At 38.5% G+C, this 1,153,433-nt stretch overlaps 3 protein-coding genes, 1 non-coding gene and 3 pseudogenes across 9 annotated transcripts; 2 read left to right on the top strand and 5 right to left on the bottom strand.

Annotated features, from left to right (window-relative positions):
• Positions 1-274,139: 274,139 nt before the first annotated feature.
• GRM8 (glutamate metabotropic receptor 8) lies at positions 274,140-1,023,679 on the bottom strand. The gene is made up of 10 exons (XM_060155979.1): positions 1,023,170-1,023,679; positions 894,742-894,958; positions 702,991-703,126; positions 702,368-702,522; positions 701,156-701,293; positions 566,785-566,985; positions 431,551-431,687; positions 376,159-377,094; positions 280,568-280,814; positions 274,140-274,272 (listed from the first exon to the last, which is right to left on the bottom strand). Exons 1-10 carry the CDS (start codon positions 1,023,677-1,023,679, stop codon positions 274,223-274,225), a joined length of 2,727 nt encoding a protein of 908 aa, XP_060011962.1. The 3' UTR covers positions 274,140-274,222.
• On the bottom strand, positions 492,624-492,759 carry LOC132525037 (small nucleolar RNA SNORA43). The gene has a single exon (XR_009542166.1). It is a non-coding gene; the product is annotated as a small nucleolar RNA SNORA43 (small nucleolar RNA).
• Positions 775,365-775,873, top strand: LOC132524923 (ATP synthase F(0) complex subunit C2, mitochondrial-like; annotated as a pseudogene).
• On the bottom strand, positions 814,964-815,308 carry LOC132524143 (translation machinery-associated protein 7-like). The gene has a single exon (XM_060155978.1). The coding sequence runs from the start codon at positions 815,284-815,286 to the stop codon at positions 815,092-815,094; it is 195 nt and encodes a 64-aa protein (XP_060011961.1). The 5' UTR covers positions 815,287-815,308; the 3' UTR covers positions 814,964-815,091.
• Positions 934,127-934,694, top strand: LOC132524142 (chromobox protein homolog 3-like; annotated as a pseudogene).
• Positions 1,023,680-1,101,361: 77,682 nt separating the features above from the next.
• Positions 1,101,362-1,150,690, bottom strand: ZNF800 (zinc finger protein 800). Of its 6 annotated transcripts, none has more exons than XR_009541936.1 (8): positions 1,150,019-1,150,690; positions 1,149,422-1,149,540; positions 1,144,200-1,144,295; positions 1,130,798-1,130,941; positions 1,126,916-1,128,608; positions 1,125,598-1,125,687; positions 1,118,458-1,118,535; positions 1,101,433-1,101,548 (listed from the first exon to the last, which is right to left on the bottom strand). XR_009541936.1 is itself a non-coding variant. In XM_060156767.1 (6 exons), the coding sequence occupies exons 2-6, from the start codon at positions 1,149,480-1,149,482 to the stop codon at positions 1,101,362-1,101,364; spliced, it is 2,181 nt and encodes a 726-aa protein (XP_060012750.1). In that variant the 5' UTR covers positions 1,149,483-1,149,540; positions 1,150,019-1,150,690. The 6 variants fall into 6 exon arrangements, 1 of the variants encoding a protein (XP_060012750.1); XR_009541937.1 differs by having other exon boundaries at positions 1,118,458-1,118,574; positions 1,125,663-1,125,687; XR_009541935.1 differs by having other exon boundaries at positions 1,101,439-1,103,188; positions 1,118,458-1,118,574.
• Positions 1,136,325-1,141,172, bottom strand: LOC132524922 (tubulin alpha-1 chain-like; annotated as a pseudogene).
• Positions 1,150,691-1,153,433: the final 2,743 nt, after the last annotated feature.

Here is a 1,153,433-nt window from a genome sequence, read left to right as displayed (position 1 = left end):
TCTTCACCACGTTTTGTGTTTTTGATGTCATCTGTTACATCTTCATATTTATTCCTTCACTGCTTATTGTAGTTATAGTTGATTTTACAATTTTTGTCCTTTAATCCTTGTGCTAGCTTATTTAAGTGGTTGATCCGTGGCCTTTACTATATAGTTGTCTTTACGAGTGAGATTTTTCCCGTCCTATAAATTCTTCTTATAGTAGCCTTTTCTTTTCCACTTAAAGAAGGCCCTTTAACACTTCTTTTTAGGATCAGTTTAGTATGGATGAACTCTTATAGGTTCTGCTTGTCTGTGAAGTTATCTCTACTTCAATTCTGAATGATAATCTTGCAGGACACAGGTTGTACGTTTTTCACTTTCAGCACTTTCAATATATCATGCAACTATCTTCTGGACTGCAAGTTTTCTTCAGAAAAATCAGCTGATAGTCTTATGGGGGTTCCCTTGTATGTAACTCTTTGCTTTTCTCTTGCTGCCATTAGAATTCTCTCTTTAACTTTTGCCATTTTAATTGTGATAGGTCTTGGTTTGGATCTCTTTGGGTTCATCTTGTTTGGGACTCTCTGTGATTCCTGTACCTGGATATCTGTTTCCTGCTTCAGGTTTGGGAAGTTTTCAGCCATAATCTCATCAAATATAGTTTTGACCCTGTCTCTTCTTCTGGGACTCCTATAATGCAAATGTTAGTGTGCTTGATGTTGTCCCAGAGGTGCCTTAAAATGTTCTCAATTTTTAAGTTGTTTTTCTTTTTTTTTTTCTGTTTGGGCAGTTTGTATTGTTCTGTCTCCAGTTCTCTTATATGTTCTTCTGTATCACCTAGTCTGCTATTAATTTGTTCTAGTGTGTTTTTCATTTCAGTTATTATATTTTTCAGCACTGACTGGTTATTTTTAATATTTTCTAGTTTCTTGTTATAATTCTCACTATGTTCATCTATTTTTCCCTAGTTCCACTAGCATTCTTATTACTAATACTTTGAACTCTTTATCTGGTAAATTATTTATCCCTGTTTCATTAGTTGTTTTTTTCAGGATATTTTTGTTGTTGGTCTTTCATTGAAACAAATTCCTCTGTGTTCTCTTTTTGCTTAACTTTCTCTGTCTCCATGAAATTAGGAGAAACAGTTACCTATCTTGGTCTTGAAGGAGTGTCCTTTTGTGGAAGCATCGCTATGCAGCCTACATGTGCCCAGTGGCTTTGGTAAGAGAGCTGGATCTGAAGTGAGCACAGGATATGTCTTCCCCTGGGGTGTGTTGGCAGCTACCACCTTGGTGAGAGGTGGGGCCCAAAATGGGCGGCTAGGTCCAAAGCCAGGTGTGAGCTGGAGCTTCTCTGCTCCGTGGCCAACACTGCCCTATCAGAGATGCAGTCAGTCCCAAGGTGCTGGAGCCAAAGCCCTGAGAGTCAGGTCTGAGCTGGTTCTAATTCCTCTATGTGTGCATTCTCCCCCACTGCCAACATCAGTACCTTCACTCATGAGGGCAGCAGTGCTGGAGCAAGAGGGGCCAGAGTGGGTGCCCAGTGCAGGCCAAGGCACACACTGGTGCAGTCCCAGCTCACCAGTCACAGCTCCAGACCACTCCCAGTTTGCTGACTATGTGAATGCCAGTAATGGCTGTCCTCACCGGTTCAGATGCAATGCTGGGTCTCTATTGTCTCCTACCTCGTTCCTGGTTGTAAGCAAGCATGTGTGTGCTCTTCACAAGTGGAGTCTAGGTTTCTTACAGGCCTCCTGTTAGTCCCACTAGTTTTCAAACAAGCTAAGGGGAGTCATCTTCCTGGTTTTGGACACCAGGGCTAGATTGCCCAGTTTGTGATTCAGACCACTCACTAGCCAGGGAGAATCTCTGAGCCCATGTAATTCCCCTCCTAGGAGCACAAGTCCCAACATAATTGCTCCTCCTCCCTTCCCACCTGACTCCACGTGGATCTTTCTTTATTGTCTTGGTTGTATAAGAGTCTTTCTGCCAGTCTCCGGTTTGTTTCCCTTGAGAATTGCTCCTCAGGTAGATTTTTTTTTTTTATGTATTCGTGGAGGGAGGTGAGCTCAGTGTCCTCCTACTCTGCAGTCTTGATCTCCTTCACTCTCTTTTCATGGTTTCTGATGAGAAATCAGTAAGGAGTGGAATTTTGGGTACCTGAGATGCAATGCGTCCTATTTCTCCGGCTGCTTTCAAATTTTTGTTTCTTTAATTTTGGTTTAATAGTTGATCATATGCTTCTAATTATGACTTTCTTCATATTTATCCTGCTTAGGTTCCCTGAAGTTCTTGAATTTGTAAGTTTCCATTTTTCATCAAATTTGGGAAATTTCTGCACATTCTGTTTTCAAACACTATCTTCCCTACTCTCTTTGTCCCCATTTTATTTGACTCCAGTCATACAAATGTTAAGATAGTTTCACGTTGCTCCACAAGAGCTCTGTTGCTCCAGAAGCTCTGTTCATATTTCTTCTAGTATTTTCCTCTCTATTCTTCAGATACAATATATTCTGTCGATCTAATTTCACATTTACTGACTTTCTGTCATCTACTTTTTCTAGTTAATCTCTTGAAGATACTTTTATTTAAGATATTCAGTTCTAGATTTTATATTTGATTATTTTAAACTTCTATTTTCTGCTAATTTCCAACTTTTTCATTCATTGATAGCCTATTTTAATTCATTTTATTGACCATAGCTTTAATAGCTGCTCTAAATTCTTGCCTATTAATTCCAACATCTGGTAACCTTGGAGATAATCTTGACTTGACTGTCTTTTCTAAGTGTGTCATATTTGCCTGGATTTTCATGTGGATTGTATCCTGGACATTGTGGGTGATATTTTTGGAAATTTTGTGTCTGTTATGCTCCCCTGAGGAGTTTTGATATTTTTTGATGTAGCAGGCAATTAATTAGGTTAGACTCAAATGCCAACCTCTATCTCTAACTTCATAATCCAAATCACATTACCCTTACACAAACACAAATTACACAAATTGAATTTAACTGTGCTTCTTTGAGTCTCCCTATGCATGCATGAGTCATGGCTCAGCCAGTGACTAGGGCAAATTCACTGACAGCATATGAGTGAAAGGCTAACTGTGAGAACCAAAGGCTCTCTTTGGGAGCTTAAATAGAGTGGAAGAACAGATACAGCTGACCATCAGACAATATTTGATAGAGTCAAAAAGCTACAGAGATGCCGAAATGTGTCATCCAAGGATGATGTGCTCATCTAAGGTAATAGTGTTGTGGTAAGATCAGAACCCTGATTGAGAAAACCTCGAACCCTCAGACATGACTTGGGGACATCTAAGTGGATGCCGCTGATTATGTGACTCCTCTTAACTAACGGTTTTCAGAAGTAGCCCAGTCTTCCCTAGTAAGAGGTAATGCTTTCACCGTGTTAGGAAATGCTACAAAGCCCTCTCCTGAGCAATGCAACAGATGCCCTTCCAAAGTTCCTCCTGTTTCCTCTTTTGGGTGCTACAGTGATAATTAGGGTTAAATCCAAGCATATACTGGGTCTGGTAAAGGAAGAAAAGATATACACCAGAAGAGCCACAAGAATTAGCTACCAGATACTGTCAGGAACAAGGACATTATCCTTGGAGTTGGAATTGAGGACACTTGATCAAGGAGGTTGAACTATAATACTGAATAAGCAAGGATTCACTGTCTCTGGGCATTCTTTCAGGACACAGGGTGTAATAGCCTGGAAAGGACTGGAAAATGGAGTGGATTTGCTGGGTAGGGTGACTCTTAGAAGCCTGTAAACATGGTGGCCCTGCTGAGGGAAGTGTAAATGCCTGAGCTTCCTGGAATATAGTAATGGGAAGAATAAAGTGGCTGTGAGCAGTATTCATACTTAAATAGGGTGAAACCAGAAAAACCAGTAGAGGATTGTTTTTTACAGGAGGGTACAGAAAATATAATTCACCAAGGCCATCTGGGATTTTCTGGTCAAAGGGGAACCAGCATCATTAAGAACTTCAGTGGTAACTCCCCTCTGTAGTCTAAGGTAGGTAGTAGGAGAAATTGTAACAGAGCAGGGCTGGTTAAAGACCAGTTAACACTTACAGAAGCAAAATAGTTGGGCAGGCAGCAAAAAAGGACCTACTTAACATACAAAACTAGAAAACTACTTAATATCCAAAACCAGAATAAAAGCAAGAATGGATAATAGGATGATGAAATGGTCACCTGAGGAAAAGGTCACAATCCTTTGCTCAGTTTACAGAGAGGAGCCACTTTTAAAATCACCAAAGAGGTGGCTGGATCATAGGAAAAAGGATGCTGCAACGTCACATCAAGTATATACTGTAGTGAACAAAATTTTATAAGCATAGATGCAGGACAAGACTAATTACTTTCAGAAGAAAAAATCTGTCTCAACTTGGGCTCTTTCTATGCAAATAAGTGGTAGGTTATAAAAGTGGGTAAAATGCTTCCTTTCAAAACTTTTCTTCTGTGGCAAGATGTCTTTCATATGTGAATATGATGGGAAAATATCAGATAAGCAACGGCTCAGAATATATAGAACTGAGTTGTATTTCCTTATAAAATGAAGTGGATACAATATTAATGAGTAATGTCTCCAGCTGAAATCCTTTTTTACTGAAAGATTTTTTATAAGAAATCTGGAGGTTTAAAATTAAGGAAAACATTTCATTTGTGTAAATCAATCAAGAATACATTATTAAGGAAGTTAGACCAGAATAGTTATACTTAAAGGAATACATGATTTCTGAATTTAAAACCAAGATGAACGCAATAAACATGATGGATAGCTCAGAAAATCAAATTAACAAGTTAAATGGCTAATATGAGAAATTTATTCTAGAGCCCAAAGAAACGTTTGATACAATACAATGAACAGGGAAGTGAGATGAAGGAGAGATTGAGATGATTCACTTTATGCTTAATAGAATATTCATTAATTGTACAGAAACAGATTAGACAGGAAGAGGATTTACCCTGTACTAAGCAAAATTAATAAGTTTTTAAAATGCAGATACTCAGACCTAATCTAGAGTATATAAAAATGTCACATATAATCAAATCATTTTAGGATATTCCAATTGGGAACAATAAGTTGTTACTAATAAATGAACAAAATGCATCCTAGCTTGAGGCCCTCCTCACATTAGTAAATGTATGATGGTAGAATTGTATTTACAAGGTCTTAATGAGAAAAAAAGATGATAACCCCAAATTTCTGTAAACAGTCACATAGCCATCACTCCTGAGGGCACCTCAACGATATCCCCATATATTTGAGACTTCAGAAATTGGAATAATACTTTATATGTTCCCCAAAACGTATTTTTTTCAAATATTTGTTCTAGAACACTGAAGATAAACCAAAATGAGGAACTAAAATTATAAATTAATAAAGAAAAAGGGTTGGCAGCAGAGAAAGTAGCTAAATTTAGTGCTAATCCTGAATGAATCTAATATTGTAGATTTTATTGGCAAGACTTGTGAATATGTGAGAAAGGTAAGAGGGGCGACAAGTAATAATATGTGAATTTTCTTATCAGATCCATGTTATACAGAAAGATTACCAAAATACACCATTTTCACTTAATATCAATAAAACACTAGAGAAAGATAAATATCAAAATATGTTTAAAATTAAAATTACTTGCACAAAATATAATATTTGAACATCCAAATAACTGTAGAAAAGAAAACAGCAAGTAAACAAAAAAACTATTAAAATACACACATAAGGTTGCCTGTATATGTATATACATACACACACACATTCACATATGGAAGGAAATAAACAAAATTTTCAGATGTCATCTCTTTGAATGGATTGGAAGTGAGAAGTGATTGAAATGTTTTCATTATAATTTTTATATATGTACAGTATATTTTATCTTTTGCAGAAAGATTATTTATTGCTTCTATATTTTATAAAGAAAATAAGTATGATGAAAGAAAATATTTTTACATGAACTGAGGTCTGAAATAAGGCCTCGTAGATGGATGTAATCCTATTACTCTTTCCTTGATACACCCATGTTAACAGTTGGATGCTGAGCAGTCATGGGCAGAGCCCCCCGCCGCCCCCCCCCCCCCGCCTAAATCTCAATCTATAACCATGAATTTATATAGGCCTCCAGGTTAAAGGAGCCGAGACTCTCAACTCCTTTGCTTTGAATTTCAAAGTTATTAAAGTAACTTGGTTATTGGTCTAACCCAAGCCTAACAGATAATGCTGTAGGTAATAGTCAGCAAGCTCCCTATGGCAAAATTCACCAGGAAGTTAGAAGAACTGATCTGAAAGTGTGTCCTCCACACCGAGAACCAAGGCTTTAGGGGGAATAATGTGGTTTCTAGTTTGCGGGGCAGCTCGTAGAGAACCTGCTATCATGGTGGAAGCTTTATGTTATAAAGGCGATGACTATATGACTTAATCTAGAGCTGTAAGTGTAGGGACCTAAACAAATTTGAGCTATGGCTACACTTGGACGATTGTAAAGAGAGAAAATATATGTCCCCCCTCACAACTCGACCAATCACCGTGGCTGAAGTGAGCTCTGCATTGTAAATAGTGGCAGAGCCTGAATCAGGTGGCTCAGCTGGAATCACATGTCTGCTGTAACTCGGGTGTTATACATAATAGCAATAACCAAAACACATATAAAATATCATGTGTCCGGTCCACTTCTGAGTTCTTTAAATGCAAAGTTCATTTAATTCTCTAAACAACCCTTTAAGACAGTACTATTATCTCAATTTGATAACAGAGAAAACTGAGACACAAAATGATTACAGACTTTGATCAAGTGGTGGAGCAAAGCTCTGTATTAAAGCAGCATCATTCAAGAGTCTGTGGGTTCCGTCACTACACTATGTCGATGGCAACAAAGGTTATAGATAAGCCTCTGGGGATTGCATTACCCATGTGTAAATGATAACATCTAAACTATCCTTAATCTCTAGTGTGTTGAAATTAAATTCATACTAAGATGGCAAGGTGTCCTATCAATAGACACGTACAGATCCATGGATTATAATGATGATACACACATTCCCTTTAAAAAGAAGTGCCCAAATCTGTCCCTGCCACGGGGCCCTTATTTTTCTTTCATTTTAGTGAGATGTCGTACCAATATAAGCCTCTGTGAAGACCCACAAGAAAGGACCCTCCAGTCTAGAAAGTGACTGTCAAGAGAAGCTGATATTTTGTGCTTCAAGTAATAGCTATTTATATTAGCCTTTATTATTTTCTGCTGCCTTACCGGAAGCATTTCTGACCAATCAGACAAATTTGTATTTGACTTGATTACCCAATCTATGCATTAACCTATGAAAGCAGAGATCATCCAGCAGATCCTCAGCAGTAAAATAGTGGTTTTAAAATATTCAGAAGGAGGGCTTCCCTGGTGGTGCACTGGTTGAGAGTCCGCCTGCCGATGCAGAGGACATGGGTTCGTGCCCCGGTCCGGGAAGATCCCACATGCCGCAGAGCGGCTGGGCCCGTGAGCCATGGCCGCTGAGCCTGCGCGTCCCGAGCCTGTGCTCCGCAACGGGAGAGGCCACAGCAGTGAGAGGCCCGCGTACCGCGAAAAAAAAAAAAAAAATTCAGAAGGAATGGAGACATTTCATCCTGAGCATGTATACTCATATATTCATACTGCATCCAGAGCTATATTCAAATTCTGATATCTAATTTTGTTAGGTATAATTATTTTATAACAATCAACAACAGTTACACCTTTTCTTCTGGGAAAAGTAAGATTCAAGATTCAATTAGTGATATAGTTCTGAAATACTAATTAGACTCATATGTTTCAAATAAACTGATCAAACATTTCAAAAAGTGAAAAGAGCTATTTCAATCCATAAGTTTTCAGGCACAGGGTAATTGATTAATGCAGATATTTACAGAAGCTACCAGTTACTGCACATTCCAGTTCCTCAGTGAAATGTATGAAGCCTGGAAGACTTTTCAAGAAGGTGTGCTTTTCTTTTATTATTTTTTTCTCCCATGTTTTCAGATAAAAATGTGTGATAGAGGGATAATAAATAAAAATTAATACAGAAATACCCTGGAAAGTAAGTCATGGGAGAGATCTCACAGGGTATATTCAAATATAATTAGGCTTCTAGCTTTAGTTTTAGTGGTGGAATTTTATGCATTATCTGAAATCCTGTTCTTGAGGAGATTGATAAAGGTTTAGATTGGAATAAGTAGGTGAATTCCATTAATAATGTATTTTTCCTCCAGTTGTTTCTCTTACTTTTTGTCTGTCATGATAATGATGCATTTGTTCCTCATTTTAGGGAGGAACAAATATAAATAAAAGTTTATAAAACTTTTATAAATAAAAGTTAAACAAAAACATTTCTGAACCTGAGGAGAATTTCCCAGTGGAATGTTTCATTGAGGAAAAGGATAATTTAATTATACAAATATTAATTGTATTCTATGTTTTACTACTTTTAGGTGTTACAAGAAAAGGTTGTCTTGATACAAAAGAAAATGGTTAAGAAAACAAACAAATACACAAAAAACTCCAAATGACAACAAAAATATCAATGTTACCCAGTGTTGATTTCACACACACAAAATCTAATCAATGATTTGTTTTACTCTCAGCAAAGAACTCTTCTTACATAGCATGTGTCTAATGATTTTAGGCTCATCTCTTGTTTAGTTTCGCTGCATAATTATGTAGCAGAGTCAGAAGTGCTGTGAGGAATTGAACTCTGCTTCCCTGGTCTGCAATACATTTTCTGTGCACTTACCCTGCTGTTTCTTGCTCTGTCACATACGGTGGAAAATCATATCTGTTTAGAACTCCTAGGATAAAAGGTCTTCTGCAATAACCCAACAATAGTAATAAGACAGAAACACCAACATGAAATGGGTAAACATTTTACTGATGAATCGTTGTGCATTGAAAGAGGGAGTGAATTAACACTCAACCTGTTCCATTGCTAGACATTCAAGATGAGAATTCAACATCTGGACTACAGAGACCAGATGGTTACAGTGTGAAAATTTGGCAACTTAAAGCCTTCAGAAGACTAAGAGCTCCCCAGCAGAGGGAAAATGATAAAGATTGCTAGAGCTGAAATTCATCTAAAACTATAAAGTCACAATTTTCTTTTATGGGCACAAGTAGAATTATGGGTAACATCAAGAGGCGCATGAAGCACATTATATGGAGACAGTTGGGCCATTTTAATTCCTCTTTTAATAGTTTCAATATTGATAATAGATTACTAACCTGTAAACTCCATGAGGTTTGCAACCTTCTAAACGTAGTTTCCAGCAGAGTGTTTAGCATAAAGCAGCTTTTCAGTACATATTTGATGAACGTAAGAATGAATGAATGCATTGATGGAAATACAGATTGTTACAGATTGTTAAGAGTACATATTGTTCACACAATTACTAAGTTCATGTTACAAGAGAAGCAAACTATTAAATATTCCCTTTGCTAGATTTAGAGAAAATTTTGCTCACTCCATATTTCAGTAGAAACTTTAGATTATTTCTTCAGTTCTTCTGTATATTTATCTTCTTTTCAAAATCTATACATGTTCAAAAAATGTGTTGTCTACTTCTCAAGTTGTTCAAAGAATTCATTCCTCAGGTTGCCTATCTATTTTAGCCAGTCTACAAAAATAAAATGTGAGACCTGCATTAATGTCAGTGACATATTGTTCAATGTAGAGAAAAGTATAGAAGTAGTGGCATGACATTAATTATTGGACTATAACAAATGAACTTATTGACCAATAAGCATCACTTGTTTACAGACTCTGCACGCACATACACACACACCCGTCCCCTGCTGGAATCCTCAGAGCAGGAGGAGGACAGTCCCCAGGAGTTTTGCTGCATGCAGCCTCATTGCCAAATACCAGATAATCTATAAACAAAATTTTAACTTTATCACAAACTGGCTACCTAATGAGATCTTCCCAAAAAAGCAAATTATTTTTGTATGTAAAAAGCCTTTCGTCCGTAGGCTTAAATTGAGAATCCCATAATAATGGATTTACAGTAATGCTTGCACAATCTCAGGCAACATAAAGCGAACTCAATGGAAAATGTAAACTTTTTTCTCATTCAAATAATATTATTAAATTCTTTTAAAAAATAAATTTATTTATTTTTGGTTGCTTTGGGTCTTCGTTGCTGCGCACGGGCTTTCTCTAGTTGCGGTGAGCAGGGGCTACTCTTCGTTGCGGTGCGCAGGCTTCTCATGGCGGTGGCTTCTCTTATTGCAGAGCACGGTCTCTAGGCACGCGGGCTTCAGTAGTTGTGGCTTGCGGGCTCTAGAGTGCAGGCTCAGTAGTTGTGGCACACGGGCTTCGTTGCTCTGCTGCATGGGGGATCTTCCTGGACCAGGGCGCAAACCCAGGTCCCCTGGTACCACTGTGCCACCAGGGAAGTCCTAAATTCTTATTTTAAAAATACACGATTTGTCTTTTGGTGACTAACATTTCACTTAGCATAATGTCCTCAAAGTTAATCCATGTTGTAGCATGTACATTATTTCTTCTTTGTTCACTGAATAATATTCCACAGTATGTATATAACACATTTTGTTCATTCATTCATACATCAGTGGACACTTGGGCTGTTTCTATCTCTTGTCTATTGTGAATAATGCTGCTATGCCCGTAGGTATACAAATATCTCTTTGAGGTTCTGTCACACTTAAAAATGGCTAAGATGGTAAATTTTATGTTATGTCATTTTTACCACAGTTTAAAATTTAAAAAGATATGTAGTCCACATTAAAATGTATTCTCTAACTCTGTGTATGCTTTGTTCAAAGTATTCAAAAGTCTATTCATCGAAAAAGAGATTTATGACAATAAAAATTTGTAAGCATAAGAAGTCAAACTCATCAATGAATTTTTCTATGTACTTAAAAATATTTAACAATTAAAATCTCAGAAATACTATTTTATACTTGTTCTTGGTATTTAATTCCAGGAACTCAATATTCTAGGACTATTCATTATATTTAAAATACCAAAGTCTGTGCATTAAATTATAATGTGATAGTCAAACAGTGTTGTAGCTATCTCTTGATAGGTACTATGACATGTTTGAGATAAGGACTTGAGAGAAATATTACTACTTTCTTGTTTTGTTTAGATATTTATAGATGACAACTTTTGAATGATGGAAGTGTCTAAAATTAAATAAATTCAGTTATCCAAAGTGTTATTTATGAAAAGTGAAATACCTACTGGTGGATGTAAGGTTTTATTTTCTTTTTTAAAGTTCTTTATTGAAGATTTTTTTTTTTTACTTGACACCATAGTAAGATTGAACCTAGATATGAGAATAAAGTTCAATTATCAGTATATATAAAACTGCAAAACCTGTGGGACATTAAAGAAATTTTAATAAAAAGATGATCCATTTCCCTAAGAAATCATGTCTCTGTGGAATAAATGTAACAATCTCATTGGGTTAAGGCCCATGGAATCTGGGTTTTTACTTTTGTTTAGCCAACCATTAAAGTATATTGTGATGGATAGCAAGTCACATACAGCCCTGAGCTTCAGTTTCACCTTTTTTTATCTTATTTCACTGAAAGAATAGGTAATCAGAATAAGAAATCAAAAAGAATTTGAAAACTTAAAGTGTTAGAAATTATCATTAGGGAAAATGGGACATATATGATGTCTTATCTCATGATTCATTTGATCAAATTTTCCTTGCTGAGTAAGATATTCCATTAAGTAATGAGCCACTAAATTATTTAAGAGGGTTGTGAGTTAATTTTTCAAAATGTCTTATGATTCTGGTACTTCTGCAGTTAAGTTGGACATTAACAAATTCTAAATTAGTCAAAGGCATAAAGCAGAACTACTGGGATTAGCGTAATGCTTGAACATTATGGACCCTCAGTAAGTGTTTGCTGGACCAATATTAATTGGAAATATGAAGCATTTATACTTGTACAGCATGCAAGTAACTGTCTTTGTGAGAACATATTTATACAGTTGTTTTGCTTTGATAGACATAGCAGTGATGTAAAACAGTGTTCTGGAAAAAGCACAGGATTCAGTGTCATACAGACTTATTTGAATCTATTTCTTTCCCCAAACATGTGGCAGGAGCAAATGATTTACTTCTAGAATTCTCACTTACTCATCTACTAAAAGAAATAATAACAATATAGTTTTTTAAAAAAAGAGATGTAGATGTAGTGTTATCAAAACTACAAATTGAAACCAGCCATACAATTTTTACATCAATTGAAGAAACAATTTTATGAAGATAAAGAGGCAATGGATATATTAATTTGAATTATATTAGTGGACAGGATGTTCTCCAAAGGAGTTTTTTGGTAATACTAATAATCTGAGATTCTGTTATGTTAGAAATTAAATTTAATATGAATGGCAAATATGTTTCAAGTAAATTTTAGCCTACTAAAAAGTCCAAAACTAGAATAGATCTTCTTCCTATTTTAAAAATAATCTTTTTGGAACCACAAAAGACCCCCAGTAGACAAAGCAATCTTGAGAAAGAAGAACAAAGCTAGAGGCATCATGCTCTCTGATTTTAAACTATGTTACAAAGCTGTGGTAATAAAAACAGTACAATATTGGCATTAAAAACAGACACATGGAACAGAATAGCCCAGAAATACACCCACATATATATGGACAGTTAATTAATGACAAAGGAGCCAAAAATATACAATGGGGAAGGGACAGTTTCTCAAATAAATGGTGTTGGGAAAACTGAACACCCACATGCAAATGAATGAAACTGGACCACTAGCTTACATTATACCCCCCCAAATAGCTCAGAATGAATTAAAGACTTGAATGTGAGACCTGAAACCATACAACTCCTAAAAATTGTTTCTTGTTTCTTGGTCATAGCCACGTTCACTTTTTCCGCTAGCCATTTGAATATATGTAGTACGTGTATATATTGATAATAGTTCTTTTAAATGTCCTAATCTCCTAACTCCATCAAATCTGGCCTTTTTACTGTGTTTTTCCTTCTGATTATTAACCATATTTTCCTATGCATTTGCATGTGCGGTGTGATAGAGATACTCTTGAGGTAGCCCTCACAATCACCACTTTCCAGTGTTCATGCTTTTGTGTGATCTCCTCCTTGTCCGTGTGGATGAGTCCTGTGGTTTGCTTCTAACCAGTAGAATACAGCCAAGGTAACAAGATATACGTGACTATTTACATGGAATTATGTTACATAAAATAGTAGCTCTCTTGCTGAGTCCTCTCTTTTTGAGTTCTCTCTCTCTTTGAGTTGTCTCTCTCTCTCTGAGTTCTCTCTGTCTCTCTGTCTCTCTTTCTGTCTGTGAGGAAGCATGTAGCATGTTAGGAAGCCCCACGTGGTGAGAAACTATGGTCAGACTGTAGAGATTGAGCATAACCTCCCGCCAGTTGAGAAGACAGGAAAAAACCTGAAGCTATTAATATGACAACTGCAAGGAACTGAATGTTGCCAGACACCACACAAGTGGGACAGTGACTCCTTCTCCAGTAGAGCCTCTGGATGAGAAACTAGCCCTCACTGACGCCTTGACTGCATCTCTTCAGGGGATCCAGATAAGCCAAGTCTGGACTCCTGACCCAGAGAAACAGTGAGAAGACACATTTGTTGTTTTTGCCACTAAGTTCATGGTAATATTGTTATGCAACAGTAGATATTATAGATTTTGGAGTTGGGGGGCAAAATGGAGACAGCAACCATTTGGTGGCACACTCATGTTGTTAGTGATCTGCTGACTGACACTGTTGGCGTAAAGCAGCAGCTGGGTCTTCAATGACTTTCCTTTGCTCCTGGATATTCCTTCAGTTTCTCTGACTCCTGACTAATGGTGTGTAGTCAGCTCTGGGATAAATGGTCCTGGATTATACAAGATACCATTTTCCTTGTCTCTAGGGTCAGAGGCAATGAGAATGGGCATGAGTGTCATTCTGATCACATGGGACCCCAGACTGTAAGCTTCCCTTTCTGTCTGCCTGCCTGCCTATGGAATTTTGGGTTCCAGCATTATGTGTAGAGACAAATTTGAAGAAACTGCTTAGCCAGATTTCATAATTATATAATTTAATCCCTTGTGAAATATATTTATTATATATAACACTATATGTGAAGATATAAATAAATAAATTACATATATAATAGGTTGATTTCCTACTGGTTCTACTCCTTTGGTGGAACACTGACTCACTGACTGATACACCTGGTAATTGGTGATTGAGTGCTGAACATTGTGAATCTTGAATCTGAGTCATGGATTTTGTTGTATTCCTCTAAATTGTGTTGGATTTAGCTTGGGATGCAATTAAATTACTTGGATCAGTTGAATCCTTTTAAGGCTTGCTTTAAAATTTGTTAGAGTGAGTACAGATCAGCTGTTACTGTGGACATAATTAAGCCCCATTATTAATTTAATAACTCTCAAACCTTGCATGATCTATGGGTTAGGAGGTCTTTCTATTCTGGCTGATGGGAAGATAAATTCTTCCCAGCCCTGTGTGAGCTCCAGGAATTGATAATCCTACTATGTCAAGTAATTTTCTCCCTGCCCTTGTGTAATTTATTTTTATATATAGCCATATTAATACTCAACTAAAACTTGAGGAGGCCCCTTTGAATATCTATGTAACTCCTTTTTTCCCAATATTCTGCCCCCCCAGTTCTGTCTGCATTAGGCTGCCTGAATTCTGATATTGATCTCTTCAACAGAATAAGATCTCTGGATTCTGTTTGCATTTCCCCTCCCTGCACAAGGCTTACTTCCTTTGTTTCCCTTCACTCAGAGATCACAGACCTGTCTTACGTATTGTCACACGTGTGAAAATCATAATTTCATACCTACTGTTCAGTTTTCTAGTATTTTAAAGCACTTGGGACAATCCAGTCTTTGTTAGTCCATCATGGTTGGAAGCAAAAGTCCTATTGAATCTGTTATGCATTTCCTCTTCTCTTCTTTTGTACCACCGTTTATTATTGTAGGTAATTAGCTCTTTGTGATGATTACTATGCTGCCTAGCCTATTCATATTTACACCTATTCATATTTACCTGTTCATATTTACAGATAGATGTAAATAGATACAATCCTGATACTTTTTAAAAAATCTATAGTAAAATCTTGAAATAGAAAGCAGAGATATTTACTGTCAAGTGAAACACTTCTTATGACTGTCTATATATTTGTAATCGGCTTTTATAAACTGACATAAGCCAGTTGTTCATTTTGTAAATGACAGGTTCTTTTGGTAAATATCAGGAGCCTTTGATGATTGGATGCAGCTGGGATCCGAATGTATTGTACTTATCTCTGAATACTGCTATTAGGTTGTGCATCACAATGAAAGCAAGTATGTACTTTGCAATTCTGCCAAGAGAGCAGGGAAACACAGTTTTGCATATTGTCTGTAGTTCAAGGTGATCTCTCTTTCTTTGACCTCCAAATCACAGACTAACACCCTGAACAATATGATAATGTTTTTATATTAGGAATAACCCTGTAGTTGAACTAGATGACAACGTCCTTCCATGAAGTGGAGGCATTATGGACCAATGTGGTCTAGATCCCAAGTGCTGAAATAATAGAACCCTGAGATTATCCACCAAGATACTCCAGTCTGGGACCCCCTCAATCCCCACACGTGGCAGGGTCTGGAAGCTTGCAGGCCACTAGGATCTCCCATATTCTGCCGTGGGGTACATTCTGTCTGATGCTGAGAGAGTTACAGGAAGCTGAGACTTCGGTCTCCTTGACACCCAAAAGCAGTGTGGGTCTCAAGGACCATCATGGTCACTCCTGAGTGCAGAGAGGTCCCCCTGCATCCCTGGGGCAGGTAGCCAGCTCTGCTGGGCCTCCACCCTTGGAAGAACACCTAGACCCTTGTGCCAGATCCAGACCTTGTAAGGCCCTGGGGCAGTGGGAGACGGAGATGGAAGTTTGCCAAGGAATCTGTCCTTATTGAGAGCTGGGACTGTGAGAGCAGGAGCCCGGGCCATCCGAATTTAAGCCCTTGATGAGAAATGGGGTGGTTCCTTCCTTGTGCCTGGGCTGTGCCTCTGAACAGAAGCCTCTGCTCCTGGAGGGACACTGTCTGAGAGGATGAGGGGGAGCGTGATAGCCAGCTGTCCCTGTTTGCCAACTGCCTGCCTGCTGCAGGGATAGCACCAGCAATGTCCAGATTCTCTGCTGGGAAGGAGGCAGAATTCCAGGGCTAGGGCCTTAACTCCAGTCCACAGCAACTCACCATTTTGCCCCTACAACACCCACCTGCTGGGTCCTCTGGCTTCTAGGAGTTGGGGCACTACAGCAACCTCTGGAGACTCAAGTCCCAACTGCTTTCACACAGCAGTGAGGTCACTGACCCCCACCAGGCCACCTCTGCCAGCTCCTACTCTCAGAACTGCCAACTCCCCAGACACCCAGAAAGTCAAGTATTTAAATCTATAATATATCCAGTGGAGATGTAGCCTATAAAGAGAAAACAGGAGGTGAGTCATGTGTATAGCTCTGTCAATGAAATTGTGTCCCAAAACAAAGTCCCCTGTGCCCATCATCAAGGAATTGCACTGTCTTCAGCATGTGTTCGGATGCTTCAAGTCTTTCTCAATCCTTTCATGGAAGGCAACTCATACTTTAACAGTTCAGTAAGTTAAAACGATACTATTTTATCTACTTAGATAAGGATTCCAAACATGTCTCCAGACATTGCCAAATACCCGTGGAACTGGGGACAGATGACCCCTAATTGAGAGCCACTAGAACTACATATTAAAAAAAAAATTAATAAAAGAAGATAACCTAGCGTAGCCAAACCAAACTTGAAAAATAAAAACAAAATTGGAAGACTCACACTTCCTGTTCTCAAAACTGACTGCAAAGTCTCATTAATTAAAAGTGTGGTGGTGACATAAGGACACAGACAGACCAATAGACTAGATTGAGAATCCAGAAATAAACCCTCCCAGTTACAGTCAGTTGATCTTTGACTAGAGTGCCAAGATAATTCAATGGGGAAGGAATATTCTCTTCAACAAATGTTGCTGGATTAATCACATGCAAAAGAATGAAGCTGGACCCCTGCCTTACACCACATACAAAAATTAACTCAATATGGATTAAAGACCTAAATGTAATAGCAAAACCTATAAAACTGTTAGAAGAAAACATAGGGGAAAATCATCATAAGCTTGGATTAGGTTATAGTTTTTTTTTAATTTTAATTCCTCATTTTACTCAGAAAATAAAGATTCACTGGAAACAACTGCCTACCAGATTAACAGTACCTGTTTAGCCTTATGTTGTTTTGCACACCAAGATGACACAAAGCATTCCGGGTTCGTGTCCATGCTTTTGAGGCTGGAAGCCACCCGAGATGCCTACTGCTGGTTTTTCATCCTCAGAAAGGAAAGGATGTTGAGGCTGGTAGCAGCTGTCTCCCATGGTTTTGCCCTTTGATGCCAAGATGCAAGTAGCCATCCATTGGGCATCTTGATGCTCCTGCAGCAGATATCAGAGGGCTGAGAAGTAAGTTCCAGTGCAGAGCCACACGGCTGGAAATAGAGCGAGCCTTGGGCTTGTTGTCTTCATTACAATAGGAAAGCTTCACCTTCCAAGCAAAGAAAGATACGAAGTGGCACATATTCTGAGTGGCTGCTAATCACCTAATCTTACACTCAACAATAGCTTTTGAGTCCTGTGTTGCGTTTCCAGATGCTAAGGGGATAGAAGATAGGACGCATCAGCTCTTATAAATTCTACACAGGAAACTTTGTGTTTCAAGATGAATCAAAGACCCAAAAGAGCACAAACAGTGAAAACCCAGACTACCAGAGAGACTTTTTTGATACATATTTCCATGTTCAGATCACATCTGATCTCTGTGTCAAAAGAAAATGATGAAAAACTCATCAACTAATTTCCTGTTATTATTTCTATCCTGGCCTATCCTTAGCAAAGATACTAATTTTTCCCAGCTTTATTGATGTATGATTGACATATAAATGTATATATTTAAGGTGTAAAGTAATGTTGTCCTGCGTCTTTCTCTCTCTCCTCTCCTCTCCTTGGTTTCCCATTTCATGTATGTTTGTTCATGTGAAGGTGTTCCATAGGTTTAGAGTTTCTGTTCATCTTTCTTCATTCTATTCTGTCTAAATTTGGAAACTGCCTTAGGCAGTAAGCTGAGGCAAACATGAAAGTATGAGACTCACCTTTCTTGTTCCCTTGTCCTTCAGAATTCACTAGCTGTTGCCCAATGACAGAAGACTATCATTTCATCATTTCATTTATATTGTCCTATTTTCTATGTGTGGATGGTGAGAGGATAATTCTCAAAGCAGTTAGTAATACTTAGGTCCATTTTTTACTATGTGAATATTACACATTTGTATCCCTGTTTCTCTATTCTAAAACATGGTACCTATATTATTTCAGTATGAATAAAAAATTGGGTTCTGCTGTATATGGATATAAGAAAAAAAACTTCTGCATTTAAAACAAATGCATAACAATACAGTCACAGAAATAAGGATTTTCGTATGTAATTTAAGCAAATTTTTACTTTACGGAAAATTAAGGGTCTAAATATTATATAAAGACAAAATTGGCACCTGTGAAATACTGATTTAAATTTCATTTCAGTGCTTCAAGTGAAAAACATACATAAAGAATAACGGGTGCAAATGATGTGTTTTTTCCTAATGATTGTCATCCCGTGGCCTCATTGACTTTCCTACCATGTGATGTTACCACCCTCTCATATAACCTACCTACCATAATAATGTGAGTAATAATTATATCCCACTGGCTTCCCTTGCAGTGCTTTCATGTGGCTAGTCTTTTATTGTTATTTCTTGCTGAGCTTTTCTTCCAGCATTTTAAATTCCCCACTGCCTTAATTTAAAGTTACTGAAGCATATAAGCAAAAATACCACTTTCTTTGAAAATAACTTTTTGAGGCTAGTAAAAACTCCAAATCTCTTACTCATTTTTGGGGAAGAAAACCCAAACTAATTCAATATTATTAGCATAACTCTTCTAATAAAATACTTGTTCTTAAAATATATAGCAGTTTGGAGGACTACCCAGAACTTTGGAAAACTAAGCTCTGGACAGGTATTATCTTACATTGTGAATGAAATATTACTGCATAGAGCATGCTAGAATGGCTTAAAATATTTGCACAGCAAGGAGAAAAATAGTATAGGTTTTATCACCATCCAATTGAAAACCAGCTTTGGGGATTTATATACTTTTATTCTTCCTAAAAAAACAAAAATAAATATTGTCTGTAAGGGCAAATCACAAGAGGCCATAAGTCCTCTTGAAGACATTCCTTTGAAAAGGACAACTTACGAAAGAATTATATTCAAGATCCAGAGATTTTCTTTCCTAAAGAGTTATTTGGTGATAAAACTGGAAAATCAGCAGACATATGTAATAATTACACTCATTCCTAAAATGTTATATTCAAACACTAGCAATCTTAAAGCATTCTTTCTTCATAATAGCTTCATTGAGCTATAACTCACATACTATAAAGCTCACCTTTTGAATGTATAGAATTCAGTGTTTTTTTAATATAATCACAAAGTTGGGCATCATCACTGCCATCTAAATTTAGAATATTTACCCCCCCACCAAAATCCCATACCTATTAGCAGTCACACTCCACTTTCCCCTCCCCCATGGCCACTGGAAATGACTAATCTAATTTCCCTCCCTGTGGATTTTCCTATTCTGGACATTTCATATAAATGGAATCATACAGTATATGGCCTGTTGTATCTGAATTCTTCCAATCTGTCCCCATGTCACAAAACTTCAACCTCCAAAGTACTCCACCAGTATATTCTCCAATACTACTATTCTCTCCAATACTACTACTAAAGATTTATTCAAACTGTCATAATTTCTTATGTAATTTGTTGTATTCATCTACTGAATGTTTATTATCTGTCCTTGTTTACAGTCAGTCTTTGGTACTTCTCAATAAGCTCAATGAGAGAGAGGGAGGGGCAGAGAGAAAGGAGGATGAACAGAGAGAGAATGAATGCTTGTTTTGCTTTTATTGTACCTTCATCATATGTTGCATTGAGCTACGCAATGAGAGGTAATAAATAGTCACTCATGCTTTGAATACATATATGAGTGAATGAATGAACGGAAGGTTGCATGCATGACTGGAAGGCTTACACTCTGTTACCATAGTGATTTTTCTAAATGTAAATATAGCCACATCACTCTTAAGCTTAAAATCTTTCACTCCGTGACCTTAAATATGAAGCCCACGTGATGTGGAATCTAAGAATATCTGTTGCATCAGTTTTCGCCACTCTTTCACATACCAGTATTTAGCTTATATTCAACTCTTTGATTTTTTTTTGGTCCTTCTCTGAAAACACCATTTTATCGATCTCCATGTCGTTATGCATGATAAAGACATCTATAGCACTTCTTTAGACATTCACTTCCTGAAGGAAGTTGAGCACATTGCTTACCTCTATCACAGGGCTATTAAGTTCCATTACGATTTTTGGTTTAGTATTTGCCATCTCTGCTTCCCTTTAGAAGGTGAAACTTACCAGGCAAGGATGGAGTCTTTGTATGCCCAGGGGCTTGTAGACTCTGCACTCAGTAGACACACAATATATACTATTAATTTTTTTTTTTAATTAATGAGCTAAGACAAACAACACAAAAAGTGTGCTGGTGCATTCAGGTACTTGCATAAGGTTTAATTTGGGCTAGACATCATTAGATTCAAAATCTTTTTTCTTCTTCTTTTTTCATGTATCCAGAAAAATTGTAGACTTAAAGTAAGAGAGCTGATACTTTGAGACTTGAGGAAGCTGGAAATTAATATTTTTGCCTTGCTATGTATTGATAAGTAAAAATTATAGGAATTTCCACAAAGGTTGGGGAAAACATGGCCACAGAATTTTCTAAAAAATGGTACTTATCGCCTACATATTTGAATATGCATATCTTACTTTACAAGTATTAACAGTTTCAGATACATAGTCAAACATTATTATCTGTATCTTACACTCAAGGAAATTGAGGCTCTGAGATGTTAATTGACTTGTCCAATTTCATACAGAGAAAACAGCAGAGTTGCCAAATTCCTCTGTATCTTTCTAGACCCAGAATAATGGAGAACCCACTGTGTTAAACTTTGGTGGCCTCTACAGCACAAAGAAAAGTGAGATGTCTGGAGACTTACGCCAACAGTTTTATAGATGCTTTGCCTGGGAATAACTCATGTTACTTCCCCTAACAGCTTATTGACTGGAATCAACCACGTGGCCACATTTAGATGCATATTTTGTTTGTAACTGTTATGTTTTCCTAAAGACCCTTTTATCATTATAAGATCTCCTTTGTCTCTAGTAACACTTTTTGTCATAAAGACTATGATATTAGTGAAGTCTGATATTAATATAGCCATACCAACCCTCTTCTGGTTACAGATGGCATGGTATAACCTTATCCATCTTATTATACTCAATCTATATGTCTTTGAATCTAAAGTATGTCTCTGGAAGACAGTATATAGTTGTGTAATGGTTTTTAATCATTCTGCCATTCCCCAGCCTTTAATTGGAGTATTTACTCCTTTTACATTTAATTACTGAAAAGATTATATTTGTGTCATCCATTTGCTATATATTTTCTATGTGTATTATATCATTTATTTTTTTCCTCCTTTACTGCTTTCCTTTGTGTTAAATAGATGTTGTATAGTACATTGTGTGAAAAAAAATTAATTTTACCTAAAGAGAGATCTGGCCTCTGCCCTTAGTTCCTGGGATATAATATCTAAGCCCTTGGAATGTATGGCTTGATAATAGTGTATTTGTTTATGTGGGGACTTTGAGCCACAGAAGATAGTAACAATGTGATTTATTGTGAGGATTTTGGGTCATGAAGTATCAGCTTGACCTCTGAAGGGGCTGGAGGCAAGGATCAGCCACACGTAATCAGCCACATCTACGTGACAAAGCACCAATAAAAACTCAGGGCACCAAGACTCCAGTGAGCATTCCTGGTTGGCAGTGATGCATGCATGTTGTCTGCCACACATTGTTGCTAGGAGTCAATGCTCTCCATGACTCTGCTGGGAGAGGAGAACTGGAAGCTCTGTATTTGGAACTCTCCTAGACTCTTCCCCATGTGTCTCTTCCCGTAATTAATTTTGATCTATAGCCTTGTACTGTAATAAACTGTAGCAGTGAGTGTAACTGCTTTTGGTGAGTTCTGTGAGGGCTTCTAGTGAATTATCAAGCTGAGAGTAGTCTTGTGGATCCCTGAATTTGCAACTGGCGTTAGAAGTGAGGTAGTCTTATGGCTGATTTCCTAACTTTACAGTGCCATTTTAATTCCATGTTTCCTTTATTATATTTAAAGTTACCTAATTACCTAAATGTAATCCCCATGGGGATTATAATTAACATCTTAATTTAAAGCAATCTAGTTTGAATTAACATCTACTTAATTTCCATAGTACACAAAATTTTGCTCCAATATAACTCTGCTCCCCTCTTTTATAGTATTATTGCCATACAGGTTACATCTTTATACATGATAAAGCCATTAGTACAGTTTTATATGTATTGCTTTATGTAGTTGTTTTCTATATCAGAGAAGAGAATTATAATGTCTATACTCTTTTTAATAGTTAACTATGTAGTTATCTTTACCAGTGCTCTTTTGATGTAGGTTTGAATCACGGTCTAGTGTTTCTTTCTTTTTTTTTTTTTTTTTAATTCAGGCTGAAGGGCTCTCATTTTTTTTCTCTCATTATTTATTATAAAAAATGTCTGCTAGTGACAGTTTCTCTCATTTGTTGATCTGATAATAGCTTAATTTATTGTTCATATATTAGGAATAGTTTTGCTGGATATAGAATTCTTAGTTGACAGTCTTTTTTTCCTTTAGCCATTTGACCCTGCCATACTATGCCTCTGGTCTTCATGATTTCTGGAAGGAATTCAACTGTTTTTCTCATTGAAGGTCCCTCATATTTGATGAGTCACTATCTCCTGTTACTTTCAAGATTCTATTTTTAGTTTTGACAGTTCAACTGTGATGCAACAAGGTGTATAATTCTTTGAGTTTATTCCAATTGGAATTGATTAAGATTTGTAGATGGGCAGATTAATTATATTCACTAAATTTGTGACTTTATTGGCCATAACTTCTTCAAATAAACTTTCTGCCTCTTTCTCTCCACTCTTAGGAGATTCCCATTGTACATTGGTTGGCATACTTGATGGTGTCTCTCAGGTCTCTGAAACTGTGTTCGTTCATCTGTATCTTTCCTTATTTCTGTGTTCCACTAGATAACCTTAATAAATATATCTTCATGTTAGCTGATTCTTTTTTGTGTGTGTGTGGGTAGTTCAAGTGAAAGTACAGCTTTTTTATTTGTTTGTTTTTTATACTGCAGGTTCTTATTAGTCATCAATTTAATACACATCAGTGTATACATGTCAATCCCAATCCCCCAGTTCAGCACACCACCATCCCCACCCCACTGCGGTTTTCCCCCCTTGGTGTCCATACGTTTGTTCTCTACATCTGTGTCTCAACTTCTGCCATGCAAACCGGTTCATCTGTACCATTTTTCTAGGTTCCACATACATGCGTTAATATGTGATATTTGTTTTTCTCTTTCTGACTTACTTCACTCTGTATGACAGTCTCTAGGTCTATCCACATCTCTACAAATGACCCAGTTTCGTTCCTTTTTATGGCTGAGTAATATTCCATTGTATATATGTACCACATCTTCTTTATCCATTCATCTGTCCATGGGCATTTAGGTTGCTTCCATGACCTGGCTATTGTAAATAGTGCTGCAATGAACATTGGAGTGCATGTGTCTTTTTGAATTATGGTTTTCTCTGGGTATATGCCCAGTAGTGGGATTGCTGGATCATATGGTAATTCTATTTTTAGTTTTTTAAGGAACCTCCATACTGTTCTCCATAGTGGCTGTATCAATTTACATTCCCACCAGCAGTGCAAGAGGGTTCCCTTTTATCCACACCCTCTCCAGCATTTGTTGTTTTTAGATTTTCTGATGATGCCCATTCTAACTGGTGTGAGGTGATACCTGACTGTAGTTTTGATTTGCATTTCTCTAATAATTAGTGATGTTGAGCAGCTTTTCATGTGCTTCTTGGCCATCTGTATGTCTTTTTTGGAGAAATGTCTACTTAGGTCTTCTGCCCATTTTTGGATTGGGTTGTTTGTTTCTTTAATATTGAGCTGCATGAGCTGTTTATATATTTTGGAGATTAATCCTTTGTAGCTGATTCTTTCTTCTGCCAATTCAAATCTGCTGTTAAATTTCTCTAGTGATTTTTTCATTACTGTTGCACATTTAAACTCAAGAATTTCTGTATTACTCTTTTTTACATTTTTATGTATTTATCGCTATTCTCTATTTGTTGAAGCATTATTCTCATACTCCTTTAATTTTCTAGATATGCTTTCTTTAGTTATTTGAGCATATTTATAATAGTTCACTTAAACTCTTTCTGTTATAAATTCTACATCTAGGATTCCTCAGAAACAGCTTTCTTTTTTTCCTTGTATATAGGCCACACTCTTGTTTCTTTGTGCATTTCAGGTTTTTTTTTTTTGTTGAACATTGGATATTTTAAACAATAGAATGGGGCATCCATGGAAATCATATTTTACCTAATTCGTTTGGGTTTGTGATTATTATTGGCTGTTGTTGTCATTGAAGAGTTTATTGATGATAATTATTTGTTTAACACTCTTCCTGGACTAATTCTTTATAGCCTCTATTCTTTGTCAAGTGCAGTCACTGACTTACTTGATTACTTAGTGGTCAGACAGTGATTAGATAGGGATATCTTTAAATACTTTGAACCAGTAAGTCTCCCAGTCTTTGCCTGGGAGCTCTGCAGGCTGTGGGGAATGTTTTTAGTGCTCTAGTAGGAAGTGTACACCTCCAACGTAGCCTTCATCTTCTGCTTGCACAGACCCTCAAGGTCAGCCACAAGTGAAAATTTAGGCTCTTTTCAATACTTTCCTGTACGTGCACACAGCCTTGTACCTATATGTGACCGTTACAATCCCAAGACTATGTCAGAGCTTTAGCAAGCTACTTTTCAGTTAGTCCTCTTAAGACTTTTGGTCAGACTGTTGTTAGCCCCAGTAGGTAACATATCAGCTCAGAGTGATGTGAAACCACTGCTGCTGATTGCTTTCAACAAGTGTCCTAGAGAAAGGGCAGTTCAAACACAGTTCACACAAAGGTGTTTCTAAGTCGGATGAAGTAAAACAAAATTCTGATAATGGAACTTGTCAAGGAATTGCCAGCCATGTCAAATGGTGAGAGTTCTCTCCAAACCTATCTTGACATTTATGGTGACTGCTAGGTTCCTGTGTTTCATAGCTACCTTACTTACAAAACTGTTTTCAAGGCTACCACTGAGCTGAGAAGAAAAGTATGGGAATAGGATAAGTTAAAATGCCACAAAATTCTTTTCTCCTTCTTTCTTTTTTTTTTTTTACTGAGATTTAGCCATTCTCTGGATTGTTACAAGCTTTTGGTTAATTTTCATAGTTCTGAAAAGTATTGATTTTGATCGCTGTTGTCAGTGTTGTCATTGTTTTTGTGGAGAAATGGACTTTCAGAGGTCCTATCTCCGCCATTTAACTAACTTTGCATATAACATAATTTGAGCTAAATATGAAACATGAGCTTTACATCCAGCACTATGAATGGTACAGACTGGAAAAAATTAAAATAACAGGAAAAATAAGAGAAAAGTCAGATTTTGAGGGCTGATTTTTATTGCCAATTTCAGAATGAGTGAAATTTTAAAAATTAATCAGTTTTAAGTGTGGGGGGGGAGAGAGAGAAAGTGTGTGTGTGTGTGTGTGTGTGTGTGTATTTGATTCACCAGGCATTGGACTTTGTAAAACAGTTTCTGAAGAAAAATAAAATTAATATTTTTCATGATTTCATTATCCTGAACCTTTCAGAGGTTAATGGGATGTGTTTTATAAGAACCTATTTTATGTCATGTTTATATTATCTGCTAGTCTAATAGAAATACACAATGGCTAGTTCCCCTGTAGTCTCCCAACAGTCAGCAATGCAGTGGAATTTCAGTTAGTCAAGTGACAGTCAGCTGCAGCCCCAGAGGAATGAGATCAGATAATGTAAGGACAATGTCCTTATGTTGGTTGGAAAAGCTTAATTATGAACACCAGTTATTTATTTGGTCATTGTATTATTAATGTAGCTGCTGCTTTATCAGTGAATTCTGGAAATATTATTTTCACCCCTTGGATATGTCAGTGATCTTGCATCTCGGAGTGTGTTTCAAACAGCCCAGGGTTCTATTGGAAATGAGAAAGAGAGAGCAACAGGCAAACTGTTATGCCAACAGTCCTGAGACTCTTCAGGAAAAGACATCTCCTTTCATTTCCTACATAATAACTGTGACTTTCATTTTATCACACATGGTATTTAATTCATCTGGTGGTTCCTGCTCTAATCCAGTCGGTAACTAGACTATCAACTTGATAAGACAAGGTGAAAGAGGTTAGGAAAAAACCTTATATTGCTATTATTTATGAATGTTTAATCGGAGAAATCTCAAAGAGAAACTTATTTTTCTTTTTCTTTAAGGAGAGGTATAGTTTATTATGGTGACTTTGATATTTTTAAAAATAATGTGTTCTTTGCCCATGTTTGATACTAAATGAAGATAAATGTTCTATCTATGTCTAATTATATTATGTTCTCTCTACTACACCCCAAGTAATTTTGATGAATTTACATTTATCATTATATTATCTTAAGATAGAAATACATATGTGAAAATGTAACCAAGTAATTTAGATTTATAGAGATTGATTTGCAATGGCTCTGCTTCAAGAATCCTAATTTTCCTTACATGCCTAATTTAAATCAGACACATTTTTTAGATGCCATGTTTAACAGCAGTGGTGATGATAAAAATCTCAAAGTGCAAATCCAGAAATCCTTTATTTCACAATGGCTTGTTTTAGCCAGTTAAATGTAAAATGCCGTTGAAACGAGTAACACATGACATCTGCTAATAACCACGTTTGGGAGCTTTATCTCTACCACTGTTATCATTTACCAGATTCTTGCCCATGGTCTCTTCCTATTTTTTACTTGAATTCATAGTGTGGCTATAATGAACCTAAAAATATTGATCTAGCATAACAGCTTTGTAGAATAACTTTATACTTAAAATAATTTATTTCAACATAAAACCTGTAGTGGTACCTGAATTCACTGTTTTAGGATCCATTTAATGAAATGTCTTATGATTTTTTTTTCAAACACAAATCAATACGAGCCACATTCTTATACTATCAGCTAAAGAAATTTAGTTTGGAGTCAGCACAATATGTCCTTGCCTTAAGAGTACATATTACAATCCTTGAATTTGAAATCTAAACAGGACAATAATTTTGCTTTGTTCACTGCATTGCTTGTGCAGTGTATATATGTATGTTTATATTTGTGTGTGTGTATATGTATTGTTAGATTTGGTGTTAGTTAATAATTTCCCAGACATTCTGTGATGATTTTTAGAGCTATACTTTTTCTCTAGATTAATTAGTAAATAAATCAGAGAAATATTTAAGAAATTCTAAAATGGTTACTTATTCACACACACACACAAAAGAAAACAAAACAAAAACCCTAGTGAATTGGTTTGCTTGTCTCAGTGTATCTATATGAGGACTTATTTTTAATAATTATATGAAATATCTACATCATCCGTAAATGATTTATATTTATATTCATAACTGTATATAATGGTGACTTAATTTATAGAAAAATTTGAACCTTAAGATGTTTAAAAATGTGACTAATACACCACGGATAATGTGTAAGACCAAAAACAACAACTAAAAGTCCTCAGATAATATTTTATGACAGTGTTCTGTACTGGTAATGTATTTCTCTCCACCACACCAGAGCGAGAGAAATCGCTGACACATTGCACTAAATAATCGAATAATATCGTCCATGTGACTTCACCAGAAATACACATATAACTGTTTATGACTGTTTAATACACATTTAACTGTTAAATATTATAGCTAATATTTTAATATAAGTGCCATTTTAAAAATCACTTAAATGAATTATAAAATATACTGAATTTCAATTTGCATGATTTTCTACAACCAGTGGAAAGATTGTCATATATCCTTTTTAGCTTTCTCAGTTATATATACATGTTTTTTGACCAAATTTCTTTGACTACTCCTTCAAGAAGCCATAATTAATCTTTCATGTTCTCTTGGTTCAGAGGACTGTCATCCTCTATGAATTTATTTTTTTGTCTCTTAATATCAGTTGGCTTTCTCTTCTGTTGATTAAACTGAACATTTCCTCCCAGGGCAGCATGCTTATTAGTGATTTTATTTTCACATTCTCATATTAAATCCAATATTTCTAAGGAACTGAAGCAGGTTCCAAAACCAAATCAGCTTTGTCTGTGTTTGAATTTTAAATGCATGAACCCTACTGTGTTTGGGTATGAGAGTGTATTAAATTAGTGCTTATCTTGGTATTTAACAAATTTATATTTTTTATGGAAAACAACTTCTGACAACTTCAGCATTGATCTAAATTGATACCAGTGTTTGGAGAAAATATTCTCATTCATCCACACAACAATTTGCCAAAGTAGCACTTAACACTTGGTGGCACGGGACAGTTTCCCAAGTCTGTAGTGTGATGACATCTTGAGTCTTGCAGAATTAAATTCTTTGGGGTTATACTTTAAAACCATAAGAAAATAGTAAGTTAATTTAGGTGTAAATTGTGATCCACACTGAAGGCTGAGGGTAAGTAAGAGGTAGTGAGAAGTATTTGAGCCCTGTTATGAATGAATTGGATGGCGATTCTACATTTTTTGTAATATAAATGAATTCGGTAAAATGAGTTAAATTCTGTGAGAATTATCTAACCTGACCTGAAAGTTTTTATTATCATTGATTTTATTACAGCATTTAATTTAGTTTTAGTTAATTATTTATTAAATATTTTAATATTTTTGAGTGCCCGTTACCTACAAGGCCTGTGCTAGGCACTGGACATTCAAACAGGACCCTGAGCCAAAAAAAGAGAGCTCATCATAGAACTTGCAATCTAGTATCAGAGAAGGAAATTAATCACGTAAATTTGTGAATAATTGTATACATATAAACCATGATTGGTTCTGAATAAAATCTGATTTGAGATAGTGATGGAGAGGAGAAAAACCATAAATTATCTTCCTTCACTGGTAACATAAGGTATAGAAAAGTAAGGTTAGCCTCTGATTCAAAACAGCAGTTTTGTTGATCACAAAAAAAATAACAAAACCCAAAACTCAAACTATATATAGAGTCTCAGTTATTTCCTAGGCTTCAGAAGCCAAATTACAAGAACATTCAGTAACTAACTAAGTAATTCAGCGAAAGAAAGGAAGGAAGGAAGGAAGAGGGAGGGAGGGAAGAAACCTAAACTGTCCTGGTCAAACTATAAAAGGGAATTTTTAAGTAATTTTTTTTGCAGTTATTACATCACTCAAGATTATATTTGTATTCACAGACTCACTTCTAATAAACTTCCATCTAATAAATTTCTGTTTATGTCTAAGCATTATGTAGTGTGTAAAATCAAGTAGGAATCTGTAATTTGGAGATGATGATAATGAATAAATTATATTTTGTAAGACAATACTAATTGCAAACCTGCTAGATTCAGCAATTTCCTAATATCAATTAAAAACTGGACTATAATATTTACATAAACTGAAAACATAGTTTATGGACTTCTCATTCTGTGATCAGCATTCCAGGAATTATCTTTTCTATTTTCCCATTATTCTTCCCCCATTGTTCAAGAAGATCCTGTTAGAATTCAACTGTAAAGCCATCTTTTTTTTAATTACTGCAGAATGATTTATACATGTACTGTTTCCTTTTTAAATTACAATGATTATGAAATCAATACAATCAGATTGTCATCTTGCAGATTCTAATAATAACTGGTCAAATGACTTAAATATCAGAATATTACATTTCATCTACTTTCAGAAGGATAAGGCTCCATTTATTTTAGTATCCACTTGTTAGATTCATGGTCAGTTCTCAATTTTCTCTGTTCTATAGCAGCAGTAATTTTGCAAAGATAAAAATGAAGACAAGATTCTAAGGCTTTTTAAATGTATACTTCTGAATATATTAGGCATTGATAAAATGATACATTAATTCTAGGATACAAATCAACTATCTGATTACACTGATGGTAATCAGAAGAAGAAAGTCATCTATGTACTTAACCCTTGCCCTACAAATGAAAAAGAGAGTATCTTCAAAGTATATGAGTTTATAAATTCTAGATACTCCAAAATAATAGTAATAATAATGGTAACCTGGAAAGGATAAGTGCAATCAAATAGCGTTTTCTAATGCTGCTCCCAGATTGCCTACAGGATTACTCTCTGAGGGATAAAAAGGAAAGTGCAAAAAAATGGTTGGCTTCACCTGTAATAGATTGTAATAGGTAGTTTCTGTCAATAAAAATAAATGGAATGGACTGAAATTAAACATACGAAAGGCAATACAGACCTGTAATTTGAATTAACATCCTTAAGAAATACAGGAGTTACACATATCAATTCACAACACAGGCAAAAATTGTTTAGTGTAAATGAATTCAGTAACAAGGTGGTTCTGGGAATTCTGCATTTTTCAAATAAGAATTTAGTTGACAAAAATATTTATCAACTATCTGTGTGTGAAAGATACCAAGCCATGGACTGTAAAAAGAAAACCATCACATTCAAGTATTTTTTCCCCAAGTAGCCTATAACCTGATACATTATACATGAATAAATGAAATTTCAATCTTTGGGTTAAATATGGACAGAAAAATCAGAATACGTGAATAAAAATTTGTCAGTGTTCAAGATTTTATTCCATGAAGTCAGGTAAAGTTGTCATTATAATGCATTGTTTTTATTGTCTACATATTTTCTCATTTCATAAGCAGTAACTGTGTGCTATATACAAATAAAAAATAATTAGGGAAGTAAAATAAAAATGTTATAAGCATAACTGCACCATCTAACAATAAAAAAAAGCTTTGGAATAAAAATACTTATTTACTTCTATTACTCATTAATACAAATAATTCTGAGTTCTCCAACAGAAGCTATGTTTAAGAAAGAATGAGTATAAATAGTGTAATATATGTCTGATAAACCATTCTATATATAAAAGGTTGAGAACAGAATATATAGGGGTTGTAGGAAAAGATTAATATCAAGAAATGGAATTAACTTGCTCACACTGGTTGTTCTGTATTCAACAAAATTATTCCCCCAAATAAATGATGGAATGGAAAAAAATCAGAGATGAAAAGAGAATGCAGAGATGAAGGGAATAAATTTAACTAGACAAGTTTCTAAAATGTTTATTTTACATTTAGAAAATTAGTTCAAGTTTCAGCTCTAACATGTAGAGATTGGAAGTCATCAACCTCATCCTTAAAATAAAAATCTGAATGAACTGAAGATCAGTGATGTTTCTTGGATCCATCGGTGCACTGAGGTCACAAGGCAAGCTACCATGCAAAAAACTGGAGAGACAGGTGCAACTAGAGAGACACGGCGTAGACCTGTTTACATGGAGAAAACACCCCTAGAGCCACATACCAGTAGGAATGCTAGAATGGTCACTTTCACGAATCGCTGGAGATTGAGGACTACCATGAGTGAGAAACCTCCGGGGGTCTGTAGACTAAGGGGAATTCCCACATGGCATGGGTTTTTCTTCCAGGAATTCCAACAGGTTCCCACACTGAAGAACCTAGAAAAATCTCTTCAGAGTTCTGATAGGAGCAGGAAGGGAATTAAAACATTGTTAATAGGGCCCAAGGCTTCAAGGAAATTGAATGGGAATGCTGCAGCCAGGGAAGGGAGTAGGGGTGAGGGCAAAAGTATACACTAAAGGAACACTTGTGAAAGTTATACCCTTGAGACACAGGCTCACTAACCAACTGGATTTAATCATAAAATTATTGAATGTTTCTCCCCACGCCTGACTACCACATCAGCAAGAATTTAGTATAATAATAATGGATTACAGCTAAAAGAGCTTATAAGACACTGACTGTCTCTGACGAGTAGTATTTAAGGCAACAAACTCAAAAGGGGAGGCAAAAATAAGGACACTAGGCACCCATAGCTACTGAAAACATTAAGCTGAAGTCCTAGCCAGATTTAAATAAATCCTCACACCAGTGGTCTAGTTACCTTAATTACTATTGTCTAATAAAACATGTCTGGCTTTCAACAAAAAATTTACAAGGCAGGCGGAAAGAGAAGATAAAGCACAGTCTAAAGAGACAAAGCAAGCATCAGAATCAGACTCAGATACAACACAGGTGTTACAACTTACAGACAAAAAGTAAAAGCAACTATGATTAATATGTTAAGGGTTCCAATGGAAAAAAGTCCACAGCGTGCAAGAACAGATAAAATGATGTAAACAGAGAGATGGAAATTCTAAGAAAAGAAATGCTAGAAATCACACTAACAGAAAGGAAAAATGTCTTTGATGGATTCATCAACAGATTATATCCAAAGAAAGAATTGATGACCTTGATGATAGGTCAATAGAAACTTCCCAAATTGAAATGCAAAGAGAAAAAGGATGGAAAAACAAAACCCAGAAGACCAAAGAGAAAATTGTGGAAAACAGGAAAAAAAAAAAATTAGCCATGCTAATTTCATAATAAATAGAGTTCAGAGCAAGGACATTTGTAAGGAATAGAGGTCATAGAAGGATGATAAAGGAGTCAACTCTCCAAAAGACTTAACAATCTTAAATGTGTGTGTACCTAACAAAAGATTGTTAAAATATATAAGGCAAAAACTGGTAGAACAACAAGGAGAACTAGATAAATCTGCTGTTATGTTTGGAGACTTCAACACCTTTCCATAGGTAACTGATAGATTGTAAAGGCAGATGATTCATAGGGACATAGATGACTTGAACAGCAGTATCAATCAACTTAATCTATTTGACACCAAAACAACACTCCATCTAACAACAGGAGAATATCTGTTCTTCTCAATCGCACAAGAAACATTTCCTAAGATAGACCACATTCTAGGCTATAGAGTAAACCTTAACACATTTAAAATAATAGAAACTACAAAGTAGGTTCTTAGGAAATATTGGAATTAAACTAGAGATCATTAACAGAAAGATAGTTTGAAAATCCCCAAATATTTGAACATTGACATCCATCAATGCAGAAAAACATTGCACAGTACAGCACGCACTCATGGTAGAAACTCAGCAAACTAAGGATAGATAAGAACCTCCTCAGCTTGATAAAGAACATCTGCGAAAACTTTATAGCCAACATCATACTTAATGGTGAGAAACTTGATATTCTTCCTCTCAGATTTAGATTATGAGTATATTTTGAACGTAGAAATAACAAGGATATCCAGATGGACAGAGAAGCATCTTCTCAAAAAAGAAGCTTTTTTGAGAAGCATCAAAAAAGAATTCAGGATTTTTAATTTGGGCAACTAAAAACAGTGAGTTGCTCTGTATTGAGGGAACTGTCTACCACTGAACCCATCAGATGGCATAAATGGAGCCTCAATGCTTGCTTCATGTCTCAGTAGGCTCCTGTCATCTGTGTGTGGCTATGCCTTCCAATTATTCTTCCTTTTTTGATTTACCTCTTACTCTTGAGGGTTCTGAAGAGATGCCAAGTAAATATTTATGCTCACTTGCCATTTTGAACTGGAAACCTAGTTGTTTTTCTTTACAATGTAATTGATTGTGTTGGTAGATACACAAATATATAAACTTGTCCAAGCTCATAAAATTAAATACTTGAAGTATATGCAAGTATATATATAGTATGTAAGTTATGTTTCAAGAAAGTTTATTAAAATAATCAGGTAAAATAGATGACAGGCTTAGTAGGGCAATTATGATTAGGCTCTTGCAGTAATCAGTTCACCCATATGAATAAATTGGTTTGTAAATACGTTTGATTACTTTTTTCTAGCTTCTCAAAAAGACTAGAGTGATGGGTAAAACAGAGTTCTCTCCTCTCAGAATTAATAAAGAGTTTTCTCTTTGAGATCTGCCCAAGAGTGGTAACTGATAGTTTAGGTGATGAATGGTACTCATCTATCACAGTACTCAGCTTTCAAGGCTCTGCCAACGTAACTCAGTAGGGAAACAGCAAAAGAAGTAAACCAGTTTGTTTTATTAAAGAAACATAATCCAACATGCAGTGCTCCGACTTCTAATAGGTAACTCTGAATTATTTCTTAAGAAGTATACTATATTAAATTAAAATTTTGTACAACATATCATTAGAAAAAATGTTCATCCTTCAAAATGTATCATCTTCTCACAAAAATTGTAAAATCTTCTCCAAGTTTATTTTATAACAAAAACCCCTTCCTGTTTTCATCTGGTAACAGAACCCTTTTCTCTAATACATAACATGTTCAATATGCTTTGATTGGTGTTGATGCTTTTACTTACCAGGAGAGGTACATAACTCAGACCTGGCCAGAATGTTCCATGTGCACTTAAGAAGTATATGTATTCTTCTGTTGTGTGGAGGAGCTTCCTATAAATGCTAATTAGGTCATATTGAATGATAATGCTGTTTAGATCATCATACACTTACTGATTTCATAATTACTTGTTCTGCCAATTACTAGGAGATGGGTGTTGAAGTCTCCAAATATAATTGTAGATTTGTATATTTGTGCAATATGTCATGTCCCTCAATATCTCAGATAATATTCCTTGTCCTGAAGTCTGCTTTTTCTGAAAATAATGTAGCTACTACAGCTTTCTTTTGTTGCTATTTGTGTGATACATCTTTTTTGACCTCTTTACTTTTAATCTATCTAATTTAGTAAATCTAAATTTAATGTGTTTCTCGTAGGTGGCACATACTAGGGGCTTCAGTTTTTTTATGTAACCCTCCAATCTCTGCTGTTTAATTGATTTTAGAGTCTTTATATTTAAAGTTATTATTGTAGCAATTGAATTAAAAATTTAGCATTTTGCTAGCTACTTTTTGTATGTTCCATTTCTTTTTGTTTCTATTATCCTTTTTTCTATCTTCTCTCAAGTTAATTTATTATTCTATGATTACATTTTATCTTCTATTTCTTATTTTTTACTGATAACTTAAAGTTTTTTAATATATATGCTAGGATTACTGGTAGACATCTTTATTTAATCATAGTATAGCATCAAATACTATTATGTGGATTCATGTGAGTTTCTCACTACAGTATATTCTCAGTTCCTTCCTCCCGTCTTGTAGGCTATTGTTGCTGTACATTTTAATTTATCGGTGCTATGTCCTATAGCACATTGCTATTTTTGTTTCAATAGATATTTTTACATCAAATAATACCTTTTATTTTACCTTCATTTATTTAATTTTTATGGTTTTTCATCTATGTGTGTGTGTGTGTGTGTGTGTGTGTGTGTGTAGATTCTAGTTTCTGTATAGTAACATAATCTTTGGCCAAAGGGGAAAAAAACTTCTTTAAAAGTTTTATGGTGTTAAAAGTCTACTGGGAATTAGCGTGATTTTTGTTTCATTAAGAAAGTCTATCTTTCAGCTTCATTTTTGAAATCATAGTTTTACTGGGTAAAGAACTTCGTGTTGGCTGAATTTTAATTCCTCTCAGCACTTTAAAGGGTTACTCCAATGTCTTCTAGCTTGCATGGTTTCTGACCAGAAGTCAGCCCTCTCAGCACATTGGCTTTTGAGACCACTTGGTGGAGTCTGTAACAGGATAGCCTGGGAGAATGTCCAAATTCTGCTGTATCTTTGGCTTCTAGTTCTTCCTTTATTTTGTACCAGTTCACAGTTGCCTCCACTAATTTGTTAACTACTGTGGCTGAATTCTTCTCATCAGTGTGCAGCTATGGCTCCCCAGTTAAGTGGCTCCAACCTGCCTTTCCCTGTAGGTGATTGTCTCCTTATATTTTGGGACAGTAGGTTGCCCTGTATCCTTCACTCTCAGAAAATATATACAAATTTGTGTTTTACAGTATGGGAAAGTCTATATAAACATAATGTGGGTTATCAAGCCATAAAACGGATTACTAATAGAATTCACTAACCACTTGTTAGGACTGCTAAATCATTGTGATTTCTCACTTAGCAGTCAGATTTTTAGCAAACAAGTCGTTAGATTGATAGGCACTCTTGGAAAAATGGGGCAAGGAGTTCTTTGCCAGCCCAGGATAAAATTATGATTTTTATTTGTCTGGGTTTTCTGCCGCTGTTATTGTGTGAGCAAAAAAAAAAAAAAGAAAATTGGGGGGCATTATTCTACATTCTAACTGGAAGTTAAAGTCCAAATTTCTTTAAGAGGAGTACACGGAGGACTCAATAAAGTTAGATGGTTGGCAACTAAGTACTGAATTTACTTTTTCTGATTCCTTGAAAAGTGCTCTTTTTCAGTCAGTACCACTGATGAATTTAAAATAAAACAAAGCTAGACACCTTCAAGAACCCCAGCCACATTCACAAGCAAAGCGGCAATGTGATCAATTAGAGCTAAGCAAAAGTATCTGAGTGCTGTGTTTTTCAGAATTTTATATCTTACCTGTGTATAAAGAATCTAACTTATTAAGGGAGGACTCTATTATCTAAGAACTCAATTATCTAAGAACTCTTTGGCATGCTTACTGAGTTGTCACCTTAGTCTCACAATGAATAATGTCAATCAAAACAGACTGGTTTCTAAATTGTCTCTTTAGATATTGCTAATAAAAGGAGGTATTGTAGAAAAGCAAGCTCTAGATATCAGATATCTTTACTCTTTTCTGAAAGAAAGCTTTCCAAATACCTGTCAAAAAGAACATATAGGTATATCTTTGATATATAGCTCGTCATAATCTACTTGACAATTCAAGAAGGATGAACACAGAACTTGATGGAAATGAATTCTTTCAGCATTGCTCAGTTGGAAAACAATTTAGAATGTTATTACTGCTTCAATTAATTGATCTTTCACTTTAAAGGACAAAATAAATGCACAACTGATTAATAAAGCATTAGTGCTCTTAATAGTGTTTAGACAATGGCTCTCATCCACTTAGTGAATTCACTGATATAAAATGGAAACATGTTCTGTACTGAATGTACATAAAGAGAATTAGATTTGATTACAAGAGTAAAACAGAGGATGTTTTAGAAATGGATCTCTTTGTTTCTCACATTCTCAAATGAAAGAATAATTATTACTTTAAAAGCATAAATTATTCAGGTTAAATATGCTGAGGGTGGAGAATTGGAAACAGTAAACTAGGCATTATTAATTTGTGCTTATTCAAACTTTTTTAAAGAAAAAATTATTCAATCACCCTGGACACTATTCTGGAGTTTAGTGTTTTGGAAAAGAAATTAAGCAGTCAAGTTATGGGTTAGAACTCCATAATTTTTTTTATCATTTATTAGTTTTTACTTTACACTGGTCACTGTTTGTAGGGTTTTATATGCATTATCTCATTTATGTAAAAGACATGATATCAGTTAATTACTTTTGAAAGTGGATAGTGTCCTGGTAAAGGAAAAAGTTATTATGGCAATAGGGAGTTAACATAAATAATAAGTAGCTTTGAAGATAGGTTTTGAGAAGGTCAGTATTAAAATGCTTTAAAATTTTGCTTTTTTATATATAAAAATGTGGATTGTTAGAGAAAATTGTCACCATATAAAAGGAAAGATGCTTAAAAACAATTGCATAAAGGTAAAATAAATTCTCAAGCCTTTTTGAAAAAAATAAAGGCTGTATGTGGCTTTTACATAAATGGTATTTTAAACAATTAAGAACTTGATTTCAAATCCAGCATCTTCTTTTTAATGAAACAAATTAGGTGGAGAAAACATTATTTTGTGGTATGGGGAGATATTAAAGTACTCTAGCTCTTTTGAAACAAATTCATCACCTCATCACCTTTTTGAGAGGAATTTTGATGGGCTCTGAGAGATTACAAAATAGTGGTCTCAAGAAGTTTGTGTTTCAGTTGGGAGGACAGAGCTTAATATGATGAATTTATGAAACATCCTATAACTACTCAAAATATGTCACAAGTGACAATGTAAGAAACTTCTAAACGCAAATGTCTGAGCAGAGAGTGCTGTGGATTCTGGACTAGCCAGCAGGTACTTCTATATTTTACATATAGATAAGAGGAGAAAGAAAAGAGATTCTTCTGTTGCAGGTGACCTGGCAAGGATATGTAGCAATGTATTTTGTTTTTCTCAAAGTTCTTAATTGTGGTAAACATATCTGAAACTTTGTAAGCTACTAAATTTATTTGAAAGTTAAGTTGACCTTTGTAAATTTACTGTGGCTATCATTTGATTTTAAATAAAGAAAATTTGTGTATATTCTCATATCTGATGGACTGTTTTGTAAAAACTAATTAGGGGAGAGCTCAATTTAGATTATATCAGTTTTCTTGTTTTAAAAGAAGTGTGATATTTATATACAAGGTACAGAGTTTGGCAGTTACCTTCAGTCTTTAATATGTATAATAGTGCATAAACTATCATCCACTATTTTTTTCCGTGACTGAATTTGTAAGATTTTTAGCTCTTCCTTTTTTTTGCTACTAACTTTAATATTCAAGAACTGCATAAAGACCAAAGTTTGAAATAATAGCTACACTAAGATAGGAAAATTTCTTTAGCTATAACATCTACATACTGGGTAAATAGAAGAGCAAAAGAATGTATTCAGATTGATTTATGGACACAGTAGGCATGAATTGTCTAATTAGAGGAGGAATCTTGTATATTCACATTTTTTCTCTTTCACAATCCCTTGAACATTAGTACCCATCTATATAATATATAATTATTTTTCTGAGTCTTTTTCCCTTTTTTAATTGAGAATTGGTTGAGATTGAGAAAAACGCTTGTGTAGTTCATATCAGCAAGGAGAAAACAAATTTAAAAAATTGCAGTTTTCCAATAGAATCAATTAAATCATACTTGAATGCCAACCAAATTTCCATATTTGTAGATTAGCCAGTTAAATGATAAAAGTAAAAATAAAAGGTAATAATATGCATTCCAATTTTAATATCCCAGAGCTCAGAGACAATGCTATTATAATGGAAGAGTATTAGACCTGAAATCATAACACTTAAGTTTGTGGACTGGTTTTACCATTTCCTGGGTTTCCTTAGTCACTGAATGACTGTGAATTTGTTTTCTCATTTGTATAATTACACATCTCATCATTTGGTACATTCTTAATAATTTTTTGCATATATTAAATGAGGTAATAATATATGTAAAGTTAAAGATTCCTAGACAGAAGCTTCTTTAAGGCATTTGTGTAGATAAGTGAACATCATCTCTTTTGAACTTCACCTATTATTAAAATTCATTTTTGATTTCCAAAGTTGTTCTTATCTCAAGCCTTCAGCATTGGAATTATAGTATTTTGTTGTGTTTATCTTTTTCTCTTATTTTGTGTGACTTTTTTATTCATTATATTGCTTTCCTCTCAGAATATTTATAAACTCACCTAGTGTAAAGTTCAGTACATGTAATACATCTATAACAATTTATTTTTATACTGCAGTGGTAGGAAAATGTGACTTACCACCTCCTTTGTGAAAGATGATTATTTAGTGCCTCACACTTCTTCCATATTAATTATGAATGTACTCAGCAAATGAAATAAAAGTAGAAATAGTTTAATTTTTTTTTATCTGGGAATGGGCCTGAGGATGGGAAGACATGAAATGAGTGTGTCTTGCTTTAAATTATAAGTTTTGCTTTTTAAAAAAATATCTTTTCATCTGCATTTGTTACTCTGACAAAAAGAAAATTTAGAAATAATATGAAAAAGGAAAAACTCCCTTTCCTATTAGAAAACATGACACCATTGATCAAGTGGCATAGACCCAGCACTTGAATTATTATGACATGAAACAGTCAGTATTCCAGGACATTTGGTGTGTATGGGGAGCAGTGAAAGCAGTTTTGTTTAGGGCATTTATTTACACAAAGACAAAAATTGTTGTGGAGCTTCACTGATCGGTCTTATCTGTTTTTATCCTTAATCTATTCAGAAATAGATGAAAGTGGAAGGATGTATAGAAATATTTAACTCAGTTCAACAAATCATTTATTTATCACCTACTGTATGTTGTCTGTTGTATTGTCCTGAGTATTGGAGATACAGAGATGAAAAGTCATGGTCCACAGCCCCTAGGCACTTAACAGAGAAAAATACGTGGAAGTGTGCAAGCTTCCATTTTATCATCTATATTTCATGGTACCTTCAGAATCCCACAGAAAATCTGAACTGCTGTGTGATGGAAAGGGAAGGGCAGAGGGAAACTGTGATAGATGAGGTGGTCACGGAAAGGGGAGAACTGACGTTAGGGAGATGAGTAATCCCCGAAGAATGAGAAACTGACAGCCATGTGAAGAACCAAGAGAAGACTGAGAACAGGAAAGTCAGAGACCCTCATTAATTAATACCTTTAACATATCCAGGGAAATAATGAAGACAAGCATAGCACGTGAAGAATCAACCGAGAGTGGTTTGAGAACAAGTCTGAGAGGCAGGCAGGGGCCAGACTCTGCAGGACCATGGAGGCCATGACAAAGAGTTTCTATACTGCTCTAGGGGAAAAGAAAAGACAGTGGGAAAGAAAGGGTTACGGCTTAGTGTTCATTCAAAAGATGACGCTAACTGTAGTAAGGGGAATTGGTGGTGGGAGACACGTGAAAGCAGGCATATCAGCTGAAGGCATATTGCCTTTAGTCGGCTACACTGGTCAGGACAGCACAGCCGATCCTGTGATAAACACCACCACCAACGGATTGTTGCTGGGAGTATCAGTGACTCCCAGCAACAAAGGTTTATTTTTCACTCACACAGCATTTCTGTTGTGGGTTGTTGAGGTTACTGTGTACATTGACACCATCCCTGGGCTGGGATCCAGGTTGATGAAGCATGCATTCTCTGATAGATTGTCAATGACTGTTTCAAAAGGGAGAAAGACAGGGTAAAGCATAATTATCTCTTAAAACTTCTAGGGAGTGGCAAGTTTCACTTCTGCTTACATTTCATTTGCTAACGCAACCATATGATCAAACCCAACTTCAATGGAGCAGGGATGTATATTCTCCCCCAAGTTAGGGAAATTGATATTGATGAAAAGTATTATTGTCTGATGTACCAAACAGGAGATGGTGGTGGCTTTTCTCAAGGTAATGACTATGTGATAGAAATAAGTGGAAATATTCAAGATATATATTTGAGGCTTGAGCTAACAGGACCTGATGATGAATAAGAGAATGGAAGGAATGAGCTGACTCAAGAATGAATCTTTTGGCTTGAATACCTGTGAAGATAGTTATAGGTCCATTAACTGAGATGGGGAAGAGTGGGAGGCCAAGATTAGAGAATGAAGAAGATATGAGTTAGATTCCAGCATGTCTGTAACATATGTAACTGCAAAGATCATCTTATATCTATATCTATCTATCTATCTATCTATCTCTCTATCTCTTCAGTTCTGAGCTCCTCCCTGGCTCCATACTTAATATATTTCATTAGAATATCATTAGAATATGAGATTTAAGGCCATGGGACAGAATGAGATCAATGAAGAAGACAGTTCATATAGACAAGAAAAGAGGGCGCGGAAAAAATGCCTGAAGCATGCACAATTTACGGGACACAGGAAGAGCAACTAGAAAAGAAAACTAAGTTGTAGCCATCAGCTTAAAAGGCTGAAAGCCGAAAGAAAACCAGAAAAAAGTGTTTCAAAAATAACGGATAAGCCCAATGAGCGAAAATGCTACCGTGAGACCCAGAAAGATGAGAACAGAAAAGAAGTTGCTGCATTTGGCAACATAGAAGGTGTTAGCAACAGTGACAAAAGCAATTTCAGTGGTTTGAAGGGAGGGGTTTGAGCTCGATAATGTGGATACGCAAGAAGTTAGAAGACATAAACAAACCCACAGGTGATATTTGAATCCATGAGATTGGATTAACTAATTCATAAAAACTATTTAGAGAGTGAGGGCCAATGGAGCAGAGTTTAGAAAGCTAAGAGGCACTAATATTTAAGAGGAAAGAAGAGGAAGATGAGACAAACAACATGAAAATAGAAGAGAAAAATTAACAAAATTTGAATAATATACTATCAGAAACCGGAAGAGTAGAAAGTTTCAACAGAAAGAGAATAAACGAAAGTATCATAAGTGAAGCACAATCAGATAATAAAAGGAGCTGATGATCAATGGGATCTCAACTTAGAGTAGTTGCAGTTATGAGGCAGAGTTCAGCTTTGGCTGTGTCGGAGAGTAGGATTGGAGGGAGCTGTCAGCACAGATAAAAACCGGGAGGAGGAGGCCAGCAACGACTATCTTCATATTGCAGGGAGCTGGAATATAGGGGAGGGTGGAGGGTGGGACTAGCAGCAGGTGCCAACATAAGTTGTTTAAGAGAAAAAGCTATGATCTGGGTAGCAACGTTGAAGATGCCAAACCATGAATCAATTTTGAAGGGACAGATACGTTTGCACACAAAGATGCAAGGTTAGGTTAAGGTAACTGCCGATTCAGAGTAACTTCTTACGTTCTGAGTTTCTCTAGTACTTTTTGTCTTCCTACTGCTCAAAACTGATTCCTCCCACAGTACTCCGTTCCCTGCCTCCCTCTGCTCATCCTATAATGCATCTTTATCCTGCCTAAGGTGCATCTTGTACATCTGATAGTCCACTGAATTCCATCTGGACTAGAGCATAAGGTTGCAGACGATTGGATTGTAATTGCAGATAGTAAATTGAGGCCATATTGCAAAAATCATTGAAGAAATAAAAAATTATTAGTTTTAGGTATTGAGTATGTCATAGGTGGGTAGCAGGAGGATGTCTTTGGCATCTCAGAAAAGATTTAAAAGTAGAGGTAACAGAGAAGGAATTAAATACTAACTATAATGAGAGAAAGGTAAAAGGCAGGGATATAAGTTAAATATTTAAATTAAATTAAATTTTCGATCAGTTGAAATTGAGTGTAAATATTAAGGGATAGACCCTGAAACATGTATGTGTGAGATTAGATGTAGAAAATATATGAAGAAAGAATAGAACAGTATAAATACAGAAATCCAACAATTATAATGAAAAATTATTATACACTATGGTATAGTTTATAACCAATACAAAATGTTTTAGAATTTAAGTGGAAGGATGAGAAGAGTAGCAGAAAGCTTTAAGTCCCCTCCCCATGGGTTAAAACCCAGTACAATTTATTTACATTATTCAAATTCACCAAATAGTTACCTAAGGGGAAAGGATTATGTATTATATAAATGTCCATAAAATAAAATATAAATAAACTGATATTTCAAACTTGTAATCAAAATCTAATCTTAAATTTCAGAGAAAGTATACATTACTGGCAAGGGGTATTTTTCTGATCATAAAACATACTTTAAAGACTTTAAATATGACAGTGCGTTTTGTTACTTCTGTCCTCTCTGGATCCTTTCATGATGCTAAATCCCATTTGCTAAAATTCCTTGATGTCAGTGAAATTAAACTTATACCAAAACAATACTAAAGCATTCAATGAACTTCTTTTGAGTTATATGTTGCTTTTTGTTACTGAAAGTTTTGATATTGGCACCAGAGTATGTTCCAAGTTTCCTCTCTTCCTTTCCAATAGAGAGGGTAGAATTGCACCATATTACCAATTCTCTCACTTCAGCTGTTTATTATGAAAAGTAATTACTTTAAATGGTTAGTTCGTGAAAAGTCAAAGACCAGCGAATAGAACCAAACCAATTAGCTTTCATGGAGATGAAACTTGTGCTTGTTTCTCTCTTGGTATATTCTAACTAACTGAGCCACATAATGTAAGAACAGTCGTAAATTATATAATCGAGATTGGTCTAGGTTCAAAAAGATGAAGCATAACTATGGAAGAGTGATTAATTCAGAATAATTTTTGATCCATTTACATAAAATATCATAGAAATAATGACAATCTCATGAGTCATTGGGGTATACTATTTGAGCACACTAGGAAGACAGTAAATAGGATGTATTCTGAAACTTGGAGAACTAAATTCTGTTAGACCAAAGGGCCATATTATAGTTCCTCAGAATGACAAATCAAACCAACATCATTATTTAATTCCTCCAGCATTTTGCTTATATGAAAATTGAAAATTAAACCAACTGAAATTTCTTTTATTTGGTATGTATGGGAGAAAAGTAAATAGGGAAGAATAATCGTACTTGTTAAATAATAATAGAATGTAAACTTTCAATTTGAGATTTTTATTGCCGTTCAGCAGTGAGTCAATAAATATTAGTATTTTGGGTTCTGCACCCTATTCCAATGCATGGAGGGGTTTTTCCCCCAACACTATCAAGCAATGCTCAGGACACCAACTGAGTATCCTACAATTCAACTCAATTCTGACACTGTTAACCAGGAGATGGCATCAAATTCCAGAGGTAAAGGGCTCAGTCACACAAGACTGCCCTCCACTTCAGAGATCAATTGCAAGCCCAGGTTGGTAGCTGTGCTTCTAACCACCAGACTATAGATTGGAGGTTCCCATGAGTCTCTCCTTGGGTTCAATTAATTTGCTAGAGAGGCTCATAGAACTCAGGGAACCCATCTACTCACTAGATTACCAGTTTATTGCAAGGATATTAAAGGATAAAAATCAACAGCCAGATGAAGAGATACATAGAGCGAGATCTCTAACAGAAGAGCTTCTGTCCTCGTGGAGTGTGGGTCCCAGGACTGTAGTACGTGAAGGGTTCTGGTTCCCCAACGTGGAAACTCTTCGAACCCATCCTTTTGGAGTTTTATGGAGACTTCATTACATAGGCATGATTGATTAACTTATGGGTCATTGGTGATTGATTAAACCTCTAGCCTCCTGCTCCCCTCCTCAGAAATCAGGGGGTGGGACTGAAGGATTAGTTCTCTTGGCAACCGGTCTGAATCCTTAGGTGCTTTTCTCTTAGGTGCCAAGAGAACTAATCACCTTGTTAGTATAAACCCAGTTGTATGGAAGGGGGCCTATTATGAATAACAAGGAACCCATTTCACCTTCATGGGTCTGAAGCATTGTCAAGAGACCAAATATTATAACTAAAGATGCTCCCACTGCTCTTATCACTCAGGAAATTCCAAAGCTTGAGGAGCTGTGAACCAGGAACTGTGGATGAAGACCCAATATATATGAGAAATATGCATCTGAGTCATCTGAATGACCAAATATTATAGTTCATATGAATCACAATATGACAATTAGTAATTAGTTGTGTTGAATTAAGTTTTATTATAATAAATCAGATATAGATAAATATATATGATAAATATAAATACAGATAATATATATGATGTATTTATAACGCCCCCAGTTAGACTCAGAAGTTAGATGAGATTCTTGTTAAAGCTAAACTATGTACAAGCGTTAGTCAGAACCTATCAAGTGCTTGATGCGTATGACATCCATTAGACTATTTTGGTATTGCCTGAAGTCTGAGCTCATCTGATGCAACTAGGAAAAAGAAAACAGGTCAGCTGTATGGAAGGTGACTCCTGCCCATTTGTTTCAGCTCTTGTACTTTATCTAAAGTGGACCCTTAGCCTTCATTACTTTTACATACCTATAGTGCATAAATAGCCCGGAAGTATAAAACATGGCGCTAGTAATTAAGCAAAGTTTGAAATATTACTTTGATGAGACCATGGCTTGGGTGAATGGGTTCTAGTTTTTTAAATGAATTTATTTCCATATAATACAATACCTCTGTCATAGTGTCTTCCAGTATGTTGTCCAGTGTTTCAATTGCTGCTATTTCAGTGAAAAATGAGTGCATTATCTGCACAAGAATTCTCATTTTCAAAGCAAGCAAAACCTCACCTAGCTAAAACCAATCCCTTCATTTACCAGAAACTGCCAGAGAATAAAAATAAAAACGGATGGAAAGGATGATTTGATATTTTGACATCCTACTTTACTCAACATTCAAGATGGCTAAAGATCTGACAGGAAATAAAACAGTTTTGAAAAGTTGGATATGGTGACAAAATTGAATCAGATGATAACATTTATAGAAAGTAGCAACTTCTGTGAATGACCATTCATCAAAAGGGATTGACTAAGTTTAGTGAGCATGTCCAGGATATAAAACTTTGAAATAGTAGCAAATGCACAGGAAAAAAAAAATTCTCACAAAGAAAATTTGGCATAATTTTTGGAAATATTTTTAATACACTGTTTCAACATTTTGGGAAAGCAGTATTGGGAACAAACATCAACGGTTGTGACTACTTAAAAAAAAGCAATGATGTTTTTATTTACTTGCCAGAATCTTCAGATCTTAGAAAATACTTTCATTTTACACTTTATCTGCAACTGGTGAAAGTGTAGCCATCTGTTTCAAGTTTATAAAACTATGGCTTCAGTCACTAGGTTCTTGTTATATGTGTACTGTGTGCCTAACACACACACACACACAATTAAAACCTTAGTTAACTAGAATTTTTTGTATTTCTTCCTCAATAAAAATGATCCCATAAAATATTTTACATTTTCTTTAGTGAGTGAGATATATGTATTGCTAAAGGGTGACTTTTCTAAACACCAACGTTTACAATTCTCGAAATGTAAATATGTAAGTTGACTTGATTAAATGGAGCTGATAATGACTGATCACATTGTTTTACATTACTTCTTTCTTTCTTACAAGTCAGGAAAAAAAATAAAATTTGCTCTTCCCTATCCAAATCAAGTTAAGAAAATCATGGCAGTTCTTCAAGAAATTTGTAATTTGCACAGGTCAAAAATAAAACGAAACATGGACAATAGAAAAATTATATAGAAGCAGAAATGGTTTCACAGAAAAATGTGGAGTTGAAAATTATTCTTGGCTTTCCAGAACCTGCTGTGATAGCACCCATTTCCTTTTTCTTGAGATGCTTCTCCTTTTTAATCAACAGAACTTGGACTGTTCATATTTTATTCTAAAACTGATTTTAGTTGACTATGATATAATGATAAGAGAAGGTAAGACTCCTTCTGGTGTGTTTGCATTAAATAAGAATGCCTCAAAAAGATTGAAAAGCTTCTGGAATCATCACAATAAAACAACAAAATTGATGGAATGAAAAGATATGATAGAAATTCAGGTACAGGGAGTCCCACCTGTGATCTCTTCATATCACACTCAAATTACATCTGCTGTTAGGACAGATTGTATTAGGAAGGACTATTCATCAGGCTAAAAAGAATGTGAAGTAGTTGTTAAATGCAAGGAGAACTTAGAGAATAAATAAATCATATGTTTACAGTGTATAGGAAAAACTTAATAAATACTCAGAATATAAAGTATGTCAGGTGTATCTTCACCTCAACAAATCAAAATGTTGCCATCCTTGGGCATCTGAGATAGGGACGTTCTGAGCCCCTGAGAGAGAAGTAGCTCTGATCTCAATCTGCAATTCTGGAGAGTTTGACTTCAGACAAAGAGTACATGTGCTGCCTCTTGAGAGATTTTGAGAAACTGCAGGAGATCTTCTGTGGTTTTTAGAAGGATCTTGAAGAAATGTTTGAGTGGCTGTGAAAGACTGCAGAAATTGAAAAGTATCAAGGACTTTAACGAAAATCAACAGAAAGCAATTGAAATACTGACAGTGACAAAGAAGGAATCTTTTCAGTAATTCCGTGAATGACAAATTTCAAACCCATTAGAGGAATTTCAATGTGCAGACAGTCTGCACATCCTTGATATCAGTGGCAGGAGGCAGAGCCAACACAAAGTGTAGCATAAACAGAGAACAAGCATATAAATGGCCTTCAGTTCCAAAGGTTCTGTTGGCCTGAGTCTGTGCCCCAAATAATTGGTGGTCTAATCAGCAAGCCATAGAAAAAGACTTGGTTCAGAGTTCACAAAAACCATGGTAAGTAAGTTGATACCTTCCACTGTCATCTTCTGAAGCTGGTCAGCTTAGGGGCCTTATTTATTATGAATTTTTTTTAGCATTGAGCTGTATGTCTCTAGGTGAAGTCAGGTCTCCACGTGTCATCCCTGTATTGGCCAGGATGATGTTAAGGAATTAAGGTGAAAAGAATGTGACCTGGTGGCTCATTATAGAACAAGAGGCACAGGACAATGGACAAGTAGTAGAACTTCATTACATATAAGATACTGTTTACATTAAACACTTCTGCAAATCCACTTTTATCAAAAAGATTTTTCGTCTCAAATGAGAGACAGAAAGCAGGCAAATTTTCCAAAAGCAAATTTTTGTTATTTGAGGATGGAGGTTGGGACTAATAATGCAATATCCAATATATAGCAGTATCAATAGGAAAGACTTTTAAAAAGCAATGTATAAAAGTCATTATGGAAAACATATTCAATTGAGAGCTTTCCATTCTTTCATTAAAAAACTAGCTACTTAGAGAAGAACTTCAGTCAACAAAGCACTCGTGAAATCTGATTTTTACTCAGTATAATTAAATTAGAAGTACGCCTATAGACGTTCTTATGCCATACACAAAAATGAACACAAAATGGATTAAAGACTTAAATGTAAGACCTGAAACCAATAAGCTTTGAGAAGAAAACAGGTAGTATGCTCTTTGACAGTGGTCTTAGCAATAGTTTTTGGATATATCTCCTCAGGCAAGGGAAACAAAAGCAAAAATAAACAAATGAGACTACAGCAGCCTAAAAAGTTTTGCACGGCAAAAGAAACCATCAACAAAGCGAAAAGGCAACCTACTGAATGGAGAAGATATTTGCAAATGATATGTTTGATAAGGTTAATATCCAAAACATACAAAGAACTCAAACAACTCAATATCAACATCTTATCCAAGAATGTTCATAGCAGCCTTATTCATAGCCACAAACTGAAAACAACTGAATATTCATCAACAGGAGAATAATGTATCCTTGAAATGGAACACTACTCAACAATATATAAAGGAACAAACTACTAATAAGTGCAGCCACAAGGATGAATCTTACAAACTTCATGCTTAGTAAAAGGAACTACACAAAAACTGTATAATATATAATTCTATTTATATGAATTTCAATAACAAGTAAAACTAATCTATGTTGACAGAAATCAGAAAAATGGTTCCCTGAGGTAGGAGAGACTGTGGGTTTTCAAAGGAACACAGACAACCTTCTGGGGTTAAATTAATATTTTTAAATCTTAATTGGGGTGTGGTTATATGAGTGCATGTTTTTATCAAAATTCATAAAAACATTCATTTAATGTCTGTATTTCACTGTCATTTATATATATATTTTTAAAATAAGGCAACTTTTAAGATTCACTTCATTTAGTTTAGGTAACTTCTAGAAACCAACAATAGTATGGAATATATAGTATGAAATACAAGCTGTAAGGGGAGCTAGAGCAGCTGCTAGCGCAGCACCTCTGCATGTAATGATACTGTAACAAACACTGAATAATTAACTTCAAAGTTTCTGCATGGCTCAGGACAGCCGGGAAATAGCATCTCCAGGCAGGGCACACAGATGTACAGTGATCAGAGGCAGGATAGCTCATTTCAAACATAGACCCGGAAAGTAAACTTCAGTAAATTTTTTGCTCAACTGAAAAAGCTTTTTAAAGGACTATGAAGAGGAGAAGTAAAGCTATTATCAGCTATACATTAAACAAAAACTTTTTTTCAGAAGACACATAAACCTTTCGGGTTTTCAGCTAACTTACGGTTAGTAATAATCACATCCAAATATTGTTGATCTTATTACTTTAACAAATATTCATTAACTCACCCACAATAAATGTTTATCTAGTTAATATAGATGGATAAAATTCTGCACTGAATTGTGAAGAATTACACAGTTACAAGATGGCTTAATTGAGGGGAGAAATAGTACTGTATATTTTATTTTGTTTGGGACTGTTCTAATTCTATTTATCACCTTCTGAAAGTGGACAAACTTTCTAAAGTGCCCATACCTAGTTTCTTTACAGTATTATAAGGTTTAGACCCCACTTCCTTTTTGTAAATGGAATAAAAGGCATTGGAGCTTAGATTTCAAAGGGGCAAAGTCATTTCTGATACCTGAGGTCTGCTTATTATTACCTCCCTATTTAGTCTCTTATGCTTTCCTATTATTTGCTTTTCTTCTTTTACTCTTAGAAAAAACAGCTGATTTTCTGACTTCTCTTAACAATTTTCATTTCATGTGTGAAGTACTAAGGAATAAGTTCCCTAAGACACTTGCTATTCTGTCCAGCCAACACAAAGCATAATCTTTAGTACGTAGTGATAATTTTAAAAGATTATTAAAGGCATTCATATATGAATGACTTCAAATGAGCAAATTAATAAATAAATAAAAGTTTAAATTGTACACAGTCATTTCTTTTTTGTGGAATAGTTTTTATTTATCTGAGAAAATAAAAGTCTTTTATTTTTACTTGCAGTCTAAATTAACTAGTTTTTCTTATTTTTAGTAAAAGTAGGGAAAAGCCAATTAACGGCATTGAATGAAGCAAAGTCCAGAATCATTTACTTATTCATTCGGTAAATATTTATTGAGAGCTTAGTATATGTAAAGTGCCAATCTATATGCCTAGGATATATTGGAGAACAATATGGATAAATATTTCTACCATTATGGATCTCACAGATGAGGAAATCAGCAAAAAAGTAGCCCCAACTTCTGTATCTTCTGTTGCCCACATCTAAAGTAAGATACAATGAAAAGTGAAAGTGAACATGCTGAATTGATGCAAGATATTTTGTAAAATAAAATTAAATACTGCACCTACAAGATAGGGAAATAAACAGATGCTTACAGAAATTTAAACAATAAGGATTAAAACAAATAGAAGTTTAGCTTAATCAGCAATATCCTTAACAAAAAATACATTATTACACATTTTAATTCATATATATTGCAGCTTTTCTCCTCTGATGGAGTAAAGTAACCATATTAGAGCCGTTGACTAAAAGTGAGAGTGGAATAAAAGAAAAAAAACGACAGAAAGTTGTCATTCGATCTTAGATTTGACTGATACAAATCCAAGTGCTCATATTATAATCTAATTTATATTAGTCATGATCTAAAGAAAATTTTAGTATCATGCATGTTTAAAATGGTCTTATCTTTAATATATAGTAATATGTTAATTATCTTTAACTTTTGCTAAGTTAAGCTTACAGTAATCCTGTTGTATGTCCACAGTCAAAATATCTAGGAGAAAATAAAAACAATGATAGTGATATCTCTTCATGGAGAAACTGTCAACTGAACTTGACTCATTATGTAATACTTATAAATAAAAATGGTATTATGCATGTGTCAATGAAATGAGCATCTATATGTTTAACACAGATTGTCCTATATCCCCAATTTCTTATACCCCCCGAGAGTTTGACCTGATTTTTATTCCTTATGTCAGCTTGCATTACTGGTCCTTCTCATCAACTGTAATGCCTGAAAAGGAAAGTCTAGAATGTATGTTCTAGTACCTGTTATAGGAACTCTCATTCATTGCTGGTAGAAATACAAAATTGTACAGCTACTTTGGAAGATAGTTTTGCAATTTCTTATAAAGTTAAACATAGATTTACCATACAGTACAGCAATTGTATTCCAAAGAATTTACCCAGCTGATTTGAAAACCTATGTCCAAACAAAAACCTGCTCGAGAATGTTTATATCAGCTTTATTCATAATCAACAAAAAACAAAAGAAACCAAGGTATCTACGATAGGTCAATCTATAAATAGACTGTGGTATATCCACAAGATAACATACTATGAATTTATAAGGTATGAATTCAAGCAAAAATTAGGGAAGAATGTAAAATGCATTTTACTAAGTGAAAGAAACCAACCCCCCAAAGCTACATACTGTATAATTCCATTCATATCACATTTGGAAAAGGCAGAAATATAGGGATGGAAAACAGATCAGTGGTTCCTAAGTGATAGGGTAAGGGAAATTGTTTGACAAGGGGAAGCACAGGGAAATTGTTTGACAAGGGGAAGCACAGGGAAATTGTTTGACAAGGGGAAGCACAGGGAACATTTTAGGGTAAATGTGATATGAATGGACAGTATACCTAGTTCTTTAAGTCATACAGACTAGAGCTTTTCCCTCAGGTACTCTATGTACTCAGTAACTCCAGCATCCCTGACATCATTGTGTTCCTAAATGTAAAAATTATAGGTCGATTATGAAGATAATAAAAAAGCCTCAAAAAAAAAAAAAAAGCCTCAGACACAAGATGCCAGGAATCACCAAGCAGTAGTGAGGTAATAGATCTAAGTAGAAATGAAACCTTAACTCTCCAAGATAATTCACATTCAAGAAGAAAGAAAGGTGATTTATGACATTCAACTTGAAGCAGAATGAGAATTTTTAAATATTTTTAAAAACCTTTGAAAGTGTGACACCTTTGACTCTACACATTTTTTAATAGACTTTTTTAAAAAATAAATTTATTTATTTATTTTTGGCTGCATCAGGTCTTCATTGCTGTGCACTGTCTTTTCTCTAGCTGCGGTGAGCCGGGGCTACTCTTCGTTGCGGAACACAGGCTCTAGGTGCGTGGGCTTCAGTAGTTGCAGCACACAGGCTCAGTAGTTGTGGCGCACAGGCTTAGTTGCTCCGCGGCATGTGGGATCTTCCTGGACCAGGGCTTGGACCCGTGTCCCCTGCATTGGCAGGCAGATTCTTAACCACTGCACCACCTGGGAAGTCCAGCTCTACACATTCTATTTCACTGTTTTAATCCAGAGGTGACTTACTTTTGTGATCTTTTCTTAGAAAAATGATACCAGTAAATAAGTAGTGAAATGAGAAACTAAATGAACCTATATCCTTAAAAGCTTCTTCTAGGTGAGAATAGAGCTTATAAATTTGTACATCTTATTTTACCACCTGCTTTTTAAGACAAATAGAATTAGGATATCACAACTTGCATCTGAAATTTATTAGCCTAATAATTTCCAGAAATCACTAAACTGAGTATGATGTAGCAAATGGAGTATTTTATCAAACCAGTGAATCTTCCAGTACTGTGGAAGATTCACTGGGTCTTTAAATGCAGCTTAAAAGAGTGTGTTTGGCCAAGAAAAGAACCACTAATTATCTGTAAACTCACAATGATCTTTAAACTTTCAAAGTAAATGGTTCTCAGGGGGACACTTGCCCTTCCAGCTCTAGATGCTCTAAAAACTAACAAACTGCAAGTAGTCAGGTGCCTCCTGAGAAGTATGTTAAATTTGGGTTCATGTAAGTATAGGATAAATCTTGGAAGGAATATCTTCACTCCCCTCTGCTAGGTACAAATAATATTCAGTCAGTTATAAAATACTTAGAAAAATAAGACACCTTTTCTCTCTCCTTGGTACAGTAGGTTGATTTTTCTGTGATAATATACCAAACACATTGCCCACTATCCAGCCAGTATCCAGCTCTCAATAAATATTTTATGAATTAATCAAGGAATGCAAAGCTGAATATATTGCTATCCATATCTTACATAATCTAAACTCAGCAGTTGAACAATAAACAGTTATAAGGTATTTAGCACATTCCAGGCACTGTGCTAAGCTCTAAGAACATGGAATTGAATGAGAGTTTTATTAACCCATTTCAGAAAAGAAACTGCTTTTCATAAGAAATTCATAATATTTCATAATGGCTAATAGCTGATGGAAAATGAATATTTCATATGCCTGCTTTCAATAAGAGCTCAATGTATTTCTACTTACCTCAGAAAAGGACAATTGAGAAAATATTAGAAGTGCTTATGATAGATCTGTTGCCAGCGTCAGTATAATATGCTGGTTAAAAGTAAGCCTCTGGGGCTTCCCTGGTGGCACAGTGGTTGAGAGTCTGCCTGCCGATGCAGGGGACACGGGTTCGTGCCCCGGTCCGGGAAGATGCCACCTGCTGCGGAGCGGCTAGGCCCTTGAGCCATGGCCGCTGAGCCTGCACGTCCAGAGCCTGTGCTCCGCAACGGGAGAGGCCACAACAGTGAGAGGCCCGCGTACCACAAAAAAAAAAAAAAGTAAGCCTCTGAGTTCAAATTCTGACTTTGCTAGCTGTGTGGTTTAGATCAAGTGTCTTGGTATTTGTAAACTGCAACTTCCTAAGTTGTAAGGTGGGGAAATAATGATAGTGCCTGTCTCATCGAGTTGTTGTGACAATGAAATGGGATCATCTATATCTGAAACAATTAAACACTTAGTAAAAGCTACTACTATTGTATTCAGTGGTGGGGCCAGCTTTATGAAACAGGGAGACTCAAAGGTGGTGATTGCTTTGCAAGTATATAAAACCAGTTTGAGGCTGTGTTTGCAGAGCGATTTACATAAGATTGAGAAAATATCTTGGGTCTTTGTAAGTATCAAAGAATAGGAGACTTTTTATTTCCTTAAATTCCATATATATGTATTAGCATACGGTACTTGTCTTTGTCTTTCTGACTTACTTCACCCTGTATGACAGACTCTAGGTCCATCCACCGCATTACAAATAGCTCAATTTCGTTTCTTTTTATGGCTGAGTAATATTCCATTGTATATATGTGCCACATCTTCTTTATCCATTCATCCGATGATGGGCACTTAGGTTGTTTCCATCTCCTGGCTATTGTAAATAGAGCTGCAATGAACATTTTGGTACATGACTCTTTTTGAATTATGGTTTTCTCAGGGTATGACACAGACCTACTAGAGAATGGACTTGAGGATATGGGGAGGGGGAAGGGTAAGCTGGGACAACGCGAGAGAGTGGCATGAACATATATACACTACCAAACGTAAAATAGATAGCTCGTGGGAAGCAGCCGCATAGCACAGGGAGATCAGCTCGGTGCTTTGTGACCACCTAGAGGGGTGGGATAGGGAGGGTAGGAGGGAGGGAGACGCAAGAGGGAAGAGATATGGGAACATATGTATATGTATAACTGATTCACTTTGTTATAAAGCAGAAACTAACACACCATTGTAAAGCAATTATATTCCAATAAAGATGTAAAAAAAAAAAAAGAAAAAATCGATGCATCTTATGGGTATCTAAAGTGCCACCAGAATCTTGGCTGCTGTCACCATTAGTATTTATTATTTTATGTTACCACTTTATGAGGAGTAAGGAAAATATGTCACACTAAATTCTGTTGCCAAATTTTCCAATTTTTAGTATTGTGGAAAGAAAACTGATAATTGAACATAAAAATTACTCCCTTCACACAGTGGATTTAAATGAAAATTCTAAGGAATGTGAGAAGCCTCAGTAGGAAACCTCACTGCTAGCACTCATTCATTCATTCATTCACTTACCCATGTATTCATTTGCATATAAAAGAGTAGCGATGTCTATGAGGAGCATTTTTTTTTTTTTTTTTTTTTTGCGGTACGCGGGCCTCTCACTGTTGTGGCCTCTCCCATTGCGGAGCACAGGCTCCAGACGCGCAGGCTCAGCAGCCATGGTGCATGGGCCCAGCCGCTTCGCGGCATGTGGTATCTTCCCGGACCGGGACACGAACCAGTGTCCCCTGCATCGGCAGGCAGACTCTCAACCACTGCACCACCAGGGAAGCCCAGTGAGGAGCATTTTTTGAGAAGCACATATTTCTGTCTCACACCAGTGCTATTGTAATGATCAAATTAAAACTGAATTTATGAAAAACGAAGTTCTTTTTAAACCAACTGCTAGGACGGGAAAGAAAAGCAGGTTGCTGAGTAAGTTGTTTCCTGAGAAATAGAAAAAGACAATGATAAGTCTATGACAGTCAGCAGGTAATTCCGTCAATGACCTTGTGTGATTCGTGCAGTGGGGAGCAGTAACAGTGTAGAATTTTAAATTAAACATAGGTTGATTTTCTTGAATATTTTTAGAACATTCTTCGTAATTAAATATAAATGATGAGGAGGGTGGGAAGGGCAGAAATGGTTAGAAACTACAAATTGCAATTTAAAATTATTAACGACATTGCAGGCTTAAATGTGGTCCATGTAAATGCCCTGTAGTATAGGGAAGTCTCTCATGAGGTCATATCACTGCAACAGTATCCCTCTTTTTACTCTATAATTGTATCATTATCATTTTGCCAGTGTCCAAAATATATACATTGATTTAGTTTTAACCTGTCAGTGTTGCCTTGTCATTCATTTCTGAGCCCTATCACTCAGGCAGTAAATTACTAAGAATTACCAGCTTAGCCACCATCACCAACTACTAGTGTACCCTGAGCTTCCCAACCATTCTAAACTTAGTGTACTCTTCTGGGAACACATTAGCATTATGGGTCCCCACTTTGAAATGACAAAATCTGAGCACAGTCGGAGCAGCATTTGTAAACCTCTGCATTCTCCTGTGATTATTTTCCCCCGTTGTTGGTACATCTTGTTAGTGCTATGCTTGAATCCACACCATTAGAGCAGTAGCCCAGCTGCTGTCATTCTCAGTTATCTACAGCTCCTGCTAAGACAGACCAACTCTGAGAAAATGTCTCTTCCCCCTATTTTATCACCCAGAGACAAAACCTTGAAAACATACAACCAATTATTTGAAGTCTCCCCAAGGCTCATAGGATAGAGCGAACTGCCCTCCCAAACTGAGAAAAAGAGCTGAACTAAGGTGGATAGGACAGGTCAGGACTGATCAAAACTAACATTCAGACAGGAAGGACCAATTAAGACAACTGCCGGAACGGAATGCAAGATACCAAAGAAGCAAGTGTTTCATTCATTTTTTCTTTGTCATTTGACAGAATTTTAAGTAAACATTTCCATGATAATCCACAATTCAGTAAGTTTTGGTTATAATTTTAAACATATATCCCCTATATCATTTCAGGCAACAAAACAGATTACGCTCAAGATGTGTGCAGTGAATTAAAGAGTGGTAAAATTTTCTTTGAATTAGCAAATAATACACTTTTGATTATAAGAGTTTTTCGCTAATTTGGAAGGTAGTTTCTTGCATTAGATTAGTTTTGAGATTAAAGATAATTTGAATGTTCAAAATTTGGGTAGGGGAGGACTTCAGCTTTTGACTCTAAACATTAGTTCTCAAACATGGCTATACTTCAGAATCATTGGGGAGCTTTAAAAATTATTTTATGCCGGTATAAGAGTAAAACACTAACAATTAAATGATCACTCATCATAAATTGTAAGTTGCAGCCCCACGTCAGAGAGATTACATATGGAAAAAAAGGGGGGTAGAACTGATAATGACTGTAAAGTTTCCTTTAGAGGTTATCAGCCAGGGGAATGATCTAATTAAACTTTTCCTAGCGCTGGAAAATAAGCACAGGAACAGTAAACATAAAGCCAAAATAACTGTGAAGAATCTTATTTGTCTCTCAACTGTGAAGTTCTAAAGGAAAACACTGATGACTAGCTAAAGTTCAAGGGATTTTATGATACTAGTTGGAGAAATAACAATCATATAAACAATGTGATTATGATTACTTCTGTGATTTTTCTTTTGTGGGAGTCTATAAATGATAACATTTTCCTTTAAAAACTATACATAAATGATTTGAACTCTAAAGGCTAATATATTCCCACATATTGGGGGCAATTTTTACAGACACATAAAATATGTGGGACAAAAATGTCAAGGATTTACATAATGTGTTACATTATGATCCATTTCTGTTGGTATACATCTTTTTCTATCACTAATTCATCACATTTGTTGACATGGTATTTCTTCATTAAAGAAAATATTTGTACTGTGCAAAAACCTAGGAAGCTATCATTTGTAAACTTGCAAGAAAAATATTTACCTATGCACTAAGTATACACGCATATTCGATTCTTAAAGCCATTCTAAGAATTAAAATATTGAAAGAAGGAAATATAATGTTTACTTTAAATTTTCTGTGGGCTTTGCTTCAAGACTTTCATGAGTAGAGTAGGAATTTATACATTCATGCATCACGTACTTGCTACGCACCAGATAGCCTAGCCTAGTAAGTGCTAGGTATTTAGCAATGAAGAAAAACTAACTCCCTATTCTCAACTTTTCCTGATTCTACACCTCACATAGTTAATCAAAGAATATGTCTTTGTTTTTATCTGTTAATAACAGAACACCCCACTCAAGCTGGTTTAAACAGAAAGGAAATGAACTTGCTCACATGACTGGAGATTCAGAGGTAGCGCAGGTGTCCTCGTTGAGATATCCTGTGGCTCCAGCTTGCGTTGTCTCTTGTCTAAGACCCCCCCCCCCGTGAGGTTATAGCAGTCCTGAGCCTCATATCAATGATAGGAAAGCCCAAAGAGAAAGACGGACAGTGGTTTCTGGAAGTATCCCAGAGGATGTCAAAGAACTTTCTCAGGAAATTGCTCTTAGCATCTCTGCATGCCCAAATGGGTCCAGTGCTTAGCCAGTCACTACCAAAGTGATCAGGATTACTTTTAGACCAATTATATGCACTCAGGCTATGAATATAGTCGCCTTTAGCTGAGACAGAGGGTCTTAAAGGAGAGAGGTGGATTTCTGAACGTAATTATGATTCTCTTAGGAAGGCAGATGGAAGAATGGATGTTTGATGGGCAAAAAACAATGTTCACTGCAAGGAACAATCAAGGCACTGGGGTTTGCAATAGGTAAACATTGCAAACAACTTACATGTCTGTCGGAGGTTCTAAAAAGTATCTTATATCCAATACAGATAAACTCTCTGTACTCAGATGGAAGATAACTATTAGTTCCTAAATTAAAAACAACATTACTTTATGTTTTATATAAAATATGTAAATAGGATGTATATCTAAACATATCAAAATATATACGTATGATATCTACAATACATCTATACAAATAGAGATATATTGGAATTTAGGGAAGTAGCAACAAATGTTATTTTTAAAATATAAGTATTCTGGACTATCTTAGAGTAAAAAAAAAATCTAGGTAATTTATATGTTAAAATATATGAAATAATTGAGTTTAGTTGTACATTTAATATTGAAAAAGCAAAATGTTTCAATAGCTTAATAATTTTAAAAGCCATTAATTTGTATAAAATGGTTGTTAATAACTAAAATAGTTAAATAATGAAATAGATTGACTGTTAGTATGAATAATACAAAAGCACCTGTACTAGGTAATTTTAGAAAGAACACAATATCCCTGTCAAGTCAATAAATCTATTTAAATTATTTCAATAATAATGCAATCCTGAAAAACAGGTATTAAATATCATAATTCTATTTTGTTGAAATGCTAAATGTGTTTACATCAATGCTATAATATGAAATATGTTAACACTTACAAACTGCATTTAATATCTAGTTGTTGAATTCAATTTAAGGTATTAGTTATAAGGAAGAAAATCTCCAAAATCATGAATACCAACATCATAATAACAGCAGTAACAATGTGAAGAGTTTTAAGAAAAGAAAACCAGTATTAGAAAAAAATAAAATTAACCCCACTCTACTAAAATCTTTCACTTGTACTAATATCTGGTAAAACTGAGCCTCTATTTTATTTTGTAAATGTATCAATAAGATATAAGGACCACGGGGTCACTCTTGTATAAAATAGTGCTGAGAATTTATTGTTCCAGCATTATAATTTCAAACATTTAAATGTATATAACTAAAATTTTTAGTAATAAAGTTAAAATAATTATCTTAAGTAAAATTTATTCTTGTATTATAGAAGTTCACTCTACAGTGATGATATTTGGCTTTGGTCTTGGTTTTGGCTAAATACTTATGCCAATACTTGACTATCTTCCATGGGACCAAGTGGTACTTGGAGAGACGTCTGTTATGTGTGTATGCCTGTGTATGTATGCATGTACATATGTATATATATATATGTATATCTTTACATATGATGTATATTTGTGTGTGTACATATATGTGTATATATGTGTGTAAGGAGAGAGAAGAAATTCTAGAAAGCTCTGTAAACTTTTAATGGTAAATATCTCTGCAGGGTGTCATCAGTGGAGCTCTTATTTCCGGAACATATATTTCTATTTTGAGTGTTTTATTTTTAACATTGATTACATTTCTAATAAGGAAAATTAAATGTAGGGAAAGCACAGTAGACTTTGGTTTTAGGAAGTAAAGATTAAGTCCTTCTTAGGGAACTTATTATATTATATTCACACTGGAGCAATCATCCAATGAAGACCGAGAGTAAGGTTAAATCCCATTAGGACAATTACTTAGTTAATTACTCTGGTGTGAGCATAGCCTTAGTTTAAGAAACATAGAACATGAGCCTGTATCTAAGGGGGAAGGAGGTCAGGGCCGTTTCCCCAGCAAACCAATTTAGAAGATTTAAGTGAGCTGTTCTGTAAGCCAAGAAAGAATCACTTTTTGAAAAATTAGCATTTAAGAGGGGAGTACCCTTAATTAGTACTGGACACAATCCCTCAACACAGACTTATCACCAGAGAGAGATGTCAAAAGTGGAGGATTTTTACAGTCAGATGACCATTGGAACAGTTTAGCATCTTTGTCATGCCAAGCACAAATTATATGTAAAGTCATTCATTCACACTCTTTTCTTTATTCACTGTGTAAATATTTATTGGGTGTCTAATAACATAGATAAAAAGTGTCTGCAGTTTTAATGTGCTGGCCAGGCGTGAGGGAAGGGTCAGAGAAGCCAAGAGATGGAATGGGTATTTTCTGCAGCAATGTGAATTGTAAGGTTCCATAAATGCCGTTTGGAGTCGTGGATCCGCAATCAGTCTTGAGTAATGACCCGCGATTGTTTCCTTTATTCCAAGGACTTTTATTTTACTGTGTTTGTATCTTCTTAGCTATTAAATGGCATCTTTGTGATGCCCACCTCTGGTCCCTTAATATGTAAAAACCGAAGCACTACTCAGTCATGGTGCAAAAATCCATATATTAGTTCTGATATACCACATGTAGGATTATACAGTTAAGCTCCAGGAATATTTGCCTCGTCTCTGTAATGACATAAAAATCCCAAACAAACCAAAGATACTAGTGTTGCATTCTTTTCCCTCCTTCCCTTCCCCCATCCCTACCTTGTTAGTCTGGCGTTGGATTTGCAAGGATAAGCAGATGAGGTCTTTTTTTCATCTTTCTACATCACTGAAAAGTTCATGGAATGAAATGGATCTGTTTCCCAGAAGGGGAAAATCAGAACTCTTTGTTTTCTTGCACTTGCGAAGCTGCTCAAGCATGGGGCTCTTCTTATTGCATTTAAAAAGAGTCTCGGTTTATTCTGGGTTCTCGAGATACAAAACGGGGAGAAACATGCTGTCTGTTAACGAAACTATGTGGGTGATTCATTTTTAGCCACTGTAATCATGGTCCCTATAGAATGGAATTAAGTTTATTTCCAAATTTATATTATAAAATTTATAAGAATATTGGTCTGTTATAGCGTTAATTACAAATTTTAATCTCATGTTATTAGCTATTGTTATTAGCTAATAACATGTTATTATTAGCTAAGATATTGTGTTATTAGCTAACATAATCTCATGCTATTAACTTATGTTATTAGCAAAGATATTACTTTACTGAAGTTTTAGTATATTACTTACTAAAGTACTGAACGCAGTTTAAGTCCTTCCTAGGATCCTGAAATAGAAAATAGCGCCATGCCTCTAAATCCCATGGAGTATTCAATCTTTCCCAGAATTTTGGCCCTGCCCCAAATGCTGTAAGCAATCCTGTTCCCAGACAGGAAGAGTATAAGACCCTTTCATCAGTAATCCACGAGATCAGAATTAAGTCCAAATTGCTTCTCCTACTCTGATGTTTTAACTTCTTTCTAGTAAGTAATCTCTTGCCTCGTTCACCTGTATCAAAGGGAGTATTTGAACCTCACTTCCAATAATATTCTTGTGTTTCTTATCTCCTTTTATCTAAGTAGATTGGAACATCATATATGCAATTAGTTCATGTAATTATGATTATGTGTGTGATTTTAAAAAGTACCCTAACTTTTTTGCATATGTACTTTTATGTATATATTACATATAATGTTTATGCTGTACATTATTTTATATAGTATGTATTTATAGATGAAGATTAATTTATAGGATCATATAAATCAGATTATGTTTACTATACTTTATGAGCCATGTAAGATGTTGTCAAAGTCAGTGTTGACTTATTGAATTTTGCCTTGTGTGCTGAATTTAGGACCTAATTTCTAACATATATCTTCTGTATTAATTCTCTATTTTTGCTGTAATGAGTTACCACAATGTTGTTTTACCATATTTTTATAATGTTGAATTACCAACAATTGTTTTAATGGCTTAAAACAACACAAATTTTCTATCTTACAATGCTGTAGGTCAAACGTATGACAAGGGTCTCATCTGGCTAATACAAAAGTGTTGGCAAGGCTACATTCCTTTCAGTATATTCTGGGTAGGATCTGTTTCTTCACTTTTTTTGGCTTTTAGAGATCACCTGTATTCCTTGGCTAACAGCCTCCTTATATCTTCAAAGCCAGCATTGACAGTTCCAGTCTTTTTCACATTGCATCACTCTGACCTTCTCTCCTGCATTCTTCTCCCATTTTTAAGAACCCTTGTAATCACTCTGGGCTCACCCATATAATGAATGATCACCTCCCTATCTCAAGGTCTATACCTTTAGTCATATCTGCAAAGTTCCTTTTGCCATCTAAGGTAACATTCTGGAAATTAGGATATAGGTCTCTATAGGAGTCATCACTCTACCTGCTACATCCATTGTATGTTTCTAGCAATATAGTTACCATGGAAATTGAATTGTCTTGCCTTTCACAAGAACTTATAGGGGTCATTGCCCCTCAGCTAAAGACACATTTATGTCTCCTCCAATTTCTGCTGAATTTCCTTGTTCACAAACCTGCACCATTTCCCAAGGTCTGCTACTTAGAATTCCTCAGATCACTGGTGCTGTCCCAGAGGGGTGACAGGACTTGACATCTCCAACATAGTAACCAACCTCTACTGCACCCTCAATTTTCCCAGACACTTCTATAATGTGTATTTCATCCAGGTTTTCCGATTATCATCTTCCAAACCTTCTCCACCATGCTCAAGTCTCCACTCATATCACCTCTGTGATGGTCATTGTGATATGCTCCAATTCCTCTTCAACTTAGGACCAGCAACTCAACTGCTGGGAGTGTGGTTGGCAGCATCATTTAGTTGTCAGTCCCAATTCAGCTGCCTCTCCTATGGGGGGCTGCCCCCTCATGGGGTGGCACTCATGTAATGATTGATTGACACGAGGTATAAAGCCTAGCTCAGAACAACCCTGACAGTTCATTCTAGTTCCAGAGCTCCCCATGGAGTAGGCTAAGTCTATAATTGGACCTCCATCACACTTGGACTTCATCCTTTACTCTGTCCTCCTCCCTTCCTTTGCTTTCATAGGGTTTGATCCCAAAAGCACCCCATTAATAAACATTCTGCAAGCTAGTATCTGTTTTAGAGTTGGCTTTACAGAGAACGCAAATTGTAACACCCTCTCAGAAAATGAGTTGCCTTTCACACATACATATTTTTATTTTCCTCATAAGTTTCAACCCAAATATTTTTCCCTTGACATCTTTCATAACGCTTCTAGGCAAACTGAGTTATTCTTCACAAGCTCTCCCATAACCTAGAACATAAGACTTTTATCATAAGCGGTTAAATACTAAATTGGTAAATATTACTGTTCCTCTTTACCTACCACAATGTGTGTTCTCTGAGAACAGGCATTGTGTCTTTTTCTTGTTAGCTCTCTAATGTCTGACACACAGCTTGGCATTGAGATGTTTAATAGATATTTTTAATGACTGTATGAATAAGCAGTCTCTTCTGCATCCGTTGAAATCCCAGTTTAGTTAGGGTTCATCATATTACTATTCATACGAGTTGGCACAGCATATCAAATCTTCTTTGCACTAAATACATACTCCACCCTTGTTCTATCCCCACACAATCATGCTCTACTACATAATTTAGAAAAATAAAGAGTTCATAGACCGTGATAGGTCGATTAAATTTCTACCATTTAGAATGCTTTTTGCAATTCTTCTCCCCAATTGTTTTCTTACAGGTTGCTCCCTAGTTCTCAATCACATTGTCTTTCCTGCCTATCTATCTATGTAGGCTGCACCTAGCCAGGGTCCAATTATCAGGAGGTGGTCAAAATCTGTAATACAAAATCGATCATAAAAAATAAAAATCGCATGAGTATTACCTACCTATGAGTAGAACTGGAGTGCTTTATATTCTTAATGGGCCTGCTTCCTTGGAGAGGGATTTGTAGTCAATCAGAAAGAGTGGAATACCAGCGGAAGTTCATCTTGCCCACTTAAAAACGTTCTCAAGCCCCTAGTTCACTACAACTTTTCTCTTCATATCAATTGCTTAAGAATTAGGAATTACCTTCTATTTTAGGACATATATATGTCATATATAACATATATATGCCATATATAACATATATATGCCATATATATATGCCATATAACATATATATGCCATATATATGTCATATATAACATATATATGCCATATATAACATATATATAACATATATATGCCATATATATGCCATATATATATATATATATAAAACATATATATGCCATATGGGCATAAGCTCAGCAACCCTGCTGTGCCTGTGTGCACTCAACCGTGACTCCAGGGATGCTTTCCTCTGTCCACTGTCCTCTGGTGTCAGCATTTCCCTTGTGTCCACTGCCTACCCCAGCCTCCATTACCAGATACAAAAAGTTTAGAGATTATGAGACCAGGTTTTAAACCGGGCATATATGCCATATATGCCATATATATATATAACATATATATATATATATATATATATATATATAAATAAAACTTATTTCCTCTCCTTGGCATAGTTATGTTAGTCTCTGACTTTTGCAGCACTGTTGATACTTTAATGCACTTACCCATTTATTTGTGATCTTTGCCTGTTTATTTGTGAGGATGCTGGGATCAGGGAGATGCAGAAACAGCTTTAAATCCCAGTGCCTGATATTTGTAAAATTCTGATATCCAGACTGTTTTCTTCATTCATGATCCCAGGTTGTGACTTCTTCTGCTGGTTGGGCTTTGATCATGCTTCTTTCCCAGTTTTACATATTTAGTCTAGAACACCTAAAAATAAATGTCCGTACTAGACTCAGAAACAAGTCTGGGAGGTATATGGTACTTCATGGAGTCTCATGTCAGTGGTCTCATGACAGAACTACCATCGTGTTGTCAACTTGATATTTACCTAGATTGTAGTGGTTATACTGAGTCTAAACTTCAATTCCAGCAAAAGTGATAGCATTTTTCTCTTCATATTATCCCCAAAGTTTAAGAATGCTGCTTTTAAATTTATCTGTTAATGGGCACATTTTGAAGTGTAAAATGTCAAACTAAGTAAAACCATACAAAAAATATGTGTTGGGTGCTTCATATAGCATGAAAATAAGAACTATAGTCCACAAATATTATGGAACTGTCTTATTTGTATATAACTTATTTATTAAATTGAAATATTACTCTATAAATAAAGTAACACTGAAGTCAGAACTAGAGGGGGATAAACAAGTATAAAATTCGATAAACAGACTTCCTAAGAATGGAATTGATTTAGACAGAAAACACTGAATTATTAAGAGAAATGGCAATCAGAAGTAACTGACAAGACTGAGAACCCCTTCCGTTGTATGTTAAATTATTGCTGTAACATTCGCAGAGTGTTTGGACAGAGAAATAATCTGTTGTGGAATGAGCTAGAGATAATGATGAGGCTGCTGATGAATGATACGGATAAATTATATCTTTTCTATGTAAAGACGGGGCTATAGATGGTATTACTGACTTCTGGATATAATGAGAATGATGGAAAATAAGCATTGGCGACCTAAAGTTCTTTCCATGCTGAGTACAAATCTGTCTTACTGATTCAGTCTGTTCATAAAGACCTTGCTGTTGGTAGCTTTGTCTTTTGGACTCAGAAGCTGCATGACACCTCACCAAAGCAGGCTTCTTATTTATGAATTGTGCATTTCAGAGTCACCCAATCATAACTGTTCCTGAATTATTACATCAAGGACACTCAAGGATGTCCTCCTAACTATACTAAAGGAATTTTTCAAGATAAAGAAATTTAAAAAATAGAAATATAGCCTCATATTTGTTTTCAGATTCCTTATGTCATCTTCCACCTGAATTGAACACACATGCTTGGGTTTACTAGAACACTAGAAATTACTACTCATTTAAAATACATTAATTTAATATAACTAATCTTATTCGGTAAAGCTCTAATCAACTGTGTCTGTCTCAATCACTCAAGAACAACATCTTGGGGAAACAATATTCACAGTAAGTTGTCTTGGGAAATCACAGCATTTAGAGATTTAAAAAAAAAATTCAGGAATCACTTGAAAGATTTGCATCTTTTTATTATGTCATCTTATAATAATAACATAGCAGTGGAAATTTAAGGTCAACTGATATGTGAAATGTTTGGCATAGAGTAGCTGCTAAAAAAATAACAGTTTTCTTCCCTTTTAGGGTCCCAAAGCAGGTAACATTTGTAATTGAGGAGGTGCAAATTAGATCGTACTTGACAGCATCAGGGATTACTGTAGTTTAATTGGAAAGTACTGGCCAGAACTGAGACATGAAATTATCCTATTTGCTTGTGTAAGGGGATGAGGAGAAACCTCAAACCTGGTCTAGGACAGAGGCAGTGGGTAAAGAGCCAAGGATGATGGTCATTTGGATCAAGAGTGATTTCTAGATATCAGTTCTCCACACTTGTGGAGATTTTAAGAGATGTTCTCTTACAACTTCATTTTTAATATGGAAATTCGTTATGTTATTTTTTATTAATCTACTCATCAAATACTTATTGAAAATTACTAGGAAAAGGATTGGACATGATGGTATAGTTACTCTCCTGCAGAAGCTTTTAGTCTAGTAGGTGAAATGGCATGGCTACACTGATAGAGAAAGAGAAATAAAAGGACACGAGACAGGATAGAAAGGATAAGCAGAGTTAAAGAAGTACTCCTGGAAGCTTCATGGCATTTGAACATATCCTTGAACAGTATGTATTATTTTAACATACAAGGATGAAGGTCGTGTCAACCAGAGGACACAGCACAGATCAAAGCATTTAGCATGCTCAGGGAAAACCAAGTAGTATAATTTTGGTACAGGAGACTTGAAATGTAGTCTTATAAGACGGTCCATTTTAACATCAGATTTTTCAACAACTTGATGAGTCTAGATAAATATTTTTGTAAAACAAAGAATTACTGATGATTTATAAAAGAAGATTGAGTACGTAATCAGAATGGTAACTTAAGAAAGAGTATTGTGGTCATTTCCTGAAGGTTGGACTAAACAGTGAAATGGACAGAAGACAAGAGACCAGTTAACAATAATCCAGGTGTCAGGAAATGAGAGACTTAAACTAGAATGAGAACAATAGGAATCACAAAGAGATTTCTGGCATAAAGATTAAAAATGAATAAAACAAGACTTGCAACTCACTGGATTTAGGGGTTAGTGCTAAGGGTGAAGGAATAATGAATGAATAATTTGAGTTTTCAAGGTCAAGAGTAATAACAAAATGCAGAAGCCACAGGAGGAGTTACTTTACAACTGAACTCTAAGTTTGAAATGTATGGCTTGAGCTTGGGAGGGAGGTTGGGAATGAAAGTACCGATTAGGAATTTAAAGAGAGGTGGTAACTAAGCCTGTACAATTACAACATCAATAAAATGTCCACAGAGAGAAGGAAAATGACCTCAGTGGAGGTAAGAAACAGTGGCTTGGGAGGTAAAAAGGAGATGAAGAAATCAGAACAGTATAGAGAGAACCTGACTAAGCACTGCATCCAGCAAGAAGAGTGTTCTTAAGGGTGACTTGGTGAATAACAGGAAATGCTACAGAGATAAAGAAAGGTGCAGCTCCAGCAAAGGGCATAAGCTCAGCAACCCTGCTGTGCCTGTGTGCACTCAACCGTGACTCCAGGGATGCTTTCCTCTGTCCACTGTCCTCTGGTGTCAGCATTTCCCTTGTGTCCACTGCCTACCCCAGCCTCCATTACCAGATACAAAAAGTTTAGAGATTATGAGACCAGGTTTTAAACCGGGCAAAAATACACAGGTGTACATTTTTTTTTTGCTTACTATGGAAATATCATCATACTATTCCAAAAATAAAGGGAATTATTTTCGATCTCTTATGCAAATGGTCTATGCAGGCTTTCTTACCCCAGCTCTGATATTGTAAGATCGTCATAGGTTTATCTACTAAATAACAGAACACACCATGAAGGGCCACTGTGGTAATTTAAAGAGAGATTTTCAGGATAGAAAATAAAAGGTATAGATTTCTCAATAGATGATAAACAACTTAGGGTTTTGTTTTTTTTTTTTTTTTTTTGCAGGAGGCAGTCTTACAATATACTTAACTATAGTCAGAGTCGCCGTGAGCAGTACTAGACGTTATAAAGTACGCTGGCATCTTTAAGCATTTAAGTATGCTCTTTTTATTCGAAAGAGCCAGCGTCAATTTGTCAATTTCTGTTGCTATGCAGTGCTAGTTGCGTCTAGGTGCATGCTTGAGAGGTGTGTGTGTGTGTGTGTGTGTGTGTGAGAGAGAGAGAGAGAGAGAGAGAGAGCAAGAGAGAAACAGAGACAGACTAAGAAGGAGCAAGAATAGGAGGTAGAGGAAGAGAGAGCAAAAGAGAAGAAAGATTAAGGTACTCTGCTATTATCTCAATGTGCTTATTTCAAAATGGTATAATTCTAAGAATTAGGACTGTGATATCTTAAAGAATCCTTATCTTCACAAATTCTCTGTGCATGAAATGAAAAAGAAAACACACTTCTAACTGGGACTGGTTGCCGGAATACGCACAGAAGGGAGGCTATTCATTTTCAGTCATTTCTCTCCTACAACACATTTTGTAATGAAATAAGGCCAAGGAAGTGACTGGTCTCCGACACTCAATTGGCCCTCCTGGGTGCTCTTTCCTGTCTCACAATCTCACTTTTATTCCAGATCCGCTTCTCTGAGCCGCTGTTCTGCCCCCTCCCTCATTTCCTTGGCCTTCACTGAGCAGTGACCAGTGATCAGATAGTAAGCCGCATTTCTTCCGGCTTGTGAAAAGATCATTTATTCACCCATTTAAGCACCACTTTTGTAAGTCATATAGTTGGACGAAGGCAAACAAACGTGTGAATGAGCTACTTAGACTAGACCTCTGGATGTAATTATTTATGATTTCTTGATTATGACTGTTTTTTTCCTGTCTGCATCCCTTCTTTTCTCTTGGCCTGACACACACAAGAGATTAAATCACATTTCAGATAATTGATACCTCTACTTATCTTGGCAAAAGAAGGAGGACATTTTAGTTATCTCATTACAATGTGAAAAAAAAATGCGATTGAGGATGTGGAAGCTATCTCAGCTCAGCCTTCTGTAACTGTTCAGATGATCTGAAAGCCGGTTATTAAAAGCATTCACTCATTCAAAATGCACACACACATTCTTACTTTCAACAGTTTTATATCCTGTGCTATCTACCCCATCATCATAGGTACAGAAAGTTAAAGTACATTGTTATTTTTACTTATCAGAATAATTCATTTTCTAACGGAAAAACTAAGACCTCAGTGTGAAATTAAATGACGCTGTGTAATACTCAGAGGACATATTTGGGGGCCTCATGAAGTATAAATCCTGGGATAAGATATCCGTGCTACAGAGAGGAAGATAACTTCATTCCTTGTTACCATTACGTGCCTTCCCTGACCTAATAGTAATGCATTAGGGGTTTGTTTTCCAACAGTGTCAGGTGTCTTCTAGTCTTATCTGAGTTTATATGCAGGAAGCATTGGATGGTTAATATGTGCATGTTTTGAGAAATATTGGTTTTTAAATGGAGATTTTAAAAATTAAAAAGCTCCCTACAGTACCCGGAAGTTCTACCATTTCAGACTGTTCCCTTGGGATTAGAGTTTTCTGTAAATATAGACTAGAGGCATGGATAAATAGTGGATTCGGGCACAGGAGAAGTGGTTTCAAATTTCATCTTTACCAGGGCAGCTCACTATATACCTTTAGACATATACACACTTATTACAAGTCCTTAATCCTTAAATGCCAAGTATCTTTCGAAGACACTTTCAATATTTTGTTGATTTTCCGTTTTGTTCATCGTACCTCAGCAAGGTAGAAGTCTGAATTTGCCTCTCCAGCCTTGCTTAGAGATACAGTATAGGTTTGTGTGTGGCTTAGAATCCTTCAAAGCATCACTCAGAAGAACATAACAGGAGGATGGTGGCCTTGAGCAGATTCAGTATGGCTGGAGCGGGTGGTGGTGTGCTATCAAAAAATTAAAAGCTCTCTGCAGTAGTGCCAGAAGCCCAGCGACACCACTGCAGGACTCATGACACAGCGTCAGATGTGGAGCCCATGCAGAAGGAGGAGAACAGCTCCCATGATCAGCCTACAGGTATGATCTGGCTGTTGTTCTTGGTGGCATAGCTTCCAAGCCAGATTTTTGGCTTCTCCCACAGTTTATGAAAACTATCTACTCTCTGTTATCAAATCGTTTTTGCTAAATTTGTTAGACTAGGTTCTGACGTTTATAAATCAGATCCCTAACTGAACTGAGCCCTAACATACTAAGGAACTTGCAGTTTCTCAGACCTGTAGGCTAGCATTCAAATCTCAAATGACAATGAGGGACAGATCTTTTAAGCAGAGCGGACCCAGTATAATCCGTTAGTGAGTGATGGGGAACTTAATGATTGGGGCTTTGCCGTACCGCCTCTAGTGTACCCAGCTCTAGCTATTAGGTCATGCTGTTACACTGACTGAGTCTTCTAGCTTATGAAAGAAACTGGAAATATATTTTATTACTTAAAATCTTCCAACTTTATATTGTCCGTTAGTAAAAATGTTTTAAAGCATGGTGGGATCAGAGAAAACATATCTATATTCTGGATGGGGCCTGTGGGCTTCCAATTTATGAACCTAAAATGATTTTTCATGCTGCTACCTTCCTCTGGGATATTAAGCTGAAATGATTCCTTAAGAAGTAGTTCCTGACCACCACCCATGTATACATGCACACACACGTACATACATACATAACACATACATACATGCCAGGGGTAGGAAGCTGAACTTATTCTTCTAGGGTTAAAGATAGAAATTGGAGAAAAAAATAAATTTACCGCCTTCTTATACCTCAAATAGTACACTAATAAAGAAATAGAGTCCATATTTCTTGTTGACCACTGCATCCCTAGTGCCCCAGCTGACTAGAAACTCAATATTTGTTAAATCAATTATCATGTATTTATGGGTACACACTTCAGAATAAAATGTGCACGCTCTACTGGAAGAACTATGTGTTTAGTAGAATTATTGAACAATAGCCATGTAGAACCAGAGAACATTTTAGACATAATCCAGTCCAGCTGTATCAGTTTACCTATACGAAACAGAGACACAATGACATAAGTCAACTTGCCAAAATCATAAACATTCCTGGGGCAGAGCTAGGACAAAGCCCCACAGACTCTAGATCACAGACCCAACATGGCTATAGAGCTGGAGTTTGTGATATGCCCTATAAAAATTACGTTATTTTTAGACAAGTATATATTTGTATCTTGACTTTAAGGCCTTCTAATGAAGAATATACAAATCCAGACACTTTATATATGTGCAAAAATTGAAATACAGACATGTATACCTTTATGCCTTGTGTTTGGTTTAGCTCCATTTTAAAAAGCTATTTTTCTACTGTTATTCTGTATATGATGTTTAAAATATTAGAGTTCATCTACATAAAGTTTGAAAATAGTTTTAAACAGGAAATATCCTGTTTAGTAAGAATGTTTCAGAGATTTTCTGGAATGTTCTTTAATTATGCCTCTGTGTTGCCATTTTCACATACTTTTGCCATGTGCTCTCCTGATGATTGCTTCTCTTCCAGATAATGGGAAGCAGTTTCCAGCCATGCATTTGCTGCACAGTTGTATATGAGATGCCAATATACACAGCCAAGGGCTATGACTACTATGCTGGTGATTTCATTAAATGGAGTCCCCATGTTCATATTCCTCAGCCTCTCTAGGGACCATATACCACTCCCACACCCATTCTTTTCACATAAATTTTACAATTTTATTTTCAAATTATATATTTTCTATTTCTTCCCACATTGTTAAAATCTAGAAAAATACCTTAATTTCCAAATAAAACAAGATCATCTACGTGGCAGTTAGACTCCTACATAACACCAGTTCTCTTCTAAAACTATAGTTGCTCGCATCATCAGCGTTCATTATACTCTGGCTCCATTATACACCAGCCTGCAATGTGGAGGTATTGATCTTTCACAAGCTCCTGGGATTGAGACCTCACCCCTCCTTGACACGGTAGACTAGCTTAGGAAGAAACAAGTCGAGTTTTCTAGTTAAAGCCCTAGACTTTCATTTAGCAATTAGAGGAAGAGAGACTCTCTACTTCTGGATGTTTTTAATATTAGCCAAATCGAGGACAAAGCAAAAACATGGAAAAGAGCCTGTATAAGAGAAGTACAGAGAAATAATTTTAATATATTGTTGGTGAGCATTTTATATCAATGCGTAACACTGAATCAAGGCAACAGACTGCAAGTAATTTAATCATATTTATCTTATTCAGCATCTACACCATTTCCTAATTTTTATGCTTTTTTAAAAAGGTACTGAAATATATATTTTTTTGCCTGTCTTTTTCTTGTTTCCTTGAGTTTGTTTCCCGGGAGTCAAATTATTGGGCTAGATAATATGAATGTATTTACAGTCTTGTAACATATTTTCACAGTGCTTTCCCAAACTGTTGTGACCATTTATTCTCCTTCTCTTTACTGATGTGTGAGAAAGCGTGTTTCTCTGCATTTTGTCCACCGTTAGGAATTATCTTTAAAAATCGTTTTACAGAATTGACAGGCAAGAAATGTTCCAAATCATATCTTAATTTATGATTCCTTAAGAGTTGATTAGTTGAAATGTTTTCCTTAATATGCTTAATCATCATGGCATTCTTTCTTTCTTAAAAGGGTCTTTTCGAGATTTGAGAGCAGGAGTTTTAAATAATGATAAATTAAAAAGGCAACATTTTAAAAATGTGTATAACATGTAATTGCAACTAAGTAAAAATCAGCTAGTCATAGGAAAAATACTAAAAGCAAACAGAATTGGGTCCTGGTTTTTGTCCTTAAATTGCTGTACATTAAACTTCCTTAAACTGACTATGTTCCATTAATATAAGATTTTAAATTAATGAAATTACATGAAACTTTAAAAAATAAATGTTAATGAATATTGGATTTTACATTTTTCACAGGGCAATTATGAACTTCTTTGTAAACCACAAAATAACAATGCTAGTTTTTGTATCACTGTTACTACTACTACTGCTAATAATCATGTGATGACGATGATGACGCTAGACCATTTGCTAAACAATTATGACAAAAAACCTAAGATTGAAAACTTCCAGTCAAATACCTCACACAGTTTAAAGGAAAAAATTATTACTTGAAGATTGCTTGGAAACAAACTCCATAAATATATAAATAGACAAGTGAATTAAGAGATAATTATATCTGAATAATCACTTAGTCTAATACTGTATATGAAGCATGCTTTAAGATGCTTGAAAAAGTAGCCAAAGAATAAATATCAAGATATTTTAGCACATTTTAATATTGAAGAATTAAATAGTTTCTCTAAAAATGCGCATGGCAATCATAAAATCGTATTTAAACTCTACACAATCCCAGCTGTTACCGCACAATGCCCACTCCTGTCTACAACCAAAGGTAACAAAACACATTTTCTCTTCATCTTAGGAATGTCATGTGAACAAATGAGTCATTCCCTCAAAATAAATTGAATGGAATGTAGGTACAATTCTAAAATTGATATTTCTGGGGTTTTATGAGGAAACTCTCACTCGCTCGCTCTCTTTGTCTTTGGCTCTTGCACTTGTTCTTTCTTTTCTAAAAAAAGAGTTTTTAAGAGAATTTAAGTTGCATGAGTTCATATCTACCAAAATCCACACAGCTGGGAGATGGGGAGATTTCTGGAAGGACAGAGAATAGAGATTCTGAGAAGGAAGGGTAATGAAATGTATTCTTTTTAGTGTTGATGATTGTGCATGGGCGGATGATCTCAAAACTAAAGAGACAGCAGTCGTTTTGAGAAAACCTGCGTGGAACCAGTTAGGACTATAATTTGAATTTTTTTTTTATAAAGATCATGTTACTCTCTCCATGTTTTGACTGCTACCATGGCTCCCCCACTACTTCATAGATTAGCACACTGAGTGTCCTTTGTCTGTTTGAAGAGGATACAAGAGATCTAGCTGCTAGTCGAACTTGTCATATACCGTCTGGGAGACCTTAGTTTTTTAGTTTCCCATTATGCATAAGAAGCCCATATGTTCTGAACAAGAACACAATGAAAACTCAAAAAGATTAAAATATTCCACATTTTGCACCCTTGTTCTAAAGATAACATTTCCTTTGAATGAGTTGACAAATTTGAAATGATTGGGGTGGAGCTAGTCCAATTCTAATTAGCAACATAAACCTCCGGTAAGGTTTTATATAATGGATTGTTTCTGATTCTTTATATGGTGCATTTCCTAGGTAATGTTAAAGAGAAATATGTAAGTGATGCACTTTTTAAAAACTTCTGGTGAATTAAATGAACAAATAATTTACAGACATGAGTCCAAAATCATAGATATATTTTTATATAAAGATAAAAGAAATTTTGCTTCAGACCAGTTTAATCGTATCCAAATAATAAGCATAAATGACCAGAAACTATACAGATGTGCCTTTTTCCTTATATATGCAATACAGGAGTTAAGCATATGTATCATGACTCCAAAAGAGATGTGCATCATCATGTGAGGAAAAAATAAATGAGTTGGAAAGAAAAAAATAACAAGGGAGAGCAACAGGAGGAAATTAATCCAGCCCAGTTTGTCAAGTCTATAGCAAATGGCCAGAAAAACATGTAGCTATTTTTTTCTGCCCTACGAAATTTTAAAGTGACTACTTGATCCCAGTTGACATAAGTCTAGTAATTACTAGACTTACCAAGTCTAATAATTTAGTAAATATTATTGTAGTTCAGCTAGATCAGTTTTCCATTTTCAATCCATTTATTTAAAAAAAGCAAAAATCTAAGTGGCTATTTTAGTTATGTAGGAAAATTCCTGTGGCTTGTTTCCATTGAAATTAAGAGTGGGTTATTAAAACATTCTTTATATAACTCATCATGGTAAAAATTCTTCTGTAAGAGCTGAAAGGAGAGGAAACTTTCTTATTCTGTTTTATTGCAGGGTACATGTTACTTAATTCAAAATATATATCACATGAGCCATATTAAATCTGCTATATGATAAGAAATATGTTTATGTGTCTATATATAATTAATTTATGTAAATGTATATATAATTGACTTGCACAATAACTACTTATATATGTCAAAGACTTAGCTACCATCAATCTAAATTATCTTATTTATTTAGTAATGCACATACATGCAGACACACAGAGGTATGAAATTCAGACTGTCTTTCTGAATCCAGAATTTGGGAACTTCAAAAGTGAATTTACAAATGGTTGCACTTAGTGGAATACAAGAGAAAAAACTTTCCAAATTTGTGTGACATTCTAAATCTGTGATTATTAAAAACATCTCAGGGATATATTTACCATAATTAACTATAGTGCAGAACAAAAGAAATTAAAATGGATAAACTCAGACACACAAAAATAACAATGAAACACTCTCAGACATAATTAACACCAAACCCTTTGGGATTGGTAGTGTTGTTGTATCTTGGTCTATACAGTGATGAGAGAGAAAAGTAGCCTCTAACATCTGGAAGCTGTCTGGACACTCACAGACAGACTTTCATGTACTCCGAGTGAGGATAAACAACTTTATAAAACATCAACATCAGACAAGGCCACTCCGTGATCATGGAATTAGACAGAAACAAGACCCCTCAGAAATCACATCTAAACACAGAAAAAAACTTGAGCAATTTTCATACGACAGAAAACAGCGATATCCTCCTATCTTGGCAAAGATGAGTGATTGCTACTTCTTTACCAGTTACAACTTTAGTCTCACTCTGTTCTTTCCTCCCTCTAGAAAAGATTTGTTAAAGTGATCAATCGTAGAATTACCCCTGCTTCCTGACATGATCCGATTCAGAGTAAAACCCCATTTCCTTAAAGCCTTCCCCAAATCACCAACACAGGCCCAAATCCTACAATAACTCCTCTTTAACACCCTCTTAATAAGATAACCAGTGGTTCCCCAAGGAATGTGTTCTCCCTCAATGCAGTGATTAATAAGCACTACCTGTTCAACCAGTAATCGTTAGCAAGAGAGCATTGACAGAGAAAAATCATCAGATAGGCATTTATAGACATGTTATACCTGACATCAATTGTATTATTTATTAATGTTCTTGCTATTTATTTTTATAATATATTCTCAGATGCTAAGAGTATTAAAGTATCCATAATTCGGCTCACCATTTTTGGTTGAGAAGGTTTACATCGTATTTATTTAGATAGATTGTTTTGAGTTGGATGCACAACAGGTTTAGGATGTAAGTATATAAAACCACACATGATAACTAAAGTTATCTAACCATCTAAAGTTAGAAAAAATGAAATATTGTTTGTATATGACATGTCAACCTAAATACTTAGCATTATGAACAAATGTTTGGTGATATAATAGACTAACTGGAATCTATTAGAACTAATGAGATAATTCAAACATTCAAAAATCAACATTTTCTTACATATCTAGGAGACTAGAAAATAGAACGGTATCCCCATATGCAACATCAACAACAATAAATAAGTAGGAATAAGCTCAGTAAGAAATATTTGGAACATATTTGATGGAAATTGAAAATTTTTATACCCACATTTTTATAAAGATTGAATGGAGATGTGTAGGAGGGATGTTAGTTCCCCTTGTACTAATTTACAGGATCTATGCAATTCAAATTAAATATATAAAGAATGTTTCTTGAACTTAATTAGTTGTAAAACAGTTTCTAAAATAAATACATGAGAACATTTTGAAAAATAAAAGCTAAGATGATACACTAAGGCCTGCCAGATTAAAGTGTAATATAAATCATCAAAATTCAACATATTATAGCAGGAGTAGACATACCAGACCAGTAGAATAGAGTGAAAGCCTCAGCGATAGAACATGGTATGCAAAAAAAAAACTTACCAGAATGTAGTAAGCAAAATGATGCCCCCCCTCCCAAAAATGTCTGTGTACTTCTTCCTAGGATGGATGAACATGTTGCCTTATGTTGCAGAAGAGATTTAGCAAGTGTAATTAAGATTATGAACCTTGAGATGGGGAAATTATCCTGGATTATTCAGGTGGACTCAATCTAAACACAGGAGTCCTTAAAAGCACAGACGCTTTCCTGGCTCTGGAGAGAAAGAGAATCAGTGATGGAAGGGTCAGATCAATGCAACATGAGGAAGATTTGATTCAACCTTGTCTGCTTTGAAGATGGAGGAAAGGGGCCACGAATCAAGAAACGCAGGCATCCTCTAGAAACTGGAAAAGGCAAGAAAACAGACTATTCTCAGAAATGAATGCAGCCTCGCAGATACTTTAGTGTTAGCCCAATGAGACCTATATTAGACTTCTGATTCACAGAATCGTAAGATAATAAGTGTGTGTTAATTTAATGCACTAAATATGTGGTAATTTCCTATAGCAGCAAAAGAAAGCAAATGCACAAAAGATATTGTAGCTTCATAAATCCGTATGGCAAAAGTGTTACCGAATTAGTGGCACTGAGACAATAGGTTAAATTATGTTAGAAGAAGCAAAATTATAGATTTCCACCTCATACCTTACAATGACAAAATCCATATCAATTATGAAATCGAACAAAAAAGAAACCGTCCAATCAGAAGATGATGTAAGGGCCCATTTATTTACTCCTAGGATGGTTAGGATCTTTTAAAGCACAATAGCAATTGAAAAAGTGGTAAAAGAATAGAACAATAATCCATGAAAGTTATAATGGCTGGGTATCAAGAAACACTGTGAGAAAGTACTGAAAGGCAATGAAAACACTAGGGGACAATAACTTTAAAATAAATATAACAAAAGGTTAGCTTTCTTAATAGGCAAAGGGCTGATATAAATGAATGACGTCAATACAGTCTGCCCTCCACATCACCTAGATTTTGAACCTGAGGATAGGGAGGACCGACTAACTGTAAGGGGTTTGAGCGTTCAAGGATTTTGGTTTCCTTGGGGGTCCTCAAGTTATTACCCTGCAGATACAGAAGGATGACAGTATTCCCAATTTAACATGGTCAGACCCATAAATAATTTGGGAAAGAAGAAAAATATTATGAAAACTGGTTAATTATGACTTGTCAATTCCATATTTGTGAATTCACCTACTTGCTAAAATTTATTTGTAACCGTAAAGTCAATATTTATGGCACTTTTGCAGTCTTTTTTTAATAAATTTATTTATTTTATTTTTATTTATTTTGGCTGCGTTGGGTCTTCGTTGCTGTCCATGGGCTTTCTCTAGTTGCGTCGAGTGGGGGCTACTCTTCGTTGTGGTGCACGGGCTTCTCATTGCGGTGGCTTCTCTTGCTGCGGAGCACGGGCTCTAGGCACGCAAGCTTCAGTAGTTGTAGCACACGGGCTCAGTAGTTGTGGCTCGTGGGCTTAGTTGCTCCACGGCATGTGGGATCTTCCTAGACCAGGGCTTGAACCCGTGTCCCCTGCATTGGCAGGCGGATTCTTAGCCACTGTGCCACCAGGGAAGCCCACTTTTGCAGTCTTTTATGGAATATGCAGAACAGTGAAAAATTTGAGTGACCGAATGCACACATTCCTAGCTGAGGTCAAACAAGCTGACCTCTACCTTCTTGTTGCAGCTCTCATACTGTAAACAAGTATCCTTCCCGTGGTCTATTTAGTGCCACATTTTTTACATTTTTATGCTTTTTGTTGGTGATTTCACTATGTAAAATGGCTCCCAAGTGCTGAAATGCTATCTAGTGTTCCTAAGTACAGGAAGACCTTATGTGCCTTATACATAGAGAATACATGTGTTAAATAAGCTTCTTTCAGTCGTGAGTTACAGTGCTGTTGGCCATTTTGAGTACAGTGTTAACGAACCAACAATATATATTTTAAAGAGTGTCTTTAAAGAGAAGCATACATTACAAATATTGTATAATGATCAGTTGATGAAAATGTTTGGAACTCAGGCTTCCGTGAACCTAATTCTGTATTCCCGCTGGGAGCAATGGTTCAGTATTCACTATTTCAGTGTTCACAACAACTTTGTAGAATTAACTACCATGAATAATAAAAATCAATTATAATTAATACTATGAAAAATATTCATTCTCACTAGTAAAGAAAAGATGCAGTTAATAAAAGTAAAATATATTTAAAATTTCAAAGTGAATGACATTATCTCTTTTTTAAACATTGTGTTAGTGTCAGGTGTACAGCATTGTAATTTGACACCTGTACACACTACAAAGCAATCATCACCACAAGTCTAATTACCTTACAGTTGACCCCCTTCACCCATTTCGTCCACCCCAGAAATTATCTCTTCTTAAATACTTAAACTTAATGTAAAAAAACAGTAGATAAGATATGCAAACATACACTGTGTGTGACAGTGGAAATTAGTAAAGTCTTTCCATCAAAAAAAGATGCCTTTAAAATCTCTGCGTACCTTGATATACAAATCCTATTTCTAGTAATTTATTCTAAAGGTGTAATCAAAGATGCAGATTCATATAAGCGCCTCTTTATTCCAACAATATTATAAAAGTAAAAAATTACATCTTAAGTAAATGTTTCACAATAGGGTAGGTAGTATGGTACATCTATAAAATATAAAGTTTAGAGAGCAATAGAAAATGTCCAGTTTATTACCTTATTAGAAAAGTAAAATACAGAACTGTATATTCAACATTATCTAATTTTTTAAAAAAAATACATGTGATGTATGTATGTTTTGTATGTTTTCTATATATATTTTATATTTATAATAACCTAAAAATTATCACAAATAATATCTTAAGAATTAATACTACTTATTGCTAAAGTGACCATGAGTGATTTTATATTCTTCTTTTTAAATGTATTTTCTAAATTTTCTTCAATATGCGTATATTTTGGAAGACATTCCAAAAGGCCTATTCAATCTTTAATACCTGAAGAATCCGCTGTTATAACATCAATCTGAAGTTTTATTAAACTCCTGTGGCACTTCCCGAGTGAGACATCACTCTGAATCTATCACATTTTTGTCCTCTTACAAGAGCTGAAAAAGCATAAGTGATGGTATCTACACTATTTTTCCCATTTGAGTATTTTGGGTAAGATTCCATCTTTATAGATTGCCATTATTGTTGTTTCAGTTGATGCTTTTTTCTAACTTTCCATTTTCAATCTTTGGGAATCACTTTGATCTAGGTATATAAGCCACATAGAACTGGTTTGCTTTGTTATCAGCCTTGAAAATTATTTTTCTTTTAATAGGCAAGTTTAACACATACATTTATTAATATTACTGACAGTTTTCTTCTTATCACTAACATTTTTTGATGTTATGTTTTCCTTTTAAGTTTTTGTTTTGCGTAAGTCTTCATATATATAAGAAATTTCGTATTTTTTTTCTAGTGGTTGTTTTAATATAATAGTTGAGCCCTTTCCTTTTAAACAATATCTATGTCTTGTCTATTCTATAAATAATTATTGATTTTGCCTTTTTCCTCCCTTTCCCCCTTTTCACATCCAATTTAATCAATAGTATTATTTTTCTTCATCTTTACCTTTGTACTGTTAATGTGCTTATATCTCTACAATGAGATTTGTGAGTTATCACATATGAGGCAATCAGCTAGATTATTCTACTGACTACCTTATTCCCCTGACTCCATCTGCCAACTCCCATTATTATTATTTATGCTATTTCTATACTTGCTGGACATATAACATCTACATTATATTCTGTTACCATTACATGCACCTTTGTTTCAGATTTGCAGTAAAATATATCTGGATCTTTTGCTGAGACTCCCCTCAGTAACTTTTTGCTTGAAGTTTATCATCTAGTTGTTTCCTAAGAAGAACTCATGTGAACAATACCCCGTGAGTTCTTACATGTTCAAAATTCTTTGGTTGTAGCTTTCATCCGGTAAGCACTACTTGACTTGATATAAAATGTGTGGCTTACACAGTCTTTCCTTGAGTATATCATAAGTGTTCTCTTCTGTTCTGATTATTTATTCTTAAATGTAAGGGAGAGAGTCTGATCTACATTGCCTATAGTCTCAACACAAGCTCTATAGAGAAAATTTTAATTAAATACATTTCATTCTCAAAATAAGGAACTATATCTGTTAGGAGAAAAGTCACAAAGAAAAGTATGTCTCTGATAAGACAATCACCCTAAAGCCTATTCTTCTCTGAGGAATGGCTTCACACTGTGCTAATATACATACAGCAGAAGCATTCACAAGCTGTTAACTAAAATCATGTTTGATTTTCCTATATTTAGATATTTAGCATGAAAAGCATTATCAAAAGAATCTCAGTTTACCATAAAGTGAAAATTCTGGCTGTATAATCATGTGAAATGTCTTTAATTTCATTTACAATACACTGGCAACCCCTATTTCCTCTGTAGCAAGTAAACTGTTACGTTATTTCTGTGGCATCATACATTCGAATAAAAAATTAAAGGCTCCTGTTAGGAATGTCTGTTTATGTAGATAAATTGACAGGCCGATTGACATTTACCCAAGAGTTTTGAAACAACTCAAGGGTAAAATTAGGAAACCACTATCCAAGATGCACAAATTTTCATTATAAACAACTATATTATTGAGGAAAAAGATAGGTTTTTAATCAGATTTTCCATATACAGCAAAGATGTAAAAATCACCCTTATTTGCAGTGACTTTCTTACTGATCTCCCTCCTTTTAGATGATGTTCCTATAGTTCAGCCCATACACAACCCCAGGAGTTCTAATCCTCAAATACTGTTTTGTGTATCAATCCCTGGCTCAGAAACCACTTACTGTATAAAAGTCAGACTCCTCCGTATTTAACACCATACTCAGTATGATATCCATCTGTTCTTCCAATTATATCTCTCATAAATTTCTCTTAGATTAGACCTCTTTGAAAGATCTAATCGTTGCTCATGGAACATATAAAACAGAGTTCTGTCTTTGCTTACATCCTTTGCTATTTTTTATCCCTAAATTACCCTTTAGGATTTCATGCCATCTTCTCCCCCCTTCTTTCCGTGAATATCCATCATTTCATTGAACAGCCAGTACAAATCGACAACTTCTGTGAAACTTTGTCCAAACGTTGCCACTGTTCCTTGAAATTCTATAACTCCTGTTGAAAGAGACACAAATGGACACTAGATTTGGAAGAGAAATACTAAAAGGGGCTGCTTGGACTTGTATATCATGTTTTTAAATTTTAGAGGAAAATAAGCACATAATAAAGTTTCCAAGGCTGTGTACTTTTATTTAGCACCATATTCATCAGATAAGGACCAAATAGGATTTAAGAACCAAAGGAGTTTAAATTAAGAAATCCATTATTATATTTTACCACTTCAGTAGGTCAAAGGATGAATTTGTCCTATCCATAGGTACTAAAATAGTTGATAAACATATAATTTCTGATAATAGCTCTTAACAAACTAGGACTAGAAGGGTACTTTCTCAGCATGTATCTCAAAGTAACTGTAGATAAATGTCACAAAAGTCATCAGTGACTTTCTGAAGATATTTCTGTTAGGTGAGAGACAAGATAAGAATGCTGCTAGCACAACTTTTAAAACACCTTTCTGGAAGACCTAGACAATAATATAACAAGAATAAAGATAAGAAACCAGTGTATCTTAAAGGATATGATAAACACAACTATTTGCAGGTGATAGAATTTTCTGCCTAGGAATCCCAAAAATATTACTAAAAATATAATGCATATTAAAAATGAATAAGCAAAATAAAACAAGTCTCCTTTGTATTAGTGAAAAAATAGTTCCAAAATATAGGTTAAAATTATAATGTATTAATTTAATGCAGTTGAAATAAAAATTAATAAGAAAACGTTAAATCAATATAAAAGGGTATAATGGCATGAAAAATACTCATTCACTCTTAAATAAAAAATATCAGTTTAATCAAATAAATGCCATTGTTTTGTTTAGAGAGTAAAAATGAAAGTAATACACCGAGTGTGGAAATAAACAAAGATCGCACAAATTAGAACAGCAAAGTTTACTTATTCAGAGCTTTCTGTAACAAGGGAGTCAGCCACCATCACTTGATGGGTCCACATTAATGATACTGGGCCATGTCCATAAAATAGGATTCATTGGGACCATTCATGAAGATGATAGTTTTGATATAGAAAGATGATCAAGTGAAAATAGCATTATTACAGTATTATTCAATTTTTGTAATATACATATATGTATGTATGTGCATAGAAAAAGTCCGAAAGGCTATAAAACAAAGTATTACCAGTTGTTATCTCTGAATGATAGAATTACAAGTTTTTTTTAATGCCTTTTCGGTAAACTATGGGCATTTTACAGAGAAAATATATGACTTTTGTAATCACAGAAGCACAGGTGAAACTGGTTAATAAAATATTAATCCAGAGAAACCCCTAAATCTACAAAAAAAAAAAAAAACAAACATGGTGTTAAGCTATTAGGCAACAGAGAGGTATTGAGAAATATGGCTTCATATGTACTTTAGCTTTTTTATTGCCCTAGCCAAATGGTTTTCAGTATGGGCAACACAAACTGATAGAATTTCGGTTAAGGAGGCACTTTGGATCTATAACTGGAGTAGAACTGTGACTTTGTTTTGTCTCCCCTATACTACTCAAACCCGCAGGGCAGTGGTCCTTCAGTCTGGTTGGTTAGGTATACTTTGGAATTCACTGAAAAGGAAGAAGGAAGGAAAGAAGGGAGGGAGGGAGGGAAGGAGGCACAAAGAAAAGAAAAGGGGAAGGAGGGAGGGAGGAAGGAATCCAGCCACTGCCACTTTCATTTGACAGCCTCAAAGGCAGGCAGAAGAGTGGGAAAGCTTTACAGTAGACCAAAGAGAAGACTTCAGGTATGCCCTGTTGGAGGTTATTAGCATGGGGAAATTGTGGGCAGGCTAACTAGAAGTGGGTCTTCCTACGTGATAGGCTATGGGTGGATATTTGGCTTTCTCTGGTTGGTTCTAAGTTCGAAGCAGGGACAAAAGTTAGAAAAGTTGTCAGTTATTCTTCAAGTCCCAGTCATTCAGGGCCAGTTGTTACAGGGCTGTTGTTTGGCTTCCTAGACTGGCTTTCAGAGATAGAGGTCTGACTTTCTAACATGTCTGACTTACAGATAGTAGCTTGGCTTCCTAGGATGATTCCTGCAGGTTGTGGGTCAGAATTCTATTTTTATGTATGGTCTGGCCATTGTCTGATTATATATTCAGTTTCTCGCCAATGTCACAATATTCGACTAGCAGTAGGACGCACATACACTGTCAGTGGATGTACAAATCAGTAACATTCCAGGAAGACAATTTGGTATTTTACATTGAAAGCCTCAAATTTCAAACTATATTTGAAATGGTAGTTCCACATCAGAATTATGCTACAGAAGTATTGATGATTCATATACAGAGGTACTTACTGCAGCATTGTTTAAAGTAATTAAAAATTAAGAGGAAAAGCTAATGTCCAACAATGGAATGAGGAGGAGGGGAACTGAATAACTTAATTAAGTTAATAAATTAAGTTATATTTAATCTATAATTAAAATATTACTCATTTACTAAAAATTAAAATCATGTAAAATTATTTATTCGCAAGAGGATTTTTTAAAGAATGTATGTAAACTTTATATAAGCAGTCTGAAAAAAGCAAACTACAAAATATCATTATAGATAAAAGGTGAGGAGAGAGAGACCAAAAAGGAAAGAAGTTAGAGAAAAGGGAGGGAGGAAGGGCAAGAATTAAGATACATTTTAGAAGGAAAGTAATGATCTTTGGATCCTCGTAACTAAAATAGAATTTTACTGTTTACCAGGTAGTCTTCTAAGCATTTTACCTGTGTTAACTCATTTAATTTTCATCTTCGGCCCAGAAAGACCAAAAACCTTGCCAAAATTACAGAGCAAGTAAATAGTTGGCTTGGAATTTGAACTATTATTGACTGACCCTGGATCCCAGCATGTAATTTTCTCCTTTATGCTTTTTGATGTTGACCAAATGTTCCGCAGCTATTTATTAGTTCCAACCCTCTTTAGAGATTTTTTTTTTTTTTTTTTTTTTTTTACTGAATATAAAGCCTTTTCTCATTTCAAGTATATGGTGCTGTGCTCTTCTCCTATTTATTTCCAGTGAATAGGGTCTCTCTAGAAGTACATTTTTTTATATTGCTGTAGTGCCTTTAGCATAAATAATAGCAGTAGAAATTAAAGTATTTATGGAAATTACAGTTAATTATTGTACATGTGTTTAAAATTAAAGGACATTGTCCCTAGGGCACAGTAAGGACTAAGATTGTAATAAATGATAAATAATGATTAAATAATAGATGAATAACTTTACGTATCTACTAGTCAATAATAGTAACTAATAGGAAAAAGGTTTCATAGGAACTCTCTACTTTTGGATAGCTGGGGAACCTCTCTATATACGTTCCTTCTATTTATTCATATATTGAATAATGATTAAATAGCAGCTAAAAATACTCAGAAATTATAGAATCAGCCGTATTATATGTATGAAACCTTGCTACTGTCCATGTAACTTGGAGCCACTTAAGCATATTGCTGCTTGGTTTTTGTATATGTATGTTGGGAAAATATACCTATGCCAAGGGGGTAGTGATTTAGAAGATTAAATAACATTATATATGATTCCTACTGTAGTATTTGTGAATTAAATGAAGGATAACCTCCTCCTCCTACTACTTATCACCATATTATTATTATTCTCTTCATAATCATAACTATTATTATATATTTACATAATCAACATACATTTATTTTTTTTCATAATACATATCAGGAGCAATACTGGGTTAATACTAGTGGTTAAGGTGTGACTAAAATTCTGGGCTTCCCTGGTGGCACAGTGGTTGAGAGTCCGCCTGCCGATGCAGGGGACACGGGTTCGTGACCCGGTCTGGGAAGATCCCACATGCCGCGGAGCAGCTGGGCCCGTGAGCCATGGGCGCTGAGCCTGTGCGTCCGGAGACTGCGGTCCGCAACGGGAGAGGCCACAACAGTGAGAGGCCCGCATACCGCAAAAAAAAAAAAAAAAAAAGATGTGACTAAAATTAAACCAAAGCCAAATCTACAACCACAAGTCGAAATATTGGTCTATCCAGGAAAGATAAACTATATTTCAGAATGCCTGAACAACACACTAACACTTAATTGTTTAAACAATTTACTCTCAGGATCTAACCTCTCTTTGAAGAACTGGCCAGAAGCCTACATCAGATGATCCTGGAGAAAAAGAGCAGGCTTCCATGATAAAATAAGTTGGGAAACACTGCATTTTGTCTCCTTTGGAAATTCGCAACGTGTAGTGGCATATTAACACCTCTGGGAAGTTTTTCAGAGAAACACTATTTAACTGTATTTTTCCCCAGAGCATTAAAAAAAACGTTAGACTTTGGAAACCTTTTTAAGTTATGACTTTTGACATCCTTTGGAGCTACTTAATGTCAAGGTGCCTAATTGTTACTCAATAAATTATTGGTAAAATTAATTAGACATATCTAAATAATAATTATATAAACCTTCAAACGTCAAGTCCCTAAAAAAGTTTTACAATATAAATAATATCTGCGTGCATGTGTATATATGTATAAGTAAACACATATTTTAAACTTGTAAATCAGTTTTAAAGAGTGGGATTACTGGTGATTTCATTTTTTAAATACTTTTTCAGTAATCCATATTTTCTACATTGAATAAACATTTCTTAATCAGGAAAATTAACAAATAAGGTATAGACTTATTGTAATTTATCTGAATATTAAAAATTAAAATCTTAATAATTATTATACATGTCCTAGTATGAGGATTGTTAGAAGACACAAAATGAATTTTATGAATGAGCAATAATTATCTAAATATTTAGTATTTATATAATTTAAAATTTATGCCTTCCATTGTCTATTACTCATATAAAGAGATCGGTGATTCTCTAATGATCCCCACATTCTAGACGCTATGCAATTCAAAGGCAACTTAAAGTATTGATCCATGAGTCTCAGATAGTTACTTTTTAACTGTAATGCTGCCTTAATAACATAGAATAAAGTTGCCAACTTAAATATGACACAACCATGAGGTACACACATGACAATAAAACAAACATATTGATTCCATTGATTACTGAAATTGAAGCACATACAGGTTTTTCATGTGCAAAAAAATATATAAAAAAACAAACGGAATCATTCACTTTTATACTAAGTTTTAATTCATTAAAAACCTTTTTGATTCAATTTTATTTTAATTAGCTTTGTGGTATTATTTATCTCTAGTGAAAATTAAATAGAACTGGTTATTTTTCCCTGGAAAAAATTTATAGCCAAAAATTTATTTATAGCAAAACTTTGAGGTGCTTACAAAAAACAAAGCATTAAGTATAATAAAAAAGATTCAAATGTAATCTTTTTATATAGTTCAGTGAATCAAACGAGCTGGACTATGTTGCCAGGCACTGATAGAAATTCACTCTCTAGTCAGTCGACAATATTTACGGAATGCCCAAAATTTTGCAGTTCCCAGAGTATATAGGACAATAGTATTGTTTATATTTATTTTCCTGTAATTCCTTCACATCTTCATTCTTTAAGGCATGTAATCACTCTAGGAAAGATATGAGATTTTTCGCAGCTATTCAGTTCACACACACGTGATATCTAGAAGCAAAATTCATTTCTTCTACATAGGTGTAAAAGATATCTTACATATTTTAGGTCATCAAGATCTTGCACTGAAATTCTTGATCAGTGAGTACTTCTTAGCTCAGCAGTCTGTTAGCTCTTTTCATAAGTGCCTTGAAACCGAAGGAAAATCAAAGGAAACACTGGCACTCTGCTCCTTTGATAATTTGTAGAATTTGCCATCAATGAGGAAAAATATTTGAGAAGTTATCTTCCACTACTCTTCTCCAATATTAAGGTTAAATGAGTCAAGAGTGTGTGTGTGTGTGTATCACAGGCAGGGAAAGAAGTCAGGATGCATCATTTCTACAACACAAGGTTTAGAATCAGTCTTCTCTGTGAAGGACTTGAACTTTGGACTAAAGTGTAAATCAACATTGATTAAAAATAACTGAAATCCAAAAAAGCAAAGAAATTTTGCAAGACCACTTCCCTGCTATAAATGAGTTTAACTTTCACTGCCAAGGCAAATTTACTCCAAGGCATTGTGGTAAGACACAGATGAGGAGATGTCAGTTACTCTTAAGAAATGACAAACTTTCTCAAAGAAATTGAGAAAATTTAAATTACAGAAGGAATAAGAAGATGGGGTAAAAAGAAGCTAATGAAATTTGGTGCTAATTTTGTATTTTTTTAATTTTATTTTTTATTGGGGTAAAAACACTTGAGAGATCTACCCTCTTAAAAATTTTTAAGTGCACAATACAGTATTATTAACTATACACAGAGTGTTGTACAGCAGTTCCTTAAGACTTACTCATCTTGTATAATTGAAACTAAGATTTTTTTTTTTTTGAAACTAAGATTTTAAAGTGAATTAGTAAAAGGATAGTTTGTGAGCACTTTGAATGCAGTAAAATTCATGAAGACCAAAGAATGTATTCACTAGGAACAAGTAACAAGAAGAGGTTTATTACCATTTTTTGCCAGGGTTTCTAGATTAATATATCAAAGAACTGTGGTAAAAACAGTTTATCTGAATTTCAGCAAAAGATTCCATATGATTAAGTAAGGGAGAAGATTTGGTTGAATAACCCATTTCAGAGAGGTGGATTAACAGACTGATTTACTTAGAAAAGAGGCATCTTTTGGCATTATGTAAGAGCCCAGTCTCAGCCCTTTCTTGATTCCTTATTAAGCAAACATTTATCACGTGACAGCTATATGCCAGCCAATATACTAAACACCTAGATAAAAGGGGCATACCGTCAACTGGGGGAGATTTGCATGTAATCAGGAAATGACAGCATTGGGGGCACATGGAGGGGATTCAAGGAACGTCTGTAGAAAGTCATATACTGAGCTGAGTTATTGAGTAAAAGCAAAGTTAGGATTACTTGCAAACTAAGAAGAGTGTCACTGGGAGAACAATTAGCAAGTACAAATAAAATAATAGCAAAAGGATGTACAGTTCACAGGAGCAATTGCACGTAAAGCATAAAGCAAGGGAGAAGGTGGAAAAAAATGTGAGCCTAGCATTATGATAAGAATTCAGAAGAAAAAATGGACATAAGTCATGCTGAGAAGTTCACACTTCATCTTGAAGGTGCTCAGAAAATGTTTAAAATATATAGATGGTATCTGTTAACTTGAAAGATTATTCTAATTGATGGGAGGGGACTCAAAGATGGGAAGCGGGAAAAGCAGTAGAGAAGTCATTGCAGTCATTCAGGTAGGAGAACACGATGGCCTCAGACAAAGTCATTGAGGATGGAGGGACAGGGGCATCTTTTAATTATAGAGGTTGATGATTCATTGAACAAATTTATTGAGTATTTATTAGGTATATGCAGCTAGGCACTAGGACTTTAGTGCGAAATATCACTGATTCCATTTTTGCCCTCATGAACCAACAGCTGACAGGTAGTGAGTGTTTACCAGGTGCCAGGTACTGTGCTGAAAGCATATTCTCAAATTATCTAATTCTATTTTAATCCTCACACCAACCTGTGAGGCAGATATTACAATTCCCAGACACTGAGATGAGGAAAAATAGACTCCGAGAGTCTACTCTGTCCAAGATCACTAATGATTATAAAGATGAGGAACATATGGCTCTCAAGACGCCATATCCTTTTTAACCACTGAGATAAGTTTGAGAGATGCCCAAAGATTTTATCAAGCAGGGTTCAGTCCGTGAAAGGGCGTTCATTCCATTTAGTTAAATTGAGGGATAACAAATTAATTCAAAAGGTGATTGAGGAGAGGAGAGGACAGAAAACAAATGGGATGTAGTCCAGAGATTAGCCATTGAAAGAAATCATTACTATCCTAGGGCTGGAGGTCCAATAAAGAGAGGAGGAACCCCTGCCACAGCAAAGTCAGGGCTATCACATTGGCAGCTGACACCACAAAGGAGTTGCAGTCAGTTGAAAGACAAAAGAAGAGGTATTTCTCTCCTGACTTCTCCTCGTCTTCCAACGTGCCTCCAAGTCTTGCCCCTACCCCCCCCACCCCGCCCCCCAACCAGTGTCTCCCAATGACTGAGCCTAGCCAGAAGCAGAGGGAGCTGGTAAGAGAAACAGGGAAAGGGAGTGTCCAGTATTGCCCAGGTTGGACTTAATCCATAGATGTTTGAAAATGTCGTGATTTTCCTAAAGTAGTAAGCGGTAGGTGAAGATTTGTGTTTTAGATTGATTACATTCCAATTGTAGTATAGGTAAAGGAATTGAAGAATGCAAAACAAACCAGAGAAGCCAATGGAAGACTTTTGCATTAGTGCAGGAAAGAGAAAGGATTCAAGGGCAGCGGGATACCATTAATTCAGAAAGAGAACAGGGGAGCAGCAGTAGATTAGGCTGAGGAGAGAAGGTGGTGGGTTTAGAAAAATACTAAGTTTAAGTTGCTCCAAAGGAGAAGTGCAGAATAGAGAGTCTGTAGCTTAAGCAAGCACTGTCAGAAAAAAGAACATTTTATTTTTGAAAGCCCTTGGTTAATTAATATAGATAGTAGTTGAAGCCGTGGGTGTGGTGGAGACAATTTAGAGTGAAAAGACAAATAAAATGTCAGGATGTCCCCAGAATGATATCATCAATTCTAACTAGTGTAAGGAAAATCAAATAATAAACCTCTCTGTAACATTTTGTAAAAATATAACTTATATGGATCAATGGGCATAGAGCAATGGAGGTGAGCTAAGTGGTCTGTGAAGGGCACTCTTTGCCCATTTAGTGCCACTAATGTGCACTAAGTAAAGGCAGGAAGCAGAGGTGGATAAAGTCTCAGCCTTTTTAAATAGACAGAGGGTGGCTATCAAGTGTGAAGTGTGTGAAATATATATCCTAAAAAATAAATTCCCTTCTGAGATTTTAGATTTTAATATGATTCAATGGATTTGTATTTCTGTAAACTAGATAAAGCCTGTACTTTGTCCTGTGGATAATGAACATGTTCATAGATACAAAGACGTTTTAATTCACATCTTGATAGAATCAGTTAATACAAATCAAGAATTTTAGCTATCAAAGAGATTATATACATATTAACCATGTGCATCTGAATATACACCATTAAAGAAGTTTGCCTCGAACAATAAATTTCAGTGATATGAAATGCCCCACAATAACCTGAAGCAGATGCATGATATATGCCAAAAGTTATAAAGGGAACATTACTCAGTTCAAAACATTTAAAATATCTCATATAAGTAACACCTGAAAATTAGTGAAAAAAATGTAGAAGGCTATATATTTATAATCATAATAGTGAAAACCAGAAATTTATCTGATCACTTGATGAATCACAGAATATTTTTAAAATAACTGGGAAATCACCAGGTGAAGAAAACACCCTTCCCATCAGAGCAGTTTTAAAAGACACTAATATGCAAGTTATTTATACACACTCACCAGATGTATATTTTAAGAACTACTCGATATCTTAATAGCAATCACAAAATCAGCCTTTAACTTGTAACCTCATCTTCATTTTAATGATTTCAAAATATAGCCACGTTATTGGGCTTGAGGTTGCATATTGCTGCATTTCTCGTTTCATAGCATTGTGGCTTTCCATCGTGGTAGCAATAAATTCTAGTAAACAGAGCTATCGACAGCATTTTTATAGGGTCAGATGGAGCTATGGCACTAGAAGTGTGGTGCTAAGTAAAATTTGAAGGCTACTATGTTATACTCAATTATTTATTAAGGCATTAAAATCAGGTCTTCCCAGGGATGTCTGAACGTTTTTCATGATCTTTTCTCCCCTTGACAGTTCTAGCTTTTATGTGGCGATTTGGAAAAAAAATGATTACCTAAGATTTCACAGAGTTTGAAGTTCTCATTAAAATACAAGCTTTACAAAAGAATATTGCATTCTAAATAAAAGTAATTAAAACTAGGTGTTAAGTAAAAATGCTCACGATCATATTTAGAAATCTGTATGTTACATTAATAGTTTGAGTACTCATAATAATGATTTTGAATATACATAAAATATGGAGAATCTTTAATTAATATAATTCATCAAAATTGGGATTCCCTAGTTCTCCAAGAATGTGTCAAAGATAAGTTTTATCTTAATAAATTGAAATACCAATATAATGTTACCCTGTAAGACCATTCTTTATTTGGGAAAATTGTTCTTCATTCACCTAAGCATCTTTTCAGGTTGTAAAAAAACGTGTGTAATAAAAAGTTTTATTGCACACATGTAATTTCATGTGAACATAAAAAACATATACACTTTATTTTCTATTATGACTCTTATTTTGAACACATAAAAATAACTTATTCCTTGAAATAACAGACTACATAGTTAAATCTTAAATATCTTATAATATCAATTAGGTTTTAACGTAATTTGGAAAGATACTAGTGTTGAAACAAATTTCGTGCTGTATTACTAGTGATATGGGGGATTAGTTTGTTCATAGGCAAACACATTTTATATAAGCAAAATGTGTTTATTTTAATCCAAATTAGAAAAAAAATATGAGTCAAATTTCATGATTTCATAGCTACTACTATTTGGGATGAGGATAAAGTTAGAATATAAGTTTTCGAAACTGTTGACAAAATAATATTCATTAAGTAATAGCAAAAATGGCACATAGATATGACGAAAATCTTGAAGATGATATGTGAATAACTGATATCAGAGAAACACAGATGTAGTCCATTCTTAGATGATTCACACAATTTAGCAAAACTCTTAACTACAAACGCAAGTCAAATTACCTGCCTTCTAGTACAAGCCCTTCTGTTACAGGAGGATAAACCACCTCCCCTCTGCTATCCCCTTCACAATTGCACTAACTGGAATAGAACTGAGTATACAAGTTATGAGTGCACCCGTATAATAACTCTTTTAAGAAAAATTTTAAACACTGATTCAAGCAATCAACTAAAAGCAAACCTACCCATAGATACATACCCTGGCACTTTCTAGAAACAAAAGGAGTGACACATTGTCTTAAATCACCTATACAGTTTTTTGTTATGAGAGTGGGCGGTCATATTTTACTAAATTTTGGTAAAATCATTTTTGTATTAATTCTCTTACTAAATTTAAAATAAGCATTTGTTTAAAATCTGACTTTCCACCTCTTTACCTGTTTTGTTCTGGTACCTTTGTACGCCACTTCATACATAAATATTTCAAAAAATGGTCAACCCGAGTATAATTTACATACACTTATGCTTTATATGTATAAGACTTACTTTAAGCACAGTGATTTGGGTTATGCTTACATTATTGGTGTGTATTCACTACAAAACAAATGCAAGACTAAAAATTCAATAGGTGGCTAATAGCATTTGTACTGCATTTTCTATAAACTTTTCCCCATGGATCCTAAAGAAATTCTTTATAAGATAATTTTAAAAGTGTTTTTCTCTTTGTATTCTCTTCTGGGGGATTATAATGAGCTATGCTTTCATTAAGATGTCTCTCAAGATGTGCAAGCCTTTAATACAACCATAAATTTTGGTAATCCATTCCCAAAAAGTAGAACTTAGTAGATTTTAATGTAAAGAAATATCTTCTTTTTAAAGTTCATAAAAAGAGAAACTTTTAGTGGGTGTTTGTTCTTTTATGTGTCTACCTGTGAAGTCTTTTCTAAGATCTGTTCCCTAAGTATGTTCCCTCATTGTCAGGGAAAACTATTCTTATTTGAGTAAGTTATATTTATATGTGTCATGTATATAAAGAAAATCTACAGTCCCTTTGACAACTTCCCAAATATTACAAATCCAGTTATATAATTTGTTTATTATGAAAGTCCCACCCTTTTTCTCCCCTTAATAACTATGGAAAATTTTCCCTATAGAAGTGTTGGAAGTGGTGTAGTGGAATCAGAGCCATACTTGAAATAGTAAGTTCTGGCTTTGACACTGATTCAACTCTTTGATAGAAGTATGTCCTCAGGAAGTTACTTCAACTACTTGGGTCTCAGTTTTCTCATTACATGAGTATAAGTTTTAACAACTTTAATAATATTAACACAGATGTCTATTATAAGGGTGAAAATGATATCACAAATGTGAAAGTACCTAAAATGAGTTGGATTTCCTAAAATAATATTAGGGTGATGAAGCTTTACCGCTGTCCGCATCCATTAGATACTCCAGTGTTTCAACAAAAATGATGGTCTCATAATACATGACAATAAAAGTAATGTTTTGTTGGAATCATCTACATTTTATCCATCAGCACTCAACTACGTGAACTTGAAGTAGAACTAAGCAAAGGAAATGAGAATGCAGTATATTTTAGGCTTAGACTAACACTAACTTACAGGATTTGAATTTTTATTGGAGAAAATAGTCTTGCTTTGTGTTCCCACGCAATGTGGTACATAATGTTTTAGAATAATTAGCATACTGTTCAGAAAGAAATGTCTTGTATTCTTACCTGCCACATGGAAATTTGCCTAATCTACTAAGTGATTTGTCATTAAATAAGTGAGTTAGACATTAATTTAAATTTTTAACTGCGCTATGGTGGCCTTTAAATCTCCATATTTACATCAATTCCTACATTTGTGAAGCTGTTGATTCCATCCTGCCACGCTTAAAGGGGAATTTAAAGTACCCTTTGAGTTTATTTTTCTGAACTTGCTACAACAAAACATTTTGCTGCTATCCTGAAGCAGGAGAGTACATTTCACAATACCATGGGGTCTTCCCTTGAACTAAATACCATGTGATCCTTGCATTCTTGAATTTAATATTGAGCAAGTAAAACATTTTATAGCTGAAATATCAAGTGAGATAATGTAGCCAAGGCCATATCCAGATTTTTCTGGACTTTTTAAAATTAGTTTAAATCCTATCCTGAGATAGTTAATACAATTATATAGCTTTTCATTACTGTTTCAAACCAGAGCATGGCCAAAGGAAATCAAAAAATTGTTTTTATTTTAAAAACATTTCGCCAAACTCGTCACACAATGGTCATTGTAAAATTGGGGGTTGTGCATATTATTTAAATGTCACTTTTTGCATTCAGTTTTTCTGCACATTAATGTTATGAAACTAGTATTCAGTAAAATAAAGTAAGTTAAACTGGAATCCACACTTGTGAGGTGACATTTCTGTGCTTACCCTGGTCTCAGGAGGGCATAATGCTGTACATCCTCTATTATTGTTCGTTCATTTGTGACAGGCCCACGAGGCTTAGATGTGTACTCTCGCCGATGTACGCAATTGCCTTCAAATAGCCCCACTTAGATCTCTAATAAGCATTTAAAACTTACATGTACAAGGCTGAACTGTTGATTTGTTGCCCCCAAACCTACTTATCCCCCAGTGTCCTCCACCTCAAGTTAAAAAAAAAAAAAAAAAAGGGATTTAACTTTGACCTTCTACTTTCTCTGTTATCCTCCATCCAGTGCATCAGGAAATCCTTTCAGCCTTACCTTCACAATTATCCCGAATCTTACAACATCCACCATTATTATTAATTCAGATTATCACTATCTCTCACCTGCAGCAACCGAATGATGTCCTCACCTCCCAGTAGCCTTTCTATAATCTGTTCTCCACAGAGTCCTGATATTTAAATATAAATTAGATCATAGAATGCTAAGTACCTCCCCAAAATTTTCCATCTGAGGTGACGGTCAGATTGTAGCTCTCAGATCCCTGACTGCAGGGATCATGATGGACTGATGATGGCCCCAGCTTCTGCCTCTGAAATCCATCATCTCATTGAGACAGAGACTAGATTTTTCACGGTCCACTCCCAGCCAGTGACTCAGCACCACAGAGATACTAATGCAGGCTCTTTCCCAGGCATCTGCAAAAACCAACACGGAAAGAATTATCCTCAGTGGTGAAGAACTAAAGCCTTTCCCCTAAGATCAGAAAAAAGGCAAGAGTGTTTACTCTCACCACCTCTTCAACATTGTGTTGAAGGTCCTGGCACTGGAAATAATACAAGAAAAAGGAATAAGACATTTAACTGGAAAAAGATACATAAACTGTCTTTGTGTACAGATGACATGAATGTCTATATAGAAAATCCTACGTCTATGAAATGTTACAAAATCTAAAAAAACGTACTTAACAATTTTATAGGATACAAGTTCAATATATGTATAAAATCTATTGAATTCCCATATTGCAGCAACAAAAAATTATAAATTAAAACATGTTAAGTATCATTTAAATGTCGTTAAAATAGAAAAATTTTAAAGGGGTAAATTTAACAAAATATATGCCTGACTTGTTCAATAAAATATACAAAGAAATCTTAAAAACCACAAATAAACATAGCAATAATAACAAACATGGATCTAAGACTCAGTATTGTTAAAATGATAGTTGTTCCCAAAATAAATTATAGATTAAGTAAATTCCAATTAAAATAACTTTTTTGTAGGAACTCACAAACTAAGATTTTACATGTAAATGCAGTGGATCTAAAACAGACCAAGTGTGAAAAACAGCAACAAAGTTGGAAAATTTATACTCTGTGATTTTAAAGCTTATACTAAAAACTACAATAATCAAGACAATATAGTTTGATGTCAAGAAAACATGTGGATCAATGGAACCGAATAAAGAATCCATAAATAGACACACACATATATGACCGATTGATTTTCAACAAAAGGTGCTGAGGCAGTTCAATGGGGAAGAACAGTCTTTTCAAAAAGCCGTGGTGGAATAACGGAATAATGCAGAAACATAAATTCTCAGCCTTATCACACATAGTGTTTAAAAGTTAACGCTAAATGTGTCAAGGACCTAAGCGTAACAGGGAAAACAACACAACTTCTGGAAGAGAACACTGAAGAAAGTCTAAGTGGCTTTGAGTGAGCAAAGATTTCCTGAGTAGGACACAAAAAGTAACTTAGGCTTCATCAAAATTTAAAACTTGTGTCCTTCTAAAGATACTGTTAAAAAAATGGAATAGACTGGGAGAAAGTATTTACAAACCATATATCCAGTGAAGGACTTACATCCAAAATATATAAATAACCCTTAAAACTCAAGAATGTCCAATAAAAATTTTGATTTATAGCGATATTTCACCAGAGCACAAAGAGAAATGGCAAATAAACACACGAAAAGATACTCAACATAATTAGTCGTCAGGAAAATGTAAATTTGAAATTAAAAATGCTTTTAAATATACACTAGAATGACTAAAATGAAAAAGACTGACCAAACCAAGTGTTGGAGAAAGATGTTTTGAACTGAAGCTCATCCATTGCTAGTTAGAATGCAAAATGGTAAATCACTCTGGAAAACATTTGGGGAATTTCTTATAATGTTATGATTTCATTTACCATATGTCCCAGAAACTCCACTGTTAGGTTTTTTACCCAAAAGGAAAATATATATTCACACAAAGATGTGCACATGAACGCTTCTAGAAACTATAGTCTTAAGAGCCAAAAAACTAGAAAGAACTGAAATGTTCATCGTCTGATATATGTGTAATCAGGTTATGTTATAGCTAAACAATAGTACATTACTTAGCAAGAAAAAGAAACTACAAATAGATGCAACAACATGGATGAATTTCAAAAACTTTCTAAGTGAACGGAGCCAGATGCAAAGAGTGCAAGAGATATGGAATCCTAGAAAAGGCAAAACTATCTATCCTGTTACAGAGGAGATTAAGGAACTTCTGGGGGTGATGGAAATGTTCTGTGTTATGATTGTGGTGATAGTTACACAACAGTACACATTTGGCAAAATCACTGAATTATATGGCTAAAATTGATAAATTTTAGTTTTGTAAATTATATCTTAATAAAGCTGACAAAAAAAGCAAAACAAAAAATTATTGATGCAAAATAGCTTTTGTTTTCATGGGTTATATCTATTGATATTATAAATTAATACTGTAAAAAATTTAAATATATATTAATTTATTAGAAAACAGTTTTTTCTATAAACAGTGTTCTGAAATAGTTTATTAATTAAAATATACATAATGTACAGAGATTATGAACAGAAATAAAAATATATTTCACTGTCTTTCAAAAAATAAGTCTACTACCCTTTAACATAAAAAAAGATTTCATGAAAAAACTATATATTTCAAAACAAAATTCTATGAGAAGAATAGCATTATTTTACATTTTGCAAATCTTTTTAATGTCTGGCTTAATAGGTAGCTGGATTTTTATGTCTACTTCTGTATTTAATTTGTTGTTATATGCTTATGAAGAAAATCTAGTCTTACACAAGTATTTTGAATTGTGAGGAATATTTTATAGGCTTTTCAAGTGATAGTTTCTTAAATGTGAGTTACATTGTAGAATATGAAACCCTATAAATCAACTTTCTGTATTGTTGCATTGCACTTTTAATGGATCTAGTATTATTACCCATGCATGCAATACCAAACATTGGCTAAGATATAAAGCTGTAAGACCTGGTAAGCATTCCTGGTGAGGGAAAAAATGCTATGTGCACACAGTGAAAGCAATTTGACATTATCTTTTAAAATGAAACAGGTATGGACCTTAGAAAAAACTTCCACACCTGTGCCCATACAGACAGGTATGAAGATATTCACAGTGGTATTGTTTGTAATATCAAAAACCTGGAAACCTCCCGAATACCCATCATAGAATAATGTATAAAATATAACATAGCATAGTCATACAATGGAATATAATTATATAGCACTGATGAAGATTGACCAAAAGCTGTTCAACAACATATACAGATTTTACAAAAGTACTGTTGGCTGAGCAAAAATAAATTGCTTAATAACATGTATAATGCCATGTTAAAATCAGGTTTAAAAATAGGTAAAACTGCACGAAATATTGTTTAGGGATATATGTATTGTGACGACTGATAATCACAGCAGTAAATAAGGAAACAATTCAAAATCATGAGTACCTCTGAGGGGAAAGCATGAGAATGGAATTAGGGAAGAAATCAGTATCTTCACCAAAGAGTAATGTTTTATTTCTAGAGTTGATGTTTGTTTTATCATTAGTCATGATTATGATTCATAACTTACATATAACTTGCACATGTTATGCATTTTATCTATGTACATGTGATTGGATTAGCGAATCCTTTAATCTTGAGGTAGGCCTAAGATATAACAATGGCCACTTCCATGATGTTATGTTTTCTGAAGATTTTTGAGAAGAGGACTTTGCATCTTCTTTATAGTCTACAGAGATCTCATATGGTTGCACTTATTTAAAGTGGGACGTAACATAAAGTAGTATCATATATGATAAGATTTTACAAATAGTGTGATCAAAGAAAAAACATATTGGAACCATGTAGTTTTTTTTTTCAAAAATCTACGTAATATGCACACATGTAGACGTATACCACACAATTAATAATCTTATGACTCTTAACACAGTTGAGACCAAATCAGTGACCCATATTCTTTCTTTCTATTGTTCCATTAATTTCTATTCTACACAAACACAAGCAGTGCCTTGTATGAAATATGCCCAGGAATTGCCCCACAAACACCCATTCTTGTGAAAACAAATAAAAATCAGAAGCAAACCAAAGAGAATCTCTCATGCTATTCACTGCATTTCATTTTGGCTTCTGAGGGGTTCTTTTTAGACCCGTGCAAATTCATTTAAGCTCTGGTGATGCAATACAACATTTATTTTCATGACTTCCCTATCAGATTTAACAATCAGGCAGTAACAAGAGACTATATATTTTCATGGCATTCTTTCAGGATATTAAAATGTAATAACTTTGAATTCTGACCTTATTTTCAAGGTCAGATATACGGTTCATGAAAATAATATTTATGGTTCTGTAATAGAATATTTGATGTTATGCAGAAAAAATTCTCTGTAGGATTTTATAGGGAACTATCATGAACATATTTTATTTAGTAAGATCCATCGTTGAAAGTGAAGTGATATAAAGAACAGGCTCTTACTTGATACACAGCCTCAGTGGAATGCTCACAATTGCTATTTGGGCAACGTTAGTAATGCTCTTTTTTTTCTGATTATCTAGCCCTTAATTTTACTTTGTATTGGCTTTAATGTCTTTCAGGTTTAAGACAGCTTTGTAAAAGAGTTAATGCACTCTACCCTCATTACAAAGGTATCTTTAGGAGTCATATTTTGATCATAATAAGTAGGCTGTATTATGTTAAGGATAATTATCACTGATAAATTCACACATTTGGAAGCCAAAAATGAACCAGTAGTTTTATATAATTACAAATGCTCTGAAAGGAAAAGAATATGTGTTCTTTAATTGATAATACACCTTTCTTTCTTGAGTCTCAGTAATAAGAGAACACCAGAAGAATTATAATGTGTTGAACTATTTTTTCATTTTAAAAGATTTCCTTTTTATGTGCCATCAATAGAAGAAACCTATTTTGATAAATCAACTGTTATTGCTATTTATGTTTTTATAATATATAAAATATTGATTTTATTATCAAAACACTATAATCCTACATCATTAAAAAGAATACCATTCTTAATTACAGGATATCCACCTATTTTATTTTATCTTGCATAGATATAGATAGTAATAACAAATGATGTATTACCTTTATGTTCTCCATACTCAAAATTTTCATTCAAATATATAAAATGTCTCAATGCTAATTATTTAAGAGTTATTAAACTTCTGGCACCTTTGGACTTTATCCTCACAGGCCATACCCTAGGAGACTGGAGTCAGGGATGCCTGATTACCTTATATTTTCTGGTTCGAAGAGAAATGTTATAAAAAATAATTCATCCACATATATTGCAGTTACCTCCATTAGGGAAAGACAAAACACAACCACACTTAGATGCTAAAACCCCTAAAATAGTAAAGAATAATGGATCTTCTTCTTACTAGTACAACAGATACTCAGTACTTTCAAGTTAGGGATGCTTGAAATATCTTCCCCAGTTCTTCCATAATTGTCTACACTTCTTCATTTGTAATCCCTGAGCTTGTTGTAATTTAACCCAATCACTAGTGTTCACCAGTCATATAGATGGCAATTTGGAAATTAGGCTGTGGAAACTGTATCCTGAACTTGCATAAACTAAAATGAAATTGAAGAAGGCTGGAGATATGAAAGTTGAAGAAGGTAACATAGCACCAGAAGTTTCAATCTTATACCTGTTACAACTACTCTATTCTACATCTAACTGAAACAATTGACATTTTCCTCACTGGTATCTCAAAACCGCTATCTAAAACAATATAATTTCATCTCCTAACAAATATGCACATCATTAAAAATTAAAAATTGGGTTGTACATTTTTCTAACTGGTATTTCTAATTTGAAATAAATCAGAGGTTGGTGTATATAATGCCAAGTACAAAGGTTTTACCTAAGTCCATTAGAAAAATAAAAATGTTTTAGAATAAAAACACTGGCAAGACATTTTCCTGGATTTTTCAACTTCTTAATTATAACCTTTATTCCTCACCTTTCCCTGCACACCCTAACTCTTCACACTTGCCAAGTGACAGAAATAGACAACCATAAACTTTAAGATTTTCCTATGAGTATAGGGTGGGGCCCAAAAGTGACATAAGGCTGGGGAAGGTACAGTCATCTCTGACTTGAAATATTTCTTACTGGCCAGTGGAACAATCTCACATCAGGCATGCAGTCCCAATGCACACAGAAGATTATTTTCAAAGTAGCTTAGACTTCTTCCTAAATAAACGTTTGGAGGCTTGATCTCTGCAGAATTAAACTCTCTGAGAGGCACAATATGAAAGGTCCTAAATAAAAGCATGGCACAGGGAGAAAAAAAAAATGACTTATGTCCAATTTCTCTCTCATTTTTTGATTCTCCATTTTAAAAAAGTAAATACACTTCAAAAATTTTACTAAAAAATAAATGAGAATTCTAAATAATGTCAAAAGGTACTGTTTTTTTAAGTATTTCCTGAATTTGAAGACTTGTATTATGTTGTTTCAACAAATTTTTATCCTTTTGTAAGAATACAGAGTTAGAATAGTCGAGTGCATCTTGTGAAAAAGTAAATAAGGTATATTTAGATTTTATAATAAATATGTAATTGTGAATAAAAGAGTAAAAACATAGGATGAATAACCATTTACCTAAAAGTCTTATTGGAAAAGTCATAATTGGTAAAAAACAAAACAAAACCAATCTGGATCTACTTGTCTTTTGCAAATGAACTAATCAAATTTATCTGATAAGTTATACCATACCACAGTGTTTCTGGAAGAGTATATATAAAATTCGGCACAGAAAGATTTTCTTTATCTCAAGAGACATTAGAATAAAATTTAAGACATCAGTAGGACATATTTTTCATTGTACTTACTATATCTCCCTTAAGATAATGAACATTTTGGTAGCTTGAATCCAAAGGCTGGGATGAGATCCAGGGTGGGAGGCAAGATGTAGGACAAATGTCTTTGTAGGTTAACATCACGCCAAAACCCTGCAGAACTGGCTCGTGGGTTTTAGTGCATCAGAGCCAGTTCTCCTGAAGCTGACAGAAATCTCTGTATCTCCAATTGTTATATAATTGCAGAGAAATAATATCACCCTGTTTTGATTTAGCAAGTGGAATTTTTCCAGCAAACTCCATATCCAGGTTCAGTTGAAACAGCTGTGCAGCTCTTGCATGAACCAAACAAAAGCAGACCTTTAAAGCATAGACAAAATTTCACACTTTCTAAGCTCCTTTGACATGGAAAAGAAGCCTTTTCTTCCCAATATGAATAATATGATATCCTCACAAGGTCATTTTCAATAAAATGAAAAATCAAGTTACAAGGGGATTTTTCCACTTTTCTCCTATGATGATCAAAATATATGACTAAAACTGAGCTGAGGGCAGGAGTCATCTGCAGTGTTTACACCACACCCACTTTGTCACAGTGTCTCCTGCATTATCAATTTATAAAGCCCTCAGTCATGCAGTTCAGACCATGGTGAAGAGGCTCTTTGTAAATATGTGTTGAATTATTCTTGGACTTCTTTTTTGAAAATCACTTTTGCTGAACTCATTTTTAGCATAAGTAAAAATTACTTTTGACTACATTAAAAATTTTTGGACAGTGTTGAACAATTCCTGATATAAAAGATGCAAAAAATTAGCACTCGTATGCCCTACCTAACATCTCCAAGCTTCTTGATTTTTAAATTATACTTTTAATATTAAAATGTCTCAGTTAAATAAGAACTCAATTAAGCCACAAGTTATACAGTTCTCAGGGTTACAAAAATGGGTGTAATGTAGCCCTTAAGATCAAAGAGCCTCATGTGGACAAGAACAAGTAAGTCACAGCCTAAGATGAGAGAGACTAGATGAGGTAGTGCAGGGCAGAGCAGCTTGTGGAATGTGTAAGACTTTCCACCAAGATACACAGAATGTTGTGCTGCCGTGGCAAGTAGGACCTCATAACCCTAATTGTTGGGAGAAAATGAGAACATGTCAGTATTAACCTGTACTCTTTTTGTGGCTTTAACTCCCAACTTTAGCATTTCTATCCACTCTGTGAATCTTTTTGAGAAAAATTTCAAAGGACTTGGAAACTAATAGAGCAAGGTTTAACTGGAGACTAAACTTTGAATCAGTCATATCTATAGATGTGGAAAAATATTTAAACAAATGAGGTTAATACAGAATGATAAAATCTATATTACTAAATATAACATTAATTAAATATAGTTAATCTAAGCAATTGTTTATATGCAACAAGTCATAAATAATACATAGTGAGAGGCCGATATGATTTACCACATTTCCATATTTACCACGTTATAAACTAGAGAAAATCTACCAAAGTATGACTAAGGAAAATATTTCTCTTCTTGTCTAGCTTTTATTTTCTTCTCCCTTCATCACCAATAACTCCAGCTTTCTTCTGATTTCCATTTGCATGGAATATCTTTTTCCATCCCCTCACTTTCAGTCTGTATGTGTCCCTAGGTCTGAAGTGGGTCTCTTGTAGACAGCATATATACGGGTCTTGTTTTTGTATCCATTCAGCTAGTCTGTATCTTCTGGTTGGAGCATTTAATCCATTTACATTCAAGGCAGTTACCAATATGTTGTTCCTATTACCATTTTCTTCATTGTTTTGGTTTGTTTTTGTAGGTCTTTTCCTTTTTTTGTGTGTTTCCTGCCTAAAGAAGTTCCTTTAGCATTTGTTGTCAAGCTGATTTGGTGGTGCTGAATTCTCTTAGCTTTTGCTTGTCTGTAAAGGTTTTAATTTCTCTGTCGAATCTGAATGATATCCTTGCTGGGTAGAGTAATCTTGGTTGTAGGTTTTTCCCTTCCATCACTTTAAATATGTCCTGTCACTTCCTTCTAGCTTGCAGAGTTTTTGCTGAAAGATCAGCTGTTAACCGTTTTGGGGATTCGCTTGTATGTTATTTGTCACTTTTCCTTTGCTGCTTTTAATACTTTTTCTTTGTATTTAATTTTTGATAGTTTAATATGTGTCTTGGCATGTTTCTCCTTGGATTTATCCTTTATGTGACTCTCTGCACTTCCTGGACTTGACTGACTGTTTCCTTTCCCATATTAGGGAAGTGTTCAACTATAATCTCTTCAAATATTTTCTCAGTCCCTTTCTTTTTCTCTTCTTCTTTCAGACCACTATAATTGGAATGTTGGTGCATTTAATGTTGTCCCAGAGGTCTCTGAGACTGTCCTCAATTCTTTTCATTCTTTTTTCTTGATTCCTCTCTGCGGTAGTTATTTCCACTATTTATCTTCCAGGTCACTTATCTGTTCTTCTGCCTCAGTTATTCTGCTATTCATTCCTTCTAGAGAATTTTTAATTTCATTTATTGTGTTGTTCATCATTGTTTGTTTGCTCTTTAGTTCTTCCAGGTCCTTGTTAAACATTTCTTCTATTTCCTCCACTCTATTTCCAAGATTTTGGATCATCTTTACTATCATTACTCTGAATTCTTTTTCAGGTAGACTGCCTATTTCATCTTCATTTGTTTGGTCTGGTGGGTTTTCACCTTGCTCCTTCATCTGCTGTGTATTTCTCTGTCTTCTCATTTAGCTTAACCTACTGTGTTTGGGGTCTCCTTTTTGCAGGCTGCAGGTTTGTAGTTTCCATAGTTTTTGGGGTCTGCCCCCAGTGGTAAGGTTGGTTCCATGGGTTGTGTAGGCTTCCTGCTGGAGGAGACCGGTGCCTGTGTTCTGGTAGATGAAGCTGGATCTTGTCTTTTTGTTGGGCAGGACCATGTCCGGTGATGTGTTTTGGGGTGTCTGTGACCGTATTAAGATTTTAGGCAGCCTCTCTGCTAATGAGTGGGCTTGTGTTCCTGTCTTGCTAGTTGTTTGGCATGGGATGTCCAGCACTGGAGCTTGCTGGTTGTTGAGTGGCACTGGGTCTTAGCATTGAGACAGATATCTTCTGGGAGACCTCTCGCCGATTGCTATTACACGAGGCCAGGAAGTCTCTGGTGGTCCAATGTCCTGAACTTGGCTCTCCCACCTCAGAGGCTCAGGCCTGACACCCGGCCGGAGCACCAAGACCCTTTCAGCCACATGGCTTACCTGTAAATGGGTTAAATTCTCCAATCCAAAGGCACAGGGTGGCCAGCCTTCTTTGCTCCGCTCGGTCCTCCAGCCAGCTGTTGTCCTCCAGGCCTGGTTGATATGGAGAGCCTGCTTTGGATCCAGGTCCAACTTCATTCCCTAGTGTCTATAAGAAGCAGCTGAGCCCCCCATCCTTCCCTATCCCTGCTGCAACTCGTCACGATCCTGGAGTGCCCGAGGCTCCGCCCCTCGATATATCATTCTTGACCACCATCTGTCTCTTCACTTAAAATTTACAAAAAAATGGGTAGCATCAAGGTTAAGGTATTTTTCATGTTTATCCAGATTTAAGAAAAAATTGTAACCATCAAACACAGCTGTGATTTCTATCATGATCTGTCATTTTTATATGTGATTCCAGAATTTGTAGGTTTGTCTTGTTTGTAAGCTTATGAAGATTGCTTTTTGCATATTTGAGAAGTGCTTTGCAATCTATTTCTGTGTTACCATTTCTGTGAAAATGTCTACTAGGCTGCTGTCACTCTTCAATCTGTTGCCAGAAAACATGCATTGCTCTGAGACATAAGTCTCCATCTTCAGTGGTGTAATGGGTTATGGATGAGTAATCTAAATTTTTAAGCTGAGAAAGCAAGTAAATACCTGTTCCACAAAATGTCATAACATGCTGTATACCTGAGAAAGATCTCTTATGGAACCCCCTTCATCATTGTAGCAACTGTGATTGTAATCACAGTTTTAATTGATGTTTTCCACTGAAATGGATTGATCACACACTTTATGCAAAGTTAGAATACCCAAATATATCTCCTTGTTTTGTCATCAGATGAATGAAAGCTTATCTGCTGCTCTTCATGAAGTCTAAAAATATTCTATACACCTCATCAATGTAAAACAGTGTCTATCCTTGAGGCCTAGTCCTCAATTACTCAGCTGTGGTCCATATGTTTGATGCGTCCCTTAAAAGTAACAAACTATAAATACGTGTAAATGACATGTAGCTTTAAAAAAACTAATTCTAAAACTTCCTCATTAATTATGGCAATATTCCACTGTTCATAAACTTGAATCGATATGAGAAGGTAGTATTTTCTCTCTTAAAGTATTTCTAGAGAACTTCTAAATTTTCTCTATCTCTTTATCCATAAATTGGAATGCATTAAATTATTTCTCTTGGGTTGAGGATACTACTGTTTTGTCACTTTGAGAACTATAACGGGGCAATAAAGGTGATGTATCTACTACATGTCTATTCTACAGAACTGGAGTGTATAACTTCAACAGAGAAAATTCTTGCAGCATCCATAGAATCATGACTTTCTTCTGAAAGTGTTCACACATGTAACTATGAACTAGATCCACCCCTATAAGAATGGTCCACATCTTTGCCTAGAGAAAGTTAAGTGTGCCTACTTGAGATTCGGTACTTCCTGCACTCACCCTTCTTTTGACGCCAGCCACACAGGTTATAATGTGTCTATCTTTAACCACATTTCACAGGGTGTCTAATTCTCCTTGAAATTACCTTTGTCTTTACTTTTTATCATCCACCATAGCCTATTGGTTTAGAACCTGGAGTCACCACTAGCTTCTGTCATGTTCCTTCTCTGTAATTTGGATTCTGATTTAAATTTGCTTTCTATCTACTTCTGACCTTAGACTTACCATTGGCAGAGAAATCCTCATGGGAAGATTTGTGTAAGATGATTACTATCCACAAAACTGTCAAACTTTCAGCTGTCACCCAGATTGCCTACTAAACCCTTCTTACCTACTTTTCATATCACAGCTCTCTGTGTGCTGAACTGCCTGTCTCTGCTCTTTTTTGGCTGTGTTTTTGAATTTGGGTTGGTCATTCCAGATCTGTTCCTAGAGGCAGATTTCCACCCTGGTTTCTGATCATCCCTTCTCCCTGATGGAGTTGCACTGATATGAATTTCTCCATACTTCATGCTTACACCTGTCTGGTGGCATGAACCATAGGAATAACCCACTGGGACTGGACTTGAAATTAATGATCTTAACATATATTTTATGCACAGAGACTGTGGGATGTTGCTAAGCATAAATCACATGTATTTATTATATTTTATTGCATTATTAAAAAAATAATTGATGCAAAGGCATGTTAATAAAGCAATGAATAGCTAAATTCCAAACTAATAACATGGATGCTTACTGTTTTTGTTTATATAATACATAATAAAATTATTATGGCTGTTCTTACATTATCATTAATGAAATCTTTAAGTCCTTTATACACTAAGTCTGAGATTTTAGCAAGGCCTCCATCTAAGTAGCCTAATTTAGATAAATATCCCATTTTGTTCTCTTTGAAACTAACTGCTTTTTATCATCTCTAACTTCTTTTAATATATTTCATTGTTTCTTGTAATTTTATTTTGTTAATTTGTAATGTAGATTGCCTATTATTAGAGTCATAAAATAACTATCACTAATTAAATATAATTTGGTAATAATATAATCCATTTTAATTTTCATACCTTTAGGAGATAAGTATTTTAAATGCTATTATGTAACGTAAAGAAGCTGTAAGTTGGAGAGAGAAATTTCTTGTCCTAAGTTGCTAGGTCAGACTGCAAAATCCATGCTCTTTCCTCTCTTCTGTCGCCTTTTAAAACAAGCCTGGGCACCTTGTCCCTTTTTTATCCTCTTCTACACCTGTCGCATTTATTCACAGGCTGATAATTGCTTCAATTCTACTTAAGAGCTTATCTAGTTATTTATATATGAGAGAGTATGGGGATGGTATTGCCAGAGCCATACAATACAAACAGAAAGGCTTAATCTTGTGCTTTCCAAAGTATCATTCACCTTAATTGGAACCCCTTTCAAACATCAACATATTTGGGGGCCTTTACATTGTGCCAATACCTCCAATATTTACAGAATGAGGAAACATATGGCTAAAATCAAATTATGTATTCCATTACACCTTTTCATGTTTTTATTATATTAATCTACCTAGTATATACACATTCTAAAAGTTTTTATAGATTAATATTTGAATTATGTACATTATAAACACTAGTGCTATACACATGAGAAATATATAGCACAAGTACGTTATTATACACATTATACCTATGTATATATAATTTCATGTAACAAATTATATATAACTAGTAGACATAAGTATATATTAACATATGTATATATATTAAAGTGCTTTTTAAAATTCTGTTTCCAGTCTTGAATTTTCATGACACTCAGAATGATGCTGTCCTTTCCTTTCTCCCACAAACCCATTTTCTCAACACACGTACCTACAGGTACACACACATACACACACACAAAAAAAAACAAGGGTGAGCCAAAAGTATGTTTTCTCTAAGGATTAACTAACTTGGTTAAGTTATAAGTGTATGTTCTTTAGTGATTCAAACATTTTTCTCTTCTAGAATCCACATTATTTATGCCCACTTGTTTATAGTAAATGCGTAACATCAGCGAGAACCTATCACCTCTAGATAAAGAAAACTCCTATTTAAATTGGCTTAAAGAAATATTAAACTCATTGTGTCAGAAACAGTAACATACTCTTCAGAGCAAAAGAATTAAGAACCTCTACAATTTAACAGTAACAAACTAGATATAGAAGTAATCTTCCTCATCTTTATCTCTGTTAAATACTAACATCATATTCAACAATGAAAGACTAAATTCTTTCTACCTAACTTCAAGGCAACAATGTCTATTCTTATTTACTCTATTTAATATCATAGCCAGTGCAATAAGGCAAGAAAATGAAATGAAATGAAAAATGATTGGGAAGAAAGAATTTAAACAGTCATTATTTTCAGATGACATGATCACGTATAGAAAACCCAAGAGGATCTACAAAAGGCCACAAATTACTGGAACTAATAAGTGAATTTAGTAAGGATACAGGATATAAGGTCAGTATAAAAATTAATTATATTTCTATACTAGCGATGGGCAATTAGAAGATGAATTGTTAAAACATCCTCATTTATATATAATAACTTCAAAATACTTATGAATATATTTAATGATAGATGTGAATGGTCTGCTCACTACAAAAGATTGCAAAGAGAAATTAAAGAAGATCTAAATATTGGGTTGGCCATAAAGTTTGTTTGGGTTTTTCCGTAACATCTATGGAAAACCCGAATGAACTTTTTGGCCAACCCAGGAAATGGTGAGCTGTATTGTGTTTATGCATGGGAAGACTCAATATTGTTAAGATAGTGATGTTGCTAAGTCAAAGACATCACATACAAAAGAGTACATATTTCATGTGGAATTCTAGAAAAGGCAATACAATAGTGAGAGAAAAACACTAAAAATAGCATATTAGTTCTGGAGATTTGGAAGGAGCATCATGCTTGGAGAGGGAAAGGAGGCTCCCTATCCTTTCCCACATACCTTGCTTTATGCATCTCTTCCATCTGACTATTGATTCATATCCTTTCATATCCTTTGTAATAAACTGTTAATCTAGTCAGTAAACTGGTTTCCTGAGTCCTGTGAGCTGCTCTAGCAAATTAATAGAACGCAAAGAAGAGGCTGTGGGAACCTCTGATTCATAGCCAGTTGGTTAGAAGCACAGGTATCACCCTGGACTTGGAATTGATATCTGAAGTGGAGGGTAATCTTGTAGAACTGAGCCCTTAACCTGTGGGTTCTGATGCTATATCTGGGCAAATAGTATAAGAATTGTGTTGAGTTGTAGGATACAAATCTGGTACCAGAAAAACTGTTTGATGGTGTGGGGAAGAACACACCTACACACATTGGAATTGGTGTCAGAATCTTTAGAAACCACATGTGATTTTTACTTGAATCAATTGTTAATAGAGAAATTGCAAAATGGTGTTTTTCTCACTCTGTTATTCCTTCTACATTTCTTATTTTGCATTTTACTGTAAGGAAGAGCTTTTCTCCTTCCTCCACTTAAGTGTGTATATATGTGTATATGTGTACAGCATTTTTAAAGTAACACTATAGATTCCTGGATTGTATTTTAATTCAACATATTTCAATCCATTGTATTACTCATTTTGATGTTCTTCCTCTCTTTTTATGTGTATGTGCATGTGTGTATATTTTTTTTTTAATTTTGCCAGTGTGAACTCCTACAGTCTGGCTCCTGTGTACTTCTGAAATGTCCCCATCATTTTATGAGCAATATCTTACTTTCTAGAACAAAAAGATCTCCCAGACCCTTCCCCTTCCCCTTCCCCTTCCCCTTCCCCTTCCCCAACCCTAGAATCATCCTGTAAGGGAATTATGTTGATAGAAACCAAGATTTGGGAACTAGCTGTGCTCATTGGCCTAGGGGTGTCATAGATTCTAGAAAACAGAGCTAGTATATGTATATTCAAATCACTAGTTCATCCTGATACCTCAAATTTCAGTCCAGTACAACAGGGTACGTTCTTTTCTTCCCTCTTTCCTTAGTTATAGCCCCCTCCTCCCACAATGAAAACCCTGACTCTGAAGAGCAGCAATATATTTACTCATTTGCTGAATCCAGTGGTACACACACACACACACACACACACACACACACACACACACACACACACACACACACACACACACACACACACACACACATATACATACATACACACACAGCTTTAGAATGCTGGATAACAGCAAAGACATTAAGTACACTTCAAGATATTTTTCTCCTTTTTTTTGTCTTTAGACTGAGCTTATACTGCAATTACTTGGAATAGGTTATTTTGTTCTGACATGTGGTTATGTTATCAAGTGGATATACAGTTAGTTTCATGTTTTATCTGTTTGTTTTAAAGGTATATTTACCATCCCTGTTGATTATGTTTATTTCTAAACTAAGTAAAACTTTAGCAAAATGGTGGCTTGAGAAGACATAACTATTCAGAAATATACACATATATACACAGTGTATTGTCACTCCTCCCTATGTCTCTTCCACACACTTCCTGTGTTCCACTCTGTTGCCAACAAACTTTATTCGTTTATTCATCTTTTGTTTTTTCAAACACAAGCACATTTCTGCACACCTACACACTGGAAATAACATCAGTTTATTAACAGCTGTATTGTACTGTATTACATGAAAGTGAAATAGTTCAATCAGTTATTTTTATGTCTAGACATTTAGGTTATTTCCAATATTTTGCGATTATTTTAAAAATACCTCAATAAATACCATCATGTATATGTGTGGATATATTTTGTATGATTGGATGTGTCAGTTATAACAAGTTCCTAAAAGTAAGGTTGGTGGTGTCTTAGTCTGCTCAGGCTGCCATAACAAAATACCACACACTGGGAAGCTTAAACAGCAGCAATTTATTTCTTACAGTTCTGCAGTCTGGGAAGTCCAAGATCAAGGTGCTAACCAAGTAGCTGTCATTCGGAGTTCTCTCCTCTTTGCTTGCAGGCAGCCACCATGACCTTTCGTACTCAGTGACCTCTTCTTTGTGCATGTGTGATGACGGTGAGAGATGTTAGACTCCCTGGTGTCTCTTCTTATAAGGACGCTAATTGCATCAGATCAGGGGTCCACCCTTATGATCTTACTTTAGTTACTTCTTTATAGGCCTTGTCTCCAAATGCAATTTCATTGGGTGTTAGGGCTTCAACAAATGAATTTGGGGAGGACACATTTTAATACATAGCAAATGTGCCAAAGGGTATTTTTTTTCCTGCCATTGTTTAGATTTTCTATCATTTTTTTTCTTTCATCTTTTTTTTTGTAAAATGTATATATGATAAAATGTAAAAACCTTGATTATTAGTTCAATAAGTTTTAAATTATCCAATGCAGAATATAGAACATTTCCATCACTTTAGAGATTTCACTCATGCTCCTTTCTGGGACATTTACCCCCTTCCAGAGGCAACCACTTTCAGGCTTCACTTAGCACCATGTTTTTGAACTATAACTGTTAGTGTGTATATTCATATTCCACTCCTATTCATTCAAGATAGTGTTACTGAAATTCATCCATGTTGCTATGTGCATCTGTAATACATTCCTTTTCATTGCTAAGTATCATTTCATTGTATGAATATAACACAGTTTGTTGATTTAATTTCTAATTGATGGATATTTATGTTATGTCCAATTTGGGGCTACTATAAATAAGGCTAATATGACTTTTTGAGAACATATATTATCATTTCTCTTTAATAAATATATAGAAGTAGATATGTAAGCATTATATCATAGAAATGTGTTTCATTTATAAGAAATTTCCAGCTTTCCAAAATGATATATACTGTCTTATGCTCCTAGCAATGTATGGGTATTCTAGCCTTTCCAGTTTTTACCAGCATTTGTTATTGGCAGTCTTTAATTTTAGCCATACTTGTGTATTTTAATTTGCTTTCTCTAATTAATAATTAATATTTTTCACATGCTTATTGCTTTTTATTTATCTTCTTTTTTGAAACATCTGCACAAATCTTGTGCCTGTCTTTGAGGGTAGTTTTCCTTTTTAATGTTGTTCTGTAAGATTTCATTATATAGACTAAATACAAATCCTTTGTCAGATAAATGTAATGTGAATCTTTTTTCCAGTCTGTGGCTTGACTCATTTATTTTCTTTATGGTATATTTTAATTCAGTTGCTTGCTTTGTCTCTGAAAGCCTGGTTTAGATTTCTCCCATTGAGTATTACATAGTGCAAACATCTTGGCAGCTTCTCAGAACAAAGAAGGGCAGGTAAGGGCAGCCGGAGCATGGGTTCACTCCTGATAGATCCTGGAGGTGTAGAATCACTTCCATTCAAGCTGCCTTGACCTTAAAGTAAGTGCTGACCTCCTAGTATTGCCCAAGAGACCCTCATCATGACAGAGAATGTGTATACCTTTCTTCACTGTCGAATCACTAAAATAAATTTACTAGTCTTAAAGCACTGCTTATGCAGTTATAATATTTACAGTTAATTGATTGTTATAACTATACACTGTATATTATCGAAATGAATAAAATGATGTGGAGGAGGTTTGTTTTCAGTGAGCCTCTTTTGCGTAACCAAAAAGAATAAAGGAATGTGAGGTGTGTACTAGTAAATCTCTGGGTTTCTGTGGGATTAGATTTAGACATAGGTTTAGACTTTTTTTTTTAATCACTAAACTTTTTCTTGTGTATAGCCCTGGTCACAGGTGAATTTGCCGTTTGTCCTCCAAGCTGGACTATGGTGAAGAATTCTAATCAAGAGATTCTTGAAGAGCTTCTGTTAAGTTTCCCTAGCTGCAACCAGGGGAGAACACAGCATAGAGCTTGTTAACTGCCTCTGATTGCTAACAGTGTGTGCCCTGAGGGAACAGTGAGGAGCTCTGTCTCTGAATAATGCCTCCAGCTATGTAAACCTCCCAAGATGCTTCATTTGATATTAATGGCTGAATCAAAACTCTTATTTACTGTAATTCCTCTTTTAGCCACTTGAAGATGGAGAATTTAAAAACTTTTTTAAGAAGTCCCTACCATGTCTAGGGCTTTTCCATTTTCTGTCTTTATCCATTTCAATTTGAAAGTCAGGGTCAGGTCAGCCTGAAATGAAACGGTAAGCCTACATATTTCTCTCCTTCTTTCTTTTCTTTTTTTTTTTTTTTAAGCTACAGTGACTGCTAAGTATCTTTGTTACTCTTAAGACCAAAAAAAAAAAAAAAAAAAAACGAAAAAACAAAGCAAAAAAAGCACCATATACTCTTAGAACAATTAACCTTACAGCTCCATTTCTTTGAAGTATATACGTATGAAGTATACACATATTTTTGTTTATGTATAATGCATAAATATATATTATCTTATGTACACGTAAATGGCAAAGATTTAACAGTCAAAATTATAGCCCCAATGGCAGAAATTAATGATGCTAGTTATAACACATTTTGGCATAGCCATCCCTTTGAAGCCATTTGATATCGTAGTACACAGACCATAAAGTTCAGTATTTATGGCCTATGCCTTTCTGAGCCCTCTCCTGAATGAGGAGAGGATAAATGCAAAAGTAAAGCCTTTTTGCTAGCAAATATTTTACAGAGTTGCTAACAAGAAGTCACATGCAGAATGGAGTTTTATCTCAGCTCACATCCCTCCCTCTTGCTTATACTCTGATGCTAATGAGCATGGCAGTGGCCAAAAGGTCAGAAGCAAGAGCCAGGAGAATGCGGAGTAGGGTCCTAGATGAGAAGATTTGAATAGATGGTTATTGAACACTCAAGTTTTTCCTTTAGGTTATCAAGTATGAACATACCCATATTCTGTCTGCAGCGAAGAAGGTAGCTCATGTTATCTAGGTAGTTTATTAATCCAAATGCACAGGGTTATTAATTTTGTTTATCCTTTTGTAGTAAACAAAGCATTCTAGCCCACTGATAGACTCCTACCTAAACAGTACATCTTCGATACTTCATATTTGTAAAATACACTCACGTGTAGAATATCATTTAATCTGTTTTACAATATTTCTTTTCTTTCGTAACTGAGGAAACAGGCTTGGAGAAATTCTGTAGTTCTTTATTTTATAAGACTAGTAGTATCAGGTTATTGATACAAATATGCCATTTAATCCGTATTTATAATAACTCTACAATATCCATATAATAAATAATGCTGAAAATTAGATCTTCAGTAATTAAGATATAGGCAAAGGGAAAACATCTGATATCAGTGGGTTGTGGTTAAGGACACTGTCCCTACAATTGCACTGGAAAGCCATGACAAATGGGCTTAAATTATTGGATCTGGTCTGGCAGACAGAGCCCCTAACTGGAATTTCTAAGAAAGGTGCATTTTTGAGGTATAGTGGATAGCAGCATCATGGAGCAGGACTCATCAGAGGGGAGAGTGAAGGAGTGGAGAGATAGGTAGCTAGGAGTCTGGGCCTCATCAGAATGTTTTGGGTCTCAGGAGTTTTCAGTGTACATTGGTGTTAATTGAAAAAAAAAAAAAAATCAGAAGCCAATTTGAATGAAAATAGACCATGGAGAGTTAGGAGAAGGTATACCACATACTTAGGTACAAATATTTGGAAAATAAGAGAGGTTGGAATTTCAGTTATTCTAATGTGGTAGAGACACATCATGTAAACAGTTGGTTCTCAATAGTTGACTCCTCAAAAAGGCTACCAGAGACATCTGTTTGTTTGTTTTTTTGAGAAATTTATTTTTATTTTTAAATTTTTTTATAAATTTATTTATTTTTGGCTGCATTGGGTCTTCATTGCTGCGTGTGGGCTTTCTCTAGTTGTGGTGAGTGGGGGCTACTCTTCGTTGCAGTGTGCTTCTCATTGCGGTGGCTTCTCTTGTTGCAGAGCACAGGCTCTAGGCACGTGGGCTTCAGTAGTTGTGGCACGTGGGCTTCAGTAATTGTGGCACACGGGCTCAGTATTTGTGGCTCGCGGGCTCCAGAGCACAGGCTCAGTAGTTGTGGCACACAGGCTTAGTTGCTCCACAGCATGTGGGATCTTCCCGAACCAGGGATCGCACCCGTATCCCCTGCATTTACAGGCGGATTCTTAACCACTGAACCACTGCGGAAGTCCTGAGAAATTGGTTGATCAAGTTAATTTTATTAGATTTACTACAGTAAGGGAGAACACAACCTTGACAGAGTCTTAATAGTCTCAAAAGGGAAATTAAGGCAAGGGATTTATAGAGTTCTAGGGACTGAACTGGGTGATCTTAAAGGGGTCTTGCAAAACTAGAAATTAGTTAGAATTTGGTAACATTTACAACTAACCTTGGATTGCTGGGCATATAGAGGCAAGTCGTGATCAGGAAGCTATTAGACTTGGTAAGTAATCCATTCAGTTGGTTCTTACTCTTATCTTCTAGAAGCAGGTATTTCCTGGAGCAATTAGCTAAATTATTTTTGCTTGATTTCAGCATAATTTAATATAAGGAGAGGGAATTATCTTGGGTTCAATTCTCATAGCCTAGAAGAAGTGAATTCCAATGACCCTGCGTGTGTGTGTGTGTGTGTGTGTGTGTGTGTGTGTGTGTGTGTATGAGAAAGAGACAGAGGCTGAGAGAAAATTATAATTTAATTAATGTGGATAGTCATCATCTCCCAGTTATACCTGAGAGTTACTGAGATGAAGAACATAACTCTGATATTCCTTCAGTTATCTCAGTATGTTGAACATACGATTCACAAATCTAAGGTATTTTTCATAAATTAGGACTTACAAACATAAATAAGTTGATTGGCCTGGTACTCAAATGAAGAAATGGAACTATCTTTCAGTCTTTGAAGGTTTAGAGAATTTTCAAAGATCAATTTCCTATCAGTAACTTTCACCTTACCAGTTAACCATAGCATCCCATCCTGCATTACTTACCAGTTAACCATAGCATCCCATCCTGCATTACTACCAGTTAACCATAGCATCCCATCCTGCATTACTTATCATTCACTCTACCAAAGTATATGGCACTTGGTTTCAATGTGATACCTACTGTGGTAAAGGGACGCCCAGGTAGGTCAAGGGACGCCCAGGTAGGTCAAGGGAGCTTATAGCTATCTACGTAGTCTTAGGAATTCCAGCTAATTAGCGATGGAGAAGGGGGAGCTGACCTTAGTTAATATTTATAACCATTACTAAGTCTTTTCAAGGAGGCAGACAGAGGTAAGGAAAAGAATGCTTCATAGACAGGCAAATTTAACTGCATTTAAAACAGAGGTTTCAGGCACATTAAAACAGCAACATATTTTTATAGCCTGGCACATTTCTCTAGATGCCTTTGCTTTTTTGCCTAAAAATGTATGAAGGAAACTAAGGTGTAACGAACATCAGCAAGTTACTTCACTGATGACTATGATGATTCCACATTTCTATCAAATATTTTGACACTTCTGTGCTAATTGTTGGTGTTTCATATATTATCAAATATTAAAGCATTATAAAAGCTAGTGTTTATCCACAGTTGCTTCACATGCCCCTAAAATATCTATCACCAGATTATTTTTTGACAAAAATAAGCTTCACATATGCTCCCAAATTAAGAAAACTAGTATCTGGTAATATATTGATTTTATTCTGAAAATAGAAGCTCGGATTTCTTAACTACATTATTTTTGTCTAATTTCTCATGGAATAGTCAACTTCGAAGGTTCTAGTGAGAATCCTTTGTATTACAATTAGAAAGCAATACTGAAATATTTTTTTTAAAGTTAGAACCGTGCAAAGATATAATAACTGCTTTGTGAGATAATCACTTTAATTTTCAGAGCTGATAAAGAATTTTGTGAATGACTGACTCTCAGAGTCAACCAAGAAGGAGTTCCTACACTGGGAGAAAATTTGGAGTAGATGACATCTGAAATTCTTAGCCTTTCCTAAAGAGAGTTTAGTGTAAGAACCAGCTCTAAAACTTTGTTAGATAACTTGGTATGGTGTCACATTTCAAAATACTATTTTATACTGACCAAGGTAGACTTAACGTTTCCCTCAGCTTGACCAAACTTTAGACGGCTTCTTCCTACTTCCAGGTCCCTGGTCTCCCTTTCCTTAGAGCATTTACTTTGGAAAACTGTACTTGTAAATTCTGCCCCTTTGAGATATAAGCTTTTTAAAGCCTCCTGTCAGTTTTACAACCCAGGACTGCCTTTCTCAAGGACATGGGAGTGATCCCTTTGAAACCTGATCATCAAGGAAGATGGTGCTCCATCACCCTGTCTCTTTGGGAGGATAGGACGAGCCTAACTCCAATAGCAACCAACTTCAGGAGGCACCTTGGTCCAAGTGGTGCAGTGTAACTAAAACAAGGTTTCCTGAAGGCAAGTAAAACCAGAAAATTAGGTTGAGCTAAGTCTTGGAGGGTCTTGATCACCAAGCCAAGGATTTTGGATTTTATTCTATGAATAATGAGAAGCTGTTGAAGTATTTTAAACTAGAGAGAAAAGTGGTCATATTTGCATGCCAAGAAGTACAGTTGGCAGTGATGCAGTGGTTTTTTTTTTTGTTTGGTTTGGTTTTTTGTTTGTTTGTTTTTGCAGTACGCAGGCCTCTCACTGTTGTGGCCTCTACTGTTGCGGAGCACAGGCTCCGGACGCGCAGGCTCAGTGGCCATGACTCACGGGCCCAGCCGCTCTGCAGCATGTGGGATCTTCCCGGACCGGGGCACGAACCCACGTCCCCTGCCTCGGCAGGCAGACTCTCAACCACTGCACCACCAGGGAAGCCCGATGCAGTGGTTTTAAAACATTTTTGTGTAAATATTGCCTAAAAAGTATTTTGAAAAAAATATGGCAGCTCATAAAGACCTTTTCTCAAGACCAATGTTTTGAATTGGCATCTTGTGAAGAGGACATGGGAAAGAAAAACCAGCATGATGCCTTGATCACAGGAGCATTCTCAGGCAGGTCAATTTTGGGAAGAGGAACCCATGGAATTAGAGGATGTGGAAAATGATTCCCTTAAAATTATCTGGCCTTTTTCTTGGTAAATCCTTGCCATTCCCATCAATACAAATACAGCATTTTGAAGACTGCTGAGGGACAATGCAATGGAGAATATGAAGACTAGAGACAGAGCAAGAGAATATTTTTATATTAGTCCAGACAAAAGTTGTTTAGTACAGAAAATTGGGCAGTGGAAGTGGGTTTTAGCTATTGCTAAATAAAAAAATCACTCCAAACTTATTGGCATAAAATAACAACCATTTGTAGTTGCTCATGAATCAGGTAAAGTGGATGGTGTTGGCTGATCATGGCTTGACTTACTCATGCATCTGTAATGAGCTGACAGGTAGGCTGGGCTTCCCTGGTTTGAATGGCCTCATTCACAAATATTGGCTACCTGTCAGTTGGGAAGACAAGGGTAACTGGGGCATGTGTGTTTCCTTATCCATCAGGCTAGTCCAGATTTGATCACGTGGAGGTGGCAGAGTTGCAAGAGAGAGCAGAAACAAACAAGACATCTTGGAAGCCTAGGCTTGAAATTGGCACAACATCACATCCGCTACATTCTATAGACACAAATATGTTGCAAGACCAGCCCAGAATTAAGGGGTCAGGTTGTAGACACTAACCTCTTGCTGAGAATGATTACAAAGTCATATTTCAAGAAACGTGATCACAGAGAAGGGTTACTTTTGTGGTTCCTTTTGCAATCAGCTGCAATGGTAATATAGAGGGCCCTTCTGAGATTTTAGAATGGGACTACTTTAAAAAGAATATTCTTGCGAGAACAGGTAGGTTTTATCAGTGGAAAGAGTCTAGAGTATGGAGATGAATGAAACAGCTGAAGTTTGGTTGGTCTAATGTCGTAAAACAGACTTGGTAAAGAAAGAGGATTGGGCAAATTGTTGGCTATAGGAAGACTAAAGTTCTTACTAAAATTCATTGTAGTTGAATTTTATTTAAATATGGATTTAATTAAATTCACTTTAATTGAAAAATCCTTAGTCAATTAATCTGTACTTAAATTTGGCCAAATTTATCATTGATTCAGAGAAAAATTGACTACTAGTCTTTGAAAAGACCTTCGAAGACATCTAATCCACTTTTCCTCACTTAACAGATGAAAAAATAGAATATATTATTCAATAATACATAGAAATGATATTATTTTAACCCCAAAATAAAGAGCATTTGATAACACAACTGAGTCCAAAACCAGTGGTAATAGAGACCAAGTAATTTTCAATTATGTGTTCCAAGAAGTATTGTCAAGGTATAACTAAAAGAAATATACAGTGAATGTAAAATTCAGTTTTCATCATTAACTGCAACCACTTTCCTTTTCAAGTGTTTAATAACTGTTCTGCATGTTATCCTGAATCATAATATTTAAGAATGAAAAAGACCTTGGAGAAAATCTAGTCTAGTTGTTCTAAAATTATGTTTTTAGGGCTTTGCAGATGTACCTTATGTGCTGCTGAGAGGGCAGGACTCCAGACTTAGTCTAGAACCCAGAGCAGTTTTCCTGTTATCTGCCTTCCATTCAGGCATTGAGTGTAGTTTTTTCAGGTAAGGTTTTTTAAGGATACAACTGCTTTTCAAAAAGTTAAACCACACAGTGGTCTAGTCCAACACACTTTTACATGAGGATATTGAAGTGTAAGTAAAGTATAAGGTAAAGTCACTTGCTGAAGGTAATAGAGCTAGTTGTTGGCAGAGCTGGGGCAAGGACTCCTTTTCCCAGCTGCCGGCCTCCTTCCTCTACTTTGAGGCAGGCAGAGGAGCAATGGCAGTGAAAGGAGGAAAATAATAAATGGTATTCAAAGGCAGAACATGAATCCCAGCTGATTGCCTGAGGAATATAGATATGACTGCAGCTAGAACACACATTTGTTATGTAAACAGAAGGAGTGTTCTCTCTCTGTCATAAGATGCAGATCTTTGGACTCACAGGTATATGAAAAGAATCCATCTGTGAATCTTGTATCATACCCATTTTTTTCCTCATTCTCTTCATCAGATATGATCAGACGGTGGCTAATCAGTGTTCTGTTTAAGCAGGTCTCCCGATTAATAGTAACTGTACATATTATGCAGATAATTAAATTTCCAAACACTAGAATTCAAGTAAATACCTTTGACATTAACCCAGTACCAAACAAAATATAATTTTTCTTTGTTGAATCAGCAACCCTAGTAGTTCAGGGTTATTATGATGAGCTTCATCATCACCTTACTGCTTAATTGCCAAAGGGTCTATCCGCAGAGTTCCCGGAGCTCCGGAATACCACACAGTAGGCACATCGTGCGTAAAAGAAGACGAGAGCAAAAGAGACTTCCCTTTTTGCACATCCTGCATAGAGTCTCCTGTTTCTGTTTATAAATTTTACACATTTGCAAGTGTTCATTTTAGATAGTAAATAAAGACTGAGGAAGAAGCCCGTTAGCATCCTGGTAGTTACAACAGATGGCATTAACCGTGTGGAGATGCTTGAAATACAGAAAAATAAATTGTTTCATAGCGAGGGCTCAGTCTTACACAAATGCTTGGTATAATGCAAATCAATTAATTCTTATAGTATTTTAAAACAACATCTAGTGAAAAATTTAGTTAAAAATTAGGGAATAGTATTAAAATGGTAGGTATTAAGCAAGTAATTTAAATATTCATTCTGGATGCAAACAAAATAACAGAATCTGGTAATCCTCAGTCTTCAAATATTTTCTGAAGCTAAATTTGAAAAGGCAATATGATCTCTGAAGCAGACAAGTTTTATTAAAACCATTCAGAATTTTCCTGTGACTAGAGAAGAAGAAACAGAACTTTCCTGTGACTAGAGTATAAGCTATTAGGAAAACCTCAAGGCAAAAATATTTTTCAAAACCAGTTTCTCCTACAAGGTAGATACAGGAATAATAAGAAGCTTTCAAGGTTGAAGAAAGAGTCATATATATAATTATTTTCAAAAATGAAAATCAGATTTCTGATGGGGTCTTTGTAAATTGCAAAATAAGCTTATGCCCAAGATATGTGTGTTTGTGTGTGCACGTACAAGTTATTTTGTATATGTCTTATTGTGGAGGAAAAAGTTGTCGACTATCTTATCAATGTCCAGGATTACTTATTCATTCAAAAAACCTTCACTGCATGCCCGCACTGTGCCAAGCGCTGTACTAAGCGCTAGTATGTAACAGTGGTTTCCATGAATGGGTGAGTGTTGTTAATCAGATATCAGAGAGGCCTGGATTGACCTTGTCATTCTGGAGACCTTTGTGTCTCTATATGTTCTTTTTCATTCACCAATCATTGCTATAGTTAAATATCTAAAATCAGTATAAAATTTTAGTGGTTTTAGGAACAGGATACCAAGATCAGATACTTTGCCAGTCATCCTCCCAGTCAAATGCCAATAGAAATACCAAATCTTCCCTACATGTAAACTCAGCTTACAAATTCCATAAATGGAGCCTGAGATCTTGCTAGTCATTGGTCTAGACCACTGGTCTTCAAACAGTTTGCTCATATACATTGTTAAAAAGATTCTTAAACCATGTATTCCCCAATGAATTTTAATTTTGAATCTCAGATTTTTGTCACATTTATTATAGTTGAAAAAAATGTAATTTCTTTAGAATTACAAATAAATATGGCCCCATCTACTCTGCAGAGAGTCGACACCCACAATCAAACTTTTTAAAATATACATGATCAGAGTTTCTCTAAATGGTCAGAAATATCATATCCTTTCTTTATTATGGGTGTGCTGAGAATGTATTGCTATATAGGCACCACTAACCTCATCCTTTCGAATATGTGCAAAGGCAGAGAGGATATGATTATGATGAAAATTAAGAAGAGACAACAGAACATTCCATAACAATAAAACATTCCAAAATAGAACCACTCTGAAAGGCAAAGTACAAATCATTTAAGAAAATGACTGTGCCTCGTTTAAAAATATCCAGGGGCAAAATGTATAAATTCTTCTTTAGGGATTTAGAATTTATGAACAGTCTTTTGGAACCCAAACCACTATCAGGTAGAAAACCTTCTGTATTTACAAAAAGGCAATGGAAATAAGGAACGGTTCATTAATAACCAGTGCCCATTATCCCAAAGATCGGACTCTTCAGTAATCTGAACTAGAATAAATAGTTTAGACACTAGCTAATGGGCTTCTACCATTTCTCAAACTTAAAACCTTAACACTAACCGGTACCAATAACTCCAAAGCACCTAACAACTTGTGTAAGAAGAGAGAAATAAGCTGATTTGGATTCAGCTTTCTCCATCTGCCTTGTGAGTGTGGAGAAAGACTCTGAGGTCACCATACTCATGTATGACATAATTTAATGTGGAATAATCTTGCCCATGTAAAATTATTCTAACAAAAGCTCAGAATATGACTAAATCATGTGAGTATTTCATCCTATTAAGTAGGAGTGAGGAGGTGTAGAGAGAATCCGCCCATAATGTAAGACAGTAGATTGACATAAGTGCAAAGAATTACCAACTTCATCCATTCCAGGTAGTAGGTCTGGCTGTCCAATACGGTAACTAATAGCCACATGTGACTATTTAAATTTAAATTAATTAAAAGTTAAAAAAAATTAAATTTTAAGTTGTTCAATCATCCTAGCATGTCAAGTGGTTAATAGCTCCATGTGGCTAGTGGGAATCACATTACACAGGACAGATACAGAGCACGTCCATCATGGCAGGAATGTTGCATTAGGCCATCGTCAAACAGGTGGAAAACTGGTTTCGATTTTTTTTTTATAATACACACATGGGTTCTTTGTAATAAATATTAGAATATTTAAGTGTTACAACATATAAAAGATATATGAGTAAATTATATGGCTCACCCCAATAGAAAGGAATAAATGATTTATTTTAATAGACATTAGCACCTTTAAAATCACACGAATATCATTTGATGTGTGAAAAGATGAGATTTTTGTACTAGCCTGCAGTTTAATAAATTTCCAAAATTGAGCAATTTATAGGAAAAGGTCAGGTCTCTAGTGTTTAAAGCAATCTCATTATGCAAAAATAATTTGTGCCAAGTCACTCGTCTAATACTGAGAAGTAGATAATTAACACAGATAATTGAATAGTCATTTTAACTTGACTTTAAGCCTTTAAAATAGGCGTATGATTATTATATTGTGAACAGATGTAGGTGTGTGTATGCATGTATGTGCAGTCACATGTGTCTGTGTACATTAGGTTTTTTTTTTTAAATCAAACTTTATACTTTACATACTGACCCATTTATGAATTTTGAAAAATGTATGGTTGTGTAACTGTACCACAATCAGGTTATAAAACATTTCCATCATCCCCAAAGTTCCTGTGACCCGCTTTGCAACCCTTCTCTACACCAACACCAGTCCCTGGAGACCACTGATCTGCTTAATATCACTGTAAATTAAACGTACAGTATGTACGCTATCATGTCTGGCTTCTTTCATTCAGCATAATATTTTAAAGAATAATCCACTTTGTTTTGTGTATTAATAAGCAATATTTTGATACTGAGTAGTTATTACATTGTGTACTGTACTTCATGTCATCATTTTTTTAACACCTTTATTGGAGTATAATTGCTTTACAATGTTGGGTTAGTTTCTGCTGTATAACAAAGTGAATCAGCTATATGTCTACATCTCCATATCCCCTCCCTCTTGTGTCTCCCTCCCACCTTCCCTATCTCACACCTCTAGGTGGACACAAAGGCATCAAGGTGATTTCCGTGTGCCCTGCAGCTGCTACCCACTAGCTATCTATTTTACATTTGGTAGTGTATATATGTCAATGCTACTCTCTCATTTCGTCCCAGCTTACCCTTCCCCCTCCCCGTGTCCTCTTGTTCATTCTCTACATCTGCGTCTTTATTCCCATCCTGCCCCAAGGTACATGAGAACCTTTTTTTTTTTCTTTTTAGATTCCATATATATGTGTTAGCATACGATATTTGTTTTTCTCTTTCTGACTTACTTCACTCTGTATGACAGACTCCAGGTCCATCCAGCTCACAAAAAAAGTTCAGTTTCGATTCTTTTTATGGCTGAGTAATATTCCATTGCATATATGTGCCACATCTTCTTTATGCATTCATCTGTTGATGGAAACTTAGGTTGCTTCCATGTCCTGGCTATTGTAAATAGAGCTGCAGTGAACACTGTGTTACATGACTCTTTTTTGAATTATGGTTTTCTCAGGGTATATGCCCAGTAATGGGATTGCTGGGTCGTATAGTAGTTCTATTTTTAGTTTTTTAAGGAAGCTCCATACTGTTCTCCACAGTGGTAGTATAGTCATTTTCACAATGTTGATTCTTCCAATCCAAGAACATGGTATATCTCTCCATCTGTTGGTATCATCTATAATTTCTTTCACCAGTGTCATATAGTTGTCTGCATACAGGTCTACTTTTTTGTCTACTTAGGTAGGTTTATTCCTAGGTATTTTATTCTTTTTGTTGCAGTGGTAAATGGGAGTGATTCCTTAATTTCTCTTTCAGATTTTTCGTCATTAGTGTATAGGAATGCAAGAGATTTCTGTGCATTAATTTTGTATCCTGCTACTTTACCAGATTCATTGATTAGCTCTAGTAGGTTTCTTGTAGCATCTTTAGGATTCTCTATGTATAGTATCATGTCATCTGCAAACAATGACAGTTTTACTTCTTTTTTTCTAATTTGGATTCCTTTTATTTCTTTTTCGTCTCAGATTGCTGTGGCTAAAACTTCCAAAACTATGTTGAATAATAGTGGTGAGAGTGGCACCCTTGTCTTGTTCCTGATCTTAGCGGAAATGGTTTCAGTGTTTCACCATTGAGAATGATGTTGGCTGTGGGTTTGTCATATATGGCCTTTATTATGTTGAGGTAAGTTCCCTCTATGCCTACTTTCTGGAGGGTTTTTGTCATGAATGGGTGTTGGATTATGTTGAAAGCTTTTTTCTGCAACTATTGAGATGATCGTATCATTTTTATCTTTCAACTTGTTAATATGGTGGATCACTTTGATTGATTTGTGTGTACTGAAGAATCCTTGCATTCCTGGGATGAACCCCACTTGATCATGGTGTATGATCCTTCTCATGTGTTGTTAGATTCTGTTTGCTAGTATTTTGTTGAGGATTTTTGCATCTGTATTCATCAGTGATATGGGTTTGTAATTTTCTTTTTTTGCAATATCTTTCTCTGGTTTTGTATCAGGATGATGGTGGCTTAATAGAATGAGTTTGGGAGTGTTCCTTACTCTGCAATTTTTTGGAAGAGTTTGAGAAGGATGGGTGTTAGCTCTTCTCTAAATGTTTGATAGAATTCGCCCGGGAAGCCATCTGGTCCTGGGCTTTTGTTTGTTGGAAGATTTTTAATCACAGTTTCAATTTCAGTGCTTGTGATTGGTCTGTTCATATTTTCTATTTCTTCCTGGTTCAGTCTTGGAAGGTTATACTTTTCTAAGAATTTGTCCATTTCTTCCAGGTTGTCCATTTTATTGGCATATAGTTGCTTGTAGCAATCCCTCTTGATCCTTTGTATTTCTACAGTGTCTGTTGTTACTTCTCCTATTTCATTTCTAATTCTATTGATTTTGAGTCTTCTTGCTTTTTTTTCTTAATGAGTCTGGTTAATGGTTTATCAATTTTGTTTATCTTCTCAAAGAACCAGGTTTTAGTTTTATTGATCTTTGCTATCATGTCTTTCTTTTCTTTTTCATTTATTACTGATCTGATCTTTATGATTTCTTTCCTTCTTCTAACTTTGGGGTTTTTGTTGTTGTTGTTCTTCTTTCTCTAATTGCTTTAATGTAAGGTTAGGTTGTTTATTTGAGATGTTCCTTCTTTCTTGAAGTAGGATTGTATTGCTATAAACTTCCTGCTTAGAACTGCTTTTGCTGCATCCCATAGGTTTTGGGTCATCATGTTTTCACTGTCATTTGTTTCTAGGTATTTTTAAATTTTCTCTTTGATTTCTTCAGTGATCTCTTTATTACTTAGGAGTGTATTGCTTAGCCTCCCTGTGTTTGCATATTTTACAGTTTTGTGGGTTTTTTTTTTCCTGTAATTGTTATCTAGTCTCATAGCGTTGTGGTCGGAAGAGGTACTTGACACCATTTCAATTTTCTTAAATTTACCAAGGCTTGAGTTTTGACCCAAGATATGATCTTTCCTGGAGAATGTTCCATGTGCACTTGAGAAGAAAGTGTATTCTGTTGTTTTTGGATGGAATGTCCTATAAATATCAATTAAGTCCATCTTGTCTAATGTGTCATTTAAAGCTTGTGTTTGCTTATTTATTTTCATTTTGGATGATCTGTCCATTGGTGAAAGTGGGGTGTTAAATTCCCCTACTATGAATGTGTTACTGTCGATTTCCCCTTTTATGGCTGTTAGCAGTTGCCTTATGTATTGAGGTGCTCCTATGTTGGGTGCATAAATATTTACAATTGTTATATCTTCTTCTTGGACTGATCCCTTGATCATTATGTAGTGTCCTTCTTTGTCTCTTGTAATAGTTTTTATTTTAAAGTCTTTTTTGTCTGATATGATAATTGCTACTCCAGCTTTCTTCTGGTTTCCATTTGCATGCAATTTCTTTTTCCTTCCCCTCACTTTCAGTCTGTATGTGTCCCTAGGTCTGAAGGGGGTCTCTTGTAGACAGCATATATACAGGTCTTGTTTTTGCATCCTTCAGCCAGTCTATGTCTTTTGGTTGGAGCATTTTATCCATTTACATTTAAGGTAATTATCAATGTGTTCCTATTACCATTTTCCTCATTGTTTTGCATTTGTTTTTGTAGGTCTTTTCCTTCTCTTGTGTTTGCTGCCCAGAGAAGTTCCTTTAGCATTTGTTGTGAAGCTGGTTTGGTGGTGCTGAATTCTCTTAGCTTTTACTTGTCTGTAAAGGTTTTAATTTCTCCATCAAATCTGAATGAGATCCTTGCTGGGTAGAGTAATCTTGGTTGTAGCTTTTCCCCTTCCATCACTTTAAATATGTCCTGCCACTCCCTTCTGGCTTGCAGAGTTTCTGCTGAAAGATCAGCTGTTAACCTTTTGGGGATTCCCTTGTATGTTATTTGTTGCTTTTCTCTTGCTGCTTTTAACGTTTTTTTCTTTGTATTTAATTTTTGATAGTTTGATTAATATGTGTCTTGGCATGTTTCTCCTTGGATTTATCCTGTATGGGACTCTCTGTGCTTCCTGGACTTGATTGTTTTTTTCTCTTCTTCTGGGACCCCTATAATTCGAATATTGGTGTGTTTAATGTTGTCCCAGAGGTCTCTGACACTTTCCTCAATTCTTTTCATTCTTTTTTCTTTATTCTGCTCTGTGGTAGTTATTTCCACTATTTTATCTTCCAGGTCGCTTTTCTTTTCTTCTGCCTCAGTTATTCTGCTACTGATTCCTTCTAGAGAATGTTTAATTTCATTTTTTTTGTGTTATTCATCATTGTTTGTTTGCTCTTTAGTTCTTCTAGGTTCTTGTTATTTCTTGTATTTTCTCCATTCTATTTCCAAGATTTTGGGTCATCTTTACTATCATTACTCTGAATTCTTTTTCAGGTAGACTGCCTGTTTCCTCTTCATCTGTTTGGTCTGGTGGGTTTTTACCTTGCTCCTTCATCTGCTGCATATTTCTCTGTCTTCTCATTTTGTTTAACTTACTTTGTTTGCGGTCTCCTTTTCACAGACTGCAGGATTGTAGTTCCCATTGATTTTGGTGTTTGCCCCCATTGCATAAGGTTGGTTCAGTGGCTTGTGTAGGCTTCCTGGCGGAGGGGACTGGTGCCTGTGTTCTGGTGGGTGGGCCTGGATCTTATCATTCTGCTGTGCAGGGCTGCGTCCAGTGGTGTGTTTTGGGGTGTCTGTGACTGTATTATGATTTTAGGCAGCCTCTCTGCTAATGAGTGGGCTTGTGTTCCTGTCTTGCTAGTTGTTTGGCATGGCGTGTCCAGCACTGGAGCTTGCTGGTCTTTGAGTGGAGCTGGGTCTTAGCATTAAGACGGAGATTCCTGGGAGAGCTCTTGCCAATTGGTATTACATGGGGCCAGGAGTTTTCTGGTGGTACAGTGTCCTGAACTCGGCTCTCCCACCTCCGAGGCTCAGTCCTGACACCCGGCTGGAGCATGAGGACTCTGTCAGCCACATGGCTCAGAAGAAAAGGGAGGAAAAAAAGAAAGAAAGAAAATAAATAAAATAAATTTATTAAATAAAACTATTATTAAAATCAAAAAATTTTAAAAGTAATAAAAAAAAGAGAGCAACGAAACCAATAAACAAATCCACCAGTGATAAGAAGCACTAAAAACTGTACTAAGATAAACATAAAAATCAGAAACTTGTCTGTCATGTACAGCACACCCCAAGTCTACTGTTGCTCTAAGAGTCCATGGCCTCAATTTGGGATGATTCGTTGTGTATTCAGGTATTCTACAGGTGCAGGTACATCAAGTTGATTGTGGATATTTAATCCGCTGCTCCTGAGGCTGCTGGGAGAAATTTCCCTTTCTCTTCTTTGTTCGCACAGCTCCTGGGGTTCAGCTCTGGATTTGGCCCCGCCTCTGCGTGTAGGTCACTTGAGGATATCTGTTCTTCGCTCAGACAGGAGGGGGTTAAAGGATCAGTGACTGGGGCCTCTGGCTCCCTCAGGCAGTGGGAGGGACAGGACAGTAGCTACAATTGGAATGCAGGCGAGCCTGTGGTGGCAGAGGCAGGCATGACATTGCCATAGCCTGGGGTATGCCGTGTGTTCTCCTGGGGGAGTTGTCCCTGGATCACGGGACCCTGGCAGTGGTGGGCTGCACAGGCTCCTGGGAGGGGAGGTGTGGATAGTGACCTGTGCTTGCACACAGGATTCTTGGTGGCTGAAGCAGCAGTCTTAGCATTTCATGCCTATCTCTGGTGTCCGCGCTGATAGCTGCGGCTCACGCCTGTCCCTCAAGCTCATTTAGGTGGTGTTCTGAATCTCCTCTCCTCACACACCCCGAAACAATCGTCTCTTGCCTCTTATGCAGGTCCAGGCTTTTTCCTGGACTCCCTCCCGGCTAGCTGTGGCACGCTAGCCCCCTTTGTGCTGTGTTCACACAGCCAACCCCAGTCCTCTCCCTGGAATCCAACCTCTGAAGCCCGAGCCTCAGCTCCCACCCTGCACCCACCCTGATGGGTGAGCAGACAAGCTTCTCAGGCTGGTGAGTGCTGGTCGGCACCAATCCTCTGTGTGGGAATCTCTCTGCTTTGCCCTCTGCACCTGTGTTGCTGTGCTGTCCTCTGCAGCTCTGAAGCTTTCCCCCTCCGCCAACCACAGTCTCCGCCGCGAAGGGACTTCCTAGTGTGTGGAAACCTTTCCTCCTTCACAGCTCCCTCCCACTGGTGCAGGTCCCATCCCTATTCTTTTGTCTCAGTTTTTTCTTTTTTCTTTTGCCCTACCCAGGTACGTGGGCAGTTTCTTGCCTTTTGGGAAGTCTGAGGTCTTCTGCCAGCATTCATTAGGTGTTCTGTAGGAGTTGTTCCACATGAAGATGTATTTTTGATGTATTTGTGGGGAGGAAGGTGATCTCCATGTCTTATTCCCCTGCCATCTTGAAGGTTGTAATGCCTGTCTCTAGAGTTTTGCTTATTAACCATTTCACTGTGCTTGAATGAACTTAGAACTTCTTTTCCTTTAAGCTTAATATTACAAACCACAATTCTAGCATAGTGTATCATCATGCAATTACCTTTCTTCTTCACAGCCTTACACTATAAGTGAGTGATATTTCAATGCAATTATCGGGAAATGTGAGAGAAAAAGAGTACTGTCTGATTGGGTATCTGTGTGGAACGGAAGGGGTCTCTTGGGATTGTAACTGATGAACTTTCTCTGAGATGCTGCTTTGCTCACATTTTGAAGGAAGTACAACTTTCTTCAGTGTTTTTAGAGCAGAAACGTGAATAATTAGGACACCAAACTTCTGAAACAAACATTTTGACTTAAACCTCCCACTTAGGGAAAGAAATGAGTTAATTTTGCAAAGCACTGGAGTGTATTTTGGGGCATTTATTGAGATAAACACCTTTAATTAAAGCTTGAAATATAGAATACTATCTTAGTTGCCATAAATTAAAAGCAAATTGTCTGAAATTTCATTGTGATAAAATACTGAGCAAGTGCCAATCTTATGGAAGTGACCTCAGATTGTAATACAGTAAGCTTTTAATCACTATTCTAATTGTAAGAAAGAAATATAGTGTATATAGATGATGCCAAAGAATATGTATTTGTTAAAGCTTAGGTTATAGAATGAAAAGCATATATCACTAAATACTTAATCATTAAAACTAGATACAAATATATCACTATACATAATTATTTAAACTTGGTGTAAGCAAGATGCTTAATAGCAAATATTGGATTTATCAAAGTAGAGATCTTATTCCATCATGAATTCCACTTGCTTAGGTATTGGTAAGACTAACAGGCTATTTAAGCTGAGAATCCTTAAAGCTATTTTTTCTGGTTACGATAAGCAGATAAGCAAGTTTAGATGATAAAGTAGTATTAGGAGTAGCAACAGTTAATATTTATTGAGCACTTACCAGGTGCCACTTTTCTAAGAATTTTATATTTGCTAACTTATTTATTCCGTTTTGTTATTCTCATAACAACCACTTGAAGTATATATTATTATCCCTCTTCTGCAGAGAAAGAAACTGTCTTCTGATTTGCCCAAGGTCTTGTAGCAATTAGATAGCCTATTAACACAGAGTCAGATTCAAGAGCCTGGCCCTCTTAACCACTACACTGTACTTAATTATATCAGTGTATACATGTTTGAAATGGCCGTGAGAAGCTAACGTATTATAGGCAAAGCTCACAAGAGAATAATTTCCTATCCAGGTGCTAATTCATTATTTGATAACTTGCAAGCTAACTTGGATAATTCCATCCTCACACAGCTCTTTCTGATGGAGAATTTGATACAAACTCCAAATTAGGTTGGATTCTAATTGTTTTGTGAATATAGAATCAGAACAAGAGAGGCTAAATATTATTATGGGTGTTTCTGTCAAGTTTCAATAATATGAATAGGTCATTCATTTGGGGGTATTTTTAAGAGAAATAGAACTATTAATCTATGGTTATTTCTGGGTGATACTTTTTCTCTAGACATCATAATATTTTCTCCCTGACAGTGATTCATTTGTCACTTCTGACCTCTTTAAAATAAATAATTGAAGATTTTTTTTTCTTTTCTTGTTTAAAACTTTCCACTTTTGGCAACAGAATTTGAATTCATTTTTATTAACAATAGTTTTAAGTATCATTATCCTTGACTCTAATTTTTATAGCACAAAAACCTTATTATGCTCCTTCATACCTTAGAAAGTCAATATAATTCTATAGATTGTGGATGAAATTCAGAAAATATTGAATCTGAAGAATAGAATGAAAATTATGCTGAAATACCAAGCTAAACATTTATTTGTGACTCAAAGTCTTCGAACTTATCTCAGAATTAACAACTTATGGAAAATTAAGAATTACTAGGATAATGAGAAAAGTAGACAATTCTATTTAGTAGAATAAATAAAATAATGTAAAAATCTGTATTACAGTTTGAAGTCCCATGCCAGATTCTGAATTACCTGTGACAGAGGGCACATGTGATTTAGTAATAAGAATCGAAAAAACAACCAGAAAAGGGCAAAGTTAAGTAACATCAAGGAGATTACCATTAGTTTTTCTTCCTTCTAAATTTAGACACACTTTTCAGAAGCCTACGGGCTTCTAGGAATATCTATTAATAATTTTAACTATTCTCTACAACAGTCTCAACTATGGCTTTCTATTTTAACCCACATTTTTCATGTTATAAACTATATATATATATATATATATATCCATTATATAAAACTGAAAATTTTGGAAATTTTTAAAGCAGAATCTTTAAAGCACTCATATTTCTTTAATCAACATAAATTCAAAGTTTTGATGTATTTCCTCTCTTTTATATTTAAGTTAATGCTTGGTTTGTACTTCATATGTTATTTTATAGTTTGCTATTTTGTATTTTAATATTATTTTCTAAGTAACTTTCTGTGATATAGATCTTTATAAAACAACCTGCATAATGGCAGCATAAGGTTCTCATTGAATAGAAAGATTATTTTTTGAGGATTTTCTTATTATTGGATATTTTGATTTAGTAAAATTTTCATATCTATAACTAATAATACAGTGATTGGTTTTTAACATTTGTAGTGGTACACATTTCTGATTACCACTTTAGATTCTTAGAGATATAACTACTGGGATAAAGGATATGCCATTAAAAAATCATATTCTTTACTATTATATGAAAGATGTTTTATTTCACACTCCTTCCTGCAACGTATGAAAGTGCCCAATTCACTACATCTTCAGTAGTGAATAACATTGAATATTTGCATTAGTAACATTGAATATTTGCATTAGTCATGTTTGTCTAGAGAAAGAGAGAGAGATAAAGATACACGAGGAGGAGAGAGAGAGAGAGAGAGAAAGAGAGAAAGGGGGAAATTTATCAGGAACTGGCTTGTGTGATTATGGAGGCTCTTATATTCCGTGATCTGCCACTTTGCAAACTGAAGACCCAGGAAAGTCCGTGGTGTAGCTCTAGTCCAAGTCTGAAAGTATAAATCCCAATCCTAAGCTGAGGGCAAAAGAATACTGATATCCTAGCTCACACAGACAGAGAGAGAGTGAACTCTTCCTTCCTATTTTTTAATTTTGTTCAAGCCCTCAACAGATTGGATGATGCCCACCCACATTGGAGAGGACAATTTGCTTTACGCAGTCTTATCGATTAAAATGCTAAACTCATCCATCTAGGAACACTCTTACAAACACACCCGGAAATTATGTTTAGCCAAATACCCCATGATTCAGTCAAGTTGACACATAAAATTAACCATCACAGCCTTATTTTTATTTTTCTCTTTTCTGACTTCATGGATGAAAACTGGTCTTCTATTTTTTTAGTTTGTTTCATTATCATATTTTAGAACTTATTAGCAAATTGTTTCTCTTCTTATTTCAGCCTAACACTTCTTTTTTTTTTTTTTTTTTTTTTTTTTTTGCGGTACACGGGCCTCTCACTGTTGCGGCCTCTCCCGTTGCGGAGCACAGGCTCCGGACGCGCAGGCTCAGCGGCCATGGCTCACGGGCCCAGCCGCTCCGCGGCATGTGGGATCTTCCCGGACCGGGGCACGAACCCGTGACCCCTGCATTGGCAGGTGGACTCTCAACCACTGCACCAGCCACCAGGGAAGCCCAACACTTCTTTTCTATAGTGGTGTTAGTGTTCTTCTTATTTTTATTAATCCTTTACATTCTAAAGGTAACATATAGCTATGTATGTTCAAATATTACTTTCCATTTGTTTAACATTTCTAATAATTTTGTGTGTAATTTTAATTGATGATTATATTTTAAGCATGGTGCCCCCGGGGAAGAAGGCTATCTTCATTTCGTCTTGACATTGTAGAATGAGTAATGTCTGGTAACTTTTGAGAGTAGTTAACTCTATTTATAGAGTGTGGCTCTGTGTAGTTTTGGCATTATGTTGTGGCACTTTTTGAAACTGTCTCTACACTTTTTTCATTAGCCCCTTGTTTGTGTTCTATGGAATCTATGCCACACAAGCTACTTTCAGTGTGGACATAGTCAATAAAGGCAAAGAAAATATTCACAAACAAAAGTGTGTAGAGTAAAAGGGATGCTCGTGGGTGGATGTGGATTAATGAAGCTTGACAATGGACCAGCTCATCTGAGGGCAGTTCAGCTTACCTCTGAGAAACGTTTTGTGGATAAACTCAGACCTCAAACTTGCGCTATACCACCATTATCCTGCCTTCTCTTTGCCCTATTTCTTCTACTCAAGGAACAGTCAGAATTTGTCTCAAAATAACATGTGCCTTTATCTCATTGCAAATAATTTATGTAAAAGAAACCATAATAATATGTATTTTATGGAAGAAAATTTAAAGCTTGTGCCTGAGAGCACAAATGAAGTACTATAATAATACCCAAAGAAACAAAACACAGATCGGTCCTACTATTCCACCTGATTATGAGCTCTGAATTTCTCTTCGTGTAAATATGTTTGTAGCTTTCTGTTCTTCCCACTTGTGTTTGGTTCTCTGTACACATAGGTATACTTTGTTGTTATGGCAAAATTCCTGGCATGGATCAGCAAACTGTGTTTATGAAACTCAGTGTGCAGTCCATGAGACAGCACTGGAATTATTACAGAATCATCAGTGCTACTCTGTGCTTATCCTGTTCATTTTCCACAGCTTTCACTGAACTCTCTGGAGTCACTGGAAAGAAGATACTTTTCACAGCAGAGCCTTAATGAAATCCAGGAAAGGAATGGTCTCTGCTGAGGTGACTTAGGATACCTCATCTCAGGGGACCTGTAGGCTTACCTGACAGGCTACTTGCAGAATTTCACCTTAGAGGAAAGGAAGAAAATCTTGAGAATGGGTTTTAATTTTTCTCTTTATTTTAAATATTTTCATTTTCTTAAAGAAAATTGTATAACATACTCCATGGTTGTTTAAAGCCATTACTAATGCTCTTTAACAATTCACTCAGGCATAATCCTTCCCATGATATATCTGAAACACACAAGAAACCTTTTTATTTAGTAGATATTACCAAAAAACCTTGTTTACCTTGATGTTTAAAATAATAAAGCCCATAGCTAAGCTGCCAGGCTTTAATGTTTAGGTGTGGAAATAGATGAAGCTGGAGGAAAACCAGTGTTTGAAATGAGAGATAGTATATATGGCGTGGATTGATGTTATTAGGAAGTGATCTGGCCATAAAACCTCCCCCATCTTACTGATGCCTGACAGTTCACTGTTAGACCTCTGACTTTTTTTAAGTTTAGAAAAAGTAGAAGTTTCCCACTTCCTTCTGAGAAAGTTCAAATGCCTTGCTGTACCCATAATACAGTCCCTGCCTATCTCTTTAACCTCATCATCCATCTCTCTCACATCTTTTCTATGCTCAAAGTGATCATATAATGTCCAAACTGAACATCCGTGACCAAAAGCGAGTATTGTTCATTATGCCAGAACAACAAGTATGAGCTAGGAGGGCCCCAGGAAATTTGAGACATTGTTACCATGTCACTTGCTCTAGACTTCATGTCACTTATAATTTCCCAAGTGGATCACTGTGCCCACTTCCATATCACTAATCATGCTACTCCTTCTGACTAAATTGTATCCCCCCTACCCCATTTCAACATACCCACAGGGCAAATCTACCTCAAGTTCATGTGAAGCCCCTTTCATAACACTACTGTGTCCAGTACGTGACTCTCAATGCACACATGGTATAGCGAGTAGATTGTATAGCATTTGTCCCATTAGAGATGCCCACTGAATAAATAGATGGAAATACTCTGTGCATTTGTTAGAATTGTAACTCACGTATCTCAGAGTATTGGTAAATTTACCTATCTCCCTGAGAGAGTATTTCAATGAAGAGAAGAAGAAATGTGGATGTTGGTTGCTTGCAGAAAATAGGAAAAGGAGCATCATTTTTAAATGGAAAAGAGTTCAGTAAAACAACGTAATGCATAGTGAGAAGACTTTGCCTTCTTCAGTTACACAAAGGTCCAGTCCCACGTGAAGCTAATTGTTAGGTTCCAGGAGTTGGTTTATTCGTAGAATGAAGTGTTTTGTTTTAAGTGAATGAGCCTAGTACTCATTGTGCATTTAGAACTGATTTCTAAATTAATTTTTTCATTTCCTCTTGTCATCTGAAAGCATCTAAGTTAATGCAATTTCCAACAATTAAAAACAAATGGCTGCAATTCAACTGCCCTATATTTTATGCCTTTTAAAAAATTAACTGTTATCACAGCTCAATGTGCCAAATGTTGTCACCCTTATCAGTGCCCAAGAAAATGAATGTAATTGCTTCCTCTCTATGATATATTATGCATAATTGGCTACCTATCACAAAACAGCTGGAAAATATTCACAAATTCTGAAAGAAGTCTGCATTTACATTTAGATCATAGGCTCAAATGTGTATTTTCACTGGAATGTAAGTTGTGACAAAAGCAAAAATAAAGTTTTGGTTGATATAAGGAAAGTAACAAAAACAAATAGAAAAATCATCAATACTTTTGAAGAGTTTTTTTAAAAATAAAGCTACTGAGGTCAACTCTATAATGTCTCTGACATTTTATAATCCTATTAATGTAATTGCAATTGCATGTGACTTCAAATGTTCTAACATAAGTAAAAGTGTTAGTAGTGAGATTTAGATATTTTCTGTACCACTTAGAAACCCATGTGGAACATTGATTACAATAGTGATGTTTATTCAACTATCATTTATGGAGCACTTGTAGTTTGTCAGGTCTCCTGAATGAGAGCTCGTACCCCTTATTTGCTTGATTGTACCCCTATCATGTTAACTACTAGCATGCTCCAGGTACCTCAGATAGTGACACCGGGGAACCGGATGGACTCCCCTGTGTGAGATGTATTGCTTATCTGCTAAGGGAACATAGTTGGCTAATGGACCCAGCTGCTGTACTGTGGATCTATCGTATTTATTCCAAGGTCATGCTTATCACTTGCTGCTTCCGGTCAATGTAAAAACATAGCAGGGGTACCAGAGAGGTCCATTCTTGCCCAACCTGGTCTGGCTAAATTTTCTTAGAATTCTGCTGCAGTTTGACACTCTTCATACACATTCTTCTTCCATTCTTCCCCCTCTCCTTCACAGATATCAGACCTGCACAACTTCCAATAAGCTCTGTCTTTCTTCTCCTGGTCCCTCTCTTTTTCCTTTACCGGCACTTCTCCCAGTATCTTAAATGTCTAATTGCTTCTTGACATCTGTTCTCTAAAGCCCCTGAAAACACATTGTTTACCCTTGCCTTGAGGATTTATATCTCATATACTATCTGTTCTTGGGCCCTATTGAGTAGAACAGAACCAGGCACAAACCTTGGGAACCATACGAATCTGGTGGCCTAGATCCCCACCAGGTTTGAGCAAGTACAGGCCATGTACTCCTGCCTCTGGGCCCCATTCTGCCCCTCTGCCCCTACTTACTTCCCAGTGCAATGGTCTATAAAATTTTTTTGAGGTTAGTGGCCTCTTTGGAAATCTGATGAAATATATAGACCCTTTCCCAGAGAAAAGTACACATGCACACAAATACAAAATATACATTTTCAGAGCTTTTATGTATTAAGGACCCACAACTAAATGTTACTCTTCTAAAGAAAGAAAAAGCAATTGTAATTATACTTAACTATAATTATAAATTGGCAGGACATTATTGAGATAACAGGTAAACTCTGAACAAGGTATATAAATTAGATAATAGTATTATATCAGTGTTAGTTTCCTGTTTTTATAATTACACTGCAGTTATGTGAAAGAATATATTAGTTTATAGGAAGACATATTGAAGTATTTAAAGTTAGGGGGCATGATGTCTGTGACTTACTCTCAAATGGTTCAGAAAAAATTAGATTTACATAATAAACAATAATAGAGAAGGATATGGCAATTATAAAATGTTAACATTTGAGAAATCTGAGTGAAGAGAATTCTTAGTTATCTTGCACATTTCTATAAGTCTGATACCTCATAAAAAGTTTTGAAAAAATTAATCCCAAGTGATAGCCAAAAGCATATTTTTTAGTATTTTATTTGAGGCATATGGGACCAATCACCTTTATTCATTATACGAGCTAAAAATACACATTGTAACATTGTTGCTGTTGTATTCTACACCTTAATCAGTGAGTTAATAGCTAATAACTCTAGATAAATAATTATAAGCTCTAAAAAAGTATAAACTAAAAATAATAATTAAAATGTTTTAATTAAAAATAAATAAGTCCACAAGTAAACATCTGCTATTGGTAATTATGTTTAGAGAAATCAAGATTCTAACTAACAGGCTAATCTTTGATCAGTAAGCATACATGGATGAGGGTGATTGTGTGTTCCTGTGTGTTGAGTGTAATAGAGACAGACTTTCTAACAAAAGCGTAGTGTTTATCTCTGTCTTCTCTTTCTGAGCTGTTATTCTTCAAGCCTTCAACAATATCTCTTGGCACCATGGTGATATCACTGGGATCTTATCCAATATACAGCATCCACAAAATAGATGACTATCAAAATTACATAAATTAAAACCAAAATATAAAAAGAGAGAAGCCTAAACTTTGTGTAAGAAAAGGCGATCACAAATTTTGATCAGCACACTACTTGCTAAATAACAGGACCAGATGTAGAACAGCATAGAAGAAATGCACACAAAAGAAGATCTGACTCCAGATTTCTGCCTGTTAATTGGGGGGCTGGGGGGAAGGACTTCTTCAATTCTAATTGAGCCCATTCTCAAGTAGCCAGAATGTGTCTGTACTTACAATTTCCATAGAGAAAATTGTACAACTTGCATACTGCTTCATGCTCCAAATATACCATCTGTTCTCAATACATATGCTCATATAGATGTGACTCTTCTCTGAAATTATGCATAGACTTGGGATAACTAAAGCAGGGGGAAATTTTTGGTTGTCTTCAGTGTAGAGGCTATATGGCAGTACATGAAAATAATACATAGTTTGTGATATGGAGATAGAAAGAAGGGCAGTCTTTATAGAAATAATAATCCAAGTTAAATAAGTTGATTGTAGATTTTCCACAGAAGCAGTATGGATCAGGTCCTAATGGATGCTGTGCACTGCCATCCAGACCCTTCTTCAAGCCTGAAGGAATTATTCCCCAGAGGCTGGATAATAGATCTCAGATATCAGTCCTCTCAGCTAATTGCCTTCTGCTGAGGAGTTACCTTCCCCAAAGAAACGCACTCTTCCTGAAGGTGTGACTGGTTGATGTGAGAATGTAAAGGTCTAGACTTATTGCCCTATCATGGGACAACTCTAATGGGCCAATCCAGCTTTAAGGTTCCCACGGGTCAGCTGAGACCTTGTTGTGACTGCACTATGGTCCATCTTCTACTCTGTTCATTTCCACTCTCTTCCACTTCTACACAGGTATTATTTCCAAGAGCACTTATCAGTTAACTTCTTGCATGCTAATGTGTGTTTGGAATCTGTTTTCCTGGAAACCCAACCTGCTACAGTTGCTACTGAAAGTGGTTAAGGAAACAGATTCTAAGATGAAATTTTGAGTCTGGGTCACACACTGCCTGCCTAGCAATGAGGGTCCCTTCCTGGCAGCAAATGGAGTACTGACATACCATGATATACTGATATACAAGGTAGTTGTGTAGTCTTAAAATTATCATTAATGGTAAACTCAGATAGTATCCTGATGGAAGGAAATACACTGTTTTGTAAAATGTATCAAGTGGTTAAAAAATAATATAAGATGGCCAGAGATGAGCTGAATCTGCTAAAGGGGGAATGGGAGTAGATGCTGAAGGAGCTATAGGACCCAGCCAACTTGTGAGGGCAGGAATCACGAGAGTGTGTATGGGACTGGATTCTGAAAGCGCTAGAGCAAGAGGGCAGGAAGGGCTTCCCTGGTGGCGCAGTGGTTGAGAGTCCACCTGCCGATGCAGGGGACACGGGTTCGTGCCCTGGTCCGGGAAGATCCTACATGCCTTGGAGCGGCTAGGCCCGTGAGCCATGGCCGCTGGGCCTGCGCGTCCGGAGCCTGTGCTCCGCAACGGGAGAGGCCACAACAGTGAGAGGCCCGCGTACCGCAAAAAAAAAAAAAAAAAAAAAAAAAAGAGGGCAGGAAGAAGATGAAGTTAGATGAGGGAGAGTTTATTAAGATGGAAACACTCTCCTGAGATCTGAATTTAACATCCTGATGTGGACCCTAGAAGATACTGCAAACTTGCTGTGAGAATGGCTCCTAAAAGCTTGAAGAAACTGATAGCCACACCCAGTGAAGGAGAAGCGCCAGAACTGCCATGACAAGCAAGGGAAAGAACAGACCAATCTCTGACTTTTCTTCCTTCGGTTGCTAAGTACACAAAGATGTCATGAATTCTGCAAAGACAATTGGGAGATAATTCAACCTCTTCCCAAATGTAGGTACTTTATATACATCACAAACGATCATTACTGAGAATCTACTTGACACTAAAATTAGAAAGTGCTATTTATACTGAAATACGTAAGTTATAGTAAAACAGACTCCTTAAAAATAATATTTCTTTTGTACTTAGGGTATATATTAAGAATCCTTTGGTAAATCAGAAAACTAATCAACACCAGTCTTCTATTTAAATCAAGATTTACCATTAACACACACACACACACACACACACACACACACGCACGCATACGCGCAAAGAGGGTGCTTCTCAACAGGTGAAACCAATTATTTTTCTGGAAAAAATACTATAGTGTTCCTGTGGCAAACTGCCTTTTTCTTGTAGTTTGCCAGCTAGAAAGTAACATGCATCACTCTCTTCTTACTGGAAAGATTAAAGTAAATAAAAATAGAGCTGAGGAGTCTCCATTTCCTCCATACATTCATATATCTTATATCTGTGACATTTTGGAACCCTTCGGTAAGAGCGCTGAATGTGAAAGTGGAGGTGATGACTGAAGGGCCAAAGTACAATGCTAGTGCCAGACATAACGGAAAGCTAGAGTGTAAGATGATAAGGGATTCAGGGAGACTCATCTCTCACCTCTAACAGCTTACTGGACAGAAGTATAATCAATCATCAGAATCATCAGCCTTAGGTCAGAGAGAAATTTGTTCAGGCCAAAGGCTGGAGAGATCTTATGAAAGTCACCAGTTCTGACTGGGTTTAAAGACGTTCACAGCCAGCCCACTTCACCTCCAATAATCACACCCACAAACACACACATACACAGGCATGCACACACACCCATCACATCTCTCCAGCTATAGGAAGATGGATGGTTACTACTCAATAAATAATTCTCTCTCCTCTCTTGTCAAAGATCTGATAAATTAGGATCTTCATCTTCCTTTATTTTCTTCGATGTTTTAAAATTTCTTTTAAGAAGTGTGTCCTTCTACATAAAAGATGCAATTATCTTTAAGTCTTAATGAGACAGATATGTGCTTTGCATCTTTCTAAATAAAACCCCTCACTTTTTTATATAAAAATTATTTGTGAATATTGAGATTAACTTCAGTAATTAATCATGTCCAAATCCAGACGTGCAGGGAATTGGGGAGGAGCAGATCACAGTTAGAGTTCACTGATGTTTGGTAGTCTGGTGATCAGCTCTGTTTTAGTGTTGTCAGCTGAACTAGGAATTTTTCATTTATCTCTTGAATTAACCTTCTCCTGTAGCCCATCAACAATACTCCATTGAAACACTGTCCGGGATAGGAATATTTTAACTAACTGCTTCAATATTTTGATGGAACTCTTTCCCTAAGGTTTTATATAATGATGATTTGAAAGAAATGTTTAGATATGATGCTTTAGTAAAGAGATTTGTGGTCTAGTGGATAACAGCGCAGAAGAGATGGGAGAGCCAGATTCTAGCTGTCTGATTTTCAACTTCGGGCAAATTCCTGCAATTCTACATACCTCATTTTCCTTGACTATAAAAGAGAGATAATAATAGTTCCTAGTTTATAAATTTGTTACAAGAATGAAGCAGATTGTTGTATAAAAGCACTAAGACCTGTGCCTAGAACATAGTAAATTTTCAATAAACATTGTTATATTTTATTTCTCAGTTTAAATAATACGAAAACTAAAGATCATGTTCATAGCTGTTCAATGGGAAGGGCAAATAATTATTGACAACTGTTTCTGTATTTAAACTCTATCCCTCCCTCTTCTGTATTTGATATTCATTAGCTCCTTAATACATAGAAAGAAACTGTCAACTATAGAGGCTCAGGAATCTGCCAGAGCGTCACTGAGTGTAGGCAGAGCAGTGAGGATTCAAGCCCTGGTCTTCCATACTCTGCACAATCCTTACCTTATCACCATTTCACTTTGCCTTTCAAGTTATGTTTGAGATGGATATGAAAATTAACCACGGACTGAGAATATTTAAGTGCCATATTTTCATAAATATGATTCTTTACGTCCTCTCCATGGCAGACAGTTTTACCCCAAGGGTGAATTAAGAAATAACACAGACCCTAAGCAGAAGTTTTGTGGTTTCGTTAATATGTCATTATCGTGTTTTCCCCTTCTCATACTTTTTGCCCCAGAAGAAAACATTAAAAGCAGAAAAATGGAACAGGGAGGAAGTAGAAGGAAAGGTAAAGAATCTGTAGCTCATCCTCTACTGGTGCTGGAGAAGGACGGCCTTCACCGAGAGTGGCTGCACACAAGACAATAGCAGACTAGTGGACAGAGGATTTGATGCTAGAATCCTCAGGGAATTTCATGATGAAAATGGTTTATGAAACTGCTCCATGCTCTGGAGGCTGGGTAGAGCACTAGAGTCAAATGGGCGTAGTCATACTCTCCTCAGTGGAAATCGCTAGCTTGTCTAATCCTCCCTGCCCTGTGATACCCCAACCTTCTTCTCCGTAACCTGGATGTCCACATGGATAGATGGTTCTTGCTGTTCTCACATCCATCTGCCAGGAGTGAACGCTTTATACAGATTGGTTGAATAAATAAATAGTGAGTAAAATAATTGATGTATTTTTGTGAATGTACACACACACACACATGCCTGCACTGAGAGCATAAAATAAGGTATATTTGTGTGTACATTTGTAAAGATCACATCATTATGTCATTCTGAACTCTTTTTCTAAACATTACCAACTGGAATGGTATTAATACTTTGAAAAACTCTTTGTACATTGTTTGGGTTTCAGGTATAATGAAATACATCCCAAATGTAAAAACAAAATTAAAATTAGATTTCTGTCTGTCGTTTTCAGTTGTTGAATCAACTTGAAGCATTCAGATGGATAATCACCAAATTTGCATGGTGTGTTTATAGAATAGGACATGTATGAAACACATGAAACACAATTCTGTTTCAAGTTTTCTTGGTGAACACCTCAGAGAAATAAGCAGTCGTTTTTCAGAAGATGAAAAATATGCTACCAAGGTATGCCTTCTGACCCATAGTGACATCCGTATAAGTCATGACATCATGAACATGACGGTTACTGAAATGTGTGTATATTGAGAGCAAGCAAAGTGAGGACTGCCTTAGTTAAGATGTCTTTTAGATAGCCCCATGTAGATGACAAGATAAGCAATTTTGAAATTCAGGGAAGAAATCTTGCAAGTGAAGAAAATCAAATCAAAATGTGGAGTTATTGAAAGCAGGAGGCAGACAAAAGTTCTGGAGCGACTTTAAGACTTTACTGTCATGTTTATAATGTATTCCAAACACATAGATTTGACGTTTTATTCCAAACATTGTATGTCAGGGATCTTTACCTAACTTGAAAATTATGATGTCCAAGTTTATGTATTCTATAGAGCACTTAATGATTTCCAGCCACATTGTTAGTGATGAACCTCCCAGGCCTTGGATTTATACCTTCTAAATTTATACCTTCTAAATTGATTAGACCGTAGAGCACTGTATGATTGTCTAGGAGGATGCAAGTATGAATTAAGTAGTAACTTGTATTGGGTCACTTTATTCTTTGATATAATGCTTCATTTTAAGAAATTACATTGTTGGTGTAGTCAAAGAGAATTCAAGAACTTAACTAAAATGCTCCAAAAACATTTGTCCGAATGTGTCACAGAAGGGAAGAACCTTCAAATCTCCATAGCCTGTTAGTTCCGGGAAACACAAATCCAAGAATTGTGCCTGAGCTACCTCAGTGTGTGTAATAATTTTCATAGAAAGTATTTAGTGTAGCTTTAGGAAAAAGTAAAACCAGATGAAACAAACTATTTTGTCTTAATGACTACTTAAGAATGGCTACTTTTAAAACTCCCCATTTGTATTCTCATCCAAAAACTATAGATAAAACTTTCTTAGGCATGGTGATATGAATACATGTTGAAATGTAGCCTTATTCTTACACTAAGAAATCTGCTGTGTCTTGATCTCAGTAACTCAGTATCAAGGATCAGAGTATCTAGAACATGCTCTGTAACACCTTGAATGAAAGGGGAACATATTCTGGGATTTTAGGCAATGAACTTTGTTCTTCTTCCTATCTGCCCACCCCCCTTATGGGGCATGTTGATTTGGGGCACCACTGTCCGACAAGTAATCCTCAGTATTCTCCTATGTCTGATTTTATCATGTTTCTTTCCTCATCATGGTGCCTCTTTCCCTTCGATTCCCTAAGATCTTTATAAGCTACATCCTATCTGAGGTTCCTTCCTGTGAAGCTGCACCTTATCTTTCTCTACCAGGCAGACTTGCCATATTCTATATCGTCCCTCCTTCATTTGCTCCCTTCAAAATGTACTTGGCTTGTCCCAGTGCTTAAAAATTGATATAATAAATGGTTAATACCTAATAATAGATTAATACCTCTATGAAGATTTGCATTTTAATCAGAAACCACTGTATATATAGTTCAATCAAAAGGAATTTTGCTCTAATGGTGGTATTTCCACCACCATGGCTGACTACATGGGAAGATATACTGATTAATAACCTGAATCACTATGCAGCTGGTTTCCTTAGCAACCACTGCAGTAGGTTCTCCCTTTAAGTTTTTTTTATTTTGTTTTGTTTTTTTTATCCCTAGTCTAAAACTCTGAGAGAGATCTTGAAAAATTTCGCTTTTGTAAGGACATTGGTGGGACTTTCCCCTGAATTTGAAATCAGAAGTCTCAGAGCTTAAAGGCAACGTCAAGGTCATCTAGGCCCTGAGACCCAGATAGGATAGATGACTTACACAGGGCCCCCAGATTTCCTAATAGAACTATGTCTTAAACTCCTAGTCTCTCTGTCAGACCTTTCTCAAATGTAGAAAATATGTAAAGCATGGTTTAAATACAGAGCTTCACACAGTGCCCCCATAGTTGCCAATGGAGTATTGAATGCTATAAGCCCTCAATAGGTGGGGGCTGAGCTTCAGGGATGGACTGCAGCTTCAGGGGTCGCTTGGGTTGGATTGTCATTGCTGTGGGGAGCTGCCATCACTCAGCATTCCTTTATGCTACACAGCAAGGAAGAGACTTCAATCAGAGTTTGAATTTTAACAGTCAAGAGCCTGAGCTCTCTCTGTGACTAGGCAGTATAGGAGATGAGTAAACCAAGGTTAAGATCTTGAAGAGTGAGAAAGGCACCGAAGACAGGTTGATATTGGGACCAAGGGTCCAGGACTTCCCTCTACACAAAATATGCAGTGAGCACCTAGACCAGGATTCTTTATTTTTCCTGATGTGCAAAAAATACTCAGGGTATTCTAGCATGTGAATATAATTCTGAATTGTTTAGGTTACAGCTCAACTCAGAGCACACCCCACAATTAATGAGGCCAAGGTCACAAGTTTATTCCTTTGAGGACAAATTTAATTCATTCTGTTCATGCCCTTTGACTGCAAACTGCCACAGATAACCGGAGACTATGTTCCCCCATCAGAAAAAGCACGGGATCATTTATACATTGGCCTCGGGCTCATTTTTTTCCTGAATAAATCATTTAATTTACACCCAAACTCAAGTGAATAGGATGGTTTTATTGCACTTTATTTTAGACAATCAACCTAGTTGTATAAGGAGAACTATATGAAATAAGTAGAAGGAAAAATCAAATTCTAGTTTTGAAGACTAAGCATAGAAACAGGCATTTACAAATATGTTGCTTCTGACTTCTGTTGCTTCAGGATCAACTTAACACATGTATTTTGACTCATTGAAAATGCAGTGATGATCGACACTGCAACTGGATTGAGCAAGTGTTATAGTTCTCTTTGTAAGTAGCCTAAATCAATTGCCAAAGAAGGAGGAAGAGAAACACAGTGAGGAGGAGAGGGAGAAGGAGAAAGAAGAGGTGGGAGTCCCAAGGACCTTTTTTTACCATTTTCTTCTATTACCTCCGTAGTTTCACCTTAAGATCACCTGTAGTTTATCTTGAAGTGTATTCAGTCTAGTGTCTCCTTATGTCACAGTGTTAGGGAGGAAGCCAGTGATGTTTAAGGAACCAGCTCCCCATCAACATCTAGTAAACTCTTCTGCTAAATTTTTAGTTAGCCGTTCATGTGCCTTTATTCCTCCCTGGATATTTTATGATAAGTTTATCGAATTTCACAAAACAACTTCACTGAAAATTTTACAAATTAATTTTATGAAAACAGACACCGTTACAAAATCAAATTGTACCATCCAAGAGCATCATGACATATCTCTGCATTTATTCAGAGCATTTCCTACGTCCTTTACTATAATTATAAAGGTTTCCTCATTCTCTGTTAAAGTAATTCCTGTGGTTTGCTTTATACACATATTGAGGCTTTAATATTTTAATAGGAAAATACATTGTCGGTCACCCTTAAATTGCTTTCCAAACTCCTGTACACTGTCGGTATAATTATTAAGCCAAACACACTGGGAACATTCCTTGAATAATTATTTTGAGGCCTTACTACAAAGATGGAGCCCCAGAGTTGGCTGTACTCTACTTGAGTACAACGGCTGAGACATCAACCCAGTACAGAATCTTGAAGCGTTCACTGAGACTGCCAGTTTGCATTGCATTTGAGAGTTGCAACAAATCTCTGGTTTGGGTGGATGCTTTATCACCAAATGAAGAGCAAATATAGTTCCTGATAAAATTAACATAATAGAAGCCTGCACGCATCTATAGAACTGATGTGATGGTTAGTTAGCGTAGATTTGGATTGGGGAAAACATATGCATCTAAATGTATTAGAAAATATACGAATAAAGATAACCAAAGTATAAAGCCAGTCAGAAAATTAAAAGGCACATGCTTGATATAAGACCTGTGTTTCATACTTCAATATTTCAGAAAGTAAACTGACAAAAATTGCCTGTTAATTGTAATTGGGAGCAAAAAAGAAGGAAACTTTATAAAAATTAATGCTACTGAATCCCTGAGGCAGTAAGTCTCAAATGAGAGGGCCATGCATTTCAGTATTTCATAAAGTACTTGGTATTATTATAAGGTAAACAAAGTAAGTGATTACTGAATTTCTTGAAATAAAGTACAATAATAAATTAAAAATACTAAAGATATGCTATGTAAGACAAATAAAGTAATTATAGAGATGTTAGCCTCAAAATCTCCAGAATCCTAAGATGCTTTCTTTTTACCTGCAATTTTCTTTTTTTGCCCCAGTTCTCCTTCCCTTAGTTTCCTAATTAACTCTTACTCCTTTATCAGATAACAGTTTAGATTTAACTCCAACTGGGAATCCTTATTAAAAACAGTTGCTTGATAGCCAAGCTTCAATTAATATTTGTTTAATGAATGAATGAGTGAATGCCAAGAAGCGGAAAGCCCAGGAATTGACTCATACCTTCCTTTTTCTCCCCTTCCTTCTACATCTCCCTTATCAATCCTCAAATCAAATTATCTGGTACTATGATTGATCTTGTCCAGGTTATGTCAAGACTATTTTACAGAAATAACTGGCTAAACTAATATTTTAAAATCCCATTATGAAACATGGTAAAGCTATGGGTGCAATATACCCTTCACCTTTCAAAGGTATATCAGAGCTCAAAAGAAAGTGATACATATATCAAGATGAATGAAAAGTGAATAGGAAGCAGAAAGTAAGCACGGTAAACTGGGAATGATATGTCAGTTGATTACTTGCTGATCTCAGTAATAAGGAGCTTTGGTTCTAACATGAATTAAGGGACAAGAGACAAGTTTTGGGCTGATCTATGTTGGGAAGAGGGAATCACTGCTCACACAAAGCCTGGATTCTCAAATGATAACAATCTCAATAAATGGATAGACTAGAAACAGTTTAAAAATTTATTTGTGGAGCTAGGGGAAATGGAGAGATATTGGTCAAAGGGGATAAAGTTTCAGTTATACAGGATAAACAACTAATGGAGAACTAATGTACAGCATGATGACCATAGTTAATAATAACGTATCGTATACTTGAAATTTGCTAGAAGAATAGATTTTAAATGTTTTCATCACACACACAGAGAGTAACTATGTGAGATGGTGGAAGTGTTATCTCACAGTGTATATGTATATCACAACATCATGATGTACACTTTAAATATATACAATGTTTATTTGTCAATTATGCATAAATAAATCTAGGAAAAAATGAGAAACAATAAGCCTTCAAGAACAAAGAACTCCCCTTTCATCTTTAAGTTTCTAGGCTTCTGTGATTTCTTAGCAAGGTGTGAATGTACATTTTGCTACCTATGTCTTCGTTTTGTTTTTTTCTTCTTCTTTTATTTTTTTTAACATCTTTATTGGAGTATCATTGCTTTACAATGGTGTGTTAGTTTCTGCTGTATAACAAAGTGAGTCAGCTATACATATACATATATCCCCATATCTCCTCCCTCTTGCGTCTCCCTCCCACCCTCCCTATCCCACCCCTCTAGGTGGTCACAAAGAGCCAAGCTGATCTCCCTGTGCTATGCAGCTGCTTCCCACTAGCTATCTGTTTTACATTTGGTAGTGTATATATGCCCAAGCCACCCTCTCACTTCATCCCAGCTTACCCTTCCCCTACCCCGTGTCCTCAAGTCCATTCTCTACGTCTGCGTCTTTATTCCTGTCCTGCCCGTAGGTTCTTCAGAACCTTTTTTTTTTTTTTAGATTCCATATATATGTGTTAGCATACAGTATTTGTTTTCCTCTTTCTACTTACTTCACTCTATATGACAGGCTCTAGGTCCATCCACGTCACTACAAATAACTGTTTCGTTTCTTTTTATGGCTGAGTAATATTGCATTGTGTATATGTGCTACATCTTCTTTATCCATTCATCTGTCAATGGACACTTAGGTTGCTTCCGTGTCCTTGCTATTGGAAATAGTGCTGCAGTGAACATTGTGGTACATGACTCTTTTTGATTTATGGTTTTCTCAGGGTATATGCCCAGTAGTGGGATTGCTGGGTCATATGGTGGTTCTATTTTTAGTTTTTTAAGGAACCTCCAAACTGTTCTCCATAGTGGCTGTATCAATTTATTTTCCCACCAACAGTGCAAGACGGTTCCCTTTTCTCCAAACCCTCTCCAGCATTTATTGTTTGTAGATTTTTTGATGATGGCCATTCTGACCGGTGTGAGGTGATACCTCATTGTAGTTTTGATTTGCATTTCTCTATTGATTAGTGATGTTGAGCATCCTTTCATGTGTTTGTTGGCAATCTGTATATCTTCTTTGGAGAAATGTCTATTTAAGTCTTCTGCCCATTTTTCGATTGGGTTCTTTGTCTTTTTGATATTGAGTTGCATGAGCTGCTTGTATATTTTGGAGATTAATCCTTTATCAGTTTCTTCATTTGCAAATATTTTCTTCCATTCTGAGGGTTGTCTTTTCATATTCTTTATGGCTTTCTTGGCTGTGCAAAAGCTTTTATGTTTCATTAGGTCCCATTTGTTTATTTTTGTTCTTATTTCGATTTCTCCAGGAGGTGGGTCCAAAAGGATCTTACTGTGATTTATTTCATAGAGTGTTCTGCCTATGTTTTCCTCTAAGAGTTTTATAGTGTCTGGCCTTGCATTTAGGTCTTAATCCATTTTCAGTTTATTTTTGTGTATGGTGTTGGGAAGTGTTCTAATTTCATTCTTTTACATGTAGCTGTCCAGTTTTCCCAGCACCACTTATTGAAGAGGCTGTCTTTTCTCCATTGTATACTCTTGCTCCCTTTATCAAAAATAAGGTGACAGGGCGAGAGAGAGTCATGGACATATACATACTAACAAACGTAGTAAGGTAGATAGCTAGTGGGAAGCAGGCGCATGGCACAGGGATATTGACTCGGTGCTTTGTGACAGCCTGGAGGGGTGGGATAGGGAGGGTGGGAGGGAGGGAGACGCAAGAGGGAAGACATATGGGAACATATGTTTATGTATGACTGATTCACTTTGTTATAAAGCAGAAACTAATGCACCACTGTAAAGCAATTATACCCCAATAAAGATGTTAAAAAAAAAAAAAGGTAGCCATACGTGCGTGAGTTTATCTCTGGGCTTTCTATCCTGTCCCATTGATCTATCTTTCTCTTTTTGTGCCAGTACCATACTGTCTTGATTACTGTAGTTTTGTAGTATAGCCTGAAGTCAGGGAGCCTGATTCCTCCAGCTCCATTTTTCTTTCTCAAGATTGCTATCGCTATTCAGGGTCTTTTGTGTTTCCATATAAATTGTGAAATTTTTTGTTCTACTTCTGTAAAAACTGCCATTGTTAGTTTGATAGGGGTTGCATTTAATCTGTAGAGTGCTTTGGATAGTATAGTCATTTTCAAAATGTTGATTCTTCCAATGCAAGACAATGGTATATATCTCCATCTGTTTATATCATCTTTATTTTCTTTCATCGGTGTCTTATAGTTTTCTGCATACAGGTCTTTTGTCTACTTAGGTAGGTTTATTCCTAGGTATATTATTCTTTTTGTTGCAGTGGTAAATGGGAGTGATTCCTTAATTTCTCTTTCAGATGTTCACCATTAGTGTATAGGAATGCAAGAGATTTCTCTGCATTAATTTTGTATCCTGCTACTTTACCAAATTCATTGATTAGCTCTAATAGTTTTCTGGTAGCATCTTTAGGATTCTCTATGTATAGTATCATATCATCTGCAAACAGTGACAGCTTTATTTCTTCTTTTCCAATTTGGATTCCTTTTATTTCTTTTCTTCTCTGATTGCTGTGGCTAGAACTTCCAAAACTATGTTGAATAATAGTGGTGATGGTGGTCATCCTTGTCTTGTTCCTGATCTGAAAGGAAAAGGTTTCAGATTTTCACCATTGAGAACGATGTTGGCTGTGGGTTTGTCACATATGGCCTTACTATACTGAGGTAAGTTCTCTCTATGCCTACTTTCTGGAAGGTTTTTATCATAAATGGGTGTTGAATTTTGTCAAAAGCTTTTTCTGCATCTATTGAGATGATCATATGGTTTTTCTCCTTCAATTTGTTGATATGTTTTATCACTTTGATTGATTTACATATATTAAAGAATCCTTGCATTCCTGGGATAAACCCCACTTGATCATGGTGTATGACCTTTTTAACGTGCTGTTGGATTCTCTTTGCTATTATTTTGTTGAGGATTTTTGCATTTTATCCATCAGTGATATTGGCCTGTAGTTTTGTTTTTTTGTGTGTCTTGTGACATCTTTGTCTGGTTTTGGTATCAGGGTGAGAGTGGCCTCATAGTATGAGTTTGGGAGTGTTCCTCCCTCTTCTATATTTTGGAAGAATTTGAGAATCATAGGTGTTAGCTCTTCTCTAAATGTTTGATAGAATTCACTGTGAAGCCATCTGGTCCTGGGCTTTTGTTTGTTGGAAGATTTTTAATCACAGTTTGAATTTTAGTGCTTGTGATTGGTCTGTTTATATTTTCTATTTCTTCCTGGTTCAGTCTCAGAAGGTTGTGCTTTTCTAAAATTTGTCCATTTCTTCCAGGTTGTCCATTTTATTGGCATAGAGTTGCTTGTAGTAATCTCTCGTAATCCTTTTGTGTTTCTGCAGTGTCAGTTGTTACTTCTCCTTTTTCATTTCTAATTCTATTGATTTGAGTCTTCTCCCTTTTTTTCTCAATGAGTCTGGCTAATGGTTTATCAATTTTGCTTATCTTCTTAAACAACCAGCTTTTAGTTTTATTGATCTTTGCTATTGTTTTCTTCATTTGTTTTCATTTATTACTGATCTGATCTTTATGATTTCTTTCCTTCTGCTAACTTTGGGGGTTTTTTGTTCTTCTTTCTCTGATTGCTTTAGGTATAAGGTTAGGTTGTTTATTTGAGATGTTTCTTGTTTCTTAATATAGGATTGTATTGCTATAAACTTTTCTCTTAGAACTGCTTTTGCTGCATCCCATAAGTTTTGGGTCTCCATGTTTTCACTGTCATTTGTTTCTAGGTATTTTTTGATTTCCCCTTTGATTTCTTCAGTGGTGTCTTGGTTATTTAGTAGTGTATTGTTTAGCCTCCATGTGTTTGTACTTTTTTACAGATTTTTTTCTTGTCATTGATATCTAGTCTCATAGCGTTGTGGTCGGAAAAGGTACTTGGTATGATTTCAATTTTCTTAAATTTACTAAGGCTTGATTTGTGACCCAAGATATGATCTATCCTGGAGAATGTTCCATGAGCACTTGAGCAGAAAGTGTATTCTGTTGTTTTTGATGGAATATCCTGTAAATATCAATAAAGTCCATCTTGTCTAATGTGTCATTTAAAGCTTGTGTTTCCTTATTTATTTTCATTTTGGATGATCTGTCCATGGGTGAAAGTGGGGTGTTAAGGTCTCCTACAATGATTGTGTTATTGTTGATTTCCCCTTTTATGGCTGTTAGCATTTGCCTTATGTATTGAGGTGCTCCTATGTTGGGTGCATAAATATTCACAATTCTTATATCTTCTTCTTGGATTCATCCCTTGATCATTATGTGGTGTCCTTCTTTGTCTCTTATAATAGTCTTTATTTTAAAGTCTATTTTGTCTTATACGAGAATTGCTACTCCTGCTTTCTTTTGATTTCCATTTGCATGAAATATCTTTTTCCATCCCCTCACTTTCAGTCTATATGTGTCCCTAGGTCTGAAGTGTGTAGACAGCATATATACAGGTCTTGTTTTTGTATCCATTCAGCCTGTCTATGTCTTTTGGTTGGAGCATTTAATCCATTTACATTTAAGGTAGTTATTGAAATGTATGTTCCTATTACCATTTTCCTAATTGTTTTGGGTTTGTTATTGCAGATGTTTTCGTTCTCTGTGTTTCCTGCCTAGAGAACTTCCTTTAGCATTTGTTGTGAAGCTGGTTTAGTGGTGCTGAATTTTCTTGACTTTTAATGGGTGTAAAGGTTTTAATTTCTCTGTCAAATCTGAATGAGATCCTTGCTGGGTAGAGTAATCTTGGCTGTAGGTTTTTCCCTTTCATCACTTTAAATATGTCCTGACACTCCCTTCTGGCTTGCAGAGTTTCTGCTGAAAGATCAGCTCTTAACCTTATGGGGATTTCCTTGTATGTTATTTGTTGTTTTGCCCTTGCTGCTTTTAATATTTTTTCTTTGTGTTTAATTTTTGATAGTTTGATTAATATGTGTCTTGGCCTGCTTCTCCCTGGATTTATCCTGTATGGGACTCTCTGTACTTCCTGGACTTGATTGACTCTTTCCTTTCCCATAATTAGGAAGTGTTCAACTATAATCTCTTCAAGTATTTTCTCAGTTCCTTTCTTTTTCTCTTCTTCTTCTGGGACTCCTATAATTCGAATGTTTGTGAGTTTAATGTTGTCCCAGAGGACTCTGGGACTGTCCTCAATTCTTTTCATTCTTTTTTCTTTATTCTGCTCTATGGTAATTATTTCCACTATTTTATCTTCCAGGTCACTTATCCGTTCTTCTGCCTCAGTTATTCTGCTATTGTTTCCTTCTAGAGATTTTTAAGTTTCATTTATTGTGTTGTTCATCATTGTTTGTTTGCTCTTTAGTTCTTCTAGGTCCTTGTTAAATGTTTCTTGTATTGTCTCCATTCTATTTCCAAGATTTTGGATCATCTTTACTATATCATTATTCTGAATTCTTTTTCAGGTAGACTGCCTATTTCCTCTTCATTTGTTTGGTCTGGTGGGTTTTTACCTTGCTCCTTCAGCTTCTGTGTGTTTCTCTGTCTTCTCATTTAGCTTAACTTACTGTGTTTGGGGTCTCCTTTTCGCTGGCTGCAGGTTTGTAGTTCCTATTGTTTTTGGTGTCTTCCCCCAGTGGGTAAGGTTGTTTCAGTGGCTTGTGTAGGCTTCCTGGTGGAGAAGACTGGTGCCTGTGTTCTGGTGGGTGGGGCTGGATCTTGTCTTTCTGGTGGGCTGGACCATGTCCAGTGGTGTGTTTTGGGGTGTCTGTGAACTTATTATGATTTTAGGAAGCCTCTATGCTAGTGGATGGCGTTGTGTTCCTGTCTTGCCAGTTGTTTGGCATAAGATGTCCAGCACTGGACCTTGCTGGTCGTTGAGTGGAGCTGGGTCTTAGTGTTGAGATGGAGATCTCTGGGAGAGCTTTTTCCATTTGATATTGCATGGGGCTGGGAGGTCTCTGGTGGACCAGTGTCCTGAACTTGGCTCTCCCTCTCAGAGGCATAGGCCTGACACCCGGCCAGAGCGCGAAGATCCGGTGAGCCACACAGATTTTGGGAGGTCTGAGGTCTTCTGCCAGTGCTCAGTAGGTGTTCTGTAGGAGTTGTTCCACATGTAGATGTATTTCTGATGTATTTGTGGTGAGGAAGGTGACCTCCATGTGTTACCTCTCCGCCATCTTGAAGGTCTCTCCCTCACCAAGGTAATTCTGATGAAATGCAACAAAGTAGGAATGCTTGAAGAATTAGATATCAAAATTTATTATATAAGTGTTGTGAAGGCAGTGTGACGGAAACAGAGTACATCGTCCAGTGGATAAATAAAGATCTCAAGAATAGAGCCATAGGTAAACTCTATATGTGATCAAGGTGACTATATCAATACCAATAGGGAAGGAACAAATTATTAAATAATTGCTTCTAGACAATTGGATGTTTATATGTAAAGTTTTAAAATTGAATCTCTGTCTTACAAAATATGTAAAAGTCATTTCCAAATAGATTAAAGCATAATTTGGTCTTATTTAGTAATAGCAAGTAGTGAATATTAAAAGGCCCTAAAATACGACTGAAAATTATATATGGAAGGAGAAAATCTTACACATTACCGAACAGAAGTTTGTGTGCCCAGTGCACGGTGAGGCCAGATGAACTGAAATATCGGAGTTTGGGGCAGTGAACGGCTTAACACAGGGCCATACAAGGAGGCAGGTTGCTTGTGCCCCCAAAACCCCGAACTGCTTGAAGGGTTTCAACAAGGCTTTTTTAAGGCAAGGGAAGGAAGAGGCATGGTTAGTTTTTGCAAACTTCTTGGTGTAGGAATCCTTTATTCTTGCAGCTGTCCATGTAGGTCAGGTCACGATACTCCTGTAAATCTCCAGCAAGACAAATGTTATTCTCTGTTCTACAACTTTTTATCTCTGTGTTAAAGAATTCAAAGGTCAGATCCCTGAGAATAGGCTATCCTGTATATTTCAGGCTATAGGTAACATTCTTTAACAAAAGGTACAGAGCCAGCATGTAAGCACAGGCAACAAAGCACAAAGGTTTTAGGAAAAGGAATAGATCTAATATGGAATCAGATTTGTTCTTCCCTATTACACACATAGTTATGCAGCTAGTTGTGTAAGTTTGTTTATATTTATGTAATAATCAAAAACGGAAAAAAAAATCCAGCAAAAGAAAACTGGACAAATAAGATTGCAATTTATTTAGACAATGAAATAATTTGCAGCAGTGAAAATGAACAAATCGGAACTACATGTAGCATTTTGGATAATGCCAATAGATATAAATATGACCAAAAATAAAAACAAGTTTCAGGGGGCTTCCCAGGTGGCGCAGTGGTTGAGAGTCCGCCTGCCGATGCAGGGGACGCGGGTTCGTGTCCCGGTCCGGGAAGATCCCACATGCCGCGGAGCGGCTGGGCCCGTGAGCCATGGCCGCTGAGCCTGCGCGTCCGGAGCCTGTGCTCCGCAGCGAGAGAGGCCACAACAGTGAGAGGCCCGCATACTGCAAAAAAAAAAAAAAAAAAAACAAGTTTCAGGAAGAAAAATATGGTAAAACACAATTTATATAAAATATATTTGGGGCGGACATAAATGCACATGCATATATGCATGAGAAAGATAAACAGCAACATCAGGATATAAAATCATTATTTCTGTTCACCAGTATTTCTGGTTTATATGCTTTTCAAGTATTGATACATGGCAGGTCTGTACTTTCTCATGCTTTTTGAGTTAATGGGACTACATGATTTGTTCCAGCCAATGATCTGTTAGTGGAAGTAACATAATTTCTTTTCAGGTTAAGCATTTGTTGTTGGTGTGAGACTCTACAGAAATCTCAATTTTCTTACTACTATGAAGGCTATCCAGTTCAAAATAGTAGGTACTCTGTTATTCTGGGTCCCTGACTGCCTGCCCACATGAACTTTTACCATGAGTAAGATATAAATGGTTGTTTTTTTTGACATTACTGTGGTTTGGGACATAGTTTATTATCTAGTCTATCCTCACTGATGTACAGGTATAGTTAGCTCTGATGTGACTGTAGAGAGATAGTGATATTCAACTATAATTTTAATGTTTTATTCCTTAAATGGAATTATGAAAACAGTTTCCATTATTTTTTCTCAGTTATATTTGGTTTGAAACATTTTTGACAAAATGACAAAATGAAATATTTGATAGATTTAGCCTTAAAAAATGTTGATAAAAAGTAAGTTGTGTAGTGAAGTAAAGAATTCACGGAATGATTTTGGAATGAACATTTCTGATATACTTTAGAATAAAAGCATATACTTTAATTCTACTTTTCCCTTTCTTTTCATTTTCCTTTCTCTCTCCTTCAGTTTCTTCATTTTCCTCCCCACACCCTCTCCTAGACTAAAAAAATTTAGAGTAAGCATCGTTCTGCATTACAAGGCGGCACATTCTGTCCACAGCTCCTTGTACAGGAGCATGTGTGGGTAGACTACTGAAATGGAATCCATACAGTTTTCAAAAAATTTTAGATGATGCTGTTGATTCCCAAATAGTACCACACTAAAAGAAATTGCAAATGATGAAAATTTAGTGTACCTCAGAGAGACCCTGAGGAGGTATTAGTCTTTTCCTTGAATAACGTTTCATAACTCTTTCCCTCACTGTGGATAGAAAAATAACCAGTTAAAAGTGCTTCAAGAAATAACAAAAGCAAAAAAGAAAAACGTGTGTCAGTAACACAACTGCATTTCAGAAGATGAACTGATTTTAGAAACCGAGTTTTTGAGTCACAAAACACATTCCTTCACTCTGCAGAACACAGCTGAAATAATGTTAATTACTTGCCTTCTACTCAGAATATTTCAATTTATTTTTATAGTGTTATGTTATTGTGGTATATGAACTGAATAAATAATAGAATGTTAACTCCCCATGGTAAATTAAGAAAGAAATCAGTGTAATAGCCCTCTTCAAGGAGAAGTGATAGGAGCAGTTATACAATCCATTAATGAATCATATTTATTAGCTTCTCAGGAGGGACTTCTATTTAAAAATCAATACTTTCTTCCCAATATGCACAGTTACCTAGAAATTAGTTATACTACGCATGGAAGGTTTTGTCATAGGAAGTTTTGTCATAATATAGTAGTCAAGTGGATAACTTTGGAATCTGTCTAACCTGTACTCTAATCCGATCACTTACAATAAAATCTTAAGTGGTTATCTTTTTATGCCACATAAGAAGACGATTATTCATTCAGGTGTTTGGAGGGTTAAACAGGTTACACTATGTGCTTATCATAGAAGCTGGCACATAATAATTGCTAAATAAATGACATAAATATCATCATCATCACTGACTTTGTGAATTAAATGTTATTATCATTAGTTGACACTCAAAGAAGTTGAGGATCTGAGAAGTTAATTAGCTGGTCCAATTTCATATAGATGTAAGGAGAAAACACTAGTGCTGCCAAATTCTTTTACATCCTTATAGAGCCAGATTATTCATTTGTAGTTTGAATATGCACCTAAAACTGTCAATAGTACTTTTTGAGTAAGACGTGCAAATTCAAATATATGCAAGTAAGCACAGTAAATACCATTTTCTGAGAAAAATTCTGTGTCCATGTTATCCCAAACCTTGGTTAGAAATATCTCTAGTTTTTATTTATCAGTCTAAATCAAGGTTGAAATATTAAATCTCAGCTTCCTCAAATCTCAGCTGTCAGCTTCCTTACTTTCAAACTACCACTTAAATAACTGAGTAGTGGAAAAGAGAAAAAGCGAACACTTTCAGTCCAGTGATAGACGTTGACCCCAAATTAAACTTGATACAACTGCCTGAGGTCACCAGTGTACCTTTCGTGGTGGGTGTCATGGTTCATTCATTTTTTTTCATTCAGTAAGTATATATCAGATGTCTACTAAGCAGGGAAGTATATAAGACTGTGCGCACACAGAAACTCTACCCTTACCTTGGGAGGAACTCACTTTCCAAAGTGGGAGGACAATAAGGAACCAAATTCACAATAGATTCAATAGTCCTGGGGCTTCCCTGGTGGTGCAGTGGTTGAGAGTCCGCCTGCCGATGCAGGGGACACGGGTTCGTGCCCCGGTCCGGGAAGATCCCACATGCCGCGGAGTGGCTGGGCCCGTGAGCCATGGCAGCTGAGCCTGCACGTCCGGAGCCTGTGCTCTGCAACGGTAGAGGCCACAACAGTGAGAGGCCTGCGTACCGCAAAAAAAAAAATAGTCCTGTGATAGAGGTAGGTAGCATGCTCAACTTCCTTCATGAAGTCATTATCTAAAAAAATGCTGTGAATGGATTTGAAAATAATATTATGCATGTAGACATGGAGATGAGAAACAAAATACTGTTTTCAGAGAAGGGCAAAAAATCAAATGGTTGAAAGTGGGATAGACACTAGTTACAGGAAAGAATGGTGAAAACTGACTTAAAAGATGTTCTTAAATTCCACATCAGGTAGGCTTCATATTTATGGCCACAGAGTAAATCAGAGTAAATCAAGGATGAGAGTGACACGTTTAGATTTATATTTCAAAAAATCACTATAACCGCAACCTACAGGATGGTAGGCTGAATACATCTACCCAGTCATGCACACAACCCCTTATTCATTTATTCACATGCGTAGTGTTCAAGCATACGTTTTGCTCCTCTGCTACACATCAAGCGATGTTACACATGCTGGAGGTACAGTGAAGAAGAGAACAAGCTTTTATTCTCTTTTCCCCCCTCCTCCTCTTTGTCTCCTTCCATCTCACTCTCTCACAAATCCTACTGACAAGTGCTAGAAACTAATAGTAAACAAAGATGGATAATAAACAGAATAATCTAGTAGATGAATATAGTAAATCACGTAAGAAATGATGGGGGTTTGAAATAAATCTCTAGTAGTAGGATTGGAGAGGCATGAGGAGATTGGAGAAGCATTTAGGAGGTAGAATTTATGGGACACGGAGACTGATTGAAAGTAAGAGACAGAAGAGAGAAATGTTTAAAAGGACTCTAAGGTCTCAGTTCTGAAATTTTGATGAAGCCAAGCCACTGGCCTATTTTTTTCCTTTACCAAATAGGCAAAGTCAGATTGTTTGGTACAACTGAAGGCAGCCATTCCTAGTTTCAGGCATCTGTTTACAGGAAGCCTTTCACTCATTTGGCAGGATCATTAATTCACGCTTTATACCAGTGCTTACACAGATATATTTAGAGAAGAAATGGATACCTTTTTGAGTTTTCTGTACCAACTCTCTTAAGCTCACAGTCACCTACGAAACAATGGACGTGCAAGTCTGAGACCACAGCCACCCCAGCTCAAGGTGGGATAACCAGATTGTTGTGCTGGCATTAGGTCTGTTGGGGAAAGAGGAGATAGTAAGGAGAGTGGGAATTATAGAGCATTTAAAAACATCAAGTAAGTGAAGGAATCAACCTAACTGGAAGCCCAGGTCATGGTTTGTGAACACAGCCATGCGTCCAAGTGTGGGTTTACATGGGGAAGATTTCTTCTTTAATGGGCACAGCCTAGAAGCAAAGGAATCTTCAGGTCAGCCCGTGCACTCATCTATGTTAGTGAATATTTTAGTTACAAATGACACTCTTAAATGTGGTGCCTCTGTGCAGTGTACACACCCTAGAACCAGATACAGCTTGTACCTTTCTAATTTCCTTTATAACTTGGACTGCAGTTTTTTTTTTAAGAAAAAGCATTTTTACTCAGCTAAAAAAAATCTTGGACAAACTCAAATTTTGGACAAATCCTTCATCCTTAAATAACTCTGTGGCTTTCACATTGGCCACTTACTCCAGAGCCAGAGAATCAGGGATGTACTGTTTTGCGGCCTGTTCACCACTCTGTTAGGGACAGAAGAGAGAGGAGTGAAAAGGTGCTTGAGTTCCTGTTGGGGGTCATTAATTACTACTTGGAATGGTCCACGCTGCTCTATTTATCCCAGTCTTCTCCTTTTGCTTCCATCCGCCGTTCCTTCTTCAGCCACTCCAGTGGTCTTCCACAAAGCCCTGTGGAGCAGACTGCCTTAGGGAGTTAAAGGGGAGACCACACTGGTGCCCCACATATTGTGGGGTTCATTTTCTGTCCTCCTCTCTAAGGAAGATGAAATAGCCATCTGCCTCTCAGTTCTTTGCCATGTTGACGTTCAAGAGGACAAGTTACTTATAGCAGTAGCCAGAGCAGCATGTTCAGAGTTTGGCCACCATTTCTGAATTGTCAGGAAAAGTCCTTGAAAAGAATAATAATAATAAATCGTAACAGAAGTATCTAAGAATAAGATAGGACATTTCCCAGTTTTTGAACTTGAGACTTAAAGGAACATTTCTAGAGAAATGAATTGACTTTATACCTTAAATGAGGGATAGAAATACACAGCGATTATATATGCAAATATAAACATGAAACGTAACTATTATAGATGCATTCTAGCTCTGATAATTAATACCTTCAAGGTAAGTGGCAATGAATATGAGAACTGATTTCCTAAGTAGAATTTTAGAAGTAACTGACCTACACTTACCATAGAAATGCTTTATTAGTTCAGGTTCAACACATCACTTTTATATTTCTGTGCCCTGTTTAATATGTGGTGAGAGATAGCCAAACTCTATAAAGCAAGGTGCCCAGATACTACTACAATGAGCACACCACCAGACAGAGTCTACAAGAGGTATTATTTCCATAAGGCATTACCTGCTCTATTCCAGACCTGACTAACACTTCAAGCAAGCCTGGGTTGCTTTGGGTCACAGTAATTAAGCTAATTAACAAAAGCTAATGCAAATATGTTAAAAAAAAAAAAAGTATCACCTCACAGAACATTTTTATTCACCCTGGAAGCACACAGGGAGCACATAAATAAAACAATTATACTGGTGGGCAATGATTCTTCACTTATCATCTACTTAATACCATTCTTTAGAGTGAACCTATAACACTTGGGAGTTTTCTGTTTCCCTTCAAAGCAAAGCTAAGGATAGTTATCTAAAAAGATTCCTGAATCACTAATTCATAGAACTTCTATTAGGAGGTCCTATAATATCATGTGGGTATCTGTTCATTTAACACTCATATGGAGGGGGTCTACTTGGTTAAAAGCACTACGCATTATAGTTACGTAAAGGAGAACAACAGGATGCTTAAATTCATTCAGTAAGCATTTCTTTCACATATACTAATAAATGTTTTTCACCACCAGATAGTATATAAGCTAAAAGAAAGACAGTCACTTTATGAAAGTTAATAGTATAAAATAAAACTGAAAGAAATGTAATAAGGCACATGTTTAGATGGTGATACAGGAAATAAGTTCAGAGAAGGAAAGATTACAGCAGAAGGCAATCAAGAAGGCTTAAATTAACAAGTATATACTAAACTCTAACCATAGTGCATGATAGGGATTATGCCAGATAACACTGATTGCAGAAAAATATACCAGTAGTTTAATTTTGTACAGGATGTAATCAATGTCAATGAACAAAAATACAATCAATGTGTGATAAGTGCCTGAGTACAAGGGAAATAATTTCTACAAACATTTAGAAGAGGCAAGTCACCTTTTATGATGATGGAAGATTTTATGTAGGAGGTAAGGTTTGGATCAAGCCTTGTATAATAGTTATAATTTTTAGAAATGGGGTATTTTAGTTAGAAGGGCTGTTTTCAGCAAAAGTCTGTTTCACCTAAATGAAAGGTTTCTAAAGTTAGCATTTGCCTTGGCAATGACACCAGAATCTAGGTCCTAGGATCGTTTCCATATGCTCAGAAATTTGATTTTGTCAGCATTCCAAGAATGGGTCAATTGCCAAGGATGAGATTCACATTAATCAAGTTTCCAGAGCCTGAAGTATAAATGAGAATATGAATTTATTAATTTACAACACAAGCAGAAGTACTTGGGGAGCCAACTTCTAATAAAAAGTTTGCCTGGTGAGCAAGAAACCAGAGGAAGAATGTCAGAGAATTTTGCTGTAAGTATTCGACGTTGGGTTATGTTAATCACTTACTTCCATCTCCAGAATAAATAAATTCCTGACAAAATTAAGCCCTTGAGTCTGCAGGCCAGTCATATGGAGGAGTTGCTTGGGCAATCATATAGATGGGTTATTTGTCTTGCTCGGTCCCATTTATCTGTGTCTTCACAACAGGTCTGCTCAACAGCCTACTGAAACACATTCTTTGTTGAGGAGGAAATGTGTCTAATTGTTATTTTATTTTATTTTATTTTTTGCGGTACGCGGGCCTCTCACTGTTGTGGCCTCTCCCACTGTGGAGCACAGTCTCCAGACGCGCAGGCTCAGTAGCCATGGCTCACGGGCCCAGCCGCTCCGCAGCATGTGGGATCTTCCCAGACCGGGGCACAAACCCTGCATCGGCAGGCGGACTCTCAACCACTGTGCCACCAGGGAAGCCCGTGAATGTGTCTAATTTTATCCCAAATTTGTATTGCTAGGAAATCCAGTTAGAACTATAGACTATTAGAGCATTTAACTCACTACTATACAGTAAGTAGTCTTTATTAAAAAGTAATATATGGTCATTATAAAAAATTTCAGAAAATACTAAAATAATAAAAATAAAAAATGAAAGCCTCCTTCCTATACCTACTGCTGCCTTAATTCCTCTCGTCAGCTGTGGTTATTGTTAGCAGTTTGGGGTGCATTTTTCTAGCACTTCTTTGCATGCATATGCAAATAAAAAAGCATGTGCATACGCTATTTTTAATGTAATCAAACTACATATACTGATCTCCACTTGCTTCTTTCACTTAGAAATAAAATTATGCATAATCTTCCTATAGCAAAACTCATAGCTATAACTCACTCTTCATTAATGGCTCCATAGTACTGCTTCTTAACTATGTAGCCCAGTTTATGCATCCAACCCAATATCATTCCTATGCAATGAAAATCCTTGCACATTTAATGGGCACTTAGGTTTGTCACTCCCTATCAAAATGAAAATCCTTATACATTTAATGAGCACTTGTTTGAGTAAATCTTATCATAGACTACATTTCAAATGACATATATAGTTTATATTTTGAAAAATTTCGAAGTTTCCCTACAAAAATTGTATGAAGCATCTATACACTTCTGGCAAAGGGTGTACTGACTTTCCCATGCTTTAAATAACATGGAATTTTATAAATGTTTACAATATTTGCAAGTCTAGTTGGTAAAGAAGCAGCTAAATTTTGTTTTATTGGCATATTTTAATTAAGTGAGGTGAGCTTTTATGTATACTATTAGTCATTTATATGATGTACATGTGTATGTGTGTGTGTGTGTGTGAGAGAGTGAGAGAGGAGAGAAAGATTGGCATTCCAGACCCTTTGCCCATTTTATGCAGTTGTTCACTTTAAAAAAATAAATCATTAATACTTATTTATAGATTAACAAAATTATGCCATATGTATTGTAAACACTTTTTTGGTTTGTTTTTTAAATTTTGTTGAAAGTGAATCATTTGGAGTTTATTTTGTTGAGAAAGGTAAGGGTCCAGCTCTTTTTTCTCAACACATAGCTAGTTATCCTAATCCAATCTGTTGAGTAATCTGTTTCTCCATCACTGAGTTTTGAAAACCTGTATTTATCATGTACTAAATATCCCATATAAACGGTTCTATTTTTGTCCTCTATTCTGTTCCATTGATTTGTCAGCCCATAAGCCATTATTGCATGGTTTTAATTAGTACAGCTTAGTGTATACTTGACAGGAGTAGTTCTCTACCATTAAAAAACCTTTTTTGGCTTTTTTCCTCATCCTTACACATTTATTTATACACACAAATGTTAGGAAGTTTCTTTTTCTCAGATTGAAATCAAGAAGTAGAATGAGGAAGAGGAGAGAGAGGGGGATAGAGAGTTACGATGCCAATTTATTTAGATGTGTTCAATTTATATTTGTATTTACAGTGAACTGATGGGACTATTTCTATGCAAGCAGAAGGTATCACACTCTAGTTATTAAATTTTTCTTTCATGTCTCAATGAACATTTAAATTATGTGTGCATATATCCTGCAGATTTCTTTTTAGGTTTCTTCTTAGGTGTTTTGTGCTTTATTATCTTTTTAAAAGGCATCTTTTCTATATAAGAAAACTATTTTTGGGTTAATGTTTATTGTTCACATTTTTTAATTAATTAATTTTTTATAATATAGCTATTTGTTCTCTTTCTTTTTTTAACATGTTTATCGGAGTATCATTGTTTTACAATGGTGTGTTAGTTTCTGCTTTGTAACAAAGTGAAACAGGTATACATATACATATATCCCCATATCTCCTCCCTCTTGCGTCTCCCACCCACCCTCCCCGTCCCCCCCTCTAGTGGTCACAAAGCACCGAGCTGATCTCCCTGTGCTATGCGGCTGCTTCCCACTAGCTATCTATTTTACATTTGGTAGTGTATATATGTCCATGCCACTCTCTCACTTTGTCCCAGCTTACCCTTCCCCCTCCCCGTGTCCTCAAGTCCATTCTCTACATCTGAGTTTTTATTCCTGTCCTGCCCCTGGGTTCTTTGTAACCATTTTTATTTTTATTTTTTTTAGATTCCATATATATGTGTTAGCATATGGTATTTGTATTCTTCTTTCTGACTTACTTCACTCTGTATGACAGACTCTAGGTACATCCACCTCACTACAAATAACTCAATTTCATTTCTTTTTATGGCTGAGTAATATTCAATTGTATATATCTGCCACATCTTCTTTATCCATTCATCTGTTGATGGACACTTAGGTTGCTTCCATGTCCTGGCTATTGTAAATAGAGCTGCAGTGAACATTGTGGTTCATGACTCTTTTTGAATTATGGTTTTCTCAGGGGATATGCCCAGTAGTGGGATTGCTGAGTTGTATGGTAGTTCTATTTTTAGTTTCTTAAGGAACCTTCACACTGTTCTTCATAGTGGCTGTATCAATTTACATTCCCACCAACAGTGCAAGAGGGTTCCCTTTTCACCACACCCTCTCCAGCATTTATTATTTATAGATTTTTTGATGATGACCATTCTGACTGGTGTGAGGTGATACCTCATTGTAGTTTTGATTTGCGTTTCTCTAATGATTAGTGATGTTGAGCATCCTTTCATGTGTTTGTTGGCAATCTGTATATCTTCTTTGGAGAAATGTCTATTTAGGTCTTCTGCCCATTTTTGGACTGGGTTGTTTGTTTTTTTGATGTTGAGCTGCATGAGCTGCTTGTAAATTTTGGAGATTAATCCTCTGTGAGTTGCTTCGTTTGCAAATACTTTCTCCCATTCTGAGGGTTGTCTTTACATCTTCTTTATGGCTTCCCTTGCTGTGCAAAAGCTTTTAAGTTCATTAGGTCCCATTTGTTTATTTTTGTTTTTATGTTGATTTCTCTAGGAGGTGGGTCAAAAAGGATCTTGCTGTGATTTATGTCATACAGTGTTCTGCCTATGTTTTCCTCTAAGAGTTTTATAGTGTCTGACCTTACATTTAGGTCTTTAATCCATTTGGAGTTTATTTTTGTGTATGGTGTTAGGGAGTGCTCTAATTTCATTCTTTTACATGTAGCTGTCCAGTTTTCCCAGCACCACTTATTGAAGAGGCTGTCTTTTCTCCATTGTATATTCTTGCCTCCTTTATCAAAGATAAAGTGACCTTATGTGTGTGCGTTTATCTCTGGGCTTTCTATCCTGTTCTCCTGATCTATATTTCTGTTTTTGTGCCAGTACCATGCTGTCTTGATTGATAACTGTAGCTTTGTAATATCGTCTGAAGTCAGGGAGTCTGATTCCTCCAGCTCTGTTTTTTTCCCTCAAGACTGCTTTGGCTATTTGGGGTCTTTTGTGTTTCCATACAAATTGTGCAATTTTTTGTTCTACTTCTGTAAAAGAATGCCATTGGTAGTTTGATAGGGACTGCACTGAATCTGTAGATTGCTTTGGGTACTATGGTCATTTTCACAATGTTGATTCTTCCAAACCAAGAACATGGTATATCTCTCCATCTGTTTGTATCATCTTTAATTTCTTTCATCAGTGTCTTATAGTTTTCTGCATACAGGTCTTTTGTCTCCATAGGTAGGTTTATTCCTAGGTATTTATTCTTTTTGTTGCAGTAGTAAATGGGAGTGATTCCTTAATTTCTCTTTCATATTTTTCATCATTAGTGTATAGGAATGCAGGAGATTTCTGTGCGTTAATTTTGTATCCTGCTACTTTACCAAATTCATTGATTAGCTCTAATAGTTTTCTGGTAGCATCTTTAGGATTCTCTATGTATAGTATCATGTTTTCTGCAAGCAGCAGTTTTACTTCTTCTTTTCTGATTTGAATTCCTTTTATTTATTTTCCTTCTCTGATTGCTGTGACTGAAACTTAAATTTGACCTGGTCACAGTACTGATTGCTTTTAGCTAATAGTCATCATCCATTTCACTCTTTCCCCTTATCTCCCAAATCCATGCATTTGCCAGTTCTCTCATTAATGCCTCCTAAGTACAAATAATGTTGAAATCTGTTTTGTCTTCTCTATTGCTATAAACCATGCCCCAATTCAAACTTGTTCTTTCCTAGACTACGTCATGTTCAATTTCATCCTTTCCTAAAGTATGAATATATATATTTCACTTTCATACTTAAAATTCTTCAATGATTTCCATACATAAAAGGAAAAAGAAATTCTAGGTTGTTTACACTTGCAACACTGTCTCTCAGTCCCCTTCACTGCCTCTCCATAATGCTCATTTTATATCCCAGTCAGCACCTGATCAGGCTCCCTAAGGTCTGTGTCCCTGGACTTTGAACTTCCTAGAGCACACCCTCAGTTATCTCTCCTCTCACTGGAATAGCTCTGTCTACCCCTCTAGAGTAAGCATAGTATCTTCCTCAAAGTTTTTCCAGCCCCAGACAGAATTCTGCGTATTTCTTCAGTGTTCCCATAATACTCCGTGTACAAACCTATTTCATATTACACTTCATCTTATAATTATTTGTTTAAACATTTGTCAGCCAAATATATGGAATTTGTGAAAGCAGATTTTGTTTCTCATTTATCCCAGAATTCCTCCCATATGAACTTGTTTAAGTGAATGGATGAATGAAAGATCAAATATTATTGAAGGTCTCTTATGTGTCAGGCACTCAATTCTAGGTGCTGCATATACAACAGTGAACAAAACACAAAAATACCTGCCTTCATTGATGTTACATTGCAGTGGATTAAGAGTCCATCAAAAAATAATTAAGTAAATATGTATTATATTGGGGATTAGTAAAGCTTAAATGGAGAATGTAGCATGGCATGGGAAGTTTCAGTTTTGTAATGACAGAATTATCTCAAAACTGATCAAGGGATTCATTTCAATTAAAAATACAACTGTTTCATTTTCAAAATTGAGACATTGATTCTCTGTATTTCATAATAAAAATAAAAATTTAATTGAAAGTTCAGAAGATGGTAGAACTAATGAATTGTAGATACTTGTCAGGTTGAAAAATTATTTTAGTGAAGGTACTAGAGGGAATAATATGGAAAAGGGCATAAACATAAGTTCATTGTTTATTATTATTAGATTTAATGGATATTTAAAACAAACCTGTCAAATTGTTGCAAAAGTGTGTGAATGGCTACTCTCAATTTTTGCTCTAACCTCACCATGGATGAGCTACACGTGGCAGTGAGGAAGGATGATCAGCTTATCCTGGTTTGCCTGGGATTTTCCCAGTGGTCCGAGAATGAGGTAATTACAGATATTGGTAACAACAAATTTTAGAATATCTTCACAGACTTGGAAGTCTCAGGAAGAGTCAAGAACAAGATTATTATAGGTCAAATACCTAAGAGTCAAGGTTATTGGAAGAATCACCTACATGGATATTAAAATTGCCATGGCAGGAGCAATTTTGGAGAAAATAATAGAGAACCAGGAGGTAAAATCCTTAAAGGATGAGGAGGAATAATCTGGGGTTGTGTGAAAAAGTGTTCCTCAGAATGTGGTCCACAGTTTTTTGTTGCTCCTCCACAGTGAGGGTCATTAAATCTAATGATAATTTTTAAATGAACTTATGTTTTATGCCCGTTTTATTTCATTGTCTATAATTTATTTTTTATTGTATTTATTGTTCCAAAATAGAATGGAGAGAAAAAAGGCTGATCCATCCCCACAGGTAGTTTGATAAGGACTGGTATAGTTGACTGTAACAAGAAGGTTTGTGGGTAGTATCCTAGCAGTGGAGATTTGGTGAGACGTTGTCTGTTCTGAATAGACAGAGTCGTCCAATGGAGGGAATATTTCTGGTAACTGATGATGAGGCCTTCTCCTCTGGATGGTGCTGAAGAGACATTGACAGATTCTACTTTCTAGCTTTTCATTTCTCTAGACTCCATGGGGACTATCAACTTTCAGTCTGCATTAGTTATTACAAGATCATTCATTCCACATTCCATTCAGATTACCTTTTAGGATGGCTGCTCCATGATGATATATGGAGATGTACCTTAATATTAACTCTAAGTTGCCTTAAAATGGCACTGTGGTATCAACTTCCTCTGAGAAGCTTTTCAGCAGGCAGAATTGAACCTCATGGGTTGGCAGCTAAATTCCACACATGTGGTACACAAGCAGTCTTATAAACTCCTGTCATAGAGGGTAGCACCGTCTGCCTTATCCCAAAATTGAATGTCCTACCTTAATACCAGTATAATTACCTTTCTATAAATAGTAAATTCCCATATATGCAATTCCTACTCCCAGTTCATCTTGTTAAATTGAAAATAAAGCTGTAACATTCTAGCTTAGGTGATGCCCTGCAGTACTTTATGGGCGATATCGGCAGTGCTTCTCAAACTTTAATCTATATGTGAATTATCTAGAGATCTTATTCAGAGTCATAAGGTCTGTTATCATGCAGATTCAGCGGGATTGGGGTGGGCCCTGAGAGTGTACACAACAAGCGTTGGAGATGCTGTCTGAAGACCACACTTAGAGTAGCAAATGTTTAAGGGCTTTGTAACTAGCATCATCTCTAAGTAATGCTTTTTGAGGCTTCATAGTAACAATTGCTCCCACCAAAGGAATTCTACTATTGATAGTTCTCAGCAACTTAGTCTCTCTGCAGCAGACCCTGCTACAGAAATTTTCAGTCAGATTCTTGCTATCTTTTGCCCCTTAGTAAAGTTCCTTTGAGCAGATGGATAGCTCAGGGAAGCACAGTTGTTAAGAGCCTGGGCACTGCCATTTAAATGCAGAGTGACTTTAGGCAATTTTCTTAATTTGTGTAAAGTCTCAGTTTCCTCAGTAATAAAATGGATGAAATAATAATAATGATGATAATAATTAAAATATCATATAACCCCTAGGCATGTAATCAGGATCAGTGAGATGATGCATATGAAATTTCCAATATGTAGCACTCAATACATATACTTTATTATTACTATTATCTGATTTTGTGTTGTCTCATGGAATTAGTATCATATCTGCCCCTCAATACTTTTCTAAATTCTGGGTTATCTTGTCCAGTTTAGCTTAAGGTGAGGTTTCATTCCGTCCCAAGGCTATACAAGAGACTTAGACTGTAGTATCGGTCAGTACCTCTTAGCATTATCTGAATTCAGACCTCAGTGAAGCTTGGAACAAGCTCCAGAATCTTCCTGATACTCTCAGCCCACTCAAAAGCTTAGAGTACCCATAAATACAAATTTTAGAAATTCCATAATTTTCCAAGGTACAGCTAATATACTTTCAGTTACTTAGGAAAAATACAATTTTTTGCTAAGAGCAGAATCCATCATTCAAAGCACTTGTTTGACAGCTGCTAGGTGGTAGCTGGATATTAAGTGAGAGAGGTGAGTTAGCATGAGATAATTCTATTTCTTAGACTGTTTGCCTATGATTAGGTTGATCTTTTTTTCTATATTTAGCAACTAAAAAAGAACTTCAGGAATGGCTTAATTAATCCTTGAATCATGTCAGTTTTACCCTCCATTGGATAGGCACTAAGAATTTGTGTTTAATGAAATTCCTTTTCTCTTAAATCACCTACCGATTCCTGCAGAAGACCTACTTAGCCCAGTAATTTGTATTGCTATTTAAAATTATGTATAACCAACATTTAGGTGACTCCTCTTAATAGAAATCTCCAGGTGTAGGAACAGAGAGATTCTTCCCGTTTAGCTGCAATGTACACTTTTGCTCTCACTATCAGCAATTTGAAGTTCACAGATTTGCTTATCTGTACGTTTCCTGAAGAGCTTTGCCATTATCCTAGGAGAGGAATATCATCTGGGTGCCACAACGTTTTAGGTAGCATAATATTTTGTTTTTTAAAAAATCACTTCGCTTTTGGGCACAGCTGTTCCTGGTAAGTACAGTGGACATTTTCCTCAGTAAGCAATAAATTATCAGAAACTCTGAGACATCCCACACCGTTTAATGTAATTACCTACCTCAAAGTTATTTACTTTCTAAGACAAATAGAAGAAATGAATACTATGAAACAAAAGACTTTGGAATTTATGGTGGGAGAGGTAAAATTGGCTTGATTCATAGAGAAATTAGGCAGTCCTGAAGCAAGTGGTTTAACTGTCACAAGTTCCACCTCAGACTTTCTGGGCAACTGATGAAATACAAAGAGCTGTCAACTCAATCATCTTGTTAAGAAGTCCAACAAATCACTTAGGTGTCAGATTAAGTACCTTTTATTCTGTCCTCACCTCCCAGCCAGATTTATACTGAAATCAGTCCAACAAATGAACCCATGGAGAGGAATTTTACAGAGGTGAGACTGTGATCTGATATCCTAAAAGGGAGGTCTCACCCACTCTTTTTTTTTTAATAATTTCAATTTATTATTATTGTTATTATTATTAATTTTGGCTGCGCTGTGCGGCACACGGGATCTTAGTTCCCCAACCAGGGATCAAACCCGCACCCCCTGCATTGGAAGGTGAAGTCTTAAACCACTGGACCACCAAGGAGGTCCCCCTCACCCACTCTTAGTATGCAGATATATACCTCGTTTGGGGATCTTATCCCATCTTGTGTCAATGGCTGGGAAGACTAGAGGCTAATGCAGTCCAAAATTGCTGTCATTGTATTTCCTCAATTCTGTGTCCATAGGCTCTAGCCAACTGACTGCCTCAATGCTGCTTGGAACATTTCATTTACTAAGAAAATTTTGGAATCATTTTAGAACAACATACAACAGTTAGTACCACGTTTACCACGATTAGATACTCAAATATAAAAGAAAATGTTTTTAGAAACAAAATTATCTTAAATAGTCATTCATTGTAGATTTTCCATTTTCCAATAATTTAACTGACTGCATATTTTTACAGAAATTTATTATTAGGTTTTAGGATGTTTTGACCAGCATTTTTTAAGTCTACTATAAATATCGGTATTCTCTCCCAGAGAGAGACGATCCTAGCATCACTAAAAAAATGTCAGTCACGCCTGTGACTGTGTAGGTACACGCAGAGTAGTTGAGTTTTTGACAGATTTGTCTATTGTAGGGATTCAAAATGATCCAGCTGCTGCAATTTTCAACATGACCTATGTATCAAATGTTGTCAGACTCAGTTGAAAATGAGTATACTTTCGTAGCATCACTAACAGCTATATTAATAAAGCTGCCAACATGGCCAAACATAGCTTGTTGGTATCTGAGAAATTGGAGACATGGAAGGACTTAGGGTACACATCTAGAAGCAATTAGAGAAATACCACATGGTATATTAATTGGATTTGCTGTTTTCTCATTTGACACTTGATAAATGAGTTGTGTTTTCAGTGCTTGTTCTACACTCAATAAACTAAAATTATGAGAAAGAAGTTTGTGATATCCCTGTAAGGGGTGAGAGTGTGTGTGTGTGTGTGCGCACACAGCAGTTTGAATTAAAGTTACACTTTCCTGAGTTCTTCCTATGTGAGTTATATGATTCACATGTTATCTTTTCTTCACAGTACACACACACACACTCACCCCTTAGTGTACTATAATTTACTTAACCATTTTCTTCTCATTGGTCATTATTTCCAGGTATTTTTGCTATTAGAAACAAAGTTATAGTGAAGATCCTTGAACATATATCACAGCATAATTTTGCAAGTGTATCTGTAGAGATAATTCCTATCCATAAAATTGCTGGCACAAAGAGTATGACCATTTTTCAATTTGATGAATATTGACTAGTTGCCCTTCACAACATTTATACTAATTTAAGTGTCTGTGGTGCATCTACACTCATACTGTTATTAACTGTAGCCCAACTGATCAATTAGAATAGTTAGGGAATTTCTTTCAATATATTTCTGGATAGTTCAAATCAGGATTTGATAGAGAAACCCACAACATAACTCTAGGTCCAAGATTCCTGGAAATTGTGTGTTTATGTGGGCAACTTCATCTTTCCCTATGGAAAAATTCCATAGCTTTAATCCAATTTTCAAAGGAGTTTTGTGATCCACCTACATTCACAAAAGTCTACCTATTTCCAGAAAAAGTTTAAAAAATACAATCATTTGACTTATTTGTCTTTACTAATTTAATATAGTTCTGAAAGTAATTTTTATTTTTTTTAATTTTTGACTTTTTTTTTAAATTTTTGACTTTTTAATCTTGCTTATAGGGGAAAAAAACACCCCCCCAAATAAAAGAATGTGATATCACTTTGGTCATTATTTAAGGCTTTTTTAAATCTTAGAAAAGGCCTTACTGATTGCAACAATACCTGAACCAAGACTGAATCTACAGCATCCTTCCCTCTTCCCTCCTTTCCTCTATCCGTAACACAGCCCCTCTTTCCAACCACCATTTTATCCCTGCAGCCTTTGTAGATGATGCTGATTTGCTGTTTCTGCCTACTCACTTGTTTTCATCCAAGGTTATGTTAGTATATAAAGCAGTCATCTCTGTGGTATGACTTTAGGGTAATCCTGAATTCGTCAGGATGGGTGAGTTTATGTGGCAGCAACGATAACCCTGAAATCTCAAAACACAATCTTCCTTCAGGCTGCTTGAGTTCCGTGGCTCTTCCATCTTAACATAGCCTTGTGATCTCTGTGGCAGGACAACAGAGATAATGCAGAGTTGAATGATAGCTTTTTAGTTACAGCCCATAGGTTAGAACTCATCCTATGTCCCTGCCTAACCGTAAAGGTACTGGGAAATTCAAGAAACCAATGTAATATGTGAGAATAATGACTGCCTCTGCCACAAATATCCATCGAAGAATTTTTTTTTAGTTACAAATACTTAACAGTTATGATTATCATGTGTCAGATGCTGTTCTAAAAGACTTGCATGTATTATCTCATTTAATCTCATGAAAATCTTATAAATTTGAAAACTGAGTTACAGAGGGGTTATAAAACTTGCTCAATATCATCCAGAGATTAAGTGGAAGATATAGGAATCAAAACTTAGCAGGGCACCTCCGGAGCTCCTGATTTTACCCACTATGCACACTGCCTTTTTCATCTCTTCATGTATTCCATAAATTCTTACCGAGAACCTGTGGTATATATGATATGGCAGTATGTGCTGATGAAATACCAAATCCTGGTCCCAGGGAGCTTATAGCCTTATGAGGGTCATAGGTCAATGGGGAAGTTATTCAAGGTTAAGAGACTCGCATATGCAAAAGTAAAGAGATGTGAGCGTGTGTGGTGAGTTAGGAGAGACTGGAGTGTAGAACATGAGGGGAGGAGTGACAAGATATATGACTGGACAGATAGGCAGGAACCAGCACTGTAAGAGCTGCTGATGCCTGAAATTAGCTATGCAGTACCAACTGTGACATGATAAACGCTGTTCCCTTTTTGCATTGCTGTGTTAAAGAACAGGTCCTCTAAAGGAGTAACCTCCTTTAGGAAAATAATGTTGACTTCTTCCACTGTGATGGGTCCCTCCCATGTTAGTCTACAGGCACTTTCCTTGAGGGAAACCCCTTCATTGTACTTACTTCTCAAGACTCATCACTGTCTTCCACTGGACTGTAATGATTGAAGGACATGTGTGGTCATGTTCATCTTGGATCCCCAGCAGGAAGGTCAAAGTGCCATGAAAGCATTTAGCTCTTCATTTTTACTCTCTCTGTTCTGTTGAATAACAGGATATTTCCCAAAGGCTTGGTTGTCTTAGTCCAATCATAAAATACTTCTTTATTAAAAAAAAAAATCTTCTTTCTTGCTGCTAAAATTTGGTATCATAGACAATGAGTAAAAATATGCAATGTGTTAGCTATTCCCCAATCATGAAAAGAAAGACATAAGGGTAAATAGAGCCCCCCAAAATGCACACTGCCTGGAATACCTATCTCTCTGGATTTAACAATACTTTTTACTCTTTGAATATAAAGAAATATACACAGATTTATAACTTGCCAAGTTATAAATCAAATAAGTATCTTGTAACAGAACTGAGATGGTAGCTGCTTCTCTAAAAGATCATGGCCTGGTACATCATTAACCAGTTTTACTACTTACCAATTTCTGAACTGAATACCTTGCCCCAAATAATTGGTGTAAGGAGAATAAGGTTCTTTCCTGGATTATCAGCATCTGTCATGTTGGGAAATATCAGTAAGGTCTCAGATAAATTCAAAGATGCAATTTGAATTTACTTAAACTTGTCTGTAGACCAGAATGAGTGGTTACATTCTCAGGTTCTATGAACAAATGCAATTTTAACCATCTTCTTCTTTAACTTAAGGTTTAACTTAATTTTCTTCTCCAGTGTATTTATTTAAATCATCAAAGACCTAAAACTAATTCTAGTGCATTGCCTTCTTGTACTTTCCTAACGCTTATTTTTAAAAACATACTGGTTGTCTGAACTTTCAGTGTTCCTGATGCTTTTCTCAATGGGCTTTGATGATAATGTTCCAAAGATGAGTCTGCACCATTTGTAGTCTGTACCAGTCTTCCCTGAACTTCCCGGCTCTGGAGACATCTCTGTGGAATAATGGAAACCTGAATTGTATTTAGCCAGTTACCTCCAGCTGATTTTTGTGTTGACTTGACATATCCTGCCTTTTATATTGTGTTATTTTCCCTGTTTCTGTTCAACTGTTTGTTAAGAGGGAAATCTAGTTCCCCTGGCGGGTTTTTTTTTTTTTTTCCCTTCTCTTTCTCAGGAGCATAAACATAGCCACAGTGTTGGCACCTTTTCTCTCTGAGTCTCACTTCGGTTCATCTGATCAGTGTATATATGTCTGACCTTTACCATTTCTCATTGGTATTCTTCTATCTTTGTAATACCTAGTGAAGATATTCTGATTTATCTTACCCCTAAGGGATTTCTAAAAGAGTCATAAGTGATAAAATGCTACAAACAGGTGTGACTTGGTTTACTGATATATTTCTTTAGCTCTGAGATGCTGCCTGGAGAATCTTGGCACTGGAAAGGGCTAGCAAACGTGAAAACAACAGCCACATTTTCCAAATAAGTGAACGGTGGCCTGGAGAGTATAGCTGATTTATACCAATTTCAAGGCGGACGTGTGAACGAGAGCCCAGGGAGCCAGAGTCACTTCCACACCATACAGCTTCCCTCTTCTGGAATTCACTCTAGTGAATATTTGACTTTGGGGGTGACCAGAATTCATACTCAGGTGTGTGGGTATCCAGAGGAAGACAAGAAGCAGATACAGTGCCACATATGGAGGCTGAAAAGAGGGTAGATATTCCTTTCCCCTCAGCTTCTGTGTGACCTCAGCATAACCAGTTACATGACCTTGTCTTGATTCTTGAGGGAGTGAAACAAAAGGAAGGGTCAGTGAAGAACTTTTTTGTGGTCCCTACAGTGGAGTGGAGAGCCCAATGTTGTGACAAGCGTTCAGAGTGCTGGAGTCTGGTAACCAAAGGATGACTAAAGGCGATGCCAGTTGCAGAAGTGGCAACCTGTCATCGGTGATGTTGGCTCTGATGTTGTCTTGGCCTTGCCTCGCTTGGTTTATGCCATAGCCTGTATCTGGCTGTCCTGCAGGGTCTGTGAGATGTCCCCCACAATTTCAGCACACTCATTTTCTACTTAAGTCACCCAGAGTCCATTTAGTTATTTGTGAGGAATAGAGTAGCTGTAATAAACACATGAGGGATGCTGCTGCTAATTTCCTTGACACAAAGGCAATTTCTCTTTCTTCTTATCTATTATCAGATCTCGCTTTGTTTTCATTCAGATTAAGTCCCCTATCTATTTCACAGCACCTGATACTATAGATGTGCTAGAACAGCAATTGTAGAAGGAGAGATGAAAGGAATAAAAAGGGAGGAAGGAAAGAAAGGGTGGGAGAGGGAAATGGAAGGAAGGAAATGGGAAGGAAGAGAGGAAGGAGGACAGAATCTTCCACATTTTCACATTTCTGAGGCTAATCCTTCAGTAAGAATCATCAGAGGGGTGACCTTCAAGATGGCGCAGGAGTAAGATGCGGAGATCACCTTCCTCTCCACAAATACATCAAAAATACAGCTACATGTGGAACAATTCCTACAGAACACCTACTGAATGCTGGAAGAAGACCTTAGACTTCCCAAAAGGCAAGAAAATCCCCACATACCTGGGTAAGGCAAAAGAAAAATACAGAGACAAAAGATTAGGGATGAGACCTGCAACTCTGGAAAGGAGCTGTGAAGGAGGAAAAGTTTCCACACGCTAGGAAGCCCCTTCACTGGTGGAGAAGGGGCGGCGGGCGGAGGGGATACTTCAGAGCCATGGAGGAGAGCACAGCAACAGGGGTGCAGAGGGCAAAGCGGAGAGATTCCCGCACACAGGATTGGTGCCAACCAGCACTCAACAGCCTGAGAGGCTTGTCTGCTCACCTGCTGGTGGAGTGGGGGCTGGGAACTGAGGCTCAGGCTTCAGAGGTCAGATCCCAGGAAGAGGACTGGGGCTGGCTGCCTGAACACAGCCTGAAGGGGGCTAGTGTGCCCAGGCTAGCAAGGAGGGAGTCCGGGAAAAAGTCTGGACCTGCCTAAGAGGCAAGAGACCATTATTTCGGGTGCATGAGGAGAGGGCATTCCTTCCCTGTCTGCCCACAGAAGGCAGAGCACAGCCTAAACGAGCTCCAGAGGCAGGCGTGAGCCGTGGCTATCAGCTCAGACATCAGAGACGGGCATGAAACCCTAACACTGCTACTGCAGCCACCAAGAATCCTGTGTGCAAGCACAGGTCACTATCCACACTGCCCCCCTGGGAGCCTGTGCAGCCCGCCACTGCCAGGATCCCATGGTCCAGGGACAACACCACCAGGAGAACACACAGCGCACATCAGGCTGTTGCAACATCACCTCTGCCTCTGCCACCACAGGATCGCCCTGCATTCCATACCCCTCCCTCCCTCTGGCCTGAGTGAGCCATAACACCCTTATCAGCTGCTGCTTTAACCCCCTCCTGTCAGGGTGGAGAACAGGTGCCTGAGGATGACCTACACACAGAGGTAGGGCCAAAAGCAAAGCTGAACCCCAGGAGCTATGAGAACAAAGAAGAGAAAGGGAAATTTCTCTGTGCAACCTCAGGAGCAGCAGATTAAATCCCCACAATCAACTTGATGGACCCTGCATCTGTAGAATACCTGAATAGACAACAAATCATCCCAAAACTGAGGCGACGGAATATGGGAGCAAGTGTAGACTTGGGGTTTGCTGTCTGTGACTGACTTCTTTCTGATTTTTGTTTCTCTTAGTATAGATTTTAACCCTTGTTATCACTGGCGGATTTGTTTATTGGTTTAGTTGCTCTTTTTTTATTACTACTTTATTTTTTTATTTTAATCCTTTTTTAATTTTTTTATTTTAATTATTATTTTAATTATTTTATTTTTTTAATTTTCAAACTTTATTATTATTTTTTTTTCTTTTATTCTCACTTTTCCTCTGAGCCATGTGGCTGACAGGGTCTTGGTGCTCCAGCCTGGTATCAGGCCTGAGCCTCTGAGGTGGGAGAGCCGATTTCAGGACATTGGACCACCAGAGACCTCATGGCCCCACATAATATCAATTGGTGAGAGTTCTCTCAGAGACCTCCATCTCAATGCTAAGACCCAGCATCGCTCAAAGACCAGCAATCTCCAGTACTGGACACCCCATGCCAAACAACTAGCAAGACAGGAGCACAAGCCCACTCATTAGGAGAGAGGGTGCCTAAAATCATACTAAGTTCACAGACACCCTAAAACACACTGCTGACATGGCCCTGCCCACCAGAAAGACAAGATCCAGCCCCACGCACCTGAACACAGGCACCAGTCCCCTCCACCAGGAAGCCTACACAAGCCATTGAACCAAACTCACCCACTGGGGGAGACACCAAAAACAACAGGAACTGTGAACCTGCAGCCTGCAAAAAAGAGACCCCAAACAAAGTAAGTTAAACAAAATGAGAAGACAGAGAAATATGCAGCAGATGAAGGAGCAAGGTAAAAACCCACCAGACCAAACAAATGAAGAGGAAATAGGCAGTCTACCTGAAAAAGAATTCAGAGTAATGATAGTAAAAATGATCCAAAATCTTGGAAATAGAATGGAGAAAATACAAGAAATGTTTAACAAGAACCTAGAAGAACTAAAGAGGAAAAAAACAATGATGAACAGCACCATAATGAAATTAAAAATTCCCTAGAAGGAATCAATAGCAGAATAACTGAGGCAGAAGAACGGATGAGTGACCTGGAAGATAAAATAGTGGAAATAACTACTGCAGAGAGAAATCAAGAAAAAACAATGAAAAGAATTGAAGACAGTCTCAGAGACCTCTGGGACAAAATTAAAGGCACCAACATTCCGATTATAGGGGTCCCAGAAGAAGAAGAAAAAAGATAAGTCCAGGAAGTGCAGAGTGTCCCATACAGGATAAATCCAAGGAGAAACACGCCAAGACACATACAAATCAAACTATCAAAAATTAAATACAAAGAAAAAATATTAAAAGGGAAAAGCAACAATTAATTTACAAGGGAATCCCCATAAGGTTAACAGCTGATCTTTCAGCAGAAAATCTGCAAGCCAAAAGGGAGTGCCAGGACATATTTAAAGTGATGAGAGGGAAAAACCTGCAACCAAGATTACTTTGTCCAGCAAGAAACTCATTCAGATTCAACAGAGAAATTAAAACCTTTACAGACAAGCAAAAGCTAAGAGAATTCAGCACCACCAAACCAGCTTTAAACAAATGCTAAAGGAACTACTCTAGGCAGGAAACACAAGAGAAGGAAAAGACCTACAAAAACAAACCCAAAACAATTAAGAAAATGGTAGTAGGAACATACGTATCGATAATTACCTTAAATGTAAATGGATTGAATGCTCCAACCAAAAGACACAGACTGGCTGAGTGGATACAAAAACAAGAGGTGTATATATGCTGTCTACAAGAGACCCACTTCTGACCTAGGAACACATACAGACTGAAAGTGAGGGGATGGAAAAAGATAATCCATGCAAATGGAAATCAAAATTAAGCTGGAGTAGCAATTCTCATATCAGACAAAATAGACTTTAAAATAAAGACTATTACAAGAGACAAAGAAGGATACTACATAATGATGAAGGGATCAATCCAAGAAGATATAACAGTTGTAAATAATCATGCACCCAACACAGGAATACCTCAGTACATAAGCCAAATGCTAACAGCCATAAAAGGGGAAATCGACAGGAACACAATAACTGTGGGGGACTTTAACATCCTACTTTCACCAGTGGACAGATAATCCAAAATGAAACTAAGGAAACACAAGCTTTAAATGACACATTAGACAAGATGGACTTAATTGATATTTATAGAACATTCCATCAAAAAACAACAGAATACAATTTCTTCTCAAGTGCTCTTGGAACATTCTCCAGGATAGATCATCATATCTTGGGTCAAAAATCAAGCCTTTGTTAAGTTAAGAAAATTGAAATTGTATCAAGTATCTTTTTCCAACCACAATGCTCTGAGACTAGATACCAATTACAGGGAAAAAACTGTAAAAAATACAAACACATGGAGGCTAAACAATACACTACTAAATAACCAAGAGATCACTGAAGAAATCAAAGAGGAAATCAAAAAATACCTAGAAACAAATGACAATGAAATGCTGATGACCCAAAACCTATGGGATGCAGCAAAAGCAGTTCTAAGAGGGAGGTTTATAACAATACAATCCTACCTCAAGAAACAAGAAAAATCTCAAATAAACAACCTAACCTTACACCTAAAGCAATTAGAGAAAGAAGAACAAAAAAAAAAAAAACTCCTAAGTTAGCAGAAGGAAAGAAATCATAAAGATCAGATCAGAAATAAATGAAGGAAATGATAGCAAAGATCAATAAAACTAAAAGCTGGTTCTTTGAGAAGGTAAACAAAATTGATAAACCATTAGCCAGACTCATCAAGAAAAAAAGGAGGAAGATGAAATCAACAGAATTAGAAATGAAAAAGGAGAAGTAACAACTGAAACTGCAGAAATACAAGGATCATGAGAGGTTACTACAAGCAACTAGATGCCAATAAAATGGACAGCATAGAAGAAATGGACAAATTTTTAAAAAGCACAGCTGTCCGTGACTGAACCAGGAAGAAATACAATATATAAACAGACCAATAAGAAGCACTGAAATGGAAACTGTGATTAAAAATCTTCCAACAAACAAAAGCCCAGGACCAGATGGCTTCACAGGTGAACTCGATCAAACACTTAGAGAAGAGCTAACACCTAACTTTCTCAAAATCTTCCGAAATATAGCAGAGGAAGTAACACTCCCAAACTCATTCTACAAGAGCACCATCACCCTGATACCAAAACCAAAGATGTTACAAAAAAAAGAAAACTACAGGCCAATATCTCTGACGAACATAGTTGCAAAAATCCTCAACAAAATACTAGCAAACAGAATCCAACAGCACATTAAAAGGATCATACACCATGATCAAGTGGGGTTTATCCCAGGAATGCAAGGACTCTTCAATATACACAGATCAATCAATGTGATAAACCATATTAACAAATTGAAGGATAAAAACCATATGATCGTCTCAATAGATACAGAAAAAGCTTTTGACAAAATTCAACACCCATTTATGAAAAAAACTCTCCAGAAAATAGGCATAGAGGGAACTTACCTCAACATAGTAAAGGCCATATTTGATAAACACACAGCCAATATCATTCTCAATGGTGAAAAACTGAAACCATTTCCTCTAAGATCAGGAAGAAGACAAGGTTGCCCACTCTCACCACTATTATTCAACATAGTTCTGGAAGTTTTAGCCACAGCAGTCAGATAAGGAAAAGAAATAAAAGGTATCCAAATCAGTGAAGAAGAACTAAAGCTGTCACTTTTTGCATTTGACATGATGCTATATATATAGAATCCTAAAGATGCTACCAGAAAACTACTTGTGCTAATCAATAAATTTGGTAAAGTAGCAGGATACAAAATTAATGCACAGAAATCTCTTGCATTCCTATACACTAACAATGAAAAATTTGAAAGAGAAATTAAGGAAACACTCCTGTTTACCATTGCAACAAAAAAAATAAAATACCTAGGAAAAAAGCTACAAAAGGCCTATATGCAGAAAACTATAAGACATTGATGAAAGAAGTTAAAGATGATACAAAAGATGAAAGATGATACAAACAGATGGAGAGATATACCATGTTCTTGGTTTGGAAGAATCAACATTTTTAAAATATCTATACTACCCAAAGCAATCTACAGATTCAATGCAATCCCTATCAAACTACCAATGGCATTTTTTACAGAAGTAGAACAAAAAATTTCACAATTTGTATAGAAACACAAAAGACACCGAATAGCCAAAGTAATCTTGAGAATGAAAAATGGAGCTAAAGGAATCCAGCCCCCTGGCTTCAGACTATACTACAAAGCTAGAGTAATCAAAACAGTATGGTACTGGCACAAAAACAGAAATATAGATCAATGGAACAGGGTAGAAAGCCCAGAGATAAACCCACGCACATATGGCCACCTAATCTTTGATAAAGGAGGCAAGAATATACACTGGAGAAAAGACAGCCTCTTCAATAATTGGTGCTGAGAAAACTAGACAGCTACATATAAAAGTATGAAATTAGAACACTTCCTAACACCATAGAGAAAAACAAACTCCAAATGGATTAAAAACCAAAATGTTAAGCCAGACACTGTAAAACTCAGAGGGAAACTTAGGCAGAACACTCTATGACATAAATCACAGCAAGATCCTTTTGGACACACCTTCTAGCCAAATGGAAATAAAAACAAAAATAAACAACTGGGACCTAATGAAACTTAAAAGCTTTTGCACAGCAAGGGAAGCCATAAAGAAGACGAAAAGACAACCCTCAAAATGGGAGAAAATATTCGCAAACGAAGCAACTGACAAAGGATTAATCTCCAAAATCTACAAGCAGCTCATGCAACTCAATATCGAAAAGGCAAACAACCCAATCGAAAAATGGGCAGAAGACCTAAATAGACATTTCTCCAAACCAGATATACAGATTGCCAACAAACATATTAAAGGATGCTCAACATCGCTAATCATTAGAGAAATGAAAATCAAAACAACAATGAGGGGCTTCCCTGGTGGCGCAGTGGTTGAGAGTCCACCTGCCTATGCAGGGGACACAGGTTTGTGCCCCGGACCGGGAAGATCCCACATGCCGTGAATGGCTGGGCTCATGAGCCATGGCCGCTGAGCCTGCGCGTCTGGAGCCTGTGCTCCGCGACGGGAGAGGCCATAATAGTGAGAGGCCCACGTACCGCAAAAAAAAAAAAAGAGTCATGTACCACAATGTTCAATGCAGCACTATTTACAATAGCCAGGACATGGAAGCAACCTAAGTTTGCATCAACAGATGCATGGATAAAGAAGATGTGGCACATATATACAATGGAATATTACTCAGCCATAAAAAGAAACGCAATTGAGTTACTTGTAGTGAAGTGGATGGACCCAGAGTCTGTCATACAGAGTGAAGTAAGTCAGAAAGAGAAATACAAGTACCGCATGCTAACACATATATATGGAATCTACAAAAAAAAAAATGGTTTTGAAGAACCTAGGGGCAGGACTGGAATAATGACACAGATGTAGAGAATGGACTTGAGGACATGGGGAGAGGGAAGGGTAAGCTGGGACGAGGTGAGAGAGTAACATTGACATATATATGGTACCAAATATAAAATAGATAGCTAGTGGGAAGCAGCTGCGTAGCATTGGGGGATCAACTTGGTGCTTTGTGACCACCTAGAGTGGTGGGATAGGGAGGGTGGGAGGGCGACCCAGGAGGGAGGGGTTATGGGGATATATGTATATGTATAGTTGATGCACTTTGTTATAAAGCAGAAACTAACACAACATTGTAAAGCAATTATACCCAATAAAGATATTACATTAAAAAAATTAAGAAATAAAAAAAATTAAAAAATAATTCATTCAATAAATTAAAAAAATAATAAAAGAATCAGCAGCTCTGATCCAGTAGTTCCTGATTATCTTAGGATCATGTTTCATTGTTTATATTTTATTATCTTTAATCTCTTCCTTCATTGGTGCCTTCTCTATAAACTTCACACACATTTAGTTCTTTGTTAATCTTAAAAACCAACAAAGCTTTCTTTACCTTGCCTCCTTAAATTTCCACATTATTGTTTTCTTTTCTCCTTTTCAAATATGAAGTCTTGAAATATTAATATTTCTGACATAGCCATTAATCCTCTACAAACTGCCTTTTTTTCCTATTATTTATCCATCTTTCATTTATTCAACATATATTTATTGGGGATTTACTGTGCTTCACACATTGTTCTAGTCAGTGGCAACACAATATAATTGCTTTTAAAAAAATTTCTCTTGAAATATTGTTGATTTACAATGTTATGTTAGTTTCCAGTGTACAGCAAAGTGATTCAGTTTAATATATATATAAATTTATGTATATATGTGTATATATATATAAACATATATATATGTGTGTGTATATATATATATACACACACATATATTCTTTTTTTACATTCTCTTCCATTATAGGTTATTGCCATAACTGCTTTTTTATAAGTTACCCTGGGTGGAGAGAGTACATAATCAAAAGAAAAAATACTACTAATAAACAAAAAATACAGTGGGTATACAGAGTAACAAAAGTGGGTGGCCACTTCTGACAGAGTGGTCAGAAAAGATCTATGTGATGTGATGATTTATAAGCTGTGTGTATTGTACAGTGAGTGATGGGGAATTGCGTTGTGGGGAACTGCTTGTGGAAGGCGTGAAAGTATGTATAAGGTTGTTGAAGTCACCCATCGAAGATACCGTGGGGGGTTTTGGACAAGGAGGATAGTACTTGAGATGGTGAATAGTGGAGGAACTTATGATATATTTCAAATATAGAAGCCTCAGAACTTAATGTGGGATGTATTGGATGACATGGAGTGGGGAAGAATATAATCAAACTTACTTCTTGACTTTTGGCTTGAACAACTGGGTGGGTATTGGCTGGATGTTAAGCCCAGTCGGGAAGACTCTGGAGAAAAAGACTGTGTATGGCAGATGGAGCACAAACAAACCCAAACTAAGATTTGGATATGATAAGTGTGAGATGCCTGTTAGCCATCCAACTAGCTCTATCAGGTTCATAATTGGGCAACTTCTTATTATAGATACAGTTAAGAAGTCATTAGCACATAAATGACATTCTAAACCAAGGTACTAGGCAATATTATCTAAGGAGAAAGAATAAACAGAAATGGAAAAGTAGCCAAGACTGAATCCTGGATACACTCCTACGTTTATATTTCAGGTAGGGGAGGTAAGTCCCGTGAAGAAGACAGAAGGAACAGCCAGCGAGATAGGAGAAAGAAACAGAAGAGTGTGGGATCATAGACGCCAAGAGAGGAAAGGGGCAGTCAGCTGTGTTGAAGGTCAATGAGAGTTCACATAAGAGAGGGCAGAAAAGTAACCCCTGGATTTGGCAACACCCATATTATTGGTCACCTTCATCAGCACATACATTAATGGCCTTCATCAGTGCGCTTTCAGTGGAGTGGTGTAGAGGAAAGTCTGATCAGAGTGGATCAAGGAGAGATTTATAGATAAATTAATAGGAGTAGTAACTGCAGGCAGCTCTTTCAAGATATGCTTGTCTGTGAAGAGAAAAGGTAGGACAGTAAGCATAGAGAGGTGTGTTATTGTTAATGTTCCCCTTAGAGTGAGGTCTGTGTTGTCCTCCTAACCCTACCGAAGCCACCTTCTATCATCACTTTATTGTCAGTGCTCTCCAATATGTAATTTACAGGCTCTTCATGAACGATTTCATTCATTTGGATTGCTTTGACGAATTCATACACTTACTTCATACACTAAGTTCCAGCTGCCTCCTTTCTTCTAAACACAAAAGTCTTTCAAGCCTCTCAGATATAACAGCTTGTCTCAGGGCAGCCTCACGCTGGCTTTCTCTTTTGTGTGGTCCATATCCTGCCCACAGGAAACACTCACATCCTTTGTCCTGACAAATCCTACGTGTGGAATGATGACTCATTCTCAACTCAGCAATTTCTTCTTTGCTCTGCTGGTTACAGTTAACTTGCTTCTCTCTTAGCTTTTATATATATTTTATTATTTTGGTATATTTATAAACTTGTATTTATTTTATTATGTTTAACATACTGCTCTCTTTAGTGGTAGTGATGGGGGTAGGGTTAGGAATTATGACACATTTTAAAAATCATCCTCAAAAATGTTCCTTACCAACAATAGCTGAAGCTTTTATACTTAAGACATGGGGAATGTATTCAAAAGCCATGAAACCTGGTTTAGCTAAAGCCTTAGAAAATGTGTGACCTTTGCACCTTTTTTCGATGGTTCTCTTTATTATATCTTTTACCTCAACAAATACTTGCCTGTAACATCCTTCCATGTCCTATTTTGTAAAGCCAGGTTTCTCATTTCGTTGGAGTCCTGGGACTACTCTTGAGTCATTTTTGTGCTTACTGAGTGACAAGCAGCAGAAGCTAAGATAAGACTAGACAGTACCTAACCCAAGAGAGGAAGTCCAATTCAGTTAGAACTGTCCCTCCCTTTTAGACCCCATAACTGATTAGTTATGAAAGTTGATCATTTTTCCTGGAATACGTGTCTCAAATCTGCCCTCTCCTCTTTTATCCAGTCACTGTTGTCCTTCATGCAGGCCCTCAGCTGTACCACTGAGGTCCTCTTGATTACTTCCTCCAGCCTCAACCCTCCAAGCCATGGTAATTAGCTTTCAAAGTCTCGTATCTGGACTTATCCCTTCCTTGCTTAAAAATCTTTCAAAGACATCCCGTTGCCTACTGAAGAAACTCTAAACTCCGTCGCAAATTATTCTCTAATTCCTTCTCCAGAATTATGTCCTGCCAACTCTTTTTCATACATACACATCTGCAGTGATACTGAACTATAGCCTGTACATAGGGGTGACGGCAGGGCACTTTTTAAATAGTTGGAAATAAAGGAAATAAAATTATCTTCTCATAACTAAATTATAAAATCATACCACAGTAGAAAAGAGCAGAGAAATAGAAATTCACTTTAAAGAGAGAGCATGATTTCCATTACAGTGGGTTTATTAGGCCAGCAGACCAGAAGAGGAAGAACAGAATTACTGGTAGTAGTAATTGTCCCTGATTTTCACGAGGTGGCAGACTTGCTTCCTGTATGGAGTATAGAACTCAGGAATTGATTCCCTGGGGAGTTTCCTGGTGCTTTTTTAACTGGTGGTAACCATAACTGGCCAACTGCAGCAACAGATCCCCAAGGGCATGCTAATCAAGGGCTCAGACTCCTCAGGGATAAAGAGCTGAGGACTGGTGAAAAATGAGAGGAACTTACAATGACTGGCAGAGAAGGAAGATGATCAATATCAATTCCTCAGGAAAGACTGCAGCTGCAGGTATAACATCTTACCCTGCTACAGTTCCTTTTGTAAGTCTTTCTTTTCTTTTCTTTTTTTTTCTTTTATTTTCCCAGAAATTGTGAGTGACCACCAACTTTAAGTACCACTGACAGGACAGATTGAATCTAATATGGGTCGAAATTGGATCTGAAGTGGTACAAGGGGTTTATCTTCTCTGCCCTCAGTGCCTCAGCCATCACCACTATCCCAGGGCTCACAGAGTCTCTGATTAATGACATTTGATCTTACATAAGTTTGCCTTGGACCGAGGAACCCACTTTACATTCAACAATGGGCACATAACCAGAGAGAATCCACTGGTGCTACCGTACGTCCCAGAAACTTCCAGCCTAATAGAATATTGGAATGCCTTCTTAAAATACTTTGAAATGCTAGCTTGAGGATTGGATGTGATCACTCAAGGTGCAGTATATACTTTGAACCAACCAGGATTTAAGAGGCGCCGTATTCCTTATAACTAGAAGACCTGGGTTTGGAACCAAAGGTAGATGTAGGAGGAAAGCTCATTGTCCCTCCTCGTGAATCTCTTGAGGACTTTGTGCTTTCCTTTCTTACAACTTTAGTTTTTATCAGACTAGAGGTCCAGGGATGGAAACGCTTCTACCAGAGAACCTGGTAAATGTTCGTTGGCACTTAAACTTAAGACTGCAGCCTGTTCAAACCACACCCATTCAATGTTCCCATCCCCAGTCTCAGGCCCTGAGGTTAGCAAAGACTAACCAGGGCTCCAAATTCAGACCTGTCTGAAAATTCCCTAATCTCACAATTTTATCTGAAACCTAAGTTTTAGCTCATTCTGCCCTCTGGTTATAAAATAAGAATACCTCTTTTAATGGTGCCCAAAACCCTCTGGATTTCACACTGTGCCTTGAGTTGGTAGTTGAGTGACCTGAGCCTTTAATGGTGCCCAAAACCCTCTGGATTTCACACTATGCCTTGAGTTGGTAGTTGAGTCGCATGTTTTCCCTTCAATGTTTCAGTGACACTTAACAACAACCTTCTGGCTTCTCAAACCTTGAAATCGCCATTGCCCCAATATTTCACGAATACTAGAGGTATGTAAACAGTGCATCTCCTACCAATATCCCAACACAGTGCAGCATGGGTGAGCATCTTAATAATTGTACCACAGCATGCCCACTTCACATCGTCAATGCTGGCATCCCTTCCTGAGGATTTGAGGATGGGGAACTGGAGCTTAACCTAGCTGCAGGAACTCTGGGAACTAGTGTAGAACGTGCTCCTCAGGGTTGCCCCACTATACAGGCAAGGGAGCAGTACTAGTTAAATACCAACTCCTAAGAGCGTTGGTTAAGCAATAAACTCAGGAAGCAGTAATTCCCCAACCTTTTCAGCCTGCTGTACTCACTGGCAAAGCAGGCTTCAGGGACAAAAGAGCCTTCCAACAAAGAAACACAGGTGCTGGCAGCTGGCATCCTTTCGGTAGACAGGATAGAGTAGAAAGGCAGGGCAACAAAAGCATTTGTTCTTAGATCAAAGGCCTGGAAATGTTGAAGTTTTCAAGATCTTTGGTCCTTGTCAGTCATCTCTCCTCCCAACAAACTCATGGCTTTCACATACTCTTTGTTTCAAACTCCAAAAGGACTATTGGAATTTTCCTGATGCTTCCAGGAAATGAACTGCTCCACGCCTTTATAAACTATACGTGGAATGGATTAGAATGTCCTCTTCTGATTCCAGCCTAGACAACTATTCATCATTCCAGAGAGTTTAGACTTCCCCTCCTCTCAAAAATACTATGTTTCCCTGGTTATCCCTATTAATCTGCCTTTCTACTTCAGTGGAACTTCCTGCTTTTCTTCACTATGGTTCTCATCATACTGCATTGCCACTAAGTGTGTCTTGCCAGCTGTGCCAGGAGGTTTTTCGTGGCCTTACTTATCATGGCTTAGCCTAACGTCTGGTATACAACAGACAGTTAAACAGTGAATGAGGGAAATTAAAGAAATCCATTAACCTTGAGAAGTATTTTCTCCTTTGGTTTAGGAATCTCCATGAAAAGATGAGAAGATAGGGATGATCCAGAAGCAAGCAAAAGTTAATTTCATTAGAAGCCAATTACTAAGTCATCATCATATATTACAGACACATTTTTGGAAAGGGTATATGAAATCAAATTACAGCAAAATATGCAAGCAAAAAATATAATTGAGGGCTTGATCTTTTAAATAAAGACAATTAAATTACTAGATAGTAACTGCTACTATATTTCCTCCCATGCTGTACAGTCCTGTCTTCCTCTTTCATTTTATTTTTCTCTTTAGATCTTGTAACTCTAGCATCTGAGCCCCAACTAGAATATAAGCTCATTCAGGATAGGAGGTTTTTTTTTTTTCATTAGTGAATTTCTCAGTGCGTAGAAAAATCACCCAACTCACAGTAGAAGCTCAAGTACTTCTTATTAAAAAATTGAATAAATTTAACATTTTAAGCAATATCCATGTGATGTATTACTTTGATTAAAAACTTTTTAAAAAAGAAGAAACACAAAAATTAGAAGGTTTAAAAATGGTGTTGCTATAGACAACATATAATTTGTGTGTTCAAGGTAACAATTTGAGTTATTTTAAAATTAAAATGTATATCAATTCAATTTTTAAAATACAAATACTGGAGGAAGTATTTTGGGGGTGGTCTTTTTAAAGCAATAGGAAAATTTAATTGGAAATATTTGTACTATGGAATGTGATAAAGAATTACCATACACACACACGCACATAATAAAATTGAGCTATTATATAGCATCTATTTAATTCCTCATTATTACAGAATTGTTGAAATTTGTAACCAAAAGTGACTAGGGAACTGTATGTTTTTATTTGATTTCTCCTTCAGCTATGCACTGTATTGTTATTTATACCATTTAATCTATAGCGAGGTGGCTTCATTGAGTTAGAGCTTCCCATTTATTCATAGAAGTATCAGCCTTTTGTCTACCTTTGCTAAGAGTATATTTAAAGTATAATCTTGATCAGCCATATATTTGTCACTCCATCTCTGCTTGCTACTTTACTGCCGATTAATTGATACAATACTACTTAAAATATCATGACTCTTCAAAAAAGAAAAGAGAGATTTCACATAGGCACATGCTAGTAGAGGGAGAAGAATCTTTCTGGGCGGCAGCTCTTGTCTGTGCTTTGCTATCCCTGACCTGCTTGCTCCTCGTCCAAGCTGCAGCAGTGGGGTGGGGAATATAGGCTTCTCTGGCTTGTGACGCTACTAAGTGATTCCTACGTCTGAATCTCCCTGAAGTTTTTGCCCTGTAACGTTTCCTGTGTCACACCATGAAAGGCAGCCCTCTGTGTTACAACCCAAGATTTTGTGATTAATCACCAGCTCTGGATTCCATAATTGTTGCTTCATCTCTTGGTTGGAAAATAGTGAGGCAGGTTTTCCTTCCAGCCTTATATCCCTTTTATGAATGAAATGGGCTTGAGTCTACTGCTTGGTAACATCATGGATTTCGAAGTAAATTTCCCGAACTGAAGCAGGAGTAAGAAATCTGGAAGGGGCTTCTGAATTCATCTTTTAGAAGGACAGGAACTATTAAACTCTGGAGAAAACAAATACCAGCTACCAAAGGTATGGAGGACTCCAGATTGGATTAGAGATGTCAGAAATAACTAAGGTGTTCATTTAAGGGCAACTAAAGGAAAATAAAAGGATTTGGGTCGTTTGTTTTAGCTGAAAGCACTTTAAATGGAGAAAGGCAGCTTCAGCACTTATTTATGAGCTTAGGTAAACAAAACTTGAATTTCATTGGGTTCTTTGATAGTTCTTTCCATGGACTTAGCCTGTATTTTATTGGATTTCATTCTAAGACTATCTTTTGACCAAATAAGCTTTTCCAGTTAAACTATTTCAAAGTGGCATCAGCCCTGCCTTTCTCTAAAAGATGTTTCTTCCCGTTCACTACCGTAATGAATAGGTACCCTTTTCATCTGCTCCTTTGAAACAGTCACATGCTTAGTTACATAAAAATAATAATTTTATTTATTGCATGTCCTTGTGCTATGCATTATATCATTTGATCTTCACAAACATTTGGGAAAGGGTCAATATTTTCTGTAGTTTATTAATGAGGGTCAGAAACGTTAAGGGACTTGAGGATAGAAAACTCTTCGTTGATGGCAAAACTAATACTTGAAGTCAGAACTAGTTGATTAGTGGTAATTAGCACTCAGGAACCAGACTTCACCAGGCATATACATCAGAATCAAATGAGCGGCTTTCCAAACCCATAGCTCAGGCTCCATCACAGACTTAGGACCAGGACTTTGAAAAAGCTGTCTGGGTAGCTAAAATCCATGGCTCTAGAGAAGAAACCCAAGTCTCATCCCACCAATATCCCTGTTTGCAAGTAGTACCGAAGGCAGCACTCCAAGCCATGCATACTCACATAGGATAATGACAGGAACTTCTGGCCAGAGTTCTACTCGCCTTATCACCGTTCAGTGCCTAGTGAGTGTAAGCTGAGGGACTGTTTCCCTCACCACTGAGGAGTGAGCAGTGCCAAAGGGTTGGGGCCAAGTTTTATTTACTCTGTTGAGGAAGGGAAACAACAGATCCGGAAAAAGTCCCAAAAGAAGACGGAAAAATCCTTTTCTTGAATAAAGTTCTGGAAAATAAGAAAATTTTATTCTAGCCTTTCTTCCTGAAATCATGGCTCCTAATTAAAGAGATCCAGGATGGCTTGAACAACATGGCCCAGGATGGTCACTGGTACCCTAATCAGTGGAGAACAGACACAGCTAAAAGAAGGTACTGAATCATCACAGGGTAGAGCCATGTAGTGGAAATCTCCTGGGGTAGGGGGCCGGGGGGCACTGCTAGGAACAGAGAATGGTATAAAAAACTACTGAAGCAAAAGACAGTGAGTCGTCTCTGGTAGTTTCTCCCAGAGGAAATAATTCCAGCTAGGGGCTTTTTATGCATTTACTCATTTATTAAACAAACATTTACTGAGTATCTTTTCTGTACTTACGCTAAGTCCCTGGGATGCAGAGTTGATTAATCCGCCTAGATTTCAGGGAGGGAAAGAAAGCTTTCAAACCAATGGATGTGCCCAGCTTTGAATTGCTGATAATTCATCTTGTATTTTATTTTCTGTTATTTTAGAGAAGCTCTTCCGCCCATTCCTGGAAGTGGGAAATATATCAGGAAGTAAAAAAAAATAATAATAATGCCTACCACCAACCAGGATGGGAGTAAAATCTTTCTGCATCTCAAACCTGGATGACTTAAGGTTTTGCACTCTAAGAGCTGAGGTCTCTTTATGATGGTTGATCAAGCATTTTTGGATGATCATCAAGCCCAATTAAGGGAAGGGAAGTGAAGAAACAAAATTACAGAAGAAAGATGCTTTTTTTTTTTCCTCCTGTGCCCTAATAATATACTGGGAGGAAGTGACAGGGAAAAGCAATTTGGGTCCTAGAGTTTAAATCCTTGGGTTCCATTCCTGTGATAGCTCAGTCTGAGAGTGGGTCCAGGAAGAGCTTGCCAGGAGGATGAATTACTCTCAGTTACTGAGCCAAGGTAAATCATATTTTGAACTCTGTGTCTGGAGTGATAAGATACCATGATTGTTAGTACAATCAGACCATGACCAGAATGGGGGAAAAGGAATGGTTTGCCAAAGAAAAATCCGTAGGACAGATATGGGCACTGGATAAATTGATGTTAGCTGGACAGTCAACCCAATTGGGGTCTACTGCATCTCTTGCCAAGACATATTACATTATCTGTCCATTCATAAAAATACAGAAAATATATTAGTCCTTTATAAGAGCTTAATAAATAGGAATACAATTAATGTAAATTGAGGTTACAAACTTTTAGGTATATGCAATATGTCTATTCTTAAACTTGAAAACGTTGGTTTTAAAGGAAATTATTTTTAAAAAGCATGTTAAGAGCAGATGTGGAATATTCAATAAATGGTGTTAGAACAACTAGGTAACCTTCTGGAAAAAGTAAAAAAGTTCTTTCATAACTTGCAGCATAAGAAAATAGGTCAAAGATATGAATCCTGAAATCATAAAAATAGTAAATAATCCATGGAAGAGTAAAACTATATTAGTGAATATTTTCTAAATATGAAATAAAACCCTAAATTCAAAACAAAAAATTTGGTAAACTTTACATTAAAAAAAAATACATTAAAAAAAAACTTACATTGACAAAGAAAAGCCAAAAGAAAAATAATTTGTTTCTTTAGAAGATATAAAACATTGATATATCAATGAGAAATTCTTCATCAACCCAGCATGAAGAAACATGAGCAAACAGTTGGGAGGAAGAAGGAAGGAAAGACAGGGAAGAAAATTCACAGAATGAGAAATACAAATAACTTTTAAACATATGAAAAGATTCTCAATTTCACTTATCCCAAAAGATATATGAATTCAAACTAAGATTCCACTTATCTGCTATCAGGTAGATAACGTTCAGTAACATACTGTACTTACAAAGGTATGTTGAAACAGGACTTTCAGACATAGAATATAAATTGAAACAACAACTATGGAGTCTAACTTAGAAATAGCAGTCATAATGTAAAACACACATTCCCATTGAATGGTTAATGCCATTTCTTAAGATTTGCCCCATATATTAACTGACGTGTGTGAAAATTGGCACTTATTCAAGGATATTCACTGTAGTCTTATTTGAAATAGCAGAAGCCTTCAAAATGTGTGATGATGGTTTAGTGATATAATGGGATATTATGCAGCTATGAAAAAAATTTTGAAACTGAGTAAGCTCTATGTACTGATATGAAATGATTTTATTTTTTAATGAGAAAAAGTAAAAATCAAGGTACATGTATTAGGCTAGCTTTCTATAGCTGCTGTTGTGACAATTAAATGCCAATTTAGAGGCTTAAAACAACACGAATTTATTATCTTACAGTTCTTCAGGTCAGAAGATTGGCATGGGTCTCACCAGGATAACTCAAGGTGTTGTCAGGGTTACAGTCCTTTCTGGAGGCCAAAGAGAGAATCTGTTTTTTTGCCAGCTTCTTCAGGTTCCCCGCATTCCCTAGCTCATGGTTCCCTTCTTTCATCTTCAAAGCCAGCAACATCACACCACTCTGAATCCTTCTCTGTAGTCACGCCTCTCTCTGATCACAGCTGGGAAAGGTTCTCTGATTTTAAGCATTCAGGCAATCAGAGTGGGCTCATCTGAGTAATCCAAAATGATCTCCTCATCTCAAGTACATACCTTTAATCACATCTATAAAGTCCCTTTCTCTATGTAAGGTAACATAGTCACAGGTTCAGGGATTAGGGATGGACATCTTTGGGGAACATTATACTCCTTCCATTATACACATTCATGTGAATAAAATGCTAATGCTTCTTTTTAAATGATAAAAAGAAATGGTCCTAGAATTTTATGAAAGATCATTAATAATGGTTGCCTGGGAAGAAGAATGACATAGACCTGAGAGGGAGACTTCTCCTTGTATTCTCTTCTGTACTGTTTGAATTTTGAATTATGTAAATTATTATCCTACAAAGCCTACATGCTTTTTAAAGGATAAAATCAAGCCTCTTTGCAAAATATATAAAATGAAGATACATGCCGATTGATTTCACCCCAGTCTGGGACTGTGAGCCCTAGCATTTGATGAATAATAAATGTGCCTTAGAAACACCCCAGGGCACTTGTGAAGGGGAATCAGGGGTGAGGGGGTGAGGGGAAGAGCTAGAGTGTGGCCACCAAAACATGGCAGGAATAGCAGGGGCTGCTTCATTGACCTATTCCTGCTGTTAAAGTCTCCCCGTATTATATGTCAGCAATTCCACAAGAGCCTGAAGAGAAACTTGCATTACAACCAGCCATAGGGGAGAAATAAAAAAAGGGGAGGGAGATTCTGCTCCTTTTATTAGCATTATCCCTTTCAGACTCAGTGGTGGTGGATGTGCTGATTATAAAAGACAGACTACAGGGGGCAGAATGAGAAAAGTTGGCCCCTCTCTCAAGTTTTTAATACTTGAAATGGTGGCCTGGAAACAGCTTTTTATATAGGAGGTTAAATACCACTGATATAGTAGCAAAAGATCGCCTTATGGAAATGTAGTTAGTTAAAATTGACTAGAGATATTTTCTAATAAAGAATGAAGTCCCTTCCAAACAAGCATTAAGAAAGTGACAAATAATTGACTAGAAATTTAGGCAAAGATGCCAATGGGAAATTCAAACATGTGAAAACCTTTGAAGGTTAAAAAAAACACATGAAAAGTTTAGCCACAATGTTGGCGAAAATTATACGCAAATCGAAGTAAAAAGAAATTCCATTTCACACTTAATAGATTGACAGTTTTTAAAATTTGGCAATGCTAAGTGTTGACAATGATGTGGTGAATCTTTAACTTTTCAGTGCAATTTGGCAAAAACTAGTAAAGGTTAACACATGCATACACTGTAACATGGAAACTCCACCACCAGCTATGTACTGATGAAACTGGCATTTGTCAACAAAACGATGTACAAGGTTGTTCATAACAGCTTCAATTTGTATATGAAAATAATAGAAACAATGTAAATAACCAGCAAAGTGAAAATAGATAAGGGAATATAATATAGTACCTAATGGAATACTGTATCAGAGTGAAAATGAATGCACAAAAGGAAAGAATATAATCATGGATTTATCTTTCAAACAATGATAATTAGAGAAAAGCAACTTCCAGAAGACTATATACAGTGTGGGTCCTGTCTTACTCTGCCTGGGCTGTTACATCAAAACACCATAGACTGAGTGACTTAAACAGCAGACATTTATTTCTCATAGTGCTGGAGGCTGGGAAGTCCAGGATCAAGGTGCCGGCAGTTCTCACTGTATTTATATTCATGTGCTTTTTAAAATTATTATTTATTTATTTATTTTTGGCTGCGTTGGGTCTTTGTTGCTGCACGCGGGCTTTCTCTCTAGTTGCAGTGAGCAGGGGCTACTCTTCATTATGGTACATGGGTCTCTCATTGCAGTGGCCTCTCTTGTTGTGGAGCACAGCCTCTAGGCGTGCAGGCTTCAGTAGTTGTAGCACACAGGCTCAGTAGTTGTGGCTCGTGGGCTCTAGAGCACAGGCTCAGTAGTTGTGGCACATGGGCTTAGTTGCTCCGCAGCATGTGGGATCTTCCCAGACCAGGGCTTGAACACGTGTCCCCTGCATTGGCAGGCAATTCTTAACCACTGCTCCACCAGGGAAGTCCCTGTATTCTTGCGTTTTTTTTTTTTTTTTAAAGAAGATGTTGGGGGTAGGAGTTTATTAATTTTTATTTATTTATTTTTGCTGTGTTGCATCTTCGTTTCTGTGCGCGGGCTTTCTCTAGTTGTGGCAAGTGGGGGCCACTCTTCATCGCGGTGCACGGGCCTCTCACTATCGCGGCCCCTCTTGTTGCGGAGCACAGGCTCCAGACGCGCAGGCTCAGTAGTTGTGATTCACGGGCCTAGTTGCTCTGCGCCATGTTGGATCCTCCCAGACCAGGGCTCGAACCCATGTCCCCTGCATTAGCAGACAGATTCTCAACCACTGCGCCACCAGGGAAGCCCTCTTGTGCTTTTAATCTTGGTTCATATTTTGGTTGGCTGAAGTAAGTTTTTCCAAGGTCACCAAAGGCATGTATTTCTGAAATAGTTTATGTCTAGAATTGTTTTCTATTTCTATTTTACATGAAAACAGTCCTCAAGAACATAAAATTCTTTGCTGGTGATCTTTTCATCTCAAATTTGTACTGATCTGTGGTTCTGAACATTTTTTGGTTTCAAACATCTTTAAGAATTTGATGAAAGGTGCAGGCCCCTACAGAGAAAACAAGCGTTTATCTATTCAACATAGTAGCAAAATTTAACAAAGGCTTTTATAATTCAAGAGCTGCCTGAAGCGCATACCTTAATCTTCAAGTTAAGAATTTCTGAAAAGATGTTTCTACGGGACAATGAAACTAATCTTCCAGTCCTTTGTAGGCAACATGTTTTACCTACCTAAATATTTATTTGCAAGATTTTATCTTCATCATAAAAATCCATTACTTTTTCATTGTTTATGTTGGGTTAGAGTTGTCGTTTGGATTGTTTTTAATTACCCCTGCCCTGGGCCCTAGGAGTAGGACCTACTTTATAACGCTGCATCAATGGCTCTCTTGCCCTCTGGCTTTAAGCTGGATTCTACTCTACATAAGCGAGCACCGGTAGGAGGAATGTACCCCACAGGCTCACTCCCTCCAGTCTGGGTTGTTTGCTGTAGGTTGGGTGCCTCCGACCACTACAGCCCACAGCGCTGGACAGTGGCCTCTCTCCAGACAGATACTTTCTTTGGGTTCAGATAGCCACTCTCTCACTTCCTTTCAAGCCTAAGGTGACTGCACCAGTGTTACCAACCAATTCTCTATCTATCTCTCATGATTTCTGTTGCTTTACGACCTCTGTTGATGCATGCTTTCTATTTACTGCATTTTCTCTATTTGTCTTTTAGCTTCTGCCCTTTCTTCTGTCGGCTTCCTTCTCTGTGTATTTCATAAAGGAGGATAAGAACTGCCAGTCAGTATCTACCACAGAGCAACCTCCTATCCCCTACCAGCTTTCAGTGGCTGATATGGGAGACAGGCAGCAATCACTGCCCCAGTCTCCTGAGAACAGGTAGGTGGAGTCACATGATAGAGTGAAACATTTAATAAGGAACCTCTCAGAGGTAGCCTAAAAGCAAGGTAGAAACACTGTAGATGAAGAGAATAGAGCTCCTATCATACAGCGTTCTTACTTTTCTAATACATCAACTTAAGTTACTCTTTTTTTGTTCATTATTGATCTAGAAACTCCTGGATTGGAGTTCTGATGTTGCACACCAATGTAACTTTTTGCATACTTCCAAGATTCTGACTACTCCTCCAATCACATTCCCTACTGCAGATATGCACAAACACGTACACTAGAGCGCACACATTACCCCCAAACAGAAAGGCCTCCAGTCTTAATTTATTTCTGTGCCCTAAATTTAAAACTTTCTGTGCCTGTGTAAATTTACAGCTTTTCATTTAACCTGCTTTTTCCTGTGTCAGGGAACATAACGTTTGGAGCAGGGGCAGGGGAATGTTATCACTTTTTTCCATTGATTTTACATGGAAACCAGAGAGGAGTTTCTGAAGCATTTGAGTGATTTTTGTTCTTTTCCTTTTGTGATTCGCATTAGGATTTTTCCAACCATAATTTGATTATTGCTTCCATTCCAAATCTTTGGCTTGCTTTCTCCAGAAAATGGATTATTCTTGTTTTTATCCCTATTCTCTGTCTTCCAAAGTAAAAATGGTGTTTCTCATTATTTTCTTGTCTAATCCTTGACGACTTTCTTTGAGAATCAATTCTGCTGCTTACAGCTGCCAATGAAGATTTTAATTCCATCATCATGATTTCAATTCCTTTCAGACGTTCTCACTCCTTTTCTCATTTTATTCCCTTTTTATCTCAGTTTTGTTGCCCTTGCCTCTTACTTTGTGGATTTTTAAAAAGTTCCTCCCATTGTATTTTATCTCAGTAATTATTTTCCTGTGACTCTCTGCTCCAGCTTTATAGATAATTCATTTTCACTAACTTCCAGGTACCAGTTTTTGAAGTTTCTTCTACTCATCAACTTACTAATATTTTTTTAGAATTATGTTATTCCTTCTCACTGTGTAACTCTCTTCTGATACTTCACACGTTTTGTTTAGTTTTTTGTTTAGTTTTCTTCAAAAGACAAGGGCTCTGACCACGCTTGGAATCTGCCAACTGGGAGAAATTTGGATTGCCTGTGTCCCTCCTCCTTTTTCACTTGGGTGCTGTTCAAATCTTGTTCTTAGACTTACAGCTGGAGCAGTGGTATCACTTCCTTAACCAGTTCTAGTAGGCAGAACTCCTCATCTCCTCTCCTGCATATCTGCTGGCCCATAGTGGACTCTTTCTGGGAGCTTACAGTCTCTACCATGATGCAGGCAACTGGGGAAACAGGTTTGACAATCTTACAGCAGCAGAATGTTGAGAGGGAGTGACATAAAACTGGAAACAATAAAGGCAACATAGAAATATTTTCCGTGTAATAGAGGGAGGACTACCCATCTTTCTGACTGGTACAAATCGGTTCCTATGTATTAGTGGGCAGAAAGTAGGAGAAAGCTGAATTGTCTCTTCTGTATTACTTATAGATGGTGGTTTGCTCTTTTCATGGATGAAGCATAGGCAGGCCACAAATAGTTTTTCTCCAACAACTTGCATCATTTACAGTACGTGAAATTCCTCTGAGATTTGGGTATTTTGTTGGTTTTCAGAGTTAGTTGATATTTGAATTTTCTTTTACTCATCTTGAGTTTCAAATGAAAATTTGAAGGTTTTCAAATGAAAGTTGAAGTCTGCTAACTATACACAACTTTTAAAGGAATTGAGCTGATATTCTTACAAAAAACAGTGTATTTGTGCTGGACAAGTTAGATAGATAGATAGATAGATGATAGATAGATGATATAGGTATAGGTATACATATAGATACTTTTCTTGCTACCAACTACTTTTATTTAAATTGTGTTTGGCTCATAAAAAGTTCATTATTTTTATGAGTAGATTTTGAATATTTCCTATGACATGTTGTCATGCTGGAAGAGCTCGTGGTTTTTACAGTAGCATGGGGTACATCTAGACATAGCCCACTAAAGTTGCTGCAGTAGGTTTTATATGTAAAAGTAATTTAAATAAGTATTATAAAAATTGCATGAGACTTGTGAGTAATCTAAAGATATATGTTTTCACTCTGCTTTTGTTGGCAACTAACTCTGTAAGCTTGAGAAGATTGTTTAATCTACAGACTTATCAACGCCTCCCCTCTGAAAAGTAAAAATATCTCCCGAAATTATTTTCCAGAATTGCGATCACACAAAACATAGGGAAAGTAAAGCGGTTGACAACTGCAAACTACAATAATTGACTCAATCGTCATTTATTTCAGATACCTCTAAGTGACATTATGTACCCATAATTTGTTTATTTACTTGTTTAATGCTTATCGCTCCTGATTAGAATCTAAACTCTATAAAGATAGCCTTTTTACTGTCACGGTCTCTTCTGTATCTCAAGACCTGATACTACTCACTGCCCTATAATGGGTACTGAGTAATTGTTGAATAAACAAATGAAGGAGCCAGCAGGGTATTGGTGAAATAAACATAAACAGTTTACAGTCCTTGACCTGCTGAGTCTCACATTAGCCATAATTATAAATTTAGAACATTCTGCATAAATGTGTCCAAATGGAAGCTCATAAACATGAAGTAAAATGTGCTCATTAAGAACTAATTCAAATTCTGAGAAATAATAGGCCCGAGGTACTTAGGCCAACTCCTCTTTTTTTTCTTGGAATAATTTTACTTCGATTTCAGTTTCTTACTTAAATGTCCACTCAACTACTCTTTATTTAAAAGAAATACATTATCTGGTTCTTGCAAAATTTATTCACCATATATAAGCTACTGACTTCTTAATATGCATGATTCTTCTATGCTATAAACCCAAGAAAGACTTGAAGTTGAATATCAGACTTACTCATAATATCTCACTTTGAGTCCATTTTTCAGAAAATATTTTTGATCTGAATCTAACTCTCCTTAAGTGTAAACAGCTCAGAATCTTTATTATGCTGGGAAGTTAACAACTGTCCTTCCCTCTTCAAATCGTGTCAGTTGTTTAAGAGATCTGTTTGTTACATATGTAAATGTTTAGCAGTTTGATATGGAAAAGCAATCTCAAATTTTAAAAAAATTCCAAATTAATTAAATAAGAATAATATGTCATCCAAATAAGTAATGTAAACCAACATGTCCTGCAGACAGATTGCTATGTTTCCAGACCCTGACGCTTACTTCACACAGTTAATTATCCTCTCTAAGCCTCAATTTCCTTATCGGCAATTGAGAATAATGTGGATACTTACCTCCTAGTGTTTTCACAACTCAAATGAGAAAATGCAAGTAAAGAACTATAGTTCATAGTAATTGCATTTTTGAGTGCTTACTTCCTGCCAGGCACTCTTCTGTGTGTATATATATGTCATTGATTTAATCCTCAGAAAGATCATTTTAAGTAGGTGCCACTGCTATAATCCCCAGTTTACATGTGAAGAACTTGAAGTACAAAGGGTTAAAGTGTGTGTCCATAGCCAGATAGTCAGGTTAGGATGTAGGCATCTTTAGTGGAACATTATGCTGCCCACCACAGGCACTGAAGATAAAATGCAAAGTACTAGGTGACTGATTAGGTGAGAAAGGAGGAAGTAAAAGGCGTGGAGGATGATTTGTAGGTTTGTACCTGGTGGGAATAGATAAGTAGATTATTACAAGTGTCTAAAATGCTATATGTAGAGCTAGGAGCAAAGGGCTGTGTTATCTCGGAGTAAAAAACGACTCACTGCCTGTAAAAATTGGATCCATTTACCCAGAGGAAATGGAAATGTCCTGGATCTTCAAGGGTTACTGGAAGCTTACCAGGCAGAGAAGTATGGGAAGGGTGCGTTAGAAACCAACTGGGCAGTGCCAAGGAACATAATACAAGCTACCAATTCCCTGTGCAATTCTAATTTTCTGTTTAATCTAGTTATTCAAGAGCAATGTTAAAATAGAGTTTAGCTGGATCTTGAATTCAAACCCGAAGCAAATTGTGAGCTATTCCAGACCAACACCAAGACCAACATTACATATTCCATATGCTCCATTTCACTACAAATGAACAGCTTTAGACCGGACTCCCTTGAGAGTCTTCAAATAGAGATTTAATTAGAAGGCATTAGAGAAACTCATCCTGAAATAACAAAGGCAGTGGTAGCCCTAGAAAGACATGACCCTGGTGAGAACTTGGTGTACTCACTACAGATACTATTTACAAAAGAGGCAAATGAGAAGATTATCTCTGAGGACAGAATTTTGCAGTATCACAAGATGTATTGGTACATATAAATTTATTTTAGGATGATGAATGTTGCTAAATGTATTTCTTTTATTAAAACTTATTTTCTTAATGTCTGCATTATCTGTGGAAACCTATCAGAAAGACGGTTGTAGAAGATATAGCAAAACAGAAGAGAGCTCTCTGAAAATGATGATTGCTCTTTCTGTAATTATGAGTAATTTATTATAATTAAAAATCTGCATTATATTAAGTTGCCAGTGTTTGTAATAAATATTTATAAATATGTTCTAAATTTTTTATTGATAAATGACTGATACACCTATTGATGATTTGATCTTTACTTAATACTGTTGATATAATTTTCTAAGTTTATATGATCTCTTTAGAGCCAAGTATTCATTATGTAAACAGTACTAAAATGCATATATGCATGAGGTTGCAATTGCTATCTATTCCAGAATCATAGATAAGCTCTATTTTAGGAATAACTGATTTTTGTCTAACAGTAGAAATGAGGGGTACTTAAATGTCTTAAATCACTTTTCCTCATATATAAGGTGGAACTAACTGTGGGCCATTGCATTTTGTAATCTTTGGTCTAAACAGCTCTTGCCTAGAGTTTTTTTGTTTTGTTTTGTTTTTGTTTTTTGTTTTTTCTGTTTGCGGGCCTCTCACTGTTGTGGCCTCTCTGCGGAGCACAGGCTCTGGACATGCAGGCTCAGCGTCCATGGCTCACGGGCCCAGCCGCTCCGCAGCATGTGGGATCTTCCCGGACCAGGGCACGAACCCATGTCCCCTGCATTGGCAGGCGGACTGTCAACCACTGCGCCACCAGGGAAGCCCTTGCCTAGAGTTTTTAATTCCTAGGCATGTAAATGTCTGAGTCTGATGAAGCCCATATTTGAAATGAAAAAGTTTTTCATCTACTGACTCATCAATGAAAATTAGGGTTTGGTAGAAGAGCTAATAGGGTGCATGATAAGAAATAAGTTAGGGGGAAGTGGTTCTTAAGATGGATGATCATAATGAGAAATAAAGGAAAAAGAAGGAAGAGAAGGAAAAAAAAGAGTGGTAGCACACACACAGAGACGTACACACAGGACCTGTTAATAATTAGGAATTATACATGAGCTTTCATATCAAGCAAATATTTGAGCATTTACTATGTGCCAGGCACTGAGGATAGATACAACAGGGAGCATGTGTCTCTGCATTCATAGTCTTACATTCTAGAGTGGAGAGACAGACAATAACAAGAGGAAATTAGTATTAAGAGAAAAATAAAGCCAATAAAGATCATAAAGAAGTGAGAAGGGAGTAGCACTTTTGGAAACTCTCACTGATAAGGGGTCATATCAGCAAAGATGTGAAGTAGTAATTGCAACCCATAAGGGTATTTGATGACAGAAAGAATAGCTACTACAAAGGTCCTGAGATGCCTGCAGTGTTCCATAAAGAGTGGGAAAGCGAGAGGGCTAGAGTGGATGGAGTGAGGAAAAGGACTGTGAGAAATGAGGGCACAGGGTTTATAGGACGCTGGATCATGTAGGTCTTGTCGATTGTACTAAGGGCCCAGGACCTGTGCCATGCAGTACTGTTGTCACTGACCAAATGTAGCTCTTGAGCACTTGAAATCTGGCTAGTGTGACCAAATATTAATTGAAATTAATTTAAGTTAAATTAATTTAAATTAAAAAATTTTAATTGATACTTGATTCAGTTATTGGGAAGCTTTTAAATGTTTCAAACAGCTTGAATGTGTGGATATACTTTTTTAATTGTAAATTTAATCACTTCTAAACATGAATCAAGTATTTTCAATTAAAATTCAGTGTCTTACTTGAGACGTGGTAGATATATAAAATACACACTGATGCAAATATTTCATACACAAAAAAGGCTTGAAAATATCTGAATTTTGATAACCATAGTAAATAGTCATGTTGATTATAGGTTGAAATGACCATATACATAATCTGATTATAAACCATCCTAATAGGCAGAGGAGTATTATTAACTGTGTGAAAAGTTAATACTGATACATTTCTATTGGGATTATATATTAGAGCACTTTCTGGGAAATATTTTGAGAAAATACAGCAAAAACTTTATTAAGCAATTTCACATGTAGAAATATGTCATACAGGAGTAAATACCACAGAAATAAACTATAAACATGCTACTTGCAATTTATTTTGAAAGGAACCAAACTAAATAGCCTCAAATAGGGGACAAATTAAATTAATAATGATATATTCATACAGTGAAATACTAGGAAGTTGTTTAAATTATAAATGTATGTGTATCAATATGTAAGGGTGGTCATAAATTATAAAGTTGGAGAAGCTGATTACCAGTCTGTACATACACATTTTTATAACATATTATAAAATTTCATGAAATACAAATTATAAATAATTTCATATTTAGTTTATCATATTTTAATTTAACTATATATTTTAGCTGAATTTCTATCTATCTTTCTGAGGGCTACATGTGAAAATTTTAACAGTGTTTTTTTTTTGTGAATTACAATAATATAGGTAATTTTTAATTGTTTTGGTTGTGCCATGGGGCTTGTGGGACCTTAGTTCCCCAACCAGGGATCGAATCCGGGCCCACAGCAGTGAAGGCGCATAGCCCTAATCACTGGACCGCCAGGGAATTCCCTATGGGTAATTTTTATTTTCTATACTCTAAACTTGCATACATTTTTGTAACATAAAGATGTTAAAACTGCAGTGATAATCAATAATGTGAAAAACTGTTTATTCTTATTTTTTTGCTGAGAGACTTTAAAAGTACAATTTGGAAAAAATGCATATATGTTTCAAAATCACAGATCGTTGCTGAAGTTTAATGGTCTCAGTCACGGAGATGAAATTTTAATAGGTGACATCACTGGTAATGATCCCATTTTTTTATGGTTGAATGAGTTTTAAAACACATCTTGTTAAATAACTTTCGCCTATTTGTCAATGAAGTACTAAGGAAACATTTCTAACACACTACTATGTAAGCTATTATTCTATAATTAATATAGGTTATATTAAAAAAGAAATTGAAAAAAACAGGAAAAAATCCGTTTCTAGTTCAGAAGAATTCCCTGGTGCCATGAGCTCCACCTTAAGTGAATCTAAATTCTCCTAGGCTTAAATAGACTGCTTTATTTTATTTTGTTTCCTGTTGCTGGCTGTGCAAAGTCCAATTTTTAGATGAGTAAAATATCATTATGACTTTTTCAGGGGAAAAGAAAAGTTCATTCAAGGTGTGGAACATATTATTAAAGATTACAAGAGGCATAAATGAGCCTAGTACAAGGAAAGGACGTTGATGTGGCCTTGCCGACACAATTTAGAAATAAAAAGCGTGTGCAGGTAAAAAGTGGAAATGGTTGATGGAGATCCTTGAAGATCAGCACTGAGGCCTTATGAGACCTCAGTAAAAACCTGTGAAGGCTGCAGATCAGGGGAGGAGTCTTGACAGTCTCTTTGGAGATTGAAGCGATCACTACTAGAGTCATTGAAATTAGTACGACCTAAAGACCTCTTTTAGACCTTGGAGTCTGCATCTCTTTATGTGTCAACATACGTGCACGTGCTCATGCCCTGCTCAACTTCACAAGCCCAACAATTTTACAATAGGATAAGCCAGCACTTAAATAAAATGCTACTTTCTTTTTGCAGTAATGCCCTTCTAGTGTGCTGGTGATACAGGTCAGGGATCATAGTCAATCATAGGCCTCCCGTAAAAGAAATACATACTTTATATATTCAAAGCTTGTTCAATTGACCTTCAGCTTGACCCAAACAATAGGACGGTGGGATTGCTTATACTAGGACGTATCTTTCTGATTTTCTTTAGGTAAACACTAATGTTCATCTTCTAGGGAAAATCCTTTCAGATTTTGCTTAAGCCCTTTTGATCTCCTTTACCGTAATGGTCTTTTAAGAGAAATCACTCTCTTTGAACCATTCTCAGTGAGTTATATAAACCATACTTACAGTGTAGGATCAGATACAGAATGTATAAATGGCACCAAGAACACATCTTAACCTCTCAATTTACTAAATTATTTTGAAGGTTAGTAAATGTGATAGCATAGATTCCACTCAAACCAGAAGAAGTGTTTAATTAAAAAGAGCACATAGTTTAAATTTTAGTCTTATTCCATGAACTATTTTTTACCTTTTTCTGTGAGAGAGAAGAGACAAAAAGAAGAAAGAAAAAGAGGAAATGGGTCTTTCAGTTCTGAATATGTTTGTGTCGTTTGCGTGTAAAATGCAGAATAAACTTGGGGTTTAAAAAGTAAAAGAAATCATATTTGCCGTAGTTTTTGTTACGACATGAGGCATCACAATAAATGACTTTGCCTAAAGACTGAATGAGCCATAACACGATCCCCGCAAAAAAAAACCACAGTAAATTGCTTAAATAATCAAAAGACTCAAGCACTGAAGATCACTGAAAAAAGACTCAGAGTTTTCAGAAAGGCCAAGGAAACGCTTCCATTTTCAGTCTCTAATATTAAAAATGATCTCTGTCCTTGTAAGCTTCAAAAAAGCTGTGACTCCAATTCTATGGCCCAATAACCTTGTTAGCTGCCTGAGAGAGTTGGGTCAGAATTCTCACCCAATCCACCATTAATTTTTGCTATCACCATGACAACTTAGTGCTGGTTAAAAGGGCTCCGAAGGCCTGTTAGCAGAAAATTAAAGTAATGAGTTCTTCATTTTCCTTGTTGAAGTAGTTCCTAATCAGTTCTCTCAGCTATGACCACTCAATCATAATATAGTTTTAAATAGATTGGATGTCTCACTTAGGAGCAAATAGGAGTTCGAATGAACTCTATTTCTGTTTGGGCCATTAATAACAATAAATCCACTGCAATATCAGGGACTTTATACAGATCCTTCTTGTGGAGAAGCGCAATGCATTTCACATTCCTTGAAAAATATATTGGCAAAAAGTTTGCTCAGAAGTAGCTAAGAGCTAATATTGAGCATTGTGTTGTTCAATATAATTATTTCATATATACGTCCTCTCTAGCTATTACTCATCTTATTTAGTGCTTTAAGCATGTCAAATATAGTCTCAATATCAACTTTATTCAACCTTTTCACACATGAAATTTTACTGAATATTATTTATCAATACATGTAGATTATTTTATTCGTCTCTCTACCTCCCTGAGAAATAATGATACAGTCTATTAAAAGACTGTGCCTCTTATATAAGAATCAATTATATGTGGAATCTGAAAAACCTGAACTCATAGAAATAGAATAGTGGTTACTAGGGGCTGGGGGATGGAGGAATTAGGGAGATGTTGGCCAAAGGGTACAAACTTCCAGTTAGAAGATGACTAAGGTCCGGGGATCTGATGCACGACATTGTGATTATAGTTAACAGTACTGTGGTGTATACTTGAAAATTGCCAAGAGAGTAGGTTTTAACTGTTCTTGCCACAAAAAAGAAATAGTATTTATATGATGTGATGGTGATAATCATATTGCAGTGTGTCAGTGTTAGCAAATCAATAGGTTGTACATCTTACCCAATGTTATTTGTCAATTATACCTCAATAAAGCTGGAAGGGGTAAAAGAAGGAATCACTTCTGTATTGATTATCTCCATTCTTTTCCTCTAACTCAACTTTGTCTGCCGAAGGCATTATCTCTTCAAACCAAATTCTTCACTCTCATCTCTAGTCCTTTGTTAGATTTCCCTCCCACTAGATTTGGTAAAGATTTCTCATTTACTTCATAAATGTTTTAGTCCTGAACATCACTTTTATCCTGCACTCAGTTCCTCCTTGTGGGTTCTCTTCTGCACGTACTCTACACCTGCTTCCATCTCTGCTGAGAGCTGAATGTCCTCTGCAGTTCTCTTGTGGCTGGACCAGCACACAACCCCATTTAGAATATTCCATTGATTCTTGGTCATTTCAGCAGTTTCAGACTTGAAGTTTTCTGATTTTCAGTCACGCAATAGTTTCTCTGAACAAAGTTTTAGGTACAGATTTCTAAGAAATAATAATTTAAAATATCTAAACTGCTTCACTGGTTTGCAGATAATTAGAAATACAATATGATCTCTAAACTTCTGGGAAACTACTTGCTCACTTTGAAATATCAACTTCCAAGTACGTTCTTCTATCTCTATATCTAAATATTATCTTAGAAATTCATTCACAAATATAAAATCCCTTTCATAGCTATTTATTCTTTGACATAAACTGGGAGTACATAGAACTAAAAATGTCAAATATATTTAAAGGCAGGTAGTCTGATAAACCAACAATATTACATTCAAGGTGGATAATATGTTTGCTTATTTAAAAATAAATCAATACATCCATCACATATGTATGCTTGAATAAATTTGATCGACTATTCAGCCATCTTTCTGAGTATCTAAGCATTTTTTAAAAGCTTACTCTCAAGTATTCTCTAATATTCTCACTCATTTCCTAATTTCTAAGGATATGCAATTTTTTGAGTCTAAGCCTCTTACAGATGCGTGTGTTGCAAAGATATATGTCGAGGAAGCAGGGAAGACTCTCCAAAATACAGATTTCTTTCTTATGGGAAAGAATGGAATCTACAAGATTAATTTTGGGGTGTTTTTTTTTTGTTACACAGTTTTGAGAGTAGTGTTGCACAGTTTTTCTATTGAATGGACTTCAATTACAGTTGGTATCTTTTTTTTTGTGGTAGGCGGGCCTCTCACCACACTGTGGCCTCTCCCGTTGCGGAGCACAGGCTCCGGACGCGCAGGTTCAGCGGCCATGGCTCACGGGCCAGCCGTTCCGCGGCATGCGGGATGCGGGATGCGGGATCTTCCCGGACCGGGGCAGGAACCCGCGCCCCCTGCATCGGCAGGCGGACTCTCAACCACTGCGCCACCAGGGAAGCCCTACAGTTGGTATCTTTATATGACACTTAAAGATGCTTATCAACTCACTACAGAACTGGCCTTGGTTTTCAGAGTAGCCGTTAAAATTTTAGAAGAGTTGAAGCTTGTTTTTAGCATGACCATTCCTCATAGTCTGTGTTTTTCTCTCTTCATGCTGACCGACCATTCTCTATTTTTTCCCTTACTCCGTCCTTCCACAAATATTCTCAATCTATTCAGGACCCTGAGATTTACACGTATTTATTTATTCAGAAAGTATAATTTGGAAAGTTTTAAATACCCTTTGACTTACTGATAACACTCATTGTATTACCTTCTACTATAGACTATTGAATTTAACAAATGACCCAAGACTTCACCTAAAATAACGTAGCTCGAAGAGAGAAATCTCACGTTTTAGTAAAGGGATTTGAGGATAGGGTGGGAAATAAAGGAACTCTACTACATATATACATATATATGTAACTAAAGCCAATCTCAGTCCTACAGCTTGGAGCACACATGATTGCTTAAGGATAATACTTCAGGGAAAATATGTCACTCCAAGCACATTTTTCATATCTCATGAAAAGATATAGATCATTAAACCATGTGAAAGGACTTTAAATCTCTCAGTTTAATATCATAGCAGTTTTTTCATTTGTGAAATGAGGGTAAACATATAGGCTAAAGTATATATTATGGAGCTATGAACGTGTAATAAGTGACCTTAAAGTGCCATGTTGCATAAACAGTAACACGGCATTAACCTATGTTAACCAAAATATTAACCTAAAGTTTGTTTGCTTAATTAAGAGAGCATTTGTCTTTTCAAGAGTTTTCTTCCTTTTCTTCACTTCTTTTTCTTGCCATAAGCCTAATCTCATAATGTCAAAGCATGTTCTCAGTAAAATAAAAGCAAATGGCCTATGATAGAAAATGGAAAATAATGAAATGAAAAGATTAATGACTTTGCGCTTCTCTGCTGACATAGCACGTTATATTTTACATGTGTCTGGGTAAATACTGCTAGCTCATTTCAGAATGCTTTCATGAGTGTGGAGGAGAAGCCCAGCGTGCCTCTTTCCAGCTTCGGTGGCTTCCAGCAGTCCTTGCTTATGACCACATCTCTGTCTCAGTCTTCACAGTGCCTTCTCCACTTCTGTGTGTGTGTGTGTGTGCGCGCGTGTGTGTGTGTGTGTAGTCTCCATCTGCCCACATTTAGAACTTAGGGCATTTAGAGCACACCTGGATAACACAGTGTAATCTCCCTATCTCAAGATTCTTAACTTAAAATACCCTTTTCTGTTCTGAAATAGAAGGTTCCAGGGATTAGTTGTAGATATCTTTTGCCCCTGGTGTGTGGGCTTGGGTGGAGGCAGAGAGGGAGTTCATTTTAAAGCTTGCCACAGAGATATATATTGTTTAGATTATTCCTCCCAGTTCCATGTGGAACCATAAGCCCTATGTTTCTGTAATAGAATCTTAGTTGTTTTCCTCCAGTTTCTCCAGTTTTCCCCATCTCTCCTCAGCAGTCATTTATTTCCGCTAATAGGAGGAGAGAAGGGCTAAAGGTACCACCTTAGTCTTTTTCTCTAATTTAGAGAAAATAAGTGTGATAGACAGAGTTACATACCTGACATACATCCCCTCTTCTTTGTTAAAAGAATTCATTTTGATTTTAAAGATGATGCACCTGGTCCCAGACAGAGAATCATGATTTGTTGAAACCAGCCATAGGGCTGCCGTCCTCACCCTTTCCCAGACTTCATGCACCCACATTCGACCAGTGGTATAAAGGAAATCAGCAACGGTCATTCCAGGAAAGGACTGTGCTTTCCTAGTAACAACTTCAAGCTCTGAAAATATGTATCCAGGGAGACAAGAGGTAGGCAAAGGGGAAGGATCTGAAGTCAAACCATTTTGACCCAAACTGCTGCTTTTCACTGGTTAACAATTTTGAAGTGTATGGTTTAGAGGTGTTATGATCAGTTTACTGGCAATGAATTTCTTTTGCTTGTGTTTCTAATTGATATTAGTTTTATTATTTGTATTAAGAAATTTTTATGATCTTAGCTTTACTCTTCCACATTTAGTTGAGATATTCCGCTTGATTTTATTTTTATTTTTATTTATTTATTTATTTATTTTGCGGTACGCGGGCCTCTGACTGTTGTGGCCTCTCCCGTTGCGGAGCACAGGCTCTGGACGTGCAGGCTCAGTGGCCATGGCTCACGGACCCAGCCGCTCCGCGGCATGTGGGATCTTCCCAGACTGGGGCACGAACCCGTGTCCCCTGCATCGGCAGGCGGACTCTCAACCACTGCGCCACCAGGGAAGCCCTCCGCTTGATTTTAAATGGATGTATTTGTTACTGCTTGTGTTGAGGGCAAAAAACCAAAAAGTGCATCTATGTGGTTTTATGCCTCACCCAGTTTTGGAAATATGCCATTATGAACAAGTATACCTTTGAGCTGTGATAAAGGAGATAAAGCAATTTTCTTTTGATGCTCAGAGTTTTAAAATATTGAATCCTACTAAAAAATCTAGAGATGGTGCTAAAAATTGAACTACTGTCCAAGCAGAAAGCTAAATTCCTGAATAATGGTATAGTGTTTTGATATTCATCAAGAAATGCCGTCTGGGGAATTCCCTGGTGGTACAGTGGTTAGGACTCCACCCTTCCACTGCAGGGGCCACAGGTTCAATCCCTGGCGGGGGAACTAAGAACCTGCATGCTACGCAGTGCAGCCAAAAAAAAAATTGGTATAAAAAAGAAATGTGGTCTGAATTGTCATTTTCAGAAATAAAATCAAACAGTAAATAAAAGGTAAACACAACGTTAAATTCTATAATTTGGAGCAGTACGAGGACAACCTGAAGGGTGTGGTGTACATATAGTCTCTTCTCATGTTGCCCTCCCAAAACTGGATCAAAATTTGGATCAAAAAGGTTGGATCAATAATCCAATTATTTTATATTATCTGTCATGGCATAGTGAGGTCTTAGTGATCTAGATTGCTACTGTTGAAATACAAGTGCTCTAGTTTGTATAACAGTGAATAGCCAGATCTAATTGAACATGCCTATTTTATTTTCTGTTCCCTTAAAACAATAAAAATCAATGAGAACTCTCTAATGGCAAAACGTCAGATGATGCTGATAAGGCAAAACTGAAGTGACTGGGGAAGTCCAGAAACTGTAAGTTAAATTCAAAAGCCTTTATGTTTGCTGTGTAAATTGGCTGATGTGGCAAATCACGTTTAATGCTGACAACTGTTAAAAATAATGGTAGGGCTTCCCTGGTGGTGCAGTGGTTGAGAGTCCGCCTGCCGATGCAGGGGACACGGGTTTGTACCCTAGTCCGGGAAGATCTCACATGCTGCGGAGTGGCTAGGCCCGTGAGCCATGGCTGCTGAGCCTGCGCGTCCGGAGCCTGTGCTCCGCAACGGGAGAGGCTACAACAATGAGAGGCCCAGGTACCCAAAAAAATAATAATAATGATAGAGACCAAAAATAAGCAGGTAAATGAAGCAAGCAAACCAGAGTCGCTGAGCTCCTAATAGATGACAAAAAGTTCTGACATGTGTTGAAATCCTTTGAATGGTAAGAAATGTGGGAGGGACGACGGAGAAAACTGATGTACTAATAGCATGAGTTTGAATCCTGAGTGTGTAGATTGTTTCCACATTAATATTTTATCCTTCTAATCTGCCCCAAGTTGCGTATGAAGTAGTATTAAGATACAGATTATATACTTTTTTAGATAAAGAAATACTCAAATTTATAAACTCCTAGACAAAAACTGGTTTGAAACGGAAATGGTTCAGCCTTATTTTTAAAAGCAAATTTTATAGAAAACATTCCAAAATAATTGGCACACCTTAATGTTTTTCCCATTCCATCCTGAAACTGCCTAATATTTCCAAATACTGAAGTTAGAAGTCTTGTCTTATAGGTCTTGAGATTAAAAGAGCATCCCAAGCCCAATTCATACTGAGACAACTATTGTACCTGGTCCAAACACTGTCTTTCACATTCATGGCAAAAAGAAAGATATTTGTAGGAGCAAATGAATGGTTTTATGAGTCAATTCAGTATTATAATAGGAATTAATGATAAACTTTCTCAGTCAGTTCTAAGTAGGCTGTGTTGCAGGAGAGTGTGTCAGATAACAGGTATACATGTGCGTAATAACCATTTTAATCAGATCTATTAAAAATAACTTCATTGGGGTGATTGCATATTTCTACCTGCTAGATCAAATGTCTGTGAAATGTCTGTGAATGCGCTTTGTAAGCTTCAAGTTGGTTTATCAATATGAAAGAGCATGTGGCATGAAGGAGTCTGGACTGGTTTTCTCTGCCCAGAAACAGCCTTGCCCATTTGCTCTATGTTGCTACACAAATATTACTATTTTTTTATATATGTCATGACGTCAGAATTGAGGAAACAATAGAAAAGCTAACATAGGATTGCAAAATGGATTATAAACAGAATACTGAATAGCAAGTCCAGAATTTGGCTGAGAGGACAAGATTGGTCATTGCTGCTAGTAGGTAGCAATATAGTTTATTTTTGTATTTTGATCTTATATCCAACCATCTTGCCAAACGTATTAATTCTAATGTCCTGTAACTGACATCTTTTTAATGAAAAGAATTCCATCATACAAGATAACGACAGTTTGGACTTGTTTTTTCCCTTGACTAACCATGTATCTTTTTTTTTTTCTGTCTATTTAACTTATATACTATTATTTGCTGATGCCACCAGTAAAATAGGAAGTAGATATGGTGATAGTGGATATCTTTGCTTGTCACTGATTGAACGAGAAAGCTTTCAACAGTAAAGACATTTTTGCTATAGAATATTGGTAGATAATTTAACACATTTAAGAAGGTTCCTTTTCTCTCTAAATTACTAAGCATTTTAATCATGAATGCTTTTCCTATATCTTTTGAGGTAAGATTATTTTCCTTTCGTCTGTTACTATAATGAATGTCATTTATAATTTTTTTTAATAACCACTTTTGTATTGCTGTAATGATATTTAAAGTTCCTAGATTTGTTGTTTTCATATTTTGCTAAAGAGTTTACAAATAATTTGATGTATGTATTATTTACCTTTCCTATATCATCCTTCCTCGCCTGTTTTTAAGGTTCTAAGTTAAGCCAGCTCACAATTGATAAGTTAAGCCAGCTCACAGTTGAGTAATGTTTTCTTTATTGCCCATGCTCTGCAAGAGTCTTTAGGATACTCATCTCTGACATTTCTTGAGGCTTGCTTTATGACCACGTACATGCTCAGTTTTCACGTGTGTTTCTTGCGTGCTTGGGGAGAATGTGGGTTCTCTCATTGTTGCATGCAGGGCTCCATATAGGTGCATTAAATTAAACTTACTGACTTTCCTGTTCAATGTTCAATTCCGTCACTAATATATGCTGTTGTTTTTAAAGTGATTCTTGGCATGACTACGGTAGTGAATTTGGCAACTTCTCTTTATGGTTCTATCAATTTTGTCTATTTTGATTTCATTAGATGTATTCAAATTTAGAATTTTTTTTTTTTTTTTTTTCTGTACTTGGGCCTCTCACTGTTGTGGCGTCTCCCGTTGCGGAGCACAAGCTCCGGACGCGCAGGCTCAGCGGCCATGGCTCACGGGCCCAGCCGCTCCGCGGCACGTGGGATCTTCCCGGACCGGGGCACGAACCCATGTCCCCTGCATCGGCAGGCGGACGCTCAACCACTGCACCACCAGGGAAGCCCTCAAATTTAGAATTTTTATGTCACTCTGGTGAATCAAAAGTTTTATCACTATGTGGTATATCTCTTACTCATATAAAGTTCATTGTGGATTAGGCCTCATGCTTGGGTATAAGGTGTCTTGGAGATACAGATTGCTACAATATGGTGGTGACAACTCAATATACAGTTTCATTGTCATTTCTTTTTGTTTTCTTTTTCCAATATTTATTTATCTATCTATCTATCTATCTATCTATTTATTTATTTATTTATTTATTTATTGGCTGCATTGGGTCTTAGTTGAGGCACACAGGATCTTTTCGTTGAGACAGGAAGGATCTTTTGTTGCGGTGTGCCGGCTTCTCTCTAGTTGCAGTGTGCGGCTTTTTCTCTCTCTAGTTGTGGTGCACAGACTTAGTTGCCTCGCAGCATGTGGGATCTTAATTCCCCTACCAGGGATCAAACCCATGTCCCTTGCATTGAAAGGCAGATTCTTTACCACTGGACCACCAGGCAAGTCTCCATTGTCATTTCTTGAAGGAACAGTAGAGAGGGAAAGAGGAGGCTCTCTAGTTTCAGCCTGGAAGGGACTCATGCCATTTCTGCTCATGTTTCATTGGTCAGAATGAGTCACAGGGCCACTGAGGGTCAACTAGGGCTCTGCCCCATGTCATTCTCCCTGTACCTGGCAGAGGGAAGCTCCATCTCTGAGCTTTCTTATCTATGAAGGTATAAAAAGGAAAGATGGAACATTATATATTGACTTTTAAAGCTTTCACCTGGAAGTAACAGACATTATTTCCACTCACATTTTATGGGCCAAAGAAAGTCACACGGCTATGCCTGACTTCAAACGGAGTGGGCAAATACATTTTTAACAAGCCCCGGGAAGCAGACAGCTCAAAATACTTAGTGAGCATAAATATTGATTAGCATATTAGTTAAGAAATAATGATTATGTGGACTGAGAAAGTAGGAGAGATGGACATAAATGAATGAATTCCTTTTAATGTATTTGCATGTACAAGCAACTGAATTTGCTGAGTGATTAGGTAATGAAGTAAGTGACATTTTCAACATGCTGCCTGACTGGGTGGTACTGTCAATTAGAGTTATGTGGAAGAATGGGGAGAAACAGGTTGTATTCTCATTGAGGCAGCAGGGAAAATCAACTTTGTCTTTAATTATAGAAAGTAAAGCCAAAATAATGGGTTATATAAACACTATACATGTTTTTAGTTCACTGCTTCTCCTTTTCGTAGTTTGGATATGCAGAGCTCTCTAAGAAACTGTAAATAAGAGGAAAAACCCTAGTTCCTGAAATAGACATATGAGAAAGGAGCTGTTTAGAAAAGGAAAATTTCCCCCCGTTATGCCCAAAGCCAAACCAGCGTTTATCGTTTGCACTAGCAGTTCAAAGTCCACTTTTTCGGTGACTCTTCTAAGAGGTTCTTGTCAGTTTAAATTTCTTGGCTGTCAGGTACAATGGTGATGTGTTTCATCTGGCTGTGTCAAGCACATCACTTTATTCCTGTTCATGATGAAGGGAGTTCAGCTGGAAAGTCATGCTTTGGGGAAGACTTCAAACCAGCTAAAATCCAACCTTACCATTTAAAAAGATTCAAATTAAGTTTGACGAGAAGCATGGCATCCTGGACCATTCAGATTGCAATTAACTGACAATGTTCAATTGATTCCACCTTTTATTATCATTATACAGAGACTGTGTTGCATATTAAAATTTCCAGGATGTTAGCTATCCAAAATTTAGGTCTCCTTTATGTCCAGCTGCAGAGGTATATAATTTGACATTTGTCATAAAAATATTTATTCTTCACATAAAAAATCATAGATGTCTCCACAATGCTTAGAAGAAAACTTTTAGTAAATTCAAAATTATTCATTTTTTTTAGCTCAAACCTTACTTTCTAGCCTTATTTTCTCCCGCACTACTACATAAGTTGACACATGCCAATATCCACATGCTCTTAATTTCAATTTATCTAGGATTAAACAAAAAAGTAAGTTGAGAGTGTTAAGAGAGCTCCAGTTCTGTTTCTCTATCATCCTTTTGGCCACACCTTCTTCTAGGGCACTCTAACCAAGCTCCCTCGTGGTAGCTCTGCAACATTCCACCCAAACAGAAGCATCTCTTCCAGCAGCTCCTCCAGAAAAGAAATGAACCTCATAGAAGTCACATATCCAGAAAACACCTTCTGTAGTCTATTTTACCCAAACTGGGTCAAATTTTTATATGAGAACCATTCTCTGTGATTGGAATATGAGAGTTTGGCTTTATCCAGTTAATGTCACTGTCAGGAACACAGAGTGGGGGTGATTGAGGTCAGATCCAACCTAATGTCATGGCTGAGGAAGAGGAACAGGAGTTCCATCAAAGGTGATACAAGTACAGTAACTACATATTATTCATTTTTTTAATCTTGCTGTGTAGTATTCATAGATATTCAACAAAAATTTAAAGGGTGAAGGGACTATAGTCCTTTACATTTTAAACTTTTATATTACACTAAATAGTAGGTTTAAATTATGCAAAGGAAGAAAAATGGATAAAGGCCATAACCACTGAAAGTATATTGAGCAAAACTGAAAACTTGTCTTCATGATATTTTTTGCTCAGCGTACTCCTTCCCCTTTATTTTGCTGCCCATCGCTTTCTTCATAGCTTTCATAGCTATTCCCACGCAAAGCCTTCTTTCAGCTACATGTTTACTGTTGACTCATGAGGTGACTTCTGTGAATTAGGAAGTTTCCATTTTATCCAGGAGAATCCAACCCTACTCAAAAGATGCTGGGACGCATGGCTCAATAACTAGAGAACGTGCCAGGTTTCAGCCCCCACTCTCCTGCAGCTCTCTTCCATGACCCTTGTGCAATGAACATTCTATACAACCGTTACATTTAGAAAAGTAAACAACTCCCTGACTTTTTTAGAACCTTATCCCTCACATAATATTTGCATTTTAAAAGAGAAGAGGAGGTCAGATCAGTGCCCAGTGTGTGTACATATATATATATACATAGAGAGAGAGTGGGAGTCATACACATATTATATGCATTGTATATGGTATATATAATTGTATATATATACACATATGCATATGTTAGTATATACATGATATCAGTGATAGCATATACAGTATTATTTATATACATTGTATATATATATATATATATATAGTGTACTATATATTATGTACTGGTATATAAAAATTATATCCTAAATTATATATAATGTATTATATCTAATTACATATTAGATATATATTATACATTATATATTATGTGTGTTATTATATAAAATTATATACATTTTATGCTATTATTAAACATATGTACCTATGGTTGAAAAGAGAAATAAAATACCTTTATTCAGAGACAATAAGATTGTGTAGGTAGAAAAGCCTAATGATTCTACCCATAAGCTACTAGAAATTATAAGTAGTTTATGAGCACAGTAGGTAAATATAGAAAAGTCAATCGTATCTTTATAAACTAGGCAACAAATAAATTGAAAATGAAGTATAAATATATCATTTGTAATACCATTAAAAACAAAATTATTAAAAAGAATCTTAGTAGAGATATGCAAAGCCTCTACCCTAAAACCCACAAAACACTGTTGAAGGATATGTTTTATGTATGTAAATGGAGAGAGCTTACATGTGCATGGGTGAGAAGACTCAATATTATTAAAATATTTATTATTCTAAAATTGTTCTATATTTTCATTGTAATCCTAAAAGGCTATTTTTGGCAAGGGGAGAATTGGCAAGTTGATTCTAAAAAGTATATGGAAATACAAAGGATATAGAATAGCCCTATATATATATATATATATATATATATATATATATATATCTTGAAGAAGAGCAAAGTTTGGGGACTTAGGTCAGCTCAATTCAGGACTTACTCTACATCTCTGATGGTCACAATAGTGTGGTACTGGTGTGAAGATAGACAAACAGATCAATGGAACAAGACAAAGTCTAGAAATAGACCCACACATACACTATCAATTAATTTTCGTCAAAGGTGCTCAGCCAGTTAAATGGGAGAATAAAATCTTTTCAACAGAAGCTGCTATAACTAGCTAACCATATGGAAAAAAGTTACTTTTCCCTATTTCACTCCATCCAAATATCTTATTCCTATGTGAATATCAGCTCTAATCGTAGATGCCAGAGTTATAAGTTTCCAGAATGATACATTGAAGGGAATATCAGAGAACGTCTTCACAACATTGGAGTAGCACTAGATTTCTTGGAGGGTACATAGAAGCTCTAACTATAAAAGAAAAAATGAATATGTTGAAATTGACTAAAATGTAAAGTTCTGACCATCAAAAAACATGATTATCTTGCCTGTGTAAGGAGGAGGTTACAGCCTGACTGGGGCAACTCCACGCTTATATCCAGGATACCCGGAAGTCTGGTACTGACCCTTGGCCAAGATAAGGATGAGATGTGTTGATAAGTGAATTATACTGTGCTATTCAAAGTTTGAAACATCTCTGGAGACACGCAGTACTAGCGTGTCTATGTTGTATACTGAAGTATAGATTGATAGTTTTCCAATGACTTAATCAGTTATACCTTGGCTTTAGCTTCCTGATAAGATGAGTGTGAAAGACTCTGCAGCAAACTCAGATTTGGGCTCCCATGAAACTGACATGCCTCATACATATATCTTGGGTTTCATAATCCAAAGAAGAACAAGAGCTGGGGACTTCTCCTGACAGTTTTCAGGGCTCTCTGTGGTTGCCTGTGTTTTCTTTCTCCTGTTATGCTTTATTGGATGGTAGGAAATAATGCTCAAAAGTAATTTTTACCAGTTATTAACCAGCACCATAGTTAACTGAATGTTATAGCACCTTTTGTTGCAGATACATTCCTTTACCATCCTTGAGTTTTACTTAATCCTTAGATAAATACACCCTATAGAGTCTTTTGTAAAAATTTTTATTGAAATGTAGTTGATTTACAATGTTGTTAGTTTCAGGTATACAGCAAAGTGATTCAAATATATATATATATATATATATATATAATATATATTCTTTTTTAGATTATTTTCTATTGTAGGTTATTACAAGGTATTGAGTATAGTTCCCTGTGCTATACAGTAGGTCCTTGTTGGTTATCTATTTTATATACAATAGTGAGTATATTTTAATCCCAAACTCCACCCTATAGAGTCTTGTGAGTCCTCGTTTTATTGTGCTTCACAGATGCTGAGTTTTTTACAAATTGAAGGTTTTATGACAACCCTGCATTGTCAGATGATGGTTAGCATTTCTAAGCAATAAAGTATTTTTTAAGTTATGTACATTTTTTAGATGTAATGTGACTACACACTTAAAAGACTGCAGGATAGTGTAAACAAAATTGCTATATGCACTAGGAAACTGAAAAATTTGTGTGACTCACTTTATTGTGATATTTGATTTATCTAACCCACAATATCTCTGAGGTATGCCTGGATCTGACCCTGAGTAATAACTCCTCTCCCGTTGCTGCAACACTGAATATAGTACTTTGGATACGAGCATAGACTTGGCCTACAATTTCTGCTTTGAATCCTTATTATTCCAGTTACTAGATGTGAGTTTAGAGACCAGCTGTTTACATTTCTAAGCTTTGTTTCCTCATCTCTATAATGAGTGTAATTTTAGTACCAACCTTCTGGGTTTGTTGTGAGAATTAAATGAATAATTACATGTAAGGTGTTTAAAATTGTGCTCAAATAGCTATTATTTTTATTTATTGCAACCACCATCAACACTTCTGCTACTGATACAACTACAACTATTACTGTAATCATTATCTTATTATAGATTTGGGAATTGTTCACACTAGCCTTTTGTTGAATTTGATCCTCTATTGTCTATTCTAGTCTGACTCCAAATTATATTTAGAATATTTTGCCCCTGACTTTTTAAATTCAAAGTTACATGTTAAAAGAAATTACCATTCAAACTCAATTACCCTAGCAAAATATCTGTCTTGGCTTTTGTCCTCTTAACTGTGGTACATAAAATTCTCTTATCGAATATGCATGCAACTCATTCTAGGCTATCTTACCCGTATTTCCAGCATAGTTTACAACTCAACTCCATTTTCAGAGGAACAAAATAAATTCTGGATAGCTTAAAATGAAAAAGTGGGACCAGATGTGAACTAATTTTGGAGGATATGAGAAAACTTTCACTATCCTGACTCAGATAAAGGTTAGGAATGTGTCAAATGTGATCTAATTAAAAATAAAATAATATTCCAGCATTTTCCCAGAAATGGATAATTTAAAATAAAGAGAAGATAAAAATATTCCTCATAGCAGCTTTAATATAGTTTAAATTAAGAGCAGAGAACCCAGTATTTCAGTTGCTGATGTATAATATTAATACCTAAAACAAAAGTCAAATCAGTGGTTAGTACATAGATTTGCATAATTTAAAAAAATATGTCTTAGGTATTTGTTTATAAATCATATGCTATTGTATTTATGATTTAATATATTATAAAATATGTAAAAATATAAATTAAAAAAGAAAGATAAAGTCTTTCAAATTTTGTTTTATTTATTAATGATTTAAAAAACATTTCCCTCACAGATACTATGATAGAAAATGCTTTGGTAATTTTGAAAATCTAGTAAAGCTCTTTGAGTCCACAAATTCAAGGTTTGATTCTTAGTTCAGTTTATATAAATAACTGATTTTAATCACTGTTGCTGGTAAAAAAAAGATGTCATAATGAGGTTATTTTCAAACTGAAGAAGTACTGTCAACTGTGCCTACCACATCATGATATTAATATTTCAGTCACACTCACAAATTCTGTCAATGTTTTTACTGAAATTGATTTGGTAAAATTTCATTTTCCCTAATACCCAGTACTTCTTTTAAGCTGATAAGAAAATGCTGCCTTTTAATATTGTTAACAAGTAGATTGAACAACCATGGAACCATTCATTTGGAAGATTTTTAAATATGTTAGAAAATTTTATTTCTGAGTTTGAAAAATCTGAATATTTTTATAGATGACACACATTTATTTTCAGCAACAAAGTTGTGTAATGGAAATAATCACCGAGAAGCCATATCAAAAATGTTTACTCTATACCCCAAGTTTCTTTCAAAAACTCAAAAACTACCCATTCACTGTTAAAATTCTACTGTACTTTGAAGGGTCACATTTTCTCTTTAACATTTGCCTGAAACCATATGCGAAAATTTCCACGTATTTGGAAAACTTTTTTTCTCTAAAATAAAAAATGTGTAGCTCAACTCTTAAGTTTTTGTGACAAAGCAGCCAGCACATTTCTAAGTAATACATGTGATCTTCAAGGTCACATCTCTTCTCATTATGAGCTATTTTAAAGAGTTTATTATGTATTAATTTTTTAAATGAATAATACTGACATAGTAAAGCATTTTGTGCACTGCTGCCGTTATTCTCCTTGCTTTAATAGCTTGGCTATAAATAATGTAATGAATGCATTTCATGCATGATGCAGCTTCCTCAACGTTGTCTTCCACTCATTTAAAAACAACTGCAGTCAAGGTAATCAGTCTATGGTGGTTACATTTACATATTTTTTCTAATTAATTAAAAGAATTATTTACTGTTAATTAAAAGAATTATCTACTGTTGAAACATTATCCAATGCATATTCTTTTGACAGGTGCACAGACAACAATAATCTGAGTATTTTATCATCTATCAAATTTCCTAAGGTAAGACTTGTTAGAAATATGTTCTTCCATCCAACTATATAGCAAACTCCCACACTAAGTAATTTGATCTATTAGTTGCTTTTCTAAATCTTCAGCAATATTTTCTATGTATCTTTTAACAGTACTTTCTAATAAAAGAACACATTTTAGTTTAAGATCAGATTATTTTTCGTGTATTATTTACAACAAGTTTCACTTTGAAGGGAATAACAAGTGTTTCTCCAATTATATCTGATTATTCTTTTCAATACTAAGAATTCTCAAAAAAGACATCTAAATATTTACCATTATGTTGGCATTCAGTGATATTTTATAAAGTATTGTACTGAGCATTAATGTTTAAAAAACCACTGAAACTATTGTAGATGTTTTTATTCCTATTTTGTATGCTTAGTTTTAAAATGTATCTTGTTATTCATGATGAATTCATATGATAATTAATATCTAAAAGTAAAATATTTACTTAAGGTATTGCACATTTTAAGAATAATGTTATAAATCCATGTTACAAATATTATCTTTAAATGTGAATGTAGAGAAAAAAGGTCTGTTCACATCTGATTAGTTTATCATTGTTTTAATCTTGTGCTGTGACTAATGAAGTGACAGGCTAGATTCAGAAATGTCAGGTCTGTGAATTTGACATACAGACTGAGTGAGAATGCTAGTGACAATCTGTATCAAATATTAATAAAGAGAAAGGGGTAGAGTTATTTGAAAAAATTATGGTCAGAAACTTCTAAAAATTGATGAAAAACATTAATTTACACAACTTGGAAGCTCAACAAATTTTACGTAAACTCCAAGAGATCCACATGCATCATAATAAAACTGATAAAAGTCAATGACAAAGAGTCTTGAAAGAAGCAAGACTGAAGAAACTCATATACAGGGATCCTTAACAGAATTAACAGCTGGTTTCTCATTAGAAACCATGGTGGCCGGAAGGTAGTTGTCTTAGTTTGGGCTGCTATAACATAGTACCATAGCTGGGGTGGCTTACAAACAACAGAAACTTATTTCTCACAGTTCTGAAGGTTGGAAAGTCCACAATCAAGGTGCCCAAATATTCAGTGTCTGGAGAGGTTTTGCTTCCTGGATCATAGATGGCAATCTTCTCACTGTGTCTTCAAAGAGAGCTTTCTGGGGTCTCTGTTATAAGGGCCCTAATCCCAATCATGAGGACTCCATCCTTATGACCCCACAAAGACCCCACATCTTAACGCCATCATATTAGGGGTTAGGGTCTCAATATATGAATTTTGAGGGTCCATAACAGTAGTAAGATGACATATTCAAAGTTCTAAAAGAGAAAAGCTGTCAACCATGAATTCTATGTCCAGCAACTATCCTTCAAAATTAAAGGACAAAATAAGCATTGTCAGAAGAACAAAAAGGGGAAGAGATAAAAACTATAGGGCTATTAGACTTTCCCTACAAGAAATGCTAAAGGGAGTTTTCAGGCTGAAATGAAAAGATATAAGAGAATAAGTAGAACCCACAAGATATATAGGAAAAAAAGTTTTGTATACTATTAAAATTAAATCAGTATTAATTCAAACTAGAGCTGTTAATTTGTTGTTGATTAAGATTCCCAAGGCAACCACTAAGAAAATAACTCAAAAATAAATAATATAAAAACAATAAGAGAATCTGATAGATAAGAAGATATCTATTTAATACTTATAAGGGGGAATTAAGGAACAGGAAAAGATATAGCATAGAGAAAACAAACAGCAAATTGGCAGAAGGAAGTTCTTTTCAGTAATTACTTTAACTGTAAATAGATTAAACTCTCAAGTTAATAGTTAGCAATGGTCAGAATACTGTTATTCCCCCTAAGATCAGGAATAACAAGAATGTCTGCTATTACCACTCCTGTTCAACATTGACCTAAAATTCATATGGAAATACAAGGGATCCTGAATAGCTAAAATGACCTTGAAAAAGAAGCAAGTTGGAGGACTCACACATGATTTCAAAACTTACTACAAAGCTATAGAAATTAAAAGCATGTGGGGACTTCCCCGGTGGTGCAGTGGTTAAGAATCCGCCTGCCAATGCAGGGGACACTGGTTTGATCCCTGGTCCGGGAAGATCCCACATGCTGCAGAGCAGCTAAGCCCATGTTCCACAACTACTGAGCCCACGTGCCACAACTACTGAAGCCTGCACACCCTAGAGCCTGTGTTCTGCAACAAGAGAAGCCACCACAATGAGAAGCCTGTGCACCGCAGTGAAGAGTAGCCCCGCTCACCTCAGCTAGAGAAAGCCCACACAGCAACAGAGACCCAACACGGCCAAAAATAAATAAATAATAAATAATTTTTTTAAAAAAAATTAAATTCCATATTAAAAAACAAAAAAAGTGTGTGTTACTGGCATGAGCACAAATGAATAGATCAATGGAATAGAATTGAGATTACAGACATAAACCCACATATCTATGTTCAATTGATTTTAGACAAGGATGCCAAGACTATTCAATGGGGGAAAGAATAGTCTTTTCAACAAATGGCACTGGGACAATTGGATATCCACATTCAAAATAATAAATGTTATCCCCCTATCTCATGTTATATGCAAAAATTAACTCAGAATGGATCAAAGGCTAACTATAAGAACTAAAACTATAAAACAGAAAGAAAACATAGGTGTAAATCTTCATGACTTTGGATTAGGCAATACTTTCTTAAACATGATACCAAAACCACAAGAATATTAAAAGATAACTATTAGAATGGGAGAAACCATTTGCAAATCACGTATCTGAGAAGGGCCTGAATATATAGAGAATATTTAGAGTGCCACAATAAAAAGATAAATAACCCAATTTAAAAATGGAAAAAGGATTTGAATAAATGTTTCTCCAAAGAAGATATACAATGACTAATAAGCACATGAAAAGACATTATTTTTAAAAAATAAATAAAAAAATAACAAGTGTTGGTAGCGTCAGTAAGTATGTGGAAAAGTGGGACCATCATATATTGATGGGAATGTAAAATGGACAGCAACTATGGGGAAGTTTGGCAGCTTCTCAGTAAGTTAAATATAGAATTACTGTATGACCCAGTAATATCACTCCTATGTATATACCCAAGAAAATTGGAAACATATGTTCACACAAAAACTCGTACATGAGTGTTCATCACAGCATTATTCATAATAGCCAAAAAGTGAAAACAATCTAAATGTCCATCAAATGATGAATAGATTAAAAATTGTATCTGCACAATGGAATATTATTCAGCCATAAAAATGAATGAAGAAAGTGCTGATACATACTGCAGCATGGAGGAAGCTTGACGACATTCTGCTGAGTGAAAGGAGCCAGACACAAAAGGTCACCTACTGCATGATTCCATTTATATGAGATGTCCAGAATAGACAGATCCGTAGAGACGGAAGGTAGATTAGCGGTTGCCAGAGGTGAGGATGAATTGGGAGGTTTAGGGTTTCTTTTTGTGTCTAAAATTAGATAGTGGTGAGGGTTTCACAACATTGTGAATATACTAAAAATCACTGAGTTGTATACTTTAAAATGGTTTAAAAAATAAAACTATCCTCATCATTACTATCCCATATCCCCCGAAGTACATTTTCACAATCTCACCTTTGGGAGATAACCCCTGTCCAGAAGGATCCTATTGCAATGAAAGATGCTCCTATGTATGCTGGTCCATTAAAACCCACCATTGCAAATATAATTAATCATCTGCCCAGAGTAAGGCAAGTGGACAACAGCAGCTGTGAGCATAGAGAAATGATGATGTGGTCAGCTCCTAGACACATTATCAGTTAACCTCTGCACAAGGAAAACATAAAATAAATGCAGGAATAGAGGGAATGTCAAAGTGCTGCAGGAAAAAGGCTTTACCATAGAAGCAGCGTTTTATAGGAAACTTGAAATTTAAGGGGAATGTAATATGAAGTAAGGAGTGGACATCAAAAGCGGAGGCAACAGCGTGAGCAAACATGGAAGAATGGAAGAGTGACTAAGAGGTATGATACAAAGAATACAGGTTTCCCCTGGTATCTGAAAGGAGAGTGTTCCTGTGAAAACTTTTGTAAGCTGAAATGGTGTAAAGTGAAGAAACAGTTACCTTAACACACATCTTGATAACGGATGCACATAATAAACTGAGATAAAGCACAGACGGTCACAGACACAGTTCAAAGCTATGGCGGCTTGATGCTGAGATGCTGAGTGTAGTTCCCAGGGAAGGAGCTTGGCGGGGCCACTCTCACTGCTTTGGGTGTGTGGTGCCTCTAGGATGGCTGGGTGCAAAACAAACGTGTAAAAACAAAAAGCCTCTTTGGATTTCTTTCAGTTAGTGAAAACAGGTACTAACGTAGGCCTTCCGTAAAAGCAAAGTGGCATAAACAGAACTTTTGAAAAGCAGAGAATACCCGTATATACTGATGCAGGATAGGTACAACTCATCAGAATGGACTATGAACTTATGGCAGCATAACAAATTCAAACCATAAATTTAGATTGGTCCTCATTACTATTATTGTTATTGTTACTATCATTATTATTGTTTGAAGCAAAGAATACAAAATTACAATAGCCTCATTTCTTTTGTAGAATGTCACTTGTGGGGTTGATACCCTGCCATCAATGACTCTCTACCAGAAAATTAGGAATATTTTAGATCTGGAAATCTTAAATTTTTGCCCTATCCCAGTATTTTTATAATTTGGATTCTCATCAGTTTTCAGGGGGGGAAAAAAAAACATTCAATCAATTTATGCTTTCAATAGGAAAAATTACAGACATCTGGGCTTTCTTACCTTATGCTCACATTGACAAAATCATATTCTGTTTTAAGGAAAAAGCAGTTTCAGTGCCTGGCATCCCTTGTTTCCTTTCTCTACTCCCCAGCTGTCCAACCTTCCAGAAAACTATTTACTTTCAAAATCAGGATGAAACCAAATGACTGAATACCTTCAAAGTTACACTAAGAGGTTAAATTCCTTACATAATGATATTCAAGAAAATTAAAGAGGAAGGAAGTGCTATGATTATACAGGTGGATGATAAGAAAGTTTAACAGTGTGAAAGGCTAGATTGTGGGGCAATATAGGAAATGGATAGGAGGGCATTGCATGGTCAATGTGAGCATCGATGAGGGTATGAATTAAGGAACTGGCAGTACAACTGGAAAGGGGAAGTGGAAGTAGGGACCACTGCACAGGTAGTTTGGTAGATGATTGGCTGTAAGACAATGAAGACAAGGAAGTCAAGTTTATAAGCCAGGGTGTTGGGAATAATGGAGGGACTATTATACAAAGGAGCGATGAGAGGAACAAAGGCATATTTCAAGAAGATAATGATTTTGATTCTAAAGCATGCTCAGTTGAATTTTCAGTGGGAATTCCAGTGGTAGGTACCCAGCAAATAATTGTTAATTGGCATCTGTTACTCAGAAAATGAATTAGAAAGATGATTTTGGATTTGAGACATATCAGTTTAGAAGCCATATTTGTCTATTATAGTGTAATAGAATATTTAGGAAAAGAATTCAGTAAAAAAAGTGTCCTCCTATCTCTAAACCACCATAATATGCTTATGTAACATAAACCCCTATAACCATAAAAATGAATCCCCGAAGTGCCTAAACTATTCCAAGCAAAAATCATAGACTATTCTGCTTCAACTTGTCTTCCTCTCATTCCTGTTCTGTTTTCCCATGGATCTGAGTTAGTGGACCCATATGTCATTTACACAGCTTTACTTGGGGTGTGCCTTTCTAGATCTTCCGAATGGATAATACAACATGGAACTTCTCCCTGATTTCCTTCAAGAATTTAGCTCTCACTTTCCCTGATGGCAGGTCTTTCTTCAGTTTAATATTTGTTGCCACATTTCCCTCTCTCTTCTTTTTTTTTTCTTTTTTAACTGAAAATCTCCTTGAATGCTATTCATTACAACCCTGATCCTTCTCTCTTGAACCTACACCAAGCAAGCTTTTGTTTCCAACATTTGAATAAAATTTTTCTTGTTAAGGTCATGAATGACTTCACATTGCAAATCCAAGGATACTTTCTAAGTGTTCATCTTCCTTGACTTTCTCAAAGCACCTGGCACGGTTCACTCTTGTAAACCTTTCCTTACTTGGCCTCTGGGAGGGACACATCATTGTCCTCTTGCTGTCTCCCTGTCTTCACTTTTTCAGTAGGCTTCATTGGATTCTTCTCGCCAGTACTCCATTTGGGGACCTCTTCTCTCCTCTTAACTTTTCCTCTCTTCTCATCTACATTCAACCACTGGTTATTCCATTCAGACTCACACTTTTAAATACAATTTGGAAACTGGTGACTCCCATTTTTACAATTCCAGACCCAACTTCTTCCATAACTCAAGACTTTTATCCAACTTGCTATTTAATATTTCCACTTACATGTCTAATAAACTCAAATGTATCTTAAACTGAACTCAATTCTCCCCTGCTCTGTTTCTGACTCAGTTTCTCTATGTGAATAGATGTCACCAACATTTACCCAGCTGCTCGTGTCAAAAACATTGGAATTATCTCTGTTGCCTCTTTTTTTTTCCACATTCCTCATCTACTGCATTAAAATCCTTCAGTTATACATTTAAACTATTTTCTGAAGTCAGATCTTCTTACCACATTTGCTGTTCCTCTCCTAAACTAGGTCCTCTTATCTAGTCTAGGCCATCATAATAAATAACTTGGATTACTGATATCATATTCTACCTGGTCTCCCAGCTTCTACTTTTGCCATACTCATTCCACCACCCCAAACACACACACACACACACACACACACACACACACACACACACACACACACACACACACACACACACACACACACACACACACACACACACACACACACACACACACACACACACAGTTGACTCTCCATATAACAGCCAAAGCGACTGAAACGACTTCTTTTGATGATCATGCCTCTCCCTTCATGAAATCTTCCCATAGAAAATACCATAAAAGCAAAGAATCTACTGTGGCTTTGAAGTCTTGTGTAATCCAACTCCTAGCTACCTTTTTGCTCTAATTTCCAGCCACTCTCCCTCCATCCAGCTAACTTTCCAAAAATGTCAATATACATTCTTCCTTTAAGCCTCTGTTTGTCCTGCTGCCTAAAAATACCTTTCCCCAAATATTCACCCCGTTTACTCCCTCACTTAATTCAGGTCCAAGATGAGATTATAGCACTGGAAAAAACCCTCAAAGATACCGTTTAATCTTCTCCGCTTACTTTGCTTTATTTTTCCCTTTTCTTTTTTTTTCCTGCTTTCTTTTTCTATTTTTGTTTTTTCTTTTAAATTTTTTCTTTTTTTTTTTTTTTTGTCCGCTCCAAGTGGCATGCAGGATCCTAGTTCCCTGACCAGGGATCGAACCCACACCCCCTGCAGTGGAAGTTCGGAGTCTTAACCACTAGACTGCCAGGGAAGTCCCTCTGCTTACTTTTCTTTACAGTACTTTTCAATATCTGATATTTTATTATGGATTAATTTTTCCTGTCTTCCAGACTTTAGCAGCATGAGGACAGAGAATCTCTTGTTTTGATCCCTACTTTATCCCTAATACCCAAAATCTTGTCTGCTACAGAGAGGGCTCTCAACTTTTTGTTGAAAAAATGGAGGAACAAGAGGATTATCGATAGTGTGAATTAATATAAAAAGTGTAATGAAAAGAGTCCACTTCATTTGATAGACAAGAGGCCTTTTATGATTTTAGAGAGGGGAGTGGTAATAGGGGAAGAAATTAGAAGAAACTGAATGTATTTTTGTGAATGTTCCCAGAGTGCTTGGAGGAGGAGGTAATAATTTTGAGGGTGCTAAAGATGCTATTTTAGATAGAATAATAGATAATTTTAGAAAAAAATTCTTTCAGTAATTTAATTTAATTTATTTAAATTTATAATTTGTTTCTTGTCATACTCGATTATTACATCTGTAACAAAACATTAAAACTTGAGGTAAGCAAACATTCTTTTGAGTTTTTAACATCCAAGGCAATCCATGGGACAATTGTCAAAGGGATAATATCACTATAAGTCTCTCTTCAGTGTAAGTTTGGACATAATCCAAAATATAGAGCTTAAAGTATTAGGTTTTTGTCAAGTTCTTAAATAGAAATTCTTGTTCTTAGAATGTGACAGAGATGTAAATTATTGTTTTTCTTCAAAGGGAGAGAATAGTCACTGATGAGACCGAGGGACTTCATGAACATGTCTTAGCTCAGAAGAGCAAAGTAAATCATAGAATTTGGTAAATTAGTTGCACAAGAAATTTCATATACCCGGGAAGAGTACAGATTACCGGGAACATATAAACTGCCCTAATGTAAATAAATAAATGTATTAGGACTTAGTCCTAAGCCTTTTGGCACTTTTTCTGGTCAGTGCTTTTTGACATTACAATGAGTCATGAACCCTTCCTGCTGTCATTCACAATGAGCTTTTTCATAACCTGCAATTTCAGCCATTCTGGAACTTTCGCCGCTGCTACAGGGAGCGGTCATTGAGTTTATAAGTGTCTATCTTGGGAGCAAAAATGACAGCGTTATGAGTGAAAGAGCAAGTTACTTGTTATAGCAATGTTACTCCTCATCTATACATCCTCCCTCCCCCAAACACAAGCACACACATATTTGCAAGAAATATCCAAAGGACTATAATTACACCGAGGCAAACAAATATTGACTTCAAAAACAGCTTTATCAATGCATGTTTCAAACAGAGTACAAGGCCACATGATGTTTGACTTCGCCCTGGTTTTGCCCCTCAGAATAAAATCATTATGATTAGGGCCTCTTTCTTTGGGCCTTTGATTCTCACTACCATTAACTGCTTGGGTGCTGGCATGCTGGAAATATAGTTATATCTAAGGCAACTTCATCAGCTGAAAGGCATGTTAATTTTCTTTTCAAGACAGAAATATTACTGCACTATTTTTGTATCTGCTCATTAAACAAATCAAATTTTCTTTGAACAGTACTTCAGATCACATTATTAAAAGATCATGTTACAGCACAAGCTGGTCATTTGGGGACAGAGGAAGCAAATTAGATTGTAATTCAGTGCAGGCTGATAGGTTTTAGATCAAAGGCTGGTTCCTGGCAATTTTTGGAATTATGAAACTATCTATAAACATGAGGCTGGCGATACTTAATTAGAATTCAGCATGGACCACTTTCTCCTGGTGTGTATAGAAATGTGTCACTTACTTTTAAATGAATAAACATGACTTTAGTAATGAGTTCTTGCATTAAATATTATTCTGATTATTCTTTTAAAAATCACTTGTATTTCAATAAGTTCAGTTTGTTAAAGCATAGTGTTCATGGGAGTCAAGTCCCTAGTATGGACCAGTTAGTTTCCCTTTGCTCCTTGGTTTTAGATAACATGCTAAGCCTGGCTTGTTAGTACAGATTATTATGACTTGTCCTAAGGAGGATCAGGCTAAGACTTACATCTTCTAGGGTAAACTCAGCCCTTTGAAAGGGAAAGAAGAGCAAAGTTCACTATGGAAGATCAATGTGTCCCTAACCCAGATAAAGTTTTCCTGTTGTCATGCCATGCTTTACACGTTTGGTATTCACATTGTATTGGAATGGAACTGTGACTAAGAGAACATTGTGAAATGGTTCACTGGGAAAGGAGTTTTTTCTTTGTTATATGTTCTTTAATCAGAACAAATACTTCGGAGCTAAGTTAGAGAAAGCCATGTCCCAGTTCCTATTTTGTCTGGGAAATATAATATCAACACTTTCCTGAAATGCTGGTATTCAAACAAATTTTATCCTCTTTTACAACACTTCCAAATGCCAAAGTGCCATACACAGTGTCAGTAATCATCCAAAGTAATTTTTATTGGGCATCTAGTACACAGGGCTTTTGGCTCGTGGGAAGAAAGCATCTGTAATTGATCAATTTGTATTTATATTTTAAAAATCAAGATAATAGTCTATGACCTCAAGTGCCTAGTCTGTGTTGCTGGGTTGAAGAATTAACTTATGGCAGGGGGTGGGGGCGGAATAGCAGTTTTAGATGATTTGGGGTTTAGAATAGAGGAGGGAATGGAGAAGTTGGGAAAATAAAAAGATGAGAGAGGTGAGGGAATCTGGAAAGAGCATGGCAACGGCGCTGCATACTTTGTGAGTCTCCCTAAAACGCTTTGTAAAACTGGGTTACCAAATAGCAAAACCCCAAAACCAAGGTACAACATTTACAATTAACTAGGTGACATGATATATCCTCCATGAACTCCAAAATACGAGTGGGAGGGAAAACATCTCCCACGGACTCAAGATGCCCATGTGTGTTAGTATCTGTGTGGGAAGGAGCAGAAAGAGGCTGAGGTATGGGACAGATCTAAGAACAGAGTCCATAACAGCCAGCATGCCTGCACTGGAACGCATATCATGCCAAACTAAGAACAGCAGCTTCTACAAAGAGGGGTTTAGATAAACCCAGTAGCTGGTATGCCAGGGGCTTGCCGTAGAATGTGAAAGCTGGAGCAGTCTAGATCCTATGATTTCAAATCTGACCAGCCCAAACTGCCTTCCTGGACAAGGCTAGGCAATGAGAGGAAAATTCTGGAACATGATTAGAATTAAGCACAACGGGGACAACAGAAAGGAAGGAAGAGAGGACTCAGATAAAGATAGAGAAGGGAAAAATCACAGGGAGCCATGAAATCTCAGAAAGCTGTTGTGAACACCACCTCTCTCTAAAAGCTTAGGAGAACTCCTTTACAAAAATATAAGCAACAAAAAGGGTTGTAGTCAAATTCCATACAATGTTACTATAAGAAAAAAGAAAATAGAAAACACATCCATGAAATTAAAACCATCTTAATATTTTTCAAAATGAGCTAAAAATTAAAATTGATACAAAGTATAAAAGAATGACATAAATCAAAATTTTTAAACTCTTAAATAAGATAATGGAACTTAGAAAAGAATTACAAATAAAGGGAAAAAAATTCAGAAATGAGGAATAAATCAGAAAGAATGAGAGAGCAAATGAACACAAGAGATAATGACTTCAGAGAAAGAAAACTGTGAAAAGAAACAAGATATTAAAAAGTAAAATGAAATAAATAGATGAAAATGATTCAGGAGAAAAAAACGTATATTGAAAATACATGGAAAAAATTAGTATATGGATAATAGGAATATCTGAAGAAGAAAACCAAAGCAAGAGAAAACAAATACTAAAAATAATTAAACTTCCTTGAAATTAACAACAAAAAAATTGAAACTACATATTCTCTGCATACCAGAGAATATTGACTAAGAACAAGCTATAACTGGTAAAATTACTGAGTTTTATAGAAAAGGCCAAAAAAAATACTTTAGGGGTCTAGCTAAAAGAGTATGTGATGTTTAAGAGAAAGACAGTTAGATATGTGGTAGATTGTTTGCAAAAATGGACCAGTAATTCTCATCCCATTTCCCACTCTGAGGTGGTTCTCTCTCAGTGAACCTGGGTTTGCCCATGTGACTTGCTTTGGCTAATGAGACTTAAGAAACTTAATAAATACTTGCACATTGAAGTGTGCCGTCTCTTGTGGCTCTTTGGAACCCTACAGCCACTCTGATGATGTCTGGGTTAGCCTACTGGCTGAGGAGAGACACATAACCCAGTCATCCTCATCATCCCATTTGACAGCATCAAAAGCCAGACACATGAGTAAGTTTCCTGCAGGTCAAATGTAGGATGATTTGAACTCCAGTAAGGATAGCAATAGCAATGAATTGAAATCCATTGTTATGGACTGAACGTTCGTGTCCTCCCAAAATTCATATGCTGAAATCCTAACGCCCCTAATGTGATGGAGGTGGGGTCTTCGGGAGGTGATTAGGTCATGAGTATGGAGGCTCATGAATGGAATTCGTACTCTTAGAGACTCCAGAGAGCTATGTTACCCTTTCCACCATGTGAGGACACAACGAGAAGTCCTCAGTCTGTGAGCCAGAGGAGAGCTCTCACCAGAGCCTGACCATGCTGACCCCCTACTCTTGGACTTTCAGCATCCAGAATTTTAGAAGCCATTCAGTCTATGGTATTTTGTTACAGCAGCCCAGTCGGACTGACACTCATAAAATATGTTTAAATCCATGAATTGATAATGGTGCAAAAAAAGGATAAAAGAACTAATTAGTTACTTTCAGAAGGTGTTTGGGGACAAATTCATCATTGTGGGAAATGGGAAATAGAAGGAAAAAAATAAAACATTTACCTCGCCTTACCAATATGATTGGGTACCAAAATAACAGTTGAGGGAGACCCTCTACGTATAGAATTATTCCATGCAGACAATGAAAAATAAATGACAACAATGGAATATCACCCTTTTATAACTCCCATCAAATTAATGCGTCTAGTCATAGCATTCACAGCTGCTAATATCACAAAAAAGAACAACCGAATAGCATGTGCCTCCTAATGAAAGAACACAATAGAACTTGCGGTGTTGCCAAAGGGACTGAGTCTGAGTCTAATCAAACCCCTGCATCAACTGTCAAATTGTGGGAAATACAAAGGACGGGCATATTCAAAACTACAGGTCAGACGGACCTATGTTTTCAAAAAATAAATTGCAAGAAAATGTAAGGATGGAAGGAAAAAAATGTAGAATAATGGTGACTTAAGAGACATATCCCAAAATCACCCCAACCCCCCAACCCCCCCAAAAAACCCTAAAAACGGGAAAGATTAAACAGAGTTTCTAAGGATGTATACTTGAGGAATGCATCTTCAGTGACTTAACTTGTTTAGGAATTTATTGAGTACATGCAATTTGCAAAGCTCTGATCTAGTCCCTAGAATAACAAGGTGATAAGACTATAAAGAAATGCAAAGAGATGATTACTATAAAAATTTTTTAAATGGCTACTTTTGTGGGGAGGGAAGTGATTATAATGAGATGGAACACATAGAGGACCTTCTGGGGTTCTGGGCATACTTCAGTTTCTTGACATGAATAGTGTGTACTCGGGTGTTGGTCTTATGATAATTCATTAAGCTCTATGCTTGTATTGCATATTCTTCTGTATTTGTATCTTACTTACATTTTAAAAGTTAAAAAAAAATAAATTCTGTAGGTTAGTAATTCCATGGTGACACCTAGACATAAAGCATGAAATTGCCATTTTTATTTTCTTGGCCCTTTCTGTCCAGGGCGACATGGTGCCAGTGCAGGTACCCAGAGCTGAGCTCTTATTTCCAGATTGACTACCTGCTTTAGTTTTCCTTCTGTATCTCTAGGGATCAAAACAGAGACAGACTAGCCCATATTAGGTGCTCCATAAGCATTTGTTGAATGATTAATATCTAGGTTCAAAGTTTTTAACACCTCTTAAAATAGTTAAATCTCTTTTAATGTTAGCTGAGGAAAAGCTGTTCTTTGCAAGATTTAAGAGGAGCTGGCCTCTTAAAGGCGGGCCTCTTTGAACTCTTCATCATAATAAGATATCCATTAAGATGCTTACATGAATGTGCAGTTCCTATTTTCCTGGTAAGTTTCCAGATCATCTTTATTATGTTACCTTTGGCTTACATAAGTAAAAAAGACTAAATCATTGGTTTTGTAAAATTTAGGTGTGTCAAATGAATCATGGTACAAAATGTCCCTGATTCAAAGCTGAACAAATTACAGCTGAAACCTGGTGGGCATACACATCATAGGATCAGAAAACAACATTAAGCCAATGATCAATGACCTGTAATTACTTAATTTTAAAAATGTAAAGTGGCTTACTTATTTTCAATTTAATGCTGAGAAGATTCGCTATCAAATCATTATTTTTGTTATCAATTTCCAATATCATTTCATATATAAAATTTATACACAGATATGAGTTTTGTTATTCGGGTGCATTGGGATTACAGACACTATTCCCAGGCTCTTAAAAGCAGATAAAAACAAAGGGCAATATACACCGGTAAGCTTTAACTTTTTCCCTTTCTATTCCCATACTGAGGCTGATAATACCCAGAACAAAATGATAAGAGACTTCAACAGAAGTACATGCTTTTAATAGCCTTGATCATATCCAAAGTTTCAGTTTCCCACGTCCTAGAAATAATGGAGTAAGGGCATAAATGGAAATTAAGTGGGGAAAAAAATCAAAGCAAATGTCAGAGGAACTTTTCATAAAAAATTAGAAACACTTTAAAATATAGAAAAAAAAAAACAACCCTACAAGCAAGGTTGTTAAAATCCCTAGAGCTATTCAAAAAACAATTATACTAGATGGCATCCTGAGGGGACCAGAGAACCTAAACACAAAAGGATAAACCTCTACAGGTTGAGTGATCCTCACATATTAAGCCTTTCCTTGTTCTCCCAAAGATTCATTTGTATTTAGATATTGGTTACTGTGTGTCAGTCCACAGATTAGGTAAATACATCTTGCTTCTACAGTTAGAATTACACAGCATAGGAAAATAATGGAAGCATTCATAAAAGCCTTAAAATGGCTCTGATTACTTGTAGTTACTAAAAGGCCAGGAAGGGGTGAAGCCAAGACCGTAACATCTTTGAGTCATTGCCAGCCTTTGATTTTTTTCGTTCTAAGTGAACTTTCTCTTGCAATTTGTCTCTACCGTAAGTGTTGTAAAAATGAGAGGCTCACAAAATGACAGGACTGGGAAAGATCACTCAAGTCCCCTTCGGACGGCTGATCCATTTAGTAGGTTTCGGCTCCCTGTACAAGGTTATGCAATTTCTGAGGTAGAAAGACACCTCTCAGTTTCCCCAGATACTCAACCTGTGTTTCAAATTTATTAGAATCCCAATTTTTCTGATGTCTCATAGGCATGACTCCAGTACCAATGTAATCTGTGTTCACATATATCCTCCACGAGGTCGCTAACTTCTGATTGATGGCATTTAGAGATTCTACTAGGTTTTTGACACAGTTCAGTAAATACCAGCAATATTGTGTTAGGTATAGACCTCTCCCTAGTGATTTCTTCCTGGATTATTTGTTTACTTACAAAATAAATGTGATCAGAATTCTATTTTGAAAATTATGTGCTTTCTTTACTGCATTTCTTTCTCTTTGATGTTCATCTAAGGCATCCATCTTTCCAGGGTTTCATTAAGTTTCCCTAGGGATACTTAGAGTAAGAAACGAAGTAATATTTCGCTTTTGGCATTCAAGATAGGATTTTGTAGTGAAACAATGGCCCTCCTAGCAAGGGACATTTTCTTGAGAGGAGATTTTCCAGCTTCTTTGATAATATTCAGTACATTAAGGGTTAAATCTGGAGGACTCAGTTCACAGAGTTCTCCAGTAAGAATGAAGTGGTTGTCTGGGACCATGAGGTCACCAGGCTTCCTGATCAAAGGGAAAAGGAGGCTAAGATGTAGGTGAAAGGCTGAGGGAAAAAAAGAATAAAAACAGACTATATCTGGCCCTAAGGCATGGTACAGAGGGTGGTGAAGGAGGCAGATATGAGGGTCAAGGCTTATCACACACACTTGGCATTGTCTGGGGACAGGAAGAAGTAACAATTAAGTAACCAAGGGAAAAGGAGAAGTCTTGACCCCGCTCCCTGTTTGGAACCTTCAAAGGAGGCTGTCCTCATTACTAGAGGTTCAGGTTGAAGTTTAACATACAATAAGTTCTTTGTCTCTTTCTCACCCTTCTAGAGCTAAGCTTCAGGTCAGGCAGACACCTTACAGCTGATTATACTGGATCCAACAGCTTAGGGCAAGTATTTTAAGACCTCTGAGCTTCAACTTCTACATTAATTAAAAAAAAAAGATATTGGGCAAAATCCTTTCTGATCTGCAGCTTTAAAATCTGATGATGGGTTTGCTTAAAAAAAAAAAAAAAATCCGTGGTCTCAGTTTGCTATTCAAAAAGATGTTTCTGCTAAACCTGTATTATTTCTTTTCTCTTGTATCTCCCTATTACTTATACTTATCTTTTAACGAACAATGAGAGTTAGCTGGATATATTGAACGATAGTTTTATTTTGTAAGAAAGAAAAAATGCATGAAAGCTATAGAATCACAATTTATAGTAATAAAGCAAACAACATTTCTTCAAGAATCTTATAAAGTACAGAAGTAGAGATGGGTCAACAAATCACGTAGACTGCAGAGAAAATAAAATAGGATCTGAGCAAAAAATTATCTAGATTAAGAAAAGTTACAAATGCGAATGTCTAAACATATTTATGTTTTACCACCAGAAAGAGTTTGCCTCTATAGACTACGTACTCTTTCCATTTGAGGAGAAATAGTTTTCCTCTATAGATTACATACTCTTTCCATTTGGGGAGAAATTTCTCTTACAAGAGTTTTATGACCCCAGGGGGGAGGGCAGGCAGGGGGTAGCATCCCTACCTTTTCTTGCTATTACTCTCACCATTTCCATGCAAACAAGAGAAAAAGGAAAATCAAATACTATTAGTATTGGATTATTTCTGCCCCCAGGCTAAAACGTTTTCCTAACTACAGCAGTGACGCTTTTTCCTTAAATGTCTGCGTGATTGAGTTGTCATAAGCCTACCATGTAATCTACTCAAAATAAGTGATATATTTCAACAAAACCTAAGGGGTTCCTCCATAAATATCTCCTGTTCATTTAATGCTACTTAAGCGCTTGGCTTATCTTATTATCATTACAGCAACAAAAGACTTTTCCTAATGACCACATAATTGAACTTGAGGAGCATCTCTGGACCCTACCTCTGCTATGAAAGTACAACTCTCATTCTCATGACTTCATTAGTCCTTCTCTTGGTCCTTGGACTTTCAAGGAGGAGAAAAAGACATGACCTTCCTGGGGCTGCAGTTATCTGACTCATACTTACTTAAAATAGCACTTTTATCCACCACTTGTCCTGGTCACAGCAAACATTGATGGAGATATACTTAACTGAACGATCTGAAGGCTAATTAAGATAAATGTATAGGCAAAGAAAATGAAAATTTTATGGAGGAGATAAAGTGGAATTTAAGACAGGAAAATATGTAAGATTTTCATCGAAGAAGGGAAAAAACGTCGGATAACTGAAATGATACATATTTTATAGGAAAAGAACAATTTTTGGATGACCACCAGCAAAGACAGGACATATGGTAGAAAACCTTCAGAAATTAAATACCTAACCTACAGAGAAAAAAATGAACTAATTCAAGAAAAGTCATTCACACAAGCAGAGTAAGATAGCGAATGCAATTATTTGAATGATTAAGAACAATTACAGACAAAAATACTTGCTGTTGAGAAAAAGATTTTCCCCATAATATCCAGCTTGACTGGCTGCATTAATCTAATTCACAGGATTGATAAATCCCTTGGCTTTGTTTTTCTCAGCACAGCCCTGGTGTCCTAAAGCCTTAAGCTCTGTAGGGTATACTTTAGACTCATTCTCTTCAAACTGAATCTTGGAATCAGTTAATCACAGAATGCTTACTTATTCCACTCCATGCATTTGTGTTTCACAAATAATATCATTTGTGATTAAAATGTATTTTTCATATGTTGGCATACCAAAACTCAACATGATTGTTTTTTAAAAAATTTTAGCTTAATAAATAATAACATTTATTAAACATCAATTAACTATATACTAGCTCCTTTTTCACTTTAGTAATGAACTTTTTTGGGAAACAAACAGTGCAGTTCATTTTAAATAATTTATCTTTTAGCTAGGTATTCCTACATAACCCATCTTCAACTTCTCCAGTCTTAAGAGATGATCCTTTAATACCCAAATTGCCTCTATCTTGATCAGAGGAAGCCAAGTCTTTGCCCCTATTTTTGAGTGCATTTGTGTTACATGCAGCCTGATGGCCTCTTATTTCCCCTCTTCCAGTAGTCCTCTATTCTGTCAAGTTCAGATATTGTCTCTCTCCCACACTGTGTCATCCTAAAGGACATCATCAACCCTTCTCTTAGCTCTCCAAATAAACTGTCACACCTGGCTATCACTTGTAGTAAAAAATTCACCAAAATCTTGGGCATAGCAGAAAGGTAGAGCAGTGCACAGAGTAGATTAAGAATAAAGAAATGGATATTCCTAATCATGGACCTTCACAGGTTCTCTTACTGGATGGATGTGGCTCTCAGCTCAAGCCTACCATGATTTCAAGAGGCCAGTTCACCAGCCACATAGGAGGCCCCCCCCCCCAAGTCACACTGCCTGAAGATTAAACCCTTATATTTCTGAAATTCCTAGTGAGAAAACAGGCGTTCTTCTTCATGGTATTATGCTATTTCATTGTTTTTATTTGCCTGAATGTAAACCGTGCCACAGGTGCCGCTTCATCTAAAAGAAAACAAACTTTTCATTATTATGCATATATTCATCAATATTCAGCTTATCCTTACCGCTGAATGTTCCCTTCCAGACTAGGATAGTGGCCTTTACATTGGAAAATCAAAAGACCTATGAAGGCCGTTCCCTTCTTCCCCAAAGTTAAGGTAAAATCTGCTCTCAAAATTGAATTCAAAATGTCGTATTCTAGAGAACATGAAAAAAACAATTGACAACTTTAGAGCTGCTGGGTTTTTCCCCACAACTACTTAGGTTTTAGTAAAATCTTGGATCTCATCCCTGCTATGGTACTCTTACTACATTAGAAATTATTTACTAGCTAGTTAGTATCCGGTTATTCCTAAAATTAATCGTTGTACAAATGAAATCAGTAGACAATTTCCCAACCAACTTGCATGTGTAGTTCAGTAACATATCTGAGTTTATGGATGTTTTGACAGTGTCCTTCCTTAGCCCCATATGTTGGAAACTTGAAAAGCACAGGATGCATAATTGATTTTAGTTGAATATTGCTGGAATGTATGGAGCTGAGTCAGATAATTTGTTATTTAACTGAATCTCACCTTTAAACACCATGTGGGAATTGTGCAGAGCACCTTAATTATTTTAAAGCATAGAAAAAAGCCCTGTATACACCCGACATTGAATTGTTCACTTAATCTCCTTTCTTCCAAAAAAGAAAAAGAGAAACCATCCACAACTTTCACATAAGACAGTGAAGTGCAACTAATTTAAAATCTTAGATACTTTTGGAAAAGAGCCAAATATGTAGTCTTGTCATCTAGAACTAGCGCCCATCCCACATAATATTAAAATTTCCAATTTACATGAAAATGAAGTAGGGATTTACTCAGTGGCAGAATCTAATTGATTCTAATCCAAAATTTGGAAATAAATTTTGGTTGGAAATTCTTTTACAGTTAGCACAGAATGCGATGGCCAAGTCCTCAAAGGCCCTGAATGTCATATCCACGATTTGTGAGAGCCTCAAATAGATTAGGCGCAAAGATGATAGGACAGTATTTGTAGAGTATTTGCTTTCTGTGTCACGATTATTAGAAATTTCTTATAAACCAGATCAGGAAAATGAAGAAACTATGATGTTAATAACAAGAGGGGAAATTGTACAAAGAACCATTTATTTTAACAATGAGGAGTTTAAAATGTTTAATTATTTACTATATACAAATATACTTCCCAAATATCCAGTTAATTTTTTAAATTGATTTTCTCAAACTAGTTTATGCTTACACATAGCCCAATTCAGGCTTTTCTTATCCAGCAATCTGTTGTAGATTTATGATGGATTTATAATTTTTCTCTCCATGGCTAGTTCTTTCATTTCCTCATACCCAAATTTCCCTAGAAAATAATTAGCCAATCTTGCCCAAACCCTGTATCATATTTAGTAGTTTATTATTCTATATAAGACATGCTGAGATTGTAGCTAGCTTGTTGACAGGGAACAAACTCCTGCCACCACCATTTATTTTCTTCATGCATACATTTATGTATTCATTCAACAAAAGCTTAATGAATGGGAATGATGGTTCTGGTGGGTTTATTTTCTGCACTTAGAAAATAAACATGAAAAGAACAAATCGTATCTGCTTAGATGAAGCTCATCATTTACCAAGGGATTCTTACTGGTTTAAGTACTGAAATTTTAATGTATTAATTATACAGAGAATATTGACATTTTATTATTAAAGGTGCTAGTAGTGTAACTGGTTAATGGGACAAATTAAATCACTTTTCTTTGTTCTTTCTAGAAATTATGACTCATCATAACTGAAATAGGTTTGAAAAAGTAGATAGATAGACATGACTATTAGGTAGCTGTATTCTGTTAGGGTAGGTTAAGAACTCAGTACTTGATTGAGATAATCAAACTGTCCTGAGCTGTGGGGACATTTTATTAACCCATTCATTGGGATGGTTTACATCTTCTATGATCTTTAGGTCTTCTGATGAAAATTCTCTCTTGGTCAACAGAGCATCCAGAATTAAGCTGGAAATGGAGGTGATTTGTAATATCTGGTACTCTGGACTATGTGACATACACTTAAAGGGTATTTAGGATAACAATGTAAAACCCTTAATTTGGGAGTCATATCTAATTCTAATTAAAAGGATGAAAGGTGAAATAGTTACAGGGATGAAATCTGCTCAGTGAAAAATGATCAGAATCACAAACCAGGGACATTTAACATGAAGATGATGCTGAGAGTGTCAGAGAGATAAGGATACTACAGGGCAGCTTTCCAGGAACCTGCAGCCCCCATGAAATAGGCCACTTTGTATGGAAAGGTAGACACCAAGGATTCTATCTTAAATGCCACCATATTGATAGGATAGTCTTTTGAATGAGCTCAGTTTTCTAAATTACAATCTAGTAAAGAAAGAAGAGTGAGGTAACAATTACAAAGTCATAAAATATTAAAAGTATGTAGTTAAGTGTGTGAACGAGGATGCTCTGAGGTCTGGCTGCAATATGAATCTGAGTCACTTAGCTGCCAAAAACATTATCCTAATCCAGAGACAGACAGTTACTAAGCCTTGGGAGTTGAGTTTCCATGGTGTAGGTAAGAATCCATGAGCTCCTGAAATTAAATCTTCTCATCCCACATTACACTCTCAGGTTAAAGAAAGAGAGAAGAAAACATAGTATATGTACCAGTATTACAAGTATTGGTATGATAATGGAATTCATTTAATTGTGCATTTCATTTTTTCTGATTCATTTTATTAACCTCATGACCAGGAATGTTTTATTTAAGTTTTTTAAATTTTGAAATAGTTATAGACCCAGACCCACAGGAAGTTGCAAAAATAGTGCAGAGAGGTTTTGTGTACCCATCACCCAGATCCCTGCATGGTACCATCTTATATAGCTATAGAGCATTATCAAATGCAAGAAATTAACTGGAACAGTACAATAAACTGTGCTACAGACCTTACTCAGGTCTCATCATTGTTTGCATGCACTCATTTCTGTGTGTCTTTTTAACTAATTCTATGACAGTTGATCACATACATTTGCTTTGTATAACCATCATCGTAATGAAGATACAGAACTGTTCCATCACTACAAAGTGCTTCACTCGTGCTGTCCCTTTATAGTCACACCCTACCTCCTCCTGCCTATCCCCTGGCAACAGCGATGTTTATAATTTGCCATTTCAAGAAGGCTGTATAAATGGAATCATACACTATGTGTGATTTGAGACTAGCTTTTGTTCTGGCAGCAGAATACCCTTAAGAGTGAACCAATTTGTCTCACATATCAGTAGTTCATTCCTTTTTATTTCCAAATAGTATTCCATTGTCTGGATACAGCACGGTTTGTTTAACAGTTCACACTGAAGGACATTTGAGTCATTTCCAGTTTGGGGCTATTACAAATAAAGCTGTTATGAATATTCATGTACAGATTTCTATATAAACATAAGTTTTCATTTTCTAGGATAAATGCCCAGAAGTAAAAGTGCTGGGTCATATAGTAAGTATACGTTTAACTTACAAAGAAACTGCCAGACTAATTTCCTGAGTGGCTGTATCATTTACATTTCCACCAGGAATATATGAGAGATCCAGTTTCTTCACACCCTCACTGGCATTTGACATTATCAGTATATATATTTTTTAATTTTAGCCATTCTGATATATATGTAGTGGTGTCTCATGGTAGTTTTGTTGTTGTTGTTGTTGTTGTTGTTTTCGGTACGCAGGCCTCTCACTGCTGTGGCCTCTCCCGTTGCGGAGCACAGGCTCCGGACGCGCAGGCTCAGCGGCCATGACTCACAGGCCCAGCCGCTCCGCGGCATGTGGGATCTTCCCGGACCGGGGCACGAACCCGTGTCCCCTGCATAGGCAGGCGGACTCTCAACCACTGCACCACCAGGGAAGCCCTCATGGTAGTTTTAATTTGCATTTACTAATGGCTAGTGTTGTTGAACATCTTTCCCTATGTTTATTTGCCATCTGTATATATTCTTTGATGACATGTCTGTTGGAATCTTCTGCTCATTTTCTAATTGGATTATTTGGTTTCTTACTGTGGAGTTTGGAGGGTTCTTTATATATTCTGGATATGAGTCCTCTCTGATATGTGATTTGCAAACATTTTCTCTAAGTCAGTGGTTTGTCTTTTCATTTTCTTGACATACTTTTTTCACAGAGCAAAAGCATTTAATTTTAGGGAATCCAATAATTGAGGGCTTTTTTAATGGATCATGCCTTTGGTATCATATTGAAGAATTTGTTGCCTAACAGTAGGTCATGAAGATTTTCTCCTATATTCTTTTCAAAACAGTTTTACAGTTTTACACTTTACATTTATATCTGTGGTTCATTTTGAGTGAAATTTTGGGTAGAGTGTGGGCTTAAGTCAAGGTTCATTTTGGGGGGGAAATTGATGCAATTGTTCCAACACTGTTTGTTCAGAAGACTCTCTTTCATTGATTTTTTTTTCCCCTTTGTCAGAAAGTCACTTACCTCATGCTGGATCAGAGTAAATGCACTTGCGACTTTTCTTAAAGAATTTAAGAACAAAAGTTATTTAAGGGAGAATAAGATGTAAAGCCCTCAAAAGCACAACATTAACTACATAGCACCGTTTTTCTTCAAGAGACCTAGTTTTAGAGCAAACCATATGTTTTATTTTTGATAGAAATGAGTCTTTTCTAGAGCTGTTTAATTGTACTGGCAAAATTTGGCAACTCCATGGGATTTTGATTTCCATAGTAACATCTTAGTTTCCTGTTTAACATATATAAATAATCACTTTTATAAAGAATAAAAAACTCATTATATCACCATAGCTTTAATGTATTTATATAAGATTTGGCACACATTAATCATTGTTCCTTTTCATGAAAAATTTCAATGGCCCATTGAAGTGATCAAAATGATTGCCAGGAGATCCCTCTCTATCTGTTGTTCTTGAACTGTACGTGTATTTTGAAATGGGGTGAAAAATATAGAAGTTATTTCTCAGGTCTTATTATAATGTTTCAGTTTCTCCATATAGAATGAAAATTATTCAAAGACGTATCTCACTTCTGCTTGTCCTCTTGTCACATCTATTCTTCTCACTAATTTTTCCTTCTTTCTTTTTCCCTTGCCTCCCCATCGCTCACTTTCCGAATATAATAGGAAACAGAGAGCCAGGCACACCTGATTTACACAGTAATCAGAGGAGAAAACTTCATTGTCCCCTTATCTCAGGCCCCAAAAGCAGATGTATATGTGGTTGTCGATCAAGTTTCATGCTTTGGAAACTATTCAACTATTTAACTCTTTATCTTAATATGTTGCCCAATGCAAAAACTATCTCCTATAGTCATTTATTCATAATTAATTGACACAGCTATTTCTCCACTGATAGCTTCAAGAATCATACACTATTCCCAAAAGCAGTGTAACATTTTGCCTTTCACTAGCAAAGCAAAGCAGAATCTACTGAATTCACAATAATCTAATTCATAAATTCAGATACCTTTGATCCAGAGCTGTTTTCTTTTCCTTCTGCTTGAACTATCTAGATTGGCTGTATCTGTAGCACCAAGATGCTAAGAAATTGGGCAGCCCTCTGCTTTGACGAATAAATATTGACAGTGTTAACATCACTGATAGTCAAGGATGTTTTATTCTGGCAGGGGGCAGGAATATTGGGGAAATCAGCGGAGTCTGTAATCTGATGCTCATTCAGGTTGCCAAACTATTTTCACTGAAATCAGATAATTTAGTCTTAAACCAGTCACATCAATCTTCCTACGTATTCTCCTCTGCCATAGATCAACAAGGGAATAGATTTATGTGTGTAGTTGACTCCATCAGGTCAGATTTTGTAGGTTATGGAAACAGAACTGCCTTCAGCATTTTAGGTTCCTTTCTTAATCTAGAAACCTATGTAGAAAGAAAAAATGATAGGGTAACACACTGCTGTATTTTAACATTGACACGATTCTGCATAGCAATATTCACGTTTAGGTTGAAAATATTGTTATTATTCTGCTGCGATAGCCAAAGAAGAGTTTTGACCAAAATATTTGAGTGAGTACACCATCTTTGGCCAATCAGCCTCCTATTGCCCCTGCTGAGTTCAACCCAAGCCCAAGAAACAGGTGTCTTATTTGGTGGGTTCCTTGGCTGGATCTCAACTTTCTTAGCATCTGTGAACCTTCAGTTAGGAGTTGATGATACATACATTTGAGTTTATCAGACTTATGCAATTGTGTTTGAATCTATATCATTTGAAAAACTAAAGCAAAAAAAAAAGGCTTTAAAAATCTTTTTCCTTTTAGAAAACAAAGGAGCATAGCTTCAACAAGTAGTACTGGCAAGAGCTACTAATGTGAAGGGAACTATATAATCTATTTTACTTGAGTTTATTTTGACCTTGCTATTTCGTGCAGTTTTTTCTCTTTTTTTTTTTTTTTGGTCTTATGATATTTTCAAGAAACAGTTCATTTTCTTAAATGAAGAAAGAGATTGTGACAAGCAGTCATTCTAAACAGTCTTCAGAACACAATTTCAAGCTACTGGTCCAAAGTATTTGTCACGTTAGGCAGTAATTTATAATCCTTCATTAGACCCTGCCATTTGAAATCATCACAGTTTTGTTATTTTATCTTGAAAAGAAAAATGCAAATAAAACCAATCATTCTGTCATTCCCTGTTCTGCATCTTAGCGGAGATGATAGTGACAGATGAAAAATCTTTGAAAGAAGGATTGCCTGTGTGTATCAACCCAAACGTAACTTGCTTTGCATTGTCAGATAACAATGCTGACTGGAGCAATGAGAAAATAAACATGGACAGGGGCATCAGTGGAAAAGTCCATCACTCAGTTTCTACCAATAATAAATAAATGGAGAAAGAATACATATTCATTACATGGTTGAGAGACCCGAAGCCCATAACATTTAGAAATGCAATTTCCAGACGTCCTGTGAGCATTTTCAGAAGCTGTAGCTGAATATCAATAGGGTATTTGTTCATCCTCAAAGTCATGTTGTTATTATTTTTTCTTCCCCATGTTTCAGCATGTCGTACTTCCTTTGTTGATCCAGTTAAACATAAACATTGACAAGGAGTGGGTCAGAGCTACTATAAAATTGACAGGCCTGTTAGGGATGGGAGAAAGTGGTGAAAGTAGGTATCTGTCATGGAAAGACACACATACTGAGGTTAATGCATTTTTCAAATCTTCCCTATTAGAGAAGTTGTGCTGTTAATCAGCTGACATTGTTATTAAGTCAAGATTCCCAAAGTTTTGCAACCATCTTAACAAGACATGCTGAAGTGAACTGGAATGATGAATGTCCGATAAAAGGTCATAAAATTGCTGGAAACACTGTTTTACATTTTGAGGATTGTATTCTGGATCTAAATATATAAATTAACTGCATTTTTGGACTGATCTTACCAGGTTAGCCAGTCAGTAGTCAGACCAGCAATCAAAACACAGAAGTCAGGCTTCGTGATTTGTGTCCAATCTTCTCCAAAATCTCGCAATTGAGTGACACATGAAAGCAGAATACTTAATAGACAGTGGGTATACTTTCAGTTTTTACTTAAAATGAATTTATTTTCTCTACCTACTGTTTCATTTTCCTCAAAATGAAAACAGTCACCTGCCTCTCAGGATATACATTGAGTATATAACTTTTCCAATCTTAATGCTTACAGTATTATTCTCAGAATTTCTTTCTACTTCTTGCCTGTTTTATAACGTGGAGCAAAAGAAATTGTCTTAAGGTATAGAAGTTCCAGAGAAGTCAGCTGAATCTTGAAATTAATCAGGATGCTTTTTTCTCAGCTCTCCGACTTTTGTTTGTTAAGTACCCCATGATATTGGGCAATGTAAGAACTAACCTTACTTCCCACTTGGTTATCTGTCATTATGATTTTTCACAGGAAATGTATGTTTAGGAGCATTCAACCGTGCCAACATCTGGCTGAAAGGTCCTTGGCTTCTCGCCTTGCTCTTGCCACAAACCATCTCTAGGTTAACAGCAAGACAATTGGAATTGTGAATATTGCAGAACTTTTTGTGTGTTATTTTCTTGAGTTATAAAATTAAAAGACCAATATGAAGGTTTTCAGATTAGATATAAAAGGAATCATTATCAAAGAAATTTCCAGTGTCTTCCGTGATAGAAAGCAAATCACAAGAATTTTGCTGTCTTTTAGGTTTGAAGAAATAACAACTCAGTCCAATAAGAAATAGGCTCTGATCTCTTCATTCCTCTAGATTAATGTCATATGTTGCGTATAAATTGCAAGGAAACTAAAACTGTGCATATAACAGCAGAGGTTAGAGAAGGAAGGGACCCTCAGAGATGATAGGATTGAAACCCCTTACTGGAGGTCAGAGAGGTTGTAAAACAGTCAGTTGAAGCAGAGCTGGGACTCTACCACCTGTCTTCTTTCTCAAGTATGCTTACTGGAGATGTTTATCCAAGAAGAATGGTATTAATTCAGATTCCATTAACTTGAAGTATGTTATCATTTGACCTTGTCTTTATGTAGTTCCGTCTTATGCTCTCTCTTAAAAAGTGAAACATAAAGAGTATTATAGAAAATATGTTTAACCCATTTGAAAGAACTATGTTTAATGACTTTATCACATTAGTTTTGTATAACTAGATGTTGCTACTTACAGACCATAGAATCATAGGTCACGATCTGAAATGATCCTGAAAGTTCATCTGGTTTAGCCCTCTGTCTCCTAACTAATGAAATCCTCTTCTATCCTTTTTGCAGTAAAATCTGCTAATGAAAAGAGGTCAGTTGGTACTTTGTAAGCAATTAGTCTTATTGTCATGATTATTGTTGTTTCTCCGGGTATAACAAGACTGCATTCTTAAAATATTCTATAATTCAGATTTTCTCTCAGATGTGATTATCCTGTCTCCCATTTAGTGCCATTTGGAGGAGTCTTACTATGTGTGTGTCTGCTTTTTCTCAGTTTTACGTACAGAATTATGCCCTAACTTGTCTAAGTCATCGTTGCTGTATTTGTGTCTATTACATTTAAAACCTGTAGTTGGCTTTGTTTTATAAGTGATCAAGGCATTTTTCTTTTTATTTTTATCTGATAAATTCCTGGACCATGCTGTTAAAATATGTTGTACTCTATATGAATGACAAGTAGCATAAAGCCAACATGGAAAATATATATAGCTATAAGTTAATGAGATTGATGGGGTGTGTGACTTGGGAACACAGTGTTGTAATTTTTATAACCCTTATATGATTATAGATTTATTTCCCCCCAAACAGTTAATATTTACAAGAAAAACTGCCCTTCAATCTTTTTGGAAACAGAGTTGCTGATAAGTAAATTCAGAAATATAGCACTGCATAATGCTTTGCAATCATCCTATTCCAGGAGTGGATCCTGTAAATTGGACTGGACTGGTTGAGCTCATAAAAGACCTTCAAGCCAAATAGGCAAAGAAAAAAACCTGCCAAGGCAGCTACTCGTACTTGCTAAATGATTTTCGCTCACTATTCTGCATATAAAGTTAACCCCCTTCTTCAGCCACCTGTCCTTCCTCCCGTGCACATCTGAAAGAAGGGTTGGAAGGAAACTTGGAAGATAGGCTGACCTTCCATGTCTGTTAGGCAAATGAGTCCTGCTTTACAACGTGAATTGGTACAATGACCGGGAAAAGAGACAGTGGAATGAATACAATAAGCTAGAGTTAAATAGGCATTTAATACTATTTCTTAGTTATGTTTGTGTAATTGTGATTACCCATGATCAGGGTCTTGGATTACAAAGTAAAGGAAGGACCAGTGTAGAGAGTAGCATAGGGAGTAGCCTTGGTGACGAGAGAGAGTCAGTGGCTCTCTTGGGTGATGATACGGCAGAACCCTGCAGCATAGAGAAGTTGATCACGTAGGAGTCCGTGATTATAAAGCTGTGTCTCTGAAACACCTAAAGGCCTAGGGTGCAGGATGCCTTTTTCCATTGAATTGGCCTTCGACTCAGAAGCGTTTGTTCCGTATCTGAATACGCTACTTGGCATCTATATGTCACTGTGTCACTTCCCTAGGATGGGACTTATTCTCGTTAATATTAGATTATCTCCACACCCTTACCCCCTAACTGTCCCTCTAACACCTCCAGCTGTGCAATGATGTTCTGCATCTTCGCTGTTCAGTATTGCAGCCACTAGCCACTTGTGGCTGCTGAGCACATTAAATGTAACTGGTACGACTGAAGAACTGAATTTTTAATTAATTTAAAATTGAACAGCCACCTGTGGCTATGGCTTGGGAATAGCATTGTTTTGGCAATGTCACAAGCTACATTAGTTTTGACTACCTGAGAACATAAAAGGTGCCCACCTCTAGGGGGAGCTCGAGACCTTCGCTCATACATCTGACTTCTCACCAAGGATTAAAACAATTCCTAGTCAGAGCCTCCCTCCCCAATGAGATCATGTGTTACTCAGGGTTGAGAATACAGATTAGAGCACTGAGCACTGAATGTGGAGCAAAAAGATCATGGTGACAGCATATATGTGTTAATATCCACACATGGATATTAACAGCAGGCAGTCAATGCCTGAGGCCCAGAAGGGAGAAGACTTGCTGGCTATCTCCCACAAGCCCCCTGAGTGCACTCTTTCTTTTCTTTCCTCTCACCTCTATTCTAAGGCAAGAGTAAGATATTTAGAAGCCATACACACTTAGAGATTATAGTGCTTCATTCATGGACCACTGTAAAGGAAAACAACATTAGAGAATAAACTGAATGTAAAAAAAGTAACAAAGTTTTTTCAAAAATGCTGTTGCGAAGAGCTTCAAGGTGGTGGAAGAGTAAGACGTGGAGATCACCTTCCTCCCCACAAATACATCAGAAATACATTTACATGTGGAACAACTCCTACAGAACACCTACTGAATGCTGGCAGAAGACCTCAGACCTCCCAAAAGGCAAGAAAATCCCCACGTACCTGGGTAGGGCAAAAGAAAAAAGAAAAAAACACAGACAAAAGAATAGGGACGGGACCTGCACCAGTGGGAGGGAGCCATGAAGGAGGAAAGGTTTCCACACACTAGGAAGCCCCTTCGCGGGCGGAGACTGCAGGTGGCGGAGGGGGGAAGCTTCGGAGCCGCGGAGGAGAGCGCAGCCACAGGGGTGCGGAGGGCAAAGCGGAGAGATTCCCGCACAGAGTATTGGTGCCGACCAGCACTCACCAGCCCGAGAGGCTTGTCTACTCACCCGCCGGGGCGGGCGGAGCTGGGAGCTGAGGCTCAGGCTTTGGTCGGAGCGCCGGGAGAGGGCTGGGGTTGGCGGAGTGAACACAGCTTGAAGGGGGCTAGTGCGCCACAGCTAGCCGGAAGGGAATCCGGGAAAAGTCTGGAGCTGCCGAAGAAACAAGAGACTTTTTCTTGCCTCTTTGTTTCCTGGTGCTCAAGGAGAGGGCATTAAGAGCACTGATTAAAGGAGCTCCAGAGATGGGTGCGAGCCGCAGCCATCAGCGCGGACCCCAGAGACGGGCATGATATGCTAAGGCCACTGCTGCCGCCACCAAGAAGCCTGTGTGTGAGCACAGGTCACTCTCCACACCTCCCCTGCTGGGAGCCTGTGCGGCCCACCACTGCCAGGGTCCCATGATCCAGGAAAACTTCCCCTGGAGAACGCATGGCACGCCTAGGGCTGGTGCAACGTCATGCTGGCCTCTGCCGCCACAGGCTTGCCCCGCATCCGTGCCCTTCTCTCCCCCCAGCCTGAGTGAGCCAGAGCCCCCGAAGCAGCTGCTCCTTTAACCCCATCCTGTCTGAGCGAAGAACAGATGCCCTCAGGGGACCTACACGCAGAGGCAGGACCAAATCTAAAGCTGAACCCCAATAGCTGTGAGAACAAAGAAGAGAAAGGGAAATTTCTCCCAGCAGCCTCAGGAGCAGTGGAGTAAATCCCCACAATCACCTTGACGACCAAAACCTATGGGATGCAGCAAAAGCAGTTCTAATAAGGAAGTTTATAGCAATAAAATCCTACCTTAAGAAACAAGAAGCATCTCAAATAAACAACATAACCTTACACCTAAAGCAATTAGAGAAAGAAGAACAAAAAATCCAAAAGTTAGCAGAAGGAAAGAAATCATAAAGATCACATCAGAAATAAATGAAAAAAAATTAAGGAAACAATAGCAAAGATAAATAAAACTAAAGCTAGTTCTTTGAGAAGATAAACAAAATTGATAAACCATTAGCCAGACTCATCAAGAAAAAAAGGGAGAAGACTCAAATCAACAGAATTAGAAATGAAAAAGGAGAAGTAACAACTGACATTGCAGAAATACAAAGGATCATGAGAGATTACTACAAGCAACTCTATGGCAATAAATGGACAACCTGGAAGAAATGGACAAATTCTTAGAAATGCACAACCTTCTGAGACTGAACCAGGAAGAAATAGAAAATATGAACAGACCAATCACAAGCACTGAAATCGAAACTGTGATTAAAAATCTTCCAACAAACAAAAACCCAGGACCAGATGGCTTCACAGGCGAATTCTATCAAACATTTAGCGAAGAGCTGACACCTATCCTCAAACGTTTCCAAAATATAGCAGAGGGAGGAACACTCCCAAACTCATTCTACGTGGCTACCATCACCCTGATACCAAAGCCAGACAAAGATGTCACCAAGAAAGAAAACTAGAGGCCAATATCACTGATGAACATAGATGCAAAAATCCTCAACAAAATACTACCAAACAGAATCCAACAGCACATTAAAAGGATCATACACCATGATCAAATGAGGTTTATCCCAGGAATGCAAGGATTCTTCAATATATGCAAATCAATCAACGTGATACACCGTATTAACAGATGGAAGGAGAAAAGCCATATGATCATCTCAATAGATGCAGAGAAAGCTTTAGGCAAAATTCAACACCCATTTATGATAAAATCCCTCCAGAACGTAGGCATAGAGGGAACTTTCCTCAACATAATAAAGGCCATATATGACAAACCCACAGCCAACATCGTCCTCAATGGTGAAAAATTGAAACCATTTCCGCTAAGATCAGGAACAAGACAAGGTTGCCCACTCTCAGCACTCTTATTCAACATAGTTTTGGAAGTTTTAGACACAGCAATCAGAGAAGAAAAAGAAATGAAAGAAATGGAAATCCGAAAAGAAGAAGTAAAGCTGTCACTTTTTGCAGGTGACCTGATAGTATACATGGAGAATCCTAAAGATGCTAACAGAAAACTACTAGAGCTAATCAATGAATTTGGTAAAGTAACAGGATACAAAATTAATGCACAGAAATCTCTTGCATTCCTATACACTAATGACGGAAAATCTGAAAGTGAAATTAAGAAAACACTCCCTATTATCATTGCAAGAAAAGAATAAAATATCTAGGAATAAACCTGCCTAAGGAGGCAAAAGACCTGTATACAGAAAATTATAAGACACTGAAGAAAGAAATTAAAGGTGATACAAATAGATGGAGAGATATACCATGTTCTTGGATTGGAAGAATCAACATTGTGAAAATGAGTATACTACCCAAGCAATCTACAGATTCAATGCATTCCCTATCAAACTACCAATGGCATTTTTCACAGAACAAGAACAAAAAATTTCACAATGTGTATGGAAACACAAAAGACCCCGAATAGCCACAGCAATCTTGAGAACGAAAAATGGAGCTGGAGGAATCAGGCTCCTTGATTTCAGACTTTAGTACAAAGCTACAGTTATCAAGACAGTATGGGACTGGCACAGAAACAGAAAGATAGATCAATGGAACAGGATAGAAAGCCCAGAGATAAGCCCACGCACATATGGTCACCTTATCTTTGATGAAGGAGGCAAGAATATACAGTGGAGAAAAGACAGCCTCTTCAGTAAGTGGTGAAGGGAAAACTGGACAGCTACATGTAAAAGAATGAAGTTAGAACACTCCCTAACACCATACACAAAAATAAACTCTAAATGGATTAAAGACCTAAATGTAAGGCCAGACACTATCAAACTCTTAGAGGAAAACGTAGGCAGAACACTGTGTGACATAAATCACAGGAAGATCCTTTTTGACCCACCTCCTAGAGAAATGGAAATAAAAACAAAAATAAACAAATGAGACCTAATGAAACTTAAAAGCTTTTGCACAGCAAAGGAAACTATAAACAAGACCAAAAGACAACCCTCAGAATGGGAGAAAATATTTGCCAATGAAGCAACTCACTGAGGATTAATCTCCAAAATGTACAAGCAGCTCATGCAGCTCAATATCAAAAAAACAAACAACCCAATCCAAAAATGGGCAGAAGACCTAAATAGACATTTCTCCCAAGAAGATATACAGATTGCCAACAAACACAGGAAAGAATGCTCAACATCATTAATCGTTAGAGAAATGCAAATCAAAACTACAATGAGATACCATCTCACACTGGTCAGAATGGCCATCATCAAAAAAGTCTACAAACAATAAATGCTGGAGAGGGTGTGGAGAAAAGGGAACCCTCTTGCACTGTTGGTGGGAATGTAAATTGATACAGCCACTATGGAGAACAGTATGGAGGTTCCTTATAAAACTAAAAATAGAATTACCATATAACCCAGCAATCCCACTACTGGCATATCCCCTGAGAAAACCATAATTCAAAGAGTCATGTACCACAATATTCATTGCAGCTCTATTTACAATAGCCAGGAGATGGAAACAACCTAAGTGTTTATCAACAGATGAATGGATAAAGAAGATGTGGCACATATATACAATGGAATATTACTCAGCCATAAAAAGAAATGAAATTGAGTTATTTGTATTGAGGTGGATGGACTTAGAGTCTGTCATAGAAAGTGAAGTAAGTCAGGAAGAGAAAAATACCGTATGCTAACACATATGTATGGAATCTTAAAAAATAAAAAATGGTCACGAAGAACCTAGGGGCAAGACGGGAATAAAGCCATAGACCTACTAGAGATTGGAGTTGAGGTTATGGGGAGGGGAAGGGTAAGCTGGGATAAAGTGAGAGAGTGACATGGACATATATGTACTACCAAACGTAAAATAGCTAGTGGGAAGCAGCTGCATATCAGAGGGAGATCCACTGGGTGCTTTGTGACCACGTAGAGGGGTGGGATAGGGAGGGTGGGAGGGAGGGAGATGCAAGAGGGAAGAGATATGGGGTCATATGTATATGTGTAGCTGATTCACTTTGTTATAAAGCAGAAACTAACACCATTGTAAAGCAATTATACGCCAATAAAGGTGTTAAAAAAGAAAAAATGCTGTTGCACTAAGCACAATTGTGGATCTGCTTTTAGATAACCAGGGACATCCATGTCTCCATCCCAAGCACTCTTCTGTCAATCCAATAGCTATTGCCCTGTTTTGGCAAGACCTCTTGGTGTTCTGGGCAGACAGCCCAAACCAACCCTCTAGCGTCCCTGAAGTAAATACTTTCTCTTGTTCTGTCTCTCACTCCTTTTCCTCTAAGTGTGGGTCTGCCTCTTCCCCCATTCTGAATTAAAAACCAAGGACCAGGGATAGACTTTGGGGGAAAGTAGAGAAGGAAGAGCCAGTGACCGTGGTTTACGTTGTTCCTTTAAGTCTGTAGTTCTTAAACTTGAGCAGCACATCAGAATCACCTGGAGGGCTTGTTAAAATGCGGTCTGCTGGGCCCCATTCCAGAATGTCAGACTTAGTAGGTCTGGTGTGGGACCTGAGAACTTGCGTTTCTAAGAAGTTTCTGGGTGATGCTTACAATGCTGGTCCAAGGACCATACTTGGAAAACAACTGCATTAGTTCTTGCTTTAGAATTTAGGGTCCAAACTCCAGCTGGTAACAATAAGTTGTCTCAGCTTCTCCGCCGGCTCTGTCCTGTTTGTGTGTATGTGTATATGTGTGTTTATATTCTCAGGGAACTCTTAGAGGAGCAGTTGTGGTTGAGGGCAAGATCCAGCTTTTCTGAATCCCCTGACCAAATGCAGCCTTTAAGATAATCTTTTAATGGTGCCCAAGAACGGGACCCAAATACTGCTTTTATTTTCTATTCTCTGTTCTTTTTCCCATGCTGCCATCTTTCATTAATTCTACTCTACATTGGTGATCCTATGACTTTTTATTTCCTGAACTGTAGTTCAGAGTCGAGGATATTGGTTAAAACAGAAACAAGCCAACCAGCCACTCCTATAAGAGATAAGAAATCAGAACCATCCCCCATGACACGACAGTATCGTTTTTTCCCCGTGCCTATATGGGAGAGGCAGAGCCTGGGGTGGTGGTTGCAGTGTTGATGATAGGTCTGCAGGACCGAACTTTCTTCTTTGGCAGGGAGGAGTTAAGGTTGAATTGGAGGTCTTAGGAGGCAATGGAGAAAAGATATGAGGCTGCCTAAGAGCAATTCCTAAACAGAGAATTAATGCTGGGACCTTGGTCATCACGGCTCCAGTGGAACACATCTGTGAATGGGCTGCTCATTGGTGTTCCCTGTGGGGCCTCCTCAAAATACAGCAGCCCGGACCTCACTCCTAGAGGGTCTGATTCAGTGGGTCTCATTTCATAAATGAGACACCTGAGAAGATTTATTTATTATCACACCTACTGGCATAGATAGATTTGAAATTCAGTTGCCTGAAACAACAAGTGCTGCTTCCCACATCTGCTGCCTCTTTTTAAATTAGGTGACACTAATGATTCTCCCCCAGAAGAGAAAGGTCTGTCTTCATCCCCTCACTTACAAATGGCAGCGTTGCTGGTGACTGACACTGCAAGGGAAAAGGAGTTTTATCCTTCTGACCCTAGCACAACGTTAAAAAGCTGTAGAGGGCTTCCCTGGTGGTGCAGTGGTTGAGGGTCCGCCTGCCGATGCAGGGGACACAGGTTCGTGCCCGGATCCGGGCAGATCCCACGTGCCGCGGAGCGGCTGGGCCCGTGAGCCATGGCCGCTGAGCCTGCGCGTCCGGAGCCTGCGCTCCGCAACGGGAGAGGCCACAGCAGTGAGAGGCCCGCATACCACAAAAAAAAAAAAAAAAAAAAAAAAAAAAAAGCTGTAGAAACAGGAGGAGTGTATCATGCTTACCTCTTCTATGAGATTAGTCCACTTTTGTAAATAGTCCACATATCTTAGGGCTCCAAAGACACACTTTATAAAAATCCAGATGTTCACAGACACTGCAATCCATTGCAACGCTGGATAATTGCACTCTTCCTATTCAAGGGCAGTTTCAACAGGATATGATATATTTTGTTTTTAGTTGCTAAAAACTGACCTCCAGGGAGCTCAAAACATTTTGTTATTTGTTTCTTACTAGTTATCAAAATGAAGGTCTTCTGAAGGAGATAGAAAGTCTTACTGCCTCCCTTTTACAGATAAAGCAGTCAAGGCCCAAAGGCTAAATGATTGTTTTGTAGCCTCACAGAAGCTGGAGCCCTTCTGTTTCTGGGGTCAGGGGTCTAAGATCTAGAAATTAAAACAAAAACAAAGTCCTGCTGCATGAAATATTTGTCTTGTCATTTCCTAACGTAAAAGAGAGTAGAACTTTCTTCCTGGCAAACCTGTCATCATGTATACTTGACTCACGGAATAACAAAGCGTTGTTCTTTCTCCTCTCATTTTTTGCTGTTTTAAAAAGTAGATTTAGGCCTGAGATATTAAAATATCAACTTTTAAAAAGTTGAGCATGTGTTTCCTTTGTGTACAGAATCAGCTGTGTTCAGAAAAACCTCCCCGGACCTGGCGCTTTGTGGAAAGCATAGATGGGACTTAGAAACTCTGTGCTTCTCCACAGGTTTCATCTTTATTCTCTCCTGTCTTTGTGACAAGTGTGGATGTGTGGAAACACTGACAGTCCAGAGGAGGAAGAAGCGACTGTAGGTTAGGTCCTCCTGTTTATCCCCAGAGCTTCCCAGGCTTGCGTCTCACATAATACCCTCCAACCCAGCTCACCAGTTTGAAGTTACTTCTTTACTTGTCTGAGTTCCTGGCAGGCAGAAGCTGTTCCTTTATCTTTGTACCCCACGTACATAGAAGAGAGCCTTGTACATATGAGGTATGTGTGCCTGATCTATTCCATTTGCCTCGCTAGAAACCCTATCTTTAATACTCTGTCCTGTGCCTGGTAGGCTAACCCATATGGAAGCCAGCCAGGCACTGCTTTGGGTTTAGCCAGTAGGAGGCAACCATAGGAGATTTGAGGGCAGGAGTGTTAGGCCAAGGTATCTTCTTCTGTCTCCCTCTTTCCTGGGTTGCCATGGGTAGTTCTATCCGTCGTGATAAAAATAAAAGCCACGTGACAATGTCCAAAAACATTTCATGACACTTTGTGCAGAAATGACAGACTTAAGAAATGAAAAGAGAATAGAAGAAAACAAAACCAAAGAAAGGCAATCCTTTTAAATGCTGTCCTTTCCAGAAACCTGAAATTTATACTAGGCTGAGTGTCAGACAACTATTTAAGGTAGTTAATATGGTTTGCTGTTAAAATACAGATTAATGAGACTTTCAGATAAGTTCTAACATGTTGATATTTGCATTTCACAATGCTTGTTTTTATTTACCAGTGAATTATACACATGTATACCTGGAAGAGACCTGCTTCAGGCTGATACATGATTAGTCATCCTGAGCAGATAATTTTTTTATTGCTTTTTAGAAACACCTACAACCACTCATAGTTACCAGTACCAGTCTCTGTGGTCAGGGTATACTTGCTAGAGTCATAGGGGACTTCTCTGCTATCCATGATGATTTGGTTCCAGGTTACTTAGAGTTGACAAATTTTGAATCCTTGTTTTCTCTTACTCAATGCAATGTTAAAAACTGTACGATGATAAATCTCAAAAGGCACCCACAAATCAGAGATTATTAGAGATGAAATGTTTCCCAACTTTGAAACTCTGTAGGGATATTTTGCTTTTCTTCTAACATCTATCACAGTTGAGACCACAGATGGTGTCTTTATTTCTCTGTGTTCTTTGCAGCCCTTGGCCGGATGGCTGGCACATTGCAGGTACTCAGCCCATAATTGCCGGGGGGTCACCTAGTCGCACCTTATGATTTAAAGCAAGAAACTTCTGCACATCATTTCTTAGAGATGGTCATTTAACTCCCATCCGAAACCTTGTCATATTGCAAGGCAGTTTCAATCTGCCTTGATAATTTGACCAAATTCAATCCTAAGGACAGCCCATGAATCTGAAGTCAGTTATTTTGCATTTTCTCTTTACTTAAGTCTTCTCTTTTAACTTAACGTACGTAATTCGTTATTTTCTTCTCCAAAAATCCTACCGTATAATGATTTCAATTCATGTTCATTTAATTATAGTCTGATTTGTTACTATTTCTCTTCAACTATGACCCCAGATATAAACCTATAAGATTTGGTCTGATTAATATGGGATGTGACAAACTCTCCCTCTTATATTCTGAACACTATGCTTATTTTAATGCTGAATGAGATTCCGTTGCCTCCAAAAAGTGAGTTATTGCATTTTAGTCACCTAAGTGAAAAGACAACTGTTAGCATTTTTGAGAAGACAGTGGCATGCCAAACAACACACCATTATCCAATTAGTCAACTAGAAAAGAGATCCTTTTCAAGAGGGTTTTTGAGATCTGACTTCTCAACAGAGAAGTTGTTTAAACAGTTGTTTAGTCTTCATCCTGTGTCACAAAGAGGCAAGGTGCTGGAAAAAAGACATCATGAATACATAAGTTTTTTTTATTTGTGCAAAAATGCATTCCATAGACCATTAAAAACGACAATTTTGATAACACGAGGCAGTAATGTGGACTGATAAGAGATGACATTTTTAGAATTCTTAAAGAGTAATTAGTAATTTCCATAAAGTGGACTCACTGTCTATTACTGTTACAGCCAGTAGTCAAATTGAACAAATTTTGCATGCCGTATTTACTACTCCCTAGGAACCCATGGCATGATAAATTATATCTATTTAGTTTTTTACTCCTTGCTTAAGGTACAAGACCAAAACATTGGTGGGAGAATGACCCCTATTATTCATGTGCATGTTTATATTGCAATTCTACTGATTGAATCGGGAGTGGTGAGTAGAGTAAGATTAGAGTGAAGTCTTTTCTAGGTTGCCAGACTGAGAAGTACATGTTATTGGCCCTTGAATTTATTAAATAGAAAAAAAGTAAATTTATTAAAGGTGCGTTAAAGACTTTTCATTTAGATCAAAGAAAAAGCCAAGGTAGATTCTTCATATCATATAGGAACTATATATGGTCTTGGCCATTTAAAACTCTCTACTGTAATTTCATAGTCAGTTAAAGCTTTCATATACTTATAAGTAATTATATTATGGTATGAAGAACCTATAGAATTGAGACTAAATAATAGTAAAATTTGACAGGAAAAACTACCTGAAATGCACTGTGTATCATGGACCATTTATGGGAGAAAGTTTCTCCAACTCATCCCTCCAATCCAATGGTTCGCAAGCATACTGAGCACAAGTACTCATTTAAAAATGCAGATTCTCAAGACCCATACCCTGAAATTCGAATTCGATAGGCCTCTAGCAGGGCTTCATAAACTACATTTTAAACCACATCCCTATGGACCCTGATACAAGTGGTGTTCAGCCCACTCTTGGAGAAACTTTGGATTAAACCTGTCCTTAAAGAATTTTCATTTTAGTTGATTTCTGAAATAATTGTGTTCTATTGACCATCAAAGTAAATATCTAGCGTTAGTGGGTACTAATCAGAGAAGAGAGGTGAGGCAGATTTATGGATATTTAAATGACTTATTTTAAACTAATTTTAGACTTACAGATTTATAGATTGTTTTTAAAGGCCAGCTCTTAAATGGTCCTTCTGTGATGCTGAGCATGATGAAATGGTAACATAAATGTGTGGTAGAAACACAAGGACTGAGCTCCCTGTTTGCTTCTTGCTTATCTTGTAAAATGATTTGCCCATGTATATTTATATAAGCTTTACATATTTTAATTTAGAAAATTGTCACCATTTACTGATATACAGTGTACACTCTTTTTTTGTATTTTTATGCTTCAAAATATGATGCCAGTCAGCTTAGTCGGTAGAGGGACCGTACCATATTCACAGTATTTAAATTAAGCCCTAAAACTATACAATTTTAGAACATACTCTGAATATTTACTGCTAAATTTTCCATTAGAAAAACTCTCTCTAGTCTAATAAATAATACATAAATTTTATCCAGCCATTCAAAAGTTCAAGAAAAATCTTTATCAGCATGTAGCTATGTTGGTGACCTGTGCACAACCTCTCAACAAAGTACCTCCATTAAATATTTCAGTTCCATAGTATGGCTGAATTGTGTCACGCTCGAAGTGATTTTAAATATTTATTTAGCTTAATTCAGCATGAGTCATTTCATCCTGGATTCTAATGCTAACCTCAGAACATATAATGATTGAAAGAAGGAATCATTATTATGTATTAATGGTGAAAATTAAGTTAAAATGTATTTTAACACACTTGTGAATTTCTAAAGCTGACAGCAATAAGGAATATACTAAGAAGACATTTTCTCTTTATTATTCATATTAAATATGCCACTTTTATATTCTGTAGGTAGAATGAGCCCCATAAGTACGGTAATTATATTTGAATACTATGCAGTCAATACACTCAGAAATTAAATATGTTGAAGCAGCCAGATTCTTCTCTTGTTGGTTATTAGTAAAGAGATAACTCCTCTGTGGGGGACAGCTGTCACTGTTAGTTAAAAATCCCTACTGTGTAAATTGGTATAGATACTTTCTGAAAAGTGAGGGTTTTTCTACAGTAGGCTATTACAGCTTCTTCATAAGCCAATCACATCAACCATCTATGTTCTGGTTCACTGACCTATTCCATAAAGCCATTATGGATGACTGTGTCTGTCCAGCAGCCCTAGGGCCCCATTAAAGATCTATTTCAGGTCTCAGATGCCTGCCGATAGACGACATATATTCTCAAACTCCAGTTACAAGGCATGAACAGGTGTAACAGTTTTTGAATTTAAAATTTCCATTTTACATAACACAAACTTGGTCTAGTTTTTGCTTCTTAGAAATCATCATAAATGTTGCTGTGTTGGGGGGAGGCGTGGGGGAAGTAGGGGAAAACTGGATAGGACTCAGACTATTACAGCTTTAAAACACCTGAAAAACCTTTGTCTTAAATTGCACCTTGGATCCAGTATAGTGCTAATAAAAGTGCTTGTCAACTGACTATCCAAACACTTTCTCCCTCGCCTCTGACCTAGAAGATTGGACCTGCCAGTGAAAATGCAGCAAGGTCTCTGCCAATTCCGCCTTTTGCTCTGCCAAGAGTTTCCACTGTAATAGACTCCAAGACTATAGACAACTTCTGCTAATGGCAATGCTAAGGTTGTGGGCCTAGTAAATAGCCATTAGGTAATAACACTGATAAAGACAGAAAGAGGATGGCTGGGCTCAGTTTGGCCTAAGGGGTGTTACCCCAGCATTGTGGATTGTACATTTCTATTCTTGGCTCAATTAGTGATGGGTGATTTGACACTGAACTTGAATAATCTTCAGCTTTGGTCTTTCTGTCTGTAAGACATTATCATAATAATGTCTATATCTTAGGAAGGAGATCATGCACTTATTACTAAAGCAACTGCTTGTGCATGAAAGAAACAATCATGGGTTGCCAACCTAAAAATATAATAAGAACACATTTACAAATGATTTGCATGAACTTCTGAATAAAATTACCCTGTATATAACAATTATAAAACTAGGTTGATTTGTGTGAACTTACCGGTAAGTTGTAAATACACCCCTCAAGTGGTCTTTTCATTTTTTTTTTTAAATTTCTTTCATAGTATTTGAAAATTTTCAAATGAGATATAACAGATCATAAACCATGAAGAAAAAGGCCTACATTCTGTGTCTGGTCGTATGATGTACATGGATAACAGTAAAAATTGCACATTAAAGGCAACTCAGAATAAAAATTAAAACTCTAAAGCAAATTAAAAAGTTAGCACTAGCTTGAATTTATCCAATATCCCTCAACAGAAGACATTCCCCAGAGTTGGGAAGGATGGATAGCTCTCCAAGAACAGATATGACACACTAATATCAAATGCTAAATCAAAGGATTCCAGGAACAAGAATAGACTTGTGCCTAATATTCCAGCTGACCCCTGTAGTATTGTGTCCTCTCAGGTGACACATTCTCTCCAATACATAGCTCTGTACAAGCTCCACACCTAGGTGCTATATGATCTCCAGCAAGTTAGCTAATCAATCTTTGTCTGTTTCATCATCTACAAACAGGGGTAATGATAGTACCAAACCCACAAGGCTACTGCAAGATTTGTTCCACTGCAGCACTTAGAAAGCTGTCTGATATAAGGGTGTCATAATCTTAGTGATTATAATTTTTATTATAATTATTGTAGTAGCTATTATCATTAGGTGACTTATCATCTCTCCCAGATTGTAAGCTCTTTGCATCTCCACACAAGAAATAATATATGATTTTCACATTGTTCTTACTGAAAGAATAAGTGAATGATTGAATGAATTAAATAATGAATTTTTTAAAAAGCAAGCCCTTGAGAAACAGGGAGCTTGTATACTAGCAGAAAACATAACTAAAGTACTATACTCATGCAGCCCCTTAATATTGATTATGATCTCAGGCAATATTCCCTTTATTTACTTATTCTATATTTCAGGCAGATAGATATGTTTCTTAAGAAGGAAATGGACCTCGGACAAAGAGTTTTGATTGGGATAAAAGATTGGGGGTAAAAAATACTATTCCTGGGGTAGATTCTGAGGAGCACTATTCACTTTAAAATAACTCAGAAGCCAAGGAAACAGAAAGTTACAGATTAAAGTTGATCCAAAGACCCACAGGCCATTCCTGGGAAAACAACAACACAATATCAACAATGACTACAATAATCAAACAAAATTTAAAATACTGTAAAAGAACTGGGATAGACCTCAGGAGGTAGATAAATGCTATTGAGAGAAGCTGGAAAGAAAAAAAAAGTCAGCTCAGGGTTCAGCCTGGAAGAGGAAGTTTAGAGAAGAGAGAAGAATTTGGTGACATCAGGAGATGATCTGAGACCCTGCTGGAAATACTGCAGGGGGAACAAATGCTCATTTTCAAAGTATTTCCTGTCACCAAATTTATCCCAGGATTTCTAGAGTTATTCCGGTTAGTGATCCATGCATCTTTAAAAATGCAAATCAAGGAGCCTGAGAGGGAAGAAACATTGGACATTCATACTTTAGTATGAATTATATTTCCTTCAATTCATTCTTCTCACAGTCACTTCATCTCCATAAATAGCAACCATCCTTTCAGCTACTTAAGTAGAAAACCCTGGAATCACCCTTTTCTCTCAACCACATCTATGCATCAGCAAATTAGTAAAATTTTCTGTTAAAATATAGAGAGAGTTTAACCACTTTTCATCACCTCCACTGCCTTACTCAGCCCACTCCATGGTCCTGTCTACTCTGGATCATCCAAGAGTGTGTAACCAATGTCTGTATTTCTGCCATTGCCTCCTTGAGGCTAATCTCATCTCATTACAGAAGTCATAAAGATGCAGTTAAAATTAAGACCCATATGTCATTCATTTGCTCAAGACCCTGTGAGGGTCTCCCATCAGTCAGGGTAAAAGTTCCAGTTCTTTCAGTGATCTACAAGGCCCTTCAAGATCTTGTTCTCCACCCCACTCCTCCCCTTTACCTTACCCTGCTCTAGATACGCTCATGCCTCAGGATCTGTCTCCTTCCTGTTCCCTCTGCCTTAGAATTCTCTTCCCAAAGACGTTGTGTAGATCAATCCCTCCTTTTCTTCAGGCTCTTAATCAAATGTCATCTTCCCTAGTTACCCTACCTAAAATTTCAACCCCGTACTCTACAAATGTTACTTCTTAACCTATTTCCTATCCATTTTCTCTGATTTATTTATTTTTCTCATCACTATTTATCACTATCTTACATACTCTATATTTATACATTTATACATTTGTTTATTATTTATCTCTCACACAGAAATATAAATGCCTTGGGGACCAGGGTTGGTTTTTTGTTGCTGTCGTTGTTTTTGTCCACTGTTATATTCTCAGCGCCTACAACATCTGCTACATAGCTGGTCCTCAGTAAATATTCTAAATAAAGTGAATAATTAAACTATCTTAAATATATGTTTTCTTACTTAAAATCCAACTGTAGTAGCTTCCCTAGGGACCTTTGATATGCCTATTTGATATCTGTATTGGGGATGGGGACAACTTTGACATCGAAAAGTAATTTGGGATTGAGGCATTGGAGCATGGCAAAGTATTAGTGGGTCCAAAAATGGAAAATGGGAAAAGAGGACCTCTGAATACCTAGAATGTATGTAGAGGCTATCAGTCAACTGGATGACATCTTCAAGAGGTACAGAGAAGTTCAAGAACATGATGAGAAAATAAGTACAGAAACCATGTCTCCTCTATTTTATAATTTTGCTTCCTACAGGGTGCTTTTTCTTCCTTCTTCCAGATTAGTGAAGATTCTTATTGAGCTCCAATGCTACTAGTACTCCATTCAGAAAATTGAAGTGAGGGGGTACATGGGCGTTCATAAATTCTAGGATATTTGTACAAAAGCAGAGCTCTATTCATCATACCTCTCCCCTTGCCAACTGCAGCCCTTTGACAGGGAAGAACTCATTCTTGATTCTCTTGCCTGGAAGATGCCAGTGGCAGGATCTGAGAAAAGGCCTTGTTGGGGTGGGCAAGGGTTAAGAGCCAAGGACAACTAGAAGATATGCATGGATATGGGATAAATTATCCATGGTTTGTCATCTTTGGGGATGCTCTTGAAAAACTAATTTGCCCTTTTAGTGTAATATACTACAATAAAAGGGAGACGAAATACCCCCTAGAGATGACAGTACCTATGGGACAAAAGGAAGAAGTCAGGCTTTCACAGATTATTTGTGGAACTGCCAGATAAGGAACTGTTAGCAGAAGGCAGCTACACACTTATTCACATCTGTCCTCCGTATCGTCTTATTCAATCCAGCCTCTGAATTGCACACACAGTAAAGAATAAAGATAGGACAGAATAATTAAAATACAGTCCCATCCCAGAGCTCTTCCAGTACTAACTTGGATTATCTTAATATGATTTTAAGCACATTTGTGATGTTTATTATTCAGATACTGCAAATGCAGTGCTTGACATTAGGGGAAACAAAACAATAAAATATAACTTAGAAAAATTATCCAAAACATGGAAATAGGCAAAAATGGTGATTTTTTTTTTTTTCCAACACAGTGCTACATTTGAATTTCTATCAACATGGTTATTTTATAGCTCTGTGGATACAGGGGTTAATTTGTCAAACTTTATCCAGTAGTTTCAATTAATGTCTGTCCAATGGAAGAGATAACCTCTAAGTTTACTGTTTATTACACCTTAAGACACTAAACTAGTTTTATATCTAATCCTCTGATTTATCCCAATATTTATTTATATATTGAATATATTATATACATCATTATGCTAGTTTTAACATCTTACTGGTTCCCTAATTAATAAATGGATTGAATAAAATCCTTGACTTTTTCATTTTACCTCTTTATGAAAGTTGTATCAATATTTTTAACTCTTTCAGAATGGTACTTTAACATTCTGATAATTTTCATTAGCTCTCAAGATCATCCTATGTTCTAGTGAACTTACCTAATGAAACTTAGTTCATTGGTAAATAATCTTATATGCTTACTTCAAAATCTGATACATCACATGGATGATTTGCCTTTCCTGTTTTCTATAACCACATCACCCTACCTCCTATCCAAGTCATTACATGGCCGATTCTTATTTTTTTATAGGTCCCAATCCATGCTTGGCCTTCATGACTTTGTAACAAGTTATTTGTGAAAGTTAGCTTTGCTAAAACTACTTAATAAGGCATTACACAATTAGAAAAATATTTAATAGGTCAAATTTCTTTTCCTCTATCCTTATCACTCTGAAAGTAGCCAAAATATAGTACAAGGCTTTACATTTATAATACACTAAGTTCAACAGAGAGAAAAATATTCTGAATGTCCCAATGAAGGGTTAAATTAAATAAAAAATAATGGCACCCATAAGTCATAATATCATTAAGTTATGCTACAGAAAATTTTTTGTAAGAAAAAAACTGAAATAGAACATAGACAATAGGTTTTTTTTTAACAATAATTGTTCTTCTTTTTGCTACTATAATATGACACTTTCCAAGAATGACAGCAAGTTTCTGAACATTCATAGGCTTCATTTTTTCTTAAGGAAATCTTTTCTTCTAGCTAAAGCCAAGTGTTTCTTCATTATTCATATCTCCATTAAAGGAGAACCATAATAAAAGAAAAAAGCAGCATTTCTAAACATTATTTTGTATGATTAGAATGTTCTATAATTTGGTATTATTTCTTATTCATCCTTTCATGCAACCTTATTGTTATTTTTAGCAATTTTATTCTAAAAGATAGATGAAACACTGACATTAAATAAATGAAATGAGAAAAATTGGTAAGGTTGCATAATAGAGTTTAAGAATGTAATTTCATCCACTTGCTGAATAAATAAAATATCAGTACACATTGCCAACAAACACATGAAAGGATGCTCAGCATCACTAATCATTAGAGAAATGCAAATCAGAACTATGATGAGGATCACCTCACACCAGTCAGAATGGCCGTCGTCAAAAAATCTACAAACAATAAATGCTGGAGAGGGTGTGGAGAAAAGGGAACCCTCTTGCACTGTTGGTGGGAATGTAAATTGATACAGCCACTATGGAGAACAGTATGGAGGTTCCTTAAAAAACTAAAAATAGAACTACCATACAACCCAGCAATCCCACTACTGGGCATATACCCAGTAGTGGGATTTGAACCATATTATGAACCATATTATGAACCATTATGGTTCTTTTTGAACTATAATTCAAAAAGAGTCATGTACCACAATGTTCACTGCAGCCCTATTTACAATAGCCAGGACATGGAAGCAATCTAAGGGTCCGTTGACAGACAAATGGGTAAAGAAGATGTGGCACATATATACAATGAAATATTATTCAGGCATAAAGAAACGAAATTGAGTTATTTGTAGTGAGGTGGATGGACCTAGAGTCTGTCATACAAAGTGAAGTAAGTCAGAAAGAGAAAAGCAAATACCATATGGTAGCACATATATATGGAATCTAAAAAAAAAAAAAAATTGGTTCAGATGAACCTAGGGGCAGGACAGGAATAAAGACGCAGACATAGATAATGGACTTGAGGACACGGGGAGGGGGAAGGGTAAGCTGGGACAAAGTGAGAGAGTAGCATGGACATATATACACTACCAAATGTAACATAGCTAGTAGGAAGCAGCCGCATAGCACAGGGATATCAGCTTGGTGCTTTGTGACCACTTAGAGGGGTGGGATAGGGAGGGTGGGAGGGAGACGCAAGAGGGTGGGAATATGGGGATATATGTATATGTATAGCTGATTCAGTTTGTTATAAAGCAGAAAGTAACACACCATTGTAAAGCAAGTATACTCCAATAAAAATGTAAAAAAAAAAAAGACTCAAAAAAATAAAAATAAATAAATAAAATATCAGTGTTGGTAACATAATGTAGAAAATTGATGATATTCTTTCTTCACTGTCATTGGTAAATAATAGAGAATATAGAGTCAAAGGGGAAGGAAATAAGATGACACAAACTTCTGTTCTTAGTGAGATTTCCTGTAACATGGTATTTAATTTGAGTTAGAGAAGTAAAATCCTGTTCATCTGAAACGTTAAATTTTCTGTAAAAGTTTCTGATAAACACTAAAAATAAAGCTTAATCATTTAGTTCCTATTCATGTTCCAACGGTCTTCCGTCAAGCTTACATTTATGATTAGTTTTCCTTAAAAATAAAATGAGTTTGTGCCTGATCAACCATCGTGGATTTAGGTGCCTTTAGATATTAGCTAGCATAAGCTAATTTTTTTAAAAAATTGAGGTCAGATTTGGTTGGCCCAAGGTCACACTGATATATCGCTTATTGTCTACTAGTGGCATTTGCTGAACATTACCTTAGGCTACATTTTTAGTATTCCCTCTGGCATGCTGAGATTAGATGTGACATTTCTTGGCCAGAATAAAACACAAGGTCGATTCTAAAGACTACAATACTATATTTTTTCCCTGCAACTTCGCGTTTGCTTATCTACAGTACACAGCAGTTAGTTTTAAAGCGTGGGACTTATGAACCACTCCTGGCACATGCTAAATCCTTCTCCTTACAGGATGCCTCCCCACACTGTCCCAGCATGTATAACTATCTCCTGAACCCTCAGCAAAATCCCTGAGAAAATAACCACAGCGGAGGTCAGAATGCTCCAGCTCCTACTGTAAGAGGTTGAGGGAATTTATCCTCCCACTGCCTGGGGAAGGTGACAGTTTCATCAAGAAAATCTCCCACTGAGATGATGTTATAAAGGATGATTGGCATATGTAAATCTATGAGGACTATTATTCAACTCTATTATGAGTTAAAAAGATTTTGTAGAACACCAAATAATTATCAATTATTTATAAAAGTACTTAGGAAAGAAAACCCATTGGTAAGTTTGTAATAGGAAGAACAATTTTGAAACGTCATGAATTTTGCTTGATATTTTATTTTTCTTCCTAAAGCCTTAGAAGAAAAAGTAATAATAATAAAAACCCACCTTTGGCCTGAAAGCCAGCTTTGCTCGCATAATCACCCTGTTGTATCCACTTACCCTGACTAAAGTCAATTAGTAAATGAAAATATGAATATGTACTTGAATTTCTCTCTGAATGAAATGCAAGCCTTGTAAAATTCAAGCATTTTTCTCAAGCAAACATGTATATACTTACTAGTTTAAAAAAAACTTTAAAATGACTAATAATCTCCAATACAAAGAGAACTGTCAGTTTAAAATTAAAATACAATTATAGTTACTTTTCTTGGTATGGCTATTGGTACTGAGCTACATGGCACAATATAATATACTAAATGTGCAGTTATGAGTTTCCTTCACTTTAAACTAGGTCTTATCTAGAAAGGCACACCTAGAGGTGGGTTTATGATCCTGATTACAGGATTGTATTTATCAGTAATTCAGATAATCTAAAAACTTGAAAACAATACTCTCACTCTTGATTTAAATATTATCTACAAACAACAAATAACTATCAGGAGAAACTCAACAAGAGGCCAATAAGTACCTATTTCCTTCTGTATGTAGCTCTCTGTCTGGGTTGGTATCTAGGAAATGCTGCTCTATGCTGAAGGAGCCTAAGCTATGCTACTTCAACTCTGTGTTAAATAAAGTGACTGTCAATATCTGGGTTGAAGCTACAGAGCACAGGTAGCTCTTTGTATCTATAAGGGATGCAATGAGCTGTCCAAGCTAACTCAGCAGAGAGAACATTTACTAACAAAATGATTGTAGAGAACCACTGACTTGATGGATGTCTGGGACGGTGTAGAATGGAGGCGCCCAGGACGAAAATGGGAGCAGATTTGAAAGCCTTTAACAGGCTCCTCTTACCCATCCTAGTGTGGTTTATTAGCATGACACAGGCTCCCTGTTTTCTCTCTCTTTAATGATACTGTTCTATGAACCAATGAATGTTTCCATTTGGAAAATAAGAAAGCTCTGACATGTTATCTGGACTGTGGTTTCTTTAGTGATGCCAAGGGAATAAATATGCTAATTCTGCGCTTTAAGGAGTGTATTGGGTAAGGCCCGTTACTTCACTGCTTTCAGTGCATACTAGACCCAGGTGAGAAAAAGTTAGTATTACACACCTTGGAATATTTCTTTTTGCAAATGTTTAGCTTAGAAAAGGAGAATTTCAGTGACACTTGGATATACTTTTAGATGGTGATTTTCAGATTACATTCTCCCAAGTTTAACTCATCATTTGTTAATTACGATACCTCAAGCTACTGCTTGATTCTTCATAAAAGAAGCAATTACTATGAAAAGCTACCACATAAATCTTGAAATATTCACAAAAATCTTACACAAATAATATTTTCATAGAGAAATGAAAGACCGTGTTCTTCACATACACGCAAACGTACAAAAAGACATTCCTCGAGGAAATAGTAGTTTCTTGGCACACCAGGGCTTTTACAGCAGCAGTTAAATAACAGCAGCAGTGCCAACTGGAAAGAATTTTCCCTGGCTTTAAAACTGGAACGAAACAACTCTCAACATTTGCAAAACATTCCTTTATTATTAGAAATAAATTATTTGTATAAAAAATTGCATGCGTCAACCATTGCATTTATTTTTTAGCACAACCCAGGGCTTCAATCTGGTCAGCCATTACAAGAAACAGACTCATTGTCTTATACAAGTTGAACAATGTGGGACAGGAACGGGAGTTCTCACAATCACAGAAAAATACTTACAAGAATAACATCAGACATGGTTTATTTCAACAGCATTTTTTTTTTCACAAGCTAAGATTAGTTTTCCTTTTGTGATTTTTTTTTAACTGCTCATGAGTAAGCAATACTTTAGCTTGACACTCATTGGTTGTATTATATAAAATGGGTTTCTTCACTCCCTGTTATTGATACTTTTGGCTTGTGGCTACTTCTTGTTCCTTACAAGATTGACTATTGATTTGATTGTAGTCTACAGAGATCTCCAGGAGTGAGTGTTGGTGGTGTCACGTTCATTGTTTAAGATCGCATACCACATTTCTTCATATTGTATCATTTCCCTGTTTCAGATTGAATGATTGCTGTAGCTGATATATGTCGTCTTGGTAGAGGAAGCTGTTAAGACAAATTAAGACAAATTATAGTACAGAATAATAAATTAGTTTGTTAAAATGATTTTAAAATTCAAATATTGCAGTGACTTTTTATGACATGTGGTCTTTACAGCCTGTTACTTATTATTTTAAACAGTGTAGTAGGATTTCAACAATTGTAGAAATAAAAATGCAGCAGAATTTTTAATCTATAAAACCACTAGTCTCATTTATAGTGTAGACATTTGGCAGAAAACTAAAAATGTGAATGCCCTGTTCTTTAACATATTTAGGTGAAATTCAATTTAAATGTGCATTTTGACTAACAGATTTACAATATAAAAAATGAAAGAACAGATGAAATTCTCTATCCTGCAAAATGAAAAAAGAATTTTTTCTTACAACCCACGTTAAAGACCTCAATTCTTTGAGTCTGATTTGATGGCCAAGAAAGGGTTAGTCATTATAATTAGTCATGCTTTGAGAATGAATATATCTTCCATTTAAAAATAGTACTTTTAGACTCTAGAAGTGAACACAGTACAATATCAATGTGTATTGCCAACACATATTTATGGTCTGGTTTCATCCAAAGGATACAAATGGAGATGTTTAAAAAATAAATAAAGACTCAAAGAAGGAACTTATCATGAACTAAACCCATTATTGTAAGATTATTAGAAAAGTATGAACAAGAAAATATTCTAAGTCTATTCTAAGTCTAAATATTCTAATTCTAAATATTTCTATGTCTAAACTTAGAAAATATTCTAAGTTTAAGTATATTCATACTTAAATTTCCAGAAATACAAATCTAAATCCAAATAATTACTTCGCATTTTTGAAAGATGTGACGGAATAAATCTGTTTTAAAATTCAAAAGTGATATCTTATTTTTTTCAGTGGAACTCTGGAATGAAAAATCATAAGAAGAAAGAAGAAAAAGTGCAAAACGTATGTATTTCACTATATAAATCCAATTCAGGGTGAAACAGATTTTGAGAGAATAATTTACTTTTGAACATTGAATAAGGAAATTGTAAAGTTTCTTCTCCGAAATAATTGGCAGTTAGACTCATTCCATTGTAGTGTACATGAATACTGGTAATTGACCAGACAAGTTCTTACCACAGACCAGGATCAGACAAAGTCCACAGTCACTAAAATTAATACAGGGAGCCCAGGAAGTGCTAGCTGTGGAGGTTTTTGCTGTTTTTTATTTCATTGAATATTATGAGCTTCATGCCAAAAACAGGTGGGACATATCTGCTTATCTTTCTATGTTGCTCACATTAGGTTATTATTGAGGGACAGTGGAAAGGAAGTAGATCTTAGACTTTTTTTTTAATAGATCTTTATTGGAGTACAGTTGCTTCACACTACTGTGTTAGTTTCTGTTATACACCAACAGACTTGGTTTTAAATTGCATTCTCTTCTCTACAAAATGAGTGAAAAAAAGTCACTGAACCAGGTTATGGGGCCTCAGCTTCATCACTGGTCCACAATCCACAACATTGTGTTTTTGTGAGGACGGAGGCACAGTAGATTTGTGGGGAATGGCTGTTGTCTTAGAGAGTCCATATGGAATGCTACTTTTCTATTTATGCTTCTAAAAGGTAGGGTGTCTGTTACCTTTGGTTTGGTGTGAAGTGAAACACAGTGATTTTTATGGTCTTTATTTTTTAATCTTTTTATGTCTAATTTATATAATGCTCTCATATGCCTCTAAATATATTCTAAGAAAATGAAATCTGTGCTTCAACTATGCTTTTGAAAGACTTTCATATGATCTGAGTTAGAAAAACGACCCTTTAAAAGATTGCTCAACTTCCTGCCCTATTCAGTATATTTAACAGTAACTAAAAATGTGAGAAATATCTACCAAATTTGCAGATAGCTAGAAAGAAAAATTATGGTTGTAACAGAGGAACAAGAGCCTAAAGACCTTAACGAAGATGATATTCAGATGTTAATCTTCAAGGATCATTCCAACATCAAGACTCTAAAGCTCTTTAGAAATTATTTCATTGTTTGAACTCTTAGAAGTAACCTCCAGGGAAAAAGATGTAGAATTCTATTGAGAACTAAGACTATAATTTACAGAAAGAAAGTAATCGTAATTTTTCTGATTAGAAAAAGGATGTAAGGCTTTGGAAACATAATTTAGTCAACACTGAAACGATGTGAATGGCAGATATCTTGCAAGAATCTTCCCTTTTCTTTTTTTCTTCCAAGAAGAAAGAAAGATGGATGCTAAAATAATAGAATTTTTGAATTTCAAGTCTTATCTTTTCTATTAATCACAGACCAATCTAGATTTTGTGGGTTAGGTTCCAGACCATTGCAATACAGTAACTATCACAATAAAGCAAGTCACATGAAATTTTTTTGTTTCTCAGTGCATATAAAAGTTATGTCTACACTATCCAGTAGTCTAAGTGTGTGATAGCATTATGTCTAAAAACACAATGTACATACGTAAATTAGACAAAAATACTTTATTGCTAAAAACTGCTAACCATCATCTGACAATGCAGGGTTGCCAGAAATGCTCACTTTTGAAAAAAATGCAGTATCTGGGAAATGCAGTAGAGTGAAGCACAGTAGAGCGAGGTATGTCTGCATATTTTCATGGCAGCAGTGATACTTTTACCTTTATCCCAGAAGTGTTACAGAACAAAAGGGATCAGAGATGTACATATAAGCTAATGTAATACTTCTGCTGATGAATATGCTTATGTGAAAATCAGCCTTGAATACAGCAACAATGAATTTCCTGTGCACACCACACTGTGTTCATAAGCTAGAGAAAGGAGATCTACCTCCGGAAGCAGCTGTTTTCATGAATTATGCATGAATAGAGCTTAAGGAATACCGTGTTACAGCATTCATTAATTGGGTACCGTTGATAAAATTCATATATACCAACTTTGTTTCTAACTGTCTTTCCACACTTGTATGAAACAACACTTGACCTTTTTATGTGTGAAATGTAGTATTCTGCAAATTCAGTCATTAACATGGAGTCATTTGGTCTCCCTTCTAGCTTCACATTGCTTTTATTTATTCTGTGTACCATTAGAAGCTTTCCTTAAATATGTGATCAGAATTTCTGGCATTAACAAGTCATCTTTAAGATGAAATTTCTAAGAATGATGGACTTGTAGAACTCCATAGCTATGAAAGAAAAACATTGCATGCATATCATAAATACAGTTAATTGCTCAGGAAAAAAATCCTGAATGTAGCATAGTAGCCATAATTATCAAAATCCTCCACGTATTAAAAAAAGGGAGGGACTTCCCTGGCGGTCCAGTGGTTAAGACTTCGCCTTCCAATGCAGGGAGTGTGGGTTCGATCTCTGGTCGGGGAGCTAAGATCCCGCATGCCTCGGGGCCAAAAAACCAAAACATAAAACAGAAGCAATATTGTAACAAATTCGATAAAGACTTTAAAAATAATGGTCCACATCAAAAAAAAAATTTTTAAAAAGGGAATGCTAAAAAAATAGTTTTTGAATTTTGTCTTCTTTTTTGTTACTCACAAACCAATCTATATTTTCATGGGAGCAATGATACATTTACCTTTATATAGTGGTTTATAGTTTACAAAACACTGTCCTGTACGTCATTGTCAAGTCATTGTGGTAATGGTGATTTATCAAAAGTCTGGTAGCAGAAAGTATGAGGATGCAGCAACATGGACACTGTTCCAGTGGATTAACTAGTCCTGGTTTGATTGAGAATAGGCTCCACGGGTTTTGAAAGGAGGTATTTTAAATCTGAGGAGGCAAGGTACTAGTTACAGAGAGTTGAATGGCAAAAGCTTTCCAATATTCAATTATACTTCTAGAGACATAAGACACACTTTTAGAAGAAAAATATTGCATTTAAGCTCTTCAAGTTTTTGGTAGTTTTAGAGAGTTTGTGATTTTGGAAGACTTTTTACTTTTTCCATTCAAACCACTGGTGCATTTGGTAAAGGGAACAAGCACACAAGGGGTACATTGTAGCTACTCCTTAAGTGAACAAAGGTTAACAACTGTTACCAGGAGTGGGATTGCAGAAGGATGTGTGAGGATTTCCTACTCTGTCTCTCCTGAATGTGTAAACTGTAATCACTTTATCTGAGCCTAATTTATTCAACCCAAACCACTCCTGTAAAAGATGAATAGTACAGTAAAATCCCCGAAGTACAATTTAACCTTCTTTGAGGTCATAATTGACTTTATCTTGATTCACCTTCTTAACTTTCTTTTACCTTCCAAAGGTGAGCATTCAACTCCTCCAAAATATTACAGGCTTAGCCATCATACAGCCTTCACATTTGTAATCTTTCATTCTTATTTTCAGAGAAAAGAGGGAAACGTACACATGCTATGAAATTTCCATTTCAACAGCAACAGAAAATAATAAAAGGAAAACAAAATGTATGAGACTTATTTCTATAGCATGGGATTAGTCTTTGTCAATACAGCACATTTTCCCTTCAGGGAACTAACTTATTTTTTAAAGCGGTGGAAAAAGTTTATTAATTTTTTCCCTTACCACATTGCAGAGGTGAGTCCAGGATAACTGGTATTTATTTCAGTGTACATTTGGTTGTTTCCATGTGCAACCGTATTATATAAGGTTTTCTGGATTGCTGCTAAAAACCAAGTACAACTATAGACTCTGGTGAGTCATACTGAGAAGTACCAGTGTTCAAAGTGTATCACTGGCCAAAAGTAGTTTATTGGCATCCTACATTAGGTTTTAACTTCCTGCACTGATGATTTCAAGGCAGAAGAAACAAATAAAATTCTGCCCTGAAATCACAAGCATTCTACACTGATGCCTTTGAGAGTAGTTACAGCACAACCTTTGCTAGGAGCCCAGATAGCCCCACCAATTAGTCAATTGCTTATCTATAATCAGAGATGATTGTAACCATTTGATACCAAAACCCATCCTTATTGTGCCTCCTCTTGCACTTCCTCAAGATTTCATGTTTGCAGAAGAGTGAATATGTGGGGAATGTCTGTGAAATTCTTAAAAGGCTTCTTTCTCTACAAGTAACTAAATTTGATATTTACGAGCTGAAGGTCATCTTCCTAGAGGACCTGGCCAGTCATTCCAAGAAGTCTGATAGTAATTGAAGCCAATAGGTTTAATTAATCAATACTTATCTTCTAAGGATAGTTCTACATGTGGGGCATTAGAGTAGACAGTGTTCATCTGGAACTCTTGATGCAAGGGAAGGTTTGTGAATCTAGTGAAGACTATAAGTTGTTATAATAATTAAATCAGATAAAGTCATGTCAGTCTTTTCCTGTATTTCATGTCAAAAGTACAGAGAAAAGGAGATATAGCCTCCTGGCAGAATCCGAGAGGAAGAGGGCATTTTTGCGTAGGGTTTTATCCTTAATGCCTGTGTTATATTGAACCATATACAGAATCTCGTAATGTATAGGTTATGTACACACACACACACACACACACACACACACACATATATATAATTTTTTTTCACTGTATTCAGCTTTCTGGTATTTTGCAATACATAACTTCAATCTATTTGCTACTCTTCCATAGAGTCCAAGATGGACTTGAACAGCTCAGTTAAACTCTACTGGCTTAGTTTGGTACCAGTATGTTGTTATGCGCTTCTTCAGGGATGAGTATAGAGGAGATCATAGGTGAGGAAAGGAAAAGTGGAGTGGTGGCTGTAGAAGGGGTCCTGTTTTCAGGGTCATGAGGCTTTCAGAGAAGAGCTCTGATTATCTTAATATATCCAAGAAGGGAAATCAAGGGAAACCAAAGAAGGGGACCACGTTGGGGAAACAAATATAGACTATGACTTAACCTAACCTGTTAGCTAACTAGTTTTCTCATTTCCCTAAATATCTGAATAACGTATCATTTATTTGTGTAAGATCTTTGGTAGCATGCTTTATAAAGACTAGTTAACTATTAATTCTGTAAAGAGCGACCAGTATTGAACTGAAAAAGATTGCAGAGTAGTTCCTAAGAGCTAAAGGATAATTTTATAAATGGAGCACAGTTCCAAGCTTCAAGCTCTGTAATGCCTCAAAAGAGAGACTCGAGCGTCACACTTTGTAAAAGAGATTTCGTGTTTATGTTCATGCTCTGGAGGGGAGCCACTTGCCTTGAAATCGTTTGGTTCTAACCAAATGGTTCTAACTGCTGTGATGGTCTCATGGTGTGCGAGTACCACCAGGTAGCACAGTCCCCAAGACCAGTAGAAGAATGTTCAACGTACATCTATCAGGAAGTGTTCCCACTCTTGACCATCGGAAAGTCTACGGATGACTTACTGTTGGTTTCAAGACTCTCACAGAGTTCGCTTTTCACCTCGCCATTTGGTCTGTCATTTCCTTTTTGGATCAGTTTGCTTTGCATGGTGGCAGCTGTCACCACAGCTTTGAAGCTCCTCTTGCGTTTTTGAACATTCTGCTCTGGATGAAAAATTATAATATAAACCTTGGGCATGTAGAGCATGCCCAGAGACACCGAAGCACTTAAACTCATGGAGACAGTAAGTGTTGTAGTCTGGATGTACATCTGAAGAAGGAAAAAAAACATAGAATCAATGTTGGTAAGCCTGACCTAAGATAAAGCAAATAATATAACCGTTTTCTGAGATTATTCCAGCTTCTCTGCTAACAGTGCATTAGAAGGCACTTATTAAAACTGCCCTTAATTATAGTGAAACGTTCCTTTATCCCCACCTGCAAATGTGGGTAAAGTTGTATTGTTTATGAAGCCCAATTTTTTAAAACAAACAAAAACAAGTAAGCTGATGGAGCTTAGTTTCCTCTTTAGATTATAATTAAGCATATATAAGGAAGGGAGCAAAATCAATCTAGCAAAAGACTAACATTTTATGTCACACAAACCTTATTCAGGGAGGTATCACAAGGTCAAATGTTATTCTTTCAACAGTAAACCTAACCTAGAAGGTAAATTATATATAGTGGAAATAGAGTGGGAGTGAAATAGTCCAGATCATCACTATTGCACACCATTGCTTGGATAATGTGAGTGTTTGCATCTTCACATAATTACTTAATTCCAGCTTCCAAATTGGATACATCACAAGCATGCCATAAGGGCTTGATATTTTTTAATAGCCCTCCTAAAGGATAATTCCAGAGGGTTTCTAGATGATTGCATCAGATCAAAATAAATGTGGGTGCTTTTAGAAAATACATATAAGACTTCCTCCTTCCAAGACTGAAATATGCCCTTTAGGATGGGTCCTGACATCTGCATTTTGAAAAATTCTCCCCCTGTGCTCATTCCTTATCCTTATTTCACTGAAATTGACTGCTCTGGTACTTACAAAGAGAAGTCCCTCTGGAAGATTTTTCTTCCTGCAATCTAGAGGTTAATGAACTGAAAAAGTCAAACCTAAAATCACTGCTTTAGCTGTTTTCATTATGTTATGAAAACAAACGTGACAGTATTTTAATCTTTTTTCTTCCCCAATGTTATTGAGGTATAATCAAAGAATAGAAATTGTATATATTTAAAGTTTTATCAAAACTTGATGTTTTGATAAACATATATTATGAAATGATCATCTCAATCAAGTTAATTAACATATCCATCACATAGTAACCATTTTATTTCTTTCATTCTTTTATTTTATTTTATTCTTTTGTGGTGAGAATGCTTAAGATCTCTCTTCACAAATTTCAAGTAAACAATACATTATTGTTAACTGTAGTCACATATTCATCTTGCATAACTGGAAGTTTGTACCTTTTGACCAATATCTCCCCAGTTCCCCTTTCCCCTGCCCCTATTCTGCTCTCTGCTTCTATGAGTCTGACTATTTTAGATTCCACACATAAGTAAGATCATGCAGTATTTGTCTTTCTGTATCTGACTGATTTCACTTAGTATAATGTCCTCCAGGTTCATCCATGTCACAAATGGCAGGATTTCCTTCTTTCTTTTAAAGAGTCAATAATATTCCATTGTATGAATATTTCACCTCTTTAAAAATAAAACCTTTGATCTGTTTACATTTTTCATGTCCTGAGCTGAAAATATAATTTCTCCCAAATAACTTGGAATACTGAGGTTACAAGGTAGCCATGATTTAAGATGATGAAGAGATCCCTTTATCATCTCCATGTTTTTTTTTTTTTTTCAGGCTTCTTTTGCTCAGCATAGTGGGGTTTTTTTTTGTTTTTTTTAAACATCTTTATTGGAGTATAATTGCTTTACAATGGTGTGTGAGTTTCTGCTTTACAACAAAATGAATCAGTTATATATGTACATATGTTCCCATTTCTCCTCCCTCTTGTGTCTCCATCCCACCCTCCCTATCCCATCCCTCTAGGTGGTCACAAAGCACCAAGCTGATCTCCCTGTGCTATGCGGCTGCTTCCCACTAGCTATCTACCTTACGTTTGGTAGTATATGTATGTCCATGCCACTCTCTCACTTTGTCACAGCTTACCCTTCCCCCTCCCCATATCCTCAAGTCCATTCTCTAGTAGGTCTGTGTCTTTATTCCTGTCTTACCCCTAGGTTCTTCATGACTTTTTTTTTTCTTAAATTCCATATATATGTGTTGGCATACGGTATTTGTCTCTCTCTTTCTGACTTACTTCACTCTGTATGACAAACTCTAGGTCTGTCTACCTCATTACAAATAGCTCAATTTCGTTTCTTTTTATGGCTGAGTAATATTCCATTGTATATATGTGCCACATCTTCTTTATCCATTCATCCGATGATGGACACTTAGGTTGTTTCCATCTCCGGGCTATTGTAAATAGAGCTGCAATGAACATTTTGGTACATGACTCTTTTTGAATTATGGTTTTCTCAGGGTATATGCCCAGTAGTGGGATTGCTGGGTCATATGGTAGTTCTATTTGTAGTTTTTAAGGAACCTCCATACTGTTCTCCACAGTGGCTGTATCAATTTACATTCCCACCAACAGTGCAGGAGGTTTCCCTTTTCTCCACACCCTCTCCAGCATTTATTGTTTCTACATTAATGTCTGTTCATTCTAATGATACCTCTGAAAATGTAAAGTTGTCAGATTGCATCCAGCAATCCCCAAATTAATTGTGTCCTTTTAAATAAAGACTCGAAATATATTTACCTTCAAGAGTAAATATCTGAATCAGCCTTATGGCTTCCTTTTCCTAGGGGAGACTGTTTCTCTTAACAGATGACAAAGCCTTGAGGTGAGAAACTGTCTGAAACATGAAGAGAACTTCAGGCACTAGTAAAAAGACTGTCCTTGTCTGAAAAATCATATCCTGTGGATTACTGTGTTTACTGTTCAATTTATCTACCACTAAGGCTGTCCTTTGCTTAAGACCCTATCGTGAGTATGGGAACACCCTTCAACAAGGTGATATTTAGGATCGATTTGTTTCAAAGTTCACCTCCTCCAGGAAGTCCTCCATGATAAATCCTGATTATAATGTCCTTATTTTACTTTTAAGCACTAGTGCATTAAAAAATAAATACAATGGAGCACTTGCTAATGTATAACTATGTGATTATAACAATTTATATGAACTTTGTAATAATTCATAAAAAATGCACAACCAGGGTATAAACTTCCCTAGCGTCTGTAATCTACATTTCTTCTTATATACCTCTATGAAATCACACAATAATTACTCAGATACCACTCATTATTTTTAAGTATATGAAGATCTTCAAGAAACCCTTAAATTACACAAATCATACAGAATATGCTTTCCATAATTTTCCACTCTGTCAAATGGACATCAGGGTTGATGACATTTTAAGTAAGAAACACAAAGAGATGAGGTATGAATCCAGATTCTAGGTTGGGCTCATGCGTACCATCCTCAGTAGAGATGTGATTCAGATACGTCCCTCGGCAAAGTGATAAATTACTACATGCCATGACCTCTCAGGCTACCTGCCAACGAGTGACAACTCATGTTAAATTTGAGAGAACTAATCTACTGCAATTAAGAAGGTCCTGATAAAATGTGAATATGTGCCTTTAAACCACACGAACCTCCCTAAGCTTTGCCACCTAGTTTTAAGCAACTTATTATTATGAATACTCATAAGCTTCTTATACAATAGTTAATCCTCTTTGAATTCCTACTTATTCTCCAGCTAGCATTGCTGCAGAAAGGCTATGCAGAAAATGGGCTGCAGAGAAAGGATGTAATGATAAGGAAAGGATAGAGCCAAATGCAAACCACACATAAATATTCCAAAGCCACTCAAATAGGGAACCATCAGTTTTGTCCCAGTCAGACCCAGCCAAGTCACTTTAACTTAAAAAACAAACAAAAACCAAACAAGGGCTTCACTGGTGGTGCAGTGGTTGAGAGTCCGCCTGCCGATGCAGAGGACACGGGTTCATGCCCCGGTCCGGGAAGATCCCACATGCCGCGGAGCGGCTGTGCCCGTGAGCCACGGCCGCTGAGCCTGCGCGTCCGGAGCCTGTGCTCCGCAACGGGAGAGGCCACAGCAGTGAGAGGCCCGTGTACTGCAAAAAAAAAAAAAAAAAAAAAAAACCCTCCAGAGGTATAGCCATGAAATGATGGGAACATCCACATTGATTAGCTGGGTTCTTTTTATATGTCTTAACCTGTTGGTCTTGCTAAAACATATAATACTAGTCCAAATAATTCATAAATACCTTTCTAGTTTGAAAATCTTATAAATTTTATCCACTACCATAAATGTGATAATTTTCTTCCCTTATTCAGAATAATTTCTGTAATATATAGTAAACTTGATTTTGTTAAATATTAAGCATGAAGAAGATTCTGGAGTGCTAGTTTCCACGTTAAATATATTACTGTAGTCTATCCTCTTAGCAAGCCAACTCAAAAGAAGATATAATAAACATAGACATTAGGATTAAACAGTACTATGCTTAGTGTTCCAAGCCCTCCATTAGACACTGTGATTGCAAATTACAGATCTTATGTGCTCTCTTACAACAGCTTCTGAAGAATTTTAATGTGGGTTTAATATATAAAAAGCATCTATACAAAAAATCATACCCTAAAATCTAAAACCTTACAGTGGCCAAGGCTTTGTTACAGGACTTCAGACTGTGAGTAGACTGAGTTTTTGAACTTCCTCTTCGAATATTTAATGAAATAAAAATGTCGTATATATTATAACCTCAATGAAAGCAGTAAGAGCAAAATAAGCAAAGAAATGAAATGCCACCTACTGTCCTTCTAGAGAAGTTAATTTCTTAGCATCATGGATTACAGGATTTTCAGTATCTCCCATATTTAAGAAGAAATGGAAAGATTGTATTAAAAGATTGAAAATGAGCACTTGTTTCCAAAAAACTCATGGATTTTTTTATACCTGTTGAATATTCTAATTACTTGAACCACGTAAGGAAGAAACATGTTCAAGCAGACCTGAGCTTGAATTCCAGCACTGCCACTTAAAATTATTTTTAAAGATAAAGAAGTTTACAGAGAAATTCTGGAGTTGCCTTGTGGATGGTAAAAAGCCCCTAGTCGACCCACCAGGTGACAATCTGAACTCTAATAAAACTTCCCTGGCAATTGAACAGTTGTGAGATCTTATTTTCCTCTCTGACCTTTAATTTATTACCTATGAAATGGGGGAAAATAATACTTTTCTCATAGAAGGGTTATAGGTGGAATGACATAATCCTTATAAAATGTCTCAAAGGTGCAAAACAGTAGTAGCTCAACAAAGATTATTTTCCCTACAACTTTGAATCTAAAAGGCTGCCAACAAAGCATCCTTCCAGGTATATAGAATAAGAGAGGGGCCTATGAGCCAGTTATCCAAAGTTGACAGTTTAGTGAAGAGCTGACAGCCCTGCTCTCACTATATGATGTCAAGGAAAATGCTTTTGTAATCTTACTTCAAAGTAGGCAGAATAAGATTTTGCCCGAAAGTCAACTCCTATTTGCTGATAGGGAATAGAATAGTGCACTGGTTCCCTGTATCAAAGTTACAGTTCACCAGAATGCTGTAACTATATTAGGAGGAAACTATATTAACTCCCTGTAACCAACATAAATCCACTGAGAGATGCTGACAGTGGTACTGGATATATTAATGTAACCTTCTTTTTTCCATCCTTCTTTTATGCCCCACCCTCTGCCCCTTGTCACTCCAAAATATTAGTACCTAGAGGAAGAGGAGCATCTTTTCTATTATGTCCATTGATAGCCTGTCACTTCCTCTGCCTCCACAGCCGCTGGACATTTTGAGGCTGAAGCAGTCACATGCAGTGAAGCAGACGGAAATGATCTCTGGCTAAGCCAGGGAGGAGATGGCACAGTGGAGCATATTAACATGACATCTTTTCTGGGACCATTACAGCTTCCTCTTCATTCTCTGCAGGAGTCATTTGTGCACATCCAGGGTCTACTGAACGTAGGTCCTGGCCTGGAATCACTAAAGACTCTAGGAAGGGTAAGGAGGGAGGAGATTATATTACTCCAGGAGAAAGGTCAGTCTTTTACTTTCAACCAGCTGCCTGCACACAGAACTCCACAGATATCCAGGCTGGTGAGTTTTCAACCCCTATGTAACCAATGTAACCTGTTAAGAAACCTAACACCCCAGACGGATTTGTGCCATGTGATAAGAAACAGATGATTTATTCCTGTCTGCCTTGCCCTGGATGGTTTCATCTCACTTTTTGCTGCAGTCAGCCAGGTCCCGTTTGTCTGCTTCACACAGTCTGACCAGTGAGAAAGCTCCGTTTACACTTAAAGCCTGCCTTTGCCTTTCTCTACTTCTGTTATCTATCCCTTCATCTGTGTGTCCGCCAAAGTGTCACCTGCCTCCACAAATGGACCTTCTGCTTTTCAGAAGGGCTTCAGCCAATGGATTTCAAAATCTCATTAATTACTAGAAGTGATTAAAACAATTTTTTTTTTTAAGATGGAGAAGTTTACAAAGAAACTCTGGAGTTGTCCTGTGGGTAGTAAAAGCCTCAAATCAACCTATCATGAAACAATCCAAGCTAATAAAACTCCCCTTGCAATGGGACACCAGAGGCGGTAACGCACAGCACCCCCACCAGCTCTTTGGATGAGCCTGGATACTAATGAACCACCCCAAGTCCGTATCAAACATTTTATTATTGTGTCTGTTTTGTCGAGTTCAAATACCTTGCTGGCTTCTCCTTCTCAGTCACTTCTGAGGGGTCCTCCTCATTCTCTCTAACATCTTTACCTTGAAGTATCCCAGACCTCAGTCCTTGGATATCTATCTGCCTATCTATCTATCTATCTATCTGGCCACATGACTCTCTTGATGGTAACATTCAGATTTATGGCCTTAAAGCAGGACCAGCTTTCTGGGCGCACTGCCTGTACACAGGCTCCTTCACTCAGAAAGGCCTCACACTTGGTTTAAAGTTCTTCTGTCAGGGTTTTGAAATTCTCAATAATTTTTGAATAAGGAAGCCTACATTTTCATTTTTCATTGGGCCTCACAAGTTATGTAGGTAGCCCTGCCTTAAAAACTATATGCTGACTAATTCCAGGCTTCCCTCAGGAAACTCAGTTGCCTTCTGGGTAGCTCCCCTTAGATGTCTGACATATACGATCCAAAACTAACAAGCATCTGAATCCCATCTTCTTTCCTAAACTTCTTCTTCCAGTGGTCTTCCTTGTCTTTAGTCCATCTTTCCCATTGTTGGGATGAAAACAAATAGAAATTGTCCTTGACTCTTCTCTTACGCTCTATCTGTGACTGAATCCTGTTGACTCTACTTCCAAAATTTGTTCACATATGTCATTTTCCACTTCCCCCACTGGTACTGCATCAGTCCTAGCCAACATCATCTCTTATTTGGATTTTCACTATAGATGTCCCGTTGACATCTATACGTTTCTCCTCTTCTGCTCTTATTCTCTTCTATCTGATCATCTGATTGATTTTTAACACAGGTAGCTAGAATTTAATCCCATTATTCATTAATTGGGTTCAGTCACCCCTACCCTCAAAACTCTACAATGACTTCACATTGATGCTGTCCCTATAATGGCCTACAAGGTCCTCTGAACTGATCTGGCTTTACTCTTTCCCTCATTCATTCTCTTCTCATCACACTGGCCTCCTGGCTAATCTTAGAAGATACCAAGCATGCTTCTGCTTTGGGGCTTTTATATTTGATGAACTGACCCTTCACTTCGTTCAGGAAGTGTTCCTTTCTGAATGGTTCTTTCTCAATGACACCCTTTCCTAAACATGAAATTAAAAATTGCACCCCCCATCCCTCCACCTGCATTTATTTCCCCAGCTTTATTTCACTCCTCAGCATCTATTTTCTAGCATAAAAGTCTATATATATTTTACTAATTTATATATTGTCTCTTTCCCTTAACTAGAATAAAAATTCCATGAGTCCAGGGATTTTTACCTGTTTTGTTCACTGCTATAAACTCAACACCTAGAACATTGCCTGAATACGTGAATTTTCTGGTCTTTGAGGCGGTGTGGATCCTTACTCTTGAATTTGACATTTAAAGGAAATAACCCATGTAGTTTCAAGAGGAAAACAATCAATCAGATTCTAAAGCTAGACAGTCTATGAAAATTTGAGGACCCCATACCCCTTCAAATCAATACCCAGGCTGGGACAGAAACTCCTGGATAGATAAACATGATGATCATTTTCTTTGGCCTTGCCGCACGGCATGTGGGATCTTGGTTCCCGGACCAGGGATCAAACCCATGCCCCCTGCAGTGGAAGCGAGGAGTCTTAACCACTGGACCAACAGGGAATTCCCAACATGATGACCTTTTAAACTATAAATATGACAATTAAAAGTCAGTGGCCTCCACTTGGGAACATGAGAGCTCTGGGCTCTGCCCTGCATCCCTCCCCCACTTAAGAAATGTACAACTGAGGATAAGGCACTCACACTATTTATAAACGTCCATAGACTTAACTAAATGAATTTAAGGAGGCAACGTATGTAAAATATTGGCACAGCACCTGGCATACAGTAATCATCAACAGTAACTATTGCTGTTATTAATTAGCCTTGATTTTACTCTCTCTGAATCCTCCTCCATTCCTCACATGGTAAAGACATAACGGTACTGCTCTCTCAAAATCAGCCACACCTTTCTTAGCCTTTTTGATAAGGAACGTGAAGACATAGAACTATAGGCACAAAATATTTGTTCATAAGGAAATATATTTTATGCTTATAGGAAACACATTCAAAATGTCATAGTCTAGTATCATTCTGGAAAAAACTCACAATCCTGAGTGTCCCTCCTGTCAGGTAGAAATTGTAGGGTTGCTGACCCATCGGCAGGTCAGAGACATTACGTTGTGTTTTCATTAGTGGAGATGGAGACGGGCTTGCTCTGATCCATTTGCTGTCTCCCTTTTGGCCCCTTTTAGCCAGGACACATGTTAGCAAAATGAAGAGTCAAACCAAAGGGCGAAGACTATGGATGCAGAACTGGGCTGGTTCGCATGTGAGGTCTGAATCCTTAACCTTGGACTTATTGAGGATGGTGGAAACCAGCTTCAGAGAATAATAAAGCATACAGCAATAAGTGAACTATCAGTTCTGCTGAGGGTAGGAAAGGACAAGTGTAAGGAAGCTCAAGATCCTCTAAATATGGCGGGACAGATATTAGATTTATAATGAGTATTTATAATTAAATATACATGATATTTAATATTTGGACCAGTAAATAAATTTTCTATTAAAGCCCCATAGACATTTCTTAAAGTAGATGTTTCAAAGTAGAGCATTATTAAATAAAATGTAGTCTTTAGTTTTCAATTATCCTCCATAAGTATTATTTATAGAAACATAATAAAAACAGTGTCTCACACAATGGTGCCATGTTTTCGACCGTGACGTATGCAAATGAATATGAAACATCTGCTGTTGACTGCTTATCAGTTCCTCCTTTACGTGTTATTTTTCCTCCATGTTTCCCTCCATGGATTCCTGCTTCCATGCCACCTTTTAGCCCTTTATCATTTTTCAACAGTATGGTCAAAACTAAGAATAAGAATAATGGAGATACCTTTAATTATTATAATTTTCAAAGTATTTATTTGAACAGATACAAAATATAATAAAGAGAATAGTTACATGAAGAGACCAAATAAAAGTTAAAATTTTTTTAGAAATAAAAAAAGGAGAAGAAACAATTATTACAAGAACAAAATTTATCTAAGAACTGTGTAATTACACACACACACACACACACACACACACACACACACACACACACAGACGGTCCCCAACTTAGGATGGTTTGTACACACACACACACACACACACACACACACACACACACACACACACACACACACACACACACACACACAGACGGTCCCCAACTTAGGATGGTTTGATTTGGAATTTTTTGACTTCGTGATCGTGAAAAAGTGATAATAAGAATAAGTAGATACTCAATAAGTACACACACACACACACACACACACACAGACGGTCCCCAACTTAGGATGGTTTGATTTGGAATTTTTTGACTTTGTGATCGTGAAAAAATGATACTCAATAAGATACTCAATAAGAATACTTCAAATTTTGAAATTTGCTCTTGCCCAGGGCTAGTGTTATGTGGTGTGGACACTCTCTTGTGATGCTGGGCAATGACCTTGCCACAGCTCCGGGTCATCCACGCAATGAGGAAGGTAAACAGCCAGTACACTTACAGCCATTCTGTACCCACACAACCATTCTCTGTTTCACTTTCAGTACTGTATTCAATACATTACATAAGATATTTAACACTTTATTATAAAATAGGCTTTGTGTTAGAAGATTTTGCCCAACTGTGGGCTAATGTAGGTGTTATGATGTTTGGTAGGTTAGGTGTGTTAAATGCATTTTGACTTACAATATTTTCAACTTATGATGGGTTTATGGGGCCGTAACCCCATAGTTAGTTGAGGAAGATCTGTATATCTATCTATCTATCTATCTATCTATCTATCTATCTATCTATCATCTATCTATAGTTATCCTATAGTTATCACTGTCTGAAGACAGAAGGTTTGCTGGAATTTAAATTTCAGGAGACAGTTATTATGTAGGTTGTGTTATTAAAGGAAATTGGTAACATTATGGAAATAGTTTCAACCATAGTTTTCGAAAAGGTACTAAATCATTGTTCAACTGGATACTTCCTATACAACACTTTCTAAAGCCAAAAGAATTAAAGCAGTACCTCAGTGCAGGTACTTTTGTGGAGGCATAAGATGTTGTATAAATACTAATTTTTTCCTGGTGATATTACTTAATGCAGGAAGAACCAAGAGTAATGGTATTATGGGCTGAATTGTGGTCCCTCCCTCCACCCCAATTCACACGTCCAATTTCTAGCCCTTATTACCTCAGAATGTGACTGTATTTGGACATACGGTCTTTAAGTAGATAATTAAGTTGAAATGAGGTCTTTAGGGTGGGCTCTAATCCAATCTAACTGTTGTCCTTATAAGAAGAGGAGGTTAGGACACACAAAGTCACACCAGAAATGTGTGTACACAAAAAAAGACCCTGTGAGGACCACACAGAGGGAACGTGGACATCTAAAAGCCAATGACAGAGGTCTCAAAAGAAACCAACACTGTCAATACCTTGATCTCAGATTTCTAGTGTCCAGAACTATGAAAAAATAGATTTATGTTATTGAGGATCGGGTATCATCATTACTGCCAAACATTTTATGGACATTAACCCTTCACAGTAATCCTGTAAGTTAGGAATGGGTCCATTCTGGAGAATTTAAACAATATTTTCAGAGTCACACAACTCATGAGGATAAAGTGGAGGTTTAAACTGAAGTTTGTCTGACTTAAAAGCTCATATCTTTAGCACACACCATATGGCTCCCATAGATATACAGAGATGTGAAAGAGCAGGGTTAATATGACTTGAATCCTTACCAAGTCAGAAAATCATCCTTTTCTAATAGAGTTGGGCCAGATTTCTTAAAAATAACAGAGTCTCAATTAAAACACCTGAATTAATGTTTAATTGAGAACTCAGAGGATTTTTTTAGATTGCTGTTATCCATCAGCTACTTTCCTCATTAAAAAAAAAAAAAAATCCAAAAAAGAAGAAAAGAAATCTCATTGTGGATCCTGGAGAAGCTCTTTCTTAGAACTATATATTGTTGAACTTAACAGAATCATCTAGCTGGAAATACAGACTTAAAGAGATGGATAAGTTCATCTTTTTAAATGAAGATACTTAGCACCAGGTTTGCACTGGCCAGAGGAGAGGAGTACCCAACAGAACCACTGACCACCAGAAGGGACAAGGATTCCCTACATTCAGAAGACAAATTGCTGGAACATTGTTCCTGCATAGGCACTGCTCCATTTCCACAGCCATGATGCAGGCTATTGACAACACAGTAGGCAAGCAAACTGGGATTCACAAATACAGATGAAAAGACACCAAGAATTAGCAAATACTCAGAGAAAACTGACACTGTAAAAGAGAAGCATCAAAAAGAAGGATAAAAATCCAAGATAGGTCCACTAGAGTTAGTGGAAGAAGACGTTAGAGATAAAAATAATTATCTTCGCAAACTTTTTAAAGAAAAAGTATCAAATAAATACCATAGAAACAATTTTTTATCATTAAAATTAAAATCTCTATAGATGAAGGATTTCTCCTTCTGGCTATGCTGTCATCAAACCAATTCACCCACTGAGACTAGCTATAAAAGAATCATAAATTTAAAAAACGATTGCTTGGAGGCATCAGAGAAAAATCAAAGCAGTCAGGACTCAGGAGGGCCCAGATCTTAGGACACACACACACACACACACACACACACACACACACACACTCACACTCTGATGTGAGTCAGGCATTTTTCACTGCTTTTATCCATAGGGAGTGTGCTGATTCATTGCATGGGTGTTAGAGGGCAGAAATCTTTAGACATGCTTTTCAGCAGTCTCATGGGGCTGGGAAGACAAAAAATGGAATTCAGGGTTACCAGTGCAGCCAGGACTTGAGGACGCAAGATTCCAGGGTATGACAAGTGAACCTGAGATTTACACCATTTTTTTTTTTCTTTAGACTTTGGTGTACCTTAAGTGGGAGGGAGCAACAGACTAAAAAAAAATCAAACATAATCCAGATTCAGAGGCTAAAAAGTTAAGCAGTGTCATTATGCTTGGGAAACAAAATTTGGAATTTGTGTCAATTAAGGAGGATGGGTAATTATAAACACCTTGGACTTTTAGCTGATATATCTGAAGGGATATCCTCCAAGAAAAATGAAATATCAAACATAGACAAACCCACAGAAAGCCTAAACCTAGTCTCAAATTATCCCAATCCTGGATTACGTCAAGGTGAAATGCCTCTGCTTTAACTGTAGACAGGTAGAAAACTGCAGCTTCTCTGGAGGAAAATGGCAACATCTATAAATCTACATTTTTAAAATGTACAATGTCAGGTATTCAATAAAAGATTACCAGCTACCAGCAAAACATGGTCCAACATAAGAACAAATCACCAAAACCAAAGGGAAAGGGAAAAAAAAAAAAACCCAGTATATAAGATTGTGTCACAAATGATCAAGATACTGTACTTCTCAGACAGAAGTTTACAAAAGCTTGAACATAAATGTATTGAAGAAAATACATAATAAGATAATGAATTTAACTGAGGAACTGGAATATATATATATATACACACACACACACACACACACACACACACACACACATACATATATATATTTAAAAATTGAAACAAAAATTATAGGGCAGAAAAATATAATAATTGAATTCAATAGATGAGTTTAACAACAGATTAGATGATGTTCAGGACATGACTAACAAATTGAAAGATAGATCTGTAGAAAATATCCATATTGAAGCCTGGAGATAATAAAGAATTTAAAAATACAGAACAAAATTATTAGAAATATATAAAACATAATAAAAATTTTGAATATGTATGAATTTGGAGTTTCAGAAACAGAAGCAATATATAGTAGACAAAAAGAAAAAAACTTAAAGAGATACTGGCCAAGAATTTTCAAAAACTGAATGAGCATAATCTATAAAATTGCACAGAGAAAAGGTATCAGATGACCATATTCTGTGTAGTCTTAACAAATTTCAAAGGATTGAAATAACAGAGTATGTAATCTGACTAATGTGGAAGAAGGGTAGAAAGTAGAGTTAGGATAGAAATAACAAAAGTAACACGGAAAGTATCAAAGATTTGAAAATTAAACAACACAGTCCAAAATCACTTATAAGTCAAGAAGGATTGACAGTGAAAATCAGAAATTATTCTGAACTGAATAAAATGAAGTGGCAACATATTAAAAGTCATGGGGTGCAGCTAAAACAGGCTTCATCTATATTAGAAAAGAAGAAATTGTGTTATAATTATCCATCTCACAAACTAAAGAGAGAGAGGGAGATTAAACCCAAAGAATATAGAAAGAAGGAAATAATAAGGATGAAAGATAAAAGTCGATAAAATAGAAAACAAATGCAAAATAGGGAAAAATCAACAAAGCCAAAAATTCCTTGAAAAGACTGTAAAATTAACAAACTGTTCACAAGGCTGACCAAAAATAAAAGGACAAGGCATGGTATAAAGTCAACAAAATATACCAGTAAACTAGTTCTGGATGTCCTTAGCAAAAAAAAAAAAAAAAAAAATTAAAGTATGTGCTTAAAATTTAAGGGCAACCTAAAAAAATTAAAATAAGACCTAAAATTTCTGAACTATCAAAATGGAAACAAAATGAAAATTTGATCAGTTAAAAAAATGGAAAGGAAAAGAACAGAAACACAAGAGTATAGCAAATAGAAAATAAACTGCCAAATATAAAACAGTGATTTTCATGATATAAATTAAATTCCCCATTTAAAAAATACACAGGTTATCAGATTGGATTTTAAATCTGATTCTAATAAGGAGAAAGTTATATGTAAAGGCTGAAAATAAAGTAACTGGAAAAGATGTACCAGAAAAATGTAAACACAAAGAAAGATGGAATAGTAATATTATTATGGGACAAAATAGAATTTAAGATAAAATCTTAAGTTATACAAAGAACACATCTATCTATGTAGATAGATCACTAACAATACATTATCACAATGTGTGATGCAACAAATCATAAAAATACAAGAAGAAATGGACAAATTCATAATCATTATGAGGGATTTTAATTCATCTTTTCAGGTTTAAATTTAAACATACAATATAAAATAAAGGTTAAAAACAGTTTAACTCAAATAACAAAATTGCCATTTTGATTGCATTATTTTAAGACCTAATGGACTCTTCACAGAAATCGATCATGCATTAGATTACCCAAAAACAAAAATGAAAACAGGGAACTTACAGGCTACATTCTTTCCCCTCAAAAGGCAATCAAATTAGAATTAAAATTAACAAATAAATAAATATTGGTTTTTATTTGGAAACTAGATAGCACCCCTATAAGCAACTTGCATTTAAAAGGAAATGACAAACTGTTTAGAAATGAACAATCATGAGAACAATACCTGTGAAAAATGGTGGATGCAACCTAAATGCTTGAAGGAAAATTTAAATCTAAAACAGCAATGTTAGGAAACAGGTAAGTCTCAAAATTAACCATGAAACCTCTCAAAGTAAAAAAAATTAAATTCAGTAGATGTAGAAGAAAGGAAATATCTGAGATAAAAGAAGAAATGAATGAGACAGAAAGCTAAAGCCAGCAGATGTAACTAACAAAACCAAGTCACATTTGGTAATATTTGATTTAGAAAAGGAGATACAACATGACTAATTAACATAGAAAGTATAAAGAGGATATAAATATAGATACAAATTAGATTTTCAAATTATAAGAGCAAATTATGTATAACTTGATGTCACTAAATCTACACATCTAGAAAAAATGCATTATTGCCCTGTAAATAGATATAAGAGGTTAGAAAAAAAAAAAATACTGGATAGACTGAGAACCTTGGGGGAAAAAAATCAGAAAGGTAGTACGTTATTGACAGAAGGATGGTAACCCAGCACTGAGGAAAGAGCCAGTGTTGCTTGCACTATGCCCTTGGGTGAAGTGAGAATAAGGAAAGTGCCCATCCCAGTTCCCATTGTGTTCCCACCTCTCACCTAGTGACATATGTACATCTACACTTCTTTGGTGCTTTTGCTCTTGTTTTAGGTAGGGCCTAAGACCTTGGAAAGTTTACAGTCCCTTTCAAAATTAGAGATTCAAGTGCTCATGAGATATACTGGCAGAAACAAATTTTCTCAGGTTCAGTCTCCTCTAAATCTTCCGTCATGCCTCACTGCTATTTGAAAGAAAGAACATGGCCAAGAGCCTCCTTCTCCCAAGTGCTGAAAAGGATACAGTGGTGAAGCAGGATCTCCACTCACCCCCTTTATCTGTGCACTATCTCTGGGGAGCATGCATATTTATAATCAGTGACGCCTTTACTAAGATCAGCCCTAAGATAAGGTGAGTTGGGGAGGATATAAATGTAACTCTATCCGAAAGGGTGACAAATCCACATTCAACTCAGCCTCAAAGACTCATAACCCTCTCTGTGTTCCAGACCCTAATGAATAGCATCTTCTGTAACTTAGGGACCATGACTTCTCTGCCCCATCAATATTTTTACCTACTCTTGTCATGTACCTGCTTGGCAGTTCTGGACTCATCACATCACCATTTCTGAGATAATCTATTTAGGGACATCTTTGTTCCCAGGACTAGTGCTTCTAGAAAATACAGATGAAGGTCAAAGTAGCCAGGTTTCTATAGATGAAAAGCCTGAGACCTAATATCGCTTTACTTTGTGCAACTGTCCACTACCATGTCTGATATTGACACATGGGTCTTCCTGGATGCCAGCTATGTCTGAAGCTTTCAGGAGAATTAAAATTTTACCTATACGTATGTTGACTTCCCCAGGTCATCATGCCTAGCCATGGTGAAGATGCTGCCCATATCAGACCAGGGATCTGCTACAGCAGTGTACTGATCACACATATGGGCACTAGTACCCGGTTCTAGTGCCCAGTTCTGTCACATTGGAGACCCAGTTCTATGTGGTAATGAGAGCTTTCAGGAAAAGACAATTATTTCAAATAGGTTCAAGACATTGAAACACCCACCAATCACAGACTAAAGAAGTCATGGGTGTCCCAACCAGTGAAAAGCGGAACGTGCTTTCAGCAGGTCACAGCTAAGAAGTCCTTTTCTAACAGGTATAAACTCTACAAAGTGAAAGAGAGCTTGGCTGTTCTGCCATCTCACCTGAAGCTGAAAAACCTCATCCATCTTTAGCAAAGGTACATACTCTGAATGAAGCATGTAGCAGCGATTTAAGATTACCACGGCTAGGCACCTGAAGAGGCTAAATGCAGAGAGTGAAGGTGAAGAACCTCTGTACAATCCTCTATGAGAGACCAACCCAAGGTCCCTCCCACAAAGTTTGATCCGGCCCCCAGGGCCGTTTCTTGACATTCACACTATGGTCCTGGTAGTCCTGCAAATGATACAAGTTCTCAGAACAAGAGACTTATGAAGCATAGGCTAGAACCAAGAAACTTTAAAGCATATTCTAGAGCCAAGAATCAATTAGAACTCCCCAGTATCTAACTCTCCTGGGATACTGAACCCAGAGCTTATTTTAGATTTCTCTCTTTCCAAAGAGCTTAGTGCCATAATAGGCTTCAGTGATAAACTGGATGCAGATGACCCATTTTGACCTCACACAGGTCAATTGGACCACTGCGTGGGTCTTGAATGGCCCGACCTGTTGGTATGTAACTGAGTCTTCTCCTGCTGGGGCCCATGTTGTTCCGTTGAGACTACAGCCACTAGATTATTCCTGTAATTATCAGTCCGCTTCCAAAGCAATGCAGCTCTGACATTAAATATTCTTTTTTTTAATTGAAGTATAGTTGTTTTACAGTGTTGTGTTAGTTTCTGGTGTGTAGAAAAGTGATTCAGTTATATAGATAGATAGATATATTCTTTTTCATATTCTTTTCCATTATGGTTTATTACAGGATATTGAATATAGTTCCCTGTGCTATACAATAGGGCCTTGTTGTGTATCCATTCTATATATTTAGAGCAGTTGTAATTCCTATTCCACATAAACTCCCCTGTATCCCCAGTCTCTTCTCCCAGCCTCCACCCTGTGGTCTCAACTGAAACTTCTCTCTTCCTAAAAGTATTATTTTCTCTGCAGTCTCTTAAGTGATGGTTGCTTTTATTCTCTGAATCCATATTCCTCATGGATAGTAATAAAGATGGGGAATTGCTTACTCCCATTTGCTGCTTCTGGATCATTATAGACTCATCTTTTTCCTCAATGTCCTGACTTTTAAGCTATCACAGCCTTCAGCTGCACATCCTCCCATATCCTTGTCGCTTGCTCTGCCATCATTTGCCCTCATGCATTGGACGTTCTGGTCCTGGCCCACAGTCGTGCTCTCTATCCCAAGTGATGTGGGTGTTTTGGATGAATTCTACATCCGTGTACACGATTGCTCCAGTCCCCTGATCTATCATTTCCTTAACCTCCTCATTTCCAATGATGTCCTTTACTCCATCTCAGCCACTCTCTTTCATGATTGCAGTGTGGATCTTAAAATACTGTTTTCACTTCTTGTTATAAATTCTGTAAAATACTTTTGGCTTAATATGTTATTTTTTTGGTAAGAGATTATTTACAGTATCTCATATTTTCCCCTAAGCCATTCCACTTTTCACTTATAATAAATAGAGAGTTATGTTCACAGGCCTTAGTGACGTCAACATTGTTGTTGCCCATGCACTCAAAAAGCTAAAATCGAGGAGGGATGGGTGTTTCTCATTTCACATAATGCAGGTTTCCATATGGAAAGAGTTTACCAGGCAGACTATTAAGGTACCAGAATTAATGTAAATGCATACAAGCATCTTTTGAAATAAAAGTCGTTATGACTTGTGCCAAGTATTTAAAAACTGGGGTTGTTAACTTTGACCATACTTCACTGTGATAGAATGTCAACTCTTCCAAATGTGAAAATACAAGTATTAAGTAGTATAACTTGTATTTTCCTAAATAATAAAAAAATGAAGCCAGCTATTATCAAATAAAGTGCATGCAGTTATAACAATAGCTGTTTTATACATTATAGTGTCAACATTTTTAATTAAACATTTTATATTCAGAAAACAACTTTTCATTCCTAGGTTTTTATGTTAATTACCAACATCACAACAACAATATTTACTACAGTTTTTATAGCAAAGGTCCTGTATCTAAATTAGATGATAGGTTAAATAGGCTTTTAATGGATGGCATAAAGACAATCGCCATATGTAAGACTGCAAATTAATTTATAAACAGAATTTTAGAACATAAACCATTCTTAAGTTTGAGGACCATCTGGATGTTATTATTGAAACTTTTTTCCTAGGAGTAGGAGTAGAGAATTATGTGGATAAATTATTCCACTGGTAAATCTGATAGACTGAACTCCAAGTATGTTCAAACTATTGATGCTTTCAGTCTTCAGAATAATTACACCCAAGTGAAAACTTTAATTGCCATGGAGGAAATAGAATTCAGTATACTTTCTTTTTTATTTTTTTAACATCTTTATTGGAGTATAATTGCTTTACAATGATGTGTTAGTTTCTGCTTTATAACAAAGTGAGTCAGCCATACATATACATATATCCCCATATCTCCTCCCTCTTGCGTCTCCCTCCCACCCTCCCTATCCCACCCCTCTAGGTGGTTACAGAGCACCGAGCTGATCTCCCTGTGCTGTGCGGCTGCTTCCCACTAGCTATCGATTTTACATTTGGTAGTGTGTATATGTCCATGCCACTCTCTCACTTCGTCCCATCTTACCCTTCCCCCTCTGCATATCCTCAAATCCATTCTCTACACTTTCTTTTAATGTTATGGAAAAAATAGTCCTGTACTTCTTTTTCTTTTACTATTTTTACCAAGCAACTTTAGGAGCAAAGTTATAAATAAAACAGCTTTTCAAGGAGAAGATTATGGGAAAAAAACAGACATTTTTATTGGAAAAATGGGTGTGGCAGGGGTATCAAAATGGGTGCCCCTCCTTCCATTGCATGGAAGTGTTTCTGGGGAGTGCCTGACCGGCCAGTCCACTCTGACTAGAATGGGTGTGGCCATTTGGCTAGTCTTCAACCAATATCATGTGAACAAAAATGACCAATGTCAAAAAAAGTGTTTCACAAAATTTATTACAAGAAACTAAGAAATATTCCCCAATAGGTGTTGTTGACTGGGCATTTATGATAATGAGGCTGATAAAGCTATAGGATACAAGAAATAGGGGTTCCTGAGTCACTGCATGGAAGGGAGCGGCCAATCAGAAAGTCTCAGACTGTTGCTTGAGTGGGAAATAAAATTGTATACTCAGATCATATGCTTTGAATTATTTTTCTATGAATGGATTTGTATTGCACAGTACAAATGTTCCTCTGCCCCTCTGACTAATGTGTGATGGCGGAGCAGCGTGAAGGATAATGTTTACGGCTATGGCAGAAAAACGAAGTTACGATATCCTCAGATAGATTGTAACTATTGACCTGATTCGCATCACTACCATGTTCTGACAAAGTGTCTAATCTGTCAAATATAATCCCAAGCCATTAAATTTATTCCTAGGTTCAGTCACCTCGGTCTTTGGTTAGGGAAAGAATCAAGCTGGGTTTTCTATTACATTTTCAAGAAAGAATCATTTCAGGCACTTTATATAGGTTTCAGTACCTGAAGGAGTTTACAGGAAAGGAAGCCTATGTAACTCAGCACTTACAAAAGGAAGTTGGGCTGTCAGATTAATAGTCTAAAATTCCTAAGTCAGCAGTTTAGCACTTGTGCCTGATGTACAGATTTCTCTTTGGACCTCTTTCCCTCACATAGTTTATATCTGACACTGCCCCTAATCAACTTCTTTGTCACTGGAAACAACTATCTCTGAATACCTAAGAAAAAAAAAAATTAAACTACAGAATTATCCCTGAGAACTCTTCTCTCACATGGTAAACTCCTTCCAAAGTCTATTATTTTTAATTTTTTCTTTTTTTCCCCAATACTGTTATAATTTTTACATGTCACCTTTTGTTGATGAAAAATTGACATTTTTTAAACATCTTTATTGGAGTATAATTGCTTTACAATGGTGTGTTAGTTTCTGCTTTATAACAAAATGAATCAGTTATATATATATACATATGTTCCCATATCTCTTCCCTCTTGCTCTCCCTCCCTTCCACCCTCCCTATCCCACCCCTCCAGGTGATCACAAAGCACTGAGCTGATCTCCCTGTGCTATGCGGCTGCTTCCCACTAGCTATCTACCTGACGTTTGGTAGTGTATATATGTCCATGCCTCGCTCTCGCTTTGTCACAGCTCGCCCTTCCCCCTCCCCATATCCTCAAGTCCATTCTCTAGTAGATCTGTGTCTTTATTCCTGTCTTACCACTAGGTTCTTCATGACATTTTTTTTTCTTAAATTCCATATATATGTGTTAGCATACGGTATTTGTCTCTCTCTTTCTGACTTATTTCACTCTGTATGACAGACTCTAGGTCTATCCACCTCATTACAAATAGCTCAATTTCGTTGCTTTTTAAGGCTGAGTAATATTCCATTATATATATGTGCCACATTTTCTTTATCCATTCATCCGAAGATGGGCACTTAGGATGTTTCCATCTCTGGGCTATTGTAAATAGACCTGCAATGAACATTTTGGTACATGACTCTTTCTGAATTATGGTTTTCTCAGGGTATATGCCCAGTAGTGGGATTGCTGGGTCATATGGTAGTTCTATTTGTAGTTTGTTAAGGAACCGCCATACTGTTCTCCACAGTGGTTGTATCAATTTACATTCCCACCAACAGTGCAAGAGGGTTCCATTTTCTCCACACCCTCTCCAGCATTTATTGATTCTAGATTGTTTGAGGATGGCCATTCTGACTGGTGTGAGATGATATCTCATTGTAGTTTTGATTTGCATTTCTCTAATGATTAGTGATGTTGAGCATTCTTTCATGTGTTTGTTGGCAGTCTGTATATCTTCTTTGGAGAAATGTCTTTTAGGTCTTCTGCCCTGTTTTGGATTGGGTTGTTTGTTTTTTTATTAAGCTGCATGAGCTGCTTATAAATTTTGGAGATTAATCCTTTGTCAGTTGCTTCATTTGCAAATATTTTCTCCCACTCTGAGGGTTGTCTTTTGGTCTTGTTTATGGTTTCCTTTGCTGTGCAAAAGCTTTGAAGTTTCATTAGGTCCCTTTTGTTTTTATTTTGATTTCTCTAGGAGGTGGGTCAAAAAGGATCTTGCTATGATTTATGTCATAGAGTGTTCTGCCTATGTTTTCCTCTAAGAGTTCGATAGTTTCTGGCCTTACATTTAGGTCTTCAATCCATTTTAAGCTTATTTTTGTGTATGGTGTTAGGGAATGATCTAATCTCATACTTTTACATGTACCTGTCCAGTTTTCCCAGCACCACTTATTGAAGAGGCTGTCCTTTCTCCACTGTACATTCCTGCCTCCTTTATCAAAGATAAGGTGGCCATAAGTGCGTGGGTTTATCTCTGGGCTTTCTATCCTGTTCCATTGATCTATCTTTCTGTTTTTGTGCCAGTACCATACTGTCTTGATTACTGTAGCTTTGTAGTATAGTCTGAAGTCAGGGAGCCTGATTCCTCCAGCTCTGTTTTTCGTTCTCATGATTGCTTTGGCTATTCGGGGTCTTTTGTGTTTCCATACACATTGTGAAATTTTTTGTTCTAATTCTTTGAAAAATGCCAGTGCTAGTTTGATAGGGATTGCATTGAATCTGTAGATTGCTTTGGGCAGTAGAGTCATTTTCACAGTGTTGATTCTTCCAATCCAAGAACATGGTATATCTCTCCATCTATTTGTATCATATTTAATTTCTTTCATCAGTGTCTTATAATTTTCTGCATACAGGTCTTTTGTCTCCTTAGGTAGGTTTAGTCCTAGATAGTTTATTCTTTTTGCTGCAATGGTAAATGGGAGTGTTTTCTTGATTTCACTTTCAGATTTTTCATCATTAATGTATACGAATGCCAGAGATTTCTGTGCATTAATTTTGTATCCTGCAACTTTACCGAATTCATTGATTAGCTCTAGTAGTTTTCTGTTAGCATCTTTAGGGTTCTCTATGTGTAGTATCATGTCATCTGCAAACAGTGACAGCTTTCCTTCTTCTTTTCCGATTTGGATTCCTTTTATTTCCTTTTCTTCTGATTGCTGTGGCTAAAACTTCCAAAACTATGTTGAATAAGAGCAGTGAGAGTGGGCAACCTTGTTTTGTTCCTGATCTTAGTGGAAATGCTTTCAGTTTTTCACCACTGAGGATGATGTTCGCTGTGGGTTTGTCATATATGGCCTTTATTATGTTGAGGAAAGTTCCCTCTATGCCTACTTTTTGCAAGGTTTTTTTTTTTTTATCATAAGTGGGTGTTCAATTTTGTCAAAAGCTTTCTCTGCATCTATTGAGATGATGATATGTTTTTTCTCCTTCAATTTGTTAATATGGTGTATCACATTGATTGATTTGCGTATATTGAAGAATCCTTGCATTCCTGGAATAAACCCCCCTTGATCATGGTGTATGATCCTTTTAATGTGCTGTTGGATTCTGTTTGCTTGTATTTTGTGGAGGAGTTTTTCATCTATGTTTATCAGTGATATTGGCCTGTAATTTTTTTTCTTTGTGACATCCTTCTCTGGTTTTGATATCAAGGTGACAGTGGCCTCGTGGAATGAGTTTGGGAGTGTTCCTCCCTCTGCTATATTTTGGAAGAGTTTCAGAAGGATAGGTGTTAGCTCTTCTCTAAATGTTTCATAGAATTCGCCAGTGAAGCCATCTGGTCCTGGGCTTTTGTTTGTTGGAAGATTTTTAATCACAGTTTCAATTTCAGTGCTTGTGATTGGTCTGTTCATATTTTCTATTTCTTCCAGATTCAGTCTTGGCAGGTTGTGCATTTCTAAGAATTTGTGCATTTCTTCCAGGTTGTCCATTTTATTGGCATAGAGTTGCTTGTAGTAATCTCTCATGATCTTTTGTATTTCTGCAGTGTCAGTTGTTACTTCTTTTTCATTTCTACTTCTATTGATTTGAGTTTTCTCCCTTTTTATCTTGATGAGTCTGGCTAATGGTTTATCAACTTTGTTTATCTTCTCAAAGAACCAGCTTTTAGTTTTATTGATCTTTGCTGTCATTTCCTTCATTTCTTTTTCATATATTTCTGATCTGATTTTTATGATTTCTTTCCTTCTGCTAACTTTGGTTTTTTTTTGTTCTTTCTGTAATTGCTTTATGTGAAAGGTTACATTGTTTATTGGAGATGTTTCCTGTTTCTTAAGGTGGGCTTGTATTGCTATAAACTTCCCTCTTAGAACTGCTTTTGCTGCATCCCATAGGTTTTGGATCGTCGTGTCTCCATTGTCATTTGTTTCTAGGTATTTTTTTATTTCCTCTTTGATTTCTTCAGTGATCATTTCGTTATTAAGTAGTGTATTGTTTAGCCTCCATGTGTTTGTATTCTTTACAGATTTTTTCCTGTAATTGATATCTAGTCTCATAGCATTGTGGTCTGAAAAGATACTTGATACAATTTCAATTTTGTTAAATTTATCAAGGCTTGATTTGAACCCAAGATATGATCTATCTTGGAGAATGTTCCATGAGTACTAGAGAAAAATGTGTATTCTGTTGTTTTTGGATGGAATGTCCTATAAATATCAATTAAGTCCATCTTGTTTAATGTATCATTTAAAGCTTGTGTTTCCTTATTTATTTTCATTTTGGATGATCTGTCCATTGGTGAAAATGGAGTGTTAAAGTTCCCTACTATGAATGTGTTACTGTCGATTTCCCCTTTTATGGCTGTTAATATTTGCCTTATGTATTGAGGTGCTCCTATGTTGGCTGCATAAATATTTACAATTGTATATATCTTCTTCTTGGATCGATCCCTTGATCATTATGTAGTGTCCTTCTTTGTCTCTTCTAATAGTCTTTGTTTTAAAGTCTATTTTGTCTGATATGAGAATTGCTACTCCAGCTTTCTTTTGGTTTCCACTTGCATGAAATACCTTTTTCCATCCCCTTACTTTCAGTCTGTATGTGTCTCTAGGTCTGAAGTGGGTCTCTTGTAGGCAGCAAATATATGGGTCTTGTTTTTGTATCCATTCAGCCAATCTGTGTCTTTTGGTGGGAGCATTTAGTCCATTTACATTTAAGGTAATTATCGATATGTATGTTCCTATTCCCATTTTCTTAGTTGTTTTGGGTTCGTTATTGTAGTTCTTTTACTTCTCTTGTGTTTCTTGCCTAGAGAAGTTCCTTTAGCAGCTGTTGTAGAGCTGGTTTGGTGGTGCTGAACTCTCTCAGCTTTTGCTTGTCTGTAAAGGTTTTAATTTCTCCATCAAATCTGAATGAGATCCTTGCTGGGTAGAGTAATCCTGGTTGCAGGTTTTTCTCCTTCATCACTTTAAATATGTCCTGCCAGTCCCTTCTGGCTTGCAGTGTTTCTGCTGAAAGATCAGCTGTTAACCTTATAGGGATTCCCTTGTGTGTTATTTGTTGTTTTTCCCTTGCTGCTTTTAATATGCTTTCTTTGTATTTAATTTTTGACAGTTTGTTTAATATGTGTCTTGGCGTATTTCTCCTTGGATTTATCCTGTATGGGACTCTCTGTGCTTCCTGAACTTGATTAACTATTTCCTTTCCCATATTAGGGAAGTTTTCAACTATAATCTCTTCAAATATTTTCTCTGTCCCTTTCTTTTTCTCTTCTTCTGGAGCCCCTATAATTCAAACGTTGGTGCATTTAATGTTGTCCCAGAGGTCTCTGAGACTGTCCTCAGTTCTTTTCATTCTTGTTTTTATTCTGCTCTGCAGTAGTTATTTCCACTATTTTATCTTCCTGGTCACTTATCCGTTCTGCTGCCTCAGTTATTCTGCTATTGATCCCATCTAGAGTATTTTTCATTTCATTTATTGTGTTGTTCATCGTTGTTTGTTTTATCTTTAGTTCTTCTAGGTCCTTGTTAAATGTTTCTTGCATTTTGTCTATTCTATTTCCACGATTTTGGATCATCTTTACTATCATTATTCTGAATCCTTTTTCAGGTAGACTGCCTATTTCCTCTTCATTTGTTAGGTCTGGTGCGTTTTTATCTTGCTTCTTCATCTGCTGTGTGTTTTCTGTCTTCTCATTTTGCTTATCTTACTATGTTTGGGGTCTCCTTTTTGCAGGCTGCAGGTTTGTAGTTCCCATTGTTTTTGGTGTCTGTCCCCCGTGGCTAAGGTTAGTTCAGTGGGTTCTTTAGGCTTCCTGGTGGAGGGGACTAGTGGCTGTGTTCTGGTGGATGAGGCTGGATCTTGTGCTTCTGGTGGGCAGGTCCACGTCTGGTGGTGTGTTTTGGGGTGTCTGTGGACTTATTATGATTTTAGGCAGCCTCTCTGCTAATGGGTAGGGTTGTGTTCCTGTCTTGCTAGTTGTTTGGCATAGGATGTCCAGCACTGTAGCTTGCTGGTCGTTGAGTGAAGGTGGGTGCTGGTGTTGAGATGGAGATCTCTGGGAGATTTTCGCCGTTTGATATTATGTGGAGCTGGGAGGTCTCTTGTGGACCAGTGTCCTGAAGTTGGCTCTCCCACCTCAGAGGCACAGCACTGACTCCTGGCTGCAGCACAAGAGCCTTTCATCCACACAGCTCCTTAATTTGGGATGATTCTTTGTCTATTCATGTATTCCACAGATGCAGGGTACATCAAATTGATTGTGGAGCTTTAATCTGCTGCTTCTGAGGCTGCTGGGAGAGATTTCCCTTTCTCTTCTTTGTTCTCACAGCTCCCCGGGGCTCAGCTTTGGATTTGGCCCCGCCTCTGTGTGTAGGTTGCCGGAGGGCGTCTGTTCTTTGCTCAGACAGGATGGGGTTAAAGGAGCAGCTGATTTGGGGGCTCTGGCTCACTCAGGCCGGGCGGGAGGGAGGGGCACGGAGTGCAGGGTGAGCCTGCGGCAGCAGAGGCTGGCATGACGTTGTACCAGCCTGAGGCGCAGTGTGTTCTCCCGGGGTAGTTGCCCCTGGATCCCGGGACCGTGGCAGTGGCAAGCTGCACAGGTTCCCCGGAACAGGGGATGGATAGTGACCTGTGCTCGCACACAGGCTTCTTGGTGGCGGCAGCAGCAGCCTTAGCGTCTCATGCCTGTCTCTGGGGTCCGCGCTTTTAGCCACGGCTCGCGCCCATCTCTGGAGCTCCTTTAAGCAGCGCTCTTAATCCCCTCTCCTCGCGCATCAGGAAACAAAGAGGGAAGAAAAAGTCTCCTGCCTCTTCGGCAGGTCCAGACTTTTCCCCGGACTCCCTCCCAGCCAGCCGTGGTGCACTAACCCCCTGCAGGCTGTGTTCACGCCTCCAACCCCAGTCCTCTCCCTGCGCTCCGACCGAAGCCCGAGCCTCAGCTCTCATCCCCGCCTGCCCCGGCGGGGGAGCAGACAAGCCTCTTGGGCTGGTGAGTGCTGGTCGGCCCTGATCCTCTGTGCTGGAATCTCTCCGCTTTGCCCTCCACACCCGTTGCTGTGCTCTCCTCCGCGGCTCTGAAGCTTTCCCCCTCCACCACCTGCAGTCTCCGCCCACGAAGGGGCTTCCTAGTGTTTGGAAACCTTTCCTCCTTCACAGCTCCCTCCCACTGGTGCAGGTCCCATTCCTATCCTTTTGTCTCTGTTTATTCTTTTTTCTTTTGCCCTACCCAGGTACGTGGGGGTTTTCTTGCCTTTTAGGAGGTCTGATGTCTTCTGCCAGTGTTCAGTAGGTGTTCTGTAGGAGTTGTTCCACGTGTAGATGTATTTCTGGTGTATCCAATTTTTTCTTTTAATGTTTATACTTTGTTTCTACTGCAAAGACCTTCCCCTGTATCCTTTTCAATTCATGAATTTCTGTGGTATACTACATTATTGCCCTCGATTATTTACTCTGCCCTTCCTTATAATAGGATTACACATCTTTGCCCATTGTTGTATGATTTCCAGAACCACTTCTTGGGGAAGGGCTTTCTTCTCCATCCCATCCTTGCCAAGGTTCATCATGTGATATGTTTTAAACAATGAGTTGTCAACAGAAGTAATGTATACCATGCCTACGCAGAAGCATTAAGCATCATTGAGTGATTAGTCCTTGCTCTTTCTCTTGGCCAGTAGAATAGCATCTTTCGGATGGAGGCTGTCCATCAGCGATGCAACTGTAATCCCTGACATGTAATACAGGCAAGAAATAAAGCATTGTTTTGGCAAGCCACTGATTTTTATGCTGCTTATTACAGCAGCACACACTAGTAAAAGCTGACTAATATATTATGGAGACTCAATTTCATGAACTTGAAAGGCCATTCTGTTGAGAGAGTCAGAAAACCAATGCTGAATGCTTGACTTTGTCACCCCTGGATATGGTAATATATTAACTTCTATGAGTCCCTTCCTCTCATATGGAAAACAGGAAACATTTTTTCCTGACCTGATAAACTAACAGGGTTGATTGTGAATAATGTATAAAAAAGTGTTTTGAAAGTACCATTGGGTGTTAATATTATTCAGGATTGATATCTTCCCTCAAGTATTTCTGCCTCCAGCTTGTCTGTCAAATATAAGGTGTTTGGGGACATATTGCTTTCATGAAGTGTTGATAATGGGCAAGAAGAATGAAACAACACAACCAAACCAAAGAGGTAATTAAGAGAAAAAGATTTGGTCATCCAGCCGAGACTATGATCCAGCTAGGAATTCAGAAAACCCTAGACAAGGTGGGGAAAGTAAGACTTTCCTGCCATAAAGACTGGAGAAAAGAAAAAAGACTGAGTACTAGAAGGGAGGAAACTTCCAAAAAACCTGAGATAATAAATAAAGTACATTTTTACAATAGTGTTTACTATGTACCAGGATCTTTGTAAGCACTTACAGGCCTTCTCACTTTATATGAATTCACACAACTCTTTAGGGGAGTACTATGTTTATTCCCACTTTACAGTTAAAGAAATGACGCACAGAAATGTTAGGCCACTTGCCCAAGGTCAGAGGGCTAGTGAGTGGCACAGCTGGAATTCCAAACCAGGTAATCTGGCTTCGGAGTCTGTGTACTTCCCTTTAACCAGATTCGTGATTCCATGACTCTAAAAAGGAGAGGGTGCAAAGGTCCACAAATTTTGAAAACCTCATTGAACTCAAGGGAAGAATATAAAAGAAGATGGATAATTAAAGTAAATCTACCCATTCCTTGCTAAGAAAACTTATTGCCATCGATGCTTAAAATATGAAGGAAAGTAGAAAATTTTAGTGAAACTGTTTATTGTTATTCAAGCCAGAAATGTCTCATTAGCAAAAAATATTCTATTTAAAATAAATAAAAAATCAGATATTTTGGACAGATTTATTCACAAAGATGTTCATTAGGAATTACTTATTAAAAATTAAAATTTAGCATAGCCCAGGGACCAAAAATATAATGAATACAGAAATCACAGCACAGCCACGATTGATATTTATGCAGAAATTTTAATGACATTGGAAACAATATAATTTAAAGAATAATATATGTTGAGACAGAACTGTATCTATACTATGATCTCTAAGGCCAAAGTTAGAAGGAAATAAACTAAAACATTAACCCTGATTGTTCATATGAGGAGGAATCATGAGTGATGTTTATTTCTTTCAGGATTTTTGGTCTACATGTTTAAAATTTTCTAAAATATGGACAAATTACTTTTATAATATGAAAAAAATAGTGGCACTTAATCAAAGGAGACACAGTCTTCCTTTTATAGATGCGTGAATGTATATGTGTGTGTCATTAAAAACAAACCAACAACTAATGAAAGGATAGAAATGGGATCAATGAGATAGGAAGTGAGATGAAGTGAAGTGAACTAAGCAAACCATATTCACTCATTATCCCTTATTAACCAAATTCAGAGAAATATGAAGGATTTGTGTGACTCTTTGAACATGACAAAGAATGAAACAAATTGCCGTCATAGAGAATTACTCCTGTCTTTGATAGAGGAATTAATGAATTATAAAACAAATTTTTTAAATCCATAATTTTTAACTTTAAGAATATAATAATTGAATAACTCTGCAAATATATACCATAGACATATGTATTTATTTATTTACTGTTAATTTTGCAATCCATTTGAATGCTAGTTTGCATTTATCAATATATTTCTATAAGGTCAACAAAAATTTCTTTATAAAATGTATCTTACTTCAAAAGAACTATACATTATAAGCATTCAGTCCATTAATATGTATATAATCTACTTTACATGCTTATTTACATTTACTGCAAGACTAGGCAATATGAACTCAGGCGTTCAGCAATGCCCAATTGTTGATGAATTTTGCTGAGCCACAAGATATACAATTTGTTACCAAATATTTTCCTTTTATTTTAGGAAATTATAATCTTTCCATGAGACTAATTTCTATTTTGGAACATTAACTCATTTTTAGCAAGAACATTCAGTTGGTACATTTAGTATAATAAATTGTATATTATTTTAAATGAATACATGTTTTCCATAATTAGAATGGTGTGAATATTAAGTGTTTGACCATAGACAGTTGAAAGTACCTCTTAGATATTTTCCAGATTTATTAATCTAATTTTAATAGCCACCTGATTTCAATTCTGTTGACAACATACATTAAAATAATATCCTGATGTTACATATTTAGATTTTTGTTTCTAATTTGGTGACATATTATCTAAAATTAAACTGTACTCTCTATCCTTACTTCAAAGCCTGAACTTTTAGCCCCTCATAACCTCCTGCTTACTGTATACCTTACACTTCCTCCACATATTTATGGATATCTTTTCTCAGGTATGTTTACTTCAAATATAACATTTCTTTAGAATTATTCTTGGAATGGATTTATTTAGTCCAAAATATTTATGGATTTATTAGTCAGGATTCAACCAGAGAAACGGAACCAACTCCTAAGATACAGGTAAATAGATGATAGCTAGCTAGATGGATAGCCTTCAATATTCTTGGTCCTTTACAATTCCATATCAATTTCCATACAAATACACCAATACACCTACATTCATACACACACATACTCACCCCTACCAGGATTTTGATTGGGATTGCATTAATGTATAGATCAATTTGGGGATGTGATATCTTTACAAAATCAAGTCTTTCCATCCAGGAATGTTTTATATATTTCCATTTATTTAGGTCCTCTTTAATATATTTCTATATTATTTTGTAGTTTCAGTGTAGAGGTCACGTATTTATTTTGTTAGATTTATTTCTAGGTATTTAATATTTATGTTATTATAAATGGTTTATTTTTAAAATTTCATTTTATATTTATTCATTGCTTCTGTATAGAAATACAATTAATTTTATATTTTGATCTTGTATACAGTGACCTTGTTAAATTTACTTATTAATTCTAATATCACATCTGTAGTTTCTTTTGGAATACCTATGTCATCTGAAAATAATAGGTTTTTTTCCTTTCTTTCTAAACGTTATGCCTTTTATTTGTCTTTCTTCTTATCTTGCACTGGATAGGAACACCAGTACCATAGTTAATAACAGCAATAGTGGGCACTCTTGTTGTTTTCCCAAATTCAGAGAAATCATTTTCAATAATTCAATATTTATTAAGTATATATTTGCTGCCTTTTCTGAACTACTCATTATCAGATTATGGTAGTTCTTTTCTATTCTTAGTTTGATAATTAAGTTACAAATGGATATAGATTTTAATGAATTTCAGTTAATTTAAGAATTGGCATTTTTGTACTCTTTCTTCCTGTCTACACACTTCATTTATTCAACTCTTGTTTTCAATCTTTCAATGAAGTCCTGTAGTTTTCTTAAAATAGGTACTATGCTTTCTTGTTAGAATTATTTTTGGGATTTTAAGGTCCCATTATAAATAGGGTATTTTTTATTCATTACATTTTCTAATTGGTTATTGTTAGGATACAAGAAAAATTGATTTTATTTTGCTATTCATGATGTGTCTAGTCATTGTATTGTGCTCTGAAATTTCTTATTAACATAAGATGCATTTATTTGATGTCTTTTGATATTCTAGGGATATGATAGGATGGTTGGGAAAAAAGATACTTTTCCTCTTAAAAGATACTTTTCCTCTTGCTTATCAAAAACTAGAACTCTTAATCCTGTTTGATGTCTAATTGCATTACCCTAAATTTTTGGAAAACTTATAAACAAAATGGATGTGTATTCCTTATTTTGTTGCTGATATTGTAAAGAATGCGTCTAGAATCTCATCATTATGAATAATTCTAATTCTGTTTTAGATACATATGCTTCATTATAAAATGGGAGCATTTCTCTATTATCAGTTTTCTCAGACTTTTTTTTTCTTTTAAAAAAGAAAAGATATTGAAAGTTTCATGGATTTTTTTCATAATCCATTGAGAGGATCATAAGGCAGGTGTTTTAATGTTCTGTTGAATAGTTGCTCCCTGTATTTTATTTGCTCTTATATACCTATATTCATAAGAATAGTTAGTCTAGCACCTTTTAAAAAACATGTACATTCTTAATAACATATTGCGTTACAATAACTGACATCTCAGGAGTTACTAAATGTTCTTTAAAAATAAAAACACTTAGTGTTTAAGGACAGGAGAGAAACAATATGAAAGTATATTCTTTTTTTTTTTTTCATTTTAACATCTTTATTGCAGTATAATTGCTTTACAATGGTATGATAGTTTCAGCTTCACAACAAAATGAATCAGTTATATATATACATATGTTCCCATATCTCTTCCCGCCTGCGTCTCCCTCTCTCCCACCCTCCCTATCCCACCCCTCCAGGTGGTCACAAACCACCGAGCTGATCTCCCTATGCTATACGGCTGCTTCCCACTAGCTATCTACCTTATGTTTCGTAGTGTATATATGTCCATGCCTCTCTCTCGCTTTGTCACAGCTCACCCTTCCTCCTCCCCATATCCTCAAGTCCATTCTCTAGTAGGTCTGTGTCTTTATTCCTGTTTCACCCCTAGGTTCTTCATAACATTTTTTTTTCTTAAATTCCATATATATGTGTTAGCATACGGTATTTGTCTCTCTCTTTCTGACTTACTTCACTCTGTATGGCAGACTCTAGGTCTTTCCACCTCATTACAAATAGCTCAATTTCTTTTCTTTTTATGGCTGAGTAATATTCCATTGTATATATGTGCCACATCTTCTTTATCCATTCATCCGATGATGGGCACTTAGGTTGTTTCCATCTCTGGGCTATTGTAAGTAGAGCTGCAATGAACATTTTGGTACATGACTTTTTGAATTTCGGTTTTCTCAGGGTATATGCCCAGTAGTGGGATTGCTGGGTCATATGGTAGTTCTATTTGTAGTTTTTTAAGGAACCTCCATACTGTTCTTCACAGTGGCTGTATCAATTTACATTCCCACCAACAGTGCAAGAGGATTCCCTTTTCTCCACACCCTCTCCAGCATTTATTGTTTCTAGATTGTTTGTTTGAGGATGGCCATTCTGACTGGTGTGAGATGATATCTCATTGTAGTTTTGATTTGCATTTCTCTAATGATTAGTGATGTTGAGCATTCTTTCATGCGTTTGTTGGCAATCTGTATATCTTCTTTGGAGAAATGTCTATTTAGGTCTTCTGCCCATTTTTGGATTGGGTTGCTTGTTTTTTTGTTATTAAGCTGCATGAGCTGCTTATAAATTTTGGAGATTAATCCTTTGTCAGTTGCTTCATTTGCAAATATTTTCTCCCATTCTGAGGGTTGTCTTTTGGTCTTGTTTATGGTTTCCTTTGCTGCGGAAAAGATTTTAAGTTTCATTAGGTCCCATTTGTTTACTTTTGTTTTTATTTCCATTTCTCTAGGAGCTGGATCAAAAAGGATCTTGCTGTGATTTATGTCATAGAGTGTCCTGCCTATGTTTTCCTCTAAGAGTTTGATAGTTTCTGGCCTTACATTTAGGTCTTTAATCCATTTTGAGCTTATTTTTGTGTATGGTGTTAGGGAGTGATCTAATCTCATACTTTTACATGTACCTGTCCAGTTTTCCCAGCACCACTTATTGAAGAGGCTGTCCTTTCTCCACTGTACATTCCTGCCTCCTTTATCAAAGATAAGGTGGCCGTATGTGCGTGGGTTTATCTCTGGGCTTTCTATCCTGTTCCATTGATCCATATTTCTGTTTTTGTGCCAGTACCATACTGTCTTGATTACGGTAGCTTTGTAGTATAGTCTGAAGTCAGGAAGCCTGATTCCTCCAGCTCCGTTTTTCGTTCTCAAGATTGCTTTGGCTATTCGGGGTCTTTTGTGTTACCATACACATTGTGAAATTTTTTGTTCTAGTTCTGTGAAAAATGCCAGTGGTAGTTTGATAGAGATTGCATTGAATCTGTAGATTGCTTTGGGTAGTATAGTCATTTTCACAATGTTGATTCTTCCAATCCAAGAACATGGTATATCTCTCCATCTATTTGTATCATCTTTAATTTCTTTCATCAGTGTCTTATATTTTCTGCATACAGGTCTTTTGTCTCCTTAGGTAGGTTTAGTCCTAGATATTTTATTCTTTTTGTTGCAATGGTAAATGGGAGTGTTTTCTTGATTTCACTTTAAGATTTTTCATCATTAATGTATAGGAATGCCAGAAATTTCTGTGCATTAATTTTGTATCCTGCAACTTTACTGAATTCATTGATTAGCTCTAGTAGTTTTCTGGTAGCATCTTTAGGATTCTCTATGTATAGTATCATGTCATCTGCAAAGAGTGACAGCTTTACTTCTTCTATTCCGATTTGGATTCCTTTTATTTCCTTTTCTTCTCTGATTGCTGTGGCTAAAACTTGCAAAACTATGTTGAATAAGAGTGGTGAGAGTGGGCAACCTTGTCTTGTTCCTGATCTTAGTGGAAATGCTTTCAGTTGTTCACCATTGAGGATGATGTTGGCTGTGGGTTTGTCATATATGGCCTTTATTATGTTGAGGAAAGTTCCCTCTATGCCTACTTTCTGGAGGGTTTTTATCATAAATGGGTGTTGAATTTTGTCAGAAGCTTTCTCTGCATCTATTTAGATGATCATATGGTTTTTCTCCTTCAGTTTGTTAATATGGTGTATCACGTTGATTGATTTGCGTATATTGAAGAATCCTTGCATTCCTGGAATAAACTCCACTTGATCATGGTGTATGATCCGTTTAATGTGCTGTTGGATTCTGTTTGTTTGCTAGTATTTTGTTGAGGATTTTTGCATCTATGTTCATCAGTGATATTGGCCTGTAGTTTTCTTTCTTGGTGATATCCTTCTCTGGTTTTGGTATCAGGGTGATGGTGGCCTCGTAGAATGAGTTTGGGAGTGTTCCTCCCTCTGCTATATTTTGGAAGAGTTTCAGAAGGATAGGTGTTAGCTCTTCTCTAAATGTTTGATAGAATTTGCCTGTGAAGCCATCTGGGCCTGGGCTTTTGTTTGTTGGAAGATTTTTAATCACAGTTTCAATTTCAGTGCTTGTGATTGGTCTGTTCATATTTGCTATTTCTTCCTGATTCAGTCTTGGCAGATTGTACCTTTCTAAGAATTTGTCCATTTCTTCCAGGTTGTCCATTTTATTGGCATAGAGTTGCTTGTAGTAATCTCTCATGATCTTTTGTATTTCTGCAGTGTCAGTTGTTACTTCTCCTTTTTCATTTCTAATTCTATTGATTTGAGTCTTCTCCCTTTTTTTCTTGATGAGTCTGGCTAATGGTTTATCAATTTTGTTTATCCTTTCAAAGAACCAGCTTTTAGTTTTATTGATCTTTGCTATCGTTTCCTGCATTTCTTTTTCATTTATTTCTGATCTGATTTTTATGATTTCTTTCCTTCTGCTAACTTTGGTTTTTTTTTGTTCTTCTTTCTCTAATTGCTTTAGGTGCAAGGTTAGGTTGTTTATTTGAGATGTTTCCTGTTTCTTAAGGTAGGATTGTATTGCTATAAACTTCCCTCTTAGAACTGCTTTTGCTGCATCCCATAGATTTTGAGTCGTCGTGTCTCCATTGTCATTTGTTTCTAGGTATTTTTTTATTTCCTCTTTGATTTCTTCAGTGATCACTTCGTTATTAAGTAGTGTATTGTTTAGCCTCCATGTGTTTGTATTTTTTACAGATCTTTTCCTGTAATTGATATCTAGTCTCATAGCATTGTGGTCTGAAAAGATACTTGATACAATTTCAATTTTCTTAAATTTACCGAGGCTTGATTTGTGACCCAAGATATGATCTATCCTGTAGAATGTTCCATGAGCACTTGAGAAAAATGTGTATTCTGTTGTTTTTGGATGGAATGTCCTATAAATATCAATTAAGTCCATCTCGTTCAATGTATCATTTAAAGCTTGTGTTTCCTTATTTATTTTCATTTTGGATGATCTGTCCATTGGTGAAAGTGGGGTGTTAAATTCCCCTACTATGAATGTGTTACTGTCGATTTCCCCTTTTATGGCTGTCAGTATTTGCCTTATGTATTGAGGTGCTCCTATGTTGGGTGCATAAATATTTACAATTGTTATATCTTCTTCTTGGATCGATCCCTTGATCATTATGTAGTGTCCTTCTTTGTCTCTTCTAATAGACTTTGTTTTAAAGTCTATTTTGTCTGATATGAGAATTGCTACTCCAGCTTTCTTTTGGTTTCCACTTGCATGAAATACCTTTTTCCATCCCCTTACTTTCAGTCTGTATGTGTCTCTAGGTCTGAAGTGGGTCTCTTGTAGACAGCAAATATATGCGTCTTGTTTTTGTATCCATTCAGCCAATCTGTGTCTTTTGGTGGGAGCATTTAGTCCATTTACATTTAAGGTAATTATCGATATGTGTGTTCCCATTTCCATTTTCTGAATTGCTTTGGATTCGTTAATGTAGGTCTTTTCCTTCTTTTGTGTTTCTTGCCTAGAGAAGTTCCTTTAGCAGCTGTTGTAGAGCTGGTTTGGTGGTGCTGAACTCTCTCAGCTTTTGCTTGTCTGAAAGGTTTTAATTTCTCCATCAAATCTGAATGAGATCCTTGCTGGGTAGAGTAATCTTGGTTGCAGGTTTTTCTCCTTCAACACTTGCAATATGTCCTGCCACTCCCTTCTGGCTTGCAGAGTTTCTGCTGAAAGATCAGCTGTTAACCTTATGGGGATTCCCTTGTGTGTTATTTGTTGTTTTTCCCTTGCTGCTTTTAATATGCTTTCTTTGTATTTAATTTTTGACAGTTTGATTAATATATGTCTTGGCATATTTCTCCTTGGATTTATCCTGTATGGGACTCTCTGTGCTTCCTGAACTTGATTAACTATTTCCTTTCCCATATGAGGGAAGTTCTCAAGTATAATCTCTTCAAATATTTTCTCAGTCCCTTTCTTTTTCTCTTCTTCTTCTGGAGCCCCTATAATTCGAATGTTGGTGCGTTTAATGTTGTCCCAGAGGTCTCTGAGACTGTCCTCAGTTCTTTTCATTCTTTTTTCTTTATTCTGCTCTGCAGTAGTTATTTCCACTATTTTATCTTCCTGGTCACTTATCCGTTCTTCTGCCATTGATGCCATCTAGAGTATTTTTCATTTCATTTATTGTGTTGGTTTCATCTTTAGGTCCTTGTTAACTGATTCTTGCATTTTGTCTATTCTATTTCCAAGATTTTGGGTCATCTTTGCTGTCATTATTCTGAATTCTTTTTCAGGTAGACTGCCTATTTCCTCTTCATTTGTTAGGTCTGGTGCGTTTTTATCTTGCTCCTTCATCTGCTGTGTGTTTTTCTGTCTTTTCATTTTGCTTATCTTACTGTGTTTGGGGTCTCCTTTTTGTAGGCTGCAGGTTCGTAGTTCCTGTTGTTTTTGGTGTCTGTCCCCAGTGGCTGAGGTTGGTTCAGTGGCTAGTGTAGGCTTCCTGGTGGAGGGTACTAGTGCCTGTGTTCTGGTGGATGAGGCTGGATCTTGTCTTTCTGGTGGGCGGGTCCACATCTGGTGGTGTGTTTTGGGGTGACTGTAGGCTTATTATGATTTTGGGCAGCCTCTCTGCTAATGGGTGGTGTTGTGTTCCTGTCTTGCTAGTTGTTTGGCATAGGATGTCCAGCACTGTAGCTTGCTGGTCATTGAGTGAAGCTGGGTGCTGGCGTTGAGATGGAGATCTCTGGGAGATTTTCGCCGTTCGATATTATGTGCAGCTGGGAGGCCTCTTGTGGACCAGTGTCCTGAAGTTGGCTCTCCCACCTCAGAGGCAGAGCACTAACTCCTGGCTGCAGCACCAAGAGCCTTTCATCCACACCGCTCCTTAATTTGGGATGATTTGTTTTCTATTTATGTATTCCACAGATGCAGGGTACATCAAGTTGATTGTGGAGCTTTAATCCGCTGCTTCTGAGGCTGCTGGGAGAGATTTCCCTTTCTCTTCTTTGTTCTCACAGCTCCCAGGGGCTCAGCTTTGGATTTGGCCCCGCCTGTTCGTGTAGGTTGCCGGAGGGCGTCTGTTCTTTGCTCAGACAGGACGGGGTTAAAGGAGCAGCTGATTCGGAGGCTCTGGCTCACTCAGGCCGGGCGGGAGGGAGGGTCACGGAGTGCGGGGCAGGCCTGCAGCGGCAGAGGCCAGTGTGACGTTGCTAGCCAGAGGCGTGCCGTGCGTTCTCCCGGGGGAGTTGTCCCTGGATCCCGGGACCCTGTCAGTGGCGCACCGCACAGGCTCCCCGGAAGGGGGTGTGGATAGTGACCTGTGTTCGCACACAGGCTTCTTGGTGGCGGCAGCAGCGGCCTTAGTGTCTCATGTCTGTCTCTGGGCTCCGCACTTTTAGCCACGGCTCGTGCCCGTCTCTGGAGCTCTCTTAAGCAGCGTTCTTAATCCCCTCTCCTCGTGCACCAGGAAACTAAGAGGAAAGAAAAAGTCTCTTGCCTCTTCGGCAGGTCCAGACTTTTCCCCGGAGTCCCTCACGGCCAGCCGTGGTGCACTAACCTCCTGCAGGCTGTGTTCACGCCGCCAACCTCAGTCCTCTCCCGGCGCTCCGACAGAAGCCGGAGCCTCAGCTCCCAGCCCCGCCCTCCCCGTTGGGCGAGCAGACAAGCCTCTCGGCTGGTGAGTGCCGGTCGGCGCCGATCTTCTGCACTGGAATCTCTCCACTTTGCCCTCCGCACCCCTGTTGCTGTGCTCTCCTCCACGGCTCCGAAGCTCCCCCACTCCGCCACCCACAGTCTCCACCCGCGAAGGGGCTTCCTAGTGTGTGGACACTTTTCCTCCTTCACAGCTCCCTCCCGCTGGGGCAGGACCCGTCCCTATCCTTTTGTCTCTGTTTATTTTTTTCTTTTGCCCTAACCAGGTACGTGGGGGGTTCCTTGCCTTTTGGGAGGTCTGAGGTCTTCTGCCAGCGTTCAGTAGGTGCTCCGTAGGAGTTGTTCCACGCGTAGATGTATTTCTGGTGTATCTGTGGGGAGGAAGGTGATCTCCGAGTCTTACTCTTCCACCATCTTCCTGAAAGTATATTCTATAACTAAACTGTGTTACAAAATTTAAAAATAATTCATTTTTCTTATCATAAATTTCCATTGCATAAAAATGGTCACACAAAGAAAGACTTTTTTTTTTCTTTTTTCTTGCGGTACGCGGGCCTCTCACTGTTGTGGCCTCTCCCGTTGCGGAGCACAGGCTCCGGACATGGAGGCTCAGCGGCCATGGCTCACGGGACCGGCCGCTCTGCGGCATGTGGGATCCTCTCGGACCAGGGCACGAACCCGCGTCCCCCGCACCAGCAGGCGGACTCCCAACCACTGCGCCACCAGGGAAGCCTGTAAAGACTTTTATTAGAAACATCAAAGAATAGTTTTCATACTTAATAAATGTCTTCCATTTACCATTCTCAAACATATCCATGTGGAATATGTTCCCATGAAAAAACATTGTCATTTCCTAGCCATACCAACTTTGGCAAATGATTTAATAATATCAAACTTCAATTTCCACATCTATCAAACTCTTGTAACAATGCTATCTCTAATTGCCTCACTAGATAGCTATGAAAACAAAATGAGATAGTGCATGTGAAATTGCTTCAGAAACCATAAAGACTGTAAAGTGTTGTAGGACATTTCAGATATGTGGGGTTGACCATAAAATTTCAGTATCTGCCCCTGTCACTTGCCTACAATCAAAGAGAGACAACTGATGCAAACAAAATTAAAATGCCAAATAATAAGAGAAAGGACGATGTATCATTCATATAATATTGGAGACTTATCAGACTGATTATTTCTCTCTGTATTCCAGGATTCTTGCTGATATCACCATCTACATTGATGATCCATCCCATTCCATGGCCTCTCAATTTCTTGCATTCATCACTTGCAGTAATCATGCCCTGCATCTCAGTTGTTTTAACAATAACTGCACACCTGCCAAAGTCTCAACTTCAAGCATCCTAAGCTCTGTCTGATAAGCCTACTCTTTTAAGCCTATTCCTTTCAGTACCGATGTCAACAATTCTTCAACCTTACAATTTCCTCCAAAACACCAGTGCTGAAGTCCTCTCTTACTCCTCTCTTCCTTCCTTACCTGTCTTAGATATCACTATCATTAAGAGCATTGCTTTGAAAATATCCTCTACTTCCCTGTTCCTCTCTCCTGTCATTGCTTGTGTTCAGAAAATATAATTCCAACTTGGTTTAAGTATAACTCACTGCTGCTTCTGTGTCTGTACCGATTGGAAAGCTAAGAGTGAGCTTGTTGTAAATTAACCTCATTTTAAATTGTTAATAATAATACTCAACTGGGCCTCAGTTAGCCTTCAATTCTATTAGATTGTCCTCCTCAATTCACTATCCCATTTTTCAAAAACATGACTAATTCACATCTCTTTCCTCAAAACTGCAATACCCATTCTTCTCCTCACGTTCTTTTGATAACTAGCTTTTGTCTATTTTTTTTTTTTTTTTGGCCGTGTCACATGGCATGCGGGGTCTTAGTTCCCCAACCAGGGATCGATCCCGTGCCCCCTGCAGTGGAAGCATGGAGTGCAAAGCTCTGGACCGCCAGGGAATTCCCTGATAACTAGTCCTTATTTCACTGAGCAGACAGAAAAGACAATTAGAGAACTTCCACACACTTCTGTACCACTTTGAGTAACCTACTGGCTTCTATAATAATCATTTCTGTCTTTTCTCTGGTTACTAAGGCCAGCTCACCACTTGTACACAAAATTCCATCTCTTTCTCCCCTTTCAGCACTTCTGATGATTTCCCCTCTCTCGCCTACATTATCAATTTTCCCACTTCTACTAGATTATTCTTATAATAGAAACAGGCTCTCATATCCCATTTTAGACACTCCTGTAATTCCCTCATTTCCAAACATTAAAAAATACTTGCTTTCATCATTTTACAGTAAAATTCAGTGCAACTGTTGTCTCCATTTGCTGAATCCACTTGCCTTCCACTCAGTCTCTCCTGAACCCACTCCAGTCAGGTTTTATGAAAATTGTTTTTGCAAGTTTACCTCCATGTTGCCAAATCCAAATGACCGTTTCTCACTTTTATCTTGATTTATCTCTCAGCAACATTTGACGCATTTAATGAGCCCAATCAGTTTCAGCTGCTGTCCTAGGACAATTTGGAATATTCTGTTTTCCACATTCCAAAGTGAAATGTAGACCTCCAACTGAACAGAATTTGTAAAGGAGATGTTCAAAAATGGTATATATTTTTAATACTTAGCTGACCACCCATCTTCATTCTCAAAAGAAGTTTGAAAAGGTCGAGAGATGGACCAGAGGTTGGATAGACAATTTTCTTGGAGAATTGTCTTCCAGTTCTATAGCTTTGTCCCTGCTGGCCTGCTAGGGGAGAGTTCCTACACCTCCTGTAAGACTAGTGTAAGAGACGACACAGAAAAATTGTTATGTTTCCCTTGCAGTTTGAGAGACATAGAAGAGTGATGCCTGACTGGCACCCAATGGGCCTTTGACACCAGAGAAAACACTTAGAATTAAAGAAGTTATTAATTCCCACCAGAAGAAGTAAAGAATACATTTTCTTTTTCTTTTTTTTTGTAAGCCAGATGTGGGCAAAGAGAGAAAGAAGAAATAGGAGGGAGAAGGCAAGTTGCTCTGAAATCTCCTTAAAGGTATCTTATCCTAAACGGAAAAGGGAAGAAATGGGACTCCAAGAGAATGTCTCCACAGAGGACACCTGCCCACAGGTAAGCACCTACCAAGTAGTTATGGTAGTTGGCTGAAGAGGCAACTCTCATGACATAAAGTCAGGATGAGATGTTTCTAGTGAGGGGGAACTCTGAAGATCCCACATAAATGCCCGATGAGAAATGAGTCAACTCAGAGTAGGAACAGCAGCTCATAACAGTACCAGCCAGGTAAGACCTCTCCTGCCCTCTCACCTCTCCTCCCTCCCATCCAATAACTTTTGGACCTGTGACGTATCAGAAACCATGAGGCATCAAAAAACAACCTGCGAGGGTGTGGGGAAGGAACTACATTTGTTTTAAGTATTCTCAGTGATGGTATCAATCACTAAAATACCCATTGAAAATTACTGGTTTTCTCCATTATCATACTCGAGTTGCATGTAGCTGTAACAGCATGAACTCAGAGGAGACATGTAAATATCTGAATAACTAAAGAAGTGGAGGAGAAAGGACAGCTCTTCCTTAAAGAAGAATTCCAGCTAATAAATGGAGAAGGAATGAAGGAAATAGAAAATCATCTTTAGAACGTCACAGCAGTAATTGCTGCAGGCAACATTCAGTTGTGAAGGCTAAATATTTATTTGGGGGAGATACTTTGAGACTATGCAAATATGTGTTAAGAAAACTAAGAAAAGCATCTCTTCCAAATAAAGATTTATTAATTACAGTGGGAAAAAATGGGAACTTTATAGTGGGGAAACCCAGAAGAAAACTCCTTAATCAAATTATCAAGGTTATTAATTCACTAGTAATAAGACATATTACTACACATCTCTACATATTACATAAGACATCATATCCCTGATAATATCCCTGATATGATGCAATGATAAGGGCATATTACCTGTGTTAATTTCTTTCCCATGATGCATAAATTTAATATAGTCAAGAGAAAAGTAAGGGATATTTTACATAATGTCTACAAGTGCTACAAGTAACTGACAAGTACTGTTCAACATTCTCAGTGTCCTTAAAGTTGAAGGAAGCCTGAGGAAGTATCACAGATTTAAAGGGAACCCTTGTACACTGTTGGTGGGAATGTAAATTGGTGCAGCCACTGTGGAAAACAGTATGAAGGTTTCTCAAAAAACTAAAAATAGAACTATCATATGATACAGAAATTCTCCTCCTGGGTGTATATCTGAAAGAAACGAAAACAGTAATTCAGAAAGATACATGCACTGCAGTGTTCATTGAAGCATTATTTAGAACAGCCAAGATACAGAAGAAACCTGTATCCATCAATGAACAAATGGATAAAGAAGATGTGGTATGTATATACAATGGAATACTACTCAGCCGTAGAAGAGGATGAAATTGTGCCATTTGCAACAACATGGATGGACTTGGAGGGTATTATGCTTAGTGAAATAAGTCAGAGAAAAACAAATACTGTATGATATCACTTATATGTGGAATCTAAAAAATAAAACAAACTAGTGAATATAACAAAAAAGAAGCAAAGATATAGAGAACAAACTAGTGTTACCAGTGGAGAGAGGGAAGTGGGGTAGGTCAACATAGGAGTATTAGATTAAGAGGTACAAACTACTATGTATAAAATAAGCTGTAAGAATACATTATACAGCACAAGGAATATAGCTAATATTTTATAACAACTGTAAATAGAATATAACTTTTAAAATTGTGAATCACTATGTTGTACATTTGAAGCCTGTGTAACATTGTACAACTATACCTAAATACAAATTTTTAAAAAAATTTTAAAAAGAGATTAAGGAAGCATGACAGCTAAAGGCAAAGTGGGATCCTGGATTAGCTATTGGGCACAAAAATAGATATTGGTGGAAACGGTTGAGATCTGAATAAAGTTGGTAGCTTACTTAGTATGTTAATTTATCAGTTTCAGTAATTCTACCATAGTTATATAAGATGTTAACATTAGGAGAAGTTAGGGGAAGGGCATATGGGAACTCTCTGAACTAATTTTAGAACTCTTCTGTAAGTCTAAAATTATTTCAAATTAAAATATTGGGGGAAAAACAAACAAACAAAAACCAAACAACCTGATTCAAAAATGGGCAAAGGACTTGTATGAACAGTTGTCCAGACAAACATACAAATGGTCAATAAGCATGTGAAAACATGCTTACCATCACTAATCATTAGGGGAATGCAAATCAAAACCAGAATGAGATACCACCTCATACCCAGTAGAATGGCTACTATCAAGACAACAAAAAAGGGGGCAGAGGGGAAGATGGCGGAAGAGTAAGACACAGAGATCACCTTCCTACCCACAGATACACCAGAAATACATCTACAAGTGGAACAACTCCGACAGAACACCTACTGAATGCTGGCAGAAGACCTCAGACCTCCCAAAAGGCAAGAAACTCCCCATGTACCTGGGTAGGGCAAAAGTAAAAAAGAAAAAACAGAGACAAAAGGATAGGGGCGGGACCTGCACCAGTGGGAGGGAGCTGTGAAGGAGGAAAGGTTTCCACACACTAGGAAGCCCCTTCATGGGCGGAGACTGCAGGTGGCGGCGGGGGTGGGGGGTGGGAGCTTCGGAGCTGCGGAGGGCAAAGTGGGGAGATTCCCGCACAGAGGGTCAGTGCCGACCAGCACTCACCAGCCCGAGAGGCTTGTCTACTCACCCGCCGGGGCGGGCGGGGCTGCGAGCTGAGGCTCCGGCTTTAGTCGGAGCACAGGGAGAGGACTGGGGTTGGCTGCGTGAACACAACCTGAAGGGGTTAGTGCACCACGGCTAGCCGGGAGTGAGTCCGGGAAAAGGTCTGGAGCTGCCGAAGAGGCAAGAGGCTTTTTCTTCACTCTTTGTTTCCTGGTGCTTCAGGAGAGGGGACTAAGAGCACCACTTAAAGGAGCTCTAGAGACTGGCGCGAGCCGCGGCTAAAAGCGCGGACCCCAGAGACGGGCGGGAGATGCTAAGGCTGCCGCCACCAAGGGGCCTGTGTGCGAGCACAGGTCACTATCCACACCCCTCTTCCAGGGAGCCTGTGCAGCCCGCCACTGCCAGGGTCCCGGCATCCAGGGACAACTTCCCCGGGAGAACGCACGGTGGGCCTCAGGCTGGTGCAACGTCACACTGGCCTCTGCCACCGCAGGCTTGCCCCGCACTCCGTGCCCCTCGCTACCCCTGGCCTGAGTGAGGCAGAGCCCCGGAATCAGCGGCTCCTTTAACCCCGCCCTGTCTGAGCAAAAAACAGACGCCCTCCAGCGATCTACACACAGAGGCGGGGACAAATCCAAAGCTGAGCCCCTGGGAGCTGTGAGAACAAACAAGAGAAAGGGAAACACCTCCCAGCAGCCTGAGAAGCAGCGGATTAAAGCTCCACAATCAACTTGATGTACCCTACATCTGTGGAATACCTGAATAGACAACGAATCATCCCAAATTGAGGAGGTGGACTTTGAGAGCAAGATTTATGATTTTTTCCCCTTTTCCTCTTTTTGTGAGTGTGTATGTGTATGCTTCTGTGTGATATTTTGTCTGTATAACTTTGCTTCCACCATTTGTCCTAAGGTTCTATCCATCCGTTTTTTGTTTTTTTTCTTAATAAGTTTTTAATTTTAATAATTATATTTTATTTTACTTTATCTTCTTTCTTTTTTCGTTCCTTCCTTCTTTCCTACTTGTACTAATTCTTTCTCTCTACTTTTTCTCCCTTTTACTCTGAACCGTGTGGATGAAAGGCTCTTGGTGCTGCAGCCAGGAGTCAATGAGTGCCTCTGAGGTGGGAGAGCCAACTTCAGGACACTGGTCCACAAGAGACCTCCCAGCTCCACATAATATCAAATGGCGAAAATCTCCCAGAGATCTCCATCTCAACACCAGCACCCACCTTTACTCAACGACCAGCAAGCTACAGTGCTGGGCACCCTATGCCAAACAACTAGCAAAACAGGAACACAACCCCACCCATTAGCAGAGAGGCTGCCTAAAATCATAATAAGTCTACAGACACCCCAAAACACACCAACAGACGTGGACCTGCCCACCAGAGAGACAAGATCCAGCCTCATCCACCAGAACACAGGCACTAGTCCCCTCCACCAGGAAGCCTACACAACCCACTGAACCAACCTTAGCCACTGGGGACAGACATCAAAAACAACACGAACTACGAACCTGCATCTTGCAAAAAGGAGACCCCAAACACAGTAAGATAAGCAAAATGAGAAGACAGAAAAATACACAGCAGATGAAGGAGCAAGATAAAAATGCACCAGACCTAACAAATAGAGAGGAAATAAGCAGTCTACCTGAAAAAGAATTCAAAATAATGATAGTAAAGATGATACAAAATCTTGGAAATAGAATAGACAAAATGCAAGAAACATTTAACAAGGACCTAGAAGACCTAAAGATGAAACAAACAATGATGAACAAAACAACAAACGAAATGAAAAATACTCTAGATGGGATCAATAGCAGAATAACTGAGGCAGAAGAACGGATGAGTGACCTGGAAGATAAAATAGTGGAAATAATTACTGCAGAGCAGAAAAAAGAAAAAAGAATGAAAAGAACTGGCAGCAAGGGAAAAACAACAAATAACACACAAGGGAATCCCCATAAGGTTAACAGCTGATCTTTCAGCAGAAACTCTGCAAGCCAGAAGGGAGTGGCAGGACATATTGCAAGTGTTGAAGGAGAAAAACCTGCAACCAGGATTACTCTACCCAGCAAGGATCTCATTCAGATTTGATGGAGAAATTAAAACCTTTCAGACAAGCAAAAGCTGAGAGAGTTCAGCACCACCAAACCAGCTCTACAACAGCTGCTAAAGGAACTTCTCTAGGCAAGAAACACAAAAGAAGGAAAAGACCTACAATAACGAATCCAAAACAATTCAGAAAATGGAAATGGGAACACACATATCGATAATTACCTTAAATGTAAATGGACTAAATGCTCCCACCAAAAGACACAGATTGGCTGAATGGATACAAAAACAAGACGCATATATTTGCTGTCTACAAGAGACCCACTTCAGACCTAGAGACACATACAGACTGAAAGTAAGGGGATGGAAAAAGGTATTTCATGAAAGTGGAAACCAAAAGAAAGCTGCAGTAGCAATTCTCAATCAGACAAAATAGACTTTAAAACAAAGACTATTAGAAGAGACAAAGAAGGACACTACATAATGATCAAGGGATCGATCCAAGAAGAAGATATAACAATTGTAAATATTTATGCACCCAACATAGGAGCACCTCAATACATAAGGCAAATACTGACAGCCATAAAAGGGGAAATCGACAGTAACACATTCATAGTAGGGGAATTTAACACCCCACTTTCACCAATGGACAGATCATCCAAAATGAAAATAAATAAGGAAACACAAGCTTTAAATGATACATTAAACGAGATGGACTTAATTGATATTTATAGGACACTCCATCCAAAAACAACAGAATACACATTTTTCTCAAGTGCTCATGGAACATTCTACAGGATAGATCATATCTTGGGTCACAAATCAAGCCTTGATAAATTTAAGAAAATTGAAATTGTATCTAGTATCTTTTCCGACCACAACGCCATGATACTAGATATCAATTACAGGAAAAGATCTGTAAAAAATACAAACACATGGAGGCTAAACAATACACTACTTAATAACGAAGTGATCACTGAAGAAATCAAAGAGGAAATAAAAAAAAATACCTAGAAACAAATGACAGGGGAGACACGACGACCCAAACCTATGGGATGCAGCAAAAGCAGTTCTAAGAGGGAAGTTTATAGCAATCCAAGCCCACCTTAAGAAACAGGAAACATCTCAAACAAACAACCTAACTTGTACCTAAAACAATTAGAGAAAGAAGAACAAAAAAACCCCAAAGAGCAGAAGGGAAGAACATAAAATTCAGATCAGAAATAAATGAAAAAGAAATGCAGGAAACGATAGCAAAGATCAATAAAACTAAAAACTGGTTCTTTGAGACGATAAACAAAATTGATAAACCATTTGCCAGACTCATGAAGAAAAAAAGGGAGAAGACTCAAATCAATAGAATTAGAAATGAAAAAGGAGAAGTAACAACTGACACTGCAGAAATACAAAAGATCATGAGAGATTGCTACAAGCAACTCTATGCCAATAAAATGGACAACCTGGAAGAAATGGACAAATTCTTAGAAAGGTACAATCTGCCAAGACTGAATAAGGAAGAAAGAGAAAACATGAACAGATCAATCACAAGCACTGAAATTGAAACTGTGATTAAAAATCTTCCAACAAACAAAAGCTCAGGACTAGATGGCTTCACAGGCGAATTCTATCAAACATTTAGAGAAGAGCTAACACCTATCCTTCTCAAACTCTTCCAAAATGTAGCAGAGGGAGGAACACTCCCACATTCCTTCTATAAGGCTACCATCACCTTGATACCAAAGCCAGACAAGGATGTCACCAAGAAAGAAAACTACAGGCCAATATCACTGATGAACATAGATGCAAAAATCCTTAACAAAATATTAGCAAACAGAATCCAACAACTCATTAAAAGGATCATACACCATGATGAAGTGGGGTTTATTCCAGAAATGCAAGGATTCTTCACTATATGCAAATCAATCAGTGTGATAAACCAAATTAACGAATTGAAGGAGAAAAACCATATGATCATCTCAATAGATGCAGAGAAAGCTTTTGACAAAATTCAACACCCATTTATGATAAAAACCCTGCAGAAAGTGGGCACAGAGGGAACTTTCCTCAACATAATAAAGGCCATATATGACAAACCCACAGCCAACATCATCCTCAATGGTGAACAACTGAAAGCATTTCCACTGAGATCAGGAACAAGACAAGGTTGCCCACTCTCACAACTCTTATTCAACATAGTTTTAGAAGTTTTAGCCACAGCAATCAGAGAAGAAAAGGAAATAAAAGGAATCCAAATCGGAATAGAAGAAGTAAAGCTGTCACTGTTTGCAGATGACATGATACTATACATAGAGAATCCTAAAGATGCTACCAGAAAACTACTAGAGCTAATCAATGAAGTTGGTAAAGTTGCAGGATACAAAATTAATGCACAGAAATCGCTGGCATTCCTATACATTAATGATGAAAAATCTGAAAGTGAAATCAAGAAAACACTCCCATTTACCACTGCAATAAAAAGAATAAAATATCTAGAAATAAACCTACCTAAGAAGACAAAAGACCTGTATGCAGAAAATTATAAGACAGTGAAGAAAGAAATTAAAGATGATACAAATAGATGGAGAGATATACCATGTTCTTGGATTGGAAGAATCAACATTGTGAAAATGACTATACTACCCAAAGCAATCTACAGATTCAATGCAATCCCCTATCAAACTACCACTGGCATTTTTCACACAACTAGAACAAAAAATTTCACAATTTGTATGGAAACACAAAAGACCCCGAATAGCCAAAGCAAGCTTGAGAATGAAAAACGGAGCTGGAGGAATTAGGCTCCCTGACTTCAGACTATACTACAAAGCTACAGTAATCAAGACAGTATGGTACTGGCACAAAAACAGAAAGATAGATCAATCGAACAGGTTAGAAAGCCCAGAGGTAAACCCATGCACATATGGCCACCTTATCTTTGATAAAGGACGCAGGAATGTACAGTGGAGAAAGGATAGCCTCTTCAATAAGTGGTGCTGGGAAAACTGGACAGGTACATGTAAAAGTATGAGATTAGATCACTCCCTAACACCATACACAAAAGTAAGCTCAAAATGGATTAAAGACCTAAATGTAAGGCCAGAAACTATCAAACTCTTAGAGGAAAACATAGGCAGGACACGCTATGACATAAATCACAGCAAGATCCTTTTTGACCCACCTCCTAGAGAAATGGAAATAAAAACAAAAATAAACATATGGGATCTAATGAAACTTCAAAGCTTTTGCACAGCAAAGGAAACCATAAACAAGACCAAAAGACAACCCTCAGAATGGGAGAAAATATTTGCAAATGAAGCAACTGACAAAGGATTAATCTCCAAAATTTACAAGCAGCTCATGCAGCTCAATAACAAAAAAACAAACAACCTAATCCAAAAATGGGCAGAAGACCTAAATAGACATTTTTCCAAAGAAGATATACAGACTGCCAACAAACACATGAAAGAATGCTCAACATCATTAATCATTAGAGAAATGCAAATCAAAACTATAATGAGATGTCCTCTCACACCAGTCAGAATGGCCATAATCAAAAAATCTAGAAACAATAAATGCTGGAGAGGGTGTGGAGAAAAGGGAACACTCCTACACTGCTGGTGGGAATGTGAATTGGTACAGCCACTATGGAGAACTGTATGGAGGTTCCTTAAAAATCTACAAATAGAACTACCATATGACCCAGCAATCCCACTACTGGGCATATACCCTGAGAAAATCATAATTCAAAAAGAGTCATGTACCAAAATGTTCATTGCAGCTCTATTTACAATAGCCCGGAGATGGAAACAACCTAAGTGCCCATCATCGGATGAATGGATAAAGAAGATGTGGCACATATATACAATGGAATATTACTCAGCCATAAAAAGAAAAGAAATTGAGCTATTTGTAATGAGGTGGAAAGACCTAGAGTCTGCCATACAGAGTGAAGTAAGTCAGAAAGAGAAAGACAGATACCGTATGCTAACACATATATATGGAATTTAAGAAAAAAAATGTCATGAAGAACCTAGGGATAAGACAGGAATAAAGACACAGACTTACTGGAGAACGGACTTGAGGATATGGGGAGGGTGAGGGGGAAGGGTGAGCTGTGACAAAGCGCGAGAGAGGCATGGACATATATACACTACCAAACGTAAGGTAGATAGCCTAGTGGGAAGCAGCCGCATAGCACAGGGATATCAGCTCGGTGCTTTGTGACCTCCTGGAGGGGTGGGATAGGGAGGGTGGGAGGGAGAGAGAGATATGGGAACATATGTATATGTATAACTGATTCACTGTGTTATAAAGCAGAAACTAAGACAGCATTGTAAAGCAATTATACCCCAATAAAGATGTTTCCAAAAAAAAAAAGGACAACAGAAAATAACACGTGTTAGCAAGGACGTAGAAAAATTGATTGTACACTGTTGGTGGGAAATGTTAAATGGTATAGCTGATGTGGAAAACAGAATAGGAGTTCCTCTAAAAATTAAAAATAAAATTACAATATAATTGACCAATTCTACTTCTGGGTATATACCCCAAAGAATTGAAAGTAAAACTCAAAGTGACATTTGTACATCCATGTACATAGCAGCCTTATTCACATTAGCTAAAACACGGCAGCAGCCCTTGTGCCCATCAATAGATGAATGGATAAGCAAAATGTGGTATATTCATACGATGGACTATTATCCAGCATTAAAAAGGAAGGGAATTCTGATATAAGCTACAACACTGATGAAAGTTAGGACATTATGCCAAGAGAAATCAGCCAGTCACAAAAATATAAATATTATGATTCCACTTATATGAGGTACTTAGAGTAGTCAAAGTCATAGCAACAGAAAGTACAGTCATGATTGCTAGGGACTGGAGGGGAGATGGTGGAATGGAGAGTTATTGTTTAATGGGTAGAGAGTTTTGCAAGATGAAAAGAGCTCTGGAGATGATGGTGGTGATGGTTGCACAACAATACGAATATACTTAATATAACTGAACTATACTCTTAAAATGATTAAAATGATAAATTTTACATTATGTGCATTTTATCACAGTAAGAAACATTTTCAAAGTTAGGGGAGAAAAACATGACTAAAGGCAGGTATTTGTGAGATGGCAAGTGTGTTTAGGAGTTTAATCTCAGAATAGAGGACTTTGGCAACTTCTATAAAAGTTTTACGTGGCAATTTCAAGACTTTGCTTTTCAAATTTTTGAACAGGGGCTCACAGTAAGAAAAATGTTTATATTTGATCCAGGATGTATAATATATACATATAACTACAATTACAATTTCATGAAACAGAACTTACCCTTAGCACCTACTACACACTCTTTTACATTCTATTCCTGCTCTCTTTCCCCTTCCTTACTTCCTCCCTCCCTCCTCCCTCCCTTGGTTTCTCTCTCTATATCTCTCTCAGTCTCTCTGTCTCTGTCTGTCTCTCTCTGTCTCTGTTTCTCTTTCTGTCTCTGTCTCTCTTTCCTTCTTTCTTTCTCTCAATGCTGGTCATGACTCAATAAAGAGATTTTGTGATCCACTGAAAGGATTACAACAACCACTAATGTGACCCTATCCAAAAGCTGAAAAACAAAATTTGGTCCAGAGCATCGATAATGACAGTTCATTCTCTGTTTATCAAATTTTCATTTTTCCAAAACCCTTTCATCCATACTTGAGCATCAGCCACCACAATCTGTATCTCAGGTACTTTAGAGGAGTGTTCTGCCTCAACTATAATTACCCTATCAGAAGGCCTCAATTTACAAAGCATTTAATTACTTAGTGCTTATGACGTAAATGTCACTACTGTTCAAGTACTTGATGGAGAAAAATATTAAGCGAAGTGCACTTGTTTTGAAGATAATTTCATTTAACGTCTCCAAAGCAGGGCATAATTAAGTTATTCTGTCATACAAAATGATGGAGGCTTTAAATAAGTAACAGCCCGTTACCCCAATGATGGAGCAACTGCAGGGCAGCCCTTGGCAAGAAAGCTGTGCAAACTCAACAGGGGCAGTATGCTAATAGACCTACATTAGGACTAAGGAAGTAGCTGAAATGGAAGGACACCTGGAAAAGCAATCAGACAAGTCCCTGTAGCTCGGAACATGCATGTTAACAGAACTCGTGTAGAAATATTAGTAATAAGTTCTTATCTATCATTACTGTACTCAGATGGGTGTCTTATATCCAGAAACATTTAAAGTTGGTCATTGCAAGGCAATGAGCGCATTTGTTAAAAAGTGTCCTCATTTTTAAATGTAACCACTAATTAAAGACCATATTCAATCCAAACAAGAAATGAAATATAATTTATTCATTACTTTAATATTAGAATTTTTTAAATGTTATGATAACCTTATTCCAAACGAATCTGATTTTTATTTTTATTTCTTTGAAAACTCTTGCACAGATTTATATGAAACCATATTTGCAACAATGACCTTAAAAAGTTTAGAGTTGGCCTTCATAAAACAAATGTGATTAAAAATATTAAATAATCACCTCCCTTTTAGAAAAGCTGAGTAAAGCTGCAGTTGCATGGACCTACTGCTAAATTATTTTTTCAAAACTTATTACTGTCATTTGATCTGTATGTCAACAAGGAGAAAAAATGAGTTTGATTTATGTACTTGTTTGTTTGTTTATCAGAATTCTTAAGTTCTATCGTTGACCTTTTTGACTTGAAATCATTTTGAAAGCAGTTACCAGATTAACGCTCCTAATTAGTATTTTTATTATATAACTTATTAAGAATTTACAGTACTATGATTTATTAAGCAAGAATTATTAAGCAAGCAAATTTAAATAAACAAGCACTTTAAAGTGATAACCATGCATTAATTAGGTCCAAGGTCTCTATCCACAAGAAGCTAACTAGTCATGAGATAAAATAGATACAGAAACAAGAAGTATCACAATAATATGCTAAATGCTTATGTTGAGATATAGGGGCATAAAGAATCAGCGCAAGACCCAGACTGGGAGTTCAGTTTCCTGAGGGAGATGTGCCCAATCTAGGTCTTGATAGAAAAGTCAGATATAGGCAGAAAAAAAAAAATGCATGGTTTCCAGCCAAGGGAAACAGCAGGAGCAGAGGCATGAGCGTGTAACACAGCATGACAGGGTGTGTTTTATCCCCATGAGTAATGGTAATAGGTAAAATGGCGAGTGGTGTCTGGGGAAAGAAAACGAAAGAATTTTCATATAGGCCTTCATATGAAATGTTGAAGAATGTTAAAGAGCTTGGTCTTTAGGGAGATTTAAAAAGGAGTTAGAAACAGAGCTTTATATTGGAGGGTAAAGGCTGTAAGGGAGACAAAATTGAAGACTCAGAAATCTTCTGTGATTACCCTTCTGCCAGCATAGCAGATCTCACCCTTTTTGGTATTAACACCTCCTAAAAATTTTAGATTACTGAGGATACCTAAGTGCTTTTGTTTATGTGGGTTATATCTATCAATATTTATAATGTTTGAAATTAAAATAGAAATTTAAAAAATATCTATTTATGAATTCATTTTAAACAAAGATTTAACAAGATTTAGCCCAGTAGTTGTTTTAAAAGTAACACATTTAAAAAACATATTTATTCATTTTATATTTATTTAATATATAATAAATATTTATTTAAAATATTATTAAGCAGTGACAGGGTGGGTTTTTTTTGGCAAGTATTTTTAATTCTTGGTTTAATACAACTGGGTTCTTTTATTTTCTTCTGTATTCAATTTATGGTCCTATGTTGTGTTGGTTAAAATGTGTAAAGAAAACAGCCTCGTGCACTAATATAGTTGGAAAATGAGGTGTATTCTAATAACCTTTTCAGATAATTATAGATATTTTTCTTTGATACTACCCTATTACTCTACTGTAGTAGTTTCTTAAAGATTAGTGATAATGTGGAAACCAAAGAAATATCACTGAACTTCCATATGCTACTACATTAAAATCCGTTGGTATATTTTGCATTCTGAATGAATCTTTCATCCATTCATGATCTTGTAACATGATGTATTTATCATCGGGTAAATAGTGGTTCACTAAGCTATACAAGCCTTTCATGTTGACACATTTCATTATACAGTATTGAAATTTACATTTCTTAATATCACCGTTGGTCTCATCAGCTAAGTCTTTAAGAACTGAAAATCTATGAAGTTCACATTCATAGTAAAAGTGTTTTTTTGCTTGAAAGCTAAAACTTTATCATTGGCAACAAATATTGTCAGTTGTTCTCCTTGAAGTGACAAGCTCATTCCAGCCATTTCAAGGAAATATCTGCTGTATACTTAAGTTTGCATAACCATAATTTTTGTCAGTCAGCCCTTGAAGGAAAAAGGGTAATGCATAAGAAAAGCAGCTAGTTCAGATTCCTACTCAATCTCATGAGAGCTTTTCCTTGAGACAACAATCATACTTTGGTAAGTATTAGAAGTGCTCTTATTTCATCATATAGAAACCTGGTAGATTGAGATTCAATAAAATTAATAACTCTGACTGCTCCATCAATAGGTCTAACTGAAACTGTATTTTTTCTTTTTTTTTCCTAAATGTAAGTGCATAGTGGTGAAGAGTACAATGACCAATAACACAGTTTTGGTGTGGGTGTCTTGATTCATGTTAAGATGCTAGCAGTTGTAACAAGCACTTTTGTATCAACTGTACAGATATCAATCCAAACTTTTAAAACATGGTATCTTCGTATTATTATGAAAATAGTTTTTATGTCACAGACACCTAAAAAGTTTTGGGGGAATCCCCAAATGTCTTCAGGCCACATTTTGGAAAATGCACTGCTAAAGCCTCAAGTTCAAACTCCTGTGGCTAAAATCCATACATAATCTGGTTCCACTCTACTGTTGAGTTGAACCAGTTTTACCATTTTGCAAAACAACTCTTTTCCTCACCTCCTAATTTCATGTATTTTTCCAGTCTTCATCATGTATAAACCCTTTCGTCTTTCAAGATCTAGCCCAATTCATTTCTATCTCACATGTTTCTATAGTATTGGATTAGGCACACGATTATAGGCTGCGATGGATAATTTTATGTCAACTTTACTGTGCTAAAGAATGCCCAGATCACTGTTAAAACATTATTTCTGTGTATGTCTGTGAGGATATATCCAGAAGAGATTAGTATTTGAATCAATGGACCTCATGAGTAAAGAAGATCACCTTCACCAATGCTGGTTAGCATCATCCAATCTGTCAAGGGGCTGGAGAGAACAAAAAGGCAGAGGAAAGATGAATTTGTTCTTTGTGCTGGTATCTCCATCTTCTCCTGTCCTTGGACATCAGCACGCTTAGTTCCCGGGCCTTCAGATTCAGACTAGGACTTATCCGATCCAATCCCCCACCCCAACCCATTCTCAGGCCTTCAGGCTAGGACTGGGCCTTTAGACTGAATTACACCACTGGCTTTCTTGGTTCTCCAGCCTGTAGATGGCAGATCATGGGACTTCTCGGCCTCCATAATTGGGTTAGCCAATTCCTATCATAAATCCCTCCTATCTATTATCTATCTATCTATCTATCTATCTATCTATCATCTATCTCCTATTGGTTCTATTTCTCGGGATAACCCTGAATAATACATATGCTATTTTTTTTTCTTGGGGAATTAGAATTACATCTCAAAGTAGACTATAAAATCTCCAAGGTGAGTACTGTCTTATAGTTCGTCTGACTAGACTATAGTACTTTGCAGAGAGTTGATCATATAATAACAATGATATTAATAATACCTTGAATTTTATAAATCAATCTTTTTAGAGTATGTCACAAATACACATGTGCCTCTGTATATGTAAATATTTTTATATAGAAAACATTTTAAAATTATTTTTGTAATATCTTCTATTTTAGGTAATCAATAATAACAAAGATATACTTAATATGGAACATCAATTTATGAAGTAATGTAAAACTCATAGTATACAAATATTATGATAATGTAGCTATGTATAGCGGGAAAAAAGCTGGACTAGTAGAAAGAAAATCTACGTTTAAGTATCCATCTGTATGGACTTAGAAAACCATGTGGACTTAGAGTAGCCACAAACCTTGTGTCCCAGTGTCTACAACATATCTATAACAGTGAAATGCTCCCCCTTACTGTGATATTTAAATGAGAAATTTTATGAGAAGGTGTTCTTTTGGTAAACAAAGTAGTATTCAAATGCAGTCTTTTGATGTCAGTATTACCCTGAGACTTGCACATTTACTGCAAACCGGTATCAGTTATGACTAGATGCACAGCACAACAATTAGGAGGACTTAAGACCTATAACTGACACATCTTTGAGAATTAAATCCACAATACTCCACTTAGAGGATGACTTGAATATTAGTTGAGTACTAGGTGTGTACACATCTCATATGTAACCCATACAAAGCAAAGAAGCCTTATGGTCCAGTATTAACAGTTTAACTTTGAAAGCCTTGAAGCATAATAAGGCTCTGAAAAGAAGATGTAAATGTATATTTGTATCTGCATCACTACAAAGAAAGGTTTCATAAAAAACTTCAGAGAGGACGAGGGGAAGATGGCGGAAGAGTAAGAAGTGGAGATCACCTTCCTCCCCACAGATACATCAGAAATACAGCTACACGTGGAACAACTCCTACAGAGCACCTACTAAACGCTGGCAGAAGACCTCAGACCTCCCAAAAGGCAAGAAACTCCCCACATACCTGGGTAGGGCAAAAGAAAAAACAGAGACAAAAGAATAGGGACGGGACCTGCACCAGTGGAAGGGAGCTGTGAAGGAGGAAAGGTTTCCACACACTAGGAAGCACCTTAGCGGGCGGAGACTGTGGGTGGCAGAGGGGGAGAGCTTCGGTGCCCCGGAGGAGAGCGCAGCAACAGGGGTGCAGAGGGCAAAGCAGAGAGATTCCCGCACAGAGGATCGGTGCTGACCGGCACTCACCAGCCCGAGAGGCTTGTCTACTCACCCGCCGGGGCGAGCGGGGCTGCGAGCTGAGGCTTGGGCTTTGATCTGAGTGCAAGGAGAGGACTGGGGTTGGCTGCGTGCACACAGCCTGAAGGGGTTAGTGCACCACGACTAGCCGGGAGGGAGTCCGGGAAAAGGTCTGGAGCTGCCGAAGAGGCAAGAGACTTTTCTTCCCTCTCTGTTTCCTGGTGCACTAGGAGAGGGGATTAAGAGCACTGCTTAAAGGAACTCCGGAGACGGGCGCGAGTCACGGCTAAAAGCACGGACCCCAGAGACGGGCAGGAGACGCTAAGGCTACTGCTGCCGCCAATAAGAAGCCTGTGTGCGAGCACAGGTCACTATCCACACCCCTCTTCCAGGGAGCCTGTGCAGCCCGCCACTGCCAGGGTCCCGGCATCCAGGGACAACTTTCCCGGGAGAACGCACGGTGAGCCTCAGGCTGGTGCAACATCATGCCGGCCTCTGCCGCCGCAGGCTCGCCCTGCGCTCCGTGCTCCTCCCTCCCCCCACCCCCGGCCTGAGTGAGTCAGAGCTCCTGAATTAGCAGCTCCTTTAACCCCATCCTGTCTGAGCCAAGAACAGACGCCCTCAGGCGACCTACACGCAGAGGCGGGGACAAATCCAAAGCTGAGCCCCTGGGAGCTGTGAGAACAAATAAGAGAAAGGGAAACACCTCCCAGCAGCCTCAGAAGCAGCGGATTAAAGCTCCACAATCAACCTGATGTACCCTGCATCTGTGGAATACCTGAATAGACAACGAATCATCCCAAATTGAGGAGGTGGACTTTGAGAGCAAGATTTAGGATTTTTTCCCATTTTCCTCTTTTTGTGAGTGTGTATGTGTATGCTTCTGTATGAGATATTGTCTGTATAGTTTTGCTTCCACATTTGTCCTAAGGTTCTTTCCGTCCATTTTTTTAAAAATGTTTTTAATAATTTTTTTTAATTTAATAACTTTATATTTTATTTTATTTTACTTTACTTTATCTTCTTTCTTTTTTCCTTCCTTCCTTCCTCCCACCGTCCCTCCCTCCCTCCTTTCTTTCCTTCTTTCCTTCCTTCCTTTCATTCCTTCTTTCTTTCTTCCTACTTCTACTAATTCTTTCTCTCTACTTTTTCTCCCTTTTATCGTGAGCTGTGTGGATGAAAGGCTCTTGCTGCTGTACCCAGGATTCAGTGCTGTGACTCTGACATGGGAGAGTCAACTTCAGAACACTGGTCCACAAGAGACCTCCCAGCTCCACATAATATCAAACAGCGAAAGTCTCCTAGAGATCTCCATCTCAACACCAGCACCCAGTTCCACTCAACGACCAGCAAGCTACAATGCTGGACACCCTATGCGAAACACCTAGCAAGACAGGAACACAACCCCACCCATTAGCAGAGAGGCTGCCTAAAATCATAATAAGTCCACAGACACCCCAAAACACACCAACAGACGTGGAACTGCCCACCAGAAAGACGAGATCCAGCCTTATCCACCAGAACACAGGCACTAGTCCCCTCCACCAGGAAGACTACACAACCCACTGAACCAGCCTTAGCCACTGGGGACAGACACCAAAAACAACGGGAACTACAAGCCTGCAGCCTGGAAAAAGGAGACCCCAAACACAGTAAGATAGGCAAAATGAGAAGACAGAAAAACACACAGCAGATGAAGGAGCAAGATAAAAACCCACCAGACCTAACAAATGAAGAGGAAATAGGCAGTCTACCTGAAAAAGAATTCAGAATAATGATAGTAAAGACGATCCAAAATCTTGGAAATAGAATAGACAAAATGCAAGAAACATTTAACAAGGACCTAGAAGAAGTAAAGATGAAACAATGATGAACAACACAATAAATGAAATGAAAAATACTCTAGATGAGATCAATAGCAGAATAACTGAGGCAGAAGAACGGATAAGTGACCTGGAAGATAAAATAGTGGAAATAACTACTGCAGAGCAGAATAAAGAAAAAAGAATGAAAAGAACTGAGGACAGTCTCAGAGACCTCTGGGACAACATTAAACGCACCAACATTCGAATTATAGGGGCTCCAGAAGAAGAAGAGAAAAAGAAAGGGACTGAGAAAATATTTGAAGGGATTATACTTGAGAACTTCCCTCATATGGGAAAGGAAATAGTTAATCAAGTTCAGGAAGCACAGAGAGTCCCATACAGGATAAATCCAAGGAGAAATACGCCAAGACACGTATTAATCAAACTGTCAAAAATTAAATACAAAGAAAGCGTATTAAAAGCAGCAAGGGAAAAACAACAAATAACATACAAGGGAATCCCCATAAGGTTAACAGCTGATCTTTCAGCAGAAACTCTGCAAGCCAGAAGGGAGTGGCAGGACATATTTAAAGTGATGAAAGAGAAAAACCTGCAACCAGGATTACTCTACCCAGCAAGGATCTCATTCAGATTTGATGGAGAAATTAAAACCTTTACAGACAAGCAAAAGCTGAGAGAGTTCAGCACCACCAAACCAGCTCTACAACAAATGCTAAAGGAACTTCTCTACGCAAGAAACACAAGAGAAGGAAAAGACCTACAAAAACGAACCCAAAACAATTTAGAAAATGGGAATACGAACATACATATCCATAATTACCTTAAATGTAAATGGATTAAATGCTCCCACCAAAAGACACAGATTGTCTGAGTGGATACAAAAACAAGACCCATATATATGCTGTCTACAAGAGACCCACTTCAGACCTAGAGACACATACAGAGTGAAAATAAGGGGATGGAAAAAGATATTCCATGCAAATCGAAACCAAAAGAAAGCTGGAGTAGCAATTCTTATATCAGACAAAATAGACTTTAAATTAGAGACTATCAGAAGAGGGACACTACATAATGATCAAGGGATTGATCCAAGAAAAAGATATAACAATTGTAAATATTTATGCACCCAACATAGGAGCACCTCAATACATAAGGCAAATACTGACAGCCATAAATGGGGAAATCGACAGTAACACATTCATAGTAGTGGACTTTAACACCCCACTTTCACCAATGGACAGATCATCCAAAATGAAAATAAATAAGGAAACACAAGCTTTAAATGATACATTAAACGAGATGGACTTAATTGATATTTATAGGACACTCCATCGAAAAACAACAGAATACACATTTTTCTCAAGTGCTCATGGAACATTCTCCAGGATAGATCATATCTTGGGTCACAAATCAAGCCTTGGTAAATTTAAGAAAACTGAAATTGTATCAAGTATCTTTTCCAACCACAATGCTATGAGACTAGATATCAATTACAGGAAAAGATCTGTAAAAAATACAAACACATGGAGGCTAAACAATACACTACTTAATAACGAAGTGATCACTGAAGAAATCAAAGAGGAAATAAAAAAATACCTAGAAACAAATGACAGTGGAGACACGACGACCCAAAACCTATGGGATGCAGCAAAAGCAGTTCTAAGAGGGAAGTTTATAGCAATCCAAGCCCACTGTAAGAAACAGGAAACATCTCGAATAAACAACTTAACCTTGCATCTAAAGCAACTAGAGAAAGAAGAACAAAAAAAAACCCAAAGTTAGCAGAAGGAAAGAAATCATAAAAATCAGATTAGAAATAAATGAAAAAGAAATGCAGGAAACGATAGCAAAGATCAATAAAACTAAAAACTGGTTCTTTGAGACGATAAACAAAATTGATAAACCATTAACCAGACTCATCAAGAAAAAAAGGGAGAAGACTCAAATCAATAGAATTAGAAATGAAAAAGGAGAAGTAACAACTGACACTGCAGAAATACAAAAGATCATGAGAGATTACTACAAGCAACTCTATGCCAATAAAATGGACAACCTGGAAGAAATGCACAAATTCTTAGAAATGCACGACCTGCCAAGACTGAATCAGGAAGAAATAGAAAATATGAACAAACCAATCACAAGCACTGAAATTGAAACTGTGATTCAAAATCTTCCAACAAACAAAAGCCCAGGACCAGATGGCTTCACAGGCAAATTCTATCAAACATTTAGAGAAGAGCTAACACCTATCCTTCTGAAACTCTTCCAAAATATAGCAGAGGGAGGAACACTCCCAAACTCATTCTACGAGGCCACCATCACCCTGATACCAAAACCAGAGAAGGATGTCACCAAGAAAGAAAACTACAGGTCAATATCACTGATGAACATAGATGCAAAAATCCTCAACAAAATACTACCAAACAGAATCCAACAACACATTAAAAGGCTCATACACCATGATCAAGGGGGTTTTATTCCAGGAATGCAAGGATTCTTCAATATACACAAATCAATCAACGTGATAAACCATATTAACAAATTGAAGGAGAAAAACCATATCATCATCTCAATAGATGCAGAGAAAGCTTTTGACAAAATTTTGACCCATTTATGATAAAAACCCTGCAGAAAGTGGGCACAGAGGGAACTTTCCTCAACATAATAAAGGCCATATATGACAAACCCACAGCCAACATCATCCTCAATGGTGAACAACTGAAAGCATTTCCACTGAGATCAGGAACAAGACAAGGTTGCCCACTCTCACAACTCTTATTCAACATAGTTTTAGAAGTTTTAGCCACAGCAATCAGAGAAGAAAAGGAAATAAAAGGAATCCAAATCGGAATAGAAGAAGTAAAGCTGTCACTGTTTGCAGATGACATGATACTATACATAGAGAATCCTAAAGATGCTACCAGAAAACTACTAGAGCTAATCAATGAATTCAGTAAAGTTGCAGGATACAAAATTAATGCACAGGAATCTGGCATTCCTATACACTAATGATGAAAAATCTGAAAGTGAAATCAAGAGAACACTCCCATTTACCACTGCAACAAAAAGAATAAAATATCTAGGAGTAAACCTACCTAAGGAGACAAAAGACCTGTATGCAGAAAATTAAAAGACACTGATGAAAGAAATGAAAGATGATACAAATAGATGGAGAGATATACCATGTTCTTGGATTGGAAGAATCAACATTGTGAAAATGACTATACTACCCAAAGCAATCTACAGATTCAATGCAATCCCTATCAAACTACCACTGGCATTTTTCACAGAACTAGAACAAAAAATTTCACAATTTGTATGGAAACACAAAAGACCCTGAATAGCCAAAGCAATCTTGAGAAAGAAAAACGGAGCTGGAGGAATCAGGCTCCCTGACTCCCAGACTTCAGACTGTAGCTACAAAGCTACAGTAATCAAGACAGTATGGTACTGGCACAAAAACAGAAAGATAGATCAATCGAACAGGAGAGAAAGCCCAGAGATAAACCCACGCACATATGGCCACCTTATCTTTGATAAAGGAGGCAGGTATGTACAGTGGAGAAAGGATAGCCTCTTCAATAAGTGGTGCTGGGAAAACTGGACAGGTACATGTAAAAGTATGAGATTAGATCACTCCCTAACACCATACACTAAAATAAGCTGAAAATGGATTAAAGACCTAAATGTAAGGCCAGAAACTATCAAACTCTTAGAGGAAAACATAGGCAGGACACTCTATGACATAAATCACAGCAAGATCCTTTTTGACCCACCTCCTAGAGAAATGGAAATAAAAAACAAAAATAAACAAATGGGACCTAATGAAACTTCAAAACTTCTGCACCGCAAAGGAAACCATATACAAGACCAAAAAACAACCCTCAGCGTGGGAGAAAATATTTGCAAATGAAGCAACTGACAAAGGATTAATTTCCAAAATTTACAAGCAGCTCATGCAGTTCAATACCCAAAAAACAAATAACCCAATCCAAAAATGGGCAGAAGACCTAAATAGACATTTCTCCAAAGAAGATATACAGACTGCCAACAAACACATGAAAGAATGCTCAATATCATTAATCATTAGAGAAATGCAGATCAAAACTACAATGAGATGTCATCTCAACCAGTCAGAAGGCCATAATCAAAAAATCTAGAAACAATAAATGCTGGAGAGGGTGTGTAGAGAAGGGAACACTCCTGCACTGCTGGTGGGAATGTGAATTGGTACAGCCACTATGGAGAACAGTATGGAGGTTCCTTAAAAAACTACAAATAGAACTACCATATGACCCAGCAATCCCACTACTGGGCATATACCCTGAGAAAACCATAATTCAAAAAGGGTCATGTACCAAAATGTTCATTGCAGCTCTATTTACAATAGCCAGGACATGGAAGCAACCTAAGTGCCCATCATCGGATGAATGGCTAAAGAAGATGTGGCACATATATACAATGGACTACTACTCAGCCATAAAAAGAAACGAAATTGAGCTATTTGTAATGAAGTGGATAGACTTATTGTCTGTCATACAGAGTGAAGTAAGTCAGAATGAAAAAGACAAATACTGTATGCTCACACATATATATGGAATTTAAGAAAAAAATGTCATGAAGAACCTAGGGGTAAGACAGGAATAAAGACACAGACCTACTAGAGAATGGACTTGAGGATATGGGGAGGGGGAAGGGTGAGCTGTGACAAGGCAAGAGAGAGGCATGGACATATATACACTACCAAACGTACAGTAGATAGCTAGTGGGAAGCAGCCGCATAACACAGGGAGATCAGCTCAGTGCTTTGTGACCGCCTAGAGGGGTGGGATAGGGCGGGTGGGAGGGAGGGAGAAGCAAGAGGGAAGAGATATGGGAACATATGTACATGTATAACTGATTCACTTTGTTATAAAGCAGAAACTAACACACCATTGTAAAGCAATTATACCCCAATGAAGATGTTAAAAAAAAAAAAAAACTTTAGAATTCTCTTTCTCCCTTTATAGTTTTACCCTCATCTTCTGCAACCCTCGTCTCTCTGGAAGTTAGCCTTGACAGCATGCTGTGTCCTAGTCAATTACTCTTTCTTCTCCTACCCAGATTCTCTAATGTGACCACCCCCTTCACTTCAGCCAGACCCCTGATAAGAGCACTTTTCTCCCATGCTGAGTACTAGACTCTTGAAAATGGTAGCAGTGTTCTGCTGAATAGAGGCTTGCATCTTGTACATAAAATCCTGAAGCCTTAAAATGGAAACTGAAGCCTCAGAGAGCTTTTGCAGTCAGTAATCACAGCACCTTGACCAAAAAGGGTATAAGTTGTGACATTTCTTAACATGAAGTTAGAAAAGTAAATCCTTACAGAATAGGAACTATGCCAGTGGACAAACGTTCTGGTTCCTCCTCTTATGAAGGTGGATAAATAGGGAAGGTAGTTGATGTTTTCAGAGGTCCCAGTGGGAATGGGGCCCTCATGGACTCCAAACATACTCTTCGCTACCATGCTCTCTCATTCCTCCTTGCTAGTATTTCTGCTCAAATAAACTGTCTGCGTTCAAGTCTCTGTCTCAGCCTTCTGCTTTCGGAGAAATCCAAACACACAAGATCATCATCTTTTACGGAAAATGCACTACATTCTAGACTCTTCATGTAGATGATCTCTAATCCTGGAAGAAGGCTGAGAAGGCTGGGAAGTCTCCACTTTAAAGATAAGGAAATGGTAATTCAGGGAGATTAAGTAATATGCCCAAGGCTGTACAGCTAATGTATAACAGAATCAAGATGTGAGTCTATCTTTGGACCATTTAACTCTAACGTTACACTATTTTTTCTATGCTATGGCGGTTTTCTCAATAATTGCAAACATGAGTTGAATAACTCCTATATGCAGTTTGTTAAGTCCGTTATTTACCTTATCCATCGTGAAGTCTGAGGTTATACGTCTCTAACCAAATTGGCTTATTTTGACTTTTCAAAAGAAAGCATTGCTCTACAAGCACTAGTACCATCTTATGAATTTCATGAAATTATATACCATTTCACTAAATCGTCATTTCCCTCTCTGTAGACTCCATTTCTCAATGGAGCCCATCTTCTTGTTTTATTTTAATGAAACTTAATTCAGCACTATTGTAAATGTTCAAAAAGTAAGCAAGTCCTAAAATAGTGTGTTCCTATTAACTTCATTTCACAGACAAGAACAATGAAATGGATATTGTTTTTTGTCATTTAAGTTTTCATAAATACTTTATGTGCTTCTTCAAGGAGTTTCAGCTTAAAGAAAGTATTACAAATTTAGAGCACTTGCATTTTATAAGTATGTAAATATAAATGCAAGAACTTAACAACTTTCACAAAATTTCATACTGTTAGAGGTAATGAGGTGTCATACAAATGACAATGAACGAGAAATGAAAGGCATGTGGATTCTCCTCCTTATTCTTGTCCTGTAGCGTCCATGAACCTTTGGTCAATATATTTTATTTATCCTTAGCAACAGTTGCCTTATTTGTAAAATAAGGCTAACAATCAGAAGGACTATTGAAAGGATAAGATAAGATAAAGGTTGAAAATAACTTTAGAAATATAAGAAAATAATAAATCAGTGGATGTGGAAAGATTCTGTTTCCAGTCTAGCCTTCAATAAATTTCAGATTATTTGACTCATCCATACGGATTATATATGTTTCCACAAGACCTGTTTCCTTGTTTGTTTGTCTTTTTGAATTGGCTTCTAAATAGGTAAGTTGACTTTAGAGAGAAATAATAAGATAAACTATCCTTTCTTTCATTGTATAGTTTTAATTATACAATAATTACATAATTCTCTTTAATGAAGCACTCTTTATGTGCCAGGGTCTGTGGTAAGAACTGTACATTCATTCTTCTTTTAATTTAAAGTAACACAGCCAATGAGTCAGATCTTATTATTCACTTTTCAATCATGAAGAAATTTCAGCTATGCAGGGGCTAAATGACAAGAGCCACACAGAGGACCTTACAGCCAGTGCCCATCCCAGGTTTACTGCCTCCTAAAGCCTTCTCCTGCTCTTCACCCCATGCTAGTTCTTTATTAATATGGTTTGATCTTAGCAACTATATGGTAATATTTAACAAACTAGAATTATTTTCATAAAAATTAGATTTAACTCATATATCGAACTTAGGTAGTTTTATTATGTGACAATCATTGATTTTATAGGTAAAGATGTAGACAGATTTATAGATAGGTGTTCCTTATATGCAAATCTCAAAGTTGAGTAATTCTGTCAGGTGGACACCTTTTCCTTGGCAAAGCTGATATACAAGCTAGAATTCTGAATATCTGTCTGTCAGAATAGGAACACACGCAGAAATCACAAATGAATGCTTTTAGTGACCACTTGAATAGTGCCTGAGATGCTTCTCAAAGTCCATAAAAATATCTGTGCTAGAAGAAATGTGAAACATATCAGAATAGGCACCAGTATGTATGGGGAAGGGAAGAGGGCATTGGGAATGTGTGTTAGTTGGTTGATTTTGCTGGAGAAGCTTTTTGAGGGTTTTGTTGTTTATGTTTTTATTAGAATAGAGTGGATGAAATATTTTCACCTAATGAAATTGTTCTACTGTGAAATCCCCTCTGCCTTGTTAAAAAAAAGCTAATTATCTTAATATATTTAAGAAAGAAAATGGAGATGAAAAAGCATCTGACGTTAAGAAACCAGAGGCTATGTTACTAAATGCAATTGCATCTTGACTAACAGCAGGAGAGACAGGGAGCCCGTGATCAGATCCGGAGCACAGGCTATCTGCCATGTGGTGAGACGGGGCAGGAGTGGTACTGGAGGGGAGGACAGAGCAGAGAACAGTGACCATAACACTAGGGTAACCCTGGCTCAGAGACATTGACTGAAGTTTCTGCCAGACAAGGAAGAGAGCAGCGTGTACCAGAAGATTCATAAGAATATGCTAAGAGAGTAATGCTTATCTTTCCCCGAAGTACAGATTTTAGCAGAAGATGGGTTTGAGCTGTTAAAAAAAAATCCAAAACACAAAAACCCTATGGCAGCCTCCGTGTGAGAAGAAAATGAGCAGATGTTTGCATCAGCACCGTTCTATAGCTGTGCCGCTTTTGACAACGGCAGCCTCGCTGAATGGAACATCTAAAGCTTTGCTCCATCAGTTACTAGTTCCGTGACACTGACCGAGTCTCTAATCTCAGGCTGCTTTCTCGTTTTCTAAGTTGGAATAATAAAGGCCACCTTAAAGTTTTCCACCATCAACTCTATATGGAGGCCTCGCTAATCTCTCTCTAGTCCCGACACCTCCCCTATGGCTCCCTCTGGAAGAGGGAGTGATTTATCTGATGGATAAGATTAGGCAAAGGCACTAAGAACGCACAACTCAGCTACTTCCAGGCTCTCTTTTTGCAATCAGCTGGCTGTAGGAGGCACATTATTCTCTCTGCAACTGCTGTCATGAGGAACGGCTTCCCACGGCATGACTGACAGGGGAAGTCTCGGCGCTGCAGGCCCGCTTGCTCTCATAATGAGTCTCAAGGACATATATACACTACCAAATGTAAAATAGACAGCTAGTGGGAAGCAGCCGCATGGCACAGGGAGATCGGCTGGGTGCTTTGTGACCACCTGGAGGGGTGGGATAGGGAGGGTGGGAGGGAGACGCAAGAGGGAGGAGATATGGGGGTATATGTATACTTACAGCTGCTTCACTTTGTTATACAGCAGAAACTAACACACCACTGTAAAGCAATTATACTCCAATAAAGATGTTAAAAAAAAAAAAAAAGAACCAGACTTGATGGCCACTGGGGAAGGGCGGGGTGTTAGGAAGCCAGAGTTCAGCTCTCAGATCCCACCTGTATTTTCCAACCTAATTTACCAGTAAGAATACGATCATTTTCTTACTTATTTATAACTGTATTAATCTTGCAATTGGTTTAGAACCTAGAGAGAGGACGTGATTGTGATTCTCATACACTCACAAGTCTTTTGATGGAAAGTTCTGTTGTCATCACCTTTTAAAGAAGCAATCTAACCCTTAGCTCAAACAGATGGGCCTGCTGCTTAGTATTATGGAAACTGAACGTCATTTCAAACGATCTTAGAGAATATCTGCAAATCACATGCAGCTGAATTGTCAATGTCTTACACTTGATTGTAATGATTTGGGGGGGCACCTTTAATAACCCCATTAATCTACCACATTATATTATATATTTATATATTATATTTATATATTGTATATTATATATAAATAAGTAAGTTTGTTCATAATTTACACTTTTATCTCTTTAAACAAATAAATATAAACCAGTAGTACAAGGAAGTAGCACAGTAACTGTTTGCAAACCCTTAGGTAAGTCCTCTTGAAGGAAATGTCTGGGGAAGACAAGAAAACTCATACTCTACTTTGTTTTCCTTTATTTCAAAGAGCCCCTTTTTGTGTGTGCATCACACACACACACACACAAATAATGAAAGAAGGAAGGAAAAACAACTCAAGAAGTCTTCAAAAATAGAATTTGAATGCCACTGCCACTGTTTGAAAATTCAGAATTTCAAACTGCACTTTTCTTGAAAACATGTTACTCCTCTGCTGAGCTAGGTGACTAAAATCACAAAAGGTAAGGTTTAAGAATGTACAAAACACCGTCCCTTCAAAGAACGCTGAACACTGGGAAGTACTATATGCTTGATTAAAATAGATGACTGCTGATGAAAAGTGTGCTCAGTTCACAGCATAAATAATTTCCTGTGAGCATTTACTAATGGGCTTCTTAGAATAACAAAAACGTTCAATTAAAAATCAATTATAACCAACAAGGACCTGTGTGTATAGCACAGGGAACTATACTCAATATTTTGCAATAACCTATAAGGGAAAAGAATCTGAAAAAAATAGATATATATGTATGTATAACTGAATCACTTTGTTGTATGCCTGAAGCTAACACAACATTGTAAATCAGCTATACCTCAGTAAAAAATCAATTAAACAAAACAAATGTGACCTATATATATATTATATAATATATAAATTACATATATAATATATATATTATATAACTGGGAATTCTTTCAAGTGGATATAATAAAACATTTGCAAATTGCACTACAGTCCTGGGGCAGAGACTGTGGCTCTAAGCCAAAGGTCAGGAAAGAAGTGAGAATATGATAATCCCACAAGCAGGATGCAGTGAGACATCTGAAAACTTGTGGCCTCGGAAGCAGAGGTCAGTCGGTGAAGGGCTTTAGAACCAAAAGCAAGCCAGAGTTGGCTCACACCTCAATGGCAAAGTCAGAGACCAGAAATGTAAGTAGGAATGAAGAAGATCCAAAGATCTTAACACTAAGTGGGGTGAGCAGATTAAAATCCATTAATTGGGGGATGCTACTAACACTGCAGCAGTGATCGTACAGCAACCAGAAGAGATCTGACACATCCAAAGGTCTTGATAATTTTTCAGTCGAAGTTTGATAATTAACTATATGTGGAGTAGAAGCCAGCTAACCACACACTTAAAAGCAGAATAATAACTGAGGTCCCCAAGCTGGAGAAAGGAGTGTATGAACAGACAGGACCTGCAGAGTAATACAAGTTTTAAGTGATTCTGTCATCCAGTCTTCTTCGTTAGGGCTCCTTAAAATGCCAAAAGCTGTGTTCCAAAAGAAATCAACCCTCAGTTAAATCATATGGAAAACTAACGTGTGGAGATCAGCCCAGCCCTTTCACGTGACAGCAAACGTCCTCATAACTTTCTGCTTTGTAAGCCAATATTTAAATCTACATGTATGTGTTTCTATGTGTGTGTATCAATGAAAACTCACTCATGAGGTGACTAGTGGTTAAAATATCCCATTTCTGACCAGGCATATGTGCACAGTGGCAACACTGTTTGCACAATAACTTTTGGTCAACTCAGTCATCCCTTTAGAGTCCAAGTCCAAAGCCAAAGGCTACAAAATTGAAGGGACTGAATTAGGTGGTCTTCTAACTGGCTTCCACAGGGCTGAGGAGTTCTAAGTTCCTTCATGATTACTGGGGTGGGGATAGCAAGCTGGAGTGGCCCTGTGGCCAGAGCTTTGCCTCGTCATCTTCAATGGTTACCTCACAAGAGATTTCACTTGTGAAGAGGAGTTTTGGTATTAAAAAAAGAAGGAAGGGAGGGAGGGAGGGAAGGAAAGGAGGAAGGAAGGAAAGGAGGGGAGGGAGGGAGGGAGGGAAGCAAGAAAGGAAGGAAAGGAAGGGAGGGAGGGAGGGAGGGAGGGGAGGGAGGGAGGGAGGGAGGGAAGGGAGGGAGGGAGGGAGGGAGGGAGGGAAAGAGAGAGAGAAAGGGAAAATCTACAGATTTTATAGATTAGGCACTTGAGGTCTAGGAAGGATAAGCGACATTTCACACCTTCCTGGCACAGACAGGACTAAACCCAGGCCTTCTGACTCTTCCACTACAAGAAGTATTGGTGGCTGCATTTGTGCTTTTATGAGAAGAGTTCTCTGAGGTTTTGATCCAAAAGTTTCAATAGTTCCACTGTTGTGAAACCAGGGCACACCTGCTACTTCCGTTCAGGTGCTAGCAGACTTTTCTAAATTAGGAAATGTCCAGTGGGGCCAATTTTCTTGCAGTTGCTCTTTCTGTAATATCTGTAATTTGTCAGCCTCTCCCTCTGGGAAGTAAAATTGCCCAGAGATCTGTTTCACTTATATGCCTATCACTCACTCACTCTGTAGCCTTGGACAAGTCATTTCACCTCTGAGCTTTCTGTTATAGACCTAGTAGGATGGTTGCAGGAGAAATTGGGGTTCTGTAATTACACAGAGCAGTATCCTCTCACCTACTGGCCTCAAGGAGTCTTTTTAGACACTTTTTTCTAATCTTCACAATGAAATTTTAATACCCCAGATACACTGTGTATTTCTCTATGTGTTACATGCATATTAGTGCTTTATGCGTACAGAGAGTACTGCCCCCCAAACCGATTTACATACGCTTGGGACCAATATCGCCTCCATGGAGAATGCATGACGTAGGGTAATATTAAACACCAGGTACCCAGAAGGAATTTAGTAAGTAATGAGAATGGTGATTATGGCCAATTTCAGCATGAAGAAGGAATCAAAGAGCAGCACAGTGTCAACATACCCCCAGAATAAAAGAAGGAGCAGAGTATGTGGATAGAAGATGGGGGCACACGGGAAATGTTACTGTTTGTTACATATTTACCTGTGTTTGAACTTTACATTTGCTATTTCATGCATTTTCATAACAGTCTTATGAAGGTCTTTAAAGATGAGGCAACTTGGGCGCAGCTAGTATTGTGTACATGAGCTGCTTAAGGTAAAACTGTGGCTGGAGGGGCCATCCTTCAAACCTGGGTACGTCTATCTTTCAAATCCAGGCCCTTTTCATTAGCACACTGTCCCCTAACTTGGCATTTTTAAGATACATCAGCCTGAATTTACTCATCTATAAAGAGAGATTAAGCATTAGGCAGGCGCAGCTAGAATCACCCATCCTGGGCAGTCTCCATGGCCGGTTGATGTCCTTACCCCAATTCAATCCTTGCAACAACTCAGGAACTAGTTTAACATCTTAAAATTATTGTGGGTGGAATGTTTGCTCTCCCTTCTGAAGAAATCACAATATTTCTGTATGCCGATATACAATACTGGTATCTGTGAAACTTTAGAGTTCCTACCAGAATGTGGGATTAAAGCTGTAGGTTCTGAAGTAGAAAGGTGAGTCTTAAATGATAAGCGACTGTAGGGAATGATGCTGAGTGCCCTGACATAAAAGGCAGGGAGGACTGGCAGTCAGATCTGCGACCAAGGAGGAGCATCAACGGGCCATGGTCAGTAGAGTGGCGGCGTGAACTTCCTGCTTCTTGAATGGAACACAAAGTTCAAGAGAATGATAACAGTATAAAGCAAAAGATTTCTTTGAGGCTAAGACAAAGCTAAAAATTGAGGCTAAGACAAAGACTTCCCTTGATCCTGAAATGTGTCCTAGAGAAGACAGAAGACCCATTCTGGAAGTTAAAATTAGGCACAGACCCCCCCCAAGGGTTAGAAGATTTCATAATGAGAGGAGAGCCCTGAGGCCGTAAACATTCTCAGGATTTACCACAAGACACCAGAGTGCTGTGTATTGGGAGGGACGGCTTTGCATATTGAAGCTGCAACTACTCATTTGTTTTGTTTTGTTTTTTGGCCTGCTGCACGGCTTGTGGGATCTTAGTTCTTAGTTCCCCAAAGAGGGATTGAACCCGGGCCCTCGGCAGTGAGTGTGCAGAGTCCTAACCACTGGACCTCCAGGGAATTCCCAAAACTCAGCTGTTGTGATGCTATATTTTTTCCTAGAATATTTTCTCTTATATTAACAACAGCAACTGCAAAACCTTGGCTGCCCATGCATACTGAATTGTGTTGGATGAAGTAGAAGGAAGATAGTATCCAGGGCCAAAGAGAAGCCTTTCTCCTGGGCAAGCCCACAGAAGCAGAGTTATTAGCATTTTGACCTCCGAGCATTGGTAGGGCCTCAGGAGATCTGCTTCCAGCAGGAGCGCCTAGTTTCCGGGACCCCATGGTATTAGACCTCATCTTGGGAAACCCCTCCTGGCACATCCCATGGGCAACTGAAAACTCTTCTGCAGGAAACACTCATCCACACAAGAGACGCTGTGTCTCCAGACAAGTGGGGGGAAATGGCACTGCTGGCTGGCTCTAATATTTTTGTCTGATTAATGAGTTGGCAATTAATATTAAATATTTTATAGGATAATTTACTTCCTCATTTTCCACCTTACTTCTGCCCTGTTCTATACCAACGCGTACAAGCTTCAGTTTGGCAGTACATGTAAGAGATGAGCTCTGATGGCTATAACGTAGCTATGGTGTCAAATTAGGTAGTTTGGGGTCTAATACGAACACAGAGTTAGAAGAGTAGATATTCAGATTTCAGATGGAGCAGCACTGAAGTCCCCTGGCCAGAAGGAGGACACAGATAAAACACTCCCGACACAATCACAAAGCCACCACAGCAGCACATATTTGTCTATTGCTGCACGACCTGTTTGGCAGAAAGCAGAAGCCCTTCTACACTCTTTCCTAAGATATACAGAAGCACTTTAAATGCAGGAAAAGACTATGCAAATGGATCAGCAGCAATACACTTAAAAAAGACATGGGTTCTAGTAGAAAATAAGCTCAATTTGATTCAAGAGTTGATACAGTTTCCAGATGAAAGCTGAGGTGATCTGAGTATTCATTAAGAAATTCATGGAATAGAGCTCCCCGATATAAGTGACCTGTGCTATTCTGATCTCTGCTGCCATACTGTGTGTCATTCTTGTCAAAAGCTTTTCAAAAGGGACTCACTGAACATGTGAAATTGGAAAAACCAGAGTATATGTGAAGGACTTTTGAAGGAAATAAACACATTTAAAATAAAACCAAAATTCAAAATAATGGTGGTGGCTGTCCTCCGATATGTAAAGGATTAATTGATTGCCAGCTGGAAGATGGAGAATTAGTCTTGAAGTTTTATAATCCCATCAGTATAAGTTAAATAGAGATAAATTTTAACTCAACCTAAGGAAAGGATTAGAGTCATCACTGACAACTGCTATAAATTAGCTTGAAAGATAAGGAGCTTTTAGTCACCGGAGGTGTCCAGACATCAGGTGGACATACATCGGTTGGCATCAATTCTTGATAGGCAATTGAATTCAGTGAGTTTTAAGATATCTCGCAATGCTGACACTGATTTGTACATACTCCTTCACTGTCCCCTTTTTCACATTGATACATATTTACGAAATATTTTGACCAAAGTTTGCAGCCAGTCTTTAGACATGACTACCTTGAGAATCTTCATTAGAGTCTAATCTGAGATTTAGCCTGTGGCCTTGGACTCATTAGTATCATATCCTCCAAACCTGAACCTCTTACATAGCTATGGTTGAAGAGTGTTGATGAAGGAAACAGGTAAAAAGCCATATAGAGATATTCTTAAAATTCGTACATGTCAACACATTGAGAAAATTCCCCTTTTTTCCTATGGAGACACCCACAAGCAGTCCTCCTTGGTTAGGGCGTGGGGCATGGGAAGATCAACACTGCCCGTAGGAGCTGCCATGGTCTCCACGGATGTAGGGAGACTCAGGTGTCACTAAAGGCAAGCTCAGTGGAAAGCTTAGTATTTATTTCAGGGCTTTGCTGTCCATTCAAGTCTGCTACAATATGACCACCCACCACTTCCTGGTTTATCCAGTGTTAAATTCCAGTAGTCAATGATGTACACGATGAACTTTGACATGATGACGGGAAAGCGGATTTGAATTAAGTGGTCTTAGCAAGACTTCTCCTTGAGTATTTTAGAATGGACAGATCCATAGACGACCAAATATTTGTGGAATCTGTCTTTCCTCCAAGTGGATTGTGATGAGAATGGCTCTATGTGGTATGCCTTTTATCCCGTTGAGGGTAAGTTCCCATAAGGCCACCACAGGAGTATCAAGATGAACAATAAATGCCTCAGTGGACAACTGTGTTAATTGTGCGTTATAGGATCAGATTCGAGGAAGAGTGGGAAATTGAATGTGGGCAAAGGCCAAGGAACGTACAAATGTGAATTTAGAAAACATTCAAAAGAATGTGGATAATTAATAAGAGAAATAATTTTCAGTCAATGTAGTAAAACTTTAAGTGTTTATGGAATGGGATATCCCAGTGGGAAATTTCTCAGCTTTGGCTGTGAGTTAAAAAAATACATAAGAATGCCAACAAGGCCAAGGAAGAAATAAATGGGTAAGAAATTGGTGGCAAGATCACATATGGGGTTGGATCTAGAAGAAAGTTGAGCACATCGAAAAGACTGAGTTCAAACAAAAATTTGAGATCCTGAAAAGGGAAAAAAAAAAGCCAGTATAAGAAGATAAATCTCTAGATTAAGGATCTTGATAATGCCACAGAAGTGAAAAGTTAAAGAAGGACTTTTCTCCATATGGATTAATAACTAATACCGGAGGATGGGAGAAGCAAAGAATTGGGAGTCATTCATTTCTCTTCTCCAAAAGCAGAGAGGTAGAAAATGGGTCATAATGGTCTCCAAGCCACTATACCCCTTCCCAGAATAAGTGAGAGAATAAGATGGGCCTGATCAACTGTATATGCAGCTGGAATAAGATAGCTCCTGGCCAATCACATTCTCATCTGTGGCTGGTGGCTACTTTGTGCTGGTGAACCTATAGGCTCAGTACAGATCTCCTTATTATTCAGCTAACAGGTTGGGTCAAATAAAACCTAGTATTAACTGGCAGTAATGTAGGAGAACATGATTGACAGCGTGCTATCTGCCAATCTGGGCCATGCCCAATCCCTCAACACGTGGCCTCAACTCACGACACTCCAGCCTCTTGTGCCTCCCTCTTAGTGCTTGTATTCATCAGGCCCACTACCGTGCAGAACTCTACCATCCAGTATCTGCTCTGGCTTATCAGGTTATGGCTCTGCCTGATGCCCAAAGCTCGTGATACAGCGCTGCAGACACCAGAATCTATAGCTGCAGCACAGGCATAGGAAACCTTGGCCATTTCCATGCTGACTCTGCACTCTTTAGGAGCCAAATAAAAGAATGAGGAAACATTTATCCTGATCATGCAAACCACACATTCAAAGTTGATAAATGAATGTGAACTTGGGTGAAACCTGTTTCTAGGTTATGCAATAAAGATAAGTAGAAACATTGAGAAAGTGGGTAGCGAGTGGAGGGAGATTTAGAGACCTTGTTGGTCCACATTAAATCTCAATCAACCTAAATGCATTAAATACGTATGCTTGAACCCACTCGGATAATCCAGGGTAATCTACCTATTTTAAGGTCAGTTGATTAGCAACGTTAATTCCATCTGCTATCTTAACTCCCCTTTGCCATGTAATATAACATATCCACAGGTTCCCGTGATTAGAATGTTTGCATCTTTGAGAGGCCTTTATTCTGTTTACCACAATTATTAGCCATTGAACTTTTACGCCATATATCCAAGGCACATTGGCTTATTTTGATATATCTTTTCTTATCATTTAAATTTATATTTGCACTGTAAATTAAAGTTTTGTGCCTTAAATATATACGTAAAGTTGTATTAAATTCTTATAGCAAACAATTTGAAGATTTCACCCTTTTGTTTGTTATTTACATTCATCTCATAAATCTAGTCTTATCAACCTAGTATAGAGTTGCCTGACAAAATACAGGACACCTATTTTAATTTGAGATAAACAACAAGTAATATTTTAGGATGTCACAAATATTGTACAGGACATATTTATACAAAATAATTATTCACTGTTTATCTGAAATTCAAATTTAATTGAACATTTGTATTTTTATGTAATAAAGCTGGCAACCCTACCCTAATAACATTTTTTTTAAGTAACTTTGGGAAATGATGACTTATTATATACTGAGTTGAGATGTAAAATGGAATAGTTTTTGCTTATCAGCACTCCACACAGAAACAGAATATTTTAATATTATAAATATTAATAATTTTCCTTCTATACATATTAACAATTCCAAATTTGCTTTACTATTCTAGGGCACTGAGATTTCAGAATGTTATGATAAAATTATATTTTAAAATATAGAGCTCTTCTTTTGACATTATGATGCATGCGGTATTTCATTTCAATAATGGGAGAGATGACTTGAAGGGGACCAACTATTCCAGAATAAAGGCAAAATACTGGAGTTGTGGAATAAGATATGAAAAAGGGAATATAAGTTATCGAGAAAAATGAGCAATTGAGTTCATTGGTAAGTTGCGCTTCACTCAAATATACACTAATGGAGGAAACTCTGAACTAAAAGAGGAAATGGAATTATTTCTCTGGAGAACTGAAAGAGAATTTGTAGGATCATCTGGTAAGACCTCTCGCGGGAAACTAAAACCCAAATCGAATGCAATTAACAATGTCAGAATGGTTTCAAATAGAAGATGAAGTTTGTTCAGATTTTTAAATGACTGAAAATAAATATTTGGTTAACAGGATTAAGTAGGAAGCATGTTGTTATGGCACATGGGACTAAACTAAGCAAGCATCTATGTCTTCCTGATACAGAGTATGAAATCAGTAGTGGAATGATGAGAATGAGAACCCTTTGGTAAAATACCAGATCATACAGCATAGCTTTAAATTATTGTAACATTCTGAGAAAGGACATGTGAAACAATGTGAAAAAGAGGCCATGCTTTAGGAATTTATAATATAAGGAGTTCAAACTGAAAAATGTCATGACTTACATATACTTAACTTTATCTAAGATATGTTTTAGAAATGATATTAAAGTGAATTTCACTATACATTTTCCCATTGATTAACATTAAATTGAGGCTGTTTTTCTTCAGAAAATATATTGTTCATGCTTTGTAACCGTACATTACAAACATAGCAAGTTTTCAAGAATCACACAGTTTAAGAGTATTTTCTGATAGAACATATTATTAGAGTGTAGGGAATAGGAAAAAAAAAACTTATATGCAAGTGTTATAACTTCTCCTCCTCTTCTTAGAGTTGTATTACAGTCATAAAAATAGTCATAGGTCTTCCCTGGTGGCGCAGTGGTTGAGAGTCCGCCTGCCGATGCAGGGACACAGGTTCGTGCCCCTGTCCGGGAAGATCCCACATGCCGCGGAGCGGCTGGGCCCGTGAGCCATGGCCGCTGAGCCTGCGCGTCCGGAGCCTGTGCTCCACAACGGGAGAGGCCACAAGAGTGAGAGGCCCGCGTACCGCAAAAAAAAAAAGTCATAAAAATAATTTTACTTTTAATACAAAATCACATCATAATTGATATTAAATAATTAAGCTCTACTCTATTAAAGCAGATGAAACTGTGAAACATTTAGTGTCTGTTTGGGGCTAGGTCTACACTTAAAGAATAGGGTGCTATAGTTAGGGTAGATCTGTATAACAAGAATATAAATTTAAAATGTCTCAAGGACCCAAATGCATCAGCACAGAAAGTAGGGAAGCTAGAAGATGGAGAACGTCAAAGCCATTCAGGTTGGTTGGCTGTAGGAAAGGAAGGATCCCTATCTCACCATCACCACCATCACCAACACTGGAATTATAGGAAGCAGTACTCTTATGTAACAGTCTAATCTCGTCTGCTAAATACTGTCGGTATCCCCATTTTACAGATGAGAGCTGAGGCTTAGAGGATAACGTATGCTGCACATAGTACACATATGGAGCACAGAGCACTTGTCCGAACCAGTATTCGTCCACCAGATTTGTAACCACTACTCCATGCTGCCTCCATGCAATTAGACCGAACACAATTCAACTGCTCATGGTATTACTTAAAATAGTGTGCAATGTATAACTACTGCACCTCGTGGTCAGTTACAACTGATCCTAAAATGTTCTCCGTGTTAGAAATATGGCCCTTATTTTTCAAAATAAATATGTATTTCTCTTTTTGCCTTATAAGGTTCTCAATCAACAGGAAAAGAACCTACATGGTTATCATGCTTGAATTAAGTTTTAAACTAGAATTAATTTCTTTTCAAGAAAATATCTTTTGTTTCCAGTTACAAAAGGACGTTAAAGCACCAGCTTTCTCTCAGGGTCCAGGATGAAATTAGGGGGAAAAAAAATCAAATGAGAGAAAAATTCAAATGTATATAAGGGAACTTAACTGGTTCTTGCTACCAACATTCTATAATTTGTCATGAGAGGGCTGCTTAGTAGACGTAATTTCTGTCTCTCTTCATAAGGCATTGTGGCAGAGCAATTTATGATACTACACTGACTACAGGTACAAGGAAGATGTGGTAGAAGGGATAACGAACTCACTAATGTGAGGTGAAATCAAAGTCAGTCTCTAACAAGAGATTACACATTAACTACTCTGGGGTCACATTAAAGTCTTCCAGCCAGTGGTTCGTGTATTTCTAGCAAGGGAAAAATAATCTGACAGATAAACTAGGAGTAAGGACGAGTAGACTGTGCCAAAGAAAAGCTAGCTAAACTAGCAAAATCCGATGAACTAGGAAATGTCCGTGGTCAGCTATACCTTATATATAGGTATATACCTATATATACCTCTCTTTCAACCAGAGAGGAAAGAAATTTAGAAATTAATGTGGGGGATTGAGTACTGAGTGCCTTTCTCATTTTCCTGCCTAAGATATCTCAGTAAAACTGAAAGAAACATATGGTGTGAGGACACGCCCCACAGGGCTTTTTGGAAAAGTAATTTAGACTCTGGATCACACGTTTGTATCAGGCTATGTTAGCGCACTTGCTTATGGCTCATGAGACTGCTGACTGCCTCAAGCACATTTATCTTCTAAAATGCTTCCTGCATTCATTTGCATCCTTCTCTACATATGCATAATAATTTTCATGTGCATTTGCTTAAAATTAGGTCATATCTCTGAGTGGCTGACCATTTCCTATGTAGCCGGCAATTTTCTCTACAAGAGCATCTTAGAATTAGACAAGGTCTTAGAGAAACTGTGAGGAAATCAAATATCCTGGAGGAAATTACATTCCCTAGGCTCTGACATTCCAAGTGAGGCTGGAAGACAGACCACCTAGTCAAGCCCTGTTTTACAAGTGAGGAGGAGATAACTCGCTTTATCAAGGCCACAGAGACCTTAATGGGACAAGAACCATTTCATCCAAACTATTTTCCCCATTTTTGTTTAAACTCACTTTCTGGCACACATTGACTCAGAATTGCCTTGAAAATGTTTACCACTTTCCTGTTCATCTAATTTAACAAAAACCTTTTTAGCTGAGAACTATTTGCAATGTACTTTGTCAGGCATTGTGGGGCTAGCAAGCAGTAAGAGTCAGGAAGATCATAAAAGAATTATGATTATCATCTTTTCTGGATGTCCAGAGAGAGTATATATCTGTTCAGAATCTGTAATGTTTTGTAAGTTAGAGGACAATTCACAGGTTGGTTGATTTGCTAAGAAAATTGGGTTCAGTTAAGTGAAGGGCTGTGAAAGACAAAGTTTAGGTTTGAGCTAATTGTCAATAAGAGATCATTTTAGTTTAAGAAACCTTCATAGCATCTTTGATAACACCTATAAGAATATTTATTGAGCAATTATTCTATAATTATCAGTTTAAAATCTACCAGAATTCAAGCTCCATGAGGCCACACTGAGCTCAAACAATGCTGTCAGCACTGAGCAGAGTGAAGGTGCTGAATAAAAATTGGTTGATTGAGAAAATATCTAAAAAATCAACAAAGCAGAAGTGTGTGGACTAACTTTATGGCAGAAATCCAGAAGACATTCTTGAGGAGCAAAGAGCAAAGAGCATCATCACAGAAGCCCAGACTTAGACTAGGGAATAGACCTTGGAAGTGGGAAGGAAAGGATGGGTCCAAGAAAAGTTTCAAATGAATAATATAATTTGCTGACAAAGAAAAAAATAAGAGTGAAAGGGAAGAGGAAGTCTATGTTAACTTGAAAGTTTGGATCTCTAAAAAACAGAGATACTGTTCATAGAAAGGAGGAATTAAAGATTAAGCAGATTAAGCATAATGGAGAAATATAAAGTAGCTGCTAAAAGTGTGAGATCTGTAGTCAAATGGAATAGGTTCTTCCCAGGTCTACCTCATAGTAGCAGTATGAATGTAAGAATTATTGACTTAATTTCCCTGTCTCTGTAAAATTCATCTCTTAGAGATGAAAGATCGTTTATACAAAAAAAGCTTAGCCTGGTTTTTGGCACACACGAGGCATTCAATAAATAATGTCTATTTCAAATACGATAAAGTTTGGTTTCAGATATCTTAATTTCACAATTTCGGTTCTGGATTGCTTAATTTCACATCTTTGTACACGTGAAAGAGCAGGGATTAAGAAAGCAGTGTGAAAAGCATGAGTGTAGCATTTATAGCAGAAGCCACTTGAACCATGACTACTTCAAGGGAGTGGTGCCTGGGAGAAAGGCCAAACTCACAGGTGAGCTGAGGAGAAGGAAGATGAGATCAAGGAGACAAGAAACAAAAAGAGATTGAAAGCAATATGGTTTCTCAGAGTATATGGGAGGGGAAAAATAGCAGATGAGGGTGGAGGGGTGCAAAGCTACATGTATTAGCAATTACAAATGTATGCGTGTTCTGTATATAAAATACGCTGTAAAATAATAAGCAAAGTAGAAATAAGTAATTTGAGGGCCTTCTTTGGAGACATGTATTTTATAGTCCTATGGTATTTTATAATCCTACGGTGCCTCTACTCATTGCCTCTTTTCTTGCTACCTTCTACACACATTTTTCTTTTTCATTCCAAATGTAATTATTTATTCCTTGCTTGTCATTGTCAGTTCTTAACAATAAGTAGGCAATATAACCAAATGTTCAATAAATTGTGGTGTGATTGGATGTTTTAGCATGGCGAGAGTGTTTTGTTGAAGGGCGGGCAGTGCTACCGTGATAAGCTGCCTGCTGATGTAAATACTTCGTGGTTTTATGACAGGCTCACAATCTACCAACACTATTTTCAATTCAATTCAATTTGTGTGAATGAGGATTTTAGAGAAAACAGCTGGCAGGAGAAACACGTGACATTTAATCTTGCCTGAGAACATGAAATTCTTTACAAGGCTATATGTATAGGTGTGTGTGAAATGTGTATGCTTGTATATACTCACGAAGGTTATATAGGGAGCTGTATTTTACAGAATCTGGGCCAACAGACAGCAGAAAACATCACATTCCTTGGCATTTTTCTGTAGATACACTTGACTGAGCAAATAACTCGGTGAGTCTAAAATTCCGATGAAAACATTCAACTGATTGCAATTTTTGAACTAAAAAGTTTTTTTTTTCAAAATGAGAACCTGAAGTCATCCTTAAAACAAACAAACAAAAAACCCTACAATTAATATTGTAAGATTTGATGGATTCAAAACTACTACCTGTGAATAAGATTCTGAACACTGATAAAATGCAGAACTTTGCAGCTTACCTTAAGAAATCAATAGATGACTTTTTAAAAATGATTTTAAAGAGAAACAACAATATAACTGAAAATTGATTTATTCTAATTTTATATGAGAGGTGCCCAAAGTTGCACAAAACAAGATATATAACAAGGAAAAAAATATTGACTGAATTTGGTCACGACCATGACAAGCAGAGAAAATCGAGATTACCCTAAAATTTGCCCAGGATTACCAGAATATAAAATCTGTCTAATGTCCAAATGTATATAATGGCAATGGTGGTTACATATTTAAGTTGGAGTCGTAATCATTTAGAAATGATTTGCCTTTTATTAATAAAGAGCTTGCCTTTTTATTTCCACTATCAAAATTCATTTGAATATTAGTTAGCAGAGTTGCTGAAAATCATAGTCTACCAGATATTTCTTGTCCTTGTATTCTTACCTTTGCTTTTATCCACACACTGATTTTTACACAACTTTACTATTTTAGGACCCAATATCCTTCTCCATACTTGGCTACAGGCAGTCATCAGCAGTTTAAAAGAATTGCTTTCTCTGCATCAGCCCAGACCAGAGGGAAAGCTACAGGCTCTTTCTTTCTTTTTTTTTTTTTTTTTTTTTTTGCGGTACGCAGGCCTCCCACTGTTGTGGCCTCTCCCGTTGCGGAGCAACAGGCTCCGGACGCGCAGGCTCAGCGGCCATGTACGGGCTCTTTCCTATTAGATAGCGTCCTTGTGGCAGCCACAGAGAAGGTTCAAAATCACACAGAGACACAGACCACACAGTGCAAGCACCTCACCTCCCACTCTGTCTTCTGTTCCCAATTCAATTGGAAATGAGTCTCTTCTTTCCACTGCCACAAGTCAAGCCCCCAGATTTCTCACCTGTATTTCTTCAATAATCTTATCATCGTCTTTTTGCTTATCCTTGCACACGACAACTCAGCTGACTCACCACTGGCAGAGAAATCTCACAAAATGGGACTGTGTTGAGAATCCAGCCATGCTCAGAAAGATTCAAATGTACTCAAGTCCCTCACAAATGAAGTACCAACTTGGCATAAGTTCCATGGCGAATGGCTGCCAGTTATCTGATGAGCCTTATTTTGTAGATAACCATATAATTTATCGCTCTCACTGGGAAATACATTTTCAGAGTAAAAGGAGTGCTATTAACAACGGGGCAAATCGGGACATATGGTCACCCAGCTCTCCCTGAGATGTGTCAAACTCAGAACTGCTCTTCAGTCACAGATTTTACACACAATGCCCTGACCTTCCCTTTTCTGAAAGTTTAGACCCACTGCTCCTTTTGCCTGGCAGATGGCTTCCATCTGTTTCTCTCTACCCTTTGAGGTCGATTTAATCCCCACGTCCTCATGGAGACTTTCTCAATCTCTCAAGAGGACAGGCTCCCTTCCTTCTTTCGCCATCCCTGGCCCCAAGACTTCATTCTAGGCACTTCGCCTGCATTATGTTCCTCTGCTTTGTACCTGACCTCTATGTGCTTGGGTTGGCTCCGTACTTGACCCTAAACAACTTCTTACTCATCCTTGCATATTTCTAAACACCAAGCAAAAGTCCTTGTGTATAGCAAGCATTTCAAAATGCAATCGCCAGCTGATAATTAAATTGTGACCCTTAAAAATGATTTATTTAGTAATGGCATTAACCCTAAAGAGGAGGAAATTCATAAACCATTTGCGACAACCAAAGATCTTGAGTCATTTAAACAAATTCAAAATCACTCACCCATTTCTGTATCTAAAAGATTTTCTCAAAGTACATATTACACACCCAAAGTCCCTTAGAGAAGGTATATTCATGTTGTCTTAGAAAATTTTTCCTGAGACTTTCACTTAAACCATTCTATATGCAATGATTTCTATTTTTATTATAGATTAGTTTATTAAAAAAATAATATCTAAGTATTAAATAAAATTAAAACCCTGCATCGCCAGTCTCCCTATATCCTAATGCTATTCTATAGAGTTAACAAGTTTGAACAGGTTTTATTATCTATTTATCTATTTATCTATAATTTTATATATCTAGTTATTTATTTGCTACTGTTTAAATAATGCACTTATATCTCTTGAGTTACCAATTTTAGATTATATTTGTTGACTACTCACAGTAAAAGGTGAGTGATTGAGGTCCTTACACAACTCCCCTCTCTATTGCCCATCCTTAAGCACCTCTCAATTTTTTAAAAATTGTATAAATACTATTTTTAATTTATCAAGTTTATAATATTTACATTCACTTCAGTGGATAAATTAACATTTCTGTGTTTTGTTCCTAGATTCCTTCTAAGTGTAAGACCAATACAGAAAGCAATTTCAGTATTATGGCTACTAAATATTATTCCCTTCAGATTCATCCAAGTATCATGACTGGACTCACAGAGAAGGGATAAATATAATTATTAAAATCCTGCCTTTTAAAGGGTAATTAGACACTAGGGTCTAATATATCTTTTACAATTGCTTTTAAAATTTCTTCGTTTTTTTCTAGGTCATATGCGATTGCCAATGTTATCCATCTCATATCAGATATGCTTTTTTATTTTGTTGGATTATACCTAGAATAATTCATAGATAAGCTACGGAGGCACCAGGTTTTCTGAGCCACATTCATTTTTAGCCTCACGTTGATTGATAGTTTGGCTGGTTCTATAGTGTTACTTTTCCCTCAGAAAGTCTTGACTCATTGCCTTCTAGAATCCAGGGAGGCACATGAGGTCCAGTTTTCATTCCTTATAGGAGTAGTCCCACCCCAACCCCCAACCAAAAAAAAAAACTCATAGAATGTTCTCTTGGTTAGTAAAATTTTACTAAGATGTGTGCCCCTTTCAGTTTTAAGAGCTGCCTGTCTTCAGTTTGTGGTTTTTTTTTTTTTTTTAGATAATTTATTCCCCTTCTTGTTCTCTTTCTTCTTCTCAGATGTTTTTTAGATATATGTTGGGATCCTGGGTCTAGCTTAATGTGTTCTAAATGTGCCTCATATTTTCTTTTTTTCACTTTTCTCTTTGGTTTTACCTTTTATTTTATCCTGCAGATCATCACTCTGGTCTTTAGCCCTAGCCACCCCATGTTTAAGATGTTCAGCTTTTTCTTTTCACGTTCATAATTTTAATTACTAGGGTCATTTTCTTATTCTCTGATTGGCCTGTTCCATGACCACCTATATATATGAGTGTGTATGTTCAATATTCTCTTGAATTTTTTCTTGAAGAGATGCTAATTAAAATTCTATTTAAAAAATTCTCTTATATTTTCTGAATCACCTCTGGCTTTGTTTTTATTGTGTGTGTGTATGTGTGTTTGTCTTTTTAAATTATGCTATTGGGTTTCTTCAGCTCTCATGACATCTTTGGTTGATGTATAATTATGACTGAAGGGTCAGGTTGATTGATAAGGATTACTGGTGGGGTACATTTTCCTCGGATGGACCGGCAGACTATGGACCTGCGTAAATTAGTGAGTTTCATCTGACTGGCTTCTCTTAACGATGCATGGATACAGGCAAGCAAGCAGACTGGGGACCCACCCCTGGAGAAACTTATTCTAAGAGTGGAGAAATTTATTATAGTTCTATCTTGTATAGAAACTGCATTTCCTATTTCCCACCTGTCTATGGCGGTCTGAAATAAAATTACTTCAAATTCTGCTGTTTTCCTTCAAATGCCTTGTGCCCACACTAGGAGCATAAGATAATCTCACCATCAGATAAGTCCTGTTCTTTAGAGTAGAATTCTGTAATTTTAACCTAAACTCTCTCTACATGTAAGGTTAGAGCAGAAGGGACCAAGCGAGGGGACCAACTGTCCCAGCTATTTTGAAATTCAGCACTTTAAATAATTTTCCTGATGGTCACTTCAAGGCCTGCTTCAAGTCTTCATGTTGACTTTAGGTTTAGAAATTATTTGGTATTTTCATAGTAAGAATCATTTATGTCTCTTGAGCTGTTCTCTCCCTCTTTTAATTTCTCTGTAAGTCAGGCCCATTCCACCTTTATTTTTCAGGATTTTCTCAAATTGTTTTACCTACTGTTGGCTCCAAAAATATACAGGCGTAACTTGTTTACTGCACTTTATTTTGTTGCAGTTTGCAGATATTGCATTTTTTACAATTGAAGGTTTGTGGCAACCCTGCATCAAACAAGTCTGTTGGCACGGTTTTTTCAATAGTATTTGCTCACTTCATATCTCTGTGTCATATTCTGGTAATTCTTGCAATATTTCAAACCTTTTCACTATTATTTGTTATGATAATCTGTGATCAGTGATCTTTGATGTTACTATTGTAATTGTCTTGGGGCACCACGAACCACACCCATATAAGACAGAGAACTTATATCGATACATGTATGTGTTCTGACTGCTCCACCAAGCAGCCCAGCCATTCCCCTGACTCTCTCCCTCTCCTCAGGCCTCCCTATTCCCTGAGACACAACAATACTGAAATTAGGCCAGTTAATAACCCTACAATGGCCTGTAAGTGATCAAGTAAAAGGAAGAGTTGCAAGTCTCTCACTTTAAATCAAAAGCTAGAAATGATTAAGTTTAGTGAGGATGCCATGTCGAAAGCCAAGAGAGACCAAAAGCTAGATCTCTTGTGCCAAACAATTAGCCAAGTTGTGAATGCAAAAGAAAAGTTCTTGAAAGAAATTAAAAATGCTACTCTAGTGAATACACAAATGATAAGAAAGTTAAACAGCCTAACTGCTGATATGGAGAAAGTTTTAGTGGTCCCCAAAACAGATCAAACCAGCCACAACATTCTCTGAAGCCAAGGCCTAACCCAGAGCGAGACCCTAACTGTCTTATATTCTATTAATGCTGAGAGAGGTGAGGAGGCTGCAGAAGGGAAGTTTGAAGCTAGCAGAGGTTGGCTCATGAGGTTTAAGGAGAATATTGGAAGAAGATGCCATCTAGGACTTTTCATAGCTACAGAAGAGAAGTCAATGCCTGGCTTCAAAGCTTCAAAGCACAGACTGACTCTCTTGTCAGGGGCTAATGCAGCTGTTGACTTCACGTTGAAGCCAGTGCTCACTTACCATTCTAAAAACCCTAGGGCCCTTAAGAATGATGCTAAATCTACTCTGAAGCCGTGCTCTGTAAGTGGAACAACAGAGCCTGGATGACAGAAAATCTGTTTACAACTTGGTTTACTGAATATCTTAAGCTGACTGTTGACGCCTACTGCTCAGAAAAAAAAGATTCCTTTCAAAATATTACTGCTCATTGACTATAAACCTGGTCACCCAAGAGCGCTGATGGAGATGTACAGGAGATTAATGTTATTTTCTTACCTGCTAACACAACATCCATTCGCAGCCCGTGAATCAAGGAGTACCTTCGACTTTCAAGTCTTATTATTTAAGAAATACATTTCATAAGGCTATAGCTGCCATAGATAATGATTCCTCTGATGGATCTGGAAAAAGTAAATTGAAAACCTTCTGAAAAGGAGTCACCATTCTAGATGCCATTGAGAACAGTCCTGATTCATGGGAATAGGTCAAAATATCAGCATTAACAGGAATGTGGAAGAAGTGGATTCCAACTCTCATGGATGACTTGGGGTGGGAGTTCAAGACTGCAGTGGAGGAAGTAACTGAAGATGTGGTGGAAATGGCAAGAGCAGTAAAATTAGAAGTGGAGCCTGAAGAGATGAATGAATTGCTACAATCCTGTGTTCAAACTTTAATGGCCAAGGAGTTGCTTCTTATGGGTGAGCAAAGAAAGTGGTTTCTTGAGATGAAATCTATTCCTGGTGAAGATGCTATGAAGATTTTTGAAATGACAACAAAAGATTTAGAATACTGCATAAATCTAATTGATAAAGCAGTAGCAGGGTTTGAGAAGATTGACTCTGATTTTGAAATAAGTTCTACCCCGAGTTAAAAGCTATCAAACAGCATTGAAAGGAAGAGTGAATCAATGAGGCAAACCTCAGTGCTTTCTTATTTTAAGAAATTTCCACAGCTCCACCCCAACCTTCAGCAGCCGTCACCCTGCTCAGCCAGGAGCAATGAAAATCAAGGCAAGACCTTCTACCAGACAAAAGATATGATTCTCTGAAGGCTCCAGATGATAGCATTTTTTTAGCAATAAAGTACTTTAAATTAAATAATGTACATTTGTTTAGATACAATGCTATTGCACAGTTAATAGACTACAGTGTAGTATAAACATAATTTTTATTCACACTGGGAAACCAAAAAAAAGCTCTGTGACTCACGTTGTGTTATTTGCTTCACCATGGGGTTCTGGAACCAAACCCGCAATATCTCCGAGCTATGCCTATAATGACCCTCTCTCTCTGTCTCTCTCCTTCCCTCCCTCCCTTTCTCTCACTCTCCCATCCCCCTTTTCTTCCCTTATTTTCTTTTCCTTTTCTTTCCTTCTTCTTTTCGTTTCATTATCACCTTAGAGGCAATCAATATATATGTTTGTACCACCCCGTATCTTGAACCACAAGCCAGACTAAGTATTCTTTATATTTCTTTTAATGATGCAAATAAATCTGCTTTGCACTCACTTTAAATGGCCTGGAATTTAGACTAATATTTGGTTAAATATTTCTCTACACTTTGGGATGGGTGGTACTAATCCATGTGATACTGTATTTAGAGATTTAAAAAAAAATTTCCCAACCTAAAAATGTATATATGGTTACAGCCAAAAGGAACTATTTGCTTGCAATCTGCTCTTCCTGGCACCCTGTGTGCTCCAAGAGATATAAGCAGCTACTGAATCATGGAAAATGCAATTTGAAGTTACATAAGTCAATTAGTCACTGTGTTCTGTACTATGAACAGTCTGGGATGTCATTCAAGTTCTGCCTATATAGAAAAAAAATAAGTCTATTTGTATGGTATTCCTGCTAAACATTTTGAAATAAAGTCATGGTCACTATGTCTCAGAAGATATTCACATTTTGGTCTTAATCAAATCTAGTTCTACAGCATTTCAAAGATATTAAGAAGGCCAAACCATTTTAGTGAGATATGTGAACTCTAGGACTAAATTCCCAGGTTGACTATCTAAACTGTCTAACTGATTAATTTATTGTAACCTGGGTATAGAAAATTCAAATCCTTTGTAAATTCAATTTCAATTAAAGAGAGAGAGAGAAATGTGCAAATACCACAATCTCACCAAATGTTTCAATCAAGTATCCCCAGACCACACAGCTTCATCTGAGCCCCAAAAAAGTGGGATCATGGAATCTAAGCAAGGTTCATGGAGCAAACATTTCTTTGTGCTGTCCAGTTAGATAGGCATCCCCCCAAAGGGTTGCCCTAAATGTGTAAGTTGGTAATATTCTGCAGCAGTAATATGTAACACAAAGGGAAAAAAGTAATAAGCCTGGCTAAGGCAGCCTTCTCTAGAAGAGCTACTCAACAGATTTGCCTACACTGTGCCCTAGAATCTCCTTAATTTCATTTTTTTCTTCTATACCTTCACAAGCATATCATTTTTACTGAATGCATAAATTAGATCCTATAAATGCTTTCTTTTCCAGTTTTTTTTTTTTTTCTTTTTCCTTTTTTTATTTGGTTTTTCCTTCCAGAGTTGATTGTAACAGGCTGGTATGATTAATCCTGCCTGGACACAATCCACCATAATACCTGAAATAGTTCTGTAACCTGAGATTCCTTTAAAGGAATCAGCTTCAAATGACTGTAAGTGAACAAGGAAAGAAAACGCTCTGAGGTTTACAACAATTACAGACACACAAGATGGTTACTGATCATTGTTTCCATTTCCCTCCTTTCCACAGAAATGGAGAAAAGTTAGGAGACAGTTATGGGTGGTCTGATCTCTTCTGAAAATTACTTCCATTGCTATCTAGGTTATATTGACACTCTTACCACAGGTTTTCAGGCTGTTCTTTTCTCATCCGGACTATTCCTTAAAGCAGGGATTTTATTATTGTTTTCAGAACTACCTCTCACAACTCTTGTTAGAGTTATTCAACTTTTCAGTTTTAACCCAAGTATTTCAGCAACTGCTTTCTGATGACACTTTCCTCTCCTCTAGTGTTTTCTGCTAAGTATATGGAGGCTGTTACATTACTGCCTCAGGAACAACACTCTCTTCTCTTTCTACCTAGTCCTTCAGATTCTTGTCTCCATCTTTAACTTTTGTAATCTTGTGTGCTCTACCCTCAGGCAAGCCCCTGTGTTTGCGAAAACATGTCTAGTTGGGATGCTCCGCAGACAGCTGGAGAAATTGATGCAATTATCTGGATAATTTTAAATGCATTCAATCATTAAACAAATATTTTTGGAGAACCCATTCCGGGCACGGTTTTATCCTAGGTGTCAAGGAGATGATGGTGAGCGAAATAAAATAAGATCCCTGCCCGCGTGAAACACAGCCTAACTGTAATAACAGACAGTATCTATTGATTGCCTATTATGTGCTAAACATGCCTCATGACTCATAGCATATAACTCTCAGCAAAACTACCATGAGGTATCTATTAATACAAAAATACACCATAATGAGACGAGAGGATTTTTTAAGTCAATCATCTTCCTGCCCTTTCCTAAATGGTATGAACTCAAGTCTGCTTTAGTTTGTGAATAGGGCTGGGCACAGATGGCAGGCAAATGCTTTATGCTGCTTTACATCTGAGTTTGCATTCCCCAGGAAATATATTTCTATCTGCACAAATTTAGCCTCTTAACTGAATTTTCTCAGCTAGTTTAGCAGAGCTGCAGGATTTGAACCCACATCCTCCCACTCCAGAGCTTATGCTCTTCCTTACTCCACTCATTCACCTTATAATTGACAGAGTAAAAGAATAAGGGAGATACTTTTGACATGGCAAAGCACCTGGAAAACAGCATCAATTCTCCTTTGTGTTTTGTGTATTTCAGACAGAACTAAGGATAGCTATTAGAATTCCTTTTCATATTTCTCCTTAAATATTTAGCAGTCCTATATCAGAATAAGTGATACTGATAAAATTTTTAAAAAGAAATGTATTTGGCCCATCATTCAAAGGAGAAAACTTATTTTTCAGAAAAAAAAATGTTGCAATGGGGATCACAATATGATGACTATATAAGGTTACCATTATGCCATATTCTAACTTAATAATAAGCATTTTTATTATTATATTATGTCATTATTGTGCAAGGGACTCTATTTACTCATTCAATAGGTATTTATTGAGAATATATTACATGAAAGTCTCTATGTTAAGAGATGCATTCATTCAGATATATATCAGACAAACATGGCTTACCCTCCATGAACTGATAAAGGTTGACATTTGAAGGTGAGAGGAGGTGAGTGTGAGTATAGGGAGGGGTCTAAGATAACTCCAGGTTTTTTATTTAAGCTACTAAATAGAGGCTACACGACTTATCCAGAAGGTGAAAGAAGAAAGGCTGGTTTGGGACATATGGGGTGCTTGACAGTTTGGAGTTTTATTTTCTTTTCCGTTTTGAGGGTGTTTTGTTTTGTTTCCATCCTATGCTCTGGTTGAAGCACTGTGCTCCTTGGAGCTTGGCAGTGTCATAACCTTTGTCTGATTATCTAGACTTTATGAACCCAATTAGAGATGGTAAGATATGTATTTAAGAGATTTCTGCCATCCTAACAGCCCCTAACCATCCCTGAGGATTCTCTTCCTGACTATTACATTAATTATATTTTAATTTTTTGTCTTTTCAACCCAATTAGGAAAGTTTGAGTTGGTCCCTGTCTGTGCCGCAGTGTGTCTGCCCTTCCTTCACACCACCTTTTTATAGGAAAAAAAGAAAGTGCGTTTAAACTATGAGTTAGTAAAATGCCGTAGTAGATATAAAGCTAATAAATGATGTCATTAAAATCTATAGGAAAAAAACATGATTCATCTTGATTTTGAAATCTGAAAAAAAAGAATGTGGGAAAATTAAGTGGTGTTTTATCATTGGATGGAGACATACTTTGGAGAGCTGTCTGTCCTCATGAATGCTACAAATGTCCCTTTATAACTTGATTTTACTCAGAGGTTTTCTAAAACATCTGTCTAAATTATTCAACTAAGTTTACTTTTTATTCCTACTTCTCTTGTAATTTCAAAGAGACCTGTGTGGCTAGATGGATTTTTTTCCTGTAGACATGACTCCATGAAACATAATTAAATGCATACTGGAAGAAATTTTGCTCTTCCGTGTTATAAATTCTATGTCACTGATGCATAGTTACAGGATGCACAGTTCTTTTCTTCGCTTTCTCGTCTCACATCTGACTCCTCACCATCTCCCCCTGCCCTTGAGCCTGATCTTCTCCTGCCCTGGAACCTGGCACTTGCTGGTGATGACAGGCATCAGGCAGCATCAGCTGGGAGACAGGCTGCGCCTTTGTACAAGGAAGGCTCGGGGATACTGACTGACATGGTTCAGTAATTAGCACAATGCTGGACACAATGCTCAATAAGGATCTGCTGAATTAATGGCTGTGTGTGCCTCCTGACTGTTGCACACACTTCGAGCTGATAACGTGGGGTTAACTGGCTGAGCTTTATAAAGGACAATGTAGAACTGACCAGCTCTTTGGTCCTCCAAAGTCAATAAAACTTAGAGAAAGCCTGCCTTTAGAGATACAAAAGTTGTATTCACTTTTAATATCTGTGTCAATAATTTTAGCAACATGAAAAAATAAACACTCTCAAACATTCTGTGTATTGTTTTGAGTAATTAAAGATACTCTGACAGAGAATAGCAGGAAGCAAATTTTAACGTGAAGTGTTAGGATGACACATAAGTGTATTACACAAAATACTTCAGTAGCAAATCTTAGCTACTTATCAAATAATAGCTCTTGATGCAAAGCTTGTCTAAATTCAGCAACTCCAAGCCTAACTACATAATTTGAGCACTTTCCAATGCTCTGAAAATTCCTAGAATTAGTGTTCCTTCTTGATTTCTTCACTCATTTCCACATTCAATCATATCATGAATACAAATAAATTCCAATTAACATATTTTATAAATCTGTCTTACAGTGTGTTTCTCTGACTTACTTTGATTGCACAAAGCTAAAAAAGAATTCTGGCTGGCATTCAGTCATCTCTCTGGAGGCATTGATAGATCCACACCGATAAGTATGTACATACACTCCAGGTTTTCAGATGGATGTACAGCTCCTACAGGCCCAGCACTGGGCAGCCTCCAGCCCTGGCTTATTCCTGTGTCCATTTCATCCTGAAACTCCTACTGTCTCCATCACTGCTCCTCAGGGGACAGCTGCAGAGTTCTTATCTGAGAGACAATGGTCATTTGGTTTTTTTTCAGTTACCTTCAAAAAAACTTACTATGATGCATGTTTGCATTACTACGAAGGCGCCCAATAGCTTGATGTAGGACCACGATTTTATTTATTCTAAAAATTTCTTCTAAAAATTGAGTCACTGAAAGAGTTCCCTGAATAGAAATAACATCTTATTAGCATTTATATTTGCTCCCCCAGATCCTTGACGTCACAATATGAAAAGTAAGAGTAGACTGTCTTTTATAAAATGTAAAGGGAGAGAAAATAAAAGAAAAGGGAGTTAGATATCAGAACTCAGGAGATTTTGTTTGGTTAAATATTTGTTGTCCACAAGAAAACAAAATAAACTTCCTATGGCCCTCTCTAGATAAAACAATACGTTAAAAAAGACAGTTCTAGGTTCAAACACAAATACAAGTACCAGTTAGGTTGATGTTATCAATAATTCACATAATGTGGACATTTCTAGACACTGAAAAACAATATTTTTCCCTGACTAGTCCAACTAACCATGTCAAAACAGACCTAATAAACTTTGAGCGACACATCCCTTCCTATGTTAAATTTACAAATTTGATCCTAATAAATTCCCATCTGTGTATGTCAAGATATAATGTTTTCTAGTGGTTAAGTTTCGTGTCCCAAACTGTCTTACTTTATTTTCCCGCCATGAGCATGGTCCTACGTAAAATATTCGTGGACTTTCATCAGGCCATTCAAGTCAAGAAAGGTCACAGGTCTGGAACCCATGGCAAGTTTGCTCTGTTCAGCAGCAGGTTTGCTGAAGTACGTTTTTGGCTTTCAAAGTTGAAGACCACATTGATCGAGTAAGGGATGAATGCTCCTACTAATGAGCTCTCCATGCCCTTGTTGAGTATTTTTTCCTCTGAATTAGTTGGCATTTTAAGAGTCATGTGGGACCTTACTTGGAATGTTAGAACCTATGGAATATAATGCCCCCTCCCCGGATGTTTTGACTTCCTCACGACTTCTGATGATGGAGGATGGAATAATCTTTACATCCTCACTCTGAGAGAAGAACTTTCTCATATGCACATTAGGGCTGAAGAGCTATCCCTTTAGAACAGTAGCATTTGCCTTTGTTTCTCAAGCTGGTTGTCTCCATCACACCACCCAAACCTTGAAAGTCATGGTTAACGTTAGTTCTCTGCTTTTCTATACATAGAAACACATACATCCAGTTCAGCATGTATTTCCTTTCACACACAGATGTTCTTTACATGCAGTGTTTTGTGTGGTGAAGTTAATGGAAGATTAGTAACAAAAGAAAATTATTTCAGGAAATTCAATTGATCTTCAACTTCTAAAAAAATATAAACTGCATTATATAATCGCCCATTGCTTCTTCTTTCATCCCTCACCACCATCCTCCACATATGGAAAAATAATAAGAATGGGAGCTAAAGAGAAATAGTACGACGGTTCAGACTGAATTAAGCCACTTAGTTTTTGCTGTTGCAGTTTGCTTCTGTGACTAAAACCATCATAATTATTAAGGAATAGCTTTTTCTGAGAGTAACATTAGAACCGGCAAAGGAGGCATTTGTCACGCACTGAGAAACCTCTGGAATAGCTCAGCCCTGTGAATCATGTCTGCCCTTTCTCCCTTCCTCTTTTAACGTTTGGAAAACAACAGTTATGTCAGTCGATAACAGAACTGGGAAAAGGGACCCAGAAAGTGATGTGAGCTCTGTCAATCTTCCACCTTGCCAAGGAGGACACATTAAAGTGTTTTTCATGGAAAATCAGCCTTAGTCAACACATATTCAGAGCAAAGTGACCTTGAATATATATATATAAAACACTGAAGTTTCTTGAGAGAATATAAGTGAACCAAAAAGAAAGAAGGGAATGCATCCTAAAGGAAGAAGTTAAATCCAGGAAAAGGGTTGGCAATGCATTTCTTGCCACTTACCTTTTCTGCTGACTGGGCTGTACCAAAAAAGATGGGGATGAAAGCTAACCAAATGATGCAGGTGGTATACATGGTAAATCCAATAGGTTTGGCTTCATTGAAAGTCTCTGGAACTCCTCTTGTTTTAATGGCATAAACAGTACAAGTTACCATCAAGAGGATACTGTACCCTAGTGAACAAATGAGCGAGAGATCAGAGATGTCACACTTGAGCACTCCCCTGGCGTTCTCCGGGTCTAGAGTCCGCTGTTCTCCATAGTCAATGATGATGTGCGGTGGGTCCACAACAAACCAGACACACACTCCCAGGAGCTGGATGGAGATCAGGCTGAAGGTGATCACCAGCTGGGATGCTGGACTGATAAACTTGGGCGCTGTGACAGATTTCTTCCCCTGCTCAAATATTCGGTGGATTCGGTTCGTTTTGGTAAGAAGGGCTGCATAGCTGAAACACATGCCGAGTCCTAGGAAGATCCGTCGGAAGGAGCAGATGACTGTATCTGGTGCTGCAATCATTAAAAAGGTGATTGAATAACAGAGAAAAATCCCCGTTAGGAGCACGTAACTAAGTTCGCGTCCCGAAGCCCTCACAATAGGTGTGTCGTTATAGCGGACAAAGGTCACGATCACGAAGGTGGTGGCGATGATTCCCAAAATGGCAACGAACACAGGCACCACGGCCCAGGGGGAATGCCACTCCAGTTTGATGATGGGGATGAGCTGACAGCCTGTGCGGTTGATGTTTGGTCTCTGGTCCAAAGGGCAGAGTTCACAGGAGAGCTCATCCACCTGGTAGTTGTAACCTTCACAGCGCTCGCAGTGCCAGCAGCAAGGAGCTCCTTTCACTGTTTTCTTCCTCTCCCCGGGCTTACAGGGCAGGCTGCAGACAGACGCCGGGTGAGTGTGTTCTCTGTTGGCCCACTGCATGTCTTCCACCTGTGGGTATAAAATATTAATGAGCCTTCCATTTGTCCCCCATTTATAATATCCTAATCCTAGCCACAGGTTTGTAATAAGTCACTGAATGCTGACAGTACAGTTTACCATAATAAGAGCCCAGAGTTTCTTTCCCTAATATTGACTTTATGAAAGTGCTAAATGATTGGGTCCAATAAATCATTCACATCATCAACTTGATGAGTGTCATTACGTTCCATTTACCTCCTTGGTGTTGACCAATCTGACATGTGGAGAAAGATTTATTGGCCCAAACAGTTTTAAAACAGAAGAAAAAACATAAGTCCCATGGAAAAACGTGTTAGAGCTAAGCTCAGATATAAATGCCAGAGTCCCTGAAACACTGGCTAGGCTATAAACACACATAGAAATGGTGATCCACGTCTTTCCACCATATCTGGGGAAATTCAAACCTCACTGCGTCAATTTTGAAAGGAAATGGCAAAATTAGCTACTTTAATCTCTGACACTTCTCATATTAATGTTTTTGCCTGTTTAAGCTTAAAATTCACTTATTCCCCCACTCCTGCATCTTCACGTTGTGGAAAAGACCGTGCTGAGTGAGACAGCTTGATGGTTACGTCTTCCATTGAACAAAAGTAGGCTTAAAGCAGCGAAACTGGTACAGATGAGCGAGTTCCCCTGCTGAGAGCGCTCTCTGCTTCGGGCCCTTCAGGTTCCATCGTACTCTTTTGAATTAGATCACAGAATACCTCTATTAAAACAAACTTGTTATTTTAAGGGAATTTTGCCAATCATTGACCTCTTTCCTTAAATTTGTTTACTAAAGGTTCTGGACCCGATTCCAACGTGAGGGGGCAAGGGAAGTGGGGTTTCCCACACCACCAAGCAATCCTTGGACACCAGCTGGGTGTCCTACAAGTCAAATCAGTTCTGACACTATCACCTGGAAATAGCATCAGATCCCACAGAATGCTAACAGGACAAACCAGAAATTATGGATCATAGGAGACAACTCATTATGGCAAGCTACTACTATATAAAAGGTAAGCTCTACGAATGGAAGGATTTTGTTCACTGATGTGAACAAACAGTGATTGACACACAATTTGTCCTCAAATATTTATTGAATTTGTGAGCAAGGAAGGACAGGAAGGGCACCCCTGAGGAAGAAGGAGTCAACTTGGAAGTACTGGCTTCTAGAAATAAAGTACAGCTCAAAGAGGCACAGAGAGGAGAGCTAAAGAAATGTTTAAAAAAATAAAACAAAAAACTTATTTTCCCAAGACCAGCTCTATAAAAACCCCAAAGAAAAATTACCATTTGCTGTGATAGTCTGGCTCCAAGATGGCCCCCAATAACTTTACCTCCTGGAACCATGCACTCATGGAGTCCCCTCCCACTTTAAATAGGGCTGAATTATGTAAACAATAATATATTCCAGAAATGACTGCATGTGGTTTCTGAGGCTAGGTCATAAATGACACTTTAGCCTGTGCCTTGTTCTCTCTTGGACTGCTCACTCCTGGGAGAGAACTAGATTGTCATGAGAGCTCTCAAGCAGCCCTATGGAAAGGAACTGAGGCTTCTTGCCCACAGTCAGCACCCACTTGCCATGCATGTGAGGGAGCCACCTAGACAGTGAATCGTCTGGCTCCAGTCAAGCCTTTAGATGACTGCAGCCCCAGCTGACACCTTGACCGCAACCTCACGCGAGACCCTGAGCCAGAACCCAGCTGCGCTGCTTCTGAATGTCCAATCTACAGGAACTGTGTGAGATGATAAGTGTTTTATTGTCGTAAGCTGCTAAATATGGAGCTATTTGTTACACAGCAATAGGAAACTAATGCAGCTCAAATTAAGCTTACTTACCCATTCTGTGACCACCACCAGTATAGTAGTCTACTGAGAATCTACTGAGAAGGTAGTGACAACTATCTTATACCAAAAACATGCCCCAAAGTGTCTAGTGTCAGCAATATTCTATCATCACTCTTAAGGTTGCCTCCCTTTGGGGAACTATGTGACTGAGCTTGTTCTCATAAATAGATCTATTGCTAAAGGATGCTTTCCTTTCTTGAATGTGGGGTGAATAGTGGAGGGCAGAGAATTGTAGCCCCGAAGTTCAACACTTGCTGAGGGCTATCAGATCTCCCCCAGGTGGAGTAGATAATTCATGCATGTTTAATTTCAAATATCCTCCCTTGAGAAAGTAGATGGTAATTCATGTGTCCTAAGGGCACTCAAGACTATTAGCTCTACCTTGTCTCTTCACCACAAAGGAAAAGCAATCTATCATAACCCTGTTAATTTTCTATTAGGTTTTAATGATTTAGAAAAGTTATTTTATTTATGTATAAGATTCCATTAGGTAAGAAAAAAAAGTTAAATTGAAAGTGGCTTCTCTCAAAAATATTGAGAAAAATGAAATGCTCCACTTGAGTGGCTAAAATATTGATTTTATACCCTAATGGACTCTTATATAAGATAATAAAATACTTTCTGTGAAGGTTATGTTTCAAAGCTAATTATTGTAAAACCAAAATTGCATTTTGTTTGGGGCTTCTATAGATTTATAATGTTACCGTTAAAAAAAAAAAAGGCAGTAAAAACAAAAAAATCTCAGAAACATTAAACTTCAAGTTTGGTAGAGACCTTAAAGGTCAGCTTGTCTACCCACATGTCTAATTCTTTAATTCTCAATACACTTTATTTTCTATAAGGAAATAAGACTTATTAACAAAGAAATATATCCAAATCTGATAGGCCTCATTACGGAGGATAAATATTCATCATTATAAGCTAAGTACTATATTTTCTTGATCAGTTTCCTGAATACTGAACTAGTGGGAAAATGTTTTTCATAAATAAAAATTAAAGTTATAAGATAATGAAAAATACCACAAGTTTTTAACAGTTGTAAATTTTCTTTAGTAAAAACGGTATAGTCAAGCCATATGTGTTACATTTCTTAATATAATGGAGAAAATTTATGTATGTTTCAGTAAACATGTTAAACATACATGACTACATTTTCATCAAGGAATCTATTTATGTATAACTGTACTGTGTTTTGATGTCATAGTTGAAGTCTGGGAACCAACCAATATCCACCCCAAGGAAGAACAAGTAGCGAACACTTGAGTCAGGATCTTATAAATACATTAGTATCTGAGACACATAATTTATTTTGGATATGTTGCTAAATTACAAATACTACTACTCGGGCTTCCCTGGTGGCGCAGTGGTTGAGAGTCCGCCTGCCGATGCAGGGGACACGGGTTCGTGCCCCGGTCCGGGAAGATCCCACATGCCGTGGAGCGGCTGGGCCCGTGAGCCATGGCCGCTGAGCCTGCGCGTCCGGAGCCTGTGCTCCGCAACGGGAGAGGCCACAGCAGTGAGAGGCCCACGTAACGCAAAACAAAACAAAAAAAAATACTACTACTTGAGAGTACATTAAACTTCCTATTTTTCACAACTGTGCTACAAAGCATCAACAAATAGCATTCAGCTCTCTTGCTTTGCTATATTAACAAATAATACCATCTTCCATAATGCGTAAAAAGAGAAGCCATATCCGTACATTTAAAACATGTGTCTTCCTCTCCTTTGGCATTATTCTGATATTAGGATGTTTTCTGTCTAAAACATGTGTTCTAACAAATGGATGATAGTTATACAGATAGACCTTCTAGGGATAAAACCGTAGCCCATTCCTGTCTTGACAATGTTCACCAATAGTGATTCATTCTGTAGGCTCCAATCCAGTACATTTCATAGAATGTGAGCCATCAGCTGGCTTCTGCTGTCAAATTCTACTATTACTGCAGACAAATACACCAGCAACCACAAAACCAAAACTTTCTGAGTGAATGTGCTTACATTTTTTCATCTTTAATCTTCCCAGACCAATCAACCTAGAGTAATGCTTCATAAATTAAAGACATTATGTTTTATAGAATAATTTTCTTCTGTGTAGTTTTAATAACTCCTGAAAAGAAAGGACTACAAGAATATTTCCCAATTAAATGCCCCACTAAAATTAATCATTTCCAGTATTCACTACAAAATTCTCGCTCAATTTAATACCTCTATTACAGTGTTTTTCCGACATGTTAAGTGGTATGTTCAATGTTATGATTACTATACATGTGGGAAAATTTTAAATATAACATTTAAAGATAATTGATATCTAGTCATACCGTCCTTAACTAGCTCTTTTCATCTTGCTCTATAAATAAGCATAGTATTATAATCATTTTGGTGACTAGTTTGCCACTGCAGTATTCAAAAACCCAACGCTTCATCTGACTTATGTCACAGCAGATCGTACATGCAAACATTTCCAGCGAAACTGGGCATCTTTTCAAAGGTTTACGCGTTAATTTCCATATAATCAATAGTTTTAACAAGTGCACTTAATTAGCATGAGTATTTAAAATGTCAAAATTTGGTATATTTTGTGAATCATACGATTCACATATGAATGACTACACATTGCACAATTAATTTGATAATGCAACTCAAAATACAGTTTCTCAATATATTAGTATACACATTCATATACATAAATATGTTTGTATATAGATATATATTGCTTCAGTAATATTCATCCTTTCCTTTGGGTCATGCAAAGCTTTCTACTTCTGTTCAAAGTGGTAAGTAGGTTTAGTGTCCTTTGAAAAGATAGTATGTATGAGATGATTCTCAGATTGAAGTCCTAGTTTTATATGATATTACAGATCTACATAACCTTTACAAATGCAAAGACTACTCTTATTTAAAAATACAGTTTAAAATTTAATTTACAATAGCATCAAAATAAAATACTTAGGAATAAACTTAACAAGTAAAGTGCAAGAGTTTTTTTAACTAAAAACTACAAAATATCATTTCAAGAAAGTTAAAGAAATGAATAAATGAAAAGAAATCCCTAGTTCATGGATCAAAAGATTTAACATTGCCAAGATGGAAATACAAAACTGATCAACAGATTCGACATAATCCCTATTAAAATCTTATCTGGCTTCTTTGCAGAAATTGACAAGTTGATCCTAAAATTCATATGGGAGTATAAGGGACCCAGAATAGACAAAATGATCTTGAAAGTGAAGAGTGAAGTTGGAAGATTCACACTTCCTGATTTGAAAACTTACTACAAAGCTGTAGTAATCAAGCAGCATGATACTGGCATAAAGATAGACTAATTACTGAAATAAAATTGAGAGCCCAGAAATAACCTCTTATATGTATGGTCAATTGATTTTTGACAATGATGACAAGAAAATTCAATGGAGAAAAAACAGTCTTTTCAACAATGGTGCTGGGACAAGACATGACACCAAAAGAATAAGCAACAAAATAAAAATAAATAAATTAGACTTCATCAGTATTACTTTTGCGATTCAACAGATGCCATTAGGAGAGTGAAAAGACAACCCACAGAGTGGACAAAAATATTTTCATATCATATATCTGATAAGGAACTTATATCCAGATTTTATTTTTTAAAACTCTTAGAATTAAACTGTTAAAAAGGCATACAATCCAATTAAAAATAAGCAAAAGAAATGAAGAGACATTTCTCAAAACAAGACATATGAGTAGTCAGTACGCACATGAAAAGATGTCTAACATCATTAGTCGTAAGACAAATGCAAATCAAAACCATAGTACCCACTAGAATGGTCATAATAAAAAACGCAGACAGTATCAAGTGTTATTGAAGATGTGGAGAAAGTAAAACCCTTTACATTGTTGGTGGCAATGTAAAATGGTGCAGTTATTTTGGACAACACTTTGGCACTTCCTCAAAAAGTTAAGCACAGAATTGCCATATGACCTAGCAATTCCACTCCTAAGTAATTTTAACCTAAGAAAACTGGAGACATATGTTCTCACAAAAATTTGTACATGAATGTTCATAGCATCATTAGAGCAAAAAAGCAGAAACAACCCAAATGTGCATAAACAAAATGTGCTTTATCTATTCAACCAAATATTAAAAAGAAATAAAGTACTATTATATGCTATAAAATAGATGAACCTTGAAAATATGCTAAGTGAAAGAAATCGGTCACAAAGACCATATAGTGTGTGGTTTTTTTGTTCCTTTGTTTTTTTTGCGGTACGCGGGCCTCTCACTGTTGTGGCCTCTCCCGTTGCGGAGCACAGGCTCCGGACGCGCAGGCTCAGCGGCCATGGCCCACGGGCCTAGCCGCCCCGCGGCATGCAGGGTCCTCCCGGACCGGGGCGCGAACCCGTGTGCCCTGCATCGGCAGGCGGACTCTCAACCACTGCGCCACCAGGGAAGCCCAGTGTGTGATTTTAATTTAAATGAAATGTCCAGAATAGGCAAATCCATAGACAGACAGTAGATGGGTGACTGCTAGGGGTTAAGGAGGGAAGAGAATAGAGTTACTACTCAAGGGTACAGGATTTCTTGGGAGGTGATGAAAATGGTCTAAAATTAGTGGTAATGGATACACAAGTCTGTGACTATACTAAAAGCCACTGAATTATGTATTTTAAAATGGGCAAATTTTATGGCATTTGAATTATCTCAATAAAGCTGTTAGTTTTTAAATATGCAAACTATGTTGATACAGTCAGGAAGTATTTATACTCAGTCCTTCATGTGCTGTATAAAAAGCCATACTGCATGTTCTAGACAAGGTTCGATGTGGGGATTCAACAGTGACCAAGACATGGTTGCTGGCCTCCAGAGACAGTGCAAGTGGGGAAAGAGATAAGCAGAGGGCCAGTCACAGTTCAGTATGAAACTCCCCAAAAAGAAAAGGGGTGAGGAAATGGTACTGCTAAAAGAGGATCCAGCAGGGCCACCAAGCATAGGCTTCAGGGATGTGTGAACAGCAGCCTGAAGGATGTATAGGAGGTAAACCAGGGAAGGGGATCTCAAGCCAAAAAAGAAAAAAAAAAAAGACATCAAGGTTCACGGGTAAGAAGTCATAACAAACTGGAGAAACTAAAGGTATAAAGAATAGCAAAAGTATAAATAAAAGCACTGGGGGAATTGGTAAGAAGCAAGCTAGGGAACAGAGGTGATGCTAGATCGCGAAGAACCTTATAGCCACTGAGAGTAATTTGGGTATTATCTTGAAGGTGGTAGCTGGGATCTTCTGAAGGGTTATAACAAGGATAGGCATGATGAGCTTTATCGTTTAGAAGAATTGCTGCGCTGCAAGGTAGAAGACTGAAGGAACCCAAGACTAGATATGGGTCAATCACCAAACACGCTGAGGCTGTTAGAATTCCAGATGAAAGGCAACGGTGACAGGAATCCAAAGAACGGCAGTGAGCATGAAGGATGTTGTAAGCAGCACCAGGTTTTGGTTTTCAGATTTTATTCTCAAGGCCATAGACGATGTTTAAAGGATTTTAACCAAATGCGTGATCACATGTAAAATATAAATATAAAACTTTATATAGGGCTTCCCTGGTGGCGCAGTGGTTGAGAATCTGCCTGCTAATGCAGGGGACACGGGTTTGAGCCCTGGTCTGGGAGGATCCCACATGCCGCGGAGCAACTAGGCCTGTGAGCCACAACTACTGAGCCTGCGCGTCTGGAGCCTGTGCTCCGCAACCACAACAAGAGAAAGCCCTTGCACAGAAACGAAGACCCAACACAGCAAAAATACGTAAATAAAAATTAATAAACTCCTACCCCCAACATCTAAAAAAAAAAAAACTTTATATAAATATGTAAAAAAAATATTTTTTTCTTTTGGAGATCACTGTGATGAGATATCAGGGAAAAGAGTGATACAGAGGCAACAATAAGAAATAGGGGAATAATGTCATGATTCCAGGCAAAACAAGAGCCTGTGAACCGTTAGAAGAGGTGGTGATGAAGAAGATGGTCTGGATTTAAGATATAGTGAAGAAAATAGAGATAAGGGTGGCAAGAGAAAAAAGAGGAATCAAACAATGTCATCCAAGCTTGTGTTTGAGAGTCATCCTTAGCATTACACTTACTTCAACCTCATGTCTGATGAATCACATGGCCAGGCACGGTCCTCCCCATGCCTAACTCCCAGGTAATTAGGTATCAACCCTCCTTAATCCCTTATTATACAACACACGGCACCTTGTAGTCTTCTTCAATGGCAATTTTACAGTATGTAATTATGCATTTATTTGATTTTCTTTTTATTTGAATAAGAGATTTTCTGCATTTTAAATTATGTTCCTCAGAATCTCTTACAGGGTTTACACAAAATACATCTCACTGGGTCCCAGTTCTTAGATATTACAATTTAATAGGTCTGGAAAGGAACCTCAAGTTGGCACTTTTTTTAGTATCTTTATTGGAGTGTAATTGCTTTACAATTGTGTTAGTTTCTGCTGTATAACAAAGTGAATCAGCTATACATATACATATATCCCCATATCTCCTCCCACTTGCGTCTCCCACCCACCCTCCCTATCCCACCCCTCTAGGCGGACACAAAGCACCGAGCTGATCTCCCTGTGCTATGCAGCTTCTTCCCACTAGCTATCTATTTTACATTTGGTAGTGTATATATGTCCGTGCCACTCTCTCACTTTGTCCCAGCTTACCCTTCCCACTCCCCATATCCTCAAATCCATTCTCTACATCTGCGTCTTTATTCCTGTCCTGCCCCTAGGTTCTTCAGAACCTTTTTTTTTTTTTTTAGATTCCATATATATGTGTTAGCATATGGTATTTATTTTTCTCTTTCTGACTTACTTCACTCTGTATGACAGACTCTAGGTCCATCCACTACAAAACTCAATTTCCTTTCTTTCTATGGCTGAGTAATATTCCATTGTATATATGCGCCACATCTTCTTTATCCATTCATCTGTTAATGGACACTTAAGTTGCTTCCATGTCCTGGCTATTGTAAATAGAGCTGCAATGAACATTGTGGTACATGACTCTTTGAATTATGGTTTTCTCAGGGTCTATGCCCAGTAGTGGGATTTGGGGGTCGTATGGTAGTTCTATTTTCAGTTTTTAAGGAACCTCCATACTGTTGTCTATAGTGGCTGTATCAATTTACATTCCCACCAACAGTGCAAGAGGGTTCCCTTTTCTCCACACCCTCTCCAGCATTTATTGTTTGTAGATTTTTTGACGACGGCCATTCTGACTGCTGTGAGGTGATACCTCATTGTAGTTTGGATTTGCATTTCTCTAACGATTAATGATGTTGAGCATCCTTTCATGTGTTTGTTGGCAATCTGTGTATCTTATCTGGAGAAATGTCTAATTAGGTCTTCTGCCCATTTTTGGACTGGGTTCTTTGTTTTTTTGATATTGAGCTGCATGAGCTGCTCGTAAATTTTGGAGATTAATCCTTTGTCAGTTTCTTCATTTGCAAATATTTTCTCCCATTCTGAGAGTTGTCTTTTTGTCTTGTTTTCCTTTGCTGTGCAAACACTTTTAATTTTTATTAGGTCCCATTTTTTTATTTTTGTTTTTCTTTCCATTTCTCTAGGAGGTGGGTCAAAAAGGATCTTCCTGTGATTTATGTCATAGAGTGTTCTGCCTATGTTTTCCTCTAAGAGTTTGATAGTGTCTGGCCTTACATTTGGGTCTTTAAACCATTTGGAGTTTATACTTGTGTATCATGTTAGGGAGTGTTCTAATTTCATCCTTTTACATGTAGCTTTCCAGTTGTCTCAGCACCACTTATTGAAGAGGCTGTCTTTTATCCATTGTATATTCTTGCCTCCTTTATCAAAGATAAGGTGACCATATGTGCGTGGGTTTATCTCTGGGCTTTCTATCTTGTCCCATTGATCTATGTTTCTGTTTTTGTGCCAGTACCATACTGCCTTGATTACTGTAGCTTTGTAGTATAGTCTGAAGTCTGGGAACCTGATTCCTCCAGCTCCGTTTTTCTTTCTCAAGAGTGCTTTGGATATTTGGGGTCTTTTGTGTTTCCATACAAATTGTGAAATTTTTTGTTCTAGTTCTGTGAAAAATGCCATTGGTAGTTTGATAGGGATTGCATTGAATCTGTAGACTGCTTTGGGTAATATAGTAATTTTCATGATGTTGATTCTTCCCATCCAAGAACATGGTATATCTCTCCATCTATCTGTATCATTTTTAATTTCTTTCATCAGTGTCTTATAGTTTTCTGCATACAGGTCTTTTCTCTCCTTAGGTAGGTTTATTCCTCAGTATTTTATTCTTTTTTGTTGCAATGGTAAATGGGAGTGTTTCCTTAATTTCTCTTTCAGAGTTTTCATCATTAGTGTATAGGAATGCAAGAGACTTCTGTACATTAATTTTGTATCCTGCTACCTTACCAAATTCATTGATTAGCTCTAGTAGTTTTCTGGTAGCATCTTTAGGATTCTCTATGTATAATATCATGTCATCTGCAAACAGTGACAGCTTTACTTCTTCTTTTCCGATTTGGATTCTGTTTCTTTCTTTTTCTTCTCTGATTGTTATGGCTAGAACTTCCAAAACTATGTTGAATAACAGTGGTGAGAGTGGACAACTGTGTCTTTTTCCTGATCTTAGAGGAAATGGTTTCAGTTTTCCACATTGAGAATGATGTTGGCTGTGAGTTTGGCATATATGGTCATTATTATTTTGAGGTAAGTTCCCTCTATGCCTACTTTCTTGAGGGTTTTTTTCATAAATGGGTGTTGAATTTTGTCGAAAGCTTTTTCTGCATCTATTGAGATGATCATATGGTGTTTCTCCTTCAATTTGTTAATATGGTGTATCACATTGATTGATTTGCATATATTGAAGAATCCTTGCATTCAAGTGGGATAAACCCCACTTGATCATGGTGTATGATCCTTTTAATGTGTTGTTGGATCCTGTTTGCTAGTATTTTGTTGAGGATTTTTGCATCTATGTTTACCAGTGATATTGGCCTGTAGTTTCTTTCTTTGTGACATCTTTGTCTGGTTTTGGTATCAGGCTGATGGTGTCCATGTAGAATGAGTTTGGGAGTGTTCCTCCCTCTGCTATATTCTGGGAGAGTTTGAGAAGGATAGGTGTTAGCTCTTCTCTAAATGTTTGACAGATTGCTCCTGTGAAGCCATCTGGTCCTGGGCTTTTGTTTGTTGGAAGATTTTTAAGCACAGTCTCAATTTCAGTGATTGTGATTGGTCTATTTATATTTTCTATTTCTTCTTGGTTCAGTCTAATAAGGTTGTGCTTTTCTAAGAATTTGTCCACTTCTTCCAGGTTGTCCATTTTATTGGCATAGAGTTGCTTGTAGTAATCTCTCATGACCCTTTGTATTTCTGCAGTGTCATTTGTTACTTCTTTTTCATTTCTAATTCTATTGATTTGAGTCTTTTCCCTTTTTTCCTGATAAGTGTGGCTAATGGCTTATCAATTTTTTTTATCTTCTCAAAGAACCACCTTTTAGTTTTATTGATCTTTGCTATCGTTTCCTTCATTTCTTTTTCATTTATTTCTGATCTGATTTTTATGATTTCTTTCCTTCTGCTAACTTTGGGGTTTTTTTGTTCTTCTTCTCTGATTCCTTTAGGTATAAAGTTAGGTTAGTTATTTGAGATTTTTCTTCTTTCTTGAGGTAGGATTGTATTGCTAGAAACTTCCCTCTTAGAACTGCTTTTGCTGCATCCCACAGGTTTTGGGTCATTGTGTTTTCTTTGTCATTTGCTTCTAGGTATTTTTTGATTTCCTCTTTGATTTCTTCAGTGATCTCGGTTATTTAGTAGTGTATTGTTTAGCCTCCATGTGTTTGTATTTTTTACAGTTTTTTTTCCTGTAATGGATATCTAGTCATAACGTTGTGGTCAGAAGAGATACTTGATACCATTTCAATTTTCTTAAATTTATCAAGGCTTGATTTGTGACCCCAAGATATGATCTATCCTGGAGAATGTTCCATGAGCACTTGAGAAGAATGTGTATTCTGTTGTTTTTGGATGGAACGTCCTATTATTATCAATTAAGTCCATCTTGTTTAATGTATCATTCAAAGCTTGGGTTTCCTTATTTATTTTCATTTTGGGTGATCTGTCCATTGGTGAAAGTGGGGTGTTAAAGTCCCCTACTATGACTGTGTTACTGTCGATTTCCCCTTTTATGGCTGTTAGTATTAGCCTTATGTATTGAGGTGCTCCTATGTTGGATGCATAAATATTTACAATTACTATATCTTCTTCTTGGATTGATCCCTTGATCATTATGTAGTGTCCTCTTTGTCTCTTGTAATAGTCTTTATTTTAAAATCTATTTTGTCTGATATGAGAATTGCTATTCCAGCTTTCTTTCGATTTTCATTTGCATGGAATATCTTTGTCCATCCCCTCACTTTCAGTCTGTATGTGTCTCTAGGTCTGAAGCAGCTGATTAGGGGGCTCTTGCTCACTCAGGGGGAAGGGAGGGGTACAGAATGCGGGGCGAGCCTGCGGCGGCAGAGGCCAACATGACGTTGCAACAGCCTGAGGTGCGCCGCGTGTTCTTCCGGGGAAGTTGTCCCTGGATCCTGGGACCCTGGCAGTGGCAAGCTGTATGGGCTCCTGGGAGGGGCAGTGTGAATAGTGACCTGGGCTTGCACACAGGCTTCTTGGTGGCGGCAGCAGCAGCCTTAGCGTTCCATGACCGTCTCTGGGGTCCACGCTGATAGCCACGGCTCGCGCCATCTCTGGAGCTCGTTTAGGCAGTGCTCTGAATCCCCTCTCCTTGCGCACCCTGAAACAATGGTCTCTTGCCTCTTAGGCAGGTCCAGACTTTTTCCCGGACTCCCTCCCGGCTAGCTGTGGCGCACTAGCCCCCTTCAGGCTGTGTTCACGCAGCCAACGCCAGTCCTCTCCCAGTGCTCCGACCGAAGCCCGAGCCTCAGCTCCCAGCCTCGCCCGCCCTGGCGGGTGAGCAGACAAGCCTCTCGGGCTGGTGAGTGCCGGTCAGCACTGATCCTCTGTGCGGGAATCTCTCCGCTTTGTCTTCTGCACCCCTGTTGCTGTGCTCTCCTCCATGGCTCCGAAGCTTCCCCCCTCCGCCACCCGCAGTCTCCACCCCCAAAGGGGCTCATAGTGTGTGGAAACCTTTCCTCCTTCACAGCTCCCTCCCACTGGTGCAGGTCCCCTCCCTATTATTTTGTTTCTGTTTTTTCTTTTTTTTTTTTTTGGCCCTACCCAGGTATGTGGGGAGTTTCTTGCCTTCTGGGAGGTCTGAGGTCTTCTGCCAGCGTTCAGTAGGTGTTCTGTAGGAGTTGTTCCACTTGTAGATGTATTTCTGACGTATTTGTGGGGAGGATTTTGATGTGCACGTATTACTCCTCCGCTGTCTTGAAGGTCTCTCAAGTTGGCATTTTTAAAAGAAGTCTTTCTTCTTCCAGTGATTCTGTCATGTAATTAGTGAACCACACTTTGCCAAGCACCAATTTAAATTTATTTTCCTCAGGAGAGTAAGAGCCTGGTGTGTGGCATCCCAGAGCCTAATGTGATGACTACCCTGCAATGGCCATCAATAAATATTTGTTGAATGAATGAAGAAGGAATGGAAGAACAAGTGAACAGGTGATGGTGTCCTTCATTCAAAGACTCAGCAAAGCTTCCAAGCCAGGAAGCTCATGAATCAGATGAACACATGATCTGTGTTCATGAGTTAAGTTTCCCTGGGCAAAGATTTCAAAGGCACAGTCATATGCAAGGCAGTTGAGATCATGAATATGTATTAGCAAATTCTCACCCACAGAAACAATGGAAAGTGTGAAGGGAAGATGACACAATGGAGGCATGGCAAGAGCAAAATTTAAGGAGCAGACACAGGAAGATTAGTAAAGGAGGATGAAAAAATATGGTCAGATGGAAACCAGGGAAGAACCTGGTCCAAGGTCCAAGAAGCCAAACAGATAATTTCAGGAAAGAGGAAGTAATCAGTGGTGCCCAAAGACAGTCAAATTTCATGAGGATACAATTTGAAAACTGAGAGTACCTGGTTGCCTTCATGACAAAAAAATTAATTTTTCTGTGAAGTCTTCTCTGACTGACCCTACACCAGTTGGGTAGGTATGTTCCTCCCCTGGATTGCATTATGTATTTTATTATAACTCTTTGGCATTATATTGTGACTATCTGTTCACCTATCCATTTCTGCACCAGACCGAGAGCACAGTAATCTCAAGGACAGATAGTTTTACCTCCCATTACCTTTATTAAGACATAGGATTCAGTAGGAATTCAATGTTTGAAAAAAAACATAAGTTGATTAATAAGTAGAATGTGTGGTAAGCACACCTATTACTACTCCAAATATATAACTACTCTCTATTTAGGGTTTTGAGTAGGATGGTAGTAAACTTATTCTTTCCTAAATCTGTGTGGTCTCTAGATTATTTTAACCATACCTTCCAAGAAGCTAATTTTGGGGAGGCTATGTACTCTGACACACACCTTATAGGGGTGTTGGAAAGATCTAACAAGTTAACATCTGTGAAAATGTTTTGTGAATGGAAAATGTAAAAGGTGCTCAGAAACCCTGCATTTACCTTGATTTAGGACTGAGAGGCAGCACTAGAAAGAAGGTACCCACTCTCTACCTATAATAAATACAGCTGCTCTGCTAACAAAACTATGTCAGCAGCAACAAGCAAAACCACGGTCTTTGGATTTCATACAGATCTGTGGTTTCTTGCTTTAATTTTCCCACTCTCAGCTCTTAATGTCAGTTCCTGGTAATTGCCACATGAGATGTGCCTTCTCACATCACAGCTCTATGCAGAGAAATGCATCTAGGCTAGTGCCTTCTGCCCTTGACTCTAAGGTTGGAGAGGGTGGCATCTGCCAGTGTGGATGTTGGGATGTGTGTTGTGGGACACTTGGTTTTGGGGACTAGTATAGGAAGTCAGACCTACAATATTTTTGGTGAGTGGGATGCACTAACCCTATGTTAGGTTGCACCCCAATACACGGCATATGCAAATATCCAGGGAGCTCGGGGTATTTGTAGCCATAGTATTGAAACAGACTAATCTTTTTCCTTCATGTTAAATTTATCATAAAAGTTATAATTTGAATACTATAAAGAGTGGTCATTTGAACTCAAAAGGCATTGAGCTACAACTTGTGTTACTATGTTCATGATTATATTCTAAATGACCAAAATAATTTTTTTAGATAAAAGCTTTTTATTTAAGGGACTTTCCTGGTGGCGCAGTGGTTAAGAATCCGCCTGTTAATGCAAGGGACAGGGTTCGACCTCTGGTCTGGGAAGATCCCACATGCCTCGGAGCAACTAAGCCCGTGTGCCACAACTACTGAGCCTGCTCTCTAGGGCCTGTGAGCCACAACTACTGAGCCCTTGTGCCGCAACTACTGAAGCCTGCTCACTGCAACGAAGAGTAGCCCCTGCTCGCCGCAACTAAAGCCCACGCACAGCAATGAAGACCCAACACAGCCAAAAATAAATAAACTAATTAATTAATTTTTTTAAAAAAGCTTTTCATTTAAGATTAATTCATCTGAATGTTTACTATAAAAATAACTATTTTAACCTCTCAGGACGATTTGGTATGTCAGATCTTTTCTGAATATTATTTAAAGGCTTTCATATTTTAATTTTAAATCTTAAAATATGACATAAATGTCATATATGATAGCTATATTATATATATTGTGCCAGTATTTTATGATGACTAAATTCAATTAAGCAGATCCTTCATTGCTAATAAGTAGAAGTAAATAACATGAAAATCAGCTCAGGGGTAATACTCTCTACGGGCAATTTTGTTAACTCTTAGGATATCCCTTTAAATTATTCACATTTCCTATTTTTCCTACACTATGTTGATTTATAAGTGCATGCAGAAACTAAGATAATTCTTTACAAAGCATTTTGTGATATTTTGAACAATTTAATAGATGTTCAATACAAAACACTTGTCTATTTCAATCTTAGCCATATCACTCAGTGTATATTTAACTCAATCTATGGAAATTTATAGGAAGTAAATACCTTCAAAACGTGAGAAGATAGACAAAGGAGTTTGGAATGACTTATTTCCAGTGGAAAGCCACTTTATATTGCTAAGCAAACAGAACATAAAGAGTGATGATGCTGATGATAATAGCTAACATTTTATTGCCTGTACCTGCTGGTTCCCAGGGCAGTGTATGACACGATAGACGGTAGAAAAAAATTTTAAACTGACTGAAAGTCCAGAATAGGGAGCAGAGAAGATAGGAGACAGTGGAGTAGGCACAACGCATTTGAAATAATAGTCCAATGAAAGGAGTGTGGCCCCAAACAGCAGAGGCCCTAGACAAGAGCAGAAAAGCGAGTGAGACCAGGACAGTCAGTTTACTGGGAATGGAAAAGAATGGGTGAGTTTAAAACAGGTTTAGAAAGAAGAATCAAAAGAATTTGGTAATAATTTGCTTAAAGGATTTTTTCAGACCAGACCCAATGTAAAAACCTTAGGATAAGGTAAACATTTATCTCATGGTTTCAGTATGCTTCATCCTAGGGATTCCTTTCCCTTTTTAGTTATTACAGTGAAACCTTGTCTCCAGCTTAGATTCTTCTAGCTATTTCATTCCATATAAGAGCACCAAAAAGGTTATTGTATCAATTTAGCATGCTTTATTCACAGTAACCCTAAATGGCACTCTTCCTGCCTGAAAGGCATTTATAACTTAATCCTAAATGAATATACGCAAAAATAAGATACCTTATTTGAATTAAAAAAACAAGACACCCAGTAAAAAAAAAAAATCTCAATTCTGTACTGAATTCCTAGGGATTGCATGACTCTGTATTCTACCCACATAAAGATAGACGGGAAACTGCTAAACACGAACAAAAAAAGCTCCTGCAGCCAGGGAGAAATAGAGCTATCACAACTGAGACATGTCATAAAAATAAATGACCTCTGAAAGAGGGAGAGGACCTGATGTCACTTTCCAGCCCCAAACCTAGAGACTAAAGGCTCTTCCCACAGACTGTGGTACAGAATAGAAAGACTGAGAGAGATTAAGAAGTTCCCTTGGATACAGCTGGAGCAAAGTGACCAGACAGAAAAGAACAGAGATGAATGAGAAATTGAATGGTACAAGAGGAGACCACAGCCGGCATTTTGGGGGAATATGCCTCACAAAGACACACAAATAGTCACCAGAATTATTTGTTTCTATGCATTGTTTAATAGGACAAATGGTAACCAAAGCTATTGAAATACAGTGTAAAGACTGTGATTAGAATGTGGAACTTTGAACAATAGCCGACATAAAAACTGTGAACTGTCTCAAACTTGTAGGGAAAGCCTACATGATATTAACACGTTTATTCTGACACAGAAGTGACAAAAAATATATCAGAACTAAGGCAACAATATAAGAAAAGGAGCTCTATGACATCAGAAGAGAAACATTTTCAATCAGCCATATCTGGCTAAGGATTTCCTCAATTTATAAAAAACTTATTTATTCAAAAACATGAATTGCAACAACAGTATAATCAACAGGGTAGGTACTAGGAATATAAAAATGAATGAAGCAATGTTTGGGCACACTAAGAGCTTGGCAATTTAGAAGGGACTGGAATTCAAGACTAAAATTATGGGATCAAATACTTGACATTAGTGAAGTTGGGCCATTTTCTTTCCCCCAACCTGGCAGAAGACTAGAGATTTACTTTCTTGAGAAGGTAAAAACACAGAGTCTTTTGGATGCAGGACACCTGGCACATTTGGGATCAGGGTACCACATTGACATCAGTTGTGGTAAGTAAAAATACAAAAGGTGAATTGTGTTTTCCAGTCCTCTTCCCCTACCTGGCTCAAAGAGTACTACCAGCCTTGCTTACACCCTCCAAGGAGAGGATTTGAAGATTCATCTTCGGGAGACTTTTAGATACATCCGCCTAAAAGAGAAGATCTAAACATTCTGATGTGAGGTGATTTCCCAGTGACATCTACTGTCAACAAACACACACATGTACAGAGAGCTGTTGATCAGATTTTCCCTGCACTCTTAGATGTGAGTGGAATCCAAGGGTCACTGGGCATGAAGAAAATATTTACCATGAACAATAGGCATTAAATCAAACAAGTAGAGGGAACATAGCAATTTAAGTAAATAAAGGCTATGCCTGGAGAGGAAAGCATTAAAAAATAATTAATACCTTCAGAGATTTTTTAAAAATGCATTCACTAAAGAAGATTGTAAAAAAAAAAAAGGAACGTTCATAGATCATGAAATAACTCTTACAAATTAATTCTAAATCATTATAATTAATAATATACTTACATTACATTAATTATAATTCTAGATAACTGAATTATTTACAATTCTGAATTATAATTTCAGAAACAGAAATCAGTAGAAGAATTAAAAGGTAAAGTTGAAGTAATCTCCCAGAAAATAGACTAAAGAGACATAGAGAAAGAAATCAGCAAGAATTAAAGGATCAGTGCGGGATTTAAATAATAATTCCAGAAAAAGAAAATGGGGCATTTGGATTATTAAAGAAAAACAATTTCTGGAAGAAAAGGATAAGACATTCTGGAGTAAAAGGTCCTGCTGAGTGTCTAGTACAATCAATAAAAATTATACACATATTAGGGTATATCCTGCTGAGATTTCAGAATAATGAAGACAAATAGGGGATCTTAAAAGATTCTGGAGATCAAAAAAACAAAAAAAGTTACAAAGAATCAAGGATCAGAATAATCTGAGAGCCAGGGAATAATGAAATAGTGTCTTCAAATTCTAAAGTAAAATGATTTCCAACCTAGATTTTGGCAATCTTTTGTTAAAGCATAATATCAAAATGAAGACACTTTTAAATTTTTTTTAAATTTATTTTTGGCTGCATCAGGTCTTAGTTGTGGCACAAGGGATCTTCACTGAGGCATGCATGCGGGATCTTTCGTTTCGGCATGTGGGCTCTTCCTTGCAGCTCGCAGGCTCCAGGGCATGCAGGCTCTCTAATTGAGGCGTGCGAGCTCAGTAGTTATGGCATGTGGGCTTAGTTGCCCCATGGCATGTGGGATTTTGGTTCCCTGACCAGGGATCGAACCCGTGTCCTCTGCATTGTAAGGCAGATTTTTCACCACTGGACCACCAGGGAAGTCCCCCTGAAGACACTTCTATAAATGGAAGTTCTCCAAAAAAATGTATCTTCCATTTTCAGTCTAAGGAAATTTTCAGTTAATATGTTGTACCTAAATAAAAGAATAAATGAAGGAAGAGGAAACTGGATTATAGGAAACAGAAGATGCAGCACAAAAGAAATGTGAAGAAATCCTCTGAATTATGGTAATGAAAGATGCTGGGATGTGGGATGTGGGATGCAAGCTTTGCCTTTATTTAGAGACGTACCAATCTAAATTGGAGAACCTGGAGAGATATCTCTAAGAACATAAATATAGTTAAACAGATGTCTTTTTTTTTTTTTTTTTTTTTTTTTTTTTTTTTTGTGGTACACAGGCCTCTCACTCTTGTGGCCTCTCCTGTTGTGGAGCACAGGTTCCGGACGCACAGGCTCAGCGGCCATGGCTTGTGGGCCCAGCCACTCCACAGCATGTGGGATCTTCCCGGATCGGGGCACGAACCCGTGTCCCCTGCATCAGCAGGCGGACTCTCAACCACTACGCCACCAGGGAAGCCCTAAACAGATGTCTTTTGATGAAAAATTTGGAAGTGAATTGGTTTTAAGTATATAAAAAGCAAAACAAAATCAAAACAAAACACTAAGCAAGCAAATAATTTTGTAAATGATGATTATTAGCTACATGGAAATGTAAGTTATGGTTTATCTATATTGGGAGGATGATGGGACAGGAAATGTAATGGCAGAGGAGGACAGGTATAAAGGAGATAATTCCTTATATTCCATAGTGAGAAGCTAACACAAACTGACATAGCAGAAAAATAAGAAGTAGAAAGTAAGTGTAAGCAAGTTATTTAGAAATACAGAGTAAAACACATCAAGAAACAAGGAGTTGAATGTAGTCACCTTTGGTCCTCTGAAAACAAGGACAGATATATTGGGGGCTGACATTTTCAAACGAGCCTTGTGAGACCAATGTACTTCTTATAATCCTATGTACAAATAAATAAAAACAGATTGAAATGAGAAGTTAATAAGCTTGATAGTAAAGTAAGACAAATAAGAAACAGAGAAGTGCAGGAGAGCTAAAAATGAAATGCCCACTGGAAATCCACACAGGAAGCACTGAAGGGAAGGAAAGAGTTTGCAAAAATCACATTCTTGTACAGACACCAACTTGTAAAGCTTCTCAAACCACTGAGGAAAAAAAATGCAGAGATGGAAAGAGTAATAGAAAAAATGGAAGGAAACAGAAGGAGACTATGAGAATAATTATGGACAACTAACATTTCTAGAGAAATCAAAACAATTGTTATGGAAAAATATAGTAAAAAATATATGGAAAGAAAACATTTCTCTGCTGAAGAAACATCTTTGCAAATGGATTGAAGGGCAAACTTCGTGAAAGGGACTGATAAAACATAAGACTTTTGGTGGGAGGTATAAGATTAAAGAAAAGCTCAAAACAAATCAAGCAAGATAAAAAAATCTGTGTAACAAAAAGTAAAACGAAGGATAGTCTCAAACATTTCCACCACAACACAAATGCAGAATAAAAAGAAGTATAGGGCTTCCCTGGTGGCGCAGTGGTTGAGAGTCCGTCTGCCAACGCAGGGGACACGGGTTCGTGCCCCGGTCCGGGAAGATCCCACATGCCGCGGAGCGGCTGGGCCCGTGAGCCATGGCCGCTGAGCCTGCGCGTCTGGAGCCTGTGCTCCGCAACGGGAGAGGCCACAACAGTGAGAGGCCCACGTACCGCAAAAAAAAAAAAAAAAAAAAAGAAGTATAACGTTTTTAGGAGAAACTCTCATGATCACATAATTAATAAACTGACAAGTTTTCCTTCACATTTGAGGACTAGACTTTGGAATGCCTTCACTGAGAAAACATAATTTTTTTTAACATCTTTATTGGAGAGTAATTGCTTTACAATGTTGTGTTAGTTTCTGCTGTATAACAAAGTAAATCAGCTATACGTATTCAGTATTCATATATCCCCATATCCCCTCCCTCTTGCGTCTCCCTCCCACCCTCCCCATCCCACCCCTCTAGGTGGTCACAAAGCATGGAGCTGATCTCCCTGTGCTATGCGGCTGCTTCCCACTAGCTACCTATTTTACATTTGGTAGTGTATATATGTCAGTGTCACTCTCTCACTTCATCCTAGCTTACCCTTCCCCCTCCCCGTGTCCTCAAGTCCATTCTCTATGTCTGCATCTTTATTCCTGTCCTGCCCCTAGGTTCTTCAAAACCATTTTTTTTTTTTTTAGATTCCATATATATGTGTTAGCATATGGTATTTGTTTTTCTCTTTCTGACTTACTTCACTCTGTATGACAGACTCTAGGTCCATCCACCTCACTACAAATAACTCAATTTCATTTCTTATTATGGCTGAGTAACATTCCATTGTATATATGTGCCACATCTTTATCCATTCAACTGTCAGTGGACACTTAGGTTGCAAAAAAGAAAACTACAGGCCAATATCACTGATGAATATAGATGCAAAATTCCTCAACAAAATGCCAGTAAACAGAATCCAACAGCACATTAAAAGGATCGCACACCATGATCAAGTGGGGTTTATCTGAGGAATGCAAGGATTCTTCAATATATGCAAATCAATCAATGTGATACACCATATTAACAAACTGAAGAATAAAAATCATATGATCACCTGAATAGATGCAGAAAAAGCTTTCGACAAAATTCAATACCCATTGGGCTTCCCTGGTGGCACAGTGGTTGAGAATCTGCCTGCTAATGCAGGGGACACGGGTTTGAGCCCTGGTCTGGGAGGATCCCACATGCCGTGGAGCAACTGGGCCCGTGAGCCACAACTACTGAGCCTGTGCATCTGGAGCCTGTGCTCCACAACAAGAGGCCGCGATAGTGAGAGGCCTGTGTACCGCGATGAAGAGTGGCCCCCGCTTGCCACAACTAGAGAAAGCCCTCGCACAGAAACGAAGACCCAACACAGCAAAAATAAATTAATTAATTAATAAACTCCTATCCCCAACATCTTCTAAAAAAAAAAATTCAATACCCATTTATCATAAAAACCCTCCAGAAAGTAGGCATAGAGGGAACTCACCTCAACATAATAAAGGCCATATATGACAAACCCACAGCCAACATCGTTCTCAGTGGTGAAAAACTGAAACCATTTCCACTAAGATCATGAACAAGACAAGGGTGTCCACTCTCACCACTCTTATTCAACATAGTTTTGGAAGTTTTAGCCCCAGCAATCAGAGAAGAAAAAGAAATAAAAGGAATCCAAATCGGAAAAGAAGAAGTAAAACTGTCACTGTCTGCAGATGACATGATACTATATACAGAGAATCCTAAAGATGCTACCAGAAAACTACTAGAGCTAATCAATGAATTTGGTAAAGTAGCAGGAAACAAAATTAATGCACAGAAATCTCTTGCATTCCTATACACTATGATGAAAAATCTGAAAGAGGAATTAAGGAAACACTACCATTTACTATTGCAACAAAAAGAATATTTTTAAAAGACTTTATCAGAAAAAATTTGCTTGCGTATGTAATCCAGTCAGCTGAAAATTACAGCAACTTGAGAAGTCCAGAAATGGAATCATAATATAAAAGTTGGGACCATGATCATTGAAATGTGTGCGAAATCTACCAAAATGGGAGTAAATCTAGTTTTAAAGCTGGGTATAATTAAAAAATAGTTTAAAATGATGTTTAATGTAAACCAAAAAATACAGTCACAATAATCTGGATCCAAAACCCCTAGGTTTCAATGAAAATATAACTTGCATGTGCTTTTATGGGCAACAAAGCAAACAATGACAAGAAAAAAAAGAAGTTAGAGATATGATAAACTGGCAAATTCTAGAGCTCAGAGAAAATGTATTTAAAAATGGGTCATAAAGAAATTCTTAACAGATTAAAGTAAAATAAACCAACCTTGTTTAGACCACATTTTCTGATGACAGTTTCTAGTAAAACTGGAAGTAAGTTAAAGTCATAAAAATGCAACCACTTAGAAATTAAACAATAACTCTTCAAAAAGTCGAGTCAAAACCACAATTAGGGCCATTTAGAAATAAAAGATAATGAGAATGCTACATACAGCATTCTGTACTTAGAACAAAAATTTGTATTCTTCAATGCTTTTATTATAAAATAAGAAATAATAAAAATAAACAAAGTTAGTATTCAACTCTAGGAGCTAGGCAAAAATAACAACATAAAACTAAGAAAAGTAGAGGAGAAATTAATAATAATAAAAGCACACATTCATGACTTAGGAGACAGAATAATGGTTAATTAGTTTAAAATAGCATCAAAGAACAGTTTTTATGGAATAGCCAATAAAATTTACAGATAGCTGGCAAGTCTAAATTGGAAAAAAAGGGTAAAACTCAAATATACAGCCTTAATTCTGAGATTATAGATATGACTATAGATGCCAAAAAAGGGGAGAGAAATAAGAAAGTCTTATTTAGTATGTAATAATATAGCATAAAATATAATGTAATATAGTACTCTATTGCTTTATAAATATACCCTGACTCCCAGACCTTGAAAATAGTCTGTGACAGTTGTATTCTTTAGCTGGTGTATTCTTCCTCTTCTTTCTCTCTTGACCAATCCTTTAGAAACAATGCTTTATGCCCTCTGCACCACGATCCCTGTGCAAACTAGCTTTTGCAATGTACTCAACTTAAATATTATGTGAGAAAAGCATCTGCATTCAAATCCAATGACCTCTCCTCAGTCCGTCTCTTTTTTAAAACCCTCCTTTCTTGACATCTCGAACCCTATCACTATTCTTTCTCTCCTACTGTCATGAATGCTGGTTCTCTCTTCTTTGCTGGGATTAACTCTTTATCCTTAATGTTTTCTGACTTCATCAGACATCCCAACTATTCCCTGGCTTCAAACATCATTGCCCTACTTCAATCCTGATCTTATTAGCCGCCTGCTATTACAACATTTCCAATGACCTGCTGACCAAGCACCATGAGACAGAACCAAAGTATGAGAAATAAAGCTCATCATGTCTAAAAACGTATTTGTCATCTGACCTAAGGAGTTTTCTTCTTGATTTCTCTAATTTTGTTCAATCGAATTTCATAGCCAGTATCAGCCACTATATACATCTTTTTCTTTCATCCATCCAATGTTTTGTCCAGCCCTACTGCAGTCATTTATCATAATGCCATTCCTTGACCACCATAAAGGGCTTGCAACTGGCTGTTCTTTCTCTTCTAATCCATCTTTCACATACAAATCAGGGCTGGATAAAAATACTCTGAACATCCTCTTTTACTCGTTCCCTTCCCTGATAGAAAATTACAATTATCTCTCAATGATACAAAGCAAAATAAAAAAAAAAAAAAGCCAATAAAAATTGGTAACCTAACTTTAAGCCCTCAGACCCTCTGCCCCAATCTGCCTTTCAAGTGTTACATAAGATGCCCATTCAGGAATTATATGCCTTGCTCAGTTTTTGAACTCATTTTTCTGAAATATGTATTTTGGCTTTCTTTCTCTATTTACTCCTGTTTTGTCTCTGCCTAGAAAAACATGTTTTCATTTTTGGCTACCAAAATACTACTATTCAGCTTTGCATGTAAGGAGCTTGGAAGTTGCCACTCCATCCTAACAAGTAAAGAGGTGAACAGATTGAGAGATCAACAACAGTTCTAAGATCCCTAAAAGACGTGAGGACACAGGGAGTATCGCTTTGCCCAAGAACGGAGAGACAAAAAAGCGAATAGGGGGAGTCAGAGTTTGCAGGAGGAGATTCCCTAGCAGGAACCACTGTAGAAGCCAGTAGTAGGGTAGGAAAACCTGAACTGTAGTTGTTGGAGGCTCAGTGTGGACAACTCTAAGAGTTAGAACTACAGTGGAACCTAGTCACAGGGGCCCTCACAACTTGTGACATTTATTCCCAGGAGCTCAACTAGGTTCTCAAAATAAATATCAGAGAAACACTTACGAATTCACAGTGCAGAGGCATAGCCTCGTTAAAAGACCGAGATCTAATCACGGAGTTACATATACAACACTTCCCCTCTCCCCACTTTACCACCACAATAATAATGCCTTTGTAGAGCAGTTATTTTACCCAACACATGTATCCAGCTACCAAGAAAAAAATCACTAGACACAGCAAAAGGCAAAAAACACAACTCGGAGAGACAGAGCAAGTATAAGAACCAGCCGTGACAGGGATTTTGAAATTGTCAGATTCAACATTAGGTTTTGGAATCAGATCAGAGTTTAAACTCTGTTTTATAACTTACTAAAAGTATTTCTCTGAGTTTCAGTTTTCCCATCTGTGAAAATAGGTCAGTACTACCTTACTTCAAATGATTTTTTGAGGACTCAGTGGATGAGTCCATGCAAATGTCCTAGAACAGGGTAAGTCTGATAGCACAGTAAGCATCGTACTCAACAGCCACCACTGACCCCCTCCTCTTCACTTATCTACTTCCTCTACCTGTCATTGTGACTGCTGCTATTTCTCTTCCCAAAATACACCTGACATCTCCCCTACTTGCTGCTTGAATGAGATACTCTATTTTCTATTTCCTACTCTAAAATAACTATAAGAAACAACATATAAATTATTTAGGGAAAAAACCCAAATGTTCTATTCTCTGTATAAAATTTTTTTCCAGAAAAGGTATAGCTCTGGTATATCACTGCTGTAGTTTCATTACTGTGTGATTGACATATTCTATGTGCTGTTTTCTTTTTGGTGACATTAAATAAGCACAATGATATTTTTACTTAATACTGAATGGCTTCTATTATTCAGAGATCTCTGTGTACCTGTTAAGCTGGTGATGTAGCTCTAAAAAATATCCTTTTTGTCATTTCATTTGTCAAAAACGGATGTGGAATATTAAAATGTTACCTTGTACTCCCTGAAACAATATTTCATTTGACCAAAACCAATTCTGAAATAGTGAATTTATCACATGAATGAATGAATGAATCTCAATGAAGTACTTTGCTTTCCACAGATAGACTGTGTCTTTCTCCCAAAGCCCGACATGAACTCTCTAATACATCCACTCCAACCTAGTCATCCGGACTCAGACTCAAGAATACCCCAAAATTTTGAAGACAAAAATCAAAACATGTAAAGTTAAGTTTTGGAGAGACCATAAAGAATAAATCAAACAAAAGAACGGCACGGGAGAAAAGAATGAGAAAAAGACAAAGCACATTGGTATGACATAAGCTAAAAATAGTTTTCTGCTTTTAAAAGGAAATCAGAATAGAACATTTAATTAAAATTTTTTATGTGTTTCTTTTCTGATGTTTTCAGTCTTCCTCTTTATAGTCCTATATGTTATTTTCCAAGGCACTAAACTATGTAACTTTGTTTATAATAGTTTAAGAACAACACAGTTAATATTTGACATTCCTAAGCAATTCTCTATTTCTTGTTTGGAGAATAACAGAATAAATATAAGAAGAAAAGAATAAATTGAAACTTGAGATTTCAATTTGTGGACATAGATTGCTCTTATTTTCAGAAGAGCATCATGAAAATGAAGAATGTGTTGCCTACAACTCAAAATGAAGGGGTGAGAGCAGTTAGAATAAATTATGATCTCCAAACTGAAGGAAATACTTAAAAACAAAACAAAAAACATAAACAAAATTATTTAGAACAGAAACACCAATAGAACAACACAGATGCAATTTATCTTCTTGATAGATTCATGGGAAGCTTAATCTGGTCCATGTGAATAGGGCAGACTAAGCTACAATTTACAGCCTAATCCCATGACACCATGCCACATTGCACACAGGGTATCCACAACTAGATGTGAAGAAGCAAAGTAGGCAAATGACGAAAGGAGCTCCAGATGAATTGCTCAGGCAAGAGATGCTCTTCATAGCTTGGATTAAGAGCTCGGCAGAATGCAGCAGGGTCTGTCTAGATTTCCCTTACTTTACCACTACCAGTTTACAAAATGCAGGGAACAGCTCTGAACCAGAATCCCTGTCTTGTCACACATAAACTACTCTGTAGGACTATATCCATTAATTATTGGAAATAAGTTATCACAAACTTGCTCTATTCCATAATCTTGTCAGCTGTTCAAATGACTGATTCATTGTTTATATGTACCATTGTTTTTCTAAGTATTATAATTGATTATTGTACTAACTTCAAGGCAAATTATTCTGAGGGTTTCTGATATTTGATACTTCAGATTATTAAATGAAGGCTCTACTAGCATTTTGTTACTGTTGTTCAGCTTTTATAGCTTTGTTTTGTTTTTATGTTTGATGTTTGTTTATTTGTATGGCTGTAAATGCCCGGATATTTTTTTCCTCCAAGTGTAAAATAAGGATAGAATACAAATGGTCTCAGAATGAATTGCACTTTGAACATTACATCTGAATCCTCTCTGCTTAAAATTTGGTAATTCCCATGAAAAGTAATTTTATTTGCTGTAAAAGGACATGCCAAGGAAAAGTCTATCTCAGAATACTAAAATAAAGTACAATGGCTCTGTCTACAAAACACCAAACACATCTGGTTGAAAAGTGAGCATACTCTCATCTCTGAAATACCAAAAAAAAAACAGCTTGTGCTTTCTTGTCCTTACTTCCCCAAATAACAAATTATTTTGAGGTTAGATACATACAGTTGGAGAAATATTCCACTTTGTCTAAAGTTACTTGAGTGAGAGACAAAACACTTTGTATCCATGAAATAAAATTACTCAGGAAAGCAGAGACATGTTTCAATAATTTCAGTTTTCAAAGTCAGGCAAACAGTTAAAAATAAAGTTATTGTTTTGTGGTTTTCAGATTGGCACCTATATTGTAAAACTTCAAAATAGGGCTCTGGGATGACAATGCAGCTAAAGTTATAATGGAGAAGCAGTTCTCTTGAAAAACAATGGTACATGCTTTTACAAATTTTAGTTAGAAGCCTTTCCTCATTTTCAGAGGGCAACTCCAGCCTTGCAAGCATCAATCATGCTTGAGACTATTAAAAAAAAAAGATACAAAAAAAGACTATAAATGAAATGTGTTTTTTGTTCCTAAAAAATATTTTGTCTCTAAAGAGAGTGTTATTTCTGTTGCATTGTCCTTAGTTTCTTTCTTGAATCACAAATAAATGCCAAGCCTTCTTCATTGGTATCTTTGTTTATTATTCTTAAAAATTTATTTATTTTTGGCTGCATTGGGTCTTTGTTGTTGCGTGCGGGCTTTCTCTAGTTGCGGAGAGTGGGGACTACTCTTTGTTGTGGTGCGTGGGCTTCTCATTGTGGTGGCTTCTCTTGTTGCGGAGCACAGGCTCTAGAGAGCAGGCTCAGTAGTTGTGGCACATGGGCTCAGTAGTTGTGGCTCACGGGCTTAGTTGCTCCACGGCATCTGGGATTTTCCCCGACCAGGGTTCAAACCCATGCCAACCCTGCATTTGCAGGCAGATTCTTAACCACTGCATCACCAGGGAAGCCCCTTCATTGGTATCTTTAGTTTTATCTAGAAGCCGTAAAGACACATAAAAAAATACGGATATAATAATAAGTATTGGTTTGGAGAGAGGGGTTAGAGGACAGCATAAATTAGAAAGACAAAGAAAAAGGCAAAATAGAGCTCTGCTCTTGCCCTGAAAAATGAGCTGCTTGCAGGTAGGCTGCTCCCCAAAATAGGGATCAAGTATCCTTTCCTGTGACATTCACTGGTCCACTATCTCTGGACGAACTGGCAGGCACAGCAGACCTCGCCAGTGTCTTGCTGATGATTTCCTTCTCTGTAGGATTTTTTAAAATTAATTAATTAATTTAATTTATTTATTATTTTTGGCTGCATTGCATCTTCATTGCTGCCCACGGGCTTTCTCTAGTTGCAGCGAGTGGGGTCTACTCTTCGTTGCAGTGTGCGGGCTTCTCACTGCGGTGGCTTCTCTTGCTGTGGAGCACAGGCTCTAGGTGTGCGGGCTTCAGTAGTTGTGGCATGCAGGCTCAGTAGTTGTGGCTCATGGGCTCTAGAATGCAGGCTCAGTAGTTGTGGCGCATGGGCTTAATTGCTCTGCAGCATGTGGCATCTTCCTGGACCAGGGATTGAACCCGTGTCCCCTGCATCGGCAGGCAGATTCTTAACCAGTGCGCGACCAGGGAAGTCCCTGTAGGATATTTTTAAGAAGAAAACTGCAGTCTTAAGACAGGACCAAGGCAGCTGTACTAGAGTGAGACTGGGTAATATTCAGGATCCAGTGCTACAAGGACAGGAAATAAGTAGAAAAGCTAACATTTGTGACAAAGCCAGGCTCAGATGCCCTATTGCCACTTAGTGAAGAGGGCCTAGTCCTGATGCAAGGCAGCCTTCTTTGTGTTTTGCCAGAGCAAATCGTGGTGTGTACTTGCTGTGAGTAACTTGCACTGCGCACAAGGGAATGGGCCACAGATGGCTGGAAGAGCAAAATAAGTCCAGTGCTGATCTTGAAGGAAGTATCAGTTACAAGTAATTCCAACACTAATTGAAGAATTTCAACTTTAACAAGATTCAAACTCCATCTCAGTTACTGTTATGCTGGATAATTCTTGAATGGATCAAGTTGTCTTGTGACTCAGTTCCTTCTAAAATGCCATTTACATGGCCTAACAACGTATAATGAGACAAGGTGGGGTGAGGTGTGTGTGTTTAGAATCAGAACTAAAAAATGCTCAATTGATTTGGTGAATTCTCCCAACTGTACAGGATTATCTGAGGATAAATTGGGACTTGCAGGGCCCCACATGGTATGAATGTAAACCATTATTTTAAATTGGAACTGAAAATTCCAATCTTATTTTTCCCTGTTGTGTAGGCTCAGTGTAAGAGTAGTGAGTGTAATGCCTCTGGAAGTGACATGTGTGTCCATTTGCAACTGGATCTATTAGATTTTCTCTTTGAAATTCTCTTCAATCACTCTCCGATCTTGAATAGCAGCATCTGTAATTGCGTCAACAGACATGATCATTTTATGATCTGAGGAAGCTGGAGCAACAAATGCAATGCCACTTGAAATCTAACCCAAAGATAGAAAGCTGCATTGTCAGAGGAGAAGGCTAATCTCTACTTATGTATCAGCAGCAACACATATCCTACGTTGCCGTTACTTCATTTTATTTAAAGGCACCCCTGAACTTATATTTCAGATGAAAGAACATAAAAATGTGGGACAGTGAACTTTTCAAACCCATATAATTTTTAGTCTATATTAGTGATTATGTAAATCATTGATTTTTTTAAAAGATTTATTTATTATTTATTTATTTTTGGCTGCATCGGGTCTTAGTTGCTGCACGCAGGGTCTTTGTTGAGGCATGTGGGACCTTTTGTTGCAGTGTGCAGGCTTCTCTCTAGTTGCGACATGCGGGTTTTCTCTTCTCTAGTTGTGGGGCATGGGCTTCAGGGCGCGTGAGCTCTGTAGTTGTGGTGCGCAGGTTCCAGAGCACACGGGCTCCGTGGTTTGCAGCACACAGGCTCTAGTTGAGGCTCGCGAGCTCAGTAGTTGTGGCACACGGGCTTAGTTGCCCCGCAGCATGTGGGATTTTAGTTCCCTGACCAGGGATCAAACCCATGTCCCCTGCATTGTAAGGCAGATTCTTTACCACTGGACCACCAGGGAAGTCCCTAAATCATTGATTTTTAACTAGAAGTCAAGTTATTAACAAGGCTTCTAATTTAATGAATTGCTAATATTCCATCTGGTTTAAACAACCCAGAAATAACATTGACCTATTTGATGGAAAGGTAACAAGGAATAGAGAAAAATTATGTAAAAACTACTGTATTCTTGGTTCATAAATTTTAGAAAGATGTTTGTTTACATCTTGAGATTTTGAACAGCAGGAGGAAATACTTTTAGTCAGCCTTCCACCGTTACTTATAAATTAGTCAATAAATAAGTAGAAATCTCTGCATAGAAATGAAATGAACCAGCAAAATACCAAAGAGTACAATGTAAAAACAAAACAAAAACAAAAAACACCACAGATGAAATTTACCAGTCAATATATGTCCTTTTTGGATAAGAACACAGTGTGATGAGTAGTTAGATCTGATATGGTAAATAGATTACTTTCTATAACAGGCTTCTTCAAGAAGACCAAAAATACTCTAAAGAAGCAATAATTCTGCAAGTACCATTTTGAAGTATTAGCATTCCAGCTTTGGAGATAGGATTAAACAATTCTGGGATTGATGGCATTTAGGAATAGGATGAGGAAGGTACAGCTATTCAATGAAGATCAATAAAATGTGCATTTACTAAGCTGGCTGAACAGGAACATTAACAAAATACACTAATGAGTGACAATCGTGTGTTTAATTTAATTACAGTAGTAGTCTGTGAAGTTATGTGAGCTTCTCCAAGTCCTCTCCTTAATGTGAGTTGTAAGAAAATGGAGTTTCAATACTAAAACTCAACTTTATATAAAACTTTTGCTGGCTAACATTTTATATAGGAGTATTTGGGAATGAAACTTCTGATAAAGAGAAATGGGAAAAGATTACATTTATGTCAAAGGTATCACCAAGACTCAGTCATTTTCTTAAGGCAAAAGGAATGTGCTCACTTCCAATTTTTCTTGAACTGCCTACCATGGGTGACTAGTAATGACTGGTTAGCCTTCTAATCCGTTTTTTGAGTCTTAATTGACCAGGGTGTCCTGGTATGAGGGATATTTACTGTATTGAGTTAAATCCAAATAAATCTAATACCAAGTGTTTAATGTTGAAGAAATACTGTTAATGTAAACTACATACGCAGTTTCAATGTGGCACATAATTTAAGAATCTAAATTAGCAGTTGAAATTTAGGTATAACTTACCTTAAAAATAAACAAAAGCTTTAACTAAGTGAGATCTAAATGTCAAAAAGATGGCCAAAACAAAGAATTAATAAAGGAATGTATGGTTAAGTAAGTGGCTAACAATTATTACTCAAAATGTGTCAGTACAACAGACTCACAGACTTAGAGACTGAACTTAAGGTTACTGAGGGGAAGGAAGAGGGGAGGGATAGATTGGGAGTTTGGGACTGAAATGTACACACCACTGTGTAAAATAGATAACCAACAAGGATGTACTGTAAAATAAATTAATTAATTAATTTTTAAGTAAAAAAACCCCTCTGTACTTCCCATTGTACAGTATCTGGATATGATGTTTTTAAGCTTTAAAGTCCATTATAAAGAATGTGGCAATCACTTAGCCCTATTGGTACTTGTGTGTACTTCCCCTTGTTATACTGCAAGGCATTCAACCCTGAAGTATCCACAGGCATTCGAATGTGATGAACCACAGGCATTATAATCCACCCTCAGTTAATTATGACATCAATGGCCTTTTAAAATTCTTGATATTTTGAACCATTCTTAAGTCCCCTGTTGATAACATCAGACCTGCCGCTTGCCCTATGAAGCTAAGACAAGCATATTTTGCCAGCAACTCTCATTGCTTCTCATGCTGCCCCTGAAAATACTAAGAAATCATAATGTAACAGAATGTTGAGTGGGACTTTTTCCTTGACCCTGAAATCTAAGTAGAAACCCAAAGCTGAAAGGTCTAAGAAGAGCGGCCCCCAAACTGCTTGGATTTACATTCTAGCAAGGAGTCAGTGAGCTATCCTGATGGCCAAACAAGATGCATTAGAAGCTCCCCACTTCGAGGATGCATGCCCCCATCCCACCCTAACCCCCACGTCTCACCCACATATGGAGAAAATTGATGGGGAGGGCGTCCATCCAAAGGCACCCATCTGATGCTCACCAGCCTTATTAAAAGGGCAATATTCATGGTAGGCTACTGGTTTCCCTCCTCAGAATGAGGATTCTCCAACCAAACCACTAGCAGAGACCACTGATATCTGCACGAAAAGATGTTCTGGGTGGATGTTGGGGCTACCGTTAGAGAGAAGGATGGTGAGATAGTTGTTAAGAATCTTCTGATATATGTCCTCACATGTATGAGGCTGTCTGTCAACAAAGAGTGCTTATTGCTAGAGAGTTCTCAAACCTGGAGACTTGCTAGAGGAGCCTGAACCAATGGGACAAAAAATGATAACAGTGAAGTGCCTCATCCAGTCCAAAGTTAAAAGTGTGATGATTCTGGTTTTATTTAGGGATAGTGGGTGGCTTCCAGGACCATGGAGATGGGAAAGAGGATTTAGTAGTAGTTCATATGGCTCCACCTTTATGTGAAAAACACAGAAGTTAGGTAACAGGCAGGTACTGTATGTAGGCTTTTCTAGCAAGGGCCAAGGGATAGTATGGCTGCTGTTTTCTGAAGGGTTTCTCATCAAAGGAGATTGTGAGGATGAAGCTGAACTCAACTCAAAGAGATCAAACCAACTACTGATTTGGAAACCACCTGTAAGTCACGGTCACCAGCAGACGGAGCTAGACTGAACCAGAGTGAGGTCAGAGATATTTCCCCACTACTGACAAGCCTCCAGATGAACTTAGTCTCACCTATTGCTCCTCCCTGCCTGCCCCCCACCAGCTGGAGAGAGAGGGAAATAAGATGTTGAAAAAGAGAGCACCAGCCTTGGATACCTCCCCCCACCCATCCCTGCCCACAATCGCTCACTCACACCTCAGTTGGCCAAAATAACAGCTCTAGTCTACACTGGGGGTGTAAGGGGTAGAGCTTTGAATAGGATATGTGAGACTGCATCCCTAAATGATGCTGGATTCATTTCGATAGCCAAAAAATTATCAGAAAGCTATGGAATCTGCACTCAACTTTTCTAAAGCACAGGAGAAGAAGTAAGCCAGGTTTTATTTTTTATTTATCTATTTATTTACTTTAGGCAAGAAGTAGATTTATTAATATAGGACACTTGTAAGAGACGCATGTGGGCAGGCGAGGGAGCTCTGACTATACAATTTTATAGTCAAAGGAAAGGGGGAGGGGAAAAGATCGCCTTCCTCGGGTAGACATGAGGCTTACATCACTAGTTCCTCCTTCGTATCAGGCCGGAGAGTGTCTGACCCTATGAGGTCAAACTAGGATTATCAGTAGAAAGGTGGTGACATTTTTCTTCCACCTGATGGCCTTGGGCATATCTCGTGCTTTTATTTATGGCTTTATAGTTAAGCAAGGCTGCTTCCTTACACAATGTTCCAATAGCTTTCTTGAGTGATCATTAACTTACAGTGGTCTTCCAAAGTTTCCTAGGTTTCCCTCTCTATGTATAGTCCCCTATTGGGACTTCTACCTGTATAACTATCCTATTCTATCCCTATCAGGAAAGACATTATGTCTCACTAGGGAATGCTTCCCCTGTCTGGTAATATAAGACAGGGCACATAATTCTGCTGCTCAGGCAATATTAATTAAACATACTAAAGGAAACCAACAGGGTTACCTGAGCCCACACAGTATAAAATAAAAACTGGGGGCTAATATTCAGGGGCTAATAAAAGCAATAATGGAGGGTATTTTTTTTTCTTTTTTTGCCCCTAGGGTAAATTGCTAGGCCCACTCAGAAAGAGGGCCTTTGTTGTATGCCTTGTGCAAACTTTTGAAAGCATGGTAAATTGAACCCTAAAGTTCTAAAACATACAACTCTTGATATCCAGTTTAGTTGGAAATTTTCTCTCTCTCTCTCTTTTTTTCTGATATTAAAAAAAAGCAAATTAAAGAAAATGTAGTTGGGACTTCCCTGGTGGTGCAGTGGTTTAGAATCCGCCTGCTGATACAGGGGACACAGGTTCGATTCCTGGTCCAGGAAGATCCCACATGCCACAAAGCAACTAAGCCCATGCGCCACAACTACTGAGCCTGTGAGCCTAGAGTCCATGCTCCACAACAAGAGAAGCCACCGCAATGAGAAGCCCACACACCACAAGGAAGGGTAGCCCCCGCTCGCCACAACTACAGAAAGCCCACCTGCAGCAACGAAGACCCAACACAGCCAAAAAAAGAAAAAAAAAATGATACTATCCCATCTGATTCTTACTAGAAAAAGATGAGAGCTGGAATAAGAAATGTTTTCTTTAGGGAGTTCCCTGGTAGCCTAGTGGTTGGGATTTGGTGCTTTCCGTGTGGAGGCCCGGGTTCGATCCCTGATCAGGGAACCATCCTGCATGCCGCACAGGACGGCCAAAGTACAAAAACAAATTAATACAAATTAAAAGAAAACAAGAAAAAAAATAGAAATTAAGGAAAAAACCATTTAAAAAAGCTTTTTTAAAAAAAAGTTTCCTTTAGCATGGCAGGTCACCATATGCACAGTGGGGAGAAGCTCTTTTTTGCCTTTCAGCTGGGGAACAGCTCCTAGAGAATGCAAAAAGAGTTGCTCTTCCAGACCAAGAGAGTTTATTCCTATTTTTCAAAAGGTTTAACGTTAGAAAATCCTTGAGTAGTATTTAATACATTTATAGGTTAGAGGAGAAAAATATGCATCTCAAAAAAAAAAAAATAAACCCAGCGAAGACGTACATATTATCCAATATCCATTTCAAAGAGTAGATTGGAAGATAAAATACTGGACTTCTAAACTGCAATCAGTTGGACTTACTGCCTCCATTCCCTTATTTATTTATTCACGAATTTTTCTTCCAGTTTTGTTGAGATATCATTGACATACAGCACTGAAAAATTTTAAGGTGTACAGCATAATGATTTGACTTACATACATCATGAAGTGATTATCACAGTAAGTTTAGTGAAAGTCTATCATCTCATATAGATACAAAATTAAAGAGAAAAAATTTTTTTCCTGTGATGAGAACCTTTAGGATTTACTCCCTTAAAAACTAACATGTAGGGCAGAGTCAAGATGGCAGACTAGGAGGACGTGGAATTTGTGTCTCCGCACAACTAGGGCACCTACCAGGCACTGGAGGGTGACCACGGACACCTAAGGACACGGGAGGCACACCCAGCGACCGGGTAGGACGTGGGGCGTGGGGGGAGTGAAGGCGGAGGAGAAGTGGAGGCAGGACGGGACTGGCGTCCCTGAGGGGTGTCTGGGGGAGGGGAAGGGATCCCACGCGCGAAGGAGGAAATTGGGGAACCACTGGGCGGGCAGAGGATCAAAAGGGAGCGTGGCCAGGCTTCCCCTGCCCAGTTGGGCCCCCAGGAACCTGCTGAGATCCCTGGCCTGATCCTCTGCCCACCTAGGCCCCCTCCAGCCATGCAGGTCCTGAGGGAGCGGGAGGGAGAGAAGGGGCAGCAAAAATAAAGGCCGGACCTCCAGGACCGGCACCCCTGAGGGGTGGCTGGGGGAGGGGAGGTGTTCCGACACCCAGTGGGACCCACCCACGTTTAGGGGTCCAAAAGGGATGGGGGAGACCCTGGGGGAGCCCGTGGGGGGTGGCACGGAGGAATGGAAGTGAACGGCGGCCAACGCTTTCCCTGTCCACTTAGGCACCAGGGAGTCTGTTGGGCTCCCAGGCCTAATTCTCTGCCCTCGGAGCCTCCCTGCTGCCGCCCAGGGCCCGAGCCCTGCCCCTATACCCCACCCTGGGCCCTACCTCTACACTCGGAGACCTCCTCGGAGACCCCCTCCAACCACGCTGGGCCTAAACCCCACCCACACACCCTCACCCAGGGCCCTACCTCCAAACTCCAGAACTCCACACTCCAAAGGCCCTCCTTTGGACGTGCTCGCAATGTTTTATTTATTCCCCCTAAAAATTAAACATTTAATAAACCCAGTTATAATAGCAATAAAGGAAGAAATTTGGCTGTTGTTTTAGATGAGATTGAGGGTCTCAAAATTGGAACGAAGAACAGATCAGATACGAGTAGAAGGCAAAAAAGGAGGGAAGCTTCAAAACTTTGTGTCGTCTCTTGACTCAGACCTTTCCATGAATTTATTACTCTGTTTAAAGTTTTGTGAATTTCATGGTATCAAATACATTCACATTTACATTGATAGTAAAGAAAAAAGGTATATTAAAAAATAGAATATTTCTAGACGATTCATTTTTCAATTTTAAAATTCTTTTCTATTAACATAGGTGATTCAGAGCTGATGTCAATCTTAAAAAACAAACAATTTAGGGTTATCTGATTGGCCGACAAAATATATGTTTCTCTGGTTTACACTCCTCCACAAAAACTGCATGGCCTTCCCTCTCTGTCTCTTGTCTCACTGCAGACTATTATTTTAACTTCACGTAATTTCAAATTTTAGAAGACTCTAAAAACGGCAGAACTTGGGGTAAATTATTAGTCTCCTAAATTTATTTGCAGATCATCAATTTGCTGTCTGCTGTAAATTATTATAAAAATGTACAATGCTTTCCGTTATTTCAGTTAATAACGTCTACCCTAAAGTTAAAAATGTCAACCAGGTTAAAAAAAATACATGGAACTATTCTTCCATAGGATTTTTATAACATGAAAATTAAATTTTAAAAAGGGTGACACTGGAGTCTCCGGTGGCTTCAATATCAGGACAACTGTTTGTAGCTCTTTAATCAGTTGGAAATCATGACAAAAATCATGACTAGCTAGTATGAAGCAGGCTAGCTAGAATGAAACAGGCTAAGTAAATGTAAAATCACTATCAAGGCTGATAGTATTGAAAGGGAAATCAAGAAGTAAGAGCGAATCAAGGCTTGTAAGTAAGTAAGAGCGAATCAAGGCTTGTAATCTCTGAAGAGAAACCAGAGAACAATGTCTTTGCAAATTCACTGCTAAACATTAATGATCCAGCCCCATACTCATGATTCTTCAAAACTTCACACTATCATACTTCTTAAAATCATTCTTTTAAAATTCATTTCCCCAAAGTCTAGCTGCTGCAAAAGAACACAGGAAAGAGTCACAAGTATCTAATAAGGAAAATGTTATTTCTTCTCTCAAAACAGTGGGCCATCAAAGACAGAGGAGTTTCTTAATCTAGTTTTGTTTTGTGTCTCTTTTTTTTAACATCTTTATTGGAATATAATTGCTTTACAATGGTGTGTTAGTTTCTGCTTTATAACAAAGTGCTTTATAACAAAGTGAATCAGCTATACATATACATATATCCCCATATCTCCTCCCTCTTGTGTCTCCCTCCCACCCTCCCTATCCCACCCCTCTAGGTGGTCACAGAGCGCTGAGCTGATCTAGGGGTAGGACAGAAATAAAGACACAGACGTAGAGAATGGACTTGAGGACACGGGGAGGGGGAAGGGTAAGCTGGGACGAAGTGAGAGAGTGGCATGGACATGTATACACTACCAAACGTAAAATAGATAGCTAGTGGGAAGCAGCCGCATAGCACAGGGAGATCAGCTCCGTGCTTTGCCTTGTGCCTTAACATAACATAGTCAAAAGTAAATGTTTCCCTGATTTGCTCCCTACAATGAAGCTGGCAAAAGTGCCAAGTAGATATTGTTTGCAAAGAGGTACTTTCCAACTTGGATATTTACAACCATGACAGGCTCCAAGTAGAGAAATTTCTGTTCCGAGATATACTGAACTTCCTCAAAAGGAAACAAAAATGCTGAAACAATTTTATTTTAAATTTTATTCTTCTTTCAAGAAGAAAGGGACACTTTGTATTCAGATCAGAGCTACCAATCAAATCCTGACAGACCAGTACTTCTCAGGTAGTATTAACATTTGTCACCAAAATTTCAATGAAATCAGGTGGAGAACTCATAAGGAGGAAGATTTTCTTAGCTAGTGTCGGTCAGCTCTGCTGTGACCGTGAGGATGGAAGGGGCCAAGTGGTTTCTCCTGGTAATGTGTATAAAGTGTGTCTTCCACACCCCCCAACAACATAAGTTATCCCAAAATGCAGTCTCTTCCATTTAGAAAGGAAAATCTACTCTATTATTGGCTGCAAAGTGTTAGGACTCTAAGCTGAATACAGAAAGGCAAATTACAGGCACTGCCAGTTTTTCAATCTAGACAATATCAATCTTACAAGTTATCCTTTTTCAAATTCCAGTCCTTAAATATACTTAGAGTTTTCAATCAGAGCTCCAAGAACAACCTACCCCCACAGGACAAAATTTTCTCTCTCTACAGTCACCTGAAGTGTGAGTGTATTGTGTATTCACTTGGATTTCAAGAGCAGAACATTCCGATTTTCCTCTTAACCCTTCCCTGGCTCTAGACTGCATCACGTTTTCCCAATACCCTTGGTTCCTAAAGTAACTTGATATTACTTTTGGTTGCTATTGGCTTTTTCTCCCTACCTGCTTCTTTCTCATCTCATTTCTTCTCAATTAGTACTTTGCTACATGTCACTTTTTTACATCATATATTCATATTTTCTGGCCTTCAGTCATTTTATATTTGATTTCAGTTCACCTGCACTCCCTCACTGGGACACAGTATAGAATAGTGTTGGACAAAAAATCCTTGCATCAGTAAGCATGGAGTCCTAGACATCTGTCAGATAGGATATTTCTTGAATTATAACTTCAGGGCTCAAAGCATTGAGCTACTGCAGCTGTAATAGCCAACTTCATTGTATGAATATAAAATAAACTAGAAATTAGAAATTCAAAGTATCTCCTACACTCCTAGGAAGCAACCTGCCCACTGACAAGGACTAGAAATCTCTGAAGAAGTTTTTGTAAGTGGTAACAATCATTAATTTAGTAGAGCTATGCCTATTACCCATATATTGGAAGGTTGAACAGCTCGTGAAAAATACCTTTCTTTACCACTGATGTTAAATTATAAAGCTATTAAAAACTTAAGATCTTGGGAGATTGGGATTGACATATATACACTAATATGTATAAAACAGATAACTAATAAGAGCCTGCTGTATAAAAAAAATAAATAAAATTTAAGAAAAAACCCAAAATGTAAGAAGCTTTCTCTGACATTCTCCCCAACAACTCCCACCCATAAGAGTTACCATGACAACACTTCCTTTTTACCAGGATGTGAAAAAGCAAAAACACAATCCAGAACTCTTCCTGGAAAGTCAGTGTCCAGTTAATTCCTATATTCATTCATAAATACCCCAACAAAATCTTGTCTTAAGAACATATATTTGGAATGTTGGCAGCATAAGTTATGGCCAGATTCTGTCTGCCGCTTCTTTTCTAAATCTAATAATCTACACAGTTAATAGGCAATTTCCCCCTTCACAAGTGAGATAACATTTCATGAGGTTACTTTCAAAACCACATTGACACTGCTGATCTAGGTTGGGAAGTGGGCTCATGAATTTGCTGGCCATCCCTTCAGAACCCCTCTGTAGGAAAAGTCTAGATGTGTAAGAAAGAATAAAGTCATTAGAGACCATGTAATTACACAAAATGCAAAGGGAGTTGTAACCAACAGACAAGATTTTTTTTTTTTTTGCAGTACGCAGGCCTCTCACTGCTGTGGCCTCTCCCGTTGCGGAGCGCAGGCTCCGGACGCGCAGGCTCAGCGGCCATGGCTCACGGGCCCAGCCACTCCGCAGCATGTGGGATCTTCCTGGACCGGGACACGAACTCGTGTCCCCTGCATCGGCAGGCGGACTCTCAACCACTGCGCCACCAGGGAAGCCCAACAGACAAGAATTTTGATAAATGCCAGAAAAATAGAAAACGGAGGCTCATAGGTTGATAGATAAAAATAAATGGAAAATTCATAACCTAAAATATATCGCTAGGGACTTCAAAGGAAACCAGTTTGCCCAAAGCGAACCCCATGGAGATGTAACACCCAGAGACAACAAGTAATTTGAATTTTATGAGCTTTAAATGATATGAAAACATTGTGCTGAAAGAGTAGATATGCAGGATCACTGATGGATGGGACATCCATCCTGCTCAATTGTCATTTACCACCAGGCCTCCGTCCTGAATGGTCCCTCATTTCTTAAGATATTTGTTACCTTAGGAGGTAAGGTTAAAAAGCTAATTTCTAATCTGCAGTATGTAAAGGAATGTCCTACGCTGTCTCAATTTAGTGAATTCACTCAATACTAATTTTTTTTAAAAAGTAATACAAGCCAAATAGTAGATTATCCCAAACCATTATATTAATCTCAGAGTAGTAGCTAAAGTTTCCTTCCGGATCTGGTATAGTATTCCAGGGACAACCACAGAAAACATCTAGTCATCTAGAAATTTCTATAAAATTTCCACACTGTAAAACACTGAAATTTTCACTCTAACCTACATTCTAGGTGACGATGCACTCCAAAACAACACTAGGTATGACACTTTACACTGAAATACTATAACCACAGAAAACTCACTGCCTCATGACACTACAGCATAGTGGCTAAATATCCAAATAATAATTTGGAAGCAACTTAAATATTCATTGAAGTTTCTCAGTAATTCCAAAGGATGAATCTCTATGTAACTCATCTAACCAAGCACAATTCCTTAAAATCATTTGCATCCCTCCTGAGCAAGCTTTCTTCCATGGATGGTCTCTTCATCTCAAGCGTTCATTTCTCTCTCTCTTTCTCTGTAAATTTTGCAACTTGCAGCTACCTGAAAGACTCTCTCTTTCTTCTTTCTTCCCTCTCAAAATCTCCCACCAAACCAGCCCATGCTCCTTTCTCTATGCTCATTCTGACCTGCTAGATATATTCATTTCTTTCTCTGATCCTTTCAGTGTAAATCAGTCAAGCTTATTTCAATGATTCCTGATGCCCCCTTCATTCATAGACCTGATTATGGACAACAAAGATGTTTCTCTGTAAAGAGAAAACTAGACATACTGTTTCTGTTACATATAAACAGTAATATCATCATAAACGGTTGCTTTGAAGCTAAAAGAAATGATGTATTTGCATATATTCCTGACATAGGAAGAATTTTTCGGTTAAAGAAAGAAAAGTAGTGAGATGGGAAGGAGGACACAGTTCGGCCAGAATCCTGCATCCCTCTGGGTACAGCCTCTCAATCCCGCTACCACTTAGCATCCTGTAGAAAGAATGGGAATAAGAGAAAGGAGAAGGAGAAGGGATGGTAGAGAAGAGATGGGTGGTTAGTATGAGGAAGGAGCAACTGGTGTGGAGAGGAATACAGCTTGGCTTAGTGTGTCTGCTGCTCCATGGGTGAAGCTGTATGTGTGCCAGGTGGTGAGGAGGGCAGAGGAAGCCACAGAGCTCCAGAACATTGCTCATTTCTCTTCTTCAACACTTAGAGAATCCGATCAGTTTTGGGGCAGCCACTAGGGGGCAGTAGCAGATGACTGCCACGCTCTAGAGGTACACTCTTGAATGGTGAGGGCTCCAGTTATCAAAAGCAGCTATCTTTTATATGCCAATAAATATAGCCTACTAAAAGGCTGCAAAAAGACACATTCGTGGAAAGTTACCATTTTTAATTTGGAGCTTTAATTCAGTTATCTAATTTTTCTAGTATTTGATTTTATATATCAGCTGTAGGACAATTATTAAACTTAAAGAAAAAATACATATTATCCCTTCCCATCTCAAGTTACCCAGGAGACGAATGGTCAAGTGACAATTCTAGGAGAGGATTTTTCAGATTCAACCCACATTCACTGAGAACCTACTCTTTGTGCCAATTATAGTACCAGAATTTTCCATGGACATTCTTATGTGAGGTGGGTATGAAAAGTTATTTTCTGAAGGGAAGGTAAAAGATTTCACTTCACACACACACACCCACACACACCAAAAAAAAAAAAAGATGCAAAAATCAGAGGAAACTAAATACTAGAAGTTCAGTTCTGTAGTAATGTATGCAAATCCAATTCTGACTAATTTTATTCTTACCTCAATATATGTCAAAACTTCTCCCAAATGGGAAAATGACAAAGTTGAGATTTTTAAATTTTGTTCTGTGTTGTTTTTAAATGTGATTTTGTGTGGCTGTTATTCTCTATACAAAATGATTATGGCCCTCACAAATAATAGCTAGCTAACAATTCTATAGCATTTTGAAGCTTACAAAGTATTTTCACATACAAAACTCTTGATCTTTAAGAAGATTCTGTAAAACAGGAGCCAGGATATAATAGGAAGCTTCAATTCCTAGCTGAGAAAACATTTCAGACCTGTAACTGTGCTGACTGGTGTCAGCCTCTATTCTGGAGTGGTGACACTTTAATAAGCTTATGGCAGGCAGTGGACATTATAACAAGGCTTCGCTCAGATACTGATACAAAGTGTCACCACTGGCCAACTAGTTTTATAGAGTTTTTATGGGAATGGCAAAGTAGTTGGTATTCAAGGAAAAGAAATTTTTCTTGCCTGTCCTCTGGGGTACACCAAGAGTGTCTATAACTTGTCAGCTGAACTACAAGCTCAGCCCTGATAGCTTCTGAATTTGCTCACTAAATCATTCAAAGAGTCATCATGAGCTCCACCTTTCCTGGTTCCCATAACCAACCGTTCACCAACTTCTTCCTGATTCTACTTCTTTAGTATTCCTAAAAGCAGGCACACCGGAGTAGGACATATATGCCTGTGAATTCCATCTATGTTTCCACAAGCCAAGTGAACTTAAATAAGTAACTTATTGTTAACCTTAGTTTCCTCTTCTATAAAATGGCCACTCTAAGAGTATCTAACTCACAGGGATATGACAAAGATTAAATGAGTTAATAAATGTAACTGAGGTGGAAGAGTCAACTTAAGCCAACGTTTTTCACAGTAAGTTTCAAGGAATATTAGTTCCGCAAAATGTTCTTCAAATAAAAAAGGATTCATGGTTAAATCAATTTATTAAACATTACATTCAATGCCCATGTCTCAGTCAGCCATGGTGTACATTAGTATATTAAAGGGTCTCCAAATTCTTGCAGGAAAACAAAACAAAAACAGTTGTCCTAACATTCCCTAAGCTTTTTTAACCAGAGGGCCTTTGTGTGCACATGTAGCAGCTATTTAAAATTCTGCAGAACCAGTGTTCTGAGGAAGGCATTTGAAAAAATGCTGACTTGGACAAGAGCCACAGTTATCATTTTGGAAGTTATTTCAGCCTCAGGTTTCCAACAGTTTTTGATTTTTTTTTTTTTTTTTTTTTTGTAAAAGAGACTACTATCTCCTAATGTTCAGAGTCATCATAAACTCGCAGAAAAATGAACCAAATTGTCCTGTGGGAAGCTGTGTCATAAGGGTAGTAGAACGGTATGAACTTCTTCTCTCAGGAGAGAAGTTTTACGTACAAATATGTAAAAATCCGATAAAGAGTGGAAAGAACTCTGGGGAGATTCAGGAAGTGGATAAGCTCATGCCTGTGACGAAGGCGGACTTGAGATGAGATCACGGTGCCTGAGTTCCAATACCTCTACCTCTGACTATAAAACTATTGATTGTACATGAGGTAAGAGGGCAATAAATGCTGCAGCCTGATTGCCTCAATGTCACAGGCTGAATGCAACCCAGTTTTTGACGGCACAGCAGGAGTTCCGAAAGCATCTTATTTTTCTCTTTTTATAGGAGAAAAAATAAGCCGAGCTCACGTTTATTGCTCATATGCGGCCTTTTCTTCTCTACCGTGACATCCCCTAATTCTTCACAAACATAGGACTTATCCCTCCTTTTAGAGATAAACTAGCATTTCTCAAATCACATTAGTCATTTCTACTTAGCCATGTTTGGATTCAGTCTAACTAACAGAATCAACTTAGCTCCCCTATAGCAGAGTCCTATTTTTCAAAGTATATTATAAAAACATGCAGCTGGGAGAGCAAAAGAAAACTAATATCATATCTATTTTGAACAATTTTTACATTTCTATTAAAACCAAGGTAGCAAAATACCTAAGTTGTCTTTATTAACCTCTCCCATTTTGGCTTTAGTTTTCATAGGGTATGAGTAGCCATGCTTCTTTAAAATAAATATCCCAAATTGGGGAAAAAAAAAAATCACATAAGGAAGCTCTCTGTTCAGTGAGGTTTACACCGTAGGATCACTTCTGTATAGTTGAATGATGGAGGGCTTAAACTTTTAAATCTAAAAAACAAGTAAACAAAAACAGAAAAATACATCCAACATAACTCTCACTATCTGAAGTATCCAATCTGAGAATAATAGATCTGGAAGAAATTTTAGTGAATAACTACATCTACATTAAATTCCTAATTTTATAAACATGGAACTTGAGCCTCCAAATATTAAGTAATAAAGCACAAACCTATCTCAGGATGAATGAGAGGTCTGGGGAAAAACAAGTTTCCTAGTTTCCAGGGACACTTTCCACACCATGCAGAACCTCCTAGGGTCTGTCCTCCAAGTCCGTGTGTGCCCTGAACAACATGAAATCACACCCCTGTCAAATATTTTATGGAGACCATTTATAAAAATTGGCTGATTCCTTGATAAACTAGTTTAAGGATAGGATAATTAAGGGATTTAATTCACAGTTGCCAAGCTTAAAGTCGGTTCCTGCTAGGAGATTTATAGAGCATAGGCCAACTGCAGTGTCCCTGCCGGTTCCCTTTAAAAATTTTACAAATTTTAGATCAGTAGTCTCAAAGATCTTATAGCGGCTTAATCTAGAAATCATGTCTGAATTTTGGAACCTTAAAAACATGGCCTGAATGCAGAAAAATGCATGTACCAACAGATCTGACAGCTACAAAAGCAGTCAAATGAGAGCTCGATACAGCAAAGCCTAGCAGAGTGTCAGAACAACTTAAGAAATACAGGACAGGGATGACTTTGAGGAAGTCCTGGAAACTCATTGAGAGTTGGGTTTTAGTGTCATAGACAGCAACATTAGTGTGATATTGACAGAAGGGATGGAAAAGTGAAGCACGATAAGAAGGAACATAGGTGTGGTTTCACAGACTATAACCTTAAGAGGACATAGATCCAGGTGGTATTACTTTTAAATGAGAACTTTTCTCTTAGGTACGTTTGCTGCGATTATAGTAATTAAGCACACTGCAGCCAAGGTGTCACTGTGCCAGTTATGAAGGATCTGAGGTGTATGTTGCAGCAAGAAAGTTTCCTTTTCTTATTTTCTAAAAATATTCTATATTAACGGGTTAAATATAACTTCTAAAACTATCTTATAAAAATGATTTAGTTCAGTTCTGAGACGAGACATCACTCTTCCCTGCTGTTTCTCTCTACATACAATTCAACAAACACTCATAGCAGGTCGATGCATAATTATTTTTCAGGAGTCCTTCGAAGAGTGAATAACTAAACACAGTTCGGTAACATCCATGCCATGGACCTACTCAGCAACTAAAAGGAACACAACAACATGGATAAATCTGGAGGGAACCATGCTGAGTGAAAAAAGCCAAACCCAATAGGTTACGTACAATATGATTTCATCCACACAGCATTCTTGAAATGACAATTTTAGAGAAATAGAGGATATAGTAGTTATTGCCAGGCACTGAAGGGAGGCATCTGGGTAGCATGTGGGTGTGGCTATTAAATGAAAATTTGGGATCCTTGTGGTGATGGCAATGTCTTATATCTTGACTACAGTGGTAGATACATGGGCCTACAGAGGTCAAAAATGCATAGAAACACCCATACACATGTATAAGTGAAAGAGGAGATGTGAAAAAGATTGGTGGACTGTATAAATATCAAGATCCTGCTTGCGCTGTTACACCATAGTTTTTCACGATGTTATCATTGCGGGGAAAACTCAGTAAAGGAGACATGGAATCTTTATCATTTCTTACAACTACATGTGAATCTGCAATTATCTCAAAATAATGTTTTATTCCAAATGATTTTATAACTGATAAAAGCAATCAAATACTAGTCAAATTTAGTACCTTTCTGTGTCCTTGTTATATCCTTCTGTCATTTATTTATGGATTTAAGAAAGAACACCATTTTACATCTCTACCCCTGAGTTTATGCACAATTGCACATTTCTGCAACTTCACTTAGAGATAAGGATCCATGACCTCAACAAAATGGAATAGGGACTTGGGAGGATTTCAGCTTCTGGCTCTATTTTCCTTCTTTAGACAGTGAAAGCTTTGAGGAAAGATGTCTGTTAAACTTTTGATTCAGTCAACAGACATATTAACGTTTTTCTTTTTAGTTTCATGCTCTTATCAACTACTGATCTCCATCTACAGCTGGAAGCGACATATTTTATTCATATATAATACTTTTCAGTTCCTGTAATTCTCTTGTACGTTGTATATTTTACATAACACTGATGTGTCCACTGAGCCTTTCAAAAGTACCCTAGGATACAGGGTTCACATATATTTTAGTTTAGTAAATCTACCATAAGAAAATGATTTTTTCCCTGTTATTCCTCTATTCTACATTATCACTTTATGTTTGTAACCTTACTGATACTACTCATCATGTCAAAATTGCGCTTATTTTTCTCCTCCCAAGGTTAAAGTAAGGATTAAAATACCATTTATCATTTTTATTGCTTTATTATCCCCATAAACGTCTAGAGTCGCCATCCTCCTTTGCCCTTCTTTGGTGTTGGTATAAAGAGGCACTTTCCATTTTATGTTACGTCCTTCTTTAGTTGCATTGTATTTTTGATTTGCTTTTTCCAATTTGACCTCTATTATTTTTTTTAGCTTTCTTTTCCCTGTCTGTGTCACTTTCATTATTTACCAAAATAACTAAGCACTTATGATTTTTCCTATTTTTCATGAATAATAATAGCTTTATTAGTGCCCCACCTGTATTTTCCCTGATGAACTACTAGATTCCTTGGATACTATTAGATTACCCCGGGAATCTGACTCCAACTAGATCCAGATAATTGAATCCAGCTTCTGAATTCTTAATCAGATTAAATCATTTTATATGGCATACTTTTGTATCTTAGTAAGTCCTTTTAAATATTTTGTAGAACAAAACACAAACCAAGTAGATGGACAGATAGGGCGGAAAGAACCTGCCAAACAATTAGGTAAAATAAGAAAGAAATTAATTCTTAATTATGGCTTCTGATAAATAATGGAACGACCTCTTCTCCAGCCAGTCTACGCTTTGCTGCCCAAAATGTTTCCCTGAAGTGTAAAGCTGAGAATGTCTCTATCGAAAAGCTCACTGTAGCTTAAAGAATATCACCTTGTGTTCTAATAGTTTTTGAAACCCTATAAAATTTAGCTTTAAGCCATCTTCCTTCATTCTGCATGATATGCTCTGCTCAGATAGTCCTCTGTACTGGCAGCTCAGGATCACACTCAATTCCCTAAATAAACTGTGCCCCTTTCCACCTCCCTATGAAAACCTAGTCAACATTCCTCATCTCCATCAATGAACTTACAGCTTACACTCTGTAGGCGGGATATGCCTGCACATCCAATAGATGTGCACTCCCAACTCAGGGATGGGGACTGAATCTGTAACACCTCTAAATCATTCCAGCACTGTGTAGAGCAGTGGCACACTGGAGGCACCTTATTCTGGAATGAATAGATAGATAAATGGATGGAAGGATGTATGGATGGATGGATGCTTTTGCCATGGCCTACACACTCTTCCAACCATTTCTAGCCACCAAAGTAATTGAAGATCCAGTTTGAATTCAACAAACTTTATCCAGTCCCTCCAGTTGGAGGTAATCATTACATAGTTTAATTCATAGTTTGTTCTTTAATCTGTACCTTCTAAGCATGCTTTTATTATAATTATTCAAGTGTACTGTTACCTTTAATGGAGTAAATCATTTGCTATCTGGGAGTTTATTTTATTGAACCTTGTACTCCTCAACGGCTTAGCATCCTGCCTAGCAGGGAGCAGTCACTGAATAAATGATCTGTGCACAAGTCAACTTCCTCATCAATAATCTTGGATCAGTGCTCCACATGAAGTCAGTATTTGGAAAACATCAGCATATCGTTCATGACATATTCAACAAGTCCTTACGGAGCCCCTACTCTGTACTAGCAAGAACGTAGTTAAACTTTAATTACCTTGGCTTTGCTTGATGTGTCAAAAACATGAATTTACCAAATGCTTATTTTCTCATAAACACAAATTAATTACTGACCCCAAAATGACTTATTTTGAAAAGAATAAATTTGCATCTAGTGAACAAAAATATAGTTTTGACAACTAATCATCTTGTTACAAGGAAAGGAAGCCAAAAAAGACCTTGTCTGAATAGAATATAAAGGCAGGAGATAGAGTGGCATTTAAAGTCCTATTGGAATGTAGTAAAGGGTCTCGGAGACTTGACTTCACATTCATACTTTGTAGGATGGGAAAAGCTTTATATATTGCTTGTCTCATAGGGTGAATGATCTTTTTTATGCACTATCATATGAAAGAGCATTTGCAAATGCAGGCAACTTTGCAATGGGGAAACAGGCAAAGAGGAAACGCATGGCTCCTAAGAGTCAAGGCAAATAAAGGCTCAAGCGTCCCCTCGAACATTGTTTCCACTCCATTCACTCCATCCTTTACTTCAAGGCTATTTCAATACCCTTCATCATAGAAAAGCTGTTCCTGTATGACATTAGGGAATCTAGTGGTTTTGGTTAAAAACTTTTGATGTTTATCCAAAGCAATATAACCATGAGGCAAATGAGGGGACTCAGAAACTTTCTCTTTCTGTATTTCAAGCAGGTTGAGGAACCCCTGGTATCGCATGTATTTGCCTGACCATTGGCAGGCAAAGACATACATTCAATTAAAATATCATGTTATAAATACTACACTAGAGGTACATAGAAAAGACTGATTTAATGCACTAAATCAGAAAGCTTGCTTGAGTTTCTGGTTGTCCCCAAAGCACTGACTCATGAAGCCCACTTTTTTTTCATACCAAAATAAACATTTGGGGTTTATTATATAGGGCACAGACGAGTTATCGTAGTGTAACTCTTTTTACAGTTACTCCCTACTCAGAACATCAAGATAGAGGCAGAGAAGACATTTCATAGATGGAATTTCAGATTGCAATACCCATTATAGGTCCTCTGCAATAGGCTGGTTTTCCTGGCAAAACAAAACAAAATTTTTATTGCCATATTCGTTTGACACTGAATATGTAGCAGGCAGTGTTCTAGGATCTTTGATATGCAATTTCCTTTAATTATCTCAATAACTCTATGAAGTAGTTATGATTGTTTCACGCAGATGAAGAATCTGAGACTAAAAGAGGTAAAATAACGTGCCCAAGGCTCAGGAATGGAAGGTTGGAACACAAAACGCTTCTTTCTGACTTTGAGGTCTTGTTTTTGACCACTATGCACTGGAATACCAATGCATTTGATCTTCATAGTAAGCCTATTTACTATCCCACTTAACAGATGAGAAAACTGAGGGTCAGAATTCAGTACCTGGTCAAGAGTTACTTTCATCTATGGAGTGGCCCCACACAAAATTAAATGAAGCCGTTCTCCTTCAAATCACCCTTTCCAATTGACTCCATGCTGCTAACAATGAAACATTCTTATGAAGTCATTATCCTTTACTATCTTTATTTATCTTCAAATTACTTATTTGAATAAAAAAAGAATAAAACAAAACAAGCAAAAACTATGCCTCATCTTACAGTAATCTAGAAAGAGTAGCTCTGGTTGGAAGTACAGAAAAGTGAGCCCTCAGTTATTTTAGGCCCATCCGGTAGCCTCCATACACCTTCTCCCTGCGGACTCGAAGTAGCAGATGGCTGTTCTTCTTGCAGTTCAGGCTCCGCTGTTTTCTCTGAACCTCTAGGTTACAGTACGTTTTGTAATCACTAATAAGGACCACCTGCCTCTTGAGAGATTAAGCCTCACAAAACGGAGAAGCCTAATTGTTCAAATTCACTCTCAGGTAGACAATATGCCCTTCATGCGTGGACTGAGATTACTGAATAAAAAACCGAAATCAAAATAAACAGTTATACTAACTCATTGTAATTGCTAAGTTAAGAACATATGTTAGTGCCATAAAAAAGAAAAAAAATATTTAGAACAATGAAGACCATGCTTTTGAGGAAATAAAACACCTCATGATTTTCCAGGAAAAACAAGAAAAGAATAACCTACTTTTACAATTTCTTTCACTCCACTAAGATATATCCAGGGCAAATTTATTGCACTCATATATGCATAATCGTGCACCCTCTGTGCACAAACTTATCCTACAGTTGAATTCAGTCAGAAAAACTGGCTCTTTGAAAATAAGCCAAATTCAATCCAATAACTGGCTGATAAATGCTTACCATTGAGAGTGTGAAATCTATTGCAAATCTGGTTTAAGAGAATAAGAAGGGATGGAGTACATGGGGAAGAGCGCCCTCCGCTGCCATCATCACAACTCCCGTCAGCAGTCAGGCCACAGGCCAGATTCGGGGACTGTCTCTGGGCTGCAGGTGCAAAACCATGGACATAACTTCATCTGTGGCCTGCCCCACTGCACTAGAATTGTTGGTTTGAGTGTCCATCTATCCTTCCACTCTGCGAGCGCCCTGAGAGCAGAGTTCACATTTTCACTCTAATCCCAGCACTTAGCATGCAGTATGTGCACAGAATGAATTTATCTAATCCATTCAAAAATAACTACCTAGGTGACAATATCTAGCCACAGGCTACCACAGGAAAAGAAACTACATACTTATATTAAATAAAGTTTACTTTGTAAGTGCAGATAGATTTGCTAAAGTATTAAGGCCAATATTAAAGGCAGGCAATGGGCTATAGGGACAAATGGTCCCCACTTTAAGTGAACGTATTCTGAACTTGCTAAAGCAAACTCAAGTGCCTCTTCTGACAGAACCTTCACTTCTCTACTCAACACACTCATTCTCAGGTCTCCCACTGACCACACAGAATCATGAGACACTGGATTAATAATAGGTAATGTTTATGGATGTCATGTGGGCCAGGCCCTGGACTAACGGCTTTACTGTATTATTTCATTTAATTCTTATTACAACCATCTAAGGTAGGTGCTATTAATGTTTCTACTTTATAGACGACAAAATTGGGGCAAAGCATTTGTTTGGTGCCTTGCCTGAGATCTAAGCAGAACTTCAGTAAATCTGTCACTTTCCAAGGAACCCCTACTCCACCTCCAAACAGATGACTAATCCTGTTCCCAAGGAGAAACATTTTGTTTGTCCTGATAAAATTCAGAATTCAACCCTTGACGTATGACCTCTCTTCACAAACTAATTCACTCTTTTCTGAGAGTTGATTCTCTCTGTTTCAGTAAAGCTAGCATGGCTATGTAGTTATAAACGATTATAATCATGCATGAGAAATAATTCTTACAAATCGTTTTGATATATTTTATGAGCAATAACACAATAATAAACATAAAACTTTTCATGCACCGTAAATGTACATAAAAGAGCTTGAGATTCAACATAAAGTTTTATAATAAATATATATAGAGAGAGAGATGTGTGTGTGTGTACGTGTGCTTGTGTATATAATTATTTTAGGTATCTTCATATTATATATTAATGCACATATTTTTCAACCATTGAACTTTGTTATTTAAATCCTTAATCATAAGAATATAGTAAGCAGTTTGGCATTCATAAAAGTCAGATAAAAAGTAGCTTCCCTATTTTAACCCATATCAAATTTTCTTTGTTGTGTTTAATTATTTTATTTCACAGAGGTCCACTGTCAAAAGGGCTTTTGCCAAGGAGCGATTGATTTTCAGATTGGCATCAATAACCCACAGAGTTATCAAAGCTTTGTTTCCGTAAGTTTGGGTTGCAGGACAAGGGATAGGGTTTCATCAGGCTGCTACATGTAGTAAGGTGTAGATACGTGGTCTTACGAAGTACAACCATAGTTGCAAATATGAGCTGTCTTTGTGCATTACTGAAAGCGGAACTGTGACAATTATCAGGAAGTCATTACGGAGACAATAAATCATAAATATCCTAGTTTCCTTATTTCTCATTTTCTGCTTCTTTTCTGAGAACTATGGTAACTGGTGCTGCATAAACATAGCACTTCAGGGGCTATATTTGGACATACAGAGGTGAAAAATGTATTAAAAACACCAAATTGGTGTCTTTCGAATGGGTTCAAACACAAGAAAGCACATACACACGTGGAAAACACACACAGGCAAGAATAATCTCTCTCCCCACCCTCATGTATGTCTTAAGAGTTTACCTTCCAGCTAGGATAAGCTGTAGCTAGGAAATGAAAGTATTCATTTACGAAATGAACTCAGCCCTCACAGTGTTACGGTAGCTTTGAGAATCAAGAAGAGGAGGTACTTTTACTAGAGGAAAGAGTGAAATACACATTAGAACAATATAACAGTAGAAGAGTATGTTTCTGGTTTATTAGACACATTTTAAAAGCACCTCACTGCCTACAGGGGAAACACTGCTGCTGTAGAGATTCCTCGGCCACTCAGTTCCTATAAACAGTCCAATGTTACAGATGTATGAGAGAATGTATTATGAACATTAATGTTCATGTATGAAGGAACTCTGATCCTTAGCTGCGACCACAGAGCACACTCCTTGTTTGTCTAGACCAGAAGGAGCCGGCGTGCATAGATACAGCACCACAGGCTGTTAAATTTTGAAATGGTTCCTTACCCCGTGGTAGGCAGATGCTTCTCCAACCACTCCTGTGCCCTCCTCACGCAGCCACTGCCTGCCCTATGCCCTGTGACTTCCCGGGCCTCCCTATCCGTCAAGTTCAGGACGGGCTTCCTGCTCTGGAGCCCCTTAGGCTTAGTGGGTGCTGGTAACAGACAGCGCCCCCCAGTGTCCCCAAAGACCCCTTCCCTCGGATAGCCCCTCTGGAGAGCTGCCTGCCAGCTAGACTCATCTGACAGAGCTTCTCCTCCTGCTGTTATCCCACGTGCCAGCCCCACCTGGTCCCAGCAGGAGGAGACAGAGCCCCGGGTGGCGGACACAGCGTGACACTGGGCAGGCAGATGACCAACTGCCTTTGGCACCAGCCCCAGGCCCTGCGACCTCGCTGCCCTGCGACCTCGCTTCCAGTTGGGCTCTCCAAGTTCTCCTCACGTGGCCACTTGTAGGAACTGCAAAATCTGTGGGCCTTGGGCCTTCATGGCTCTCCAGGGGGACAGGGACAGCTGGCAGCCCTAAGGGCTGTTAAAAAACTGAACATCTCTTTGGGGTACATTAACTTTCTCTGATGTTGTGATTCAAAGAGGTAATGCAAGTACAGATCATGATTGACTTCCATCCAGCAGACATAGCTGCAAGATCTCAACTTATGATGGGGCAAAGGTGAAGCACACTTATTAAGCACCGACTTTGTCATTCATGGCACAGTTTGTCACCCCTCCCCCCAAAACACACACATACACACACATACACACACACTGTACAAAGGTTTGAACAACTGAGCCTTTCAGAAAAGTATAAAGTTTCCCTAAATGTATATTTAGTCACTTAAAAGAAAATGAGATCTTTCATTAAATCCCTGCAGAGAGTAAATATCTCTACAGACATTTAAGACTTCTCATAACATTTTAAAGTTGAAGAAGGATCAAATCATACATTTTCTGAAAACTTATTTACAAGAAGATCAATTCTAACAAATGTTATATTACTTAAAAGTAAAGCGTCTCTCCTTGAGAACAATATACATAAAGTATAAGTTTATATTGATACTTGCTTTTAGATGAAGCTGATTGGTCCAGTGCCCAATGATTTTGTATTCTGTACTTTTGTTGGTTATTTGATACTGGAAGATATCATAACGACCAGGAGCGTCTCCATTTTCATTAAAAGTGACCGGTGTCCCAGCACTACCTATAAATGTTTAGGAAACAATGTTAACTTTTCAGTGAGATAGACCACTGGGCTTATTTCTCTCTAAGAAAAAAATGGTAGATAAAAAATATTGTGCATAGTAAGAGATATGCAGCTAGTAATCCACACAAGGTCATTCTTGGTAGCATAATATCTCTGACACGAAAAGAAGCCCAGACATACTTTCAGGAAGAAGACGTGCTTCGTTACGCACATTAGAAAGTAAATGATGAGAATCCAAGTTAGGCGACAAACGTAACAGTTAAATAAATAGAAGTTGATAGGCTGGACAGCCAATAGTGGCTACGGAGAATGGCAGTTAATAGAGAAGAGTGTAAACGCCTTGAAGCGTAACAGCTATTGTACAATATGAACTATGAACAGCAATTCAACATGTGGCAGGAGAACGTCGCAGCCAGATTCCCTAGAGTTTTACGTTATTCTGACTTGAACTCCACTCTGAAGCAATTGCTGTATTCAATGTCTCTTCTAAGCCTCTGCTTTGGCTACCTCTGCCCAAGAGTCTATCCATGTGGGCTACGTTTAGGATCCTCTCAGTGGGTGACGCAGTGGTCGCTGGGAAGTCCCAACTCCGCTCAGATCATAAAAGTTCCCTCAATTCACTGTGATAGTGCAGTACTGGCGGGGCAGCAGGATGCAAGAAATGTCATCTTTTCTAACCTTCCATTTCTCCCAGAAGCTTTCATCTTTTTCTCTTACCAGCTTCTGCTCACTTTTACTTTCTCTCTCATTAACTTTTACATAATCACAGGTTTTAAGAGTAGAAAGGGATCACTACCCGCAATGTTTTCTTGTTCCATCTATAGCCTCACTTTCTATATAGAATTTCCTTTTCTCTACTAGCCTTTGGAGCCTGCCCACAGCCCACACCTTCATCTTCTTGCCTTACTCTTTACTGTCTCGACAAATTCGCCTAACATCAATCCCTTTTCTTTGTGCCAATCTTCTCTCTGCAGGTTCCCTTCCCTGAATTTCCTCTCACCATATACCGGATTTAATTTCTATACTATACTAGAAACTGTCCCCTTCTTGCTATCTCTTTTCTATATTTTACTCCCCCAAAATATATACTACTAATAGTTATACATGTCAGCTCTATATATTTCCATCTTATAATGAGTTCCTTATTCTACCTGCGGAGTTTTAAACTAAAACCAATAATCACAAAAGTCTAAAACATTCCTCTTTGGAATCTTCCTAAAATTTGAATGCAGTGTGAAGTCTCTGATAAGATGCCTGGTATCTGCAAACAACTGCTAAGGACATAAGAGATAGCACAGCATGGAGAAAAGAGCACTGTTTTGAGAGTCAAGAGCTGCACATTCATGCTCACTTTGCTTCTGCATTTATTTTCACAACTTATGTACTCTCTTTACTTGTCACATAGGGACTTAAAAAATAAAGATGAACATATTTTTAAGTCTCAAAAGATCTATATGCATTTAAATTATTATTATTAGTTCACATGGGAAATGACTTTATATATAAATCAAGAAAGAAATAGGGAATTAGAGAAAAAAATAGGAGCTCTCCAATCAACCACTATCTTAACTACTCCTTAGATACTCAAGTGGAAACCCACGTGCTATAACGGATCAAAACCTTTTCTAACTCCAAGTGAATGTGAGTAGGTTAACTTTTAAATCCTCAGATTCCTCATCTGTAAAATGGGAGTAATAATAACACTCATAGAGTTGCTATGAAAATTAAACAAATAGTTGCAAAGAACAATGCCGGTGGTAATTAAATATTATGATGATGATGATGATTATTCACCCCATATGTATTCTCAGTACATACCAATGTAGAGTAATAGACAGGATATTAAACATTCTTTTAAGTAATATCTAGACAAAGGATTATGGAAATTCAATGGATAAGAGATTACTGGATAGAAAAATACACATCAGTTATGAATTTCACATTAACATCATCAACAAGTCCTGACATTTACATGCCATTTCAAAATTCTGATGTCATATACTCCATGAATAAAGTATTATTTACTTTTGTCTAACTAAATTCCCCAATATTGTCATACTCCTCACTGAATGGCTCCGTATCTCCTACGACAGCATCCCGATCTTTTTTACCATAATGATACCCAGGCTAGGAGAATGTCACTTGTGTAACACATTCTCATGAATGTACTCTGAGTTATATATAATTCGTAGTGTGCTAGCTGTTTCTATCTCTCTTTTCTCCAACTCAAGAAGGTATCCTGGAAAGGAAGCTAATGAGAGCTGTATTACCACAAACATAATTGTCCAACTTGGATACTTCAATATAATTATTAATAGCAAGTTACACTAAATTTGGCATTGCACCAAGAGGCAATATACTAAAGTATACATACTATATATAAGTATAATACACTGGAAATGTGGGTTTGGGGGCCAGGTCATCGCACTTCTTAGATGATCTCAGGTGAGGTACTTGATCTGTCTGTCCCTCACTTGGCTCATTTTTAAAATGGGCTAATTGTAATTCCCATCTCAGAGGGATATGAGGATTCAGTGAATCAACATACAGAAACCTTTCAGTAAATAGTAAGCACTATATAAATATTAACTCTTATTTCCCTTATTGTTTTATGGCAGTGCTGTGTTTGAGATCCAGGGTCTATATGAGAGCATAAGGGCTTCTCAGTGAGCATGTATGGCTTTTCCGGAGTCACCCTTTCTAACCCTTGCTCTCCTCTACTAACACAAAGCCAAATATACCTAAAATCCAGTTCTTTAAATTCACCATGCACTTTCTCACGATCCTGTTTCGCATGTTATTTTCTATAAGTTCACTTCCTCCTTTATCCTAACCTTTCTTCTCTATATAGTTCCTTCAAGATGTGTCTTAAAGGCACACCTATAAGGATCCTTATCTTCTAAATCTGGAGCAGGGACCCAAGTGCCTCTTCGCGTCCTGTCCTTCTCTATCATGGCACTCACTGCTCTCTGTACACTTGTACTATCCATCCCCATTCCTGATCAAAACATTCATTCAACAGATATTTATTGAGAGCCTATTACGTGCTCAGTACTGGTTGGACCCTCTGCCTTCCTCACAAGACCGTGGTCTCCTTAATAAAGGCAGAGTGCATTTCTTATCTTTGTGGGCACGGCACCAAAGACTGCTTGACATTGAGTGTGCCATCAATAAATTACAGTAGAGCATGAAAGAGGCACCCACAAACGATTCCAAGCAAATCCACGTTCAGCTTCTTCATAGCATTATGAACTTCACTTCTATCAGCTCTCGTCTTTTATGTTCACAAATGAAGGGACCAAATCAGTCCCTTTTACACTGTTATCAGTGTGATGTTAGAAACCACTCTTGCCACTTGTTTTAGTAATCTGATTTCTGATCTTGGGCTAGGCTTGCAGTTGAATTACTTCAACCCTTTCAACAAAGAACTGATTCAATTGCATATTGGCTTATCTCAAATAATTGCCCTGGTACTGTGGTCTGTGTAACAAAGAACACCCTTGAGTAACCATGAGAGGCTATGTTGTTTATTAATTTCAACAAGTAGAAATTTGAATGATCACCCTTTGTACTGAAACTGGGCACCCTGAAAAACAGAATTAAGTGGCATTTTGTCCAGAAAAAAAATTGAAATGACAAACGTCTCGATATATCCATCAATGTACTATGGTTTACTAACAACACAAGAAATATAAATATATTTTGTTAGGCTAAATTCATATATATATATATATATATATATATATATATAGTAAATTATGCTTCAGCAAGTTTTCTTGTGCTTCTTTCCTTCCTAGACTTTAATTATTTCAGAAATTTTGAAGTGCACTAATTTTTTACATACTCTTTAATCAATGTGGGTTAGTGGAGAAATGGAAACAAACAACATGGAGGTGGAGGTAACTTTTACTAGTCAGATACTGCTCTCAGAGTCCATATATCACTTTGGATATTTTCTGTTCAATATGAAATGCATGGAAAAAACTGTATTTTCGTTACTAGGCATGTCAAGCACTCCAACGTGCTTTTGTAGTAAAAATGACCTATTCAATGAAGATTTTATTTGAAAATATTGGCTCTGTTGAATATTGTTCTGGGGAAGATTATGAGCTTGGGATTCAGGGACTGGCATTTGCTTTCTGGCTCTGCCAGTTCCCTGTGTAATCTGGGCAAGTTACTCTCCAAAAACCTGTTTTGTCAACTGTCAAGAGAACATTATAACCCCAACCTCCCTGGGCTATCACAAGGGCTGCATGAGACGATGCATGGGAAGCACTTAGTATGTGACTGGCACTCAACACGTGTGCAATATGTGAAAACTACCATCATCATTAGCCATTCTCTGCCTACACTTATGCTCCCTTGATCTACATTTTCTTGTTTCCACAATGCAAAAGGCAATGCAAGAGTAATTCATTCACCTTTATGTGCAAATATTAGATATAAATATATTTATAAGTATAAGCCACTCAGTGTATTGTCATGTTTATTACTTTCATTTCTCTTTCTTGCTACAAAACTATCCCTTTTCCTTCTCATAACCACCTGTGCTATTGGGTAAGCAGGAAAAAATAAGAAAGGTAAAAATACAATCAGTTAATTTAGTCATTTTTAGCACCCTTAAAAGAAGAATGAATATATGAGATTGAAGTCATTGACCAAATGCCATAGGAAACAGCAACTTTCATCAGAATCCACTTCCCCCACTTCTGGATGACTAACTGTTTCATGTCGCACACATCCAACATTTTCCTCCCCGTCGCTTTAGCTTGTCTCAGACTTTCTCACGGAGGAAAAGCAGCAATAGGACAAAGACCCCCTCCTCACTCCCCAACAAAACCTACAGCCTACCTTCATCTATGCTCATATGATTGCTTCCCTCCTGCTGAAACACACGTCCCTCATCCAATCAAAGGCGTATTCCTCCTCTAGTGCTAGGACCCCCCTTCACTCTCACTCTCTGTGCACTTTGTCTCACAGTTATCTTCTTTCTTTTACATCAGCAGATTTAGACTGTCTGCAGTGGTCCCTTCAGTTTACAACTGAGTTCTCATAGCTCTCATCTTAAAAAAAAAAAAAAAGCAAGCAAGCAAATCCCATTACTAACCTTACTGCCTCATTTATCTACTCTCCTTAGCAGTAAAATAAAACTTTTTGAGTGAGCTGTCCTCACTCTGTTTTCTTATTTCCCATTAACACATCAGACCATGTTAATTCGAAATGTAACTTCATACCTCCACTGATGAGTCTCAAATGTATACACCTAGCCCTGAGTGCAGACTTACCAATTAACTGTATCTCCACTTGGTTGTTTGATAACCATCTTACACTTTACATATCCAGACACAACAGTCCTCACTCAAAACACGTTCCCCACAGTCTTTTTCCTCTTAGTAAGGAGCTGAGGGCTGTCTATCCATTCAATCAATTCAAAAACCTAAGTTAAAACCCCACATATAAGTGTAAAACACAAAGAGTGAACATAAACTGTGGACTTTAGCTAATAGCAATGTATATCAATATTGGTTCATTAATTGTAACGAATGTACTACATTAATACAAAACATTGATAACTGGAGAAACTGTGTGTGTGGAAGTGTGGAACATGGGAACCTTCTGTACTATCTGCTGTAAATATATTTTCTGTAAATATAAAGTTGTTCTTCAAAGAAGTTTTAAAAAGTAAAAGAAATAAGAAAATTATTTTCATTAAAGCATTTGTGTAACCCAATATATGCAAAGCATTATGACATCAAAATATAACCAATATACAAACATTAATGAGATACTTTATACTTTTTTATATATCACATCTTCAAACTCCTGTGTATACCTTAGACTCACAGATAATTGCTATTTGGACTAGCTGTATTTCAAAGCTCAATAGCCACATCCCTATTTAATAGTGCAGGCCTAAAAGACTAATGATTTCAGCAGTTATTGCTCTAACCCTCCAGCCACTGGGGAAGAAGTCCATGGCTGAGCCTTTCTGATCTGGCCTCCACTTCAATTTCAACTGGACCGACTCCCCACCCCCGCCTTCAACAGTTTCTCCCCTAAAAAGGTGTGGATTCATCCAAGTCTGACCCATGGCTCAGTGGAGGCCAGAACTGGAGATAAGATCCTAAAATAAAATTCAAATTGCCCCAGTGGTAAAAACAAACAAACAGCCCACATCTAAGACATTAACAGGTCCTGTCGCCAAAACATATCCAGAATTTCCCCATTCTCTCCACTTCCTCTTCTCTGCACTGGTCCAAGCTACTGCGATCGCTCCCTGAACTCCTAGCCCATATCTATGTTCACAGTGGTGAACAACAACCCACTCTCCGTCCTGCGGCCAGAGTGATACTGTGAAACGCACATCAAGTCAGATGGCTCCTCTCCCTAAAATCATGCAAGGCTTCCCATTTCACTAAAATAAAACATGAAGTGTTTATCATGGCCCTTAAGGCCTTGTTAATTCTCCAGTCACTTGTTTCTATACTTCATCCACCCTGGGATCTTTCCGTTCCTCAAACACATGACGTTTGCTCTATTTCAGTATTTTGGTGTTTCTTGTTCTCTCTCTCCTTCTCACTTTCTCCAATGCTCTTCCCACCTGGATCTTTGCATGGCCGGGCTCCTTCTCATCATTTAACACACACACACTACTAAATATAAAATAGATAACGAACCTACTGCATAGAAATAGAAAGGACCTACTGCATAGCACAGGGAACTATACTCGATATTTTGTAATAACTTATAAGGGAAAAGAATCTGAAATGGTTTTCTTTATCTGATTATTTTAGTGTGTGAAACAAATAGGACAAGGAGTGCAGTTGAATGGCATTTCTAATTCTCTCAGCCAACCCTCCTTCTTGATTTTTCCATCCAGAAACTGAACTGACGGGCTTCCCTGGTGGCGCAGTGGTTGAGAGTCCGCCTGCCGATGCAGGGAACACGGGTTCGTGCCCCGGTCCGGGAAGATCCCACATGCCGCGGAGCGGCTAGGCCCTTGAGCCATGGACGCTGAGAAGAAACTGAACTGACAATTGTACTTTCTCTTCTGGAAATGTCTTTATGATCTGGCCTTAAAGGTGTTTTAAGAATGAAAAGTGTCATTATCAGGAATGAATAGCACATTTTGAGAAGTAGAAATACAACCTTTAATTGTACTGATAGTACTCAAATAAGCTAATTGAATGTTTAAAATAAGAAAAAATCCATTATTTAGTGATGCACACTTCAGGGAAGCAGATGAATTAAGAGGTTTAAATAAAATCTCTTATAAGAAAAGTGACCGAAGAGATGATAAAACTATCAAATGTTTATTTAAAGGAAAGAAATGCGAAAGAATATGTAATAATTAGGCGATATTAAGTAATACATTTTAAGAGGAATTTGGGAACAAACCGAAATGTGTTGCAATCCTCGGATCTCAGTATATTTTCATTTCCTGACAGAAAACCTCTCTTTATCTAGAGCAAGTTAAGCCTTTTATTGTTTCCTTCGTGGGGGTATTTAATACCTAATAGATCTTTATTTGTATATATAACTTCCATTATAAGTTTTAATTAATCATTGTATTTCTAACAGTGCTACATTTATGAGTACATTTATGAAAGTGTGAGAGTGTGTGTGTGTGTGTGTGTGTGTACATATATTCTTGCTTTTTCAAATCTGCTGTGTACCAGGAGGAGGTCTCTGACTATCTAGTCCAATGTGTTGCTGGAAAAGAAAAAAAGATGCTTTTACCATCTAGATTTAAAATTGTCAAATTTATTAATTTTTATAATGAATGCTTACTAAGAAGTTTAAAATTTTGCTTTCAACATTCACATTTTTAATTTACCCACAGTTGACTTATGGTGTGAGGTCGGTATACAACTTCACCTTTTTCCTATATTGATTATCATTTTATCAGGACTACTCCCCTTTTCTGAATGACTAGACAGATGCTTCTCTTTTATACCTGTTACATAGAGAATGTGTCTTTTTCTGGCCTTTCCCTCCTATTCCATTAATTCATTTGTCTCTCTTTGACCCAACATCATACTGTATAAATTACTAAAGTTCCATAATAAGACTGATAATGGTATGGCAAGTCCCCACTCCCTATTCTTCTTTCTCAGAAGTATTCTGACTTGTCTTTGCTTTAGACTCTTCTGTATACAATGCAGAACCATCTTTTTAAGTTCCCTGAACAATCCTATTTAGATTATGATTGGAAAAATATATAATATCTATAAATCAATTGGGGAAGATTTGATACCTTTATAATATCTTCCTATCCATGAGCATAAGTTGTCTCTTGGTCGTTTGGATCTTCTTCTGCAAGATCTAATGTAGCCTTATAATTTTCTTTCCACAGCACTTAACCATTTTTTTGTAGACTTACTCCTAGGTAATTAATATTCTCTGATGCCATTGTAAATGGTGGCCTAAATTATATTATCTACTACTCTGCTGCTAGTATAGAGAATTCAGCTGAAGGTTGTTTTTTTTGCTTGTTTGCTTTTGTTTTGTTTTGTTTTGTATTACTCTTTTATCCAGTCCAGAGGTGATTCTATCACCCAGGGGTATTTAGAAATGTATGGAGACATTTTTGGATTTTGCCGCTGGGGGAGTGCAACTACTGGTGACTTGTGGAAGAGGCCGGGGTGCTACTAAACATTCTACAATGCACAGGACATCCACCTCCAATAAGGAATTATCTAGTTCAAAATGTCAGTAGTTTTAAGGTTGAAAAACCCTTGTGAAACTCTTTTTATTATACTTAAGGATTTATCTCTATAAATTCTTAAAACTTCTTTAATTTTTATGTAAAGAATCATGTTAACTGCAAATAATTACAATTTCATTTTATCCTTAACAATTCTTATGCCTCCAATCTTTTTCTTTCTTCCTTTTTTACTGGAAGGTCCTATCTAGGACCTTCAATGCAATTTTGACATGAAGTGGCAATAGTGCACATTCTTATACTTCTTCTAACCTTTAAAGAATATTTCCCACATTCTTCATTTAGGATTATGTTTGATCTAGGCATTTTATAGGTGCTTCTTATCAATTTAAGAAAGTCCCTTTTATCCTACATGTACTAGATTTTTTTTATCATGAGTATATTTTTAGTGTTAGCAATGTATTTTATACATCTTTTGAGACAAAATATTTTTCTTTTAATCTGTTACTATGGTGAGTTACATTTATACATTTTTCAGTTATGTCATGGAAGCTTGGGATGGATCCAACTAGGTTTCAATATTTTTTGCACTGCTGGATTCAATCAGTTAATATTTTGTTTAGAATCTTTATATTCATACTCATAAGTGAGATGGAACTATAATTTTCTTTCTTATAATTTCCTTTTCGTTTTTGGTTCCAGGGTTATACTGGCCACATAGAATAAATTGGAAAATAATCCTTTTTTTTCTTTTCTCTGCAAGAGTTTGTATAAAATTGTAATAATATCTTCCTTGAAAGTTTTATAGAACTCACCTGGAATTACCCCAGATACCATCAAGAGAGTGAATAAATCAATTGTGGCATATGGCATATTTACACAATGGAATATTATACTGCAGTCAAAATGAATGAACTACAGAGACAGCCATAAATCTGGATGAATCTTAGGAATATAACATTAAGTGAAAAAAGAAAGTACCAAATCTACATTTTACAAAGGTATAAATGATTAAAATTTAAAAAATTTGTGTGCTTTTTTGGGAATACATATGCAAGACAAATCTATTTTAAAAGGTAGGAATGTTGACTGTTTGGGAGTAATGTGAGAATGGGTTGGTGATGGAAATACATGTTTGGATACAGCTTTTTATCACAATTCTAGTTTTGAGGGACAGGGGAGTATTTTCATAGATGCTTATTACATTCTTTGAAACAACCACATAACTAAATAACTAATTAAATAGATGAAAATGAACCTTGCATAGAACAATTATGAGTATGTGTCCCTAGCCAAGGAACCAAGAGGAGAAAAGAGAAAAAGAGAGACAGAGAGAAGGGAGAGAGGGAGGAAGAAAGGAAGTAAGGAAGCAGAATGAAGAAAAGGGAGAAAAAAATGAATAAAAAAAAGAAAAGAGAGATATATCAAAAATTATAAAATACTCTGCTATTATGCCCTTGGAGAATACAAATACTCCCTGAGGGTCTATGAACCCAAACAAAATAGGTCACAAACAGAACAAGTCAAGCTTCTGTAAGAATTCCCAGTTTATAAAATATAATGTCTGGGATTAGAATTACATTATATTTTTAAGCCAAAAAGCTTAATTCACTTTTTATTATGAAGATTTCTCTGAAGAGTAAAATAAAGCTAAAATTCACCTCTTACCAGTTGAGTTATTACTTCATTTCTTGCTCAATATCAGATTGTTCTTTTATCTTGGGTTATGCATGCCTTTGTAATAATTCATTGTTTGAAATATCATTAAACATACAGTCTTTCAATATGGTTTGGAATTAATATTTTGTTAATATTTGCAAAATTACAGTAAACCAGTCAAATACAGATAATTCTATAGGAACAAATGTCAAAGTGTCTAAAGAAATAAAATATCAAACTAGAGAGATCTACTCATTTCTGACAATAATTTATATATTGAATTAAAAAGGATACCAAATCATTTATTTATAATGGATCTGATTTTCTGTAATTACACAAACTGTCAATGTATATTATGCCACTGTGATAAATGTGACTTGTCTATGTTACCATGGTGATTTGAGGTGTTTCTATTCTACACTGCATGCATAACAATGTGGAGCATAATCAAAAGAAACACTGAAATATGTAAGTAAAAAAACCATCATAAATTTTTTTAAAAAGTGTAGTTTGACTTTCACATATCCCTTTTAGAGGCTGATCCATTAAATGGATTAAAACAATAACTACTAAATAATATATTTTATTTCAAATATATATAAAATACTTACAAAAATTATTTTCTGCCAAAAATAAAATATGAACGATTACCATAAACTAGAACCCTCAATTCATGTTCTCTGACCACTATTCAAGAATCTGAAATTTTTAACTAAAGCTTTAAAGAGAGTAAAATGTTAAAGCAAGACTAAGGAAGATAAACATCAAAAACTCCTAAAGATTTAGAAAAAACAATTAAGTACTCATGTTAATTAATCCTTGAGTCAAAGAGAAATAAAACTAAAATTATAGAGTACTATTTAACAGATACTAATATATTTCAAAACTAGAAGATATGGTCAAGCCTGTCCTCAGAGAGAAATTTAAAGGATTGAGGTTAAAAAGCACATGAAAAGATGCTCAACATCACTAATTATTAAAGAAATGCAAATCAAAACTACAAGGAGGTATCACCTCACCGGTCAGAATGGCCATCATCAAAAAATCTACAAACAACAAATGCTGGAGAGGGTGTGGAGAAAAGAGAACCCTCCTACACTGTTGGTGGGAATGCAAACTGGTACAGCCACTATGGAGAACAGTATGGAGGTTCCTTAAAAAACTGAAAATAGAGCTACCATATGATCCAGCAATCCCACTCCTGGGCATATATCTGGAGAAAACCATAATTCAAAGAGATACATGCACCCCAGTGTTCACTGCAGCACTATTTATAATAGCCAGGACATGGAAGCAACCTAATGTCCATCAACAGAGGAATGGATAAAGATGTGGTACATATAAACAATGGAATATTACTCAGCCATAAAAAGAACAAAATAACGCCATTTGCAGCAACATGGATGGACCTAGAGATTCTCATACTGAGTGAAGTCAGACAGAGAAAGACAAGTATCATATGATATCGCTTATATGTTGAATCTTAAAAAAGGCTACAAATGAACTTATCTATAAAACCAAAATAGAGTTACAGATATAGAAAATAAACTATGGTTACCGGGGGGTAAGAGGGGGAGGGAGGGATAAACTGGAAGATTAGGATTGACACATACACACTACTATATATGAAATAGATAACTAATGAGAATCTGCTGTATAGCACAGGGAACTCTACTCAATACTCTGTAATGGCTTATGTGGGAAAAGAATCTAAAAAAGAGCAGATATATGTATTTGTATAACAAATTCACTTTGCTGTACACCTGAAACTAACACAACATTGTAAATCAATTATACTCCAATGAAAATTTTTAAAAAAGAATTGAAAGTTTTTATTGTTGCACATGACCTAGATGTATTTATAGAAAAAGATCCTTATAATCGTGAAATGATAAATGGCTTTTTAATCAGGACATCAAGTAAAAACTACTAAGGAAATAATCAATAATTTTAACAACATAAAATTTAAAGTTTCTGAATACCAAAAAAATTTATTTTTTTTAAAATAAAAAATAGAAACAATGTAAACATATATCAATCAAGGCATGGATAAATAATGACACATCCATACAATGGAATATAACGATGTAGCCATTAAAATTATAATATAAATAGTTATTATTAATATGGAGAGATTCCATGGTATACTTTTACTTTAAGAAGGATTACACACACCCACTAGGATGGCTATATTTGTCAAAATGGAAATTAACAAGTGTTTTTGAGAATGTGGAGAAATTGGAACCTTCATATACTGCTGGTGGGAACGTAAAACAGTGTAGCCACTGTGGAAAAGGATTTGGTGATTCCTCAGAAAGTTTAACATAAAGTTACTGTATGATCCAGCAATTCCACTTCTTGGTATACACCCAAGAGAACTGAAAACATGTTCACATAAAAACTTGTACACACAGATTTACGGCAGCATTATTCATAATAACCAAAGAGTGCAAACAATCCTAAAGACACTAAATGATGAATGGAAAAATGCAATATATTCATACAATATTCAGCTTTAAGAAGAATCATATGTGCTACAATATGCATGAACCTTGAAATCATTATGTTAAGTAAAGATGCCAGTCACAAAAGGTCATGTATGCTTCCATTTGTATGAAATATCCACAATAGCAAATCCATAGAGTCAGAAAGTAGATTAGTGCTTGTCAGGGGCTGGATGGGGGACAAAATGGGGAGGTTCTGTTAATAGGCATGGAGTTTCTTTCTGGGGTGATGAAAACATTCTGGAATTATAGTGATGATGGTTATACAACCCTATGGACAAGCTAAAAACTTCTAAATTGTATAATTTAAAATGATGAATTTTATGGTGCGTGAATTAGGTCTCAATTTTTTTAAATTACAGGTTAACATATAACATTATCTCATTTTATACTATATATGTGTAATGTAGGTGGATGGATGAATAGATGGATGGATAATGGACATATGATAGATATAGATAGATAGATAGATAGATAGATAGATAGATAGAAAGAATAGGATGTAAGTACATATTTTGAAAGATAAGCACCTAAAAAGTTATCTTTGGTCAGTGAAATGAAAACTGACCTACATTTTCTTCTTTATTATTTTCTCTATTTCCTGAAATAAATGTCTTATTTTTATTAAAAAACAAACAAAAACCAAAACCAAAAAACTGTGTTTTCTTTAAAATATAGTAAAGACCTGGAAGAAAAAAATAAGGTGTCTTTTGGTAAAATCTACACTTCATATCAATGGCTAAAACACACAGATATTAGCAGAGAGAGAAGTAGCTCTCAGAGTCTGCTGATAGCAATGTTCTCCCCTACACAACTGAGAAGTAATATGGGAGAGTCTGGTTAAGTTACTCTGATTCTGTAAAAAAAAAAATTGCAGTTCACCAATGAGTCCAGTGCAGGTCAGTCGGGTAGCTTATCTCTGAGAAGATCCCCAATAGTATTCCTGCATTTTTGTCTAAAAAATGTTAGCACCTGAAAAAAAATGGAGGTGTATGTTGAATAATTAATGATAGCTAACACTGACGCTTCTGAAGATTTTGATATTATACACTTTGGGCCTGGGTCTGCAAATACTCGGAACTCTTGAATGACAAAATCTTTTTGGTTAAAATGAAAACAACTTTGTACTAAAACAAATGGTTGAGATAGTATTCATCACACTGATATTCTTGTATAATTTAATCTTAATTTTCAAAGACCTTTAAATAGCTAAAACCACATTTTTTTTCCTAAAAAGCATTAGGAATTCTTAAGCTCCATATCCAAAAAAATGTGTATTAAAATAATAACTTCCTTTTTAATAACTATGTGGTTCATAAGAAGTATCCATATTAACAAGGGATTTAAGTCTCCATTTTACAATTAGTTTAGTTTAGCCTTTACATCAATTACAAATGAACAATCAATTTCTCATATGTTCTAGTACATGTATCAAAAGTATAGGAAAGAATAACGCTATATGTTTTAAATCTATGTTTATAAAAATTTCCTGGTATATTTATTATAGTGTTGCAGTGGAATGCTATATAGAAATTAGTTTTAATTAGGAATAAACTTCTTGGTTCCATTTAAAAAGAGAAGTGGGTGTATTATTCATGATCATTAGAGAAACAATCTGTTGTCATTTTAAAGTTCTATTTTATGGAAACACACTGGGTTAAAAAACTAATTAAGGAATTAAGAGCAAATAGAAGTATTTTAAAGTGGTTCTAAATATGTCTGTGAACATAAAAAGTTAGTTCTCTGCCCAGGACATCAGCAGCTCTCTCTCTTTTTAACTGCTTCCCATTACCCAGGTCACAGCACCACAAAAAATATGTCCTAAGGAATATCTGACCCTACCTTGGGAATTTCTCTAGGCTTTGCCTATTTCCTCCTTTTCATTCATCAACTGAAAGGGTTTCCTAATTCCACAAGCTGTGAATGGTTTCTCATTTTCCTTGTTACCTTTGCATTTCAAAACTCAGCTCCAGACTATTTAATCTCAGTGTTGATTTAGACCCCTATAGGGATCTGCCTCTCATATTTGCTACTGACTACAAGCTCCAAATTAGTATCACAGACTGCTTTCTAACCCAACCTAGTCCTTCTAGTCACCTAGAACCTGGCCCTCGTCAACTTTCCCCCCTTGGCCTTTCTGCCCTTCCAGGGCAATTGTACCTCATCGTTGTCTCCATTGACATCATCACCAACATCATCAACCAGCTTTGAGTCCTTAGTACTTGCTGAACATTGTGGATATACACAAACATAAGGTTACCCTTTCCTTAAGTTGATCCATGAGATCTTAGTGATTTTATCTTTCTTTAAAGCAGTGTTGTTAATGTTGACTTTTAATGATGGAATGTTAAATAATGAACATGAGCGGCAGGATCAGACATCTCTCCAAAGGGAGAAGGGTCTAGTGGTTGAAAGAGCAAAGCTTTGGAATCAATCATGCCATAGCTCATGGACCACTGAGAAAGTGTCACTGCGTATGTTCCCTCTTCTGCATGAGGTGAATATCACTTACATCATAAGGTAGCCGGAGGATTAAAAGATATAACATTTAAAAAAAAAATCATATGTTAATAATTATCATAGACCCCATCCCTCAGTGCCATGTCTATAAAAAAGTAGAATAAATCAATAACTTTGTTCAACCAAAAAATTAATTAACTAAAAATCTATTTCTCCCATTGATATAATCAATTAAGGGTGTAAAAAAATTAAACAAGGTGACATTTCATTTTTGTCAACATGAATTTCCATTTGAAAGGAGTTAATGCCTTATAGCTATTTATGTTCATAGTGGTGATTAATATCAAATTTCTTCATTTCACTCTATATTTAGCTAATTGAGAATTGATCTGTTGAATACCGCCAAAATTATGAAAATGTAATAATCAAAAACATTAAACCCAACTAACCTGTTACTCTGAGCTTTGAAGACCAAGCTTCACGGAGGTTTAATGTAATTATTTGTTTCTGTGCATAAAACTAAAATTTCAGTACATTACAAAATATATTCTTTCAAAATTAAAATTTTACACCAGATAAACTCTGAGGAATATATTTTTTTATTTCCTGTTATGAATCTCACATTTAAAAAAATACCTTTACCTAAGAACTCTGGCATATCACTAGAATTAGCAGTTAGTAAAGTAGCATGTCAACATGCATAATACATGTGATGTATGTGTTCATCACATCACATACAGGGAGGAAAGTTGATCCCTTCATTGCACTGGATGACACTGGGATTACAGGGGCACCTTTCAGAGTTCTAAATTAATGTCATTCAGCTTAACCATGAGTTTACTCACTCACTGTAATAATAACATGATTAAATAATTAATTTACTCCTCTACTCAAATAATATTAGACTTCCTAAATACAGACAAGCATTTACATATCATAAAGTCATAAAATCAGAGAGTCAAATAGTGGTTATTAGGGGTTAGGGGAATGGGGGAAATGGGGAGGTGCTCTTTGGTCAAAGAGTACAAAGTTTCAGTTATGCAAGATGAATAAGTTGTAGAAATCTAATGTATAACATATGGCATTTGGTTAACAATACTGCAAGAGTTGACTCTAATGTAAACTATGGACTTTAATTAATAATAATGTATCAATAATGGTTCATTAATTATAACACATATATCACACCAATACAAAATGTTACTAATAGGCAAAACTGAGGGCCAGCAGGGAGAGGGGTAATAAATGGGGACTTCGCTTTTTGCTCAATTTTTCTGTAAACCTAAAACTGCTCCAAAAAATAAAGTCTACAAAAATAGCATATAAAAAAAAAAAAGAAGTGGAACATATATACAATGGAATATTACTCAGTCATAAAAAAGAATGAAATAATGCCATTTGCAGCAACATGGATGGACCTAGAGATTGTCATACTGAGTGAATAAGTCAGAGAAGGAGAAATATCATATGATATCACTTATATGTGGAATCTAAAAAAATCGTACATGTGAACTTATTTACAAAACAGAAATAGAGTTACAGATGTAGAAAACAATCTTACGGTTACCAGGAGGAAAGGGAGGGAGGGATAAATGGGAGATTGGAATCGACACATACACACTACTGTATATAAAATAGATAACTAATATGGACCAACTGTATAGCACAGGGAACTCTACTCAGTACTCTGTAATGACCTATATGGGAAAAGAATCTAAAAAAGAGTGGATATATGTATATGTATAACGGATTCACTTTGTTGTACAGCAGAAACTAACACAACATCGTAAATCAACTATACTTCAGCAACAATTTAAAAACAGTACTGCATTATATGCTTGAAAATCTGCTCAGAGCGTAGCTCCTATAAATCCTCTTACCACACAAACAAAATAATTTTGCAAAAAGTATAAATAAATAAAGGGGGCAAGAGGAAACTTTTGGAGGTAATGAATAAATTTATGGCCTTGACTGTGGTATGGTTTCACTAGTATATACTTATCTCTAAACTCATTAAGCGGTATACATTAAATATGTACAGCTTTTTGTTTTGTATGTCAATCACACCTCAATAAAGTGGTTTTTAAAACTTCACTACCAAAACCATAAACATTCCTCTTTTAGAAAGCTGGATATCCCAGATTAATGGTGATAGCTCTCCAAATTTTTTTTAATTCGTAAGATGAAGTTCTAAATGTTCCCAAACAAATGTCTGAAAATAGTAATAACAAAAATATTATTTGGAATTTTCATGAAGCTCTGTTTTTCTTCCTTTGAAATCGCTGAATGTTTTATGCTTTCTTATTTAAATGTCTTCAGATACTGAGCTCTCAGAAGTTTATAGCAGCACTAAACTTTATGACTAAAAAACCCTCAGAAACTCATGTAAAATATGTATTTTGTATTTTGTAGTCCTGAGAATAGCCTAGGAGAATACTGTATATAATAGATACTAGACAGCAAGACCCTTCAAGTCTCATATCTGAAGAAAAACAAAATCAGAAGCCATACTTCTGGTCTTTTTTTTCTTTTCAGTCATCTGAAAGCCTGTAGAAGTTCTATCTATATCTGTTAGCTACCCCATAATTAATTAATTTGTTCTTATGCCCTAGTTAAGTTCAAATACAAAATGGGAAGTTAGAAAAAATAACAAAAGCACAATTGTGGAAAGTAGCTTTAAAAACTTGGATGCCTTTGTAATGACACATCTTTCTATTCATTTTTCATTACATTTAACTTTTGTCACACTAGTTTCTAAAGTTCCTCAGCTTCTCAGTGAAAATGAACTTATTGCAACAGTTATACCAGATCTAAAGGATAAGTTGTAATGTTACTTGGCAACAACCAATAATCAGATTGTCTCATTGAGGAAGGGGAAAAATTAGTGTTCACATTTTCTTGGTCCATAGTCTAGTCTGCTGAGTATACAGAAGGAAACTGTATCCAAGGGCCAACACCCAATAAGATATGCTCCATCTAGTCACTGCCTTTTCAAAACCAAGCTCATGTAATTGACCACCTTTATCATCGAAAATAGGAGGAAGCAGAATATTGTCAAATATCAGATGAAATGAGCTGAATATTAGTGTTGGAGAACAATGCTGTTTCTATTTTTAACAAAATATTCATTATAGAGAGATTCATATTTATTGTAAAAAATTTGGAAGTCAAGATAAGCAAAAGAAAGAGAATAAAAAATGAATATTGGCCCATCATCCTACTATAATTTAGTGAAAATGGTTATTATTTGAACTACATTTTTTCCTATTATATCTACAGCTATCTATTAAAGAAACAATGATATAATACTATCTATGCAGTTTTAAATCCTTCCTTTTTCAATTAACAATAATTATGGAAAACTCTATATGTCAATATATAACGATCACTAATATAATTTTATTGGCTATACATTTATTCTGTTTCTATATCTACCATATTTTACTTAACCAATTTCATAGTGGTGGATACTTATATCATTGCCAATTATTTGGTCATATAACAATATTGCCAAAAAAAATCTTATGCTTATTACTTTGTCTAATAGTCTGCTTTTTAAAAACTTTCTTTATCTGGGCTTGCTGTGTCAAAGTGAACAAATATTTCAAATTCTGATGTGAGTAATTTCCTTCTAGGAATTTTACATCCAAATGGCAGTGCCTATGAATAATTGCTAATATTTATATAATATGAAAAAGCCTTAAGAATTATTCTAGGATGCAAACACACACACACACACACACACACTCACTTTTTTCTCTGGCCTATTTGTGTGCAGTGCTTAATGTTCACACAAATTACCCATGATATTTTTTCAAAAGCAGACTCTAATTTAGTGGGTCTGGGATGGAGTCAAAATGTCTCCATCTGTAACATGTCTAACAAGCTCCCAGGTGATAACAGCCTTGCTGATCTGCAGCCCATGTTTTGAGTCGCAAAAGCTTACAGATTTAACAATGTATTGTTACAAGATAATCAGGAAAGTTTTCACCTCCACGTCTGCACATTACTGATGGTTAACCTAAATTCCACCGACTTCTAAGGGCTCTATAAAAGAGCTTTATGAAATGTTTACACCACCTGCAATAGTTAGTAAACAGGGTGCATGTGAAAATGCATTATTCTGGAGAGAACAAGTACTTTAATCTAAAATTCAAAGGGGTCATGACACCAAATAGCTCGTTGATGGTTTTTTTATTCTGCTTTACGGACTGATCAAGGTGTGCTCCAAAATTCCATCTACGTGCCAGATCCCTCCTCCCAAGGTCTTTCCCAAAGAAACACCACGGCAGTTGACTAGTCCACAATCATTGCAGCCTTCTCTCTCAGTGCATTTGTGTAGCACAGCACAGATAATCTAAAAAAGGGTATTTATTGGCTTAAGGAATAAATGAATTTTCAAAACATTTGGGATAATTAAAACTGCTCTTAAAGCAGCCCCCTCTGAAGCTGCTGTGAAACATAAGGATGTCAGCTCAATACTGTTGACTCGGAATTGCCATAATTGTTAACTGGCTTCTGGTTAAAGCATTAGCAACACGGTGTTGGAGAAGCCAAGCATTCCTGTATTTTTCAAATTGAGATGTCAGTCCTTTTGAGAATAGTGGGATGTATGATTTATCTCCCTGAGAGAAACACATTGTGAATTGAAAACCTATTTTTGAAACAGTCACAAAATTTGGGGGGAAAGAGGCTGTGATAACCAAAGAAAAAGAAAAACACAGTTCTTTAAGTATACAAATCAAATAAACTAAAATCTCTATGGAACAAAAATAAATAAGGACTCTTCTGGAGATGGATGGTGGTGAGAGTTGCACAGCTCTGCCAATGCAGTTAATGCCACTGTTCACTTAAAAATGATCAAAATGATACACTTTGTTATGTATATTTCACAATTTTAAACAAACAAATAAAAGAATAAACAAATAAATAAAGACTTCAGATATTTCCAGATACCAAAAAACCAAAAAGCAAATACAATAACGGCTTAGAAACTGTTGCTTTGCTCAAAAATGCCTGTCTTTCCTTGTACAGAAAACTACAACATAGAACATTAATGTCTCTCTGAAACATGTGGCTAGAAAAGAAGCATTAGCCTGTTGTTTAAGCCAAATGTAATTTGGGTAATTGTGTTCTAGCTGTCTCAAAGTCCCCTAAAGTCTCTCATAATCTGTGTCACTTCTATGCTTAATCTGTTTACAGCAGTCCACGCTCTTTCAAGAGGTCATTACCATCTGCCCCTAAGGTGGCTGCATTTCAGCAGGAGGGGACATTATTCCGATTACAGAAGTACCCAACATGAACGATTATCCCCTGGAAGGTTGATGATGCAAATTTACCTGGAAGCACCTGGGAAAGAAATGGGAAGTCTCCATAAAGATAGGTCATTGTTAGAAGTGATCAAATTAGCCCCCTGTTCTTCCTAACTCCTGAAGTTTGGCTTAATCAATACTCTTTCAGGATGGAAGTACACTTTGTAAAAAATTTTAAAAGAGCATTTTATGTAAGACTTTTCTGTAGCATGAGTACGTTTACTATTATATTTTGAAAGAAATGATACATCTACCTTTTGAAAATAAACTTGTATTAGGTGCTAAAATATATTTTTTGTTTTGTCTTGTAATCCTGGATTCCCTAAATATCACTGTTTAATTTTAATACTTTCCTTCCCCCCGTTACAGCTCTGTATAGGGCCAACTCCATCCAGAAGCAGAAGAAATACATCTTATGTGACCCAGACACCTCCAGAAATCTTCTTACTGCTCCAGCACAAGGCAGCGAATTCCTACTATTAGCATAATTATTTAGATTAAGCAGAAGGTTATGTGTAAAATGCAACAGTATTGCTCTGGCAGGTTAACCTACTAACTTTTTTATACATCAGCACAGAAAACTGTATCTGTTAATTCGATCAGTGCAAGATTCTGATGGTTTGATGCGTATGAACAAGCAGGTTTCTTCAGAAAGGTAATTCAGAGTATTGGAAGGCAGCCTGGGTGAGCATGTATGGACAGACATACAGAAGGCACTACAGAACCAGATGGAGAGTCATAAATACTGCCAGCGGGATCGAAGAGGAATTGTCAGGTATTGATCTGACATGTGCCTAGGATGACGTTTACCTGCTTCATCACGTAGTCTGTCTTGCTTCTCTGCTATACTTCGAGGTGCTAGTCTCCTTAATAAGTCAGCAACAGCCCAGTCTAGACACTCTAGAGTTATTCTCATTCTTTCCCTGAATATTCATCTCAGTTTCTTCACAAAGTATGATCTTTGACTTCTGAAAAATTTCCCATGTATCTTTGTTTTTTTCCAGTCCCTTGAATGTACCCCCTTGAAACCTGATCTAGCCCATGAACTTTCGAAATGGTCTCTGTGGTCCTCCAACCAGCAGAGTGATGGCTCTGAAACACTAGTCAAATCATGTTACTCAAAAACCTAGGATAGGACTTCCCTGGTGGTCCAGTGATTAAGACGCCGTGCTCCCAATGCAGTAGGTCCAGGTTTGATCCCTGGTCAGGGAACTAGATCCCGCCTGCTGCAACTAAGAGCTGGCGCGGCCAAATAAATAAATAAATATTAAACAACAACAACAAACCTAGAATGCCTCCTAACTGCCAATCAGATAAAGGTCAGTTTTGTTTAGCTGGCATTGGAAGCACCCCCATGCCCACCTTTGCACACTAATCTGGTCTCACTGCCTTTTCCATCTCACTTGCCACTGAATCCCACTGCACAATCTACTCTAGCCACTCAAGATACACACTAGATACCCCTGGCGCAGCATCCACTCTCCCAAAATGGCTGAAGTTTTTTTGAACAACCCGAAATGCATGTCTGTCTTTTCTTCTGCTATCAAACTCCTAACCTTTTTCAAGTTCCTGTCCGAACGCCACCTCCTTGGTGCTTTCTTTTTTCCTGCCATTTGGAAATAACTTTAGCCCTCTGCTTGCCTCTCTCTTTATTAGATCTATTTAATTTTGCATGGAAGTGTAACTACTGACCATGTAGGACGTCTACTATCTCACATACTACGAACTGTATGAAGTAAGGATGTACCCTATCATCAGAAGCCATCGTGCCTTACACAAAGCAGATGCTTAAGAGACATTTATTGAATTTATTTCCAGCAGTGTAGGGTCCAAAGGCCAAGAGAAGAGTAATCCAAAAACAGTAGAGACAAATCGAAGGGACTTAGAGACAATGTGTCACGGGTATTCCATAGGATTATATCCAGGCTTCATTGTACCTTCCATGACAGTTTTCTGAATAGTCTCATTACATTAGTAAGGAGTCAATAAACCTTCTGGAAGTCGGTCTCCAGAAGGACTAGGTCATTCTGGAGTTATAGTCAAGCAAGAGGAGGCACTGGCAGGAGGATATTCCTTTCCCTCCAAGCCTAGGAAGAGTGGCATTCCAAAAGCAAAAGGTAACAACAGATGAATGGATAAGAAAGATGTGGTACATATATACAATGGAATATTACTCACCCATTAAAAAGAATAAAATAATGGCATTTGCAGCAACATGGATGGAACTAGAGATTATCATGCTAAGTGAAGTAAGTCAGAAAGAGAAAGACATATACCATATGATGTCACTTATATGTGGAATCTAAAATGTGACACAGATGAACTTATCTATGAAACAGACTCACAGATACAGATAACAGACTTGTGGATGCCAAGGAGGAGGGAGGGGTGAGGGAGGGATGAACTGGGAGTTTGGGATTAGCAGATGCAAACTATTATATATAGAATGGATACACAACAAGGCCCTACTACAGCACAGGGAAGTATATTCAAAATCCTGTGATAAACCATAATGGGGAAGAATATGAAAAAGAATATATATATATGTATATATTCTGAATTGCTTTGCTACACAGCAGGAATTAACACAACATTGTAAATCAACTATACTTGCATAAAATAAATTAAAAAATACAAAACAAAAGCAAAAGGTAAAACTGGGCTAAATTAAAGTAGCAAGACAATGGCACAAATAGGAGACAATATTAATACCAATCATGATAAAACAAATAATGTATAATAGCAATACCTAGATTTTCATTAGCCAGTTCCTACAGTAATAGCTTTGTGTCGAGCAGCCTCAGAAGCTATGATGTGAACACGGCCTTCCGCCAGGAACCCAGGGCGCTCTGGTTGGATGATATCAGTGAAGGATCATTAACCACGTCTTGCTGAAGAACATTATGGGTTACAAAAATGTCACCTAGACCATGCCGACAAGCCCATCTGTATTTAAGGCTGAATCCCTATGAGAGAAAAGCACTCCATGTGGCTCAATGGGGCTGTGATTTCAGATGTCAGAAAACTATTAACACATAACCAGAGCATACAAGCTGTAAGAGAGTAGTTGAAGGAATGTGGGATATGAAATCTTTCCAATTGCCTCACTCAGAGCCTAAGTACTCTTCAGAAGAGTACATCTTAGGGAAGAACAAAAAACAAACACTTTTAAAAGAATTTTGTAACCTATCAATAAAATTAATTGGAACCTAAGATAGCCTTTTCTGCAACTGATGGCTGCGATTCTATTTGACAGGATGGTGAGGATGAGAGATAAAGACACTTATGATTGGCTCAGAATTCCATCTGTCATGGGGGCAAAAGTGTTTTGTGAGAATTAACCAGGATAATTAAGAAGAAAATATTATTTCAAATTGCGATAAAACCAAGCTAGTCTGTTTTCTAGAATCACATGAATGGGATGGATTGATGTCTGAAAGGAGATGAACTCTTCTAATATCAATGCATATTTATCGATTTTTGTATAAAGTTGTGTATTTGTATTTTGGGTCTGTCTCTCTGTGTATCTCTTTCTTTGTGTGGACCGATAAGAATATGTATTAAGATGTGCACACGTATGATTTCTGTAGTTTTTTGAGTTGAGTAAACCTCTCTGATTTGACTTCTCACCAATATGTCTACTCCCTCTTTTCACTCTCCTTACCATGCCTGTCATCTTTGAAACTGGAGAACTGTTCTAGAACAACATTCCTACACACCTTTCCTCCCTCCTCTTGCCCTTCTCCCTCTCTCCTGCTCCCACCTTCCTTATCTCAGGTGTATACAGGTGAGGAAGGCTCATGAAGAAGAGAGAGGCCCTGAGTTATATTTTAGTTCTTTTCATACCCATCATCATAATAATAACTAGAAGAATATCCTGCTGGGGAATGTGTCATCACAGAGTTTAATTACTTCTAACCAAGTGGGTTTTTCATTTTCTAGTGTGGGTCAATATATCCTATTATCACTGTTAGCAATTTTTAAAGAAAACTGGTGTAAATGCACCATAAAATGCCATATCGACTGACTTATTACTCATTACTGTAAAAAAAACTGCATAGTCAACATCAATTTATAATTCATTTAGAATCATACTGTTATACTGCTCTGTTGGCAATGGAAATACATTATCAAAGTTTCTCTAGCCTAGATCTATTTACTTGATCTCTTTAAAAACTTTTAAACTGACCATCCACTATTCTGAGCCCCAAACAACAAAAAAAAACCATCTGCAAATCTATGAAATAAATTCGGGTTGGCTTAAGGTCTAAAGTCATACACACACACACACATTCATATATATATATATATACACATATATATATATACACACACACACAAGAGATACAAATGTATGTTTATATATGTACCTTCTGTGTCTATATACATATATACATATTACATATATAAGCATCCATAATTGGATACATTGTCACTATTATTATTTTGAATAAACTTTATCACTTAGATCAATTAAGCATAAGAAAAATAAAAGTTGTTATTTTACCTTCATTTATTCCTTCTTTGATGTCCTTCCTTTCTTTTTGTAGATTGTTTTTAACCTATATTATTTTTCTTCCTCTCTAACTTATTTTAACATTTCTTGCAAGGCTGGTCTACTGGCAACACATTCCCTCAATTTGAGAAATTCTTTATTTCTCCACTTTGAAAGGATAATTTCTCAGAGTACAGAATTCTAGGTTGGAGGTATTTTTTTTCCCTCTCAAAACTTTAAATATTTCATTGCCCTCCCTTCTGGCTTGCATGGTTTCTGGGGATAAGACTTTTTATTTATCTGTAATTTTCTGTAGTTTGAAAATGATATGCCTAGAAATCGATTTGGGGGGCATTTTTCTTTCTTGGCGTTCTCTGAGCTTCCTGGATCTGTGATTTGTAGTCTGACATTAATTTGGGGAAATTCTCCAGCATTATTGTCAAATATTTCCTCTGTTCCTATCCCTCTTTCTTCTCTTTCTGGTGTTCCCATTAAGCATATGTTATGCTTTTGTAGTTGTCCCACAGTCTCTGGCTATTCTGTTCTGTTTTTGTCAGTGTCTGTTCTCTTTGTGTTTCAGTTTTGCAAGTTTCTATTGATATATCCTCTATTCAAAGATTCTTTCCTCTGCCATCTCCAGTCTACTAAGGAGCCTGTCAAAGGCATTATTCATTAGTGTTTATTTTTGTTGTTATTTCTAGCATTTCCTTTTGATTATTTTTTAGGATTACCATATCTTTTATATGTTTCCCAACTGTTTTTGCACACTGTCTGCCTTATCCATTAGAGCACTAGCATATTAATCAGAGTTATTTTTAATTCCCTGCCTGGTAATTCCTATATTCATGCCATGTCTGGTCCTGATACTCTGTCTCTTCAAATTGTGTTCCTTGCCTTTTGGTATGCCTTGTGATTTTTTTTCTTGAGAGCTAGACACAATGTACTAGTTCTCATGTACATGTAAAAGGAACTATTGTAAACAGGCCTTTAGTATTGCGGTGGTGAGATGCAGGGGGAGGGGAAGCATTTTATAGTCCTGATTAGGCTTCAGTTTTTTAGTGAGCCTGTGCCTCTGGACTGTGAACTTCACAAGTGTGTTTCCATGTTTTTTCTCTTTCCTTAGGTCGAACAGGATGGCTCCAGTGGGCTGGGGTTGTGTGTTTCCTTTCCCCAGGTCAGTCAGTCTCTGACAAAACCCCAGGAGGTTAGGTTTTGGTGAAGTAGTTTCCCTTGAGGGCAAGCCTTGTTAATAACAGAGTGTTCGGGCATATTTCAGAATCGTTTCTTTTCCCCTCCCTCTGCCAGAAGCACAAAGAAAATTTTCTCTCATATTTACTATGGAGACCTGATTGAGCCCCTGGAGGTAAATCTGACAAAATTACCGGGCCTCCCCTATGTCTGGCTCCGGCAAGAATTTTTAACTCTCAAAATTCTCCACACTGCATCTCCAGCAATTTATCGATTACAGTTCAGGTTTTCCTACCCTGGCCCTGGTTCCTGCAGTGGTTTCCATTCCTAAGCCTCTGATACTATAAGTCTTGCCTGCCTGCATTCCTGTATGTACCTATTGGTGCCTCCGTTCTACCCTATAACCCCCTCTCTCTTATGGCTTGTAGAAGTAGTATTGCTTTTTCAGTCTGTTCAGCGTTTTACTTGTTCCTAGAGCAGAGTGCTGACTTCCAAGCTCCTTATATGCAGAACTGGAAACTGGAAGTCTCACAACATATATATATATATATATTTTTTAAACTTTTTATTTTATACTGGAGTAGAGTCGATTAACAATGTTGTGATAGTTTCAGGTGTACAGCAAAGTGATTCAGTTATACATATACATGTATCTGAGCTTCTTCAAATTCTTCTCCCATATAGTTTGTTACATAATATTGAGCAGAGTTCTCTGTACTATACAGTAGGTCCTTGTTGGTTATCCATTTTAAATATAGCAGTGTGTACATGTCAATCCCAAACTCCCTAACTATCCCTCCCCCCGCAACCATAAATTCATTCTCTAAGTCTGTGAGTCTGTTTCTGTTTTATAAATAAGTTCATTTGTATCATTTCTCTTCTTATGCTGCACATAAGTGATATCATATGATGTTTCTTTCTCTGTCTGACTTACTTCACTCTGTATGACAACCTCTAGGTCCATCCATGTTGCTCACAACATATATCTTTAGTTCAATAAAAACATAAATACTATAGGCAAGGGCCTGTGGCTTCAAGAAGCATCCTTTATTTGGTAATGAAGGCACAGATACTATTAATCAAAATGCATAAAAAAAATAGTAAGAGACATAGGATAAGCATGGTACAGAGTAACTCTCAGGGGAGAAACAGCAAGATCATTTCTGCTGAGTGTATACATGAGAAAGTGTCTTTAAGAAGCTGCTGTTTTGTGCCAGGTGCCATGAGAGGCGGCTTTCATACATTATTCCATTTAATCCTCACATTCCTGACAAGTAGATGGTTTTAATTACTACTTTGTTGGGGAGAAAATAAATAAATAACGTTTAGCAAGATGATTGATTTGGTAAAAAAAAAAAAAAAAGTAAAACACCCATGATCATTTGTTCACCAGGCCTCTTTCTGTAATCGGGAAGAACAAATCTGACTCCATATTGGATCTGTTTCTTTTACTTTAACCTTTGTATTCTATTGCTTTCGCTACAAGTTAAGAATGTTGCCTATAGCCTGAAATATACAGGATAGCCCATTCTCAAGGCTCTGACCTTTAAGGGTATAACACTTTTCCATTCATATAGAGATAAAAAGTTGCAGAACAGAATAACATGTGTCTTGTTGAGGTTTACCTGACCTACATGGACAGCTGCAAGAACAAAGGCTTCCAACACCAAGAAGTTTGCAACAACTAACCGCACCCTTTTATATTTCAACCGCACTTTTATATTTCAGTATAAAAGAAGCCTGAATTCTGACTTGGGTAGGATGGTTCTCTAAGATATTAGTCTGTCATCTTCTTGGACTCCTGGCTTTCCAAATAAAGTCATCATTCCTTGTCCCAACACTTGGTCTCCCAATTTACTGGTCTGTCATGCAAGAAGCAGAATGAGTTTAGATTCGGTAACATTTCCATCACAACCTGAAATTCTGCAGCTGAGGCAGAAAAGTAGGTGGGACTCGGGGAAGTGAAATGAACAGAGTTTACAACATGAGCTGAAGCACGAAGGCAAGACACGTTCAAGGAACTGGAATATATGTCTCTTGTGGTAAAAATGCTCCTTTTTATATGGAGGAAAAAAACCCCTCCCCAGACCTTAAGCTTCTGACTCCCAGCTGTACCTCCCTGGCCAGAATGGTCACAGGACCACCTCTAGTCTGAGGTTAGGTGAGCATATTGCTACCTCAAAGGCAAACTGGACTGTATTAAAATGGACGTGATGACTGGATATTGGGCAGGTACTAACATTATTGGCCACTCACAGAAAGCAATGAATGAATTGTAGCTCTTAATTATTATTACTGCATTTTTTTGAGTCTAAGGCATACATTTCCCACATATTAACATTTGTTAAATCAGTATGTGTTCTACAATTACTATTAGGAGAAACTTGCACAAATACCCTTTGTTGAAGGTATTTAATGCTCATCCATGCGTCACCACAGTGAAGGTGTTTTCACTGGCAGCACTACACGATTGAACTTTAAATTTTTTATTTCTAGTTTTGATTTAAAATGTCAACAAAAAGATGATGTCATGATATAGTAGTCAAGCAAAGGGTTGTTATACCAAACAAGACAAAAGTAGAGTTGAAGGAAGTAAATTTTCTTTTAGAGGCAGTATTGCTAATGGTCAAGAATACAGGTGCTAGAATCAGAAGCTTGTTCTGGTTCCATCACTTGGGAGCTATGTGACCTTGGAGAACTTACTTCATCCCCTGGGGCTCATCTATAAAATGGGGGTGACAAGGAGGTCAGTGTGAGGATTAAGTGAGTTAATGCTGATGAGAATGCTAGAGATTATGCCTGGCACACAAGAAGTACTCCATAAATATTAGCTGTCATTATTATTAATATCGTTTGAGGCAATGTATCACTGTAGGGGAATAAATGTCTTCTCGTATTTTCTTTCCAGTCCAAAATCAAGTGCTTTCTAGTTTCTCAGAAAGAAAGATATACACAAGCAAATAAAACTGTATGTATATGTGTATATGTATATATGTACGTATGTGTATATGTATAGTTATTCAAATTTAAAAATCACTTAAAACGTATGAAGAAGGATAACTAAAGACAATAAAAACTGTCACATATCTTCAGATGTATCATAGGATTTGAAAAACTAAGAGAAATTCCATACACCCATAGAGTTTCATTAGTGACTAAAACTCAGCAAATGTCAAAAGCTTCTGGTTGGTATTCAAAAGACACTGTTTAATATCCAGTAATACATACTTCTATTGTGGAAAAATCAAAACTGTAAATTCAACCAAATCGGAAATGCAAACAAAAACTGGTGTTTTTAGATATGCTTCAAAATTATTTTGTCAGTCCTAAGGCAGGTAAAGAGGTCATGATTATAAGCACGGGTTTTGGAGAGCAGCTAGTCACTGTGCTGCCAAAGGTCAAAGTCATGTAAAATATGTAGACCATGAATATGAGGAAGGCTTAGACCCAAATGTTGGCTGTGATACAAAAGAAATTAGTCAAATGAAATCAATTGAATGAATTTATAGAAAAGTGAGATTGGCTGAGAAACATAATGCACATTTAATGTAGTATTTCTTTTTTTCTTTTTTTCTTTTCCAGAAATACACTTATTAAGTCAGTTGTGAATCTTACATTAGGTGGTATCTTGGAACAATGTTACAATTCCAAAACTTGTCCATAAGGGCTGCTTGAGAATAAATCAGATTGAACTTTATTTTTAGAATAAATAATAATATTTTTAGAATAAAGTTCAATGATATACATTTTGTCATGAAATTTAAATTTTTAATCATAAATCATTCCAATTATATTAATAGCAGCCTATTCCTCACCCAAAAAATGTTCTTTTTTTTCATGATAATCTGGTTAAGTTTTGGAAGGAATGTGGGCAAAGTGTGAGAACTCACATCATCCCCTGGCTTTTCTAAAGATCTAATTTTTAAGAATAAAAAATGTCTGATGCCATGGCCATATGGCAGTGCTTCCCATGGACATAGATGATATATCCCTAAGCAGATAAGCCATGCCGCAAAGGAGGATAATTTTTCTCCTTCTGAAAATTAGCCTGTTCAATGAAAATCTCATGGAAATAACGACTGGTTTTCTGTGTATAGCTGGTACTTCACTTGGAGTTGTCTGTTGCCTGAATCTTCCTTATTCTGCAACACTGTATATACCATACAAGTGTGATATGTTACAGCCAATATCCAAATGCCTTCTAACTCCCACAGTGGGGAAAGAAAAATTGGTAACACAGTGAATTATTCCAGTTTAACATGCAGTTCTCAAGATAAACAGCTGGTTGTTAAAGAAAGCATTATGCCCTGATGATGATCCTTGGTAAATGAAAATGTGAACAGATTTCACAAGTATTTTCAGTTTCACAGGTATTTTATAGGGATCGTTTTCTTATGCTAAATACTTAAATCAAGGCAAAATGTTTTGTTTAATTACCCTGGGGAATGGAAAAATAACACAATGGAAACATTTACTTATTTTTCTTACTCTTCTTCCTCTATGGAGATTAGCTGGGACTATTTATTTAACCATATGTTTACATTACACTGAGTGCCAAACACTTAATGTACCTTCAAAAGATACCTCTATACATTTAAAGTAAATGAATTCCTCAAAGTGATGAGGGAACTAGCCTGGATGCTTGGCTAGTGAGTATATATGAGTATATATATGATAAAGGAATTGAGGGAAGAACTTCAGAAAGAAAGCTTACCCAGCCCTCTCTAGTGAGTCACATTTCATATATTGCACTATAATTACCTGTGTGTTTCTGTTTTTGCCTTTAACTGGGAGCATCTATTTCAGTGCGTGAACCATATGTTTTGTACAGTGATAGACACGACCAGGGTCCACAGAATCACACCCAGAAAATGGCGCAACAGATAAGCATTTTCCCAAAGGAAAGAGTTATTCTCTATGAGGATGCTGATGTCTCTCTGCCACAAGCCTTATTCAGTCCTCAATCTATTATAGTTTTAAAACATCTTTCTGGGGGTGAGAGGGATAATGCAACTTATCTCCTTAGTATCACTTTAAATTCATGATCAGTAACATTCAAAAGACTTCAGCACTGCCTGCAAATCTCTCCACATTTCTCTGTCAGCTGGCTCTCTGTTATTTGTCTTCAACAAATACTGCCTGTCTTCTCCCCTCTACTAAGTCCCGGGTTGTCCCCACCTTCCTCTTGCCTCTGCTGATGATCCTATCCTATACTTCACTAGAAAAACATAGAAGTCCTAAAGCATAGCCCCTGCTTTTAGTCCACAGCTGAATTTTCAAGGTCTCTTACCCACCCCTCCCTCTCCGTCTCTCCAGCTAAAGTAGAGAAAGTGTCTGTTCCATTAAAGGTCAACCCCACTCCACACAATCCGGTCATTGCTCAGGACCCCGCCTTCATAGTTCATCACATCTCTTACTGCTTCCTTAACCTCTTCTTTCTGACCGAGGCTTTACATGTACATTAGTTTACATTATGACCTCACTTCACCTCTTTAAAACAGAAGGGGTTTTCTGTATCAGGACCTTTACACATGCTGCTTCCTCTCTCTGCCAAGCCAGCATGACCTCATGCCAAACTTTGACAAGAAGAGATGGTGAGAGGGAGGGAAAGAAGAAGGGGAAGGAAGGAAGGATGGAAGAAGGGAAGGAAGGAGGGGAGGGAGGGGGAGGGAAGGGGAGAGAGAAGACATGGTATCTTCCTTTGATACCCTGATCTTCTTCAGCTACTACCTTCAGCTACTATCTTTCCATTTCTCTTCTCAGCCAAAGTTCTTGAAAGTAACCTAAAAAGGCTCTTTCCACTCACTACCCCATCTTCCTTTACTCTTCAGCCCTCTAGTTTTCTCTCTCCCTTCATACTGAAGCTTCCCTTTCAAAGGTCACCAATTGCATCCACGTTGTCTAACCTGGAGACACTTATCAGTTCTTACTTTCCATGGCCTCTCAGTTGTATGCTAACACCTGCCTTGCTTAAGAAAATGAGCTCTAGGATCTTATGTGAGTTGGAATCCCAGTCCCACCACATACTAGATACGAGACCCTTTTAAACTTCCTTACCTATATATGGGGATAGCAATTATTTCCCTTTCATGTTTTTTTTTGTTGTTTTTTATTTTATTTTTTGGTGATGACATGATATAATCCATGCAAAATGTTTGACTTTATACCTATCTCATAGCAAGGATTTTACAATTGTTATTTTTATAATTGGTAATATTATTAACGTTAATTCTTCGTTAATCATTCTCTAATCTTGCATTTCATGAAACAACACTCTCCAAAGGAAGAGAGCCAGTTGCTCGATCCCCTGCATGCAGTGCACAGGCTGGTGCTATCTGTACTGTTAAGCCACCATGACTTTGCCCAAGGGTAGGAGCATTGCTGTCTTTCTTAGCTGACCTCTGTGGGGTGAGTTTGCAAAGGGCCTATCCCCAATGGGTACTCCTGAAAAGTCTGCAAACTTACCTATATCCTTTAATAATTTTTTTGGGTGAATGAGTCAGATTTGGCTTTTATTGCTGAAACAAAAAATCCTGATAAAATAGTCAAATTCCTAACTTGGCTTGTTCCTGTCTTCAGATTCACATATTTGACTATGCCCTTGACATTCTCACTCAGATATTTCACAGCCATCTCAAACTTAACATGTGCAGAACTGAACTACTGATCCCCCTCTACTCTATCCCAAATGGCTTGCATCTAAGCATAAGGCAACACCATCAACTGTTGCTTACATCAAGCACCTGCAAGCTATCATTGAATATTCTCTTTGTTACCCTCCACATTTTCCAAGTGGTCAGTTTTGCCTGCAAAGAACACCTTGAATTTGTTCACTCATGTATATCTCCATCTGCTACCGTCCCAAATCAAACCACCATGATCACACAAATGAACCAGAACACCTGATTCTAAAATTCCTCACACTTTTCCTACTTCACTCTCTTCCAAGGCATTCTCCTCATTGCAAAGCAAATTCCTCAAAACCAAGATCATGTTATTCCTTTTCTGAAAATTTCTCAATACTGTCTCATTGCTTAGCCATGGAAAAAAAATTCAAGAGCCTTACTATCACTTTCAAAGCCCTGAGTAATTTGGATTCTTCAGCTACATCATTTACCCCCTTTGCCATTTATTTCACCAGGATCCTACATCTCTGACCTCACTTCACCTCTTTAAAACAGAAGGGGTTTTCTGTATCAGGACCTTTACACATGCTGCTTCCTCTCTCTGCCAAGCCAGCATGACCTCATGCCAAACTTTGAAAACACCTTCTTATCCTGCCAATGTCAGTGAAGAATTAGTTCTGACTATACTCTCTGGAGTCATGCTCGACTTTTCCTTCATATCACTTATCACACTTGGAAACTACCTATTTCTTGATGCGATTTTTAATTTTCTCTATTCCCTGTTTATCTGGTTTTCATAAGGATGATAACTAGTCTGATTTGTTTCTCTCTAATGCTTCATGCCTAGTGTAGCGCCTGACACACAGAGTCACTGTTCAAAAACATCTGTCCAATATTTGAATTAATCATTTCAAATGGTAATGCCCTCGATTGCTCTGCAGTCTGTGGGCCTTCCTTTATGTGGTTCCTGTCACAGCGTTAAATAGAAGGGCAGGAATGATGGGACTGTCAAACAGGACTAACGTGATAGCTGAAGACCCCAAACCAAAAGCCCAACCTGCCTATATTCTCAGATGACTACATGCATTTATGCTTCAGGACCAGGGATGGATTGGTAGATACTAACAAGTCAGGTATTTTGAAACTCTATTATCTCAAACATACAAATAACAAACAGAAAAAAATACTAGGATTTAAACAAACTTTTAAATGAACAAATGCTGAACAATGATTGTAATGTTCAAAGCGTGATTATTAGGGTGACGTAATCCTTAGAAGGAAAATTCAGGGAAACACTGTATTCCCACCATAGTTACTGAAGCACTTTTCGTAGGTCTATATTATTCCTGGGTTATCCCTACAGTGACAATACAATCTGAGGACTTCATTGGCAAATTACTTTCAAAATGGTTGTGCGAAGATGGCCTCAGGCTTTTAGAAGCCACGTTAGCTTGGTGCATTTCATATTAAGTAAATCGTACTAGCTTCATCTGTGTATAAAGCTGTGGATACCAAATGTGAACATCTAGATGTGATGACAGAAACAAAGGAGGAAGAACCACTTATGAGGGCTTACATTCTTTATTTTAGAGGTTTAAGAGCAATTCTATGTACCTCCCTCTTCCCAAGGTTGGGAGTCACTTTAGCTTTGACACACCTCCCTAGTGACACACGTGCCCCAGTTAGTGATTAGTCACAGCAACAGTGACCTCACCTACAATTCAGTGGGGGTCCTGAAGCATAATAAGGACTCCCTGAGGAATAGCGAGTTTTGAATTTTAAGGAGAATTCTCTAAAATACGTAAGAATCAAAAGGGTTCAAAAGTGGTCAAGAGAGACATGTGATATCAATGTGGTTTTATGACATTTGTCTCTACTGCAACCCCTTACAATCACCCCAGGAGCGGGGGTGTGTACAGGAGGTGGAGGGGTGAACTCAACCAAAACAGATAATTCAATCAGAGTGAAAGATGCAAACCACTTATCATGAAATGGCCAAATAAGTTGACTTGTTAAATAAGAAAATCAAACTCTTTTCCAATGGTATGAAATAACTAATTTCATCTCAAATTTTATTAAATAAGGAAACCCCAACAGAAATAAGGAGACAATTACATTGATTACGTAGATAAGAATTACAGTTCCTAAAAGCATAAAACCTTATCAGAGAATGTACTTACCCATATCAAAGCAGTCCACTTTTGAGCTGCCTCTATGGCTTACAATTTTAAAAAAAGAATTATGTTGGATATGAAAACCTCAATATAAACAAAACTAAGTAAAAATAATATTCTAGGGCAATCTGTAACAAGAATACCCATGAATATGCTTGGTATTTATTTTAATATAGTTCAGTTCAATAGGGTTGTTTGCTTTCTAATCAAAGAGCAATCTATATTTCCATTTATCAGAAGTAGTAACAGAGTTTATTTTGGTAATATCCATCGTGGGGAAGAAGGGGAAATAGCTGGATCCAGGACTATCTCAGATGATGCAAAACATTCCCTTTGATGATTCTCAGTAGACACTATAACACTGACTATAAACAACTGCTGGATTTAAAAGTCACAATAGCATACATAGTCTTAGAGTTCATATAGCAGGATTGTAAGAGGGTTACAACTTTCCCTAGAATCAAGAGAAAGTACCATCCATCTGAATTAAAGTGAACTCTATAATCATTTCTAATAACAACCAGAGCCCTAAGCAGGTGTATGTGTATTCCAATACTTCCTCTACATCTGGACTTGAGTTGACATTAGGTGACAAGAGTGGTTTTCAGACCAATTGATATGACAATACGGTTTATGGTTATAATGAATGTCCCTGGTAACCAGTGTATAGCCAGACTCCAAAAACAGACAAATCCCTTCGTTCTGGTCTGGCTTTGCTACTACCCATTTCTGCATATTTAACCTCTCCTGGCTTCAGGTTCTAAAAATTGGAAAAAGAAAATGGAATACTTCATCCTGAAGATCAACCTTCAGTTTTACCTTCTTCATCAGAAAAATTATGGCAGGTTTAAGAAAATCATCATCTACAGAATTAAAATCAAAGAGACTTGCTGAGGTAAGCAACGAAGTTTACAAAGGACAATGTGAGGCTAATTTTCTTCTAGACTGAGTTTGTACCCAGTATTTAGGTTGACTTGAAAACCGTGTTTTTGATAAATTAAACCTAAAATGAGGGCATTTAAAATTATTAGCCACTTATCAGCATGACACACAAAGAACACTGAAGTGTGAGATTCTTCCAGCGGAACTCATCATTAAACTTTCACTAACAATGCCATCATTTCTTTTCCCCTCTGTGATCACACCATCTCCCAGGCGCAATTTTAGATGTAATGGTCTTAAAACTAGGCAAGACTAGGAAAGCTGAGCAGGCAAATCACATGATTAAGTTTCAGAAAGTTTTACAGGTATTTATGCCTTGGGTAAACTTAATCACACTTAATGAAGAATTTAAAGCAGTAGGAAACGTTCAAGAAAAAAATGACTATTCGGTTGAAAAAAAAAATCCGGTAAGAGCCACAGGGAACTGATGCTAATTATCACTGACAGGAGGAACGGGCTCTGGCAAACACAGAAAGTGACCTGAAGAAACAGACTGACAAAATGAGGGTAGAAAAGGAAAAGTAAGGGAGATATGTAAAAGGGAGGGTGCAACATGGCTTATGTTTTTCAGACAGAATATTGATTCTGCTTAAACGTGCTTTTCCTAACTTTCATACTATCATAAAGACAATCAGAATATCCTCAGCTCTTAATATTCGTTCACTCATTCATTTAATATTATATTTGGAGCTCAGTCTATTAGAACATCTGGCTGACTTCTGTACCATGAAATTCACTAACCCCCTATCCTATGAGAAGAGATCCCAGTTGCATCCCATAATCCTATGAAATAAAATGCAAAATTTTAAACATCTCATCCTTCTTGGTCTCAGTTACTGGTTACTCATCTGGAACCAGGGTTATCCCTGACTGATATACTATCCTTCAATGACCACATAATATAACATTTTCTGGAATATCTTACTGTAAATATACATTAGGCATTTGAATCTGTGGTGGTGTTTTGACTTATCATATAATATCCAAAATGCACAGATAACAGAAACTAAATAGCTGGTCCAAACCTAAAGAAGTCACTGTCTTTTGCTCAATCACTATAGGATTTATCAATCTATCCACGTGTGATTTAGCTGAATCCCGAGATGGATATATTTCCAAAGCACGGCACCAGAGAGTAACATAGCATTAAAATCACCTTCCAGGAAAACTATGTTTACAGAAATGCACAGAAATTGGGCTAACCTTGGTACTCTCTCCTATTGCAGAAAATAAATATTGTGTTCAGCTATTTCTCCATTGTTGGCAACGTAATATAAATACTAAAATCTATCCTTAATAGTCTACCACATAGTTATCCAAGTCAAGGAACTGCCCACCGAATTTTTAGTGTTGGCTTTCCTTTTGGGAGGGAGATAGGGGTAACAAAATATAAACTAGAAATAATAACCATAAAACAATGCCAAGGGGGATTAAATGCCAAAGTTTTGGGGATTTGGAGAGTGATATAAGGGCTAATGGTGGCCATGATAATCAGAATGAGTTGTGAGGGACTATGCCTCATTCCTGGTCCCCCCTCTGGCAGTCAAAACAGTGAGGGATGTGAAGGATGGGCATAGTCAAAGACCAGCCTTGATCTCCTCAGGCATCTAATGGCATGCCAGTTGGGAAGGGAACTAATAACTGTGACCCTTCCTCATGTCACCATCTTGGAGCAGCCATGAGAAGGGGTCACAGGTAACAGCTGGGACTGATGCGGGATCCCTTTAGTTGTTAGAGACGGTTGCTTTCACAGACAAGCTGTGTTTACTATTAAAAAATTTTTTTTCTAACATCTTTATTGGAGTATAATTGCTTTACACTGGTGTGTGAGTTTCTGCTGTATAACAAAGTGAATCAGCTATACATATACATACATCCCCATATCTCCTCCCTCTTGCATCTCCCTCCCACCCTCCCTATCCCACCCCTCTAGGTGGTCACAAAGCACCGAGCTGATCTCCCTGTGCTATGCGGCTGCTTCCCACTAGCTATCTATTTTACATTTGGTAGCACTGCCTTTGAAGGCAATGTGTACTTAAAGAAACAAATTCATCCACATCTGACATTGGTGGCAGGGTCTAACCTTTGCCAACGGATTAATGCATTAGCAAGGAGCCCAAATGAAAAGTGCTTATGCACACAGTATGGCTATGCAGCATGGCTGTGATTCAGTATGTTCACACTGCAATTTATATTTACTGACTGCTACAATGATTTCCATTATTTATTCTTCAAGACAGATCCATGAGGTATTATCTCTAATTTTTTTAGATAAGGAAAATAAGACATCAAGTAGTTAATATGGAATCATGTAGACTGAGTCAGACTGTGTCTATACAAACAAAAACAACCTTTTGGGAAATAAAAATGAGCCTAAAATGTTTTCTTGACATTAAATAGACCAGTGGCATTGAGATAATTTCTAAGCAGTAAGACTACTTTTTTTTTTCAAAATAATGTTACACACAATTCCTTATAAACAAGATAACAACTGCACTGTATTAGTAGAATTTTACTAACATTTTCTAACATTTACTAATTATTAGGGCAATTAATGTTTTTATGAATATAAAAATTTGAATCAGAGAGCATGGATAATAGTTCCAGGCATCTATCACCCTCAGCATCTGTGAATTTCAGAACTCGTGAACTCCACCGACCACAGGACCACTAGCTATAGGGGGGAAATATTCGCTTAACCTAACAGTGAGGAATTATACATTCAGTAAAACTGATATGCATGTGTACACATAATGCAATAGTGTCTGAGCTGGGAATGCATCAGAACCCTTGAATGTAGTCATTTAATTAGTGAACCAACCATCCAGTCCAGAGCGGGGTGAGATGGGTAAAACCAGCAGAAGAAGCACCTACACAGGGTGACAGCAAGGGTGCTGGAAGGAAGGCCTGCAGCCAGCGGGAAAAACTTCTCCCTGATCTTTGTTATAGATCTGTCTATAGATCTTTCTCTCAGGCAGGAAACAACGACCTAAAATTAAGTCAAGAGGTGCTACTGGTTATATTAATTTTTTGAGAAGAAACAATAGCTTGATGACCTGGAGGCTAGTCTGTCTGCTGAGAAAGAATTGAAAGGAACTAGAGCTTTTAAGGGTTGCATGAACTCAAAAGGAGAAAAAAAGGCAGGAAAGTAAAGAGAAGCCGGCAGGAAGCACAGGTGAGATTCAGCTCAATGGAGGTGATGGCATAATACGGCCGAGACCACACAATGTTAGCAGGCAGTTCACAAGCCACGGGCTGAGTTAAGGCTCACTGAGCCACAGAAGGCCGTTCCCAGTGGAAGTTAAACGTGGTGAACCCAGATTCCAAAAAGGATAAGGCATGCCTTTCCAGGGACCAGAGAGAATATAAAGAGAATGGCCTGCTCTTGGACATGAGGGAGGAAGTAAAATGAATCACAAAGAAGGACAGGAACTAGCGACTGGAACCAATGATCACGACTGGATGAGCAGAGAACAGAATTGGAAACTGTCAGACCCAAGAGAGTGTCATCTAATCCCGGAAGTTTGGGGATGATACATTTGAAGCACACCTATCACCTGTTAGCTCTGCCCACATTCTATCTGATGCTTCAGACCTGGGCACTGGGTTACTAGACTGCTTTGTACAATATGAAGGCTGCCTTCTAGATCAACTGTAGTGAAATACTTTGGTTCTTTACAAAAGGGGAGCCATGGATGATGTGCTCTAAAGAACTGGAGGGGAGGAATACATTTAAGTAAAGAAGGAAGGCCAGGAATTCCAATAATGAAGTTTTTGGAAAATAATTACGGTATTCCCCAAATCTGTTGAATGGAAAATTAAGCTATTACAAGTGGTAGTGGGAACCTACCTGGGGTTGAGTTTGTTAAATCAGAAAGTGTATGTGATTGAGTTTTGTAAACTAAAGATAACTAGAAAAGGAAAATCATACTCTTGAAGTGGCCCTGGATTTCAGTCCTTAGTTCACAAAGTATGTGTGTATATATATATTTTTCCTGAATATAAATATGACAGATATACATTACAGAATATTTGGAAAATAGGGGAAACGATTAAAAAAAGAGAACTGTTCAACCTTAAACCCTCCACTTAGAGATGACCACTTTCAACAGTTTCGTTCATCACATACACGGCTTTATTCTTTTGTTACATCTGTGCCTTGTTTATGAACAAAATTGGGACCCTAAAACTTCCTTTTCACTTGTCAACACATTGTGTACTTTGCCATTTCATTATAATCTTAAAACATTATTTTAAAGGCTGCATGGAATTCTATTACTTTTAATAAATTTCCTGAAATCAAAAAGTTAGGTCTTCAAATTACCACTATTTCAAATAAAGTTATGAATTAATATCTTTGGTTTTACTTGCATTATTTGGTTACTGATGAGACTGATCATTTTTCATGTTTTGGACTATTTGCATTTTTTGTGTGTATTGCCTTCAAGTCTACGGTCCATTTTTTTCCCTGAGGTATTAAGCTTTGTAAAAGATCTCTCTATATTAAATATATTAATCCATCCTCTGGAATACATATTTAAAGTTGATTTGTCTTATTTCATTTATGGTATTTTCTTATTGATTTGTCTTATTTCATTTATGGCATTATGTCATTTATGGTATTTCTGACATATAGGAGGCTTTAAATCTGTATGTAGTTAAATGTTTTCCTTCCTGGTTTTTGTTTTTGGTGTCAAGTTCTGAAAGATCTCCTCCATGCTAAAACCATACATACATATTCACCAGTGGTGTCTTGTAGTTCTTTCAAGGTGTAATGAGCTTGGGGCTTGGAGTTGTGAAGCTATGCCTAACTCTTACCTTAACCCTGTGCTCTAATCTGCCTCCACTGATCTGAGGGGTAATCTGATCTCTGCTTTAATTTCTTCGTCATAAAATATGATTAACAGTAGCATCTACCTGGTAGGACACTTAAAAGCAATAAGTGGGATCATCCACGTAATGTACATGGTCTAGTGCCTGGAATATAATAAACACCCAATGAACTCTAGAGATTATTTAACTCCCTACTACAAATGAACATCGCTTTGCAGAATACAATAAAAACTGAACTTAAATTTAAATGTTTCCAACTTCGTCCCAACACTATATTTTGAATAATGCATGTTGTGTTCCACTAATTTGAAATGCCACCACTATTATATACTAAATGACTACAGGTGTTTGGATACGTTTCTAGACTTTTTATTGAAGTCCATTGATCTGCCTGAATAGTAAGGCAACACTGCTACAATATTAAAATCAGTATGGCTGACTAATGTTTTAATTACTTTTAGTGCAATTACCCCTCCATAATTATTCTTTTTTCAGAAAATGCCCTTGACTAACCAAGCTGCCAAAACTTCTGGTTAAGTCTCCAAGAGGAAATTAACAAAAGTATATGAAGATGCCATTCCTCTAAAGAACGCTTTTAGGGCTCCCTCTAATACTTGCAGGGAAAGTCCAAGGTGAACTTTTCTGTTTAAAATTTACCTGAACCCTCATCACCTCCTGGGTTCTGTCCAGTAGAGTATAAGTGTACAAAGGTCAGTATCAATTGTTTAAAAACAATCAGGCTTTAAAAGCATCTTTGTAAAGACCAGATTGAAGGATACATTGAGCCTTCCCAAACCTAGCCCCAGGACCCACGGAATCCTGATTCATCACAGGACTGTGGTCAGCCAACCCAAGCTGACGCTGCTCCAGCCATTACCTCAAGGAAGAAGAAATCAAACACCTGCAGAGCCTGAGAATGGGCAGTCCAAGTGCCAGCTCTTCCTGGTAATGTCTCTGCCCTGCAGTGGATGGGTTGGTGGCTGTGAGTCTGACCCGCCTCACTATCTGATCAGTCATCATTCCTGCAGAGTAGCAAGCTAATGAAGTGGGAAGACCAGTGCCAGAAGTGTTACTGTCCTACTGCTCCTTCCAAGAGAGTAAACTTAAAATCCTCCCCCCAAAGAAATATAAGAACAAAAAAGGAGCTCCCTAGCAACTTGCTTCAAATCAATATGTGCCCTTTGAATGAGAGAAAGCTCCCAGGTCACAGCAGCCTGATTTCTGCCCCATCTCCTATTTTGGGGGTTCTGCGTGCAAAGCATACGTTTTGGTAGATCACTGTTGACTGTTAAAATGTCATGCCCACATACCTACTCTACTTGGTTTTTATGTCACAATAAATGCCTTAAGGTTTTCCAAATTACTCTAAATTTACATCTCATAATAGGTTCTTTGGGTACTTTTTACCTACTCCAGGGATTGGGAAGCTGAAAGGAAAAGAAAACTGAAAAGGGATCTTTTAATAGAAATGTATAAATTATGCTAAACATAGAAGAAACGATGAGGAAAAGTGCTATTTTTTCAAATTAATTCTGGCCGTCAAGTAGATTGGGAGTGTGAAAATGACAAAAACCATAGGAAAAAGTGTCTATGACATCTTAAAGCCTCTGAGAGCTAGTGAGAGGAATGTTAAGTTTAGCCAGAGTATAAAAGTCAGGAAAGGAGCATTCCAAAGGTCCTGATAAAGGGAAGGATGAAACCATGGCTGAGATTCTGGAAGGGAAAAAAAAGCTCAGGAGGTTTATTAGGCTATACAAAAGGAAATTTCAGTTTTTCTTCTGCAAATAATTTTTAAAAAGGAAAAAGAAAAGGGCAGGAAGGCATATCTAAAAAGATCAATAGGAATCTGTGATGGCATCAAATTTCATGAGAATCTGTGCACTCGATAGAAGGGCAAAGAGTTAAGAAGAGAATATTTGTAAAATACAGAGTCGGAAATGCAGAAGCACATAATAAGCTGACTTGAAAAAATATATATATATATGGCAGAAAATATATTCTCCTTCTCATCTTCCTCCTCTTTTTTTTTTTTTTTTTACATGCCATTCAGATCCAGAAGGGCCAGAAAAAGGCAAATGTCTTTGTTCCTCCCAGAGGGAATGATTAGTGAATGTTTGGGGTAGAGAGTGGGGTGCTGCTCTACTTATTCTCTTCTGCAGTGGAAGACAAATGTTGATTAAAGATGGTTAGGGCCAATGCCGGCATGAAGCTTGCCAGGCGAGGAGACCGTAACAGGTGCTTTCTAATTCTGAACGAATCAAAGACTCTCAGCCATGTTAACTTACTGGTGAACATCCTGGTTTGCCTAAGACAGTCCCAGTTTATGCCTGCCTTTCTGCCATACTTATTAATGGACCTCCCTTCTCTTTTAAAAATAGCTTTACTTGGATGATAAATGATATGGTCATCTTTAACATATATCAGAAAGGTATTTCACATTGAATTGTTTTCAGTCATCTTTGAGAATCTATGGAGAATGGAAGTGGTACCATGAAAGTTGAGATGAGCATATGTTCTGATTTTCAAAAGTGGAAAGAAGGAATATGTTATTATATCCTGACCAAAGACTATAGACTTGATAAGCAGAGGGACAGATTACCGTACAGATTTTGTGATGACTTTGAGAGAGAACAAGCAACCACTAAGAGGGAACGTGGTTTTATAAAGACTAAACTAGGTGAGATTCACCTTCATTCCTTCTGTTTTCAGGCTACTCTAGTACTTGCCATGGGATATCTGTTGACAGATGGAATGTGGATTTTAACTAGACCTCAGAAAAGATCTTTTTGATATTCTTATAGACAAGGGTAGAAATACAAATTGTCATACAATTTGATGGATTTTAATTGGCTGAATGACTATTCCAAATAATGTTGACTAATGTTCACTAATGAGCAACATTAACTCTGCTCTTGGCACTGTCCTTTTCAATATTTTTCTCACCAAACTGGATTAAGACATGCTAATCAAAGTTACATCTGACGCATGGCAATATCAGATACTGAGATGTCAGAGTCAGGATCCAAAATTATCTCATCAGACTGAGAAAATGGGCCAAGACTTAAAAATTAAATTTCATGGGGAGAAACAATTTCACAGGGAGAAATTTATTTTCCAGAAACCAGCTGACAAAAACAACAAGAGAGGACGTGAGATTATATAGTAATACAAATGAAAAAGAAATAAAGGTTTTGTTCACTGAAAATCATAGTGTGGTGACTTGGCTACAAAAGCATTAATATCAACATCAAGAGGGTAATATATCAATTCTACTCTGAGCCCAGCATATCACACCCAAAGTAACAAGTTCTACCCAGGAATCTCAAGCTTAAGCAAGATAGTGGCAAACTGGGAGCCAGGCAGAGACTAATCAGGGTAGTAAACTGTAACAGTCATTTTCAAAAAGAATAACAAATACAATAGCGATAATAATAACACAAAATTTCAGCTCTTTGCAGTTCCAAAATCCAAAAAGGTAAAAAACCAAAATACGTTTAACTCAGTTGTTGCCAAATCCTAACCTGAAATAAGGAGAGAGAGGCTGTCTTTATCTACTCCAACTTATGTGAGTATTCACATGGTTATTTGCAAAAATATTAATGTACCTAATTATGAGATTCTGCCCTATGCCCCACTGGGGATATTACATCATATGTCCATATTGCCTTTTAAATAAAAATCCAATAAGACCTTCAAAAAACATCAGGCCTCAAGGGATTGAGGTAAAGGACTGTGAACAAATAATAATGGAAATAACAACAACAATCATAATTATTGATATAATAATTACATAAATATATTCATAATATAACAGTATTTATGATATAATATCACTAAAATAATAATGATAACAATAGTAAGAATAGGTAACAGGTAAACAGCACTATGTACCACTGGGCTGTGACAGCATCCAGACCAGCAAGGGCATCACGGTGGCAGAGGTCAGGACCCATCCAAGAGCCACATGTGGCCACAAGAAGCAACAAGGGTAGACTGTTAGACTTCTGCCTCCCTATATACATGCTGTTGGAAGCAGAGTTCATGCCCTTTGTGGACAGTTTAAGGAAAAGACCTCAAAGGGGAGATAATGAACTTGCAGGATATACAGGGCTGTCTTGCAAGGTACGTCTCTTCAAGGTAGCCATGATATGTAGCAGGACAGGGGACACATTCTACAAGGTCACACAAAGAGTTGTTATCTTGAGTGCTTTAAACCGTCCAATTTCTAACGCTCAGAAGTGTGTCTTAAACATAAAAGTTTAAAGAGACATTAGCTGGAAAAGTAGACTGCATGACCTCTAAGATACTTTGCAACTCAGAGTGTCTTTGGTTTTATGAGATGCTCTGGAGAAGTATTACATATTATTAATATTTCCCCTAATCTTAGTTGGCATTCTATTAGCTTTCTTCCCTGATACTGCACAGTGAATAAAGAACTTCAATGTATCAGTATAGACCTTTGTCCTCAAGTCTATTAACTGGTTCAGTGCATTATGAACTGCACTCCGGTTGAACATCATTTCTACCTAACTCAAACACTACAGTTCAGTCTCTTCTGATTCTTACTCCATCTTTCGACTTGCCGGCCTCTTCCCATTTACTTCCTTCTCCTACTCATGCTTCAGACTCAACAAAATCCATATTCCAGCTCTACTGTACTGCTTACCAGAGATTTGATAAACCCCAAATATCAATAGCAACGGAGGGATCTATAGTTGTCTGTGTCATAATGACTGAGGGATATAAAAGGCAGTGTGTTTTTCCGTAGTCATAATCCTCAAATGCAGGTGACAGCATTTTCTGTGATCTCTTTGGGATTCTTTCTCATTTAAATAAGGAAGTACATTGTCTTCCTGCAGTGGGTGCTTATGTCCCCAAATCTGTAACTATAAGTTTGCATCTATATTCAAAGCATCTCAGTGGTACCAGCTTCACATCAGTTATGTTCAGTCAGACTGCTGAGTGAATCAAATGTAGGTTTCTAGGAAATCTACCAGGTGCTGTGCACTTTGAGGTACTGAGGAAATAATGAGATGTAGTTGCTGGTGCCCAAGAACTCACAATATATAAAAAAAAAAATAACTAGAATTTAATATAATACCATAAAGGAAAGAGGTGCAACTGACAAGCTCAAGAGGGTCACATGACCCCCAGACAGGAGGAAACATCATTTGTTCTGAGCAAGTTACCATGGCAAAGAGAACAGTCGCTTAACATTTACCCAAATTACATAGGCGAAAGTCATCTAGCAATTGTCATTAGGTTAGTACATAACTGAGTGCAAAACCTGGGTCAGGACAAATAACCGAAAAAGAAAAAAACAAATGAATCGGAGTTCTGGTCACATGGCTAGCCAGAGATCTAAAGTCACTGATGTGCTGTAAATGCATGGATGGATGTGGGTCAAGCTTTCAGGTCCATGCCCTGGTATGAGAAGAGGAAAGGAGCTTCCAGGCCAATCCCCTCAGGCTCAAACAGCCTCTTCTTTTTGTCCCAGGGAGCCATGTAAATGTCATCACTTTCTATGGGTGTCATGACATGAATGTGGGAAGTGGGACGCCCTGGAAGGATAAGCCTTGGAAATTTAGGGATGATTAAAACCAAACCAGTTAAGTGACTTACTGATTTATTTTTTCCTTGGTAAAGGTATTAGTGGGTGTCATTGGTTTGAAGCAGCAACACTGATGAAACCAAAACATGCACAACACTAAGATTTCATATTTAACATTGTGATTTGATCACTTCTCTTTGAAAACTGCTTCTGGGCATAGGAGCTACATAGATCTAAAAAAAGATATTGACTTCTGCTCTTCCTATTTGTTTTTTATATTTAAGCAGTATCTTTTAAATGTTAACAATGATAAATAGATATAGACTGGTGTCCTGATTTCAAGGAAAATCATCAAATAATATCATGGAGGAATCTGATTTGGAAGTATCTTTGGTCCTATTAAAATTCTTGAGTAAATGCAGCTTTTCATCCCTAAAGAGCCATTGAGTGCTGCATTTGTGTGAAGTTGGGAGGAAAAATGTGTTGATTCTGAAAGATTCTCCAGGCAAAGGGAGGAAAAATAATAATATAGTGCGAAGGAAATATCTTTATTTGAGCTTCTTAAGGCACTTTTAAACCAGTGGGTCTCCTCTTTCTGATAAACCGAGAGCATTCCTTAGAAGTACACAACCCGAAAAAAGATTAAAAAAACCCGTCAACACTTATTTTGTAAGTGATCTTCCATTAAGAGGTACTCAGGCACCTGGAAAACTTTATGCCTCTTCAGTGTGCGTCTGCTGCCTTCTTTTTGACTGACACTCAGGTCCTGGCTACGGTTGTATCTAGTATCTCAATTTCAGGAATAGAAAGAGTTTTTCAAAACTGACTCACAGTGGGGTTGGAGAGGCCTCCCATCAAGCACTAGGTGTCCTCCACTGTCTTAAATGCAGGTGATAAAAAATACGATTGTAACTAACAATTTGAAAACTGATTTTAAAATCAGAAATGTCTGTGTCTGATACTCTGTAAATCATTCTCATGAATGCTTCCTACCTGACTACGTTTATCTAGTCCTGTTTTTCCTTCAAATTCCTGAGACTTCTGCTTACAAAGCTCTCCATTACTTTGGTTGTTTCTTTCAATTTTCCTACTACTTTATTCACTCAACCTCCCTTATTAATTCAATAGAGACGTGTGCCAGGGTCTATGCTAGAAACTGGAATCAAAAAGATGAGTAAAGCGTGATCCCTCCCCTCAAGGGGCTTACAATCCAATGGAGAATACTCTGCTAGTCCATTTTTAAAAATTAGTTCACTAGCTAATTTTTATACCTCTAAAATTACCATATATAATGTGCATATTAGAGGAAATCTTTCCCTACTATTATTTTTGGATGCATGAACAAACAATTTATCATTAAAACCTAGAATTTCCTCTGATATAAAATTTTAAATGAGGATACATTAAAATAAAGTTAATCAAAGGATTTTAGGGTGAAAAGGGCTCTGCCGAGATCTTTTAGTACAATGTTCTCACCTTACTAATGGAAACACTGGTGGCTAGAGAGTGAAATAATTTTCTTTGCTCAATAAATATAATGGGAGCATCAACCATATGCCAGGCACTGAGGTAGAAGCTGGAGAGAGTGATGAATGAGATCCACACTAGATTGTGTAATTAATATATAATTATACAAATAACTGAATTATAATTGTAATAATTCTATAAGCGAGAAGTAGGAGATGCTGAAAGAGTATAAAATAGGGTGATAAAACCCTGTCTATACAGCCAGGGGCTATTTTCCTCAGAGGGTCTAATTAAAGATGGGACTTACTGTATAGAAGGCTTGCCTCAGGTCACATAGCCAGTTAGAGGCACAACTGGAGCGGGAACCAAAGTTTTTTATAGCATGAGTGGCACACCCTCTACTATACACTGGCAAGTTCCCTACTGGTGGTTATTTATTGCCCACTGACAATGAGATTGTCAGTAGAAGACTGTCTACTTAGTTTATAAGCTCACCTCTAGTCTTGCCTGGCCAGTTTGCTCGTCCTTCAACAAGAGTGCCAACAATATATATATAACACACATTTCCTTGATCAAGAAACACTTATTGCCACATACTGAAGTTTCCAAATAACTGGAACTTGCTTTTTAGCTGTTATGTATCTTTAATACCTATTAGGTCCAGAAAAAAATGATTCTTAATCAAATGTATTTTGTAATAAATCATAATAGAATTGAGGAAATGCAATAAATATACATACATTAAATATCTGTGTGTATATTTTTCCAGTTATTTCTTTCTGATAGTGAGGTCTTGCTCTTCTGTGCCTTACGATACAATCTATTTAATAAGCTAATTAAGGAAGGGGTGTTTTAGATTTAGAACTCTTGTCAGTAAGCTATTTGCCCCTAATATACCCATTTTATCATTGTCTATCTGCCCTGGTGTACTGCCAACTAACATTATTAGCAGTGTGCTTTGCTTAGGAAGATGCACGGGGATAACCAATTCTGCAAATATTTGTTACTTCTAACTTTTTGTTAATATTCAGGTACCGTTCATGGTAATGAGCAACACCCTCAGTGCTTTTCAAAAGAGCACAGACATCTGACACCTGGAATGTTTGTTCCTCTTTATGTTATCAATTTACCCTTAGTAATTCCTACAAACCCTCACACAGACACACACACACACACACACACACACACACACACAAAACAAACACGCATGCGTCTGAGTTACAGTACAATATTCTGCTTCTTTCGCTTCTATGGTTGCTTTGGGACAAGAAAAAAACTCACTTATCTTTAGAATTCACTGAGAAGTGATTCTGGAACTAATACATAAGTACTTTAGAAATATTTGAAGGAGCAGTGAGCAGGTAGAGAGAAGGAAAGGTTAGGCAGCCGGTGTTTTGACTTCTTAACTCCTATGTTGATTATGCCTCATCTTCAGCACATCCTTGTGCAGAACAACCAGCCCCTGACAACATGCCCACACCATTATTTTAGGGTTCCCCATCAGATACGTCATTACTTAACCAAAGGTGATCTCTACTGCTCTGTGGCAGCAGGCTTGTCTTCTCCACCAGCTTTGCCCCCTTCAGACAGCTGTCCACCATCTATGTCCACAGCCCCTGAAAGTTGCTGCCCACTTGCAGTCATCTGCCCATCACGGGAGCTGAGTCCACCAGAGCTGCTCTCCCGATGACTGCACAGCTACAGATGCACCCCTCACAGTGACACGTTCACGTGAGATTACAAACTGGACGGAAAGTACTGTGCACGCATTTTATCTGAGCACCTATTCCTTATCAAGGAAAAGAAAAGCTTGGCTGGAATTCAAAGATTTGGAGATTTTAGGAGTTTCCTCCTGAAGCAATCACTTATGACAGAGCAGGGCCCTTGCCTCTTTCCCGGGAACACAGATTTCCAGGCATCATGCTGACTTGTGTTTTACTTTCAATTGCTAGATACATACATCTGCCTTCTTGGAGGCAGATACAGGAAGATCCCTCTCAGATGGTAAGCTCAGGGGCTCATTAGCTTGAATGATGACCCTTCCTCAAATCCATATTTCGAATCAAAAATGGTTTAGGAGCTTCCCTGGTGGCACAGTGGTTGGGAGTCCGCCTGCCGATGCAGGGGACACGGGTTCGTGCCCCGGTCCGGGAAGATCCCACATGCCGCGGAGCGGCTGGGCCCGTGAGCCATGGCTGCTGAGCCTGTGCGTCCGGAGCCTGTGCTCCGCAACGGGAGAGGCCACAACAGTGAGAGGCCCGCGTACCGCAAAAAAACAAACAAACAGAAAAAAAAATGGTTTACTATCCAGGCAGTTATTCCACAAAGACACATTTTTTTTAACCTTGGAGATTATTTTTTCCCTTTCTCCTTCATTCCCTGCATTCATTATTTTTAGTCGATTCTCATGGGTAGTCCTCCATTCTCCCCACTTCATGAATATGTTCTACTTAGATTTTATGAGCTATCCCAAACCCAATACAGAGAAATAAATTTTCAACGGCTCTAAGTGTAAAGAGCATCATTCAAAGCCAGGAAGCTTCACAGCTAAACTAGATGCACCCTTCCTAGTTTTCAAAGCATTTTTGAATTATGGTATCTTCCTTAGCACTGATCTTACACTATAAATGCTTATTCACATGTTCATTTTCCCTCCTATACTATGTGAATCTTTAGATTAGGGATAGACATTATTCTGGTATCCCAACCTTACCAAATATGTAACTCATGATAGGCACTCACTAAATGTCTGCGAACTCATGGAATGAATGAAGGGACAAATGAATTAGTGAGTGACTATTAAAGACACCTTCCCTTTACTGAAGACTTAATATGAATCAGGTACAGTGTTCGGACAGTTTTTATAAATGATTCGATTTAATTCTCTCGCTACCGTAAGGCAGGCATTACTATCCCCAATTAACAGATGAGCAAATAGCTACCAAGAGAGGTTGAGACTTGGTTAAGCTTATAAATGTCGTAAATGACAGCTTTAAGTGGGACTCAAGGCTGTCAGTCTTAGTCACTAGGACAGGGGTCAGCAAAGTATGGTCCACACTCCTCTTGCCTGCCACGGTTGGAGTAAACGACGTTTTGTTGCAACACAGCCTCACCCATTCATTTACATATTATCTCTGGCTGCTTCAGGGCTGCAAGGAAAAACCTGAGTAGTTGCAAAGAAAACTGTCTAGCCTGAAAGGCTGGGATATCTGGCCCTTTACTGAAAAAGAGTGTGATCCCTGCCCTAGGATATACTGAAGGATCAGACCACAGTGGTGAGAAGAATGGTGAAAAGAAAAGCAGGGACTCCTGCCCAGGGGAGAGATTGGATTTCCGTGTTTGCTTAATTCAGTTTTATCCGACTCTCCACTCCAACACAACTGGGTTATTGTGGGATTGAAAAACACCCAGGCAAGGTCCTAATTTAAATTCAACCAGCCTTAGGTCAACGTTGGTCTGGTCTGTGCTGCCGCCTTATCTCCTATTGGACTCTGTTTGGTGCTGTGGTTAACTCATCCCCAGTGAAGTCTCTGTTTGAGATGAGAGCAGCTGGTGAGCTGAAGCTTCTGTTAAACAATTAATTAGACTTTCAAAGGGCAGAGATAAAGTAATCACAATCTTCAGCTCTCAATATAAAGTGTGAAAATATTTCAGAATTTAGTAAGCCTTCGTCTTCTCTTCTTTAAGGTGTCATTTTCTCCCTTTTCTATTGATACTTCTCTCCCTCCACTCATATCTCTACTTAACTGTTCATCTGTAGAACTTATCAAATGTCAAGTATGTGTTGTATTTACTTTTTAAAAGTCAATGTTCCTTTCTTAATTAAGCCAAGCATTTAAATATGTTACATATGATAGATGTTACACAAACAGGGTATTTTGGCCCAGGCAAGGGCCTAGACATTAGTCACTTTTGTTGGAAAGACTTATGGTCTTTAGGTGATTGGGCGGGTCCTTCTCTTCCATTACTCTTTTTACTATGAATTATGAGTTAATAGTAGACTAAAGTCCCCCTGGAAGAAAATAATTTGGACTGCATTCCCTTTTCTGTGAGATAGTTATTCAAACATTTCTGAGGTTGTTAGATAATCCACACTAAGGCCAGGAGTCAGGAAATTGTGACCTTCATGAAAGAAGGAACGTGTTGCATTTTTTTGCTACCGTGTTCTACATTGCCTAGCACAGTGCCTGGCACGTAAGTATATGTAGATAAAGGGAAGGTGAGCAGAAGGGAAGGAAGGAGAAGGGATGGGAGTGGGGCAATGATGGAGGGAAAGGAGATAAAGAGAAGATCAGAGAGAAAAAAAAAGGGAGTCCTTTTGAGCACACCCACCATAATGGAGTGGATGATCTAGGCTGAGATTATGGACTTAGCACCTGATTCTTGAAGGGAGAGTGGAGGTAGTGTCAGCAGACAGTGACGGATGCTGGAGTCCCTCCTGGCACATGGGCTCAGCTTGGGGAAATGGCCTGTTTTGTGTACTACCACTCGGCTCCCAGTGAGTTTTGCTATGACTTGTTTCTTTCTGACATGATTCTATGGAAGAGAATATCCATATTCTCTTTGGATATCCATATCCAAAGAGTATTTCACTTTGATAGATGAGGTTTAGGGAGAGGGGCAGAGCTCTGCACCTGGGGCAGAGGCGTCCTCAAGCAACACACTGAAGTTATCAGGAGAAGGTGGCTTGGTGGTCCCCCTGTCTGTAGGCCTGTCAGACTTTAACTGCACCGCAACTCCATCCGGGGCATCAAAACCCACTAAGTAGGGGCTTCCCTGGTGGCGCAGCAGTTGAGAGTCTGCCTGCCGATGCAGGGGACATGGGTTCATGCCCCGGTCCGGGAGGATCCCACATGCCGCAGAGCGGCTGGGCGCGTGAGCCATGGCCGCTGAGCCTGCGCGTCCCGAGCCTGTGCTCCGCAACGGGAGAGGCCACAACAGTGGGAGGCCCGGGTACCGCAAAAAAAAAAAAAAAAAAAAAAACACTAAGTGCCCTGTGCAGGGGCAGCGTCCGAAGAGTCTGACCTGGAGAGGTTCTGCTGCTTTCCAGAATATGGAACCAGATCCATGACAAGAGGGATGGATTCATGGTCAAATGTGACCAATATTGCAGGTTCTCAGGATTATGTGGATAAAGAATGTCTGGGAAAGCCTGTTTGGTTTTTTCTTTTTACTCATTTGAGAACTGGGAGCCCATGCACCTTACGTTCTGTGCATTCTTGTTAGCCTGACTGTGTTAGTCCCACGTTGTTGAAGTCTAAAAGCTCAGCACTTTCCTGTCACCCTTGATTGCCTTTCTCTACTGTGAGCTCAGTGGAAAACAATACATGACATCTGGACTAATGTAGTACTAATTCCTTCAGCCCCAAAGCATGTGACAAACGAGCCAGAAATCACTGGCTTGCCTCGTCCCCGTCAGGATGCCTATCACCCTACAACCCCAGTAGCTCACTTCTACCTGTTTTCATCTTTATATATCTATAGATAGAGAGATTTTCACTATAAAATATAATACACATACAGAAAACTGAACAAAGCCTAATCATAGACTTTAATGAATTATTACTGGGTAATCACCACATGGGTCAGGAGATAGAGCACTGCTGGCAGTTTCAGACAACTGCTCTCCACCCCGCGTACCATCATTGACCCTTCTGTACCTTCTCCCAATCACGAATCTATCCTCTTGTCTAAAGGTAACCACTTTGACGATATTTTCCTCGATTTACTTCTTATCATTTCCACCTAAATGTGCGTGATGTGCACTTTTAAACCTGTTAGTTTAGTTTTGCCTGTTTTTTGGAACTTTATGTAAATAAAATCAAACATTCTTATTTCCCTATTTGAACTTTATATAATGGAATCAGTTTATCTACCTGGTTACTTTTGATTTTGCTTATGAGAATTACCTTCACTGTTATGGTTATGTGTAATTCATTTGCTTTCATTGCTGAATAGTATTTCACTATATAGAGACACTATCATTTGTGTATTTATGCCAGCATTGATGAACATTTGGGTTATTTCTGGTTTGGCTATTATGCACATTATGGTTATAAACATTCTTTTATATATGTCATGCTATAAATGGATGTGTATTTCCATTGAGTATATAACTAAGAATGGAACTGGTAGATTGGCCCGTATGAATGTCTTCAAACACAGGAGAAAATGCCTATCTGGTTTACAGAGTGGTTGAGCCAGTTATACTCCTGCCAGCAGTATATGATAATCCTTGCAGCTTTACATCCTTATCAATACTTGATAGTCTCAGTTTGTTCAAATTTAGCCATTCTCAAAAGGTAGATAAGGTAGATATCACTACCTTATTGTGGTTTTAGCTTGAATTTCCTAGATTATTAATGGAATTTAAAATCATTTTAACTTTTTTAATTTGTGAAGTATATATTCAAATTACGTGGTTGTTTTGTGGGGTTTTTTCCTATTGGGTTGTCTGCCTTTTTCTCATTGCTTTGTAGGACTTTTTTTCTTAATAGGTATTCCAGACTATATACAAGCACTTTGATTGTTATGTATATTGTAAATGTCCCGTCCCATTCTGTAGCTTGCCTTTTAACTCTCTGCACTAAATCCAATAGGAGACATATATTAAAGTCTTTGTGGCAGGTTCTCTGATAGACATATATTCAGAGTACCGTTAGAGTACAAAGGAAGAATTGCCAATTAAACCTATGAGGAGTGGGAACTCTAAAAATGTCATACGAAGGTAAATCTTGAAAATATACGTTCATATTTTCCAGAAAATTAAAGGGGCCCTCATGAGTAGAAGGAAGTGAGAACAAAGCGAAAGAGAACACAATCTAAGGGTCACAGGTGATATTGATACTTTGGGAGTATATGGGATTGTGAAGAAAGAATGAGTAATAGAAAAGCAAAGGATCAAATCTTGGTAGCCATATTTAAAGGAGCTATCCAAAAAAAAAAAAAAAAAGGAACAATGAGACAAGAGTTGAAGAGTGGCCCCTGAAGCAGGAAGAAAATCAAACCAGGAGAGTGTCATTAATAATCTCAAAGGCAGAACCATACCAAATACCAAATGGGATATTAAATTTTCAGTGTCAACTTGAATAGTCTGTGGGATGGGGTCCAGCTGTTTGATCAAACACTGGTCTAGATGTTGTTGTGAGGTAATTTTTAGTTGTGATTAATGTATAAATCAGTAGACTGAGTAAAGCAGATTATGCTTCATGATGTGAGCAGGTCTTAGCCAATCAGTAAAAAGCCTTAGGAGGAAACACTGAGATTCCCCAGAGAAGAAAGGAATTCTGTCTCCAGTCTGGCTTTGGACTCCAGACTATAACTTCAACCCTTTTCAGCCTGCCAGGTCTCTGCTCACTGGCCTGCCCTACAGATTTTGGACCTGCCGGCCCTTGAAATCATGTGAGCCAATTCCTTAAAATAAACCTCTCTCTATATATACCATTGGTACTGTTTCCCTGGAGAACCCTAAAAAACACACCAGATAATACAGAGGTCCTAAATATACCCATGCCAATGTGTAGCTGAACAGGGTTGGAAGGAAAATTTATTAGGATTAAGAAAATCGTTGCAATATGATGCTTAGATTAATTTCAAAACTAATGAGGAGCTAATGGGAGAAGTTATATGTTTAGCAATTGAAGTTATCAAGAAAAATCAATATTTTAAATGGGAATAAATGATGTCAACAAGAATTGGGGGAGAGTGGCATTAATATATAAGGACTGCATGGACTTTTAAAGAAGGGTAATTTTCTAGTGATGGTGGTAGAATGGGAGTCTCAAGGCAAACGAATACTGATTCCTCTCTTGCCCTATAATTGCAAGAGAGAGCAGTACTTTTAGATGAAGAAACTTTCCCAAGAAAGGTCTATTCATCATCTATTCAGTGATCAATAGAACCCTAGGTATCATTGAGAAAAGGTAAAAGGAGTGTCTAAGATTTAGAAGGATATTTTCACTTAAAATAAATATTCCCTGTGGTTTTAAAAAAAGATTTAAGGGCAGATGTGTGGTTGTCCTGTGGCGAAGTAGAGCTGAGCGGGATGGCAACGAAAGAGAGTTTCAGAAGCTGTGGATAAAGAAGAAGAAAATAGAAGGTTGTTAAGTATTATAGGCAATGGATAGCATATCAGCTTTGGAGTCACAGAGATCTGGGTTTAAATTCTGCATTCACCTAATACACACACACTTACAACCTGTGTGACTGGGGTATGAAGCAGAATTTTCAAAAGGTAACCCTAAATGCTCTTTCAATCACCTGAACAATAAAATAGCTAGAGTTGGAGCCCTCACTTTTCCCAAGGGTTAGGGTCACAGTGTTCTCAGAAGAGGGGCTACAACTTCGCCCTGGGTTCCAGGGTGCCCAGATGTGGAGCAGCTGGTTTTCTCACATTTCTGGCGACTAAATGCAGATTGCCTGCCATCCAAAACAATATATCTGCACTATCTTAACAAGAGGCTCATACCCTGGCCTCGTAAGAAGAGAGAGCAGTTAGGGCAATGTTCTTCCACTAGAACATAAGCCCACTCTGTATCCAGCACGGGGTTGCTCCTTACCCACTGCTCTGTGGGATGTTGAGCCTCCAGGAGCACGTTCTTCTCTTACTGACATCGGCCTGTAAGATTCTCCAATAAAGCCTATTCCTCGACCACGTGATTCTACAGAATTCTCCCTGAGCCCTGCTGCACAAGAGCAACCTGAGACAGGTAACAACCATCCTTAGTTTTGATATCCTTACCTGTAAAATAGGAACTATGCCAACTACAGTAATGAGTTATTGTGATGACAGAACAAGATAATGTGTTTAAGATACTTAGCACAGGGTCTATTTTATATGACTAATAGAAGAAAATTTACTTATGGGTAGAATGAAACTAAATAGCCTCAGTTTCCCAACTGAATGATAAGTCATGGTTCTGGCCTCAATAAAATCACTCTCAAGATAATGAAATAGAGAATGACAATAGAGTGTGTGGGGAGTGTGATTGGGGGTAGTGTGGCTGGAAAGGATATTTACAAAAAGGGAGGGACTGGCCAGAAGTAGATCTACCTCTGCAAATTTATCCCACTAACAATTGTAGATTGTATTTTCACTTGTAATAATAACTCAATACTTCTTCGTGTTTGTATATATACATACAATTTATGTATATACCAAATATATGAGAAGTCTCTGAATTATCAGGAGTAAAACTCTTGCTATATGACTGAACTCTGAGAGGATATATGTATCTATCGCCATTGTTGGACTGATTGAATGTCATTTGGGGGGGTCTGTTTTCCTCTGTTTAAGATGACAAGGACAGGGAACTGTGAGGTGGGAGGTTCTCTATAAAGTAGGTTATTATAAAGAAGCTGGCCAGAGGAAACAATAAAAGATAAGCTCTAATTGTGTAAATAAGGCAGTCAAAGCAAAGACAAATTCTTGTGTTGGAGCTGCTTCTGAATTTATTGCTACTGCTACTAGCGCTGGCCAGAAGGACCAAAACTTCAGTTATGGACAATATTGGAGAAATGAAATCCCACTTGGGCCCACTGAGATGCAGCCTGTGTACCTGTAGAGATGAGACTGGGAAGGGAGAAGGTGAGCATGGGAGCAGGAGAGTAAGAGTGGAGCTGATCAATTTCATTATGCGTCCTTGTTCAAGAAAAGAGCCAGCTGGATAGGAAGGGGCACCAATCCCCACAGGACTCTCCGGACAACTCAAGGAATTCTACTCTCTCAGAATTTAATCCTGTAGACTACTCAGACCCTTGGGGCCTTTTAAATGCAAACGGAACCAAGAATGACGGAAATCTTACTATAAATGAACTAATATTTGGATCTGAGGGTAAAGGAATGTAGGAAGCTTTTCTCCATGGCAGTTGTGGGGTAGGATGGAGAGAAGACAAGAGCCCTGGTAGTCTAAGGGAGGGAGAAACAGGCTGGGAGGAGATGGGTCCGGAAGTGAAAGGCGGGGATGGAAAAGACCATGTTGCCTAATCACAAGAGGACGTCAGGCTTTCCCTGGGAGGAGGGCCTTGACAGAGGAGTGGGAGGCCTAACCAACACTCTCTGTATCTTTAAAGTCAGAAGACACCCCTGAGAACCAGCATTTAAATTTTCACACTGCAATCTTTGAAGTTTTGCTATAATTGTATCAAACTCTGTAGTAATGACAGATACACAGACTTGCTGTAGAGTAAGAGGTAAACAGAATGGTGAGGAAATGCCTCATCGTTGAGTCCCAAAGGCCTCTAGTTGTCACCCACCAAGGATAGTGACTGCTAAGGCCACTGTCTATGTCCTTGCTGGCAACACTGGGTGACCTGTGTTAAAAAAAAAAAAAAAAGTGTTGGGAAGGGAGCTGTCTGTCTTCAGGACACAGCATAACTCTCCACTTGGAAGATGTGTTCAATATGCCATCCTGGGAAGGGTGAACTCTTCCAGCAGCACATAATGGGAAAATACTGTGGCCCTGAGCAATAAATTGAGAATATTTCAGAATCTCAAAAACTACTTCCATTGCTTCTCCTAACTGCAGAATATAGGAGTTTACACTGTCTTAACAACAACAACAACAACAGCTGCAATTTTTCTCTTCCCTACCATGGAAGAGTTCCTTACTAACTCTGAATTTAGTTAAGGTTACTTTAAATGCATTATTCTTTCAGGAGTTGATTCCTAACAAATGTCAAATCCCACAAAAGTAAAATAATCGCCTTCCAAATATCAACCTTGTAAAACAGACGCAAGATCAGAAAATTAGTAGGTCATACTTTATGGGCAAATTCTTTTTGTAGCCTAATGATTGGTTTATTTAACCACCCCTCATGAAATTATCACAAAGAATGGTGTTCCCCTCCCCTTGCTCCACTACCCAAGCCCTCAACAGGGAAGAGTTGGCTGGAGAAGTAAATAACTTAATAATTGCCTTAAACGTCACTAATGTTAATTAGATATGGCATCTCCCCTAAAGATCACAGGAGTCACTGACTGGAATAACAAGTGACAAGACAAGAAACCAAATTGTCAACATGGGTACAAAGAATCTGCTAATTTATTGAAGGTTGGTAAATAATAGGAAGTGTTATATTAACATTATTCCCTTGTGATCCATTTTCAACCGAATCCTTCTATTAGCAATATTTATTTTCCTGATTTTGAAAATAATAAATGCCCCTTTTGGAAAATCAAGGAGATAGAGAAAAATACAAGAAAACAATAGTAATTAATAATAAAGCTACCAGCCATACACACTCATTTCAACAGACCAGCATTCTTCTTTCAGTCTTTTGGTATATGTATGTCTTATCCATCAGACCATGTATAGGATTTGCATTTTATACTTAAAAGGATGTTCTCTTTTCATTAAACTACTGTAATATTAATGCCTATATTATATTCCATTTTACTGCCATTTGTGTATTTTTTCTAACAGTAAAAGCCTTAACAAAAATCTTCACGCACAGATACTTTTTACTTCAGATTGTTAGCGTAAAACTCTTGGAAGAGGTATTTCTGAACCAAAGTGTAAGAAGAGAATAACTGGCAAGTTATTTTCCAGGAAGTTTTCTTTATTTTATAACCTATTTAATTCTTTGCCAGCCATATAAAAGAGCACTCTCATCTCTCTGCCCTCTCATCAACCCAAAATATTTCTCCTGCATATATATTCTAATTCAATAGGTGAAAAATGATGCCTCAAGTTATGTTTAATCGATCACTTCTAAAGCTTAATTGTTTTCATAGTCAAGTGCAGTTTCTTGTGTGAATTGTTTGAATATGTTCTTTGTTAATTGATATTTTAGGATTTTGAGGGAGGTTGTTAGAAATTTGTACAACCATTATAAATATTCAATATATTAATGTTTTCTTTTATATTTGAAGCAAATCTTTCTCCCCACTATTTCTCCTTAACTTTGTTCATAGTGTTTAAGCTTTTTATTTAGTTAAATCTATTATTTCCCTATGTGATTTTTTCCCTCAGTTCCTTTAAGTTTAGAAAAATTCCTCCTCTTCTACAGATTAGATATGCATTATCTACATTTTTTAAATAATTGATTTATGGTTGGCTACTACACGTAAGACCCTGATCTGATCTCACTGTTGATTATATTGGTGTACGGCTTGAGGTAAAAGTTAAACTTGTCTTTTTCAAATAGGAAAACACATTATTTTTTTCCAGAAATTCAATTCTACTATATTCTAGGATCTACTTTTGCATAGGCCAGTCTAATCTTATTTTAAAGGTTGTCTACGGATTTAAAAAAAAATTGTACTTGCTTTTTGTTATTGTTAAAATTAAATGAAACTAAAACTTGTTAATAAAATTAGCTAACAAAATTTTCCACTGCTGACCAGATATTATAAAAAACATTGAACCTATCATGTTTAATGGTGCATAGATTTTCCCAAGCTGGAGAGCTGTGAAATAGAGTGTAACCAACGATCTGAGTGTAACTGTGATTAAACTTTCCAATGTTGGAAGACACTTTTAATGGAAGCTATTATCTATATTTATAGCAGTTTCATTTTTTACTTTAGCTGTTTCTTACTCATTTTTTTCTCCTTTTTCTGCAATTGATTTGCAAAGTATTCCATTAATTGCCTCGTAACTGTCATATCTATGGAAAATTCTTAGCATGCCTTAAAGTGATCAAGAAAGCTCTTGGGTGTTGAAATATACTATTTTATTTTTAGATCTTTGTGTCTCATCTGGATTCTGCTTAGGCAAACCTAGTTAGATTTAATGATGCTGTCACACATTTGCTGTTAAATTGTATTGATCTGGGTCAATCAGACCCTTGAGATATGTTTGCCCCTCTAGGATCCTTGCCCAGACTAGATGTCCATGCAATTTCTGTCCAGCTCCTAAGCCAGAGGCATTTAAGCTGGCCAACAATGGTCTCTTGCTTTGATAAAGTCTTGTATCTGGAGGTCTAAGCTTAAGAATGAGAAATAGAATTTGTATGGTCCTGTCTGATGCTGAACTCTAGCTTTTGCCTGCACCCCTGGGCTTACCTCATGGATCTCCTATGTAAAGTCATGATTTTTGTTTGTTTGTTTGCTTTGCAATGTCCGGCTACAAACCATTCTTAGTGCCCACTGTTCTGAGCACTGAGTGTAGAAATAGCCGTTCCCTCTCTGCGCCAGTGTCACAGGTGCAGCAGGGCAGCTGCACCCATGGCGCCGGCAGGTCCAGCATCTGCAGGGCAGCGTCCCCTCCCTCCCACCCAGAAAAAGTCATGATTTTTAAGGATCTCTGTTCCTACTAGGATTAGCCGGATGGGGTAACTTCTCCAGGAGCGGGTAGGGTAGGGTAGGGAGGGATTGAGGTGTCTATATTCAAGAATAACAAATTCTAGGCCAATACAACACATCATGAACTACCCCAATACAAGGTTAGTAATATATGAAAATGTTTTTAAAGGAAATGTTGTTTATGTTGTAAATAAGAAAAGAAAAATGATCGCCAGACTGATATCTTCTATAATTTGGGAAATACCCACTTTGTGCCAAGAACTGTATCATGCACTAGAGACAAAGGGTTAAAAGATATAGTCCCTGCCCCCAAGGAGCTCACGGCATAGCGAGCAGACTTACTAGTAAGTAGTATAAAAGCTATGAGAGGGAAGCACTAAATGATAGGGAGCAGACGGAATGGATGCCTAGCTCAGACTGTAAACAGCTGGAAGACTTCTTGGAGACGGTGACCTACGAACTGAATTTTAAAGGAAGAGAATTTCAGGCAGATGGAATAGCACACTAGAAGGCTCAAAGCTGTGAGGAAATAGCCCACTTACGGCCCTGCAAGTACTCCAGCAAAGGTCTTAATTGGTTAGTGGCAGAAGATGGAAATGAAGGGTTTAACAGAGCCAAATGATTAAGGTTCTTATATGTCTTGCTAAGGATTCTGGATTCTAACCTAGGCTGTGGAGAGGTACTGAAGGATAAGTAGTCAAGGGGAATGACCAGATTTGCATTTTAGAACGATTTCTCTGGCTGCAACCATATAACTGGGGAAGGATGGGGGGACATAACGATACAAAACGAATAGAGGACGATTATAGCAATTCAGGAAAGAAATTATGAGGGTCTTATCTTACTCTGAAGAAAGATATTAAAGAGCTAAGGAGGCAAAACATGATTGTTGATTACATGGTTAAGGAGATGGGGATAAGGGAAAGAGTGAAGGCAGGTCCAGGATGCCCTAGATTTCTGGCTTTGGCAACCAGGTAAAACGTGATGACATTCATAGAAACGGAGAGCAACAGTGTGAGAGGAGACTTGACTCAAGGTAGATACAACTATCCTGAGTTACCGACCAAATGTCCTGGTGGAAACACAGGGCCACGACTAGGGTGAGGTGAGTGAGGCACTCAATTGGATGCAAATATTAAGGGGCAAAAAAACTCAGTAATCAGAATAAATACTACATTAATGAAAAAAATTTAAACCAAAATTAAAGCAGAAATTCATGAACAAAATATCAAAATATTAAATAAAGGCAGCATCAGTACCAATGGCATGCCACCACATAGAGCCACCTTGGAGGAAAAGAAAAATCAGGAATACCTATCCTGGTACAGGATGCAGTGGCCAAACCCGGAAGCCCTGGCTCCTTAAAGGAAGCTGTGATTGAGAGAGATTGGATAGTCCTCAGCTGGGCAGGAGGTTTACAGAAGGTGTGTTTTGTGGGTTTCTCCCCAGCTTTATTGAGGTATAATTTAAAAATAAAATCGTAAGATATTTAAAGTGCAGACTGTAGTAATCTGACATATGTATACATTGAAAAGAGTTCCTCCCACCTAGTTGTTTAACACAAGGGAGGTGTCCTTATTTCTTTTTACTCTTCTTTTATGAGAGAAGAAACTTGAACATATCTGCTTTCTAGGTTAAAAAGGGCTGGCGATGGAAGGAGGGCTTTGGGAGCAGGAAGGCAGAGAAGCACAGGGAGAGATGGGGCTGGAGGGAAGGAGAGGAAGATGGGGACTGATGTAGGTAAGTTAGTAAAGGTCTTCAGAACTAAGGGAGTTTCTACTTAGGAACTGACAGTGAAGGAAAGAGCTTTTATTGTCTGGATAACACATCAGCATATCATCCCTCTGCAGATCACTCTTTTTATCTTTTGTAATGTTTATAACATTTCCTCACATCTTTCTGCATTTTTTCCCATCCCCAAATTTAGAGGAATTAGTATGCCATACTTATCTCCCACAATCCCCCTCTCTTCTGAGCATCAATCAGCGGTTACTAATGTGAAGCTTCAACAACGGAAGAACAAAGAAGCATTAAAAACTGTTTGATGAAAATAATAGAAGCAGTGCTTAAGTGCTGCCCACATCGTTTCAAAAACGCTCTTACCCAACCTTCAAGGTGGAAATTATACTCAAGGCTGCAATGACTGGATCCCCAAGTTCACCACAGTCTGCACCTTAGAGCAATTTTTCCATAAAACAGTTCTTTTATTTTAGTAATAGAATATCTACTAAAAGGGTGAAAAACAATGCAAGCAAATGCAGTAAATGTTTGTTATTCGGAGAAGCAAGTTATTCCTTTGTGCTCTACCGTTGTTTGAGCTAAGTTCCAGAGGTTGATACTAATGGAATGGATTGCAGAACTACTTCTCAAACATGCGAAGTATCCAGGCTGTCAAATTAAAGGAGTCTCCAAGGTTGGTGCTTCTCTGGTCATCTCTAATTAGGCAATACTCTGCTGGAACCCTCACAATTAAGAGTTGTTTTTCTCCTCCAGTGAACAGAAGGGGAATTTTTAAAGTGTATGTAGTGACTTCCTCTTTGTTGTAATTTTATTTAGAGGAGTATGTTACAAAGATTGAGATATAATAAATTGTTCTATTTTCCCCTGTTGAAGGAAAACTAAACAAATAAACATAAATTTGCAAGAAAATTAACAAAAGCGATGCTTATCTTTTATATTATTTTATCAGTATTTAACTTATATTAAGATTATTTTTCAGTTGCATCCATGTCACAAAACACTCCAGGCATACCAGGGTATGTGCTACTCACTAAACGTTAAGTATATGTTTAGTAATGCTTTTCCACCTCTGGGATCTATTTGGGAAGGAAAAGTGTCATGTTATTTTTCTATATGTGGAATGACCCAGACTTATCTGCCTGTTAATACTTTATCCATCTGATGCCTCCTACAACATCCAGCCTTACCTGATAAGCTATTTTTTCTTTATCAGTTATTGACTATCATAAATCAATGGATAAAACAATGAAGAAATGAATTAACTGATCAATGTGGTCAGATTCTATGGGCTACATATCTTTGTAACCCCAGTGGAGCCTACCACAGTGTCTGGAACATTAGCAAGTCAAATAAATATTTACCAAATTATTAATTACGTGTGTATCGCACAGATTGGAATACATTTTACTTCAAGGAATTCTCCCTAAATTATAATCATAGCTTCTGAGGAGAAAAGCATATATTTCCCATCAACCTGATCCTTAAAATCTTCAGAAGCACTTTTTCTGTAAAGGTAAATAAATTTTCTTTTAAATGCGGTGGGAGAAGCTGGTGGATGATTTCTGAATGTCTGGTTGCTGTCCTCAAGGCTTAGCAATCACCTGAACCTGAGGGACTTTTATCTAACCTTAACTCTGCACCTGACTGCCAAGCAGAGCTAATCACTTAAGTTCCAGTGAATTAATGGGTTCATCTGTAAAACACGATTGCCATCAAAGGACTTCAGAGGAAAAGACTAATGACAGAATAACCGAAATGACAGTAGATTTAAAGATTCAACAGTGCTATCAAAATTCAGGGCAAAGCCATTTTCCATACTGTCCCTCAAGTGTAACTGTGCCGCTTTTATGAGGATCGAATTCAAGAAAAATAAGCTTATAAGAGCTCTGTCGTGCTGTTTTGTATCTGCTGGATTGATGCCAGATGTCAATCCTGTTACTTTCAAAAATTTAACACGGAAAGCAATTGGAAAATTCATGATATTTTCATTAGATGCCCAAGGACTCTAGACTTCAATGCCCAAGGACACCTATGACTTTGCAAAGATGGCTAACTAGAAAAGCAATTCATACATTTCTTTTTATCACCTTTTTCCTCTTCTATTTCCTTTCATTTTTCTACTACATTTTGAATTTGACTTTTATGTTTCTGCATCTGAAGCAGTTGGAAGGTTTTTGCAGACTCCAGGGTGCCGTTTTCAGTGTCTGATGAGGTTATCCCTTCGATGTGTGTCAAAAAATCACTTCCAGGCTCCAGATAAAGAGCCAGGGTGCCCCAGAAGTGCCCTAAGCCCTCTGGGGGCTTGATTGTCTGAGCTGCTTGTATCCTTCTAGCTGTAATGCATGTTTCAGGGCAATGATAAATACTGGCTCAACGGAGAGCGATGCAAAGTATTCCTCAGAGAAATAAGATCTGCGTCTATTGGAAAACTGATTTTTTTTCCAGGCACTGTGACATCTGTTCAGGGTAACTAAGCATCGCTGCATAAGGGGATAGAGGACATTAACTGAACTGGTCCACAATGAAATAGAAGAACATCAGAACCAAAGCACACTCTGTTCAGATAGTTCATAGTGTCCTTTTAATCACCCACTTGACTTTATAAATCGATTTAATATGTGGGAGGTTGGTATAGAGCAGACAGAACAACTGTAATTGCACGATATTGGGACCACTAATGAACATAAAAAGCCATTTCATGTTCAGTGTTTGAAAGAAATCATGTTGGACTTAAAGGAAATCAGGAATCCAAGAATTCAGTTCAAAGAAAATAGAGCTGAAGACTGTATCAGAATCAAGTACCTCATACCTCTACATTCTAGCAATTAATGATTGATTTTTAAGAAAACCTATTTCTGCAAGAATGCCAAGTAATCTTTTTTAGAGCTCACTTTTAAATATTTCTTACCATGTTCTCATTCGTTAGCTCAACTGATTCTCTTAAGAATCCTATAATTTAAAAGTTATCATAATCTACATTTTAGAGTTTAAAAAGTTGAGAGAAATAAATTACATAATTTGATAAGCGTGGTAAAGGGGCCTCTAAGAACTCCAGGCTCCCTCTCTCCATCCCTTCCTCCCTCCCTCCCTTCCTTCTTTTAATAAACATGTATATATAACTAGTAATTACCAAGCACTTGCAATGCACTGGGCAGTGCGCTAGGCTCTCCAAGGCAAACATTTTAAACTACAATAAGAGAAACAGGAAGCAATGCAATGAGTCAGCTAGTATGGGAATCAGTTTAGTCACAGTTGCTCCCAGCTGCAGGCTCAGAATGTTGGGTTGGGCTGCCCTGAATTGCAACCACATGCAATGCAGAGCCGTAGGAGCACAGTGGACCTGTCAGTTCACACTGCAGGCCCATTTATAGCTCTTATCTTAGTTAATACCACTGCTTATATATGTAAAAGGTACTTATGAATTATCATACAAAATATGGAAGGGACCTCAAGATACTTCTAGTCTCCTGGTTCTCAAATCTAACCATGTACCAGAGGCACTGGTGGTTTTTATAAGGAACAGATTCTTGAGCTTCACCAAGGACTTCATTATTTCCAGGAAGGAATTAAAAAAATAAATCTGTGTTTCTAGTAAACTCTCCCAGTGACTTCTGAGTAGTCTGTTTAAAACGGTATTGGAAAACTTAGACTATAGTCTTGCTTTTGATTTTTATTATTACAAGATCTAGAATTGAGTTCAAATGGTCAGGTTTTGTGAGAAATGCTTCTGTTTAGTCTTGGAAATACCACCAGCAGTAGAAAATGGCTTATAGTCCACGTAATCCCAGCCATTGGAGATGACAGAAGCAAACAGAGTAACCAAGTAGGCTAGGGTACGGAATCTGGACCCCTCTGAGACAACCTAAGAAGTGAGTCTGCCAGAGGATAGTGATCATTATAAGTGGGCTGCCTGTATCTCCTGGTATGTTTTGGACAAGCCCATCTCCCATGCCCTGCTTGTGGCATGGTGACAGCAGTACAACCTGAAGCCAGAAGCTGGGACAGTGGTTTCCTGATTCCCCCACTTCCTGATGAGGCAGTGCTGGTGGACCAGTTCTGGGGTGGTGTTCTTGGGTTCACCCTTGAAGGTCTAATCTGGAGCTCTCCCCAAGCCTTCCCAAAAAACTGTAAGCACTAATCTATCGTGTGAGATTCCTTCCTGCTAAAAATGGAGTGGTTTCTGCTGTCTGTTGAAGAATAGCAAGTGATAAGGACATGAAGAATGAAAAGGAGGCAGGTGACAAACCAGGAAAAGAGAATTCTAGGCAGAGAGAACAGCAGGTGCAAAGGGTAGTGAGGCTGGAAAAGGGCTTGGCACGTTCAAGGAACAGAAAGGTCATTGGTGTTGGAACAAACAGGTGGGAATGGGAAGGATGAGATATAGCAGAAGGCAGATAAGGTCTATGCCAGCGAGATCAAGTTCAGATTTTTTTCCCCAAGTATATTGGAAAATCAATTAAGAGTTTCAATCAGGCATGATGTAGTTTTAAAAACTTACTCCGGATGCCTTGTAGAAAAAGAAAGCAGGAAGACTAGTTATGAGGCTGTTTCAGCAGTAGTGGTGGTGACAGTAGTAGGCGTAGTGATAGCAATGGTAGTAGTAGCAGCAGCAGAGAGGGAAAAGAGGAATTAAAGATGAGTCCTCGCGCTTCCGTGGTGGCACAGTGGTTAAGAATCCATCTGCCAATGCAGGGGACACGGGTTCGAGCCCTGCTCCGGGAAGATCCCACATGCTGCGGAGCAACTAAGCCCGTGTGCCACAACTACTGAGCCTGCACTCTAGAGCCCATGAGTCACAACTACTGAGCCCTCGTGCCACAACTACTGAAGCCCGCATGCCTAGAGCCTGTGCTCCACAACAAGAGAAGCCACAGCAACGAGAAGCCCGTTCACCACAACAAAGAGTAGCCTCCACTCACCGCAACTAGAGAAAGCCCATGCACAGCAACGAAGACCCAACACAGCCAAAAATAAATAAAATAAATAAATTTTAAAAAAAAGGTGAGTCCTCAGCTTTTAGCTGAATCAAAGGATAGATGTGGTACAATTCACTGAAATGGGAACTCTTGGGATAGAATAAGTTTGTGTTTAAGACATCAAGAATTTTTTTGCACAACTTGAATTTGAGATGCTAACTGGACATCTAAGAGCCTATGTCAAGGAGAGGTTGTAAATAAGAGTCTATAAAAGAACAGTTTTCCATCTGGAGACCCTCATCTGAACCAGGTCAAATTTTTTTTATTACAAGAGTCAGGAAAAAACCCTCTGAGCACAGCACATCCAAGCGCCCATTTCTTATGTTGGCTATTATCATAGACCGTAGGCAGTTCCACTCTATTAACCCTACTACCACCTCCCCTGTGTTTTCTCTGAAATTCATGACCACTTCGTCAGATCCAGTAAGGTCTGGACCTCTCCTGCCTAGTTACCATCAACAAAAAACTAAATCAGGCTCTCTGGTCATCTACAAGCCTCTTACTGCATGTTTGCTTCATACTTCTAACACAGACCCTGAGACAGTAACCTCCAGTCTTCTCAATTTTCTCTGATAACTACCTAGAGAAGCTGACTTGCTCTTCTTTATAAATACACTCACGACATCATTAGCTATGATGTGCCACGATGCCAATCTCCTTGTTGTTGTGTAAACTTGCCCATCCCATATGCACGTTTTATCATCACAATCATCAACGTCATTGTGGTGGTAGTTGTTTTCATAATTGCTAAATATTGAAAACTGGCTATCTCAGTCATTCTTTGAAAGTATGCTTTATTTCCACCTAAGTATATTTGCATGCATGAAGTCTTTACAGGGAGAATACATACAGATATATGTGTTGACACACCCATGTTATGTATATATACATATGTATGTATATATGAGTGTATGTGTATACGTATGTATGTATATGTACATGTATATATATGAAACCAGCATTTTATCATCAATGTTATTTTAATTCACAGCCATTGAAACATACAAAACTTTTAAGATTTCACTATCTGAAAATATGGGAGAGCTCCAAAATGTTTAAGTGTTCAACCTTTAAGATGAAAGTATTCATCATAAAAAAAAAGAAAAAAAAGATCTTGGCATATTTAGGAATGGTAGTAAGTAACCAAAGGACCGTTTCTTTTAGGAAATTTCACTACGTTAACTTCAAACTACTTATTATTTTACATGTTGTCTGGTTTGCTAAAACCTAATGCAAGTAAAGAAGATCCAAGCAATCATTAAATATATCACTAGGAAATGAATTTTAGATAAAAGTTCCATTATTTTAAGATAGGAGAGAACACAAAATTGCAAGGGTTGGTATTAATTTTAATGTCACTGACAGTATATTTAGTAGAAAGAATATGCAAGTGATATCAAGTGTTGTTTCTTTTTGTTTTAATATCCATGTGAACCTGAGAGAAATCACCTATTACACTGGGAAAATGTATAAAGAAGGTGATTAGTTAGGGCCCTCCAGAGAAACAGAACCAATAGGATGTGTGTGTGTGTGTGTGTGTGTGTGTGTGTGTGTGTGTGTATATATACATATAGATACATATATATATATGTATGTATGTATTTCAATATATATATTGAAAGAGGTTTATAAGGAATTGGCTCATGCACTTATGAGCCAACAATTATGGAGTTCAACAAGTCCCAAGTCAGCAAGCTGGAGACCCAAGACAGCCACTGGTGTAGTTCCAGTTTAAAGGCTGTCAGGCTCAAGATACAGGAAGAGTCAATATTTCAGTTCAAGTCTTAAGGCAGGTAAAAGCCAATGTCCCAGTTCAGAGGCATTCAGGCAGGAAAAATCCTCTCTTACTCATGGGAAGGTCAGACCTTCAACTGATTGGATATGGCTCATCAACATTGGGGAAGGCAATCTGCTTTACTCAGTCTACAAATTTAAGTGTAAGTCTAAAAATACCCTCATAGAAACACCAAGAATAATGTTTGACCAAATACCTTGACTCCTTGTGTGACCCAGTCAAGTTAACACATAAAACTGATCATCACAGTCGGTCAACATTCTCTCAGGATACAGGATCTTTTGTCTTTTCTAAAACTCCATACTAAAGAAAAGACTAACATGAATAGTAACTGACAGAGAGAGTACAAACCACTCTAAGTCTGGTTGTAAAAAGTATTATGTGCATTTTCCTCAGATCCTTATTTCCAAAGACTCCCATTATTCAATATGCTTCATCCATACCCAATACCTGCCGTATCAACTGCAAAAGTCAATAAAACACTAAGACCTTGGTCCTTGTTACCTCGTGCCTACCTGGCAGTCCTATCACCAGTCTTTCTTCATAACAATCCATTTCTACACAATTACTTGATAAATCTTCCTCAAACGTTACTAACGTCACAACCCTCCCATAGTCAAGAACCTACAATGTCTCAGCAGAGCAGCAAAGGCAGATTAACTTTCATCTCTACAAAGAGGCCATGGCTATTATTATGTATTAGACATTACAAAAATTAAAAGTTAAAGTTCCTATATTCACCTTTAGAATTTCAAAGATGAGTCAGAATTGTAAGCAAAGTGGAAACAAAATGAGTATTCTAATGGTACAGGGGGTGTGCATTAGAAGCAAACTGTGACTGCCATCAGCTGTGTGTATTGGGGGAAATGGAGTACCAGTAAATATGTCATCTTAGTGGTCTTTCTTTCCTTCAACAACCGTTTATTTAGTGTCTTCTACACCCTATTCTACACTAGGACTGGGGTTTCAAACCGTTAAAGGCACAGCCCCTGACCTTATGGAACTCAGAAAACTAGCAAAAGTAATTCAATAATGACAGTATCCACTTATAGAAGGCTAACTTTAAGCCAGACATTTGCATTCTCTAGCATAGCTAGACACACAGTAGGTGTTTAATAATAATCTATGTGATACAATTGAATTAGGTTAGGAAACATTTAAATTTAGGCATTTGAATTTAATAAATGTATTTATTTTTCCTTTTGAAAAGGCTAGCCTGATCTCTTTCTTAAAACAGTTTTTTTTCCTTCCTTATATATAGTCCGTCTTAGACTCCTGACTTTTCAGTCTAATTGGCCTAATTTAAAAATCATGTTGGCAAGCAGTATTTTCCATAACTATGTGGAGTTATAAAGAAGTTACCCAGAGAAGTGTATTTGACAGCTAAGTTATTTCTCTACAGAAATGCACTGAAATTTAGAAAGAGATCAGTTAGGCTTGTAATAACTACAGTTTTTCTATACTACCTTTTACTCCCCTGTGGCGTCTGCCCACGTCATTCTCTCAGAGTCCCGAAGGTGAGAGCTGCTAGAAAGTATGACTTCATGATGTGACCTACCCACTTTTGCAGTAACCCCTTCTTTTTTTTTTTTACATCTTTATTGGAGTATAATTGCTTTACAATGGTGTGTTAGTTTCTGCTTTATAACAAAGTGAATCAGTTATACATATACATATGTTCCCATATCTCTTCCCTCTTGCGTCTCCCTCCCTCCCACCCTACTCCACCCCTCTAGGTGGTCACAAAGCACGGAGCTGATCTCCCTGTGCTATGCGGCTGCTTCCCACTAGCTATCTACCTGACGTTTGGTAGTGTATATATGTCCATGCCTCTCTCTCGCTTTGTCATAGCTCACCCTTCCCCCCACCATATTCTCAAGTCCATTCTCTAGTACGTCTGTGTCTTTATTCCTGTCTTACCCCTAGGTTCTTCATGACATTTTTTTTCTTAAATTCCATATATATGTGTTAGCATACGGTATTTGTCTTTCTCTTTCTGACTTACTTCACTCCGTATGACAGACTCTAGGTCCATCCACCTCATTAGAAATAGCTCAATTTCGTTTCTTTTTATGGCTGAGTAATATTCCATTGTATATATGTGCCACATCTTCTTTATCCATTCATCCGATGATGGACACTTAGGTTGTTTCCATCTCCGGGCTATTGTAAATAGAGCTGCAATGAACATTTTGGTACATGACTCTTTTTGAATTATGGTTTTCTCAGGGTATATGCCCAGTAGTGGGATTGCTGGGTCATATGGTAGTTCTATCTATAGTTTTTTAAGGAACCTCCATACTGTTCTCTATAGTGGCTGTACCAATTCACATTCCCACCAGCAGTGCAAGAGAGTTCCCTTTTCTCCACGCCCTCTCCAGCATTTATTGTTTCTGGGACCTAATGAAACTTTAAAGCTTTTGCACAGCAAAGGAAACCATAAACAAGACCAAAAGACAACCCTCAGAATGGGAGAAAATATTTGCAAATGAAGCAACTGACAAAGGATTAATCTCCAAAATTTACAAGCAGCTCATGCAGCTCAATAACAAAAAAACAAACAACCCAATCCAGAAATGGGCAGAAGACCTAAATAGACATTTCTCCAAAAAAGATATACAGACTGCCAACAAACGCATGAAAGAATGCTCAACATCATTAATCATTAGAGAAATGCAAATCAAAACTACAATAAGATATCATCTCACACCAGTCAGAATGACCATCATCAAAAAATCTAGATGCAGTAACCCCTTCTTAAATGCCCCTATGGAACGTTGGTTCTCACCTCCTCCCTCTGGTCCAAAACTTCTAATGCATCTTCTATTCCATCTGTGCCCAGAAACTTCAAAAGCCAAGAAACTTCGTTCTCCCTGAGGGTGTTTTAAAGTATCACTCTACTCTCATGCACAGACAGAATACTTGAGAACATTTGTAGGCAGAAGACAAAGTATCAGTGAAGAGGGAGAGACTAAAGAAATGGCAGCAATTGAGAGAGGAAAGCATGAGAGAGAAGAGGAAGGATCATGAACATGAGTGCAGGGGTTATTCTCCAAACAAGGCCACTGAGCTCCTCCTCCATCAAAGAAGAGCGGCAATAAACATGTCAAGGGGAGAAAGAAAAAGACAATAGTTTCTTTAAAAATTTTGTGAGGTGGAAAAAAGTAACTACAGGAGACCCTAGAGAGTCTACACATTCTCCTTAAAGAAGTAGGGAGTGAGATCATTCGCTTGGGAAGTGCAGCTGATTACGAAAAAGACTTAAAGCCTCTTCCAAGATGTCTTTGGGCATGTATAAAATGTTAATAATTGTGGTGAGAGCCCAAAGGAAAGTGGACGGCACAAATGTCTAATGGTGTAGTCACCAGAATCCTATAGCTCTCATCCAATTCTGGACAGGGAAGAGGTCAAAAGTGTGAACAACAGACCTGATCCTGGAGACAAATAATTCTAGGGACCGGAAATGGAGAGCCTTAGCGTGACTGACAGGCCCAGGCTTAGGAAGCTGGTGGGACAAACAGGAGCCTGCATGTACCATTAGTGTGAGCCGTCCAGGGACATGAGTGGCAGCGGTAAAAGAGTCCATAGACACAGCCAACCGTTGCCCTCCTTTATGCTGGGAGAGCAGGTCAAACTTGGCTGAGATACACAGCTGTGAACAGGTTTTCTCAAAAAGAGACAATTGAGAAAAATAAAGCAGGTCAATAACCATGCTGTCTCTACCTACAATTTTCTCTACATATTTTCAATATAGCCTTTACTTCTACTTCAAAGACTGTGACATCGAATATCTGAGAATTTTACCCCATATTATTTATATATTATACCCCATAGTATATATTACCAACCTACATGTTTATAAAAATTAAAATTCACAAAGCAATTATTTAATCAAATTAATAATAGACCTTAAGTTAGCAGTTCTTTTGGTTAATATCTGAAGAATTTTATGGAAACATCTCTTTACATAGAAACCATGCTGAGAACAAAAATTTATGATTATCTAAAAACTGTTTTCTATTTCTAGAAATAACTCTTTCAAAAGAACATAGTTGAGTGGATCTCTTAATTTGAACAGTGATGTCTTTCAGAATTGCAGCGAGTTATTTCTGTTTTCTCATTTTTCCAGAGGAAAGGCTAAACTTGCTCCATATAGGGAAGTTTAAAAAAATGCATTCTTCAGGGACCAAATGTGTTCATACCTGACTATTTCAGAATCAGGTTCTGGAACAGGGGAAAAGATCTGATTCACAGAGGTTTTGGGTTTTGATTCAGAAATTCCACAACCTGCCATGAATCAGGTAAAAGAATTTGCAATGATGAGCTCTGCCTCTGCTGGTGAGTTCCTCTGCTGGTCAGAGGTGGAGGTCAGGACTTGTCAGGGTAGTCTCCATTGGCTACTTTGCAAGGGCATCATGGCCACTGAGAGTCAGATGTAGACGTAACCAGACGCTAACTTTAGATTTTCCATTTGCTTTCCATTTCCAATCTCTAGAATTGTTTGTCTCTGGAATCAGCTCTGTTGTTCATGTGTTCTACCTCTTCCCTGTCCAGACTTGACTGAGAGCTACAGGATTCTGGTGACTATACCATTATACATTTGTGCCATCTACTTTCCTTTGGGCTCTCACCACAATTATTAACTTTTTACAGATGCTCAAAGACATTTCTCACGGAGGTGGCCTTAAGTCTTTCATAATTTGCTGCACTTCCCAAGCAAAGGATCTTACTCCCTACTTCTTCAAGGAAAATGTTTAACTTTCTAGGGTCATCTTACTTTTCTCCACCTCAAAAGAAAATTAACATATAATCAATATTATATGCTGTGAGAGAATGTAAATACCTGGCTTTTGGAGTCAAAAGATGTGAGTCCAATTCCTAGACTAGTCACTTAAAAGGTAGGAGGTTTTAGGAAGTTACTTAACCTCTGTGAACCTCAGATATTTTTTTTACCCATAAAGTGGGTGACATGCACTTTACAAAGTTACGGTGAAAAATAAATCAATAAATGAGATAATATATTTGATCATTTTGCATAATTCTTGGCACATGGTCAATAAATGGTCACAGTAGGCATTACTCATTTTTAACTTATTGGTCCTTGCAACAAAGAGGCATATTTTGAAAGTAATTCTTTTAACATAAAGTAAATATAGATTTTATTTTCTAAACTTTATTAAGTGGTCAAAGTTGAAATGTTTATTCAATAAAGTATTCATCGTATGAATGGTTTTAATCCCGTAGGAATTCTGCTGCGATCAAATACCAGTAACCCGGGAGGCACAGTTCAGGTATGGGACTAAAAGGAAAAGGACGCATAAAGAAGGTTGTAAATGATTTCGTCAAGCCTTCAGTTCGTTCCCATGAAATTACACTATTACAGTCTGTGACAGTCACCATGTGTGAAAGATACAAGGGACTTGGAACCACTGAGAGAACTTACAGAGGTGTGTTATTGGGAAGGCCTTGTGATAGTTCAAGTTTACCCAGGCTGCGATCCACCATAGTACTTAGCTGGGCAATCTTCCTCTGGAAAAATGCACACAATTCACCAGCCTCCAGGGAGCTGGGAAATTACAAATAGAGACTTGAGGAGTGGGTGGATTTTTCTTTCCTTCAAAGCAGCAGCTGTTATGATAAAAGGCAATCTTGAGTCTTTAAAAAGGAAACCAAGAAATACAAGGTGTTTACCGATTTCTTTAGCAAGTTCTATTTTTTCTCTTCCTTTACTTCTCTCTAAATTCCAACGTGATTTTTTTTTTTTTTTTTTTTTTTACGGTACGTGGGCCTCTCACTGTCTTGGCCTCTCCCGTTGCGGAGCACAGGCTCCGGACGCGCAGGCTCAGCGGCCACGGCTCGCGGGCCCAGCCGCTCCGCGGCATGTGGGATCTTCCCGGACCAGGGCACGAACCCACGTCCCCTGCATCGGCAGGCGGACTCTCAACAACTGCGCCACCAGGGAAGCCCCAACGTGATATTTTTTAAAGCAACATTCATAATTTTTACTTCTTCCTAATTTATAACACCTCTAGAAAAGGAGTGGATGTATCTCTACATCATAAACATACCCTTTCTTTCCTCGTCCTCCTTCCCTCTTCCCCTCTCTCTCTTCTTTCCTTCCTTCTTTCTTTCTCTCTCTTTATGTCTTTTTAAAATTTATTATTATTTTTTATCCATCTCTCTAATATTTAATACTAACAGGCAAGGATATACAGAATGTATACAAAGAAGGCTGCATCTCACCCAAACTTGGAAGCATATGTCAAAATAAAAAAAGATATCCTCATATATACCCTTTCTGAAAAATATTATTCACAGGTCTGTGTTAATTGAAAAAGAGTACAATAAAAATTAACAATTAAAATCTTTTTCATGTAATGGGGAAAGCAGTACTGATTTTTCCCTTAACTTTGATAATTTAAAAATATCTAGATCTCCTATTTGTTCAACAGTCAAATAATTTCATACCAATAAAATTTAGTACTCAATAGGAAAATAAAATTAAATATGATTCATGGGGCTTCCCTGGTGGCACAGTGGTTAAGAATCCATCTACCAATGCAGGAGACATGGGTTCGAGCCCTGGTCTGGGAAAATCCCACATGCCGCGGAGCAACTAAGCCTGTGAGCCACACCTACTGAGCCTCCGCGCCACAACTACTGAGCCCACACGCCACAACTACTTAAGCCTGCGCGCCTAGAGCCCAGGCTCCACAACAAGAGAAGTCACAACAACGACAAGCCCACACACCGCAATGAAGAGTAGCCCCCACTCGTTACAAACAGAGAAAGCCCGTTTGCAGCAATGAAGACCCAACACAGCCAAAAATAAGAGCAAATAAATTAATTAATTTAAAAAAATATGATTCATATGATGAGAGAAATAAAGGAAATAATAAAAAAACAAAAAAAATGACAAAAATATAAAAAGATGTATAATAAACAAATAATACCAAACATATGTTAGGTCAATGAAACTATGTTTATCACTGAATTAAAAGTTAGATATTATCAGATTGAGTTAAAAGACAAAATTAAAATGCATTCTACTTGTATTAAAAGTACCTTTAAAGTAAGGATATATAGCATCATAAATAGTCATAAATCTGTATGAATTGAGAACCTATACAAGAAGCGAAAAATACAACAAAAATAAGATATATATTAATATGTATAAATAACAAAGTTGCATAAAGAAATATCACTTTACTAAGAGATTACCATTTGTCTCTGATAAGCATATCTGATGAGCATGTTTATAAATGTTCACATACAGGTAGTTTTTACCGTAGAAAGAATAATTACTTTAAATTCCCTTAGAAAAAATGCAAAGTATGATCATAAACTAGGCTGCATATAAATTTGAAAAAAAGCAGACATCACTCAGGGACGTTCTTAGATTATGATGAAACAAAAAAATAAATATATAAAAGTACTCTAACCCTTTGGAGATGAAAGAGTTAGAATGCTTAAACTACTTAAACTACCTTAAACTACTATTGTTACATAGATTAGATAAAATTATATTTACAGACAATATTTTTGAGGACAAATTACATTATATATAAAAATAAACTTGTTATAATAAAATCTATACCTGGAGATAAATACATAGCTTTAAATGTGTTATACATTAAAGGATAAAGAAAGAAAATAAATGGACCAAACATCTAACCTCAGAAATTAGGAAAGGATTCAGTGTGTGTGTGTGTGCTTGTGTGTGTGTACGCAAGTGTATGCACGCACAGAAGGAAACAACAGATATAAAACAAAAGAAGGAAAAAATATAGAGTTTATTGTTACCTAGCTAATTAACCAACCAATCAACAAATACAAAAAAAATTCAGAATTGATAATGAAATCTGAGATATTTAAGAATTATTGAGAAAATTGTTGAAAAAAATTAATCTGTCAATACAATCTTTGTTAAAATGGGAGTGGGTGGGTTTTGTTTTGAGTATTTTGAATTCAGCTGTTCACAGCATTGTTGCAGAGAGGGTTGAATATGAGACACTTTCATAGACCAGCTTCATCTTTTAAACAGGCAAATATATTAAAATCTATTTGTTACTGTATTTGCTCTAATGTTATTAATTTAAATTATAATTCTACTGCAGTCAACATTTGCCTAATGTTACCCATTAATGTTTTTACCATACCATATTACTATAGTTATAAAATGAAAATTTAGCACTTTGATATCTTTCCTCTTGTTACAGAATATGAGGTGTTTTTCTTTATAAAATGAAGCATCCATTCACCTCTGCCCTTACTAACAGTCTCTCATCTCGCCTATGTCTTTATTCTATCAACAGTAAACTTCTTTTCCTGCATCTTCAATCCTTCCCTTTCCCCTGCCTTCTCTATGGTACATCAAATATCCACTGTTCTTTAAAAACATTTTTAAAATCCTCTCACCCAGTCTCTTCTCTTTCACATTACTTATATACTCATTGCCTCCAATTTCTTATTCCCTATTACCTTTGAACTCTTTGTGATTTGAATAAGATAGATGAAAAGATGGATGGAAGATGATAGATAGATAAATAGGTAGATAGATAGATGTCAAGAGCAGCCAGGGATGTAGGAGAATATGATGTGATGAGAGTCAAGAGATAAACATGTTGATTCTCTTGAGAAAATGAGTTCCCAGTAATTTTCATAAAATTAATTTCAGTTGAAATTCTTCATTTATTTATATGACTGTTTCAATCACTAGTCTCATGTCTTTTTTGTATACCCAGTAAAACATATTAATGCAATGAATGTTACATAGTAGAAGCTCAATATGTGTTTATTGGATGAAAAATGCATTTGTTGAATAAATCATTGGTCAACTTAGTCAAATGCAGTTTAGATGTGAAATAAGATGACAAATAATTCAATGAATTTTGTAGTATGGCGGTGTCTTGTGATTATAACACGTAGTGAGTGTGAAATTATGCAGTTTCCATATTTAATAGGAGATGAGTGTGAGGATACTGCATATGTAATCAATTCATTTGAGCAGTTTGACTATGAATTTGCAGCAAATAAATGGAGGCTACAGATGGGGTCAAATTACAACAGTGTATAAACTCAGACTGATGAGATAAAGAACAAATTTCTTAATCTTTCCCCCAAACATGTATCAAACTCTAACAGTGTTTTGCCTAGAATACTGCAAAATATTGCAGTGAGTCCTCAGGAATATGGACTCACATTTCTTTTTTCTTCCCAACTAAGCATAATTTTAATTGTACTTACAGTTATAGGTTAGCACATTAATATTTCACAATCATTTTCACCCTCCAAGAAGCCATCATCACTGATTAAAATCTTTTCAAATACTATGGGATCTTTCAAATTGTCTTAGAATTATAATAACTATAAATTTGTGCTTATAATTCACCAAGCAAATTTCCCTAGAGTTCTTTCCATCATAAATTTCTGATAACGTAAAAATTATTTGCAAATTTTTACATTTCTCTTTTGTGACATCATCTTTATTGGAGTATGACTGCTTTACAATGGTGCGTTAGTTTCTGTTGTATAACAAAGTGAACCAGCTATACGCATACATATATCCCCACAACTTCTCCCTCTGGCGTCTCCCTCCCATCCTCCATATCCCACCCCTCTAGGTGGACACACAGCACCGAGCTGATCTCCCTGTGCTATGCAGCTGCTTCCCACTAGAATCTATTTTACATTTGGGAGTGTATATATGTCCGGGCCACTCTCTCACTTCGTCCCAGCTTACCCTTGCCCCTCCCCGTGTCCTCAAGTCCATTCTCTACGTCTGTGTATTTATTCCTGTCCTGCCCCAATGTTATTCAGAACCATTTGTTTTTTTTAGATTCCATATAAGTGTGCTAGCATACGGTGTTTTTCTCTTTCTGACTTACTTCACTCTGTATGACAGACTCTAGGTCCACCCACCTCACTACAAATAACGCAGTTTTGTTTCTGCGTTATGACTATGGCTGAGTAATATTCCATTGTATATACGTGCCATATCTTCTTATCCATTCATCTGTTTATGGACACTTAGGTTGTCTCCGTGTCCTGGCTATTGTAAATAGGGCTGCAATGAACACTGTGGTACATGACTCTTTTTGAATTATGGTTTTCTCAGGGTATATGCCCAGTAGTGGGATTGCTGGGTCATATGGTAATTCTATTTGTAGTTTTTTAAGGAACCTCCATGCTGTTCTCCATAGTGGCTGTATAAATTTACATTCCCACCAACAGTGCAAGAGGGTTCTGTTTTCTCCACACCCTCTCCAGGATTTAATGATTGTAGATTTTTTGATGATGGCCATTCTGACCGGTGTGAGGTGATACCTCATTGTAATTTTGATTTGCATTTCTCTAGTGATTACGGACGTTGAGCATCCTTTCATGTGTTTGTTGGCAATCTGTATATCTTCTTTGGAGAAATGTCTATTTAGGTTTCTGCCCATTTTTGGTTTGGGTTGTTTGTTTCTTTGATACTGACCTGAATGAGCTGCTTGTATATTTCGGAGACTAATCTTTTGTCAGTTGCTTCATTTGCAAATATTTTCTCCCATTCTGAAGGTTATCTTTTCATCTTGTTTATGGTTTCTTTTACTGTGCAAAAGCTTTTAAGTTTCTTTAGGTCCCATTTATTTATTTTTATTTTTATTTCCATTTTTCTAGGAGGTGGGTCAAAAAGGATCTTGCTGTGATTTATATCATAGAGTGTTCTGCCTATGTTTTCCTCTAAGAGTTTTATAGTGTCTGGCCTTAACGTTTAGGTCTTTAATCCATTTTGACTTTAATTTTGTATATGCTGTTAGGGAGTGTTCTAATTTCACTCTTTTACATGTAGCTGTCCAGTTTCCCAGCACCACTTACTGAAGAGGCTGTCTTTTCTCCATTGTATATTCTTGCCTCCTTTATCAAAGAAAAGGTGACCATACATGCATGGGTTTATTTCTGGGCTTTCTATCCTGTTGCATTGATCTATATTTCTGTTTTTGTGCCAGCACCATACTGTCTTGATTACTGTAGCTTTGTAGTATAGTCTGAAGTCAGGAAGCCTGATTCCTCCAGTTCCTTCTTTCGTTCTCAAAATTGCTTTGGCTATTCGGGATATTTTGTGTTTCCATACAAACTATGAAGTTTTTTGTTCTAGTTCTGTGAAAAATGCCATTGGTAGTTTGATAAGGATTACACTAAATCTGTAGATTGCTTTGGACAGTATAGTCATTTTCACAATGTTGCTTCTTCCATTCCAAGAACATGGTATATCTCTCCATCTGTTTGTATCATGTTTAATTTCTTTCATTAGTGTCTTATAGTTTTCTGCATACAGGTTTTTTGTCTCGTTAGGTAGGTTTATTCCTAGGTATTTTACTCTTTCTGTTGCAATGGTAAATGGGAGTGTTTTCTTAATTTCACTTTCAGATATTTCATCATTAGTGTATAGGAATGCAAGAGATTTCTGCACATTAATTTTGTATCCTGCAACTTGACCAAATTCATTGATTAGCTCTAGTAGTGTTCTGGTAGCATCTTTAGGATTCTCTATGTATAGTATCATGTCATCTGCAAACAGTGACAGTGTTACTTCTTCTTTTCCAATTTGGATTCCTTCCATTTCTTTTTCTTCTCTGATGCTGTGGCTAAAACTTCCAAAACTATGTTGAATAATAGTGGTGATAGTGGGCAACCCTGTCTTGTTTCTGTTCTTAGTGGAAACAGTTTCAGCTTTTCACCATTGAGAATGATGTTGGCTATGGGTTTGTCATATATGGCTTTTATTATGTTGAGGTAAGCTCCCTCTATGCCTACTTTCTGGAGGGTTTTTATCATAAATGGGTGTTGAATTTTGTCAAAGGCTTTTTCTGCATCTATTGAGATTATCATATAGTTCTTCTCCTTGAATTTGTTAATATGGTGTATCACATTGACTGATTTGCATATATTGAAGAATATTTGCATTTCTGAGATAAACCCCACTTGATCAGGGTGTATAATCCCTAATGTGCTGTTGGATTCTGTTTCCTAGTATTTTGTTGAGGATTGTTGCATCTATGTTCATCAGTGATATTGGCCTGTAGTTTTCTTGTGACATCTTTGTCTGGCTTTGGTATCAGGGTGATGGAGGCCTTGTACAATGAGTTTTGGAGTAGTCCTTCCTCTGCTATATTTAGGAAGAATTTGAGAAGGATAGGTGTTACTCTTCTCTAAATGTTTGATAGAATTTGCCTGTGAATACATCTTGTCCTGGGCTTTTGTTTACTGGAAGATTTTTAATCACAGTTTCAATTTCAGTGCTTGTGATTGGTCTCTTTATATTTTTATTTCTTCCTGGTTCAGTCTCAGAAAGTTGTGCTTTTCTAAGAATTTGTCCATTTCTTCCAGGTTGTCCATTTTACTGGCATATAGTTGCTTGTAGGAATCCCTCATGATCCTTTGTATTTCTTCTGTGTCAGTTTTTCCCCTTTCATTTCTAATTCTATTGATTTGAGTCTTCTCCCTTTTTTCTTGATGAGTCTGGCTAATGGGTTATCAATTTTGTTTATCTTCTCAAAGAACCAGCTTTTAGTTTTATTGATCTTTGCTATCATTTCCTGCATTTCTTTTCCATTTACTTCTGATCTGATCTTTATGATTTCTTTCCTTCTGCTAACCTTGGGTTTTTGTTGTTGTTGTTCTATCTCTAATTGCTTTAGATGTAAGGTTAGGTTGTTTATTTGAGATGTTTCTTGTTTAAGGTAGGATTGTATTGTTATAAACTTGAGGTAGGATGGTATTGCTATAAACTTCACTCTTAGAACTGCTTTTGCTGCATCCCATAGGTTTTGGGTCATTGTGTTCTCCTTGTCAATTGTTTCTAGGTATTTTTTGATTTCCTCTTTGATTTCTTCAGTGATCTCTTGGTTATTTAGTAGTAGTGTATTGTTTAGCCTCCATGTGTTTGTATTTTTTACAGATTTTTTCCTGTAATTGATATCTAGTCTCATAGCCTTGTGGTGAAAAAGATATTTGATACGATTTCAATTTTCTTAAATTTACCAATGCTTGTTTTGTGTTCCAAGATATGAGCTATCCTGGAGAATGTTCCATGAGCAATGGAGAAGAAAGTAATTCTGTTGTTTTTGGATGGAATGTCCTAGAAATATCAGTTAAGTCCATCTTGTTTAATGTATCATTTAAAGCTTGTGTTTCCTTATTTATTTTCATTTTGGATGATCTGTCCATTGGTGGATGTGGGGTATTAAGATCCCCTACTATTATTGCGTTACTGTCGATTTCCCCTTTTATGGCTGTTAGCATTTGCCTTATGTATTGAAGTGCTCCTAACTTGTGTGCATAAATATTTACATTTGTTATATCCTCTTCTTGGATTGATCCCTTGATCATTATGTAGTGTCCTTCATTGTCTCTTCTAATACTCTTTATTTTAAAGTCTATTTTGTCTGATATAAGAATTGGTACTCCAGCTTTCTTTTGATGTCCATTTCCATCAAATATCTTTTTCCATCCCCTCACTTTCAGTCTGTAGGTGTCCCTAGGTCTGATGTGGGTCTCTTCTAGACAGCATATACGGGTCTTGTTTTTGTATGCATTCAGCCAGTCTATGTCTTTTGTTTGGAGCATTTAATCCATTTACATTTAAGGTAATTATCGATATGTATATTCCTATTACCATTTTCTTAATAGTTTTGGTTTTGTTATTGTAGTTCTTTTCCTTCTTTTGTGTTTCCTGCCTAGAGAAGTTCCTTTAGCATTTGTTGTAAAGCTGCTTTGGTGGTGGTGAACTCTCTTAGCTTTCGCTTGTCTGTAAACGTTTTAATTTCTTTGTCAAATCTGAATGAAATCCTTGCTGGGTAGAGTAATCTTGGTTGTAGGTTTTTCTCCTTCATCACTTTAAATATGTCCTGCCACACCCTTCTGGCTTGCAGAGTTTCTGCTGAGAAATCAGACGTTAACCTTATGGAGACTCCCTTGTATGTTATTTGTTGCTTTTCCCTTGCTGCTTTTAATATTTTTTCTTTGTATTTAATTTTTGATAGTTTAATATGTGTCTTGGCATGTTTCTCCTTGGATTTATCCTGTATGGGACTCTCTGCACTTCCTGGATTTGATTGACTATTTCCTTTCCCATATTAGGAAAGTTTTCAACTATAATCTCTTCAAATATTTTCTCAGTTGCTTTCTTTTACTTTTCTTCTTCTGGGACCCCTGTAATTCGAATGTTGGTGTGTTTAATGTTGTCCCAGAGACCTCTGAGACTGTCCTCAATTCCTTTCATTCTTTTTTCTTTATTCTGCTCTGTGGTAGTTATTTCCACTATTTTATCTTCCAGGTCACTTATCTGTTCTTCTGCCTCAGTTATTCTGCTATTGATTCCTTCTAGACAATTTTTAATTTCATTTATTGTGTTGTTCATCATTGTTTGTTTGCTGTTTAGCTCTTCTAGGTCCCTGTTAAACTTTTCTTGTATTTTCCCCATTCTATTAGCAAGATTTTGGACCATCTTTACCATCATTCTTTTTTGAACTCTTTTTCAGGTAGACTGCCTGTTTCTTCATTTGTTTGGTCTGGTGAGTTTTTAACTTGCTGTTTCATCTGCTGCATATTTCTCTGTCTTCCCATTTTGCTTAACTTATTGCATTTGGGGTCTCCTTTTTGTAGGCTGCAGGTTCATAGTTCCTGTTGTTTTTGGTGTCTGCCCCCAGTGGGTAAGGTTGGTTCAGTGGGTTGTGTAGGCTTCCTGGTGGAGGGATCTGGTGCCTGTGTTCTGGTGGATGAGGCTGGACCTTGTCTTCCTGGTGTGCAGGACACATCCGGTGTTGTGTTTTGGGGTGTCTGTGAACTTAGTATGATTTTAGACAGCCTCCCTGCTAATGAGTGGTGTTGTGTTCCTCTCTTGCTAGTTGATTGCCATGCGGTATCCAGCACTGTAGCTTGCTGGTGGTTGAGTGGACCTGGGTCTTAGCATTGAGATGGTGATCTCTGGGAAAGCTTTCACTGTTTGATATTGCATAGAGCCGGGAGATCTCTGGTGGACCAATGTCTTGAACTCAGCTCTCCCACCTAAGAGGCTCAGGCCTGACACCCAGCTGGAGCACCAAGACCCTGTCCACCACATGCCTCAGAAGAAGAAAAGGGAGATTAAAAAATAAAATTTAAAAAATTATTAAAAATAAAAAAATTACTAATAAAAAAAATAGAAAGAAAGAAGAGAGCAACCAAACCAATAAACAAATCCACCAGTGATAGCAAGCACTATAAACTATGCAAAAAAACAACAACAAAAAAAACCAACAACATACAGAACCCTAGGATAAATGGTAAAAGAAAAGCTATAGAGACAACATCACACAAAGAAGTATAAACATACACACTCAGAAAAAGAGAAAAAGGAAAAAAATATATATATGTATAAAAAGAAGGATGAAAGCAACCAAATCAATAAACTAATCTACCAATGATAATAAGCTCTAAATACTAAAGTAAGATAAACATAAAACCAGAAAAAAATTAAATGTAGAAAGCAAACCCCAAGTCTACAGTTGCTCCCAAAGTCCACCACATCAATTTTGGGATGATTCATTGTGTATTCAGGTTGCAGAGATGCAGGTACATCAAGTTGATTGTGGAGATTTAATCTGCTGCTCCTGAGGCTGCTGGGAAAGATTTCCCTTTCTTTTTTTTGTTCACACAGCTCCCTGGGTTCAGTTTTGGATTTGGCCCCGCCTCTGTGCGTAGGTCGCCTGAGGGCATCTGTTCTTCACTCAGACAGGAGGGGTTTAAAGGAGCAGCTGATTAGGGGGCTATGGCTCACTCAGGCTGGGGGGAAGGGAGGGGTATGGAATGTGGAGCGAGCCTGTGGCGGCAGAGTCCAGCATGACGTTGCAACAGCCTGAGGCACGCCCTGTGTTCTCCTAGTGAAGTTGTCTCTGGATCACGGGACCCTGGCAGTGGCGGGCTGCACTGGCTGCCGGGAGGGGAGGTGTGGATAGTGACCTCTGCTCGCACACAGGCTTCTTGGTGGCGGCAGCAGCAGCCTTAGCATCTCATGCCCGTCTCTGGTGTCCACGCTGATAGCCACAGCTCGCGCCCATCTCTGGAGCTCTTTCAGGTGGTGCTCTGAATCCCCTCTCCTCGTGCACCCCGTAACAATGGTCTCTTGCCTCCGAAGGCTAAGCCTCAGCTCCTAGCTCCCACCTGCTCCAGTGGGTGAGCAGACAAGCCTCTCAGGCTGGTGAGTGCTGGTTGGCACCGATCCTCTGTGTGGGAATCTCTCCACTTTGTCCTCTGCAGCCCTGTTGCTGCGCTCTCCTCCATGGCTCTGAAGCTTCCTCCCCACTCAACCCTCGTCTCTGCCAGTGAAAGGGCTTTCTAGTGTATGGAAACTTTTCCTCCTTCACAGCTCCCTCCCAGAAGTTCAGTCCCATCCCTATTCTTTTGTCTCTGTTATTTCTTTTCTCTTTTGCCTTACCCAGGTACATTGGGATTTTCCTGCCTTTTGGGAATTCTGAGGTCTTTTGCCAGCACTTAGTAGGTGTTCTGTAGGAGTTGTTCCATATGTGGATGCATTTTTGATGTATTTGTGGGGAGGAAGGTGATCTCCATGTCTTACTCCTCTGCCATCTTGAAGGCCCTCCTTCTCTCTTCTTTTTCATCCTTCCTTACCTCCATTTAACTCACTTGATCCTCAAAAGTTATCTCTGAAATAAGTAGCTGGAGAGTGGAGCCATTGTCATTCTTATGACAGATTACTTCCTGACAAGGGCACTATATGTGACTATAAAGAAAGCAAAATTTGATTTTTAACCCAAACTGTCACACTGTATGATTATTTAAAAGGGATGACACAGAAAGATAACTAAATGATTTTTAAGACATCCTACCACCTTTAAAATTATAAGATTTTGTAATTTTTGATTATAAGGAATATGCTGATAAAACATAAAACTATGGATGTTACAATATAAATTAGGAAAAACATATCACTATCTTATATAAAACTGAATTTAATATATATAATATAGTAATACTGCCTTGACCAAAGGTATTTCTTTATTTTTATAAATGAAGGGAAACATTTTCACTGGATGTGGGTAGAATTTTCATCTCTAAGAAAAGTTTGAGGAGACTCCAAGCTTACAAATGGCTTTTTGGTAAACTGCTTTGTGAGTTTGTTTTGCTGCCCTCCTTCACTTTTTCCCTCTAGCAAACACAGGGATTAAAGATCAGTGTGTTGATCATTCTACTGCCATCCAAACATAAAATGTTTTCTGCTCTCTTGAGCCGCCACCTCATCAGCACTAACAGCTTCACCTTATACCCCGGTGGTATATAGGATATACCTGCCTTTAAAATGTGTGAACTGAATTTTATCTGCAGTGATTTTTCTTTTTATCCTTTGATCTGTCACTATTTCTTCACAATGTCAAAAGCCTCAGCTTGGCTTGAATGGTGATCAAACTCAAAGGCACGCAATTTTGGGTCTGATCCCAAATCTATACAATCAAAAATCTTTTCAATTCTCATTCATACCCTGCGCTTTGCCTTAGAATAGTAAAGTGCAGCCAGCAGTAAAGCACTGCTTTCTCCTTTAAGCTTTTAAAAAATGAACATATTAAGGTTATAAAGAAATGAAACAGATTTTTGTACCAATTTTACTATAATAAATGCATCTAAAGAAACATGTCCTTTTGTGACCCCTTGGAAGTTTAAACACTTCCTTGGTGCTGTGGTCATTGGAATTCCTCTTTGGAATTGACTTCAAAGATAGTTTCCTAGGTCCATCAAAATATCAACATCATCAATTCACTTTCACAATCCATTCAATTGGCCTAATATATTTTCTTCCTCTCATTCTTTTTCCATCTCTCTCTACTTGGACTTGTCCTGTCATGCACTCCCCTCTGAATGATGATTCACTTTCATTTAATGAACATTCATTTAGAGATACGCTCGTGAACAAGACTTTTCCACACATTCATTAAACTCTACTGTCAAATATTTCCTCTTTTTGCCCTCTACCCCATTCTCCAACATTTAAAGAGAAAATATCGGTAATGGAGCTTCTTTTCTTTTCCACTTCTAATCCTCACCTCATTTTGTAGAGCTTATTTTTGTTTTGATTTTTTTGTTGTTTGCTTTTCTGAGGAATGGGCTAGGCCCAAACTTAATAATCATAGATTTGAAAGGCTAAATGGTACCCAAGACCTCCTTAGGAGAAGCACCTTCGGATGGAGTGGGTAACCGATCCATGTGTATCTGACAACATTATGCCTCTGACTGGGTATCAGGAACCATCAGAAGGCACTGGACCATCACATCTGCACTGAAACTATTTCCTTAAGTTTGCTCCTGAGCACCACACTTATTTATTTTATTTGCAACTGGACCTCTACCTGAATGCCCCATGGGAAATTCAATGCAACACATCTAAAAACAGACTTTCTCTCTACAGACCTGCTCCTCCTCTTATACTTATTTTAATTATTACACTTCCGTCACCTTAAAAAATGAGCTATCCTAGATCCTATTTTCTTTCTCCTTCCTTTAGCCAAGAATTACCAAGTGCTGTAGACTCTATCCCTGTACTGTTCTCGAATATGCCCCAGGCTCCGTCTCTACTGCCACGGCTCTCATCATCACGCTTGGATGTTTGTCAGAGCACTTTAGATCTTCTTACTTCTAGGCTTATCTCTCTCCAATCAGTCCTCCATAGGGCTATGAGGATGATCTTTTTAAACTATTCCTGTCACCATACAATCCGAAAAGCCTTTGTTGATTCTTAGGGCCTTCAAGATAATTTTCAAACTCTTCGCCACTGGTTTTATTTAGTTAATGCTACCTTTTCTCACTACATCAACCAAGCTCAACTAATAATGCATCCATGACAATATCTTCTCTCTTCTTCAGTCTGTTTTGAGCAGTCTTCTAATGTATTATAATAATAATTTGTGATGTGTCTCTATCACAGCATCATTAATTCTTCTCTCAAGTGGACTTTAAAATCCTTAGGAATAGAGCTATCACCCAACTTTTGGTACAGTGCTTTTTGGTACAGTGCTTTTTGTAGGCTGAATAATGTCCCCTCCCAAAGACGTCCACATCCTAATCCCCAGAAACTGTGAATGTATTACATCACATGGCAAAGGTCAGTTCAGGCAGAAGATGGAACTCAGGGCATGGGAACATTTACATACAAGGGAAGCTGGGAAATACAGTCTAGCCTGTGCCCATGATGAAGAAAGAATAAACTGATGGACAATTAGTGGTCCCTGATACAGCCTCATAGCATGAAGGAACAGGTTAAGGGCTGGGATTGGTGGGGGAGATGAGGGTCTAAGGAAATTAGAATGAGGGAGGAATTTCTGAAATTAGTTTTAGGAAGAATGAGGTATGACCGATGATCTCTGACATCTATCTGAAGATCCCTGGAACATTTAGGACCTGAACTTCCTTCATTTTCCAGCAAAAGTCTCTAGTAGCCTAAGTGTGTGAAGAGTCAGGCTTCCTTTTCACAAGGATGTGGAGATTGAAATTGGGATGATGTATGGATGAGTAAAGTTAGGTCAGGCTGCCCATCTTGTAGGCCCTCCTTTGGGCACACTTGCCGCCTTATTAAAAGAACTGCTTCCCCGTCTCCTCAGAAAGAGATAGAAATTGAAAGCCTAGCTGTAAGAACCCTCCTTTCCCTATGCTCTTACCTAGGGCTAGGTAAGTGACAGATGAAAGCAGATCTAACACTTCTGGTGGTAGTCAAGGATACGGTGTGAAGGAGCATGGGAGAGATCGTCTTCACAATTATGCCTCCTTCATGAAACCATCTACATTTCTTCATTTAAAAAATTCTATCAGGAACTTCCCTGGTGGTCCAGTGGTAAAGAATCCACCTTCCAATGCAGGGGACACGGGTTCGATCCCTGGTCAGGGAACTGAGATCCCACATGCCATGGGGCAACTAAGCCCACATGCCACAACTACTGAGCTCGTGCGCCTCAACTAGAGAAAAGTCTGCGCATTGCAGCTAGAGGGAAGCCCACGTCCTTAACGAAGACCTGACACAGCCAAAAAATAAAGAAAATAAATCATTAATAAATATTTAAATTTCTATCAATTGATGACTCCCTTTTGTTGTTAACTACTGTCTTCAGTTGAAAAGTTACCCCAGCTCTGGGACTGGAAGCCACCAGAATAGACCAGGGGTGGGAAATGGATTTCCAAGAACCGATCTGGGTTAAAGAATAAGCCAAGCATTAAAGAGCCCCACAGATACTAGAAGTCAGAATGCCACCGAATCAGAACAATGGCCCACGAATTTGCAGTTATTAATGCTCAGAGGGAAACCAAAAGAGCCTAATTTTAACAAGAGGATAACAACAGGTCAAAGAGATGAAGGGAACCAGTGTTTGTATTAACAGCAACACTTGGGCAGCTTTGGACTCACAGGTGTGGGCCACTTCAAGTACAGTTACACTGAAAACAGTGGTCTAGGGGGCACTATAACATATCTGAATAAGGAGTAAGAATGAGAATGTCAGGTGGATTTTACATTTGGGAGTTAAAGAGAATTTTACAATTAACTATATCTCAGTGCAAATCATCTAATCAAATTGTTTTTCTCCTACCAAAGTTCTGGGCGGTGGGCGAAAAGTGAGAGCATTGAAGAAACTGGGGTCAGGGTAAAAAACACAAGTAATCAGGAATGATAACAAGAAAGAAAAATAAAAACCAAAACAGTTAATTTTACTAAAGGAAGGGCCTATAGATAAGAGACCACCTCTGGCCTCCAGGAATTCACACTTACATGGAGGGTATACAGGTTTGAACAGGTGTGTGTGGGAGGGGATTTTGTGAATGTGTTCTTATGTTTACTCTGCTAGGAGCTACCCTTCATTCACTAGACCTACTCTCAGGTTAGAGGAAGGGATCCAACTCAGCCACTAGAGTGAGTTCTCTTTAATGAGACAAATCAGACTGGCTTGTTGTTCCCCAGACAGTATCTCTTTCCTCCTGGGTGGGCAACGACATTTCCCAGCAACCCTTGCAGTGAGGTGTGGCCATGACCACAGTTCTGGTCAATGAAATTTGCACAGAAGTGTTGCATGATCCTTCCAGGCTTGCCTCTGAAAGACCTCCTGCTGGATCTGCCATGCTTTCTCTCTTCCCTTATTGATTAGACAGGTACAAAGATCCAGAAGGGAACCGTGAGGCCCTAGGGAATGGCAAAGTCAATGTGTGAAAGGAATCTGAGTCCTTAAATGAATGCATGGAGCAGAGTGCCCTCCCTCAGCCTCACTAACCTGTACTGGACCACAGCATCGATAAAGAAATCAACCTTTCATATACCCAGAGAAAACCATAATTCAAAAAGACATATGCACCCCAATGTTCATTGCAGCACTATTTACAATAGCCAGGTCATGGAAGCAACCTAAATGCCCATCAATAGACAAATGGATAAAGAACTTTTGGTACATATATACAATGGAATATTACTCAGCCATAAAAAGGAACGAAATTGGGTCATTTGCTGAGATGTGGATGGATCTAGAGACTGTCATACAGAGTGAAGTAAGTCAGAAAGAGAAAAACAAATATCGTATATTAACGCATGTATGTGGAACCTAGAAAAATGGTACAGATGAACCGGTTTGCAGGGCAGAAGTTGAGACACAGACGTAGAGAACAAACATACGGATACCAAGGGGGGAAAGCTGCGGGGGGGTGGGGATGGTGGTGTGATGAATTGGGCGATTGGGATTGACAATGTATACACTGATGTGTATAAAATTGATGACAAATAAGAAAAAGAAAAGAAATCAACCTTTATCATGTTAACCCACTGAGATTCTGGTGTTGCTTATTACAACAATTGGTTATCCTAACAAATATGTGTATCTCGGGGATGCTTCATGATGATTCATTTATTTTGCCTCCTTTTTGAATGTAAATGTGTGTAACTTAAAGACACGCTTGCTTAAAGCACATTTTAAAATATGTGCCTGAAAAGGGGAAGCTGGAAATATGCACACATGCATAATAAGCATCTGTTTTAGAAAAAAAAATGATTGGGGATTTTGGTTGTTTTCATACAAGTCTCCTGTAACCATCTTCAAAATTTTAAGCAGCACTTTAAAAAGAAGTGAAAAATCAATGTCAGCATATAATGAGGCTTGGGGAAGAAAAGGAAATGAAATAAAAAGATATCCAAAGTTACTTAAACTGATGTACATTCTTACATGTAGCTAGAAACAGTACCTCATGTCAGCCTATAGTCTGTGGGTTCTCGCAGATGAGGTACAAGCTGTGAAAAAGAATTGTAAAGGAAGTAAGAGCAGATGTTCGCTCATGACAACTGGAGATTTTCTAAAAGCATCAGAGCACAGTCTACAAGTTATCAACAGCCAGGCAGATCGAAGCGAGTCACAAACCCCCAGATTTACAACTTCAACAAAGTTGGCCTCTCTAAGAGTAATCTCATTATACTCAGTAATCAAAGACAGCGATCTGCTGTCTGTGCCACCTTCAATTTAGATTGTCAATTATCACATGCATAAATACATATGACCCATGCATATTTCAATCCAGGGCATCTCTCTTTAAAACTTGGGGTGCAAAGTACATGCATTAGGCCCCTGACGGTGATGCTCAGGTCCTCAGGAACAGCAGCAGGAGGCCCTGTCTGTCCCTTCCAAGCCTTACCCCACCCCTGTTAAAGGTCCGCAATCCCTATGTTGCTTAGTAACGTGGCTAAGAGAAGGGGGAGTACAGAAGAACTCAGTACGGCCCGCTCCTTGTTTAATGCACTGGCTGAGGCAGAAGGTTCACTGGTTTCTGAACAGAGACAGGGAACGACCTAGAAGTTCAGAATTTAAGCTGAGGAGGCAGACTCATCCAATTACCATGTTGGATATTTAAATGTACTTGTCTGTCACATCTCTGTGTCTGTGTAGATGAACAGTTCCCTGTTCTGGCCACCACCACTCTTTGAGTTGCAAGCCTTTTCGCATGAAGGGTGAACCCATTTCCCCACGGGACCAGTGTTTTCTGTCACTTATTCTCCCTCTGGCTCAAAACCAGGCGTAAAAAATACTGTCAAGCACTTAAAAAAATGCTCATTAAAAATACTGTCAAGCATTTAAAAATATAAATTTATATATTCTCCATACTTCATTTTTCTTCTTTAACAAAATAAGATTTCCCCAAAGCATTTCACAGTATTTTATTATGTTCCAATAACTGAATACTATAAAATCTATCAAATAGTATTTTAAGTACTATTTATACTATTAGTAAACATGTATATATATTTATGTTAAATATTTTATTTAATAATATAACTATAGAAATATATACATACATATATAATTATTGAATCACAAAAATCAAGTAATTTTACCTAGTACCTAAATGTATTCAAGTAAAATATTTAAATAGTTAAATACACAATGACATATATAAAATTAAATGTTAATGAGTATCAATACATGAGTTCAATAAGACAGTATTTAAAATATTCTATAAAATTCTGTGGGTTGGAGTATGAGGTATGAGGGTACATTAAGAACATACTTTTAAAAGAACTCTAACTGTTGCTATTCAGAAATTAATATATGAGAGCTATATAAATACAGAAACAATATCTGATTCAGAATTTTATTATCTCAGAATAATATAGGTGTTTAAATATAGTTTTTGAATCTAAAGCAATTTAAATGAAAAATAAAACTTTATTAAATTGGTACAAGTTAAAACTCTGAAATAAATTGTCATCTAGGTAGATGTCTCTCATATATACTTTTCTAATCTCCCACTAAAATAACTACGAACACTAAGAAAAAGTGAAAAGCAAATATATCATCTAGAGAAAGTACTAACAATAAGGCTAATTCCAGGATCTGAAGCAAATTTTTAAATGGCTTAAAGTGGATTTAAGAGTATTCCCATTCCCAGTGGGGTGCCCAGGAGAGAGACTGCCTACTCACCTGAAATTATGCCAACGGACCAAAGGTCCTCCCTCTGATGTCTGCCTTCCTAGACTCTATAACCTTTAAGACATGATAGATTCTTGACCACCTGAAACTGAGTAGCTGGGCATTGAGACCAGCTGTGAGGTGTATAGAAAGTCGTTTCTTACCAATATTATTTTATAGACATTTGAACACAATTACACCTAAATTACATTAGTGCTTGCATTCTGACACAATTCACAAATTTGGAAAGAAAGGGTGAAGTCACCTCTAGCACATTAGAAATTGCACGAACCCCTGTAGACACACAGAAAAGTGAGTTGTGCACGTGAATATCATTTTAAGAAATGCCAGAAAGACAATAATTGTTGAGAAGCTGTCTACTGCAGAGCCACTGCTTTTTGAAGCAACAGGAACAATCTAAATCTGCCACTACTGCCCTGCACCCCACCCCACCCCCGCCATCAGGGATCGTCTTCACAGATCCAAGACCCTGCCAGAGAACTCCTGTCTGTGCCCTTGCCTGCAGTACTGCTCGGGATGCTGTTTGCCACTAATTTCCCTTTACTTCTGGAAGAAACATGCACCACAACTGGCTGGCTCACAGTGGGAGTAGAAGACGAGATCCCAGTGCAGAGCAGTAACGTTACAGAAAAGTAAAGCCTCCTTGCTACTAGGACAGGGCTTGGGCTTGGAGCTTTGTGCATTCCTCCACTGTCTTTTCCGTCTGTGAAAGACCAAGCAAAGGAGTAGAGAAAAGGATCACACAGAAGCAACACACCCACGCTGGCTCTGGAGAGGTTGCCCCTGTTACACAAATGCACAAACAAGTAGATAAAAATACACGGTGCCATTGGAGAACACTCCAAATCCACAAGGATAAAGAACCTGATTCTGAAAAGTCATAGGAAAAGACCTTTGAAAACCTTTCAGTAGAGGAACTTGATGAACATCTTAGAAAACTGATAGACTCAACAGGAGACAAGAAGCAACAGCATTAATGATACAGGAGCCGAAAGCACAGGAAGTCATACGTGGGCTTCTGGGCCCTACATGATATGGCCCTTGGATGCCTGTCATTCTTCCCTGCACTCACCCTGTTCCAGCCGCCCTGGTCTCCTTGCTGTACCTTAAACACTCCAGACACTTTCCAAGCTGGAAGGTTCTTTCCTAAGCTTATCCCTATGCTCACTTCCTCCTCACCTCATTCAGGTTTCTGTTCACAGGTGCCCTCTTCATAAAGGCTTTTCCTGTGAAACGGCAACTTCCTTTACTCTTCATTACCTTACCCTGCTTTAAAGTAGGTGGTCTTTGCAGCACTTGAGCACAAGGGCACTCTATCCTAGTGATCAAGGGCCTGGGTTCAAACCCCAGAGCTACCACTTCCTGGCTGTGTGACTTACCCGCTCTTTGCTTCACCTTTGCTTCATCTTTCTCATTTGGTACTAACTGTAGCCAACGGTATTAGTGCTTCACTCCCTCAACACTTAGGATTCTTGTGCCCTCAGATGGCCTCCCATTGCAGCAACTAGTCTTCAGCCAAAAAGCATCCTCTGGCCCAGAGAGGATGCCCGGTCTACATGCGGGGCAGGCCGGAAGTGCCAAGGGGTTAAAATGGTCTCCACGCTATGATGAATCAAAGTCTGAAGATAAACATCTCAGCTTCCTCACCTGTTTGGGGGAACAACGGAAGCCAGCTCTCCACCAGAGTTCTGCAACCACAGCCCATACACCTGCTAATGACTTTCTTCTCCTCTTTTCCTTCCCTGTCTCAGTTCTCCACTCCCTTACCAGTCCTTCCCGAGATCCCTTCCCATCTAAATTAGTCCCCCTCAAATGCTAGCCTAAGGGTTTGCCTCTGAGGGAACCCAACCTATGAAACCTACATGATAGGGTAATTGGGTAGGTTAAATGAGTTGATATAAGCAAATATTTAAAACGGTACCTGGAACAGAGTAAGCATTCAGCAAGTATTAATTGTATTATTCATTGTTGTATCTTGGTATCTAGAACGATGCCTGGTAAACGATGCATGTTTAATGAATACTTTATGGAATGAATTTTTAAAGATGAATAAAAGGACAATAGTATGAGAGAAAAGGGAGATGAGATAAATAAAGAACCATAAAAATGTATATGTGGCCATTCTAATTCAAATTAGAGGATAGTAAGCGCCTGAAATGACATGAAGAAAAATCCTGTTAAGAATATCAAAGCAGACTTGAGAAGCTATTCCAGAATATAAAGAAAAGAGACAAGGAGGTGAAAGTGACCGGAATGAATATGATGAATATGGAGGACAAAGAATGAAAATCAAAGCTAAGAATTTTAGGAGTTCCTAAGGAAGAAATCCAAGGTTCTCTTTAGGAATGTAATAATGACCAATGGAAGAATAGGTTCAATATTAAATAAAAGGGGGGAGGGGACCTAAGCATGCAAAGGGTCATTTCCACTTTCTTCATCCACCTCATAGCTCTTCACAAAAAGGCAGGCACTCATCTGTTTGGAGGGAACCCAAGACATTCTTTTACTAATGGGAGAAGGGGGTTCCTGTGCCTTAAAAGTGAAGAAGCCTGCCCAAGTGCTCACTTCCCACTGCCATGTGGTAGGGGACTCCTGTAGCTTGGCGCTTTGGGGGATGCCATCATCCTTGTGGCTGGCTGGATATGTGGACTCAAGTAAGCAGATAACTTCACTAAGCCCCATCCAATAAGTTGTGCATTCTAGTTTAGAAATTCCACATTTGGGGGATACCGAGTGCTGGACTAGCCCCAAAGAAAGTGATGCATCAGTTTTCATGTGATGATCTTGTTTCTTTTGTGATTTTTCCTCATCCAAGATCTCAGAGAGAAGAATTCGGGCCCTGAAATCACACTGGACCCCTAACAACTCACACCTAAACGTGCTCTGGCCATTACTTTTGGAATTACAAGGATAAGGAAGTAAAAGTCTCTCAAGCTTTGAGGCAAAACACGAGACCTTCTAGAGAGTTAAGGTTAAGAAAATCTGATTGTTCTAAGATATTTCCACTACATTAAATGTCAGGAGACAATGTAACAAATATAAAGGTTCTGGAGTAGAAGTCCAAGACTCAAGGATTTATACCCAGCTAAGGGAAGAGAAATATAGTCTCAAATATGTAAGAGTTTAGGAAGACAATCTTTTTACTGAGAAAGTTCAGTAGGAAAAACAAAACGGAATAGCTAGACCAAATGAGAGCTGAATCAAAAGTAAAAAGACTTACGAATAAGGAAGCAATAATGTAAGAGAAATGTTTGAGTCTCTTCTATCCAGTTCAGATCATGATCTAAGGCTTATGGAACTAGTTGAGAAGATTAGAAATAGATCCACACATAAACCATATATGTGCCAAAGAAATGGTATTGGCAAGCGCTGATTTAGAAGCAGAAAATATAGTGAAGGCTATACAGCTTGAGCAGAGATTTGAAAAAAAGCTTAAGGCTTACATGGGTACAGAATACAAAATAAGAGCACTTTTGAAGTTGGAAAATGCCTAAGCCAAGGTCCGCGATATGGGAAGTTATAAGGTCAATTTGTGCAACAGTAAATATACAGTTGGATTAGAAATACAAGAGTCGCTTTAGAGTTATTGGAAAGTAAATTTGGAAGTGAATTTGGGTAGATCATGAAGGATTCTGGATGTCAGTCCAGGAAATTTATGAATCTTTTTGTAAATAATGCAGAACTGTTGAAAACTTTTTTTTTTTGGTACGCGGACCTCTCACTGTTGTGGCCTCTCCCGTTGCGGGGCACAGGCTCCGGACGCGCAGGCTCAGAGGCCATGGCTCATGGGCCCAGCCGCTCCGCGACATGTGGGATCCTCCTGGAACGGGGCACGAATCCGTGTCCTCTGCATCGGCAGGCGGACTCTCAACCACTGCGCCACCAGGGAAGCCCTGTTGAAAACTTTTGAGCATGAAAAATGGAGTAGCTAAGGGGCATTAACCTGTGTATCCATGCAAGAGGGAGACAGGATACAAAGTTACCACAAAAGTTTTAAAACAGAAGAGAAAATTGAAGAAATAGTATGATGGTTGGTTCCTGCTTAAATATGAAGCTCGATATGGAGAAAGATACTATTCTAAAGTACCAAAAGTAGTCTAATGTTCAGGTTATTAATTAAATTAGAAAATTAAGGAAACAGAGGTATTTTACGTACAGAGCACAAAAGGGATTAGGTTATCTATTAACTATGCACATTTGGGGGTAGTAGCTACATAGTTAATTTAGTTATCAAATTCACCTTTTGATAATGATGTACAATGTCTCTCCTCTTGTATATAATCATTTGTTAAACACCACAATATTTTAGTAATGAACGTGGCTAAAAGTTATAAATTTAATTAAATTATAACTATTATTTTAAGAATATGTTTTCAAATACAATTATTTGTTTAAAGGGACCTCAAATAATGGAGGTTTTAGATTAATTTTTTATATTAAACTAACTTTGTCAATTGGAAAGAAATTTGTGAGGGTAAAAACGATGTGATCATTCTTTAACCGTGTGCTCTCCTGAGGTACTGATGGTAAGGCTTAATATGGATTGATTAATTACACTGAGGTCACATTTGATTAGTCTGATACCTTGGCCATTATCAGCAAGATGTGAAAGAACCACTGGATATCCTGAGAACTTGCTGTGTAACTAGGTTAAGTATAGACCTAAACTTGACCTAAATATTTACCCTGGGGTTTGAATTATCTCAGTAGTTTGAAGAATGACTTTATGGGTTCCCCGACTTCTATTTCCACCAGCTACCTTTCCCTTTCCAATACTTCTTTAACCCTTAATGTTCTAAACTTGTTATAAGAAGAAACTGAGGGACTTTCCTGGTGGTCCAGTGGTTGAGTCTTCACCTTCCAATGCAGGGGTTGCAGGTTTGATCCCTGGTTGGGGAGCTAAGATCCCATGTGCTTCGGGGCCAAAAAACCAAAACATGAAACAGAAGCAAGATTGTAAGAAACTCAATAAAGACTTTAAAAATGGTCCACATCAAAGAATCTTAAAAAAAAAAAAAAAAAGAAATTGAAAGAACGTTGCCTGGATATTCCCAATGGCAGTAAACAGGAGAGAAACTAAATCCATTCCAGAAATTTCTCATTTGAACTTAGGCATTCTCTGACATTTTATTATCAATATGGACTATTTCTAGGCATCCCAAAACTTCTACTTAAAATTTCTTCATTTAATATACTCTCATATTCCACAATTTCATACCAGTAATAAGTCAGTAAAAACACTCAGATTTGCATATTTCACTACGATACGTACCATCGTTATGATAATCATTGCACTGTGATAAATGTATATATATTCATGTAAATTATGAATACAAATACTTTCCCAGAGACAACGAGAATATATTATTTTCTCATTTTCTCTAATAAATATCTGAAAATAGAAAATAACTCTAGGTAATCAATTAGGTACATCGTTTGTACCTCAAGAATGGAATTTTTTGGTTTTGTTGTTTTAAATGAAGTTTTTATACTGCAGCGCTGTAAAAGCTTCCTCTAAATAAGACATAATATACATTTCCTATTTGGGAACTAACTTTATTTGATATGAGAAGAATTGCCATGGGGTATAAAGTCTAGGAAGCTACCATAATGACAATCTGTCAGAATAAAAGTACTACCAAAACCCTAATTAGTTTAAAGTGTCAGCAGTTATTCCTTTTATACAGTCATTAACCAAATTTAGTGTGTAGCCAGAACAAATATCATATGTTTTTTCACCACATTAGATGTTTGATATAATTTTAAATAAACTAATTTAAAATGTAACTGAAAAACTGCAGGCAGGTTATTAAGGATGATAAAAGACCAGGTGTAAAAGAACATCTGTTGTAAAAATTAAAAGACCCATTAAGAAATCTAAGAAATTATGTAATTAAGTCTTCTGTATCTATTCAGAACAATAGCAACTATCTCTAAGTTATCTAAGAAAAATTCAAAGACTCCGGTGAACAAATTATTTTTATTCTCCTGAACTTTACATCTTGTATAAGTATCACTTTGAGTTAGTAGGAAAATCTACCCATACCCTAACTTAAAGGCAGATATATTAGTGAAGTCATTCTCTCTAGCTAGTTACAGTGACAAATCATGAAAGAAGAAAACATATTTTTCTTCTGTTTCATAAAAAGTATTAATATAGCATAAAGAGAGCTTTATAAAATATATTTCAAAAATTGACTCATCCTACTTTATGCAGTTCGTTTGAGTTAGTAATTTCTGCCTAGTTGAAAGCCTGGTCAAATATATTATAGCACACCTACACATGAAAAATAGTTGTATGAGGAAAGTACTTTCTTTTTGCTTTATCACCCTTAATTTTTTTTTAAATGAGGAATTATGCCTTTTCACATAGGAGCTTTCTAGTTTCCAATGAATCACTCTCTTCTAAACCAAAATCTCAAGAAATGGAAAATAAAATTTTTCTTAAGAATAAAGAGTGAAGAATAATCCAGTTTATTTTAAAGGCATACTACTCAGTCTAAATCAGTTATGTTTATCTTAGTGATTGTCCTTTTTTTTCTCCTTCACTAACTTATAAAGGGCAATGTCTTTGTGATGAACAAAGTAAAATAAAAACATTAGAATTATTAAAGAATATTTCTAACACTCACTGAATTGTCCTAATGGGAGAAAAGAAAAGATCAATGGAGTACAGATTTTTCTTGCTTTTACTTTGCTAAAGTATTTTCTTCACATTATTATATATAATACACATGAAATTGACATCATAATATATAATGTATTATGATGTCAGGCTATATCTTTGGCAATGAGCAGTGTTTCTTCCGATTTAAAAAAAGGACTTGCTAGGAAAAAGATTTATTTTAAAAAGTCCTACAACTATATCTCATTTATAAATATGAATGCAAAAATTCCTCAATAAAATACTAAAAATTAAATAATATTAGACCTAGTAATATATTAAAAGAATAATACATCATATATAAAGAGTATTTGATGCACAGATAAAAGCAGATTTTTATTAGATAAAAATCCTAATGTCTAATAAAGAACAAATATATATTTTCATGTCAGTGACAAAAAATGGCATCTGACAAAATACACATTGAATGAGCACCACTGAACCAGCTTTACAACAAATGTTAAAGGAACTTCTCTAGGCAGGAGACACAAGAGAAGGAAAAGACCTACAATAACAAACCCAAAACAGTTAAGAAGATGGTAGTAGGAACATACATATTGATAATTACCTTAAAGGCAAATGGATTAAATGCTCCAACCAAAAGACATAGACTGGCTGATTGGATACAAAAACAAGACCTGTATATATGTTGTCTACAACAGACCCACTTCAGACCTACGGACACATACAGACTGAAAGTGAGGGGATGGACAAAGATATTCCATGCAAATGGAAATCAAAAGAAAGCTGGAGTAGCAATTTTCATATCAGAAAAAACAGACTTTAAAATAAAGATAATTACAAGAGGCAGAGAAGGACACTACATAATGATCAAGAGATCAATCCAAGAAGAAGTTATAACAATTGTAAATATTTATGCACCCAACATGGGAGTACTTCAATACCTAAGGCAAATGCTAACAGCCATAAAAGGAGAAATCGACAGTAACACAATAAAAGTAGGGGACTTTAACACCCCACTTTTACCATTGGACAGATCATCCAAAATGAAAATAAATAAGGAAACACAAGCTTTAAATGATATACTAAACAAGATGGACTTAATTGATAGTTATAGGACATTCCATCCAAAAAACAACAGAATACACTTTCTTCTCAAGTGCTCATGGAACATTCTTAGGATAGATCATACCTTGGGTCACAAATCAAGCCTTGGTAAATTTAAGAAAATTGAAATCGTACCAAGTACGTTTTCTGACCACAATGCTATGAGACTAGATATCAATTACAGGAAAAAAAACTGTAAAAACTACAAACACATGGAGGCTAAGTAATACACTACTAAGTAACTAAGAGATCACTGAAGAAATCAAAGAGGAAATCAAAAAGTACCTAGAAGCAAATGACAATGAAAACATGACGACCCAATACCTATGGGATGAAGCAAAAGCAGTTCTAAGGGGGAAGTTTCTAGCAATATGATCCTATCTCAAGAAACAAGAAAAATCTCAAATAAGTAAACTAACCTTATACCTAAAGCAATTAGAGAAAGAAGAACAAAAAAACCCCAAAGTTAGCAGAAGGAAAGAAATCATAAAGATCAGATCAGAAATAAATGAAAAAGAAATAAATAAAACAATAGCAAAGATCAATAAAACTAAAAGCTGGTTCTTTGACATGAAAAACAAAATTGATAAACCACTAGCCAAACTCATCAAGAAAAAAAGGGAGATGACTCAAATCAACAGAATTAGATATGAAAAGGGAGAAGTAACAACTGACACTGCAGAAATACAAGGAATCATGAGGGATTACTACAAGCAACTCTATGCCAATAAAATGGACAACGTGGAGGAAATGGACAAATTCTTAGAAAAGCACAACCTTCCGAGACTGAACCAGGAAGAAATAGAAAATATAAACAGACCAATCATAAACACTGAAATTAAAACTGGATTAACAATCTTCCAACAAACCAAAGCCCAGGACAAGATGTATTCACAGGCAAATTCTATCAAACATTTACAGAAGAGTTAACACCTGTCCTTCTCAAACTCTTCCAAAATATAGCAGAGGGAGGAACACTCCCAAACTCATACTACGAGGCCACCATCACCCTGATACCAAAACCAGACAAAGCTGTCACAAAGAAAGAAAACTACAGACCAATATCACTGATGAACATAGATGCAAAAATCGTCAAGAAAATACTAGCAAACAGAATCCTATGGCACATTAAAAGGATCATACACCATGATCAAGTGGGGTTTATCAAAGGAATGCAAGGATTCTTCAATAAATGCAAATCAATCAATGTGATACACCATATTAACAAACTGAAGGATAAAAACCACATGATAATCTCAATAGATGCAGAAAAAGCTTTTGACAAAATTGAACACCCATTTATGAAAAAAGTTCTCCAGAAAGTAGGCATAGAGGGAACCTACCTCAACATAATAAAGGCCATATATGACAAACCCACACCCAACATCATTCTCAGTGGTGAAAAACTGAAACCATTTCCTCTAAAATCAGGAACAAGTCAAGGATGCCCACTCTCGCCACTATTATTCAACATAGTTTTGGAAGTTTTAACCACAGCAATCAGAGAAGAAAAAGAAATAAAAGGAATCCAAATCAGAAAAATAGAAGTAAAGCTGTCACTGTTTGCAGATGACATGATACTATACATAGAGAATCCTAACGATGCTACGAGAAACCTACTAGAGCTAATCAATGAATGTGGTAAAGTAGCAGGATACAAAATTAATGCACAGAAATCTCTTGCATTCCTATACACTAATGATGAAAAATATGAAATAGAAATTAAGGAAACACTCCCATTTACCATTGCAACAGAAAGAATAAAATACCTAGGAATAAACCTACCTAAGGAGACAACAGACCTGTATGCAGAAAACTATAAGACACTGATAAAAGAAATTAAACATGATACAGACAGATGGAGAGAGATACCATGTTCTTGGAATGGAAGAAGCAACATTGTGAAAATGACTCTACTACTCTAAGCAATCTACAGATTCAACTCAATCCCTATCAAACTACCCATGGCATTTTTCACAGAACTAGAACAAAAAATTTCACAGTTTGTATGGAAACACAGAAGACCCCAGATAGCCAAAGCAATCGTGAGAAAGAAAAACAGAGCTGGACAAATCAGGCTCCCTGACTTCAGACTATACTACAAAGCTACATTAATCAAGACAGTATGGTACTGGCACAAAAACAGAAATATAGACCAATGGAACAGGATAGGAAGACCAGAAATAAAGCCACACACATATGGTCACCTTTTCTTTGATAAAGGAGGCAAGAAAATACAATGGGGAAAAGACAGCCTCTTCAATAAGTGGTGCTGGGAAAACTGGACAGCTACATGTAAAAGAGTGAAATTAGAACATTCCCTAACACCATACACAAAACTGAACTCAAAATGTATTAAAGAACTAAACGCAAGGCCAGACACTATAAAACTCTTAGAAGAAAACACAGGCAGAACACTCTATAACATAAATCACAGCAAGATCCTTTTTGACCCACCTCCTAGAGAAATGGAAATAAAAAGAAAAATAAACAAATGGGACCTAGTAAAACAAAAGCTTTTGCATAGCAAAAAGAAACCATAAACAAGATGAAAAGACAACCCTGAGAATGGGAGAAAATTTTTGCAAACGAAGTAACTGACAAAGGATTAATTTCCAAAATATACAGGCAACTCATGCAGCTCAATATCAAAAAAAACAACCCAATCCAAAAATGGGCAGAAGATCTAAATAGACATTTCTCCAAAGAAAATATACAGATTGCCAACAAACACATGAAAGGATGCTCATCATCACTAATCATTAGAGAAATGCAAATCAAAACTACAATGAGGTATCACCTCACACCAGTCAGAATGGCCATCATCAAAAAATCTACAAAAAATAAATGCTGGAGAGGGTGTGGAGAAAAGGGAACACTCTTGCACTGCTGGTGGGAATGTAAATTGATACAGCCACTATGGAGAACAGTATGGAGGTTCCTTAAAAACTAGAAAACTAAAAATACAACTACCAAATGACCCAGCAATCCCACTACTGGGCATATACCCTGAGAAAACCATAATTCAAAAAGAGTCATGTACCACAATGTTCATTGCAGCTCTGTTTACAATAGTGAGGACATGGAAGCAACCTAAGTTCCCATCGACAGATGAATGGAGAAAGAAGTGTCACATATAAACAATGGAATATTACTCAGCCATAAAAAGAAACGAAATTGAGTTTTTTGTAGTGAGGCGGATGGGCCTAGAGTCTGTCATACAAAGTGAAGTAACTCAGAAAGAGAAAAACAAATACCGTCTGCTAACACATATATATGGAATCTAAAGTAAAGAAAAAAAAAAAGGTTCTGATGAACCTAGGGGCAGGACAGGAATAAAGACTCAGATGTAGAGAATGGACTCTTGAGGACACAGGGAGGGGGAAGTGTAAGCTGGGAGAAGTGAGAGAATAGCATTGACATATATACACTACCAAATGTAAAATAGATAGCTAATGGGAAGCAGCTGCATTGCCTGGGGAGATCAGCTTGGTGCTTTGTGACCACCCAGAGGGGTGGGAGAGGGAGGGTGGGAGAGGGAGGGTGGGAGGGAGATGCAAAAGGGAGGGGATATGAGGATATATGTGTACGTATAGCTGATTCACTTTGTTATACAGCAGAAACTAACACACCACTGTAAAGCAATTATACTCCAATAAAGATGTTAAAAAATAAAATAATAGAGTAAATTTTACCTCTGGTATTGATAAAGATGAAAAAATTAATAATACCCAATTTTGGTGAATGTATGGGAAGATAGGTAAATTTATCCACTACTACTGTCTGTATAACTATGAAGGGCAATTTGATAACATCTGTCAAGAATCTTAAGGGTAGCAATTATACATCTAAGAATTCTTCCTAAGAAAATAATTGAGCAAGTAAACAGAGTGTTGTCATCTTCCTCATCTACAAAGGACACCGTGTTATTACCAAGATTCTGATGAATTATATATTTTTCAGAATAAAAAGCTGTTTAGTATTGTAAAGATCCCATCCTCACAGTATACCCAAATCAAGAAAATGCAAAGATTCATTTTTTAGATGGTACCCATAATTCAAAAGCTCTAATCACAAGAAAAAAGAGAGACACTGAAGAAAGAGACAGATGGAGACCATGTGAATCCCATTTGTGCACCTGAAGGGAATGGGTTCTCTCTCTCACTAAAAAACTGGAGGCAGAAACAGGGACACGTGGGCACTATCCTTCCTTCTCTGCATGTGAAAGAAGCCACGCCAATGCTAAATTCAATTCAAGAACCAGAAGAGCCCAGTATCTGAATATAATACGTTAAACAGAAGTGCACAGATTGTTCATGTTAGGTTCTTCCAGCAGGCTGATGTAAGCTCTGGGTCCAAAGACTTGGGGTTCAGCACAAACTGAACATCTTCAAGTATCAAGCATTGCTCTACTCAGTATGGGTAACAGCAGCAGCAGTTCTGTGATCTATTTGGGAACCAGGGGCCAGGAAGGACTCCGCCAAAATATGCTGGGTTAGATCGGAAACTTAACCTAATTTACAATATGTGTGAATGTATGTGAACATATTATGGGCTCTTCTCACTAACTGGAAATGTGCAACATCTTTACAACTATGCACCTATTGAAATTTTCAACTGCTTAAACTGTACAAACATAACCCTCTAAAATAGGGATCAGCAACGTTCTAGACTTTGTAAACATAACCTACTGAACCAAGCAAAAGCGTTTCCATTTCCATGTTTGATATGTTCGATCCATCCTGTAATTGGACAATCTGGATGATTTTGTGCTTCTCTCATTATAATTTAGGGAATAAAGTGTCTTAAGTATTTCTAACCTTTGCTACTATTTATCCTCTGAGGCTACATGATGCCAAAATATCTTAATAGAAATGAAAAAGTGTAGTCCGTCACTATTCTAAATAGCTTTCCTGTAAGAAACCAAACATGCTCATATTTCTAAATATCCAGATTTATCTGATTGGAAAATCTTGTCATTACAGCAATGCTGTCAAGTTTCTTAAAGGTTCAGAATTATGTCCCAACTCAGTACCACTTCAGAAAAATATAGTCTTTCTCATTTTCCCTCTAATGATAACGCTCACATGCTAAATTTAACTCTAGACTAAATATTCACTGGTGTTCAATTTTTCCATTCCTTTCTTGACCAATAGCTAGACTTACAAAAGAGCCATTCCCAAGGCCCATTAATTTCTTCATTTATTCAGAAAATATTTATTAAACAGTACTTAACTTAGCACTGAACCAAGCCATGATAATATAAAGTCAAATAAGTCATGACCCCTGCCCTCAAGAAAATTATAGTCTAGGTAGAGGCAGACAAGTAAATTAGCAATTCAACCACAGTTTAGTGAGTATTACCTACTGACTAAGGGACATGGAGGAGGAGCATGGAAACCAATCTAATGCTTATGAGGATGGGCTCAAGTCAGGGAAGTCTTTCCAGAGGTGACCTTTGAACTGAGTTGGGAAATAGGATGAGGAAAAGGTGACATGTCAAAGACAGGAGGGAGAATTCTCCAGAAAATGGGAATGACATATGAGTCATCACAAAGATGTGACGTGGTATGATTCATTTACAGAATCACAAGTCCGGCATAGCCAGAGTAAAGGGCACATGTGGTAGAAAGAAAATAAAAACCTTTTCAGGAAGGATGTGATGTGCTACGCCAAGGATTTTCCCTGATGCTGAAAGCCGCAGGGAGCCACTGCATGACTCTGAGAGAAAAATATCATGCGATAAGTGCTTTGAAAACAAGCCCTCTGGCTGTTCTATGGAGGATACACTGAAAGGAGAGACAACTACAGAGAGGGGAAATGGGATGCTGTTGCAATAATCCAGGGAAGAAACCTTAACAGCTTCAATTAAGGTAGGAGAGATCTAAGGGGGAGAACAGATTTGGAATATATTTCAGTACTGGTGAAAAACTGTACATAGGGAAAGGAATCTAAACGGGCTCTGGATTTCTGATTTGGAGTACTAAGTGAATGCCATTTAACTCACTAAGATGAGAAATTCAAGTGAAGGAAGAAACTTGAAGTGAGAGATGGTAAGCTTCATTTTGAACTTAATGAGTTCAAAGTCCAAGTGGATTCATGCAGAATATAGCTGGATAAGTGAAAGGTCTTGGTCAGAGATACAGGACTTAACTGTATAAAGAGGTAGTTGAAGTCATGGGAGTGGTCAAGGTTATGGGGGGCGGGGGCAGAAGGTGGGATGTTACTCAGAAAGAAGAACAGAGGTACCAGCATAGAACCCTGGGAAACTCTAAACTGAGAGGAGAGCATTAAGCAAACTACAAATACTTAATTACTAGAGGAACAGATGAGGAGAAGAGAGCTAAACAGGTCGATGAAGAAGAACTCCAAGAAGGTCAAGTGTTTCAGATGCTTCAAAGAGGTCATTTAGTATGAACAAGACAAATGTTCAGAGCCTTTAGCAATGTGGAAATCAGAGCTGAAGGAAACAGTGGTAGGAAGAAAAAGGAAGAGAGAAGTAACCAGACTCCAGAAGGCTATGGAGGGAAATGGGCAGTGGGGACCAATTTTCCTAATACTTTATCAAAGGAAGAAAAGAACGATGCAGACATACTCCATATCAACCACTGGTTTTAAAATAAATAATCATTATCACATCTAATTATTCCACAATGCATGTTTTGACAACATCCTTTTCAAACAGAAATTAAGTCTTTTTTTTTTTTTTTTTTTTTTTTTTTTTTTGCGGTACGCGGGCCTCTTACTGCTGTGGCCTCTCCCGCTGCGGAGCACAGGCTCGGGACGCGCAGGCCCAACGGCCATGGCTCACGGGCCCAGCCGCTCCGCGGCATGTGGGATCTTCCTGGACCGGGGCACGAACCCGTGTCCCCGGCATCGGCAGGCGGACTCTCAACCACTGCGCCACCAGGGAAGCCCACAGAAAGTAAGTCTTTTGCAAACAGTTTTAATGGAATAGAAGATAAACTTTGTTTTTGTTTCTACTCTGATGTCAAATTTTAAAATAAATAGTGTCAACAGCAGGAGCAGCCGTTGGGAATTAGAGTGAATCACCTTGACGTTTCCTTCCAAAGTTATTCAAAGTCATGTTGGTACAGATACATGCCATTCACACAAAGCAAAGTTTATCCTACCAGAGTGTAAATAAATAAGTAATACTCACTTCATTGCATCTTATGTTTCCTTTAAGATCATGGTGTTCTGTTTAGTCACCTAACATTTAACACTAGTGTTTTAGATTAATTCTTCCAAAGAGCTTTACATTTTCAATTTTCCTCTCAGTTTTCCTAGTGAAAGCTCCTCTCACTATTCCCTTTTTAGACTGGTAATTCTCCCATAACCCCTTTGTATAAATATTTTCAGTTCTTACTAATGTTTGTTTCTAACTCTAATTTAATATCAGCTATAAATATTTAATAATTATGGTGACTTACATTTATATAGCATTATTCACCCTGAGAGATCCCAAAGCACCTTTCCAAACTGCTCACATAAATAAATGCTAGGCAACATTAAGGATGATGAAACAGCCAGTCACACAATTAGCATGCTGTTTACTTAGCTCCCGAACACTAAAGATGCTTCATAAGACTTGAGCTAGTATCAGTCACAGGAGATGCTCCACTGAACACCATGCCACAAGCTGATATGACCTGTGACTGTTAACATGGGCCATTTTTTATGCACTGGGATATAACTCTTATCGAGTCAAACAGAATTAGTTTTGCCAAAAAGATCAATGGCTGTTTAAAAACGCTTGAATAATAAAAATGCTTGAATAAAATGCAGGTACTTTAAGCATACTTAAAAAAACCGTTTCTTTCTTAACGTAAGCTTTTACTGCTAAACAGGGAACTTTGTGTTAATGGTTGACACGAAATGTGGCTCCCAAGTTATAAATCTCGACTCAAAGAAGCACTCCTTGCATGACCTTGAACAAATTACTTACACTACCTCTTTGTTTCATAGGCTCAGAAGGAAAACTCTATTATTCCTGACTTGAACTCAGCAATTCTTCATTTGAAAGACCATGAAAATGTGCTGAAAGATTCCTCTAGCCACAGGTGATTTTGACAGAGGAGTCCTGTCACCTCATGTTGTTTCAGGCATGCACGTCAACCAGTCGTAATAGTGGGTAATGAAAATTTTTGCGAAAATACTAAAAAAAATTGTAAGGCTAAATATTTACCACCCGATTAACATCTTCCTCCAGTAAAGCACATAAGATCTTAATAACTTTTGCCATGAAAGCGAGAAGCTGAAAGTGGGGTAAGTTAAGAGTTAGTGATAAATAATACCAATAAGGGTAATTGATTAATCCTTTATATAGAAAATGATAGCAAGTATAAAACATATTTGCCAAATGGTAAAACTTTACTTGTACAGATTAACTTGAGAAATTGTTACTATTATTAATACTGACATAGCATATACTAGACAATATGTTAAATGTATTAGATTTTTTATCTCACATGATCCTCGTAACTACTTTATTAAGTAGTTACAGTAGAGTCTTATATTTGTTAGCAAAATATTCAATACTCTTGCAAATAGCTGAATTTTCAAATATGGACCTTTTTATGCAAGCTTCTGGTCTTTAAAACCACATTCATGTTTAATTCAATTATTTCCTGTTCATCTCTTCACAGTGTAACCTACATTTCAATTTGCATTAAAGCTTTTCTTGAAGTTGTTTTGCAAAGATGACAGCATTTACTAAAACAGTTTTAGGAAGCACTTTCTCTAGTTTCTGTATGTGGACCTTAGGGCAGAACTAGTCATATCTTGGATCTGACTCAGTAGAGAATTTGACATTCTACCCTTTAGTATACCCCAACCTTCGATCTGCTAAGAAACATCGCTTTATTAGATCTCCTCTCATTTATTTTCCTTTTCAGCATGGTCACCAGCAGCTGACTTTCTTTTCAGGCTCATTTCTTTATAAAGAAATAGAGATTTGTATAGCTTCAAGAGAAAATCTGCATAGTTGATTATGCTCACTCATTAGCTAAGGAATTCACTGCTCCGAAGCACATGGTTTGCTACCCATCATGGAACTTGGAAGTTGCTCTCAAATGGAGAAACATATGAGTGCTAGACCCGTGAATGGCAAGGGTCAATTTTACTGTACTCTGAATTCACAGAAAAGAGGAAGCCGAAGCTCAGTAAAACTAAGTAATACACCCCAGCCACACATCCAGTAAATGACAGAGCCTTTCAACTAAGGTCTGGAGAACTCCACAGCCGGTTTTTCTTTTGAACAACTCCCAGTCAGTCTGGCATAGTGAATGGTGTGAATTCTTGGAACTACTTTAATGAAAACTAGTTTTACTGTAGTTTGGAATGGAACAAAAGATTTTAAAATCTGACCCCTCGCCTTGATTTGGCAACTAACCAGGTGTGAGGTTTTTAGAAAGCCATCTTAACCTTTCTGGGATTCAATGTCTTTGTCCATAAAAAGGAACAATTCATCAGGGTTTAAGGAGCTCCAAGGTCCTAATGGTCTATGAAAGTGTTGCTAAACAGAGATTCACTGCCAGGAAAAGCTGTGTATGTGACTGTGTACAAATATATGCTGCGAGGCAATTAAGATTTGTCGTGTTGTTCATTTAATCAGGTCAAACGTCCCTCATGCAATTGGATTACAATATTCATGTGCTTACTAAGCACTTGTGCTGTAAACATTTTAAGAATGAACTTCAGTGTATTCCATACATCTACATCACCCTGATTTTCATTTAATAGGTTTAAACTTATGCTGTTTCACTATAATATTTGAACAGTGCACACTGAATATAGGTGCGATCCACGATAGAACTGTCCTGGGTTTATTCAGTTATAATTATCCTGTTCTTCATAAAACTAGGGAAATAGTACGTTAGATTTACGGAATTTTCTCACCCATCTCTTGATATCTTTCTTCTAGACCAGTGTCTCTCAAACCAGATTGTACATAATAATCATAGTATATGGGGAACTCAAATAGAGATGATGAATTAAGGCACAGAAAGGCTACCTAACTTGCGAAAGCTTCATAGCTGGGAAAAAGCCAATGAGATCTGGCTCCGGAGACCCAGCCTTTTACCACTGCATTATACTGCCTTAACCAAGAAGCTTTTCGAAAACAGTTGACTGGGTACCACCTGATGCCTCATGAGTCAGAATTCCAGGAACATATTTGTTTTGTGTCTGTGTGTGTGTGTTCAGTGTTCCCAAGGTGATTCTAACGGGGCTGCTAGACTACTTTCAAAAAAGAAAAAAAAAAAACACCCTCTATCTGTAAGTGGAAGAAGTCTGCATCCAAACATTTGGTCTTCTGTTGAGAGGACTGTCATACAATAGTTTTGCTTACTTCAGAGATGCACTTAATATGCCTGCAAGGGCACACAATTTTCTAAGCATCAGTTGCTCTCTTTCCGCTTACCCTAAGAACAGGCCAGGATTTTTTTTTCTTGCAAATCTAGTCCCAAATGTGAGAGAACTGAAATGTCCTTGGGAAATCAGACCAGTCCAACACAAGCTGACAGCAGGATGTCATGAAAAGAACAAAGGCTTGGGGGGCACAGCAGATAGAAGCTAAAATCCCAGCTTGCCATTTGTGAAAGTAAATGAATACTGGCAAATTATTTAATCTCCCTGTGCTTTAGTTTCCTTATTTATAAATAAGGAATATAATAATAGGAGCCACTTCCACGAGATTGTGGGAAGCCGTACAGTTTGACAGTTAAGGGTAGATTCAAATCCCAACTCTGCCACCTTCTTCTCTTTAAGACTGAGCTCCTCATCCATAAATTGGGATTCTGAGACTCCTTAGAGAGGGGTGAGGAAGAGTAAATGAGGTAACGCATGCATTACTGCTATTCGTACTGGGACTGCTGCAAGGATTTAAGTTAAACCTCTGCAATGAAACTGGCCCAGTAAAGGATTTGTAAACGTTACTTTCTCATTTTTAAACCTCATCTGCAGGTTGAATGTCAGGAAAAACCATATACACTGAACGTGCTCAGAAACCCATACACCATCAGAAAGACTGAAAAAACAAGGAAGGAGGACAGTTTGAAGGGGGACTTTAAGAAGACCTAGGTGAAAAGTAGTACGGAGGTTCCTCAAAAAATTAAAAATAGAACTAGTAAGTGATCCAGCAATTCCATTTCTGGGTATATATCTGAAGGAAATGAAATCACTCTCTCAGAGATGTCTGCACCCTCACGTTCACTGCAGCATTATTTGCAATAGCCAAGACATAGAAACAACCTAAGTGTCTACTGATGGATGACAGGATAGAAAAAATGTGGTATATACACACAATTGAATATTATTCAGCCTTAAAAACGAGATCCTGCCATACATGACAACATGGATGAAACCTGGTGCTAAGTGGAATAAGTCAGAAAGAGAAAGGCAAATAATGTAAGATCTTACTTATATGTGGAATCTAAAACAAACAAACAAACAAACTCATGGAAACAGAAAGTAGATTGGTGGTTGCTGAGGGGAGGCGAGAAACAGGGGAAGGTGGTCAAAGGGTACAAACTTCCAGTTATAAAATGAGTAAGTTCTGGGGATGTAATGCGACTATAGTCAACAATGCTGTAGTGTATATTTGAAAGTTTTTTCTTAAAAGAGATTTTAAAGATCTCAACACATACACACAGACAAAACTATGTGAGGCAACAGATGTATTAACCTAACTGTGGTCATCATTTTGCAATATATACATATATCAAATGATCATGTTATACACCGTAAACTTATGCAATTTATCTCAATAAATCTGAGAAAAAGACCTAGGGTTAGCATTTCAAAGATGAACCTCTGCTTTTTAATCACAGCCTCCACCGAAACCACACATGCCACTACTTAAAAGACCACCCTTCCCAGCTACCTCTCCCACTGTGTCCTACTGCCAACTCGCCATTAATCAAACACGCTGAGTATCTTGTTCCTCAGTGTCTACACTCTTGCCCTTCTTTCTGCCCGGAATGTAATCTACAAACCACATCATCACCCAGCAAAATATAACTCACTCACACAAGATCTGACCAAATACTATTTCTCCTTTCCCTAAGTTTCTCAGTCAGAATGCGTCTTTTCCTGCACTCCTACAAAACAATTACCTGTGTATACGTTCATTATTAATTCTAGTTACTAATTCATTCTGATAGATCTTAATAATTTAATTTATAAAACTTGACTCTCCACTAGATTTCAAGTTTTCTGATGGGAGTTTATCTTACATATCTTTATTTTTTCCCATAGAGGCTGAACTACTGTCTTGCATATAGTAGGTATTCAACACAAATTTCCTGGAATAATATGGGGCCACTGCAGATTGCCACGGCCATGGATGGAGCCCACAGCAAAACTTGTCTCAATCACGTGGTTCCTGCCATGATGCCTTTAATTCAGTGTATGGCAAACATTAAATGAAACAGTGCCCTGAAAATTAAAGCATGAAGCCTTTAATATCTGAAAAAAATAGACTAGTGCAAAACTGAGCCTGGGACATAAGTAGTAAAATTTCCGTGAAAGGATGCAACTAACTGGCAGTTTAAAAAATCATTCTCCCGTATAGAGATATTATAGTTTAATGTACTGTAATGCAGATCCAATAAAACCTTTGCCATTTTCATTTTTAAATATTTGAATGTCAGGGTAATGTCCCAGGAACAGAAATTAATTTTCAGTGCATGTGCTATTAAAGTTATTCACTTTTCATATCAAAACCTACACTGACACTTTTGACAAGTTTTTAAAACTATACTAAATTAGATTTCAATCATAATCTTACAGAAAGTGAGAGAGGGAGAGAGAGAGAGGAAAGAAGGAAGGAAGGAAAGAAGGAAAGAAGGAAGGAAGGAAGGAAGGGAGAGAAAGAAAGAAAGAAAGTTGGAGCATGGGGAAGGAGGAAGGAAGGAAGAAAGAATATATATACCTGGAGTGAAAAGGGAGAGGAAATCCAGCCATGGCTAAACGTAACATTTTCTCTACCTTGGTATTCTTTAAAGAAATTATACCAAGTGAGGGTACTGACATTTTCAAATGAAGTATTATTTGAGCTGCTTCTGTAACAGTATAGTTTGCCTATACGTTTTTACAATAGTTTTTTCTTCCTCCTTCACACAACAGTACTTATGGAGAAATATTATTCAGAAGAGTGTCTCTCAGTGTAGCCTACGGGGCCCTGGTGTTCCCTTTCAGGTGATCCACCAGGTGAAAACTGTTTTCATAGTAATATTAAAATTGTATCTGTCTCTCCCGCCATGTTGATATTTGCCCTGATGATAACAAAAAGTGATGGTGGGTAAAACTGCTGACCTCTTACCATGAAGAAGGCACAGGAGGTAAACTATACTAGGTGTCAGTATATCTTCCACGGCTGCACACTCGCAGTTAAAGAAAAATTGCTAGTTTCACTTGAGAATAGCCTTGATGAAGCAGTAAAATCTATTGATTTTTAAAATCTTGATTGGAGTAAAGATCTTCTTAATATCCTGTATGATGAAATGTAAAGTGCACGTAAAGCACTTCTGTTACAGACTGACAGATGATGCTTGACTTGGGGAGGGGTTGGGGGTAGCATTAAACAATAATTTCAGTTGTGAGCCGAACTAGCCACCTTTTTGACGGCACATGATTTTTACTTGAAAAGTCTACTGATAGATAAACTACGTTTATTAAGACTTGTGTGTGTGGAAGATTTTTTTTCACAGAAAGGAACAAAATAAACCTGTTAACTAAAGAAAAACTTAGAAATTTTGGCCAATGATCGAACTTGAGCTTTCGAGTGAAAATTAATATTTTGGAAAATTTAAATCTTCCACAAATCTAATCAGGCTTTTCTGATCACTTTTCTGATTATACTGGTGGTGATATTAGCAAACGTTATGTTTTGCTATTATATAATAAAATGTTCCAACATTTGAAACAGATATATAAACTCAATGAACCAATATTATCCAAAAATTTCAAAATCTTCCCTAGTTAAAAGATTCAATCAAACAACCACATAGACCAACGGATTTTAAGTTTATTGCTATAGTCTCAGATTCTATATTGGAATTATCTTTTATGAAAAAATATTTGTCAAGTTTTGGTGTAGTATCAAAGATAATGTGAAAATACTATTAAAATAATCTTCCCTGCCACTATGTATCTGTGTGAAACTGAACTTTTTAATATTCTTCACCTAAAACTTCATATTGCAACAGATTTAGTGCAAAAGATATGAGACAGCAGGCTATGTGCTATTAATCCATAAAATTAAAGAGATTTGTAAACATGTAAAACAATGCTACTCTTCTCAGAAATTTTTTTCTTCTTTTATAATAGTTGTTTTCATCAAAATGTTATTTACATCAACATGTAATCGGTTTACTGTTATTTTTAAATGAATTAATAAATAAATGTTTTAAATTTTTAACTCTTTAAATTTCTAATATGGCCAATCAATAGATACAATGCATATAAACAAAAGCTTTTGGGGGTTCTTAATAATTTTAAGTGTAAAAGATGCTGGGACCAAAGTGTTTGAGAACACTGCTGATTTAGAAAATACATTAGGAATCTACATAATTTGAAAGAAAAAAATACAAATTCTCTGGCAATGTTATTTTTCACTCTGTTGAGTTTGGAATTTTTCACTATACAGATTCAATGATCTTTATGTCATTTATTCAAAAACCATTTCTCAGTCCCTGCTATAGATCAAGTGCAATGGGAAAAAACAAAAACATAAGACATGGGTCCTGTCATGAGAGCATTTACAGTTTCCATTGTTGTCCATATAGTGATATACTGATATATTTATTCCCATCTCTCTTCTGCATTGAAACTCGTGTGTATGCGTCTTTGTGTGCCTTTGTGTGGGCGTGTCCAGCTGCCTCATAAATATCTTCACTTGGATTTTCCACAAAGAGCTCTAAATGGTCCAAAACTGAAATCATTCACTAAACTGCATATACTCATTAATGGTAATTATTACCTTTGTATGCTTTGGGGTTTTTTCCCTAATATTAACACTAAGCATAAAATATGAAAAGCTACTTTTTTAACTTTTGTAATGGCAAACCATAGCTGTGAAATTTCATTCCTTTTTGATTCTATTCCATAGTACAACCTCTGCTTATAAACCTATTCTCCCTAACTCATGATTATTGAATTTCTTCCTGTAAACTGAATTTTCACAAGATTGTTCCTCTTATCCTGTGCTTTTCTCCTTCCAAAGAGTAAATTAAATGTCATCCTCAAAATAAAAAGCAATTCAGAATATATTTTATATATTCAGTATATATTCTACTTAATTCATTAGCAACTCAGAAATAGATAGTAAATTTACATCTTCTGAAAATTCTATTATTTGCACACATTCATTTCCCTAAAGAAAGCTGAGGAAGTGCTGATTCTTGAAGTGGCAAAGAGGCCCTTATCATAAAATACTATGATATGAGTTTTAATGTGATTATTTAAAATAGATGGGGTACACACACTTTTAAACTCACCATGGAAAACATCAAAAGAAAAATGTAGAAGAATTGAGTCATATTTTTCAAAATATCCCAATCCCTGTGAATTAGAAAAAAAATGATAAAAGCTAACCTTCAAAGTATGACTATACTTGATTACAAGAGGATAATCATATGTGTTGATGTTACTTTTTCAGAGACAGATTACTTGTCTATGGTCAGCTGTTGTTATTGTTTTCACTGTTTTGCTTTGATAAAGATTTTATAATCAAGACCAAATAATCTATTTGATGGTAACTTACTAGAAATAAAGGCTTAGTAACACAGCAAGAAACTACAATGTCTCCCTTTTGCCTACACGATCAAATCTAAATTATTCTATTCTATTTCACTAATATCCATATTCTGATGCCAACATATTAACCAATCGTATTTTTCATTACCCACCAACAAAAATATTTACAGTATTCTTTCCAATTTCTTTATGATTACATTTCTCATGATGCTAATTAAAGACCTACGAAGTTCTTCCTATTTCCTTCCTTTGTGTAAGTATTACCTGTTCTTTTCTCTTTCCTTCAGTTTTATTTCAACTAATAAAACCACACAAATACAACTGAAGAATTATGAACTTTTCCCAACCCCTCTTCCTCTCCTCCTTGCTTTCCAGAGATAACCACTATCCCAGGTATTTATCATTCCTATGTACGTTTTTATTCATTTTATATACATGTTTGTGCCTTTAAAAGTATATAATTTTATATAATATTATGTTTTATTGTATCATATATTATACTCTTCTGCAGCTAGTTTATATCACTCATATTTTCTTTATTTATCCAGGTTGGCACACATCTAAATGGTAAAAGATGGACTTATTTCTGACTAAGACAGAGAAAAAGAGAAGGATGCTTGCTTTTACAACTTTTATTCAACATTGTACTGAAGGTCCTAGCTAATACTACAAAGCAGGAAGAAGAATTGAACACATACATATTGGCAAGAAAGAAGTAATACTGTTTTTGCAGACAACATGATTGTTTATGTAGAAAAGCCTAAGAAAACTACAAAAAATAGCTAAAATATGAGTTAATAAAGGTTGCTTTATAGAAAGTGAACATATAAAAATCAATTTTCTACTAGCAATAATTTAGAAATGGAAATTTAAAAATAACTGCACTTACAAGACTATCTAACATATGAAATAATTAGAGGCAAATTTAACAAAATATGTGCAATACCTTTACACTGAAAACTACAAATATTGTAGAGAGAAATTTAAAAATTTCTAAATGAATGGAAAGAAAAACCATGTTCACAGATGGGAAGACAATGTAGTTAAGATGCCAGTTGTCTCCAAACTGACCTACAGATGCAATGCAATTCCAATCAAAATCAGAGCAGGAGATTTTTTTTTTTTTAGAAATTGACAAATAGATTTTAAAATTGATATGTAGATGCAAAAGGCATAGACTAGGGCTTCCCTGGTGGCGCAGTGGTTGAGAGTCCGCCTGCCAATGCAGGGGACATGGGTTCGTGCCCCGGTCTGGGAAGATCCCACATGCCGCAGAGCGGCTGGGCCCGCGAGCCATGGCCGCTGAGCCTGCGCGTCCAGAGCCTGTGCTAAACAACGGGAGAGGCCACAACAGTGAGAGGCCCGTGTACCGCAAAAAAAAAAAAAAAAAAGGCAGTGAGCTACTGATAAATACAACATCATGGGTAAATTTCAAAAACTTTATGCTAAGTGGAAAAAATAGACACAAAAATTTCAAAATATATGATCCATTCATATTAATTTTTAAGAAAGCAAAAACATACTCACAGAAAGGAGACCACTGGCTTCCAGGGAATGATACTGTGGGGAAGGAGTTGACTGAAAAGAGGCAGGAAGAAGTATTTGAGGTGATGCAAATGTTCTAGACCATGACTGTGGTGGTGGTTATACAACTGTATATATTCATAAAAAACACATCAAATTGTACACTTAAAACTAGTTGGTTTTACTGTCTGTATATTTTACCTCAATGAAGCTCACTAAGTAAAAATTACTGGGCTGGCAGGAAGCTTAATGCCCACTTCCCAGCCTCAAGAAACCCATGGGTGTTAATATACAAGACTCATATATGATTGTAATGAGCTTTCAAAAGATTTACCTTGACTTCATATTTGTTATATTCATTGTGTTCCAACTCTTGGAAACAACTTTCTTTTGGTTTTTGCTGCTCAATTGCTATTTGCACTTTGTTTCACATTATCTGTGTAGTCCCAGAGAACTAACTTGACTCTGTGAGTCCCAGTGTTCTATCAAAATTATAAAGGTTCTTTGTTTTCTCTTTTAGACACATGGTTTTTTCACTAACAAGTTTTCCCCTGCTTCTGCAATAGCACTTATCATCAGAGGTGGTATACCTTAATTAACATAGTAATTACCATAATCACAGTAATCACCATAGTAATTCGGTGTGCAACTCTGAGCTAAGGCTTCAAGGGCTCAAACCCTGGTTCCACCACTTGACTAGGTAAGTGAACTAAATATGTGTTTCAGTTTCCTCATCTGCAGGAACAGGGATAAAAACTGTTCCTACTTCTTCAGATTGTTTTGAGGATTAAACGAGACAGTACACAAACGATGCTTAGAAATACACCTGGAACATCATACAGACTCAATAAATGTTAGCATTTGTATCAGCCTCATATTTTCCATTGAAAATTCCAGAAAAAAGAAGTGAAACCAATGTGACTGAATAAAATGCCAAACTGGGATTTTAAACGCAAGAATTGCACTCAACTGTAATTTCAAAACTCAACAGAAAAGCCATCCTCTGCTTCTCAGTTTTGGGTGGCTTCTTTCTTTTTTCTTGTTATCATTGCATTCTTAATTTTCTGGTTTATATTACAATGGAGAGGGGTCAATTAAAGATTGTCCTATGATGATATTTCTTATACCTATTACAACCTTCTATATCAATGTATGTGTGTTTGCATTATAAATGTATGTATGTACTTTATTGTATCCTAAATTCAATTTGGGACTCTTTAAAGGACTTGCATTGAATATATTATTTGGATAGAAAAACTAGGTATACCCAAGTCCTGTCTTGGTTTAACCAATCCTCCTATGGAGGCCTCCAAGGAAACATATGCATAAAGAAGGCAAAAGAAAGTACTTTATGTTTTGATTTGATTTGCTTCTTAGCTGTGACTTTGGCCTCAAACTCCGTGGTGGAACTTCATAAACCAGGGGAGAAAATGGAGAGTTCCTTGTCTCTACGTTAGTTAAGAAAATGAACCAGTTACACAAGCAGGGAGCAATTTTGAGTCAAACTAAGCCAACATGCCCCAGGCCTTCTCAGACTAAAACAGTGATCTTTGGACAGTGGCCACATGTGAGAAAGCACAGCCACAGTGCCAAAGCTAGATGGCCTGGCCTGTTTAGAGAGAGCATCCCAGCTCCTGTCCATCGCTCTTCCTTCAGGGACTGCTCCAATGATAGCCCTGTCCACTCATTCTTAGCCAGAAGAGGACCCCTTCTCAGGAGCACAGCAGGCAAACTTCACATCTGACCCATCCAAATCAACCTCCTCCTCGGGGGTTGGGGAACACTCGATGATACAGAGTGGAGGGCGTCTATTTTCCCATAAGCCCACGGCAGTTGTTAAAATCTTTGAAAATTAAAACGTGACTAGTTATTATCTGATGTAGTTTGCTGTGCTATATACTTCCCTGCTGCCGCTGTTATAATCTGGGAAGTATTTGCAAGACAAAATATTTCTTCAACGTTCAGTAGCATCATGTGCACAGCGTGAACGTCAAAGAAAACATTTTTAAAAACGTTGGTACTTCCCAACTACAGTGGGGTGTGGTGCAGGCTCACATGGAGGACATACCTGGACCATAAATCCTATGAGAATAGCTGCATGGGCTTCCATGGGTCTCTACAAAGTGTTTACAAGATAATGTGCCATTTCAAGAATTTCAGGAAATAGCATACTTTTCAGTAAAAAGGTCTGTGACTCCAGAGACAGAAGGGAAGCAGTTAGCATGAAAATCTCTATTCTTTCTTGAGGCTTTTGCACCAGTTTTTTCCTAGGCTCTTATCCTTCTCATAATTCGGGTCTCATTTTAAATATCACCACCCTCGTGATGATTTCACCGTCTTCCCTACAGTCCCACTCTCCCTTTTCCACCATATTCTCTACTTTAGCATTGTAATACTTAACATTTTGTAGTTGTTTGGTACTTGACTGCTTGCCCTATTAAACTGCATCTTCCTGAGGGCAGCAACTGTCTTTTACTCACCATTGCGGGTCCAGTTCCTGATAAAGACTAGTACATGGTAGGCATGTAGTAATCTGTTGAATGAATAACTTGATGAATGTATGCAGATTTAGCAATTTTAATAGGCTACCTTCAAAGCAATATCCTATCTCAGCTCCTTTGAAACTTGGAGCACTAAACATAGAATTGAAAATTCTGGGTCTAGTCTTAATTCCTTGATTCAGTATCTCCAAGTCTTGACTATATTACTTAACTTTTATACATCTCTGTAGTCAAATGGCGTAATAACATCTACTTACTTGCCCTCCCACGTAAGACTGTTAGGGCTAATGAGAGAATATATATGAAAGTACTTTAAAGTGAAAAGCATTAAGATGCCTGGGATTGTTATTGTAATCCGGTGGAATTCAAGGTAATTAGCACTAAAAAGACTTAATATGGATAAATTTATCATCAAAAGAAATCTTTCACTGAGATACAAAATAAGAAAACCTGGGGAATGATTATTAGAGGCTTATCATCTTTACACATACACATTTGTTTGAATATAAATCCCAAATGAAAAGATTATTTTTTACCTAAAATTCTAATAGGATTTTTACAATTCAGAGTCTATGATAAGGACAGAAAACAATACACAGAAGTTTTCAGCAATTTTTTTTTTTCCTAAACAGCATAGAGCTAATTTTATTTGACCCTTCCTGCTGTACATTTTAAGTGAAGTGATCTGAACCCACCCTAGAATTATCTGTATTTGTGACATCATTGTCTTTGCCAGGAAACTATGAAGTCTTTTTAATCACAGTGATTAAGTAATCATATTCCCTTATCCACAGAGGGATGTATTTAAAACCTTAGAGAACTATCACTGAATAATGGCATTTAATATTTTATCACTAATTCAAATCAAATGATAGAGATGGATAGGCTAGTCAGGAATTATGTCAAAGAACTCTTGAAATACACAGGGTTAATTTTGTGTTAGGTTGAATCTCCTAGCACAGCCACTGGGCTATCAAACGGGACCACAGATCACCTAAACTCACAACGGGGCCTTTCCGGAGGGTCTAAAATCTGCAGTAGATCGCTAAGATTTTAAAATAGCATATTACACTAATCTGCAACCACATCATGGCGAAATTATGGTGGCCTAAGAATGTAGTAAAGAAGATATATGTTGATCACAGTACTCTGTACATTTCTGATTCTTGTTCTTATCAATTCTTAAGATTAAAAAATAATAAAATAATATAGGTAGTGAACTGACTCTGAAAACATTTTCGGTAAATGCCAGCCAAGGTCAACACAAGCTCAAATGTCATTTGGTTTATCCAAGTCCCTGTTCAGAGATATGAAGCGATTCAAAATTTCTACTCTTACTCAGTCTCCGTAAAGTTAGAAAATTTACCTAGACATTGGCAAGGAAACAAATCCTTTCTTTCCATCATATCATTTTACTATTTTTATTCACTTCCTCTATTTCTATAGAAAGAGAGGGGTGTGTGTGTGTCTGTGTGTGTGTGTGTGTGTGTGCACTCATGCACTTAAAAGCTCTTGGTATTAGAAATTCACTTTCTACTTAGATCTGTTGCAGGACTTAAAGGTGCTCAGCTGAAACCATCCTTGAGTTTGCTAAATATGTTACTTTATTTCTATAAACATTTTGTGTGTGGAGGTTGCTAGAAAATTTATGAACTGGTTATTTTCTGCTTCAATACCAGTGAAGTAGATTGCTATCATGCTCAAGAGCCAAAAGGTGACTTCAAGTAATGCTGAAAAGAAAAAAAATCCAATATGAAATCGTATTTGTTTATTCATATATTAGCATGTAATTGCCCAAAGTAGTATCATTTAAATTTTGCATTTACAGCCAACTTTAAAGGCTAAGATGGTTCAAACTGATGAAGCACACCCGTAAAGGTATAAAAAGAAAGTATTATGCAAACATTGCAATAAAAATCTCATTATTTTTTTAACAATATCTGATAGTTTGTGCCTATGTAGATAGACCGTATTTAAGAAGAAAAGAAAAACTTTCTCACCCCAAACTACTAGTTAATTACAGTGTTTAACAATGGAAAAATGACTTCCCCCTCCTTCACCACAAGCTAGTTTCTGTGTATAGAAAGTATCAGTTCTCTCTTTGGCTTGGGTTAAAGCATATATAGTAGGATCAGAAAGATACACTCAACTAATTCTTGAAATGTCAGTCTGAAGCTTTTTTCTTTTTTTTTTTTTTTTTACAGAGGGCCAATATTATTTCAAAAGATAAACATGGGGATAGAAAAATCAGATGTCACTTATTTCCAGAAATGGATGCAATGTGCAATCTAGAACACTGCAGTTTTCTCAAATGCCTCTGAGCCCTCTAGAATTTATTGACCCTAGAATGTGTGACAGCTCTGACATATTGTCATTGATAGCTAAGTAAGGAAAGCAAATGTGTTTTCTTTCCTGGTAAAAATAAAAGGATTACATGCTAAAATCCTTTTGCTAAGTTCTACACTGACGTTTTGGGTATTTGGGAATTATCCTAGAGGACTAGCTGGAAGAGCATCATTTCCTTCTCTTTAGTGCCTAGGACTGAGGCTGATGGAATTAGGAGTATTTTTTCATGATGTTGATTAAAATTGAAACAGTTATGAGAATGCTGTTTCCTGGAAGGTGAAATATATATATATAATTGTACATTTGTCAGAACCCATAGAATGCACGTCAAGAATCCTAATGTGAATTATGGACTTCGGATGACAATGTTGTTTCAATGCAGGTTAATCAACTGTAACACATGTACCACTCTGATTCAGGATGTTGATAGTGGGAGAAGCTGTGTGTATGAGGTCAGGCGGTATATGGGAACTCTCTGTACTTTCCCCTCAACTTTGCTGTGGACCTAGAATGGCTCTAAAAGATACAGTCTATTATTTTTTTTAAATGATGGGAACATGACCAAGATGAGAATATTATTAGAAGTAATACTTTTTATCACTTTCTAAGAAATTGTAGGTATTGTATTAAAATTTTTCATATATTTTAAACCTCATTAATAGATATTAAATGTTATTATTTCATAAAATAATTCATTAGGCTTTAAAAATTAAATTCTTAATATGTAATAAAGTAAATTAAATAATTGAATCTTATGGTAATAGAGAGAGATAATGGTGGGAATGTGCTTTCCTTCCTCTTTATCAAAAATTACAGCGAAATGAAGCCAGGCATAAATGAGTACAGATTATGTAATTTCATTTATATGAGCACAAAAGCTGGCAACCCTAGTCTGTGTTGTTCAGAGCTAGGACAGTGACTTCCTAGAGAGATGTATACTGACTAGAAGAGCACAGTAAGGTTTTGAGGTGCCAGTTGGGGATTTGGGGGTTTGATTGGCTGTTCTGGATACTGAGTTAGGTGTTTTCAGTTTGTAAAAATTCATGGAGCTGTAGACTTATTGCACTTTTCTATATATATGTTATACTTTTTTAAAAGTCAAAAATACGCCATAAACATGGTTCTTCATTTCATGAAGTTTTGACTGAAGCAAAGAGGGAATTGAGATGAGGGCATATACATTCTTACATAAGCCTGTGGTTTATATAAGGACAGGGAAGAATGAAAAGGAAGTTAAGAGAGCTTAAAGGAGCTGGGAGGAATGGCCTTTTGGCTGTATTGTTAAACAGGTTAGAATTTCTCAGTGAGCTAATATAAATCATAGGGACGTCTATATAACCTAGACAGCCGGCAAAGAAAAACATCAGCTCGGAGGAAAGTTAGAGCTTTCTTAAGCAGGATTAAGGATTACAAGTAAGGTAGGAATTGATAAATATCCTTCTGGGAGACTCGCACCACATCCCTTTTGCCTGCCAAAATGTGCACTGTCATTTTTATTTGAATTACTTTTTTAAATGATAGGGCTTACAGCTATTAAATAATTCTATCATGCGGAGTCCACTTTTCTCTGTTCTGTGGGCATGGACAACTCAAGTGGGCTGTGCTCTGGTATAACAGTTTCCTCTAGTTCAGCCGGTTGCAAACAATGACCTTCAGCTGAATTTTTTGCACAAGTCATAGATGTCTCTTTTATAGCCCATGTCTAAGTGAGTTTCCAACAAGTTTCTTAACACAGTAGGTGTATTATATTCCCGTACACATTCCGTGAACACTATTTCAAGCAGCAGCCTCCATCTCTTTACCTATCAGGTCATTTTACTCAAGGCAAAATGGATTAGAATGGGCTTTACGTCCTCTTATTCCTATATCTCACCCTAAAGTGCTAATAAAAAATGAAGGGCTCAGAAGGTGATTAAAAGAGAAGAGAGAAAAAGTGAAAAAAAAGCCTATTCAACCTTGAGAATAGATGAGTTAAGCCTTGAAGGAATAAGAAGTTAATTTCAGACAACACAATATTACTGATTTTAAGAAATTTATCAGATGCTTTGGAATCTAAGGTGTGTAAGGGAACGTATGTAAATGAGTGTGTATTTGGGGGGGTATTTATGTGTGTATGTTTGAAACCCAGTAAACATATGCAGAAGATTTACTCTTGTCATGGGGTAGAGGAAAAAATAATAGTTGTCGTTCATTGATTATTCACAATTGCCAGGAGTTGTGAATTATCTCATTAAATGCTCATAATAACACTACAAGGTAGGTATGATTATTACTCCCATGCAAAGGTGAGAACATAGAGGTTTATAAAATTTAAGTGGCTTATCCAAGGTCTCTTCACCTTAGTGCAAGAGTTACAATTTTAGTTCATCTCTGTTTCAACTCAAAAGCTCATACTCTTACCCACTGCTGCTATCTTGATTACTGAATGATCACAAGAGCAAGTGGAGAAACACTGGGCAAGAAAAGAGGACAAAAGAAGAGGAAAAGAAGTTTAATATCTAAAGGAATATGAAGTAAGAAAAAGGAGAAGTGAGAACTGGAAGAGGGACAAAATACAAATAGCACAGTTCAGGTACATAACAAACGTTCAATAAATGTTTGTTGAATGGATGTATATGACATATACAAATAAATGCTATAAATACACTCTGTAAGTTTTTTAAAAATTATATTTGATAATTTTCCCTTAACTTAGCTACAAAGGTGTTTATATGGTTCAGAAGAAAAGTTATTTTATAGTCATGGGTTTTTTTTAATACATTCAAAAGACCAAATTTAATACATTCAAAACCCAAATCCCCAAAGTGTAACAATTAGGCACCTGAATTAAAAATAATTTTCTCATTCATATCCTTCACTTTCAAACTAACTTCTTGATTAAACTTTAATGTAATTATAGGAGTTAATAACCTTAAAGAGAATAATAATCAAGCCTCCATTATAATTTTCGGGTAGATTCTTTCTGAAGCAAAATATCACTAGAAAATAATTACCCTTAATAACATGGGAGCTATTCTAACAAATACTTTCTTTCATTAAAAAAGTACATAATTTTGAAGGAAACAGAAGAAACAGGGAGAGAATGAGCCCCATTTGATCTACACTAGACTCATCAGATGCCAATATCAATATACTTTGCCATGTACTTTGAGAAGGTTGTAAAAATATTCACGTTTCTGTTCCTTTATCTAAGAAGCTGACACTGCTGGGGAAACCTTGTTGATTGGTGCCCTGGAAGAAGCATCTTTTCCAACTTGTGTCTTGTTTTCAAGCTCTCAGTCCCATCCCACTCATCTCGTCACCTTTATAAGGTGATCCAAGTACTAACTTCATTAATTCTCTATTGATAAAATATCCTCCACATATAATACAGTACATCACTTATTAAGTACTTTCTATATATTATCACCTTATATTTAGATTTCACAGGAACTCTAAAATGTATATACTATTAACATCCCCATTGTACAGATGAGGAAACAAAGATTTAAAGAGGTTTTGTTACCTGACCAAGATCACAAAGTAGTGAGTGCTGAAACTGGATTCAAACTCTGAGTATAAAGTCTGGGTTTCTGATCACTATGATAAATACAAAACATTAAATGTGAACTCCTGCAGAAACTCCCCACCACCTCAGATCCTCTCTGTTCCTTCATTTCTGTCCCCATCCTTCATCCAAGGCTCACTGCTGCATCCCCGGTTTGAACCCAATGCCCACACTTAACCCACAGTTAGTGAGCCTATGGCACCCCATCTGTTTCTGGGGTTTGCTTATCATTTATCCCTAATTTTTGGCACATGATGAAGTTCATGAATTACAAGAATAAAGAAGGAGTAAAAGAAACCCAGTGCAGTGGGTGAAGTTGAGTGGGATCCAAGGAAGAACTAAGGCAACTCCACTGATTTGCCTGAAGCTTCGAAGGATGCTGGCTCCATCTTGGTCCACACATAAGTCTTTATATATTAAGGGAGGAAGTGAAAGCCCTTGTTCTTCATGACTATAAAAGAAATTAAACTTAGAACAGTATGGAGGTTCCTTAAAAAACTAAAAATAGAACTACCATATGACCCAGCAATCCCACAGCTGGGCATATACCCTCAGAAAAGCATAATTCAAAAAGAGTCATGTACCACAATGTTCATTGCAGCACTATTTACAATAGCCAGGACATGGAATCAACCTAAGTGTCCATCGACAGATGAATGGATGAAGAAGATGTGGCACATATAGACAATGGAATATTACTCAGCCATAAAAAGAAAGGAAATTGAGTTATTTGTAGTGAGGTAGACTGATCTAGAGTCTGTCATACAGAGTGAAGTAAGTCAGAAAGAGAAAAACAAATACCGTATGCTAATACATACATATGGAATCGAAAAAACAAAGGTTCTAATGAACCTAGGGGCAGGACAGGAATAAAGATGCAGATGTGGAGAATGGACTTGAGGACAAGGGGAGGGGGAAGGGTAAACTGGGACGAAGTGAGAGAGTAGCATTGACATATATACACTACCAAATGTAAAATAGATAGCTAGTGGGAAGCAGCCGCATAGCACAGGGAGATCAGCTCAGTGCTTTGTGTCCACCTAGAGGGGTGGGATAGGTTGGGGGGGAGGGATATGCAAGAGGGAGGGGATATGGGGATATATGTATACATATAGCTGATTCACTTTGTTATACAGCAGAAAGTAACACAACGTTGTAAAGCAATTATACTCCAATAAAGATGAAAAAAAAAAAAAAAAACTCCCACAGTTTATCAACTTACTCAGAAAACAAGAGGCCGGTATAATTATGCTGCTAAATTTCATGATGGCTTCATTTGTAGGATTGATATTTTATAAGCAGCCTCAAGTTTCCTTAATCAGAAACTGAAATATTACCTAATTCAAATCAGTCTGTTTATTTATCTCTACAAATTCAATATCGCTACACATGCCGTTCACTTTCTTTTAAATGTAAAAATATTTCCAGGAATTACTTCATGACTTGCAAACCTCTATCATCAAGCATAAATTATATAATGTACTTCCAAATTATTAATAATGATTTTCTAAATTTTATTTCACATACGGTAATTATCAAAAAGAATATTTATCTTTAAGGTTAACATAGAACCACTTCATCACATTTGACTTTGCTTCATCTCTATTTACCAAATAAGTAATATCTAGTCACGAGGATATTACGCATCATAAATTCTACAGTTGACATTTTATGTCAGTTTTTCCATATATTGGCATTTTATGTCTCATTTTCTACTTATAAAGGTGGATAAAACAAAGTAGTGTCAAGCCAATTTCATCAATGGTATATATGCTAAAACATTCTCCTCAGGACTCTGTGGTGACCTAAGTGGGAAGGGAATCTAAAAAAGAGTAGATATGTGTATATGTATCACTGATTCACTCTGCTGTACAGCAGAAACTAATACAACACTGCAAAGCAACTATACTCCAAAAAAAAATTTAAAAAATAAAATGAAAACACTAAATAAAAATGATTTATGCACACACAAAAATAATGAATTAGCTCTAGTAATGGGATGGTCACAAACAGTTACAAAGAAAGATCATTTGGGGAAGTAAAGATATGTCTCAAAACCTTCTGGCTTCTAATCAAAGCACAGTGTCTAGAACAGAGCCAGCACTGAAATGATTCTTTGTTCCCTTCCTCCCTCTTTCACTTCTTTACATTCCATTTGTACTTTCATTTTCCCATTTCAGGCACTCTTCTCGCCTGGAGATGACTGGAACCGTCTCTTAACTTGTCATCCCTGTCTTCAATCTCTCCCTCCTGTCTGCAAATTGCTGCCATAGTTATTTTTCTAAAACACAAATCCTAGCACTTCACTGTCCTGCTCAGAAAGCTTCAGTTCCCTGTGTCACAGTCAAACATCAGAGTTTGGCAGGGATTTCTAACCAGGCCCAAGTTCACGTTGCTGGTTTCATCTCCAGGCTGCTCCCACGTCACTCCTTTGAATTCTTACACCGTGGATGCTCACTTTCTCAGAATACGTACTCTTGCCTGTCTTCCATCTACTATTAAACTGTTTTGTCTGCCATGAATAGTTTTTCCCATCTTGTCCACCTAAAGAAATGTCACTTTCTATTTGTAATTTAAATCAGATGTCACCTGTTCTCTGTGTTGTATTCTTTGAGCCTCCCTTATGCAGTTTCCTAATCTCAGCCTTATGTTGGGTTTGTACATGCCATGCCCATGCCTCTATCATATCACTTATCAAACTGAATTATTGTTGGTAACGTGTTTGTGTCTCTCCTCTGTTAAGCTATGACATTTGAAAACTCATAGAACCACATTTTATTAATCTTTGTATTTTTGATGCCTAGCAAAGAGCCCTTTTATTAGACACTTTGTAAGATTCTCAATAAAATGGATGTGGGCTAAAGGAATGATTCATAAAAAATAAAAATAAACAACTAAAAAAACAACGACAGTAAGAACACTGATAGGCATCTATGTTTTAAAAATATACCTTTATCTTTAAAATAATCTGCAGTGAATATAGAGCTGGAAGAGACCTCAGTGTTTAGAATATTTTAGTATAATCCTTCCATCTAAAAGATGAACCATCTTCTATCTTCTATATTTTCTTTTTTTTTTTTTGCTTCTCCTTTTCACCTAACTCTAAAATAAATTCCAAATGGATTATACTCTTATAGGGAGAAATCATGATCACTTGATTTTACTGTAAATTGATAATCAATGAATAAAATTCCTTTCCCACTGAGTTCTAACTCATCTTTATCACATCATAAGTTCATATGTGTGTATATACAAATACATGTACAAACTGATTTATTTATTATTATATATTGATATTTCTGGCTATTTCTATCTGGTTCTATTTACCATATGTCTGTTCTGGTAATAGTTCCATGCTGGATTGATTATTATAGATTAACGTTATGCTTAAATGTTAACTGTTTGGTAGGAATATTTTTTCTTCAAAATCATTTTAGTTATTTTTACTCATTTATTCTCACAATTAAAATTTTAAATATTATTTCAAATTCCAGAAAATACTCCTTTGTCATTTTGGTTGGAACTATACTAAGCCTGAATACAGATTAATTCAGAAAAGATTAACATGTTTCCTCTAATTAGTTTTTCTGTCTACAAACAAGGGATGTCTCTCAATAAAGTTGTCTTCATATGTCTTTAATATTTTTTGGCTCAATTTATTCAAAGATATTTTCTATATATTTTTGCAAAGAAAAGAGTCTCATTTCCCATAATTGTCAATGATTTCTAACATTGTATGTAGGTAAGTTCTTAATGTTTTAATATTAATTTTATATTTGATCATCTTAAAGTAAGTACTCCTAGTTTTCAATTTATTGTCTTGAGATCAAATCATTTGAAAATAATCATAATACTTTTTCCTTTTTAGTAGTAATCTCTTATTTTTGTTTGTTGTTTTATCACATTGGTTAAAATTTATAGAATATTAATAATAGTGCTAATAGGACTAATCCATCTCTGTAATAGGAATAACTATAAATATATAACCAGCCATAGGCTGAGAGAGATGTGCTTATCACGTTAAACATTTATTCCATTTCTAGTTTGTTTTTGTACTTGTAACAGAAATGAGGGTTATATTTTAATCAAATGCTTTTACAGAATCTTATATTTTTCATTGTCTTATTTGACTTCTTAGTGAATTTGTAATGCATTTCCTAATATTAAGCAGTATTTATTTCATTTAGATAGCTTAAAGGTACTTTACGTGAAGAAATTTGCTTTAAAACCGTCTGCAGTGTTCAGAGACTCTCAAAATTGGATATTTGGAAAATTTGCAGTAAGTCCCTAAAATCAATAAGGTTTCTAAACAAAAGGAAGTGCTGCTAAATTCCATCTCTATAGCAGTCTCTGTAATCAGGCAAGTGTTTAGGTATGTTTCTTAGAATATTGAGCATTGAAATGGTTAGACCACTACCTTGCTGTGAGTTTAGGGAAGCTGCTTCATTCAGGGAATTCAATCACAGCATGAAGGTTTGTTTGCATTAAATAATTCCAAAATTGATTCCTCTCTCAGATTCCCACAAATTCTATATGATTTTAATCGTGTCCTCTAGCCTAACAAAAATTCACCCACCGAGAGAAGCAAAGAGATTCAGAGACCACGGCATCACCCCTTTCTCAGGTTTTCACCTCTCTGCTCACTTTGTTCAAACTTTCCCCCTAAGTCAATGATAGAAGCTTCCTAAATGTCCCTTTCACCCATGTCGCTTTCACCCGCTGGGAGTGCCTCATGACAGCTAAGTTTGTACTTACTTGATCCTTGCTACTGATAATTTGGAACAGGTCTGACATCCAACCTAAGTTTAGCTAATGAGATTCAAGTTTCCAAGAAGTTAGAACTGGGACCTAAAATACATATATGTTAATCTTAGCACATGTCCTGAACAAACAGCAACTAAATTCTAGAAATGTAGATGGTCTCCTGCTACCTACCCTGTGGACCTAGACGTAGAGAAAACCAATATAAAGAGAACCAAACAAAGCAGACAGAGGGATATTTGGATTTCTGAGAGGTTTTAGTACTTATAACCACTCCTTTTCTTAGACCTTTCTATAGTCTGCCATGGGGTTTCTTGACACACCCTCATAAATCGTTCCTTTTAGCTTAAAGCAAGCTTAAGTTGGTTTCTGTGACCTACAGTCAAACAACCCTGATTAGTAATGCCGCTGTGCCTACACTGCCCTGCTCAACTATAGAGAAAGTAAGGAGACATCTCTGGAATTCTGTCCAACACTTTTTCTTTATGATGCATAAGGTTCTCACAGCAACAGAAAAATCTTTGATTCTATACAAGATGTACAGTATTAATATTTTATTGCCTATAGAACACACCAGAGTAAGGAATTGACATTGTTGCTTAAGTGCCTGAAAAATCTGAACTCTTTTTCTTTTTGTTTCTCTTTTGATAAATCTTTGCATTTAAAAAATTTATAGAAATAGCATTTTGTTCAAATGGTAGCAATAAAAGTAATCCTAGAAGGCAGGCCTTTGTTTCCCTCCAGATTCCCAAGCAAAATTTTGTTAAATAACATTGCTTATTAGGCTGTAAGAAAATTCATTCTCTCCTTAGAAATAGGTAAGTTTGCTTCTCTCATGTAATGCAACATATATTCCATTGAATGTCCCCTTATATTTTAGCGCTCAGGAAGCTCAGAACTTAACGTAGTCCTTCATTCTGGTTACCAAATTTGTTTCTTCCCCCTTCAATGGTTTTGATGGTGTACTTCTACTTGAACAGCCCTATGTGCCTTTTTTTATCAGAAGCAGGCAAGGTATTAATAATAAATGAATACTAACAGTAAGCCAATAATGAAATCAAAAAATTGATAAACATCCTGAAAATTACTGAAAAGCAAATTATATACCCCATGATAATCTGCTTATGCTCAGGTCCCCTACCCTATTATTGTAACAGTACTATTATTACCAGCTGCTGGGACACAGAAAAATTTCAAGCTATTTGCAAAATAAATCTCCAAGGAGTTCAGAGAGATTCTCTTTTAAGTTCATACACTAAAATTCATGTATTTTCCATGATCCTCATCCGGAGTACACTTACTCTTGTATCAGACACAGTTCTATTATGCTTCAGTGGGTTCCTACTGCTTTCAAGATGAAGAACAAATCTTAAGAATGACCTGTAAGACATCTCAGGATCTATCTGGTCCTGTCTAGTGCTTTACCCTTGTCTCTGACCCTCATCTCCAGATTCCAGCTGTCTCTAACTCCCTAGAATAGGGACATATTTCCCTATTATAAACTTGTAGTCCAACACACCTCTTCTTTCAATACTCATTGCGGATTATATGATTACACCTTTGTGTGCTTATTTGATTGATATCTAAGTTCCCCAAGAAACGTGTCTGTTTTGACTCTTTTTAACAGTAATATATCTTTAGTACCTATCATAATGCTTACCACATTCTATGTGCTCAATAAATATCTCTTAAGTTAATGAAATTTTATGTGTGTTTCTGTGTCCGTGGTAGATTGAAAAAAGCAAATTATGGAAGGGATCAGTCCAAAAAACAATCACAGCAACAGTAGTCTGATAATGTATTAGAAGGGGAATATAACTATAAAAAGTGGTCGGAAGAACTCAAAAATCATTGGCCTCTAGAGGCAAATTGTCTTAATAATCATGAGACATTATGACTTTTTCAGTAGTCTTTAACAGCATCATTATATTACAGTATAGTATAATAATTAAAGTCATCAAGGAAGGGTTAGGTCTATGGTTAAGAGAGAAATTGATAATTCAACTTTAGAATACTTTAATCCAGTGTTTCTTTAAAAGACTTCCCTGTCTTCTGGAGATGAGCTTCAGTTAATGAAAAAACATATTCATTTGCATTCCTCTTCCCACTTCTTAGCAATTTGGATAAATAAAGTGCTCCCCAACGTCATGTTAGGGTAAATAACGTATTGTATTGTAACACTTGTATTGTAACACTCCTCTTTCGCTCCATTTAATAACTAAGAAAATTATTTTCAAATTCCCCTTACTATTTATATTCTTAACAAAAGGAACTATGTTATGTAATGTTTCACCAAAATTCTGGTGAAATTCAAGAGGATACGAATGTAAACCAAATTGTGCCTCATGTTGCCTGAACAAAGCAAAAGAAGAAGTTTCCACTTGAATTCTAAATTGAAGATGACCTTGTGTTTTGAGAAAGGCTGGCAGCTGAGGTCACTGGAGTGTATTATGATGGACAGTGCAGCGCCATGCATCCTGCTTGGAGGCATGTCCATTGTGTGGATTACAGCCAAACAGAAAGAATTAGACAGCTCAGAGCATTCTATCATTTCATTTGAAAATAACGGTCAAAGTCATGGGCAGCAACCATTACAGCTTTCATGAAAGAACAGCAGAATTCAATAGTTCCATCGCTTGAGACAGGCAATTTGGCTATTCTCAGCCGAACACTATGAATCCAGCGTACTCTGTACCAATTTCTTGTGACGCTCACAGAAGCAGCATTTCTGCTTCTGCAGTAGGCAAATCTCATCTACACTTGATTGTATGTAGTTCTGCCTTACACGATGCAGCTCACTGCTTCAAACTGACCCAATCATTGAAAGAAATACAATGAAAAAGAAGATGCAGAAACTTAACACGGCACTCTTAGAATGTAAAAATATACAGCAACTCCAAATCATCCACTCTCCTCAAGTCATCTTACTGTTTAAAATGCTTAAAATAGGTTTCAAAACAAAATGTCTACAATTCCTTCTTTAATAACGGCATTAACAAAACATTTTCAAAGAAATCTAATCTGTTGTCAGTGGTTCCAAATGAGTCTCCTAAGTTACTTCTGAAATAGTGATATTTTGATTGATAGAGGCTTATTTTTAACTTCTGCTTCTTTCAGCAGATTAATGGTAGCACCAAAATAAATATGGTTGAGATTTAAAAGCAGGTGGAAAAACTCACACTTCTGATTAAAAGGGGAAGTGCTTCTAATCCTGTACTCTCCACTCTCCTTGAGTATACTCTATATATAGGGAGAAAAACACACCCTGTCCCTTCTAAAGTATTTAGATTAAAAAAAAAAAGTTGTGACTTACCATTAAAATTTACAGCCCGAATATAGCCGAGTAGTTCTTTCCCATCAATGGTACTCATTCGTGGGCAAAGGCCAATGTATCCAGGGCAGAGATCTTTGTGCATATTGTGCAGGGCGTAAGCCATGGAATACACAGCATCAATTACAAACTGGACCTTTCCTTCCTGTTCGTAAGATGAATCCCGAGCAATTCGCTCCAGGCCTGTGAAAGAAAAGGGAAACCATCAACTGGGGTTAGATTTCACTAAAAATTTGGCATGAGGGCTAAGATTTTCATCATTTGAGGCACACAGAAATGAGACAAAACTATTTGATTTTACTCCTGATTATTTTAGTCCTATACTTACTGAGTCAGGTTTTTAAACTGGGTATTGAATTTTTTATTGTGAAAGAACAGAAACTATTTTATTAGCAACAAAATGATATAAAGTAAATAAAAGACATATAGTTTCATTATCTTCATTTCTACCTTATGAGCTCTATTATACTGTACATGCTGGTAATTACCTAGCATTTTGGTAGTGCTTTGATCTTTTAAGTAAAATGTGTACACTGTTGTTCTCATCCACCTTAGCTCCAACGGCATCACTTAATAAGTGGCCCAAAGTAAGATCTCCCCCTCCATCCCACGTCTGTCCTTGTTTAGAATGTGCTCTGTTTGGGAGCTCTTTTTGTAAATACTAAATGACAGTATTTCCTTAAATGAACTGCTTATCTTTAGAAGAATCATTCAATTTATTTTCTTCTTGAACTCAACTTTTTATTTGTTTCTATTAATTTTTTCCAGCTTATTGATATATAATTGACATATAACACTGTGTAAGTTTAATAAATACAACACGATGATTTAATACACATACATATTGTGAAATGATTACCGCCATAAGGTTAGTTAACATATCCACCACCTCACATAGTTGCCTTTTTTATTCCTTGTGGTGAGAACTTTTAAGATCCAATCGCTTAGAAACTTTCAAGTATACAACACTGTGTTGTTACCTATAGTCATCTTGCTGTACATTAGATAAAAGATGTAGAGCTCTCAAAATGAATGTCATTCAGAATAATTGTGCCTGTTTTTAGGTATATTTAGGGCTAAGAACTGGCATTGGAGATTACCTTTAGCTTAGCCTTTATCATTTAACATGTAACAGAAACATAGAATTAAAAATGGAAGATAAAATTGATGTTAAAAGTTAGACGGTGTATAATTAGTTATAATCCAACATTCTCATTTTGAGGATGAGGAAACTCAGTTTGTGGAGGTGAAATTCACTTAGAACACACAATGCAGACACAGGAACCACTGCCAGGTCTCAAATATTGAAATCCAATATTCTCTCAATCTCCAGGAAAATGGGGTAGATGGCAAGAATGTTGGACACGCAAGGAAAAAAAACGACAGATAGGACATTGAGGACTTACTAAGGAGATCGAAAAGGATCTATCATTTCTACATTCCCACAAACCTTATACATCTGGTACCACTGGGAGAGACCAAAAGCAAGCACTTTAAATCTTCCCATAAATGTCAGTTAGTAAACTTTAATAAAAGTCTTTAAGTTCAACAAATATTTCCTTTCTTCACAAAAATGCATATTTCCTCTAAATGTAGAGATGTGAATTAAGATGGTTGTCTTATATTTGGGTTTTTACACTCTGACAAAACCAGTGACTTTCTTCTACACAAATGTAGTGGTCAATTCATTCATTTTCATTAATCAGATCATTGAACCTTTTTTCCTCTGGTCTCAATCACTTGTTCCAGTCAGACCCTTTAAATGCTGTTTGTTGGTGCTCTACTCCCTGCAGTCCTTTGTGATGCTAAATTCTGCTCCTCCCTTTTCAACACACCTTTTCAGACTTTTTTGATGACTCAACATTCCATTCCCCAAGATTGAGTCCTCTTTTATTTTTCCCAGCCTCAGAATCCATTCATTCTCAACTATTACTATTGGTAGGGTCTAGAAATAGAAACTGGAATCCAAAATTTTAATTATAGAGTCCAAAACATTAGATCAACTTATAGCATCAATTTAATTCATTGTGGAATCTAGCTTTCTGGACTTTACTGTCACCTAACTTCCAACCCACATTTCCAATTGCATGCCATATTTCTATTTAGTCTGCTTCCATATCAAACTCATAAGATCCAAAACCAGGCTATCATTGTAGGGAATTACATTATTATTTTCTTAAAACCCCCTATTGAGGATTTGGCAGGCTTAGGAACACAAAGAGAGAAGGCATTTCTAACAAAGAACCTCTCTGAGGTGCCAAAAGGTATACTGTCTCTTTCAACCTGCCTTAGTTGAGTGATCTAAGCTAAGATCCATGCGGATATGGGGATCCCAGGACAGTACTGTGTATGTGCAGAACATCACCAAGTAACCTATGGAAGCAGCACTTTCAGCTTTCCATAGTTTTAACCACAAAATAGACAATTCATAAATAAATACTGATGAATGGTCACAGAAACCAACAACATTCAGTTATATCTTTAAAGACCTTATCTGGTGACAAATGGCTCTGGTTAGTCCAGGACTGAGGAGTTTTTCAGGATGTAGGATCACAACCTGGACAGTCCTGGGCAGACCAGCATGGTTTCTTACGAACAAGGAGGCAAATGGTGAGGGAAACTTAATGATGAAAGACTGAAATAACTACACTGAGGGTAGGTCCCTAGGTCTATACTATATGGAGAGATCCTTGTGTTTCATTTATTTTGCATCACTGAACTTGATAACTGAAAAGGAAGACTAGGCATCCCAGAACAGTTGTTCCCATCTTAGTTATCTTCTTAAGTACAGATTCTGCAGTGCCATCCAGACTTAATGAATCAGAATCTCCCAACTTGAGGACATGAATACTCTGTAATTTCAAAACATAGATATCTAACTGTCTTAGATATCTAACTGTCTTAGATAGAGACTGTCTTAGATAGAACTGTCATAGATATCTAACTATCTTAGTCAGTTTGGGCCACTATAACAAAGTGCCACAGACTGGGTGGCAGGAATTTATTTCTCAGAGCTCCGAGTCTGGACTTCCAGGCTCAGGATGCCAGCATGGACAGGTTCTGGTGAAGGCTCTCTTCTGGGTTGCAGGTGGCTGTTTTCTTACATCCTCAATACGGCAGAACGCAGAGAGGAAGCAAGCTCTCTTATGACTCTTGGAAGGGCACTAATCTCATTCATGAGGGCTCTACCCTCAAGACAGTATCTGATCCTAATTACCTCCCAAAGGCCCACCTCTAATACCATCATATTAGGGAGTAGGGTTCCAACATAGGAATATGATGGGGGGGGGAACACAAGCATTCAATCTATAGCACTCATATTCCAGGTTATGTTGATTGTATTGCTGCTCTGTAAACTCTTCTGCAGCATGCTCACATGCAAACACACACGCAAACACACACACACACACACACACACACACACACACTTTAAAGAAAAAAGAGGAATTCCATGTCTCCATTACTAAAGGAGTATGGTCAGCAGGCATAGGATTGGCAGAAAATGCCAAAGCCAAATTGATTCAAAGAAAGTAATGACCATGAGAACTTAAGGCATTTGGAAATTTTCCACAATCCATGGGATATATGGACAAGCTAGATGTGTATGAATATTTTATATTTTTAAATTTACTCTATCCCCAAATGTTCTGAATATGACATACTAGGATTTTATTTTAATGCTACTGCAACCTCCTAGAAGTCTGTAAGATATTTCTGACCATTCAATAACTGAGATAAAGTTATATACAACAATTTCCTGATATACTTTTAATATAGATACCCCAACTTAATAGACATACTCTTCCTTGGATTCCTCCCCAATATTTTGCCACCTTCATGTATAATGGATTTATATTAATTCTGAAACACCACACCATCTTATTAAAGGAAAATATGTAAATTTTCACTAGTCAAACTATTTATTTCCTTGCTAGTTATAAACTACAATTAGTTTGAGTAAAGGTTAAATATATACAACTTTGTTTTCTTTTAAAGTAAAAGTTCATAAGGCTCTCTAGTAACTATTGCCACACAAGTCAATGGACACTATAAGACATTTTTCATAAGTCAATGTATGTACGTGGTAACAAACTAAAAGACTGATCACTATTACCATTTCTAAATTTAAAAGGAAATTATCTGATTTCTTTTCAGGCTGTTTAGACAAGGTATTTTTCTATTTCCTAAAACTTCAAACATAATGACACTTAAGATTTTACAGGATCTAGAGTTTGCCCCTCACTTCCTATATCTGCTTCCCTTGATCATCTAAGAGAATAATTTAGGAAGCTGACAGTGAATCATCAACTTAATTGCCTGTAAAATTTCATTATGCTATCGTTTCTAAAGTTAGCCTTACTGTATTGCTACAAAGTGCTAAACATTGTTAAAGCCTGTATGTCAGCCATCCATTTAAAACACTGATTGTAAAGTTGTGATGTGTTTTAGTGCATAGCTTAAAATTAACAACATATAGCTAAGAGTTTGTGTGGTAGGAGACGAAGTCAGCCTCATAAATCTTACAGCAAGATTGTTTTATGTTTTCATTAATGAAATCTAAAACCCTGACAGTATCTCTGTCCCTGGAACACAGAGTAAATTCTTATTGGTCCGAGCAATACCACATGGACCTCAGTTAAGGTCTTCTGCACATCAGGGTGTATCTTTTTTGGTTTTGTTCCTTCTTAGCGAAAAGCAAATCTACTCAAAGTGCTGTATATTTTATAATGTGAGTTCCTAAGATGAACCTGACATGAATTTTAAATTCTTTGACTGACACATAGTTTTTGAGCTTTGCTTTCTAAGAATTTCTCATTTCTCAGAAGATAGCTTAGTTTTGTAAACTGAGATACTAGGGGCTATTTTCCTTTTCCTGAAATTATTATAAAACTCATAATGTTACAGCAGTGATGATCTTAAAAAACAGTGGTCAATTAAGTGGGAAAAAAATATAAGTCAAATTAGTCCTTTTATTCCCAGGAAAGCAAACATCCAATTGGTTGAATTTTTTACTACAGTCTTACCAGGTAGTAGAAATAATCCCACACTCTAAATTTGTAGGTTAAAAATGACTTCTTTATTTAGCTCCTCCCTGACTTTTTCTTAAGTATGTAGCAAGTATTTTAAATAATTCAATCATTTTCTTGCAGTTGCTGTGAGGAGGATGGTAAGAGGGAAGGAGAGAATTTGTCAGTTGCTATGAATAAACACATTTACGCATACAGGACCAAATAGAAAAGTCATTCTGAATTCCACAAAAACTCCATCTGCCTTACTCCTTGATACACCAAGAGATGAGACTGTCACACTCTGCAATGAGCTTTCCCGATACCGCATGTGTATGTAGTGACGCAGAGAGGGTAAAATTCTTACACGCTTGAGAATGATGCCAAGAACTGCACTTCACACTAAAAAGTAACCGCTATCAGGTTAGCAAACGTAAGTCATCTTATACTGAATTTAAACTGGTTTGGTTTCAAGGACACAGTAGAGGGAGAATGGAAAAGAAAGATTAGCATGTTCAGTAATTCAGGAATATCTCCTAGGCACTAGGATATGCAAAGGAAATGTGTGCACCTCCCAAACCGCAGAGGGATGAAAACATGAGCCCTGTAAGGCAGAAGGACAGACTGAGTAAAGGAGGCTGCCGGCACGGGAGAAGAGGACGGGCCAGTCAGACAGACGTGCATTCAAATCCCAGTTGCACAACTCAACAGGCCCGGGACACTTTCCTGAACCTCACCAAGCCTAGTTCTTCAACTGGAAAGGTTGCCCGCAGGGACTTCCAAGACAGGGTCCCCATCTCTCCAGCCTCAACTGCTGGTAGCACCCTACCTCTCTCTTCTCCACTTTCAGGTCCTTGAATATAACCTGAGATCTTCAAACCACGGGACTTCACTTAGATGTTCACTCTGTACCTTTCTTCACTGCTTCCCAGAGGTCTCCTTCTCAACCTCCAAGCTTCAAGTAAGATGTCAACTCAAATTCGGCTGCAGTAGTGATAGTTAATCATTTTATTTTCGATTTAACAGCTCAGATCAAGTCAAAGAGCATATTAAATGCTAGGTTTAAGTACTAAATATTGTTTGGTTGGAAACAGAGAGCCAATACTGGTATTTAAAATTATTTCTGGGAATTATGGGTAAAGTAAATTGAAACAAACATAAGTTGAAGGTAGAGATACAGGTTGGGAGGCAGGGCAGCAATAGGTTGAAACAGTGGAAAAGAAAAAGAATGACAGAAAATATATTTCAGATGTCAAATTAACAGTCTTTGGATACCTAATTAAATATGAGAGTAGGAGTTGGAGGCAATCAACAACTCAGCAGTTTTGAGGATAGGTAGTAGAATATTGGCACCACTAACAGAATTTGGAAAATCAGGTGAACAGGAAGCCTCCATTTATGGCAGTTAAAAAGGCTGATTTTTAAGATTCTATAGTATTGTATCCTCTAACAAAATATAAACTTTATACAAATTTGTTGAGTTATTTAAAGAATAAAGGTCCAAATGTTTAGAGTAATCATATAACAGTGATATGGTTGATTATTTATTTATAACACTGCAATAATTTATGCCACCTTGGAGTGAAATACCTTATGCGGTACTGCCTTAAGACCAGTGGTTTGAGAATTCAAAGACCTACGTTCCAGTTCTAACACGGTGACCAACTGAATTTTGTCCTTGGTCAAGTCATGATCTCTCTGGCATTTATTTACTTCTCAGTAGAAGTTAGAGGACTGAACACGATGATCAATCAGGGTCCCTTCAGTTCTAAAATTCTAGATTCTAGGGCAGCTTCTTTTATTTCTGTTTCCTTCTTACACTAAGATCACTTGAAGATTGCATTAGGGTGTGACTGAACAAATACCACTAAACTCAATTCTCCAAAATAGCTAGGACTATCCAGTAACCAAGACCTGGAAATTCTGCACTAACAACAACAAAAAAAGAAAACAAAAACCAAATGTCAGCCTGGATTTTTCTTCTTGAATTCTCAGACTGATTAACTGCGTCACTACATTTTCATTATTCTTAGACTTGAGCTATATATCGAATCTGGTTCCTCACAAAGGAGAAATGTTTTTCATTTATCTTTTTATTTTTATCCAATGGTTAAAAGAATCATTTATGGAAAATCAATTATGAAGACATGAAAGGGAAGAGGGAGGACACAAATAATTAAAATGGGCAGGACTCTTCACAGATAGCTTCTCTTTGATCGTAAATTATTATTACTCCTTTCATCTTTTTTTTTTTTTTTAAAGATAACGGAACTAAGACTCAAAAAGTTGAATCATTTACCAAATATCACACAGTTATGGCAGAAACAGTCAAGTCAAGCCTGACCCCAAACCTCTGCCATTTACTGCTTCACTTCCTCTCCTCCTGAAGTTTTCTTTGATTCTTCCAGCTCGGGCTTAACTTTCACTTCTTCGAACTCCTGTTTAACGTTCAGTCATTGTATCCATGATTTGTTTGTCTCCTAGTTAAGTATAAAGATTGTGTGTTTGTGTGTGTGTGTGTGTGTGTGTGTGTGTGTGTGTGTGAGTGTGTGTGTGTGTGAAACTTTAAAGAGGGCAGTGGAGCAGGGATTAAAGAATATTATAAAATAATACATATTTTTACAAAAATAGTAACTAATAAATACTAACAAATATTAACAAATGACAATATCTACATTGAAATGCTAAAAGGGGGGGAATACATTTCTATAACATTTTGAGCATTTTCCTGAACTACAGAGAAAATTTTTGTTTGTGAATTTCAACCACACACCTGAGATAAAATTGGCATAAAATGGCTGAAACTCATAAGCAAGATGATTGGATATTTGTAGTGAAATCCAAGCTAATAAGGCCTATAACTTTATATTTATAAAAATTAAAAAGGGTATTTTAGCATTGGAGAGTGAGAGTGTGTGTATATTTATATGTCTAGAGGATTTCTATAGGAAAATAACGTCAAGCTCAAAAGAGAATTCGACACCTAAGGTCCTGATTCATAGATTCTATAGTAGGCTTTCTCAAGGACCTGTAAATACATGTATTAGACTAACCAACTAGCTTGAGCCTTGGTTTTACCTATTTACACAGAACAGAGAAAATGAGAAGGGTCCTCCCGCTGAAAATCACCTGCTCTCCATTCTTCTTCTGTAATTTAAATGTAGTCCCAAGAACTGAAGGCTCTTGGCTGCCTGAGGACACGTCAGGAGACACTTGTAAATCAACCAGTGAAGAGTGTTACAGTAGCCCACAATAACTTCTCTCCTTTGTGCCTGACAGGAAATGGAAAATGCTCCCGGCAGGTGCCAGGCGTCCCCTTCAGGAGTTACATTTTCCATGCAATGTCCTAGGGCTTTTAAAACACTGAAAAACCTAAGGTAAGTGGCAAATAAGATTAAGAGTGTATCTTCAGGCAAAACTACCAGTTTAAAAGAAAGATGTTCAGAAGAGAAAGTCATTTCATAGGTATATCCCTAGGTCCCCAAAGAAAACGCAGTTGATTAAATTCAAACAGTTGCATTTTTCTACATAACCATCTTAGATCATACACATTAGAGACAAATTTTGATAGAAAATAGTGTGTAAAACTCTTAATAGTAGAGTTCATAGTTAAGAGAACAGCTTTTCTCTTTAAAGCATATTAAAGTTCCTCCACTGAAGGAGGATTCAAATTTTCCCTTCATAATTCCCCCTTCAGTGGGTAGGATTTCTAATGCCCCACCTTCCATTCCAAAATATGTTATACTTGTCATTGCAGACCCTATGATACGGCTTAGGATTTGCCTTAAAAAAATGTTTTTTCCAGTTACAGAAGTAAATCACAGCCTTTGTAGACATGTGAGGGGAAAAGTATTGGGTTGGCCAACAAGTTCCTTCGTTTTTTCCCTAAGATGGCTCTCTAGTAGTGCTTAGTTGTCTTTAACTTCATTCGAAACAATTTTGTTAGATCGTATGTGACAGCTGCCATATCAGCGTGCATTTAAAAAAAAAACCTTATCAAAATTGGTGAATTTTTGTGTAGCCATTTTAATATTGAAAATGGAAGAAAAAAGAAATGTTTTCGGCATATTACGCTTTATTATTTCAAGGAAGGTAAAAATGCAACCGATCCATCCAAAAGACGTAATTTTTTTTTTAACGCCAGATACAGGCTTTTTGGTTAAAACCTTGCTTTTTACATTGCTTTAAGTATAAATAGTAATCTTGGAGTGGCTTCAGTTCATCATTTGGGCGGCTCATTCTTCCACAGAGGAAAAAGAAATTATATTGGTTTCCTCAGCCTTCCTTCATCCTGTAATATTTTCATCCCATGTTTGCCTTGTCTCACTCAAAAAAAGGTTTCTAATGTCAAAAAAAAAAAAAAAAAAAAACCACCGAAACTCAAAAAAAGATTTGTGCAGTGTACGGAGAAGGTGCTATGACTGATCGAACATGTCAAAAGTGGTTTGCAAAGTTTTGTGCTGGACATTTGTCGCTGGACGATGCTCCACAATGTCAGGTAGACCAGTTGAAGTGGAAGCGATCAAATAGAGACATTAATTGAGAACAATCAACATTATACCACGCAGGAGATAGCCGATATACTCAAAATATCCAAATCAAGCACTGAAAATCATTTGCACCAGCTTGGTTATATTCATGTCGTTGATGTTTGGGTTCAACATAAGTTAATTGAAAAAAACCTTCTTGACCGTATTTCCGCATGCGATTCTCTACTTAAACATAATGAAAACACTCCGTTTTTGAAACAGATTTTGACGGGCGATGAAAAGTGGATACTGCACAATAATGTGGAACTTAAGAGATTGTGGGGCAAGTGAAATGAACCACCACCAACCAAACCAAAGGCCGGTCTTCATCCGAAGAAGGTGATGCTGTGTATACGGTGGGATTGGAAGGGAGTCCTCTATTAGGAGCTCCTTCCGGAAAACCAAACGGTTAATTCCAAGTACCGCTCCCAATGAGACCAACTAAAAGCAGCACTGGATGAAAACTGTACAGCATTAGTCAACAGAAAACGCATAATCTTCCATCAGGATAAAGCAAGACCGCACGTTTCTTTGATGACCAGGCAAAAAACTGTTACAGCTTGGTTGGGAAGTTCTGACTCATCTGCTGTAATCACCAGACATTGCACCTTCAGATTTCCATTTATTTCAGTCTTTATAAAATTCCCTTAATGGAAAAAATTTCAATTCCCTGGAAGACTGTAAAAGGCACCTGGAACAGTTCTTTGCTCAAAAAGATAAAAAGTTTTGGGAAGATGGAATTATGAAGTTGCCTGAAAAACGGCAGAAGGTATTGGAACAAAAGAGTGAATACATTGTTCAATAAAGTTCTTGGTGAAAATGAAAAATGTGTCTTTTATTTTTACTTAAAAGCCAAAGGAACTTTTTGGCCAACCCAATATAAAGAAGAAAATAGAGAATATCTATTGGCCGACTGTGTTAACCACTACTTGCACACTGGTCTATTGCCTTACAGCATTTCTTTCCCTCTTTATTTATAAAAATTAAGATAACTGTATATACTTTTAAAATATACAATATTCACTTCACCTATAGTGAGAATTTCCCCGTATTGTAGGAAAGCATGGTTTTTATAGCACTTGTATTATATATAGCTCACTTAATGGATTCAGGATTTTGCATTTAACTCCTGATACCCAACATGATATTTGGTGCAAGGTAGGGATCTAACTTTATGCTTTCTAAATTGTGAACCTATGCTCCCAGACTACTGAATGAACGTTCTTTTCCCCATTAATTTACATAAAGTCACTTTTAACACGTATCAGACGCATACATTATTAGATATATAAATGAGAAATTTCTGCTCTAGTCTGCTTGTCTCTTAACATGTCAATACTCCCTTTCTCACAAATATTGTAATTCTATAGGTTGTACCATCTGTTCACACAAATTCTATCAGTACTCTTATTTTTTTTAATTCTTGATTATTCTCACAAATAAACTTTAGAATTATTTAAACTAGTTTCAAGAATTGAAGCTTTTATTAGAATTGCATCAATTTTTAAAGTTAGTGGCGGAAGACTTGACATAGCTGCAATATTCAGTGTTCCCATTTGGAGACATAGGACCTCCACTTATTCCAATCTTCTTTTGGAATCCTCAGAAATATGTCACTTGCTCATTTCTTTTTAAGTAATACCTCAATATTTTGTGTTTTCAAGCTTTATAAAATAGAATTTTTTCATTCAATTTTTAATTGGTTATTCATGGTATACTTCCTAAATCTCAATTCACTTTTAATGCTCAACATTTTCTTCTCCCCTTATTTAAACTCTATGCATTCAAGAAGGCCCAGATTAAGTCCTCTGTCTTCTACAAAACAAGAAAAATGCAAAAAAGCATGAGCTCTGAGATCAGACAGATGAAAATTTGAGACCCTGCCTCTGCGTCTCTTATTCTTTACTCAGAAAATGGGAATTTATACCTAAGTTGCATAGTTGTTTTGAGCATTGAGATAATGTAGAGCATCTGCGCATTACACAGTGAATAAATGGACACCATTATTTGTTATGTAGAGCTATAAAATATTTAACCTTCTATAATGTGCAACACTTTTCCAATTACACAAACAAAAGAGATCACAATATAAACCCAGGATATATGTTCACGTACTTATTCAATAAGCATGATAAAGGCAATGTACTTCAATGGTTAGGAACAACCACCCTGCAGCCAATCTGCCTGGGTTCAAATCTCAGCACCACCATTTACTATTTATGGGACTTTGATTAAGTCCCCTAATATCTCATGCCTCAGTTTCCTCATCCATAAAATGAGGATAATAATAGTATCTCACCCCACTGGGGTTGCCATAATTAAATGAGTTAATATATATAAGGCAGAAGTCTGTTGAAATAGGAATATATAAGGGGATGTTGCTGTTATCTTCTTTATTATCTATCATCATTCATCATTGTATGATATATTAAGCACTGAGCTGGATACAATGGCAACCCAAAACTCACCTAGTCCCCGATGTCATGGAATGACACTAGGACTAAGATCTAAAGGATAAACAGGAGTGAATTAGGTGAGAAAGGGAAGCAGGGGAAGCACAAAAGGCAGGGTGACAGTAATAGCGAAGGTCCAGTGACAGAAGAGACCTATAACTTGCAATTAATAAAAGAGGAATGCTCATGCTAAAGCAACCCTAAAAATCATCCTATCTGCTGTTTTTCAACTTCATGACATGACCTATTACTGGTTCTTCAAATCAATGTAGTAAGTCACAAACAGCATATCTTTAAAATAAAGAAAACAGATAGAAATCAAGTGCATCACATATAGGAACAGGATGAATTATTTCTTGAAACTTTTGTTTCACTTGCAAGGCATGTGTCTACCGGGTTGCCATATACAACAAATTATTAATCTGCAGTGAAGTCAAAAAAACCTGAAACTCACTGACCTAGTCCAATCTTCTTATTTTACAAATGGTGAAACTAGGGTAGAGGAACACTGAGTGATTTTTCCAGGTCTGACAGCTCATGAAGAGGCAGAGCCAGGGATAGAACCTTAACCATCTAATTCCATGACTCTTCCCTTTATATCATGTTTCCTCTTTTCAGCTTCATGTTCTCTCCCTTTGTAATTGAGTTCCATTGAGGATAAGTAAAACTTGAGGGAATCACTAAATGAGTTTGCCCATGAGGAACTAAAAGCCTTGAAAGAATTAGTTAAATGAATTATGGGAGGAAATGAATAACAAGAAGGTGTGAGTTATGGTAAGGTTCTCTCTCACGCCAACTTAATAGGAGTATCAGTGGAAACCAACAACATTCAGAGAACCATGTCTTTTGGTTGAAAATGCCAAAAATATAAAAGCAAAGGATTTTATAACAGAACCTTAAATTTAAATTTAAAATTAAAAAAAAAGAAAACATGAACTACTTTGAATATAATATGCATACCCTTAAAATGGAAATTTTAGGGTATCTTTCTGTGGTACTGGACCACCCAGATGCAAAAGGAAAACAATCGTTGCCTCTGTACAATGTGGTCCATCCTCTGGGTGACTGACTGGGTTTTTCACTTCTCTTCCCAGCTTTAGGGGTCAGAGCACAGGCGTAGGTATAATGCCAGGGGCTGATTAAAACAGGTCGCAATCTGTCTGGGAGAGTTTCTATGCCATCCTTCATTGGGACAGGGACCAGACAAGATGACCTCTCATGTTGCCTTCCAATTAATTCAATCAGCCTCTGCTTCCATCAGACACCTTCAGGGATGCAAACCATCCACTCATTCCAAGTCCTCACCAGGAATCAGTAAACACAGAGGCTGCAGACTGTGTTTAATGAATAACCAGGATTCATCTTTCAGTCATCATCCTTGATTTACAGCCTGCTTCTAAATATTATTTTCTCTTCCAATAATCTAAAACCTCATGAAGGACGGTGGCCGGATCTGCCTCCTCTGAACACCCACTAGGCATAGTATGGTGCCTAAATACGTCTTGGGTGAGTATCAATGTTTGTTAAAACAACTTGCATCAAGTTTCTTTTTAAAGAAGGGTTTACACCAATAACATAATCCCAATTAGCTGTGCGTAAAGCGTCCATCCCCTTTGCTTTAATATTCTATGAAGTGCCACTCTAGGAAACTATTATGGGATATAATAAAGTACAACTGGGAAGGATCTTGTCAAATAAACTAAAGTTATGCCTTTTATTTTTATGTTCAAGTAAATGCACACAAAAGATGGAATCAGTAGGGGTGTTTTGTTTCTCTCCACTCGGACTGGCAGGATAATTTCCATAATAGAGTCAACAGAATGTCTGAGACTAACTGCATTAGACAGTGTTGAAACAACAGATCCAAGATGAGGTAAGTGTTCATTTCAACCCCCTCATAATACGCCTGTGGCTGTATTTCTTCCCTTCCTAAACAATCAATAAAACATCAGTATTCATTAAGCCGAACTTATACACACAGTTGCCCAAGATCAAAAATTGTGGCTTTTGACTAGGAATTTACAACAGAAAGTAGATTTGACATCTTTAAAAAAAGAAAAATCTTACTAGTATAAACTGGGGTTTCCTCCAACATTACATATAAACTAAATTATAGTGCATGATTTAGTGTGACTCTTATATGGACCTCGTAAACTTTCCAAGACAAAGGTGGAATTCTGGCCCTATAACCACCAAGGGTCTGTTCTGGCAACCATCTCTGATTTCAACTGGAAAGATGGAGCATGACCAGTTGGAATCTCCCATTAATTACCCCTGTATGCGAATGCGAAAAAAAAAATTGAAAATATTTTCATCTTTAAAGTTTCAATGCATGCAAATGCAAAAAAGAATTGAAAATATTTTCATCTTTAAACTTTCATCATACGCTTTAAATACCAAAACACATTTTGTAAGAAAATTATAAATAGAAATTTGATATATTTAGAACCAATGTGAAAATCATAGCCTGAGATGCACTTTAAATTTATTTCTAACAAATCTGCTTTTTGGAGTCTGTTCTCAGTGGTTTATTTTTACTCCCCAAATTATGTTACTAGCATCAAGGACTTGAGTAGAAAACAGGGAGATATGATAAAAGAAACATGTAGACATAATGGCTCAAGTGTACAAATTTTCATAAACAGCCTTCTTTTTAGAAGCTAAGGGGAAGAAATAAGATTTACTGGGATCTACTGTGAGCCAACATCCATACTAGACAAGTCGGATGTGTTCTTACATAATCCCTGTAATAACTCCATGAAGCAGGTTTTATTATTCTTCCCATTTTTTTAGATGAGGATACTGAGTCTCAGACAGGTTAAAAATCTGCCTGTTATCACAGGCATAGTAAGCTGTAAAGCCAAGACTCCAAACTGTGTCTATTCAAACTGTCTTGTTTTTTCCTTATAACTCAAGTCTAAACAATAAAGAATGTGCCCAGGTACAGCAAATGGATTTAGATTAAGATATAAACCTGCTACCAGGCCCTTGAATAGACCTGTCTCACTTGCACTCTAAGTACCTGGTAAACATTTGGCCTTTGACTTCCTATGACAGTCTTGTGTGTTCAGCTTCTGTATGAGAAGCAATTTTTAATATATGAGTTTTCTTTTTTCAAAATATTTTTATTTGATTTATTTAAACTAAACAAAACACTCACCCATTTTCCCATCTCCCACCCCTTGCCTTTTGCAATCACCAATCTGTTCTCTCTATATGTGACCTTGGTTTGTTGTTGTTTTGATTCCACATTTAAGAGAGATCATAACAGTATTTGCCTTTCTCTGTCTGACTTATTTCACTTCGCACAGTGCCCTTAAGGTCCATCCATGCTGTCCCAAGCAGCGAGATGTCACCCTTTTTTATGGCTGAATAATATTCTATAATCACTTTATCCATAGATGGACACTTAGATTGTTTCCATTTCTTGGCTATTGTAAATATGCTGCAATAAACAAGGGGCTGCATATATCTTTTCAAATTACTGTTTTCGTTTCCTTTGGATAAATACCCAGGAATGGACGTGATAGATCATATGGTATTTCTGTTTTTCATTTTGAGGGGAGGCTCCATACTGTTCTCCACTGTGGTTGCACCTATATACATTCCCACCAACAGTGCACAAGGATTCCCTTTTCTCCACATCCTCACCAACACTTGTTATTGCTTGTCTTTTTGATAATACCCATTCTAACAGGTGTGAAGTATTATCTCGTTGTGTTTGATTTGCATTTCCCTGATGATTAATGATGTTAAGCATCTTTTCACACACCTGTTGGCTATCTGTATGTCTTCTTTGGAAAAATGTCTATTCATATCTGCTCATTTTTTAATCAGACTTTTTTTTTAGTATTGAGTTGTATGAGTTCTTTATATATTTTGGATATTAGCCCTTTAACAGATATATAATTTGCAATTATTTCCTCCTATTCAGTAGGTTGCCTTTTCATTTTATTGATGCTTTCCTTTGCTGTGCAGAAGGTTTTTAGTTTGATGTAGTCCCACTTATTTACTTCTGCTTTTGTTGCTTTTGCTTTTGGTGTCAGATTCAAAACACCATTGCCAAAACCTATCTCAAGGAGTTTACTGCTGATGTTTTCTTCTAGAAGTTTCATGGTTTCAGGTCTTATGTTCAAGTCTTTAATCCATTTTGAGTTAATTTTTGTTTGTGCTGTAAGATAGTGGTCCAGTTTCATTCTTTTGCATTTTGCAATTTTCCCAGCACCAAGAGACTATCCTTTCCCCATTGTATATTCTTGGCTCCTTTGTCATAAATTAATTGACCATATATGCATGGATTTATTTCTGCTCACTAATGAGGTTTCTGATAGTCTTTCAATAAATGATTTTAGGAATAAGACAGACTCGGGTACGGGAGCCATCTGGTAAACCACCCTCTTTCAAAGCCAAGGCTCTTAAAAGAGTATTTATGCTCCCACTTCCTCATTTCCATTCACATCTTGACTCCTGCAAGTTGTCTCTCAGCCCAACCACACATCAAGGCTATCTGGGCAGAGACCTTTGGTTGTATCTCAATACTAGCTCACCACTTTTTCCATAGTATTAGAACTCATGATTTTTATCAGGGCACAGAGTTGACCAGAATAAAGACATGGACATCGGTCCTTTGTCCCTATCATTTTTCAAACTTTCCTCCATCCTGACACCTAAAAGGCAAATGTTATAATGGGAACTCCACCAGCCATCTGGAACCAGGAGGAATGAGAGCCACATCCTAGAGATGGCAGAGTAGCAAACTAGAAGCATTAGGTCCTCGAGTCCCGAGTAAAGCCGAGCCATTGCACCATTCCTGCACTGCCTCCTCCAGACTTTACCAGACAGAAAAATAAAACTCTGGCCTCTTTAAACCAGTGTTATTTTCCCTGTCTGTTACTTATAGCTGGATATAATCCTAAATGATAAACACCCGTGGTCTCTTTGTGTCTAAACCCAAGGACAGTTTACCACATTGACTTTTAATTGTACCAGTCTTTTTACGAGGTAGCATGGAACAGTAGGAAAAATACAAAATTTATAATAAAAATTCCTCTACTTACTAGCTCTGTGATCTATGGCAAATGACTTAACCTCTCTTGGTCTCAGTGTCTTTATTGGTGAATGGGGGAAAATGACCACTTACCTCAAAGTGTTGTTACAAGTAGTCAATCAAATGGAAGCTACAATTTCTTGTGTCCTTTTTCACAGGGTGTAAGGACTTTAGAATTATAAATTTTATACCTTTAAGTTTAAAGTACCCTTCAACCGAAGTACCCCTTTTCTAGTTTTACATACCACTGAATTAATGGACATTCTTGTTTTCTTCAGATAAGTCAATTGTTTATAAAATAAACAAGGAAAAAGAAATCCGTTCAAGGCACTCTCCTTTTTGTTGCTTCTAAAATCATCTCTGTATCCTATCTTATTTTAAGATAGTGTCACTAATGGTCCACAAAGGCAGGGACCATGTTTATTTTCATGTCATTTTACTTCCATGCACATGGTAACATCTCAGTAAATGTACCCTATTTCCCATCCTGCCATGCTAGTAATCCCAGTATCAAAGGGTCCTTTCTTCTGCCACATAATGAAAAGTTATGAACAGATTTACGCCCTACCTCTACTGGCTACCTCTTGTGGCAACCTCTTATCCTTTACTTTCTAAGTATAATCCTATAGCCAATTATGTTCTACCCCACATTCTTATGGCTTAATAATAAATATGATAAGTAAAACAGACTCAAAAGCTCTCTAGTTATTATAATTAGCATGTATAGACTTTCTGTCAATCAACTGGATGTGCTGGTCTAATTGAGCAAAACTCAGATTAATGTGACAAAGTGTTTGTGAACTGCATGACTGTTTTTTTGTTTTGTTTTGTTTTGTTTTGTGGTACGCGGGCCTCTCACTGCTGCGGCCCCTCCCGCTGCGGAGCACAGGCTCCGGACGCGCAGGCTCAGCGGTCATGGCTTACGGGCCCAGCCGCTCCGCGGCATGTGGGATCTTCCCGGACCGGGTCACGAACCCGCGTCCCCTGCATCGGCAGGTGGACTCTCAACCACTGCGCCACCAGGGAAGCCCTGCATGACTGTTTTAAACTCTTTCTCAGTTAAGTTCACAGATGGAGTAATTGTAAATCCTTCTCAATTTGCAAATGCTGTTTTGCTCACAATATTGGCTCTCTTCTGCCCCCACAGTTAGGGGCTATGTCTAACCAAGTTATGAGGGAGACTAAGTTCATTTTCAATTCCTCTTGCTTCTGTAGTGCTTGATCATGTTTCTCCTAGCCATGCTCCTGTCCCTTCATCCCTACCACAAGTGCCTGATACCAGCAAGATAAACTGATTCACAAAGAGATATTAATGGCTGATACTGTTCAAGGTGTCACCACCCCGAGTATATTCTGTTAACATGCCTTCACTTCTGGAATGTATGTTATCAGCATGTTGTGTGTAGGAAAGAATAGCCAATTTAGATGGCCATTTATTTCAACTACTATCCCAGGGATAATCCTCCTCCCAGATTTCCAGGAGTCAACAAAAAGAGGGGAGGAAGTAATAATAACTTCAGCCAGATCCTACAGTATTCCTTTTTTATTGGATACTAGTCAACTGAAATTAAATATGTAAACACATTTAGCTTTAAGAAACATTACCTTTGCATACTTTGTTAATAAAAATTCTACCTTTCTTCAAAGGTAAAAATTCACTCTTAAAAAACACAGAAAAGGGCTTCCCTGGTGGCGCAGTGGTTGAGAGTCTGCCTGCCGATGCAGGGGACGCGGGTCCGTGACCCGGTCCGGGAGGATCCCACGTGCCGCGGAGCGGCTGGGCCCGTGAGCCATGGCCGCTGAGCCTGCGCGTCCAGAGCCTGTGCTCGGCAGCGGGAGAGGCCACAGCAGTGAGAGGCCCAACACAGAAAAAATATTATCAAATCAAGTGCTATCTTTTCCTCTCAATCTAATTAAAAAAAACAGCCTATCAAAATCTTTTATTCCTGTTATATTTACAAATTGACAAAGAGAATTTTCTATTCACTTTGATCAATTTTCCAAGTGGTAGCTCACCTTCTTTATTAAATAATTCACTATTTATTATGTTTTGCTCTTTAACTTCTTCATAATCATCCCCAGCTTTTACTGGCTGTGGCACAGACCTGTGTGCTTTAATAATTTGCTAGGCCTTTTAGTTCTGTTTTCGGGTATTCGATTTCATCTCTTGTACATATTTGTAGATCATCATACCTCAATTACGCAACTTCCTCAAATAAGGTAAATTCTACTGAAATGTAATTCTTAGTAGCGTCACTAATTTTCAAAGAAATTCCTAAAACTTTTATAATCAATTTCATTCTGTTAGCTAAAAGATCTCAGCTGAGAGTCATATACAAATGACTAAAGATGAGGGGGAAATCCCCACCTAATTCTATTTCAAAGTATCATATTAGAAAATCCACTTGCTCCATTTACTTTCTTCAGGGAATCTTTGGTCAAAACCAACAAAAACAGCAAAAGTCATCTGAAAAATGTATGGCTAATCTATCATTCAAAAGTCTCTTTCAGATATCCTTTATATTTATCTTATTCCTTGTACTCCAAATTTTACATGCTTTTCAACATTTTCCATCCTACTGATACTACAATCTTCCTGAATATTCCCATTTCCCAGAGTCGCTCAAATATCTCTTAGGCCTTAGAACGTGGGAAAATTTGGTTTCCCTATCTATTGCAATGGTAAAATAAGATACAATTACATTAAAGGACATGAAGAATGAATTCTATTTTACCCTTTAAATGGGCTTTAGCATAAGTATACAGTTAAACATGCAATTAGTAGCAAACCAAGAAAGCATTTAGACTAATCAGGCCTAGACTCTAGGAAATGAGTTCACAGATTATGCCTGTGAGACATCATTCAGGTCGATTTGGTCAATTTAAAACAAAAAGATAAATCAGCTCAGAGACAGAGGGAAAAAACTGTCCATAGCTCTGCTTTTCAGCTGATGTAAATGCAGCCTTAATGAAATATAAGCTACTCTTCACATGGAAATAGATTTCATGTTATCACGATGATATTCAAAATCTTGTAACATATGGCATTCTAACTTTGAAACAGCCTTTTCTGAACCACCTACATGACAAGGAAGAAAGAGAAGTAGAAGAGCAAAGGGGAACAGCATCAAACATGGTACAAATGAATACAGACAGAAAAATAAGATGCTCTGTTTCTAGTAAACACTTAGTTTTTCCACAGTATGATTTATAACATACAGTAAGATAATCACTATAAACATCTTACATATTTTACACTTATTTTGCATTTCCTAGTTGCCAGAAGCCATACCGAAATCTAAGATAGCCTAATCATGTTCAAAAGACTAACAAGAACAACAAAAAATGGCAATGAAACACAATCACAGAGTAATTACTATTCAGTGAGGAGAACAATGGAAGCATCTTTTCTCTGGCTGTAATCAGTTTATAATTATGGCCCTGCAAACAAGGCAACACATAAAGAAACAGCAAGAAACTCCCAGTCAGCTTCCATGTTATAAATTTATGGTGCCTTGAAGCTTTGTATCTTCATTGCCCTGACAGATGATGGGGACTCCAAAGTTCTCCCTTCATCAGCACCAGCATCCAGACCAGATGTACAAGTTAATGTTCCAAAGAAGCTAATTTTTTTTTTAATGTTAAAACCTCATAGAGCATGACAAATAACACAGGTTGAAAATATAAATAATTAAAACTAAGCATCAGCAGAAAAGTAGCTTCTTATTTGTAACAAATAACAAGCCTAAAGAAACATGAAACATGCTCTTTCTAAAATATGTTGATCTCATCTAATATTATGGCTTGCTAAAATTATTTTATCTTAGTGGAATAGAAAGTGTGAGTTGCCTTCTGCTAGTCTAACCATTTACATCTTTTATACAGTGACTTTCTAGAGAAGGTTTGCTATATAGATTATGTCATACAGACTCAGAGATCAACTTATCTGCAAAAGGAAGACCATAAACGCTCTCTTATTTAAAGATTTGAATAATCTTTTTTCTAACTGGCATTTTGGAGTATGGAATTCACTACCTGTTTAATTCTAAAATCAGTCTGTGTAAGAGCATATCCTTAAAGGCACTGTCAATGAAATTCTACCTTTTTTTAAACAACAACAAAAATGCACATCGTTAGCATAATCAAAATATGTATTGAGATTTCTTTTCATTTAATAAATATGGAGATACTGTACTTCCTAAAGAGAAATCTTTTATGTAACTTCATAAGGATGGAAGAGATAATATACCTCACACCTACATTTTAAATTAAGTGTTGGGTACTGGGATTTGCATTAGTATTTATTCACACAGTTGTATTTGTCATTGTATTAAACCATAGTATCAGCATTTTATTTAAAAGATTGTTTCTTTTCATTAAAAACTACGGTTTTAAGTCCTAGAGGTGAATTAGCTATGTGTTCAGATGCTTGTGCCAAGGCGATCAGAGCCAGGCCACCTCTGGAGCCAGGGCTGAACTAATGGAGAAAGGAACATATGGCGAGGATGGTTCAGAGTCCCAACAGGTGAAGGTGAACGGCGAAGAGCGGCAGTGAGGCCCCATAAACTGTAGATGCAGACAGGAAGACAGGAAAGAATGGAGACTCGGCGGGTGAGAACGGGGCTCTGAGTAGGAAGACTTGACCTGAATTCAGGGGGTGCCAGCTGCTTTGCTAGACTGCACAGTGTGAGTCAGACGCCTCCCCTGTGGGGGAGCAAGTAGGAAGTTTGAGGTTCTCATTAACTCTTTGAGATCACCAGGGTGCCATGTGATAAATGGCAGTGCCGGCCTTCTGGTGTTCTAAGTGGAGCCCAAGCATCTGTTGGAATAAACGTACATCCTGCAGCAGCCGGCTTATTAAGATAGAGTGTGACCCCACCCAAAGAATGCACCCGAGTGATAATGACTGGTACATGTCATACATGCAGTTACTAAAGAGAGAGAGAAGCCGAAAGAGATATTCAAGTCTAGCGCGCAGTTCTTAAACACTCCACTACTACATTCTTACTTTTTTAAAAAAGGACTTAATTTTTTTTTTTTTTTTTTTTTTTTTGGGCCTCTCAAAACATGGGCCTCTCACTGTTGTGGCCTCTCCCGTTGCGGAGCACAGGCTCCGGACACGCAGGCTCAGCGGCCATGGCTCACGGGCCCAGCCGCTCCGCGGCACGTGGGATCCTCCCGGACAGGGACACAAACCCGCGTCCCCTGCATCGGCAGGCGGACCCTCAACCACTGAGCCACCAGGGAAGCCCAAAAGGACTTAATTTGAGATGTCAGGTTTAGATAACTGAATATCTTCATTGCTACCAGCTTTGTCTACATTTACTTGGACTTGCATTTGCTATTAGTGTTATTATTTTCTACCTTCTGTACTGTATTCATATTTTTAATGTAAAGCATTGTCTGTATTGTTTCATCTGAGGCAACTTTCCCAGACCGGGTTTTTTTGTTTAAGTCCTGCTGTAACCAGGGAGGCTGCCAACTCCAGGAGGTGACTCGCACGTCGAGCTCTGCATACATTCAAGTACAGAATCAAGCAGGAGGGCATTCCCTTTTCTCCTTGTGTAGGAGCCCTGAAGGAGAAACTGACTTGTAATGTCTACTGCCCATTCACAGGATTGTGTTCAAAAGCATAGCCCTTACACAATCTTTCAAAGTATTTTGCTGATAATTAGTATTTGTTGCCATCAGGTGAAAAACAGCCTCTTGGGTGCAGCTTGTGGGTAAAAGAACCATAAGAGTGGTTAACTGAATCCCATTAAAAAAAAACAACTCTAAAACAGATAAACGTCAATTTAATCAGGCCATTAACCACTGTGCTGAAATTGAACATGTATTTGCAGGGAAACAGGTTTTTTGGAAAGATGGAGAGATGGAGACAGAGGTACTGAATAGCACACCTGAGCATTCTATGATCTTCCTCAATGCAGTGTTAAGACGATGCTGAGTTGTCTTCAGAAATTAGGAGTGCCTGGTATTTGTCAACACCCTTTCAAAGAAAGCTCACAGATTATAAATGAAATGTTTCCAGAGGAGCGACTTAAAAGACTTGTGGCACGTGCAAAATGCTGCTGTAATTTCTAGTGTCTGGCAGGATGGTAGTCTGGAGGGCCAGGTTCATGGCCACAGTGTGTCCCTTAGGAACAGAGAACTGGGGGAGGCCGGCAGGGGAATTTCAGGTTGCTCCAGACACGGTGGCCTTTCCGCATCTGAGCAGTATGTTTCCTTGATGAGAATATTTAAAAACTTCACCGTGATTGGCTGTGTTCTCCTTTTACCAATATCCATTGCTGCTGGAAGCCAAAGTAATCAAGGTGACGTCTAAACGTTGTGTGTGGACCCTGGACGGGCACCAGCAGCAGTGCCTGTCAGGGAACTTGTTAGAAAATAAGTCGTCAGGTCTCACCCCAGTTCCATGGAATCAGAAACTTGGGACTGGGGCCCAGCAACCTGTGTTTTAACAAAGGGATTCTGATTCACTGCAAAGTTTAAACTGTGAGCAACTAGGTGTAGTTATTCTACCTTACTCTCAACTCTAATCCATAATTAATCTGAACCTGCTTGTCTCCCTGACTTGACTATCACAGGCCTTACATTTCAAAGAGTTTCAACCTAAAACACATCCATCATTCTAGAAAATAAAGCTGTTTTTCTGATTTTTTGAAAAAGCCCTCCATGTAAGTTATCAGGTGAGTTTACCATTCCAGCCACGAACCGTACACTGACTCTGTCAAAGCTGTTTCGGTGACTGAGGGAAACAGAGCAGTATTTGCCAGCTGTCAACATGATGTCTGGCCACTGCCCGTGTGCCTACTTTTTCCGGGGCCCTCCTGCACTGCCTCTTGGTACAGGAGGTGCAAGTTCCTTCTTCATTCCTCACTCCCTCTCTCATCTTCCTCCTTGTTGAGGTCCACTCCATAGAATTTACAGCACATTCTTCCCTGCAATATAACTTGTACTGCAGAATACTCTTTGACTTTCATGCTAAACCCCTACACCTCCTTTCCCCTCCCGGAAGCAGAAGTTGGGAAGGGTGTATCCTACATAATCAAGCTGCTGTGTGAAGTTTTTGCATGATAGTTCTACCAGTCAGCTTTCAAATCTTCACTCGGTTGTTTTATTTCTCTACTTGTAATAAAAAGTGCCCTCTTTATCGACTTCCTTTCTGATCCATACTTTAAAATTTAAAGTAATGGTTTCCTTGGTAACAGCTACCCTCCCACTGCACTTTTATCTTCTTTTGCCTGGTTGGTCTAATAAAAGATGGTTATGGTAGAGTGGAAAGGTCACTACAGGTCAGAAGGTCTGTGTTCAAAGGACATTTCTAGCACTTACAGACTGATCAGCACATGCCACTTAAAACTCTGAGCCATGGTCTCCTGATTTGGACAATGGAATTAATAATGACCCCTGCCTTGCATGATCCATACAACTCTTAAGACCAAATTTAAAAACGTATAGGACTGGGCTTCCCTGGTGGCGCAGTGGTTGGGAGTCTGCCTGACGATGCAGGGGACGCGGGTTCGTGCCCCGGTCCGGGAAGGTCCCACATGCCGCGGAGCGGCTGGGCCCGTGAGCCATGGCCGCTGAGCCTGCACGTCCGGAGCCTGTGCTCCACAACGGGAGAGGCCACAACAGTGAGAGGCCCGTGTACCGCAAAAACAAAACAAAACAAAAAGTATAGGGTTAACAGATACTACTATATACAAAATAGGTAAACAATAAGGACCTACCAGATAGCACAGGGAACTATACTCAGTATCTTATAATAACCTATAATGGAAAAGAATCTGAAAAAGAATATATATGTGTGTGTATATATGTATAACTGAATCACTTTGCTGTACACTTGAAACTAACACATTGTAAATTAACTAGACTTCAATTTTAAAAAACATATTTAAAAAAAATGTTGAGCAACCAAATAAAACTTCCTATACATAAGGTGATTAACAACAAAATAAATGAATGTGAAGTCATTGTGGCCACAGTAAACCTGAGTTACCAGTATCAGTGACAGAGCTTACGGACGCAAAGTGAAAGCCGATAGAACTAGGACTTGAAAATCATAACATGTCTCTTCAGATTGGGTGGCCTTTTAATCTACAGAGTCAGAATACCACAAACTATTCAGACATGTTGATCCAAGTGATTAACTAGTAAATGTCTGTAATGAAAAGCAAATAGTAGTTGTTCAGTTTTGCTGAAGCAGTTGTAAGTAGAGAAAGAAAGTATTGCCTAAGATATTTCCACATTTGGAGAAAAACTGGAACAAAAGGAGTCAACCTACCAAAGACCACACAAACTAAACAACCACGGAAAGGGATTTGGGGCCAATGATCCCATACAGAAATGTTGACTAATATAAAATAGGCTTTGTGGTTAATCAGTAATGCATCAATAGCTATGGGGCAAATCACACCCATAAGAAATTACACTGGATCATTAACAGCAGTATAGATGTCCATCAATTTAAATGGATCTTGAAAATAAGGCATAATATTTATCTCCCTGTGTTTTTTTTTAAAATCTTAGGAAAAAATATCGATTTGGAACTCAGAAATCACCAAAACAAAGAGGCTAACATAAGAATGTCTTTGCTCTATTACTGAAACCACATAAGAAATGGAAAAACAAAAAACAGCCCTCAGCACTAGCAGTATTATCTACATTATTTTTCCTAGTATATAACCTTGAAAAAAATCAGCCTATTAACCTTGTAGAGTGCATTCTCATAAACATTTTGCTCAGCGTGAGCTTACAACCAATCCCAAATTGTTAGCGTCAATTCCCCAGGTTTAGTGCCTCCCTAAGGTCACTTTCTTTAGTTACCGAAGATCAGAGTCCTTTAGCAAAGCAGGGTCCTTAAAGTTAACATACAAAGTCATCGCAAAGACTTGCTTTCCAATTCAGAAGATAAATGTCTTTAACTTGTAACGTAAGAAATGATAGCAAACAACAGAACACAATTCACATTGATTTTTCTTTTTCTTCTGAAAAACATCTTCTAATCCATATCACTTATTCTAATATATGAAAATAAAGTATTCATTCTTATCCAGTGTGTTATGCTATACCCTGTGATTTTATTATTCTGAGATTTTCTTTAAATAACATAAAAGCATAGGATTCATTTTTTTTTTAAGAAACATCAGTGCTTGTTAATATGCCCTAAAACAGAGTTTTCAATGTGTGGTCCACAAATCACCTGCAACAGAATTAACTAGGACACTTGTTTGGGTTCCTCAACTCCATCCAGGTGAATTAGACTTGGGAGAGGAGGAACTGAGAAGTTTCATCTTCACAAACCCTGCTGTTGAGTTCTATGCACACTACAGTTTGTGAAACACTGTTAATCTTAGCCAATAATTCCCAAGTCACTGCACATTAATATATACCTGGGGAACTTATAAAAACACCAATGGCCAGAACTCAACCCAGACCAAAAAAAAAAAAAGCCCAATTAAAAAATTGACAGAGGACCCAAGTAGACATTTTTCCAAAGAAGAAATAGAGATGGCCAACAGGCACATGAAAGGATGCTCAAAAACACTAATCATCACGGAAACGCAAATTGAAACTACAATGGGATATCACCTCACACCTGTCAGGATGGCCATCATCAAAAAGACAAGAAATAACAAGTGTTGGTGAGGATATGTTAAAAAGGAACCCACATGCACTGTTGGTGAGAATGTAAATTGGTGCAGCCGCTATGGAAAAGTGTGAGGATTCTTCAAAAAATTAAAAATAAAACTACCACATGATCCAGCAATTCCACTCCTGGGTATTTATCCAAAGAAAATGAAAACACTAATTTGAAAAGACATATGCACCTCTTCATTCAATGCAGCATAATTTACAACAGCCAAGATATGGAAGCACCCTAACTGTCCATCAATAGATAAATGGATAAAGAAGATGTAGTATACACACACACACACATACACACACACACACACACGAATATTACTTGGCCATAAAAAAGAATGAAATATTGTCATCTGTGACAACATGAATAGACCTAGAGGGTATTACATTAAGTGAAATAAGTCAGAGAAAGACAAATACTATATGATTTCACTTATATGCGGAATCTAAAAAAAAAAAATGAACAAACATAACTAGACAGAAAGAGTCACAGATTCAGAGTACAAATAGGTGGTTGCCAGAGGGAAGGAAGGTAGGCAGAAGGGAGAAATAGGTGAGGGAGATTAAGAGGCACGGATTTTCAGTTACACAATAAATGAGTCACAAAATTACACACACACACACACACACACATACTATAAATAAGGTTGCCAGATAAAATTCAGGACATGCTTATTTAACAAACTTATACTACAGAATTACTTGTTATTTATCTGAAATTTAAATTTAACTGGGAATCCTATATTTTTGTTTAATAAATCTGGCAATCTGAGTTATGGAGCCTCAGCACAAGATTTCTTCTCTTTGAGTCAACTGGGCAGTTGAGGTTGAAAACAACTAATTCTAAACCAAGGCTTTAAAGACATTGGAATATAAACTCTACAGAAACACGCAAGCAATACGGGTAGAATTGAGATAATATAGCTCAAAAGCAGGCTAAAAAAGAGGAATATCTGTCCCATCCTTGACTACTTCATATACTCTTGTTTTCCCAAAAATTTCATAGGAGTTGACTAATTTTAAATTAGGTACATAAATATAAATAAAAGGCAAGACAGGTTTCACATGTGGAACAATCTATCTTTTTTACATTGAAATATTCTCTTAGAAGATACTACGTAAAAGGGGGGCCTCCAACAAGTTCGTTTCCATGGTTATTTAAACTCTTTCCTAATGGGTAAACTGGCTTCTACTGTCACAAACCCCTCTCTAGATCCCCAGGATTCCCAGCAAGAGAAAAGTCCTGGATAATAGCCACGTCTTTCAATGATATTCACTATCTGCTGTTTATAAAGCAGCTGAAAAGTAATGCCATTTCCCCTCAGAAAAAGGTTGGGAGCCTTTAGACATTACCCAATTGTCCAAATGGGGATCCTGATGGAATAAACACAGGTGCAAAATCATTCACAGGTTTACACAGTGAGGGAGAAGATTAAGATTATTGAACATATGTTACTGTAGCTGGTGAAGTGGAAACAATAGAGTAAGATTGATAAATAACCCTAAAATTTCTGTAGCGTTCTCTCATTACCGTCATCCCAAATTTAAAACATTAACCTAAACTATAAATACCAATACTTTAAAATAAAATGAATATATTACCATTGAACCGATAGCATTACCTTTAAAAGAATTTCAGCTTGCAAGCTTTCTCAACGTGAATGAGTTAAAATTTTAAAGATCGACATTTACATAAAGCCGAATTCTAATCAGATAAATGATTTCAGGGGCTAATAAATTTTAGTGAGAATGCACCTTTGTAAATTGAAGAAAGAGCACAGAAAAATCAATGCAGGAAAGGCACATGCCCATTTTAAGCTTTTTTCCTCAAATTTGTCTCTATAAGATTGTCCACATATCAAATTCCATGAAAATGTCCTAAGAAGGTGTATGTCCAGGAAACACCTATCAGCCAGCATCTTAAAATGGAATTTTAAAGTTATCTTGCTGTCTATGAGTATAGCTCCAGATCTGGTAATTAATAATCCACCTCTTCAAAGTGTGGTGTTTATCAAAGAAGGAAACAAAAATGACCAGCAGATGATTGAAATGACCTTCACTGATCTGGGTCTGTGACAATAATGATACACTGGGCAAGCCGGTCATCACACCAACCTACATGTCTCGAAGGATTTGGTGGTATTTACAATGGCAGTGTTTAAGATGATCATTTAACAAAGCTCCTGGTAAGTGTTTCCCATTAATAATTATAACAAACTGGAATTTGCTGACTTTGTGTTGACACACCAAATTCCTTTAAGTTAAAAATAAACTGTGTGTAAGATGCCACCTCATCTGAGGTTCACAATGTGCCCATTTTTCCATTTTGGGTCTAGGAAGGCACTAGCAGGTTGATCTTTTTGAATGCATGGCATAGAATCAGTTTACTAGGATTCTCCTTTTAAAGGAAACTTCAAAAAGAATAACTCTCTTATCATAGATATTATATTCTTTATCAGCAAATAAGTATTCATCATTCCAAGAAACATTTTTGGAGGATCAGTTAGGGTTCAGATGAATTCTAGACCCAGTCCTGCTCTAAGCTCACCGTCTTGCTTCTCTTCAAGACATGCCTTCAGGAAAGGGAGTGCTCTGTTCTTTCCCCTTGAGTGGGAGAATTAAATAGGACATTTAAAAATGCTCATTTGTTTACTGAGAAAAAAAGTTCAAACTGCATTCTAGACCATAGAAATGGTCATTAAATCTGGAGGTTTCCTAGCCCCACCCTAGGAGTTATTATCAGAATTGCACATCATTAATCCCTGAGATTTTCACAGTTTATAATTCCCCTAGCTTTTCTGTCAGTATAAAGGTTAGTTTTAATCAGTTATCACGCTAAACCTCTTAATTTTTATAAATACTTCATCTGTGTTGTGATTAGCATTAGTAAAGATGGCTTGAACTGAATGGCCTAAGAATATCATTTATGATTTGTCATTATTTACATTTTTTACACTTAACCTGGAATTAAAAGTACAGCCACACATATTCCTATTTATTCAAAATAGGAAATCATAAATAACATTCATGACTGAATTTAACTTTTTTCTTTTAATCACAATTTTATATTCCTCTAAATACCAAGCCCTGCTCTATGGTCCATGAATATATTCATTAGTCTGCAGCAAGTGGTGTGCAAGTAAGAGAGCTGAAAGGCGGCTCCAGTTTGAAGTCTACTGACAACTCTCTGAAGCTAAAACCTTTCAGTCACTCAAGCATGGATTTATTCATGATTTTTGACCTTAAGAGATTTAGGGGAAAAGTGTTGAAAAAGTGAATGTCTAATCATTGGATAAAAACTACTCCTAGAACATGAAATATTATTCCAAAATCCGTAAGTAGCACTAAGATAGTGTAAAACAACAATGGCATTCCAAATTTGCTGCCCCTCCTCTTCTACCTTAAATACCGATGTAAACTTGTGTCTGGTTTAAGCCTGATACTACCTAAAGATACATTTTTATATCCACATTAAAAGTAGGAATACGGAGATCAATACTGGGCAAGTCTAATGCATAGAAGTACAGCTAACCACCGACAGAGCCTTTGAAAGAGATTCAGGATTGTCTTCTTTGGGGATAAATTTACATCTCCAGAAAAAAAGTGCAAGAAGAAAACAGCTCTGTGGGAAGAACCAAGTGACATCACAATACTCCAAGTTCTGCATCACAGAATGTGTCAGAATTTCTTTCCAGATTTACACAGTGCCAAGTGCACTGTCTTCAACTTGCCGTGCATTATATCAGGATTAATATTTTAGAGCATTTTCTCCCACTGTGTAGCGTTCATCACCTTCACAGACTCAAGGACAGATCTGAAGTGCATAACTAAGGATTAGGGGAGAGGCTTCGGCGTTTGCATCTTACCAAGATGGAATGAAGACATCAAGGAATGTTCCGACGGGGAAAATACAGATCCACACAAGTTAGCCTGGAAGTGTAAGGCCAAGGAAAACTGAGTAAAAACATGAACATTTCCTCTCCTTTGGGGAGAGGGGCAGATGTGATTATGCCCACCTCATAGGGATGGGGTCACTTCAATGGGCTCCCCCTGCCCACTGCTAGGATTAATTTGAATGATCAGCTCAAGTCAGAGGTAACTACAGGGATGGGTATCCTTTGCATCAAGCAGGGATGGTAAAGAGAGCTTTGGCTTTGAAAAAGGGCTGTGCTGGCTCTATGACAACCTTGACTCCTGCCTGATAGCAGGAAAAATAAAGCAGCCTGGATGAACTTAACAGAGCTCCTCCTATACCCCAGAGTGAGGTCAGAGGGCTTACTGTCCCTGACACAATATCAAGGGCAGACGATTTATGTTCCCACAGAAGGTCAGGGGGCTTCGGAGGGCTGGAGCTGTTGGAAAGAGCCTTACCCGTGACCTAACCCGGAAAGGTCCTCCAAGAAAGATCTGTTTTTGCCGATGGGAATGAGAAAGAATGGCAGTGATGAAACGTTGGAGCAAAAGTTCAATCTATGTGGCTCTATTGGAGAACATTCCAGAGACTGCTTTGACTGCCTCAGAGATGCTAGAGGAGCTTTGACTGCCTCAGAGATGCTAGGTACGCGTCATCTGGAGAGCTGAAAAGACGTCCTATATATGGAAGGACTAGAATGCCAGAATAACTAGTTTAGACACTCTAGCCCTTTTCTACCCAAAGTGTGATCTGTAGACCAGCAGCACTAACACCCTGTGGAAACTCAGAGAAATGTAGTTTCAGGACCCCCTCAGATCTCTCGGGTCAGAATCTGCATTTTGACAAGATCCTCATACGATTCTTGCACACACGGATGCTAAAGAAGCACTGCTTTTGTATTTATTTGAATCACCCGGGGTACTAAAGCTAACGGTGAGCTCAGGAATCTCCAAAGTCAACAAACATCTGGGTTGAGACAAATAAGAGGATGGCAACTCCCAAGTAGTTGAGGAACATTAATCTGATACAGGTGGGCAGGATGGATATAAGGGTAAAGGGACAAGCAGCAATCATTCAAAGGATGGCAACAATAATGTATACATGATTGTGCCTATGCAGTAGGGTTAGCCAAGCCAACTTAAAACTCCCTCTTTGATTCCCAGCTTGGTACATAAGAACATAGGATGGATAAAGTATCAAGGAGCCCTCTTTGTACTTAGGAAATTCATCCAAAGGTAGCACCTCCATCCTTTTATCTTCCTTCCCTGGACTGTAGGAGGCAGATGCCCCAGCTGGACTCAGCTGCTAGTAGCTAGAACAGTGCTTCTGTAGAGTACAAGGAACATTGCCTGGCATACACTAGGTGTTCCATAAATGTGGTTACTGTTGTTGTTATAATAAGAAGAATCATTACTAGTACCTTGGTTGTACATCCTCATCTATCCAGCCTGCTCCATAAAGGTTGGGTTTACTTAGTTCCTTGATAGTTACTCAAGAAAGAACCTGAGTGAGACAGACCTGAATTTGAGGCAAACCAGCCCAAAGTTGCAGAATCGAGTCGTCTCCCCCTTCCCAACCCAAGGAAAGAGAAGCCAGGGAAAGGAAGAGATGAACCCTAATGTCTCTCCAAAAGACATGCCTGGAATTGGAAATCATCTCACATTACAAAATCAGAAAGCAGACATATTCTTTTCTCAGGTTCAATGACGTGATCATCCTCAAATATGAGCTCTAACTTTCAAACTGTTTCTGATTTTTTTTTTTTTGTAGATGATGGCCATGATGATAATTATAACTCATGCTGCTGACAAGAGTCTACCTTACCAAATTACTTTCTGGTACCTTAAAAACCATAAGCCTTACAAATCTTATCATATCCTAATGCATTGCTTTGTACAGACCCAGGAAGGAGACCAGCCTCTGTCATTCATCAAAGTGTCTTTCCTAATGCATTCTAGGTTCCCCTTAGAAATCCCTCATCTGCACACCAGGCAGCCTTCCTTCTCACTCCTCTTGCTATGAAATCACTGCCTTCAATAGATTTTTCCCCGTTGTTCTTATTTAAATATGTATAAGTGTAATGTAGCTATGCCCCAGTTCGTCAATAGTAATTCTTCTTATATTTAATGACAGAGAAATGCGGACCATTAAATACGAAGTTAATGCTTCTGTCTCTCTCACTACATGCTGATTTGTTTCTTTAACTGGCCTCTGAGCTTGCTGTTCACATCATCCCAAGTCTGCCACCAGAGGATAGTCAGTACTTGAAGAGCGTGAAGTTTGTAGACTATCCAGCTCCCTGGGATCATTTAAGTGGTGTTCCAGTCAATGATTTAGGGGGAAAAAAGTGTTAAATATTTGTCTTAAATGTACCTCAAAATAAATTCTAGATGAATTAACAAATTTAACGTAAAAATTAATAAATTGTTTAAAAGAAAACAGAGTGCAAATATGCCCTGACTTAAGGAAGAACTTTTAAAAGCATGATACCAAAGTCAGAAACCTTAAAAATATGATTAATATATTTAATGGAATAAAAATACAAAACTTGTTAAGTGCAAAAAAGCCATATTTTATCAGCAATATTAAAAGGCAAGTAAGTCTCTGGGTAAATATTTGCAACATATGATGAACAAAAGATATAACATTGTATGTATCAGGAAAAAAACTGTTTGAAATAAATCAGATAAGAAAAAAATGAGAAATGCTTGAAATAAGTAAAAAAAATTAATGGCAAAGGCTACAAAAAGGATATTTTAAAAAGCGAAATACAATCAGCCAATATGCATACAAAAATTGTTCAACCTCATTTGTGCCAAACAGATACCAATCAAAGTGACACTATAACACTATATTGTTCACCTATTAATATCCCATACACTGTTAGTGAAAGCATAAGTTGAGTCACATTTTCTAAAGACAAATGGCTAATATTTTTTTTTAAACTTTAAAAATGTGTACATGCTTCACACAGCAATGCCACTTGTAGAAATAAATCTTAATTAGATGTAAGGCTGTTGCTTATTAAAGCCAACAATAGGGGACACGTATAATGAAATACTTTGTGATCAAAAAATTTGTTACCTAAATCTATAATTATTAATTTAAATGTTGCACATGATATAGTGCTATATTAGCAAAAAAGCAGGTGACTACACGGTATTTTTTTCTTACAATTTATTTTGTGTAAAATGAAAAGAATGATATGCATGTTTATATAGGACACCAAAATATTCAGCATTAATATCTAGGTGGTATTTAATGAGTTACTAATTAAATTGTTTATCTGTATTACATAATTTTCTATAATATGCATGTGTTAGCTATTATAATACATACTGGCTAAAATTTAAAATAAATTAATATTTACAATTTTAGGATGGGGAAAGAGCAGGACCCAGCATACAAACTACTCAGAAGAGGCTCCCTCTCGTTTTGTTAAGTGGAGAGGCCCATCCTTTCAGAGTGACTATTACAGAGGGAAGACAGGCACTGGTGGTGGTGTCTCCTTTGCTCTAATTCACATTCCATAACTTGGTCCACTTTCTCAACTATTCGAGGAAATATAGAGTTAAATGTCAACATGAGTTACAATGGGATTCTAGCAAGTAAGAGTCTCCTAATGGTTTGTCTGGTTAATGTAAGCAATACGGACCAATATACTTATTTATGTGAGATTTCAAAGGACTGTGATAGCTCTGATTTTCCCGTTATGGTAGAAGAACTCTGAGTGGGCCCCCCTCCACGACTTCTCTGGCCCATCTCTGCATCTGGCCTCCCATCTCTTCAGAACTCCTCCAATGACAGCCTCTCCTAAACATGGCCCATGTTCCTCAAAATCTGGAGCAGAAATGACAATATCACTAAAAGCCATGCTGGAAACCAGGATAAAGTCATAACATTATTTTTTTTTTTACTCAAAAAGAAAAACCTTTGTCATTTGAAATCACCAAGGTCAAAATGTGCAGGGAATGGTGACTATGACTACACACGTGAAGGAAGAATGTTGCTTGCTGACATAATCAAACCATCATGTGAATTACACTTTTAGACTGGGGAACCTGAATTTAGTGTATGGGCACAAGTTTTCAGGTAGCTCTTGCTAGGATATACTAAGCTTGAAAGAGAGATCCAGGCAGGTATTAATAGAGGCAGGTCAAAGGGAAAGGTTTCCAAATGGTCAGTTCCCTACTACTAAATAAAAATCCTCTTTGAATAAGTTGGTGGTTCTCTTGGTGCTCATGAGGTCCAAAATTATTTTGACTTCTCATTGTAAATTTCTGGTGGTGTCATGATTCGTTTCCCTGTAGGACGCCAACCCTGAGGCTCCTACTAACCAGTGAGGGCCCTGGAACATTGTGCCTGCAGTTCAGAGAAGCTACCAGCAGATGGCAACATTGGTTAATTGAGCAGGTACCAGCCTCTAGGCACAAACCATTGGTAGTCCCTTAGATAGTCTCCCTAAAATGTTTAGTTTAATTCTTTCTAAATACAAAAAGTATTTGTGAAGATTCCAGCACTTAGAGGAAAGTAGGAACCTTTAGCAATCAATGTGTATAAGTACTATGGAAAGATTATAAGTGAGGTTTCATTTTCAAATTCAAAGTTGAAAAAAACAAAGAAAACTACAGGAATTTTTTAGTCTCCCAGTTATCCAATACCTTTTAATCAATTTTTTGGTAAATTCCATAACCGGAATTTATATTCTTCTACATTCTAAAACACAGCCTTAGTTGCGTTTCTTCCAGCCCTTCATATTCTAGTTCTTGAGATTTAAACATCACTCTATGACCACGGCCCCCACAACCAAGTAAACTGAGTCCTTAATTATCCCTAAGTAAGGATGCTGACCGCTATGGTCAAGAGCTATGGCCCGGGGGTCAAAAAGCCATGGGTTTAAATTGTTCACCATTAACTTGGGCAGATGATTTAATCTTATTAAACCCCAATATCCTCATCCTTAAAATGGTGTTAACAATACACCTGACTCCTAGGATTAAATGAGAGAATACGTGTTTAAACCCAATACAAAAATGGGCAGAAGACCTAAACAGACATTTCTCCAAAGAAGATATACAGATTGCCAACAGACACATGAAAGAATGCTCAACATCACTAATCATTAGAGAAACGCAAATCAAAACTACAATGAGATATCATCTCACACCAGTCAGAATGGCCATCATCAAAAAATCTACAAACAATAAATGCTGGAGAGGGTGTGGACAAAAGGGAACCCTCTTGTACTGTTGGTGGGAATGTAAATTGACACAGCCACTATGAAGAACAGTATGGAGGTTCCTTAAAAACCTAAAAACAGAACTACCATATGACCCAGCAATCCCACTACTGGGCATACACCCTGAGAAAACCATAATTCAAAAAGAGTCATGTACCAAAATGTTCATTGCAGCTCTATTTACAATAGCCAGGACATGGAAGCAACCTAAGTGTCCACTGACAAATGAATGGATAAAGAAGATGTGGCACATATATACAATGGAATATTACTCAGCCACAAAAAGAAACAAAATTGAGTTATTTGTAGTGAGGTGGATGGACCTAGAGTGTCATACTGAGCGAAGTAAGTCAGAAAGAGAGAAACAACTGCCATATTCTAACACATATATACGGAATCTAAAAAAAGAAATGGTCATGAAGAACCTAGGGGCAAGACAGGAATAAAGACACAGACCTACTAGAGAATGGACTTGAGGATACAGGGAAGGGGAAAGGTAAGCTGGGACAAAGCGAGAGAGAGGCATGGACATATATACACTACCAAACGTAAGGTAGATAGCTAGTGGGAAGCAGCCGCATGGCACAGGGAGATCGGCTCGGTGCTTTGTGACCGCCTGGAGGGGTGGGATAGGGAGGGTGGGAGGGAGACGCAAGAGGGAGCAGATATGGGAACATATGTATATGTATAACTGATTCACTTTGTTATAAAGCAGAAACTAACACACCACTGTAAAACGATTATATTCCAATAAAGATGTTAAAAAATGATAAAAAATGAAGTGCTACATTTAAAGCACCGTGCCTGAAGCATAGCGAGCCCTCACTAACGCTCTATTACTCACGATAAGTCCTTGACTGAGCACCGTTCCCTCTGTTTGAAAGTTCAGATGAAAACAGCAGTCACTGACCCACCTTGGCTTCTTCCCACCCTAATCACAAAGGACGCAGGACAAGGCTGCCACATTAGCAACGGTGTGCACGCTCCCTTTTAAAACTGATTTCAATCTCCTCTCCAACTTCCTCTCTGTCGCGTTCTGCAATTACAGCTCTTATCAATGCTTTTTTACATTGGCCTGGTTTGCCAGCTCTACGGCTTTTCCTGAAGCTGTCTGGCAGATAAGTGGGGTTATTTTCCCCCTTCCACTTCTAAACCTTTAACAAATTTCTCACTTAGCAGGGTCATTTCTTCTTTTAATCTTTCTAAACATATTCCAAACATGACCAAGACATACTGAAATGACTGTACACAAGCATTTTATTTTGTACAAATCCCCTCCAACTCTATGCCATTTCCCTATCTCTTTTCCTCAGTTTACTCTCCTGCCTTAGTCGGCCAGGTTAGTTAGCCAGTTCGAATAAATGTTATGTCATTAACCTACTGATCTCAGAACCTTCCCCTCCCCTTTTATCTACCGGTCACAGCTCAACTGTAATTCCATTTCACAATCCATTCAACAAAGACACCTGCATTTTATCCTCATTGTCAATGTACCGTTCTGTTTTACAATCCAAAAATATTGCAGCCTGAACTGGAAATAGTGACCCTCTCTTTAGGGCTGCATTATAGCAACTTGGTAGTGGTAGCTGAACTGCCTCTATGTGTTTATAACCAGGGAGAGGAGATGGAATGGACTGAATCAAGTTTCTATCAAGATCTATCCTATTATGCTAAGGCTTATTAACAGTTTGTGGGTCTTTTAGAATCTTAGCCAGCTCTGTCCTGCTCTGCTAGAAAGTATTCTACAAGGAACATTTTCCACCACCCCCCCCCCAATCAATCAGTCAATCAAAGGTAGGAGTGAATTTTTGGCCTAGACTATGGTCCTCCCACCACTTGATAATCGACAGGAACCTATGCTGATACTCTCCTTCCATCTGAGAGCCTGAGTACACAGACAATGCCCAGACCATAAATGACAACAGAACTCACACCCATAACCCCCGCAGTAATCAGCTTGGGAAGCCAGACCACAGCCGCTGCACAAATTGGCCCAGAAAGATCAGAACTTGACCAAGTCAATGACTGGCAGTTTCCTATTTTTTGTTCCTGTTCTGCTTCCAAATCAGGACAAATTAGAGAAAGCCGAATATGTCCCCCAAACCAGTCACATAAGATGCCCCACCTCTAGATAGCCTATTTGCAGCTTCTCCGTGCCAGTAATGTCCAATCAGAGCAAACCTAAAATGGTTTTGTTTTTTTTTTTTTTTAGTATAAAGCTTTCTCATCCTCCTGCCTGAGTCTCTGACAAATGCAAATGATTACGGCTGACCCCCTTGCTAGAGCAAGCTCTGAAGAACTACCTCCGTTTATTCTCATTTGGGTAGTCTTTGTCATTTCCACAGTATTCCTGAACTTTCCACTGAGGTACCGTCCACACTGCCTACTGCTGCTGATTCATCAGGGGAGGTACCCGCGGGTATCCCTCGTGTCTTGCTACCTGTGGCTTACTGAGCCCATACAGGTGCAGTAAATCAGTACCAGCTGAACTCTGTTTTTCATTGAGTTCCTCAGCTGTTTATTGTGTTTGGTACCTAAGTTTTACTATCAGCTCCCATTTGTTTGACATCCTCAGAAGGCAACTCCTTTTCATCCCTTTCTGCTTTCTTCTGTGCTTGTTTGTGCAGTGCTGTCTAAAAGTGTTGTTTATCATAACACCACTTAACAACCTAACAACACTGTGAAGGAGCATCACAGGCTAGAACACAGGCACAGACCCCAGAAGCCTGTTGTCAGAGCCAGTGTCACAGACCAGCGAGTCTGCGGGTTTTCATCAGACCAGCTTCCATTTGGACAAACTTTGCTGAAAGTCGCCGATTAAAATGAATGACGTCTTGCTTCTATTTCAATTTTCTGTCCTGAGAGCTTGGCTTTGGTCTAGAGAGAGGGTTCTCTCCACTTTTGTGCCTGCCAGGAGGCAGAGATTGTCATGTCTGTTTTTTGTTTTATAGGCAGCCAACTAGTTGGGGGTCTGATGCATGAAGTACACAAGCGTCACCTTTGGCTGACCATTGTCAGATCTCACAGGGTCACCAAGTCTAAATCTTCTCCAAGAAAAATCCCTGCTTCTTTTGTGTACTCTCAGTACACTCCTAATTCTCGGGCATCTCTCTAAATGGCATAACTTCAAAGGTTATTTGAGCCTTCAGAGGCCGCTATAGGGAAATTCTGACTTGAACAAAATTGTTCATTTCAGCAGTGACTTAGTGAAAAGGGGAACAAGATTTCTCAGGCCCAATGCGCAGCATTTCTTAATTGGTGTGCAGAGGCCTTCAAGTGAAATTCTGCTCCAAAAATTCTTTAAAAGAATCTTTGGCCGGGCTTCCCTGGTGGCGCAGTGGTTGAGAGTCCGCCTGCCGATGCAGGGAACATGGCTTCATGCCCCGGTCCGGGAAGATCCCACATGCCGCGGAGTGGCTGGGCCCATGAGTCATGGCCGCTGAGCCTGCACGTCCGGAGCCTGTGCTCCGCAAAGGGAGAGGCCACAACAGTGAGGGGCCCGCATACCGCAAAAAAGAAAAAAAAAAAAAAAAGACTCTTTGGCCAAGGCTAATGAGCAACTTGACAGACATAAGCAAAAAAAAAAAAAACAAGCTCGACTTATTTCCCTGGTAAATCCATGTCCTCCTTGTCCCCCACTGCCTCCCTGAATCCAGGGTCCCCTCTTCCCTCTCTCCAACCGCCCCTCTTCATCTCCTCCTTCCTCTTCCTCTTGTCCAGACCCCTCTGCTTTCCCAGTGCTTCTCCTAAGGTCCTAAATTGCCAGTTGCCTCCACAGATCGATCTCTTCCAAAGCCAGTTATGCAGGCAACTCTAAAATTGGTATCTCACATGTGAGCTGAATTACAAGCAATAATTAAGGATTTCCCTAAACCCAGGCAAGACTAGCAATTATTCCTAGAAGAATTTAGAATTCTTCTGAGTACATGTGAACCATGGATACCTGACTTATTTCAGCTTAAATACATGTTGGTCAGAACACCTCAGACGTTAAACCCTAAATGGCAATAGCTGATTGGACTCACCCAAAAAGGGACTGACAGGATCCCTCTTTCCACAATAAACCTGCGAGTCAAAAACGGATGAAGAAGTAGGGCAAGGTCTCATAAAAACCATAGCTGAACATTTCCAATAAAAATTGACTGGGCCATAATTCAGTCATGCAAACAGAAACGATGAAACGTTAGGACATTTTCAGAATAGACTAGAAAATATCTTCAGCAATACTGGGGAGTTAAAGGTGCTGATGTAACAGCCACCCTTCCATCTAATTTTGTCAGAATTACACCTGAAGTTGGGGAACCAATTTATAAATAGAAATTAGAAAATCCCCCTTTACCTGAATTACAACATCCTACAGAACATTTTGAAAGGGTTTGGAACAAAAATGAGACGGGATCCAAAATAAACTTATGGCCCTGCAGATCCAACAGCTAAGCAGCCCACTTTCCGACAGATCACCTACTGCTAAGGACACTTGTAGATACCGTAAACCACAAAAGAAGAAAGGACGCTGGGAAAAAGACTGTCCCATCTTACCAAAGAAACGCCAAGTTGAAGAAAAAAATTCCCTCAATTCAGGTACGTAAGGATGCTCTGAGAAAGGAAAAAGTACCCAATACCCTGCCTTACCTTTAAACACTCAAGATGAATTACTGTAAATATAGATGGTCGACCTCCTGCTGGATCCAAGAGCTACTCTTTCTTCATTAACCCGTACACTTTCGCTCAACCTCTTCCTCAGAGTAAACATACCACACAGGTGGTAGGTATTTCAAATAATGTACAGGTTTCCCCTGGCTTTCAGCCTTTAAGTGAAACCCTTGGGCCCTGGAATGAAAAACATTTCTTCCCGCTCTGTGATTCCACTACCCTCCAAATTGAATAAGGAGAGACTTACTTTGAAAACGAAATTGTATGCAAACCAGAGGGACGATTTCTTGAGGTTCCAGAGGACTCCTCTCTTCATAATCAAGTCGTAAACACTATAGACACATCTTTGTCTCCTTCATTATACTTGATAGAGGTCTTGATACACGGATTATTTCAATTTCCAACCGCTTTTGTAACATATTACCACAAACTTAGTGGCTTAAAACAGTATATGTTTATCATTTTACAGTTCTGGAGGCCATAAATCCAAAATGAGTCTTAGGAGACTAAAATCAAGGTATTTTAGAGAGGTGGAGCTGCATTTCTTCCAGAGGCTCTAGACAAGAATTCATTACCTTGCATTTCCCAGCTTTTAGAGGTCACCTAAATTCCCGGGCTCATGGCCGGCCGCTTCCTCCACCTTCAAAATGAGCAGTGTGGCGTCCTCAGATCTCTCAGGCTTTCTTCTTCTACTTATAAGGACGCTTGTGATTACATTGGGCTCACCTGGATAGTCTCGGCTAACTGCCTGTTGCTAGGCTACATGATTAGCAACCTTAATTCCACCTGCAGATTTAATTCCCCCTCATCATGCAGCCTAACATATTCACAAGTTCCAGAGATTAGGATATGGCCATCTTTGAGGGTTTATCATTCTGCCTATTACCACCTGGTACCTAATACTAACGGCTAAAATTGACATAGAAAAAAAATCACTGGAGGAGAACCTATTAAAGTTCGGATAGATCCAACCAGTTACCCAAACTTCCCCAATATCACTTGAAGCCAGAAGCAAAGGAAGGGCTTGAGTCTACAGGTAAAAGTCTTATATCCAAAGGCCTTTTCATTTCCTACACAAGCCTTCATAATACTTGTCCTGCCAGCAAAAAAAAACAAACAAGAGAAGATACTGATTTTTCAAGACCCCAGGGCCATCAACAAAATTATTATGCCTTGCTTCCCAGTAGTACCGAACCCAAACACCATCCTATCAACAATTCCAAGTGAAGCCACTTGCTGCACTGCGGTGGATCTCTGATCTACCTTTTACAGTGTGCCTCTAGACCAGTACAGTCAATACTTTTATGCCTTCACCTGGAGAGGACAAGAATACCTGGACAGTCATGCCTTAAGGGTTCACGGAAAACCTCTCTATTTTCCCTGATTCTCAAATAAGACTTAAAAGATCTAAACTCCCGTTGTGATTTAGTTATGATGCAGTATGTAGATGATCTACTTTTTCCAGAGGACAATAAAGCCTATACAAAGAATTCCTTTGACTTGCTCTAAGCCTTGGCAGAAAAGGACATAATGTATCACAAAATAAATTACTGTTTTGTCAAAACAGAGTCCATTATTTAGGATATGGGTTATCTATGAAGTGGAAAACACACTCCCCTGGTAGACTAAAGACTATCCTAACTTATCCTAGCCCCCTCACAACATGACAGTTTAGAGAGCATTTCTAGATTTAACTGACATTGCAGATAATAGGCACCAAATTTTCCTGGGATTGCAACATCTCTCCGTGAATTGGCTAAAGCCTCAGATAAAGAGATCCTCTCCTTGGAGAAGCCAAGCACAAGCCTTCTATAACCTGAAGAAGGCTCTTCAAAAGCCTCCTTTCCCTAGGCATCCTTTGCTAGAAAAAGCCCTTTTATCTATTTGTACATGAGTGATCTGGACAAGGTGAAGGGTTTTTGTTTTTTGGTTTTTTTTTTTTTTTTTTTGTGGTACGCGGGCCTCTCACTGTTGTGGCCTCTCCCGTTGCGGAGCACAGGCTCCGGACGCGCAGGCTCAGCGGCCATGGCTCACGGGCCCAGCCGCTCCGCGGCATGTGGGATCTTCCCGGACCGGGGCACGAACCCGGGTCCCCTGCATCGGCAGGCGGACTCTCAACCACTGCGCCACCAGGGAAGCCCTAAGGTGAAGTTTTTAACTCAATCTCATGAGAGCATCAAAAACCCATTCCTAGTTTGGCCTCACCCTTGACCTGGGTGCCAAGGCTCAACCTCCTTGTCTCAAGGCAATAGCTGCCCCCGCAAAACCTGTCAAGGCTTCTTCTGAATTAGTTCCAGGCTCCCTGCTTGATCTCATGGGTCCTCACACAGTACCGGAACTGCTACTGACTGAGAGCAAACGACATTCTTAGCCGGTCAATTAACTGCGCAGGAGACTCTGCTACTCCCTCTTTTCTCACGTTACTCTTCACCACTGCAGAATCCTAGTCCTGCCGCTGCCAGAAGGTGGGATTGCTTTATGATTATTTTATCTAAGTTAGGAACTTTCTGTACCTCACTCAGATTCAGTAAAGGCTCCCATTGAGAACCTTGACCTAATGTTATTTGTTGATAGATTATATCTCAAAATTAAAACTGGGGGTTATCAAGCACAATGTGTTATCACTAATTTAAGTCCTCCTTTAGCATAGAGTCCTCTGGTTGGGCTAAAATAAGCTCAGGTGGCAGAATTTATTATGCTTATTAGAGCTCGTCATCCCACCAAAGACTGGAGAAGAAACATATACAGAGAGCAGGTATGCTTTTGGAACAGTACATGACTTTTGAATGCTTTAGATCCAAAGGGATTTCTCACCTCTGCTGGAACTTCTACCAGAAATGGACAACAAGTTAAGGAACTTTTAGATGTTTCCTAGCTAGGTGGCTATTGTAAAGGTTGAGGTTGATGCAAAAAGAAATAAGGGAGATGCTAAAACAGATCATTCTACCAAACAGACAGCCCTCATCAAAGTTATGATCCTAATTAAACCATGAAAAGATAAATCCCTTAAGGGATTCAAAGAGTCCATTAGGAAATAACAACATTAAGTCCATGAAAAGGAAAAATGAAAAGAGTCTGGGTGTACCTTTTACTCAGATCATCTCTGGCACTCCCAACAAGGAGGCTTGGGGGCCACAAGATAATTTCAAGTGAATACCAGCTAAATTTCTCTATGAAGTTACTCATCATGGTACAAATTGGTTACTAGCTTACATCAACATTTTGGGGAAATTTTATAAAGACAGCTGAGGCTATTTTCAGGTTATGTGTCACTTGTTAACAACACAATCCTGGAAAAACTATAAAGGTGAATATGGCCAGGAACTAAAGCCTCAAGGACCCCTTAAATACCTTCAGCTGGTTTTAACCAACTTCCATCCTCCATCAGATTTGAATATATTTTAATGTGTGTTTATTTTTAGCATGGGTTGAAACATTTCCTTGTTGAAAAGCGACATCCTTCATAGTCACTAAAAAGCTCCTTGATTACATGTTTCTAACATGCGGCATATTAACTTTTATATCAAGTGACCAAGGCACATACTTTGTGGGGACCATTATAAAAGAAATCCGCAAGGCATTACCCCCTTACTCAAAAACGGCCACAATCTTCTAGAATGACCGAAAAAACCAATGGCATCTTTAAACTGAAATTAACAAAAATTTCAGAAACCCATAAGCCAGCCTCCTTTGGGAAGCCGAAGTTACTTTCACTACCTGTCCCTCAGGAACATAACGGTTTTCTACCTAGGAACTGGTCATTTGAAGGCCCTTTCACTCAGGTGCCTCTGATACTAGACCTGCTGCACAAAGATATGCAAAGGACTCATGTAGTTATACCCAGTCTTATCACCAACAAGTTACGGCTGCCTTCCTACAACCTCTTCGTGATCTTCAACCATGAGATTCCAACCACTGGAACAGACATCAGAAAAAACAGCTCTGAATCCTCTTTCCAAAGGACCTTATCAGATACACTTAACAAAAATACAGCAGAGGAACTCCAGGAAGCCAATCCTCGGGTCACCATTCACTCTTCCACACAATTAGGAGGCTACTTCAGTAGGAGATGTTAAACTGAAGATTCTCAGAGATCTAATAGAAGCAAATGGTCTTCAGATATACAGAGTGGACCCAAAACCTTCAGAAAAGGGATATAACCTCAGATAGTAGGCAGCTTCTGTCTAAGATATCAGATCAAGACCTCTATCTAATTCCTGTCTTGTTTTGTTTTATCTTCTTGCCTATAACCATTCTTCTCATTTTCTAAAGATCCCAGTTTGTCATCTACTCACAATGGCACTCTTCTCTGTTTTTCTCTCTCTTTATTATAATTGTTAAATCAGAACATAGTCATTCTAATATCATTATTAGATTCTCCTAAACAGTGGCCACTGCCTTCAATCTTATAGAGTACTGTATAGGCCATCCATAACCAGATCTCCTGATAAAAACCTCTGAGCAATCCTGGTCTCATCAAATAAGATGATAAGGAATTATTCCAGTGACATTTCCACTTGCACCTACATGGACAAATGACCTTAAATAAATCAACCTGTGACTTTGCTACTGTCCCTCTATCCTAGAAAAAGAACCAATGATTACCATCTACTGATCAGACCCTAAATAATTTTAAATTTGAATTTCATAATCTTCCCTGAATGATGGGCCAATTACTTGATACCTGGAAGATAGTAATTGATATTTAAATACATAATCCACCTAATGTAAGGCCTTGGTTCCAACCTCATGTCATGCATAACTCTATTTCTCATGGCTCTCCATGTGCCCCTACTGGTTATTAAATCCTGTGTGACCAGGATGCCTGGTTATGTTTGCCTCCAACTGACACCTCATATACTTTGGGAATAATATTCTGAGACTTTTCTGCACGTAGGAACCCTAACGCTATACATCATCAAGGCTTGAAATTCCAACTCAAACACAAGCTCCAAAAAAGAGGCCGCCTTTGATTATTCAGGCACTCTACCTAGGAGAATCACTGACTCATTGTTTATATGAACAATCAGAGCAGTGCTCCCAACAGAAGGAGTCATACAAATAGAAAAGACTGTTAGAAACTTAACAGTAATTCTAGGAGGAGTTATTAACAATATCATCTGTAACCTACATAAAATATACAACACTCTCAACTCATTGGAAGAATCAGTAATGGACAATCTCATTGCTCTAGATTCGTTTGCTGGTCCTGGTGGCCTCTGTGCCATTACTAATACTGCTTGCTGTACGTGGATCAATGAAGCAGACAGGGTAGGAAAGCCTAGATTTTGCCTTAAGAAAAAGCTATTTGGATCTCTAATGTGATCCTCACGCTGTACAAAAATTGTTCTCGTTACCTGATTTGGGCAACTGGGGTTCCTGGTTCCAAAGTGTCTTACAGGGACTATTAATTTTTCTTGTTGTAGTCAGAGTGATCATGATGCTGGTCTGTTGCACTTTATCTAGAGCCTTGAATACATCTGTATTTAAGCAAGTCTCTTATCAGGTGCTAGCCATAATGCTATAACAACATAAAGTTAAAGATCTTGGCCTACAGTGATTATGGAGACAACCAAACATTCCCTGTGTGGCGATGATCCGGATCTCTAGATTCCCATGAACTGGCCAACCTCTCTCGAGTGAGAGAAATACCCAGTGAGAGACAGAATATACAAATGGATAATGACCAGCCATATATGACAACGGAACTCTGACCTGCAAGCTCTGTAGTAACCAGCCCGGGAACCAAAGCATAACCTCTACAGAAAGCTTCAGCCAGTTGCCCTATTTTTGTTCTCCCTTCCAGCACAGGACCAACCCAGAAAAGCCAAATACGCTCCTGAAACCAATCATGTAAGATGCCCCACTACTAGTCCATGTCAACAATGTCCAATCAGAGATTACCTAGAGCCTTTGTTTTGTTTTGTTTTTCAGTGTAAAGTTTTCCTCCTCTCCTGCCTGTCTCTGTCTCTGACAAATACAAGTGGTGGTAGCAGGAGATATAGCAAGCGCAGTATAAATGGCTTTGTTTGTTCTCATTTGAGTTTCTTCGTTTATTTTCACCTAGTTGTACACTGTCCATAGGCAGCACAGCACACCAAACTTTAGCAGGCATACCTATAGCATAAAAAGGAAATGTAGCTTACTAATTATTAGTTCTGCCATTCAGGCTATGTATATTATCGAAAGTTACTTAATATCTCTAAGCCTCAGTTTTCTCATCTGAAAACTAAGCATCAAAGTATTACCTAAATGGATGTGGTGCGATGATTAAATCTGACAAAATATGGAACATATTTATCCTATTGTCTGGCCCATAGGTGGCCAATAAGCAGGGAGTACAGTGATAATGAAGGTGATGGTTTCCTGTACTTGCTAAGTTCTGCAGTCTGGATTGTCATCATCTCTTGCCATTTGCTACCTCACAGTGATGTTAAGGAACTGCATATACAGTGGGTTATATACATATTATATATGCAGCATATACAGAAGTACACAGAACACATGATAAACCTCCATATATTCGTCACCCAGTTTCACCTATTATCAACTCGTGGACAAGCTTTTCCATCCACAGTCCCCCAATTCTCCCTTTTATTTTATCTGAAGCAAATCCCAAACAACATATAATCTCATTCTTAATATTCCATTATGTATCTCTAAAAAATAAGGACTCACTCATAAACTATAACTGTAATACCATTATCACCCCTAAAAATTCCTTAACATTATCCCATACCAGTTGCTTGTACTTTGAATCTAATACGGTGAGAAGTTCAACATTGATTTGTACACACTTTGGTGGTTTCCACACATTTAGGGCTCCTTTTTTCATTTTCACTTTTCTTTAAATGGTGTTCATAAAAATAAACACCACTGTTATTGAATTACTCCTCTATTTTTGTCAAGATGGGAGATTTGGAATAGAACTGAATTTTGTCTCTATTAATACCTATTTTCACTACCTTAAGTGAGTTTCCTTTTCAATTTCTTGGTATTTTAACATCCAAACAACCCAAAGTAGGTTGTGTAATATTTACTATTTAGTTCATTTTAATACAGTAAGAGGAATTATAGCAAGATGATACCATGGGAAATATATATGACGATTCACTAAATCAATGCCATGAACATTCATTTAAATATTTTCAAAATATTTACCAGTTTCCTCAGAAATAATTTACCTGAGGGATGATGAGTTTTTGCTTGTCTGATTCATTTGTAAGGCTCAGTTTATTTACTGAAGATTATCGATGTACAGTTACCTATAAATTGAGAAAATATCCTGTAGGTTGCATATTTACGAAAAGTCCTTCCCGATCATTTATCATCCTCTACACACATCCTGACTACTTCTGCCATCATCAGTTTTGAGCAATTGATTTTCAGAAGTAAACATTTGAGGGGAGTGGATGAACAGGAGGTTGTTTGAGGGTTCCCATTTTTATGAGTCAATAACTCATTTTCATGAAAAAGATTTAATTTCACCAAGGTAAGTAAAGTATCCCTTTAAGAGGATAAAGAGAAAATATCTTAGATTCATTCTATATAGTATTTTATTAGATTCTTTTTATTTCCATTTCTCTTGACACACCTTTTTCCCCAAACTATAGTAAATACCACAGCATCCCAAAATTTTTACAAGCCTTATGGATAAAACACAGAATCAGAGGTAATTCAACTAGTGAATCATAGTCTTTAACTCTGTCTGGGAAATAGCAACAATGATGAAATTTTTTAAATCCTAAAGAGATTTTTTTTTCAAATTAGAAAAAAGGATGCTAAAGAAAGAAGAAACTTCTAAAAAAACTGACATTTTTAACTTAATATAAAATGTATTAGTTACTGTAATATTAACAGAAATGTCTTATTTTCAGCTGTCAAACAATAAAATTGGCTTCTAAATGAGATACCCCCCCCAAAAAATTTTAGGAGCTATAATTTGAGCTCCTTAGTGTAAGTATGTTCTAAAACCAGTTAAATCTAAACTTAATTTTCTGTGGTATTGACTTAGGGCTTGATTATCTTAAGTGAATAACGTTAACTGTTCTGTTAAATATTTTCCAGGAAGAACAACCAGAAGATATAATTGAAGGATGCAAAGATAATCTCTTCCTGCTTGTTGTCATTAAACTAACTTTTAGGCCTTTAGTGCCAACAGAAAATATCAAATGTCAAATCTTTCAGCTATAATAATTCCAGCCTTCTTGTCTTATTCAGTGTGCCTCAAATAAATTCTGTAAGAGGGAAGATGCTCTAAGCTATTCCTTTAAAATTTTTAAAGTTGTGAATTTTCACAACTCTTACCAGAATTAATCTTGGCATTATGATGAACCAAGGTAAGTAAATTTTTCTCCGGCATTAAGATATTCACTCTTGGAAGCTAAATTCCAACTATACTCAAACTGAAGGAAATCACACCAAGTTAACTGAGAACTCTGACAAGGAAACGACAGTAATAAGGTGAATGGCATATGGCCTAATATTCAGCTTCCCCATGTCAGGAAACGGATTCGTTTTTGGCAGAACTGGAGGCATGCTTTACTCTAGTCTGCAGGTAGACCTTGGAATATCACTCAGTCAGCGATTCCCTCCACAACCAATTATTACCAACTCCTGTCACTTCTATCTCCTAAAAGTCTCTCTAATTCAGCCCACCGCTAATGCCTTAGTTCTGGCCCTCCTTAGCTCTCGCCTGAATTATAACTAGACTGGTTATCTGAGGGGGCTCCCTGCTTCTGTGTCCACCCACCCAGTCATTGATGCTTGGCAGAACAACCCAGAAGATCTATCCTCTTAGGGAACAAATCTTCAGATGGCTAATAAACTAGAGTGTCACACACAAACTATTTCACAATTTAGTTTCATACACTTTATCATGTTTCCTCTCCTTACTCCTCCCTCCTTCCTCTTTCCCACTCCCCCTTCCTGTTCACACACATACATATCACATCACATTAACCCTCACCTCCTCACAACTCCTGAGACACATAGCCCACTTTAATAATCTTTGAAATAACACTGGACTTTCTCGTATTCCTATCAATAAACTCACATATATTATAAACATTTATTCTGTCTACTACCTCACTGCTAAATCATGTCTTAGTCTTTATTGTATTTATCTCCTTGATAAATATGCATTGAGGTGAAATTGATTCCAATGGACAAATCAAAGTAATATAATAGATGTTCAATAAATAAACTATGAATATTTAAGTATCCATTAAATGATTTCAGTATCCATTAAAAGATGTCATTTCAACTTCATTTAATGTTATTGGGATTGGTGGTAAACAGATTGAAGAGACTATGAGACTTTAGCTCATACAGTACAAAAGCATATATTCCAGATACATTAAACAATGTAAATAGCTTTTAAAAAAAACTATAGAAATACTAGAAAAAAACAAAACTTAACATTTATATTATGTTGAAGGATGGAAAAGGCCTTCCTAGGTATGACTCCAAAGGCAGACATCAATCAGGAAAGCAGTGACGGCTTTTCCAATTAAAAAATAATTCTCTAGCAGTGCTGCCCAATGTAATTTTCAGCATTGATGGAAATGTCCCCTGGCTACACTTTCCAATGCAGTAGCCACTAGCCACGTAGATACGGGACACTACAAATTTAACTAGGGAGACTACAAGGCTTAATTTTTAATTTTATTTCATTTTAATCAATTTAACTGCAATTCAAATTACTTTTAAATTTAATAGTCACTTATGGCTAATGGCTGCTCTTTTGCATGACATGGATCTACAGGTCCAAATAAAATCTTACAGAAAGGAAACAAAAATGCAAACCACAAAATTGAAAAAAATATGTGAAACATATCTGTTGGTTGAATAAAAATTCTCTTGTTGCTTATCTATTTTATATAGTAGTTTGTATCTGCTAATCCCAAATTCCTAATTTATCCCTCCCCCAACCCTTTTCCCCTTTGGTAACCATAAATTTGTTTTCTATGTCTGTGACTCTGTTTCTGTTTCATAAATAAGTTCTTATGGGTCATATTTTAAATTCCACATATACGTGATATAATATGGTATTTGTCTTTCTCTTTCTGACTTATACTTAGTATGATAATCTCTAGGTCCAATCATGTTGCTGTAATGGCATTATTTCATCCTTTTTTATGGCTGAGTAGTATTCCATTGTGTATATATATACCACATCTTCTTTATCCATTCATACAACTGAATCACTTTGCTGTACACCAGCAACTAACACATTGTAAATCAACTATACTTCAATTAAAATAAATAAATAGCTGGAAAGGAAAAAAATTCCCTACTGGAAAAACAAAAGACAGTTACCGACAATATACAAAAAGGAGAAACAAAAATGGCCAATAAATATATGAAAAGCATTCACCAGTCACTAGTGATCAGAGAAATATGAACTGAAAAAATGCACTGACTGCTCTAACTCCTCCCTATCAGTCCCACCCTGTCTTCACCCCATTCCCATTAGTCAGATTTGAGTCTACCCATTTTACTCTTAACATCATTCTCTTCCTTGATCAATTATTTTTGTGGCACCGACCCTGCAAAAACTCCATCTTGGATAAACTCAACAGTCTGCAGCCTACAGAACACATCGGAGAAAGCTGTCCACCGCAGAGACGATGGAACCACGGGTATGTGGTCTCACCAGCTCCTTCTCAGCACACCCTGGCTACCCTGCATATACATTACCAGCTCCCTCCCCTTTTCCCTACACTGGCTCTCCTAAAACCCTTCTACTGTTTCAAACTTCCAACCTCCCCTCCTACTTCACAAAGAAATTAAAAACCACTGAGAAGAATTTTCTCCGTCTCCGGCCAGTCATCTACACATTTCCTACCTTTTTACTTATTCTTTATCATAGTGTCCCCCCTTCGGGTCCAAGTCTATATTCCACTCATATTCAGAATTCCATCCTCTATCTTCTACTCCCTCTTTTTCTTGACTTGTCTCTGCCTCCCCATCTAACAAGCATTTAAGCACACCTAATTTCTCTCCAATTTCAAAGACAGTATTGAATGCAGTGACTTAAGAAATTAGCTTCAAATCCCAGCTCTGCCCCTTACTGCTTTGTGATCATGTTTAACCTTGTTCATGTCTCCTTTTCCTCATCTGAAAATGTGGGATCACAACAACAAAACAGCGCCGTTTCCTCCGGCGTGTAGTTATGAACACTGAGTGAAAAATTTCCACAAAGCTCTTAGAAAATACTGTCGATCATTTTCACAACTACTGCTAATTTTGAATCCTCCTCAGCCTCGTATTCTTTCCAGCCATCATTCCCCCATCCCCGTCCTTCCCTTCAGAGCAAAACTTAAAACTTTTCTTTTTCTGAACTAACTTTACACTTAGAGAAAAATTGCAAAAGTAGTACAGAAAGTTTCCACATACCCCTCACCTAGGTTCCTCTAATGTTCACTACATTGCATAACCATGGTACAGGGATCAAAACCAGGAAATTATCACTGGTGCAAGACTATTAAACTACAGACCTTATACAAGTTTTGCCAGTTTTTCCACTGACATCATTTTGCTGTTACAGGACCCAATCCGGATCCCACATTGCAACTAGTTGTTATTTCTTCTTGGTGCTCTGTAATCTTCCTTTGTCTACCCTAGTCATGACCTAACACTTCTGAAGAGAATTAATCAGTTATTTTGTAGACTGTCCATCAGTTGGGGGTTGTCTGTTATTTTCTCAGGGTTACAATTTGAAAATTTCTTGCATTTTTAGCAAGGAAACCACAGATCTCTTTATTGTGTCCTTCTCGGGACATCACATCAAGGGATTCATGATAGCAATATGTCAGAGCAAAACTTTTTGCAAGAATTAATCTCCTCTCTGTGACCTCACTTCATCTCCTTTCTCTTGCTTTGCGATCCCCTGTTCAGTGGCTTCACTGCCTGTCAGTGTAGTGAAACTGCTCTTATCAAGGACACCAAGAACTCTCTAGTTGTTTGATTTAAGAGAAACTGCTTGGACCACATGGCAGCCTCGACACTGCTGAGTACCCTCTCCTTCTCGACACGTGTGCTCAGCAGCAACGACGCCCCAGTTGCCTGATTTATTACTAACCTTTCTGGATGCTCTTCTCAGTCCCCTCCCCTGGCTCCTTTTCTGATATCCTACCTGTGCACGTCAGTGCTGATTTCTAACTATGCACTCCTCTGGCACAGCTGCGGCTCCATCTCTGGTGTTACTGGCCATCCATTTACAGACAATTCCCACATCTGCACCTTCAACACATTTCTCTCTCCTAAGTTTTATAGCCATATATACAACTGCATTCTAAACATGTCCATAAAATAGCTTATAGGAGTCGTACACTGAACATATCTTCCAAACAATCCTACCAGAGATCTAAAGTTTCGCCTTGTGAAGTAAGACTTATTTTACATTTCAGGAGGACCTCCCAAACCTACTAAGCCACTATAGCTATAAACTCAACAAAGTAAAGAGTAGGTCAAGAACGTCATCTGTTTTTTGGAAGAACAGATTTTGATTTTTATGAATGCCGTCTAAAATTGCATTCGATTTTGTGGTGGCCACATCACATAATTGACACACATTGGTCCCCAAGTTTCTACATAAATATATTGCCGTAGCTGTTCTTCCCCAGTCCCGTAGTTGTACAGATAAAACTTAAGACACGCTATGTCACTCTGTTGCATTTGGCCCATCACTCAAGACTGATATATTCTGGGATCCAAACACAGTAATTCAATTATTCGTTGAATCAACAAATACTGAGCAAGCACTAAACTTCTGTGAGACACGGAAGGTACTGTAGTGAGATAGAGGGCTAGCTGTCACCTCAATCCATTTTCTCTTCTTCTATAGTATTGCAGGTTCATCTGGGTTCCTGGCCATCAGCTAGATGCAACACTATGCAACAGAAATATTATAGGAGCCACGAACGTGCTTTTGGATTTTTTATTGGTCACATTAAATGAAATTTTTTAAAAAGAGGTGAAATTCACTTTAATAACATATCTTAATTAGCCCAACATATCCCAAATACGATCATGTCAACACGTAATTAATATAAAACATTTGAGATGGCATGCTTTCTTTTTTCACTCTAAGTTTTTGAAATCGACATGTATGTTACACTCAGAGCACATCTCAATTCAGACCAGCCACATTTCAAGGGCTCAGCGGCCTCATAGGGCCATGGCTACTGTATTTTATAGTGGAGAGGTGAAGAGACTGCATTTCCCTACAAGGTGTAGCCGTGTTCTTGCCAACGGAACGGGAATGGAAGTTACACTTGCAATTTAAGCTTCATTTGCTTAAAAGAAAACTGCTTGTGTATTGGAGGCTCTAATATAGCAGCTTAAACCTTAACCTAAAGTATACAAGAATTAAAAAGCAACCGCATTCCTGGCCCTGAGTTTGCCATCCTGCCCATCTGCAAATTTGATGAGCATATCTTGTTTATCCTCATCTTAAACATGAGATCCAAATGCAGTGAGAAAAAACAAAACAGAACAGGAAAAAGCAGAACAGAGGTCTGCCACACACAACTGGGGACTTACATACACAGGCTGTAGCAATCCATTAGTCAGCAGCCCTCTGGTACGGCCATTGGAGAACTACAGGTTAGATGCAAACTGTCCTACCATTATGGCTGAGGAATTAGGAGACTTATTTGTTTGGTCCTGCAGCCTCCCCAGTACATCTCTCGACATTTCTGAGCTTATTCTGCCATCTATCAAGGAGTCAATTCCCAGAAACTCCTCAATGGTGTTTTCTGTGTCACAATGTACCCCCATCCTCACCTAAGGAAAAGTGATAATGACTAAGGGATTGGGTCACTGCCAAAGACCACTTACAGCACGGTGGATATTAACCAAGAGTGCTAGTGGTTGGTGGGTTTCCGGGATTTCTAGACAGAATATATTTATATCTTCTGTATGTGTGTGTGTGTGTGTGTGTAGCAGGGGCTGGGGAATACAAAAGGGAACCTGTCTTAAATTTCTATTTGCATAAAAAGAACACCTTATTTGTTTAGATTGCACGTCACAAATAATCAAGCAGGATTTCGGGACTTCCCTGGTGGTGCAGTGGTTAAGAATCTGCCAGTCAATGCAGGGGACAGGGGTTCGACCCCTGGTCCGGGAAGATTCCACATGCCGTGGAACAACTAAGTTTGTGCGCCACAACTACTGAAGCCCGTGTCCCTAGAGCCCGAGCTCTGCAACAAGAGAAGCCACCGCAACGAGAAGCCCGCGCACCGCAACGAAGACCCAAGGCAACCAAAAATAAATAAATAAATAATTGTATATATTAAAAGAAGGACTTCTAAAAATACTTCTATTCATTTTTCCACAAGACTAAGGAAGGTATTTCATGTTGAAATTCTCATCATCACTGCGACTGTTATTCTTTCCCAGGTTGGGGTCACCAATGCTCATCCCTCAGTGAGTCACTGCATGTTCTCCAATGACAGACAGTCTGGGTGAATTAATAACAAGGGGATGTTGCACAGTTGGTTTCAATCATGGCATTGTGGTATGAATAAAAAATAGATTTTATGTATAAATCACAGGCACATATGAGGAAAGAAAGGGGCCAAAGAACAAGTCGATCAATAAAACACCCTTGACTCCAAAAGTTCATTGATCTACTTCCCAGGAAGTTATGACTGTCTTATGATGCCAGCTCTCCCTCTCACTTCCCCATGTGGTTGACTGGGAGAAGGGTGCCTTGCCACATAAAGGGCTGTGCTTGTTGGCAGGCCAACACATCCCATTAAAGGGCTGCATCTGGCCACAGCCTGTGGCTCAGCCTCTGACGCCCTATTTGGCGTGTCACAGTAAGCACTGCTGATGGCACCTGTCCCAAACCTACAGAATTATCTATGCAATATAGCGTGAGATACCAGTGCAAGTATCTTTTTTTTAGAAAAAAAATGGAATATAAGATTTTTATTTACCTTCTTGGTTAGAGACTAAGAAATATTTTGAAATATTTCTGATTTCATGACTTAGCAGTCCCATCATATTGTATCCTCCCTCCTTAATCCATATGTAGCGAAATTACGGAAGACAACAAAGTGAGCTGAACGAGCATTAGGAATAGAGTCATAAAAATCTCTGTACTACATAACTCTCTCCAGGAGCCCCCTCTTTCTCATGAGACTAGTTTAAAAACAGCAGAACCTGGGAAGGCCACTTGGGCAGTCCTTCATGTCTGTTGCTGCATCAGAGTTTAGAAAGCAATTACACAACATGACCTTTAAAATGTACAACAAATTAATGAGGTATTATTATTTTCTTTATTACTATTTTGTTCTTTATTACTGTTTCTTTATTACTAAATAGGAAACCTAAGGTTTAGAGACATTAAACAACTTGTCCAGAGTCACACAGCTAATAAGTGGCAGATTACCAGATTTCTCAGTTCAAGTCCAGAGGTCTCGCCACAAACGGCCTCAGAAGATGGCAAAAAGCCTATGCTTTTGGAAGTGTACTTAAATACTGTTACAAGACCTTGTAAAATGAGAGAACCAGGCCAAGAACAGACTCCGAATTTGTACCTTTAAATGACAACTTACAAAATGGAAACTTAAACATTGATTTAAAAATCAAAACTTTGAAATAGTTATACACAAATGAAATGTCCATAGATAAAATAATCCCTTGTGTGTTATACTATATTTGAACAGTTGAACTTCTTTTCTATTTCGTTTTAAGAGTTTCCATCTCTGGAAGTTTAGTAGAGTAGTTGTCTTTTTCCTTGGCAGGGGAGAAAGCCATCTCAATAAGAAGTATAGGCTTTCATAACTGTATAAATCCACGTTCAAGCATTTGTCATGTACCTACTATGTGCCAAAAGCCCAAAGAACCTCAAGATTGGGGCAGAGTCATGACTAAACCTAGATCACTGCCTCTCTTTTGTCCAGGAGCTGGTACACACACACAACATACTGTATTCCAAAATAAGGCCATAGTGAGTGGATCAGATTCCTGCGCTCTGTCATGACAATGGTTCACACTGGAAGGGATAATTGCTGTAGCATATAATCTCATAAAGCAAGGAATGGGCATCCAAACATCTTCTACCTATCATAATTTGGAATGCATCTTGCTTGAATATATTTAGACTGTTCTTAAACTTATTTATGTATTCAGTATCTAAACTCAATCGCCATTCAGTTAAAGCAAGAAGAAACTTAATACAATCAAACATGATAAAGCTGAGTTGAGATAACAACTTATTTTTTTCTTAACTTATAATTAAATAATTTGTTTACCTACACTTTTCCCTTTTTAACTTAGACTTATATGTTACACCATCAAGTATAGCCCTGATACTAACTAAGAAGCTATTGAGTATGAAACCTTTATTGTAAAAGAAGGAAGAGCAAAGTGGCGGCAGACTTTCAATTTTCCACACCATGTGACTATGATTCCCAACAAAACTTAGGAAGAAACATGTACTTTTGGTACTTCCATTTTATAGAAAATGCTCTTCTATTAGTTCGCTTTCTCAAGCATTTTGCACTGATTCCCTGGCTAATGATAATAACCAAGAATTAAAAGCTACAGCATATGTTGAATGGCCGCATCACCCCAGAAATCATATTTACTGCCATTTGTTAACATGCTGTTTTAATTTCAGAAAATTCAATGATAGTTCATGAATTTTGCAGAACCTCCAGAAAAAGGATATGATTTTGTGTTGAAGACTAAAGGGATGTTGTTAATTTTAATGCACACTGGGAGGTCACATGATAGTCTCAAATTTAATGGTAAAGCAAATTTAGTTAACTCTGCAGAAACATAAGGAGTCTTACACAATCTCTTGGCTAGCCAAGGGCAGGCTAGGAATCAGGACATTTAAGAGTTTAAATCCAACACCTGAGACATGCTTTGAAAACTTTTCTGCACTAAATGCAGCTTGTGGAAGGAGCAGTTTGAGGGGTAATAAAGGAGGGGTACAAAGACACCTGGTAACAGACAATAGTCTCTACAGTAGAAAAATTGAGACAGCAACTCTATGCAAGAACTAATCTCCAAGTAACCATTCTTTGTACCCCAGGTCTTCATTCTCATCCTAAAAGATGAAACTACCTCTTATGTCCAGATATGGGAAGTTTTCCCTAGGACCCTGGCTGTCCTAGTCTGCTTGGGCTGCTGTAACAACGTGCCATCAGCTGGGTGACTTAAACAACAGACCTTTATTTCTCACAGTTCTGGAGACTGGGACGTCTGAGATCAGGGTGCCAGCATGGGCTGAGTTCTGGTGAGGGCTTGCAGACGGCTGCCTTCTTGCTGTATCCTCACATGATGGAGACGGGAAGCTCTGGTGTCTGCCCCTCTTACCTGGGCGCCAATCCCATTATGAGGGCTCTACCCTAATAACTCATCTAAGCCTAATTACCTCCCCAATACCCCCTCTTAATACCATCACATTGCAGGCTATGGCTAGAACATGTGAAACTGAGCAGGACACAAACACTCAATCCAATACTGGTCATCGAACTATAGTGTGTCCACAAACCACTTGGAGAGATATAGGAGGAATGCAGAGCACCAGTCCTGCAACACTTGAGATTCTGATTCATTCCGTCTGGGAGGTGGCCAGGAAATACTTTCAAAAGCAAGCCAGGGAATTCTGCTGCAAAGGTCCACTGGCCACAGTGTGAGAGATCTGCCCTAGATTAGCTTTGGAAAGAAGGGATTGCTCACAGGTCCCTGTGCCATACCTGGAGGGGTGAAAGGAAGTACTCAGAGATCAGACTGTCCTATGAATGGTAAGAGCCAGAACCAGGAAGTGCCAACAGAGGCACATCTACATAAATGTCAGTAAAGTGGTGCTGAATAATGTATATCTGAGTAATGTAGACATACTCACCGCCCAATCCCCACTCACACTGCCATTTCCATGACCTTTGGAAAACTGTTTCTGAGCAAAAGAGAAATAAAAAAGGAAAAACCTGGATAGTATCCTCATATCTAACCTACAGATGAGTTTTTAAGATGGATTTTGAGAGGGGCAGTAGAAGGCAACTGACTGCCAACTGGGGGAATACATCGGTGTGTAAGCCAATGGAAACAGTCTAGCCAAAGAGAACTCACCCTGAGCAAGAAGGCGTCTCCCTGACAGTGTGACACCAAGGAAAAGACTTTGGAAAAACAAACAGTAACAACAAAAACTTTTGAGGCTATTTTTAAATACATACAATATTTTTAAATTTATTGGTTCACTTTGTCTTCTCTGCTAAACATGAAAGGAAATCTATGGTCATAAATGGTTCAAACCAACAAACAAAAAATAACGTCCAGAAAAAAGTCATAGAGAACTGATAACTCAGTTGTCCTAAAGATAATGCAGGATGGTCAGCTAAAAAATCTTAATGGACAAGGCTTTGATAGAATTAACTGCTGGGGCTTAAATTTTAAAACACTGAAATCGTAAGATTAACAGCTTCAAAGTATTTCACAACACAGATATTATGATGATTTTTAAAACTATTATTGTTCATAAGCATAAGAGGGAAGAACCAAAAGAAACAGAATTATAACGCTGACAAAATCAAAATTACTTTTAGTGTGTAGCCTATTTCCCTATAAAAGTTCACGTTGTCCTTCAAATATGAATATATGAAACTTACTGATGTTTCAAATAAAAGAAAAATGAATGCCTTCACAGTGCTGATTATTAGTAAATTATTTATATATTGGATTTACTCAAGCTATGCTTTAGTGAAAGAATAAGCCTGTAGAAAATGAAGTCTAATTCCTACAGGTCACTACTCTTTAAAAGTAAAGACCTTCTTGATACCAACTTAAATCTCCCCCATTTCACCAGGAATATTCCAGGTTAAAAGCAGGGCTCAGGAACTACAATAAAAATCTATTAGCCAAGTTCCAAATGCCTAGGAACTGTTATCACTGGTACATTGTGGAGTATTTTGATAACCATAAAAAATGTTTGTAATGATAAATTATTATTGAAATTAAATTGAATAGTTATCTTTAAAATATCTTTTTAATTTCTTTGAAAATGTGAAATTTTCCAAAGATTTAGATTTATTCTGGATTTGGTCTCAGGTGATTTGTAAGTACTGGTCTCAAAATGCCATTTGATACAGAAACAGATTCCCTCAGGAAAACAAAAAGCATGGGGAGGATTCCATCTATGTGTCCTAAATGCTTCTCTAAAATTTTAGTAAATTAATTCAAAAGACAGAAGCCTGGGTTGTTTTAAAGCAAACAACTTCAAAGTGAATACATTTCTCTGCTTTAAAACATACACACAAACTCACCTCTAAAAGGGTTAGGCCATCTTTAAAGCCAAAGACTTGTTCAACATCTAGATACAAGCTGTTAGGACTGATTAATGAGCATGGAGGCAAGAGAAAAAGATGACAGTCAAGGGCATTATCCCATGTCTTAAAAAATAATTCCCTCTTTGGTCAGCACATTCCATTTTGATCCAAAGCACTATGCAACCACTTGTTTAATACAAGGAAGAGCTTATGTCAAAATCGAAGCTGAATTCCACATGACTGAAGTTCACAGAGATTTAAACACAGCCTTCTTAGAACCTGATATTAATCTCCTGGCCTGAATTATGTCTTTGCAAAAGTTAAAAAAAAAAAAATGCAGGAGTCACAGGTTATGGCAACCGACAGATCAAACTCCCAGATACAGATGGTCTATATGGAAAATAGTATATTTAGACACTAGGCAAATAAAGACAAGAGAATAAGAATTCTATGAGGGCACAACCAAAGAATGATGGTGTATGATGGAAATGGGCACTAAACTTGGAAGCAGAATACCTGTGGTTCCCCTACTTCCCGTGTAACTTACATGAAATTAAAATTCTGTGACATGCCCAGCAATGCCCTGCACGTGCTTTCCGCTGTCTTTCTGTCCAATCTCTAATATGTGTGGCCCCTCCCAACCTTGGCAACCATTGGCTCTCCCTCAATCACGTGACCCAGACCATACACGTCACTCCTCAAACTTCGTCCTTGCCTAACCCACACTCTTAATCAGGCACCCATTCTCTTTCAGAGCACACTTTACTTTCCCTTTGAAACATTTATCAACGTGTGTGATTATAATACTTCTGTGTAATTATTTATTGAATTTCTCTCTCCCTCATTAGACCATAAGATTTCTGACCGTTTACATATGGTGACAAGCATATAGTAAATACTCAATAAATGATGTTAAATTGATAAAATCCCATTTCTGACACTTACTAATTATGTTATTTTAGACAAGTCATCTAACTCTCTGAGCTTCAGTTTTCTGATCTAAAAATATGGGCAACAACTCCATAACCTCTATATATTTTATCTGGGTTATATTTACAAAAGCATTTTGCAAATTGGAAAGTGCCATTCAAACTTTAGGTATTATGATCTTTATGACATCAAGATTATAAACCAAAGAACTGTTTAAGTGACCATTATAGTCTTCATTCAGTTGATATAACACTGTATAGATGTATCTAGAAAAGCCTCACATTTAATACTAATAAAGCTTGGTAGTTAAGGAATATTATAGACTGTGAATAACAAACAATGATGCTTTGTAATTTATAGCTAAAGCTGATGCCGCATTAGGTATATCAAAATCTCGATTAACACTATTTCCTTTAATACAGTTTATGCCAAGATGTCACATAAAAAGAAAACAATTGGTATTACTTAGTTGCTCTATTTATGTGAACCACTTCAGTGGTTTAGAAAACAATACAAGGTACATGCCACTTTATAATTCAAATATGCCTTATTTTATTTTATTTATTTATTTTTTTTTTGCGTTTCGCGGGCCTCTCACTGTTGCGGCCTCTCCCGTTGCGGAGCACAGGCTCCGGACGCGCAGGCCCAGCGGCCATGGCTCACGGGCCCAGCCGCTCCACGGCACGTGGGATCTTCCCGGACCGGGGCACGAACCCGTGTCCCCTGCATCGGCAGGTGGACTCTCAACCACTGCGCCACCAGGGAAGCCCTGCCTTATTTTTTTAATAGAGCTTTACTGGAGTATCATTGCTTCACAATACTGTGTTAGTTTCTGTTGTACTAACTAAAGTGAATCAGCCATATGCATACACATGTCCCCATATTCCCTCCCTCTTGAGCCTCCCTCCCATCCTCCCTATCCCACCCCTCTAGGTCATCACAAAGCACTGAGCTGATCTCTCTGTGCTATGCTGCTGCTTCCCACTAGCTAACTATTTTACATTCGGTAGTGTATATATGTCGATGCTACTCTCACTTCGTCCCAGCTTCCCCCTCCCACCCCGTGCCCTCAAGTCCATTCTCTACGTCTACATTTTTATTGCTGCCCTGCAACTAGGTTCATCAGTACCTTTTTTTTTTTTTTTAGATTCCATATATATGTGTTAGCATACGGTATTTGTTTTTCCCTTTCTGACATACTTCACTCTGTATGACAGACTCTAGGTCCATCCACCTCACTACAAAATATGCCTTTGAATGAACATGAAAATTGGAAACACACTTTATACACCAAAATGATATGACTTGCCAATCATGAGTGGACTTACTGTCTGAGCTATTTTTCCAAGAGTAGAGATCCATTTATGCTGATATATGCACAATTCTCACCTCGTTCCTTCTTCAAATGAGAAGGTGAGAGGATATATGGTCCTAGAGCACTTTTTATCAGAAGGGAGCCAACCAGTGCCAGATGAAACATGACCATGGTCTCCTCTTTTATATACCTTAATCCACTGGCCTAACGGTCCTGGACAACAGGTTTGTGATGCTAAAAGAATTTACTTCTGTCTGGATATTTTGGAGGATCTGACTCCTGTCAGGTACTGCAACAAAATTAAGTGATTTCAATTTACCAAGCAAGGACAAGAAATGGTTTCAGGAAAAACCAAGGTGATGAACTATTGAGCATTCAGTTCATTAGCTGTTATCCATCTTGACATCTTCATCTTTCAAGCGGTACTGCAGAAAATCAAAGACTTGTAGTGCTTCCCTTAAAAAAATCCAAGAAGGAAGCCATATCCTCTTGAAGTTAAAGGGACCATGAAGGCTATTTCAAATGGGTTATGAAAGATAACCATTGCCACAGAAATGAAAATTTTGACAGATACTCAAGTCGTCAATACTACCTGTGCCGTTAAACATATTAATCTTAAAAATAATATTAAAAATGTGTACTGAGTGAACTGCTGGAATATTTTTTAGCTTATTCTAATTTGATGAATTCTGCATTTTAATATGCAGTAGTAGTGATATGACAAATAAGTGACCTTTTAGAAATAGCATCTGAAACCGAAAAAAGACCCAAGAGAAAAAGTGTTTTCCTGAAAAATCAGCCAATAAAACATGGACAGTAAGACTCCAGTGACACAGCCAAGTATTGGTCATATCACCTTCCTTCTTTTGTTTCTCTATTCTGCTTGTTCAGCATCGAGGCAATTATATGCAGAGTTTCCTGAAATTACAGAGTAGTGTAAGCAACCAAAGACAGTAAAGAAGTGGTTCATAACCTTTCCCAGCCACTATCTCTCACCAAGGGAAGAGAAACGGTTCCATCTTAAGTTCTTGGAGACCCCTTGAGATAAAGGTGCAATGAACATCATGCCGTACTTCTATCTCCCACATAGAATTTTATTAATGCTTAGAAGCATTGTAAAGTTGCACTTGAGTCCTCCCTTTCCTGAAATACTCAAAGAGTTCTCCAGACCTGTAGATACTAACAAACAAAATAAAACAAAATCCCTCTCCCATGTCTCCCCCAACCCCTGAATTCTCCGCTTAAAACATCTAAGTCAAGCTATAAGAGAAAATGTTAATTCACAGCTAGTATCTTGTGGTGACTGGACCACAAAGCCTAGACATGATCTCTCAGAAGCCTCTGTGATCTTGAAAGTTATTGGAGGACAACTGTGGAACAATGCAGGTGCTGCTGGGTCCATCAGGGAAAGCTCTAGGTGCAGGTGGTTTGATGGGTTGCTTCTGAGGGCAGCGTTTGGTATCCAAGGAAGACTCTACACCTAAAACTTATTTCTAAAACCTTCAGCCTGAAATTCTCCAACGTATTATTAAAACTCTTATTATCATCATACTACTACCACCACTACCATAGTGCATTAGATGATTCTTGGAGGGAACTGTACCAGGCACCTTGCATAAGGCAACTCATACAACACCTGCAACAACTGTAGGAGGTTAGGCATTATTTTCAAGTAACAGGTGAGGAAACAGAGGCAGGTAACACAGTCAAGGTTTTTGCTACTTGGAGTACAGTCCACGGAATAGCAGCTACAGCGTCACCTATTAACTTGTTGGAAATGCAGACTCTCAGGCCCAACCCCAGATGACCGAATAAGAATCTACATTTTAATAAGATTTCCAGGTGATTTATATGCATATGAATATTGAGAAACACTGCTCTAAGGTAAACTGAATTACTGAGATTCAAGTTCGGGTGTATCTAACTCGAAAATCCACGTATTAAAATAGTCGGCTCTTCTTGATGATGCAATTATAGCTAAAAAATGAAAACACTGAGTATATTTACACTCAGACATGATTTTTCCATTAGCTGACAAAATCCGATACAGAGAATTATAAATTTTGGAGAAGGATAGAGTGAGCTGGGAATCAGGAAGGCAGTAGATACCCTTGACAGAGGAGTAGGCAAGAACCACTGGGAAAGCTAATAGGTCTAAAAACACACTTTATTCATGTCACAGTTTGGCTAAGGACTGAGTCAGTTGGCAACTGACTCTGTTACTAACATGGTTCCAGTTAACCTGAAATGGTGCCTGACGTCGAATAACCTCATCGAGAAGCTCAAGCAGTCCTTTATTAAATGATGCACAGGATCACTTTCTCACGAACCATGACATTCCCTATCCTATGAATAAGGTTCCAGAAACATTCCTTTGCCAAATGTACATACTTATTCTTCAGGTTCTAATATCAGACAATCAGCCCAATATCGAGCTTTCTAGAGATATCAACTACTTCACTAAGTCTGACAGATGGAAATACCTATACGAGGTATATTGCATTTTTTAAAATGCAATTTTAGTTTTTTCCACCATAGATAATAAATCAAACTATATTAACCCATCAGGCATCCATCTGGGATCTGCTCTGATGGAATTCAAACCTAAGAAGGAATCAAAATACGTCATTTTCCTGTGAATTAGCATCTGATCTTGAAAACAATTTCCCTTAACCTTAAGTTAGTTAAGCATTTCTGCTACAGTCTTATTTATACTATCAACTTTTTTAAGCAAAACTTTCTGTTCCCCAGAATAGAAAGTTAAACTGCAGGTCATCCACAATTCAAGTTATCATAATTAATTAGGTTTAGTTCTATTGCTTTTTCATTAAAAACTAACTAGATCCCATTATATTTCCTTCCTCTTGTACTAGAATCTTTTAGTAAATGTCTTCACAATATCTAATTTTTTAACACTTTAATGAGACAGTATTTTCATCTTTTCTTGGAGGAGAATTTAGTGCTATTTTTAAGAGTATTTTTTCTTGTTCATTACAGTGTGTCATTGTAACCAGGTGACTCAAGGAGACACTCATGTTGTGTCAATATCTGTGACTTTGAGCTTCTTTATTTTAAAATGAATTTTTGGCCATATGGTTTTTCATTGTGAAAACTTTTCCAAATTCCACATCATAGCATGACTTGCTAATGAATACATTTCCACAGAGGGAAAAAAATGAGCTTTGTGTGCGTTTTTAATATGAATGAAAGGGAATACAAGGGCAACTCATTTTTGAAAGGAAGATTATAATTTTTCATTAAACTTTCATTTTAATAGTGAAAAGTATACACTAATTTTATGTCACAGATGAGATTAGACCTTCTGTTTTTATAGTCAATATTTGTTAGAGAACTCTAGCTCCTATCAGAGAAAGATGTGGAAATTTAATAAAGAAGATATATTTCATTTTGTGTAAGCAGCGGTGTATGTGAAGATTAAAGGTACTGGCAGGGTCTGAAAATGCAGTCCTTTTAATAGAATGATGCATGCATCGGCTCTCTGGCTGCTGTAAATTCTCATAGGATGAGCCTTAACACATACTGTGTGGTTCACTTTCAGACCTAGAAAGCTATTGGGTACCATTCTGGTCATCTCTTAAAACAACAACTGTTTTATCACTCATTATAATTTGATGGATCAAGAATTCAAGAAGAGGCTGTCTGAGCAATTCTTCTGTGCCATAAGGCATTGACAGAAGCCACTTGATGGTATTCAGCAGGTGGCTGGGCTGCTCCGGAGAGCCCAAGCCAGCTTCACTACATTTCTGGAATCTTGGTGGGAATGGCTAGAAGCATAGGCTCAGCTGGACAGCTGACTGCAGCACCTACATGTGGTCTCTGCAATAGGATGGTCTCAGAGTAGTCAGGTATCTTACTTAGCAGTCTAGGATTCCCAGAGAAAACGTCCTAAGAGTCCTGGACAGAAGGTATAAGGCTTCTTCTGATTTAGCCTCAGAAGTCCCAGAATGTCACTTGCAATGTGTATACTGATCATACAAGCCACAAAACCAGTCTAAATTCAAGGGGAATGAAATTAGACTCCATTTCTCAATGAGAGGGGTAACAAAAGGTGTGCAGCCATCTTTGATCCATTATAGCTAACCACTTAGATCGCGATGCTTTTTTTTTTCTTTTTGCTCAACTAGTAAGTGGAGTTGTACTTGTACATAGATAGATAAAGAAAAATGAAGACATGTGTATATATGTATAACAGTAAATTTCCAACTTAGTATGATTTATAAAGGCCCCACTTTCCTAAATGTAATGTTCTCATTGAGTCCAGACCTGGAAAATAAGTGGAATAAATAATACAATGTAGAAAATTTGATTATCCCAAAACTAATTATCCACATTAAAGCATATACACCACCACCATCATTCTCTCTTCTCTTCTTTTGACCATTTATAGCTGCTTAGCACATCTTCCAGATGTGGCTAAGAGGACAACAATCAGATACTCTTACACACCTATCAGAATGGTTAAAATTAAAACAAAACTGACAGTACCAATTGCTGGCAAGAATGTGGAGCAACAGAAACTCTCATTCATTACTGGTGGGAATGCAAAATGGTATAGTCACTTTAGAGACAGTTTTGTACTTTATTATAAAACTAAAAATTGTCTTACTATATGACTCAGCAATTGCTGGATTTACCATGATGATATGAAAACTTATGTACACAAAAGCATATGTGAATGTTTATAGCAGGTTTATTCATAATCACCAAAAACTGGACCCCAAAAACTGGTTACAGAGAAGCAAGAGGAGGAGGCTAGAATGATCCATGGAGTGATTGATTACAGTTTGAAACATCAGTATGAACTCACATTCAGTTTAATATAAATGCAGATGGATAAATAGAAATAATTATAGATATATGTATGTACGTCAGTTAGTATATACCCGTATATTTCCAAGCCCTGTGCACTGACTGCAAGGGTTTAGAACTAATAACACCCCAGTAGCAATGAGTACCCCTGGCACCCATCTCTTGGTTTCTAATTTCATTCTCCAATGAAAAGAACCAGAACTCCTTGGAGAAATGACTATTCTAGTGATGGCCAGGAAACATACCGGATAATCCTGGGATATCTTGTCATGCCAGAAAATAAGGAAGTGCGCAAAAACAAACTGATGGTGGTATGTCAAAGGGACACAGGAGCCAACTTTAAGAACTTCTGTGGCCAAAGATGGAACAATTTGAGCAACAAAATCAATAATGTAGTATTGAGTTATAACTCAAAGTATAAAATAAATGTTCATGAGTCAATACTGATAAAAATAAATGACTAAATAAATAAATAAGTTGGAGGGAGGGGGGAAATCCCCTGCACAGAATTCCAAATAATTTCTGTGACACTCTGCCCTCAAAGAGGGAGTGCACAGCTGCCTACTCGTTAAGTGTGGTCTGTGCACAGTGACTCCTTCCAAAGGGCACAGTATGGAAAGCAGGAAAGAGAGTAACTTTACTGTGGAGAAACCTGACATACCCCACATCAGCCAGCTCATCAGAGTTAACATCCACTGATAAGTCACGTTGATAGCATGCACCCTTAATACACTGTGAAGAGCATGGCATTTAACCTCCATAGTCTCCTCCTCAAAAACCCATGACCCCGGTCTAATCATGAGGAAACATGATGCAAACTCATACTGAAGGACTCTACCTTTACCAGTACTCATCAAATTGTCAAGGTCATCCAAAACAAGGGAAGTCTGAGAAGCTGTCACCAACTAGAGGAGCCTAAGGGGACACCATGACTAAATAGAATGTGGATCCGCAGACAGAAAACGTATTCTAGGTACAACCAAAGAAATTTGAACGAAGTGTGGTCTTTACTTTAAAAAAATTGTCGCTAGAAAGCATAAATAAGATAGTTCATATAAAAAGGAAGCTCACACACCTACGTGGACAGAAAAAAGTTAGATATGACCAACAAATGGCTTAGTCATTATACATTTTTGTGATTTATTGCTAAAAAGAGTGACCGCAATAATCTGGAGGAAAACTTTAAATGTAATTTTATCTGCCTATGTTGAAATGGAATAGAGAAAAGAATGCTCTCGGAAGAGAACAAAAGGTTCTACGTGGCAAAGGGAAACTACAAAGGCAGAGCAGCAGACCCAGGAGGAAAACCAGGACAGCCTTACATAGAAGAATACCAGGATAAATGAGGATGAGGGTTGCCAAAAAGATGTTTAAGAGGATATAGGTTACTGAAAACCACTATAGGCCTTTATAATCTGTTTATAGGACCATGAAGGCAAACAACTGATTTCTAAATCACAAATTGCTGAAAAGAAGAAGCACTCCCACCCAAAACGATGCAACAAAAGGAAAAAGCCTGAGTAAATAACACTTAACCTCTGAAAGCAGAGAGAGAGAAAATATGTATTGTGGTAGGCAGAATAATGGCTCCCCAAATATGCCCACATCCTACTCCTTAGAACCCATGAATACGTTATGTTACATAGGGGTATTAAGGTTGCAGATGGAATTTAAATTGTTAATCAGCTAAATTTTAAAAAGGAGATTATCCTGGATTATCTAGGTGGACCCAATATCATCACAAGTGTCCTTAAGCGGGGAAGAGGGACACAGAAGAGCCAGGATCAGAGAGATGGTATACTGGTCTGCTCGGGCTAGCATAACAGAACACCACAGAGCGGGTGGCTTCAATAACACAAATTTATTTCTCACAGTTCTGGAGGCTGGAAGTTCAAGATCAAGATGCCAGCAGAGTTGGGGTCTGGTGAGACCTCTCCTCTGGGTTGCAGACAGACACCTTCCTGCTGTGTGCTCACATGAACTTTCCTCGATGCATTTGAGTAGAGAGAGAAAAAGGGGGAGCAAGCTCTCTCTGTCTTTTCTGGTAAGGACACTAATCCTACTAGATCAAGCCCTACCCTTATAACCTCATTTAACCTTTATTTCATTACAGGCCCAATTCTATAAATACAGTCACTTGGGCAGCTAGGACTTCAACATACGAATTTGGGGCAACACAAACATTCATGAGAAAGACTTGATTGGTCATTGCTGGCTTTGAAGAAGCAAGGGGGCCATAAGCCAAGGAATGTACATTAGCAGCCTCTAGAAACTGGAAAAGGCAAGAAAACAGATTCTCCCTTGAAACCTCCAGAAAGGAATGCAACCCTGCTGACACCTTGGTTCTAGCCCAATGAGACCCATTTCAGACTTCCGACCTACCTCCAGAACTGGAAGATAATGCATTTGTGTTGTTTTAAGGCATTAAGTATGTGGTAATGTATTACAGTAGCAATAGGAAACTAATGCAATTATGAAAAATGTACGAGGGACTTGGAAGAGAAACGTAAAAGCATTTACTTTACAAACAGTTGCTCAAGGATGACAAAAATGATAGCGAGACTTACAGGTATATTATAAAGGAAGATAACTGTTTATAACACATAATGCTTGACATAACTCCATCAGATTCAAAACAAATAAGCTCTATGTATTGTTTGGAATATCAGTCCCCTTCCTGTTTTGTTTAGCGTCAATTTCGGCAGCTCTGGACTTCAGTAACTAGCACATTGCCTGGTACACAGAAGCTCAGTAAGGAATAAATCCATTATTTAAGCTAAATGGGGCTATAAAATAACAAAACTCACTATCACATATGGCTTGTGAGATTGGTTACATTTGCAAAGGAAGGAAGAGAGAAGAGAGCTAAAATTAACTGGAATAAAAATAGAAGTCCAACTGAGATTTAAGCGCAAATGCTAATACTTTCCTAGTGAGACATTTTTAACCATTGACAAAGCTTCTGAATTTCAGTTCGTTCTTCATAACGTCTTGCAAACACGCACGGCAAAGATGCAGCTGAACTCCCACCAGCTAAAGCTGGGCTATGGTTGCTCGGGCAAACACATAACCCAGAGTAAATATTGTCTTGCACGAAGATGTGAGGAGGTGGATTAGGCATTGTAACTTCCATTTGCTGGGCATCTGGCATTCTTTTTTTAAAGATTTAACCATTTAGATGAGGCTCAGTGTCTCTAAAAAAGAAGTCAGTATTTCTGTGAGCCGGGGGAGAGAATAGCACTGATGTTTTCCTTTAGTTTGGCTGTTACCCGGGGCCTACAAGAGTCAGCTTCACCTACTAGTTATTTATTCGAGACAGCACAAGATAAAGAAATATGAGCACCACCTTCCTTTAGCTCATTTCCTCAAACACAATATGTTCTCATATATTATTGATCAAAAAGTGATATTTAAAGTGATGGCCATTTGTAAAATTACCCAGTAATCTTGTTATATTATCTTAATTAATTTTATGGCCAGCACTCAACCCCTGTCCTTTGTGGTAAATCTAAAAGATTCACGTGCAGATTAACAATAGCCAAGGCAGACTCTCATAGCAGCTTTCAGAATAAGACTTCTGTTAATCTTCTCCTCGTCGACTGGCATCTACTGACGTAAATTCATTTAGTCACAGTTCCTGGTAGTAAGCATTTATAGAACAACATTTAGAGACACTGATTGGCATACCATTCCTTTGAGGTAGTGTCCCTAAATTTAAGAGTACAGATCACCTGAACTGCTGGATTCCTGGGCCCTATCAGAGAGATTCTAATTATTTAGGTCTAATGTGGGGTCCAGGAACCTGTATTTTTAACAAGCATTCTGGGAGACTCTGATTCATAGGATAAGGTATATGTAACCAGATCTGCTTTGCAATCATATGAAAATCTGGACAATGATACTGTTGCTCAAACTCCTTTGCTCCTTTCTTTAAATTTCCAAGCCCTTACATAAATTTCCAGCCCTTTACTCCTCACAATGGTCTTGTGATTTAGGTGTTACCATGATCCCTATTCTGATGAAGAGGCAAAGGTTTCAGTCACTTTCTGTATTAGTCTTCTCAGACTGCCATAATGAAATACCATAAATTGAGTAGCTTAAACAACAGAAAGTTATTTTCTCATAGTTCTGGAGGATGGAAGGCTGAGATCAGGGTGCTGGCAGGGTCAGGTTCTGGTGAGGCTCTCTTCCTGGTGTGCAGATAGCCACCTTCTTGCTGTGTGCTCACATGGCCTTTCCTCCGTGTGCTCCGAGAGAGAGAGAAAAAGCTCTCTCTCTTCCTCTTCTTATAAAGCCCCCCAATCCTATCAAATTAGATACCTACCCTTACAACCTCATTTAACCTTAGTTATCTCCTAAAAGCCCCATCTCCAAATAAGCCATGTGAGGGTTAAGGCTTCAACAGATGAATCTGGTGGGGGGCACACAATTCAGTCTATCACACTTGCCTATTACAACGAATAAGTGGGATCCAGGCTTCACACCCAAGTTGGCCTGAACGGAACCCACACGACTACCTTACCCTACCTTGCCAATTCTCCCCCTCCATTCTGGGCCATGGGCAAGGAATAGTGATTGGTCACTTATGGATAGGGGATAGAGGTTGGCTAGGATGAATAATCAGTTTTCAATTAACTGAGAATTGACTTTAATATAATCCAGATTACTTTATTAAGCTTTGAAGACCACATTGTACCTGTTGGCTACAACTATTTTATTCCTGCTAATTTATTACTAGTGAAGTATCTGTTCTCATGGAGAACATTTAGACTTCAAAATGCCATGTAAGGGTAGGCGTCTGTTGGAGAGAGGTTTACGCCAAGGGTGAGACCCTTAGAATATTATAGGGAGGGAGATGGAAGAAAATGTAGGAGTGGATGGATGGGTTTGGGGGAGGGGAGACTATCCTCACTACCTCTGCTACTCCTCCTAGGAAAAAAATGAACATAATAATTATTAATTGTACCCCCTATTATATGTCCAACATTATATAATATTTAAATATACACATTCTACATGTAAAATGTATTATTTATTTTATATGTATATACATATCTATCTCCTTCACAAAATTCTTGAATATTGTATAGATAATTAGGGCTCAGGAAGATCAATTAATTTGTCCAAGTCATATAGATATTAATGTGGTACCAGGAATTACAGCAAACTATGGAGTAGTAGGGCATAATATTTTAGGTTTAGGAATTTTTGAAGGAAACTTTGGATATCTATTAAAACTCAAATTCAACATGAAGCTCCTTCACTCAAAAATTTAATGACACAAAAGGTAATTCAGAGGCTTGCTTGTTTTCTTCCTTCCTTCCTTTATTTACTTATCTATGTGTAAAGCTTGTGTCAAAGGTTAGTTATGCAGGATGGACCACGCATGAAAGAGGCTGGTCACCTTATAAGTTTTTCTAGGTCCAGAAAGAGTCCTAAAAATACACAAGTGAAGTCAGAAACTGTCTACCTGTCTCTAGAAGATGGGCCTCTATAAGTCTGGCCCACTCACCAGAGGCTTATCTTTTCTTACTGTGACCTGGGACCTCTTAAAGTAAGTACAAATCAGGTAGCTAGAAATTTGCCACAGTAAAGGGAACAAAGAGTTTAAAAAAATCATCATCTGTTACTACATATTACAGGCGGATCAAACAAAACACAGGTAACTGATGATGAAGGGAAAAGCTGATGCCTAATCCAGCATGCACTGTCTGCAGTGATCTGATTCTTGCATGCTCTAAGGCCAGTCAAGTAAAGTCACTGTTCATTTAAACCTAAAACAGCGGAAAGAAACAGAGGAGGCAGGTAGTACTGCTACTACTCCAGGTGATTCATCCTTTTCCAAAAACCCGGGCTTCAGGTCTATATTTATAAAACATTCCATCTATCAGAAAATTGTCATCTCTGATGTCTTGACTTTGGAAAAACATGCAGACATTAGCAAAGTCAATCCGTTTACTTGCAAACTATTGGGAGCAACATTAGGTCATCTGAACAGCAAATTAAAAATGTCGATCAATCAGTATTAGGGTCAGCCCAAAACTTAAAAGATACTCAAGAAGGTGGAATTTTATCTAGTCTTGTATAAATGTAAGCATTTAAATATATAAATGTATGAATATATACAAATAAATATAATATAGAAATATATAGAAGTATAATTCTGTAATGCCCAAATATCCCAGTTCAAAGTTTAGTTATGCAAGCTGGACTGTGTGAGGGGTAAGCCACATGACACCAGATTTTGCAAACACAACAACTGAAAATTGTTTTAAGAAAACACTCTCAATACACTTTTAGATCTCTAAAAAGGTTTATTAAATGTCACAGTTTAGTACAAAAGCAAGGTCTAATCTTTCTGGTTCAGTTCTATAAATCTACTTACTGTAAGCTCTTTCTTTTCATTTTTTTCTTTTTATTAATGAGGAACTAGGATAATTTAATATGGGGAAAAAAATATGAGTAGTGCTTACTCCATGCCACCCTGCCCCTATCTATCATCTGTGGCCCTTTAAGCTACTGACGGAAGAACTGCTACCATCTTAGACGTTTTTCCCTCAGTGGTACACTCTGCCATCTCCCTAGCTCAATTTCTGTCTAATGATATCTAAGAAAGGAGAAACAAAATGCCACGTACCAATGTCTATCTCAAACAAAGGCATTGGGGGTCATCCCAGGCCTGGCTGCCTAGGATCTGTGATGCTTAGAAACAAGCACGTGGAGTGGCCAGAGTGGGTCACTCCACAGGGCAGGGAGAGGAACTCAGAAGGATAGGGCTCCACTGGCCTGAGCCCACGCCAGAGATAGTTAACTCCATCCACAAACAAGGATAAAAGCAGAAAGAGGATACGGTGCCACCCACAGTACCACACCTGAGAGTACTTAACATCAACACCTCCAGCCCATGGAGGGGCGAGGCGTGACCCAGACTGCTCTTCCAGGCTGCTACCCCCTCTGGGTCCCCCGTTGCCAGTGTCCACTGTCCCCAGCGTGTCAATATACCATTCATACAACAAATTCTTACTGAGACTCTTTATACAGCAGCGAACAAAACAAACAAAAATCCTGCTCCTGTGGAAGTTATACTCCAGTGGGGAAAGAAACAACAAATAAAAACAGGTAAGTATAAAGTATACTAGACAGTAAAAAGTGCTAAGGAGAAAAAAATAAAGCAAGAAATGTGGAGAAGAAATGTCAGATGTGGGACATTAAGTTTAGAGAGAAAGGTCAGGAAGGAACACTCTAATATGACTTTGGAGTAAAACACTGTGGGAAATGAAGAAGTAATACACAGAGATAGTAATACACAGAGATGCACAGAGAACAGCATTCCGGGCAGAGGAGACAATGCAGAGGAACTGGGTGATTTTCTAGTGTGTTCAAAGGACAGCAAAGAAGCCAGTGTAGCTGAAGCAGAGTGAGAAGGGGTGAGAGTAGCAGGAAGTGTGTTCAGAGAGAAGGTCCAGATCACGATGTCATAGCAAGAGCACTGGTGTTTACGCTGGGTGAGATGGGAGGCTAGTGAAGGGTTTTCCATAGATAAGTGACATGATCTGACTTACTTTTTAACAGGATCACTCTGGCTGACAAGTTGAGAACTGACTGAAGTGGAGAAAAGGCAGAAGCATGGAGAACAGTTAGGAGTTATTCCAAAAATCCAGGAGAGGGATGATGGTGACTCAGACAGAGGGTTAGCCCTGGAGAGGTGAGAAGTAGCCAGATTCTCGGTGAATTTTGCAAGTGCAGCCAATAGGATTTGCCAAATATCAGATTTGGGATATAAGAGAAATATAAGGTATGTAAGAGTCAAGGAAGGGAGCAGTTTGGGGTCTGAACAACTACAAAGGACAGAGTTGTCTAAACCATCATGGAGAAGTCTACCATGAGAAATAGACTTGGAGGAGACTTTCAGGACCCCAGATTCAGATATGCTCAGTTTAAAAGCCTTCTAGACAAAGGCTACTGGGCTCTCATGTCAATATGTGGTTATAAGGGCTATGCATAAAATGTTTAGAATATTGAACATATTAATGGAATTTAAAGTCATGAGTTTAGATGAGATTACCCAATGAGTAAGAAAGAAAAAAGCAGCCCCTTATTTCCAGGAGCCAGCCCAATACTATCACCTAGGCCTTGATGTTCACTTGTTGACCATAAACAATTTCATAGAACACTGACATCAGACAAGGCCACTCTGTGACCATCATGGATCAAGACAGGAATACGACCATTCCATAATTATGTCTGAACAGAGACAAAACATCATTGTTCAAACCACAAAAAACCCTAAATATCCTATCTGTCTAACATGAGCAAATTGCTTCTTTACCAGTTATACCTTTAGCCTTGCCTCAGTCTTCTGTCACTATAGGTAAGGTTTGTTAAGATACTCAGTCACAGAATTGTCTGATAGCACCCAATCCAGAGTGAACTACCACTTCTTTGGACCCTCCCCAAAGTCACCCAACAAAATCCCAAACCCTATAATAAATCCTTTCTAACACCATCTTACTAAACGCCTCACCGTTGTCCATGCTGTGGGTTCTCCTTGCTCTAGCAAGTAATAAACAAACCCAACTTGTTCAGCTATAAGTGTGTTCCAGGTGGTCTTTGGCTGGAGATCATTGACATGAGTAAATATACATACACAATTGAAGAACTCTAAGGACTGGGCCCCGGAGTATTCCAACATGTAAATGTTGCAAATAAAAAGGGACCGGTCAAGGACACTGAGAACAGCTAGGGGCACAGAATTTAGACCAGGAATGTGAGCTGTCCTGGAAGCCAAGGGGAGATAAGAACGATTAACTATGTTTGGTACTTTTGACCCGTCGAGTAAGATGAGTACTTAGAACTGATCATTGGATTTGGCAACTTGGAAGTTATTAGTGACCTTGATAAGGACAGCTGAATGGTGGAAATTATAATTGATGTAGATTCAGGAGAGAATAAGGAAGAGAAATTAGAAGTAGCATGTACAGCCAACTCTTTCAAGATATTTTGATGTCAAAATATTATCATTTCAAAAAATAATGTAAAACTTATTGAGATATTTTTACATCTTTTGTGCTTTCAAAATTCAGTGCATACTTTATACTTATAGCACATCTCAGTTCGAACCAGCCACATTTCAAGTGCTCAGTTACCATATGTGGCCTTACTGGACAGTGCAACTCTAGACTCTCATTTTCAATTGCCCCATGGACACTCCTACCTCAATATCTGCAAGGATAATTGAAATTTTCCAAAACCAAATTAATGATATCCACTTATATCTTTTCCTTTTACTGTCTTTATTTAATTTCTATTTTACTTCCCTCTTTCCTTTGTTTTCCACTGAGAAAAGGGTCAGAACACCTTGGAGTCTATTTCTTTCCATCCCTGGCATCACAGTTCCACCATAATTAATTTCTACCTGGACGATTGCAATAATCTCCTAAATGGTCCTTCCTCAGTGGACTCTCTGTTGGTAATCTCTTCTCCAGCCTATACTCTGATGCCAGAAGAATCGCTAAAATCAGGTTTGATGTCACTCTCCTACTCATCAGCCTTCAATGGATCCCCTCTGCCAACGGAATAAAGCCAGAACTCCAAAGCATAACATGGAAGTCCCTAATGTAGATTATACCAACCTACCTTTTTCTTTCATTATGGCCTCTCTTCTATCATAAAGCCCAGAAAAATAAAGATATCTTTTATCCCTGCAATGGCTTTATCTTTCCCACCTTCTTACTTTCACTTGACTAGTTTAATCCCATGGTTCTCAATTTTAGCATGCATCAGAATCGCCTGGAAGACTTATTAGAACGCAGATCACCGGAACCACTGAGTTTCTCATTCAGTAGGTCTGGGGTAGAGCTCAAGATTTTACACTTCTAACAAATTCCTAGGTGCTGCTGAGACGCTGGTCCCGGGGTCACACTTGGAGAATCACTGGTTGAATTTCTCAGGAATGCTCTTCTACTCATCTACACTTATGTGAATGCTGCACTTACTGCATTCTTAAGTGCTGTGTCTTACCTGAAGTCTTCTTTAGTTGTTAATCCAAAACTAATTTATCTCTACTTTGGGCTTCTGTAGGTAGTTGGACTTCTCTTGGACTGTCACCTACCTTGCATTAGAGCTAATTTGTAAGTGAATATTCCTTAAGAGTAACGTTAGTAATTTGTATCTTCCATAGTGCATCAAAGGTATTTAATAAATATTTCTAACTGAATTAAAAATGCAGACACTGACCTCAAGAAATTTAAAACATTTCAGAACAAGAGAACACAGAATCTTTCTTTAAAGGAGAAAAATGGCCTTAATGATTAAAAAGTATGAAGTCTCTCCAGCTTTTTTTTCTCCCGAGTATTGCTAAAATCCACTTTTTTTTTTCCCAAAAGTAAATTCCCTCTCAGTTTTTGTTTTTTTGGGTTTTTTTTTTTTGCCTGAACTCAAATAATTAATGAAAGATCAGGCTAATAAACAGAATGTTATAGCTATGGACCTTACTAGTTTGAGTAATTACTTTAAGAAATATCATATATTAAAATATTTCCAGCCAGTACATCCTTTTTATTAGCACCCTACAAATTTGCTGTCAGTGTGATATCTGCAGGGAATGCCTATAAATTAAAAAATCAGATAACAAAAATAACATTGCCACAGTTTTTTTTTTTAGCAATCCCTTCTGAAGGATCCGAGTAGATGCAGTTGAAATATGGACTTGGAGCTCAAGTGATTAAACTTACAGGAAAAACAGTGCTATTTCTACTTGCCTTTCATCTGCATCTACTTGTTATTCTCCTAATATTTCAGGGGTAGCTTCAGGAATGAGTTCTGTTATATGGTGATATCTTCCTTTATACCACTAAGTTTAGAGGTCAGTAAGACCAGTGGAAAAATTCATAATGATGTAGCTGAACCCGGGAATATTTTAGCTAACTCACTTGGGGGTGACTTCTTTATGCAAGGATTTGGAAATGGGAGAAAATATACAACAATGCTCATCACCACCTAAACCAGGCAATGAAGAAATTTCAAAGCCCTTAGATAGGGAAGAAGTTGCCAAGTTCTACACTGCTGTGTAATTCTTGTTATGAGGAATGCCCATCGAACATGACACACTACAAGATTCATGCATTCTTTCATTCTGCCCTTTAGAAGGTAGTCTTCTCAGTTGCATCCATTAGCTCTTATCTCATGGTATTTGGAAAATAAGCATGCTTTTCTTCCCCTTCTTTGGGAAAGCTCTCTCCAACTGGATTCCGATGCACAGGTCTTAATGATAAGCAAGTTCTTTGTAATTGCATGGTACATTTGCTCTGTGACAAAAGCAAGGTACACTTTCTGTGAGCAGGGAGGATCATGAAAATTTACCTAATTACTCATGAAACAGAAACCATGCCTTTTCTAGAAAAAGGGGCAGGGGAGAAATACAAATAATAGGAAAATTTCTGTGGACTACCACAACAACTACACGAGACGGTATCTTTGCTTTTCTCAGTGCCTATAGAACTCTGTCCAAGCCTTATGGTGTTATTGCCTGTGATTCTACAGACAGAGGTGGCAGCTACAGTTACAAGCAATCATTTCCCACTTAGCTACCCGGCTAAAGGGAGTCAAGGTGTGGGGTTTGTAAATACTCAGCATAAAAATAGATGATAGATAGAGAGAGCAATGTGAGACCCATTGATAAAGGAAATGCCTCAATTCTGAAAACTGCAATGAGCCATCTTCTCATAGCACCATCGTTTACTCCCTAAAAATCGATCACTTCCATTCACAAACAAGAATGTTCCGATACAGTTCATCTTAAAAAACAAACAAAAACAAAAAAACTCCCAGGCTTGACTTACACCCACTGCTACCTACACTGTCATTTCCATGCTTTCCTTCAGAGCAAAACTCATCGGGTGAGAGGTACTAGCCAGCTCCTCTTTGCTTCTCTGCCTTATTAAGTCCCATGGTTTAAATGCCACTGTAGACTATCAATTCTCAATATTCACCTCCAGGCTACACTTCCTCTGCATTTCAGACTCCTATATGCAATGCCATCACTACATGGATGTTCAGTAGGTTTAACAATATGTGCAAAGCAGAATTTCCCACCCTCTACACGTTCAAATCAGAGCCTTCCTAATGTTTTCCATTAAAAAAAAAAAAATACTACCACTCACCCAGTTATTAAAGCCCAAAACTTGGTAATTAACCCCTTCCCTCAGACCCCAATGCCAAAGAGGCTGGATCTGTTATATATATGGTGGTGATAGAACTCACATAATAACTCAGTGGTTTGGATATGGGGAAAGTCCCTGCATCCACTATTGGCTACTACAATCCATTTTCCACAGAGAGTCATAGGAGTCGTAATTTCCACACTTAAATCACTCTTCTACTCATTCCTATTACTCTCCTAGCAAAACTCAAATTCCTAACCCTGGCCATATGTCTTTGCATGATTGGACTAGCCTGCCCCTCAGTCCTGCCTCTTACCTGTCTCCCTCTCACTCAGGATGCTTCAGCTGCACCAGCCCCTCCCTATTCTTTGAACCTGGCATACATTTTCCCACTGGTCCAAGGCCTCTGCTGGGTCCTCTCCCTTGGCTGCCCGTCCCCTGTTCTTTACATGGCCGATAGTCTAACATCTCCCTTAGAGAGAGGCCTTCCCCACCCACCACATCATAAAGGACCTCTCTCACAGCAGCTCAGTTGGTTTTCATCAGGGCCACACGCCTCTCCCAGCACATTTCCACCTTCCACCAAACCCCCATCCCTGTGATTTAAAACTCTTCTCGTCAGGTTGTTTGCTTACTTCTCGTATTCACCGCAGCAGCTCCAGCGCCTAGTGTAGATTCTGGCACATGAAGCGTTTTCAACTGAAACTTACTATACAAATGAACAAAAGCTAGGCTTGTCCCGACCAGATCTGAAAAAGTGGAACCAGCTCACGTCATAAGCTCTTTATTACACCATCTTACACTCCCAGTGAACTAACTTACACTGAAGACTGACTGACCAAGGTAAGTTGTACTCTCCCTAGGCTTCTTGCACTTTAATGGTAGGGAAGAGAAAGAGGCAGCTTTTTTTTTTAATGTATGTGCAATTAGCATTTTGGAATTGAAGGCTTAGTTTAATCCAATGTGAAAGGTATCACCTTGGAGTAAATAGAATATCCTGCATAAAACAGATTGTATACCACACACTATTTTATGAAGGATATTCCACTCACGTTTAAGAGCCAGTGCATATTAATATTTTAGGAGGTCATGGGTACTTTTGAGAGTCATGGGTACTTTTGAGAGTCTGATGCCAAGGTTGGATCAAAGCATCTGGAAAAAAGTTCACATATGCAAAAAAATTACATATAATTTGAAATGATACATGGGTCCCTTGAAGTCTATTCATTATGCACTCTGTGTGGAGAAAAGGGAACCCTCTTGCACTGTTGGTGAGAATGTAAATTGATACAGCCACTATGGAGAGCAGTATGGAGGTTCCTTAAAAAACTAAAAGTAGAACTGCCATATGACACAGCAATCCCACTACTGGACATGTACCCTGAGAAAACCATAATTCAAAAAGAGTCATGTACCAAAATGTTCATTGCAGCACTGTTTACAACAGCCAGATCATGGAAGCAACCTAAATGTCCGTCAACAGATGAGTGGATAAAGAAGATGTGGCACATACAATGGAATATTACTCAGCCATAAAAAGAAACGAAATTGAGTTATTTGTAGTGAGGTGGACCAACCTAGAGTCTGTCATACAGAGTGAAGTAAGTCAGAAAGAGAAAAACAAATACAATATGCTAGCACATATATATGGAATCTAAAAAAACAAAAAACAAAAAAACAACAACTTTCTGATGAACCCAGGGGCAAGACAGGAATAAAGATGCAGATGTAGAGAATAGACTTGAGGACATGGGGTGGGGGAAGGGTAACCTGGGACGAAGTGAGAGAGTGGCATGGACTTATATATACTACCAAATGTAAAATAGATAGCTAATGGGAAGCAGCCTCATAGCACAGGGAGATCAGCTCAGTGCTTTGTGACCACCTAGAGGGGTGGGATACCGAGGGTGGGAGGGAGACGCAAGAGGGAGGGGATATGGGGACATATGTATACGTATAGCTGATTCACTTTGTGATACAGCAGAAACTAACACAACATAGTAAATCAATTACACTCCAATAAAGATATTAAAAAAAAAGAAATTTTAAAGAAAATGCTTATATCTGATTTACAGTTCTCTGAAAAATAAAGTTGTTAAGAATTTAAAAAATAATAATAATAATTCCTATATTTACTTGAAAAACAAGATTCCATTTCCCTCCACTGTAAATCTTGGGTCATTGTTGGTTTTGCTTAAAATTCTTCCTTAAGCAATTTGAACTGCCTCATTGCCCTTACAGACTGAAGAGAAAGAATCTATAAATTGGGGGAAGGAGTGAAAGGAAGGAATACTAACATTTACTGGACACTAATATGTGTCCAGCACTCTGCAGTATACCTTCCACGGATTACTACATTTAATTCTCAAAACAACCCTGTAAGGTCAATAAGCCCCATTTTTGCAGAAGTCCAGAATGGCGCCTAGATTCATATCCAGATGGTAAATTCATTTCCTCTATGTTGTAGCATATATTTAAGCTTTTAAAATAGCTGACTTAGTCTTTCATTTAACTAATGATCTACACACTCGCGTTAACTCTCTGACTTCATCTTCTGTTACTATCACCTTTGCCCACTTGATCCGAGCCACATGGGCTTCCTTACAATTCCTTTTTTTTATATATACAGCTTTAAAGGTCACTTTTCATTTACAGTTATTACAAAATATTGGCTGTATTCGCCGTGTTGTACAATACGTCCTTGAGCCTATCGTACACCCAACAGTTTGTACCTCCCACTCCTCAATGCCTATATTGCCCCTCTCTGCCTCCCACTGGCAACCACGAGTTTGTTCTCTATATCTGAGAGTCTGCTTCTTTTATTTTATATTGACTAGTTTGTTGTATTTTTTAGATTCTACATAGAGCTATTCCTTGAACTAAGTTCCTTTTTTTTTTATTCCACTACAGGTATATATCATCTTTTTTTCTATTATTTTTATTTATTTTTTTATACAGCAGATTCTTATTAGATATCTATTTTATACGTATTAGTGTATATATGTTAATAACAACCTTCCAATTCATCCCACCACCCCCACCCCGCTTTTCCCCATTGGTGTCCATACGTTTGTTCTCTTCATCTGTGTCTCTATTTCTGCCTTGCAAACCAGTTCATCTTTACCATTTTTCTACATTCCACATATATGAGTTAATATACAATAGTTGTTTTGCTCTTTCTGACTTCCTTTACTCTGTATGATAGACTCTAGGTCCATCCATGTCTCTACAAATGAACCAATTTCATTCCTTTTTACGGCTGGGTAATATTCCATTGTATATATGTGACACATCTTCTTTATCCATTTGTCTGTCGATGGGCATTTAGGTTGCTTCCATGACCTGGCTACTGTAAATAGTGCTGCAATGAATATTGGGGTGCATGTGTCTTTTTGAATTATGGCTTTCTCTGGGCATAGGCCCAGGAGTGGGATTGCTGGGTCATATGGCAGTTCTATTTTTAGTTTTTTTAAGAAACCTCCATACTGTTCTCTATAGTAGCTGTATCAATTTACATTCCCACCAACAGTGCAAGAGGGTTCCCTTTTCTCCACACCCTCTCCAGCATTTGTTGTTTGTAGATTTTCTGATGATGCCCATTCTAACTGGTATGAGGTGATACCTCACTGTACTTTTGATTTGCATTTCTCTAATACTTAGTGATGTTGAGCAGCTTTTCATGTGCCTCTTGGCCATCTGTATGTCTTCTTTGGAGAAATGTCTATTTAGGTCGTCTGCCCATTTTTGGATTGGGTTGTTTTTCTTTTTTTAATATTGAGCTGCATGAGCTGTTTATATATTTTGGAGATTAATCCTTTGTCTGTTGATTCGTTTGCAAATATTTTCTCCCATTCTGAGGGTTGTCTTTTCATCTTGTTTATAGTTTCCTTTGCTGTGCAAAAGCTTTGAAGTTTCATTAGGTCTCATTTGTTTAGTTTTCTTTTCAATTCCATTACTCTAAGAGATGGGTCAAAAAAGATCTTGCTGTGATTTATGTTAAAGAGTGTTCTTCCTATATTTTCCTCTAAGAGTTTTATAGTGTCCGGTCTTACATTTAGGTCTTCAATCCATTTTGAGTTTATTTTTGTGTATGTTGTTAGGGAATGTTCTAATTTCATTCTTTTACATGTAGCTGTCCAGTTTTCCCAGCACCACTTATTGAAGAGACTGTCTTTTCTCCATTGTATATCCTTGCCTCCATTGTCATAGATTAGTTGATCATAGGTGCATGGATTTATCTCTGGGCTTTCTAACCTGTTCCATTGATCTATATTTCTGTTTTTGTGCCAGTACCATACTGTCTTGATTACTGTGGCTTTGTAGTATAGTCTGAAGTCAGGAAGCCTGATTCCTCCAGCTCCGTTTTACTTTCTCAAGATTGCTTTGGCTATTTGGGGTCTTTTGTATTTCCATACAAATTGTAAAATCTTTTGTTCTACTTCTGTGAAAAATGCCAGTGGTAGTTTGATAGGGATTGCATTGAATCTGCAGATTGGGTAGTACAGTCATTTTCACAATATTGATTCTTCCAGTCCAAGAACATGGTATATCTCTCCATCTATTTGTGTCATCTTTGATTTCTTTCATCAGTGTCCTACAGTTTTCTGAGTACAGGTCTTTTACCTCCTTAGGTAGGTTTATTCCTAGGTATTTTATTCTTTTTGTTGCAGTGGTGAATGGGATTGTTTCCTTAATTTCTCTTTCTTACTTTTGTTGTTAGTGTATAGGAATGCAAGAGATTTCTGTGCATAAATTTTGTATCCTGCAACTTTATCAAATTCATTGATTAGCTCTAGTAGTTTTCTGGTGGCATCTTTAGGATTTTCTATGTATAGTACCATATCATCTGCAAACAGTGACAGTTTTACTTCTTTTTTTCCAATTTGGATTCCTTTTATTTCTTTTTCTTCTCTGATTGCTGTGGCTAGGACTTCCAAAACTATGTTGTATAATAGTGGCAAAAGTGGACAATCTTGTCTTTTTCCTGATCTCAGAGGAAATGCTTTCAGTTTTTCACCATTGACAATGATGTTTGCTGTGGGTTTGTTGTATACAGCCTTTATTATGTTGAGGTAAGTTCCCTCTATGCCCACTTTCTGGGGAGTTTTTATCATAAATGGGTGTTGAATTTTGTCAAAAGCTTTTTCTGTATGTATCAAGATGATCATATGGTTTTTATTCTTCAGCTTGTTAATATGGTGTATCATATTGGTTGATTTGTGTATATTGAAGAATCCTTGCATCCCTTGAATAAATCCTGCTTGATCATGGTGTATGATCCTTTTAATGTGTTGTTGGATTCTGTTCGCTAGTATTTTGTTGAGGATTTTGGCATCTATATTCATCAGTGATACTGGCCTGTAATTTTCTTGTTTTGTAGTATCTTTGTCTGGTTTTGGTATCAGGGTGATGGTGGCCTCATAGAATGAGTTTGGGAGTGTTCCTTCCTCTGCAATTTTTTGGAAGAGTTTGAGAAGGATGGGTGTTAGCTGTTCTCTAAATGTTTGATAGAATTCACCTGTGAAGCCATCTGGTCCTGGACTTTTTTTCGTTGGAAGGTTTTTAATCACAGTTTCAATTTCATTACTCGTGATTGGTCTGTTCATATTTTCTATTTCTTCCTGGTTCAGTCTTGGAAGGTTATACATTTCCAAGAATTTGACCATTTCTTCCAGGTTGTCCATATTATTGGCATATAGTTGCTTATAGTAGTCCCTTATGATGCTTTGTATTTCTGTGGTGTCTGTTGTCACTTCTTTTTCATTTCTAATTTTATTGATTTGAGTCCTCTCCCTCTTTTTCTGGATGAGTCTGGCTAAAGGTTTATCAATTATGTTTATCTTCTCAAAGAACAAGCTTTTAGTTTTATTGATCTTTTTTATTGTCTTCTTTCTTTCTATTTCATTTATTTCTGCTCTGATCTTTATGATTTCTTTCCTGCTACTAACTTTGGGTTTTGTTTGTTCTTCTTTCTCTAGTTCCTTTAGGTGTAAGGTTAGATTGTTTGAGATTTTTCTTGTTTCTTGAGGTAGGCTTGTATTGTCATAAACTTCCCTCTTAGAACTGCTTTTGCTGCATCCCATAGGCTTTGGATCGTCATGTTTTCATTGTCATTTCTCTCTAGGTATTTTTCAATTTCCTCTTTGGTTTCTTCAGTGATCTCTTGGTTATTTAGTAACGTATTGTTTAGCCTCCATGTGTTTGTGTTTTTTATGTTTTTTTCCCTATAATTTATTTCTTAAACTAAGTTTCTTAAACAAACTTCAGCTATGACAGCAATTAATAGAGTCAGTAGTCCTACTGTGATATATAATGATTTCTATGTATAAGTAAGAATCTATGCCTTTTTAAGAAATGTTTTTTGGTAATTTTATTTAGAAGATGATTACCTCAAATAAGATACTAGCAATACAGATATATTTGTTAAATTAAAGAATATAATCAATTATGAAGAAACAACTACTAGTTAAAATGACTACAGGACAAATAGTGTTATAATAAAAGCATAAACATAACCTCATAAAAAATGTATTAATATCTTACCCAGTTTGTAGACATTAACTCATTCTTTAAAGAATTAATAAAACCTCAACAGATATATTTATGGAAATTGCAAGCATATGAGTTCAGATATTCTACTCCATGTTATATAACATTTACTGGTCAAAACATGTATCTTAAGTTGGAAATATTGGGGTAATACTGCAGTTTTAGAAAAATCTGTGCTGTTTTGTTTTTTTAAATATATAATTTTATATATTGATATCCTTTTGCTTTTCTGAAAATAAAATCACTTTTAGTCCTCATGACCTGTGAAGATCAGCATAGAACTGAAAAGACATAAATAATGAAGCATCCATTTGATATGGGAACATGTTAAGGTTGTTCTATGGTTTGTGACTGCAGCAATTATTATAAATCTTTTATTGGTGAATTCTCCCTTTGTGGCCTTCAGCCATGCTCAAACATGTCTTTCTTATTCCACACCAGCCAGCTATTCTCCCACTGTTTGATGTCAGCATCTCATAAGGACACCATGCTGGCTGGGACCTTTTTAATCTGAAATATTTCTAACATGCAAAAATACATAGAGAAGGTTATATGAAACACATACCCACCACCAAGAATTTATAATCCCCTTCCTCCCCCGACATAATCCCAATACTGAAGTTGCTGTGTATCCTTCCCCATCCATATTTTTGGTTTCTCTCATATGTATCTATTCATAAGGAATAAAAGTATCGTGCCATACTTTTATTTTTTCTATCCACCATTATGCTCTCAAGATTTGGCCAATGTGGATAATGAAGATCTAGTTTATTTATCTTAAGTCTTATATAATATACCGCAATTTACTTATCCTTTCCACTATAAATGGCCATTTATATTGTTTCCAATCTTTCACTATTAAAATCAACACAGCAATGAATATTCATGGGCACATATGTGAGAATTACTATAGTGTATGCATAGAAGTGGAATTACTAGTATTGAATGTAAATTTTTGATATTACTGGATATTGCTAAAGTGCCCTGTAATGTGGTTTTACCAATGTATTCTCCCTGCAATGTGCATAAGAGTGTGTAAGAGTTTCCAATTCCCTATAACCTCTCCTGTGTTTGATATTGCCGATATTTTTAAAAATTATTTTTCTTACCTGATGGGTATAAAATTATATGTCTTTGATTTTTTTTAATTTGTACTATCTGGATTACTGGTGAGCTTGAACATTCTCATGTTTATTTGGCTCTTTACTTATCCACTTTTATAAACTGCCTGTTCCTATTCTTTATGTCTTATCCCACTCCATAAGTTGTTTTTCATTTCTCACTGATTTGTTGGAGTTATTTATATAGCCTGGAACATAATCTTTTTGTTTTTTGTCTTGCTTTCTTTTGTTTGTTGTATAGAAAGACTCAAATATATGTAACACAATTATCATTTCTTGGTCTGTAGCTGGCCTTTTAACTTTTTCTTTTCATATATATATAGCCATTTTAAGTTGTTTTGTTGATCAATTTTCCCCCTTTTGTTTCACGTTTCACATTTTAAAACAAAAAATCCTGACAGATTTAGAGATATATGTGGAAAACAAAATTTATTTATTTTCTTTTTCCATTTCTATAGCAAATTACTTCAATACAATCAATAGCCTATTCTCTCCACAATGATTTTTAATATCCCATTTATTTGACTTCCTTTGTGGTCAGTTTCTGAGATGTCTGTTCTATTTTGCAATAAAGGTACAAAAAATAAATTAATAACTAGGTATCTTCCTGGAATCATTTTGAATTTTAAAACCTGTAATGACATTTCTGTTTGTTTCTGTAACATAAAAGGATTCTTAAATAATTCTTATATCCAACAAAATTATTACTTCTAAAATCTGTCTGGGGACTTCCCTGGTGGTCCAGTGGTTAAGACTATGCCTTCCAGTTCAGGGGGTGCAGGTTCAATCCCTGGTCAGGGAGCTAAGATCCCACATGCCTCACAGCCAAAAAAAACAAAACATAAAACAGAAACAATATTGTAACAAATTCAATAAAGACTTTAAAAATGGTCTACAGCAAAAAAAAATCTGTCTGTAATTTTCTTACAATAAACTTATATTCTTCAAACAATAATTTTGTTACTTATTTTCTAATCCCTATATGCTCTTTTTTATTCCAATCCCTATATGTTCCTCTTGCCTTATTGCATAGGCTAGGACCTAGCTACAATAAATAATAACTGATAGCATGCATCCTTGAGGAAGAGAGCAGCATTCTTACTATAAACTTAATATTTTAAATTGTTATTAGTAAATTCAGATTTTCTCTTTCTTCCTGTGTTGATACTGAAAATTTATATTTTCTTAAAAAACTGTTCAGTTAATCTAAGATAGCAAGTTACTTAAGTTATTTTGCATAACATGTTCCAAATAGTCTCTCAGGATTTTAAAATCTTCACTAGATCTGAAATTTTATCCGTTTTTATTCCTCTAATTGCCTATATGTGTCTATGCATCCCCTTTTTCAATGATCAGTTTCACCACAGGCTTGCCTATTTTAACATCCTTTTCAAAAATGCATCCTTTGTATTTTATTAGTAATACCGCTATTGTTTTTGTTTGCCATTTTATTACTTTGTGCTCCTTTCCATACGATTTTCCTCCTCCCACTTCTTTGTAGGTTCTCTGCTGTTTATGTTCTAACTGCTTGTATTGAACCCTCATTCATTTATTTTCAAATGAATTATTTTCTAATGTATACATTTATAATTAGAAACTCCCCTTTAAGTGATTACTGCATCCCACAAGTTATTATATGTACTATATTCACTATCATTCAATTATAAATATTGTATGATATCTATTTTATGTTCTTCATTAACTCATTAATTATTTAGAGGCATATTTTTCAATTTCCAGCCCTATGGGAGAGTTTGGGCTATTTTTTATAGTTGCTGCCTAATTTTATTGAATTATTTCATAGAATTTTGTGCTACTTTTTTTGCAGCATCATATAATGATAATACCAACTCACGTTGGTTAAATGTTTACCATGTGTTACGCACTATTGTAAACAGTTTACATGTTTAACTTGTTAAAACTCACAAAAGTCATAAGTACTATTATTACCTATAATTTACAAATGAGGAATCTGGGGCATAGCAAGATAAAGTAACTTAACCATGTAGCAACACCTAGTACATTGTGGTGCTAAGATTCAAACTTAGTCAGTGAAACTCCAGAGTGTGCACTTCTAACTCCATAAGAAACTGCCTTGAATTCCCATGCATAAAGAAAATAGACGTTCACATTTGTTGAGTGTGCACTTATATATAGAACTGTCAGACCAACTTTGTTAATTGAGTTATTTAAATCTTCTATATCCTTTCTAAATATTTTGGTCTGATTAATTTATTAATTTCTGAGAGATGTGTTAATAACATCTCCCATTTGGATTATAGTTTTGTTAATGTCACCTTACTGTGGTTTTTGTTCTGTAAGTTCATAATTGTCATATCTTTTGATGAATGATTTTTTATTAATTTATATTTCTCTTTATATCTACTAATACTTTACAATAAAATTTATTTTTTTCTGATTTTAATTGACTATACCACCTTTCTTTTTTCTTTTTGCTCGAATTTGCCTGGATATCACTTTTTATTTTTAATTATATGACATATATAGAATTACACATAGGCATACATACATATACAATCACATGTAAGTGTATTTCTGTGTGTAATCTGCCACTTTTTAGATGGATTTTAATCTGATATTTTTCTGTGTTTTAATTGTTGAGTTTTACTGTAACTATTGATATTTGACATCTATTTCCACCAATGTATTTTGCATTACCTATTTACCATCCTTTTGGTTGTTTCTATTTTTTCTCCTTTTCTCACCCCCATTGGATTGATCAACTTTTCAGTACCACACATCCTTTTATGCCTCTAGGGATTTCTAAGCTATAATTGCACTTTTATTCTTTTAATTATTAACCTTAAATTTTTAACATGCATAATTATAAAATGATGTGTTAGGATAATTAATATTTTTATATTTCTTCTGAACAATGCAAGGAGTTTGGGAAGGCTTAATTCTAGCCTCTCAAACACATCATTGTTGTTGAGAACTTTATTTCCAATGCTAGCCACTTTTTGAAAATCATTCCTTCTTATATTGCTTACTTGTAGAATCTATTTTCTTCTTTTAAGGTTAGTAGCTCCTTCAAAAAGAGTCTAAGAGGCAAATTCTCTAAGTCTTAAATGATATAAAATATCTTCATTTCCTTCTATTCTTGTATGATAGTTTGAGTATAGGTTTATAACTACTGTTATTCTTCCTTCAACATTTAAAAATATTTTTCTGCTGCTGTTAGTTTTATTGCTGAACTATTATGGATAATTTCTTTTCTCTTTGGCATCTTTAAAGCTTTCCTTTTGTCTCTGCATTTCCCATTTTCACTCTGATGTGTCCAAGTGGGCCTGCTTGTTCATTGAGCCCAAGGACCCGTTTCATTCTTTATATCGGGGTTATTCTCTATCGTTACATATTTAGTTATTGCTTCTCCTTCATTCTTTCTATGCTCTACTTCTGGAACTCCTGCTTTAGAGTTTTATAGTTTTAGAGCTTACATTTAAGTCTTCAATCATTTTCAATTACTTTTTCATATGGTGTGAGAACAGTGGTATTTTTTAAGGTGACTACCACCTGGAAAGGTCTTCTCTAGGAATTAAAGATCTGACCAAAAATTGACATGATTTGGGGTCACTATGAATAATTATTATCACAGCTATATTAAATGATATGAGACACCAGCCTCTTTGATATTTTGATCTCTCTAAAAAGCATGGGATTATAAAGTCTTAGTTCAGAGAGATTGGTTCTTTTACATATTTCCAGGCATGTATGTTTTTCTATGGTTAACAGAACTAAAAGAAACCATCATTGCTGTACTTTTGATACACGATCAGGAGGCAGTACTGAAACACCAGGACCTAAACAGCTTTAACCAACTTGAGTCACTAGTATGAGGGGTTCTAAGGAAATAAAAAACTCATTTGCATAGGCTGATTTCTTACAACCTCCCGATGCAGCCATGTTCCAAACTCTCACTGCTGTGATTTACAAGAAATGAAAGAAATAAATTGGGCACTTTCTCACCAAAACCACTAGAGGTTTATTTGAAATTTATATGTATTGACTAGAGACATTTATGAATATCTGGAAACTGATGTCAATATTTTCAAGTCATGAATCATTGGCAAAGGAGAAAGAACAGAAATTCTTTATAATATGGTAAATCCCAGTATGTAATTCTTTGCATTTCTCTCTATATTTATTGCAATATCAGAAAGAGAGATTAAAAGGAGAAGTGAGGGGAAAAAAAGGACCCTGTCAAAAAAGGGTCTGGGGGAACAAAGACTGTGGTAGGAATGCTAACACAGAAACGAGAGGAGTGAAAGCAAGAGAGGAAAGCCAGCGAACAGAGATGGGAGGACAGGAAAACCGAGGTGGTGAAAGGAGAGACAAAGACAAGCAGAGGGGGACAAAATACTGTATTAGAAAGGATGCAATCTGCAAACCAGGGATGCGATCTTAAATGGAATTCATGAGACATAATCAATCAACAACACATCTGTAGATAACTAATGAGACCCTACTGTATAGCACAGGGAACTCTACTCAGTGCTCTGTGGTGACCTAAATGGGAAAGAAATCCAAAAATTAGGGGATATATGTATACATATAGCTGATTCATTTTGCTGTACAGTAGAAACTAACACAACATTGTAAAGCAACTATACTCCAATAAAAATTAATTTAAAAAATTACATCTAAAAGTATTTATAAAGTGTCTCCATCTTAGTAACAGTTTGCAGCAGAAAAATCATATAATCAGGACCTCTAGGACATTTATCCATCTTAAAATGTTAATCAGAAAAAGTGAAATGTGACAATAAAGGAGTTCCAGTCGAGAAGTGGTCATTAGTGGAGCGCCGCCTGGGGCCCTCTCGGCCTGAGTAAGCTGAGGGCCCAGAGCAGGGCGGCCAGGCCCAGGCCCAGGCCCTGAGGCAGCAGCAGCCCAGCCCTCCTGTGACCTCACCCCTGTAGAGCCCGCGGGTCTCCGGGCTCCGGCTCCAGCCCTGGGGCAGTCGCTGAGCCCTCCACGCTCCAGGAAAGGGCACCGGGTGTGGGGGGGTGGCGGGGGGGCGTGGTAGGCGGAGAAGAGAGGCAGCACCCAGACACCAGAAAGAACTTGAGCTCGGCCACCTCAGCCTCAAGCCACGGAGCCACGCAGGTCCTGGGCCTGGGGTGACCCCTCTGTCCCCCAGTGAGCAAGATGCTACCCCGTTCCACCCCTTAAGGGGCCCAGAAGGAGCAGAAAGCGGAAATGGCTGGAGTCTATTCCACCAGACCTTGACCCTGGAAGAGGGAAATGATAGAACAGCATCTCTCACTGGGCCCACACGAAGTGCCCATCACCCTCGGGCAAATTTTGTTGGCCACTTATAGAAGGCCTGCATATATAATATGAAGCAGGTGCTCTCAAGTTTCCCCCAACGTTTTAAAAGAAAACACTGTATCGTACAATGGAAATTTGCTAAGAGAAAAGAATTTGAAAGTTCTTGCCAAAATAAATAAATAAATGCATAAAGATAAAAATGTGGAGTGATGGATGTGCTAATTCACTCTATGGGGGGAATCCTTTCACAATGCATAGGAATACCAAATCATCACGATGTACACGTTAAATATCTTAATTTTATTTGTCAACTATACCTCCGTAAAGCTGAATTTTTTTAAGTCTTATTTTGCTACGTCTGGGCCTTCTAGATGTAAAGAAGTTCTGACATCTGATAGAAAATCCCACATCTTAAATGTGCCCTTTTGAAAGAAAAAGGAAGAAAACAATCTTAGGAAAGAAATGTTTTCTGAGAATGACTTTCGGAAATGGAATGTTTAGACCACTACTAGAAGAGACACTAGGAATCACCCACATCCATGTCTGTTCATAGGTTAGAGGAGGTGGAGCCCAAGGCCATGAAGAGGAACAGGATGGTGGTTCACTATGCCAAACTGGTCAGACTTCGGAAATATTTTCATATGATGCCCGTCCTCCTGTGTGTGCATTTTATTACTCACAACTATATAGACAGTTAACCATGCTAAGTACTTTTTTGAAATATCTAATCTTTGTAGCTGCTATGAAGTGCCTGATTTATGTTTAGAGACAGTAAAATAACACATTTTATAAATATCCTTTTGATAAAAATCATATGAAATTTGTCTTTTGGAAATGGACTGGTCAAACCACCTCTGAGAAGTACGCATTGTGCGTGTGAACCGGTTGGGGGGGAGAAGGCAGTGCAGAGGGGTCCATGTCAGCAGTTTCACCATAAGACAAGATTAACCATTGTCCTGTATGTTCTGTGCATTTCATTTTACTTTGCTGAGTATCTAATGGACAAATGAGCCCTAAGATTACAACATCTAGACATTCTGATGTTACAGAGGTTGCCAGCATGTGACAAAAGTGGTTAGTAAACTATTTTGTGTATATTGCATTAAAACTTATAGGAATGACTGTCTTCAGAAAATAACTTGTAGAAGTAAAATTAAATTCATCTCTAAGCATTATAGATAATTATACTTGTCCACAGTAAACACCAGAATTACTAAATAAAAGGCGAAGTGTTAAATAGATAATTTTGTGGTTGATCATGATGAAATAGAGAGAACCCTGTGGGGCCTTCCTGGGGACAGACCCCCCTGTGTCCCCCACCTCTTATTTGTAGGAAAGCTTTAACCTCCCTAGGCCTTCCCTGAGTTCCAAAGAACAAATTTAATCAGAGAAGAGAAAAAAAAAAAAAAGCAGAAACAAAGGAAAGGAGCCAAGCAGGACAAAATAATAATAGTTTAGCCATAAAATAAAGTCAAGGACTTTTAGCTCCTCCTCAAGGGCTACAGGTAGTATCCTGAGTCATATCCTTGAGTTATTTTGCAAATACTAAAACCCCTACCCAGGGGAGAAAGCTAACTGTATGCTGACCACCATCAAGTAGACCCCAGAGTAGTTGAAACCAGAAGGTTGATGACTGAGATTCCCCTAACATTATGCTGTTACCTCACCATCAACCAATCAGAGAATTGTGCACGAGCTGATCATGAACCCTGCGACTCTCTCTCCTCACACTGTCTTTAAAGACCCTTCCCCGAAAGCCATCAGGGAGTTCAGGTCTTTTGAGCATGAGATGCCTATTCTCCTCGCTTGGCCCTGCAATAAACTCTACACTTTCCTTCACCACAACCCAGTATCAGTAGATTGGCTTTGCTGCGTGTTAGGTGAGCAGACCCAAGTTTGGTTTGATAACAATGAAAAATTAAAATGCTTCTAATACATATGATTCATAAGACATATTATGTTCATGGATCCAAATTATCCTTTATGCTTTATCCTTTGCATAAAGCATTTGTCAGCATTGCCAGCCCACAACAAATGACACTCAGAGAGTAAACCTGTCTATGTCTTTAAATGACCTGGGAGCTTGGCCTTTGGCTTGGCATGAAAAACTGCTTCTGCTCCTGGTCTTTGTGTTTGCATAGGATGGAGGGAAGAAAGCAACTCTGCTATTCTTGGGGAACTTCTACTCTCTGTCTTTAGTTCTGAAGATGAGCAAACTCTTCTAAGAGTTGTTCTGCCCTCTTTTTTCCCTATTCTCCTGTTTTTTCCCTTTTTTTCCTCTTCATTCTGAAATGCTGGTCAAGTGTGCTAAGCAAGAGATCACGTGATTAGGATCCTGGAGGAAGAAAGCTGTTCCCATCCCATAGCTTCTTCAGTCCAGACCTGCTTGTCATCCGTGGAGGCTACTTCCCAAAAGGAATATTAGGAGCATTAACTCTTTTCACTGCTAAGACTGTTTAGATCGTCTCAAGTAGCAGTACTTTAAAGAGCCCTCTGTTTTAAAATTAGGTGATACTAGTTAGGGTTAGGGTTAGGATTAGGGTTAGTACCTGTTTAATACAGTGTAATTAAAGTTGTATGGAAAGGGGAAAAAAACCCTCACCTTCTTTTGGGACCATGTTAACTTTTTTGAAACTGTGCATTATTCTTTTCGGTGGGTAAAACATTTAAGGTCAGAGCTGTACTAGAATATCCAGATTCTCTGCAGTTGGTTTTCTGCTACTGAAACCTCAAAACCCGATATTCTCAGCAGTCTACCGCATATATTACACAGGTGCATCAAAGGTGTATCTACCGCATATATTACACAGCTGCATCAAAGGTTTATCTACCGCATATATTACACAGGTGCATCAAAGGTTTATCACTCTTCTTGGTCCACCTCCGTGGAGCATTTCGTCATCGAAGAAAATAACTAAACTCATTTGAGCCCCTCTTTAATTTTTAAAGTGAAAATCTATATCCATCAGGCATATGTCAGAGTTTTCAGAGGGAGAAAACTGAGATAACTTTTGAGAAATTTCTTTTTTCTTTAAACACAGTTATCAAGCATTCAGATTATAAAAAACTTAAAATTCATTTTGTATTAATGAAAAGAATCTACTAAATAGTTATCAAGTGTCTAGTATTATGCTAGATATTTAGGCTTTCTCCTACAGTTTAAAACACACACACACACACGCACGCATGCACACACACATAACTTTATAAAGTGTAGTTTTCCTCTTCTGCATGTATCACTATTGTTTCACCTTTGATAACTTTCACTGAGGAGTTTTGTTTTGTTTTGTTTTTTTCCCTTGAGGAGTTTTTAACCTAAATTGTATCTTCATAGTGCACTCTATCTGGCTTTTTGATGAAATTGACAAGTCAATTCAAAAGCAACCACACTCATTGCATTCTTTTTTTATTCTGTACATGAGCAAATCTATTGAGCATAGCTGTTTTTTGTTTGTTTGTTTTTAAGATACAGAACTTTTTAAATTTGGGCTTGGTAAAAGCAAAACTTACTTTAATAACTGAGAGGGGAAAACCAACTGATGCTTATACACTGTATATTAGGTATTAGCCTAAGTGTTTTGTATATATTATTTAACTCTCACAAACCCTTATAAGGTGGGCACTATTATTATGTCCATGACCCACTTGGGGAAACTAACACTCAGATAGTGAAATAACTTTCCCAATGATACAGAGCTAGGACTTGAACCTAGGAAGTCTAGCTCAAGAGTTAAATGCCCACCTCTACTCTATACTCAGACTCTAACTGTGTATAACACAAAGTATAAGCAGAGAAATGCACTAATTCAAATTAACTAGATGTAACTGAGGACAAATAAACCAAAAATATGAATCTCTCTGTTCCTGATCTCAACATTTTCCGAAGTTGTCTCTGTCATGAGCAGAATTCTATGTCCAGGCTCTCTGACTGAGACACGCAAAATTCAACAATGTTCTCAAAACACAATTGGCCTCACCTATTACAGATATGTCAAACATTTGCTGACTATCATAACAAAAATTCAAGGGAATTCAAATTGTTTTCAAGTTTTTATATGCCTTCTAAGTAAAACTTTTGTAATTAATAATAAACAGTCTAGAGGGAAGGCTTCAAGATGGCGGAAGAGTAAGACGAGGAGATCATCCTCCTCCCCACAAATACATCAGAAATACATCTACACGTGGAACAACTCCTACAGAAATACATCTACACGTGGAACAACTCCTACAGAACACCTACTGAACGATGGCAGAAGACCTCAGACCTCCCAAAAGTCAAGAAACTCCCCACGAAACTGGATAGGGCAAAAGGAAAAATAAAAAACAGAGACAAAAGAATAGGGACGGGACCTGCACCAGTGGGAGGGAGCTGTGAAGGAGGAAACGTTTCCACATACTAGGAAGCCCCTTCACGGGCGGAGACTGCGGGTGGCAAAGGGGGGAAGCTTCGGAGCCACGGAGGAGAGCACAGCAACCGGGGTGCGGAGGGTAAAGTGGAGAGATTCCCGCACAGAGGATCGGTGCCGACCGGCACTCACTAGCCCGAGAGGCTTGTCTGCTCACCCGCCGGGGCGGGCGGGGCTGCGAGCTGAGGCTCTGAGGCTCCGGTTTCGGTTTCAGACGGAGCGCAGGGAGAGGACTGGGGTTGGCGGCGTGAACACAGCCTGAAGGGGTTAGTGCGCCACGGCTAACCGGGAGGGAGTGCAAGGAAAAAGTCTGGACCTGCTGAAGAGGCAAGAGACTTTTTCTTGCCTCTTTGTTTCCTGGTGCGAGTGGAGAGGGGATTAAGGGCGCTGCTTAAAGGAGCTCCAGAGACGGGCGCGAGCTGCAGCTAACAGCGCACACCCCAGAGACGGGCATGAGACGATAAGGCTGCTGCTGCCGCCACCAAGAAGCCTGTGTGCGAGCACAGGTCACTATCCACACCTCCCTTCCGGGGAGCCTGTGCAGCCCGTCACTGTCAGGGTCCCGTGATCCAGGGACAACTTCCCCGGGAGAACGCACGGCGTGCCTCAGGCTGGTGCAACGTCACACCCGCATCTGCCTCCGCAGGCTCGCCCCGCATTCCATGCCCCTCCCTCCCCCCCGGGCCTGAGTGAGCCAGAGCTCCCGAATCAGCTGCTCCTTTAACACCATCCTATCTGAGCAAAGAACAGATGCCCTCAGGCGACCTACACGCAGAGGCGGGGCCAAATCCAAAGCTGAACCCCGGGAGCTGTGCTAACAAAGAAGAGAAAGGGAAATCTCTCCCAGCAACCGCAGGAGCAGCGGATTAAAGCTCCACAATCAACCTGATGTACCCTGCATCTGTGGAATACCTGAATTGAGGAGGTTTACTTTGGGAGCAACGATATATATATATATTTTCCCCTTATTCTCTTTTTCCGTGTGAAGGACAGGCCCTTGATGCTCCAGCCAGGCGTCAGTGCTGTGCCTCTGAAGTGGGAGAGCCAAGTTCAGGACACTGGTCCACATGAGACCTCCCAGCTCCACGTAATATCAAACGGTGAAAATCTACCAGAGATCTCCATCTCAACACCAAGACCCAGCTCCACTCAACGACCAGCAAGCTACAGTGCTGGACACCCTATGCCAAACAACTAGCAAGACAGGAACTTAACCCCATCCATTAGCACAGAGGCTGCCTAAAATCGTAATAAGGCCACAGACACCCCAAAACACACCACCAGACGTGGACCTGCCCACCAGAAAGAAAGATCCAGCCTCATCCACCAAAACACAGGCACTAGTCCCCTCCACCAGGAAGCCTACACAACCCACTGAACCAACCTTAGCCACTGGGGACAGACACCAAAAACAACGGGAACTACGAACCTGCAGCCTGTGAAAAGGAGAACCCAAACACAGTAAGTTAAGCAAACGAGAAGACAGAGAAACACACAGCAGATGAAGGAGCAAGGGAAAAACCCACCAGACCAAACAAATGAAGAGGAAATAGGCAGCCTACCTGAAAAAGAATTCAGAATAATGATAGTAAAGATGATCCAAAATCTTGGAAATAGAATGGAGAAAATACAAGAAACCTTTAACAAGGACCTAGAAGAACTAAAGAGCAAACAAACAGTAATAAACAACACAATAAATGAAATTGAAAATTCTCTAGAGGGAATCAATAGCAGAATATCTGAGGCAGAAGAACAGATAAGTGACCTGGAAGATAAAATAGTGGAAATTACTACTGCAGAGCAGAATAAAGAGAAAAGAATGAAAAGAATTGAGGACAGTCCCAGAGAACTCTGGTACAACATTAAACGCACCAACATTCAAATTATAGGGGTCCAAGAAGAAGAAGAGAAAAAGAAAGGGACTGAGAAAATATTGAAGAGATTATAGTTGAAAACTTCCCTAATATGGGAAAGGAAATAGTTAATCAAGTCCAGGAAGCACAGAGAGTCCCATACAGGATAAATCCAAGGAGAAACATGCCAAGAAACATATTAATCAAAATATCAAAAATTAAATACAAAGAAAAAATATTAAAAGCAGCAAGGGAAAAGCAACAAATAACACATAAGGGGATCCCCACACGGTTAACAGCTGATCTTTCAGCAGAAACTCTGCAAGCCAGAAGGGAGTGGCAGGACATATTTAATGTGATGAAGGAGAAAAACCTACAACCAAGATTACTCTACCCAGCAAGGATCTCATTCAGATTTGATGGAGAGATTAAAACTTTTACAGACAAGCAAAAGCTAAGAGAATTCAGCACCAAAAAACCAGCTTTACAACAAATGCTAAAGGAACTTCTCTAGGCAGGAAACACAAGAGAAGGAAAAGATCTACAATAATAAACCCAAAACAATTAAGAAAATGGTAATAGGAACATACATATGGATAGTTACCTTAAATGTAAATGGATTAAATGCTCCAACAAAAAACATAGATTGGCTGAATGGATACAAAAACAAGACCCATGTATATGCTGTCTACAAGAGACCCACTTCAGATCTAGGGAGACATACAGACTGAAAGTGAGGGGATGGAAAAAGATATTCCATGCTAATGGAAATCAAAAGAAAGCTAGAGTAGCAATTCTCAAATGAAACAAAATAGACTTTAAAATAAAGACTATTACAAGAGACAAAGAAGGACACTACGTAAGGATCAAGGGATCCATCCAAGAAGAAGATATAACAATTGTAAATATTTATGCACCCAACATAGAAGCACCTCAATACATAAAGCAAATACTAACAGCCATAAATGGGGAAATTGACAGTAACACAATCACAGTAGGGGACCTTAACACCCCACTTTCACCAATGGACAAATCACCCAAAATGAAAATAAATAAGGAAACACAAGCTTTAAATGATATATTAAACAAGATGGACTTAACTGGTATTTATAGGACATGCCATCCCAAAACAACAGAATACACATTCTTCCCAAGTGATCAAGGAACATTCTCCAGGATAGATCATATCTTGGGTCACAAATCAAGCTTTGGTAAATTTAAGAAAATTGAAATCGTATCAGGTATCTTTTCCGACCACAACACTATGAGACTAGGTATCCATTACAGGAAAAAATCTGTAAGAAATAAAAACACATGGAGGCTAAACAAAACACTACTTAAAAACCAAGAGATCACTGAAGAAACCAAAGAGGAAATCAAAAAATACCTAGAAACAAATGACAATGAAAATATGACGACGCAAAATCTATGGGATGCAACAGAAGCAGTTCTACGAGGGAAGTTTATAGCAATACAATCCTACCTTAAAAAACAAGAAATATCTCAAATGGACAACCTAACCTTACACCTAAAGCAATTAGAGAAAGAAGAACAAAAAAAACCCAAAGTTAGCAGAAGGAAAGAAATCATAAAGATAAGATCAGAAATAAATGAAAAAGAAATGAAGGACACGATACCAAAGATCAATAAAACTAAAAGCTGGTTCTTTGAGAAAATAAACAAAATTGATAAACCATTAGCCAGACTCATCAAGAAAAAAAGGGAGAAGACTCAAATCACTAGAATTAGAAATGAGAAAGGAGAATAACAACTGACACTGCAGAAATACAGAGGATCATGAGAGATTACTACAAGCAACTCTATGCCAATAAAATGGACAACCTGGAAGAAATGGACAAATTCTTAGAAAGGCACAACCTTCCGAGACTGAACCAGAAAGAAATAGAAAATATGAACAGACCAATCACAAGCACTGAAATTGAAACTGTGATTAAAAATCTTCCAACAAACAAAAGCCCAGAACCAGATGGCCTCACAGGTGAATTCTATCAAACATTTAGAGACAAGCTAACACCTATCTTTCTGAAACTCTTCCAAAATATAGCAGAGGGAGGAACACTCCCAAACTCATTCTAGGAGGCCAACATCACTCTGATACCAAAACCAGACAAACATGTCATAAAGAAAGAAAACTACAAGCCAATATCACTGGTGAACATAGATGCAAAAATCCTCAACAAAATACTAGTAAACAGAATCCAAAAGCACATTAAAAGGATCATACACTATGATCCAAGTGGCATTTATCCCAGGAATGCAAGGATTCTTCAATATATGCAAATCAATCAAGGTGATACACCACATTAACAACATTAATGTGTTATGTTGTTAACACATTAACAACATAGGATCATCTCAATAGATGCAGAGAAAGCTTTTGACAAAATTCAACACCCATTTATGATAAAAACTCTCCAGAAAGTAGGCATAGGATCATCTCAATAGGATCATCTCAATAGATGCAGAGAAAGCTTTTGACAAAATTCAACACCCATTTATGATAAAAACTCTCCAGAAAGTAGGCATAGAGGAAACTTTCCTCAACATAATAAAGGCCATATATGACAAACCCACAGCCAACATCGTCCTCAATGGTGAAATACTGGAACCATTTCCACTAAGATCAGGAACAAGACAAGGTTCCCCACACTCACCACTATTATTCAACATAGTTTCGGAAGTTTTAGACACAGCAATCAGAGAAGAAGAAGAAATAAAAGGAATCCAAAATGGAAAAGAAGAAGTAAAGCTGTCACTGTTTGCAATGACATGATACTACACAAAGAGAATTCTAAAGATGTTACCAGAAAACTACTAGAGCTAATCAATGAATTTGTTAAAGCAGCAAGATACAAAATTAATGCACAGAAATCTCTAGCATTCCTATACACTAATGATGAAAAATCTGAAAGTGAAATTAAGAAAACACTCCCATTTACCACTGCAACAAAAAGAATAAAATATCTAGGAATAAACCTACCTAAGGAGACAAAAGACCTGTATGCAGAAAATTATAAGACACTGATGAAAGAAATTAAAGATGATACAAATAGATGGAGAGATATACCATCTTCTTGGATTGGAAGAATCAACATTGTGAAAATGACTCTACTACCCAAAACAATCTGCAGATTCAATGCAATCCGTATCAAATTACCACTGGCATTTTTCACAGAACCAGAACAAAAATTTCACAATTTGTATGGAAACACAAAAGACCCTGAATAGCCAAAGCAATCTTGAGAAAGAAAAACAGAGCTGGAGGAATCAGGCTCCCTGACTTCAGACTATACTACAAAGCTACAGTAATCAAGACAGTATGGTACTGGCACAGAAACAGATATATAAATCAATGGAACAGGATAGAAAGCCCAGAGATAAACCCACATACATATGGTCACCTTATCTTTGATAAAGGAGGCTAGAATATACAGTGGAGGTAAGACAGCCTCTTCAATAAGTGGTGCTGGGAAAATTGGACAGCTACATGTTAAAGAATGAAATTAGAACACTCCCTAATACCATACACAAAAATAAACTCCAAATGGATTAAAGACCTAAATATAAGGCCAGACACCATCAAACTCTTAGAGGAAAACAAGGCAGAACACTCTATGACATAAATCACAGCAAGATCCTTTTTGACCCACCTCCTAGAGTAATGGAAATAATAACAAAAATAAACAAATGGGACCTAATGAAACTTCAAAGCTTTTGCACAGCAAAGGAAACCATAAACAAGACCAAAAGACAACCCTCAGAATGGGAGAAAATATTTGCAAGTGAATCAACAGACAGAGGATTAATCTCCAAAATTTACAAGCAGTTCATGCAGCTCAATATCAAAAAAACAAACAACCTAGTCCAAAAATGGGCAGAAGACCTAAACAGACATTTCTCCAAAGAAGATATACAGATTGCCAACAAACACATGAAAGAATGCTCAACATCATTAATCATTAGAGAAATGCAAATCAAAACCACAATGAGATATCATCTCACACCAGTCAGAATGGCCATCCTCAAAATATCCACAAACAATAAATGCTGGAGAGGGTGTGGAAGAAAGGGAACCCTCTTGCACTGTTGGTGGGAATGTAAATTGATACATCCACTATGGAGAACAGTATGGAGGTTCCTTAAAGAACTAAAAATAGAACTACCATATGACCCAGCAATCCCACTACTGGGCATATACCCTGAGAAAACCATAATTCAAAAAGAGTCATGTACCAAAATGTTCACTGCAGCTCTATTTACAATAGCCAGGACATGGAAGCAACCTAAGTGTCCATCAACAGATGAATGGATAAAGAATATGTGGCACATATATATAATGGAATATTACCCAGCCATAAAGAGGAACGAAACTGAATTGTTTGTAGTGAGGTGGATGGACTTAGAGAGTGTTATACTGAGTGAAGTAAGTCAGAAAGAGAAAAAGAAATACTGTATGTTAACACATAGATATGGAATCTAAAAAAAAAAAAAAAATGGTAATGAAGAACCTAGGGGCAGGACCGGAATAAAGATGCAGACGTAGAGAATGGACTTGAGGATACGGGGAGGGGGGAGGGTAAGCTGGGACAAAGTGAGAGAGTGGCATGGACATATATACACTACCAAACGTAAGGTAGATAGCTAGTGGGAAGCAGCCACATAGCACAGGGAGATCAGCTCGGTGCTTTGTGTCCACCTAAAAGGGTGGGGTAGGGATGGTGGGAGGGAGGGAGATGCAAGAGGGAAGAGATATGGGGGACATATGTATATGTATAACTGATTCACTTTGTTGTAAAGCAGAAACTAACACACCATTGTAAAGCAATTATACTCCAATAAAAATGTTAAAAAAAATTTAACAGTAAAAAATTTTTTAAGTAAACAGTCTAGTTGAGCATTGATTTCTTAATGAGTTATCCCTGTTACAAATATTAGAAAATAAATGAATAAATAAATATATATGTGAAATTTGCCTGCATACTTTTCCTTTGTTTATGTCTAAGGAGTTGTCAATCACTTTCATTCCTTCCATGTCATTTGCATTGTTAAATTCCATGTTTTTTTAAAGCTCTATCCTCCTCCTTGAGTTTTATCTCTGACTACCTCATGGAATTCTTCACTCGGATATCTAGCATGCTTTCAAAATCAACATGTCATCTTTCCTGAAGCTTCTAAATCTGCTTTGATCAAATATATTCTCAATACTAATGCAGGGGTGCATGACTCAGGGTAAAATAAAACTTCTTAAATGATACATTTTCTGACGGCAAAAATTCAGATGTGACTCATATTAGTCATCAAATCCTAACCCTGATCACCAAATTTAGAACTCATCCAATCCACCTGCTTTGTTTTACTGATAAGGAGACTCAGACCCTGAGAGAAAACATGACTTGTCCCAGATAATCATGAATTAGTAGCTGAGCAGCAACTAGAATCTTGCCTCCTCTTTTTTGGTAATTGCTATTATTTTTATACTGAGTGATGAAATAAAATTCATGTTTTATGGCAAGATGAGAAAAATTTAAACATAAAATTTTTCTTTGCCTGTTTGGGCCTCCTCTCTCCCTTTTAGTGTGTGTTGTACATCTGCATTAATTAGACCTCCTTAAGAGATAACAGTCTTAATCTCATAAAGGGTCACAACTCCTTAGAAGATAACCTTCCTCCCTAATCGTGTAAGGGGTCCCATGACCCATGACCTACTTGCTTTGTACGTGTAGACCTGAATTGTGTAAACTGTCAATAATATGCCACTTGACACAAGCCCTTGTCTCAAAAACCTATATAACTGTGCTTTGACCTCTAATGTGCATCTCCAGGTTATAATCCTCAGATTGGCTTAAATAAAATTTTCCATTTGTTTCTTAGATAGACTACTAATTTTTTTGTTGACATGGGCATAATATGAGCAAGCCACACTACTGAGTGTTTTACTTGCATTATCTCATTTAATCCTCAAAATGACCCTACTGTAAAGTAAGCAATATTATCCCACATTACAAATGAGGGGAGACAGGCTCATCCAGGTTCATACCCTGGAAGAGTCAGAATCCCAAATCTTGTCTGTTTCCCTGTAAATCCCTTGGCTTTAGTCAGCTTCTCTAGACCAGTGCTCCTGAGTAACCCACTTCCCTCCTGTGAATGCAAACTGTATAAACAGAAATACATTTGACCATAACCATTAGGGTAAGGCGTTCCAAAACAGAATCAATGTATTAAAATATGTTAACTGCCACACATTTTATGCAAATTCTATGACTCCTCAAATTGTTCCAGCTTGTGAAATATGTCTGCAAATGGTAAGGTAGCCAAGTATTTTATTATGCTTTGTGTTCTATTTGTCAGTAATTAGGTGTAGTCTATTTGAATTCAATTAAACTGTTTATTAAGATGTCCAGTGCCTCTTTTCCTGAGTCACCAAAGATATTATCACTATAAATCAGCACCTTAGTTTCACGACAACTCAAGATATATTAAAATATTTTAGTGAGTGTCAAAAAAATCTCAAAAATGATTTTAGTTCACTTATATTTGAATACTTATATTCTGGAAATCTGCATATTCTTTATAGTAATTTAAACTTGGAATGGGTCAAGAAGAGATATAAAATACGTTTTAAAATAGTATTACAGCTGTAAGTAACCATAGAAGGAAAAACAAACAAGACAAATTATTAAAGGGCCAGCATACCAGGAAGAATTTAAATAGGTAGTAAACAACAAGCACTTTCTCACTTACATGAAGTCACAGAGTTTGAGATACTCATAGAGGCAACTGTGGAAACCTCTGTACCATCATTGGGGATGGTATAGTCCTAAACCAGTGGGATAATTTTGGAAACTTTGTCCAATAAAAGTCCAATTTAAGCAGTGACTATAGCTATGAACAAGCAATTGTATGTTCTCCATCATGGTGAAAATGCACGATGTGGGCCATCTACACAACAAATTGTTCAGCAATCCAGTTCATCTCATTAAGACAATCTTAATAGAAGAATCAAGTAAACTATCATCTGGTTGTGCCATGCATAATAAATCACCAACGATTTATCCAAAATGTCCTTTCCATTCTTCCTTTATGGATATTGCCTTAGGTCAGACACCATCACCTCTCACCTGAGTTACTATACTAAACTTTTAATGGATCTCCCTATCTCCAATCTCAATGACCCTATATTATCCTTTAACGACTTCTCATCACTTTGAGATTAACTAGAAACTCCTTTTTGTGCTCTGGCCAATGGCTTTATTCTCTAGCCACACCAATCACTCTCTCATGGGAAACCTATTTTCCAGCCACATTAAATTCAGTGCTATTCCCAGACCCAACATACTCTTTCTCCTTCCTTTTAATGTGACATTTCCTGAGCAGAATTCTTCTCTTTCCATCACTTGACTGACATCTCCTCTGACACCCTACTCAAGCTTTATCTTCCCCGAATAAGGCTTTCCATGACCTTCCCCAGGCTGAGATTCTCCTCCTGTATGCTCCCTTTGAACACCTACCAAACCATTTATTCCCCAATGGCATGTACTGTCTCCCCAATCAGAATGATTTCTTGAGGCCAAAGACTACAGGTTTCCCCTGCTATCTGAAAGTAGAGCATTCCTATGAACCCTTCATAAACCGAAAAGGCATAAAGGGAAGAAGCAACTACCTTAGGACACATCTTGCTAATAGATGCACAAAATCAATCGAGATAAAGCACAGATGCTCACAGACACAGTTCAAAGCTATGGCAGCTTGATGCTGAGATGCTGAGTGAAGGGAAGGAGCTCAGCGGTGTCACTCTCGGTACTGGATGGTACCCTGTCTCTATAAGACTACTGCAAAACAAACACTGAACACTATTTTAATTTTCAACTTTTTACATAAAATCGAAAATCCTCTTCCGATTTCTCTCATTTAGGGAAAACAGGTACTAATGTAGGTGTTTTGTAAAAGCAAAGTGGCATAAGCCAACTTCAGAAAAGTGGGGGATACCTGTATATCCTATTTATGTTTCTGTCCCTGTATCTAGCTGAGTGCCTAGAACATGGAAATTGCTCAAGTGATGTTTGTTGAAAAGGTGAATAAATGAAATAGATCAGAATGTCCCAAAATAGTCTGATCTTAAGAATCACTTGGATGCTAATTTAAAAATGCAGATCCCCAAACTAATCCTTTGGAGATTCATGTTGAGCATCTTGAATTAGGGCAAAAGATTATGTATGTTTATCAGGTGTTCCAAGTGATTTTCAGAAGGGCGAATGAGGAAAGGGGAGATTTACTATAGTCATTTAATCATGAGAGGTAAGAAAACCTATGTCTTTGTATAAAATATGTCTGCCCTTGGTTTGCCTTTGAGGTATCCACAGGACACTTCACCCTCCCCCTCTACCTGGTACCTATCTGTGCTGTGCAAGTCAGAAAAAAACAGTTTTTCATCATATAAATATAAGGGCATGAGGATAATCTAGCCTTAGCTCAGAATATAAACTAGGCAAGGGGTCTGATTATGATTTCAACATTGTATTCTTTCAGCTAGTGTTTTCAATGTGGCCTAAAAATACCATGACTCAGAGTAGTTATTTGTAGAATTGCTTCAAAATTTTATCTAAGCCACTGTAATTTCATACCTGAAACTACCTAGTTTGCCTGCAAGAACTCCACTTACTTGGCGATTATACGGTACTTACCAGAACTAATTTAGTGTGTAATGTTTTCTTCTTTAATTCTAGGAACACAAACTAGTTCAAAAGAAGACTGTGCTCCATGTTGCCACCTACTTGACATACCTCACTCCTTAACCCTTGTAGTAATCTTTTCACCTCCACAACTCAATGGAAACCTTTCTTTTGAAGATCACTAATAATTTCTGAATTGCCAAGTCCAACAAACTTCTTGGTACCTGCTGGCCTCTAAACTAACAGTGCAGGGCAAGCCTCTCTTCAACACCCATTCCTCAGCGGTTCCTGGTTTTCCAATTTCTCTCTCTGTTGCTTTTGCGTCTCCTTTGCTAATTAATTCTTTTGCTTCTCCAGCTTCTAAATATGTTCAGTTCCATTTTGAAATCTAAACATGTTGGTCTAGCAGTTAAGTTCTACCAGATTTGACAAAATGTTTTGGCCTCAGCACACAAAACTCTGCTCCACGTACCCTATGGTCTAGACCAGCACTAGTCACATAGGGCCTTTAAATTAATTAAAATTAAATGAAATTAAAAATTCCTCAGTCACACCATCCACATGTCGAGTGCTCAATAGCTACATGTGGCTAGTGGCTACCATATTGTACAACACATTTCTAGACTAGTTAAACCATGGCAGAAGATTCTGTTGGGCAGTGCTAATCTAGACAGCTGGACTACTTGACTTCCTCACCTCTAAACTTCAATCCATTCCACTCCCTATACCTGGAATCCTCTCCATCAACGATACCTCTTCCTATTAAAATAGGACCCTTTCTTCAAGATTTATTCTAAATACTTACCTCTCCCAAAATCTTTTCTGTTCACTCTAACTGAAAGTGTTGCAGCCCTACTCTGGACTCCCGAAGTTCTTTGTACCACTCTTACCCTCTGTTCTGTCATTATTGGTTTGTGAATATCTGCTCTTCCTGATTAGATATTAAAGTGTCTGAAAAGCTGATATTTGTCAACTGTCAGTGAGCGCTTTCAATGTGCTAAGCTTCTCAGGTCTTTATAACTCCACTATGAAACATGTGGTGTTTTACCATATTAACATTAAGGAAGCCGGGATTTAAGATGATGAGGTGATTGGCCAAATGAAGGCCTCAAGACAGGGGGTGATTGCTGGGCATGAAGTGGTGAGCCCTGAGTCACCCTGGGTTGGTCTAATACTCATACCCTTAATCCCAGGGACACACTGTTTCCTCCATCTCATTCCATATTAATGTCCACCCCACATGCCTCATGATACTAGACATGGCTCCACTGGTGAATAAGTTAATAGTGAATAATGCCTTATATGTAACAGGTAATTCACAGTTCATAAAACTTGTTGACAGCCATAATTTATTTCCATATAATTTCCCCAACAGCTCTAAGGCAGCTCTGCAGGAAATGTTATCTCCATTTTCCAGAGGCTGAGAGAGTTCAGAGGCCTCCTGAAGTTCACATTGCTATTTAGTGAGAGCGATAGGACTTTAGCCCATGACTTTTGCCCCCAACTTCCATCAGCCTTTCTTTCAAACCCCCTAAGGGAAACTCATCAATAATCAACAAAGACTTAAAGTGTTATATCTCAATATAATGCTTTCTATTGATACTTACCCTATTTATTCTTTAAAAAACATGAAAATGAGGCATAATTCTAATGTCTATGGGAGGGGGAGAGGCAGTTTTGTGCTGGTTAAGTGCTGGTTAAATAGCTGCAAATTTAGATCTTCATCATATTGTTTTCGCCCTAACCCCATTAAAATAACTTGCTGATATTAAACACAATTCTGGGAACGGTAATTAGCAATTTAGCTATGAATATGCATGATTATTTTTAAGTCCACTAATAATATGCACAGGTCTTATCTGTAATTATATCTGCATGATTTTTTTTTTCTCTTTCTCTCTCCTTCAGGAAAGCCATTTAGAATGCATTTGGGAAATGTAATGTTCAAAAAAATTAATTCTAGTACTCTTATTTTCTAGAATTTTCTTAAATGTTTTATGGCTATAATTATTTTTTCCTTCTCAAGGCAAAGCAATATATCACAACATACATTATCATATTTGTTGACAAAATGTGAGATTCAAGGAATTAATTTTATACCAGTTAAATAACAGAAGAAAAGTTATGCTGTATTTTCTTATTATATTAATTTTCTCATATACTTAAACAGTTTTGCATTTTGTCTTGTATCTGCAATTACACTTAAGAGTACTATACTTCCACTTACTTCATATTCATCTTTAAGCCTCGTGTATTTTTTTTTTTTTTGCGGTACGCAGGCCTCTCACTGTTGTGGCCTCTCCCGTTGTGGAGCACAGGCTCCAGAAGCACAGGCTCCAGAAGCGCAGGCTCAGCGGCCATGGCTCAAGGGCCCAGCCTCTCCGCGGCATGTGGGATCTTCCCGGACCGGGGCACGAACCCGTGTACCCTGCATCGGCAGGCGGACTCTCAACCACTGTGCCACAGGGAAGCCCAAGCCTCGTGTATTTTTGTGTATATTTGAGGTTAGTTGGGGGTGAGATATAGGAGGATTAAACTCACCTACTTTGAGTGTCTTTCTTCAGTCACACGCAGATTCTTTACAAAAATTATTTTATCTCATCTGAAAAGGAGCCTAAAAAATGATTTGCCCTGCCAGAAAGTGGCAAAGGTCAGTTTCAAACCCAGGCCTGCCTCATTCCTAACCTTGTGACCTTTTCACTATGAATGACCAAATGGTTGAATGGCTGAATATTAAATGAAAGACCTCTTGGGTAAAACATAAATGTGTCTGATAACTATTCCCTAAAATGTTTATTAGATGAATAAATAAACAAATGGGTAGATAGAGCTCAATACACATCAGCTCATTTACCTCCCCACCAAAAGAGAACATTTTCAAATAAACATTCAGGAATACACAATTAGGAAAATGTTTCAGCAATGGCAGGGCTTTTACAGGATAACTCTTTCCAAGTTCAATAGTCTTAATGCACAAGCAATTTGCTTGAAGTCTATAATGCCCTTGGATTTCAAGTTGAGGAGTCTGATCAACTGGAAACAGAAAACTAAAACATCTGAAATATTGTTAAATGAATAGATTGAACTGAAATTAGCCTCTTAGAACTTTAAGTGCTTCCACATAAAGTCCAAGAGATAGACACAGGAATGATATTCACTACAACCAACTGTTGCCTTAATTCCAAATTTAACTTCTGCAATTTGATCTAATGTTACATCAAGGCATATGGGGCCTCCACATGTGAAGAGCTTATACCAACTTAAAGCCAAATGCATCACACAAGCAAGAATGCAGTCATGTAGTAGTGATGTTTCCTTCGATATGTTTCATTCCATGTTTTTCATCATACCTGCAGTCACTATGCAAACCTGCCTCCCGTCACTTTACCACGGGCTTGTTTAAAAGCGTTGTAATTCTTCCCCCTGATGCCAACCTTTCTACTCACGTCCTCTCTTCCTACAAATGGCTGCTAGAAAAATCTTCCCCAAAGACAGCTTTTATCACAAGCTCAAAACCTATCACAGTTCTCTGAAACCTGGTATATAACAGACTCTTAAAGTCTTTACCCCTCACCATCCTAGTCTCTCATATCTCTCTGAGGCAGATTCACCATTAATTTTAAAAAAAAAACCTGCCATGCCCTGTATGAAATAAATTTATTTTCTTATCTGTGCTCTTTGGCATGTTGGTGATCCTAATTTAGAGCTTTTGAAATTGCTTTGCAAATTATCTATGACGTATTTTCATATGGGTGTACTATCAGTCTCTGTATCAGTCAGGGTCCCGTAAGGAAACAGAATTCATCCCAGATGGTTCAAATGAAGAGATTTTAATGAAGGAGTTATTTACCAAAGTGTAGACAGAGTTAAGGAGCAAACAAGACGGTGAGGCAACAGTGAGACTAACAGTGGTGAGAAGACAGTACTACCCGTAGAAATGAAGAGACAGGAGAAGGAGTAGCATTTCCACAGGAGCCCAGTTAAAGCTGGACGCATGGAAGAGGGCAGCCTGGAGGGAGTGAAAGCCCGAAAGGACACCACCACAGCCAGGGCACAGGGTCGAACAGGACATGGAGAGGAAACATTCCCACCTCTTTCTCCTCTCACCGTCCAATATCTTGCTAAGGTTTCCCATTGGCCAAGCCCAAGATGAAGACAGAGGGGAGGAGAGTCCTGGACATGCAATCTGTATGGAAGCTGTAAAGGCCAGCTTCCCAGGACGCAGGGAGGACACAGAACAGTGGAGAATGGATGGGGGCCCAGCAAGTGGAGAACAGCTTGCACAGTCCCCAGCTCACTGCAGCCTTCTAAAGGGTGGCAGTTTCTGTGATCACCGGCATTTGGAGTGAGGAAACAGCTACAGAACTCCCTGAAGTCGCAGCTATGTGTTACTTTGAGCAACTGTACTTAGAGGCTCAGCTTCCTTACCTTTAAAATGACAGTAACACTCAGTTTATAGAATTATTTTGAATATTAAATGAAAAACAGTCTATAAACTCTCTAGCACAACAAGCTCTAAGTAAGTGCTAACTACTGTTACCCACAATGAAAATTAGTCTTAAAATAAATAAATGTGTATACATAATAAAATAAAATTTTAATGATATATTTATAAAATAAATAAATAAAATTTAAGTCCTATTTTCAGTCTTATAATAAACTGACTCTTATAAAACATCTTATAATAAAAGAATGAACCATCAAAAATAGGAATCCCTCGGCTTCCCTGGTGGCGCAGTGGTTGAGAGTCCGCCTGCCGATGTAGGGGACACGGGTTTGTGCCCCGGTCCGGGAAGATCCCACGTGCCACGGAGCGGCTGGGCCCGTGAGCCATGGCCGCTGAGCCTGCGCGTCCGGAGCCTGTGCTCCGCAACGGGAGAGGCCACAACAGTGAGAGGCCCGCGTACCGCAAAAAAAAAAAAAAAAAAGATAGGAATCCCTGAGTGTTAGTGGTCACCTTTGTAGCTCGCCTCTACCCCATATCCCCTTGCCTTAAAAACTATGGCAGGACATCTTCAGGACTTGGCAGGCAGACGACTTAATTTTACACTAGTGACTTGGATACCATTTCTCTTCCTTCCCACTCAGTAACAGACGGTGCCCTGGACAGCAGTGACATCTGCAGCCCCAAGGGAGAAGGGTCAGCACAAATTTTAATTTTGCTTTTGATTTGGGGCTTTCAGTACACATTTTTTTTCTCCCTGTCAGTTTGCATCCAGCTTTGTATCTGACATTTTTTAGTGCTTTATGCAGTTGGACTAACCCCGAAATTTATAGCTCTGGGTTTTTGCTTATTTTGCTTTATATATTTAATTCAACCTCTTTGATTAAAAGAAAAAAGGCAAGTGAAAATATGATAAAGTACTCTACCTGTCATTTCTGTATCACTAAGGATGTTAGATAGAGGGTAGTCTGCTCTTTTTGAGTTCCTCTCATTAAAATGTTAATATTTTAAATAATAAGAAACAAGAATACTAAGAGATAGCTTATAAAAATATGTAGGCAATTCCACTCAACTAGAAAAAGGAACACAAAAGCTGAGAGAATTTACAAAAATTCCCTAGAAAGGAATAAGATTCTACACTGATCTCTGCTATGAGAATAAAAATAAATGAATAATAGATAGATAGATAGAAAGATAGATAGAAAGATAGATAGAAAGAGAGATAAAGGCTTTATTCTTAGGAGGTCAAGTGTCTGCACTGGGTGCACTTTGATCCTCCTGAGATCGAATGTTTCAGGAGAATTTCTGTAAGAGGAGACTCTCCCCTGACGTTTGAATGTTGTGGCTACATTTGGAGCCATAAAAATTTCCTACTCAGGCATCCCACAGAGAAAAAGCATCTATTTCTAAGTATATAAAATGGCATCCTCATTACTGAGACCTCAATAGTATTTGTAATTTCCCTGCGCCCAGGTGCAGTCTCTAGAGGTCAAAGAGAACACCAAAGGCTATGTCTATGATATAATTAGATCAAAATAGATCTGAAGGCTGGCCTCAGGTAGCTATTTCTAATGGGAGTCATTCACAGGATAATAAAAATTACCGTTCTGCCCAAATGTTCTCCTTGGCCAAGGAGAGGCTGACTAGATAAAATCAGAACTCAAGGGTCATTTCTGATTGGCCTCAATCCAAAACACAGCAAAACTCAAGAAGCTTCACATACAAATAATTACACAGCTAATTCAGGTGTTTGGATTAGATAGATGATTCAAAGTCCCCTTCATCTTCTTAGGCTCAACTGATTCTGAATTTACAACAGAATATTGAGCCTCACGTCAACTATGCAATGGGTAGAAGAAGAAGAAAACAAACTGGGCTTTCTTTTGTTTTGATGCCAGAAAGACAAATAGAATGGCATGCATAAATCACTCAGACTAGGCGATCACATCAACAGCAATTCATTGTAAGATAAAAAGATATATGGGATATCTGGTCCTGGTTCCTTTCTCTGGCCCTTAGACAAGTTATCCCAAATGATTCCAGTTTTCTAATCTGTAGAAACTAATCCAGGATAAATAGTCTCTTCACAATATAATCCAGGATAAATATTTCTTCCAACTCTACACACACAAAAAAAGCTGCTTTTTTTAATGTATCAAGAAGGGTAAAAATATAATTTTATGAATTGCACACCTATATTTCAATGAGGCTGCATTTCAGGTGGGTCTGAAGCAACCAAATGTGTATTCAAAAACTTTAACGTCAGATAAAAGAAGGGCTCAGCCAGAATCATTCCAAGTTGAAGAATCCAAGTCACAGAGATGAAATAAATCCTTTCACCAAGAATAGCTCATATCTGAAGTCATATTGTTGATATATCCCACACCCACTTGTTAGATATGTTTCAAAAATTTTGGTTTAGAGATAGATACATTGATAGATAGCTAGATAGATAGATGATCAATAGAGAGATGGAAAACGACAGATATTTCTCAACCATGTTTTTTTAAAAAACAACAGTTGTAAAAAACATATGTATATCCAATGAAAAAATAAAAAATCAGAATAGAGATAATGCAGACAGTTTAGCAAAGAAAAGATCAAGGGTGAATAATAGTATTAAATATCTGTCATAAGATCCTGCATAGTAATAAAATGAGCTGTGATTTCTCCTTTTAGCTCCCTAGAATTTAAAAATCATCATCGTCAATGAGCACTAGTTAACAGTATAATATAAACCATTTACTGGTGCTATAAATTAAAAACAAACAGAAAAAAACTGTATTCAAAATGACTGAGCCATTTAGGAACATTTCCTTAAAAGATGGAGACATGGAAACATTTTCCACAACTAAAAGCTGAAAGTCATTCAGCAGTGGATTAAACAAAGAAAATCAAAGTAAAAAAATCTGAGCATCCAGATTGATTGCATAAAACTTTGTCAAAGATAGAAATATAGGAGTTTTGCAACTAAACAAAAGGCAAACAACACAAATATCGATATTTCCAACCAACTACTGGATATCAGTAGCTTAAGAAGCCTCTCACTTTTGTCTCTTTTTTTCATTCTTATCATTCTTTTTTCATTCTTATTCAATGACAAAAAAAGAAAATGAAGCACATTCTTTCTTGAAGAGTTTATGCGTATTGAGTCACAGCCCCATCTCTCAACTTCAAAGTCAATTTAGCAACTAGAAATGACATAGAGAAAATGGAGATCATGTTCTATTGGGGAGAAATGTCTTTCATTGTAGAGTAAACTTAATGAATGCCTCACCTGCCACAGAAGTATTTTTTTACATCATTATTCACTCAACAAATACTTTTCCAGTGCCTTCTAAGTGGCAGACAGAGTGAACACAAAGGTGAGCAACGAAAACACACTTCTTATGCTCTTGGAGCTTACAATTTAATAGGGAATCAACATCAATCAAACAATCCCATACAGAAATGTACAAGTGAGTGATGATGTAAAAGTGAGTATAGTGCTCTATGGGCATATAGCAAGGAGATCTGCCCTAGACAGAGAGGTAAGACAAGTTGGAGGCTTTGTATCTTATTCCTGGAGCTCTTTCATCAGCAACTAGGTGAGGGAAGTATTTCCAAGAAGAGAATTTCTTCTGGACACCCTAAAGTCGTGTCCTGAGGGCAGCCACTTACTATATACCTCCGTATCCAAAGCTGACCCTGCTTTTCAACTGGCCTTGCTGAGATTGAGCTCAACATGAGAGATGAAGCAACCCTGGCACAAACCCCACATCATCCAACATCTTCAAACCAGAGCAGCTCAGTCTTGGTCCTTATCTATGAGGGATGCTTGCAGCATCATGGCTGGCTTTGCAGGGACCCCAGTAGGACCCACTGCCCTCTCCTCCACCATATTCCTACAGTGACACAGAATGTAGTTTAAGAGCCTCAGTAAATAAATCAAGGGAAGAACTAAATAAACTCAAACTTTCTAGAGTTGAGAAGCACACATCCAACCACAAACTAAGTCCTAACTTCTAAAAATAGAGGTTCAACCTCAAAAGACTTAAAAAATCAACCCAAGATTAGTCCACAGTCCCACCTTGCTCCTTCCTGTTCCCTGTACCCTGAGAATAGTCAGAGGAGTACCCCAGCCATAATTGTCTTACTCAGTACTTAGAGGTCTATGATCAAAAGCTGGAAAAAGAGCCCACGTCTTTCACACCAGCAGGGAAATTGTTTTCTGTAGCAGGAAATCATGGGACATTTAAGCATATGAAACTTAAAACTTAAAAAATAGCCTATTAAGGCTATTTTCAGTAAACTTAAAATAGTCTTAATAGAGAAATTAGGTTTAGATGATTTCATACAACAAATCTGATTTTTTAATTTTTGAATACATTTACTAATTCAAGAATGGTTTTAAATCTTCAGGGAGCTGCGGGGTGCATTTCGAGCTATCTTCCACCTTCAAATGGAACATTTCTGAAATAAAATAAGGAAACCCAATTTGTAACCATAATAAAGGTTCTTATCTGAATCCAAAAGCAAGCTTGTTTTTCTCCTTGGAAATGAAAGCTCCTGAAGGGCAGGGGCTGCATTTTCTTATTCTTTGTGGCACTTGGCACAGTATTATTTCAGTCATATAAAGAGCATGGAGTGATTATAATGACGTAGTTTTTATCTTACTCTTTATAACTACAAAGTTATCCAGGTAATTCCGTGCAGGTACAGTGATGTTCTGCTCTACTCAATTGGTTTGTTCCAGAACAAGGGCACTCTCATGAACACATGCCAAAGCATGTTTTACAAAGCAGGGACTTTGATGATAGGATCATTCCGCATACTCACGTAACTTGCAAAATCAAATCTGAGCTTCCCCACATTATTGCCAGAACTTACATGGACCCTTGTCATACCTATTAACACAACTTGAGATCAACCAGTTAAGTACGTAAACCAACAAATTAAGAAAATAGAGCAGCAAAACTCCAGACACATTTTATACTTCTTACTTTTTATTTTGACTTCAATTTTTTCCAAGAAAAGCATGCCTACTTCTGCACATTTTCAGTTTTCTCCTGTGCATTTTGTATTACAATTTCAAAATAATTTGACCAGAGATCCAGTACTACACAAGTCCCTAAATGTGTGATAATCATAAAAAAAACTTGCAAAGGCTGTAGCAGTGGGATGTGCAACATCTTTTATGATGTCAGCAGTGTTGCCAAGAAGACAAGAAGAGCTAAAAGGAGTGAATGAGAAAATCCATAGGATAAACAGGCTCCATTAATTTCTGAGCAGGCTGCGTGAATTCATTAATGCCAACAGATTAATAGCATGGTCATATAAATGAAAGGTCACTGAAATACATTTTTTCTGAAGAAAAGTCATAGTTAATTCATCTTATAGAGTCAAAATTTCATTTTCCAAAATATATATGTGTGGAGACTTTCTTGAGTAATACCTCCCATCCCTAAGTGACTATAGTTTCTATGCAGCCAGATTCCCAGATAATAAAACATATAAAATGTGGAATTCAATCTTAGATATTTATCTAGTGTTTATTCTAAGTTGCAATGAATGAATGTACTAGAGAAGCAGAGTCAAAAGAGGGGAAGCCAAAAGAGGGGAAGGCTGCATTCTGTAAGGACAGAGAAGCATTATTCTGGAAATGTGTCCAAACCAAGTAGACTCATTCAAGGGATCCAGATGATAAAAGCCCAGTGGACTAAGATGTGGTCCATCTGGGTGTCTCAAAAAAAGGAAGTTTTCAATCTGGAACCTAAAATGAGCATGAGATACACCTGAAAATCAAACGAGGAGAGACTTCTTTTTCAAGAACTAGCGTTAGATGAAAGAATCAACTGGAGATAGATAACTAAGCTCTAGGAAGTGAAACCTATGGCCAGATTATAAGATTCCGGAGGGACATACTGAGCGATGAGGTTGTGTGTAGTTTACAAATGCATACAGTATTTAGAGATGTACTTGAAGGAAATCTACTCTCAAATTATACTTGCCATGTTAAAGATAGTACTGAGCTTCCCAGAGAGCCATCAGCAGAAAGTTCCCTGACCACAGGGCTGTGGTCCTTGGGAAGCACTGGAGCGCTTGAATGGTTAGAAAGTCACCAGTGATTGAACATGTGTCTGTCTTTGAGAGGGAAAGGAGGCAGCTGGCAATGAGGAACTGTGTTGAGTTTGTCCGTCTTTTGACAAATGTTACTCGCTATTTATATCAAAATTATCAACATCATCACCACCTCATCTGCAAGGACTACCCAAGTATCTTGTTCACACTCTTCCCAACTCTCTCTACATTTACCCCAAATACACACCAAAGTTATTCAGAATTGGAAGAACAAACTGTTTGCCCAATCTCATAATAATCTGTCCTCAAAGGTCATTTAAACGTTTAATCAAACCTGCAGCCCTCGGGGAAGATGTGAGTCGTGCAGCCAGCACAGCACACTGAGGTCGGGCTTTGTGTCAGCCGTAGGGATTACGCAGATGACCCCACAAAGAAATCAGTAACAGGGACATTTTCTGTCATGGGGCAGGGGAGAAAAAGCTAAACAGATTTCTGGGTTCTACTGAATTAAACCTTCATATCTATTAAGGAAACCCCTCTGGGATGCATTAAGCCACAATTCCCAGAACGTTGGCCATGTGCTGAGATATGAATGAAGACTCCTGAAAAAGGGAGGGGTAGGTGGGCATCCTAAACCAATATGAATTATTTTTCTGCTTCTTTTGATCAGTTACACCACAGCTCCCTTTTATAAGTACAAATACAGAAAAGAAGGCTTCTGTCTCATAAAAGTAGCTCAGACAAATGATACTCCTCAGGGTGCTGGACCCAGACCTGGCAGCCGGCCCACTCTCTGGGCTCTGGTCTGCTGGTACTTTTCTCTTCCAAGCTATCAGCCTGCGTCAGACCTATGCCTTCACTCTGACTGGGGACAAAAAGAAGATCACGGTGGAAATCCTTCTGTGTGCTGCTAATAAGCCTATTTAGAGTCAATGAGAAAGCCTCATTTTGCACCAAATAAAGCCTTCACGAGTTCTACTGAATCAGTAAAACCAAAATGTGTCTGTGCCCTCCCTGTCCTCATTTTACATCAGGCTGAGAGGTGAAGCTCAGCAAAATGTTGGATGTGTTGACCTCTAAGCTTCCTTCCTCATCTGATGTCCTCTGATTCTCTGTGGGCTAGTGGGATTTGAATCTTATTTAAATGATCACATATTCTGATGGATACCTGAGACTTTCATCAGTTTTCATCTCTGTGCTCTGCTGAATCAGCATATTTGGAATCTTGGATCTCTCTTGGCAAAGAACTGAACGTTGCTGCCATGTAACAGCTTAGCTAGCATTGCCGATATTCTTTCTGGAAGAGATCTGGGTGGGAGACAGACGTAGAGCATATTCTGACTGCCCACAGAAAGACTTCTGAAGTGTTTCGGGAACCATGGTTTCCTTTACTGTGCAAAAGCTTTTAAGTTTAATTAGGTCCCGTTTATTTATTTTTGTTTTTATTTTCATTACTCTAGGAGGTGGATTGAAAAAGATCTTGCTGTGACTTATGTCAAAGAGTATTCTGTTTATGTTTTCCTCTAAGAGTTTTATAGTATCTGGCCTTACATTTAGATCCTTAACCCATTTTGAGTTTATTTTTGTGTGTGGTGTTAAAGAGTGTTCTAATTTCATTCTTTTATGTGTTTTCCCAGCACCACTTATTGAAGAGACTGTCTTTTCTCCATTGTATATCCTTGTCTCTATTGTCATAGATTAGTTGACCATAGGTGCGTGGGTTTATCGCTGGACTGTCTATCCTGTTCCATTGATCTATATTTCTGTTTTTGTGCCAGTACATACTGTTTTGATTACTGTAGCTTTGTAGTATAGTCCGAAGTCAGGGAGCCTCAGCTTATTCCTCCAGCTTTGATTTTCTTTCTCAAGATTGCTTTGGCTATTTGGGGTCTTTTGTGTTTCCATACAAATTGTAAAATTTTTTGTCCTAATTCTGTAAAAAATGTCATTGGTAATTTGATAGGGATTGAATTGAATCTGTAGATTGCTTTGGGTGGTACACTCATTTTTGCAATATTGATTCTTCCAATCCAAGAACATGGTATATCTCTCCATCTATTTGTGTCATCCTTTATTTCTATAATCAGTATATTATAGTTTTCTGAGTATAGGTTTTTTTGTCTCCTTAGGCAGGTTTATTCCTAGGTATTTTATTCTTTTTTAAAATTTATTTATTTATTTATTTATTTATCTTTGGCTGTGTTGGGTCTTCGTTGCTGTGCGCGGGCTTTCTCTAGTTGCGGCGAGCAGGGGCTACTCTTCATTGTGGTGCGTGAGCTTATTGCAGTGGCTTCTCTTGTTGTGCAGCATGGGCTCTAGGCACATGAGCTTCAGTAGTTGTGGCACGTGGGCTCAGTAGTTGTGGCTGGCGGGCTCTAGAACACAGGCTCAGTAGTTGTGGTGCATGGGCTTAGTTGCTCTGTGGCATGTGGGATCTTCCAAGACCAGGGATCGAACCTGTGTCCCCTGCATTGGCAGGAGGATTCTTAACCACTGCACCACCAGGGAAGCCCTGTTTCCTTGATTTCTCTTTCTGATCTTTTGTTGTTAGTGTATAGGAATGCAAGAGATTTCTGTGTATTAATTTTGTTTCCTACAACTTTACCAAATTCATTGATGAGCTCTAGTAGGTTTCTGGTAGCATCCTTAGGGTTTTCTACATATAGTATCATGTCGTCTACAAACAGTGACAGTTTTACTTCTTCTTTTGCAATTTGGATTCCTTTTGTTTCTATTTCTTCTCTGATTGCCATGGCTAGGACTTCCAAAACTATGTTGAATAATAGTGGCGAGAATGGTCATCCTAAACCAGCACTGTAATGTCCTTAATGAAAGATATTAATCATTTTCCCAAATGAAACTACAGTTCTAAGCATTTGACCACAGTGATGTAAGCAAATAAACCTGCAGCTAATAGGTTCTGTGTGGGCCAATGGGCTAATGGAAGGTAACACAGGGGTGAAATGACATCACCTGTTGGTCAGAATACTAATTCCTTTCCCAATGAATAGTCACATCCTAACTCAGCCCTGTGTTGGGATGTAGTGGGGAAGTGCATAAAGAAATAAGCACCACTTCTAAAAACAATATAGGTTCTACATTTAAGCTCAATGTTTTAGCCAGAGAGCATTTTGGTAACATAAGGGAGAAACAGAGCAATTGAATGGCCTTTGTGAAAAGTCTGTATACCAATAACAGCCACCACTGTCACCACCAAAATCTAGAGATAGGAAAAATTAACACTTAGCAAGAATTCTTAGAGGTTAAGTTACTGGCCCAAGATCACACAGCTAAGATGCAGTGTTGGAATGTCTACCAATGAGGCTGATAATTTTACTAGACACAGAAAGCATAATAAACACCTAGTTCCTCTTAGGTCTTATGATTTAGTTGATAAACTTACAAGCACTTTGAATAGGTTTTCACTTACACTGCAAAGAGAAATGCTTAGCTAAATTACTGTCTGTCTGGGTGGTAAGTAGCACACCCCACCATCTGTAAAATAACATTTTGGTAGGCTCTAGGGCATGTTGCTTAACAGAACCCAGAGGCGAATTAATTTTGACAAATTAAGGAGCATTCTCTAATACTTGTGTTTCATAATTCTGCAACTTATATAGAAACATGTCTCTATGTAAAAGATTGCTGAAACATGTAAAAGATTGCTGAAAAGCTGTATATCATTTTAATTTTCATAAATCAAATCACATTTTATATTCACTGACTGGGAAGTCAGTATTTAAGAAACCTGTGGCAAATCCATTTAATATAAACAATTTGTCTGTGTTGGAAACATTAAACTCCTGATTTATCTTAGAATTTTAATTTTTGTCATATCTTCTTAAAATGAGGCATGTTCATGTCATGTTAAATAAATCATTCCCACTCATTGATAATATATTGTATTAGTTAGTATGCTTTCAGTTGCAAATAGGAGAAAATCCAGTGCAAAATCGCTTTCAGATCGAGAGGGTTTATCATTATCTCATATCACAAGAATGGAAGGGGACTCCAGGGCTGGTTAATTCAGAGGTTCAAAGACATCAGCAGTGACTGAGGTTCCTTCTACTCTTCTATTGTGCTACCCTCAGCATGATTTCCCTGCTGCAGGTCCAGCCACCAATTACAAATTGAACAACAACCAAAAGAACAAAGACTCCCCACTCTCGAAAGGATCCTGGAAGTCTTTCTCATCTATCTCATTGACCAGAACTATATTACAAGTTACCCTTTTAACTAAACACTGGCAAAACAGGACAGGACCACCATAAATGAACCGGACCAATCAGAATTAACTGTGTTGGGCTTCCCTGGTGGCGCAATGGTTGAGAGTCTGCCTGCCGATGCAGGGAACACGGGTTCGTGCCCTGGTCCGGGAAGATCCCACATGCCGCGGAGCGGCTGGGCCCGTGAGCCGTGGCCGCTGAGCCTGCGCGTTCGGAGCCTGTGCTCCGCAGCGGGAGAGGCCACAACAGTGAGAGGCCCACATACCACAAAAAATAAATAAATAAATAAATAAAATTCTTGTTCTGTAGGTCTGTCAGCCTAGACCTCTGCTGTCCAATAAAATAGCCAGTAGCCACATGTAGCTATTCACGTGTAAATGTAAACTAATTAAATTTTAATTTTAAAATTCAGTTTCTCAGTTGCACTAGTTGCATTCAAGTGCCTAACAGCCACATGTTAGCCACATGTGGCTACTCCACTGGACAACATAGATACAGAAAACCGTCCTTATCTCAGAAAATTCTATTGCATGACACCAGCCTAGCAGAAAGGGAAATTGCTGTTGGATACGTTATAGTACCTGCTGTACTCCCTATGTAGCAAGCGATAAACTTTATGTGTATTACCTCTTCTAATCTTCCTACGTATTATTATCATATGTTAGTCTGGTCTTTAGGTTGCTAGCTAAGGATGGGAAAATTTAATTAGAAGGGTCTTGAACTATCTCACATACCTGCAGGAAGGGCATGGTTCAGGTTTTGATCACAGTCAGAACTCTTTCCATTTGCCATCTCTGTTCTGGCTACATGTCAATATCATTATCCCAGGCCAACTTTCTCCTCACAGTAAAGAACTTGACAGTCTCCCCAGCCTTACCTCTCACAGCCTCACCACACACCCTCCCACCCAAGGGAAAATGGTATTCCTCCTTCACTTCCAGGTCTAAATACCCTTTGGAGAGACTCTGGTGGTACAGGTTGGGTCAAGCACCCAGCCTTGGACTAGTCAGTTGTAGTTGCAGAGACAATAGGGAGGGAAGTAGGGTCTAGGGCTATAGATCAGCAATATGACCCTAGAGGGTCCACTCATGGTTACTGAAAACAATTCATAGAGAAACTAGAATTCCAGGGTCCTCTCCTTCAACACATTCCCTAAGGCTGAGTCCATCAAGCTCTGGCTCAGGCCCTCTGCAATTTGCTGTCCACATAATTTCTGGCAAACCTCTTTCCTCAGCTTCAGACTCACATAACCAACTAACTGCTTCCCAGACACCTGCAGCTGAATATCTCTCAGCTTCCTTAAATTCAACATATCCCAAACAGAATTCATCATCCTCTCCTTCCCCCTCTTCCCCAATCATTCGTATGTCAGGAACACTCTCTCAACCAATGACACAATTTCCCAATCCAAGAATCAAGTTGTCATCCATGATTTTTCCACTCAGTAAATAATTAATTGCCAAATCCTAAATCTATCTCTTAAAATATATCCATCTACTTCTCTCCACACTCCAGTGCAGTACAGCCATCATAACCTGGGTCCCTATCATCCCTGGGGGAATTACTGTAATATCCAACTGGTCTCCTTCCTCCAGCGTTACACCTTGCCAGTGTTATGCTACAGTCAGAATAATCTTTCTAAAATGGAAATCCGATCATGTCACTGATCTGTTTAAAACCTTTTAGTGCCTGTTCATTGCCTTTCAAAACAAATGTTAACTCCCTGGTGTGGCATATAAAATCTTACATGGCCCATCCTTTTCCTAGGTCTCTATCCTTCTCTTTTACTATTCTACCCCCCTACTCTCTATCACAGCCCTACTGAACTTGTTAATTTCCTCAAACCGCCATCCTCTCTCTTGCCTACTGGCCTTTGTGCTTCCATCTATTTGAAATAATAATCCTACTGATCACCTCTTTGTCCTGTCTAAATGCTGCTTATGTTTTAGTCTCAACTTAAATGACACCACTCTTCTCCCCTACGCCACATTAGGTCTCCCTGATACGCGCTCCCACTCACCAGCCATAACACATTTCATTGCAGGGACGCAACTTAATTATTCATCTTCTCAAACTATAAGCCTCATGAGGGCAAAGACCATTTCTGTTTCGTTCGCTAATATGCCCCCAACATCTAATAGTACCTGAGGAAAATTAGGTAATAAATAAGCTGGATTCAATTCATTCATTCATTCAACAGGTACTTTGAGGAAGCCTATTTGTGCCAAATGGCTTCCTAAGCACTGGAATGCAACAGAGAACAAAACAAGGTCCCTGCTTCATGAAGCCTATGTTCTTGTGGGGAAAGAAAACCAGTGATAGACAAATAAACAAATAAACATGCTTAAATGGAAATTTTTTTAACATCTTTATTGGAGTACAATTGCCCCACAATGGTGCATTAGTTTCTACTGTATAACAAAGTAAATCAGCTATACATATACACATGTCCCCATATCTCCTCCCTCTTGTGTCTCCCTCCCTCCCACCCTTCCCATGCCACCCCTCTAGGTGGTCACAAAGCACCGAGCTGATCTCCCTGTGCCATGTGGCTGCTTCCCACCAACTATCTATTTTACATTGGGTAGTGTATATATGTCCATGTCACTCTCTCACTTTGTCCCAGCCCACCCTTTCCCCTCCCCGAGTCCCCAAGTCCACTCTCTACATCTGTGTCTTTATTCCTGCCCTGCTCTAGGTTCTTCAGAACCTTTTTTTTTTTTTTGGTTCCATATATGTGTGTTAGCATACGGCATTTGTTTCTCTCCTTCTGATCCACTTCACTCTGCATGACAGTCTCTAGGTCCATCCACCTCACAGCAAATAACTCAATTTCATTTTTTATGGCTGAGTACTATTCCTTAAATGGAATTATTAAACACATTCTTAACTGACATTTTCTATCATATTTTCCAAATTTTCTTTTTATTATTCTGTTACATTAGAGGTAGTATGGATATATAGTATGCTCTGCCCACATAGCATAAATATAATTTTAAAAAAATACAACACTACAGAGTCATGGCTTTTATAATCATGAAACCAAATATTCCAGTTAGATTTAACTGAAAGACACAGGCCTATATGTGTTTATAGAATTATATTCTCATCTCCATATTAGCAGTGCAGTCAGAAATTTAAAGACAAATAAACTACCAGAAGAGTACATTTTATTCTTAAATTATAGTAAAGGCTCTTTTAATATGATCATTTGTATTAAGCTTTTCCTTTCATTGAAAATGCCATTCCAACAATTAAAATACTTGTCCAAGTTATGCCAAACTAGGCCCCATCATCATAGCTACACGATTCAAATGAAGAGCAAGTGGGCTATTGGCCATCATTTTTTACCAATTAACTAACAAACATATAATGAATGTTAAGCCTGCGCTAAGTCCTGAGGATACAGGTCCTGCCTACTAGAAGCTTACAGACTAGTATCTTCATCTTTCTAATTACTGTCTTTTTCATAAAATATAAGCTCCTTGGGCTTCCCTGGTAGCACAGTGGTTGAGAGTCTGCCTGCCGATGCAGGGGACACGGGTTCGTGCCCCGGTCCGGGAAGATCCCACGTGCCGTGGAGCGGCTGGGCCCGTGAGCCATGGCCGCTGAGCCTGCGCGTCCGGAGCCTGTGCTCCGCAATGGGAGAGGCCATGACAGTGAGAGGCCCGCGTACCGCAAAAAAAAAAAAAAATAAGCTCCTTGAGGGGAAGGACTAGAGAAGTTTAGCATGTTATAGAGTTTTAACAAAAGCTACAAGTAACCAAAAAATAAGACTCTCCAGAAGGTTTTCTCAGTTAGCCTTAGTAAACTCTGATCACACCTCCTCTGTTATCTCCCTTGCCCTAATGTAACCAATTCCTTATTCAGTTGAATATGTAGTTCTTTTTGTTTGTATGTGTTCATCAGAATTTGTGTAAATCTCTTTTATTTCATCAAGTCATGGTGGTAGCCATAGAATTCCTTCAAATCTCATGGGTTTAAAGGAATCCCAAGGTAAAATTTCTTAGAAAATAAATATTCCTTTTGTAATGTAAATAGTTGGGCCCTACATTTATCTGTCTTGTATGTTTTCTGAGGGAGAGGAAGAACATCAAATTTTCTTAATACTGGGCCATCTGTATTTTCTTTCTTTCTTTGTTTTGCTTTGTTTTAATGAAGTGGTTCCTTCAATTGAAGTTTAATAAGCCTTGAGGGAAAGATAATTTTTTCTAATGTTTCTATACTTTTCTAATCCCTCTCTCATCCTCACTGGCTCAAGCTTTATTATGGATTTTCAAATAATTGGTTCTTAAAAATGCTTAGCTGTCACTTACTTGCTTTTATTCTCTTGTCCATTTCTAAGTCCTTCAGCCTAATATTCCAGAGATCATGTTTATCATGTTCTCCAGAGATAAGTGTGACTCCCTAATCAATCAAGCTAATGCCAGAGTCCATTGTATATTTTACAGGAATAGATTTCTAGACTCGTAAATTCATTTTGATTCTACAGAATGGATGTTCTTCTGTTTTAAGTTACTGTCTGAAAAATGTAAGAGTTTATGTACACTTAAAGTTCACTCTTCAAGGTCACTTCCTTACACTTCCACACTTCCAGCAGTATTAGTGCTTCTCAGACCAAGAGCATCAATGTGACCCCCTTAGAAGTCAGGGAGCTTCACACAGAGGGAATACTTAACCCTAGATGGGCTAAGTATGTATATGTATGAAAACATTCAGGTGGCTATGCCAGGGAAAAATAGTGGAACGGATCAATGCAACTCAGCCCCTCGCTGGGAAAGGCTTTCAGAGCAGGAAAGGATTAAGAAAAGAATCAAGTGTCAAGTCAGATTTCAGCCCTACCATCACCTTCAGGTAGCTATGGGGCTTTAGACAACTCACTTAGGCCAGATGGGCCATAATTTCCTTTACTGAGAAATGAAAGAATTGAGCAAAATGATCTCTATGGACATTTCCAACTCCTTTACTCTATGTGTGTTTATGACTGACAGTGCAGTTTTTTTAAGTTTTCAGAATATTTTTGGATCCTGATACGGCAAGCTTTGCTATCTACTTTGCAGATTTTAGAGATACAGGTGAAACTGTGTACGTTTTTTTAAATTTAGTAATTAAGCTTCCCACTTTCAAATTTCCTAATGAGAAGACAAATACACACACACACACAAACTGCAATATCTTTATACTTTGCTAATTAAAGACTTATTGAAGATAGTATACATAACATAGGCTAGTGATTGTAAATTTTTGTATTTGAAAATTTAAAGTCATTTAGATGATCTTCTTTAAGACATCTTGAGTTTATCAGTAATCTTTAGCACAGCTGCTTATCTATTATGCTAATTAAATGTCAGGTACTTTTGTTATCTCTATAAACTAACTCTAATGCCCACCTGTTACTCAGTTGTGTCCCAGGGCCCATGGACTTTGCATGACCTGGGACTGGTCAGAAATGTAGACTGCCTCACCCCAGACCTATGAAATCAAAATCTGCATTTTAACCAGGTTCGCAGGTGATTTATGTGCTCACTAAACTTCTAGAAGTGCTATTATACATTACAGTGCTGCCTGCACTGCTTTAAAATACATGGTGGGGGGGAGGTTCCTATAAGGGAATGAATAAATGGGCAAACTAACTGTAATTCAGCAAAGTGAATCCTACAATTCAATGCCACTGGACTTAAGAGTTATAGAAGCTTATGGTTGATAGTTTCCCCATTTCTTTTTAATATAGTCCTAGGTCTACCCTTAGAAATGGCGGGGGGCCAGGGAACTGGAGGAAGAGCCTTATTCTGTTCAAGACCCACTCACAAATACTACATACACACTGAAAATCAACATGAAGGATATTAAAATATTAGGCTCTTTTCTATAGGATTAGATAACAACCAATGTGCAATTTTTGTTTCACTTAATAGCTGGTGGTTTTAAATTTCGTAATGCATTGCTGTCATACATATACTATCATAAAGAGAAAAAAAAACACTTTTCAACTATGTGGTTAAGAACTCTAAAATAAGTAAATAATAAAATAACTCAAGGATATAAAATTCAAGTATAAGCTCAAATAACACAGACAAGGATTCAAGCTGCAGCTCTAACACTGTGTGATTTCTCAGCCATACACTAAACTTCTCTGGGTTCCAGTTTCTTCATCTACAAAAGGAAAGAATGATCCTGATTTTATGTCCCAGCTCTAAAATTCTGAAATCCAGTATGTCTGAAATCAATGCCCATTTGCCATCTCAAATTCATGTATTGAAATTCAGTATGAAATCTCAGAAGTGGCCTAAATAAGTTAAGAACAGGAGCATATGAGCTAAATGGCCACTCTGTGGTGCAAATGTAAAGATATTGTCCCCCACAGACTTTTTCTCTACGCAAGGAGCAAATGGGTAGGACAGAACACATTTTCATGCTGGGAAAGTTATCTTAGTTTCCTTTCATTCTGAATCACCATTTCCAATGGTGCGATCCCTCCCCCAGTTCACTCATATGGACTCCATGAATCTGAGTGAACGGGTGAGAGCTTCCACCTTTCACAGGCACCCAAAACAGGGAAAGGTTGAGGGAGAGTCACACCTGAAAAGTGACATAGTTACTCTGGTACCAAAAGTAAACTGACAGGCCTTTTAGAAGCTAATTATTGAGGCTGCTAATTGGTTCACTGACAGAATTTCTTGTTTGTGGGAAGAAACATATCTGTGCACTGCTTTTTTCCATTACCACTATTTCTATCGTCATAAATAAGAAGCAACAGGCCATTTCAAGTAGCATATGCTCACCACCATTTAGCGTCTGAGTGTCAGCCGTACACAAGCTAAGCAACAGGGCCCCAACCTCCTGGCTGAGAATTCAAACCCACGAGACAAGGAAAGCACTTCAAATTCATTAAGATGGTGTATATGTCTGTGTGAGCAACTTGAAGGCAAAGGTGATCTGCTCTTTGTCTGTGTCTCTAGCAATCTCTGGCACGAGGCTGGCTATCCAAAATGAATAAATAAGTGAATGAAGAATGAATGAACGAATGAACAAATTGCTGAATGAGGCAAAATGTTTTAAGATGCTATACCGACCGGATTTTGAGGGTTGGTCAGAGAATGTTGTTTTGGTAAGGGCAGAGCTATTTACAATTCATGATGGAGAAATGAAGGCCAAGACACAGTGTGACCCAAGAGAGAGACTGCCTTTGATTAGCAGTTGCTCTGCACGTGCTCAAGTTTCCCTGCAATATTCACTATCAGGCCTCACTAGGAAAGACAGGAAATCAGAATGATGGCCATTACAAAATTCAACTGAGACCTCCAGAGAAAAACTCTCTACTGTCAGTGAGGGTCTTGCTGGACAAAACAATGTCAGGTAAGGGACTGATCAGAGGAAAAGCAGGAAAAAGAAAAAACAAGATGTTGAAGGGGAGCAGCAGAAGACGAGTTCAGGCAGAGGTGTGAGTGGGAGAATAGGTGGGTGAAAAAAATGCACCATCGGCTTCCCTGGTGGCGCAGTGGTTGAGAGCCCGCCTGCCGATGCAGGGGACGCGGGTTCGTGCCCCGGTCCGGGAAGATCCCACATGCCGTGGAGCGGCTGGGCCCCTGAGCCATGGCCGCTGAGCCTGCGTGTCCGGAGCCTGTGCTCCGCAGCAGGAGAGGCCACGACAGTGAGAGGCCCGCTTACCAAAAAAAAAAAAAAAAAAAAAAAATGCGCCAAAACAAGGAGAGCAGAGTTAGACCCACAGTCCTCAAGGGAGGGTGTGGGTGTTTGGGTCAAGAGGAGCAGAAAGGCATTAAGTCTGGGAGAAGACAGGGAGGGAGGAAAAGAGAAGAGGTCAGATAAATGTCTATGAAATAACACCCATCAACAATGATAACAAGTATAAAAGAATCTTTCTTCCTTTTTGAGAAAGACAAAGGGAATTTTAAGTAGGATTAAGTAGTAGTAGCTTTCAGAACTCAGCAGAAGCAATAATAACTATATAAATAGCTAAGTGGATGGCAGGAATTACTTCACTTTGGAATTCGGCCAGCATATCAAAGTTAACAGTAATATCACATCTTTTTGAAAGCTTTCCTGAGATTCTAGGGGGGAGATCATCTCAGAAAAACTGTACCAAGTTAATTTTAGGAAGAGGATGCTCCTCACTGCTTGAAGACATTCTATCTCCCGAAAATTGATAAGACAGAAGTTCTAGCCTGCTGGAAGCACTCTCTTATCCACGTAAATACATTGCCAGTATTGCCCCCAACGGATGCAATTATGTTTACAGATTACCATCGCCTAATGTAAAATTTGACTCAAAACATAACCCACAAAGGATGCTCTAAATGCCGCAGAAAGGACCTGTGGATATCCCACTTTCAGAGTTCTCTAACTTTTGGACTCATTGTGAATGGTTAAGACGTAAACCTTGTAAGGCTAGATTTTGAAACACGCACAACTGTACACATTCATTTCTGAATTAAGTGGAATTGGGCAAATTGGAAATATAATGTTCAAACCCTGGACACCTCTACTCATGAATATCCTGTAGGTTTTTCCTCTTATGTACATTTCCTCTTTGACCATTAACGTGCTGACCATCTTCTTTGCTTCCCAGAAATAGAGATAAAAACTGGGTGCTGATGGCAATTTGGGGTACAAGTATCTTCTCTCGCCATCTGGAAACATTCATGTGTTACTGTTTCCCAAAAAAATAAGTTAGAATATTGCGTTCTTTATTTATTTTCCACCCAGGGACAAGTTATTTTAGTATCACTCACAATGGAATCTGCATGAAAATCTGTTTACTGACCCCATTCCATAAGGGTGCATTTGCCCTAGCACTTGGAGTAAACACCATTTTCATTGCACTAGAAATAGTTCTAATTGGGCAGATTGTTACAATTTTAGCAACACCCAAATAAATCAAAGGAATATGCAGCAGACATGCCACCAAGTCTGGATTATACAGCAACCCAGTTCAGTATGCCTGAAATAAGTATTCCTTATACACCATCAACAAATGCTGAAAGAACATCTGTAGACATCAAAATTTTTTGGAAAATATGAGTTTCGAGAAACTGATGATTCTGAAAACAGTATGTTAAAGAGTTATGTGATTAATTGCTAATTTTATCATATATATAGTATATATGTACATATATATCATATATACAAATATATATAAAGAATGGAATTCATTCATTTCACTAACTGGTAACTTTTCATTAATATGATCTAAACATGTGGATGATCAAACAATAACATTCAGAATTCAAAACTATGCGCCTTGGGGCTTCCCTGGTGGCGCAGTGGTTAAGAATCTGCCTGCCAATGCAGGGGACATGTGTTCAAGCCCTGGTGCGGGAAGATCCCACATGCCGCGGAGCAACTAAGCCCATGCGCCACAACTACTGAGTCTGCGCTCTAGAGCCCCCGAGCCACAACTACTGAGCCTGTGTGCCACAGCTACTGAAGCCCACACTCCTAGAGCCCGTGCTCCGCAACAAGAGAAGCCACCGCAATGAGAAGCCTGCACACCGCAACGAAGAGTAGCCCCCGCTCGCCACAACTAGAGAAAGCCCGCACGCAGCAACGAAGACCTAATGTAGCCAAAATAAATAAATTAAATAAACTAAAAACAAAACATTAAAAAAAACACACACAAAAACTAAGCACCTTGTAACATATACCTGAATGAGAAACACATCAGGTACTCTGCGTATAACTTCTCCTTTCAAACCTTTCTATAAACTGCCTGCTCTTTAGATCCCATTATTCATTGACACACAAACTCCTCTCCAATAAGCTGAACCTCTGCCCTGTTCTTCACACACCTCCATGCCACTCTCTGCTGACCCATCCTTGCCCTCATTTCGGATGCTTTCTCAAATCTTTCTTGTTATCAAACACTCGCCTCCTCCACGAAGCTTTGAATTTTACTTGAACTTACAGTCATACATTTTCTGAACTTCCTCAATATCTATGTCCAAATTTAACACTTAATCGTAGGATTGTTTTGCTCTCTGCTTATGTACGTGTATGTGTATCTCTTTTTCCCAATTAAATCACATGATTGAAAGGTAACACCTCCCTCTTAAGCCTCTCCCTAAAGTTTCTGTCAAGATCCTACTCCACATTTAACTTCGCTTTCCCTTGATAGTTCTTCTGACTGCTACGTTTATCTGAAAACATGCTTAGGGTTTCCCTGGTGGTGCAGCGGTTGAGAGTCCACCTGCCAATGAAGGGGACATGGGTTCGTGCCCCGGGCTGGGAAGATCCCACATGCCGCGGAGCGGCTGGGCCCGTGAGCCATGGCCGCTGGGCCTGCGCGTCCGGAGCCTGTGCTCCGCAGCGGGAGAGGCCACAACAGTGAGAGGCCCGCGTACCGCAAAAAAAAAACAAAAAAAACAAAAAACATGCTTAAATGTGCCCTCTCTTAAAGAAACTTCTGAAAGCCTGCTTCTTTCTCAAGCTCTCCCACCATGTCTACTTTCTTTCTCTGTCAAACTTCTTTGAAAAGCATTCTTTCCTCTACTTCTATGCACACTCTATCTCCAGCCCTCTCAACCTGAGTCTCCCCCTGCACGCACCCCATCTTCTCTCCTGACTCCCAGTTCATCTCCTTCCCCAACCGCAATGCTCATTTCCTCTTCTGGCTCATCCCCTAGAGGCTCAAGTTGTCATCCATCACATCTGCAGGATTTCCTTCAGCAACTGCCTCTCTGTCCTCGTCTTTAACTTCCAGGTCTCCACCTGCCACTCCCTAATCTGTATTTTTAGTGCAGCACACAATGTGGGGTGCCAAACCTTATGCTGCCACCTGCTGGGGAGTTCCATGAGGCGAGCTTAGAACCAAATTCAAGGTCGTCCCTCCACATCTACCATCCGTGCTGTCCTTTCTGTTAAGTAATTCTCCTAGACCTAGTTGTCAAAGATTTAACATTCAGAACCTCCATCACTTACCACCATCTCCCCTGCATTAATCACTCACTGTGTACTGTAAATACTACCTACTACAATCTCTGCACTCTGTGTTCCACCCCTAACTAGCACACCTCATTTAAGCTGTGACTGCCCATTACAGGGGCTACTGGATGGGCCCTGATTGACCTTTCTCCTTTCTCTCCCCTGATCTCCAACCCTCCCTACCCTTCTGCCAGAGGAATCTTTTTGAAACAGGTATCTGAGCAGTGCCTTAAATGAAAAGCCTCACGTAATTCTACCCTACAGGTAGGATAAAGCCCCAACTCCTCAGCTCTGGAGCTTCTAGGAAGAACTCCAAGGTCCTGCATGAGCTGGCCTGTCTCTTTATCCTCTTCTTTCCTCACTTCCCCTCTCACTCCCTATCTTCACTCTCACTCACTCCGGCCTCCCTGACCTTTTTGTATCTGTACCTTGAACCAAAGAGGCTTGCCCTGGATCCTAGAATGGGCTGCCCTCATATCTTCACATGGCTGACGACGCCGGCCACTCAGGTCTGGTCTCAAATGTCACCTCCAAAGCATCCTGACCAAACGATCTACAGTAACTGCCACCGTCCCTCCCGAGACCACCTGGTCACTCTTTTCACATTTACTCTGTTGTATTTCTCCGAGGCACCTGGAAGTCTCTGTTCCTTTATACGTTTATGTATTTAGTGTCTGTCTTTTCACACTCAGATGTAAGCCCTGTGAGCAGGAACTTTGCCTCACTTCACTTACCCCAGCTCCTGGAAGTCGCATCCTCCACAGGGGGGCCCCTATTTTCACATCCCCATCCTTGCTCCATTTATATGGCTGCTCTAGCACTTATCAGATTACATCTCTTATTTGAACAGCTATTTCCAAAGGAAGTGAATCACGGGCAAGGAGGTCATATCAAAATGTCCGGGCCAGGGGGTAAGCAAGGGAGGGGTGTCTGGTTATAAGATGCTCATTCAGTGTAGAAGATTTTAGTGTAGAAGACTTATGCATCTTTGTTAAAATTACCCCTAACTTTTTATGTTCTTTTTAATCATGCTGTACATATTTCATTTTCTATGTGTTAGTTTCTAATATATATATATATATATATAAATGGATTTAAAGGATGTTTATATTGACCTTGTATCTTGAATTGATCTCACTAAATGTACTACTTAGTTCTAAGTCATTTTTAAAACTCCATAGATGTTTCTACGTACATAATCATGTTTCTGCAAATAAAAAGTTTCATTCTAACCCTCAAAAAATGCACATTTAATATCACTATTATTTTTCAGCACAAGATATAGAAAGTAGAGCATCAAAAAAAATCATAGCTGATAGAGCTCTGCAAGATATGGGGAACATGGACTGAAATAGTTGAAAAACACTATCTTAGAGCAATTTGTTATGATCTGTCATCCTCACTACATTTTGAGCTCCTGGTGAGCAAAATCATGTCTTGCTTATTTGTAAGTATCCCACCAAACCTAATAAAGTACTTTGCCTAAAGTAGGCACTCAATAAATGTTTTTTTAAATAGAATTAAAATATACCAATGTTGGACACATGCCACATGTTCAGTACATACTTGTCCGTTGACTGTAAGAACCAGTGAGCACACCTAAGTCTGTTGAACGATCAATGTAAGCTCAGCCCCGCTGAGAAACTATAACAAGAGACGTGAGGAAGTAGAAGATACCGTCATCATTATCCACATAGAAAAACTTCATTTCTCAGATAATGATAAAACGAATGCACCAAGGAAAACATTGAAGTGGCTACCTGTGCATTTCTTTACGTGACTGTTCCTTTTTCCATGTGATCCTAACTTGCATCCAAAATTCTCCTCCCAGAATTCCGCAAACCATACATTTCTTCGATTATTGGCAAGCGTTCGGCTTCTAAAGTATCGATCGAACCCTATTTTAAAGAAGAAAGGTATGATTTTAATATTCGTCCAAAATCAAAACCAAATACCATCAGAGCTTTTGAATAGATATTATATGATGTTGTGATCATTGCATGAAAAAATATGTATAACAGATGGGGGAGGGCAGCCAATAACCCAGCATTAAGGCTTCCCTTGTGGCAAGAGTCAATGGGGATCAGTGGACAATATCTCCACTCCCACCATTCACCATTCAGGCACCTGACTCTAGGGATGTACACAGCAGGTAAGCCTGTTGGGTGGCATCCGCACCACCTCTGTCTCTCCTCTGTGTCTCCCAGCGGCAGCAAGCAGTGACCTCGTGCTGAATATTCAAAACCAACTCAGACTTTTCTCATTCTCCTCTCTCTCCCCTAGCACGAGTCAGTGTTCCAGGCTTCCGTGCTTCTACTTGCCTCAAGGTTTATCTGTCCCGCATGTTCCATTTTCAGCTAATTCAATAAACTAATCACTACTAATGTAATCTTCTGGAGTCATGGGTAATGGGCTAGTGTCATTCTGCTCAGGTAACCAACTCACTGAAGGGAGACCACCTGGAAATAGTGCCTTATTCCCAAGGATAATGGCAAAGGTAGGAATTTCAATCACTGTCGAGATCATTGGAAAAGATATTTGGGAGACAGACTGCCTTTCAGAGATGCTCCACATCTTTGCTGTTGCATTTATTTACCCATAGAGCCAGGCCAGCATCATGTCTTCATTTGCTATAAAGCAAGCACTCTCCTTCCAACAATGCTATAACCATTGTATACACCCATGGAAATATGCAAACTTAGAGGGCGACTACTAACATCACGGAGATATCCAAGGCCAACAGCAGTGCCCCCTAAAAAAATATCTAGTGGGTACTCTTTTCTAATAAAAAAAATATATATATACAATATGTTGAGTTAAATAGTTACTGTCTTGACCATTCTGCCATCAGCCCTAAAAATTCTATCGAGTCATTAATAATGGATTCATCTCATCGTATGCTGATACCCTGATTTTGCTTTTGAGTTTAGATTCAGTTGGAATGAAGTAAATTCTCTACAGTGCATCCTTACCATCAATTGACGCTCTTTTGGGCAAAATTGTCACAGCCCCTTCTGCAATCTCCTCCTGCTGATAAACAGGTGCTATTTTGGATCCCCAACTATCTGAGCCAATCCAGAGAAAATGCCCACTTTGGTTTAATTTTTTCGCTGCTTCCAATATCCTCCTATTGGAATAAAAAGAAATAAAACATACCACATTTACCAAGAAACTCTACACTTGTGAATGTTACAAGACCAGCTATATGAAGTCATAAACACTCAGTAGGTCACCATTAAACAACCAGTCAATCATTCTAACTGCCTGAGTCTTATCATCTCCTAAAAGGAATATATTGGAGACTTTAATTCCAGCAGCTGATAATTAGCCTTATCCTTAACCTCATTCACATCATTCTGTTTATCATCGTTATTTGTCTCATTTCTTTCAGTCCCCAGGCTTTACTTGATAAACAGATTGGACTGAGAAACTAGAAGGCTGTTGTCTCTATGTAGCAGAAGGCAGTCTGTAATTGCATGAGAATGTTGCAATTCCTATGAAATCTCACAAGATTTTACATTGAACATGAAATATGTCAGAAAAAGGATGTGGGCTGCAAATCTGATCCTACATGAGGAAGAAAAGCAATCAGCACCTGATGTCATCTTCATTAGCAAACATAATCACTGCCCGAGCATTAGGTGTTTCTAGCAGACGCTTGATTATTTTTTCAAATTCTCCAGGTCTTGGTTCACGTGGGATTTTCTGTGATTGAGCAATGCAAACACCACCTATTTTAAAAAAAAGAAAGAAACAGAGAAAGTGATTAGGAAAAGACATTTACTTAACACACTTAATGAGGTTAGCTACTTTATAAAAACACGTGACTCAGTAAAGGATACTGTTTCTCAAAATATCTGTCATTCTCACCTACTAAAAGCAATCACTTTTTTGCATTATATGCATCAAATAAATGACATCAATAACTTAATCATACATCAGAGGTGTTTTCCAAGTTTAAACATTATTTTTGTGGATGTCTTTAAAAAAACCAAAGTGTACAAAATGTGGGACAAGAGAGAAAGAGTGGAAAGAAGGCTCTTTTAATTCATTTAACCTAAGTCCAAGGATAAGAGTCTGGATTAATAAAAGGTATGAGTATGTCTTATAGGTGAGACCACCTGTGAGGAAGGAAGGTCCTTTTGCTTATTTTATTTATTAGTAGACTTCCTTTAAGGTTAATTTCCTTTTTTGAGCTCACTAGTATTGCAGCAAGATTCTTATGCAGCACCATAATATGTTATGAGACAAGTGGTCTTCAAGACTGAGACCCTAGCCAAGTTTCAAAGACACAAACCCTCAGTTGACATATATCTTCACCATGAAAATCAAAATGGCAGAAATCCCGTCCCACTCACACGGAAAAAGACAAGAACTCTTCTTTTGGCCTCTCCTTTTAAAGCAACATGAAGCCAAAAAGAAAAGTTTAGAAAAGATCTCTGCCCCCTGCCGATGGTCTGGGCTAGGAGGAGAAGAAGGAGGTTTCCTTTGTTTCAGTGGTACAGTTATAGCATATTCTGATACTAGGAGAAAAAGCAATATTAGCAAGATGTTTCAATTGCATTATGGTTTAACCAGGCTTTTTGAGTCGCTTGACAAGAAAATCATCATTTATTTATAGCATTGCTTCAGTAGGCAAAGGCATGTTTTCTTCTAAACAGTTGACAATGCATTCAGTCACCCAAACATTACTGGATGCCATTATATGCTATGCATTGGGCTGGACACCAGGAATGTGTAGTCTAATCCAGCAGTTACCAGCTAGTCTGGGAGAGGGGCATTCCAATAAATTATCATGGAACATGTAACAAATTTTAGAATGGAGAGAGTATACCACACTTTGGGAGCACAGAGGAAGGAGTAACTCAAGTGCTTGAGAGAGCTGGATTTTAAATGGCAAATATACATAAACATAGGGACAAAAATGGGACATTTCTGGTAGAAGCCAAGGTATGAAAGAACCTTGCTTGATCGTGACCTATGGTTGAGACTGGCTGGGGCTGAGGTTGGAAAGAATGGACAGGTCCAGCTTGACAATGACTTTGTTATACACGCCCAAGAATTTGGATTTTATCTTGAAAAGGATGGGAACCCACTGAAAGTTCATGAGCAGGAGAATTACAAGATGAGCTGTGTGCTTTAGGAAGAAACCTCAAGTAGGCAAACAAAGAAGAACCATGTGGTAGCCAGACAATGGGTGTCCAGTGTGTTGTGATCAGATTTAACATACGTGACAATACTGTATGAATAACAGTGCTAGAGTACTGAAGGTTATTTTTTGTATAAGTTAGAGCACTGCCAAAGTTATCCCTGCAATAGAAATACCCTCACTAACCCTACACTATGCTCTTCAGGGGTGGGAATTGCCCATAATCCACAGACAGAGCCTGTAGTTAGTTAGTCTACTGATATGCCATGAATAGTTGTGATGATTGATTCATTCCTTCAGTAACTATTTATGGCGTGCCCACTATCTGTCAGATACCATGTGGGGCATGTGGATTTACAATGGTGAATAAAATAGACACGGCCCTTGCCTTCACAGAGTTTAGGGATGTTATGGGTAAAACAGGCTTAATGCAAAACAAACCCGCAAAATAAGTATATAAGTTATGGCAAGTCCTATGAGGAAGAGCAAGGACATTTAATTTAGATTGAGGAACGTTTGGGAAAAGTGTCCCTAAAGTTGGTATCACTTGGTTAAGGTCAGAAAGAAGAGAGAATGCGAGAGCATCACATGGGAAAGTGCAGGAAAGAGCCAGTGGAGTTAATGAGTGAAGGGGAGAGAAGTGTGAGACAGAAATGAGAGGTAATTTGGGGGCCAAATCATGCATGGCATGCAGAGCCTGCAGAAGATTATGTGTAATTAAAGTGCCTGACATTTAGTAGCCCATAGGAATACGTCTTGTCTATGACCGCCGCATTTCATGGGAGAAAAATGAATGAGGACCATTGAATTACGTAAGAGGGCAAGCTGGAGTGAAAAGAATAGGAGGCCATGAGCCCAGTTAGGAGGTTATCAGAACAGGCAATGGGAAATGATGACTAGGGTAATGCTGCTGGTACTGAGGAGGGGCAGGTGGACCTGTAAGAATTTGAGTTAGAATCAGTAGGGCTTTGTAATATTTTTCCCACCTTTATTGAGACATGAATGACAAATAAAAATTGTATATATTTAGGTTGTACTGATTGGATCTAAGTAGTGAGGTAGTGGGAAACCGTTAAGCATGACTCTAAGGTTTTGGCCTTGGTGATCAGTTTGTGTGATGACACTATTAAACAAGTAGGAAACACAGGAGGGTGAACAGGTTTGGAGAGGAGGAAAGAATGATTTTGATTTAGGATAAGTTGTTTTCAAAGTACCCACAGAACATCAAACTGAGAAAAAGTGAGTCTGGAGCTAAGGAGAGAGAAGGGAGTTGTAATCACAATGTTGCCTGATGCAGATACAGTAAGAAGTTGAAGTGTTGGGAACGAAGAGATCACTCAAAGAGAATATTGAAATCAACAACAGGAAAAGGTGAGTGACAGAGCTCTCAGAAAACCCACCAGCTTGGGGAAGGGAGCTAGTGAAAGAGACTGGACAAAAGTGATTACACATTTTGAGGAGAAAACTTTGGGGACAAAGTCTTAAGTTGAAAACTATGCATAATGTGTTTAAAAATCAAACAAACAAAAAAAAAAACTGTGGTGAGTGGAAGCATTAGGTAACCACAGAAATGCAAGACCCAAACTGTAACACTCTCTGGGGAACAATAGCTGTTTCAAAATACGACTGCTCTTTTAAGAAAATTCCTCTGATTACTTAAGGATCCTATTAAAGACATGTCATATCCAAAATATCATTCTGAGATTAATCCTGACTCCATAGCCAGAAGAAATGAAGGCCAGAAAATTTTTATTATGACTATTTCAGATGAGGCAAACAGGCAATGCAATCCAGACATATGGTTTAGTCTGAATTCATTGATGTATTCATTTACTACAGATCTAGTGAACATTTTTGTTTGTAAAAAGCTGAGTTGGGTTGGAATTTTACATAGTCTATTCATATGTTTTTATTCCTTTACCACACCTTTTATTTGTCAGCCTGGTCAATCGGTATTTTCCTGGAAAGAGGGACTGCACAATTAATTTATTTCAGCTGAGCAAATCCTTATGAAGATCCTGCACCACACGGCATTGTGCTGTTTGGTGACTTATGGATATTTTATTAAATTGTGGAGTGTGTTACTCTCAAGTAATTGGAGTTAGAAGATTAGGATTTTTTTCTTAACCTTGAAACTCATTCACAATTTCTGTCTTCACATCAGTCAAGAAGCCACACTCATAAGCACTCATAAAAGCACATATCGTCTACTGCATTTCCGGAGCTATGGACATTGTCTCCCATTCTGTCCAAAAAAGTCTTATAATTGAATGACAAGATGTACACATAAGAAAAGCCAGATAAGAATGTAAAATGATGGACTGCTAAAAAATAATAGCAGAAGATCAACTGCAGTAATAAATGACAAGTCCCCCCCGCCCCCCACCAAATAGTCCAATGATTTCATAAGAAGGAGAGGTCTTTATATACTGTTAGAGTTGAGGTAAAGTACCAATGAAATTTAGTCAAACATTCAGGCTTTATCAAAGACGTGCTTCCTTCAATACTCATTATATGTTGTTTCAATTTTTAAAGAGACTCTGGCTTGATTTAGACTCCTGGGGTGGGAGAAGGAAGAGGAGCTGCTCTCCATCAAAGCACATGTCTACTGCATCTATTTCTTCATACCTCACTCTGGAAGAGTACTGATTGTGTGCAATTCAAGGAACACTAACTTTCTTATTCTACAGCTGTCCCCAGTTCTGCAAGAAATAATTTTGAAAGCTTAGCGCTTAGGAATGTTGTACGGAGGAATTTATAATTGGCTGTTCTCTAGAATCTTCTGACTTCCTCATTTGTGTCAATGTTTTCCTTTTGATTATTTAGTGATAATTAAAAGGTCATTTGTTGAATGAAACATTTTACATTCACTCTACCACACACGTGATCACTCCTTCCCAGTCTCATTCACTCTTACCTCCCTAGTCGTAGCGAAAGCTCTCTAAAATTGGCATTATCACCACATTTCTGATGAGGAAACTGAGAAACAAGGGGTGTCAACAGCTGGCAAGAGGTTGGAACCCAGGTTCAAAGTCAGATCTGACTCCAAGACTAGCCTATTTCCTTCATCTTTTCCATCACTTACCCAATTGACCAGTGTCTCAATTTGGTTCACAATTTCTGTCAAGTTCTAAGTAAATCAAATCGAGTCTCTGGTTATATAATTGTTAGATCTGCAGGACAGAATGGTTTTGATACATAAACAAATCAACAAAGTTACCATTTTATCAATGGTTAAGTTATTGGTAAAAAAGTGACTGGTCAAAATTGTTGGTTAACCGTAAGAGATTGTTTATAATTGACCCTAATAAGAATGTAATATAGTCAGTCAACTATTATTAAATTATTTCTTATGAATGCACTTGCAAATAATAGCAATGAGCAAAACCAAATAACCAGTTTTTTTGTTTCTCTCTTAAAGACAATAGAAACACGTTAACTCTTCAAAGTGCCGGGATCCCAATTCCAATTCGTAGGGAGTGAGGCATTTCCCCACCATCACCAGGCAATCCTCTGACAAAAACTGGGTGCCCTACAATTCAACTCATTTCTGATACTATCTACCTGGATATTGTCAGATTCCACAGGTTAAGGGTTCAAGTCCTACAAGACTGTCTGCCCAGCCCCCGCCCCACTTCAGATGTCAGTCACAAGCTCTGCTTGTTACCTGTGCTTCTGACCAACTGGTTACAGATCACAGGTTCCCAAAATCTCCTCCTTGGGTTCAATTAATTTGCTAGAGAGGCTAACAGAACTCAGAGAAACATTCTACTTACTAGATCACTGGTTTATTATAAAAGAATATAACTCAGGAACAGCCAAATAAGAGATGTACAGGGCAAGGCATGGGGAAAGGGCACAGAGCTTCCATGCTCTCTCTGAATCTCCAAGTGTTCACCAACCTGAAGCTCTCCAAACCCCACCCTTTCCAGTTTTGATGGAGGCTTCATTACATAGGCATGATTGAAATGGCCATTGGTGGTTGAACTCAATTTCCAGCCCCTCTCCCCTCCCTGCAGGTTGGGGGGTGAGACTGAAAGTTCTAACCCTCTAATCCTGTGGCTGGTCTTCCTGACAACCAGCCCCAACCTTAGGTTACCTACAGGCTTTCCTAAAGTCATCCATTAACATAACAAAAGACACCTTTTTCACTCTCATCACTTAGGAAATTCCGAGGATTTTAGGATCTCTGTGCCAAAAACTGGATAAAGACCAAATACTATTTCTTATTATACGTCACAATATCACAACTCTATGCCCTACTCTTTGCTTTTTTTTTTTTTTTAAACATCTTTATTGCAGCATAATTGCTTTACAACAAATGCTGGAGAGGGTGTGGAGAAAAGGGAACCTTCTTGCACTGTTGGTGAGAATGTAAATTGATACAGCCGCTATGGAGAACAGTATGGAGGTTCCTTAAGAGACTAAAAATAGAACTACCAGACGGCCCAGCAATCCCACTACTGGGCATAGACCCTGAGAAAACCATAATTCAAAAAGAGTCATGTACCACAATGCTCATTGCAGCACTATTTACAATAGCCAGGACAGGGAAGCAACCTAATTACTCTTGACGTCATTTCTTTCCACCTTTCTGGAGACATAAGTAAAATGACAATTTGGCCCTAATGTAATTGGTCCTTTAGTGATAGTTCAGTAAAATTTGTTCTAAGGTTTGAACAAGTGTAATCACGGCTTTTGTAACAGTACTTTCACCTCCTTATGTGGTGTACATCTGGGACTTAGCAGCAAAGTATACGGTGTGATGAAAGTTTGTCTCTTTGTCAGCTTCAAGTGCACTTTGTGAAAGAGATTTACCTCACACATCGCAGTGAAGTAAAAGTGTTATCTTGAACAACATGCATTAAAAGAGCAAAACTGCACTTAAATCTGTGCTCATTCCCCCCCCCCCACCACCACCACCAAACCTGTTAGGCTTTTTCCTCTATCAAATGCCAATTCACCCTTAAAGAGACTGAACAGCAATGAAATGAGGGAATGAAAGTCCTGGTACAGAAGGGGCATGAGCGCCTTGCTACTCCCCTCTTTGTCCCCTAAGAGTGGCAATAGGGACAATCCAGTAGGGAGAGGACTGGCTCAGAGAGCCCCTTTCCTGCCAGTCTCCATGTGACTCAGAGATGCTCGTGCTTGGAAGGCAGATTGGGCTGGAACAGGTTCACAGGGTCAGTTTCCTACATGCTAGGCTTTCTAACATGCCCTCATTTCATCACAGATCCACTCAGAGGCACAGAGCGGTATGGCGGTTATGAACGTTGTCTCTGGGGCTACACTTTCTCGCTCCAAATCCCGGCCCTTCTCTGACTAGCTGTGATGCTGGGGAAGTTGTGTGACTTCTCTGTGCCTCTGTCCCTCAATCTAAAGATTGAGAGGATGCTAGTATCTTCCAAATGGGTTATTGTGAAAAGATTAAATAATCACTCAACAGATTGTTTCCTCAGAAAACACATTCATTGTAAATTGTTTAAAATAAAAATTGACAAACCCCAAACAGAAACAGTAACTCACTTTCACCAAGCAATACTTACCTATAACATTAATTCTAGACTCCTTAAATTTCATTCCCCAAATGTACACAGGATAACAACTCTTACTAGTCAATGGGGATGCTAAGTACAAAAGGTTCTACGTTAGAAGGGAAACTTGTGCCCATCACCACTTGAACTAAACGTCTAATGTGTTGCCTCTTCCCCTCTTGAAAACTGGAAATGTCTAAGGAGACATGGGTACAGTAGATGGGAAAAATTCAGGAAAAGAAAGGATGAGGAAGAAGAAGAAGAAGAAGAAGAAGAAGAAGAAGGGGGTGGGGAGAGGGTGAGAAGGGAAATGACATGACTTGGGGGAAGAAATAGAAGAGGGAAAAGAACAAGAGGAGAGAGAGGAGAGACTAGAGGCAGACCATCCACACCAGAAGTATCTCTGGAGCTGGGCAAAAAATCCATTCTCTTTAGGGTCAAAACAGCAAACGTGGAGTTAGGAACATCTGGAGAAGGAGAACTTGATGAGGTTTAAATAAATTTTACTACTGTGTTGTGTGCATTTGTATTTACATGAATTATTTTCTGAGTACTATTTTTGGAATGTTTTGGGATTTTTATTTTGTTTTGTCTGGTTTTTTGTTTTGTTTTGTTTTGTTTGCTATTTCAAAGTGGATTCCCAGATACTGGGGCCAAAAGTATGACAGGAAGGTTTTGAAAGATAAAACTAACTCCCTGTAAATGCTCAAATGCTCAATATGAATAAACTCTCTAAGAAAAGAGAAATTTCATATTTTCTAGCCCATTGCTTGGAAAAACCATCATGCCAATGACCACTAGAATCAAAGTGAGCACTGGTTAAATTTCTCACCCTTCTGGATTAGGAAGAACACAGTACTGGATTTAGGATTAAGCTCATTACAGTTACAGATGAGAAATTAGTCATTCAGTTACAGATGAGGAATTCATTACGGAATCATGCCAATTAAATTAGTGAGGGGGAGAGTAGACAATCGTGGCATCCGCCCTTCTTCAATCATTCAACAAATATTTATTGAGCACTGTTACAGGTCAGATACTTTTTAGACACAGAGTATACAAGAGTGAATAATACAGAGAAGGTCTCTGACTTCACAGAGCTCACATCTCAGTAAATCCCTAGGGTCTTGTGAAGCCTGATACCAGTGGGCATTCATTGGATGTGTGATAAATAAGTGAATAAACAAGAAATTCTTATTTCATGATGTAGTAGAATGATCTAATAAAGAGATACTAAGCATATCCATGTATTAAAAATACCATCACTCAGGTAAGGCTAAGCATCTCTGCATCTACGTTATATATGTATGTAACATAAAGTCATTTCCAAACACCTTCTGCAAATAGGACACTCTCAATAGTATCTCAGCAGCAGCTATCAGAGCCTGCAAACTATGAACATTCTTCTACACAAGTAATATCTTCGTCTACTTACCAGCATTACCTGAATTCTGCTATATACTGGCTTTCAGTGCAGCATTTTAACAGATACTCAAAGGGGGCTGACATTCTTGATTTAAAGAAGAAGGAACTAATAGGTGAAACATCATTATTGCTTTAGCTGTATAACTCTTCAGAGCAAGGCTTGCACCACAACCAACGTACAACAGTGACTAAGCTAAGAAGTGGACTTCAGAGAACAAAAATAAAGCACCAAAAGCATTTAAAAACTCCATCTTTCAAGCAAATGCAAGTACTTGTAGTATTTCTGTAGGCAGTTCACAATAATTTTCCATGGCAAGATTTGATCTATGTGTTTGAGGCATATAAAAGTTAAAAATATAATTATATATTTAACTCTTTGGATTCAAAAAGAACTAAAATGAGAGGAGAGTACAATGACATGTTTTTGATAGCAAGCCATTGTACAGTTAGTTAAAGAACTCTTTTTAAAAAAATTTTTAACAGTTTTACTGAAGTGTAATTGATATATCAAAAAAACCCTACATATGTTTAATGCATACAATTTGATGAGTCTGGACATATGCATACACCTATGATACTATCATCACAATCAAGGTAACAAACATATCCATCATTTCCAAGTTTCCTTGTGTCTCAGGTCCCCTTTGTGTGTGTGTGTGTGTGTGTGGTAAGAACACTTAACATGAGATCTATCCTCTTAACAAAATTTTAAGTGAATACCATGCTGTTAACTATAGGCACTACTTTGTACAGCAGCTCTCTAGACCTTATTCCTCTTGCATAACTGGAACTTTACCCCCACTGAATAACAACTTCCCATTTCCCCCTCCTCCCAGCCCCTGGTAACCACCATTCTCTCTGCTTCTATGGTTTGACTACTTCAGACTCCTCACATAAGTAGAACCATACGGCATCTGTTCTTCTGAGACTGGCATATTTTACTTAGCATAACATCCTCCAGGTCTGTCCATGTTGTCTCAAATAGTAGGATTTCCTTCTTTGTTAAGGCTGAATAATATTCCATTTTATGTGTATTCCACATTTTCTTTATCCATTCATCTGTCAATAGACATTTGGGTTGCTTCCATATCTTGTCTATTGTGAATAATGCTTCAAAGAACACAGGAATGCCGATAACTCTTCCAGATCCTGTTTCAATTCTTTTGGTTAAGTACCCAGTCATGAGATCGCTGGATTATATGGCAGTCCTCTTTTTAATTTTTTTGAGGAAGCTCTACTATTTGCCACAGTGGTTGTACCACTTTACATTCCCACTAACAGTGTACAAGGGCTCCATTTTCTCCACATCCTTGACAACAGTTGTTATATTTTGTTGTTTGTTTGATAATCGTCATCTTAACATGTGCAAGGTGATATCTCATTGTAGTTTTGATTTGAATTTCCCTGATGATTAGTGATACTGAGTAACTTTTCATGTACATAGTGGCCACTTGTATGCTTTCTTGGGAGAAATACCTAAGTCCTTTGACCATTTTTATTTATTTATTTTTAAATTTTATTAAAGTATAGTTTATTTACAATATAGTGTTTTTGACCATTTTTAAATTGAGTCACTTGAGCTTTTGCTATTGCACGGTAGGAGTTTAAGGACTCTTGTTAAAATAAATTTTAGACTAGATTTTACTCAAAATAGAAGGCAGTTAGTAACTTGAGATGCAAGACTCCCCATACACAAAAGAAATTAACTCTATTACCTTTTCCTTAACTAAAAACCCATTTAGAACAAATAGAAAATAATAATAATAATATAGTGTATTGAATACTAGTTCACCATGCTTTAATATCTCATTTCACCCTCATAATATCTCAGTGCTACTGAATATGTAAGGTAAACATCATAAACTTGAGGAAACTGTCCCCGAGGTCACACAGCTAGGAAGGAGTCAAGTGCAGACCTGTGACCCTTATCCTAGTAGCCAAGTATATTCATTGTACTTTGCTACTATCTCTCATAATTGTCCCCTTGATCATTAAAACTCCTCAATATAAATAATTAAACAGCATCAACAGGTAAGGTAGTATGACCAAAATGCGAACTCCAAAGTTTTATACCATCAAGACCGAATAACTTAGGAAAATGGATTTTGTTCTGGTTCAGGTTGGACAAAAGTCTCATTCATTAACATCCTCTCAAAAGAGTGTCCTGCAGGCTTCTTCTCTACATGAACCCAGGCATGCCCACCAACACTCCTGGAGCATTCACTGTGTGCTTACTATATGCTGAGTGCTCTGTTGAAGTCTGGAGATACAAAAATGAGTAAGAAGCCACAGTCCCTGGTCTTGAGGCACTCACAATAAATAACACAATATGTAAACAGTATTACAATTTCATGTGAGAAATGCTACAATGCAGGGTAGCCTAGGGGTATGGGACCAAGAAAACAGAATCTAGTTAACTATGAATAAGATTCACCAGCTCCTGCCAGTGACCGTAGGAATACATGGTCAAAGAAGCGTAAAAAGTAGCTGTATGGTACATTCAGACACACCAGGATCAACAAAGTCAGAAAACATTGCAGAAGTAAGCTTATGATTGATTTAGCCATCCAGAAACCAGCAAAGTCTATTTCTAATGGAAACTACCAGTCATCAGATATATCCAGTATTTCCAGTGAAAATGTGATTGTCCTTAATAATTTAAATACGATGTAATAAATACCTTGCGTTTATGTACAAGGGGGATTTAATTTTACTTTTCCACAATAAGAAACAGACCACACATCTTGAAGTGGAAGGAATACAGAGAAAAAAAATTAAATAACCATTAAAATGGCCAGTTGAAAGGGTTAGAACAAAGCATCAGTTCTAAGAACCAAGGATTTTAGTTGGGTTCAATGCATTTTAATCACAACTAATCAAACAGTTTATACACGGCTTTGTTTATTTCAATGTTAAAACACGTCAGAACTTGCAAGAACAGTTTTTTAAAAGTTTATCCCTATTATTGCAAACTGTGAATGCACAGGCCAAGGCAAAATCTGAATCATCTAGAGATTCACTATCAAACATTCTTTCACTGAAACCAAGAAACGTCTATACCCGCGGTGTTATAGGAACAGAGCAGGTATGTTATAACATTTTGCATTAAATTATATCATTTATCTAAGAGTGTTCTTAGGAAAGAACATTAAGCTTTCAATAATCCTAACATCATTCAAGCACAAAAATGAAAACTGCAGATCAGAACTGCAAATGACAAAAGGATAACCGTTTGTTACCTCATAGATTTCTATGGTATAATTTCTACAATATCCGTTCTTCCCGTGACTCCCAGATAAAACTCATTCTCTTTACAAATGCATTATATCTTAACAATATACTATAGCAAGTGAATATCTATAAAATAAAACGCAGTTCGGCTTGTGGGAAAAAATTCCTGAAATATGAATAGTATGACAGACGTACTGGCTCTACCATTCTAACAACAAGTCCACTCAAGCCATGATATAATTTTCTCATTCCTACATTGGATTATGCCCATGTCCCCTCTGTAGGATCCTCTCTGGCTATCAGTTTCGTCATTTGTACAAAGAAGGGTGCTTGATGGGACGACCTCAAGATTCCTTTGAATTTCAGCATTTTGTGTTTCTATGAATATACCACATATACTGCCTCCCATGAGTACTGTGAATTGTGTAAGTAAGTTCTAATATGGAAATAGAAAGAATATCATGTAAAATACAATAAATCACTTGTCTAAAAGCCTAAAGGAGAAGAACTAGAAGAGACATAAGAAAATTTATTCAATTCAAAATTATGAAGCCTGGGTAGCTTAAAAACTAATTTTTATGAGGGTATTAGGGTCTCAGCCAGGTGCTTTGGGTCTAGAGACCAGTTTGTCGAAGCACTCTCATTCCTTCTCAGTTGATTGAAAAGGAAATGAGACAGGGGGTTCAGCATAGTCATGATGGAGACATCCATGCAGATTTGTCCATTAATAGCTTTCATTTCACTATTCCATAAGCCTCCCTTCTCCTCTCATCTTTTAATTTCCCTCTCATTTCTTTATCCTACTCCACTTTCCTTTTCTTCTTTTTCTTTGCTCCTCTCTTACTCCCCCCTCTCCCCTTTCAAAAACCAGAATGTGGTGACAGGTCACCTGATGCAGCACCCTTCCAAGTCTGCCTGTCCCGCTGTTCCCTAAGATTCACTAACAGGACAGAGCAGCAAAAAAGAACTGCTGTGTGGCCTGGAGTTTGGTTAAGCAAGGAAACGAGAACACATTCATTTATCTCCACTTCCTCCAAATATCCAACTGAGTATCAAATGGAGGTGAGTATCAAATGGAGAAAACAGGAAAGAAATGTATTCAATATTTGGAAAGCTGAAAAGCAGATGATGATCTTGCCAGGCAGGAAAAAAAAAAAAAAAAAAAAAAAACTGAAAGGAAAGCCCTCAGGGCATGGGGATGCAGCTGATATGAAGAGAAACAAAGCAGCCACTCCACCCAACATCAGGAAGGCTCTAGGAGGGGAGGCGCCAGAGACTCCAGAGGTGGGGGTGAAAACAGAATTGGGTGAAAATCTCTGTGTCTTCCTCCAACTACAGACCCTCTGCACAGAAGATCAGAGGGTCACTGTAGAGGATGAACTCAAGGACACCAGACCCAGCAAGGACTGAGCAGGTTTCTATAAAGTGAAAGCCTGTATGCTGAATGGGGATCCCCTGGTCCTGGTCCCCCTTCCCTGCTTAGCACCCAGACTCCAGCTGCCTAACTTTCATCTCCCAGGCAGGAAACTGGAAGAGTCTTCTTGGGAGAAACTGGCCAAAGGGTGACACCGTACTGATACTCATTGATGGATGTCTCCCAATTAGATAATCATGTCTACTTGCTCATTTTAAAGTAAAGCCACAGTCAGGGAACCTGACCCACAAGTCGCAAGCTTCCAAACAGCACCAGGACCACATTCTTAATGTCACACCAAACAGAGGAGAAGAACTCAGCGGACACAGAAACAAGACAGAAGCAGAAGATGACTTCAAGAATATTAATAACCTCAGAGAGAAGACATTCTGTCCACGCAACAAGAACAGGAGGCTATAAACACAGGAGCATTCAGAGAACAAGGAAGAGCTCCTGGATATTAAAAAAGATAAGTGAGATAGAAATACCTCAATAGATAAGACATAAGAGAAAGTCAAGGGAATATTTCAGAAAGTAAAACAAATGAAAAATGGTCATGAAATTAGGGAATGTATCCAGGAGGTTCAACATTCAAACTCTGAAGTCTCAAAAAGAAATAGAGAGGCCATTACCAAAGAAATAAAAGAATATTTCTGGGAACTGAAGAACACGAGTTTTTGACTTGAAAACACCTGTCAAATTTCTAGCAAAAAGAAAAGAGAAGGATGAGGAAGGGAAAGACCCACACGAAGGAACATTCACACAAGATTTTAAAATCACTTGAGAGTGAAAACAGATTATAGAAAAAGGGTTAGGGCTCAGAATGGCTTCTGGGTCCTGAACGGCAGAACCACTGGTCAGAAGAAAACAGAGCAACACGTTCAAAATGATGAGAAAAGATGAGTTTTATTCCAGACAAACATAACCACCAAACTATAAATCAAATGTATGAGTAAAATAAAGTCTATTTTGGAGATGCAGAAATCTCAAAAAACGATTTGCCTTCCATGCGCCCTTTTTAGGAAGCCTCTGAAGGATGTACACCATCCAAACCAGGAAGGAAACAAGAAAGGAGAAGATTCCGAATCCAGGTAACAGGTAATCCAACACAGGGAAGGTAAAGGGATTTCTCCAAGTGATGATAAAGTGAGGTCAGAGTTAACAGGACGGAACTCGTCTAGAGATCACCCAGTCCAGGTTAGAGCAGGAAGATGGAAGACTCCAGAATATCTCCAAGAAAAAAAAAAAAAAAGAACCAGAATTGGTGGATTCTTTGCTGTGTTTGGATGTACTGAAAGAATTGTATAGTTCTGCAAGAGTTTGAAGATGAATTCATAATAGATACATAGAAAAATGAAGCTTATGACAAAGCAAGGAATTAATTCCAGGAAAAACAAAATGTGTATAGAAGAGAAATGTTATTTTAGTACCCTATCTAGATCAATTGTAATGTCATGTGTAGAGTCATGATAATATAAACACTGAATATTAACTGGACCAAAATGGCGATACAATCCTGCTGGAAGGATTGGAGAAGTGTGTGTCTATGTGCACATGCACGTGCAATTTGTGTATGGTGTGTATTTGTGTATGAGTTGTCATCATCTTCCAGAGTAGGAAGACCAGAAAGATGAAAGTTAAAAAATCAAGATAGCAGGGATTCCCTGGTGGCGCAGTGGTTGAGAGTCCGCCTGCCGATGCAGGGGACACGGGTTCGTGCCCCGGTCCGGGAAGATCCCACATGCCACGGAGCGGCTGGGCCCGTGAGCCATGGCCGCTGGGCCTGCGCGTCCAGAGCCTGTGCTCCGCAACGGGAGAGGCCACAACAGTGAGAGGCCCGCGTAGCACAAAAAAAAAAAAAAAAAAATCAAGATAGCAGCATAAACATGTTGTGTGGAAAAATGGAGACAAAAACCAGGAAAAAAAAAACAACTAAAGAAATTGAAACAAATTTTCTAGATTCAAAAGTGGGAGGACTGAGGTGTGTGACTGTGTGATTGCTGTTTTTGTTAAGCCTGGTTGCACTATACAGGAAATCGCTCAGTTAAAGTGCGTGCTTAGGGCACTGCCTTTTATAGTCATAAAGTGGGAAGAAAAAAAAAGAGCTGAAAGATGGCTTTCTATCTGTTAAGAGAAGCCTCTCCTGTAACTGGGTTTCTCTTAAAGATGTTTCTGCATGTTTACACCTAGACCTGTGTTACCTTACCTAATTGGGGGTTTTGTTTGTTTGCTTTTTGGTGGCATTGCAGATGCTTGTTTAATCTTCTTGGGACCAAAACCCGGACAACAATGCATAATGACAAAAATAATAATTAATACAAACAACATGACAACCCACGTTGCCAGAGTTTAAAGCACCAGATTTCATCTCAGTTAAAGCTAACCTGTCCATAGGTGTTTCCTACCCAAACTCCAAAGATATATCAGTAACTGTTTTCAATGACATAAAAGACCTATCATTTAAACAAAACCACAACTGACACTTTATCTGGACACTATTTGCAATTTAAAATAAGGTTTGTTGTTATGTTAAAGAAAATGAGTTCTCTCACATAAGGATGTAACTGTCACCCAGGTAATCTTATTTGAGTATTTCAAGGACCACAGGGGAATGAAGCTCTATGGGCAAAGTGGCTGCGGAGTAGAGGGGAGCACGCGGGCACCCAGAGGTGGGTATGTGCAGACAAGGGCATCGGTGTAGGTGACTCTAGTGTTCTATCAGGCACATGAATTTATGGTAGCTTTGGTAGGTGCTCAATCATACTTCACAAGAGAAGGAGGCGGAAATGAGAAATATACCAGAGGCTGTCATCATCCAAACCCTTGCAGTTAGGCTTTGAAGCCTTGGCAAAGGTGGTTTCAGGAAGATATGAGGAGATTTGAAGGAACTCCTTGGCCAAATTTTAGCTAATCCATCCGGAATTGAAACTTGATGAGTCCTAAGTGGGGGATAAATCACGGATTTCAATAATCTGTGATTTGAATACATCTACGTTTTTAATATATGTTGTACACGGAGGCACTGGAAACTAATCTGTATGTCATAGTTCTCCAGAAAAGATTTGCAGTGATTTCTTTTCCAGCAACGAATGGGCGGCCTCCCTTTAGACTATGTGAAAGACGAGGCCCCTACTCAACACTCACAGGAGACAAAGGTGAAGCAAACAGCAACAATGGGGACAAAGTCTCCTGCCAGCACTGCACCAGGCATGGGGGATGAGAGACCACACCCTGGTTTTCACAGAATTTGGGATCCAAGGGGTGAAAGAAAGAAAAGGGATTGGATCCATAAGTCATTCCTTCATTTTAATACCAAATAATAAATATTCATTTTAAATCTCATGGATTTTGTAACACCAACTGGGCATAAAATTGTGAACAATCATGCAACCTAACAATGTAACTCGCAAAGTGTTAAGTTCTTCTCCTGCGATCATCACTGTGCAACAGGGATTATACTGTCTAATCCCTCTGGGGGTCACAGGTGTCCCAGATGTGGTGATTTATGTGAAATCAGGTGATGACATTGTTTTCTGGTAACAGGTTTTTCTCACCCTCCACCAACTCATATCTATAACCCTCACAAGGGTGATATTACCTTTCTTTCCCTCTTTGTTTTTTGTCCTATTGAAATGACATCTCTGTGATTTATCTTTTTTTATTTTAGAAAAAAATATTCACTAATCTTCTTAGATGTCAATGGTGTCAACAGGAACCAGGTTCTTATCAGTCTCTAATTGGACATAGCTTTATGCGAAGGAAATTAATGGACATGGGAGCCTCTCAGAGCTGACATTTTTTTTGTTTTTGTTTTTGTTTTTTAGCGGTACGCGGGCATCTCACCGCCGCAGCCTCTCCCATTGCGGAGCACAGGCTCCGGACGCACAGGCCCAGCGGCCATGGCCCACGGGCCCAGCCGCTCCGCGGCACGCGGGATCCTCCCAGACCGGGGCACGAACCCATGTCCCCCGCACCGGCAGGCGGACCCTCAACCACTGCGCCACCAGGGAAGCCCTCAGAGCTGACATTTTACGTGAGAAGCTTAATGAGAAAACAGAGGGAGAAAGAGGTCAGTGCCTTTCATGAGGACCAAATCCAGAGGCAAATAAATGCTAGCTCACTGTCCTGCAGGAAAGTAAGTCTCCAGTGAGTGTCTGTGGGGCTCAGGTAGGCAAGATCACAATTTACGTGAGAAAAGGCAAAAAGTGGCTAAGAGGAAAGAGAAGAAGGAAAGGGAAGGGGCTACAGCATCTGGATGAAAAGGAGATGTTTCTGAATAGCTTCAGGTGAGATGTGACATAAGAGAACATCAAGAACTCAAATGTTTCTTCCTGTTTTCCATTTATTACTATTAAGCCAAAATAACACTTGGTTTGTCATTTTCAGAGCTCCGAGCATACATTTCCTCTATTTTCGGCAGCATGGTTAGCATTCAGTTGATTTTTCCATGGGTGCTATAGCACAACATGGGCATAAAACAGTGAAAAATTAAATCGCTCAGAAGTGTAGGTGGGCTTCTGTGAAATTTGTGCTGAATGAATTTTTAGAAAGTAGAATGCGGTACTAGAATTGCTGCACATGTGTTCTATTATTAAATATCTAACTCTTCTAAATTGGGAAGGATAATAACAAGCAGTCTTGCGGGAAAGCTGAAGACCTAAACAATATGATTCTGAAACCAAAATAAAACTGTTTTGTTATTTTTTTATTTTTATAATTGTTAAAATATCACCGTGGCATCATAGCACAAAAACAGAAAGAACAACAGCTAAAGAAGAGCATGGAAAAGAATACTCCCCAGAAGCTTACTATCCTGGCGTTAACATTTTTTTTAACATATTTCAGGCTTTATCCACATAAAACCATAATTATCAGTTTTTATTAATGTGCATATACTTTTTTGTGTTTGGTTTTCCACTGAGCATTGTACTGTTAGTATTCTTCCATGCTATTCCAAGAGAAGCAGCAGAAAGAACACTGGGTTACTAGCAAGATGTGCTTTAGGTCTTAGCACACATGAGTTCCTTGTACTGTCCAGAGAGTCATCATTTTCGTAGCTATTCAATCTTCCTTGGAATTGATATAAGCAATTTTACTTACTCTGCTCCTTGTTCTCAGGCATGAGCAACAGTTCACAGGTCTAAGTATCACTGCAATACACACTTCCTTAACATAGCTTTTTTCTTCTTTTGAAGACTATCCTTGATATAATTTCATGGCAGGTGAACATATTTTTATATGCTTTATTCCTTTTGGTACATACTACCAAATTGTTTTCCAAAAGAGCTATACCAAGTTATACTGTTACCAGCAATATAAATATGATTGTACACAACCTACAGGATGAGAGAAAATATTTGCAAATAAGGCGTTAATATCCGAAATATATCAACAGCTCATACAATTCAATATCCAAAAAAACCAACTAAAAATGGGCAGAAGATCTGAATAGACATTTCTCCAAAGAAGACATGCATATGACCAACAGGCACATGAAAAGATGCTCAACATTGCTAAGCATCAGGGAAATGCAAATCAAACCTACAATGAGATATCACCTCACACCTGTCAGAATGGCTATCATCAAAAAGAACACAAATAACAAACGTTGGCAAGGATGTGGAGAAAAGGAAACCCTCACACACTATTGCTGAGAATGTATAAATTGGTACAGCCACTGTGGAAAACAGTATGCAAGTTTCTCAATAAACTAAAAATAGAACTACCATATGACCCAGCAATTCCACTCCAGGGTATATATATATGAAAAAAACAAAGACAGTAGTTAGAAAAGATACATGCACCCCAATGTTCACAGTAGAATTACTTATAACTGCTAAGATAAGGAAGCAACTTAAGTGTCCATAAACAGATGAATGGATAACGAAGATGTGGTATATATATATATATATATATATATATACATACATACACACACAACAGAATACTACTCAGCCATAAAAAAGAATGAAACTTTGCCATTTGCAACAACATGGATGGACTTGGAGGGTATTATGCTAAGTGAAATAAGTCAGACAGAGAAAAACAAATACTGTATGATATCACTTATATGTGGAATCTAAAAAATACAACAAACTAGTGAATATAACAAGAAAGAAACAGACTCACAGATATAGAAAACAAACTAGTGGTTATCGGTGGGGAGAGGGAGGGGAGCAAGGTCACTGTAGGGGTAGGGGCTTAAGAGGTACAAATGAAACAGCAATATAGATCAATGGAACAGGATAGAAAGCCCAGAGATAAACCCAAACACCTATGGTCAACTAATCTATGACAAAGGAGGCAAGGATATACAAAGGAAAAAAGTCTCTTCAATAAGTGGTGCTGGGAAAACTGGGCAGCTACATGTAAAAGAATGAAATTACAATACTCCCCAACACCATACACAAAAATAAACTCAAAATGGATTAAAGATCTAAATGTAAGACCAGACACTATAAAACTCTTAGAGGACAACATAGGAAAAACACTCTTTGACGTAAATCACAGCAAGAGCTTTTTTGACCCACCTCGTAGAGTAATGGAAATAAAAAAATAAATAAACAAATGGGACCTAATGAAACTTCAAAGCTTTTGCACAGCAAAGGAAACCATAAACAAAACGAAAAGACAACCCTCAGAATGGGAGAAAATATTTGCAAACAAAGCAACGGACAAAGGATTAATCTCTAAAATATACAGACAGCTCATGCAGGTCAATATCAAAAAACAAACAACCCAGTCAAAAAATGGGCGGAAGACTAAATAGACGTTTCCCCAAAGAAGACATACAGATTGCCAACAAACACATGAAAAGCTGCTCAACATCGCTAATTATTAGAGAAATGCAAATCAAAACTACAATGAGGTATCACCTCACACCAGTTAGAATGGGCATCATCAGAAAATCTACAAACAACAAATGCTGGAGAGGGTGTGGAGAAAAGGGAACCCTCTCGCACTGTTGGTGGGAATGTAAATTGATACAGCCACTATGGAGAACAGTATGGAGGTTCCTTAAAAAACGAAAAATAGAATTACCATAGGACCCAATAATCCCACTACTGGGCATATACCCAGAGAAAACCATAATTCAAAAAGACACATGCACCCCAGTGTTCACTGCAACACTATTTACAATAGCCACGTCATGGAAGCGACCTAAATGTCCATCGACAGATGAACGGATAAGGAAGGTGTGGTACACATATACAATGGAATATTACTCAGCCATAGAAAGGAATGAAATTGGGTCATTTGTAGAGACGTGGATGGACCTAGAGACTGTCATACAGAGTCAAGTAAGTCAGAAAGAGAAAAACAAATATCGTACATTAACGCATATATGTGGAATCTAGAAAAATGGTACAGATGAACCAGTTTGCAAGGCAGAAACAGAGACACAGATGTAGAGAACAAAGGTATGGACACCAATGGGAGAAAGCAGGGGTGGGATGAATTGGGAGATTGGGAATGACATATATACACTAATATGTATAAAAGAGATAACTAATGAGAACTTGCTGTATAGCACAGGGAACTCCACTTCGCTGTACAGTAGAAACTTACATAACATTATAAAACAACTATATCCCAATTAAAAAAAAAAGAGGTACAAACTATTATGTATAAAATAAGCTACAAGGATATATTTGTAGCTTATTGTACAACATAGGCAATATAGGCAATATTTTGTACGACATAGGGAATATAGCCAATATCTTATAAAAACTATAAATGGAGGATTACCTTTAAAAATTGTGAATCACTATATTATACATCTGTAACTTATATAATATTGTACATCAACTATATTTCAATAAAAATAATACACTAAAAATATGATTATACAGCATCCTTGCCAATGTTGAGTGTTTGATGTTTAATGTTTTGCTAACATATCTGAAAAGGGAGGGATATACCACCATATTATGTAGACGTTAAGTGTTAACTTTATTATATTTTATGATAATTAGTGGAAGTTTTCGGGAGTCCTGAAAGTTAATAAAATTTTAAATTATGACCCACAGTCCTGTAAAGAACTACAGATATAATTTAACCTAGTCCTGCACCCACGGAGAAATTTTTGCAGCAATATCTATGATTGAAACCTGGCCATTAACCTAGACTCCTCACTGTGCTTCATTGCCCTCATTCAATGTTACTAAGTCCTGCTGTTTCAAACCCAAAATCCCTCTTAAATCTGCCCGCTCTTCTCTGTCTCCCCTGCACGGCCTTAGTTCAAGCCCTCCTTAGCCCTCACCTGGATTACTACAATTACCTCTTCTCCAGTATTTCTGCCTCCAGTTCAATGGTTGGCATTGTGTGTGGTCTGAAATATTAATCCGATGGTGAGTGTTACTCCTTGCTTAAGTACTCCAACAGCACACCATTTTTTTTTTTTTCAGGACAAAAACTGAATTTTGTGACATAGCATACAAGGCTCTTCATAATCTAGCTCAGCCTTTAGTCTCATTTCTCACCAATAACCCCACACCCATTCAACATCCACAAAGGCCATGCTCTTACAAGCCTTCACTTAGACAACTATTGTCTTGTAAGACTTGTCTCAGGGGTCCACTCCTCCAGAAGACTTTCCTAACTCCACATCCTCTCAGTGTTGGTTGGTCATTCATAATTCCATCAACACAGATTAGAAATCTCTAATCTAAGCATTTATTCCACTGTATTACAGTTGCTTATTTAGCTGCTGATTTTCCCAGCTAGCCTATTGGCTCCTTCAGGTTCAAGATGTGTCTTTAGCTCTGAATCCTCAGTGCCCTGCAAAGTGTGAGCTCTTAGTGATAGGGAACAAACGTCTGTTATTATTTATTAATTAATAAATGAGTGAATGATCCAGTCTCTGTTCAATGTCTTCCAGTGACAGTATCTAACAAACAGCCCATCCTGTTTGTTCTGACTTTTAAAAACGAGAGATCTGCTACTAAATTTCTGCTACATATGACTGGGCCAGTGGTCTGTTGAAATGTGCAAGGCACTGTTAAAGTACCAGATGGCCAGAAAGATACATGAAATTGGTCATCCAGGGTGATTTACTAAATAGAATCCTGGATGCTCTTTGACATATGCATTAAAAGCAGGTTCTATCCTAATAATAAACAAATACATAGTAGGGAAAATGCAAATAAATATATAGCGTATGAATGCCTTTTAAGGAAAAACCGAATTCAAGGGTGATGCAGAGCCTCAGGTCCAAGCTGGCTGTCTCAGAAGGTCCTCCTGCAGGTCAGGAAAGCTGTCTGAAGGGAGTGAGTCTGGAAGGAGGCTGCCCAGAGGCAAAGGTGTTGATGCATTTAATGGGCTCAGGCAGCTGCTTTCACACATTTTCAGTATGGAAGAATGAATTGAAGCAAGAGAATTAGAGAAAAAAAAAAAAGAAACAGGACCAAGTGTATTTGTTTAAAGGGACAAGTCAATAAACAAGAGGAGTGAGGGGAGGTGACATGGTATCCTATTCATTCTATAGGCATGAAGACAGTGATGAAAAAGTGAGATGCTCCAATAGCAAAGTGATTCAATTACTATGTTGCTTCATTTGAAAGGAAATACTACCTTGTGTGATCTGTCTAGTGCTGCCCAATAGAACTTTCTACAGTGATGGACATGTCCTATTGCCACACTGTCCAGGACAGTAGGAGCCAGCAATGTGAGGCCACTGAGCGACATGCAACGTGGCTGTATGACTGAGCAACCGCACTTTTCATTGTATTGGATTTAAGTTTAAATGTCAACAGCCACCTGTGGCTAGTGCCCTTTGGGGCAGAGCAGAATTCTATAGCCCTACAAGCTTTAAAAAATAAGACAACTTTTCAATTTAAGAAGGAAGAGCACTTAAGGGGCAAGGTTACCTGTTTGGGAGAAAATGAAATCATATTTTTATTGGTCTTTGCAATTTATAACGTACTTTCATGTGTTTTATTTAACAGGAGTATAGAAGCTGAAGATGAAAGTGGAGTCCGAGTTGAAAGAGGCAATGAGAAAGGAATCAGGGCCCCATGTCCTCACTTAATTGAATGAGGCTCCCGTGGAGTAAAGACCTTACTGAGCCACACTGGGCAGGCAGGGAACGACAGTGACTAGGAATGCAGATGCTGGAGCCGCACTGCCTGTGCCCAAACCCAGTTCTGTGTGACCTTAGCCAAATTACTTAACTTCTCTCTGCCTCATTTTCCTCCACACCTTAATGGGAACGGTAGCAGTACTGACCTCGTAGGACTGATAGGAGTTAACGCATGCAAAACACTTAGAACAGAGCCTGACATACATAGTAAATTGCTCTTAATGGGTGAGCAATTAACCAAGGGCTCAGCAGTCCCGTCCCCACCCCCGCCCCGGCTACACATGGTCTTTTGGAAGGACACACTGCTCTGGTCTTGGCTGGTTCTTCTTCTGACTCTGATACGTCTTTGCCTCATGATTGTCAGATGGGGTCTCAGACGGGGTCCCAGACAAAGGAAAGCATAACATTAAACCAATAATAATAGACGGTGTACAACCAAGTTTTCCCTTCCTCCTGATAATCCAGTTCCAACACCTATCAGCCTAATGGTTATTCTATTTCGTTTGCATGGCCACTTTTACTTGCAACTTCCTAACAGGTTACAAACTATAGGTAAGTTATGAGCTGATGATTCCTATCGACTATTAAATGTTCTCATGTGAACATAACATGGTAAATGATATTCACAGACAGAATTCTTGAAGGTCCCCTACTTTTCAGCTTGTAACTGGCAGGTACTTTGTATTCACAATCTTGCTCTTGGTTACACCCTAGCCTGTTTCTGAACTTGTTCTGCTTTTCGAAGCCTCCACCATCCTCTTCCAGCTGTCACTCATCCACCCCTCACCTCTCCTTCCCCCTCTCTCCAGCCAGCACACTGCTTGGTGCAGGTGGATAGAAGCTTTTAAAGTTTTATGGAAAGCTCTCAAGAGCAGTGAAATAATTTGTCTATAAGTAGAGCTGATGTTGAACATATTAGAATGGAGGTAAAATTTAGAATAGCTCAGAAGAAAAGCATTAGTTAAAATAGAGAATAATAAAAATAATAATAATAATTTCCAGGAGTGATGTGAAGACGTGAAATAAATTAAAGATTTTCAAGGTGTTACAGAGCTAACACGCCACAGCATATGACAAGGGCTCCTATAATTGCTAGGAAGGAAAATGCAAGAGTATTCGTTATTGTCCTCCAAATAACAAAGTCAATGATGTGCTTCGAATCAGTAGAAGAACATACTCAGGTTGTGAAGATGCTATGAAAAATGGTCATCTCTAGGGACTTTATGAATTAATCCTTACCTGAGGCATGCTTCTGCATGCTTAGTGTGAATTATTCTTTATAAAATTACACTGAGAAGAATAGAAAATGTAGTTTGTAACTAGCTTAACAAACAATAGATTAATAGCATTTCATATCAGACACAGATAACTGAAAAGTCAAAAGCCCAAATATATATTTATCAAGAATTCAAAAAACATTTGTTTTAAATAGAAGTCATGCTCTGTCCTTCATTTCTTACACTTGGAAAACACTGGTGATTATCCCAATAATTTCAGAGGGTAGAAGTCTCACCAGGACACTTGACGACTGTAAATGTGTCTTTACAAATCTTCATTTTCTACTTAGAAATAGAAAAACTCATAAAAGGAAAACACAGTCTCCTGCAACAAGCTGAGTTACTAATAAACTCATAAGAAGGAAAACACAGCCTCCTCAACAATCTTTCTAATAAACTCATAAGAAGGAAAACACAGTCTCATGCAAAAATCTGAGTTACTAATGAGCCCATTGCTTTTCAGACAATCTCGTGCAATATCTAGACAAATGCTTCAGCCAGCACTGCTTGGTGTCATCAGCTCACACTGCAATATATTATTCCCTGATGTGTGAAATAAATTACAAATACTTAATAATTTATCATGGTTGTTTTGAAAGCATCACAAGGCACTTAGCATCTAACTCAACAGAAAATAACTATTGACCTTCTCACAAAAATTCCCAAGTCCTCATTTTTATATTCACTTACTAACGTTCCTTTTAATCCTCTTCTTTAATTTTGCCTCTAAATTTTACAATAGCATCTTAGGTGGGGAGTGACTTCTGGGTTATCTAAGGGCAACCCTCACAATCTAAGAATTTTTGTAGCATCTCCAACGGATGGCTACAAATGATTTTTCTCTTTCCCTGAACATCTGAAGCACTGTTTTGTTTGTCCATTAGCAGGTCGGCTACTTTGTTTGGTTTGGCTTTGTTGTTGGGCCTTTCTTTAAGAATCTATTGACAGGAGTTTCAAGATGGCGGAACAGTAAGAGGAGGAGATCATCTTCCTCCCCACATATACATCAGAAATACATCCACACGTGGAACAACTCCTACAGAACACCTACTGAACGCTGGCAGAAGACCTCAGACCTCCCAAAAGGCAAGAAACTCCCCACGTACCTGGGTAGGGCAAAAGAAAAAAGAAACAAAAGAGACAAAAGAATAGGGACGGGACCCGCACCAGTGGGAGGGAGCCGTGAAGGAGGAAAGTTTTCCCCACACTAGGAAGCCCCTTCGCGGGCGGAGACTGCGGGTGGCGGAGGCGGAAGCTTCGGAGCCGCGGAGGAGAGCACAGCAACAGGTGTGCGGGGGGCAAAGCGGCGAGATTCCCGCACAGAGGATCGGTGCCGACCGGCACTCACCAGCCCGAGAGGCTTGTCTGCTCACCCGCCGGGGCGGGCGGGGCTGGGAGCTGAGGCTCGGGCTTCGGTCGGAGCGCCGGGAGAGGACTGGGGTTGGCGGTGTGAACACAGCCTGCAGGGGGTTAGTGCGCCACGGCTAGACGGGAGGGAGTCCGGGGAAAAGTCTGGACCTGCCGAAGAGGCAAGAGACTTTTTCTTACCTCTTTGTTTCCTGGTGCGCGAGAAGAGGGGATTCAGAGCGCAGCTTAAAGGAGCTCCAGAGACGGGCGCGAGCCGCGGCTAACAGCACGGACCCCAGAGACGGGCATGAGACGCTAAGGCTGCTGCTGCCGCCACTAAGAAGCCTGTGTGCGAGCACAGCTCACTATCCACACCCCCCTTCCGGGAGCCTGTGCAGCCCGCCACTGCCAGAATCCCGGGATCCACGGACAACTTACCAGGGAGAACGCACGGCGCGCCTCAGGCTGGTGGAAAGTCACGCCGGCCTCTGCCGCCGCAGGCCCGCCCCGCACTCCGTGCCCCTCCCTCCCCCGTGGCCTGATTGAGCCAGAGCTCCCGAATCAGCTGCTCCTTTAACCCCGTCCTGTCTGAGCAAACAACAGACGCCCGCCGGCGACCTAGCTTTAAATGATACATTAAACCAGATGGACTTAATTGATATTTATAGGACATTCCATCCAAAAACAACAGAATACACATTCTTCTCAAGTGTTCATGGAACATTCTCCAGGATAGATCATATCTTGGGTCACAAATCAAGCCTTGGTAAATTTAAGAAAATTGAAATTGTATCAAGTATCTTTTCCGACCACAACGCTATGAGACTAGGTATCCATTACAGGAAAAAATGTGTAAGAAATAAAAAAAAAAAAATAGAGGCTAAACAACACACTACTTAAAATCTAAGAGATCACTGAATATATCAAAGAGGAAATCAAAAAATACCTAGAAACAAATGACAATGAAAACACGACGACCCAAAACCTATGGGATGCAGCAGAAGCAGTTCTACGAGGGAAGTTTATAGCAATACAATCCTACCTTAAGAAACAAGAAATATCTCAAATGGACAACCTAACCTTACACCTAAAGCAATTAGAGAAAGAAGAACAAAAAAGACCCAAAGTTAGCAGAAGGAAAGAAATCATGAAGATAAGATCAGAAATAAATGAAAAAGAAATGAAGGACACGATACCAAAGATCAATAAAACTAAAAGCTTGTTCTTTGAGAAAACAAACAAAATTGATAAATCAATAGCCAGACTCATCAAGAAAAAAAGGGAGAAGACTCAAATCAGTAGAATTAGAAATGAGAAAGGAGAATAACAACTGACACTGCAGAAATACAGAAGATCATGAGAGATTACTACAAGCAACTCTATGCCAAAAATGGACAACCTGGAAGAAATGGACAAATTCTTAGAAAAGCACAACCTTCTGAGACTGAACCCGGAAGAAATAGAAAATATGAACAGACCAATCACAAGCACTGAAATTGAAACTGTGATTAAAAATCTTCCAACAAAGAAAAGCCCAGGACCAGATGGCTTCACAGGCGAATTCTATCAAACATTTAGAGAAGAGCTAACACCTAACCTTCTCAAACTCTTCCAAAATATAGCAGAGGGAGGAACACTCCCAAACTCATTCTAGGAGGCCACCATCACCCTGATACCAAAACCAGACAAAGATGTCACAAAGAAAGACAACTACAGGCCAATATCACTGATGAACATAGATGCAAAAATCCTCCACAAAATACTAGCAAACAGAATCCAACAGCAAATTAAAAGGATCATACACTATGATCAAGTGGGGTTTATCCCAGTAATGGAAGGATTCTTCAATATACAGAAATCAATCAACGTGATACACCATATTAACAAGCTGAAGAATAAAAACCATATGATCATCTCAACAGACACAGAGAAAGCTTTTGACAAATTTCAACACCCATTTATTTTTTTTATTTTTTCAACACCCATTTATGATAAAAAGCCTCCAGAAAGTAGGCATAGAGGGAATTTTCCTCAACATACTTAAAGCCATATATGACAAACCCGCAGCCAACATCATCCTCAATGGTGAAAACTTGAAACCATTTTCACTAAGATCAGGAACAAGACAATGTTGCCCACTCTCACCACTATTATTCAACATAGTTTCGGAAGTTTTAGCCACAGCAATCAGAGAAGAAAAGGAAATAAAAGGAATCCAAATCGGAAAAGAAGAAGTAAAGCTGTCACTGTTTGCCGATGACATGATACTCTACATAGAGAATCCTACCAGATGCTACCAGAGAACTACTAGGGCTAATCAATGAATTTGGTAAAGTTGCAGGATACAAAATTAATGCACAGAAATCTTTGGCATTCCTATACACTAATGATGAAAAATCTGAAAGTGAAATTAAGAAAACACTCCCATTTACCACTGCAACAAAAAGAATAAAGTATCTAGGAATAAACCTACCGAAGGAGACAAAAGACCTGTATGCAGAAAATTATAAGACACTGATGAAAGAAACTAAAGATGATGCAAACAGATGGAGAGATATACCATGTCCTTGGATTGGAAGAATCAACATTGTGAAAATTACTCTACTGCCCAAAGCAATCTACAGATTCAATGCAATCCCTATCAAAGCACCACCGGTATTTTTCACAGAACTAGGACAAAAAATTTCACAATTTGTATGGAAACACAAAAGACCCCGAATAGCCAAAGCAATCTTGAGAAAGAAAAACGGAGCTGGAGGAATCAGGTTCCCTGACTTCAGACTATACTACAAAACTACAGTAATCAAGACAGTATGGTACTGGCACAGAAACAGATATATAAATCAATGGAACAGGATAGAAAGCCCAGAGATAAGCCCACGCACATATGGTCACCTTATCTTTGATAAAGGAGGCAAGAATATACAGTAGAGAAAAGACAGCCTCTTCAATAAGTGGTGCTGGGAAAACTGGACAGCTACATGTAGAAGAATTAAATTAGAACACTCCCTAACACCATACACAAAAATAAACTCAAAATGGATTAAAGACCTAAATGTAAGGCCAGACACCATCAAACTCTTAGAAGAAAACATAGGCAGAACACTCTGTGACATAAATCACAGCAAGATCCTTTCTGACCCACCTCCTAGAGAAATGGAAATAATAACAAAAATAAACAAATGGGACCTAATGAAAATTAAAATCTGTTGCACAGCAAAGGAAACTATAAGCAAGACGAAAAGACAACCCTCAGAATGGGAGAAAATATTTGCCAATGAAGCAACTGACAAAGGATTAATCTCCAAAATTTACGAGCAGCTCATGCAGCTCAATATCAAAAAAACAAACAACCCAGTCCAAAAGCGGGCAGAAGACCTAAATAGACATTTCTCCAAAGAAGATATACAGGTTGCCAACAACCACATGAAACAATGCTCAACCTCATTAATCATTAGAAAAATGCAAATCAAAACCACAATGAGGTATCATCTCACACCAGTCAGAATGGCCATCATCAAAGTATCTACAAACAATAAATGCTGGAGAGGGTGTGGAGAAAAGGGAACCCTCTTGCACTGTTGGTGGGAATGTAAATTGATACAGCCACTATGAAGAACAGTATGGAGGTTCCTTAAAAAACTAATAGTAGAACTACCATATGACCCAGCAATCCCACTACTGTGCATATACCCTTAGAAAACCATAATTCAAAAAGTCATGTACCAAAATGTTCACTGCAGCTCTATTTACAATAGCCAGGACATGGAAGCAACCTAAGTGTCCATCAACAGATGAATGGATAAAGAAGATGTGGCACATATATACAATGGAATATTCCTCAGCCATAAAAAGGAACGAAACTGAGTTATTTGTAATGAGGTGGGTGGACCTAGATACTGTCATTCAGAGTGAAGTAAGTCAGAAAGAGAAAAACAAATACCGTATGCTAACACATATATATGGAATCTAAGAAATGAAAAACAAAATGGTCATGAAGAACCTAGGGGCAAGACGGGAAAAAGATGCAGACCTACTAGAGAATGGACTTGAGGACACGGGGAGGGGAAAGGGTAAGCTGGGACAAAGTGAGAGCGTGGCATGGACATATATACACTTCCAAACGTAAAATAGATAGCTAGTGGGAAGCAGCCGCATAGCACAGAGAGAACAGCTTGGTTGTTCGTGACCACGTAGAAGGGTGGGATAGGGAGAGTGGGAGGGAGGGAGATGCAAGAGGGAAGAGATATGCGGACATATGTATATGTATAACTGATTCACTTTGTTGTATAGCAGAAACTAACACACCATTGTAAAGCAATTATACTCCAATAATGATGTTAAAAAAAAAAGAATGTATTATGTTCATTTCATCATTTGGGCTTTTATTTTAAGGATAGTGGAAATCCAAAGTATGTGAAGGCTAACTCTTCTCCACGCCAACACTACAGACTGGAAGGTAAGAAAGTCAATCAACGAACACATTGTTTATCCATAGTTAATACCACATAAATGGCATATTTTCAATTGGCAAACTAAAGTCAAGGTTGACACCACACAGAGCAAATCACAGACAACTAATAAAGAATTGATACTGAATTCCTTATTTAGGAAATCTTTTTGAGTATTCACAGTCAGCCAACACACAGGACTCTGTGGAAGAATTATAAAGAAAAGGCACTGTTCTCATCCTCGAAGAGTACACCATCTGGCTAGAGAACGTAAGCAGGCATATGCATAAAGCTGTATTATTGAGTTCAAAGGATAGCATGTAAACAGCAGACAAAAATGCCTGGAGACAGGAATAACGTTTAATGAATTGAGTTAATCAAAGAAGACCTTCTCACCTTACAAATTAAAATACATTTTTTCAAAAAGAATGAGAATGCCCTAAGTTCAGGAAGGGGTGAACATTATCAGAAATGAATTTGTACAGTTCGGATTGGGGAGGCAAGAAGGAAAGGTAGATATGGATCCTTCAACGGTTTGACTAAGACTAGATTTGCTATGAAATGAAATAAAGAGTCCAGTTTCTAGAGTTGAACAATACGGAAAAGCAATAAGAGGTCTGTCAGGGTTCCAGGAGCCCCATTATCTATCCAGGAAAGGGTTAGAACCAGGATGATCATGATGCTGATGGTGAAAAGCTCAAGATACTTTCCCTTAGGAACTATGTCCCATGACCTCTTTTTTTTTTTTTTGCTTTTTTTTGTGGCCATGGCTCACGGGCCCAGCCGCTCGGCGGCATGTGGGATCTTCCCAGACCGGGGCATGAACCCACATCCCCCGCATCGGCAGGCAGACTCTCAACCACTAGCGCCACCAGGGAAGCCCCCCCCCCACGACCTCTTAGAAAGACCCATCCTCTCATGGTTGCTACAGTGAAGCCCTCAGAATCACACCTGGACACCAAGCACAGCTGCAAGGTGGATTGGCCCCAAGCAGGATGCAATTAATGGAAACATACTTCCCTACCTCTTCTCAAGAAAACACTGTAAAAAGGGCAGGCTTCAAAAGCTTTTAAATGAAAGAAAGTAGCAGTTTCAATTAAGTTGTACACAATCATACAGGTGTTAAGGGCAATGCAAGCACACAGTGCATCTTGAAAACAGTTAAGAGCGTGGAGATTAATGATTGGACTGGGGTTATCTGGAAACTGACTCTAGCCAGGTAAAAGCCTAGCTGGACACACCAAGCTCTTTCGCTTGGCCCAGTCTCTCTTCTGTTCACACTTAACTGGCAACTTCATCATTCTTCATGTGTTCTTCTCTAACCCCACATCCCTTGCTGCTCCCAGTTAGCATCTTGTACTCTTCTTTCTTAGCACTTATCACAGTTTACAGATTGATAAACCTGTACATACTGGTGGATTATGTAAGGGGGAGCTGTGGAAGCCAACACTCTGTGTTATGGAGATAGTTGCTAGGGTTCAAATCTTGGTTCCAACACATTAGTTGTAAATATATCCCATGCCTCATGATGGTTACTGTAAAGATCAAGAGTTAGTACATGTGAAGATGGCAGAACAGTGTCTGGCATATAATCACATTCCAATAAATATGTCATCATTCCCACTGGATCCATGAGAGCAGGGACCGTGTCTATTTCATCTACCACCTCCTCTGTAGGACATAGCACAGTGTTTGGGATGTAGGGGGAGCTTAGTGAGTATATATGGAGTGAATGAATAAATCATCACTCCATGCTTTGTCACCCATCAAACCCTTGATATATATGTACATACACATTCATTCTGTCCCCTTGCTCTCAAGGGACTAGGGACAAGACAGCATTCCTTTCGTATGCCCTTTTGTATGCCTTATGTATCAGACTTAAACTTAAGCCAGTACTTTCCCAATACTTAAGAAGCCAAATTTAGAAAAATGTGGGCAGAGGCAAAATCCCCTAGAGCTCTCAACTATGCTATCAAAATGATTTTACACTATAAATGTATAAAAATTCATAATTTTAGTATATATTTAAGAAAGGCAAAGAGAGAGTCCATTCCTCTAACTTACCAACTGTGAGTCTTTCAGCCACAAAATGTAATTATTTAGCCCTGCTCTAAATCATTCGTAAAAATGTTTAGGGATGGGTCTCCACAGCATGCTTGTAACTTTCTAAAATTGATTTTTTTTTTTTTTTTTTTTGCGGTACGCGGGCCTCTCACTGTTGTGGCCTCTCCCGTTGAGGAGCACAGGCTCCGGACGCGCAGGCTCAGCGACCATGGCTCACGGGCCCAGCCGCTCCGCGGCATGTGGGATCTTCCCGGACCCGGGCACGAACCCGTGTCCCCTGCATCGGCAGGCGGACTCTCAACCACTGAGCCACCAGGGAAGCCCTAAAATTGATTTAAATAATGGTATACACAAAGGTTAAACCACAAGAGTTAAAAATGGACATACCAGTCATTCCTAGGCCAGAGAAAGGAGCAATATAGAAAAATTGTATCTTCAAATGACTAGAGATATTAAAGTCAACAGACCACTAAACAGTATGAGGTTCCCCTTGAGGGTCAAGGATAGAAATCCCAGCTCTTTGTGCCTGCAATTAAGGTTATGAGGAAGGCAATTACACTTTTATGGGTCAAACAAGACATGGCAGGAGACTAGAACTGTTGGTTAGACCGGACCTATGAGTCATCTTTTGTATAGTATTATTCCTAGGCTTCAGAGAGAGCCTTTCCCTTCACAGTAGCCAAGAAACAACCTAAATTTCCATCAGTGGGTGAATGGATAAAGATACACGTACACACACAAACACACACTCACACCCCACATGCACACACACAATACAGTATTATTCAGACTTAGAATAGAAGGAAATCCTGCAGTTTGCAAGAACATGGATAGATCTGGAGCACATCACACTAAGTGAAATAAGCCCGTCACAGAAAGACAAATACTGCACAATCTCACTTATGTGTAAAATCTAAAATAGGCAAACTCATAGAAACAGAGAGGAGAATGGTGGTTGCCAGGGGCTGGGGGCCGGCGGAAGGGGGAATTGGGGAGATCTTGGTCAAAAGGTACAAAGTTTCAGTTATGCAAGATAAACAAATTCTGGAGATCTAAAGTACAGCACTGTGACTATAGTTAATAGCACAGCATTGTATACTCAAAATTTGCTAAGAGGATAGATCTAGTGTTCTCACTACAAAAAAAAGAAGAAAAAGAAAATGGTATATAAACAACAAAGATCTACTATATAGCACAGGGAACTATATTCAATATTTTGTAATAACCTATAATGGAAAAGAATCTGAAAACTACATATATATATATACACATACACACACACATATATATGAATATATCTTCATATATATATATATATATATATATATGAATCACTCTGCTATACACCTGAAACTAGCACAACATTGCAAATCAACTATATTTCAATTTTTAAAAAAGACCAAAAGAAATGAAAATGGTAACTATGTGAGGTGATGGATATATTAATTAACTTGATTGTGGTAATTATTTTGCAATGTATATGTATTTCAAAACATCAAGTTGTATACCTTAAATATATAGAATTTTTATTTTTAATTTTATATTTAATTTTTATTTTTCAATTATCCTTCAGTGAAGCTGGAAAAATAAAAAGTAAAATAAAATAAAATAAAGGGATTTTTTTTTAATCCCTTAAACTCAAATTCCAATTTTAGAGCTCAATTTCTTTGACTAAGAAAATATGTATTTCTCAAACTAGAAAACTTTGACTCCCTGGAGGTTTGGAGCCAAGTGCCTAAACGTTGTGCAAAGCCACAGATAAACATGGCTTATTTTCCTGCAAATTAAGTCTTACTTGAAGATTTGAGGCAGAGGGAGGCAAATGTTTTAACCCTCAATTTAAATCATTTGTTTATTTAAAAGAATGGATCAATTGTGCTGCAGAATCCAAGATTTGCACTCATTTTTAAAACATGGCATGGACATATATACACTACCAAATTAAAATAGACTGCAAGTGGGAAGCAGCTGCATAGCACAGGGAGATCAGCTCGGTGCTTTGTGACCACTTAGAGGGGTGGGATAGGGAGGGTGGGAGGGAGACGCAAGAGGGAGGGGATATGGGGATGTATGTATATGTATAGCTGATTCACTTTGTTATACAGCAGAAACTAACACAGCATTGTAAAGCAATTATACTCCAATAAAGATGTTAAAAAAAAAACAAAACAGGAAACTGCAAAGAAGCATCATGCTTGTAGTAGATCATTTTAAGCTCCTGAGGAGTTTGTACTGAAGAGGGAGATGTCACTGAGAATGATTCAGAAAGAAGAGGGCATAAAGGCAAAGTTCACAATTTGGTTGAGACCAAGACCTGCTCAGGAGCAAGGGGGTCTGGGAAAGCCAGACATACCAAAACCAGAAAGTCTCAACACCCAAACAGGAAAGCAGCAACTAAAACTGACAAGACCCTAGCAAAGTAGATCATCAGGCTGAGGAGATGCTGTGTGGGAACAGAGAGGAGAAAAGCTTCAAGGTTGGGGTGAACAAGGGCCAGACTATCAGAACTGCAGCTACTTGTTGACTCAGCGAATGGAAAGGGAAGCAAAGACACACACGTGTACACTCATATGAACCCAGAAATTAATGTTGATAATTGTGTGTGTAGGGGAAGAAAACAGAGTTCAACAAGCATAAAGGGGGAACTGCTCACAGGTGCCCAGATGAACCTACCATATCAGAAAACAATACATGCGTGTAACCTCCAAACCGTATTTCCCAGCATCGTAACTTTTCCAGGTACAATGACTCTTCTGTATTTTCCTTTTCCTCTCACCTTAAATAAACCTCGTTCCCTAGTATAAACTTGGGAAGCAGTTTTGCCTACAAGCTCAGTGCTATCAGAGGCAATAGACAGTTAGACTGAGCTGAGGCAATGACACTCAGCTCATTATTTTTACATCTTCGTACAACAGAACACAAGCGTGCTTGCTTTCATGCACATAGGACTCCTAACAAGCCTGAATTACTCCATCTGGGCTGGCAACGTTGTCAGTATTAAGAAAAGATGAAAATCACCTAAACCATGCTGCTTGCAATCAGTTACGAATATACCTTTTTAGACACACGAATAAGTTCCCTTGATGGAATTACGATGTGATTGGCTGAAAGGAACTCAACAAATGATGGATATTTGAACTTCAAGCAGTTGATCATTTGTCCTATGTTTTTTTTTCCCTTAAAACTCAATTCACATTGTATTTGTAAGAACACAGGAAGAGAGCTAAATGATCAAAAAGAGTAGGAGGATGTTTTTTGTTCCTAGCATTTCCGTGGTGGATAGACTCCTTGTGAAGGAACAAGTTTCTAAGAAAATGCCAGAAGTCGCATCACATTTAACCTCATTCTGTTATTAGTCAGCAGGGTTGTGGTAGGGACTCTCTGACTTCCCAGTACCCATTCATCCCTCTTCCTTCAGGGGGATTGTAGAATCCCCTGAATTTTATTTAGAGAGATCTCATTCCAATTCCTCTTAGACCCAGATTTCCAACTTATCTCCCATTTCTACATACCCCAGAGGCAGGCGTTTAAAACAAACAAACAAAAATCTCGATTCATCTCACGTAAAGGAGAGATTTAATCCTGGCCAGTGGCACCAAAACAGAGACTTAAAGTAAATTTCCTTTTATATAGTCGATAGCATTATATTATATATTGAAATTTGCTAAGAGAGTAGCACTTAGAAGTTCTCACAAAAAAATAAAGAGAGAGAGAGAGAGAAATATGTGAGGTGATGGATGTGTTAATTAACTAGATGGGAGGGATCCTTTCACAGTGTACATGCATATCAAATTACCATGATGTACACTTTAAATATCTTACAATTTTACATGTCATGTATACCGCAATAAAGCTAAAACAATTTTTAAGTATATTTCATTTTATACATGGCACGGGTATGTATTCAAGGGAGCAGAAACCTTAACAAAAAAAAATCCAGAAAAGAAAAATAGTGGCTGCCCCACTAGAGTCCACTACCCCACCCTCCCTGTTCCCAGCATCCTTTGCATCTAGGTGTGGCTACCGAAGTATGTTTCTGGCCAGTGAGGTGTCACTGGGAAGGATGTGAGTAACTTCTGGTTCAGTTTCCATAAGGACATTATTTACCCTCCACTCTGTCTCCCACTCTCCTACCTCCCGCGATCTGGAATGTGGACGAGACGGTGTTCCAGCTTCAGTGCTAAGCTGAGGACAGCACCTCAGGACCAGGCAGAGTAACAAACAGAAGGAACCTGGTCTCCAATCGATGTAGCGCAGAAGTGTTGACCCATCCTGGACTACCTGCCTACATGGAGACCATCAGATGAAAGAGAAGTAAACTCCTATCTTGTGTAAGCCAGTGTATTTTGGGTCTCTTTGTTATAGCAGCTTAGCTTGTCCTAGTATAGAGTTGCTACCTAGATGCAGGGTCAGTACATACCAAAACTGAAAATACCGGGCAGGGGCTTCGTGACCAGGTGGCAGGTGATAAGAACACAGATATTGCAGGCTGCAAAGCTCATGACCCCCGCTAGGAAAGCCAACTGCTTCTCCTCTCCAAGTAGCAGAAGATAAGCTAGTCACTCAGAGCCTACTTCAAGAACCTCCTATGAGACATTATCCCGAGCCACACAATGGGAGCCAGCCCTGCTGCAAAGATTCAGATGACAAAGTTGTACCTTCCCCATACAAGCCCATGGCTCCAGAGGACATCAAGGTAGAAGCCCTTAAACTGAGAGAGAGAACTAGGGGTGGGCTGCGCACTGCAGCCAGTAAGTGAAAAGCTAGAATCTGCAAGCTTAAGAACTATAGCCAAAGGTTACTTTCATATGGAACAGACTGGAAGCACACAGACTGGAATTTTGAAGGAAATTGCGTTGTCAAAGAAAACAAAAGCCTAGTTGACAAAGTCAGTGATCCTACAATCACTAAAGCAAATCTCAGGTCCCCAAACCTGCAGCAGTAGAAAGCAGGCTGTCAAATGAGAGCAGCTCCCAAGGAGGGACAGTCTTCAATACTCACCACAGATGTGGCCACAAAAGACAGGGGCCGCCAAGAATAATGGCAAAAGGTCACTCCCAGAGGGCAAATCTGGATGGCCAAGAAGGCCTGCCAAGGATGGCCAAGCATTTCCTGCCCAGCAAAATTTGCTAACTGCTGCTAATAAGACTCAGTTGGATGCTTTCCATTCTCCCACTTTCCAACTGGGGTTATTGTAGCAGATAAGACATGTTTTAGTGCAGAGGTCGCTGGAACCACATCTGACCTGATAGAAGCTGAACCCCTCCCAGGGATCCTGGGCTCTCAGCTGGCTGCAGTAACTTGGTTTGTCTCCTCTGGGAAGAAAGTAAGCATTTCCTCCACAAGGGAGGAAGGGTGAGAAGGGATACTGGATGCTAGAGGAGCAAACTGTGACGGAGGTTGTTAATTACCTCCAGTGTCTGTTCTCCTCGTGTCCTTTTAGGTCAAGAGAGCTGTGAACTCCCCCAGACCAAGCCTGCACTCCACAGCCCTTCTTGTAGCTGACTAGGCATGGATACATGACTAGATTTTGGCCAATGGGACGTAGATTTTGACGAATGGAGTACATGCTTATAAGGGGAAATTGCCTGTCCTCAACTTACTGTCTCTTCCCCCCTTCCTGTGAGTTAGAATGCAGATGTGAAGGCGTGTGCCACCACTGAGCACACAGGTGGAAACAGTGCCATAGGGGGTGCAGAACAACAAGACAGAGAGAACCTGCGTCTCTGGGTGACCTCCTGGAGTCAAGCCTGCTACTCTCCTTGAACTGCCTTCCTAAACAATGTCTGTGTTGCATGAGGCACTATATATTGCAGTCTCATTTTTATAGCAACAAAGCCTGACCCTAAAATTAATACAGAAGAAAACCAGAACTAAAAGTGATTTGAGGACAAAGTATACACTGTATATCCGGAGACATGAGCTAAAAGTGAGGAAATGGAAACTCTGTCACTTTAAAAAGTAGAAGAGGTCATAAGATGAAGTAATGAGTGCACTGAAACCCAGTAGCCCTCATCAAAGTTCAGCTAAGAAAATTCATGTGAATAAGTGAAACCACGTTCAGTCTGAAAACACTCTATCTTTTAAAAAAAATTGTAAAGTTAAGTCATATATCTTTTATATCAATAGTTTAGAGGTAATAATAGGTCACTTGATCTAGTCAAGAAGAAATCCCATAAAGAAAGGGCAACTCACTTGAAAAATGAATGGTCACATGCCCAAATATTTAGTACCAAATATGAGAAAAGTAATCATATAGTATAGAGGAAGTAAATGTAAGTGGTTAAGAGCTCTGATCCTGCAGACAAATGGACTGGTCATGCATCCTAACTCCCCAATTCCTAGCTGTCTGACCTTGAACTCTTACCTAGACTGTCTAAGTCTCAGCTGCCCTTGTTTCAATTTCCTGTGGATTAAATGAGACGCACAAAACACTCGGAGCAATACCCAGTTCATAGTAAGATTTCAGTGAACTTTTCACCATCTCAAATTATTACCACCTGATTGTAAAAAGGTCACTATTAGAAGCCAGGCATCTTAACCTTCTGTCTTCTCTGAGACTGAATTCTTTCTCAGGTCGGCAAGTCACAAAATGTTTAATGCCTTGGGTTTTAAGGAAAGGCGGCAGCTCAGTCAGGGAATTTATTTATATACCAGTTTGTTCATACCTTAGCATGAAATGAATGATCAATGTAATAAAATAAATATACTGATGAAAAATCAGATTCACAGATTTCGTTAAAAACAACTTCTAGGGCTTCCCTGGTGGCGCAGTGGTTGAGAGTCCGCCTGCCGATGCAGGGGACACGGGTTCGTGCCCCGGTCCGGAAAGATCCCACATGCCCGTGAGCCATGGCCACTGAGCCTGCGCGTCCGGAGCCTGTGCTCCGCAACGGGACAGGCCACAACAGTGAGTGTACCGCAAAAAAAAAAAACAAAAAAAAACAACTTCTAGATTTAAGAACTCCCATTTTGGGGAGGGATAAATTGGAAGATTGGGATTAACATATACACACTGCTATATATAAAACAGATAACTAATATAAGGACCTACTGTATAGCACAGGGAACTCTACTCAATACTCTGTAATGGCCTATATGGGAAAAGAATCTAAAAAAGAGTGGATATATGTATATGTATAACTGATTCACTTTGTGTATACCTGAAACTAACACAACATTGTAAATCAACTATATTCCAATAAAAATTTAAATAAATAACAACAACAAAAGAACTCCCATTTCCCTGTGCTATGCTTACCTAAATAAGGAACACTAGGTCTCTGAATTATTATTTCCTAATTGTGTGATATTGGGCATGTCCCCAGACGTCTTTTTTTTTTTTTTTTTTTTTTTTGCGGTACGCGGGCCTCTCACTGTTGTGGCCTCTCCCGCTGCGGAGCACAGGCTCCGGACGCGCAGGCTCAGCGGCCATGGCCCACGGGCCCAGCCGCTCCGCGGCATGTGGGATCTTCCCGGACCGGGGCACGAACCCATGTCCCCTGCATCGGCAGGCAGACTCTCAACCACTGCGCCACCAGGGAAGCCCTCCCCAGACATCTTTGAGACTAGGTTTCCTCATCTGTAACATGGAGACAATATCTAGTTCATTGATTGCTATGAGTATTAAATGAGATAATGCACACAAGATGCTTACTACAATGTCTAGCATGCAGGAAGCATTCAGATAACAGACAATGAAAACTTTCTTTGGTATAGTTACCATTACACAAAATAGTAAAATGCTGTCCATATAAGACAATAACACCCTCACATGAGTTTGAGACCCACTGGTTGTCAGGCACACGCTTTGTGCTATTTTCCTCATCACACTAATGTGTCCCACTGGCCACTCAAGCATGTTCTCTCCCAATTTTCATCGATACCAAAACATTATTTTTGCAAGGCTGTTGTCTGGGGATGAGATGCACTAATGAAACATACATTCTCCCCTCTGTCAAGCTAAATGCTTCACAAGAGATTGTATTCTCGATGTGGTTTCTTATTAGTGCCACATTCTATCCAACTAAGCTGACCATGCCAGCCTTGGCTAAGCAATAATTACAGCAGTGTGTGTCACGCAGCACCCTCCAAGACTTAATGATTTCACAGAACTAAAATTAAGTTTTAGTTAGAAAACTAAAATTTAGAAAATGCCCTCTTAGCTTTCAGGGAGCTGACTGGGACAATTAGTGTCATCAGCTAACTCAATATCTGGGGTGGAACAGGGCCCTTTCTCTTTCACCCATAACATGTAGATAAGACTGGAACTAAAAAAACATGCTTGAAACTGAAGGGAAAATAAGCCTTTTCTTTTCTGGATTAAAATAGAACCTTTTCTCCTCCACCTCAGGTTCCAATTCTTCACCCCATTTCTATCAGGGCAGAAGATGTGTAGCATCGCTTCCTTTAAGCCATTGTTTCGTCTTTATTTTTAAAACAATCAATTTTGCCCAGGCTAACATGTTGATAGTGTTTCCTCCCGCAGGTTTCTGATTATAGTCACCACCCTAGTCTGACCCAGTTTTCCAAGCTGATTTTTCTCAGCTGTGGAGGTGCTGGCTGCGTGGCTTCACGGTTCATCTGCTTCCATTCCTTTATGCCATAGTCCCTGGAACCTTCTCGGCTGCATCTGGTGGGCACTTCATGAAACGGTCACTACCGTTGCCCTTCTGCACACAGGCCCCAGGGGAGTATGTAGGCCCAGGCCACACTGCTTAATGGTGGCAAACCTAAGACCAGAATCCATGGTCTTTGTTGTCACCAAGCAGACAAGAGCCCTTGAACCTCTACAAATCAAAAAAGAGATGGAAAAGGAACTCCAACTGAAGTAGTCTACCGGGTGGCCTCATGTAGGCACAGTCTATGCCATAATATCTCCTTGTGAAGTCTGGCTCTTTTTTAGTGATTGTCATTTGGGTCCATTTTTTTGTTCTTTCTCTCCCTGTGAGAATGTTTTTGACTTTGTCCAGTTGGATTGTTTGCTGCCTGGCTGGTTGTCCCAGCTAAGAGCCCAGCCTAGAGCCAGTGCCCACTGTGTAATCATTGCAGATTACATGACTGAATAGGGGGCTTTGTGTATCATTATTTGCTTGCTTGGCCAGTTTTCAGGCTATTTGTTTGCATCCACCTTGAGACAAAGGCAATGATAATGAGGCTCAGAGTTTTACACATTTTAGTTCATTATCTCCGCAGCAGGATTTACACAGGAATGTGATCCACGTTCAAATTCTACCCATCTATCCAAACCCAGTCCATTTATCCCTCCTGCACAGAGCCTTCCCTCACCCCCTCACTCCTGTTTCTTTCTCTGGATAACCACAGCACTTCTCTTTATATCTCCCGTGACAGCTATTTCCAACCACGCATTAAAATGGTTCACATAATTTTTTGTCTCCCCTACTCACTCACAAGCTCTTTGACAGCAATCTGCATGCCTGCTTCACCCATGGAGCCTGCGCTACCCAGGACCCTGCACTACCTTTGCCATGTGCTCAGGAAACACTGAGCCAAAGAACACACAGCATAGCCAGTGGGTCTCTTCAACCTGAGCAGAAGCAATTCTAATTCTTCACCTTCTGGAACAGGATCTTGCTATAATCAAAGCAAGCAAATTAGAACCATTCCTAAGAATCGAATCTGTACTACAGCACGACAAGTTCACATAATTTTTTAAATATTAATTTTACGTCCAGAAAAATAGCAAACAAGATAACATTCAAATACAACAGTGGTGGCAAAAGCTATAAACTCTGAAGTTTGTTAGATTTACAAATAATCACTATTAAATGCAAACATTGGATCTACCTAGAAACATTTCTTTTGAAGAAAAAAAATCTGTTGTCAAGTTCCTCCAATCTTATATCAAATAGGGTATAAATAATCTCTTCTAAAAATGTAGGTCAAGTGAAAACTTTCCTTTTCTTTAAAAGTTTACATGTGATTTATAATTAAAATGCACTTTGGCATATCTTTCTGTAATACTTCTCATCTGGGTTGGAGTAAAAATTTGACAGAATTAGTAAAGCCTGTTGAACTCACAAATTGTTTTCTAGGTAGTGAAATTGAGGAGGTAATTCCTCTAATCTTGGGGAAAAAATGTTAAGTTAGAAAACTGCTTTCTGAATGGTTTGATTATGCAAGCAAAGAAACCTCCAAACACCCACATTCCCAACTGAAGAGAACAGTATGGAAGCCCTTTGTTACTATATTGAGAATGTGTCTATTTTTAAAAACCCAAAATCTCCTGGTAATGAAATAGTCACCATGTGGTCAAGACAACCACCCTGAAGGCCCCTATGCTATTATTTTTTTCATTCCACATGTCTTTTGTCCTTCCTTCCTTCCTTACATCATTTCCCCATTTCAGACTGCAAAAGTCGCTTGAGGGCTGAGACCATATTGCCAATAGTTCACTCTAATTGGAAGCAGTAGGTGCTTAAGCACTCATTACCTGATGGGGAACATCGCAATAACAAGCTCAGTATGTAGGTCAGTGCTAATAAGGCCAAGGTCCTGGACCTGACGTGAGTGGACGTTTGCTTTGCTCCATAACAATAAGCCAAATGCCTTGGTCGGTGCTGTTGTTTACCCTGTGTGTTTGGGGGGAAGAAAGTGTGGACCATATGAGGAGTATGTGAATGAATGTTCTAGCTCAAGTCCCCAACACGACCAGGGCTGGGGAGGTACAATCAAACATTGTGAAGCCCAGAAGGATCGGGTTGTGGTCAAGGTCAGAAGCAGGTACAGTGGTTCTCACCTCTGTTTCTTTCTCTTAACACACCGAAGTGGGAGCCACACTTCCATCAGGAACACAGACTCATCAGCACTGATCATCAAACAGAGAGTACACTCATTGGGCAGGTGAAGAGGGCTATCTCCATCATTTGTGGGGCACATATTTTGAAAAACAGGACCCTGGTTGATAATGAAACCCAGCACTGAATTGAAATTCAGTCAAGTGGAGCAGTGCATACCAATCCCTTCAGGATCTGGTTAAAATAGTTTCTGATTCTGTAGGTCTGGGGTGGGACCTCAGATTCCTCATCTGTAAATAAGCTGGCAAGTGGTGCCAAGCTGAAGGGTCCTTGGACCTCATTTTAAGTAGCAAGATTTGAGAGTTTCTCAGATTGGCACGTGTATAGGAATCCCGGACCTCAGGAGTCCAGACAGCCAGGAAAAGTTTTAAGAAACTGACAAATACTAGTGGTCAGGGTCACCAAGTTTTCAGGAATCCAAAGATCAGACCACTTGCAATCACTCAGGAGAGTCAGAATTAAGTCTCAGTGAGTGTTAAGGGCTCTGAGTCAGGTGCTCCCCTGTCTCTGCTATCCAGAGCGGGTGGCCAGGGACCGTGGGACACAGGACAGGGGCCTGATCTTGAGGGCATTGGTAGAGAGCAGTTGCTGCAGCTGATGCTAAAGAGACAGGTGCGGAGGCACTAAGAGGAGGCTGGAAGCTGATGGGAGGCAAGGAATTTAAAAGACGTTCAAATCTCAGATCGCCACTGTAAGGCTAAGATCAGAGTTGTGCAGCTATTGGCCAAAGGTTGGCACAAGGCTTAAACAGATCATTATACACAAAAGTTGGAGGATGTCTGGGGCCTCGTGGGCCGTCTTCTCGACCTCAAATCCATTAAATCATGGTGCCAGAGTCCATTTGTGTGGAACAGGGTGGCATATCTCTTTGGCTAACCCAAGGTGAAACCCTATCCGTTTTTCCCTCTCTAGTTGAGGTCTCCTATGTAAAACGTGGTAAGGCAGCTGAAATTAGGCTTATAGAGTCATGTTCACAGAAGTGCTACAAATGAAGGTGAGTCAGCCATGAGTTCAATGGGGCATAAATAGACAAATTTAATACATTCATATATGGATTGATTTCGGCATTTGTCAAATATTTGCCAAAAGAGCTTTTCCCTTGTCTAAGGAAGGCGTAGCCCTAATATTTTTCTTTGTAAAGGACTCATTTTACTGGTGAGTTTGACAAAAGTTAAACACTAAATGCTTAATCTGAAAATGTGCATTAATACCTTCTGTATCTTCCCAGATAACTCAGCTGATCCCCTTCCTGGTCTAAATACTATCAGATGCAAATAAAACCGAGATCCTCGGGTTCGCTATTGTACCCAAGAGACACTGACAGCCCTCATCAGGATCATGAATGTAACCGTGGAGCCTTTCCAGCAACACGACAGAGAAAGCGGATACAGACCTTCTTCAAACTACGAACACATGGAAAGTTGGAGCAAATACAACTGAAATAAATATTATAATGTAATCTGAACTTGAAGGAAAGATCGAAGATTCTCAGGAGTCATAAGCAAATAGGAAAGTCAAAGTTGGGATGTAAGCAGGAACTGGGGCCGTGGTATCCCAAAGGGGTATTATGAGAATATGGGCTGTGAAGGCCAGGCCTTGGATCTTGGCCCAGTGGAGAACTGAACACCTGGCCCACTGGGGCTGCCCAGGCCTTGAAGAGAGGACAGGAAAATCCCTACCCCTGCCCCGAGAGCCTGAAGCAAAGCCTGAGCTCTACCCTAAATAGACTTAAAGGATTAAAGCTGTTAAACTAGTAATAAAAAGAAATTTAGAAGTGATATTTGCCATTACCCATCTTAAATTCAAACTGTTCCAGGAAATAGAAAAAAAAATTAGCCAAACTTTTTCTGACCTTGCTACCCATAGGATAACTAAACAAAGCTAAAAGACAAACTACAGACTGAAAGAAGATAAGTGAATGTACATAAAATACAGAGTTAGTATCAAGAATATATAAAGGATTTATAACAATCAGTAAGAGAAAGTCAAACAATCTCATGGAAAAATGAACAAAAGATACATATAGCTATTTCACCAAAAATAAGACCCCAAATTCCAATAAGCATACGAGAAGTTGCTCAATTCAATAATAATCAGAAAAAGGCAAAATGACTAATGACATGATGTTAGTTCATATCTATCAAGATAGTATATGTATACATTATACATACATACATATAGGCCTGGGAAAATAGAGAACTTTTGATAGTGTTAACCTTGGGGAGAAAGTAGGATAGAAGAAAAATGTCAAGAGGGGATTTTCCCCTTTTACTCTACCTAATTCTGTATTGTTTTCATATTTATGAACATGTGCTCACATGCTGTAATATATTGATTGCACTGAGGCCCCGGTTAATGACCTTTCCCTCTATCTACAGCCTTCACCCTGTAACTTCATAATCTTCTTCCATCTGACTCCAGCTGGCCTTGTGACTTGCTTTGGCCTATAGAATGCAAATGAAATAACGGTGTGCCAAGTACACATTGGGTATCAAGAGGCTGGCAGGCTTCTCCTTGGTCCCTCTCTTCCACAGCTGGGCTAACATTTCCTAGAGAAAGCCTTGACTAGCCTGCTGGAGAATAAAAAAACCAAGTGAAAGAGAGTCTAGTTATCCCAACCAAAGCTATTCTACACCTGCCAACAGATAGTTAACCCCCAAACATATAAAAGAACCCAGTCAAAATCAGCAAATCTGCCTACCTGACCCACAGTGACTGCAGAAGCCTAGCTGACACCAGAAGAAATGTCCAGCTGACCCATCAACTCATGAACAATAATAACTACTTAGTGTTTCAAGCCACTGAGTTTTGGAGTAGTTTTATCATGCCTTAATAGCTAACACATGCATTCGCCACATATGAGATTTTTAAGAGTAGAGAAAAGGTCCATCCATTCTAGCGAAGTTGACCTGCTGACTCATACCTAGACGCACACATAACAACTCCGAGCCTCTATTTTTAATGTCATCATTAGGGTCTGACTTCAAAACTTGCTCTATTCTTCCCACACACTGTCCAGTTTCTTATTTAGAAGATACTTTTTTCTTCCTTTATGAAGTGGGAACCCCAGCAAGCAAGTGGAATCTTTCATCATATGATCTAGCATGGTGTACCCTATGCCTTCATTTACCCTTCATGAACCTTCTTTAATCAATTCTGCAAAAAGAAAAAAGACAACAAACAGCAAATTGCTCATAAACATGTGCTCTATTTGGCAGTAGATTACAAGCCAATGTGAATAGAGAGAGAAATCAAAAGTTCTAAGCTTTCCCTAAGTCTGCCCGAACTGAGTCAACTGTGACCCAAAACCACATCTGAGCACAATGTCACTCTGTATCTTGATTTAGTGACACAGATCAAGTGATTGGTGTGGCTGAGGGGTACAAACCTGAGTGCTCTGACTCTGAGCAAGTGGCTTAAACTCTCCAGGCCTTCAGTTTTTCAATGAAACAAAGAGGTTGAATGACTTCTCTCTTAGATTCCTCCCAATCTGAACATTCCATGATCCTGTGACAGTGAGACAAGCCCCAAGGCGTTCCTATCATAAAAGCAACCTTTTCATTCCACTTCAGTCTCCACAGGTTTTGATGTCCTTTCTCTCAGTCCAAATCACTCATTTGAAAAACTTGGACTGAAGTGAAGATTTCAGCCAAAAGTAAGCTGAAAATCAGAAGCTCCTTATGGCCTCGTTGTTAAACTGGCTACATTGTAAATGTCCTCCAAGGAAAAGACTTTGAAAATTATGGTCAATAACTTCATCTCACAGATGAGGAAACCAAGGCCCTGAAAGGTCCTATAATTTACCAATGCCATACAGTGTTTCGGTGGGCGGGGTAAGTTGTAATTTTATGCTTTCTAACTCCTTATCCACCCGTGAATGCATTCAAGCAAGACTTAATGAACCTTTACCAGACATTGCTAGGCACTCAGGAAACACAGAGTACTAAGACAAATTCATTGCCCTCATGGAGATCACAGTCCAGTGGAAGTGAAGAAGGAAGGAACAGTTGCCAAACCCTAACACACATGCCAAGGCAGAGGTATTTGTGGGATCCTCTGAGAATCCAGAGGAAGGACTACCTCACTTTGCTTAAAGAGACGTGGAAAGTTTCATGTAGGAGGAGACAACCGAGCTGCATTTTGAAAAATAAGGAGTCCGTAAGGCATTTAGGGCATTGGAGGAAAAGGCAGACAGCACAGCATATGCAAAGACATTTAAAACACACACATGGGGGCTTCCCTGGTGGCGCAGTGGTTGAGAGTCCGCCTGCCGATGCAGGGGACACGGGTTCGTGCCCCGGTCCGGGAAGATCCCACATGCCGCGGAGCGGCTGGGCCCGTGAGCCATGGCCGCTGGGCCTGCGCGTCCGGAGCCTGTGCTCCGCAGCGGGAGAGGCCGCAGCGGGAGAGGCCACAACAGTGAGAGGCCCGCGCACCGCAAAAAAAATAATAATAATAAAATAAAATAAAAAATAAATAAATAAAAATAAAAACACACACATGGGACTTCCCTGGCGGTCCAGTGGTTAAGACCTCCCCTTCCAATGCAGGGGTTGCGGGTTCGATCCCTGGTTGGGGAGTTAAGATGCCACATGCCTCGAGGCCAAAAAGCCAAAACATAAAACACAAGCAGTTTTGTGACAAATTCAATAAAGACCTTAAAAATGGCCCACGTCAAAATACATCAATAAATTAAATAAAACACACACATACACGTGTGTTTGGGAGACTGTAGGCAGTTGGATAAGCTTGAACCTAGGATGCAGGCTGGGAATGTAAGGAGACGTGAAAGAAGAAAAAGGCAAGAATAAATAATGCAACAAAAAGAGCTTTGACTTTTGCCTAGGAGATGAGGAATGAGCCACTAGAAGACCGTAAACAGGTAAAGGACATAGTTATCCTTGCTTTCAGTAAAGAGCATGCTCCCATAAAGGAGGAGACAAGAAAGCCCAGCTAATGACTTAGAGAAAAAAGTGATTATTAGCCCAGAAAGGAGAGCACTGGGAGGCTAATACATGTCTACTGCTCTTTCCACTAGTTTCTGTTGGATTTCATGCCCTCCAGTCTAAAAGTGCCACTTGCCACATAAACCCTGGTCCCCTGGGGAAGGCTTTGGAGATGCTCAAGATTCCTGGAGGGGCCAGGCCTAGGACCAGAGCCCACTGCTGCTCACAGCTGTATCAGTGAGTAAAGGCTGAGAAGAAAACCATGGCCCCAGGGAATCCAGAGACTCGAAGACTCAATCACAGATGTCACTGAAGTAGGAGTCCACACATCTGGGTTAAGTCTCATCAGGTGGTTTACTAACTTACTTACTGTGTAACTTTGAGAAAGTTATTTCACTTCTCCAAGACTCAGGGTCCTCATCTACGAGATGCAGATGACAGGAACACCTGCCTTGTATCATGGATATATTAAATGAATGATACACGTGAGGCACTCAGCACACATCTAGCACATGGTAAGCACTCCACAATCCATGATTATGATTATTATCACTTAGCATCACGCACTCAGGCACCTTGACTATTCCTAAAGGAGTTTGTAACATGGCAGACGTTTCTAAAAACACTCTTCCTCAATATCTCATCCCTTTGCTTCCCCTCTAGAGATCCCACAGAGAAAACGTTACATTCAAAGGGCCTCTTCTCTGTTCCATACTAGCATTTCTTACATTCTTAAGGAAGCATATTTATGCTAAACTCCATAAAGGATCAGATCTACTCTTGGAGTACCTAATAAAATTTTAAAAAATTATTTTCTTCCTTCTACCACTGAGTAGACCCTCTTTTCAAAAAGAGCAAAGAATATTAGAATCAAAATATATATTACAGGTGTATAATTCATATAGGAAAAAACAGTATATCTACCGCTATTCCTCCTATCTCATGGTGGTTTTGTGAGATGAGCTGGGGTTAAGAATGTCCCTTTAGATGGGAAATTTGATGAATTTTCATCCACTCACTTCTTGCCTTCATGAATTAAAAAATGAAAATAAAGCTAAATCTTCTACACTGCTGGAAATTTTCATTAATCTCAGCACCATCTAAAATGTTGACAATATTAAGAGATCAGCAATAAATACTTCTTACATATTGAAGCCAGAGGAAGGTGGAAGGGTAGGAAAGAGGAAGGGGGCAAAGGAGACCTTTAAGGAGGCTTTGCCCAAATAATTCTTCAAAACTCTGAAACTTTACTGATGACTTTTACAAACTATAGTCATGATGGAAGTTCTTCCTTTAGAACTGCAGGCTGATAGGGAGTTTGGAGACTTCTGTCGAGCATTTTAGATCAAAATGGGTTTTTGTGGGTTTGAAGTTGAGGTTAATTCCCTCACTTTGTAATACCACTAAAACCAACATCATAAACAAAGGTTTAAGAAGCAAGGGATTGATTCCTTGAATTTAACTCTGTATTTTCCGGGTAAGTGTTTGGCAAATGTTACACTTACAAAAATATAGTTGGTTCAGTTGAGCACCCAGGTAATTCAAACACCCAAATTTATTGAGCTTTTTTTTGGTTCGTTTGTCCACCTGCTTTTTCAATTTTGTTTTACATTTGATTAATCAGACCTTAGACTGAAATGACCAAATGATCTGGTCGAGCCTTCTGGTAGGAAGAAAAGTACTGTGGAAAAAATGATAAATCTTCATAATAAAATGGAGATAGGCTACAATGATGTATTGTACAACATGGGGAATATAGCCAATATTTTGTAATAACTATAAATGGAGTGTAAAATTAGGGGATAATTTTCATTTTCTTTTTATGTATTCTGTTTCTTTCTTTCTCTCCCCCCTTCTTGCTTTTTCTTGTGCTCTCTGTTAGCATCACCTTGATATAAAAACTGCTATTTTTTTAGCTGTTTTTATATCAAATGATGATCAATTATCTAGATAGATGGGAGAGAAAGAGGGCTCTTCCTTGCTATAGAATTCCAATTTATAAATGTTGAAGAAAGAGAAGAATAGAAAATCACTGTTAAGCAAATACCATAGTAACAACCGCTACAGAACTGAGATTCACTGACGTATGCTAAAAAGCAGTGGGTGAAAGTTGAAGAGAAACAGGATTTGCATCATCTCAAAGCATTTCCTCCACGATATTTGTTAACAGCAAGGGAAAAGATAGTAACTGTCAAGTGAAGAAATCCAGCAGAAACCATCTTAACCAAGTGATCAAGGTCAACATTACCAATGAAACATTTTGACATCATGAATCCCATGATATGATGCATTAAGAAGAACACAACATAATTTCTGTGGAATGCTTTCCAAAAATAGCTTCCTCAATCCAATCATGAGAAAAGACCAGACACACCCAACCTGAGGGACATTTGGCAAAATAACTGCCCTATGCTCTTCAAAAATGGCAAAGTCATAATGGTTAAGGAAAGAAGAACTGTTACAGATTTCAGGAGGCTAAGGAGAAATAACAACAAAATGCAATGTGGGATCCTGAATAGAATCCCAGAAAAAACAAGACATTAATGAAAAAAACCAGTGACATTTGAATGAGGACTTAATTTAGTTATTGGTATGATACCAATGTTAATTGCTTGGTTCTACTCATTGCATTATTGTTAAGTAAGATTTTAACACTGGGGGAGGGGAGGGCAGGGATATATGGAAACTCTCTGTACTAGTTTTGCAAATTTTCTCTACCTCTGAAATCAGTTCAAAATCAAAAGTGAAAAGAAAAGGTATTGTCTTTACTCCAACAGAATTGAAAATGCTTTTGAAGAAGTAAATCTCTTTCGAGGGTTAAGACCAAATTTGGCGGGGTGAGGGGGGAACTCTAACATGAAAACAATTTGGTTAAAAATGCCCACCTTTGGATAGTTATAACTTAAGCATCTGTATCAACATTTCTGTCCCTTGTATTCGACACACTTAGGAGTTTTTATTCTTCAACTAGAATCCATCTTAATTTTCCAGTTGCAGCAGAGGCATCTTTATTTTTCAAACAGACGGGACCTCAAACAGCTTTTTGTCATCTCTTAGCTGTTTACAACTCCAACTGTGAAAAGCCTCTAGTACATTTGATTTTCAGCCTAAAAGAACCCCATGGCTAAGATGGACAACTCAAGCAGTTTATTTCACTTCTGTCTGCTGAGGTGTTGTATTTATTTCCTTTCCCACATCATGAAAAGAGCCAGGTTATTTTTTTTTCTTTTTTCTACTCCTCTATCCCATTCTCCCCTATTTAAGTGTCTGTCAGAAGAAGAGCTATCAAGAGGCAGCTGTGCAAATTAATCAGTCAGGGCCTCAGCACCCAGGAGCTGTTTGTTACAACTGCAAAGGGCTTGAAGCCTGTATAATGAAGCCTCCAACCAACAGACTAATTAATACCTCTCTCTTCTTTGAAGAAAATGACCCAATATTGAACTCCAGTGAAATATACAGCATTTTAATTTACTATCTGCTAAAAGGATGACTACTTCATAAGATGCATTCCTGTTTATTCATTCTCTGATAACAACAGTCGTCATTCAAATAGGACCCCCCTGGCCAAGGTCTTAAAAGAAACACTGCTAGGACAAGTAGCTATTTAATACGTGCCATCATACTCACGCCTCTTGTTTCTACCAAAGGAGACGCCATATGGAAAGGATGGTGTCGCGGGCACACAGGAGCAGTCAGGAACTTTGACTCGTTGCTTCCTCCTTCCCGGCCTCCACATCTCCTCATGTTGTTATCAGTAGAGTGTTTGCAAAGATTTGCTTTCCAGACAACAATTCAGAAAATAGGCAGGAGATAAATACCCTTAGAAATAACAGGGGAAATCTCACCTGGTGGTCAAATGGAAAACTGCTGAGGAATTAATCCAGCTGCAGCAATGGCAAAGCCCTAAGCCTTGCTTTGTTGCCAGTCATGGGAACATGACAATCTTAAGATTTCTGAGGCTTTCTTCATCTGTGTACTAAGACACTGGAGGTAGATGGGCTCCGGTGAAATTTCTGGCTAAAAATGATTCTGCCAGTAGTCAAGTGTTCTTAGTGTTGCCAGATCTAACAAATAAAAATACACGATGTCCACAACCCATGCAATATTTGGGACATACCTTAAAAATCATTTGTTGTTTAGTTGGAATTCAAATTTAACCGAGTGTCCTGTATTTTGTCCAGCATCTCCCCTTCCCCTTCTGAGAAATGGATAAATAATGCTACCATTTAACTTCCAGGTTCAGATTTTTCTATAAATCCACCACTTCCTCACTGTGGGGCTCAGGTAATTTATTTAATGTCTGTATTTCCCCATCTGTAAAACGGGATAATAAAAATAATAACTTCCATCTCGGGTTGTTGTAAATCCAATAACCTGCCCAGTGCTTGGCACAGTAATGCTCGCTCTTATTATTGTAGTTACCTTATTATTATTGTTTGTACTGAATAAAATATTGTTGGGAGAGCAAACAGGTCAATAAGTTTAGATTTCATCCGAAAGGTAGAAAATGTCTTTGCTAAGCAAGGTAGAGGGAGAAGAAGAGTCTGTGAATAAACTGAGAATCACTCAATTACGTTGTAAGATTTTCCTGTAATCCCTTAATATTAATTACTGTCAAGCTTCAGAAAGAGGAACGCTTACCGAATATTCTTGCAATGTTTTATACATTTCATTTTTCACTTCGATTCAGAATAAAGGCAGAAGAATTGGAGTGAAACAACTGAGATAAACCCAAACAAAACTGAGGAAAAGCTGTATATGTAAATTAAGAACACACTTATTACAAACCCTTCAAAAAAAGAATTGGCAGTGACCTCTGCTAAAATATTTCTGTGTGGAGGCTGGTTGACAATCCCTTTCCAAGATTACCTATGCCTGGATAAGAGCCAATATTTAAGCCTTTCTCTTAGAAGTGTCCTATCTGCCTCTTCCACCTTCATTTCCTTAAGAAGTCGCCTAAGAACCCCTCAACACCAATACAAAGGCTGGAAGATAACATTTTCCTCTTGGCTGGATGCAAAAAAGCAGAAAGGTTCTCAATGAAAACTGTTTGTTTGAATCACTATCAACTCATTCTTTCTGCTGACTAGAGGGGTAAAAATTATATAAATAAAAGTGGTTCTCAGTCTCCAGTTACACCAGCAGTTTCCAAAGAGCATTTCCTCTTTCCCAAGAGCCAGGATCAACATAAATGATTCATTTTCTTTTTAACTAGTATTCATAGGTATTTGAGGGTGTTCCACAGACTCAGATGAGTCCTTTTTCTTTGTCTATCCTCAAGAGATTAATTATTCCTGTCAATTCAAGTCTGTCTCCCTGTTAACAAATCCCAGTGGGGTTCTTTCCCTACTTAATCAGATAAACTCCAGATTCAAACATTTTAAGGAAAATTTTTTCTACATTACATTGCCACCACCTCTAAAGAATATGTAGATCTCTGTACATTTTCCTTTTCTCCCCCTAATTTCCTTAATAAGAGACCAGTCTGACAACTTTGTCAATTTCATAAGCATACACTGATATTTTTTGTGGAGGATTTTCTCAATGATTATAAGAGCTCTCTTCTAGTCACCCCATTTCCATTTTCAACAGCAATTTTTGTTTGTTTGTTTGTTTTTTGCAGTACGCAGGCCTCTCACCGTTGTGGCCTCTCCCGTTGCAGAGCACAGGCTCCGGACGCGCAGGCTCAGCGGCCATGGCTCACGGGCCCAGCCGCTCCGCGGCATGTGGGATCTTCCCGGACCGGGGCACGAACCCGCGTCCCCTGCATCGGCAGGCAGACTCTCAACCACTGCGCCACTGGGGAAGCCCTTCAACAGCAATTTTAAAAATGAACTTGAGACAGTCAAGTTGAGAGCCGAGTACATTAAAAAGCAGCCTTTGCACATGTATGTGTGACTTCTCAGCACAGAGGGCCACACTCAGTCAATATGAGGATATTATCAATTACCTAAAAATAAATGGCACTTTAAAGCAATGGGAACAAAGATGTGCACATGAAAATATTTTATAAAATCTAAGTTCATCACTATAAAATTAGGGCTTTATTAGTATTATTTTGAGAAGAAATGGGAGAAAGATATAAATACCTCTGAGGTTCGAAAGTTTCCAAAGAGGAAACACGATGAAGGAAAAAATATATTGTGGAGTTAGAAGGACCCCACTCTATTACTTACTATTATTTTATAGTCTGAGCCTCCATTTCATCTATAAAAGACAAATAACCATGCCTAACTCAGTTTGCTGTTTGATTAAGCATAATAGTGTATGCAAGACCACCAAGCATAGTGTCTGACACTTAGTAGAAGTTCAACAAATGCTAATTCCCATCATGCTCTCTTCAGCATTCCCTTTCGAAATGACAATGTAACTGAAGAGGCCACAAATTGATTTCTTTATTACTTCCTAACATTTTCTTTATTAGCCTGGCAGGAACATGAACAGGGAAAAACAAGAAGCACATGGTAGGAAGGGATCAATAACTTGTGATGAGGAGAGATGAATCTTTTTGTCAGAATTCACCATAGAACACGAGGAACAAAGTTTATTCTTAGGCCTAATTAAACTTGCAAAGTTTATCTTTTCTTCTCTCTCATAATGGAATGCTTCACCTAAAACAGAGCCTACTATAACTCTGAAAATGAATCATGAAGACAGATCTGGAAAAAGAAAAATAATCTTAGCAATGGAGGACCTTCTAATGAATGCATGCATCTTCCTCAGCCCTGGATGACAAATTACAGAATCAGAAGCACAGAGGTGGGACCTTGTGTGAACACTTCTTAAAGGTTCCACATATGATTCTGGTGCCTGACGAGGTCAGACCACCGCACTGGTGCAGAGGGGCCTGTGCCTGGAAGGTAAGGAAGCTCTTAATCAGGGAGCTGAACAAAATTAGTTAAGTACTCAAACATTAGCTGAAAAGAAGTAGAACACCTATAATAGAAGAGTTCCTTCCACGTCCCCCAAAGGATTAGATAACCATGGGATCTCTTCCCTTAAAGAAAAAAATCTACATAAAAAGAGCCATGTCTATTGTATTAAGGGTTTTCTCCACCTGTCCCCATCCTCAACCCATGTACTGAAATAGCAAATAGTCAACACATGACCCAGTTTATTTCATGAAGAAGTACATTCAGTAAAGTCATCCAATGTCATCAAAACTATGAGGGAGTGACCTGCATGGAACATACATTTAGACTTGAAATTTACTTCACTGACTCCTTAATAAGCTTCTGAAACACAGTGAAATTTAATGTGGGCAGATGGAAGGAGAAAGCTGGAAGATGAAAGAAGAGGGCAGTGAGATTGTAACACTAACCCTGGGAAAAGACTTTGAAGGAAAGTGAAGGCTCTTAGCTCTAATACATAAGGTTCTGGGAATCCACAGAGCTCTAAGGGCTGGCTTGCTGTGATGTTTAATTGAGAGGAAAACGCCAGGATAAGAGGCAAGAAGGACAGACTACAGAAGGTGGTACCAAAGGCAGGAAGAAGGAAAACTACAATTGACCAGACCAGAGATGGAAAGTCCCCGAGCTAAAGCTCTGGCAGGGGCCTGGGAGAGAGGGAAAGATGGTGTGCTTACAGGCAAAATTTGACAAAAGTGAATTTAAAATCATTTAAAGACCTCTTTTGATTCCTTATTTGAGAGATGACAACATTGTCCTGGGATTGGGTGAAAGTCATAGAAACTTTGTCTTCGTTATATTCCAATGGAACCAATGGACATGGGACCCAAATTTTGGAGGAACACTTTGGAAAGGGTACACTTTCTGGTGTTGAAAAATTTCTAGCAAAACGGAAAATCCTAAAGTTCACTTGCTTACAATCATTATCAGTCCATGTCTTTTTCCTCTAAAGATCTCTAAACTTCTTGTGGTCTTTGCATCTTTCATGGTGCCTAGTGAAATGCCTGGCTCAAATATCTTAAACTTAACTCGATCATAAATCATAATTTTATCAGAAGCCATCTGGTCTGAGTTCTTAAGTCATATAAAACTAGGTCGAAATCAGCTTCATCACGTAGCGGAATGACATTGAGTAAATTAAATATTCTCTACACTCAGCTTCTTCATCCTTAAGATCCAATTGTTGAGAAGATTAAAAGCGATAATGTGTATAAAGTACTTACCACAGTGACTAGCAAATTACAAGCATTTAACAAATGGTAGTGCTCATTATTTTTATTATTGAGCTCTTTTGTTTTTTTCTCACACACGCAATCCACGGTATCTGAAGCTCCACAAATATCAGTCAGCCAGAAACCCAAGTAAATCAATGAATAAGAAAAGAACACCAATCAATCTTCCAATTTTTCTATTCTGACAAGATCCTGGCAACGGGTAGTGAGGGGGAAACAAAATCTGCGGCAAAGATGCATCCTCTTTGATATCAAAACAGACTCAGATGATGTCACAGTTAGCAGAAGTCTTTACAAATGAAGACAATTCTACTAATAATACAATGCTATGCTATTCCGCCTTCTTCAGAGATTCAAGCAGAAGAATAAGTAAATGGAAAATACTCCCCCTGAAAATAATTGAGATGTCTTGGCTTTTGAAGAAATGTAGAAAACAGAAAACATAGCTTTAGTTATCAAAAAAGAGACAATATTTTATTAGAACAAGAATGAAAATTAATAAACTAATTAATAACATTATTCTGGCCCAAAGACAACACTGTTCTTAGAATGTTTGCTTACAATTGAAAATGAAATTATTTTTAGTTTGTGAAGTTATACATGAAGAGAAGATGACTAACAGGGGAGAAGTCGAGGCAATCATCTTGATATATTTTGGGCAGACGCAAGGAAATATTGGAGTCTTAGACTGACACCTAGGTTTGGCTGTGTTCTAAACCTAGAAAAATTATTTGTGCATGATATTTCTCAGATACGTATTTTTAAAAAGGAATTGAATTGAACTGAAATATAGGAATGGCACTGGACTATGTCACTTCCAAGCAAGTAAATGTTAAAACCCAAACTATTCCTACATTGAAAACGGTACCATTTAATTTTGTTTTTTTCCTGCTACTCGCACTTTCTGTATGCATCGAGGGATATTCCAGATCCACCCCCCCCAAAACTGGTTTAGCAATACTTAAAATTCAGCAAACAACATTCCCACCTCCAGGAGATACCTCCTTCATCATTATGGATGACTGACATTTAAAAAATGTGATGCCTAGAACTGGAGTCAGTTCTTCTCTTGCAAATATTCACACATCAAACAATGCTCTTTCTTCATTTTCATAAAGACAGTTCTGACCATATTATCATAGCTAAAGGACAAAGTATAACGCTCTCAAAGTTCAATTGATCTTAGTTATCTAAGTCTAACTCTAAATGAAGATAACAGAAATCCTTTCTCTATGTAAAAGGGTTAAGCTTAGGGGGAAAAAAGTGAAAGATGTTCTGGTTCGTTCCAAATAGGCTTTGGAGAAAGAATCGCTAAGTGTGAAACTCCTCACCTACTGCATTTCATTGAACAAAGCATTTTGTAAAACAAGCAAATGCAAAATTTTGAGAGGCATTTAAAGGGCTTGTCTTTTGGAAGTTAATTCCCTTTGCTTAATTTATCATTGATTCCCATTCTCTTTTCCCCTCTTACACCGTCACCACATATAAGAGAATATAACAAGATTCTAATTTGTCTAGAACTTAGCTTGAATTGTTCACAATGCAGATACTCATGGGGGCTGTAAAGTGCAGGATGTGTGCATTCATTCAGATCCTACCAACACCATGGCCTCCCTACTCTGTGCTGGGCTCTGGTTAAGCAGGCTGGTGCTGGCTCTGCCCCTGCCCCTGAACACCACACAGTGGGTGCTTTCTGACACGTCTCAGACTCTGCAGACCCCAAGATAGATGCTTTGGAATATTCTGACCACAAACTATCTATCAGGACCTACATTAATAGAGTCCAGGAGTGTGAAGGAAAGCACTGTCCCCCGGCTTGCACTTCCTTGTACACGTCCTTTATGCTTGGACATCTGCTAGTCAAGCACAGCTGAGCTCTTCTTCCCCATCAGAGGAGGATCACCCAGCTCTGCTATAGCTCCTCACTCATCTGTTCTTGTTTTAAAGATTCTTCCATATCCACGGTAGAGGAATTTAACTCCCCCATGGCCCCAACTATAAACAGGGAAGCTTTCTTGCTGATACCATGTACCCCCTCTCTCCCTTCCCCAAATCCTTCTCCTCTGTACTCCCTCTCTCCCCCTTCCAAACTCTGTGGGCTAGAAGTAGTCATAACACAGTTCACATATAAAATACTAGTTTCCATCATAATCTTTGATTACACAAAAACTATCTGTCCTGCTCAGAATGCTTTTCAACCATATAATAAGAAGAATAACAATATTTAAAAGACTTACCATATGCTTGGTAATGGATGTTACATTTCCTCCCCTAAATGGCCCTGCGAGGCAGGTATCAGGGTCAGGCAAATTGAGGCTTGTGTAGGTTAAGTGACTTGGCCAAGGTCAAACAGCAAGTGATGAGAGACAATATGCAAACTGGTCTGCTCAGATGCCAAAGCCCAGCTTTCAAAATGCCCTTATGCTGCTTCATAAGGTCAAGGTGTGAGAAGCAAAGCAAAAATAAGATTACAGTACCAGGTATCTGTTGAATACCAATTTGTTTCCTTTCAAGCTTATTGGAAACCAAAACAAAAAGAAGTATTTCATTTTATTCCAACGAAAGACAAACACTGTAGTATAAGTGAAAGTAGCCTAAACTTTTGATCTGTACTACTGGGAGTAGAACTTACAGTAGTTTATGTTTAAATGAATGCTGGTAATGGAACAGAATATAAGGTACCTTAATTGATTTATGGACACTGTGTCTCTTAATAACTCACAGTTAGCAATTTCCAATTTTAACCAATCCCCTTCAATAAGAGCTTGCTCAAAACACTTAACGTCGTTTTCTTTGAATACCTGTGGTTACAGCAAATGTTGCCCACCACGATAACCCAATCAGCTAAGCCTACAGTAAGTGTTTTACTCCTACCGTCCACATATTTGCTGTGCCCAGTGGTTTGCCCTACACGTCAAATCGTTCCTGTGTACACTTCCCACAAACTGAGCTTCATGCTCAGTATTCAAGGTGCTTATGTTGTCTAATGATTTCAATCCTATAGTCATTTCTCCATTCATGAAAACCTTAGACATCTTTGACCTTGGCTTCTCTTTCAACATATCACTTTCCAACCTTTGTAAACATACGTAAATAAACACATATGTCTATACGAATAACTTATTCATCTCTTCTGCATGCAAACCAAATAACTCACTCAGGGTTTGGTTTTGGTTTTGGTTTTTGTGTTAAGACCAGATAGACTCCAGTTTAAGAATATTTTTTCTTGGCCTATAGTACAATGGTAATGACAAAAATAACACTCTGTATTCTCAATTCCCCCTTATTCTAACCAGTTTCAAGGGACTATTTCATTTTCAGTAGTGCTATTTCATTGTTACATACCTGATACCATTGACTGATTCACCAGTTATTTCCATTTACCACATGAGCATTACTGCTTTCTTAGCACAGTTATTTCTACAACTCATGCAATTAATGAATATTAATTGAACCTGAATTATTTTAAATATAGATCGTTATGAAGAGGAACTATTTGTACCAAATATGGTCCAAAACATGAACACTACCAATTAGTTTGCCAGAAGGCACTTATTAAGCTTTTATTTTGCTAATTAAACATCTCTGTCCCTTCCATGTAAAGACATCACCTAGATCAGTACTGCTCAATAGAAATACAATGCAAGTCACATATGTAATTTAAATTTTCTAGTAGCCACATTTAAAAAGGCAAAAAGAAACAAGTGAGATTAATTTCTATTATAACATTACTTAAAGCGTTAATATAAAGTACATGAATTTTATTTAACCCAGCATATCTGAAATATTATCAGTTCAATATGTAATCATATAAAAACCATTGAGATACGTTTTACATCATTTTGCATTAAGTCTTCAAAATCTGGTGTATATACTTACACTTACACTCAGTTCACACTAGCACATTTCAAGTGTTTGGTGCCGCAAGTGGCCAGTGGCTACTGCACTGGACAGCATGGGTCCAGATCAGTGGTTTTCAGCCTCACTGCTCACCTGGGGAGGGTCTATAAATTTTGATTCTTAGGCCACTCCCCAAACCAATTAACTCAGAATCTCTGGGAGTAAGACCCAAACATCAATATTTTTTAAAGCTCCCAGGCAACTGCAATGAGCAGCCAAAGTTGACAAGCACTTGTCAAAAACAGTATGGAGGAGGTTGAACATGGGCTTTGTCATTTTGTCCATTTAAATGTCAGGGGGTGCGATGGTGCGTGACATCAAAAAGCTTATAACTTGTGTGAGACACACACACACACACACAATACAACAAATATTCCCAATGCTGTGATAACCACGCAAATAAAAATGTAAAACAAAGTATACAACCGGATACTAGAGAGAGAATGAGCAATAATGCCTGATGAAAGGCTATTCCTCGTGTGTTGGCTGGTAGAGATTGCTAAATGTCATCACATTAGGAGTGGAGGGTATTTTTTTAATAGGGCGATAAGGAAGTTTCTGAAAGGCATTTTAGTTGGTGTCATAAAAGCCTCTTTCATCAGAACCTAACTAATTCAGATTTTATAATTTCTGAGAGACGTTGGGGCAGAATTACTTTTGCCCTACATCTGGGGAGAAAAAAAAAAAATGCTTTGCTGAGAAAAAGAAGATTTTAACAGATTATTTAAAATTCTCAATACATTATCTAAACAATTTTTAAAAACTGACATGTTCACAAGTGAAGCTCTCTGAATCTAAATTAGTTTACTGTGCTGTATTAAAACATCAAAGTTATTCAATTCTATTTTTAAAGAAAAGCATAGTATTTCAGATTTATTCCAATTGTATAAGCCTTTTTGTGATATGAATACAAATGTTCTTGAATCTGTCCTTCCACTGTCGGATATGCTTCTTAGTAGGATAAATATTTGAGGTTTTCTACCGTATATTCTACTGTGGTTGCAAAATAAAAATATGCCTCCTGCACCCTACTTTAAGTTTTTTGTCTTTTTCTGACTAATATATCCTTATTTCTTTATTTACTCAAAAATGAGCTCAGAATGTTTCTCCTTCCTGAAGCCCTCCCTGACTATACCCACATGACCCCTCCCTCTGTGTCATCTGATATGCTGTGGACAAGCTTCTCATTACGCTTATGTATATCAACCAATAAGCACAAAACTGAGTGATTTTTTTTCTTGAAAGATTGTGAGCTGCTTGAGGGCATTTCATGTCTTTTCAGTTTCTTATTTCCAGCCACCAGCACTATGTGTGGCACTTAGCGCTCAAAAATATTGCTCAAGTTAGATTAAAACAGAGGAAATAGCACCTTGTAGAATCAAAGCAAGCGCCAAAATACTCAACATCTTTAGCCTCAACTTTTATATACATTACTATCTATAAAATAGATAACTAATAAGGACTTACTGTATAGCAGGGAACTCTACTCAATACTCTGTAATGATCTATATGGGAAAAGAATCTAAAAAAGTGTGGATATATGTATATGTATAACTGATTCACTTTGCTGTACAGCAGAAACTAACACAACATTTTAAATCAACTATACTCCAATAAAAATTTATAAGTAAATAAATAAAATTTAAAAAAAGAATAATAGAAAAGATTTATGCACCAAGTAAGGAAGTACAGAGATTTCTTAATGTTGTTTGTGATTATGTCACCTTAAAAGGAAAAGGAATCAACACAAGGTGTCAGCTTGTGCCCTGAAAATTTTCCTACAAATAATATTATTACCTCCCCTTGAAAGAGAGAAACATATATCACGATTTCTACACTGAGGGTTTAGGGAGTGAACGTGTTTTGTTCTAATAGCGAAATAATTGGAGATACTATTGTACTGGTCAGTATGACCCAGCCAGAATAGTTTTGATTTAGTAAACTTGTCTTCCTAAGTAAAACAAAGGTAATTGGACAAATAGAAATAATATTGCGCTGCCCAAGGCTCTCCCTAGACCTTCAGAAAAAAATAAGTCAATGAGAAACAGAATTACCTTTGAGAGCAACAAACAAGAGTGACTCTGGTCTGCTCTGAAGGACAAGAGTCATGGGGCAGGGACAAGGGTGGGGACAGGGGGGAACACACATTGTTCAGACTAGGGCTGTTGGCTTTGCATTGTGATGTTTTAATGTCACTCGTACGGCCCAACCCTACCACCCCAATCTCCCCAGGGCAGAAAAAACTTACAGAGCCCTGGTCCCCAAGACTCCCTCACACTACATCTGCTTTTGGACTCACCTTATCCTGAGACACAGAAAACCTGGACCATCTTACATTGGGACCATGGTGAGATGAGTTTCTGGTAGTTACTAGCATTGCTTCATTTATTCACATATATTTATTTCATATATATGTGAAAAAATAACCCACATAATTCTGCAAATTCAGTGGATAACAGTGACCTGTGCCAGAATAAGAATTCCACAAGCTAAGGTTATCTGTGAACCTCTTAAATCCACCCTCCTTGGGAAAAAAACATACAGCAATTTCAGACGCATTACACAGGCCTTGCTTCTTCATTTTCATCTTTCTTTAGACTATCCTCTCCCTTTTGTCCCCAAATACAAATATGTCCCTAAAAATGCCTGAAAGCATTGTAAAATGTTCAATTACATAAAACAGAGAGCAGCCTTCACATTTTGAAACTTACAGTATTTCATATACTATTTCTTTAATTCAATTTGTCAAATCTTAAATAGGTCCAAAATTCATATATTGTCCTAAAAAGCTTTGAGATAATAGTCTTCTCTTCAAAGAGAACAGTACTATTAATATACAACTGGTTAAGTTTAAACTAATAAATCATAATCAAGCAAAAGTAGGTCTTGAGGAATCTGCCTTAAGCCTCCATGACTTTAAATTTCCATATTCAGCACTTACAATAAATCCCAGTTCATGCGTGTGAAAATATAAATATTCATGCATAGTTAAATGTACACCTATAAATGCACAGGATACATATGCAGAAGTAAATGTGTTTTATGACTTCAGCTTATGAAGTGTCTTATAGACACATATTGGTCATGGAGAAACTACCACTTTAATATCCATTAGATGTAATCTATGAGTTTACCACTGTACCATCATCATAGTATAATGCCATAGTCTAAGATTCATCTATTAGGCAACTCAGAAGTGTGTAAATGCTCCAGAAATGAAAAGAAAATTGTGAAGCCATTAAATCATGGTCAATAAAGCATGTCTGTGTCAGTCATAGTCTAATCAATCCTCTAACTCCGTCAGGTTTTAGCTACAATGACTTCCAAACACATTTACCACTTTTGGGTCTTCCTTTGCATTCTTGTTATGAGTGACAAATCGCTTAGATTGGCTGACTGCTATTGCAAGGCCAAGCAAACAGATACCAAAAAGGGGGCATTTCAGGATTTGGAACAAGACCCCGGACACTTTTGCCTTATTTATAAGGCACTAATCTGTGCTAATAAGTGTGTACAAGCCTATGCAGGCAGAGACAGGGCCTGCAGGTCACTGCAGCCAAACACCAGGTCTTCTCTGCTGAAGACCACTCATGCTTCTAAAATCTCCACTGCCAAGTTCCAAACGCTATGCTTTCCTCTTTTCCAATTATCCCTATCTTCATCCCCATACATGCCTATTAGAAAAAAACAATAAGACATCTACTTAGTTCAGTCATCTGGCAAATGCCACGGATAATACAGTACTGTGGGTCAAATAATGCATTCAAAAACCAATCTATTTAGTGGGAAAAGAACAATCAAATTGCTTATTTTGCAGCATACAGAGGAAAAACATTACAATTTGAATGTTGTGTTTTTCAAATAGCTGTACTGATGTTGGGTAGACATAATCATATTCACCAGGCATCTCTGCACTTTGTCTCTTTGGTATATTATTTTTTAAACTGCCTTTTTTCCTTGGAATCAAATTTATTTATCCTTTTGGAATGCTTAATACCTTAATGTCAATCAATTTTTTTCACAAAAGCAAGTTCTTTGTTTTGCAGCTAAATTTTTTAGGCAGCTTTTGTTCAGAAACTGTTTATTTCTGACTGCATTACAAATGCTAGCTTTAACCAATCTATCAACCCAGGATAATACAAAGAGGGATCTTGCTAATTCGTCCTTTCCTCTCAGGAACAAAGATACTGTATTCTGTAGTTTTGAAGAAAGGAAATAATAAAATTAGACTAAGATTTGAGAACAAGAGGAGGTCAGACCCAAGAAAGGTATGTGGTCCTTCTAGAGCTTTCCCATCTAATATGGGGAATTATAATCCATTCATGTTAAACGCTTTGACTATGCTCATTATGCAAAAAGCATTAGAGCCTAGTATATTTTGTTACCATAGTTCTGCCTACTGGGAACTATAATTAAAGCACATTTGAGCAAATGCAATTTTATTTGTTATTAAGCAACTAAAAGCTTAGTCAACCTTGCAAATATGGCATTATTTTAGGATTAAAATATGAGCCAGCCAGCTAGCTAATAAACTTTATTAGGTCCTGTCTTTATTAGCAATGGCTCCTATCCCTATTGTAAGAGACTCCTATGCTATATAACAATGTTTCTCAAACTTTAGGCTGCCTCAGAATAACCTGCAGGGCTTTTTTTTTTTTTTATTTACTTGTTTATAATTTATTTGTTGCATACTTTGAAGAAAGACTTGAGATAGCTTATAATACATGTAGGACAAAACAGTTGATATTTATTTATTTATTTTTTTTTTTTTCCTTTTTTTTTTTTTTAACATCTTTATTGGAGTATAATTGCTTTACAATGGTATGTTAGCTTCAGCTTCACAACAAAATGAATCAGTTATATACATACATATATTCCCATATCTCTTCCCGCTTGCGTCTCCCTCCCTCCCACCCTCCCTATCCCACCCCTCCAGGTGGTCACAAAGCACCGAGCTGATCTCCCTGTGCTATGTGGCTGCTTCCCACTAGCTATTTACCTTACGTTTGGTAGTGTATATATGTCCATGCCTCTTTATCGCTTTGTCACCGTTTACCCTTCCCCCTCCCCATAACCTCAAGTCCATTCTCTAGTAAGTCTGTGTCTTTATTCCTGTTTCACCCCTAGGTTTTTCATGACATTTTTTTTTTAAATTCCATATATATGTGTTAGCATACGGTATTTGTCTCTCTCTTTCTGACTTACTTCACTCTGTATGACAGACTCTAGGTCTATCCACCTCATTACAAATAGCTCAATTTCGTCTCTTTTTATGGCTGAGTAATATTCCATTGTATATATGTGCCACATCTTCTTTATCCATTCATCCGATGATGGACACTTAGGTTGTTTCCATCTCCGGGCTATTGTAAATAGAGCTGCAATGAACATTTTGGTACATGACTCTTTTTGAATTATGGTTTTCTCAGGGTATATGCCCAGTAGTGGGATTGCTGGGTCATATGGTAGTTCTATTTGTAGCTTTTTAAGGAACCTCCATACTGTTCTCCACAGTGGCTGTATCAATTTACATTCCCACCAACAGTGTAAGAGGGTTCCCTTTTCTCCACACCCTCTCCAGCATTTATTGTTTCTAGATTTTTTGATGATGGCCATTCTGACTGGTGTGAGATGATATCTCATTGTAGTTTTGATTTGCATTTCTCTCATGATTAGTGATGTTGAGCATTCTTTCATGTGTTTGTTGCTCCGCTTTCGGGAGTTTCTTTACATCTGGGGTAGGGCCCTAAAATTTGCATTTCTAATATGTCCCTAGGGGATGCTGATGCTGCTGGTCTGCAGACCACACTTCAGGAACCACTGCTATATAATGTCATGGTTAGAGCTTTGGAGTCAGCCCACCTGGGCTCATATCCTGCTCTTCTACTCTTTATGTCCTTGGGCAGGTGACTTCATCTCTTAACCTCAGTTTCTTAATCCACTTAGTGGGGACAATAATACTTATCCAATAGGTTTGTTGTGGGAATAAAATGAGATGAAAATATGGACTGTGCTTAGCCCAGTGCCTGGCAGGGGAAAAATCAATGCATGGCAGTGATCAGTTTATTATTATTGTTAATCGGAGAAATAGGCCAAAGCTGGTACAGTGTATTTATAGCCAGCAGTGTGCATCGGACCCACCTGGAGAGCTTCTGTAAAATTAATGCAATACCTGCCCCCTCAAAGATTCTGATATAGTCCATATTTCATTAACTACTAAGATGCCATTGATTATAAGATGCACCATTATTTTAGGTACCACTAAGAAAGAAAATTCTGCAATTATACCATGACTAAACTAATGAAAAGTGAGAGCAACCAGATTTCAGAAATGAGCAAACGTGAAAAAATGTGCATCTTGGAATTGATAAAATACAGTAGGTACAGAGGTGAATTTAGGCTTGCTTCACAGATTATTGTGACGTGCAATTCTGGTTAAAAAACACTAACCTAGTCGGTGTGGCAACTGCAAGGGGGACTCAAGTTCAGATGCCTTGAAACTGAGAGCCCACAGCTTGGAACCCCATCCTTAGAACTGCAACACAGCCCAATATCATAATCCACCACACAATTCCCTAGGCTGCTAATGAAACAAAAATATTTCATCTTGGTTTGATAGCATGCACCCTCTAAGCTCCTCCCATTGGATAGCATTTCCCCACATAATGAGAACAAATAAGTCCATTGATAGAGCCAATCAGATCAGGAAGTTGTCAGGCCAAGAGAGTTTTTCCTTCATAAACATGAATTCCAATGTTGAGATTTGAGGAGTACTTGGGGAGACTCTTAAGGGAAAAAACATGATTTACATTTGGGGGAGAAGGGAGGGTGGTGGAAGTCACATTACTGGGACTTGCCGTAGTAAATTTTTGTTTTCCATCTTGATTTTTAAACTGCAGTTTGTAAAGTGTTGGGGAAAAAAAACTGATTTTGTATAACTGTTTTATCAATAGGAAATTGCAATTTCCCTTCACTCTAGGAATTTTGTGTGAAGGCAGGAGTAGCACATAACTTCCCTCAACTTTAATACTAATGCTCTAACCCACAGGAAGTGCATCTGTCTGTAATGCAACATAGAACAGGGCAATATCTTCTGACATTTTTATTTGGGAGCTCAAGATTTCTAATAACTTCAATAAACGGTCTCTGGTAGTCTCCGTGCACATGAGTTAATTATAATGAGAAAATAAAATAATATTCATTTTAGCTTCTGAAAATTCTAAGAATGTAAATCTTCAATGAAATGTTGAAATAAAATCATAGCTGCATTTGCAATTTTCCAGCAATGAAAATTTCATTTGAACTCTTTCCTATCTTGTCACTACCCAGTTGCTCCTTTAATAGATGGAATTGATAACAAATACTCAATGCAGATGGACAAACAAACATAAGATGTAAGTCAGAGAGTATCAAGAACATTTTTTGAAGGTTCAAATAGTGACAAACTATAGCAATGATAATTAAAATTTTAAAATACACTAGTATAGATGATTTTCTCATTTTCTCACTGTATTAGGAACACACACACACACACACAAACACAAACTACCAATGAAATCTATACTTCCGAAAAACTTTTTTTTACCTTGGAAACCTCTTTTGTTCCTGGATCATATTAAATTCCTTTCTATTGTTATATATTAAAGGTTTACAAAAATGATGTTTTTAAAACTGTGATGTTGAAAATTTTTCATGTTTCTAATTACAGAATAGGAAATACAAGATATCATGAAACTCTACAAAAATGTCTACATAATTTAAATGACTGCACGTGTAGAATATAATTTAATATAAAACACAGTCACCTGAAGAAGGACATCTTAGACACAGTCACACTGGTCATAGAGAATATCTGTCAACTTAAGTGAGGAGGAAGCAGCAATATCTTTATAGAAAATTCATTCCTATTTTACTATAGAGGACAGTATTTGTTCAATTGATTCTGTCTTTCACGGTTGGGTTGCACAATGAATGCAACCCCACCCCTATTTTCCAAAGAAAAAGACAAAGACTGGTCTTGTAATTCTTCAATCCCATCTACCACTGTAACATCCAACTCACTCATTTGCATACACCTTTCCACAAGGGTTTATCTTTATTAAAGAATTCTCTGTGTACTTTATCTATTTTGACCAAAACATGCATAAACTTCCTAAATTTTCATGATATCAGTGTATATGATGATTTTAAGTATTTTCAGTTCTTTGGAAGACATAAGAAAAATCTTAAGAAATAAGCATTAGCAGAGTTTTGAAGATTCTGATTTGTTTTAACAAAAACATCCATTAGTTCAAGTCCTTTGCTGATCAGAAAGTAGTGGATCTCACTTGACAGTCAAAGCATTTTGATCTTACGTTTTGCACTCCCATAAAATGCCTTGCCATTTCTAATAATAATCTGAATGTTCAACTTTTTCCAATATCTTTCTCTCAGTCTTGTATGTCTGTTAGGGAATCAAAAGGTTTTGCTTGCCTAGGAAGAAATGTGCTAAAGAGAGGATGACACAACAATTTCAGGAGGGAAGAATAACAGAAAAATGCCCTCTCCTTCTTTGGTATAAGTCTTGGGATTATAGAAAATGTAGAGACCAAGCACACATCACCTTCAGAGAGACCTTTAGAAGATCTTTCAACTTATCCTTGTGGACAAAATGGAGTAAGGAGAAGCTGAGTGCATGAATATTAGGGCAGATTAGTAACAGCTTCAACAGCTATACCCAGAGGGTGCTAATTAATAGAGTAACATCCACCTGGTTCTAGGTTTCCGACATCATAGAAGGATTCTTTCCTGGGTTCCATTTGCTTCAACATTTTACATTCTCGTCAATGTCCTGGATGAGACTGGAGAGGACATCATAACATTTGTAGACCGGCCAGTGACCATGTTGGATGACTGAATCAGGATCAAGAAAGAAGCTGACATGTTAGAAACAAGGGCTAAATCCAATAAGATGAAAAGTAATAGACATAAATGTAAAATGAGGTGATTAAGTCCAAAGGGACAATTGTTTTGTACAGACTGGACAGTAGCAATGGCTTAGAAACAATCCATGCAGCTAAGGCTTAGAGATTTTAGTCTATAGAAAGGTTAATGTGAATCAACAGTAAACAGAACGTTTGTTGAATGAATGAATAAGTGTAGTATAGAATAATAGGAGGGATGAAGAAAGAAGGGAAGAGGAGGGAAGGAGAAAGGAGAGGAGGAAAAGAGGGAGAAGAGAGAATCTATATGAAAAGAAGAAAAACTCCATTAGTCTCTGTGCAGCCCAGACCACCCTAGACGTACTGCAGTATAAGTATGGATGGACAAACTGGGTACACTCAGGAGTGATCCGAGATGGTGTCAAATCAGCACCATTCAAGGAGTTCTTGAAGGAATCAGGCATCTTTAGCCTTGGAGACCTGATAATCATGCTTAAATGTCCTAAGGATTTTCATGGGAAAAAGAATTGGAGGTGGTGTTGTTTGGACCCAATAGTTACAAATAAGATAATGAATGGAAGGCACAAAGCAGCAGAATTAGATTCTGTACTAATATCTCAGTGTCAAAGTCCTCCAAGGATGAAGCTACTGGCCACTCTCTCCAGGATGTACTGGAGCCCTGACTGGAAGATCCTTGGCAGAGCTTTTGCAAAATTAATTCAAGCATCAGATAGGTGATAGGACTAGATAATCTCTGGAAGTCCCTCCCAGCCCCGATATTCCAATATTCAAACATTTTCTTGCGGTGCAAATTAAGTTCTTGCAAAAGATTTTCTCTAATAAAAACAATGAAAACAAATGGTTAGCCTGGAGACGGGAACCAAGCCTTCAGGAAATCCTAGGAGAACCACGTGTTTGCTCTCTAGAGAACTGATTATCTCCTTCCCCAGGAATGTATTAATATCTCTTTGTCCTCTTCTATACCGGCTGACTCTGGGATTTATCTTGCTAAATATAATAGTCCATCTAGCATTCTTTCTTTGTGCGAAATCCCTATTCACTTTCAAAAATTACATGAATGGATGTGAAGTGTACTTTCCTTTATTCAATAGAGACTATTCCCAAAAGCAGCCCGAAACATGCCAAACATCTGCTCCTACACACAGTTCAATACATGATATTGATACGTATTATTACTGGGTGAATTCTGAATACAAGGCCAATTTAACACACTCCTGAACAACTCCCTCTTCCTCCCACGGCCCAGTGACAGAAAGCTCAAGGAAATCAGAATAATTCTAATATTTGCCCAAGCAAGCTACAACTAAGCAGGTAAATCTGCTAAAACAAAAACCACAGTAGACCATTCCAAAACCTAACATAAATTAGATAAGTATAAGTATGACAAATGTTTCTCTAATTTAATAAATATTTTTACATATATAAGTACTTTTTACTCTCTGCTATACTTTAATATTCACAGATGTTGCTTTTCCAAACTGTGAGTTCCTGGGTGTTCGAGCGCTTGTTATGAGTTTACCATATATGCCTAGTCCATGTTTTAATGATTGAATGCAATTATTGTTGATCGTGTCACAACGAAAGTGACCAAAATCCCTAAATCTTGAATTCATTCTAGTCATCTACAGAGATCTCTCTCACAGACAGCAAATTTCCTAACAGACATGTTCATAAAGACACTGAGTAAGCACAACTTTATTACCACTGATTTGGCCCCAAATACCTCTCTGGTCTCCTTTCCTGGTGAAGTGACCTGGGACCTCATGTGAATTTGACAGACTCTTTCTGTCCCTTGGGCTACAGATTAATTTTTAAAAATAGCCCTAGAAGCTGATCCTTGATTCCTTCACAAGTCCCAGTCTGATTCTAGTTCCTGACAAAGCCACTGCTCTCACACAGATTACATCTGCCCAGAGGAGGCAGGTTTTCCTAATGAGTGAAGTCTTTCTATACACCTGTGTTGTCCAATGCAGCCACTAGCCACATAGGGCTATTTAAATTTAATTTTAAGTAAATTAAAGTTAAAGTTAAAATTCAGTTCCTTGGTGTACTAGCCACATTTCAACTGCTGAATAGCCACATGTGGTCAGTGACTAGGATGCCATTTTGTTCTTGACTTTGGCCAACTTTCTTCTTGGAGTTGGGCAGACTCATCCCCTGCTAAAGATCAGAGTGTGACACTGTTTACTCATTTCTTCATTCAACACATATCTATCAGTTTCTTTTCTAGCTGCTGGATATATCACCATGAACAAAACAGATATGTACCTGCTCTCATGGAGCTGTCATTCTAGTGGAAAAACCAACAATAACAGGTAAACAGCTAATGGAAAAGATTATTTAAGTTAATGATTTTTTTCTTTCTTTTTTTGGCCACGCCTCACACAGCATGTTGGATCTTATTATGGTTCCCCAATCAGGGATCGAACCCCTGCAGTGGAAGCACGGAGTCTTAACCACTGGACCGCCAGTGAACTCCCTAAGTTTTGAATTTTAATGCTAGTGTATCTCCCTTTCAGCCCCATGGCAACAAGGAATTTTTGTTTCATTCAAGTGGGCCCATCCCTCCAGTCGCCAGCCTGCTCTCCCTTGACAGTCTTCATAGGGCAAACACTGATGGTTTTAGGATTTCCTTGAATCTACTGTTTTTTTGTTCAGTCTCCTTTTTTCTTTAGAATTTCTACCGACAGCTTTTTTTTTTTTTTTTCATCTTAAGACTTCTGATTTCAAAGCTTTATTTAACTTTGTCCCTTCTTGAGGAAAAAGAGCTTGTTGTGTTCCCATCATGAATCAAGATTTTTTTCATAAAGAAAGATACCATTACAAAAATATTTGAAACTAATTATTTTAAATTATCAAAATAACCATTTTCCACAGTACTGTTTACTATTTTTTCTGCCTTTTTCTCATTTAACTGTCTACCCACAGTTAATTCTGTATGCTTTATTCCATCATCAAGGGTTCTCCAGGCTTTATAGTTTCAGTGATCACATGTTTAGGTGTGGCTAGTCTTAACTATTTCTATTCCCAAATAGTACAGCAAAAACTACTAGACATTCCCTCCTGGAAGACCTCCACCTCCAGCTTCTTCACCTTGTCATTAGATCTTCAGACTGTCTCTTGAACTAAAATCTTTATTCTATTCCCAGTGGGCTATACCATCTAGGCTGTCACTACTCATACCTGGATTACCAAAGCAACCTCCCCAAAAGGTTTAATGTCTCAATTTCTCTTCCTTGCAATTGATCATGTACACTAAATCATGGTTAATCTTAAAACAGTCTGTCATTGCCCCTCTCTGTCTTCTCTGCCCTGGGAGCAGCTCTTGCCACTTCCCCAGCCCCAGAAAACATATGCTTGCCCCAACTTCATCTCCATCCCCTCACTGGTCAGGATCACGTCTCAGCTGGTGAGCCAACCACTCTCTGAGGTGGCGCTGACAGATGAGAGCCTCAGCAGCTTGGCAGCCCCATGCCCCCGACCTTACTTATCCCTAGCAGCAGCTTCCAAAATGGCGCCATTGCAAGGAACATTGACACAGCAGCCAAGTTCATTGAGGTTGGAGCTGCCATGGTCAGAGGGGTTGGCTCTGGGGCTAGGATTAGGACTGTGTTTGGGAACCTCATCATTGATTATGCCAGGAATCCTTCTCTGAAGCAACAGTTCTGCTCTTAATGCCATTCTGGGCTTTGCCCTCTTGGAGACCATGGGGGTCTTTTGCCTGATGATGGCCTTTCTCATCCTCTTTGCCATGTGAAAGAGCTATCTCCGTCTCCCAGCGTTCTTTCTTCCACATCTCATCTGCTCTGTATGTTCCTTTCCTTGTATCTTCCCAAGCAGGCCAGGAAAAGTGTTTGACTCAAGGTTTGACAGAGGGAAGACAAATAAACACTGTTTGAATAAGAAAAATTATAGCTTGTCATTACCCTACCTACGAACCCACCTTGGCTCCCTAATATCCCTAATATCATAGAATCAAATTTCTTTTTCATGCACTTATTGCTTTGAAAAAATAATGCTAAAACTGAATAATTCTATTATTAAAGTGACCTTTTCAGTTACACATATTATAAATAACCTATTTGGTCTCTGAAAATGATTTTGGATTTTTCAGGCTGCTATACCACTGGCTCCTATGACTTATTATGTACCTGCACATGTCTCCTCATTTTATCTAGTTAAAACTTTTCTAATTATCTTCCTCCCAAGTTTCCACCAAACTCTTCTTCCACAGAGCACACGCGCGTGCGTGCACGCACACACACACACACACGCGAGGGAAGGAAGAAAAAAAGCTTCTAGAGATAATTTACTGAGTTCACTGACATAAATGGGAGTTTTGAGAAGCACAAGCAAACTATTTCAGCCAATTGTATATACCTTTCCCATTTCCTTTACACCCATTTGAAGCCTACACTATGTCTTTTTCCATAGGATCCAAAGCTCAGTAGCTTGAATTAATTACAGACTGACGTTCTACAGGCAACTTTTGGTTCAACATCCACAAACTAAAATCAGCCCAGCCTTTGAACACAGGATCTAGTAGTGATTAATAATTTCACCACTGGCCAGGAGGATAACAAATAGAAAGAGCAAACTCATTACTTTATTGTGATTTCAAACCTAAATGTTTATCTTCTATGTATTTTACATGCCCAAAGAACATGACTGCAATTTGAGTTTATTAGGAATTGAAGCAGAACTAATGAAAGATTCTTTATTGGAATGTTCTAGTTACCTTTTCAAAAATATCTATGTCCTTTTTCATGAAGATTAGATGTATAAAAGAAAGTTCAAGTCTCTTTTATTATTATCATAACTTGCTCTAGCAATCAAGGGAAAGGAAATTTATCTTTCTGTCATATTTTATTGCAGTTAAATTAATTCTTTAGTTGTATTATGTCTCTAATACAGGTTAACTGATGCTTAAAGTAACTAAAGTCCAACATTTTTTCCTTCTTTTTCATAATTAGTTTCTATTATCATAAATATACTAGACTCTGAGAAACTCAGTAGACTTTTTTCTTTACATTTTTTTGGATGCAAACCACTTTTAAAGTCTTTATTGAATTCATTACAATATTGCTTCTGTTTTATGTTTTTTGGGTTTTTTTTTTTTTTTTTTTTTTTTGGCTGTGAGGCATGTGGGATCGATCTTAGCTCCCTGACCAGGGATCGAACCCACACCCCCTACATTGGAAGGCAAAGTCTTAACCACTGGACCACCAGGGAAGTCCATCTGTAGACTTTTATATTTGTTACTTTTATATTTTTCAAGATTCCTTGAAAAATATTCAAAATTATTAACATACATACATGTAATACAATATACACTAATATGCATAAGCAATTTCACTAGATGAGATCATAGCCAATCAATGTTTAACCCACTTCTCAATACCATTTTATAGGAGCTTCAGGCTACCAGAATTAATTTCATTGACTTGGAAGAGTACAGAAGACATAGGTTATATCACAGGTCACAGGCAAATAATTGTGCTTAAACCCTTCTGTATTTCTATGGCAATATTTACTTAACAGACACATATGGTACTTGCTATGTTCGAAGCCTTTTATATATGTTAATCCATTTAATCCTCCTAACAACCTTATGAGTTAGGTAGTATCATGATCTCCATTTTACAGACAGAGGAACTGCAGCATAAACAGGTTAAGGCTCTTGCCCAAGTCCACAGAGCTAACAAATGGTAAATTCAGAATGCAAACCTAGAAATCTGGCTCCACAGTCTGAGCTCTTCAGCAGTCTGCTAGGCTGCCTCTCCATCTTCAAAATTATTTCCATATTTGGAATCTAATTTCAATATTAAGAATATTAAAGCTTTGAATTTTGTGAAAAAAGTATAACATTTTCGCTTTCATATCTGAAACCATTTTGTGGCTGCTTCCACACAGGCACCCAAGGTCTCCCTGCTCCCCAGCACACCGGCCCAGGTGCCCTCTTGCTGTGCACCATCCACCTCTGTGCCTTCTCCTATAGCAGATCCTAACACGATTTCTGCATATTAAATGCCAAGTTCTTTAAGGGCAGGGAGTACATCTTTTCACAGGTACATCTCGAACATGCACCTGTGCAGATAAAACATCGTTATAAATCGTCCAGCAGCCAAAGAGTTAAATAACCTTCTGATCAAGTTCTGATACCTGTCATAAATAGATTTCTTCTCTACCCACGGGAGTAGACACCCATTCCATTTTTTTAAATTAGCAAGTGTGTGGAAATAGGCTTGGGATTTGAAGGAAATGATACTGCAGAAAAACAGGTAAATGAATGGTCCACTTTCCTCTTGGCATAGAGCTTTCAAACTGTGAAAGACACTGAAGTCCCTAATTTGAAGAAGTGGCAGCCCAGCGGCACTGAGCTTTTCAAGCTGAAAGCCGAGGAATATATACCAAGCTACTATAACAAAACACTTCCATCAAAACCTCACAGCAAGCGAACAACCGCCAGCCAGCACATTGCTCTGCACAAGAAATGACGTTATGTCATTTTGTGCAAAGGACATCAAAACAACTTGTCAGTTTAACAGAGGATTTAGATACACCAGGAGAAGACTTTCACATATCACTTTAAGCATTCCTAGGAAAACTGCTATAGAAGCTCTTAAGGCACAATAATTTGAACCTAACTAGACTTATTAACCAACACAAACCATAACTTTTCTAAAATGTCTATTTCTTTATAAGCGTAAGGATTTGTTAGAAGAGTCCTACTAACTCTTAGAAAATAAAGTTCTGCAGAGAAATGGTGATTTATTTGCCTTCATCCAGGAACATTCACTCGTCAAGTTGTTAATTATGTACCTATTAGTGCCAGGCACTCTATTGAGTGTACTTATAGGAATCATTTTTCTGCCAATAAAACCGTATTTTTAAATTGGGTTAGTAATTTCCAGATACTTTGTCAAATTTAACAACAGTAGATAGTGAGTTCTTCGTATTCATGGGACGAAAGCAGCATTTTAACTGACGTACATAAATCTACATTTTATCTTGAATGGCAGGAACATATGTAGGTGTGTGTCAGCTCACACATGTAGCTGGACTGTTCTGATTAACTGTCCACTTTGCATTTTGGCCTAATTTGATCACTCAGTTCACTGAAACAGCCAAATTGCCTTTGGCATTTAAATAGGATCGGCTGTAGGTCCATAAAATAAGAGAGCTGAATAGGCATTGGAAGACCGGGCCCCCTGGACCACAAGCTCCTGAGTATAAGAATTGTGATTTCTGGGGCTCTGGGGCTGGATGTATTTCCCAGCACAGACCAGACATTGATATATGATTTTTTAAATAAAGGACCCCACATAACCTCTTTCAAGCCTATAAAATTATATCCCATTAATAAAAATTTCCAGAGGTACCAGACATTAAGATGGTCACTTGGTCATTACCCTTATAATATTAACCCTACCTAGATGCAGAGATCATACTGGGGCTCTTAAAGCAAAATGATTTGAAACTAACTAGATTAATTCACCAAGACAAGCTACAACTTTACTAACAGCTGCTCAGTTCAGTGAGTTTTCCTTCATTCTCTTAACTGTTCATCCCTGATACCGTTTTATTTTGGGCTTTGGTTTTTTACTTTTTTGTTATCTTCTGGGGTACTCTAATTATTAAGTTAGAAGTTAACAAAATAATAAATTATAACTCTGCTTCTTGGTTACCAGCTTAAATTCTCTCAACAGTGCATGATTATTCAAGCTTATCTCCTTTTCATAACGTTGATAATATTATAATATGAAATGTGCACCTCTCATCATGGTGTCCTGTACCCTTTCTACTATAATGAATGTTTGCCTTATCTCCCAACTAAACCGTAAGCTAGAGCAGGGTCCAGGTTCGCGTCCCTCTTTCTTGCCATCCCCACACCCTGACAGGATACACATGACTGTATCCACTACAGGGGCATGTTGGGGAAAGATAATACAGTACTGCAAAAATGGGGCAAGGAGGTGGCAGAGAAGAGTATCCCAAAGCTCTCTGATGGAAAATTGAATGAAAACTTCTAAGAAAAATGAAATATTCTCTTTCGCTCTCCCTCTTTTAATCACCACTTTTAAAACTTACACATAATCAAATTCCACTACAACCTGACAGCAACGACATTATGAAATATTTATTGTGTCAGGCACTCTTTGGCCAACCAAAGAGCAATTCCCGGGCCCCAGTCACCTTTTGCTTACTTTCCCTGCTTTTCTTGCAGCCGAGGATGCCCATGTGACACAATTCTGGCTGGCACTGCCACTTCCCCATTCTTCCTGTCTTGGACATATGATGTCTGGGCCTGCATTGTGCATTTTGCATTTTGCAACCATGAAGCAAAAAAATGTGAAAACGAAAAACCAACTTGTTGGGAACAGTGAAACCGAGGATAAAATAGCATTATTGAGCAATGCAAGCAAACCAATGCAAGTAATCTCCTTCTTTCAGAACACTCGATGTGAGGAAAAGACTTTTTGCTTGTGTAAGCCACTGCTACAGCCAAATGCCTTCCAACTCAGACATTGATTAAGACAGTTACGGTTTAAATCCTGATTTTACCTTTTACTAACTATGACTTTGGGCAAATTACTAAACGTCTCTAAGTTCAGTTTCTCATCCGTGAAATGGACATAAGTGTAATTGCCATTAGAGAATTTTTGTGAATTATTGTGAGAAATATGAAATAATCCACATAAAGTAATTAGCAGAAATTTAATATTACTCTCAAATGTTAAAGGTACATACTAATATTAAAATATAAAGACACAGGAATGTTTTTAAAGTAAATGTGTCTTTTTTCCCAAAAAATTGCATATAAAAAAATTAAATATTTAGGGTGGTAGAGAATTCAATGTTTTATAAAATAATTCTCACTGTATCTTTTAGGTCAAGACATCTACAATTAGGGCTTCCCTGGTGGCGCAGTGGTTGAGAATCTGCCTGCCAATGCAGGGGACACGGGTTCGAGCCCTGGTTCGGGAAGATCCCACATGCCGCGGAGCAACTAGGCCCGTGAGCCACAACTACTAAGCCTGCGCGTCTGGAGCCTGTGCTCCCCAACAAGAGAGGCCGCGATAGTGAGAGGCCCGCGCACCGCGATGAAGAGTGGCCCCCGCTCGCCGCAACTAGAGAAAGCCCTCGCACAGAAGCGAAGACCCAACACAGCCATAAATAAATAAATTAAAAAAAAAAAAAGACATCTACAATTAGCATTAATACACTCACGTGTGATTACATTAGGTGGTACTATAATCACTATGATTAAAATGTTTTTGTTCTGGTTATTGCCACAGAAAAATAAACTACTTCCACAAGCATAAGGATAGACTGAAATGGCTCACAGTAACTCCCAACTTCTTTTTTCTTGAATTTTTGAATTTTATTTAACTGATTTTTTTATACATCAGGTTCTTATTAGTCATCAATTTTATACACATCACTGTATACATGTCAATCCCAATCACCCAATTCATCATACCACCACCACCACCCCCCCACGGCTTTCCCCCCTTCGTGTCCATATGTTTGTTCTCTACATCTGTGTCTCCACTTCTGCCCTGAAAACCAGTACATCTGTACCATTTTTCTAGGTTAAACATATATGCGTTACAATGTGATATTTGTTTTTCTCTTTCTTACTTCACTCTGTATGACAGTCTCTAGATCCATACATATCTCAACAAATGACCCAATTTCGTTCCTTTTTATGGCTGAGTAATATTCCATTATATATATGTACCACATCTTCTTTATCCATCTGTCTGTCGATGGGCATTTAGGTTGTTTCCATGACCTGGCTATTGTAAATAGTGATGCAATGAACACTGGGGGTGCATGTGTCTTTTTGAATTATGGTATTCTCTGGGTATATGCCCAGTAGTTGGATTACTGGATCATAGGGTAGTTCTATTTTTAGTTTTTTAAGGACCCTCCATAGTGTTCTCCATAGTGGCTGTATCAGTTTACATTCCCACCAACAGTGCAAGAGGGCTCCCTTTTCTCCACACCCTCTCTAGCATTAAATGTTTGTAGATTTTCTGATGATGCCCATTCTAACCGGTGTGAGGTGATACCTCATTGTAGTTTTGATTTGCATTTCTCTAATAATTAGTGAGGTTGAGCAGCCTTTCATGTGCTTCTAGGCCATCTGTATGTCTTCTTTGCAGAAATGTCTGTTTAGGTCTTCTGCCCATTTTTGGATTGGGTTGTTTGTTTTTTTGATATTGAGCTACATGAGCTGCTTATATATTTTGGAGATTAATCCTTTGTCTGGTGATTTATTTGCAAATATTTTCTCCCATTCTGAGGGTTGTCTTTTCATCTTGTTTATGGTTTCCTTTGCTGTGCAAAAGCTTTGAAGTTTCATTAGGTCCCATTTGTTTATTTTTGTTTTTATTTCCATTACTCTATGAGGTGGATCAAAAAAGATCTTGCTGTGATTTATGTCAAAGAGTGTTCTTCCTATGTTTTCCTCTAAGATTTATAGAGTGTCCGGTCTTACATTCAGGTCTTTAATCCATTTTGAGTTTATTTTTGCTTATGTTGTTAGGGAATGTTCTAATTTCATTCTTTTACATGTAGCTGTCCAGTTTTCCCAGCACCACTTATTGAAGAGACTGTCTTTTCTCCATTGTATATCCTTGCCTCCTTTGTCATAGATTAGGTGACCATAGGTGTGTGGGTTTATCTCTGGGCTTTCTATCCTGTTCCATTGATCTGTGTTTCTGTTTTTGTGCCAGTACCTTATTGTCTTGATTACTGTAGCTTTGTAGTATAGACTGAAGTGAGGGTGTCTGATTCCTCCAGCCCCGTTTTTTTCCCTCAAGACTGCTTTGGCTATTCGGCGTCTTTTGTGTCTTCATACAAATTTTAAGATTTTTTATTCTAGTTCTGTAAAAAATGCCATTGGTAATTTGATAGGGATTGCATTGAATCTGTAGATTGCTTTGGGTAGTATAGCCATTTTCACAATATTTATTCTTCCAATCCAAGAACATGGTATATCTCTCCATCTGTCGGTATCACCTTTAATTTCTTTCATCAGTATCTTATAGTTTTCTGCATACAGGTCTTTTGTCTCCCTAGGTAGGTTTATTCCTAGGTATTTTATTCTTTTTGTTGCAATGGTAAATGGCAGTGTTTCCTTAATTTCTCTTTCAGATTTCTCATCATTAGTGTATAGCAATGCAAGAGATTTCTGTGCATTAATTTTGTATCCTGCTACTTTACCAGAGTCATTGATTAGCTCTAGTAGTTTTCTGGTGGCATCTTTAGGATTCTCTATGTATAGTATCACGTCATCCACAAACAGTGACAGTTTTACTTCTTCTTTTCCGATTTGTATTCCTTTTATTTCTTTTTCTTCTCTGATTGCCGTGGCTAGGACTTCCAAAACTATGTTGAATAATAGTGGTGAGAATGGACATCCTTGTCTCATTCCTGATCTTAGAGGAAATGCTTTCATTTTTTCACCATTGAGAATGATGTTTGCTGTGGATTTGTCGTATATGGCCTTTATTATGTTGAGGTAGGTTCCCTCTATGCCCACTTTCTGGAGAGTTTTTATCATAAACTGGTGTTGAATTTTGTCAAAAGCTTTTTCTGCATCTATTGAGATGATCATATGGTTTTTATTCTTCAATTTGTTAATATGGTGTATCACATTGATTGATTTGAGTATACTGAAGAAACCTTGCATCCCTGGGATAAATCCCACTTCATCATGGTGTATGATCCCTTGAATGTGTTGCTGGATTCTGTGTGCTAGTATTTTGTTGAGGATTTTTGCATCTATATTCATCAGTGACATTTGTCTGTAATTTTCTTTTTTTGTAGTATCTTTGTCTGGTTTTGGTATCAGGGTGATGGTGGCCTCATAGAATGAGTTTGGGAGTGTTCCTTCCTCCGCAATTTTTTGGAAGAGTTTGAGAAGGAGGGGGGTTAGCTCTTCTCTAAATATTTGATAGAATTCACCTGTGAAGCCATCTGGTCCTGGACTTTTGTTTGTTGGAAGATTTTAAATCACAGTTTCAATTTCATTACTTGTGACTGGTTTGTTCATATTTTCTATTTCTTCCTGCTTCAGTCTTGGAAGGTTATAACTTTCTAAGAATTTGTCCATTTCTTCCAGGTTGTCCATTTTATTGGCAAAGAGTTGCTGTTAGTAGTCTCTTAGGATGCTTTGTATTTCTGCAGTGTCTGTTGTAACTTCTCCTTTTTCATTTCTGCTTTTATTGATTTGAGTCCTCTTCCTCTTTTTCTTGATGAGTCTAAGTGTTTATCAATTTTGTTTATCTTCTCAAAGAACCAGCTTTTAGTTTTATTGGTCTTTGCTATTGTTTTCTTTGTTTCTATTTCATTTATTTCTGCTCTGATCTTTATGATTTCTTTCCTTCTTCTAACTTTGGTTTTTGTTTGTTCTTCTTTCTCTAGTTCCTTTAGGTGTAAGGTTAGATTGTTTATTTGAGATTTTTCTTGTTTCTTGAGGTAGGCTTGTATAGTTATAAACTTCCCTCTTAGAACTACTTTTGCTGCATCCCATAGGTTTTGGATCATCGTGTTTTCATTGTCATTGGTCTCTAGGTATTTTTTGATTTCCTCTTTGATTTCTTTAGTGAACTCTTGGTTATTTAGTAACGTATTATTTAGCTTCCAAGTGTTCGTGTTTTTTACGTTTTTTTCCCTGTAGTTCATTTCTAATCTCATAGTGTTGTGGTCAGAAGAGATGCTTGATATGATTTCAGTTTTCTTAAATTTACTGAGGCTTGACTTGTGACCCAAGATGTGATCTATCCTGGAGAATATTCCATGTGCACTTGAGAAGAAAATGTAATCTGCTGGTTTTGGATGAAATGTCCCATAAATATCAATTAAATCTATCTGGTCTATTGTGTCATTTAAAGCTTCTGTTTCCTTATTAATTTTCTGTTTGGATGATCTGTCCATTGGTGTAAGTGAAGTGTTAAAGTCCTCCACTATTATTGTGTTGCTGTTGATTTCCTCTTTTATAGCTCTTAGCTGTTGCCTTATGTATGGAGGTGCTCCTATGTTGGATGCATATATATTTATAATTGTTATATCTTCTTCTTCGATTGATCCCTCGATCATTATGTAGTGTCCTTCCTTGTCTCTTGTAACATTCTTTACTTTAAAGTCTACTTTATCTGAGATGAGTATTGCTACTCCAGCTTTCTTTTGATTCCATTTGCATGGAATATCTTTTTCCATCACCTCACTTTCAGTCTGTATGTGTCTCTAGGTCTGAAGTGAGTCTCTTGTAGACAGCATATATATGGGTCTTGTTTTTGTACCCATTCAGCAAGCCTGTGTCTTTTGGTTGGAGCATTTAATCAATTCACGTTTAAGGTAATTATCGATATGTATGTTCCTATGACCAATTTCTTAATTGTTTTGGGTTTGTTTTTGTAGCTCCTTTTCTTCTCTTGTGATTCCCACTTAGAGAAGTTCCTTTAGCATTCACTGTAGAGCTGGTTTGGTGGTGCTGAATTCTCTTAGCTTTTACTTGTCTGTAAAGCTTTTGATTTCTCCATCGAATCTGAATGAGATCCTTGCTGGGTAGAGTAATCTTGGTTGTAGGTTCTTCCCTTTCATCACTTTAAGTATATCATGCCACTGCCTTCTGTCTTGTAGAGTTTCTGCCGAGAAATCAGCTGTTAACCTTATGGGAGTTCCCTTGTATGTTATTTGTCGTTCTTCCCTTGCTGCTTTCAATAATTTCTCTTTGTCTTTAATTTTTGCCAATTTGATTACTATGTGTCTCGGCGTGTTTCTCCTTGGGTTTATCCTGTATGGGACTCACTGTGCTTCCTGGACTTGGGTGGCTATTGCCTTTCCCATTTTAGGGAAGTTTTCAACTGTAATCTCTTCAAATATTTTCTCGGGTCCTTTTTCTCTCTCTTCTCCTTCTGGGACTCCTATAATGCGAATGTTTTTGCGTTTAATGTTGTCCCAGAGGTCTCTTAGGCTGCCTTCATTTCTTTTCATTCTTTTTTCTTTATTCTGTTCCACAGCAGTAAATTCCACCATTCTGTCTTCCAGGTCACTTATTCGTTCTTCTGCTTCAGTTATTCTGCTATTGATTCCTTCTAGTGTAGTTTTCATTTCAGTTATTGTATTGTTCATCTCTGTTTGTTTGTTCTTTAATTCTTCTAGGTCTTTGTTAAACATTTCTTGCATCTTCTCGATCTTTCCCTCCATTCTTTTTCCGAGGTCCTGGATCATCTTCACTATCATTATTCTGAATTCTTTTTCTGCAAGGTTGCCTATCTCCACTTCATTTAGTTGTTTTTATGGGGTTTTATCTTGTTCCTTCATCTGGTACATAGCCCTCTGCCTTTTCATCTTGTCTATCTTTCTGTGAATGTGGTGTTTGTTCCACAGGCTGCAGGACTGTAGTTCTTCTTGCTTCTGCTGTCTGCCCTTTGGTGGATGAGGCTATCTAAGAGGCTTGTGCAAGTTTTCTGATGGGAGGGACTGGTGGTAGGTAGAGCTGACTGTTGCTCTGGTGGGCAGAGCTCAGTAAAACTTTAATCTGCTTGACTGCTGATGGGTGGGGCTGGGTTGCCTCCCTGTTGGTTGTTTGTCCTTAGGCAACCCAACACTGGAACCTACCTGGGCTCTTTGGTGGAGCTAATGGCAGACTCCAGGAGGGCTCATGCCAAGGAGTACTTCCCAGAACTTCTTCTGCCAGTGTCCTTGTCCCCACGGTGAGCCACAGCCACCTCCTGTCTCTGCAGGAGACCCTCCAACACTAGCAGGTAGGTCTGGTTCAGTCTCCCCCAGGGTCACTGTTCCTTCCCCTGGCTCCAGATGCACACACTACTTTGTGTGTGCCCTCCAAGAGTGGAGTCTCTGTTTCCCCCAGTCCTGTCAAAGTCATGCAACGAAATCCTACTAGCCTTCAAAGTCTGATTCTCTAGGAATTCCTCCTCCCATTGCCGGATCCCTAGGTTGGGAAGCCTGACATGGGGCTCAGAACCTTCACTCCAGTGGGCGGACTTCTGTGGTATAAGTGTTCTCCAGTCTGTGAGTCACCCACCCAGCTGTTATGGGATTTGATTTTACTGTGATTGTGCCCCTCCTACCATCTCCTTGTGGCTTCTCCTTTGTCTTTGGATGTGGGGTATCTTTTCTGGTGAGGTCCAGTGTCTTCCTGTTGATGATTGTCCAGTAGCTAGCTGTGATTCTGGTGTTCTCACAAGAGGGAGTGAGAGCACATCCTTCTACTGCGCCATCTTGGTTCAGGCACCCCCAACTTTCTTTTCCCACCTCACCCAGAAACCTGAGTCATTGTGAATCTTTAGTGTTTCATTTATTAGGTTATTTTCAGGATATTCAACCATTTCTCTTGGATCACTGAAGAAAACAACAGGTCTCCGGGTTTTGTTTTCCTTTGTTTTAGTCACAAGCATTTCAGTTTCACTTCAACGAGATCATCACTCCCAATGTTTCTCTTTGGAAGCTTATCTCACAAGGCTAATAAAAGATAGTGTTCCTAAGCCTAGAGACTTTCCATTTATAGCTTTCCATTAAGCTACTTAAAGGTAGATATTATTCCAATTAAATATTTAAAAGGTAGGTCCTTTTATGAAGTAGCTTTTTTATTAATTTAAAAAGAGATAATTATTTAAACTTCTAAATCCTTTCTAATAGGATTTCAAATGACCTGCAACAAAAGACATAAATAGATTAAGATGAAAATAAATCAAAACATACCAAAGCACTGGAAAAGTGGGTGCAAATATAAAAGTCATCACTGATGTGATTATGCACAAAATTTAGCTCTGAGCTTCCATGAGACTAAGGGGAAAATGGAAATATAGTTGATTAAGCAATTTCTCATGACTATATATATAGCAGATCTGTAATACTTTTATATACTAATTCCAAGTGTGGTCTTGGTACTAAATTCCATTAGGAATTTATCTTATGCGCCCTACTTCAAGGAAAATCAAGTTTCATAGTACATAGTGTTTTCATCCATACAGTTCAGTAGCTGCTTTGAACGTCAATAAAATTCAACAGGGGCTTCCCTGGTGGCGCAGTGGTTGAGAGTCCGCCTGCCAATTCAGGGGACACGGGTTCATGCCCTGGTCCGGGAAGATCCCACATGCCGCGGAGCGGCTGGGCCCGTGAGCCATGGCCGCTGGGCCTGCGCGTCCGGAGCCTGTGCTCCGCAACGGGAGAGGCCACAACAGTGAGAGGCCTGCGTACCGCAAAAAAAAAAAAAGTCAATAGCATGACATTATGCCAGTAATTTTAAAATTATTTTTAGCCATGGAATCTGGAAAATAAAATGTTATGCAGCAGCTATCATATGTAACATAGGTAAATAAGCACTGCTCTAACTGAAACACAATTAAAGGGCCTGAAGCTACCATCATCACTGACTACAGAATCTGGATAAGGCAAAAGCCTGTGTAGCCAATAAACTGATCATATTAGTTACAAATATTAAAATGGAATTAAATTTCCTACAGTTCATATCATACTTAATGGTAAAAGATTGCATGTCCTCCCCATATGACTGCAGACAAGGCAAGGATGTTTATCTATATCAGTGCCATTGAACCTTACACAGGAGGTTCCAGCCAGTGAAATAAAGCAAGGGCGGAGGGAGAGGAAATACCAGGCATACAGATAGGAAAAGAAAAGGCAAAACTATCTTTATTCACAGACAACCTGTTTGGGTATTGGGTATGTAGAAAATCTTAAGAATCTACCAAAAAAAAAAAGCCACTAGAACTAAGCAAGGTTGCAGGATACAAGACCAGTAACAAAAATCACTTGTATTTCTATATATAAACAACAGAAAATTGGAAATGAAACAAATATACATTTGCAATAGCATCAAAAAACCATGAAATACTAAGAAATAAATTTAACAAAATGTGTGCACAAGAAGTATACTTAAAACTACAAAATATTACTGAGAAAAGTTAAAGTCTTAAATAAGGAAGTAGTTGAGGCGCACCCCCACTTAAATTCATATGTTGGAGTCCTAATTCCCAATGTAATGGAATTTGGTAATGGGACCTTGGGGAGGTAATTGGGTTTAGACGAGATAATGAGGGTGAAGCCCTTATGATGAAATTAGTCTTATGTCCCTTACAGAAGGGACATGAGAGAATTCGTTTATCTCTCTCTGCACACAAGAGATCATGCAAGCACACAGTAAGATGGCAGCTGCCTACAAGTCAAGAAAAAAGGAAGCATCAGCATTACATCTACTTTACTGATTTGATGTTGGACTTCCCAGCCTACAGAACTGTAAGAAAATAAAACTGTTTTTTAAGCCACTCAGTCTATGGTATTTGGTTAAGCCAGCCCACACTATGACAGAGATATACCATGTTCATGGGTCAGTTGACTTAACATTGTTAAGATTAAGATATCAATTCACTCCAAATTGTTCTACAAATTCAGCACAATCTCAACTGAAAGCCAAGCAGGCCCATATGGCCCAGCAATTCCACTCCTAGATATATAGCTAAAATAATTGAAAACAGGTACTCAAACATACTTGCATGTCAATGTTTACTACAGTAGATTTTTATAAAGTTCAACATACATCTGTCATTTGACCCAACCATCCCAAGACTGATTAAATTATATACCTACCCTACAAGAATGTCCATAGCAGATTTATTCATAATAGCCAAAAAACTGGAAAACAAGCCAGCTATCCATCAATAAGTGAATATATAACCAAATTGGGATACATCCATTCAGTAGACTACTACTTAACATTAGAAAGAAATAGACTATTCTACTATTGTTACATGCAATGACATGGATAAATTTTTCTGTCATTTTTGAATACTTTTGCTTATTCTGAAATTCTGGATAAATGGAATGATATAGTATGCATGTCTTCTTTTGCTCAGTAAGATGTTTTTGGTACATACATACAATGGAATATTATTCAGCCATAAAAAGGAATGCAGTTCTGATGCATGCTACAATATGAATGAATCTTGAAAACATTATGTTAAGTGAAATAAGTCACAAAAGAACAAATACTATATGATTCCATTTATATGTGATGCCTAGAATAGACAAATTCATAGAGGCAGAAAGTAGATTAGAGATTACCAGGGGCTGGGGAGTATTGAGTGTTACTCCTTAATGGCTACAGAGTTTCTTTTTGGGATCATGAAAAATTTCAGAAGTAGTGGCAATGGTTGCATAATATCACGAATGTAATTAATGTCATTGAATTTTATACCTTAAAATGGTTAAAATGGCAAACTTTACGTTATATATGTATTATTACAGGAAAGAAAATTATTTACAAAAAAATCCTAGGAAGCTTTTTGTAGAAAACAAGTTGATTGTAAAATATACATGACTATGTGAAGGACTTAGAATAGTCAAAATCATTTTGAAAAGAATAACTAAGTTGGAGGACTTACATTACCTGATCTGAAGACTCACTATAATGCTACAATAATCAAGATAGTGTACTCTTCGTAAAGGGTAGATATACAGATCAATGGAGGAGAACAGAGTCTCCTCCACTGAGTCTGGAAATAGATTCATATACAATCAATTAATTTTTGACAAAGTACCATGGTAATTCAATATGGAGAGTAGTATTTTCATTGAATGGTGGAGAACATCTGGATATGCACACGAATAAATGAACTTTGACCTTTCCTCAGATTATACACCAAATTAACTCAAACTGGATCATAGACCTAAATGTAAAAACCCAAACGATAAATCTTCCAAAGGGAGAAAACTTTGCAAAAACCTGACATTAATCAATTGAATTTCACCAAAATTAAAATCTGATCTTCACAAACTCCATTAAGAAAATAAAAAGTTAAGCACCAAAATGGGAGGAACTGGGATGAAATGTTTATATATATGTGTATATATATACACACGTATACATATACACATATATTTGTGTATATATGAGCATATATATGTGAATGTACATACACATTCATTTGTATGTATATATGTGTATATATATGAATGTGTGTATGTATATATATATGAATTCATATATATATATGAATTGTGTGTGCAGGTATATCTGACAAAGGACTTGTATTCAGAACTTAATAACAAGACAACAAAATCCCATTTTAAAAACTTTTCAAAAGGTTTGAACACTTTACAAAAGAAGATATACAAATGGCCTCTAAATACATCCAAAAATGCATAACTACATCAGTCAAAAGAAAAATGCAAATTTAAACCACATTAAGATACCATCGCAAATCCATTAGAATGGCTAAAAATTAAAAGAGTGGAGCAAATGGAAATCTCATGCAATCCTGGTGGGACAGTAAAGTGGTATAACTACTTTGTAAATAGTTTGGCAGATTCGTATAAAGTTCAACATACATCTGTCATTTGACCCAAATTAATTTTGTCATTAATCCCAAATTAAGTCAAATTAAGTCATTAATCCCAAAACTGATTAAATTATATGCCTACCTTACAAGAATATCCATAGCAGATTTAATCATAGTAGCCCCAAAACTGGAAAACAAGCCAACTATCCATCAATAAGTGAATGGATAACCAAATTGTGGTACATCCATTCAATGGACTACCACTTAACATTACAAAGAAATAGACTATTTTACTATTGTTACATGTAACGACATGGATAAATTTCAAAAACATTTTACTGAGCTAAAGAAGACATGCATACTATATCATTCCATTTATCTGGAATTCCAGTAAAGCAAAACTATTAAAAAATGACAGAAAACAGATCAGTGTTTGCCCAGGACTGTGGCTGGTAGGAGAGGGGGGTGACTGCAAAGTGGCATGAGGGAACGTTTTTGGGTGATAGAAATGTTCTGTAACTTGATTGTGATGGTGATTACAAAGTTGCATACATCTGTCAAAACTCATTGAACTTTATACTGAGAATGGGTGCATTTTATTGCATGTAAATTATACTTTGATAAAGGTATAAAAAATTGAAATAAATACCTGCACCCATTACTGAATCACATCATGTACTTGCTGAAGCTGTGATGAAATGGATTGTCAGAGCAATACAGCCAAGCTCACACACAGGTAAGCTCAAGTGTGGGTGTAAATTCAGTTTCAGAATAAACAGACTCCCGAGTCACTGGCAGACTCAGGGGCGAGCTCTCCCTCATGCCCAGCTGGGAAATGTCCGCATTCTTTTCCACCAGCAGTGTACATATCCCAGGTCAACAGCTCAAGAGCCAGGAGAAAGATGATGGTGCATCTTCCTCCTAGAAGAAGACAGCTGCTCTTGGCAGTAGGTACTTGAGACAGGACTCAGGAAACCTTTGCTATGGCCAGCTCTCCAGAAGGTATATGCTTTAATAATTAAGCATTTTTTATCTGTGAACGATTAGATGTTTGTGCATTTTTGTCACTTCCACTGCTTCCCTAACCAGGAGAGCCCACTAATTCTCCATCCCCCACCTTGAAGATAGCTCAGAAATGATTTTAAAACATTGAAAGCACAACTAAAGTGGTGGCTTATATTTTCTTTGCACAGATAAAAATTCATCCTGTTCTCTAAATTTCTTAGTAAAGTTCATTTTCACTGATGATCATACAGGCAACTTCTAATACTAATATTAATACTAATACTATGGTTCTCAAACACTTCATGGTCTTAACCAAATCCTCAGAGGTCTCTGATGGGCCTGGAATTAGGGTCCAAAGATATGCATTTTAACATCTCCCTGATGATTCTAGTGTAGATAGCCTTCAAACATAATTTAAGAAACACTGCTTTAATGGGTTCACTGTTTCATTACTTTGCCACAGACACGACTTTTTATTCCTCCAATTAGGTTGGAGTGAGTTGACAGGCTAGATAATAACCAAAATACATAATCAAAGTCACTTTAGTCACTATATACTTTCTTCAAACAGTCCCTCATGAAGATACAACATGATTATTTTTGCATGGGGAAATATATATTTGATTGTTGACTTTGCTTCTGTTAAACAAATTTTAAATACAAATGGCACTGATCCTATAAATAATAACATCCTAGGAAAACAACCCATAAAGAATCTTTATACTTAACTCTTAGAGAATGGCAGCATGGATTGCTTAAAAAGACATGAAATAGCTTGCTGCTATCGATTAAATTTCTTCTGAGAAAAGGTGTGAACTCTTACAGGTGGTATCCAGATGGGGAATTAGTCCCTTCTCATCCACAGGCAGAAAGTCTATAAAATGTCTTCTACAACTGTGGAAGAAAGGGAAGACGTTTTGTGCCAAGAAATTTTGCAACTTGTGGATTGGAAGAGTGCTGCACCTCTTGGGAGCAATCCATATTACATGTAACTGTGTAGTGTCGAACAGAACAGATAACTAAACTACAGAAATTGAGTTCACGGAGAAGCAATATGTCAAAGTCTAACTTTGAACAAAGGTAGACAGACTGAAACATTTCCACGACTATGCCTGGTTTTGGTCTTGAAAATGACCAGTCCAACATGAGCCCACTTGGGTCAACATGCGATGCAGGAGACGATCAGTAAATGGAAGGGAACAAGGATGACAACAGGAGAGGATCAATCACAACAAGCCAGAGACCCTCCTAGCCTCTCGTGGTTAAGGGTTCATGAACACCTTAATGAGTCAAGCTGACAGTTAACCCCCGAACAATATGTAGTCATGCTTATATATAATTTATTTATAGATTTTTCTTTATATATGCCTAAGGTAACGAACTATTTGTTTCAGTTTAAACAGTTTATTTTGCAGGGTGTGGCCTCCCATTCTCAGTAATTCCTTTTAAGGACTTTAAAACCACTTTCATTATTAAGAAAAGGTATTCAAACTAGGTGAATCCAATCAACAATTGTAATGATAAGAGCATCTCTTTTTATTAGTGGCTCTTAACTTCTAGGAAAGATTTTAAAGAAAATTCGTTGTGAGTGCTTTAATCTACAAAATAAATTATTTGAATATGAATTCAATTAAACAAGCTCAAAACCAGATGGTGGAACTCAAAATAAGTTTTAGAAAAAGGGATTGCACAAGTAAGGAAAGAAGTTGATGGTCGGTATAAATTAAATTAATAAAATAACAAACACATTAGTAGGATCAAAGAACTGAATAGACAAGGTTGAAAATTAAATTACTCACTAGAGGAAACACTTGAGAAAATCAAGTAAAGGCAGAGAAAAGATACAAAACCTAACACAATTATAAGAAAAGTAACATATATAGAAGGTAGATAACACAATAAATGTAACAGAGAAAGTATTCAAAGATATAGCGCAGCTAAGCTTCTCTGATAATTAAGGGGAAAATAAATGTGTATATTGAAAGGGCACATGCAATTCCAAGAAACATTGATAAGTGGTGATCATCTGCAAGAAAGACCTTGGCTACAAATTTTCCCCCAAGTTCAAGGATGAAGAACAACAACTTAGTTATCAGTTCTTGCTGTCTATTATTCTACCTACACGCATAAGCATAGAGAGATTTCTAGAATGATAATCGTCAAAATTATAATGATTATTTCTGGGAGGTAGAATTTGAGGTGGGCAATCACATTTTTCTTTGTACCTTCTTCTATTGTTTTTATATTTATAATGAACTTGGGCTACTTTAACAAAAGCAAAACTCATTATAGGAAGGAAGGAAGGAAGGGGGGGGGAGGGAGGGAGGGAGGAAGGAAAGAGACTATGGATCTGCAAGACACTATTTTATCTCTTTTCTTGTTACCTAATCTTTACCAAAAAAGAAGAGGAAGAAGAAGAGAAGGAGGAAGAGAAAGAGAGAAAAATCATTCATTTTGTATTGATCACAAATCATATACGTGAATTCTTGGGAATATCTGCTTATACCTGATATATTAGAATTTCGCTCAGTGATTTTTTTCCTGATATTTCTCTCTAATTTGAAGTGTCTGAAGGAGAACTCCATATTTGTAGAGACCCAACTGTGCTACTGATTAAAAGATGTCTGTGTTCCATAAATATTTACATTCCAGTTTAGGAGAGCACAGAAACAACTTAGTGGGCCTGTTGCTTTCCCACTAAAACAGACTACTCAACAAAACCATTCTGGATCATTTTCTACATCGAATTATCTTTTCTACCAGATCTCTGGTAGAATGTCAATTCCCCGAAGACATGGACTGTGCTTTCTCTTCGATACAGATAATGCAGGGCTTTGCATGGTGGAAGTACTAAAAATAAAAAATAAAAATTGTAAGCTAATTGACAGTCATGGTGATGATATTGTTTCGAACTCGCTAAGGCCAGGCTGTGAACTATCTTAACCAGATATATCTCCACTAAGTTTCAGATCTAAGAGACTTTGCCAAGCACAATTCTGTTTGCAATGAGTCTCTTCCAATTATCTACTATCTCCCCAATCCCTCTCTTGGCATTTCACTTAGAATTTTAGCAACCGGCTCATTGGAAACCTCTCCTCCACTATGCCAGGCACTGTTTTTAGTAACTTGAATATGTCTTGTTCTATCTTTCTCTCTCTCTTTCTAATTCTAAAATTAGAATTTTACTCAGTGATTTTTGCCTGTCTCTAATTTGAAGTATCTGAGAGAAAACCAAAACCTATCTACCTAGCAAAAACCAAAACCTATCTGCTCCCCACTTGCACCCCAGTACCTGAAAGTGGTTGGAGAAAAACACACACTTGAGTTACCAGATCTCACATAAGTTTTAAGAAATAATTTTAAGAAAACTATTCATTTTTTAAAAATAAATTTATGACCATAAACCTCAAGAAACACCCCATCAGCATCCTTCTATCTTTCATAGTAAATTCATTTTCCTACTCTACCAAAAATTTATTTTATGTATTTTTTCCTCTCACTTCAAACCCTCAATACTCTGCCCTCCCTCTGCCTCTCACTCTGGGCTGATGACCTTGATCTGTAGTTCACTGAAAAATGAAAAGCAATCAGAAAAAAAAGTCCTCATTTTCTTATCACTGAATCTTCCAACCTAATTGCATCGGACCCATCCACTCTGTCTTTCTTCCTGATACAATGGATGACCTCTCCTTGGTCCATTTAAATCAACCCTCCACAGTGCGCTGGATTCCATTCCTTCTCCCATATTGAGAAATTTTGTTACTGAAATTCTTCTACCCTCCTTTTCTGCTCCCTCCTCATTTTCCCTCTCTTAACTGGATCATTTCCATCAGCATGTAAACATGTTATAAAAAGTCTCTCACCTTGAAAGCAAACAAATAAACCAAACTTCCTTGACCGTATATGTCCTCCAGCTTCTGCCCATTTCTCTGCTTCTCCTCCGGGAAAAAGTGTCTCCACTTACTCCCATTTGCTCTTTAATCGACTCCAATCACGCTCTGTCTCCACCACTCCCACGGAGCTGCTCAAATCAAGGTCATTAAAAACTTCTATCTTGCCACATCTGTCTCCAAATTACTCAGCCTCTCCAAAGTGTTAACTTAATGGATAATACCTTTGTTCTTGAAACACTTGCTTCACTTGGCTTCCAGTGAAGGATGTTTTACTGGTTTTCCTCTTAATTCTTTGGCATTTTTTCTCAGTTTCCATTGCTGGCTCCTCCTTCTCTCAATGTTAGCATTCTCCAGAGTTCAGTCCTTGGCTCTCTTTTCTTCTATATTTACTTCTTCCTAGATAATCTCATCTAGTTCCATGACATTATATAATTACCAATAGGCTAAATATTACCAGACCACACAGATATTATATAGTCCCCATACTCCATATTCTAACCTTTGTATTCTACTTCCAGGTTCCTACCTGTGCCGTAAGCTCACAACTCTTGATGTCCTACTGCTTCCTCTTCAACATCTCCACTAGGAGGTCTAATAGACTCTTAAACTAATGGCCAAAGGAAAACTCTTCATTTCTATCTTCCGCAAATTTTGAACCTCCCCCCAATTATGTCCATCTCAGTTACCAGCACCATGACAAAAATCTAAGTGTAATCACTGATTACTCATAATTTTGATTATCAAATAATTTTAATTATCCCTTTCCCTCCCCCCTGCTCCAAGCCATCAGCAAATTCTGTGGTCTTCCTTTTCAAAACGTCCCAAGTCCAACATTTATCATAACTTCCAATGCTATCACCTTTGTCCAAACTACATCATTTCTCACCTAGACAACTGCAGTGCTTAATAACTGATCTTCCCTGTTTCCATTTTTACCTTCCTGTATCTATTCTCCGTTTAATAGTCAAATTGAACTTTTAAAAACAGGGATTAGATTGTGTTATTCCCTTGTTGAAAACTATAATTGGTATCTATCCATTGATTCTTGATGAAATTTAACTCCTTACATGGTTCACAGGGTTCCACATAATCTGGCCTGTACCTACCACTTGGACTTCATCTCCAGATCACTCCATTCCAGCCACACCTGTCTTCTTGCCTCCAAAAACAAATATCCATCTCTCTCAGGTCATTTACACATGCTGTCTCCTAGAATTCTCTCCCCTAATATCTTCTCATGAATGGACCCTTTACATCACTCAGATATCCTCTCTAACTTCACTGTTACAAAGAGGTCTTGTCCGACCAGTCTGTGTAAGACACCCCCCACCTCACCTCCCCATCACTCAATGTTCTTTTATTCTGCTTTCTTTTCTTCATAACACTTTACAATGTTTATTAGATGTCTTCTCCACTAGAATGTAACCGCTTCAGGTAGGGACTCTGCTGTATTTGCTGCTGTATCCCCGCACCTGCCAAAACCAGTATTGGTTCCACAGAAAGCCTTCAAGAGATACTTCCTGAATAAATACATGAATGAATGTCCTTTGCCTGCTGAAACGACCTGGCTGATTTAGCTCACTGCTGGCTTGGGGAGGGCAGGTTTCTGACAGTGTTAAAGGACAATTACTCTGTCTTCCATGTGGCGACAGAGTAAACCAGGTGAAATTTCAATGTAGGCAATGCTCGACCTGAGAATTTTTGAACCACTGTCCTATTTTCTAATGTCCCTTCTCCCTCACCCACTGGCGTCCGGCACCTTCATGCTGCCTGATCGCTGTCTACATGCACACACAACCCTCATCAGGGCCCCTGTTACCTTTAGAGTTTCTCTGCCATGAGAACAGGCATATTTCAGTCACGTCATGGAAAGATGTAGCAGTGCCCCAAACGTAGCAGTGCCCCAAACGTAGCTGCTTTTATGCCCTGTCAATTCAGCCTCCCCATTTCTCCCTTTGATGGAGACTTCCAGCGACTTCTAGGTGCTAAAAATCTTCATGAAAATTTTAAATAAGTGTTAAAGCATAACTGTGATGGTTAATTATATGTGTCAAGCTGAATAGGTTATAGGGAGTCCAGATATTTAGTTGAACATTATTCTGGGTGTGACTATGCAGGTATTTCTGAGTGAGATTAACATTTGAATTGGCAGACTAAGTAAAGCAGATTGCCCACCCCCACGTGGGTGGGCCACATCCGATGTGTTGAAGGCCTGAAGAGAACAAAAGTCTGAGTAAGAGAATTCACTCTCTCTGCCTGATAATCTTGAGCTGGGACATGGGTCTCCTCCTGTCTTCAAACCCAGGCTGACTTACACCATCAGCTTTCCTGGTGTTCAGGCCCTCAGACTCGAGCTGGAACTCACACCATGGACTTTCATGTTTCTCAGGCCCTCAGACTGCAGATCCTGGGATTTCTCAGCCTCTATAACCATCCTGTGAGCCAATTCCTCTAAACAAATATCTTGTTACAAGATGGATAGATAGATAGATAGATAGATAGACAGATAGATAGATAGATAGACAGACAGACAGACAGACAGACATGGATAAAGTCCATTTGTGTCTCTGAAGTACCCTGACTAATACAATAACCTTAGTTCTTTAAGAAGCTCTGGAATCAAATTTATTGTGGAGATGCCTCACCAGTGGTGAATCTTTCCTTCTTTCTTATTAAGAGACCTTCATGGTATTCAGCCAGCCTAAGGGTGTCACCTAGAGTAGGGTAGACACTGGGATCCTTGGTATAAAGTAAATCCCATCTTTCCCTAAAATTCTATCTCAGAGAGAAATAATTCCAACTCCTCCCTCTAGCAAAGATGGAGAGCTGCAAACTCTTCATTCTCTTCTTTCCAGGATCATCATTTTCCCCCAGATAATCTCAGAACTATTGGTACATGAAATTAATACAAATTGTGGGTTTGTATGGTAGATAGAGCAGTTGTTTTCACTTATGAGAATGGGTTGCATTTTTGTTTAATTTCTACTTACACTTTTTAAAAAATAGAGACTATATTGATCACTCATGACTATAGGAGAGATTTTATCTCAATACAGGTGGTAAAAATATAAGAGTTTCTAATACCATTATATGCTCTATTTCTTAAAATATGTTAATCCTCCCGTAAGAAAACATTTTACCCCTTAGGGAAGAATCCTTGGTTCTTCCCATCACTCTGCTTTACTTTATATTGATAACTTTTTTCATTAATTTTACTATTAACTTTTGACTTCTAGCCATGTTTTATCACTAGTGAATTCTTTCAGACAACCGTAGGGTGATATGGTAAGAATTAACATCTTAATAAAGGAGAATAACTTCTTGCATTCTTAGAAAGCTCAAGGCCAAGATAATTTTCTTATAATCATAGTTAAGAAAAGCTTTTTCATGGCTTTTATAAAGATGCCAAATGAAACTCTGTCTTAAAAAACTTGTTATCAAGTACCTCCTTAACATAAATCCATACACATAGCTATTGCTTAAGCAACTTCAACAAGATTACAGGACTCAGAAGTCAAAGATGCCCCAACGGAGAATTCATTATAACAAAGCTAAAGTCCTTAACTTCTAGTAGCTTCTGCAGATTTAACAAAGAATGTTCAGAGCATTGCCAGGCTCCTACATTGCCATAAAATGTTGTATTTATACCTGAAGGAGTCACTACATCGATTTTTTTTTAATTTATAGGAATCACTCAGTTTTTGAAGATCACCCACACTCCTTGTCAGGATTAATTGTTTCTTTGGATTTGACCTGAAAGTATAAAGACAATGAAGCAAAGAAAGACAAGAAAAGAAAGAAAGTCAATCTAAGAGTTATGGTCCCTACCAGTCATCTCCATTTTTTATTTTTAGGCAGAGGTTTTAAAGATGTACTCGATTGTATGCAACAAAGAGTAAATGGCTTCTTTTTGGAATTCCTCATGTGGGCCCAAATATCTAGCTAAGACTGACTATAACCTTTTAACATTAACATGATACATAGGAAGGATTTTAACTGTAACCTTCATCTTGCTCCACCTTGCATCTGACTGATTCAAAGGAGGATTCTTCTAGAAAATCTTAGAAAAGCTTGGACCAAAAAAATGTGAAAGGAGAAGAAAAACGGGCCAAAATTTCAACCATCCACACTTCAAAGCAAATTCATCTTTATAAATACAGCACTATTAAAATTATTCCTCATGCTTCAGGACATAGGTACTAAATTATCTGCGATGCATTTGTGAAAAGTATGTGCTGTTCTCTAAATTATTGAAAACTATTTATGTTTTATGTTGAAATCTAATCTCTCAGTGTTTGTTCAGATTGACTATTAAAAGTAAAACATTTACTAAACCTTGTTTTTGTTTGTAAAAGCATTTCTGCTTGATTTAATTTAAATATTATTTTAAAATCAATTAGTAGTTACAAAAACAATATTCAAAAATTTCAAGGCCACTTTAAAAACAGCCTCTGTTCCCAGCTATTATAAAGCATCAAGCATTTGTCATGAGAGTGTTTTCCATATATTTTTAAGTTGCCTTCTATGTGGCATAAATAAAGAACATATCCATTGCTCATACAGAAAAAGCAGTTAAAAATCAACTGCTTTGATTTTTCAGTGTTTCAAGTGTATTTCTACCTATAACACTGGGATAGATCACTTCTGAAACTCTCATTAGAAAGTATTACATAACATGTGTCACCATGATGGCTGAAATTTCTAAAGCCTGTCTTTCATTTGCCTTCTTCCTTATTTAAATTTGCCAGGCTGAGTTTTGAGCCACATAGCTTTTCCTGAATTGACAGGGGAAACCAATGATGCGGAACTTACAAGTTTTCTTTCCCATCTCTGCACAAAATCATTCTGACTTTGATTAAAGTGACCAACCACCAGGGGTTTGACTGAATTGATAGACTATTACTTTACTTGTTAGAAAACCAATTCTTTCAATCAAGAGGGTCAATCTGATTGTGTGTCAGTTATGACCTGAAATGATCTTTATCGATGTTGAGATAACCAGCCCAAAGCAATCGCTAAAGAAGGAAGTATTTCAAAACTTACATACTAAAACTCATTATCTATGACTACATTAATTTCGAATTTTGATCAAGTAGACCTATTCTCTGCTAAGTTAGTTCCGTGAGACACTAAAGTATTAATAAAGTTTACACATGCATGTATCGTAATTTCATGAACACTATCTAGAATGACATTCCCTATGAAACATTAATGGTATAAAAAGTATAAACCCGACTCAGCATATGGTACCTTCATAGAACACCCAAACATTGCTTATATGACCCCTAGGGCAGGAAATAAATTCACGGAAGGAAAATGGAAGCTTCACTCTAAATTATATTCTTAATTTTGTATGTGTTAAATCAAACGTTTTAAACAAAGTTTAAGATAAAGAGAACGTTTTACTTTATCACAAAAACTATAGGGCCCTAAAATTTCACCAATTACAGCCCCACTAATTTGGAACCATAAAAAAAAAAATCTAGATTTTTTTTTCTTGGTTGAAGTTTATATTTGACTCAGTGTAGAGATAAGTTATTCTTCTCTGGATTCTTTTTCAACCCTTATAACATGGCCAGAAAAAAAGGCTCAGTTTGGCGTTTGTATGTCTTTTACTCTTCTCTAACGTTCGACAACCTCAAACATTTAAATCAGGCTCAGTCTTTCTCCCAACAGAAGCTGGCTAAAATTTAATAACGTCATTTTCATCACATTATATTTATTTTTATAGCTGCCTTCTGTTTTCAGGAGAGGATACTGGTTTTCTATTCACAGTACTAATATAAAGTTTTCTCTTTAAATTTAGATTGCAAAGTGAATCAATTTAAGGAAAATGTGCAGTAATAACTGTACAGGTGGTAAGAAAGTATGTCTAAAAATCATGAAAGTGGTAAAAATGGTTAGATGTTAGGAAGTAAATATACGTAAAAGCAAATACATTAAAAAATTATGAACAAAACTATAAGAAGAAAATCATCTACTTGGGTGAACAAATTAATTTCAATCTCTTTCCCAGTATTTATTTGTAAACCATTGTGTTAATTCGAAATGACTCCTCTATTAAAGTGGGCCCATTGAAACCTTTATCCAACAACATTTTAATAGCTGCTTCTTCAGTACAGTACAAGCTCAAAAGTTATAAGACTGCACGCCTTAGAGAAAAAAAGTTTGTACTTCAAAAACCTCATTCAACAAATGCTTATCGGGACTTCCCTGGTAGTCCAGTGGTTAAGACTTTGCCTTCCAACACAGGGGGTGCAGGTTCGATCCCTAGTCAGGGAGCTAAGATATCGCACATGCCTCAGGGCCAAAAACTAAAACATGAAACAGAAGCAGTATTGTAACAAATTCAATGAAGACTTTAAAAATGGTCCACATCAAAAAAAAATAAAACATCTTAAACAAAACAACTGCTTATCAATCACTCATTACCTCCGACATGGCAAGCCAGATTTGGGGAAGGATAAAAAGATTTATGTGTCCACTCATTATTCAAAAGCTATTTTTTTGAGTCACTATGAGTTTCAAAGTCACTTGCTGTATAGGATGTAATTAAAAGAAGAGAACAAGGAAAATGCAGAGGAGGAGGAAGATGAGGAGGATCCTGAACTCAAGGAGATTAGCATCTCCTTACTTATTACTGTCCTTGAATTTTACTTATTGTCCTAGATACTATTTCATTTTCTCATATATTGCCTTTTTTTTTTTTTTTTTTTTTTTTTTTTTGCGGTACGCGGGCCTCTCACTGTTGTGGCCTCTCCCATTGCGGAGCACAGGCTCCGGACGCGCAGGCTCAGCAGCCATGGCTCACGGGCCCAGCCGCCCCGCGGCATAGTGGGATCTTCCCGGACCGGGGCACGAACCCGCGTCCCCTGCATCGGCAGGCGGACTCTCAACCACTGCGCCACCAGGGAAGCCCCACATATTGCCTTTTTTAAAAAAAGTCAACGTATTATTCAGCCAGAGGTAATATTTAAGAGACATTTCCTTTGAGTGTCAGATTTTATGAAACTCAATAGCAAATTCATGGAATACAAAACAGCACGACCACAGCAATGTTTATAAAATACTGCAGACTTGGCCTTTCACACATTCTTTGTGAAAGAGGTGATGCTGCCCCAGAAAGGAAAAGACTCAAAATTTAGTAAAATTTAAAAAAAAATAGTAAAATAAAGTCACAGTACTAACTTGAACATATGCATTTATTATGAAAACCCACATGTGATTTGAGGTTTAATTATATAAATTAAAATTGGTGGAAGGAAGCTGCTATCCTTCACAAACATGATGCTTCCAATTTTACTAGATTTATACATCTCACTTAGGATGAATGGAGTTGTGATGCTGTAATATATTTATTATACTACTTGAACTTATATCCTTTTCTTCCCCTTTACTCTGTGTCTGAAGCCTGTGAGGATTTCTCCTACAGGAAAAAAGCAAATCTACTGGGTTCTAAGGAAGGGTGATAGTTTTTTAATATGAAAATGGATTTTGATGTTTAATGCTTAAAGGACATTTTCATTTCTGATGCACTAAAGGCAGATTTCCAAAAAAAGTTCTGTACCATATGTACTCACACTTCACTATTTTAAAACAGAAAAATGTTAAAGAAAGATTACAAGACTTTCTTCATACCCTGCATTCTGTGTGACAGTATTTTCTGTACCATCATGGCATGGGATGCCTTCCCGATGCATTTTAAGCTGATGATGTAACTGGCATGAATACTGTGGATAATACAGCCTTACATCTGTATCAACTGCCCAACTTTCCCCAAAAGGATTATAAAACAACTAATCAAGCCATTCAATACAAATATCAGTCACCTGTGAATCCACTTTAACCAATTCATTACTTAATTTCACCCAATAGTATGGAAGGAGAGGTAATATTTGGTGTCAAAGAGATTGAGCCGGAAAGGTGGTCCTACAAGGGAATGAGGGCGCAGTGATCCAGCTCTGCAGGTCTCGGCCCTTGGCAGTCATTTCACCAGCTTCTGGGGCCAGTTCTGTTCCCGCTGCAGCAAATGAGGGAAACACCGGTCCAAACACTAGTAACCCTCAACTCTATCTGAAGCCTGTCCACTTCGGCTCCAATAACGTGCCTGGGCTCCTTCCTCCATGGCCAATCCCACACACCCCCCATCCCCCGTAGCACAATTCTATTATCTGAATCATTTCCTGTCCTTTCTTCTCAGTCAGCACTCACATGGTGTGTCAGGTACTGTGTTAGCAATGGGAAACAAAGAACAAGTCCCTCAGGACAGGGGTGCTCACTAATTCCCATGATTTCAGATATCCTATCTCCTGTGGCAGCTTCATTTAATTTTGCTTCCTACAAAAGTAAAAATATTGTTATTTTTTCCTTAATGTGAAAAATTTTGCAATATTCCATAACTGCAGCCATTTGGGTCTTCAATTCCACTTAAATAGCATTTTACTGCCTCAGATGCTACAATGAACGCTTTTGCTTTTTCTTCTTGCAATATTTTTCCTTTAGTTCTTCCTACAGCTTCTATGATGGTCTTGGGTTGCTGGTTTCCTTAATTAACTTCTCATCACATAGAATCACTGGAGAATCCTGCTAATTGGAAATGAATACCTCAAAATTATTTTTACCGTAAAGGGCTTTTTTTAGTATTCCTTAAGATGCACCATTTCCCTTTTATTCCTTAAACCCTCTGTTTAAGGTTAGAGAATGTCTTTCCTTCAGACAAAAAAAAAAAAAAAAAAAAAACAGGAATTCCCTGGCATTAGGGCTCCATGCTTCCATTGCAGGAGGCATGGGTTCAATCCCTGGTCGGGAAACTAAAATCCCACATGCCATGCAGCACGGCCAAAAAGAGAGAGAGAGAGAGACAAACAAGGGTTTCCTATCACAAATCCAGGATATCCTTGAGGGTTTGGGTGGTGAATTAACTTCCTGCTGTTTAAAACTATTGATGCCTTCTTACAGCCAGAAGGGGAAATACCACTTACTCACACACTGAGGGTGACAGAGAGGGAAAAAGAAACAGCCTGGAATCATTGAGGCCATTGATAGGACAGTGAACTAACTCTGGGCCTCTTATTTCCAGACTTTCTATTAAGTAAACCATGATGATTCCTGGGGTTTATACCACTTTAATCAGGAGTTGTTTTACCGGCAACCCAAACCATCCTGTTACAGGCTCTGAGATCCCTCCAAGCATAGCTTGACCAGCTTACTGGTTCAATCAAGAATGGATGGAAAGAGACACAGACTGGAACAGGAAAGGAGGCAGACTCCTGGTGATGCCATTTCTGGGCTTCCTGATCAAGTTTTCTCTGACGGTTTTCTGTAGTTGCTTTCTACAGTGAACATAAACTGTCATCTTCTGCTCAGAGCCTCAGGACAGCAAAGACATGGAGACTGACTCAGTGTTCTCATCTCTACCTTCTCCCCGGTGAAGACATTTGGGTCATGGCCATTAGCTAATTTACAAAGGATAAAGAAGAGCAGTTGTCTGTGGACCAAAGGAAAGTTTGTAAACAACGATGTCCTTGTAAACTGGCTCTCTGACAGTGGGAGTAGATGGAGGGTAGCCTTGCTACGTAGCCTTTGCCAATTTTCCTGCTATAAAATAATCCCACCACAGATTTCAAACTACCAATTTAATAACCAGCTAACAAAATTTCTGAATATTTGACAATCAGCTCTGGAAAGTCAGTGCTGGATATTAATGAGTTATCTTTTTTTTTTCCTGAGAAAACACTCTGTACCAACAGGAGGCATTGCTGAAGGAAAGTCAAGCACACCAAACTCATAATCAATTCTTCTCTCCATGGAGCTTATAGTTTAGCTGCAAGTTCAGCAACATTTGTAAGATAGAAGTAAAAATCACCTCTAAGGCAACATATTTATAAATGCAAATTAACTGAAAGCAAAGTGGTATCTAAGCACCTAAGATGTAAAGGAAATGAGTATAACAGTCCATCTCATAGGGTGGTTGAAAGGGTCAAGTGAGATCACAGATGAGAAGACCTTGGTGAGTTACAGGCCGCTACAGAAACGTAAAGGATCATTCCTCACAGAGTGGAGTGAGGCTCCAATCCGACAAGGCAACATCTGGGCTCTCAGAACACAGTAATTGATGATGACAAGGTCAAAGATGGAAAAGCAGGATGCCTAGGGATACTGGGAAGACAGAGCAGAAATCAAGCCCACTGACCTCACACAGTGGATGAATTGTGTTCACAGAGCCAGATTATTTCCTACCACATCACCACTGCCTTTTTCATCCCATTTATTATGCAACCATGACCGAGACATTAATTCCTCTAAGGCCTCAGAAATCTGCAAAATTGACCTCAAAGGGCTGTTTTTAGGGTATTCACGATAAAGACCTGAATGACCTTGAGAACAGTCTTCTCCAAATTCAAGGTCTGACTATGGATGGTTTCGTAGGGTAGAAGCATGGCCTTTGGGACAAAAATTCTGACTCTACCACTTACTAGTTGTGTGCCTTGTGCAAGCAACTTAAACTGCTGGTGCCTCGGCTTCCTCATCTGTACTTGGAGATGGTAGTTTTTACCTCATAATGTGGTTTTGCAGGTTAAATGAACTAAGGCACATAAAGTATCTGGTACAATGCTTAGCACATGGTAAGAACTCAATAGTTGATAGATGCTGTTATTATTGATTTTAAAAGCATCACATTCAAAATTTGGACGAAAAAAATTTTAAATAAAAAATAAATAATAGGCATTTAAATTAGTGTTACCACCAGTTTTTAAATGAGATGGTTTTAAATCATCGAGAAGGCTTTCTTTCTACCACTTAAGGTGTCAGCTTCACCTTACAACTGGCCTTCTTGTGACTGAAAGTTTGTTGTTCAGTAGCAAGAAAGCTGCTTAATACTTCCTGCACATCTGACATGGGAGGGAAGGAAGGGGGGGAGAGGGAGAGGGAGAGAGAGAGAGAGAGAGAGAGAGAGCGAGAGAGAGAGAGAGAGAGAGAGACCCAAGGAGGAGAGAAGAGTCCTTCTGACTCTCCAACACCTGTCTCCTCCCATCAGGTCACATGATCATCCTGAGACCAATTCCTGTGCCAGAGGGTTACAAAATGTTGATTGGCTAGAACTGGAATGTTTGGGAAGTTAGTGGTCTCAGTGGGAAAAAGGAAGGAGGCGCGTGGGTCTAGGTGGGAAAAAGGAAGGAGGAAGTGGTCTAGGTGGGAAAAAGGAAGGAGGAAGGTGGATACTAGGCAGGTAACCTACAAAAGGTTCCTATGGTTTCAAAACCGTTTTCTTTACTCATCTATTGCCTTCAAACCATAAGATACAGGCCATTCAACAACAGACATGATTTGAACTTTGACCGCTTCTAGCTCTGGTTCATGTCATATTACAATGAAAACACGACGTTGGCCACTATCCACTCTAATAACCACAGGATTTTCTACCTCCACAAAAATGGTAGAGAAAGAAAAAGTTCCATATAAACAGAACTTACTAGCTCCAATATTGGTTGTTACTGCATCTTTTTGATAGAGCTGATTTTCCTATTTTCTTATAGTGACATATACCACAGTACCGAGGTTAGTTGGATATATAAAAACACACCAGCCCAAGCAGCTAAAAAAGGAAGAACTTACTCAGTTTTATCACTGAATAATGACAACCAATTTGAATCATGTTAGTCAAATTGATGAACTGAATTATAACCGCTTGTTTTAAGACATCCATGAAGGTGAAATCCAAAGAAAAAGATTAGGCACATTTGTTTTTTTTTTGGTATCTCTTGCATGCCTTTTACTCACTGCTTTTATCATTAAAAACAAGCTTAGTTTTTTTGTTTTTTTTTTGCGGTACGCGGGCCTCTCACTGTTGTGGCCTCTCCCGTTGTGGAGCACAGGCTCCGGACGCGCAGGCTCAGCGGCCATGGCTCACAGGCCCAGCCGCTCCGCGACATGTGGGATCTTCCCGGACCGGGGCACGAACCCGTGTCCCCTGCATCGGCAGGCGGACTCTCAACCACTGCGCCACCAGGGAAGCGCCCCAGGCTTAGATTTTTGACTTAACGCTGCACCAGCTCTAAAGCCTCAAGTTTCTCCTTATGACAGTAGCTTTTTATTATTATGATGGATGAAAACCCAAATAATATTTATTCTATCCTATTGGGAGAAAACCATGAAAATGTCCAGAGGAGAAGAATCTCTAAAAGCAATAAATGAAATAGATCCACCAATAAAGGGGAATAGAATCTTGATCTCTGGTCTCCTTTTCCAGCATTACTCTTCCTGTGGGAAAAAGACTATGGCAGAAATCTAAACATGCCTTAATTCCTACATCCCAATGCTAGATACATTAAAGGGACCAGAATTAGCTGAAATAAATTGGAAAGGAAAACATTGCTTCATAGATCCTGTCTATGACACATTTCTCTGTATGTAATCCCCATGATCAAATGAATACTTGAATGATAAAGCAAGGGAAAAGGTATAAAATCAGGGAAATTAAGAGTGATGTGAGCCCGTTATTGATAGCAGCTGTGCTGCTTTGCCTCTGTGTCCTATATATCTAAACATCTACCTATCAAAAGAACATATCCTAAAGAACAACATGGTGCAGAGATGAATTTCAATCTGACAAATGCTATGAACTAAAAAATGAACTATATCATAAACTTTCCTCCTTCTCAAACAAAGAATCCTAAATAACCTTACATTCTCTGTAGGAAATAACCAGGGTAATGTGGAAGTGCTCACTAAATTTCTGCATACTGCACGGCCAATCAACCTAAAGCGATGCAGAAATTATCCTTTCACAAAATGGTTTGAAAAGTTTCGTGTTAAAATGTAACTTTCCTTGCCTGTAGTTTTTTTCAAACACTAGGGGTTTTTTCAACAGCTAACAGAGTTTTAGACTGCAAATGCTAAACAGAAAGTATCAAAATTTGTCACTATTAAATCAATCATTCTGGCCTCATAGATACACTGCTGTATTCATTTATTCATACAATATATCCATATGATTTACTATCTTCCTGTAAAAGAAAAATGGCCATCTTGATTAATGGGATAATCTGTGAATCAACTGTGCTAACTTTTCTAAATTTCATACCTATTAATTTTAATAAATTTCCACTAATTTCTGCATTATGAAATTAAGTGGGAATATCTAATGTCTTTACAAAATGCTTTACTACTGCTACTATACTTCTGCAGTTTTTAATACCATTTTGTGATCTTTTTATAAATACTGCAAAAGTCATCCATACCTACCATCATAATATGTCCCCCCCCATTTTAAGTAGCTAAGTCCTCTCAAATTTTACTGCACAGTAATCCCAGGTTATCAAATTGATTGTGCCACGAGTCATGAGCACCAGAACTGGTGTTTAAAAGAGTATACTGCAACATAAACTGGCAAAAGCCTCAGCTCTGCCTCATTCTTGATTGGGAGCATTTGGTCAGTTGACCCCTGTCACCTTTCATCTTGCCACCTCACACGTACCAGTACCCACAAACCCTGCACACTGTGTACTGGGGTGGCAGCAACAAGAATAGAGAACAGCTAGAGCTATTTGCCAAGGAAAATGCAACTTAATGATATAAATAAATGATCCCACAAATGACACCAAGTTTTCAAGCTCAAGTAAGGTGTCATCACTTTGAGACTAGAAAATTGAGATGTGTGTCTGATGAAGGTCATTTGGAACTTGCTGGGTGTAGGGCGATGGAAAGGCATTCTGGTTAAAAAGTAGCAGGCAACTAGAAGTGGGATACAGATACCTGAGTAAGAGAATTGGTGTGGACATATACAGTTTGAGTAAAGATAATACCTATCTGAGAAACAGGAAGAATAATCTAGAGAGAGAGACATGGACAGAAAAAAAAAAGAAATATAAATGAATGGATAAATATGTATGAGAGCACTTAGAGAATGTTTAAAGTTAGAATGGAAGAAGAGGACAAAAAATGATGCCTAAAGAAAAGAACGAACAGCAGGTGAGAGAAGAGCCTTGAAATTTATTCATTCATTGTTAATTCATTCAACAAATATTTATTGAGGGTCTACTCTGTCATAGGCACTGTGCTAGACACAGAAGGGAGGGAGAATATAGCCTAGGGGGAGTTTATAGTCTGGTGGAAAAGAAAGCAAGACATTGAACAAATAAAAAATCTGTACCCCAGCTCCCATAAGTAAGTATAATTGTGATAAGTGTTCCAAAAAGAAGGAAAAAAAAACAGGTCCAGGTGCTGGGGGCATATATAAAAGGGAGCTGCCTAATCTTTCTGAAGTGTCAGGGATGATTACTCTAGGGAAATGACAGTACCTGGCAAATGAGTAATTAGAAAAAGAGAGAGAGAGAAAGTGATCACCAAAGACAGAGTGAGCAAAGATATCCCAACACTAAGGAAGAGAAGAGTAAAACACACAGTGCATAGCTATAAAGAGGCCACTGGCGACCTTGAAGAAGCCTCCTTTTCTTCTTTCCTCTGCACTTTCTACTCTAATCCCAAAGCCACTTGGGGCAGTTCAGGGCTGGCGTTGGTGTTGGGGTTAGCATGGACACAGCTGTCTTACCCCAAAACTACTCGCCAGTTCTGCCTTACTAATAGAACCCTAAGTTCTTTAGGGTGACAGTGAGCCCAGCTAAAATACTCATTTCTCCAGACTGCCTTGACGGTTGACTTCATGACAGTTCTGAGCAGTAAGACATAAGCAGAATGCTGCTGGGGATTTCCAGAAAGTTTTGCTTTTGCAAGAGCAACACAGGCCCTTCCTGAGTGACACCTGGTTTTCTTTTTCCTACCTTGAATGACACCATGAGTCTGGAAGTGAAGCAGCCATCGTGCAATGTGAAGCAATTGTAAGAACGTTAGTTTCATACTAAGGATGACAGAACACTGGAACATAAAGGGTGGCTGGAATTTTGAGGGTATCCTGGAACCACTGGACCAATTCCAGACTCTCTACCTATGGGCTTTTTGTTACGTGAGAAAAGCTAACTCTTATTTGGGTAAGCCAAGGTAGACCACTTTCTGTTACCTGCACTCAAATATAATTCCTAATTGACACAGGGTTGTAGTGGGGTGGGAAAGGGTGTTATCTTGTTAAAAGCGATCAAAGTAGGGGCGTTATCTTCTTAAAGGTGATCAAAGTAGAGATGATGACCCGGACAGAAATAGGAATCAAAAACTATTCCCAGTCCCATTTTACAACATAGACATTGTTAGTGCCACAAACACATGGGATAATCAAGCTCTTCAATAACATAAATACTACCTTATTTAGGATAATGCTTTGGAACTGTAAAAGTTAACCCCTGGAAACTGTCTAGCTTATACAGAAAACTGGTATATTTAAAGACATCTGGGCTTCCCTGGTCGCGCAGTGGTTGAGAGTCCGCCTACCGATGCAGGGGACACGGGTTCGTGCCCCCGTCCGGGAAGATCCCACGTGCCGCGGAGCGGCTGGGCCTGTGAGCCATGGCCGCTGAGCCTGCGCGTCCGGAGCCTGTGCTCCGCAACGGGAGAGGCCACAACAGTGAGAGACCCGCGTACCGCAAAAAAAAAAAAAAGACATCTAGTTGTCACATCATAACATTTTTTTTTTAATGTTGTGGGTAGGAGTTAATTAATTAATTAATTAATTTTTTTTGCTGTGTTGGGTCTTCGTTTCTGTGCAAGGGCTTTCTCTAGTTGCGGCAAGCAGGGGCCACTCTTCATCGCGGTGCGCAGGCCTCTCACTATCACGGCCTCTCCTGTTGCGGAGCACAGGCTCCAGACGCGCAGGCTCAGCAGTTGTGGCTCACGGGCCCAGTCGCTCCGCGGCATGTGGGATCTTCCCAGACCAGGGTTTGAACCCGCGTCCCCTGCATTAGCAGGCAGACTCTCAACCACTGCGCCACCAGGGAAGCCCCCCATAACATTTTCTAAAAAAAAAAAAAACTTTCTCCATCATTGTACATTAATCAAGACTATCTAAGGAAGAAATGAAAATGTTCTGAGAACTCAGCCATGTGCTGTAGCAGGTGGTGGACATTTAAATGGCATTATTTATCATAAGTAGCATTTAAGGAGTATCTTAGAGTCTCTGATTCCAAAAATGTATGTCAATTTGGCGAGAGACCAGTGCTTTTTTAGTTATTAAAGCATAAATAGGGCTTCCCTGGTGGCGCAGTGGTTGAGAGTCTGCCTGCCAATGCAGGGGACACGGGTTCGTGCCCCGGTCTGGGAAGATCCCACATGCCGCGGAGCGGCTGGGCTCGTGAGCCAGGGCCGCTGAGCCTGCGCGTCCGGAGCCTGTGCTCCGCAACGGGAGAGGCCACAGCAGTGAGAGGCCCACGTACCACACACACACACACACAAATAATAAATAAATAAATAAAATTAGATTGCTAAAAAAAAAAAAAAAAAAAAAAAGCATAAATAGGTTTCCAACACTTTCCTTTCCCTAATTAGACACACTGATTTGTCATGGCGCTCCCACTTTGAAGGGTACTGTAAAGTCGGCTCTGGCCAGCCCGATCAAGAATCATTATACTGGCGCATTCTACAATGCTGTTCACGGTAGCACAAATTTTACTGTAAAGTGTGCCCAATCTGATGCAGCTTTGAAGCCCAAACCCTTAGGATTTCAATCCTCTCTCTAGAACATGCTGTTTTACCTGAAGCACGTTACCGAATCTATCTGAGTTTTGGTTTCCTGAATACCTACATTTTGTGAATATTAAATGAGATCCTTTAAAAACAAACAGTCCACACAAAGGTCTACACGACTATAAGCCCTCTGCAAATATTATCTCCTTTCTCTTTTGCCCATTCCTACACTGCACTGCATTTGAAGAATTTTCATTAAGCTAGTAAAATCTGTTCCTACAGAACAGATCCCAACCTAATTAAGCAGAACATGAAGAGAAGGTTTCTACTTAAATTCTGAAGCAAAGATACAACATACAGAACCTTAAATTCTGAAGCAAAAATTATCCACATACAGAGGGTGGTAAAAATCACTTGCACCCGTTTTTGGAATATCATGTAGACCATAAAAAGAATATTTTAAGGACCGTTTCCATTTTTGAAAGACTGAGTTAGTATTACGTAATGGCCAAATCATACATATGCCTCCTTGTCCTATAGACGTGGGGTGGCGGATATGCCTGGGTACAGCCCTGAGCAGAAAGGGTTAAGAATGGAAGATGCTTCCTGATGAATATGTTTGCTCCCATCACCCTGTGACACTTACATCCACAGCTGTCTGCCCCACAGCTGTCTGTCTCCCTCACCTTGGACCAGTCCAGAGATAAAGCAAATATCTCCTCAAGGAAAGCAGAGAGCCTCTCAGTTCTCCCTGTCTCCATCACCTCCCCGATGAGTCATCTCTCTGACTACTTCACTCCTTTAAGGGCAGTCTGGCAAGCAAGGGACAGTGAGAACAAAACATTTATAAGCAGGACCCTAGTGATAAAAACAGTAGCAATACTTATGGATACTGAGAATTAATTTCTTTTTCTTGCAGGAAATATGAGTGATAACGTTTCCTTGGCCAGTCTCAAAAATGTCAATACATTTGTTTGTTAATACAAATGCATGGCCTCATTCGTTCTCTGACAGGAACGTTGAGAAGAGTGAGGGGGGGAGAGGAGAATCATTATTGTCACCCTATAATTATTCAGAGGATGTTTCATTTTATTTTATGTTAGAGTGGCCAAATTTCTATTATTTCTCTGTTGCCCTAATCATCATGATAAATCATGAAATAAGAATCTCAATGTCCAATTACCATTCAGAGTAGATACAGGAAAGGAATTAAAGCTTTCTTTCTAAGTGGAAGAAAGGGCAATTCCACAGAGCTTCCTCAGGGAATGTACACTGTGCTGAACAGTATATTACTGGAAAGAGATAAGCAATTGTGTGATGTACAATTGCCAACACTTTCTTGTCTTTCAACTCTAGTTCTAAATGCTTACGAGGAATAATATCTTCACATTTTTCAAAGGCTGCTACAGGAGAAAGCCACTTACACTCACATTCACAAGTATTGTAAATACAGCAGTTATTATTTAAAGAAGAGACACAGAGACAGAGACCAAGAGAGACAAAGAGACTGAAGTCTCTTTGAGTGACTGAAGTCTCTTAGAGTGCCATGGCCAGGTTTCAACAAAACCCTGCCCTCAGCTCCAGGCTCAGGGCTCCCATACCTCACCAACTGCTTCTTTAAGGACCTCAAGCTGGAGAGCTACAGCAGAGGGAAATGTTTTTCTTCAAAGAAATGAACTTCTAAGAAATATAATAAGCCAAACCTAAACTCTTAAATTATTTTCTTTCTTTGGTAATTTTTCTTTTTCTGCTAATAAAGGTAGCAACTAAGCGATACTAACGTCCAGCAGGTCAACTGCATATGAGTCAATTTAGTCACTATAGCTGTAGGTGGTGTAAAAGAAACAAGTGAAGCAATCCGGTTGCTTGGACAGTTCAATCAATAAATCAAAGTGGTAACCCTGTGAAATTATACCTAAATTAAATATCCCAAAGTAGACTTTGTTCCGAAAAAGGCAACATCTATCTTATAATATTTCTAGAAAATCTATTACCTGTCATGGTTTTTTTTTTTTTTTTTTCTCACAAAAGTTTATTCTTAAATGTACAATAGGTTCCAAGACAACATTTCATTCGAGCTATAGGTGGCAACAGATGTTATGGCAGGGAATCCAGATGTTTAAACAGGGATGGAACTAAGGATCATCATTGCCTCAGGCACAAGGAACAGCTTAGTTTTTGCCAGATTTCTTAATTCCACTTGTGGCCAGGGGGCCTTTCCCCGTGGCCTTCGCTTTTAGCTCCTCAAGTTTCTTTTGCTCCTCCTTCTGTTTCTGCTTGAATGTCTTATCTTCCTCGATCATCTCCTTGGCATGCTTCTTGGGCTGCTTCAGGGGCTTCTTCTTGCCACCTTTGCGGCCCGACATGGCGCCTGCCGCCCCTTCCCCAGACCCTGCCACCGGATGCGGCTGTCATGGTATTTTAACACAGGGACGTCAGCTATTCACACAAAAACATTTTTAGAAAATAGACGAATTTAGCCCCACAGTTAATAATGTCTAGTTATTAAGTTTGATGGACTAAATCCCACCATTTTTTTTTAAGGTAGGAAGTACAAGACTAGATTCAGATTAGAACAAATACTGCAAAATATAATGAAAAGATATGGACCATTTTTCTCTCCCCTGCTTTTGGAAGATTTTGTTGTTTCCTTCTATTCCAGCTTATAATTGAGTTCAATCTGATAAAAGTTTGTCCTCCAAACCTAAGTCCTATGTTTTAGGCAATTAATAATTGGCAACAAGCTTAAAATTGCACTTATGAGTTCTAACTTTTCTGTCTAGGAACTAGCTGGCTCACAGTCCAAACATGATAGTAATTAATAGTTAAAACTGTGTTTGGATCTTCTTAGAATAATACCACTTATTATCCTACTCTGCATTGATGTTTTTTCTTTTCTTTTTCCAACAGAAATTTTATTATGGATGCATAGATCACTGTATGGGAAATATCTGATTTCTAAGTAATCTTTGAAGGAGTAGTTCTTCAAGTATAGTTCCACTGTGACCTATAAGGATCTTCTAGATGTTTGGAGGATTAGTCCAAACTCTAATTCATTAAAAAATATTTAAAGTATAGCTGATTCACTTTGTTATAAAGCAGAAACTAACACACCACTGTAAAGCAATTATATTCCAAAAGAGATGTTAAAAATATATATTTAAAGTATAGAATACAGTTTCTACTGAAAATGACACTTTCTAATATAAAATACAAAAATGAAAAAAAAATACTATAATGACTCTTTACCCAACCCGAAGCACCCTCACCCACCTTTGGCATGGGAAAGAGAGAGGAAGAGGCTGGCGGGGAGGGGAGTCCTGGGGTCAGGGGAGAGCAAAGGATTTGGTCACTGGCAAAAAGGCAAGCAAGAATAGATCAAAATCAGTTTCCAAGATCATTTCTTCTAGGGAGCAGCATGTGAACCAGGAAAAAAGACATTAGCGACCGAGGCATTTTTACTAGTCAATAAAATCCCATTGATTTTATTGCAAGAATATTACACCTTTCTACACATTTTTATTTCACCAATCACCTAAATTTTACAGCTTTTTATAACACCTAAAAGGCAGTGTAGTATAGTGACCTGAGTTCAAAACCTAACTCTCCCACTTAATTTCTCTAAGCCTCAGTTTCCCCATCTATAAAACGGGAATAATAATATCTATAATATGAAAACATGTTTTTAAGTGCCTTGCAAAAAGCCTGCCATGAGGTAGGCACTCAATTCATGGCAATAACATAATGTATTAGATATAAAAATATTAACTGATTTCTAGAAACCCACCTGTGCCCTTATTTTTGCATGTGCTACCATTTGAGTAGTTGCACAATTTCACTTAAAGGATATTTTTTTCTAATACTCAGAAGGAATACTTCTTTTATGTTTCAGCCTTACTTTGGTTTTCCAAACTATTTTCTTCATAACAGGCTTTCTCTGCTTTCATCGTGAATTTTTTCTTTATTTAGAATAAAAAATAAATGTTTATGAATTATTTATAGTTTCTTATTATGGCAAAACATATATATATATATATATATATATATATATTTTTTTTTTTTTTTTGCGGTACACGGGCCTCTCACTGTTGTGGCCTCTCCCGTTGCGGAGCACAGGCTCCGGACGCGCAGGCTCACCGGCCATCGCTCACGGGCCCAGCCACTCGGCGGCATGTGGGATCTTCCCGGACCAGGGCACGAACCCGTGTGCCCTGCACTGGCAGGCGGACTCTCAACCACTGCGCCACCAGGGAAGCCCGCAAAACATATTTTTAAGTCTTCATTATCAGTTTGTGCCAACAACCCTCATGCTGTTTGGAGAATGGCATAGTATGTGCAAAGGGGACAAACACTGAGAATACTTTCTACCTATACAGAAAAAAGATAAGTTAATTTCTAAGCCTGGAAACGTGTTTTTAAATCAGAAATTTCTCTTTCCAAATATTCACAATAACTGGTCATCTTCTGAAATCTAAAACCATGATTATTTCTCCTTTAAGTTTTAAACTATTAATTTTACATTTCGAAGGAATGTTTGCTCAGAAGCAAAAGGCTTTGATCATTTCATCAAGTAAAACCTGTAAAATTGATTTCATGGAGACAGACCAAAAAACTCTCCTTGGCTGACAAAAAATTTCCAATTTAAATCCGTGGTCATCCCTCATTCAACGTTTGCACAGCTCCACGGAATCTTGTTTGCTTATTGAAGCAAGGCCCTCCATAAAGAGTGGGTCCCAGTGTGTTTTTTCTCTATACCATAACATTTCAGCCTATTAAAACCCATAACATCTGAAGGGCATTTTAGAAAATGATTTGGTAATTTTTCTGAGATGTATTCCTGACAATGCCTGTGACTTCAAAATATCTCTGCAACTAGAGAAGAATATGTCAAGTGCTCCTTTTGTTACGAAAGTCTGTAAATAAAGTAGTTGTTTACAAAGATGGAATTTAGTCAAATATGGAATTGGTTTTAAATCACTGCATGGCTAAACGTTTGCTTGACTAAGCTGATAGCTTGTCAAGTCTTATATTTGGTTATTAACAGCTGCCATTTCTTCTACAGCATTTCTGGTGCATATTCCTGTGAGGATTAAATAAGGTAAGAGTAATTAACATGCCTAGCACAGGGCGTGGCACAGAGTAAGCGCTCAATACATGGCAGCTGTTAATATTTTAATAGCAATTATTTTACAAGTGCTATTGAACTGAAAGAGAAAGAAAGTGACCTATCCAGCATTGGCCAGCAGGAGTTTCCAGTGTTTCCTTGATCTTTTCTCTAATCATCATTACTGATGACCCCAACAACTGAGATTTAATACTTTTTTGTCTCTTTCAACTGAGAAAATAGAGAGAGTTGCTGTTGAATTGGTCTCCCTGCTTCGACTCCTGCCCTCATTCTCCCTATTCTCCACACAGCACTCACGTCATCTCACATACATCAGACCACATCCCTCTCCTGAATGAACCCTCCAAAGACTTAACTTCACATGGAGAATAAAACCCAACTTTGTCCTGTGGGCATGACGCCTCCCAGGAACTAATCCATGGTCTTGTCTCATGCCATGTCTTCCCCACTTCCAGTCAAACTGTCCTTTTTTCTGTTCCTTGCCTTGTCCAAGCCTGTTCCCACCTCAGGGCCTTAGCACCTGCTGTTGCCTTTGCCTACAAAGCTCACTACCTGTTATCTCTTCCCACAAACTCTTCAGCTCAAAGCCTAGGGCAATGCCCCCCACCCCATGCCTAGAAAAGCATCTCAGTCCTGCCATCCCATTGCCCCCCCCCCCGTCTGGCTCTAGTACCCATTCAATTGTATTTCCTTCACTTCTCCTTATGACTCTTTTTTTATGTAACCAATTTCTGGAGAAATCTCCACTTACTGGGATATAAATACGAAAGAGTGTCCCTAACAGTGCCATGTCAACCCCCCTTTCTCGAGAAGAAATCGGTCCTTTATGGCATCTTGGCCAAAATCCATAGCTTCTCAGCCACCCGTGGTTGAGAGCTGTCTCACTTTGGTCTTTAAGACTTGAGCCTCTTCATTTGCAAATACTACTCATCTCAAAGTTAATTCAAAGCTACTCTCTTCCCTGCCCCCATCACAGGCTAGACCATAGGGTCTTATGGGAGAGACTGGAGTGAAATCCACTATGTTTACACACTTTTCTTTCTTTCAGTTCCCCCACTCTTCTGCTCCCAGACACTGGACTCTCAGAGAACCTCAGTCTCACCCACCACACCCAGGAGAAGGAAGTTAGTCTCTCTCTCTTTCTCTCTCCTATTTTGTTTGACTTTTGGAGTATGACAGCATTTTCCCCCATCCTCCTCCCCACCAGCGCATGAGTTTTTAGTTCCACTATGTGCTACTTCAGGGATCAAGAGCTGCCTCCTCTTCAGGGACTTCCCTGGTGGTCCAGTGGTTAAGACTCTACCTTCCAATGCAGGGGATGCAGGTTCGATCCCTGGTCAGGGAGCTAAGGTCCCACATGCCGTGCAGTGCAGCCAAAAATAATAATAATAATAAAATAAGAGTCCTCTTCAGTTCACCGGTCCATCTGTTCATTCATTCACATGAGCAACCATGTGTTAAGCATTTGGTATGTTCCCCAGGGCTGCGGCGGGCATACATGTAAACATTTCTCTGAGTCTCCTGTACCTTCAACATTTACCTCTTTTTTCTCTTGCAAGTCAGGTACAGCTCAGTGGCAGTCAATATCCTTTCCAAAGACAGTCCACAAGATAGCTGCCCAGGAGCAAACTCTATTATCTCTGTTTAGCCAAACCTCTGTAATTCTGAAAAATAGAGGAGCTAGGATTGCTCTCAGTAGAAACGGCTATAGCTGCTTTCATTCAGCAATTAAAATCGTATCAATTCTCGACAACTCTGAGAGACGGAGCCTCCTGTCAGATAAGCTATCATTTTTTTAATAGACTTTAATTTTCAGAGAAGTTTTAGGTCTACAGCAAAATTGAGCTGAAAGTGCAGAGAGTTCTCGTAGAGACACACAGACACAACCTCCGCCACTATCATTGAAGAGAACTTTCATGTGCCTGGACATGTATTGGTGGTAAAGGTTTTCTCTGTCTTATTGTGATTCAGGATGGTTCTAATGAATCTGCTGAGATGAGAAGTGGGGTTTTCTGAGGGAAACACTCTTCCCCCTACCTTTGCAGGAGAGCAGCCACGGTACCTTTGCCTTTTCCCAAGTTAAGAGCCCCAAGACTTGGTCCAGTTCCTGTACCCAGCTACTCCCCAAATACTGCAAGTGGAGCCAACCTAACTACTGGAGGCTTCGTGCTCCCCATCTTATCAGCTGCCACTAACCAGCATGGCGTAAACACTGCCCCCTCTCCCCAGCCACACCACGCTCCCCTGTCCTGGATTCTTCCAGTGGACCTCTGGGCTCTGCCTTTAGACACATGTCCTTTCATCTTCAAGGGTACAGATCAAATACTCACTTCTTACTCTCTTTAGAGAGAAGTCAGGGATGCAGCCTCACTGCCAGGCTCCACGAATATTCTCCAAAACTTCTCCTGCTCTGCTCCAGAGACAGCATCAAAAAAGACCTACAGATTCTACCAGGGAATGAGATGCTACTCCACCATTCTGGAGACAGCCCCAGGGTCGGTTCACTCTAAGCCCTACTCACCTAGCTCCAAGCAAGGGAAAGGCCCTCCTACCTCTCTGTCACAGGGAGGGAAGGGAATAGCCAAGCTCTGAATAGGCATCGCCAAAATGCTGACTCCTACCACTTTCAGCCTCCTTACATTGGCTGGTGAGAGTGGGTGTAGTGGTAAAGCTCATTCTTATTTGGTGCCTCTCAGAAGCACTGCAGGAGGGCTGTTCCCGGGGCTAGCAGCACCTTGAACACAGAGTCGCACTGAGTTCTTCAGGTCCTCAGCTTTGAGCTGAAGCTCCAATTCCAGGACTAAGGGGGAAAATACCACTGCCATGTAATGCTTTACTCTCTGTCGGTCTCAACTCGCTCCTTTGTTACTCTCCACCATCTCGGTCTACCCTCAGCACCCAGAAAAGCATTGGACACTTAGTAGGTGCTCATTAAAGATTTGTTAAGTGAATCCTGTTTTGAACGCTTCTAAAACAAGAAGTTACATCATAATGAAGCCCATTACATACTGAGGAGCCCTAGTGGTTTGAAATCAAGAGAATGTTTATCCATTTTATGTATCTCTGCCCAATACAACAATAGAATAACCCCTTTTTTTTCTTCATAGCATCCCTTTCAAATGTTCCCAGATAGAGATAATGACCCTGACTCCTTTTCTTCTCCAGGGTTCTCATGCCCCATGGTTTCCAGACCTGCACTGACCATCTTGGTTGCCTTTCTTTGAAGCACTAATAGCGTGTTTAAGAAGTGCTCTACCAGTGATAAGCAGTCGGACTAGCACTTCCTCAGAGTTGGACCCTCCTTTTCTGTTAACGCAGCTGCACTTGCATTAGGATTTGGGTATTTGCTGTGTGGGGTTAATTTTTTCAGCAGAGGATCTACATAGTTGGCTCACGTTAAATGTATGGTCAACAGACCTCAGATTCCTTTCTATGGATGGACAAATGTCACACCTTCCTCTCCTACACTGGCTTAAGTGACTTTTTCACATGTAAATGTTGAATCTTACATTTAGCTCTGTAACATTTCTCCCTTTTGTTTTTGCCCTTTTGTTCCAGTCTCCGGAGGTTTGTTTTTAATCTTGATATCCTACTGACGTATTCAAGTTGTTATTACCTGCAATATGACAAACACATTTGCAATGTCTTCACTTAGACAGTTGTTTTCAGTGACCTGCAGAGAATGGGACCAAATCAGAGCCTTGGGGTGTTCTAGGGACATCCATTTGGACTGGCACTTTTTGCATATGGCCGCTCACCCAACTGCAAATCCACCTAAATCTGCCTAATGTTGCCCTCCTGCAGCCCACATTCTAATCCCTGCCACCACCTTTGTTTTTATAAAACGCTAGAGCTTTTAAGAAATACTCTGGAGGGCTTCCTTGGTGGTGCAGTGGTTAAGAATCTGCCTGCCAATGCAGGGGACATGGGTTCGAGCCCTGGTCCAGGTCCACATGCCGCAGAGCAACTGTGGCGCAGAGCTCGTGCGCCACAACTACTGAGCCTGCGAGCCACAACTACTGAAGCCCACGCGCCTAGAGCCTGTGCTCCACAACAGGAGAAGCCACCACAGTAAGCCCATGCACCGCAACGAAGAGTAGCCCCCACTCGCCTCAACTAGAGAAAGCCCACGCACAGCAACAAAAACCCAACATAGCCAAAACTAAATAAATAAAATAAATTTATAAAAAAGAATACTCTGGAGAAATAAAAATATGACATCTACAACAGTCCCATGATCTATAGATAAGATCACCTTATTCTTGAAGGTATGTTTATGTTAGTATGATATATAGATAGTTTGCTTCCTTTCCTCATAAAAACAACTAGTGAATTATTTTATAAATTATCAGATTATCCTGATTAACATCGATATGGTTGTTCTAATTTTTCAAAATTCTTTATATCATTTTTGAAAATCTGGCTACCTATCCATCTTCAGGCTCCTCTTAAGCTCCATAAATGCCTGCAAAACATCCCCAACCTGCCCCCCCATTTCCAGTGTCAAATCTTCACATTCCTTTAGTATTGGGGAAGTCCTATGTCTGAGCCCAGAGCACTGACAATGCCTAGATTTTCTTCTATTACCTCCTCATCTCTTTTAGAAATTGTATCATCTCAGACTGCCATGACAAAATACCACAGCCTGGGTAGCTTAAACAACAGAAATTTATTTTTTTCCCAGTTCTGGAGGCTGGAAGCCCCAGATCACGGTGCCAGCACAGTTGGGTTCTGGTGAGGACCCTCTTCCTAGCTTACAAATAGCATGTGTCCTCACATGGCAGAAAGAGATAGAAGCAGAGCAAGCTCTCTGGCATCTCTTCTTATAAGGGCACTAATCCCATCATGAGGGCCCCACCCTCATGACCTCATCTAAACCTAATTATCCCCCAAAGACCCCTCCTCCAAATACCATTACACTAAGAGTTAGGGTTTCAACCTATGGATCTTGGAGGGATATAATTCAGTGCGTAGCAGGAATTAACTAGTTGGTCATATTATTATTTCTTTTCTTCTTTTTTTTTTTTTTTTTGCGGTATGCGGGCCTCTCACTGTTGTGGCCTCTCCCATTGTGGAGCACAGACTCCAGACGCACAGGCTCAGTGGCCATGGCTCACGGGCCCAGCCACTTCGCAGCATGTGGGATCTTCCCGGACCGGGGCACGAACCCGTGTCCCCTGCAATGGCAGGCAGACTCCCAACCACTGTGCCACTAGGGAAGCCCGGTCATATTATTTATACTACTTGTCCTGCCCTTTTCCAATTTGAAGATTATTTGTTCTGCTGGAAAGGATGAAATAGAAGAAAATTAAGATTGAGTTTTCTTCCTTTTCTCCATAATCTATCCTATAATACCATCCTCTCTAATTAGAGAGCCTAGTTTTTCATTATTTCTTATTCCAAATTTAAATCTTGAAAAAAAATTTTATAGTCCAGCATTTTCAGAGCTACAGTTTCAAGAGTCCAGCATTGTGAGCCCTTCTTGACATCACTGGGCTCCTGCTAGGAACTTAGTCCTCACAGACATGCTCTAACAGATCTCTCACACTTTTCCTTTGGCATTTCACCTAATCGTGCATCCCTACTTGCCCCAAGATTCCTGCCTGGCAAACCTATCACATTCAATTCCTTTGCATTGTTGGTTTACTGGCCTCTAGCAGCATTTCAGAAAGGCATTGCTCCACCCCTGCTCCTCACCCACTCAGGATGCACTCTCTGCAAGAGCTGAGTTCTGCAGGCCACCACCAAAGAACAGTCTTCCTGCCATCTTTCTAGCAATGCTCCTTAAAGAAAATCGAAGCCCTGTACTTTGGAAAGGTTCGTTTACGGCCTCAATTTGGGGTACTCAAAAAAAATCAATAGCAATCGTAATTCCCACTGGAGATAAACAGCTCAAATCTGTAACTATGCATGAACATGGGAAATTTAAGAAAATATAAAAAGACTGGTTAGCCCTCAAATTATCCATTCCCTTCTCAGAACTCCACTTTTCCCAAACTGGACGGCATCCAGATTTGGGTATGAGAGGGGATGAGAGAAATAGCTGTGGTTTTCTTCTATAAGGAGGAGAAGAGTTTTCTATTTTTAAATTTTGCTTTTGCTTTTTGTTGTTTTATTTCTACCGAAGGCTGAAGTGGGGAAGATTTTTACTGTACAATCTGGAGAGCTTTTATCCAAAACTTCTCTCAAAGGCCATTCTAAATATCCCTAATCAGTCGGTCTTTAGAAATTGCCTTAAGGTCTTTCTTTTCTTGATTTTTGACAATAGGGTAACTTGTTTTAATTATATTTTCTTGACCACAGTAAAAATAAATATTTTTTTACCTGTGAATTGTCTCTACACATGTTTGCGCTTTTATCTGTTAGTGTGATACCATCACACTAACTCTTAGTGTGATTGTATTTGAAGGAGGGGGCCTTTGGGAGATAATTAGGTTTAGCTGAGGTCATGAGGGCAGGACCCTCATGATGAGATTAGTGCCCTTATAAGAAGAGATACCAGAGAGCTTGCTCTGCTTCTATCTCTTTCTGCCATGTGAGGACACATGCTATTTGCATGTGTTTTTTAATTGATCATAAAGATTATTTATATTCACTAACTCTCTGTTTGGTATATGTATGTGATTTTTGTCTCCTAGTCTGTTCCTTGTCTTTTGACTTTTTTTAAACAATGTTTTCCCCACCTAAAAATTGTAAAAATATTCTTCTATGTCAACTTCAAATTATTTTAACCTATAGAACTGAGTAACATATGCTTTGATCCAATAGAAAAAGCAATATACTCTTTCTTCAGCCTCACCTTCTCTGGCCTAAGAATCTTAAACCTTTTATTTTTTTCCAGTTTTTTCCCCAGGGTTCTATATTTTAAGCCTTATATCATCCTGGAGACTTACTCCAAATAATCTCCATGGCCCTTGTATCAGATTTTAACACTTGTATCTCTAATAATATTAATTGTAACTGTAATAATAGCAATATCTAATCATCTACTGAACAGCTATTATGGACCATGGACTGATCTGGTTATTTGATCTGCACCACCTCATTGAAGCCTTATAAAAACTTCATTTTATATATGAAGAAACTCAAGATCAAAGAAGTGAAGTAGTTTGCCCAAGGTTGTACAAGCCATAAATGCTAGAACCAGAATTTAAACCTGGGAACTTGGGTTTTCTATCTCCGAAACCCATGTGCATAATCATGGCATTTTAGTGAGTATGAAAAAAAGTGTGCACGTTTCTCCCACAAACCTCTAGCTAGAAGGGACTTTCCTAAACATTAAACCACAACTTCTAAGTGTTAGGAAGTATAGTACTGATGACCCACAGAATAGTTCTCCCTGATACAAATTCTGGACACATACATTAAAAAGAATAGACTCCATTAATAATGAAAGCTAAAATCACATGTGTAAACACATTGCTTTTAAACTATTCAATTATTTCCCCATAAGTACTAACAGTGCATCACAAATTATGCTGTCTAGAAGACATACCACAAAACTTAAATCTTGGAAGATTCATTGCCACGGTTTAATGGAATAGTTTTCTGAGAGAATGAAAATTTTGAACCTCCAAGATGGAATGTCCCTATCCACTGTTTCCTCATTCTGTTAATCAAATCGGAGATGGACACAGAAGGCAAACTACACAGGGACATAGCTGTATAATTAATTTGCACGTCTCTTCAGCAGTTACATATAAATATAGTTTCTTCTCATGCACTTTAATTTAGTAGTTGCAAACTGGTAATGCTCAGTAGCCAAAATCAGCCTGCCCCAAAGCCTTAATTGTTCTACGCAAATGAGTGTACCTTCTCCAGTTTGCCACAAGCACTAATATTCCCTATTGTATCACAACTGGCCTGATGCGATACATTTACATACCTGGTCCCTCCTCCAGAGGCATTTGAGTTTATAGTCACTGAATTGATCACGTGATTGCAAAGATAGTGAGACAAAAGCCCATATTAGAGACCTTATAATCTGAGCCTACTACAGGCATACTGCCCCTGAAATAAACTTAAGAGGTAAAGCCACTATCCCAACTGTACAATCGATCGTCACTCTGCTATCCTAACCCTAATTCTCCCTGCTCCTTCTCCTTTCTTTCTCCCTACCAAGTCCAAAATAGCAAGGTTTATAGGTGTACTTGCTGTTGACTCAAGCTCAGACCAGGAGGCTGCACAGTTAGATTACAAAACTGGTTACGCAATCTACATCACAGAGGTACATCCCTGACCTTCCATAAATCCAGTGTTTTCACTGTGCGGTGCATAGTACGAGCTCCAGGGGATAAAAGCAAAATTGCACTCACTTCATCCCTCGAATAACCTTGAACACTGCTGTAGAGCGGATCATGGAGACAAAATTGGATTTTTGGAAAAGAACTGAATATCCTAAAATTAGCACTACTGTAAGAAAGCCCGTAAAACTCTGAACTTTCACTCCAGTCATTTTAAAAGTGCTTGGATAGGACGGGCATGGGAAAAAAAAATCTGCAGAGCTTTGAAAGCAGAACCTAGGTGGTTATGGTCATAAACTAAAGCAGCTTGGTTTAGATCAGTTTCCAGTGAAGAGCCAGGCAAAGAACTTCAGCCTTCAAAAAGAGATTTCAAATATATCTTTCTAAATCATAGAATTAATGTCAATGTTGGAAATATTTGCAGAGCTGTATTTTAGACAGTGAATAATAGTCCATAAAAAACAATTCTCTTCTCACCATGGGCAGAAAGTCAAAACAAGGCTAGAGACCACTAGGAGCTCAGATTCCTTGGCCAGTCCCATCAAATCATTTCAAAGCCAAGGGAGTATAATATTTACATTGTTAAGGTTGTGTCTATATGATGCCAGCAAACATTTGATTAGGTTGATGCACTCAAGCAACCAGTTAATTCAGTGAAACATTTACTCAAGCCCTTGTTATTTGCCTACATTAACCGAGTGATTGGCATGTTTGATTGGCTGGTCACATTGCTGTATCCCGTCTGCTCTCCCATGTCTCCTTTGGCCACTTGGGGCAGTCACTCACAACTCTCACTTCCCATCTCTACAGTCTACAGGGTCATTACCTAGTTACAAGTCTACCTCCCTCACTAAACACTGAGCTCTTTGCTCAAAGGGCACAGGAGGCTTCCTCTCCATTTTCTACCACCTAGTTGAGTTATCAGGATCTGTATAGTGTGGGGAATGAGTCAATAGCACGGCTACTGGCAAGCTGCCTTGGGTGGCGGAGTGGGGGGGGGCGGCGAGGGCGGGGCCGGGGGGGGAGGATGGTGATCGAATTTGTCCCATTTCTTAATCCCTAAACATTATTTGTCTCATCCTTTGTAGAGGGCCCTATAAAAAAGGTTAGTTAAGTGTTTCCCCCAAAGACGCTGCACAGTTTCCCATCTCTACTTGCCTACCTATCAGGGTACCTTCTCTACCCTGTTCTCTCCACTTGAGCCTTTCCCTCTTCCAATTTCATAGGCCACGCTTTCCACGAAGCATTCCCTGACAATTTGACAGATGTTTCCCCCTTCTGACTTCCTCTACTGTTTACCCCAGATATCTGAGCATTCAATTACAATCTGCTGGCTTGCTCGGTATTCATCAGTATATGTTTTGTATCACCTACAACAAAGATTATTCAACTCTTTGAGATTTGGACCAGTACATCTTTTAAACTGTGTCCAGCTGTTGTAGGGTTTTTTGGTGATTAATTAAATAATAAATGACAACTAACAGTTGCCCAGTGTTCTATGCTTTATTTCACTCATAAGGACATTAACATATTAGAAAACTCAGGCCTGGAGAAGTTAAGGAGCATGTTATGATGATACAGATAGGAAATCTCTCTTGGATCCTTCTTAGTGGAAGTGGGGTAGTTTTCTACTCAGGCATATATTCTAACCAAAGCTCCTCAGCTTTCCTAGGAAGATGTTTACCCTTTCCCTAGCATAACTGTTAAGGCATAAATATGAGTCTTAACATAGACTCTACAATCTTAATGCAAACATATAGCTACCCAATGTCTCACCAACTAGGTGGAAAGAATCCTTTATCTGACAGGATTGCTTGAGGCACGTAGACTCTCCACATGCTGGAAACTCTACTGGCCACGTACAAGCAAGAGCAACAGAGAATCAGGCAGGTGGACCCTCACAGTATTGACCCATTAGAGCCACAGAGTTGTCTCTACTACTGACCGAGCCAAACGGCAACTTGACAGTCAGCCATCTCTTTGGGATTCGACTATGGGTCCACGATTAGGAGGTTGTGAGGACACTGTTACATTGCAGAATCCCCTTCATTAAGATGCTTGGGAGACAGTCTTGTCTGGTTTCAGTACCAAGGACAGAACTTCTCCGAAGCAATTGTTCTTATCTTTTCTTACGGACCCTACGGCATTTTTAAACAACCAGTTTTCCCTTTTTGGTTAGAGCTGAATTTGTCACCATCGCAGGCAAGTAAACAGGTTTTATGGCCATCTTAATCTTGTCCCTGGTTCCATTTAATGACTCACATTTACTTTCCTTTTCCCCCTGCTTTTAATTTAAAATAAATAAACAGACAGAGAAACCTTCAGAGAGAAGATGGAATACTGCTTATCCCTCTGCTTCTCTCAACCTTCCCCAGTGCCAACTATTAGCGCTTCATGCCCTTCTCTATCTCTCCCCCAACATCATCAGCTCAAAAAAACAGATTTTTAAAAATTATTTTACAAGTTGGTGAAATGGTTTTTAACCATTTGTTGAGTCACAGACCCCTTTGCTAAAAGCACAGATCTTTCTCTCCAGAAAAGTATCCCGCGGAAAATGCTTGAACACATATCCAGGAGCTCTTGAATATCTGAAGTTGGGCCCTGGTCCATGGATTGCAGGGAATAAAGCCTTGCTTGAGTGAATGCACAAGACTTCAGAAGCCACCTCTCAGGACTTGCTGCAAGCCCCACAGAAGGGATTTTTCCAAGCCCCGTCACCAAGGCCTCCCACCCATCTGAGTCCCCCAAAGCCCCCACCTCCATTTCTGCCTTTTCTGCCCAAAGACTGTGAAATAATGGTCCCTTCAGAACCTCTTGCTCTGTCCTTGCCCCACTTCGTGCCACAACCTTAACTGGCATCCCAGCGACCCACTTGCCTCCTTTTTCTCAAAGTATGACTTTCTGCTGGGTCTACTAGCCCAGGCCTCAGGTCCCAAAGTTTTGCTGCCTCACAAGTTCAGTGGTGGACAGAAGTAAGCAAGGAGCAGGGGTTATCGGAGCCTTGCGAATGACAGGACAAGAGAGGCAGACTGAGGAGCTTTCGGAAGCAGAGACTGAAGAGTGTCTCAGCCCCACAGAGCACAAGGCTCCCAAGGAAGCATGGCTGGACAGATGCTGAATTCCAGCTGGTGTACGTGTGTTTAAAATTACACTATATATAGTATCAGCAAAATCTGCCACCCCTGATGCTTTTAATATATACCTAAGAATTCATGAAGAGAAGAAAAACTGAAAACATGGTTTGACTCTGTAAAAGAAATGGCAATTACAGTTATATACGAAATATATTTACCATGTACAGCTAATTACCATATGCAAAATAACTAGGATGGCAGTATACATATATATCGTTAATTCTGTTATAAATGGCATTTGATTTGCGTGCTAGAAGTCTTTTTCTGTCAGTCGGGCCTCAAGATTTGCTGCTTACAATTTCCAACATTAAGGGGTACAGTGACAGGAACCATATCTTATAGTCCTTTGTTTTTCCATTATCATCTAAGTAACACAGCACGAGATGCCTGGAAATTGATAATCTCGCTACGGAGACTACAGCTTGCGTAGTGGTTGTATCTGAAACCACTGGAGAAAAATCCAAGACAACATGTGAGAGGGTTATAGTATGCACGATTTACAGAAAAATGGGGGTGATTTGCAACAATCAGCCAAAGTAAGGCTACATGAAGAAAGTGGGTTTGGAACTTAGTCTTAAAGAAAATCTAGGATAAGAATATGGTAGAAGGTCATTCCAGTCCAGGCAGGAAAGAATTGTTTTCTGTGATGTAGAAAATATTCAAGATTTTAAAGAATGCTTTAGTTCATATTAATGTTCCCACTGTATTATAATGAAGATAAGCTTTGAATGAACTCTTATAAAGAAGAACTTTAAAAGATTATTTTTATTTATTTACCCATAGAAATATACATTCGTATCTTGGTTGTTCCTTATTTTAAAAGCCAATGAAAAATTCAATAGCCATAAAGCTGCCTATAAAGTTTAAATAATAAAATATAATTTATTATAAAAATGGAATAATAAAATCACCAGTGGTGGGTGACACAACCAAACTTTCTATTCCTTGCTTAAATAAAGTAGTAGGTTGAGGAAAGGTATTTCTTCGTCTTGGTTTAAGCCTACTAATGACTATACTTGGTCAGATAACAACTAAAATAAATGACAGTTGTTAGTAAATTCTTCTAATCATGATAATCAGAGCAAAACTTACTATACTGTGTATGGCAAAAATGAATGAAATGTTTGAAAGTCTAAGTTAATGCTGAAGACTTTGGGAACTCACCAAAACTTCTCGTGGGCAAGGAGAGCTCTCCCTCCACTTGCTGGAGGCTTCTCTGAACTCTGTGAGACCAGTGGGGAGGCTGGAAGTATTGATCCATGTCCTCCAAAAAGCAAACACCAAGACAGGATTAAATGTGAAAAGTACTTATTAGGTGTTATGGGCCGAATTGTGTCCCCCCAACCCAAATTCACATGCTGAAGTCCTAACCCCTGATGCCTCAGAATGTGACTGCGTTTGGAGATCTTTAAAGACAGAAAAGGATTTTAAAGAGGTTAAAGGGTCTCTAAGTTAAAATGAAATTATTAGGATGGGCCCTAGTCCAATAGGACTTGTGTCCTCATAGGAAGAAGAAATTAGGACACAGGCAGACACAGAAGGAAGACCACATGGAGATGCAGGGAGAAAATGTCATCTCCCAGCCAAGGAGAGGGGCCTCAGAAAGAAAGCAACACTTCCTACCCCCTGATCTTCAACTGTTAGCCACCAGAATTATGAGAAAATAAATAGTTTAAGCCCATCCAGACTGTAGTATTTGTATGGCAGCCCAAGCAAACGAATACATCACAGGGCACTCCTATGAGAGGAAATGAGGAGGGAGCTGGTGGAGGCTGGGAGTAAAGCTGGTCTGACCTTGAGTGAAGGAGAAAGAGAAGGAAGAGTGAACGGAAGGTCTGAGGCTATAGTGCAGATCTAAGGCAAGCTTGGCAAAACCATAGAAGAGCCCGATATCTCCCGGGAATGGGCTGCTTTGGTACCCCTGCCATGCTCAGTCACTGGCTGAGAACTGCTTACAGGCAGCATCAGTGATGGATTTTAGAGCACAGCAATTGGATGTGTCAGTTTATTATACTCCCTACATCCAGAAATCTGAGTAGTGCATTCTCATGGCTGTCCACACTGGAAGGCCTCCACAGTTCTGGACATTTCAGGAAGGACTTTCCAATCAGACAACACAAATGCCCATAGACAGTTTTCCAATGTGGTTATCACACGAAGCTACAGAACATTCTCTTTTGCCTTCAGAAACAAATATTGTTCCAGGCTCTGTAGAGTAAAAAACCAGTGTAGTCAGACTCCATTGACTGAAGAATTCTGGCCACGTGGACGATAACTGTCCTGCAAATGATCTCTATATTATGTGTGAAAAGATAGGCTAGCTACCCGACTTAATAATGTTAATAAAGATAGTGATGACCCGAGGAGTTTCCAAAGCAGGGAACAACAGGTGGTACAGCCTAGCTTGGCTGACCCTGGAGTGGGAAGATCAAAGGTAGTGTTTGAGGTTTGGTCCCAAGATGCTACAAACTCACTCAACCCCAGACCTTTTGATCCTGCCTTCTTTCCTTGGGATGGAAAAATCAAAATGCCTGTTTTTTTTTTTTTTTTTTTTTAATGCTGTGAGCTGTCTAACAGGCTATGGGAGGAAAAGAACATAAAAAACAAGCTTGCATGAATGGAGAATTTGTCAGCTTCCAATCAAGTCCAAAATGCAACCAAGTTCATCTAACATGAAAATTCAATCATTTTATCTCCAATACCTAGCACAGGGGCTGAGAGTAGATGTTCAATTCACGTTAGAGGAATAAATAATGACCCTCATATTGAATTATAGAGTTTTATGGTGATAATAATAAATGAAAGTAGTTCCTGTAAATGATCATAATTAGCATGTCTGTGGTCAGGTAAAGGAGGGGGTAAATCACCCAGAGCAGAAAGTTACAAGGAGCCTCTTCTGAAATCCCCAGAATCCAGAGTCAACCCCAGAAGTGGGGAAACAAGATGAGGCTCAGACGGTAGGCTGGGATCAGCAGATTTTAGGGCAGGGCTGCAAACCTGTATCATCTCAGTTCAGATTTCTTCCTGATATGGATAAAACAGAAGTTTCTATTCATTCATTCATTCATTCATTCATTCAGTACTCATGATCAGGCACTATGCTATGTGCCAGAGAAACACAAATGAATAAAACGTATTCTCTACCATTAAAGAGGAACTTCAATGTATCAATAGTGTGAGATGTGGTAATAGAGTTTATGTATAAAGAGCTCCCAGAGCAGAGACAGGGAAGAATAAGTGGCTGCAGCGTAAGTAATGGGATCACAACAGGTCAACATCTGAGCCTGGCGGAGTGGAGCAACAGAAAGCAAGGACACGTATTCTATCTAGACGGGAGAGCTGAGAAATGGCAGGTGCGAAGACACAGAGGCGCAATAGTTTTGATTGAGATAAAGTGGGAAGGTTTGAGGGGCGATAAGGTTGTGCGAAGGGAAAGAAAAAGGAATAATTTTTTTTCATTGAAGCACTGTTCATTATAGCACAGAACTGAAAACAACCTAAATGTTAATCAAAAAGGAACTAATCAAATAAAATACAGCATATCCACACAATGAAACATCATACAACCATGTTATAAAATGAGGTAGGTCTGGGCTTCCCTGGTGGCACAGTGGTTAAAAATCTGCCTGCCAATGCAGGGCACACGGGTTCAAGTCCTGGTTCAGGAAGATCCCATATGTCGCGGAGCAACTAAGCTTGTGCACCACAGCTACTGAGCCCGCGTGCCATAACTACTGAAGCCCGCGCGCCTAGAGCGTGCTCCGCAACAAGAGAAGCCACCGCAACTAAGAAGCCCCCGCTCACTGCAACTAGAGAAAGCCCACGTGCAGCAACAAAGACCCAACACAGTCAAAAATAAAAACAAATAAATAAATAAACTTATTTAAAAAATGTTTTTTTAATTTCTTCTAAATTAAATGATGTAGGTCTATATTTCTTCATACAAGTTGTACAAGATATGTTTTTTGTTTGTTCAATTTTTATTGGAGTATTATTGATTTACAATGTTGTGTTAGTTTCAGGTGTACAGCAAAACGAACCAGTTATACATATAATATAGCCGCTCTTTTTTTTAGATTCTTTTTCCATATAGGTCATTACAGAGTATTGAGTAGAGTTTCCTGTGTTATACAACAGGTTCCTATTTGTTATCTACTTTATATATAGTAGTGTGTATACGTCAGTCCCAATCTCCCAATTTATCCCTCCCCACCTTATCCCCTGGTAACCATAAATTTGTTTTTTACATCCGTGATCCTACTTCTGTTTTGTAAATAAGTTCACTTGTACCCTTTTTTTTTTCAGATTCCACATATAAGCGATATCATATGATACTTGTCTTTCTATGTCTGACTTCACTCAGTATGACAATCTCTAGGTCCATCCATGTTGCTGCAAATGGAAAAAGGAATAATTTTAAAGACAAAATCCATGACAGACAGGTGGCTCTGGAGTCACCTGAAGGAAAAGCTGGGTAGCCAGGGCATGGTGAGGCACTGGGCTTCTAGAAGAGCAGTGGCCAAGAAGTTGCAGGAGATGAGGGGCACGGAGCCCTGAAAAGGGAGTTGGAGAATACCCAAGACAAGCTTGACTTCTGTTCTTTATCCTTTTCACATGCCATGTTAAGTTTATGCTTTTAAACTCTTCTTGGGATCTAACTTTCTTGAGCCATGCCCAAGCCCCTTGCTCAGAGTAGAGAGGCAAGCAGTAGCTCTGTCATACACACACACACACACACACACACACACACACACACACACACACACACACACACACACACACCTGTGAAGCTGAAGCAAGCTCACGAGCTGGAGAGTCCCCGTCCCCCAGTGAAGAGTGGGGAACCCACCGTCCCCCTAACTCTACCTGCCTGCTGTAGGGAAGGAAGATCCACCTGGATGGTTAACATGCTTTGCCCTGCAGTGATCAAGCCTAAAAAGACATATCAACCTCTCCACGCAGACCTTCAAATGGAGTCTATTTAAAAGTCCTAGTACACTTCAGGTATTAAAAGTAATTAAAACAAATCCTTTACTAGCAATTTACCTAAATGATGCAGTGTCTCTCTGCAGGTGCTCTTGAGAACTAGAATTTAGCCAAAAACAACAAAACAAAACAAAAAAACAAGCAAGTTTAATTTTAGTAACAAAGTTTAATTTAAGTAACAAACTTTGGTTCAAAATGCCAAATTCCTTCCTGTCAAGTAGGGCAGTAGAGCTAATTCAGTGGCAAAGTCCAGCCAGGAATGGAGTCAGGTAGGTTGAGGGTTATGTAAGGCCACTGTGGGCAGAGAATTAAATAGGAACAATATCACAATAATAGCAGCAAAGTCTCACATTCACTGTCTGCTTCTGTGAGTTGGGCATTTTCTTATTCAATCACTTCTTTCAATATTCCAAAAAGCACAGGGAAAATACAGCCATACCTATGTATCCACCATCCAAAATTTAAAAATCACATTTTGTCATATTTGCTTCAGATTTTTTTTATTTAAAAAAGTTACAGATGAAGTAATTTATATTTCCTGAATCCCATTTTTCCCTCTCTCTCTCTGCATATTCAGTACTATTTTCATGTTTTACTCCATTTCTATGTACCTGTAAGTACTACAGGGGATTTTTTCAGATTTTTGTTTTATTTCCTGAAATCCTCTTTTATCAGTTCAAATGTATGACTTCAAAATCTATTACTATTGATTACTCTGGTCCATTGCACTTATCAACTTTGAACATGCTATTATATTTACTCATTTGTTTTGTTTATAGTACGTTGCCTTCTCACCATTAGACTGCAAAAGAAATAGACGGATTTTTTTGTTTTATTCCATAATGTATCCTGAGCATATAAACAATGTCTTCAATATTTGTTGAATGAGTAATAGAAATTCAGTTAATTTAACTTCTAGAATAACCTATTTTATGCATACTTCAGAATTTATTTATCCATTTCTATGTTAAGGTTTATTGGAATTTTCCCTAAGTTTCTGATATTATAAACAACATTGCATGAAATCCTTGTATACATATGCAAAAGTCCCCCTAAGGCATTTACCTAGAGTAGAACTACTAGGTCATGGGATATGTGTACATTAAACTGTACGAGATATTATCAAATTTCTCTCCAAAGAGGTTGACCACCTTTCACTCTCATTGCTTTCCTACTTGCTCATTAGCACTTGGCATTATCAGGGTTTTTTTTCTTTTTCCTATCAGATAAGAGTAAAATGGTATCTCAGTTTTCTGTTAAGTTACATTTCCCTGATTACTCACTAGTGTGACTGATCTTCATACATGTCCTGACTCTCTCGATTTCCTCTTCTATGTGGGACATATACTTTGCCCATCTTTCTATTTGACTATTATTTGCCTTTTTAAAAATAACCTCTGGGAAGGAGTCTTTGGTCTGACATTTATGTCAATATCTTCTACCAGGATGTGGCCTACTTTTACACTTGTCATGGGGTCTTTAGTCATTCAGATCTCTAATTTCAAGTAGTCCAATCCATTGGTTTTTCCTTACTCTGATTTCATAAAGATATCCTCCAACATCTTTATCTATCATCTGTGTTACAACTGTATTTCCTACACACAGTTACAAAGTTTTCTTTTTCACATATGCTCCTGAATACATCTTAAGTAAAAATAAATGGTGTAAGGCAGTGACCTAGTTTAATTTCTTAACAACAACAACAACAACAAACAATGAAGAATTCATTCTTTCTGTACTTATAGGCAATCCCACTTCCGTCATATACCAAGGTCCCATATGTGTGTGAGCACCTTGTCAAGCTACATATTCTGTTCTATTTGATATATTTGTCTATCCCTGTGCTAATTCCAAATTCCAAATTTTGCCATGTGCTAAAACCTTTTTATAAATCAATATACAAGCAAATCCTTGTTTTTTTACTTGTTTATTTCAGAATTGTCTGTCTATTCTTGCAATGTTACGTTTGCATCTGAGTTTTGGAATCTGTCAAATATCACACACACACACACACACACACACACACACACACACACACACACCATTAACACAACCTTGCAGTGTTGAAACATCGAATATGTGAATTTAAATAAACATAGTGTTATCTCACTGATTATTCACGTCTTCTTCATCTCTCAGTAATGTTTATATTTTCTCCATAATGATTCTACAGATTTTTCTTACGTTTATTCCAAAGGACCATATCGTTTTAGTTGATATCATGAAAAGTATTTATTCTATTACATTTTTAATGGGCTATTTCTCTATTTCTGGTGTATAAGAGGAAGAGAAGCATTATCACGAATTCTAGAGTCAGTTTACCCGGATTTCATCACATACCAACTGTCACCATGGACAAATTCTTTAAACTCTCTGTGACTCAGTTTTCTCAAATTTCAAATGGAAATAATAACAGTGCTACCTCATAAGGTGGTTGTGAGAAGTAAATAAGTTAACATATGCCTGGTGCATAATAATCCAATGTAAAGGTTAGCTTTTATTATTATAAGAATATTATTAATTTGCATAAATTGCTGTTATATCTGGCAGCCTTGCAGATTCTCTTGTGAGTTCAAATAGTTTGTAGATAATCTTCGAATTCATTTTAATAATGATATAACCTACCAGAAAGAACAAATTGAGTTTCTTCCTTCTTCCTGTAAATATTTCTCTTTCTTGTCTTAGTATGTTATCCAGGACTAACAGTATCATGATAAGTGGAGCAGGAAATAGGAACATTCCTGTCTTACTCTCTTTGACAGATATATTCTAAAGTTTCACCTTTAAGATTTATGTTGCCTTAATTTTTTGTCAGATACTCTTTTATCAGGGTAAGGAAGGCCCCTTGCATTCCTAGTTTGATGTGAGTTCTTATCATGACTGGGTCTTGATATAGACACTTAGATTTTCCTTCATTTAATCCCTACACTGTGGTTTATATAGAATATTTAGCAACATATAAATTGGGCCAGAAGTCAGCAAACTAGACAACCTGCTTTGCAGAAAAATAAAACTAAAAAAAGAAAAAGCTTATCAGAACATAGCCACACCCATTTGCTTACATACATTGCTTGCAAACTATAATGGCAGAGTGGAGTAGTTGACAGAGACCAAATGGCCCACAAAGCTTGAAATATTTACCATCTGGCCCTTTACAGAAGTCTGCCCACCCTGATATACACCATATTAAATCTTACAACTTTCACTCTACTTTGAGGGTCTGGGGAGCAAGCAGGGAAGCAGGCCAAAGCAGCTTTTTTAGAAATTTCTTTTCTAGCTCCCTCATCTCTGATCCCTCTACCATCTCTCATGTCCATGGGTCTCTGTCCTCTTCTCTCTCCTTCCCCCTTTCCTTTTTCCCTTTTCCTTCTCTTATTCTTTTTTCTTAAATTGCTGTTAGATGTTCTTTAAAAGCAATGCAAAATCTCATCCTCTCATTAAATCAAAAAGAAAACTGGCCAACATTTCTTCAATGTCTAGGACGTGCCAGATGCTGTACTAAATTACTTCGTTCCGAATTCATTCATTCGCCCAATACCTACTGAACACTATACACCAGGTGCTGTTCTGGGTGCTTGAAATATATCAGAGAACCAAACAAAGATTCCTGCTCTCATGAAGCTCACCATTTAACAGAGGGAAGCAAACAATAAAAAATAGAGCAAATAATACATGAGAGGAGAAGGGTAGATAGAGGAGGGCATGGGGGGTCGGAGAGTGGGCACGAGTCCAGTGCTGTACAAAGTGGTCAGCAGGTCCCCTTGAGAAGGTCCATGAGCAAAGCCTTGAAAGAGGTAGGGAGGGAGCACAAAGGCCCGTGGCCAGAGTGTTCCTGATGTGTTCAGGGAACAGCAAGGAGGCCAGTGTTTCTGCGACAGATGAAGCAGAGAAAACAGGAGATGAGGTCAGAGAGCTTATAGGGGCCAGAGGGTGGAGGCCCTGGTAGGCCTTACTCTGATGGAAATGAGAAGCCACTGAAAGGTTTCGAGCAGAGGAGTTAAGTGATCTGGCTGATTTTAAAAAGAATCACTCTGGCTATTGTGGTGAGGACCATCGTAGAAGCTGCAAGGCCATCTCAGGGGCCATGATATTCTTCAGGGAGAGTTCACGGCATTTAATCCCCAACAGCTGGATGAGACGGCAACTATTATTATAGATGAGGAAACTAAGACTGCAAAAGGATAACCTGCCAGGTCACACAGCTACCAGAAGGCATAGCTGGTTCAAACCTGGAGTCTGTCCAAGGTCAAAGGATGGTATCTGGAGTCAGACCGACTTGGACTTTGCTATGTGAAAGTGCTTCATAAATAACCTCTATATATTCAGTGATATATGACATTAGAGTTATTTCCATAGTTTCATGATTTTAGATTAATCATGTTATTTTTGACTCCTAAACTTTTATTTTATTTTATTTTTTTGCGGTACGCAGACCTCTGACTGCCGTGGCCTCTCCCGTTGCGGAGCACAGGCTCTGGACGCACAGGCTCAGCAGCCATGGCTCACCGGCCCAGCCGCTCCGTGGCATGTGGGATCTTCCCGGACCGAGGCACGAACTCGTGTCCCCTGCATCGGCAGGCGGACTCTCAACCACTGCGCCACCAGGGAAGCCCGATTCCTAACCTTTTAAATAAATCACATTTCTTTTTAAAAACTGCTTGGATGCTATAGGTCTAGATTCCTAGGTTTTGTTCTTTGTTCTTATCAAAAAAAAAATTAAACCTAGATTTGCAAACATTAGTTTGCTTCCAATAAACTTCAGGACCTGGCGATGTTTTACACTAGCCCTAGAAATGAGAAACTCAAGATTATGTTCCTACTCCCCTACAGAGTCTCAGGATGTATTCTTTAAAATTCACTTCACCACTTGAGTGCTGAGTCTTCTTTTTAAAATCTGCCAACTGACAGGTACCTTCCCAAGTTCAATTCCCATCTTGCACACCGGAAATGCTGTCTTCTGTAATATCACTGGTAAGAAAGGTAGTCAGATAGAAGGATTTGCTAAATGAAATGTTTCTATTTATTCTTCAGTGACAAACTGGGTGGCTCTAGCCACTCAACACAAAACAAAAGCAACACAAAAATAGTTCACGCAAATTTGATCTCTAGACACTTGGTGAGTTTTTAAACCAGCCACACTGACCCAGGTTTACAGGTAAATGATGCTGAGAAGTTTAAATGTGTGTATGTGCGTGTGTGTGTGTGTGTACAATCAATACACAGAAATGCAGTCGGGGATTTAAATCAATCAGCCACAGACATGTATTACATTTACTGAGTGTTCCCTAGGCACCGTCTTAGGGCCTGGGGGTTCAGTGCTGAGAATAAAAAGTCCAGGACCCCTGCCCTCATTAAACTTATAGTCCTCAAGAGAAACCAAACAATACATACATAAATAAAAATATTAGGAGAGCCTTGAAGGAGGAGGGAGGGTGCAGGGCTGCTCTTAACATGGGCCAAACCCAGCGTGATAGGAGAGGATGGCAGGGAAGCCTGCCCTGCGAAAGGGATGTTTCAGCTCCACTGAAGACAACTGAGCAAGGAGAAGTGCAAAGAGGTGAAGGAGGAAAGAACTTTTCAAGTAAAGAGAAGAACCTGTGCGAAGGGCTTGATACAGCAGTGAATCCAAAGCCTTGGGGGAAAAAAACAGCGAGAAGTCTGGTGCGCCTACTGGCCACCAGGACAGGGTGGGGACTGCATGAAGTGGAGCTTGAGACAGGCAGGGGCCCGGTCAAGGGAGGCTAAAAAGTGTAGATTTAACTCTAAGCGCAAAGAGAAGCCACTAGGGGGATTTTTAGCCATGGAGTGACATGTCTAGTTCTCATTTTTTAAAGGTCAGTCAGCCTACTCTGTGAAGAATAAATCAGAAAAGAACAAGAATAGAGAGCACTTTAGGAGGCTGTCGTAATCATCCAGAGGAGAGGCTGCGGGGATGTGGACGGAGCCGGAAGCAGGGCGGTGGGCAAAGGTGACAGATTCAAATCAGCAGGGACTGTGGAGGGGGGACGAGCGAGAAGAAAGAGGCAACGATGGTCCCTCATTTTCCAGCTGGGTGGATGTAAGGGCGGTTCACTGACATAGGGGACACGGTGGGAGCGCTGCTTTGGCCCAGGTGTGAGTCCGAGTCAAGTATCCCTTAGGGGTGGAGGGAGGTCGGGGTGAACATCCGCTTCAGCACCACTTCTCCCTACCAACCTGAATCAGTGCTTGTGAAAGATTTTCTTTCATTGGCCCCTTCTTACTGAAGGTATAAGAAGAGTGGCATTCTTGCAGAAGGAAAGAAACAGATGTCTTCTGAGAAGAGCAGGGGGAAAGTTCTGAAAAGACAAAAGTTCTGAAGGCAGAACTTTCCAGAGAAGCCTGAGCACTGAGTGCAGTGCAGGAGGAGGAACAGTGTGAAACCGTGATTTATAATAAGAAATACATATCTGGTCCTCGTCTCATTTCTGGTACAGCGCTCCTAAGACGCTGATGAGAGCGATAAAGGTGTCTTTTGTTATGTAAATGAGGTGACTTTTGGAATGTACCTAAAGATGGGGGCTGGTTGCCAAGAGAGTCAACCAAGTGACTAAAGGGTTGGAACTTCCAGTCCCATCTCCTGACCACTGGGGAGGGAAGAGGGTCTGGAGACTGAGTTCAGTCACCAATGGCCAATGAGTTGGTCAACCATGACTATGTACTGAAGCCACCATAAAAACTCAAAAAGGATGGGGTTTGGAGAGCTTCCAGGGTGGCGAAGACATGGAGATTTGAGGAGCATGGTGCACCTGAAGACAGCATGGAAAGCTCCGTGCCCTTTCCCCATACCTCGCCCCATGCATCTCTTCCTGCAACTCAGGCTGTTCCTGAGTTATATTCTTTTATAATAAACCAGTAATCTAGTAAGTAAAATGTTTGCCTGAGTTCTGTGAGCCACTCTGGCAAATTAATCAAACCCAAGGAGAGAAGGGGTCGTGGGAATCTTTGATCTATAGCCAGTTGGTCAGAAGTACAGGTAACAACCTGGGCTTGCAACTGATGTCTGAAATTGTGGGTGGGTGGAGGGATTTAGTCTTGATGAAACTGAGCCCGTAACCTGTAGTATCGGAATCTATCTCCAGGTAGATAGTGTCAGATTTGAATTGAACTGTAGGACACCCAGCTGGTGTCCTGAGAATTGCTTGGTACTGTGTACGAAACCCCCTCAACACCCACGTTGAAACTGGGTGCTCAGAACACCAGAAGAGACAGAAACCGGATGGACCTCAGGAGGGACGCAACTGAGCCAAAGAAGGTGCACAGAGAAGAACATTCTGATTACGTCTTTGCTGAGGGCTGACAATGTTCTCATCGTAACATTTCCCATTTTGCTTTGCTTCCTTGGCGATGGGTGATGTACCTATTAATTACACCATAAAGATAATAGGAGAAGGAAGGGAGGACTGCTTTTCTCCTTCAATTGTCTTTTTTTTTTTCTTTTTTTTTGCGGTACACGGGCCTCTCACTGTTGTGGCCTCTCCCATTGTGGAGCACAGGCTCCGGACGCGCAGGCCCAGCGGCCATGGCTCACGGGCCCAGCCGCTCCATGGCATGTGGGATCCTCCCGGACCGGGGCACGAACCCGCGTCCCCTGCATCGGCAGGCGGAGTCTCAACCACTGCGCCACCAGGGAAGCCCTCAATTGTCTTTTTAAAGCCTTCTTCCTGGTTCCAAACACCCAAAAGGGAATACAGAATTTACAGTTAAGGGGAAGTTGCTTCTGAGCATGATTAAATGCTCTTCATCATCCTTTCAGGCAAAAGCTTGCAAATACCAAGCTATTCGATTACAGAATCGTATCATTTCTATTTTTAACTTATATCCTAGATTATATAATATACTAATTATGATCAAACATTTCACAATAATGCAAAGGCATTTGAATAATCAGTTGGAACTTCCTATTCAGCTCCTAAATATATACCCTAGTGGCTCTCAAATGTGGTCCCCAGACCAAGAGCATTAACGTCACTTGGGATTTTGTTAGGATGCAAATACATGGGTCCCACTCTAAACCTACTGAATCAGAAACTCAGGAGTGGGAGGGGCCAGCAATCATTTTAACAAGGTCTCCAGGTGATTCTGATGCATGCTAATATTTAAGAGCCACTGCCTCAACACGTTTCTTCCCAACCTTTGCACGTCTCAGGCAAACACAGAAAGAGATGGTATCTGCACAGCACCCCATGTTAAGAGGATGAAACTGCCAGAGACCTGAAGCCACCAGTCCGAGCCCTGTTCAGTAGTGTGGCCTGAGCACCTCACTATCACCCTCTCACAGGCCCACCAGGAGGGAAACTCTGACATACAGAAACTCACACCAATGCAAAAGGAGATATATATGAATGTTCACCATGGCTTTGTCTCTCGTAACAAAAAATCAGGACTCACCAGAACACCTATCAACAGAGAAGAATGGAGAAATTGTTGTACGTTTGTGCATTGGAATGCCACTTGAAGTTACAATGAATTAACTGGAGCTACGTTTTAGCACAGAGAAATCTCAAAAACATTATGTTGAGACAAAAAAGCAGGTTCTAGAAAAATGCACAGAGCTTGATAATGTTTATGCAATGTTTATAACATGCTGAATAATATTGGGTATCATGTGTGGCACGTCCGCATGTAGTAAAGTCATAAAGACAAGCATAGGAACGACAAGCAGCCTGTTCAGGACAGGAGTTAGCTCTGGAGAAGGATGGTAAGAGGAAAGGGGCCCAGGGATGTATACTAACAGGGCTTCATCAATTTTATTTCTTAAAAAAAATCTAAAGAAAATGTAGCAGTAAGTTAAATTTGACGTGAGGGGGAATGGGTACACTGGTATTTCTTATATTACTTTTCATACTTTTTTGTATACGTGAAATAGCTCATTAAAAATTTGATAAGAAAAAAAATCAGTTGGAATCTGCTATGAAATTACCTGAGTTTTAAGGCCAGCTCTGATAACAGATCTTTGGCACTCGGCAGATTATATTTCTCTCTCGGGCCCTCAGTTTCCTCATTTTGCAAAACAGAGAAGGTTGAATTCATTCTCGATCTATTTTTGTTCTCAAAGGGAAAAATCCCCAGCCCCTTGCCGTTTTGGTCTCTATACATAGGCTGCAGCCTTCTCAGGCCTTGGTCATTGTCTGGATGTCTGCCCTAATAGCCCCCTGTTTACAATTGCCTCAGCAACTGGGATGGACACTAATAACATATCACAAAGCAGGAATCAGAGAACCTGTGTTCTAAGATATATTTTTAAGGCAAAAAGAGTAAAAATAAAACCGGAAAACTTTGGCACACAGACAAGCTGTGTGGGATTCAGAAAATACCTCAAATTTGTAAGCAACCTTTCCTTGAAGGAGAATCTTATCCCTAAGCATGGATTTCACCAAGCTGAAGAGAATTCGAATCAGCATTACAGTGACATTCACTGCTTTATCCCTATTCTTTGGACATCACTTCCACATCCTCATCCACCATTTTGACATCAGATATGATTCAACACAACTAAGTAGTTGACTTTTTCCACAAAGGAAAGCTTAGCTTCTCATTTTCCATGGATTCTTTTGAGCTTCTCTCAAGTTTTGCCTTACAAGAGCAATTCCCTTTCCAAATAGGTTTGTTTGTTGATCCTTTAAATGTGATCATTATTCCAGTAACATGGACATCATAATATTGATGAACTATGCCTACAAAGAGTGACCAACTTTAACTAATTTATTATTAACCATAAAATATTTCAAATACACAAAAAAGTATACCCACCACCAAGATTTGTCATACCTTTTTAAGTTTTACTAGTTTACATATTCAAATCAGCCGGGCAGGTTGAGATGGCATTTTCCGCTTCAGAGTTTGTGACACCAAATCACAAGTTTGAGGGTCCCAGGCCCCTTTTGAGGCATTTGTTCTGTGTGATATGGTAGGAAACATATCTAATGTTGACTGACTAGGATTACGAGGCAAAAACAAGCAAATCTGGTTCTCACTCTAAGATGTAGTAGTCTCGGGAAATCATCTCTTGGCCTCATAATCTATGCTAGGCACAGATTGGACTTTACTGTTTATAAAGTCCCTCCAATCTCTGAAATCCTTTGGTTCTATGGAATGACCAAATAAACCAATTGTTCTGGCCTCGTATATATAGTCTCAGTCTTAAGTTTTCAAACTTTTTGGCTAAAAAGTGAAAAAGTCATTAATGAATCATGTAGACTCCAGCTAGACCCAATGCAGTATGTGTGTATACATATTTACTTATTTATATATAATGTATATATTTCAACAGATAGGAAAAATACACACTGCTCAGTTATTGCACAAAAAATTGCCCAGTCGCTATTACATAATAGCATATAGTTAATGCTTACTGAATTAATAGGATAAATTATTAAGCTCATACTATGCCAGGGACTATGTTAGGTACTTATGACAATTTCTCGTTATCCTTACAGCAACTCTGAGAGGCAGATACTCCCTACCTGGTATGGATCACAGTACTATTAAATACCAGTCAGAATTCTAAGTCTGTCTTAGCCCATTTCAGCAACAATACTAATAGCCCAAAGATAGACTCCTGCTTTGTAAACGAGCTTTTTAAGAGCTTCACCTTGTATATCACTTTAACAACTCCCAGCCTCCATTCAACATTTACCTACAATTTAATACTTCTTACTCAGGTACTCCCCTGACATCTTCTATTATTCATTGTTATGAGGATATGCCTCCCTGGTGGTGAAAAACAAAACTACAATAATGGAGCCTAGAATGAGAATTAGTCAGTGGGACCCACCCAGACCCTATTCTCACTTAGATAAATATAGTTGGCTTTTCCTACCTTGTGGGTGACTGACTTTGTGAATTACCTGTGGTACCTATTTTATCTTCACCAAACTTCTTAATATATTATGTTACATACCTTAACTTCATAATTTTCTTTGAGGGGACTAGTAGTCTGGTCAGAAAATGCAGCCAGTAATGTGCATTGGATTATAGCAAAACATCTGGCAGGCCCTTTCATACCCAAATGGAGTAGATGGAGAAATGTGGACTGGTTGTTAGGACAACCAGTAATTAGATCAAGATCTACACTCAAACGGCTAGTGATTGGGACTTCCCTGGTGTTAAGACTCTACGCTCCCAATACAGGGGGCCTGGGTTTGATCCCTGGTCAGGGAACTAGATCCCACGTGCATTCTGCAACCAAGAGTTCGCATGCCAGAACTAAGGAGCCTGCAAGCCACAACTAAGGCGCTTGCCTGCTGCAACTAAGATCTGCTGCAACCAAATAAATAAATATTTTTTAATGAAAACAAAGAGAGAGAAAAATAAAGAGCTAGTGATTAAGAAAAGAATCTCAACCTGGACAGAGAATCATGCTGCAGGATTCTGTCCTTGACCTTTTTCTGTTCTGAAATATTATCAGTGGTTTAGATGAACAGAGAGCAAGGTCCTAAAATGTGAAGCTGACAAAAAATTGAGTGGGATAATAAATGGATTATATAAACCAAAATAGATTTGACAGGGTGACGCGATGAGTCAAGTCAAACAAATTGAAATTTAACAGAAATAAGTTGAAGATCCAAAAAATAAACTTCTTAAGTACAGGATGTTTAAAGAAAAATGGTTTGGCAGCTACCGTAAAAGAGACATAGGAACTTTGGTTGATAGTAAATTCAATGTGAATCAACAATATGACTACCCGAAAGCCGGAGCCACCTGTAGCAATAATAGAAATAAGACATTTCTGCAATAACAGAACTAAGAAAAGTATCTCATAGAAGTGGAGCCATCGGCTTAATCTTCTTGGCTCTGGTAATTTACTTCCACATTGCATATGGATTGTGATGTTGAATCTTAAAGATACAGACAAAGTGGTGTTGAAACTTAAAGATGTGGACAAAATGGACATTCAGTTTCTCACACCAGAAGAGTCCCATGTCAGATGAAGAGACATTAAAAAAAGTAATAATAAATTTTTTTCAAAGATCTGTTTAGTCCGAAGGAAAGAAGGATATGATAGCTATTTTTAAACACTCTGAAGGACCCAGAGAGGTCAAATGAGAATTAGTAGGTTCAAAGAAAACAGATTGTAACTTGGCATAGCAAGGAAATTATGTACAGGATGATGAGATTGCGAGTTTCCCCATGTTAGATAGATCAGTAACAAACAAAACAGTCTACTGGTGGGATGTTGTACAGGGGAACACATCAGAGGGAGTTTCATCTCAGTGAATTTTGAGATCCCCATGCAAACCTGAAGGAAAATGAATTAACAATCTACAAGTTGCCCAGAAAAAAAGTGACTGTTAAAGACTTACTCACTTACTCTTGTTGCTAATAGTCTCCGCAAAATATGGTCTGAAGTTAAATCTGCTACCCACCCACTTCCCAAATATGCATACACACATATATAAAGAAAATATGATTCTTGTCAAAGTGGAATAAACACCAAAGTCTCATAAGTCCAGATTCTACTATTTGGAATTTGTAATAATTCAGAGGGGAATAGGATCAAAGTTTGCCATCTCTAGGGGAAAACATGTTTGCGAAGTAAATTGTTAGTGTAAACAAGATTCTGGGAGGAAAGCTTGGCCTTACATCTAAAGTCAAGAAAACACACCATTAAAAATAATTAGTTTATGGGCTTCCCTGGTGGTGCAGTGGTTGTGAGTCTGCCTGCCGATGCAGGGGACACGGGTTCGTGCCCCGGTCCGGGAGGATCCCACATGCCATGGAGCGGCTGGGCCCGTGGGCCATGGACGCTGAACCGCCGCGTCTGCAACGGGAGAGACAACAACAGTGAGAGGCCCACGTACCGCAAAAAAAACAAAAAAAAAAAGAAATTGGAAAGATTTCTTTGTACAGAAATCATAAACTAATTATTATTATTATTATTTTTTGCAGTACGCGGGCCTCTCACTGTTGTGGCCTCTCCCGCTGCGGAGCACAGACTCTGGACGCGCAGGCTCAGCGGCCATGGCCCACGGGCCCAGCCGTTCCGTGGCATGTGGGATCCTCCCGGACCAGGGCACGAAGCCGCGTCCCCTGCAGGCAGACGGACTCTCAACCACTGCACCACTAGGGAAGCCCTCCAATTTCTTAATGACCCATTCTTCACCTTGAGTCAGGTAAGACTTACCAGTTGTAAGTACTTGTTAGCAGCACTTATTCTGAATACTGTACACACTTGAAAATAATAAAGTTAATTTTCTCAATGCTAAGAAATTCAGCTTTCGGGTGAACTAGACCGTACCCAAGTTTAAATTAAGCCCCATTACTTCAAGTTATTAAGGGACTTTTTTGATGATATGTTGCTTTGAGTTCTTCTTGGTTACAGATAAGCAAGAAATGAGGATAGATCATTATTAACCAAAACTAAGTAATTATAATCTAGAGAGAGATAAAATTGAGTATTATAAGCAGTCTGAAACTTACCTGAAAGAATCCAACCAAAGCTAGAGATCACACAAACTGGCCATAAATTATAGAAACTGTGAGTCAGCACATAGGACCCAGTGCTGTTCAAAAGCATGACTGGCAGGGTCACGTGGGCATGTGACCTACGCACTTGCACAAGGCCCCGCAGTTAAAATGGCCTTGCGCTCAGAATGGCTGTGCACTTGCTTTAATGCTCTACTCTCAATGTCTTGAAAGTCTTAATAGCTGTTTTACAATATTGTGTAAGTTTCAGGTGTAGAGCAAAGTGATTCAGTTATACATATATATTTTTTTCACATTCTTTTCCATTACAGGCTATTATAAGATATCAAATATAGTTCCTGTGCTATACAGTAAAATCTTACTAATTTTTTAACACTGGGCCCTACAGACTACGTAGGTGGTCCTGAAGACTGGTACATCATGGGAAATACGAAAGGCAAGCAAATGAAATGCATATGCACTGGCAAGATTGAAAAATAGTTCCACTTATTAATGTGCACCAATATCCTGTAATCAAGACACAGCCTGCTGGTTAAAGTTATAAAGAATTACTTTGCTTGTTTAATGTGTAAACCAAAGCTAATTCACAAATTTGCTAAGTGTTTTTCTCTGCTGCAGATGTGAGCTGCCAACCAGTGGAGCTTGAGTATTCAGAAGTAATCAGCCACCATTTCAAACGCCATCAAAAAGTCATGTATCCCTTTCAGAAGGCACAGAATTTTGGTACATTTTTACTGGAGTTATAGAAGGAGTGAGGAAGCAAGTGTGAATTTTAAGACAACAAACAATCTCTTCACTTCACCACTGAAATTAGAATCAGCAAAGAACCCTTGTAGCACTTCAGCCTTTTTCAGTATTCTCTAGACTGTGAACTGCCAAAACTACATGAGAATGGGGGAATTCTGAACCTTTGCTCAAATTATATTTTCCTTGATGTGGGTTGTAAAGCTCCCTCCACCAGTGAAAAACAAACACCTTGAATCCACACTTACAGGACAGAAAGAGTTACCAAAACGTTAAAGATCAGAAATAAATCTAATTCATTTCTGGACACATAAATCTATAAATGAATCAATCAGGAAAAAAGTTAAGATGAAATATCAAATATGAAACCCATCTTAGTTTGAACTTACCAAAATTTTCCCTAGTCGATTTCAAGTTCATAAGTAGAGTTTACGTATCCCAGGAGAAGGTATTTAATAGTGCCCTAGATTTATATAACAACATTTGTTCCAAAGAGTACAAAGAATATTCACATACAGTATATAACTTGTCCATATGATATCCCTATAAAAATCAGGAAAAATGCATTATCCTCATTTTCTAAATGGTAGAACTGGGGCACAAAATAGCTAAAAGCTTGCTTATGATCACACACACACACACACACAGAGTAAACTATATTTTGCAATTCATTTCTCCTTTTTAACATTTTCATATTATTAGAATCTCAGTGGAAGATTATTATTATGAAATGTATGCCTACAAAAGGTATTAGTTACAATGTAATTTCAATTATAAATCATTTTATCAGGAGCTCTATGAGGTACTAAATAATTTTTAACAAATATGCAAATTAAGAGATTATATTTTCTTAATCTCATTCTGAAATTATATTTAAATTTAGCACCAACTCATATTCCACAGACAAAAGAAAACTAACAGAGGTACAACCTCTGATAGGAGCAGTCTTTTAAATGAAATTATATTTTTATTTTAAACCTGCCTTGAAAGAACAGGGGTTACAACTTCTGGAAGAAGCCATATACAAAAAAGAGCCATAATTCATGCAAAAAAGCATTTTCTAAACTGTAATTTACAATTCGGTTGCCTCACTGCCTTATATCTCAAGCCCTTACTCAAATAATTGCAGATTTGTTGCTCAATTTAAAAACCTTCCTGGAGTCACGTCTTTAATTGGCGTTGTGACGTTTTACGTCATGATGTTGCATCACCACGTGATGACGCTGTGCCATCACACACATCATCGCATACTGACACAATGTCATGGCATAATATCATCAAATTAAATTCATCAGCCTGGCCCCAGGAAGGGCAAAAGGGATTAAAAGATTTCCTTTGCTCTTGTCAACACTCCTGGTAAGCAGGAGAGAACAGCGGACTTCACAAATTACTTCCTGGTCTCCTAAAACTTCCTGGATCTCAAATTAGCCATGTTTGAAAGTTACAAGAGAGAGTTTATGGGGATGGTTTTCATGGGTTGTTCCTTGCTTTGCCCCATAACCAATGACACCCAAATCCCATTTGAGAGAGAAATGTTTACATATATTAGTCTCCCCTTTTTTCAGGTCATAAGATAGGATCGTATTTGGGCTGGTGGGAAAAAAAAACAAAACCTAACTCTTTGGTTCCTCATTTCTTGTCCTCATCATCCACATTCTTCCAATTCTTTTTCCTCTTCCTCCACATTCTTCTATAATATTCTGAAATAGCAAGTCATGGGAGAGCAGGAGGCGGAGACAGTCAATAGTTTTGACTAGAAACATTTAAGGATGGAAGGAGTGCTGAAAACTGAGATAGGGGGCCTCTGGCCATCAGAGCCTTGATGATGAACAGGGTCTCCATGTCAGCATCCATTATAAACGTGGGACATCTGGATGAGACACATCTCATCCAGACATTATCCAAACGACACCTGAACATTTCTGAATTTACTTATAAACCCTTCCCGAAACATTGTAGTTACCAGTTCATTAAACATGACATTTGTTTGTGCATACTGTCAGGGCATGACCTCTCATTCATGAACTCAGTCACTATGTGTCTGGCACTGTTCTAGGTACAAGGGCTCACGTCAAGCAGAAGAAGCAGTGTCACCTTGAGGAGCTCACAGAGCAGTAAGGATGACAGGTGGGCAACAGATTTCAAGACAATCCGCTAAGGCCTCTAATGATGATAAGACAGGAAACGAATATCTGGAGTTGCCAGGAGGATCCTACAGGGAAGGTAGCATGTTTTTGAATCTTGAAAAATGAGTAGGCAGAGGAGAGAAAAATTCCAGACTCAAAATTTTTTAAATGGGCATGTGGGAGACCCCAAAGTATTAGACTAATTAATCCTTTTGTAGATATTTTCTCAACATGAGCCGTTCATGTAAATGCTATTTTGAGGGGCCCTGACTCACACACTAAGATCACCATAATCCATCATAATTACAAATAGCTTCTAGATGATCCTGAAATATACTACATCAATTCAGCAGACTTATTCTGTAGGAGAGTTTTCTTCCATGAGGCTAAATATGTTATTCTCTCTTCCTAACCAAATAAAAATTGGAAATCCAAGTCACTTGTGTTTTCTTGAAAGCACTTGACTGGCCACAAAGATCTCCCTAACTTCATTTCTGATATGTACGTAAAGATGGATTAGAAAAATCCCTACTGATGAAAAATCCCTATTTCTAAAATAGGCATTGAAGAATATTTGTTTTTTCATATACTATGGGAGAAACGACTCAGCCTAGTCAATGGTACGTGGTTATATATTCTGACATTCAGTCCCATATGAAAGCCACTGTTAGGTATTTTCTACTGCTGCCATAATCCTCAAGAGGTCTTTAAAAACTAGACATGACAAGAGAATAAAAACTCTAGGGGATTTCAACCCCAAAAGACTTGCCTTCATCGCTCTGAAAAGTACATGATCTTGAGAGGCAAGTTTTCAAACAAGTTTCTAAAATGTCATATCTAAGCTAGATATACACAAATCCTCTTGGAAGTCAGCAATTATTTCATTAAAACTTGATGAAACCCACTCACCTATGGTCACCTAATCTATGACAAAGGAGGCAAGAATATACAATGGAAAAAAGACAGTCTCTTCAATAAGTGGTGCTGGGAAAACTGGACAGCTACACGTAAAAGAATAAAATCAGAATACTCTTTAACACCATACACAAAAATAAACTCAAAATGGATTAAAGACCTAAATGTAAGGCCAGACACTATAAAACTCTTAGAGGAAAACATAGGAAGAACGCTCTTTGACATAAATCACAGCAAGATCTTTTTTGACCCACCTCCTAGAGTAATGAAAATAAAAATAAATAAATAAACAAATGGGATCTGATTAAATTTAAAAGCTTTCACACAGCAAAGGAAACCATAAATGAGATGAAAAGACAGCCCTCAGAATGGGAGAAAATATTTGCAAATGAAGCAACTGACAAGGGATTAATCTCCAGAATATACAAACAGCTCATGCAGCTCAATATCAGAAAGACAAACAACCCAATCAAACAATGGGCAGAAGACCTAAACAGACATGTCTCCAAAGAAGACACACCGATGGCCAAGAGGCACCTGAAAAGATGCTTGACATCACTAATTATTAGAGAAATGCAGATCAAAACTACAATGAGTTATCCCCTCACACGGGGCAGAATGGCCGTCATCAAAAAATCTACAAACAATAAATGCTGGAGAGGGTGTGGAGAAAAGGGAACCCTCTTGCACTGGTGGTGGGAATGTAAATTGATACAGCCACTATGGAGAACACTATGGAGGGTCCCTTAAAAAACTAATAGTAGAACTACCATATGACCCAGCAATCCCACTACTGGGCATATACCCTGAGAAAACCGTAATTTAAAAAGACACATGCACCCCAATGTTCATTGCAGCACTATTTACAATAGCCCAGATATGGAAGCAACCTAAACTTCCATCAACAGAGGAATGGATAAAGAAGATGTGGTACATATATACAATGGAATATTACTCAGCCATGAAAAGGAATGAAATTGGGTCATTTGTAGAGACATGGATGGACCTAGAGTCTGTCATACAGAGTGAAGTAAGTCAGAAAGAGAAAAACAAATATCGTATATTAACTCATATATGTGGAATGTAGAAAAATGGTATCGAAGAATCTATTTGCAGGGCAGGAATAGAGATGTAGCTGTAGAGAATGGATGTGTGGACATGGAAAGAGGGAAGGGGGCGTGGGGTGAATTGAGAGATTGGGATTGACATATCTACACTGCCATGTGTAAAATAGATGGCTAGTGGGAACCTGCTGTATAATACAGGGAACTCTACTTGGTGCTCTGTGGTGACCTAGATGGGTGGGATTGGGGGTGGGGGAGGGAGGGAGGTCCAAGAGGGAGGGGATATACGTATACATATAGCTGATTCAGTTCGTTGTATAGCAGAAACTAACACACATTGTAAAGCAACTATACCCCAATAAAAAAAAAAAACCTTGATGAAATCTTTAAATGTGGTTTTTAACCTATGTCAAATATACACATACATACATATATATTCATTAACATATCTACCTTAATAAAATAAATAATAAAAAGCAGAGAATTAGCACATAGACGCCTGTGAAGACATGCAATAAGTAGTAATTGATGAGAGAGAAAAGAAAATTTCTAAATACCCACTCTTTCTTACGTATAGAACATATAAAACTTTATCATGAATATGAGAGTAAATAAACAAAATGTAGTCAGAAATTTAACTTGAATAAGTGATACATTTTAGGAAATAAAATATAGAGAATATGAGGGGAAAGATCTGCAGAAGATAGGAACTCAAATGTATACAACAGTAGGCTATGGAGTTAATGAATTTCTCAAGACTTATTTCCTTGAGAATTTTAAGTATATCTTTTTTAAAAATTCCAACTCCAGAAGAAAAACAAAAATTCCTTGTCTTTGCAGATTTATTCAGATGGGTATTAATGTACCTTTCATCCAGATAGAATTTATTTTATGCAACAGATACATGTGGAAAAAAATTTTTACTTGATTTGTACCTTTTAGAGCAAAGAATCTTTGCAGTACAATAATCACCCATAACTTGCCTGTTTTACAAGTTCAATACTAGCTTTCTCAAACTGGAACCCATTTCTGCAAATACGACTCAGCTATATAATGATGCATTGGGCCCTGGGAGTAGGGGCTTAGAAGTGTTCACATGAGCCTGTCTGCCTTCATATTCTATGCCTACCTGGAGAGGTATATCCTACCCCTATATCTGAGACAGGTGTAACAAACACCTGTACTCATTCTTCCTACCCCCCAAATCTTTTCTTCAACTTCTTGAGGACTTTTCAGATTCCCATGAACTGGAGCGAAACAGCTCATAGGAAGATTTTAAATTTTATTTATCTACATGAATAATTTTCTTTAAATTACTGAATTCAGGGAAAGGGAAGGGTGAAAGCACTCCCATTTATTAAGGACCTGCTAGCTGCTAGAAACTGTGTTTGGAGCTTTACATATGCTATTTAATTCAATCACATCCTTAATGCTCTTGAAGAGGAACATGAGTACAAACTACAAACTTCAGCTGTTTGAATTAACCCGATATTTTTTACCAATAGACATATTAACATTTTTAAGTGCCTCTATGAGCTGGGTATTGTTATATTAAAATTATCCCAACTTACTATCATTTTACTGCAGTTTCTAGGTGAGTAGGCACAAATCGAGTTACCAATTTGTTGGGTTTTTTGTTTTCATTTTTTTTAATTGGAGTATAATTGCTTTACAATGTTGTGTTCGTTTCTGCTGTACAATGAAGTGAATCAGCTATATGTATACATATAAAAGAGGCACGAATTGAAGTTGGGGGTTGGTGAACCTGTACTTTTGAAATACCTTCTTGCCCCACTCCTTCTGGCCTTTCCCAAGTTCCCTGCAGGGGAAAGGCTAATACCAAGTAATTCAGATAATCAGAGCTGCAAGCAATAGGCAGGTGGCTGAACTGGTTAAGCCCAGGTGTGCAGGGGCAGAGGCCCAGCAAATCTGGTGAAACATCACATGACCAAAAAAACGCTCCACCGAGAGAGGAGTTGGGCTTGAAGCAGCACACACTAGAGAGCTACTGCTCTTTACACAGAAGTCATAACTAATATAATACTGTAGGTGAACAATACTTCAATTGAAAAATAAATTTAGATAAAAATAAATAGAAAGCATACGGTATTTGTTTTTCTCTTTCTGACTTACTTCACTCTGTATGACAGTCTCTATGCTAACACATATATATGGAATCTAAAAAAAAAAAAGATGGTTCTGAAGAACCTAGGGGCAGGACAGGAATAAAAACGCAGACGTAGAGAATGGACTTGAGGACACGGGGAGGGGGAAGGGGAAGCTGGGACAAAGTGAGAGAGTGGCATTGACACATACACACTACCAAATGTAAAATAGCTAGCGAGTGGGGAGCAGCTGCATAGCACAGGGAGATCAGCTCGGTGCTTTGTGACCACCTAGAGGGGTGGGATAGGGAGGGTGGGAGGGAGACGCAAGAGGGAGGGGATATGGGGATATATGTATACATATAACTGATTCACTTTGTTATATAGTAGAAACTAACACACCAATGTAAATCAATTATACTCCAATAAAGATGTTAAAAAATAAATAAATACATACATAAATAGGAAGGAAGGAAGGAAGAGAGGGAGGGAGGGAGGAAGAAGGAAAGAAAGAGAGAGAGAGTCTAATGAAAGAGGTATTATGGAAAGATTCAGGAGGAATTGGAGGAAGCCATCTGTTGGAGTCAGAGGTGCCATGACACTGCGAGCATGAAAGCTGGGGTTAGGCCAGTGGCAGGGAACGTGGGGCTCCAACCAGAGATATTCTCAGCAGGATAAAAGTCAGGACTCACGAACATATTGGTTAAAAGAAATATTGGAGGGTACTGGAAGACAAATACAGCTCCAAAAAGTTTCAGCAAGAGAAATGGGAAGAATGTTGGGCTACTGACAGAAATGGGAATGTCAGGTCGTTGTGGTGATGGAGGTGGTGAAGAAGGAAATTAGGTTCACTTTAGATGTGAAGAGTTTGAGATGACAACAGGGTACCCAAGTAGGATTCTCATGTTCATTGTCACTGTCAAGGTTCCGGAGCCACAGGAGAAATCAGAGATAGCGATGAGGGGGCAGGCATCTATTTCCCGAAAAGAGGCTCAACACAAAACTTTTCAACAGTTATTAAAATTCCTAACCAAAATTCACCAAACCCATTCATTTATTCATGTCACAACAACAAAAAATTAACGTATTTCCTTATGAAAAAGAAATAGGTTTTTCTCTTTTGTACTCAAAAAACTAATCTTCAGAAAATGCTTGAAATCATTCATCACTCTGAAACTTTTACTGAAAAACTTTGATTTGCTAAAAAAAAAAAAACCTTCAAAAAGGGATAATTCCTTTAACATTCCAGACTGTAACTTGATGACACTTTTTTTCACAGAGATTACATTAATTGGCTTTTCTTAATCTTTAATAGTAGCAAAGTCATCCCATTGAAGAAACCTTATGTCATTTATCAGCTTCCTCTCCAGAGCCCTGAGAACACCTGACAATTTTTTCAATCAGACTGATCATTCACTGAACACATAATCATGAATAATTTAGTAGAGCAATAGATCTATTACTTAATATAGTGCTAACCTTTTATAATGCTTCTACCCAGGGAGAGGACTAATATCTGTGTCACAGAACAACTTCTGTCAGGCCCTAACTTTTGGAGGTAAGGTTGTGACTCATGGATACCTAAACACATGCAATTATAAACCACATTATGGGAAAATAGTTAACCTTTGTGTAGCATTTAAGAGTTTACAAAGTACTTTCTCAGACATCATCTCATCTGATGCTCAAAACAATCCTGGGAGAGAGGTAATATTAACCCAGCCTATGTTATAGGTGAAGACAACCAGGCACAGAGAGGGGAAGCGATTTGCCTAAAGCTGCCGAGCTATTTAGTGGTGGCACTGAGATTCTCCCCCCAAAATATCTGCTCTGTCCTCAGCACCCACAATTCTCTAGCAGCGTGATCCATATCGATGCCAATGGCTTTTTAAAACAGTCGCTGTGCTCCGCACGTAGCTCCCACACCCATCCATGCCATGGTTCAGCTCTTCTCTCCATGTTTCTTGGCCGCCTGCCACCAGTGGCCAGGGGTTCTCACGGGAGTCCCTGCTAAAGGAACATCGTAAGCTACCGCTTCTAGAGGGAGAATGCTCATTGTCTCAGGAACCAAATCACCTGCAAGCATTTCTGCAATACATACCCATCCTCTCTGTGAGCCAAGGAAGCTGTTATCTAGTAATAACAGGTGCTGGATTTATTCTGCGTAAAATGATTCCTGCCATGTGACAGTTCATGTAAACAGCAAACAGATTTCTACCCAATCAAGAATTACTCTTTGGGCTTCCCTGGTGGCGTAGTGGTTGAGAGTCCGCCTGCCGATGCACGGGACACAGGTTCGTGCCCCGGTCCGGGAGGATCCCACACGCCGCGGAGCGGCTGGGCCCGTGAGCCATGGCCGCTGAGCCTGCGCGTCCGGAGCCTGTGCTCTGCAACGGGAGAGGCCACAACAGTGAGAGGCCCGCGTACGACAAAAAAAAAAAAAAAAAAATTACTCTTTATTTCAAATTCTTAAAGGAGACTCGCCTCACTGTAAGCTAATTTTGTGAGAGCTCGTTTTGCCCATTCAGTATTTAGCTTGATTTGAGAAACTATCCGAAATATTCTCTTTAGCTTTCTCTCCTCCCCCCTCTCCTTCTCTCTCTCGCCAAGACTGCCTATGATGGATAAAAGCTATGCTTTAGTTCTATAATCTACTCTTGAGAGTTCCTCATTATGCTTCAATGTCTCCCCTTTGCTTTAAAGGATATTATCCCACATTAGATGCAAGCAATTAAAAGTGGCATTAGAAAAAACTGACATTTCTTTTATAGCAAATGTAAACTCCATCCAATTTAGAACAATATGTCAGGTCCCTTCTTTACCAGCTCCATAGTAAATCATTTTGTTACAATAATTTTTATTTTCATCTCAATCGCTATTATTGTTTTACTTACAAATAACACTCTAAGGATCACATAAAACATGCTTTTAGACAAAGCTCCAGCAAAGGTGACTTGTGATTTAGGGAGAACAACAGGGGGAGATATGATTTATAATTGCACATAGTTAGATAACTGTACACATCTGATCCCTTTAGACCAATGAAAGCAAACAACAGAGCAGAATGCTTTCCCACTAAATAAAACATTTACCCTAATATAGTCAAACATGAGATTTCCCCACCCCTTCCTCCCCCCTCATATTAGTCGAGGATAACGTCCCAAAATACGTGGTATTAACAGTACTCTCTAATGAACTGAAATTTTAGTCACTTAGAATTCGTGCTCAAAAGATGTGGGTGCTTTGATAAGCAAAATCACATTCTTTAGGGGAACTTGCAGCCAGAATGCCACGTTCGGTTTATTAACGCACTCAGCAATAACTAAAGAGTACTGCAGCAGTTTAGTCTGAGGCTTCAAACTGAACAAGAAACAAGAAACGTGCCAGGCCTTGTGCCATGGGGATGCTAGCCACATTACCCACGTGGGGGCTGGTAGGGTGACTGACCTTTCTGGAATGCCTAGGACTGCAAGATGTCCCAGGACATGGGACCTTTGGTGCTAAAACTGAAACAGCCCTGGACAAACCAGGTTGGTTACCCTAGATTCAGGTTGAGGGAAAACCTCCCACTGGTACTGGAGCACGTATATAGGAGAACTCGCTCCTGGGAACAGGGCACAAGCTGCATCCCTGGAGCCAGAACACAAGGTTGGAGCCGGACTAGACACCTTGAGGCCATGCTTGGTTTAATACAAGAGTATGAAAGCTTTTAAGACCCACCCCACTGCCCCACTGAGGACGGGATTGGCCCCAGAGCTGGAAACAGGCTGAGTCTGCAGTTGGGGCACAGATGGTCCCACACAACAGAGCTTGGAGCAACATGGGAAGAAGACATCCGGAAGCCCAGTCCCCGCACCCAGCTTCCCTTTGTGCTCCTCTGCTAGGCTGATGGGTCAGCTGTTCTTAGGCCTTCATTTAAACCCAGAGGCACCGCTTCAGACTTGAATGTGGGTGGGGAGAATAGCCCTCCCCCTGAAGCACTGACATAAGGAGATAAGGACCGCACCAGAGTTATAGGGTGTCTGCACTCGGAGTTTCTATTATACTGAAGCGCTTTTCATTAAAAGGCAACCGGAGTTCTTTTCCACTCTCTCCACAGGCAGCCAGAGTACACTGCTGCACCTGTTATAACCAATATCAAGAAACCTCCCCCTCGTGCTTAGGAAATCCTGTTTTCTGCCAAGACCGGAACCTGAGAATATGACTTGGGGGTCTGGGTGTTGGTTGTGTAGTCAGAGGAGCAGATGATGAGAGAACCCCAAGGGGAAAGTAGAACTGTCAACATTCAGTTCCTCCCACCAGAAGTTTCCTCTCTTGGAACTACACATTAGTGATACTCAAAACACTCATATATTTTCACTAAAGGAGACAACATTCCCTCACATGTGTCATGATTGGGGCACCCATTTACTCTACTTGTAAATACAGGATCTTGACTTGTTTCATAATCACCATGAGACAAACTTTCGTCATCTGGAAAACAGGCAGCATAGCTCACAATCGGCAGGGCTTTTGTGAGAATGACATAAGATGACAAATGGAGAATGCTACGTCTGACACTGGTAGATATTCAACAAATGTTAGTAATTTTCCTTTCTTTTTTCCCTGCCAATATCCTGTCTGCAAATGAACAAATAGGTCACTCAAATTTGGAAAAAAATGTTCATTATCACCATTTATTAACAATCTCAGCAGCAGCCTGATGGGAAGTAATTCAGGTCATTTTCTTTGTCTTTTACATTTATCTTAACCTTCAAAATTGAAATGTCTTTTTAAAATACCATTTATCAGAATAAATGGATATCTGGTAGAGACAACCTGATATTTGTACTTGAAAAGTTCTAAAATGCACTTGGAAATCCAATTCATCTCCTCACTTATGTGTGTGTCTGTCTACAAGTAAGCTTGTTTCTACACAGGGATCATTCTAGACAACAAGCTCCATTCTGAACACCTCACTGGATTTGACTGTCCTCTAAGTAAAAGTCATGATTTTCAGGTAGGAGGATGAAGACTACATTTAAAAAGCTCTGAAGTTGATTTTTACTTATATCCCCAACACAAGTATCAAGTGGATGATAACAGAGTTCACCACCATTTTTGAACAATAATAAAAATGACAGAAATCGGGAGTCCTCTCCTAATAGTGTGTAAAAGTCAATACAGTCAATAATTCTTCTCATACCTTTTGTCCATGTAAAGACTTTCCAAGTCACTGGAAACTAGGATCCATCCCAGGAGCTTGTTGGATAAAAGGAGCTAGCACAGGGATTATTTTCCTTAACTTTGATGTTTATTATTGCTGAAAATTAAGAACTGTTACCAAATGCCAGGACTAACCCAAGCACATTAGATAGGTAGGTAGATAGATATAGGTACAGTTGAACACTCACAATAATTCTGGGCTGTAGAAACTATGACTATCCCCATGTCACAGATGAAGAAACTAAAACTTAGAAAATAGCCCAAGGTCCCAGAGTTGGTAACAGCAGGGATAAGGCTTGAACCTATGTCTATCTTTCTCCAAAGCCCACACTCTTTAGCCATTAAACTGTATAAGAAAAGGAAGTTTTCTCCTTTTGGGTAACATTATAATCCTAACCAAAAAGATGTTGGACAAGTTAATTACTTCTTGAGGTTCCAATAGCATTCAATGATGTACCATAATAGGTACCTTGGTTTTACCCCCCAAAGTATCCATATACCAGGATCTGTAGACTGTGTTTCCTATGAGTTTCAGGCTCTGAATCACACTTACTATACTACAGAAAATAACATTACTGCCAAAGACGTTTTTTTCTCCAAACTAACTTCTTAGACTTGACGTAAGTAGTTTAAGCAAATGGCCTTTAATGTTCTCTTCATCATGGCTGGGGAAAAAATTTTTAAAGCTCTGAGTTTTACTCACTTCAAAAACTGAATCTAAAAAGATTTCAAAAAATGTTCTCATTTTCAACTCAACTTTCAAAGGTTTTCAATGGTTGATTTGATATCCTAGAGTATTCAGTGGTATCCCTTAATGAGCTTAAAACTGGACTTTTTTCTTACAGACTTGGCTTTCAGATAATGATTGAAGACCACCTCATCCTGTCTTCTTTGTGCATTGATGCCATTAGGCTCAGTCAAAGTCAAGCATGAAGGTGAACAGATATTAATTTAAGACCATTTAGAGCTACCTTCTCTGCATCACCCACAACAAGCCTCCTTTACCAGCCCCTGATGGGGCCTTCATTAGTCAGAACAGAGCAAAAGCTAGATGGAAACAACCCAGCCTGGCAACTCAGAAGTCTTTCCTATTCCTCTTCATATTTGTAGAGGTCAGTTCAGAGATAATGCGAAACACTGTAACTCAAAAGGGAACTCAAATTAGTAGATTAAAATATGGCCACAGTTGACTGTGGTTGACTTTTTCTATACCTTTTTTCTTTGGGCAGAAATAAGTCACATTGGCCTTCTCTCTGTTCAAGATATTGCAAATTGAGTATCAGACCCCACAATGGAAACTAAGTCTGGTAAAAATAGAAAATCCTTACTGTCGAGGGTTTTCCCTCTCTGTTCCCACATGCCCAGCTGTGGAATGCCATGGATACTGCTGATAAATATCTCCTGAATTCATCAGTTTTTCTCCATTCCCTTTGATATCTCAATTCTTAAGATGTCTTCAGTGCTGGCGCTCTGGTCATCGAGATGTACTGGGGCTTACGCTCTGTTTCCACGGCTTTCACCTGGCATCCCCCATTCTGTCTATGGTTTCCATGCTCACCTGCTCAACACCTGGTCCCCTCAAACATCACCCTGTCCGATCTATGTCTACCCAACCAACCCTCTGGGCTTCGGCAAGCGTTTTCCCTCCTTCGCTGTCACTTGATTTGAAAGTCTCAGAAGGCTCTCCCTGTCTGAACAGGCTTTTAATTCACATTTTATGGAACCACTTCCTTCACAGCCACAAAGAGTTCTTGCCTGCTCATCTCTTCCCACAAGATGCTTTGAGGATGCTCGCATACTTCCAAAAAGTTTCCCACTTTTATAGAATAAAGTACATCCCCTGAGCCCAGCATCTAAGACGCTCCAAGGTCTCCCTGTGTTTGCGGATTTTTTTTTCCCCCACTCACTCCAGATTATACTGGTCTCCTTTACTCAGAAACTTTTTAGCATTTATATCTGTATCATTTGCTCTTGAACCGAATTATATGCTTCCTTGTACTGTTTCAAAAGGATTTTATGTGTGTTTCTTGCCTGTCCTACCTACTAAATGCTGAATCCTCTTATCATATCTCTTTTTTAGCTCCTGGCTCAACACCACATGTATAGACACCCAACAAATGATTATTAATTCAGCAAGATTGAATCAATAAAACATACAGCTACCCTGAAACATAAAGAAACACAAAGAATGTTTCACAGAGAGGTAAAAAGTACAATTGAAGGTAGAAAGCTCTAGGTGTTTTTCCAGCCCACATGTTAAACCTTAAACATTATTTTTAAGCGGGTTTTGAAGAAGGGTGAGGTAAAGTCAGATGCCCTTCTAGCTTCTTTCTTTTATTTTGGCAGGGGACCAAGGGAGGTGAAGCTAGACCACCAATTGCTTCAAAAAGTAGTATTCTACAGAGACAGCTCCAAGAGGAGGGGAGGGAAAGTGAAGGGGGAATAAGGAGAGAGAAGTCAGTCATTCATCACTGCCACAGCTGGAGGAAGGCAGCCTTCCTCTGCCCAAGAGGCAGGAACAAATATCACTGCCTTCCAGGCCACTGAGAAAACATTTGCAGAGGATAACACTTCTAGGGACTGGAGGGACCTATTGGGGGAGAAATCACTTAACAGCTGAAGAGCGTCAGCCACACACAAGGCCTTCAGGGTAGAGGCCTGCCTCTGGGTCAGTCTGACCACATGAACAGGAAGAACAGAGTAATGGACCATGAATCCAAAGGGGGCAGATGAGTTAGCACAGAGCAAGACGGCCTGCATCCCACCCGTGAAACCCCGAGGAAGGCTGCTCAGGATGCTTACGATGGGAATGGGTTTTGAGCAGATGCACACTTTCAAAGGGCTTCGGAGTTTGCTGTTAGCTTAGAAGTTTCCACTTACTCTTTCAGGAGAGGCAAAAGTATGGGCCAAGGGAATTTATTTTGTCTGATGGCATAGGCGGGTTGGTTTGGTTTTCCCCAAGTCAACCGAAAGCTGATCAAGCAAAGACTGGTTTTGGTAGAAGCAGCATGAAAGCATTGAGTTCAAACTTTATGAGCCACCCAGGCTCTCCGTGGTCATGGGGAAGGAGTAACCCACCAGATCAGGGACCCAATGAAAGACCCAGCCCAGATTCTGAAGCATGAAGTCTCCCTCACACATTTTTATGCACATGGTAAAACTGTGCTCCTCTAACTAGACAGAAAATCCTGTCAAGTATGAGTCACTAGCTCTTAAATAATTTGAAGTTTCTGTAACGAATCTTTGTCCTTGAAAAGAAAAGTCTTCTGCAGATAGGACTGTAACATTAATAAAACCTTAAGTAAGCAAAGGCATATGCTTTAATTTAACTTGCGCTTTCAGGACTATAGAAGTTTTAGTGATGCTGGAATGTTTCACGTACAAATTGCTGTAATGTGTTTGGTTCAATAAGACTTGGAAATGGAAGTCCAAGATGATAAGCCCAGATGGCAATACAATAGTATGCTGAATTCATCAGATATTCCAAATAATATTGGGCTTTTTAAATAATAGAAGGTAGAAATAAAATAATACTCTGATTAATTATGATCCAGAGTACAGGCACCATTAGTGGGGTACAGGAAGGCTTTGGGGACTTCCATGTAAGACTCAGCCTTTTTGCCATTTATGAAAATTTAATTCCACATCGTCCATTTTTTACATTTCCAATTCTCATTCACGCATCGCATCTGAGCATGAAATTGTGCAATATAGGCAAAGGACAAGGACAGCAGAGGGTCACAGATGTGTGTGTTGAAAGGGAATGAAGTAGAGTATTGCTCCTCCTCTGGGGACACAGCTTCTGGGATGTCCCCACTTGCCCTGTTCCGAGCAATGATCCTCAGCTTTGTACGTCCAGCAACTTTGACACACACCTGGGAACTGGCTCACACTAATCAATGCTCACACACTTCACTATCACTTGAAATGAAAACATGACTTTGGGATATGCCTCTTGAGATAACGTAAAGCATCCTTTCCCATTACACAAGTTGCCTCGCCCATAGGGCCATAAGGTTCCATCCTACCTACTCGCCCTCTCTCCTAACACTGCTGGATATACACTAACCGCCTTCTACATGTTCTCCTCCCTCCTTTAAACATCACACTAATTCCATCATCTGTTGGCACCTTCCTCTCTTGAACGTTAGTACCTTCGAGCCTGCCATGGTTTTGAATCCACTGACACAGTCAAGCTCTGTCTAAGGCTATACCCTGATCTCTTCACTGGAAATTCTGGAATTCCGGATACTCTTCGGGTTCTCGTTAGTGTCCCATTTACTGATAGCACCCCTGCCCTGCCGGTGGGGTGTTCCAACAGAAAGCCAGCTTCCCCCTTCGTGTATTCTTGAAATTCATTGTACTCTCAGCATTACAGGCGTATTTCCTACCCCAGATAGCCACACCTAATGTGAGGGTCCCTACTGATTTTGTATGAAGGCTTATTTTATTTTCCCGAGGTTGCTGGGGTAGGAAACACTGCCCACAGTGATGTTGCTGGGAAAGATCTAGTGGCAGAGGTGGGAAATGGAATGGTGACAGCCAGCTTCTTACATTTTCACCAGGTAAGACTGAAGTTCAATCTATAGGCTGCCCAGCTACAGATTGTGGACCCCTGAAATGAGAAATCATGGGCAACAAATATTGTTTTCCATAGTAAAATGCAGCATTACCTGGAGTTAAGCCTAAAATCCATTCAAATTAGATAGTCCCTACTATGACATAGCTAATGGACCACAGTGCACAAAATATGGCTGTACCAGTAGTCTAATAAAATGAAATGAATGGATTAAAATAAAATTGGTGGCAATGGGACTTTCCTGGTGGTTCAGTGGTTATGAATCCACCTGCCGAGGGGACACGGGTTCAAGCCCTGGCCCGGGAAGATCCCACATGCCGCGGAGCCACTAAGCCTGTGCACAACAACTACTGAGCCTGTGCTCTAGAGCCCGCGAGCCACAACTACTGAGCCCATGTGCCACAACTACTGAAGCCCACGCACCTAGAGCCCGTGCTCTGCAACAAGAGAAGCCACCACAATGAGAAGCCCACGCACCGCAACGAAGAGTAGTCCCCGCTCACCTCAACTAGAGAAGGCATGCGTGCAGCAACGAAGACCCAATGCAACCAAAAATAAATAAATAATTTTTTTTTAAATTGGTGGAAATACAATAATATATTTACTGGATAAATGCATTCATATATTGTTTTCATTGGAAAGCAGTGGGGGAAGTGGTATGACAAAAACAGAGAAACCAGAAATAAATAGGTTTATTTGTCCCATTGTCCATGATTTAAATCTACCTTCTTGGTTTTCAGATGGAGTAAGTGGAGGAGGGTAGCAGTGACCTACAGAGCCTGCCAAGAACTTGTTGAACCTAGTTTATGAACATAGTCCTATCCTGTTTTGTTTTGTTTTGTTTTTTGCGGTATGCGGGCCTCTCAACGCCGCGGCCTCTCCCATTGCGGAGCACAGGCTCCAGACGCGCAGGCTCAGCGGCCACGGCTCACAGGCCCAGCCTCTCTGCAGCATGTGGGATCTTCCCGGACCGGGGCACGAACCCGTGTCCCCTGCATCGGCAGGCGGACTCCCAACCACTGCGCCACCAGGGAAGCCCCCTGTCCTGTTTTTGAAGCAAATGCCAAGGGAACTCTTCCCATTATTGGGGGAGGAGGGGCAGGCATGCAAAGAGCCAGCAGTTGGGCTGGAGGTATGATCCTGAAGAAGGGAGGCCCACTCACACTTACCTCTTAAGCTCCCACTGGAGTTCAAACTGAAAAGGGCAGCATAGCTTCTTGTCATCTTTATACAACCCAGAAGCACCTAACAGAAGGCCTTCTGCAGAGAAAGTGCTAAGATATTTATTGAATCGAATTGTATGGTGGCAAATACATGCTTTAAAAGTGTTAAAAGACTGGTATGCTTAGTCTAGTCAAAAACATTGTATTTAAGAGACAGAAGCTTGGAAAAGGTGGTTCGTGGAAAGCCAGTTTGGCTAACAGACAGCTTGAGTGTCCAACAGCTGCATTAAAGCAGAAATTGGTAAACAACTTCCCACAGTGTGGTAAAAGATTCATTAAGACAGCTCTGAGTCTCAGAGAGGGATGGAAAAGCCGAAAGAAACCAAAAATAAAGGCAACTTGACTTTTTAAAAGTGAACTTCATTTTTTTAGAGCAGTTTTAGGCTCCCAGCAAAACTGAACAGAAATGACAGACATTTCCCATATATCCCTGCCCTCAACGTGCACAGCCCCTGCATTACCAACAACTCCCACCAGAGTGGTGCACTGGTTACACCTGATGACCTACACTGACACATCATCACCAGCAGCCCATAGCTTACATTAGGGTGCACTCTTGGTGTTGGACGTTCTTTGGGTTTGGACAAATGTATAATAACCTGCACGCACCGTTAAGACATCATACAGAGTAGTTTCACTGCCCTAAAAATCCGCTCTGCTCTGTGCACAAACAGACTTGTAATGCTTTAATATGCAACGGGAACACAAATCCTCTACTTCTGTTCCACGTTCAAACCCGTCTTGAAAGCACAGCCAACAGTCAGGCGGCACTCAAGAGCAGAAGGCCACTTTTGAGTCATCATTATCAACAGTGAATAGATAGTAAAATGGCTGTGGCTCCAAGCCCAGGAAAACAGAGAGAACAGAGAGTGTCCACAAGGAGACGAGGCAGAAGCAGCTTTAGGAAGCTTCTAGGACACCCAGGCTACTGCATTCTCGCGTCCCTTCTGTTTCCTCCTACAACAGCACCCTGACTTTAACGCCCTTTAAGGAGTCCCTGAAGAGCAAGATGTGGCAGGGCTCCTCCAGAGGTCGGGTAGCTGATGGGAGCCTCAGGCTGTCATGGGGTCCTTCGCTCCAGGTCTGGCCCTGGTGTCCCTCCCAGATGTGGGTTTGACATTAGTTGAGCTGGTCTGGCTCAGGCACTATAAACAGATGTCCCGTCCAAGCGAACCACCGGAGTCACACCAGTTATACTTCAGGTTTTTTATGGATTCATAGGATGTTAGAACAGGAAGGGTCTAGGGTTGGAACACTTAGTCCAACAAAGTCTTTAAAGAGGAAGAAACTATATGAGAGGGGGAATGATTCCTTAGGGTCACACGGAGAATTAGAGGGTGAACTGGGAGAAGTTCCTGTTTCCTGACCCCCCCATCAAGTGCTCCAACCACTATTTGCACGTTGTATGCATGTGCTGTTCTCCCTTTAGACAGCCTGTGCTTTTCTGCATTGTTCTCTGTCCATGCTAGCTTCCCAGAACAGATCTTTACTGCAGCGTGCATATGTGTGTGTGTAAGTGTGTGTCTGTGCTGAGCAGGGCACCTGGGCTGCAACTAGAGCACGCAGATGTCTAGGAGTGCACACGTGCTCACTCTGGCCCTCTGGTGTTCTGGGCAAATGCTAGGGCTCTTCATAAGTAATATTCTTCTAACTGGTGCATTCTCCCCTATAAACCGGATCTCAACCAGAGGTGCTCCTCGCCCTTTGAGATCTCAACTGTATTAGCCTAAACCTCCATTTTATTCTCTGTGTACCTTCATGGACTGCGCCCAGATTGCTGTGATTTCTGGAGCAACTTCTAGCATTGTGGTTACCTATGATCCTAAATTCTCTTCTAACAAATAATTCCAGTTACAGATTAGCTACTGGGGCAAATGTGACATTTCCTGTTCTACACGGTATGTGGAAGTCAAATCTATTTCAAAAACTCCCAGCCAGGGCTTCCCTGGTGATGCAGTGGTTGAGAGTCCGCCTGCCGATGCAGGGGACACGGGTTCGTGCCCCGGTCCGGGAAGATCCCACATGCCGTGGAGCGGCTGGGCCCGTGAGCCACGGCCGCTGGGCCTGCGCGTCCGGCGCTTGTGCTCCACAACGGGAGAGGCCACAACAGTGAGAGGTCCGTGTACCGCCAAAAAAAAAAAAAAAAAAAAAAAAAAAGCCGCCCACCCAAAACAAAACCGCTCACAGAAGACCACCTTGTGTACGAGAAGCTTTGGGTGAGGCTGTTTCCTATGAAACAAGGCAAATCACTTCAAACTGGCCAGCAGACATGCCTGTTTTTCAAGTGCCTTCCTTCAGCGATCTTTTTACTGGCAAGGTAAGCTCCTCGGTAACCTAACTTTGTACCCTCTCCCTGACTCCTCTTTCCTCTTCTTTCCCATTTTCTTGTTATCCCGTCCTTCTCTTTTTAGGGTATTTGGGATTCTGTATTCTCAATCTACTGTCTAGAGCAGCGATCCTCAGCTGCAGTGATTCTCCCCCCCACCCAGGGGACATTCAACAATGTCTGGAGACATTTTGGGCTGTCATGAGTCGGGTGCTGCTGGTACCTAGAAGGTGGAGACCAGGGATGCTGCTAAACATCACAGTGCTCAGGACAGGCTTCCGCAACAGCCAGTTATCCAGCCCCAAACGTCATGGGGTTGAGGAACTCTTATCCAGAGAAACTTAGATGTTGCAAGTTCTATTCTTTTCTTTTTTTTTTTTCCTGCACGCGGGCCTCTCGCTGTTGTGGCCTCTCCCGTTGCAGAGCACAGGCTCCGGACGCGCAGGCTCAGCGACCACGGCCCACGGGCGCAGCCGCTCCGCGGCATGTGGGATCTTCCCGGACCGGGGCACGAACCCGTGTCCCCTGCATCGGCAGGCGGACTCTCAACCACTGCGCCACCAGGGAAGCCCTCGCAAGTTCTATTCTTAAATGCAGTTCTAGGCTTATCCAAATTCCTTCGGCCCACCTTAGAAAGAGGCTTTTATTTAAAATAGCATGTTCTTAATCCGCTGCACTAACAAGATGCAGATGAAACATCATCTGCTCTTTGCAGACTTCCTTGATCCTTCTTTCCACTCCTCCATCTGTGCCTTCACGGCACTTCTGCACCACCGTCCTGTCGTTCATCCATTTTGTTAGACTACAGCTGCCCAGCGACATAGATCAAGGCCTTTTAGCCCCCGCACCAGCACAGACCCTGGCATAGAACAGGCATTTAATACTGTTTGTGGAACTGAATTCAGTGTTCAGTGAGCAGCTTCCCCCATCTCAGTACCAAGCCTGACAGAATGGTGGAGACAATTGGCAGCAGAGGGCAATCATAACTCCTGATAGACAGAGAAGGCACGTGTGTCCCGGGAATGACTATATGATGATGCAAAGTCCAGCCTTAGTTGGAAAGACCACACGCTGGTCCTCTTAGTGAAGAGACCCAAGATGACTGAGCACAGCTCTCAGAAGCACCCGCTGTCAACACAGGATATCAACCAGACGAAGTTGTTGCCATTCCAATTTTTAGTGAGGGCATCACAGCTTGCAATTTGCATTGCAATCAGGACTATTTTAAAGGAAGAGATGTAACAGCCTATCTAAATATTGCAAAAGCATACAGAAATGCCCATTTTTCCTGACTGAGTAATGGTAAATGGTACAATTATTTTAGAATTAGCAGTAATTTTCCAAGGCTTTGTGAGCAGTTCACGAAGTAATGGAATTTCTAATGGTAACTTCTAGATAAACAATTGGTTAGTGAAAAAGAAAAAAAAATGATACCCATACAAAGAAAAGCATGTATGAAAGAAATAGGAAATTTCATTATCACATTTCTAATCAACCATTTTGATCTCGTCTTCCAAATGTTCTGACATCAAGCCGTCCAATGGTGACATATATAAGCACAACTGAAGTATTATGCAACATCATTTATATATTTTTTTAAAGCCAGTGGCAAACTTTGATGCTTTCTAAGGATAAGATACTGCATCATTTTGTTTATTTAAAGATAAAACAAAAGCAAATTTAAAAAAAAATCTGCCTCTGGAGAGGCAGAACAAACGGTGGCAGAAACCATCTGAATTTTTCATGGCTTCATCCCCGCCAAAGTTAATGGCTCTCTGCCAGTTGTCCACTTACTGATCACCCTTTTTCTTGCCTCAGCTTCAGATCACTCCCTTGGAGCAGATCCTCCCTACCTGTAGACCCAACAGCCATTTCCCCTTCCCCCTTGCCAGTGGACTGTTCAGGTAGCACAGGCCACTTGCCTCGGGGCACAATGGCCCCTCCCATGCCCCAATGGTAGATCTTGGTTTAATTAGTCTACCTCAGTATTTCTCAACCTTCTTTCTTTCACTGTCCCCTCATGAAGTCTTTGTAGACGTGTTTCTACTCAAATACTCCCCAAACTCCTCCCATGATATTTTAATACCACAGATATACTGTACAGCTGTTTATGTAGCCCTTTGGAGGACCATGAACCGCTGTAACATCTAAGTCTTTTTGTCCCTGTGGCAGGCAGAATAATGGCCCCCTAAGCATTTCCACATGCTAATCTCTGGATTCTGTAAATATGTTTGGTTATACAGCAAAGGGGAAGTAGGGTTGCAGATGGAATTGAGGTTGCTATTCTGCTGAATTTCAGATGGGGAGATTATCCTGAATTATCCTGGTATGTCCAGTGGAATCACAAAGTTCCTTAAATGGGGAAAAGGAGGCAGAAGATCAGAAAGAGAAAGGGCATCTTGAAAACGCTCAGTTGGTCATTATTGGTTTTGAAGACGGAGGAAGGGGGCCATAAGCCAAGAAATGCAGGCAGCCTCCAAAAGAGGAAAAAAGCAAGGGTTTTCTCCTAGAGCCTCTAGAGGGATACAACCCTGCTGACACCTCAGTTCTGGCCCAGTGAGACACATTTTGAGCTTCTGCCATCCAGAATTATAAGATCATAAATCTGTGTTGTTTTTAAGCCCCTAAGTTGGTGGTACTTTCTAATAGCAGCATAAGAAACTAACCCTCCCCGCACCCCAAACCAATTCTTGTCCCTATGTGGCAATTCTGTCACCAGTGAGCATGCATCGTCTAACTCTCTCATTGTGCTTCCACTTCCCTACTGATTTAGGAATAGGCTTATGACAGAATTCTGGCCAAAAAAAACATGTTGCAGGGAGGGGGGTTTCTTCTGGAGGTTTCTGAAAAAGGATTATTGCTCTTAAAAAAATGGATATATTTGTAAAGGGAAATTTCCCTTTGTTTCTCTATAGATGTTGCCATCTGCATGTGATACCTGGACCTCCTACAATGAGACAATGAGGGCAGAAGGATGACGAGAAACCCCACCTTCTAAGGACAGCAGAGCAGAAAGAAGTAAAACCCATGCTGCCTTAGTTGGACATTGACATAACCAACTGTGGAGTTGACATACCTCCAACCTTCTCGTGATGGAAGAAGAAAAATGCACTTATTATTTCAGCCAGTTTTGGATTGGGTCCAAGGCTTGCTAGCAAAAGCAGCCCTTCTTCCCTTTACCAGAAATGAACTCATTCTGTAAGCAAAACACCCACCACTAGGTATCCCCTCATTAGCTGAAATTTAATGTGGTGAACAGAAATATTTGAAGTAAAAGATCATTTCAGTCACAGAGATTATAACAATGAAATGCTAATTAGAGATGTTGAGCAGATAGTTTTTAAAAAACAACAAAACCCTAGAATAGCACAGAAGGTCCTTTCTGAGCTAGCCTTTGCCCATATTCCAAGCCTATTCCCTCTTACTTATTCCATCCCTACACTCCATGTAGCCTGTACTCCAGCCATTGCAAACACGTGCCTCTCCATCCCTGTGCAACTGTGCAGGGTAGTCCCTAGAGCCCTTTCTCCTGGCTAATGCCTTCTCATTCTTCACAGTTCAACTCATACTGGCTTCACGGAACCAAGCCTGGCATCACCCCTACCCCGAGAGAATTAAGCATTTGTGATCTTACTTTACCTTTGCTCCCCCAGTATCTTACGCACATCTTCATCTGCACTTTTTTTTTTTAAATAAATTTATTTATTTATTTATTTTTGGCTGTGTTGGGTCTTCCTCACTGCACACGGGATTTCTTTAGTTGCGTCGAGCAGGGGCTACTCTCTGTTGTGGTGCACGGGCTTCTCATTGCCGCGGCTTCTCTTGTTGTGGAGCACGGGCTCTAGGCACGCGGGCTTCAGTAGTTGTGGCTCACGGGCTCTAGAGCGCAGGCTCAGTAGCTGTAGTGCACGGGCTTAGTTACTCCGCGGCATGTGGGATCTTCCCAGACCAGAGCTCGAACCCGTGTCCCCTGCATTGGCAGGCAGATTCCTAACCACTGCGCCATAAGGGAAGCCCTTCATCTGCACTTTCAAACTGTTAGAACTGCTGTGATTGTGTGAGTCAACACCCATCTCTCCCCTCCGCTAACCTGAGCTCTGAAGGCAAAACCTGTGGTCTTCATATGTAACCCCTCTACCTAGTTCTGTGCCTGGCCCAGACTGGGAGGGAGGAGGGGAAAGAAGAAAGAGAGTGAGGATGAATATGAATGAGATAGATTGAGTCTGGAGCTTCGATGAGACACCAGGACAAACATCTCATCTGGGGAGTCATCAACACACAGATGATGGTTCAAAGTGAAAACCTGGACGAGATTGCCAAGAACAGCTCCTTCAGAAACATTACCACTGGGGTGGGAGGAGATAAAGGTGCCAAGAGGGAAACATAGCAGAAGGAGCTCTGCCCGCTATTAAAAAAGACAGTTTCCAGAAGAAGATAGCAGCCGCAGTGGAAGATGCAGAGGGTCAAGAAGGAAGAGGGCTGGTAAAGGCCTTGGACTTGGCCTCAGAGAGACAGCCTCCAAGAGAGTAATTTCACAAGAATGAGTAGAAAAGAGGCCGAATGACAGGGGATTGAGAGAGAGTAAACAAAGAATCAGTGTGTCCACACTGACCACACCTACATGTGCAAGTGGCTGGACCAGAAAAGAAAGAGAACAAAATATACAACTCTGTCTTCTTTTGTTCCATATTCACATAGGCTGATAAGCCTGAAAATGTTTTTATTTTTTTAAAAATTCTAATGCCTTTACATGTTTTGGTCCATTTAGGAATAAGCCCTTTAAGGATTGGACCAAACCAGCTGCCAGATGACTATCCTATACTTTGCTACACAAAGAAGGGTATAACATAGTTTGCTCTGCAACGGCTGACTTGGCAGCCTGGAGATGGGCCACACAGTGTGGTTTTGGGGGCAGATGCCCTTTGCTCCAAGAGAAGGGCACAAGAGCCAGAACATCTGAGTCCTGGTACTAGACTTTCTACTAACTCATTCTACGACCTTTACTAAGTCATGCATCTCTCTGGACCTGCTTCTCCCTTTCTAACCCACTGTGTTTCTCTGATCCCCCTCACTGGTACCAGGAAGTAATTCAACCGTTCAACGCATATTTACCTATTAGTTCAATGAGCAAAGCATTAAGCTAAGAGGTTAATTCTTCTAATGGAAAACTCTGATCCCCAATGTCACTAAATCCCTCCTGGGAAAGGTAACAATCTGAGCTGTCATTAGTCATTAACACTAATCTGTAAATGTTTCCTTGTTTATAATAATGGCAAACATTTATTAGGAGCTTACTGCCTGCTAGATCCTAAGCTTAAAACTTTACATGGATTTTCTCTTTTAATCATCACAAGAACAATAGAAGTGAAGAATATCGTTATTCTCAGTTTGCAAATGAGGCAAGTTGGGCTCCGAGAAGTCACTAATGTTGTCACATAGTGAGATCACTAGAACAGGATTCAGAGCCATGCAGGGTGACCCCAAAGCCTGTTGTATAGTCAGGGTTCTCCAAAGGAACAGAACCAGTAGGATGTAGAAACACATGGAAAGAGATTCATTTTTAGAAATTGGCTCATGCAGTATGGGAAGCTGGCAAATCCAAAATCTGCAGGGTGGACCGGCAGGCTGGGGATCCATGAAAGACCTCCCCCCACCCCCATAGTACAGTTCAAGTCTGAAGAATGTCTGCTGCAGAATTTCCCCTTGCTTGGGGAAAGTCGATCTTTTGTTCAATTCAGGCCTTCAACTGATTGGGTGAGGCCCACCCACATCAGGGTGAGCAATCTGCTTTACTCGAAGTCCACTGATTAAAATCTCAATCACATTAAAAAAAAAAAAACTCACAGAAACATCTACAATAATGTTTGACCACGTATTTGAGTGCCACGGCCCAGCCAAGGTGACATATAAAATTGACCATCGTATCTGTGCACTCAACACAATGGGGTACTTAATAAATATTTTTTAAATTATTGGTTCACTGCCAAACACTTCCTTTTGTTTTTCTCATTTTGGTTAACAACAGAATTCTCTACCTAGGTGTCCAAACCAGGAGTTTGAGAGTTATCCCTGACTCTTCCTTTTTCCTCACTCTGTACATCCAATTGCTTGCAAAGATCTATTGATTCTACTTCCTAACAGCGCTCCTATTTATCACCTCACCTCCATCCTCACAACCACAGCTTTATTTAAGACCTTGTAACTTGTTGCCTGGACTATTGCAATAACCTGCTAACTCATCTTGCTGCCTACAGATAGATTGAGTCTCTCCACCCATTGTTCAACCTACTGTCAGAGGGCTCTTCCTAAAACACAAATCTGGTCATGCTGCTGCCTTATTTTAAATCCTTCAATAGGCCTATCTCCTTAGTTGGGTGAAAAGGTCCTTTACAATCCTGCCTTCATTTATTTTCCAGTCTCATCTCCTGTCATCCCTCCAATAAACCCCTACACTCACTGCAGCGCCCCCTTACAAAAATAATTGCACTCCCTTAAAACTGCCGTATCTTTTCTTGGCAAATGCTGCTTCCCCTCTGCCTCAAATGCCAGCTCCCTTTCTCCCCAAATCAGTTCAAAATCATCATTTTGTGAAAGTGTTTCCTGAGATCTGGGCAAAATAAAGTACTACATACCTGCCTTCCCAGAGCCTTAATAGAGAATTTGCCAACCACTGTAAGTAACTTCCCCCCTAGAATATAAATTCCTGGGAGACAGTGCTGTGTTCACGAACACTTAACAACATAGTACCTGGATATATAAGACCAGGTACTTTATAAATGTATTTAGCATAAACATGACCTTCTAGAGGTCACATTTGTGGTTTCCCCCTTAGTAAAAAAAAAAAGGGCTTATCATTTCATAATGTAACACAGGGCCTAGAAATCACCACAGGTACCAAGAAATAAAAAGCAGCCCCATTTTCCTTGCAAAAGATTATAGGATTTTTTTTGTTGCTGTTTTTCAAGAGTTAAAAAAATGTTTCCCAACTGCTAAGGAGAACTGGTAACCAAGGAAGAAATGATGGCTACAACAGTGAAAAAGAACAGAGGCAGACTGAGCTGCACTTCAAGATACTTGCAAACAAAAGGATCTTCAGACACAAGACAGATTAGGGGATGGATTCTTCTAAGGAGATAGGTTGAACTGTCATCTTATTGTCCCCAGCAGCTGTGCACATGAGTACCGGAACCGTGAGAGGAGACTGGGGACTTCTGGGCGTACGCTAGTCTGTGTTTGTTATAATAAATAGGACATGAAACCACAAGGCACCAACATTACAGAGGAGACAAGCTTTACGGTTCTCAGTGAACACAAGACCACTGAAAATCTGGGGGAGATGAGGTTATTATAAACCTTATATCTTATAAGTCATTAAAACAAAGCCGTGCTATAATTGTGTCATATTAAAGATACACAAAGGGAAAGAAGGTAATTGTTGAGGGAGACAGAGGTTCCAAGCCTCAGTCGCCTTGGCCAGGTCTGAGGATATTAAGAAATGTTTCTGTCCGGTCACTCACTTACCCACCCATCCTGGCCCCTGTTTAGGAATCACTGCTACTGAAGGCCAGTGAAGGAGACACCACCGTTCCTATGACAATGACGTTCAGACCACTGAATGTTTCAGAGTAAGAACAGGGTGACAAATCTTTATCACCATGGACGTGGAAAAGGTATGGGACAAAACAATGCATACCAAGAACGTTGGGAACTCAGAAATATAAACCTCATCAACGGAGCAGATGACCTTCTCGGTCATAAAATTGAACTAAGGGAAAAATAAAGGCATGTATGCCACAGGAAGCAGGCAAACTTTTATTTTTATAATTGAGAATTTCAAAGCAATCTTGTGCCTTTATCAATGAAAATTTTTAGCTCTGTGAAACATACATTGTTTGAAATGCTAATGTCTGTCTCCCAGGTCTCCACCTACATGCATTGCCTCTTCCTTCACTACTTCGCCCAGTGCCTCCCCTTTTAAGGAAGGGGAATGCTCCTGGTTGGAACCGATCGTCTCATCCTCTACACTCACACAGCTCATGACCTGTACTTCTAGGGAGCAGTTATTTTCGCTCATCTTGGCTCTAAGCGATGTGATGGTCACTGTCCCGTCACATCCTTCTTTACGTCCCTCCCCAGTGCCTATCACAGTGCCTTGTCTGTAGCCAACGTGCAGTACACCTAATCCAGTGTGACCTCCGGACAGCTCCTCTTGTAGCATAAATAAAAGAAACCAGAGCTCTGTTCCTGTTCCCCCGTCATTAATCAAGTCCTACCTCCAGCTTTTTATTTACAAGCAGGGGAGAGAAAAGCTGAACTCACAAGTTCATGCTGCTGAGATCAAGACCCGAAGCATATGTTGACCCAAATGGAGGGCCCAATGCCAAAAGCCAGGGAGGAAACCAAAGTTTCTCCAAGGAAAAATATAAGTGGGGAAAAGAGGAGAAAACACCCTCAATCAAGACTGGATACTGTAGCCAGCCCACACCAGGCATACCTGTGTTGGAGCTTTGGTAACTGCTGCAAGATGTTAAAGCAAGGCCAAGCAGCTGGGACGGGGGGGACAAAGGGGACAAAGGGGCAGAGGAGCAGCTGCCAGCCACAGCCCTACCCCTCCCCACTGCAGGGCTCCAGGCAAAAGCAGCTCCAAGCTGTGGGAGGGGAGAAACTTTCAGTTTGGCTGAAATTCAGTTTTATTCCACTGGGCTGGCCATTTTAATAACTAAAATGAGACTTTTCATATATTTAGAAGTGACTAAAGGACTAAGAGTCTGAAGCCAAGCTATCCTCCAGAGGAGGGTGTGGGGGGAGCTAGACCATCACAAATGAAGAATCAGTAGGAAGAAAAAAAATAATAAAGACGTTGCTTAAAGAATTTGCTTAAAATAAAGGAGCTGCATTTTAAAAATAAAGAAGTGGCACTATGGAGGACAGTCAACACACCAATGACATTTACACTTTTTAAGTCAGTTCTCAATGACGGGGCTTTCCCAGAGTGCCTTTCTCCCTTTAAGACGCATAGAACACAGACTTCCATGCTTCCTGACAGTCCTGCAGGGAATCCCTTTTTTTTTTTTTTTTTTTAATGGAGAAAAGAAAAACTCCTTGATTTAGAAACCATAAAAAGAACTAAAATATCTTCTTTGAAAATAGAGAATTCAGCCATGTTTAAAACAGCCAAACAAAATATACTAGTTCTTTCCTTAGGCTCTGGGATCCTCTGATGGTTGTCCAGTCAGCTAGTGGTCAGAACTGACCCATGGCTGGGAAGGCAGCTCCTTGGCCACTGTGTGATCTGTGCTATTTTCACAGAGGGGACTCCACTGGTCGGGGGGAGCGTGCATCTTGCCACAGATAACTGCTGGGGAGGCGGACGTGGCCACCCTCCAGGAGTGTGAAGCCCCTGGCTTCTTTCCTCTGGTTGCCAACACACTTGGCTAAAAGAGAGGCAGGACAGAAAGGAGAGCCTTTTCAAAGTAGAGGAGAACACTCAACAGAAGCCTTTTCTTGTCCTTGAAACTGCTTTGCTTGTTACCATTTAGATGGAGGCCAAAACTATTTTTGACAAATATTATGATTCATGGCTACATTTAAATCTTATTTTTCAGGGAAATTTTAGCTACTGTAACAATTTAACATATGTTGATAGAGCTCTCTCATGCCCCAGGCACTGATGAATAAGACCAGGTTGCTGCCACCCTGAGAAGGTCACGGTCTAGGCGGGAGGCACAGAAGTCGACAGGCTGACAGCACACAATATGCACAGTGCTTGCCTGCCCGGCAGGCTTTTCTCCTTGTTCTAGAAGAGCATCTTAATTTAGCATTGAGGCATGATCCCTCCCTGTGGCTTTGACCATTTGTTTCAAGTGGGCCTCTCCCCACCTACCTCTCCTCAGCTCCAGAGGGCATGTGACCCATGTCTGGCCACTGTGAACCGTGCCTTCCTTAGGCCAAAGTGGTTGCTTGAGTCATGGACTGAAACCCAACTTGGTGGAGCCAAGTCTGGGCCTTTGCCGGAACCAATGGGAATGAAACACACCCTTCCCACTACGGTTGCCATAGTAGGTCGAAGGTATCCCCCCAGAAGAGATAACTGTCTGGAACTCAGAACGGGACCTAATTTGGAATAAAGGTCTTCGCAGCTTTAACAAAGGGAAGGAACTCAAAATGAGGTCACCTTGGATGAGAGTGGGCCCTAAATCCAATGACAAGTGTCCTCATAAGAGAGAGAAAAAGAAAAGGCTCAGACACACAGAGAGGAAGGTGATGTGGCCGTGGAGACAGGGATCCGAGTTATGCAGCCACAAGCCAAGGGATGCCAAGAATTGCTGGCAGCCACCAAAAGCCAGGAGAGAGGTGTGGAACGCACTACCTCTCAAAGCCCCCAGAAGAAGTCAAGCCTGCTAACGCCTTAATTTCAGACTTCCACCTCCACAATGGCAGGAGAATAAGTTTTTGTTGTTTCAAGTCACACGGTGTGGTGATTTGTTAAAGCAGCTCTAGGAAAGGAATACAGTTGCTAAGCTGGCAGTACACAAGCCCACAGCTGCTGGCAGCCCTCTTCCCATCACGTGGAAGAAACCTGAGGATAAAGCCAACGTGCAAGTAAGCAGAAGCCAGAGCTGGAACGGGATGCATTCCTGTCAACTTCATTTTAAAATGTGGAGCTAAGCCAACCTGAGGTCAGATTTACTCCTAGACTTTTTAAGTTTCTGAACCCCAAATTTTCTCGTTGGCTTAAGTCTGAGTCCTGACCAAGACAGTGAAATAAATGTTTTTGTAAAAAAGTAAATAAACAGAAACCTCAGTTAGAGAGAGTTGGGAGACCAGAAGGGGGAGCTCTCAAGCCCTGTGAGGATAGCAGAGCCCAACAGGGAGAAGAAAGACTCCTCTTTTGGCAAGGACTCAGCCAATGAAAAGCCGTGGACTCTGTTTACTAGCGCCCTCCCAACTTCCTTTTCCCCTTTATAAAAGCTTGCTCCTTCCCTTGCCATGTGGGGACTTGCCTGTGGCTCACCGTGATTGCAGACCCCAAATGGCAATTCCCTGCTGATCCCTAATAAACCCATCTTCGCTGGAAGAATGTCTATTTTTCTTGTAAGTGTTTCAGGTCAACACTTTCTTCACTAACGATGTGTACAAAGGGTTGCAATTGCAGAAAAGAGCTCGGCTAACCCCTTCTGGGTATCTAGGAAGGTTTCACTAAGGAGGTATCATTGATGCTGGGTCTTAAAGTATGAAAATAGCTCCAGGCAGACACTGGGGATGCTGCATTTCCAGAAAAGGGAAGAGGATCCACGCAGGTGCATTAGAAAATGCTCAGGTCATAAGATGAGGCACAAAAGCACAACGAGTGAGGGGAGACGGAGGGAAAGGCAAGAAATCAGGCTGTTTAAAGAAAGAGCATGCTCTCTTTGTCCTCCCTACAGTTTCGCAGGACAAGGATGGGAAACATGACTGCAGAAACCAAAGTCTGTAACCTGAAAAGAGAAATAGCAAGAGGCAGTAAAAAGAACATGAACTTTGGAGCCACAGAACTCTGGGTTTATATTCCATGCTACCACTTACTAATTAATTAGGTTATCTTGGGCTGTTATGTACTTTTTTTGAGCTTTTAGTTTTCCCATCTGTAAAATAGGTATAATATATGCCTCATAGCCTAATGAAAACTCAGTTATATGGTACATACAAAGTAAGCACTAATAGTTCCCTCTCCTTTCAATGAATTATCTTGGACTTGGGGACAATAAGACAGACAGACAGACAGAGAAAGAGAAAGAGAGAGAGAGAGGGAGAGAGAGAGACTTTGGAAAGCAAACATTCACATTTAATAGAATATGGTGTATGTTGGAATTTACAAATCAAAAATAATTAGGTCAAATCACAGTTATACATACTTTAAATGAAAGTTGCACTAAACCTAATTTTTAGAGACCAACGTGTCAGATCACCCATTTCTATGACCCTTGACTATGTGGACTCAGAAGTGTTTCCAGAATCACCGTTGTATTATGAAAGCATAAAAGTGTTCAGAAAACTGCATAATGATTAATGCGCCCTCAAATGAATCAGTAACACAAGAGTATAAAAGCAACAAGAAATATGAGTTAAGAGGAAAATATTTAGAACAATTAACAGGAAAACTCTAAACTTCAGGTCCTCCTAGAACACAGGAAAAAGAGCAATAAAGGTCTCTAGTGGACTTTGTTCAAAAAAAAAAAAAGTAACAAAAACCTGGGAGACACTTACCATTTTAACTCTTTTTCACTGAAGCATCAGTTGGAGTGAAATTTTGCCAGGAAATAATTCACTTGATCTCCCACCCCTGAATCATCCATTTAAGGGAACCATACTGTCACTTGGGACACACCCATTCCAGTCTAAGGGCTCTAGGACACACTCTGCTGTTGACCAACAAGTCTTAAAGGAGTTTTGCTTCAATAGCTTAGGTCCCCATAGCATCAAGTCACCTCATTTTCCCAGGCCTGGGACTTTGATCCTATCTGTACCTAGGCCAAGTCACACACCTCCCTGCCTTTACCTCCACCCAAGTCCAAGTCAACCCCAAGAAACTTCTAACTCATATTCTGGTTCCATCCCTACAATCCAGTGTTTGCACACGATCCCCTTAAAATCTGAATTGTACCATGTCACTCTCCAAACCCTCCAAAGACTTTCCATTGCTTGAGAATAAAATCCACACTTCCTGCCATGACCTATGACACTAGTCAACCACGCCTTTGACTGCTTTTCACCTCCTGTGCTGCCGCCCCGCCCCTTGCTGGGTTCTAGCCACACTGGCTTCCTGGATATCTCTCAAATAAATCAAAAACACACATTTGTTCCTTTCTTAATAAGATACACTTCATAATTATTAGCTTGAATTTATAATCATTAGTTTGTTTACTTGTTTTCTTTTTAAATCGGTCTCCCCATCAGAATCTAAGCCCCTTAAGGCCAGAGACCAGAGCTGTGAATTCCCAGCACCTAGCACAGTCCAACTTCACATGGACATCAATCATTTGTCAAAAGGGTCATCAGTGAACAAGCTCCTCGGGGCCTGGAGTCATGAGTCTAAACATCAGAAACCCTATACCTTTAGGACATCTTGCAGTCATGAAACACATCACACACTTATATACCTGGAAGACTCAAAGCCAGTTGAAAGGAGAATAGTACATTCAGCATATTTACCTCCTTTCTGATTGTGCATCCCCCCTATTTGTCAGACCTAGCAAAGCTCTAGCCCTTAACTCGGCTTTGCCCCACCGGAAGTGCAGATCCGCCATCTGGTTCTGGTTCTGAGAATCAAGTTTAGCCGTCTGGGCATCAAACTCGCTGTCACCTACTTAAGCTACTGCTTCTGTTTCCCAACTTAATCCTGGCCCTGAACTGGTTTCTTGGTTCTCTCTCCTTCCCATGCAACTTCCTGTTGTAGACCCAGCCATGCCCCCAGACCCCATGCCTCCCAAGTAACAGCAGGTATGTTGTGAATTCTTACCCTGGGCAGGGTTTTACCCTCTTCCACTGACCACTTTCATGTGGACTGCTAGCCTGTCCATCTACCTACCTCCTCCTCCAAACTACCTGCTTCCTGGTGTCCTGTCGCCAGGATTCACTCACCTGCTGTGTGTTCATTTACTCACTCATTCAACATTTTTAGAGCATCTTCTAGACCTTGCAACTACAGTACTATACAAAGACTAATAGGCTCTGATATCAATTCCAGTGGTGGCGAGGGCCTCCCCACACCGACAAGCAGTTCTCAGGACACCAACAAGTTTCCTACAATTCAACTCAACTCTGACACTGTCCACCCAGAGAGAGTATCAGATTCCACAAGTTGAGGGCTCAGTCCTACAAGACTACCCCCCACCCCTGGCCCACAATGCAGATGCCAATTGCAAGCCCGAGTTATCACCTGTACTTCTGACCAACTGGTTATCAATTGGGGGTTCCAACGACCTCCTCCTTGGACTTGAGATAAATAAGGTATGCTCTCCACCTCCGAAGGAAGAGAGAAGTCATTAAAATCCACAGTGGTAAGATATCTCCATGGTTCCCTAGAAACGGACCAAGGGTTCACAGTTGCCCACTTCTCACCCGCTACTTTGTCTCGACACAAGTGTACTCAGGCTTCTCTCCTTCCTACATGCCCCTGAACTCTGTCTGCCCCCAAATCTGAGCAAGCACTGGAAAATGGACCATGTCCCCTTTATCAGCTGCCTCTGGAAAGCGGCTGATCAGAGCAGGACACTTTCCTGGTCATTTCCCCTTTGCCGACCCAGACTTCCCTTAGAAGTTTCTATTAAGCTGTTGCTTACCGCTACCTACCATATAAAAGAAAACCCTTCTTCCCTTTGACTTTGCGATACTTGTGGATTTTTGAATTCAAGTCTTCTCTCTCTTGCAATCGTCTTAATTCTGAATAAAGCCTCTCCTTGTCTAAGTCTGGATTGGTTTTTTACTTGAGAGAACACACAGAAGAGAAACCTCACTTACGTTTGTCTGGGAGGATGAGAAGGTAGAGATCTGAGAAGGCTTCCTGGAAATAATCCAAGAACTGAAGGATAAGGAAATGTAAACCAGACCTACGTAGGGGGAGGACAGGAATTCCGGGCCGAGATGTGGCGTGAGCGGATCTCTTGCCACAGGGCAGTCGGTTCAGGTTATCACCCAGAACCATAATCTCTTGATCTATGCTCTGCAGGGCTAGATGCACTTCTTGTCCCATCCTGCATTTGGTGTTGCTCCCAAACATCTGTACCCGGTGAGCTTCCTAAGTCCAGATTTATCCCTCTGTGTGCCCACACAGGCACACTTTTCCTTCAAACATGTATTCTTTCACCCAGCATGCCATGGACATGGACTGAACTCTGGTATCTCCAGAACACCCAGGGGATCAAGTTGTTGATGTGACAGTTACAGACCCTCTCTCGTTATTTTCATGGACTCTCGGTCTGAGGCATTTCACACTGTAGGCTTAGGTTGAGTTCCCATAGCCCAGAGGTAGGAGACTAAAAGAACATGAGAAATGTAAAGACCGTAAGCTTGACAGGAAAGCCTACAAGGGCGGGAATCAGGTTGGACTCACCCAGTGCCATATCCCCAACCTCCTAGAAGGGGGCCCAAACGTACAATACGTGCTCAAATATTTCTTGAATGAAGTGTCACATCAACTCCCATGAATATTCCCATCCACCCTAGGATTCCTCCTGGCAGTCACATCAAACCCATTCTGAAGGGGAGCACAGTGGTTGCCCTCCACGATACTAAACACAAAAGGCTAACAATGGACTCTGCACTTGCCTCTTTCCCTTAATTGCCCATTATGTGGGTACCAGCGGTGATTCATGATGCACATGTGGCCCCTGAGTCACACGGCCCTGTGTACCACTGCTTCAGAAGTAGGTCTGAGCTGCTACAAGAGGCATTTTTTTTCTCACTAGTGGAACTGCCAGAGATATGTTTAAATCATTACTTAAAATTCCTTTCTCGACCAAACCTCTTCCCAGAGCTGTTAACAGGAAACAAAATGTGCTGACTCGAGTTTCACTTTGCCTCCTTTCCCCTGCCTTCCCCTTGTGGAGTCCCCAGTGAATCATGAAATGCCTCTGACCAGGCAGCATGGAAAGAAGCAAAGAAGGAAGCCCGGGATCTGTCAAACATGCAGATGTTAGAGCAGAAGGACCATGTGGCCCAGTTTTGCCAAGGGATGTGACCCTTGAAATAATTGGCGCCTTTTTCAATAAACTATTCATCTTATACCTTCCTGATTGCACTATTCTTGAGCCATTTCTTTTTAAGGAAACCATAATTATTGCTTAGTTGATAAGTTATGACGGAAAGCGGGAAAACACACCATTCTCAGGCCAACTCTTTTAGCACCTACAAAAAAGTGACAGGAAGGGATTCTGATATTGCTTCATTTCTGCAGAAAGATGTTTTTATATTATGTTCTATCAACACAGTAAAGTGCGGATGGCACGCTCATCTAGTGCTGGAGTTTCCAAACAGAAGAGCTTGAACAAGAAAATGACTTTGGAAAGGGAAATGAAAGAATGCAATTTCTCTGGGGCTAAGCGCAGGAGGAGAAGCACACGCCTGCCGTGACGCAGGCATTCAGCTCTGAGGCAGGCAGAGCCCAGCCGGCAAGGACAAGGGAAACGGGGATGGCTACCTTGGTTACGGAAGCTGAGGCCTCAGGAGACACAGGGGATTCCTGGGCCCAAAATTCACCTAAAGAACCGGGACACATGTGGGTTCAGTTCAGACAGAACTCCACGAATCAGGGTTCAATCCAGCAGTTAGGGTTGGTGTTATGGCTGAATTGTGCCCCCCCCCCAAATTCACATTTTGAAGTCCTAACTCCCAGTACTTCAGAATGTGACCTTATTTTCATTGCAGATGTAATTAATGAAAGGTCATTACAGATATGATTAATGAAGATGAGGTCATACTTATATGAGATCATCTAATATGAGGTCATATTGGATTAGGGTGGGTCCCTCAGAAGGAACCACCCCTTCTGACACCTTGATCCCGGATTTCCAGCCTCCAGAACCATGACACAATAGATTTATGTGGGAATTCCCTGGCGGTCCAGTGGTTAGGATTCCACACTTTCACCGCCTAGGGCCCAGGTTCCATCCCTGGTCAGGGAACTAAGATCCCACAAGCCACGGAGCCAGCCAAAAAAAAAAAAAATATATATATATATATGTGTGTGTGTGTGTGTGTGTGTGTGTGTGTGTGTGTGTCATTTAAGCCACCCAGTTTGTTGTACTTTGTTACAGAAACCCTAGGAAACTCATACAGTTGGCAATAAGAGTTAGGGAGCAGGAAAAGAATAACTCGAAACAGGGACAACCCTGTTGATGACATACCCTGACCCTTCCTAAGCATTTAAATGGGAATTTCTGAGAGAGAAACTCAAACCATCCTCTGAGACTGAACTCCTTTTATTCTAGGGATACGACACTAAAAGGATGTGAGAAATATAAAGACAACAAGCTAGACAGGGTCAGGACCCCCGCACACACTAGGGACCCAACAGACAGGACTCTGTTCAATGGCTTCACGCATAGTCAGATCTCAACAAGTGCATGAGTCATGCAGAGGGCCAGATGCCTCCACCCAGTCAGGGGAAAGAGTTGACAAGGAATAGGCAGTGTGTCGTGGTTCAGCCTCAGAGGTCAGAGTCTGGGGCAGAGCCCCACTCCTAGGGATCCAGAGTCAGGGTGAGACAGCTCTGTAAGTTTGCTGCAACCTAGAAGGGAGCTCAGGGCTCACCCTGGGACCACCAGGTACAGGGTCCGTCTTGGCAAAATCATTCCAAAGCCCAGAAACTTGTAAGCTAAGGTCAGGACAAACTATTGGCCCTGATTAAGACTCGGGAACTGAACAAAACTGAAACTGCTGCCTAGGGCGTCGGTGATGCTGGGTGGGAGTGACCGGGGGGAACAGGGGCTAAAGCCGTAGAGCAAGTCAGACACCGATTATCTATGAACGGACACATCTGGGTATCCATCCATACATCAAGAAATGAGAATTGTCAAAACCATATGTTCACAGATACACACGTTACAAAGTTGGCACCATATTCTACATGCATTTTTTGTCTCTCTTTCTCAAGAACTTGTGTTGAACTTACCTAAATTCATTCCACTCACATCACACAGCGTACTCCCTTTGAGCTTGGGGTCCATAAACTGTCACCCTCCACTGCCTCATGGCAGGTCTTTTCGTTACGTGAACAGCAGGATGCCCTCTCTTGGGCACTGTGTTCTTGGCCAATGCCTCTGAATGATGCCTCCATGAAGGCGATGATCACATTCATTTGAAAGAGTTTGTTTACATCTCTGTATCCTCTGATACAGTAACCAGCTAGGAAGCAGAGGCCGTGATTCATCTCTAGATCCTGAAAGCCTAGAACAAGGATGCCCTGATCCATGGTGGGTACACAATAGATGCTGGCTGAGTCAGTTAATATATAGAAGGCTCAAAAGGAAGAGGAGAAAGCATATTTGGTGAGCCAACGCTGACTGGCATTTAATTAATTCATGCATTCAACTAGGTGCCAACACTATTCTATGTAGTATATGAGTCATGCTAAGAAAAAATAATAATAGGATTGGTCTCTGCTAGGAGGTACAAAGCAAGTTTCAGGAATGAGGAGGACGGGCTGCTTTTATTTGAGCTCTTATGTAGGCCTCACTCTGCTTTCTTATTCACTCACTGAGCTAACAGGGCACAAGTTCTGGGCAATAAGACAACCCTGGATCACCCCTCAGCGAGGATGCCTAACACAACATGAGTTGGCAGTTGTTGACCACTTACCTCGAGCTACACGTTGTTCTGTATGATTTCTTTTGATTCTTAGACAATTGCTATCCCCATTGTACAGATAAGAAAATTGAGGCACAACAAGAGTAAGTAATTTACCCAAGGTCTTACAGCTAAGCTGTGACAGATCTGGAAGTCAAACCCAGCCGATAAGAAGCTCTTAGCCACTCCCCAGCACTGTTTGGCCTGAGGGAATCCAGGGTGGGCTGAACCTATAGATTACAGGCTTTGGTATTTTCCAGTAATAAAAAATTGAATTCTGAGTGGTTCAACAATGTGGAAGACCAAAGCTTCCCATATAGGTTACGTGTTAGCAAAGAAAATGCATAAGCCATTGTTGGGACCATCTCTGCCCTTCAGTTCCCAGAGCCTGAGGAAGCCTGACCACTAGGCTCACAGCGCCAACACAGCCATGAACTGGTGACAATGGTCATTCAACAGAAATTCATGAAGCACCTGGCATATGCCAGGCACTGCACTGGGTGTTGGGGTAGGGGAGTGTCCTTCCATTGAGAAAAACACATTCTGGAGGAAGAGGTATACAGAGAAATTGGCATTATGATCAGAGTGGCAAGTGAATCCACAGGGTTAAGCTCAGGGACTCATGAGAGCACATCACTAAGGATGAGGCAAGGTACCTCAAGCTTGTCCTGATATCTGAACAATGTGCTACCTGAACAATCAGACGCAAGCAAACACAACTGTTGGTGACACCATAAGCAATATTCAACAGTCAGGGGTGACAAGATTAAGACAGGGTAGAAGATGTACCACAGCAGTTGTGGAGGGCTAGTAAAGAGAACGGAGAGGGTAGGCAGTCAGGAGCCACTCAAAATCTCCTCTCTGATCTTTCAGGCAGAATATGACTAAGTTTGAAGGTAATTAATGAATCATGCAAAGCCTTCCCTGGCTATTTATCCTACACACTGGCAGCACATCCACCACCTTCATAATAATCTACAGTTTTGCCACACATTCTGGAAAAAAAATCTGTATTATCCCCATTCCTTTCACTAGTAATACCTGATATCAAATAGCACTTTATTTTATAAGTTTTAAAGAACAGTTTATAAAGAACATTTCACAAGTATTCTAGCACACGATGATCACTGAGCAGAGGGCCACCATTTTATAGACAAGGAAATTAATCTTCAGACAAAGTCTCATAATTGAAGAAGGGGGATTTAGACACGTTTTTGACTCCAAGGTGTGTTCCACCGCATCAAACTGCCATTGTTTACTAAATACTTAACTATGGCGTTAGAATCATAGGTTTAAAAGCATCTATTGAATGCTATTTGCCATTTCACATTAATAGCAGCTGTTGCTACTTAGCAGTTCCTAAGCCCTAAATATTAAGCAAGGCCAGAATGAAGAACGGCTTTGAAATGATGTTCCATTTGATCAAGTTCTGCAGTAATTGTCAAAATCATATACACTTTCTTTGGATTCCTATAAAGCTTCCGCAGGATCGCTGCACCTGCAGTTCCAATTTGCAAATTTCCTCAGCCCTCCTTTGAAGTTATTCTTGCCAATTACCTGGTGTTAATATTAATTAAACATGATGTGCAACTTGAAATGTGCTATCAGTGGAAGTCAGCTGTAGGAATATAAAGTAAAAATTTCAATTGAATTAAAATGTTTCCTTTCATACACAGTATTTTACAACATTAATACTTTTGTCAAATTGATTTTTGCCTGCTGGAAGTCATTTTTCCAAAGCAATGAACATCTATGGGAAAAAGCTGCTTTTTATGTACTTTTTTCTTTCTCTCACTTAAAATACTTTGTTTTATTCTTGAAGCAAATTCATTGCAGTTAATAGAAACTTGATTCTCGTTTATAACCCAAGAGGAAAAAACGCTTTATTTTAAAACTGTACTGAGATAGCTTAAAATGATCAGAGGACACTTTTCCATTGTAGAGGTGGAATGAAATTTCCCTTACTTTATTTCTTGACCCACACCGAAAATAAATTACTATCAAATGTTTTGGCAAGTGTCGGTCATTTTATACACACAAAAATGAATTAATTAAATTGATTTATTGCATTAACATTTCAAACAGATTGTGCCAATCCAAAGACCTCTGTGATCCCTTCCAAGTCTGAGATTTTAAGATTCTGAACACGTCAGACAATAGTCAGAAGCTTCCAGCATTTGCAAATTAGAAGAAAAAAGTCACGTATGGTAGATTTGACAGAATCAGGTCTGTTCTGCCCCTTGTAATGTGTGGGATGACGACTCGCAGGCCTGTCATCTTCAATAAAGCATTCATAAACACGATGACTGATTAAAGGAGGTGTGTTGCCATACTGTGCAAATCCACAGTGAAAAGATAAAATGCTATCACAGATTCCTTTTATCTTCAAAGATAAAGCTTTAGCTTCCTTGCCCCTTGGCAGCATTAACATTTATTATCCTGTCTTCTTTTTTAAATAATATAATAAGGTAAGACAAAGAAGGGAAAGAATCTGTCTAAAGCCTCAAGGAAGTCATTTATTGAGTCACAAACTACAAGTTCCAGAGCTTATGACAGAAAAGCATGGGTATGTATTATTAACCTTCTTATTATAATATCAATGAAAACATCATATCAAAGCATTAAAACAAGACAGACATAGAGGACTGTGGTGCTAACAACTGAGGATGTGTAACATAGGTGATGGAGAAGTCTTAACCACCAGCAGCAACTAAGCTATTCCCTTCCCTCAAGCCAAAAGAGACCAAAGGGGGAAATAAAAATAAATTAGGCCAGAAAAGACTCTAGATGTCCAAAATTTCCCAGGTGTCATTGAAAAGAACAATAGCTTGGAATTACACAAAGCAGGGAGGCTGAACAGCCGGTACACCACTGTAGAGGGAGTGTCCACTGTGATCCTACTAGGAGGCTCCTGACCACTTAGAATCCTGGGAAAGCCAGACACAAGGATCCCACCGCCCACCCCCGTCTGGAACCCTGAGTCATCCATTAGGTTGCCTCATCTACCCAAGTAGTCAAGACTGGGAGAGTAAAATTCTGCAGCACTTCAAAAGGAACTTTTGAGCTGGTTATATTATGGTCTGCTCCGCTACCAAATTCTGTCTACAGAGCACCCCCCCTCACCTTTATTGCTAACTGTTTATCCTCTTGGTCGACCTCCCATCCCTGTCACTGGGAGTTATCTCCCTAAGTACACCCTTCATCACTACCACCCCCTGTTATAGGTATTAAATTGTGTCTCCCCAAAAAATACAGCAAGTACCTCAGAATGTGACCTCATTTGGAAATAGGGTTATTGCAGATATAATTAGCTAAGATGAGGTCATACTGGAGTAGGGTGGGGCCTTTAATCCAATATGACTGGCATTCTTATAAGAAGAGAAGACAGAGACAGAAACAAGAAGGGAAAAGACAGCAATGTGATGATGGACGCAGAGACTGGATTGACGGATGAAGCTAATGAACACAAATGATCACCAGCAAATACCAGAAGCTACCGAGGCAGGAAAGGATTCTCCCCTATAGGTTTCAGAATCAGCATGGCTCTGCCGACACCTTGATTTCAGATTTCTAGCCTCCAGAACTGTGAGACAGTATGTTTCTGTTGCTTTCAGCCACCCAGTTCGTGGTGTTTTGTTATGGCAGCCCTAATATACGCGCTCTCAGGGACATTCCTTGATTCTCTGCCACTGTACCACACACTTTCAGCTGTGCCCTCTGGCAAAGTTCCTGTTCTCTTATGAATATCTGCTCAATAACCTTGACTTTTTCCTCAAGAACTCCTACCATCGCCTATCATGGAAAACTTCAAAGAAGACTGAGAGCCCTCCCATGGCCACAAACCCATCAAGAGAAGAGAAAAGAGAACACTCTGCCCTATTCTTAGCTTTCCCTTACTAAATCTAGCCCATTATTCCCAAATCTTCATTTTTTTTCATTTATACTAATTTTATTTTTCCAGCTTTTTTGAGGTATAATTGACAAATAAAACTTGTATATATTTAAGGTGTACAACATGATGTTCTGATATATGTACACACTGTGAAATAATTACCCACAATCAAGCTAATTCACATCTCCATCATCTCACATAGTTTTGTGTGTGTGTGTGTGTGTGTGTGTGTGTGTGTGTGTGTAGTGAGAACACTTGAGATCAACTCTTAGCAAATTTCAAGTATACAACAATACAGTATTACTAACTATAGTTACCATTCTGTACATTAGATCTTCAGAATTTATTCATCCTGTTTAACTGAAAGTTTATTTCCTTTGGCTAACGTCTTCCCATTTCTCCTACCACCCCCCACCAGCTCCTAGCATTCTACACTCTGCTTTCATGAGTTTGACTTTTTAAAATTCTACCTATAAGTGAGAGCACATATAAGTGACAGCATGCAGTATTTATCTTTCTGTGTCTGGTTTATTTCACTTAGCATAATGTCCTCCAGGTTCATCCATGTTGTCACAAGTGGCAGGATTTCCTTCTTTTTTAAGGCTAAATAATATCCCACTTAACATATATTTTCTTTATCCATTCATCCATCAACGGACACTGTTTGTTTCCATATCTTGGTTATTGTAAATAATGCTACAATGAACACAAGAGTGCAGATATCTCTTCAAGATATTGATTTCATTTTCTTTGGACATATACTTAGAAGTGGAATCACTGGATCATGTGGTAGTTCAGTTTTTAATTTTTGAGGAAACTCCATATTATCTTCCATAATGACTGTACCAATTCACACTCCTATCAACTGTGTGCAAGGCTTCCCTTTCCTTTACATCCTCACCAATGCTTGTCATCCCACACCTTTATGTAAAGTTTCTCCCCAAGGGTGTATCTTCCACCCCCTTTAATTCACACTCTACTACATGTTCTGCCTCAGCAATTACCCTTCCCACCTCAATTATCAATTTGAATGAACTTCAGATCTATAGCTCAATTCCTGCCTTGGCTTTAGATCAATGTTCTTTGCTGCTCTTCTCCACAAAGGTATGTACCAGTACTGACAGTTTCTTGGGTTCATAACCAAACTATGCTTCCCACCCCAAACCAACCTTTCCACTTCACTGTCTCTTTTCTATTCATGGTACTTGCATTTTCCCAATTGCCCGGGTTCAGAATTTCAAGCTTCATTTTTTTCTTACCTTCGAGCTCTAATTCCAATCAATTGCTAAGTTCCAGAGACTCCACCTCCAAGTGCCTCTCAAGTCTGTTCCCTCTTCCACTTCTATTACCACTACCCCATGTGAGGCTAAGACTGATACTACAGAGGCCTCTCAACTGGTCTCCCCATCTTTCGCTTCTCATTAGCAAAGTCTTAAATACATATCCTAGTAGACCCCTCTCTCCTCGGTAGTTTCCTCCATTGTCTAGAAAATAAAGGATAAAATTACTATCCTATGAGGTAAAGTGCTCACCTATGTGTCCTTGTCACAAAGCCTTCCAGTTTTGTCTTCCATACCTCACTACACAAACTATGATCCAGTCAAATTGTGCTATTTGTTGATCCCAAATATTTTTCTTTTGACTTCTCCAATAAAAATGCTATAGTCAAGGGGCTGAGATTATAACAGCTAGGATATCAAGGGGCTATTTGTCTTATTTTATCAAATAATTCCTGTCCCTCTCTCCCTGAGAAGGATCGTGACCAGAGAAGAGACATCACGGGCATCTGTGTTCATGACCATCATTCACTCATAAACTTCGCTCTCCAAGACTCACGAAGGATACTTCCCCACGTCTCAGATTTTGTTAAAATGAAAAACGTTCTAAACAAACCGTACAGGCATTGTATCACTAAACAGATTTTCCTTTCACTATCATTCCATTATGATCTGTCAGAATTAATCGGAGACAAAACATAGGAAGCCTCAATTTACACTGAAATTTCTTGGCAATCAACGTTCTTGAAAAGAGAAATCCTGAACAGAGTACAGGAAAATTCAGAAGAGTCGGGAAAATATACAATTTCATTAATAGGCAGACACTCCAAAAAATGATGTATACATCTCCTTCTCAGTCAAGAGACTAAGATTTTTAAAAACACTAGTAACACAGTGACAGAGATGTCTTCAACGTCGTAGTAAGAGGAGCAAATGTTATAGAACTAATGAATTTTCATTAGAGGCATCAGATCATTTCAGAATGGGTTAAGTTGCTACCCTATGCCATTCCCATTAATATCATTGTCATGTAAAAGGTTTCATTTTCAGCTATTTTTGTTCTGGATAAAATCTTTGTCATTAAAATGAGGGATGATTTTGATATTTAATATATTCCATGGCATACTCTAGTGTGGTACTAATTTGGCCTTTTCAGTATTCTGCATATTAATTGACAACCCAGCCCTCCTCCATTCCCCAGATAAGTGAGAACTGAAATAGAATGGAAAGCCAATCACGTCACAGAATACTGAAAGGATCAACACAGAAGAAACAGGTTGCTCTATCAAGGGCATCCTACACAAGGCACTAAAATTATTTCCTCCCGTACTAATGACTAAGATAGAGACAGCAATAATTAATGGTATCGTCTGAATCCTTTTAGGTGACAGTTACCTAAGAAGAGCAATGCTCCTTAAAAGTGAAAACAAAATATTTCTTTTTTAGTAAGAAGAGTAAAACTGCGATCTCACTTAACTTCTAGAACAATGCATTTTATCAGATACTTCAACAACTGGCAAATCATGTCCTGTACTGAATTTTTCATAGTAATCTGTTTCGTGCACACAAAATGTGCCCTATAGTTGAGAATGTACAGGATCACTGCAGAAAACTTCTCATTTCAATACGTGCTCTATTAGTTTCCTTCTGTCGTTGAATTACCACTTTGGTGAGAACCGACATCAGCTGCTTAAATAATGCATTAACCCTGCTTTCAGAAGCTATTGTTTTCATTTGAGTGGGCATTTCTCCTAAGGATAAACTTGGGATTCTTTTCCAAGAAGGTAATGTAATTTACCCTCATTTAAAGTTCAGTTGAATGTTTTGAATCATCTTTATAGCAGTAGTGATATAAATTAAAATTCCAAACAGCACAGGTTATGGCATCTTGGATATTTACAACAGGAATGAATAGTTGTCCCTTAAATAAATTAAGCCAATCTTTCCAACAAAACCAGGTCTTTTCTACATTTTCTGTAACAGCATAGCACTGGAACAAATGGTAAACACACCAAATATTATGTATAATAAGTTTCCATGTTCTGTTATATGCAGAAGAACAGATCGCAGGCATCTTCAAGTGTTTCGAGAGAAAACCCTATTCCAATAACTTTGTCTTTGCTAATTAGGGAATAAACCCAAATCACTCCCATGGTCTTTTCCTGCACTGAAGCTTCTAAGAAAAACAATAAATTATCAATATAATTTCCTGCAAGTTCAAAATTACTCAAAAACAGCTAAAGGGCACGTTAACTTTTCGACAAAACATTGTTATTACTTTTATAGAAAAATATGCAAATTTTATTCAGTAATTCTTAGTAAGAACAATAGCATTTGTTAAGTAGTGGTAACATGTCTCCTTTCAACCACAAAGTTATATTGTTGGCCAGTCAGCAATAATATTTATGCCCTAAGTTGTTTTTGTTTTCTGGTTTTTCCACGCAGTGTAAGCCTCATGGTTAAACATACACGTAGTAAAACACCTACAGAGATTTGGATGAGAACCTTGAAAAGACCCGGGACAGAGTTCACGAGCACCCTGTTTTAACCAAGTTTTCACATCTTGCCCTTTAATCCCCCTGGAAGCTTCAGAGTTTGAGGTAAGAATAAAAATTCAAAAAGTGAAACATGAGAATAAGAATATCGCTTATGTATAGCCTTGGGGGCTACTTCAGTACTGTTTTAAGATGATTACCAGTCTTAATTCCCTCTAGTGTTGGATGTTACATTCCACTGCCTTTTTAAAAAAATTTAATGACGCGCTAATGTAAACCTCCATCTAGAACAATCAAATAGCATGTCATTTATTCAAATTTACAGTGGCTCTAACGTGCCAGCAAAGTCCCTCGTCAAAACAGACAGCTTTAAAAAATGTTCGCCTGAGGCAGGAGCTCTAATTCCTAAATTAGTACCAAAGTGTCACCTTGATAGACCAAGAACAACAAAATCATTTATAATAAACCCAGCTTCCCCCTAGAGTGGACAGCCTGGGTCACGTATCTCTAGGAGCTCTAATTATCCCATACAGATCAGAGAGCTCTTGGGGGTGCTCCGACTTCTGCAACCTGTCATCTCCAAATGCAATAATCTGATAAATACACGCTTACCGATCTCCCGCGAGATCTGAGTGAAGGCCTCCACACCGCTCTCTCCGTAGTTGCCCTCAGAAGCCAGTGTTGACACATAGTTCCACCCCAGTGCCGTCACAATGTCCACCATGGCTTGCGCTTGGTAGGAGTCAGGCGGGACCACCCGAGAGAAGAAGTCATACCTGGTGTTATCACTTAGCTCTGGGGCTGTGGATGCATAGCTGATTTGAGGTATCTGCGAAACAAACGACAGGTCATTTCAACCCATGAGGAATGCTGTCAAATGATGGATCGTCACACAAGAGACTAAATAGCCAAAGCTATACCAGAAACCTAGACAGATCAGCCTGCAGCCAAAATATGGTTTCATGACCACCAATTTAATTAGAACGTATTTTATAAGGGTCTGTGGACTCGCTTTCTTTCAAAGCACATTTCTAAACAGTAAGAAAGAATTCAGTTTGGGTTCAGGTCCCATTGTTTCAGAAGCCAAAGCAAAGCATTTGTGCTTTTTGTTTTTGTTGCTTTTTTATTCTGTACATGATAAGTTCTGGTGTGGAAATGAGGCAGAAATGAACATGAAATGTACATACATGCTTCAGAAAAAGTCACCTCTGAAATCATCTTTGGCTTTAGGACATAAAGGCTACATAATAATGAACAGAGAATTTAACATGAGGCTATTTTTATGCTTGATACCATTTCAGCCTTAAGATTATATTTTTGGTAAAGTATTTTAAATATATAGTTTTGCAAGTCTAGCCACTGCTTATTGATATAATCACTACATACCACAATAAGATTTGGGAATAGCTAACCATGTATCTTTTAATTATAACATCTTTCCAGCCTTCCCACCCTCAAAAAAAAAAAATCACAAAACAGGAATCCATACCACAATTGCTTTAGGAAAAGAGACTATTTTCTGGCATAAAAAGGGTGAATTGCTAGAAGATATTCAAAATTAGAGATCGTATGTCATTTCTCCTAAATAAATTCAAGCTGAGAAACAAATTAACTGCATGCCATAAATCTACCCCTAAAAATGTTTGAAATGCAATATTCACTCATATAAACAAGTGAAGACTCTTACTCTACCAGTGAAAAGTGCTAGGATAGAAGAATACAGGGATGTTAAAGAAGTATGGCAGAAGGACATGCAGGCTAGACGGAGCACGGAAGATGCAGGAAATCTGGCATATAGGCCAGGAAGGACATTTCAGCCACACGAAACTGCATGTCCAAGGCCATAGAGTCAAGAAAGGGCATGGTGGGACTTCCCTGGCGGTCCAGTGGTTAAGACTTCGCCTTCCAATGCAGGGGGTGAGGGTTCAATCCCCGGTGGGAGAGCTAAGATCCCACATGCCTTGCAGCCAAAAAAACAAAACATAAAACAGAAGCAATATTGTAACAAATTCAATAAAGACTTTAAAAATGATCCACATCAAAAAAAAAAAAAAAAAAAGAAAGGGCATGGTATGGTATTGCAGCATTTCACATGGTGGTAATGCAGGATACCAAGGGAGGAATGTCAGGAAGGAAAACTGCAAAGTTAGACAGAAACCAGAGGATGAAGGGCTAGTCAGGTATGACAAGGAGTGTGGATTTTATTACCAAGGCCATGGGGAAGCACAGCATGATTGTAACCAAGGAAATGACATAATCAAATTTTTGGTTTAGAAAGATCACATTGGCAGCAGTGCGGAGAGTAGCAACCCTCAAATTTCAGTGTCTACCTGGGCAGCCCCATTCCCAAAGATTCTGACTTAGTATGTCTAGAGATCTAGGAATCTGCATTTTAATATGCCCTCCAGAAGAATCTGATGCAGGTGGACCCACGCTATGCTTAGAGATAAACTGAATTAAAGGGAAACCATACTACATGCAGGACAACCAGTTAGAAAACTACTACAGAAATCTATGTAAGAAAGTATAAAAACTGAAATAAGGCAGTGGCAGGTGGAAAAAGGAAGGGTGTAGAAGCTGTAAGTATCTAAAAGACAAGGAAATGTGTAAGAAGAACGTGTAATGACTCTCAGTTCTATGGCTTTGGTATCTGAGTAGACGATGTTTGCTATTTACCAAGACAGAAAAACAAGAGAGATTCTGGAAGACAAAAATGATGTGTTCAATTTTTGATTTGTTTCTTTTGAGGTTCCTGTGAGATGAATGAAAACAACTAAAAAGTGGGCAATAATACTGTGGGATCTGGAGTTTAAGAGATGTGCATCTCATTACTCCTCTGCTGCCTTGCTGTGTTGTGAAAGTTCAGAGGTCAAAATGATTCCACGATGCACTAACTCAGGTTGCTTGGTTGAAGATGCAGGTTTGACTTGTACATAAAACCATTAATTCTGCTCTCCATCAGATCCTGCAGCTAATGTCAGTGCTCTCATGTCAAAGAAGCTGCCGTTCCATCTTCCTAAACAGGGCTACACACTCTGGGATCCAACCATCACTTATCACTCCCTGGCCAGATGATTCCCAAGCCACAAGGAGGTTTTGACTCTCCTCTTGACACCTTTATAAACCCTCAACATCTGTATCCAAACCTTTCTTAGGTCTAGAGAGTCCTACTCCGTATTGGTAGTCAGTGAAGTGACATTGAACATCCTAAGACATGAAAGCCTCCTTGCCCCGGGAAGAGAAGTAAAAGAATGTGCTTGGAGCTCTCCAGGGTGCTGCAGGATTTGTTCCGCTTCTGTGTAACCTGTGTCTATCTATATTGCCTACAAAAAAAGATTTAGCCTATTTCACACCCAATTCTTCCGGTAGGACCAAAATAACTTGCCTGTTAACATTGTGGGATCATGAAAACTAGTCCTGACCTGCCTCCTTTTTGCCCTTTCGCTTTCTCTGCCAGATACACCAGCCATCTCTTGATAGACTGTCCCCTTGATTAGGCTTTGTGTCTTTGTAGCAGATAACTACTTAGCAAGGACACCCGTCCAAATCTCTAACCACACACCAAATCTTGAATTTTTTTTACCTTTTCTTGCTTGCTTCTAGAGGACCAGGGAAAGAGACAATGGATGATTCAGTGAGGTCTACACTTTACTAGGTAAAACTTTCCCAGAGATCAAGAGCATGTTCATTTCTATGTTCTAATGAAAAAGATCCATGAGCCTGACCTTCATTTTGTTTGTTTGGTTGGTTTTTTTTGCGGTACGTGGGCTTCTCACTGCTGTGGCCTCTCCCGTTGCGGAGCACAGGCTCCGGACGCGCAGGCCCAGCCGCCATGGCTCACGGGCCCAGCTGCTTCGTGGCATGTGGGATCTTCCCGGACCGGGGCACGAACCCGTGTCCCCTGCATCAGCAGGTGGACTCAACCACTGCACCACCAGAGAAGCCCGTGACCTTCATTTTGGAAGGGATTCTCTGTGTGTGTGTGTGTGTGTGTGTGTGTGTGTGTGTGTGTGTGTGTGTGTGTGTGTGTGTGTGTGTGTGTGTGTGTGTGTAGGAAGGGATGGGGAGCATTCTCTAGCAAATTCTACAGCACTCTACCATTTCCTTGTCCTATTTGGATGCATAATAATCCTCCCACTTCCTCAGCTGCCCAGAGTCCAGCAGGAAAATGCCCTACACAGCCCCCACCCTGCCTATAATAATGAGCCACCCTTTTCTAAAAATGAGCACAAAGTGTGAAAATCTAGTGTTTGAAACCAAAACTAATTATCTCAAATTACTACCTTCAGTCAGTCACTTTCAGGGCTGTTTAATTAGCAGTCAGCATCATGTGTAGGATTAATTAAACAGGTGTAAGTGTATATAAAATAAAAGTGCAGATAAGAAATCATTGTTTGAATAATTAGGCAAAGGACTTTCTCAGCAAAGTCTTGGAGAGTTTTCTCTTTGCGAATCAATGTGCGGAAAAGTAACGTGAGAGTATGTGTTTGTATTTTCATTTGTTCAGTTCTTGCTATGTCTCAGCCTACAATGATAGACGCCAGGGTATACAGAGCATATTTCAAGACTTTTCAAATTGTCACGGAGTCGCATCTCATTTTTAGTTTATTGTGGTCGACCACTAAGCATTGGCTCATTCAGTATTTTAATTTCTGTGTTGGTATCCCCAATATTTCCACTACCCTCAAATTAAACTCCTACTGGCAACTAAAGTGGGTATTATTTTTAAACCTGGAATGTTTCTTTTTCTTTTCCCTACACTGAATCCATCCTAACTAATCCCTTCACCCTGGAGGTTTCAGCTACCAGAAACAAAAACAACACTAAAAAAAAAAAAAATGTAGTGGATGGGGCATAGAAGTAGAGAGGGAAAAGGAGAGGGAAAAGGAGAGTGTACCGAGAAAAGAGGCGTTAAGGAATGCATTCTGCATCAGCTCATCCTTTGTAAGATGTCACATTCTTTGTAAGTCTCTGTTAAGTCCCACTTGCCCATTCAAGGGCTAATATCCCAACTCTTCAGTCTGGCTCCTGAAGCCCTGGTGTTGGATTCTGTCCCATCCTCCTTCCCAACTTCAAGCCTTTGCTGTCATACCCTGATGGCACCTTGCATCCCTGCCCACACTGTTCTCTGTGTAGAGAGACCCCTCTCCTCCACCTGCTGATCTTCTGCACAAATGCAATATCCAGCTCAAAAGTCTGGGATTAACATATACACACTACTGTATATACAACAGATAACCAACAAGGACCTACTGTATAGCACAGGGAATTATATACTGTATATCTTGTAACAACCTATAAGGGAAAAGAACCTGAAAAAGAATAGATACATATATGTATAACTGAATCACTTTGCTGTAACCACCCTAAATACTCTTTCATGGCCCAAGAAGATTACAATTCCACCCCAGGTGCCTCTTTAAAGTTCCCTACTGTTTGCACATTAAAATACTATGTTAAGTTTGAAACTTTCCACATCTGCTTAAAATGACATGAATCCCGTGTCCATTTTCCCCAGTTTCTGGTTTGCCAAGGATCCCACAGGAAGCCAAGACACCCCTGACAGGCAATGAGCCCTAAAGCACAGCTCAGAGGAAGCCCCTGAGGATCACAGGAAATGTAAGCCTTCCTGCAAGAAACTCACATACATCTGAGGACAGATTTGCAGACAGAAGACAATTTAAGACCTGAGTCACACACATCTTCACCATCAATTCCTACTAAAAAGGTTTTCGTGCTTTTTCATCTCTACAAAAACCTCATCCATTGATTGTCGACCTTAATGGTAGAAGAGGTTGGCGGGTTGGGTTCTTGGTGCCTTTCAATAATAGCATCATTGGTTTTCTCCAGTGAAAGATCAGCTTGAAGCCATGCTCTTCCTCAGGGGGTAGTGCTTGTCTGAGCACTTCTTCAGTGATGCTGGCCTTAGCAACAGCAGCCATCGCTATGATAGCTTCCTGCCACCTGGTCTTGGGATGGATTTGTTTTCACTGCAGAACCAGGTCCAGAAAAGCATAATGATTACAGCCATTAACTTTGTCTTTTCAAATTCGACTGCTCTCTGGTATTAAAACTACTAGTTGCTTGCGGCAAAACGCGAGTATTTAATTAGAAATTGGGTAAAAATGAGGAGTTGGGGCTAGAAGTCAATGTTCAGCACACACCTTCCCCTCCTCACACTACCCTGAGCTTTCATGCTCCTCTCAGATTCATGAAAATGGAATGAGGAGAGGGAAAAGGAGAAAGGAACGTGGGGCCAAAGCGTGAAGTAATAATAAGAGTGACGACTATCCTGAATTTGTTTCTGAAGTACTATTCTCCTCCCAAACCAGGACCTGCTCAAAGAAATCCACACAGTGGACAGAGAGTAAATTTCCTGTCTGTACAAGTTAATGCCAAATGTGAAATTAGTCCATGACTCTCTTCTCAGTTGAATTCCCACCGTTGATTCAGAGAAGGACCCAAGTTTTTGTGTTTTGATGCACTGTGGGGTTTAGCAAGAGAAAAGGAGAGGTGGTCTATTGAAACGGGAAATTGTGGAGGCCACGGAGAGAGAGAATGATTTCATTGTACTGTAACATTATCCTTCTCTGCAACATCAGCTCATCCAGAGAAAGCAACATCTAATTATACACGCGCAGTGAAAGGGCCTGTGGTCAGTTAACACAACTAAGTATAGAGCAATGGTTAGAACATTTAAGGTCATAAGTGTAATTCTATTATGAGCCAGGATACAGACCTTACCTCTCACCAGAAACTTCCTTCTCACAAATGCACAGCACCCATAACAGAGCCAACCAGAGAAGGATGAGACAAGGTCAATCCATTCTCACTAGCAGATAAATAATTCAAAGATGGTTTGCTGCTGATGGTGAATCTGAAATTTCAGAGGCAAATACGAAGAACACGAAGTCATAGGAGGTACACTTTCTTCAAAAGATGAATAATGCATTTTTGTACATATGTATGTATGCCTGAAAGTAGACATATATGTTACACTACAATGTCATCTCTGGGTTTCACATGATTCACTTGGATGTATTCTACTGAGTTTTAAAAGGGTGCATTTATCACCACTTGTTCAAGGGTATTGTATGAGTCTGGGAAGCGAAGAAAACTCAGGCGAAAACTCCCCTGAGTTACCTGAATTCAAGGGCACTCTTGAATTCAGGTAACTCAGGGGAGTTAATAAGGGGTCTATTTTCAAGGCAGGGGTAGTACAGAGGGAGTGACAGTGGAAAGCCATAGTCAAGTAGAGTCAAAAGGGGTCAGTTGCCACCCCTGTGCCCTAAGAACCAGAGGAAGGAGGAGTTACAGAAACCAGAAGGAGTCACAGACAGAAACCATTTGAGAGAAGCAGCGACCACCCACCCCCGCAGAGGGAGGGACACAGCCACCCCCTGGAGACACTACAGGGTGGGATCCAGGAAATTATATCCCAAACTCTGCCCTCCCTGACCTCCTGCTGGCTCTCCCCTTGACCAAATCCACAGGAAACCAAGGGGCCAAAGAACCTATTGACATTGTCTGGACAGAGTTGCCTCCCAGGAGAGTGAACAGACAGAGCAAGAGAGAAGGTAAACGGGAGGGGCGAGCAGAAGCTACCCATCCCCAGCCTCATTCATCATTGATCATTAGACACTTTAAATAAACCGACGGATGGTGGTGCAGATATCCAGGCTTCTATGTTATTTTGCTTTTTTTTCTTTTTATAACTTGATGCTTTCAAATACTTTTGGCAGAACATCTACACTAAGACATTTTGGTTTGGCTATTGGAAATTCCAACCCTAAAACTAGGCCAATTAAGTTAGCGTTATCTTTTGATAAATAAAATAAGTAGTGACCTGTTAAGAAAAAAAAAGAATTGTAATGATTTTAATCAAATTGGTAATGACATTTGACTTCTAACCTGTTTATTTAAAATGAAAGACAAGCAATCCGTGAACGTGGAAGAATTTACATATAAACAGCCATAGTTATATCCTATAAGATTAATAAACCTTTCTTTACATCTGCTAATTACATTTTACAATGAGAAAGCACAGCAGCCCCTAGGGGAAAGAGTTGTTATAATCTATCAAATCACTAGCAATGTGGGAGTTTTTAAGCCTAACTACCCTGCGTATATACATTCAAAAGTTCTAATAGCAAGTTGAATTTAAAACCTTTATTTTTTTATAATTTTTAAGGAAGGGACTTTAATATTCCAACTAGTTCTACAGTTCCTCTAGTTTATGGTTTCTCCTGATCTTCAATTTTCCCTTATAAAAAAAAAGTGAACACCGTATTTTTTTCTAATTTCCACACACTTCAGTATGCTGTAATTTCTAGGAAATGATAACCAGTACCTATGCAGTATTACACACAGATGAAAAAGGTTAATTCAATATGCACACTTTTTCTGATTAGTGGCTACATTAAATTTAATGTCTTTTTAATGGTTACTTTTTGATTAGTTCATTCAACAAATTAGCTCACACTATGTGCCACACACCATGACAGGCTCTGGGAATTGGGCCATAGACAACACATGGTTCCCCCACCCTCACAGAGCATATGGTCAGATGGAAATAGGCATTAAATAAACAATCACCCAAATAAACACTTAACAGCACTTGTGATGACTGCTGTGAAAAAGGAGCACAGGCTGCGAAGAGTAACTCATCTGGGGGGCGGGGGTGGGCATTGGGCAGGCTTCCCTGAGGAATGGCATTAAGCTGACACACGAAAAATGAGGGCGAACAGGAAATGGAATACCAGCCACAGATTGCCTCTCACTTCGGACTTCCTTCAAATGTGTAAACCACCCAATGTGTACAAGTGAGTAGGAGGGGCAGTCGACTGACAGGTACTTAATTTTAGAAACTTGCTAAAGGCGGAATAATATTAAAGCAAAGACCACTGCTCCCCTGCTTTTTACACATACTACTTTTAACTAGCGTATGCCTAACTGGGATTCTCATACCGGAACTATTTAAGAAAATAACTATGTAATTATCAGCAGGCAACTGCATCATGTTCTCATAGATCCTGAGGTTTGTAGGGGTCCGGAATGAATGAACAAATAAATGCATAGGTGGACGATGAAAGAATGAATGAATCCAGCAGAAACTAAGTCCATAGAAGAGAAACAACTTTAACACAAGAACCCAGGAAAAAATAAATGTATACTTAATATTACTTATAAGCTCAAATATTTGTTTCCTTTAAAAAGTTAAAAAAAAAAGGTGATTGAAAACTAAAAAGAAACTCTCTCTTCATTTTTACGCAGACAGTGAAAGCTTTGGGATAGTATTTCAAAACACATGAGAAGCAGGTTAGAACTGACCCAGGAGAATAATCTAGCTTTTTTTTTTTTTTTTTTTTTGCTTTCAAGATGATACACATTTTCAGCACTTCTCAGGAGGAGGAAAGAGAAATAAACCGATCTGTCCACCTCTAAAGACTGTGCTCAGTGACCCAGCATCCCAGAGAGACCTGGAGAATGTCACTCCCTGATTTCACTATTTCTAACCACTACTGCCAGGATTCCACTGCATTTCAGAGTAAAAGATACTTCTCTGATACGTTCTCAACAAAGTTTTCAAGCAGCTTGGGATTTCAAAGTGAAATCTATCTCTAAGTATTCTTTCAAACAAAAGGGAAGGAGAATTTTGCAATGAGTTGCTTAGGACAGCGAAGATTTTCTGTAACGAGGTTTTCTTACGTGAGTACAAAGAAAATGATCAATTATGATTTGTTATATTAGAAAAACCAATGATGGCATGGCACCTTCTTAGCATCACTTGCTAAATCACTTAAAAATTTAACTCTTCCCCCAACTCATTCCCTTCACTGCTGACTTCAAACCATCACCTAGCATTTAATTTTCCTCTTCTGCTGATTTCCTTGCTTTGCAATCACCAGTGTTTCAACTTTCCCCCCAACCATGACAGCACTCAAACACTAAAGAATAAAAAGTTAGCAATTATAACCAATGAATCGAAGTCAATAAAACTTAATCTAGCAAATATTCCATTTAGACTGGCATTTTGCCACTCAATAATACATGATTTGAATCCCAGAAATAAGGCAGAATTTGATAGGGACATTTGTCTGTGCAAGTAAGTTTCTCAGTTGACGATTTCTTGGACTTTCAGTGATTATCCACCTTGATTGATATCCTGGTCTCCAACTGACTATTTATCCACCAGCTGGCATCCTCCAGGTACAGATTCTGAATACTAAATACCACCGGAAATTTTCATTTCCTTGATGTTGTCTAAGCTGGTGAATTCCGGATGTTACAAGAGGGTACAGATGAGATTAAAGGTCTTACTTAGAGCTCCATTTTCACAGGAAAAAGAAAAACCACTCCTTATCCAAAAAACAAATAGCCAACTTCATAAATGGCCATCATTGGATAAGAGGAACAGTAGATGAAATAATGTAAATGACTCAGATTCCATTATTCCACTCCACACTGGAGAATGTGCCAAGCCCATGTTCGCCTGACAAACATCATCTCATCATTTTAGTATACAAAGGGCATCACATTAAGTTTCCCCAAAGTGGACTGATTAGCCTTTCTGCCCATCTTTGCCCCATCCACAATCTTTTTTTGAGAAGGCCAGCTTACTGCCCTTGACAAACCTCCTTCATGTGTCAGATCCCATCTGCACACCTAACTCATGAAACACTATGTGTGCCCATGTATGTGTGTTCATGTGTTTGGTTGGTTTTGCCAACATTTATTTAACATGTTGTATTGGCCAAGAACTGTGCTACATGCTCTGTCCCCATTTTACAGATGAGAAAACTGAGATCTGAAGAAGTTAAGTAACTTTTCTGAGGCTGAATAATTTGTGAATGGCAGAATGGGATTCAAATCTAGGCAGTCTGACTCCTGACTCATCTCTTAAGCACCTCTGCCCTCCACTACCTCAAGTCCATTTTTAAATGTTCATTCTTCAGTAGGTTTGCCTTCCATGAGCGCTCACACATCTGAGGAAGCAACCATAGCTCCCTGTCCTTACTTCCTCTGGTCCCATACACAACTCCCTCGGGGTCATATTTCATGGTTCAGCTGGAGCTTGGACCCCACCAACTATACATCCAGACTAAATCTATACATCCAGACTAAATCTCTTTGCTGAGCTCCACACCCAAGTTCTACTTATTTGAAATCTCCTCTTGAGTGTCCAACTGGTATGTCAAAACCACACATCCAAAACTTGCCATCTCTCCCGCAGCATAAACTGGAAACCAACTGGTGCACCAAGGGTCTCAAAATACAGCAAGCCCATCAGCCTGGCTCCAAATGTATGTGACTACTACATACTTTATTGTAACAGTTTCTGTCTATACAGCATTGAGTGTGTTCCATCTACAGCACACAATGCATGACTTTGGTCTACCTTGTCTGGCCCTCATCTTTCTTATATCTTTCATTGGTCAGGTTAGCCACCGCAAAAGAAGATTTTTTCAAAAATTAAATTTAGGTACAAAATGCCTTGAAAGGAAAAAAAAGTATCCATGTGATTTGGTATAAAAGATATATTCACATTGCAAAAAAGTCAATTTATCAGCACTGACTACAGAAACTGGAGTCTCTACAACCTTGCTGCTCAGCATTGTCAACAAACCCACAGCATCAGCATCACCTGGGAGCTTTTCTTAGAAATGCAGAACCTCAGGCCCCACCCCACACATACTGAATGAGAATCTGTATTTTAACAAGATCTCCAGGTAGTGCTCCAACAATAAAGTTGGAGAAGTACTGCTCTAGTCTAAAGCATTGAATGTGTACTCAGCAGCCCTATATCTTCTCTTGAAATTTTTCCATATCGTGCTCAGAGGGATTTAAATGCGTCAATTGCAAGGATGATTTTGGTAGATCTGATGTTGCCATCACGGGTAGATATACAAGCGCTCTCTAGGTTCACTTGATGAAGAAGGTGGTGCCTTGAACCGATGTTCCCGTCCCCTAAGGTGAACAACATCTCCTTACAGGTAGACATTTCTTTTCAAAAATATCCAACTACTCAAAAATTATATTTAAGAGTACTATGTTTCAATTCTTGCATGAAATTTTGGCATAAAGTTTATTTTTAGTGTCCTGGCAAATCTACAGACCAGTGAATACATCACGGCGGTATTGAGTCAGTAAGAGGTTTTTAAATATGTTTCTTACTTATTTGCAAATAAGTAATGAGTTTTGGAAAAATAAAAATTTGACAAAGGCTGCATGATTGAATGTCAAATATACGATGCAATGTACCTTGTTATCAATGTTTCCCATAGTATTCATATGCAGCATGACAATTTATTAAGACTTTTTAAATCTAATTATTGTTGTTTCAGAAGACCCGTGAAAAAACTTTTTTCCTTTTTTTCCCTTTTGTGCCCTCCCCAAGAGCAATCAAGCCTGTATGCCCTACAGAATAAACACGCCTTGTTTTCAGAAGCCTTCGTTTACAGAGACTGTACAGCTGAATTATCTAGAGAAAGAGGATCACGCAAGGTTTGAAGAGGAGGAAAGGGAAATGGAGAGAGAGAGAGGTGCTTCATCTGGGACTCAGAATGATGGAGATCACCATTTTGCTCCCTCCCAGTGCCCAGGAACCCAGAAACCTCATCAAAGAAGCCCCTTTCCTATTCTTGCCATGGGAGGATTGGAGTCACCACCTTTAAATAGCCCATGGGGACTACAGTGAGCGTCTCTACAGCAAACACCTCCACAGCACTGGACACTGAAGTACAGGCCCAAAATATGACAGTGATTGAATTTCTTAACATCCTAGTCAATGTGGCTCAGTGCCAGAGTTACCTGATACAGAAGAAAAAAGTTTCTTGCACTTGAGTTTTGAAGATCAAATGTATTCCTAATGCCTACTCCCTATTAGAGGGTTGGCTTGAGAGCTTAGGCTCGGGTTTACACTGGTATCCTTTCACAGATGCTAGGAAAGTACTTTGTCCATGGTAGATGATCCAGGTGTGCTGTGGATTAACTGCCTACTAGTCACAGTAAGACAACTCAGATTCCTAACTTTTAATATCTGCAGCCTACCTGATAAAAGTACTTCTCAAAATCTTCCCACATTTTTGGTGCTTAAGTGAAAATATACTTTTCTCTTTTTATGAAGAGCTACATCCTTTTTCACAGACCATAATTTAGAGATATGAAGACGTTCACTGTTTTTCCAATTCTTTCTCATTTTCTAAGTAATCTAAATGTGTAAATGTTTTCATAATGGTTTGCCAGACTATATGTAAATATCACTGGCCCCGCTTTTTAAAAAAGAAGCGAAAAACAAAACAAAAACATTTCAGGCACTTCTGTCTTTAAAAAAAATACTATTTCAACCTCAAACTTGATGAGACTTACATACTGCTCTTTGGATGCCCTTTTTTTTCCATTCTAAGGAATAAAATCTGAGAAAATTTAAAGCAGCTCAGATGGCTTTTAAGAATATAATCAATCTCAAATTGAAACTGCATACCGAAAATGTAGACTTTTCTTTTGTAAACAAATATAGAGTGGGAGAACAAGTGGGACTCAAGGTGGCTACAAAAAAAGAAAGCAAGAGGACAAACACACAAGAAGAGAAGGATGTAGAAATGCTGAAATATGGGGGAAAAAGTTTTCAATAAGTAATGAAGACACTATTTTCAGGAGAGGGATCAAGAAGAGTGAGAAGAATGTTAAGGATTGGATGAGAAACCAGAATTAGAAAAATAAAGCTAGAGATTGAGGAGAAGAGGATGGATAGACACAGCAGTGAGGCTTGAGAAATGAATGTCAGAAATAGGGAAAGAAAGCTGGAAAGAGGAGAGAAACGGGAGCCTCTAGCAGAGGATGGAACAGGCAAAGAAGCCACTGTTTTCTCTCCTTCCTTGCTCAGGGGCTACCATTGACATAATGATCTGGCAGGCATCTTTCTGGACTGGTGGAGACTTGGTTCAGGGTTGTCTTGTAACTGAGCAAGACCTTATGGGGCCTTCCTGGGACAGACCTCCCCTCCCCAACTCCCAAAGAATAAATTTAATCAGAGAAGTAAGAAAATACAGAAACAAAGGAAAATAGTAAAGCAAGACAAAATAACAATAGTTTAGCCATTAAACAGAGTCAAGGACCTTTGGTTCCTCCTCAAGGGCTACAGATAATATTCTGAGCCGTATCAGAATATTTTTGAGCTGCCTTGTAGACACCGAAACCCCCACCAGGTGGAAGAAGTTAACTACGTGATGACCAGACTGTAGCCATGACATAAGCTGCTCCATCTTGCACAATTCCAAGAACCCACCTCAAGGAAAAGGGAGCAAACCAACCCTGGGATTGAATATTAACTGTACTTAAAACAATCAAGATGAAGCTGATCAGACCAACACATGAGCTAACTGTGCTGTTCTGCACATAGGACCCCCCAACCCACCTGTGCACCCCTGAAATTCCCCTTTAAAACCTCTTGCCCACTGAGCAGCAGTGGGGGGTTGGTTCTTTGGGACACGAGTCCACCTTCTCCCCAGGATTGCCAGCTTCCTCAATAAAGCTATCTTTCCTTTCACCCAACATTTGTCTCTCAGTATTGGATTCTTGAGCAATGAGCAGCTAAACCTGAATTCAGTAACAGTCTCATTCTATCCATTCTAGTCTTCTGGGTCACTGAGTCCCTTCATGACTAATCATCAGCCAGATGTCGTAATTAAAATGTCTGGGCCTACACAGACTTAACTGCATTATTCTGTCCATTGTTTCTGGTTAAACATTACCAAATTCTCTTCAAAAGTTCTTCAGATCTATGTCAATATGGGACACATATTTTTCAAACATTCTCCATAAGAAGTAGAAGCCATCAGTTAAAGATAGCTCTCAATTTCCCACCACCAAATCAACAAACCTGACTTCCTGTCCACCCATTTTCTCTCCTTTCCTTCTGTTGCAAGAAGATATATCACTTTTTCTATGTAATGTCAAGTCTCAACTCATGAATTGAACGTGCAGCAGCCTTTCTGCTCCTGATACTATAGATTATTGCCTCTCTCTCTAATCATTAACCTTATACTCTCAGCCAGGTCCTTCCCACCAGCATTTCTGTACACTCAATGCTCCCCTATTTAAAATGAAAACTTTTTTTGAAAAAGAAAAGAAATGAAAACATTTCTGATATTCTCATCCAGTTACAGCTCTCAAGCTAATTCTTGCCTTCCATTTACAACTCAACTTTTAAAAATGGTCTAAACTTAACCTCTCTACTGTCTTACCTCCCACTCTCTCCTCATCATTAAACCTGGTTTCTGTCCAGTGCTCTCCTGAAACTGCTCTGGGCAAGGCCACTCAAACTTTTCATGTCACAAAATCCAATGGCCAATTCTCAGTCCTCCTTTCACCTGAACCAGCATCATTAAAATCTTGACAATCATTATCATGAAAATCTTAACAATACCTTCCCTGGCTTCTGCAACAGGCTCTCCTGGTTTTCTCCTACCTCTCTAAAAGTTCCTCCTCTGTCATCCCTCTAGTTCATCTTTCTCTGCCTGGGACTTGAAAGTGAAGTTCCTTGAGGCCTGACCCAAAGCCCAGTTTTCTTCACATACTTTCATTCTCACAAGTGATAACATCCAATTATGCTTATGACTCTGATCACCATCCATACTACTACAATTCCCAAATTTTTCTCTTCAACCCAGATTTCTTCTCTAAAGTGCAAATCTAACACCAACTGGATAATGGACTTCCACTTAGAAATTTCAAACTTACCTTAAGTTCAACATGATCAAAACTGAATGCACAGACTCGAGCTTCTAGCCATGATAAAATAACTGGGACTATTCTTTCATGTGTTTGTTGGCAATCTGTATATCTTCTTTGGAGAAATGTCTATTTAGGTCTTCTGCCCATTTTTGGATTGGGTTGTTTGTTTTTTTGTTATTGAGCTGCATGAGCTCCTTGTAAATTTTGGAGATTAATTCTTTGTCAGTTGCTTCATTTGCAAATATTTTCCCCCATTATGAGGGTTGTCTTTTGGTCTTGTTTACGGCTTCCTTTGCTGTGCAAAAGCTTTTAAGTTTCATTAGGTCCCAACAAATACCGTATGCTAACACATATATATGGAATCTAAGAAAAAAAAAAAACGGTCATGAATAACCTAGGGGTAAGACGGGAATAAAGACACAGACCTACTAGAGAATGGACTTGAGGATATGGAGAGGGGGAAGGGTAAGCTGTGACAAAGTGAGAGAGTGGCATGGACATATATACACTACCAAATGTAAAATAGATAGCTAGTGGGAAGCAGCCGTATAGCACAGGGAGATCACCTCAGTGCTTTGTGACCACCTAGAGGGGTAGGATAGGGAGAGTGGGAGGGAGGGAGAAACAAGAGGGAAGAGATATGGGAACATATGTATATGTATAAATGATTCACTTTGTTATAAAGCAGAAACTAACACACCATTGTAAAGCAATTATACTCCAATAAAGTTGTTAAAAAAGAAAAGAGGCATTTCACAAATTTCTAGAAAATTCCCAGATGTAGTTAAAAAATTTCTGTAGCAAGAAATGAAATATAGGATTCAATTACATCAAAATTATTATTCAACCATGTTGGTCGAATCTCTATTTTACACGTGTTTTATTTTGTGTTCTAATCACAGATCATTTAAACCAAAAATAAATAAATACATAACTGGGACTAGATGTACCCACACACACACTGTAAACAACTAGAAAACTGGACAAAATACATGAAATAACTACTTTAGACAAGAAGCAGTTCAGGACTGCTATCTCTGAGAAAGGGAAACAAATGATGTGAGCCCTCTGACTGCCCTGGCTTTCTGCCAGAGGCACCTTCTGGACTGTGGAGTAGGGAGGGACATCTCAAACCAAACAAGGTGATCCCACTGAGTTGAGAAAACAGAGTTCAAAGAAACTGAAGTGACAGTAATTTGTAGGTCAAAGAACCAGAGAAGAGGCAGCTAAGCAGAGAAAAAGCTCCAGAAATCTGTACAAGTTTCCCCTTGACTCTGTTGCTAAATACTAAGAACCTTGTTCGTTTTAAATATATTATAATTTTATTTGTCAATTATACAACGATAAAGCTGAAAAAAAAGAAATTCACTTTAATATGAAAGCACAGAGAAGTTCGAAGTAAGAAGATAAAATATATACCAGGGACTTCCCTGGTGGTCCAGTGGTAAAGAATCCGCCTTCCAATACAGGGGACGCAGGTTCGATCCCTGATTGGGGAATTAAGATCCCCCATGCTCTGGGGCAACTAAGCCCGTGTGCCACAACTACTGAGCTCACACACCTCAACGAGAGAGCCTGCATGCCGCAAGCTGCAGAGCCCACGAGCTCTGGAGCCTGTGCACCACAACCAGAGAAGAGAAAACCCGCACACCACAACTAGAGAGAAGCCCGCGCGCCGCAAGGAAGAGCCCACGTGCCACAACGAAAGATCCCACATGCCTCAACAAAGATCCCGTGTGCCGCAACTAAGACCAACACAGCCAAAAATAAATAAATAAATAATAAATAAAATATTAAATTATATATATATATATATATATATATATATATATATATATACCATAGACATACTAATCATGTGAAAGCTAAAATAGCTATGACTAGACAAAGAAGACTTTAAAACAAGGAATACTTTCTGAAATAAAGACAGACATTTCTCACCTGGATCTCTGGTGGCATCTCTTGTGTGGACACTCTTGTGTCCTCCTAATGTATTTCCCACTCTCCAGCCAAATGCAGATCTGATTATGATAGCCCTCTATTTAAAAAACTGTACCATCGTTACCATGATCTAGAAGGCCTTGTGTGGCCTGCTCCCTACATGATCTCCAAACTGTTTCAATCATCCTTTAGGTCTCCACACTCCAGCCACAGTGGCCTTTCTTTCAGCCCTCAAAGGGTCTATGTTTCTTCTCTTTTTAAGGCCTTCTCACTTGCTATGTTCTGTGCTCATCTACCCCCTTCACCTAAATCCTTGCTCATCCTTCAGATCTCTGCTCAAACAGCAGTTCCTCAGGGAAACCTTCCCTGCCCCTTTCCTCCAACAGGTCAGAACCCCCTGACACAGCTGCTTATAACACTCTTGAGTTTCTCCTCCACAACACCCACTTCTATTGGAATTGTGTTATTATTTGTGTAATTTATTGTTTAATGTCTGTATCTCCTGTAGGATTTCAGCTTCACAAGAACAGTAGCCCTGGGGAATTCCCTGGTGGTCCAGTGGTTAGGACTCCATGCTCTCACTGCCAAGCGCTTGGGTTCAATCCCAGGTCGTCAGGGAATTAAAATCCCACAAGCCACTTGGCATAGCCAAGAAAACAACAACAAAAAAATCAGTAGTGCTGTCCATCGTATTCAGCGTCATGTCCCCAGTACCTAGTATTAAAAGAGTCAACAAAACATGAATAAATGAATGAACATAGCCTACAACAAAGAACAAAGTAAGACCAAGGAAGCCTACAGAAACAATAAAATAAAGTGTCAATAATGACCTTCACTGAGAACAAGAAGTTTCTTTAATCACTACCATTTTGTTTCTCAAATGAGTCCAGAGGGACCCAGAGCTCAGACTAAAATAAATAAGCCTATAAAGGGTGAATGTCATTTTATCTTTAATGGCTTATTCGTTGTCATCTCTATGTTCTAAAATCTAAAAGAAATGGATTCATTACCTGGCATGGGACAACGTGCATCAAGAAGGAAAATAACTAAAATGAATGTAAGTATATGATGATGCACGAATTCATAATAATACTCAGAAATTCACTGGTCACCCCTGGAAGTTAGCTGGACACTGAATCATTACACTAAAACTTGATAACAAACGGGGGGAAAAAATCAATATTTAACTTGCCTTTCAGTAGTTCAGACTAATTAAGTAGTGAATGAGGGAAAGTTTTTTATTAGATAGAAAAAGTATATATCATAAATGCAGAAGGAATACTTTCTATGATAGTAACACCCAAAGTTCTTTACTACTTTTACACCTAATTTGACTTGGTCTCTCCACAAGACATTTCAAAGAGCACAGCCCACATGGCAAAGTCAAAGGTAACTTTCTTACTTCCAAGGATCTTCCATGCCAATGGATCAACAGGTTGAAGCATGCTTTGTATGATGAGACTCATCACAGAGGTAAGTTTGGGGATGTTTTGTGGAGAATGTTGAAGGCCAGTACAAAGAGTTTGTGCTTAATTTGGTAGGTGAGGGGCAGCCACAGGAGATTTCCTTTCTTAGTGATGGTGTGACATTATCAGAGCTGTGCTTTATAAAATTAAACCTGGCAGGATATATTAAAATACACTGGAGAATGAAGGGACTGGAAGTGGGGAGAGAGTTGTGAAGTTACTGCAAAATCTAAGGAGGCTTTCATAATGGCCTGAAGTGGGGTCATAGCTGTGGGAATGGCAGATCCAGAAGCCAGAGGGGAAGTATAATTCGACAAAGGCTAACAGTTATGATTAAAAAAGAAAAGTAGAAATGTATGAAATGATACCCACAGTGTGATGATTAATAAATGAATTGTGGGATCTTCAAGATGGCAGAGGAGTAAGACGTGGAGATCACCTTCCTCCCAACAAATACATCAAAAATACATTTACATGTGGAACAACTCCTACAGAACACCTACTGAATGCTGGCAGAAGACCTCAGACTTCCCAAAAGGCAAGAAACCGCCCACATACCTGGCTGTGTGGCTGACAGTGTCTTGGTGCTCCAGCTGGGTGTCAGGCCTGAGCCTCTGAGGTGGGAGAGCCGAGTTCAGGACACTGGACCACCAGAGACCTTCTGGCCCCACGTAATAACAATCAGCGAGAATCTCCCAGAGATCTCCATCTCAACGCTAAGACCCAGATCCACTCACTGACCAGCAAGCTCAAGTGCTGGACACCCCATGCCAAACAACTAGCAAGACAGGAACACAACCCCACCCATTAGCAGAGAGGCTGCCTAAAATCATAATAAGTTTACAGACACCTCAAAACACACCACCAGAAGCAGTCCTGCCCACCAGAAAGACAAGATCCAGCCTCATCCACCAGAACACAGGCACCACTCCCCTCCACCAGGAAAACTACCTAACCCACTGACCCAACCTCATCTACTGGGGGAAGACAGCAAAAACAAAAGGAACTACAGACCTGCAGCCTGCAAAAAGGAGACCCCAAACACAGTAAGTTAAGAAAAATGAGAACACAGAGAAATACACAGCAGATGAAGGAGCAATGTAAAAACCCACCAGACCAAACAAATGAAAAGGAAATAGGCAGTCTACCTGAAAAAGAATTCAGAGTAATGATAGTAAAGATGATCTAAAATCTTGCAAATAGAATGGAGAAAATACAAGAAACATCGAACAAGGACCTCGAAGAACTAAAAAGCAAACAAACAATGAAGAAAAACACAATAAATGAAATTAAAAATTCTCTAGAAGGGATCAATAGCAGAATAACTGAGGGAGAAGAACGGATAAATGACCTGGAAGATAAAATAGTGGAAATAACTACTCAGAGCAGAATAAAGAAAAAACGGTGAAAAGAATTGAGGACAGTCTCAGAGACCTCTGGGACAACATTAAACGCATCAACATTCGAATTATAGGGGTCCCAGAAGAAGAAGAGAAAAAGAAAGGGACTGAGAAAATATTTGAAGAGATTATAGTTGAAAACTTCCCTAATATGGGAAAAGAAATAGTCAGTCAAGTCCAAGAAGCACAGAGAGTCCCATAAAGGATAAATCCAAGGAGAAACACACCAAGACACATTAATTAAACTATCAAAAATTAAATATACAGAAAAAATACTAAAAGCAGCAAAGGAAAAGCAACAAATAACATACAAGGGAATCCCCATAAGGTTAACAGCTGATCTTTCAGCAGAACATCTGCAAGTCAGAAGGGAGTGGCAGGACATATTTAAAGTGATGAAGGGCCAAGATTACTCTACCCAGAAAAGATCTCATTCAGATTTGACAGAGAAATTAAAACCTTTACAGACAAGCAAAAGCTAAGAGAATTCAGCACCACCAAACCAGCTTTACAACAAATGCTAAAGGAGCTTCTGAAGGCAGGAAACACAAGAGAAGGAAAAGACCTACAATAATAAACCCAAAACAATTAAGAAAATGGTAATAGGAATGTGCATACTGATAACTACCTCAAGTGTAAATGGATTAAATGCTCCAACCAAAGACATACACTGGCTGAATGGATCCAGAAAAAAGACCCGTATATATGCTGTCTACAAAAGACTACCTTCAGACCTAGGGAAACATACAGACTGAAAGTGAGGGGATGGAAAAAGATATTCCATGCTAATGGAAATCAAAAGAAAGCTGGAGTAGCAATTCCCATAACAAACAAAATACACTTTAAAATAAAGACTATTACAAGAGACAAAGAAGGATACTATATAATTATCAAGGGATCAATCCAAGAAGAAGATATAACAATGGTAAATATTTATGAACCCAACATAGGAGCACCTCAATACATAGGCAAATGCTAATATCCATAAAAGGGGAAATCGACAGTAACACAATCATAGTAGGGAACTTTAACACCTCACTTTCACCAATGGACAGATCAACCAAAATGAAAATAAATAAGGAAACACAAGCTTTAAATGATACATTAAACAAGATGGACTCAATTGATATTTATAGGACATTCCATCCAAAAACAACAGAATACACTTTCTTCTCAAGTGCTCATGGACCATTCTCCAGGATAGATCATATCTTGGGTCACAAATCAAGCCTTGGTAAATTTAAGAAAACTGAAATCATATCAAGTTTCTTTTCCAATCACAATGCTATGAGACTAGATATCAATTACAGGAAATAACTGTAAAAAGTACAAACACAGGAGGCTAAACAATACGCTAAATCAAAGAGGGACTCAAAAATTACCTAGAAACAAATGACAATGAAAACACGACAACCCCAAACCTATGGGATGCAGCAAAAGCAGTTATAAGAGGGAAGTTTACAGCAGTACAATCCTACCTCAAGAAACAAGAAAAATCTCAAATGAACAACCTAACCTTATACCTAAAGCAATTAGAGAAAGAAGAACAAAAAGCCTCAAAGTTGGGAGAATGAAAGAAATCACAAAAATCAGATCAGAAATAAATGAAAAAGAAATGAAGGACACAATAGCAAAGATCAATAAAACTAAAAGTTGGTTCTTTGAGAAGATAAACAAAATTGATAAATCATTAGCGAGACTCATCAAGAAAAAAAGGGTGAAGACTCAAATCAACAGAATTAGACATGAAACAAGAGAAGTTACAACTGACATGGCAGAAATACAAAGGATCATGAGAGATTACTACAAGCAACTATATGCCAATAAAATGGACAACCTAGAAGAAATGGACAAATTCTTAGAAAAGCACAACCTTCCAAGACTGAACCACAAAGAAATAGCAAATATGAACAGACCAATCACAAGTAGTGAAATTGAAACTCTGATTTAAAATCTTCTAACAAACAAAAGCCCAGGACCAGATGGCTTCACAGGAAAATTCTATCGAACATTTAGAGAAGAGCTAACACCTATCATTCTCAAACTCTTCCAAAATATGGCAGAGAGAGGAACACTCCCAAACTCATTCTACGAGGCCACCATAACCCTGATACCAAAACCAGGCAAAGATGTTGCAAAAAAAATGAAAACTAAAGGCCAATATCACTGATGAATATAGATGCAAAAATCCTCAACAAAATACTAGCAAACAGAATCCAACAGGACATTTAAAGGATCATACACCATGATCAAGTGGAGTTTATCCCAGCAATGCAAGAATTTTTCAATATATGCAAATCAATCAAGTATGATACACCATATTAACAAACTGAAGGAGAAAAACCATATGAACATCCCAATAGTTACAGAAAAAGCTTTTGACAAAATTCAACACCCATTTATGATAAAAACTCTCCAAAAACTAGGCATAGAGGGAACTTACCTCAATATAATAAAGGTCATATAGGACAAACCCACAGCCAACATCATTCTCAATGGTGAAAACTTGAAACCATTTTCACTAAGATCAAGAGCAAGACAAGGTTGCCCGCTCTCACTATTATTCAACATAGTTTTGCAAGTTTTAGCCAGAGCAATCAGAGAAGAAAAAGAAATAAAAGGAATCCAAATCAGAAAGGAAGAAGTAAAGCTGTCACTATTTGCAGATGACATGATACTACATATAGAGAATCCTAAAGATGCTACCAGAAAACTACTAGAGCTAATCAATGAATTTGGTAAAGCAGCAGAATACAAAATTAATGCCCAGAAATCTCTTGCATTCCTATACACTAATGATGAAAAATCTGCAAGTGTAATTAAGAAAACACTCCCATTTACCATTGCAACAAAAAGAATAAAATACCTAGGAATAAACCTACCTAAGGAGACAAAAGACCTGTATGAAGAAAACTATAAGACACTGATGAAAGAAATTAAAGATGATACAAACAGATGGAGAGATATACCATGTTCTTGGATTGGAAGAAACAATGTTGTGAAAATGACTATACTACCCAAAGCAATATACAGATTCAATGCAATCCCTATGAAACTACCAATGGCATTTTTTACCTAACTAGAACAAAAAATTTCACAATTTGTATGGAAACACAAAAGATCCCAAATAGCCAAAGCGATCTTGAGAATGAAAAACGGAGCTGGAGGAGCCAGGCTCCCTGACTTCAGACTATATTACAAAGCTACAGTAATCAAGACAGTATGGTACTGGCACAAAAACAGAAAGATAGATCAACAGAACAGGATAGAAAGCCCAGAGTTAAACCCATGCACCTATGGTCATCTTATCTTTGATAAAGGAGGCAAGAATACACAATGGAGAAAAGACAGCCTCTTCAATAAGTGGTGCTGGGAAAACTGGACAGCTACATGTAAAAGAATGAAATTAGAACACTCCCTAACACCATACACAAAACTGAACTCAAAATGGATTAAAGACCTAAATGTAAGGCCAAACACTCTTAGAGGAAAACATAGGCAAAACACTCTATGACATAAATCACAGCAAGATCCTTTTTGACCCACCTCCTAGAGAAAGGGCAATAAAAACAAAAATAAACAAATGGGACCTAATGAAACTTAAAAGCACTTGCACAGCAAAGGAAGCCATAAAGAAGACAAAAAGACAACCCTCAGAATGGGAGAAAATATTTGCAAATGAAGCACCTGACAAAGGATTAATCTCCAAAATACACAAGCAGCTCATACAGCTCAATATCTAAAAAACAAACAACCCAATCCAAAAATGAGCAGAAGACTTAAATAGACATTTCTCCAAAGAAGATATACAGGTTGCCAACAAACACATGAAAGGATGTTCAACATCACTAATCATTAGAGAAATGCAAACCAAAACTACAATGAGATATCACCTCACACCAGTCAGAATGGCCATCATCAAAAAAATCTACAAACAATAAATGCTGGAGAGGGTGTAGAGAAAAGCAAACCCTCTTGCATTGTTGGTGGAAATATAAATTGATACAGCCACTATGGAGAACAGTATGGAGGTTCCTTAAAAAACTAAAAATAGAACTACCATATGACCCAGCAATCCCACTGCTGGGCATATACCCTGAGAAAACCATAATTCAAAAAGAGTCATGTACCACAATGTTCATTGAAGCTGTATTTACAATAGCCAGGACATGGAAACAACCTAATTGTCCACTGAAAGATGAATGGATAAAGAAGATGTGGCACATATATACAATGGAATATTACTCAGCCATAGAAAGAAACAAAATTGAGTTATTTGTAGTGAGGTGGGTGGACCTAGAGACTGTCATACAAAGTGAAGTAAGTCAGAAAGAGAAAAACAAATACCGTATGCTAACACATATATATGGAACCTAAAAAAAAGCGGTTCTGAAGAACGTAGGGGCAGGACAGGAATAAAGATGCAGACGTAGAGAATGGACTTGAGGACACGGGAGGGGGAAGGGTAAGCTGAGACGAAGTGAGATTGTGGCATGGACATATATACACTACCAGATGTAAAATCGATAGCTAGTGGGAAGCAGCCGCATAGCACAGGGAGATCAGCTCAGTGCTCTGTAACCACCTAGATGGGTGGGATGGGAAGGGTGGGAGGGAGCCGCAAGAGGGAGGGGATGTGGGGATATATGTATATGTATAGCTGATTCACTTTGTTATACAGCAGCAACTAACACAACAATGTAAAGCCATTACACTCCAATAAAGATGTTAATAAATTAATTAAGTAAATAAGTAAATAAATGACTTGTGATAATGACAATAATGACTCTCAGGATTCAGTTTGCAAGCTCCAATCAGTCAAAAATTCATAAGACTTTGTTGGTAAAATAATATGTTCAATGATTAAGCAACATTATTATTAAACATCAGAGTCCAACCATATAGTAGAAGCCACTTGAGTATTTAAAGCAGCACTACTATAATATACGGAATTCGTTACACAGGTGACAGGAGAGGTGAAAACCCAGAGGACAGTGATACAACCCGGAGCTTAGCACCAAGAGGAAGCCACTAGCATATAGAGAGAAGGGGGAGCGAGGTGGTAGAACCAGAGCCAGGGGCCAGGGTCACCCAATGAAAGCTGAAACCTTGGCAAGCCAGTACCCATGGGAGTTGAGGCTTCAGAGGAGACATGGCCACTGCCACAGATGATTTTCAAAGCAAAGATGGAAGGGGAGAAATAATTTGAAACCTCTCCCCTTCTCATCTGCCAACTTCCTACCAGTGTTCCCCACTGACAAAGATATACCAGAAGCCAGCTGACAGGGGAGCCAAGGAAATGCAGACTGTAGGCGTCAGCCTCCTGTAATACAGGGCAAATCGGAGGATAGGTGAAGAAAGGATATAAGAGCAGGTACACTCAGGACCAGCACAGCTATACAGGTCAGGGTGAAAGCCTTCAAATTTCCAGCCCAAGACTAAAGAGATACAAATATAAAATCAAACAAATTAAGTAAATATTCTGTAACCTTAAATTTGAATTGGAAATGTGATGATTTCTTTTATTTTTAAACATGTATTTCCCAACTCTATCTACGGAAATTGCTAAATGCAATGACAATGCAGGAGTAATGAACTCTCCTGGCACTCAGATTGTGGTCTCTAAATACCATTCCCCACTGAAATAAAGCATGGCTCCTTCTAGGAATCACTGATTCTAGACATACAGAAAGATGAACCTGGGACGTCTTACTGAGCCAGAAAGCAACAACATTCTCAAGAGCTACTAGTGTTTTGGCAAAGGACACTGGAGCCAATGTGATGAAATTCCCACTGACCTAAGATGGGACAAATTTCATCAAAAAGAATAATGACTGCTGTGAATTGAACACATAAAAAATATATAACAAACTGAAAATAAATTGAACCTGAATCTAATCAAGCCTCTATACCAAATTACCAGTTTATAGTAAACACAGGATAGAGCAACAAGTTAAATACCATGAGAAGCAATCCATCAAATCCAAAAGGTGGAACACTCTAAAGTATAAATCACAGTGTCTCCAACAAATCAGTGATATAAAAAAAGAAGAAAGAGTTAACGGACGTATCAACCAAATGTAATATGTAGACCTTGCTTGGATATTGATTAAAACAAACCAAACATAAAAGATATTTTGGAGACGATTTGGGCAACTCAAACATGGACTGGATTTTAGATGATATTACATTAATTTTGTTCAGAGCAGAAAAGCTTAACAGTTTTTTTTTTTAAAGATAAAAGGTCTTAAGACTAATTTGTAGCTATTCACCCAATAATGCCCAAAGTTGGTCTGCAAGAGCTGGGTCTGAATATTAAGAAGTGGTTCCCAAAGCTGACTCATTATCAGAATCACCTTAAACAACTTTTAAAAATTCATATTCACTGCTTTGGGGTGACATGAAACAGTTCTTCTAAATATCCTAAAAATCATCCAGGTTTGAATATCATATTATAAAGTCAGTGGGGCTGTTTGGAGGAAAGTCCCATGTCAAGACCTTCAAGCTGAGTCATTTTTGTTTACACCACTATTTCTATACAGCCTGGAAACCTGCCCACCAAGTACAAGGTTTATCACTCGCTCTGACCAAAGTGATCTTTCTCTGAAAGTTCCTTTCAATGTAGTAAAGTAACAGTAATAATATTTACCATTTGTTGTAAGTCTCCTAGGCACTTTATGTATACTACCTCTAACTTTTGTAACAATCTTCTTAGGCGGATAGCATCTCTTTTATAGGTAAGAAAACTGAGGCATAGAAAGTTAAATAATTGTCCTTTGATTATAAACAGTTAATGATGAAGGGCTAAGGTTTAAGCTAGAATCTGTTGGATTTCAAAGACCACATTCTTTCCATGATACTATATAACTTCCCTAAGAATAGCAGGAAAAAATTTTCCTGCCATTTATATCCTTTATATCTACATTCCTTTATATTTTCATTAAGAATTTCTTCTTCCCCAGTCAGCTGGTGGATGGCAGCTGCCAGCAGAAGACCCAGCAAAAGACTGAGCAATAGGGACTTCCCTGGTGGTCCAGTGTTTAACACTCTGCGCTTCCACTGCAGGGGGTGCAGGTTGGAACCCTGGTTGGGGAACTAAGATCCTGCGTGCCACATGGTGCAACCAAACTAAGATTATTAAAAAAAAAAAAGGCTGAGCACCAGCTAATATCTGAGTAAAACAAAGAAAAAACAAACAAGAAAAAACCCACGTGAATTAAAGTCCTATAATAACTGAATTGTTAACATTAATCATATGACTTCAAAACAACTCCTTCTTTACCATGTCTGACCTGACATATTGGAATTATTTCTTCCTAGAAATAAATGATGCATATAAAAACCATAAGTACGTCAGAATTCATGCATGATGTATTTCATAGCAGGAACCCAGGTAAAATCAACATTTTCAAGTCCTGACATCTCTGATAAATCTATAGAATCATAGGTATAAACCAAAAAAAATGATTACGCTTTCAGTCAAAGCATAAACGAGACAATGCTTTTATTTACCTTTCTCTGCTGCAGCTATTAGCTAACAGCCTTACTTTATGAAAAAGATATTCATTTCCTTTGAACTGCTTTCCCCCACATCAAAGCAAAAGTATTCAATATCCTTGAGAAACTAAATTGCTGGACATAAAACCAAACTCCCTGTTCTTTAGTATAATTTGAACAATTTATTATACACTGAAAAAAATATGCTCATTGTTGGTTCACAATACTCGGAGTTCCCCAGGTGAGATCTGAAACTGGCCTCCATACACGGAGAGCAAGGAGAGACCGAAGAAAGATGCAGGCTACTCCAGATTGGTAGGTGGCAGGTTTAGCAAGAAAGGGAACTTACATATGAGGCTTGTCTTGAGCAGCTGCAAGACAAGTAGATATCTGCACCATGCTAGAATCTTAAAAGTTTATATGGAGGCCTTAATGGGGTTCAGACATGTCTTCAGTCCAGATGGTCTCAGTAGCACATCAATCTCTCAAGGCTGCATCCTTGAAAGAGCTCCTAGTGTGGGAACAGCAGGCAGACGTCCATTACAAAGACAGAGGAGGAAGTGAAAAGCCTCCAACTGTCTGAGTCCAGCTCACAGGTCGACCAGTGGTCACATCCTCTCCATGACCTCCTCCAGCACTCATAAAATTAAGTATTCACAGTAACCAAAAATCAAATTCCCAAACACTTGTGCTAAACTGCCAAAGACTTCCTTTCTCATCCTTATCCAGACACACCAAGGAACAGCTTGCCAAGAGACTAAATTTCTCAGTAAGTGAAAATTGCACATAGTAGGGGATTTAATTCCCCAGCCACAGGAAGCTAAACCAGTGAGAGAATCAATCTGAAAGACTACCCTTGGCAGCCATAAATGAAGTTATTTTCCTCTGTGCCGGTATCTTCGTAGAGAGTTTATTTCTTCCTAAGCAACAGTGGACATTCACCAAGGTGACAGAGATCCTATGTCCCTCCCATAGAGCTCCTCAGTGCAGCATGGAACTTAAAAATACTTTTTAGAGCCCATATACTTAGCACAAATCAGAATATTTTCATAGACCAACACATGTGTTTGTGGGTTATCATTATTATTATTGGTTTATTATTATTATTATCCTCCAAAAAGAGCCTGAGAGAAGAACTTGTGTGCAGATAGTTTTTTCAGCTTGTTTCCAGAAAGCAAGAAGGAGTTGGGAATGTGAGATGGAAAAGTTAAAGGATGAATTATTACCTGGTTACCACTGTGGGGATCTGGACCTCTGTAGGGGACCCTCGGGAACTATAAAAAGTCTACCTTGGAATTGTCCTTCTAAATGACAGGAGTCTGGGGCATTTATTTGCCAACTTCTTACTCCATTGGTTGAGGGTTCTGCCCAATGCATTAATTCTCCCACTCTCTCTACACTAGAACATGCTCCCATGACTTTGGAGAAAGTCCTAAGCATTTAAATTCTTAACAAGTTCCCAGGTGATGGTCCTGGCACCACACTCTGAGAAGTCCCCAAAGAAAAGTCTCATGGGTGCCCACAATTCAGTCTGTCTTTGAAGTGGCCCAAGGCAACTGCCCTGCCCTCCCTTCTGTACTGGCTCACACCTGTGAATATCCACCTCCTCCCACAAAGCCATTAGAAGGATGCTCACCACTCATGCCCCTGTGGTGGTACCCACGTCAAGAAAGCCAATATCTCTATTCTCCTGATACTCCTGAACCACTCTCTCAAGGTTCCAGGACCAACTCAGGGTCCCACTGTGTCAGCTGGGGTCCTAAGCAGATTCTAGATATACCTAGAATCTTACAAAGTTTTATAGAGCAACTTGCATTCTGTCAGGTCAAACCCAAGCAAGGGACCAAAAACAAAAGATATCATGCCACACCTTCATTAATTCTAGTCTCCTCTCTTCTCCAAAGCTCTATCCCTAACCAGAACCCCCTCCCATATTCAAGACAAGATTTCTCAAAAATAACAAAAAGTAGAAATTGGCTTGGGAACAAGATTGAAACACTAACATCTGAGCTCCTGAACTCAGCCTGTGAAAATCCCCGTGTTTGCTTCTGTCCCTTTGTTTCTATTTTGTTTTTTTTATTGAAGTATAAAAAGTATGGTTTTATAGTATAGTTGATCTACAATGTTGTGTTAATTTCTTCTGTACAGCAAAGTGATTCAGTTATACATATATAGACATTGTTTTTTCAATATTCTTTTCCATTGTGGTTTATCATAGGATATTTAATATAGTTCTCTGTTCTATACAGCAGGACCTTGTTTTTTATCCATTCTATATATAATAGCTTGCACCTGCTAACCACCTCTTCTTTATCCATTCCTCTGTTGATGGACATTTAGGTTGTTTCCATGTCTTAGATACTGTGAATAGTGCTCCTATGAACTACAAGGGGTGCATGTATCTTTTTCAACTAGAGTTTTGTCTAGATATATGCCCAGGAGTGGGGTTGCTGGATCATATGGTAATTTTTTTTCCTTTTTTTTGCTGTATGCGGGCCTCTCACTGTTGTGGCCTCTCCCGTTGCGGAGCACAGGCTCCGGACGCGAAGGCTCAGCCGCCATAGCTCACGGGCCCAGCCGCTCGGCGGCACGCGGGATCTTCCTGGACCGGGGCACGAACCCGTGTGCCCTGCATCGGCAGGAGGACTCTCAACCACTGCACCAACAGGGAAGCCCTCATATGGTAATTTTATTTTTAGTTTTCTGCAGAACCTCCATACTGTTTTCCATAGTGGCTGCACCAACTTACATTCCCAGCAACAGTGTAGGAGGGTTCCTTTTTCTCCACATCCTCATCAGCATTTGTTATCTGTAGACTTTTTAATGATGGCCATTCTGACCAGTGTGAGGTGGTACCTCATTGTAGTTTTGATTTGCATTTCTCTAATGATTAGCGATGTTGAGCATCTTTTCATGTGCCTATTGGCCATCTGTATTTCTTCTTTGGAGAAATGTGTATTTAGGTCTTCTGCACATTTTTTGATTGGGTTGTTTGTTTTTTTGTTGTTGAGTTGTATGACCTGTTTGTATAGTTTGAAAATTAAGCCCTTGTCAGTCACACTGTTTGCAAATATTTTCTCCCATTCGGTAGGTTGTCTTTTGTTTATGGTTTCCTTTGATGTGCAAAAGCTTTTAAGTTTGATTACATCCCATTTGTTTGTCTGTTTTTGTTTTTGTAGGAAAGTGTTGGATATTTCTATTACCTTAACTGTGGTGATGGTATCAGTTCACTTATGTCCAAACTCAACAAATTGTACACATTAGGGCTTCCCTGGTGGCACAGTGGTTAAAACTCTGCCTGCCATTGCAGTGGACACAGGTTCAAGCCCTGGTCCAGGAAGATCCCATGTGCTGCAGAGCAACTAAGCCCATGTGCCACAACTACTGAGACTGCACTCTAGAGCCCGCAAGCCACAACTACTTAGCCCACGTGCCACAACTACTGAAGCCCGCGCACCTAGAGCTTGTGCTCTGCAACAAGAGAAGCCACCACAATGAGAAGCCCCCGCTCACCACAACTAGAGAAAGCTTGTGTGCAACAACGAAGACCCAATGCAGCCAAAAATAAATAAATAAATTTATTTTTAAAAAAATTTGTACACATTAAATATGTGCAATTCTTCGTTTGTCAAGTATACCTCAGTAAGGCTGTTTGTAAAATTTCCCTTATTTGTAATATATAGTAGCACAGAAACATTGATCCCTTTCCTCTAAACTTTGAGAAATCTCTGGAGCAAGCTTTTGCATGATCATGGTATCGGTTATCTATTGCTGTGTAACAAACCAGCCCAAAGCTCAGTGGCTTAAAACAACAAACATTCATTGTAGTCATGAATCATTACTGTACTTAACTACTTTTGAGTTGATTTTGAATTCTATAGGCACAGTCTTCATGTATCTAGTTAAAAAAAATAGTGGATTATTATGGGCTGAATTGTGCTCTCCCAAAGAAGATATGTGGTATACTCCAATAAAGATATGTTGGATACTACCTAAGGAGACAAAAGACCTGTACTCTGAAAACTGTAGGATGCTGATGAAAGAAATCAAAGAAGACACAAACAGATAGAAAGCTATACCATGTTCTTGGACTGGAAGAATAAATACTGTCAAAATGACTATACTACCCAAGGCAATCTACAGATTCAATGACATCTCTATCAAATTACCAATGGCATTTTTCACAGAACTAGAACAAATAATATTAAAATTTGTATGAAGACACAAAAGACCCCGAATAGCCAAAGCAATCTTGAGAAAGAAAAACAGAGCTGGAGGAATGAGGCTCCCTGACTTCAGACTATCCTACAAAGCTATAGTCATCAAAACAGTATGGTATTGGCACAAAAATAGAAATATAGACCAATGGAACAGGATAGAAAGCCCAGAAATAAACCCACACACCTCTGGTCAATTAATCTATGATAAAGGAGGCAAGAGTATACAATGGTGGAAAGACAGTCTCTTCAACAAATGGTGCTGGGAAAACTTGACAGCTACATGTAAGAAAATGAAATTAGATCATTCTTTAAGACCATACACAAAAATAAACTAAAAATGGATTAAAGACCTAAATGTGAGACCAGACACTATAAAACTCCTAGAGGAAAACAAAGGCAGAACACTCTCTGACATAAATCGCAGCAGTATCTTTTCTGACCCATCTACCAGAGTAATGGAAATAAAAACAAAAATAAGCAAATGGGACCTAACTAAACTCAAAAGCTTTTGTACAGCAAAGGAAACCATAAATGAAACGAAAAGACAACCCACAGATTGGGAGAAAATATTTGCAAATGATGTGACCAAAAAAGGATTAGTCTCCAAAATTTACAAATAGCTCATTCAGCTTAACAACACCAAAACAAACAACGCAGTCAAAAAATGGGCAGAAGACCTAAATAGACATTTTTCCAAGGAAGACATATAGATGGCCAAGAGGCACACAAAAAGATGTTCAACATCGCTAATGCTGAATGATTAGAGAAATGCAAATCAAAACTACAATAAGATATAACCTCACACCAGTCAAAAAGGTTATCATCCAAAATCCACAAACTATAAATGCTGGAGATGATGTGGAGAGAAGGAAACTTTCCTACACTCTTGGTGGGAATGTAAATTGGTAGAGACACTATGGAGAACAGTATGGAGGTTCCTTAAAAAACTAAAACATAGAACTACCATATGACCCTGCAATCCCACTCCTGGGTTTATATCCAGAGAAGAATATGGTCCGAAAGGATACATGCACCTCAATGTTGACTGCAGCACTGTTTACAATAGCCAAGACATGGAAGCAACCTAAATGTCCATCGACAGATGAATGGATAAAGAAGATGCGGTACATATATATAATGGAATATTACTCAGCCGTAAAAAAGAATGAAATAATGCCATTTGCAGCAACATGAATGGACCTAAAGATTGTCATACTAAGTGAAGTAAGTCAGCCAGAGAAAGAGAAATATGATATGATATCACTTATATGTGGAATCTAAGAAGAAATGATACAAATGAATGTATTTACAAAACAGAAACAGACTCACAGACTTAGAGAACGAACTTATGGTTACCAGGGGGGAAGAGTGGGGGAAGGGATAGTTAGGGAGTTTGGGATTGTGGGATTGACATGTACGTTCTTCTATATTTAAAAAGGATAACCAACAAGGACCTACTGCATAGCACAGGGAACTCTGCTCAATGTTATGCAGCAGCCTGGATGGGAGGGGAGTCTGCAGGAGAATGGATACATGTATATGTATGGCTGAGTCGTTTTGCTGTGCACCTGAAACTATCACAACATTGTTAATTGGCTATACTCCAATATAAAATAAAAAGTTTAAAATATTCAAAAATCAATTAATTAATTAATTAATTTTCAAAAGAAGTTATGTAGGAGTCCTAGATCCAAGGTCCTAACTCCCAGTACCTAAGAATGTTATCTTATTTGGAGATAGGGCCTTTATGGAAGTTAAAGTTAAAATGAGGTCATTAGGGTTGGCCCTAATCCAACTTGATTGGTGTACTTATAAAAAAGGGGAAATTTGAACACCGAGACAGACAGGCCTAGAAGGAAGATGATATGAAGAGACATGCAGGCAGGGAAAAGATGACTATCTAGAAGCCTTTGGGAAAATCAAGAACTCACTGCTAAGTACATTTACTCACAGAAAGTTTCCTTTCTTGAGAAAAAAATGAGTGAGAAAATATCTACAATTTTGCAATAGATAAAGTTGTTCAACACTTCAAAGACCAATTTAAAACAATCACATCTTGCTACAGATCTCACCTCCATGAAATACCACCTCAACTTGACAAACTACCACTACATAAATTCCAATGGGCCTGATTTAGCCTTAAAACCTGCTGTGGGGCTCCCCTGGTGGCACAGTGGTTGAGAGTCCGCCTGCCGATGCAGGGGTCACGGGTTCGTGCTCCGGTCCGGGAAGATCCCACATGCCGCGGAGCGGCTGGGCCCGTGAGCCATGGCCGCTGAGCCTGCGCGTCCGGAGCCTGTGCTCTGCAACGGGAGAGGCCACAACAGCGAGAGGCCCGCGTGCAGGAAAAAAAAAAAAAAAAAAAAAAACCTGCTGTGATTCAATGAAGGAAGTGTGAGAACCAAGTGGGATTATTTCAAGAATAAAGTAAAATATTTGCTATCAAAGGTAAATGGAGCTGAAATAGAATTCGCATTATAAAAAAAGTCAAAACAATTTTAAGAAGAAAAAATAAAAAATAAAATGCAATATTATTCAGCTTGTTACCATAATACTTTGAAACTTTATAACTGTCAGAGCAACGCTCATGACATTTCCTGGTCTGTTAACTGATAAGCATTTTATTACCTATGGGGAAAAAAAAGAAACAACTTTAAGCTCTTAACTATAAAATGCAGGCAAAAGAATGGCAGGATGAGTAGACAGGGAAGAGCAGGGCAGCAGGCTGGGGTGGGGACAGTTTCCCAGGGAGGCGAAGCATCATGTGCAAAGCCTCACAACAGAGATTTCTTGAGCCTGTGTTTGTATTTTACATAAATGGAATCATACAATAGGTTAAAAAAATGCAGGCAAGATATAAATCTTCTAGATATATAAAATATTTCAGCTAATTGAAGAGTCTATCCAAATTTCAGCTAGCTTTCCTCTGGGTCTGTTACACATAGGTCTGAACTTTCACAAAGACCTTGTAACAGGCTAACATTTCTTACAAACTTCAGGAAAAAAAATTTTTTTTAATACTAAATGTATGACCAGTTTAGAAATATAATGTGATTAAAATTTAATAGGCAAGGGGATTTTTACATTTAACTCATCAGTGGTACTACCTGTTGTATTAAAGAAAATCACCGATTCAGATTAAGAAGATGCTTGGTTGTGTTGGGGTTTATGTATTTGTCATCCGTTCTTTAATGGAGAAGTTTACTCAGTAAATTAATATGTTGGAACCATTTTTAGAAAACAGTATTTAACCCATTTAAAAGAGAAAAACTATTTTGAAAAGTCTAAGCATGCCCATTTCCATATAAATAAATGTGAACATTATGTAAAACTAATTATAAATCAATTTTTTAGCTGTTCATCAAAGCAGGTCCACAGAAATCTCTAACTGAAAAAATTCCAAGCAATTCCTTTTAGGCATTGTTTGAGCTATTACAGATGTTTGAAAATAACAAAACTAAATTTAAAATATTCATAATAATAAACAAGACAAAAAAGACAACCTCGGGCTTCCCTGGTGGCGCAGTGGTTGAGAGTCCGCCTGCCAATGCAGGGGACACGGGTTCGTGCCCCGGTCTGGGAAGATCCCACATGCCGCAGAGCGGCTAGGTCCGTGAGCCATGGCCACTGAGCCTGCGCATCTGGAGCCTGTGCTCCGAAACGGGAGAGGCCACAACAGTGAGAGGCCCGCATACCGCAAAAAAAAAAAAAAAAAAAGACAACCCTCAGAATGGGAAAAAATATTTGCAAATGAAGCAACTGATAAGCGATTCATCTCCAAAATATACAAATAGCTCATGAGCTCAATATCAAAAAAACAAACAACTCAATCCAAAAATGGGCAGAAGACCTAACTAGACATTTCTCCAAAGAAGTCACACAGATGGCCAACAGGCTGATGAAAAGATGCTCAACATTACTAATTATTAGAGAAATGCAAATCAAAACTACAATGAGGTATCACCTCACACCGGTCAGAATGGCCATCATCACAAAATCTACAAACAATAAAAGCTGGATAGGGTGTGGAGAAAAGGGGACCTTCTTGCACTGTTGGTGGGAATGTAAATTGATACAGTCATTATGGAGAACAGTATGGAGGTTCCTTTAAAAACTAAAAGTAGAACTACCATGTGACCGAGCAATCCCACTACTGGGCATATACCCTGAGAAAACCATAATTCAAAAAGACACCTGCACCCCAATGTTCACTGCAGCACTATTTACAGTAGCCAGAACACGGAAGCAACCTGAATGTCCACTGACAGATGAATGGATAAAGAAGATGTGGTACATATATACAATGGAATATTACTCAGCTGTAAAAAGGAATGAAACTGGGTCATTTGTAGATGTGGATGGACCTAGAGACTGTGATACAGAGCGAAGCAAGTCAGAAAGAGAAAAACAAATATCGTATATTAATGCATATATGTGGAACCTAGAAAAATGGTACAGATGAACCTATTTTCAGAGCAGAAATAGAGACTCATACGTAGAGAGCAAACGTATGGACACCACGGGGGGAAGGAGAGGGTGGGATGAATTGGGAGATTGGGATTGACATATATACACCACTATGTATAAAATAGATAACTAATGAGAACCTGCTGTATAGCACAGGGAACTCTCTACTCAGTGCTCTGTGGTGACCTAAATGGAAAGGAAATCCAAAAAGGAGGGGATATATGTATACATATAGCAGATTCACTTCACTGTACAGCAGAAACTAACACAACATTGTAAAGCAATTATACTCCAATTTTTTTAAAAAAAGCATTCCTGCCCACAATAAAAAAATATTCGGGACTTCCCTGGTGGCACAGTGGTTAAGACTCCACACTCCCAATGCAGGGGGCCCATGTTCGATCCCTGGTCAGGGAACAAGATCCTACATGTCACAACTAAGAGTTCACCTGCCACAACTAAGGAGCCAGCAAGCCGCAACTAGGAGCCTGCCTGCCACAACTAAGACCCGGCGCAACCAAATAAATTAATTAAATAAATATTTTTTAAAAATATTCATAATGAAGGCTTTTTACTAATTCCAACTGAGCTTTCCCCACTCTTCCTTCCAGAAGTGACTCTGTTCTGCAGCTTTGGATGGGACTGGACTGAGGGAATAGATGAGAATTATCCACTTTGAAAGTCAGATTTGGGAGATGAAGAATGAATAGGTAATTTATTTCTCAAAAAATGAACCAAGTATAAGACTGTTAGGAAGTATTAGGCAAAGTGACTCTTTTACATTCATCTAGAATTGTTGTTCTTATTCTCAAGGAGAATTTAAATATGACAAGATAGGCCATTTTTCCCACCTGGCTAGCTCCAAGGAGGTTGCCCCTCTCTGACAAATAACAGGGGAAATACCCAACACAGAACCCTTGCCTGTTATTATCTCGGTAGACAGTAACTTCTAGAGAGTGAGGATTAGTTCTTTCTCCTATTCAAACTAACTACATCTTGCACAGTGCTGTGCACATCATAGGAATTCCTCAAAAGTTCGGTGAATTCCATTGAAAAACTAAGATTATTCACTAACTTTAGCTTCTTCAATGTCAAAGTATAAAGACAGAATCAGATAAGAGCACTGAATTCTAAATTAATTCAGTAAGAGTCATAAATTATGAAGTGCTTCCACCAATATATGGTTAAGTCAGGGGACCTACTTTTAAAATGACTTAGTTATTAAAAGACAAAAATAACACAAATGTCATAGAATTTTCAAAGGAGCTTTATCATTTGTATAACTTGCTAGAATTGGGGTTATCAAATTTAATATGAACAGCTTTCATCAAATTTGTATTTAATGAATGCACCTGTGAAATGGGCAAATCCAATATACTGCAAACAGCCCAACTCTTACTTCGTTCCACAGATATGATTTACCCTTAACAGCCAGAAGCATCACTTCAAATAGTTTGTGTTATGGCAGAATGGATTATGTCGTATTCATTCTACCTACAGGAAGGAAGCTAACATCCATAATAGCAGCATTCAACTGTGTGTTACAAAGCACAGCCCAGCAGAACGCTTATAACATAAAATGTGAAGATATTTAAAACATAAACTTTGTAGGTTGTGGCAGACCAGAGCCTTCTCTCTTTCCACTAAAGGGATATATTTTTGATTCAAGTCTTTCAAATCCTAGGACCTGAGATCAGCTACAAAACTTACCCAGGACTGTGGAAAAATGTGTCAGCCTCTGCTTTGTACTCCTACTCAACTCACCATCTCTATAAACATGTACATACACAAGCATGGACGTTTCTACAAAGAGCAAATTTATCATTCATTTAACGTGGAGGATGCATCTGCAATTGAGAATGTAATGGACACTCACATTTCTTCCTCCAGATAAATGTGTACTACGCAGTAAAGCTCCAGTTGAGAGGGCTATGAGTTCTAGTTCTCCTTTTTAATATTTCACTCCCGAGAAAATTCTCCATCACATATAAGCAATTTCTAAAATATTCTCAATCTAAGGAGGTTTCCAGATGTACCTGGAAAAATGAACAATTGCATACCAGTTTGACAGACAGTATACAAGAGTTAGATCAGAGGGTAAAAGTCACAGCATTCCAATGCAAAGAGGTTTCAAGGTCATTCAGACGTCCAAGTTCAAATCTCAGTTCTGAAAAAAAAAACTAGCTGCCTGATCTTAAACAACTTAATCTTGCTAAACCTCGTTTCCCTCATGTGAAAAGTGGGGATAAAAATAGGACTGCTGTGGGAGTTGACGTTTACACACACACCACACATGCCACGCCTCCAGCACAATCCCATGGATCAGGCACTGCATGATATGTAGCTGTACATGCATAATATCACGTGGACACTCTATAGCTGTCCCTACGTCCTATTTCCCACGTTAAACAGGCATTATCTGCTCATGTTCTCTCCTCCTTTCTGCATTAGGGACCATTACAGGCAGAAGCTGTGTCATATTCAATTCTGTAACTGCAGGATCTGACACACACCTGGCATATTGTGTAAACCAGTCAACGGCTACTTATGTTTGGCGAGAGCAGCTGGCTCCTCATATATGTTAACATATTTTATCAAGTAAGTCAAATGAAAAATGAAGTGCTCATTTTTTTTTTTTAATAGTGTTTATTTATTTTTACTTGTTGACAGTTTGCTTTATTTATTTATTTATGGCTGTGTTGGGTCTTCGTTTCCGTGCGAGGGCTTTCTCTAGTTGTGGCAAGCGGGGGCCACTCTTCATCGCGGTGCGCGGGCCTCTCACTATCGCGGCCTCTCTTGTTGCAGAGCACAGGCTCCAGACGCGCAGGCTCAGTAATTGTGGCTCACGGGCCCAGTTGCTCCGCGGCATGTGGGATCTTCCCAGACCAGGGCTCGAACCCGTGTCCCCTGCATTGGCAGGCGGACTCTCAACCACTGCGCCACCAGGGAAGCCCTGAAGTGCTCATTCTTAACCTATTAAACTTTCTCCCTCTGTTTTTGTTAAATTTACATAGGTGGACTCTTATTTAGCTGTAACAATCAGCTGCTGATTTTCTATTTAAAATGTGAAACTTGAAGTTCCCCCATTGTTTCACCATCGTGGGGTTCATCTGGGTACCATTCCAAAAATTTAATTTGCTTTGTTATTAAAAAAAAAAATACTAGCCCAGCCCCGTCCGCCTTGATGTGGCTGGAGCTGGAGGCGCGCAGGACCTGGGACACCACAGACCTGGGACCCAGAGCAGCTCAGAGGCAGTGAATAACAGCTCTTCAAGTCTGCAATAAAAAATGGCCTCCAATAAAACTACATTGCAAAAAACGGGAAAGAAACAGAATGCAAAGAGTAAAAAAGTCGAAGAGGCAGAACCTGAAGAAATTGTGATAGAAAAAGTACTGGACCGACGTGTAGTGAATGGGAAGGTGGAGTGTTTCCTGAAGTGGAAGGGATTTACAGATGCAGACAATACTTGGGAACCCAAAGAAAATTGAGATTGTCCAGAGTTGACCGAAGCATTTCTTAATTCTCAAAACGCTGGTAAAGAAAAAGATGGAACAAAAAGAAAATCTTTACCTGACAGTGAATCTGATGATAGCAAATCAAAGAAGCAAAGAGATGCTGCTGATAAACTAAGAGGTTTAGCCAGAGGTCTCGACCCAGAGCGATAACTGGTGCCACAGACAGCAGTGGAGAATTCATGTTTCTCAGGAAATGGAAAGATTCAGATGAGGCGGACTTGGTGATGGCAAAGGAGGCAAATATGAAGTGTCCTCAAATTGTAATTGCTTTTTACGAAAAGAGACTAACTTGGCATTCTTGTCCAGAAGATGAAGCTCAATAATTGTCTGCATTGCTTTTTATATACATTTTTATATATATATATATATATATATATATATATATATATATATATATATAATCTGGGTCTTGGTTTTTTGATTTATTAGTGTGAAGAAATAACTACATTCTAATGAAAATCAAATTTGACATGTTTGTTTTGAAGTAGTACTGGGGAAGTTGTTGGGTTTTGGGGTTTTGGGGGGGGGGCTTTGTTTTTTTTTGCATCTGTACCACTGGTTACTTTGAACAAATAAAAGCTTTCTGTAGTTGCTTCCTTTAGCAGAAAAGAACATTTGATACCACGGTATATTATTTCCTCTGCATTAGAGAACAGCTTTTCTAAATGTTGGGGAAAATCTCCATAGTCATTACTCAATCAGAATTCAGAATTTGCATTTAACTCATATATGTCTAAGGACCTTTCTGGGTTTTTTTGTATGTGTATACATAAAATACATATGTAAATGGTTTGGGGGATTTTTGGTTATTGTTTAAATACATTTACCAAAACAAAAACAGCCTTTCACAGCCACGGATAAGCCCATGTTTCTGGGATTCTATCATTTTAAGCAATATAAGAAATCACGTTCAACTTAAATTGAAAATTTAAGTCTTAACCTTTCAAATTAAATAATTTTGTAATTAATTAGGCAAATTAATGTAAGTAATTTAAATTGGATTTTTTTTTTTTTTTCCGGTACGTGGGCCTCTCACTGTTGTGGCCTCTCCCGTTGCAGAGCACAGGCTCCGGACGCGCAGGCTCAGCAGCCATGGCTCACGGGCCCAGCCGCTCCGCGGCATGTGGGATCTTCCCGGACCAGGGCACGAACCCGTGTCCCCTGCATCGGCAGGCGGACTCTCAACCACTGCGCCACCAGGGAAGCCCCAAATTGGATAATTTTTTAAAGTAGCCCTATCAGAATTTGCATCCATATCTACCGTCATATAAATGCAGTTTTATATGCAAAACCCCTGAAAGGAAAATGTTAATACTGTAAACAAATGACACCCAAATGAAAAAACGAGAAAAATTCTGGTATGTTTTAATTAGCCAAGAAAGACTTAGTTAAATGGACATTTAAAGCTTCCTTTTGGCAAACCATTCCTTTATAAGAAATTGAAATCCCTGTGCTGTATTTACTGAAAGACTGTGATACATGGAATGTCTCAGACTTGTTCATGGAAACCTAATCAGATGGTTAGAGACGTTGGCAATTTAGGATCTGCAGGAATAAATGAGTGAACAAACTTTTCTAATCTAAACTTGACCTGCATGTTTTTTCAAACTTTACCCCAACCCATTCCTTACACGTAGGCTCAATCTTCTCCGTATTTTGGGTTACTGGTTCAGCAGAAGCCAGGAAAAACCATAACTTTGTAGTAATCAGAATGTTATTCAACTGTATATTGTTTACTTTATGGTAAATAGTGGTGAACAGTGGTCAATAAATAGTTTTATATTCAAAAAAAAGATACTAATAGAATTGTAGGTCTTGAACACAGGTGAGTTTCTTTTTGTGATTCAAAATGAAACAACCTTTCTGGGTAAAAACTTAAATAGCTGATTTCTGCCTAGTGGAAAGATTCCCTGTTTACAGTTCTTTGCTAAAAAGGAAAGAAATGAAAATATTTTTGCCAGATTGTAAGCCCATAGGAAAGTTACAGATTAGAGTTTGCACTAATTGCTCAAGTTCATTTCTTTTTCAAAAAGGAGATCCTAATTTTTAACAACTTGACAAGATTACAGCAACCTATTTGGTACAACTCAGATTATTTTCATATTTCCCCTTTTTCTTGCTCCAACTGGTGGCCAATCTCAGTCAGAAGTCTAAGCAGCACCTCCAGTCTCCTCTCCACAAAGTATGCCAGAAACAAGTAGCACAGAAGAGGTACCACCACCCTTAATTTGAACCTTTGTGATACCCTCAGTCCACAACTGCAAAGCTCGTCTTCGATTTACCTTTTCCAACCAAATAAACCATGTAATCTAATTCCACCCCACACCCCCAACCTCACATCCATTCTCCTTTTGATACATTTTTCTCTTTGTTTTTTATTTGTTTGTTTGTTTTTATACAATGAGTCCCATATACCCAGAGTCATGCCTCAGTATCCGTGGGGAATTTGTTCCAGGACCGCTGTGGATACCAAAATCCGTGGGTGCTCAAGTCCCTTATATAAATGGCATAGTACAGTCAGCCCTCCATATTCCTGGGTTCTGCATCTGCGGATTCAACCAAATGAATTGAACTGTGGTTGGTTGAACAGGCCGATGCAGAAGCAGTGGGGGCAGAGGGTCCACTGCTTTTCCTACTCACTGGATCTAGTAGAGCATCAAATAAGTAAGCAACCTGCAGAACCTTTATGTTCCCTGCAGGGAGCCTGAAACCTGTGTTTTCACAAGCCCTCCAGGTGGTCCTGACATGCGCCCAAGGTTGGAAACCTCTGCTCCAGCCTTTCAGGATGGGGCCCAGACTGGCAGGTATTTTTCATGACTTTTTGTTCTTATAAACATACTGAAGATCCCCAATCATCTGACTGTTCCCAGGGCCAGGATTTGAGTGACTTAATGTTTAAGTACAATTCTGATAGAAGTCACAACATTTCCATTTCATAATAACTAATGTTTGGGTGAATAAAGTCTTTGTCTCTTGGAATTTGAACTACCTCACTACAGATTCTTAAATTTTATTTGTATCACACACATCCACACGCAACCAAGGCAATTTGAAGGAGAAACCCAAAGGAAAAAAGGCAAAACATCTGTCTTTAGTGGGGAAAGCATTGCAGAGGGTCCAAAAGCCCTACCTACCTGAAACCCAACTCTCAGCTCACTCTCTCTAACAATGAGAAAATCGGAATGGAGAATATGGACAGTTCAGGGCAAGTAGCAGTAACATATATGTTGTTAACAACATATATGTTGTTACATATATCAACATATATGTTGATAACAAAAACAACATTTATTTTGTCCTTACTGACATAGGCACTTTGTCAAATGAGCCACGTGTATTGTTTAATCCTCACAACAACTTTTCCCATTTCACAGATAAGGAAACTGAGGCACATAGATGTTAAGCAACCTGCCCAAGGTCTTAGAGATCTTAAGTGGCAGAGCTGGGACCCCACAATCTAGGTTTCTCTGACTTCAAGCTCCATAAACTCTTAACAACTTTGCTGTGCTGACTTCCAGCCCATCAGCCCAGATTTGGTGGACAATGGGAAAATAACTTGATGGTGCGTTATCTAGAAACCTCTCCCATGGACTGGACACTGCAGTTTGGATGCCTAGTCTGTCTCACAGACCTACTGAGGGGCTCATTTTCCTCCTTCCCCACGAGAAAGATTACAAAGTGTAACCTGAGTACATCAGGCCTTGAGGCAAACTCTACCATTCACTGTAACTCACAATAGTCACATCAACATGGTACCATCTTGAATATCAGAAAGGACATAGTATGAGCAAACTGCCTGATAATCAAGTCTAAATAGACTTATTGGTTGAGAAATAATCCTGGCATATATTCTTCAAGCAATATTTACTCACTGCAGAACAATGAATTTAAGTTTCAGCTTTGGAATCTGTTGCTTGTTTTAAATGTACCAGACCGTCTTGAGATAACTATCAACCCCTCCTCAGCGCTCCCCACTGCAAGTGCTTCAACACCATTATCTTGCCTGATCTACACACTGAATCTCTGTAGCTCATGGAAAGCCTGTGTCAGAGTAGATCGACTGAGGCACTGTGCAGAAGTTCGTGGAAAAAAGACAGAAGTCCTTAACTTTAGGCTCTTTCCATCAGAAGTAAGAAAGAGGGCAGACCTTAAAGTGGCTGGCAAAGTCAAGTGACCTTTATAAACACACTACACAAGATCCCACAGACGCCAGCCCACAACTGGGACAGCTGGCCACTCGCGCTGTTAGAGCAGGTTCCCTCCCAGGTCCACAGAGAAACGTCCAGATGCTCTCTAGGCTGCCCCCACTCTGCTTGAATCTTGAGGGCAAAATACTCCTAGTATACTTCCTTTATACATACTTCCTCTCTGGTAGAGTCACAGTTTGCCAACAACAAAGGTAGAACTAATTTATGTACACACCGAAATACATTTCATTGCTCATACAAATTCAATATTCAATCAAGACAGTATAGTAGTAATCTTACTCTATTTCCAGTTTTCTCAGTCTGCACTAATGACATTTTGGACCAGATAATTCTTTGCTGTGAAGGGCTGTCCTGTGCATGGTAGGTTTAGCAGCATCCCTGGCCTCTACTCACTAGATGCCAATAGCAAACCCTTTCCCCAAGTTGTAACAACCAAAAAATATCTCTGGGAGAGCAAATCACCCCTAGCTAAGAATCACTGCTCTATTTGCTCAATTTGTCCCATTTGTCTCTAAAAGGCAAAAGTAATACTTCTGTACTACAATGCAACTGTTTTAAAAGATATTTCATATACCCTGTGACTGTCAGTCTCTGTGATTCTCTGATGATTATTCAGACATCCAAGTGGCCTGCCTTTCTTATTCTGGCATTGTTACTGTATTAAAATTCCCTTGGCTCAAGTGCCAGACCCTGCCTGGTTTCCATCTCTCCACCTTCCTTTTCTGACAACCTGAGACCCCTGAATTCCACCCAGCTTTAGACACGCCTCCAACTTTGTCTCTCAAGGACTGATCTTTTTTTTTTTTCTGAGTTATATAATAATATATTTATTGAGTATATACAGTGCACCAAGGACAGGTTTTTTTGTTTTTTTTTACATCTTTATTGGAGTATAATTGCTTTACAATGGTGTGTTAGTTTCTGCTTTATAACAAAGTGAATATACATATACATATACACATATCCCCATATCTCCTCCCTCTTGTGTCTCCCTCCCACCCTCCCTATCCCACCCCTCTAGGTGGTCACACAGCACCAAGCTGATCTCCCTGTGCTCTGCGGCTGCTTCCCACTAGCTGTCTACCTTACGTTTGGAAGTGTAGACATGTTCAAGGACTGATCTTGATTTGGCAAGGAGGGATACTAGCCTAATGTTCTCATAATCAATGTCCTGTTACTCCCACTATTTGTCATTAAACCACATCCTGGTGATCCAGTTTTGAAAACCAGGCATGTGCCTTGAACTGGGAACAAAGTCCCCACTCACCATTCAATGTTGATAATTCAAGTTGTGTCTTATACTTTTATAATTGGTCTCATGATGCCACGATCCTCTAGAACCAGGACCCTAAATTATTCTTGCAGTCCTGCCTCAGAATTTGTGACTATCTGTATGCTCATGGAATCGTTGGCCCAATATTATTTTGTCTGCTCCTTGGAATTTCAAATATCACCTGCTTTGATGTTGGCCATCACTGAGCTTCTACGACAATCAACACATGCTCATTTGACCTTGTTACACCTACAAGATGCCAATGACTGTACTAGGCTGCTACCATCCACGATTTCATCAGCTCTCTGGACACAATCCTCAGTCTGTCAGTCTCGTTCTGTAACCCTGTTGGCCCCTCCCCAGTGCCCATCCCACCCACACAATTGCGGGGGGTGTCCAGATCCAAGTCTTTGCTCATGAGATGGTTGTTACCCTAGCTAGGCTATGGCACTCAGACCAAGACTGGATACTGGAATTAATATTTGATTAGCTCTTCTAGGTAGTTCACTCAATTTTACTTAAACCTTAAGCCAGAATATTGCTTTTCCAGTTACATCATCCAGAAAGGGGTGGAGCTTAGATAACGAACAGAAACAGGATCTCCAGTGCTCCCTCACAATGAACGTTACATTTGGGTACATAATCCTTTTTTGTGTGTTGCGGGGGTGGGGTACGCGGGCCTCTCACTGTTGTGGCCTCTCCCGTTGCGGAGCACAGGCTCCGGACGCGCAGGCTCAGCGGCCATGGCTCACGGGCCCAGCCGCTCCGCAGCATGTAGGATCTTCCCGGACCAGGGCACGAACCCGTGTCCCCTGCATCGGCAGGCGGACTCTCAACCACTGCGCCACCAGGGAAGCCCCATAATCCTTTTTACTCCCACATATTTTCTCAGGAAAGGAAAGCCTTTTGCAATTCTCACTCCAATCAAAATGCTTAATTGCCTCAATTTCTTTACCTCATCTCCCACCTTCTTCATAACTACAGGAAGTATAAAACGTAAGCACAAATAACTCAGAAAGAAATGAGAAACAAAAATAAAAAGACTTTAAAAGTGTCGAAATCCTCCCAGTAATTAATTTTCACTTAAATATCTTCAGGGACTAAAAGTCTGCTCATTATGAAGGGAAACTTAATGGGTCACTCCTTCCAATCTTCTGCCTTTATGGAGAGAGGCGTCCAAACCATTCAAATCAGGCGTTGACCCTGGCTAGGCAATAGCACTACCCACAGTTAAAAATTATGTTTTTATGAGCTTCACAAAAACAAGACCCATTAGAGTGCAGCAAATACTTTCAGAACTTCCCAGTAGCTGGGCCAGAATCCTCAATACTACTCGGCTTGTTCTACCAGCCCGCGGCAAGCTAGTGCATGGACTAGGGAAACACACAAGCTAAATGAAGGCACTATGACAGCAAGAAAGATAAGTCTCAGTGACACAAGCCTATTTACACATAAAGCCAATTGCTCCCAGTGACAAGCAGTGTTTTTCAAATGGCAGATCATAACCCAAAGCACTGGAAAGAACGACCTATTAAGGCTCTCTCCCCAGTGAATGCACTGAAATTAACTAATAGGTCTTGACTGCAATTTTTTTCTTTTTAGGAATGGAATAGAAAATTTCAGAATGCATTACAAGCAAATAGTAACGGTAAAAATGTTTCATGAAACTTTTTTCATAGGTAGATGATAGACAGGTAGACAGATAGATAGATAGATAGATAGAGACAGACGTTCAACAGCTATTTACTGAGCACCTACAATGCACCAAGTGCTTTTCTAGACAGATACACCAATGACTAAAACAGATAAAAATTCTTGTGGTGCTTATACATAACATTTTAGATAGAAATGTAAGATGGATTTCTTAGTGTAAGTCATAGACTTTTTTTAAGTTTGAAAGACACTATTTATAATACAGAGGTACCCAAGCATCCTCCCTACCACTCCATCAAGACAGACCCACCCAGTAATTGCCCAGCCACTCTGGGAAGCCCCAGACAGGAATGAAGTGGAAGGAATAGCCCAGATCATCCCCCCTCCCCGCTTGCAAACCCACCTTCAAGGTCAAGCCTGTCTTCTTGAAGCCATTCTCTGTTTGCTCTGTTTTGCATCTTCCCCTTTAATTTTGTTTCTTTCCCACAGTTCTAATAAGATAAGCCTCTTGAAAGGGAATGAAAACAGCTAAATGAACCAGTTCTCAGTGGATATCCCCTAGAAGTGTAACAGGTGGAGAAGTTCTGTTTATATTTTTATTAAATATTAACTACTAGTAACAGGCAAAGCATCGAAATTGTGATAGCAGATTCTCTTTAACCCATTAAACAACATATCTACATATATTCTCCCTAAATTTCTTCAGAAACATCCTAATAGGTATTAACTAGGGTCCAATCTGATACTTCTCAACATAATGATTTGCTTATTTAATCTGAAGCCGCCGTAGCTCACACTTAGTGGTTCTCTAGGATGAGCCCAACGTTGTGCTATGTGCCTCGTCTTTCATCTTCACAATGATCCGGTGAGGGCAGAATTATTATCTGCCTTCTGTAAGAGAAGATGTTAAAGCTTCTAGAAGTTAAGTAATTTGTCCAGGATCATTCAGCTAGTAAGTGGCAGAGCTAAAATTTTAACAAATGCCATATAGCTCCACAAAATGACTGACTGTATATCCATTAAGGGCAGAAGGTTTATTATGTATGAAAAAAAATGTAAACTCTGCTCAGAAAACTTACTCTACAAGCCTCTGCTTCCCCTGACCTGCTCTTAATCATTCTTTACTATTTTCATAATCATTAATAAAGTCTATAAATAAACAAACCATTAGGTTTAGAACTGAAGTGTCAGCACAAGTACTTTTTCCTTCCTTCAGTGCAGTAGGTTTAAATATGTGGTTGCTCAAAATATTGTGACATTTCTCGCACTAACCCCTTTTAATCGCCATAAGGATAGTGGGAGGATAAGAGGACAGACTCTGGGTCCAGAATGTGTGGTCTCAACTACCAGCCCCACAATTTATATGAAGCTTATATACAGCTGTATAGCCTTGGGAAAACCGTGCCTCAGTTCCCTCATCTGTAAAATGAAAATAATAATAGTATTTACCTAGGAGGTTATTTTGAGGGTTAAATGAGATACCATGAGCAATGCACTTAGAACAGTGTGGACACTGAATAAATGCTATGTATTTGTTATCCTTACGATTATTACTTCCTAAGAAGCACTAGCTCATCTCATTCTACTAAGCATTAACGTCTTGGAGTTTATCAAGAAAAAACTAACTGATTCACTTTGTTATAAAGCAGAAACTAACACCCCATTGTAAAGCAATTGTACTCCAATAAAGATGTTAAAAAAAATCCCAACAGGAATAAAAACAAAAAGAAAGAATGTGTATTTTGTTTTTGAGTGATGTGTATATTGTTTTTGAGTGAAGTAGTCTATAAACGTCAATTAGATCCAGCTGGTTGGTGGTGGAGTTCAGTTCTGTATCCTTGCTGATTTTCTGCCTACTACTATCAATTACTGAGAGTGGAATATTAAAGTCTTTGATTATAATTGTGAAAAAAAAAAGAGTCAGTTCTGGGTGGTGGGGAAAAGAAATCAATCATTAAACTTGAAACTCTGTCAAGACAGAGAATTATGTCTGTTCCATCATCTGTCCCTTCATTCCCCAGTTGCTTGAGTTGCTGAAAGGTGCACAGTAGATGCTATTGCCTAATTTATGCTGTTTTTGGAAAGCATTACACTTCATAACTTATTTGAAAAGGAACCATTTTGTTTTAATGCTGATATACGAGATCTCTTCGCTTTGCAAAACGCAACCAGCATGTTTATTTACTGAACAAAGGTCAGTACCATAAGTTTGTATGAAAAGAGAAATCATAACCATTGTCAAAAGAAGATTCAAACCAATTTTGCAGCAAAGGTCTATATGTTGTTTTTAACAACTGTCTCAAATGTTGGTCAAATGAAAAGGTCAAGTGTACATCAATATAAAAGAATATAAAGGTCCTCACTATCCCTTAGCCTGTTCTCTTAGTGAGGCAAAAACACATTTAAAGTGCATCTCCTCATAATCAATTTCTTTACTTACAAATGTCATTCTGGACATTTTACAGCTGATTAATTTTTGTCCCTTTTTCTCACATGCAAATACAAGACCAAAATGCATACTTCTGGTAGATTTCCTTCCTGCTGATTCAAGTGCTGATTTCCTACAGATCTGCTATCTATAGCCCTGGCAGAAAAATGATCTTTCAATCTATGCTGCCATGTTGCTTAAATATATTCATCTCTTCTCTTCCAAAATATTTAAGGTAGGTGAACAACTAAACATCTGATTGTAGAAGGTAGATAACATTGTCATTGCCTTCGTCAAAAAGTCAACATATTAAATATGCTGCACATACAAATGTACTCAGTTAACATTTTAATTAAGGATAACAAACAATAATTAAACAGATGACATTTTAATTAATTTTCTCAACTGTAAATAGCCTGATGGAAATTATTAAATCTGATTTAAATATTTCTCCTTGCAAAAACAGTGACCTCAAACTACCCATGATCAAAAACGTTTCCCTCTTATGTGCTTATATGGTCACAATGTTGTAGCCATAAATAAATTTCCAAGTAAAGTTTCTCAGTGTTATCAACCCTGTTCTCTTCACTTGGTATGCAAACAACAGTGTAGCTCTGTATAATTATGTCTTTCAAGGCACTTGTTTATGTCTTGTGCAAAAACATAGCACTAAAGTACCTCAGGGTTGAATACTACAGTTAAAGCTTCGTGCTTGGTCATTAAATCCAGATAAGCTGTTCTGCCAAGCTTGGCAACCCGATTCCATGAAATCCAGTTTTCATATTGCCATAGATTCCTGAGACCTGTCCCTGGTTTTGCAACACAGAAGGGGTTGCTAATTGTCCCAAGTGGCATTATTAATTTCTCAAAGCAAAATGAGATTTAATTCATTTTGGTTTTGAAAATAAATGTGGGCCACTCAGCACTTTGTAGCAGAGTGGAACGACAGCATAGCAAATGATGCCTAAGATATTAGATAGTGAACTGTCAAGAAAACAGAATAAGCCCAGCTATCAAGGCTGCCAGACTGGCATTCATTAATTAATTAATTTTTGGTGTTGCTCTTTTGTCCCATATTGGAACATACTTACACTAAAAGATGGTCCATTATTTATCAGAAATTCAAATTTAACTGGGGGTTCTGTATTTTATCTGGCAGCCCTCTTTTTTTAAAAATTTATTTTATTGAAGTATAGATGATTTACAATTTGTGTTAGCTTCTGGTGTATAGCAAAGTGATCCAGTTATACATATATATAATGGTTTGCATTGGCTAATCGCAAACTGCCAGTCCATCCCACCGCACCCCCACCCTCCCCCTTAGCAGTCACAACTCTGTTCTCTATGTCTGTGAGTGCGTTTCTGTTTCGTAATTTCATATTTTAGATTCCACACATGCCTTGTTAATTTTCTTTTCTTTCCTTCTTTTTTTTTTTTTTTGGCCATGCCACATGGCTTATGGGATCTCCGTTCCCCAACCAGGGATTGAACCTGGGCCGTGGCCGTGAAAGCCCAGAATCCTAACCACTAGACCACCAGGGAAATCCCTGGTAACCCTACTTTTAAAAGAGCAGTATCTGTAAGATAAACTCACCTTGAGAAACATTTTCTTGGTCTCTGATAATAGGGTGAGCTATGGCAAAAATGAGAAGAAATCTGATGCTAGACGATGCTCTGGGCCTCTCTGGGGCCCTGGGAAGGTGGAAGGATGGGTCCTTAGCCAGCATCAAGAAAGCATGTCCAGGAAACAAACACTGCTTATTTACTAAGTCATATCTGGAGTTTAAAAGTTATTGATCTATTGTTTAATCTGCTCTGCTTTAATTGTTTTTTAATTGTAATAAATAGGTCTCAGAGGACAGCGAGCTGCAGCTTGGGGTCACTCTGTCACTGAAGGAGACACTTGGGGTCTATCACAGACTCTGCATGGTTTCCTGCAGGGGAATTCCTGGAAGACAACACAATTGCCAGAGATATGGCTGGAAGAGGCAGCTGCTCTCCATTGCAAAGTGAGCCTCAGACAAAGAAGTGGGGTTCTCATGGCTCAGGGTAGAGAAGGACAGGGGGACAGAGAAGGACAGGGGGACAGAGACGTCCACAGGCTGAGAGGTCAAGAGAGGGGAGTTTTTCCCAAGAACTTCCAGCTTCGGGAAGTTCAAGTGCTTTTTCCTAGCTGAGAATGATGAAGGGATATGATGATTAGGATAAATGGTCTCCTTGAAATCTGTATTTTTTCATCAACAAGATTAGAACAGAATATTTTAATTCAATTACCCAGATATTTCACCAAAGAGAAGTAGCAGTTCCAACAGGAGATATCTAGGGCTAGTAATCCCCTCTTTTCAAAAATATCCCCTCTTCACCTCCAGTTACTCAACAATCCCGTTATAATTTTGGAGTCACTCATTGTACAGTAACTCTCTACCCCACCCAACCTCTGCAATCTCCACATCTCTTGAGAGAAACTTCCATAGCCTTAAAGAAGACCCTGGCTACTCTTCAACTCAAAGAAAGGGTCTCCAGCTTAAAAATGAGTTTGCTTGTGGAAATGAAAGGCAAACAGAAACTAATCACCTAACACCATTGTTTACCTGGAATGTAAGGCCTTCGGCAGGCATCTGTCTCTATGTTAGAGGCAATCTTTCTTAGTATGCAGTTGTTATTGTTGCTTTTAGCACAACCTTGACGTGAGGTTCAAGTATACTGAGCACTCAATTCAACAACATTGAATGTATGAACGGAGGACCAGTGAATGAAAGTTGGGCAGCCCACAGAAAACCTCAAAGAGAGCTAATCGATGCTTCCCAAGAGGTCTGAAGGTCCTCCCCTCCCTACCAGGCAAAGCTGGAAGTTCAAGTGTCCTGGCAGAAGTGCAGAGAGTAAGGATACTGCCTTCCTACTGCTGTGGATGAAGGTCCTCTGACAGGCCCCACTAACAGAGGGTGTATTTTAAAGAGATCTTGTTTCCTAATACTTACTGTTAAGCTCTCTTCTACGGCCCTATGCAAGCTTGGCTGGCGACTTTTCTGTTAACTACAAATGAGCTGCAATTCTCTCTTGCTTTCAGCTTTAAACAAGTCCCCCTCCCCACTTTTCTTAACCTAGGGGTTAAGTCCACCCTCCGCCCCTTACAAGTACACTGACAGCATATTTCCAATATCCTCCAGTCTTCAATTGCCATATCTTTCAAACTGGGCTCAAAACACCTCTTTGCAGCAGCCTCTCCGAATTAACTCATGGAATCCAATTTTACTGTTTTCTCCGTTTATCTGAACCCTTACACACTTACATGTCAGGTCTTTACCATATATTTTTATGTTATTTACTCAGAGAAAGAATGTCAGAGCTTTGTATATTATTGGTGCTCCAAATGTAGCTTTAAAAAGTAAGTGAATGAAAACTCGTGCAGAGGAGCATAGAAAGCTCTGTTGTTCTAAGATATAATGTATCTACTCTTACCCATCTTTGAACTCAAGTGTTCAACACATGAATGTAGCCCTTCCACTTGATACTCAAAGTATGGTCCGTGAACCAGCATCACCTGGAAATTCATTGGAGATGCAGTCTCAGGCTCCACCCCAAACCCACCACATCGGAATCTGCATTTTAACAAGATTCCTCGGAGTGATTTGTACGCACAACAAACTTTGAGAAGCACTGACTTCCCCCATACCCAGCGTGAAATAATCTACATGGAATATTTCTTGAATGGCTGTAACATCACTGTCCATTCAAGCATCTCTAATTTTGCCCAATCAAACCTATCCATTAGGAAGCAACTTTTCTACCAAAGGAGTTTGAAATCCTCTTCACATTGCCTCAGTGAAACAGGAAAGAAGACAGGCCTAGAATACAGGACTCAGATTAGAAAGAACAAATCGCTTCCTAGAAACCAACTGATGAAGAACTGGTACTTAACACTGAAGGCATTGCAATAGCAGGGCTCACAGAGTCAGGCAGGCTCCTGAAGCCAGGGTGCGTCCTCAGACATTAGAACAGCTGCACATGGATACACAGGAGCACCCAGCAGAGGCTCAGGGTCATCAGAACCAGACCAGAAAAGAAGACAAAGGTGCAGACTGTCCCGAGTCTCAATGGGGAAAAACAGGAAACTTAAATCACAGCCCCACTGGCTCATTTGTGCCTAGTACTGATGTGCCAGGAGTTAGACGAACCACTCCACCTACATTACCTCATTCAACCACAACTATAATAGACAATGAATGTTATTATCCCATTCCACAGATTGCATAACTAAAAACCAGAAAGACTGTGAAATTAACCCAAGAAACATAACTGAAAGTGACCTCACAGGACTCAAAACCAATCTGGCTCCCAAGCCCTACTTCAGCCTCTGTTCTCCACCTCCTTCTACTCAAGGTGAGTAAAGAGTGTATGGTCTTCATTACATAGTGTGGACTCAGTCATTCTCAATTAACCCTTTGGTTGGCTTCCTAAATCCAGAATTCAAGAAGCCCTTCGGATATCACTACCCACTCATGCCTGAAGGAGAGAGACCCTACCTCAAAAACAAGATGGCCATCACAGTGAGCGTAGGAGGCTGGCATCATGAAATGCTGTCTTAACAAGGTGGTTTTTTCCCTTCCCAGTTGGTACCTGCTATATATTACAATGAGCATCAGGTTTTAGCAAAAACGAAACACTTTTCCTTCCTTGGAGAAGAGCATATGCCGGCATGGCTAAGAGGTTGGCCACCTGGCCCTGTGGTACAGAGGACTTCGTGGGAGGTCAGGTCCCATTAGGGCAGCACTGGAGACCCTATAGATTGAAGGTCTCCCAGCCTGGCCCAGGGGGGTCGACTTTAGTCCTCAGAGTCTGTGCTATCCCTGACCCTTCTCCAGCCTTGGCCTCTCTAGAGGAAATGACATTGTACACACTTCTATAATAAACGCAGTCACCCAAAGGCTATGGTCACCCTTAGTAGACAGACCAGACCAACCACCTGCAGAAAAATTCCCCACTCACAGCACCCTGCTAAGAATCTGCTTGTGTCATAAAAGAGAAAACACCCCAAAACCCAATTATGGGTGATGGTGAAAAGCCACATCACACTAACAAGTCATCAACAACATTTTCTAAATACATCAGGTGATTTTCTGAGAGGTGTTCAGTCACATTGCAACTTCTGCCCTTCATCCCCACTGCCACCCCATGTTCTTTGACTCTCTGAGTTTAGAGCTCTCTATTGGGCTTTTAAAGATACACGTAGAGACATAAAAAGTGCGATAGGAGGTATAGGAAACACGTGGAGGGGACAGCTGCTTCCATTCAGTTTATGTTGACAAACCTGAAGACGGGGCTAATATAGACCTTGAGGGGTCTTTAGAAAGCTAGACACTACCCTTTTCTTCTCTTGGCAGTATTACATGTAAGTTGTATTTTATATTATGAATGTTTATCGGTTTCTTGTTTGCATTCCAAAGCCTTTTAATTCTGCAGATCAAAAAAGTTTTACTATCAGATTTCCTAGGCCACTTTTAAATTACTCTTACTATTTCTCACTTGCTAATTACTGAATTTTCATGTTTATTTTTAATCTTGAAAATAGGGAAACTGCTAGCTTTCCTCCACCTCTCATCACCTTAGGGAAAAAGTGAATAAACATAGTGTAGAAACTACAAGAACAAGGAAGACTGGTAGGACACATGGACGCCATGGGAGGGGAACAAGGTAGATATTTTAAATCTTTCAGGCCCAAGTTCTCGTGTGGCTTTTACCACTTACTGCGTAAACTTGAACAAGTTCATCAATCTCTTTGACTCTTGTTTTCATCACTTGTTAAATAAGCATAATACCCACCTTGCAGGGCTGGTCTGAGGGTAAGAAGCAACGGAGGTAAAGCACTTGGCACAGTGTCGAAATTCAAATTATGACAAAGATGATGATGATAGTGGTAGTGATGGTGATGGTGATGATGAGGGCAAAAGAAAGAGGGCGAGGGCAGCAAAGGAAGAAAACAACACTGGATACAGGTTTCCCTAAAATCAAGAAATGGTCATCACTGGGCTTCCCTGGTGGCGCAGTGGTTGAGAGTCTGCCTGCCGATGCAGGGGACACGGGTTCGTGCCCCGGTCCGGGAAGATCCCACTGAGCCTGCGCGTCCGGAGCCTGTGCTCCACAACCGGAGAGACCACAACAGTGAGAGGCCCGCATACCACAAAAAAAAAAAAAAAGAAAAAAGAAAGAAACAGTCATCACTGAATACCTAAAACAAAGGAAAGAGTCCACCAACCTGATTAACAACTTCATTCTGTTTTCAAAGACACTTGAGCTAGATTGAAAATTCCACTGGGATCTACGTACTGTCTAACCTGACTTCAGTTTATCTCTGTATTCAAACTCCAGAGTAATAACTTCCAGGGGAAAGTGGTCTAGAGTGTCCTTAGGTGGAACTTTCCTTTGCAAGTTTGTTTTTGAGTCTTTTTTATAAATGAACATAGGTATTATGAAACAGAAATTATTTCTTTAAATTGGAAGCACAGCTAATGACACTTGGAGAAAACAATTAAAAGATCCCTGAAGAAATTTTCCAAAGAGGAAAATCATGAATAAAATTATTTTTCAGACATGTTCAATAGAACTAGAGTTCAAATCCTGTATGATACTGATGTTCTTAACAATTTGGAACCATTTGTCAGTCAAAGTTAAATTCTAGGCATTGCATTTGCAGAATAACAAATCAGTCAATCTTATTAGCATGAATTACAAAAATCTCCTAAAGCTCTTGGGTTTCTTAAGGAGTTTAACACCTCCCGTTTTCTCAATGTGAATATTAGGTCACATTAAATCACAAGACCATAACCCACTTACTTAAAGCATATATTACATAAAAGGTCGCACAACCTACTGTGAAATACTGTATCTTTAGCATTTGGATCGCTTGGGACATTGAAAGGAAGAATTCATGAATGAAGTGTGGGACTCCTTTTATTTATAGTCCATGGGAAAGGCATATTTCACGGCCACAGAAGCACTTCTGCCGACAGGAAATCACGGTTAATCCAAGCACCACGCCAAGCTAGTGCAATTCCCATCCCCGTGTCCCTGGCAATCAGACAAACAGTAAAGGAGAGAGAAATTCGTTTTTAAAAAATTGATAACCGAGGAACTATGAGAATGTGGTAGAAAGTCAAATCCAGACCATGAGTAGAACTTTCATGGGAAAGACAACTCTGCCACCAAAAGAGGAAGGAAAGAGCAAAGGTGGGTTTGGCTATAGGGCGGTTAAAAGATTTGGGGGACTTTGAGATGGTTGTAGGTGGATATCATCTGTTTTCTCTGTGAAGTAGTAGAAAGTCATTTGTTGAAAGATGAGAGGTGGAGAGAGTGTGATTGGAAATAGACATGGTGGAGGTGTTAGGGCACATTCACCGGGAAGCCGAGGACTGTCAGTCTATTTGAAGGTGGTGAGTATGAAGTCAGAGCAGCCTCAAACATCTCAAGTCACTTCTGTCCATTTCTCCTCCTAGACTGGACTCCTGAGGCCATAATTCATTTTGTGTCACCAGCACCTAGGACGGCTCCTGGCACAAAGCAGTTATTCATAACTGTAATTTGATTTTAATTAGATATGACAGATACCTGAATTGTCTGACTATAAACAGACTAAAGGCTAGACTTTTTTAACCTTTGCAAAATACAATTGGCTTGTTAGTGAAATCCAATGTATACACGAAGGAAAACCCGAGGCCTAGACTTTGTATTCAAGGTTAGTCAGTGGTCCAAGGGAGGCCAAGGGAGGAGAGGTCCAAGTGCAGGGGACCCGGTGAGCATGGGTGTGAAGGTTAGATGGCTGCCCAGTCACCTCTACCAAATGCCACCTTGAGGGCAGCGGGGTTCCAGAAACAGGGTCAAGGGGATCAGCAGAGGCACCACACGACCCTGATTCTCTAGGAAAATGATGCTTTGCAGGCTGGAATCAGGAGAAAAGCTTGGAAGGAAACCCAACGTTCTGATAGTACAGCTTTCTAGGTTTGCAAAGAGCACTCTCCCCTGGAACTCAGAAAAATAATAGTGCAAACCTAGCTGTCTTTCTCAGGATCCAGCTCCTGCCCACACCTGCAGCCCTTCCAGCTTCTTCTTGCTGCTTCCATCCTGGCACATTATGTTTCAGCTTTTCTGAATTATTTCCTGGTTTCTTCCGAAGTATTTCCACGTTGTTTTAAGATCCAAGCCTTGTACGGGACGTCCCCTCTCAGTGAAAGGTCTTTGTCTCTCTCCCCATCCCATCCATTATAAACTCCTCTCCCTTCTCAGGTGCCACCTCCTCCGCAAAGCTGTCTTTCCCAGAGTACTGAAGACCACCCCTACTCAGTCCTTGCCCACACCTGTGGGCCTGGAAGAAACCACGCTTTACTTAACCTTTGCTCCCAGTGACTTGAAAAGTGACTTGCACATAGTAAGATAATCAGTGAGTGTTTGTTAAATTTAGTCTTGCCATTCACCTACCTTGCAGACAAATGGCTATTTCTTAGCTATCTCCTTTTTCCAACCTATGGACTAAATCTTTTTTTCTTTTTAAACTGATTCCAGAACCTCTTATTATATATACACTATTGGGTTTTGAATAAAACTTCTGAAAGATAGATTTTAAAATGAATACTAGCGGCACTACTTACAATAGCCAAGACATGGAAGCAGCAACCTAAAAGTCCATTGAGAGATGCATGGATAAAGAAGATGTGGTGTGTATATATATATAATACACACACACACACACATAATGGAATATTACCCAGCCATAAAAAATGAAATAATGCCATTTGCAGCAACATGGATGGACCTAGAGATTATCACACTAAGTGAAGTAAGCCAGACAGAGAAAGACAAATATCATATGATATTGCTTATATGTAGAATCTTTAAAAATGATACAAATGAACTTGTTTACGAAACAGAAATAGACTCACAGACACAGAAAACAAACTTATGGTGACCAAAGGGGAAAGGGGGAAAGAGATAAATTGGGAATTTGGAATTAACAGATACACACCACTATATATAAAATAGACAAACAACAAGTACCTACTGTATAGCACAGGGAACTACATTCAATATCTTGTAATGACGTATAATGGGAAAAAATCTAGAAAAGAATATTTATACGTATATATAATAAAGATGAAAAAAATGAATACTGATTACTTTGTTCTATCAGCTTTTTTTAACTCAAACAGTCTAGAAATGTGAAGGCTGGTATTGATAAAAAGATGCCTAACATACTACAAAAGACACGAGGGGTTACAGAAATAAGACTTTGCTCGTTCTCCAAATTCAATTCAGGAGTATTAGAATTAGAGGCACCCCTTGAAGGCTGAAGAACAAATAAAAGGGAATGCTACTTTACACAGCAGGAGGTAAACATGGAACTCTTTAATTGGTACAGACTTGAAAATATAAGTAGATTCCAAGAAGGACTTAGCTATAATCTAGGATGATGGTTCCAGCATGCTATTGAGTAGAAATTAGAGCTATTTACCTTGTCGGCAAGGTGCACCCACCCCTCACTTACCACAAAAGTGCCACCTGCATCCTTGCCACAGCCCTAGCACCGAGCAGGATACATCCAGTTTGGTTGGATCTAACCCAGCATGGCATTTCTGGTGCTTTTATACTCCAAAATCACAGCTCTGTTGTTTGGGGAATACTTACTTGCTTGAAACAGGACGCAGTTCTTTCTGTGATTCATCTTACATAACTGTCATCAATCATTGAAAATAAAATCTCTTCTAAAATAGTTCATTGAACAAGGACATGAGGGAGGTCAAAGAAGAGTATACCCCGGCGATGAGCTGAATGTCTTTCTAAGCCATCTGTCCTTGGGGAGGGAAAAACTGCCACTGAGTGCACTGGAGTAGATGTGTGGTGTGCTAATGCTGGCCCATGGAGGGAGGAAAAGGAAAAAGCGGAAAGAAGTTATCTAGAACCAAATGGCAAGTTTGGTTCACTGAAGTTTTATTCACAAATTTTGTCATGCAGAGTCCTCAAAATCCACTCAATAAACATAATTTTCAGCCAACGTGCACACAAATGGGCCGGAGTCGCATGTCAGGATTACTTAAGGAGGTAGAGAAACACAGTGAATTAATCCTTCTTGTGCTCATTTTAATTTAATGCACGACCTGTGCAACTGGAAGAAAGTCAAGGGGTCCCTGAGCTTGTAACATGGGGCTCAGCACAGGAGAGGAGGGTGGTGAAAACTGACGACTGAGGCACTCTTGATGGCTAACAGGCATTTAATAACCACCAGTGCCCACTGTTACAGGATGTGGCTAATTCTAGCAGGGATTGGCTATGTCTATAGGGTTGCCATGTCATCAGAAAGATTTCTGAGAAGAAGTAACCATGTACTAAGATCCTTCACCTCTCATCGACAAAATCATGTATTAGCCCACACAGTTCAGGAATTCTGTGATATGACTGTTCCTCTATAATGACACCTATGTGTAAACTTTAAAGGTTTTACTTCCAGCATGCAAGAGCTACTGAATTCCTCCCTGGGCCCAACCCTAGAGAAGCCACAAAGGGAAAGAAAAGTGCGTGCATCTGAAGACCGAACATAAAGACTCTGAAGAAACTCTGAGGAGAAAAAGATTGGTAGTAACCACATGTGGAAGAAAAATGTCAGCCCGTGTGCAGGAGGGAGGGGCCACGTATGGACAGATAGGCTGGGGGTATGCGTACGAGTTGCGTTCTTTTTATTCTGTAAGAGTTTACTTGCCCTTTACCGGAAGAACGGCAGCACCAGCCCACCCTGCAGCCATCCTGGGGTAACTCAGGGGAGAGCTGGGGTCTGGTTGCTGTTGGCAGAGGCTAAAAACAGGTGCAGGCTGAGTAGCCTGCCCCTGGAGGGTCCCTGCACCTGTCCCCTCCACAGCCTTAGCTTAGGACTAGACAACCAACATAGAGAAGATGTAAGAGGAGAAAAGACTCAGAGCAGAGGCACAGAGAGGTTCCCTTGGGCAGTTTCTTAGTAAGAGGGAGCAAATGTGACATTCAAGTCCTGACCTCAGTGCTATGAACTCTCTAAGCCAGGGCACACCACCAGCCTCCCCTCCTTAAACCCACCAGGTGTGACACAGGCTAGGATCTGTCTTTGGCCAGTACTATATGTTCTCCTTTACTAATGGATCACATAACCAGATTTAGTGGGAGGTCCAATAACTACTGTAATTTTAAACAGAACCACAGCCAAATCACAACAAGCATGTAGCATGAAATAAGAACACCTGTGCTGTTGCTGACACTGAAATTTAGGGAATTGGTTGTGGGTCGAGCTGAGTGATAAAAGTAGAAAACAGGCCAAGGTTTACAGTCCGATACCATTGATGGACATTAAGAACACATTCACTGCAAAACAACACTGCAGACTTAACAAGAATACACACATATTTAAGATACAATACATTTAAGACATAGGTCAGACACCAGAGTGAATGCTAAAGGAGAGAAGGGAATTGGAGCAGTGATTAGAGAAGATGAAAGAGAAAGAAAATAAAACAAGAAGAGGGCTTTGCACCCATCAATGATGACGATGCGTTATAAACTAAGGAGGATGATTAACTTAACTCTCTGGACCTGAGATCTGATTCAAACAAACAAATACCACCATGATAGATGATTGGAGGCTGAAAATAAAAGTAACTGGCATCGATTTGAATAGATAGAAAAAAGATAGCACCTAAAGAGTTTGCACAGATCAACAGAGACTTTGTCAGGTCTAACAGCCCTAAAACTGCTGTTTGCAGAGATGCCCTTACCCCATCTCAAGAGAGTATGCCATTGAGGCCAGATCAGGGATAAGAGCCTGACAGGCTGGAGAGGACATGGGATGGCACCCAGAACAGGTTTCTGGAAGGCTCGACACAGATTGTCTTTTCCAGTTCAGATATATGACACTCCCTGTGCCTATCCACTCTCTTGTCAGTGGGACCCAGGGAAGACTCAGGAATCCAGTGGTTGTCCAGACATTTGGCGAAGATGGGACATCCCATCCATACCCAAAGGATGGCTGAATACAGTCTTCTGATCTTTTTAGCACCCTCTAGCTGTAGGTAGCGGCAATACATAGCTAATTGATGGTCCCCCTTCTGTCTCTGTATCTGTGACTCAGGCTCCCTGAAGGGCCCTAACCAAAACTAGGATGACAGCACACCAAACTCTCCAAACCAGTCATCTTGGTCCCCCAACAGGCCATAAAGCACACTTCACAATAGAAAGGTCGTGTGGAAATAACGCAGACACGTACTTTCCTGCATTCAAGTTTGGGAAGGGTAGACAGCAGAGGGGAGCAGGGCATATAGCTGCTTGGCTATAGCAGGACACAGAGACGGGAAATGAAGCCTTTGCTTTTGGCTGTCCTAGGTATTCCTCAAGTCATTTCTTTATGAACACATCTGATCCACAAGGTTCTCTTTTCTAAGATTACTTATCTAAGTTAAGTCTTTTAGTCACTGTTTGATAATAAGATGCAAGATAAAGTACTTGTGAACACAGGAAATTAATGGAAAGGAAACACTGTCTGAGGGTATGCTGAATTTAGCCTACAGCATCTATTTTTAAAGATGACCTAATTAATTGTTACATAGAATATGGTGAGAAAAGAAACACAGGCAAAGCTTTTAGATAAACCACTACTGACTTTAAATGTATACCATTGCTGAAGCAATTCTACAAAAGCTTATAGCATGTTGTTAATACACTTGTCAAACATGCCAGGAAGAATACATAAGGGTAGAAAACCATTGAAGTCTCTGGGGAGAAAAAAAAGGATGGAGTTGAAAAGTGACCTTAAAAAATTCCGTAGTAATTATTAATCTGTGTGTGTCTCCTCAACATACTTCTCGTTTAGTAAATCAGAGTCTAGTCGTTTTGCCACAGGCATTTTCCCCTACTGTACCTGTGTACAGAGCCATTGATTTTTATGTTGTTTTTTTTTATGAGCGTTAATGTTATTTAAGTGGAAACTAGATCAAAGATAGAGAGGACTTGCCTCTTTATCAAATTAAAGCATTCTAAAATTTAAAATCCAAATGCTGGATTTCCCCCTGAAGGACTGATATCGCACTTCAGTGCAATAAAACACGCTTGAAAGGCTGAAGCATGCTACTTTGTTATCTTTGCAAATAAAAGATGATTCTGAAAATTGGCTTTACTTCCACAGTCGGAAAGCAAAGCTAAACTAAAGAACAAATACACTAATGGAACATAAAAGAACATATTTAGGAGGGAGATTTTATAAAAGCCTTGGCTAAGCATGAGAAAACTAGAAAATGGTATCTTAAAGCCTATTAACATACATCTCTTTCAAGAAAACACTAATCTAATATTACAGCAAAGGAGAGGTAGCATGTATACACTTCCTGCTTAGGCAAAACGCCGTCCAACGTTATAGCTCTCAGATACTTGCCCTTCATCCTTGAGAGAAGGGTAATCAGCGAGCTTTCCAAAGTCACACCAAACTGGACATGGGGACCTGCCAATGGCACTTCCGGGCTTGGATGATAGAATAAACTGGCTTATGTCTTTTCCCTCTCCCAAACTTAATGAAATAATAACTAGGGGGAAAAAAGGAAAACAAAAATTGACCAACACGTGGCAAACAAAGAAAAGTCTACAACCTAAGGCTATTACCTCAGAAAACAGTGAGTGAGGAAAGAGAAGATTCTGGAGTGCAGCAGAGGGGCACGGGGTAAGAAGGTTCAGGCACCCCTGCCAGATACACACACACACACACACACACACACACACACTCCCACACAGCCCTCACAAGTTCCCCTGGGGAGCTGTAAAATCCCGGGTCCTCACATTAGTGATAAATCTGCGGAGAGGCAAGCTAAATGGGCTGCCCTTTTTTTTTCTCCCTCCTCTGGAGAGCGATGGAAAGGCCGCTGGGAGAAAAATAGAAGTCCTCTGGCAAAAGAAAAGCCTCTAGGCTACAGGATGAATTGGGGGAAGATCTAAAGCATGCGGGGACCCCCTTCTGAGAATGGAGATCTCCTCGCAAGCATTAGACATTTAGTATCACCTGGCTCGGAAGTGAAAATGGGATCCAGACAAGCTAGCAACTGCCCCACCTCTGCTGCACCTGCCTGCTCTCTGTCACGTTCTCAGCACTTAGTAAAGCGGATCAAACCCCCCAAAAAAGCCAAAGACTGAGCTGCCTTTTCTTAGTAGAAACAAGTGGGTCTCGATCATGGGAGAAAGAGAGTCAAGTATGGTGGTTACTTTTGGATGATGGGATTGAGGGCATCATTTTTACTTTCTTCTCTACACTTTTCTGATTGGCTTAAGTAGTCTTTATAATGAACTTGAGATTTCTGTACAAAAGAAAAATAATTTTTTTCTTTAAAAAGTAATGAAAGCAAGAAATGTGACTGTGACATTTAGCTTACCACACAGATTTTTAAGAACCATGAACCTGAGGTAGGGTTATGACAAACCATACAACATTCCCATCGTCACCAAAAACACCCAACCCATTTGGTACTTTGGCCTTTGAGAGGAGAAAAGAAAAGAAAGAGGTGGGAAGTAGTAAGAAGAAAAACAAGAAGAGCAAAGGAGGAAACAGGTCTGTGAGACACGGAGAGGTAGACCCATCCTAGAACAGCTGGGGGAGACGGACTCTGTCTTCTGGTCCAAGTTTTTCCCTCTCCACACTCCTCCGAGTTGACTCTCCCATCACCCCAGTCATCACCAAGCCCTGACACCCAGTTTCGGTCATCTATAGTCAGGACAGCAATTGAAGGGGGCTGACGTGAGCGTTGGGTTACAGGGAAATGCATGTGTGTCCCTGTGTCCGCATTGTGGGTGCGTGTTGTGTGTGTGCATGTATTCATAGTAATGCTGCTTAAGCAGAACAGATAGATTTACTCCAAACGTGAACAGCTGATATCTGAAAGAAAACATACAGTCTTTACTTGAATGTACTTTTTCTACCAATGAAAAACCTGTTAATTTAAATAATTAAATTAAATAACTAATCCCTATAAAATGTGAATAAACAAGACAATCATAATAATAATATTTAAGGAAATATATTTAAAGAAAGAAATATATTTAAATATTTAAAGAAAGCGCAGAAGAATGATGCATTCTTCTGTCACTCTTGACCGTATTTCAGCGGATCTAAGGTATCACCTTAGATTAGACCATCATTTTATGTCATTATGAAAAAACAATGTTACCAAGTCAACTGGAACTCGGTACCTTCTTATCACATCAACTGTAGGACCGTTCTGGTCCCTGGGATGTTCAAATGTGGCTCTTTAAAGCAGAGGGAATGCAATACCTATACCTCTCATCATTAGCTGTGTGATTCCTGACGGATCCCTTAACGTTCCTGGTCTGCTTCTTCAACTATAAAAGTGTTAGGCTTTTATATATATATATATATATACACACACACACACACATATATATATATGTGTGTGTATATATATATACATATATATATATATAATGTATAAGATTCCTTTATGTTGTAAAAATTCTGTAGCTTCAGATCTCTGTTTTTCTCCAAGAACTAAGATAGTCTGAGGCCCTGAAGCCTTTCACACTGTGACGAGCAGGAGGTCCGGGTGGGTTTTGCTACTTGAAGAGCCTCGGGGGGGCTCCGAGCCTTGTTGGTACACCAACCTCAGCTCCAACAGGGAGGCATCCCCCGCCCCAAGTCACCACCCCTCTCTCACCAATACCTCTAATCAGGGCTGGTCCCCACTTGCTTTGTCCTATGTACCTACCTCCTGGTCCTTTTTCTCCCAGACCAGAAGAGAAAGATACAGAAAGGAAGACCCCAGGTCTCTCATCCAATCAAGACTTTGGCTTTCTTCCAGTCTCGGAGTGGTTGCCTAGGTAACCAAGTATTAACTGAAAGTAATTCCTATTCTGTTTTTTAGACTAACCATTCTTCTGGTTCCTCCCTCCTGTCTTACTAGGGAGTTAACAGTAAAAGGATTTACTTAACTAGACTCTTCATTGTATAACCCCTGCTGGCTTCCAACAGTAAACTCCAAACTGCCTCTTACTGGAGGCTTATCTTAAATGAACCAGAACTACTTTTTCTCATCTAAATATTTTAAACCTAATTAGAACACAGCAAAGCAAAGCAAATTCGAAAAGCAGTTAGGGGAGTTTCCTTACGCTTTATCTTTATGATTTATCAATGTCTGAGGCTCGTATACTGAAATATAGCTCTTGTTTCATAGCATCAAGATCAGCTGAAAATAGGAATGGTTTGGAAAGGGAAAAAGGAAAGGTGTTCCTTTACCAAGATATCTAACTCCCAACTCTATCAGTGTTGACAGAGGAGATTATTTTCTTTAGCTGTGTAGGTAGTGGGTGGGGCCCAAAGTGATAGAGCCAGGGTCTGGGGTACAGTGCGGTGAAGGCAAGCCTCCAAGGCATCCTTAGAAGAAGGTGTGGCATAGAAACACATGGGTGGTGCTAGGTGAGAGGGAATTGCAGCTCCAAATCTACTCTGTCCTTCTCCATCCCACTGTGTGCTGTGTGCCTGGGCGGCTGACTTCTATGAACCATACCAGTTTAGTCAATGGAAAGGACTTGCCAAGGCTGAGAAGGTAGGAGGGAAGTAAAGTTGGGATACTTATAGCCCCCATTCTCTCCCTGCTGGGTTGGCAGTGCTTGTGTTTCTCTGCCCAAGGCTACAACTCCTGCCAGGTAAACCTGTCCTCCAGCTCCAGGTCTCCATGGGTTTCAGGAAACTCTTCAAGCCTGGGTAGAGGTCAAAGTAGCTTTTCATGTAGCTAACCCTTGGGTGCTTCACCAACCCTTGCTTAATTCCACCAACCCTTAACCCTTGGTAAATTTGCCCTGCAGTAGCAACTTTCTTCGGAAATACTCATTTCTTTGGGCATGATAATGATATTCGTGATTATTTTTGAAAGTGGTCTTTATCTGTTAGAGATACATCCGGAAATATGTAGGGATAAAATGATATTTAAATGAAGCCTGTTTGGCCATGAGTTGATAACTGTCAAAGCTAAGAGATTGGTAAATGAGTACTTGGGTCTCCTTTACAATTTTGTCTCTACTTTTGTACACGTTTACGTTTTCCCATCATAAAAAGATTTTAATGGGAAAAACCTCCTTTGAATCACCCCTTTGGGGTGTGCTATCTGTTTCCCATGGGGACCTGAACTGATACAGGGGTAGAGGAGGAGCTGATATACAACGGTCAGCAAGACGAATATGGCCCATTACATAATGTTGCCTGGAGCTATCACTAAAAAGGGCCCCAAGGGCTTCCCTGGTGGCGCAGTGGTTGAGAGTCCTCCTGCCGATGCAGGGGACACGGGTTCGTGCCCCGGTCTGGGAAGATCCCACATGCCGCGGAGCGGCTGGGCCCGTGAGCCATGGCCGCTGAGCCTGCGCGTCTGGAGCCTGTGCTCCGCAACGGGAGAGGCCACAACAGTGAGAGGCCCATGTACGGCAAAAAATAAATAAATAAATAAATAAAAAGGCCCCCAAATAATCTGTTTGTGGTCATTTCTGAACTGGAACTAGACAGTAAAATCTCACTAATTCATCTTGATTAGGAGAACAATTCAATCAGACTCAGAAAAGATCTATGGATTTTTTTTTTTAATTTTAATACTTGAACAAGTTATTTACCTTCAGCCTCAGACTGGCCTTCATGCACTCTCCAGTGTTATCTCACAATGTACCTTTTTGCAAATCTTGATGGAAATTTTCTTTTATAGCTGTCTTGGACATGCTTTTCCTCCTCATACTAACATAAAGTTCCTGGCCCTTTCCTCTCCATTTCAAAACTCACCCATCTCAAAACTCAGCTTAGTTTACCTCTTCTTTAAAGTCTGTCTTGACCCTATTGGCCCAAAATGAACTCTCCTTTTCAGGATTATTATCTCTGCTTCACCAGTTACTGGGTGACTTTGGACAAGTACTTACCCCCTCAGTGTCTCAGTTTTATCAGCTGTAAAATGGAGCTCATGACAGGATGTGTTTGCTGGGATTTGCATGACTGTTATGGGAGTCTATTTGGGATTGGCTGACCCTTAGCATTTAATCAGTGTTAGCTACGGTAATGATCATGTATTCAACAAATATATATACAGAGCTTCCACTTTGTATCTGGTTTTTTAAGACCTGAGGATACAACAGTAAACAAGATTAAACCTTGCGCTCTTAAGCTTCCTTTTAGCAGAAGAGACAGATAATAAACACCTAAACAGATAAATATTAAGGTTTCAAATAGTGCCACGTGCTATGAAGAAACTAAAACAGAGTAAAAACAACGGGAGATATTATTTTTAGATAAGGTGGTCTGGAATGGCCTAAGAAGGTGACATTTTGATGAAAAGACACATATTGAAATTAGTTTTTAAACCAGTTTCACTGCCAGAGAAAAATCTCTTAGATAAATATCAAAAACACTGCAAAGGTTTGGGAAGTCTGTGTTTTCCAACTAAGTAGTAATGATAATCCAGAATCTCACCCTGGGTAAGTAGACCCATTAATGAACAAATTCACATTCTGGACCTAAGCTGCCATTCTGAAGTTGTCTTCAACTGCCGTTTTACATGTGATCACCTTCCCATATTGTCTTTTTCATATTGACCTCATTTTTCAAACACAGTGCTTTGTCATCACAACTTCTTCACACTGTTAACAGATTCTTCTCTTGCCACTATTTCACAGACCCGGCCTTTTAATTTCTTCACCTTTAATTGTTTCCTAAGAAATCGTCTCCAGTCTGAATTACACCTTTAAACTGCTTTCAGGCTTCTGTTCACCTGTTTTATCCTTTTCTCTCAGAGTCACTGTCACTGAATTCTTTCACCTTCTTCTGCTTTTTTTTTAACTCTTTCTTCTTTGTCTCTTCACTCCCATTTAGAGCCAGAAGGAGAGGCGATTCCAAAGGAAGCTGCCAGGCCCTGGGGATTGGTGTGAGTTTGGAGGGAGGGAGAGGAGGAAGGTTACACTGATAGGAGTGGAGGATTCAGAGAAGGGAACATATGTATAACTGATTCACTTTGTTATAAAGCAGGAACTAACACACCATTGTAAAGCAATTATACTCCAATAAAGACCTAAAAAAAGAAACCATAAGAATTGGACTTACCCTGTAGTACTTCCTGACTATGTGATCTCAAGTAAATTACACAGACACCCTTAATCTGCATTCTTATTCATAAACTATGGGTAGGAAATCTTGCCTCTCCCGATGTGAATTAAAATGACAATACATATGGAAAAAAAAAAAGAAGAAGTAACATGATCTAAGAGCCCCACTATTATTTTTTTGACAATTTCAGCATCTGAGAATTAATAAAACAAGGATTTGTGTCAGGAAGTATCGGGAGATTCAGGAAGATAAACATTATGCTTATTTCCACCAAGGGGAAAAAAATTCTAGTAATGAAAATTGTCACCTTAGGAGACCTTTGTAAGTGAGTTAATGGATTGAATTTTTTTAATTCTACCTAATTAAAATAACAGTGGACAGTTTAATACTGAGTCCCCGGACTCTTCCCCTCATGAACCAATATACACAGGCAAATATCTGGGTATCTGAATATTCCTCTTTACCTTTTGCTCCTTTGCTGTGATTTTTTATTTCCTTCTCCTTCATACATGGGGCCCAAAGTCAGTCAAGAGAAGAAAACATAAAAAGCCAAAAAATTAAGGGCTTCCCTGGTGGCGCAGTGGTTGAGAGCCCGCCTGCCGATGCAGGGGACACGGGTTCGTGTCCCGGTCCGGGAAGATCCCACGTGCCGCGGAGCGGCTGGACCCATGAGCCATGGCCGCTGACCCTGCGCGTCCGGAGCCTGTGCTCCGCAACGGGAGAGGCCACAACAGTGAGAGGCCCGCGTACTGCAAACAAACAAACAAACAAAAAGCCAAGAAATTAAATGCTTAAGATGAACTTCTAAGGAATTCACTTCAGACCACATAAATTTAGAGGCTTTCTTCACCAGGAACTCAGCAACTCGGATTAATGTTCCTGCTTTCTGAAGTTGTGACGAATGAGGGCCACACGGAATCGGCTTGGTTTTCATCCGGTTGCACATCCCACGTGAGCGCTGGGATGGAGCCACCGTCCAAAGATGGGCTGGTACACAAAACTTTCCCAGGTACCACATTACCGTCTGTGCAGGTGGTACTCTGGCGTGGGCAACACTGAATGTTCCAAATAGGAAAAAAGTTAACCTGAGAGAAAAGACTGCTTTCTTTTTAGCAATAATAAAAATAGTTTCATTATCTCACAAGTAAAAATATCACAGAGGAGAAAAAATGCATGAGAGTTCCAGCTTTTTGCTCTCTCACATCCTGATACAGAAATTTCCGTCATAAAAATATGCTTCATAAAAATATGCTGCATTATTCTAGTTTAAGGGGTTTTCTTTAACACAAGGATCTTGATATTTCCTCTTAAATGGCATGGTAAAATTAATATTGGTTCACCTTCAAGTAGCCTCTGGTGAGACTGACGCATTTTAATCTCCTAGACCATACTTTTTCCTGATCAAAGGAAAGGATTCTTTTTTCTCCTTTTGTGTTTGGATTAAAAATTATGATCTGCAGGGCCGAGTTGAATGAAATTGAAAGTTTACTTTATTAAAGGAGAAAATCACTAACTCTAAAACAACCTTTTGAAAATCTACAGACTGAGGGTTTAAAAAAAAGGTCTGGTGTTTCCAGGGCATGCCAAAGGTATTAGAAAAAAAGGTAGGAAATTTGACTAAGATGCAGGCCAAAAGGGGGTTGCTGTCTGCAGAAAACTTAAGAACAATAGTCAAACCAACTAAAAAAAAGCAGGTCTACCTTTGGATTATTACCACTCAGTTCTAACACAACTTTGCATCAAAATTGTGAGCTGGCCTAGTGTGGTGGATTCTAGGACAGCTAAAAGAAAATACCTCCTAGGAAGGTACAGAAAGAGGGAATAGGACAACTATGATGTGCATTCATTCATCCATGTATTCACTCCTCCATACATTCAATAGATAGCTAGTAAATATCCAGCATTGTGTTAAGTTCTCATCTAGGCACTAAGAATACAGTTGGGATAAGCTTCATGCCCCGTGGGCGCTTATGTTGTAATGGAAAGCACAAACATAATGAACAGGTAAATTATGTAGTATGTTAGAAAGCAATTAAGTGCCATGGGGAAAATGATAAATGCACCATGTTATGGGGGATTGAGAGTGTCAGGAAGTTGTAGTTTTAAATAGGGTAGTTATTGGCCATTGGGAAGATGACTTTTGATGAAACACCTGAGGCGGTATGCCCTTTCCTGTCCCTGACCCTCTCCCACAGGAAAGGTGACTGAAGGATGCCTCTTGGTAGCTTAATTGGACCTCTTGGTCCCTGAACTCTGTTTTGTTAAGACTATTATTACGTTCATTCTGCTTAAATCTTCTGGCAGTAAAACTTCTAAACATTTCTTTGTCACAATGGAAGACCTTTAACTTCTCAACTATTTTTTAAGGTATCCTCCAAGGATAGCACTGTCAGAAGCAAGATGAAAAGCACCAAGCTGGGTACCAATTTTTACCCACCCTTCCCACTGAAAGTTGAATTTGAGGCTAGGAATGAACAAATATAAGAAACATTATTTCCTAGCAATGTAGAAAATGTGTTTTAAAAGTTTTCTCTGATGTTTGCTAACACCAAGTATCTTGCCAGTGCTCACAGCTCTGAGCTGGTAATTTCCCAGTGTCAACCCATACTTCAGAAGCCCAGATTTGAATGCTCAAATTACAAATGTCTTCTATCCCTTACGACAATCAGCTATGGGTGCACAGTGAGTTTTGTATCAAGAGTAATAGAACAGCCTCTTTTCCACACTTGACAGCTTCCATCCAAGCAAGACTCATGAAGATTAACCACAAATTCCCTATCTGATATACTTTGAAGACACTAGGAAGCTTATCCTGACTCTACCACCCACAAAGTTTCCCCACCAAACACTGTTGCCTTGACATCGTTAATATGGAGAAAAATTGTACAGTAAGGATTGACCCTTACAATATAAAGTTATTACACCCAGGGGGAAAATTAATAAATTTATACTAAGGTGTAAATGACTAGTGTCCTACCCCTCCCTTAAAGCAAGTTTGTATAGAATAGAGTAGAAAGAACCCAGAAGGAGAGGCAGATTTCAAAAGGGAAGAAGAACATTGACAAGTAAGACCACAAGCCCTTGAGGATAATGGGGAGGGGGAAGGGTAAGCTGTGACAAAGCGAGAGAGAGGCATGGACATATATACACTATCAAACGTAAAACAGATAGCTAGTGGGAAGCAACCGCATAGCGCAGGGAGATCAGCTAGGTGGTTTGTGACCACCTAGAGGTGTGGGACAGGGAGGGTGGGAGGGAGGGAGACGCAAGAGGGAAGAAATATGGGAACATATGTATATGTATAACTGATTCACTTTGTTATAAAGCAGAAACTAACACACCGTTGTAAAGCAATTATACTCCAATAAAGATGTAAAAAAAAAATAAAAAGATCCAAAGGAATACATACTCACATTAAAAAAAAAGAAAAAAATAAAAGACCACAAGCCTGCGATAGCTTAAAACCCACTAGGAAAGGTAAAATGGAGGGAACCCTCCTGAAGATATGTCCTGAGGTGGCTTTTGTTACCACAATCAGCACTTAAATCCTAGAATACTCCCCTCCATCTCATCTCCATTCCTATTCAAACTTTCCAAAGGATGGGTTATTCTTACAGCACTAACTGTATTACAAATTTCTAAATATTACTAAAAAGAACAAAACCTGATTTTTATAATTTCCATCTTAAAATCAGAAATATAGCTCTATAGCAAAGAAAATTAAAAGAAGCGAAAAAAATTCCTTGAGAAAGAAGATAAGGCAGTGGACACCTTGTGCATATTCATCACTGCCTGGTGGGCAATGGAGCCCCCTCCAGTTTGCCTTGCTGACACTGCCATTAGCCCAACCTTCAACCCCAGATTTTTGCCCTTTCAACTACCCAAGTATAAATCTGTAACTGTTCAAGGAGGCAAGGATACATTATAGAGATTCCTAAGCCTGTTTTTCAAGACCCTTTATAAATTGAGCCCTCAATCTACTCCAGCCATAACTTCCACTACTACCCTACTCTGCCCTACTATTCCTATTATTCCCTCATTTTAGCCAAACAGGATCATTTGGGAGTATTAAAATCTCCCTCTTTTTAAATTACTGAACTTTGTTATAATACTTTAGTCCAGATTATCCATTCCTAACTCCACATGTCAAAATCCTATGCACCATACAAAACTACCCGAATACTTCCTGATGTCTTTCCTGACCCATGTTTGGCTTTCAGCAAAAAAGTAGAAGGAATGCTAAAAGACAAGAAATAAATAGTCTGAAGACACAAAGCAAGCATCAGAACCAAATTCAGATATGGCACAGATTTTGGAATTATCGCATGGGAATTTTAAATAATTTATAATTAATATGTTAAAAGTTATAATACAAAAATCAGACAGCATTCAAGAACAGATGGGTAATGTAAGCAAAGCTATGGACTCTGAGAAAGAATCAAAAGGGAATTCTAGAAATCAGAAACACTAACAGAAATGAAGAATGCCTTTAATGGGCACATCAGTAGACTGGACACGGCCAGTGAAAGAACCAGTGAGCTTGAAGCTATATCAATAGAAACTTTCCAAACTGATATGCAAAGAGAAAAAAGTATGGGGGAAAAAAAAGAACAGAATATCCAAGAACTGTGGAACAATTTCAAAAGGTGCAATATATATGGAATTGTAATACCAGAAGGAGAAGAAAAAGGGGAGTAGAAGAAATATTTGAAATGATAGTGACAGATTTTCCAAAATTAATGACAGACACCAAACCACATCCATGAGATTCAGAGAATACCAAGCAGAATAAACACCAAAACCTTCCACATCTAGGTGTATCATATTCAAACTGCAGAAAACCAAATACAATGAGAAAATCTTGAAAGAAGCTAGAAAAAAAAAAGAAAGAAACAAACCTTACCTATTGAGGAACAAGATTAAGAAATACAGCACATTTCTCATCAGAAACCAGGTAAGCAAGAAGACAGTAGAATGAATGATGGATATGCTATGACAGCATAAAACAAAAAGAGCTCCGGATCAGACAAGTGAAGGGGATGATGTGGAGAACAGAGACGTGGAAATTGTATAAACGATGGCTAAAGAGATAACCAGGGAAGATATCTGGGCAAAGAAAACCAATTAGATAACTTATAAATCAGAAATACATTTCATTATTACTGTCTTGGAGGGAAGGGGGAAATGGCCCTATGTCTTAATTAGACATGTCCACATATGAAGTTTCTAACCAAGAAATGTACACTCTACCTCCTCCATGCTGCCCCAGGGGTCTCACTTTTATGGTCTGCATTAAAGGGTGCCATCACTATGACTTCCCATGAAAACCAAGTTGCAGGAGAGCAGAAGGCAGGAGGAGAGTGAGACGGGAGTAGTATTTTCTTAGCTTCCTCTCAGCTATGCTGTGGGTGGACAACGCCCACATTTCTCTAGCAGAGACCACAGCTCCTGGCAAACAGCCACCTCTCACAGCCCCTCCAGGGGTGCCTTCACTTATATGAGTGGCATCATTCTAGGCTCTGCACCAGCCCTTGTTAGTTTCCCTTCACCCTGCCCACATCTTTGAAACAGTCCATTTGTTTATTTCTCCCCATCTGTTACCTGCCTAGACCCTAATTGATACAGGTATAAAATACGTGTGGACACAAAGAGAGAATATGAAATATGTTAACTGCTGACAAGGACTTTTCAGTTTTAATAAAATAGATCTTCTAACTTATACAAAATAAGGGAAAATAGGATTTACCTCCTCTGTGGAAATACCGACCCCACAAGCTGGCTATGATTTCCTCTTTGTTCTTCTCGCTTTCTGTACATAGTGTATAATATCACGGGATTGTGGTGGGCATGAAAGAAGGTTAGACAAGGGGGCTTCATTTGGGAAAAGCTTCATGAAGTGAGGGAATCTGAGAAGTACAGGAATGCCTAGAGATCTGATCTGACAGTTGGACTGATGTCAACTCAAGAACTTGCAGTTGGCTTGCATAGTCACACACAACCAAGAGATAGCAAGTGATGCACAATTCAGTGAGGACCCTCTTAATACATCTGTCTTTCCCATCAGATAGTGAGATCAAGAGGAGAGTTTCCATCATCTCTTTATTCCCAGTTCTAGCCCATTGCTCAATACACATCTGCTGATGTCCTACTGTAGTTGAGAACACACAGTCAGGACACAATCCGCATTTATCAATGAGCTCAGAACTGCCTTCCAAGTCATGTTTCCTGACAAAGACAAGTACAAGCTATTTAAAAGAACACCATTCAATAGCAAAACGTCTAGGTTACAATAACCCCAACATCATGTACCCTGATATGTTATATATACGCACTTCTGTTTTTTCCATTGCCAAGACCAAACTATTTTGAGAGAGGATTTATTTTTAAAGGAAGAATGCTCATGTCAATGCAAGCAGGAGTGGCTCTTTTAAACTCAAAAAGGAACTGCAGGTCTATCTGTAAAATCAGAGTGAGTCTCCAACCCCAGAAGTCAGAACATTAAATTTATGGTGTTCCGTTCAAATAGCAAATGGCAGTGCACCCAGATGACCTCTGAAGCCATCAGCTAATGGGCCATAACTGGCACCAACTCCCTGGTCATAAATCTGCATTTGGTGTTCTCATCTTCCCCCTTCCGAATTGTGAGCTCCTGGACCTTACTCTGTGTGATTCTTGGGCATATTCTGCCTTCACAGCCCCTTCTGTGTCAGGTCTCCCTGCCACAGGCCAAGGAGCCCACTGTTTCTTCTCTCACTCCCTTCACTTCCTTGACTCCTTTCATCTCTACACCCAAACCCCGTTTTTCTCCAATACATTATCTTCATATCATTTTCCTATCTGCCACATCCAAATGGCCCAGGTTAACATGAATGGACTCAGACCTGTTTTCTCATCTGTAAAAATGATAATAGAATGGGACTAAGCAAAATCGACACGCTCTTTTAGCTCTGATGTTATTATTCCTCCACTGAACTCATCTGATCTTGGCCCCCTTGGTGTCAGCCATTCTTCTCACATCCGTCTAACATTTGCCGAGTGCCTGCAATGGGAAGAGCATCGTGCTAGGTTCTAGGAATACAAAAAGCATCCCTGCTTTTGACATGTAAGAGCAGTTACCACGTCTGAGCACATCTACTTGGGTATTTAAACTGGGCTCTCTGTATCCTTATGAGAATCCTATGATGAGGCACCATTTTACAGATGAGAAAACTGAGACACAGATATTAATAATATGTCCCAAGTCACACAACTAGGAAATGGCAGAGCCAAAAATCAAACCTAGGTAATTTGGTTTACCTAGGTAAACTAAATGACACTGCTTCTTAAATATAACAGTAGAAAGTTCCTATTTAAAGATAGGAATAAAACACTGGATAGAAGAGCTTAGCTCTGCTAAGATTTCCAGGACGAGGGGCTACTTGGGCTCAAGATGCTTTCCACCCCCCACCCCACGCCCATGACATGACCCCATCAGGAGCCCTCGTCATATACCCTTAGCCAAGTCACCTCCATCTCAAGCGTTGCTCAAAGGCCCACTCACCTCCAAAGAGCTATCTTCAATGAATTGACTCCCGTCTGTGCTTTATTATTTTGTGCCTGATACTATTGTTAATTTATACATATACTACAGCTGACATCATTTTTTTCTGACTTGGTCTCATTGCCGTGTTTAATCTCCCCAGCTAATCTACCAAGGGCACCTCCAGCCAAGCTTGCTACAGTGCTTATCAAATAGCAAGCAAACTTTGTTAATAAAGCAAATAATCACTTTATCCAGGGAGTCAAATCAAAACCATTCAGACCAATCTGAGGACACTCATTCACCTTGACCTGGCAGAGCCTCCTCTATCAATCTACCAGGGCTAAGTTGACAGTTCTCCAATCAGCACTCCACACTCTCATCCCCTTGATTTGTATCTTGTCTTAAGTGATAATATAAACTCTAAGGCTCCAAAGTAGTGAAATAAACTTTTATTTTCTCATGGTTTCCATTGCCCAGGTTTTTATACTGTATTGTAAATCCAAAACTGCCACAAAAGTTAGAAACTTTGAAAGTGACTTTGTAAGAATTTGGATTGCAGTTAAACATCTACCCTCACTGTTCTCTCTCCAGTGGTGGAATGTCCTCCCCTAGGACCTAACGCGAGTACACTGGGTGTGTTAGGAAGACCTGCACACATAAGCAGGTTTGAGCTATTTTCCATCACTCCTCTTTGTAAATGTGTTTGTGTTCTAACTGGAGAGTATTCTTAAACCCTGCTGCTGGTGATGCTTTCTGTAAACAACGGTAATTCTCAAGGGCCTTATCATGAATGCAGTGATTCATCTCCAGCGCAGAGAAATGGCTTTATTTAGAATTGGCCAGAGGGGGAGGGGCAACATCATATTCCATTTGACAGAGGATCTGCAGAATTCTGTCTCCTTTGCCCCGTGCGGCAGTTCCAGCTTATTCCTTTTTCTTTCTCCTGCTGTAAGAATTGCATGTAAATATTGGGAGATATTAAGCAAACAGCCCCAAATTGATGCTTTACCTAAATGATTTCTTCTTAATTGGTTCAAAGTGCACTTTGCACACCCTCCCTCAGTCTAGTCTCTGTTGCCCCACAATGACACATAGGAGACAGTAAATAAATGTTTAATTAATATTTGCTGAGCAATAAAGGGAAAAAATAAAAGCAAGAAAGGGAGGGAGGTAAAGTATGTCATTGCAGTTGAAAAGAAGTCAAGGTTAAAGACTACATCTCTGTCTGGTTCATGAGCTACTGAACTTTACAGGACTTAGCATCTTTCTGTGACCCCACATGCCAATCAATCTGCTCTTGAATTTTACTACTAGGAGAACCTTTAGAAAGAGAGCAACCAGCTTAAAGAACTACATCCCCACTGCTAGAAATATACAAGCCAGCAAATTTTACCTCTGAAAATAAATCAGCATAAGTATTTTATCGGCTATCTACTGCCACAGTAGTACTGCATAACAAACAGCCACAAGAACCTCAGTAACATTCAGCAATAAACACTTATTGTTTATGCCTGGGTCAGCTGGGCGTTGGCTAGATGTCTCTGCTGGTCTCAGCTAGGCTTGCTCACATGTCTGTAGTCACTGGCTGTTGGCTGATATCAGCTGGCCATGGCTAGGACAACTGGGAATACTCAGCTCTGTTCCATATGTCTCTTCTCCACCAGCAGGGTCTCATGGCAACGGAGGAGGGGCTTGCCGTCAGAAATACACAGGATTCTTGAGGCCTAAACTCAGAGGTGACTGTGCCCTTCCCTCTACCTCATTCTATTGGTCAAAGCAAGTCATGTGGCAGAAACTAGGGACAGGGAATTATATACCCTCGGTGGAAATGGACTATAAGATTAAATGACAGAGAGAGAGATGCTACAGAGAGAGATGGAGAATTGAGGCCAACAATGCAGTGTATACCACATATATATTTATACCAATATATTTATAACAATAAATATATTTACATAAAAATTAAAACTACACTACACTATTTTTAATTACAAAGATGGAAACCAGGCATATTGGCAAGTCTTAAACTAGGAAACCAATCTGAAAGAGGGTGCCTATTTTTTGTAATAAATGCCTAGTTCAGACCGTGTTATTTTTAACTCCAGGCTTACTATTATTATAATTAGTTAAATATTAGCTTGAGGTAAGTAACGTTTATGCTGAGAATGAATTGATTTCTTTCCTCTCTGGTTGTTCTTTATTCAAGTGGCCTGGTAAAACATTTTTATGAGCTAATAAAAGCTTTAATCATTTTTGTAAGTCTCTGACAATGATAAATTTTTCAAATTTTGGAGAGAAAGAGAATTGAAATATCCTATCTGATATAACAAAGATTATGAATAAATTAGAAATTCATTTCAGTATCTTAAAGTTAGTAAATACTTTCACCTAACAGTTTTGACAAAACAAAGGCAGAAAGATATCTGATTCCTAGATTTGTAGTTCTCATCTGATTCAATTATGTAAGCTTATATTTTAGAAACATCAACTCATTCACATTAGAACCAAGACTCACTCTACAATATCAGAAGAAGTTTCAGATTAAAAGAAGGTCGAAATGAAATTACATCTCTGCAGAAAGTAGAATCTCTATTTCTGGGTTCAATGCCTTTTACAGTCTAACTACCTACATTGTTTTTATCATATGAAAAAGGAGACTACTTTAATTTCACATCCCTTAACCTTCTAGCAATGAAATAGTCCTGGAGCATCTAATGAATATAAAGGAGGTCAGTATTCAAGTTACATTCGTTTATAGTTAATTGGAAAGTTTCTTTGGTTGTTGAAGACCGGGGATGCCTAAATCTTCAAGTGGTCATTGCCCCGATTCAATACAATTATGCTAACCCATAAGTTAATGTAGTCCCGTAAGAGATACGCCATCATTACCCAGATTTATGGGCAGAACCACCTCCACAAAATTTAGATGATTGCCTGTGTACGGCCAGCCTATTTTGCCTGTTAATATAAATAATATTCTCAACGTTAGCTACCAAGAGGACCAATTTCTCATAACTGACTTTGTACTTCATTCTGTCAGATAATCTCCTCTGAAATTTGATGAATATAATGAATATACTGTGAACAATCTCTGACAACCTTTGTTTTTCTAGTGTGTTTTGCTGAAGAGGCCCAATCTGTTTTTTGTTTGGGGGTGTTACCATATTAAATTGATTTAGGGACACCATTTTCCATTCTTCTTTCTTCCATGCTCTGTTAACTTATGTCACATTGATTAAAACTCATGGTTGTGCATGTATGTTTCAATTTGTGGTAGCAAACTGATAAAACGCGTTTCTTTCCCCTTTTTGTAAAATAGTATTTAACAACGGGTGCTACTATTATTGTATTGCCACATCACAAGTAAACTCAACATGAAAAGATCTGCACAATATTCTGATTAGGAAGTACTACCTGGGGCATCGAATACACGTGAAGTACCTTTTCAAATAAAAACCTGGAGGAAATAAATAGAACAAATGCATAAAAGAGGAACATATGTTTTATGTTACCAAATTACGCATCATTATTTTGAATAGCTAACCAAAATGTGTTATAGGTACTAAAGCTTCATTTAAATTTTAGTCCATTTGCAGTTTTTTTCAATTTCCCAAGGCAGGGTGGAGGTGGGGGGGTGGCTTTTCTACGGAGCTGAACTCTAAAATCTGTTTCTGAGAGATACTGCAAATCGTGGTCTCAGATTCCAGACTGTTCCAAACAAAGCTCTCGACGCTCCTGTTCGCTAATTTATGAGGTATCTGCTTTCACCTCCTAGGTTTGCACTTTATCACCAGTCTCAGGGAGCCCATCCCGGCTTACAAAGGCACGGAAATCTGAGAGACATAAAAACATTTGACACCGAGCCAGGGAGCCTTTCATATGACGTACAGCACAGGACGAACCCGTGGTACTGAGGTCATGGGCTGAACAAATATGGAGACTTTGTTGCAATCCTCACATTCTTCATGTTATTAGAACAACTTAAAGTTTCCCAAAGCCTTGTGTTGGAGAAGAGGTATCAGACTGGAGCACAGACAGTACACATCTCCCACTTTCCCTCCCAACTCCCCTTCTGAACACTCAATACTGTCCCTGCTCTGGCCAGACTAACCGACATATCCCTGAATGCATCCTGTACTTCCCACCTTCAAGCCTCTCACACTTAAATTTTACCCATATTTTAAGGTCCAACTCATTTCCTACCTCGTAGCCTTCCCTGAGTACTCCGATGCAAAGTTAGTCCTCTCCCTTTAGAGAAATTACAGCTTTCATTTTCTCTACCGTCTATCTACCATAAGACTTACGTAAATAGTCACTGTTTCCCTAATAGGCTATACATTTTACAAGGATGAAACCCTGTCAGAATATTCAACAATGCCCCTAAATGGCTAACACTGTGCCTTATTCAAAGAAAATGCATAATACAAATATATCTTTTATGCTTTTAATATTTTTAGTATTTTTCTTCTTACAAAAATAATACAATGTTTTCATATATACAACCTTCAAACATAAATGATAATGTAAAAGCCATAACTCTTACCAATATCCATTCAGAAGTGTTAAGTTAATCAATTGAAGAGGAAGCATTTGCACCATTGACCCAGGCAGGTGTCTCAGGCTACAGTGAAGCTTGAAATGTTCATATCATTTGTTGAAAGACCCAATTCAGTCAAAACCTACTCTCGCTTATCAGTGGATCCCTGAGTGGGTTAACTTCTCCGGACGAAATGTCAAAGTGAATGCTAGAAAGAGTAAATCCCCAAGTCAACTCTAATTTGAAGCCACAATCCCAGGGCATTTCAAGAGCCTCTAAGTCTTCCTGAGGCTTAAAGAGTGAGATAGTGGCTTTTCCTGAGCGATTGTTAATACTATGGGTCAAGAACAGTGGTTATGAATCATATCCTCATAATCACCTTCTTAAATATTACAGCATCTTGCAACTTGCAGAGAAGATGGGGGTGGGAGGACACTATCATAGTTTAGGAAGTTGCTTCTATAAGCTTCTCCATCTCTAAAAGTTACAGCTCAGTCATCCAAAAAGCTCTTTCTGAAATACATTTTCAGAAAACATTTCCATCATTGATCCAAGCGTCAGAAAACAGAAATGGAGAACGTATACAACTTAACTAAAACCCCAAGAGCATTAACAGCCCATCCCTGGCATAACACGAATTATACTTGAAGCATGAGCAAGCCACATGAGCCCCCACCTCAAAGGTGTGAGAGGGCAACCAGGGAGGGGTGAGACCAGCTCATACCACCACCTGACACACAAGTTCAGAGTTCCTCCAAGGACTCTTAAAGACATAGCTTCTACCCCCAACACTACAAGTGACTAGTCCTGTGCTTTCAGTAATGCAATTAGCTCTTCTCTGCCTCAGTTTCCTCCATGTATAATGTGGCAGTAGAGGATAATAGTGAAGGATGTGGGCTTTAAGTGAGAGTTCAACAAACCTAGGTTCAAACGTCATCTCTGACATCGACGTGCTGTATGACCTTGAACAAGTTAATCAGTCTACGCTTTGGTTTCTTCATCACTAAAATGAGAGTAATGCTCATGGGATTATGATAAAAATTAAGTAAGTTGGTGTATGGATGGCAGTAAACTGTAGCTTTATCATCATTAATGTCTGCATTGTTATTATAAGGGAGTTGGATTAGGTTATCTTCTAAATATTTGTTCCACTCCTAAGAGTTTATGAAATAATAGTAGAAAACTTTGAAGTAAGCCCCAGCCAACCTCTAACTTTCATTGCCATAGAGATTAATTTGCTCCTTCTGCACCATAATGAAAAGGTGAGGCACCCTTGTTGGCTTTCGGGCATCCCTGCTCAAGAATCAAATACATTCTATTTTTAAAATTAAGAACATAAGTAACACTTGGAAAATGGCCCCATTTCAACAAAGTCCTTGATGGTTAATCTATAACCAGTGATCCTAACTCCCTCATTTAACTAGCTTTCCTGATAGACTGATTATATGGGATATAGAAAATGTGAATACCAAGTAATGAGACTGATTTTGGCAAGACATCCAGGGAAATCAGCATGAATTACTCCTTATCACACTTACATAAGGAAAGTCATTTTAAGAGACTATATTAAAAGGATTAATAAACACAAGTCAATTCACTTTTTCCAGGGACTTTCATGCAACTTGGTATGTATGCACAGGTGTCAAAATCTCCTTCCCTCCCAGATCCCAATTGAAATGATAAATGGAATATAAAAATGTCAAAATAAAGCTTTGCTTCTGACTTTCCTAATATTATTAGGCATTCTAGCTATTGGGATCAAAATGATATTGTAGATGGCTCCCAGTTTTGTCCTTAGCACATAACTCGCACGTCAGCCTGGGTCCTTCTTGCTGAAATCTCTTTGCTGCTCTTCTCACAATGAGTGCTTCAACCTCCACTCCATTCATTCATCTTTATCATTTTCCCTTTCTTCAGCTTTACTGAGGTATGTGTAATATAGAAAAAGTTTCACATATTTAATGTACACATTTTTATGAGTTTGGATACATGCATACATGGTGATACTATCGGCACAAACAAGGTAATAAACATATTTCTCACCTCCAAAAGATGGCTTGTGTCCCCTGGCAAGTGTGTATGTGTGTTGAGAACACTTAGCATGAGATTTGCTCTCTTAAATTTTTAAGTGCACAACACCTTATTGTTAACAATAGGCATATGTTGTACAGCAATCTCTATCATTTATTCACCTTGTGTAACTGTTGCTTTATACCATTGAACAACTCCCCATTTCACCCTTCCCCCACCCCCTGGAATCCACCATCTGTTCTCTGCTTCTATGAATTTGACTATTTTAGATACCTCATAGAAGTGGAATCATGGAGTATTGGTTCTTTTGTGACACATTTCACTTAGCATAATGTTTTCCAGGTCTAGCCATGTTGTCACAAATGGCAAGACTTCCTTCTTTTTAAAGGCTGAATAATATTCTATTGTATGTAGACAGCACTTTTTCTTTATCCATTTGTCTGCTGATGGACATTTGGATTGTTTCCAAATCTTGGCTACTGTGAGCAATGCTGCAATACACATGGGAGTGTAGCTGTCTCTTCCAGATCCTGACTGCAATTCTTTGGATATATACCCAGAAGTTGCCCTGCTGGATCACATGGCAGTTCTATTTTTAATTTTTTGAAGAACCTCCATATGGTTTCCATAGTGACTGCACCATTTTACATTCTCACCAACAATGTACAAGAGTTCTAATTTCTCTGTATCCTCCCAACACATGCCATCTTTTGTTATTTTGATAACAGCCATCCTAACTGGTGCGAGTTGATATCTCATTGTGGAGTTTGATTTCAATTTCGCTGATGATTAGTCATGTTGAGCAATTTTTCATGTACCTGTTGGCTGTTTGTGTGTCTTCTCTGGAGAAATGTCTATTCAAGTCCTTTGCCCATTTTTTCAATTAAGTTATTTGGGGTTTTTGCTATTGAGTTGTAGAAGTTCCTTATACATTTTGGAGATTAGTCCTTTATCAGGTCTATGGTTTGCAAATATTTCACTCACTCCACAGGCTGCCTTTTCACTCTGTTGGTTGATTCCTTTGCTTTGCATAAGTTTGTTTAGGTTGATGTAGTCCCATGTACCTATTTTTCCTTGTGTAGCCTGTGCTTTTGGTGTCATATCCATAAAATCATAACCAACACCAGTGTCATGAAGATTTTTCCCCTATGTTTTCTTCTAGGAGTTTTACAGTTTCAGGTCTTATGTTTAAGTCTTCAATCCAGTTTGAGTGGATTTTTGTGTATGGTGCAAGATCAGGGTCCAGATTCACCCTTTTGCATGTGGTTATCCACTTTTCTCAACACCATTTGTTGCAGAGATTATCTTTTGCCCACTGTATATCTTTGGCATTCTTCTTATACATACATGGATTTATTTCTGGGCTCTCTCTTCTGTTCCATTTATTTATACATCTGTCTTCATGCCAGTACCACACTGTTTTAATTATTGTAGTCTGTAATATATTTCAAAATCAGGAAATGTAATGTACTTTCTGATTTCAAAATACATCACTTTCCTTAAGAAGTAATTCAAGGCTTTCACCCTATGAAAAGCCTGATTCTGCCCACTTAGCCTTACTGTCCTGGAATATTGTCCCCCTGTATTCAAATTTCACAACAGTAAAATTTCATATATCAATGACTTTGTTCCTACAATGGAATTCATTTATCTTCTATTTCAGTGTGATTCCCTGCCCCCAACAGAACTAAACTTTCTACAGGATAAAAACTGTGTTTGCTTCTGCTTTTAAAGCTTCACAATGGTTCTGATGTTCCTTTGAGATCTTCCTGACTAGAGCTCTTAATTAATTAATTAATCAAAAAATAGATGAGAGGCTCTACATTTTTTCTTCTCAATAATGGGCAATTATGATGATGATGATAATGACACAATTCTCCGCAAGAAGATTAATTTTATAGTTCACATTATGTTAATTTTGCATGTCAAGCCCAAGAAACACCATTATTCTCAGCATATTATGGTGACAAAAATCAAAAATTCTGAAATAATTAAGACAAGCTTCAGGCAAATAAAGGCCTCTGGAAAAGAGTCAACAAAATCCCTTTATGAGGCTACTCCTGGGATTCAGAATCAACACCTGCTTTGTAGCAGAATAATGTTCAACTCAGTCCTATCATGTGTGGTTATTTCTGAGGAAAGATACATTCTGACCTGCGGTAGATCAGACTCCATGTAATAGTGAAAAGTCCCAGAAGTGAGGTCAACTCTGTGGTCAATGGATCTACCATATATCACATCCCAGCATCTGCATTAAGCATGACTGCCCTTGGGCCAAAGCCATCAGAGAGGGTATCTAGGGTTCTGAGATGTGGTTAAGTCCTAAAACTATCACTAAAGACCATGTGGTATCCAAGGTGCTGGCCAAAAAAGAGATGAGCCCTTTAGAGATAGATGATGATTTTAATCTAATCTGGGGTGGGCAATCACCCCCAAAATTGAAATGGTCAATGCATTGAAATAGGAATGGAAGAAAATAGCTTCTAAACTAACATAATCTTTTAAAGGAAAAAAGTAAGGTCAATCAACTTTTAAAAAGAAAAAATAGCCTTGTTTAGATTTGCAAATGGGTAAAAAAGAAGGCAAACTGTTGCTTAAAATGGCATTTTACCTCATCCAAACTGGTAGTGTATAATTTCTCTATTAAGAATTGGGAAATAGTGACACTGATAAACAGCCCCTTAATAATGTACAGTTCAGGTTTTGTTTTTATAAATGCCTTAAGAGACAAAGTAGCAACTTTTTAATTAATATGTAAGGTACTAGAGCAGGGACATTGATTTATTTGTTTCATTGGTAAAATTAATTGTAAATAATGCAATCTGATCTACTATAGGTAATCAATGGAGTACTTCTCTTGAGAAGACAGGATTTCAAAAATATCTTCATAATATTATTCTTTGTCAGTATACCTATTAGTTTCCTATTCTGCTGTAACAGATTGTCACAAATTTAGTAGCTTAAAACAACACAAATTTATTATCTTACAGTTCTGGAGGTCTTACTGGGAGCAAAGCAAAGTGTTAGCAAGGCTGTGTTCCTCCCTGGAGCTGGGGGAGAATCTACTGCTTTGCCTTTTCCAGCTTCCAGAAGCCCACATCCTGTGGCTCATGTTCCCACTTCCTCCATCTTTACAGCTAGCAACACTACATGTCTCAGTCCATCTTCAAGCTCTCTCTGACCACAGCCGGGAAAAGTTCTCTGCTATTACGGACTCATGTGATTGCATTGGGCCCACCAGATAATCTCCCCACCTCAAGGTCCTTTAACTGAATTACATCTACAAAGTCCCTTTCACCATGTCAGGTAACATATTCACAGGCCCCAAGGATCAGGGCATGGATATCGTTGGGGCATTATTCTGCCTAGTACAGTATGCTCAGCAGAACATTATTGCTCATGAGTGCAAAATAAACTCAAAAAACAAATCTTTTAATAAAAATCAGAAATGAAAACTTAGGAAAGACTGAGCTCTGAGTAGGTAGAAAAACAGACACTTCGTAATAATGGCCCAGAAGCAAGAAGTAGGCAGCAAGTCAGAAGGAAAACATAGGCTGTAACACAAATATTCTCTTAACTACACTGGTGAAGTCTTATCACCAATATGTTAATGAGGAACTGGAAACCGATAGCAAAGCCTACTATATATTCCTTAAGTTTGATTCATCTTCTATTACTGTTTAAATATAGAGATAGATATAGATAATTGATAGATGATAGAAAAATAAAGCGTGTGTGTGTGTGTGCATGTGTGTAAGTTATTTTATATGCAGTCTACATATGTATAGGTAGTCTTCTTTATGGAGCTTAAGATCAGTGATGCGAAACAAATGATTTTGTCATCTTCAGAAATTCCAGAGTTATAGGTTCCTGGTATAGTATTTTGTATATGGTCCACATTTTTACACTTTCTCCATACTTAGCATCTTTAGTGTAACCTAATAACCTGTCTGTTAATTTACCATAATTTGAAGGCAATAAAGTGAGTGCTTAAGAGCACATCCTCGAGCAAGATTGCCTGGGTTTGAATGTTAACTGTATCATTTTGTAGCTGTTTGACCTTGGACAAGTCACTTAACTTCTCTGTGCCCCAGTTTCCTCATCTGCGAGATCATACCCATTTTATGAGGTTTTTGTTTAGACTAAATGAGTTAATGTGTAAAATAATTAAGAGCGCTTGACGTATCATAAATATTGTAAGTTTAGCTTTATAATAATTATTGTAATTAGGAATTCATGTGCTATTATTGATAATTTAGGTTGTTTCTAGATTGTTTATTTATATCACAATAGCATCTCTATGCATATGGATTTGAGGATGGTTATTTGATTAGTTGGTTGCTTTTACTTCCACAGGATTATTTCCTTAGAACAAATCCCCAGGACTTCCACCCATGTCCAAAAGGGCTTCTAATTCAAGTTTTAAGTGCTCAAATGCAAAATGACTTAATTTTATATGTTTACTTGTAAACTAAAGATATTTTCACAAAAAGTCAACAACCTGTGCAGAGAGACAACTGACAAAGAAATCAGAAGGGCCCAAAACTTTGGTTTTCATTTCAAGCTTTTTATCTCAGAGGAATCATTAATTAACCGTCTCTACATACATCCTAGTGAGAGACAGAGGGTTGTGACCAAAGGAAGAATACTTTTTTCATAACTTGCTTCACAACTCAAAATTCATTGATTTATGTGTATATTTTGTTTTGCTTTGTTAGGTTTTTTGTTTGTTCGTTTGTTTTTGCTGTCACTAAACAGAAATAGTTTCTTTCATCTCCCTCAATGAGAAAGGCAATATATCTGTCAGAAAAAGAGAAAGGAGAAAACAGTAGGACACAAAACAATAAAACATGCCAGTTACGTCTTTGATATCACCCATCTACCGGTGGGAACCAAGCAGTGAGCACAGGGAGAGCTGAAGAGGGAGTCGGCATAAGACAAAGAGGACGATATCACTTGTCATTTTTCTTATTTCAGGTGCCTCTAGTATTAAAAGATTTGGGGCACAGAGAGTGGCCACAGGAAAGGTTTGTGCTCTATAAATTTCTCTCTTCTGGGCAATAACACATGTAGACTCAGTACTATTTCTTTAGCAGAAAGCATTTGAAATCCAAACTCCAAATCATATGCATACTCTACATTTTTGCTTTCTAGAGGTGAAATCACCGAAAGAGATATTTTTGTTTATCTGAGCCTTATGAGGTTTTTCTTCATTCTTGACTATCAAATAGCTAATTTGTTAAAGCAATATTTATGTTATTTCAGGCACTGATCCCAACCTGATGCGTGCAAACGGGACAAAAGTCAGCAGGTCTTTATGCCACGATGAGCTAAATGTGTGCAGCCAGACAGCACTGAACTGGAAACCCATATCTGCTCTGTGGCCTTAGTCAAGTTACTGAACCAATCTGAGCAGCAATTTCCTGTGAAATGAAAAGGATAGCAATTGTGGTACATGTCCTTGTACGGCCAAAGGAGCTCATTCACGTAAAGCACCCGGCACACAGGTGCACAGTAAGCCCCTAATAAACGCGAGCTATTGTTGTTATGGCTTCTTCCATCGAGATGCTATGTGCATTTTTTTGTTGTTGTTGTTATCCTATTCTAGGACTTGACCTCTGGCTTATGCTGTCTGGTGCTCAAGAAATATGCTATCTTTCATTTCGTCCTCTCTGATGGATTTTCAACTTAACCCAGTTTAAAGATGATTGTTAATTTATCCAACTTACTTCACTTAGTATGATAATCTCTAGGTCCATCCATGTTGCTGCAAACCACATTATTTCATTCTTCTTTATGGCTGATTAATATTCCATTATGTATATGTACCACATCTTCTTTATCCATTCCTCTGTTGATGGACATTTAGGTTGCTTCCATGTCTTGGCTATTGTAAATAGTGCTGCAATGAACACTGAGGTGCATGAATCTTTTTGAATTATGGTTTTCTCCAGATATACACCCAGGAGTGGGATCTCTAGATCATCTGGTAACTCTATGTTTAGTTTTTTAAGAAACCTCCACAGTGTTCTCCATAGTGGCTGTACCAATTTACATTCCCACCAACTATGCAGGAGGATTTTCTTTTTTATTTTTTTAATAAATTTATTTATTGTATTGTTGGCTGCGTTGGGTGTTCATTGCTGCGCACGGGCTTTCTCTAGTTGCGGTGAGCGGCGGCTACTCTTCGTTGTGGTGCACGGGCTTCTCATTGCGGTGGCTTCTCTTGTTGCAGAGCATGGGCTCTAGGCGTGCGGGCTTCAGTAGTTATGGCTCGTGGGCTGTAGAGCGCAGGCTCAGTAGTTGTGAAGCACGGGTGTAGCTGCTCCGCGGCAGGTGGGATCTTCCCGGATCAGGGCTCAAACCCGTGTCCCCTGCACTGGCAGGCGGATTCTTAACCACTGAGCTACCAGGGAAGCCCGAGGAGGATTCTCTTTTCTCCACACCCTCTCCAGCATTTATTGTTTGTAGACTTTTTGATGATGGGATAAATCAGGAGTTTGGGATTAACATATACACACTACTATATACAAAATAGATAATAAACAAGGACCTACTGTATAGCACAGGGAACTCTACTCAATATTCTGTAATAACCTATATGGGAAAAGAATCTGAAAAAGAATATATGTATACGTATAACTGAATCACTTTGCTGTACACCTGTACACTTCGCTGTAACACAACATTGTAAATCAACTATACTCCAATATAAAATAAAAATTAAATTTAAAAAAAGATGATTGCTAGTGGACAGCCCGTTCAATGCTTATTAAGTAGAAATTAAAATTGCTTTCAAATAAAATGCAAACGTGTCATGGGTGAAGAAAGTCGGGCCTACTGCAAGTTTGTGACAAATTACCTTGAAACCACTGCTAGTAGTTAGCGAGTCCCTTCTTTGACAGATGTGTTCCTCTCTGTAATGTGCACAGATTGCATGCGATAAAAGTCAGATTCCACTTTTTTAGATGTAGCTCTGCCCTCCAGGATGACCAACACAGGCAGTTTCCGGCCTTGGATTTTAAAATGTCATGCCACATTAGGAGAAAACAGAGGCCCATGAGGATAGGACTTCTTTCCACTCTGTCCTGAAACCATCCCTCCACCTTTCAGCAGGCTTGTCTCAAACCAAGCTGCCTAGTCTTTCAAATGATGCAAAGTTGTGCTCCACGTAGAAAAACACAAGTCATTCCCGTTCGCCCAGGTCCCAGCGCTGCACAGGACCTTAATTAGCCAGAGGACCACGCTAAAAACGGCAGCACCTATTGTAAGCGGAAAGATCCTCTAAATGGAAGAACAAAAGCCTGCAGACAAAATACTATTCGGTTCATTATACTACTGATTTCTAGAATATTTCACTTCAGCTTTTGCTTCTTTGTAGGTATGGGTCAAATAACCAGGAGTGCTTTAAGTTACATGGGGGAGTACTATCGCATGTACATTTTTCCTAGAGAAGAGAAAGAAACAGCTTTCGTACTCACCACAGGCGCTGTGAGGCTGAGCTTGGGGAAACAAAGAAAGACTACACAGATTTAAACCTCACCGAACGCTATGTGTTTCTTTGGTCTTCTACAGTGAGTTAAAATGAAGCAGTAATTGAGATGTTCTGGATGTGTGGTTCAATTCCCACAGGAAGTATCCATGCAATTCAGTTGCCCATTCTCTATATCCAACCACACACTGACTCAGCAAACGATAACCAGAGGCCTGGGGGAGACCCTACACTTGGTTTGGGGGTGTGGGGTCCACCAAGAAGAAAATAAAATCCCTTGGTGAAAATGCTAACACAATCATAGACTAAACCTGTCTGCCTTCTGCAGCCTACATGATGGCCCAAAATTGTCTGGGAAGTAAAATAGAACTCTCAGACCAGTTATGTGGCCATGCTCAAGACCCCAACATGATTTTAATCCTACAAGTGATAATTCCCTTATGAAAATCTCCCAAGTTTCATTAGGCTCCCCCTTCCCCACCCCACCCTCCCCTTTTCTGGTCTATGTACATTCACTTCTTTAGCAAATAGATAGGACTGACTCGAGAAGTTCAAAGCTTTGCCCTAGCTCAGAGTTCATCCCAACTTCTTTGGTGGATTTCCAAAAATAATCAATACTTTGAGAGCTCTTAGATATAGATAATGTCAGATTTAATTTCCACACGCAGCAGGATTTGAATAAAGTTCTGAGACCTCTTACTAAGCTTTATTTTCAAGTTAAAGCAACACCTTTACATCATTTTACATTAGGCAAAATTCTAACCAATAAAAAAGAGCGAGGTATATGGTATTGACTTCCTAGGGCTGCTGTAACAAATATCACAAACCAAGTGGCTTGAAACAACAGAGATTTATTCTCTCACAGTTCTGGAGGCTGGAAGTCTCAAATCAAGGTGTCGATAGGGCCATGCTCTCTCTGAAGTTTCTAGGAAAGCATCCTTCCTGGCCTCTTCAGGCTCCTATTGGTTGCTGGCAATTCCTGGTACTCCTTGGCTCTCAGATGCATCCCTCCAATCTCTACCTCCTTATTCACATGGCCTTCTTCTCTGTGTGTGTCTGTACATATGTTTTCTCTTCTTATAAGAATACAAGTCATTAGATTAGAGCCCATCCTAGTCTAGTATGACTTCACCTTAACTAATGACATCTCTAAAGACCCTATTTCCAAATGAAGTCACATTCTGAGGTTCCAGGCAGACAAGAATTTGGGGGAACACTACTGGACCCAGAAGATATACGGTGCAAAAGCCACTCACCTCTCCATTACTAGTAACTTTCAAAGGTAGTCAAAGTTAATTTGGAATCTTCACCAACTTCTCAACATATGCACAGCTTTGTCATATCCTGGATCATAAAATCGGTTGTCTCCATTGTTTATACTGATACTGTGCTTAAGTTTACAAAGTGCTTTCATGTTGTCTCATTCGATAGTCACAAATGCAAATACCCACCCTGAGACAGGCAGGCAGGGTGACTAGTCTCTTTCTAAAAATAAAATGAGGAAGAGGCGAAGGCAGTTTATCTTTTGTCAAATACCTACTCTGTGCTGGGCAGATATTGTTCTCAGTGCTTCATGGGCTGTCTCATCTGATCAATATAAAAACTTTAAGTGCAAGTGGTTTTATTCCCATTATAAAGATGCGTAAAATAGCACTAAATAAGTCACCCAAGGTCACATAGCTAGTAAGAGGCAGATCTTCTCAAGTGTATCTGTGTTCGAAGTCCATGCTTTTTCATGCTTCCCTCTCAATTAAACCTTCCTAATAAGTCTTTAACCTTATTCAGGGTCAGAATTTGCTAAAATATGTTTAACCGTCTTATTCCACGACTCCCTTGACAGTCAAGGCAGAGATTCCATGATCTGATTAAAGGATTGACCCAGAGGGACCCAGAGTCACTTATCACAGCATAGGTAGGGGACCGTGGTTTTATCGCTTGTTGTAGTTATTCTTTATATTGCAATAAAGTACATATATTTTCCCAACTGTGAAAATAGAGGAAGCATTATGGTAGTAAGAACAGTCAAAAGTATACCTAAACATGTTTTGAATAGCTTCAAACACAGTAACCCTTCGGGACCTCCATTCTTTCTTTTGTGTGAGTGCCAAGAAGATGAAATGGTGAAACAACTCCCTCATGCCTGGAAGAAAAGCATGGGAACTCTGAGGGCCCACCCAGGAACCCATTTTCCCTTTCTTCTTCTGCCCAGTGTGTGTGTGAATGAGGCTGTGGAGAAAAATTGCTCCAGGCCCATCTCTTCTTGTACCCCAACTCATAAGAAAAAAGGAAGGAAAAGAAATTGTCAAAACCTTAAGAAAGAAAAAGTAGGAATAAACCTTGTCCCAAATGTAGGCTATTTAGAAACATACTTTAACCTTTCTATACCTGTTAAGCACATTCTTTGTACCTGATGAGGCACTGGATAAAATGTACAATTCGGACCCTGCCATTAGATAGCCGTACCTTCACTGGGAAGCCAGAGGCAGAAAGGCTCAAAGATGCCTTCTTGAATCTGATGTCTCAGGAGCAAACTCTGGCTGAGAATGTGTGTGCGTGTACGTGTTTGTATATGTGTGTTGTGTGTGTGTGTTATATTTACATCATCAGTTCTATCTCATAAATATTATAAACATTACCACAAAAACAGAACTTTCCAGATTCTTAATGCAGTCCATTTTACTTGTTTACAAATAGATATTGCTAATAGCGACCATCTATTAATGCCTACTGGGTGCCAGGCAACAAAGCGCTTTCTGCACATATTCCTAGTCTTATTATTAAATAATCCTACAAGGTACTTATTACTCAGCCCCGTTTTACCAGTATAGACTCTGAAAAATTTAAGTAGCTAAAGTCATTCAAGAGCTAGTAAATGTTCATTGCAGCTCTATTTACAATAGCCCGGAGATGGAAACAACCTAAGTGCCCATCATCGGATGAATGGATAAAGAAGATGTGGCACATATATACAATGGAATATTACTCAGCCATAAAAAGAAACGAAATTGAGCTATTTGTAATGAGGTGGACAGACCTAGAGTCTGTCATACAGAGTGAAGTAAGTCAGAAAGAGAAAGACAAATACCGTATGCTAACACATATATATGGAATTTAAGGGGAAAAAATGTCATGAAGAACCTAGGGGTAAGACAGGAATAAAGACACAGACTTACTGGAGAATGGACTTGAGGATATGGGGAGGGGGAAGGGTGAGCTGTGACAAAGCGAGAGGGAGGCATGGACATATATACACTGACAAACGTAAGGTAGATAGCTAGTGGGAAGCAGCCGCAGAGCACAGGGAGATCAGCTCGGTGCTTTGTGACCACCTGGAGGGGTGGGATAGGGAGGGTGGGAGGGAGGGAGACGCAAGAGGGAAGAGATATGGGAACATATGTATATGTATAACTGATTCACTTTGTTATAAAGCAGAAACTAACACACCACTGTAAAGCAATTATACCCCAATAAAGATGTTAAAAAAAAAAAAAAAGAGCTAGTAAATGGATGAGCCAGAATTTGGACTCTAGTTCACATAACTCCAAAGCCTGTCTCTACTCAAATAAAATGTTCACTCATTCATTCATATAAGATCATGAACCTCTTCAAGTATGCCCTGTTTCATCCTAGACTCCTTAAAAATTACCCAGCCATTCTCTTCTTTTGAGATCCCTCTGACATAATGGTGATTCAAAGAGGTAGGATCAAGAATCCTCATCTTCAGACAGAGTTGTCTTTTAAGCTCAATGAAGCCACAGCTTTTAGGCCTATACTATTTAGAAGTTAGTTAGAAAACAGAGCTAACACTTGTCTTAGAGGCCAAATGCTCACATCAGGTTTTCACCATAAATTATGTTTCATGAGACATGGTTTGATCCATATTATAACTGGACACCTAGTAGAGATCCATGTTATAAATGAAATTATATTTATTTTATAGACAGGTAAATATTATCAAGTATATTTCTGTATTTTTTATTAGATAACAAATTTTTAAGAAATCAGGTGATTAACTTTGGGATTTTAAAGGGTTGAACTAAGCATGAATTGGTTTAACAGAGAAAGGAAAACAGAGTAGGGGAGACAGAAGAGGGAGAGAAGGAAAAAGAAAGGAGAAACTCCTCATAGCTATAAAAGAAATGTCTGGATTGCAGAATTTTTTAAATTTTATTTTAATAAAACAGTTGAAATGTAAGTAATGCAAATAAAGAGGGATTAACTTAAATATTTTAAAAATAGAACATATGCTAAATATAAGAGTAGTGGTCAAAATGTACTGGCGTGCTAATTGATTATGGAGTTCATTAATTAAGTTACATTTCCATAGCACAAATAAATGCGGTAGCCGAGCTGTGCAGTTAATGTATGTCACATTCACTGAATTGTAGACAGAAAGAGCCCAAACACTAGAAAGCAGCTTTTACTACTCTGTAATATTCTATATCAAACTGTTTATGCAAGACTTTATGAAACCTAGAACATGACATCACAATCTCCAGTGCATTATTATACAGATTTGATGCTCTCATGTTTGCTTTCAAAGACTCCGGGCAAAGCACAATGGCCTCTCAGTTTTAGCGTCCAGAAGCTGTGTGGTCAGGAAAGCAGCTGCCCCATCCTGCAGCAAGACACCAGAAGAGCTTGGGTTCCGAGAGCCAAGGATTCCAGTGAGGTTTCCTAACGTGCAGCAGCTGCCATTAGAAACTTCCCAGCCCTCAGATGTGCATTTTACAGAGAGCATTCGGAGGGTGATAAACAGATCTTTTACTTGATTTGCCATCTGCGAATTTTAAAGCCATTGAGGCACTTTTCAGTCTTTATTTCCATGATGCTCCTGATCACATTTTGCTAGTTAGATGCACTCACTCTGTATTATCCAGTTCTATTGAGGAAACGGTACAGATGCATCCCTGATTTGGCATTAGGGCAGCGTTGCTCTTTCTTTTTTGATAATACATCAGGTAAAATAAACCAGCTTGAAACTCTGGCCTTCGGGAGTGCTTCAAATAATTCTTTTCATTTCTTCGTGGCTGATAGCTTACATTAGAGAGCTGTTAATACATTTGAGTAGAATTTGTGTTTTCAATTCAACCCAGACTGGGAATGAAAAGACATGGAAAAGAAACATGGGTTTCTTGGACGGCCTGAATCAATAAGTTGTTACTCTTTGCCAAATGTAGCTCCCATACAAATGGCTTCATTTCCATTCCCCTTTGCCGTGAGCCTAGATAACCACTGTCACAGAAGCCACAGGATTACACCGACAGCTGTCACACAGGCAGGACCCACTCGTTTTCAATAACCCTCGCCTTTTTTCATTTGTTGGTTTTCTGAAAGACAAAATTGTGCTGATCCTGATTGTATGAGACCCAAAAGAAAAAAGCCATTCTGTTTTCCCTGGTGGTTCTGCCTTGGTTTCTTTCATCAATGAGAATGCTGCACCATAGCACAGCTGGCCCTGTAAGTGATTTTTCCAGTGGTAGCGATGGAGTCATTCATTCAATCAATTCAATCCACATTTATGGAGCACTACTCGATGCCCAGGACTGTCCCAGAAGCCTCTATGATAATGAGCAAAACCCAGTTCCTGGCTTGGTAGAGCTTTCATTCAAGGGGGTGGAATGGGAGAAGACAGATGGAAAAACATGTAAACAAATAAGATTGTGGTACAATGTTAGAAAATCAAAGGTAAGGCAAAGGGTGAGAGCAGGGTTCTCAACTTTGGCACTAGTGACATTTTGGATGAGATAATTCCTTGTTGTGGGGAACTGTCTCGTGCATGATAAGATATTTAGCATCATCACTGACCACCACCCACTAGCACCCCCGAACCCCAGTCATGACAGTCAAAAATGTCTGCAGACTTCGGTAAATGTTTCTTAGGGGACAAAATTTGAGAGTCAGTGGGATAGAGATAGCCAGCCTGGGGAAGGGAGGGTGAGGAGTGACAGTTTCTCAAGAGAGGTGATTCTTGAGCTGAGACTTAAAAGATGAGAAGGAGACAGTTTTCGGATGATTTAGAGGAAGAGCATCTAAGGTAAAGGAAGTTGCCAGAGCAAGGCTCTGAGCTGGGAGTGGGCTGACTCATGTTCCCTCCCACAGGGAAACCAACCACCACTAAATTTCTCCCATAATAAAACCTACAGGGTGGGGACACCAAAGATACAGTGATCAAAGACACGATTCACATTGATACCTAACAGAACTGAAATTTCAGAACCTTTTTCTTAAATGTACACATGTACTGTTCACAGAACTAGAGGACTACTGATGGGTTTGGTACATAACTAGTGTTAAAATGTGACTTTTTGGCATTCCAACTTGATGTAAAACCAAGTTGTCCGTCGTATGTTTTACTGATTTTTCTTTTCTATTTCACCCCTGCCTCTTCCTTTCTGTTCTAAAATGGTTAAGTCTAGGACCTGGGAGCTCTAGATACAGTCCTAACTGCCACCAACATGCCCGATATCACAGAGCTAAGTCGCTTCCTATTTTTGCTCTCTGATTCTAAATCATGGGGGTTGCAGTAGATTTTTCCTAAAGTTCCTTCCTGGGCAGAAAGTTCTGTGATTGATTTGTAAATTAGTGCTAAGTAATTTTTTGGCCTCACATGTGTGAATGCTATTAAACATACCATAATCACAGCCATTTTAGAAATAAAGGATTGTATATATTCCAAATATTGCAAGTTTCACCAGCCCATGGATACAGATGTAGTCACATTTCCATTCATGCCTGAATTACTAGGGCTCAGGCCTCCTTTGAAGTCTTCCTCGGTTATTTCAGGGGGACTATCAGATGCTGCTTCATCACCAACAAGCACAAAAACTAACCACTTCGGTTCCTCCACTCTGGCCTTTCTGCGAGGCCTCTCCTCGGAGCCAGGTGGAGACCTGGCAGGCTGCCATGTCTTCAGGATCACCGACTTTCTGGAGTCATCCTCTCCCCTGCTGCTCTGCAGCTCTCCAGTGCACTCGGCCGGGGGCACAGGAGGATCCAGGGTGTCAATCTCCCCTGGGGTCCACAGCCAGTGAGGAGAGGAAGATGGAGGCTCAACCTGCTTTCTAATGTTACCTGGGCCCTGTAGTTCTTTCCTGCCCAAACTTTTATGTGGCCTTTCACAGACACTACTCCTTTCTCTTCTGGCCTTTACTTCTCTCCAGCTAGACTCCACGTGTTTCCCTCTCTTCTCACCTCTCTCCAGGCACCTATGAACAAAACAGATCCCTCTTTTTCCTTCTGAAACAGAAGAGTTGATGACCAGCATCTCAGGCGATTACATCCCCATAGGAGTGACGAGCCTGATGAGGCCCGATGCCAGGCTCCAAGAGGAAGCCCTGCCAGCTATGGGTGGATGAGAGCCATTGGCATATAGGACATCAGTACCAGAATCGGTTATTTGATTTGAAGAAAATCAAACAAAAGTTTAAGAACATGTGTACCTGGGAGAGACCAAGGACAATGGAGTGACTCCCAGAATCGGTCTTTAAACCACTCAATTTGACTTCCTGACAAATGTACTTCTCCACCCAACCGCTAAATCCTAGCGTCTTCCTCAACCTCTACCTACAGAGTTAGAATAATTGGCTCCTGTGGGTGATGTACAGTCATGCTGTCCCACCAATGTGCTTATGATTCCTTCTGAAGCTGGCTTTCCCTACCATTCTGGTACGCCTGCCCCAATGTGGTAAATATGCTTGCCCCAATGTGGTAAAGTCATCTCTTAGAACAGCTGAGTTGAGACTATTAATCCATTTAACTTGGGTTTTCCTAATCAATATAGAAACTTTTAGCCTCTGTATTCTGAAAGATCGATTCTATAGTCCTATATGACTCTCCCAGCCTAAGAACTGCCCTAAGCAGGGTAGCCTCAAGATACATGTGGGCTTTGCTAAATAAATTTGGATTGAGTAAGTCATCTTTTTCTAATATACATAAAAATCTTTTGATGTTGGGATTTTCCACAGCTGTAATCCTTCTGTAATCCTGAGAAGTTTTATTTCCTTGGAATTAATATGCCTCCATGATAACAGCAAACTTCAGAAAAACTTCAAGGCATATGTACCTCAAATGCCTGTCCGACCAGCTTCAGCAACAGTCTTCCTGTGCATAATTCAGCAGGAGAGAAAGAAAGCACCTCAGCATTCTGCAAACCCATAGAAATCCAAGCTGAGAAATCCAACATTTTAAATCATCTCTAGATTACTTAAAATAACTGATACAATGCAAATACTATATAAATAGTTGCCTGCATCCAGCAAATTTTCGAATTTTTTTTCTGAATATTTTCAATCCGAGGAACCCACAGATACAGAGGCTGACTGTCCTTTCCACTGGATGATCTTCAGCATCACCAGTAAACTCAATCTCATGACACCGGGAGGACATTGGCATTGGCTTTGAATAGTTCCCTTTGGCGTCATAGATAATAGGCACAAATAACAGGTTCAACATCTGATGGATATGCCTTCACATACCTTTTAAGATGATCAGCTTGATATAAGTTCTACATTAGACTGAGACTGTTTCATAAACTTGTGAAAGCCAACATAAGGAGTATCTCAAAGTTAGTAGAGTAGAACATTCTAGATCTCTATGTGCCAGTATTTGGGATAATTGGATTAAACTAATAATTTCACTGCTAGCCTCATAATCAAACATAATGGCAGCGCTTACTTGGCTGAGTCGGTCTCATACTTAGACCAAGGGAAGAAAGAAGAATTTTTTTCCATCATAAAGATCCCAACCTTACATAATGGCCTCCCTCACGTAATAGTCACACCCCTATTTTTGGACTGGCAGAGCCAGGCTAAAAAGTGTTATGATTACACAAATAAATACAGCACTTTAAGAGGTATTTTTAAGGACAAAAATACATTTTCAACTTTATAACTATTTTTTTTAATTTTTATTTTATATTGGAGTATAGTTGATTAACAATGTTGTGTTAGTTTCAGGTGTACAGCAAAGTGATTCAGTTATATACATGTATCTATACTTTTTCAAATTCTTTTCCCATTTAGGTTATTACAGAGTATTGAGCAGAGTTCCCTGTGCTATACAGTTGGTCCTTGTTGGTTATCTATTTTAAATATAGCAGTGTTATTACTATTTTTCAAATAGCAGAGGCTAGACAGAGGTTCCAAGTTCCTTGCTTCACTGCTTTTGAAGCTGTTACAACAGTGACCCAACTGACTACAGTCATGTATCTTACCCAAACATAGAATTTCCCAGGAAGTCTGAGGTTATTTGGGTCAAGTTCATAAGGTATTTGATTCAGAGCCTGATAACATAGCTTTTGTGTTATAGGAGCACACTAGGACCTGGTGCTCTCTTTTAACTGAGACATAAAAACCAAGGTAACAACCTACTTATACTCACTGTCAAGTTTTCATATCATTACAGCCAAAGAAATGAAAACCACTTCCAACCTGCCTGCTTCTATTAATAAACACAGTGAACTTTGATGTAAATGTCAGACATGCTCACTTCAGGCTGCTGGTCAAATTTGCATGAGGATAATTAAATTCTGAATTTCCAAATCACCTCTGTAAATTCAACAGATATGATATATTTCTCTTCTAGTACTAAACCATTTTTACTATTGCTCTGAATGACTCAACAGCTGTAATTTTACAACTCACTGGATGTTGAAGGGCATAATAAGTGTACAGAGGGATATGAACGCGTGTAAACCCAAAGCTTGATGCCACCACTGCGATGTTACACTAACCCACATTCCTCCCAACCTCCCAACACATCCTCCTGCTACAACTGGCTCACTTCTCCACGTACCTAGTGACCTTCCGTCAACTTCTCTTCCCTATACACCTTCATTGGTTAGATCTGCACTAATATGGTAGTCACTAGCCATGTATGGCTACAGAGCACGTGAAATGTGACTAGTCTAAATTAAGACAGTCTATAAGTGTAGGATTACACACCAGATTTTGAAGACCTAGTATAAAAAAAAGAATGTGAAATAGCATTCATAATTTTTATATCAATTACCTGCTGAAATAAAAATATTTTTTATATACTGGGTTAAATAAAACATATATAATAGAAATGTTAAATTTTCTACATGTGTGGCTCACATTATATATCTATTGGCTAATGTTGAGTTAGATCATTTCAGGCTCTTTCTAACTCAGTTCCACTGAGCCTTTTTCAATTAGACATACGTTGCATCTTCTAATTTTATACTTTATGTCTCGATTTCTCTCTTTTTCAATCCTCTTGTCTTTCTATGCTGCACCCTGGGTAATTTCTCATATTTATCTCCCAAATCACTGATTCTTTCTTCACTGGGTCTAATCTGTTAATCCATCCATTTCATTAGTATGTTTGTTTTGTTCTGACATTTTGAATACTGTTTTATTTGTTGTGTTTTTACACAAGATTTCGCCTAGATTAGAAAAAGTTGGGAATGGTTAGGCAGTTCTACTAATGCTGTCCACACATGTACTCTAGGACCTAGCCATTCCACTCCTAGATATAAACCAACAGGAATGGATAAATAATAGCCAAAAACTAGAAATTACCCAATGCCCATCAGCAATAGAATAAAGTGTGGTATATGTACCCAATGGAGTACTATGTTAAATAACAAGAAGCGAACGACAAATAATAGAAAAATATAAATGAATTTCATGTTTTTTATTATTTTCATATGTTGAGAGATAAAGGTCATATGCAAAACAGTATATACTATATAAATCTATTTATTATTTTTAAAAAAAAACAGGCAACACTAAATATGGTATTAGAATTCAGGATATTTGTGATCACCTAGCGGGTGGGATAGGGAGGGTGGGAGGAAGATGCAAGAGGGAGGGGATATGGGGATATATGTATACGTATAGCTGATTCACTTTGTTATACAGCAGAAACTAACGTAACATTGTAAAGCAATTATACTCCAATAAAGATGTTAAAAAAGAAAAGAATTCCAGAGAGTGTTGCCTTTGGAGTGGGGAGCTTACCTAGAGGAGCACATGAAGGGGCTTCTAAGATGCTGATAACATTCTGTTTCTTAAGCTGAATACTGATTATGCGGTACATTTCATTTGTGAAAATTCATAAGGTTTTACACTTATGATTTTTATACCTTTCTATGTGTATTCCTTTAAGAACATTGTAAACTCTAACTTTCTATCAGATTATCAAAACAAAATACTTGGTGGTTCAAATCCTTTTTTTAATTTCAAATATAATAATCTTTATTTCCAGAATTTCACCTTGATTCTTTTTCAAATTCTGCCTAGTCATTTTTAATAGCTTCTTGTCCCTTGTCCATGCTTTAAAAATTGTCTTTTACGTCTATAAACATTTTAAGGATACTTAGTTTATTTTCTGGCTCTGATCATTCTTATGTTGAGGTCCTTGGAACATGTGATTCTACTGGTTTTTGTTTCTACTTAATGGCTTGTGTACTCTGTGTAACTGGTAACTTTTTATCGTGAACTCAGGGCTGATCGCAATCTGTGGGGATTCTAAAGAGCTTCGGCTGTGCCTGCATTCCTCCAGAGAAGATCCTCATCTGATTCTGCCAGGCATGCTGAGCCTCTTCCACGCTAGAATCATCTTAATTCACTTGAGGTTTCCTGGACAGCATATGTAGAAAATGTAAATTTAAACCCCAAATCCTCATGAGGTCCAAATTCTCAGGAGAGACTCTTTTTTAATTCCTCCATTCCCAGCCAAGGCTTGAACAAACAACTTTTCATAGCAACTTTCATTGCCAGATGGGTTATTCTGGTCCATCTTTTCATTGAGGGTACAGATCTTCAAGACTCCTGGCTTTTGCAGGGTCTTAATGAGTCCTAACTCCCCATCTTAAAGTGCCCAAGACCTTGTCTCCAATCCCATAATGGGCGACACGCACTTACCCTCACTCACCCCCTGCTCTACAGCAGCTGAAAACCAAGGCTCCGGGTTTCTATAATCTTCAGGTACCCACAAGGCAGCCCATAGCTCATACTGCTCACTTACCACCGTGATGTCAGCTCTCTCCTCATTTTCAGCCCCTATGGATCTACCTTCAATTTTTATGAGCTTGGCTACACATATTTGTATGATATCCAGCATTTCTCAGTGTGCATAATTAGGAGAGTTTCTCAAAACTCTCAGTCTGTCATGATACCAGAGGCAGAAGTCCATCAGGCCTTCCCTATCTGATGCTTAAAGGCTAGTGAGACATTACGGCTATCACTTTGCCTCTCCAAAGCCCCCGCTGTTACCTCCCAGCTTAGCTATATCTGAATTTTATAGAACTAAAAAGTGTTTGAAGTGAACTGAAATAAGCTGGGATGTCAACCAATCCATTTTCAAAATACGCTACCACTTACCACTTAGTGGACTCGCTAGAAGGTCACCCAACAGAGAGAACTTTGCTACTTCTTTATTCCAAAGGACAAAATAATTTAGAAACTATTCATTTATACAACAAATATTCACCAAGAACCTACTCTTAGCCAGGCACAGTACAAAGTGTTAGACATACAAAAGTGATTGAAACATGAACTTGATCCTCAAAGAGTTTAGCAAGAGTGCCTAAAAGTTTTGTTTTTTTCCTTAAGTGCAAACTGATCAATAAGTAGAGATTGTCTAGAGTATTGTGTTAAGAATCTGAGCACAAGTCAAACTTCAGTAGATAAAAGTGATCTGTGAACGTTACCCTGCCACGTTCCTGCTTCAGCACCTCTACTAGCTTCCCATCATCCCTAGACTAGGATCCAGACTCCTTCATGGTCTCCAAGGCTGTACAAGATGCAGCCCTGCCTGTCTCCTAGTCTTCGTCTCACACCCTCTTCTTCTTACTCTCGTCTCTTCACACTGGCTTCCTTCTGTTCTCCAAAGATGCTGAGTTCATTCTCCTTTTAGCTTATTGGCACATACTCTTCCTTTCGTCTAGAAGACTCTTCTTTCAGATCTTTATATGGATCCCGCGTCTCATCATCTGGGTCTCAGCTCAAATGAGAGACCCTTTGAGAGGCCCTCCCCTGACCACCCAGTTGAAAGAAGCCCCACCACTATTTCATTTATCTATCACATCACCCTTTTTCTATCTTCTTCACATTACATATCAGTCACTTACATTATCTAGTTTTTTCTAATGGATTTCCTCATTAAATCCATACTTTGCTTTCCCTGTATTCTCTAAATGTACTTGGTGTATATAGTGGGTGTTCCATTCACATATGAGAATAAATGAATAAGTGGTTAACAATGTCTGCAAGTGTGGAAAATGAGAGTGGATTTCACTTGTGCCCCCAATTGTGTATCAGGAAATAAGACAAGTAGCAAAACAAATCCCCATTAAGTGCAATAAATGCCCTAAGGTTCAGTAGTGGCCAAAGGGCGAGTAATGAATTCTGGTGGCAGCAACTGTGGGAGACAGGCAGAGAGACTGTCCCAGCAGCTTACAAAAGACCCTGAAGAATGAGTAGGCAGCTACTGGGTGCATGTGGTGGAGAAAAGCATCCAGACAGAAAAGGCGTGAATGGCAGGCAGGTAAGAGACTCCTGCTTCCTTTATGTTGTCACCCTAAATTCAGGGAATGCAGAACCTCCAAAAGTGTTCAAGGTTTGGCTCCCTGTCCAGAGGTAGCCCAGGTATCCAAACATCAAAGTCCTATCGTAGACTTTGCCGCAATTAATTGTGTGATTTTTAAGCAAGTTGTTTCCCCCTCTGGTCCTCCAGTTGCAGCACCTCTAGAACCAGCTCTAAAAGTCTGTGATTTTCTCCTATGTTTGCTCCAGCGCACGTTCTAAAATTGCCAATACAGAAAATATAAATTCATTTTGATGGTTGTTTTTGTTGATTTGTTTTTTAATGATTAAGAGAGGGTCTACAGAATGTCTGTGCGCCACTCTATTGCTTGACTAAATCAGTTGCGAAATGCTGCTCTGGATCTGGGTACATTTCAAGCCTTATGCATACCATCTGGCCAGTCAGCCCGGCCAGGATAAGAACAGGGCAGTTCTGTGACTGCCACACCACTGAGCTTCTCAATGTGGGCTCCGTGGACCAGCCATTCCATATCACCTAAAGTCCTTGCTAAAAATAAAGGTTTCTGGGTCCAATTATCCACCACTCCTCCAGACCCTACCGAATTAGAATCTCTCATGAGAGGGGCCCAGAAATCTGCACTGTTAATAAGAACGTCAAGGTAATTCTTTCTTACGCACCCTCAAGTAGAAAGCTTCCACCTCTTAGCTTCACTCTGCTCTCCGGCAAAATGAAAACAATAAACAAAATGCTAACAACAATGGCGGCTAGCATTTATTGAGCGCGTCTTCTGTGCCGCGATCTGGAGCAGGCTTCTCTGGCTGACTTCTTTTCTTGCCCCAACAATGTTAAGTAACTCATTCAAGTTCATAACACAGTCAGTGGGGGGAGTCAGGATTTGAGTGCATGTTTCTCTGACTCCAGAGTCTATGTTCCCAGCTGCTAACTAGACCGCAGCAGGATATAGTGCTTAAGGGCTGCAGCCTCAGCATCTGCCTCAGTGAGTTCAAATCCCAGCTGCACCATTTACTAGCTGTGTGCCATGGGCAAGTTCTTTAGCCTCAGTTTCCCCATTTGTAAGGTGGGACTAATAAGCATTCCTGCCTCCTACCGTGGTTGGTTGTGAAGAATAACTGAGGTGATTCACGTAGTGTTTAAAAGGGAACCCAGCACATCACAAGCACTCAGTAAGCGCTAGCCATTACAATCCAGCCTCCCCTTTCTCCCGCCTTCAGGCTCCTTGGTGGCTGTCACTGGTCCCTAAGGAGGTCTCTGGCAAGCATGAGAAGGCAGATCTGAATAAAATCTATCCCCTCTGCTGGAAAACAGCCCATAGCACATGCTCTACCAACAGTGGGTCAGTAATGTGGTCTTTGGAGATAAAGGACTGCACGTTATTTGAACTTAAATGTTCAAAGGGCATCAACTCCTTTCTACACAGAACACTTTCAGCCCTGCTGCTGCTTTTTCTTTCATGCTTCCTAATGGTTCTGTCTGTCATTATGAACCTTTCAGTTCTGCTTCAACAAAGCACAAAGGGATTCCATCCTTTAATCCTCAAAATAGTTTGTCTTTATAGTTCGGCAGGTAAGAGAAGGTTGCAGAAGTAACTCCTGAAACCCGGCTCTCATTATGTCAAGAATGGCAATGTGTTGCTTCATCAAAGCATGCGTGATAACAAGTGCTTTCAGGCGGTGAGAACTGCTCTCTATAACCTGCCTTCCAAGTGCCCTCTTGACACGGAAGAACTTTTTTGACTACCATCAATCATCATTAGTAGTGAATGGTGCTACCTGTCTGGGTGACATCTCAGCCAGGGAAGGAAGTCTCATCTTTAGAATGTCAGCTACTGCAAAACTGAAAGTACAGTGAAGTACAGTGAAGGCTTTTCTTCTTCCGTGGCAAAAATTATTCCGTAAGTCATGTTTTTACTAAATCTCCTAAGGAGGTACTTAAAATTATTCATTTTTCTTTCTAAATGAAACTATTTTTACAGTCACGCATAGAATTTTAAATAAGCCACTATTTATGACCACAGATATTTCAAGAGCCCAGAGAAAGGAGAGTCAGCAGAAAAAGTAGCATTGCCACACTATCCTCATGCAGATCCAGTGATGTGCCTGTGAGCTTCCACGTCCATCCCCAAAGCTCCACCCAGAGGAGATGACGCATGTGAGGTGCACAAGGCACAAGCCCCGCAGACCATGGATCTGCTGACCACGCAGCAAATTGTCTCCTCCTTTGGAAAAGCCAATCCGCTAAGCAACACCCAAACATGGCAGGACCCACACAAACAGGCAGCTCACTCCTGGACAGGATGCCTTTTGCTGTACCAAGCTGAGACCTTCCTCCCTCTGAAGGGGACTGCGGCTTTCTCAGATGCAGAATGCTTTAAACAAGTGGGGAAAAGACACTGGTCCCGTAAGAATCTGGTCTTTTTAGCAGTAAATTAATCAAGCTTGAAAACTTCTCAGAAACATCCAACTCCAGATAGTAAATGCTTGGCTCAAGCTTTCCTCCATAACCTGCTGTGAAGCCAGTTGATTTGACCTGAGATCCAACTCTACAGTGATGATGTTTTCTAGCCTGGGAGGGTGTCCAGTATGAGCTAAAGTGTGAGTGGTAAAAGCTTTGTAATCAAAAGATCTGCATGAAAGAAGGGACCTCCTCAGAAGTTTATTTTGATGGACGGTGACCTATAATTTTCTGAAACACCAAACAAGTTTCAGGGACCAACACTGAATCTATGCAACTATTTCAACAAGAGCAGCTGAGCAAAATATGATGCATGTCATATAACAACAAAATGTTCTCATTAGAAACCTCCATCCTAGAGAAGGAAACTGTCTGAATTAGAAGTTTTTTCTGCACAAACCAGTTACAAAGTTCAGAAGTGTTTCTTGTGCTTTAATACTCAGCTTTTAACTTTGTAAACCACATCCAAGAGGCTTGGCACTTCTGCATTACTATGTTTAATTTTTTTTCTATTTTGGTTAAAAGGACCGTAGGAAAAGATTTTTCTGGCATTCTTGTTCACTTGGTTACATTTGTATAAAGTTCTGATTGCCCGTTGCTCAGATAACAAGTGACAAGGCAGAATTCTTTAAAGCATTAAAGTTCCTTAAATCTAAGGCTAAATCTTGAATACATTATTGAATTCTTTAATATCCTGATGCCTAGCAGATTGACAGCTGCACATTTGGCATGCTTTTTTGTTTTTGGAGGGGTTTTTGGACCTTATTTTTCAATGCAGATTCACTTGGCAATGGACAGTAAATTTTGTAAACTTGCATAAAGTTTATGAATAAAGAACCAGTTAAATTTTTTTTTAATTGTTTAAATTAGAATTAGAATTATAAGGAGGAACTTCACTATCCTGAGAGCCCCGGGACCAACGCGGCTGAGGCTTCACTCTGTCCTCCACCTTCACCCGCTCCAGCTGCTCCTGGAGCTGTCCAGTTTCTGCACATGAAACATACGAAAATACAGAAACATCTGCCTCTGCCCCTGACCAGGGCACAAACTGCAATAATGAGTCAAAGAATTATTGCAAAATATTATGAATAACGCAATCCTATTACAAAAAGGGCTCTTATGAGATGGATGGAATTAAAATCAAGAAAAAGGTTTACAGAACTGAAGGAACTGAAGTCCAGATGCTGAACACATTTATCCAAACGTCTAACTAGAGTAGATTCCCACTGCAACCACTTAGACAAGGCGCAAAGACCCTTGGTACCTCCTAGAATCTTCTGTCTAGACTAAGTTCCTGATGTGGACCTTCCTGCCGTCCCCTCGGTCACCAAGCCATGCAGCCCTTCTGCCCCAGCCCTAGGCCTATGTGGGTCTAATTCTAGTCCTCAGGCCCCAAGGGAAGGAAGCCTCTGGGCTTCAGGCCACATGACAATGACCTCGCGGTTGCCTTCTTTGCTCTTGTTGGAGGTCTCTGTGGGCCACAGGCCAGGAGGCCCAGGTCTTACTAGACCCAGCATTCTCAATCAACTCACCTGAGTCAATCAGGCCTTAAGCGTCCATCTGTGCCAATCTTTTTTTTTTTTTGCATGGAAGGCAGACAGATTGAATGACTTGCTCAAGGTCATGGCAACTTAGCCAGGCCTTCTGTTACCCAAGCCAGTGGTTTTCACTTGGTGCCACTGATGAAGCCTGGGGCTATAGACCCTGTTGAACCCTGCTCCTGTTCCCAGGGATCCCTATTCTAGCTGCTGACAATGCTACTCCTAACCTCACACCTATAACCTTCTCCAGAGAACTGGCCTTGGGTGATAGAGCCACCTTGACCAAAGGTGCCTGGGAATTATCCCTAACTTAGGACTAGGCTGTCCCTAGCTCAGGACTGATTGGTACAAGGATACAAAATCCCCACTTCCTTGCCTTGAGACAGAACAGACTCTAATTCAGTGGATGCTACAGAGCACCCCATGGGATCAAGCTGACACTAGGCTTCACCTGAAACTACATTCTTTCCCCTGAGGATGCTCTTTAATAAGTCACTTGCATAAGAATCCCCATCTACATCTAGGGAACCTGATGCTGTGCTTCTCCATGAGTGTTCCAAGCTGGCATCCTGGTTCAGACCCCACAGTGGTTCAAAGGCCTCCATGGACTGTCTTTATCCAGAGCCCATCAATATGAAATCCAGTGCTCAGACAGCCAGAAGAGCTCCCTTGTCCCTTTCAGCTTAGAAGTCCACCCTTCCCCAGGGAATAGCACCAAGCCCCTCCTTCCTGCCATCCTAGATCTCACCTGACTTGGAAACAGAAGCTGAAAGACATATTCTGAAGTCAGTAAACAACCAAGCTGCAGTTATCAGCAGCGGAACATGGCCTAAAATACAATCAATGAGTCATTCTTCCGGTTCTCTTTAGGGAGGAGAGAAGCCTCCCCCAAGGTCCCTTAACTTGCTTCCTGCAGTGCGAAATCTTTTAAACAGAGAATGGGGGTCTCATCACAGCATTAACAAGCTACCCATTGCCCCTGAAATGACTCTACTCCACTTCCTTAGACGAATCACTGTGCTTGCTCCGTGTTCTAACTGATGCTCTCATCCGGATGCAGTGTTGGGGATGGGAAGACATCATTTCTGGGGCTTCTTACTCAACTATGACTTGTTTAGAAAAAACAGCATCCTCACCGAGTTTGGACGTGTTTCCTTCCTGGCAAAGGTCAGATTATTGACAAACTATCTGGAGAATTTATAACCTTCTTTGTAACGATAATAGCTGTTCTTTTACAGGACCTAGTATGTGCCAGAGGCACTAGGAATATGCTACTTCTAATCCTCATAACAGGTAGGGAAAATGAGGCTCAGGGACGCTCAGTAACACGTCAATGTTATGTAACAATTACGAGGTAGAAACAGGATTTGAACCCAGGTTCAGCTAGCCACAGAACGTGTGATTGGGCCACCTCCCCGAACTGTGCTTGCCATTGCTCCAATATTTGAGGCTGGTTCTACCCTGCAGCAATGCCTGTTCCAAGCTAAGCTTCCTATAGAATTATTTATGTTCTTGAAACTGTACCACATTCTCTGATCTTGAGAAAGTGAAGCAATATAAAGGGTGACTGGGGTGGATAAAGATGAGGATCAAAGGGGGCTCTGACGGGAAGATGCAGTAAATATACTCTTCCATCTTCCTCCCATGGGTATAACTAAAAATGGGGACAGTTTATCTAAAACAAACACAGCAAAACTCCAAAAGGTAAAGAGAAGTCAAGAAAGTTAAGGACCTCAGGACCCAAGGAATGACATGGTGGTGAGTTCCTAGATGTTCTTTTTTCTTCATATATTCCAGACTAGATACTGGAGAAGCCAGCAAGCTGGAAATGCCAACAGGCATAGACAAAAATAAAGAACTCCTGTCTCTAACCCAAGAGCCAAGAAAGAGGCAGCCTAGTCCCTTTCAGATAGAAAACTTTTAGATAATAGTCACTCTACTCCAGCTAAATACTACAGGAAAAACCTGCAGTCCCACCGCCACCCCACCAGCAAAGGCCTAGACAGGAGCATAGACTCTACCGAGGTGTCCCAACACCCCCTCCAGGATGATGTCAGAGACGCCTGAGTGAGGAGAGTGGACTTTCATCTCCTCCAGGTGCAATCCCAGCTGAGGAGCTGTCAGAGGAACCTAGTGGAGATTCAGGACTTTACCACGCACACTCAGCAGTAACCATGCCCAGGAGTGTCGGGGAAGCTCATGTAGGGAGCAGTGTCCAAGCACCCCTCCTTCTCGCAGCCAGAGTGCTGTAGCTTCAATGAGCAATTACTTTCTTGAAACAAATGAAAAATTGGAACGATATGACAAAGAAGTAGGAATTCTCAGCAAAGGGAAGATAGAAAGAAGAACCAAATGGAAATTTTGGAACTAAAATATACCATAACTGAAACTAAAAAAAAAAGCTCTCACTCCATTTTGCCATTGAGATGGGCTCAACAGCAAAATGGAGCAGAGAGAGGAAAGAATCCATAAATTTGAGGATAGAAGAATAGAAATTAAACAGAAAGTAGACTGAAAAAAATGAGCAGAGCCTCAGAGACCTGTGGGATTATAATGAAAGATCTAAAATATAGGTCTTCTGGCTCCCAGGAGAGGGAAAAGAGGTTGGACCCAAAAAAGTATTTGAAGAAATTACGGCTGAAAGCTTCCCAAACTCGGCAAAAGACAAATTCAAGAATTTCAGTGAACACCAAACAGGGCAAACCAAAGAAATTCATATCAAGACACATCATGGTCACACTTCTGAAAACTAAAAACAAAGACAAAAAAAAAAGTAGCCAGAGAGAAATGATGCATTAACTATAAGGGAAAAGCAATTTGAATAATACAGGACTTGTAATAAGAAATCAAGGAGGCCAGGAGGAAGTGGCCCAACATTTTTCAAGCGCTAAAAGATAAAACTGTCAACCCAGGACTCTATATCCGGAGAAAATATTCTTCAGAGATGACACTCTCAGAAGAAGGAAAACTAAGACAATCCGTTGCCAGCAGACCTACCCTGAAAGAATGGCTAAAGGAAGCTCTCTAAACAGAAAGGAAAAGATAAAAGAAAGAGTCTTGGGACACCAGGAAGGAAGAAAGAACAGACAGAGCAAAAACATGAGTAAAATACAACAGACTTGACTGCTCTTTTGTTTTCTAAATTTAGTTTATGATTAAAGCAAAAATCATAGCACTGTCTATTGTGGTTTTCAAGGTATGCAGAGGAAATACTTAAAACAATCATAAAAGGGGGAGGGGAAAGGGAGGTAAGTTTCTACATTTCAGTGGAACTGGTAAAATGTCAGCCCTAGGAGACTGTGATAAATCATCTGTATATAAATGTAATACACAGAACAACCAATAAAAAAAGCTACATAAAGAGATACACCCTAAACCAATGCAGGGGACATGGGTTCGAGCCCTGCTTCAGGAAGATCCCACATGCCGTGGAGCAACTAAGCCCGTGGGCCACAACTACTGAGCCTGTGCTCTAGAGTCTGCGAGCCACAGCTACTGAGCTCGTGTACCACAACTACTGAAGCCTGTGAGCCCAGAGCCTGTGCTCTACAACAAGAGAAGCCACCGCAATGAGAAGCCCGCGCACCACAACAAAGAGTAGCCCCCGCTCACCGCAACTAGAGAAAGCCCGTGTGCAGCAACGAAGACCCAACGCAGCCGAACATAAAAATAAATTAATTTTTTTAAAAAACCACACAACCGATAAATCAAAATGGAATTCTATAAAATGTTCAAGCAGCCCGCAGGGAAGCAGGAAGAGGGCAAAGGAGAGACTGAGGAGGAGGGAGTGGGGGTGGGTAGAGGCACCTCCACTTCCTATGCCAGGGTTACTCCCGAGCTAACTAGACCCTTTTCATGGAGGAGAGCAGTCTCCCTGCTGCTCAGGGGTGTACCTTTGGGGCAGGGCCAAGAGGAGGAACCCTCCAGGCAATTCCACAGAGCTTTGCCTCAGGAATTACAGTGGGTTGGGGATGTTCGTACTGACAATCATGGAAGGCCCTTGTCAAAGCCATCAGGCTGACCTGCCAGCACACCCAAAGGGGCTCCTTGCCCGGGGCTGGGTCTCCGCTAACCTTCAGCACAGTGGAGGCCCCCTGCAGGGGGAGTATGGTATATTTACATGCCAGTTACAAAAGCCAAAAGCCCCACTCTACAACCTATACTGCTGGAAAAAATTAATTCAGGTGGCTTTGATGAAGGTTGGATGCAGCTTGGACAGAGGAAAGAAACAAGTGTGTGTCGTGTGGAGCCACGCCCCAAATGCTTAAAGAAATGAGCTGAGTTCAGAATCAGGCAGCCTTGGTAAACTCTCCCTACCAGATATAAAGACTTACTTTCACAGGCATCTTCAGTCTTAGAAATACTAAAAAGAAAATGAATCCTGAGTTCCAGTGCAGTTCAACCTCCCTTTCATTGTATTAGAGGCAGGACTCCCGAATCCTTCCAGGCAGGTGGGGAGCCCCCAGTGTTACGGTAAACCACTCCATAGGACCTGCCGGCCCTGTGTCTCTTAGAAGAATGCTTCTGAAAACCTTCCATTACAGTTGTTTATGATTTTTAAGCTTTAAAAAAAGAAAAATGTACAAATATCCTGGGGATGATATTTGTACATTTCATGTCATTCATTATCGCAAATGTAATTTTAATCAGTTCAACATAAAAGTATCTTAATATTCTCGATGACGGCACCGGTAATTTTAAATATTAAAATCCACGTTAGGAAAAAAAAGGAGCTCTGATTCATCCTCTCCTTCCAAATAAGCACAATCAGCTTGGCACACACCTCCAATCTTCCTTTCTCCTCTCCCCTCGTCTTTCCTTCCTTTTGTCTTTTCTCTTTCCTCTTGCTTTTCTCCCTTAGGAGGTAGATAACAAAGAACAGGGTTGTAGGGGCAGAGTCGAAGTTGACCCCAAAAAATCTAATTATTCCTTCTCCTTCCACAAACTCAGAAACCTAAGGCTTTTCATAAAAGTAGTAGTTCTATTTTCCCCCCCAAAATCTCTGCTGTTTATGTTTGCCTTGTCTTTAGCGAACTCTAATAGATTTTTCTACTGAGTTCTGGTCTGTATCCCAGGTTCCTAAAAGGTGTATTTGAAGACAATACCAGGTAGATTCCCTTGAGTTTCTGGATACAATCTTCCTTTCACCGAAAGGCAAACAGCTCAAGGAAGGCTCTCCTACACCTACATCCTCCTTTGACTTCCCAAGAGCAGGCCTGGCAACTTGGAAAATTCTGGAAGGTTGCTGAAAATTCAGAAACAGGGTTTCACGGCTTTTTAAATACTGTTAAATTTGAAATCAGTGCCTCAAGTTAATTTGGCTCTTTCCGCCTTGAGCTGATTAGTGGACACTAAATTTCATGCTAACGCTCCCAAGCCATTTGCCTGCAATGCGGGAGTCACTTTCCAAATTCTGCTGATTGCAGTAAAAATATATATGGTCACATCATCTCTTGACCGTGGTTCTACGGTATTTCTCTCCTCATACAGGTGGGTTGGTGTTTACTGTATTAGACCATCACGCTCCACCTTCCCACCGGCACATGAAGTTAGTGGTTTTCTAAAGTCCTGGAATCCATTACCATGGAAACAAAAGGTACAAAGAGCTATTTTTATCTCACAGGAAAACCTACAGGAACTCTAAAAAGATCAAAAGTGTTTTCAAAGCAAAGGTTTGTAGGGCTAAATCCATTCTAGCTTGGGTTAAAAAAGCCTTGGGGTGAAATAACAAGGCAGGTTAACAGAGGAAAAATGAGGGTGGTAGGATGACAGCAAACACACAGCAGCTGGGAGGCTCTGCAGCTGGACAACCGGTGGACACCTGGGGCTGCTCACCAAGTCTACCCCCCAAAAGTGGCTTTAAAAACCCAGCTCTCGTGGAGCGGGCAGTCATGCAGAAGTAATCCTATCGCCGCCAAAGAAAAAAAAAAAAAAGAAAAAAAAACCCAACTCTCATCCTCTGCCAAGGTACACGAAATAGGATTAGAACTCTGGTCTCTCCTCACGTATGTGAAAATGAGTCGTCTGCTTTTCCGACATTGATAATATCATACAAACTTTGGTCCCAACATCTCCACCCGACCATTCTAGACTAGACTCAGTGGAAATGAGGACTAAAGGAAGGAACCTTAACACAAATATGTTCATTGTATCATCTCTCCATCTGATCTAGAAATTGATCCCGTGTGTTGAGGAAACGCTGTCATGGGTCATATTTTAGTTTGGGAAAGGAGTAGGTACAAACCACATGCATTTGTTTTAGTGTCTCTGTGTTTTCCTGAGGTCCAAGTAGTTTCACCACATCCTGCCATTAACTTCAAAGAACAATTTTGGATGTGTTAGTCCTTCCATGGAAAACTTCCTGATACATAAACTGCTCCGGCCATCTGTAAAAATACAAATTCTGCCCATCCAGCCTCCTCCTCGAAAAACATCTGGTGCAGTAGGAAGCTCCCATCCACAGTGCTGAAGGAGAACACGTTTCCTAACATTTCCCAGGAGCAGGAAAGGCACACGGGGTCATGGCGGTCAGACTCCATTCTTATATCCAGGCCACTGCCCACTGAGGATGTGCTGGGCCAGGCCACCTGCCATCCTGGCCACTTCCACTCTGAGAGTATGAGGCTTAGAGAGTTGAAGCCCTCCACGTTAACTTCCCTGCTCAAAGGCAATCTTTTAGAATGGCAAGGAAAAACGAATTTCACTTAGAGTAGGGTTAAACTAACAGCAGGAGTATATTCAGGGGAAGGAAACCATAACAGAAAGGATTTGAAATCATACTGTATGAAAGACTGTGCAAAGCAGTGGTTGAAAGCATGAGCTTTTGCATCTGTCAGACCAAGGTATGACTATGGCTTGGCCACTTACTTTCTAAGTTATGTAAGGAAGCTGAGGGAAGCCTCATTTCCTCATCTGAAAACCATACTTATCTGATGGATTTGTACCTGGGATCAAATAAGATCAGGCATGCTAAGTGTTTAGCACAATGCCTGGCTGGCATTTAAGAAGCTCTCAGTAAATGTTAGCTCTTATGCTGTTACTGTCAGGAGCAGATTAAACAGTAGAAACTTTTAGCCTGGAGAACTCAAGACTCAGGACAACCAGGACCTTCAAACATCTGAAGAACTGTCCCATAAAAAAAAGAGACGCATCAGAAGACAGGAGCAGGGCCAATGGGTAGAAGGGATTGACCATGACCTCTGTTCCCACCTTGAGCATCAGGATTGCCTCACCCTCCAAATGACTGGGTGGGCTTCCACATCCCTTATGGAATTAAAGCCATTCCTAAAACTGCTCAAGGGGGAAGAAGATTTCAAGTCAGGAGAGAGAAAAGAAAAAGAATGCCATTACAAAATGGAGTGGGCCAGTTTGTGAGATTATTAGCATCAAGTGTTTAAATGCATCGTCAGGATGCATTCTTTTCGTACCTCTCTGTGCCAAGGACCATGCCAGGTACTCTCAGAGACATAAAGATGAGTAAGACATGTTTCCTGCCCTCAAGAGCATTATTCCCTACAGGGGGATTGAGTGGAGATGGATGTTTAACACAATTAAGTGGTACAAAAGGCAGCACTGAATCACTAAGTATTATGGAGCTTAATAGATGAGATTCTGCTTTGGATGAAAGGCTTTAATAGACGATCTCAGAAATGCCTTCCATCCCTGAGGTTCCACAAAGCCAAGTATTTGGGGAACTAGGGAAAACAACTGTAAAATAATAAATAAATTACTCTGTGCCAAGCTTCCCAAAACATTTTTTAAATGTTTATTAGTGGATACGATATCTTAAAATGGTGTTAAGTCTTCTACTGAATTTAACTGGGTTATATAAAACAAAGTACAATGCAAAACTGTGTACTTTTCCTTCATAAGATCAGTTTTCTAACTGGGCATAGCTTTTTAAGGGTAATTCTCATCATATAGACGTGATCAGCATTATTTATAGGTTTTACATTTCTTTCACGTCAAATCCTAAAGTTGTACCACTTTACTAGAATGAAATATTGATGCTATTAAACACCATGAAATGTTTTAAATAAGATGTTAAAATAATATTTATTCATCAACCTTGGACTACTATAGTATTTTAGATCACTGATTTAACAACTAAATTTCTTCTTATCACATTCTATGCCTGACACTGATGAGGAGAGGCTGAAATTTAACTGTAATTACAGTCCAAAAAGACAGGTTTTCATTTTAGTTCCTCATAGTTCAGAGAAACACTTAAGGGTAAATACAAGTTTGAAGCTTAAAATCCTGATTCTCCCAGCATGTGCTTAAACTCACCCTGCTTCACATGCAGACCCTCGGCCGGGCACTGCTCTCAGGACCGTGTTGGCTCAGATCAGCATGGAGGTGACAGATGGGGCATTCATTTAAGGAGTGGTGCTGGGTTATCTTATTTTTGTTAGAGAAGGATACTGTGGGGAAAATATTCTCCACTTAATCTATTTTACTTGCATCAAGGTGTTACCTGTAAATATTAAGTTACACACACGCAAAACTCACTAGGTACTTTAGCTGTATGCATATAAATGAAACGAGGTAATCCAAACTAAAAAATGGAATTTCCGGTATCTTTTCTCCTCAGGCAGAGGGGAAAAAAATATCCAAGGATTTAAAATTCCAACCCAGTGGTTTCAAAGACAACAAAACATCTCCCATCGAGCTCCCATTTAAATCGGTGGGGTAACGAGAGTAGAAATTACAAGTTAAAGTACCACAGCATGAAGAAAAAAAATAAGCAGTTATGCCATTTTCAATACAGAACCTATTTCCAAGTCACTCAGAATGCTTTACACTTCGAATATTGTAAATTCTCCAAAGTTTTTTACCTTACTGAGATCTATTACCACTTTGTGAAACGGAGAAAGTGCAGATATGATTACTCCCAGTTTCCTCAAGGCTCAAGAAGACAGCAAGGAGAAGCTGTGACCCTCTCGAGAACAGTGGCTTTCCTTATTGGATTGAGGCAAATAAAATCGATTCACTGATAATGCGTTTAATTTCTCTCTCAGCAATTAATTGTGTATCTATGCTTAATGAGAACAGTATAAACAGTCAAGATAGGCACGTGGCAGATGAAAAAACTTTTTTGTGATCTTAAGCTACATGGATTTCCAAAGTGCAAAAATGGGGGCTGGGGGTAGGAATTCTCTGGGGTCCACTAGCTCCTTGCTTGAATCATACAGCAATTCACCTCCTGTATCTACTCCTACCCTGAACTAGAGGGCTTGGATTTCTGGCCTCTGGATGCTCTGTACCCACTTGCTTGGATTTTAACTGAGGTCCCGACTTTCGTATTCAGTGGGAGCTGGGGACATAACCCTCCAACCCTCCCCGTTTTCAGTCCTCCTAGAAGACTCTTAAAGGGGCCCTTTGAAGTTTTGCCATAGCAGAGAGATGCTAAGCAGAAGAAATAAGGTTTCCACTTACTTCCGTCTTCACGGAGCTGAAGGCATCAGGTCAAAGGTTCTGGGATTCCCCACACCTGGAAGAGCCCTTCTCCTCCCCTGGCCTCTGGTTTACACACTCCTACCCATCCCTCTAGGCCCAGGCCGATCCCACATTACCACGGGTAGCTCGACTCATAGTTGCAGCTTCCTCAGGTGAAGTCGGCCTCTCTTCTAAACCCTGGCACCATATCACAGCCTTATCACATCGTTTTATACTGTTCGTTGCTATTGTATACGTGTTAGTGATTTCTCCCCAACGAGATTCTAAGCGATGTAAAAGCTTTGAATCTTCTGTTTCTTTCTTAGTTATCCCCAGGAGTGTCAAACACCATATACTTCCAGGATGCTGAATAAACCCAAACACCTGCTGGGGATTGGCTAGTACCTAGTTCACCTGTTAAGTTAAAGAACGAGAATAAGTGGGTAATATATTGGTATTTCTTCACCGTATTCTGCTTGTCTTGGTGGGAAAAAAAAGAGCTTTCACACTTACTGAGTTTAAAGAACATACCAAGAACTATTCAGCAAGTAACACTGTGATAGGATTCTGTCCTTCCTGCAAAGACGGCAGAATTCTGCATTGCAAAACTACCACTTCTCCGTGGTCATTTTTAAGTCTTTTGTCATTTACAGACAGTTCTGGGTGTACTCTGATGCTTTTGCAAATATGTTCCTATAAAAGGGTTTCATCTTCAAGGAATTCATGGAAAAGACTCTGACAAGTACAGGTTTCTGGTAACTGACTGTACTGCTGAACTGAATGAATAAGCATTTTCAGAACTCTAATGGAAAACTGATAAACTCATAAAAGTGCTAACAAAAGATCAAGATGAAAAAAATTAATTACATGGGACTGAGTGAACTGATGAGGCTGATTATAATTTTGGTGACTTTCTGTTTGAATAAAAAAATAAATAAAATTAAAAAAAAATAAATACCACTTCTCTTTCCCTGAGGAGTCTTTTCACATTTCAGTAAACTATCCATGTTTGATTAAAATGAAAATGTACCAGGCCATAATTGATATGTTTGACTGAATTATTTATATTTTCAACAGGTGGAACATGAGAGGTCCTAGTGTTAGTCAAAGTTTTATATGTTTAGTCCCACTATTTTTCTGGTTGTCCAAAAATGAATGTGACTTCTAGAGAAAGTACTTCTGAATCTTTTTAGTGCTTCCATTTCTGACATTTGTATCAGAAGGTAATGGGTGTATTATGTAGTCCATAAAAAAATATCCTTTTATTCCCTCAATAAAAGGATAGTGTTCTTTGCCCACAGTGGGCCTATGTTTCCATCTATGTTGGATCATTGTACCAAACATGGCAAAGAAAGGGAATTTCACTAACAAAAAGATGAAAAAAAAAAATTAATTACATGGGACTGAGTGAACTGATGAGGATGATTATTTTTGTGACTTTCTGTTTGAATAAAAAAAAAAATCCCACAAGGATTCAGAGGCAAAAAATATACAAATCAATTTTCACTGCAAAGTAAAGGAGCTGTTACAGTGGAAGATTCCTGGACTGAATGTCAATATTATGACATAGCGTGAGTGTGTTTCGTGTTTGGTCATCGCAATCACTGTTGCTTTTGTTGTGGTCATCCATTTACAATGCTTGCTGTCAGTTTATTTATCTCTTGTAAAAATAAAATACAGTGTGTGTGTGTGAAAAAAAAAAGAAAGAAAGGGAATTCCAACCCAAAAGACAGACTTAAACACTGCCTGCAGCCTTGAGGGTTAGTCAGCCGCTCGTCCACAACCACGGCTCCACCTCTTACACCATCAAACCAGGGGTACTGGGAGAGAGTCCAAAGGAGCCAGAATTTGTTGTTGTTTTCATTGTTTTCCACAACTGAACCCCAGTGGCACTTTTGCGTGCTGATATAACCTTAAAATTTAGCACAGCTTGTCTCTGGGTCATCCAATCTTTCCCTTGGCTGTCTGTTCATTAAACAAAACTGACTCTTACCACCTAAGACATGGATTTGGAAAGAACAGAAGCCCACTGCTTCCTTAGCTCAACTGGTTGGAGCATGAGGTTGGTGAGGTCCCAGTCTCATGCTTGGCCTTCTGACAAACGAGACAGCTTAGCTCCATGCCAGAGCCTATTTGGACCTATTGATTTCATTGTTTCTTGGTCAGTGACAGCATCTTTAATGCTAACCTGCCATTGTTCACAAAATAAGGCAAATCAGTACGGACGCTTGAGTACTGAAGTAGAGGTCTAACTCAAGATGAATATCCTACTAAGTAGACGTCAACATCTCCCTCCTCACTATCATCGTCATAACTATGTATCAGGGATCCTACTTAGGACTTCACGCACTTTACCTTATCTTCATTTAAGACCTTATGAAGGAGGTACTATCATTATCTACTCTTCAGATGTAAGAAAGCTAACGTTTAGATCACTTTGCTGTACACCTGAAACTAACACAACATTGTAAATCAACTATACTCCAATAAAAATTTTTTAATTTAAACACACACAGAAAAGAAAGCTAAGATTTAGAGAGATTAACTAGTGTACTTAAGGTAATATAGCTAATAAGTGTTACATCAGAATTTGAACCCAGAAGTCTGACTACAAAGCCTGATCTATTTCATATAATTCACATTAATCTGTTTTACTCCAAAGAGTATCAAGCACCACTAGATAAGTATTACAATAATCTATAATTTGAAAAGACAGCTCCTGAGGATAAATATCTATAGGACACAAATATCTCTACAACAAATCTGCATAGGAATGATATGCCATTTGTTCTCTAAACAATATAAATGCAAACAGTCTCAGAGCTGAGATGACAAATCACTTTGAGAACTCTACTACATAGAATTGTCACAATATTAAATACTTAAAGTTAAAATGTAAGAAATAGCACAAACACTAATAAAAGTTAGAATTCACTCTCGATTCATGTAAAGGGAAGCAAGGGTGAGCTGGAGCAAGAATACATCACCATCCTCACATCCCACGGGAGCCCAGGGTGGCACTTTATGACTTCGAAGGTGGGCCTAACCAGTAGATCTGGGGCTACATTGTACCAAGGAACCCAGCCTCCTCAAGCACAGAGGGAGCCTGGGAGAGTCTTGGAAGGAGACAAATGGCCAACATTGAAAACACATGTCTATCAGCTTGCTGAGCCAAATGAAATAAAGCAGCAGAGATTGGCCTCGTTCTGGAAACAGATAAAGGTGGCTTTGGACAATGCTATACCTGGACCCCTTCCCACCCCACCAGCCTGGTGCTCATTATGTATTTAAAATACATAAAGATTACATGTATATTTTTATGTTATTAACGGTGCTTAGAGATAGGGAAAGTCCCTATTACAGCTCAAAGAGATGTCTCTGTCTTGCCAGAGAATGTGTTTTACCAATTAAATGGGTAAATAGGCCCTTTTCCCCCACTGTGGGTAAAGGGCCTCTTGTGACCCTCTATTGATTAAGACTGCTGTGGAATGTTATTTGCAATCTCATTGCATAATGGAAATCAGGAGGTAGCTGTCATGGTTTCTGAAGACAAATCGCTGGTAGCTGAGACAAATCGCATCCTCTTTCGTCACTTACTCTTCTCAATCCCCTGTCAATGTGTATCTTAAGTCCAGGTTTCTTAAATCGGTCTGCTCCACTGTCACAGGTAATAAAAATGAGGCAAAGTGACCATCTGAGTGACCCTGCTTTAGGAGCCCTGTTCAAGTGACCATTCTGCTGACCATCACTCCTGAGCCACACATTATTTAATAAGGAACACAACTTCCAAAAGAGCACACAGTTAAAAATAGATCCATACGGCAGCTGCCCTGATTATGACCAATAAGAACAGAAATTCAACCAGGCATGAATCAAAAGAAAAAAGGCCGCTGCCAGACAGAACATTGTTCAACCTCATTTTTGTCTTGTGTACTTTGACTTGCTAAGTCAGCCAGCGGACGATTTGCACGGAGCAGAGTTTCTCAAAGTGTGGTCTGCGAAACGGCAGCATCAGCATCACCTGGTTACCGTTAGCAGTGCCAGGTCTCAGACCCCAACCCAGACTTACCGACTCCGAAGCTCTGCCGGCGGGGGTGGGGTGGGGACTCAGCTTCCACGCTTCACAAAGCCTCTGGGCGATTTGGATGCATGCTAGAGTTTGAGAGCTACTGGGCAGGAGCCAGGGGCAGCCCTCGGATGCTAAGTCTTCCCGCAGAAAGTACAGCTGTTGGTTGTAAAAAGTTATCTTCTGAAGAGTCTGGGAAGAAACCAGTCCTGAAACCAAATAAAACCACTGCCGTCTTCAATTGTGCTGTAAGCTAAAACTTCTCTTTAAAAAAAAATCAAGTCTTGGGCTTCTCTGATGGCACAGTGGTTGAGAGTCCTCCTGCCGATGCAGGGGACACGGGTTCGTGCCCCGGTCTGGGAAGATCCCACATGCCGTGGAGCGGCTGGGCCCGTGAGCCATGGCCGCTGAGCCTGCGCGTCTGGAGTCTGCGCATCCGGAGCCTGCGCGTCCGGAGCCTGTGCTCCGCAATGGGAGAGGCCACAATAGTGAGACGCCCCCGTGCCGCAAAAAAAAAAAAAAAAGTGTATAGCACTGTCACAAGCCATTCTCTTGGAAAGACTCCTCACTACTTTCAAAACAACCTCGTTATTATTTATTTATTTATTTAAATTGGATCAAAGATTCTTTAAATTCTATAGTGCTTTACGACTTTCAAAAGTTTCACACACGATTTCATATAATCCCATAATAACCCTTTTTTCCCCTCCGCCTTTATTGCCTCTCCCCTCTTCCCTCTCCTCACTCATAGCCGCTAGTTAAAACAAACTTATTATTTAAAACACTCAAAAGATAGGCATTAATCACTACGTAACGTCTTAAGAGGTCTTCAGTATTCACTGTAGGATGTCAGACCTTTCGAGGTTAGGAAAAGGGAAAGTAAGAAATACTTAAATTCACCAAGTTTAAAATCTGCTTCACCCAACAAGTCACGATGCTCCTTTAATGGTCTGAGCACATGACCACTACACTGGTTCTAAGTTACTGCATGTCATAAAGAGGCACCACCTGTGAGGTGGGCCTGTATCACGTGAGTCTGCCTTATAGCAAGGTGTTTTTGGTAACTCATTAATTCAGCCCCTTTGTTGGTCCAAGAAGGGGCTCTATGAGACCAAAATTCACTCTAGAGCTAATAGTGCTTGGAATGCCTCTAGCATTGTTTTCACTTTTTTTTCAAATGATAAATGACCTTAAGAAATCAAAGTCAAGTAACCTATCAGTAAGGGATTTATTAAATAAATGATGCTCTCTTCATATAATTAAAAACCAAGCAGCTAAAGTTTTACAGTTCTCAGCCCTGGACAAATAACAGAATCATCTAATGATCATTTAAAATATACCAATGCCACGGCTCCACCCCAGTTTCATTGGTCTTGGGTAGGGTTTGGGCTTTTTTAAAACCTATCCAGGTGATGCTAACAGGCAGCTAGGGTTGAGAATTACTGAGGTGAATCTATATTAGCCAACATGGAAATCTCTCCCAGGCATATTGTTATATGAAAAAGAAAGCCATAAGACATATCTATTAATAAAATTCTGTGTATGTATGTGACTTCACGATAGATATGTGTTTGGATGTGGTCTCTTTCCATTTTACACTATTTACTTATTCATTGCTTAGACTTTTCAAAATGAGAATGTGCTCGTGTCTTTTACTTATTTAATTTTTAATTTTAAAAATCTATTTAGAGAAAATGTGAATTGGTAGGAAAATGAGGCAGCACATGAAAATACAGGAACTCCCAAAATATACCACCTGTCCTTTCTCCCCTTCTCCTTCCTTCTGTTCCTTTTTGTCAATGAGTACAAAAGTAAAATACACAAAATCCCATTTCTGTTCTATCTACCCAACACCTCCTATTTCCAATATCTGGGATTGGGGTGAGGGAGGTGGAGGAAGTGGAAGGGGTAGAGAGATATGGTTCATTCATTCATTTATTCAGCAAACATTTATTGGGTTCCCAGATAGGCCCATACTAGGTGCTGGAAGTAACAGCAACAAACAAGATATATAAGCCCTCATGGTTATCATGGATATCATCCTGCCCTCGTGGAGCTCTGTTACATGTAACAAAGAAACTTAATGTAGTGGAGAGAAGTAAGAAAAGACTTCCCGAAGTGGAGGTAGACCTTCATCTTGGGAGAAATAGCGGCCACTAGAACTTTAAGAAGAGGAGTGGCATGACCACGTCTGCATACTTACGTGTCTCTATGGCTTCGAGTTGTGTCAGTGACCATGGGCCATGCCCATTTCCCCCTGTACCCCAACTTAAGGCCACTAAGAGAGAACATCCATCGTCTCTCATCCGAGGTGAATAGGCTCTTTACAAAACTAAATTAGAGCTTGCTACAAGAGCAGAGCATTGACTAAAGGAATCTATCTTTCAATTTTCCATTATCTGTTTGCCATCAAATAAGATTAAGCGTGAAATGTTACCTCTTGCTGAGTTTATTGATTGGGCTCATTTTTCTGCCCATCTAACTAGATGAGCCTGAATACGGCAGATACACCTGTTCAGAGTTTACAGTTAAGAAAGCCCATTGTATGCAATAAATAACTCGCAAAATGCTTGGCTTTGTGGGAATGGTTACTGCAACTAGTAGAGTCTCTTGGAAGAAAATATATCTTTGTAAACATAGCAGGTAGGCGAGCACATCCAGGGTAATGGGATGCTTCACTGTACTTCACTTACTTAACATGAAGGTCAGTTTTAGCCACTTATAACCAGGACACTTCCGCATGGTGAGAAATTATCTAGAAGTAATTCTAGATAATTACAGAATAATCCACACGTGGATTTCTATTTGATTGCTTTGGGAAGTATACACCACAGACTATCTAAACCCCATCCTTCAAGAGTTGAAAATTAATTCTCTAGGTAAAGTTCACCAGAAAAACATGAGAAAGAGAAATTATATCTAACACTGTCCTTTTCTAACCCCAATGCATCTATGTGGACATCAATATGTGTTACCTCCTACTATCAATGTGCTATTTTTAACTTATAATGTTCAATCTTTGCTCAAAGTAAGACATATGATTAGTGTTTTGAGGAACAGATTTGCTCTAATTTAAAAGAGAGGGGTGGAAATGTTCTAGAAAGGGGAAAAAATCCGAGCTCTTTATAAAACATATGCAAATTCCTTGAAACTGCTTTATAAAACAAATTTAAATTATGGGCTTCCCAGTCAACATTTCCAAAAGGCCCTCTCATTCTTTTTTAATTCTTTTCAAACTAAGCAGTCTCCATCTGAGAGCTGGACCCCTCTTTTCTTTGGTCTGTCTGCAACACAGGAGCCACTGAAATGGCATATTAACCTTCATGTAGGTTGGAGCAGTTCTGGGTTCTCTGGGTTTGCTACTCTGCAGTTATGGGTCACATTATCCTAATCGATCCTACTGTTATCTAAAACTATTAACTTGGTATAGGGATTAAACAGTCACCTAGGTGACCACTCTGCTGCCATGTTAACCCATATATGACACGTGTGTGTGTACGTGTGTGTGTGTCAAGGCTGCGTGTAATGCTTCTAAAAAGTTCAGATCATTGAAGTCTTGTTCTGTGACTCTCAAACTTGTTTTCACTCCCAACACACCTGACAAATGAGACACTTCAATCAGTAAAAATGGTTCTAGGGAGGGGGTTGGGAGACACACACTCACTCACTGTGTCCGTCACATGAAAAGCTTCTGAGGTAGTTTTGATAGCCTACACACCCCCCAGGGCATGAGGAGAGAGGGTGTAAGCCCCGCCCACACTCAGGGTTGACAATCACTGGTTTAGTATGGCATTCAGTGCCCCAAGGGGCGAGGCCACAGGCCAGCTTCCGCCCCACACCCACCCCACAATGAAGTCTGGCTCCACCCCCTGCCCAATTCTCCACTGAAGTTAAAGGGCTGATTTTACCATTTGCCCCTGAGCTTTGATAGGAAGAGAAACAAAGATAGGGCAACATTCCTTCCCTCTAAAGAAAAGCAGGACCAGCTACACACCACAGCAGAGGAGTTGCCCCTCACGCCGACAAGGTGCAGGATCTGGGGGGCTAAATGAACCTCCCCCCAATGCCTGAATCCCCTTAACAAAGACAAATCATTTCATTGCACCACAATTAGCGATCCCATGGAAAGCAGAATCCTCCTCTGACTTAAACACAGACATGTTATATGCAGATGACTGACAACACATGCATAGCTCCTTTCCTGAAACAAGGCTTCGATCAGGAGAATGGAGAGGGATACGAGGCCAGGAGAGGCTGCCACAGGAGGGCCAGACTGAAGGAAGAGGAAGATGGGCATGCCTGGGGGACTCTGTCTCCTTCACAATGTAGCCCAGGCAGATAACACACGGCTTTAACAGGACTGTCCAGAAAAAGAGAACTGGGACCTTTGGAGACTACTTCTGATTTCAGCCCAAATATTTTCTATACAATTTTAAACAGGTTCCAGCTACATTCTAAAAACCCCAATTAATGCTTATTGTTGAGCAGGACAATAAGTAAATTCATTAATCAAGACCTTGTTTACATCCCTCATGGTCAAGGTTAATTGTGTTTTTCCAAACCAAGATGCTCAACCTTCTGTGACTCCATTAATCCAGGAATAAGTGGCGCTATACTGATATCCAGCCATCGTTTTAGATACTATGGGTCATATGCTGTCCTGGAGGGGCCCAAGCGCCATAAAACTGTCCTAAATGTTTAATTTTATTCAGGTCATAGCATTTGTTTAATCAAATTATTATCTTTCAAAATGGAACTGTAAGCGAATCCCCAAAGCATTAATTTGCTAATCATTCCTTTGATAACTATTCTAATATTTCATGTCAGTCCTAGCATATGTGTTTAAACAGAATATATATTCACACATAAAGTGAAACATTTTCTATTCCAAGAGTGACCATCACCATTTCATAATTAATATCAGTGTGGAGTGCTGGCTGGAGGTCTCATATGAATCGTCAAAGTAAACTAAAGTAGCACAACAACGATTAAGTTGTAATTATCAATTCACAGTCATGTGGTTCCAGGTTCAGCTGGAAGATGGGCTGACCACTTACATTTTCTCACTTACTTGTAAAAGACAGATTTTTCAAGCCCCGCTTATTTGGTTCATAAATATATCTGCTTCCATATATTCAATGCTCATTCCAGGCGAGCATACCGGTCTTAGTCATGACATCTACCATAACCAACATCTCCTCCTGGCTAAAAGTCACCCAGTCCCTGTGCTTTGGTAAAGGGTGGCAGCCCCATTCATGTGCAGACCACAGTCTCGAGACTTGACCTATAGCCCTGGACTCTGCCCAGAGTCAATGGTATTGTAATTCTCCCACATGATCAAATAAGGTCCCTCCAGAGTTACCCAAGAATTGGCCAGTCAGTGAGAGAAGAACAAAGTAAAGAGAAGCCAGGTCTAGAATGCATAAAAACAAAACCTACCCTTCAGTTGGCCCGAGGTCCCCTTTGGCAGCCCAAGCAGACGAAGGACACGGTCAGGTCCTGGTGGAATCCTTCACCTGCATTATCTCATTAAATCATCCAACAACCTAACACAGTGTTAACATCCCCATTTTACAGATAAGCTGATTCTGCAGCAAAATTAATGTAAACAAGTTTTGAAAACCTCAACTGAGCAATTATCGCCTCCATCCCACTCCTCAAATCCTTGCCCACTTTTGGCACCAGACTCCAGGAAAGAGACAGGATTCACGGGAATTTCGATGGGATTGATGGGAACCAGAATTAGTTTATGAGGGGAGAGTAACAGGAGGGAGATGATCCTCACGAAAGTTTCCCCTTCCCTAAAAGTGGGCGTTGATGAGTTAAGAACAGAAAAGAGATGCTTTGGAGCATCAGGGGAGGGAGATCAAGTCAGAGAGGAGAAGAGAACTGGGAAACTGGCTGGAGCTGGACATCACCCCAGAGCTGAAAATGCCATGCGGCTCAGAATCAGGATGCTGGGAGAAATCCAAGATCCCAGGATGTTGGGGTAAACCTGGAGCTTCTGGTTCTGAATCTTGCCTCCAGGCAAGGGGTCAATTAGCCCAAGAGAAATCACTAACAACTTTCCAGTTTCCCTTGAAAGTTTCCAGAGATGGACAATTAGAGCACCCTTGGCTGCCTATTTCAATCTTGTGTCCTCCTCCCTGCCAAGGGGCTCTTCCTAACGTCTGGCTCAGATATCTCAGGCATTCCCTGACGCCTGTGTGTGACTCCTCGGCACTCCTTAGACACACAGAGCTCCTGCTCAGCAGCCTCCTCATCTGAGAAAATTTCATCCATCTGAAAATAGTCACTAAGGGGCCTCTTACCATTCTCTCCTCCAAACTTAGGGAATTCATACAGAAGCTGGGGGGATGTTACAGACGTGAACCAGACTAGATGGTCCCCCAAGACAGCTCCCAAAGCGGAAAGCTTTTGATTCGAACCCTTCTATTTTCTGAAGTAAGTTTTCCATCACTTTGTTCATTGTTGTCACTGTATCTGTCATCTGTCCAACTTCTCCATATTCTTTTAATATTTTTAAATCTAATATGCACAGAAACAGCTTCTCACAATATTAAACGAAGACTCATTAATTCAGAGTAAGCTGGAAAAGTCATGTCCCACTGAGTAAAAAATCAGAGTGAAAAGTATTTTCAATTTTTAAAATTATGTCTATTACAAAGGACTACATAACGGACGTTAATAAATAAAATGAGAAAGTTAATGAAAGATGAATTACAATAACTTTATGTTTATGGGACTTTATGCTTTCAAAATATTGTTCCATGTGTTGTTTTATTTTGCCAATTTTATTCAAAATGTAATCTATAGATAATAGATCATCCAACCTAAACCAAAAAGTCTCGAATTATCCTGCTAAATCTGAACTTTTAATTCAACAAGAATTACCTATCATTATTCTAAGTCTGCCTCAGAGCAGTCTGAATTAATGAGGTTCTGCTCTACTGTAGCTATCACAAACCTGACAACTTTATGGCCATCTTCTAGCCCAGAGTGTCACTCCCATCTACCCATTAGTAATAAATACTATTTCTCCACACAGGAACTTTTGTCATAACACAGCATCCCACGTTAAAGAAATTTCACCAAGTAAATTATCTTAAATCTCAAATACTATAGAAATGTCTGATCTGATAAATGAGCTAAGAGTTCATCAGACCCTCGAAAAACACTTGCTTTGCTTTAAAATAAGCCTCAATAAAGAGCATATCCCAAGATACTGAGGACCCAACATGTCACAGAAATTATCACCTTTCTGTTTGTTCAGAAAAAAAAAGTCACAATTAATCCAATTCATTCTTTTTAAAAATGGAACTAAATCAACACTTGTAGAAACCTAGACACAAACCCCTCTCTGTGAGGAAACTGTGGCCCTGAGAGGGTCTACGAGCATCTTCACCACATTCGCTTTCCTCTTAAACTTGCAGTTGGAGTCAGGACAATTTATTGTCTTTCCACAACGGTCAGAATTGCCTAGTGCCTTTACCTACCTTAAAAAGTCTTAAAATGTTAGCCACCATGATGGACACGGAGCTCGCAGCAGCACCTATGACGCCAGAAATCTTGTCGGGCTTGGTGAAAATGGGTGGATCTCCATTAGCACACTTCACGTCAGAAGCATCTTTCTCTATCAAAGCCTGCACGAATGTTAGTGACTGCTCCAAAGCGTAGGTGTCCCTGGAGCAGGTGTCGAGGATCCGGACACCCAGAGTGATATTGGAGAGGAGATCAGGGTCCTTATTAATCTGGTCAATTGCGTAAAGCATGGCCTCCAATCTGTGGATCCCTTTTTCCTTCTTCAGCTCCCCACAAGGCACCCCCCTCTCTCCCTTTGCGTGGACAGGAAAGAGACCTCCCAAAATGATGTCGCCATCCACTCGTATGGAATGGGCATGCTCTTGACTGTGAGCTCTTTGCGTCATCGTGAGGATCCAGTAGAACTTGGCAGTCAGGAGGAAGAAACAAGGACACGAGGCTGATCGCTTTCCCTCGAATACCATTTTCTCCACAGGTGGTGTTGCAATCCAAGACCCAAAGTTTACTCTTGCCACAGAAGAAGGGGGACCACCTGAGGCTGTACCTTCTGGAGGCTACCATCAGGGCCCATGGGGAAAAGGCTCTGTGGGTTTCAGCAGGTGTTCTTGATTTGAATGTCACAGTGAATTTCCATCAGACCCCAAGGTTCAATTTTATTTCCGTATAAAGTCAACTTGCCTGGAATGATGCAAAAATTAGAGGAACAGCTGAGGTTCTGATGTTGGGATGAGGTCACCAATTCACATCCTTGAAGTCAGCCGCGTAGCAGAATTATTCCTGGGAGGCCGGAAGCAAAAAAAGAAAGGGTTCAGTTCAAAGGGTCTACATTTTTCATATTTTAAGCCCTGTTTGCACCAACCTCTTTTTTATTGTTTAATTTTCCCTATTCAGTAAGAAACTAATTCTTTTTGTCCCCTTATGATTCTGAACACCTGGCTGCACTGCAGCTAAACAGAGATTGATGACACTTGTGGAGCAAGGGAAACAGAAACGTATCAGAAACTAGGTTGATTCTCCCAAATCAGAAAGCATTTTTATGTACAATTTCATTTCAATAAATCCAATTTCTGTGAAGGTAAAAATCCTGAGATTGATGGCATGAGTTCTTTTCAAATCTGTTTTTACTTTTTACAGCTGTCTGAATTTAGCATTTAAATTTCGTCCACAAAATCAGAATGAAAGGCTATTTTCTGTGATGTATTCAACAAGCCAGTCATTTGTTAATGACATTTTTGGTGCCTCAGATTTCCCAATGGGAAAAAGTGATTATTCAATCACAAAAAAGAAAAGAGAAAGGAATCCACCCAAGGAGCCCAAAATGTATAAGTTTTAGAGCTTGTGAAAAGATTAAACATAGAATGTCGGCTATTTTGTGTAAATTATCTTATTGTTCTCTGATAACAAAAAATGACTTGAAAATTAAACACATAGGGTAGGTTATGTGTGAAAATACTCCTATTACCATTGTCAGAGTTTCCTATTAATTTGTCGGAGTGGAAGCAATGGGTATGATTACAGTTCTGAAGCAAACGCTTCTTGATCCTAGAATCACTAGAGAAAATCAGAGCTAGAGGTCTATTGAAGAGCTTCTTAATTTTGTCAGACTCAGTGGGGAAAACAGTTATTTCATCAAGACTAGAAATAACCTAGAGTGAAAACATCTACAAGCAAATCTATAGGAAAATTTTATTCTAGGACCTTCACTGTTAAAGAATGCCATGAGATTCTTTCAAATGACTTTTGTGGAGGTTTAACTGAAAACAAGAACTGACTTCACATAAGGGAATCTGATGTTTGAAATGCACATGCGGTTAAGAGAATAAACAGCACCAACGTATTTTGGTAGGATAGTTAATCTAATGTTCATTGCTCACCTATTTATACATATGGGTTTGAAACCTGAAATTTGGACAACTCTCCTCTACCCTAGCCAACCAACATCTGGTTGTGCTTTCCATTCACTTGTTCAATTTCCAGTTCATAAAATTTTCGTTCCTCCCCAACCCAAAGGAAAGGATGGTGCCTCTCTAGAGGCCAAGTGAACATATATCCAAAAGCCTTCAGAGAAAGCTGCACTTTTTTCACTTTTAGATGAGGAAAGGGGGCTTGTTGTAGCCCACTGCCCGGGATTTCTGAGTATACACTTGGAGCACACTCAGAAATACAGTCCATGGCCCAGTCTGCTGGGACAGTCCTCATCTGCCTATGACAAGCATTTCCTGCCTCCTGGCACATGCTAAGCCCTGGATTTCCCATATTCGGCCTCAAAATACATCGTCCTTTTCTGATTTTTCTCATGACTTGACTAATATTCCATCACACGTGATTCTCTTAGCAGCTGCTTCTCCCTCAGAAAATCTGTGATTTGGCAACAGCCTGACCTCAGGCATTCCACAAAAGGAAACACTTAGAAAGTTAACTTGACTTTCTGTATGAAACCATTTAAGTGATGGACCATGGATTACACCAACCACCCATTAAGAGAAGGAGGATTGTGCTTTACAGTTTCACGAGGAAGACCAGTTAGAAGACAGTAAAATCTCATTAACTCTGATGACTAATTCAGGGCTTGTGACCAAGTCCACAGGGCTGGGCTGACCCTGAGCGTATCCTTTCTGGCAGAGCACAGAATGAATGGATACTCGAAGGAGAAATGATGAAGGGGAAAAGGAAGGGGACATGCCGTTCTTCAAGCCACCTCCCAAGTACTTAAAACACTTCAGAGAATAAATCGTTTTCAATTATAGACGACTATAAACTCAGTCTATCTGTTAATTACAAATCATCCTTACCTATGCTACTCACGTGGCATTAACCTAGTTCCACTTGTTGTACAGCCCTGGAGGTAGTAAAATTGAGTTTCTTTTAAAGGTATTCATGTCTGCAATACTTTTTAGTCTCTTTAGCATCTCATAGGTCTGTTTAGAGCTTTAAGTTAGGGAAAGATTGGGGAGTAAATAACAGAGAGACAGGAGTTAGTCTTGTTTAGGGGATGAATGCACTTAAATGAAAAACAAGAGGTACCATTTTGGTTGGGATTTACTGGGCAGTTTACTTGGATTTTTGCTTAAATTTCCTCCTTTGCAACACAGTATTAAAGGCACATAACCGCTCTGAAGCTCGGTTTTCTTGTCTGTAAAGGGATGCGACAAGGCACACACGGAAAGCGCGGTAGCTGGCTCGGTGCTCGGTAAACAGGAGCGATCGTTGCTAGTCTGCAACTCATTTTCCACTAAAGCACACCAACTTTTTCCGTATTTGCCCAGTTGGTGAGATTGTTACTAAAAACTTTTGTCACTTTGAAAGTAAAATCAGAGCTACTTACAAAATGTCGAAATACAGCAGTTATTTCAAACTCTGATACACTGTCATACAAATCAGACTCTTGATGACTGGAAGGCTTAGTTTCCCTTTAAAATTCTAAGGAAACGTATATTTGAAAGTTTGTAGAAACCTACATAAATCTGGTGGCATCGCATAATCTTGCAGGGCCTAATCTTGCTCTGGGGCAATTCTTGTGAGCTTTAATCTGAACTCATCCTAGTGGGTGTCAATGAATTTTAACAAAATGACCTTTTTGTGCTATCGAGCCAGATAGCTCTACTTCATGTTCTGTGCTTGATTTAAAATCAGTTTTTCTCTCAAACGGACCTTCCTCTGGGCTTTGACAGAAACCTCACCTGAGATGATGGACTTCTTCAAGGAGGCGTGAGGTCCACACTCCTGAAAGCGACCTCTGAGGGGAGGAGACACCTTCCACTATTTCTGAGCCCTCAGGCAGAGGGCTTCCAGGAGGCTTAACCATTAAATGCTCGCGCTCAGCCCTTCCTGTTCATTCATTCCCTCCCAGCTGGTCCTAAGTACACGGTAAATGGGTACCTTGTAGATCATTAGCACTTCCATTACCCACCTCCGTGGCCCGGGTCTGCTGGGGAGCAGGCCCCCCCCCCCCAGCTGGGACATGAGTCTGTGGCTCCCTCACAGGCTCTAGCTATTTCCTGAAACGCCAGGAATACGGACAGCTCCTCAAGGACCAGGGCCCTGAATTCTGCTGCTTTTTACCTTCTAGGTACCTTCTCTGAACCAAAGTCTCAAGCACCTAACGGAGTATCTCACTGAATTTTCATACACCAATCATTAGGTCTTGTAAATGAGAAAAAAAGGCTCCAAGAGGTTGAGTATGGCCCAAAGCCCTCAGCTAGTAAACGGCACCACGGTCGAAGTCCTCAGGACCTTCAGGTGGGTCCTGCCCTTTGAGAAAGCCCCCAGTCTCTGCAGAGGCTGATTGGGACAGCACAAGCAAGGGAGAAGGCCCTGCCCCTCCACTGAAATCTTTCAGAAATGTGCATATCTTTGAGCGTTAGCTCTTTAAGAAAAATAATGAACTAATTAGGAGGGGACAATCTGGGGGCATTTCCAGGGCAGGGTGATTTCTGAAGGTTTCAACGAGTTGAGAATATCAAATGTAGTTTGTCCAAACCCCTCTGCTTCAAATCCGGTTTCCCAGACAGCCTGACACCAGTGAGAACAAACCCACCACGCCATGTGGGATCTATCTGGGTCTGTCACCAGGTCTTCCTCCAGCAACCTGGCAAGTGCTTTTAAGACACGGTGTGGTAAAATCCTGACAGAGATAGCAATAGCCAAGAACTGTAATCGTTTTCTCAGAAAAAGGCCAAGCAGCCTCCCTCTGCTGTATTCCATTCAGCTCTTTAACAAATAGGTTAAGCTCGATATCGTCATCAATTCACAAAATTGCAAATCCGGCAGTTTTTCTTGAAACAGCCCACGTTTGCAGCTCTTTTTGGTTGTTTTAGAAAATGCATCCTATTTGCTTATCATCTCCTATGCCACCACAGGTATGCACAGCCCTGGAATCTTGGTGGGGACAGAATGAGGATGGGCTAGACAGAGACTCCCCTGGCAACAGAGGCCTGGAATTGGATCCTTGTCTGACAGTCGCTGGCTGGTGACACTGAGCACGTCACTTCACCTCTGTGTGCTTCCATTTCCTCATCTGTGAAATGAGTGAGATGGACCATATAATCTCTAAGGTGTCTTCCAGCTTCCTGTTCTGAGGTTCTATTATTTAATGATAAGGAAATATGAGATTATGCTCAAAACACCAGAGCAAGGCTTTGCCAACTGAACACAATAAATGATTTCGTTTGCAAGCTGAGTGGCTTTTCCCCATCGGTGAGAGAGGGTTGTAAAAGCTCTTCTCTACAAGCAGGCCCCATATTAGGAAAATCTGTTACACGAGAAGCTCAATTTACTAAACAGATAAATTAGAAGGTGATTATTTGCATTACAAAAGAATTCACCACAGGTTTCCTTTAAATAGCTAAACCCCCTGTGCATTTAAAATGCAATCTGAGATTTTTTTTAAAAAAAGAGGCAAAAAAAATGCAATTTGATTTAGAATTCAATTTGCACCATTTTTTTCAATAACACAGCTATTGCATAAAAAGACCACATTTAAAGTAATGAGAAGCGACTTTTATAGTATGTATGTAGAAGAGGGAAAGGGGCTGAAACAAACATTTACTGAACGCTACAGCGTGCCTGGAGCACGTTACCTCATTTGCATTACAAGATACACCAGTGAGGTTGGTATCACGGCCCCCATTTGGTATATAAGGAACCTAAAAACAGAAAGATTATATGAATGTGTCTAAAATCTTGGGCCGGAACTCAAATGCAGGACTGTGATATGTTCTTTCCCTTACCCCACACCCCTTGGGTGCAGCAGACCATGAAGAATGTCAAGCTGACCCTGATTTGATGATGTGGACTGTGAGTGTGGCATCCTAGGTTCTGAGAAGTACCCCCCAGTACTCACTCCATGGCACTGGGCAAGTCACTTAACCTGGGATCAGTTTCTTTGTTTCTAAACTGAGGAATGACTTCTGGCCACCTCCTACGGTTGCGAAATGAAATGATATATGTCAAAGTACTTTATAAACTGGCAAGTGCTATAAGAATGTACAGGGAAACTATCGTTTAACAATCAGTCCCGCTGGGACTTCCCTAGTGGTGCAGTGGTTAAGAATCCGCCTGCCAATGCAGGGGACACGGGTTCAGTCCCTGGTCTGGGAAGATCCCACATGCCGTGGAGAGACTAAGCCCATGCACCACAACTACTGAGCCTGCATTCTAGAGCCCGAAAGCCACAACTACTGAGCCCACGTGCCACAACTACTGAAGCCCGCACACCTAGAGCCCGTGCTCCGCAACAAGAGAAGCCACCGCAATGAGAAGCCCGAGCACCGCAATGAAGAGTAGTCCCCACTCGCCGCAACTAGAGAAAGCCAGGGCGCAGCAACGAAGACCCAACTCAGCCAAAAACAAATAAATATATTTATTTTAAAAAAAATCAGTCCTACAATTCAAATATTTTACTGGTGTACTGTGCTTAGAAGACCCTAAAAAAACACTTTCCCATCATACACAGGGCTGGTCAGACCTTAATAAGTCATGCGTCCAATAAATCAAAGGGAAAACTGGAAAGAAGGATGCAAGAGGAAAAGTCAATGGAAATCAACATCTGGCTGGAAAGCTGAAGTTCATGGACACTTGGAGCACCCAAAGGGCTGTTCTGAAGAAAGTGGTGACAAGATATTCTTCTGTAGTGAGAAGAGGACAATAGGATGCCTTCCTAAGTTGTATGCAGGACAAGATGCAGAGCTTCTACCACTACGGCTCATTACCACTAGAAAAGTTAGCCAGTAAACAGCCAGAAGATTTCTATCTGCAGGGATACCCTTGCCTGGAAAAATATGTGCTCAATAATTTGCACATATTCCTCTTCAGCCTCTCCTACATCTTCCCACTTCTGTGCACCTGCTCCCTCCTCCCCCAGACCTGGATCTCCCCCCTCCCTCAGGGCTGATGTGTCCTACAGGTCAGAACCTTAAGACCTGGTTTCCTGTTACCGTGGCCCTCCCCAGGGAGTGAGTAAATTCATCAACAGGTGTCACAACCTGAAGATGCATTACTGTCATCCCCAACTGGAACATCTGCATTTATAAGACCATTTCCAGGAGATCCATAATTTCTTTACCAAAGAAATGTCTCTAATAGTGGTTAAGACTGGCACTGTAACAAACCAAAGCCGGGAGTTATCATAAGTCAGGAGCCTCTCAAATCCATCCCATGGCAATGCCCACCACTCAGAAGGCAGGTCCTGGGAGAAAAATGCATCATGCTCAAGGTCCTCAGTCAGTGGGTGAGTGCATCACAAGTTGTCCAAGTACGAAGTAGAAATAACAATCAAACCAAAGAACTCTCTGAGGGAAGGAAGGATGGAAAGAAGAAGGGAGGGAGGGAGATAGGGAGGGAGGGAGGGAGAGGGAAGGTGGAAGGAAGGAAGGAAGGGAGGAAGGGAGGGAGGGAGGAAGGGAGGGAGGAAGGAAAGGAGGGGGGAAGGGAGGAAGATAGTTCAAATATAAATTTCTAGCAGACAGAAGACCCCCCTTGGGATGGAAACATTATAATCCAGCTGGCTCTCCATTTATATCCTTTTCTCCCACACATCATGGGGTGGCTGTCCCCCCTGAGCAAACTACATGAGTGAGTCTGGTCATGTCCAGTCAGGTTCTATCAAGAAAACAGCAACAGTTTCCTGAACCTTCAAAAGCCAGCCTATTTGACAAGCATCGAGATATGGCCAGATCTTTGCTGTGGGTCCAGCTAAGAGATAACTCCAGGCAACCATTTCTTTTTAAGACACTGCGACAGGGCAACCCCATTCCCTGGACTAAAGCAAAGTCCTCTTTCTGTTGAGTATTCTAACTACAGGAGGAAGACCGTGAGAAAAGAACTTGGAAGGAAAAAAGCATTGCTACCACAAGCACATGTATACAGTGTTCTGTGCCTCATGCCCTGAAGACAGCGAAACGCTCTTACACAATGATTGGCACTAGATGTTGCCAAAGTGAACGTCTACGGGTTGTTTGCTGCATAAATACCAATTAAACAAGCCCTGCAGCAGCTTCAACCTGCCCAGCCAACTCTGAAAAGAGCACATCTCTCCAGACCTCTAACTTTCTCCTGCACTCATTAGAGCTCAACTCTTCCTTTTATCTATTCCTTTTGGATTTAGATGTTTTTAGCATTATTAAGTAGTAATAATTAGCAAAAGGAGCAGGAGGGCAGAACTAGCTAGCACAAACCAAGTAGAACAAATGGAGCCTAAGTAACAGTACAGAGCTGTGTTCTCAGCATCTTTTTCTTTATTCTGGATAAATCCTCTCCTGGGGAGCCTCCCCTCACCTATTTCTCCCCATATCCCTGATTTAAAAGCAAGAATTCTTTGTCTTTATCTCAAGTATGATACAACCTGTAGTTGACTTTGAAATGGGAAAATTGCATTTAAAAAGCTTACTTCATCTTCCCCGATGGGTAAGGCTTTTCAAAATTATCAAACCACATATTTTCAAGAAACAGGCAATGAACTCCACACAGCTGGTTCTGTCTCCGACAGAGATCTTTGAGGACATTATTCACAAGCAAGGGACCAAGGTACACTAAAGTGGTTTCTGTAACCATTTGCAATTACTGACAATTTCATAACGGAAAATGGAAATTATAGTTAAGTGCAATAAACTGTTTATCCAAGATCTACCTGCTGGTGGCTCTTTTTTCTCTTTTTATTTTTTCTTTCAAGCAAAATACCAGCTATCATCGGAATGCATTTCTCCCGTTTATGATTTTCCTTATCGATACCTCCACCGCCAACCCTGTTTTCCAGTTCTGATGTTGGCAGGATTTGTATTCAATCGCGGTCGTGGCCGAGACGGTAGTGTATTCTTGGATGTTTGCGAGACTCCCACGCCGTCAGGTCTGTGGGAAAGGATCACCCCCAAATGGCAAATAGGGCATTTCCTCCTCGGGCGGGACTCGCTCCGGGGACTGAGGGTTTGGGGCTTCTGCAGCTGGCGGGTGGGTCTATTTTCACCCCTGCCCTCCCGGGCGCGCAGACACCCTCTGATTCCGGGCCCCGGGGGAAACAATTCTTCAGGGAAGCGTCGAGGGCGCCGTCTTGCGCAGTTGGCTGACTCGCACACCCCTCCGCATTTCATGTGCACCGAGGAAGCGTGTCAGACGGGGTTTTGGGGGGCGGGGGACTCTGTTACATTTTCACCAACTGTACGAACCTCAGAGGATCTCCGAGCTGCTTGGCAGAGCCCCTGGGCTCGCTCTCAGCGCGGCTCAGAGGGTTCTCCGCCTCTGCCTCTATCTCAGCCCGCAGCCACTCACCCCGCCCCCGCTCCCCTCTTCCCTGCCGCATCTTCCTTTTTCTTCTCTGTTCCTTCGTCTGTTGAACCCCGGCTCCGTGTAGAGCCAGGGCCTTAGAAGTACCCGGTTCCTCTTGCCTTTCCCGCGCCGCCGGGGTATTCCGGCGCCGCCCCAGTCCCCCGGCGCGCCCGGGGATCCGGGCTCCGCGCGCTGCAGGGCAGGGAGCGCCTCCGCCCCCGCCGCACCTGGCCGCCGCGAGCGCCCACACCCCGCGCGGGTCCCAGCCAAACTGGGGCCACGCTGGCCGTAGGTGCTTCGGAGGCGCTGTCGGGGGCATTGCCTTTGTCGTTTAAACTCAAGATCCCCGAGACCATTACTCCTCCTCCCACCCCCAGCAGGACACGGAACTCCAGTGTTTTCCTGAAAGCCGCAAAAGGGGGGCGCGGAAACCCCAACCTCGCCGGGCTAACTCGGGGAACGCAAGCTCAGGCATACCACACGTACGCTGTGTGGGGATGTGGGGTCTCGAGAATCCCCAAACCACCCGGCTTCCCCCGCGACCCCCATCTTCCCTAGATCCTGCTTAGACATTCATCCAGCCCCACGCTCAGGAAGGCGGGGGTTACCCCAACTCATCCCGGAAGCCTCTAACTTCGGAAATCCCTCCCGTTAGTTCGCGGAACGGAGGTACCTCGTCATCTCGGCGGGGCAAGTCCGGATTCCGCCAGGGCAGATCCAGGAGGTCACACGGGGCAGGCAATCCGCGGAAGGAGCGCTTTACAATCCTGCCGCCGCACGCCCCATCCGAGCACCCTAGGCGCGCCTGCCCCTTCCCGTCACCCTTCAGTCTCCCATTCGCCGACTAAACTTTTGGGGGACCACATCTCCAAGCCCTGGGAGTTCCATGCTAAGCCTGCCTCTTTTCTGAACCTCCTCACTGGAATGTAATCATGGGAAGATAAGAGGGGTGGCTGCCTTGTTCTTTGCAACGTAAAATCAACAGACACCCAATCAAGCTCCGATGCCCGGCCAGCCCCTCGCCCCCTGGTGCCCACTCTCCCTCGCCTCTCATTCCCGTCACCTCCGCCCACCAGTTCTCTCCCGGACCCCGGGTGTGCAAGGCCATCTACTTGTGCCCAGGAAAAGCAAATCACTAAAGTGATCTGGGAAGGAACGGTGCACCTGGCTGTCCACTGAACGGTTTTAGGGAAGAAAACGAAAAGGGGAATCAAAACGGGGGAATTCTCTTTTTTTCCTCAAGCACAGCCTTTGGGGAGAGTTCGGGGGTGGGGGCTTTTTTGCCTGTGGTTCGGCACTTGCTCTTCTCTTTTCCTCTCTCCGCTGCTCGGCGAGCCTTACCCTGCTCCCCACAGAAGGCGCGGTGAGGAAGCCCGCGGGGGGCCCGCAGCTCCATGTCAGCGCCGCCAACGCCGCCGCCGCCGCTCTAGGAGAGCACCGCGGCCGCACTTGTGGCTGGTCTCGGCGCTGAGGGGGCTGAGCTGGCCCAGCCGGCGCCAGGTCTCTTCCATGTGAATAACAAATACTCCCACCGGCGGCCGCGATTGGCCTGCGCCCGGCGCCTCCAGATCCTCCGCCCGCGGCCATTCACCCGGCGCGGTGCGGGAAGCCGCGGCCGGGATCGCGCCCGGGATCGCCAATCGCTTTGCGCCAACCAGTCACTTCGGGAAGCAGGAGGAGGAACCCCGAGGGGTGGGAGCCCCTGGATCTCGGTTCTGCCCGGATACGGGCAGGGAGAGGGACACTCGACCGGCGGCGGATTCCCCTCCGCGCTACATCAGCCCTCAGCGATGCGGGGACCAGAAATGTCAATAGTTTTGATTTTAAAAATCACTGCATCCGCCCCGCCCCGACAAAAAAAGGGAGGACCCAAAGACTGGGGGTGGGGCGGGGAGGGTAGGAAGAAGTACGGGTGGCTGTAAGTAGGAGTAAGGCTGTGAAGGAGAGGAGCGCCTCCGACTGCCAGACGAGCCCGGGACACGCGCGGGAAGCGCAGCACGAAGGCCACCCGGAGCACGTAGTCGGGACCACGAGCCCGGGGCTTGCCTTCGTGAGCAATGGGTCACGAAAAGGGTCACCGTGAAGAATACACGGTAGACGGCATGTGTCCCGCCCCACGCTTTCTTGTTGGGGATGCTCAGAGTAAAGCCTTCAGCTGCGCGCTTCCCCTGCAAAGTTTGCTCGCGCCGCGCTACCGCTCAGCCATTTATCCTGCCCCGCGGCACCGGGCGATCGTCTCCCCGCCCCCAGCCCGCGGCTCTCGGGGCGCAGTCTACAGAACCCCCCCAGCCCGAGCATGGACGGAAGATCGGGCCGCTGCGGGCCCTGCGCAGAAGGGGGCGTGGGCCGGCACGGTGACCGGCATCTTATTGAGCTGATTCAAGCAGCTGCAGATACGGGGCGGGAAAATCCTGGGGACCCACGCCACGCAGCTCCTGGGTTCCCGAGGGGTAACTCAACCGATGGAAGCCCGCCGGACTCGACGGGCACGGTCCAGAGGCACTCTCCACGAGTTACTGCCCAGGCACCCCGCACCTGCCCGGGGCGAAGGAAAGGAGCCGCTCGCCGCCCAGCGCCCGGGAAGCTGCGGCCCGCCCGACCTTGTGTTGGTGAGAAAGTTCCATCTAGAGGCGGCCGCGCGCAACTGCAGCCGGCGCCCCAGGCCTGACCTCCTGCCTTGGCCGCCCGGTGAGCCAGGGAGGGAGTGCCGCCTCTCCCCACCTCCCAGACAGCGCGGGAACGCTGGGGCAGAGGGGGACAGCCAGCAGGAGATGGGGAGGATGGAGGAGGGGAGGACAGGCCCGGTGCATGGCAGGCCCTCTACCCCCGGTCTCATCTCTGCAATGAATTCCAACTTCCTAAGCATCATGAACTTCATAAGCATCATGACAGGTACCTTGCGTTATTCTGTATATTGCTTATCCGGCGTGGGCTTCTTTCATTCTCACACCAACTCTGAGGTGATCAAAATTATTAAGTCCACTCTACAGATGAAGAAGGAAACCGAGGCTTAGAGACACAGCTAGAAAGCACTAGAGCCAGAAATCAGAGCACCCTGGCTTCCAAGCCCCATACACACTTTCTCTCTGGGGCTGTTGCTTTTCCCAAGGCTGGTGTTAGGGTACCAAGTTTCCTCTTTCATAAAGCCACCCTCGCCCTTTGTCACTTAGGAAAAAAATCTACAGGTTTCCAGCCCAGGAGATCTCTTCTCCTTTCATTTCCATGTCTTCGCATTCCTTTCCCTTCCCTCTCTCATCACCACATGAGGAGCTAGCTATTCGATTGTAGAATCATGATTTTATGGCTGCAACCGCCTGGAGGGAGGATGGAGAGTTTGGAGAGATAAAATAGGCTGGATCCCCTGTCCTCAAGTTTCTATACCGGGATCCTCAATTCACTGTGAACGCACAGCACAGCCTTGAGGGAGTGACCAGGGGGCAGTGCAGCCTGGGGCAGGGAAGGTGCAAACAGAGAAGGCGGCTTCATTGATACAGAGATGGAGCTGGGAGGGCTCATGGGTCACATGCCTGCCCATGAAGTTTGGGGAACTTTCTTATGTACTGGAAGGGCTCCGTCTTCCCCCAGAAGTGTGAAGGTAAGCTGAGCAGCCTGATGTCCGTAGTAGACAGCCCACCCCCGCCACACACTGCAGACTGGCGCCATCTGGCTCAGCAGAGCAATGCAGGTGTGTGAATAAGTCCCTCTGTAAACCCTTTTCTATGTATGCCTTAATACATTTGGGGGGAGGGACTTCCCTTGTGGTCCAGTGGTTAAGAATGCGTCTTGCAATGCAGGCAACTCCGGTGGTTCGATCCCCTGTCAAAGAACAAAGATCCCATATGCCGCGGGGCAACTAAGCCCACGCCACAACTAGAGAGCCCAAATGCCACAACTAAGACCCGACGCAGCCAAAAATAAATAAATATTGAAAGAAAGAAAGGAGGAAGGGAAGAAGGAAACATATGTCTCTTCTTTAAAAAAAAAAAAATTGGGGGGGAAAAGGACATGAAGGAGAGGGCAGGCAGAGCAAACCCAAAGGTACCCTGTACCCACAGAGCTGCTGACAGCACCGTAGTCTTCAGCGTCTGCTAGAGGCCCCAGGAGTATTGTCACCCAGGTGAGCATGGAGGGCAGCACCCTGGCACTCTGGTGGGCCCATCTCAGGAACAAGGACAGCACAGCCGGTTGTGGCTTTGGAGGCCTGACAAGACTGAGTGAGCTGCTCAGGAGAGAAATGCCTAATGAGCCTGCTCTTCCCCTTCCCCTACTGATCGCTACCTGCAGAGAACTGGGGTCCTGCGTGCACATCGTGGCCTTTTCTGGTGCAGCCCTCTGAGAGATGAGCAGAATTGGTCTCTCCTAGGGAAAGTATAATTCTGACATTCGGTTTTACATCACCTTTAACTCTTGAAAGTGAGAACGGGGCCATCATCCCAATCTGACATGGAATCTGGTCAATACGGAATAAATTCATTCTACATATTCCAGAGTGTTTCCAATGACTTTATCTGGTGGCCCCTGAGCAAGTGACAAGCTCACATACAGGTCAGAATCCAGCCAGACTGATAGCCACATCAGGGCACAGGAAGCGAGACTGTCTCCACAAGTCATTGGTCCCTGCCAGGAACACTCACATGGTTACACTAGGCAGTCCAGCCCGGACTCATCAGGCTCAGACCCCAGGGCTCCACTCACCCTCTGCTGCACCTGTGTCAGCAGCTGATTCCAGAGTCACCAGCCTGCTCTCACCTCGGGCTACCCCACCACGATATGAAATGTGTCTTTGGAAAGTGTCTGACCTCATTATCCATCCCACCCCCAAATATTTATGCTCACCAAATCTATTTCCAGACAGTTAATCCTCAAAGGAGATTTGCCTATAATCTCATTTTTCCATTGATTTCCAATGATTTCCACGTGAAAAACTGCCCGTGTGTTAGATAATGCAAAAAACAATGCCATATGTTTGGGGTCCATTTAACTCAAGCTGTGATGTGTATTTCACACATGGAGACTTATGCCACAATTCTTGCTTTGGGGTAATCATTGAGACTCAAACTTTTGCAGGTTACTCACCCAGGAGGCATACTGACAGCATGAAGGTCCCACATGGAGCACAGCTAACAGGGCAAAGTGGGAATACAATTTGTTTCTTCTGGAAACTCAGACAATCCATATATGTTTCTTACTGGACCATCTGCAAGTGGTGGTGAGTGTACCATGTGGGTTTTGCTCAGTTTATGAAAGCCCTGGCTCCTGGAAGCAAGATCAGACGTGTGAGACCTATCGACAGGGCCAGTGAGGGGCATGACAGCAGAGCGCCCCTCCCTGCACCGTCAGCTCACCCCTGCATGCAGAAGCCACGGGGAGGGATTTCCTGAGAGGGGAATCTATGGCACAGTGTACATGCATCCTGCTGGCTTCAGCTGGGCTCCCCCAGAAGCACAACCTGAGACGAGGATTTAAGGGCAGGTAGGTTATTTAAGAGGTGAAGGAGGGCCCAGTAGTGGAGTGGGCAACAGAGCCAAGAAAGAATGTGTTATCAAGCCAGCTGCCCCTGTGGGGCCTGGGGATCTGCATGTTTTGCAAACATTCCAGGTGATTCTGATGCCATTCACTGAAATGTGAAACCCACTGCTTTCAGGAAATCATTCTCACAGGCAATCAGCAGGTGGCACATTTAAATATATAAAAACTTACTTGCAAAGCCTAGGGAGGCAGACCTTAGAAATAGGAGTCCAGGGAGGGGAGGCCCATGCTGCCCATGTCTGTGGTCACAGAAGCTCCTATCCTCTCTTTTCCACTCTTTTCATTTTTTTTTATGCTTTTGTAATGCCTGTCTCTCTCTCTCTTTCTTTTTTAACATCTTTATTGGAGTATAATTGCTTTACAATTGTGTGTTAGTTTCTGCTGTGTAACAAGGTGAATCAGCTGTACATATACATATATCCCCATATCCCCTCCCTCTTGCGTCTCCCTCCCACCCACCCTATCCCACCCCTCTAGGTGGACACAAAGCACCGAGCTGATCTCCCTGTGCTATGCGGCTGCTTCCCTCTAGCTATCTATCTTACATTTGGTAGTGTATATATGTCCACGCCACTCTCTCACTTTGTCCCAGCTTACCCTTCCCCCTCCCCGTGTCCTCAAGTCCATTCTCTACGTCTGCGTCTTTATTCCTGTCCTGCCCCTAGGTTCTTCAGCACCATTTTTTTTTTTAGATTCCATATATGTGTTAGCATATGGTATTTGTTTTTCTCTTTCTGACTTACTTCACTCTGTATGACAGACTCTAGGTCCATCCACCTCACTACAAATAACTCAATTTCATTTCTTTTTATGGCTGTCCACTGTTTTTATACCCAGATATTTCCACCCTGTTTTCTGAGGGAAAAAAAAGAGGCTGAGTTCCAGCCCTAACTTTGCCATTAACAAGTCATATCATCTTGAACTTTTAACATTTATGCACCTCAATATTTTACCTGTAATGTGGGTCTGCCAAAGACAGCCACCTGTCCAACCGAGATTCATGTTCCCCTATCAATAGTATAGACTTGTCACCAGAAAGTGGCACGCACACACACACACACACACACACACACACACACACACACACACACACACACAGGGGCTGCATTTCCCTACCTTCCTTGCATCTAGGATCTAGGTGGGGTCATGTATGTACTTCTTGTAGAATGAACAGAAATGATCAGGTCACTTGTGGGCCAAGGAAATTAAGAAGAAAACGCTTCCTCACTCTCTCTTTCCCCTTCTTCCAGCCAGAAGCAGAGATCTCCATGGTCCTGGGATTGGCAGCTCAAGATGGATGGGCCCTGGGTCCTCAAATGGCCAAGCTGAGGAAAGCTCCCCACCTACGAGAACATCCATGCTGCATTGTTAGGTGAGTGAGAAACTTCCATGTGCTGTCACTGAAATTTAAGGATTCAATTGTTACAGTACCTAGTTGTTACTTTATTAAGGTGGTGTTGGAGGAGGTCATCAAAAGGACATGACTGCTTGACCGGCAAGCTGACCCCGGGCGATCAGAGATCCCTCACCCGCCTCCCCTGTCCTTGGGATGTATAGCTGCCTCCTATTCCCATTCTAGCAGCCGTTTCAAGAATGTAGCTGTGAGAGGGTAAAGTGCTGCTGAGCCTGTTGGACTAAAGACGTAACCGAACCCAGTTAAGGCTTCTATATAAACTGGCGAGTGGATGCTGAGATGTACTCCTCTCACAGCTGCCTAAGACAAGCCTCGGATGTTCCCCTGCTTATTAAACCTGCCACCTACCAATCTGGAGTGGGCCTCCTCTTTCTTCGGTCTCTCCTTGCCCTCCGTTTATAGGTCCAGTTTCAGATCTCACCCAGGGTTGTGAGTCAGCAAGTGGACATGGTGACGGTTGTTCCCACTCACCTAGGAGACACACAGGGGAAACGTTCCTGCTTCTCTAAAGACCACCTGAGGTCAAGCTGAGCACAGTCACATGCCCTTCCTCAGCAACATTTATGCACCCAGAGGCATGAGGCCACGTTGACATCCTTCGCAAGCCCAATCCTCCCTACCCCTCCCATAGCCTGGCCGGAGAGAAGGAAAAGATAACTAATGCAGCTCCTCTGCATCGCTGGTGTTTGCCTCGTGCTAGAATAGTCACTCCCTAGGACACCTTCAAGCCGAGGGGACTGCACTCATGAGAGAGAAATTGCTTTTCACTTCTTCTTATATAACCTCCTTCAAGCATCAAAAAAAAATATTCTTTTGAACTACCTGGGGAAGGAAAACTGTTTCCCAGTACTGAAACACGCTCATTATTTCTTCTCTACCCGTCCTTCCCTGACCAACTCAGTCCTATCTTTCGCAAAAATCTTCCCAACCTTCTGGAGCAACCCAGTATCACCCACGCAGTTCAACTTCTTTATATGCTCATGCTTTCTTTTTGCACATCTGTCAGGCTGACTGTATTGTCTTATGGTGGAGTAACAGACTTCATTTGGGTCCCTGGGAATACGGTAAGTAATCATGAATTACTTGACTGTTAACCTTGGAAAGGATGAAATAGCCACACCACCACGAGCATCACCACCACCACCATCACCACCACCGTTACTACCACTCACACATGCAATTTAGCTCCCTCTAAAGCTAATATATTACACTAGAGACAGCTTACTATATATCGTATTTTTAAAATCACTTTGTAAAAATTGCTGGGCATAACCCAACCCCTAACATGATTTGATTTATATATTTCAGCTCCTTAGGTTTAAAAATTATTTGAACCTTATTCTTCAATTATTCACTAGATTTTTCATCTGAATCTCAGAAACCTGGGTTCTTACAAGAAAAACACTTAAAACGATGTTGGGCAAACAGAAAGAATAGAAATGTTAGCTACTGGTTGCTATTGTCCAGAAAACAATTTGTATTACATTTCACATGGGTTTCAATTCATTAAAAAAAAAAACTTCTTGTTATAATCTTGACATTAGAAATGAGCATTAGTTTCACGAGACTTCCAGTGAGAGGACGTTTTGGCTTGTTTTGAAACTTGTCATCAACTGACCAGGCAGGAATAAGCAAACACAAGTATACAGACGAGCACGAACTCAATAAGGAGTCCACATAAACTACTCGATTTTTTTCCAAGGTTAATAATCAAGTAACTCATAATTACCTGCTTGGTCCAGGGAACTAAATGAAATCACAGTCACTACATCATAAAACAATACAATCCAGCCTGACGGATGTGTAGTCATATAGAGAACATGTAATAACAAATTATATAGGTCAGAATAGGGTGTTCTACAAGTCTGGGAATGTTGTGAAGAGATAGGACCAAGCTGGTCTAGGAAGGATGGGTAGAGAAGGAATAATGATTGTGTTCTAGTGCTTGTAGGAAACACAGCTTTCCCTTCCCAGGTACTTCAAAAGAATCTTACTAAAATATTATTTTCTAGGTGCAAAATGTGGCTTATGGTAAGCAAATCATGAGACCCACCTAGGTATATTGAGATACCAAGAGGACCCCGTTAAAGGAAACGTTAACTTAGAAGGTAGCACACTAGGTGTTTATTGCTGTGTAACAAATTACCCCCAAACTTAGCAACTTTAAGTAGCACACATATGTTATCTTGCAGTTTCTATTGGTCAGAAATCCAGGCCTGGCTCACCTAAGTCTCCAGCTCAGGTTCTCTCACAAGGCTGCAGTCAAAGTGTTGACTGGGGTCTCAGCCAACTCAAGACTTGACTGGGGCAGGATCTGCTTCCAAGCTTACTCAGGGGTCACTGGTGGAATCTAGTTCCTTGGGGGATGTTGGACTGACAGCTTCAGTTCCTTGCTGACTGTTGGCCACAGGCCACCCCTAGTTCCTTGGCCCATGGGCTTCTCTGTAAGGCAGCTGACAACATGGCACCTGGCTTCCTCAGAGTGAGCAAGTGAGAGAGAACGCGCGAGAGTGCAGCCAGATGACGTCACAGTCTTTATAACCTCATGTTGGAAGTGACATCTCATCATATTTGTCATATTCATCAGAGGTGAGTCACTAGGTCTAACCCCCACTCAAGGGAGAGGGAGAGATTACACAAGGGCATGAACTCCAGGATGCAGGGATCTTTGGGGGCCATCTTAGAAATCCACCTCCTACAGGTGGGTCTGCGGTTGTTGCTTTAAAGATCCTAATACAAGGGAGCTTGCAGAGATTTAAACATGCATTCTATACCTTGTCAGACACTCAGAGCAGTTGTTTTTTTTGTTTTTTGTTTTTCTGTTCGTTTTTAAACTGAAGTGTAGCTGATTTACAATGCTGTGTTCATTTCTACTGTACAGCGAAGTGATTCAGTTATACATATATGTATACATTCTTTTTTAATATTCTTTTCCATTATCATAGGATATTGAATATAGTTCTTTGTTCTATACAGTAGGACTTTGTCATTTATCCATTCTATATATAATCGTTTGCATCTGCTAATCCCAAACTCCCAATCCATCCCTCCCCCACCAACACACCCCCTTGGCAACCACAAGTCTGTTCTCTATTTCTGTGAGTCTGTTTCTCTTTTGTAGATAAATTCATTTGTGTCTTACTTTAGATTCCATATATAAGTGATATCATATGGTATTTGTCTTTCTCTGTCTGACCACTCCTGGGCATACAGCTGGAGAAAACTATAATTCAAAATGGTACATGCACACCTATGTTCATAGCAGCACTATTCACAGTAGCCAAGATACAGAACCTAAACAATGAAAGGATAAAAAAGATGTGGTATATATATATATATATATATACCACATGTGTGTGAGGTAGAGAAACAACAGTGGGCAGGGATTCCATTGCTTTTTAACAGCTTTTTTAAAAAATTGAAGTATAGTTGATATACAGTGTTATATAAGTTACAGGTGTACAATATAGTGAGTCACAATTTTTAAAGGTTTTATTCCACTTATAATTATTATAAAATATTAGCTATATTCTCCATGTTGTACAATATATCATTATAGCTTATTTTACGTATAATAGTTTGTACCTCTTAATTCTCTACCCCTACATTGCCCCTCTCCACTTCCCTCTCGCCACTGGTAACCACTAGTTTGTTCTCTATATCTGTGAGTCTGCTTCTTTTTTGTTATATTCACTACCATATGACCAGCAATTCCACTCCTGAGTGTATATCTGAAAAAACCAAAAACACTAATTTGAAACAATATATGCATCCCAATGTTCATATCCACATTATTTACAATTGCCAAGATATGGAAGCAATCTATCCATAAACAGATGGATAAAGAAGATGTGGTATATATATACAATGGAATACTACTCAGCCATAAAAAAGAATGAAATTGTGCCATTTGCAGCAACATGGATGGACTTGGAGGGCATTATGCTAAGTGAAATAAGTCAGACAGAGAAAGACAAATACTGTATGATATCACTTATATGTGGAATCTAAAAAATACAACAAACTAGTGAATATAACAAAAAAGCAGCAGATTCATAGATATAGAGAACAAACTAGTGATTAACAGCTTTAATTTGATTCTTTTATTTCTTGATGATCACACAGCACGCTAAAGGTTTTCTCCTGCCTGTACCAGACAGCAGTCTGATTTTCCCCTTTTTCCTCCTTTTCCTCTCTCCTTCTTCCATATTCAGATACTTAGTGGTGACTTTATTGGAAGGAAGAAGAGTGAAAAAGATGATCATTGTTTAGAAGCATTATTGTACTTCTTAATATTTTTTTTCCAATTTCAAGCTGAGAGAAGGGAGAAAGAAAAGCAGAAAAGGAATCAAAGAAGGAAGGAGAGAAGGAGAGAGGAGAGAAGATGAAGGTTCCAGGAAAGACTCTAGCCATCTGGGGTTTTATTGTTTTAAATTAGAAGTGAGGGAGGAATTCCCAGCTCACCTTTCTGAGAAACAGAATCCGAGAGAACGTCCAGGGGCAAGTTGTGGGAGCAGTTTTCCTAGTGGGAAAGTAAATACTGATAAAGGCAGGTGTGCAGGCTGGTGGGAACACTCAGGCTGCAGACAGGAGGGCAGCACACAGCTATGAGGAGTGGTGAGACCTCGCAGTGAAGGGAATGGTGCCCAGAACAGCAGCTGGTGGGAAGGTCCAGGTCCAGAAAAGGGGATGTGAAAAGTGAGAACTTAAACAAGAGATGGAGGAGTAATCTTTCCCCAAGGACATGTTAATGGTTGCTCAGAACTGAGAGGGCGTTTAAACAGGCCCAAGGAAAGTCCGTATCCCTAACTCCTGGACCTGCTCACTTCTCTCTCCTTTCCTTCCCCTGACTTCTCTACCTTTGTCTCCTAACACTACCCTTTCTCTGTCCACCTTCCTTCCTTCCCATCTCTCTTTCAATCCTTACTTCTTAAGTGACGTTATTACTGAACAGAAGGATATTCATTACGTTATACTTCCAGAATAGAATATCCTGTTCTCTGTTTTATGTTTAGAACATTAAGAAATGGTTATTTGTTTAAAAAAAAACAACTGAGTTTTAACTGCACTGTTTTTATTTTTGTGTGTGTAAATTTATTTATTTATTTAACATCTTTATTAGAGTATAATTGTTTTACAATGGTGTGTTAGTTTCTACTTTATAACAAAGTGAATCAGTTATACATATACATATGTCCCCACATCTCTTCCCTCTTTCATCTCCCTCCCTCCCACCCTCCCTATCCCACCCCTCTAGGTGGTCACAAAGCACTGAGCTGATCTCCCTGTGCTATGCGGCTGCTTCCCACTAGCTTTCCATTTTACGTTTGCTGGTGTATATATGTCCATGTCACTCTCTCACTTTGTCCCTGCTTACACTTCCCTTTCCCAGTAACCTCAAGTCCATTCTCTAGTAGGTTTGTGTCTTTATTCCCGTCTTGCCCCTAGGTTCTTCATGACCATTTTTTTTTCAGATTCCATATGTATGTGTTAGCATACGGTATTTGTTTTTTTCGTTCTGACTTACTTCACTCTGCATGACAGACTCTAGGTCGATCCACCTCACTAAAAATAATTCAATTTCATTTCTTTTTATGGCTGAGTAATATTCCATTGTATATATGTGCCACATCTTCTTTATCCATTTATCTGTCGATGGACACTTAGGTTGCTTCCATGTCCTGGCTATTGTAAATAGAGCTGCAATGAACATTGTGATACATGACTCTTTTTGAATTATGGTTTTCTCAGGTTATGTGCTCAGTAGTGGGATTGCTGGGTCGTGTGGTAGTTCTATTTTTAGTTTTTTAAGGAACCTCCATACTGTTCTCCATAGTGGCTGTATCAATTTACATTCCCACCAACAGTGTGAGTGGGTCCCCTTTTCTCCACACTCTCTCCAGAATTTATTGTTTCTAGATTTTTTGATGATGACCATTCTAACCGGTGTGAGGTGATACCTTATTGTAGTTTTGATTTGCATTTCTCTAATGATTAATGGTGCTGAGCATTCTTTCATTTGTTTGTTAGCAATCTGTATATCTTCTTTGGAGAAATGTCTATTTATGTATTCTGCCCATTTTTGGATTGGGTTGTTTCTTTTTTTGATATTGAGCTGCATGAGCTGCTTGTAAATTTGGGAGATTAATCCTTTGTCAGTTGCTTCATTTGCAAATATTTTCTCCCATTCTGAGGGTTGTCTTTTCGCCTTGTTTATGGTTTCCTCTGTTGTGCAAAAGCTTTTAAGTTTCATTAGGTCCCATTTGTTTATTTTTGTTTTATTTCTCTAGGAGGTGGATCAAAAAGGATCTTGCTGTGATTTATGTCATAGACTGTTCTGCCTGTTTTCCTCTAAGAGTTTGAAAGTGTCTGGCCTTACATTCAGGTCTTTAATCCATTTTGAGCTTATTTTTGTGTATGGTGTTAGGAAGTGTTCTAATTTCATTCTTTTACATGTAGCTGTCCAGTTTTCCCAGCACCATTTATTGAAGAGGCTGTCTTTTCTCCACTGTATATTCTTGCCTCCTTTATCAAAGATAAGGTGACCATATGTGTGTGGGTTTATCTCTGGGCTTTCTATCCTGTTCCATTGATCTGTCTTTCTGTTTTTGTGCCGGTACCATACTGTCTTGATTACTGTAGCTTTGTAGTATAGTCTGAAGTCAGGGAGCCTGATTCCTGCAGCTCTGTTTTTCGTTCACAAGATTGATTTGGCTATTTGGGATCTTTTGTGTTTCCATACAAATTGTGAAATTTTTTGCTCTAGCTCTGTGAAAAATGCCAGTAGTAGTTTCATAGAGATTGCATTGAATCTGTGGATTGCTGTGGGTAGTAGAGTCATCTTCACAGTATTGATTCTTCCAATCCAAGAAGATGGTATATCTCTCCATCTATTTGTATCATCTTTAATTTCTTTCATCAGTGCCTTATAGTTTTCTGCATACAGGTCTTCTGTCTCCTAAGGTAGGTTTATTCCTAAATATTCTATTTTTTTGTTTGTTTGTTTGTTTTGTTTTTTCTTCGCGGTACGTGGCCCTCTCACTATTGTGGCCTCTCCCGTTGCGGAGCACTGGCTCCAGACGTGCAGGCTCAGCGGCCATGGCTCACGGGCCTAGCCGCTCTGCGGTACGTGGGATCCTCCCGGACCAGGTCACGAACCTGCGTCCCCTGCATCGGCAGGCGGACTCTCAACCACTGCGCCACCAGGGAAGTCCTCTATTGTTTTTGTCGCAATGGTAAATGGGAGTGTTTTCTTAATTACACTTTCAGATTTTTCATCATTAGTGTATAGGAATGCAAGAGATTTCTCTGCATTAATTTTGTATCCTGCTACTTTACCAAATTCATTGATTAGCTCTAGTAGTTTTCTGGTAGCATCTTTAGGATTTTCTATGTAGAGTATCATGTCATCGGCAAACAGTGCCGGCTTTACTTCTTCTTTTCCAATTTGGATTCCTTTTATTTCTTTTTCTTCTCTGATTGCTGTGGCTAAAATTTCCAAAACTACGTTTAATAATAGTGGTAAGAGTGGGCAACCTTGTCTTGTTCCTGATTTAGTGGAAATGGTTTCAGTTTTTCACCATTAAGGACGATGTTGGCTGTGGGCTTGTCATATATGGCCTTTATGATGTTGAGGTAAGTTCCCTCTATGCCTACTTTCTGGAGGGTTTTTATCATAAATCGTTGTTGAATTTTGTCGAAAGCTTTCTCTGCATCTATTGTGACAATCATATGGTTTTTCTCCTTCAATTTGTTAATGTGGTGTATCACATTGATTGCTTTGCATATATTGAAGAATCCTTGCATCCCTGGGATAAACCCCACTTGATCATGGTGTATGATACTTTTAATGTGCTGTTGGATTCTGTTTGCTAGTATTTTGTTGAGGATTTTTGCATCTATGTTCACCAGTGATACTGGACTGTAGTTGTCTTTCTTTGTGACATCTTTGTCTGGTTTTGATATCAGGGTGATGGTGGCCTCATAGAATGAGTTTGGGAGTGGTCCTCCCTCTGCTATATTTTGGAAGAGTTTGAGAAGGATAGATGTTAGCTCTTCGCTAAATGTTTGATAGAATTTGCCTGTCAAGCCATCTGGTCCTGGGCTTTTGTTTGTTGGAAGATTTTAAATCACAGTTTCAATTTCAGTCCTTGTGATTGGTCTGTTCATATTTTCTATTTCTTCCTGGTTCAGTCTTGGAACATTGTGCATTTCCAAGAATTTGTCCATTTCTTCCAGGTTGTCCATTTTATTGGCATAGAGTTGCTTGTAGTAATCTCTCATGATCCTTTATATTTCTGCAGCGTCAGTTGTTACTTCTCCTTTTCAATTTCTAATTCTATTGATTTGAGTCTTCTCCCTTTTTTCTTGATGAGTCTGGCTAATGGTTTATCAATTTTGTTTATCTTCTCAAAGAACCAGCTTTTAGTTTTATTGATCTTTGCTATCATTTCCTTCATTTCTTTTTCATTTATTTCTGATCTGATCTTTATGATTTCTTTCTTCTGCTAACTTTGGGGTTTTTTTGTTCTCTTTCTCTAATTGCTTTAGGTGTAAGGTTAGGTTGTTTGAGATGTTTCTTGTTTCTTTTTATTTTTTGCGGTACGCGGGCCTCTCACTGTTGTGGCCTCTCCCATTGCGGAGCACAGGCTCTGGACATGCAGGCTCAGCAGCCATGGCTCACGGGCCCAGCTGCTTCGCGTCACGTGGGATCTTCCCAGACTGGGGCACGAACCCGTGTGCCCTGCATCGGCAGGCGGACTCTCAACCACTGCACCACCAGGGAAGCCCTCTTGTTTCTTAAGGTAGGATTGTATTGCTATAAACTTCCCTCTTAGAACAGGTTTTGCTGCATCCCATAGGCTTTGGGTCATTGTGTTTTCATTGTCATTTGTTTCTAGGTATTTTTTTATTTGCTCTTTGATTTCTTCAGTGACCTCTTGGTTATTAAGTAGTGTATTGTTTAGCCTCCATGTGTTTGTATTCTTTACAGATTTTTTCCTGTAATTGATATCTAGTCTCATAGTGTTGTGGTCAGAAAAGATACTTGATATGATTTCAATTTTCTTAAATTTACCAAGGCTTGATTTGTGACTCAAGATATGATCTATCCTGGAGAATGGTCCATGAGCACTTGAGAAGAATGTGTATTCTGTTGTTTTTGGATGGAATGTCCTATAAATATCAATTAAGTCCATCTTGTTTAATGTATCATTTAAAGCTTGTGTTTCCTTATTTATTTGCATTTTGGATGATTTGTCCATTGGTGAAAGTGGGGTGTTAAAGTCCCCTACTATGATTGTGTTACTGTCGATTTTCCCTTTTATGGCTGTTAGTATTTGCCTTATGTATTGAGGTGCTCCTATGTTGGGTGCATAAATATTTACAATTGTTATATCTTCTTCTTGGATTAATCCCTTGATCATTATGTAGTGTCCTTCTTTGTCTCTTGTAATAGCCTTTGCTTTAAAGTCTATTTTGTCTGATATGAGAATTGCTACTCCAGCTTTCTTTTGATTTCCATTTGCATGGAATATCTTTTGCTATCCCCTCACTTTCAGTCTTTATGTGTCCCTAGGTCAGAAATAGGTCTCTTGCAGACAGCATATATGTGGGTCTTGTTTTTGTATCCATTCAGCCAGTCTATGTCTTTTGGTTGGAGCATTTAATCCATTTACATTTAAGGTAATTATCGATATGTATGTTCCTATTACCATTTTCTTAATTGTTCTGGGTTTGTTATTGTAGGTTTTTTATTTCTCTTGTGTTTCCTGCCTAGAGAAGTTCCCTTAACATTTGTTGTAAAGCTGGTTGTTTGGTGGTGTTGAATTCTCTTAGCTTTTGTTTGTCTGTAAAGGTTTTAACTTCTCCATCCAATATGAATGAGATCCTTGCTGGGTAGAGTGATCTTGGTTGTAGGTTTTTCTCCTTCATCACTTTAAATATGTCCTGCCACTCGCTTCTGGCTTGCTGAGTTTCTGCCGAAAGATCAGCTGTTAACCTTATGGGGATTGCCTTGTATGTTATTTGTTGTTTTTCCCTTGCTTCTTTTAGTATTTTTTTCTTTGTATTTAATTTTTGATAGTTTGATTAATATGTGTCTTGGCGTGTTTCTCCTTGGATTTATCCTGTATGGGACTCTCTGTGCTTCCTGGACTTGATTAACTATTTCCTTTCCCATATTAGGGAAGTTTTCAACTATAATCTCTTCAAATATTTTCTCAGTCCCTTTCTTTTTCTCTTCTTCTTCTGGGACCCCTATAATTCGAATGTTGTTGCATTTAATGTTGTCCCAGAGGTCTCTGAGACTGTCCTCAATTCTTTTCATTCTTTTTTCTTTATTCTGCTCTGCAGTAGTTATTTCCACCATTTTATTTTCCAGGTCACTTATCCATTCTTCTGCCTCAGTTATTCTGCTACTGATTCCTTCTAGAGAATTTTTAATTTCATTTATTGTGTTGTTCATGACTGTTTGTTTGCTCTTTAGTTTTTCTAGGTCCTTCTTAAACATTTCTTGTATATTCTCCATTCTATTTCCAAGATTTTGGATTATCTTTACTATCATTATTCTGAATTCTTTTCCAGGTAGACTGCCTATTTCCTCTTCATTTGTTTGGTCTGGTGGGGTTTTCCCTTGCTCCTTCATCTGCTGCATGATTCTCTGTCTTCTCATTTTGCTTAACTTACTGTCTTTGGGGTCTCCTTTTTGCAGGCTGCAGGTTCGTAGTTCCCGTTGTTTTTGGTGTCTGTCCCCAGTGGCTAAGGTTGGTTCAGTGGGTTGTGCAGTCTTCCTGGTGGAGGGCACTAGTGCCTGTGTTCTGGTGGATGAGGCTGTATCTTTCTTTCTGGTGGGCAGGTCCACGTCTGGTGGTGTGTTTTGGGGTGTCTGTGGCCTTATTACGATTTTAGGCAGTCTCTGTGCTAATGGATGGGGTTGTGTTCCTGTCTTGCTAGTTGTTTGGCGTAGGGTGTCCAGCACTGTAGCTTGCTGGTCGTTGAGTGGAGTTGGGTCTTGGCGTTGAGATGGAGATCTCTGGGAGATTTTGGCCGTTTGATATTATGTGGAGCGGGGAGGTCTCTTGTGGACCAGTGTCCTGAACTTGGCTCTCTCACCTCAGAGGCACAGCCCTGACACCTGGCTGGAACACCAAGAGCCTGTCATCTACACAGCTCAGAATATAAGGGAGAAAAAAAGAAAGAAGAATATAAAATAAAATAAAAAATAATTGTTAAAAAAATTTTTTTAAGTAATAAAAAAAAAAAGAAAGAAAGAAGAGAGCAACCAAACCAAAAAACAAATCCACCAGTGATAACAAGTGCTAAAAACTATACAAAAAAAAAACCCCAAACGGACAGACAGAACCCTAGGACAAATGGTAAAAGCAAAGCTATACAGACAAAATCACACACAGAAGCAAACACATACACACTCACAAAAAGAGGAAAAAGGGGGGAAAAAAATATATATATATATAGTTGCTCCCGAAGTCCACCTCCTCAATTTGGGATGATTCGTTGTCTATTCAGGTATTCCACAGATGCAGGTACATCAAGTTGATTGTGGAGCTTTAATCCGCTGCTCCTGAGGCTGCTGGGAGAGATTTCCCTTTCTCTTCTTTGTTCGCACAGCTCCCAGGGTTCAGCTTTGGATTTGGACCCACCTCTGCGTGTAGGTCACCTGAGGGTGCCTGTTCTTCGCTCAGACAGGACGGGGTTAGAGGAGCCGCTGATTCGGGGGCTCTGGCTCCCTTAGGCCGGGGGGAGGGAGGGGCACGGAGTGCGGGGCGAGCCTGTGGCGGCAGAGGCCGGCGTGACGTTGCACCAGCCTGAGGCGCGCCGTGCGTTCTCCCGGGGAAGTTGTCCCTGGATCACCGGACCCTGGCAGTGGCGGGCTGCACAGGCTCCCGGGAGGGGAGGTGTGGAGAGTGACCTGGCCTTGCACACAGGCTTCTTGGTCGCGGCAGCACCAAGAAGATTACTGGTTTCAGTAATCTATATTGTGAATATATTGCTACATCCTGACAAAAGACAGTAAAGAGTTTTATTGGCAGCATTGGGGCACTGGGGGGGGAGGGGAAGGTGATAAGCAACAACAGACTTGGGGAAAAAAAAAAAAGCCTAGCTCTCAAAGCCTAAAATTAAACCTTTTACCTCAGTTCTGATACTATTTTAGATGCATGTATAAAGGCCTCCAGCTGCTACACTCTGAGGTGTGATCCTGTCACTGTCACAGTTTAAGGAGGACTGTGTCACAGTCGTGCCTTGACTAAAAGGACTCTCAGATATACTTGGGTGTCACTGGATGGTGTTCCAGCTGCCACAAGTGAGGAGAGGTCTCACCTGTCCCCCCCACCCCAGGCAAGGCCAAAACATCCCCTCAAGCCAGCAAACCTTCCAGGCACACCCAGCGTCCTACCATAAAGACATCCGGATAGTTCGCTGTGCTCAAGTTCAAATTAAGCAGGTGAGGATTTTGTAAACTCCCTACGAAATAGACAGACAATACTAGCATGTCTTCGCGTCCAACCAGAAGCGTGTAGAGGTGGTCATTTTACCGTCTGACAGGACCAGCCATCTTGCCAGGGTGGCTCCTTCTGAGGAATTGTTGTCAGACAAATATATTCTCACACATTCATCTCAGAAGCTAAAATTAATCATGTAAGGTCTAAGATTTCCTTTTGTAAAAGTTCATAGGTGTAGGGGGAGGAGATTTGGGTCTTCCTTCTATCAGCAAGGACCACCACTCTCACCTGGGCTTTAAGAGGGGGCAAAGGAGTTAAGAAAACAAAAAAGCGAAGAGGAAGAAGAGAGGCAGGGGAGAAGGCAGGAAGGGAAGCCAAAAGTTTGCTTCAGAATGAAGGAAGAGAATTAAATCACCGCAAAACCAGGACCGTTGTTCCTAAGGAACTCAAATTTTGGCCAAACCTAGGATCACTGAGCTGGAAAAACTGTTGCGATGATCTTGTCCAAATCTTTCAAAAACATGGTGAGGAAGCTGATGCCCAGAGCAGGGCAGGGACTTGCCCAAAGTCCCTGGTGGGTTAGAGGAGGAGATGGGAGTAGAAGCTGGCCTGCTGATGCCGGGTCCAGTTGTTGGCACACCACCCAGCACTCGGACAGGAGTGTTTAGGGTTACATTTTTGGATATGCATATATGGTATATACGTTTACAGTATTACAGATTTTTTTTTCTCTGTGTTTGTAGATTATTCTATTCAATATTTTTTCAGATTAAGATAATAATATGTTTTCTACTAAATAATGCTCTAACATTTACTGGGTATTTCAATTTCTCTCACCAAACATCTTAAACTCATTCAAATGAAGTACATTCAAATGACGGAAACAAAGAAAGCGAATATTGCCATTTATTTACATTTCCCCAAAGCATGAATTAAGGATTACCTACTCTTGAGCACAGCATTATCTTAGCTACAGCTTTCTACAGTCAGTTTCATTTTCAAGACCTATGAATAAAAGATGTGGCATCTATAACAGTTTAGACTCCTCCCTGGGAATGGGATGAATTCCAGGCGATGTCAACACATTGGCAAAGATGGCTAACTCTCATCTCCCCAAGTGAACCTGACCTTAGTCCCCAGCCTTCTTCCTCCCAGCCCACCACACCCTCTCCTTCAGGAGCAAAATTATGAACATTTTAACAAAGGGACAATAGTGGAAACTCTTAATGCTTGGCATATGCAGGCTATTTCTTCATTATGAGGACTATTCAGATCACTAAACTGTGTCAGGACAAATAAGGCAGTGCTGAAAGCAGCTGTATGTTAATCGGGAAGACAAGGAAATAGGATTTCCTAGATTTTGCCCTCAGCTAGGGTTAAGCTACCTGGCTTCTCAAACATGGCTCCTAAGTAACTTATTTTGCAAACTCTGTGGCATGTTTAGGCTAGTGCCTATTTATATTGAGACAATGAGACCCTCTGCATTTCTAGCACTGGTTTCCTTTCCCCAGTCAGGCCCCAGATAGCTATGGAAAGGTATGGGGAAATTTCTGTAATGCCCTTCCCTCCCTTCTATTCCTCTCTCTCTCTCTCCTTAACCAACCAACCAACAAATAACTAAGCAATCCTCTTCTCTCCAAACAACAACCTATAACTAATTCCCTCAAAACCACCCCCCATTCTTAAGAATGACTGAAATTCCATCATCCATTTTCTTCATTTTCTTGTTTCAAGGTGAGCTCCTCTTTGTGTTTCTCGGGTACTCAAATACCCTCACATTCTCTATCTCAGTCAAAGAGTACACTACACTAAAACTGAAATGACTACCAGCAGCTAAAAAAGATATATCTCCCAGGAAAGGATTTGCCTTTTAGCAAAGTTCTGTGAAGATGTATGCCCAGTGCCCATACTGTTCCCAGGGACTAACAGACTCTCCAAATTTTTGTTGAATTGACAGTTAGCTCAATGGGCAAAATTAAAGATTTCCAAATCAAACTGTTTCAAAATCAAATTCCTTTCAGAGTGATAACTGTCTCTATTGATAATAGTTCATATAGAAGGGTTCTAGAGTCTTGGATAACGAGGTAGGCATTTGGAAAAATCTTTGATTGAAATATTTGAGTCTAGGCAAACAGAATAACTCTTGTAATATAATTTTCATGGATGACTTGTCTCACCGACTAGTTAATAAACTTGAATTCAAAGAAGACATGGATATGATATCTTATTTTCCACAGCTCCTACTATATGCCTCACTTGTAATTAGAATTCAGCAGTACTTGCTGAATAGATGTGAGGACAAATGAATAAAAATGGGATAGAAAAATGGATGGATGGAAGGGTGGATGTAAGGCTGGATGGTTGGATGGATGGATGATTAGACGGATGAAAGAAAAGAGGAGAGTATCAACGGCCTAGAAGGGAAGTCACAAATTAAACGCCACAGTTCACTTTCACTCAAGACAAAACTTTAGTAGAGTTTCAATTAAAAGGAAATATATATATTGGAGACAGTAAAGGGGGAAGAAAAGGAGGAATAAAGGATCAGTGGAAGAAGCAGCCTAGGCAGTAAGAAAGTGGTGATGGTAAGAAAACCTAAACATACCAGGGTATCATAAAGCTATCTAAAACTTGGAAATAGGCAAAAAGAGAATACTGAGAAGCCTTTCAGTGCAATGCTGGGCTTGGCTTTTTATTGTCTGGGTCGGTTTACAACTCTGCAGAATGGAGGTTAACTTGTAGATTTTTGTTTGGTGGAATAGATAACCAGAGAGGTTAAGGCTCAGTTGGATATTAACCAACTTATCTTAGTATTGCCTATAAATGCATAGCTACTCAAATGTTCTTTGAACCAGTTTTAACATCTTATTGGTTCCCTCATTAATTAATGATTTAAATAAAACCTTTGATACAAACGTTCATTTTATATTTCTGTGAGAGTCATGATTTCCTTTTACAAAAATTATCAAAGATCTTCATGACACATCATTAGAGAAAGATTAGGTGATTTAGATCCCACATGCCATGGAGCATATAAGCCCGTGCTCCACAACTACTGAGCCTGCACTCTAGAGCCCATGAGCCACAACTACTGAGCCCACGTGCCACCACTACTGAAGCCCACGCACCTAGAGCCCGTGCTCCGCAACAAGAGAAGCCACCACAATGAGAAGGCCGCACACTGCAACAAAGAGTAGCCCCGGGTCACCACAGCTAGAGAAAGCCCGCGCGCAGCAAATAAATTTATTTTTTAAATAAATAAATACAAATAAAAATGAGGATCTCACCCTGAACTAAAGTAATATAACTCTAAAACTGAAACCCATGAGCTTCTACCTGAAACAGGTAGCCAGCCATACCCTTAGCTGCAACGAGAGTGCATGTGTGGGACTTGAAGCAGAATTTAGCTGTAAACAGGGAAATACTATTAGCAAACTCATGGATTAGGCTTCATTTTAGTCATATATTCACTGAGGCACAGCTCCCACCTATGTGGTAAAAACAAAGAGATTTCAAGAAAAAGTAGGATTTTTCTATACAGTAAAAGGCATTGATTCAATGCCCTAGCATCTCTAGACTCTTCATAGGTCATGGGACTTGGGAGATCAGCCTAGGGATATAGATGCTTAAGAAGTTACCATTTAAACTTAACTACAGTAGTGAGAATAACTGTTACATTTCATTATAGAGAGCTCTCCCAGAAAGGCTATAGAGCACTTGCATTTCACATCAATGAATATTTTCAGAAGGCACGTTGCACCCAAGAACAGTGCATTTCAATCGCCACCCTGTCAGTAGGCTCCAATCACTAACCAGCCAAATGGCAAAGGCTCCTTAAGGGAGCAACTGTTAAGCCCATTCGCATGTCTTAATATGACAGACTCCTCCGTTTTTTAGAGGAAAGAGATTAAAACTGAGATATTGAATATTTTAGGGACTTGACAAGTCTCTATAAGGTCATTTTTTTCACTTATAAACCTTAGGGACAGATTTCTGGCTGTGATCTCTGAGTCACCTGTTTTGAAATCGCAGAAGAACTTGCTGAGAATGCAGATTTGGGTCCACAGATTGACAAAATGCCAGAAGCGGTGGAGCCTAGGAATCTGCATTTTTACATACTCCCCAGGAAGTTTCTCAGCACACTCAAGTTTGAAAGACACTATCTTAAGAGATGTTGGGTGAATAGGAACCTAAAAGTAAAACCCAAACTGAACACATATTGCTCACAACAGATCCTTTCTGACCTACATCTACTTACCCTCTCTCCCTTCTCTCTAGGTTAGTTTATTTCACATATAAATTCAAGGATGTTGTCATTGAGCTTTCTGGGATCATCCCCTCTCTCTCTGATCCTCAACCTCACTCCACCCCAAAGACCTTAAAACTACATAAAAGGTTATGTCTAAGCCTAGAATCACAAAAAAACACAAGCTTCTCTTGCTTTGTCTGGGGTTACCTCCATCATATCATGACAAACTATAATTCAGTCTGCTTTTATCAACTATAATTCCATTTCAGAAGACGTGATGCTGGCGCTGAAGAAAGCACATGGCTCTGATGGCAGGCAGACCCATCGCACATCCTGTCACCGGCCCTTGGTGACTCCTTTTATTTGGACGAGATACTTCATCTGTCTGAGCTATGGTTTTCTCATCTAGAAAACAGGAATCATAGTGCTTGGGATTGTGAAGAGAACTAAAGATAGTTTCTGTGATGCGGTGGTTCAGTGAGCTCAATCGTGCATTCAACATTTACTGAGTACCCACAGTCTGCCGAATACTCCTTCTAGGCCCTTGGGACCCATCAGAGAGGAACAAGGATCCCTGTCCTCATGGAGCTTGCGATTTTAGAAAGAGGAGCTAAATGGTAAACAATAAATAAAATAAACAGAAGTGCTAAATATAACGGAAAAAAAGGAAAAGTAAGGGCAGTGTAAGTGGGATCAGGACAGCAGAGGTGAGGAAGAAAGTCATGTCAGGCTTCTTCAGGAAAGTGAGATTTGAGCTGACTTGATGGAGGTGACGGAGGGAGCCAGAGGAAGAATGTTCCAGGCAGCGGACAGCTGGAGCAAAGGCCCTAAGACAAGGGGGGAGGAGGGGTGCCTTGTGGGCCTCCGTGAGGACTTTGGCTTCAACTCGGAGTGAAATGGCGAGTAGCTGCAGGGTTTTGAACAGAGGGGTGACAAGAGCATCATGATTCCTTACCTATCATGAGAGGTGATGCACTTCAATTATACATCCTAAGACAGTACCTTAAGTCCAACATGTATTAACAGATGAGTCCTTTCCAAGAGGAATAGATTCTGCCTGGGCTTACAGTAATTCTTCTTTATAAAAGAACTATAAAACAGGACAAAATTTAGCAACTTGCTCTCCTACGTTTGCAAAACCATCTTTAACCATGATGTCTCTGGAGAGCATCGTATGTGTGTGTGTATATGTGAATTGTGTATGTGTACATGTGTGTGGATGGGTGCACGTGCACACTCTCAAGCTAATCCCTAAATGCTGCTGCCAACTCTACCTGGATCGCAGGCCAAATCCCACCCTACTCTGGCACTGAGGTGCAAACCTGTGTTCCTGGGTGTGGAGCAGGGTCTGAGGAAGACGCAATAGGCCTTGACCTCTAGTCGTGAGCCATTACACTGCTGCAAGAGATCAGAGTTCAGCTCTACACGCACACAACTCAGGCCACTTGACACCCTAGTGAAAGATTTTATAAGTGATGCATTTTCCCAGCTCTGCATAGTTAAGTGAGAGATGGTGTATGTTAGACCTGTGCTTGAAGGAAATGGGCAGGCATTTAGGAGGAACACACACTCTTCAATAGGTTTGGAAACAGGTAAGAAGGGCAAAAGTGTATCCTTTCCCATTTTATTTTTCCACGAAAGCCCTGTCAGGAAGCATCATGTAGTTCAAAGAAATTTTACTATTAGAACTTTGTGGTACATTTTAGAGATCGTAGCAGCAAGAGTATGAACTTCCCATATTTCACTTCATTGCTCATATCTTTATTGAAAGTTAATTTTTCTTTACAGGCCACTGTACTCGCTAATAGTGCCTGAATAAAGTGTAATGGCACAATAAGGTAAAATGTGTCCCACGGAACGAATAAACCCCCGGCTGCTGAATGGGCACCTTGAGCTCTCCACCTTTTGCTTGCTCTTCCCTGAGAACTGTATGGTGAACTTCGTGGGTGTTTTTACTATTAAAACTTCATGCCCAAAAGGGACAAAATTGCACTACATTAACATGTTTACCTAATAAGAAATGAGTTCAACCAATTATTACCCTGTGTTCATTTCCTTTTTGGGATTCATCTGGAAAATTTAATTAAGCCAGGTCAAATCTTCTGATTGCACGTACAAGCTAATAAACTTCCTTCTCTATCTCCCGTATAACTGTAATGTGATCTAAACGCCGGCACTCGCTATCGTCAAATTATTTTTCTAAGGGTGTTTGCATCAATATTCAAATTGAATGGAAATCCTTTGAGATGGAAAGGATTTAATGTTTAATGTTTAAATGTATTCCTTTGCCAATATACTCAATAAGGGCAGGACTCTGGAGCCTAAGTGCCTGGGTTAGAAACCCAGCTCTGTACCCACCAGCTATGTGATGACGGCAGGTTGTCTAAACTCTGTGACTGTTTCATTGTCAATGAAGTGGGACTAGCAGCAAAGATGTTAAGAGGATAAAATGAATTAATAACTGAAAGCATTTAGAACAGTACCTGACATGTTATGATAAGTTGTTAAATAAACAGAAAAAAAAATCAAATGACTCTCTTATGACTTACTCTAAAGAAAAAAAGATAATAGGGCTTCCCTGGTGGCGCAGTGGTTGAGAGTCCGCCTGCCGATGCAGGGGACACGGGTTCATGTCCCGGTCTGGGAAGATCCCACATGCCGCGGAGCGGCTGGGCCCGTGAACCATGGCCGCTGAGCCTGCGTGTCCGGAGCCTGTGCTCCGCAGCGGGAGAGGCCACAACAGTGAGAGGCCCGCATAACGCAAAAAAAAAAAAAAAAGAAAAGAAAAAAAAATAATGATGGGGGGACAAGAAAATCACTACCTTGAGCATTATTTTACCAGCTACTTTCATAGTTCACCTGGTCTCACTGCATCTCTCCAAAATCCTCCTATGTGGGGGACCACACCCTCCCCCTGCAAAGGTAGCATCCATACAGGTGATTCTGGGCATGAGGCCAAAACTCTTATCTCTTCTCTTCCTTTTTGACAGTCTCTCTGATTCTGGGGGAGAAATACCTCAGGCTTGCCTCTGTGAGAGGAACTTAATGCGCCCCTTCCAAGCGTTATCTGTGGTACTTATGGGGGCTCCACGGAACAGCAAACCCTGGGGTCGTGAAAAAATAGAATCCAGAAATGGTTTCACAGGTCCACAGCTCTCTGGCATCTTGGTGAAATGCTGACCCTGCCATCCACAGGGATGGGGGTCAGTGATGAAGTGGACCAAAGGCAGAGGGATGTGCATATATACACAAGTGCCTATAAATACACACACAGTGGCCACTCACCCAAAATAGTTTGTCCTTCCACCCTTTCCTCCCTGAAGGTGCTGCACATACTCCCATTGCCTGGCACAGTCTGGTCCAGCTCACAAGTTCCCTCCTCAGAAAGACTGTCTGTGATCAAACTAATGCCCACAACAGTGGCTAGCACATGATAGATAACTAAAACATAGTTACACAGAGATGAAAGAATGATCTGTTTCTTCACAAAGCCAAAAAGACAGTCTCATCATCTGTTTTTCTGAGGGGAGGTAACACACTTACATGGTTCAAAATTCAAGTAATACAAAAGGATTTACAGTGAAAAATCTCCTATATCCTTAACCCCCATTTGTCCTCTTCTCCTCCCAGAAGCAACTGATATTCTCAGTTTCTTGTGTATCCTACAGAGATATTTGCATTTGCCGACCAGTATATATATAGTCTGTTCTCCCTGCCTCATCTGTGACCCTTTTAAACAATCTTCTGTTGTCTTGCTCTGTTTTCCCAGAGCTCTTATAACTTTGCTTTGTGTTTTGCCTACTTTTAAAACCGAGTATAGTTGAGCTTACAGAATTACCAAATCAAAGAATTATTATTTGAGTTCTTGTAAGTTGAAAATTCCTCTGGTGTTTTTCAAAAATGTTTCTATTTATAAAAATTTATTTTGCAACTCATTTTTCAGAAAAGTCTTTGTTGCATAAAGCAAATAAATGTAAAATCTGCAGGTAAGTTTATGAGCACATAACCTTTCTATGGTCTAGGATATTTTAAGGAAAGGCTCAGAAACACACCAGTGTTGAGCTGAGGGGTATTTTTATATTTAAGATCAATGTGAAAGTGAATTTTAAGCACAGAGGGCTTCTTGTAGCAATTAACCACTTTTAACCTTTGGTTGTTTTCTGGAACTACTGACATGGGTTAAAAATCTCAATGTCCTGTGTGATTCAGACCTAATTATGCTGTTCGGGCCTCTAATGCCAACATTCTTTTATTTTCTACCCATTCAACTACAGGAAGCCCTGACTTCTCCCTTTCCTCCTTCTCAGAGCACTTTCTTTTACTTGTCCAGTTCCCCTCCCAGTGGTATACCAATCTCTACCCTGTTTCTTTACCCCATTTTCAGATTTTCAAAATTTCTTTGAGGTGTACCCACGCTTTAAAGTGATGAACCACATGAGGCCCGAGAGGAGACTGAGAATCTATCACTTATAAAATTCAAGTCTTATGTAGGGGTCAGCAAACTATGGTCCGTGGCTGTAAGTAAGGCATTTTTTTACATTTTAAAAGCATTATTAATTCAGAATGAAGTGCTCTTACAAAACAGAGTATTCGAAAAGTGAAGGCAAACTTCTAAAACATGATAGCAAAAGTGTTTTGTACCATTAAATTTTAAAAATTAAAACCATTTAAAACTAAAAAAAATAAAAAATAAAATAAAAGTGATGAACCACAGAACAGGTTAAAACCAGTGCTGTGTCTTGGAAATAGGAATCATTTCTAAATTAATTGACTTAAAGTCAGTACTTTCCCACCATGGAAGCCTATTACGGAAATGAATAAAACTGTAGAGTAATGAATTAAAAGATAATTTTGCATTTTACACCATTTGCCATATTTGACTCACAAATTTCACATTTAAATAAAAGAAGTTGGGGTTGAAATAGAAAACCATTACATGAGGGAAAAAGAAAAGTACTTAATAGAAATTTAATTATCAAGGGCAGGTATATTTCTCTTAAAAGGAAAATAACTTACTTTTGACAAAAGTATTCAAACAAGTGACTTATGAAAATATTAGTTATGCATTAAAATATGAGTGGGGTTTTTTTGCTCAATTGCCTTGGAAAACTTGAGGTTTTTTCCCAACCTGTGGCCAACCAAACTGTATTCTTTGTACTTTGTCTCCTACTGCAGGGAGCCTATGTTCCAGACAAACTGGATAGCAGAATCAGAAAGTGTTAACTGTGGAGTTTTGAAATTTTTATTCAATATTATATTTTTATATTATAGAAATTGTGATTATATCATTCAAATATAAATATATACGTGTGTGTATATTTTTTATAATAGAAACTACAGAAAGCAAACCAATGCTTGGCAACATTTCCTTGGCTGGAAGAAATATGCAGAATACCCAGTGATTCTCAAATAGAGGTTCACCCCTAGGGGCGTGTTGGAACTTCAGACAAAAGGGAGAGGAAGATGTAAATTTTTTATATCAACTGTAGGCAAGAATGTTAAAGAGCTGCAAAACATTGGTGTCTGGGGGATATAATGAGGGTAAGTGAGCATCAGGGCTGTTTGGGCTAAAGGGACCAGTCTCTGGGCTCCTGTCCTGAGCTCATGATTGTAACATCAACATTTGACCATCACTCTGTGCCAGGCCCTGGGCTGAGCGCTTTGGCACCATCTCATTTAATCCTCCCCTGACCCTCAATGTACATAATATTAAAACCTCATTTTACGGATGAAGGAATGGATGCTTCAGGGGCTCAGATAACTTACCCAAGATCACACAGGGAGGAAACTCAAAGCCAAAATTTGAGAAAAGACATCCATGTTCTTAATCATCTTACTCTATTCTACTCTACTGGAAAGGGTTGATTTCTGCCTTTCATTAAAACATTCCCGGACTTCCCTGGTGGCACAGTGGTTAAGAATCCACCTGCCAATGCAGGGGACACGGGTTCGAGCCCTGGCCCGGGAAGATCCCACATGCCGCAGAGCAACTAAGTCCGTGCACCACAACTACTGAGCCTGCGCTCTAGAGCCCGTGAGCCACAACTACTGAGCCTGCGTGCCACAACTACTGAAGACCGTGCATCTAGAGCCCATGCTCCGCAACAAGAGAAGCCACCGCAATGAGAAGCCCGTGTACTGCAATGAAGACCGAACGCAGGCAAAAATAAATAAATAAATTTTAAAAATTAAAAAAACAAAAACAAAAAAACATTCCCATTAATCCTGTTGCTATATTTGACTGGAATTACTTTATATAGTCTCTTCTCTTAAACCGTATCATTTCTTAAGAGCTATATTCAAAATTATTTTGGTATTCAGTGTAAACTAGTAGTCATGGGTTACATTAGGATTCAAATTGTGAAATTACTGGCTCCCTATAAATTAGTTCCGTCATGAGGTATAGAATGAAAGCTCTTTTGTCTAATAGGAAAATAATACTAACTAATCACATTGAATATGATGTGCTAGGTGTGTTCTGAGAGCTTTAAGTTTATTAATTGAAATTGACTTGATCTCATTAACAGCCGTATGAGGCAGGTGCTATTATTATATCCAATTTATGGATGAGAAACTGAAAATGCTTTTTGAAGACCTACGAACATACGTAATCCCTAAAAACATATGAATAAAAAGCTGCAAAACAAAAACAAATGCTTAATAAAATGTCTAGCATGTATAGCCTTACATAGGTTCTATTAATTATTGAATCTAACATACTTAAAATCCTTATTGTACCTGAAAACAATTTGTAGGATAGATTTTTCTCACTTGCGGGAATCCCTGAGCATATTCATGGTGCTTGCTAAGACATCACTGCCAACTTTTACATTAAATGAGTTACTCATAGCCAAATAACTCAAAAACAAAATTATAGAAATCTCTCAAAATTCTCACAGAAAAAAACCCGAAAACAATGAGAAAGGTGTTGGGGCATTTCCCAAAGAAAAGGAAAGGGCTATGAAGGGGCTAAAACCATCACGGCTGGTGATGCGACAAATTACGGAGCCTGGAAGAGCTAAGGACTTTACATTCACCTTGTTCAAGTTCACTCTAAGTTTAAGATCCACCAAAGGACCATGAAATAAGATTTGAAAGCTGATGATCCTGCTCTGTTCCCTGCTGGCTGTGTGACCCTGAGCGAAGCCCTTGGCTGGCCTGTGCCTCATCATAAGACAGGGCTGTTGTCAAGGTTAAACAAGATGGTGTACTGGAAAGCGCTTTGCCAACTATAATTTCTGTGGATGTTACAATACAGCCGTCAAGTCCAGCAATACTATTTTTCTCTTGCTGAGGGAAGGACAATAAAAATTCTAAGATGCTTTTAGAAGAAATTTTGTTTTCTTATCATTTAGTAAATACGATGCTCCACCAAAATGCTGCCAAGTAGATATCTTCCCTTGGGAGTCTTTGTATAAATGGCTAAGAATAATGCGCCTATCGACCTTCCACAAATGAGCATTTCTTTGATGCCAGAGAAGTACATCTATTTAAACAGTTTCAACATACTCTCTGAGATATTATTTGTACCTGCCAGATCTCATCAAGGTGTTTTGGACACTGTGGTAGCCACCGGCCTCTGGGGAAGGTCCGGCCAAAGACCTAAAGGCAATTGTCCGCTCTGTTTTTCTCAAAAGCCCAAGTTCAGGAGCTGCTTGTTGGGCGGCCCTGGACTGTGTGAGCCTCAGAGATGCCACCGTCATTCAAGGCTTGGGTCTGAGCAGAAGAGACACAGACCTGCTTTCCTCGGGTCTAGTGAGAAGACGGCCCAATCTGCCAGCCAGAGACTTTCCCTGGTTTCCCTCGGCTTCAAAACTTTAAGGGAACAAAAGCAAGGGGTGCCTGCAGGCCATCCTAACACAGAGGTCACTGGAGATTAAATAAGGAGAAGCAGAGAGAGAGGAGGTGGAGGATGGAATCCAGTGATTCTCCATCTATGTGCCTATTAATTTTGACAATATTCTCACCTGGCCGAGTGGAGCCTCCAACACCGAGTGCAGCCAAACCTCAACTCTCCCTCCTCTTAGTTAAACCGTCGGTCTTCCCAGCCCAAGATTTGTTTCTGCCATATGTACGCATTATGCATAGCATTTATATTTTACACCTGGGAGAGACTTGGGATGATGAGACGGGAGGAGGATGAAGAAGAGAAAAGAAGAGGAAAGAGCAAAGGGTAAAAGGTGTTTGTTCTGTCTCTGCCTCCTGCTCTTCCTCCCCATTCTCGGAGGGAGAAAGGGCCAGAAACTAGTGGAAGAGTGCAAGGGAGAGCTGGTGTAGCTCCAGACCAGCAGAGCTGCTACCCGGCTCGGGGCAACATTCAGAGCTGTGGAGGCCATTCTCCCAGCCCCTTTAAGAAGGTAGGACCGGGCTTCCCTGGTGGCGCAGTGGTTGAGAGTCGGCCTGCAGATACAGGGGACACGGGTTCATGCCCCGGTCCGGGAGGATCCCACATGCCGCGGAGCGGCTGGGCCCGTGAGCCATTGCCGCTGAGCCTGCGCGTTCGGAGCCTGTACTCCGCAATGGGAGAGGCCACAACAGTGAGAGGCCCGCGTACCGCAAAAAAAAAAAAAAAAAAAAGAAGGCAGGAACTCCTGAACCCCAGAAGCAGTGGAAACATATGGAAGATAGAATAGAGACGATCCAAATGGAAGGTGCAGTGACCACCACTGCCAGGCTAGTCCAAAGACATGCATAAAACCCCAGAAATAACACAAGTGACCTCAAGAGGCCACCAGAGTCAGGCAGGTGGGGTCTCCAGCTACCATAGCTTATCCCCTAATGACAAACGTAGCCTGAGACACCTTGGTGACATTGATGACATTACTCCCCTCACGAATCAATATCTGTGTCTTACAGCCCTGGTCCGCATCACAGCTCCCTTCCTCAAGGGGGGAAGCCTTCTGCTCCCACTGGAGGTTCACTTGTGGCGCCACAAAACCCTTTCCTGTATGTGATATAAAAGGCAGTTCAACTAGGTTCCCGGCTCTTCATCTGAAATTCAAAACAAGGGAATGAGTTAAGAACGTTTTTTTATCTTTCTAATGAGACAAAGAGGATAGAAATTAGGCACAAAAACTAACTCACCTCATCCAACTCTGGCTCCCATGTGAGCTGTGTAACAAGGACTCTGAGCCTGCCATATAGCACGTCTTTGGAAAGACAAGCATGGGTACAAACTCACCAATGCACCTAATTAGCTGCCCTGGTGATCTCCTTAAGCTTGAAACATCTAAGTCCTTCTTTCCAGGGCTGAAACTGTTACAAATCACTGTTTCTATATTTAAACGTTTGGTTTTCTTATGATATTAAAACATAAACATTACTGCTTTTAGCTTCTCACAGATTTAGAAAAGCATGGATAAATACCTAAAATGTGTGGCTGTGTTAGATACAATATCCTTTCACAAAATCTTGGCTATCAAATTACTTGCAAAAAGAGACCTTTTTCCAGTTGTATGGCAGAGAGTGGGAGGAAATATCACTTGGTATTAAAATGTCAACTTTTGATGGAACAAAAACTGAAAATGGAGAGAACATCACTCAAGTGAAAGAAGATAATACTGTCCACATGTCACCTGAATGATTTTCACTGTTTCCTTTTCTTTCTTTTTTTTTTTTTTGAAATGGGAAGAAATGAAAAAACAAGTCAACTTAAGCACCAAAAAAAAAAAAAAAAAAAAAGGCTCTTATCTTATTCTGATTCCTATCCACCTTTGTCCAGGACCCAAATTATTCTACGGGAAACTGTTCTAAGTGATAACAGAAAGAGTTGGAAGAGGGAAAAAGCGGAGAAGATGGATAAAATTGTCCTCCAAGAATCTCAGAAGACACTAAACATTAAGGAAAATGATTCAGACCCTCAAATGAAATGTCAGAATAGAATCCCATCCTGGTCCAACTCCGATTAATATGCTCACTCATATTAATATAAGATGTTATTTAATGGACCTTTGTCTGCCATTTGAACTCCTTTTAACAAAGTTGCTCTTTCCTGGTTTTATAGATTTTAATTATTGTTTTCACCATTACTCCTCAATCTGAGGCAGCTTCAAAAAGGGTGGTATTTAAAACCTCAAAAATAATAGAAATGTTACTCTGATTGGTCATTTAGTCTAAATCCTACACATGGTCCATTTGGTTCAGTTATAGATTTGCAGCTAATAGCTGCGTCCTGATGTTTTAGTATTAAGTGTAGGTTATTTAATGGAACAAACAAGGTGACTATTTCAAGCTATTTTATCTTAGAAGTGGCACCTAAGACCCGGTCCAAGAGAGCTTGCTTCCTTCTTGCATGTGTCAGGGGAATCTAGAATCCCCATTCCTAGGCACACTCGTAGGTGCATATGCGAAGGATTCAAGGGCTGGAATCCCACATCCTTGAGGTTGTTTTCATTTGTCTTTTTTTATTGAACTGCAGAGCAGAGGGTTTAATTAATCATACCCCATAGCTGATGGCACATTGTTTTCCTTGACTCCAAGAAACGGTCTCTCTTTATTTTACTTGTGAATTTAGTTCCTGTCCCCATCCCTGTCTCCATCTCCCTCTCCCACCACTGGCCACGTTTCTAACGTGTTTGAAGTCTGTTTCTTTCATTGGACCACACTTGCTCTGCACCCATGCCTCCTCCCAATCTTGGCACTCCGTATGCAGGGTCTTCTCCCCATCCTCACATTTGATCACATCTTGCTGTCAGCGTTAGTTCCCCAGTTTACCTGCCCCTCTGCCTCCTCACTCGCCATTCCGTTTCCTTCACCCCTTGCTGGCTGATGTCGCCATGACTGACTGCTTAGTAACGCGCCTCCTAGGCTCAGGGCTGGAGCTCTCCAACAAGGGCAACCCAGGCAGGAGGAATGGCCTGGACCTTCCAGGAGGGACTTTGGCCTCCCAGAGTCTGCTGTCAGGGAATTTCCACCTAACACTAACCCCAAAAGTACCTCTTTTTTGGAACTCTGATGATGTGTCAGATGACATACGCCTACTTAGGGAGTAAAAATATCTTCACTGATGACGTTGGGCTTTACTTGAGGGGAAACTGGAAGAGTCAAAGGAAGCTTGTGCCTACTTTTTATCAATGGTGGTGTGCGCTTCAGGATTTACTAGGTAACCATAACATTCAGGTATTGATTAGCTCCCCAGAATGCAGATAATGTGTACCCCCAACTCTTAAGAAAAACAATGGAGAAAATATTATTGTGTTTATAACCCCAAAAAGGGATTGAGAATGAGCCACGGTTTGGCAAACTTACAATGTTCAGATCTGTGCTACCTTTGGGGGCCTGTTACAGGTCTGGGACTACAGTGGTCGCTGCTGTAGACTGAAGGCATCCTTGCATGTCCAGGAAACCTCTGCTCACCTACTGTTCTTTTGGGAGGATCTTCCATATCAGGCATGGCATAGAGGTGGCTTGTCAAAATAGACTGTTAATAAATGTGTCCTTTATGAAAAAGGATATGCAATACCATGGAAATTCTTGGAAACTCATTTTTAAATCTTCAATCTGGCAGTGTTAAGCAGACAAAATGTGGAGCAGCATGTTTTACTTTTTTTTATAATTTTAAACTTGCTTTTATTATTTTCATTTATAGTTCCTAATGTCTAAATTCAAATTATTTTTTTAACATCTTTATTAGAGTATAATTGCTTAACAATGGTGTGTTAGTTTCTGCATTATAACAAAGTGAATCAGTTATACATATACATATGTTCCCATATTTCTTCCCTCTTGCGTCTCCCTCCCTCCCACCCTCCCTGTCCCACACCTCTAGGTGGTCACAAACCACCTAGCTGATCTCCCTGCGCTATGCGGCTGCTTCCCATTAGCTATCTATTTTACGTTTGGTAGTGTATATATGTCCATGCCACTCTCTCACTTTGTCCCAGTTTACCCTTCCCCCTCCCTGTATCCTCAAGTCCCTTCTCTAGTAGGTCTGCATCTTTATTCCCATCTTGCCCCTAGGTTCTTCATGACCATTTTTTTTCTTTTTTTAGATTCCATACATATGTTAGCATACGGTATTTGTTTTTTTCGTTCTGACTTATTTCACTCTGTATGACAGACTCTAGATCCATCCACCTCACTACAAATAACTCAGTTTCGCTCATTTTTATGGCTAATATTCCAATGTATATATGTGCCACATCTTCTTTATCCATTCATCTGTTGATGGACACTTAGGTTGCTTCCATGTCCTGGCTATTGTAAATAGAGCTGCAATGAACATCTTGATACATGACTCTTTTTGAATTTTGCTTTTCTCAGGGTATATGCCCAGTAGTGGGATTGCTGGGTCATATAGTAATTCTATTTTTAGTTTTTTAAGGAACCTCCACACTGTTCTCCATAGTGGCTGTATCAATTTACATTCCCACCAGCAGTGCAAGAGTGTTCCCTTTTCTCCACACCCTCTCCAGCATTTATTGTTGTAGATTTTTTGATGATGACCGGTGTGAGATGATATCGCATTGTAGTTTTGATTTGCATTTCTCTAATGATTAATCATGAGCATTCTTTCATGTGTTTGTTGGCAATCTGTATACCTTCTTTGGAGAAATGTCTATTTAGGTCTTCTGCCCATTTTTGGATTGGGCTGTTTGTTTTTTTGATATTGAGCTGCATGAGTTGCTTTTACGTTCTGGAGATTAATCCTTTGTCAGTTGCTTCATTTGCAAATATTTTAAGCAGCATATGTTTTTAAGTATCTCACAGCTGTCGTCTTAAGAGCTGTAGACAGCTTTCCTTCAGCCAACATACTCATTTCCTGTAGATAAAGGGTGGAACAGACAAATACCCATATCTCCACATACAAAATGCATGTATTTGAGTATTAGTCTTCACTTAAATGTGCCTTATATTTGCCAAGGGCTTCGCTTTTTATTTGCACAGGGCTTTGCGATCACCCTGGTTACTCACTCCATATGGCAATCCTGTGAATTACCTTTTCTAAACTGACAGAGAAGTAAAACACTGCGATTATGTCACAGGCTGAGAGCCTGCACCTCCTGGATCCTGCAGCTTCAAGTGTTAGGAAGAGGAGACGGTAAAAAATGGGAGCTATGTTCAGAGCCCTGTGAATCACCACTTCCTGTCCTAAGTGGATGTTCCCAGGGAGGCCTGTTAGGTGATGAAATCTCTCCTAGTTGGCAGTGTGCAAGTAATGCTGGCCTACACTTTATGATTCTTTTCTCCTAAGATGCTTAAAGTACTTTTCAGGTAATAACTCACAAATTACCCTAACATCTCTCTGATATGTGTCTGTGGCAGAGATCATCTCCATTTTAGCAAAATGAGGAGGAAACTGAAGCACAGAATCACAGAACAACTTGGAGCCTCCCCTTGCTTCCAGGCAGCAGGCTGACTTAGCAAAGGACCGGGCACCTAAGTTCCATGAAGAGCATTTTGACAGAAAAGACTTCAAATGCACTTATTTACTAGCAACAAAACTAAGACGTAATTATGTGTTAAACCCCAAACAGAGCTATTTGCATGATGAGTCTCAATAAATATCAAATGACCGCAGCAGTGATAAGAGTCTGGTTGTTCTTTGCTTAGGAGCCCATCTCAAACCCTCTTTGGCCATTTAAACTTCTTTTCAAGGCCGATCAGTTCTTATGGAGGTACTTTGTTCACCTCTATTCAGAAAATGCAAGCCTCTTTTGTTTCTCTGACAAAAATTCAACTCCCCACCCCACCCCCCAAAAAAAGAAAAACTTAGGAGAGAAACAGAAAAAAGTCAGGGAGCATGGCTAGCTCCTGCAACACATAATTAACCAGGTAGCTCTTTGCATGCGTGTGCATTTATTCATTTGGTTTTCCAGCTCTTTCAGGGATCCAGATGTAAAATAGAGCACTTGGGAAAAGCTCATAGATTTACAAGGCCCTCTAGAGGATACAGGTCTATAAACTGACGCGTTAGCCTCATCCATAGACGGGGTGCAAAGTACTTTTACTGCCACAATATGGACCACAGTGTTTCTAATCCAGAAATAATTTGGTATCGGTAACCAATATAACACTGGCACCGAAACGTCCTTCATTTCCCTTAACTGCTTCCGACCCACGGAAAAGTAGATGCAGTTGAGTGGAAATTGCCTTCCAAGGAGCTGTGTCTGCACTAGAAATGTGAAATGAGGGATCGGAGAGTCCTTCTCATCTACCCAGGCCCAAGACGGAGCACTTTCTATTTGAAAACATGACGAAAAGTTCATAAGGTGGCTTCCTGTGTTGAATGTACATGATTTCAGTAGAAGGACATACTGAATACAGTTTTACAAGCCAATAAGCAAGGGTGCAAAAACATAGTCTTTACGTTTCCTATAATTGAATTTAACATCAATCTCAAGCTCGTGCTCTTCTCCGTAGCAGAAAAGTTAATCTCCCTAAGTTAATTCAAATTAGTGATTCTTCAATCATTTCATGGATAAAATCAAGCAATTTCAGGTGTTTCACCCTTTCCCTTTCATTCTCTTGAGATGGCAGTGAATGTCTGTAGGTTTGCACATGTCATGGCACTGGAGAGTGAGGCAGCTTCTCCACTGGCACCCAGTGAAGGCAACTCCACCTGCTGGTCTCTTTCTCTCTCCACAGCATGCCCTGCCCTTGTGCACGGGTCCACTATGGCCTCTGGCTTTTCTGTGCTGCTCGTGTTGACAGTGAACTCTCATCACAAATCTCTCAGCTATGTCCACAGTCCTCTTAGGGACAATAAAAATTCCTGTGGGCTCTCCTCTGGGATGCAGGAGACTCAAAACTGTCAGATCCCTGCTAGCCTAGATTGGCCCAGCCACTGTCTCTGCTTTGCTGCTGTTCCAAAGTGCTCATGAGGTTTGCTGCGCACTCAGGTTTCACCCAGGAACGGCAAAGGTCTTCCCTGCTCTTGGAACCCTCCAAACAAAGCTGAGCTTTCTATCATCCTCAACCAGGGTTTTGTCACTGCTAAACAAGGACTCTAAAGCCATACTGCCTATGTACAAACACTGGCTGTACCACTTACTGTGTGACTTTGGGCCCATCACTTGCCCCTCTGTGCCTGTTTTCTCATCTGCAAAATGGGATCTCATAAGGTTGTTGAGATGGGTAAATGAATCAAAATATGTAATGCACTTAGAATAATGCTTGGCACATAGGAAGTACTAGGTGTGTTGGTTAGTGTTATTGCTACTAGTCTATGATGGAGACTGGGATGGGGCATCCCCTGTCCTAGAATCATATCAGCATCTCTCACTCATCCTTTTAGGAGAAGAACTAGCTATCACCCTCATGCTGTCTTTCCAAGTCTATTGTCTATTGTATGAACTTTGTGCTCTGAATCCTTCAGTCTCTTAGCTTTCTGGAACTCAAAATACCTTTTCTCTTTCAAAAACCTGGACTTCTGCAATTTAAATCCTTGACTCTGCCATCAACATCAAGAAATTATTGAACTACTGGACGTCCAAAGTCAAGAACTTAGAATCAAAAAAAAAAAAAAAGGTTCTGAAGAACCTAGGGGCAGGACAGGAATAAAGACGCAGACGTAGAGAATGGACTTGAGGACACGGGGAGGGGGAAGAGTAAGCTGGGACAAAGTGAGAGAGCGGCATGGACTTATATATACTAACAAAATAGCACAGGGAGATCAGCTCGGTGCTTTGTGACCACCTAGAGGGGTGGGATAGGGAGTGTGGGAGGGAGATGCAAGAGGGAGGAGATATGGGGATATATGTATATGTATAGCTGATTCACTTTGTTATAAAGCAGAAACTAACACACCATTGTAAAGCAATTATACTCCAATAAAGATGTAAAAAAAAAAAAAGTGCCAGTCTCTCCTTACAAGTTGAAGAATATTAAGAAACTGAGTGAATTTCTTTTCTGTTTGCTTTAATAGATATTCTCAAAATCTTTGGACTGACTTAGTCCAACATCTTTTACAAATCTTTGTGGCTATAAAGACGCAAAGTCTGATGATACTAGGTCTGAACCAGATGGCTAAGTATAAACATCGTAATCTCTCGCTAGAACAACAGAGGTAGCCAACAAAAAGCCTAAATTATATCACTCACATTTTATTAATCATGTAACTTTTAATTTAAAATAAACCATTTTATGTTAAAAAAAAAAAAAAAGAATTTGTCTTCGACACTAGTCTCTCCCCTAAGGTAATAGCCCTGAGCCCTGTGATCAGGTATATGTAATGGAAAAATTGTGAGTTAAAAAGTTAGCATTCCTCTTAACTGACCTGCAAGTCTGAGCACTCTGTAGGGAGAAGAATAACAAGGTGGCTAGGCTGGCCATGCCTGTCCCATGCTTCAAATATTTCCAGGAATCATGAGGGCAGTTAAATGCTGGCCAACGCAACAGCCTGCTAAACTAATTACTTGAGGCAACTCACGGAAAAATGCAGAAATACATTAAAAGACGTGTGCCATAGCTATCTGCAACAACACAAAAACAACGCATACCACGAGGGCTGGACTGCTACCGCTGTGGCTGCTTGACTGCTGTAGGAGCCAAGATGTTAATGCTTTTCCCAAGATGTTAATGCCGTTCATGAAAAATTAAAATCAGTAATAATTTTGTCCCCACAAGAGCTTTGTTCTGAGCACAAGTGGCATCAGCACCTCGGGAGGTGACGGTTAGCCAATCTGAGGAGGATTCTCTAGAAATGTATTTCAGTCGTGGATTTCCCACTGGGATCTTTATTTTAAGCTCTAAATATGTTTTTGCTTACTGAACCAGATCCTCTGGCATTAAAGTATATCCCCTGTGCATACTCAGAGATATATTGCCTCTTCCAGGCCACTAGAGCAATATTTGATGAGTTATGACCCCAGCTACAGGAGGACATTACTCACACCGAGTCCCCGAAAGCGTCAGTTTGGCTACAGGCTCTAAAGTTACAGCTTAAAGTCAAGTCCTCAAAAGCCTTTTTAAGAAACAGCTAAATGATGCCACTAGGCATTTTAAATCGACCCACATCCATTTGAACTTCAAGTGATCAAACTTTGTGTGAGAAAAGGTAACACCGCTTTCTCAGTGGTTCTATCCTACCTCAGTATGACATCCTTCTATCCTCTGAGCATCTTCAGACACGTGTTTTATATGTCAGCTTTTCAGGCACTAATGATTCCACAGATTCAGCACAGTGGTCACCGCTGAGTTCCTTATGACCTATGAGGGGCAGGATCCTTGAGAATGCCCCAGGCACGGAGCCTTCAAAACCTCAGATTCATTTGTATATGTAAATGGAACCTGTTCACATTTCTGTAAAGCCACAAAAGCATTGATCACTTTCATTGGCATCACTTCCATTCTAATCGTCTTAGGCTGATATTAAATGTATAATTAAATGACTGCCCAGTTGTTTGGTCTCAGGTAATGGTAATAGCTCATACTTACAGAGGGTTCATTATGGCCCACTCACCGTGCTAAGCTATTTATGAGTATTATCCAATTTGGTGCCACAAACATTGCCATTTTACATAAGCCTCCTGAAGGGTCGGGAGTTTGTCTGAGGTCACGCAGCTCAGGAGTGTGGAATTGGGACTAAACTTAGGTCTGCTTGATCTCAGAGCCTCAGCTCAACACCACCAGGCCACACCACCGCATGTACTACATAATCCAATCAAAATGAGACGGCATTCTCAACTTTCAGCCCTGAGAGACTCAAATATGACTTCGACCCTGAATAGATATTAAATTTACCTCCATGAAATGTCTTTCCCTCTTTTTCTCCTTCCCCTCTTAGCATATCTCTTTGTTTCCATTCACTTTACAAAACCTCTGGCCCCTTTAAATGCCGAGAGTCTCAAGCTCTCCCCTCACAGACCGCCTCTACAGTAATACAGCATATTCATTAAGGTCTATAAAGCACTTGAAAAACTAAAGCAAGTCTTTACGAAATATGAATATTCTTACAGAGAAAGAATTTATTATTGCAATCCTTCTCAACTCTTAAAAAAAATTTGTTTTAAAAAGTGAGCCCCACAAAAACAGAAAGATAGATCAATGGAACAGGATAGAAAGCCCAGAGATAAACCCACGCCCATATGCTCACCTTATCTTTGATAAAGGAGGCAGGAATGTACAGTGGAGAAAGGACAGCCTCTTCAATAAGTGGTGCTGGGAAAACTAGACAGGTACATGTAAAAGTATGAAATTAGATCACTCCCTAACACCATACACAAAAATAAGCTCAAAATGGATTAAAGACCTAAATGTAAGGCCAGAAACTATCAAACCCTTAGAGGAAAACATAGGAAGAATACTCTATGACATAAATCACAGCAAGATCCTTTTTGACCCACCTCCTAGAGAAATGGAAATAAAAACAAAAATAAACAAATGGGACCTAATGAAACTTCAAAGCTTTTGCACAGCAAAGGAAACCATAAACAAGACCAAAAGACAACCCTCAGAATGGGAGAAAATATTTGCAAATGAAGCAACTGACAAAGGATTAATTTCCAAAATTTACAAGCAGCTCATGCAGCTCAATAACAAAAAAACAAACAACCCAATCCAAAAATGGGCAGAAGACCTAAATAGACATTTCTCCAAAGAAGATATACAGATTGCCAACAAACACATGAAAGAATGCTCAACATCATTAATCATTAGAGAAATGCAAATCAAAACTACAATGAGATATCATCTCACACCAGTTAGAATGGCCATCATCAAAAAAATCTAGAAACAATAAATGCTGGAGAGGGTGTGGAGAAAAGGGAACACTCTTGCACTGCTGGTGGGAATGTAAATTGATACAGCCACTATGGAGAACAGTATGGAGGTTCCTTAAAAAACTACAAATAGAACTACCATATGACCCAGCAATCCCACTACTGGGCATATACCCTGAGAAAACCAAAATTCAAAAAGAGTCATGTACCAAAATGTTCATTGCAGCTCTATTTACAATAGCCCGGAGATGGAAACAACCTAAGAGCCCATCATTGGATGAATGGATAAAGAAGATGTGGCACATACATACAATGGAATATTACTCAGCCATAAAAAGAAACGAAATTCAGCTATTTGTAATGAGGTGGACAGACCTAGAGTCTGTCATACAGAGTGAAGTAAGTCAGAAAGAGAAAGACAAATACCGTATGCTAACACATATATATGGAATTTAAGGGGAAAAAAAATGTCATGAAGAACCTAGGGGTAAGACAGGAATAAAGACACAGACCTACTGGAGAACGGACTTGAGGATATGGGGAGGGGGAAGGGTGAGCTGAGACAAAGCGAGAGAGAGGCACGGACATATATACACTAACAAACGTAAGGTAGATAGCTACTGGGAAGCAGCCGCATAGCACAGGGATATCAGCTCAGTGCTTTGTGACCACCTAGAGGGGTGGGATAGGGAGGGTGGGAGGGAGGGAGACACAAGAGGGAAGAGATATGGGAACATATGTATATGTATAACTGATTCACTTTGTTATAAAGCAGAAACTAACACACCATTGTAAAGCAAATATACCCCAATAAAGATGTTAAAAAAATAAAATAAAAAAATAAAAAGTGAGCCCCAATAAATAAATAATGAAAAATTAAAAGCAGTTAAATTGAACAAAATATTTTATCATAAAAACTAGTAAATTTGTATTGATATTTGCTTCTTAATAAGCCATGCTTGAAATAATCTAATTTAAAATTCCCCAAAACTTAATTTGGGCTGGGTAATTTTTCACTGTACAATGTACTTAGATTAATTATACTTACTGTCACTTTCATCCATTTTTCACTCTTTCACAATATTATGCTTGAGTAGTTGTTCATTTTTATACCATTAAAATGTAGAAATACTCTAAATCAATATAGAATATCACATGTAATATTGTTAAAACTTTCACAGCTTAAGTCTCATGAGGTACTTGTAATCATTTCCTCATGAGGCAACTTTTAATATTCTTTAAAATTATTACAGGAATATATCTAAATGATAGGGTTGCCTTGGCGATCTGCTGTAAAAGCAGAGCATGGACACTACATGACATAAGTACAAAATAAGGTTTTTAAGAAAAACCTACAGGCAAAGAAGCAGCAGAGGTCATGAGCCCCATCCTCTTGCCATCCTGCAAGGAGACAGTCTTGGGTCATGCAGAGTCAGACACACCATGGAAAGTGCACCAAATGAAGGACACCCCTGTGTCTGTGCCCCTTTACCTAGTTATAGAAGCAATGAAAGGGGCCAGGAAAGCTCTAGACACCTATAAAATCATGGGAACTGCATGGTAGGTGTGATGGCCTTCTTAGAAAGGGGGACTCTCCTGACATCAGCCTCTGGGATGGCCTGCTCCTCTGTGGAGCTGTCTTGGATCCTAGAAGCAACTTCTTTCTAAGCTATTAAAAGAGGACAGGAAAGAGCCTCCAGAAGTCTCCAGATTTGTATCTTTTCAGGATCTTAGTGAATATTTTTAGGTAGTGGGGGAATCATTATCAGTGCTGCACTGAAGAAACAAAATATGTTCAAGAGGTATTGTTGTGTAATAGGTATTATTGTATAATAGGTATTATTGTGTAAGAGGTATTATTGAAGGAAGTCTAGCCATTAATATAGAAACATCAGTGACCTAATTAAAAAACAAACCTAAAAAGAAGTGTTACAGGACTTCCCTGGTGGCACAGTGGTTAAGACTCTGCGCTCCCAATGCAGGGACCCCAGGTTGGATCCCTGGTCAGGGAACTAGATCTCACATGCACGCCACAACTAAGGAGCCCTCCTGCTGCAACTAAGGAGCCCACGTGCCGCAACTAAGGAGCCGACGAGCCGCAACTAAGACCCAGCACAACCAAATAAATAAATACATACTTACATAAATAAAAATAAAAAGAAGTGTTACTAGCTTTCTTTGGTGACATTTATAGATAATCCCATAGACCTGTGTGATGTGACACCGTGTATGCTGTAAATGGAGGCTTAGGTTAGTCTTTAAAAGATAAGAGTTGGCGAGGTTTAGGAGGATGAGTGGGCAGTACCACTAATAGAACAGAGAGCTAACATGAATTTTGTGAATCAAGTAGAAATGGGGAAACTGATGTTTTTCCAAAGTTGTGCTAAAATATCACTATACACTGGAATAAGTTTGGCCCATTTGGGGCAGCCAAGGCCACAGGTGTCTTTGGAATCAGACAGTCCTGGATTCAAACCCTACTTACTGGTTGTGTTACCTTGATCCAGTCATGTAAGTTCCCAGAGCCTCCTTTTCCTCATGTATAAAATGGCATAATAACATAGACTTGTCAAAACTGTTGGGGATAATAAATGAGATAATAAACATGAGCACAGCAGCTCACACATATTAGGAACTCAACGCATATTAGTTCTCTTCCCTTCTCTCCTCCCCATGGAAACAAATACAGTTACCAGGATAATAAAATTAGGCCCACATGAGGGCATCTCACCAGAAAGGGACTCCACTGACATGAACTCAGAGGACAGCAATATATGGAAGTTGTACTTGCAGAGATTCATGATATACTTGGCATTCCTAAATAAGATAGAAGAGGTTAACCTTAACCTTCTAGCTATAACTTTAAAGTCTTATTATTGTTTGTTTCCATAGATTATAGAAGTAAAAATTGCAAAAAAACAATAGTTAAAATATTACAGGTTTTCTGCCGCCTTTTTTTTTTTTTTTAATCTTATCTTCTTAAAAAGGCTGTTATGGTCCTAGAGCAAACTTTAGTGGCGGCGCAGCAGGGTTTCTGTAGTTCTTTGGGATTATAGATAATAATGAAGCTCTCAAAGTTCACTTTCCTCCCAGGCTGGCGCGGAGGTGGTGTGGCCAGAAAGTGCAGCTCAGCTGTGCGCATTGTGGTTCAGCAGGAACAAAGCAGAGAAAACAAAGATAAAGGAAGCAGGACTACCTGTTCACAAACCTAGGTGGCAAGCTGAGCAGCGGTGGGGCTGGGCTCTTACAGAGGTCTTACAGAGAGGTGATTATGTCTTGTCTTAACCTAATCCAGAGAAAGAAACTTCTGGCAATGTGGTTTCCGAAAGGCAAGAAGGAGATCAAAGGTCACAAGTAGCCTGCTGCCGGTTCTATCCTGCGTGCACATTTAACGCATCCCTCAGTGAGCCTCGGAAGCTGTAACAAGCTCCGTTTCTGTTCATAGCTGTTCCTCCCCGTGTCTCAAACTGCTCAGACCTGTGCTGAGAAAGAGCCTGCTTCTATGGCCATGTCTCCATACAGGGCTGTTTCCCAGAAGCCAGTGGTCATGTGTCAAGGTCTGATGGGTGTAAACAGAGCTTGAACTGAGCTGGGATCATTGCGGTGGCCCTCGATTCTTGGTCCAGATCTGCCCTGCTCTGAATGAACTCTTGTGAGACATAGCACAAAGGACGCCCCTGCCACCCCACCAGCCGAAGGCACCTTGCCTCTATTACTGGTCAATGGCTCTCTCAGTCCCCCTCACAGCTTTGTTAGCTCAAGTGTGGAGAATGGGTTCCTTCGGTCTTTTTTTTTTTAATTTATTTTATTGAAGTCTAGTTGATTTACAATGTTGTGTTAATTTCTGCTGTACAGCAAAGTGATTCAGTTATACACATATATATGTGCATATATATTCTTTATGATATTCTTTTCCATTATGGTTTATTACAGGATATTGGGTATAGTTCCCTGTGCTATAACAGTAGGACCTTGCTGTTTATATCAGAATGGGTTCTTTATCTATCTCCCCTGGGCCAAGAACTGTGGTTCCCCATCTTTTCACCACCAAGAACCGTTTCTCTTTTATCCATCATCAAGTCCAGCATGAACAAAGAGTCAAATCCCCAGTTTTAATCCCTTGGAGATCCCTTGGATCCCTTGCAGATCCCTTGGAGATCACAGCCAGGGGAGAAGAGGAGGAAGGAGGACTCTATTTAACAGTGATGACGTTACCTTGAATTGGCAAGATTACCTTTCCCCTATTCATTTTGTTCTAAAGACGGCTATATATATTTTTTGACCACTTGAATTTTGTAACTGTGTGAATATCATGCCTGCCACAAATGAAACACTCATTAAGCATTTCTCAGATGTCTCCTTCTCCCTGCTTCTCACCTCTCTTGTAGCTGCAGCCTGGGGATTTGAATTTCATAGCCTCAAAGGAGACATTTAGTCTTGTAAAACTTCAGACTTTTGCTTTTTAACGGTAGACTTTCCCCATTTCTTTTATCCTGTCTGTTCTCATAGAGTAACTTGTGGTAAAATATTTAGAGAAACCTAATCACACAAAGTTATTTAGGAAACTAGAATACAGTAAAGGGGATTAGTAACCAAGTTGTGTTCCAGATTTGTGGTAGACAACAGAGGACCTGTTCCCAGCCACATGTATCCAATGTGACAGTGAAGGAATGACCAGTGTTCCAGGGAGAGCTTCTTCATCACGACAGTCCTGGGGCTTGAACCAAGTTCTCCACTGAAGAACCAAGTTCTTCTCCTTTCCCAAGATGAGAGTGATCAGGTAAAGTGTGGAGTCTATGGTGTGTACTATCTAACTTGAGGAATACAATATGAAACAACTGCAAAATGTAGATTATTTCTGAAAAGGAGTAGTTTAACTGCCTTCTATACCCAGGCAGTGGCTTTAACACAATTCAGGACCTTTCATGTCATCTTCTTTCACATAATCTAGCGCTAGCCTAATGTGCTGTGGGATTGTTTTATAATAATTGTGAAAATTTATTGAGCATTTATTTATGTCAAGGAACTAGTCTAATACCTCTGAATAAATTAGCTCATTTAATTCTTGCAACTCTATGAGACAACTACCATAATTAGTCCCATTTTATAGATGGGAAAACTGAGGCATAGAGAGGTTAAATAAGGTCACACAGCTAGTAAGTGAGTTTAGAGCCCATCTGTGAACCACACTAGTTTCATATTTAAGCTTGGTCTTTAATAAGCTTTAAAATTCTTTGAAGTTAGGGACTGTCTTATCTTCCCTACTACCTAGCCTAATGGGCAGAAGGTAACAAATAAGGGATTATTGACTTAACTGGTGTACACAAAATTATGTTAATTAAAACTGCCCAACAGGGAGCTCCCTGATGGTCTAGTGGTTAAGATTTGGCGCTTTCACTGCCGTGGTCCAGGTTCAGTCCCTGGTCGGGGAATTGAGATCCCGCAGGACACGCGGCGTGGTGGTGGGTGTGAGGAGGAACCAAAAACACTGCCTAACATTTTCTTAACTAAAAGAAAACAAAAACAAAAAACAAAAAAGCATTAGATCCTGATTTTTTTTTAGAAATTCAATAAAATTAATAGTATAAACATACACAAAAAGAATAAATTGTATCCTACTTAATGGTGAAAAGTAAGCATTCTGATAAAAGTCTCAAATAGTATAAACATGCCAAACAATAAAATAACTTTACAAAAGTAAAATAAAAGGCATTAATATTCTTAACAAAAAACAAGATTGACTGGACTTAGCATTTAGAAATAATATGGGAATTCTGCTGTCACCAGTCCTCTTTGTGGATCTAACACAAACCCTCTCATTTTATAACTGGTTCAACAAAAGAATCTTACTATTGGTCACCTCATTCTGATTCCTGGTGATCTATGTCTCTAGGAAAACTAGTCTAGATATTGTATCTGTGATTGGAACCTAAGTTTTGATTTGACTTCTCTGAAACGCGTAAGTCTTACCTTTTGATTTACCGGTAGGTTTTTTTCACCAAGACCTAAAGTATGTTTCCATAACTGTGTCTCATAGGAATAATTCTCGTCATATGTGATATACATTTATTCCTGAAAAGCTGAATGTAAAATGATTCAACTGCACTTGGGAAGTTTGTTTCTTAAAGATACTCTACACTGAATCTTTTATAAAAGAAAAAATCTCATATTTGTTGCTTTTATAAATCTATATAAGTTACACTTATGTCAGCCTCCTCAGAAAACATGCTGATGTTACCAATCTGATGCCTTAGCAATAGAAGTAACATACTAGGTGGCCATTTTTAGCCTTATAACGCTGATTGAAGATCGCCTTCTCAGACTGATTGTCAGAGAAGTTCTGCATTTTCTTCTGAGGCTCTTCTTGGGGTCCCTTTTAGAATACTGCCACCATTGCTCTCAAGTTCCTGGGGGAGCAACGAAAATGAAAAAAAAAAGCAAAGAGGTTGTTGGGATGGAATTGTCCCTGCTTCACTTTTTCTGTTGCCCCTTTCCAAGCAGATTCACTGAGAGTCTTCACCTGTAAGCTCAGGAGGTGTCCAGAGCTGTATTAATAATAGCATTAGTTGCAATCCTTCTCCCTCAGTGGGCCATGGGATTAGGTCTCACTCAGGATCCAGCAGCCTAGCTACAGCTACGGGGCTCTTGGGTACCATCTTTATCTCCACTCCCTGCCCCATGTTTCCTTTACTCCCAATTGGATCTAGTGAACTGGGGGAAACTTGGGGTCTGGGTAACTCCCAAGATGAAATGCAACCTCCCTCCTAGCCAGGGAACTTCCGTGCAAACCTGACAAGGCCTAGCAAGGAGTCCAGGGGCCGGCTTGCTCTAACCAGCCTTGCCTTGCTATTTTGATGAGGCCTGAGACTTAGAAATGAGCTTAAGAGAAGGAGTAGTCTTTCAGCCTGCTTGGTACTAGATGCATAGCTGCCTCTTGTGGCAGCCAAATGAATCCTGCACTCTAAGATTTTACATCAGGGTTTCGCGCAGAAGTGGTAACAAGTATACATTTGGCAGACTTTTGTCTCCTGTGCCCGTATTTCCCACAAGTTCCTTGAAGATGTGGCAGATTGCTTTAAGACAAAGATTATATATATCACGGACTTCTGATTAAACACTACTATCTTATGTTCACTCATTTATTCTAGATCCCTAGCTTTCTGGAAAAATTATTATTATTTATGTTATAAATATGATTCATCTTTTGGGTTAAAAGTTGTACTCTCTGGCTTCTAAAAGTTCTAGTTACATGTTTCTAATTAGTATAGAATATTGGATAGCTAAAAGCAGTTTATGCTTTATGCTAGAATTATTTTTTAATTGCATTTATCTAACTAGATTAATATTCTCAGTTGTTGGGGATTTTTAAGAGAGAAAAGTGAAAGGCCCAGAGATCCCACGAGCTGAAGCTGACAGGTACCTCCCTGTATTTCCGTGGATTGATTCCGGTGGGGACAGATGTTCATCAGCAACAGCCTGAGGTGATGGCTTAGTTTATGGCGAGGAACGAATGATTATCGCCGATGGTTCCACTGATCTGCTCAGGCCATCCTCAGACTATTCTTTACTTCTTTTTTTTTTTTTTTTTTTTGCGGTACGCGGGCCTCTCACTGCCGTGGCCTCTCCCGTTGCGGAGCACAGGCTCCGGACGCGCAGGCTCAGCGGCCATGGCTCACGGAGCCCGGAGCTCACGGGCTCCGCGGCATGTGGGATCTTCCCGGACCGGGTCACGAACCCGTGTCCCCCGCATCGGCAGGCGGACTTTCAACCACTGCGCCACCAGGGATGCCCCTCTTTATTTCTTAATAATAGCTCTTTCTCTCCCTTCTTAGGAAGAATTGATTTTTCAGTTTAGTCCTTATGATTCAGAGAAGAAAGAATATGAAGATTTTTGTCTTTAGAAGATGAAAGATCAGGAAGAGAATGTAGAATTAAAATGGATCCTTATTTTCAACAGTATATCCTTTCTGAAAAATCAATATCACTAAAAAATAAAAGGGCGCACCCCCTAAAGTTACTGCAAATATATCTGGAAAATCTAAGTCGGAGAGAAAATAGTTAAGCTAACATTAAGTTGAAAAAAACAAAATAACGGTAAAATTCGAAGAGAAAAAAAGAAACATAAAGCCTTTGGAGGACTTTTACAACTAAATATATTTGTGGTAGCTTTCCAGTCCACGCTGGTGTTGGAAGAGGAGGAGGGGCAGTAGAGGGAGTAGTAACAGTAGTAGTGACAGTGGTAGCAGCTAACATTGGACTGCTTGCTATGTGCCGACACCTGTGCAAGGTCTCTATATGCTTTATGTAACTTAATCCTTAAGGAAGTCTCTAAGAGATAAATAATTGTTGTTATTATTATTCCCATTTTGCAGATAAGAAAACTAAAGTTTCAAAAAATATAAGTAACTTGCCTAAAGCCACATAATTAGTAAGCAGCAAGGCAGGATTTGAGCCCAGTCATTGATCTAAATACCTGGACTCAGAATTTTAGGACTGAAGCCATCTTTACACAGTGTCTAATCCAATCCCTCATTTTACGGATTAAGGGACTGAGGCCAAAAATGATTCATTCAGAGTTGTATGGGCAGAGTTAGAAGAAAAAGCAGAGCGAGAAGTCAGGTAGCCTCTCTTCCAGATCAGCGTTCTTTATACTATACAAAGCCAGTATAACAGCCCAGCCCATACCCCTTGTGAGATAGGTCTCATATTCCAATCCCTAGAGTAAAAAGAGAGATGCTGCCACGTATAACAGCGTCAAGCACTCACTTTCACGCGATCGTTAAGAAGGGGCATTGAATAGGCTCAGCAACCGGGGGTACCGGCTTCTCCCCTCCACCTGCCCTTTCAGGCGATGTCTGTGGACAGAGGACCCATCCGCGCAGGGCAGCTCTGGGAGAATTCCGGAGACACAGGAAACACAGGGGGGATGGGCCGAGGGCAGGAATTTAAGTGACCCAAACAGCTGCCGTCAGTTCCTGAGAAGCTGAGAGGCCAGACCATCTAGAGCATTCAAATGCTGCAGAGTGCATAGGAAATACCAGAAATCAAACCCTGAAAGTAGAAAACCGGAAGTAGAATAGAACTTTGTGGGAAGAAGGAAAACAGAAGAGTAGCAGGCCTAACCAGAGGACGAATGCCCTGATCTCCCACCTCCAGGGAGGGGAGCAACTGTAAAGATGCTGTAGTTTCCTATCATTTTGTTCTCAAACTTTTCAAACATACAGAAAAGGTGAAATAACTGTACAATACACACCTGTATACTCCCACCTAAATTTGACAATTCATGTTTCACTACATTTGCATTATAAGATATTGATCCCTCTCTCCATTCTTCTACCCATCCATCAGTCCGTGTTATTTCTGATGCATTTCAAAGTAAGCTGCAGACATCAGTACACTTCACTCCTTAACACATCAGCAGGCATACCATCAACTAGAGTTCAATATTCATAGTTATTTTCTCTTTTTGATATAAAGTTTACATTCAGTGAAAGGCACAAATTTTAATTCATTTGTTGTATGTTGACAAATGCATGCACCTGTCTAACCCAAACCCCTGTCAAGGTACAGGACACTCCATCATCCCAGAAAGTTGCCTCAGGCTCCACTCCAGTCAAAACCCATCCTCCACACCAGAGGCAACCACTGCTCTGAGTTTTTTTCACCATAGATCAGTTTGGCCCGTTCTAAAACTTTTTAAAAATGGCATCATACTTTATGTATTCTTTCATGTAAGGCTTCTTCTTTTACTCAGTACAGTGTTTTTGAGATTCATGCATGTTTTTGTGAGTACCAGAAATTCATTCCTTTATATTGCTGAGTAATATCTCGTTGTATGTAATATATCACAGTTTGACCACTCTCCTCTTAAAGAACACCTCAGATGTTTCCAGTATTTAGCTATTATGCATAAGGCTGTTATGAAGATACTTGTACAAGTTACGTGTCTTGGGGTAGGTATATTAATTTCCCTTAGGTAAATACTTAGGAATGAAATTTCTGGGTCATTGGGTAGATGTATGTTTAATTTTAAAAGAAACTGCCAGATTTTTTCCCAAAGTAATTGAACCACTTTATGCCCCCAGCGACACTGAACATAAAAGAGTTCTGGTGGTTCCACAGGCTCGCCGACCTTTGGTACTGCCAGTTTTTATAGTTTTGGCCATTCCGGTGACTAAAATTTATTCACGTAATTTTCCACCCATTTCCTCCTCCTATAATTTAGAGGGGGAAACAGTCATTCTTTCTGTCTTTAACGCTCATTATAGCATTATTCACTGGACGCTTATTATGTGCCCGATGCTGTGCTAAGCACATGACCCCATTGTATAGGCACTCCTTTATTATTATCATTTTATAGATGAAGCTACTGAGACTTAAGACAGTAGCTCCATCAAGGCCACACACCAAGCCATCAGTACCCCCATACTTGCCTGACTCTGAAGGCCATGGTTTTAACCTTTCTGGTGTACCACATCCCAAGGCTGGTGCTAGGACAGAAAGTGATTTCACTTTGGCGCTACGGCCTCTCCTTTCTTCTGCATAATTAAGTCTCCTCCCATGAGACACACAAGGTGTGTCTAACCTAACCTCTTAGGTTAGAATGTGAAATAACTGGAGCAAATTCAAAGCTTAACAGGAATCCATCGAGCCGCAGGGAACCCACCTGAGTGCCCATGAGAAGTGCATCCATTTCCGGGGGCCACTGCACCATTCATTCATCCAGTCAGTCAATAGCCTCTTACTGGGTGCCCCAAGGTGCCCGATACTGTACTAGACTCAGGATTCCAGAAAAATGAGTGCATTTCACAAAACCTAAGATGCCACTCTTTTCTGTATTACTAAGAAATAAATAACACTGCTTTCTTATCATTTGGAATTTTTACCTTATACTTATTAAAAGAATTATTTTTATATTTAGAGGCAGGTGTCAAATAAGCTGTGGTCACTGGATCTTGATATTTTATAGCGCCTTTGCTTTGACAGTGTAATTTCAAGATGGTCAGAGAGCACCTGGACTTTATTAGCATTGCCACTTTGACTAAACTCATTGTTTGATTTTCTCCCTCAACAAAAATCACATGTTGCTGGAAGTTAAGGAGTTTCTATTCAAAGGTAGCAAGAAGTTTCTGATAAATTCATGTTTGATGCCTTAATGGTAGGCCTGCACCAGGCATAACTGACCCCAGCAGCTTCTCTCATTGCTTTAAAATTCTATCACTCATCTAAAGGATGTGATTTTTCTGCCTCCAGGGATTTTGCTTGGCCTGCAAACAGAGTTCTTCTGCACATATCTGAGGAAGAAACATACCACAGCTTCATCTGTTTGTGGGGACTTCCTCTCTTAGGTACCATAGAGCATTTGGTTTTGCTTTGCAAGAAAGTATGGAATTGCAGTTATTCCTCCAACAATGAATACCTGATTCATTAATATCAAATGTATGTCCTATTGCTCTGTTTCTGTGCCTTTCTTTGAACATAATGACTTTTCAATGCTGAATCGGAGAGTAACATTTTTTTTCTTCATCAATAAATGTATTGTCTTAACCAAAATAACTTGATGGAGAATTGAGAGCGTATTGTTCAGTTTAGGTCTATTCCTGAGCCCTAAGGAAGCTGGCCACCTTCTGAGCAACCTCATCTTTCTTCCAGACAAGACAGATTTTAGGACAATCCTACCTTTTCTTTTAAACTCTGTCAAGTTTCTTTTACAGACTGGACTCTCTCTGTAGCAACATGAGCTTTCCAATATACCTCTTCCATCACGCCTGGAGTTACATTTTTCTTTAACTATTGAAATAATTATTTCTTATAAGCATCCAACCCATATGTTGATCATGTACTGCCACATGGAATTTTTTGCGTTCTCAATCGTAACCAAGGAATCATTTGGTACCTGTGGGGGCTAGAACAACTCCCCCCTCGCCCCTCGCCAATCCTCAGCTCCCTCAGAGCCCCAAAAACTTTGTTCCCAAAGGAGTCTGGCAAGGCCCACATCTGAAAGGCACGTGAAGGCGGCAGGCTGACCACCAGTGCTTTCCACATTCCATTCCTCTCCGCTCTCCTGCACCTCACTGGGCCTTCACAGAACTTGTCCACACCAGTGAACTCTGCTGCAGTGTGGCTTGGAAACCAACCTTCACAAGCATGGAAGTTTGTAAGCAGAAGCTGCATAGACTAACATATCCTCTTTTATTCAGGTGTAAGCAATCTGGCAGAGTAAGCCTCTGATGGAGACACAAAGTCTCATCCTTCATTTGGGTGAGGTGTACTTGTTTTTAGCCTGGACTACCAAGTGCTCAAGCATGGAAATCATACTTTTCCCCTCCTCTTCCTTCTAAATTTCACGTTGTATTTCTTAACAACTGTAATAAGCCTATCCTTCCATATTCATGACTTGATACAGACCTGAAGGCTTTGCAGTACTACAAAGGACAAGGTTTTTGAAGATAATTTTAACTGTCTTTTGTTTATATTAAACTCAGCATGTAGCGCCAACAATGTACATCACGTGATTGATGAGGAAACTGTATGAAGAGCAGTGACCATGTATGTGCTGCAAAGCCAAGGACACTACATCACTACTGCCACCAATGTCAGGTTGTAAAATGTAAATTAAACAAACAAAAGTGGAACAACTCACCTAGAAATGAATGAACTCTGGAGAGAACTGCCTTGATTTCAGGAAGTACCAGGGCTCACCTCCTGTGAGTCTCCATGCTCCCTGAAAAGAGCAGATTCAGCTGTCATTTCAGGTGTCATGGTTATAAATAAGTGAAAATTATCTTTAAAATTTTCTCTTTCCTGTTATACAGCTAAAATGGGAATACATTTAATGTAGGTTGAAGCTTAAAGACAACACCAATGTACATTGCTGGAAATAACAGTGGACCTTATTTAGAGTTATGTTTACTCTTCTAATGAGAAAGAGAAATTTTTTTTTTTAATTTAAGGGACAACTTAAAATATGGTTTCTGGTGGCAGCCTAGAAAAGTATTAATGACTTGCATATCTGCAATAAAAAGATGTGAAATACAAATCTACTAGTAGATATTCAGATATGTTACCAATTACGCCAAGTTTCCAAGTAATTAAGAAAAAATCTTACCTAAAACAAATGAAAGATTAGTCTTGAAAAGAGTATAAACAGTATCCTAACTGATGAATTCAAGGTTTCATTCTGTTTTTCCCAATTGTCAACATTAGCCTTCTTTCCATTTTCAACCACAATGTATATTGTAGTTGGACTTTCTATGCCTCGTTATGAATGCTTCACTTTTATTGACTTACGTTTTCCAAGAACAATGAGTTAAATGAGTTCCATGGATTCCACTTTATTTACAACCAAGAAGTCAGCATTAAAAGATTAGTGTCAGTAGCCAAAAACTATTATGTATCCAATCCATGCCCCAGTCTTTTGCTCATCCTATTAACACTCTCGTTCCATTTGTACTTCAATTCAGTTCTTTCCATTCATTTCTGTTAGCTTATTTGATCAAAATGAACTGAGTTTCTTTGATGGGGGCCCCAGAACAGAGACAGCTCAAAAAAGCAAACCATTTCTCTTCTTTGAGTTCCTTTATCATCTTTTCAACTTACATGAGAACCCAGAGGACTAAAAGAGAAAATTTTAAAGAAAGCATGACATTTTTTTTTAAGTTTGACTATTCTAAATCATTTGCTTCAGCCAGAAAATCAGTCCTTTCATCATGGATTTTCTCAAGTTACACATCTCTCATTCTTCATTCGGTTTCTTTGATTCTATGTATATGATATGGTGCTGATGTGGGCAACTACTGGGAATAGTTATATTCAAGGGGATGATCACCCAATTACTTAGAGATATTTCCTGGGCAATTAATCAAGAGAAATAATTTCTGACATTCCATGGAATTTAATATGCCATCTTACATTTTAAGTAGTCAGCAAATATCTACCTTATAAAGGATGAATGGGAACATTTGAGGGCTGTGAACTTGTCTTTCCCTCACTGTCCTTTCTTTCTGAACCTGTCTACCTTCATTAAGTAACAGAGCTTCTACTGAGAAAAACAAAACAAAACAAAGAAACAGAACCATACAATAGCTGAAGTACTTTCAGAAGATTAGCATTAGGCCATGGTGTTTGACTTATTATGCACAATGATAAACAATCATATACCACAGGATAGTGAAAAGTCAGGTAAGTAAAACAACAGCAAACTGCTCTTAAGTGTTGTTTTATCGTAGGAAACTTGGGTTTGCATATATCGTTTTCAGATTTCTGCTAACATTACAAGCAAAAGCCTACAAAGAAGGATTAATTACACTATTTGCATGAAATCTGATTTCTACAAAGCACTTTACAGTATTTGGATGAAAGAAAAGTGTCAGAGAAAATCATCAAAGCAATCAAATAAATTAAATTGCTAATTGCACATCCCTTTTAGTTAGAAATAATTCACTCTGCCAAAAAACGGCATAGAAGTAAAATTACAAAATTTAAGGCTTGTAATTTGGGGAATGTTTTTCCTTCAGCTCAAAACTGATAAACTGGTCATTAAGCACTGCCGTTAAAGTTGAGGCTTTAGTCCTTTCTTTTTCCCCCACAAACAAGAAATGAAGCTGCTTAAAAGGGAGTTATGTCAAGCATTTAAGCACCATGCTGTTTAAAAAATGAAAATGAAATCTGACTGATAAGTCAAAGTAGAGGGACTTTAAAGAGAGCATCCAGGGCTTCCCTGGTGGCACAGTGGTTGAGGGTCCGCCTGCCGATGCAGGGGACGCGGGTTCGCGCCCTGATCCGTGGAGGATCCAACATGCCACGGAGCGGCTGGGCCCGTGAGCCATGGCCGCTGAGCCTGCGCGTCCGGAGCCTGTGCTCCGCACCGGGAGAGGCCACAACACTGAGAGGCCCGCATACCACAAAAAAAAGAGAGAGCACCCAGTTATTATTTGTCTCTTCAAGTTTTGGGCTACTCTTGCTTTGGGTCCGACTCTTGCTTGTATTAGTTTCCAGTGCTGCTGTAACAAATCATCACAAACTTAGTGGCTTAAAACAACACAAATTTATTATCTTACCGTTCTGGAGGTAAGAAGTCTCAGTAGGCTAAAATCGAGGGGCCAGCAGGACTGTGTTCCTTCTGGAGACTCTAAAGGAGAACCAAGGTCCTTGCCTGTTCCAGCTTCTAGAGGCTTCCCACGTTCTTTGGTGTATCACTCCAACCTCTGCCTCTGTCATCACGCCTCTGACTCTCCTGTCTCCTCTTTTACTTATAAGGACCCCCTCTGATTACATTAGGCCCACCTGGGAAATGCAAGCTAATCTCTCCATGTTAAGATCCTTAACTTAATCACTTCCCCTTCGCACAGTCCTTCTTGCCATGTAAAGCAATTATATACATAAGTTCTGGGGATTAGGCATGAATGTCTTACAGGGGGCTGGGGATGGAGGGCTCATAATTCTGTCGGCCCCACCTGGGGAATACCTGCGGGCTAGCAGCTGTGAGGTGAGCCAGAAGAAGCAGCCCCACTGGGCAGTCTGTGCTCCAAGACCAAGTCAGAGCAAAGGATTCCTAGTGTTTTCCATTGACCAAATGATGTGGGCAACGCAAGTGAGAGAGAAAGGATATTCAGGCAGCCTAAGGGGCGACAGGCCTCAGAAGAAAGAAGCCAAACGTCAACATCTCTCAGGCATGAGGGAAGGAGCAAACAGTGAGCTAGATCAGTGCTCAATGAGCGAGGTCAGGACTGGTGCTGGTGCACACACTGTGACCAATCTACAATGTTGAAAAAGGACAGAAATTGAGAATAAACCTTAGGAAAATTTTAGAGCAGTTTGACAGAGTAATTTTCTGTTGTAGAATGTGATTATTTAAAATGCAGGTTTATTTTTTGTATGTCTTTTCTTTCCATTTCATTTTATTAGCAATTCTTTTTTTTTTTTTTTTTTTTTTGCAGTACTCTCACTGTTGTGGCCGCTTCCGTTGCGGAGCACAGGCTCTGGATGTGCAGGCTCCGTGGCTTGTGGGATCTTCCCGGACCGGGGCACGAGCCCGTGTCCCCTGCATCGGTAGGCGGACTCTCAACCACTGCACTACCAGGGAAGTCCCACCACTGATGATTTTTCAAGAAGCCCTGAGCTAGAGGAAAGTGCATAACTTACAGAAGGGAATTCCAGGTGAGAGGTCCCCTGGAAATCTCCAAGGAGCCAGAATCAGCTGTAAACACTTGCCAGGCACTCCAGCGAGTTCCACACCAACTCACAACACTATCAGCTCACTAAGAACTGTCCCGGCCCCATTCCCTTTCTCCACCCTATGCTCCAACCCCAAGGTTGGACAAGCTAGGAGAGGGGTAGGACCACTACCAGGAAAGGGGAAAGAAGCTTGCCACACCATTGTCCTCTTAAGTCAAACTTGGAGTTTTGATTATTACAAGGGACTAGACATTTTAATTACTGAACTGAGAATGTGCTCTGTGGTTTAAAATGAATAAAGGACATTTTTCATTGTATAACAGTGACCAGAAAATTCATGAGATCGGCCCGTTTTCATCCAGGGTCAGGGCCAGAACAAGCCCCGCAGACCATTTTAAAGGAAGAGTTTAAAGACAAGAAGTCACTTTATGGTTTCATCCCTCAAGTCATGATTGTTCAATCTAATAATTATGTAACTCTTAGAGATAGGGCAAGTCTCAATATAAAGCCACTCATGCCATGGTTTAAGGCAGGGTTTCTCAACCCTGGCAATATTGCCTATTGAGCTGGATAATTTTTTGTTTTAGGAGCGGGAAGGGGAACTGTCCTGTGCATTACAGGATGTTTAGCGGCATCTATACCTTATCTCTAACCCTTAGCACTCCCACCCCAAGTTGTGAAAACCAAAAATGTCTCCAGACAGCCAAATGTCTGCTGAGAGGGCAAAATTGCCCCCAGTTGAAAACCACTGATGTTAAGAGGAGCAATGAGATTCTGTTTCCTTTTCCCACCCAGTAAATACCTCCCTACCAAGATCCAAAGCATCTAAATTCCATCATTCCACATTCATTGCCCATTCCAGGCATTTTTTTAAAATTTTATTGGAGTATAGTTGATTTACAATGTTGTGTTACCTTCAGGTGTACAGCAAAGTGATTCAGTTATATTTATATATATATATTCATTTTTCATTCTTTTTCAGACTTTTTTTTTTTTTTTTTTTGCCACACTGAGCAGCTTTCAGGAATCTCAGTTCCCCGACCAGATACTGAACCCAGCCTTGGCAGGGAAAATGCCGGATCCTAACCACTAGACGACCGCCAGAGAACTCCCAGACGTATAATTTTAAATTCAAAGTCCTCTGAGAAAGGACATCTAGCTGTTATCAGTCATTGATGCATTACTGTAATTGGGTCATCAGACTCCTTTCTTTCACAGATTGGCCCATTTTTAATATACTTGTTGTCTGAAGCCAAGGTGAGAGTAAGGCACAAAGATCTGGGAAAACCAGTTTGTTCCTTCCATTTCCAAAACATCCTCTGATCTTCTCCCTACCCCCATTACCAATTCTCTCTTTCAGGAACTCCGCTTCTCACCTGTATTATGGCAATAAATTTTTACCATGTCCTCCTGCACCAGTTTCATGTCCCTCAAACTCATCTTCTGCATTGTCCTTGGAATGATCTTTCTAATCATGCCATGTCCTAACTCATAAGTCTTCAAAGACTTGCTATCATCTGAAGGAAAACATCCAAGCTCTTAACAAGGCATGCACCCTACTTCCATCCATGTGAATGATTTCTAACACCCATGTCTTTACCCTTGCTCTTCCCTTTCTCTTTCTCTTTCTTTCACATTTCTTTGTTTACTGGAAAACTCCCACTCAAACCTGCAGTTTCAACTCAAGCACTCAAGTCCTTGAAAAATCCTTCTCTGATCCACTCAGCAATAATTAAGTTGCTCCTTTTCCCAGGATTCCAGATAACAGTGAGCATATCTTTAGTGTAGCACTTACCTCTTTGTGTTTAATTATCGTTTTACTAGACTTTTTTTCTCCTCTAGACCATGATGAGTTCGTTGAAGGTAGAAACCATGGTCTGTTGTTTTCCTGAAATTCACAGCATGGTTTACAGAGCCCTGTGTGATCAGGCCTCTGTATTCCTCTCCTGTCTTATCTGGCCACACTGTGCATCTTGCTTTCAACTCCCATACCACACAGACATTTACTCAGTTCCAACTCATCATGTGCTCCCCTACTTCCAACCTCCCCATACAGTCTTCCCTCCTGCTTGCAGTGCCCTTTTTTACCCCCTTGAACACTGTCCCTGAAAACTCTGCTCTTTGTCTGTCCCTCAGCTAAATGTTACTTCTTCCAAAAACTTAATCTGAACTTCCAGACCAAGGGAGGTCCCTCTGTTTTACTCTTCCAAGACATTCTGTGCTTCTTCCTGCACCATTTTGCACTTATTGCAATCGTGTGACTCATACCACTTCACTCAGGTATAAGAGATGTGCTATTATTTAATTTTCTAAGTAAAATTAAATCTGATTCTGAACTTCCCACTCACCAGTGTGTGGGGAGGAAATATCAAAGTCAGTCATGTTTTTGCAAGACTGTTAAGAGTACAGAATTCTGAAGGCCTCTGGAATGCCTAGGACTTGGAGTAAGGGCCTCTAGTCTTTAAGCCACTGTGACCCATGATCACTGCTAAGATACTCATCATCCAGTTTGTGGTTCATTCAAATACAGAAGGCCCTGGTGCTTCACGCCAAGCTTTTGGGCTCCGTGAGGCCCTAGAGTTCTTCCTATCTATCTATCTACCTATCTCATGACATCCAGGGCTCTATCACCCAAGTGGCCCCCTACAGCCACCTTCCTCCGAGGCCCCAAGACTTTCCAATGTGCCACTGCCCCCAGGACTGTAACGTTTGCTTCTAGCCCTCTGAGCACCAATCTCACCCCTAATATTCACAGGGGCCAGAACAAGAGAAAAGTAGAGGCTTATGTATCATACATCCAAATATTTTCAAAGTTACAAACCAAGCCAACAAACTATTCAATGAGTTCTATTGTTCTATGATAACATATATACCTTCATAATTTCCTGGAAGGCCACATTCAAGTTAAGAATCCTTGGATTCCTCAGTGTCCCATTCTGGAACATGGTGGCCTAATCATAATTGGTCCTTATCCCATACCCCCAGCTGCATCCCACACTGTGAGGGGCCTCACATGCAACTATGTGGACTCCCCAGCCTGCAAAACCAAGCTGTATCACACCCCTGCAAATAGCCATCCTTTGGCCACCCTTCAGGACTAAGGTACTCAACTGGCAGGATAGGATGGACCAGAAGATGCTCTAGAAGGTGAGGCTGTTTGGATTGAGAATGCTGGATCCCAGGCACCCAGAATGCAGTCTAAAGAAGAGTGCTCAGGGTCTAGGTGGGCATATTCCCTCAGATCCACAGACTCTTCAAGAGTGACCGAAAGAGAGCCAGAGCAGGGCTCTGCAAAGCGTGGGGCCCAAGCAAGGGCCTCTCTTACCTGGGTCTGAGGGCAATCCTGAGATCAGATCCTTAGGCCTTGCTGGGACTAACTTGTCAGCACACAAGACGAGACACCAGAAAATAAACTTATTCAATATGCTAAATCAGTATTAGTTCAACTAATACTGATGTGTGGAAACCAAGAGGAAGGGCCACCAAGCTGTTGCTAAGCTAAGAAACAAAATCAGTGTTTTGTGAAATTTCATAAAAAAATATTACCAGTTTTACCAGGAAAAAGTACAGTATTCTGTAATGAAATGTTTGAAATACATATTTTAAAGCAAATTTTTTCTTTTATGCAGAACTTCTCAGAGCCTTTAATGTAAGAATGTGGCCTGTGAATCTTCAAGTAGGCAAATAAAGTAGGTGACATTTTCCAAACTTGTATGGGTGTGTGTATGCCTAGGTGTGTGTGTGCTCAAGCACACACCTGTACACACATGCATAATATATCTCTTGGCATTCTGAAAATGCTATGAATCAAATAAAACAAAATCACTATAACAGCCAGAGTTCTTGAGTGCAAGTGACAGAAATAAAATAATTAAATGGAAGATTATCAGGGAAGTCTTCAAGAACCAGGCTTGGAAAGCAAGTAGTCTGGGCAGTAGAAACCACAGCAGGAAGAACCCAATCCTTATGCTACTAATACTGAAATAAATTAATTCCCAACCATCACTACTTCCTTATGTCATAGGGAAATGCTAACAAATAATAAGTAAAAAAGCAAAACCAAGATGCAAAAGAACATGAGTCCCTCTCCACCAAAAAAAAAAAAAAAAAAGAAAGAAAGAAAAAAGAGATGTACAGAAAGTCCTAGAAGGAAATACAACAAAATGTTAACAGTGCTTTTTTTACTGCTTGATAGCTTATAGGTAATTTTAATTTTATTTAGGTACATGAATTACATTTGTAAGTATAAAAATAAATATTTTTAAAATGAATCTTTCCAAATATAAAAAAAAACTTGTCCCAAGGCCAAAATTTTCAAACTCCCTGTTCACAATTTTCAAATCCTTCTGGATTTCATAAACTTTGATAATGAGTTTTTCTAATTATTAGATGATCATTTAAGTTCCATATTACCTGAGGATTTTTGAAGCAGTAAACAGTATTAAAGCTCTTTTTACGCCTTTTACATGAGTAACTAGGATATTATATAGAAATCACAATTCCAGTAAATTATTGACACTAATGGTATACCAAATCCCTGTTGTCAGTAACTAGTATAGTCACCACTAGTCAACACTATTGATAGGATCTCATAATGAGGAACTCTAGATAATGCTTGCATATAACTTGGGATAATTCAACTTCACACATAATTTCACCTTTTCCAATCAAAATTACCTCTTTATTAAAATAGCAACATAAATATTAATAAATTTATTCTTTATTAAAAAGAAATAAGAATTAACAAGGAAAAAAACCTCACAACACTACCCTAAATAACACCAGTCAAAATGAAATAAAAACAGCAATTATAATCCATTATTTTAAAAATAGCAACAATTAAGAGACTACATACAAAAACTTTGGAGATGCAGTCAAAATTGTGCTCAGAGGTAAATGTAGAGCCTTATGTGTCCTATTATTAAATAAGAAAGAAGTAAAAATCAATGAACTAAATCATTAATTACAAAGAAATATTCAGAAAACACAAAACAAACTTAAGAAAATAAAGAAGGAATTTTAAACGATTAAAAGTTATATTAATGATGTACAAAACAGAAAAAATAGTTAAATGCTGGTTCCTTTAGACTACAAGTCTAATAAAAGAAAGAAAAATGCAACTAAAAATATTAGAAGTGAGAAAAGAGCTATAACTATTAATATAGAGAAAAATATTTCCAATTATAAGTTTATATGTTGAGGACTGCTAACAAATTTTTTTTTTTTTTTTTTTTGGTGGTACGTGGGCCTCTCACTGTTGTGGCCTCTCCTGCCGCAGAGCACAGGCTCCATACGCGCAGGCCCAGTGGCCATGGCTCATGGGCCCAGCCGCTCCGCGGCATGTGGGATCTTCCTGGACTGGGGCACGAACCCGTGTCCCCTGCATCTGCAGGCGGACTCTCAACACCTGTGCCACTAGGGAAGCCCCAAATTTTTAAATTCTATGAAAATGCATGATTTTCTTTAAAACTGTTATTTTTTTAAATTGATACTCAAGAAATAGTAGTTAACCTGTCTAAGCCAAAACCATAGAAGAAAATTTAAATTTTTTCAGATAATTATCTTCCACTCACTTACCCTGAAAAAAGCTTGGGGCCTAAACTGTGCTATGGGTGAGTTCCTCCAAACCTTCAAAGAACAGGCAATTTCTACACTCTATACTAATCTAGGGTACAGAACAACATTTTTTTGAAGCTGTTTAAGATAGAATTTAAAAATGTAAAACTATAGTCCAATCTTATTCATGAATATAAATGCAATTATCCTAAATAAAATGTAAGGAACTGAATTCAACATGATTGTACTAAAAGAGGAAAAAGAAAACAAAAAAACCCATGATGAAATAGGATACATCTCATGCAGAAAATAATCCAATATTGAGATATCTAGTAATATAATTTATTATAAAAATAGCCCACATAATCTTCTCTAGTGCCCAGAATATGTTTAATAATTCAATAACAACTTTTAATAAAATGCTTAGTGTACTTGAACAAGGAGACCACTTCTTTAGCCTGATAAAGAACTCTATTTCAATCAAACAGCTAATATTAAAAGCTGGTGAAATATTACTGGTATTCCTAAAAAGTCAGGAATAAGAACAAAATTAATACCATCATATATTAAACATATGAGGTATTAATATTGTAAAGGAAGAGAGAAAATTACTATTAATTATACTTCAAATGATTGTCTACTTAGAAGAGAATCACCTAGAAAAATTAATGAAAGAGTTCAGAAAAGTTACCAATTACAGAAATCAATAGCTTGACCCAACAAGGAGCAACCAGTTATAAAACATAATGTGAAAATGATCCCAACAAAGATATAAAATATCTAATAATATAATTAACAAGAAATATGCAGGACCTACAAAATTACTGAAAAATATATAGGAAGCCTTCAATAACCTTGACATGCGACAAGTTCCTGAATGGGAAAATTATTATTACAAAGATGGCAATTTTCCCCCAATTAATCTATAATGTTAAAGCAATTCTAAACAAAATGCCAATTTCTTTTGGAAACTGGCCAAACTATAACTAAAGTTTACCTGGGAGAATAAATGCACAAATATAGCTGAAAACATTTTGAAAAAGAAGAGTAATGTTTACCCCATAAAAAAGTTAATCACACAATAAAGCAAATTATAAAATGACAATAATTAAAACAACATGGTTCAGGAATAGAGGATACCAAAACAAAACAAATAAACAAATAACTAATAAATCCAGAAACCACTCCAAGTACATGTAAGAATTTAATTTTGATAAATGTGGAATTTTTAAAACAGTGGAAGAGGGCTTTTTCAATAAGTGATGATGCAGCAACTAAATAAATATTTAGAGCCTTAATCACATCTATATCAAAAATAAGTTCCATTTGGAGTAAAGATTTAAATCTAAAAAAATTAAAATAAAAAAATAGACAACTATTTATATAACATTGAGCTGGAAGAAGAGTTTTTCAAACATATCACCAAAAGTAGAAATCATGAAAGAAAAGATAGATTCACCTAAATAAAAAATGTAATATTTCTATATATCAAAGACATCATGAATTAAATTGGCACATATATGACAAGGGGCAAAATATCTGCAGCAAATGGAATAAACAAATTATTAGTGGTTAGTGGTTTTAATGTATAAAGAGTTCTTACAAATCAATAAAAAGTGAACTCCCAACAGAAAAATGAGCAAATGTGTTCATTTATTCCTTTAACAGATATTTATTGTTCAACTAGTATGTGTTAGGTATTGTGCTAGGGGCTAGGAATACAATGTAGAAGAACCTAGACATCCAGACACAGTCTCTTTCATTCTTTCCAATATGGGAAACACAGACATAAAAAGTAAATAAACAAATAAATAATGTTACAAATTGAGATAAGGAATTCAAAGAAACAAAAAAGTGAGATAGCAAATAGGAGAGAGGTGAGGACTATTTGCAAACAATGCTCTGGGCAGGCCTTTTTTAAGATGTTGTATTTAAGAAGTTATCTAAAGGGTTGTGGTTGGGGAGAGGATAGCCAAGGAGAGCAGCTTAAGCAAAGATAACAGCATTTACTAAGCCCCTGAAGTGCAGAAAAGATCTTGGCATGTTGGAGGAACCAGTGTGGCTACATCATGGTGAGCAATAAAGAGAGGAACATAGGTTTGGAGAGATAGGTAGGGATCAGATTGTGCAGAACTCTGTGAGTCACGGTAAAGGGTTTAGATTTTATCTTACAATTTACTCAATTCAATTTAGGAGTAAGGTCACTGTTGCAACTCTATGAAGAATGTATTGAAGTGGGTCATGGGTCAAGAGTGGAAGCAGAGAAAACAGGTAGGCTGGCTGTCATAATAAACAGGTGAGAAAAAATAGTGATTAGAAGTAAGTGTTGGCATTGAAGATGGAAAGAAGCAGACAGATTAAAGATTTATTTGGGGGACAAAATGGATATATTATGCCAGTCTATCTGATGTAGGGGAGAGATGAAAAGAATCTAGGATGATGCGTAGGTTTCTGGCTTGAGCAATTGGTTGTATGGTGGTACTCTTTACTGTAATAGGGAAGATGTGGTAAACAGGTTTGGGGTGAGAATGAGGAATTCGATTTTGGCCATGTTAAGTTTGAAAGATCTGAGTCATTCAAAGGAAGATACCAAGCAAGCAATTAGATATGTGAGTCTAAAACTTAGAGGAAAGGTCAAAGTGGGAAACATAAATTTGTAACTCATTAGCATAAAGCCAGTATCTAAATCCATGGAAATGGAAAAGATCCTCCTGGGAAAGCACATAGAAAAAAAGAGGAACCCAGTGGAGGTGAAAAACCTCAACTTTTCAAAGTTAGGTGGGAGATAGAGCATAACATTAGGAGTGAACAGTGAAGCAGGAAGAAAACCTGGACAGAATAGTGTCTTGGATATGAAGAGATAATCTTTAAAGAATCAGGAAGTGGTCAAGATGAGGACAGGAAAGTATCCTTTTGGACAGGGTAATATGGAAGTGCCTGGTGACTTTGAAATGGGCACTTTCAGTAGTGGTCGTGGGGAAGTCACATTGTGAATTGAAAAGTGAATAGAAGATTAGAAAATGAAGACAGTCTATAAGGATAACTCCATAAAGAAGTCTGGTTATGAAGGACAGCTGAGAAATGGCTAATAGATGGGAAAGATGTGCACAAAGGAAGCTTTGGTTAAGATGGAGAACACTGGAGCATGTTTGCAGGCTGATGAGAATGATCCATTCAAGACACAGATTAATAATGCAGAAGAAAAGGGAAAAGCTAAGGAGAAAAGTCCATGAAAAGGCAGGAAGGGTTGGGATCCAGAGCACAAGAGGAGGGGCTGGACTTTGCAACTTCCTCCATAGTCACAAAATGGAAGTTGGTGGTTGCCAAGCCAGCTGGGTTGGGGGTGGAGGGGTCTTGTGCTAGGAAGATGAAGTTTGTATGTAACATCTTCTATTTTCCAAGGGAAATTTAAAGTAAACAGGGAGGAGGGGATCCGAAAATTTGAGGAGAGTTGAAAAGGTATAAACAGTCATTTTAGAAGTGGGAAACTAAGACTACAGTAGGAACAATAGCACCAATTTGAGGTTTGAGATAATTGATTTAAAGTAAAACTAGTTGACTGTGTTGTGTGATTTTTCTTAAAGAAAATGTCCAATTGTCCCAGTCAGGCCAGTGGAAGGAGATGGTAAGGTTCATCTGGAGTGGGGATTTTACCAGGAAAGTAAACTGGAAGAAACTGAGGCTCAAGACTACCGAGGGCACTGTATTTCAAGGATGATGATAACAGTGATGGATCATGGGATCTAGGCTAGACAAGAAAGGAAGTGAATCCAAAACATAGGCTGATAAATACTGGAAAAAATGAGGTTAATGAATTAGCTGTCAGTGAACAAGGGATCCAGGAGGATAGGAAGATGGTAATCAGAGTGGAATGTCTGATAATGTGTTAGCTCAGGTCCTCCTAGAAGCAGACACCAAGGCAGGGTTCAACTTAGAAGAGTTTTATTGAGGGAACATCTGTGAAGGACAAAGGAAAGGAATCAGGAGCAGGGCGGGGTCTTCATATCATAATTCAAGTCTGGCACCTAGGAAAGGAGCGGGAGATTGGGCAAGAAGAGCCTTAGACTGCATGCAGCAGGGTTCTAAGAAAGTTTCAGCCAGGCTGCTGAGGAGTCCCCATGCCCAAGCTGCTCGTGAGAGGAGTCCCGACGTCTCACTAATACCCCGACTGTGCTCAGTCATGGACTAAGGGTAGCCCAGGAGACGCACCAGCCTCAGCGCAAACCCAGTTGAGGATGCCCTGGGATGGCAGTCTAGAACGTGGGAGCAAGGGCTGATTCCGAAGGGAAGAAATGGTCATTGGGGATGAAGCTACAAGGAGTGGACTGGAGGTTGGAGTTCAAGTTTAACCACAGTTATGCGTCACACGACTCCAGACAGTGCGGGTCACCAGCTTGCCGATGATGGGATTTGAGATGAAGACTCATGTGGGAGCTAGTCTTTTAAGAACTAATAATGAAAGAAGCTGACTAGGAACTTGACAAATTACGAGGAGGAGGGAAAGAGGATGGTATTGTCCAGTGGCAAGATTCTCAGAGAAGCCGGGATTGTGGCAGACGGGATGAGGAAGTGCTGCTCAGCAAGTAGCAGCGACTAGCAGGGAGGCCTTCCTCCCCACCCGCCGGCCCTAAGGCACACGGTCCGCCTGCGGGGCTGCGTGGGACAGAGTTCGGTAAAGCGCGGGGGGACGGCAGGTCTGCGATGGCTGAGGACCCCAGGGAGATCGCCGACGCCCGAGTGGACTTCGAGAGCTCCGGCGGGTGCGGCGGGAAGGAGAGGCGCGACGGGCGAGGCTTGGGCTGTGCCGGGCGCGGCAGCGTCCGCCGGCGGCCGGGCGGCGGCGCTCACGGGGGCGCGGGCTTCCCCAGGCCGCGGGCGGCGTGCTGGCGCTCCCGGGCGGCGCCGCCGCGGAGCTTGGCGCGGCAGCTGGCGGCGGCCTGGCGCGTGGTGACGGCGCCCGCGGGAGGGCAGCGGCTCCCCGGGGCGGCCGGGCGCAGGGCGGCGGCACTGCGGGGCGACGGCTTCCCGAGGCTTCGGCCCGCACGGGCGGCAGCGGTCCCCAGGGAGAGAGACAAAGACACGCCGGTTAGAAACGGGCCGAACGCGCCGGCGCCTCCCAGCTAATCAAGGAGCCGCCAACCCAAACTCGGCGCGATGCCATTTCCGCCCAACAGGTTGTCTGTCACGTAAACACAGGAGATAAACCTGTGTTGATCAGAGGAAAACAGCATCCGATTGAAGTGTCATTATACACGTTTTTAGCAATTTAGGGAAATGTACCAAAACCCTTAAATTTTTTAATACTCTTTGACCCAGAAATTCTCATTTTAGAGTTTTCCCTTAAGGAGTAATTATGAACACATGCAAAAATTTCGTATGGGGTATTCAGTGCAGTATCTGTAACAGCAAAAAACAACAGGCAAAGAAAATGGAAAAAAAAATTTAAGGAGAAACCGGGAATATCCTATATCCCAAAATACAATTATAGTCTTTCTCTTATAGTTGATACTAACCTGCTATTAAAACAATGCTGGGATATAACTATTCATATGGAAAGGCATACTAAATAGAATGAAAAAAATTAGGTTCCTCCCCATTTGTAGTGGTGGGATGTGTGTATACTTTATGTGTATACACACACAACACACCACACATGTATAAAACAATGGAGAGAAACACTCCAAAATGTTAAGTGGTTATCTTCAGGTGATGAGGCTGCAGGTAATCTTTATTTATATATTTCCCAAATTGTATACAATAAGCATATCTTTATAATAAAAAAATCAAGTAACTTAATAAAAGGCATTTTAGTTCATTCTTATGTACCCATTCTAACTTTCTACCAATTCAAAATTATATTTTATATTGTGTAGCAAAGTGGTGGACATCAAAAGATTTTAAGAATGAATGAATGGTCCACAGAAGTAGTTTATCTTCCTCAAAAGTTCTGAGTAAATCACAGTATTTCAGAGCAGTTTATGCCTTAAACGTTATGCAGTTAATCAAAACCACTGTCTTCTGTGAAGTTATACCTTATTTCACTCTATTAAGCATTTCTACTTCAGGAATTTAAAAAAAAAAAGCTTTCTGGGCTGCTAACGAACCTAATTTGATTTGTAATCTCCACAGACTTAGGAACACAAAGTTTTCCGAAAAAAAATTACCATACTTTTGGAACAAATGTTTTAGATAATACCAATGTTTTCACAATGTATTCAATAATTTGCTCTTTAAGTTGAAAGAACTTAGTGGGAGCAAAACTAAAATACTGCAATAAACGAGAGTCTAAACTTTACATCTTGGTCTTCCAGTCATAACAAATTAAAATTTTTAGCACTCATTAATACCAAGGGAATCTGTTTTGCTAAACCTTGTTCCAGAAAAATGTGTACGATGACAATAAAATTATACTAATGTAACGTAGGGATGGGATTCCAGGGCTTTGTTATTAAACTGATAGAAGATCCATTTAATACATAAGTTCCAATGATATTTTAAGCCAAAGTGACCTCAGAGTTGTCAGACTGATTTTCCTTAATGATGAGTAAATCCAAGCTTAGATGTTTATTAGAATGCTGCTTAAACAGATGATGACCTAATCAACCGCACCATCCTGCAAGTTTCCTTCCCTCTGCAGGTACTGGATAAAATGATCATGTCTAGAGACATACCTGTAGTAAAAAAAATTATCAGAAATAAAATATACAAAAAAAACAAATCCTAAGTGGTCAAAACTTTGTGTTAACCAACTGCTCAAACAGAAAGTGTGCATGAGGTTTTTATAAAGCAGTGTCTCTCCAAAACCCTTATTTTACACCAAATGATTTAACATAACAGTATTAAATGCATAAGACAGAAGAACATTTTTGGAGCGCTATCATCTAACTTTCATTTGGTGTATCATGTCCACACAGCAATTTCAATTTAATTCAACATTTTTGAGTGCCTATTATGTCTCAGGCACTGTGCTCAGACACTAAGAACCAAAAAAAAGACATGAGATTCCTTCCTTTGAGAAGCTCTATCTAGAAAATTACCTTCAGATTATTCAGATAACTCCAACCCTAAGGCTAACCTGAATCCCTAAATCACGCTGCAGTCCTGCCAAAGCTTTCCTTCTCATATCCTTCAAATGAGCACTTTCTAATTTCCTGTCATTCCTTTGCTCAAATTCATCCAGAGCATCCCATTGTCTCCACACTAGCAAAATTATTAGTTCTTAACCTTTTAGGGGAATCAAATAATAGTCCGAGATTCTGCTTAGACATGGACTTTGTCCTCCAGAAGCATGCACAGAAATGCATACACCATATACTTTATTTCACTGCACTAGAAACTGATTTCTTCAACATAAGCAATATACAAAAACAAATATTTACAAAGAAAGGAATCCCTCCCTCACATTGTTATTTTTCATGAAAGAAAACTGGTGACTTCCTGAAAGAAATTTTAAAATTCTAACTGCTTAGTAGTAGATCTGAGATTTGGCTTGAGTTGAAATTGTAATATGGGCTTTGACACAGCAACACATACATAATCTTGGATAATCAATTATAACTTTTTCTCCATGGCAACAATTGTTGAAATCCTTGACTCACAAAGGTACACAGAACCAAAGCAGAATTTCATAGAATGCTTTGTCAGGTTAAGGTAGCCTGTGTACTAGAACACTAAATTCCTCTAAGGCTTTCAAGTTGAAGTCAAGTCACATTATTTCCTCTGCCTTCAAGTTCAATTAAGACCTCTGGAAAGGCAGCACATTTCTTTCTGTCTAGTAGAGAAAAACATCATGTTCTGTTCCCATTTCTTGGCAATACCTCTTGGAAAGGTGGTGACAGCTGCTGACATGGAAAGTAATGAGGCACAATGACATGTGGCTATCCCTCATCAAAGCAGGAAAACCATGATGTATGCCTGACATCACAAGTGTACATCTGACCTCAGAGTGCTATCATTTTTTTCCTGCCATCTGAATAATTATCAGAGAGAGACGGAGAGATATTATCTTGAAGATATTGACAGCCTTTCCAGTTTCCAAAAAGAGTCCTAAAATGAAATTCTTTGTTGATGACACCAGAGAGCCCATGAAAACATGAAGGTTGATGCACTGAGAGGCATCAGTTATCCAGTTGCATGATGAACGGAAATGGCATGGCGCCCATTTTTTTCCAACCCTGGAATGAATGATACCATTTGACAAACACTGCCTCAATTCTCTTTCACGGGCCATATTTAAGAAACTTTGCACCAAACTACTTGACTCTCCACTCCCCTAACATACACTATTATTTCCCACCTCTATGCTTTTGTTCTTGGCATTTCATCCATCAAAAAATGTCTTCTCCCTCCTCTCATGTATTCAAACACTGCCCATCCCTCAAGACCCTCAGCCATTCTAATTAGCTTTCCCTGATTACTGCAGTCTGAAATGATCTATCCATTTTTATGAACTCCCACAATGTTTACTATTTATAACTGTCCTCGAAGTGTGGTTATGAGACCACCAGCTTCAAAAATGCACCATAATCTGTATTTTTACAAACACCAGAAAGAGCTGTAGCAATTTCTCCACTGTTTTCCTAAACCTATTTTGCCATTCTTAAAAAAAATAACTTATCCCCAGATGGATGGAGAGGAGAAGGCTGACAACAATGCTTATTGTTGCCCGAGTGACAGATCAACTCATCTCAATTATTCCTTTCTGTACTCATTTTCACACAAGAAGTTTGATTTGTCAAGTGTGTGTTCACCAGATCGGTAATGCCATTGTTGACTGCTGAATTTACCACCATCATAACTCTACGCCTGGATTGTTCAATCATTGCCTCCCAGTTCCGTGGCCACCTGCTATTCTAAGGATTCAGACCATTTTCAAAATAACTTTACACTCTATGAGAAAGAAGTTAAGCAGATTTGAAGTTAAGGTAAGCTGATTAGATGGAAAGGCCTACAATCAACATCATCCACTCAAATAAGATATAAAATTACCTATATCCTAGAGCTGAGCAGTAACTTGAAGATTATCTCTTCCAACAGATTCACATTACAGACGGAAGAACTGTGGGGAATGGGGTATTTTGGAGCAAGAAACTTAAACTTTAGAAGTATCAAAATCTCAACAAAATGGTAGCAAAATCATGCAGAGTCAAAAGGGATTCAACATGAATGATAAATGCAATTGAGTTAAAAGAATCAGGAATTAAACAATGAAAATAACTCAAAATGTGAAAGATGAGATTGATCAGTCATCTAAAGAAATGGCCCTTTAAAAGACTGTCTTTGACATTACAAGTACCAAGGTAACCTGAACTTAATACCAGTTACATTTATTAATATTAGTTATCATTTATTTACTGTATGCCAGGCACTGGGCTAAGTGTTTTACATACATTGGTGCAATTTTATTAAACTCTAATGGGGAAAAAAATGTGCTAAAGGAGACAATCTATAGTATCTGTAAGAAAAGAAATCAAGAAAGCAAAAGCTGGCCATCTGTCTGCATCCTGGTCTACGAGAAAGGATTCTCTGAAAATTGATGAATATCTGGTCTGAGTGGCAAGTATATTCCTATGGGAAAGATGAATGTATCATACTACCAGAGCTTGCTGATACTGGTCACTAAGAGCTGATTCAATGCTCATCAAGAAACCTTCTCATTATAATTTAGTATATCTGCCTACTGGGAGAAAATACACTGAACCATAAACATGAGAAGCCAGTGTCCCTGATACATCTCATGACAAATTTAAAAAGTAGTATTGTATTTATACACCAGTATCTATGAGGCTGGTCAGAGTGACACAGTCCTCAAGCACCTAGTCACCTTGCTAGGTGAACCAGTAATGCCCCTAGATGAACCAATAGGGCCAGCCTTAGAAAGTAGTGACCATGTGAAAGTTACTTGTGAGGCCTAGCAGGGAGGCTAGCCTGCCCTCTGTCTTGCTGTTCACCATCTTCAAACTACAATGCCACATGATTTCAAACACATGCATGCAAGGAAGAACCATTTAATTCAAAACAGGAATAATGGAAAATGGAGGAACAAGATACAGAGTTGTTTCTCCATGTTCCAGAGCACTACCTTGTGAATTTAGAGCTTAGTTTCTACAGCAGAGAAGGCTGAAGATTTGTGTGGTTTTTTTTTTTTTTGGTTTGTTTGTTTATGGCACCAATAAGTAATTATTTCATTTATTAAAACAATTAGTCACCTAAGCAAAAAAGAAAAAGTTCGAGTAGAACTTGGACATATAAACTTTTACCAAAGAATAAAGATTAAAACATTTCTCACGTCCAAAAATATGCACAATACGCAGTTACTTAAGGGTTTTGTTTCTGTTTGGGGTTTTTTGTCAGTTTTTGTTTTCTGATGATACCTCTACAGGCGAGATCTATATAAATACAGCAAGGTCCTAACATGACTTATCACAATTCTTGACAAGACTTGAGTTCATGATGTCACATCAAGAATTCCAAAGTCAGAATGCAGTAAGAACCATTAAGACCCTGTGTCCAGGGTCAAGGATAACACACATAAAAGTTGTGCTAATGCTATGAACCTCAAGGATACAATTTTATTTGTTCTACTACTGAATTTTAACTATTGTGATATTATGAAAATATACTTTTAGTCTGATTAACTTTTTTCCAATCAATAATGGAATTATAATTAATACTATTTTCAAACAGAATTACTCAGTAAATGATACATGGAGAAGTACTGCCATCTTTAGGGAGAATGCAGGATTACTAATTATCTAAAGTAAAATTCAAGTATAAGTACTTGGCCTCTATGACTCTTAACATGGACATTTGGTATGGTTCACATTTTTTTTTAATGGATTTGTCTTTTGTAATATAGGCTGGTCCAAAAGATGTAAAATCAAGCAGTTTTAATAGGCCCCATTAATCTCTGAAAAATAAAGCAATAATTGCATTGACAGAGAAGCTAGCCAAAATAAACCCTGAATGATCAAAATTAAGGGTGTATTTTTATACAGATGACCATGAGTCATCTCAAGAAGATTAAAGCACATAGTTAAAACCTGTTTTGAGAAACAAATGAAAATTTTTTCTGATTTGCATATGAGTTTGGAGATTAGAAAATAAACATTTGTGCTTTAATATTTATAACACCACTGCTTGTCACTGGCACTAAGATATTAAACTGCTTTGTACATACTTACTATACAAGTTTTTACACAAGTTTAAAAGTAAATGATTTCCCTGAAAATTTCACCTGCCATTTCTTTTTCATATATTAAAGAAAATATCCCAATCAGCTATTTTGGGTAACTAGTAGTAATAATTATTATGTACATTTCACTTTAGCATTTATCATAAAATAAATCCATGACCATGCTCTCTTTCTGAAAGAAATGTGAAATACCACATTATGTTGCACATGAGGTACTCAATACGATATGCTAGAAGCAAAGAATAATTTAACACTTTGTTCACATTAACTAAAACTGGTTGTCTAAATGATAGGAAGTAAAGTAAAATGGAAAGTTCATGGACCAAGGGATAAAAACATCTGTGTTCTACAATTTTCAGACATAATGTTAAAAAGTGAAAAAAAACAAGGTACAGTATAGTATGCTACCATTTGCGTGAAGGGGAATATATACATTTATATGATTATATATACATAAAAGAGATCTCAAAAGCCCAAGAAACTGGAAACTAACTTCTTAACTCTGGGGAAGAGAATGAGAAAACCAAGAGATGGGGTGGGAAGAAAACTTACCTTTCACAGTACATCTCTCTGTACTGTTTAATTTTGTTAACATGTACATGTTATTACCTACTAAAATAATCTTTAAGAGATAGCTGGTCTCTATTTCTGACTTCTTCACTGACCTTGTGCAATCACTTACCTCAATTTTCTCCATTTTAAAATGAGGTTACACTACATCTCTATAGTTCCCATCTACAATTCAACAGAATTTTGGCTCAAAAGAAGGTATATACAAAATGTATATACCAGATGGCTAAATAAAATAACTATAAGCCTGACTTTGCAGTGACTTACATACATGATATTATAATTATTTATACTCTGCCTGCTCTGTTCCCACCAGGCTACAAAAGCAGCATAGTAAGCAAAAGAATCTGGGAAGAAAATTCATGTTTGTGAACTTGACAATGTTTCTCTTCTTTGTTTTTATTCTTTATCAAAAGTAAAAAATCTGGTTAGTCCTGGGAGTTCCCTGATGGCCTAGTTGGTTAGGATTCCAGGCTTTCACTGCTGTGGCCTGGGTTCAATCCCTGGTTGGCGAACTGAGATCCCATAAGCCGCAGCCAATTAATAAATAAATAAATAAATAATAATCTGGCTAGTCCTCTTTATACACACATACACACACACACACACACACAAACTATTGCTTCTAAGATACAGACTCTCAAAACATATTTTGATACATGAGTAAATATTAAAAATAATTATAAAGAGGTAGAATCTTGTGGTAGAGTTTAAAAATGGATCCTGGATAAGGAAAAAGTTGAAAAATCACCCCTGTATTCCCCTAAAATTAGCCCAAGAACCTCCTAAAAATCATCCATAATCTTCATAAACACAAGATACTAGCAGACCAGGCAGGGTAGCCAAGGGTAGAGCAACAGAAGGTTTAGACCAGTAAAAACAGGACATGAAGAGGATACTGACATCTGGAGAACAGAAAATGGGGACAGGCCTGATGTTCCATTCATTCATGACCTTATATGCTGTAGAGCAAAACTGTTAGTCTTGAGACTCAGAGGGCTTACAGTCTAATCATGGGGACACTGTAATTAAATAATAATGCATTAATAACAAAAAGGATGAAAGTGAAAAAAACTGGTAAATCTGAGTTCATCAGAGGAAGAGGTAACCATGGGTTGGAGCTACCAAGAATAGATTCACAGAAGAAACAGCACTTTAAATCTGTGTGATAAGCAAAATGATGATAGCATGGACAAAATAAAGTCAGCAAGGGGAATCAGTGCTGGTAGTAGGATGATAAATTTAGTTTTAGTCACAGTTTGATTTTAAATAGTAACTTGGCAAAAAAAAAGTCAGAAATTATTTTTCAAATATTGGGTTGCCAAGTCTTCTTGATAGAATACAGGAGTGATGACATGATAGAGATATATCAAAAGTGACCGAACAGGCTCAAATATAAGATTAATATGCATCTAGATACAATTTTTAATAGGGCAGGGCTCTGAAGTATGAGAAAATCATACCTATACAGGAGGCTTGGCAACTCTCTTCCAGTATTTTCTTGCAAGTACCTAGTATTATTTCCTATCACAACCTTCATACGCAAGAGTCAGCTCCACCCAAAATACAACAAAATGAGGAAATCAAGAGGTGCCGGTTCTACCTTTCCATTGATTAAGATTGTGAGTTGGGTCTGCCGAAAGAGTTCTGTGTGTTTTACTACATGAAAAAAATGTCAAAAAAACTAACCTCTCTCTCAACGATCTAGTAACCTTGTGAAGCTAAACGAATAATATAAAACCATGTAATAACTTTTGGCAAGATACATATTCAAGGTATTATCTTATGAATAAAGAGTGTGCATGTATGTGTATGAGTGTGTGTGTGTGTGTTGTTATTGGTGACATACTGATAAATCTTGTAAGAAATTTCTAAACAAAATTTATCTCTAAAATGTTGGGCAAGAAAGAATATCAACAAATATAAAGAAGGTTATTAAACAAATGAAGTCCTCAGTGCAGAAAATATAAATTCTAAAATTCTACTCTACCATTCATTTTTGTTACAATCCTTCAAACACCTAAATACACATATTACCTTTTTTTTAGTAATCTCTTAGTGATTTACTGATGTGAGAATGAGTACACAGAGGCTTGCTGGGGGGAGGGAAAAATCAATGTTTAGAAACAAATTTATTTAAAAAGGAAGATCTGAAACAGGTGTTAGTTAAAAGTTTATGATTTAAAATAATTCTGTGCTATAGCAATGTGCCCTGTGTTATTTTGACATGGTTGTTAGGTTTATGCTGATGTCTACTGTTGATTAATTTAAAGTTCAAATAACAAGAAAATGAAACCATTTTCAAAGCATTAAAACAGAAAACTTTTAAGTTTTTTTTCTCATTTTACTATAGATTATAAGATTATAATAAAACGTTGTTTTATTATAGTTATCCTCTTCTAGTTCAAGTCTGTCAGCATTTCTATTACTGACTTCCGTTTTAAGTTTCATAACTCAACCATAAAATCTGCTCTATTGAAACCTGACACACAGTCTCCTGGGAATTCTTCCCTTTAAAGGCAGATTTTAAAAGTTAATCAAAAGTTGGATAGCTTAAATGGTATACAGACCTACACTTTCAGTATTAAATCACTGGTTTCGATCCCAAGCAGGACTGACTTCTTAAAAGTCATTCTGCATACCCTCCTAAGTATACGCTGGCCAGGGCAGGGTAAACAGGCTGCTTCATTTCAGTTCCAAGAAGACAAAAATCTCTACTTGAACTCTAGTGGTTAGCTAGATGGCAAGACCTAAAGTTTTATTGTTAGGTTCTCCCTTCAGAAAGGAGGTAAAAAGAGAGAAACCAGTGCGGAACACAGGAACATACATGACAATGCAGGGCCTAGTTTTCATTTCATTGTTATTTTAAATATTCACCAGTCCAAATAGTGCAGCTTGGCAAAGTAAAATTACTGTAATTTATTTCAATAATCTGTTCAATGTTTAATAGCATATTTTTGCCCTCAGAATCTGGCTATGGATACTAAATTACTTAAGTTTATCATATGGATTATGTCAGATTCTATTAGTTTACCCAGATGGCTTCCTCCCAGTTTTCAGAAATAGTTTCTGCCTTAGTCAGAGACATAGGGACTAAGTCACAAACAACTCCTGGATAGACCAAAGCCATGGGAGTCAACAAACACATCTTCTTCAGTCCAAGAACACTGATTGTTTTATTTTTAAAAGTAGGATATTTCCTTTTTAAAGAAATAATCTTTTAAAAATAGGTCTTACAGAGTTTTGAAAAAGCCCTCAAAATACAAGACGGATTAGTTCACATTGCCTAATACTATTACAATTTAATTATCTAGCACTTCTTAAAGTAGTATCAAATACATGCTATATTATAGATTTCATACGTTGCAATGGGGGTGGGGAGTGGCAGTGGGGAGGAGAACCGGTGCTAGCTAAACATCATTTCCCAAATGAAAAACTGAAATAGGAAGGCACTGACCTAAACTGTAAAATAAACCAAAAGAATGTGAGAATTAGTATGGTATGTTGACTCTATTCTTGCCAGTAATCTCTACATTTTCAACCACCACAGGTACATGAATGATCCCTAAATCTCCAGCCCCTGTGCAATCTCTCTCCTGACCTCTAGTCTGTATATCCTACTCACACTAAGCATCTCCAATATGATGTCCCACAAGCACCTCAAACTCAACATCTCTAAACTTTAATTCAACACTTCCCCGGAAAAGTGTTCCTCCTCCTGTGAGTAATAAGCAAATTAATCCCTACCTTGAAGAATGGTACCACCTACCTGCCCAACCAGAAGGCCCAAACTAGACGCCATCTTCAACTCCACTTCAGAAATTCCACTTCTGAAATAATTATAGTATCTGTATCCATCTCCATAGCCTCAGTGCCATTACCTAAAATTAGGTCCTTATCACTTCTTAAATTTCTGAAACTGGTTTCTGTTTGATTTCCCCACCACAAATCTTACCCTTATCCCATCTCCAATTCAGTCTTCTCAATGCTATCAGATGCCCCTGGCTTAAAATCCTTCAACAGCTACTCCTAATTTTGAAAATATGATTCAAACTACTCACTTGGTATATAAGACCTTTCTTGATTCGGCCATAATTCCTTCCCTTGGTCTACATGTGGTCTCATGTCCTCTGTACCTACTTGGAAAGTTTGTCTGCCTAGCTAACTCTTTCAAAACTCAACTTAAAAATGAATGAATGAATGATGAAAAGCCTTCGCTAAACCCTCAGTGTGCCTTAATATTCCACTTCTGTGTATCCTTGTAACATGTTCTTCTTTCACAGTATTTGAGAAAAGGAACTGCATTTCTTATCTCTGTAACCCTAGCACCTAACTAAGTGCCTCACACAAAGCAGGAGCTCAAAATGTCTACTGAATGGATGAAGCGAGTCAACCTAAGACAGTGAAATCTCAATATTGATGAAATTCTGACTTTTGAAACCTGAGCAGGCTCCACAGGGAGAGGGAGATTAATTTGCTTATTACTCACTGATCTGTTTCTAGATAATATTTTTAAATAATTTTTTCATTTTCCATTCAATAAAAGTTTGCTAAATTAAAATCTTTAATCTTTAAAAGGCAAATAAATTCCTCATGTCAAACACAACTAGTCCTACAAGTAATGAACACATTAATTAACATGTGGTACAAAGGCCTGCATCACTCAAGAGGCTAAAAAGGAATCTGGGTTAAGTCAACTTAGCAAATACCTGTTTGTCTGCATGGCTAGGGTACCACCTATGTATTAAAAACAGGTCAACAAATCTAGCTGCCACTACTCTACAGCCCCCAAATCAACTACAGTCACATCAGCGTTAATGTGAGTGTGGGGTAATATAATTGTTGACTCTCATCCTTAGGGAAATAAATGCAAACGACAGAAGGCAGAAGCCCATTACTATTTCAGAAAGGCCAGAACTACAGACCAAGGTCTGTGAAAATGTAGGAAGATTCTAGGACCCCGTAACTTTTCTGCCTTTGCTAGCTCCTGTTTTCCTATACTGATAAGCTATCTATTATCGATCCACTCATTCAACAAATATTTTTTAAGGACTACTATGTCCCAAGCATTGTGCTAGGCACAGGGTCTACATAACTCTCCCCAGTCTGTTACATAAATCTCTCCAGTGCGAAGACAGACATTAAACAAATCAATGCACAAATATAAACATAACTAAAAACTGTATTCAATGACAATATGGAAAGGAACATGAAACAGAACTATAAGGGAGACTACTCTAGATTGTCTTTAGAAGTGACATTTAAGCTGAGACCTGACAATGAGTAAGTTAGTCAAGCAATACCTACAGTAACAACAGATCTGTGTTTTAGGTAGGTAGTTCTGACAGCAGCATGGAAGACAGATTAGAGAGGAGGTCGGTTAACAGATTATTGCAGTAGTATAAATAAGAGATAGTCCTAACTAAACTATTAAAAGTGGAGATGGCAAGGAGGACCCAAATGTAAGAAACACTGAATTGCAGGATGAACAGGCATTGATCGCTGATAAGGTAAAGAGTGTAAGAGAGAGAAAGAAGTCAAGGTATTTCCTAGGATTCTAATTAGCCTAGGTAATCAAGAAGGTAGGAGTGTGAATAATTGAAACAGGGAACAATAAAGGAGAAGCAAATTTAAAAAGAAGGTAAGTTTGGCTTACTGAGTTTCGTTGCTGGTAAGATATGGAGAAATATCCATGTGGAGATGTCTGACATGTAACTTTGAAAACAAATGGTCTAATAATCAGAATCGCCAGGCTAGAAAATAGGTCTGGGGTCATCTTCACAGAAGTAATAAGTGATGCTTCAGGAGTGAAGGAATCAGTAAGAGTATTAAAAAAAGAACAGAAAAAGGAGGAAGGAAACTCTGATCATATTTAAAGACGTAGAAACAAAATAAAAGTCAGTGGCAAGAGAGGAAGAATCAGAGTTCACAGGACCATCAGTTCAAGAAATATTTATCAACATCCACCATGTTCCAGGTACTGTGCTAGATGCTAGGGGTATAAAGAAAAGACAGGAGTTCTCAAGATGCTTCCAGACTATGGGGAGAGACACAAATAGATAAATTCAATATAGTTATAGATGGGGCACTACAGAAACACACAAGGGGGAAACCCAGCCAAACCCAGGAGATTAAGAAATACTCACTGGAGAAGACAGTGTATAATCTAAGGCTCTAAAATTAAGTAAAATCATGCAAAGAAAATTGGTAAGGACAAACCAGATGAAATCAAGAGAATGCTCCTAGACTTTTGGAATGCTGAACAGGATAACAGGTTATAGAAAAGAACTGGAAGAAGCTGAGAGGCTAAAGTGATTTAAATTGGAAAGAACAAAGTTAAGAGAACCAGAAGATGAAAAAAGTAGACAAGAGGTTTTGGTAGGAAGTTTACAGAAGATTCTGGGGGAAATGTTACAGAAGGGAGATTGAGGGAAGCTGCCAAGCTGTATGAGGATCTGGGAAGAGATGGGCAAAGAGAACTTGTATGAAGCTTGCTGAGCTTAACGTAATTGTACCTTTCTATCTCCTCAGAAGATTTCTGTAAAATAGTAAAAAGTTCATTATTTTCCAAAGATTTGGAAACTTGTCTGTTTCTTTTGGATGCAATACCATGCTGAGACCAGCCCAAAGTGACTTAGTTACAAGTAACCATGAAAATCTTGGAAAGGTATATTTTTGTAAGCATTAATGGTCATAGAGAGTTCAAGCATGATGGGAAGCAAGAAGGCACTAGATGTAGCATTTCTGTGGTCACTGATGGCCTTCAAGTGAACTCTCAATAGAAATGTAGGGGTAGGGAAAAACTATATGGTTCACATTTAATGGTATAGGCATGGCTCAATATTGTTCATTCACTCAACAAATATTTATTGAATGCCTACCATGTACCAGGAACGACCCTAGGCCCTGGGGAATCAACGGTGACCAAGGCACAGGTCTCCTAAGAGCTTAATGGAGAAAGGAGACAACAAAATAGACAATTACAGTATAGTGAAATTAGTGCTAAAGCACAGTATGAGAGGACATGAAGTTTGACAGTGAAAGGAAGGAGGAACAGATGGCAGTAACTAGACTGAAGGTAGTCTGGAGGGGAAGTTTACCTTTTGGCTGAAAGGAATTTGAGCATGTCTTGAGGGGAGAAGTTTGTGGAAAGGGAGACAGAGATGAGGAGGAGGAAGGAGAGGACGGTTGGAGGAAGGTCTGAGGAAGAAGACTGGCAACGGCAGAAGTGTTGGACTTGGACTTCTTCCTTCAAAGAACCAAAGAAGGAACCGAAGACAAAACTGTGATGCAGAAGGGGAGCATAAAGAAATGTCTTCTACCCTTTGTCATGATATAGGCAAGGCTGCCTCTTATCAAGGAAGCAAAATAGGACTGGAGGCTTTAAGGGCAGTATAAAAGTTCTGAAGTAGCAATGTGAGAATTGGATAAATGAAATAACTAATTCTAATTCCTAAGATTACACAAATGACAGAAGAGGCAATCAACAATTGTATGCTTAGTTTGTTTAGATCTGGGAGTGGAATATGAAAGTGAAATGTGAGATGCATTTCATAGAATTGAACGGGGATGAATTAAACAAAGGTAAGTCTTAAAAAAAGAGAATTATCAAAAATCACTAAATGTACACCCAGTGTATAACTGATTATGGATTATTTACCAGGGTATACAGTCAGTACAGCACTCCCATGAATTTGAACCTGTCACCACTACTTAGTAGCAATGGCAGAAGCTAGGAGCCTCAAAAAGTCAGGAAACAGAAGCCATCAGCAATAGAAACGAAGAGGAATTCACAGGTAGAGAAGCTATATACATTAGAAGATGAGGTAATGGGAAAAGACGCTTAAAAGCAAAGACATATTGTGGACTAATATAAGCCTAAAGATAACTGATGTAATGTTGCTGCTTTCCTTCTCTCCTTCTTTCCACATTCTCCTAGCTGTTTTATGCCAGGTACATTGTGAGGCATTAGTGATACAAAGAGAAGACATAATTCTTGCTTATAAATTCAGAATATGTTCTTGTACCCATAGCCTAATTTTTACAAAAAATAGTAATAAAACTGAAAGCTGTTCTGAGTTTTGCTACTCAAAACTATGCATTGTTCTATAAGACATTAATCACAAGGAAGCACAATTACATCATAAAAAGTTCAACAACTTCTTGAACAATTAGCAAAAGGTGCTGCCAAACACGGCAGCAGGTTAAGTACCCATAAAATAATATGTTCTAACTTAATAAACTGCTGTCCATCTTGGCTTTATCACAGACGTTACATCTGACTTTTCCTTAAATGGCTGGATTAATACCAACAAAAAGGCAACGAACATCAAATGGCAAAGCAAGATAACCAGAAACTATTTGGCAAGTGCCAGAAAGTATTTTGGCAGCAAACTGATAGCAATTTTAGTGATCACTGTAACAGTATTAATACATATTTATTGAGCTCTTGAGCCAGGCATTGTGCTAAGTATATTACATACAATATATCATTAAACTTTTATAAATTCCCACAATAAACCGACCTATACCGCATTTCCTAATACCATCATTATACAGACAAGAAAATTGAAGCTTAGAAAAACTAAGTAACTTGCCCAACATACACAGTTAGTAAGCAAAGGAGCCAGGACCTGAACTGAGGTATGCATGATTCTTAAAAATCCATGTTTTAACCACTGTGTGATTCTGTTTTCCCAGAAGAATGGAATGGTGCCAGACACATGATTAACACTCAATAGTGCCTGTCGTTGAAGGAATGAATAAAGCAGCTATTGCAGAGTAAGTCCAAATGCGGAAAATACAAGAGCAGAAGCAATACTTTAAGGTTTCACTAAATCACCAACTCAAATTGTGCAGCATAATTGTGGGTGTCTGGAAAATCACAGCAACTGACAGAATGGCCTAATATGCTGTTACAGGAAATGTAATGGCTCTTTTTGAGTGAAAACTTCAGGCTGCCTATGAATCTACAAAGCCAAAGACGGAAACAGCACCAGGCAGTTCAGAAAAGGAACTGCAGGTGCTCATTAGAAAACTCCTCCCCACATTTTCTCAGTATGGAAAGGATCACTGGTTCTGCACTGACGAACAGTCAAGCCCACAGGTTACCTTTAATTCTATCACCTTTAAAATGAAAGAAAATGATGTGTACTGGAAAGATTAGTACATTCTAGAACTATCCAGATCCCTCTTTTAAAAGACTGGCACCAAAAGATTCCTCTTACTAGGTCCAGGGCCATGTTTTATGGCACTGACTCTGCTACCATGATCACCAACGACAGGACCCACAGAGAGCACCTGTCCCAGGAACAGCCAACCTCTGAAGAGCAACCTATGACCAGCAACCTACGAAGAGGTGTAGCATGGGAGATTTGCCCAACAAGAATGCACCTAACTGAACCAATCAGATTTTCTCTTACAGAAGTCTAAATTCAAGCTATATGGAGAAAGAAAATACTTGAAAGACACAGAAGAGGCAAGCAGTGGAAATAATGAGGCAGTTATATAACCACACCGAGAACATATCAAATGATGTAATTAGTGTCTTTTTTTTAAAGTAAAAGCAGAGTCTGACACGGGGAGGGGGAAGGGTAAGCTGGGACGAAGTGATATAGTGGCATGGACACATATACACCACCAAATGTAAAACAGTTAGTGGTAAGCAACCGCACAGCACAGGGAGACCAGCTCAGTGCTTTGTGACCATCTAGAGGGCTGGGATAGGGAGGGTGGGAGGGAGACGCAAGAGGGAGGGGATATGGGGATATATGTATATGTATAGCTGATTCACTTTGTTATAGAGCAGAAACTAACACACCATTGTAAAGCGATTATACTCCAATAAAGATGTTAAAAAAAAAAAAAAAAGCAGAGTCTGAGAAGGGCTAATAGCAGCAGAGAAGCCATACTCCTGCTCCTAAGAAGGCAACACCCAGTCCCTAGAGTAGCATTATTTTTTCCGGCTTCTTTAACTGGTTGAAATCCATATGGTGAAGCCAGTTTGTACAATTACTGCTAGGTTCCCTTAAGGCCTGGCCCCTTCTGTCTTAGTTCCCCACACAGCACTCTCTAACGAACCTCTCTTGACCAGCTACAGACCAACTAAAACCCTGCACTCGCAGCAGCAAGCACATAGCACAATGCTCTATCACGGGCACACATGCACTCACACACCTGCAATGAGATGGCATGGCAAGCTGGGTGGTGACTGGTAATCCAAGTACTGTGGGTCTTACTTCCATCTTGTAGAATCTGTGGTTTGAAGACATTGTGTTCTTTAGCTCTAGTTAACTGTTTTAGAAAGAAATGACCTTCAAAGAAGTATCTTAAACCTTAAAAAATAACAATTCATATCATTACAATTATACACTTAGAAACTGAAAAGAGATCCAGGGCAGTTACAGCAACAAAACCATTTCCTTGAAAAGTTTCTTCCTCTGGTGTGTGTTTGTATCCAAATTTCATGGTAACTAAGTGATTGTGTTCACTTACAATCATAAGAAACAACAGCTGACTAGTCAAGACAGCAAGGCAAAGAAAGGGCAAACTGGAAAATCATGAAAACGTTTTGAGGAAAGTTTAACTTGAGGATATAAATATTGATGACGACTCACAAATTTCACTAAGCGTGTTCCCTCTATCTTTATGACAGCCCCATGAGCCTACCTTATGTCCTCAAAGGCTGCCCATTCAAAGGAAAGGAGAATAAAGCTCAGAAAGTCTCAAACATCTACAAATGTCCAGCATGTTGGATTCTTAGTAATTCTTAGTAAAGGAACTAATACTAATTCTTAGTAAAGGAACTTAGTAAATATCTAATGAACAAAAGGCATGAAAATGGCATGGCCACTCTCCTGCAGAAGCTTATACAGAACGACCCTAACAACTTATACGACAAAAACCCAAGAACACTACATAAAAATCTTTTCCCTAAAAGTTAATTTCTTTTCATGTAATTCAATCACTTGTGCACACAATGTTCCTAGTACTTGGCTATTTTTTTTTCTTAGAAGAAAACTATTCCTCACTTTCTCTTCCCATCCAAAATAAAAACTACCAGACACAACCAGTACTTTGGGGTTTAAGTCTACCAAAGCATCAATTTAGCCAAGAAGAGTCTCAACTTTTAAAAAAATATATTTTTGCACAGCTTAGAAAGAAAGACTGACTAAAAGCCACAGTTCCATTTCTCAGAGCTAATTTATTCTCAGGATAATTCCACGGATAGAAGGAATTAAAAACTAATATTCAAAACCTGGGTTGTAAAGAGAGTTCTATGCATTTAGGGTTCATTTTTGTGTAATAATTTCTCCTCTGAACATAACATTATTACATGCTCTTGCATCGAAATTGTTACCAGATTATACAGGAGCAGGACACCCAGAGAGGCTGCAAGTCATTATTGCTCAAGCATTCAAAGCGTTTTTTTTTTGTTTTGGTTTGCCTATTTTTTTCAACCACCTCATTCTACTGTTTAAACATCACTATGTTTTGTGTGCCAGAAACATGCTCAGATACCTGACATAAGAATTTGAGTATCAGAATCATTAAGAAACCACACAACCCAGGTGCTGGGACCCCAGCACTTGATCTGCAGATCAAGATATGAAAGTTCATCCAAACCTAGGGACAAAGGTTCTCTGGTGTTGCAAATTAACCCTAGACACAAAAATTTCTAAAATCGTCATCTTATGATTAAAAAAAAACAAGATCAAGAACAGGGAGATGTACGGTTAAACCCTGTTGGTAGATAATTTAACAGTACTTGGGCCTCAAGTGAAATGTGGAGTAGTCACTAATGCCTATTATTGGCAAGACTTTTGAAAAGTACCATTTCTTATTTCTTCATGACACATTCACCAAAGAAATTCCTGACTTAGCCCAAATAATGCTCTCCTGAAGAATCCACTCTTTCCACAACCAAATGCTTGCTTTCAAATAGTAAGGCATATCTACTTTAGTTTCATAGAAATATTTGAACTATGTTACTCAGTTAATATTTGCTCCATGTCAATACTTTACACATGACCAAAACCAAAATATTGTGTGATAGAACAGATACTAAGAGAATTTTAAGACAGATGGGTTGTCCTAAGGAGTAATGATAAAAACAAAGCCTAAACAATGAATGTGCTTAAAACTACCTAATACCTTTTCAAGATAAATGAAAAACTTGAGTAGAAATGATAAACTAGTAATAGCTGCTTAGAAGAAAATTGGTGGCAAATAATAATATAGTTGGTTGTCCTCATTTCCCAGTTAAACACAAAAGCAGCAGTTAAAATCTGATGCGTAGCAATAAACTCTCTTCTAATGCACACATTTCCATTTAAACTTAACTTTACAAGGTAATAAAAAGTTGCACATTTATACTGTGAAAATGACTTATAGTAATCATATCTAACATTTATTGTAACATGACAAGGACCACCCTGTTTTACATGTATTTTTCATTTTCTCCTCAGAACAACCCTATCAGGTAAGAAATATTATTCTCATTTTATAAATGAGGTTAACTAGGATACAGAATGCTTAAGTAACTGAACTTGCCCAAGGTCACACAGGAAATAAATGGTGGATACAAAAATTTCACCAACGAATCTAGCTCCAGATCATTACACCAAACTGCCAGCAAGTAATGTAGTGACTGTACTTTGCAAATGATAAAATCTGCATATATAAGGTGCACTGATTAAGGGAACACGCTTTGTGGTCAGACTTAGTGTCAAGTCTCAATTCTATAATTTACTAGCTATGTGAACTGGAGTAAACCACTGAACTTCCCTAAGCTTCAATTTTTCTACTCTGTAAAGTGGGCATGATGAAGGAGCAGTTCTTACTCCACAGGGCTGTTGGTGGATTAGGGGCATCATGCATATAAAGGATTAGCAAAGCACTTGGTATATAGTAAGCACTCTATACATGTTAATTACTATCAACTAATACTAAGAATTCTCTTTATTATCATAAACTCTCATTTTAGTACTGGTGGCACTTTCTAAAATAAATTAAATCTATCAATATTGAGATAATAAAAGTTTAGGAAAGTAAGACCCAAAGCCTCAAAGTATATGACAGCACAATTCAGATGGAAAAGGCTACTACTTACTTCAACATCATTAGCAAACATTTATTTAGTGTCTGGATATACATGAAAACGTGCTAGGCACTAAACAGAATTATCAAGACATAGTCCCTGACCTCAAAAATACACAATCAAGCAAATTAATTCTGCTGGGTGGGCACAACAGCACAATCTCCAACTCCGGGCACTTTCTGAACCAGATGCACCTATGGTGCTCATTATGTTCCCCTCTGTTTGTGGTATGATAGTGGTGAACATATGTAGAGAAAGGAACTTCAAAATAAATAATAAACCTGACAAGTGTAGAATGATAAAGATTCAGGAAGAAATGAGCTGTTTTTCCACACTCTTACCTTCTCAAAAAAATGTTTTAGCTATCTTGGTACTAATGATCTGTTAATTAACCAGAAGAGAAAAAAGGAAAGAGCTGGAAGCTCAGAACTGAGGTCAAAGAAAAAGGGTACAGAAACAAATTATAAGAGAGAAGGAAGGAATTTAGAAAGTTAGAAAAGCCAAAATAATTGTAGGTGACTTTATGTGAAACACATTTTATTCTGCCATCTAACATGTGCTTTATGCCTTAGAAACCAAACAACTAACAGCCGTACTTAAGATTGCTGATCCTTACTCCTTTTCAATCTTGAGGCTTCCGCTAGCTCTTGAAGTCAGAGAAGAGAAAAAGAATAGCATAGAGTACAGAAGGATTCTGTCTAACACCACAGTCAACATCATGCTGCCCATATCTTAGAGCTCGGCCACTGATCAACTACGAGACTGTGTCTGAATCATAATCCTGGTAATCTAAGGATTCCATTAGAAAAGTAAATTCTAAAACTCCTAACTAAGGAACTAGAATATTTCCAAGGGCCACTACAGGAAACCTGAAGACCTAATTTCTGAAGTTTTAGAAGCATTTCAAATCTCATTTTCAGTGGTCATGCTATTCAAAGAGATCTTTTACAACTTCACAGCAGGAAATGATATTCACTTGTGCTTCTATCTCTATACCTACTTGCCATAATACCTACTGGGAAACTCCTCTTTCTATACCTGCAGCCTCAAACTGTAGCAAAACCACAAAACTCCCCACTACTGCATCCACAGGCTCTCTAAAGCAAACTGAGTAGAACAGCCTACTGACCATAAGGCAATGTAACAAATACATATTCCTAAAAAATGTGAAGGTACTTTTCAACAATACAAGCAATCTGTGTCAACCGAAAATTTGGCTCATATATATATATATATAAAACTAGGCTAAAAGTTAAGGATGGATAATTTATATATTGCTCAAGAATGTATACATTCAAGGTTTTCTTCTTGAAGTAGGGAGTAAAGAGGGGAAAGAGACATGAACCCCCCAAATGGTTATTGTGCATTCAAGGTATATTTGCATGTTATAATCAACACCTGCTTAGGGAATTCCCTGGCAGTCCAGTGGCTAGAACTCCGTACTCTCACTACCGAAGGCCAGGGTTCGATCCCTGAGGGGGGAACTAAAATCCCACAAGCTGGGCAGCGTGGCCATAAAAAAAAAAAAAACCACCTGCTTAGTATCAGCCATACTTCATCCAGCTTTTGCTTGCACTATACAAACTTATGAAGTTGAAGCGCAAGCCATACCTTTTACTGTTTCTCCTCTTCCACCAAATTTAGGAATAAAAGGTATCTTCAGGAAGGAAGATGATTTGAATTCTATAGAAGAACTCTCAATTGATCAAATTGCAGCAAAAGTGGATGTAATTTGTAGCCAGAAATAGGTCTTAATATAAAATAAGGAGTTTCTGATGGTTCTTTACCTGCTTCACTACTCCCCCCAACGACAACAAAAAGTACTATAAATACTTGCTTATACAGCCTGTGTGTAGAAAAGCTTCTGGCACAAATTTCTTAGGCCTCTTCTCAAGACCCTCAAGCCTGATCCTCTGAGATGACAAACCTCAAGAGTCAAAATAAAACCAAAAAGGATGAAGACCAGAAAGGAATAGGAAGAACAAAGAATTTCTAATCACTTCTTACTTGTTCATTCTACTTAACTGGTCCTAGTTTAGTCTCTATGCTTCCCATGATCCATTAATTTGGCTATTATGATAAAATATTCTTAATCTCTCTAAGCCCTTCTAATTTAGACACGTCCTGACATAATGCTATTTTTTTCTCTATGACCCAGATGAAATATTTTTATAGTCCTTGGAACCCTTGATGCCCCCTCCTAAACTCCTGCTCTGTGGCTCTAAGTTACGACAGTGGAGACAAACTGTATGTGAAAGGTCCTGTGGAAACAGGTGAGTAAAGTAAGGGAACTGCAGCAATTGGGCTCTCCACCACCAACATCAGGATATTTCTCTTTCTTCCCTACAGTATTTAACAAGTAAAGCAGAAAGGAAAAGGCCAGCATACACAAGAGAGGCTGCAGCAAAGAGCTACCCCAAGCTTTTTAGGAATCCTCATACCTTTCCATTTGTTATAGGTACCTAAGTCTGGAAAATATCTTTGGAATATGTCTTGTGTGTAGGAATGCATAAAAGATAACACCTTGCAAAAGTCAAACATACAGGTTTAATAACGTGCAACTAATGAAGATGGTTTATAAATGAAATAACACCTACACATTTAGTTCCCTAAATATATTACACTATTAATCATTAAAGTTAGACCTATAAGTACAAGTTTTCCATATGTGGAAAAGTAAATCTGTTTTTAAATTAAAGAGAAATTATTACTCTAATTCTTAAAAATAAAACTATCAGGATAAATTTCAAGTGTAGCTGCTCATAGTCACTGAATAAATTTAAATTTGATAATAAAACATTTAAGTTTCAACCAATGCACCTTCGTTGAAGCACATTTAGCTGAAATAACTTCGAGTCTGGTTTATTTCCATCACATATAGTACATTTTTCCAACAAGAGCATGTACATTCAATATAGAACATTTCCAGCAACAGTTACAGTCTTTCTAGTTTCCTTTCACAGTATATTTTAGTGCAAAGCACTGGGAAGGGTAAATGTTCTTCTAGCTATGAAAGCATTTTATTATGACCTTGTGGATCTTCAACATTTTAAAATTTTATACAAAAAGTATATAGATGGACAGGGTCCCTCCTAAGTACAGGGATGAACCTATATAAAAACATGGTATATTCTCTGCTGTACCTTTTAAAATTATAATTTGACAAAAATTACTAAAAAATAAAATATTCCCTAAAAAGTACAAAATATTGATTACACAAAAACCTGTCCAGTATTTCATTAAAGATAGATGTACTTCTGTTTTCCCTAAAATCTTGATTACAAAAATGGACAAAAATTCATTATTTTCTAAATTTTACAGTAGGGATCAAATATTATCTAAAGTGGTCATTTAAGATTTTACTTGGGAGAGAAAAAGAATCAGGGTTTATACCCCAATCTTCCTTTTTTAGCAATATGTAAAGAAATAAACTAGTATTATAAGAAGTGGTTGTGCAGGGATTGTCTGCATCCATAAAATAGCAGTAAGCTATTTATTACCTTCATATTAACATTAGTAAATGTGGGGTCCTTTAAAAAAAAACTGAAAAATTAAGTTGCATCTATCATTAAAGTGCTTTGTATGAAACTTAAAGAAAAATAGGGGAATGTTTAATTTTCATAAAAACCTCAGATGTTTACAAATGAAGAATGTGATGATCCATGGATGAAAATGAACCGGAAGTTTCCTATAGTATATATTTTAGAATGAAATTTTCAAACATTTAAGTGCTATAGAACAAGTTAGAAATAAATGGATGTAAAAATAATTACAAATATTTAGTAGGCTAAATATTTATAATGTGTTGAGATTTGTCTTTTGGTCCTAACATACGCTCACTAGGAAATTATATATCTGTACAATCCAATAAAAATTCTGCCAAATAAAGGGGAACAAAACTAAAATCGCTAACTTATAAAGTCTTTGATAATTAAAAATCACCAGTGGTGGTATTTTCTTCAGATTGTTGATCACTTAATCAACAAACTGCTGGAAAACAAAATCTGCAACATTTTTGTAGAAACTGTAGACCAAATGCACAGGGGTGGTTAGCTGATGGACTGTGATGACAATACAAAATGTCACAGCTACTTGAAAGTGCTGGAAGAGGCAGTGCCTTAGAAACAAGTGGTTAGATGGTTATTATTTTAGTCAGAAAACAGCAGTTACAGTCATATATTTATCAAATTTTTTTCTTTTTTTTTTCCTCATAGTACCATTTGAAGATGTTTAGTGGTTCTAACACCAATTTAAAGTCTTTCCACAAAAATGAACTCCAAACCTTTTCGTACATCACTTGAAGTTATCTGAGGAGAAATGGGAATAAATGAACACTTTTGAGTTTACCAATAAAACCTTATTTTCAAAATAATACAATAGTAAATGACTTCTAAAGGATGGTTTCATCTCAAGTTTTCCACACAAATAAAAAAATGTGTGATAATCAAACCACAACATTTAACCTACTGAGCACTCAAACTAAGTATACTGCTTTAGAACCTGAATCCAAAACTAATTTAATACTAATTAAATATATTAAATGCATTAATACAAGGGACACAGGTACTGAAGGTAAACTTTAAAAATATAGAGAGACTTGCAAAAACAAGTACAGGGAGTCTACTCCTTAGTTCATATTGCATTTTAAAAATCTACATTTGTTCCAAAACCCTCTAAAAAACTAATATTTTTTTCTTTCTTCCCAATAGGAATTTTATTTTTCTTGCAACACACAACCACAAGAGAAAAAAAAAAAAAAAAAACCTCCTTAATAATATTACCTATGTTGAAATGATCACCAAAACTTTATTTAAACAAAAAGGTAAAAATAAGAGGATCAGGGACCTAAACAATCACTTTTTCCAAAGGTAAAAACTAAAAAACAGGAACTAACACATACTCCCAAGGAGAAGGAAAAATAAACCCAAACTTTTGTTTATCGTTTCCCCCTTTGCCTGGAAGCACTATGTTAAACGTAAATAATAAATGCTAATTGTTCTAAATTCAATTTGGGGATTGTTTTTTCTGAGTGCAGCACTTTATTTAGCCGTCACAGATTAATTTAACAATAATTACAGTGCCTCAAAAGACTTTTTTCCTATAATTATTGCCTTCACAAATTCATTCTAATATACTTAACTTCCTACAATGTATTAATTAGTAGACTAAGTCACTGAATCAAATTAAACCTGTGCAAAGTTAGTTAAACAGAAGACTTCTATTGTAAACATAAGCCAATATAAATGTATATATTTTACAACATTGAGAGGAAATCACTGACCCTGTGCCATCTACCTATAACTATATTGCATTGTCCTGTGGAAGATAAGTTCTGAAGTTAACTTTTGTTCCCAAGCCACTGGAATAAAGGTCACTGAAGAGGTAAATGCGATATGCACATTACTCTTGCAGTTCCCACTGCCGTAAGATATATGGAAGCAAATGTGTTAAAATGGAACCAGCTATAAATTATGGTCAAATGATTTTTTTAGTTCGATGGGGGGAAAAAAGCAAAACTCTGTAACTGTTCCTCACCAGACAAGAGCCTTAGATCTTGTACTTCGGCCTTTGGTTTTGTTTCCTTCAGGTGAATTGGAAGCATTTGCCTTATGAGTTTTCTTATGATGTTCAAGATAAGTCTTTTTGGCAAATGCCTTTCCACATTTATTGCATCTGTGAAGAGAAAAGTTTTTTGTGACTTTTACTTCAATACCAACATCAGCTACTTCATACTTTTTACTAGGAGAGTTAGAAGTGCCATCGTGTTTTGAATCACTATGTTTTGCTTCGTCTCTTGAAGGGCCTCTTTTTGCCACTTTATTTAGAACAAAATCAATGGGCTTTTTTATAGCTCTGATCTCTAAACTGGCTGTTATTTTCCCAAGATAACGGGATGACTTTTTATGAACCACAGTTATATGTCGTATCACATCGCGCTTCCGACGAGTTTCATAAGTGCAAAGAGGACACTTGTAGAATTTAACATAAATGTTATTCCCATCTGTGTGCAATTCAATATGTTTAGTCAAGTTCTGTTTGGAAGTAAACTGACGTTTACAAAGTTTACAGTAAAGTTGCTTAAAGTCAAAGCCAGCTGAAAGTTTTGGCTTCCTGGTTTTTTGCTGGCCACCTGCAGCAGACGGACTAGTTGATTTAGGGCTTTCAGAGTCTTGTTTAACTTTATTTTTCTGTGCTGCCGGTGCGTTCTTTTTTTCATTTGAATGATTTGTTCCCTTTAATTCATTCTGTGGAGAATGGATAATGGAAGGGGGTGAAGATTCTACAGAATCTGCTGGTTCAACTTTAACTTTTATTTCTGAACTGTTGGCAGTATTATTGGGGCCTTTCTCTCTTTTAGAGTTTGTTCCAGAAAGAGTTATCTTGTGGACAATTTGCATATGTCTTTTAAGCATTATTTGTGAACTATATTTCCTCTTGCAAAGGAGGCATTTGCATGCAGTTAAATTGTATTCAGCCTTTGAAGACGACTTTTGTTTTCGAGCCTTAAAAGATTTTTTAGGAGAAACAGAATCCAGGAACAAAGGTTGCCCAGGCTTTGTTGCTATATCAGGAGTAATTGAATCCCTCCTTAGTCCTCTATGAACTTCATCAAAATGCCTCCTTACATTCGCTTTTGTAGCAAATGATTTACAACATACTGGACAACTCCTACTTAATGGAACTAGAACATTCTTACTGCGTCCTTTAGAGGACTGGTTTGGATTCTTTCGTGTTTCAATGTACTTTTTTAGTTCTTCCATTTTTTTCTTGTGTACTTTTCGAATGTGACGACGAACACCTCGTCTGGAATTGAATTCTTTTCTACAAAGACAACATATCAACTGGTGACCAAAATCAGAATTGTCAGAAGTTTCCAAGTCAGCCTGTGATTCCTGCAGTTGTTCATCAGATGTAGGTGCAACTTCATCTGCAACAATTTCAACAGGAGGGGGCTCTACAGTTTCCACCTCTGTGTCTGTAACTGGAACCGTCTTAGACTGTTCAGTGCTAGTTTCCTGTATTTGAACTTCAGGCTGTTCAGGAGTACTGCTTGACTCTGTGACTTCAGTAGGATTATCAGTCCTTGAAATATATTGAAAAACTGCATTCTGATTCGTTTCTATGGGTTCTAGCTTAATAATGTATTCTCGCTTGTCCACACTTGGATATATGGCTTCTAGGAGATCACTTATGGCTTGGCTTTGTTTATCATTTACATCAGGAAGGTCTGTTAAGGAAAAAACAACATTTTAATCTGAAATAATTAGCCTGCTCTAGCCCTCTAATATTTTTAAATGTATTATGAACCTCTATTTTAAAATTTATTACATTACTGGTTTGCATTTATTTTTACAAGAGCATTATCTACTTCTCAGTATTTTATGAGTATAAAAACAAGTATTAATTAAATTAAAATTTGCTTTAATTTACAATCTCATCATGGTACACAAATGTTAAGGAATAGATGCAATCTGAAGAGTTACTTCTAATAAGGGCCCTTAATATAAAATATTTAAGCACATGGGTACAATAAACAATAAAAATAGTATTTCATATTTTTAGGCTAGCAAAGGCAAATCAAAGTTCTCATAACCCAAGATGGATAAAACACCATGAAGAATGTTACTACATATAAAAATAATTCTTTTTTTAGAAAATATAACAGCATTCCTATTAACTTAATCCATAATAAATAATCTCATCTAATTGTATAGGGACATTTGAACATCTTATGGAAAATGAAGACGATTTATAGGAAAATACATAAACACGAATGACAGGATGTATAGAAGTGTTTGCTAAATTCAGTCCTATTACATGTCTTCTTAACATGGCAACCTATTAAAACAAATGATTAAAAACTACAGATTAACTCCAAAAACAGAGCTAGTTTTATTTATCTGTGCAATAATTACACCATCTGTAGGCAACCTAATATTCCTATTGTAACAGAGTTGTCTAACACTGGTTATGTTTCTACCTAAAATGTTAAAATCTAGCTACAAGTATAGCATCAAATCTGGTACCTAATTATAAATCAAGAAATGACTCATCATAGCTCTTCTAGTCTACTAATCTTTCTTTTTTAAAATGGATAAAGTGGTATCTGTAAGAAGAATTATACTTTCACAGAAGTATTTCTAGAATAAGTATTGCAGTGCACAATAATACAGCAAATCCATTTATCTATTTCCCTCTAAAATTCAACTAAACTTTATTTCACACCAAAAAGTAACAAAGAATGACTACCAGAAAATTAAATTCCTACTAGTTCTTTAATTAAAAGGTTAGATTTGAAACTAATCTCTATAGACTACCTTTTCATTTATATTTCAAGGATAAAAAGAAGTGTAATAAGATTTAACAGTGGTAGGGAAAGTTTCCAGACAAATATGAAATTTCTGTTTCATCTATGTCCTATAATATACTTTAAATCAGCTTCATGCTAATAATTAAAGCAGTACTTTTGATATTTGGAGCTCTGCATTCCATTTCCATCCCAAAAAGGTTAAGTGGAAAAATGCACAAAATCCATAATGCAACTGTAATATCAAGCTAACAAAATAAATTCTATATTTTGTAAGTCCACAAGAGTTAAATCCCTGAACAAGAAATAATGAAAGTAACCTACTACTTATTAAAATATTTTAAGGAATTTACATTATTCTTTAAAGCAAGAAAATAATACCATTATATATACTGCAACTTAATCATACAGAGAAGAGACAATATGCTTAATTCAACAAACATTTGGTTCCACAAAGACTTTGTTAGGCTACTACCTGCCTTTACCACATAAAGCTATTTCAGATCTCAGGTTAGCCCATAACACAATCTAATTTCTGATAAAATGACTTATCTAATAAACTTCACTGAGAATAAAACTGATCTTCAAATCAAGACCTAGAAAACACTAGAAAGATCAACAAGTATTTTTTTAATGCTCTCTACAATTACCAAAAAAATCAACTCATTTACTCATTCTTTGCTCTATTTCCAACTTTCTCACTTACTTAAGGAGAATCTAAGTAAATGATGAGTCATATCTGGTAACAAGTTTTTAAGAAGTAAGGAGGAAAAATACCAACACCCTCATCAAGCATTAATATTTTAAATTACAAAAATCCTGGATATAAACTGTATAGTCCATATAAACATTCAAATATATCCAATACTTTAATACAAATATACTCAAAAATCTAACCTCATATATCTTTAGCAAAATCCAAATGAAAAACACTGATATTAAAATATCTATTTAAGAAACTGAATATAACATTGAGTCAAGTATTTTACCTTATTCTCTATCACTAAATTATCTGTAACTAGACATCGATACTATTTTAACATAAATGTATAGCTGTAGTATAAGAATACATAGCAAAATGCATAATTGAATATATGAATAAAACTTACTGTCATCCATCTGGAGACTTGGTGGGCAGTAGAATTTTTTATGGGTAATTAAATTTGGTAATCCTCTGAAGAGACTGCGGCATAATTTACATTCAAAAATAGTGTCCACATCTTTTAATAAAATATGCTTAAGTTGTTTAGTTCCTGAAGGAAAAAAGAAAAGAAAACTTAACACAAAAGGTAACTTTAACATGCAGTTTTAAACTGGGCAACCACTGTTGACAATCCAAAGGTGCAGTTTTACTCTTTAAAAACAAAATACGGGCATTGCCAATGTCTACCATACTATACTCAGAACTAAGTTATAAACTAAGTTTTAAGCAAAATTCTACTATCATTTGGATATTAGGACAGCTGAAATTGATGGTCTTTTTCTAATTCAGCAGCCAATCAATTCCTGGGCTATCTTAACAGTGGTTCCAACATCTGGTTGATCATCACAATGACCGAGGAATAAAGATGTACATGACCCACTCCTGGAGATTCTGATTCAACAGACCTGGAGTGTGAACAGAAGAATTAAATGCCACCCCAACGCAAGTTTTTGGCTGGTTCTTCCAGCTCTCTTTCACATTAGGAAGTAAACATGAGTAATACACTTTCCCCGATTCCTTAAAGAAGGTCAAAACTGTGTCACAGGATTGTCTGTGACTTTCTTTTTAAATTCAGCTTAAATTACTTCGGGTTCTGGGCCAACGTGGGATTATGGCCATTCAGTGAGAGTAAAGAATCCTTGTCCACGGTTTTGAATTTTGCTTAGGTCTCTTAATACCACTAGAAATTTATTCAAAGACTTTCTCCCTCAAAAACTCACCTTAATTGCAATAAATTAAATATTGATATAATTACTACTTTAAAGCCCGTCTTTTCCACTAGATTATAAATTCCAAGGCAGCCAAGATCAAGCCTGCCTTATTTACACCTAAAAAGTGTTCAGCTCTAATAATGCTCAATAAATATTCGTTGAAGAATTGCCACTGATCTATGGAATCTAAGCATTATTATGATGGAAGATCAAAAGGCAGAGAAAAAATAAACAGCAACAAGCACTCTTTAAATCTTCAAAATAAAACACAAATAGAAGATCTTCTGTCACTACTTCCTACAGGTCTTTGACGCAGGTAAATTGACAAAAGTGATCTGCAGTGTTCACTAATTAAGGAGCCTTTGGTTTCCTCAAAAAATGATAATAATATTGACTTAAATTAAAGAAGGGAGGGCTTCCCTGGTGGCACAGTGGTTGGGAGTCCGCCTGATGATGCAGGTGATACGGGTTCGTGCCCCGGTCCGGGAGGATCCCACGTGCTGCGGAGCAGCTGGGCCCGTGAGCCATGGCTGCTGGGCCTGCACGTCCGGAGCCTGTGCTCCGCAATGGGAGAGGCCGCGGTGGTGGGGGGCCCGAGTACCGCAAAAAAAAAAAAAAAAAAAAAAAAAGGAGGGGACAAAAAAGCGTCCTGAAAAATACTTAAGACTATCTAGGTGCACAGTGTTCCATCATTCAACAAGCACGTGACTATTAAGCTCCAAGACTACTACAGAATAAACACCATCTCAGTAGCATAATTAATACTGTAGGATCCATAAAGGTTAAGCATTTCTGATTCAATCTTTTGCAATCTGTTTATATTTAATTATTGTATTAATCATCATGTTGCATTTTATCATTTTGAAGACAAGCCAGCCCTCAAACTTCTACTGCAACAAGATTACCACATTATCAGAACTTTACGAAGTCTTCAGAGATTCCAATTTTGATTATCACCTAGTCGTGTGACCTTAAAGGGCTATATAATCTTTGCACCTTGGTTTATTCATCTTTTAAAACAAACAAACCAAACCTATCTTGGAGAGTTATGAAAGAAAATATGAACCTAAATTCTAGAAGAACTAAATTATAAATCCAGGTTTCTACTGAGAAAAAATAAATATATATATATATATATATATATATATATAAAATAACTTCCACTATTTCCCAATCCAACTCAAGGTTTAATTTGGTCCACTAGACCATACTACTGCAAAATCAGAAAACACACATTTTTAAAGATTCAGAGGATAGCTTGGGTATTATACTTTGTATAAAAGTAAGTTCACACTCACACACACACACACACGCACACACTTCTCTAGTTTATTTCACATTACAAAATATATTGGCAATAAAGTGCTAATATATTTAGTTCATAGTTAACCTCATAAGTCACTGACAAACTATGAGAGGTAGGCTGATGATAAAAAAACACTTTAGATAAACCTCTCCAATTGATCTACATATAGTTCTCGGTAAGTGTAGGTGGGTGTGTTACCAGACGGAAGAAAACATGGGAAAATTCTGCACTTTAATTATAAATTAAAAGACCAGCTAGACCCATACTACAAATTCAATTCTGCCTCTAAAGGTAGTTAAAAAGGATTGAAGAGGGACACAGAAATAATCTGAACTAGGATTAGTTTAAGAATTCTACTGAAGATATAACTAGAACGTACAACATAAAGTTATTTGTAAAAACGTAAAACTGCATCTCGAAATCAGGTTCTCTCAATCAACCATAAAAAAACAAAAACAGTATCAATTTCTTCTTTAGTCCCAGTTACACAGTTATATTCAGTAGAGAGTATATATTTATTCCCAGTAAGCATCCCCCCCCAAAAAAAAAACGAGTTGGGGCTAACCTTGACTCATCAATCTTTTTTTTTTTTAACATCTTTATTGGAGTATAACTGCTTTACAATGGTGTGTTAGTTTCTGCGGTATAACAAAGTGAATCAGCTATACATAAACATATATCCCCATATCTCCTCCCTCTTGCATCTCCCTCCCCCCACCCTATCCCACCCCCTAGGTGGACACAAAGCACGGAGCTGATCTCCCTGTGCTATGCGGCTGCTTCCCATTAGCTATCTATTTTACATTTGGTAGTGTATATATGTTCATGCCACTCTCTCATTTTGTCTCAGCTTACCCTTCCCCCTCCCCATGTCCTCAAGGCCATTCTCTACTTCTGCGTTTTTATTCCTGTCCGGGCCTAGGTTCTTCAGAACCATTTTTTTTTTTAGATTCCATATATATGTGTTAGCATACAGTATTTGTTTTCCACTTTCTGACTTATTTCACTCTGTGTGACAGTCTCTAGGTCCATCCACCTCATTACAAATAACTCAGTTTCATTTCTTTTTATGGCTGAGTAATATTTCATGTATATATGTGGCACATCTTCTTTATCCATTCATCTGTCGATGGACACTTAGGTTGCTTCCATGTCCTGGCTGTTGTAAATAGAGCTGCAATGAACATTGTGGTACATGACTCTTTTTGAATTATGGTTTTCTCAGCGTATATGCCCAGTAGTGGCATTACTGGGTCGTATGGTAGTTCTATTTTTAGTCTCTTAAGGAACCTCCACACTGTTCTCCATAGTGGCTGTATCAATTTACATTCCCACCAACAGTGCGAGAGGGTTCCCTTTTCTCCACACCCTCTCCAGCATTTATTGTTTGTAGATTTTTTGACGATGGCCATTCTGACCGGTGTGAGGTGATACCTCATTGTAGTTTTGATTTGCATTTCTCTAATGATTAGTGATGATGAGCATCCTTTCATGTGTTTGTTGGCAATCTGTATATTTTCTTTGGAGAAATGTCTATTTAGATCTTCTGCCCATTTTTGGATTGGGCTGTTTTTTGATATTGAGCTGCATGAGCTGCCTGTATATTTTGGAGATTAATCCTTTGTCAGTTGCTTCATTTGCAAATATTTTCTCCCATTCTGAGGGTTGTCTTTTTGCCTTGTTTATGGTTTCCTTTGCTGTGCAAAAGCTTTTAAATTTCATTAGGTCCCATTTGTTTGTTTTATTTTTCATTTCTCTAGGAGGTGGGTCAAAAAGGATCTTGCTGTGATTTATGTCATAGAGTGTTCTGCCTATGTTTTCCTCTAAGAGTTTGATAGTGTCTGGCCTTACATTTAGGTCTTTAATCCATTTTGAGTTTATTTTTGTGTATGGTGTTAGGAAGTGTTCTAATGTCATTCTTTTAAATGTAGCTGTCCAGTCTTCCCAGCACCACTTATTGAAGAGGCTGTCTTTTCTCCATTGTATATTCTTGCCTCCTTTATCAAAGATAAGGTGACCATATGTGAGTGGGTTTATCTCTGGGCTTTCTGTCCTGTTCCATTGATCTATCTTTCTGTTTCTGTGCCAGTACCATACTGTCTTGATTACTGTAGCTTTGTAGTATAGTCTGAAGTCAGGGAGCCTGATTCCTGCAGCTCTGTTTTTCTTTCTCAAGATTGCTTTGGTTATTCGGGGTCTTTTGTGTTTCTATACAAATTGTGAAATTTTTGTTCTAGTTCTGTGAAAAATGCCATTGGTAGTTTCAGAGGGATTGCATTGAATCTGTAGATTGCTTTGGGTAGTATAGGCATTTTCACAATGTTGATTTTTCCAATCCAAGAACATGGTATATCTCTCCGTCTGTTTGTATCATCTTTAATTTCTTCCATCAGTGTCGTATAGTTTTCTGCATACAGGTCTTTTGTCTCCTTAGGGAGGTTTATTCCTAGGTATTTTATTCTTCTTGTTGCAATGGTAAATGGGAGTGTTTCCTTAATTTACCTTTCAGATTTTTCATCATTAGTGTATAGGAATGCAAGAGATTTCTGGGCATTAATTTTATATCCTACTTTACCAAATTTTATAGCTAAATTACCAAATTCACTGATTAGCTCTAGTAGTTTTCTGGTAGCATCTTTGGGATTCTCTATGTATAGTATCATGTCATCTGCAAACAGTGATAGTTTTACTTCTTTTCTGACTTGGATTGCTTTTATTTCTTTTTCTTCTCTGATTGCTGTGGCTAGGACTTCCAAAACTGTGTTGAATAATAGTGGTGAGAGTGGGCAACCTTGTCTTGTTCCTGATCTTAGTGGAAATGGTTTCAGTTTTTCACCACTGAGAACAATGTTGGCTATGGGTTTGTCATATATGGCCTTTATTATGTTGAGGTAAGTTCCCTCTATGCCTACTTTCTGGAGAGTTTTTATCATAAATGGGTGTTGAATTTTGTTGAAAGCTTTTTCTGCATCTATTGAGATGATCATATGGTTTTCCTCCTTCAATTTGTTAATATGGTGTATCACATTGATTGACTTGCATGTATCGAAGAATCCTTGCATCCCTGGAATAAACTCCACTTGATCATGGTTTACGATACTTTTAATGTGCTGTTGGATTCTGTTTGCTAGTATTTTGTTGAGGATTTTTGCATCTATGTTCATCAGTGATATTGGTCTGTAGTTTTGTTTTTTTTGTGACATCTTTGTCTGGTTTTGGTATCAGGGTGATGGTGGCCTCGTAGAATGAGTTTGGGAGTGTTCCTCCCTCTGCTATATTTTGGAAGAGTTTGAGAAGGATAGGTGTTAGTTCTTCTCTAAATGTTTGAACAAATCAACTGGTCAGACCACAACTTTTCAATGTTTAAAGCAGAGTAAGCTTCCCTGTAAAAGCAGCACCTTTGTGACATTTTAACTTTAGTACTCCTCTCCTTTTTCCTCTCCCTCTCCTTCAACAGAACCCACACCAACCTCCTCATAATCCTTCCCAAGGGCAGTCATGTCCTCACGGGCCTCAGAAAACTCTCCTTCCTCCATGCCCTCACCCACGTACCAGTGAACAAAGGCACACTTGCCATACATCAGGTCAAACTTGTGGTCCAGGTGAGCCCAGGCCTCAGTGATGGCTGTGGTATTGCTCAGCATGCACATAGCTCGCTGTACTTTGGCCAGGCCTCCACCAGGTACCATAGTGGAAGGCTGGTAATTAATGCCAACTTTGAAGCCAGTGGGGCACCAGTCCACAAACTGGATGGTATGCTTGGTCTTGATGGTGGCAGTGGCAGCACTGACATCTTTGGGAACCATGTCCCACCATGGTACAACAGGCAGCAAGCCATGTATTTACCATGGAGAGGGTCGCATTTCACCATCTGGTTGGCTGGCTCAAGGCAAGCATTGGTGATGTGTGCTACAGAAAGCTGTTCATGGTAGGCTTTCTCAGCAGAGGTGACAGGGGCATATGTGGCCAGAGGGAAGTGGATAAGGGGATAGGGTACCAGGTTGGTCTGGAATTCTGTCAGATCAACATTCAGGGCTCCACACTATTTGACCTATCAACCTATTCAGGTTAGTACAGGTTGGGCACTCAACATCAAGGTTTCTACGACAGATGATAGATGGCCTCACTGTCTACCGTGAAGGCACAATCAGAGTGCTCCAGGGTGGTGTGGGTGGTGAGGATGGAATTATAGGGTTCAACTACAGCTGTGGAAACCTGAGGGGCTGGGTAAATGGAGAACTCCAGCTTGGACTTCTTGCCATAATTGACAGACAGATGCTCCATCAGCAGGGAGGTGAACCCAGAACCAGTTCACCCACCAAAGCTGTGGAAAACCAAGAAGCCCTGAAGACTTGTGCACTGGTCAGCCGGTTTCTGAATTGGGTCTAAGACGAGGTCAATGATCTCCTTGCCAATGGTGTAGTGACCTCAGGTATAGTTATTGGCAGCATCTTCCTTGCCTGTGATGAGCTGCTCAGGGTGGAAGAGCTGGCGGTAGGTGCCAATGCAAACTTCATCAATGACCGTGGGTTCCAGGTCTACAAACACTGCCCTGGGCACATGCTTGCCAGTGCCTGTCTCACTGAAGAAGGTGTTAAAGGAGTCATCTCCTCCCCCAATCGTCTTGTCACTTGGCATCTGGCCATCGGGCTGGATGCCGTGTTCCAGGTAGCAGAGCTCCCAGCAAACACTGCCGATCTGGACACCAGCCTGGACAACATGGATGGAGATGATAGCTGCTGTTTTGTGGCTGCCAAGCAGATGGCAGACAGGAGGAGGAGAGGCTGTTGCTTCTTACAGCGCGACTCTTAGGCGGTCGATGTAAGAGAAACTGCCTGACTTATCAATCACAAATGCTCCAACACCCTCACGTCACCTATGCACACACACACATACAAACACAGTTGTTTTGATCCAGGCATACCAAAATTCTTTCAGGTCCTTGGATTCACCAAATTCTCTCTCACTTACTTTTCAGGCCTTCACCTATGTTTTTTTTCTCTCTGCCTATAACATTCTCTCATTTCCCTGGTCTGGCTCACTTCTAGCAATCCTTCAGATTCCAGGTTAGATGTCATTTCCTCCAGGAAGCCTTCTCGGACTCCTCCTGTTTTTTGTTAAGAATTCTTCCCCTCGGGCTTCCCTGGTGGCACAGTGGTTGAGAGTCCGCCTGCCGATGCAGGGGACACGGATTTGTGCCCCGGTCCAGGAAGATGCTACATGCCGCGGAGCAGCTGGGCCCGTGAGCCATGGCCACTAAGCCTGCGCGTCCGGAGCCTGTGCTCCGCAAAACGGGAGCGGCCGCAACAGTGAGAGGCCCGCGTACCGCAAAAAAAAAAAAAAAATTCTTCTCCTATATTCCCCAGAGCACCCTATACATCTATACTACATAACCCCGCTATCTTGTAATTAGTTACTTTTCTGTATCCCCATTAAACTGGAGGCTTTAAGAAGACAGAGAAGATATCTTTGATGCTCACCACTGTACTCCCAGCTTTCAGGACCAGGCCTGATGGGCATTTGTTAAATGACATACTGAAGAGCCTTCTCTATGTTTCAGAAAACTTCCCTATAAGTAAGATTTCTATTAAGTCTATGTAAAGTTGACCAGAAAGTCAAAAAAGGGACCTGAATGATTTTCCAATTCTGCTTACATACTTTCCAAATGAGAAAAATAAGATGTGCCCTCATTTCATAAATACAGGCAAAAGTTATTCCCTAAGTTAGTTTCAGTTACCATTTAAGGTTTTGTTGGTTTCCCAAGGGGACATAACTGCTTTATTCTAATCAGCTACCTTTTTCTGATTGCTTTGCTCACTGACAATTAGACACAGCAACCAACTGTGCCTCTGTCAACAGTTAAAACTTTCTATAACCTGAAACACGAGACAAGACAGCAGCAAAAGTTCATCTAGACAGACACAAAAGTTCTTCCACAACTCCTAACCCTGAGAGAGAGAGAGAGCCATGCTGCCGTACCCCTAATTATTCCTTTTCCTATATTTAACTCTTTTTCTTGCCTTAGGTTTTTAAATTATCTTAGAAGTCACTACATACTGCTTACATACTGCTTACATAGATCATCAATCAGTATCTTTCAAAAAACCAGCCCTCCAAAGGGAAAGCTTTTGATGCCTAGAAATTAACTAATTAATGAATATTTCAGATTATCACGCATAATGGATGCTCAATAAAATTTAGTTAAACCTCAAGGGTTTCTCCTGTGCTATCAATTAATGCCAAACACATTGTATACACTGATAAAAATGTTTAAAAAATTATTTTCAAAAGGAATCAATATTCAATTTTACATTAGGTTCGGTGGCAGTCAGTTGACATGACATAATATTAATTCTAACTCTTCAGTGCTAGACAAAGATAAACTTTCCTTTTCTCCCTTAATATACTGATATGTTGATCAATGATAAGTTGCAGCAATAATGATTTTTCAATAGTATACTGCATGCTTTATTGCTGACTCACACATGAGCTCAGTTTCTTTAGGATGACTGTTTAACCACAATATCATCCCAACACTGCAAGCAAATCTGTAACTCGTGTCATACCTCCTGAGTTCCAAGACCAGTACAAAGGGAATTTCGTACTGATCATCCTTAACGTAAGAAAACTTAGGAAAACTGAAATTGTTATCTTAAAACCACCACCTACAAAGGTTGGTTAAAAAAAAAATTACTAAATTATGGAACACTGCCACATACTACAATAAATTTATAAGTAGAATAAAATGATTTTAGTGCCTACTTGGTGACTCTTTCGTTTAGTCTTACACACATTTATTGAACACCTATTAAATACCAGGTACAATGTTATTCACTGAAGACATGAGAAGTGAAGGATATGATCTGCACCCTTGAGAAATTCCCTAATATAAACGGCTGCTCTCCTAGGAACACAGCCCCAAATGAAATGCTTTGAAGATGAATGTAAGAACAATAAAACAAATCTACATTTTTCTTATTCATCCCCAAAATATGCACTCTGATTTAAAACTTCCTACAGTTGCTATGTATCAACCAAAAAAAAACCCAAAAAAATCCATCACATAATATGGCACTATCTTATGTATCTCTGATAAATCACACTTCCAGGACAGAGGCATCACCATCCAGTCATAGCTTACACTAACTCCAAGAAATGTTGCTTTAAGCAATCAAAAATAAACAAAAACTCTTCTAAGAAAGTAAATGACCAAACTTAAATTTAATTAATGACAATAGCAAACATCACACAAAGCCAATTCTCATTTTTCACTGCAATTTATTCCTCCCTAAGATTCAAAAAAGATGCTACTTGCAAATAGTAGTAATGTGTTCTATAGGTAGAATCTTTTTTCTATAATACAGTTGACCCTTGAACAAACACAGGGGTTAGGGATGCCAACACTCTGCACAGTCAAAAATCTGCATATAACCTACAGTCCTCCTTATACTCCCTTCCTCCATATCCTCACTTCTGCATCCTTGGATTCAATCAATCAAGGATCGTCTGATACTGTAATATTTACTATTGAAAAACTCCGCAAAAAATAGACCTGCGCAGTTCACACCCATGGTGAATGTTCAAGAATCAACAGTATAATATTGTAAAAAGAGATAATATATATTTCAAGAATTCAAAAAAAGATGTCAACTTCATATTAAAGACCAGTTATGAATACTGGACAATTTCCCATTTTTCTGCTTCTAACCTTAGGGCATTCCACAGCTCCTTTGCCTCTACCAGAAGACTAAGCGACTAAGAAAGAATATTAAGCTCAATTAATCAATTATTTATAAATACCTCATGGAAGTACACCTTTTTTGTTATTTAAAATTTTGTTTCCATTTGGGGAGAGAGGTTGGGAAAAGAAGGAAGCTAAAATAAAAGTTAATAGAGGGAGGGTTGGATTGGGAGTTTGGGACTAGCAGATACAAACTAATATATAGAGGACAGATAAACAACAAGATCCTATTGTATAGCGCAGGGAACTATATTCAGTATCTGGTAATAAATTAAAATGGAAAAGAATATGAAAAAGAATTAATATATACATATAACTGAATCACTTTGCTGTACACCAGAAACTAACACAACATTGTAAATCAACTATTTCTTTAAAAAAGTTAATAGATACGAGGGAAATTTGAAGACGAAAAGTCACAGACATGATCCTGGAAGGACTGACACAACTAAGGAAAGGCTCAAGCAAAGGGCAGGGCACAGTCAAGGTAGTACCTGAAGCCAGGATTCAAAGCAAACAGCATGTCTCAAGTCACCCAACCATCAGGGATTTCAGAGTAGAAAATCTGCAAGTAGGGGCAAAACAGGCAGCCTTCTAAAAAAAATGAGGTATCTATCTATGGACAGATGTCAAACAACAGTGGAAAGTACTGTTAAAAAACCAAAGATACCTAACTATGCAGAGTCAGCTACTCCTTGTATTAGGAAGAAAGTGAGGAATATATGCTCATATGTGTGTAGAAGGTCTCTAGAAGAAGACACAAACCATGTAGCCGTGCTGTCTGAACAAAGACACTTACTTTTGTATTTCTGTATACCCTTTTATACCTCTTTATTATTTTTTTAAACAACTTATTCCAAAAAGAAAAGTCTATTCAGATTACAAGTTAAGCAGATAGAAATAGAGAGAGATTAGAGGTTAAGAAGTATTTGTAATTTAAAGCCAGGAAAACAGTCCAAAGCAAAAGCTGAAGTGTGAAGCAAAGAAAATGAGTCAAAACTGGTCAAGCAGTCAGTACAGCACACATGGGGTTGGTGGACCTAAAAAATGAGTCAACTCCTTCCTCAGCCTTTTACGAACTTCCAGCTTGGGTAGGAATTAATACCAGGCCAAAGAGAGCCCAGTTTAGGCAGGAGACCATGAATCCTTTAAGCAAAGCTGATACCGGAACTGAAGACAACTATCTTGAGCTTGAAGACAAAGGCAGATATCCTAACACATTACTACTGCCCAACCTGGTTTAGCCTGTGAAGGTTAACAAGAGCAAAAGCATAGACTTCAAAGTTCTATCTTCAAATACCTGTCAGATACAAAACACCACCAAGATTGTTCTTTAAATGCAATGTGTGTGACCCAGCTGTAATGGAAAGAGCCTAGAAAGAGAGGAGTCATTGAGGGGCTGCTTGGGAGTAGAATGAGACCGGGAGAAACTTACACGAGTCTCAGGATGAGAAGGGATCTTAGACCCTAAGTCATGAGGCCCCAACTTCCAGCTCATCCTCTCAAGGTTTCAGTCAGCCAAGGCTTAAATACCTCAGTGCTAAAGAAGAGCTACCTTAGGAGACTTGAGATTATCCAGATACGTAAGAGATTACTATCTTGAGGAAATTAGAATTACTTAGCTATGAGATACACTAATGAAGTAAAAGAATTCCTTTTTTAATCCAAAATTAGTTTCTTTGTACCATTCAGCATATTTCTAAATCATCTCTAATTTAAATGATAGGGTACTTAGAGAATTTAAATTATAGTATTTTCAAAATTTGTTTGGGGAAAAAAAAAAAACTCAGAAGGCAAATTTACCAGGGACATTTAAGAAAGAACATATTACCCATTTCACAGTCCCTTTCCTTCAGCTTTGTAAAGAAACAATAAACACAGAAAACAGATACAACCACAGTGCAATGGAAAAACACGTAATTTCCTTTTTAAATATTCACCTTCCAAAGTTAAAAAAATATATAGATTTTGGGTACAGGAGCTTATTGAGAAGGTATTTTTTACAAGACAAAGCACAAATAAATAAAACAATTCTAACTTCTTAATCAAATAACACTATAATAAACTGAAGCAGTATAAAATAACTTCGTTAATCCCAAATTATGAATTTTTAAAAAAGAAACCTATATAGCAAGGAATATGACTATGTGAAGCTATTACCTTCATTTCCATGATATGAGAAAGAACAAAAAGAATTTTTATCTCTATACTAAAAGTAGCTAACAGAAACTCTAACTACAAATAAAAACTAACCATTCTTCTGTTATGCCAGAAATGTATTTAAATACTGCCTCTAATTAGAAAAATTTTAATTGTATTTACCACAGGAGAATTTGACGTATTATTTATTTCTGTTAACCAAGGGCAATTATCAAAAGTAAAAAACAACAACAAAAAACACAGTAAAATATGTTATACCACCATCCAACATTAAGCATAGGCATATGGTATACACGAAATATTTACTGACTTAAATATACATAAAAGCAATGCCATAAGGACTACAGATGAAAAGTGTAAGAAATGAATCTTAGACTCAGAAATTTATTTTAGATTAAAGAACAATCTATTTCTTAGAATCCTAAAGTAAATCAAATAGATACTACTTCCCTTTAAAATGATTTAAAAACAAGCACCTCAAAAAATTTCTCAATACAAAACAAATGGTTTCATATAAATTATCTTTTTCTTTGAATCTCAGAAATTTTTCATTATGATATAATAAGCTTTAAAATAATAACAAAAGATAGTCTAACCCTTTAATTGCCCACCACTTAGGTGTCCATTAGTCATGTATGTTTGCTTGTTCATATTTGATTTAACAGCCTGCAATGTCAGAGAAGCCAAATCCACAAGAGGTGGACAAGTGGATCATAAGAATCACAGCAACCTAAGACTTTACAAAACACTGTAGTTCTAACAGTTCTCAACCATTTATACTTAGTGAGCAACACCTACTTTAGAGCACTGGATTGTAACTGCACAAATATACTTATTATATATCCATTATTATAGCAATCTAATGGAAAGAAAAGCTAAACAAATATATCTAAATATCAGGGCTGGAATAATCTTTTTTCTATCTGTGCTCTACTAAAGATATTGAAACTCCAGGGTTAGGTAGGAGATGGTGAGTCACATAAACAGAGATGATAAAGTAATTAATCTAGAACAAGGGACATCTCAGACATTCTGAGTAAATAATCTACTCTGTCAAAGCTCATAAAGACCCTGTATAATCTACTACCGTCCTTTGAGAGTTTATAAAGAACATGCCAAAAAATAACAATGAATCTTTGCCAGCAAATATACCACATATTTCTTTAAACCATACTAAATACTTTTTAAATTAGTATATAATATATAGTACTGAAAAGGAATCTCTATCAAGTCAATATTTACTCATCCACTTTTTAAAAATGACAATCAAAAGTATTCTGTAAAGAAAACCAATGTATACATTTTATTTTTAAAAAATTATTTCTAAGGATTTTTAGGTAGTTTTTAGCTACTATGTGAAGATTGAAAATACATCCTAAAACATTCATACCTGATCGAAAGCACTCAATTATTTGCTGAATACCAGATTTGGATGTCTGTAGTGGTTGCTGTAACAAAGGAGCATCTCCAGGTTCCAGGATATAAACTACATGGAAGACAAACACCCAACCCAATCCCCACAAAAAAAGGGTTATTTATTTAAATCATTTACTATTGAAGTAAAACAATGGTTTGCTATAATCATGTTAATGACAATCACACTTTTTTGTATATACTCCACCATTATCTTTGTAAGGCAAAATGAAATAATGGGAAAAATGTAACTAAAATTTTTCTCAATTCAAGGTGAAACTAAGGCTACTGAGACTATGCATTAAGTTCAAATGCAAAGATCTTACTATTTTGGTGTTAGTTAGTACATATTAGTCATGTTTGCCTTTTTATTCCCCTTGAAGAGGAACCACTATATTTAACCAAAATTCTAGGGCAATGATAACCTAGCCACACCTCATAAACCATTCCAAAACTCTCCGGACAATCTAGTACAGCTCTCTGGGCAATTAAGAGAGCAAAACTCAAAAACCACTACCTAAGGAAAGAACTGGTCAAGTGCACAACGACAGATGTACAAGAAAGTTCACTGCAGCACTCTGCAGTACTGTAAATAATTGAGAAAAATTTCAAACAACTTAGAAGTCTCTCAAAAGGAACCAGACTAAATAAACTATGAAATATCCATACAACAGAATCTCTCATGGCTCTTACACAGCATGAGCTAGGTCTACATGTACTGACAACAAAGGATGTCAATACTACATTGCTAAGCAACAAAAACAGGTTATAGAATATGACCTCAATTATATTAATATATATTTCAGTAGCTACAGAAAGAAATAAATTTAAGGTATATGTGTGTCTATGTATAAATGCTAATATAAACACAGAAAGTCTGATGGGATACCAACAAAATTTAACAATGGTTCTTTCCATCAGGGTGGGTTTATAGGGGTGATTTTCACTTTCTGCCTCACACTTCACTAGCCTGGGCTTTTGGAAGTGTGCACTTTAGAAAGTAAGCATTTTTATAATAAGTAAAAATAATATTCCCATTGTAAAAGTAAAAATTTTCATATACAGAGGTCTATATCATGCCTGCTTTCCAAAATTCCCAGAGTAGCAGTATAAATATATAATATAAATAAGATTATGGTAATAAGGAACAAGGTAAGTGAAAAGGAAAACTGAAGTTTCCCATCAGATATCAAATAAAGAGATAGTTGTGGTGGAGAAAAATTGGCCATTTTAATTACCTCTTTTTTTTCAATATGTTATAATGTTTTACCGTCTTAACCCAGATGATATTTTACCATCATCTGCTCAGTGTGAGAAGATAAGGAGGGTTACTTCAGTAATTGTGTGCTGCTACTGCTTCAGGGCCCAGGCTTGGACAGCATTTAGCTGTCTGATAAGGCCTGCTAGGCTATGTGTAGAGACACAGCCTTAGATTCTCATTTTGGTTTCAACTCTTAAGTTCAGCGTACACAAAGGGGAGGAACTATGTCTCAGGACCAAATCATTCCATTAAGCAAAATTTTCCCAATTTTAAGAGAAACTCTGAGGTGTTTTTAAGAACATACACACAAATACAACTCATTTTGGGAATATCTGACATTGGCACTAACTGCAGTGGTTAAGAACAGAAGACTCCAGACCTGGACTGATTGCGCTGAAATTCTTTTGCTACCAATAACTAGATACCACTAGGGCAAATTACACTCTCTGATTTCTCTGTTCTCATCTCTAAAATGCAGATAATAAAAGTACCCAAATCATAGGGTTGTGCGAGGATTAAATTGGCTAATGCAGGTACCTGGTTATATCAGAGCCTGGAATATAGTAAAGACTCAATAAATGTTCTAGCACCATCATCATCATAATCTACAAATCAACTGCCTTCCTGACACCAAAAACTGAAAAATCTTTTCCAAAATCTAAGAGAAGTAGAATGCAACCCCTTAGAGAAACAACAGTAGAAGTTTGTAAGTAGACTGATGATATCATTTATTTAGGTTAGATGTTCTTTCCAGTATTTGTACACTGTAACAACCAATAACTGATTATAAAAAATAACAACTACAGAAGATAGGGTAGAAGTTATACAATTTTAAAGAACTAAAAAGCTCAAAGGCCTGGCTCTGTAAGTGACAAGAATTCTAGAAAGGAAGAATGAAAAAAAGAGTAATGAATAAGGGAGAAATATGGGGGAAAAAAATGGAAACTTCTCCTTAGAGCCCCCTTTCTTCATTTAGGTATATGCTCCAGAAAACTTCCTGTAATACACTAACTTCCACTTCCACATAACAACATCTGATTTTAAAGCTAGAGCAAAATTTTGTTACCCATAACCATCACTGGTACCACCAGAATACATACACATCCTGAGATACCATTCAAAATAACCCCAGGGTTAGTTCAGTTATGAGTGGACACATTCATTTAGTATACACATCTGTGTAGGTCCCCTTGTAAGAAACTTTTCTTTCTTCATGAAAACATACTCTCAATCCTAAAAAAACTTTATATGTTAGTATTTTATAAAATTTCCTCTTACATATCCTAACATCCCTCCCAAGATCAGGTTACATGACCATTCAGGAAAAAAGGAGCATCTCTCTCCAGCCAAAAAACACAAACGCTCAGAAGTTAACACCTTTCTTTACATCCTTCCAAGAACACACTTCCCAGAATAAAACACCCACTTTTTAAAGTCTCTCCTACCTTAAAATAAGCCCCTTAAAATATCCTTCTACCTATGATGTCTGAGATTTGCTTTCAAACAGTAGAGCGTAGGGGAGCAGTTGGAGGATGGAGAAGGGAACTGTGGGGAGGGGAGAATACAGATCAAAAGAGCTTGTCCACATATTGATAACTGATGGAGTTGTGTAATGGCTACATCAGGTTCCTTATACCATTCTCTCTACTTCTGAACATCTGAAAATTTCTCTAACAAAAAACTTTCTTAAAACATAACTAAGAATATTTTACATACACTGATAGACTTATAACACCACCCCTCAATACAAATTGATCCATCCTATCAAAACCTGCTCAGGAACACACTGCTCTCATTCAGAACTCACCTATCGTTCATAATCCAAAGGAGGTCAGACCTCTTGGGACAGCTCATTAAAAGATCTTCTCAAACATCATGTCACCGTCTTTCCTCCATCTGAGGGCATCCTCTTTTTAAAACTACCATAACATACTCCTCTCAATAATGGCCCATACCTTCCTCTGAAATAATGACAATTAACTACCCCGTAAGTTAAACTTTTGGCTTTCCACTGAACTAAATCCTCAGGAAGTGTTTACTTCTAACTAAGAAAGTGAAGAAATACCAACCACTTTTGACATGACAGTCTGAAAAATAAGTTGCATGGGAAAAGTTCCTGGCAAAATAAAGTTGAAATTTTTCAATTAATGCAACTTATCTGAATTTGTGTTAATGAGGGAGAAAAAGCAGAAAAGTTCCAACACATATTTAAAAGTTCAACTCTGGAAAACCTCTTTAAAAAGACATTAAAGTATCTAGAAAACTTTAATTACCAGAATATATACTTTATAAATAAGGTATGGTCACAAATTATCTTACTTGTTTACTTACGTCTATCTCTTCCCACTCAAACGTTCCATGAGGGGGTGAGCTTATCTGTTTTGTTCACCACTTATATCCCCATTGCCTTGAATAGTGCCTAGCCCCTAACCGGTGCTCCATAAAGATTTGTCAAAGAAATAAAGAAATGAGTGACCAAATAAATTTCTTCCTAAATAAGAAGTTTTAATATGATGATTTAATTAACTAATGCAACTCAAATGACTTCTCAGAAAAAAAATGGAATAAAAAGACAGTGGAACACAAGTATAAGAAGTCATTCACAGCTTTGTACTTCAAAACTAGCAAAATCCATTCAACATTTGGCAAAACGTTAAGTGATATATCATCACTTCAAAGATACAAAATATGCAGCAGAAAGGATGGTGAAAGGTAGGTAGATCAGGAACAGTTGAATAAACACTGGATTCCACCCTGGGATTGCCTGTTTTACTAGAAGAGGTATTATTTTCAGCAAATCAGTGGGGATAGGGTCATAGTACAAATTTTATTCTCATGTGTACCAAAGTGTTCCGAAAATAGTTCTTCCCCTTTTACCATTGCCATTTTTTCCCATTATACAAAAAAAGTACTCTACTTTACATGAACTCTACTGTGACAAAACCAAGTACATTAGTGCAGTTAAAATACTCCAACAAAACAACAAGCAAAAGTATTAAAAAGTCCTAATAACTTTTAGGTCAAAAATAATGATAAACAACTGCCTTTGAACTGTAACAGAAGAGCCCTTAGTTGGTTTAGTGACTGTGTATTCAAGGATTCCCTTTTTAAGCTGTATCTCTAAATGTTTGTGACAAAGCACATCATACTTCTAATAAGCAGAGAAACTATTAAGAGTTTATATATCACATTTATTAAAGTGTTGTAATACTCTTCATGAGCCTTCAAAAAGCAACTTCTTCATTTCATAAATTCAACTCAAAAGAGTTCTTCATTTCATAAATTCAACTCAAAAGAGTTCAAAAAAACTCAAAAGTTTGTTCACTGAACAAACTATCCTAGAAATATTTATGTATTCTATCTAAATATTCAGATTTTGCAACAATGTGCTCTGTCCAAGAAATTTCTTTAAGAGGTTCCACTTAACAAAACCTGATTCTTCCAACAAGTTGACTTCAGCAAACTTTTCTTAGCCCAAACTAAACTCATTTTTAAGTTTAAGCATTATTCTGTCTCTAAGCACTATCAAAGCACGAGAAACTTTTAGTTTTTAAAAATTTACATGAAACAGCTTCCTCGAAGATAATGCCAGTATTCTACTACCCATTTTTTCCTTTCTCTTCAGTTTTAAACATTCACAGAGCATGAGTGTATACTACTAACTGCAGGCTGCCTTGAAAGAAAAGGAAAGGGGATTGAGTAATTGATCTTGTGGAAAAGATTTAAGGTGACACTTGCAGTACTTTTTTTAAGAGATCAAGCAGGGGAGATCTCTTGTTTGTACAAGCTTTTAGCTTCATAACTGGTTTTATGCTGGGGGAAATTATAGCCTGCTTAGTTAGGAATGTCTTCTTGGGCAGGAGGTAAGAAGAACTAAAAGAAAACAGAAGGCAGAGCGGCTCTGGTGGAGGGCAAAGTAACTGAAGAAAGGCGTATACCTGGTTCACAGCATCCGTGATGATGGTGGTCAGTCTGACAGTATTTGTCCCTTAAAGGCATTTTCAGTGGGCGCGACCTACTTTCCTTTCACTGTAAGAAGCTCTTCATTGCGGCTTAGCTGTTGAAAGAAGCACAAACCCGTCACTCAGCCTGAACTTCCTGGGGGGGTTCTGGCTGCATTTTCCAGAAACGTTCCCCTGACCCGCCCTCCGCTTGCCCTCCACAGCCCTGCACCCTCCTCTCGAACTGAGAAAGAAAAACGCACGAAGGCTTCTTCAGCCCGAACTCCCGCACAGGTTCATCGCCCTACCCGGAAACGCAGCCCCGGGCGCGCAGGGCAAGGGCCTGGCCGGCTGCGCGGGCGGCGGCGGCGGTGGCGGCCTCGCCTTCCCGGGCGGGCGCGCGCGGAGACGGTGGCGCGGAGCGCAGCGGGCACGGCCGGCGCCGGGGCCCGTGGGGCGGGGGGCGCGGCGGCCGGGCGGCCGAGGTGTAGCTCCCGCCGGCGGCCGGCCCACGTCGCGCCCTCCCGCGACGCACGTGCGCCAGGGTCTCCCCGGCTGAACCCCCGTCCCCCCAACCAAGTGCGCCCAACTTACTGAACTCTTAGGGCGGGCCGACGGGCGGGCGGAAGGAAGGAAGGCAGGCCGGACGGCCGCGGGGACAGCCTGGCGTGAGAGGCGGCTTCGGGCCCCACCTGGCGCAGCCTCGGCGGACCGCGCGAAGGAACCGGGGTTCGGGCCCGACGCGCTCCCAGAGATTCCCCGCTGGCGCTGACGCGGAAGCGCCGCAGCTCACCACGTCCCTCCGCGGCCCGAGGCGACGGCTGTGGCGGCGGCTCGCGGCGTCCCTCCGCGCTGTGGAGCTGGGCGGGCGGGCTGACGGCGCGCGGGCGCAGGCAGTTGACAGGAGGTACCGCCCCGCAGCCGCTGCCGCCGCCACCGAAGGAGCCGGAACCGGAGCGGGCAGGACCCGAGGCGCCCCTTGCCAGGGCAACGGCTGCCGCCGGAGCCCGGCTCCCCTCAGCGCCGCTCCACCTGCGACGGTCCCTCAGGCTTTTGGAGAGGGGCGGGGAAGGATGGGGGTTTCCCCCGCCTTGGGCTCCTTTTGGTAATAGTTGTTGTTTCAGGAAACTTTATTAAGTCAGTCTCTCTCTTTCTCTGTCTGCCCCTCCACGAAGAGCCTGAGCTGCCGCCGCGGAGCGGGTAGGAAGGGGGAAGCAGAGACTCGCCGGCTGCGACAGGCAGCGACTGACTGACCCCGGACGGAGATGGGGCGAGGGCAGGAAGTGACAAGCTCTCGGAGTGGGTGGGGGGAGTGTGGCCGGCACGCCCGGGAGCGCCGCGCGCATGCGCCCAGCCCGGCGCCCCCGACGGTGGGGTGGCGACGCTCTGCGGCCGGGCGCGGGGAGGGAACCGGGGCGGGTGGCGCGGCCCGGGTCTCGAAGCGGCCGTACTCCCGCACGTCCCCGGCGGACTGGGAGCCAAAGTCCTGGGCTTCGCGGGCCGAGAGGTGTGAGGCCCCTGGTGCGGTGATTGCGCCCGGGAGACGGACTGCTGGGCAACCAAACTGTTGCTATCGCTTTTCTTCTTTCGGTGGAACCGAAACGGGAGGCTTGGAAAAGCAAGGGAGGGAACTGTAGGAAAAGGCTTGGCAAATGCGTAAGCCGTAAATCGTGGTGATTCCGAAAAAGTTGTCATAAATGGTACAAGTGGAACTTTTTTTTTTTTTAACCCAACAATTTCCGAAGTGGGTCTCTCAGAACTTCGGGGGTTTTAGCAGGTCCTTGGGAGGAATACAACCTAGTTGGTGGAAGATCGGTATTGATTGCAGCTGCGCTCCGCTTCTGGCACCTGAAAGTGAAGTTGGGTCACGTGGGCTGTACGCACTTTTTCTCATCGGCGCTCTCTTCCAGCTTGGAAAATCCCCCAAGATCGCAATGGTCTGTCAAATTCAGCAAACCCGTGTGCCGCTGCTCGGGGGCAGGAGAGACGCCTCCCCCGCCTTCTCCCCGACGTCTAGGATGGAATTCTTGCTCCAGAAGCAAATATGAAAATTTTAAGACAGAAGAAGACCCTTTGCTTTGTTTATCTCCATCTCTCCCCCCGCCACCCCCAAGATCCACTTCGTAGTTAGCTTGCCAGTTTTCGGATCCCTGAAAAACAAAGTTTCGTAGATAGGCTTTTGGAAAAACAAATGAGTGACTGAAATCTATTTTCAGAATTAAAAGTGAAGTTTGTAGTAGACCCAGTAATTGATAAATTTGTTACTGTAAAAATATTGAATGGAACATTTGCATAGGTCCTAAGGGATTGTAGCAGCTTGGTTATAGGGGTGACAGGAAAAGGATAGGAAAATGAAAAACTTTTTAAAAGGAATTCCACGTACTGTACATTCTACATACTAACTGGTTACCTTAGTACGTTTGATCTCGTTATCTGTCTCATTGTCAAGAAGCAATACAAAACATCAAACTAAAATGAAATGCCACAATTTATAAACCAGTGTAAAATAAACTACGTCCACATGATGGTGTTATGAAGCCAATTTAAAAAATCACATTTTTATAATATTGTGTGTAATATGCTTAAGCAAAAAAATAGAAAAAAATTTTAAACGTGACCCTTAACAGTGGATTTTATTTAACACTGGAGATCTTTGGTAAAATTTGAGGTGAAATATTGTCTTCACTTTTGGAAGATCTTTTCCTACTTTAATAAGCAAATTTATCATGGGTTTAAAAAATGAATATACAATTTTAAGTTTTCATAAACCTGAAAAGGCATCTCTTTGGATATGTAAGAGTTGTAAATGTTTGCTGACCAGATGTGAATAAAAAATGTTTAGTTTCCTGAGTAAATGCAGTATTATTTATATTGTACTTCAAAGTGGTCATTACTAGAGGGTCCTCAAAATTGCTTGTTAATAGAATAAGTTTTAAACAATTTTTGAAAAATTAGAATTATAGACAAGACTGTAATGTGCATGTGGGTAGAACAAATATTGAACCCTGAATCATAGAATTTTAAAGAGGAAAAGAAACCATGGAAGTTACATAGTAAACCTTACTTTATAGGCAGAAAACTGAAACCCAGATAGGTTAACTGATTTGCTGAAGGTCACACAGTTAACAGAACTGAGTCTAGGACCTAGATCATTCCCTTTATAAAATAACAATGCTAGTATCTGACATGTTTTGAGTAATATGTTTTAAGCTCAAGCATTAACTCATTTAATCCTAACAACAATTCAATGAGATTTTGTTATCATTCCATTCTTCAGGGGGAGAAACTGAGGCAAAGAATGGTTAAATAACTCATCAAGGTTACAGCTGATAGGCAACTGAACCAGCATTTGAACCCAAACGGTATGGCTCTGGAACTCATGACCTTAGTCACTATGCTGGCTTAGTGCTATGCTTAGCTAAGTCACTATGCTTAGTCACTTATGCTGGCTATACTGTGTTGCCTACACTGTACCACAGCTGTTTTAGATCACATTGTATGTGAAAGATTAGCCAGTAGATCCTGTCATTTGTGAAAGGTATTAAAATGCCACGTACAAGTTCACGAAGCGGGAATGGAGTTGCTGAAATCACAACTGAATTTCACAGGGCCCTAGAGTTTAAAGAGACTTTGAACATCTTCTAGAATTTTCACCCTACCTCTAAAAACACTATGCACAAACCATCACAGAAAAATTATTTGTCTTCCCTTTTCGTTGTTCACTGCAGCAACCTAGGTGACACATCATTACAGCTTTAAGGAAATTTTTGATCCTTAAAGTCTGCAAATGCATCCTAATGATTAACCTAAGACCCTCTTACAGTTTAAAAATATTCCCTCATCTTCAAGGCTAGAGAATATATGTGTGTGTGTGTGTATATATTACATATACACATACACACACACACATATACACTATTACTGCGTAGCAAACCACCCTAGAATCAGTGCCTTAAAGCCATTTTATGTGCTCTCTGGCCTTGTCTGGGATCATGCCTGTAGCTGCTAC

The sequence above is a fragment of the Lagenorhynchus albirostris genome, chromosome 8 (assembly GCF_949774975.1).
Source record: "Lagenorhynchus albirostris chromosome 8, mLagAlb1.1, whole genome shotgun sequence".
Taxonomy (NCBI): Eukaryota; Metazoa; Chordata; class Mammalia; order Artiodactyla; family Delphinidae; genus Lagenorhynchus; species Lagenorhynchus albirostris.
The sequence above is the reverse complement of the archived record's forward strand: the minus strand, read 5'-3'. Positions and strand labels throughout refer to the sequence as shown.

What these genes read in the sequence shown, in the direction of transcription:
- LOC132524143 (XM_060155978.1), bottom strand. Translation starts at nt 815,286, where the DNA reads ATGTCGGGCCGCAAAGGTGGCAAGAAGAAGCCCCTGAAGCAGCCCAAG.
- GRM8 (XM_060155979.1), bottom strand. Translation starts at nt 1,023,679, where the DNA reads ATGGTATTCGAGGGAAAGCGATCAGCCTCGTGTCCTTGTTTCTTCCTC. An exon ending in CAGCCCAGTCAGCAGAAAAG is followed by an intron (nt 280,815 to 376,158) that starts GTAAGTGGCAAG and finishes TTCCTTCTTCAG; the next exon opens with ATGTACATCCAGACTACAAC. An exon ending in TGAGAGTCTTGAAACCAACA is followed by an intron (nt 274,273 to 280,567) that starts GTAAGTCATCCG and finishes TTGTCTTAACAG; the next exon opens with CTTCCTCTACCAAGACGACA.
- ZNF800 (XM_060156767.1), bottom strand. Translation starts at nt 1,149,482, where the DNA reads ATGCCTTTAAGGGACAAATACTGTCAGACTGACCACCATCATCACGGA. An exon ending in TCACGGATGCTGTGAACCAG is followed by an intron (nt 1,144,296 to 1,149,421) that starts GTATACGCCTTT and finishes TCTTCCATGTAG; the next exon opens with TTTATATCCTGGAACCTGGA. An exon ending in AGATCTAAGGCTCTTGTCTG is followed by an intron (nt 1,101,549 to 1,126,915) that starts GTGAGGAACAGT and finishes TGCGGGCCGAAG; the next exon opens with CCTCGGGAAGCCGTCGCCCC.